This window comes from Myotis myotis, unplaced genomic scaffold, assembly GCF_014108235.1.
Source record: "Myotis myotis isolate mMyoMyo1 unplaced genomic scaffold, mMyoMyo1.p scaffold_m19_p_2, whole genome shotgun sequence".
NCBI classification, from domain to species: Eukaryota; Metazoa; Chordata; class Mammalia; order Chiroptera; family Vespertilionidae; genus Myotis; species Myotis myotis.
In genome coordinates this window covers 79426057-80579052 of record NW_023416324.1, presented here as the reverse complement: position 1 = coordinate 80579052, position 1152996 = coordinate 79426057, and the positions used below count along the sequence as shown (strand labels likewise).

At 42.5% G+C, this 1152996-nt stretch overlaps 4 protein-coding genes, 3 non-coding genes and 2 pseudogenes across 21 annotated transcripts; 4 read left to right on the top strand and 5 right to left on the bottom strand.

The window, feature by feature from the left end:
• Nucleotides 1-94233: 94233 nt before the first annotated feature.
• LOC118677234 (elongation factor 1-alpha 1-like) lies at nt 94234-95707 on the bottom strand. The gene is given in 2 exon segments (XM_036352186.1): nt 94234-95414; nt 95417-95707. Coding segments are annotated over 2 exon segments (1419 nt in total). The 5' UTR covers nt 95670-95707; the 3' UTR covers nt 94234-94248.
• A 293777-nt stretch (nt 95708-389484) lies between these two features.
• Nucleotides 389485-410051, top strand: LOC118675208 (myosin regulatory light chain interacting protein). Its single transcript, XM_036347512.1, has 7 exons — nt 389485-389799; nt 390952-391142; nt 402734-402919; nt 404542-404739; nt 405465-405629; nt 406748-407168; nt 408493-410051. The coding sequence occupies exons 1-7, from the start codon at nt 389713-389715 to the stop codon at nt 408580-408582; spliced, it is 1338 nt and encodes a 445-aa protein (XP_036203405.1). The 5' UTR covers nt 389485-389712; the 3' UTR covers nt 408583-410051.
• A 3732-nt stretch (nt 410052-413783) lies between these two features.
• On the top strand, nt 413784-413890 carry LOC118677870. Its single transcript, XR_004974593.1, has one exon. It is a non-coding gene; the product is annotated as a U6 spliceosomal RNA (small nuclear RNA).
• A 69307-nt stretch (nt 413891-483197) lies between these two features.
• LOC118677551 lies at nt 483198-483637 on the bottom strand (annotated as a pseudogene).
• Nucleotides 483638-539490: 55853 nt separating this feature from the next.
• GMPR (guanosine monophosphate reductase) lies at nt 539491-582197 on the top strand. 2 transcript variants are annotated; one of them, XM_036349300.1, is made up of 9 exons: nt 539496-539695; nt 547062-547181; nt 549401-549484; nt 552161-552334; nt 563451-563532; nt 568063-568169; nt 575459-575501; nt 578127-578286; nt 581706-582027. In XM_036349300.1, exons 1-9 carry the CDS (start codon nt 539609-539611, stop codon nt 581884-581886), a joined length of 1038 nt encoding a protein of 345 aa, XP_036205193.1. In that variant the 5' UTR covers nt 539496-539608; the 3' UTR covers nt 581887-582027. The 2 variants fall into 2 exon arrangements, with proteins under 2 accessions (XP_036205195.1, XP_036205193.1); XM_036349302.1 differs by lacking the exons at nt 575459-575501; nt 578127-578286 and having other exon boundaries at nt 539491-539695; nt 581706-582197.
• A 9530-nt stretch (nt 582198-591727) lies between these two features.
• ATXN1 (ataxin 1) lies at nt 591728-1007182 on the bottom strand. Of its 14 annotated transcripts, XM_036350166.1 has the most exons (11): nt 1006971-1007182; nt 1002605-1002688; nt 1000122-1000232; nt 999561-999607; nt 998753-998864; nt 901907-902032; nt 844673-844800; nt 788801-788860; nt 741089-741215; nt 609174-611235; nt 591728-594304 (listed from the first exon to the last, which is right to left on the bottom strand). In XM_036350166.1, exons 10-11 carry the CDS (start codon nt 611073-611075, stop codon nt 593774-593776), a joined length of 2433 nt encoding a protein of 810 aa, XP_036206059.1. In that variant the 5' UTR covers nt 611076-611235; nt 741089-741215; nt 788801-788860; nt 844673-844800; nt 901907-902032; nt 998753-998864; nt 999561-999607; nt 1000122-1000232; nt 1002605-1002688; nt 1006971-1007182; the 3' UTR covers nt 591728-593773. The 14 variants fall into 14 exon arrangements, with proteins under 14 accessions (XP_036206059.1, XP_036206061.1, XP_036206068.1 ...); XM_036350168.1 differs by lacking the exon at nt 1000122-1000232; XM_036350175.1 differs by lacking the exons at nt 999561-999607; nt 1000122-1000232 and adding an exon at nt 973111-973155.
• A 21579-nt stretch (nt 1007183-1028761) lies between these two features.
• LOC118677903 lies at nt 1028762-1028868 on the bottom strand. The gene has a single exon (XR_004974617.1). It is a non-coding gene; the product is annotated as a U6 spliceosomal RNA (small nuclear RNA).
• Nucleotides 1028869-1056845: 27977 nt separating this feature from the next.
• Nucleotides 1056846-1056977, bottom strand: LOC118677752 (annotated as a pseudogene).
• Nucleotides 1056978-1091409: 34432 nt separating this feature from the next.
• Nucleotides 1091410-1091622, top strand: LOC118677767. The gene has a single exon (XR_004974499.1). It is a non-coding gene; the product is annotated as a small nucleolar RNA U3 (small nucleolar RNA).
• Nucleotides 1091623-1152996: the final 61374 nt, after the last annotated feature.

Here is a 1152996-nt window from a genome sequence, read left to right as displayed (position 1 = left end):
GTAGAAACTTACGTACCATTGTTGATTGGTTTGTTATGGAATTAAATTAGATAAAGTACTCAGCTTATGGTTAGGGAGAACACTGCTTCTCCACTCTTGATGTTTTCTCCATAAGGAGGACTCTCCACTAGTCTAATACTTCAGGCCTTTCCTGGTGGAGGAGAGGTGAGCTAGGGAATAAGGAGCCTGCGCCTACACTTGCTTCTTTACCTTGGGTGCAAACTTCCAACAAAGAGCACTCACTTTGCACAGCCAGTGTGGTTCAGTGGTTGAGAGTCAACCCATGAACCAGGAAGTCACAGTTTGATTCCTGGTCAGGGCACATACCTGGGTTACAGGATCAATCCCCAGTAGGAGGCATTCAGGAGGCAGCTGATCCATGATTCTTTCTCATCATTGATGTTTCTATCCCTCTTTCCCTCTCCCTTCCTCTCTCTGAAATCAATCAAAACATATTAAAAATATATTTTTCCAAAAGGCCAGGATCCCCAGGGAGGAAGGAGGCTGGGGTGACCCAGAGCTTTCTGTGAGTGGGTTGGCAAGTCTTAACCTAAATTTCAGTAGTAGGAGTTCTGCTCACCCATGAATATAAGCTATGTGCTTCATCACCCTTACCAGAAATGAAAATTATGCTTTAGCTATTTTATGCTGACGCTATTACCTTACTTCTCAGTTGATCCAGACAAATGAAAGAGAGGTATATTGTTTAATGAGCCTTCTTCCACTTCCCAAAAACAACCTGGTAAGCTGTCAAATGACCAAATCCATAGAGACAGATGCCTTTAGTACTGAGAAATAAGAAGTCTTTCTTATTTTACTCAATTAAATAAACTCCACTTAAAAGCTTTCAATTTCCTAAATTTCATACATTCCAACAAAGCACCAAGTCAGAGCAAACAGACTCTACCTATCACTAAAAATAGTTTTACCTGTTGTGCACAATAATTTTTTGTCTTGACCACTCATTGTTTATCAGTCTTTGGCATAGAGCTTCATTTTGAGGTGTTTTATGAATATTCTTCATCCCATCATATCTGATTAATCCAAAAACAGTGAAAATTTTAAAAGAAGACAATCTATTACAAAGAAAATCAAAATTTAGAAAACAAAAATTTTAAAAAATGAAAATAGAAAATGATTACTATTGATGGCCACTATTGCACATGAATTGTTCTATAGGCATGATTAAGGACGAAGAGTTGAGGCATGTGGCAAGTTATGCTGATGTAAGTAACAGTAATCAGCCAGAAACTAGAAAGATTGATTGACAAGATGAACAAACAAAATTTTAAAGTACAGTTAGAGAACCAACATCAATAATGGAGACTATTGGCCTAATCTTAAGTTAGCAATTGGTTGAGAGTAGATTGGAGAACATGTTAGCAAGAACAGAGAAAGCTTTGCTGATAGAATGCCAGAGCTGCTAAGCAGCCCTGTATGTGCTCACCTGGACCAGCAGTTCAGCATCACTTGAGAGCTTGCTGCAAATGCAGAATCTCAGGCTTCACCCAGACCTACAGGATGAAATCTGAATTTTCAGAAGACCCGCAGGAGATTCACATTCAGATACCATGTGAGAAGGACTGCTCTCAGACACTCACTGAGAAAAGGGGATTCCTTGTCACAGTAGATTCCTACAGTGGACAACCTGATAAATGAGGATTTAGTGGAATTGGAACCAAAGAGAAAGATCCTGTAAAAGGAGGAGCTAGAGAATCCTGAAGGTTTCACACCACTTTATTGGCAGAGGTCTTTTAGAGTCATTGGAAAGGCACTATTGCCCTTTGAGTTATAGGAATCTAACTTAGGTTTGTAAAGGTATCTACAATGTGTTATTAACTTATTTATGTACTTTTTAAAAACCAGGATGTAAGTATTTCTGATATCTTTAATTTAAGAGTTTAAAGTTGCCAGGAGAAACCATTCAAAAGCTGTAAATGAGTAGTTCTAAGCACCAGCAAGCTATACAAAGCTGGAAAGGTGAGATCAGCATGGCATTTGGCAAAGGAAAGCAGAAACAGGCACTTGAGAAGTGAGTAGGGGCATTCCAACATGCAGGAGAAAAGATTAGGGCCCAGTTGAAGAGAGACATAAAAGAAGGGAGGTCGGGGGAGGATGTCAATGACAGAAGGCAGGAGTTAACAGACCCAGCAGGCAAGCACTGTCCAGAGTGACACTCGGGACAGCCAAGTTGGGAAAGAGTATTTTCAACAGGAATCAAAAACTGAAAGAACAGTACGAGGCAGCTCCGGTGTATCTATTTGTGTTCTGAAATTTTGTCACACTCCAGCCATACCTTGGAGATATTTCAAGCTCAGTTCCAGACCACAGTAATAAAGTGAGTATCACAATAAAGCAAGTCTTAATCTTTTTGCTGGTAGGGTCTTTCTTGCCTTTAGTTTGTAAAACAACAAAAACAAAAAACAACTCAACATCAGTAAAGTGCAATAAAGCAAAACACAAAAGTAAAACGAGGTGTGCCTGTACAATAAAATGTAATCAGGCACCTAACCTCTTTTTTTTTTTTTTTTTTGCTCAGGGGAAGGAAAGAAAGGTACTGTGCAGTGCATCAGAGGAAAAAAAAACCTGTTTGACTAATCTACGTTTGGATCTATATGATATATGAGATATTCATAAACAAATGAGTGTCTCCATTCATCAAAGTGGAGGAACTGCATGAGTAAGGGAGACCACATCCTGTAACTCCTACAAATAAATGGCTTTCCCTAGAGAAAGTATATCTCAGAAATTACATCTATGAACGACTATAGAAAGCTCTTCAAATGGGAGAATTAATAACAAACTAAAACATTCTGTATCAGAAAGACAGAGAGAGAGAAGAGAGGAGAGAGAGAGAATTATTACCTACTAGAGGCCCGGTGCACGAAATTCGTGCACTCTGGGGGAGGGTGTCCCTCAGCCTGGCCTGTGCCCTCTTGCAGTCTGGGAGCCTGGCACTTGATCCCCCGCCCCCACCCCACCCCCGCCCGCAGAGGGAGGCCCCACCCACCCACCATAGAGCCGCAGGTTGGGTAGCCTGGGCTTCCCTCTTTGGAGCGATTGCAGAGCGCCCCCACACCTATTGATCACCCCACCAGCCAGCCAGTGGCCTGGGCCTCCCTCTGCAGGGCGATTGTGGGGCGATGGCAGGGTCCCCTGACCAATTGCATCACACCCGCCTTGGCTGGCCTGGCGCCAGTGCATGTCATAGCATGGTCTTCTAAACGGTCATTCTGTTGTTCGGCCATTCAGGCGATTTGCATATTACGCTTTTATTATTATAGATAGTTAGCTATCATCTTAATATAGGCAGGGTGAAAGTTCTAGTAATTGATCAGGATTGAGAAGAAGGGCAAATATTAAGTTGCAGTGCCCTGAGATGAGAGTTCCCCATGTCAGTGGAAACTGATACTGAGAGTGTCTATCAGGAAACTAGAAAGAGTTCTTTAAATGCCGTGAAGTTGATGGTTCTCAACCTTGGCTGCAATTTAGAACCACTTGGGAAGCATTTAAAAAATACCAGTGTCTTGGCCCAACCTCTGGAGACTCTGATTTAATTGGCCTGAGGTCACCCCTCCACATCCGTACTGTTTGAGCAGCTTCCTCGGTGACTCTAATGTACAACCAGTGCTGGGAACAGCTGAGCGGCCCCGTAGGGAAAGGCAGCAGAAGCCCTTGCTATAAAAGCATCTATGACTTCAGAAGCCACCAACCCCTCTCTGACTTCAGGATTCAGGCTGTTTTTTGTCTCTGCCTTTCCCCTCATCATTTCGTTTGTAGCATGTTGTGCATGGACCTAAGTGGCTCTAGTAGCTGTCATTTCAGAAAAAAAAAAAAATGTCCCTTGTTCCCTCTCTTGGTGACTTTTCCAGTCCCACTTACCTCTCTGTCTCTGACTTGCTCTTTTACTTGTTAGTCTTTCTAATTTCTGCTCTGCCATACGATATCATGGCTTCAGCTTCATGCCTTCTCTCTCCATGTCTCTTGATTCCCACCATTACTACCAACTGTGCTCCTCCCTGGGTGACCAGAAGAAGGCTCTAAATGTTTATGCCAGCCTTCTTTGAACAGAGAATGCCTCAGCTAAGCAAAGCTCTTATACCAGACCTCCTCATGCTATACGTGTCTGCCTGTAGGCCAGGTATCAGTCCCCCGCCTAGTCTTTAGTGACCAGGTTGCAGGGTCAAGCAATACAACATGAGCAAGAATTGCACTTGGCCATTCTCCCCCTCCCCCCGTCCCCCCAAGAGGGAACTATGAGGTATTGTTTCTCAAATGTATGCAAGGGGTAAATAAGCCTACAATAGCTAAATTAGAGACAAAGTACCCAGTGTAATGATTTTGCTTGTATTGCTTCAAGTCAGAAGTTTATATACAGTATATGGTAAATTTTCTAATATTGCTTTTATGATGTGCTGAGAATCTCAACAAGGGGCAGGGGCATAGTTCTTGTGTACACAAATGCTGGGTCCCTCTATAACTAGTGCATTGTCTGTTTATACCCAGAAATGGAAGTAAACAGTTGTCTTAATTGTCTTAAACCATTTTCTATACCAATGGGAAGCTTGTGGTAAATATTGAATGGTCTGTGCCTTCATTATCAGAGTTCTGGTCCTGAAGTGAGTCTAATTTCTGTGCTTATGCAATCCTCGTTAGTTACCACTCATTACCTGGTGGTACCTAGTGGAGGAACACAGCATTGAGAGACAATGAGCTGGTCAGTGAAGGACTTTCCTTGAAACCTTAACTTTTTTCTATATAGTGGAAATATCACAAAACAGGAACTCCTTTCTTCCCATCCTGGAGCCTCCAGTGAAGAGGAAACACTGTGCAGTCACACAGAGTAAGATGGGAACTGGGAAGAGGGGTACAGGAGCCCATTCCACCCACTGATTTCCCGTCACTTCCTGAAATGCATCCCTCAGTTCAGCAAGTCTGCATCCTCATGGTTTTCTGCAACTTCATCTACTCAACAACCGATTATTGAGGTCCTACTTATGATTGGTACTCTACTAGATGCCAAGGACATAGTAATTATATTAATTTTATCTTAAACTATTATTAAAATGACAATGATGGTTATTTTTTACTGAGCTCACTTGTGCCAGGCAGGATTCTAAGGACTATACATGTATTATTTTCCCCATCTTACAGATGAGAAAATAAGTTGCTATAAGGCACCTACCATCCCTTGAAGAGCCTCTATCTAGAGGTAAGGTAATTAATGTTTTAAATGTGGCTGTGACCGCCCAGATGAAGGGTGACTAACCTTGACTTTGCTTTGGAAGAAAGAGCCATACAAGGGAGCTAGTTTTGGGGGATTACTTGGGCAATTTAAATTCAGATTTTTCAGTATAAACTCCTGGAAGGTATATGTGATTGGCTGGTGAGGTTGAGCATTTGGCCCAGCCTCCCAGGGCCAGCTGCTGCCAAATGGTGCCTGGTTATGTGGAAGTCAAAGCTGCCCTGGAAGAGAGCTGAGCCAGGCTAGGTCTGTTAGACTGGTTATCTGCGGAAACTCCTCCCTCTCAGACTGGCAAGACCCTGGAGGAGAGAATAGAGGAGACAAAGAAGCCACCAGTGTTAGGAGAAGAGCAGGAGAGAGGGACATGCCCATGCCAGGCACTCTTGTACTCTTCCATGTAAAAGGGAGTAGGAGACTCAAGGTGGGAAGGAGGTTCCCCTTAGTGGAAATAAGAAGCTTTCCAGTATGAATGTGAATCAGAGACCTGGATGGGTGGATGTTGAGCCCTGACTCTGGAGATGAAGGAGAGGTGGTAGGCCCAGAATGGGGAATCTGACTATTCTAAAAAAAGCCCTGGCTATTTTGTTTTTTTAAAAAGTGTCTTGTCTATGCTTAGGGAGCCATAAGCCATCCTATCTTCATCTTTAAATATCCTATATAATAAAAGCATAGTATGCAAATTGTCCCCTTGACTGTGAGTTCTTCCAGTATTTCGACCAGGGGGCAGAGCCGGCCAGGGGAAGGGAGGGAGTACCCAACCGGATGCCGCCAGCCACTAGGGACCCTACCAGTGCACTACGCCATATATATATTGATTTTAGAGAGGAAGGGAGAAAGAGAGACAGAGGAGAGAGAGAGAGAGAGAGAGAGAGAGAGAGAGAGAGAGAGAGAGAGAGAGAGACATCAAACATCAATGATGAGAGAGAATCATTGATTGGCTGCCTCCTGCACACCCCCTACTGGGGCTTGAGCCTAAAACCCAGGCATGTGCCCTGACTGAGAATCGAACCATGACCTCCTGGTTCATAGGTTGATGCTCAACCACTGAGCCACACTGGCTGGGCCTGTCTTCATCTTTTAATAGAGAACATCACCTCTAAGTGTTTATAATATCTTATTGCATTTTCACTACTGTAGCCTTAACTCAAGTCAAATCTGGGAGTGTGTCCCACAAGCCAGATGGAATTCAGCCAAGGATCAGATCCAGCCAGCAAACTGGTCCTCTTTTCTCTCCTCACTGTCATTTCTTTATATTCTTTTTGCATTTGAGGCAAGTGTATTTTATCCAAATCTGATGATGTATTTTGAGTAGGAAGAGAGTTTCCATTAATTCTTCATTTTATATTGATCACTAAACTTAACTTCAGATGTCAAGTCTCAAGTTCTTTGCCCTAAAAATAGTTAGGGGCTGAAATGGGAGCAGAAGTGAGGATCAGTGTCAGCTGTGGTTTCAATCATCAGAAATCCCTGCTGTTCAATGACAGCAAATTCTCCTTGTCCTACTTGTGTTCTGCCTTCACATCCACCCTGTAGGGGGCTGTGTCTACATAGATCATCGCTCTTCCCAACCAGAATTAACCCACGTTAATAAATACTAAATAGCAAAATCTCAGTGAGGCACTCTTCACCCTTTCAAATGTTTTGGAAAATTGGCCATTTTTTCTTTGGAAATTTGACCTTATACAAATTTATTTGAAAACTAAAACTATCAATTATAGGCTTCCTGCCAATAAACCCAGTGTAAAGTGCCTTACAAACTTTTAGTAGGAATGCTAAAACTACAATGGTCTATGCTAAATATATTCTATTGAAATAAAATCTCAAGTCCCAGCAATTAAAATAGCATGCCAAAGTCTTTTGTTCATTTTTCATAAAACTTAAATTTCTAGCATTCTTAAAGTACACACACACACACACACACACACACACATTCACAAACAGATTATTTAGAGAAACTGAGGAGGAAAGAGGTGGAATTTTTTGCAATGGCATTCAGTAGGTCTTATAATTTAGACTTAATGGGGTCAAGAAGGTCTGGATTACTTCGTTTATTGCTACCTATTGGTCTTTTAGTTCTATGTTTTCTATTTTGCCCAGCAGTAAAATTATGTTATTTATTTCCAGATGGTATGTGTTCAGGGCATAGTTCTTGGTTGTGATTTTTAGCTTATATATTCATTTGACACATAAATAACCCTGGAGAACTCCACTTTTGGTAGCCAATGAGTCATTAAACGACATGCAACCTGAACTATTTTCTCATGGTCTAAGTCACTGTAATACGAGATGACCCCATGGTATATTTGCTCTCAGCCTGGAATTTGCCATTTGTGAAAATCTCATGTTTTTTTTGCTGGCATTACATTTCTTGGAGTTCAGAGCTAGAATTACATGTAGAGATTAATGCAACTCTCCCATTTCACGGTTGAGAATATTGCTGCTGTACATTGGGTGCATAGATACCAGCTGCCAAAAAGAGCTCTTCATTTTGACTTTATTTGCAAAATCTACTGTGTTTGCTGATACAGAAAACTGAAGTACAGGAAGATTAAAGTCATAATTGAACATTTTAAAATTCTCAATCTGCAAAACTGTAGTATTATTTGGCTTAATTTCCAACAGCAATCTGATTTTTCTGTTTCTTTTAAAAGATTTTTTATTGATTTTTTTTTTGAGAAAGAGAGAGAGAGAGAGAGAGAGAGAGAGAGAACATCGATGTGAGAATCATCAATCAGCTAGCTGCCTTCTTTGTGCCCTTCTCCTCCCTCCCCCACACTGGGGTTTGAGCCTGCCCCCTGGGCATATCCCCTGACCGGAATCAAACTGGGAACCTTTCAGTGCAGGAGAGATGATGCCTAACCAACTAAGCCACACCATCCAGAGCTTTTCTGACTGTTTTTTAAAAAAACGTCATGATTAGCACATATTGATGATTTAAGATCAAAACCCCATCAGGCTATATTCTTAACTTTTATAGTTTTTCTAAATTAATAGAAAGCAACAAGTTAACTGCAAAAGACATGTAGTTGTTGTTGTTGTTGTTGTTGTTGTTGTTGTTTTTACATTGTAAAATTGTCATGGGTATGGCTTTCTTGAGATGTTCAATACACACACACACACACACACACACACACACACACACACGCGCGCACTCCATCCGGTCCAGCTTAAAGTTTCATCCTCCACTCCTTCCCTCCAAAGGTGCTGGCCTGGCCAAGGCTGGTTGGATCCTCCAAAGAGAAGAGGATCAAAGAGGACTGGTCTGTGCTTGCACTTTTGTTCTTCCCTCTTCTGGTTTTAGGTTCTCCCTTGGTAGGGCAGGGAATGGGAGGACAGACTAAGGGAAAGGGGAAAGACATCTTACTCAACTGGGCACAGATATAATCCTCTGCAGAGGTCCCTGTAGTTTCCCACCCACCACTGCCTCCTGCCCCCTGCAGTGTCCTGATCTGGATAATCTGACTCCTTCCCTACTGCCCCCTGCTTAGCCTCTGGGTAACCACCACCTGGGTGTGCTTCACAGCAGACAGCAAGCACCCTGACAGGTACCTCAGAGAAGCTCCCACTCTCTCATTGTCCTGGGGAGAGTGTAAGGTACCCATGAGTTTGTTAAACCTTTGTTTATCTGTACTCCACATAGGCACAGGATTTGAGCCAGTTAATCAGCCAGACTAAATAAAGATGCAAGGCAGACATGATAAAAGCCATTGTGCACCATTAAGGGCTTAACCGAATTACATACGTGAGGGATGAATGTTTGCTTGATGATGGAACTCCCCAGGCCAGAGCACTCAGAATAAACCCTACCAACAAAATCACAGAGTCTAAATGATACCTTATAGACAGTGCCTAATCTATGAGAAAGCCATGCTCCAAAAGTTTATAAGCCAGTGTTTAGAAACCAAAGATGCATTTCCCCCCAACCACAAGGTTATAAATGGGGATTTGGTTGCAAGGCATTTTCTGTGGGTGGAAACCAGTTTGACCTCTAATGTGGCTGAACGACAATAGGAGTCTGAGTTCTAGGTCCAGACTGGCGGACCATGTAAGTTCGCTGTGCAGATGAAAAGGAAAAAGTGCTCTACCCACTTTCAGGGTCCAAGGCTGCCCTAATTGCCTTTCCCCACTGCAGGCCTCCATTTCTTCAAGCACATGAACCTTCATTTGCCCTAAGCTCTTGCACTTCACCTGGTCAGTGCCTACTTCTCTAGAGCACCCAAGTCACCTACCCCCACCTCTTTCCTCCAACCCCAAATCCCTCAATGAAATCAACAGGATGGCAAACAGAACTAATTAGTTCAAGCTAATTAGTTCTGTTTGATTTTCTAGTAGCCCTTTCTTTTTCATAAGTGCTTAGATCTTTGAAAAAGGATGCTTCTGTGTTTGGGATGTCACTTGGCTGTAGGAGTTTGGAGGATTAAATGGGGCACACAATAATAACAGCTATTATTTTTTTTAGGATTGTCTCAGTTGGTAATTATCCCTCTTTCTCAACTGCCTCTTAGCTTCTTAAGGCAAAATAAGCCATTTCTGGCTTATCTGGCAATGCAGCCACACACTACTGCCTCCCTCCCCATCCACGTGCCTGATTATTCTTCCTGCTGAGGCAGGACCCTTCATTTCACTACTGGCATTATTGCTATTGCATATTATCTATTACTGACTTTTGTAATAGATATATGTTGCTTTGGGCAGTTCATCACCCTTGAACTTCCTTTGGACAAAGGCACACATCTGCAGGAATTACCCCTCTCCCATTAGAAATGATTCAAATAGGATTTGAATTACGGTGATCATCTTTTTTTTTTTTTTTTTTTTTTTTTGCCAATGGCTGGGAAAACTACCCTTGCTAGACTAATTGCTGTCTTTCTCCTTGAGCTTAATGATGCAAAGACTGAAAATGGTTGTGATGGTTCATTCTTTCTTGTCCAGGAATCACCTTAGTAGTTCCTGCTACTGAGATCTTCTGGAGATGCCTCAGCCTGTATGTTTTATTTTTATTTTTATTTTTTTTACCTACCCTCCTCTTCTATCCTTCTATGCCATATATCAGGGGTGGGGAACCTTTTTTTCTGCCAAGAGCCATTTTGGATATTTATAACATAATTCCATAACAAGAATAGAGAACTTGGGTCGGATCAGCAGCTTCCTACATTAATCCAACAAAATTAATTATGAAAACATCTAGTCCCTTACACAATTATCAACTTAAAAATTAGCCTGCTATATTTGGTCAAACATTTAATTAGCTCACCCCTTATGCTTTGCAGAGCCAGGCCAAAGGATTTCCTGGGCCTTATATGGCCTACAGGCTGGACATTCCCCACCCCTGACATGCTAATAGTATATTCTTCCAAAATAATTCGTTTTTGTACAAGTTGGCCAGAGTTGGTTTCTATTACTGATACAGAACCTGACTGATAGCGCTCTCAACTCACTCTCTTGGTCTATCTGTACTATGAATTTGGGGACAACATCTCAAAAGGATGACATACTTGTTATTCCATTGAGGTACCTCACTCCTATCCCAACTTTATTTTAATACCCCAACCTCATGGCCAAACCTATGAAGACTTTGGGCCCTTTTGGTGTTTCTGTTGTTTGATTTCTAAAGATTTGTTGAAAGATCAGTGGATCCTTATTTGCCTTCTTCCGGTGAATGGTGAGGATGTAGCTCCTCAAACCCATCTTAGAAACCAGTCCCCCCACATTTCACTCACTTCTAGTCAGCTGTGCTTCCAAGAATTACCTACCAGATTTTATTGCATCTGTCTGCAAAGCTTTGGTTGTACTTGTTCATCCAAATGAATTTGCCATTGGTTGAATATAATAAAATGGACTAAAAAAGTTTAGGCCAGGTAGGGTGCTGTTTTGCATCATTTCCCAATGAAGTCAAGACAAAAAATGGTTTGGAGATGTCACAAGTCCAAATAAGTACAAATTTCATTAGCTTCTATCCTTAAACATGCTTGCCAGTAACCCGACTTTTATTCCCTATATTCACATTACAAATTATATTACCTGTACTTTTTGAAACCACTGTCAACTGCCTATCATTCCTGGATGAGCCTAAGATGTTTCATCACCAGTGTCTTGTTGCAGTTGCAGGCTGGAAACGTTGGGATACAAAACCAGCTCAAGCTTTAAGAGCTATTATAGGGTGAAGTCAAGAGTCAAACTCAAGCCATCTGATTTTAGGGCTCCGCTGCTTCTCCAACAGGGAAGGGACTAGATGTTTTCATAATGAATTTTGTTGGATTAATGCAGGAAGCTGCTGATCTGACCCAAGTTCTCTATTCTTCAGAAAAATTAACTGTGAAGTATAACAAAACACACCTAAATTTCCAAAATGGGGAGGAAAGGGTTTTGGATATGATGAATAGCCTGTCTGATAGGTGGTCTCCAAAGATGGCTCCCCAATCAACTATACATCCTAGTTTTCATGCTCTTGAGTATGTAGTTTCCTTCCCTTGAGTCTTCTCTGGCCCTGTAACTTGCTTTTAACTTGCAAAAGTGATGCCTTTGGAAATTCTCAGGCTACTTCATAAGGAGCCTTGTAGCTTCTATCTGGGTCTCTTGGAATGCTTACTCTGAGGAAGCCAGATACAATGTAAGAAGTCTAATCACCCTGAGATGGCCATTCTGAGAAGAAACCAAAATCAATTACATAAAGAGAGAATATGGAGTGAGGGGGAGAGAGAGAGAGTGAGAGCGAGAGAGAGAAAGTACCTGGCCAGTTTCCAACTCTTCCACTCATCCCAGCTGAGACACCGATCTGTCCAGTTGAGCTTTCAGATGACTCCAGGCCCAGGTGCCATCTGACTGCAATCACCTAAGAGACCCCAGGTAAGAACTGGCCAAGTGAGCTCAATAAGCCATAGAACCATGAGAGATAATACTCATTGTTCATTTAAGTTGCTTAATTTGGGCTAGTTTGTTATTAAAACAATAGATATCTAGAACAGATGCTGAATGAAAGAGGAGTTAACAAATACTGAGATTTTACTTTGTGCCAGACCCTGTGCTATTTTCTTGACATATATCTTGGGGTGAAAATTATCAATGTAGAATTTTGTCAGATTTTCCACCACAATAAAAGCCTATAATTTCCAGTTCAATTTAAACCTCCTTATCTGCCAGTCTTTACCTTCCAAAACAAACCATTCGTCTTTTTTTCTCAGAAAGGTTCCTCTATTCTTGTTAGGCAAAATGATGAAAGAAACATAGAATTGGAGAGACTAAAGTTGAAGAGAAGGGACTTTTCAAAAGAAATTAAGTCCAATTTGTAATAAAGACAAAGAAAGTGGTGAAATGGATAGCAGGGGTGGTGAGGTGGGAGTGGCAGGAAAATCGAGGAGAATATTCTGTGGTTGTAGGTAAATGAGGAACTCCAGGGGATACAAGTGAATTAGAAGAAACAAGCAGCTGTGAGAAATATTGCAGCTGGTTATGACTGCATTCTCTTTAATGTTGAGAAACTTAAATAAAATTGGAATAGCTTTTCCATGATTGTTAGCTCGTAAATGCTGTGCTTCTTTAACGGTGGCACTCCGCTGGAGCTGGACCACATGGGTTATGGCTTCACTTAGGGTCACATGTGTATCATCTTATTTAATCCTTTCAGTAATCTCATGAGGCATGTATTATTGTCCTTTAATTATAGAGTCAGAAACGAGGCTCAGAGAGGTTAAATAACTTGTTAAAGGTCATATGTTAGTAAGCAATAAAGCTGATATTTAAATCCGGTCCCACTGAGTCCAAAGCCCATGATTTTCCAACTCACCGTTCTGGAGTCAGCTCCCCAACATTGTAACTTCTTTTCATAATACTGTCCTTTATTCTGCCCCCGAACCCACTATATCTCACATCATGGCGGTGTCGCTGGGGATCCTGAGTGGGCATGAGTGGGAAGGAGGTGGCAGTGAATATGTTTATATGAATTTTATTTGTGAGTTAGATAGCTTAAAAATCAGAAACAACCTATATTTCAATATATTTTCTTAAGATTCCACACCCTGAATTTTCTAACAGTTTCTAAAAGCAGGTTTTAAAAAACAGCGCATATGAATGTCAGATAATGTAATTTCTTAAAACTTGGTTGTATGTTCTTTATCATATTCAGTTCTATCATGATCAATTGCATTTTAAAGCAACTGACTTGATGTACTCTACAAAGACAACGTCCTAAGGCTGCCTTGGAAAGATACCTTTTAATAATAAAAGATGTTTCTGTTTATTATAAAACCGGCTTGACAAGAAAAAGAGATTGTGTTCTGAGTCTTTCTCTTTTGGATGCTGACAGTTGCTTGCTAACCTTTCCTGATCATCTCCACCTGTATCTCCCTTTCAAAAGAAACAAAATCATTCCACATTATTGGCACCTTTGTGTCATAATGCAGGTATGCTTTGGGGAAAGACATGAGAGATGTTAGCCTGCCATCATGATCCGAAATATTCATCTTGAGCTTCCAAGACAAAATATTATATATATATATATATATATATATATATATATATATATATAAAATGATGTTGCTTCTTAGCGATATTATGAATTTCCTATTTAAAACATAAAATTGTGATATCTGAAAGTGACTCTTTAAATGGAGCACATATATAAAAGCAAATCCTGATTACACAGAAACGTATTGTCTGGTGTGTTGTCACAGTCACCTTTTGGCGGTTTTCACTCCAACAGAGCATAGCCAGGGGGAAGCAGGGAATTGCAAACCAGCCAATTTGACCACGTAACTGTGCTGCTTTTCTAATTAAAGATCTGGCAGAAATGCCAAAACGAGAGTTGGCAGTTATCTGTGAATTTTAACTATTCCCTGTTTTCTCATGTCTGTCTCTAAAATTTTCTGACCGATGTCACTAATTTTTTTTTTTTTAGTAAGAGAGGTAGTTCAAGGGGGTAGGACAAACATGGGCTTTGCTTGGCCTCGGTTTGAACCCTGGATCTATAATTTGCAGGTGAGTGATTTTGGGCAATTTCCTTAATGTCTCTGAGATTCTGTTTCCCTGCCTGTGGAATGGAGGTAATGAACTGACTGCAGATGATGTTGTGGGGCTCAGATGGCACAAGGGGTGACTCTGTGTGTCTGGCACCGATGCATACATCGGAGGATCCAGAGCATATAACTTTGGAAGATTAGGGGAGCAATTCTATTCTGCAGTCTTAAAAAAGAAACTATGCTTATTATTTTCTTGGAATTACTGTTAAATGTTCACCTTCAAAAGCATAAAAGACACTGGACTTGGAGCTGGAGACCAGTTGGGTCCAGTTGGGACTTTCTGACTTTTCTAGACATCAGTCATCACAGGAAAGAAAATATAAATGGCCACATCCAGCTCCAAACCACTCGTAGGGTTGTTGTAAATATTAATAAGCAATCAATTACCTTTAAATGCTTTGGAGAATTGTTTCACACAATAAAAAATATTCATCAATATGTACATGGGGGAAGTGTTTATAAAGTGTGAGATTTCTTACAAAATAGTTCACCGAAGGAAGCCTGCAATATTGTTACAGTCATATTGTCTGGTGACATTTGACACAGGGCCATGACCTTCTGAAAAAAGAGTTATATTAGTGGACATGATTTTCAGATATGTGCTTTGTGGTGTTATACAGTGTGCTGTTGGGAATCAATTTCTTTTGCTCATTGAAATTGTTAAGGTTACTGAGACTTGTTCTCCGCTCTGCCCACAGGGCAGCATGAAAGACAGCTTTACTTCTACTTGCCTATTTCAGGGAAGATTTTCAACATTTTCACTGAGTTGTGTTGCTATGTTGGAGCAGACCTGCTGTGGTTCAATCTCAGAGACGCTGTGTGGTGGCAGCCGTGGAGCCAAGCAGATTTTAATCCCCAAGTGTCATCATCCATGAGCTGTGTGGCCTCAGGCAAGTCACGGAGCCTCTCTGAGGCTGTTCTTTGCAACTGTAAAATATAGATAATAATACAGCTTGCAGGAGTTTTGCAAAGATTAAAGCTTTAGATAAAAAAGATTTAAGACACAGTTCCTGTCGTACAATGGGCTCTCACAAATGTTTAGGAGTACACAGAATAGTTGCTCATAAATATTATAAATACTGTTTATGAAATTAAAAATCAAAAAATAAGTTATGCTAATGCTAATCCACCCACATTACAGATGATTAGTTTGGTTTCAGGATTAAATATGAAACATCTTTTAAAACATATGCAGGGCAGATAAATTAACATTCATGTGTCATGAAAATCTTAAATTTTTTATTTCCTCACTTCTGGTATAAACTTTATAACACACTGCAAATTATTTTGTATGCTCCCTTTTCTTTTAATTTTATTTACTTTTAATAAACAAATAAACCCACAGCATTGTGTACCATATTAGTAATAAAGCTTCAGGGGAATGTAGCAATAAAAATGAAATTTTAACTCTAGTTATCAGTGGGAAGCCAGAATCTAGCAGCCAATATTGTGAAGCTTCTAGAAGTTACTTAGATTATTGATATTGCTGGGGTTTTATTAAAGTGGTTATTTAGTTTGAAACTAGTGGGCATTAACCAAAAAGGAATTTTTGTGTTAGCTATCTCACCCTTTTATTAAATCAAAACTGGAGAAATTACCTAGGGCACCCAGCTATTCTCTGGAGAATGTAACTATTTTTTAATTACTTAACTTGTGCCTCTGGAGAATTCTTAGGAAACATTCTAGAGAGTTTATGCAAACTGCAGCCTCTGGTAGCAAGTGCCCCAGCATGAATCTCCCACAGGAATCAGTTCTCAGGTCTGAATGCGGCCTTCTCTCCCTTCCTAGCATCGCCTCCCTCCTGTCTCTTTCTACCACCACTGATCTAGGTAATTCCTACCTGGCCTACCTGACTCCAGGCTGTCCCCACTTTTGCCTATTGTGTCCTCTGCTAACAGTTATCTCCATAAAGCACAGCTCTAAACAGATTGTTCTTTTGCTCAGACACTTTTAATGGCTCCCATGTCCTACACAATGAAGTCCAAACTCCTTCAAATGAAATTTCAGGCCTTCTACGATCAGCCCCAATCCCTTAACCTCATGGATTCATTCAACAAACATTTTTAAAGGGTCACAATCAAGCATCAGAAGGATGAGCAAGACAGCCTCTGTTTCCAGGGAGCTCAGACTCTGGAGATGGGTTAAATACATTAAAAAAAGTTACTGAATAATGTGCTGTTATATTTATGCACTAAAAATCCAATGAATATTTAACAAGTACCTACATGAGCCAAGAATGCACAAGGCACACGGCAGAGGGAATGTCTAACATTTCCTGGAGTCAGCAAAAGCTTCAAAGAGGAACCGGCATTAACTGAATCTTGAGAGATGAGCAGATGGCCTCCAGGTGGGGGAATTTCAGGCAAGGACAAAGTCCACATTCAGAAAGAAAGGCCCAGGAGGGCAAATAACACACAGTCTTGCTGGCAGGGTTCTTGTGGCCAGAGCTCGGCTTTGACATCATTTAGGGCTTAAGTTTGAGGAAACACCTTCTTTCCTGGCCCCAAACTCATCACACACACCCTCTGCGTCTGTTTCATTCTGGTCCTCCTTCAGGCCTGGCTTGAGGGTCACTTCTTCAGAGAAGCCTTTCTTGTTAGCCCAGCCCACAGTTATTCACTCTAATAATGCCTTGTACTTTTACAATAATGGTAATTAAATACACTTACACAGTTATTTAATACTAGAGGCCCGGTGCACAAAATTCATGCTTGTGTGTGTGTGTGTGGGGGGTGTCCCTCAGCCCAGCCTGCACCCTCTCCAATCCAGGACACCTTGGGGGATGTCCGACTGCCTCTCACAATCTGGTACTGCTGGCTCCTAACCGCTCGCCTGTCTGCCTGCCTGACCGCCTCTAATCCCTCTGCCTGCCTGCCTGATCACCCCTAACCACCTCTGCCTGCCTGCCTGATTGCCCCTAACTGCCTCTGCCTCGCCCCACACCCGGGACCCAAGATTCCTTCTTCCGGCTGGTCACAGGCACCCAGAACCCAAGCCGGCTTCACCCGGGCCAGACTCAGCCACAGGGGACCATGGGCAGGCGGCTTCACTGGGCCACAGCTACAGGCACTGGCTCCTGGGACTGTGGGGCATGTGGCTTGTCCCTCTCCCAGGCTGCAGGCACAGCCACTGGCATCCGGGACCACAGGGACTGTGAGGCATGCGGATTGTCCCTCTCCCAGGCCGCAGGCACAGCTGTTGGTGCCTGGGCCTGCGGGGTGTATGGCTTGTCTCTCTCCTGGGCCTCAGGCACAACCCCAGTTGCTGGCACCTGGGACCGTGGGGTAGGTGGCTTGTCCCTCTCCCAGGCTGCAGCCTGGCTGGTCCCCATTCCTCTCTCATGAGCTCATTTGTGCCTGGCTGGTCCCCATTCCTCTCTCATGAGCTCATTTGTGCCTGGCTGGTCCCCATTCCTCTCTCACAAGCTCATTTGTGCCTGGCTGGTCCCCAATCCTCTCTCCCCAGTGTTGAGTGTCTGAGCTGTTACGGCATGAGGGCGTGATGACCATTTGCATATTAGGCCTTTATTATATAAGATCTGCCTCTCTTTTGCCACCTTCAAACTTTCAGTGCAGTGAGGACAGACTTATGCCTGCTGGTTCACAATATATTCCCAGTGCCCAGCACAGTGCCAGGCATGTAGCCAATGACCTGGACTACATATTTTTGAATGAATAGTGATATACATTTATGGTTACTTTTCCTTTTAGGAGCTTGACTTATTACTCTTAAATAATGGTTAAAACATTCCAGAACCCAGAGTATATTCTCGAGTCTATTCTATTGAGACTGCTCCTCACTTTGCCATATGGCCAACAACACACAAAGGACTCCTTTATTCTTGCCCTGCACACCCACTTCAACACAAACATACACTCATATTCTTCTATTAATTTTTATACTTGCATTAGAAGCCAATATTTATGTATTGAGGGATGATGGCCTAGTTAGGAAATCCTATTCCAGCTGAATCTGAATTGCCTTCGTTTCAAAACCAACCAAACAAAAAACAAGCCCCACAAAATACCAAGATCTCTGAAAATATTAAATACAGGGAGAAACTACGAATATCCAATCTCTTGACATTTTATAGTTCATCTAGATTCATGGCTTCAAATATAATTTCTGTGTTTATTTCAGGTTGGGCGCCACAGAATCAGACCCTCAAAGATGAGGATTTGTGTGCAATTAATCATCAAGGAAGTACCCCAAGACAGACTAGTGAGGGAAAAGGGGACACAAAACAGATAGGAGACGAAGCTGGGCAGAGGTGCAACCTCAGGTAGTCTTGTGGAAGGTAGTTTTGACCTGATCCTGGGTGTAAGGAAACTCTGGGGGTTTCAGTTTTGCCTCAGTTTTCCTGAGACAAGGGAGCTGGGCTCTCATACATTCAGACCCCAACCCCCAATTCTGCACAAGTGTCAGTCACTGCTCAAGGGTTGTCCTGCCATTTCTAGGTCTCTGCCTGTAGGGAAAAGTATTTCTAGTGGCCCTGGGGCTGTTCTCTGAAGAAATTACTCAAGTGCTGAATGTTGGAAGCAAAAGTGCATCAAAGTGATGAGTGAGGCTCTGGGAAGATAAGAAGGCATTCAAGCGAATCTGGTGGAGCGCCTGGCCATGTCCACTACAATGCTGATGGCTCTCAAAATCTTCTCCAGTTTGGACTTGTCCCTTGAATTTTTAGGTCCATATATCCAACTGCCTACTTGACATTTGTACTTGAAAATCTGTATCAGTTATCAGTTGTCACAATAATGCTGCGCAACATCCCACAAAACCTCAGTAGACACAATAACAAGCTGTTGTATTTGCTCACAGTCCATAGGTCAGCTGAGTGGTTCCGCTGGTTTGAACTGGGCTTTGTGAAGCTCTGTTGTGCTTTTTTTTTTTTTTTTTTTTTTTTTTTCCATATTGTTGGCTGTGGGTTAGTTAGGGGGCTTGGCTGATTGATCTTTGGTGGTGATCTCAAATGTCTGGGCTGTCAGTTGGGAATAACTGAGCCGACTCCACTCTGCATCGCGTCTCATTCTCCAGCAGGCCAGCCCCGGCTTGTTCCCATGGCAAATGCGGAGATGCAAGAGAGAGAGGGGAAGGGGAAGCAGACCTTTTGAGACCTGGACCCAGAACTGGAACACAACGTCACATCCTATTGGCAAAAGACAGTCACAAGGCCAATTGCAAAGGTGGAGAAATAGACTTCATCTTTGATGGAGAAGCTGTAAAGTCCATTTTGTAATCAACCTACCATATTGTCTAATAGGCATTTGCATTAATGCTGACAGATAAGCAGAGTTCAACTACTAAAGAAAACTCATAGGACCTAAAATGACAATGTTGACACATCTACAATTTATTGCAGGAAAATGCTACACTATAGCAGTAGTGTTAAAGTAGGGGCATGTGTCACAACTAAAGGCTGTCTCACAGCAACAGAGGCCAGGTGCAAGCTCCTTTTGTAGGAGCCATGCTGACTATGCTTTCTTTCTCAGATCAGGAACCATTGATGTGTGCCTGAAACACTTCACAATTAGGAAGCCCCAAATGGAGTCTTAGTTAGGGATTCTTATGTCCCAAAGGCCTCATCTACAGGCATATTGCTGTTATGTAATCAGGCCAATGGCATAGCCTTCTGGGGGTCTCACTGAGACTAGACCCACACTATCAACCTCACCAGTATCAAGGCACGGTTCTGACAGGCCGGTACAAACTGCCCAGAAACTCCATGGTTACAGGGCAATCAGTATATACCCTGTCTTCAGCAGGGCCAGTGCTGTGCAGGTATATTTCTCATTTCACTATCACTTTAGGCCAATTCCATATGTGCTGGAATTGACTTTCTTAGCACCAGCTTAACATACCCCAAATTGAGTTCTTGACCTTAGCTCCTAGATTCTTCCTCATCTTGTTATGACAATTTTATTCCCTATGCTCAGATCAAAGACCATGGCACCCTCTGTGACTCCTCTCTTTATCTAACCTCCTACCTCTGATCCATCAATAAATCCTGTGAGTGCCACCTTCAAAGTGTATTCAAAATCCCACTACTTCTCACCATCCTTATTCATACCACTTCAATCCGACACCCTCACCTCGCACCTGGTTCTTTTCACAGCTGCATGACTGGCTTTCCTGTTCCCCTCTTCCTCTTTCAGTCTCCTCTCAAGTCAAAATGTCCCCATGAAAAATGAAACTCATAACCTTCACTTTTCTGCTCAAACATCGCACCTCCCTTCTCACCTCACTCTGAAGAAAAGCAAAAGTCCTTATTCTGACTGACAGGCTCCATAAGATCTGGCCCCTCCTACTTTTCTGATTCTGTCACTAACTACTCTTTGCTTTGTTTTCTCCACTCCAGTCAGACTGTCTTCCTTATTCCTCAAACGCTCCTGCTGTGCACTCTGCCTGGGTGCTCATCTCATCTTTATCTGGATGCCAGATCTTCTCAACTTTAGATTCCTACTTCTTTCACATTAATTTCAATGAGGGTTTTCTAGACACCAAAAATTTCAACCTCTACCAACATTTCACAGTCTTTTTCCAGTCTTTACTTTAGTCCTTATGTTATCTAACACAATGTCCATTTATTTGTTTGACCTTTTTATTGAATGTCTTCCTTGTAGAACGTAAATTCCATGAGGGTAGATAATTTCATTTTGTTTACTATAAATGGTTGTATTTCCAGCCACTGGAGTAGGACCTGACATATAGAGATTGCTCAGCAAATAATTTTTTAATAAATAAATGAATGAAACATACCAGAGAGGAAACAATCATTTATCCACTAGATTGTAAATTCTTTTAGGACAGGGGCTAGCTTATTTATTTTGATATTCCATATTGTACCTAGTATAATGTTTTTGTGTGCAGATTATCAGTAAACATTTATTGGAAGAAGTAAATTTTGTTGAATTAAAATGAACTTTCTTTTAAATAAGAAGGTATACTAGTGTTAATATTTGGAGATATGGATAATTTTCTAAAATAATGCAAATATTTAAGATTTTTTATAGGAAATGATTACCAAATTTGACAAAATCTAAGACATTGAATATATCACACATTATTATTTTATGTTCTATGGAGAAAGAAAAAAGTGCTGTCAAACCATGACAAAATGCTTTCCTATTACTTGAATTTTTATTTTATATTAATTGAAGAGCTTTTAATAACTTATTTATCAAATACATTTTTATACTATCTTTGTACAACATGAAAAGGAAAACAGAATTGCAATGAATTGGTTAAACATTTCTAAATTTTTTTTTTCATATTCAGAATCCAACTCTTTGGAATCATTCTTGACATTGTGTCATTAGTGCCCATGGTTTTTGATCAAGAATGTTCTTAAAAGAGTCCTCCACTGTGGCTCAGGGATTTCCTCCACATCTCTGACTCCCAGTGAGCACTTTTTGATATACAAGCGCAGGCAATAGCAGCTACATTATGAAGGCCACCTGGCCTCAGTGGCTGAAAAAGGCATCTCAATTTCAGTAATATTAAAATTTTAAAAATGTGCATCTAAAATCAGTGAAATAAGGAATATAATGACACACCCATTTCCAAAGACCTTAATGCTTAGTAAAAAAAAAATTCTAACGTCTTTCTCTGTACTATCGTGGAATAGGCAAATATTATTAACCATGGCAATACATCTATAGGACATGGAATCAAGAAATTCTTTTACTCACATTCATCCTAATTATTTGCACAACGATAATTATAGGTAATAAAGTGAATTGCAGGGATAAGCATAAAATTACTAAAGGCTGGTAATGATTTAAATACAACCAGTTGAAAATAGAATCCTTTAAAATATGATTATTTTAATCCAAGAGGAACACATGAAAATTATTTAGATGGATTATATAGTAATACTATTTTTAATTTTTTGGGAATTGCTAAGTTGATTTCCATAGGGAGTGCATCATTTTACATTTCCATCCGCAATGCATGAGGGTTCCAATTTCTTTATGTCCTCACCAACATCATTAAATATATTTCTGAAAACAGTTTTTTTGGAGCTGTAAAGCAGAATTTATGGAAGTTTAAATTTACAGAACATTTTGGCACACTGCTTGGAGAGTTATTTATTGGTTCTTCCCTGAATGCAGACGCCTGCTTATTGGGAGCCATTGTGTTTGACTCCTCAGCTAGTTTTTAAGGCCCCCTCTCCTGCTCCCTCAATCTTGATGGGCCAGTTTCTCATAGGCCTTTATTTCCCCATTTTCTCTCTGCAGTACATGAAGCCTTCCGCTCCTCACCTACTCAGTAATTCCTCCCTCAAGCCCCAGTCTCAATCATTTAACAGCAAGAGGGGACCCTCCCCCCGCCCCACCGCCCTAGTGCAGCTTAATACTCTCTAAAGAGACTCCATGACAAACATTGATTCTCTCTGTGGGATTCCTGCTATTCCAGGCTCTAGAGTCTAGTCAAACACCTTTCTGTTATGAAAACCTAGCAGTTTTTCAATCAAGCAGACTGCATATGTCTTAAAAAAAAAATCTAGTGATCTTGGGGTGGTGAAAAGCACACTGCATCAGGTGGCAGAAAATCTGGGTCCAGGCCCCCTCTCCTGCTGCCTCCATGGTGTGTCACCCAAGACCTTCAAGACCTTCATTCTTTTCAACATAGCCTACTGACTTCCTGTTATGTGCAATTATTCCATTACAATGGACAAATCACTTACCCTGCGTAGGTCTCAACTCTGTAACTGCAGAAAAGAGAATGCCTTATTTGCCTGGGATCTGATGAGCTTGGACATCCATTCCAGCTGAAAATAATTCTGTGATTATGGATGGGAAAGGTTGCCATGCTGGGTTAGAATAGTGATGGTCTTAGAAGTAGAGATGAAAAAAATAGTAAAAATGTCCAAAATATTTGGGAGATGACATGAGACATTTAAACAATATCATTTAATATCATTATCATTTCATAAAGCCCCCCAAATTTGGCAGAATAAAAAATCATAGAATGAGAGTCAATCCTTTAACTTAAATGCATTTTTTTGCTTTGCATATTAGACTTATTCTTATAATTTCTAGGGAAACAGAGGAGAGATATTCAAAGAAATGGAAGCCCAGTCTCTTACCATATCAGCAACATGTGCCACCTGAACCGTTTCTCATTTCTCTGTCTTCCTAGTTACTTATTTGGTTATTTGGAACTCAAGGTGGGAGGGAAATAAGCGCTGAAGGGGAAGTTTTTGAAGAGTAGCTAGCACCTGCAGCCACTAGAGGGCAGGCCCGAGCCTGAAAACGCAGTTTTAGGCTGCTGCTGTACCAATCACTTCATTGTATTTCCCCTGCGTGTCCCCAGAAGGAGCTGCTGCACCTGATTGTTCCCGTGGCCAGCTCCAAAGCTCCTGGCAGTTAGTGCCTCGCTTGAGCTGGTAGTGAAACTTTACCTTATTTCAGAGAAAAAGTTGGGAAAGGCACTTTTTTTTCAAGATAGTGCCCTGTATCAGAAGCCGGGGAGTTTTCCTCTTCAGAATGAAATTCTGTAACTTGATTCATCATTGGTATAATAAATATGTATAAAATCCTTCAAGAGTGTTGGAGTCTTCTGGGCATTAAACTAGAAAGACCAAACAGAATCTGGCCCAGCGAGGTTGAGTGACCTCTCAAAAAAATGCTGGGAAAATTCTCTCTCTCTCAGCCAATTTCTTCAGGGACAGGAGGGTGACAGTATTCCTTTCTTTTATCTAAAACAAAACAGATACCAACTTTGGAATTTTCTTAGAATTCTTATATATACACTCTTGTTTTATCCTCAACCCTGTGAGGGAACATTTTGATTAATTTTATTATTATTTTAAAATTCAATCTCAGTTTTTTAAAAAAATCAGTTTCTATTTTCACAATTAAATTTTTTCAAGTAAAGCTGATGTTGAAAACATGAAATGCGGAGTTCCAGCGTGGTTGTGAAAGGTGGAAGTTACATTCACTTTCTCCTGGTGACAAACGGGATTTGTAGATAAATTGTAGAGCAGTCAACCTGAATAACTAACTGAAGTCTAGCTGGACAGAAATATTATAACCAAAGATTTACAGAAGAAGCCACATAAGAGATTGGTAAGAAGGGCAGAGACACAGAAAGGGCTGGCCCCCACCCACCCATGTGCCCCAGCTGAGAATCCAGACAGATATCTTGGCTGCAAAAGTCTCCCCTGAAGAGCATGGGGTCTCAACCCCACATTGGGATTCTCAACCCAGAGCACCAGAGGCAGGAAGAGGAGCCCCACATAGTATCTGGCGGTGAAAATCAGTGGGATTCAGTCTTCTTGTGAGAAGGGAGTCTGCTAGAAACCCAGCTGCCATCTTCCCAGGGTCGAGTGTTCCTATTCTTATAGCACCAACCTGGGGAGTGTACTAGCTCGGTCCTCTACTACTGATGACACCACCCTGCCAAGCTTGAGTCCTGCGGAAAGGTCTGCTGGCTGCACCCAACAGAGACCTTTGGTGTGCTCTTTTCCTGAGAAGTTCTTGGCGAAGACTCAGACAGTAATTGAGCTGTGCAGCTTTGGAACAGAGACCATTCTTCCCCATCTCAAGTGCACAGCTTATGACCCCCACCCCCACCTGTTGATTCACTTGGCCTGTCCTTCGACTCCTGGTGGCCCTGCCCTGCTGAGCTCAGTCCTGCATGGGGGTCAAAGTCCTGTGCAGAGCTGGGACCTTGGGAGTGAGTCTCCCTGGAAGGCTGTCATCCAGGACTCTGATGGGGGCTAGGTTGTGAGTTCCAGCTGTGGGGAGACATTCTTACCCCCTTTGGGAGCCCAGCCCATGCCATTCCCACATTTGATTTGTCCTTCTGACAACCAGTGGCCCTGCCCTGCTGAGCTTAGTCCCACAAGGAGATCAGAGTGCTGTGCAGAGCTGGGATCTTTGGAGCACGTCTCCCTAGAGGCTTTTGTCCAGGACTCAGATGGGCACTGGATTATATGGCTCTGGCACAGGGAAGGGCCACTCATCTCCTCACCATTCCCCTAATGGGAGACTCATTTGACCTGTCCCTCTGATGTCTGGAGGCCCCATCCTGCTGCACTTGCTCATGCAGAGGGGCTGGCTGGCTGCATCCAACCTGAACCTGCAGTGTCCTCCTTCTGGGGGAGCCAGGGTGGAGATTTAGGCAGAGACTAAGTGGTATGGGTCTGGAATAGGGACCACTTATCCCCCATTGAGAGCCCACTGCCCTCAAGCAGCAGATCCATTAGCCTCGTCCTCCCAACCTAGTTGCCCCTTCCTATCGAGCTTGTGCCTTGCAGAAGAGTCTGTGGGTTGCAGCCAGCCTGTGCCCACTTTACCATCTTTCTACAGGAGGCTCTTGAGAAAGACCAGGCAACCTTAGGGAGTGGCAGAGTGGCCAACAGGAGGAAGCAGACCTCAGGGTGCCTTGAACCTTTCACTGATCTCCCCCTTGCTCAGAGGTGGAGGAAGCTGGCCCTTGTACAAGCTGGACCTCAGGGAAGAATAGATGGTCTTAGTGAAAACATAAACAAAAAGATAGTAAGCATGCCTTGGCCAGTGTGTCTGTGCTGGTTGGGCATTGTCTGTGCACTAAAAGATTGCTGGTTTGATTCCCAGTCAGAGCACATGCCTGGGTTTCAGGCTCAATCCATGATAGGGGGCTAACAGAGGCAGCCGATTGATGTTTGGCTCTCACATCAGTGTGTCTTTTTCCCTTTCCCTCTCCCTTCCTCTCTACTTAAAAAGCAATAATAGTAATAATCAAATTTGAAAAAAGAGTCCCTAAACTTAAAAAAAGTAAGCATATTAAAAGACATAAAAGAGAACCAGTCAGAAATGAAGAACTCAATATTTGAAATGAAGAACAAAGTAGAGGAAGTCAACAGCAAGTTAGATGAAACAGAAGATTGAATCAGCTAGAGGACATAACAGAAAATACCTAAGCAGAGCAGAAAAAAAAAGAGGGGGAGTTTAAGGGAGCTCTGGGACAACATCAAGTATAACAATCCTATCTAATAAAAGAGAAACATGGTAATTGGCGTACGACCGCTACCCTTCCCATTGGCTAATCAGGGCAATATGCAAATTAACTGCCAGCTAAGATGGCGGCCGGCAGCCAGGCAGCTTGAAACTAACATGAGGCTTGCTTGCTTCAGTGACGGAGGACCCAACGTTCCCCACCTGCCTTGCAGGCCTCTGAACTTGCAGTTTGAAACATAGTTACAAATATAGAAGCTAAACAAACCCCCAGAAACCTGCTTTCAGCTAGCCGGGATCTCAGAGCTGGAGTTGATACAGAGTTTCGATTATAGAACCAAAACAAACCAGATACCGGCTTTCAGCAGCAGAGGCCTAAGAGCTGAAGCCTCAGAGCTAAAGCTGGCCTAGAATAAAAAAAAAGAAAAAAAGGAGTGGTTGGGAGCTTCCGTCACCCACCAGCCTGAAAACAGCCCTCAGCCCCTCACCCAGACTGGCCAGGCACCCCAGTGGGGACCCCCACCCTGAAGGGTGTGTGACCAGCTGCAAACAGCCATCATCCCTTCACCCAGCTGGCCAGGCACCTCAGTGGGGACCCCCACTCTGATCCAGGACACCCTTCAGGGGAAACCAGCCGGCACCCACACGTGCACCAGGCCTCTATCCTATATAGTAAAAGGGTAATATGCCTCTCAGCACCGGGATCAGCATGACAGGGGGCAGCGCCCAAACCCCCTGATTGCCCTGCGGCTCTGTGTGTGACAGGGAGCGGGGCCACAACCTCCCTATCCGCCCTGCTCTGTTCGTGACAGGGGAAGGTGCCCCAACCCCCTGATCAGCCCTGCTCTGTGCCTGATAGGGGGGAGCTCCCCAACCCCCTGATCACTCTGCGACTCTGTGTGTGACAGGGTGCGGTGCCCCAACCCCCCTACCCCCCACGGGCCCTGCTGTGTGTGTGACGGGGGGAGCTCCCCAACCCCCTGATGGGCCCTGCTCTGTGCGTGACAGGCTACGGAGCCCCAACCCCCTGATCGGCCCTGCTCTGTGTGTGACCGGGTAGAGCCATAACCTCCCCATCGGCCCTGCCCTGAGTGTGAGAGTGGCGGCGCCCTAACCCCCTGATCGGCCCTGCTCTGTGGGTGATAGAGGGCGGCACCCCAACTCCCTGATGGGCCCGGCTCTGTGCGTGACAGGGGGTGGTGCTGCAACCTCCCCATTGACCCTGCCTTGAGTGTGACAGGGGACGGTGCCCCAACCCCCAAATCAGCCCTACCCTGAGCGTGACTGAGGGTGGCATCGCAACCTCCCGATCCGCCCTGCTCTGTGCATGACAGGGGGCGGCGCCCCAATTCCCCAATCGGCCCTGCTCTGAGCCCAACCAGGGGCTGCACCTAGGGATTGGGCCTGCCCTCTGCCACCCGGGAACAGGCCTAAGCCAGCAGGTCGTTATCTCCCGATGGGTCCCAGACTGTGAGAGGGCACAGGCCGGGCTGAGGGACCCCTCTGTCCCCCCTGAGTGCACAAATTTTTGTGCACTGGGCCTCTAGTTCTCTTACAAAAGACTAGAGGCCCAGTGCACGAATTTTGTGCACTCAGGGAGGGGGGTCCCTCAGCCCAACCTGTGCCCTCTCACAGTCTGAGAGCCCTCAGGGGATGTCTGACTGCCGGCTTAGGCCTGCTCCCTAAGCCATCAGTCGGACATCCTTAGCACTGCTGAAGAGGTGAGAGAGGCTCCTGACACCACCGCTGTGCTTGTCAGACATGAGCCCAGCTTCTGGCTGAGCAGTGCTCCCTCCTCTGGGAACATACTGACCACCAGCGGGCAGCTCCAGCATTGAGCATCTGCCCCCTAGTGGTCATTGTGCATCATAGCAACTGGTCATTCCGCTGATTGGTCAATTTGCATATTACCCTTTTATTATATAGGACTAGTGGCCCGGTGGACAAAATTCATTCATGGGGGGGTGTCCCTCAGCCCGGCCTGCACCCTCTCCAATCTGGGACCCCTCGGGGGATATCCCTCTCGCAATCCGGGACTGCTGGCTCCTGACCACTCATCTGCCTGCCTGCCTGATTGCCCCTAACCCAGTGGTTGGCAAACTCATTAGTCAACAGAGCCAAATATCGACAGTACAATGATTGAAATTTCTTTTGAGAGCCAAATTTTTTAAGCATAAACTATATAGGTAGGTATATTGTTATTAACTTAATTAGGGTACTCCTAAGGCTTAGGAAGAGCCACACTCAAGGGGCCAAAGAGCCGCATGTGGCTCGTGAGCCACAGTTTGCCAACCACGGCCCTAACCACTCTGCCTGCTGGCCTACTTGCCCCCAACTGTCCTCCCCTGCCAGCTTCATGGCCCCCAACTGCCCTCCCTGGCCAGTCTCCCAGTCCAATTAGCATATTATCCTTTTATTAGTATAGATGAGGATTTAGCTTTTTTGAGGAGGTTTCTCATTATCTTTGTTTTAAAGATAAGAAACCAAAGCTCAGTAAGTTCAAGGGACTTGTCCAAGATCACATAACCAAGCACCAGTAGAGTGGAAATTAGGACCTATATCTTCTAAATTTAGACCTCATATAATTTCCACCATGTAGTGTTGGGGGGAGGGGCATTAGAAAAATGCTGGTTACCCTCCAGATTATTAGCATTTAATTCAGGTATCAAGATTGATGTAATAAGTTCCCTTAAAATAGAGTTGCCATGTAAAATACAATATTCTTAGTTAAATGTAAATGATTTTATAAGTATAATGGTTATACTGTTTGCTGTTGGAAATTAGCTTCTTTTGCTCATTGAAATTGTTAAGGTTACTGAGACTTGTTCTCTGCTTTGCCCACATAGTTTGTCCTTAGGAAATATTTTTATCAATCAAGTCCATGTGGGTGAAGTGGAAGATTTTGCCAGGATTTCTTATTCCATTGGGTAAACTTTGGTCAGAAATTGTCTTAGCTTCTGTTGGCTGTTGTCTTCTTATCTAAACTTTTTCTTTCATTAGTATGTATTTAAATTCTGAAGTAATAACTTGAAATAGTATGTAATTTGAATGTATAAATATTTCTAAAAATGAACTGCAAACAGTTAAGAAGTAGACTTGTGAGTTAATGAGATGATGTTTGTAACTAGAAGAGTTAAAAAGAAAAGTCAATTCTTGGCTAATTTTAAGTTCTAGCTTCAAAGCATGGGAGACACGTAGGAGAACTCAATGAGGCAAAGTCTTCTGATTGGAGCAGGCAATCATTTGCCATGGATCTGCAAAAGGCAAATATTTTTCTTAATTTTATAATCTCAGAAATCTTTCCCCTGATATTAAAACTATTCTTCCTGGTACATAAGTACATTTTTGGCAAATTTTTGAATTTTAATTTTTTTTGCATTGTCAAAATATATTGTATATATTTCTGAATTTTCTAATATATTGAAGTCTTTTGGCTTTAAAAAAGAACTAATTGTCCTCAATCAAAGACTTTCACTTTAATCCATGATTTAACATTCAATAAACATTGCTGTTTTTTAATCAGAGAAAGAGACCTTTCGAATTCAGAATGAGAATTGATGCATTTTTCTTATAAGTATTCAGAATTAGCTGAGGGGAGAATTCACTATATCAATTTAGCAGAAAGTATTCTATAAAAATTATTTTTATGCATCTTGCATTAAGAATTAAATTGCCTTGGGAAGAAATTGTTCAAATTCACTAGTAATCTATTGAGAAATCATTTCACTTTAAAAAATATGAATACTTGCCCTAACCGGTTTGACTCAGTGGACTGGGCGTCGGCCTGCAGACTGAAGGGTCCCAGGTTTGATTCCGATCAAGGGCATGTGACTTGGTTGTGGGCACATCCCTGGTGGGGAGTGTGCAGGAGGCAGCTGGTTGATGTTTCTCTCTCATCGATGTTTCTAGCTCTCTATCCCTCTCCCTTCCTCTCTGTAAAAAATCAATAAAATATATTTAAAAAAATATTAATACTCAATGATATAGTGAAGTGGGCATTCTTGTTTTGGCCAGTGGAATGTAAATTGGGACAATCTTTTGGAAACCAATTTGTTAGTATCTATTACATTCTTAGATCTTACTTAGCCATTCTGCTGCATTGCTCTCAGAAACCAGTAGAGGTATTAGTTGGGATAGGTCAGAAAAGCCAGCATCATATATTCTAACAATTAAATCAAATTTCTTTTTGAACCCTCTTGGAGAGAATCAAAAAAAATTCCTTAATTCTGTTTTAGTTCAAGGAGGGTAAACTGACTATCACTGATTCACCTCATCCTGAGACTGGCTTTTCTCTAAAGGGAGCTTCCGGAATTAATTTTTCTAGCCTATCCTGGTCTGGCTCTCTCTTCTTAGTTTCTCCTAAGTCAGTTGAGGGTAGTGGTGGTGGAGGAGGTGCAAAGGAGAGAAAAGGGGGAGGAGAAAGCAAAGACAAGTCCAGAGAAGGGAGCTCAGAAAGTAGCAGGGCGGTTGGAGGCGGTGGGGGTGGGGGTGGGGGCAGTGAGGGATGCTGGCATTGAGCAGCTTCGGAAGCTTCTTTAGTTCAGAGACAGTCTCTAAAGGTTTTTTATTAACTTTCTGAAGAGAAGAAAATTTATCTGACAGTTCAGAGACACTTGTTAAAATTTTCTTATTAACTTCCTTTTATTTTCCAGTCAAGGTAAGCATCCCATTCATTCAGTTCAATTTTAGAGTCAGCTTTTTCCAATTGAGTGCACAAAAAATTCATTTAGAGATAGCAAAAAAGGCCATTTCAGCCATCTTAAGCTAATACCCCTTTTGGTTAAATCTCCCCATTTCTGTAGATACAAGTTTAGGCTCTACAGTGAATTGTACGTGAAGCCTGTGGGAATTCTTAACTGTTAGTACTAAATAGGAGACTGGTTGTCCTGGGGCTTGTCAGCTTGGGAGGCATCGTTTCCCATATTAATCTTAGTTTTTCTTTTGAGGCAATGGGAAAAAAGACACACACACACAAGATTAAAAGCAATCACACTAGAACAGCTCAAATACAAGTAGGACCCACTACCTAAAGCAGGAAGGTCCAGGATTCCAAGAGAAGACAAACCCAGTTCACCTGATACGAAGTGGGAGCTGATGGAGCACAGTGGGCCCTGCTGGGCCCTGGTACTGGGTCTGGGTCTGCAGGGTGGTCCTGGGTGGGCTTCTTTGGAATCCTGCTGGCCACGCCAAGTAAACGTCAAGGTATAAAACATTCAAACCTTGCTTTACAGAGTTTGAGCCAAACAGGATACAGCTGGAAGCAAGATCTCAACAAACTGAAAAATATGCTCCTAGAATAACAGTTTGTAGTTCCTTTTATGTATTTGGAATTAAGGAGGGAATGTAAGAAAGGTGACATAAAAGTGAGGAAATCAAGGCAGGAACTGGGTTATAGGATAGTTAATAAGATTATGTGCTCTCTTAAGGGTTGGTATGCCTCGGAGTGGTCTAAAAAGAGGCATTTCAAAACATGTTAACCTAAGGAGCCCTGAAACAATGGATAGGGCTTGCTTAAGACAAAAATAACCTTTCAGCGGGGAAATTTTAGGTATGAGGCAGGACCACCCACGCTGACCTGCCATAGCTGGGAATATATGATCAGATCACTCTGTGAGGTAACTTTCAGTTAGATTTGTAACAGCACCCCCTTTTCCCTATGTTGTAATCTAGCAGGGCTATTTCCTTAAAAACTCTCAGAGACATGGCCTCAGTCAGTAAAGAACCCCCTTCCTTCCTTAGAGTCTGGGTCCTAGTTCGTAGAATAAATGTGCATGTATATTTATCAAGTATGCTGATAATGATGAAAAAGTCAGCTATCTAAATATTCAATAGAGGAATAATGAAAATGAAGTAACTTATTGTGCACTCATATTGCGGAGGATAAACTGATAGGTACGTTCACCAAGATTTTAATGAAAAGAGAAAAAGGCTCACGAGGTTCTGATACATGAAAATAGCAGGATACAAGTGGCATAACATTATCACAGTAATGTAGAGTACACACTTATAAAACAATAGAATAGAATAAACAAAAATACTTCACAAGTAATAATTTTTAGATGGTGGGATTATGATTTTTATTTTCTTCTTTTATACTTTATTTTCTACATTTTTTACAATAAGCACTACTACCATTATAATAAAAACAAAAATACATTTAAAACATTCTAAGGTGGTAGCATATTTCTGTATTGCTTATACATGAATTGACTTGTATGCAGGGAGAGAGAACTCTAATGGCACGGATATGATCTGCCATTTTCTGTTCCTCAGAGCGGGATTAGATGGTATTGTCTCAGAAACTATTTGTGCAGTTTACATTTACATTAAATTGTGTCATTTCACTATAGTATTTAGAGACATTTAGTGCACGGGTTAAACAAAAGTCATGTTTTCATACTGGTATATGAAATGACACAAGCCTCTAGTTCCTTGAGAGAGCATGCAATGTGTAATGCCTATTATTTTTATGTTATTAAACCCAACTCTGTTAAGAGCTATAATCATTAAGCAGAATGCATAATGAAGTTGGTTGATTACAAAGGGAGAAGTCAAGAGTTTTAAACTCTCTAACATTTTCTAGTGATAGCCATTTACTAGAGCACTATTATTTTAAAGTAATTTTACTGAGCAAGGAATATGTTTAAAGAACATTAATTGAAGAGTTTATATTGCTTAAGAGCTTTACATTTCTGAATATGAATACTGATCTCTCTCTCTTCTTCCCTTTCTCTTTCCCTCCCTCCCTCTCTCACTCTCTGTTCAGAATTCTGAAGTGGGAAAAGGGTAAAGAGGAATCCATAGCCTAAAGTAAAGGTGTGAGGTTGGACTTGAAGGGCTGAGGTGTGGGGACCCCTGCATCATACCTGTCCCCAGGAGCACCCTTTACACATGGGTCTGTGTTTGACTTCCAGGAGTTTTTTGCTGGGTGTGATTCCCTCACATTAAGTAAATAATAACTTTATTAAGTGTTGGTACTGATGCATTTGTATTTGAAATGCAGCCTAATGTTCTTATTGAGTATATTAAAAAAGGAAGAACCCCTATCTTGTATTCTTAATCCTTTGGAGCTGTTCATCTTGAAATTAATCAACTCAACTGTGCAGACTCAATGAGTTGCTTATTCCTTATTCCTTTAGAACTCAAATGGATAGTGGATTTCGTGACATCTCTTTTCAAGTTAGGGTAAAAGGTAATTTCAGAATTAATCAATTATATCTTACACCACGGCCCACAATAATCATCATTTTTAGTTATGATTAAATTTGGACCCAAAGAGTAAATAAATATCTTCAAATTCCTTTTGAATTAATAACCCATGTCAATTCTTTAGACAATATTTCACCTTGCTAAGCTTTTAAGTTTGAAGTTAGCATCATGCAATTTTTGCTGTTTTCATTTAATTAATAGTTTATTTGACAAATACTGTATGCTCCACTGAGAGGCATGCCAAAGGATTTTTGGAATAAACATAAAACAAAAGTCATGTTTATGGGGCTAAGCATGAGAGGAGTGAGGGACACAGTCATGAACTATATGTGTTACTGTAATTCATGTATATGTACATATACATGTGAATTCCTACTCATCAGGTTATTATTTTGAGAAAAACAATGGTACTTTAAGTGCTGCCACTATGTTATTTATTAAGCTGGTGTTGCTTAGCTGCAAACCCACACTTCTATATTTTGTTTTGCGATGCTGTGGGCAGGCTCCTTTAAGCTCTGCTGATGGATCGGGTGCTAGAGGGAGACCATGAGGCTGGAGGAAGAAGGAGAGATGCTCTCTTTCCTGTTTGCTTCCTGTTTTTGTCAGTATCACCTTAGCAACACTACTTCATTCCAGCAAGGGCAGCTCCTTCCAGAAGCAGCAGTTGTTGATTCCAGATGACACCAGTTTAGCGATTTTTTAAGCCTTGGAGAACCAGCCTTATTGTGTACCTTCAGAAGGGTTCAGGTCTGGGACCCCTGCACCATACCTCTCTCCCCTCAGGAGAACAGGGAGCCCCCTCCCTTCTACATCCATCTGGTTCCCAGTTCCCTGGGGACCTCTTTTAAGTTTGCAGGCACTTGTATTATCTGAACAGCTACCCCTGCTCAGAGATCTGAATTCCAGACTGTGGGACCCATTCTCCAAGCTCCTGAGCTTAAATAATTCTGACTTTTCTTTAGTTGCTCACTCCTAGGTGTAGCAGCTGCATGCTATGGGTGCCATCTCTGTGATACTGACTCTTCCTCGTTTTCATTCTCCAGTATCTGACTAGCAATCCTTTGTGACCTACCCCCCCCCCCCCCCCCCCCGTTAAAATAACTGGTGTGATTTCTCTCTTTTTTTCCTGGATCCTGACTGATACAACTTTCTAAAACAATAGATTGGGTCAATGTTAATCTCATGAAATGCGCAGGACTGGTTGCTGGTTAATTCCACAGCTAACGGGGAAAAAAAATTACTTCTTCATTTCCAGATCAGAAGACATTTTTCCAAAGCCTAATTGACTGGGCTATTTATAACCTAATTTTAAAATATACATATTTAATCGAATATATAGGAGCTGATTTTAAAAAATACAGATATTTTCTCCCTGCTTTCATAAGAGCTTTTGGTAGAAATTCCCATTCCTCTAAACTTTATGACCTATCCAGACATTCTAAAAGATTCCAATGACATGCTATAAAACATTATTTGTGTGTATAAACACAGTCTCATTGGCTCCATATTTAAAATAGAAAGAGATAAACAAAAAATTTTAAAATACTTATTAATAAAATGTAACCAATAATAAACTTATTATGTGTTAACATAAATAAGATATTTGTAATGAAAAAAAAAACCCTATATTTTCCAAAACATAATATAGGTAGCCAGAAGAGTGGTAATATTTTAAAATTTTATAAGTCTTTTAAATATTTGACTTAATAAGAAGACATCTAGATTCTCATATATGCCTTGCATTCGATCTGTTGAGATATGAAATATATGAAAAAATAGCCTCACATAGACATATAATTTAAAATGGAAATAGCATTTTAACAGTCTTTTCAAATAAGTGTGGATCTTCTTCTTTACTATTACACAAAAACTTGACAAGTGATAATTTCTTTTTTTTTTAAAAGTGATTGATTCTTAAAGGTTAGTTGCAATGTTCAATCTGAAAACATACACATTTTTAGCAAATATGTTAAAATATAACTTACATACAATAAGTCACACATATTCAAAATGTACAATTTAATGAGTTTTGACATATGACTACATGTATGTATGCATCACTAAAGTCAAGATAATAAACATTTTTATTACCCTCAAAAGTGTCCTTGTGCCTCTTTGTAGTTCATTCCTCCTTTCTATGTCCCCCAAACTACTCCCAACAATCGTTAATGTGTTTTCTGTCACTATAGATTACTTTGCATTTTTCTTACTTTTTTATTGTTGATAGTGTTACAGATATCTCCCATTCCTTCCTGTTTTCCCCCCACCCCTCCACCCAACCCCTGTCCTACCCCAGGCCTTCATCACACTATTGTCTATGTCCATGAACTATGCATTTATGCATATATATTCTTTGGTTAATATCTTCCCATCACCCCTGCTCCCCTCTGATATCTCTCGGTCTGTTCTATGTATCCATGTCTCTGGATCTTTTTTGACAATCATTTTATTTTGTTCATTAGATTCTACATATAAATGAGATCATGTGATACTTGTCTTTCTCTGACTGGCTTATTTCAATAGCATAGTACTCTCCAGGTCCCTCCATGCTGTCGCAAAAGGTAAGAGATCCTTTTTGTTTACAGCCACATAGTATTCCATGGTGTAAATGTACCACAGCTGTTTTTATTCACTCATCTACTGACGGGCACTTGGGCTGCTTCCAGATCTTAGTATTGTAAATAATGCTGCTATGAACATAGGGGTACATATATTCTTTCTGATTGTTGTTTGGTGTTTCTTAGGATGTATTCCTAGGAGTTGGATCACTGGGTCAAATGGCAGCTCCATTTTTACTTTTTTGAGGAAACTCCATACTGGTTTCCACAGTGGCTGCACCAGTCTGCATTCCCACTAGCAGTGTACTAGGGTTCCCTTTTCTCCACATCCTTGCCAGTAGTTTGCATTTTTTTAATAAGAACATTGCCCATAAGAAATATAATATGAGTTATAAATGTGAGCAAGACATGTAATCATAAATTTTCTAGTAGCATATTTGATTGAACACATTCATAAAAATATTATTATTTTGGCATGTAATCAATAGAAAAATATTAATGAGATATTGCCATAGACTGAATGTTTGTCTACCCTCCAAAGTTCATAATCTAGTGAAACCTAATCCCCACTGTGATGTATTTGTAGGAGGACCTTTGGAAAGTGATTGGGTCATGAAGATGGAGACCTCATGACTGGTATTAGTACTCTTATAAAAGAGACCCCAGAGAACTTCTTTGACCCTTCCTCCTTATGAGGACACAGCAAGAAGATGGCCATTTATGGACCAGGAAGTAGGCCTTCACCAGACCCCAAATCTGCTAGTGCCTCTATCCTAGACTTTGTAGCCATCAGAACTGTGTGAGAAATAAATTTCTATCTATATGTATAAAAGCCTAAGTGACCGTTCAACTGGTAGCTATGATGCGCACTGACCACCAGGGGGCAGATGCTTAATGCACAGGCTTGGAAACATGGAACAGGTTGATGAATCTCAGAGAGAAGGGGCAAGGGAGAGGGCAGGAAGAGATGAACCAAAGATCTTATATGCATACTAGAGGCCCGGCGCAGAGTTTCGTGAACTGGTGGGGTCCTTCGGCCTGGCCTGTGGGGATCCGGCTGAAACCAGCAGTCCGACATCCCCGGAAGGGTCCCGGATTGAGAGAGAGAGTGTAGGCCAGGCCAAGGGACTCCACCACTGCACAAATCCGTGCACCGGGCCTCTAGCTGTTTATAAGCCACCCAGTCTATTTTTAGTATAACAGTTCCAACAGACTAAAGACAGATATTTTATATTTCTTCATTTTAAGTCTTAAAAATCTGGTATATATTTTATATTTTTAACATGTTTCAATTCAAACTAGTCACATTTCAAGTGCTCAATAGCCCTATGTGGTTAATGGCTACAATATTTGACAGTATAGGTCTAGAACTGTATCTAAGTGGAATTATAAAGTAGTCTTTTTTGACTAACTTCTGTCACTCAGCATAATTATGTCGAAATGTATCCATGTTTTAGCATGTATCAGTAGTCCTTTTTATTGTTGAGTAGTATTCCATTGTTTGAATATGACACAATTTGCCCCCGGTGATGGAAATTGTTTCCCCCTTCATTTTTTTTGGCTATTATGAATGTCTTCTATGGATATTAATGTTCAAGTCTTTGTGTGAACATATATTTTCATTTCTCTGAAGAAATACCTAGGAGTGAAATGCTAGGTCACACAGTATATGTTTAGCTTTTTATAAAACTGCCAAACTGTTTTCCACAGTGGCTGTCCCATTTAACATTGCATTAGCAAGTTATGAGAGTTCCAATGCTTTATATCCTCTCCAGTGCCTGGTATTGTCAGTCTTTTAATGTTGGCCATTCTACTGGGTGTGTAGTGATAGGTACCTCATTATAGTTTTAATTTTCATTTCCATAATAACTAATTATATTGAGCATCTTTTTGTAGATGTGTCTGTGCAAATCATTTGCCCACTTTTTTTTAGGTAACTTGTCTTACTATTTTAAGAGCTATTTATAGGAGAAACCAAGATGGCGGCATAGGTAAACACCGGAGATTGCTGCCTCTCACAAACACTTCAAAAATACAACTAAAAGATGGAACAGACTTCACCCAGAACCACAGGAAGGCTGGCTGAGTGGAAATTCTACAACTAGAAGGAAAGAGAAAAGCATACCGAGACTCAGAGTAGGCGCAGTGCGGAAGTGAAATACTAAGGTGCGGAGGTGCGTGTGGAGCGGGCTGGCGGCTGAGGGCGCGGTTGTCGTTTTCAATCGGGAGGGAGTCTCCGGCTCTGAGCTCCAGTTCTGGGTGAGTCTCTAGGGACCCAGACTCATACGGGAGAAGCGGGACTGTCTGGCAGTGGTCGGAACTTGAGGGCAGCTTTCTCTCCGAGGGGCTTGCTGCAATTACCGGGATATTGAGAAGCAAAGCCTCTGAGGGCAGGACTGAGAGCAGCCATAACTGCTAGCCCCACCCTGTTGATCCCTTGGGACCTGGTCCGCCCAAGCCCTGCAGGGAGACTTTTGCTGGATAGCCTCAGGCAAAGGCTAGATTAGCACCTCCCTAGAGATCCAGGAGCCAGGAAGCCCAGAGGTCAGAGTGGGACCATCCAGATTGCAGCTCCTTGGATCCATAAAGGACACACTCAAGGGGCAGACTCAGTGAGCACCAAAGCCCCATTGAAGCAAGTCTTGCCCCAGAGCGGTGTCTCCAGCACAGAAGTTCTCCCACTACAGACACAGCTGATTCTCACAGCCAATTGGCCTGGAGGCCAATTCCTCCCAGTGATACCTACAACAATCAAGGCTTAACTACAACAAGACTGTGCACAAAGACCATAAGGGGGTGCACCAAGAGTGTCCTCCTCAGGTAATTGGGGAGAGTGAGCCACTGGGTCCTATAGGACACCTAGCACAGAAAACCACTGTATCAACACATGGAAGCATAAAAAATGTGGAGACAAAGAAAAAGGACACAAATGACAGAAATGGAGGAAAGCAAGCTACTGGATATAGAGTTCAAAACCAAACTTTTAAGGTCTTTCAATAATTTTCTAGAAACTGCCGATAAACTTAATGAGATCCACAAGAAATCTAATGAGACCCTCGATGTTGTGATAAAGAACCAACTAGAAATTAAGCATACACTGACTGAAATAAAGAATATTATACAGACTCCCAAAAGCAGACTAGAAGTATGCAAGAATCAAGTCAACGATTTGAAATACGAAGAAGCAAAAACACCCAACCAGAAAAGCAAAATGAAGAAAGAATCCAAAAATACGAAGATAGCGTAAGGAGCCTCCGGGACAGCTTCAAGCGAACCAACATCTGAAGTATAGGGGTGCCAGAAGAAGAGAGAGAACAAGATATTGAAAACCTATTTGAAGAAATAATGACAGAAAACTTCCCCTACCTGGTGAAAGAAATAGACTTACAAGTCCAGGAACCATAGAGAACCCCAAACAAAAGGAATCCAAAGAGGACCACACCAAGACACATCATAATTAAAATGCCAAGAGCAAAAGACAAAGAGAGAATCTTAAAAGCAGCAAGAGAAAGAAACTCAGTTACCTACAAGGGAGTACCCATACGAATGTCAGCTGATTTCTCAACAGAAACTTTGCAGGCCAGAAGGAAGTGGCAAGAAATATTCAAAGTGATGAATGCCAAGAACATACAACCAAGATTACTTTACCCAGCAAAGCTATCATTCAGAATTGAAGGTCAGGTAAAGAACTTCACAAATAAGAAAAAGCTAAAGGAGTTCATCACCACCAAACCAGTATTATATGAAATGCTGAAAGGTATCCTTTAAGAAGAGGAAGAAAAAGAAAAAGGTAAAGATACAATTTTGAACAACAAATATGCATCTATCAACAAGTGAATCTAAGAATCAAGTGAATAATCTGATGAACAGAATGAACTGGTGATTATAATAGAATCAGGGACATAGAAAGGGAATGGACTGACTATTCTTGGGGGGGAAAGGGGTGTGGGGGATGCGGGAAGAGACTGGACAAAAATCGTGCACCTATGGATGAGGACAGTGGGTGGGGAGTGAGGGAGGAGGGTAGGGTGGGAACTGAATAGAGGGGAGTTATGGGGGGAAAAAATAGGAACAAATGTAATAATCTGAACAATGAAGATTTAATTAAAAAAAGAGCTATTTATATATTCTAGATAGCACTCTTTTGTCAAATACATGTTTTGCAAATATTTTCAATTTATGGCTTTCTTTTTTATTTTCATGGATTTTGCAGAGCAATAGTTTTATTTTTTTTATTTTATTTTCTTTAGGTTTTTTTATTTAATTAAATCTTTATTGTTCAGATTATTACATTTGTTCCTCTTTTTTCCCCCCCATAACTCCCCTCCTCCCAGTTCCCGCCCCACCCTCCGCCCTCACTCCCCACCCACTGTCCTCATCCATAGGTGCACGATTTTTGTCCAGTCTCTTCCCGCATCTCCCACACCCCTTTCCCCCCCAAGAATAGTCAGTCCATTCCCTTTCTATGTCCCTGATTCTTTTATAATCACCAGTTCATTCTGTTCATCAGATTATTTATTCACTTGATTCTTAGATTCACTTGTTGATAGATTCATATTTGTTGTTCATAATTTGTATCTTTACCGTTTTCTTCCTCTTCCTCTTCTTAAAGGATACCTTTCAGCATTTCATATAATCCTGGTTTGGTGGTGATGAACTCCTTTAGCTTTTTCTTATTTGTGAAGCTCTTTATCTGACCTTCAATTCTGAATGATAGCTTTGCTGGGTAAAGTAATCTTGGTTGTATGTTCTTGGCATTCATCACTTTGAATATTTCTTGCCACTCCCTTCTGGCCTGCAAAGTTTCTGTTGAGAAATCAGCTGACAGTCGTATGGGTATTCCCTTGTAGGTAACTGAGTTTCTTTCTCTTGCTGTTTTTAAGATTCTCTCTTTGTCTTTTGCTCTTGGCATTTTAATTATGATGTGTCTTGGTGTGGTCCTCTTTGGATTCCTTTTGTTTGGGGTTCTCCGCGCTTCTTGGACCTGTAAGTCCATTTCTTTCACCAGGTGGGGGAAGTTTTCTGTCATTATTTCTTCAAATAGGTTTTCAATATCTTGCTCTCTCTCATCTTCTGGCACCCCTATAATTCTGATGTTGGTACGCTTGAAGCTATCCCAGAGGCTCCTTACACTATCTTCGTATTTTCGGATTCTTTCTTCATTTTGCTTTTCCAGTTGGGTGTTTTTTGCTTCCTCGCATTTCAAATCATTGACTTGATTCTTGCGCTCCTCTGGTCTGCTGTCGGGAGTCTGTATAATATTCGTTATTTCAGTCCGTGTATGCTTAATTTCTAGTTGGTTCCCCAATATAACATCGAGGGTCTCATTAGTTTTCTTGTAGATCTCATTAAGTTTATCGGCGGCTTCTAAACAGTTCTTGAGAGACCTTAAAAGTGTGGTTCTGAACTCTATATCTTCCATTGACAATTTTGTCCTGTTTCTTTGTCTCCGCATTTTGTTATGCTTCCTTGCTGCACCCCCTAGTGGTCTTTGTTCGCAGTCTTATAGTTAAACCTTGATTGTTGTAGCTAATAGCAGGGAAGGTTTGACCTCCAGGCCAAGTGGCTATGAGAATCTGCTGTGTCAGCAGTGAGAGAACTTCTGTCCTCTAGGGAGGTGCTAATCTAGCCTTTGCCTGAGGCTATCCGGCAAATGCCTCTGTGCAGGGCTTGGGCGGGGCGGGTCGCACAGGATCAACAGGGTGGGCCAGAGAGAGCAGTTATGGCGGCTCTCAGTCCTGTCCCCAGGGGCTCTGCCTCTCTGAGTCCCAGCACCTGCTGCGAAGCTCGGAGAGAAAGCTGCACTCGCTCTGACCGAAGCCAGACAGTCCCGCTTCTCCCATTCGAGTCAGGGTCTCTAAAGACTCGCCTGTATCTGGAGCTCAGAGTCTGTGACTCCCTCCCGATTGAAAATGCCAACCGTGCCTTCCGCCGCCAGTCCGCTCTGCGCACTCCGCACCTCAGAATTTGACTTCAGCACTGCGCCTCCTCTGAGTGTCCGTATGCGTTTCTCTTTCCTCCTAGTTGTAGGACTTCCACTCAGCCAGCGTTCCTGTGGTTCTGGGTGATGTCCCTTCCGTTTTTTAGTTTCACTTTTGAAGTAGTTGTTCAAAGCAGCAAACTCCGGCATTAACCTATGCCGCCATCTTGGTTCTCCCAGAGCAATAGTTTTAAATTTTGAGTAATGTGTTGGCTTTTCTTTTTATACATTGTGCTTTTTCTATTATGTCTTATTTAAGAAATCTTTGCCAAACAGAGGGTCACTGAATTCTCTTATGTATCTCTTTAGAAGTTTTATACTGTTGACTCTTACATTTAAGACAAGAATACAGTTTGAATTAATTTTTATATGTACTATAAGATAAAGATTAAGATTTCCTTAAAAAAAAAAAAGAAGACTATCCAATTGTCCCAGAATCAATAGTGAAAAGATGATCTTTACCACATAAATTGTCTTGTCATCTGTGTTAAAAAATATTTTCCCTTCCCTGGCTGGTGTGGCTCACTGGGTTAAACATCGCCCCATGCACCAAGAAGGTCACAGGTTAGATTCCTGGGCAGGTACAAGCCCAGGTTTCAGGCTCGATCCCTAGTAGGGGTGTGCAGGAGGCAGCCCTATCAATGTTTCTCTTTCACATTGATATTTCTCTCTATCTCTATCTCTCTCTCACACAAAGCAAAGATCTTTACAAATGTATATATTGGCCCCATATATGTAGAATTATTTCTAGGGCCTCTATTCTGTTCCATTTATCTATATGTCTATCTTAATACCCAGGCTACACTAACGTGATTACTGTAGCTTAATTAATAGTAAGTCTTAAAATCAGATAGAAAATTCCTCAACTTCCTTTTCAAATTGCTTTGTTATACTTTGTTTTTTTTTTTTAATTTCCATATACATTTTAGACTGAGCTTATCAAGTTTTTAAAAAATTAAGCGTGTTGGAATTTTGATTGAAATTTCACTGATTCCATAGATCCACTTGGGGTGATAGCAATAAACATTTTATACTTTGTTACATTAAAATGCATTGGTTATCTTGCAGTCTGAATGGACTTAACCTATATATGATTTTATAAAATCATGCACTGGTCATTTGGCAAACATTGGTTCACTGAGTTATGAGGATCTTCTAGATGTTTGCACATTTTATTGGACAACATATTAAGAAATCATATTCATTAAAATCTCCACCAATCTCATCAGAAAAGTGTTGAAGTTCTGGGAAGCTGTCAAGCTCACAGTGGCAGATGCATATTTTCCAAAAATTCTAATTTTTGCTGGAAAGCTCACATTTTATCAGTGGCTTCAGTTGTTTTCTTTGAAGTGATAGGCTCACTTGCTTCCTGTCTCAGAAACTGTCTGCTGAATCCCCAATAGTCTGAATAGTCCTACTTAGTCTGTCAGTTGTTCTTCCAAATAAAAATGTTCTGTGAAAAAAAATACCCCAAATAAAAATAACTAACTTCTGTCATAACTCTCAGCTCACAACTCAAACTCAGGTGCTTTTTCTTGTGACAGACATTGTAGTTTGGTATGCAGTCAAAGTGCTTTATTTTTACTTCTTATTGCATCCTGTAGAATACTAAAAAGTTGTGTATTCAAGGATTAGGATTTAATAAAGTCAGTGATTTTTACTGCCTCATTAGGGACCTTTTAAAGTGCAACTGGTGTTTTGTTTTTTTCACAAGTGTGGTGGTGACGAATACAGTGACTACTAGTGTAGTTTGGTGCCACTGCCTTGATTTGTGTTAAGATGCTAGCAGTTTTACTCACCATTGCTTCTGCATTATCACCACCAATGGCAACACAGTAGAAAAGGCAAAAAATACCCAGTATTATTATGAAAATAATTTTGGCCTTGTGAACCCCCCCCATTAGTTTAGGGAACACGCCAGGGCTTCATGGGCCACATGTTAAGAATCATTGCTCTAAGGGCACAGAAGGGCATTTCTTTTTTTTTTTTTTTTTTATTATTAGTTAAGGTATTACAAATGTGTCCTCATCCCCCCCATTAACCCCCAACATCCCCCACACACACACTCATGCTCCCATCCCCCTGTTGTCCATGTCCATTGGTATGGCTTATATACATGTATACAAGTCCTTCGGTTGATCTCTTCCCCTTACCCCCGCCCTCCCCTACTTTCCCTCTGGGGATTGATAGCCTGATTGCTGTTTCTCAGTCTTTGAGTCTGTCCCTTTTCATCAGTCTATGTTGTTCTCTATAATCCACAAATGAGTGAGATCATGTGGTATTTATCTTTCTCTGACTGGCTTATTTCACTTAGCATAATGCTCTCCAGTTCCATCCATGCTGTTGCAAAAGGCAAGAGTTCCTTTTTTTTTACCGCAGCATAGTATTCCATTGTGTATATGTACCACAGTTTTCTAATCCACTCATCTGCTGATGGGCACTTAGGCTGTTTCCAAATCTTAGCTATGGTGAATTGTGCTGCTATGAACATAGGGGTGCATATATCCTTTCTGATTGGTGTTTCTGGTTTCTTGGGATATATTCCTAGTAGTGGGATCACTGGGTCAAATGGGAGTTCCATTTTTAGTCTTCTGAGGTAGCTCCATACTGTTCTCCACAGTGGCTGCACCAGTCTGCATTCCCACCAGCAGTGCAGAAGGGTTCCTTTTTCTCCACATCCTCTCCAACACTTGTTGTTTGTTGATTTGTTGATGATAGCCATTCTGACAGGTGTGAGATGATAATGCATTGTCGTTTTGATTTGCATCTCTCGTATAATTAGTGACTTTGAGCAGGTTTTCATATGTCTTTCGGCCTTCTGTATGTCCTCTTTCGAAAAGTGTCTATCTAGGTCCGTTGCCCATTTTTTTATTGGATTGTTTATCTTCCTTTTGTTAAGTTTCATGAGATCCCTGTAAATGTTGGAAATTAAACCCTTATCGGTGGTATCATTGGCAAATATGTTCTCCCATGTAGTGGGTCTTCTTGTTGTTTTGTTGATGGTTTCCTTTGCTGTGCAAAAGCTTTTTATTTTGATGTAGTCCCATTTGTTTATTTTCTCTTTAGTTTCCATTGCCCTAGGAGCATTATCAGAGAAGAAATTTCTTCGGCATATGTTTGCGATTTCGCTGCCTGTGGATTCCTCTAGTATTTTTATGGTTTCCCGTCTTACGTTTAAGTCTTTTATCCATTTTGAGTTTATTTTTGTGTATGGTGTGAGTTGGTGATCTAGTTTCATCCTTTTGCATGTATCTGTCCAATTTTCCCAACACCATTTATTGAAAAGACTGTCTTGACTCCATTGTATGTTCTCGCCTCCTTTGTCGAATATTAATTGGGCATAGTGGTTTGGGTTGATTTCTGGGGTCTCTATTCTATTCCATTGATCTATATGTCTGTTCTTGTGCCAGTACCAAGCTGTTTTAAGAACAGTGGCTTTGTAATACAGTTTGATATCTGGTATTGAGATCCCACCTACTTTGTTCTTTCTGAGGATTGTTGCAGCTATTCGGGGTCTTTTTTTATTCCAGATGAATTTTTGGAACGTTCGTTCTAGATCTGTGAAATATGCTGTTGGTAATTTAATGGGGATTGCATTGAATCTATAAATTGCTTTGGGTAGTATGGACATTTTGATGATGTTGATTCTGCCAATCCATGAACACGGTATATTCTTCCATCTGTTTATGTCTTCCTCTATCTCTTTTTTCAGTGTCCTGTAGTTTTCAGCATATAAGTCTTTTACCTCCTTAGTTAAGTTTATTCCTAGGTATTTTAATTTTTTTGGTGCAATGGTAAATGGGATTGCTTCTGTAGTTTCACTTTCTGTAAGTTCACTATTGGTGTAAAGCAGAAGGGCATTTCATACAATCCGGAAGGCTGCTGGGAGGCTTTGTTGAGGGGGTGAGGCCAATGGCTGCATACATAAGGAAGGGTTGGCTGTCTAGAGACAAAGGGAACTGCATGAGCAAGGGCACTAGGTGGGAACAACAGGTCTCCCTTCTTCAGTTTTGTTGATGCAAAAGGTGCAATGAGTGGAGGGGCCACAGCGGAGATGGCAAGAGATCCAGAGGGCCATGTCCACATGACAGCAGCTGAAACTTTGTCCTTAAGTTGATGGAGAGCTCTTGAAGGTTTCATAGCCAGGGAGCAACACAACGAGAATTGCCTGTTAGCTCTAGCGCTCTGGCACAACATGGTGAATGGATTTGGGAGGTTTACACTGGAGAGAGGAAGCTCAGTTAAGAAGCTGTGCCTGAGATGATTTAATAGAACAGATGGTCAACTAATAAAGACTCAACCCCCACCCTCCTCATTAATTCAGTCAGAATATTTCAGCTAGTGCATTTGCTCAGGGGACAGAACTATATATACCTTCACTTCATGGATGCAGACTTGGACAATAAGAGAGAAAAGCAGGCTTACAAATCATGTTCTATTACCTGTGTCCTTCCAGAATCTCAAAAGGAAATTCCTACTCTCTGCTCAGTTTAATTATTTCCTTTAACAGTTAGGGAACAGAGATCAGAGAGCAGGGGTAAAGTGGGTTTATAAGTTGTATTTAATTGTTTCTCACAACAGCATAACTGGAATGATAATATAGAGGTTGGAGATCTCAGAATTATTTTTTTGCTTTAACTATGATGTGACTGTTTCTCTCTGTATGTACTTACACATACATGTTCTTGGGTACATATATAATATTTATTTGTATATTTTAACATTGCACTCCACTGCTATAGCTTAATTCAAATCTGTATTAGCTCTTGTCTGGAATTCTCCAATGACTAGTCTTATTTCTACTCTTAACCCCCTACAACCCACTTTATACACAGTATCCGCAATACTCTTTTAAAAGTATAAATCAGATCATGTTATTTGCCTGTGTGCAATCCTAAGTGACTTCCTGTTCCACATAGAAAAAAATCTAAAATCCTTACACTGTTTCACAAAGCCCTGCATAACTGACTCTTGCCTGCCTCTCTGACCACTTCTACCATTCCTCACCTTGCTCACCAAAGTCTTATTACCCTGGTGTATTTCCATTACACCATGTACACTAGCTGTTTTCTCTGCAAGGGATGCTATTCCCTTAGAGCTTCACATGTCCTTTATATCCTAACAAATTATGGGAAGTTCCTTTTCAGATCACCAAACCTAGAGTAGCCTCCTAATCACTCCCTATCATTTCATTGTCTTATTTCAATAATAGTCTTTAGTTATGCTAGCACCTGGAACATTGCCTTACAGATAGTTGGTTCTCAAGAAGTATTTGTAGAATGAATGGATAAATGAATTATAGTAAAGTTTTCTTTTGTGTTAGCCTTTTATGGTTCTTACAAAGTTGTAATGCAAATGATCTCATATGAGCCACCTTTTGAATTCTGTGTTTGATTTGATCAGGATTTTATTCTTTCTAAAATCAAGTAGGAAAATTCAAAATTCCTTAGAAAGTTGATGGCTTTCTCTTAACCAGCTGGAGGTATTAGTCATGGTTAAAAAACAGAAGGGCCCAGCTGGCATGGCTCAGTATTTGAGCGTCAACCTATGGGCTAGGGCCGTGGTCGGCAAACCGCGGCTCGCGAGCCACATGTGGCTCTTTGGCCCCTTGAGTGTGGTTCTTCCACAAAATACCACAAAATACCACGTGCGGGTGCGCACATACAGTGCGATTGAAACTTCGTGGCCCATGTGCAGAAGTCGGTATTTTGTGGAAGAGCCACACTCAAGGGGCCAAAGAGCTGCATGTGGCTCGCGAGCCGCGGTTTGCCAAGCCACAGTTTGCCGACCACTGGACTAGGGCGTCAAGGTTTGATTCCCAGTCAGGGCACATTACCAAGTGGCAGGCACAATACCTAGTGGGGAGTGTGCAGGAGGCAGCCCATTAATGATTCTCTTACATCATTGATGTTTCTATCTCTCTCTCCCTCTCCCTTCCTCTCTGAAATAAATAAAAATATAAAAAACAAAACAAAACAGAAGGAAAGCACTTGCCTGCTAAGTAAATCTCACCAAAAGGGCAGATAAACTAGAAAGGTGCAATCTGACCAAACCCAGGTCTCCTAGTTTTAAACGTCATAATGTGCATATGGTCCTTGTGAGCTGGACCAAAGATACTTCCATTTTTCCTTTCTACCTTGTGGCAAACTTATAAAGGGGGAGAAGGACCTGCAGAAAGTATAAAAATCTAGGATGCCCTAGTATACCTTGGAAATTTAAGTATCGTGAGCCCCTGACATGCCTCCAGTTGCCCGTATTATCAGTTTGGACTTTGCTATTCCCTTCATTTATACTTTAATTCATACATTGAACCTTTCTTCTATGTGCAGGCACTGCGCAGTACACAGCGGATAACAATGAACATGGCTGACAAGGTCCCTGCTCTCTGGGGTAGCACATGCTCTTGGTGAGGAGGGGTGTGGTAAATTGCAACATAATGGAAATGTGAGTGATCAGACAGAGGGGCTGGGAAGAGTGGTTATTTTTCAGAGTGGCCTGGGATGTGCACTCAGAGAGCCAGCCATGGAGAGGACTAAGGAGAACAGGGAACATCGAGGGCAGACACTTAGGCAGGAGTAGACTCGGCTTGCTCAAGAAACAGAAGGCTGAAGGGGCTGGATCACAGTGAGCATAGGAACATAGTGGGTGATGAGGTCAATGCAGAAGGCTGAGCCCAATCCTATAGGGCCTTATAGGTCCAGTATGGTTAGGAGTTAGGAGTTTAGACTTATTCTAGTCCAAAGAGAATTCTGGATTTTTGTTTTGTTTTGCTTGTTTTCAGACACAAATACTTTAATGTTGGATGTTTCTGTAAAGAATCTGAGCAGCTGCATTTTTCTAATCATCAATTTTTTCTTATTTGGTGTGTCTCCTCCTTCCTTGTAGAATGTGATATGTCCTCAAAGCCTAGTATGTGAGTAGTCACTACATGTTGACTAAATGAAAATGCTATTGAGTATGGAGAAAGACAAGCTTGTGGTGAAAACCAGTGTGAAATTCTGATAGTTAATAGGTCAGTATTGGATGGCAGCCAAAGGAAGGAAAGCAGCCTGGTAAGCTCTTGTGTTATGACAAATTCCTGGTAAAATAAGGGGGGGAATTGGCTACTGATACTAATGGGGGGACTTCAAAATGTGATCCAATGTGAGACCCAGGCAATAGGCACAGTCATAAAGGTGTTTCCGTGACCTCCAGGCTGTGTGTATTTATCTTCTTGTGGAATATGATCTTGTCTCCCTCCTGGAGAGGAAGGGAAAAGGGTTTGAATAGTCCATCCTCTTTTGGTTAATTAGAAGGTAAAGTAAACATCTGTTTGCTGGGGTCTTTCTGCATTAAGGGTTCAGGAATCTGGAGAAGGGGCTGCGTATAAATGGATAAACTAGACAAGAAATATAAATTTGGGAGGCATGGGGGAGCCAGGGGAGCCTCCACTTTCTAGTGAAGTGGGTACTCTGAATCTCCAGACCCACAGGTTTTTAGTCACACATTTTGCCCTCTAGCAAAACAGATATACACATCAAAGGTAAGGTCTGGTAAACAATAAAGGACCATCAGGTTGGGGGAATTGTCTTTGGCTGTCCCAGCAGCAGGTAATAACATGCAAATTTTCAGCCCTGCTGAAAGAGTCCATTCAACCTTTTGAGGACTTCTCGCATTTATCCTGACCCGCTGGACTTAGCCTCCAGCATCTGTTCTTTTTGGCTGCTCAGTAACTGAAACCCTTTCCCATGTTTGGATTTTCCCACCTGTGTTAGTGAAACACAGAACGAACGTATCTTCCACTATAGAAACTGAAATTCCAGACACTTTACTAGCCTCCATTGCTAGAGTCAGGTATGAATCACAGTATCCACTTGTGAGATGAGGTTGTGAAGTTGGGGGAACCACGAGAAACTCTCCAGTGTCACTGAGGGTTAGAGGTGGAAAAATGATTGAGTTTCTGGGATAGCAGTGCTACAGGGGCTAGTGGAGCCCAGGGTCCAGTTAACCTATTTCCTACACAAGTCACTGTGTCCCTTCTCAAGAGCACTTTTCCTGGCTGCCTTACCACAAACTTGACTCCTCCTAGGCATTCTGTGAGCCACCTAAAATCCTTTAATAAATTATTTTCTGTTTCAACCAGACAAAGGTGGTATCTAGTCTTTGTAACTGAGAACTGTGAATGATTCAGAAATTGGAATGGAATGGTTGCAGGCTATAGAGCCTTAGAGAAATATGGGATGCATGTGGGACTATGGAAGTGTTGTCTGGCTTGGCTAAGGTTGAATGCAGTGAAAATTCAGCTGGTGTTGTTAATGGCTCTTGTCATGATCTGTTGAAGCAGTTAATCAAATTATCACCTGTGTGGACCTACACTGAATTGCCACTGAAAGCAAAACTTCAGGGAACTAAGAGATCAATGCTATTGAATAATGAAAAGGTCACAGGGAATCCCAGGACCATGGGATGAGATGGCTTCTTCTAATGATAATTGATAGCTTAAATAAAAAGAAACACATGCTTAAAGCTCCCAATTCTCCATTTAAAGCACATGCGGAAAACCCAGAGGCTTCTAAGGCTTTGTTAAGAGAATTTCTTATTGTTTGCCACTGAAGTGTGCTGAAAGCCAAATATCAAATCTGCAGCCTGATCCTGAAAATTTCTGAATTAAAAAGAGTTGAATTCATACCATCAGCTGGTCTTTTCAAGAGAAAGTTGGAGAATTGATTAGGGGAAGAGTGGGCCTTGAGAATTTCAATGGGAAAATTTAGATGATTCATGTAGGCCATAGTCAAGCATGGTGCACTGAATTCTTGAAAAGACCTAATTACATAATTTGAAAATAGAATGCAGAAATGTGTAATTGTGGAATATAAGCATTGCCTTACATAGTGATGTAATGGACCCTTGGATACTAATGTATTCCTCCATGCCTCTCTATGGGCAAAGCAGTATAAATGGCAGATCAGTCCCTTACTCCATGAGGTTTACTGAGACTATCAAATTTCTGGCAAACTTGTATATTGTGTTCTTTTGCACTCCTATTTGCTGGTTTAAAAGTAAAATAAAGTTAAAATTACTTAAACCAAATCTGAATAGTTATTCTCACTAGTTTCTGAAACTAGACCAGTCTTTGCAGTCTAAACTGGTTTACTAAGAATATCCTGAATCTTGAATCCCCATTGAGTATCCTATTTCTATAATAGTATTATACCCTCTTGTTTTTATAGGTTTATAAAAATTCATAATACGTGGTGGAACTAGTCTCTTACCTTGTTCTTCAACAGGGTTTTAACTACTTTTGGCCCTTTGCATTTTTATATAAATTTAGAATCAACTTGCTAATTTCCATGAAAACAATTTTTTGAAATTTTGACTGAGATTGCACCAAATCTATTGAACTGGGGACAATTGGCATGGGCATTTGAATCCATGAAAACAGTATGTCTCTCCATTAATACAGCTTATAAGTCTTCTCAAAAAATTTATAGTTTTCATTATAATGGTCTTGCACACAGGCATACCTCATTTTATTGCACTTCACTTTATTGCATTTTTTTTTTTTACAAATTGAAGGTTTGTGGCAACTTTGCATTGAGCAAATATATGAGTGCCATTTTCCCAACAGCATTTAAGCACTTGATGTCTCTGTGTCACATTTTGGTATATTAATTTTGTGTAAAGCAAACTTGCTAAACTCTGTGGATTCTTTCAAATTTTCTAGACATATAACTCTTGTTATCTACAAATAATGATAGTTTTCTCTGATAATTGTTATAACTTTTCCCTATTTTAGCTGCCTTACTACTCTGGGTAGGATCTATTATAATGGTAAATTAAAGAAGTGTTATCAGAAGTCCTTGTCTTGTTTTTAATCTCAAAGGGAATACTTTCAATGTTTACCATTAAGTATGAGTTTTTATATATCCTGCACCCAAATAGTAAAAAGTGGTGTGTTTTTAAATGTAACAGAACTTGTCAGATTACTTTTGCAAAAACCTGAAACAATTTACATTTCTATCAACATGTTTGCCAGCAATAGGTGTTATAATACTTGAAAATACTTAAAAATAATTTCCATTCTGTTGTATGTAAAATGACATCTTATTATTCTAGTTTAGTGAGTTTGATCTTTCCATGTGTTGTTGACCATTTGAATTTGTCCTCTTATGAATGGTCTCTTTGTATCCTTTGCTTATTTTTTATTCCTCTCTTCCAATTTGAGAGATTTTTGTGTAGTATAATTGTGTTGTGCCATATGCTTTTTGTATGGCAAGTATTTTCCCAAGCTTATTATTTGTTATTGACACTGTTTTTTAAGCTATAAAAATGGTTTTAAATTTATATTTGATAAAATATCTATTTTTATTTTGTGTGTCTATTTTTCTAGTCTTCACATGCTGTCTCTTAGATTTTCTTGTGTATTTAAAAAATCTACATTTCAGTATTTTAGCCATCTGGAACTTATTTCTATATATTATATAAGACAGAGGTCCAATTTCCCTAAACCATAAAACTCCTCGAAGAAAAAATAAGCAGTAAACTCTTTGGTGTCGCTCTTGGCAATAGTTTTTTGGATCGTTCTTCCAGGGCAAGGGAAACAAAAGGAAAAATAAGCAAATGGGACTACATCAAGCTAAAAATTTTTGCACAGCAAAGGAAACCATCAACAAAACAAAAAGACATCCTACTGAATAGAATAAAATATTCACTAATGATACATCTGATAAAGGGGTTAATATCCAAAATATGTAAAGAACTCACAAAACTTAGCATAAAAAAGGCAAAGACAAATAATCTAATTTAAAGTTGTGCAGAGGATCTGAATAGACATTTCTGCAAAGAGGACATACAGATGGCCAATAGACAGCTAAAAAAATGCTCAATGTCATTAATCATAAGAGAAATGCAAATTAAAACCACAATGAGATGTCATCCCACACCTGTCAGAATGGCTATCATCAATAAATCAACAAATAATAAGTGTTGGAGAGGATGTGGAGAAAAGGGAACCCTCATGCACTATTGGTGGGATTGCAAATAGGTGAAGCCACCATGAAAAACAGCGTGGATATTCCTCAAAAATTTAAAAATAGAACTACCATCTGACCCAGCAATCCCATTTCTGGATATTTACCCAATGAAATCCAAAACACTAATTTGAAAAGATATATACATCCATATGTTCATTGCAGCATTATTTTCAATAGACAAGATATGGAGAAAACCTAAGGGCCCATCATTAGATGGATGGGTAAAGAAAAGAAGGTACATATATACAAAGGAATATTACTTGGCAATAAAAAAGAATGAAATCTTACCATTTGTGACAACATGGATTGGACCTAGAGGGTATTACACTAAGTGAAATAATTCAGACATAGAAAGACAAATACCATATGATTTCACTTGTATGTAGAATCTAAAACACAAAACAAACATATAAACTCATGTATAGAGAATAAACAAACTGATGGTTGCCAGATATGTGGGGGAGATGAGAGGCTGGGTGAAAAAGGTGAAGGGATTAAGAAGTTTAAATTGCCAGTTACGAAATAGTCACAGGGATGTAAAGTACAGTATAGGGACTATGGTCAATAATATTGTAATAACTGAGGCCTTAGCTGATTTGGCTCAGTGGATAGAGCATTGGCCTGTGGACCAAAGGATCTCAGGTTCGATTCACGTCAAAGGCATGTACCTCGGTTGCAGGCTCCCCCCCAGCCCAGGCCCTGGTCAGGGCTTGTGCAGGAAGCAACCAATTGATGTGTTTCTCTCACACTGATGTTTCTCTCTGTCTTTCCCTCTCTCTTCCACTCTCCCTAAAAAAAATCAATGGAAAAATATCCTTAGGTGAGGCTTAACAACAATAATAACAAATTGTAATAACTGTGCATGTTGTCAGATGGGTACTAAACTTATTGGGGAGCTAACCTTTTAAGTTATAAATGTCTAACCACTGTGCTGTACACTGAAACTACTATAATATTGAATGTCAACTGTAATTGAAAAATAAAAAATTTAGAGGTCCAATTTTATTTTCTTTCAATTGGATAACTATTTGTATCAGCACCATTTATTAAATAACTCATTCTTTTCCCACTTAAATGAAATGCTATTCTCAAGTATTAAATTCTCATGCATAATTAGATTTAAATTTTTTATTATTCAGTTGCATTTTATTTATTATATGCTAATAACATATTAGAGCACATTATGGTGTGTTATAATTATTGAACCATGTTCCCCCCTTCACTAATCTTATTTTTCATACTTTTCTTGGAGAAAAAATTAAATTACTTAAAGTGTAAAATTTGTTCAGCCATTGTGGCTCAGTGGTTGAGCATCAACCTATAAACCAGGAGGTCACAGTTTGGTTCCTGGTCAGGGCACATGCCTGGATTGTGGGCTTGATCCCCTGTGGGGGCATGTAGGAGGCAGCAGATCAATGACTCTCTCTCATTATTGATGTTTCTATCTCTCTCTCCCTCTCTGAAATCAATAAAAAAACAAACCAAACACCAAATTTCTCTCTGATAAGAGAAATTAAATTAGATACTAAGAAGTAAGACGCTGTCAGGTAAGTTTCAGCTGTAGAGGACCCCAAACCATTGTAAAAGCTAAGGATTTTTTTTTTCACTCATTCTTCTGCCCTCCTCCAAGAACCAATATTTGTCCTCCGTGTGTGTGTGTGTGTGTGTGTGTGTGTGTGTGTGTGTGTGTGTGTGTGTGTGTGTGTGTGATATCACTCCTGTTGCAAATACATGCTTTGGGTAGAATGTAAGAGAATCTTGCCCCTTAGTGGATATTTCAGATACTCAAAAAAGATAGAAGTATCTATGATTCTGGATCAAGGTGAAGATTTACAGGCACTGGAAGATTTAAGAAATACTCTTACAGATCCAAGAGGGACAGATGCAATCTGGTATTTGCTAATAGTTCTGGAGGCAACCAAATGTAGATTTGAGACAGTTCAACAGAAGTCATACATCTAGGAAAAGGAACAGGAGTAGCATTGCCTGTCAAGCAAGAATGTTTAACTATGCTGCTCCTGGGTGTGACTGCCTGTGGATCCATCTCTTGGCTTTCCTCAGTTTTGGTTTATCTGTACAACAATCAGCTGATTTTCACATTCTGCTCTTCTCGAGCTCTCATGTCAACTCTCTTCCAGCTAGGTTTGTTCCATGGGAGGCAATGGGAGGAGGTTGGAGGATAGAAAAAAAAGCCAATGTATTTCTTCTCCTCTCTCTTTGCCACAGCTATGTATTTTCTGTGGCTGCAACTCCTGCTAAATGCTGTCTCACTATGATTCCAACTTCCACTGGGCTATCCCAGCCTCTGGACTCTGGTAACCTAACCTCCTCCCTTTTTTCTTCCAGCCAACCCAAGGTGAAGGGTTCCCAATCATTAATCTTTCAGTTGCCTCACTATTCCCCATCGTCTTATCTGCTCTTCCATCATCCGTGTAACAAATTCCCTGTATTAAATATCCAGTGTTTTTAGATAATCAGACTGACTAATAGAGCAACTAATTGGAAAACCCCAAATTTATCATGGATGCATAGGGGAAGGCATTTATGAGAAATAAGAGGGAAAACTCTCATAATTATAAAAGTCTATTTCAGACTGCCTAGCCAGAGGGAGTGTAAGGATGATAGTTTATACTTAGAAATACAAACAAGCATATCTACAATAATTTGTTTATATCTTGGTACTATATTGTAATGTATATTATCAGTTTATACTTTCAATTCTCTTAATAGGCAATCAGGGTAGGCACAGTCTCATTCAAACTTTGTATACTCAGTACTTAGCACAGTGCCTATCATATACTAAGTGCACAATAAATGTGTATAATACAAATGAAAAATAATGTAGAAAGAAAGGTGTTAAATTATTTTTTAGTCAGTGTATTTCTAAGAGTTCCTAGCATGGAATCTACTGATTCCTATAGGGTCTATGGGGAGATTTCAAGAGGCCCACAAACGGTGAGAAAAAATTACATCTTTATTTTCACTAACATCTAAGGAAAAATTTAGCATTTCTTTTAGTTATGAGTGTAGGAAATAATCCTCATAGTTTTTGGAGGACCTGTTACTAATTAAAATCATAGATATTTTTATGTCTGTGTTGCAGCAACCTCAAAAAATTGTTTACGCCCACCATCATTTCAAAATTTAAGTAGTTATTAGACTTGCCATGAGGTCTTGCTATTTCATGTGTTAATAAAATAACTGTATAATAAATTTGTTTTTTAAAACATTTTGATAACTATCTACACTAATAAAAGACAAAGATGCTAATTGACCGTACCTTCACTATGCCCACCAGACAATCAGAAGAGTATGCAAATTAATCCAACAAAGATGGCAGTTAATTTGCATACACAGGCACCCAGCGAAGACTGAAGACAGTGTAGAAGGAAGCCAAACACTGCAGAAGGGAGCCAAGTGGTAGAGAAGGGAACGGATTGGAGGTAGCAGAGATGGGAGGGAGCCGAGGTGGCGGGGAAGGGGGGGAGCTAAGTGTCAGGGAAGGGGGGGGAGCCAAGGTGGCGGGGAAGGGGGGGAGCTAAGCCCTCCTCTGGCTTTGCTCTGGCCTCAGGAAGCCCTGTTCTTGCAGGAATAGGCCCAAGGAAGCCCTATTCTTGAAGGAATCTTCCTGCAATGGGCCTCTAGTCTCAATATATTTTTATTTAAAAAATATTTTTTTATTGATTTCAGAGAAGAAGGGAGAGGGAGAGAGAGACAGAAACATCAATGACGAGAGAGAATCATTGATTGGTTGTCTCCTGCAGGCCCCACACTGGGGATCAAGCCCCCAACCCGGGCATGTGCCCAGAGTGGGAATCGAACTGTGACCTCCTGGTTCAAAGGTTGACGCCCAACCACTGAGCCATGTTGGCTGGGCAATATGGTTTTCTTTTTAATCTTTTTTTTTCTTTTTAATCTCTTTTAAAAATTAAAAACATTATTCTGAGAAGGGGTTCATAAGTGTCATGAGACTACCAAAGTGGTAGTCTCAAAGAAGATTAGGGAGCCCTATGAAATTTATAACCTTGACTACAGTGTCAGACAGACCTGGATTCAAATCCCAACCATTCCTCTTAACAAGGTTTGTCTACTTGGGCTAAATCAGAGTCCTCATTTGTTAAGTGGGAATACTAATATTAACTAACCTCTAGGGATTTTACACGGACTCACATGTTAAGTTTTTAATCCAATACCTGCACAGTGTTAAACTACATAGGCATATGAACAATAAGTCACACAAGATAAAAAGCAGAGTTTTTGGCAAACAATGGCTTGCCAAGCTGGGGTCTTAATTTGAAGGCTGTGAAAAAAGGACGTGTCTGGTGAGTAAGTAGACAAAATAGGCCAATTCTGCTGGGCCAGTTAAAACAATGGGGTTTAATGTCCCTGATACTTTGTCACTGCATCTATAGGGAAGACATTAATGAACCAATTAATTACAATAAGGAATTTGCTTCTTTGTAAGAAAGTATTCTGTGGGGACCCTTTTAGGAATCTAAAAATAAGGAGACACTTTAAGCATGGTGTAAGTGTAGTCCAGCTCCAACACCCACTGCTGATCGGTTATCTCCTTACACCAGTGGCCCTGCCACGTGACCTCAACTGGGAGTGATTCACTGGAAATAGACTGGCAGATCAAAACTTGGAGCAACTAACTTACATAAGAAAAAGAACTAACAAATGCAGAAAGCCGAGTAATGAATTAGAAAACTCTCAGACTCTGGAAGAAGGGAATTTCAGTGCTAGGCTGTGATGTCTCAGTGCATTTTCACCTTTTCCAGTGCTGAGAGCTCTTGTAGGTGTGGCGGGGTGGTAGGAGATTGGGCATCTTACAACATTGCCAGAGATAGAATGTTCCTATTTTATGTTATTTATTTATTTATTTATTTATTTATTTATTTATTTATTTATGAGACAGGGTCTCACTATGTTGCCCAGGCTGGAGTGCAACAGCTATTCATGGGCACAATCCCACTACTAATCAGCATGGGAGCTTTGACCTGCTCCGTCTCCAACCTGGGCCGGTTCACCCCTCCTTAGGCAACCTGGTGGCCCCCCGCTACCGGGAGGTCACCATATTGATGCCGAACTTAGTGTGGACACCTGATTGGCATAGCGCACTATAGCCCAGAGCTCCTGGGCTCAAGCGATTCTCCAGCCTCAGCCTCCCGAGTAGCTGGGACCACAGGCGTGCAACCGTGCCCTGCAATGTTCCTATTTTATTAAATATTTCATGATCATAGTGACCTAGCCTGCTATGATTAAGATTTATTTCTTTTTTTTTATGTTTTTAAATTGATTTTTTAGTCAGAGAGGAAGGGAGAGGGAGAGAGAGATAGAAACATCAATGATGAGAGAGACTCATTGATCAGCTGCTTCCTACACCCTCCCCTATGCCCCCATTGGGGATCATGCCTGCAACCTGGGCATGTGCCTTGACTGGGTATCTAACCTTAACCTTCTGGTTCATGGGTTGATGCTCAATCAATGAGTCACACTGTAGGCTGATTAAGATTATTTCTATGATATCTCTCCTTATGTGTATATATGCTAAACAATTTACATATTCCTCACAACATTCTAAGATCTAGCTATTATTACCCATGTCCTCCTTCTTAACAGGTGGAAAAAAACAAATCTTAGAGAAGGTGATTAACCTATATGAGGTCATACAAATGCAAGAAATAGAGCTAAAATTAAAAAATTTCACAATACAGACAGGTTGGAAAGGCTTGTAGGGCAAAGGCCTGTATACTCAAAGTCTGCCTAACTCTTAACCCTTTTATATTCATACTAGAGGCCCGGTGCATGGAATTTATGCACTCAGGGGAGGGTAGGGCCCTCAGCCGGGCCTGCATCCTCTCACAGTCTGGGAGCCCTCAGGGGATGTTCCACTGCCACGGAGGTGGGAGAGGCTTCCACCACCGCTGCTACGCTCACCAGCAGTGAGCCCGGCTTCTGGCTGAGAGGCGCTCCCCCTGTGGGAGCACACTGACCAGCATGGGGAAGCTCCTGCATGGAGCGTCTGTCCCCTGGTGGTCAGTGTGCGTCACAGCGAGCGGTTGAGCGGCCTTAGCATATCATTAGCATATTACACTTTAATTGGTTGAACGGATGACCAGATGACTGGACACTTAGCATATTAGGCTTTTATTATATAGGACTAGAGGCCCGGTGCACAACAATTTCTGCACTCAGGGGTAGGGGGTCCCTCAGCCCGGCCTGTGCCCTTTTGCTGTCTGGGACCCCTCGGGGGGTGACCACTTGCTGGCTTAGGCCTGCTCCCCAGGGGATTGGGCCTAAGATGGCAATCAGACATCCCTCTGGCAGCCCGGCAGCCCTCGGGGGATGTCCACTTGCCAGCGGGGAGCAGACCTAAGCTGCAATCAGACATCCTTAGCGCTGCTGAGGAGGCAGGAGAGGCTCCCACCACCACTGCTGTACTGGCAGCCATCAGCCTGGTTTGTGGCTGAGCAGAGCTCCCCCCTGTGAGAGTGCACTGACCACCAGAGCGCAGCTCCTGCATTGAGCATCTGCCCCTGGTGGTCAGTGTGTGTCATAGTGACCAGTCATTCCCAGTCTTTCTGCTGTTAGGGTCAGTTTGAATATTACCCTTTTATTATATAGGATTGAGGCCTGGTGCACGGGAGGGGGCCGGCTGGTTTGCTCTGAAGGGTGTCCAGGATCAGAATGGGGGTCCCACTTGGGTGCCTGGCCAGCCTGGGTGAGGGGCTGATGGGTGTTTGCAGCTGGTCACACCCCCTTCAGGGTTGGGGTCCCCACTGGGGTGCCTGGCCAGCCTAGGTGAGGGGCTGAGGGCTGTTTTCAGGCTGGCGGGTGACTGAAGCTCCCAGCCTCTTTTTTTTTTTCTTTTTTTTTCCTTCTGGGATTTATTTACCTTCTATAGCTGTCACTTGAGCTGAGAGCCAGCTCCAGCTCTGAGCCCGCTGCCGGCTGAAAGCAGGTATCTGGAGTTTGTTTAGCTTCTATAATTGCAACATTGTTGCATCCGGAGCTCAGAGCTGGGCTGAGGCAGGCGGGGAACCTTGGCTTCCTCCATCACTGGAGCAAGCAAACCTCCTGCTCGCTTCAGCTGCATGGCTGCCAGCCGCCATCTTTGTTGGCAGTTAATTTGCATATCTTGCTGATTAGCCAATGGGAAGGGTAGCAAAGTTATGGTTAATTACCATGTTTCTCTAGTATTAGATAGTATTACCAGACCAGAAGTTACTAGAGTTATCAGTATAGGAATTTAACCAAGACAAAAAAAAAAACAAAAAACAACAACTGAAAATATTTGTAATTTTAGACTATGAGACAAAAATCTCATCTTCAAAGTTAATCATCTTTACTCAGATGAGAGGAGCATTCTCCATTCTGAAGCTTTCCTTTCATTGTTTTTCAGGCTAATAAATTCTGCCAGAATCTCTCTATGTAAAAGCCTAATACACTAAGTGTTCGATCGATTGGTTGACTGTTCAGTCGACAGCTCAACCAGTTGCCATGACACACACTGAACACCAGGAGGAAGACACTTGGACTGGTAGGTTAGCTTGCTGCTGGGGTCCCCAGCTGATCGGGACTGGGAAAGATGAGCCAGACATGCCCTGGATCCCTCCCATTGTCTCTCCCTCGCCTCTAAAATGTTTCTTCTAATTAATTTCCTTTCAATGTGCATCAATTCGTGCACTGGGCCTCTAGTCTAATCTAATAAAAGAGAAACATGCAAATTGACCCTACCTCTGCTACACTCACAAGCCAATCAGGAGCAAATATGCAAATTAACCCAACTATGATGGCCATGCCATGGAGCTGGAGTGAGCAGGAGGCTTGGGTTGCCCCCGGCAATGGAGAAAGCCAAGCTTCCTGCCTGCCCTGCCAGCCCTGAGCTCTTCTCAAGGCTACAAAATTTCAATTATAGAAGATAAATAAATCCCAGATACCTGCTTCCAGCCCATGGCCATGGCCAGCCTGAAAATGGCCATCAGCCCCTCACCCAGGCTGGCCAGGCACCCCAGTAGGGCCCCCCACCCTCATCCAGGACACCCTTCAGGGAAAACCAGCTGCCCCCCACCCATGCACCAGGCCTCTATCCTATATAATAAAAGGGTAATATGCAAACTGACCCTAACAGCAGAAAGACTGGGAACGACTGCTCACTATGACACACACTGACCACCAGGGGGCAGATGCTCAATGCAGGAGCTGCCCCCTGGTGGTCAGTGTGCTCCCACAGGGGGAGCTCTGCTCAGCCACAGGCCAGGCTGACGGCTGCCAGCACAGCGGTGATGGCCGGAGTCTCTTCTGCCTCCTCAGCAGCACTAAGGATATCTGACTGCAGCTTAGGCCTGCCCCCCGCTGGCAAGTGGACATCCTCTGAGGGCTCCTGTTCTGCCAGGAGGGATGTCTGACTGCCAGCTTAGGCCCGATCCCCTGGGGAGCATGCCTAAGCCAGCAGGTAGACATCCCCCGAGGGGTCCCAGACTGTGAGAGGGCACAGGCCAGGCTGAGGGACGCCCCCTGAGTGCACAAATTTTTGTGCACGGGCCTCTAGTAATATATAACTAAAGTTCTGATTTAAGACTTCGGTCCCTTTGTGGCTCCTAAATGATCTAAAGAATTGAGTAGTCTAGTTGAAAGATGCTGTGATAGAGAATGAAGCTCTGTTGACTCCTGGGAGTCTCTCTTCCTTCTCCTGCAGAGCTGGGTGAGGGCCAGCACAAAAGGAAATCAAGTTCAGTATACAGCTGTCATTCTGTGAAGGAGGAGGGTGGGAAGAAGTGGGGGAGAGAGAATATGAATGAATGAATGAATGAATGAATGAATGAAAGTATCTCTGATCCATCCTACCCATCTCTGGTACTAAACATTTGTCACATACACAAAATCACTGAATGTTAAAGCTAGAAGAGATAGTAGAGATGATCCTTTTCACCCTTGAGGAAACAGACCCAACAAAGCTCTGACAGTCATGTAGCTGGCTAATGGCAGAGCTCAGAATCCATGATGCTTCCTACTATACTGCAATTTGATTTCCATCTGTTTAGTCATGCATCATGACTTTAGAGTGCACTCAATACTGCCAGGCACTATTCAAAAGGCCCGATTTGAATCAGCTCCATCTCTGCCCTCAAGGGGCTTATACCACAGTGAGAATAATGATAAAGCCATTTATTGAACAACTGCTGGTGCTTCACATGCATTATTTTTTTAATCTACCCACCATTTTAAAATAAGCAAGAGTATAGGTGTAGAGAGGTTAGTGGGCACAAAGCCTGAGATTTGAACTCATGTCTGTTTGACTCTGAATCCTATGCTTGTTCACTGCCTCCTTACTATTAACAAACTTGGAGTAGAAGCATATGTATTTTTCCTGTACCATGCTGACTCAGATATTGGTATGGTTTCTAGGAAATTAAGAAGTTATTATTCTGGTACTATTCTTACAGGAGAGGAGACCAAGGAAAAGATAGAATTAAGTAATGAAGAGCATGTAATCCACTTTCTAAAAATGATTTAAAACAGCTGAGAGGAAGATATACAGAACATTAAAAGATGAAACAAATCTATAATAATAAAAGGATATATGCTAATTAGACCGGACATCATTCCAGACATCCTTCCTGATGAAGCTGGGGCCAGAGGGAAGCCATCTGAGGTCCTGCGTCCCAGGTGCCTGCTGGCAGCCAGAGGGAAACCATCCCAGGTCTCAGGTGCCTGCGGGTGGCTGGAGGGAAGCCAGCCCAGTGGCCTGAGGGTAGCCAGCCTGGTTCCCAGGTGCCTGACAGTGGCTGGAGGAGGGAAGCAGCCCAGGTCCCAAGTGCCTGCTGGCAGCTGGAGGAGGGAAGCCCAGATCCCGAGTGCTGGAGGAAAGCTGGTGCCAGCAGCCCAGGTCCCTGGTGCTGGAGGGAAGCTGATGCCAGTAGCCAGGGGGAGAAAGGCCTAATCTAACATGAATTTTCATGCATTGGGCCTCTAGTCTATATATATAAAAGCCTAAGTGACCTTTATGACAGATGACTGGAACAACAGGAACGACTGGTCAACCAGTTGCTATGATGCGCACTGACCACCATGGGGCAGACACTCAATGCAGGAGCTGCCCCCTGGTGGTCAGTGCACTACCTCAGCCAACCTTCTGCGGCCCGCCCTCCTCTCCCCTCCTATTCAGCTGGCCCCCTGATAGAGTTTGATCGCCGGCCAAGACGAGGGACACCACCCATGCACGAATTCGTGCATGGGGCTTCTAGTCCTATCTAATAAAAGAGAAACATGGTAATTAGCTGTACATCCGCTACCCTTCCCATTGGCTAATCAGAGTGATATGCCGGCCAAGATGGTGGCCAGCAGCCAGGCAGCTTGAAGCGAACATGAGGCTAGCTTGCTTCAGTGACAGGGGACTCCAACGTTCCCCGCCTGCCGCTGCGGCCTCTGAGCTTGCAGTTTGAAACATTGTTACAAATATAGAAGCTAAATAAAACCCCAGAAACCTGCTTTCAGCCAGCCGGGATCTCAGAGCTGGAGTTGAAACAGTGTTTCGATTATAGAACCCAAACAAACCAGATACCTGCTTTCAGCAGTGGAGGCCTAAGAGCTGGAGCCAAGCCTCAGAGCTAAAGCTGGCCCAGAATAAAAAAAGAAAAAGAAAAAAGGAGCGGTTGGGAGCTTCAGTCACCCGCCAGCCTGAAAACAGCCATCAGCCCCTCACCCAGACTGGCCAGGCACCCCAGTGGAGACCCCCACCCTGAAGGGTGTGTGACCAGCTGCAAACAGCCATCATCCCCTCATCCAGGCTGGCCAGGCACCCCAGTGGGGACCCCCACCCTGATCCAGGACACCCTTCAGGGCAAACCAGCTGGCCCCCTCCCGTGCACCAGGCCGCTATCCTATATAGTAAAAGGGTAATATGCCTCCCAGCACCAGGATCAGCATGACGGGGCAGCGCCCAAACCCCCTGATCGCCCTGCGGCTCTGTGTGTGACAGGGGGTGGGGCCACAACCTCCCTATCCGCCCTGCTCTGTTCGTGACAGGGGAAGGTGCCCCAACCCCCTGATCAGCCCTGCTCTGTGCCTGATAGGGGGGAGCTCCCCAACCCCCTGATCGCCCTGCGGCTCTGTGTGTGACAGGCTGTGGTGCCCCAACCCCCTGATTGGCCCTGCTCTGTGTGTGACAGGGTGCAGTGCCCCAAGCCCCCCCCCCCCCCCCCCATGGGCCCTGCTCTGTATGTGACGAGGTAGAGCCATAACCTCTCCATCGGTCCTGCCCTGAGTGTGACAGTGGTGGCGCCCCAACCCCCTGATCCACCCTGCTCTGTGTGTGACAGGGGGCGGTGCCCCAACTCCCCTATCGGCCCTACTCTGTGAGTGACAGAGGGGAGCTCCCCAACCTCCTGATGGGCCCTGCTCTGTGAATGACAGGGGGCAGCACCCCAACCCCCTGATTGGCCCTGTTCTGTGCGTGACAGGGGGTGGCGCCGCAACCTTCCCATCGACCCTGCCTTGAATGTGATGGGGCGGTGCCCCAACCCCCCAATAGGTCCTACCCTGAGCATGACTGAGGGTAGCATCGCAACCTCCTGATCTGCCCTGCTCTGTGCATGACAGGGGGCGGCACCCCAACTCCCCAATCAGCCCTGCTCTGAGCCCAACTAGGGGCTGCACCTAGGGATGGGGCCTGCCCTCTGCCACCCGGGAGCAGGCCTAAGCCAGCAGGTCGTTATGTCCCGATGGGTCCCAGACTGTGAGAGGGCACAGGCCAGGCTGAGGGACCCACCCCCCCCGAGTGCACAAATTTTTGTGCACCGGGCCTCTAGTACTTAAATAATGAAGGAAGTTCAACAAAGTAACAAGAAAGGTGGAAATGAGGAGCCAGAGGTGAGATATGCATATAAATGCCACAGGGTTAAGAACACCTATCAAGGGTCAAAAAAATGAGCTGTATTTTTACAAAATAATTCTGAGGACAAATATGCTGATCTATCCTTATATATAGTTTGTTGGTTAATACTAGAAAAAAGAAGTAACATAGAGACAATAAAAAGCTGCTAGGGTTTTTTAAAAATTGAATTTATTGAGGTGACATTGATTCACAAAACAATACAATTTTTAAGTGGAAACCATACAGGTTTCAAGTGTACAACCAAAAAAACATAATCTGCACACTGTATTGTGTGCCCATCACCCACAGCAAAGCCTCTTCCTGTCCCCATTAATCCCCTCTTTGCCCACCTCCACTACCCTCCCTTTTCACTATACTGTTGTCTGTGTATTTTATTTATATACGAATTTGGGATTTTTTGTTTGTTTGTTTAATACCTTCATTAAGGATTCAACTTTATTTAGACCTCCATGTTATACAGAGAGGTTCAACTTAGTACTTTAATTAGATACTGTCTTACACCACAAAGTAAACTTCAACAATATAGCTTTATTTTATTTCTTCGGCAGTTTTCAGAATTTACATGAGTGAGGCATTGAGTTAACTCATGTTGAATATAGCAGTACTGTACCTGGGCAGCAGAGAAGTAGGGAGGACTTACGGAGGGACATTTAGGCAAGAATGAGAATGGTAGATTCAAAGGTTTGGATTCAGATAAACTGGAGTTCTAGATCCATTTGGCTATGGTTTAGTTATTTTACATGTCCAAGTAGGTTTCCTTACTCATAAAAAGAGGATAATATCTACTGCATTGAAATTTTATGAAGGCTAAATAATGCAATAAAAGAAAACACCTGGCAATTTAATGCAATTGATGGTTTTTGTTAATAAGGCAAAACTACAGAGTTTCTCCCTTAGTGATTAGCTTATTTTTACTCCAAATTCATCTCTGTGTTCTCTTTACCAGAGAGTCTAATTAGAATTGTTTTTAGAGTAGCATCTAATAATGACGAAGAAGACAAAATTCCATGGTGATATCCTTTCTATTGTCCATAATAGCACCACTCTATGTCACAGATAGGTTCCCCAGAGTTTACAGTGCACAATGTAATTAGGAACTACCTTGGGATTGGTATCTGTGGAGGGAAGCAGGTGTGGGCCGAGGGAGAAGCTGATTGCAATGCAGGCCTCAGAGCAGCCTCAGCCTACCGGGTGTGCTAGAACTAGAGCCCTTCAGAATTGCCACAAGTTGGGCTGGGATGGCCTGGCCTTCATACTCCCAGTGAAACCAGTTAAGGCATGTGGGAAGGGGATTCCCACAGCAGAGGCATCCCTGACTTCCTTCATGGGAGGGGTCTGGGCCGTGGACCACTGCACCTTGTGAAGATGAGCTTGCTCTGGTGGCTTTCCTGCCTTTCCAGACACAGAATGTTAACATACAAGGTTCCTTCTAATTTTGTTAATAGCAGTTCCTGGGGAAGACTGAGAGAGATTTGTCAGGAAGGTATACAATGGTCGCTAAGGGAGAGGGAGTTATCTTTGTTCTCAACTCCCAGTCCTGAGTGCATTAATCAGGGGAGAAGGACAGAATGCAGACAGGCTCCACACAACCCTGTCAAAAGCACTTGAGGGGAGGTTGAAGTCGATTGATTGGAGAAAATGTTTAAAAAGCACAAGCTCTGAGAGATTTGAAGTCCATCAATTTCCATAGGCAAGACCATATCCCAGCATCCTTAAGATTATGTGAGCAAAGGGGGGCATAGCTGGCACATTGCAGCTTAGGAATTCAGAGTCCAGTTTCAAATACACACATAAATACCTAATTGGCAGAATGCAAATGGCAGCACCTTCTTGCAAAGAAAAAGCTTAAAAAAAGCTAAACTCTCTCTTAGAAAGGAAACAAAATTTTAGTCTCTGGTGATATTACTGATGAAGCACACCTATTTTCCCTGTCTTAAATCAAGGAAGGAGGCCAAGAATTGTCCAAATAACTATAGTCTTCTATGAAACCTGTGTTCTTATATAACAGAAAGAGGGGAAATAGAATTCTCCTCAGGGTATTATAGATGAGGAGACAGTGAATGTGATTCTCCAGAGAGGCTACTAAATAACACTTCAGTGAGGCCCAGAGAGCTGTTATAGAAAGGATGAATGGTTCCCCGCTAATAAAACAAGACACGGCCATCAAGTCTGCATTGCCAAGTATTTCTTTGAATGTCCATTTTAAGACTGAGGAATCTAAAATTTCACCAGAGGAAAGAAAAAGAATTCAACAAAATGTAAACCACCGTATAAAACAAAATACCACGAAATAGCTTGTACAAGAACTGTGAGAGTCTTTTTTAGAACTTACTAATTTTGCCTTTAGAAGATCATTTTTGGCCAATACTTCTACCTGTTACACCAGCTTGGTATTTGCACCTTATAGAGAAAATTCAAAGAGGGCTGAGGAACAGAACAGTAGAGTAAGTTCTGCCAACTAAATAAAATGGCACCTGTCAAAACCTCAATTTGTGTGAAATGGCAAAAGGACATCTAATACACAGAGCCTGCCAAGAAATGTTTAACTAATAGTGCTTTCCTCAGCAACTTCTGTGCTTAAGTTCACGCTTGAAATACAAATACATCTGTCTAGGAACTCAGAGCCATGAGGGCTGAGTTAGAGCTGCCACTAATATTTCTTGCATGTGAGCTCCAGTTCACGACACACTAATAGTGCACTTATTACAAGTGCTACCCCCATGTCATCCCGAACAGTTAGGACAGAAAAGGGAGGCGTACATCCTCCTTTGTAAACCCCCTGTAATTATGGGTTTTTATCAAAAGCAAAGAAAGGTCATACCATTGATCTCATTTAGAAGCACAACCGGGACTCAAAGCCTTTGAGAATGAAAAGTGTTCCACAGTGTGGGAGAGGATTGCTGCACAGAGAAAGATCAAAGGCTTTATTGCACAGTTAGTATTCCCAAATCCATACAAGCTCCTCTGAAAAAAGGACATGGTCCAGCCAGACCTCCAGGGAAGTTGGTGATGTCTGTGTCGCCATCGGCTTGTAGATTTCACGTAGCCAAATAGAATGACACTAAATTATAGAAGAATACTAGCCCAGTGCTGGAATAGTGCCACCTCATGGCAGACATGGGACAAGTTGAATGAAACTGAAAGATGCAGGGAGTAAACACATCTTCCCTCGCAAGAGAAGGATGCGGGAAGTGAGGCGAATCCCCCAAGTCTCACTGCTTGAGGTCTCCAGACTTGTAAGGAGGAGGGTGAGAGGCATGTGAAGATCTGAGAAAACATCAGTTTTTTACTTTCTTCTCCTACTCTCTCAACATAAAAATTCCTTTTAAATGAAATGCCGGGAGATGGTTTTATCTCAGTTTTACATCATTCTTTATGATGGACTTACCAGCTATTTCCCTTTGAGAAACTTATTAAGCTAATCACATTGCAATGTTCAAGAGACTTTCCTGCTCATGTCTTTGTGTTTTTTTCCCTTCATTTTTATTCTATTTATATTCACTTTGGTTTCCTTAGACCATTCTAAATAATCACTCCCCGCCTTAGGTCAGGGTAAAATAATTATAGGCACACTTGTATTGTCACTGAGAGAATGAAGGTAGAGAAGTCTGTAAGACACACACACACACACACACACACACACACACACACACACACACGCGCGCGTGCATTTCCTGCCATATTCAAGTGGCAGTTTTTATCTGTTGGGTCTGCCAGGATCATCAACACCATACATCCTTTAACTGGGCATGTGCAGCAAAAACTCCCTCACACGTTTCTGGGGGAGGCTCCCAAGCTCTTGTGTTATTGTGCCACTTCTAGTTTCTCTGCTGTGTGCACTCCTAAAGTGGACAGCTGCTTCCTTTGCAGAATAGACATATGGGCAGTGAACGGTCTAAGAAGAGCATTAGAAGCAGGGGGAGGTCCCATTCAGAGGCTAATCACCATTTAGAGAGCCATTTCCAGGAAAGTAATACCACCACTATGCATCGCTACTAAATAAACTTGAAGAACTTGAGAGGGACTGAAACAGGCTGGCTGGCTGAACTTGACATTTCTTTGGAGTTAGCCTTTTCTTTCTGGAACTGCTATTTCATGCCTCAGTTTTGGTGAAATGCAAAGGTTTGGGAGAGGTGCCTAAAGAAAGAAGCCTTCCAAAACAGCGAGGCCAGAGCACAAGCCATGACCACGGCCTCTGAGAGGGATGCCACCTCCTTGCTTCAGCCCTCTGGGCCCACTGAGCAGTTTCTTTTGTTGTTGTTTTTCTAATCCTCATCTGAGGATATTTTTTCCACTGATTTTTAGAGAGGGTGGGAGGGAGGGAGGGGAGAGAGAAAAAGAGGGCGAGGGAGAGAGAAAAACATCGATGTGATAGAATCACATTGATAGGTTGCATCCCACACATGCCCCAACTGGGGTTAGGTATGTATCAAACCTGCAACCCAGGTATGTGCCCTTGACCAGGAATCAAACCTGTGACCCTTCAATGTGCAGGCCGAGGCTGAATAGTTTCTTTTTAAAAAGCACACCATAAAGACATTTCTATCTACATCTACCACTAGAGTTGCAGACATGTGGATGTTAGAGCAGGAAGTTCCCTTAAATATCAACTATTCCAGTCATTAGCAGTGGAAGCATTCCTTAAAACAACTCAGTGGAATGTCACTGGAAAACCAGATAGAGGTGGGGGAGTTGGGTCACCCTGACCTCCATGGAGCCTTCACAAGCTCTATGGAGCTCTGGTGGAAAGAGCTTGACTCTTAATCTTGTACAGGGTCAACCTGGTGGTTTTCAAGCCATGGCTATAGCTCACAGAGGTGTGTTTTTGTTGTTGTTTGTTTGCTTGTTTTTGTTTTTTTTGGTTCTCCCAGTGCCTTGCTGGGGTAGAAGGCAGTTCCATTGCCATTATAGACTATTGCAGAATAAATGGTATATCCATTTCCAATACTTCAATAATAGATTTTTGCATAAAGACATGAAAGTCAGGTCCCTCTTAAAAGCTCAGAAGATGAGGAGTGTGACTGGGCAATCCCTCATGGCCGCAGTGAAGCGAGGCCGATTGCTGCTCACTGTTGCCTTTTACCAGGTCAGGGAACTCATTTAGGTCACCTGCCTGCAACATCTGGATTTGTGGTCTCTGTGAGCGCTGATCTGGCCCATCTCATTTTACAGGTGAGGCAACCAAAATGACCAGGCTGGGTAGTGGTGATGGCAGGATGAGAACCAGCCTTCTTACGTTCGGGTTTGGCGTTTCTTTTTCTAGTACACATCTGCATCTCTCAAACTGGGGTCTGTGGTATTCAGGATCCATGAGAATACTTTCCCTTAAAAAATGTGTCTGTATTCGACCGACATTTGACAAATCCTATGCTACCCCCAGCCACCAGTGGAATGTCTGAAGTTTCACAGGCATAAATATATTCAATTATTTCTGCTTTGCTATCTGTCATAGGAAAGGAGGCCTCTGTTACAGCACACCTCACTGGTATGCAGTTTGGGATATTCTGGGAGCCAGTTTTCCCCCTGTAACAAAACAAATAGACACAGAAAAGCCCTTGTAAGTGATGAGTAGTTCTGATTCCTCCAAATCAGCCTCACAAAGAAGGTTGCTTGAGGAAGCCCATAGCAATGGCACTGCCTTCTAGCCCAATGAGGCCAGAGCAGGGGCATTTTGTAACAATTTCTAACAATGACTTTAACACATTAATTATACTTGGAAGTAGCTCAGCATAGTGGTGAGTAGGCTTGGCTGCCAGATAGCCACCACTTATTACCGGTATAAAGATACTTAAGCTATCTGTGCTTCAGTATAGTCATCTGTAAAATGGGGATAATAATAATTAGTACTCTGGGAGGTTATTATGAGAATTCAACAAGCACCCAAGACTCAGTGCATAGCATGTAAGAATATTGAGAAATGTTTGCTGGCATTAGCACAGCAGGTTTATAGTTTGTAAGCCACTCCAATTTCCTTCCATTTCTTCCACTTAACAAAGCTGTGAGATTAGCAGGAGACACTGTATCCATTTTAACACTGGGAATCTGAAGACATTAAGTCACTCATCCATGGTCATAAAGGAGAAAGATTCTACTACCCACAATGCCTTTGGGCGCCTCCAAGAAGTAGGAATAAAACTGAAGGACTATTCTGAGGGCTAGATGTCAATACATGTTCATTTATGCTGGAGCAAATAACTTAAAAGTAAGGGCTTTCAAGAGAAGTAGCAGAGGCAGGTGGAGAAACAGAAAGGATTTTTTATAGAGAAATGAAAAGCTGCATCATACAGGAAATTTTTTATCTGAAATTAAAAATATTTTGGAAGGAAATGGTGCTTAAATGATAAGCAGTTCTCAGGTGGTAGCAGTAGCTTCCATGCAGGACCTAGAGGGGCCATCAGGGCACTCTGGTGAATTTCTGAGTTTGCCCTGCTTCTTTCATGGGGGGGTAGGTGGGAACGCAGTGAGGGGCCAGGCAGGGGGCTGGAAGTAGGAGAGGGGAAAAGACCCTTCCCTCCCAGCATGCAACTCTCTGTGCATTGTTGGTGGGAGAGTTTAAGCAAGGCAGCAGCCAACATTTCCCATGAAATGTAAAACTGTCTGGTTATGGGTTCTTCATTGCTTAAAGACTCAGGATGCATTTTATGGTGTTTCCCCATTACTGCTTTGGATTCCAGAAATTTTATGTTGGAAGTAGGCACTGCAGCAAGCTCATTGGAAATAGATCTTGAGTAGTCTGTTTAGAACAATGGCTTGATCCTTAAGGTAGTAATAAAAAATTGGCACTGACCTGGACAGACATATTTTCACTTTTATTACAACTCAAATGGGCCCACAATTTTATTTAAGGCCAATGTGGGGAAAGGCAGGTCTCTTTACCCTGCTTTTGGTACTGAAGGCATTTGTTTCTTCCCTTGCACTCCCAGGACCCCCTGCTTAATGCTCCATCCCACCCATTCATCCACATCTTAGCCTTTAATACCCTCCCCCATATTAAGTCTGCTTGAAGTGGGTCAGGCCAAGGAAATAGCTGTGTTAAATACCTTCTGAAATAGTTTAATGGGTTTCTTTTTCCTACAGCCTATTTCTATCCTGATAGAGAAATTTTCCCCTTAGCAGAACATAGTAAGACTGTTGGAAAAATAATTTTTGCACCTTCTTACCTGAAAATGACCTGTCATTTCCCTCCCCAGGTGTAGTACCCTAAGCTCCACTCTCTATGTTTCTTCTTTCCCTGTAGGGTTGCCAGATAAAATACAGGAAGCCCAGTTAAATTTGAATTTCAGAGAAACAAAAATAATTTTTTAATATAAGCATGTTCCAAATATCGTATGGAACATATTAATACTAAAAACTATGTGTTGCATATATGAAATTCAAATTTTTGCATCCTGTATTAATTTCACCAATTTGGCAACCCTATTTCCCTGGGAAAGTGCATAATTAAGCCTACTGAGTGGAAAAGAGAAATATGCTGGTAATTTAAGTTCTTCTTTAGAAAAATTGAACAATATGTTAAAATATTGGAGACAATTTTGCATGAAAAGAAAAATCAGTTCATAATACTGACCATTTCAAACACACAAAATTTTTATTTTTGCATATTTTCTTCAAGTTTTTTTTTTGTTCCTGCATATTTTTATTTTTTAGGGAAAAAGATGTGAAAGTGAAATAAGGTTTGTTGTTTAGTTAATAGTATTGTACTAATGTTAATATCCTGGGTTTGATAGTGTACTACAGTTTGCAGTTTGGTAACATTAGAGGAAGCAGGATCAAGGGTATATGTGAATTCTGTATACTAATTTTGTAAGACTTTTAAGTTGCAAATGATTTCAAAATAAAAAGTTAAAACAAAACAACAAAATAAAAAGTCATAGCCCTCCCCACTGTGAGAGGCCATTTCACAGTTCTTTACCTGCTCACTGCTGTTTCCACCCCAAAACTCTCTAAGACAATGAATCTCTACCTTGGCAGCATGGGTGCCAGGGTACAATGGCTGGCACATCAAAGTGCTCAGAAAATGTTTCTGTTTTTGTTTGTTTGTTGTACTAGTTTATTCACTAGATACCAATGGACTATTTTAAGTAACTTTACTTGGTTAATGAGTACTTTCTGGGTGAGGAGATGGTGGACAGTCTTTTTTCAAGTTGGCCTAGGTCAGTGTGGGACCTTCAGCCTGAGCTTCTTGGACTGTAGCCACAAGAACACAGAGAGCTCTGATTTTATTTCCCCAATCAGATCCAACTTCATTATTAATTTTATACTAATAAGCAATGCCAGTTAGCATTCAGAATCACATTCAAAGACTGGAAATGCATATTTGATTCTATAGTTGCATTTTTAGACCCTGCCTTACAAAGTGTGGAGTTGTGAAGCTATTATCTGAATGTCAAGTATTTCAAGCACAGCAGGGAGTTGGGATGCCCTAAAAGGCAGCTGGGTACAGTATCCATGCCGTAGTCACCTGGATAACTCCATTTGTTCTCTGGTCTTCCATTGTCCATTCCTGGTTCCTACTCTTTTTAAATCATTTAACTTCTGTCTCAGTTCCCTCACCTGAGAAGATGGAGATAATATCACAGATATTGAATTAATATAACCTTCATTTCCTTGTTTCCTTCAGGTTTTTCTGGGCCACAGAGCCATCTTAACCCGTTAACAATGGCTATCCAAGCTTAATACTAAGCAATGCTTGATATAATTCCAAGCTATAAACTAGATGTTCAACTCAAATGGTATTGTTACAAGATCTATTTTAAAAAGTAAGATTATATAAAGTACACTAATGAACTAGAAACTCTATAAAGAACACAAACAATTTAAATATTCAGTATTATAAATCTGTTCTATAGGAAATATGCTGATGGGTATAAACATCCTATATAATAAAGAGGTAATATGCAAATTGACCCTCATAGCCTCATGTCATAAGATGGCCATTCCCATGTTGTCACAAGATGGCTGCCCCCACGTGGTCACAAGATGGCCACCCCACATTGTCACAAGATGGCTGGTAGGGGAGGGAAGTTGGGGGTGATCGGTCCAGCAGGGGAGCAGTTAGGTGTCAATCGGGCTGGTAGGGGAGCGGTTAGGGGGTGATCAGGCTGGCAGGAAGAAGCAGTTAAAGGCAATCAGGTAGGCAGGCAGGCAAATGGTTAGTAGCCAGCAGTTCCGGATTGTGAGGGGGATGTCTGGCAGTTAGACATCCCCTGAGGGGTCCCAGATTGGAGGGGGTGCAGGCTGGGCTGAGGGACACCCCCGCTCAGTGCACGAACTTTGTGCACCGGGCCTCTAGTCTATTATATATTTCCTGGGCAGTTTGATCTTTTATAGGAAGTTTTTAATGAGATAGTTTGTACAATTCATGTCTCTTAGAAAATTGTTAGGGCATATTGAGATGATGACTTGTTTTCTTATTCATCACTCTACAACAAACAAAGGGACATTCAGTGAATATTTATTTTTGATCATGATAATTAAGAAGGTGATGATAGTATTTCATACTGATAAGTTCTTTTTTAAAGGATTAACTAAATATTTGTTACCCTCTTTTACTTTCTCAATCTTCTTATTTAAAACTATAATAATAATAGTTGTAACAGCAGCAAGATTTATTGAATGCTTAAAACATGTTAGGCATTATTCTAAGTCCTTTACATGCATTAACTATTTTAATTCTCCGCCAAACCCTATTAAATGAAAATAGCTACTGGTTCTACAGTATTTACTATGTGCCAGAAATTGTTTAAACACTTTATATGTATTAATTCACTTTAGTCTCACAGCAGATCTGTGAAAAAGGTATAATTGTTAACCATTTATAGGGAGGAGAAGACAAGTGAACTTGAGAGATGTTAAGTAACTTGCATCAGGCAAGATCAACGTACTGGGAAATAGCAAATGTTCAATCCTTTTTCTTTATTCTTGGCTGTCATAGATCCTACTTGATTTTGTGGTCTACCAACAAATGAACCCTTTACTCTGCATTAAAAGCACTAATAACAAATATACTAAAGACCATTAAAAGAGACTTCAAGTCACTATTGCAGAATTGCTAAAATGATCAGAATATCCTGGATATGCTTGATGTTTCCTTTGTCATTCCCACCATTTTGTTGAATAGTATCTTATTTGTCTCTAGATATTTGTGTGTGTGTGTGTGTGTGTGTGTGTGTGCGTGTGTGTGTGTGTGTGTGAGAGAGAGAGAGAGAGAGAGAGAGAGAGAGAGAGAGAGAGAGAGAATAAATTACCTGATTCTGCTGTAGCCATCTATCTTGTATCAAAAGGGGAGTCAGCCCACACACTGAGGATGGCAGTGGGGAAAGAATCAGCATCTTTGATGAGCAGCTAAACTAAGCAATCCTGGAATCACCATACCTCTTATAAACAAAATAGTCTTACTGTGTAAACAATTTTCAGTTTGGATATGTATAATGGAGCTGAAAATATCTTGACAGATACAGATACATTATCTATACTCACATTTACCCCCATATATCTGTTTCTGCTTCAACTTTCTTGTCTTGGTGTACTCTTCAGAGATACAGACATGCACACAACACACACACACACACACACCACACACAACCAGGAGGTTTCACTATGAATCAGTGCAGTACCAAACAATCCCCAAATTCAGTGGCTTAAAACATCAAACATTTCTTGCCCATGCCTCTCGCCCATGTCCATTGTAAATTGTCTCTGTCATAATCCTCTGAGCCCAAAGCTGATGGAGAACATTAACTAAAAAACAGAATGTCACTTTGGCTGGAAGAAAAGCGAAGTCTAAAGGATCTCATACTGACAATTGAATGCTCTGGCCCAGAAGTGACACACATCATTTCTGCTTACAACTTCCTAGCCAGAACTAGTCACACAACCCTGTCCAACCACAGGAGGGCCAGAAAATGCAATGGAACTTTGCCTAGAAGGAGAAGTTGAATAGCATTAATGACTACCAAAGCTTACAAGGCATTGAGTTCCTAAATAGGGCTATTTACCCGAGGGGAGAAAATGTGGGTTAGGAGATAAGTGTGGAATAGGATTTCTTTTTACTTTACCTTTTTTTAGCATTTGGATTTTCTTCCACTTTTAAAGGTTGAAATATAACACAGAGATAAGCACACAAATCATAAATGTATAGCTCAATTAATTATCACAAAGTGAACTCATTTTTATAATTATAACCCAGCTCAAGAAATAACATACTGTCAGCACTCCAGAAACCCATCTTGTGAATCTTCCAATATCTACCTCTATCCTTCCTCCCAAAGCTATCCTGATCTGATTAAAAATGTAAAAGAAATAAGTATTTATATTCTTATTACAAGGGAAGTAGATGATAATGTTCCTTTGGGGTTTTCCTAAACTGGGGTGAGGGGAGGATAAATAGGCTGAGATTTTGTTTAGTTGAAAATTACAGGAGGTAAAGAGTGGGTAGAGAGGTAGCTGACCCAGGGAAAACTGGGTTATCTGAGACTTGGAGGATGGAAGGTTCCATGAGTAGAGGAGATAGTATCTGCCCCATGCACTCCTCAAGGTCTCAGGACCTCCGATGAGATGATGTAGTATATGTTCCCTGGCATTTACAATTGGACTTCTTTGCTTTGAAGCCTTGTGACTCAGGATGAGGCAGATAGAAATGTTGAGAACTTCTCTGTGGCAGCTATCCATGATAGACGATAGAGGACCAGACTCAATTCTGGCACCAGGAAATAAGAGGAAGAAAGTGATAAGGCCAGGCCCCACCCCATTTTTGTGAGCCCCCAGGTTCCTGTTCTGTACAATGGGTAGGCAGTGGTGGTGGTGAAGTGCCCCAGTAATAACTGCTTTTGGATTTTCTCCCAGTCAGGGATGTGGGGGAACAAAGCCAGATATAATTTAGTTTAAAAAACGAAACAAAATTACCCATCTTTCCCCTCAGCTGGTGGGCTATGAATGCACACTGGTCCTCACAAGGCAGTTTCACCGTCCTTTAGGTTGTTGATGTCCAGGTCTGACCAACAGCACAGCAGAGGGTTGAGGCCTTAGCACCTGTTCCCATTTCTAATATGTGCCACTGACTTGAAGTAAATTGGGGAAAAGGCACACAATCAGTGTATCACTCTCAGTTCCACCATATATATATATATATATATATATATATATATATATATATATATATATATTCTTCATGATTATATATATATATATATATATATATATATATATATATATATATATATACACATATATATAGAGTGGCCAGATTATTGTGACCACCTGACATTTGTAGGCAAATTAGCAGTGCACTGCGTCGTATGGGACATGGAAGCCGAAGTCCTTTTCGAACACCTTTGCTGTCTGCAGTTACCAAGATAAAACGTCTCCAATTCGCACAGGAACACAAGGACTGGACAGTTGAGCATTGGAAGAAAGTCATGTGGTCCAATGAATCACGTTTCCAGTTGCATCATGCAGATGGCAGAGTGAGAATTTAGCAGAAACAGCGTGAAAGCATGCACCCCACTTATGTGAGTACAACCCTTCAAGCTGGTGGGGGCAGTGTTATGGTTTGGGGCATGTTTTCCTGGCATGATTTGGGCCCGTTAATTCATGTGGAACAATGTCTGAATGGCACAACATGCCTAAGTATCGTTGCTGATCAAGTTCATCCTATCATTTGATGGCGTATCCCAATGGAGATGGCTTCTTCCAACAAGACAATGCCTCGTGCCATGGTGCTTGTATTGTGCAGGAGTGGTTTCAAGAACATGAGGGAGACTTTACCTTGCTTAGGTGGCCCCCCCAATCACCAGATCTCAACCCAATTGAGCATTTGTGGGACGAAGTTAAAAGAGCCATCAGGCAGCTTGTTCCACAACCACCAAATCTCACAGAACTGGACAGTGCTATTCATCAGGCATGGTGTCAGATTCCTCACATCACCTTTCAACATCTCGTGGAGTTCATGACAAGAAGAATCACCACAGTATTGAAAGCAAAAGGTGGCCCAACGAAGTACTGATGGGGTGATCATAATAATCTGGCCACTAAGTGTGTGTGTGTGTATGTATATATATATATATATATATACACACACACACACACACACACACACACACACACACACACACACACATACATATATATACTGGAGGCCCAGTGCACAAAATTCATGCACGGGTAGGGTCCCCAGGCCTAGTTGGCGATCAGGGCCAATTGGGGCCTTCTGGCTGCTGGTGAGGCCTTCTTTCGTTCTGCACTGCCCCTGGTGGTCAGCACACATCATAGCAAGCGATCGAACTCCTGGTTGGTCGAACTTCTGAGGGGACAATTTGCATATTAGCCTTTTATTATATAGGATATAATTGAACAAACATATGAATTGTTAGGAACTAGCTTAACAATTATGGGAGAGAGCGAGGCAGTCTCCACAAGGTTGTCTTCTCACTACTATTGGAGCCTGAAGTGTACCAGCAGACAGGAAAGTCAGGAGGCAGGCTAGAACTCCATAGCAGGAGCTGGGACCCCACGTGGGCAGATGGAAACCCATGTTCTTTTTCATTCCCTCTGACCTTGCTGAGGAGGGTGATCTGCAGAAGCTGAGGCCTTTGTCATGTTTCTGAACAGTATGCACTGGGCCCAGGCCCAGGTTGCAGAGAAACTGAAGGAAGATCGAAGGGGGAGGGAGTTAAAAAGTGGCTGTGCCTCTGTGCCTCCTTCCAACTCTTGCCTGTGCTGACCTGAAACAGAAGGAAAGGAATTCTGGGGAATGTAGTTCAGACTGGCCAGGTAGGCAAGCACATTACTAAGCCTTCATATGAGCATTGAGTGATGCTTAGGCCGTGAGTTTGGTTTTTATACCAGTAGCATACTCCTCCTTGCTCCTCCTAGATGCTTTTTGCTCCTTCTGGGACCCTCGCTTAGGTTAGTCCATGCCTTCTGAAAAGCAGACACCAAGATCAGTTAAAGGTATAATAAATTTATTAGGGAAAATGCCTATGAAAGAAAACAGGGAGGAAGCCAGAAGAGGCTTGGAAAGCCATCAGACCCTAATGCAATTCTGACCCCAGGGAAGGAAGAAATGATGTTTTGGTAGAAGTGATCTAGATTGCAATGCAACTCTAAGGACAGTTCCATAAAACTTCCCATGGGAAGAGTTCATATTTCCCACAGACAGGCTTGCCTTCATATCCCTGCTGTGACCACAGAAGCAGCGTGGGAAGCATGGCCCTAGGTCATCTGTGCTCCTGACAGTAGGATATTTGAGGACCCTTTCTCATGGCTGCTATACTGCCTTCTAGTTTCTTGCTCTGGTCAAGACTCAGAATCAACCCCGTCTTCCTCTTTTGGAGTGTGAAAGGTATCTAGAGCAGAGCCAGGTGTCTTCTTGCTGGCATCTCTTTTGTCCAATGACTGATCTCTGTTCAGTCAGGACAAACTTTGCCGGGAGTAGATGGTGGGGGCCACTTGGGAGGTGAAGGCAGTGTCCAGGTGTTTAAATGCAGGAAGATGGAGTTGTTGATTGACCATACAGTGGCTCTACCTTAGGGCATGTCATAAAAGTGTGTGGCTGAGTATTAAACAGTCCTGATTCCTGGGATTTATTATACACTTATTAAGAAAAAAAACAGAATTCATGAAGTGTTTGGTTGCATAGGGGGAAGTAGGCCTGGGATTTGCTAGAGATGGGGATTTAGAAAATACAGGTGGAAGCATTTTCTGTAGTCTTTTATTCCTATTCTCATGAGAAATCAAATGTAAGCATCTGTAACAAATGAATGTAATGAAATGGAAATAATTTTTGCCTAGGCAATGAAAAACAGAGGATTGTTAGATTGTTAACTCCTGGAAACCAAGCGCTGTTTTTCTGAAGCTGTGTGACACCTAGTGGGTGTCTGAACAGAACAGGACTTGATTGCTTTTTGGTGGTGATTCTATTGAATTTTGAACATTCTTTCTATAATTGCATAACAGCAAAAAAATGAAATAAGTTTACATTGATATTGAGGGGGCAGGGGTAGGTGTAATGAGGCCCAGCCTTACTAAGACCTGTTATTTCTATCTCGTGTGTATAGCAAACAAACTCCACTTTTGCAATAAGTGCAAATTGCACTTTTGCAATTCTTTCTCTGCAATGCGCATGAGGTTTTCTGACCAAGCACAGCATCCCCCTCATGAGTACTCATCTATGCAAAGAATGGAGTATAAGTTGCTCTGCTGACCTCAGTTCTCAATTTTCTGGCCTTTGGGTGAAATCATGCACTTTAATGAGGATTCATACGAGAAATTCAATTGTTAGATCACTGATGTCTAATAAATATTTGAAAAAAATCATCAAGAAATAATTTTCTTTCCACTCTACCTACCTAACAGTAAAAACAGAGAAGCAAATTATCTTTGTTTCCAGTTAAACCAGGGCAATGAGAACAATAGTTCTTTCGGATTCAAATTCCCTAGAGCAGTCCTTTGGCAAGCTTACAGATGAATAAACCTCACATGCTAATTAGGACCCACTGACCTTTTAAATCAGCTCACAATGTACTAAAAAGCAACCCTTTATTACTAGTTTCTGAGGAGGTAACTCGAAAGAACCTATTTTCTCCTAATTTAGGGCCCTCGACTGGGTTTAGCTATGTTTGCAGGAACTGGGTAAACAGTCTGTTCTGACACATTGCCATAGCTGGCAGCTTCACACCTGGATCCTCACCAGGTCTGAAGACTGAGAAATGAATTCATTAACGCCTCCCAGGCAGCCCTGCGCTGGTCCAGCAGTATCAGGGACTGGGATGCAGAATGCACTTCAAACATCCTGGGAACCTTGCCTCAACCTTGGATTGCTTGGAAAACGTGCCCTTGTTTTCCATGTATAGTGAAATCACTCTTTATGCAGTGTCTATTGAGCTGCATCTTTCATAACGAGGCCCACTAATTTTGCCTGTAAAAAGTCTCTCATAGCTGTCTCTCTCTCCCTCCTTTTCTATCTCACTCTTAGGGTTTATATTCTGCTAGGTAGTATTGGTAAAGCTGGCCCACCTGGCAAATAGCTACTAAGGGAGTGCACTCTCCTCCTCTCCCCCCAACTGATGCCAGCCCTTTGCCATTGCCCTGGGACTGAGCACACCAAGGATTAATATTTGGCTGCTGGGAGCTCCAGGACTATTAGATAACCTGCTTGGCCTAGGTCTTTACCACCTGTGGTGAGCTGAAAAATGTCCCCCCAAAATATCTGGCCTGTGATAGATAGTTGACTTAAAAGGTAGTGTTACAGAATTTACCAGTCGATTGAAAAATACACAGGAGTACCCAGAGATACAGGAAAAACCCATTTATTTCCAGATGTACTAGTACCGTGACTCAGGGGAGCCTATTTCCAAACCCTGAGTAAACCAATATGGAGGAAGCTTTCTTTTTATACCCTTTGGTTTCTTTGTCCCTCAAATATGAATCATACTTCCGGAACTTTCACAGGCTTTGCAAAAAGCCTCATGTGCTGATAATCCCCTCTGGGGTTGTTATTGTTCATGGTTTATGGCCTCTGTAAAATGGGAGTATTTAGGTAAACAGGTCTTGCAAGACCAGATAATTAAGGAAGGGGCAGTGACTAGACTATAGGCTAACAGGAATGTGCATTAAGGATACAGAGTCAGGCTGCTAGCACCCCCCCGCCCCCACCCTCCGCCGCAAATGTCTTATTTTCCTCATCAGTAGATCTGTGAATATTACCTTAAATGGCAAAGGATGTGATCAAAGAAAGAATCTTGAGCTGGGAAGATTATGTTGAATTATCTGAGTGGCCACTAAATGCAATCACATGTATCTCTATAAAAGGGAGGCAGAGAGAGATTTGACAGATGACACAGAAAGGAGGTGATGGGAAGACAGCAGAGAGAGGTTTGAAGATTTGACCTTGACATTTGGAGTGATGTAGCCACAAGCCAAAGCATGCTGGAGCACTAGAAGCTGAAAGAGGCAGGAACAGATTCCCCCATCCCTATCCCCCCACAGCCTCTAGAGGAGGTGTGACCTTGCCTGACATCTTGACCTCAGCTTTCTAGCCTCCTGGATCACATCAGCCTCACACTGCCTTCTTGGAGTGTAGTCTACGCCTCTTTTATCCACCCTGCACACTTTATTTTCCTCAACTCTTCTGCATGGTTTTCAAAACTTCCTACAATCTGGTGTCCTCTCTCTTACCACCACAGTTTTAGTTCCCATTAGTAATAATAATAGTAATAACAATATTCACTCTATTGAGTGTGTTTTTGTGTGGAGCACTTTATAGAAATTATCATGTGACATCCTTGCAACAGCATGCTGAGGGTAGCATTATTATTCTTATTTCCTAGAAGAGGAAACCAAGGCCCGAAGAAGTTAAGCAGCCGCCTGGGTGAGTGGCAGTACTGCAGGCACGTTCCTGCTCTCAGCACCTGCTTTAGTGTTCAGTGTGTGTCCCTTCCCCGGACATGGGTGTGGCTGCCTGAGAGGCTTGCCTCTCATCTGCTTGCCTGACAATTTGACATCTGTCCAGACTCAGCGTACGACCACCTTCTCCACGAACCTCTCTATACCCACGCATCGCCTGCCTCTGAGCGCTCTGTAAATTATAGACAGAATATATTTTATAAGCCGTAGAAATCACATTCTGCTTTGTGTTTTTTAAAAATTCAAAACATTTTGTTGAAAAAGAATATGCAGTTTAGAGGAAGATAAGAAAAAATGCACACCCAAAAGGCCCTGCTCCATGATTCCTGACCCTCAGGATTCACTGATTATTGTTTTTTTAGATTTTAAATAGAAGTAAGTTACTTTTTTGGTAACATGCCCAATTAGAACTCTCCTGGGTGTATAGGTACTCTGTATTATCTGAAAGGTCTGATTCCCATGTAGCCTGTATGTAGATGTTGTATCATCTGTCATTTAAAACATGATGTGAGCAACAAATGCAAACCACTTGTGTCATTTAAAAATTTTCTAGTAGTGATATTTTAAAAAATAAAGCAAGTGAATTTAATTTTATTTAACCCAATAATGTATTTTGCTTAACCCATTATATCCAAAATATTATTGATATGTAATTAATATAGAAGTTATTGAGACATTTTACTTTCTTTGGTATTAAATCTTCAAAATAAGGAGTGTAATTTGTACTTGTATTGCATGAAAATTTGGGCTAGCTGAATTTTGAGTGCTCAACAGCCACATCTCCAGTAATGTAGATCTAGAATTAGTCACAACTTTTTAAGAAGGCCACATTCTCAACAGAACACTTCATTTTAGTTTGGAGTAACCCTCTGAACTTAGAGAAAAGATGTTGCTACTTGTGCCTAAACATGGGATGATCCTCTGGGCCTCACTTTTTCAACTATATGGATGAGAAAAATGTGTGCTTGCTTACCTTATTAATTCTTTCAACTCTCTCAAGCTATGAGAGGATCAAATGAGATGTTCAAATGACATAACTAATATAACCACGCCCTATAAATTAAGCTATTATCATTTCTTTTTCTAACTTTGCTACACTGTGTGAAATGTGTTCTGAATATGCTTAAAATTTGTCTCCAGACATTGATTGCCTCCACTTCTTGATAATATAATCTAATATAGACTCCAAACTATTAGTATTTGTATTAATTTTAAATAATCATTTTTAAATAATACATAACTTCTCTTAGAATTTTAACCATATTTACAATTTTTTAAATGTAGTTTTAGGGCTTACTGTTAGTACTTATCCACTTTAAATCATGACTTTCTTATTCAAATTTTTAAATTCTTTACTTTGTGAATATCTCAAGTAGCTGTTTTAGAAAATACAGGGTATGGTAAATCATCTAGCTCTTTAATCTGAAATAGAAATGTCTTTTATATTGGGGTTGACAGATAAAATACATGAAACCCAGTTAAATTTGAATTTCAGATAGACAAGATAGACAATGAATAGATTTTAGTGTAAGATGCAATATTTGGACATATTTGTGTTAAAACATATTCATTGTTTATCTGAAATTTATTAAAAACCAATTCATTGTTTATCTGGAATTTAAATTTAACTGAGTGTCTGTCTGGTCTCTGTTTTTATTTGTTAAATCTGGCAACCCTATTTTATAAACAACTTTTGATTGAGTACAGAATTCTTGGGTTAAAGGCTTTATCTCTCAAAACTCTGAGAATAATTCCCTATTATTTTCCAACCACTACTGTAGAGTCTGATTTTTGCTTCTCCTTGGGCAATCTTTCCCCCACCCCTGCCCCATTCTGAATGGTTACAGGGACTTTTCTTTATTTTTATAACAAAATATTTTTAAATCTATATAAGAATTGTGAGTCTTTAATTAAGGCTCTCATAATGTTTCTGAGACTCCTGAAATAATATTGCATATCTAGTAGCTATTCTTTCTGACTTATGTTAAACTTTCTTACCTCTACATTTTTCATATGAATCTGAACTTTTTGAGGGTGTGAATTATGTATTTGTAGCCCTGAATCTGTAATCCACAGAATAGTGAGATGAAGTTGAAAAAATGTTGGCTAAAGATCAAATGAATGAATAAGGGCTAAATATTAGGATGGGCCACACATTTCTAACAGTCTCACACATAGTTTGACTAAGTAGTTATTGAACCATATGAAGATAAAGATAAACCCTGATGACAGTTCTTTGATGTAAGGAACACTCTCAACAATGAAGGCATGGACATGGAATTCAAGGTAAGGAGAGATTAAAATAGGTCTCGATTCCTGGTAGGGAGACTATAATGCAGAAAAACAACTAAGAATTGTAGGTTAACCCTGGCTGGTGTGGCTCAGTTGCTTGGCATGGTCCCATGCACCAGAAGGTCCCAGGTTTGATTCCCGGTGAGGGCACATACCTAAGTTGCGGGTTGGATCTTCGGTGGTCGGGGTGCCTACAGGAGGCAACCAATTGATGTATCTCTCTTACGTTGATGTTTCTCTCTCTCATTTCCTCTCTAAGAAAAAAAATTTAAAAAACAAAAGAATTGTGGGCGAATAGGCTTTTATTTATTCAGAAGCAGAGTGAAACTCATGTTTCATTTTGTCACCCTTGCTGAGAGGCCCAGGAGCATGAGAAAATACTGTTTCCCACTTTGCAGAGAATGACAAGTTGCCCTCCCACCCACCAGCTGGTTAGAAAGCAACATTCCAGCATTTGACCGAGCCAAGAGGCCAGTAGTTGCTCTGGGATCAGGTCCCAGAGGACTGACCCAAGAGAGAGGTATGAAGGGTCACTGATTTACGAGGCCAGCCACATGTTGGGGAGGGAATGAAATGCCTTTTGATGTAGGACTGCAATCCTGAGTCAGAGACCTAATTTCTAGTCTCAGACCTTCTCTACAACCAAACCATAGTTAGACTTGCCCGTGTGGCTCAGCTCCGAGGTCCTGATCCTCTGGCGAATCAAGAGCTCAGCTTCCTTCACTTTAGTACCAATCTCTCCCTGCTCTTCTACAATTGTAGCAAATAATGCACATGTCAAGCATTTCTGCAGGTGCTGTGTATAAGCTTTTTCTTTACTACTTATACTTTAGCACCCACCCATTTTCTTTAGGGAGATAGGAATAAATATTATTTAAATGATCACATCTTAGTTGTTAGCCTCAGTCAGATTTCAGACAATTTGGTCCCCAAATACCTTACATTCCTTCATCTGCTTGTTGTTTTTTCAGTCGTGTGAATCTCCATGGCATCTGATTTCCCATGAGATGCTGTCTGACCATGAGATGAGATTGTTGGTTGTCAAAAATTAAACAACAATAACAACAGTTTTCTAGAATCCCACCCTGGAGTTATTTTCTTAACCTGAGCTTCAGCTCAGCACCATTGCCAGTTTGTAAATATGAGTATAAGAATGTCATCCTAGGGTTTTAAATAGGCATATGTATACGTAAGCCTGTATGTTCGCAACCCATATAATAAAAGGCTAATATGCAAATTGTCCCCTTGGGAGTTGGAGGAGGAGACTGGGAGTTCAATTGCTCACTATGATGTGCGCTGACCACCAGGGGGTGGCGTGGAACATGGCGGGAGACCAGTGGTGGCTGCGGGGTGCTGAGGGAGTGAGGGAAGGAGGAGGTGCGGTGGCAGGGAGGGGGGCGGGGAACCTGATCATCCCTGATTCCAGCCCGGTCTAGGGACCCTACCCATGCATGAATTTCATGCACTTGGCCTCTAGTATAATACATTGTTGATAACTCTGAGTTACAAATTATGGAAATAAACTACACAACTGGAGAAGCTGGATCAGATCCAATAAGTCATCTCTTCTCTTGCTGCTAGAGATCAGAACTGAAGTCTGGGCATTTTTAAAAACTGACAGTCTTATAGATGTCCCCCATTGTCCCCTGTTAGCCTCTCTCCACCCAGCTCTCCCCACCCCTGGCCTTCATCACTTTGTTGTCTGTGTCCATGGGCTATGCATAAATGATCTTTTTTAGGAGGCTCAAGTTCTGGCTCCGGCACTGGCACAGGTTCCAGTGCCTTTTCCAGAGTTTTGGTAGGCAATAGCTTCTCCAGCAGCTCACGGTTTTGCCTCCTTTGGCTCTTCACTGACATTGTGACCCATGTCTCCAAGAGCTGACTTTGGTCTCAGTCTTGGCCTTGGAGGCTGCGGCAGTGGCCACAGGCATGTGTTTTGCAACGGCAATGCTGATCTTTGCGTTATTTGCAGCATTAATTCTCATGCTCCCGGTGACCCCCAGTGCCATGGCTTCATCAGGCAGCAGCTCAGTGGGGAGAAGAAGAAAAGGAGCCCCAAAGAGCTGGGGAGTTGAACCCAACACAGATCAACAACCATTTCCCCTCAGCATGCTGGGCCTGGATGTTTTCTTTAATGGAGAGATTTGGTCCTTAGGAGACCCTGGAGAGGACTAGGAAAGCACTGGTGTCTGCCAGCTCGAAATGCTTGGCAACATTTAGAACTAACGTATAGTGTTGCAGGGCAGAAAGGTTATTTCTGATTCATAGAACTAAGTCTTGCTTGTGTGGAACATCATCTAAAGAGCGATATTTCACCACACAATTCCCGGTCAGGGAAGGCCCATTGTTTTATGTCTGCTATCCTGAGGGGCATGGCCTAGCTGTAAATGACACCATGAATATGTATGAAGGGAGGTCAGGCAGATGGCTCTGACATTAAAAAGAGACAAAAATCATCTTTAATGGATTTGACCATAGTTACTATAAGCAAGCACCTCAAAGTGATATACACAAGATAAAAGATGTATAAATGAGTTTTATAATATCCTTACCTCATTTAGTGCATTAAGTAAATTTCCACCCAATTAGAAGTGAGAGAAAATGTGTGCATTACTGTATGGCCCAGACCACTTCAGTGATGACTGTTCCCTTTCTCCCTATTCCGTTCCCCATAATGGATTCTGTTGAGTGTAAAATACTTGAACAGAAAACTGCTGAATTTTGGGGGAACATCATTTGGTTTTTATTCTAGCAATTATTGTATATGGTACTGAAGCATCCTTTTAAAGCTTGGAATGCAGATGATTCCAGTGAAGTTAATTCTTGAAACCAGATGTGAACTGAGAACAAATTGCACAGACTAAGAGAAAGGACCTGGGCCTAGTGTTGCCCCAAAAATGTCATCAAATATTGGAAGATCACAATGCACTGCACTGATTGGAAGAGAAGGGCTGGTTAAAGGGATATGCCATCCAATATCTGATGTCAGACTGGGCAAGAGGGCTCATATGTAAAGCCAATTCTGGATGTGCAGGTCTGGATGTGCAATGTGATTGGGCACAAGGGGTTTGGTTCTGTAGCAGAGGACACCTGTTGACATGAGGGGAAGATCCAGTGGTGGAAATCAAGCCTGCAAAGAACCTGAAGACATCTGAGGAAGAATCCAGGCATGCAAGGTGCATGTTAGGAACCCAGACAATAAATAGCAGAGAGTCTGAATCAGATAAAAAAGCTTGAGTTCCAGGAATAGTGCCTGACATGGCATGCCCAGGCTGGGGGACAGAACCTTATTGCACAAAAAATGAGAAAAATCAAGTGATAATAGTACTAATTACAACAACTTTAATACACATGAATAACTAAGCTAACACGTACAGAGTAATCACCATGTACTTGGCTAAGTGCTTGATTCTTCAATTCTTTTTTAACAGAGGAGAAAGTGGAGGCCTATGGAGATGAGGTATATGCTCAAGGTGACACAATGCTAAGTGGCAGAGCTGGGATTTGAACTCAGATTTGTCTCATCCCCAAGTTCATGAGCTTTGGGATGACTGCTGACAGATTCTCCCTCCCCAAGGTTCTGGGGAGACCTGAGCCCACAGCAGAGATGGAATATGGGTAGCCATCAAAAGCAAATCAGCACTGCTCCCAAAATTAACATGATTACATAAAAATGACTAACCTAAAAACACCCTGAATAGTAATCGCCCATCATGCTCAACATTGGTGAGGATCTTTACGAAGTCTATTTCGGTTCTGAGGATACATATAAAGCAATTAAAATATGAAGTGATATTGCTAGGGACTACACGATGGGAAGGGAACTCTCATACACCATTTGTTGTTGTCTCATACACCATTTGTGGGTTGAACTGTGTCCTCTCAAAAGATATGTTGAACGCCTAAGCCCTAGTAACCTATGAAAGTGATCTTATTTAGAAATAGGGTCTTTGCAAATGGAATCAAGTAAAGATGAGATTATATTGAATGGGGGTGGGCCCTAAATGCAAAGACTGGTGTCCTCAGAAGGAAAGAGAGATCAGGAGACACAGATACCTAGGGAAGAAGCCATGTGAAGATGAGGCTGAGAGGGGAGTTACACTGCTGTATACCAAGGAATGCCAAGGATTGCTGGCAACCTCCAGAAGCTGGAAGAAGCAAGGAGGTATTCTTCTCCTGCGGCCTTTTGAGGGAACACGGTGCTGCTGAAGTCTTGATTTAGAATGCTGGCTTCCAGACTGTAAGAGAATAAATTTCTGTTGTTTGAAGTCACCCAGTTTGTGGTAATTTGTAACTGCAGCCTCGATGAGCAGAGGTGAATTGATAAAATCTTCATGAAAACAACTCAATAGATGTATCAAAACCTTAAAAATTTATATTCTTAGGATTCCTATTCTTTTTAAAATATATATATATATATATATATATATATATATATATATATTATTATTATTATTGATTTTTTTTTACAGAGAGGAAGGGAGAGGGATAGAGAGTTAGAAACATCGATGAGAGAGAAACATCGATCAGCTGCCTCCTGCACACCCCCTACTGGGGAAGTGCCTGCAACCAAGGTACATGCCCTTGACTGGAATTGAACCTGGGACCCTTCAGTCCGCAGGCCAACGCTCTATCCACTGAGGCAAACCAGTTAGGGCAGGATTCCTATTCTTAATAAACTATTCTAGAATGTTGTTTATAGATTGAGATATAGGAAACCTATTCACAATTAATTGTTGCATTATATGTAATATTTTTTAAAAAGGAAACAGCTTAATAGCTAATGAGAAGGAATGATTAAGTAGCTTATGGTATACCCATAGGATAAAATGTTATATAACCATTAAGACATTTAAAAAACAGTTTTCAGTAAAATGGGAAAATGTATGTTATAATCTTAAATGAAAAAATTAGGAAATAGAATATTCGATTCAATATGATCATAATTCTAAAATATGCATGGGGAAAACTGGATGGAAATATATCAAAAGATTAATGGTTATTATCTTTGGGTTTTGGGACTATAGGTGACATTTTTCTTTATGTCTTTCAGTATTTTAAAATTGCCTTTAATGAGCATAGATTACTTTGTAAAATGAGAAAAAGGAGCTTATAAAGAAGACTTAGAGAAATTATTAGAAGGTTAAAAAGGAAATGTCAACTGAAAAGTCATACACAAAGAATGGAAATCTGTTATTATTTACACTGATGATACAATAGGGGTGAATAGTTTTTAATGACAGCAATTTTAATAATGAGTATATTTTCATAGAGGTTTATAGCACCTTACAGGGCTTGCAATAAGCAAAACACTTTCGTCGGACATTTATTATCTTATTTGGTAAGTTAAAATAGTCTGTAAACATTAGGTATTGTTATACTTATTTTAAGGAGGACGTAGATCCAGGAATGTTCGTAGAACTAAGACTATAGGATGGAACTGAGTACCCAGGACTTACCGGCTCCCCTTCATTAGTGACTTGGCAGAAGCAGGCTGCCTCTTTTCTGCTAGCTTCTGCCCAGTTGGCCCAGGACTCCTCAACTACAAAATAAGGGGGATGCATGAAAGGTACTTTCTGCTTCCAAAATCCTATGATCCTAAAACCTGGGAGTTCGTGAGAGCTGGAGAATTGCCTTGACAGTTTTTAACTTTTGACCCCCCTGATTTCTTTCCAGACAAGATAAATTAAATCTCAATCTCTCCCTCTCTTCTTCCCCCTCCCCCTCTCCATTTCTGCTCCAAGCAGAAATTCCTGGACTACCCTCATCAGCAGAGCTGCATAGACATAGACTTCCTGTTTTGACAGCTGACCTCTCTTTTGCACAGAGGCTGTGGAAACACTGACACCTTCATCTGCCGTGATATATTGATGTGTCTCAGTGACAGGGTGCAGGGCCACATGGAATAGACTCCCAGCCTTTCTCTACGCTCCCTTGGTCCTGACTGCTTCTCATCAGACAGGCGCTCCCCAGTCTGGCTGCCTCCTCTCTCCTGCCTCCTGTTACCCAAATAATATAATCATAAAATTGAAAGACCCAAGGAGAGCTGGGTAAGTCAGCTCATCTAGTTCTCAGACTGCAGAAAGAATTGCCCCTAAATCACCCCAGCTTTCTTCCCTTGTTGAAGCTCTCGTCATGTGATAACCAATTCCAGGGCCAGGGGAAAAGGCATCAGAATATAAAGCAAGGGCTCCACTTTTCACATTCCATTTGTGCTTGACTATAAATTATGAAAGGCACTTTAATTCTGCGTCCCCGTTTCCAGCGGTACAGGGACTCTAATGGATTCATCTGAAATTACATTAGCTCCAGCCCCATCATTCTTGCTCTGTTTCACAAGCTTGCCTGGAGGAGGCTGATAAAGTGAGTTCTGCCAATCAGATCACTCGATTGCCTCAGGGGATAGCTTCAAGGGCTTCTGTCAAACCTCGGTATTCATTCATAAACATTTATTAAGTGCTTACTAAGTGCAAGGCAAAATCAAGGACCTTTAGTTTTCCTCCCTCCCTCTCTTTCCTCCTTCCCTCCTCTCTTTCTTCCTTTTTTGAAAAAAATATCGTTTGAGACCCTACTTACAGTGTGACAGACGCAGGGGAGATACAGTGACAAATTACAGACAGTCAATGTCAAGGAGGATCTCACAGCAGGTGGGGGCGAGAGGAGGGTAGACATATAAATAAACATGAGACAGCATGGTGGAGGGGCACCTGATGTCAGTCAGACTGGCTGGGGGTGAAACCCTGCTCTGGCCCTCATCAGTCATGTAATCTTGTGACAGGGCATGCCAGTTCTTCAAGTTATTTCCTTACATGTAAAATAGAGATAATTATATCCCTCTCAAAGGGTGGGCATTAAAGGACATTATATATGTAAAGCATCTAATACAAAACCTGGATCATACTAGTTGTCAGTAAATATTCGTTTTCTTTCCTCTCAGATAATTACAGTATAACATGGCAAGTGTTAGGATAATCAGAGTTGTGTAGCCCTGGAGCAATAGAGAGGACTTAAGCTCTGAGCCTTTATCTATTCAGGGGCACAGTGGGGGTGACAGTGGGGTAGGCAGGCCATAGGGCACTAATGGCATGGGTTATGGGAGTTGAATGAGCTTCCAGGGCAGACAATGGCTCCATGGAGAAATTGGCTGATGTTTTGGTTTCATGCTAAGATTTATAAGCAATTCACTTGGTAGGTGGTATCCTTGAAAGAGAATAAACTCACTCCTTGAAGAATGAGTAGAAAGTCACAACTTGGCTGGGGCTGGGCAAAGAAAAATGCTTTTGAGGGTGATGGTCAAACTGTCTTTGGTCTCACCTCCTGAGTTTGTCAGCGTCCTTCAGAAGAATGAGCTTTAAGGAAGCAAACAAACAAATTAAAAGAAAAGACTTGGATCACAAGAGATGCTACTGGAAACTCCCTTTTGGGTTCTAACAGGGTTTAGGATGAGTTGGATGAGGACAGTTGCCCTCTGACCCATGATTACAGACCAAGCTAACGAGAGAGGTTTTGAGCTGCCCTCAGGATGGTGAAAGCAGAGGCTACCGGAATACCATCACCAAGGAGCCACAGAACCAGCTTTTGGGTAACAAAGAGAGTAGATGCTACAAAAAGTGGAAGCAAAAGACCAAGCTTCATGAAGTCTAGCTTCTGGTGGGACAATAAAACAACTTGGCTCCTAGAGCTCCATTTGGTTCCTGAAGAAATCTCAGCTTCAGTCTCCATAAGACTTTGCTGTGCCACTCTGCAGGCTCCATGGGTTTGGTTCTTTGGCCTGGTATGTTGTTAAGGATCAATGTAATCCATTCCATTAGCCTTAAAAACAACCATCTATATAGTGTTGTCCTAAACTCAAATGCCCAACTTTTGTTGTTAGGAGCTGAGAGCAGGAGGCTCTCACTCAGATGATCCATATTTTCCCATTTTATCCTCAGGCTGCCAAGGTACAGAGAAACCTGTGTTACCTATGAAGGTCTGGGTACCAGAGAGATCTGACTGCTTGAGGGGTCCAGAAGAAAGGCTCTTAAATGAGCTTCAATTTTTGATAAGCCTGATAAAAGATGGTAGTTTGGATAGGCATGAAGAGAGATGGGACATGTCCTAGCAGGGCAAGACTCCAGCATGTACAAAGGCATGGAAGTATGAAAGGTCATGTATGGGAAGAAAGCTGTTCTGTGTGTCTTGGGGTGTGGGTGGTGGGAGGGAAGGCAGGGAAGGTGAGTTGGGCCAGACTATGAAAGACCCTGAACACACCTGCTTTATTCTGGAGATAATGAGACACTAGGGGTGGCTTTTCGTCAGAGGAGTTATGTGACTAGTTTTCCATTTGACAAGGTAACACTGGCAGTAACAAGGAGGACTGGGTATTGTTGGTGGCCCCTACAGAAGGTAGAAATTCCACTTTGAAGCTAATGAAACAATTTAGGTAGAACAGGATTAGAACCTGAACTGAGGAAGTGTCTCTGGAGGATGAAGAGGATGAAGACTGGGAGGTATTTAGAAAGTAGTGATGACAAGGCAGTGAATGGCTTCATGTGGGGGCATGGAGAGGGGCAGCAGGAGGCAGATGGAGTCAACTAAGTGAAGATGACTTTAGGCTTCTCAGTAAGGCAGCAGGAACTCAGTGGTTTCAAATCAAAGTAAGCATTTCAGGAGGAGGAACAGGTTCTGAGGGAGTGGTTGCTCTCACTCAGTTTGGGAAACACTGAGTTGGAGATGCTTTTAGGATATCACAGCAGAGATGCTGACAGCAGTTGGAAATACTATTCTAGAAATCAGGGAGAGCTGGGAGCAGGAGACGTGAATTTGGAGGTAATTGGTATGTATGTGGTTTAAGTCATGGGAAAACATGAGATCGTCAGGGAAGAGTACTGTGACGGTGATAGGACAAGAGGCTAAAACTGATCACGATGGGTATGCGAGGTGGTGGTCTGAATCTACAAGACACATTGTTTTGAAGAAAAAATAATGGATAAAGGCAAATTGAACTCTTTCAGCCTGCACTTTGTAAGGTTGAGCCCTTTGTCCTGTAGGTTTAGAAACTTGACTTTATTATTGCACACAAGGAGTGAACTGCTCAAGATCTTAGAGTTTAATTTATACAATTAAACTCAAAATAATCTTTCTTTTTCCAAGCTAGAAAGGGGTTCTATTAATTTACAAGACTAAATGCAAAGAAGCACAGAAGTAATCAGGTACTAATTAAAAGGTATAATTCTAAAATTATATTGCTTTGTGTAATATCTTGCTTCAAGGTAGAGATATTAAAATATTAGCATTCACTGTCTTCAACAGTATTCTCCAAAGGATATTCTATGGAATAGTAATGTGACTTAAAGCTCCCTAAAATACGTATGATGAAACTTAATAAATAAGCTAAATAAGTTTTATAAAACTTAAATTCTTCTCTTGGATGTTCACAAAGTACATTTTTTTTCTCATTAAAATTTGTTATTTTAATGGGTCTCAAAATTCTGTGACAGATTTTTGGTCATGTTGTTTCCATTAAAAAGTACTGATTTTAAAAACTAATAACTTAAAAACTGCCACACACACAAAAGAACCAAATGGTCCACAAAACATTCTCCTTTCCTTCTGAAGGTTTTACGATGCATTGTAATCATTAACCAGTCTTTCACTATTAAACTTAAATAGCCAATTGAGACAAACAGTTCTGAGACCGTTCTTCCACCATTGATTAAGACTGGGGTGGCGGGTGTTGGAAATAATATTCATTTAGCCTTCTGAGCTTTCTGGTCAGACTGGTGACTTTGCTAGCTCCAGCTGCCTTCTTGTCCACTGCTTTGATGACACCCACAGCAACTATCTGTCTCATGTCACCAGCAGTGAAATGGCCCAGAAGAGGGTAGTCAGAGAAGCTCTCAACACACATTGGCTTGCCAGGAATCATATCAACGATGGCAGCATCACCAGATTTCAAAAATTTGGGGCCATCTTCCAGCTTTTTCCCAGAAAGACGATCCATCTTCTCCTTCAGCTCAGCAAATTTGCAAGCAATGTGAGCTGTGTGACAATCCAGCACAGGTGCATATCCAGCACTGATCAGGCCTGGGTCGTTCAGGATAATCACCTGAGCTGTGAAGCCAGCTGCTTCCATTGGTGGATCATTTTTGCTGTCACCAGCCACATTGCCACGGCGAACATCTTTGACAGACACGTTCTTGACGTTGAAGCCCACATTGTCCCCAGGAAGAGCTTCACTCAAAGCTTCATGGTGCATTTCAACAGTCTTTACTTCAGTTGCAACATTGACTGGAGCAAAGGTGACCACCATGTCAGGCTTGAGAACACCAGTCTCCACTCAGCCCACAGGGACAGTACCAATACCACCAATTTTGTAGACATCCTGGAGGGGCAGATGCAGGGACTTGTCAGTTGGACGAGTTGGTGGCAGGATGCAATCCAGGGCTTCAAGCAGCGTGGTTCCACTGGCATTGCCATCTTTACGGGTGACCTTCCATCCCTTGAACCAAAGCATGTTAGCACTCGGCTCCAGCATGTTCTCACCATTCCAACCAGAAATTGGCACAAATGCTACTGGGTCAGGGTTGTAGCCTATTTTCTTAATGTAGGTGCTGACTTCTTTAACAATTTCCTCGTATCTTTTCTGGCTGTAGGGTGGCTCAGTGGAATCCATTTTGTTAACACCAACAATCAGCTGTTTCACACCCAGTGTGTAGGCCAGAAGGGCGTGCTCACGGGTCTGTCCATTCTTGGAGATACCTGCTTCAAATTCACCAACACCAGCAGCAACAATCAGGACAGCACTGTCAGCCTGAGATATGCCTGTAATCATGTTTTTGATGAAGTCTCTGTGCCCTGGGGCATCAATGATGGTCACAAATACTTGCTGGTTTTGAATTTCCACAGGGAGATATCAATGGTAATACCTTGCTCCCGTTCAGCTTTCAGTTTATCCAAGACCCAGGCACACTTGAAGGAGCCCTTCCCCATCTCAGCAGCCTCCTTCTCAAATTTCTCGCTGGTTCTCTTGTCGATGCCCCCACATTTGTAGATCAGATGGCCAGTAGTGGTGGACTTGCCGGAATCTACGTGTCCAATGACGACGATGTTGATGTGAGTCTTTTCCTTTCCCATCTTGGGTTTGAGTTAGCGGTGGTTTTCATGACACCTTTGTCCTGTCGCAGGTCTGGGCCCCACAAAGTACATTTTGGTTAAAACTTTAAGGAGTCCTAGAGTAAAAGAGCCTGCTCTGCTTTACCCAGCATTTCAAAATCCTTTGTCCATAGAACTCTCCCCCCTATATACCAGCTCTCATTTCTGGCCTGGCATGTTCTGTCTAATGAATAACTCCTCTTGGCTGTATAACAGACATCTTAAACTTGACATGTTGAGAAACAGACCCTTGACATCTGCCTCTCCAAGGCTACTTCTCATCTTCTCCATCTTCATAAATGGTAACCTCATTTTCTAGTTTCCCGGTCCCCAAATCTTGGAAGTTTCTCTTTTTCTAACACATCACATACAAAAATAAGCAAGTCCTATTGGCCCAAATCTGACCACTTCTCACCAGTTCCACTTCAACCATTGTAGTCCAAACTGCCACCATCTTCCTCCTGGGTTGTTGATATCACCACTTAACTCACCTCCCTGTTCCCACCTTGCTCCCATTGTCTACTTTCCATACCACAGTTTTTAAATACCCAAGTCATGTCATCCCTCTGCTCAAAATCTTCCAATGGCTCCCCAACCCAGTCACAGTAAAAGCCAAAATCCTTACAGTAGTATATCAGACCCTATTTGATCTGGACCTTCATTGCCTCTATGATCTTATCTCCCACCAGTTACAATTTCAGTCACTGTGTTCCCATCACACTGACCTCCTGCCTCAAGGCCATTTACTTGCTGTAATCTTCCTGAAATGCTCTTCCCCAGACACCACCATGACTCATTCCCTCACTTCTTTCAGGTCTCTCTGCTCAATTAACCACTTATTAGAGAGGCATTTCCTGACCATCTTATTTAAAATGTAGTTGCCTTCACAGGGGTGGGGGGTGAGAGCATGTGCTGGGGGGTGGGGGAGGCGGAGAGAGGTCAATAGGGGAAAAAGGAGACTTATGTAATACTTTAAACAATAAAGAATTTTTAAAAAAGAATAATTGAAAAATTACAGTTGCCTTGTGTTTTTTCATAGCACTTATCAATATGACAATGTGTGTGTATACGTGTGTGTGTGTGTGTGTGTGTGTGTTTGTGTGTGTGTTTGTGTGTAAATTTTTCTTTACTATCTACCCCTGCCCCCCACCAGGATATAAGCTCCATGAGAAGAGAGAGAATTTGACTTATTCACTGCTGTATCCCCACTGTTAGTTTTCCCATGAATATATGGAATGCAATAAATATTTTGTTGAATAAATGAATGACTTCCAGTTTTAGATCTGCAGAGCACGCCTTGGGAAACTGGTTTAAGCTTTTGATGCTTGCTTCGGGGCTATGGTCTACACTTGGAAAAGGCCTTAATAAAATGCAGCTTTCAATATAGATTTGAAGGCATGGGTCTATTCCATTAAAAATGCTGCACTGTGAAAGCTTAAATTTGGGGGTTTTAAAATAAGGAGTTGAAAGGATCAGAGTTAGTTGACCTGGAAGTCAACCAACTCTCATGTTTGATTTTGGGTGAATATCTACATGCATCTCAAGTAGAGCTCATAATTTTGCCTTATACTTGTTTATTTATTTATCTGTTCCTCTAGCTTAAATGACAGTCTCATGAGGGAAGGCATTTTGTCTTGTTTGCTGCATTCCCAGTGCCCAAAAAGTGTCTGGCATGTAGTAGGTTCTGGTTAAATATTGATCACTTTTTGATTAAATTTTCATGCTGCCTAATTTAAAGACTTATTCTTTGCTTTATGACTTACTCATTTGATGCTTTTTTACTTATGATGCTCAATATGTACATTTAAACATATTCATGCAGTTAATATTCATATAAACATATTCAGCCAGTTAATATTTATATGGTACCTACTGTGTGTTGGGAACAAAGGTACAGGAATATGTGAAGTTAGTGTTTTGTCCCATAATGAGACACTTAGTCTCCAGGGATAACTTGTATTTAAAAGCAGGAAATACCTATATAAATTTTTTCCTGAAGAAATAGTAAAAAATAGGTAAAGATCCTGTTTTACTTGATGCTTTCTTTTTTTAAAAAAAATATTTTTATTTACTTCAGGGAGGAAGAGAGAAGGAGAGAGAGATAGAAACATCAATGATGAGAGAGAGTCATTGATTGATTACCTCCTCCATGTCCCCTACTGGGGATCAAGCCTGCAATCTGGGCATGTGCCCTGACCGGGAATCGAACTGTGACCTCTTGGTTCATAGGTTAACGCTCTAGTACTGAGTCACACTGGCCAGGCTATTTGATACTTTCTTAACTCTTGTGAAAGGGAGCAATGGAAAACATCAACTAAATGGAAGAAATAAAAAAAGAAGAAGTATTGACTTATGTAAAAAGTCATATACTTAGTAAAGGAATTGCAAAACAAGCCAAGGAACTCATACTCATTACATAAAGAATGCTGGTCCTGCCTGCCCTCCCTGATGCATGATTTGAAATCCCATTAACCTTTTTTGAACTGAGATATAAGACAATCACCCCAAACTCCAATCTTAATAATAGCACAGCTACCAGAGGTACCTTCCTGCTGCTCAAACTTGCAAATCACTACTATGTGTTTACATTCAATTTGATATTATGTTCTTGATGTTCTCTGATATACCAGTTGTACTACCCTCCTAGGAAATAGGGAAATTGTATTGTTTTTTTTAAGAAAGATAATTTTAATTTATTAGAGTTGAGAAGAAAATCTTATAAACTTTTCTCCCTAAGTACATAGCTCCACCCTTGAGAAAACTTAGCTCATTGTGTACTCATGAAAAGAGCACAATATCCTGAATGAGTCAAAACTGAAGATGCCAAATGGTGATACATGGACTTTTTAAAGAAGATCAGAGAACTCAGCCAACATTTACTTTTGTTATTTCAGAGTAGAGTGTTGGAGGTTATCAGCATTGCAATGTACAAAAGAGGAGTGACGGAGTCACAAAATGTCTTCATTATCCTTGTTTACAGGATTGGTTTTGGGGTGGGGATGAAAAGTCCCCTACTGGTAATAATGACAAGTGTATTGGTATTGGCGGCTCCCTAGCACATCAACCTTGACATGCAAGAATATAAAGAAAAACACTTCCTTTAAAAGTGGATTTTCTTTTACTTTTTCATATTACTCAGGGGACACTTTTGGTGATTAAAAGTAGGATGACTTAATATGACTTCAATATTCTGAGAAACTCTTCCTTCTACCCTTGACTGCCACTATTTCAGTAAAGATTCTTGTCAGAAAAAATGCCAAGAGTAGGAACTTTTTCATCATCTAATAGTACTAGTCATATACATGACTATTTTTAGAGCAGTTTAGGTTTATAATATAACTAGTGGCCTGGTGCATGAAATTCATGCACATTAAAAAGGGATTAATTAGAGGAAATATTTTTTTTTTAAAATATATTTTATTGATTTTTTACAGAGAGAAAGGGAGAGAGATAGAGAGTTAGAAACATCGATGAGAGAGAAACATCGATCAGCTGCCTCCTGCACATCTCCTACTGGGGATGTGCCCGCAACCCAGGTACATGCCCTTGACCGGAATCGAACCTGGGACCTCTCAGTCCGCAGGCCGACGCTCTATCCACTGAGCCAAACCGGTTTCGGCTAGAGGAAATATTTTAATATTACTCTTTGCCCTTTCTCTGTAACAGAAGTGTCAGAGATGAAAAAAAATTAGTAAAACATATATGAAAATCTTCCTCCAGTCAGAGTCTGGGGCACGCCGTGGGACCCAGAGTCAAGTCTCCACCCACCCACAGGGCCTCAAAATCGTGCGAGACCCAGACCCAGCCAGCCCCACCCTTGTCAAACCCCACTGGGTGGGGGGGGGGGCGCAGCCTCAGGGCCCCCATCAAGCCCCACTGGGTGGTGGGTGTAACCTCAGGTCCCCCAGCCTGGCACCAAGTGGGGGGCGTACCTTGAGGTCCCCCGTCAAGCCCTGCTGAGTGTGGAGGGGGGGTGCAGCCTCAGGTCCCCCATCAAGCCCCACTGGTCAGGGGGTGCAGCATAAGGTCCCCCATCAAGCCCCACTGGCCAGGGGGTGCAGCCTCAGGTCCCTTGGCACCAGGGTGGGGCATGTGGCCTGAGGTCCCCCAGCGCAGGGCGGGGGCTGCAGCCTGAGGTCCCTGGCCCAGTACCAAGGTGGGGGGCGCACCTTTAGGTCCCCTGTCAAGCCCTTCCAGGCAAGGGGGCATGGCCTGAGGTCCCCCAGCCTGGTGCCAGGGTGGGGGTGTGACCTGAGGTCCCCTGTCAAGCCCCACTGGGTGGGGGGTACAGCCTCAGGTTCCCTGCCCCAGCCCTGGGCCACGCAGCCTCAGGTCCCTACTGATTGCTGATTAAGGCTTATGGGAACTCAGCCTTCACTGTGGGTGCAGCCATCTTGAGTTATGGAAACCCTGCCTCCGCTGTGGGCGCCACCATCTTTGTGATGGCATGATGGTCAATTTGCATATTCCCTCTTTATTAGATAAGATTGAGAGGAAGGAAATCTATATTTATTGATAATAGTAGCACCTTGAATTAGGTTCCTGTGGCTACTGTAAGAAGATAATACAAATGTGGTGACAACAGAAATTTATTCTCTTATAGTTTGGAGGCCAGAAGTTTGAAACCCAGCTGGGCTGCACTCTCTCCAGGAATTCTAGGGAAGAATTCATTCTTTGTCTCTACCAGTTTCTGGTGACTGTCAGTATTCCTTGACTTGTGGCTACAACACTCCAATCTCTGACTCCATGGTCACATTGTCTTCCCTCTTCTGTCTGTTATCTCCCTATGCCCCACTCTTACAAAGTCACTTTTCACTGCTTTAAGACCTATCGTAAAGGTCTCCTCTTCTAATCTTAATTTTATTACATCTTCAAAGACTTTTTCCCTGAATGATGTCTCATCCACAGGGTTTTGGGATTAGGGCATGCACGTATCTTTATGGTGGGCCACCATTCAATCCATTACCCATCAAATATTTATTCTTCTCTGTGTGTTCCTTAAGTCAGTCTTGCCAGCAGCCACAAATATTTTTAAATTAGCATTCAGTCCTGAACTTTAATAAATTATAACTCATTTGGGCACAGCTGTCAAACACAAAATTAGGTTAAAATTCTGAGAAGGAAAGTGGTTTATAAAGGGAGTTATAAACATAATCAATAGTCAGATCAGAGGCAAGAAATTAACATTGGTTAAATATCTTCTGCTGTTTGCTTTCAAATATGGTCTTACTCAATTCTCAATATAAATCTGTAGTGTACCTATTTTAATCCATAGTCCTATTAATGGGGAAATAGAGGCTCAAAAAGCTGGGTAACATTCCCAAATCCCACCAACTACTAAGGGCAAAACTAAAATTCAAAGCCCAGACCCCAGCCTTTGCCTCCAAAGCATGCTTCCTTTCTAGCCAGGAGAGGGGCTCTCTGGGTTGTCACTGGCACATGCCCATGTCCTGCCTTGGCTGCGATCCCAATGGGGCAGAGGAAGGCAGAGCTTTTAAAGCTTTAGCAAAAGTTGGGTCCTTGGTCTAGGCCAGCAGTTCTCAACCTGTGGGTCACGACCCCTTTGGCAGTCAAACAACCCTTTCACAGGGGTCGCCTAAGACCATCCTGCATATCAGGTATTTACATTATGATTCATAACAGCAGCAACATTACAGTTATGAAGTAGCAACAAAAATAATTTTATGTTTGGGTCACAACATGAGGAACTGTATTTAAAGGGCCAGAAAGTTGAGAACCACTGGTCTAGGCTAATAGTTACTGGATTGTATATTAGGACAGGAGAGAAAAGAAATAATTATGAAGTATTTCTCTCTGCCACCCACATTTATGCATCATTACTATCATTGTATCTCCATAACTAGAAAACTGAACAGGTAGGACAGGCCTAAAAAATCCAAATGTGATGTTTTAGGGCAGGGAATTAAGCAAGAATGTACAAAGTATCTCGGCATAACAATTTCACAGTTTCTTCCTCAATTAAAAAACAAAATAAAACCCAAAAGACAATAAGTTTCTTGTGAAAACTAATTAAGACACCTTGAATTTTAAAATGAGTAAACATATTTTATAGGGGAAAATGCAAATAAAATACACTAGAAGGTAAAACAATTTTATTTTTCAAAATTAACATTTAAGTACAAATTTTGACTATTTCTTTGCTGGGTAAGAAAACTTTTTCATTTGAACTACAAAGAAATGGAGAGAGAATTTCTTGCATGGTTTTATATACCAACTCCATTTCTCCTCTTGCCTTCTCACCTTAAAGACATTTGAATAACATCAGCATCTAGAATTTGAAGATTGGGTCCTTCACAAGAAGAGGACAGTACAACCTGTTTCTGAGGGAGACATGCATTTAATGAGAAAGCCCTGGTGGCCCAGCCCTTGGTCAAAGCTGAAGTTTCTGCTAGATGGAGATGAAATGTGTGAAATTGTTACTGGACCTTGAATGTCAGGTTCTTGAGTCTCAATGTCATGAAAATGAGCACTGAACTCAGTACAAGATCAAGCAGATAGAGTTTATTGAAAAGAGCTTGTGCACAAGGGAGTTGACCTGAGAAGAGAAGTCAAGCTCCCTGAGGGGTTCTTGTGAATGGCTTATATAGGGGCCTGGGGTGAGTGCAGGGCTTGGGAATGAAGATGAGGTCAGTTGTCCTATAATCGTCATCTGGTGGCAGTTGATTCAGGGTAGTCACAAGGTGTTTTCCATGGTCAGTGGGCCACCCAAAGAGCCTGTGAAATAATGCTCGCACAAATATTCTAGTCACCATTTAATTGACAAAAACTATTTTGCAGAACATGGTCTTAAGAAAGGATGCTATTGTCATACACTCCATGTATGTGGTTAGGTTAATTTAAACTATGGAATTTTCCTGAAAGCAAGGAGTCATACATAGGCCTCTAAGATGGAGTCCTTTCAGTCAAGATAGAGTCGAGATGTTACCCTGATACTGTCTCAAAGTTACCTTCTTTGCAACAATCATTAAGCTGAGTAGCCCATTAGACTTAAATGTATGAATCACTAATGACTTAATGACAAACATAACTTAATAATCAGGCCCTTCTTTTGTTCTGGAAAGCCCCAGACTATTCCAGGGATCTTCACTGAGGGCATGCAAAGACTGGGAATTATGGGTCTCAGAAGTTTTTACATATAATCTTGTACAAAGATCCGAACAGCTCATTCAATCTTATTGAAAGTCTCTTTATGGGCAAGACATACTATTAATGCCTTGAGGGACTTAGAGACTCACACCAGAGCAGAGCCACATAGGTTGGCTTCTTGCCTGTTCCCTCATCCTCCTGGCTCCAGTCCCTTACAAAAGGTGTCAACTATTAGCCAATCAAGGTGTGTTCTGATAAAGCTTGGAACATTCCAGGCACATGGAATCTTATTAGTGGATTCTTCAGGAGAAAGGGCCTTTGAGAGTTACAGAGATGAAGCTATTTGTAATGGTGGAATGACAGGTTCATAATTTCTGGCAGGAGAGCCTGTCTGGGGACTCTCGCATATCTCTAGTGAAGGTAGGAGCCTCTTCCCTAACTAGGAGCTGACTGATCTGGCTGTTCTAAAAATAGTAGCTGTGGCCATGACTGAAATGACAGTTTTACACCTGTTCCACATGAAAAGGACTCTGGTCATTTTATTCATTCACCTTCACATAGGTTCATCAATGTCTATAAATCCCAAAGGGAAATAGTACTTGATACAATAGAGTCTCCATCCTCTGGCTTAAGGCACCCTGGAACTATCACTCACAGGGCTGGGGCATGCTCAGTCTTCTAGAATTTACTGCTATCAACTAGGATGATGGCATCTTCCCAAGTTGGAAAAATGTCCTAAGACATTATTACACTTGTATCACATATTGTGTAGGCAAGTATGTGATTGAGAGGCTATTGACATTTTTTTTTATTATTATTAGTTAAGGTATTACAAATGTGTCCTCATCCCCCCCATTAACCCCCAACCTCCTCCTCCCCCCCCCCCCCGCCCCGCACACTCATGCTCCCATCCCCCTGTTGTCCATGTCCATTGCTTTGGCTTAAGTCCTTCGGTTGATCTCTTCCCCTTACCCCCGCCCTCCCCTACTTTCCTTCTGGGGATTGATAGCCTGATCGCTGTTTCTCAGTCTTTGGGTCTGTCCCTTTTCATCAGTCTATGTTGTTCTCTATAATCCACAAATGAGTGAGATCATGTGGTATTTATCTTTCTCTGACTGGCTTATTTCACTTAGCATAATGCTCTCCAGTTCCATCCATGCTGTTGCAAAAGGCAAGAGTTCCTTTTTTTTTTTTTTTTTTTTTACCACAGCATAGTATTCCATTGTGTATATGTACTACAGTTTTCTAATCCATTCATCTGCTGATGGGCACTTAGGCTGTTTCCAAATCTTAGCTATGGTGAATTGTGCTGCTATGAACATAGGGGTGCATATATCCTTTCTGATTGGCGTTTCTGGTTTCTTGGGATATATTCCTAGTAGTGGGATCACTGGGTCAAATGGGAGTTCCATTTTTAGTTTTTTGAGGTAGCTCCATACTGTTCTCCACAGTGGCTGCACCAGTCTGCATTCCCACCAGCAGTGCAGAAGAGTTCCTTTTTCTCCACATCCTCTCCAACACTTGTTGTTTGTGAGGCTATTGACATTTAATAGGGCATTTAGTGACAATACTAGGTAACATTTACAGAGAAGTTTCCTGGTGTTAATTTTTTCTTCAACAACCCTATGTGAGAGGTATTATTATTTTCATTTTATAGATGAGGAAACTGACACAGAGAGGTTAAATAACTTGTGGAAGGTCTAACAAGTGGTAAGTAGGAGAGCTGGTTCCAAAGCCCACACTTAATCCTACCTAATAAAAGACAAAAAGGGTAATTAACCATACCTCCGCTACACTTCCCATTGGCTAATCAGCGAGATATACAAATTAACTGCCAACAAAGATGGCGGCCAGCAGCCACGCAGCTGAAGTGAGCAAGAGGCTTGCTTGCTCCAGTGATGGAGGAAGCCAAAGTTTTCCGCCTGCTGCGGCCCGGCTCTGAGCTCTGAAAGCAACTAAGTTTCAATTATAGAAGCTAAAGAAACCCCAGTTACCTGCTTTCAGCCGGCCGTGGCCTCAGAGATGGAGCGAGCAGGACGGCAACAAAGTTTCAATTATAGAAGGTAAATAAATCCCAGAATATAAAAGAAAAAAGAAAAAAAGGAGAGGCTGAGAGCTTCAGTCGCTGGACAGCCTGAAAAAGGCCCTCAGCCCCTCACCCAGACTGGCCAGGCACCCCAGTGGGGACCCCCACCCTGAAGGGGGTGTGACCAGCTGCAAACAGCCATCAGCCCCTCACCCAGGCTGGCTGGGCACCCAAGAGGGACCCCCACCCTGATCCGGGACACACTTCAGAGCAAACCAGCCAGCCCCCACCCATACACCAGGCCTCTATCCTATATAGTAAAAGGGTAATATGCAAACTGATCCTAACAGCAGAAAAACTGGGAATGACTGGTCACTATGACACACACTGACCACCAGGGGCCAGACGCTCAATGCAGAAGCTGCCCTCTGGTGGTCAGGTCGCTCTCACATGGGAGGAGCTCTGCTCAGCCACAAGCCAGGCTGATGGCTGCCAGTACAGCGGTGGTGGTGGGAGCCTCTCCCACCTCCTCAGCAGTGCTAAGGATGTCCAACTGCAGCTTAGGTCTGCTCCCCGCTGGCAAGTGGACATCCCCCAAGGGCTGCCGGGCTGCCAGAGGGATGTCTGATTGCCAGCTTAGGCCCAATCCCCCAAGGAGCAGGCCTAAGCCAGCAGGTGGTCATCGCCCAAGGGGTCCCAGACTGTGAGAGGGCACTGGCCGGGATGAGGGACCCCCTGCCCCAAGTGCACAAATTTTTGTGCACTGGGCCTCTAGTCATATATAATGCTAACAATTCACATATGTAATATATGTGAGTCTGAGCTTTAGTTGCATTATTGACTTTACCACAAGGACAAAGGACTTAGGCAAAGGCAATGTGAAGAGCAGGGAGGAACTAGAGCAGAGTAGTCTAAAGCATGGCTTCTTGGGTTAGATAAGAAAGGGCTGATTCCTCAGGTCCAAAACATAAGTTATGGGAGCTTGGGCAAATACCTAATGTCTTGGGACTTTAGTTTGCTCATCTATAAAATGTGAACAGTAAGGGTACATAATTCAGGATTGTAATGGTTATATGTGACAATTATGACAATACCTAACATTTATTGAATGCTTATTTTTGTGTCAACTCTAAGATGCAAGGAAGTGATTGTCTTCTCCCTGGCACAGAATAAGCATTTACACAAGCTATTATTATTGTTATTATTTTCTTACTACATGTCAAACCCATTTGACAAACTTCAAGAGACTATAAACTTCGTTTGGTAGACAGATATTCCCTGCTTTTTGAAAGTTCCCATTACAGCACTTTGCTTTTATGAAAGACCAAAATTAGTACCTATTTTCACTAACTAAAATAAATCAGAAGAGGATTTCTGCTGTTATAAAAATATACAAAAAACAAAACTAGTGTTTGTATTTGTTTTGCTGTGAGCCATTACAGACACAGCTGCACCCCAGCAGTGAAAGTTGCACTGCTTTTATGTTATGTTAGTGTTATTTTAAGATTTATGTGTTATTGGTATGATTTAGTAGGTTGTTTTGGGAATCTGGGAATGCTACACATTTTTTCCATATACATTAATGGTAATTGCTTCTTCACTTTAAGGCCATTTCGGTGTAGAAAAAGTTTCATAGGAATACTCCACTTTCAGATGGCTGGGGAACATATATTGGAATTTTGACCCATTGAATATGGTTTTTAATAAGTGGGTCAGGGATAGAGCTTAGACATCTTTGTTATGTGCAATCTCACTTATAATTTATTTTCCATTTAGTCTAATGAATAATTGAACATACCTTTTCAAATATCACATTCTACATTACTTCTATTATTCTTGGACATACTTTGTCTTTGTCATAGGGTATTGCTAAATCTAGCTAAATCTCTAACTTCCCAAGAATCTGTTAAGCAGGCTCATTTTTCTTCACAGATTAGTACGGTGAAGAGAATTAACTTTGAATCCGAGTCTTATCTGCAGTTTAGGGGAAAAAATACAGTTAAAGTAACTTGAAATCATAGTCATAGCTTCGTCTTGGACAAGATGGTGGGGTTACACTGCTGCTGTCAGAGCTACTCATGAGCTGCAAAGTAGAAACTGCAATAGCGACCTTTATTTTCTAATCCATTTCACAATTCATTTTTGGCAAGAAGCACTCTACCTTTTGAACTGTCAGATTCTTGGACTGAACAAATTGGGTACAGCTTTTCGATTACACATTCAGTTCCTTCCCAGCTCACAAAGTGATTTCACATTATCAGCATGATTTATCAAGAGTATAGCCATCTTAAGGCTCCACACTAATTTATAGAGGCAGCACTGAAGTGTAAGCAAAAGTACTGCAAAATTACAGATAAAATGAAACAAGGTGAGCCTGCTATTACCTGTGCCCTGATATGAAAGATGCTCATCTGATATCCTGGAAAAGCTGGTGCCAGAACCCCATTTTATTAAGGGGTGCTGTTTCTACATTTCTAGGTCATGGACTACTATTTCTTACTAATCATAGCCCTAGCTAGAATGGTATCCCTTTAACAAGGTAACCAACTTTGGGTCATTATCATTAAGCTGTCAAACATATACTCTTGGTTGGCCATCCTGAAGCCAACTAGTTGGGTAAAGTTTGTAGTTGTCTTTCCCATTAGTTCTTCTAAACCCTGTCTTCTTGTGCTTCCCCCATTGGACCTCTGTAAGGCATTCTATTCTTACATGTTCTTTCCACTTCCTTCTAGAAAAACTAGCTTTTGCCCCCTTTAATAAAAGACCACTAATGTGTTAGTATCTTTTTACAGCTTTAATTCTTGCTCACCCAACTCTTTACACTGTTAGACATCAAATCCTTGAGAAAATAGTAGGGAGATACCATGATGGAGGAACAACTGGATCAGAAGACTGGAAGTTAGAGGATTGGATTTCACATCTGCTATCTAGCAGGCCTAGCACCACCATCCACTCTGGGCGTTGATTTCTTTATCAAATGGCTAGACTGGAGAATCTTGATTTTTGTAACTTATAGATTCATGGATCATTAGTGACACTCATTCTGGAGAATAGTATAGCAGAAAATTAAAAATTTCCCCCCCAACTCTCATGTCCTATAATACTAACAGTGAGAGTTAAAATCTCAACTCATGTGGAAATGTTTAGAGGGAATCATCACACTATCCCTAAATATCTGTCTCATTATGGGCATAGAGATGGAAGAGAAAAAGGCATTGATTCAGTGCTTTCTATTAAGTGCCCGCTCGTTCTCACCACAAGAGATTTTGTTGTCACCAAAGTGCAGGAAAGGAAATTGAGACTTAGAGAAGGCTTGCCCAAGGCCACACTACTAGTAAGTGGCAGAGTCTATCAACTTTCCCATTCTGTGTCCACCACAAGGCTGGCCCCATATGATATTTGATTGAAAGATAATTCTGAGCAAATATTCCCATGATTCCAAAAGCCAGTGGTCCCAGCCGCTCTGTTTGCCATTTCCCAACACTGTTTAGCTTCAAGAGCTGGATTTCTCCACACTCTGGAGTCCAGCATGAAGTTGTAGTTTATACCTGAGACTGCCAGGGAACACACCTTATTTCGGGCCAGCTTTATCCGTGTGTGTGTGGGGGGGGGGGGGGGGGGGGGGGGGAGAGGGGAGGGGGGAGGGGGAAGGTAGATGAGCAGCTAAAGAAAACTTTAATCTCTTTCAGTTGTTGGAAGAGGATGAAAAGGTTTTTTATTCACCTCATTCCTTCTCTGCTAGGGTGACCAACTAATCCCAATCTGCCTTTGATGTTCTTGGCTTTAAAAGGGGAACTCTCAGGTCTAGTGAATACTTCAGTTTGGTCAAGCTGAGATGGTTGGTTACTCTACAGTTTCCTGAACTCTGAAGTTCTGTAACTGGGAGAGCAACTGTCTATTCCATATACAAAATAAATCACATTTCTGTCCATTGAGATGTTGCCTTATTGAATTTGAAGGTTACATTTGAGAGAGTCTGTACAAAATAAAGATGTTGGTGGAGTATGCAAAATTCCTTTTGGGGCTTTGGGGCAGGAGGATTCTAAAATGAGCCAAAACTTGGATAAGCCTCATGATCATTAGTTGGGAAAGCAATGCCACAGATACAGCCTCATGAACAAAAGCAATAAACAATGGTTTCAGAAAAGCTCCAGACTGATGCTCTGAATTGCAGAGTAGATTTGCAATCTAACTGTTTCCCACCTGGGTAATTCTGCTGGGTAAGACTCAGGTGAGTAGTCAAAGAGTTGTTTTTTCAACCTGGAACTACAGTTAATGGTTCTCATCAGCCAACCCAGGAAAACCAGGTAGTTAAAATTATAAAATGCAAATTCTAACTTAAATGTACAGATAGACAGACAGACACATTCACACAGAATAATTTGTCAAGCCCTTACTCTTATAGAAAGAAGGAACAGAGATTCCCAGAATTCATGTAACAGAAATGGGACCTTCCAGAGAGAGGAAAGAGAATTGGATACCAGGCGAGGCATTTCACATACACTAAATTGATTTTTTTGGTAATTCTACTTTTACATGGCTATTCCACCCCCTAACCCCCACCCATGTCCATTATCCAGATGAGGAAATTGAGGCTCAAGCCCAGGAAGAGGTTAAGGCAGTGATAGCAAACCTATGAACTCATTTTTTTGGTTGACTTTTCTTTGTTAAATGGCATTTAAATATATAAAATAAATATCAAAAATATAAATCTTTGTTTTACTATGGTTGCAAATATCAAAAAATTTCTTTATGTGACATGGCACCAGAGTTAAGTTAGGGTTTTTCAAAATGCTGACATGCCGAGCTCAAAAGGCTCGCCATCACTGGGTTAAGGGTTGCCCAAGTTCACAGGGCTGTTTGACTCCATGCTTTCTCCCTTCTACTCACTGGAGGCTGGGACACAGAGAAGAGACTTCATTAGTTTGACCAACACAGGCCTTGGTGCAAGGGAATTACCTGCTTATTTCTGTAATTAGAGTGACAGTTCTTCAGCACAGTTTTATCTGTCAGGGGGTTACATGGGCTCAGATGTAGATACCAAAGACCAAACATGTCCATTTAGTTCCTGGTACTACTGGAAGGTCCAGGAATCAGGTACCTAGAGGCAGCCAGCAAAGATCCCCAGGAGGCCCATGTCAGGGGGACCCAAATATGACTGACCATCAGAAAAGGAAGGGGGGATATAGCCAATAACACCCCAGTTTTACCCTCTGGAGATTGAGTTAGTGGGTCTGAGGTAGGACAGCATGGCACACTTATAACAAACCAATTTAACCACTGCCTGATTTGGGAACCACAGATTTACCAGATAAAACACAGAACCTGAAAAATAAGGCTTGTGTCCTATTTCTTTCTTAGCTACAGACTAACTTTTGAAGGACAATTAAAATATTTTTATTGATTTCAGAAAAGGAGGGAGGGGGAGAGAGATAGAAACATCAATGATGAGAATCATTGATTGGCTGCCTCCTGCACACCCCCTACTGGGGACCAAGCCTGCAACCTGGGCATGTGCGCTACCAGGAATCAAACCCTGACCTCCTGGCTCATAGGTCGATGCTCAACCACTGAGCCACACTGGTTGGGCTTGAACGATAATTTTAAGGCTCATGTGTCTTTTATGATGGCGAGGATGGATAAAATGCCCAATGGGTGGCCAACACATGGCATAGCAATCATTTATAATCTCTGTGCCTTAGTTTCCCCAAATGCACAATGAAGTGATATCTGAAACTGCTTTTCTGAAATCTTGTGACAATAAATTAAATGCATACACAGAGAGCCATGAGCTCTTGGGAGAAGAGGAATTCCAGCTATTATTAAAACATCACTTTGCTGTAGCAGCTAAATGAAGTGCCACTTTTTGTTCTTGATCATCTTGGAAAGAAGATACAGTTTTTGAATCATGAAGCATGTAAAAATCTCTTCAATTATTCATGTGAAGACTACTTTGAGCCATGTAGTTAGAGTGACCAATTATTAATCAGTTCCCTTGAATTCCAGTTCTCATTCAGTAGTTGATACAGGAAACCTTAACAGAATCCCTGGTGTGCAAATGAACTTTGTGTCAAAACTTCATTTGGAACTTGAAAAACTATAACATGTTTAAACTATGGTTAGTTTCTCTCCCCACCCATTCCCCATATCCATAAAATACCATTTATCCTAAGAGATAACTAAGGTCTTGAACAAAAAAGGTGATCAAACTTAGTATAATAATAATGTATGTATCAATAGGCCTGTCTATCCAGCAAAGTAAAATTACTTCCCTGCTACAGTGAAATCTGGGGTGTGGGACACGTACCTTACTCTAGGAAAAAGAACAGTCTCCCCCATGAGCTGGCCAGGGAACGGACACCCAGTTTTACATCAAAGTCAGTGGCTCCTGTGACCCAGCTGGATGAGGCTGGAGCTGGTTGTTAAAGGGCAGAGATAAAATTGTTGGCTCTTCAATTTTGGGATGAAGACTTTCCAATAAGATAAAATGATATTCCAGGAGATGGAACTGGGAGGGTGTACTGAGATGGATGGTGGCCCCTACAAAGGTAAGTCCATTGGAACCTATGGTTGTTGTGACCTTATTTGGAAAAAGAGCCTTTGCAGTTGTAATAATGTTAAGTTTCTCAAGATGAGATCATCCTGGGTTAGAGGAGGCTCTAAATCCAATGGTAAATGTCCTTAGAAGAGAAGAGAAGGGAGAAGACCCAGAGAAGCCCATGTGATAATGGAAGCAGAGATTGGATTGTGTCACCACAAGCCAAGGAGCTACAAGAAGTTGGAAGAAGCAAGGAAGGATCCCCTTCCAGAGCTTTTGGAAGGAGGGTGGTACTCTCAACATCTTGATTTTAGACTTTTAGCCTCCAGAATTGTGAGAATAAGTTTCTCTTGTTTTAAGCCACCCAGTCCATGGTAATTAAAAGCCCTAGGAAACCAATACAGAGGGTAAAAGTGAGACCCTCTCTCCTTCTGCTGGTTCTACTTCACTTCTCCTCACCCACTGAGTTACCTATAAGTCTCCAATCTGACTGATTCTAGAAGACTAAAGCACATACTTTTTTTCTGTAAGAGCAAATTGAGGAGAAACAAATGTTTGCAGGCTATGTATTTTTCCTCCATTTTTTTTTTTTTAATCAGAGAACTGTGCATAAACATTCTCAACAAAGCAAATGCCCTAATCCTCTGTTGTGTGTTGTACTGGTCACATGTGAACCTTCATCTTGGTTTAGAGATGGTGGGGTATTTTATGTTAAAAAGAACTTATACTTTATTGTGTTGGTGTCACTTTGCAAAAACCATGGGTAGTTTCCTATAATTAGTAGACTTTTGGAGGCCTTGCCAATGCTGGGCTGGAAATTGAGGTGATGCCCATCCCTTTCTACTTCTCCTTTAGCTGACATTCTTGAAAAACAATGAGTGATGCAGGAAAGCCCTGTGAGGTCTTGAGATAAAAGTCTGGAGGCAGTAATATTTGGGAGTGGGATGACAAATGTCTGATGATGATTTTCTTCTGGGTCAAAAGTATCTCCTTTTCCCTGCTTCACAAATGGGAGAGTCACTTAAGTTAGCAGGCTACTCCTTTAAAGAGAAAAATCCTCCATAGTGAACTTAGGCTCATTGGCACTTTCCTGAGAATTACTGTAATCAAGGAAACAACTCCTAACTGGTGCTCTGGAAGTTGGAAGATGTGACATTTGATAGAAGATTTCCCCACACCCCCTATTTTATGTTTCTAAAAATTGATGTGTACATATGATATGATGGTGTCTTTTTTTCCTTAAAAATGATATTTTAAAAAATAACAATTCAGTTTTGATTTGATGAAATCTTAGCACCATGCCAAACTAGGATGAGGAGCTAGCAGGCCTGAGGGTCATTGCCATTGGGTCTGCTGATCTTCCAGGGCTGGGTGCAGTGGGAAGAGAGCAAGATCATGGGAGGAAGGCACTTATGTCCCTGTGCAAATTTATCACACCTTTCTCCAGATTTCACAACATGGCATCTCATCTGAAAGTATATTTTTTTCTAATCTTGTGACTTTACATTTTGATCATAAGTTGTTTTCTGCATTTCCTTTTTCCTGCTTCAAAAACTATAAGTGTGAATTCTCTGGCATTTGGTGTAGCACAAAGCTTTATGAGTGATGCAATAATTTTTCTTTTATCTTCAAAAGCCAAATATCTGGAAATTTCAACAATTCACCTGCCAAACCAAATCTCTCAAGCTTCCTCTCACACGTAGTACAAAAATACTTTGGCAGCTTGCATAACTCAGTTTATGGAAGCTATGGGCATAAAAGAGTGCAAACTTTGCCATCACATGAAAGGTTCATGCTCATCTGGTTGTGGGTTTTACAAAACAAAGCGCCCACCCAAGATTCCAAAGATGCCAGTTATCAGACATTTGAGAAGAAAAAGCTGGTTGCAGCAGCAAAGCCGTACAAAGCTAGGAGCTTCCTCCTCCCCTAGAAAACTCCACAGTCACCTACCGGCACAGACAGCAGTGGCTGTCACACGCCAGTGGGCTCCAATGGACTCAGGGCCAAGGCCTTTTGCTTGCTGGGTATGTTTGTTTTCCTCCATTGCCCGGCCCCCAAATCCATTCTCTGCCCTTCTCTGCCTTGCTCTTGGCTTTAGGAAGGCTGGTCACCTGGCCTGCCTTGCCCTCCACTTCCTGTTGTGATCAGGCAATGGGAATATGCAGGAGCCTGGCAGTGGCTGCTTTGTCTCTACCCTTCCCTGTGCTGGCGCCGTGGAGATGACAGTGGCTGTCCTCTCTGTGACCACAGCCCTTCCTCTACTGCCCTCTCCTCAGGCCCAGGGGTGTTGGGGCTCCCTGCTGTTTCTCTTTTTTGGGAGTTGGGTTCTTTAGCTCTGCCCATACCTTCTTTCTAATCTAATGTGGATTGAACCACATGAATGGAATTCTGTCTTGTTCTATGATCGCAACTGATATTGTGGAATATGCTGCTGTCAAGAGGATTTGATTCAGTAACATTCCCCCCAGAACTTTGTTCATTGCCACTTACTGTCCCCATTGAGACTATTCGGTCATCTATCCAACCAGGTCAAGGATCAAAAAAATGGAAGCTTTCCTTTGAGGTCCTTCTGCACCCTCCCCAAATCCATTTCCTCTCCAGTTGCCTTTTCCTTTTATCTCCCTCCCTCTCCCCGCCCCACAAGTGTTTTCTTCAACTACTGAGCTCTCACCTTGGAAAGGAAATTTTTAGTAAAATGACCAGAAGGGTTTATCATCACACCCTTTCTTTACTATCTAAGTCCTGTTTCATGGGGTGGGGTTCAGTATAAGTACAATTCCATCATCCACTGAGGTTGATTTTCTCCCACATCCTCACTTTCCCTGATACTTATGCACTTCCCCATTGCAGCTGTTTGTTCTTCCCTTCCCCCGCCAGTCTCTGAACTCTCTCCTTTCCCACTACCTCAATAGGTCAGGCCTTCCTTGCCTTGGAGAGGCTGGGCTTAAATGACTTTTCTCCAATGCTCATCACTGTGCACTGGTCTGTGCCATGTTGCTTCTGAAACACAGCCGTTCCTCAGTGAACAGTAGCCATGGTCCTGCTGCCTTTGGGCTAAAGTGCCCTCGGATGCCGCCAGGCTCTGTCATCTGTGTCCTGTCTCTTGTTTCTTCTCCTCACACAGCCCCTCTGCTCAAGACTATCCAGGTTATCCTATGTTCCTAGAACAAATCTTTTCTCTTCCTGTCTTTGCTTACACTGTGCTCCTCATGGAATGTTCTTTCTTTCAGCTCAGCAAATTAGAAGCCTACTGATCTTGGCTTAAATTAAAAGCCACTTCCTCCATGAAATGTTCCCCAATCTCACCAGCTACAAGCAAGACCCTCTTCCTCTGTACTCCTCACGACAACACTCACATTAACCCATGTGGACTTAGTTTGCTGGTCCCCTTGTGGCCAGTCCTCTATAAGATGATAAATAGGAGCTGACTCATTCTATGAAGCCAGCATCACCCTAATACCAAAACCAGGTAAAGACAACACAATGAAAGAGAATTACAGGCCAATATCCCTCATGAACATAGATGCCAAAATCCTCAACAAGATCTTAGCAAATCGGATCCAGCAGTACATCAGAAAGATCATACACCATGACCAAGTAGGATTTATCCCAGGGATGCAAGGATGGTACAATAACCGCAAATCAATAAACGTGATACATCACATAAACAAATTGAAAGAAAAAAACCACATGGTCATATCAATTGATGCAGAAAAAGCGTTTGACAAAATCCAACACCCATTTTTGATAAAAACTCTCAGCAAGGTGGGAGTAGAAGGATCATACCTCAACATAATAAAAGCCATATATGACAGGCCCACAGCCAACACCATACTCAATGGACAAAAACTAACACCATTTCCCCTAAGAACAGGAACAAGACAGGGATGCTCACTCTCACCACTCCTGTTCAACATAGTCCTGGAAGTATTAGCCATTGCAATTAGACAAGAGGAAGAAATAAAAGGCATCCAAATTGGAAAAGAGGAAGTAAAACTGTCCTTATTTGCAGGTGACATGATATTATACATACAAAACCCTAGAGACTCCATCAAAAAGCTACTAGACTTAATACATGAATTTGGCAATGTAGCAGGATACAAAATTAACCCCAAGAAATCTGAGGCATTTCTATATACCAATAGTGAACTTTCAGGAAGAGAGATTATAAAAACAATCCCATTTACCATCGCACCAAAAAAATTAAACTACCTAGGAATAAACTTAACTAAAGAGGTAAAAGACCTCTTCTCTGAAAACTACAGGACGTTGAAAAAAGAGATAGAGGAAGACATAAACAGATGGAAGAACATACCGTGTTCATGGATTGGTAGAATCAACATCATTAAAATGTCCATACTACCCAAAGCAATCTATAAATTCAACGCACTTCCCATTAAAATACCAACAGCATACTGCACAGATCTAGAACGAATTCTCCAAAAATTCATCTGGAATAAAAAAAGACCCCGAATAGCTGCAGCAATCCTGAGAAAGAACAAAGTAGGTGGGATCTCAATACCAGATATCAACCTGTATTACAAAGCCACTGTTTTCAAAACTGCCTGGTGCTGGCACAAGAACAGACATATAGATCAATGGAATAGAATAGAGAGCCCAGAAATCAGCCCGAACCAATATGCTCAATTAATATTTGACAAAGGAGGTAAGAACATACAATGGAACCAAGATAGTCTCTTCAATAAATGGTGTTGGGAAAATTGGACAGATATATGCAAGAAAATGAAACTAGACCACCAACTTACACCATACACAAGAATAAACTCCAAATGGATAAAGGACTTAAATGTCCAATGGGAAACCATAAAAATTCTAGAAGAATCCAAAGGCAACAAAATCTCAGACATATGCCGAAGCAATTTCTTCACTGATACAGCTCCTAGGGCACTTGAAACTAAAGAGAAAGTGAACAAATGGGACTACATCAAAATAAAAAGCTTCTGCACAGCAAAAGAAACCATCAACAAAACAATAAGAAAGCCCACTGCGTGGGAAAACATATTTGCCAACGTCATATCTGATAAGGGCCTAATCTCCAAATTTTATAGGGAACTCATACAACTTAACAAAAAGAAGATAAACAATCCAATCAAAAAATGGGCAAAGGATCTAAATAGACACCTCTCAAAAGAGGACATTCAGAAAGCCAAGAGACATATGAAAACATGCTCAAAGTCATTAATAATCCGAGAGATGCAAATCAAAACAACAATGAGGTTCCATCTCACACCTGTCAGAATGGCTATCATCAACAAATCAACAAACGACAAGTGCTGGAGAGGATGTGGAGAAAAAGGAACCCTCTTGCACTGCTGGTGGGAATGCAGACTGGTGCAGCCACTATGGAAGACAGTATGGAGTTTCCTCAAAAAACTAAAAATGGAACTCCCATTTGACCCAGTGATCCCACTAGTAGGAATATATCCCAAGAAACCAGAAACACCAATCAGAAAGGATATGTGCACCCATATGTTCATAGCAGCACAATTCACCATAGCTAAGATCTGGAAACAGCCTAAGTGCCCATCAGCAGATGAATGGATTAGAAAACTGTGGTACATCTACATGATGGAATACTATGCTGCTGTAAAAAAGAAGGAACTCTTACCATTTGCAATGGCATAGATGGAACTGGAGAGCATTATGCTAAGTGAAATAAGCCAGTCAATGAAGGAAAAATACCACATGATCCTACTCATTCAGGGATAATAAAGACCATTATAAACTTATGAACAATAATAGATACAGAGGCAGAGCTGCCTCAAACAGATTGTCAAACTGCAGTGGGAAGGCCGGGGAAAGTTGGGGGGCAGGAGGGAGGGGTATAAGAGATCAACGGAAGGACTTGTATGCATGCATATATGCATAACCAATGGACATAAGACACTGGGGGATAGGGGAGGCCAGGGGATTGTCAAGGGCCGGGGAAAAAAGGACACATATGTAATACCCTTTGTAATACTTTAAGCAATAAAAAAATAAATAAATAGGAGCTGACGTTGTGCAGGGAAAACTTACTTCACTTGAAATTAGGAGATGGGGCTCTGAAGTCAAGGTGCTTATTAATCTTGGAAATCGCTGAATCTTTCTGGATTTGTGGTTTCTCAACTGTAAAATGAAGTGGTTGAACTGGGTGTCCTTGGGTCCCCACCAGCACTGACTCTGTGAACTTTTTGTTAGACCTATAGCCTGTGAGATGCATTTATCTTCTCTCCCTGCTTCTGCCTCTCCTGTGCCGGATGAGAGTTAGGGAACACAGACTTTTCTCAGTAGCCAGTGGACCATCTAGTGATGTAGAGGACACTATGATGGTGGTTAACAGCATGGGCTTCGGTGACATCAGGTTGGAGTTTGAGCCCTGCTCTATGCTTTTTAGTTATGCAAATTCCTGCAACTCTTTAACTTTTTTATACTTCAGTTTTCTCCTTTACAAATGGCAATCATAATAACATCTACCCCCATCGCTTCTCGGCCTTTTGGCTAAGATCAAGTGTAATAACATCTACCCCAGAGTGTTGCTGGCAAGTTAATGAAATTCCTCAGGATGCTTCATAGCAGACAACCAATAAACTGAAGTGAGAACAGTAGAGACCTGCTTCTTATGAAGGCAACTCATGAACACTGTTTAACCAGGAGACTCTAGTGCCCGATTCTCCATCCTGGATGCACTTTAGACTCATCTGGGAGTTTTGACAACATGATGTTGCCCAAACCCCAGTACAAATGGATTGAATCAGAATCTCAAGGGGTGGAACTGGTATCTTCAGTTCTGCTGAAGAAACACTCCAGTTTATTCTAACTTATAGTCAAGGTTGCTAACCATTGTTCTAATGATCATTTTGTTGACCCCAAGAGAGGGAAATCCACATGTTGAATAACTAATTACTAAGTAATACTTCAGAGAAGTTTGAATTACTTGGCCAAGAAAGGTCCACTTCCCCAATTCAGAGTCAGTAACTACACTTATGCCTATCTCCTCAACTCTTCTCAGTAAGCCAAGCTGTAAAGCTACTTGCCTGGGCTAGGAATGACACTTATGAACTGTCTAGTGACTCATCCTTCTCAACATCTGAAGTCATTCTGGAAGCATTCAAATCCCCCAACACTCTAACTGATGGCATGGATTTAACGTTCAAAATCTCTAGCTAACTACTTATGTCAGTTCTCTGTTCCAAACTGTAAGTTAATAGAGTGTCACCATGGAAACAGGAATTTCTACTTGAGGACCAAACCTTCCTTTAAAAATTTGTCTCTTCTATCTTTTGATTATGATCGATGAGAAGTGGAGGTAAACAATTGAGATTTATATTCGTGGAAAATAAGTAAACGATTTGTATTTAGACTCTTCTTAAGGGTAGCATTTTCTCTGAATCTGTTAAGGTTTTATTTGTGATAATAAGATACTTGTTTCTTTCTGGGAAGGAAGGGGGAAAATCCTCCATTCCCAGAATATTGTTCAATACTGGGTAGATATATTTTCAAATATGAGAAAGTAAAATGTTTATTATAATCTGCCTCACTCTCAGGTTTTGGGTTCCAAAGGATAGAACCAAACACCAGTTTAATTATTTTGCACCCAATTCCAATGTATGATTATTCCACCCACACACATACCACCAAGCAATTCTGTGGTCTTAGAATTCAGCTCAATTCAGACACTATTTACCTAGAGATAGCATCAGATCCCTCAGGTTAGGGGCTCCGACCTATAAGACTGCCCCCTACTTCAGATGCAAATTGAAAGCACAGGTTGTCATCTGTGCTTCTTACTGACTGGCTATAAATCAGAGTTTTGCTTGACCCTCTTCTTGGGTTTGATTAGTTTCCTAAGGTGACTCACAGAACTCTGAGAAACAGTTGTTTATTATAAAAAGATACATATAACCTAGGAGCAGCCAGATGGAAGAGATGCATAGAGCAAGGTGTGGGGAAAGAGCACAGGGCTTTCATCCTCTATGAGTGTACCAGTCTGCCTGAATCTCCACCTGTTCATCAAGTCATGAGCTCTCTGAACCCCATCCTTTTAAAAAAATTTTTATGGAGGCTTCATTATATAGGCATGGCTGATTAAATCACTGGGCAGGTTGGCTTTATGGCAGATGTGCATATTATCAATTATCTGCTGGCTCATGTTGGTGTGGGACAGCAAATGGCCTGCAGCTACTTCTCTGGGACCTTCCCTCAGCTTTTCCAGTGCCTGGCCAGGTGGGTGTTTAGATTTTTGACAAAGGTGCCTAGATTTTGAGTTCTGTGGGATACCCCATCAGCAAGGCTGGAGGCACTGAGAGAATGACACAGCTTTTAGTCTGTTCTGTGGGTTCTGGCTTATTGTCAATGTCCCCCCCTGTCTTAGTCAGTTACGGCCACTATAACAGAATACCATAGACTAGGAGGCTTAAACTACAAATATTTATTTCTCACAGCCTTGGGAGCTGGAAGTCCAAGATCAGTTACCAGCATTGATGAGTTCTGATGAGAGCTGTCTTCCTGGTTTATAGACAGTTGCCTTATTGCTGTGTCCTTTCAAGGCAAGTCTCTTCTTATAAGGGCACTAATCCTATCATAAGGGCTTCACCCTCATGACCTAATAACCTCCCAAAGGCCCCACTTCCAAATACCATCACACAATTAGGCTTTGGCATATGAATTTTCAACATTCAGTCCATAGCACTCACTTTGCATCCATCATCCCTTCGAGGCTATCTGACCTGAAGACTTCACCTTCCAGCATCAGATGCAGAGGAGCAGCCTTACAGAGACTGTTGAACCAGTGCCTACAATTTTGTAATGTCAAATCCCTGTAATAAAGTCATATGTGTGGGTATATGTATGCATGTATGAGTATCCTAGTGATTCTGCATCTCTGATTGAACCCTGCCTGAATCAGCAGGAATGAATGGAAGGAGACTATGGCATAAAGGGCCAGTACCCTTGTTCTGTGTTTGCAGTCAAGGGTCCTGCTAGGTCCAAGGTTGGACCTGACTCTAAAGCAGGCCAGTCCTCCCAGGGTATGCTAGAAACTAGAACTGAGAGAGTCACTCTCTCTAGGTATAGAAGCTGTGGGAAGTAAAGCTGGGGAGCTGTTGACTACTGCATTAGCCTGATAGCGTTGTTATAACTAATACAACAAACTGGGTGAGTTACCAACTGAAATTTATTTCCTTGCAGTACTTGAGGCTGGAAGTACAAGACCAAGGCGTCAACAGGTTTGTTTTCTCTTGGAGCCTCTCTTCTTGGATTGCAAATGGTCACCTTCTCAATTGTCTGTCTTCACATGGTCTCTCCTCTTCTTTTTATAAAGACAACAGTCATTTTGGATTAGGGCCCCATTCCAATTGGTCTGATTTTAACTTAATTGCTTCATTAAAGGCCCTATCTCCAAATATAGTCACAATATGAGGTGCTGGAGGTTAGGACTTCAATATGTGAATTTTGGGGGAACACAGTTCAGTACACAGCAGTAGCTTTTGGTTGGCAAGGATGGAGGGTATACTTTTTGCCCTCTGGAGAAAGCCTGACTTCAGTGAAAGAGTAGAATGTAGCATTAATTTATTGTTCCCAGCATTCAGTGTCTGATGACTTCTGCAGTGCAGTCAGGCTTCTAGGGGTCTGTCTCCAGGTGTCCATGCATGATTCTATTATAGTTGGGTTATATCTCCAGCCATGTGAAAGGGGCTGAGGTCAGGACGAATCAGAACAGCTCTCTCCTAGCAACAGCAAGACACAAGGTTTTTTCTTCTTATTATTTAAAATTGTGCCATTTCTTCTCTTCTTTGGTTATAGATTAATTTTTTTCCAGGATGTTCTTTTTGCATGTTATAAACTCCATTTTCATAACCTATAAGCTAAATACATACTGTTAAACAAAATATTACCTCTATTCAATAGTGTGCCAAGCTCTTAGAAGCCCAGTAACATCTCAGTAAAATGTGGCAATGAACCAATCCATGCTTATTGAGCTCTCATTATTGATGAGGCTTAGCAGTAGGGATGGCAAGAGAGTCAAAGATGGCAAGAATGAACTCCCAGCCTTAAAAAAATCTCACCATCTGGCTTAGCTCAGGGACAAAGGCACTGGACTAGAAATGTATCTTAGAGTCAAGGTCAAAGCATAATTTTAGTTCTGAGCCAGCCCCCTGGCCGAAGGAGCAGAAGTCCCAAATTGCAGCCATGTACAAGCATTTAAATAGCATGGCTTTGTCTACAGGAGACTCTGGACAGCTGAACAAATCCATAGCTTTGACTCTCCCAGTGTTTACATCTTCCAAGTGTTTTTGATAAATTCCAAAACAATTTGAATGTGTTACAGAAGTAGAAGTCACAAGTGTTTGTGTGCTGTTGTCTTTAAACAAGTCATTTTGGATTCTTTCCTGTCTGGGCCCTCGGTGACCTCTCAGTTTTACTCATGGCTGATAGTGCTCTGTAGCTGTATAGATATTTAGAAGGAGTTATAAAAAGGTGCGGATGCAATGAGTGGGACTTGTCTGGTGGGTTGACAGCTAATATAGTTCTGTGTTTGGTTACTGCTTTGAACATTTAGGATAACTATATAGTGCAGCCTACTGCATAAAGAACACTTCACAGAGCAATAAAGTGGAAAGACACAGGCTATTATTATGGGTCCTTGAGGTCTAACCTTATGCAGGAATTCAGTTTAACTGCATATAGTAGAAAAATTAAAGTAAAAACAGGGGCATCAATAAAATAAGTATATATTTTTGTCTCTTATAATGAGAAATCTGAAAGTAAGAAGTCAAAAGCTCTAAGACTCATAGGCAACCCAGATCCTTTCTAGCTTCTTGATCCTTTTTCTTACAGCTTTGGGTCTCAGATTTATAAGAGAGCTGTGGAAGCTCAAGGTGCTAGAAAAAGGAAAGGGCAGGGGACTATGTCCTCTCCTCTGAGATGGTTAATTGTATGTGCCAACTTCCCTGGGCTGTGTTGCTCATCCATATTTGGTCAAACATTATTCTGGGTGTTTTTGTGACGGTGCTTTTTTGTTTGTTTTGTTTTTTCCATGAGAATAATATTTAAATCTTACCACTGACTAAAGCAGATTGCTCTTCCCAGTGTGAGTGAGCCATATTTAATTAGTTGAAGGTCTGAATGGAATAAAAATACTGACCCTCTCCCAAGTAAGACAGTTATTCCTGCCTGGCTGTCTTCTAACTGGGAGATCAGCTTTTTCCTGCCTTTGGACTTGAACTAAGCTATCGGTTCTTCCTGGGTCTCAAGCTTACAGGTCTTCAAAGTAGAACTACCCCACTATCAGCTCTCCTAGGATTCCTGCTCACCAACTGCAAATCTTGGGACTTGTCAGACTCCATAATTGTATGAGCCAAATCCTTATAATAAATTTGTCTATCATCTATCTATCTATCTATCTATCTATCTATCTATCTATCTATCATCTATCTATCTATCTATCTATCTATCATCTCTATAGGCATATATTTTTGTTTCTTATAATATATCCAATAAGTGCTTGTGGGATGAATAAAGCTTTATCATGTTACCTTCTTTGTCACATTTGAACCCCAAGTCCTTCACTTCGTGCCTTCAGATTGTCCATGTGGCAATCTAAATATCAGGAAGATTTCCATTGGGTAGGATAGTGCTAGAGAGCCAAACTAAATAGCCACCTGCTGGGCCTTTTTAAAAGTAATTCTTGAACCTGGATAAGATTCTTTAGTTTTGTGATTTTTAGAGAGGCCAAAAGAAAGAATGATAAAAATAACTGAAATAGCAATAGTTAACACACACTGTCTGTCTATTATGTGCTGTGGACTGAACAAATGACATGCATTCTTTCATTTAGTGATACCTAGGAAGTAGGTTCCATCATTATGTCCATTTAACAGATTAGGAAACTGAGGTATAAAATAAGTGACTTACTCAAGGTTTTCCAGCTGTAAGTGATAACTATTGGGCCAGTGGTTTCCACAATTTTCTGCACATTAGAATCACCTGGCAGCTTTGAAAGACTCTCCATTCTCATAAATGAAATCAGAGCTGCTCAGATGGGAGCCAGGCATCAATGTTATTTAAAGTTCCCCAGCTGATTCCAGAGCACAGCAAAGCTTGGGAACCATTGACTGGGCTATATTGTCTCTCAAAGCCAGTGGAAGAGGCCAAGTGCTGGGCTGGGGTGTCCAGGGGATAATGCTCACCCCACCTTTCTGCTCCCCCAAGCACAGAGCAGAGGATCTCAGGTGGGAGCCACCATACAGTTGGTAACCACCATACCATTGTCTGTGTCTATGAGTTTGTTTGTTTTTTCATTTGTTTCTCTCTGTTTTATAAATCACAGAAACCATATGGTTCTTGCCCTTGTCCCTGTGACATATTTCACCTAGCATGATACTCTCAAGATCCACCCCAGTTGTCGCGGTGGGTGGTATTTCATCCTTTCCTCAGGCGGGGATGGCAGTTTCTCTTTCAGTTACAAGTTCTCATCCCTGCCTCATGGACTCAGAAGAGGGCAAGCTGAACTATTACAGAAGGGAGGGTAAATGGATTTAAGATTCATTATTTTTATTTTTGACATCATTCTACAGTTTAGATCAGCGAGAACAGTTGTGTTCATTTTAATAAGCTAATGAGTACTGTGGGAGTGCCTCCACCAGTGATTCATAGTGTGCATTACATTAACTGTTAACTGTCAAGACCAGAAAGTAAAAAACAAAAAACAAAACAAAACAAAAAACACCACCCTCACTTTCCTCCTAATCGCCCCACAGGAAAATTCCTCTGCCTTGAGCTGGATGGATATTCCTGCTAAACATTTAGCCTATAAATGCAGCCTTATAATTTACAGAGAGTCCAGCAGGAGAGGTCATAAACCACGCTCCCTCTCCATCCGCGGGTGTGTGGAGGCATTTGAAGAATAGGTCCTGTCTTGGTTTTGTGGTGTAGCAAGGTCAGGCCATCTATTACAGCCAATAAAATGAGGCAGACAGCTTAAGGGTAACGGCAGTCACGAGGCAGCTGGCACCATCTGCGATATTTCAGGGCACTGAGTACAGAAAGCTCAGAGTGTGGGTGAGAGGTTATGTGCTAGATGATTTAAGGCAGAAAAATAATGGATCATTTGCAACAAGCACATGATATCTACACTCAGGGGCAAGGCAGGGAATGTGGGGGTGACACTTCCTGTCACAGAATGGCCTGGCTTCTTTCTGTCTTACATGTTGTATCTGCCTTCTGTAATAATGGGGAAGTTGTTACTTCCTAGAACCTTCTCTGGAAAGGCTAGAGATGGCAGTGGGGGTGAGGGGTAGGCATGGAGTATGTGGGATATCTATGTGGCAGGGCAGATTTACCTTTTAAGGTCAAGAAGAGAACATTACCTATTAGCATCTGTGTTCCTTTCTTATTGCTTTCTAACATGACCACATACTTAGCAGCTTAAAACACACCCATTTGTTAACTCAATCTGTAGGTCAGAAGTTTGGGCACAACATGTCTGGGCTCTCTGCTCAAGGTTTCACAAGGTTGAAACCAAGGTGTTGGCCAGGTTATGGTCTCATCAGAGGCCCAAGAAAGAAAGAATCTGCTTTCAAAGCTCATTCAGGTTGTTGGCAGAATATAGTTCCTTGTAGCTGTAGTACCGAGGTCCTGTTTCTTTGCTGGATGTCAGCTGGTGGCCACCTGCATTCTTACCTGGTGGATTTCTCATCTCCAAAGTCAGAAGTGAAGAATGTCCTTCACAATTCAAATCTCTCCTAAAAAATAGTTCAGCTACTTTTAAGAACTAATCAAGCTCTGCCTGGCTGACATGGCTCAGTGGTTAAGCATTGACTTATGAACCAGAAGGTCATGCTTCGATTCCTGATCAGGGCACATAACCTGGTTGCAGCCTTGATCCCCAGTGTGGGTCGTACAGGAGGCAGCTGATCAATGATCCTCTCTCATCATTGATGTTTCTATCTTTCTCTCCCTCTTCCTTCCTCTCTGAAATCAATAAAAATATTTAAAAAAAGACTAATCACTTCTGACTTGATTAGGTCAGACCCACTGAAGATAATCTTCTCTTTTTAGAGTCAACTGATTTGAGACCTTAATTACATCTGCAAATTTCTTTCCCAGCAGCACTTAAATTAGTGTTTGATAAAATAACTGGGAGAAGGTGTATGTACACCAGGGCACAAGGGAATCTTGGGGGCCATCAAAGAATTCTGCCTACAATAGCATTTTAGACAAAGTTCCTGAAAGCGTACTAGTGTGAGCAGTGCCTGAGCCCAATAGCTAGGCCATTCCCGAGCACATCCACATTCCTGAAGCTTCTTCCTCCATGATCCTCAGACACTACGATGCTTGGACTATGGGGATGGTCTTAGAATTGGCAATAAAATCTTCATACAGTGTGCATTTATTTTGTCCACGGCTTATGCAAATGTTAACATTAACTCACTTAGGAGACCTAAGGCTGATCTTTCCAACCAATTCACAGTGAGACAATTAGTGAGAAGAGCTGTTACTATCAAAGGAGGGGACATGAAGGAAAATTTAGTGAAAATTATTTTATTATACCTCTCACTTAGAAATTGTGTAATCACACATTAAAATAAGCTTGAAAATACATCTATCAGAAGTCAGATTTTTTATACATCTTTGAAAAAGGCAAAGACTGTTCATTCTTTCAGAGATGAGGCAAAGGCAATTAATTAAGAGGGGCAGAGTGTGGACTTTGCTGAGGAATGTGGTATAAGTGATACTGAAGTTCAAGTCATAGAGTTTTGTGGGAAGAGGTATAAAAACAAATAGAGTTTTAAGGGTGAGTAGCGGGAGGATATGAGAATTGAAGGGGCTCTAAGACATAAACCTGCCAGTGCCTGGGGAATTTCTGAGAGCAGAGTGAAGGTTATTGATATGAGCATATTTATGCACCTTTGATTCAGTCATTCTCTTCAGTGCCAGATTTGGCTAAATGCTCACATATAGTGGGAGAAACTGGACAAGGGCTGATAGTCATGATGTCCAGTATATCACTCTGAGTGATACATGTGGGAGGCGGTGAAGCTAGAACATGCATCCAACTCCGACTGGGAGGGTGTCTCAGGAAAGCCTGAGCTGAGTCTTAGAGGGTGATTAGAACAATTTGACATTGATCTGCCTTCTTTCAGGGTATGTGTATTTCATAGGTAATGAGAATGCCAAGCTCATAGAAAGTACTCAGGAAATATTAATAATTACCATCATCATTGATTGTCTCATATTATACCCCCATAGTCCCACATACAGTAGTAAATTCTTAGAATTTTGGATCTGGAAAGGGTCGAGAGATGATCAAGTCTGGTCTCCTCATTTTCAGTTGCAAGGTGAAGTGACTGGAGTCCTGTTGCCCAGCCAGAGCACTTCTGCAGTGGTTCTCAAATCTGAGTGTGCATCAGAAGCACGTGGAGCGCTTGATGAAACATTGCTGGGCACCATCCAGAGATCCTGATTATTCATTTTATCTGGGAATTTGCATTTCTAGAGGTAATTTGCATTTATGGGTACTTTGAAACCACCCCTCCACAGCATGCTATCTTTCATCTCTGTGAATAGCGCTTGCAAAGGGTTAATAAAACATCAGGTGGTTGGTAATTTTACAATGGGCACTGATGTATTTGGCCTTGGAGGCAACTCACTATAGTGAAGAAGGGCTGCCCAGAGAAAAGTGCCAGAAGGTTTCCACTGGCGCTGGTGTGGTGAGCAGTGAAAATTTTAGGAAGGCTGTGATTGAGGAGGAAGCCATTTACTTGCCTGCAAGCTCCTGTATCCCAAAGTTGGTGACAGAGCAAAAGATAAAGCACCCAGCATTACCCAATGCGAATGGGAAGTGATTAATACTCAGAGCTTCTCGAGCAGAAAAGGTGGGCATGCAAGATGCAATTAAGATGATAAACAACCCTGAGAAGCAGTGCTTAGCAGCAAGCTGGGGACGCCAAGCTGGTGAGCACAGCTCCTGCCCGTCCCTTGCTTGGCAGAGACTGCTTACCAGACATAGACGTGGGCTCCACAATTCTGCCAGGCTCATCAGGACAGAGAGGAAAGGTAATTGGGAAGCCTACTTTCAAGACGTGGGTGTTTTTTTGTCTCCCTGGATGCAGTCACGGATAATGATGTTGATGAGGATTTCAGTGGGTGGTGGATGGAAAAAGCCATTGTGGTTTGGTTTAAATTCAGACTGTCTGGCTTGGCTGGTAATTGACGGAAGGAAATAAGTAACCTGGAAAAGGTACTCAGTTGTGATCCATAAGTCTTGTGTGAAATTCTAAAGCAGCACAGGTTACATACACAGGGCCAGTCTCTGAGTCATATCTAGTGCCTTGGCCTCCCCATTCTGTGCCCCTCCTGCTCTCTGGACCCACTGACCCCTCTCCAAGGGCCAGGTAGAAGCCCCATATACACCACAAAAATTCTAATTCCTTCAGCAAACTGTTGTATAATAAATTAACTAGATTCATACCTAATGACCAAATGGTGATTTAATGCATCTACTTAGGTCGATATCTTAACTCCAATAAGTGACCCTGCAATGGTGGAAGGGAAGCAGAGAGGTGGAGAAGGTAGCGCCACATCTGCATATCCTACTGCCCACTCAACACTGCTGCTTGGGTGTCCAGTGTGCGCCTCACTTTACTTGGCTAAATCTGAACTCTACTTCTGCCAGCTGCCCCACCCCAACATGCTCTTCTCCTAGTTCTCCATTGCCACCCACTGGCAATGATCTACCTTCAAAATAGATCTTGATTTAACCACCTCTCACCTCCATGCTCCCCACCTTAGCATCTCTTGTTCAAATATGGCAACTTCCCAAGGGATTCCCTAATTCAACTCTCTCTCTCCAGGCAGTAGTGCACAGACAGAGCAGCTGGAGTAATCTTTTTTTTTTTAAGTCGGATTATGTTGCTTCCTGTGACTTCAACTCTCTTATGCCTTCCCCTAATAACTGACTAAAAATCCAACGTTCTTACCACACCTATCGGGCCCTACCTGACCTGGTCCTGCCCAGCTCTTCAACTCTGTCTTTGTCTCCTCCTACCCACTCACCCTGCTCTGGCCACACTGTCTCTTCCTGCTATTCGAGCACTCCTCTCTTATTTGCACCCCAGAAGCTTTGTGATTGTTTTCTCCTCTGACTGGAATTTTCCTTTCCCAAATCTTTGTACAGCCTAGTCCCTCATTTCCTTCATGTCACCTCCAGAGAGAACTTTCTTGACACCCTACTCACCACTACCCCCGAGCTCTTTAACTCACCCCACTTTTTTTTTTTTTTTTTTTTTTTTTACCTTTTTGGAATCACGTACACTGACTTGCTAGTGAACTTCTTGTCCATCTCCCCCTTAGAACGTAAGCACTTTGAGGGGAGTGTCTTTGTCTTGTTCACAACTGTACCATAATGAGAATAATGCTGTACCTGTAGTGAGAATAACGCCTGTCACATAGTAAGTACACAGAAACGTTGGAGGAGGGGTGCTATTTATTAAGTGCCCGGCAGGTAGGTTCTCGCGGCTGTGATGCCTTGACTCATTTGTGAAGCCACAACTCTGTGAGGCAGGCACCACAGGCAGCATTTTACACAGAAGGCCGTGAAAGCTGAGAGGCTACGTGGCTTTTCCAGGATGATGCTGTCATGAAATGGTACAACTGGGACCTGCTCTTCAGTCCTTCTGGGGTCTCCTGGCAGATGAATGATGTGTTAGGACCAATGAGCCTCTCGAGCATATCTCTAATGACGGTGTTGTTAGTAATAACAGCTAGCAAGTGCTTACACTGTGGCAAGCACGGTTTATTTTCTTCTTTAATTCTTTTAGCAAATCTTTGAAGAAGATATTTATTAGGATCTCTATTTTGCAAGAAGAAGGAAAACAGGAGCCCCAGACAAATTTAGGAACATTATCAAGGTAATTTGATCAGTAAGTGGCGGAAGCAGGATTTGAAACCAGATGGTTGGACTCCAGAGCCTTCACAATTATAACCTCGGCTCCTCCCTGTCCGAAATCACCGGCCCACATTCTGTCTTCCCTGCCATGGGTCTGTGCACACATTAACCATATCTCTGTTCCTCACTCCCCTGTCCTTCCCCACATGAGGGCTGGGACTCTGTTTGTCTTATTCTTTTCTGTATTGGAGGATTAGGAGAATGTTGGGCATTAAGTGGAAAGTGATGCATGTTGAATAAATGAAGGAAGCAGCGAAATTTCAATAGAGAATTTTCCCATTATCATATTGTTTAAAATTTCATATTTGAGCCAGTATATCTTTGATAAATGGTAACCACCACGGAAGCATGATGATAAAAAGTGTTATCCTGTAAGTTTTTTAATATAGAAGCATCAAAAGTGCTTATATTTGTAAGAGAGAAAAGACTTTCCATCATCGAGAACTCTGTCACTCTGTTCTTTCTAGAACCTGCAAAGGATAGAGCATTAACGAGGACCACTGGAGCAGAGGCGGGGCTGGGACAAGCTAAGGAAAGTGCTAGAAACATGCATATAGAAAGCATGTACCAGTGTGTGTGTGTACATGCACAAATGTCCACACACAGTGTTTGTGTGCGTGTTGTGTGTGTATTATCATTCAGAGTCTAGTTGGGAAACAGAATCCCCATGAGTTACTTTAACCAAGAGAACTTCTTATAAAGAATTTATTAAACATCTATGAAAGGACAAAAAAGGTGGAAAGGGGACATCGATATACCACACAGAGCTAGCAGAGAGATTGTCACTATAGGAAGCCCCTGAAACCTGGCAGAACAAAAGGCAGAGAGAGGTTTGGGTTTATGAAACCCAGAAGCTTGGATGGGGTTCTCCTGGGTGACAGACCTCTGAGGTGAGGCATGTCTGACTCCTGCTGGTACCCAAGGAGTTTGGAGGAGGATCCCCTGAAGCTGGGACTCGGGCCCCTGGGGAGGGGGTGCTGCCCAGTAGATATAGGCCACCTCCAAAGAGACATGAGGTGAGCAAGGTTCTGGGAGAACTAAAGGAAGCTGGCAATTGGAACCACGACTAGAACCAACCTACTGGTACCAGAATGAAGGGCCATCCTGGGGTAGTGTAGATGGGAATAGCAAGTCTCTTTTTCCTCCAGGTGATGGGTCTTCATCCAGTTCCTCCAATGGGTGGAGCCTAATAGGCAGGCAGCTGGTGGAGAACAAAGTTTGCCAAGTTTTGGACCCAGTACCACTGAACGAATTGTAGAAGGGAGTTTAGAGCTGAGAGGCCCTTTACCATGGCGATTACCCTTGCATTCCCTTTGCAGGAGGGTCAACATTAATTTGGACCCAGATCGTGCAACAAAATGCTTATCATGAACCTCACTTGAAGGTTCTATGTCAAAGAACACCTTTCGCTACCCCAGTCCTCCTGAAGAGGGTTATCTGTTCTCTACTCTCAACAATATGACAATGCTTGTTCAGATAAATAGCAGTAAAATAGCTCACATTTATTGGTTACTGCGTTCATAATATGTACAGTGTCCTCGTAATAACCCTTTTCAAATGCCAATATTTTAATCTCCAACTTATGGATGAGGCACATAGGAATTAAGCAATTGATCCAATTTTATACATTTATATGTGGCTAGGGTCCAGGACCTGTGCTCTTATCTTTTTTACATTATCATATCTAATCACTTACTGACTAGATCTGGATCTTTAGACCAGTAACCATCTGACTTAGAAACTAGAACAGAGTTGTGATTAGAGCAAGTGCTTTAGAAACAGGGGAGGCTGGTTTTAATATTGAGCTCCTACTCTTGCTCGGTGGGTGGGATGGACAAATGTATTAACCTTACTAAGCCTTAGTTTCCTCATCTTGAACATGAAAATAAAGATAGCATTTGCCTTAGAGGTTATTTTTTAAGGAATGAATGAGATAATTCATGAAAATCACTTAGTATCTTTTGTTACACCCAAGTGTTAATAAGCTAGTTAAAAAGTTATCATCATTATTTTCCAATGTAAAATTGAGAAACATCCTGTACTTCAGTCACAGTACATGAGAAAAGCGGTGGTTGGTAGTCCACTTCTACACCGGACTGCTAGCTCCAGCTAGCAGCTCCAGCTCTCTTAGGACCCATAGGTATAAAGGGGCGGGAGGCTGAAGTCACTTCCAGACCCATAGGAAGGACAGCAGTGTGGGTAGCAGCAGCTGAATGGCGGGCATCTGTGGCAGGTCAGATTTACAAGACAGAGAGTGCCAAGACCTGGTTAAGACAACCACCAGGTCTTGGCACTCTGTGAGTGCCTTTCTTTGCTTGACACCTGGGAGAAGTTTCACTGAATTCCCCTTCCCCCTTCCTGCCTGTGATAGTTGAATGTTGATGTCTAAGTTCCCAGAACTTGTGAATTCATTACCTTACAGCTAAAAAAGACTTGCAGGTGTGAGTAAGTTAAGGATCTTGGGATGAAGAGATTATTATCCTGGGTATCTGGATGGGCCCAATAAAATCAAGAAGCTCCTTATAAGAGGAAGCAGGATATCAGAAGAGAAGGCATGTGGTGATGGAACCAGAGATTGGAGTGATGTGGCCACCAGGCAAGGAATGTGGCAGCCTCCAGAAGAGGGATGGGAATGTCGGCCTGTGGGCCGAGAAATCATTTGGTGTGGTCCTGCCAAGGCATTAGGGGTGAGTTACTTAAATGTTTGATCAAATATAGCAGGCTAAATTTTAAGTTGACACTTTTGTATGGACCTCAAATGACATTATAAATATCCAAATGGCCCTTGGCAGAAAGAAGTTTCCCCACCCCTGCTCTAGAGAAGATAGGAGAGGCAAAGGAGTGAATTCTCCCCCGGGAGCCTTCAGAAAGAACCAACCTGCCAACACTTTGATTTTAGCTCCATAATACTTATTTTGGACTTCTGATCTCTGAATATATTGGTGTTTTCTTAAGCCACTAAGTTTGTGGTAATTTGTCACAGCAGCAACATACTCTCCAACAGACTTAGTTATCCCTTCTTTACTATTTTCTATGTACTTTATTCATACCTATATTACAGCACATATCAGATCCTACTGTGTTTACTTGCTTGCCTAATTCCCCTACTGGATAGACAACCAAATTCTTCTAGGCCAAGGGCCTCAAGAGCCTTAAAGCCTCTCAGGCTACATCAATGTGGGTGACTTGAATTAATGTGTGAATGGACAGGAGTGTTTGCCTGTTACTCTCCCAAGTTGTCTTAGTCTGTGACTACCTTTTAGGACCTTCCTAAATTATCCTCCTTGGTTTAAAAACATTAAAGATGGTGTCAAGAATTTTAAAGAATATATACCCATGAATTTATACCCATGGAAATGATGACATTCTTGATTCCTTTGATATTTCATTGGCTGTTGTCAACTTAAAGGTCAAAGCAATGATTTCCCACCAATGGGTTAAGACTATAGAGAAGGGTAGAAAGGAGAGAGAAAATATGCAGAGCTATTTAGAAGAGGAGAGTTAAACCAAATATAATTGAAGCAAGAAGTGATCAGAATATGCAGCATGTATTATTTTAAGGAAAATAAATTCATGAGATTCAGATTTCAGCATGACAGAGAGAAAAAAAGGAATGGTTTTCACATTTTTCACAAGATGTTCAGTAAGATGAATCTGTCAAGAAATGGGGGCAAAGGTCACATGGGAGCCAGTGGAAAGTTATGGATGGAATTCATTTTGTCACACAGCATCATCTCAATTAAAATGTTACATTCAGAGTTTTGTCTTTGCAGAATCTTTTGTACAGAACATTGACAGGGCTTATTTATTCAATAGGAGGACATCTAAGATCTTCCCATTAGGTTTGCAGTCTGAAATAATTAAAGTGTGAAATGGTCTATTGCCTCTATTTTGACAGGAACTGTCTCAGATATAGGAAAACTTGATAGCAAAGAAAGCAGTGAGTCCCCTGAGATGTCCAGGTTTTTGGTTATTCTATTGGATGTTTCCATGTCTTGGGTTCTGTCTGTGCCACACTGGGTCACAAGGACCTGTACTCCAGACACACTCCCCAGGGCAAAGTCTCAGTAACAGGCAATGGGCTGGTGGGAGGAGCATGGTTTAGGGGAATGTGGCATAGACAAGTCATGCTCAAGAGTGAGTGGTGGGTACAGTGTGGGTTCATATATCAGCTCTTGTGCGGCACAGGGTAGAGAGGAAACCCAGATTTATTTGTAATGGTTCCAGATTTCCAGAGTGTAAATATTCCTGCTGTGGTTGATTTCAAGTGACTGGAAAATTTTCTGAAAATTTAATGACCATTACAAACCAGCTTCAGCATACGTGTGTGTGTGTGTGTGGGGGGGGGAGGGGTATGTGTTGCTAAAGGCAGGCATCAGGTGAACACATGACAGGAAGAAGTCAAAACTGAGAAATTACAGGGATAGAATGCAGGCTGACTGAAAGCCTAAGTTTGTTTAGGATAGTGTGCACTTGGGAAACTGATCCACAATTTTCCATCTGCAATGACCTTCAGGAATGTGCTGTGGTTATTGCCAATTTTTTGCATCTGGCAGGCAAGTGAACTTATGACTAAAGTCTCTAGAACTCCTGGGAAAAGCCAGGAGAGGATATGCTGAGACTGAATAATAAAAGCAGTGACCTGTTTTTGTTGGTCTGGTATGTGCCAAATGCCATATTTGTATGCGTTACAATCATGCACCACATAATGACATTTCAGCCAATGACATAATGCATATATGCCAGTGGTCTTTAAGATTATAATGGAGCTGAAAAATTGCTATCACCTAGTGACATCATAGCATCGTAAAGTCATGGTGCAATGTTTTATGTGTCTGTGGTGATGCTGGTCCAAACACATCCACTGCATTGCCAGGCGCATAAAAGGATAGCACCTACAATTATGTACAATACATAATAGTTGATCATGATAATTAACAACTGTTACTGGCTTATGTATTTGCTATACTATACTTTCCATTGCTATTTTAGAGTGTATCTTTCTACTTATTAAGAAAAAGTTTGGCCCAAGCCGGTTTGGCTCAGTGGATAGAGTGTCAGCCTGCAGACTGTAAGGTCCCGGGTTTGATTCCGGTCAAGGGCATGTACCTGGGTTGCGGGAACATCCCCAGTGGGAGATGTGCAGGAGGCAGCTGATCGATGTTTCTCTCTCATCGATGTTTCTAACTCTATCTCTCTCCCTTCCTCTCTGTAAAAAGAAAAGAAAAAGTTTGCTGGCTTCACCGGTATGGCTCAGTGGTTGAGTGTTGACCCATGAACCAGAAGGTCACAGTTTGATTACGGGTCAGGGCACATGCCCAAGTTGCAGGCTCGATCCCTAGTAGGGGGTGTGCAGGAGGTGGCCAATCTATGTTTCTCTCTCATTGATGTCTCTCTCTATCCCTCTCCCTTTCTCTCTCTGAAATCAATAAAAAAATATTTTAAAAAAGTTTGCTGTACAATAGTATGCTGTCAAGCCAGCAACAGCCTCACTCATGTTGTTTACCGCATCTCTTGATTATATCATTTTCTCCTGTGCTTGATTTAACCTGTGTTGCTTTGTGCAATAATATGCTGTACAGGCTTGTAGCCTAGGGGAAGTAGGATATACCATAGTGCCTATGTGTGCTATGCCATCCAGGTTTGTGTAAGTGCACCACGTGATGTTCACACAATGATGAAATTGCCCAACGATGCATTTCTCAGAATGTATCTCTGTCTCCAAGAGGCACAGGACTATTTTTAATCCCCTTGACAACCTTGAAAAACTAGTGTTGTTACTTGCATTTCTTAGATGAGGCAGGGAGGTGAAGAGCAGTTAAACGCCTGCCTGACATTATATGGTTAATAAGTAGCAACTGTTCAGATCAGAATCTGGGTGTTTCTGACCCTAGTTTCTCTCTTCAATGATCTGAGGATGAGGGGAGAAGTTGGACAAATTAACCCGGTTGTGGGATTTTTTTCTGAGTGGAAGTGTTTCAAGATTATGTCAAAGGTGGTCTAGGTTCCTGAGTTCTCATTCACATGGTTGAGTCCGGGGGAAGCACCTGATCGTAGATGATGCTTAAAGTCAGGTGCTAGTCAAGTAAGGTTGTAGGCACTGAGCCCATGTAGAGCTGGAAAGGACCATAAAAGGTCCTCCTGCACGCACCCTACTAGGGTGGGGGCTGGTAAGAATGAGGCGGAGGGTCAGAAGCACAGCTGAAAAGAGTGGGATTCAGGGCAGAGTTGAGACAGAATGGTAATTGAATAACTCAGTTAGCCTTGGGCACTCTCTACAGCTTATCAGATGGCCACCCCATGGTAGTCATTGTGCATGTGGAGTTTCCTGGTTGTTGTGCTAGGCTCTGTGCAGAGTTGAGACAGAATGGTACTGTTCTGGCAGATAGCAGAGGTGCCAACCCTGTGCCTTAGGGTAGGGGGGCCTTGAAGGTATTGAAAAGGTGCTGGGAATTCCTACCTGTGTTCTTAATTAGTGGCTACTCAAGGTACAATTATTATCCTGTGGACATTTTATTGATATGTAAAGAAAATTTTTTATACTTAAAAAAGAGGAGAACCAAAACTGGAAGACAACAAATGAGACAAATAGATTAAAAGCAAATAATTTCTATTAATTGATAGTGGGCAACTTAAAACCTCTTTCCAAACACTGGTGTATGTTTATGCATGCATGTGCATGCATGTATGTGTATGAATGTATGTATATACGAACATGTATGTGTGTATGCCTATGTGTGCTTATATCCTTGTGTGAAAGGGGAGAGAGGAGTTGGTGGGAGGGGGAGAGGAGAAGAGAAGTGAAACAAGACTTGGCCATGGGCTACGTGGAAGGCCAAGCAGGAGAAAGTGTTAGTGAGACAGTAGGGAAAGAGCAAGAGGAAGAGAAAATGAATATGAGCTAAGACCAGAGATGAAATAGAAAATTCAGTGCAAGGTCTGAGGAACTGTTGATTTCTCCCAAAATTCTTGTGTCTCCAGATCATTAGGGGCCTTCAGGGATCTATAACAGGTCTTGACATCCAGGAATGAGAAGGGAATGAAGGCTCTGAGGCTGAACCTCTTACCCATAGAACAGCGATTTTCCACTGTTTTTATCTCATGGAACATAAACTAATTACTAAAAGTCTGTGCACATCAAAAAAATATTACATATTTTTTGCAGATCTAATCAAAAGTAGGTATAATTTTGATTCATTCACACCTGACAGCTATTGTTGTGCTGGTTGTTATCATTTTTTATTTGACAATCGTAAGGATAAAAAGGTCAGTGACACAGACTAAATAGTCAGGCATTGCATATTTTAAAAATTCTTGCGGCACACCAGTTGAAAATCACTGCCATAGGCAACAGGGCGTAAGGGACATTTGAAAGCTCCCATGTACCTGGTATGCTTCAATTACTCTCTGCCAGGGAGACATGGGCTTAGCAGGCAGTGTCTGGGAAGAGGGAGGGAATGGGGCGTGGTTTGTAGCACTTAATCCCATACCCTCTGGGCTATCACCCCACAGAGATAGCACCCCAGCAAAGCCCAGGATTGGTCTTCATCGCCACATTACTTTTAAGTTTTACCCAAACACTTCATTTGCTCTTCTTGTGAGGTGGGATTGCAATGAATGTAAAAAGTGTCAGAAAAATATTTTCTTAAATATTTTTAAAACTTTATTTATTTTTAGTATTTAAAAAGTATTTCTTAAAATCTAGTTTTAAATTTCTTCAGTGAAAAAAAAGGTATATTTAAACCCCTTTACATGAATAAAGGCAAGTGAAAGATTAGAAGAGAAATCATATTTCAATTTTACATTAAAACTGAATATCCAAGGGAAATTTTTACAACAAATCAAGACATCCAGCATAGAACTAATCATCTTTTAGATCATAGAGAAATGTACCAAATGCCTACAAAGAAATATAGCTTTAAAATAGACTGCTTCAGAATGCAATCATCTTAAGTATTGTCTGGTAGATTGATGAATGTGGAGAATCTGCTCTGTCTGAACAGGATACCCATCATTATTCTATTCTTTTTCTTAAAAGGATACTATTTAAAATACCTGATTTTAAATAGGTGTTTTCAAATTCATTAACACAGAGTTCTCATGACTTTATTATAATTTGTTGGTCATAAAAATAATTCACATTCTTGATAAAACAAAAAATGAAAAATGAACCCTTCCATAAAAGAATGAAAGTAAAATGCAGCATAATCTCAGCACCCTGAGTTAATTACTATGCAAAATTTGGGTGCACTGTCTTCCAGTTTTCTTTCTATTATTTTTTTAAATTAGGGCCATAACATATATTGAGTTCTTTATATTAGCTTTTCCTTAATGTTTAACATTTTTATTTATCATTAAATACTTTTTTAGAAACATAATTTTTAATGATGACATTGTAATTACTTAGCCCGTCCCCAATTCTTGGACATTGTTGTTTAACATTTTCAATGATAAAAATACGATGATGGAGCCGCGGAGACCGTGCCATCTTGGGTGACTGTCACCGGCATCCAGAGACCAGCTACTAACCCGGCAACAAAGGCTCTCAAGCAGCGCGACTACGTGAACTCAGAGGAACCCTGCTTCTCCCCACAGAAAGCAGATCCAAGCAACAGCGGCCTCCTGATCTCCACACGCTCTGTCTGAGGAACAGCTGCTGTGTGTGAAGCCTCCCTCCACCAGCCAGAAGAGCCACAACAGCTGTGAACAGCACCCATCAGAAGACCCGCTACCAACAGAGGAGCAACTGCTACCACAACCGCCCAAGGAGCAACCACAGCCCGAGGAGCCACTGGCACCTAGGGAGCAGCCACTGAACGACTCAATATCTATATACGTCAGTGAGATCAAACATGGGTAGACAAAGAAATCCCCAAAGGAAAGAAAAGGAGGACTCACCAGAAAAGCAGCTAAGTGATACAGAGGCATACAACATGACAGAAAAAGAATTCAGAATAAGGGTCCTAGAGTGCATACACCAGATGGAGGAAAAAATCGACAACTTATCCAAGAAGCAAGAAGAAACAGATGAAAAAATCAACAACTTAAGTAAGACCCAAGAAGAAATGAAGTGCGATATAGCTGCAATAAAGAACACCATTGAAAGTATCAACAGTAGACTAGGAGAAGCGGAAGACCGAATTAGTGAATTAGAAGACAGGGAAGCAAAACACACCCAAACTGTACTTCAGTTGGAGAAAAAAATTAAAAGACAGGAGGAGAGCCTAAGGGAGCTTTGGGACAACATGAAACGAAACAACATACGAATAATAGGGGTGCCAGAACAACAGAAAGAGGAACAAGGATTAGAAAACCTATTGGAAGAAATAATATCAGAAAACTTCCCTGAGGTGGGGAAGAAAAAAGTCACACAAGCCCAGAGAGTCCCAAGCAAGGTGAACCCGAAAAGACCCACACCAAGACACATCATAATTACCATGGCAAATATTCAGGACAAAGAGAGAATCTTACAGGCTGCAAGAGAGAGACGGAAAGTTACATACAAGGGATCTCCCATTAGATTATCAAATGATTTCTCAACAGAAACACATCAGGCCAGAAAAGAATGGACGGAAATTTACAAAGTGATGCAAAGCAAAGTACTGAATCCAAGAATACTCTATCCAGCTAGGCTATCATTCAAAATTGAAGGGGAAATAAGGAGCTTCACAGACAAAAAAAGGCTAAGGGAGTTTATCACCACCAAGCCAGCAATGCAAGAAATGCTAAAGGGACTGGTGTAAAAAGAAGAAATAAAAATCCCAGAAAGAAAACAGCCACACACAAAAAAAGAAATGGCTACAAACAGGTACTTTTCAATAATAACTTTAAATGTAAACGGGCTAAATGCTCCAACCAAAAGATATCGAGTAGCTGAATGGATAAAAAATCATGACCCATACATTTGCTGTCTACAAGAGACCCACCTCATTAGAAAGGACTCACACAGACTGAAAGTGAAGGGATGGAAAAATATCTTTCAGGCTAATGGAAAAGAAAAGAAAGCTGGGGTAGCAATACTTATATCGGACAAAATAGACCTCAAAGTGAAGGCCATAACAAGAGATATGGAAGGCCACTTCATAATACTAAAGGGATCAATACAACAAGAAGATATAACCCTGATAAACATATATGCACCCAATGCAGGAGCACCCAAATACATAAAAAATCTCCTGGAAGATATCAAAGGAGAGATCGACAACAATACAGTCATAGTAGGGGACTTTAATACACCACTGTCATCACTGGATAAATCCTCTAGACAAACAATCAGCAAAGAAACAGCAATCCTAAATGACTCACTAGATCAGATGGACTTAATTGACATCTTCAGAACACTTCACCCCACAGCCACGGAATATACATTCTTCTCAAGTGCTCATAGGACAGATTCAAAAATAGACCACATATTGGGTCACAAACAAAGTCTCCCCAAATTCAAGAAGATTGAAATCATACCAAGCATCTTCTCAGACCATGATGGCATAATATTAGAAATAAACTACAATAAAAACAACCCAAAATACTCAAACACTTGGAAGCTGAAAAGCATGTTATTAAATATTGATTGGGTTACCAATGAGATCAAAGAAGAAATTAAAAACATCCTGGAAACTAATGACAATGAAAACACCACAATCCAAAACCTATGGGACACAATGAAAGCAGTCCTGAGAGGGAAGTTTATAGCTCTACAGGCCTATCTCAAAAAACAAGAAAAAATGGTAGTAAATCATCTAACTCTACAACTCAAAGAATTAGAAAGAGAGCAACAAAGAAACCCCAGAGCGAGCAGAAGGAAGGAGATAATAAAGATTAAAGCAGAAATAAATGACATACAGACCAAAAAAATAATACAGAAAATCAATGAAACCAAGAGCTGGTTCTTCGAAAGGATAAACAAGATTGACAAACCTCTAGCCATGCTCACCAAGAAGCAAAGAGAGAGGACCCAAATAAACAAAATCAGAAACGATAGGGGCGAAATAACAACAGACCCCACAGAAATACAAATGATTGTTAAAAAATACTATGGACAGCTCTACTCCAACAAACTAGACAACCTGGAAGAAATGGACAAATTCCTAGAAAAATACAACATTCCAAAACTCAATCAGGAAGAATCTAAAAATCTCAATAGGCCAATAACTATGGAAGAAATTGAAGCAGTCATCAAAAAGCTTCCATCAAACAAAAGCCCAGGACCAGACGGCTTCACAGGGGAATTTTACCAAAGATTCAAGGAAGAACTAAAACCTATCCTCCTCAGACTACTACAAAAAATTCAGGAGGAAGGAACACTTCCAAGCTCATTCTATGAAGCCAGCATCACCCTAATACCAAAACCAGGTAAAGACAACACAATGAAAGAGAATTACAGGCCAATATCGCTCATGAACATAGATGCCAAAATCCTCAACAAAATCTTAGCAAATCGGATCCAGCAGTACATCAGAAAGATCATACACCATGACCAAGTAGGATTCATCCCAGGGATGCAAGGATGGTACAATATCTGCAAATCAATAAACGTGATACATCACATAAACAAATTGAAAGAAAAAAACCACATGGTCATATCAATTGATGCAGAAAAAGCGTTTGACAAAATCCAACACCCATTTTTGATAAAAACTCTCAGCAAGGTGGGAGTAGAAGGATCATACCTCAACATAATAAAAGCCATATATGACAGGCCCACAGCCAACACCATACTCAATGGACAAAAACTAACGCCATTTCCCCTAAGAACAGGAACAAGACAGGGATGTCCCCTCTCACCACTCCTGTTCAACATAGTACTGGAAGTGTTAGCCATCGCAATTAGGCAAGAGGAAGAAATAAAAGGCATCCAAATTGGAAAAGAGGAAGTAAAACTGTCCTTATTTGCAGACGACATGATATTATACATACAAAACCCTAGAGACTCCATCAAAAAACTACTAGACTTAATACATGAATCTGGCAATGTAGCAGGATACAAAATTAACCCCAAGAAATCTGAGGCATTTCTATACACCAATAGTGAACTTTCAGAAAGAGAGATTACAAAAACAATCCCATTTACCATCGCACCAAAGAAATTAAGCTACCTAGGAATAAACTTAACTAAAGAGGTAAAAGACCTTTACTCAGAAAACTACAGGACGTTGAAAAAAGAGATAGAGGAAGACATAAACAAATGGAAGAACATTCCGTGTTCATGGATTGGTAGGATCAACATCATTAAAATGTCCATACTACCCAAAGCAATCTATAAATTCAACGCACTTCCCATTAAAATACCAACAGCATACTTCACAGATCTAGAACGAACTCTCCAAAAATTCATCTGGAATAAAAAAAGACCCTGAATAGCTGCAGCAATCCTGAGAAAGAACAAAGTAGGTGGGATCTCAATACCAGATATCAAGTTGTATTACAAAGCCACTGTTCTCAAAACTGCCTGGTGCTGGCACAAGAACAGACATATAGATCAATGGAATAGAATAGAGAGCCCAGAAATTGGCCCGAACCAATATGCTCAGTTAATATTTGACAAAGGAGGCAAGAACATACAATGGAGCCAGGATAGTCTCTTCAATAAATGGTGTTGGGAAAATTGGACAGATACATGCAAGAAAATGAAACTAGACCACCAACTTACACCATACACAAAAATAAACTCAAAATGGATAAAGGACTTAAATGTACGACAGGAAACCATAAAAATTCTAGAAGAATACAAAGGCAACAAAATCTCAGACATATGCTGAAGCAATTTCTTCACTGATACAGCTCCTAGGGCACTTGAAAGTAAAGAGAAAATGAACAAATGGGGCTACTTCAAAATAAAAAGCTTCTGCACAGCAAAAGAAACCATCAACAAAACAACGAGAAAACCCACTGTGTGGGAAAACATATTTGCCAATGTCATATCTGATAAGGGCCTAATCTCCAAAATTTATAGGGAACTCATACAACTTAACAAAAGGAAGATAAACAATCCAATCAAAAAATGGGCAAAGGACCTAAATAGACACCTTTCAAAAGAGGACATTCAGAAAGCCAAGAGACATATGAAAACATGCTCAAAGTCACTAATCATCCGAGAGATGCAAATCAAAACAACAATGAGGTATCATCTCACACCTGTCAGACTGGCTATCATCAACAAATCAACAAACGACAAGTGCTGGAGAGGATGTGGAGAAAAAGGAACACTTGTGCACTGCTGGTGGGAATGCAGACTGGTGCAGCCACTATGGAAGACAGTATGGAGTTTCCTCAAAAAACTAAAAATGGAACTACCATTTGACCCTGTGATCCCACTTCTAGGAATATATGCCAGGAAACCAGAAACACCAATCAGAAAGGATATATGCACCCATATGTTCATAGCAGCACAATTCACCATAGCTAAGATCTGGAAACAGCCTAAATCCCCATCAGTAGACGAATGGATTAGAAAACTGTGGTACATCTACACGATGAAATACTATGCTGCTGTAAAAAAGAAGGAACTCCTACCATTTGCAACGGCATGGATGGAACTGGAGAGCATTATGCTATGTGAAATAAGCCAGTCAATGAAGGAAAAATACCACATGATCTCACTCATTCATGGATAATAGAGACCATTATAAACTTTTGAACAGTAATAGATACAGAAGCAGAGCTGTCTCAAACAGATTGTCAAACTGCAGCGGGAAGGCCGGGGAAAGTTGGGGGGCAGGAGGGAGGGGTATAAGAGATCAACGGAAGGACTTGTATGCATGCATATATGCATAACCAATGGACATGGGACGCTGGGGGGTGGGGGAGGCCAGGGGATAGTCAAGGGCGGGGGGAAAAAAAGACACATATGTAATACCCTTTGTAATACTTTAAGCAATTAAAAAAATAAAAACATAAAAATAAATAAATAAAAATAAAATAATACACCGAGAAAAAAAAAATACGATGATGAAGATCCTTGTACAAAGATCTTTGAGTGAATCTTGGTTATTTTCTTAAAATAAATTTCTAGAAGAATTGCTGGGTCAAATGGAATGAAGAAATTTAAGTCTCCTGATGTAATGACTGTTGCTCAGGTCTTTTTAACATGTGAACACAAATGAAGTCACAGATTCACAGTCCTTGGTGTGTTTTAAGGGTTAAATGGCTTAATAAGATGTTCAACCCTACCGGGAAAAACAAAAAGGACAAGTTAACATGGAGTAACAATGATGATCAATTCCCTTGACTTAGCTCCAAAGCAGAGCAAGCCTCTGCAACTCTATTGAACAAACCTGTCCTGAAGTTCTCCAGCAGTGAGTCCCTACAGGTCATCAGGGACTCACCTGTCACTAATCTGACCTGAACTCCTGCACCTTTGCAAGAAGTAGCCAGAATTCACAGGTCAGGAGGAAGTAGGCTCCGTGGGTAAAGGGGCTGTAAGCTGGGATCTGATTTGTCTTTTACCAAACCCCATAGTCCTGAAGACTTGCATTGATGTGCATTTTCAAAATATAAAAAGCAATAAACTCAACATTAAAAAAAGACAGTTTTTACTAACCTAAGGGCCCCTCCTCTTACTTGAATAGTCACAGTTACTTGAGCCCCCGTCTAGCTTTCTTTTCTCTGGCATATCAGGGAGTTTCTAGAGGGTGCCTCATATTGGTTGGTGGTCCCTCAGACACATGGGCACCCTCACTACTGATGTGCCTTGTGGGGGACGGGGTGCCACTGAGCTGCTCCCTATGGCTCTGGGCTGCTGGTGCTCACCTTCCCTCCTCTCTATTTTATACTTGCAGAGGGCCCACTTATAGAGATCCTTGGGTGGTGACACCTTTATACTAAGGATCTCCGGTCTCAAATGTAGCTTTTTTTTCTCCCAAGAACAGTGGTTCTCAACCTTCCTAATGCCGCACCCTTTAATACAGTTCCTCATGTTTTGGTGACCCCCAACCATAAAATTATTTTCGTTGCTACCTCATAACTGTAATTTTGCTACTGTTATGAATTGTAATGTAAATATCTGATATGCAGGAGGTATTTTCATTGTTACAAATTGAACATAATTAAAGCATAGTTATTAATCACAAAAACAATATGTAATTATATATGTGTTTTCCGATGGTCTTAGGCGACCCCTGTGAAAGGGTCATTCGACCCCCAAAGGGGTCGCAACCCACAGGTTGAGAACTACTGCTCTAGAACAACCCAGGTGACTAAATCTGGGCAGATCCAAATACTTGGGCACTTGCCAATGTGATTGAAATTGCTGCCTTCTCCATTTGGAGAGCCTGTTGCCTAATAAATCTGCCTGACTCTTCTCCTTGGAAGATTTACTCCCAAGGACACTGTTTCATCTTAAAATTGAACTTCATATTGTCCTGTATAAGTTTATTGAACATGTCTAAACTTCAGAAGAGGACAGAGCTCTGGATAGTTCCAAGAGAGCTTCTAGCCTCCCCAGAAAATTAAATTGGTGAATTTAAATAAATATCAGTGGAGACGGGTATTTCCAGGGATATTTTTAATCTTTGACCCAGCCAGAAGGAATTTTCTCTATAAAGAATAGGTATTTGTGAAAAAATTGTCCTTCATAAAGGATGTGCCCATTGACGTTTCTGACACAAGTGCCCACGTCACCAAACCACCAACAACATTAGATACCATCATCATCGTCAACATTATCATGATCACACACAAAAGGATTTTGTTAATGTAGAGAGAAAAAATATTATCTGGTTTTTTTTGGGGGGGAGTCATTTTGTTATTAGTAAATTTGAATGCTTCTTCAAATATTTACTGTTTATTTGGTTTTCTTCATTTGGCAATTATCTGTTTTTTTCTTTTGCTTAATTTTAAAATCTTGAAATAGGTACCCTTTTCTCATGAACTTTTATGTCATAAGGATGTTAATTAATCACCTGTTCATCAGGTGGAATACTTTCAGTTGCACCATCAGAAATATAATCTCATAAATAAGAAGACACAAATAGGGCAGCTTGTAAACTGATTATTTCAGGGGCTTCATGGCACCATCAGGGACCCAGGTTCTTTCTGACTTCCCACTCTGCCATCCTTGACGTATGGCCTTACTCTCAGCCTCATGCCGTCAAGGACTGGAGATCACGGCTCATAACTCCATAAATTACCTCGTCATCATAACAACATCCAGGGGTAGACAGAGGCTCTTCTCTTCCATAGGTCTCTTTTCCAGTTTGAGGAAAACCTTTTCCAGAAGCCTTGCGGGTGCCACTGAGCTGCTCCCTATGGCTCTGGAAAGCAAACTTCCTTTCACAGCACATTGACCAAACTGAATCACATGCTCACAACACCAGTCAGAGGCAAAAGCGGCCAATGCCATTGGCTTCATTCAGTCAGCACTTGACCCTGAATCTCATGAGGGAGGAGTGGATATGTAAACAAAATGGGACTCTCTTATCAAAGAACAGTGGGGGGATGACCTTTCGATTTGTTTCCAATTGTATCTGCCACATTTTATATATTTCATGTATAAAATTCTAGTTGCGCCGAAACCGGTTTGGCTCAGTGGATAGAACGTCGGCTTGCGGACTGAAAGGTCCCAGGTTCGATTCCGGTCAAGGGCATGTACCCTGGTTGTGGGCACATCCCCAGTAGGAGATGTGCAGGAGGCAGCTGGTTGATGTTTCTCTCTCATCGATGTTTCTAACTCTCTATCTCTCTCCCTTCCTCTCTGTAAAAAATCAATAAAATATATTTAAAATAAAATAAAATAAAATAAAATTCTAGTTGCAAAACAAAAAGTAGCATGTCTGACATCTTTCTCAGAGCAGAGGCCATGAAATCAGGAAAGTCTCTTTATTGATAATATGCAGTCCTTAGCAGAGGTGCCTGAACTTTACTGAGAGTCTGAAGGTAATTTCTCAGCTGCAGTAGAGGGATCCTGCCACATAGCTCAAACTCTTCCAAGTTATAGTCAGAGGCATTAAAATCATGTAATGTGAAAACATTTTCTTTTCTCCTAAAAACTTTTTAAAATTCCTCAAGGAGTTCATTTCTCTGAGGGGAGCATGAGGTATATATCTAATACTCATCAAGACCAATTCAGATATTCATAATGCTCCCCTACTCATTTGGCAGTTGTATGTGTTTCCTATGGCTGCTGAAACAAATGACCATAAACTTGCTGGCTAAAGATAATATAAATTTATCATCTCACAGTTTGGGAGGTTAGAAATCCATCTGAAATAAGTCTCACTGGGTTAAGACCAAGGTGTCCATGTGGCCGCATTCCTTCTGTAGGCTCTAGGGGAGAATCCATCTCTTTGCCTTTTCCATCTGCTACAGGCTGCTGGCATTCCTCAGCTTAGGGCCCCTTCATTTGTCTACAAAATCAGCAGTGGCAGGTTGAGCCCTCACATTGTATCACTCTGACCTTTTCTGTCTTCTTCTTCCACTTTCTTTCAAGAACATTGTGATTACTTTGGGTCCATTCAGATAATCTCCCCATCTCAGTCACCTGATTAGCGATCTCAATACCATCTGCATCTTAATTCCCCTTTTCAACATAATCTAACATAGCCATCAATTCTGGGGGTTAGGATGTTGAAACCTTTAGGGCAAGTCATGTTCTGAACACAATAGGTAGGAAAATAATTTCCTTTTCCTCCTCTGTAATCTTGATTTACTGCTACTGTGGTATTTGTAGTTCTCAGCATATAGTAGGTAAGGCCTCAAAATAGTCCTGTTTTGGGTTTCCAGAGGCCATTTCATTAATCTCCCTCTGGGCCCATAGGGCTGTGCCTCTGGCTTTTTGCTGAAGATACAAAATTTGAAGTCAGATCAAGGAGCACAAGAATTTCTTTTTCCAGGCTTTCTGTGCATCAATATTTCTACCCAGTCACCCATTATAGACTCTCCACCCCACTGTGCTCCTATTTAGGAGCCAGACCATGTGTGTTCATTCCTCTTTCACATGGCCTCCTTGTCAGAATAAATCCACCTCGGAGCAGAGTGGGCTTACGTCCTTTGGGCATCATCTTTCCCTTCCTATGAGTCTGGGGAAACTACACACTAGCATGGAGTCAGTCCAGCTCTTGGCTCTGACAGGTACTTTATTCAGAAACTAGTGCCCCAGTGCACAGATTTGTGCACATTGAAAGGAAATTAATTAGAAGGTGGCCGGCAGGGTGGGACTGAGCAAGACATTCCGGACAGACCTTGGAGCCAACCTCTCGTGGTCCCTTCTGGGCTGGCCACACCTGGGGGCTCCATGGCTCAAACAGCGTCTGCGGAGTGAGCGGGGTCTCTCTGGCAGATGGGGTCCCTCGGCCTGGCCTGCATGGATCTGGCCAACATCCCCCGAGGGGTCCCAGATTGTGAGAGTGTGGTTCTCAGGTGATGCACTTCAGAATCGGGCTCCCTCCTCTCTGGTTTCGGGGTGCGTCACCTGAGAACTGTTGTTGCCAAGTCACCGCAGCTTAGCAGCTCCTGCATTAAGCGTCTGCCCCGTTGGTCAGTATGCGTCATAGCTACTGGTCAGATGCCAGTCAGATGATCACTTAGCCTTTTATATATATAGATTGCCTTAGGTTATTTCAACAGATAAGGAATGATATCCTTTCACACATACCTCTTTTTTTTTTCCTAATACCATTTGTTACACAATATGCTTTCTCATCATTCCATAATCCAAAGTAAACACAGCAGGGAAACAGAATCCTCACGTGAGGGTCGCCAGGGCGGCAGAGAGCCCATAAAGAAACAGAAAACAGGAGGAAATTGTGCACCGCCTGCCTGCCGCACACAACTCTGCACTTGGCCTCTGTAGGTTATTGGTGGCCTGGGAAACACTAAAGATATTTTCCTATTTTTTTTACTGGATCAGTATTAACATTTGGGTCCCAGTTACCTAAAAATGCCCAAAGAGGAAGCTCAATGAACTCTGACCTAAAAATCAGTCTAAAAATTCTGGACTTTTAAGGGCTCTATTTGGCCAACTGTAGATCCCTTTGAGATGGAAAGTGTTCCAGGGAGCCCTGTAGCCTCCAGGCCATATCTGACTCTGTATCAAATTGAAGAGAATAAACATATTTGAATCAAGCTGATTTAATTTTCTTTACAAACCTGTGTGGAACTCTAGCAGCATAATCTATTTGGGGTTTCTATAACCCAGGGATGGGGGTGGGCATGTGACCATCCTAGATGCATTTGAGTCATCAGTCACTGACTTATGAAGGTGCCATGCTCAGCTGCTTGGGGTCTATAAATTTTTTGAAAAACTGAACACAACAAAGGGTTTTTTGGTAGGTAAGCTTCTCTGCTTCTTAAACTAAACTAAACTAAACTAAACTAAACTAAACTAAACTAAACTAAACTAAACTGCTCCTGATTTCCAAGAAACCCCAGGCCTCTAGGGCTCCTTCCCTGCTAAACACTGAAGAAGGCACTGCGTTTCCTTCCACCACAGGCAAGAAGCCTAAACAAGAACTTGGAAGGAAACTAGAATGGGGCAGGCCTGGGGTCTTTCCTCCTCTTGTCATGCACAGGCATCATGGTAGAGCTCTGCACAGTCAATCAAAGCTCTTACCAGGCATTATTTTCTTATCATTTATGCACCTCTCTTCTCATCATGTTGTTTCTTAGAGCTCTATAATTACCATGGTGTGCATCCAGGCTGTCAACAGGATCTTATGAGTGAAATAAAGCTAAATAAATTTCTGTAATAAGGAAGGACCAAATTCAAGAGGGGGTTTATACCAATCTCTTCTATTGTTCTGGTCTGCCTCACTCTCACCAGACTGCTAGCTTATTCCTTGCAATGCTAATAAGACTTTGTCTCACCTTGCATTTCAAATTAAAGCCACTCTCCCAGGAACACAGGGGTTCCTGGGAGACATGGAAACCAGCACTGGGAAGATGAAGAAAGCTTTCCTTTTGATTGGATGCTTATGAGAGGGAAGGTTGCCTGCTTGTTTGCCAGCTAGATTCTTTCCTGTTTTAAAATATTTAAAAGCTGATTCATGATTTTGTGGGTCTCTGTGAGGGCTCAATCTAGTTTGCTGTCCTGAGAAAATTACCCCTTTTTCCCTGTGTTAGGTAGAATAATGGCTCCCCATGGATATCCATGTTTGTTTGTTTTTTTAATCCTCACTGGAGGATATTTTTTCCATTGACTTATAGAGAGAGTGGGAGGGAGGCAGGAGGGGGAGAGAGAGACACACATCCATTGATTGGTTGCCTCCTGCACTCGACCCTACCGGGGTTGGGGAACCTGCAACCAAGGTACATGCCTTTGACTGGGAATACAGCCCCAACCCTTTGGTCCTTGGGCCAGCGCTCTAACCACTGAGAAAAACTGGGGAGGGCCATAGATTTCCACGTTCTAATCTCCAGAACCTGTGACTATGTTACCATACAGGGCAAAGGGAATTTTGAAAATGTAATTTAGATTAAGGATTTTGAGATGGGGAGATTACCTTGCATCTCCTATTGGGTCCAATGTAATCATAATGATTCTTATAAGGGGAAGGAGTAGGAGAGTCGGAGAAGCAGTGATGATGCAGGAGAATTTGGAGTGCTGCAATTGCTGGTAGGGGGTCAGGAGCCAAGGAATAGAGGAAATACAGGAATAAGAGGAAATTAGAAAGGCAAGAAAACAAATTCTCCCCACAAGCCTCCAGAAGGCACGCAGTCCTTCCAACATCTTGATATTTGCCCAGTAAAGTCATTTTAGAATTCAGGTCATAAATTTGTGTTGCTTTAGGCCACTAAGTTTATGGTAATTTGTAACAGCAGCAAGAGGAAACGAATGCACCCTAATCAGAACATGTTTTAATTAGGTTCTTTTAGTGGCAAGGACTCAGTGCCCCTTAAACAATGAGATATTTATTCCAAGGAGCCCTGTGCCCAGAGAGGACCACCTACTAAGAAGAGCAGGACCTGGGGGCCGCCTGGGGATCTCAGCAGGAGACCTGGAAGCTCTTGGCCTGATGTGGCTCCTTGTGCAACGGTTTTTCCAGCTGGCTCCTTTTCCTCTATGGTCTCTGTGTTCTAGTCTTAATTCTGGGTCTCTGTTTCTTTTCCCTTCCTTCTCCCTCAAAGCTTTACCCGGAGAATGGTGCACTGTGGTCACTGCCCTCATCCAGAACATCCCCTCAGCTTCAGATTTCTCTGTTATCTTCTCCAGTCTTTCCGCATGTCTTAGTCACCATCCTAAGGGAGAACCTGATTGGCCCAGCCCAATTTACCGTTCTGGACCATGTCATGGGCTGCTGGTCAGCCTCTAAGTGCTCTGTTCTTAGATCACATGCCATCCCCAGTCCGGTCAGCCATGGTCAGGAGATCTGAATGATGGGTGAGAATTGTGGCTGCTTGAGAGCTATGCACTGACTGAGGCATGGCTGCCTAGAAGGGGCAGCAGATGGAAGGGTGGCTGATCGTTACCGAAACCAATTTAGGGCACAGATATTACCCAGGAAGTTGATTTTCTGTCTGAATCCGAAGTGCAGAGACAACTTCATATGGAATCTGTCACTGATAAATTATAACGAGCTTTCAAAGCAGCCACCTTCCCCTCTCCCTTGCTGATTCACCAGGCAAGAATGAATCTCCATTTTGTGCCCCCAGAAAGCTGGGGTTTTGTGAGGCAGATGCTCAATAAGGTAATTCTAGCTGTAGAGCCTGGTGAAAGGCCTAGTCAGGAAGGCTCAGGGCAAAGAGTAAAACAAAACCTGCAAATAATATCTGTTAAGCACCTACTACTAGTATATGCAAGGCACTGTTTTAGGCAGTTGGGCTACACCTATAAACAAAAGAGCTCTTTCATGGAACTGCCATTCTAAGAAGGAGAGGAAGACAAAATAATCAAAATCTCCTTACAGAGGTTGGCTGTTTGTTTAGTACCCAGTCTTAGGTACCAGGAGGAGAGCTGGACCAGCCCATGAAGTATCAGGCAGGAATTGGGCCTGGAGGAAGGTCAAGGCAGGTGTCATGGAGGCTAGCACTGGGGCACAAGGTGGTGGGGCTCCATCCTTAAACGTTGGGCTCATAAGACAGCTGGGGGATTATGGTGGAGGAGACCTGGCTGTGAAGATTAAGGTTTGGGAATAAAACCTCTGCCTTCTGAGAACTGGTTGCAGTCCTGGGAAGTGTATAAAGCATGGCTGTGTAGACACAATGCAGACCCTGGGCTATAAATCGGGGGCTTGGCTTCTAGGAAATCAGACAAGAATCCAAACTGGGGTCAGAGTGGAATCAGCAGCAAAACCCATTTAGCAGCGGGACACTGAGCTGCTGACTTCAGGTGCAGGGCCGGGATCTAGGCAGGTGCTTCTAATCAGGCCTGATCCTGGAGCGTTACTGTCCCTGTGAGACTTGAGATCTGCCTTGTGTTTCTGGTTCTGTTAGAACTACAAACAGCAAGTGCAAATTTTCTTCCTTTCAGTAGCCTCCAAAATATGCAAAGACCCCTGTCAGAGTACTCTGGACAATGGCTTCGAACACTCTGAGCAGAAGGAGCCTCCCCTCGCTGCCCACCACTCCTTGATGTGAATCTTAGGCTGCTGCCCAGTATGTGAGGCAGAGGACAGCAGAGCTCCTCCTCTAGGAGCTGGGTGGGGGCCTGTGGTCCTGCCCACTCCCTTTCTGCTCCCTATTTTGTGGCAGCCCCTAGGGCAACTCTGTGAAATTGTCAATGCAGTATGAACACCATTCCTCAAGACTTCTCCTTTATAGGCTAAACTAGAGGCCAGGTGCACAAAATTCATGCACTGGGGATGGGGGGATATCACTCAGTCCAGCCTGCACCCTCTCATAGTCCAGGACCCGTGATCTATCGCCCCGCAGAGGCAGGCCCCATTCACCTGCTGCAGCGCCTGGGGTCATGCACCCCAACCAATTGCATGACACCCACCTTGGCTGGCCTAGCGCCAGTAGGTGTCATAGTGTGATAGTCTGGATGGTGGTTCTGCTGTTTGGCTGTTCAGTTGATTTGCATATTATGCTTTTATTATTATAGATACCTCTAGTTCCTGCCATGACTTTTCAATGTTTCCAAAACTTCCTTAATCTCGTTATTCTTCCCCAGGTAGACCGTTTGTCAGTGTGTGCTCTGAGACTACGTGGTCTGACCAGGACCGTCCAGACCATCACCTTCTCCGAGCCGGGTGTTGGAGGCCCCCTGGGTATCTTCTGCTGATGTGTGGATCCACCCTGCTATCTATATTTCTCGTGTTCATTAGCTCATTCCATAAATACTTATTGAGTCTTAATTATGAGGCTCAATATTAAACCTTTTTAAAAACATATTTATTTATTTTATTTTTATTGAATTTATTGGGGCGACAATGGTAAAATTATATAGGTTTCATGGGTACAATTCTATGATACATAGTCTGTATATTGTGTGTTCATCACCCCAAGTCAAGTCTCTGCACAGTACCATCTATCCCACCTTTTCCCTTTTCTACCCCCCTCCCCTTGCCCTCTGGGGCTAAAGGAGAAAATGAGACATAGTCTTCAACCTGAAGGCCACTGGGGAAGGTGGGAGAAAGGAAAATGAAGGTGTGAGGGAGGTTTGCTTGGGTACAGCTCAGTAGATGCTGTAATGGAGATAATTGGGGGGGGGGGGGGTAGGAGGAGCAGGTAGTTCTCCCTTGTGGCGTGGAAAGGACTTTCTCCTGATGAGTTTGCTTCCCTGGTCTTTGGTCTAGCTCTGCATACGAGTCCTTAACTGTGTGACCTCAGGGGAAATAAAAACACACCCATCCCCACCTCCACTTTCTCTCCCTTAACACGACAGAGTTGGACTTGAATATTTCCAAGGTCCCTCATGTTCCAGCCCAGGTTCCAATCACGGTCTTCTACAGTTTCTGACTTGGGACCCCCCAATCGGAGTTCAAAATGCATATTTCTTATAAAAAACACATTTTCAGTAGTAACTGGGGTACTTTGAGAGATGCACAATGGCATTTTGAAGTCTGACAGTAACATTTCTCAGAGGACTGTTTATGGTTTGGAGTACAAAATCCTTATTTTTCCAGAATTCAGAAAAATTTCCCAAATCTCCATCCATAGTCTCAGCCCATCTTTTCCCTTCAGCTTCTATTTCACATTGGGATCCTTCAGTCAGTCATTAATTCTAGCCACAACCCTGCTCTTGCAGCCTGGATTAGAGTGGGTGCTTGCTTCCCTCTGGCCTAAGTCCCCATCTCTCTTCCATTTCCAGTTTTTATCCTTTCAGACATGTGTCATGTGCTGTGTACATACACTCATAGTGCTGTATGGGAAGGGGAACCTAGCTACCAAACATAACACCCCGAGAATTTGTGGTCTATGACAAGGAATTTGAAACCTGGCTTCTTTTGAAGTCAAGAACTTCTTATTAACTTTCCTTATTTCCAGTCAAAATATATTTCCATTCTGGCCAGTCATCCACTGCTCACTTCTATCAAATATAATGTGAAAAGAATTTTTAAAAATGGAAAATATATGTTGATTTTTTTTAGATAATTCATTGTTTTGTTCACTATACTACACATAATTTCCTTTTCTTGGTAAAGGTGATCTCTTTTTCCTTAATACCAGAAATCCAAATTTCCCATCAGATAACAGTACTTATCTTTTTTATTTTGAACCGGCACTGTAAGGCAGCGGTTCTCAACCTGTGGGTCGCGACCCCTTTGGCGGTCGAACGACCCTTTCACAGGGGTCGCCTAAGACCATCCTGCATATCAGATATTTACATTACGATTCATAACAGTAGCAACATTACAGTTTTGAAGTAGCAACGAAAATAGTTTTATGGTTGGGTCACAACATGAGGAACTGTATTTAAAGGGCCAGAAGGCTGAGAACCACTGCTGTAAGGGTTCTTAATTAGTTTTGCAATGTCCTATGACCCTGATTCCTCTTCCTGTCCTCTTCAGCATGACTTGTATCCTTCTGGGATTTGGGGTTTCTGATCTTACTCAAGGGATTTGTGAGCCTTTTGGTCATTGGGCAACCCCTGTGATCCCAAGTAAAATATTTTTTAATAAAAACATAAAAATTTAACTGGATGGCTCTTTAATGTTTCCTTTTTCTTTTCTATGAACACATCTGAGTAAAATTCTTCCATTTTTGAAGGGTGATCTGATCTAGATTTATCCAAAATTAAGCTTTGTTATCACCTTTTCTGCATCAGTTGATATATTTTCATATTTTTCTAGGAAAGTTTTTTTCTAGGCTTCTCCCCTTGCTAGCTTTCTTTATGCACACTGGCCTCATGTTGTTAGTGTAATTTTATCTCCCCCGACATTCCTCTGTCAATATTTTCTGTCCGCCTCTCATTGTCCTCTACACCGATTTTGTCTCTTAAATTGCTTTGCATCGATTCTACTTCTCACCATCTTTTTTTTCCCACAATTGCCCATCAATTGTGTCCATTTTGAAGGCTGAGAAGGACTTTCTGTTCATTAATTCCTTGGCTTACCTTCACCTATTCTCCTCCTGACTGAAAAATTACTTACCTCCACACACCCTTTGAAAGAATATGGAGACATGCTCAAATTGATGGGAAGCCTGGAGCACAAGGTTAGAAAGCCAGGAACAAGGTCAAAGCACAGTTAGGAACTAAGGACAGCTGAGCCCCTTCAAGGTCACACCACAGAAATAGTCTGGTGAGCACACTGCCACTAGTGCATCATCTGTTGTCGCCACTGAAAATCACCACTGAATACTATTGTGCGTGGCTGAGACTCAGGATCTGTGGCCAGAGCAACTGATGGGCTGCACCTAGGTCACGTGTCCACACCCTCACTGCCGTGGGTGAGGCCGATAAGACTCATTCAGAGGGGTTTTCCCACATGGCAAGAAAGTTCAGATCCTGTGCAGAAAATAGGCAAGACCAGTCCTCTGCACATCTAAGTCCCATGAGACATATGCTCTGATTTTATGTTGATATTCCACATTATGGATTTCTTCTTTTCAGCAGAATTCAGAATTTTCTTTCTGCTGTTTCATGAGCATTTTTCTAGCTCTAGCATTGTATTGTGAGGTAAGATGATATCTCTCACCTTCCTATTCTAATGACCTGGTTTCGTGGAAGTTTTTTTCTTTTTTAATCTCTCCACAAAAGCAGCTTTTTCTGTAATGACCTCTTAAAAACCAGGCCTGATTGTTAACAGGTGTGTCTGTCTCCTCATCCCTTCCTGCCCCCACCCCAACACACACACATGCCACACACCACTCAGGCCGTTTTAACTGTTAACAGCATGTTAACTGCTTCCCATTGTTGACCTAAATAAGGAGGTAAACTGAGGCAAGCTCAAAATTGTGAAAAAGATGAGTCTATTTGAGAATAGCAGAGGAATTGCAATTTGGGACATGCAAACTGTAACTAGCTATAGGTGAGTCCGCTGAGGGTTTGGGGTGGGCTGTGTTTACAGGCAGGGAATGTAAAGAAGGAAGATTCAATTAGGATCTGTTAAAATAAAATAAAAAATGGAGACAAGCTTTGAAAATTCCCTAAAGAGATAAAGCCAGTTCAGTCATACAAACAAAGCTCTATTCAGCTTATTTTGTGAAGTCAACCCTGCCTGGGCCATTTCTTGTTCATGTTTCTGGCCACCAAAAGCAAAATCTGATTGAGGCAACCTTTGACCAACTCCCAATCATTTATGAAAATTTCAATATTATCCGTTTTCTGTAAGTCAGGCATTTGTGGGAAATCAGTCTGTTGATCCTTTGTTTTGTTTTTATGAGGGCACATAACTGAGAGTTTCCATTTTATAGCCTCCAGTTCCATCGTAAATTGAAATTCTTTCACCCAATTAAATGATAAACTCCTTGAGGGCAGATACTACCTCTCACCATTTTTCCCTCAGCACCTAGTACACGGCCTGGCACATATAACGCACTTAATAAATGCTACCTGAGGGAACAAATGCATTAGTAAACATCTCTTCCCTCTGTATCTTTTGTTCAGTGACTTCTAAAAGTAATTTTTATTTTATTTTTTCTAGAGAGAAGAAGGGAGAGGGAGAGAGAGAGATAGAAACATCAACGAGAGAGAAACATCGATTGACTGTGTCCTGCACACCCTCCATTGGATATTGAGCCTACAACCTGCGCATGTGCTGTGACCAGGAATCAGACCATGACCTCCTGGTGCATGGGACAACATTCAATCCACAGAGCCACACTGGCCAGGCTGTTCAGTGTTTTAAAGCAAACATATGTTCTATTTTTTCTGGAACAATCACTAAGAAGAACTGTTATTCTTTTCAGTAAAGAATAGTCATAATTTTCTAGCTGAATATGGTTCATTTATGTACCATTGTAAAACTTTCTTTATAATACCTTCTTAAATTATAGACGATTCTTTAAGCCGCATCTCAATTTTGTTTCAGAAAAAGAGAATTTGTGTACTTACTGTCAGAGCCATCACACACTTCTCAAAATGCTGTTACAAAAAGGGAAAAGAAAAGAAAGGTAACATTTCTCTTTTCGAGCACAAATGTAAGGGAGTGGAGATTGTAGCTCATGCAGAGGCCGGGGCCACTGCTGGGGTCAGGCTGCTCCGCTGGCCGTCAGGCAGCTCCCTGCGGTCCCCTTCCCGGGGCTGCCAATCAATTTCTGTCAAAAGCTCAGTTGAGAAAAATCATGCCTGTGTGCTTTGCCCCAGAGCACGTGTACTGTAGTCATTCCTCAGCCAAATATTTCTCCACCCTATCAGACCGTTTTCTATAACAAAACTTTATATTGATTCCTTTTACTATGCTAAAATGAATTGCGTGAGAAATAAGCTATCTACATATGCAATTTTTCAGAAACAACAAACTATAACTTTAACTAGAATATAAAGGAGACATAAAAGGAGATGAATTTATAATACATGTTGCATACGTCAATAAGAACTAGTAAATATTGCCCTAGCTGGTTTGACTCAGTGGATAGAGTGTCGGCCTGCAGACTGAAAGGTCCCAGGTTTGATTCCGGTCAAGGGCACATGCCTGGGTTGTGGGCTCGATCCCCAGTGGGGGGCGTGCAGGAGGCAGCCCATCAATAATCTCTCTCATCATTGATGTTTCTATCTCTCTCCCCCTCTCCCTTCCTCTCTGAAATCAATAATATAATATACTAAATATGGAGCACAACCCTCTAGAAGACAAAATGAAGCAGTCAGCTGCTTTATCTCTCACTGTGAGTGGGTGGCAGCGACCAGTGCTGGATGGTGCAGGTGTGTTGTATATGGAATGATGAGCAACTTTTGGTTTAATTCCAAACAAAACTGAGAGCTTCTCTTGATTCATATAGTAGGTGCTTTCCTAAAAAACTCATTGATAAAAAAAAAACAAAAAACTATGCCAAATATATTTTGGGGTTGTATGTGAAATGGAGGAAGGGTCTATACTAAAAAAATTAAAAACTTTTCCCCCAAATTTTTTTTTTATTATGAAACATTTTAAACATATAGAGGTGATAAAAGAATAGCAAAATGAATACTGGTGTATACCCTCTACCATTCAGCCATTTCCCCCCTGTAATCATTTGAAAGTGGTTTCAGATATTCCAATTAATTTAAGTATGCAACTTCTAAGAATAAGGACTTTTTTGCATATTCACATACTGCTATTATGCCTAAGAAAATTAACAATAATTTTATAATGTTATCTATTTTCTAATCGATATGCAACATTCTCCAATTGACCCAACCATCCATTGCATTCATGATTGTGATTTTTAAATATCAGGATCAAATTCAACATTCAGCTATTGTATTTTTTTATAATGTTTTATTAGTTTCTTTTGATCGACAAAAATCCCTCCATCTATTTTTTCTCATGACAATGCCATCTATATATAAAAGTAGCACACTATATGCTATTGATATTATACATATCTCCACATCAATGTTCCTAATTTTTTTTTATGGCTCTATCACACTCTATTGTATTATACCTTAGTTTTCTGGCCAGTTCCCCATTTATGGACATTTGTATTATTTCCACCCCCCACTTTTATTACAACTAATGCTGCAACAAATAACTTTGTGTTCACGTTGTTCTGTATTTGTGGGGGTGTAACTTGAGAGTGGGTTCATAGAAGCAGGATTTAACATTTTAGACATTCTTCTCCTATAGATGTGCCACCATTGTACCTTCCCACTAGTTTTGTGTGCCGGCATGTGATAAACAAGGTTTTCATCTACATGAACATCTTGCATTGTATTTTAAAAGCCACAAGGGATATGGGAGAGTTCTTTATTGTGTGCTTCCCACTGAAGGATGTGTAGCATCCCTGGGCTCTGCCTGTTAACTGCTAGGAGACACCCTCACATTGTGACAATAGAAAATCCCACATAAATGTTCAAAATGCCCCTGCAAGGACCTAGCTCCAGATTCCTCTAAAAATCACCCTTTGGATGAAGGGAGGCTTTCGGAGAGCTGTGCACCTGGACCACGTGGTTTATTGCTTCCTGTGTGGTTGCCTTCACTGAATGGCACTTGGGGTAATTCTGTTTGTCACATGCAAGGGCATGATGTGAAGTGGCCCCGTGAAGCTGCTCATCAGAACCTCCCCAGGGATGCTTTTGCTTCCACCAGCCCACAGAGCTCTCTTTCCAAAGAGACTTGGAGAAAATGTCTCTCTTGTATCAATCCCAGGACAAACTTTGTTTCCTTCGCTATTGTCCTCCGAACGCAGTGGGGCTCACACGTGGCCTTGCCTTCTGGTTTGTATTGGATGTTACACCACAACTAGACCAATATGTGCTCCACATCTAGCTCATGCACAATATTTTGTGGTTTGCCTTTCATAAATGGACTTCACCCTTGGATTGATCTAAATTCCCTCTACTCTTAATTTCTCCTTGTCTTGTTTTCCTGACTTACCAACTTTTAAATCAGTGGGATTATGCGATTTTCTAAGTTGGGCTAAAGGAAAAGGGGACAGAAAGAGAAACGGGTAAAGAAGAATGGATAAGGTCAACAGTAAAAACACATCTGCAGGGTGTTCTTTCTTAAGGTTCTGGCTACTGTACTCTGGACCCACCGAAGAGATCCTTATTATGATGGTTCATTTTACATACCCCTTCTCCTGTCTGTCTGGCATTTTTGCCTACATGGCTTAGAACATTGCAGCCGCTATTTAGCCCAACACAACTTGATCAGTTTTGTCGCAATCAGTTTTTCTGGGAATGTATGCCCTTTCATTCTTCAGTCTGTTTGGTAATCTTACTGCAAAATCAAGCCAGAGGTTTCCTGTCATTTTTTTTTTTTTTTTTTTTTTTTTTTTTTTTTTTTTTTTTTTTTTTTTTTTTTTTATCCCAGAGATTTCTGTCTAAATACATCATTTATTACTTTGTTACCAAGAGGCACTTTATACTCTTCAACCTCAGAAATCTAAAACCCTGGAAAATTTCCTTGCAGAGAGCCCCATGAGCTCTTGCTGATGTTGCCACTGGATCCCCACCCCCCACCCCTCACGCCCCGCCCCCACTCCTCTAAAACAGAGCACTCTGAGTAAAAACATAAAATGCTTCCTGCCTTAAAATGCTACAGGACCTCACCGGGGGGTGTAGGAGAGGGCGGGGTCTTTGCATTGAAGCAAACCAACTGAATAATTGTTTTCATCATATGAAAATAACAACTACTGGCATTGTTACTATCTCAGACATTATAAAAATATCTTCCTGTGATGAATAAATTATGGTTGTGGTACATTAGTAACTTCTATGAATTTTTAAGAAACCATTTATGGTCTTGCATTTGTGAAAGTTTAAAGTCCCTTTACCTAGCATCATGGAGCCATTTTTTAAAAAATGATTTATCTTTATTGTTGAAAGTATTACAGATGTTCATGGACTGTTTTTTAAGGGTAGAAAGGACCTTGGAGTTTTTCTGGTAATTTAGGCCACAGAGTTAAGTGACTTCCCTAAAGCCACATGGCTGGTTATAGCCACCACCTCACAGGGTGCAAATGACGCAAAAGTCCCTCTCCTCAGCCTTCCTTCCTTGGAGACTTGCTTTGTTTCAGTGATTCTGAAGAGGCAGGTTGGCATAGATTTTTTTAAAGCCCAAAATAGGATGTAGGTATATTAAACACAAAATCATGACATTCTAAAATGTAAGAGCTATATAAAATCCTATATAATAAAAGGTTAATATGCAAATTGTCCTCTCAACTGGGAGTTCGACTGGCAGAAGTTCAACTAGGGGGCAGGGCTGGCCGGCCAACCTCCGCGTCCCCTCCCCTCGGCCAGCCTGGCCTGATCGGCCCTGATTGGAGCAGGCTGACTGAACCCCACCCTTGCATGAATTCATGCACCAGGCCTCTAATCTATATATATAAAAGCCTAAGTAACCATTTGTTTGACCTCTTGACTAGTAGCTATGATGCGCATTGACCAACAGGGGGCAGACACTCAATGCACAGGCATAGAAGCATGGAACTGACTGATGAATCTTAGAGGGAAATGGAGAGGGAGGAGGGCAGGAAGAGATGAACCAAAGATCTTATATGCATACTAGAGGCCCGGTGCATGGATTCATGCACTGGTTGCGTCCCTCAGCCTGGCCTGTGGGGATCAGGCCAAAACCAGCAGCCTGACATCCCCCAAGGGGTCCCGGATTGCAAGAGTGTGCAGGCCAGGCTGAGGGACCCCACCAGTGCATGGATTCGTGCCTCTGGTTAAATAAATAAATTAATGTGTAAATAAATAAACAAACACATAACATATATCAAATGTAAAGTTAAGAAATATTTGCTGATGATAGTCCCTTGCAGCTAAAGTAATTCCTCTGAAATTTCATTAAAACACAAGGGAAAAATTGAATAAAACTAAGACCTGCTATTTGGCTTCAGTCCTGGAGCCATTTTAGTATTTTTGTTTTGCGTGTTTTTTCTTTTTCCAAGGGAAGTTATTGTTTAATGAGTGTAACTCTAAACTTCCTGGAAGCCAAGGTAAAAAGGAAGATATAAGGGTTACACAGCTCTCTAACAAAGGGAGACACATTTTCCAGGAAAGACCAATCATGGCTCAGAACCCTGAGAGAAACTGAACAAGTGAGTCGGGAGGCATTTTAACTTTGATGGTATCTAGAGATAGTTATCAAATTGATGGTTTAAACACTCTTTTTTCCTTAGATGGGATGCAGGAAGAGGGGATTGGGATTCTTATTTTGTGAGGAGAATCCCATGTAGAACACAGCAGAAGCTCAGAACCTCCTTTCCCTCCTGTCTGTACACTTAAGGATGTCATTCTCCACTTTTACCTGAGGGCTCAGGAGAGATGGCGATCACCTCCAGCAGTTGTCCATACCTGTGCAACCACCACCTCTCTCTGGGCACACCTCCTAGATGACCTGTGAACATGTGTGCCAAAGGATAGACTTTTGTGACTGCTAGAAATACCTAAGTATTGAGTACAAAAAACCAGCTCTGCAAACCACACAGCCTGGCAGAGGATAATGTTGTTAGAAACCCATGTTAGCACAGAACTTAGCTGATTCTCACCAACCTCCGCTTTTCTTTTTGAACTTGGGATTTTTATAATTTTCTTGTAATGTGTTTCCCCAAGTGCTTCAAAGTATTTTATTTCCAAAGAACATCCCACTCATTTATTTTCCAAAATAATGGGAGGAACTTGCCATGCAAGCAATAAAAAAATGCTTTTTGAAAATGAATAATTTCTGTACTGTTTCTAGGACAACCAAGAGGGTAAAATAAATGATAAAACAGCAGCCAGGAAAATGAAATTTGTGTAATTCTAGAAAGAACCAATATCTTCAAAAATTATAAGTTAAAAAACTGCTATTGGAACTTGAGATCTTAATAATTCAGGTCACATTGAAATAAGTGCCCTGGGAAATGTATTGCTGCCAGTTCAATGCTGATAGGTGTCATGCAAGTGTAAAATGGAATGCTATAGAAATAGAGTGTAATGTCCTCTTTTCAAGCTTAATTCAGTCTGTCCTGAGATAAGGATTTATGTATAAGCTACTCTTTCGTTGGAAGTGTGTTAGAGAATTACTATATGGACAACACTTAAAATGTCCTTCCTGAGGTATTTTATGAAAGATATATTATTATAAGGACACATATGTAATAACATAATCAATAAAAAAATTTTAAAAAGATATATTATTAAAGTTATTTTGCTAGCAGGAGTCTTAAAACACATAAACAATAATTCAATGGGAAATGTCATAAAAAGTTGCAGACTAATTTTTTAAAGACTAGTAAGTTATCAATAAACTGCAACAGGCACATAAAAGTAATGAGTATCTTTTTGAAAGAGGACATACAGAAGGCTGAGAGACATGAAAACATGTTCAAAGTCATTAATCATCCAAGAGATGCAAATCAAAACAACAATGAGGTATTATCACACACCTATCAGAATGGCTATCATCAACAAATCAACAAATGACAAGTGATAGAGAAAAAGGAACCCTCGTGAACTACTGGTGGGAATGCAGACTGGTGCAGCCACTGTGGAAAACAGTATGGAGATTCCTCAAAAAATAAAAAATGGAACTCGCATTCGACCCAGTAATCCCACTTTTGAAAATACACCCCAAGAAACCAGAAACATCAATCAGGAAGGACATATGTACCCCTATGTTCATAGCAGCACAATTTATAATAGCTAAGATTTGGAAACAGCCTAAGTGTCCATCAGCTGATGAGTGGATTAGAGAACTGTGGTACATCTAACAATGGAATACTACACTGCTATAAAAAAGAAGAAACTTTTACCATTTGCAACAGCATGGATGGATCTGGAGAACATTATGCTAAGCCAGTTGGAGAAAGATAAGTATCACATGATCTCAATCATATGTGGGATATCTATATATATAAAAGCCTAAGCAACAGAATGACCAAATGACTGAATGACCAGTTGGTTGCTATGACATGCACTGACCACCAGGAGGCAGACATTCAATTCAGGAGCTGCCCCCTGGTAGTCAGTGCACTCCCACAGCCAACCTCCCATGGTCCCTGTCCTCTGACTGGGTGAGACAACCCAATTAACCCTGATTGCCTGCCAGGCCAAGGGACCCCACCCATGCATGAATTCGTGCACCAGGCCTCTAGTCTTATATAATAAAAGCCTAATATGCTAAGTTTCTGGTTGATTGGTCGTCCGTTCAACCAATCAAAGCGTAATATGCTAATGATATGCTAAGGTTGCTCAATCGCTCACTATGATGTGTACTGACCACCAGGGGGGAGATGCTCTGGCTGGTAGGTTAGCTTGCTGCTGGGGTCTGGCTGATCTGGACTGAGTGAGATGGGCCGGACATGCCCTGGAGCCTTCCTGTAGTCCCTTCCGAGCTGGCCAACCTCCCGTGTCCCTCCCTGGCCCCAATTGTGCACCAGTGAGGTCCTGCAGCCTGGCCTGCGCCCTCTCGCAGGCCAGGCCGTGGGGGATGTTGGAGAGCCGGTTTCCGCCCGATCCTGCAGGCCAGACCAAGGGACCCCACTGGTGCACGAATCTGTGGACCAGGCCTCTAGTAATGAATAACATAAACTGATGAACAAAAATAGATCCAGAGACAAAGAAACACTGAACAAGCCATCCAACCTCAGGGAGAAGCAGGGGAGGGAGAGATAAAAGATCAACCAAAGGACTTGTATGCATGCATATTAGCATAACCAATGGACAGGAGCACTGGGGTGGTGGGTGCTTGTCCTTGGGGGGGGGGGGGGGCGGGCGGGAGTGGCAGGGATGTGTCAATAGAGGAAAAGGTAGACATATGTAATATTTTAAACAATTAAAAATGTAATGAGTATCAAATCATTACACTGTACACTTTAAACTTGCATAATGTTATATGTCAATTATATCTCAATAAAACTGGGGGAAAAGGTAGCCATCCATTAAAAATGAGCAGAAATCTTATAGTTAGAGATAGATTTCATGCTCAAACTAAATATTATCTTTTATGTTATATGTATCCAATTTATCAGAGAAGCTCAATAGAATACCAGCAGAAAACAGCTTTGTTATTTTTCACCTCTGCCTCTTCAAACTGGTTCCAGTTCTGTTCAAAGTCTCATGCAGCTAATCACCTGTTGCATCTGGGTCCTGGCTCCAGGTTAGAGGTATGAAGCTGGGGTTGGGTTGAGGGGAGAGGACGTGGCCAGCTCTCATTTCCTTCTCTCTCCTCATTCCCCATCCACCAGGCAGCATCTGGTTCCTTCAAGGCTGCAGGTTGGGGTAAGGAGAAGAGGCAAGTGGCATGAGGGCTCCTACTTGCCTAGAACTGTTGTAGTATGTTGCCCTCTGGGTGGGACAGAATCCAAAAGCTGACTTTCCTCTCTCCTGGGCACCTTAGTGGTTCTATTGGAGGCAATTCCATGGCCACAAACCTCTCACTTACCCTGAGACTCCTTGACACAGGCAGTGCCTCCAATCCAGGGTGAGCTTCCCTGGATCCCTGCTTTCTGCAGGCCCACCTGCTCCTGTGGTCACTTGGCCTATCCAAGCACCCTCTGGGAGGAGTTTCTCTCAAGGTGACCCAGTCTGGCTGACGTCTGCAGGGTCCATTTCTGGATCTCAGGTGTCCTGGGCTTTCCAGTTTTGAAGTGCAGGCCATTTCCATGGCAGCCACCTCCCCTTTCTCCAATTCCAGGAACTGAACAAGCTTTCAGCAATTTACTCTAAAATAGCTCAGGAAAATTGTCTTTGTATTTACTGGTAATTTCCCTGAACATGTGAAATTGTTTTCAATGTTGAAAAGATGCATATATAATATATACACACACACATATAAATGTTATTCTAAAAACATAATGAGGATGGATGTCATACTATACAAAGCCTATTACCCTACTTTTTCACTAAATAGTATGTTATAAACATTACTATATTACTACATAAAATATGTATAGTCATTTTAAAGCACATAGAGTTCATTGTAGGTAGATATCATAATTTAATTAACCAAGCTTTTCTTCTTATACTTTTAGATCATTTATATTCTTTCCATGTACTATATTATCCATCCTATCTAATAAAAAGGTAATATGCAAATTAACTGTCACTCCGACACAAAGATGGTGGCGCTCAGTCCCCACAGGTCTGCTGGAGTCCCCAGTCCTTTCAGCCCCAACTGATTACTATGGCAAGTGGACTGAGAAGGTTTTCAGAAAGTGTGAGATGCTTGTGTGAGAAGCAAGTGTGAGAAGCAAGCCTTGGCGGGATAGAGGGAGAGACGGCAAAAGCTGAGGAAGCTAAGGATGAACCCCCCTCTGAAGGAGAAGCTAAAGAGGAGGAGAAGGAGAAGGAAGAGACTGAGGAAGAGGAAGGAGAAGAGAGGAAGAAGGTGCCAAGGAAGAATTTGAGGATGCAAAGGAGAAAGAAGGAGGTGAAGGTGAAGGAGAAGATGCCCAAGAAACTGAGGACGAGAAGAAAGATGAAAGTGCTGGGGAGGAGCAAGCAACCAAGAAGAAAGATTGAGCCCCCCTTTTCCTTAATTATTTTAGGAATAATCCTCCCAAAACCAGGTCAGCCCCATCACCAACCAAGCAGTTGAGCTCCCGATACTATATGAATTAAAAAGTCAATATATATAATATTCTGAGGTGACTCAGGTTGGACATTAAATGTTGTGCTATGACTTTTCTCCTTATGCAGAGTATCTGTTTGCTTGCACAGTGGCTTCCTGGCTTGCTGACAGCCTGTGCCTGGTCTACGCTTATGAGTTCAGGATCTATGGCAATGTGAGTAATTCAGATGTTTACAATAAAAACACATGAATACATGAATTCCCTAATGTTAATGTTAAACTTCATGGAAAAAATAGTCCTTTGAATCTTTGGTTGTTAGAAATTAAAGACCTCAAATCATGTGCAATAAACATTAAATAAATTTACACTGAATGACAAAAAAAAATACATCAGGGGCCAGGAAACATTCAAAGAACTGGGGAACCATTCCCAAATCAGGAAGGGAAGTCACAGGGTGTATATTATTGCTATGAATACAGTATTTCCTACTACTTACAACATGTACAATGTAATGCATTAGATGCCTTCCTATCGCATGAAGTAATTATTCTCATAGAGTAATAATGGCAGATATGTTATAGTTATGGCAGTATGTCATATCCTATCTATACTAATAAAAGGGTAATATGCTAATTAACCATGAGACCTTCCAGATATCCTCCCGGACAAAGCCATGGCGGCGGGGCCAAGGCAGAGGCAGTTAGGGGCAATCAGGCCAGGTGGGGAGGCAGTTGGGGTGAGCAGGCCAGCAGGCAGAGTGGTTAGGAGTGATCAAGCAGGCAGGCAGATGAGCAGTTAGGAGCCAGTGATCCGGGATTGTGAGGGGGTTGTCTGACTGCCAGTTTAGGCCTGATCCCTGTGGGCCTAAACCAGCAGTTGGACATCCCCCAAGGGGTCCCAGATTGAAGAGGGTGTAGACTGAGCTGAGGGACACCCCCCACACACACACACACATGAATTTCGTACACCGAGCTACTAGTGCTACAGTAAAACAAAAATAGATCTGGTCAAAGATAACATTGTTGCACATAATGGAATTCAGGGGTTTGGTTTCTTTGCAAATTCACTAAACTGTAAGAAAGCCCTTAGCCTATTGTCAGTTATGGACCATCACTCCTTGGAAGCTAGGAAGGATTGATTTCTTTCCTTTAGAGTGCTTTCTGACTAGGCTCATGAACTGTGGAAGTGATATCTCGATTGAACTTTCTCCCATTTAAAAACTCAATACTAAATTCCTATAAATAGTGTCAGAATGCACTAGATCCAGAATACAGACATTGGGTTCAGTCAGAATGATGCCAGTGCCACTGTGTTGTAACGAGAAGATAGAGGTGTGATGAAGGTGGATCATGGTTGGGCATTCAGCTTTCTTCTTTCAGTATGTCAGAGGGAAGTATCCTGGTGTGCCAGGTCTTTTAAAGGTATTGTTTAAAAAATAAATAAGATGAAATTTTAAAATATGTTGTTTACTGTTAGTGAAATTCTATCAAGCACCTGTATTCAGTGACTGAGATGTTGGGCCCCAGATATGTTGGCAGTTATAATAATGACACCCTACATTTATATGGCCACTGATGTGTTTCCAAGCCTTTTACTTTCATTATTTAATCTGATCCTTATAAACTCTGAGAGGTGACCAGGGAAAATATTAGCATTTTCAGTTCATTGATCAGGGAAGTAAGAATGAGTGTTGAACAGATGCTCAAAGTCACAATGTTAGGAAGAAGCAGAGCTGGGCTGCAGCTTAGGATCTCTAGCCATCTGCCCAGTGTACCTGAGTGCCAGGTGTGCTCCCCACCCACAGGCTATTTCACCTCCATCTTTCCATCTGGTACTTCTGTCCACCCAATTGTTCAATAGATTCCTTTTCTGTATTTTTATATGCCATCTCCTGCATACTATATATCCTCATGTCCTGCCCATTCTACTTCTGAAACATTACCCAAATCTGTTCTCTCTCCATCTCCTTGTCCAAACCGGTGTCACCTCTCACCTGAACTATGGCAACAGCTGCCTATCTGGCCTCCTCTTCCACTCTTACATTCCCATGGCCTGCCCTCCACACAGCATTGCAGACAGGTGGCTCTCCTCAAACACATATCAAATTCTGTTTCTTTCCTTCTTAGAACCCTTTAATTGCCCTTTGAATAAACTCTAAAAGTCTACACCCTGGATGCTGATACCAAAAACCCTACATGACCCGGCCTCTGCCTGTCTCAGACTTTTCCCACTACCCCCATCTCCCACCTTCTCCCCATCTCCCCCTATCTTCCACCTTCTCCCCATCTTCCCCTATCTTCCTCCTTCTCCCCATCTCCCTCTATCTCCCACCTTCTTCCACCTGCTCCACGTGCCCCAGCCAGGCTTATTTTTCCTTGTTGTCACTAGAACATATGAAGCTCACACCTGTTCTAGAGCCCTATGGCCACAGCCTTTCCTCTGGCTCTTTCTCACTATCCAGGTCTCTGCTTGAAGACTACTTCTTTAGAGAAGCCCTCTTTAGCACCTCATCTGAAGGAGACCTTGTCACTCTGTCATATTGCCCTATTTTTTTACCTCATCATGGCCCTTACTTTGTTTATTGGTTTATTGTCTATTTTGATTCACTAAACATAATCCCACTTATTTAATAAGCATTTACATTTATTAATGAGCCTGCCATTGTCTAAGTGCTTTAGCAATATTAACTCACCTAATCCTTGTAATGACCTTATATACTTTTCTCAGGTGAGGAAATGCAAGCACAGACACTTTCTCAAGGTCATTCAGCTTGGTTTAAGAGTCCTTGCTGATGGATAGGGGTCTTGTCTACTATGTTTAACCCCAAATGCCACCACATAGAACAGATCCTGGCTCAGGTAAACACTCAATAAATATTTGTTGAATGACAGAATGATTTCATGGTTTCTATGGAGACGCTAACACTGGATCTCCATGAGTTTGCCCAGGGCATACCCCATTGTCTTTCTGATCCTTAAACCCTTGGTATTAATCAGGAACTGGACTAGCTAACATTTTCTGAAATATTTCAACATAACTTCATCTGTAACTAAAGCTATCATCTGCCTGAAATGTTAGAGTGACCGCTCACATTTACATAGTGATTTATCATTTCCATAGTGCTTTTGCACGCATCTTTTCATCTAATAGTGGTCAAAGGAAAAACACCATCCCAACCCCCTTCAGGAGATAGATGAGACCGAAGCAGTCATTCTCATTAGCTCAGTGGGTGAAGGTGATAATTTTTCACCTGCAGTTAAATCCAGATAAGAATGACCACGTGCAATAAATTTGCCTGTGTCAGTAGCTTCCCCGGGGAATATTTTTCTGAGTTAGTAAGACTAATTTTGTGGTAGCAGAGTTAGATCATATTGAGAATGTTCAGTTATGAGTAAAAAAAAAAAAAAAGATTGACCTTATGGCAGGATTGGGTCAAGTCAGATATATCAAATACTGATGTGTTAAAAAAACAAAAAACTTATCTCCCACCTTTGTACATTTCCCTCATTGTTTTCACAGAGCATGCCCTTAATTAGATTGCTGTCCACCAACCCTGGAGTATTTCCCGTAAGCCTGCCCGCTCCTAGTTAGCCTATGCTCCAAACATCTCTCAGGCCATCCCTCCCCTTAAACCGTGACTTTCCTGCATCCCATTACCTTGCAGAGTCACTGTTCTGATAACAGTTATCTCCAGACTTTGCAGGAAAGTCACTCTCTCCTTGATCACTTCAGCCCAGGGTGCTTTCCTTTTTGCATTATTGTCAGAGTCTATCTCCTGGGTTGCAGGCAACATGAAGCTAGTCTAGTGCAGTGTTAATAGAATGAGCTTTGATAGCAAACTGCCTCGTTCAAATCCTTGTTTCACCACTTACTAGAAGTGTAAACTTTGGCAAAGTGCTTCATCTTTCTGTACAACTTATTTCTTCTACAAAACGAGGGAAACATAGTGCCCCTGTTTGTTATGCAGGTTATATTACTGCATTGAAAGAACTCAAACACTACTTAGCCCAATACAGGTATTATGTGCCAGTATCATTATTGTTGAAAACCACTCTTACATAACGCACTCAAAAAATGTGTTTTGGGTTCAATTCCATTGTTTTTCTTCATTAAAGGTTTCAATGCATTCAAGTATTATTTATCTCAAATAATACTACACCATAAACTATAGTCAGTTAAAATAAATTTGTAAAAGAATGATAATTTTTGCAATGATAAAATAAAGCATAATATTGTGAAATGAGTAACTGTTAGCTTTTCTTTTCAGTGAGAGAGATGAAATTGTTTTCAATCTTTAAAAAAAAATTTTAACCCTCACCCAAGGATATTATTGATTTGAGAGAGAGGAAGGGAGAGAGTGAGGGAGAGAGTAACATCGAACAGTTGCCTCCTATACATACCCTGACCTGGGATCAAACCTGCAATCTTTTGGTCTACCAACTGAGCCACCTGGCCAGGGCTGTTTGTAATCTTGATCAGAGGAGTATGTCTAGCTGGGTAGAACTGTAGGTCAGTACCCACATCCAAATGTGACCTATTACTTTGAAGGTCATCAGGAATAGTGACAGGATTTGGTGACTCTCTTAGCTGGTCTTAGATGTTCAGATCACAGATAGACCAAGAAATGATGGACAATTGACTCTAATCCTTTTGCCCAGCTTAGCTCAGTTCAGTCAAGCTGACATCAGTTGAATTGTAGAATACCTACAGATATGTGAATGTGAAATTAAATACTTATTATTTTAGCATGCATTTAATTTGATATCTTGGAGTTGTTTGCTATGCAGAATTATTACAGTAAAAACTTACCTAATACAGAAATTCCTACAGGAAGTAAGTATTGCCTAAAATATGTGGCAGTGGCTTTGAGCTCAGTCGATACACAGTAAGAAAACCATAATAGAAATGGTGACCTATGTTATGTGGGGGCAAAAAAAAATTGGCAAAATTGTCACCAATCAATATCTAGAAGGCAAAAAATTCACCTAGTGAACTTGTGAAGAGAGGTAAAGAGGTTTTGAGGCAGAATGCTGAAAGTGTGTGTTGGTTGTTATAAGTTGTATGTGATAAAATACTGAAAGGAAGAGATGAGATCAGAAAAGAACTGGTTGACGTGAAAGCAGAACAGAGAGGAAATATAGAGTGCCCCAAAATTTTGGAATGTTTAAGGGGGAACGACACGACTGTTTCTCATCTCCAGCCAGTAAAAGAAAGAGTTTAGAAGCTTTTTGAGTTTGAAGACTCAGCCTTCGGGAAAAGACCAGTGATCACTGAAAGGACTAAAGAAGGGCCTAATAGAAATGCTCTTCCAGGGGCACAATGGACCCATAGAAGCCTGATATATGAAAATAACTGTTAATAAGTATATTGGCTGTCTTGAAACAAATTGTGAGTATGACTTTTGTCTCACAGAGTTTTCTAAAATCAAGTATAAAAAGTCAACAAAGAATATTTTTAAATTTTTAAAATGTTTTTAGAGAGAGGAAGGCAGAAGGATAGATAGAAACATAAATGAGAGAGAAACATCATCAATCGGCTGCCTCCTACATGCTCCCTACTGGGGATCGAGTCTGCAAGCCTGGTATGTGCCCCTACTGGGAATTAAACCAGTGACATCTTGGTTTCTGGGTTGACATTCAACCACTGAGCCACACTGGTAAGGCACCAACAAAGTTTTTGAGTGAGCTTCTTGCCCAGAGCACCCTATGCTGGCTTAAAGAGACTGTTACCTTTTCAAAATGTAAAAATATCAGAAGAGCTTCAGAAGTGGGCTGAGAAAGCAATCCAGCTGCCAAGAAGGTAGACAAACCCATCCTGGTTTGCCTGGGACTTTTGTAGTTTTAGTCCCAAAAGTTGGGCAATTTAGGAAAACCAAACAGTCCTGGGAAACTGGGAGAGTTGGTCACCCTTCAACAAGGGTATATAATATAATGTTCTTTATGTAGCCAAGAAAGGTAACAACAACAACAAAAAGGGAATGAATTCCAGAGAGCTAAGTCAAGAGTCAGAAAGAACAATGATTTGGAACTTATTCCCAATGAGCAGAACAAGGGCTTAATTAAGGACTATTCCCTATCCTTAGGGAAGGGGGACCTAATGGGGTTTCAGAATTGCTATGTTCCCCTGATTGCTTGCATCCTTCCTCGACCCACCTTGCTTAAGAGCAATGGTTTAATTTGTTCTTTCCTCTGTGCCAAAAAATTTTCAGGCCTCTTTGAATTTTCCAAGAGATTTGTTATGAGCTAAATGACAGGCCTAGACAAACTATAAAATGGGGGAGGCTTAGTGGTACACAGTTCCCAAGGGCCTGGTTTTCCCTATGCAGCAATAGGGAAATTTGTTGGGTGGTATTTGAGATAACAGCCTGGAGCTGAAGGCCTGATTCCTCTTTATTACCTTCATAATTAAGATTCACAAAAGAGAGCATGAGATCAGACTGAAGCAATTTAGTATGAATCATCTCTATTTCTATTGTTCGCATCGGCCAGCTCTGAGGTGTCTGAGTTGCCTCATGCCCAGTCTGTGTAAAGTTTCTCCCCCTTAGGCACAACCCCTGGTCTAATACGCTGTGATTCAGGTGGTAAGTACCTGACTTTGTCTCCCTAAAAATGCTGAGAGAAACGTGCTGGGGTCCAACCCCAGCAGGTCCAGGGGTCCCCAAAGATGTGGACGGAGTCGGCGAAGAAGGAATGACATGGAGACAGCGTTCAGTTGATCAGCAGCCTAGCCAGGATCTCTAGCCAAGTTCTGGTCAGGATCTCCAGCGAAGTTCTGGTTAGGATCTCCAGCCAGGTTCTGTGTCCATGTTCTCTTGCTAGGTTCTCCAGCCAGGTTCTCCAGGTTCTCCAGCCAGGTTCTGTAGCCATGTTCCCTTGCTAGGTTCTGTCCAGGTTCTCCAGCCAGGTTCTGTAGCCATGTTCCCTCGCTAGGTTCTGTCCAGGTTCTCCAGCCAGGTTTGGTCACCAGGTTCTAGTCAGGTTCTCTTGCCATGTTCTATCCAGGTTCTGTAGCCAGGTTCTGTCTCTAGGTTCTTCAGCCAGGTTCTCTCGCTAGATTCTGTCTCTAGGTTCTGTGGCCAGTTTCTGTCCAGGATCTTTTGCCATGTTCTCTCGCTAGGTTCTGTCTCTAGGTTCTGTGGCCAGTTTCTGTCCAGGATCTTTTGCCATGTTCTCTCGCTAGGTTCTGTCTCTAGGTTCTGTGGCCAGTTTCTGTCCAGGATCTTTTGCCATGTTCTCTCCAGCGAAGTTCTTCTGTCTCTAGGTTCTGTGTAGGTTCTGTGTCTAGGTTCTGTGTCCTGTTGTCTTGTTACATCTGTATTTATACCAGTTGATTCCAATCCTATCAATCTCTATTCCAAAGGATAGGGCATTTCTTATCTCCATTCCAGGGAGAAAAGATTATGTAGCTTAAGCATGATTGTTCGTAGTTAAAGTGATTAATTACCCACCTGGCACTTAGTTAAGGGGTTTTATTCCCTCCCTAACTTCAGGGAAAAATCCCTATCTGGGGAAACAACCTTTCTCAGAGAGGTGACCTTGGTTAAAACACATAGTGCCAAGAAGGTGAGCAAACATATTAAGAACAGTATGCCATATATGCCAGGTCCCTTGAAACAGCAAGGATGGACCGGCTCCTGGCAGAAACGGAGGCAGGAAAAAATATTGGGACATATTCCTCAAAAGGTGACTCTGTCCATGATAGACACACTTTGACTCCTTCAATATATTCTTTAAAGTCTTAAAGAAAGAAATAGTGATGTGGACATTTTACATATCTAACAAGATTGAGAGGTGTAGAAAGAAAATTTTAGGCTAGCGGGTCTTTAACCTGCTCATATCACCCATATGGGTAAAAACAACTGAGATGTGGTAGTGACAGTGCTATGTCTTTACCAAATATCATTTCACTTTTTCTTCCTGGGCTCATAGAAATATGTACTTCACAGCCTTCTTTATAGTTAGGTTGGGCATTGTGACTGAGTTTTGGACAACAGGCAAAAGACCCCCAGTGTCTTCTTCCACCTCCTCCATATTCTCTCTCCCTCTTCCAGAGCTACCTTCCACGACAGCTACCTGCCATGTAAGATGGCAGCACCATGAAATGGAAGGTGCTCAGACCACCTGAGTTCTTGCTAGGAGGAGAGACTCCCAGAAGAGCTGCCTGGCTTTCATTGGACTGAGATATAAAAGGGATATTAACTTATGTCACTTTAAGCCACACAGATTTGGGGATTGTTTGTTACACCTACTAGCTTTGATTACCCTGACTACTATAAGGGCCAAAGAAATGAAAATGGAGACTTCACCAGACTGTTTTTCTCTTACCTCAGATTCATCAAATAGTATACCATGACACCACCTCACCAGCATCAGGATTCGTCACACGTGCCATTGATTGGCCTCAAAGCTCTTGGTTTGCAGTTGGGTGGTACAGGGAGGGAGGAGTCATGAGGTTGAAGCGTATGCCATTGAACATCCTTGTTCAAAGGATGTATCAAAATTGAGCAGCAGAGGTCAATAATATAAAAATCCTATCTAATAAGAGAGTAATATGCAAATTGATCATCACCCCAACACACAAGATGGCTGCCCCCATGTGGTCAAAGATGGCCAGCAGGGGAAGGCAGTTGTTGGAGATCAGGCCTGCAGGGGAGGGAAGTTGGGGGGAACCAGGCCTGCAGGGGAGGGCAGTTGAGGGGAACCAGGCCAGTAGGGGAGGACAGTTAGGGGCAACCAGGATGACAGGGAGGGCAGTTAGGGGTGATTGGGCTGGAAGGGGAGGGCAGTTAGGGGTAACCAGGCTGGCAGGGGAGGGCAGTTAGGGGTGATCAGGCCAGTAGGGGAGCAGTTAGGCGTTGATCAGGCTGGCAGGGGAGTGGTTAGGGGGTGATCAGGCTGGCAGGCAGAAGCAGTTAGGGGCAATCAGGCAGCCAGGCAGGCAAGTGGTTGGAAGCCAGCAGTCCTGGATTGTGAGAGAGATGTTCGACTGCCTGCCCACCGGGATCAGGCCTAAATGGGCAGTCGGACATCCCTCAAGGGGCCTCAGATTGGAGAGGGTGCAGGCTTGGCAGAGGGATACCCCCCTCATGCACGAATTTTGTGCACCGGGCCTCTAGTATTTATATAAACAAACCTAAAAGTAATGATGTAAATTCTTCCATACTCTTTCAGGCTTTAGGATAGCTATTCACACCCAGCCTCTGGGATCTCCCTTCATATTCTCATTACTGATCTTTGAGAACCCATTCACAAAGTATGATGCATTTATTTCTCTCTTGTCAGAAACAAGCATTAAATATGGAAAAGTTAATACAAGCCCTAATGGCATGTTGGGGTTTAAATGAGCTTGGAAGTCTTGCTGAGGCAAATATTTTACATGTGCCTTAAAGCCCTAATAAAGTCTTTAACAAGCAACAAAAATGAACCCACTCCCTAAAGTATTGACCTGGAAGTCTGTCTTTGTTGCTTAAATTAAGATTACAACTTATTAATGAGCTCTAAATGGAGGTGTTTATCTCAGGAGGAAGTGCTATTTCTTCCTCCTGTCCCTGGTGACACACTACACATACTAATTGATAGGAAGCTGATCTTTAGGAGACAAGAAAGCCCTGAGGCCTTTGTCACTTTGACAATCCTGGCCCATTACAAGGCCTGTCTAATCCGGGCTGAAAACAAGCTACTGTCATTTCAAGCTGTCCCTGGAGTGCATGGCTCTGCCTTGCTTTGGTTGTTCACATGCTCCTGAGAAAGATCTTCCTTCTTCTACTCGGCCTTATTACCTGCCTGGGGACCTGTGAGGACTCCAGAAAACACCTTTATCCTTTACATTTTATGAAAAATTTATCACTTTATTACACCACCTCCATTTATTGATTAGAGCAGCGGTTCCCAACCTGTGGGTCACGACCCCTTTGGCGGTCGAACGACCCTTTCACAGGGGTCACCTAAGACCATCCTGCATATCAGATATTTACATTACGATTCATAACAGTAGCAACATTACAGTTTTGAAGTAGCAACGAAAATAATTTTATGGCTAGGTCACAACATGAGGAACTGTATTTAAAGGGCCAGAAGGTTGAGAACCACTGGATTAGAGAGATATTTGGATTAAAAAGTTCAGGTAATCTCCTCTTCAAAACTGGAATAAATTACAATACAAGTTGGGGAGAAACATAGACAAGATGTGGGAAAGGCCAAAGATAAGAAAAAGGTTCTCTTCTTACTGCATACAGAGAATATACAAAACAAGGAGAAAAAAATAGACCAACTGAAAGGCCAAAACAAATAAAAAATAAAATAAATAAATAAGAGGGGGGAATTAAAATATGAAATACTAATGGCCAATGTGTATCTTCTATTAAACAAAATCAACTTTACCAGTAAGTAAAGAAAATAAATACAATGTAATATAAATGCCATGAGAGAAATAGCCCCTTACTTCCAATCAAATTGGGAAATATTTTACTTTTCACAGTAATACCTAGTGATATTGAGGGTATGGGAAAGTAGGCATTTTTCAAACACTGCTGGCCATCGGGCAGATTAAATCAGAGGACTATTTGGAAATATTTATCCAAGGTCTTAAAAATGTGACTATCCAATTTCACTCCTAAGAACTTAATCTAAGGAAACAAATATCTACAGGATATTTATTGCATAATTATTTAAAATAATAAGAATTTGAAAACAACCCAGAATCCCACAATAGATAATTGGTAAAATAAATTATAGAATATCCATATGCTAGAATGTGATAAAGCCATTCAAAATTATATTCTAGAGTGCCTAATGTTATGAAAAAAATGTTTCTGACACATTAAGTGAAAATGACAAGTTGCAAAACAATGCTACCCCAATTTAGGAAAAGAAATAAAAGTAGTGGTATTTACATAGAAAACAGAGAGAAAAGACCAAAATGTTAATAATCATAATTTTATTATAATGTTGTTGTTTTTTCTCTCTGTGTGTGTTAAGATTTTCTGTACTTTTCAATATTTCCACCAAGAGACATGTATTTCTTTAATAATCAGAGAAAAATTTTTTTCACATGAAAACTTTAATTCTACCTACCCTCAAGCTCCCAATTTTGTCATAACTTAATAGCTTGTCCTATTAGTTTAGATTATAACACTAATTAGGTATCTGGCATATGGGTATTTATGAGCCTTGAAAATAAGGGCCAAGAAATCAGAAGACCAAAATCATATTTATCAGTTTTTTCCCTTCCCTGCAACCAATGCTCATATTCACAAAGGTGAAGCAATGTGGTTGGCATCCTTTCATGTACATGTATATTTTGTAACAAGAATCTTTAACTGACCTTACAGCTAGAGAACTATTCATTCAGGTTATTTTTTCGCATAGGTTTTACTTGGCATCTTGTTTGGATTCCAGGCTTCTCTGAATGAAATTGTGATTTGACTATCTGATGAGAGGATATTACTCATCTTATCTAATAAAAGAGAAACATGGTAATTAGCGTACGACCGCTACCCTTCCCATTGGCTAATCAGGGAAATATGCAAATTAACTGCCATCCAAGATGGCGGCCGACAGCCAGGAAGCTTAAAGTGAACATGAGGCTTGTTTGCTTCAGTGACAAAGGACTCCAATGTACCCCGCCTGCCACTGCAGGCCTCTGAGCTGCAACTCTAAGCAAAGATGTTACAAATATAGAAGCTAAACAAAACCCCAGAAACCTGCTTGAGTCCGTCAGGCTTCAGCCAGCACGATTGCAACACTGTTTCAAATACAGAAGGTAAACAAAGGCCAGAAACCTGCTTTCAGCAGCGGAGGCCTAAGAGCTGGAGCCAAGCCTCAAAGCTAAAGCTAGCCCAGAATAAAAAAAAAAAGAAAAAAAGGAGCGGTTGGGAGCTTCAGTCACCCGCAGCCTGAAAACAGCCCTCAGCCCCTCACCCAGACTGGCCAGGCACCCCAGTGGGGACTCCCCACCCTGAAGGGTGTGTGACCAGCTGCAAACAGCCATCATCCCCTCATCCAGGTTGGCCAGGCATCCCAGTGGGGACCCCCACCTTGATCCAGGACACCCTTCAGGGCAAACCAGCCGGCACCCACCCATGCAGCAGGCCTCTATCCTAAAGAGTAAAAGGGTACTATGACTCCCAGCACCGGGATCAGTGGAGCCGTGAGGCCTCCCAGCACCGGGATCAGTGTGACAGGGGGCAGCACCGAAACCCCCTGATCGCCCTGCGGCTGTGTGTGTGACAGGGGGCGGGGCCACAACCTCTCTATCCGCCCTGATCTCTTCGTGACAGGGGAAGGCGCCACAACCCCCTGATCAGCCCTGCTCTATGCCTGATAGCAGGGAGCTCCCCAACTCCCTGATCGCCCTGCGGCTGTGTGTGTGACAGGGTGCGGCGCCCCAACCCCCTGATCGGCCCTGCTCTGTGTGTGATGGGGTAGAGTCATAACCTTCCCATTGGCCCTGCCCTGAGTGTGAGAGTGGCGGTGCCCCAACCCCTGATCCGCCCTGCTCTGTGTGTGACAGGGGGTGGTGCCCCAACCCCCCTGATGGGCCCTGCTCTGTGTGTGACTGCCCCAACCCCCTGATTGGCCCTGATCTGTGAGTGACAGGGGGCAGCGCCCCAACCTCCTGATTGGCCCTGCTCTGTGCATGACAGGAGGTGGCACCGCAACCTCCCTATCAACCCTGCCTTGAGTGTGACAGGGGGTGGTGCCCCAACCCCCCAATCAGCCCTACCCTGAGCGTAACTGAGGGTGGCATCGCAACTTCCTAATCCGCCCTGCTCTGCATGACAGGGGGCGGCGCCCCTACTCCCCAATCGGCCCTGCTCTGAGCCTGACCAGGGGCTGCACCTAGGGTTTGGGCCTGGCCTCTGCCACCCGGGATCAGGCCTAAGCCAGCAGGTCGTTATCTCTCGAGGGGTCCCAGACTGCGAGAGGGCACAGGCCAGTGTGTGCGACCCCCCTTCCCCCCCCCCGAGTGCACAAATTTTTGTGCACCGGGCCTCTAGTTAAGAATAAATGTGCAAAGAGCTTTGGAGATTGAAGTTTCATGTTTTATTTGTTGAAAAGAAAGAAGTCATGTCAACTAATCAACGTCAACATACATAAATGCGATTCCCAAGTCTCTGAATGTGGGGTTTAAAGGCGAGATTACAAAACCAGCTAGTTAACCAGCACTGAAGGAGGTTCCTTGAGTGTCTGGGTAAAGTTGGGTTCTACTGAATACAGACTGACCACTCAAGTGACCCCACAATGCTCACTGGTCCATTTAGGGTGGGTTCAATAGGATGACTGATTTTGGAGTATTTTAACCGAAGAGCCAAGATAGCTGAAATTGCGTTTATTTAAGCATTCTGTTAGTACGGCAAAAAGGGAAGTGACTCTTTCTAGGGAAAATTGTGATTTGCCATTAATTTCTTTGATATCTTTTTCTCCTCCAACAACGTATTAAATATGAGAGGAAAAGCTTGGGGTTTTGAATTAAAACCAAAACAAAAGTGTGGTTCAGATGAGCTATGTATTTATTAATTTCATAACTTTGATAAGGTATTTTGTAGCTTTGAGGTTTGTCTTTAAAATTTGAAGAATAACTATATCTATCTCACAGGGTTGTGATAATAAAATGAAACCAGGTATTAAGTGTTTAGAATTTTCTTAACTCTAGAAAGGATTTAAGGTAGTTTATAAGTAAGGCTCTATTAAACACATATGCACACAACCATACATGTCACATACATATGCACATGACATACAAATACACAAATGTAAAACAAATGTAGAAGTTGCTTAGAATGTGCTTGTATCTTACACTTTGATGATCTGGTTTGCCCATCTAGGAGGATGAATAAACTATGAATGTTCGAAACAATTCTTCCTGAGCTAAACAAGATGATGCATGTTAATGAACCTATAAACAACAAAGTGCTCTAGAACTTTGTGTGGCAATTTTCCTGGAACCTCTAACACTCATCGGATATCTAGCTTATGTCCAGACTAGTGGGCCTGTCATGATTACAAAGCAACTTGATAGATTTATCTCTGATAAATGAGCTCACAAAGACTGAAAGGGTTATTCCTAAGAATATCTGCATTTTTTAATAAGCAACTCTTGGAGATCTCAAACCTACAAAGGCCCAAAGGGAAGAGTCTTCAATGGGAATGCTTTGTTCACAGAGACAGAAGGGATATGAAGGAGATATTTTTTCTCTCATTTTGTCACCTGCATAAGTGGTTGTTGACTCTGTTACATATAAAACTACTTCTCTAAGGGAGAGATTCAAAGTCTAAATCTAATAAACATTTATTTTTAATTTTCAAATTTTTAGGAAAGCTATTCATTTTATAAGGCAGAAACTTCACTGACTCTACATCTTCCAAGACAACTGTTGCTAATGGAATGTTGTTGTTTATGTCCAAAATGATTCCAGGGAGATTTTGCCCTGAATAAGTCTTACTCTGTTCCCAATAGCAACACTTCATTCACAATAAGACCTGGTAGAAACAATCGATTTTCAAATTGATTTTTCTTTTCTTTCTGTAAAAGGCTCTTAATTTAAAAAAGTTTCTTCTAATTAAAGCTTATTATTTTTAAAAACCCCCACAAGTTTCAATCTTATGCCATGAGGTAGAAAAATGCTCTGAAAACCAAATAGCTTTCAGTGTCACAAAAGAAAATGAATTCTTCAAACTGAGAGGTGTTTTGGAAAGAGATTGCTACGTGGAGAGTTGATCAATATCTGTTGTGTATCAATCTATGCATATATATGATAGTCAGGAGTGGAGATTGTCATAATAACCAGTTTCCTGGAAAGGAGCACAATCGGCAAGATGAGGGAGTTACCATTCCACACTTCACTCTCTGCACTCACAGGACTTCACTGATGGAGGCTGCAAGTATTCACTGGACACTCCCAAAACCCTTTTTATTAAGAAAAGATACTGATCACTTAGTTACTTTAGACTGGTAGAGTCTATGTGTTCATCTGGAGTTTATGAATATCAACAATGGCAAAAACCATATCATAAATAGTCTCTAGATATCTTTCCAGATAAAAAAGGGTTTCACAAGGACTAACATAGTGTCTCTTTCAAGGAGGAATATTGTTTTTAACCAATTGGTTTTTATCCATTTAGTTATCTGGAAAATCATTATTCAGCAGGAGAGAGAGGGCATCACTGAGTAAAAGGCTGAAAACCCATTAAGTAGAAACATTCATTGATTGACTGAACTCTTTCTCGCCTATTCCCTGGAGCCTTGGTCAATACAGGATGCATCGTCCAGGAAAGGAGTGAGATTGTGACTGCTTGGGAAGTACTGAATGTCCCAGATGAGAAGGGAGTGTATCCGTCCAATGAAGATACAGAAAGCATACAGTAAGTTAAACACGGAAAATTCAAGACAAAGAATTTTAAGCCATGATGGAGTTACTAGAAGGATGTAAAGGTAACTCTAAAGGGTACCATCAGGCTGAGGAGAAGTATCCAAGATTGGGAGGGAGCCCTTCCCCAACGCCTAGGTTTGGACCTCGTTGGAGAAGTTATAGCTGAAATCCACTGGGTGTGGAGATTTTGCTGGGTTGCCAGCTCTAGAGCTTGTCCATAGGTGCCATGCAAGTAGGAAACAATCCTCTAGGGCAGTGGTTCTCAACCTTCCTAATGCCGCGACCTTTAATACAGTTCCTCATGTTGTGGTGACCCCCAACCATAAAATTATTTTCGTTGCTACTCCATAACTGTAATTTTGCTACTGTTATGAATCGTAATGTAAATATCTGGCATGCAGGATGTATTTAGGCGACCCCTGTGAAAGGGTCGTTCGACCCCCGAAGGGGTCATGACCCACAGGTTGAGAAACGCTACTCTAGGGTGAGTTGGGCACAGAAAAGGAGGGGAGCACCACTGTGGGCATAAGAACTGCACGGCTTGGTATCCACATTGGGTGGGTCATGGGAAGATGGTCCCCAGGCACAGCTGCAAAGTCATTAAAGGATGGCAGGTACACAGCTGGGACAGAGCATCACCAGATGTGCTCAAGCATGTGCCCCACATATGTAGGAACAAGAAAAGGAAAACGCAGCAAACCAGAACCAGGAAGGAAAAGCTCCTTCGGCCTGCAATATCTCTGCGGAATCCTCTACTGGCAAAGCTTATGCCATGTTCACTGGAAAGGAGAAACGCTTACCGTCAGTCCATTTGGCAAGCAGGTGCTAGACGTGAATTTGGAGCTGAGAGGCCACGTGTTGATAACTGGCTCATTTATGGTGATACAAAGAATCTCCCCAAAACAGTGAGAAGGTAGGAAGGGGGAGGGAGCTGGCTGTCCCATGCACCTTATATGCTAAAGAAATTGGCCTTTGTGCTGCCATACAAATGCTGAGATTTGTAGAACGTGGTCTATATGGATGATGAGATAGACAAATGATGCTCTGCTGGGTAAAGTTGTGCATCCAATCAGTACATATAACTAATTGCTTATCAAACTATTAATTTTGTTTCTGCTAGCACAATGGGGAGGTTTCACCTGTGTATTTTCATTGCTCCCCACCCCCGACCCCCCAAAAAACACACACACGATCAAATCAGTCATCAGAGAAGAAGTCAGATTGGTTGCTAGAGGTCAGGTAAAAGGAACAATGGGTTGATCTTTCAGTTTTCAGACAGCTGACGGAGAGTTGGACAGACAGCTAACCTTTGGCAAAAGTTAAATAGGCCCTGCACTTTGGAAGGGCTGTGAGGGGCGTGGAGAAGCACAGAGATGGCTCTGACAATTGATACTCAGAAGACCTGAGAATCAACAATAGTAGCTTATAATGCTCCCCTTTCTGCCTTCCCATTGTCATGGCAACATGAGACCACTCCACATGGGGCCTATTTGTAGACTCTCCTTGACATTTGCCTCAACCCATTTCATCTGGAAGGCAATGCTAGACGGGGAGGAAGTGGGAGGGGCGGGGCTCAGACCCGGGTTCTCACATTTCTTAGGAACTGCAGGACCCATCACACTTCCACAGGTGGATTCAGGCTCCTGGTCTCTAGAGGCTTTTTCTATCGCCCAGGAGCACTTAGAGCTGCATGGTACTGTGCCATCAAGATATGCACTAAATGTATATTTTTAAAATAAATAGAAAAAGCCACCATGGGGTGCTAATAATGAGAAGAAAACAAGGGGGAATTCAGGTGCTTAGGCAGCAGTGCAACTGCCTTTGTTTGGGAGCAGAAAAACAGCTAACTATATCTTTCATTGGTCATAATCAGCTATAACTAATTTGTGAGAAAATAGCACATCTCATGAGTGTGGGTCTTCTCAGTTTTACAAATAAAAATTTTTATATCAAAATTATTAAAAATGTGATAGGCCTCAGTGACTATAGGTTGGATCTGTAAGCTATAAAGTGGCAAGAAGTTGTAATTATGTCTTTAATATAATCAACTTAGGTAAATCATTTCAAATTACCAAATTTTATGTGTGTGTATGTATATGTATACATATACATAATATATGTATATACTACTTGCATTGTTCACTCAGACTATCCAAATAATTTCTGACTCTTTATAATCCTATATAATAAAGCCTAATATGCTAAGTGTCCAGTCATCTGGTCATCTGTTGAACCAGCCAAAACATAATATGCTAATGATATGCTAAGGTGCTCAACTGCTCACTATGATGTGCACTGACCACCAGGGGACAGATGCTCTGACTGGTAGGTTAGCTTGTTGCTGGGGTCCAGCTGATTGGGACTGAGCAAGATGGGCTGGACATGCCCTGGAGCCCTTCAGCGGTCCCTCCCAGGCTGGCCAACCTCCTGTGTCCCTTCCTGGCCCCAATTATGCACCAGTGGGATCCCTTGGCCTGGCCTGCACCCTCTTGCAATCCAGGACCCCTCAGAGGATGTCAGAGAGCCAATTTTGGCCCAATCCCACAGGCCAGGCTGAGGGACTCCACTGGTGCATGAATTCATGCACTGGCCTCTAGTACCTTATAATACAAAGCAGATATGATCTGACTGAATACAAATGTTATTAAAATTTGGTTTTACCAGAGATTAAGAATTTTAAAAGAAATTCATTATTCAATCAATAGAAGTTATCAGCAAGGTGAAGAAAGCCTTTGTGTGTGTGTGTGTGTGTGTGTGTGTGTTCATGAGAGAGAGAGAGAGAGAGAGAGAGAGAGAGAGAGAGAGAGAGAGAGAGAGATACATTGTGTAAAATGACTTTGGAAGTGACATTCTGCTGAATAACAGAGTGACCTGATTGATAATGGGACTTAGAGGGAACATGGGGGTTTTCCTAAGTGAATTATATTTAAAAGATAATTATGTTTGGAAACCTTCTCTGTTTTCAAATTTTATTAAGCCCTGTGGCATCTCTCAGAATTACTTGTCTGGAATCATCAATGAATAAGAATAAATGATAATTTCATGAAAGGCTTGAGTATTTCCCTCCTGAGACAGGAGGATCACACAATGGTGAGCTGTGCTGTGGAACCACTGAGCGTGCTGGGGGCTGTGGCGACTCAGCAGGAGAGTCGGAGGAGCTGAGAAGGAGGCCTGTGAAGCAGTATTGAACCGTGAGAACTCTCCCATGTACCAAGTCACCGTTGAGCCTCCCCACCACCCTGGGAGGAAGTGAAAATCAGGAATTGTAATTTCCATTTAATGCATAAGGGAAAACTCAGAAAGGCTATAGGATTTATATGCCCAAGGCCACACAGCTGACATGTGACAGAGCTGGGATTGAAAGCTCAATCTTCTAACTATGAAGGCTGTGTTTTTTCCTACTTTATCACCCTGCCTGGTATCCATCAAGTTCCTTCTCAAGTTTAAACTGTTTTTAAATCTATGGCTTAAAAGCATGGGAATTAATGGTGATGGGTGGTGTGCTTCATTTTATAAGAATAAGTGTCTTCCTTTATTGCTAAATAATAGCAATGGACTCTAGATACTTTCATATAAGTATTTAATAAAATGCCTGAAGAGCTCTTTTTTTTTTTTTTTAAAATATATTTTATTGATTTTTCACAGAGAGGAAGGGAGAGAGATAGAGAGAGTTAGAAACATCGATGAGAGAGAAACATCGATCAGCTGCCTCTTGCACATCCCCCACCGGGGATGTGCCCGCAACCCAGGTACATGCCCTTGACCGGAATCGAACCCGGGACCTCTCAGTCCGCAGGCTGACGCTCTATCCACTGAGCCAAACCGGTTTCGGCATGCCTGAAGAGCTCTTAATAAAACAGTTAAATGAAATAGATTAAATATAAATAAGGAAGGTAATTGATAAAGCCTCGTAGCTAAATAAGGTTTGGTAATATTTCTAAGTATATGCGAAGTAAATAAAAGAGACCTTGTCTTGCAACAATTGCAACATTGTAAGAATGAAATGCCAAAATCTAACCAAAATTGTTCTTGGAAAAGAAAGTTTCCATGTCATGTACATGTGATAGTTTGCTTGGGCCCTCATGTGATAGAAAAATAAGAAAGCATTTGTTAGTTCTTTTTAGTTTGATTTTTTGCAAAGAATCAAGAGCTAATGGCTGTAGGAATGGTAGTATGAAACAGTGTCCTAAAAAAATGAAATGAAAAAGGCTAGTTTTGATTGTAATTGGAAAGGATTTGCCACTTGACTAGACTAGCTAGGATTTTTCAGCAATTTGGATAACAGTGATTTTATATGTACTGTCATAGTGTTATCGGAGAAATGCATGGATGGGATTTCTCCGTTGATAGTGGGAGTGGAGTTCCTGGGGTACCACTGGAATAAGCATTTCCAGAGGCCCCCAGGGGAGGATGAGATGTGGTAGGAAGCTTTATTTGTAGGGAATTACATCCCTGGGTTTGCAAAATCCCATTTTCCTTAAACCAGTTCTGGAAGATGTGCAGCTGGGGATTCAGCAGAGCTAGAAGCAAAGCCACTGTCCAGAGTTTCCCTTCCATGGTGGCGTTGAGTCTGGCACAGCATCAGGATAGTTCCAGTCCATCGGTCCATTGTGTGGAAGCCACCTGTCTCTGAGCCATGTGGACGTGTGCAGGGGAGCACACCCCCTACAGCAAGAGAGCCAGGAGCCCAGCTCAAAGAGAGAGGGAACTCCTTTGTTTAGGAGTTTAAATATCAGAAATCTTCCCACGCTTGCAGTGGCCACACCTACTCTGGCCAATGACCTGTTCCCATCTGTAACTGACAGACAAGTGCCTTCACTACATCATCCCAGCTTTACTGGGCAGCTTTAATAAATTGCAGCTTTCTGGCAAGTCTGCACAAATGGCCTGCCTAGAAAATTTGGCCTTTCTTTTGCTCCTTTCCTCTTATTAATAATTATGTTATTACAATGGTATCAGTAGCAGGTGAGCCGAGCAGAAAACTCAAAGCCTTGGTCCCACTAACACCAACAACCACACAGATCGAAGTACATTTACTTAACACTTGCGATATACCAGGCTGTGCCGATCACTTTACACAGGGAACCCAATTGCGACCCTAGAACAACCCTATGAGGGAGCTATTATTATTCCCCATTCCACAGAGGACACTGTGGAGCCTTAGAACTGGCCTAGGATTCATTTTCTGAAGCAGCTGGCCTATCATTTTCTTTTTTAGTCGATGCACTTTTTTATTCCCTATACTCTTAATAACTAGTCTCTAAGGATATGGCAAAAAGATTTGTTCTCTAAAAGCTAATTTTAAAACATAAGCTAATTTGATGAATTTCCTACCAGGGAGTAGCAGGATGATTACTGAATGTTGGGAAAGTGGTGAATTCCTCTTGGAGGTCATTTTTTTTAAAAGACAAGATTTGGGCAGAGGGTAGATGTTCATGAGATTGGATTACTAGCTCTTCTACCGTCCCTTCAAAGACCTACTGTTCTATGATTCCAGGTTATATTCAGGATTAAAATCTAGAGTGAAAGGTGCTTCCACTTTGGTGTAGTACCAGCTAAACCAGATCAACTCAGCTTTTTTCTTGATGACCTTTTATAGGATAAGGTTTTGAGAATTGAAACTGGTTGTGAGGTTGGTAAACGCATCTAGATGCAGAGGCTTTAGTGAGGGCAACCTGGGGATCCGATGACCGTCCGAAATAATAAGTCCAGAGCAGGTGGTCAGAGAGATTAGGATGTTCCCAGAAGCCAGTGATCTTCTATGGAAATCGGGCAAAGCTGAGCCAACTGATTCAAAATGGCAGAGAAGAGGTGGAGCCAAAAAAAAAGAAGAAAAAAAAAAGGAGGGCACGAGTCATTTTCGGAGTTCCTGTAGCTTCACCTGAGATCAAAGGAGCAGTGGTGGGGACTCAGGCAGCCAAACTCATGGTTTTTAAAGTGAGTTCTTTATTACAATCAAGGTCAACTAATGTAAAAATCCTATTGCTTTTTATTGTTTTTTGGCATCCTTATATTCCTCCTAAGGTAATAGTATGTTATGATTTTTTAAAATTTGAAAAGATTTAAACGTGTTTTGACATGAATTTTGAGAATTTCAATATACCTTGCTAGATATCTAAAGACACTCTCTAGGTAGCCTTAAAGAAAGAACTTTTTTCTAAATTTATTGATTGATTTTAGAGAGAGAAGAAGGGAGAGAGAAATAGACTTGTTTTTCAATTTATTTATTCATTAATTGATTGATTCTTGTATGTGCCCCGACCAGGGATCAAACCCACAACCTTGGGGTTATCAAAATGATGCTCTAATCAACTGAGTTACCCAGTCAGGACAAAGTAATAGTTGTTAGCTCGTGCTTTGCTTTTAGTAGCCATTAGCCAAATTTTATGAAGAATATCAACATTAGAAACAGTTTCACTGTTCTGTATGAGGTGAGTTGAAGGATTAAACATGATACCTATTCTTATCACTCCAAACCTCTTTGAGGCCCCATGAGGTACCTCTTAGGAACCCTTAGAACTCTGGGAAGAATATTTTGAAAATTATTTCCTTTAAGAAAGAAAATCTATTTGTTGGAAGCCTCTGAAAAAATGTCTGAGAAATTATCTGTTACTTTGACTTTAGAAGTTGTAGAAAATTGTCTCATATTTCATATGCTCACAGGTATGATATGTGCATAATTACGGATTAACTGTCTTCGCATAAATTTTAAATTAAGCAATTAATGATTAATGACTAGATTGGGGAAGATGCTCAGTTTCTTCTGATATCTCAAGCCCCTGATATCATGATCTAGTAGATCAGGATATTCAGGAAATATCTGGTTGAGGGTAGAGGACAGATGGAAAGATTTCAGACAGTAACTGAGTCCAATTAAAATGAAAAAAAAGAGGTATTTAAATATATTTACACTTAATCAGGATGAAAAGAAGAGTATCTTAGAAATGGCTATTCTTGAACTTCTACATATCAGCCATATTAGCCTTGAATATCACGGGGTTTAAAAATCTTGAGCTGGACTTAAGCTTGGCATCCAATCTCATAATGTATAATCAGTAACTTTAGCATAATATGTATGTGTATATAGAAGATATGTCAATATACAAAGTATTTAACTTAGTTGCTAATTAACCAAAAATAAAAATGTTCCAAAATGTCTATATTTGAGATAGCAATTTCACAGATTGACCATAAATGCAAATGTCTACATACTTCCTTGTATGGTAGCCAAATTGTAAGTGTTTAGGGAAATGCTTTTATTCTTAATTATTTAACTTGAAAATGTTTGGTGGTTCACTTTTGAATTTGTGTTCTTTAATATCTTGCTATCTTAGTCACATCAATAGTATATTGGCAATACTTTCAAATCCATTAATGTGGCTATATCAAAAGTGATTTCTCCTATTTTGAATTTTTGCTTTCTTTCCTATATTGTAACTAATACAATGATATGGTTAAAAAGAATTATTAATGCTAGGCCATAGTCCCATCACATGCTATTATTACATACAGCAACATTTTAAAATCTCGAATTACATCATTACCATGATCACAAAAATCGTACTAAGCAAGATTGCTGAGAGATTGATTTTCTCCCTGAATAACTTATAAATTTTCTGAGCTTCAGTTTCTTCATAGCTATAAACTGATGGTTAGTAATATCTACCTTCTATAATTATTATGAGGATTAAATGAAATAAGGTATATAAAATGCTATAAACCCAAAGTACTGTAAAAATGAATTGTAGAACTATAAAAACAGACGCACAGGACATAAGTTAGATTATAGCTACACCAATAAGCCCCTTCAACTTTTGTGGTCACAGAGTCACCTTTGTATGGCTCAGGTTCAGAACCCTAATAAAAATGTGTGTGAGATTGCTATAGTTTCCATTTTTAGGATGCAGCTCTTATGTCTTCCACAAGCTCAGGTGAGCAGCTTGGGGAAGTACTACAAATACCTGGAAACTAAAATGCAGTTCTAGACAAAGCATCCAAGGTTTTACAAGCTTTGTTCAATAACTGTGTTCAGTTCTGACTCAAATAGAATGATCCTTGATCCAATTTCTTTGAACTCTTCACTAAGGAAACACACAAAGTCATCTCATAAGGTTTTAATAAGTTGTTAGCCTTATTATCTTTCTCTTCCTTTGTCTGGCAAAAACAGCATGCTAGTCCACAAAGCAAAAACCTATTATTGACTTGATGCCAAGAATTTTGGCTCCCAATGTTTAAGGTGTTTTCAAGTGACCATGGTAGAATATGCTGGGTTTTTAGGAAAAGGGGGGTACAAACATGGCATGAAGTAGAAACAGAACCCATTGTAAATGTAGAGGTGAATGTGAAAATTCAAATAGCCATTTAGGGTGACCATGGCGATTTTAAACAGAATAAGTTGCTAGGTTGACCAGTTACTTCTTCCTGCTGTTGTAATCTCTGAGCTTATGTTCCTGCCAGGAGAGCTTTCTCCTGACCTCTCTACCTGGCCAAATCCTATCCCTACTTCAAGATCCAATTCCAGTTTCACCTGCTAGGGCCCTATGAACCCACTATGACTTCTTATTCCTTAGAATGCCTATCATTTTACCAACTTACCCAAGTGACTTTACTAGTAGTTATGTGCTACCTTAGTTGTTATTTTACTTTTCATGTGCTCACCTCTTTGCTGCTCAACTAACTTCAGAGCTGGAATAGAATAACGTCTCTATAATTCCACATGCATAGTATATGTACAGTAAATAACTTTTAAATTAAAATAGATTGCATTGACAGACAAGTTTCAAAGGTGGCTGACTAACATTATCCAGCAGCCAAGCATAGAATTCCCATCAGAGTTGTGCCATTTGGGATGTCAGAAATTGATCTAATGCTTGACTTTGACATTAGATTATAGGTCCCCCAAAGAGGACAGAAGTTGCTGGTAAATATCAGAAGGAAGAAGGAGTTAATTTTCTTTGGTTTTAGAAAAAGAATTGAGAAACCAGCTTGTTTTACTCACATGTTGAAGGATTGCATTTCTAACTTCCATGTGCAGTATTGAATTCCACCCTGGATTTGGGTATAAGTTGGATTTAGAAACTTCTAAGACAAATTCTTTTATTATCCCTACTCTGATTTGTAAGGTAAGAAGAATTAAAGGGCTACTAGTATACATAAAGCCCCGAATTGGCTTTCTGTGGAAAAATTATAAAGAACATTGTTTATTAAGCAGCTTAGGAAGAGCTGGGAAATAGCCATCAGCATCTGTAGGAGAACTTTCCAGGAAGAGTCCTGCTGTGAAGGCCTGATGCAGAAGTCTCTGACCTTTCAGTGTGAAGTGGAATCACTCACTCACTCACTCACCCTTCCTGTTATTCCCAGTCCCTTCCTACTTTCTGCTCTGTTTTCTAAATACTTGCTAGTCCCCATTTCAATCCAGTTTACTTGCATTTTGCAAATTATCTTTTAAAAAATGTTTTCATTGATTTCAGAGAGAGAAAGGGAGAAAAATAAAGAGAAACATCAATCGGCTACCTCCTGCACACCCCCTACTGGAGATCAAGCCCACAACTCTGGGCATGTGCCCTGACCAGGAGTCGAACTGTGAGGCTCAACCGGCTGGGCGGTTTACTTGCGTTTAGAGTAACCATGACAATTTATTCAGTTCTCCACTTTGGGAGCATCTGTTGACTTCTTCATTTGTGTCTTTCATGTGTGAGTGGAGAAGTTTCTTCTTTAGGCCATTTCCTCCATTTACTGCAGAATATGAGAGTTGATGGGGTTGGTTTTGTAACCAGCCCTGCATGATTTATGCAGCCTCTGCCTGTCAGGGATCCTCTGAGCCTTGAGCTTATAGAAAAAAAACTGCAGTAATTATATTTAGAATTATGACTCCCCCACAATCTAATAAACATATAGCATTCCACAGGCATATAGAATGGATTGAAGTTCTTCAAGGATTATTTTTTCTTGAACATTATTATTTTCCTAACTATTTCCTATGTAATGTTCTATTTTATTCTTTTTATTATATTTTTATTCTTTTTATTTATATTTATATTCTTTATATTTCTTTTCTTTTTATTGAATTTATTGGGCTGACACCCGTTAACAAAATTATACAGGTTTCAGGTTCACAATTTCACAACACATCATCTGTACACTGTATTGTGGGTTCACCACCTCAAGTCAAGTCTCCATCTATCACCATTTATCCCCCCATACCTTTCTCCACCTCATCTGACTCCCCCACCCGACAACCCTCAACCCCCCAACAGCTGGCAGCCTGCTCTCTATCTATGGGTCTGTCACTGTTTGCTTGTTAGTTCATTTTGTTCATTAGGTTCCACATATGAATGAATTCATATGGTACTTATCTTTCTCTTATTTTATTTTTAAAACTTCCCAGGGAATAAAAATTGACTGCATTCTCGGGCCTTGTTTTAATGCTTGACAGCCCTTGAAATCAGAAAGTGATGTGAAGCCTAAACTCTTGGTGCAGTCGATGCCTGACCTCCCTTGTTTTGCCTTCACTGGAGCCTGGAATATCGATTACCCATGCATGAGATACAGCCCACTTGCAGGGAGCGCTAGGGCTTTAAAAATTCTGACATGGGCCATTTTGTCATTTGTCATTTAAAGTCATTTGAAGATGACTTTCTACTTCTCCTGTGCTGCACTGTACCAGCCACTTGCTCTGGTTTGTTCTGGTCCCCCTGCTCCCTGAGCACTAGCATCTTGCCTGTTCCTTTGTTTGTGCTTTGTTCATGCTGTGTTCCCTCCTGGTGGACCCTGCGTTTTATCTCACCACCATGAGTAAATGCCAGGAGTTCATAAGCAGGGACTTCATGTCTTTTACTCACAGCTGTATCATTAGGTGTGGCTCAGCTGTACCACCCACACTGTATGCCTAGACCAGTGTCAGGCACTCCACACATATTGGTTAAATGACATTTAATACTGCCATTCAAATTCTACCCAGACATCAGAGCCCTTCTCCAGAGAAAGACATTAGCATAACTCTTCATTCGATACAATTCAATGGATGTCAACAACATATCCAGTATTGTGCTCCTATATTTGCACTTGTAGGTATATTTAGTTGTTCCCTCTTCCAAATTACAGGTTTCCTTTCTGTTAAGAATGAGCTTCCTACAATTGTGGATGAGTGAAAATAGTGGGTCTTGCCAACAAACACATCAAGGAAATGAATTCCAATTCCAGACCAGGTTACAATAAGATAACAGATACCATTTACTGAGGACTTAGTGTAGTCATTTAATAAACACACTTATTATGTGCCAGGGACTAAGTTAAGGGCTTTATAAATCTGAGTTCTCTCAGGCCATGTCTGATATTTTCTTTGCATCTCTGCCACGGACATCTCTACTGTAAGCCTTTTTTCAGAAACATTTTTGCTGCATAGCTACGTGGCCTTAAGGCAATTTTCCTATAAAAGAGATACAATAATTGGTTAATAATTTTTGTTTTGTTTTGTTCTTTAATTTCTCCATTGATGAATCAATGTATTTAAGCTGGTTCTCAATTCGTTTTCATTTTTCCATTGATGAAGTTCTCCCAGTTACTCCCATTTTTATTTTTCATATAAATCTTAGCTAGTCCTCATCATGGTCTGTACAGTAACAAGTAGCCATGTGGTGGTGCTGGTCTTAAAATAGCATTTCTTCCAGATGATGATGCGCCCCAACAGTTGGTTTCTTACTTTGAAACACCCTACATTGGGAGAAGAAAGAGAGGCCAAGGACCCTCTTTGAGGGTGTAGAGTTAAACCCACATTTTCCTCAGAACAGGGGTGGGGAACATCTGGCCCACAGGCCATGTAAAGCCCATGAAATCATTAGGTCTGGCCTTTCCAAGGCATTAGGAGTGAGTTAATTAAATGTTTCACCAAATATAGCAGGCTAATTTTGAAGCTGATAATTTTGTATGGCCTGCAAATGATGTTCTAAATATCCAAATGGCCCTTGGCAGAAAAAAGGTTCCCCACACCTGCCATAGAACAAGGACAACAGCTTGGGTACAATCTAAGAAATAAAATCAGTTATTTTACACAGTATTGCCATGAATCTGCACACATTTTCAATGTATTCAAATATTTTGTATATTTAAATACATTCTTTTACATTTTATTTATTGTTTCATGTTTCATTATATCCTTCTTAATGTCCTTCTTTTATTTTTCCTGATTTTATCTTTTTTTATAGCAAAACTAGAGGCCCGGTGCAAGAAATTCATGCACGGGGCGTCCCCTCAGCTCAGCCTGCACCCTCTTGCAATCCGGGACCGCTGGCTCTTAACTGCTCGCCTGCCTACCTGCCTCATCACCCCTAACCACTCACCTGCCTGCCTGATCGCCCCTAACCGACTCTGTCTCAGCCTAAGGATGTCCAGAATGATGTCCGGAAGGTCATTTGGCTGTCTTGTCTAATTAGCATATTATGTTTTTATTATTATAGACTAGAGGCCCAGTGCACAAAATTTGTGTAGGGGGGAGGGGTGTCCCTCAGTCTGGCCTGCACCCTCTCCAATCTGGGACATCCCTCCCACAATCTGGTATTGCTGGCTCCTAACCACTCGCTTGCCTGCCTGCCTGATTGCCCCTAACCTCTTCCCTGCTGACCCAATTGACACCTAACTGCTCCCCCGCCAGCTTGATCGCCCCCAACTGCCCTCCCCTGCCAGCCTGATCACCCCCAACTGCCCTCCCCTGCTGGCCTGGTCCCCCACCCAGCCCTTCCCTGCAGGCCTGATTGCCCCCAATTGCCCTCCTTTGTCAGCCTGGTTGCTCCCAACTGCCCTCCCCTGCCGGCCATCTTGTGGTGGCCATATTGTGATGATGTGATGGTGGCCATTTTGTGGTGGCCATCTTGTAATAACATTGCACGAGGGCATTGTGTCACCTAGGCTTTTATTATATAGGATTCCCTTACAGCAGTGAAAACAGTTGTAGCAAAGATGCTATGCCTAGAACTCTTTTAAACATCCTATGTGTTAGATATAGTCACTATCCCTCTCTGACAAGCAAGAATACTGAGGCACAGATAGACTAAGTAACTTGCCCCATATCACACAGTTACCAGAGCCAGGGTTCAAACTCAGGAAGTCTGGCTCCCGAGCCAGGGCTTTACCCACTGCACCACACTGCTGCTTTCTTGGTATGCTGCTTGACTACAGGTCTCATGTTTCTACCTCTGGTTTCTGCTGGTGGGGACCACTTTCTATGCCCTGGAATGATACTCCATTTATACCCAAATACTGGTATGAAGATTCAGAAACTCACCCTTGGCTGCTTCCTTTCTCAACTCACATTCAGCATTTTCAAAGCTTGCTTTCTTCAGCTCCTTTCTGTTATTTATGAACATGAGGCCTCCCCTATTAGACCAGAAGCAACTGTGAAAACTGCTAATATGGCTCACTCATCTCCTTTTCCTACACATTCCAGAATATGGTACAGTGCTCTGGACATAGTAGGTATTTAATAAGTATTTGTTAAATAAATAAATATGTTCAGAAATGGTTCTTGTTATTTTTTTTTTTAAAAAGCCAAACTGCTCATAAGACTTTTAAAAGCTAAAATTCACCTTCACTTCTGAGATGGAGTATAGGAAAAGTAAATAAACAGTCCACTCCAGCTGTGGGGACATAGGCTCAGATGAGCACACAAAGAGCTCTTGAACCTGGAGGCTAAGCAGTCTTTAACATATGAGGTATTTTTCACTGGTACAGTGGCCAGTGGATAAGAGATTGCATTTAGGGTGAAGGATGAAATATAACATTAGAGGATAGTTTCCTCTATGGTTGTTTTAACAACATGGTAAAGAATATTTTATGACCTTTTATGATAATTCTTATCTGGGCATGTCCATGATAGATTAAAACTGGCCACAACTTTTTGCTACACCAGCAGCAGTCTCATTTTCCTCCTCTTCAATCTGGGCTGGAATGCAGTGGAAGTGATGCTACATGACTTCCAAGGACAGGTCAGAAGGAGCCTTTTGGCTTCTACGTAGGCCCCTGGGAATCCTCTCTCTTGGAACCCAGCCACCATGCTGTGAGGAAGCCCAAGCAGCCCCGTGGAATGGCCAACCTGCAGAGAAGCCAAGACCTCTGAATGAGGGCCACAGCTGAGCTCCCAGCCTACAGCCTGCACCGACCTGCCAGTCATGAGAATGAGGCATCTCAGCATGGACCCTCCAGTCCCTCTTGAACCACCCTCACTGATATGCATGGAGCAGAGATGCCCTGTTCCAGTGGGACCTTTCCAAATTCCTGACTCAAAAAAATTGTGAACAAAATAAAATTGCTCTTTCAAGCCAAAAGCTTAAAGCACAGCAATAGATAACAGAATGATGTCATAATGGACACAGTGAGAAAGAGCTACATATACAGGCAATCAAAGAGCTTTTCACCTCATATGTAATTTTCCCTCAAACATACCCACCAGTTCTTCATATTTCACCTGCCTTCACCCCTTGAGTCATGTGGTGCTTAAAAAAACCTGCTCACTTCCTAGGTCATAGCTCAAAACTATGTCAAAGAAAGAGGAGAAAACACACACACACACTATGCTCTTTTTTCTAGGTTCAAATTATGAGAAAATTAAAATGTGACAGTCTGACCCATGATTGTTTTAAGCCAATTTTTCCATTGATTTTTTTTAAGAGAGAGTGGAAGGGAGGGGAGGGAGGGAGGAGGGAAGGGAGAAGGATGGTAAAAGAAAGAAACATCAATGTGAGAGAGACACATCAATTGGTTGCCTCCCACATGCACTCCAATGGGGCTGGGGATTGAACCTGAAACCCAGGCATGTTCCCTTGACTAGGAATTGAACCTGTGACCCTTTGTTGCATGGGCTGACGCTCTAACCACTGAGCAAGCAACACTGGCCAGGGCTAGGTCAATTACTTTAGAGGCATGTTATGTAGAACAAGAATATTTTCCTACCTATAACCCTCAAAGACTATTACTGGGTTAAACCATTGTCTTTGGGTCCTCTTTTAAAAGCAAATATACTGGGAAAGTTAGCACTGTAACTATTAATGCAGCTCTCAGTCATTCACAGGTTAAACTGAGTTAATAAAATTCCAGTTCATTGTGTAAGCATAAGGGGAAATATGGTCATCTGAGAATCCATTAGGCAGTAAGAGAACACTGGGCATCTGGGAGGGAGAGGAGAAAGTCTGGGGAGCACAGATATATAAACAGTGAGGGGGGGAGTGTCTGAGAGTTTCTCCTACTCTACTGGCTTCTTTTAGGTTGACCACACTGCTGGGACTTCGAGAAACTTTGATAAATAAAGGTTTAGAAAGCATTAAACAAGACAGCCAAGGGTATTTGATTATTCCTTCCAATTATTACCTCTGTAAGGTCTCATAATAGTCTGTTCCTCCCAATTTCATCTCCTTTCTGGCCCCTTTAAGTGGGAGAATCCCTCTAGTGCTCTTTGAAATTGGATTTGCTTGACCTCTGGTGACTGTTATTCTCAGCTGAACAAGGTATTTCTGTCTTTGCTGTCCCCATGTGGTCTCAAATGCTCCTGGCCTTATAGCTTGTCAGCTCATTATCAGAATATTTGCAGAGCATTCAGAAATCCTAAAAGACATAGTTAAACAGATATTTACCTCAGGGCCTGCACAAGCTGTCTTCACACACACTGACTAGGGAAACCTGCATCACCAAGCAAATCCTGTGAGGACACAAAAGGAAAATAGCTAGTTATTTTTACATTGTAGTTCAGATCATTACATATATATATTTCAAATACTTTCCCTATTGATTATTTCGTTTCCCCTATGGCTAATTAGGCTCAGGGCAAAGACTATTCTAAAGAAAAAAGCATTTCTCCTCAGTCACATCCCACCCTGTACACTTCATGCAGGCCTTTCTACAAGTAGAGGGCCTATTATATTTGTATCCATCTCTCTGGAGGAAGAGAAATGGAAAGCTGGAGTTTGAAGCTGTTTCTATGAGTCCTTTCTTTTCTTGTAATTTCTGTCCAACCTTACTTACTGTAGAAGAGACTACAAATAACTGAGTTCTTTGGGACACATAATTAGACCACAATCCCATCCTATGGCATCTATGTGAGCCTATGTGACTGATAATCACCAGTGTGACTCCTTCCACAGAGGGGAAGTGTGTCACTCACAGGCCCAGGTGTGTCTTCTGCTGTCTCTCATCTTTCCTATACGTATCATAAGTGGACAGAACTCAGGCAGAGTTGCAAGTTGGCAGGAGCCTGGGTCCCTGAATGATTGTGTGGAGCAGAGCTCTCCACTGACCACACTGGAATATGAATTGACTGAGAAATTTTATTGTGTTAAGTCACATTGTTTATATTAGCAATTAAAATTACCCTAACTAAATAACTTTCTGTCTTTTTCTCTTCTCCTCACTTATTCTCCCTGACCAAATATTTGCATGGTTCTCTGTTCCCGGGGCTATAATATTTTAAATCTCCAAATGACTAACTCACTAAAAATTATTTGTTTATAGCCATACCAAGCTATAAGGTCTTTAAAGACAGGGCGTATGTACGTATCATCAAACTAGAGGACCGGCGCATGAAATTTGTGCGTGTGGGGAGGGGGGTCCCTCAGCCTGGCCTGCACCCTCTTGCAATCTGGGACCGCTCAGGGGATGTCCCACTCCCAGCATTTATACTTCCACCTCTCACCTTACCCAAAATCACTGAAGTGCTCCAAGTTTTGTTATAGGAGCTATATTTGATACAGTGGTGATTGTGGAATAAATACAAGAGTAATTTACATAAACACATAGTTGTGGAATTCTATTTTATTTTCTAATGCCCCCGAATATGCAATACATTTTATTCCTGATGCTCTCAGGTCCCACTTCTTCCTTCTATTAGAGCATCTCTAGTTCACATCATCCATCTGGCCTTTGGCAAAGCCTGACTTGTACTGAGGTTTATTTTTTACAGGTGGTGTTTCCTTCCTCTTTGATGGCCCATAGCCCTGCTACCAGCATCTATATCAGTGGTTCTCAACCTTGGCTGCACATTAGAATCACCTGGGAATCTTTTTTAAATCCTGATTTCTGGGCCTCATCCTCCGGAAATTCTGTTTCTTTGTTACTAATGTTGTGGCCCCACCCCATAACAAAGAAACAGAATTTCCGGAGGATGAGGCTCAGAAATCAGGATTTTAAAAAGATTCCCAGGTGATTCTAATGTGCAGTCAAGGTTGAGAACCACTGATCTATATGATCCTGCATAGTTGTTACCCATTTCTCTGCCCAATAAACCTTGAGCTTCCTTAATGGGGGAGAGATTTTTCCTTATGACCTCCATCTCCCTGGTGATTGGGACCATGTTTGGCATATGCTAGGTCTTCAACAAACATTTGCTGCTTGAATGGCTGGGTGAAGAGATGAATGAACAAATAAACAGCAGTTCCCTTGAGGGTAGGGCTTTGCTACACCCCCAGTACTTAGCACTGTTCCTTGAATAGAGTTTCAACTCAGTGCATGATAATCATTGGAACTGATACTTAGGGCAAGGGTTATCTGTTCTTTATTTTTTAGTTTTGCCCAGCTTACTCACTAAAAGGTTTTAAAGTAACTGAACATTAGGATTTGGCTTACTTCTCAAATATCTTACCAATTGCATGATGGCTTTTTTTGAATTTTGAAGAGTCAGCTGGTTTCAGGCCACTTTTATGAATGAGTCAGAAACCATCATCCTCTTGGCAACATGATCTTGAGGATGGTGTCTGTATGATTTACCCCAAGCATGTTTCCCATCCTGAATGAGACAACCTATTTACAAGGGAATGGACATACAGTTAAAGGATGGTTTTTAACATCCTGTTACAACCATATATTTAATTGAACTCTCAATAAAAAATGAATGTGTTCTAAAAGTCACTCGTCAATTTTAGACCCATTTAGCAGCACTTTGAACTTCTTTTAAAACATCACATGTTCCTTGAAAGCTATGCTTTTAAGCTCTGTGTGCAGTGAATGTCTACAATCACTTTCAAATTTATGGAATTATAGTGTCAGGTCTTCCCAAGCCCTTAAAGTTGGAGTTGAACTTAAATCAAACTAGTTTTTTGTTTAAATCACAAGTGCGCTGAATGGCAAGCTCACAGCTGCCTCTTTCTACATCGACTAAAATGTTCTTTTTCTCAATACCACCCTTCTCCCACCTTCGTCTTTCTCTTCACCTCCACAAAATCATCAATTTATCAAATAATTGCCATGGAAACTCCATGAGAGCTGCTATGTTTACTTCAAATATCGCCTTCCCGGAGCAGCCTGCTGAGCACCAACAGATGTGCTCTTCCTGGCTGAGGGCCAGCCTCTGCCCGGACATTGCTCCGAAGAGGACATTTTCACCTTTGTGAGTTTATCAGATTAAGAGCAGCTCTTTCCATTGAGTCATCCAAAGGACCAAAAACAAAAAACTATCTTGCTTTGTGCTGTAAATTGCCTGCCCCACGTGCAGGAGCGACACTGTCTCCAGGCAAAGGACGGGCTCTGTGGTATGTTATGCTATCTAGAAAGTAACATTTTCATTTTCTATCCTAACAGAATAAACCCCGCCAACTCTGTACACCATTGTAAAGTGGATTCAAGTTAGATTTGACAACCTCCCCTGCCCTCTTCTGTTCTGGCCATCCGTTCTCCTGACTCAACCAGGGTTCTCCCAACTCTCTCTTGTTACAAATTGAATTGTGTCCTCCAAAAAAGATATGCTCAGGTCCTAACCCCCAGTACCTCAGAATATGACCTTATTTGTAGACAGGGTCTTTACAGAGGTGATCAAATTAAACTGAGGACATTAAGTTGGGCTGCAATCCAGAACGGATGGTGTCTTATGAAGGGAGAACTTTGTACATAGGGACGGACACACTGAGGGAAGACACTGTGAAACCATGTAGGGAGAATGCAGCCATGTGACTGGAATGATGTAGTTACAAGCCAAGGAGTGCCAAGAATTGCCAGCAAACAGTAGATGTCAGAGAGAACGTGACCCTGCTGACACCTTGCTTTGGGATGCTTGGACTCCAGAACTCTGAAACAATAAATTTCTGTTGCTTTATGACACCCAGTCTTTGCTACCTTGGCAAACTAATAGTCCTCTCTGCCCACCATTCAAAATGCCCTCACACAGCCCAGGGTTCGTCCGTCGTCATGCCCCACTCGGGCAGAATTCCAAGTGGCAATTCTTCTCTTTGCTCCTCTAGCCATCAAAGCTTGTCAGTCTTACATTTCACTCCCCCACTGCCAGCCCTCTTTGGGATAATTAAGTAATAATGAAGCAGCTTCCGGAGAATAAATGCCTAGTAAAGCACGAGAGGCGGGCTGACAGATTAATGGTATGGTTAGTTCCCAGGTCGTATATAACAATTACCAGAGGGTTTTAAAAACTTTTATTCTCCAATTACAGTTCACATTTAATATTATTTTGCATTAGTTTCAGGTGTATAGCATAGTGGTTAGAAAATCATAAGCTTTACAAAATGATCCCCCTAGTATTTCCAGCACCCACCTGACACCATGTATATCATTGACTATGTTCCCTAAGCTGCACTTTATATCCCCCTGACTGTTTTGTAACCACCAATCTGTACTTCATAATCCCTTCACCTTCTCCTCTCAGTCCCCCAACCCTCCCCTCCCCTTTACGAAGAACAGCTTACGCTGATATTTCTCAAAACCCAAGGTTTCTCTGAGAATATTTTATCTTGTGTTTTTATTTATTGTAACACAACCCAATAAAATTTTTATTAATTCTCTAGTTATAAAATTAAAACTTCTGTTTTGCCATGGTTTTACAATTGAATGCAATTTTTATAAAAGATCTGTTTTTTTTTTCAGTTTTATTGAAGTATAATTGAGGCATATAATGTGATGTTTTGATGTCCATATATACTGTGAAATGATCACCACAATCAAGCTAATTAACGTACCCATCACCTCACATAGTTACCGTGTGTGTGTGTGTGTGTGTGTGTGTGTGTGTGTGCGCGCGCGCACGCATTCTGTTTTAAATCAATTTCTCTCAAACTGGGGTTTGCAAGATACTGCTTGTTTTCTCACAATTAAGAAGCACTTTAGATGGAAGGGATTGTGGGAGAGGAACCTGGGCTGAGGCCTAGTGGCATTCTGAAATCTCACCTCTTGCCTGTTCTGATGCTGAGCTGGATTTCATTTTATGCCAGGTCAGATGTGCTAGCTCATTACTAGCCACTACACTCACATATGCATTTGCTTGAGATTTAGACACAAAAAAGATTGTTCATCTGTGTTTCTGCCCTTTTAAACTGCCTTTCTAAATGGCACACTCCCGCACCACTGCTCATAGAGCAAATATGTGGAGAACCACTTTTAAAATCAATTATTTAGGGTCCTAGAGGCTGGAAGATGGAACAGAAGTTCCCTGGAGTATTTTGAAGTAAACAGCAAATTATATATGAAGAGCTCTTTATAAATAGGACGAAGGAGTGGGAGCAGGGATGTAAGTGCATGGGCAGGATTCCAACCCCTGCCTCACCTTCAGGAAAATTACTTCCCCAGCATGAGCCTGAGAAAGCTTTGGGAGCCCTTGGGGATCATGCCCTGCCTTTGAGGCTGGTGAAAAGGCTCTGATAGATGGCACAGGGGCGGCCTTGGGCTCTCAGGAAGCCCTCTCCGGGCTGGGCCGCCTTCTCAGGCCTGATTTCCAGCCCCTCACAGCCCATCCCGGCAGAGGCTTCAGCAGCTGCCCAGAGCAAGTGCAGCCGAGTAGGAGACAACCTGACAGGTATGAAGACGTGACCCAGGATCTTTCTGAAACGATGAACAGTACAAGGTTTATAATTAGATTCCTTATTCGTCTAAGTTTTCAAAGCATGCCAGAAACTGCTTATGGTTAGGCCTCTGAGAGGGCCTTCTATGGGCCACAGGCCATTGTTGCTTTCTTCTCTCCTCACTACAGAAAACAGTGCAGGCTGCCTTGGAAACTCCCTTTTATTGGATCTCTGGGGGTGGAAAGGATTGACGAGGCCTCAGCTTGAAGGATGATAGACTATGTCACCTTTTGCTACAGGAAAATTAATCTTAAATACACATACACAAAATCCCTATACTGTTTAATTAAAACATAATACATACACGTATTACCATAGTCTTTTATAGGATGTGATCTTTTTGGCACAGGTATTGTTTTAACTAAGTGCTAATCAGTGGGTATCAAGTTTCAGTTAAACAAGATGAGTAAGCTTGAAAGATCTGGTGTACAACACTGTGCTATAGTCAACAGTACTGTAATATACACTTGAAATTTTCTTAAAAGGGTAGATCTCATGCTGAATGTTCTTAGCACAATAAAATAAAGTAAAAAGTATATTCAATGAAAAGTAAGCTTTTTCCTCTCTCAGATCTTTTGGCTTTCTCTTCAGAAGCAACTCATATATCCTTTCAAATATGTTTCTATGTATCAACAAAAATATACATGTTCCAGTGAATGTATATGTGTTGTTTTTATACACACAGGAGAATACCATACCCAATATTTGAGATCTTGCTTTATTCACTTAGCATCATATCGAAGAGCTTCTTTCATGTCTACACAGTAAGGTCTAACTCTTTTAAAGCTTTATGTAATGGGCCTTGCAGTGAATAGCTCATACATGCATCTCTTGTCAGGCGTGCAGGTTGATCTGCCAGATGTATTCCTAGGAGTGGAACTTTTAGAACAAAGGCATATGAAGTTTTTATTTTTATACATATTGACAAATTGCCCTCTAAAGAGAATGTGTCAATTTACATTCTCTGCCTCTCTGCTCTCTTACCAGTGTTGTACATTTTCAAACTTTCTGATCTGTGCAAAATATATAAGTAAACAAATGTGTCCTGAGTGATTTTCTCGCTTCCAAGCTTGCTTCTTTCAATTTACCACTCACCCTGCAGCTGTGATCTTTCTCAAGTGTGAATCTGATCCCGTACCTCAACTGTATAAAACTCTTCCATGACTTCTCATTGTCCTGGGGATAAAGTTCCATTTCGTTGACTGGCTCAAAAGTCCTTAGTGTTTGGGCCCCTGCTTAGTTCCACTACCATATTCCATGTTTCAGCCATGCCAGGCTACTCTGTCTTCCTCAAGCAGGTCCTGCCTTCCCTCACCTTCATCTGGGCCACTCCTCTGTGCTTCGACTGCCTGAGGACACTCTCTCCTGCTTTAAGTCACTCCTACTCATAATTCTGATTTCAGCTTAGATGTAGCACCCACTAAGTTATCATGGGGGTCCCTCTGGCTGTCTCCACTGCCCCCTGTACTTCACCTTTTAAATGATGTAACATTTGTTACATACAAAATAATATATATAACATATATGTAAGTTATGAGGCATAATTATAAAAATAAACACCTATGCACCTACCAACCCATCTTAAGAACCAGATGGCTGCTGCCCTAGCCAGTTTGGCTCAGTGGATAGTGTTGACCTGGCCTGCAGACTGAAAGGTCCCACATTCTATTCCAGTCAAGGGCACATGCCCAGGTTGTGGGCTCAATCCTCAGTAGGGGGCATGCAGGAGGCAGCCAATCAATGATTCGCTTTCATCATTAATGTTTCTATCTCTCCCTCTCCTTTCCTCTCTGAAATCAATAAAAAATATATTAAAAACAAACAAACAACCAGATGGCTGCCACCACTGCAACATATGGTGCTTTCCTGTCCATCACAGCTTTTCACACACTGCGTGGTAATGGCCTCTGTATTTGTTCCTCTTTCTCACATATTTTTAGCCCTTGGGGCACAGGTCTGGGTCTCACTTATGCATAATGATATCCCAGAGTCAAGCATAGAGCCTGGTAAGTTGTAGGTATTTAACAATTTATAATAATAAAAGTGTAATATGCTAGTTAGACCAGACAGCCTAATGACCTTCTGGATGTCATTCTGGATGAAGCCATGGTGGTGGGGGCTGAGGCAGAGGCAGTTAGGGGTGATTAGGCAAGCAGGTAAGCAGTTAGGGGCGATCAGGCAGACAGGCAAGTGGTTAGGGGCAATCAGGCAGGTAGGCAGAGGTGGTTAGGGGCGATCAGGCAGGCAGAGTGGTTAGGGGTGATCATGCAGGCAGGCAAATGGTTAGGGACAATGAGGCAGGGAGGCAGAGGTGGTTAGGGGCGATCAGGAAGTCAGGTGAGTGGTTAGTGGTGATCAGGCAGGCAGGCGAGCAGATAGGAGCCAGTGGTCCCAGATTGCGAGAGGGTGCAGGCCAGGCCGAGGACCACCTCCCCCCCTCCCCCATGCATGAATTTCATGCACCAGGCCTCTAGTATTTTATAATTGAATTTAATAATATCTATAAAGGGGAATACTTAAAACAAACAGTCTCTCAGAGAGTGGGTAAGTTATTAAAAACTTACCATCAGTTCACTTTGCATTTTGGGTCACTTTCCAAGGTCAGGGCTCTGTTTGTATAGTTTGTGTTGTCTCCTTCTTTGGCTCTTTATGAGGCTAGGCTGCTGGGACACCTTCCTTCCTTCCTTCCTTTCTTTCTTCCTTCCTTCCTTCCTTCCTTCCTTTCTTTCTTTCTTTCTTTCTTTCTTTCTTTCTTTCTTTCTTTCTTTCTTTCTTTCTTTCTTTCTTTCTTTCTCCCTGTCTGTCTTTCTTTCTTTCTTTCTTTCACTATTGTACATTTTAACTTTTAAATCATGTGTCAACAAGATTAAACAGTTCTCGACTTACCAGCCAACTACCTTAATGTTGTAATTGCAAAGTGAATGAGCTTACTCTTCCACGGTAATGAGCAGATTCAGTTATTTTCTAAAGCTAGAAATGTCATTCTGGAAGCTGATTTTACAAATTAAATGCTACCACCTACTTGAATTAAATAAGGAAACATATCACTCATGGCATTTAATCAAGATAATAATAGTAACTCTAATTTAATGAGGACTGATCACGTGCCAGGCACACTGTAGATTTTATTGCTGATCTTCACCATGATCCTGCAAAGGGAGGAGCAGTTATTTCCATCTGCAGATGACCATGTGGAGGTTCAGTGGGCAGGGATCGAATCAATGCTGCTTGAGTGTGGACGTGACAGAGCTGGAATTGAGGTCCAAGTCTTTGGCTCCCCACACCCAAACCCGAGTTATTCCCTTCAGATCACACTGCATCTCAGATAACAGTACAACTAAAAAAATAGCACAGAGCCATTTTAAAATATTTTCCTTATTTTCTAAAACTTGCCCTGGTCTATCATTTAAAAATTATTTTTTTTAATTGTCATCTTTACTACTTTTTACATGGTATTAAATGTTTACTAAAAGGAGTAGAGAAAAGAAAAAATAAAAACCATTTTGCTTTTACCAATTCTTGGTTTTATGCAGTCATTCACTGATTTATGGATCTGACAGGTATATGAACGCCCACTGTAGGCCAGGCACTGTCCTACGTGAATAAAACAGACAAGAATCCCTGCTCTTGTGGAAATCACATTCTAACAAGAGGACACTGGCGAAGATATGTGTAATAAGTGTTAAATGGGAAATATAAAGCCATATAAGAGGATGAGAAGTGCCAAGTCTGGTTGGTTTTTTAAAAGTGGGGTTCTGCTGAAATCTCCCTGATAAGATGATAGATATTTGAGTAGAGACCTCAATGGAGGGAATCAATGGAGATCTTGTGGGTTGAAGGCTTTACCTTAATCCCCAAAAGAAACTAATTTCTTTTTATTCCAAGGCTCCCAGTGGCTCCTGGTGCTTCACTGAAAAAGAAGCTTAACCCTTAGCTGCTTCTTGTTGACTTTGAGTAAGAAGTTTGCTCAATCACCCACTTTTCGCTTAGCGAGCTCTGGGGAGATGGCATGACAGGAACTGTCCCTTCAGACAGAAGGATGTCAGGGCCAGGCATCAAGTGGCCTGAAAGTGGCATCAGAGAAAGAAAGGGAGTATTCCTCACAGGATGGGTGGAGTGGAAGGGAGGAAAGCCACTGAGTGGGAAACAAAACAAACACGTCCAATATAAAATTGCACAATAAAAGGAAAACAGAGTTTACAATGCCAATTAGTGAGTAAGTAAAGTGCGTATCCTGGCAAACTGGCAAATGGAATGGGATTAGAAACAGGCAATAAAGAAGGATTGTTAATGAAAGGACTTAAAACGTAGCTTTAAGTGTAGCCACAGATCACGGAAGTTTGGTGAAGGTGGGTAGAAATTGCCTCTCTGCCACACCCTCCTCCCCCCGCGGCCCCCCCCCCCCCCCCAGCCAGGTTCACAGTCACATCTGCAAAAATAGAGCGGGATGATGGGAGAAATATGAGGGGGAATAAACTGCTGTGCATACTCTGTCAACTCATGTGTGCTGCTTCCATTTAGCTTTATTAAACAAGCGCGGCCTGCAGAAAGATGAGTGGTGTTTTCTACTCAGTTAATCATTAAGGTACTCTCCCAAAGGAACCATCTGTCAAGAAGATGCATTTGAAATAATGGAAGGAGACAATGGACTATTAAACAGGGGAATGATGTGAACGTTCAGCTTACTTTCAAGGTCTCAGAGGAGAACAGGTAAAATGGAAACTTCTGAGGACTTTAGAAGCCCACACTTGTTGAGTCAATCTCTCTCTCTCTCTCTCTCTCTCTCTCTCTCTCTCTCTCTCTCTCTCTCCTGCTTTTCAACATTTATGAAAAACTAGATGAGGGAAAAAAACTTGCATGGCTATGGATTCTCAAAATTTCCCCTGGGTTGTTAGACAGATTTAGTAAGAGAATCCTATTGATGATAATAACCATGATAATAAAAGTAATCTCTAACATTTGCATAGGTCCTTCTGGTTCATATGGACCCTTCACTTTCATGGTCTTATATGATCTCCACAAGAAGGCTTAGGTATTATATATTATTATACTAGTATATTTCCATTTTATAGATGAGAAAATCGACCCAGGCTCATGCTGGCAGAATTCGGAAGAAGTCACAAGAGCAGAATGATTAAGTCTGTATCCTTTATCTCCCCCTGCTTTCCTTTCTGTTCTGGCAAAGGAAGAGATCAAACAGTGGCATGGACCCTCACGCTCTCTTTAGGGGACACTAAATGTCTCATGCCCCTAACTTGTTTCCACATATGTGAACCTCTTTATAACCCACAGGGACTGGGAGAAAACGACATTGCTCACCCACTTACAGGCATAGCTGAGCAGTCCAGTGCCTTGCTATGGGCCTCAATTGGCAAGAATAACAAAGGACTCATCAACTTCCAAGGTCAGCTACCCAGAAGTCGGGGCCCTGTTCCCAAAGCAGAGTCTGGTCCTGGTGGGCACCAGCGCTGTGTCCTGTGCTTCCTTCAGCAGCCTCATCCTTTTCCTCTTGCCTGAGCACAATCCCTTTGAACCAGTGCCTCTCAAAGTATTTAGCAGAGTGCTCTGGAAGATGTCTGAGGCACCGGGATGGTGAGGGGTGATGCAAAGATTCTGTGACCAAATGCACTTGGAAAATACTCTTGAAGAGTTATATGCACATTAGTCTACCAAAGTTTTTGAGAAACCCCACAGTAAAGAACTATTAAATTTCATTTATTTTTGTGGTTTTGAATGTCTTTCTTTCCTACAACCCCTACTGATGTCTAGTGGAACATTTATTTAACCATTACTGAGCTATATAATTATGCAACACTCCAAAATAAACCAGAGCACAGAATGTTCTGGAAATGTGGAGCTCCCTGTACATGACTCAGTAGAGCCCACAGTTGTATAAACATTTTGAGGTATTTGGTAAATCTTTAGAGGTCAAGGTGAACTATATATTTAAAAGAATGAAATTTTGACCAATTAAGCAACCACGTTCATTTGATAATGGTGAAGCTCAGTGATTCTTAAATTTTGTTGCAATTAGAATCACCAGAGGCATAAAAGTTTTGATTCCCAGGCTGTACTCAGACCCATTAAATCAGAAACTGTGGAGGTGTGACATCAGCATTCGTATTTTAAAAGTTCTTCAGGTGATTTCACTATGCAGCCAATGTTGAGAACCAAAAGCATGAACGATTATCTTAAAGCAGGGGTGGGTATTTATAACACCATTTGCAGACCATACAAAATTGTCAGCTTAAAAATTAACTTGCTGTATCTGGTCCAAACATTTAATTAGCTCACCCCTAATGCCTTGGCAGAGCCAGGCCAAATGATTTCACGGGCCTTGTACTGCCCGTGGGCCCGACGTTCCCCACAGCTGTCCTAAAGCAAAGAGCAGGTGTGAGACTGAAAAGAGTTTCTGGGGACTTGTTTGGGCCACTTGAAAATTGTTTATGAGTTTATGAAATAGCTCCCTTCTTCTCAAGGATGAGGCAAATGCTAGAGACTTGGCTCATCATTCCACAATTCTAATTGATAACATGTGTTTCCAAATGCCCCTGATTGGTTTAATTATACACAAATAAGCTTGGCTTATGTATACTGCAGAAGGCTGCAGATGTGAAGTTTTAATTATGGCATCACGTGGCAATTTAGGTCAAAGTGGACAAATACAGGCTATAATGAAAGACAGTAAAGAGCTGGCTTGTAAAATGGGTCTTGGAAGTATACACAACACAATTGGCTCTGAACCAAATACTGAATTCACAGTGTTGACTACTCTATGGGAAATACTCCCCTTCAAAAACTACTTGTGTAAATATTCAGACTAATAGTGGTTGAGGCTAGAATTCAAGTTATTTTGATCACCCAGAGCCCTGAGGAAGGAGGAAGATGGGATAGAATCAAGAAATTTACGAGTTTAGACCCCTCAAAGAAGGGTCCACCTTAATAAGACCATGCAAGCATGTCAAACTCGAGGCCAGTGGGCCTCATGCCTCCCTGCTGGCTGCAAGTTTGATGTGCTTGATTTGAATTCTGAATAGTCAGGAATAAAAAGAAGTAAAAATAATAATAACTCAACTTTACTGAACACTTCCCAAGTGCCAGGCTGTGCCCTAAGTATTTTACATGTTACTTCCGTTAATTCTCACTTATGAGGGGGGGTCCTATTGTTACCTCCATTTTCCTGATGAGGAAACTGTGGAGATTCCATGAGCTAATGTATGGGAAGTGCTGGGTACCGTAACTGCCACATGACAAACACCCAATGGTGTTAGCCCCTAATGTTTGGATCATAGAATCATAGGATGTTAGCGTTGGAAGCAACTTTAGAGAGCATTAGTGAACTTGTTTATTTTTTTTTCTTAGCAAGAAAGTACACAAGCAAAACAAAGCTAACAATAGGGGAATTGAACATTTGGGCTCTGCTTGAGATTGGCTGTGATCCAGTGTCAGGTGCTGGGACAGTCCCATTTACCAAATATCCCTTTGAAGATAGCATTGTTCTTTGCTCCTTATGGCTGGAATACCACAAGCAGAGTCGCCACAAGTTCCTTTAAGCTGTGGCCATAGAGGTCACCCCAAAATGGAGGCTACAACAAACATGGAAGATAGGGAAGGAACATTCTCTCCTTCCCCAATGTCCACAGGGCCAAGGAGATACAAGTTTAGAATGACTAAGCATAAACAGGCATGTCAGTGCCATGTGGTATAGGAGTCGGTTCATTTGTTTATATATTCACTGGGTAACTATTTATGGGGCAAGGCTAACATTTATTGAGCAATCACCATACTGTCTCCTGATCCCCTTTCAGAAATAAAGGATTTACTACCCAAGCTGCTGGGCGTGCCATTGGTAGGCAGCCTTCAACTGTCAGCCCCCTTTGAAGAATGACTTGAATAAAGAGAGCTACCTTGCTCGAGGCTATGTCCCCAGTCCATTGAATACTAGGATTGCCCTCATTCAATGACCAATTCTGTGTGTGTGTGTGTGTGTGTGTGACGGGATGGGGGGGGGAGAGGGCGAGTAGTAAGTGAGTGGAGGGAGAGGTGGAGGTGATAAAGTCCTTGCACTCTTGCCCACCCAGGACAGTTCTGAAATGTTGTCCCATGTATAGAACTCCCTGCAGCATTGGTCTTTGCTTTCAACCCCTTCCCCCTTTCCACTTCCAGTATATTCATTCATTCATTTATTCATCAACAAATATTTATTGAGCACTCTTTTAATGGCCAGAATCTATAGACAAGGGTATATAGGAAACATATTCAAGAGTGGGCTCTGTATCATGTTCATGATGCAAAAGATATCCTCTGGGCTGAAAAGAATCCAGCAGAATATTAATATATATTCCTGGCTGAGAAAAAATGTAGAGACTCCATTTAATCCTTGTTTGATAGAGACAAAAAACAGGGACGGAACCACATCTTATTAAATGCATTCATTCCCCAAGAACTAATTGAAAAAGCAGTTGTCAATAGATGCCATCACTGGAACCCAATAGTTTGCTTTGGTAGAGGTCCCAGGTAACGTTTGGGGTCTATCTGTGTAGGATAACCCTTGTTGCCTTAGCCTCTAAGAAAGAGGAACATGGGTATTCCAAGTTTAAAGGCAGGGTCCGCTGAGTGCTTATGCACACTGTGTACTGTCAGAATTTATAGCAGAATTAATAATAATGTATACATATAAACAATACACAAAACATGTTATTATGTACAGCAGGACCTCAAATAATGTTCTTTCCTTCTACATTGTTTTGTTATAATGTTGATGAGAAAAAAAATCAGTTCTTGGCCAGGGCCACGTCTGTGTGGAGATTGCATTTTCTCCTCACATCTGCAAGAGTTTTTTCAGGCACTCTAGTTTCCTTCCACATCTCAAACATGCACACGAGGTGAGTCAGCATGTCTTCACTGTTCCAGTCTAAGTGAGTGTGCGTGTCATGTGCCCTTCAATGGAAGGGCGTCCTGTTCAGGGTTTGTTCCCACCTTGTACCCTAAACTTTTGGGATGGACTCCAACCACCCATGACTCTGAGCTGGAATGAACGGGTTGAAAAATCATTATCTTATTTGTTTTTATTCACCTTTTAAAATAGATATATAGCTCACATTTATTTCAACTTTTATTATGGGAAGGGGTAGGGGTCTTTATTTAGAAGTTTGGTAATGTTTTTCTGACCAGAAATATGTCATAGGAACTTTACTCTTGTTTCTATCAATTAGCCTATGGTGGAATTGGTTTCTCTATACATTGTTTCACTTAAGGATAGATGTAGTTTCCAAGAACCTATGGATGATGTTAAATGAGGACTGTGTATGTCAAAGTGATGTAGTAAAACAAATGAGTATTAAAAAATAAGCTTTATGAGGGAAGACATGTTGATCCATTATTATGATTTTTACATATTATTTCCTAATGATTATAATATAGAGACAAACTGATTAAAAATATATATTAATATATACATACTAGAGGCCCAGTGCACAAAATTTGTGCATGGGGTGGGGGAGGGAGGAGTGTGTCCTTCAGCCCAGCCTGCACCCTCTCCAATCTGGAACCCCTCGAGGGATGTCTGACTTCCCGTTTCGGACAATTGCCCCTAACTGCCCTCCCCTGCTGGCCTGGTTGCCCCCAAGTGCCCTCCCCTGCCAGCCTTGTCCCCCCAACTGCCCTCCCCTGCAGGCCTGGTTCCTCCCAACTGCCCTCCCCTGCTGGCCTGCCCACAACTGCCCTCTCCTTCTAACCATCTTGTGGTGGCCATCTTTGACTACATGGGGGCAGCCATCTTGTGTGTTAGAGTGGTGGTCAATTTGCATATTACTCTTTTATTGGATAGGATTGATTTTAGAGAGGGAGAGATAGAAACATCAGTGAAGAGAGAGAATCATTGATTGGCTGCCTCCTGCATGCCCCCTACTGGGGATTGAGCCTGCAATCCAAGCATGTGCCCTGACTGGGAATTAAACTGTGACCTCCTGGTTTATGAGTTGATGCTCAACCACTGAGCCACACCAGCTGGGTGAGACAAATTGATGTTTATGCTTCTTCCCACTTTTATTTTCATAGTGAGGAAGCAAGAAGATTCAAGTAATTCAAGGTGAAGCAAGAGGAAATGATCATTTCACTTGTTGCTCTAGGAAAAGATTTCTATAATCAATACAAAATTTAATAGTGTCTGTTTGTACTTTAAGAATTGTTCTTGTAATTCACCAAGGATAGAGAGGGAACTACAGGCACTTAGATAAAGCTTCTAAGTGTCTCAGTTTTTCCATGATTTGAGATAATGGCTCTCAGATTAATTCACTTTCCCTCTAAACAATAATGATATATTTTTAAATTTTGAATAAATTCTATACTGTCCAAAAAAAAAAGCTATCTTTAAGCTAACTCTCCACTAAAAGATAATAACTTAGAAACAGAAATTGGCAAACTTCTTCCATAAAGAGTCCGAGAGTAAATATCTTAGGTATTGTGGGCCAATGCAGTCTCTGTTGCAACCACTCACCTCTGCCTTTATGATGTGAAAGCAGCCGTAGGCAATATGTAAATGAATGAATGTGGCTATATTCCAATAAAACTTTATTTACCAAATCAGGTGGTGGGTTGGATTTGATCCATGGACCATGGCTTGCTAATCCCTGCCTTATAATAAGTATTGTGAATCTAATTGCCTGCAGGGAAGCAGGTTGAGTGGGGTCTGTCACAGGTCAGGGGGTGCGTGTTCCATTTAGGGGCCAACCCCACTCTGCTCCAGCTGGTAGTGGCTGTAGAATGTGAGCCCAGATCTTTCTCAATTCTTCAAAAACAGCTGGAAATCTACATTTTCATGTGTTAGTCTCCTTTTTTTTTTTTTTTTAACTTTGGCAATTAATTCAGACAACCACCACCTTGGTACCCAGCAGAACAACTTGGCAGACTTAGTCCTGAAGTACAGCTTCTGCTGCAGGGCCGTTTTTTTAAATTAACCAATATGTTGAGACTTCTACCATAATCCTTCTTTTTTTATGCAATAAATTTGTCATATAACATTGTGTAAGTTTAAGGTGTACACTGTGTTACTCTGATACATTTATATGCCCTAATATGATTACCATTATAGCGATATTTATCACATTTCATAGTTATAGGACAGTATCATTGCCTATATTCATCATCCTGTGCATTAGATCTTATGGCTTACTTACTGCTCACTACCATTATTCTCAATACAGGGTGGGGCAAAAGTAGGTTTATAGTTGTAAGTACGTGTTATTCTTGTGGAAAAGTGATGTCTGAGATGCTTTCTTTTCTTTTCTTTTCTTTTCTTTTCTTTTCTTTTCTTTTCTTTTCTTTTCTTTTCTTTTTGGTAATTGTCATCGAAAGATATTTTTTCCATTGATTTTTAGAGAGTGGAAGGGAGGGAAGGAGAGACAGAAACATCAATATGAGAGACACACACTGACTGCTTGCCTCCTGCATGAGCCCCTACCAGGGCTGGGATCAAGCTTGCAACCCAAGTATGTGCCCTTGATTGGGAATCGAACCCATGACCCTTCCTGGCACAGGCTGACACTCAAAACTCCTGCCAGGGCTGAGATGCTGTCTTTATCAGCCTTCTGTGAGGCAAGCGTCCAGCAAATGTCAACTCAGAGGCTTGGATCACTCCATTACTTGTTTATATTTTATTATAATCATTTTTTTTTGTAAAGCCCCACTCTGCTCTGGAATTTAGATTAACTCTACATACAATATTTGGTTTAATTATCCATCTTGCTTTGCTAATTTGTCCTAGCGAGTCCCAATGACTTCAGATATGTGTGGAAAGATTTTTTTCTTAAAGTCATAGAACCGAATTTAGGGGAAGGAAATTAAATGGAAATGAAAATTGGTTTGAAAGGACAATAAAAAATCATATCTAAGTTTGACTAGTGGAAAGGACGGTTTTGAGAGCAAAGTGTAAATTTCTATGTTCCCTAGAAAACATAAAAGAAATGCAAATTAGGTACTTGTATCACTTTTCTGAAATGCAGCTATAAGTTTTATTGCTGATTTTTGAAGATACTCTGTAATGTAATTTCAGCTTCGAAGGAAATGCAGGAGGCAAAACAAATTATAGTCTCTGTTTTAAAAAAATGTTAATACCTCTGGGAGGCCAGTGGAGCTATCAGTCATACACAATTTAACATGCAATACTTTGTTCAGCAAGGCTTTCCTTCTAAAGCCCATGGAAGCTGGATTCTATTGGGAGAGGCACATAGTTTTAGAATGCTGGGGTCATGGAGCAAGAATGGATGTGGCTTCATGATAGAAACAGGGTTTTCCTGGAACTGCCCCAGTTTTAAAACTGAAAGTCCCATGTGCCAGGAATCTTCTCAGTTCCAGGCAAACTGGGACACTTGGTGACCCTAAAACTTTTGGACAGTATTCTTGATTTCCTGTCTGGCTCCCTGCTCCCACAGCTCTCCTCTTCTCACAGCTAAGCCTCCTTAACCCCTCCCTGCAGGTGTGGCTCCCAGACTCTGAATAATCTCCTCCAGTGTTTTCCAAACTTCCTTGATCACAGAATCGCCTGGGTGCTTGTAAAAATGAGATTCTCACTCAGAGGTTTGGAGTAGGTCGTGGGAATCTGTAAATTCACCAAGAACACAAGGCTGAAGTTTGGTGAAGCACTGATTAGCCCTGGTCTTGGTCCAATAACCAGGAGAAACAGCAGCGATCCAGCATGCGTGTGGTCTGACTTTAACCTTGACCCAATCTCGCAACTGGGTTTCCAGGTGGCTCCACACACGCAATATCAGGGACTGTCTCTGAATTTTTGCCCACAGGCTGACCTCTCCTGCCGGCTGATAGATGTCTTGGTGCTTCCTGCCTTTCTCAATCTCTTAAATAGCTTGTTCTGGGAGTTTCTTGCCTGTCGTCACCTTCTTGCCTGTTATTCCACCTCCACCTGCAGGTGCAGTCGCCTGTGAGTCTCCACAGGTCCTGGCCTCTTCCAATTTTCCCCAGACTGTGTTTAACCCTTTTCTATCTAGATGTTTTAAGAGATTCAACTGCATGAGAAGAATGCAAGAGGCAGGGGATACTGTTGAAGGGTGTGAGCCCCTGAGCTGACTGCTGAGATTGAATTCCAGCTGTGTGTGACCTTGGGATTCAGTTTTTAATCTGTAAAATGGGGATAATAATAGTACTGACTTCATAACACTGTTGACAGGATTAAGTGAGGAGCTACTTGTAAAGCACTGAACACAGTACCTGACACAGTGCCTAAGCTCTCTACCTCTTAGCTATCGTCCTCATGATTATTATTATTATTACTAGTGCTATTGCCATCATTATTGTTGCAATTATTATTTTTGCCAGGAGAAGGGTACAGAAGATAAGGTAGGAGAAGCTGGGTTATTTATTTATTTATTTACTTTTGAAGAACTGTCAAGGGCTTTCTCTACACCTGGAATTTTAAAGAAACATTCTCCCTCCTCTTCATCTCTTCATTTTTCCTCACCATATCAAAAGATAACAATAGTCATATTTTCAAAACAGACATCAGGATATATGATGTGGTCATTCAGTTGGAAGGAGTTAATATCTCTAGACCCTTCTAAAAATATGTCTATGTTGTCATTGTATATTTGACCGTTGCTTGGAGGACCATGATTTGGACTAAGATTACTAGGCATAGTAAAGATAGATTGGACGTGTGGAAGCTTTGGTGGCTGGTCTATAATCCCAGCCCTTTTTGGATTGTGAAATTCTAGCAGAGAACTCACATCTAAATTTTAAAGGTACCACTGACTGTATGGTGTTTGTCCCTTTGAAGAGTCTATGCACTCTTCAAAGGGAAATGCATTTACATGAATCAATTTATCTTCCATTTCATATCAAAAAGCAAATCAGGTTATTTTTTCTCAGGGAATCAGTATCAGAGGAACAGTTTTGCCTTTCAGCCCCTACTCATTGCTGAATAGAATTCATCTTATTTATAACACTAACATGAAAGGCAAGGCCCTCTGCAGATGAAAGAAAGCCAATTGCCTCAGCAAAGCACTTCAGAAGCATACAATGGTGGGCTGACAGTGCGGCTGGTTTCCTGAGGTCTCCCCAGTTGTAAGGACTAGAGCAAGGCAAGTGCCAGCAGCACTGTCAATTCAAGAACCACCAAAATGTGGTTTTAGCAATATGCATTCTTGACTCTGGGTTTTTTGCATTGCTAAGGTTTTCACCAACATCTTGGACTTTCTAGGAGTGATAGAAACCTAATAACACACTTTCTAGGAGTGATAGAAACCTAATAACATCCTAATAACACACTTTACAGGTTCACGTCACAGCTACTATTGCACAGGGGTTTCAAAAATAGAAGGGGAGAGCCCCACCCATTGTGTGACTGATGTTCTTTGTCTGAACCTGTACAGTAAATAAAGGAGATGAGGTGACTCTGCCTTCCCTGATTGCTCCCAGGAACCCGAAATCTCAAAGACTTTTCGCCAAACTGACAGATAATGTTATTTGAGTCCTAGGTGTACTTTCCCAAGGGAGAAGTGAAAGCCTCTCAGAATCAGCAGTACAGACACCATGAATCACAAGGCAGGTGGGTGTCACCGATGATGTGACTGTGTGCCACTGACCAGGTTTTATGATGTGGGAATGAAGAGGTGCTCTCTTCCAGGCAGTGGCTCCCAGTTTTTTTTTTTTTTTTTTTTTTTGGGGGGGGTGGCATGTTACTGCTGGGAATCCTTTAAAAGCTCAAAACATGAGCGCCTCTGTGCTAACCACTCAGACCACTTCCACACTGGACTCCTGTCCCTCTGCGGTTCCAACTGGTACCACAGAGCTCAGCACTTCAGTGTTCCAGGTATGTTAGTGTGTGTTCACCGCTGAGCTGTGGACTCTTGAGAGCAGAGACTGTGTGCTGTCCTCCTTTGTCTCTCTCACAGCTCCTATCACTCCAGTGGCTGATGAAAATGACAATGATGTTGATGATGATGATGATGACAAGGAGGAGGAGGAGGAGGAGGAGGAGGAGGAGGAGGAGGAGGGGGACATATTAGCAACAGTAGTAACGTACATTCATGGGCTGACAGCCAGCGCTGAGCCCTGTTCAGGGGTCCTCTCACTTCATCCTCACAGGAACCCTTTGATACAGATGAGAAAACCGCAGCTGGAAGAGTTTAAATGGCTTGCTAAGGTCACTGTACTGGGTTGCATAGTGTCCTCCAAAATTCATGTCCACCTGGAACCTGGAAACGTGACTTCACTTGGAAGTACGATCTTTGCATATTTTATTATTCAGTTAAAATGAGGTTGTAGAGGAAGAAAAATGATTTTATGTCGACCTTTCTAAGTTCCATAACAAAAGACAGATTAATAAAAGACAGATTAACAAAAGAAAAATAGTTTATTAACGTGTCTATCTCATGTATACATGGGTGATATCGAGGGAAAAATGACTAACTTTCAGAGTTGGCTTAGGATTTAGGCTTAATTACCACCTTCAGCTGAGAGCAGGGTGTACAGGAGGCCAGGGATGGGAAGGTGACCAGGGATGGGAAGGTGACCCAGATTTAGGGTGAGCCCTAAATCTATTGGTTGGTGTCCTTATGAAAGGAGGGACATTTGGATGCAAACACACAGAGTATATGCATAGGGAAGGGGCCACATGCAACAGACATTGGAGTTATGCTGCAACAAACAGAGGAACTCCAGGGACTTCTGGCAATCACCAGAAGCTAGGAGACAGACCTTGGAGAATCATTTCCTCAGAGCCTCCAAAAGAGCCAACCCTGTTGACACCTTGATTTCAGACCTCTGGCCTCCAGAACTCTGGGAGAATACATTTCTGTTGTTTTAAGCCACTCAGTATGTGGCATTTGTTATAGCAGCTCTTGTAAACTAATACAGTTACATGGAAGTCTACTAGATACTTAGCTGACTCACTGACTTGGGCAGTGATCTCAGTCAACCTATATCTCAGCTCCCTCATCTGAGAGATGTTATGAGAACCCAATATAATAACACTTTTGCCACAACATAATCCTTGGCATTCAGCATACTTTGTTGATTAGAGCCCTTCACAAAGTACAGCAATACAAGTGTTTAATATGCACAGGACAAGTTTGGAAGCATTGGCAAGGAACTGGTATGCGAGGTTATCTCTGGGGACGGGAACTGGTGGCTGGGGACAGGGGTGGGTGAAGACTTCCCTTTCTCTGTACACTTTGTGTACTGTTGAATTGGGTACCCTATTCGCATAGTACCTATTTTTAAAAGTAACATTTACAAATCACAGAGCTATGTGACATTACTATTCATGACTCACGTCTTTTCTTCCTCCTTCTGTTTCTCTTGCTTACTATAGCCCTCGCTAAGCAGGGTGTAGGGCGCACGAAGGCACATGGGCTGGGGACCTACAATGAGGAGAATCATTCTAGACGAAGTGTTTGGTATTTCTCACACTTTTTGTCCCCTCCTTATCCTTGCTCAGGTGCCACTTCTTACTGGAATCCCTGTTCTGTGTGCAAAGCAAAGCAAGATGTGTCTGTCATCTATGCTCCAAAGAGTCAGAACCTCCATTCATTTATCAAATAGTTTCCCTGGTGACATGATGTCACACATCTAGGGCGGTGCCGGCCCACCTCAGGTGCTCAGCTGAAATGCCCCAAAGCGAAATAGCTGGAGCCGTAGACTAATTCTTAGTGGATGCAGGCTTCCCCCTTCACTCAGCTGGCCTGGGTCCCAGGGAGCTTCCCCGGGGGCTCTGTAACCCCAGAAGGAAGGTGAGCATTGTGAGAGAGGCACTGAGAAATGATTCCAACCTCCCACCCCCAATCTCTCTTAGGCCCATCCTTCAGAATCTATGAAATATCAAGCCATGTAATTGAATCCGGAATGAGTTGTGCCCATGGTGGACCTGGAATGCCGAAGGCGGCACATTTAGGAACAGAAAGGAGGAATGAAATCTATTTCCAGCAAGTGGAAGTGGAGCTGCGCTGGCTTAGGCCTCCCCACCCCCTTTCCACTCAGCCTTTAAAGCAGCAAGAAAATCATGACATTTCCCTTGTCTCTCTGATGCGCTGTCATGTGTGGCACTTGCAGTGGATAAAATCGCCATGCAGGAATTTTGGGTGCTGGTCTCTGAGGAGGCAAATGGCCCACGAGGACACAGTGCAAACCCACAGGGAGGGCTGCCGGCATCCACATCCCCCAGCCTGACCCGCCTCCATCTCCCTCATGCTGGCACCTGAATGGACATGAACCACTAACCTTACTTTAACTCACAAATTGCATATTTTCCTGCTCTCCCCCTTTCCCTTTGCTGTATTTTTTCCCCGATATAACCATTTTGACTCAAAGGGACATTTTAATAGGAAAGAAATAAAATCTTGGACTCCCTATGAAGCAAACAGGAGTTGGAAAGGTTTGAAAGTGTTTCCAATTAGAGGACAGGAAAAAAAAAAGTGTGACAGGCAGGCCACAGGGAAATGTTTTTCATTTATTCAGAAAGCCACCTAATAGAAAGAACCAATCTCTCAGAAATACCAAATGGGCATTGGTGTGGATTTAGAACAAAGGCTACAGGAGCAAACAGGAAGCCGCACACTTCTGTGGCTCAGAGCTGGGAGGCAGAGCTGTGCCCTGAGGGCTCAGCCCCTGCACAGAGCAGGCCAGTTCCACCCCATTCAGAGTCAGTTTCCTTTGGGACACCTGTCTGCTAGAGATAAGAGAGAGCCAAGAAAGGTGGAAGGGTCAGTGTTTTGTCTGGTTAGACTAGGTAATGGGTTGGCTTTTCCCAACAAATGGAGCCTGGCTTGACGTCCTGGTGTATGGGTTGATAATGCTGTTTGTTTAGTACTAATATGCATAGTTCTACACATGCATGTGAAACCTCACTGAGTCTCCCCGGCCAGCCAGGAGCTTGACATCTTCACTCTACAGATGAGCACACTGCTCAGAGATTAGTATCAACTCACAGTGACTGGTCTTTGACCCGGATTGTTTAGAACCAGTGGGCTAGGCTGGTTTACTAATCCAGAGTGCTCACTTATTCACTCCAGAAACATTTACTGAGATTCTGCTGAGTGCCTGGTGTAGTGGGGAGGCAGGGAATACAAATGTGAATAAAACACAGCTTGGGCCCCCAGAAGCCCACCTTCTGCTGGAGGAGGCAGACACAGGCAGTGATGAAGTGGTGGGGATGAAGGGAGAGTGCACTCATCTATACCTCAGACACACACCATTCATATGCACCTCGAAGACATTCATATAAACACATACCCATACTCACATACCACACACACATTCCTACCTCACAGACACACACATCTCGTGCTATACACACCTCACTCAAACATACACTCACCTATACTTCACCTGCTACACACACACCACGCATATGCAACTCTAAGACACACGCATGAAAACACACATACTAGACACACCCAATTCACACACGTATTCGCCTCTCATGCACACCTTATATCACACACACGCATATACACACACACACTTATACCTCACATGCTATACACACATCACATATATCTCACTCACCTCATGCATGCTCTTCCCTAATGCTCTGCCCACTAACATCCCTTTTTCTTCGAGATCCACCTCCCCTTTAGGCTCTCAGGACAGTTGGCTTGCTCTAGGCACTTAAATAGGGCCATGGTATGAGAATCTCCCTGATATAATCAAGTGGGGGTAGATGGTACAGAGGAATCTGGCCCCAGGTAGATGAAGATAGCAGATGAACAGTTACTTAAAGGAGAGGCTAAATATTTTGGTTTGAATGCTTTCTATTTGTGTTTATTACACCATTTCAGGGAGACTAAATCACAATTCTAGAGGTACCACACATGATCTCCAGTGATCTCAATGGGTGTTATAAAATATCAAAATAAATGAATTTTAATTAACTTAAACTTAGCTTCAAGAGATGGGTAAGAGATCAGTGGCACATTCTAAATTTTACTCATTTAAAAAAGTAGTCAAGACCCACCATGTTCCCCTCCCCAAACTTCAAATATATTAGCTTAAGAATCACTATTCTGTGAGTTTTAAAGTAATGAGATTTGAGGTATTTTATGCAAAAAATGAGTGAGAATACCACTCAATCAGCTACAAAATATTTAGTACAGACTTTCCTAAGAAAGATGGCATTTCTTATAACCATTTCTCTGTTTAATTACTTTGAAGGAAGATAGAGAGCTATGCTTTCTGGGATAAGAGATTGAAGTTGGAATTTTGGTATTTTTTAAAAAGCCAATTTGAATATTAAAAACTTTTATTCCTAGAGAAAAATTGATATTCTTAGATGAATTATAGCTTATACCCTGTATAACTGCAAAGGTCATGCTTACTTTAGAAGAGCTACATTGCTTTAAGATAGAATGTGTATGCCAATTAATTTAATGGTGAATTGAACTGAGGTGTGGGAAATAGTGTGGCATTTCAATCTGGTCATCCAGCCATTGCCCTGGACAAAATTATAAATTAGATCAAGATTATCAAGAAATTGAATTAGTTATCTACCGTGTCAAGGTTATCCCCAAATTTAGGCTCTTAAAACAACAAACATTTCTAATTTCATGTAATTTTTGAAGTTTAGCCGGTTGGTTCTTGCTTAGAGTCTCTCATGAGATTGTAGTTGAAATGTTGATGTGAACCAGGGCTGCAGTCATTGCTGGGGCTGAAGATCCACTTCCATACTCATTCAGGTGGCTGTTGGTTGGAGGCCCCACATCCCCACCACAGGGCCCTATCCATAGGACTGCTCATGATCTGGCAGATGGCTTCCTGGCTTTCTCCAGAGGGGAGAGAGAGAGAGAGAGAGAGAGAGAGAGAGAGAGAGAGAGAGAGAGAGAAGCCACACTGTCTTTTGTAATTTAATCTTAGAAGTGACACACTATCACTTCTGCTATGTTCTATGGGTCACGCAGATCAGCCCTAGAACAGTGTGGTGAGGACTGCACAAGGGCAGGAATACCAGGAGGTGGGGGGTCATTTGCATCTTGGGAGCATAATGATTATACTTACTGCTGTTAGATTCCTTTTAAGTCTGGCTCAGCTACTTATTACCTAAATGACCTTAGGTAAGTCATTTAAACTCCTTGTGTCTCCATTTTCTCATTTAGAGAATAGAAATACTTCACCCATCTCAAGTTAATACATTCAAAGCATCTAGAATAATTCCTGGCACATGGTAAAAGAAGTGCAAGTGTGAGCTCTTACTATCAGTTTCCATACAGATGACCTTATATTTTAGTTCTTCCTCAACTCCTTGGTTGTTTATGCCCTGCCTCCTTCTTTCTCCCTTGCAAAAACTTACTCTACTTTACAATGCCTTGTTTATACCACCGGATAACAGTGTTAAAGTATTTACCTCTACTGGTTATGTTTTTCATATTAACTGAGAATAATGTCTTGAGCTTCAGGATGAAGCTGCCAACTGTGCATATTGGAATGGACTTTTGAGAGGTGGTTGGGCTTTTCCTAGGTCCCTGGAATTTCCTCTTTAAAAACAATATACACATTGCCATATGTCCTTTGGTGAATATAGTCCTAGGAATTGATTCTTTGTAGTTAAAAGATATTTCAAAATGTCTTAGAAAGACTATCACTGACATTTCTTAAGTCAGTGTATCTTAAGCTAGAAATGTGTGCTTGTTTGTATGTGCATAGTCAGTGAATCTTTAACTGGAAATATTATATAATATATTCCCCTTTCAAAGGAATACATCTAAATTAAAATTAATAAATTCTGCACATTAAAGGATACAATTAACAAATTAATAAGGAAACCTAAAATAAGGAAAATGCAAATCATATTTCTAATAAGGTGTTAATATCCAATGTATAAAGAACTCCTAGAGCACAACAACAACAAAAGCCCAAATATCCCTCTTTAAAAAATGGGCAAAAGACTTGAATAGACATTACTCCAAAAAATATATACAAATACTCAATGAGTACATGGAAAGATGTTCACTAGTGAATCATTAAGGAATTCCAAATCAAAGTAACAATGTAATAACATTTCACACCCATCAGGATGGCTACTAAAAAACAACAGCAGAAAACAGCAAGAGATGGTGTGGCTGTAGTGAAAAAGGAATGTACAATGGTGTAGCCACTATGGAAAATAGTATAGAGGTTTCTCAAAAAATTAAAAGTAGAACTACCTTATGACCCAGCAGGGTCGCAAAGAGGTATTTCTACATCCATGTTCATAGTGACATTATTTACGATAGCCAAAAGGTAGAGCAACCCAAATGTCCATAGACAAATAAATGGATAAACAAAGTGTGGCATATATATCTCATATATATATCTACACTAATAAAAGACAAACATGCAAATTGACCATACCTTTGCTACACCTTAAGCCATGCCCACCAGCCAATTAGAGTGACTATATGCAAATTAACCCAGCCATGGAGCTGGAACAAGCAGGAGGCTTGGTTGCCCCAATGATGGAGGAAGCCAAGCTTCCTGCCTGCCGTGGCCGGCTCTGAGCTCCACTCAAAGCAACAAAGTTTCAATTATAGAAGATAAATAAACCCCAGATATCTGCTTTCAGCCTGCCACAGAGCTGGAGCGAGCAGGAGGCCTGGGTTGCCCCTGGCAATGGAGGAAGCTAAGCTTTCCTCTTGCCTGCCCTGGCCGGCTCTGAGCTCCTCTCAAGGTTACAAAGTTTCAATTATAGAAGGTAAATAAATCCAAGAATAAAAAAAGAAAAAGAAAAAAAGGAGAGGCTGGGAGCTTCTGTTGCCTGGAAAGGGGGGGGGGGGCTTGGCCAGCCTGAAAATGGCCCAGAGCCCCTCACCCAAACTGGCCAGGCACCCCAGTGGGGACCCCACACCCTAAAAGGGGTGTGGCCAGCCTGAAAACAGCCATCAGCCCCTCACTCAGGCTGGCCAAACCTCCATGGAATTCCCACTGGGGGGGGGGGGGCTTGACCAGCCTGCAAACAGCCATCAGCCCCTCTCCCAGGCTGGCCAAGCACCCCAGCAGCACCCCACCCTGATCCAGGACACCCTTCAGGGCAAACCAGTTGGCCCCCACCTGTGCACCAGGCCTCTATCCTATATAATAAAAGGGTAATATGCAAATTGACCCTAACAGCAGAATGACTGGTCACTATGACACACACTGACCACCAGAGGGCAGATGCTCAATGCAGGAGCTGTCCCCTGGTGGTCACTGCGCTCCCACAAGGGAAGCTCTGCTCAGCCACAAGTCAGGCTGATGGCAGCCAGCACAGCAGTGGTGGTGGGAGCCTCTCCCGCCTCCTCAGCAGCACTAAGGATGTCCAACTGCAGCTTAGGTCTGCTCCCTGCTGGTAAGTGGACATCCCCCCAGGGCTGCCGGGCTGCCAGAGGGATGTCTGACTGCCAGCTTGGGCCCAATCCCCCAGGGAGTGGGCCTAAGCCAGCAGGTGGACATCCTCCAAGGGGTCCCAGACCGTAAGCGGGCATAGGCCGGGCTGAGGGTCCCCCCACCCCCCAGTGCACAAATTTTTGTGCACCGGGCCTCTAGTATACGTATAATATGTAATATATATCACATATATGTGTATACTATAAATATATTAGTGTGTATATGTGTGTATATATATACATACTATGGAATATTATTCTACCTTAAAAAGGAAGGTAATTCTGATATAGGCTACAACATGCATAAAACATGAAGATATTATGCTAAGTGAAACCAGTCACAAAAAGACAAATACTGTATATATTATATGAAGTACTTAGAGTAGTCAAATTCATAGAGACAGAAAGTAAGATGGGGGTTTCCAGGGGCAGGGGGAGAGATGAATAGGGTGTTGTTTAATTGGTATGGAGTTTTAGTTTTGTGGGATGAAAATATAGTTCTGGAGCTTGGTTGCACAACAATGTGAATGTATTTGACACTACTGATCTATACACTTAAAATTGACTAAGATGGTAAATTTGATGTGTATTTTACCACAATGAAAATACATTTTAAAAAATACATGATTCAAAATAGACAGATTATCATCAGTTTAAATTGATGTCAGTTTCCCAGAATACATATACTATATCTGGAAACAAAAGTCTAATTTCATAGAAAAGCCTATTTTCTAAATTGTTAGTGACCACAAAAGCCAAATTTTAAAAGTAATTGTTATTAAAAGGGAAATGTGAATATTTTGAGTTTGAATTATGAAAATATATTATTGAGAGCAAAGGTAGGGGATCATTTTATTGAAAGCTTCAGATGCACAAGGGAAAACTAAAACAGATAAGGCCATGCAGAAATAAAAGCAACCCAATTTTCTTAGAGTTGTTTTTTGTGTGTTTGGGGTTTTTTTGTTTTTTTGTTGTGTTTTGTTTTCTTTAAGGAGAGCTATCAAATGTTATTTCTTATGTTTAAATGAAGGCTAAGAAACAAGATTTCACACATGTGCAATTATATAAATATTTATTTTATCTAGATCCCTATAATGACTAACAATGGATAAAGAAAGAGAAAATGAAGAAAAGCAGAGGAAGCCCTATTGAAGGCAGATGACATGGACACAGAGGATCTGAAGGGCTAATTGAGCGGCTCCTCATACCTCTTATCTACGTTCAGAGTTTAACCAGTACCCCAGCCCCACACAATAAAGCCACTGAGAGTTTTGAGTTTGGTTGGGAACACCTTATCTTTCCTGGCCTCCTTTCAGGTCATTGGCGCTCACAGAGCCATTATCTACAACTTTGGAGCAAGAACATTTCTCTCCTGTGCTCCACCTACTTTTTGTGTTATAACGTCTTGTTTCCTGGCCTCAGAATGGGGACCAGTTGCTTGAAAATTGATCTGGTTTCACTGCAGTGACTGTAGCTACTCCAACCTGTCCTGCTGAGGTGTGGTTTAGTGACTTCTTAGACAAGCTTTTCTGGGGAGGATGGCAGCTTCTGGTTTCAATACCATCCCAGAAGGCTATCCGGGAGCAGGCTGGTTGTTCCTGTGATACTGTGCTCACCTCAAGAAGGCCCCAGGCCCAGCTGGCCCTGGCTCCTATTAGGAAGAGTCGAACGTTAAAAACATGAAGCCGTTGGTTCTGACTGGCAGCCCTCCCCCTCTTCACCCCAACTGGTCTTTTCTGTCACATACAGGACTGAACAATCTTTGGAAATCTCAAAGGATCAATAATAGTAACACTACCACCTGTGTCCCTATGATCTTTGCATGTACTATTACATCATCATACGTGATCTCATTTGAAAACAACAGCAACACAATTTGGATAATGTCAGTGTCATTCCCATTTTATGGATAAAGACAGTGAAATGAGACTCAAAGAGGGCCAGAAAATGTCAGGAACTTACTCAAGCCCACCCAGTGAGTTAGTTTTAGAGTAAAAGTTAGAATTCTTTTGATTCAACTCCAAATACTAGTATAACCAGAAGCCAAAGCCTAAGAGAGTTTTGCAGCATTTCCCTTATCAACATCAAAGGAGAGTGACACTGTGCATCAGAAAAAAGGTTCATATCATGAAAGGACTATTTGGCTAATAGACCTTAAGACCACTAGGCCTTCATTGCAACTATTTTCCCTATTTCCATCCTGTATGACACTGAATAAAGGATCTTTAATTGCGATACCATGTTTTAAGGATCCTATAATGTGCTGAGCACCCAATGGTCTTTTATCCCTCATCAGACCATGGTTTCTCAGTGGTCCTTTTTCTCCTAGTAGAGACTCTTTAGTCTTTCCTGGTAACTAGGAAACACCTGAATGGTTTATGGAGTACTTGAAAGTCAACTGTGTCTCATAAATACAGCTGCCACATTTAGAAAATAAAAATACAGAATGCTCAGTTAAAATTGAACTTGAGATAAACTAATTTTTTAAGTAGAAGTCCTAAGTTTTATATTTTATCTGGCAACCCTACTCAGAAATAAATAAGAATAATAGATAGTTTTGTTTGTTTGGCTGCATTTAAGAGTTCTTATGGCAGCCACCAAATATTCTTCAGGTTCTATATTTAGGGACTACCTCTTATTTTAAAAATACATTTTTTTTTGTCATCTTGACTCTAATAAGGCAGTCCTGAGTTTCAGCTAATTAAGTTGAAATAGAAACTCTGATCTCCTTGTGATTCAGTTTCCAGCTTGTTAAAGGTTCTCTCTTCTACAACTGAATTAATTGAATATTGAATTAGGAGGAGCCTTGTTAATTCATCAAGAGAAATTTAATTTCATTTTAACTTGAAACACTTGAATCCTTAAGCATGGTGCTCTAAATTCACCTAAACTAAGATAAAAAAATTACAGCAAAAAAGGGGGGGAGGCGGATATGATAGTACCAATTGGTGAGATTAAGAGAGACAGAGCTGTATGTTTACTCAATTAAATGAGGTATATGTGATCATCTCCATGGTAACAAGTCATATAAAGACATTCAGAGTAGGGGGAGATCAAAGGTTTGGTTTAATAGAAGGTTTGCATATGGAAATTAAAAAATGAATAAGATTATAATGTCTACAACAGAAGGTATGAAAGCTAATATATATCCAGGATAGTATAGCATGCCCTTAATATTGCTCCATCAATTGAAACCTGCACTTTTCTTGAAATGCAAGCACAAGAAAAGTGTAGAAGGATCCCAGCAATATATAAAAAGTGCCTGTAGTATTAGAGAATGGCTTGAAAACCTGGTGTTTTATGTCAAGTGCGGTTGTCAACTATGGCTCAATTGTGCTCATCCTCACAGCACTATGATTCATGTGAACAGCCGTATGTTGTTGCTTTGTGCCCAGATTTAACCCTATACAGTACTAGAACTTCAAATTTGAGTCCACTTCACTCTAAGTTAGGAAAGCACAGTGAGATTTATTAACCACAATAGAGCTCCACTTCTGGGAAGTGGATCAATTAATTACCGTAACCATGGGGATAGAATGCTTTGACTGGACTATCTCCATAGTTAGAGGAATTCATCGATTCTTCAAGTCAACAAATGTTCAGTGAGGCTCCTCTAGGTTGTCAGGCACTAATCTAGGCACTGTAATTTGTCAGTTCAAAAACAAAAACAAAAAAAGAAAACAAGAAATGATTTTAAAAATTTCCTTCTAATGGGAGGATTATAGCCTTGTGAGGGGAGATTAATAATCAAGGCCATTCATTCCATAAGCAAATATTCATTGAGCCCCTGTATGCCAGGTGCTATTGTGGACACTGGAATTGTAGTAATAAATAAAACAGACAATAATCTCTGTCTCATGGAGCTTGCAATACAGAGGCAGAAGCCACACAGTAAACTTAACCAATCAGTAAATTGTATGTTAGGAGGTGATAAGTACTATGGAAAAAAAAAAAAAAAGCAGGCTAAGGGGAAATAGGGATTGGGGGAGGGATTGAGGAGTACTATTTTACATGGAGTGGCCAGAAAAGGACTCAAGGATAAGGGGACAGATGTTTGAGTAAAACCTGGGGGAGTGAAGGAGGGAGCCATGAGCCATCCAGGAAGGCATGGAATCCAAGGCAGGTCAGTTAGAATCTCTCTCTGATCTTTTGTAACTAAAGCTGACCAATACTCACCACTGTTTCTCTGGTTCCAAAGCCGTAGAGAGGGAAACGTAGAGCTTCTAAAAGCTGTGTCTCTTACTTCATGAGAAAGTAGTGATAGAACACAGAGAAAGAGGAGACAAGAAATGGAGAATGAGGTCTTGTGGGGGCAGGGGACTGACAGAGTTTGGGGGTGCTGGAGCCCTTGGTTCATGCACAGCCTGGGGCCAACTTTGCAGTTTGATTACAGGAGACAATGTTTTCCTTCTTTTACTTAAGCTAACTCCAGTTGGGTTTCTGTGACTTACAAGCAAAAAGTGTGACCACATGGAAGGGGACCAACTGGCCATTTTGGAGCCCCCTTTTCAGCTTTTCCGAGAGGTACATCTCCTGAGAGCACCCACTCTCAAAGGCTGGTGCCGTGGGCAGGGAAGCAACTGTACTCATCTACCCTCCCAGAGTCATGTTTCTTAGATGTTTAGTACTTAGGGCTTGTAAATTTTCAGGGGGAAAAAAAAGTAAGTCAGGCTGCCAACTTTTTATTTGGTCAAATGACAGCATGAGAAAATAAATAAATAGACCAATAAATAAATAACCACTGTTGTGATTATTTGGGGGCCAGGAAACAGGCTAGCATTGTGAGTGGAATAAATAGTCTTATCAAAGACCCCTTTTATTTTTCTCCTTCCACAAAGGACTGGGGAAAGCTCCTCAGAGACCAGCAGCAGCGACCTGGCCAGTGCTCACAACTACAGCCCTTGAGCACATGGACTTAGACCTTCCAGGAAGGGCTAGTAATGCTTTCCAATTAGGTGACTTGTTTTATTAGACACTAAAGCCCATGGGCAAAAGGGTTTTGTAGCTGGCCAAGAATTGGCTTGCCTTGAGGGAGGATATTGACCTTCTATCATTGAGGAGAGAGAGGGAGGATAGTGTTTTGGTGGGTTACTTGTTCTCCAAGGGCTGCCTCTTCAGAGTTTGCTCAGCCTGCTTGAAGGAGGCAATCCAATCCTGGGGAACTTTATGTGTAATCTCCAACAGCTCTGCTGGATTACCTCCTTAGAATTTCCCTTTTGTCTAGGATGACTGTTCTTCAGAGCTCTGTGTTGTGCTAAAGCAGATGTTGGCAGAGATTTTCTGTAAAGGGCCAGAAACTCAATGTTTTAGGCTTTGTGGGCTATGCAATCTCCACTGGAGCTGCTCAACTCTATTCATATTGTGCAAAAGCAGCCATGGGCGATATGTCAACAAATGGGCGGGACTATGTTCCAGTAAAAAGTTATTTACAGGACCAGATGGAAGGCCAGATTTGGCCCGCAGGCCACTTTTTACTGGCTTGTGTATAACTGTGGTTCAAATTATACGATTTAAACCCTTCTCTTTTTGTTAAAGATGCTGATGAAGTTTGTTACCTTTACTCAGAGGGGGACTAAGTTCTTGGACTCCAATCTAGGGCTTCCCTTGTAACTTATTGCTAGGACATTAGTCCACATTTATTCTCTGTAAAAGAGAATATTTTTATTATGGTGGATTTATCTTGTATCTTGTGAAATGTAAAGATTTCTCAAACCAGAGAATAAATTCAGTGTTCTTGTTATGGATTGAATTTATTCTCTCTCAAATTTATGTGTTGAAGTCATAGTCCTCAGTGCTTCAGCATGTGACTTTGTTTGGAAATAGGGCCATTGCAGATGTAATTAATTAAGTTAAAATGAGGTAATACTGGAGTAGGTTGGGTCCTGATCCAATATGACAGGTGTTTTTATAAAAAGGGAAAATTTGGACACAGATACTCACAGGGGAGTGCCATGTGAAGACTGCAGTTATGCTACCACAAGCCAAGGAACCACCAGAAGCTCAGAGACCGGCCTAGAACAGGTCCTTCTTTGGTGTATTTAGAGGGAGTATGGCCCTGTCAACACCTTGACTTGACTTCTAGCTTTCAGGACTGTGAGAGAATAAATGTCTGTGGTTTAAAGTACTCAGCATGTGGTACTTTGTTATGACAGCCGTAGGAAATAAATAGGGTTCCATAATGAAAAAGCATGACCCCGAGTAGACCAATCATGTATTTTGCCTCTCAGGATGGACCTGTCAGTAACAAGATGGAAGGTTGGGCATTTTCTAAAGAGTGTGACCTGGGATTATAGATACAAAAAGGGTTGTTGACATCTTCCTGGGTGATCCAGCTTTATGAGGATATGCTGTTTAGGCCACCCCGAGTGCAAGGCACTTGGAAGGGCCTGCCAGCCACACACATGGGGGAGGAGATCCTAGGTCCCCCCAGGAGAGCTCTGTGCTGCAGCTTGGCTGGCATCTCTCTCTCATGTGTTCTGATCACTTGGTTTCCATCAGTCCCTCTCCTTTGCTGGCTCGGGCTTTCTTCTTTGATCCTTAAGGTATTTTCTGTAGCATTTAAAATTTTCTACTTCCCACTTATGCTAAGATACACAGAAGTAGTCCAAAAATGTGGTGGAGTGAACTTAAATGTGAGTCACACGATCAAATCTATTTTTAAAGTCTAACAGATTTTTTTGGTTTCTCTGAGCTGAATGCATGTGTTCTTCACATGAGCTTTCTTCCAGACCATGGGAAGAGAGGCTCGCTCTGATTTATTCTTCCTTTAAAACATACCAAGGATACACCATTCAAAGGTAAAATTCTCCCCTATCTTTAAGGCTCAGGGGACAATTTCTTGGAAAACAGTAGAATTCTTAATACTATTGTCTATTCTAAAATAAGAATACAAATGACCTTCTAGATAGGTAAGTTGGTAGAACTGGGATATCATTGTCATTATTTCATTCCACAAATGTTAACTAAACTTCCAATACAGGCCCTACTGTATGGAAACCAGGTGACCATCGCCATTTTGTAAGTATCCCAAAGGATATGACAAAAGGGTGTGTTTGCCAATGTTAACATTGCCAATTGTAAAAGAGGCCAATTGTTCAACAGGCACTGGACATTAGACATCACCTCAACTCAGCACAGTCTACTAGGATCTTAATAAAAGGGTGTTCTGCTACAAACTCACCAATCTTATCTTTCAGTCTCAATCTTATCTTGCTTTATCAGTTTTCCATCTATCCTTCTTAGTTCCACCAAGCTGCCTGGCTCGGACACCTGCCCATCTCAAAGGTTGTCTCAGAAGTACATAGGGTTGCCCATAAATGCTTTCTCACTAATACACATTCTGCCCCCTCAATCCTGCCCTAGCTAGCAGCTCACTTGAAGTCCACCCTGCGTAGGCATCATGAATAGTACTTTATAGTATACTAGAGGCCCGGTGCAAAAAAATTTGTGCACTCGGGGGGGTCCCTCAGCCCGGCCTATGCCCTCTTGCAGTCTGGGACCCCTTGGAGGATGTCCACCTGCTGGCTTAGGCCCGCTCCCTGGGGGATCGGGCCCAAGCTGTCAGTCAGACATCCCTCTGGCAGCCCGACAGCCCTCGGGGGATGTCTACTTGCCAGCAGGAAGCAGACCTAAGCTGCAGTTGGACATCTTTAATGCTGCTGAGGAGGCAAGAGATACTCCCACCACCACCACTGTGCTGGCAGCCAACAGCCTGGCTTATGGCTGAGCAGAGCTCCCCCTGTGGGAGCATACTGACCACCAGGGGACAGCTCCTGCATTGAGCATCTGCCCCTTGGGGGTCAGCATGTGCCATAGTGACCAGTCATTCCCAGTCATTCTGCTGTTAGGGTCAATTTGCATATTACCCTTTTATTATATAGGATAGAAGCCTGGTGCATGGGTGGAGGCCAACTGGTTTGCCCTGAAGGGTGTCCCGGATCAGGGTGGGGGTCCCGCTGGGCTGCCTGGCCAGCCTGGGTGAGGGGCTGATGGCTGTTTGCAGGCTGGTCAAGCCTCCCAGTGGGGACCCTCACCCCATGGGGGTTTGGCCAGCCTGGGTGAGGGGCTGGTGGCTGTTTTCAGGCTGGCCACAACCCCTTCAGGGTAGGGGTCCCCGCTGGGGTGCCTGGCCAGCTTGGATAAGGGGCTGAGGGCCATTTTCAGACTGACCAAGCCCCCTGGTGACCGAAGCTCCCAGCCTTTCCTTTTTTTTTTATTCACTCCAGCTCCGTGGCCATGGCGACTGGAAGCAGGTATCTGGGGTTTATTTACCTTCTATAATTGAAACTTTGTTGCCTTGTGAGGAGGCAACAGCTTGGCTTCTTCCATCACCAGGGCAACCAAGCCTCCAGCTGGTTCCAGCTCTGTGGTTGCTGGATGCCATCTTGGTTGGGTTAATTTGCATATAGTTGCTCTGATTGGCTAGTGGGAGTAGCTTGGGGGCATAGCAAAAGTACAGTCAATTTGCATGTTTGTCTATTATTAGGTAAGATTCTCATCCCTCCTTCCTTTCACATTATAAACTCTCCAATACCATGACCCAGCTCCTTGATAGCTGTGAGAAAGGAAAAGAAAGTATGACAAGCAGAATGGAAATGATCACCACTGGCTTGGCAATTAGTTGGGCAAAGATGGCCCTTTCAGTGTGTAACTTCATTTGTGCCATGAACCTCTTGGCACAAAGTCTGGAAGAATTTGTGTTGCCCCAAAACAGAGTATGAATCACTCCTTCCTTCTGTGTTTTATTCATGCTTTCATCACTGTACACATAACAATTGAACTGAGGTACACATTCTCATGTCTGCCTTCCTAGTTAGAGAATGTCAATGACTTCATGTTTTCCATCAACTTAGATACCTTTAAGGTTTTCTGTGCCTTCTGGGTGAAAACTAAAACAGTAGAATGTTAAAGCTTTGAAAACATCTAATATACCTCTCATTTTCATACAAGGAAACAGGCTCCATTGAATCAGTAGCAAATCCCACTCTAGAACTTAGATCTTCTGGGCTTGCTTAGCAGAGGTTAGAACATGTCTGATGGCTTTGAAATTATGTTCATCTGTGCTTAAAGCCTGGCCCTTTCTTATAGTTGGATAAGCTTGGGCAAGCCATATCTATTAAGTTATGTTTTTCCATCTGTAGAAAGAGAATATTATAGACAGTTACTTAAAGAGGTTTTCATAAGGAATAAATGAAGTAATACCTAAAATGTGCCCAGTACAACCCCTGACAACTCAATAAATGGTCACTCACTCATTTTTTTTGCCAATCTTCTTCAATCCTGTGTCTATCCATTCCCATGTGAATAGTGAAAAGAGTGCTCCATTCTTCTCACTATTTCATATGGGCTTCCTAACATGTAATTGCTTCAACTAGTGGTGAAAACTCTTGCTTTGATGACAGCATTTCCAAGATAGCAGAAGGATTGGCCAAATGGCCACCTCCTTAGGTCAATGGAAGTTTCCTTTCTTATGTTCTGTAAATAGAATGAAGTAATAGTTCTGGGCCATATTAGGAAACCTGGAATCAAATACTCCCTGCTAAATAGGCTTTGAAGATCCCTTGCCCATCTGGCCCTATGTATCAGAGACAGTACATTGCAGGGGTTCAGAACATGGGCTTTGAGTCAAGCAAATATAGCCTTGCATCCCAGCTCTGCCTCTTATTAGTTGTACGGGGTTGGACAAGTTACTGAAATTCTCTGTATTCTCAATCTACTTGCCTGTAAAATGAGAATACAATAATATTTTCCTTAGAGGTTATTGTAAAAACTAAATCAGATAATGTACACAGAGGAGCTAGAATTGGTGGGCAGCAAGTAATGGAAGCTATCATTGTTATTATTCTCATCTCTCTGTTAGAAGCTGACTCATAAATCAAGTCATATGTACCCTAAAGCTCAGAAGAAAAAAAGTCCCTTCTTTATGCTCTTAACTACTTGGATTTGCCACTCGTTTAATTATTCTGAAGTCAATATTTTTTTTATGATCTAGAATTATTTTGAACTGTGGTCAGATACCATGATTAGAGATAAATTGGAGACCATGGTCTCTGTCCCCAAACATTGAATTCCATTTGGACAGAAGTTAGGTGATGTTTTATTTGAACAAAGGCTGTATTCAGAGCTAAGAAACCTGCATTCTAATCTCAACCTTGCCACTAACAAATTATGTGATATTCAGCAAATTGTTATCAGCTTTGTTTCCGTTTTCTCAGCTGAAATATGAGGTAGTTGCACTAGATGTTCTTTAAGTCCTGTAAGGACTTGAAGTCATTGTAAGAATTCTGGCTTTTGCTCTCAGTGAAATAGCATTGATGGGTTGAGCAGAGGAGTGCTATGATCTGACTTATGTTTTAAGAGGATCCCTCTGGTCACTGTCTACTGAGGGTGTGCAGAAAGAACTATAGTAAAGAAGAAAAATGATGGACCAGGGTGCAGGCAATGGAAATGTAGAGAAGGGCTAAGTCTTAGGATATATTTTGAAGGTAGAGCTGACAGGACTTGCTGTTGGATTGGGGGTTTGAGTGTGAAACAAAGAGATGAGTCAAGAGGTCTTGGCCTTGGCTTGAGCAACTGGAAAGATGTAGTTGACACTGAGATAAAACAAGTTTGTGGGGAAAGATCAGGAGTTTGATTTTAAGAAAGTTAACATTTCAGAAGCCTATAGGCACCTGTGTAGGCAACTTGACATATGAATCTGTAGTCCAGGGAAAGAGTTAAATCTAGAATTTGTCAACTAATAGATAGTATTTATAACCATGAGACTGGATGCAAGCACCAAAGAAATGACGGTAAATAGAGAAGAAATGAAATCCAAGCCCAAGTCCCGGGCTGTTCAATGGTAAAGTGTCAGGAAGATGAGGAAAAACCAAGTAAGGTTTACAAGAAGCGGTGACTCATGAGATAGAAGGAAATCTAGGAGAGTGTGTGTCCTATAAGCCAGTACAAAGTACTCCCAGGAACCTATTGTTCCAGGACACAAAACAGTCTGCAGAAATGAGTAAAGGGCCATCATAAATTTCTGCACAGGCAATTAGGATCCACTGTTACCTGAAATTCCTGAGAACTTAGGGTGGAGCTTGTATTAGTCTCCGGTAGAGAGGGGGATATGGTTAGAAGTTGTTTATGGATTCATTCTTCAACCTTTCTAAGCAGGTTATACCTGGTAATGGCAGACAGTTGGTTATACAATGAGGTCTGAGTCAGAGACCAGAATATAATTTGAGGAAAGAAAAAAAATTAACATTTGGATTAAAATTCATCTCAACTGAAATCTACTAAGTTTTATTCCTGTGCTTCTTTACACATACTGTTAATGATTTCTTGGTCAGAAAAACATGCTGCTGGATAATGCCTAGCTGGGTCAGCTATTCCCCACAGTCCTTTGAAATGTTGAGTTTTAAGTTATGAAAGTTGTGCCTCCTCAAAGGGCATCTGAAGATGAAAGTTAGCCTCTCTCCCCCTCCGCAATGAATTATGTGGGCCACTTTTATTATCCCCTCATTTTTAGGAAATGGAAACTCTTTCATAATGTTTAATGGGCTCTTCACATGTTATTTCACGCTCCATTACCAGAACTGGATAATAAAATTGATGTTTAAAATACTCTACCTCTTCTGTGTAAGGTGTGACTATGCAGTGACCATGATTAACCCAAGACTGAGGAAGAGGGCAGGATAACAATTCTGGAGCACAGGAAGCAAGTGCCCTACCTTCTTGTTTGGGGGAAAAATAGTAGTCATGATACCTATCATTTGTGTTCTATGTCTGTCCCCTTATTCAGTCTTTACATAAATCATATGAGGCAAGATAATCCTAATTTTCTTTTTTTTCCTCTTAATTTTCTTGAATAGGAACTTTATATTAACTAGATTACTTGGATCCCCTGATAGAAGGGGTGTATCATGGACTGAATTGTGTGTTTGCCCACTACCTTTGAGTGTGACTGTATTTGGAGACACAGTTTTCAAAGCAACTTAAACAGAACCAGGAGGAGACCAGGTCATAGAGTCTAGGAGGGGTGGGGCTGGAGGGGTTAGGGAGACCACTGCAGGCTATGGCAGGGTTTGGGATTAAATATAATGACAGCCTGAACCATGGTAATGGTGGTGGACTGGAAAGGAGAAGATATGGCTAAGGTAGAATCTACTACATTGGTTACTAAGAGAGGAGCCAGTGTGACTGTGGGTTTCTCAGACGAGACTGAATGAATAAGGGTGCTAGTTACAGACATGCACAGCTGAGAAGAGTATTGTCTGGTTCTGAAGGGAAGAAGGAGGTATGTGTGGTGTTAGGTGTCTCACACTGTGCACTCTGACCCCTGCCACCATGGCATGTTGCACTGAGCTTTGGTCTCCCTTCCTTTACCTTGGTTCTTCCTTCACCAATAGCATCACTATTAACCATCACCCTCAGTCCTTTGATAATACATCAGGGGAAGATCTAGGTTTTGTGCAGATTGAAGCTTATACAATTTGAGGGGCCCTTTTTGAGAAAAAGAACAAAGTTAAGAAAAAGGTTTTGGAAGAGGACAGTGCAAGCAAGGAGCCCTGAAGCTTGAGCTTCCTATTTATAAAAGTCACTTATACTATATCATTTACATGGTTCACTCACCTAAGCTCACATTATTTGGAGAACTCTCTGTTTTTCTCTTGAGGAAAAGCTCCTGAAAAGCAAAGTGGATGCCTCCTCCATGTGCTGTGTGCAGGCTCATGGCTAAAATTTCATCTAATGCCCCACAGACTTCCCTGCTTAAAACCAGACCTTGAAGCAGGCTTTTAGAATTTGAAACCTTTGAGTCTTACAAAAGGGCTCTGAAATGACTACAAAAAACCCCACCAAAAATATCCACACACAAAAAAAACACTGGTCTTTGGGGGGGTCAAAAGGTAGACTCAGTGTGGGACTGGTAACAAAGACCAATGGCGAGGGAGACAACAGCAATGCATGGCAACGTAGAAGACATTGACAAGGGGAGACAGAAAGGGAGGGGAAATACTAAAATGGCAAACAAACCTGGAAGTAATTGAGTTTGTCTAAAATGGAGCAAGATAATGTTTGTTTTGAAATTAGGCAAAAGGTGAAACCATGATTAAATTCTGTTATAGGAATAAAAAACAGGTTCCATTTCTTTTTTAAAAAATGTTTTTATTGATTTTAGAGATGAAGGGAGAAGGATAAAGAGATAGAGACATAAATCATCTGCCTCCTGCACACCCCCTACTGAGGATCGAGTCTGCAACCCAGGCATGTGCCCTGACCGGGAATTCAACTGGGAACTTCTTGGTTCATAGGTCGATGCTCAACCACTGAGCAACACCGACCGGGCAATTTCTTGTTCATCCAAATATAGGGCTTGCAGATTTGTACCTGCTTTGTATATCAAAACAATGACCACTTCTCACAGGCACCACCACTGGGCAATGGTGAGGATGGTTTCTTGAACTGGTATTTTTGCTTGAAGCTCTGGATCTCATACTGATTGCTCTGGGGTGGGGTGGGGCTGGAGGGGGTAGGGAGACCACTGGAGGCTATGGCAGGGTTTGGGATTAAATATAATGGCAGCCTGAACTATGCCTCTCAAATGACTTGTTCAGTGATTTTCAAAACCCTCTTTGAGTGCCTCCTCTGCTTAGCACCCAGCTGCATTCATTGCATGTGGAGTGGACTGGAGCATATCAGATAAGATTTTTTCCTTCTGGAGTTTATAACATGAAAAGCCAAGACTAACTTTGATGAAACAGGAAACAATGCAAGTCAAATACTAAAGGGAACGAAGCGTAAGTGCCATTGAAATTCAGAAGAGGATGATAAACAGGGGCTGGAATAAACTAAGTGTGGCCACTCAAAGTGTGGTCCATGGACCAGTAGCATCAGGGTAACTGGGAAATGGTTAGAAATGCAGAAAATCAGGCACTACTAAAGACCTATTGGAAAAGAATCTACATTTTCACAAGATCCTCAACGTATGGTATGTACTTTAAAGTTAAGAAGCACGGCTCTATGAGAGTTAATTCGTAACTTGAACTTTAAAAAATGGATAAGATTTGTAGAAGCTTAATATTTATTGGTGTTATATTTTTTAGGCCCAGTATTCCATTTCAGGCTTAGTAAATGGAAACCTTGATATCAAAGCCTTTTTGATTAGTAAAAGGACTCTGGATAAAGGTGTGTGTGTGTGTGGGGAGGGGTATTTATGCAGAAGGAAGATGGAATTCCAAAGAGTACGGTCATTTGGAACAACTAATGACTAGATATAAAGGCTGAAAATACAAGAACAAAACCCCACCTGCCCTTCTGAATACAGACCCTTATGGGGAAATTTATATTTGTAACCATACAACTCTGTATTCAATAACGTCCCCCCTTCCCAAAAGTATTCTTGTTAAGATATGCACAAGAGACCTTCGTGGAAACATCCAGACTTTAAAAACTTCAATCCTATTTCTTCTGGAATGTAATAGTTCATCTCAAAGACTTATATGAGAAGTGCCTCTCATGGTTAATAATTGGCATCTCTAACTCCTCAAGTTTTATAGAGTGTGCATTCTTTGGTTTGGTAAAATACCTTAAGTTTTATCGGTTTCTCTACCTTTGGCCAAAGGAAAATAAAAACATTGATGATTCTGATAGATACAGTAGGCCCTTGAATAACGTTATTTTAATCAACATTATAAGGATGCTGCAGGAACTTAACTCTTATTTATGTCAATTAGCCTATGGTAAAATTGGTTTCATTGCATGTCATTTTGCTTAAAGCCTCAAATCTATTGATGGAGTGAGGACTTACTGAACTTGAAAGTTTTAAGAGGTTTTCTTTTTTGTCAGATTTGTATCCTGTCACCTACCTCCATAGGTGTCTTACCTTGAGCCCAACCTCCTCCCTTTCCTTTTCCTCTCTTTCCTCTTCATCCTCTCCTCCTCCATCTCCACCCTGTTCCCTTCTTCTCCCTTGCCCTCCTTTCATCTCCCATTGTGGCTTCTTTTTTTTCTTTTTTATTGAAATTTTTGGGGTGACATAGCTTAATAAAATTATATAGATTTTAGGTGTATAATTCTACAACATCTGTACATTGTATTGCATGTTCACCACCCAAGTCAAGTCTCCTTCTATTCCCCCTTTACCCTCTTCTACCTCTCTTTCCTTCTGGTGATAATCTGGTGTTGACTGTTTCTATGAGGTGCTTTTTTTTTACTTGTTTTTTTTTTCTTTTTTCTTTTTTTTATCCCTTCACCTTTTTCACTCAGCCTCTGAAACCCTGTTAGAGGGGATGGGGGTTGTGGGGCCACTGTGGCTTCTTAAATTATCTCTACTATAGCCACACATGCTGAATAGTCTCCCGTGCTATAATTGTTTTTTCTACCAAGACTGCCATTTGATTTGCTTCTCTGTAGCTCAAATGTCATATTCACAGCTGTCAAGAATTATCCCACATCTGGACCACTGTGTCTCTCTAGTGCCTCCCAGGACTTTCAAACCTGTAATATTGTTGTGTGTGTCTCTGCTTTGAGTAGCTTCTTAGACTCTACACTCCTTGAAAGCAAGGATTTTGCTTTATTTAGCTTTATATCTCCATGTCTGGCAAAACAAACAAAAACAAGGTATTTATCAAGTCACTGATAAAAGGTATTTAACAAATCATTGTTGAATACATTAATAATGATAGAAAGATGAGCAAAAGAGATTCCTGACAAGTAAAAAATAAATAAATAAACAGGCATGAATGCTGTGAGGGGTTGAGGGGTGGCTTGATATATATTTAGAACAGGAATCCACAGATGTTTTCTGTAAAGGGCCAGATAGTAAATATTTTAGGTTTTGTGAGCCATACAGTCTCTGTACCAATTATTTAATTTTGTCATTGTATTGTGAAACAAGCTACAGGCAATGTATTAATGATGGGTGTGGTTATGGTCCAATAAAACTTTATTTATGGATACTGAATTTTGAATTTCATATAATTTTTATGTAGTGAAATACTATTCTTTGTAAAATTTTTCCAGCCTTTAAAAACTAAAGCTATCATTGGTCTGCAAGCAGTAGGAAAATGGGGTGGATTTGGCTCTCAGGACAGAGTTTGCTGACCCCTAATTTAGAGCACTAATTAAAATGTATAGATTGCAATTTAAAAAGATTCACATCAAAGTTTTTATGTTGGTCAAAAGGACAGTGATTGAGTAAATTAGAGCACATTTATGACATTTTTGCAGCCAATTAAAATAATATAAAGACTATGTAGCAACATGAAAATGCTACGATAAATACCAAGTTGAATAAAGCAGGCTCAAAAATTATGTCTACTCTGATTATAATTATGTTGAGTGAAATGTGAATAAACTATGTGCAAATTATGTATGCACAAGGATTGAAAGGGAAAATGAAAGCTGCTCGATTTATATGAAGTTGGGACTGTGGGTAATTTGTTTTTACCGAAATGTGAATATCAACCTTCTTTCTAATTCTCAGATTCTGTGATGCCAATACCATGGATATTTAGCTCAAATGAGTTCACCAGGTGAGCTCCCTTTGCAGACAAAGAAGGAAAAGGACATAACCTTGATTGGCCAGAGGTCAGGGGAGTTTTAAGCAGTGTTCCAGTTAAGCTGTGCTGCACAACAAACACCTCCATACTTAGTGGCCTAAAACAACAACCATTGTATTATTATACCCACAGATTCTGTGGGCTAGCAACTCAGTCAAGGCACAGCAGCTGTGGCATGTCTCTTCCCTGACAGGTCTTCGGCCTCAGCTGGAAAGGCCAGAATGCCTGCAGGGGACTCGACCGGCCAGGGGCTGGAGCAGTGGTTCTCAACCTTGGCTGCACATTAGAATCACCTGGGAATCTTTTTAAACTCTTGATTTCTGGGCCTCGTTCCGGAGGATTTTAAAAAGATTCCCAGGTGATTCTAATGTGCAGTCAAGGTTGAGAACCACTGGGCTGGAGGATCCACTTCTGAAATGGCTTCTTCACTTCCTCCCTGAGCCTGGGCAGGGATGATTACAAGGATGATGCATTTGTTTCCTAAGGCTGCCAGAACAAGGTACCACAAACTGGGTGGCTAAAACAACAGAAATGTATTGTCTCACAGTCCTGGAGACTAGACACCTGAGATTGAGGTGTAGGCAGAGCTGGTTCCTAATGAGGGTCATGCCCCTCTCCTAGCTTTCAGTGGGTTGCTGGCCATTTTGGACGTTCCTTGGCCTGTAGATACATCATGCCAATCTATGTTTTCATGCTTACCCGGTGTTCTCCTGTAGGCATGTCTACCTCTGTGTTCAAATCCCTCCTTTTTAAAGAACACCAGTCATTTGGGATCTACTGACTTCATCTTAACAGGAACATCTACAAAGACCTAGTTTCCACAAAAGGTCACACTCACCAGTATTGGGGGGTTGGGATGTCAGCATCTTTTGTTGGATGCTACTCATACCATAACAACTGAGCTCAGCTAGGACTGTCCACCACAGTACTTACACAGGGCCGGTGCACATGGCATGGAGCTGGGTGCTGAGAGGATCATCCCCAAAGCAAGCTTTCCCGGTGCACTAGCTTTGGAAGTCATACTGTATTGGTAGAAGTAGTCACAAGTGTGCCCAGATTCAAGAGAAGGACATAGACCTCACCTCCAAATGGGAGGACTACCAAAGAATTTGCAGTCATTTTTAACAACCACTGCAAGTAAGGATCTTTAACGTGGGGTTTGTGGGCCCATTGGGAATCCACAGATGCCTTCCAAAGGTTCTGAGAAACCTCAGAAGCTATGCAACATGTTGTATGAACTCAATTTCTTTTCTCTGGGGCATGAGTCCACAGCACTCATCCTATGTTCAAAAGGTCTGTGACCTACAAAATGATTAGGAAGTACTGGAATAGCGGGTCCATCTGCTGCTTCTAAACAGAAAGTGACGCTCCTCCCTTTCTCTAATTCAGAGAAAATATTTTCTATCTCTGGCTGGACATCAGAGCCAGCCTTTCTCTTTCCCCGAGGCAGCTTCTACCATCTGCCAAATGGTGCTGTTTTGTGACCCTGTGTCCTTGAAGCTGCTCAGAAGCCTTAGAGGGAGGTCCCCAGTGATCCCAGGGTGCTCTGGCTCCTGGGTGCACAGATATGGATTGAAAAGCTGCCTATATTCCACTCCCTGGACCTGGGAGGCTCTGGGATACCACCCCCCCCCCCCCCCCCCCCCCCCGCCGCCCCAGCAATTCTAGAGATCTGGGTCTGGGAGATCGGGGAGGGCTCCTTCCAGAGCCATGGCCTCTTCCTGTTCTTCCAACATTGTTTGTGCCTCTGTGCTATTGGGATACCATCCTGTCTCCTCCACCAGCTAATGAACTCCTTTGGGAGCAAGTACCTCTCTTATTTCTCTGTATATTAAAAAAAAATACTTAGTACTATATCTTATATATGATAATGTCCAAAACAGTTGGTGATTTAAAAACACCAAAGTGAGCTGTGTAAAGTTAGAACAGGTCCCCAGGGACTCTGGTGTCAGCTTGGAGCACGAGGACACTGATTATTCATGTAGTTAGAACACAGGGCTTCAAGGGCTCTGCATGCTAGGAAGGTCTCACTTGGGGGAAGATATCAGCTGCAAACAGGAGTCACAGGCTAGGAGACTGGAGCAGTGGGAGTAAAATTTAGAGGTAGGTTGGATTCTGATCCTGGTTCTGTCACTAATAATCAGTGGGACACTGGCCAGGTATTTCTATATGGCTTAGTGGAAACAGTGTGAATCTTGATGCTCCTATGCCTTAGTTATGAGAGAGGCAAATGTCTGGCCCTCAAAGCCAGACTTCCTGGGTTTGTGTCCTGGCTCCTCCTCTGATTGCCTATGACCTCTGGCATTAATGAATCTCTGGAATCCTCAGCTGCTTCATTTGTCAACTTCCTGAGCTCAACAGCCTCTACCAAATGTCCTCCATGAGACAGGCACTGTTATAAATGCACCACCTGTCTTCACTCCTTCCGTCCACAGAATGACCCTACTAACTAGGCAGTGTTACTACCCCATTTACCACTGGTGCAACTGAGGCACAGGGAGGGGATAACCTTCCCACAGTCACATTCTGTCAAGGGGCACAGCTGGCATTTGAATCAGGCTGTTCACTTAAGCACTTTACCACGTAGCTCCCTGATCCGATGAGCCTACATTACTTAGCACACAGAAGGAACTCAACAAATAGTTGTTAGAACTAATGATCATTTTGAGTCTCACAGCCTCATCTTCAAGCTAGGGATGATACTACCTAACTGGGGGTAGAGCTGACACTGACAAAGCCCTAAGCTGTGCCCTGGGACTGGGATGCCTGGGTTTGTTGTCTCTATTGTTAGCCACATGGCAAGTAAATGGGCAACTGATCTTGACAACACAGACTTGAGGACCAGGAGCTCTTAGTGGTTGCTAATCCCATATTGTTTGATGTTTTCTAGCTTGAATAGTGCTTTACTCATAGCAGATGCTAAAAAAAAAATACAGTATGGTTTATTGATTTCTCCAAGAACTAAAGAATTCCCACCACTCTTGCATGCCTAGGAGGAGGGAATTCTTTAGTTCCCTCCTCTCTCAAAAAGCCCACTCTGAAAGAAGAGGTGAGAGAAGTGCTGGGCAGAAATAATCCTTGACTCCATTCCCAATTTCAAGAAGAAACTCACATCTCGTGCACTATATAAGCCTGTCAGAAACCCACTTAATGCCAACTCCTATTTAATCTGTTCCGTGGATGTTGCCGCCTCTTGTTAATGCACGTTTGCTGTTGCCCAGCTTTTATGTTGTCTATGCAGATTGATACTGTCTGTCCTAGACTGCTGGCTGCTTCAGGCTGGGGACCATATCTATTTACTTGCTGTCAGTAGTGCCATGCCAACTATCAGGCTCAAAAACATTTCTTGGCTGACTCAGCTGCTGTTGATCCTGTTGGAGCTAAAGTCTAGTGTTGGTTATTTACCATCTTGATTTCTGACTCTGTGGCCAGACAATTATGTACCATGATATCCTGGTCTTGGCTCATCACCATCATTATTACTTGGTGACCAGGGCCTGTGTACTGAAGATGAGGAGTGATGGTTAATATGATGGAGAAAGGGGAATTGGTTCATAGCCGACTTTGTAGGAGTGGGCTTTTTGAGAGAGGAGGGAACTATTATTAAGCAAGCACTACCATGGTCAGGCAGCAGGGGAGGAGCTTTCTCAATGGAATGGGAATGGACACCAAGTTCTTGGTGCACCTGTGGTTTGGGGAGGTATTGAGGGCAGTGCTCATTGCCTACTTCTCTATTTTCAGAGACAACTAGGTCAGTAAAAACCCTCCCTGACTTCTTGGCCCTCTCCTTATTTATATCTCTCCCTGGAGGAGAAATGCGTTATCTGATTATGGGACCCATCATTGGTCCATAATAGCCACCTAAAGATACCAAGCCATAATCCCTGAAATTTGTAACTGTTCCCTTATTGGGAAAGGGGTCTTTGCAGATGTGATTAGATATCAGGGTATATACTAGTCTGCTAGGGCTGCCATAGCAAAATAACATAATACTGGGTGGCAAAATAACATAATACTGGGTGCCATAGCAAAATAACAGAATACTGGGTATTCATTCATAATACAAATGAATCTTTTCATGGTTCTTGAAAATACAAGTTCAGAATCAAAGTACTGGTAGCGCTGGTTTTTCCTGAGGCCTTTATTGTTGGCTTGCAGACACCTACCTCTCACTGTGTCCTCACATGGCCTTTACTCTGTGTGCATTCTCTTCTTATGAAGACATAAGATCCTGTTGGATTAGGGCACTAATCTTGTGACCTCATTTAACCTCAATTCCCTATTAAAGGCCTTATCTTCAAGTAACATTGCATTGGGAATTAGGGCTTCAACATCTGAAGTTGGAGGGTAATAAAATTCAGTCCATAACAGGAGGTTATCCTGGCTTTTCCAGGTGGGCCCTAAATGCCATCGCAAGTGTCCACTGCATAATCAGAGAGAGGCAAAAGGAGATCTGAGACAGATACAGAGGAGAAGACACAGAAAAGAGAAGACAGGTTTAGGGGCACAGAAGCAGAAACTGGAATGGTGGTGCCTCAAGTCACGGCATGTTGACAGCCACCGGAAATTGGAGGAGGCATAGAATGGATTCTTCCCTGGAACCTCCACTCTCGCAGGGAACGGGATGCTGCTGACACCCTGATTTGGGACTTCTGATCCCCACAACTGTGAGAGAACAAATGTCTATCATGTTAAGCACCCCCACATCCCCATTTTGTTACAGCAGCTCCAAGACACAATTGATTAGTCCTGTTCAAAGACTTAAACCTGGAGATTTGGTCCTTTTCCTTCTCTCTCTGCCCATCCAGGATAAGGCAGCAATTGTGGATAAATGTGTCTGCTCTACACACCAGAATTTTTTCTGATGTGGCCTCTACCAGAGTCTAGACTGGGCAGTGAGAGACAGGACGTGTTGTGGCTGACAATATTCACAGGCCCATTTGATCACTTACCATTGTCACATCCTTCAATTTGGATTTAATTAGCATAAAGCCCACATATTGATTTCCATCTACCTGACGCTATACATCTCTTAAACTTGTTCTATTTACTTGCTGTCAGTAGTGCCATGCCAACTATCAGGCTCAAAAACATTTCCTGGCTGACTCAGCTGCTGTTGATCCTGCGGGAGCTAAAGTCTAGCGTTGGTTACTTACCATCTTGATTTCTTACTCTGTGGCCAGACAATTATGTACCATGATATCCTGGTCTTGGCTCACCTTCATCGTTGGAGGTGAGGGTATTACTTATTAATGCCCTTAAAGCCCCAACAGAGTACATGGGATGTGGGTCTGTGTTTGGTTGGAGAGAGAAAGCCTCCTTTACAGACAGGACGTGATCTCTCAGGACCTCTGCCTGAGGAAAAGGCAGGAGTGGAAATTGATAAGGGGAACTCTGGCACAAGACCTAAGTTCAGATCTCAGCTCTGACCCTTCCCAGCTGTGCAACTGTGGGTAGGTCCGCTTTTCTCTCTGCTCAGTTTGCCCACCTGTGAAATAGGGACAAGTCAGAGGCCCTGCCTCCTAGGTGTGAGGATTAAACAAATGAATTCATAAAGCACTTGGACAGCTTAACCAAGATTCACAGTAAGGCCCTAATAGATGTGAGCTATTAGTCTCTAAAAAGGGGTATAGAGAAGTAGAGAAAAATAAATTGCAGTCAAATGTAGATATAAATTCTCTCCCCTAAATGAACTTGGAGAAAACTCAGCTACATTTAAATACCTGGCCTGGCACACTGTTGAGGTGACCAGTAATGCCCCAAGGCCTTAGGAGGGTGAGGAAAAGGGAGGTGCAGGGATCTGCCAGGATGGCTAAGACCTGTGACAGCCTTTCAGCCATTCACAGAAATGGCAGCTGGCAGTGCCTCACAGGGGGCTTTGCTACCCTCACATATCATTGAATTAATGTTATGCCAATGAAACTTATCAATATACAATTAGGAAAGAAGGGAGGGTCATTTGTTCATTAACTCAATACATTTTTATTGAGTGCCTGCTATGTGGTGTTTATTTTTATTTTATTTATTATTTTAAACCCATCACCAAAGTTTTTATTTAGATATTCAGATCTGAACAAGATATCTGAGGCTAACCTAGTCTTCTTTTTTATTTTATTTTATTTTTTCTTTATTGATTAAAGTATTACATATGTGTCCTTATCCCCCCCCCCATTCACTTCCCCCCCCATACACACACACACACACACACACACTCATACCCTCACCCCCCCTGGTGTCTGTGTCCATTGGTTAGGCTTATATGCATGCATACAAGTCCTTTGGTTGATCTCTCCCCTTTACCCCCACCCTCCCCTACCTTCCCTCCGAGGTTTGATGGTCTGTGCTATATGGTATTTAAAAATGTATTCTTATAACAGAGCACACAGTAGGTATGAATGAATGACATTATGAGTAAGTGAATCAATAAACTACTGTAGCAAGTCAATACCTTGATCACAGCCCATATAATTAAAAAGGAGGTATATATGTCATTTAAAAAATAAATGCACAGCTCTGCTCATGGCACAGCTCTGCTCATGGCACACAGTTTCCTGCACCAAGTGGAGGGAGGGAAGAATTAGGGGCCTAGGAGTTCCTTCCCAGCAGCATCCCTTAGCCTGAAGGAGCATCCACCTTGCAGACAGAGCATATGTATAAAAACAGAAAGCAGAAGCTCTGAGGTCCTTCGGCATCCCTCAGCTTCTGTGCTTGCTCTCACCTCCCTGAGCAATATCCAGCCCACAGCCCAAAAGACCACATCAGGAAGCTACAGGCAGTGATTTCATCCAGGAAATTGAGGAACACTAACTCATAAGTGGAGGCCACCATGAGTGCATCTCAGTCCTGCGGTTCCCATGTCTAGTGCTTCCTGTCCTGATGCTAATGTGGGACTGTGTGATGCAAGTAAAAGTAAGAATACCTTGACCAAAGTTACTGCTTCCTTCTGAAGCCTGGTCAAGGCCTGTTCATTCCTCCGGGGATATTCTGACTCTAATTCCAAGAACATGCTCTGAGATTATTAAAAGACCTTCCAAAAACACGGGCAGAGAGGAATGGCAGAAAAAGCACACAGCTGCATGGGCTGGAAGAATCCTGGCTTTGAGTGAAACCTCGGGGTGTGGGGCAAAGGTTCCAGAGCTTCTGGGAGGAGAGTGTTTTGTAGAGGACGCGCTAAATCCTCACGCATGCAGAGCAAGTTGTGACATGGAAATCCATGTTTACAGGGGACCAGAGCCAATAGGAAGGTCCTGTGGATTTCTACTAGGCTTGCAAGGAAGTGGCTGTTAAATGGGAAGGGAGAGTAAAGGACCAAGTGGAGCAAAAAAGGAAAAAAAGAATAAGAAGAAAGAGATAAAAGAGAATGAGTGTCAGATCGGGAGAAGACAAACTGGCAAGAAGAAACTTGACTTCTACCTTCCTCCACGTTTGTTTTAGCACAATATCTGCATCTCTAAGAGGCAGCCTTATCTTGAGGGACTGACTTCAATCAGCAATGATGCTCATATTGCTATTGACTCCTATTTTTCAATGCTGTGCTTTTCTCGCTAAGTTATTGCTCATGACAAGGCAGAAAGAAACATTGCTAATTACCACGTGAGGATGAAATTGTTTGGTTGGAGGAAGAGCAAAATCTTTTGCCTTAGTAAGTAATGTTTACTGTGTGCCAGACACTGTGCAAGGATCTGGGCATACACATGGTCATTGGTGAGACCCAGTACTTGCTTTCATGCTGATTACTAGCTTAATATGTTAAATGCGCCATTGAGGTTTTAAACAGAGAAATGTCATGTTAGTATTACATTTTACTAAGAGTGCTCTGGGCTGTGTTGTGGAGAATGCATTGGAAAAAGGCAGAGACAAAGGCAGGGAGAATGGTTGGGGTTAGGAGGCTGTTAGAGTAGTTTACGTGAGAGATGATGGGTGCATGGAAGGAGAGCAGTAGATGGAATTAAAAGACTTTTGGGATAAATGTGGAATAAATCGGGTATAAGTCAGAGGAGAATGGGGCAGGGGTATTACTCCCAGTGTCAGACCTGACCAACTGGGTAGGTGGTGCAATTTATAGAAATACAACACCTTAGGAGAGAAGCAGTCCATTGGGGAAATGATGAGCTCCTTTAGATGTTGTGAGAGACATTAAATAGATTGGCTCACTTGACCTTCATTCTATGTTCCTTCTAGTGGGTAAGGCTTCAAACATGGTCAGTGATGGCGAACCTATGACACGCGTGTCAGAGGTGACCCGCGAACTCATTTTTTTTCGTTGATTTTTCTTTGTTTAATGGCATTTAAATATATAAAATAAATATAAAAAATATAAGTGTTTTACTATGGTTGCAAATATCAAAAAATTTCTATATGTGACACGGCACCAGAGTTAAGTTAGGGTTTTTCAAAACGCTAACACGCCGAGCTCAAAAGGTTCGCCATCACTGGTTTAGGTTCATCAATCAGCTGTACTCACATGAGTCTTGAGTTCAGAATGGAGGCAGCAGAGCCCGAAGCATTCATCTTGCTGAGGCAAATCTAGCAGGTGTAAGAGCCTCTGGATAGGAGAGAGTGAGTGTGCAATCTTGCAGGATTAGAGGTATGGTCAGAGAGTGGGGTGTCTGAACCCCTGATTCAGAGGTGGGATAGTTTCCAGTGATGCTGCCTAAAGGATGCATTAGTTTGGGTCCTCTGTGTAGCAAATGCCAAGATGGAATTTGATTGCAAGATATTTATGGGATAATATCATGAAGGAGAAAGGGGAGATAAGAGCAGGAGTAGGGAGAGAGAGCCTTCACACCACAATGCAGGTCTGAAACCTGGGAAAAGAGAAGAGCAGAAGGAGGACTCGGTAGGAGAAGCTTTGGAGAGCAGTGCCAGTCTTGAGAAAGTCTCTGCCAGACAAATGGGGTGACCCAGAGCACAGACTGGCCCTCAAAGCAGTCCCACAGAGAACAGGAATGGCCAGGCTCCATATCCCCATGCTGTTAGTCATGGCACCAGTGCAGTCAATCTGAAGATGCAGCAGGTGGAAGCTGTCCACCAACTATCTTCTACCAAGAAGGTTCTGTTTGAGAGATTGCAGAGCAGTGCACCCTTAGGGCCACCACACAGGAGTGGGTGACATAGTGGGGGTAATATAAGCCCCAACAGGACAGAAATATGGACACACACACACACACACACACACTTGCTTTTTCTAATATTTTATCCATATCTATATATGCATTTGCTCTTTCTACTATGTTATCCCTAATGCCTTGGCTCATTCAAACTTTCATTCAAAAGTTTGCCAAATAAACTAATGAATAAATGTCAAGAAATTGAGACCAGAGAGCATAAGGGTTAAGCCTTACTGAAGGTTTAGATTCCAGCTCCATCACTCACTAAGTGACCTTGGGAAAACTATCGTTCGCTGGGGGTGATGACAGATAGATCCTACCTTATGGATCTTTGTGATTTCAGGAAGAAGGTTCATCACAGTGTCTGGCAAATGGTATCCAATAATTATTAACTATTACTAGTATGATTATTTCTTCCCAATGTCCTTTGCATGAAACTTTTTATTATATCAACAAATAGAAATGTGTTTAGCCAGTGGACTATGGGAACATTTTTAACCGTCCACATTAGACTCAGTGCTCCCAGAATGTGATGAATCCATGTTTCTCTTGCTTTATAAATTTTCTTAGTAGTTAGGAAAATGCTGTAAATACAGTCATTCCATCCATCAGACAGACAGAACACAGGCGAAAAAAGAGGGCAGTCTCCTAGCTAACATATATCAACAGAGACTCAGCTAAGTGGGTTCTTGGATTGGGGAACAAGAAGGTGTGGGTATCATGCCTAGAGCTGGGTGGATTCATCAATCAGATGAATATCACCCTGGAGCAATATCTTTCCTGCCAGGAGGAGGAAGCAGCTTGCTTTTCCTGGTGAACAAAGACTGTGCTTGCATGAATATCTCTAGAGAGAAGTGTGTTTGTACATGAGACTAGTAATTAAAGGCTCACAGAAAACCAAGTCTCATTACTCAGCTTAAAGAGCTGCCTAGATTGTGTCTGGCACACTGTCAAGTGTCTGCCTGGCTCAAAGCTGAGCTTGGAGCTGTCCCACCCCTGGGGGAAGTCCATGGGCTGGGGCTGCCAGGGCTCCCTGCACAGGATCCCATTTTTATTGTGCTAATCAGAATCAAGCAGGTCCTCACAGTTCTCAGGCTCAATTGTCCTCTTTTCCAAATATTTAAACAGTCTGTGACTGAAATGCCATGTCTGAACAGGGCCACATCTGCACTACCTGATTCAGTGAACTTTACAGTAATTAATTGTTGGGATCTCAACCAACAGCTCGAACCCCACGCAGGTTAAAATCTCAGTCTTGAGGAAAACTGTTGCCAGTCATTCTTCACTACATTAGAGGAGTCTGTTAGAATCAAAGTTCAGATCAGGTAACCCCAATCAGTTCCTTTACATTAACTAGAGCCTATGATATGCACTTCACCAACATTAGGCTAATTAATCACTTTCAATGGGGCAGGGGGATAATAAGACCTTTTAGTTTGGTAAAATGCTTTTTAGTTTTCAAAACACTTTCTCTCATATCATTTAATTTGTTCTTTATTGTTGGGTGTTGTTTCTTATTCATATTAAGGAGAGTATTAATATTAAAAGCCATCACCACAATGACTTTTGATTTTTATTGACAGCTTCTATGTACAAGGCGCTGTTTCACATGCATTACAAGTAAGGCAATCAGTGGAAATAGGGAAGCCAAAAGAACAAAAAAATATAGCGAGTTTCTTTGCAAGATTGCATTTTATGTGCTTGCCAGGGGGACCTCAGGATGGTGGTTTTGCATAGATCCTTGCTAAGGAAACCTTGCTTCCTACAACTAATTTTAATATTCTCCATTTTCTCTGCATGGGTTTCAAGAATTTCCATGATCTAGATCCTTCTCTATATTACCCAGAATAAGCCAAACTACTCTAATAATAACAGTTAGTACTTACGAAGCATGCCTATGTGCTGGACTCTGCTGTAAGCAGTTTCTAGGCATTCTCTCTCTCTCTCTCTCTCTCTCTCTCTCTCTCTCTCTCTCTCTCACCCCCTCTCCTTTTTAAGTGTAGAAAGAAATGTATTGACTCACCTAATAGAAAAGCCTAGGAATAACACTGGTTTCAAGAGTAGCTGAAACTGAGATTTCATGAGAAAGTACACGAGTAATTGTCAAATGGGAGGCATAGGCAGGTTAGAGGTATTTGGAGGAGGAAGAGGTCAGAAGAAGTGAGAATAATAGGTCACGGAGGTTCATCGTGCTCTAGGCATTCTCTCATTTAATCCTCACAACCACCTCATGAGGTGAGTTTTATCATTTTCAGATGATAAAACTGAGACATAAAGAGATTAAGTGGCATGCCCATGGTCACTCGGCTTGTATTAACAGGCTGGGAATCTCGTCCAGGTGGCCGGGCTCCAGCATCTGTGCTCTTTATCACCACACTGAGCTGTGTGGCTGGTGGACCATGGCATTCCTTTCAGTCAAGCTTGGACCCAACTTGAGAAACATGGGTTGGCAAGCCAAATTGCAACCTCCTTGCTCTAGAGAGACATCAAGTAACTTCCCGAGGAAGCCACTTGTCAATTGTCAAGGTCCAAGTTCATTGCTGCTTCTGGTATACCATGTTGTCACTCCAAGTCTCAGCATTGGAAACCTGGATAACAACACATGGTGAAAGAAGCAAGGGTTAATTCCTTTATTAAGAGGTTTTTTAATTAAGCATTTGAAGCTGTGGTACATACACACAATGGAATATGACTCGGCCATAAAAAACAATTAATTCTTACTATTGCAACAGCATGGATGGAACTAGAGGGTATTATGCTAAGTGAAATAAGTCAGTCAGAAAAAGACAAATACCATATGATCACTTTTATGTGGAATCTAAAGAACGAAATAAAAGAATGAACAGAAACAGACTCAGAGATACAGAGAACAAACTGATGAGAAGGGGGTTGGGGGACTGGGTGAAAGAGGTGAAGGGAATAGAAGTACATATGGGTAGTTGCAAAATAGTCATAGGGATGTAAAGTACAGCACCAAGATACAGTCACTATTGTAATAACTACATATGGTGCCAGGTGGACAATGGAAATACTGGGGGCAGCACTTTGTGAAGTGTATGATTGACCACTGTGTTGTACACCTGAAACCAATGCAGAATAATATTGAATGTAAACTGTAATAAAAAGTGGAAAATTTTATGTTCACACTGCAATGTAGTCTATTAAGTATGCAAAAAGATTATGTCTTAAAAAACAATGAATAAATCTTAAAAGATACTTTATTTATTAAAACAATGTAAGGTTTTGAGGGTTAGCTAGCCACTAATTAAAATTTATTTTTCACTTTCCTCTATCGAAGTGCTTATTTCGCTTATCGAGGCAGAGAACCACCAGAAGCTATAAATTGCTTGGCTCTCCTGCCCGGCCAGTTGGCCAGCGGTTCTTTTGACCTTAGTGCACTAGACCCCTCAGGGCAGAGCCCGATTCCCATGGTCCACTCTCTAGGGCTGACTACCTGCACTCTGGCTGCCCCGATTTCCACCATCATAAGGTTCCTGGGGGAGCTGGTTTGGGTGTGGGTTGACCTCACTAAAGACAGGTCACTTAAATCTTGAGAAAATATTATTTTTCTGTAGAGGATTCTTTTTAAAATAACAACATTAATAACAGCAGAGAGGCTCTTTGTAAATGAGGAGTCCTGGCCAAATGGCACCTTTCCTTCCCTTTAGGATCCAAAGAGAGTCATCACACCCAGGGAGCAGCTGCCTGTTTTCTCTGACTGGGCTGAAGTCCTGATGCTGAGCCGCTCTATTGAGGTAGGGAGGGCCTGCTGGGTTGATTAGTTTATAATGTGAGAAGGCTCTGGGGGAGATGTCTGCTCAGGAGCCCAGCTCCCAGCTGGGTCTCTGCAAGCGGGACTCATCAGACACAACCAGCAGGAAATCCAAGCAGATCAGATGCTCCCCTTCCTTCACTTCCCAGTTGGCTTTTCAATGACTTGTTTACATCCAACAAGGCTTGTAATGACTTGTTTATACCCATCTGTCTTCCTCCTGAGTAGTTCCCTATTTGGGAAACTTCTAGAAATGCAGTGGTTCTCAACCCTGGTGTCACATTCAACCAGCTGGGAAGCTTCTAAAAATCTAGATGCTCAGGCACATCCCCAGTCCAGTTAACTTCAGGGGGTGGGGACCAGGCAGTGCATAACTTTCTGAAAAATTCCACAAGGGACTAACGTGGAACAAAGAAAGGGAATCACTGCCTCAACCGGCAGTCGGACATCCTTCTTACAATCTGGGACTGCTGGCTCCCAACTGCTCGCCTGCCTGCCAGCATGATCACCCCCTAACCACTACCCTGCCAGCCTGATTGATGCCTAACTGCTCCCCTGATGGTCCAATCACCCCCAACTGCCCTCCCCTGCTGACCTGGTCTCCCCTAACTATCCTCCCTGCAGGCCTGGTTGCCCCTGTCCTACCTTACTGGCCTGATTTCCCCAACTGCCCTCCCCTGCCAGCCTGGTTGCCCCCAACTGCCCTCCCCTGCTGGCCTGGTCACCCCTAACTGCCCTCCCCTGCTGGCCATCTTGTGACCACATGGGGCAGACATCTTGTGAACACATGGGGGCAGTCATCTTGTAACCACTTGGGGGCGGCCATCTTGTGACCACTTGGGTCGGCCATCTTTGTGTGAGGGTGTGATGGCCAATTTGCATATTACCTCTTTATTATATAGTATCTTCATTGATAGGCTGAACATATAGGGCACACGAGAGAACAGCTTTACTCTTTTTTTCATTACTATCTTTCAACACACTCAAGTTTGTTTTCTTCTTGCTAGCATATCAACCCCAACTCCTTAGGTATTAAAAGGTCTATTCTAGTTTAAGATGGATGCTTCAGTGCAGGGGATGGGAGGTAATGTGGGGATAAGGACACATATGTAATAACTTAATCAATAAAAAATTAAAAAGAAAAAAAATGGGTGCTTCAGTGTTATATTCAATACAGTGCTTTTCTCTTCCCTCCAGCTGAGAATGACTTTTAGATCAGAGTCCAGAAGTGGGACAGTGGACATGGTTTGTTACTTCACTATGTGTGCATCATCTCCTCTCTCTGCTGCTTCTGGTTCCTCCAGGATCAGGGCTGAGGAGGAGCTAATGAAAAGAGGTTCAAAAAGTGTTTGCCACATCAAGTGGAAAGTGGCCTAAATGACTGATGTTACTTTTAATCTGTGGTTCAATGACAATGAAGTTTTAATTAGTTACATACATGAGCCTCAGATTTTTTTAAAATTAACATCTGCCACCACTAGCTTCCTAATTCTCACCTGTCCATTCTAGTCACTGCTCAGATCAGTAATCATAGCATAAGAAACAAGGGAAGCAAGAGAACTATGGGAAGGTTCTAAGAGGTAAACTCCAGTCATCTGGGTGCATTCACTCAGTACTGAGGGAGGGGGACCATGTGCTGGTATGTATATGTACTGAGGCGAAGAATTGACCTTAGGAACTGTCCAGGCTCTGAGATTTTACCTTGCTTGCAAGCTGACACATTAGCCTGCTGTGGCTTATAGATGCTGGCAGGAGACACATGACTATTAGATCAGAGATAAAGGATTTTATGACCCATAGTCACCAGTTCTCCCTGCCCCCGAACCCCGTCAAGTCCCATGGAGCAATGGGGAAGCAGGCTCACATGGACAGATGCTGTGTGCAAAGAGGGTCTGTGTCAGCTGAGGAACCTCAAGCTGAAAATCCCGATTGTATAAGGGCCGATCTAACAAACCTGCTCAACCTTTGTCCTTGAGAGTGATAATCTTTTTTTGATTTTTTGATTTTTTTTATCCTAGTCAGGCAACAGACCTGCCCTCTGCCCTGGAAAGACCTCTATCTTTGCTAAACAAACATCTTGAAAACATCTGGAATGGAAGCTGTCACAAATGTCACCTTAGAACATTGCTCCTCAACATCTCCCTGAAGGAGTGAAGTTCTGGACTAATCTCTGTGTTGTGTTGAATGTAGAACTGTGAGCTGGCTACATGACTCTTGTCCAGTTGATGTCTTTCTGAACCAAGGAAGCAAGCAAAGGGCTTATGGTTGGACAGACCTGGATCAGAATCTTAGCTCTGTCATTTAACAGCTGAATAAGTTATTTGGTTAGCATCTCTGACCTTCAGTTTTCTAATTCCAAAAATGGGCCAGTAATACTTACTTCAGTGTTTTATGAGAATTAAAATACATACTAGGTATGTTTTATGAGAATTAAAATACATACTAGGTATAAGTATGTTTTAATTCACTACCTAATGTGTTTTATTTTTACTTAGAGAAAATAACATTCTGGATACCTGAAGTGTGAAAAACAAAATACATTTTGGAGTTGGCTGTTTTTTTTCCTGTGATTTGGTTCTGTATATTACAGTGGGGTGGGGAACAGCAGAGAAGCCTTTGAGCTTCTCCAATTGAAAAATAGTCATTTGTGCTTCTCAATAATTCCTAGGGCAAAAGATTTCAGATCTTAAAATTTCAATAACTGCCCAGATTGGAGAAGAAGACATTGCTTTCATTTCTCTTGGCTCAAAATACTGCTGACCACCGCCTTTTCTCCACCTTCCCACTTCTGCACCCCCCAGTGTTTACTTCAGTCCTGCTTCCTTAGAGTGAATTGAGGCTGGATGCCCTCAATTCTACATAATAAACGCCTATCCTGCAATATCATAATTTCCCTGGGGAACACCAACCAACTCTCTCTTTAATTAAAACTGTTTGGGGCATAATTTTTTCTAGCCGCTCCAGCTTGATAGATGAAGAAACAATAGGTAAATACTAGAAAACTGCACATTATAAAACAATACAAAGCAGATGAAATTATTCATAAAAGACCAAATAATTTGCCCCTGTTGCTTCACAAGATTATTTTGCTTTGTTGGTTCCCAACCTATAAATACCAGTAAGAACCCAGGTGTATCTGTTGTGGTTTTTTTTTCATCCCAGGTGAGCCAGGACTCATCACTTTATCGATGAGAGTCACCAGAAAGAGGGAATTGGGTTTTGCTGCAGATAAGGAAATTAGAGACAACAGTTAACAGTTTAAGCATCTCAGCTGATTAAAAACAAACAGCCTTGTTAGCTAAACTGGTTCTCAAACTTTATTGTGCAGGAGAATTACCTAGAAGGCTTGTTAAAACTGACTTCTGGGTTCATCCCAAGAGTTCCTGATTCAGTGGGGCTGGTAGGGCCTGAGAATTTGCATTTCTTTTTTTTAAATATATTTTATTGATTTTTTACAGAGAGGAAGGGAGAGGGATAGAGAGTTAGAAACATCTATGAGAGAGAAACATGGATCAGCTGCCTCCTGCACACTCTCCACTGGGGATGTGCCCGCAACCAAGGTACATGCCCTTGACCGGAACCGAACCTGGGACCCTTGAGTCCGCAGGCCGAAGCTCTATCTGCTGAGCCAAACCGGTTAGGGCGAGAATTTGCATTTCTAACAAGTTCCCAGGCAATGCCGATGCAGCTGATCCTGGTGAAAATATCAAATTGGATCACCTGCACCTCGTATAGAGCAAGCATTTAACACGTTGTACCCCATTTAATTCTTACAGCAACACTAAGAGAACAAATATTATAATTTCATGTTTATAGATGAGGTGACTGAGGTTCTGAAATGTTACATAATTTCTTTGCCAAGCTCTTGGCAGTGTTACAACTGGGATTTAAGGTCTGGCCATTACATTCCAGTGTTCAAGGAAAAGTCTAATCATCTCCATTTTATGGGAGAAGAAATTAGGCTCTAGTTACCTGCGGAGGGTTTCTGAAGAGTTTACGATTTGCTGAACTTCTCTCTCTGTGCTCGTTTTTGTTGTTTTTGGTTTGTTTCAGACGGCATCTCACCATTTATGGGATCTGATAGGGTTGATGGGTTGGTCCCTGGAATTTCCAGTAATTGGCAGGTTTTAGGATAGAGCCCTTCTTTGCTTTTATCCCTTCAAAGACCTTTTTCAGGAAGCAATTAAGCGGACCTAAAGTACACGTGAAATCAGAGGACTTAAAAAACTAGATATTTCCCCCTCTCATTTCAGCAACAAAATACTGGTATTAATGTGAGCCCTTTTTCTTTCCTGAAAAAGGAAAAGACTGCACCCTCTCATCAACCTCCAGCGGCAGCTTCCCGTGATTTGTATTAACACACGGTTGGCTGGAGTTCTACAGTAGCTCATCACCCTTTCTGTTTAATAACATAATGAAAATGCAGCAGTCTTAAAGTCGCAGTGTGTGGAATAGGATGGGATCCTTTATTAATATGGAGGCCTGTGCATCCCAATATCATCAAAAGATACCTGGCTAGGCTTACCCAGCAGCTAGAGTGGTTTTTGCACTGGCCTGTCTGACAGGTCTCCTCTGCACCATTGTTTTTGCAATTTCTGAGACAAGGTCAGTAAGGGTTAGGCTTGTAGTTTGAAGATAATAGTTCTGGATCAAGACTCATAGATACAGAGAACAGAATGACAGCCGTCAGAGTGGAGGGAGGTTGGGGGCTGGGTGGAAACGGTAAAGGGATTAAGAAAAAAACAAAAAACAAAAAACAAAAAACAAAAAAAACAAAAAAAAACACCACCACAACAACAACCTACAAAACTCATAGACACAGACAACAGTATGGTGATTTCCAGAGGGAAAGGAGGGTGAAGGAGGAAGAAAAGGGTAAAGGGGGAATAAATGGTGATACTTGACTTGGGGTAGTGACCATATCATACAATCCTATATAATAAAAGGCTAATATGCCAATCAACTGAACGGTGGAATGACCAGTCACTATGACATGCACTAACCACCAGGGAGGCAGATGCTCAACGCAGGAGCTGCCCCCTGGTGGTCAGTGCGCTCTCATGGGGGGGGGGGGGGCACCGCTCAGCCAGAGCCTGCAGTGGCAGGCACATCTCCCACCTCCACAGCAGTCAGACATCCCCCAAGGACTCCTGGACTGCGAGAGGGTGCAGACTGGGCTGAGGGACACCCCTCCTTCCGAGTGCATGAATTTCGTGCACCTGGCCTCTAGTATATAGATGATGTAAAATTGTACAACTGAAACCTATATCATTTTATTAACCAATATCACCCCAATAAATTCAATACAAAAGACAAATCTTGGCCTCATTAGGCATATAAGCTGTGTAATCAATGGAAGTAATTAATGGAGTTTGTCTACCCTGGAGTAGGTAAAGTTGGTAACTTCTATTTGAGAGACTCAAATAAGTCCCCAGAGGCCTCAAAATACCTTTCCTTTTGTGAAAACTAATATAAATGGAGCCACTTTAAAGAAGAGTGGGAGCTACTATCCTAGAGAAACTGCCTTGCAGTCTTGTGCCTCAAACCTTTGGAATGTTAAAAACGGGGCAAAACAACATTTGAACTGGGCCTAAAGCAACATTGCATCATAAACACACACACACACACACAAAAAAAACTGTTTGTAATGATAACATGAGTGCACATATCATGACTACCAGACCGATGACTGCTGGACTGAAAATTCTAAATGTTTGGAATTAGTGTCACTGTGTTAGCTTTTCTTCACCAGTGGAAATGCCTCCCTTCTACTGACTCAATCAGTAGAATTCCCCTTCGTTTTCTTATAAATACCCATTGCCTTCATCTCCTAATCAGAACACTATTTGTGTTTCTGCCTGAATCAGTGCCTCCTGATTAGCTATTCTTTTTTTAAAAAAATCTCAAATAAATGCTTGTCACCTCTCACTTTGGTCTTTTATTTTGGGGTTAACACTTTTATCTCACTCTGGCTCCTCTTAATCCTCTTACCTGAACTGAAAGTGCCCTGATTGTTTATTTATGTAATAGATCTCAGATGTTCAGCTGCAGGATTTCAATTTTTCTCCAAAATATAAAGATGGAAACATTATGTTGAGAGGCTCTGAGAAAATTGTCAAGGGTTCTGCTGTTAGTACACGTTAGGTAATTAGATTAGGCATTGTAATCTTGGAGAGTGCTATGGGTCGAATTTTGTTTCCCCAAAAGATATGCTCAAGTCCTAATCTTTAATACCTGTGAATGTGATCTTATTTGGGAATAGGGTCTTTGCAGATGTAATCAAGTTAAGATGAGATCATACCAGAGTAGGGTCAGTCCTAATCTAATATGAGAAAAGGAAAAGGAACACAGAGACACACAGAGAAAACACCATGTGATGATGGAGGCAGAAACTGGGTATGTCTGGATGTGTCTACAAACCAAGGAATGCAAGGCTCACTGGCAACACCAAAAGCTAAGAGAAAAACATGGAAAAAATTCTCTCCTAGAAACTTCAGAGAGAGCATGGCCCTGCCGACACTTTGATTTTGGACTTCTAGCTTCCAGAACTGTGAGAGAATAAATTTCTGTTGTGTGGAGCCACCAGGATGTAGTCCTTTGTTAAGGCAATCCTAGGAAGCCACTGCAGACAGGACAGGGAAACTGGGCCTCATGTAGGAGTAGTGAGTTTCTATGGAACTGGAAAGCAGGGCACCATCTTCCTTGATGGCTGCAGGTCAGAGGCAGGAGCTACCAACAGCTCTGTCTGGGTAACTTCTCAGGCTTGGGGTTCATTCTACCTTAGTGAAGCTCTTGCCAGCCAACCAGAGCTCTGCTACAGCTCTGGGGGTGTCACCTATGGAGGAGCCTGAGATCACTGTGCAGAGCTACACACCTTACAGAGGATCAGATGCGCGGACTTATATCTAAATGAAGAGAAGATGGCCCAACTTTGTCTATTGCATAGTTTCGTCCAGGGCCATTTCCCTAACAAAAGTCAGACAGGTCAACTCTTCCCTCTGCCAAATCTGGGGGTTCATTGCCCCTAGTGCCTGTTCCTTGTCTATTTAATCTTGCACCACTATTCTTAGGGTTAAGTTACATTCTTTATTCTGATGTTTCTGCTTCAAACTTTGCCAACCTGTGTTTATGGGTTCCTAGGGAGATTGTTCAGACAACCAGTTTAGTTACCTTTTGCCTACTAATTGCATTAGGTGCCCGATAAATGTTGGTTAAGAGATTTTTATTTTTCATCCAAACAATGGATGTCCTTTGAATTCAATGATGTAGCACATTGTCCAACATTCCCTTTAGGACTGAGGCATTTATTCTTCCAGCTCTTAGGAATGTTGGCTGATGAGAGCTCACAGGTGAGGTTTCTCCAGGGATTGCCTTTGTCTCTTTGTCTAAGGCAGCAGTTCTCAACCTGTGGGTCACTACCCCTTTGGGGGTCGAACGACCCTTTCACAGGGGTCGCCTAAGACCATTGGAAAACACATATATAATTACATATTGCTTTTGTGATTAATCACTATGCTTTAATTATGTTCAATTTGTAACAATGAAAATACATCCTGCATATCAGATATTTACATTACAATTCATAACAGCACCAAAATTACAGTTTTGAAGTAGCAACAAAAATAATTTTATGGTTGGGGGTCACCACAACATGAGGAACTGTATTAAAGGGTCGCGGCATTAGGAAGGTTGAGAACCACTGGTCTAAGGCAAGCTGCCTTGCCCAAAGTTATTTAATGAGTGGCAATTCAGGAGTACAGTGGTCCAACCCCTCACCTCAAATCAATCTCTGAAGGGTCATTCCAGCTGCAGGATTGCCTGAGGCCTTTGCTCAATCCTGCCTCCCTCACCTTTGTACAGGTCTTGTAGCCCGAGAGCACTCTTTCTGTACACAAATCTCAAAGTCTATTGTCCAAGGAATCTTATCTAAGATACCCTTCAACTTGATGATATGTGGGAGAAAAATATGTTAACCACACTTACAGATATTTAATCTGAAATGCATAGAGCTACAGCAATCAAATGAAATGCCCCCATGTCTCTGTGCCCAGACTAATGGCTGGATCTTTCAGGGTCAACTCCTCTTCAGCAAATCATGAGTTCTGAGCATAGTACAGCTGCTCAGTAAACATTCATTATATATGGTAATGGGTAAGTGTTCATGGACAGCTTGGTTCTGGAATGAACTAAATAGATCTTTCAAAAAGTTTTCTTTCATTTTTGTAATGGAGAGGAGGGTCCTTGGAAGGTGCATTAGTTTCTATGGCTGCCATAATAAAGTACCACAAACTGAGTAGCTGAAACAACAGAAATCTTTGCCTCACAGTTCTGGAGGCCAGAAGTCGGAAACCAAGGCCACACTCCTTCTGAAGGCTCCAGGAAGGGATCTGTCCTCTCCCCTCGTTTCTGGTGGTTTGCTCACAATCTCTGGCACACTCTGGCTTATTGACACATCACCCTGATCTCTGCTTCATATGTGTCTAAATTTCCCTTTTTTATAAGGATACCAGTTACTGGACTAGGGCTTATACTACTCTAGTATGAGCTCATCTAAACTGATTATATCTCAAGTATACTATTTCCAAATAAGTTGGCATTCTGGGGTGCTCGGCCTTAGGATTTCAATATATACATTTTGGGAGGACACAATTCAACGCATAGCAAGGTTCCTCTATAACCATTGTCTGGAGATTCATTTTTTTGGTTCTAGAGTCCTGGATTCCCTACCATACCCTTTGGTAAAAATGGAGGGTTAGCAGGGGACCACAGCTGAAAAAGCTACGCATGCAGCATTTGCGTCTGAGGTAGAGCTAGTCAGATTCTAGTTGTCAGAGTCAGAGTATTTGAAAACCTTAACTGCTGAAGCCTGGCTGGATTGGAAACAAGTTTCATTCATTTGATTGGTGGATGCAAACACATAAGAGATGTCTAACAGTCAAACTTGTAACAAACAGAGAGTAAATGGTGGTTATCAGGGAATGGGGGAAGAGAAGTATAAAATTGATGTTGTTTAAGGGAAAGAAAACCTTTCAATGAGAAGTAAATAAGCTATAGAAACCTAATGCTCAGTATAATGAATATAAACAAATTAGTATATTATAAGTATGTAATGTGATAAATATCACAACAGTAACCCTATTACAATATATAAATGTATCAAAGTAACACATTATACACCATCAATTTATTCAATGCTATATATCAAATATATTAATAGTAAAACAATAAAAGATGTGTCATCATTTAATTGACATAGATACTCCAACCTCAAGAAGAGGAGCATAACTCCTCACTCTTTAAGTATAGGTGTGTGTGGTGATTTCCTTCCAAAGTATACTGTGTGGAAAGGGGAAAAAGTTGTAACTTTATGGTAGATAAACTCAACAAACACCACCTCAGCCAAGTAATCAAGGTCAACATCAACAATGATAAGTCCTGTGAACAGATTGTACCAAGCTATGATGTTATCCTTCCCCCAACACAAAACCCCAGACTAATCAAGCGAAAAACATCAGACATATCCCAACTCAGGGACTATCTATACACCTGACCAGTACTCCCCAAAGCTGTCAAGGTCATAAAAACACAAAAAATTCTGGGAAATTCATGGCCAAAAGAAACCTAAAGAGAGATGATGACTAAACTATAAAGTGGTATTCTGAATAGTTTAGAAAAAAAGACATTAGGTAAAAACTAAGGAAATCTGAATAAAGTATCGACTTTAGTTACTATTAATGTTAACATTGGTTTGTTAATTCTAACAAATTTACCATGTTATTATAAGATCTTAATAATAGGGAAAACATGGTAAGACATAGCCTATGACTGCTGTATCTCTTACTGCAAATAGTAGGATCATCCCAATATTTCATGTTTTTGTGAAAGGGTTTATGCAAACTCCAATTTTTCTATACATCTAAAACTCATCTAAAATAAAAGCTTTTAAAAATTGCATTTTAAAAGTACCATCCTTTGATTACATACTCTAAGCACTGATTAAGTCAATCCTGTGTTGAAATGATTTACCTCCGCTTTCTCCGGGCTTCCTTTGCCTCTTGATTATATTCTTAACCACATGATAAAGTATAATTGGTGAAAAAGCACGCAGACTTTGTCACTAGTGTGTGTCTATAACTTAGTGTTGCCTACAAATTTATAAAGACACTAGACAAGTCTTTCACATTAATTCTAATTCAGTAGTCCTCAAATTTCCTTCTTCTAAGTATCTCTGTAGAGTAATTCTCCACTGAGACTGCATATGAAATCACCTGGGAAATGTTGGCAACTCTTGTTGCCCAGGCCCCACCCAGATCCTAAATGATTCAATGTGCAGCCCAGGTGGAGACCAGCTTTGTGCTATTCTCCCATGGATGGCATCAGCATTATAGGTAGTTTCTAACTGTCCCATTAACTACAATTCTGCCTTTAGAAAATTAGGTAATTTTCTATTTCAAAAATTTTCATAAAGATTTTTTTTTCAGCAAACAGTTTTATATTATTACCACTCAAGAACAGAAGGCACAGCAGAATGGCCTCTATAAAAGGTTGTTTTTCCTCAGGGGTAATATTTAAATGTATGTAACAAGCAGGGGCCCTGGCCCCAATCAGACCACTGGGGAAGGCAAACATGAGCTCATAGGTGAAACATTAACCCTGTTTATTCTTCCCCCACCTCTTTTTAACTAGAGAACCAGTTGGAGGAGCCATGGAGGGCAGAGAAAGAAAACTCATTATTCTTATTGCTCTTGTCTTATTTAGAGTAATAGGACTGCGGCCTTCAAGAGACAAGACCAGAGATCCTTGCAGCTGCCCTGCCACCTCAGTAGATAGGGGACAGCAGGACTTGGACATGGAAGCAGTTATATCTTGAATTAATTTGCTCAGGTTTTACCCCTAAGGATTATGATTCGTACCCCCCTGATGCTTTTGTGCATAGGTTGCTACTGGGAAACATGTCCATGGTTCACCATTACTTTGCAGAGAAGGTTCAGCTGTTCTCCTCTCCGGTATGGCTCGCCAATAGAGTTCAGAGTCCAGGTTCTTTATTTATTTTTAAACCTGACCCTGGGAGCCCAAGGACAGACCTTACACAGGCTTAGCCTCCTCCATTACTGGTCAATTGCTTTGACCTCTTGACTTTGTAGCTGGCCAAGAATTCCATTATTCCATGGGAAGCTGTGGGACTGCCACATTGAGCAAATGTTGATTTAACCTTTTAGGTCTCCTGACACTATTATGAAATCCATTCCATCTGAGATGAAGTTGTTAAATGAGAGAGAGCTTTGTATTCTGTTTATTGTTTGTTGTGCAAAGGTATTTATAGGACATTGCAATATTACCCTTCCACATGAATCAATCAATGCAATGCCATCTTCACAAGCTAGAAGTGGATTTAGAAAGAAGGTTTTTATATCCTATCTCTGTTTTTCAATTTCCTGTCATTTGTTTAACAAGATCTTTTACTGTCCATTAATTTTGCAACAAAATATTATTTACATTAAAAGACAGGACAGAAATTAATTTGGTCTGCAGGGTGCTTTTCCTTTCATGATTTCAAATGACTTTTAAAATGAATCACGTATATGCAGACTTGCTTTGCTCATTTTTTTCCTTCCAGTCTTTTAAGAATGTATTGATAAAATAAAAACACACTTCCCAAATTAAATTTCCTTAAAACTTTAAAGTCCAAAACAAAATAATAGCACAATAAACAAAGACAATATTCAGTCTAACTAAACACATCCTGTTTTTTAAAAAATTAAAGTAGTTTACATTATGATCTGGACAATTGGTTTACTGCATTTTCCAATGTTTTCACTGCTTGAATGTATCTGTTGACTAAAGTTAATTCTGTTAAATGTTATTATACAAAAGTTTTCCTTCTGTAGTTTCTACTTTGTTTTAATTTGGAGAAAGAACACTCACTGTAGGTAGAATGAAGATAAAAGAGCATATTTTAGTAAAACTTGTATACATGTCACTATATTTTTTTTTCAATAAGAAAAACAGAAAGATGCTGCCTGAGGCTACTACTTGCATGAAAATACATTAAAAAGATCCCAGAAAAGCCTTCAATTACCAGGTAAAAGGTGTGTTGTATTTTTCTCTAAAGCATTTATTTCAATCTGTTGAGATCTTGTATTTTATAATAAACTAGGGGCCCAGTGCACGAAACTCGTGCACTGGGGGAATCCCTCAGCCCAGCCTGCCCCCTCTCACAGACTGAGAGCCCTCAGGGGATGTCCTACTGATGGCTTAGGCCCGCTGGAAGCAGGCCTAAGCTGCAGTCTGGCCTCCCTCTGTGGGAGGCAAGCCGGCTGATCAGGGGAAGACTCCAGCCCCATCACCGCACTGCTGCAGCCACTGCCAGCCACCACAGCCGCCAAGGTGTTTTCATTAACACGGACTCCAGTCCCTTCACCATGAAAAAATGGCAACTTTCTTTAGGCATTTTCAAGATGTGTCTTTCATAGGATATAACATTCCTTTCTTTCTTTTTCTTTTTTTTTTTTTTTATCCTCACCTGAGGATATGTTTCTATTGATTTTTAGAGAATATGGAAGAGAAAGAAAAAGACAGAGAGAAACATCAATGTGAGAGGAACACTTTGATTGGTTGCCTCCTGCATGAACCCTGACCTGGGCACCAGCCAGGGAGAAGCCTGCAACCTAGGTACATGCCCTTGATCAGAATTGAACCTGGACCCTGTGGTGGGCAGGCCAAGGATCTACCCACTGAGCCAAACTGGCTAGGGCAGGATATGACATTTCTTAGCCCTCCAGCAGCGGACCTTCATTTTTTCCTCCAGGAGTGAGGTGGAAAAACCCTAGATCACCTTTTTGAATTCTTGTTACCCAAGTTATCAAGAATATTACCAGTGGTGTACAGGGAGCTTAGTTAATGAGCTGTCAGAAAAGGTGTTTCCCCTGCAGCTCACCCAGAGGCAGGACTGCTGGCAAGCTTAGGCTGGCACACCCCCTATCTCTGGGTCTGCTTAAGCCTTTAATGTGGTTTGGGCAGGGCCCCCCAGCTCTGCTCAAGCCTCTGCCCGAGGCTTGGGCAAGGCCACCTCCCCGCTCCGCTCAGGCCCTGCTCAAGCCTCTGCCATGGCTTGGGCATGCCCCCTGGCTCCGATCAAGCCTCTGCCCTGGCTTGGGCAGCCCCCCCCCCCCACACACACACACACCCCACTCTGATCAAGCCTCTGCCCTGGCTTGGGCAGTCCCCCCCCCCACACACACACACACCCTGCTCTGATCAAGCCTCTGCCCTGGCTTGGGCAGGGCCCCCCGGCTCCAATCAAGCCCGGCTTGGGCAGGGCCCCCTGGCTCCGATCAAGCCTCCACTGTGGCTTGGGCAGGGCCCCCCCAGCTCTGATAAAGCCTCTGCCATGGCCCCCTGGCTCTGATCAAGCCTCTGCCATGGCTTGGGCAGGCACTCCTTCCCACACCCCCAGCTCCAATCAAGCCTCTGCCCTGGCTTGGGCAGGGCCCCCGGCTCCTCTCTGGCCCTGCTCAAGCCTCTGTTGTCCCTCCACCCCCCATGGCACCAAGGCCAGTAGGCCAGGAGTGGCCAGGGGTGTTCTGGGACCGAGGCCACTCAGGGCCTATTCTGGGGCCTGCATGCTCTAAGCCGCCTGGGTCCCTAGGATGTTCCTGGGACCTAGGCCGCTGGGCGCCTGCATATGCAAATTAACCCGCCATCTTTGTGGGGTTAATTTGCATACTCACGTCTGATTGGTTGGTGGGGGGTGGCTGGTGGGCATGGCTGGTGGGCATGGCTTGTCTGTGTAGCGGAGGTATGGTAGATTTGCATGTTTCTCTTTTATTAGATAGGATGTTTCAGCAAATTCCTAGATACTTGTAATGTTTTCACTGTAACTTCTTAATGAGTTTATGCAAAGCAATCATACTTTGGTAAATAATTTATTACTTACTTGAAAATTTGTTGTTCCTTCTGAGTGTTTACCATAATAAATCTTTTAAATTGGTACTTTATTAAGGACAAATTCAACTTAAGAATAATTTTTCTTGTTTTGAGTTACATAAACAATATTGCCATGATAGTGGCTTGATGAGGGTTTGCTTTTATGATTATTTTTTTAATTTAGGAAAGTAATATTTGCTGATGTTTTGTAGATGATTCAAACAGTTCCCAAATCACTCTCTTTTATTAAAGTTAAAAAAATTTTGAAGTATAACCCACACAGGAAAATGCACAAATCATAAATGTACAACTCAATGAATTTTAACAAAGTGAACACCCAAATGAACAACCATGAAGATCAAGGTGAAAAACATTACCAGTACCCCCAAAACTCCCTTTGTGCCCCCTCTCAATCAATCATACCCTGATTTCTATGGATTAGTGTGGGTGTTTTTTTCCATTTTATACTTTATATAGAATTATACTGTATGGACTCTTGTGCCTGACTTCTTCACTCACCATGTTTGGGAAAAGCATTTATATCATTGTGTATAGTTAATTACATCTATTATTATTGTTTTAGCTTCATTGTGGAACTATGCCTACAAATAAGCTATCTATTCTGTTATTGGTAGAGATATTTTGGTTGTTTCTAGTTTGGGTCTGGGATAATTCATTTTATATGTCAACTTGACTGGACACTGGCTGTCCAGATATTTGGTCAAATATCCTGGGTGTTTCTGGATGAGATTAACATTTAAATCAATAAACTTAGTAGATTGCTCTGCTAATGTGTGTGGACCTTGTCCAATTAATTAAAGGCCTGAATAGAATAAAAAGGCTGATCCTCTCCTGAGTAAGAGAAAATTCCTCTTGCCTGACTACCTTCCAACTGGAATATCAGCTTTTTCCTGCCTTTGGACTCAAACTAAAACACCAGCTCTTCCTGGTTCTCAAGTCTGTTGGATTTCAGACTTCAACTCCACCGTGAGCTCTCTTGAGTCTCCAGCCTGCCAACTCACCCTGCAAATCTTGGGACTTGCCAGTGTCCATAACTGCATGAGCCAATTCCCTATAATCTCTCTCTCTCTTTTCCATATTTATATGTATATTTATATTATACTTTATTTATATTTTATTTATATTTATTTATATATTCATTCTCCTGTTGGTTCTTTTTCTCTGGAGAACCCTGACTAATTTAGGGCTCTTATTAACAATATCACAGTGAATATTTTTGGACATGTCTTTTGGTGTTCATCTGCATGTTTTTCTCCTAGTTATATGCCTAGGAGGGGAATTGCTAATTTAAAAGGTAAGCATATGGCCCAGCCAGCATGGCTCAGTGGTTGAGTGTTGATCTATGAACCAGGAGGTCACGGTTCAATTCCTGGTCAGGGCACATGCCCAGACTGCAGGCTTGATCCCCAGTGTGGGACGTGCAGGAGGCAGCGGTTCAATGATTCTCTTATCATTGATGTTTCTATTTCTCTCTCCCTCTCGCTTCCTCTCTGAAATCAATAAAAATATATATTTTTTAAAAAGGTAAGCATACGTTCAACTTTAGTAGGTACTGGCCAACAGTTTTTCAAAGTGACTGTGTTAGCTTTCCCTTATCTCCAACCTATCCACCAACGGGGTATAAGTGTTCCCCTTGCTCCACACCCAGGAAGAGTTGATATTGGTCATAATGTTGTTAGTGCTTCAAATTTTAGCAATCCCCTAGACATGTGAATGAAAGAGACTTCAAGATAACCCCAGGCTCCGCAACCATCTGAGAACAACCTCACAATATGCCTTGAGCCAGAACCACCTAGTTGAGGCACTCCCAAATTCCTTGTTCACAGAAACCAAGAGATAATGATTGTTGTTTTAAGCCAGGAGTCCTCAAACTACGGTCCACGGGCCACATGCAAATACAAATATTGTATTTGTTCCCGTTTTGTTTTTTTCTTCAAAATAAGATATGTGCAGTGTGCATAGGAATTTGTTCATAGGTTTTTTTTAAACTATAGTCTGGCCCTCCAATGGTCTGAGGGACAGTGAACTGGCCCCCTGTTTAAAAAGTTTGAGGACCCCTGTTTTAAGCTATTCTATTTGGGGATGATTTATTATGCAGCAATAAGGTAATTGGAACAATCACTTACTATAAAAACATTTGATGTGATTGAACCATGAGGGGAAAAAATGAATATAGTTCAATTTCATTAAACTTGTCTCATTCAAAGAAAAATATTTTAAACATCAAAATTAAATCACTGCTCTCTTCTTATTCTTTATAACTGGTCAAAATTATGCTATGTTTTAGTTTGCCTTGATTGTCTAGACTCCAAATTATTCTCCCTCCGTTTTTTTAAAAAACATTACTCCATTGTCTTCTAGCTTTCAAGTGTTGCTGGAACAGGTCTGTTGTAAATCTTACACTTGTTCTCAGAGGTAACCTAATTTTCCCTCTGGAAAACTCTAAAAAAATTTTCTTTAGTTCTAGTCTTCTAAAATTTCTACAGATGTGCTAAGTATAGCTGAGTGTCATTTTGTTCAAATGCTTGGCATTTGTTGAACTTTTTCAGTTTCAAGAACTGAGTCATTGTTTTAAATCAAAGCACTTTTCTTTATTATGTATTTAATTACATCTTCCCTTCCATTGTTTTTAGAATAAACACTAGCCTTTATATCTATTTTCACTGGCTTAATTTTCCCTTATATTATTCATATCTTTTTCTTTTTTTATCTGGCTTTCTGGAAGATGTCCTTATTTTATTAACCATGTTTTTGATTTGGTCTTTAGGTACTTTCATTCCATTACTTTATAATTATTTCAAATTCTGATCATTCTATCTTGTTTCTAATTGATTCCCTTTCCCCCATAGCAGTCAGTACTTGTTTTAATGAGGCAATAACCTCCAAAATCTCTGTGAAGAAAATTAGACACTTTATAAGTTATTGCTATTTTTTCTCTGTTCCCTCAGAGGCCACTCTGTGTTCACCAAAGTCTTTATCTTGCCTCTTGTTGATTTCGTCAAATACCTCATGATTCTTTATTGCCTATTAGAGGCCCAATGCACGAAATTTGTGCAAGACCCTTGGCCCTGGTCCCTCCCCACCACCACCCATGGCCAAAGGCCTTTGCCACCTCTGCCCTGGCACCCGCTGCAGCTTTGTCCGGAAGGAAGGATGTCCGGAAGGATGTCTGGTCTAATTAGCATATTACCCTTTTATTATTATAGATTCACATATATGAAGAACTATGTTGATTAATATAGGTCAATAGAATGGATTTTGTTAATAGACGTGTTTTCTCAGAAGGCAATTTTCTGAATGAGAAAGCTCTGTGAAGGTGGATGAATTTGCCACAGTTTCCATTTAGCCAGCAACTTTAAGACCATCACAACTACTCAAGAGGGAAGAGCTTTATCAGTGGGTGGAATTCTACCCGGAGAAGAGTTGAAATTTGTACTTTTAGTGGAGGCTCTAAAGCCCGTCAGGCTAGACAATAGTTCCACTTCCAGCCAAGCCCCCATTCCCTTCTCAGGAAGATTTACTCTCTTCAGAATGCAGTCACGGATGCTGAGGATAAGCTCATGCTGAGGATAACCCGCTGCTCTGTATGGAGTGGGGAAGGAGAGCCTAAGTGGCCCAGCTGTTCTGAGGTTGGTCTGCAGTGTGATTCACTCCCCTGATGACTGCCTTAGGCCCATGTTTGTTTGCTTTTTATGTGCTGGTTCTAAGCATAGAGTTCTCTAGGTGAGGATCATGGCTGAAGCTGTCTCACTTGCATGCTTTGGCTTATGTGTTACTCTGCTTTGGTACATTGGTAGGGTCCCATCTGCTTTCTGACTTCCAGAAATCTATGCAAGTCACCCAAATTTCTGCTTCTTGTTTTTAGCATTCTAATAGACTTATTCATCCTTCAGATATCTTTATTGACATTTCAATAGGATCTTGGGAACGAGGGTAGGCAAATACACACTCTTTGTCTGCCTTCTTGAACTGGGATTGTACTTATAGGCCTAAAATATTTTATAAAACCAATAGAGCATTTTGATATTTTCCTAAAACAGACACAGAAAGAATATAATTATGATAATTTTTCTAATGAAAAAAAATGGCAGGTCCAAAAAGTCAGAATTACCTTGTCCATTATCATCTTCCTAATAATTATAGTAGCATAGTTATTAAGTGGTCTTTGAGTCAGACAACATAGGGTAGACTGCCAGTTACACTTACTAACTAGGCGACAATTGCAATTGCTTAAACTCTCTGGGCCTCAGTTTTCTTGTCTGTAAATTGGAGATTATGATGCCTTCAATGCACAGGGTTGTGAAGTTTCCAGTACCCAGCATAGTGCCTGGCATCTGGTAATCTTAATTATAGCCAGTAGCAGCAGTGGCTGTGGTAGTAGCACTATCATCCCAGTCATGAGACATTCTCTCTGTGATTCTATCTTCCCCCATTGCTGCTGTAATTAGTCAGAGTTATGAGACCTTTATGGGTTTAAGTTTTGTTTGGATGACCTCAATCCTGCCTCTGGTTTAATCTCCAGATTGCAGGGATTACTGTGAAGATAAGAGAGTACAAATTAAACACAGATGATGGAATGGCATGAACATAATAATAATGCCCTTTGTTGTTATGGCAAAAATTTTCTAGCATTTATCTAATCTATTCTTTCAAAACATCATGATGCATGTAATTTAGGTATTTATTGGACATTTTTATCCAATACACTTTTTTTTAAGTGAGTCAACTTTCTAGGCCAGCAGTTCTCAACCTGTGGTTCACGACCCCTTTGGGGGTTGAACGACCCTTTCACAGGGGTAGTCTAAATACATTCTGCATATCAGATATTTACATTACAATTCATAACGGTAGCAAAATTACAGTTATGAAGTAGCAACGAAAATAATTTTATGATTGGGGGTCACCACAACATGAGGAACTGTATTAAAGGGTCGCGGCATTAGGAAGGTTGAGAACCACTGTTCTAGGCATTTGTTGTAGTGGGTAGCAATAGTTCTATCAACTAACATGGGCTTTTTAATTGAAATCAAATGTATTTCCCCTGATACTTGGGGACTTTGTTCTAAATGATAGATATACTTAGTTTTAGCAACTAAGACAGGTGTTCTTTGGTAAGCTTAGAGTGAAAAGCACTGTCTTACTCTAAGACAGTGGTCAGCAAATCATGGCTCATGAGCCACATGCTGCTCTTTGGCCCCTTGAGTGTGGCTCTTCCACAAAATACCACGTGCGGGCGTGCACGTACAGTGCGATTGAAACTTTGTGGCCCATGCGCAGAAGTCGGTTTTGGAAAGGAGATAGATGAAACAAGTATACAAGACGAGTGTGGATGGGAGAGTTGGAAGGGGTCAACCTCAGCGAACGTATCTCAATCAGATTGAGGACGTTTTTAGCAAAGGCCAGCTTAGGAGTACCCTAATTAAGTTAATAACAATGTACCTACTTATATAGTTTAAGTTTTAAAAATTTGGCTCTCAAAAGAAAATTCAATCGTTGTACTGTTGATATTTGGCTCTGTTGACTAATGAGTTTGCTGACCACTGCTCTAAGAGTTTAAACTTGGAACTTTAGGACAGTTTTACACAGAATTCTAGTATATAAAATAGACAAAATGGGGGCTGCCCTGATTGAGGAGCATTTGGGGACCTGAACCTGCCCATCAGGAAACTCCTTTGCCTTCAGTGCTGCCAGCATGGGAGCTGCAGGGCCACATCTTAAAACCCCTAGGGCTCACGGTACAGAGTTGGAAAATCATTGATTTGACCTATTCACAGGTGTGTTTTCCAGTCTATGAAAAAGCTACCATTTTTTAAGTGCTTTCATTATGTATTCAACCAATATCCACAATAGTTTTGATCCTTTCAATAACCACTCTGGGAAGACATTTACTATCCCATTATTATAGTAAGGAGACCGAAGTTCAAAGAAGTGAGTAACATACAACATCCCACAGGTCATAACAGAGAGCATTTGGATTTTTACTCATGACTGGCTTCGAATCTATGTCTTTTTCCTGCCAATAAATGAGAAAATTTCTAAACTTATTTCTCGCAATAAAATTTTATAACTTCAAGATACTTTAAAAGAGAAGAGTACAAAACAGATCAAAACAATCATCACTGGGCCAAGATCCCAACAGAGGGGGAACTCTAAGTACAAACATAAACAGAACATTTGAGTGGAGACAGAGATCAATTTTCACTAGTTAGTCAGCTTTCTTCAGTCATTGGCTTTTTCTAAATTTACTGTAGCAAGAAATGTCATTTTAGATGTTTTTCTCTCAAGTATTTTTGCTTGGTTTCATTTTTTTCAATAGGAACCCTTAATACTTATTTTCCTGCTCGTCATCTTTGGGTTCTATTTCATTTTGTTTATGGATGATGACTTACTTTCAGACCTGCTCTGTTTGTTACTGAATTTTCTGGATTCTCAGAAGGTACAAGGTCCTACACTAAGTGCTCAGAGGCATGATCCGTGTCCTTAAGGTCCTATCATCAGGTCAGAATGAGGGAGATATACCTGTAAAAGATAACAAGGAATACCTGTGACATGCTCCAATAAGAAGCACAGAGATCATTACAGTAGTGATGAGCTGTGAAAGGTCACTGTGTGGTATCCAGTGGAGAAAGACTTTGTGAAGGAAGAGGAGTTTGAACTGAACCTCTGGGACAGGTAGAGCTTTGAATAAGAGGAGAGGTGAGGATAATTCCAGGTGGGAAAACAGCAACCAATAGGACCATCTGGCTGGAGAAGAGGGCTTGTGTCTGCCAGCATCATTCCCTACTGGCAAGAATGAAGGTACTTTCTGCTGACCCCATTTCACTAAGGGAATATAGGCCCAATGAAAGTTCCTTATTCCATATGAGCCAATCTTGAGTCTTTGGGGAAATAAAAAACAGTGTCTCACAAAAAGACTTCTACATATAATATTGTCCCTTGTGTCTATAACTTTGGTCAGGAATCATGTGGGTCAAAATCCTCCTGAAACAAAACTCTGGGTTGTATTAGTTGCTCAGGGCTGCCTAAGAATGTATCACAAACTAGGGGAATTAGAAAACAGAAAGTTCTGTTCTTACAGTTCTGGGAACCAGTCTAAAATCAAGGTGGTAGCATGACGACGCTCTCTCTGAAACCTATAGGGGGAAATACTGCCTCCCTCTCCCAGCTCCTGGTGGCTTACTGGCAATCCTTGGCCTTCCTTCACTTGCAGCTGTAAGACTTTAATCTCTGCCTCATGTGGTTATGTTCTTCCTATGCATTTCTTCACTTCCTTTAAGGACACCAGTCGTAGTGGACTAAAGGCTCATCCTACTCCAATATGACATCATCTTAATGAATTGCATCTGCAACAACCCTATTTACAAATAAGGTCATATTCTCAGGCACAGGGCAATAAGGCCTCAACATACCTTTTGGGAGAACACAAGTGAACCCAACAACAGGGAAGAACAGGACAATTGTGGAATTCTAGGACAAGGGTTTTGGTTCAAGAGGAAGGGTGAGACTTTGAGGACTACTTAGCATCTGCCTCAGAGACTGGTCCCCTGGAGCTCTCCCCCCCCCCCCCCCCCTTGGACTTCTGTTTGGCTCCTTGAAGACAGCAGTTTCAAGTGGAACTAAACAAACGCCCTTCTGACAGGTCTCTGTGAAACCCTGGGGTTGTGGTTGTGAGGAAATGAATGAAGCACAAAAACTAGCTCTGGAATTGCTTGGGGGGAAGAGATGGTAAAAACTGCTAGCTCTGGAGACAGGTAGACTTGCGTTTAATCTGCCCCTTGCCACTTCCTGGGAGGTGAGTTTAAGAAAGCAACTTCTAGGTGTCCATCAACAGATAAATGCATAAATACATTGTGATATATATCACATATTCACATATTCATACATATGTGAATATAATTCAGCCATGAGAAAGAAGGAAATTCTGCCATTTGCAAAAACATGAATGAAACATGAGGGCGTTATGCTAAGTGAGATCAGTCAGACAAAGACAAATACTTACGTGTGGAATATTTTAAAAGGCAAACTAGTAAAACAGAAAGTAAAATGGTATTTACCAGGGCCAGGGATGGGAGTGAGAGAAAGGAAGAGATGTTGTTGGAGGGCACAGACTTGCAACCAGCAGATAAATAAGTTCTGGAAATCTAGCACACGGCCCAGCGATTACAGTCAATGATACAGTTGATGTAAGCAACATGGGTTTGAACTGCTCAGGTCCACATATGTGGGTTTTTTTAGTAAATATGTACAGCATTGTAAATGTATTTTCCTTATGAGTCTTCTAATAATATTTCCTTTTCTCTAGCTTTACTATAAAAACAGTATATAATACAAAATGTGAGTTGATTTGACTTTTATTTTATTAGTAAGGCTTCTGGTCAAAAGTAGGTTATTAGTAGTTAAATTTTGGGGAGGTCAATAGTTACATGTGGATTTTTTACTGTGGGGGGGAGGTCAGTGTTCAAGGGTCAACAATACGATATTATAAACTTCAAAGTTGCTGAGAAACTAGAGATTAATTGATTTCATCACACACAAAAAAAGATAATTGTGTGACAGCACTGTTAGCTAACTGGTGGTAATCATATTGTAATACCAGGTGTACCAGCTAATAATGCGGATTTTTTTTAATAGATGGAGTTACACATATATTGATATACTGGTATATGCAATTTGTTTGATATGTATGATATTTTGTTGTATTGGCAACAAGCTTCAAAACTTCATATGTCAAATTTTCTGAAGGTGTTAACATCATAGATATTTTTATGCTTAAAAATGTCTAATTTCATGCTAAAACAAGAGCATTTGCGGGAAGCTTTAATTCATTACTTTATTTTGAAGAAAAGTGCTGCTGAATACTTCAGGAAGCTTATGGTGAACATGCTCCATCTCAAGATACTTGTGAACGCTGGTTTAAACACTTTAAAAGTGATGATTTCGATGTGAAAGACAAAGAACCTCCAGGTCAACCAAAAAAGTTTGAAGACCAACAATTACAAGCATTATTGGATGAAGATGCGAGTTAAACTCAAAAACAACTTGCAGGAAGATTAAACGTTGCTCAGCAATTTCCAATTGTTTACAAGCAATGGGAAAGATTTTAAAGGAAGGAAAATGGGTGCCACATCAACTGAATGAAAGACAAATGGAAAACCAAAAAGTCATCAGTAAAATGTTGCTTCAACAGCACAAAAGAAAGTCTTTTTTTGCATCAAATTGTGACTGGCGATGAAAAGTGGATTTATTTTGAAAATCCCAAATGCACAAAATCATGGGTTGATCCAGGTCAACCATCAACATCGACTGAAGGCCAAATCGCTTCGGAAAGAAGACAATGCTCTGTGTTTGGTGGGATCAGGAAGGTGTGGTGTCTTATGAGCTTCTAAAACCAGGTGAAACTGTTAATACTGATCACTACCAACAACAAATAATCAATTTGAACCACGCTTTAATCATAAAACGATCAGAATGGGCCAGAAGACACGAAAAAATAATTTTGCTTCATGATAACATCACACACTTCAAAACCAGTTAAGACACGTTAAAAGATCTTGCCTGGGAAGTATTAACCCACCTGCTGTATTCACCAGACCTTGCTCCTTCAAATTACCACTTGTTCCAATTGATGGCACACGCACTTTCTGAGCAGCACTTCAAATGTATGAAGAAGTGGAAAATTGGGTCTCTGAATGGTTTGCCTCAAAACAAGAAAAGTTCTATTGGAATGGTATCCACAAATAACCTGAAAGGCAGGGGAAATGTGTAGCTAGCGATGGACATTACTTTGAATAAAGCACTTTTGATGTTGCTCTTGAAATTATTGTGTTTTCTTGGATTACAAAATCCACATTATTAACCGGTACACCTGGTATATAAATGTATCAAACTTATAAATGTCACACACCAATTATATCTTAGTAGAAAGAAAGAAAGAAAGAAAGAAAGAAAGAAAGAAAGAAAGAAAGAAAGAAAGAAAAGAAGGAATGAAGGGAGGGAGGGAGAGAGGGAAGGGGAGAGAGAGAGAGAGAGAGAGAGAGAGAGAGAGAGAGAGAGAGAGAGAGAAAGGAAGGAAGGAAGAAAGAAAGAAAACCTGTTTCCTCACCGGTGAAGGAGTGGTGATAATACTGCTCACACTGACAGGTACTCAAGTGACCTGTTGCACAACATAGTGAAGCATCCATCTTATATAAAAACTGCTGTTTGAAATTTTAACCCTGATAGTATGGCTTCTGTAAATGCTTGCTTGCTTAAATAATAAGGAAAATAAGACTACTCCCATTCCAGAGAGGCCCTAAACTATGCCCCAGATAGAGTTGTCAGTGCTGACACCAGGCCAGGCCTTGAGATATGGTCTCATGGCCCCTTCCCAACACGCAGGCCTTCTTTCTCAGAAGACCTAGAAGTCTCATTCCAAATTTGGGAGACAAAGGACTGGAAAAAGTATAAATAAAGAGAGTTTCTTCCATGTTGGGGAGCCCAGAATTTGAAAGACACATTTTTTTCTGGGCCTGCACAGAATTTAATAACAAAATGTAGCTCCCTTTCTCTAAGTGTGGCTTGGTTTTTCTCCGGTCTTCTGCAACAATAGTACCTGGCCCACACAAGTTAGTCCCATCCCCCTCTTTGCGAAAGGACATAGGAATCCCAGGAATGAGAAGTGATCATGAGGTCAGGAGGTCTGTGACCTAAGGGCATGTTACCCAGAGGGAACTTGCACTTCTCTTTACAGCTTATCCAACTTTCAGTTTCCCAGAGCCTGAAAACACTGGAAACAGATAGTTATGGCAGAGGTCACGGGGAGGCATTTCCAGGGCCCCTGAGCTGTGCATTGTGGGAGGCCCTGAGGACACTCGCCCAAGGGCCCCGAATTTAAACCCAGTTGCTTCTGGCTTCACTCTCTGCTTCCTTGTGCCCTTGAAGTGTGGCTTTACTTCTTCTCTGGAATTCTCCAGAAAAGGCTACAGGGACTTTAGATTTTGTTGTTTTCTTTCGACCTTTGACTAAGAAAAGTGCTTCAATGTCCTCAACAGGGGAAGAAATGAGCTTTGAAACGTGCCTGCAGGATATTTTTAAATCTTTGAGCTCAATTTAGACTTTATTAGGACCAGAACTAGGATTATTTTTTCATTTATATAATTGAATCTCATGAAGAAGCAGGGACACAGAAGCACCTTCTAGTTTCTGGAACCACAGGGTGTCTTCAATTTAGGGACAAAAGAATGGCTGGGGATCCCAACAGGCAACAAAGGTAGCCCCAGGCCTTGGTTCCAAAATTGCTTCTAGTAGATACTGATTCCAGGTTGGAAATCAGTTTCTGAGTCTGACCAATTAAGGAAAACAACAACAAAAAATTATAATGTTTAGGTAAATCGATCTCTAAGCTAGATTTGTTCATTCATCATTCATTCATTCATTCATTCATTCATTCATTCATTCATTCATCAAATAAACATGCATTGAGTACCTATAACACCATCTTGCATTCTAGTTTGGGAAGATAGAGCCTGAGAAACCTGATTAAGGTACTTGCCATGATGTAAAGAAGAATTAAAGTCAAGAGGAATTTGGGATTCTTGGATGTGGAAGGAATCTTAGTGGTCATCTCATATTACTCCTCATTGTGCAGATGGAAAAACTGAGGCCCACAGAAGTCCTATCCAAGAATAGGCAGCTGTGTCCTAGCTCCAAGTGCAATGCTATTTCCCTCACAACCTGCTGGTTCAGAGAACAACTCTGAAGTGTACGGGAAAGAGAGACAAAGCTAGAAAACATGTATTTATTTAATATGGTAGAGAAAGTGAACTGATGACTTAATTTTTCTCCTTAAAATTCTGGAAGAAGAGAAGGTGCTGAGTGTGTGGGGGAAAATGTATTTAATTAATCATTTCATGATTCACTAAAAAATATGGGCTTCTTGGGATGACATCCATTAATATCCTGAACGAAGGCTTTGGCATGCTTCACCGCACTAATGAAAGATGAGTCACCTTACTATCTTACATATTGGCTTCCTCTTCAAAATATGTCTCTCTGAATAAAAAGGCCTAGCTATTGTGGTTGAACTTGGATTCACTTGGTCTCTATGGCAACCACAGCAAATCCCAGAAAGAGGGCACTTGACATCTTGAAGCACAATAGACAGACCCTTTACATCACTTCCATTCCTCTCACTGATGGAAGAGAAGGAGACACCATCAAACACACATTCCAGAGCTGCAGAATAAAGACCTTTCTGCACCCAGCCTGTCTTGAAGCTGCTGCAGAGTTCAAGAGTCATTCATGAGTATCACTACGTGGAAGTGACAACTTCAGGTCGCTTTCTCACACTACCACCCGCGCCCAAGCAGAATTGGACCTGGTTATAATTTTAATGTATCAGAAATTGGTTTGGCTGCATAAGACAGACAATCCAAATGAGCAGAGGCTAAACCACTCCAGAGTTTATTCTTTCACATAAAACGCCTGGAGGTAAGCTGCATGGTGCATCCACAGTTGCTCAGCAGAGCCTTTGGGGAAGCAAGTCTCCCTCCTGTAAACTGCTCCTCCACCCACCTCTAGGGCATGACTCTCTCTTCCTCATGGTGCAGAAGCCATCACAACCTCATTTGGGGTAGCAAGAGAAGGAAGGGATGATGTGATGGGTGTGTGCCAATTATCTTTCTATGAGGTTTTTACCACTGTGGCTACCCAGCTTTTGGACCAGCTAGCACTTAATACTTGCAGGGGAGGTAGGGAAATATAGTCTTGATTCCTGATTGCCTTGTGCCCTTTCAAAAGGCAGAGAGATCAACCGAAGGACTTGTATGCACGCATATAAGCCTAACCAATGGACACAGACACCAGGGGGTGAGGGCATGAGTGGGGGGTGGGTAGTGGGCAATGGGGGGAAAAGGACACATATGCAATCCCTTAATCAGTAAAGAAAAATAAAATAAAACAAAAGGCAGAGTTTCCAGTATATGGATGGAGAGGAGTCAGCACTCCCTGGCATGTAATGTAGATCCCTTAAAGAGCTACATGAACCCTTTGAGGCTTCTCAGTCTAAACTATAACTCAATTTGGCCTTTAGTTCTGGTTCACAAGCCCATTGGTTAAAATGGTCTTCATATGATCATGGACCGTGTGGTTACAATGTTGGTGGAGAGGTTCCCACTTCGTGTAGGAGCAGCGGTGCTCCTTGATGGCATGACTAGAACTCGCAGGCACCGTGTCCTTAGGTGGGTGTGTGCTGTTCTCCCAGAGTCCTGAGGGGCAGCATGCTCGGGTTGGGCATACCTGGACTCAGCGTGAAGCAGAAGGAGGCCAGTCCCACATCCCTGGACACACTGACTACTGGAGCCACAGTCTGAGTTTGGGGTCAGCAGTTGAGGAGGGGCTGGGAAAGCCAGGGATTCCAGGACATGGAGGCTCAGGTGCATGAAGGCTGGAATCAGGTTCAGCATCTTCTCCTGGGTTATTTATGTGATAATCCTGCTGTCACTCCCCAAGATTAGAGGCGGTTATATTTTCAGGCAGTCTAGGTTTACAGCTTCCAGGAGGGAAAGCCACAGCAGAACAATATCATTTTTCAGCTTTTGAGGTTCAAAATAGACTTTCAACTCCCAGCAGGTATAATAGGTTGTCAGAAAGGCCTTTTGTATCTCCATGCCTGGCTCCTGGGTATTAAAAGCAAATGTTTCTGCCATAGCAACAGACTTGGGGAAAATGCTTAACCACAAGGACCTAAGAGCCAATGTGCTCAGCTCATTTTTTTAATTTTTAATTTTCCATACATTTCTATTAATTTTTTAGAGAGATGGGAAGGGAGAGGGATAGAGAGATAGAAACATTGATGAGAGAGAAACATGGATTGGCTGCCTCCTGCACACCCCCTTCTGGGGATGTGCCCTGACTAGAATTGAACCAGCCACCTCTTGGTCCAAGGGTCAACGTTCAACCACTGAGCCACACCGGCTGTGCAATGTGCTCAGCTCTTAAGCACACTCTGTCTGGGGACAAGAAGGAGAGTCAGGGAGGAGGATAATAGTGAAGCAGTGATGGGGGCCCATACCCTGCTTGCTGCCGTTGGCCCAGTCTGGAAGGCAGGGTGTCATGGAACCCCCAGACTGGTTTGAGCATGTTGTGCCCTGAATTTCCCTTGGAGCTTGGAGCTGTGGCAGGCACCCAAGGTGTCTCTAGCTCTGCTGTGACATAGGAAAGGAGAGATGACAGCACGGGACACCTGGGAAGTCGGGCCTGAGGAGGCCGCATATAAACCTCCTGCAGACCTGTGGGCCCAGGAGTGAGCGGCAATGCTTTCTCAAGGGTCCTAGAGTAAAGGTGCAATGGAGTGAGAGAAGACTTGGCTGTCCTTGGCAGCGCACTAAGGACAAGCGTACACATGCGGCACGTTCCCAGGCCAGTGGGCAGGGTCAGCTGACCCACTCGATGCCTCGCCTTCCATAGCCTTCCCAGGCTAGATGGCAACCCCAGGAGAGGGAGGGGCAAGTTCTGAATTGACAGAGTTTGAAGCTGAAATGATTCAGAGAACGCAGTTTCTAAGTCAAGTCTTTTCTGCCATCACGAAACATCAAGCTCAAGACAAAAACTAAGTATAATTATAATAAAACAAAGAGCATTCCATGTTTGGCACTTCAGCGTTTGTGGTATGAGAAATTTGAACTTGCTACAAAATTGTATGTCAAGCAGTTTATTTAAAAAAAAAAACAAACAATGGGGGCGGGGAGAAGGGAGGAGTTTTATCCTGGCCAGTGTGGTGCAGTGGTTAGATTGTTGGCACTGAAGGGTCATGGGTTCGATTCCTGGTCAAGGGTATGTACCTAGGACATGTTGAAGGCTCCATCCCCAGCCCCAGTCAGGAATGTGTGGGAGGCAATCAATCAATGTGTCTCTCTCACATTGATTTTCTTTCTTCCCCTCTCACCCCCAGTCCCTCCCTTCCACTCTCTAAAAAACAGTGGAAAAAATATCCTTAGGTGAGGATTAACAACAACAAAAAGGCTTTATTTTCTATCACCTGATTGGAACTATGTGAGAAAGATGTTATTTCTGGAAAGGTCTCATGTGAGTGAGTATAATTACTGTGAGGTTTCTTACAAACCTTTATGAATAATTATTTTTTGCTAGTGGACAAATTTAATCAAGTTCTATTTAATCAGGCACATATTCATATTTGTATATAGCAATTGGATAGAAACCTAATCAAACCAGGATTTCCCAAGGAGGAAATAATCGGTTTACCTCCCATGAGGAGATCCCACCCTGGGCCTTCACATTCCTCCCGTGGCCCCTGACTTCTTACTGGTTCTTCTTCCAGCCGGGCCCTGCTGCTCTGCTCAGCGGCTCCTTCAGCCTCACACAGTGTTATTCTGCCTCCTCCTTCACCATATCCTCGGGAAAGTTGGGCACCACCGTTCTCAGACCCAATGGGGGTTCTTAGCAGGGGTTCTTTACATGTGTGTCTTGCCACCTCCTGCCTTCATTGAATCTCATTCTCTAGCCATAAAAATAAAAAAGCTATCTGCAAATGTCTTCCATGGAGTGACCAGAGGGCCTCCTGGGCTGTGGGTTCCCACCTCCAGTCACCTAATTTACAGATGGTTCTATCCACCCACTGGCTAAGACACTCAGACTCGCTATGTCACCAAATTAACCTCTGTTTTCTTGGGATGGTCACTCTTTCTGCACGGACATGTTGTAGGAATTAACATAAATCTCAGACCTGGCACATACTGGGTGCTCATTAAGGTTTTCTTCCTTTCTTGATATCTCTGCTGGAATGGAGGGTGGCCAAGACTTTCCTCCACCCCCAACTCCTACCGGAAGCTTTGAATGGAATTTGCTAAAGGTTTGCTATCACCAGTGACATATTTTGAGACCATCTATAAAACTGTGTATTTTTACATCTTTCTTTATTATTATTTTTAAATATATTTTTATTGATATAGAGGAAGGGAGAGGGAGAGAGAGATCATTGATCGGCTGCCTCCTGCACCACCCCTACTGGGGATTAGGCCCGAAACCTGGACATGTGCCCTTGATCAGAATTGAGCCTAGGACCTTTCAGTCCGCAGGCCGATGCTCTATCCATTGAGCAAAACCAGCTAGGGCCATCTTTCTTTATTTTAAGACATCTGAATATTTACCGCTCCTTAGTAGGAATACGGGAAGTCTTGATTTTTCTCAAAAGGAAAAGTGATTTGTCAGTGGGATAAGTGTGTCCAAGCTAATTGACATAACAGAGCTCATTGTTTTGATGACAAGTATTAAATTATGTTAGACAAATATCAGAACATTGCTTTTAACTGCCCAATGGGAGCTAAAAATAGCTGGATACTGCAGTTTCATTATCTGGAGCAGGGGTGAGGAGACTGAAAAAATCTAGCTGAGGGCCACTGGAAGTCAATCAAGTTCTATTTAAATAAATAGCAACTAAATGTAGTGGACTTATTCAAAGAAAGAGAAAAATGGAAATTATTTTCTATATTGGCTATTAAAATAAAGGACACAGAACATAAAACTATATTCAACAAATACAGCAAAATATGAAACCAGTTTATTTGTAAGATGCTGATGATCGCAAGCCCATTAGAAAGGAGCTGATAGCTGACTTTTCTGTGTAGCTCAGGATTTACATCTTCAAGCAATGATTTTTTTAAAGATTTTAAGTGGAAAGCTCTCTAAAATGTATCACACTCTTTCATACAATCTTAAACAGAATATGAAAAACACGAGTTAGCCTCTTTCTGTCTTGGGATCTCAATAAATTCTTATTAATATCAATCCCCTTTTTCACAGGGGATGCATTCTAGGACCTCCAGCAAATGCCTGAAACAGCAGGTAGCACCAAATCCTGTAGACAGTATTTTTTTCCTATACACACATAGCCAAGGTAAAGTTTAATCTGTAAATTAAGCACAGTAAGAGATTAATAACAATAACTAATAATAAAATAGAATAGTCATAACAATGTTCTATCTAATAATAGACAAAGATTGAAATTGACCATACCTTTGCTACACCTCCCATTGGCTAATCAGGGAGATATGCAAATTAACCGCCAACAAAGATGGCGGTTAATTTGCATACATAAGCACTAAGCGGTGGAGCGAAGACTGAGGTGCCTCCAGCTGCTGGAACCGCGAGAGGCTTGAAGGCACCTCTGGCCGGAGCAAAGGCCTGGGCCCTGAGTGCCGGAGGAAAACCGGTGCCGGCAGCCAGGGGAAGGGAAGGCCTAGTGCACGAATCTCTTCGTGCAACGGGCTGCTAGTACTATAATAAAAGTTATGTGTATGTGGCATTATTACGTAAAATTCGGATTACTTGAACACAAGCACTGTGACACATCATCAGTCACTTAGTAGCATCTCTGTTATCAGATTGACTGATAAGGAAAGTATTCAGTGTTAGACCAAGGGATGACTCACATTCCAGCTGGGACAGAGAGGGAAGGTGCAAGATAGCATGCTACTCAGAATAGCATGCAAATTAAAAATTATAAATTGTTTACTTCTGAAATTTTCCAGATAGTACCTTTGGACCCAAGTTAACCATGGGTAACTGAAACTGCGGAAAGTGAAACCAAAGGTAAAGAAGGACTACTACATTATACAGTCTGGTGTCAATACAGTGATGCCCTCAAAATAAGTGTAGTACGTGGGACTGTTTGCTTTTTTTTGGTTCCTGATTTCTGTGTTTTTCTATATCTTCTCTTGCCACTTGCTGTCACTTCTCACTGCTGTCCTATGTCTATCTCTAGAGCCCTTTTTCTCCCTCCTTGTCTCTTTTAGTGATCAGTAAGTCAGATCCAAGTTTGTTAAAGCTATTTGTAAACAAGGAGTAAATGATTTTCAAGGAAGGTCTAAGAGGATGTGAGCCTTAGTGACTGAACTTTATAAGAGGTATCTTATTCAAAGGTTGTTTTGTTCATTTTTTTTTTTACTCTGTTGTTTTTATCTTTTTCACTATACCTTGTTATCAATTGATGTGTGACACATGAAAACTTTCCATAAACTATAAAGGGATGTACAAATATAAGGTAGTGTTCATACCTTTAGGGATTTTTGTATAGCTGGCCTTTAGTTCCCAGCCAGCAGGCCAGGCCCTGAACTGATCATCCTTGCTCACATACTGGTGGACACATTATCATTAGCATGTGACTGGGCAAGTACAATGAGATGGCACTGGTGGTGTAGGGAAAAATTGCACCTGGATTATGGACTTTATATTTAAGAGTCATAGCTGGCTACAGACTACTTTTTGCAACAAGCACAGCAGGGCATCTTGGCCACCAGGCTGTCCCAGGCATCGGGCTCGCCAGATGGTCCGGATGGACTTCTAGGTGGAGTTCTACGATCTTCCTGGAGCCTGGCGGGGCCTGGGCACCTGGAACCTTCAGACCAGTCTCTTTTGCCACGAGCAGCCGTGGTGGTTTACCCATTTGCTGTACAAATATTATCACTTTCCATGTATGTCCTGGTGTGAAAAATGCTGAGAAGACCTGGTGTTAGGGGGTTACCATGGATCGCCATGTCCAGGGGTGTGGTCGGCTTATGTGTCCCCCAACCTGTTATCTCCTGGCATGCTTTGCTGAGAATGCAGTCTTTGTGTGAGTGGGTGGTCTAAGAGGTCACCAAGCTGCTGACCCCATCCTAATATGTGGGAGTTTATAAAAAATTAAATTCATTTGTTCAGCATGTATTATTGAGCCCAGACATGGTGAAAAACTCTAAAAGTGGATAATAGAGGACCCCCTACCCTAATGAACTTCAGCAGGAGACGGCGGTGTGTGCACGAATCATCACAATCTGATGTGATGAAGGAAGGCCTCACACAATTCTGGTCTTCATAAGGGACATCTGTCCTTCCCTTTATCTCCCCACCAAAACAGGAGATGAGTATAAGGTGGCAAGAAGGCCCTCAGTCTCACTAAACACCTCCTGGCAGTTTTGAGTTCTGAGCCATAGTGTTATGTGGTATAACCACCTATTACGTGACTGAAGAATCATGGGTTCAGTAGGAGCTAATCTTAACATCCTACCTGCCAGCCGGGTCTCCGGAGGCTTCCATGGCACCAGACACATTTACCACAGAGCAGGGCAGCAAGTTTAATGCGGTCCTGTCAGACCACAGACGAGGACACGCAATCAGAGAGAAAGCAAGGCTGGGCAGAGTCAAACACCCAGGTGGGCGTTTTCCCTTCCACCAAAGCAGTTTCTTAAGCCCCAAAACTTTCCACTCTGAATTAAGTTGAGATTTTTGTTGAGAAAGGTCTGGAATGTACAGGTTGATCCAAACAGTATAAACAAGTTTTTTTGTTTGTTTGTTTTTTTGTTGTTTTTTTTACAGCCGCTAGGATATTAACTTTTGACCTACAAGGATGGGAGGAAACCAAACACGTAAACAAAGCCACTTCCAATGCTGGCCTCCCTAAGTACCCTGTTTTGAAAAATCGGGGACATTTGACCTTCAAAAGGAAATGTGTTTACGCACACTTTGAAGGTTGTGGTTTCCTTCTTCAACAGAATGATTTGACATTTTGTTCATATAAAACTAAAAAGGGCTTTGTTCTCTAACTACCTAAAATCTTGATATTTAAGCTGGGGTTTATCCTTTCTATCCAATAATAATGACAAATAACATTAACTGAGCATTTGCCAGGGATGGTGCCAATTGTTTAAATGAATTATCTCTCATTAATCTGAAATACAGGGCATTATTGGTCAATCAAATTTTACATTACTGTAGTGTGTCTCACAAACATTTTATTATATGACAACCAAGGCATCATTTTCATGAAGGAGGGAAGACAGCACGACATCACAGAAAGAGACCAGTGCGGTATAGTTAGGAGACCTGCCTCTGTTTTCCCATCTACAAAATGCATACATTAGAGTCTCTTGTTCACATCCATCAACCCCGTGCTTCATGGTGGCAGAGGCACCAGCTCTAATGCTCTTACGCAGAGAAGGGACACAAGCTTCTGCCCCCTCCTGGCTGCCTTCCCCCACACATCCTGGCTCCTCCCTAATTCCATGGCTGCAGGGAGTGGCTGGCAGGGGATAAAATCCCACTGGGGCACCTCAGGCCTGTGCCATGAAGGTGAAAGCTTGCTGGTGTACATGTGGTGGTCAGGGAAAGCTTTCTGGACAGCTGCCTTATACCCAGTGGGAGACACAGAGGTTCTGAGTGCTGGAACCTGGAAGGGACAGATGTAGAGTTCTACGAGGTGTCTTCTCCTCCGCAGGGGTATAATGGTGACAGGCAAAGGATCCCTGTATGGTCACAGGAAACATTAATTGGTGCAGTGTCGCTGGTTTCCCCAGAACCCCTGACTTGTGCATTGCACTGCGGACCTGGGTTCCGCCTCCATGAGGCTGGTCTGCAGCATCAGTGGGCAGTGCCTCCTCATGCCTTCATTCAGTGGGGCATGTTGTTTTTACTGAGGTGGATGGAGGGACTTGCCCTGGTTTTGCAGTGGTGGCGCAAGGACTTGCCCTCAGGTTTTCTGACAGGAGGGAATTGTGAGGAAAGGTTGTTATGCTCAGAGAGGAGGTGGAGAGGCTCCACTCTTCCAGAGACAGCCTCGCTGCACAGCATTGCCCATAGCAGTGACTCTCCGCCTTGGCTGTGCATTAGGGTCACTGGGGAGTTTTCAAGCCCCTACGCCCAAGTCTTACTCCAGGCCAATAAACACAGAATCTGGAAGCGAGCCCAGGTATCAGTAATTTTTAAAGCATGTCAGGCAGTGCCCATGTGCAACCAAGGTTGACAACCACTGTCTCCTGGCAAGCTCGGTTATAACTGTAAAAAAATAAAAATACAATAATTTAGGAAATTTTTCTTTAAAAAAAAGGTACTGATAATTTGCCATTTCTTTCTTCTCTGGTCACTCAAGAGCAGTCATTTTTCAAGATAAGGATCTGGGCTAAGTGGGTATAAAAGCAGGAATAAAATGTAAAATTAATTACTAAGTGAGAAATAAAAGCCATGAATTATGTAAAAAAGGGAAGAGCTGGAGAAACTAGGGCAGAACGCAAAGCCAAGAAAATATAAGTAGAAGGTCACTTGGGAAGGCTCTCAGGGTCTGAATACAAATGGGAGAAGGAACGCTGGCATGCAAATCCTGTGTTTTTGAAACTTGGGAGCAGTAAGTACCTTGCTACCTGAGGGACATCAGCTCTTACAAATGACAGAGGGGCTCCAGCCCCAGGCGGCCGGTGCCTCCCAGGAAGGACAGTCACAGCTGGGCCTATAAGCATGTCCAGGACTGAGCAGGGAAGCTGTGAGAATGCTAGAAATGCAGTAACACTACCCTCAGCTTCAATCAGCTCAGAGGCTGGGTTTGGGAAAAGCATACCAGAATCCACAAGGGATGGAGAGGAGAGAGGTGCCTTGTTCAGTTTGAAAAGCTCTGGTGATGCAGACACACTTCTTCCCTCCCCTTTCCCTTGCCCCCTCTACCCTCCCACTGCAAATTACTGTCTCCACAAGTAATGTAGCCAGCTCCCCTGAGAGCCCCAAGCAAGAGGTATATGAAAAGATGCTCAAAGTCACTGAACATCCAAGAGCTACATATCAAAACAACAATGAGGTACCTCCTCACACCTGTCACAATGGCTATCATCAACAAATCAACAGCAAGTGCTGGTGAGGATGTGGAGAAAAAGGAATCCTCATGCACTGCTGGTGGGAATGCAGATGGTGCAGTCACTATGGGAAACAGTATGGAGTTTCTTCAAAAAATTAAAAATGGAACTCCCATTTGTCCCCATAATACCACTTCTAGGAATATATCCCAAGAAATCAGAAACACCAATCAGAAAGGACATATGCACCCCTATGTTCATAGCAGCACAATTTACAATAGTTAAGATTTAGAAACAGCCTAAGTGCCCATCAGCAGATGAGTGGATTAAAAAAACTGTGGTACATTTACAAATGGAATACTACACTGTGGTAAAAAAGAAGGAACTCTTACCATTTGAAACAGCATGGATGGACCTGCAGAGCATTATGCTAAGAGATATAAGCCAGTCAGAGAAAGATAATTATCACATGATCTCACTCATTTGTGGAATATAATGAACAACATAAACTGATGAACAAAAATAGATCCAGAGACATAGAAGCATCAAACAGACCGTCCAACCTCAGAGGGAAGGCAGGGGAGGTTGGGGGCGCAGGGTAAGAGATCAACCAAAGAACTTGTATGCACATAAGCATAACCAACGGACACAGATAATGGGGGATGGGGGGAGGCCTGGGGGGCGAGGGCGAGCTAGGAGAGGACAGTGGGGGGGGGGGAGGGGGAAGGAGATATATGTAATACTTTCAACAACAAAGAATTGAAAAGAAGAAGAAACTTTGTGATTAGCCCATTGTTTACACTTCCAAGCAAGTTCCTGAATGAACAAGCTGGCAAGGGTGCAGGTAACAGTTTCCAATCAGTATCACTCAGTGACTGACTTCAGTTTCAGTCATGGTTACCACCAAACCAGTGGCATCTTTCCCTGCTTTATAAAATGCTAGTGTGGCCGAAACCGGTTTGGCTCAGTGGATAGAGAGTCGGCCTGTGGACTGAAAGGTCCCAGGTTCGATTCCGGTCAAGGGCATGTACCTTGGTTGCAGGCACATCCCCAGTAGGAGATGTGCAGGAGGCAGCTGATCGATGTTTCTCTCTCATCGATGTTTCTAACTCTCTATCTCTCTCCCTTCCGCTCTGTAAAAAATCAATAAAATATATTTTAAAAAAAATAAAATGCTAGTGTGATGAACTGAATGTTAGTGCTACCCTCCCAAGAAAAATTCCTATGTTGAAACCCTACCTCCAAATGAGATAATATTGGGAGGTGGGGCTGTTATGCCCAGATTTCAAGATCCCCCAAAGGACATCACCAGGGAGTGCTGAGTCCGATGCAAAAGCATATGCAGCCATGGGCAAACTATGGCCCGCGGGCCGGATATGGCCCGTTTGAAATGAATAAAACAAAAAAAAAAAAAAAAGACCGTACCCTTTTATGTAATGATGTTTACTTTGAATTTATATTAGTTCACACAAACACTCCATCCATGCTTTTGTTCCGGCCTTCCGGTCCAGTTTAAGAACCCATTGTGGCCCTCGAGTCAAAAAGTTTGCCCACCCCTGGATAGAGTCTTTATTCAAGCCTGGGGCTTGGTCCCTCTGCCCCCACCTACCGACACAGTGATAGGGTGCGAGAGAGCCCTGAGTCCCATGAGAACAAAGAATTTATAGGGCTTGGGGTCTGGGGGTGGGGGCACTTGGTCGATTCCAGTTGGTTGAGTGAGGGCCGGGGGGCCAGTTTCCCTTGCTTTCCCATTGGCTGAGATAAGGGCAGGCTGAGTAACTGATACATTCTGCGGCTTTTTCTTGGAAGAGGGGTTAAGGACACAACTATCAGTCCTGTTCTGTCCTTTCAGGGCCTTATGGAGGTAATTAGGATTAGTGCCCCCCTTTTTTTTTTTTTTTTAAATATGTTTTATTGATTTTTTACAGAGAGGAAGGGAGAGAGATAGAGAGTTAGAAACATCGATGAGAGAGAAACATCGATCAGCTGCCTCCTGTACATCCCCTACTGGGGATATGCCCGCAACCCAGGTACATGCCCTTGACCGGAATCGAACCTGGGACCCTTCAGTCCGCAGGCCGATGCTCTATCCACTGAGCCAAACCGGTTTTGGCGGATTAGTGCCCTTTTAAGAAGACACATGAGAGAGAGTCTCTCCACCATCTGAGGAGACAACAAGGTGGCTTTCTCCACCCCAGAAGAGGGCCCTCACCAGAGCCCAACCATGCTGGCACCTGATCTCTGGGATGTCCAGCCTCCAGACTGTGAGAAGGAAATTTCTGTTGTTTATAAGGCCCCACCAATCTATGGTTCTTTGGCATAGCATCTTAAACTATGAAAGGTATATTTAAGAATATTCTCAAAGCATTAACTGGAAAGGCAGATATTATCAAGATGTGGCTAAACACATATCACTCAATGATTTACAGTTTTACTATGGTTCTTGAAAGAATAAAAAAGTTCCAAATTGGCAGATTGACATAAATGATGCATAATGAGATATCCTTTTGATTGCCTAGGATAGCAAATGGGTGCCTTTGATGTGAATGTCTGCAAATGTTCTATCGACACCTGTGCACAAGTGCATAAAGCAAATATTGTGGTGCCAGGCCTAGCTGAAATTGCCCTAAACACAGAAATTCCCGAACAAGCATTTAGCATAACAACTCTACCAATCTAATCATACTGTTCCCATTGAATCATCTAAAATAAGATGAGAGCTCTATTGCCTGAGAGGAATTAGTCAAGCTCCTCTTCTGCATGATTGCATCTCTGGCAGGAGCTTCCTTTGGGCCTAACCCACGTGTTGAAGCATGGCCGATGCTGTGTACTCACTCATGGGAAAGCAATACCTTGAGTCTCTTAAAAACGGGACAAGTTTGGGAAAAGGACAAATAGTCCCAAACCATTTGACTGGCAGCTGGGAGAAGGGTAAGCCATGAGTTCTGCATTTGGGTATGTGACTGAGCTGGTTAGAAGTGCACAGCAGGAACTTGCTTACTGACTAGATCAGCCATTTTCAACAGGTGTGTGCAAGAATTTTTAAAACATGTAATACCTAACTATTTAGTCAGGGGCACTGCCCTCTTTTCCCTTAATCCAGTGGTTCTCAACCTTCTGGCCCTTTAAATACAGTTCCTCATGTTGTGACCCAAACATAAAATTATTTTCGTTGCTACTTCATAACTGTAATGTTGCTACTGTTATGAATCATAATGTAAATATCTGATATGCAGGATGGTCTTAGGCAACCCCTGTGAAAGAGTCATTCGACTGCCAAAGGGGTCACGACCCACAGGTTGAGAACCACTGCCTTAGACTGTCAAATAAAAAGAAAAAGGCAGCAGCCAACTCAACCATAGCCATCCAGTGTGAATGTCCTTTCTTGAACTATAAATATATAGATCATACCATAGAGTTGCATCTTATTGATCCCATCTCATAATAAGGTTGCCTCTGGTTAATTCTTGGTACCAGACATCCTTATATACAAGCATAGGCACCTGATTTTTTAAAAAGTCACTTGGGAGCAAAAAGAGTAGGTAATTACTATTATTGTTATTATTATTATTATTATTATTATTATTTTGTAAATCAATCAAAATTATACTATTTTGGGGGGGGGGAGGTCAGAGTATCCAAAATATATATTTTTGGTGTACTACAGAATTCTAGTAATTAGTTTATGTGTGCCATGAGATTAAAAAACTTGAAAATTGCTGGACTAGACATTCAGAATCCCCGAAGCTACCCAACCCACAGTCATGCCACATTGTGGGAGTCCCACTGACGGCTGCTGCAGGGTGCCAGCTGGGAGAAATCACACCTTAGGGAGAAATACTAGGAGTGAGCAACCTTTTTGTAAAGGGCCGAATAGTAAACATTTGCAGGACATACGGTCTCTATCACAACTACTTAATTCTGCTGTTGTAGTGAGAAAGCAGCCAAAAGGTTATATGAAAACAAATGGATGTGGTTGTGTTCCAATAAAACTTTATTTAAATAAACAGGCCATGCACCAGGTTTGACTGAGGGCAGTCATTTGCCAAACCCCTCCTTCCCACAGTTATCTTATGGAGAATGATGTGGATAAGTTGGAGACAGATGAGTCTGCCTAATTAGAGAGTACGGTTTTTAGAGGCAGCATAGGGCAGTAGTTAAGAACACAGCCTCTGAAGCTTGAATTCAGACTACTTACTAACTAGATAACCTTGAGCAAATTATGAGACACGTCTATGCCTCACTCTGTTCACCTATGAAATGAGAATAATAATAAAACTTAGTGTTGTAGTTTGGATATGCCTCAAAGCAGACCAATAGAGAAGGATTTGGGTTCGGGTAATTTTTTGAGAGGAAACATAAGTGGAGGCGTAAGGGCAAGTGAAATAGTGAAGGAGAGAAGCTCATGAAGGGGCACTAAAGAGTGGGTTATTCTTGAGAGTAAGAGAGGTATAGTGTAGGATGTGGAAACCAGATGTTTACAACAGCTGGTCCTCACTGCCAGACCACATGGAACTGTCCACCGCTACTGCAGGGGCGATTGGGGAGGACCAAGGGCTCATGAATGGGGCAGTGTCTGTCACACTACTTCCTGGGGTTGTTATAAAGATGACGCAAATTAATATTTGAGAAGCACTTAGAAAAAATTACCGGCATTTAGTAAGTGCCATTTAAGTGATTGTCAAATAAAGAGCGGCTTCTTTTGAAGCAGTAGGGAAGAATATTAGGCATAACAAAAAGTAAATTGCTGAAATTCTATACCTCTAAAGGTAATACTGGTTGAAAATTTAAATAAGTTCCACAGTGGATTATGAAGGAACACTAGAAATGTTGAGGAGAAGGCAGGTAAATTACAGACCATGGCCTCTCCTCTTGGTAAAGTTGTGAGTCAGCACCATGTACTGCATTAGCTGATGACAGTGGTTCAGAGTAACCCTAGGAAGGCTGGGGACACGAGCTATATAATAAAACATACACCATATTTAATGCATGCTAGTCATACTGTAGTGGGGCAATTTGGCACAAGTAATAGGCTCTTTGCATCAATTCCTATAATTTGAATTACTTTTATACTGCCAAATAAAAGTTTTTCTCCTCTCACTTTGTTAGTCCTTCTCATTTTATCTTCCTACTTAACACTAGAGAAATATTGAGCATTTCCCTTAATATGGTTTACTCAACACAACCTTCTGTGTTTAAGGATGAAGGCTCTAAATTGTATCCCATGTAGTTTGGGCTTCCCTTGTTTACAACCTACCAGACTCTCAATTCCATTCATTCTCAGCATGCCAGCTTTCTCCTGCATACTTCCATTCTCCCCTTCTCCCTTTTCCATGGAGTTAGCAAGTACATACACATATCTCCCCTTCTCTTTTCCTGAGTATTCTGGCTGCTATGGCTCAGTCTGCAGAGGGGGCCACAGCCTTATTATAGGAGTCCCCCAATATTCAAGGGGAATACCTTCCAATACCCTAATGGATGCCCAAAACCACAAATAGTACTGAGCCTTATATATACAATGTTTTTGTGTGTGTGTTTTTAATGCACACCTACCTCTTCACTTTGCAGCTTTTCTAGCTTCTCTGGCATATCCAAATTATTAGCATCATTACTCTTGTGTTTTGGGGACATAATTAAGCAAAATAAGGGCCCCTTGACTATAAGCACTGTGATATCATAACAGTCTATCTGGTAATTACTATGGCTACTCAGTAACTAATGGGCAGGCAGTGTACACAGTGGACAGTGGACAAAGGGATGACTCATGTCCTGGGTGGGATAGAGCAGGATTGGCGCAAGATTTCATCATGCTACTCAGCACAGCATGCAATTTAAAACATGAATTCTTTATTTCTGGTATTATTTATTTGTTTCCATTTACTATATTCAGAACATGGCTGACTGCAGATAACTGAAACCAAGGAAAGAAGAACCATGGATGGTGGGGTGTGACTACCGTACCATATCGCGGCAGGTTGGAGAGAGGATCTCTGACCAAGGGTGCCCAGGAGAGAATAGGGAGCACAGCGGGAATGAGCCCTGCATCTTTAGCATCTAGGAGTCCAGGTGGATGAATGATAAAAACTTGGTCTAAATGAGAAGTAGGGCAATGAAAGAACAGTTTTCAGACAAGGTGGTTCTTATATCCAGGTTTCATCAACAAAGCCTGAGCAACAGTCTTTGGCATGGACCAGCAGCTGTAAGAATAAGTCTTTAATCTCTTCCAGGAACTAGAGGAATAATCTAGAGTGGAAACAAGAGAAAACAACCATTCCTCCTATTTAACTTCCTATATAATCTACATCACCAAACACCCACGTTACTAAAGTAGAATAACCTTCAGAGATATTTCTGGACAAGAGCATATTTCTCAGTCAAAATTCTTTTGGCTACAAGAAACAGTAACAGAACCAACTTAAAGTGGCTTAAACTGTAAGACAATTTTATGTTTTACAAAAGAAAACATCCAATATTGCTAAACTCATTGCTAAATTCATTGGTATAAAAAGTAGTCATTAAGGATCCAGACTCTCTATTCTTCCAGTCCGCCTGCATTATCCTGGTCCTGAGGCTAGCTCTCCCCAACATTGCACTTGGTTTCTCCTCCTCATGCAGCCTGCAGACACCACACCCAAAAGAAAAACATGGCTCTATGGGTGTCTTTTTTAAGAGGTGACCTTCCCTGGAAGTCTCCAAGAAGATCTCTCCCAACTCACTGATCACAATAAACCACAAGCTCAGTCTTAAACCACCATGGACAAGAAGAATAGCACCATCCTGGTTGAGTAGGATGGGTTAGGATTTGCCCCTGGACCTGGGCTGGAGTTGGGATCAACCTCCCCTGCTTCACGTGAGGAAAGAATAGATTCCAAAGCAACAAGGAAGCTCTGCCAACATAGAAGCATGCACATTGAACATTATCTGACAACCAATGGTGCCATTTTAAAGATATCACGAAAGTCCACCTGATACTCCTATTCTTTCCCATCTTTCCTGACTATCTGTAGATGGCCAAAGCCCTGTTAAATTACAAGAGGTCCTTTATTCCACAATTTCAAATGAAAAGCACAAAAATATGAATGTGGCCGGAAAAGAGTGGTGGTTGGATGCTTTTTTAAGAGGATTCATCCAAATCTTATGACCTTCCCCACACATGAAGTTATTAGTTCTTGCCTGAATTGTTTTAGTTGCAGCCTCTTCATTCTTCTCACTTTTAAGTCTCCAACCAGCATCAGGTTCCAGGAGACACTTCTCTGTTAAGTCTTTAGCCAAATAACAGTCTACAGATTAGCTTAACATCTATTAGCTATTAGCGTACCATTATGGTTTTTGCTTTGGGTTGCATTGATTATTTCCTCTTAGATCTTTTTGTTAGGTTCATATTTCCTGGTTTTCACAACTGTCTTCTCTCCTGAGATCCATAATCCACATTGTTCTGTTGTTGCCAATCACCATCTCATCCTATGTAATAAAGAGGTAATATGCAAATTGACTGTCATGCCCTCACACAAGATGGCCGCCCCTATGTGGGCACAAGATGGCCACCACAAGATGGCCAGCAGGGGAGGGCAATTGTGGGTGACCAGGCCAGCAGGAGAGGGCAGTTGGAGGTGACTGGGCCTGCAGGGGAGGGCAGTTAGGGGCGACCAGACTGGCAGTGTAGGGCAGCTGGGGGTGACCAGGCCACAGGGGAGGGCAGTTGGGGGCAACTGGGCCTGCAAGGGAGGGATGGTAGTTGGGGGGAACCAGGCCTGAAGGAGAGGGCAGTTGGGGGAGATTGGGCCGGCAGGGGAGCAGTTGGGCATCAATCAGGCTGGCAGGGGAGTGGTTAGGACAGCCGTGGGCAAACTATGGCCCACGGGCCGGATCCGGCCCGTTTGAAATGAATAAAACTATTGGGGAAAAAAAAGTACCCTTTTATGTAATGATGTTTACTTTGAATTTATATTAGTTCACACAAACACTCCATCCATGCTTTTGTTCCGGCCCTCCTGTCCAGTTTAAGAACCCATTGTGGCCCTCGAGTCAAAAATTTGCCCACCCCTGGGTTAGGGGGTGATCAGGCTGGCAGACAGAAGTGGTTAGGGGCAATCAGGCAGGCAGGCAGGCGAGCAGTTAGGAGCCAGCAGTCCCAGATTGTGAGAGGGATCCCAGATTGGAGAGGGTGCAGGCTGGGCTGAGGGACACTCCCTCCAGTGCACGAATTTTTTGCACTGGGCCTCTAGTCTGTTATAAAGGAGCATCCACCAAACTCATGCTTCCATCAATATACAAAAGATAACCTATGTGTTCACAAACACATAAGAAGCAGTTCCAGACTTACAAACGCCTTATGCAGATAGATGGTTGATTTGTGTGTACACCCTCTCATCTCACCCCATTACCCCCTGCAGTGCATAGACACCAGGAGGGGCTACACACATAAATTCAGCAAGTGCTTATAGAAGCCCACCAAGTAGAAACAATGCTCTTTTCCCTTCTGTAGCTGATCCTATCTTGTACCTGTGCAAATGAATACTGATATTTATATAACTTTAAAGGGCTTATAAAGTCCACAAAGAAATCTGAGGCCCAAATTAAAGTTGTGTCCTTAGTTCACCTCACTATGCAAAAGTATTGGAAAATACTTGGTGGTGTTAATTCCCATCAGGCCGCCTCCACAACCATGGCAGGAAACATTAGAGAAATGAATTCCAGGCATGCCTTGTGATTTATTTGCTGTGTGAGTTTAAGCCTTACTTTTAATATGTATTTGATTTTCAAATAGGCTGCATAAGAATGTGACCGAGCAGCTCAGTTTCTCACAATCTGCTGTGGGTTGTGTGGGCTCCTGTGGCTGGGTTATATTTTACAAATATTCTTTACTAGTGTATATGTATATTATACTATAGTAGTATATACATTGGAGAGTCTTTTTTACTCTATTGTGGAGATTACTCTATAGCCTGTGAATGTCTATTTCCAGTAGAACATGATTTCTACTCTGGAACCAAAGAGAGAAGTTGATTGGAGAGGGAGAGCACAGCATATTTGAAGGCATGGAAACCAGTGGTAAGAATATGAGCTTATGGGAACACTAAGTACCAGTTCCAAAGGAAGTCATTACAGAGAGACTTTGAAGCTGCTTAAGAACTGGCAGCATCAGAGAATTTCATAATTATCCCTGTAGCTGCACTAGATTAAGCTAATGCAGTTCTGGGTATAGCAGCTTCAACAATGGCTGACTTTGCTGAATTGAGCTAAAACTTAAGAAGGACCAAAGCTCAGTGCATATAAGAGGGGAGGAGTCGCTAACTCTTTTTTTTATTAATAAATAAAATTCTAGTGCTCTGTTTTCTCTCCTCTTCATAGTTTGGAGTCTATTGCCTTAAGGCATAAACACATAAGAAGCAGTTCCAGACTTACAAACTTGAACTGCTTAAAGAGACTAACTGGGCTGGGAAAGAAGATTAGTAGCTCACATTTACCGGGAACTTACTATAGACCAAATACTATGCTGATGCATTACTAGGACATCAGAGAAGTAAAACGAAATTCTGAACTCAATTTCTTTAATTAAGTTAACTTCTAATATGTCTTCATAGTATTCCAATCTACTCTGACATTTTAAAATAAAGCAAAGGCATTTTAGTTTGCTCTTAAGCTTTAAAACAATAGTGAAGAATTTCATTATGTCAATAAAATGAAGACTGAGGATATAGCCAGACTAATATTGAATTATAAAGAAAAAACTGATTAGCCAAATATTAACACAGTCTTGGACTTTCATCACCATAGTCTTGAAAATAACTTATTCCAACCAGCCTGCCATTTTCCTCTGAGGCAGGAAGAAGCAGTGTGCTTGGAGCAGAACAGGAGAGAAGGCTTTGTTCATTTATTTATTCATTCAACAAATACTTATTGGGATTTTCTTAAGTGCTATACACTTAATACAACAATGAATAACACTAGCTTTCTCCTCCCAAGGAACTCCTGTCTAGAAGAGAAACACAGATATGTAGGCAAGGAATGTCAATAGATTGTGAAAATTGTGTAACAGAGGAGTTATCAAGTATAAGGAGCATCTAATCCAGCCTTAGGGAGAGAAGAGAAGGGCATCTAGCAATGACCTGAAGGACGAGTTAGCAGGAAGCCAAGAGCAGGAGCAGGGATGTTTCAGAGAGAGGGAAGAAACCCCTGTAACTGTGCAAAGGTGGGAAGAAACAAAAACAGTTGTGCAGCCAGCTGGTAGGGCGCATGCCCCACGCTGTGGGCTCAATCCCCAGTAGGAGGTGTGCAAGAGGCAGCCGATTGATGATGTTTCTCTTTCATGAATGTTTCTATTTCTCTATCCCTCTCCCTTCCTTTCTCTCTAAAAATCAATAAAAACAGTTTTTAAAAAAATGGTGGAGTCACACTGTGAAATGAGATGTTGTGGGCTTTCAGGCCATATTCCTGAGGGCAACAGGGCAATAACCAAGTGGTATAAATAATTGAAAAGACCACCAAAAATATTAGGACACTGTGCATACGAAGTGTGTCTCATGTGGTTTGTGGAGTGACTCTCACTACTTTAGGCGTACAACCTGCATTTGTACAGAGTTGACTGTGTTGGTCAAATACAATATACATTAAAACTTAATATTTAATGATACATGCATGTGTACACAAATGTAGGCCAATTTACTATTGAGCTGCCTGGTAATTGTGCTTAAATAACTATAATCAATAGTACTTTTACAAAGTTAAGTCAATTTTCTTTTCTCACTCTGTCAGCTACTAAATACTGGTTATCAATGAAATGTGATCAACTCTTCCTCACCTCATGATCAAGTGACTATATGCAAATTAAAAGACAAAAATCCATTATCTTATTTCCCAGGATCGAGAGTTCTTCCTGTCACTCCACATGCTCCATGTTGAAATAACTTAGATGTCAGTGAATCAAACAAGTGAAGTTATGTAGGATTAAACAGCAGTAGCCTAATAAGGCAGCAAGGAAATAGATTTTGAAACTACAATGACTTTGGGGAGGAGCTTTATTATAATGAGACAAAAGAAAACAACCACAGAGAGAAAGGCTTCTAAGGAAAGGCCAGAGACCATCCTGATGCATAAAATTGGGATGTGTAAAATTAGTAACGTGGTCATTACTAATAGGCCTTTGGCTGCAGTCATATTACATCAGGCTTTCTCTTTTCCTGGGTGAATGCTTTTACACTAAAGGGGAGTTGTATTTTAGCAATGGAGTAAGTTGTGCAATTTATAACAATTGTGAACAAAGATAATATATCAATGGAAACACAGTGGGTAAGTCCTTATTTCAAAGATTTCACTCTCAACAATTGCAAAATGGAAAGGGAAATCTTTGTAATTTGCATATTGACTAATACAAGCTTGATTAGGTGATAGGAACTTCTGTGAGACAAGCTATTGATCCGCAGATGAACTAGCCCTAGAAAGACTGCAGAAGCATGAGGCCTAGGCCAGACCAGGACAGGCTTTCTCCCACCACTCTCTCTTATGGGTTTCAGCATTATCCTCCTGATGGGAGAGGAGAGTGGGAGGCATTGTTAGCAGAACAACACAATAGTTATTTAATTACATCTGAACATTATTTCCAGTTTGCTATGTGCCTCTCCACATATGGCAGGATGGTGTTCTCAATCTCCTTCATCTCTTTTGTTTCTTTTCATTCCCTGGACTTGAAGTTGTGCTGTGAATGGTAATCAATGTCAGCGACAGAAATTTTTTCTTGTCATTTTTATCACTTTTCCTCAAAGTGTGGATGACAGACAAACAACGTTGAATCAGTTGGGTGCTTATTAGAAACGCAGAATCTTGGGCTCCACCTCAGACCTACTGAATAAAAATCTGCATTTTGCAAGAATTCAGGTGGTTCCTATGCTGTGAATGAGGTACTCTAAAGAATCAGAAGCACCTTCTGTGACTCTAAGAAGCCACTGTCATCCCCCAGGATGAGCCAGGAATGAAGTCTTCAAAACCTTCAGGATGGGGCACCTACAGGATGGAGTCAGGACATTGTGAGGAGAAAAGCTGGGTAGAAAAGGAAAAACTGAGGGAGAGGAATATGAAGGGCCTCCCTGAAGCACACCGAGGCTGACTTTAAATGCACAGAGAGGTGACTCACTGGGATAAATTGTACTTTGTACCATTCTCTGCACTGTAAGTTTACTTGTAATCAGCCTCTTGTATGAATGCATTGCCTATTGTGTGCTAATGTTATTATGAGGCATAATTGCCTTATCTTTTGAACTTTCTGAGGGTAACTTAACCTTATTTAAAAATGGTAGCTTGGCCATAAAAGCTCATATTTTGCTGCCTCTCACTGCCCCCTGCTGCTGAAGTACCCAAGCCCCCTAGTGTTTGCCCTGACTATTAGGGGGAGTTTCCCAAGGGAGTCGTCCATGTGCTCCCAAACCATTACCATCTGTAAGACCTCATGGCTTCTCTCAGTAGAGCCACTTTTTCTAGGGAGACTTGCCTATGTGGAGCACAGTTGTCACTTCTGTCAGATTCCATGGTGCCAGGAGGTCCTGGCCCATGCTGACTGGACCCCTCCCCCACCACTTTGGGAGCCCTTGAGGGAGGGGCCAGAGCCAGGTGAAGAGAGCATACACTCTGTGGGGGGGGCTACCAAACCCCTCACAATGATGTAACACATAATTTTCAGTTTGTACCCTAAATCCCTTCCTCCTAAGATTCAGACCATCTCCATTGGAGCTGGCCTGAGGAGATCTCTCTTACACTGAGACTTTCTATGTGGGTCAAATTTATTGAGTTAGGTTGAGCTCATGAGTTATTCGCTTAATCCCATGTGCAAATAGACTTCTAGTGAGGCCTCCCCATCAATCCATTGTACCAGTAAATGCTCAGACATTTCTCAATCCAAGTAATTTTACAAAGCTGAAGCTGATGTCGCAACCCCCACCATCTACAAACTATATTAGAGAGAATTCATGCTCTCTCAGTTGAAGTGTTATTACGATGCACTAACATTTTTAATAGGAAGCAGGGAATTTCTAAGAGCTTCCATTGCTAGACACCAGGGCACCTCGCACACTCAAGGTTCCACTTCATGCACCTCTCCCTTCCGTGCAATAGGACCATGAACTCAGCCTGCTTTCCTCCCCTCCTGGTGATAGCAAGCAGCTGCTCTATCCCTTCATGTTTTGTTTTTCCCAAGACTGACTGCCAAAAGGCATGTACAGTATTTTTGCCTTAGCATCTTTGCTATAGACATCTTTGCCATAAGCTTTTTTGCTACAAACATTTTTTGGCACACAACTCATTGGCTGTAAGGCAATTTTGCTGTTAAAAAATAAATAACTGCTGTTGTTGTTTGATTGGTTGGATTTATTTAGCCATTGATGAATTAACCACCTATGGCAGACTATGTATTTAAGCTAGTTGTCAGTTTGGTTTCATTTCCCCATTGATGAAGTTCTCATAGCTACTCCCATTTTTATATGCATCTTAGTTTTCATAGTGACCTATACAATGACCAGTAGACATGGTCGTGGTGCTGGTCTTAAAGTAGCATTTTTTCCAGACGATGATAATTTGCCCCAAGAGTTGGTTTCTTACTTTGAAACACATTACTTTGGGATGAGAAAGAGAGGCCTAGGGCCCTCTTTGAGGGTGCAGAGTTGAACCCACATTTACCATATAACAAAGACAAGTGCTTAGATACAATCCACAAAATAAAATCAGTTATTTGTGCAGTATTGCCATGAATCTACAAACATTTGAAATGTATTTAAATATTTTGTGTTTTGCAATAAAATATTTTAGTTTTTTATTTATTATTTTATGTTTCATTATGTCTTTTTAAATGTCTATTTGTCGAGATTTTATAATTTTTATGGCAAAATTGCTTTATATTCAATTAGTTGTGTGGTGAAAATGTCACAAAAATGGTTGTGGCACAAATGTCTATGACAAAGATGCTTATGGCAAAAGTACCTGGAACTGCCCAAAGGGAAGTAGTTCCCACAACTATGCCAAGTTCTTGCTGTACCTGAAGACTAACAGGCCATGTACATTTTAAGAGATTTATTGCTAATAAAACCCTTTGGAAACAGACCTAGGACAACAAAAACTTAAAAAAAATAGGAAAGTTCTAAGTTATAGAATCTTACAATATTCTTACCATTATACTCTATAGAGGATAAGAATAGTAATAATAAAAATAACTGAGATATATTGGGCCAAGGGTCCTCACACTTTTTAAACAGGGGGCCAGTTCACTATCCCTCAAACCGTTGGAGGGCCGGACTATAGTTTAAAAAAAAACAATGAACAAATTCCTATGCACACTGAACATATCTTATTTTGAAGTAAAAAAACAAATGTTTTCGGCAGGCCACATGTGGCCCACGGGCCGTAGTTTGAGGACTCCTGTGTCACTTGCTGTGTGCTAATTTTCATAACCATTATCTAAATTAAACATCACAGTTGAAGTAGGATCTATGACTATCCCCATTTTGCAGATGAGAAAACTGAGGTTCATTGAGATTAAAATCCTTGCCTAACATGACACAGCTGGTCAGGGGCAGATCCACTGTTGAGTTGTTTAGCCTTCAAAATGTAATGCTTTTCTTCTTTTAGTCTTTTTTCTAATTCACTTCTAAAAACGGCATCTGGAAACTCCAATAAATTTCTTTCCCTATTTCTGTTCATTATAAAATTCTTCACTATCCACTCCCAGCCCCATCAACTTCTAGCAGTAGATCTCTATCAGGAACCAACAGTAATGTCCCATAAATGTTGATACATCTTTCATTTTAAAGAAAAGTTCTGTATTAAATACATTTGGAAAGCACTGGGTTAAACAAAGTTGGAAAAATTTGTTTTCCGAAGGCAACTGTTGTGTATGTATGTGTGTATGTGATAACTGAAACCATGATTGCTTTTTCCCCCAAACCCTTATAAACACTGTGCAGAGCACCAGTGACCAGCAGAACCATGCTTCTCAAACTTGAAGATGCAGAGTAAGGCCTGGGAGCTTGTTAAAATAAAGATTCTGGTCCATTGGATCTGAAATAGGGCTGGGATTATGCATTTACCAGATGATGCCATTGAGCTTGGTCTGAGGACTACACTTTGAACAGTGAGCCATAGAGTACAGTTTGGTCAGTGCTGCTCCTGAAAGACATACTCACTAAAGGCTTCTATCACCTTAACCTTAACCTGGAGGTGCAACCGAGTTAGAATAACAGACGTTCCCTTCACTCAAAGGGGCACTGCACGTCTTCAGGGTCTCCTGCCCCTCACTGCTCCCTTTGGATGATTCTCCACAATATTCCAATTAATGAGGCCAGGTGGAGTCATGGCTGACATTTTCAGGATGAGCCTCAAAGAGCGTTAGTGGGTTAATGGCTGCCCTTATAACCTGGCTCCTAAACAGAACGCAGTCCAGCTTGGATGGGATGCCCCAGGCCATAGCCCTCAGCATACAGCCCTGTCTCATCTGAGTGAGGGTAGCCAGAGCCTTCTTGAGAACCAGCAAATGGCTGCATCATTTTGGCCTAGGCCCATCCAGTCAGTTGAACTTGGCCAAAGTAGATGTCCCTCAGAACCAACCACTGGCACAATATAATTTTAAGGCAATCCCTTGATTCTGTCCTCTCCCTTCCCTCCATTACTTTTCCCACTTACTTGCTAATCTTTCCTGTAGACCATGGAAGAAGCAGATGAAGCACCATCTCTGGTCTAGCAACATGCCATTCTAAAAATGGGGAATTTAGGTCTCTCTTCTATCTACAGCAACACATGCGTTCTCATAAACTCTGCTTTGGGGGAGACCAAGTTTGGATCTGATTTTTCATCGGCAAACCTGTGCAATGAGTGCTGACTAAGCTGGGAGTGAGAGAGAACAAGTTAGCTCTAAATAGCTTTGTAGCCATGGCCAAGTCACTTAACTTCTTTGAGGCTTACTGTCTCATCTATCATAAAAGAATAGTGATTCTTACCTTGTGGGTGGGAATGGGTAACTGAGGATCTGGCACAGAGTGGGCATGTCGTCTACCTGCTGTGGTCATGCTTTTCACCCTCTCTACATTGTTACTGGCTTGGATGCCAGGAAGCTGCCCAGGACCTGCTTTACTATCAAGAGCATGTGAATTTCTGATGGTCTGTGGACATAGCTGGGGGACAATCTGAGAGTGACCTCCTTCACCTGCACTGATGGCCAGGATTAATAGGGCCTTTCTATTGGCTTCCCTCTCATGCCTCCATAAGGCCATTCCTACCTGGGAGAAGAAGATGACAAAGGACACACCCAGGCTGTCTCCTACTGACCTGGCTGTGTCCTTTCCCTGCATGTCATCTGTCCTCCTTAATTTGATTGCCTGGCATTGGAATCTGGGGCTGCCACTATCTACTTCTTAATGGTGTCATCTGACCATCTCCTTCCTTCTGGCCCAAATACCCCCAAAACAGCAGACACACACAGACACGCATACAATACCACATACACACCACACTCACACAATACATACATGCACACACACCTCACTCACACACCGACACACACACACACACACAGCATTGCCTTCCATCAGTGCAGCTGACCTGACTTTATTCTTACCAGTTCAGCATGGAAATTTGAACATAATGCTTCAGAAGGCTCATAAGTAACAGTAATGTAGTTTTCTCTAGGTTTCAAATTCCAATTTCCAAATTTCACATCAGATTTTAAAGAAAAATATTCAATCTCATGATCAAACAAAACAAATGTGCGTACTTAAAAAGGCTGGCGCCAAGCTACATGGGACTCTGAGTGCACTGGGAATCCTGTTGCTCTCCAGGCTCCCGTCCGTCCACATTGCCAGGGCTGCTCTCCTACCCCTTCACCTGCCCCTGCCTTCTGTTTTACTTTGATATGTAGCACAGAAAGTATTATTATCATCTGTCTACACATAGTTAGTCCAAGGTTCCTCAATCATACCCACTGAAGAAGAGCAGAAGAAAATTAAGAAGAAAACGCAGCTTATCTCATTTAAGTTATGCCACTCAGAGTTTGAAGCCTTGAGTTTGCGATCCAGATCTGCTATGTACTGGCTGGGAGATTTAGGAAATTTGCTTAATCTCTCTGAGCCTTAGTTTATTCATCCAGGAAAAAAGAGATAATATCTATTCAACAGGGTTTTTGTGAGGAAAATATAAAACAATATTCTAAGAGAACCTGATGTTCTTGAATATCGTCTGACACAGATGACATATTATTTATGAAAGTCCTTTTGTCATCTCTAAGCTGCTATATTTACCTAGTTTGTTAAATTAGTTTTATATAATATATAAAATTAGTCACATATATAAAATTTATCTAAGGTTTTAAGTGTACAGTCTCATAATTGTTCATACTTTCTAAGGCACAAAATAAATAACAGCATTTTATTTCAAGTAAAATTTTGCTTTTTATAACTGGAATCTAAATGATTCTAAATGAGAGACTGAGGAATATGCTGCTAAGACTGCTTAAGTGTAATAAACACCCTTCTTAAAAAACCTTAAACTAATGCAACTAGAAAAATCCTGCAACTAAAAGTGATTCCTGCTCCTCACACCTCTTACAAACAGGTCAACTAACAGATTATATTAAAACAGATGTAATCTGAATACATTAAAGATTGTAAATAGATCAGCATACCTTTTTTCTTGGTTTTGGTAATCTGATTATTACTTGAACTTAATTTAATCATAGTAATTTTTTTTCTCCAATGTTTAAGTGTGAGCACTAATATTTATTTTCTTTTGTTTTTGTTGTTACCTCCTTAATACTCCACAGAAATAAAATAAGAGTGATGTAAAGTTTAACCTTTCTGCCACTTCTGGCCCTTTATTGCAGTCTGATAGACAAGGCATATATTTCCTTTCTCAGTTCTAAAAATATTGGACCCCAATAGCCAGGGGTTATTATAAATATTTAATTAGAGTTGGAGGAGAAAACACTTCAACTCAGAATTGATGATTAGGCTTTAAAAGTAGGTGGAAGGAGAAAACTGATATTCAACTGCTCCATGCTTGTTGACCTCACCCACACCTTCCTTTTTGGGGTCCCTATGGTTTTCCTAAGAGCAACACAGCCCTAGATCCCTGGCCAGCTAAGAGATGAACTGTGATCTTTTTATAGGACACATATCTGGAAGACTGGTGTGTGTGTGGAGGGGGGAAGCTGTCTTTTAATCAGTAAGCTAACATTGACATGAAGTCAGAGTTCCTTGGTTGTAACAAAAAGCTGGTCCTCACTACATTTAAGGATGGTTAGTTGGACTTACTTCATCTTTCTATGTCAAATGCAGAGCTGTAACTCAATTAACATTTCATTTCAATTGAATTAGTGGTCTTGTTCTTAACGCTGTGCTCAGAGACCTGAATAATCAAGGGTTATTTTAACTGAGAATATAGCCTTTTGCCATATTCATAACTAATATATGAGTAGACTTAAGGGAAAAACATGAAAAGCTAAAAGAATATAGGATCCATGTCCTAGAAAAAATTAGAATAAAAAATAATTTGGGGAGATGGGTTGGGTCTTATGAAATATATCTGACGTTTCTCAGTTGGAAAGAAACAGCTGCTTAGGAAAGCGAGTTGAAGGGCAAGGTTTCAAGAATACTTTAGCTTCACTGACAGTGCACTTGAGTTTCACTAGAGTCTAAACATGGATGCCTCTTATTTTCACCAATCTTTATTCTATTCCAATAATCCCCAAGATTATCCTATATAATAAAAAGCTAATATGCAAATAGACCAAACAGCAGAACAACTGAACAATTGAACAACCAGCCGCTATGACGTGTGCTGACCCCCAGGGGGCATGCATGGAACATGGTGGGTGTTGGCCACACTGGGATGGTGGAGCAGGTGAGTGGGGGTGCCAGACCAAGGCAGGGTGCTGGTCGCTGTCATCAGGACAAGCCTCTGGTGGTTACTGAAATTCTCTGCTCCCACTGCTGGCACCCAGGGCCAGTCCCAATTGCTCAGCACCATCAGCGGGTGTGAGCGGTGGCTGCCAGCCCTGATCACCCCTGAGGGCTTCACCACCTCCCCCTGCTCCTGAGGGGCAATCGGGGCAGCAGCCACCACTCACACCCACTGACGGAGCCAGCCCCACTTGCACGGCAGCTGGCACCAGCCCCAATTGCTCCGCACTGTCAGCAAGGTGCAAGCAGGGCCCGCACCGTCAGCACATGGGAGTGGCGGCAGCAGCGGGAACAAGGCTGCTGGCAGACGGGATCAGGGTCTGTGGTGGGAGGGGGCAAGCGAGGGCATGGAGGATGGGCTGAGACCCGCCCCCGTGCCCACCTCAGCCTCTTGGCCCACAGTTCCTTTCAAAGTACACAAATTTGTACACTGGGGCCCTAGTATATTATCTAAATAATAAAAGCAGAATATGCTAATTAGACTGGACATCCTTCCGGACAACCTTCCGGATGAAGCCAGGGCTGCGAGGGAAGCCCGGGTCCCAGGTGCCAGAGGGAAGCCATTGCTGGCAGCTGGGGGAAGGAAGGCCTACTCTTGCACAAATTTCATGCATCAGGCCTCTAGTATGATATAAAAGCTATCTGTTCAGTTTCAACATTATGCTACATTCTTTTTTTAGTTTCATTGAGATATAATTGACTTATAATATTGTGTAAGTTTAAGGTGTATAATGTAATGATTTCATATATGTACATATTACAAAATGGTCACTACAATAAGGTTAGTTAACACATCCATCACCTTACAAAATTGCCATTTGTGTGTGTGTGTGTGTGTGTGTGTGTGCACATGTGTTAGTGGTGAGAACTTTCCAGATCTACTCTCTTAGAAAATTGTAAGTATACAATACAGTATTGTTAACTACAGTCAGCATGCTACTTTAGATCCCAAGAATGTATTTATCTTATAACTGGAGATTTGTACTTTGCTACATTTTTTATGATTTTTATAGTATACTAGAGGCCCGGTGCACAAAAATTTGTGCACTCAGGGGGGAGAGGGGGTCCCTCAGCCCGGCCTGTGCCCTCTCACAGTCTGGGACCCCTCGGGAGATAACGCCCTGCTGGCTTAGGCCTGCTGCCGGGTGGCAGAGGGCAGGCCCAATCCCTAGGTGCAGCCCCTGGTCAGGCTCAGAGCAGGGCCGATTGGGGAGTTGGGGCGCCGCCCCCTGTCATGCACAGAGCAGGGCAATCGGGAGGTTGTGATGCCACCCTCAGTCACGCTCAGGGTAGGGCCGATTGGGGGATTGGGGCACCACCCCCTGTCACACTCAAGGCAGGGTCGATGGGCAGGTTGCAGTGCCACCCCCTGTCACACACAGAGCAGGGCCCATCAGGGGGGTTAGGGCTCCATACCCTGTCACGCACAGAGCAGGGCGGATCAGGGGGTTGGGGCGCCGCCACTGTCACACTCAGGGCAGGGCCAATGGGGAGGTTATGGATCTACCCCGTCACACACAGAGCAGGGCCGATCAGGGGGTTGGGGAGCTCCCCCATATCAGGCACAGAGCAGGGCTGATCAGGAGGTTAGGGTGCCTTCCCCTGTCACGAACAGAGCAGGGCAGATAGGGAGGTTGTGGCCCCGCCCGCTGTCACACACAGAGCCGCAGGGCGATCAGGGGGTTTGGGCGTTGCCCCCTGTCATGCTGATCCCGGTGCCGGGAGGCCTCGCGGCTCTGCTGATCCCAGTGCTGGGAGGCAGATTACCGTTTTACTATATAGGATAGAGGCCTGGTGCATGGGTGGGTGCTGGCTGGTTTGCCCTGAAGGGTGTCCTGGATCAGGGTGGGGGTCCCCACTGGGGTGCCTGGCCAGCCTGGGTGAGGGGATGATGGCTGTTTGCAGCTGGTCACACACCCTTCAGGGTAGGGGTCCCCACTAGGGTGCCTGGCCAGTCTGGGTTAGGGGCTGAGGGCTGTTTTCAGGCTGGCCGGTGACTAAAGCTCCCAACCGCTCCTTTTTTTCTTTTTTTTCTTTTTTATTCTGGGCCAGCTTTAGCTTTGAGGCTTGGCTCCAGCTCTTAGGCCTCCGCTGCTGAAAGCAGGTTTCTGGCCTTTGTTTACCTTCTGTATTTGAAACAATGTTGCGATCCTGCTGGCTGAAGCCCAGCGGACTAAAGTAGGTTTCTGGGGTTTTGTTTAGCTTCTATATTTGTAACATAGTTGCTTAGAGTTGCAGCTCAGAGGCCGGCAGCGGCAGGCGGGGAACGTTGGAGTCCTCCATCACTGAAGCAAGCAAGCCTCATGTTCGCTTCCAGCTGCCTGGCTGCCGGCCGCCATCTTGGCTGGCAGTTAATTTGCATATTGCCCTGATTAGCCAATGGGAAGGGTAGCAGTCGTACTCTAATTACCATGTTTCTCTTTTATTAGATAGGATGAATTTTTCAATGTTGCTGAAAAATCTTTTTTGATGATTTCCTTAAAGATTTTTTAATATACAAAACATAAAATTTTTTGTTAAAAAATTTTAAGGCTAAAAATTAAATGTTAAAATATATCCATGGTATAAGAATGATGCAGTTGTTGGTTGCACTATGAAGGGAGATGCATGGTAAATAGGATCATAGGATGTTGGTTCTAGAAGGGGCTTTAGAGATCGTCTCAACCTGCCCATTTTACAGGCGAGACACTGAGTCCTGGAGAACGTTCATGGCTTGTTAGATCACATCCAGTTCTCCTGACAATTCAGTAATTTCAATGCACCATAATTATATCATATAATAATTGATTATATAAACATCATTTTAATAAATTTAAGCAAACTTATTATAATTAATACATATTATATTATATGATTTGCCTTTGGCAACAATAAAAACTGAAAAATGTGTTACTACACAAACCCTCTTTTCTCTGCCCAGGAGTCAGACTTAACGGATTTGGAATTGTTGGTTTCCTCCATGTTCAAAGCAATAGGAAATGTCCTGCTGCTTAGGCTAATAATGCATCTTCTTTGTTTTAAGGAAACAATTATTTAAGAAGCTTACTAGAAACCCTTTTGACCTGATATATTATCTGTCTGAATAAACTATTTTGCTACAAAATAAATATTTAAAATAAGAGATCATTGAAATTCCATTAATCATTGCTATATAGTTCTCAGGAGTCTGGAAAAATAAAAAATATATATATGTCTTTCCTCCCAAATCTGGAGATAAAATTTCATTTGCAAAATGTTTTCATGAAAAAAAAAATTCATGAAAAGAAAGATAGTCAAAACAATCCCAATCAAAAACCTAACAGGGTGTTTGATTTCCCTTTGTTTTTTTAAAAAAACCAACACACTGATTCCAGTATTTATTTGTAAATGTTGACAGTCATGAGCAATCAGGAAAAACCTAAAGAAGAACAAAGTGGAAGGACTTGTACCACTAAATGTAAAATGACAAGGACAGAGTGCAGTTGTTACAGTGACGGACAGCCCTATGGAACAGAAGAATCCTAAGACAGGTCACACGTTCCTGGTCACTTGGTTTTTTACAAAACTGACACTGCAGCAGGATGAAGAAAGATGATCTTTTCAATAAATGCTGCTGGGCCCACTGATGGGCCCCTATCCCTTGTTTAACACATCCCAAGTAGATTATTAGCTAAAGTGAAAGCACAACAGTAATGATTTTAGCAGCTGCTGTGAAAAGAGAGTCCTTAAACAAAATGTAAACAATACAACTGTAAAAAAAGGATTAAGTTGAACCACATTAAAAATAGAAGTGTATGTTTATCAAAAGTCACGATTGGGGGAAAAGTAGATGTACTATGTTTAGAATATACAGAAATTCTACAACTCAATAAGGAAAAGATTAAACCACTCTGCCTGCATATTCAGCTAGAGGCATTTCATTTTGAGACTAAGTCTAGTTCTACTCAGAATTGTTTGGCTTACTTTGGGCACAGTTTGTGCTTCCTACCACGAGAATACTGCCTATCCTGAATTTAGGCAGTGAATATAAAGTGGAGAATGTGATAGCTCAGTAATAGCGAAGACAAAGAACTGCAACTTGAGTTGCTTTGAATCTATTAGTCTCTGTAATTACTTGCAGTTTTCAATTGATTTTTTAAAATATATTTTCATTGATTTTAGAGAGAGAGGAAGGAAGAGAGATAGAGAGATAGAAACATTGATGAGAGCACTACATCAATTGGCTGCCTCCTGCATGCCCCGTATTGGGGATGGAGTTCATAAGCCAGACATGTACCCTGACTGGGAATTGAACTGGTGACCCCTTGGTTCATGGGTTGCTGCTAAGTCACTGAGACACCAGCTGGGTTTCACTTGATTTTAAAATTTAAAACAACAAACCAGTGCTAACTGCAAAGTGTAAATTTGCTTGCTAAGTGCAAATTATACCTCATACATAAACTATTTTATTGAATTTGAGTAATATTTTTAAAATTTAAGTTTATAATTGTTAGTTTTTAAAACTAAAGGCCAAATCAGGAAAATTATTATTACCTGTATTTGTAATTACTTCTGAAACTAATTTTGTCATAGAGAAAGTATTATAGGTATTGTCCAGGTGTCAAATACTCTACATATTCCACTGCCTTGAATTCCAAAGATATACAAAACTTCCAGTATTATAAAGTCAAGTCAAAATCCAAATTTTTAATGGAACATAAAAGAATATAAATAAATTTTAATACTTTAAAGCTAAGAATAATATGCTTACCAAAAATCACTATTAACAGAGTAAAAACACAAGAGTGAAATATTTGAAATACATATAATTGCCCACTGACTCATCCACAATATATAAATTAAAAAACAAAACATTGAACAAAAGAATCCAAAAAGGCAGACACAAAATAATGCATATTTCATGATTCCATTTAAATGAAGTTACAAAAAAAAGGCAAATTTAAATTCTAGTTTTATGAATGGATAAAAAAATGGGGCATATACATACAATGGAATATTAGTCAGCCATAAAATAAAAGGAAATCCTGCCATTTGTGACAATATGTTTGATCCTGGAGGACATTATGCGAAGAGACATAAGCCAGTCCCAGAAGATCAAACACTGAATGACTCTACTTTCATGAGATATCTAAAAGTCAGACTCAGACTCATCAAAGCAGAGACTACAGTGGTGATTGCCAGGGCCTAGGGAGTAAGGGAAATGGGGAGTTGTCCAAGGGCATACATCTTCATTTATGCTAAATGAATAACTTCTAGAGATCTGGTGTACAACAGACAGCCTAGAGTTAACAATACCATCTCGTGCACTTAAACTTTGTTAAGAGGGTAGATCTCACATTACGTGTTCTTATCACCAAAAAAGCAAACAAACAAATAAAACAAAGGGACACAGGAAACGTTGGGTGGTGTTGGATGTATGTTATCTTGATGGTAGTGGTGGTATCACAGTGTTTGGCAATGTTCAAATTCATCCAATTGTACACATTAAATATGTTCAGTCCTTCATATATCAATTAATAAAGCTGTTTAAAAAATTCTAGTTTGATAGGGATGTCATCTGCAGTGGTAAAACCATAAAGAAGAGGAAGGAAGTGGTTACCACAAAGGCGGGATAGTGGGTAGCTTTGCTGATCCTAAGGTGGGAGTCTGAGCATGTTCCACTCCAGGTCCTGCGTGGTGGCTGCATGGGGGTGTGCTTCATGAGTTTGCGCTCTAGTTCACGATGAAAACATCCTTTAAGTTAATGAAAGTGATAAAGGGGAGAAAGTGAGTCTGTCCAGATTTCCCTTTCAGGAAGCTTGGTTGATGATTCTGTCAGAGTCCCTTTAAGGAATCAGCCCCAGGAACTTGTGCCGATTGTAAGCCAGTTGGGTCAGGTGTTTTACGGTGTGTGTGTTTTTGTAAACATCCGTACCACAATAGTGAAAATATTAGCCCTTCTGTGCTGAAATGTTTTAAGGTCAATTACAGATTGTGCACCATTCTTGGAACAACGCCCGGCCCCCACCACACACTGACTCCAGAATTCTCCCAGGTCAGGCTCTTGTTCTCCCTCTGCTCCTCATCCCTTGACTCTCTTAGTTTCTCTCTGCTCATGTTGGCCTCAAACTTTGTTTATTTTCTGCCTGGCCCCTTGGACGGGCAGTGGTGTTGAACTGTCTACCCAGTCTTTGGTCTGAGGCCTCTTTCTAATCACACTTCTGCTTGGGCCCTACTGTTGCTCTCCAGCTAACAGGAATGTTTACACCACGCACCCAAGAGAGGTGCAGAGATGGTGCCCCTGGGGGTGGAAATTTTGAACTGCAGCAATGCTTTAGATGTGCAGGTCCTAACATCACATATGGATCATACTGGATGCTAGTATTCTGGTCTGGTGGGTTGCATACCATGGTCTCAACTCTGTGTCCTTTCAACCTATTAGCTCACAGAGTTTAAAAGAAAATATTTTATTTGAGGGAAGTATTCACCAATCAAGTCACATTGCTGGAGCATTTTGGAGATCAATGGCCATCTCCAGTCGTTGAATGTATACTTTAGTGTTCATTAAGTATATGGCCTAATGTTATTATCTACTCTATGTTCTAGAATGGTCAAGAAGAGGTAGTATAAGTAATAATGTCACCTAAAAACGTGCGTGCTATAATAAAAGCCTATATAAACCATCTTAGATATTGCATATCGCTTTTTAGTTCATTTTATTGGAAAGCTCTACATTTTAAATAAAAAGGTATCACTTTATTTTCCATATAAAAAGCACTTCCTCGAAACCGGTTTGGCTCAGTGGATGGAGCGTCGGCCTGTGGACTGAAAGGTCCCGGGTTCGATTCCGGTCAAGGGCATGTACCTGGGTTGCGGGCATATCCCCAGTGGGAGATGTGCAGGAGGCAGCTGATCGATGTTTCTCTCTCATCGATGTTTCTAACTCTCTATCTCTCTCCCTTCCTCTCTGTAAAAAATCAATAAAATATATATTTAAAAAAAAAAAAAAAAAAAAAAAGCACTTCCTCTGCATGACAGAGTGACTTATTACAGAACAGGTGCTTTAAAATTCTGAAATAGTTAACTCTGGTGTTTTTATAAATGACAAATGACCACAGTGTGCTAGGCAGGTGTAACTCATAGTTTGATGTTTCATTTTAACCAATTTTTTAGTTGACAAGCTGTTTTGGGCATAGTATAGGGGGAAATGAAAGAATCTTTCTCCCTGGAAAGCTAAATATTTTAGTCAAGTTTAAAAGTGCACAAGCCCCACAACAGCATAATGAATGACAAAGTCCATTCTCCAAGGATTTGGTATAGCAGTGTCATTTTTCATCTCTATTATTTTTATGTCAGTTCTTTTTTAAAAAATATCCAGCCCATTGCCTTTTCATGTTACTACATGTGCCTTTCTATTTTTCTTCAAAATTTCTAGGCTGTTACTATAGCAAAAATAATGATGAAATTTTGCCTAATGTTCTGTTGCTCTTGAATTTCAAACGGGGAATTGTGTGGCACTGCCCACACCTCTCACGCTGACCCTCTCAGGCCTTATTTATGCAACAGAGGAAGGTCTTCTTAATACTTAGCCAATCCAGTTATTTAGAAGAAAAGTAATTTTACCGATAACCATCAATTTCATCATTTCTAAGTATCGTTCTCCTAAATCCAGTCAGTGATCCCCACAGAGTGCTGAGGGAGGTTTTAACATAACTAATAAGGACATATTCCACTCATTTATTCTACAGATATTTATCATTGCTTACCATCAGCCAGGCATAGGCTAAGTACCAAGGATACAATGTGGAAAAGACAGACATGGCCGCTGCCCTCATGATTGCTGCCTTTTTGGCCACAGAAGAGTTTACTGTAGTGTCCCAAGTGTTACAAAGGTGCAGGATACTACTGGAGCACCAGGACGGTCACTTTATCCAATTTTAGAGACTCAGAGAAGGCTTCCTGGAAGAAGCAATAGCTAAGCAGAGACATAACAATGAGTAGAAATTAGGCAGGCATAGAATGAACCAAAGAGAGAACATTAGGTACTTCAAATGGAGGGTGAGTCTCGGGGAGGGAGGTGTGAGGGCAGTGTGCCAGAGAGTATGCAGCAGCTGCAGGGCCAGGTTTCAAAGGACCTTGTACGCTGAGATTTAAAACTTTGGGCTTGATTATCTGTGAAGAAGGCCTTTACAATGTTTTCGGCACGTGCACACCAACTATCTTGTACTGAAAATGACTTCGGAGAAACAGAATCTGAAGGATGAGTCCTCTACATGGCTGACCACTGCTAGATGAATTTTAGAGTTTGGAGGATCGCAAGGTTTCCTCTGAGCTGATGAACAGCACAAAGAATGAGTGGGGAAGTGGCCAACATGGTTTGGGGTGAACTCTGTTTCACTCGGTAGGGAGTTTTCTTTTTGGGCACCCACATTTAGAGTGAATTTGGAGGGAGGAAACTAATGATTAGGCTGAGTCTGTACTGGAAAAGTCAGTTATCAAGTTGTTCTTCCTGAAACATCACAAACAGTTGCTAAAAGTAATAGCATTGAAGAGTAGAGAAAGCCTGTGTGTGAGGCACATTGTTTCCCAGCCTCCTGGATTTTTGTGCCATGAAAGTTTGGGAGGTAGGCCACTGATCAGGAAGCAGAATGCAGGATAACCCCTGGGGCACATAATGGACACAAAGTCAAAGAATCATATTCCTCAAATACCCACATCTATGAACCAGAAAGGTCTCACCAGACACCTAATCTGCTGGTTCCTTGACTTTGGATTTCTCATAGCATCCAGAACTATGAGAAATAAATGGTTCTTGTTGAAGTCACCAGGATATGGTACAGTATTTTTACTATGGTAGCCCAAATGGACTAAGATAATCAGCATCTCACTATTTTTTCATATCTCTTTAGGTTATTTTAACATGCAACAGGGTGGAGATTATTCACCTGCAGATGGAATTCAAACTCCTTAGTCTGATATTTAGAATCCTCCAGAATCTGGTCCTCACACATCCCATAACTTATTGCAGTGGCCTTGCATTTACTTCAGGGACCCCACCTATGAGCTATGGGTCATGACAGTACACCCCTAGAATGTCCCCCTCTCCTGTCTGCTTTGTCTCCAAGTCCATCACTAATCTCCAACTCCACTCAGAGCCTTCAACCTCCCATGACCTGCCCTTCTGACTTCCTAGCACTTTGTTTTTTAAATATAAACATTTTCAAATTCAAATTTATGATAAGTAAAGTTTATGATTATATTATGTACTTATGATGATATTTGATTGTTCTATTGTATTCATATTTTTTTTGCCTATATGTATGACTCTTCTCACACCATTCTTGACCATTCCCTCACTGCACAGGTTTTACACATGTTGTTAGTTCAGTGAATGTGTGTTGAATATAAGAACAAATGAACACAATAACAGCAGCAGCAACAATTTTTTTTAAATTTCTCAATTCAGTTGGAGGTAGGGAGAGTATGAAGAAAGAGTTAACAGAAAGATCTGGTTGCTCAGTCCTGCTGTCTCCAAAGGAATCTAGAACCATGATTGAGGTCTTGGCCAACTCCTGGGCATGCAAGCCTCCAAATATTCCTTATGTTAGTGATTGATAATTTTGTTATATACACCTAGAGCAATAAACCACGTCACACCCATTTATCAGGCTGCCTTGCACAAACATCAAATTGGTGATGAGTCTCCCAAACCGGTTTGGCTCAGTGGATAGAACGTTGGCCTGCGGATTCAAGGGTCCCAGGTTCGAATCTAGTCAAGGGTATGTACCTTAGCTGAGGGCACATACCCAGTAGGGGGTGTGCAGGAGGCAGTTGATCCATGTTTTGCTCTCATTGATGTTTCTAACTCTCTATCCCTCTCCCTTCCTCTCTATAAAAAAAATCAATAAAATATATTTTTAAAAAATTGATGATGAGTCTCTGGTGTTATTATTGGGGTCCTGAGTTTCTGTTGCCATGGCTGGATGCACAGCAAAAGATGCCTATGCTGGCCCCCTAGACTCACAGGAGCTTTCCTGGGAAGACACATACCACACATATTCCTATATTTCACTGCTAGAGAGAGCATACTTATGAAATCCCAGAAGGAAAATGACGTAGAAGCCTATGCCTGGCTCTCTGGATTCCACTAATGCAAACCTTTGTCCTCTGTATCACTGCTTAAATTTAGCCATGAGTATAAAATTTTTAATGAATTAATATGTGAGACATGAATGCAATGAACAATGAAATTAAATGGCCATCAGACACACATGTTGTCTATTTTCCAATGCAGAATGGATGAATCTGTATGGAGATGCATTTCCTGTAAACTGTAAAACTCACTCTAGCAAAGATGGGCTCTGCTTGGGGAAATAAGGGACATATATGATTAGAATAAAATTTGATGGGTATTTAGAATCTTGGATACCTCTTTTCTTAGCTCCTGGGACACTTTTTAAAGACAAATTTTCATCAAATATTTGCCATTTCCTGTTCTACTCACCTGGTGTGGTATATTCAGAACACTCCCACCCGGGAAAAAGGATGTTGCAGTTTTATGCCACCTCCTTTATCTTAAGGCAAGTCAGATACATGCCACCATGTAAATTACCTGACCGCATGTCGAGATGGTGGAGAATGGTTTAGATAAGAAGGGGTGGAAATTAGTTTGACAGTGTCTATTAGTGAAAGCTAATATCACTAATCTAGGGAAAAGGCTGGGAAGCCATATTTTGAATCTCTGCAACTATTCTTGGATTCTGTTCCTACTGTTCATTCACACTTTTCATGGGGAGGATGTGGAAGAAGTGGAAATGGACCTGGTGATTGTTTGATTGGCATGAACTTTGGGAGTAAAGAGGTGAGAGAGGTGAAGGAGGACAAATTTCATAAAAGTTCAAGTCTTTTGCAAGATACTTATTGATACTCATAATAAATTATCTTGATTTAAATATTTTTAAAACCTTTCTCCAAGTTACTCTGTCCTTTGTATTTCAAGAAACCGCTGGAGACATTTCTTCCCAAGGTTGACATTTTCATCAGAAGAGAAAGCCTGGGGGCATTGATAATAGCTGATCACAGGAATCCTGGATAACCAGCCGGGCTTTGTCTCTTTGCTTCTACTCTAATTAGGTGATCACAGCCATCTCTCTTGACATGTCTGCAAGGGGCAGGAGATACTTGGCAATGAATCAGTCAGTCACGCAGAGAGCACAAATGGGCTGGGTCAAAGAGGTAGCCAGAAGCCTTGCTTTTATTTCACGTTATTTATTTGGAAACAGGCTTGAAAAGGAAGGTATAAGACATTGTAAATATATACTATATATAAACCTTGCCATATTTTATTTTAGATTAAGATCTGAAATTTGAGTTACTTGATAGTAATAAAAATACATTTTCAAATAAACCCAGCAATACTAAAGAAAGCTATGAATAATAAATGTGGGTAAATTGATATTATTTTGATGTGCTTAGAATAATTTGTAGGTTTTTTTAAGGGATTACATGATGAATATTTTTTTTAAATATTTTTTTTAATTTATTTATTTTAGAGAGAGGAAGGGAGGGGGATAGAGAGATAGAAACATCAATCAGAGATAAACATCAATTGGCTGTCTCCTACAAGCCCCTACTGGGGATCAAGCCTGCAACCCTGGCATGTGCCCTGACAGGAATCAAAATGGTGACCTCTTGGTTCATAGGTCAACGCTCAACCATTGAGCCACACCAGCTGGGCTATGATGAATATTTTTAATACAAGAAAATATCCTGTGCATTTTAAATTGTTATACAATTTTTTTTTCCTGAAAGTTGTGTATACTAAGCATATTGTTAAGTAAAAAATGTTGAATTTTTGGTTGTGGTTGTTGCCCCTTTGTCTGTCTTCTCTGGAATATCTAAGCTATGCTGATAGACCTGAATGACCGCAATCAGAGAATGTTTTTGTACTTAGCTACAACGGTATGGGGCTCAATTATACCACAGCAGTTCCCTGTGCAGGTAAAGCACAAATCACAAGCCAACTAAGCATTCATGTCCAGAGCTGTGAAGTGTAGAAAGCAGTTAGGTGACCCTGCCAGGCAGGGATGAATCATTAACCTCTCTTCCTCCTGGATCCTGCTCAACACATCTCTTACTGTGTGTTTACTTCAGAGCTTCAGGTAGGGAACCCTCGATCACGTCTTCACTGGGAGCTCCATGGGGAGCATAGACTGTTACAGTCAAGACACCATTGGCTCTAAAGGACACATTTGATAATTATATCAACTTGGTGCAGAAATCTGAGAAGAGAGCAACACAAATGCAAACTCAAACCTTGCACAGCTTGAGCTTTTCAACACAGAGAATAACGATGGCGAACAAACTGGCACCAGGCCAAGTGTGTGACTTGCATTCCCTCCCTCAGTCCACAGAGCATCACTGTGGGCAGATGAAGCTGATGGCCTCCAAGGTTGCCCTACTTGCCCATAGTCACAGCTCCCAAGTGGCAAAGTTAGAATTTTAAGCCAGGGGATCTGGTTCCAGAATCAATGCTCCAAAATATGATAACCTCACCCGAGTTGCCACATCAGTTCCAGCTTAGCACTGCGCTATTACTTTCTACTGAAGTCCTTTTCAGCTTTCTGGGTCCTTTTCACATAAGGACTCCAAATGCCTCGGCTTCCTGATTATATAGATACCTGTGTATCTCTAAATCTCTCTATCTCTATTTGTATCTACATATCTATATCTATTATATCTATATCTATATCTATATCTATATATCTATATATGATATATGCCATATATTTATCTTTATAGTTTTCTAGAATGCATTGTAAAGGAAAGGTGATATGTGCTGCTTATTTGTTTTCCTTTTTATTGCCCCTGATTTTAGACAGTATTTTTAGTCCTGACAGAGTCTTCATTTCCATCTGTCTTGAGGCAATGGGATGGAAAGAGAGAGAGTCCCCCTGCTGATCCCTGTCAAAACTGATAAGCTCCACTGGGATAGAAAGCCCTGGCCAGCATCTCAAACCTCTGAATTAGGCTTTAAAAAGGACACTGGCTTCCAAGCACGAATAGCAAATCTTCCTTTCAATTCTAGTTTTAGACCAAACAATTGCATAATACCAGGACACAGTAATGCCCAAACCTAACTTGTATTCTTAATTTTGATCACGTTGGTGATTATTATTGTTCCCGTCACACACACACACAAAAAAACCCCCCACAAGTTTACAAGCGTTACTGTATAGTCATGTGGGGAGCACAGAACAAAGTGATGTGAAAATCAACAGCAAGTCATCTCTGACTGTCTAGTATGTGTCGATCACTAGGGATGGAAATATGGGTGGGAACCTGACCCCACAAGGCAGTGCAGAAGTCAGGCAATAACTAGGTAACACCAGCTCTAAGTGCCAAAGAAGTTCTCAACATTTTTCTCAGTCCCTTTCTCTCCTTTTTATTCCCCTTCCCGCTACCCCGGCGCCCCCCCCCCCCCCATCGCCTTTATCCGCCTATATCTTCCAACACACTGCTGGCTTTCCTGGGCCACCCAGTATGATTTTCCCTAAAGACCTCAATTTTTCCTCAGCAGCAAAGTTCTTGACTTGTCCCAGCTTTATTTTCCACAACAAATCTCAATCTTCTTGTGTTCTACTTCCTCAAAAATGTTTAACAGGCTTAACCAGAGATGTCAATTTCTAATAAAGGCTAAACAACCATTTATGTTAACAATCACCGGTAATATCTTGAGTCCTAGGAGCAAGACTTTGAGAAACACTGACAAACACAATACATTTTGGAAGACGTGAACATACTGGCAAGAAGCTGGAATTGGTAAAACTGTCTGCTTATGCTTTTAACATGAGATTTCCAATCATATCACAATTTCCAATTTGAAATACCACTTCTCTAAGCTTTTCGGAGCCTCCCTTAATCTGCTATAGTTTCAGAAGATAATTTATTTCCTCCATAAAGATTGATTCTTGTTAGTCAAGACATCAGCAGCAGGTTTAGATTTGCATTTTAAATTGAGAATGACTGATTTTCAATGAAAAATATATCACTGTGGCAGTTGGTGTAGCAGTGACTAGGGGACTAAAGATTTATGTTGAAAGAATATTAGAAATGTGAGCTTCCCTATAAAGGGAAAATTGGCATATTTGACTTCATAATTTAAAATATCTGTATGACAAAATATTCTATAAACAAAATTACGTGACAAACAACAGGACCCAAGGAAACATTTGCAACATATGTAACCAAAGGGTTGACATTAAGACTTCATGAGAAGCTCCTAGCACTCAGTAAAGGACAAACAACCTAATTTATATTGGGGTGGGGGGATAAAGACCACTGAGTGAAAAACACAAATGATTAACAAGCACTCAGGAAGAGGCTTAACCTAACTAATCAAAGACGTGTAAGCTTTCTGCTTATCAGATTGGCAAGGTTCACAAGATCACTACTTGGTGTTATTGTTGGCAAACAGCACCGTCAGATGTCAGTGTAGAGTGAAAGAGTCAACCGGCCTCACTTCTCACTAGAGCAATTCTGCAGAATTTATTTTAAAAATGTGTCTTTTTACCTCCAAGGATCTATCTGGCATTAACATTTGCAAAAGTAGAAAAACATGTATGTACAAAAATCTTAGGTGTAATACTGTAATAATGAAGTCTTAGAAACTATCTCAACGCTGGCCAACAGAATTATGGATAAATACTAGTACATTAAGGTACATCCATGCTGCATGTGCAAAGCAGCTAAAAAGTTAGTAAGAGGGTACTCACATGGAAGGATGTCACCTTCTGTATTTTTTAAAGTTCCAGGGCAACATCTACACTATTTAGATTTTTGTAAATAACAACAAACACTGTAATCATATATGTGGGTATAAGTGTGTGTGTGTGTGTGTGAGGGGGGGGGGTTGTTCTTAGAAAAATGTCTGGATGATTCGAACTGTTAGCAATGACCTCTAGAGAAGAGCTTGACATTGGAGCAATGGGGTGTTTTTTTAAGAATAACTTCTAAGTTGCATTTTAAAAAATTATTTTGTATATTAACATACCTAAAAAAAGAAGAAAATAAAAATTTTAGATTTTTTTTTATAAAATAGTGTACCAAAGTACAGAGACTGTTATGTTCTAGAAGAATTCATATTATATGTGAATGCTGTTATGTTGTAGAGGAATTCAGGTATCTGTTATACATTAACTCTTCTAGAACATAATAGCGTTAAATATATTATAGTGCTATGTTCTGGAAGAATTCATGCATTCTTCAAATGCCCCCCTTGATAATGAACATTAACCCAAATTTCCCATTGATTATTTAAAATTCTGAAAAGCACACTGCACCAAAAGTAAGGATAAAGTCAGTTCTAGTTAACTATTTGCAGAGCAGTCACTTCGCTTCTCGGATCTCTAATAAATGAAAGCTGGGCAAGGTTGGCTGTTTTCTAAATCTGCTTCCCACGGGCCCAAGGGCTCCCCTCCACACCCACCCACACCACCTGTCACCTTGCTCCTCCGTCAGAGCTGGTCTATTTTCTCTCAGCGTTATTTATTTATGTATTCACCTAAGATTATGTATGATTTTTCAGCAAAAGTCTTTTGAAAATATCCAGAAGAGATCATTTTAAGGCTCCTTCCAGAACAACTACTTCTCGAGTTCATGAAATCCAGGCTCTGGGTAGGAGCTGCAGCCCTTCTGGTCAGTTCTTCAATTACTCCAGCGAAGAAGCTGCCTGTTCTCCTCAGACTTCAGGCCAAACCTACTTTATTTCCCCCAGAGCATAACATTGAACTGTATTGGCTATAACAGATGAGTGAAAAGAAAGTGCTTGAATCAGAAAATAAGGGGCAAAGTCGGCTGTTGGGGAGAAGAGAAATTCTTGGTCTCCCCTTTCTTCAAACGACCACTGAGTCGATGGGCATTACTCCTGGTATGATGATTTTGTTTTTGCTTATGAGCATGCTCTGTTTGGAAATAATAGATGGGGGAGAGCCCTGAGCATGCATTCATTAAGGAGCCATAATTTATGCTTGACAGTTAAAGGTCAGACCAGAAACCAGCACCAGCTCTGAACCAGCAGCTGTGGGAGGAGAGAGTAGGGGCCTGATCTTCCCTCTCCACTCCAATGGAACCGAGTGCCTGTGTTCAGGGTCAGTTCCATTCATCCCTGTCAATTGGGTAGAAAGTAATCATTGGGTGGCCTTTTCTTTGACTTGGGTTAAAAAAACAAAATTGAGGACTTCTAGAGAGTCTTAAATGGAAGTGGACACAGCAGAGTTAAATCAGATGTTACTGTATTGTTTCCACCCATTCAATACTCTCAAGACCCAATATTATAAATGCTACTACATTCATCTCTGTAGCACTGTCTGTAGCGCAAGGTAAATGCCCATGAAACTGCCTACCCAAGGAAGAGGTGAAGAGTGTCCAGGTATAGCATCATTTGTCCCATTCCCATTTCACAGCCCAAACATTAGCTGTGAGGCCACATTAGAAGTGAAACAAATAGATTGTTTATTTATTCTATCATTCGACTTTTTCCATAGGAAAGTTTTAATAGCGCGCTTAAAATATCATAGACTAAACTTTACTCGAGGCCAACTCATTTAATTCTCCAGTTTTCTTTCAACATTTCTATATATACCCATATCACTGAAATTAGTTTATATCCTTTGGATTTGTGTTGAGAGTTCTGTCTCCTGTTTCTCTTATATCCCTTCAGAGACCCAAATGAAATGCTAACAACCAGTAGACTAAATTAGGTTTTTTTGTTATTAAAAAGACAAGATCCAGTACAGAAGCAGTTTGAAATACGTTAAATTGCTAAATAAGCATATTAAATTTTACAGTTAGACACTTTAAAGAGTGAGCTGCCAAGGAAGGGAAAAGTAGATAGAATCCAAGAGGAATTTAGAGTACGATAAAGTAGCAAATCAAATCAGTGATGAAATGTTGGGTTACTCAACAAATGAGACTGCAGTAACTGGGTAGTCATCTTAAAATTTTATTGTGTTTCTACAACATCTTACACTAAAAAATTTTTTATCTCTGTCAAATATGTAAAAATAAAATGAAACAGCCCTAGCTGGTTTGGCTCTGTGGATAGAGCGTCAGCCTGTGGATCAAAGGGTCCCAGCTTCGACTCAGGGCAAAGGCATGTACTTTGGTTGCAGGCTCCTCCCCAACCCAAGGCCTGGTCTGGGCTTGTGCAGATAACAACCAATCAATGTGTTTCTCTCACATCGTTTTTTTTCTGTCTTTCCTTCTCTCGTCCACTCTCCTTGAAAAAAAAAATCAATGGAGAAATATCCTCAGGTGAGGATTAACAACAAACAAAGTAAAATGAAACAATAATAGCATATGGACAAAACATGAAGTTATGTTTTAAATATGATTTCAAGATGGGGGAAGACTTTAGGTTTAACACAAAACCCAAATCCTACTGGAAACCAGTTGAGGGACTATGAAACATACCAGAATTATCCCACTGAGCAGTGAGGAGGCCACATTAGTCGTCTAGAACTCCTGGGGCATTAACCTCCAGCACTTCTAGCTATTGAGGCAACCCCCACAGTAAGCCAAGGAGATGTAAAGGGGCACCTGATAAATATGGGAAGCCAGTGTTGTGTGTGTGTGTGTGTGTGTCATTAGGTGACACAGTGAAATATTATTCTTCCATTTTCACCCCTTGGTTCTGCACTCACAAAATCTGGTTGTGGGAGGAATAACACCATATGTTGGTTGTTTGTTCAAAGCATATGGAACATCTTGTGAAGTCAGCCCTGCAAATTGTAAAGCCTATAGTCTCGCAGCTTCTACCATAATTGAATCTTCCAAAGGCTATTCTATCATTTTCCGGAGTGATGAAATTCCTGATAAGACCAGTGAATCTCACATGCATGAGTTCATTGCCTCTCTTCTTCGAAAAATAAGTTTCCTGTTCAGAAGCAATACTATAGGACACCCAACCGCCTTTGAATCATTTGGGTCATGAGCTGCTTAAATTTTAACTTAAATCAGTTACCAAAGGCCACACTCATGACCAGCAGCTTTAACGTTTACTTGGTGATAGGTTGGAGCATTATGCCTCTTTTGTAATCGTGATAAAATTGTCTTTCACTTTGGAAGGGATATCTTGAATGTTTCATATTACTAAGCCCTCAGAATCTTCATGGAGATTCATTGAAGTCTCTGAATTTTCTGGGGATTTATCACCTGTTCTCTGGAACATATATGTTTGCTACATCATCCAGGGTACTTGATGCTTTTTGCTCAATCACCATAATCTAATCAATATAGTGAAATAGTGATATCCTGTGGGATGGTGAAGTGAAGAAGGAAGGAAGGAAGGAAGGAAGGAAGGAAGGAAGGAAGGAAGGAAGGAAGGAAGGAAGGAAGGGAGGGAGGGAGGGAGGGAGGGAGGGAGGGAGGGAGGGAGGGAAGGAAGGAAGGGAGGGAGGGAGGGAGGGAGGGAGGGAGGGAGGGAGGGAGGGAGGCCACATATAATGTTGAATTACTATTTACACCATGTGAGGCTTTTGTGTGGCCTCAGGGAAACTTATAACTTTAAGATAAAAATGATGCTCAATGGTCAAATTGCCAATCTATGAATTGTTTAAAATATAGCTTCAAACCCAAAATACAATAGAGTCAATTTTTAAACTTTTACTGAACATAAGATTTTTAAAAAATGAAGTGTTATTTTACATTCTAAAGGCAATATCCTTATAACTGGGATAATTAGGTGTTCGCAATAGAAATTTCAACCTAGTATTAAAATTCAGTCTCTACAGTAAAATCTCAGTAATTTAAATCCCAATAATGCTCTCAAAAACTGAGCTAAACTTTACCTTTGTACCATCTATTGGGAAGCACATTGCTGAGCAAATTAAATATGAATAAGGATTTAGATGGGCTGATTAACTTATCAAGAAAGCAAAACACTCCTTAGCAACACTATTTGCCTTTAGTATACTAATTAAAGCACAAATTGAAAATTGTGTCAGTGTATATATTACTGGCTTACACTTCACTTATTTTAAAATGCACTCTTGAGTAATTCAGATCGTACTTTATTCTAAAATAGTAAACCTTATGTCATTGTAGGCAGATTCTAGTTCTGGCTAAAGCCCATACGAAAGAGAATCTAATTGTTTAGTAAGGGTTGTCCTCGGGTTAATAGAGATCATAGTTCTGTCTAGTAATTTCTCCTCAAGCTAACTTGCCACAAGAAAGAGGGCTTAGTTCTCCAACACATCTCCGAAAACAACTTCTAAAAGGCTGACATGTAGCAACTGTCAAGCTCCCACCTGAACATCTAAACCTATTGTTAACCAGCTTTGCATATCTTTCGCTAAAAATTGATTTCTCCAGCTCCTCTGTGGTATTGCAACCCATTAGTTTTCCTGAGCATAGTCCAAATGCAGCATTTGTTCTCATTATAAATCTGCTCTATGGTTCGGTCTCCTCTGTGTGATACTGCCTGGGACACATTAAGGATTCTTCCCTCTATAGTGATGCATGTGTGGGTCACGCTCATTGGGGCGGCCTCTTTGAGCTGAGCCCTGGGTTAATTGCCTACCTGTGCTCAGAAGTTGCTCAGCCCTTCTCAGGAGTCTTTCATGCTGACTCTGCTAGATGAAGGCCCACCCTCATGGCAGTGGTTAAAGAGAAAGAACAAAGGGAAGGAAATGGCCGATACATTATTTTCTTGGGAATTAAAGAATGAAATGATGTGTCTGTAAGCCTAGTTGTCTCCTCAAATCTACCAAAGATAATTGAGGTGCATTAAATCCTCCTAAAAAGTAACAAAAGAGCACTAATCTGTGTCTATTCCCCAAGTCTCTTCTTAAGACAAACAGATGCAAAGAAGCACATCATAAACAAAACATTAGGAGGCACAACATCACTAACATCAGGGAAATGCAAATCAAAATCACCTCACACCCATTCAGATGGCTATTACTAAAAACAAAACAAACAAGACAACAACAACAACAGGAAATAACAAATATTGGTGAGGATGTGGAAAAATTGGAACTCTTGTGTTTTGCTGGTGGGAATTTAAAATGGGGCAGCCACTATGGAAAACAGTATGGCAGTTCCTCAAAATATTAGAGATAGAATTACCATATGATCCAGCAATTCCACTTCTCGGCATATTTTTAAAAACATTGAAAGCAGGGACTCAAACAAATATTTGCACACCGATGTTCATAGCAGCATTATTCAAATAGGCAAGAGACAGAAACAACCCAGTGTCCATCAACAGATGAATGGATAAACAAAATATGGTCCATACACACAATGAGATATTATTCAACCTTAAAAAGGAATAAAACTGACACATGACATCACATGGATGAATCTTGAGGACATTATGCTAAGGAACAGCAGCCAGATACAAAAGGACAAATATCTGATTCCTTTCATATGTGGTCCCTAGAGGAGTCAAACTCATGGAGACAGAAGTAAAATGATGGCTGCCTGGGGCTTAGAGAAGGGATTGTGGGAAGGTACTGTTTAAGGAGCACAGGGTTTCAGTTTGGGATAATGAAAGGAGATAGACAGTGTGATGGTTGCACAATCATGTTAATGTACTTAATGCTGCTGAATTGTACAGATAAAATGGTTAAAATCATAATTTTTGTTATTGTGTATATTTTACCACAATTGAAAAAAAATAATAAAGAGCACATGTGAGCAAAGGGGCAGGGAAGGCTTCAGTAAGACTCATTCCTTTCGAAAGGGGAAAATTATACTAAAAATGGCTTTTGTCTATTTCTTGGAGTGAAAACTTAAGTTGACCTTCATTTTTACTGATGGAAAAGTCTCTGAAAGAATGTACCTATGGCATGAAACCTTACCTAAAATCAGATAAGAATATTTAGGAATTGAGAACATCAACAGAAATTATGCAATTTTATGGCTAATCTAGATAACTTTTTTTTTTGGCAGGGCTCACATCAACTCTCCTCTGAGGAGTGGAGCAATGAAACACAGAAGTGGGAGTTCTTTATATGCCACGGCTACTGTTCGGTAGACCTACTGCCAGAGGCACCACGTGGGAAGATGAGTGATTGGGGAGCACACCATCCTGATGCCAAGAGCAGGTGAGGAGAATGGAGCCACGACACAGTCAGTGAGTACCTGCACCACCATTCAGGCTCAGGCAAACACCTGGGATGGACTTATTATTTTTAACCTGCTGTGCCCTGGCTTCTTTGTGACTGCCTTTTATCAGCTTTAAAGAGGCCAGTCCAGTTTTTCAAGTGTAGAGTAAATTTATCTGGTATCTTTATTTCCTAAGTATAATGAAACATTTTAAAAACTGGAAAAAAATTAAAGCTGAATCAACAACTCCAGTCACTGAAGGTCTCCATAGTGGCATTAGTCAAAAGGAAAAAGCTTTCAAGCAGGATGATGCATTTATTTTATGCAGACAACCTTAGCATGTTAGCTAACAGGTTTAGAGCATGTTTTACTTTGTTGGAAGAACCTGAAGTCCTAATGCTTTGATGCAGAAGCCTACACCATTTCACACAGCATGCACTTCTCTATGGCCCCTTGAGTAATGGAGATGGAAAGTCTTTAAATTGTCATGTCCAGGCCCAAGAAACTAAAGGACTAAAAACATGTCATGACAGTAATCTAATAAGAGGATCCTTATTGAAGCAATTATTTTCGGTGAGTAATATTCCCATCATCTACCAGATGGTTTTTCAAATTTTCATTAGAGGCCTCAGCAAAGTTAAGTGATTTTTCATCTTTGTGATGTGCAATGGAATTTCACACTCAGCTTTCTGTCAACATTTGCGTCAGCATCAAGGTAGCATTATAGCTTCCATTTTCATTTGGCCCTCTGGCTCAGGGAGATTTTTGCTGTGTTTATAGAAATTTAATTGGGCAACACTCTTCAAAAAGCAAAGAAAATCACAAATTTTTTTTTGTCTATTTCATTCCGGTTAAACAAAGCTTTGAATAATGGTGACAAAGAGTGTACGTTTAAATGCTGGTTCTCTGAACAAAGTTCACTCTTCTAAAAGGTGTCTTCATTTTCCAGCTTCCTTTCCTGAGCCTTGGAAGTTTGCCAAAAAATCTGCTAGGACAGACATTACTAAGAGGTCTTCCATTTCTGGCAATATTGTGGATAAGTTTCAAACAACCTTCCCTCTGGAACAACTAAACATACTGGATAAGGTCTTTAAAAATCACTGAAAATGTATGCCTAAGCTGGCAATAAAGAAAGGCGTCTACACAGAGGCCAAGAATAAAGTGAAAGCAGGAATGCAGAGGCATAAGCAAACACTTTAGCTGGCCTCTACCCTAGAGCAGGGGCCAGCCTGGGGACTTGAAGCTTCTGCTACAATAACTCTTTGGGGTGCAGAGACAAAAAGACAAGGGCCCGCCCAAGGTGGGATGTAATAAGAGACCCTGTATAAAGCTGGATGCCAAAGGACTACTCTCATTGTAAAGGGCTATAGAAATAAAGCTGCCTCACAGATGGAGACAGCAAGAAAAAATACTGCTTCCAGCGTGGCCCTGGTTGGAAAGGAGAAAGATTCAACTGCAAATATTTATAGCTGAAAGTTGACTCTTTTGCATCTCTACTCAAATTCCCCCTACTTATTTGTCCTACAGACTTCAAGCTAGTAAGTTATTGTAAGTGTCATGGGTTGGTAATGTTCACCATAGCCTAGAAAAAGCCAACACAGATACTTGCTGGATAAGCCAAAAAGAATCACCTGAAAATGTTCAAAGAATTTCTACAAAAGAAGAATGAACTTACATAAGTGACATGCTTGCATGCGCGGGCACACAAACACACACACACACCCACACACACATGCACACACACACCAAAGAAAGAGGCCACCCCATGCAACATGCAAGAGCCAGAAGAAGCAATACACAGAAAAATTAAACCCACAATAATTTTAGATATTGGACAAAGACTAAAAATTAAGCATGATTTAATTGTTTAAAGATACAAGAGAGATTCAAAGTATAAATAAGAGACAATGAAAATATGGAGATAAGGAAGGAAAAGAAATATTTATCTTATTAATAAAAATATAATAATTAAGATATAAAGCTTAAAGACCTTACTAACAGAAGAATAGGTCAGATTTAAGAATGAATTTGTGAACTGGAAATTATCATTGAAAAAATTACTCAAAATGCAGCATGGAGAGATAAATAGATGAAACATAAATGATTAATAAGAGTCATGAAGAATAAGAAGATCTGATACATCTAATTGTAGTTTATTGTAGAATAGAGAGAATGAGGAAGAGATGATATTCAAAGAGATAGTTTCCAAAATCATTGCAAGAGTCCCATCTTCAGATTCAGAGGAGGGGGGAGAGAAAGAGAGAGAGAAAGAGAGAGGGAGAGAGAGAGAGAGAGAGAGAGAGAGAGAGAGAGAGAGAGAGAGAGAAATACCAATGTGAGAGAGACACATTGGTTGGTTGCCTCCTGCACGTGCCCTGACTGGGGCTGGGGAACCATGCCTTTGACTGGTAATCTACCCTGTGACCCTCTGGTACTCAGGCCTATGCTATAAACACTTAGCAAACTGGCCATGGCCTAAGCTTTCTTGATATTTCTTCTAAATCTCACATTCCTCTTTCTTTATGTTGCTGATGGTGGAAAGCAAGGAAAACCTTTTTTCCCAATCCAAATCCTTTTTTATGTCTGTTCTGTCTTACAATATCCAGGTGGTTTTTTAAGGTTAAAAACAAAGAAGCTGGACCAAGACAAAGAGAAAGTATGTTACTTAGCCAAAGGCGCCAGGCAGCTCACACTCATCACCACCACATTCAGTGCTGGCATACCAGCATCCCTGTCACTGTGCTCTGTATTTCCCAACCTAATACCTGGTACCTGTAAACTACACAGAGACTCCACATGCAGCTCCCAGTGCTTCCAAAGGCTCAAGCTAGAGAAGAAAATGGACTCAATGTTCAGAAGAAGGACTCGCTTCCTTTCTTTTCACCTGTTTTCTTTTTCTTTTCAGCTTAAGCAACCCATACATATATGAGAACAAAAGGCTTTACTCCCCATAATCTTCAAAAAATAAATAAGTAAACATATTTTCAAGAGATTAAGTTAATCATGATCTAAAGATAAAACCTCAATTCTGAAAAGTAAAACTGCTGTCAAAAGCTTCATTCTGACACTAATTGTTCCTGATGCTATCTACACTAATAAAAGAGAAAAATGGTAATTGGCGTACGGCGATACCGTTTTCATTGGCTAATGAGGGCTATATGCAAATTAACTGCCAACTAAGATTGACAGTTAACTGCCAACAAGATGGCGGTTAATTTGCATATGTAGGCACAATGCAGGGAGGCGAAAGGGAAAGCAGGAAGAAGCCCCCTGCCACTGACAGTGATCGGAAACCCAGGGGGGAGGAAGAGCTGGGGGGCAGGGCAAAGGCGGCCCCAGCCATTATCGGAGAATCAGGCGCCTTTGCCGCCCTGGCCAGTGATAGCAGGAAGTAGGGGTGGAGCCAGCGATGGGAGCTGGGCACGGTCGAAGCTGGCAGTCCCAGGAGCTAGGGGTCCCTTGCCTGGGCCTAAAGCGAAGCCCACAATCGCGGCGCCCCCCGCTGCCACTGCAGGTCCCCGCTGCCCGGGCCGGACGCCTAGGCCAGAGGCATTAGGCCTGGACAGGGGCAGAGCCTGCAACCGCGGGGAGCTGGGGGTCCCCTGCCCAGGCCTGATGCCTCTGCCAGAGGCCTCAGGCCTGGTCAAGGGGCTGATCCGGTGATTGGTGATCGGAGGGTGATGAGGGTCAACTCCTCTGGCCGAGGCATCAGGCCTGGGCGGGGGGCGGAGCCGGGGATTGGGGGGATATGATGGTCCCCTTGCCCAGGCCTGAAGCCTGGGTCAGAGGCGTCAGGCTTGGGCGGGGGGTGGAGCAAGCGATCAGAGGGAGATGGGGGTCCCCTGCCCAGGCATGATTCCTGGGCCAGAGGCCTCAGGCCTGGGCGGGGGCCAGAGCCAGTGATCGGGGGGAGATGGGGGTCCCCTGTCCAAGCCTGACACCTCTGGCGGAGGCATCAGGCCTGGGCAAGGGGCCAATCAGGCGATCGGAGGGTGATGGGGGTCAACGCCTGAGGGCTCCCAGTATGTGAGAGGGGGCAGGCTGGGCTGAGGGATACTCTCCCCCCCCCCATGCACGAATTTCATGCACCGGGCCCCTAGTTTTATTATAAAAAAATGACATAAAATTTGGAGGTATTAATAAAGATTAGAGAGGAGATAAAGCTTTGTGATCACATTAAAACTAACTCCTTAGCATCACAGATTCTTATTCCTTTTATAGTCTTCTTAGACTGTCAGGCTCTAATCAACAATGATGTGGAGTCAGCTGTGAGTCAAAGATTTTTATCATTGTGTTCTTAAATATATTCTGGTTTACTTGAGGCAAAACAAAGGATGATGATGGTTAATTCCAGCTGTGTCTACACAAGGCCAATGTTTTAGGCTAAACAATACAGTATGACTGAAAAAGAAAGTGTGTTTTTATTTTCTTTTCATATTCCATGATTCCCAATTATAACAAAAGATGCAATATGAAAGTATTTTGAAACAGATAAAATTCACATCTTTATGAAATCTCTTGGGAGTCAAAATTCAAATCAGTGAAAACAGCAATTCTGGAATAAGTCTTTTCAGAACCAAACACATTTGTTTCAGGAAGCTTTGTTATCCTCACTTTGTGCCCAAAAGCTGTGGGTAGTTATGCAGAGTTAGGTGAGAAGGAACATGCTGATAAACTTTTGTTGGCTCAGGGACTCACATATTGATAGCAACTAATGAAGTTAATGATGTCCTCTGGGTTCATGAAAGGTTCACATCTCTGTTACCAGAGAGATGGAGATTATTTTTGTTTTTATGATATTGGAGAAGTAATTTGGTCATAACTCTCTTCTTACTCAATATGAAGTGTTGTTTTAAGTGTTCAATGTGAATATTTAATGTTCTTATTGTGATAGTTGTTTATGTATTCATGTGCCTGAGCCTGCCTTTTCAGTGGTTCTGATTTTGAGTTATCTCTCACACAGAACATGACCAAGAATTATTAATAAGAGCTAGTGAAAAGAAACATTCTTTATGTTTATGAAGTGTTTTAAAAGTTCAAAGCACATTTCTTCTATCTGCATATGGCACCTTTCTATATATATACATAGCTCTTAGTTAAGATGTTTTCTTATCAGGAATTAAAGAACCTCAATGTTAAATGATATTCACTGTGTTCATGTGACAATGAGAATTGATAGTACTTGGATTCCATTGCTGAATTTATGATCAAAATGTGACTCAGGAGACAGTGATGTGATAGCAGAGGCTGAGGAACTGTCTATGTATATTGGTGTTCCAATGGATTTGCCACAGGCCTCTGCCTTTTCCTCTCATTCTCCTCCATAACAAGAAGGAAATGGGATTGATTGATGTTATGGTGGATGAACCTTTCCAAGGCACCATTGCGAGGAGAATCAATTACTCTTCAGGTAATACTTCGGAAGCCCTACATATCCAGCATCCTTTGATTTAAGGCCTATCTGCTCAGTCACAAGCTTTAACCATAGCCGACATGCTCTTCTTATATCATCTACTTACATTCATTGCAGTGGATTTTAATTATCTATTTACACTTTGTCCTATGCTTCTAGAATATAAGCTCAGAAATGGTGTATAATTTGTTGTTCTGTCCTTAATAGTTATAACTGAGCCAGGTACACAGTAGATGCTCTGAAAATCTGTGTTAAATATATGAATGAATAGATTCCCATAATGGAAAGACTGGAATGCTGTGGATGTGGGAAAGCCTATCCCTTAGGATGCTTTCAGCTACAGAAAACAGAAACCCTAACTCAAAGGACCCTCAGAGTTTACTGACCCAGCAGTTGGATGACAGCATCAAGTCCTCAGGTCCTTTCATCTCTCTCTGCTCTCCATGGTCAGTTTCATCCTGGTTCTTTTCAAGGTGGCAAGGCACCCTCCTTGAGGAAATAAGGTTGCATGATTCTCTGTTCGAGTTAAGAGAGAAAGAGTGAGCCAAGGGTCCTTCCCTTTAGCCTGATTGGAACTAATGAGCCATGTGCCCATTCTTCCACCATTATCAGAACTGGGGCCTGGGTTCCTGAATCAATAATCAACCAGAGGAGTGGGATTATCATGACTGATTTAAACTGATTAGGTTCTACTCTGAAACAGAAATCAATTCTCCAAATCTCATTGCTCTTCTACAATGGATGAGTGCTGGAGTGGAGTTGAGGCATCAACCATAATGTCCACCATAGGGGTGAAGGTTCCAGTAGAGATTTAGTACATCATTAATTTCTAAATAAAGTGATGGTTGTCACATTTTTCCAATCACTGCTTTTCTATGTCAAATATCCATACTATATCCTTACAATGCCACAAATGAATGTCACTATTGTTATTATGGCTGGGAACCCAGAAACTAAATTCTACTTTATTAATAAATGCAGAAGAGCTCAAAACCCAAGACAAGTCTCCTGGAAAATGAGAATCTCCTGTTTCTACTCACCCAACTCCCTCTACATTTTAAATCTTGGGCAAAGCATACTGGGATGAGGAGGTCAGGGAGCAAGCTTGACAGCAAGCCAGTTCTGCAGAGGAAGTTACTCAAAGCTCCATACAAGGAGGAGATATAGAAAATAAATGAAGTGAACAAAGCTGAATTTCCCCCAGGATCTGCCTAGGTCTGAGACAAGAAATGAGCATAGGAAGGAGTGTGGACACCTGCCTTTGGGACACAATAACCTCACCGATTGATTAAATACAGCCCAGTGAATGAACAAGCACAACCTATAATAACAATTTCTCCTCCATTATGGAATGGGCAACTGAGATCATGGCATTAGAAGGTCTCCCTCTCAGTATAACTGGGAGATATTACAGATTAATAAATATTTACAAGGCATTTGACAGTTTATGCTCACAAACGCTTCCTCATTCTTTCTCCCCCTTATTCTGTGTATATAGACTATTAATGCTCATTTTACATATAGCAAGACCGAGATCCAGAGATTCCAAGATGGCAGCCAGTAGGATGGCATTGAGGAAGAGAGTGTGAGTGAGTGAGGAAGAAAAAGGGGAGTGTGTGGATGTGTCGTGTGTGTGTGTCTGAGTAAGGGACAGGTAGATCTTGCAGGACCTTCGGGGGCTGACAGATGGGGCTTGCATAGCTAGGCAGCCTCTGCTACTGCTGTAATCTCTCCCGGAGTGCCAGCTCTGACACAGAGGCCATATCATCTTGAAGGGGAGAGCTGCTGTGACTGGGAGCCCAGCCTCACCTCCACCCAGGGTTCTCTCAGACACCACCCAGGATTCTACAGCCACTCCAGTCAGGCACCTGCTGCCTCAGCTGCTGAGCCACAGACACTGAGACTCCAGCCTCCCCAGTTGAGGGCTACAGTGAGTTCTGGAGTGTGCTATCCTCCTGCCAGCCAGATACTTTAGCCTGGGGCATTGCAACCCCGAGTGAACAGCTGAGCCTTACACAGCAACCCTGGACACTGTGACTGCTCCAGCAGCTGAGCAAGCAGCCACTGCCCGTGACTGTGCAACCCACCACCAAGCCCACCACTGCAGCCATAGGACCCACATGAGTCTACACCTAGATCCTTTGGTGAGAGCAAAAATGAAGAGGCAGAAGAACAACCCCCCCAAAAAGGAGGAATCGCCAGAAAAGAAACTAAATGAAACAGAGACATGCAATATGTCAGAAAAAGAATTCAGAATAAGGGTCATACAGCTCATAAAAACAGATGGATGAGAAAATCAACAACATATGTGAGAATCAGGAGGAAATAAAGAGTGATATAGCTATAATGAAAAACAATATGGAAGCTTTCAACAGTGGACTAGGAGAAGCTGAGGACCGAATTAGCAAATTAGAAGACAGGGAAGCAAAACACACCCAATGTGAACTGCAACTAAAGAAAAAAATCAACAGACAGGAGGAGAGCCTGAGGGAGCTTTGGGACAACATGAAAAAAGCAACATACGTATAATAGGGGTGCCAGAACAAAAAGAGGAGCAAGGGTTAGAAAACCTATTTGATGAAATAATGTCAGAAAACTTCCCTGATTTGGGGAATAAAAAAGTCACACAAGCACAGATAGTCCCAAAGAAGATGAACCAAAAAAAGACCCACATCAAGACACGTCATAATTACAATGGCAAATGTTAACGACAAAGAGAGAATCTTAAAGGCAGCAAGAGACAGAAAGTTACATACAAGGGATTTCTCATTAGATTATCAAATGATTTCTCAACAGAAACACATCAGGCCAGAAAGGAATGGAAGGAAGTATACAAAGTGATGCAAAGCAAGGGACTGAATCCAAGAATACTCTATCCAGCAAGGCTGTCATTCAAAATTAAAGGGGAAATCAGGAGCTTCACAGACAAAAAAAGACTAAGGGAGTTTATCACTACGAAGCCAGCAATGCAGGAAATGCTAAAGGGACTATTGTAAAAAGAAGTGGGGGGAGGGGGGCAAGGGAAGAAGAAACACAGGAACAAAAAATAAAAAATGGGTACAAACAAGTGCCTATCAATAATAACTTTAAATGTAAATGGCCTAAATGCTCCAATCAAAAAACATCGAGTGGCTGAATGGATAATAAAACATAACCCATATATATGCTGTCCACAAGAGACCCACCTCAGAACAAGGGGCTCACATGACTGAAAGTGAAGGGATGGAAAAATATCTTTCAGGCAAATGGAAATGAAAAAAAGCTGGGGTAGCAATACTTATATCTGACAAAATAGAACTCAGAGTGAAGGCCATAACAAGAGATAAGGAAGGCCACTTCATGATACTAAAGGGATTGATACAAGAGGATATAACTCTGGTAAACATTTATGTATCCAATGCAGGAGCACTCAAATACATAAAAAAACTTCTGGAAGATATCAAGGGAGAGATCAACAGCAATATGATCATAGTAGGGGACTGTAATACCCTAATGACATCACTGGATGAATCCTCTAGACAAAAATATATATATATATATATATCAGCAAAGAAACAGCAATCCTAAATGACTCACTAGATCAGATAGAATTAATTGACATTTTCAGAACATTTCACCCCAAAGCTACATTCTTCTAAAAAATATACATTCTTCTCAAGTGTACATGGGACATTTTCCAAGATAGACCACATATTGGGTCACAGGCAAAGTCACTCCAAATTCAAGAAGATTAAAATTATATCAGGCATCTTCTCAGACCACAATCCTATATGATAAAGAGCTAATATGCTAATTAGACTGAACAACAGAATGACCTTCCGGATGAAGTCGGGGGCAGTGAGGGCTGAAGCAGCTGGAGGCTGCTAGGGCTGAGGCAGCCACGGGCTGCAAGGGCCAAGCCCCTTGCATGAATTTCGTGCATCAGGCCTCTGGTGGCATACTATTAAAAATCAACTACAATTGCCGAAACCGGTTTGGCTCAGTGGATAGAGCGTCGGCCTGCGGACTGAAAGGTCCCAGGTTCGATTCCGGTCAAAGGGCATGTACCTTGGTTGTGGGCACATCCCCAGTAGGGGGTGTGCAGGAGGCAGCTGATCGATGTTTCTCTCTCATCGATGTTTCTAACTCTCTATCCCTCTCCCTTCCTCTCTGTAAAAAAATCAATAAAATATATTTGGAAAAAAAAAATCAACTACAATTGCCGAAACCGGCTTGGCTCAGTAGATAGAGCGTCGGCCTGCGGACTGAGAGGTCCCAGGTTCGATTCCGGTCAAGGGCATGTACCTGGGTTGCGGGCATATCCCCAGTAGGAGATGTGCAGGAGGCAGCTGATCGATGATTCTCTCTCATCGATGTTTCTAACTCTCTATCTCTCTCCCTTCCTCTCTGTAAAAAATCAATAAAATATATTTTTTAAAAAAATCAACTACAATAAAAACAATCCAAAAAATGCAAACACTTGGAGGCTGAATAGCATGCTATTAAACAATGACTGGTTTACCAAAGAGATCAAAGAAGAAATTAAAAACATCCTGGAAACAAATGACAATGAAAACACAACAATCTAAAACCTATGGGACACAGTGAAAGCAGTCCTGAGAGGGAAGTTCATAGCATTACAGACCTACATAAAAAAAAAAAAACACACACAAGAAAAACTTGTAATAAATTATCTAAATCTACAACTTAAAGAATTAGAAAGAGAGCATCAAGAAAAGCCCAGAGTGAACAGAAGGAAGGAGATAATAAAGATCAGAGCAGAAATAAATGAAATAGAGACAAAAAAAAATACAAAAGATCAATAAACCAAGAGCTGGTTCTTTGAAAGGACAAACAAGATTGATAAATCTCTAGCCAGGTTCACCAAGAAGCAAAGAGAGAGGATCTAAATTAAAAAAATCAGAAATGAAAGAGGTGAAATAACAACAGATCCCACAGAAATATAAAAGATTGTAAAAAGAAAAAAATACTATGGACAACTCTACTCCAACAAACTAAAAAACCTAGAGGAAATGGGCATATTCTTAGAAAAATATGACCTTCTAAAACTCAATCAAGAAAAATCAAAAAATCTCAACAGGCTGATAACTAAGGAGGAAATTGAAGCAGTCATTAAAAAGCTTCCAGCAAACAAAATCCCAAAGCCAGATGGCTTCACAGGAGAGTTTTAACAAACATTCAAGGAAGAACTAAAATCTATCCTTCTCAGACTATTCCAAAAAATTAAAGAAGAAGGCACACTTCCAAGCTCTTACTATGAAGCCAGCATTACCCTAATCCCAAAACCAAATATAGACACTACAAAGAATGAGAATTAGAGGCCAATATCCTTGATGAACATAGATGCTAAAATCCTCAACAAAATTCTAGCAAATCAGATCAAGCGTTACGTAAGAAAGATCATACACCATGACCAAGTGGGATTTATTCCAGAGATGCAAAGCTGGTACAATAGCCACAAATCAATAAATGTGATACATCACATAAACAAACTGAGAGACAAAAATCACATAATCATATCAATTGATGCAGAAAAGGCATTTGACAAAATTCAACACACTTTCCTGATAAAAACTCTCAACAAAGTGGGAATAGATGGGTCATACCTCAACATAATAAAAACCTTATATGACAACTCTACAGCCAACATCATACTCAATGGGCAAAAACTAAAACCGTTTCCCATAAGAACAAGAACAAGACAGGGATTCCCACTTTCACCACTCCTGTTTGACATAGTACTGTGCTAGCCATAGCGATCAGACAAGAAGAAATAAAAGACGTCCAAATTGGAAAAGAAGAAGCAAAATTTTAATTATTCTCAGATGACATGATATTATACATAGAAAACCCTAAAGACTCCATTAAAAAAACTACTAAAACTATTAAATGAATTTGGCAATGTAACAGGATACAAAATTAACACCCAGAAATCTATGGCTTTTTTATACACCAATAATGAACTCACAGAAAGAGAAACTTTTAAAAAAAATCCCATTTACCATTGCAGCAAAAAAATTAAGATACCTAGGAATAAATTTAACCAAGGAGGACCTGTACTCAGAAAATTACAGGATGCTGAAAAAAGGGATAGAGGAAGACATTGGTGATAAACCTCCTAGGGCAATGGAAACTAAGGAGAAAATAAACAAATAGGACTACATGAAAATAAAAAGCTTCTTCACAACAAAAGAAACCATCAACAAAACAAAAAAGCCCACTGCTTGGGAGAACATATTTGCCAATGTTATTTCAGATAAGGATTTAAGCTCCCAAATTTACAGAGAACTCATACAACTTAACAAAAGATAAACAACCCAATCAAGAAATGGTCAAAGGACCTAAGTAGACACTTTTCTAGAGAGGACATACAGAAGGCCAAGAGACATATGAAAACATGCTCAAATTCACTAATCATCTGAGAGATGCAAATCAAAGCAACAATGAGATACCATCTCACAGCTGTCAGAATGGCTATCATCAACAAATCAACAAACAACAAGTGCTGGAGAGGATGTGGAGAAAAAGGAACCCTCACGCATTGCTGGTGGGAATGCAGACTGGTGAAGCCACTGTGGAGAACAGTATGAAGTTTCCTCAAAAAATTAAAAATGGAACTTCCATTTGACCCACTAATCCCACTTCTAGGACTATATCCCAAGAAAACAGAAACATCAATCAGAAAGGATACATGCACCCCTATGTTCATAGCAGCACAATTCACCATCTACACTAATAAAAGAGAAAAATAGTAATTGGCGTATGGCGCTACCCTTTTCATTGGCTAATCAGGGCTATATGCAAATTAACTGCCAACTAAGATTGGCAGTTAACTGCCAACAAGATGGCGGTTAATTTGCATATGTAGGCACAATGCAGGGAGGCGAAAGGGAAAGCAGGAAGAAGCCCCCGGCCACTGACAGTGATCAGAAACCCAGCGGGGAGCTAAGAGCTGGGGGGCAGGGCAAAGGCGGCCCCAGGGCCGCCTTTGCCCTGCCCCCCAGCCATGATTGGAGAATCAGGCGCCTTTGCCGCCCTGGTCAGTGATAGCAGGAAGTAGGGGTGGAGCCAGCGATGGGAGCTGGGCACGGTCGAAGCTGGCAGTCCCAGGAGCTAGGGGTCCCTTGCCTGGGCCTAAAGCGAAGCCCATGATCGCTGGGCCGCTGCAGCTGCGGGTCCCCGCTGCCTGGGCCGGACGCCTTAGCCAGAGGCGTTAGGCCTGGGCAGGAGCAGAGCCTGCAACCGCGGGGAGCTGGGGGTCCCCTGCCCAGGCCTGAGGCCTCTGCCAGAGGCCTCAGGCCTGGTCAAGGGGCCGATCCGGTGATTGGTGATCGGAGGGTGATGAGGGTCAACTCCTCTGGCCGAGGCATCAGGCCTGGGTGGGGGGTGGAGCCGGGGATTGGGGGGATATGATGGTCCCCTTGCCCAGGCCTGAAGCCTGGGTCAGAGGCGTCAGGCTTGGGCGGGGGGTGGAGCAAGCGATCAGAGGGAGATGGGGGTCCCCTGCCCAGGCATGATTCCTGGGCCAGAGGCCTCAGGCCTGGGCGGGGGCCAGAGCCAGTGATCGGGGGGAGATGGGGGTCCCCTGTCCAAGCCTGACACCTCTGGCGGAGGCGTCAGGCCTGGGCAAGGGGCAGAGCCAGCAATCGGAGGGGTCTGGGGGTCCCCTGCCCAGGCCTGATGCCTGGGCCAGAGGCATCAGGCCTGGGCTGGGGGCAGAACCAGTGATGGGGGGAAATGAGGGTCCCCTGCCCAGGCCTGACGCCTCTGTCAGAGGCGTCAGGCCTGGGCAAGGGGCCGATCCTGCGATTGGAGGGTGATGGGGGTCAACTCCTGAGGGCTCCCAGTATGTGAGAGGGGGCAGGCTGAGCTGAGGGACATTCCCCCACGCACACACACCCAGTGCATGAATTTTGTGCACCGGGCCCCTAGTAGCTAATATTTGGAAGCAGCCTAAGTGCCCATAAGCAGATATTGGATTAGAAAACTGTGGTACATCTACACAATGGAATACTAAGCTGCTGTAAAAAAAGAAGGAATTTTTACCATTTGCAACAGCATGGATGGAACTGGAGATCATTATGCCAACCGAAATAAGCCAGTCGGAGAAAGATAAATATCACATGATCTAACACATATGTGGAATATAATGAACAACATAAACTGATGAACAAAAATTAGAACCAGAGTCACAGAACCATTGGACAGACTGTCCAACCTACGAGGGAAGGTGGGGGGTTAAGGGGTAAGAGATCAATCAAAGGACTTGTATGTACGCATATGAGCATAACCAATGGACACAGATGGGAGGGAGGGTGAGCGAGAGAGGGCATGTGCTGAGGGGTGGGGGCAGCCAGGGAGAGGTCAATGGGGGAAAAGAGGGACAAATGTAATACTTTAAACAATAAAGTATTTAAATAAAAATTTTAAAAAGTGCTAAATGCAGAGCCCATCTGCAAGTTTTCAGTTAGCTCTGAGCAGAAAATTACTTCTGTGTAGACGGCACCTGTAGACTAAAGCTTAATTAATAGGCTTATCTTAGGATTGAATGAGTCAAAGGTACAGTACCTTATGCAAAATGCACTGGGGAACGTGTTGACTTCGAGGGGGTTGTGTTTCATTTCTCTTGTTTCATATTACTGAAACATGTTAATGAAAATATATTACTAGTAGTAATAATAATAAAGATGAAAATCCTCTCTCCCGAAAAAAAAGAAGAAAAAAAAAGACCAAGATCCAGGACTAACCCAGATCTATTGATCCCCTAGCATGAACTCTTGTGTCACTAGGCTCTGAAGAAGAAAACAAATTATCTAAATTTAGGGTAAATGTTTCATTCTGGTAAAGGGAGGAAGTGGACAAGGGTCAGCTTGTCTAGAAGCTTGCAACTCAGAGTGTGTTCCATGGACCAACGGCATCAGTGTCACCTGAGGCCTTGTTAGAAATGAATTTCAGCCCCAACCTGAGACCTGGTTAATTAGAATCTGAATTTTAACATGTTGCCTTGGGAGATTTGAAAGCACATTGAAATATGAAGGATAGCACCCTGTCTGGGGCACTTGGGAGTTGGAGACCAAGGGGCAGGGTGGACTGCAGGCATAATTTGTGGGGAGACCTGGAGATTAGGGGACAGTAGGATCATTTCTGGAGTGTCGAGGATGGGAACTAGATAGTCTCACGGCCCAGATAAAGGTTTCTCTCTTTTTTAAAAATATTTTTTTATTGATTTCAGAGAGGAAGGGAGAAGGAGAGAGAGAAAGAAACATCAATGATGAGAGAGAATCATTGATCGGCTGCCTCCTGCATGCACCACACTGGGGATCAAGCCTGCCACCCAGGCATATGCCCTGACCTGGAATCGAACCATGACCTCCTGGTTCATAGGTCAATGCTCAACCACTGAGCCACACCGACCGGGTAAGCTCTCATATTAGCATTTGCCTCTTGGTCCAGAAAACTTCTAGGCTGTCTAGAAGACTAATAAAGCACTCCACAGATGGTGGCTCTTGACATATTTTTGCTGGAGCAGGGTGGGCAGGCCAATTATATATGACTGCTCTGGTCTGCACCTTTGCTCATGCAAAGTCTATTACTATGATTGGAAAAACCCCTGAACACTTCAGGTTAAACTCCAGGCAACAGCGGAGGAGATTTATACATGTTCTCTTTCATCTCTTATTTCAAAGGAGAAGCAGGAGTATTTCCTTCTACTGAATTAAGACCTGGCTCCACCATTTCCCAAAGCAAGTCAAGTACACTCATGTCTCTTCAAGAAAACAAGTTATCCCAGCGTGAAAAGCATGCAAATGAAAGTCTTCCAAGAAACCTAGATTTTAATCATTGCTCTGTAATGCTGGCAGAGCAGTCTGCTCAGAGAGGAGCCTGCCGTGCACCAGAGAGCCTGCAGCTAGAGTCATCATTTCTGCTCAGCCACCTTTTGTGAGTTCACACAACAAATTGTTTCATTTTTATGTTTTTCAGAAACTCTCCTGAAAAGACAGATTTCTAAAAAACAAAACCTCCTCCTCCATTAAAAAAAAAAGAAAAAGAAAAAGAAAGAAAAGTCTTTTTACATAAGCAAGGCTTTTTATTTCAGCTTTCACAACACTCTGCCCTTCTGTGTTTTGTCCCAAAAATCTTATGAAACCAAGATTTGGCTCTTTTGTAATTCATGGCATGAGATGTTTCGGCCCTTGAATTTTCTTAAGAAAAAATAGAGTGATTATACAGTTCAGTCCTATTGCATGGGGCAGAAAGTCTTTACTTTCTATAAAAGCTGAAGATTCAGACTTTTCATGATAAAGTCAGTTAGCTATACACTGTTATTTCAGAGCAAAGTCTAACAAAGAAACACAATCAAGTGTCACTTTTCTTTTTTGACTGACTGGGTGAGAGAGCAGACTGAGCCAATAAAAGTTTTGAGTTATGACTCCACTTTAAAGAAAAACAATTTTATTGCTTCCAAGCACACTAAACACAAGCTGGCTAATCAAGTGGTGTCTGATAAGGTTCCTTCAAGGACTTGCCTTAGCAAATAAACAAGAATGAACTGTAATTATCACAGTTCCCTGACTAATTAATACTCTTAACACCATTGGCTTATTATCAGTTCCCCAATACTCCTGGTTTATTTTTACTTTGCAACAATCCTGATTCTATAGGAGCAAAATTCTCAGGTTTATTCACTTAAATCATTTAAAAAGTCTTCATTTAATCTTTTTATTTTTACATTGTTAGTTTACTTAATAAAGCATGGTTTCAACCTTCCCACAATATAGTCAAGATTTAGAGGGAATCTAAGCATAAAATGGTACTGCAGCTAAATTATCTTTAACCCAGATTTGATTATGCCTTTTGGTCAAGTGTGGATAATGGGGGAAAAATGAAAAGACCTGGGTTGGAGACAAATTATTTACCCTCTCTGATTTTATTTCTTTTTCAGTTTGGGACTGATACACACCCCCAAAGGATTGTGTTAGGATAAAATGGGTTTTAAATATGTGTAATTCAAATGTTGGGTATTATTACTGTTTCAAAATCTAGATTACTAAAGCTCATTAATGAGAGTTTTTTTTTTTATGTATGAAAAGAATTTGTTCAGTCAAATTTTTCCCAGGGTGAATCACTCCTTATGAGTAAGACAGTTTATTGGGAAGTCCTCTACCTTTTGCAGGCATCTAGGTGCTGCCTTGTCTTCAAAGTATTACCGGGGGGGGGGGGGGGGGGCAGGGGGGGAGTGTACGAAAAACAAACTCACCTGTCCTTGAAGGTCCAAGCTAAGGTTTTCCTCCTCCAAAAAGCTTGCTGTGATTATGTCATCTCGGGTATTTCTCTGCCTCTTCTGATTAGATTAAATTCAACAATTACTGAACACCCTCCAGGGAAAAGGTCACTTGCTAGGTGCTGCGGTACCAAGTGAGGAGGTGGTGGGATCCCACGTGGAGGGCAACAGGGCGGATCCAGCTGTGTACCTGCCCAGTCCACGGAAATGCACAATTTGGAAGGACACATCTTGGACCCTATGAGGCAGGTAGTGGTAAGTGAAAAATTAAGATATAAAATGCTGAGTGCACAGAAAGGAGAGATCAGTTCCCACTGGGCGTATCTAGGAAGGATTCTCAGAGGAGAGGAGATTCCAGCTGAGTCTTAAAAAACGTGTGGGCTCTGGGGAAGGGTTAGAAAGGTGGTTAGATTCAGTCTGGTGAGCTCTGGGGTGGATAGAAGACCACAGGCAGACCAGGGAAATTGGAACGCGGGGTGTAGAAGGGGATGGACTGTTGAAGCAGGGAGAAATCAGCATCCACAAACTGAGGTGTGCAAAAGAGCACTCTGCTGAAATCAACTTGGCCCAGACTCTCAGCCCCCCTGCCACCGCACTGGCGGAAACCCAGCCGTGACCGTCTGCTCTCCCTCTCCCACAGGGAGGTGGGTGCTTGTGGGTCCACAGAAAAGGGGGCATGTTTCTCTATGCGTTACTCAACTAGTCAACAGTGAGGTCTTCACCTGAGTGCCAACACCTGAGTGAAAGCGGAAGTAACCCTCTCCCCTCTTGTTACCTTCAAAGGCAGTCCTTTTCTTCTCATCCTGCCTCAGGGACCTCCTAGGACAGTTGTATTAGTCTGTTGCAGCTGCTGTAAGAAAATCTCATTGACTGCATGGCTTAACCAATAGACCTTTATTTTCTCACAGTTCTGGAGGCTGGGAAGTCCAGGACCAAGGTGCTGGCTCTCTTTCTGGCTCACAGAAAGCCACCGTGGGACCTCACACGGCTTTTCTTCAGTGGGTGCCCTTAGAGGGAGAGCTCTCCTGTCTCTTCCTCTTTTATTATGGGCATGAAGCTCATCATTCGGGTCCCACCCTCAGAACCAAATCTACATCAACTCACTTTCCAAAGGCCCCACCTCCAAATACCATCACATTAGGGGTTGGAGCTTCAACTTATAAATTTTGGAGGGACACAAACTTTTAATCCAGGACAATAATGTATGCAGTGAAGTTAGGTTTGTGCAAATGGCAGCGTGTTATTGGCTCTGCACTAAAAGGAATAGTATGGACTCAAGCTCCTGTTTGAAATAAAGGTAGAAGGGTGGAAATACAGAAAACAAAACTCAAAATAATAATATCTCAGGAAAAAAATCAGCTAGACATTTTATAGCTTTTCTTATATGGCAATATTTTGCTGTTATTTAATTCTTTATTCGGATCAACTTTTTAACTCAAGCATATTATATGTACCTTAAGGCCAATAAATAGGTTTACATCTTTATTTTAATGTGTTTTTATTGATTTCAGAGAGGAATGGAGAAGAAGAGAGAGATAGGAGCATCGATGATGAGAGAATCATTGATTGGCTGCCTCCTGCATGCCCCACACTGGGGATCAAGCCCACAACCCAGGCATGTGCCCTGACCAGGAATCAAACTGTGACCTCCTGGTTTATAGGTTGGTGCTCAACCACTGAGCCACGCTGGCCAGGCGGTTTGCATCTTTTTATCCTCTCTGGCACTTGAGCGAATTGTATGATCAGAGAAAGTACTTGTGATTTTTGTTGAATGACAAGAAATTAATATTCTCCAAGATTTCCCCTCATATTACCACAGGCCAACCCCATGTGAGAGGACTCTATGATTTTTCATGAATATAACATTCCCAAACATTGCCCCAACACATTCCCACATGCCCCAAAGAACATATAAATAAATAAGGACTTCAAAGTCACAGGAAAGTTTCTCGTTTTGTATGCTATTTCCACTTTAGTATTAAATGATGGAGAAAATTGTGCTTATCACCACATAAGGTTCTAATTTGCTGTGGGAACTCCACATAGAAAACTTACCCAGTAGAAAAGTTATCAGATATTGCAGAAAGACCAAGCTCACTTGAAGGCACAATTCCAAAGGCTGCTGCAGCTGGGAGCCAGGAGGAATAGTAAATTAGAGGTCTTTATTATTATTATAACCAAGCAAAGATATAAGATTGCATTCTCTCTCACATAGACACACATAGATATATAAACATACACATAGCTTGACTAGAATCCTGAATAGAAGTTGTATGAATTGTTTATGACTGTAGTAACAAATTATCAGAAACTTGGTGGCTTAAAACATTAAAACTGTGTTCTCTCATGCTTTTGGAGGCCAGATGTCTGAAGTTGTGGTATCACCGGGCTAAAATCCAGGTGTCAGCAGGGCCCACTGCTTTCAGAGGCTCTAGGCTCCCTTCCTTGCCTGTTTTAGTTTTTGGTGGCTCTGGCATTCCTGGGCTTGTGGCTGCATCACTTAGATCTCCAAGGTTAACATCTTCAAACGGCTCTCTGCTCTGTCTCTGCATCACCTTCTCTATGTCAAATCTCCTTCTGCCTCCCTCTTACAAGGAGACAAGTGACTACATTTAAGGCCTACCTGGATAATCCAGGATAATCTTCCCGTCTCAAGATCCTTAATCACATCTGCAAAGCCCCCTTTTTGCCATATACCTGGTAAGGTAACATTCACAGGTTCCCTGGATTAGGACATGGATATATTGTAGGGACCACTTTTTAGTCCCCATCAAGATGTTGCTATGACCTACCCAGAGGCCCCCTACAATAATTATCAATGGGACAGTTATCCAGTTTGTAGACTACTTAGGTTTTTGTTTTTGCCACATTACTCTCAGAGTAGGGAAATGCAACTCAAAGAAGTCAACTTAGCAATTACTAGCTCTGGTTAACATATATATATATATATATATATATATATATATATATAGAGAGAGAGAGAGAGAGAGAGAGAGAGAGAGAGAGAGAGATTTATTAATTGACCAAAATGAAAATAATATTACCTGAATTTGTTTATTTCTTTCCCTATTGAGCTGAGATAATCAAGAAATCAGTGATATATGTAAAGAACCTAAGGGTAGATCAAATAAATCTTTTATTTTCTTTTTGTATTTTCTTTAGGCTTTTCTATTGCTAGTTTAGCAAATTACAAATTAACAAGCCATGGAGAAGTAGATTGTGAAATGCTGGCCTAAGGGCAGGTTCTATTTCTGACTGTTTACTCTGGATTTACTCTGACCAGTCACTTCATGGTGGGAATTTTGAAAAATGAACAGAATGATTGTAATTATTCTCTTTATATTGCATTAGAATTATTTAAAGATAACAGATGTAATGAATTAAGATTCTTTTTGTACAAAAGCTCTATTAAATAAAATATACTAAGTGCTTTTGTGTATCTAATGAAATATTTAAAACTGTGGGCTTAAATATCTGTAAATTCATTCATTCATTTATCTGTTAATTCAGCAATTATTTGCTCAGTGCCAGCCATGTGTCTGCCACTATTCTGGTTGTGGGTACCTTAAAAGCCTGAATATGCCTTTTGGAACTCTGAGAGCATAGCTTAAATTTCAGGAGAATCTAATTTAATTGATGGAAGCTGGTTCTCACTGCTAAGAAGAAGGGCGTTAGAAAAATCGAAGTCAATATTGGCCTTCACTTGCTCCTCAAGTCTCAGGCAGCAGTAGCAATGGTGCTTCTGGCAGAAGTGCCTCTTCTCCATTTCTCCCAGCCTGGCTGCATCAGAAAGTGCTCAACAGCCCCGAGTAAAATAATGACCTGGTCAATTAACCAGTTAATTGAATCAATGATGATAGCCAAAGAAAATTACCCTAATTCTGGAAAGAACTTTTTTTTTTACCTAAATAATCCACATTAATAGTCTAATTTATCAATCAAATGAATAGTGATTATTATCAAATTATCAGTTTAACTAAACTTAAGTGTCTTAGTGCTGCTTAGGCACATCTCAAATTTTGCACAGCTATAGGCTCCCTTTCTCTTGTGCCTCTATCATGCCCCCACTTGTATGCTTATAATTTTTATTACAAATAAATATCTGTTCTGCTGGTACACTGATTTCTTTCTTTTTTTATTTCTTTATTAAAACTCTTGATTTACAGTAGAGTCTATAGAAGGATGGTTGATTTTCTTAATTGCTTTGATGTGCATTAGAAACAAGAAACATCCCTGGCTGACATTTGTTCAGTGGTTAGAGTTGGCCTGAGGACTGAAGGGTCCTGGGTTCAAATCAAGTCAAGAGCAGGTACCTGGGTTGAGGTTTCCCCCAGGCCCCTGGGCGGTGTTCGTGGGGTGCATGCGGGAGGCAAACAGTTGATTTCTCTCTCTCTCTCTCTCTCTCTTTCTCCCACCCTCCTTTCCTGTCTCTCTAAAAAATCAATGGAAAAAATATCCTCCAGTGAGGATTAACAAAAAGCAAAAAACAACCACAAGAAACAACTGCATGTAATTTTTAAAATAAAGGTAACACTTGAGAGCAGAGTTAGGAGTGACTTTTCATCATTCTGGTATTAAGACTGTGTTTGACCCACAAAACGTAAATTCTCTCCTACTGTTAAAAATTACTATTTTTGGCAAACAAAACTGCCTAGTAATTCATTAATTTCTTCTCTTTCTATTTAAAAATATGTAAATATTGTATTTAATTCAAGCATAATTTTTAAGTATCAAGACAAAAATACTAAGGCATCACCTTAACATTTGCACAATTCAAACATCCTATCTATGTTTTACCAGGAATTTTATATTATCAAAAATGGGTGGCTGAGTTTTATCTATTTGCTCACATTTTTGTAAGAAAAACATTGAGTAAAATAAATATTCATTGGGACACAATGGTCAGTTCTAAGTCTTTGATTGTCTTCTTTTCCTCCCTATTTCACAAATTTCTTTTTCCTAACTTATTGGTCAAGTGATCGTTTTATTATTTGGCTTAAAAATGTTGGATCAAGGCTGTCCAGATGACTTGGCACTTCTGGGAAGGATCATACCCTACATTGATGTGACAGTGGGGGGCAACGGGAAGGATGCTAAGGGCTCCAGGAGGGAGCAGAAATTAGTAGAAACTAAATCTGGCCATTGCTAGCTACACAACCAGAGCCAATAGATCTACTGCCAATTTCTCCATTTAAAAATGTACTGATAAGCACAGTGATCACTGAGTTGGTGTAGCGGGTAAAAGGAGAATGCTTTCTAATGTGCCCAGTAAGCGCTCACTTAGTGGAGCTTGTCTGTATCCTGTTCTTTCAGTCCCAACCTGCCCTCCCCACACTGCTGAAAGGAGAATTAAGTGGGCCTTGCGTATGACAGGAAACCCTATCTCTATTGATCCTATACTGTGCCTGTGGTTAGCACGTGTGGGTTAATGCAGTGCAGGTTTTAGCTTTTCCTTTTAACTGTAAATTCCTTAGGGCACAGATGTTGTCATGTTCATCTTTGTTTGGCCACCATTTTACAATTTATATTTGTTGCATATGTTAAAACAAAATGAAATAAAATTGATGTGGAATCCACCAGAAAGTTGTTTGCCTTTCAAATATGAGTATAGATGAATTTTACATTCATGCATGCATCATATTATATTGAGTACTCTTTATGTGAAATATTCCCAAGCCCTTCTTACTGGCTGCAACACACTTCAAATATATAGAAAACTCCTGTTGATTCCATGAGTAAAAAGAAAATAGCATTTTAAATGATTTATCTAAGGTAATTCAGCTATTTAAATGCTTTTTCACTGCAAAACACTACTGTCTATAAATGTAACTTTTCTACCAGACTCTCTTCTACTTAAGCAATGGGAAAAAGGCCCAGTGAGCTTTAGTTGACATGTTCATTTTTTTAAGAACTCATTTCTAATTTTCATGGCCTTGAAGAACTCAACAAACTCCTTGTATAGATGTAGATATGAACTAAACAAACCAGCTCCATCTCTGTGTCCGGGATTTCATTTCATTTTTAAGTTTCATGCTGCGACCTTTGACCAATGTCACTGTCCTTAGCAAGTACATCAAATCTTCCCAGGTGATAATTATCTGTGTTCCTTAAAATCTAGCCATAAATATTTCTGTTAGCAACAGCTGGAATGCCATGACAACCAAGATAAATATCAAGCTGGCAATAGTATCAATTATAAGCAATTATCTATCACAAGACCACCTGGAGGTATGGCCCCTGATGCTACTTCATTTTTTGTCCCTTTGTCTTGTCAATCATTAGCACCTGACTTATACTATCAAAGAAGGACTTTGATAACAGGGTCTGGTAATGGAGAATAATTTATGCAAAACTGTTGGGCCGTCTGTCTGCCCCAGCCCAATCTTCCCTAAGCAAATTACCTATAATAAATTTTATTACAGTCTATGGAGTTGCCTGCTTCATCTTTCAGTCTGCAGATACCATTTCATTATGGTGGCCATTACACCTTTGACACCCCATCAGACAATCCTGTTATTTTTGTCATGTGTTTACCACACACCTTCAGTGTCTCATCTGCAATTTCGCGTTTTATCTCTCAACAGTCTGTTTACTCCAGACTGTCTTTGTATTTGGGTCCTCTGAGAGAGTAACTCACTTGCTAGTAAAACTGTTCTGTTCCAAATTATAGATAGTAACAGAGATAATAATAATGCGACCAACACTTACATAGCATCTACTATGCACTAGGTATCATTCTAAGCACTTTTCACTCAATAACTCACATTCATCTTCTGAGGTAGATACTTTTATCCCTATTTTGCAAATGAGAAAATCAAGGTTAAGTAACTTGCTCAAAGCCCCATATCTGGTAAGCAGTGAAGCTGGAATTTGAACCCAGGCAGTCTATCAGAATCAGTGCCTATAACCACTAAGCTCTACAACTATAGGGCACAATGAACACAATGGATCAGCTAGATTTAGAGCTTCATCTACATGTAGGCAAGGCCCGTATATGCTAGTGGGGAAGCCCACTACCAGAATTCTGTATCATCTGCTTAACTTGCAAACCTGGGGAGAGTACACACTTCTGCTGTATTGCCATCATGCCTAGCATCAGCTCTGAATTCAGGCAGAGCCCGAGTCATGGCTAAAGTTATAATAGATGCTCAGTAAGTACTTGTGTGCCACGCCAGCACAGCCAGGTTCGGTGAGCCTGACAGGGGCAGTGAAGGATTAAGAAAAGACAGACAAGAGAATAAAGCTGGGTCTGGGTGGGACACTGCCCTCTTGGATGGAGAGACAGCCGTCACAGCCTGCAAGCCAAGTCTCTATTTTATAGCCAGTTTCCATGAGGCAAAGCAAAGGCATGGTCAAGATGTTTGCAACGTTCTCACGGGTTTCAAATCTACTCAATTACATGCACCTGAACTCTATCAAGCCCACATCACTCAGCCACGTGGGACCACAGGTTCAGACATAAGGTCAAGCTTACAACTATGCAGTGGTTCTCAACCTTGGCTGCACATTAGAATCACCTGGGAATCTTTTTAAAATCCTGATTTCTGGGCCCCATCCTCCAAAAATTCTGTTACTAATGTGGCTCCACCCCATAACAAAGAAACAGAATTTCGGAGGATGAGGCCCAGAAATCAGGATTTTAAAAAGATTCCCAGGTGATTCTAATGTGCAGCCAATGCTGAGAACCACTGAACTATAGCCTTTGGCTATAATTGTGCTGGGACTTGCACATGGCTTTGCCACGAGAGGATCGTGCCCTCTCATTAGTCCCAGGCTTGAACCTGTCCAAATGCTGTAGCCGCTCTCCACATACTTGCAGAATACAAAGCCGTTATTAAACAGCAAAGGGAGAGAGCAACATCTTCATGGTTGAAACCAATAGACCTTCCCCTCTTATAAGCTAAGGAATTATTTTTTAATGCCTGTGTTGTTTTCTGTATACCCTGGTATGCAACATAATAGAGTGGCATTCTCAAACGGAGCACTTGTTTGCTGCACAAAGCACATTACTCATGGCCTTTTTGTTTACACTAAATTATTGTAATTTAAGATGGCTGCTGTGATAGTTTGATGTTCAGCCACTTGCAATGTTGGTTAGCAAATATAAACTAAGAAGTTTGGAGTCAAAACAGAGATTCTTGTTTCCAATATGTATGCAATATAGTGACTTGGTGTGGGGGTGTCAATTTGATTACTTCAATATCTGTTACCTAAATATCTCAAAAAGAAATAGAGTCTGTTTCAGTCTTATCTTGTAGGCTGTTATAAAACCAAATGAGATCATGTCTATAAACTGCTGTGAGGTCTTTGGTGGAAAATACATTACAAACAGTGTATCTTCTTATACATAATAACTTGTTGCTGATAAAGAGCTCAAAATTACCTTCCATGGAATGCGATTTGGAATTTAATGTCAGTCTCCTTTGCGCTTACTTTTGGAAATGGCATATTTTCTAAAATAAGAAGTGGAAAGTTCCAGGGGCAAGGTTAGACTATTAGAATAAAGTTTTTCTTTATTTAAAGTTCTCTTCAAAATTAAATAAACAAACAAAACCAACTGGATGTGTGTAATCCTTGTGGAATAAACCAAGTCCCTAATTTCAAGAACTATTCAATGGCTATAAAATCGAGGAAGGGGAGGGTTGCTGCTGTTATCTTTGTGTGGTTGTTGTTTCTGAACCTTATTACATTACACTTCTGTCACACCCATTTATCTAGACCCTGAGGTTTATTCTATACATGCAAAATAAACTAATAAATCAGTATTCAAGATTATCTGAATGAAAAGAATGTCACAAATGTGTCACAGCTTTCTAAACATATCAGATTCTGGCACATTGGGTATTGACAGAGGTCAATTCTGGGCCCACTGGGTCAGTAACTGGGATCCAAGATTGTCTGTGACCCCGGAGGCAATTTCATAAGCAAGCAGCACGATCGTCATGACTCATCTGTCGAGGTGGGCACCAAGAGTCAAGCCAGAGGCCACAGTCAAGGTGCGAAGCTGAGGTAAGAACAGGAGTGTGACCAAGGACCTGGCATATAGAGGACTGAGTGGATTTAGCACAACATTTTGTGTCCATTTCAACTGACTTATATGTCTACCGGCAGAGGCTTTCACTGCTGGGCAACTTATAGGCACCAGACAAACTCTGGCCAGATATTTTGGGCAAACAGGAGCAATTGTACAGCAGTTAGTATTATAATTATTCACTTTACATGGCCGAATAAAGCCTGAGCCTTATGGAAAATTAAGTTATTTCCTCCAGGATTTTCTAAATCCATGCCTCAGTCAATTTCTTTGAAACAGGCCAAAGCCACTCCACAGGTCAGGTGTAGGGAGTGGCTGCTGTGAACGGAAAACAACTGACAGTACTGTCTACACTGTGAGTCAACCCAAGGTTGGCCAAAGGTCTGTGTGTCTAGAGGAGGTGAGGGGAGGTGCTCAGCAGGAGGTCAGAGTAGTACAGGACTCGGGAGGGAGCCTGGCCAGCAGGAAAGATCACTGTTGTCCATTTCACAATTCATCATGGGGTCTAAAGGGTCAGGGTGTGAGTGGCCCTGAAGAATGTTGCCTTTACCCTGCTTCTGGGCAAAGGCAGAGTCTCTCATTTGAATTGCAAGGCTAAAAAAACACACAGACCGGATCCTAACCATGCCATTCAAAATACTCCACCTTGTAGAATAAATGTATTGGATTGAACCATGTGAAATTGCCATTATTTAACTGTGACCCTAAAATATTTGTATTGCTCAAGTAGCTATTCCTGTTGAGTGTTTATTGCATGTTATTTAATCATACTGATATTGTTGGTTAATTTATTTATTGTTTCAATGAAGGAAATGGAAATTACTAAATATAAACACATCAGTTAGATGGTGCTTCTAACACAAGAGAATTATCTGTAGAATGGCCCCTTAAGTTGTTACCTCAAGTCAGACAAAGCCATGTAAAGAGTCCAAAGTTCAATCAAATATAACTTTAAGTATCTTTAAGGGTTGTATGGTCCTAAAAGTACAAAAGAATGCAAGAATAGATCAAGTTCCAAGATCTTTATAATGGCATTTCTTAGGAACCCATTAAATTCAAAGGTGTAGAGTGACAAGGAAAATGACCTCTATGGCTCTACGGGACTTCCTGATAAAAAGGAGTTACAGGCTCCCAGCAGTGAAAGGGGAGCAGGTCCTGCATTTAGGTTGACTCCAGATGAAGGGCAGATAATTGCTACCCTCTTGAAGTTAAGGAATTGACAGAACACTATAAATGGGTTAAGCATCCACCTTGGAATCACAAAAGAAAATTCAGGCAGCTTTCCACTTAAATCCCCATTAGCAGATAGGATCAGATCAGTGTCAAGAAAACAGGCCACAAGTGGCCTGAGGCCCTTCCAGAAGTGATGATGAACATGCCGACTACATTTCAAAGGACTCTGAAGCTCTGCCCAAGAGGTTTCAAATTATGTTTCCGGTTGCTGTCTTCCAACACCTGGAGGGCACTTGCTATTATCATCAATGATCACTTCTATTCCTCGTCTTTCTATGCAGAAGTGTGGGCTGCCAGGCCAATATTGACTCTCACCAACACAGCCACCCTGGCCAGGAGACTGGCTACAGGGATTCTGGAAAAAGACTGCCTTGGCCCAAACAGACTGTGCCCTATGAAATGAGTTATTTAAAAGTCCTTAGAAGCTTACTTAATGTGTTCATAAATCCAAAGCATGAATCCAGCTGCTATCTGTTCATCTCTTATGCTAATAATACCCATCTGTGTTGTTGCATTTACATTACAAATTGGAAGAAAACTGATGTCAGACAGGCTGAAAAGACTTTTAAATAGCAAGAGTGAGGGCAAAGGGCAGTTGTTTAATAAGTCAAGTTATTTATTACAGCATTCATTCACTTATTCATTCAATATGTACAGATTGCCTTGCCTTCTGTGGGCCAGACCCTATGAGCAGCACCATAGTTATAAAGCTTCATGGGGTGAGGTAAAAGATAATTAAACTAAATACTAAATGATAAGTGAAATAGTGGAAAGATTCATGAGGTATGAGAGAAGTACAGAGAAAAGAGTGCTTAATTCTACTCGGGAGAAATTACCCTGAAATTATTTCGGGTATTTCAGGTGGTTTTAAAGAATGACAATTCCTTTCCACTGGGTTGTAGAGGGAAGGAAAGAAGAGGTTCTAGGTAGAGACAAGCACATGCACAGACATAACTCAGCAGAGCACGTTTATGAGATTTCAACAATCACTTGAGCAAAGTTTGCAAAAGAGAGAGCAGCAGCTATAAGGCTAAAAATTTAATTAATATCCAATCTTAAATCAAAGTTAGTTTAGAAACAATGGAAGTTATGGAAGGTTTTCAAGTAGGGCATGCTCTGGTCAGATTTCCATTTAAGGAGATTCGTGTGGTGACAGTCAGGGGGCTGCAGAGGAGGGGAAGGAAGAGAAGAAGAATCAGCAATAGTCCATGTGAAAGAGGCCGAGGCCTAATCGAAGGCTGGGGAAAAGGAAAGGGGAAAAATACATGTGCAATAAACATTTGGGAGGTAGAATTAGTGGGCTTTCAAACAATAGATGGCGAATGCAGTTAGCTAGGCAGAAGGTTAGGGTGGCCTGCCAGAGTTTCACTTGGTGATTTGTACTTATTGTGGTATGCTAGACTAGAGCTTCTCACACCATTGTAGTGAAGAATGAATTTTTTTCTTTGTTATTTCCAATACGTGAAAAACAATTTGTGATACCACTCACTGCACATGGCTAGTATGTTGCTTGAGCCATAGGCAACTCACCACGCATTTAAGTTTTTCGTCAGTACCCAAACTGGTTATACTCTGTTCAACAAGATGAATCCACTCGTTGCATATTTAGAGGTAACAGCAGTGTCAAATTGTTATCAAAGCTTCTTAATGTCTACTCTCAAATTTCTACTCTTCTCTTCTTGTGGGTAGTTAATAACAAATTGTTCATGACTTAGCACCAGTTTGTGGACCACATTTTGAGTAGCTCGATTATGATAAAAATAAATTTTAAAAAGTCCCCAAATCTCCGTGGATTAATGCAATAGTAGTATGTTCCATGCTCACTGCCCACTTAACTGCCTGCGGTGAATAGTCCTGGTTGGTGAATGATTCATCTGCACCTGGTGACTCAGGGACCCAGGCCCCTTCCATATTTTGGATCACCTCCTCTTAATCTAGATACTAGATACATGGTGGTGGGGGGGGGGGGGGGGACGGGGGTGGAAAGGAAGAAAAAAAAAATATGGGTGGTAAACACACACTTCTTAAAAACTGTGGACCAGAATAGCACAAATCACTTTCACTCATATCCTTACAACCCATAGGCTAAAACTCAGTCACGTGAACCCACTTAACTGCAAGGGAGGCTGGGAAATGTAGTCCAGCAGTAAACCTAAGAGGAGAAAGTGGATGGGGAAACAGCCCGAAAACTCTACCACATGACTACTCCAGATGATACTCAGAATGACTGCTGACAAACCACTTAATTCCTTCCATAGAATGTGTTCAGCCTGGGATTGTGGTCAGGACAAAGAAAGATGTATTACTCAGAGGAGCTCAAGTCTCCTCCACAGTCTGAGCTTCAACATACCTTACAGTTTTGTTTGGATTGTGGACAGGTCAGAAACAAGCAAAGGCACATCTATGACTTGTGCACAGGCATACGCGCATGTTCAATTAAATATGCAGGGGATACCACATGCATATGCATGGCAACTCAGAGGTACAATCTACTGGTTCTTACTGTGCAGGGCTGATGCTTTTTATATAAGCCTATGCATGTACAATTTTTATATTTATATATGAGACTTTTACTTCTTGGCTTCCTTCGGCTGCCCTATGAGTCAAAAGCAAACCTTTTAGTGTGGACACATTGATTCCTCTTTCAGGACAGACTAGGGACTTCATGAGAGGAACAAGACCATTTCACTACAGCAAAATCAGAGTCAATGTGGTTTTGGACTTATTTGTCCTACACACATTCACTGACTAGATAGAGACTTGACTCATTAGTTTTAAGTGGACAGCTAAATCATCCACATTTCACAGAAAACTTAATGTGTTACTTAAAATGTCACCAAAATAAAGAAATGTGAAAATGTCACCACTGCTCTCTGTCTCCTCTTATTCCTCTTCACAATTTAACAATGAGTTTCCTTTAATACCTTTCCATTTTTTCTGCAATTTAAGAGAGAGAGAGAGAGAGAGAGAGAGAGAGAGAGAGAGAGAGAGAGAGATTTTTAAGGGTCATTGCGTTAAACTCCAGGCATGAAAAAAAGTTGTTGCCCCTACTACCCTCAGAAACCACCCCTTGTGCCTATATGTGAGGAGCCATCAAATATTCCAATACGATGGCTAAGAAGACGGCATCCTATTTGGAGGTGCAGAATTGAAGTTCCTAACCAGCTTCTCCACCTGCGATCAGGACAACTCACTAAATTTGAGCCACAGATTCCTCTTCTATGAGATCTGGGCAGCCTCACAGGATTGTTATTTCAAAATGTGAAGCCCTTCAGACAGAGCCAGGCATGTAGCAAGACTGGATGCAAGGTGGCCCTACTTCCTAGTGGTGGTGATTCGTGCCCTCACAGGCTTCAGAGCCCAACCCCCGCTCTGAGTCTTGAAGCAGAAAGATACTGCCTCTCCTTTTCTATTGGCTGCTGGTCTGTGGACGAGAAGGAAGAAAGCTGAGCACTGTTACTCCCTTGCTGTATTCATTTCTTGTGCCTGCTGTAGCCATAAACTGGATGGCTTTAAACAATAGAAATTTATTCCCTCGCTGCTCTGGGAGCTAGAAGTCTGGAATCAAGGTGTGGGCAGGGTTGGTTCCTACTAGAGACTCAGAGAGAATCTGCTTCCTGCTTCTCGCCCGCCTTCTGCCGGATGCTGGCAACCCTGGGCATCCTTTGTCCGAGGGTGCACCACTCCACGTCTCCGTCTCCATCTCCACATGGCATTCTCCCTGTGTGTGCCTGTGTCTCTGTTCCTCTTCTTTTAAAGACACCAGTCATTGGATTAGGGCCCACCCCAATCCAGTATGGACTCAGCCTGATTATATCTGCAAAGACCCTTTTTCTAAATTAGGTCACATTCACAGGTTCTGGGGATTAGGACTTCATTGTATCTTTGGGGTGGGGGGGGGGGGGGAGAACCATTCAAACAATAACATAGGACAGCAAAAAACAGCCACTGTTTCTTTTCATTGTCCGATTTCCTTCAGTGCCCGGGAGTGCCTTCCACCCTTTGCCTTAGCAACAGCATAGCAGGGAAGAAAGAACATTTCCCGTGGAGAAACTGAGGTAAGTTAACCTTCACTAAGTATCACTGGGCCAGTTCCCCTGAAAGCAGAGCAGTGCCAGCAGGGCCTTGAATGACAACTTATTTCCCTCTTTTTCCTTGGCAAGTTTTGAAGAGGAGGATCTATTGCTGCCCACCGGCCGTTTCTACATCTTCTTCTCTTGACCCTCTGTCTTGACTGTCAGCATGACATGTCAACATGACAGAAGAACATGTTGAATGAAATTCCTCCTGCCCTGAGGGCTAGTTGCATGGGCACATGGAAAACTGTTCCATAAAATAAACTATCTTCTTCCAACTCTGCCCCATTCAGGTAGGAGCGGTTCAAGGTGCTCATCGTGTGGTCTCTTTATTAAAACCTGCTCAGCTATCTGAGTTAACACTGTAGCTTTGTATCAGAATGGATAAGGCTTCCCAGTGATGCTTGTTAACACCCAGAAATTGGTCTTCACTGCCACAGCTCAGTTATTTTCTTTTTTTCTTGGTCTGTCAAATTCTTCTGTCTGTCGTGAAAAATAACATTTGGAAGGAAAGACATTTTTTAAAAATATCAAACTATTTGCATACAAGAGTCAAAAATTTTAAATCATTTAAAATAACAAAATTGCTCTGAGAAAAAAGTTTAATCCTGAACCATCAGCACACTGCAAGATCTTGGGATGAAGAGTAGGTGCCTGTAGGAACTACTTAAATTTTATCAAGATAAGCAATGACCCAAAAACCTGTTGTTGTAACCTTTGCTGTCCTATCTTAAGATATATGAAAATAAGGGAGCTCACCTTCCCAAATTCATTCTGGGCACTATTTTATTTGTTGGCAAAATGATTTATCTTACAAATAACCAAAAGAAAATAGACCATGGTGCCTGCATTACTGGTTTTTGAATATAATTGTTCGGATATATATATAATTAAAAGGAAAGACTAAAAGGCGCATACAGCACAGCATTCTTTGGAAGTAGCAATGCACTTCTATTTCCAATACACACCGCATGGGCTATTTTAAATTGCTCAGGACCCTCAAGAGGGGCCATGCTCACATCAAAACACTTTGATCACATGAAGACATTATCAATATTAATATTTCAGCCTGGTTAGACAACACTATCCAATCTAAAGTACAAGTGAGAAGTCAGCTTTTAAAGGATCAAAGCTGATAGGCAGTACAGCTACAAGTCAACCTTGCTTCAAAGGCGAGACAAAGACCAACAGGTGTGTGAAAGCTGGTAGGCTGCGGTAGATATAGTCTGAAAAAAAGTCAGAGCCAAAGCTTTGGTGGAGACTTGTTAACTATGACAGTGTTGAGATTTGATGTTGCTGTTCTGTCTTAGTCTGTTTAAGCTTATAATAAAAAGACCACAGACAGAGTGGCTTATAAACAGCAGAAATTTATTTCTCACAATTCTGGAAGCTAGAAAGCCCAAGGTCAAGGCGCTGGCAGATGCAGTGTCTGGTAAGGAAGGCCCACACCCTGGTTCATGGACATTTTTTCACTGCATCTTCACATGGTGGAAAGGACAAGGGAGCTCTCTGGGATTCTATAGGGCACTAATCCCACTCAGGAGGGCTTCACCCTCATGAGCTCAATCCCTCCCAAAGGCCCTATCTTCTAATACCATTACTTTGGGGGGTAAGATTTCAAACATTGAGTCCATAACATGTCCCAAGTGCATTCCAAGTAGTTTTTTATACTTGATTTCCTCTAACACTCAGAGGTCTTTAAGATAATATCTATTTGGTTGATACATAAAGATAGGTACCAATGTGGATTAGATCAAGAAAGGTAACTTTTATATCAATTGAAGACATAACAATTTTAGCTTTCCTTAGATCATTAGATATATTGTTTATGACTTGACAAAAAGAAATGTCCAAAAAGACTCTCAGACCCATGTTTGAAGCCAGACTATTGTTTTTTTCTGTATGATAAAACTTACCCCCCAAAAAGAGAAAAGAAACCATGAATTTTATAAGAACAAATAATAAAACATCTAAAAGCACAGAATATAACCCTTTTTAAAAAATATTGTTCTAAATTAGGAGAATGGAACTGTTGTCTTTAAAACTGGATTTCTCTTTTAGTTTAACATATTTCTGAAATTTATGACTTTATCCTAAGGTAGAATTGACTAAAATTTAGCATGAAGAGAAAGAAGAAGGATTTTTAAAGCCAGGCCGGTGTGTCTCAGTGGTTGAGTGTCAACCCATGAATCAAGAGGTGATGGTTCAATTCCCAGTCAGGGCATATGCCCAGGTTGTGGCTCAATCCCTAGTGGGGGTCGTGCAGGAGGCAGCCGATGGATGATTCTCTCTCATCATTGGTATTTCTATCTATCTCTCCCTCTCCCTCTCTCTCTGAAATAAGTAGGGGGAAAAACACACCACATATTTAAAATTTGGGAACTGAGAAGTTTCTGAAGCAGATATTTCGTTATAGTTAAGTACTTACATGGTAGCGAAGGAGGGGGAAGCATGTAAACATGAGTTTTAGATAATCTCTTAATTCATCATTTACTACAAACTAGCATGTGACACACGAAGATGGTTTCTTCCATTAATTGGATTTACCAGGAGAATGTTTTCTATTGCAGTGCTGGGCAGATGGAGAATATCTTTCTTTGGTGGACATAAAATGCCAAATCGTATCGTCAGCCAGTTGTGCTACAAGTGTACAGATCACAGAAACATAGTGTGGTCATTTCTATTTTTATTTTCTGTAGTGTAAACGAAAAGCAACAGACTAGATAGATGGTCATCTCTTTGGCCTCCACCCCTGCAGATGCCCTGTCAGACATCTGCGGGACCACATGGTAAACTTATTACTTAGGGGACGGCATTTCTCTGATGTTCAGTGTTTCCATTTGCTTTTGGCCCTGGGACTCCGGAGCATGGGCCAAAGGTCTGATCACACTGTGGTCCTATTTCAACCAGAGGATGCTGGGAGTGTCCCAGCCAGAGGTTTTGTGAATTGCTCTACCAGATGGTGTGTGTGACAGTCTTCTCCAGCAAGAGCTGAGTTTTATCACAGGCAAGTTGAAAACATTGATTGAGCCAAAAAAAGGAGCTTTCCTCTTTATTCCAGTTACTATTTCCACTTTATTCCAGCATCTGTAAATGTCCATTTCCTTGAGTATATTGGGAATTATTGGTTACGGGTGGAGCAACAATGATAGAAAGAATTTTGTTAAATTCTATGGGTCCTGGTAAGGAAATCCAGTAAGAGCACATTCTTACTATGGCCAGAAAGTTGATTCATTCTCACTCTAACCCAGGAAGCAAAACATTTCATACTAATTTCGGTCTTACTGCTGCCCCTCAATGAATAAGTTAATGCAGTATTGAGTTATGATAGTTATTTGTTGGAAGGTGCCAGCCTGGCTTTACAGGGGTATGAGAAGGGGTGGGAGTGACCCCAACATGAAACCAGAGGTTACTTATAAAATAGATTGTGCCTGTGCAATTAAAGACTAAGTTTCTCATTTTGGAGGTAGAGCCAGAACTACGTTCACCTGCTGAGATGCTCAAGCTATGCTCAGAGAGTGGGCTTCTCCTCACCAAATACACGTGAAACACAAGCACACTTGGATGAGACTTCCCATTAAACCTGCTGGCAAGGAACGCAGCAGAGATTCTGTCTCACTACTCTACAGGGGGCTGAGCACCCAAGGGGCAGGGGAGGGAAATGCACTCCAAGGCTGCAGGCACATCTCAGGGGATAGGCAGCGCTCCTCAACTGGTCCCCACAGGTGCCTCCCAGTGGCTCAGACTGGGTGACCACACTGTCCCATCCGTCTGCCCCAGAGAGAGAAGGCCACAGGTTCTATTTAAGGAGTCAACTGTCATTGAAAATCCCATGCACAAGCAACCCACCAGTGTTTTAAGAATATATCGCTACACACCAAAAACACTCCTTAGGTTTTAATATAGCATTTGCAACTATATTCAAACTGCTGCCCTAAATTCAAGCTGCACTGGCCATCTGTATACGTGAGGCTCACCAGCTCCAGCTAACTCAAGATAGTCTGCCAACCCAAGGAAGGAAGTCTGTTACAAAGTGGCATTTGTTTTAGAAAAATACAAACCTCAAAAGTCCCAGGATTCTTCTGCCAAAACACAGAGTTAACATTAACGTTTTCCATTTTGATGGACATTTGGAGAGTACCTGTTTCCATGGCAAGTCCAGCAAGGTGTACCCTCCCTGGCTGTTTACTCTCGAGTATAACTAAAAATAGCATCACAGAGGAAGCCTGACCCACTTCAGTTTAAGAGGTATAAGATCACTTTCTGATTAAAGCTGTTAATTCAGAACCTCCTACACTACACTATTGTATCCGTAGGAGGTAATTAATGCCTGAATTCCTTCTCGCAGAGACTGAAGGAAGCAGGATATCATGGAGACAATCATAGGAGTGGGAGCCGTGGGTTCTTCCACTGGTGCAAAATTAGTCCTGTGATCTTAGGTGAATTATGGGCCTATTTTCCCAGTTTGCACAATGAAAAATTATGCTTAGGTCTCTTGAGATCAGATTCAGTGCTAAAATTTTAGGAATGTCTGTCTAATTGTGCTACAGACTAGAAAAACTGTCCAGCATTCATTTTCAAGCCTTACATCTAGAAGTTTACTTTCCAAGTTGCCTACTTGTTGAATCAGTATTTGCACAGAAGAATTTCTGCAATAATATTTTACAGGAATGGTCACTCTTGCAGAAATACAGAACTCTTGTGTTTCATCACTTTATTTTTGTGTGTTCACATTGTGTTTTTCACAAGACTGTTTTTTTCTTCCTTTTAGTTTTCAACTTTAAAATATTTTTAACCATTGCATCAGCCATAAGACCACAATGTGAGCCAGGGTTGAGTTTGCTTATTATAGAAAGGGTTAATGTTACGTCTCAAGTGTCAATTTGAGATTTTACAGCAAAGCAGCAGTAAGTAAACACTTAACCAGTCATGGGATGCTAAAATACACACATACACATGTGTATGTATGTGCATATACATATATATGTATATATATAAGCCATATTAATTGTCATCAAAAGTTAAAAGCAAATTACCATACTCCACTTAAATAATGTTCTAGAAATATCTATCAGGCATAACATGATATTTATAACAAAAAACTTTAGTGGGCAAAGGTTCTAAAACCACAAGATAACATATTCAAATCAAGATTTTAAACACTTTCCTTAAATCTCTACCTGTCTCATTTCAGATCCTATACCCCAGCTTTACTGTTTCCAGTCATGCAACTTGGAAGATGACTTGACTTGGCGTAAATTTCCTGGCGAGTGTGTCCTAGAAATCTCCCCACAGCCTCAATAGTATTATAAAAGTCTCCCATTTAAGAAGGCTGATCTAAGCAAGTCTAGATTCTGAAAACTAGGACCTTTCTTCCCCCAACCCTAAACAATTCTAGATGGTTTTTAGGATATGTGTGTGTGTGTGTGTGTGTGTGTGTGTGTATGTGTGTACGTGTTTGTGTGTTTCTCTGTGTGTGCTCACATGTTTCCTCCCCTCTTTTTAGCTTAAGCAAGCAAATGCAGTGCATGCCAACTATTTATTTACAATTCCAAGTACCTAAATGAGATTCAATAAACATATTTTAACCTGTTTTAGGACAGTGGCTATAGTAATAGTCTTCAGGTTATAGTTAGCATCTGCTACAAGTCACACTTATTTTTAATATGAGTTGACTTTTATTCACATACCTATAAAAGAGAACCATTTTTCACATTTATAGTGATACTAGAGGCCCGATGCATGAAGATTTGTGCAAGAATGGACCTTCCTTACCCTGGCCGCCAGCACCGCTTTTGCTCCAACTCGAGCCACCTTTCCACCTTTGCTCCGGCCTGGAGCTGCCTTGCTGCCTTCCCATGCAGTGTGGAACGCACCGCCCCGGCTGCTCAGCGCGTGTATACAAATTAACCTGCCATCTTTGTTGGGTTAATTTGCATAGTCATTCCTGATTGGCTGGTGGGCGTCGTGAAGGTATGGTCAATTTGAGTCTTTCTCATTTATCAGTGTAGATTATTTATACACTATACAAACATATATGTAGCTCTTTATATATGCCAGGTACTCAACAAGCAAAAGCCAAAAAATAAAGATATTATACTAAAGGCAGTTACAAAATATCCCCTCACAGACACATTTCATCTAGATTTTGCTTCTTGGCAATACCTTAAGAAACACATTCCAGCCTGACCGTGGTGGCTTAATGGTTGAGTGTTGACCTATGAACCAGGAGGTCATGGTTCGATTCCCAGTCAGGGTACATGCCCCAGTTGTGGGATGTGCAGGAGGCAGCCAATCAATGATTCTCTTTCATCATTGATGTTTCTATCTTTCTCTCCCTCTCCCTTCCTCTCTGAAATCAATAAAAAAAATTTTTAAAGAAGAAAGAAAAAGAAACACATTACAAAAAATGTATAGAATCCAAAGCAATGTGTGAGTTTATAACCATATCTTCTTTCTATGCTAGGCCACTTTAAAAACATGCAAACTGTATTGATATGTGAAAATAAGGTCAAAATTTATGCAGCAGGATTCCAATGTGCAAAAAACCCCACAAACTTTATTTTCTTTAATTGATCTTACCTTGTTCTTGAGTTCTAAAGTGATTCATTTTGTCATGAAAAAGTGACAGCTTGTTCAGACATACTTTGCAGAAAAGAGTGTGGCAGGCCTAGATTCACTGTTCTTAGAAAGGTCTACTTGCAGCATTGGCCCTTGGCTGGCATCTAGGAATCGGGATTTGGGAGTGTTCCTATCATTCCCAGACTGATAAGAATGAATCATGTGCCTAAACTGTTTATGCAAATAGTGTGGTTTATACCAAACACTGGTTTCTTTAGGGAGTCTGAAATTCTGGTACCTGCTGGGCAGAGGTACCTGTGTGATCAACCTACAATGAAAGCCCTGGGCACCGAGTCTGATGAAGTTTCCTGGCAGACAACACTGCACCTGGATTGTCACAACGCACTGCTGGATGCTTTCATGGTGTCCTATGTGACACCCTAGGGCCAGGACCCTGGGAGCTGGTGTCTGGTTTCCCCAGACTTTACCCCCGGGCCTTTTCCCTTTGCTGATTGAGCTGGATATCCTTTTGCTGTGAGCAATCCTAGCTGTGAGTATGATGATACGCTGCGTTCTATGAGTCCTCCACTCCAGTGGTTCTCAACCTTCCTAATGCCGCGACCCTTTAATACAGTTCCTCATGTTGTGGTGGCCCCCAACCATAAAATCATTTTCGCTGCTACTTCATAACTGTAATTTTGCTACTGTTATGAATCGTAATGCAAATATCTGATATGCAGGATGTATTTTCATTGTTACAAATTGAACATAATTAAAGCATAGTGATTAATCACAAAAACAATACGTAATTATATATGTGTTTTCTGATGGTCTTAGGCGACCCCTGTAAAAGGGTCATTCGGCCCCCAAAGGGGTCGTGACCCACAGGTTGGGAAATGCTGTCCTAGAGAATCCTCAAACCTAGGAGCAGTCTTGGGGAGCCTAGTGATACATGCATGCGCGCATGTGCGCGCGCGCGCGCACACACACACACACACACACACACAGAAGTATTTTCTCCTATGTAAAAGCACTTTTCTAGGACCTGAGGATATAGCAATGAGGAAAACAAAGGTACCTGCCCCTAGGAACTTACATTTGATTTGGAGGGCGTGGAGGGAAGACAGGAAGATGAGAAAGTAGTCAGGCAATAAAATATAAACAAGCAAATTACACAATGTGCCTGATGGTAAGAGGTGCTATCCTATATAATAAAACCCTAATATGCAAATTGACCGAATGGCAGAATGACCAGTCACTATGACACAGGAGCTGCCCCCTGGAGGTCAGTGCGCTCCCACAGGGGGAGTGCCACTCAGCCAGAAGCCTGGCTCACAGCTGGCAAGTGCAGCAGCAGTGGCAGGAGCCTCTCCTGCCTCCAAGGCAGCACTAAGGACCCCCGAGGGGTCCCAGACTGCGAGAGGGCACAGGCTGGGCTGAGGGACCTCCACTCCCCCCCCCCACCCCCCTCCCCAGTGCATGAATGTCTTGCACCGGGCCGCTAGTGGAGAATAACAAGGCAGGAAGGGTAGTATGGAATGTTGGATTTAGGGCTTGCATTTTAAACAGGAAGTCATGGAAAGCTTTAAGTTTATTACTGAAGTAGATAAGAAAGTGAGTCATGGGAATAAGCAGAAGGAATAGCTGGTGCAAAGACCCTGAGGCACAACAGTGTTCAGTTCGGGACAGCAAGGGGCCAGTGTGGCTGCAGTATAGTGAGCAACAAGCAAGAGGGATGGGAGATGGGGCAGAGCATGCAGGGGGCAGACCAGGTAGGGTCATTACCCACTTCCTGGCTTTTGTTCTGAGTGAGACTGGTCATTAGACGGTTATCCTCAGCCTCTAGAAAAGTGCTTGCTACATGGGACATAAAACTTCTGTATGTGCGCTGGGGCCCCCAAGACCACTCCCAGGTTAAAATACTTGTTTTTAAAAGGATGGGTGTGGCCGTTTATGGGAAATGCACTGTGGAGCAGTAAAAGCAGAAGCAGGAAGGACAGAGAAGATGATTGCAATAGCCTGGGGTTGGGGGACGGATTAGATGTGGGGGGTGTGAAAAGGAGAGGAGGCCATGGTGATTCCAGGGCTCTCAGCCTGAGCAGTAGACGAAGTTGCCAGCTACTGAGGAGGGAAACTGAGGAAGGAGCAGCTCAGACAGGGCAGTGGGAGTAAGTGGGAATCAGGAATTTTGTGGATGTGTTGTGCTTGAGATGCCTAATAGTCTAATAAACATATAAAACTGTTGTTTTCACTTTGCAGTTGAGGAAACTGAGGAACAAAGAGGTTAAGTGACTTGCTCAAGGTCGCACTTGCAAATATAAAAATTAAAATGACTATTCTTTGGTGCAATAATAAACACATTTTAATAATAAATATATAAAATAGCTTAATAATAGTAATATAATATAATAAAAACAAATAATGTATCCTTATTATGCTACTGTTTATCTGCATATGGTTGATGGCCAAGTATTCCACCAAAGTTCAGTTTTCCCCAGAGAATTGTCTCTTGGAAACAGAAGTTCCAAGACTATTCATTGCCACTTGAGACTGTCGTCCAGCCTAGGATTAACGAATGATAGCCTAATATTATCATAAATAGAATAGAGGAAAAAATAAAGAGAACAAATATTATTTCAATACCTCAGAAGGCTCTCACACTATGGGAGCACATATGCACAAGATTATTTATTGCAGCCTTGTTTGTAATTGCAAATTTGGAGACATTCAAATGTCCAAACAGGGGAGTGATGAAATAAACAATGGTGTATCCACACAACAGAGAACTAGGTAGCTGTAAAAATAAATAAATAAATAATAAATAAGTAAATACAGATTTTTAGGAGCTGATTAAGAGTGATTTCCAGGATATATTGTTCAGTGAAAAGAGCAAAGTATAAAAAAAATTATATCCTATAGTATGGTACTTTTTATGTAATAAAAAATGTAAATACTAGTATATATATGAATCTACTTATTTTTGCAAAAATAAATATAGGAAAGACATATCAGGAATAAACAATATTGGTTACTACTGGAATTGGATGGAAGGGATGAGAGAGTAATGTCACTCTTCTGAGTGTGTCTTTTTATATAGTTTAGGTATTTGAGCCATTAAATGTGTTACATGCCCCTCCCTCCAAAATAATAACAATAAAATCAACCCACATGGGGGAAATCCCTAATAAGGAGAGCACACAGAAACAAGTGCACCTATGGTAATTGCATTTGAAATTAATAACAAACCACTCTGGAGGGAAGGGGTGTAGGGAGAGCCAACCAAAGTAACTTTTGAACACAGTGTACAATTCTATACTCTCAGATTAAAGAAAGAAAACGAAACTCTAAACACATACTGAATTCTACTTGGGTTTGTTTTTGCAATAAAATGGCAGAACATTTCTAAAACTACTCCAGTGAACTCTAGGATTGGGCCTAGATTGACAGTGGGTGCCAGGATTCTCACTACCAGTAATGGGAGCTACAAATATATGGAAAGGAGAAATTAGAGCATGAACTTGTGATGCTGAATTGGAATTGGAAGTATCACTATAAACCCCTGGTTTTTAAGATAGGTAAGTTGATAGATACATGGATGGATGGGTGGGTGGGTGGATGGATGATGGATGGATGGATGGATGGATGGATGGATGGATGGATGGATGGATCGATCGATCGATCGATCGATCGATGGATCCATGGATTCATGGACCCATGGATGACAGACAGATCTATAGACAGAGATAAGCTGTAGGTAGATTTTCCATGAATACTGTATGCTACCCAGACTCTTTTCAGGACTGGAGGACTTATTACCAAAATGCTGTAAAGTTGCTGACTAATGTAGCCTGGACCAATGTCAGCTGTTAGCCCTCTGCTGAAGAGACCCATCTTGCCCAACTTCATAACCGTTTTTCCAAGCAACCCCTGTTCAGTGAATGATTGATGCAGGGATTTAAAGGCCTTGATCTCTCACCCCGACTCAGGACCATCTAGCACCAGAGCTCCCACTGGATCAGCGGAGGCCTTTGTAGAGACTACATCAGAGCTCATCTTCTCCCTTTGCCCAATTCTGCTTCCTTCCCTTGCATTCTACAGGAGTTCAACCCTAGATGCTTCCTAATAAACTTTCTGCTCACTAATGTCTGTCTGGAGGATTCTCGGGGAACCCAGCCACGCACATGTGCCCACACACACACACACACACACGCACACACACATGCACACACCCTAGCTCTGTCTGCTAAAAAGGCCTAGAAACAATGTCTTGTCAATAACAATGAGCATACCTAGAGTCTAAATAATATTCTTCACTAAAAGAAACAAGGGCTCCTTGGAGAAGTGGATGATTCAAGGATTGGAACAAAGAAAATAAAAGATGAGCCTGAAACATCTTGCATCAAAAAGAAGTGTTTGTTCAAAGAAGAATTGAGCCATGTCAAAAGGATATGAGAAACAGCTTTAAGGCTTCTCACTGGCCAAATCTAGGACAATGTTAACATCAAAAAATAATGATAGTAACAAATTATGTACAACTGAATAAAATAAGAATCCGCCAGTCTATATTGTTATAAGTAAATCAATGAAAAAAAATAAACGAACGAATGAATGAGAAGGAAAATATCTTCCCTATAGTAAGATATCAACAAATAAATGTAGAAAGAATGATTGAATGAGAAAAATCGGTATTTGGTAAAAATCATAGTAATGATAATTCATGCAGAAACCATGAATGGATGCTAAAAACTATTGGGTGAGAGTTTGGTGAGGAATAGACTATCTACAGAGTCTCCTAACATCTCCCCACAAGGTACTTATTGATCACAAAAGGGGCAATTGTAGGTTTACGGAGGGCAGCTGGGTAGACACCATCCTCACCAAATGACCAATGTTAGCATCACCCACAATGTCACAAACTGGCATCCTACCTCCAGATAAAATGCTTTGAGGACACATCATCTTATGGTATTCCTGCCCAAATGCATAATCTCAATCTAATCTGAGAAAACATCAGACACTCCCAACTGAGACACATTCTACAAAATAACTAGCTTGTACTTGTAAAAATTATCAAGGTTATAAAAGACAAAGACAGACTGAGGAACTATTCCAGATTGAGGGAGACTAAGGCGATTTGGCAATGTGTGATCCCAGAGTGGACCCTGGACCGGATGCTTTTCTTCCTCTATTTTATCTTATTTTTGCTCAAAAGCACATTGTTGGGATAATTGGCAAAGTTTGAATATGGTCTGTTGATTAGATAATAGAATTTATCAGTGTTTATTTCCTGATTTAAAAAAATTATAGCATGGTTATTTAAGAGAATGCCCTTGTTCTTAGGAAATACACGCTGAAATGTTTGCAGATGGAGGGAATTATGTCTGCAATTTACTGTCAAATAGAGTAGAAAAATATCACACACAAAGAGAGAGTAATAAAGCAAATATGGTAAAATGTTAATAATTGAGGAATTTGGATGAATGGCATATAGAATAATTCCTGTATGAGGACCTCTTTGTACTATTCTTACAACTATTGGCATTTCTGAAATTATTTCAAAATTTATAGGGGCAACTTTCAAATATTCTACTTGATTGCCTAATAAATGAAGGATATTGGCTATTGGAGAAAGTAAGTGTTTAAGAAAAAGTGATTAAAAGTTTGAGGTTGTATATTTACAATTTGAACAAGCTGAATCAGAAAATAAAATTACCAAGCTGTACTAAATTTTCAGTGTTCTACTGCTATACATAGTTGCAATTTCAGAATGTGCCTTATAGGTTATGGTGCAATATCAAAAATATTTTTAGGTACTATAATAGAAAAGTAGAAGATAATTATCTTGTATTTATATCAAACTAGAGGCCCGGTGCACAAAAATTTGTGCACTCGGGGGGAAGGGGGGCTCCCTCAGCCTGGCCTGTGCCCTCTCGCAGTCTAGGACCCCTTGGGAGATAACAACCTGCTGGCTTAGGCCTGCTCCCGGGTGGCAGAGGGCAGGCCCAATCCCTAGTTGCAGCCCCTGGTCGGGGGCTCAGAGCAGGGCCGATTGGGGAGTTGGGGCACCGCCCCCTGTCACACACAGAGCAGGGCCGATCAGGGGGTTGGGACACCACCACTCTCACACTCAGAGCAGGGCCGATGGGGAGGTTATGGCTCTACCCCATCATGCACAGAGCAGGGCCCATTCAGGGGGTGTTGAGGGTCCCCCCCTGTCACCCACAGAGCAAGGGCTGATAGGGGGTTGGCGCACCCACTCTCACCTCGGGCGGCCGATGGGCGGTATGCTCTACACCATCATGCACAGAGCAGGGCCCGAGTGGGGGAGTCCCCCTTCTCAGGTTCCCCGCCACATCACACTCAGGGCAGGGCCATGGGAGGTTTGGCTCTTTTGAACAGAGAGGGCCCGTGGGGGGTTGGGGCGCTGGGGCAGCACCCTGTCACACACAGAGCAAGGGCGGATCAGAGGTTGGGGAGCTCCCCCGTATCAGGCACCAGAGCAGGGCTGATCAGGAAGGTTGGGGCCAACTTCCCCTGTCAAGGAACAGGAGCAGGGCGGATAGGGAGGTTGTGGCCCCACCCCCGGTCACACACAGAGCCGAAGGGCGATCAGGGGGTTTGGGCGCTGCCCCCTGTCACGCTGATCCCAGTGCTGCGAGGCCTCTCGGCTTCGCTGATTCCGGTGCTGGGAGGCATATTACCCTTTTACTCTATAGGATAGAGGCCTGGTGCATGGGTGGGGCTGGCTGGTTTGCCCTGAAGGGTGTCCTGGATCAGGGTGAGGGTCCCCACTGGGGTGCCTGGCCAGCCTGGGTGAGGGGATGATGGCTGTTTGCAGCTGGTCACACACCATTCAGGGTGGGGGTCCCCACTGGGGTGCTTGGCCAGCCTGGGTGAGGGGATGATGGCTGTTTGCAGCTGGTCACACACCATTCAGGGTTGGAGTCCCCACTGGTGTGCCTGGACAGCCTGGGTGAGGGGCTGAGGGCTGTTTTCAGGCTGGTGGGTGATGGAAGCTCCCAACTGCTCCTTTTTTTCTTTTTCTTTTTTAATTCTGGGCCAGCTTTAGCTCTGAGGCTCCAGCTCTTAGGCCTCCGCTGCTGAAAGTAGGTAATCGAAACAATGTATAACTCCAGCTCTGACTCCAGCTCTGAGATCCCAACTCCCTGAAAGCTGGTTTCTGGGGGGGTTTTTTTTAGGTTCTATATTTGTTAAAATGTTTCAAACTGCAGGCTCAGAGAGGCCTGCAAGGCAGGCGGGGAATGTTGGTTTCCTCCGTCACTGAAGCAAGCAAGCCTCATGTTAGTTTCAAGCTGCCTGGCTGCCGGCCGCCATCTTGGCTGACAGTTAATTTGCATATCTCCCTGATTAGCCAATGGAAAGGGTAGCAGTTGTATGCCAATTACCATGTTTCTCTTTTATTAGATTAGATGATTACAGCTAAAGTGACTTGCTATAGCTTTGGGGTTATTGATATGTTTCTTCAACACTATTGTAAAGATGATTTAATATCTTTATTTACATGTAGTTTATATTTAAATTTTTTTACTTTGATATGACTAAGAAAATGCAGATAATTTAAATTTATATTCCCTGGGATTGGGCCTAAACTGGCAGTTGGACATCCCCCAAGGGGTCCTGGATTGGAGAGTGTGCAGGCTGGGCTGAGGGGATCCCACCCCCATGCACAAATTTCGTGCACCAGGCCTTTAGTTCTAAAATAAAAGGTTTATTTCTAAAATGATTCCATTAATATAAATCTATTCATAAGGTTGCTTTGCAAGTTGAACATTAATTAACTCAAAAGTATTTCATGCACCACTGCTATTTGTCAAATAGTCCAGAAAGGACTAATTTAACCTTCTGAAAATGTTTTTAAAGAAAGGGAACTCAGATTACATTAGCCCAGATGACACCCATTTTTCTACTTTCAAAACCAGAGGAGAAAGTTTTAAAAGCTCTGGTTGAAAGTGGAGGAAACCAAAACATGAAAATAACAATCAGTGATGATTCTATTCAAATGAGGAATTTTGAAGAATATTGACTATTGAAACATTGGATTGATGACCTGGAAAATAACCTCTGATTGAGGAGAAAAGGCCACACTATTAGATTCTTTTTCATGAAGAGAGGGGAAAGTAATTTTTTAACCACTTATGAAAATCACAAAGATAAAATTCTTTGCTTCCTCGAATCTGTATAACTTTAGATTCTATGTCAGCTCACACTATTTAAGTCACAATCAAGAATGTGATGACTAAAAGAGGAATGACATTCTTTTACTGAAATAAAAGGATAAAATAGGAGGAGAAAATTTCAGGAGCTACATAATTTTAAAGAATTACATAATTTTAAAATTTTGCATTTATTCTTAAAATCAGTACTGCTAACTCAAAGAAACCATTTGGCATAAGCTTGCTTGGCTAATAGGTCCTTTTTTTTGGACCTAAGTTTGTTCTTAAGTTAAAAGTCTAAATCTAAGCCAAATAATAGTGAAACTGTGAGCATAATAGTTTAGTGATATTTTAGTAATTATACAGCAATACAAAATGGCAGACAGAAATAACCTGATTTAGAGCTAGTCCACGCTTGATCATCTACACTTATCTAGACTGAGTCAGAGCATCTATTTGTGACCGAGGAGTGCTTTTATGCTGTTCAGCTATCACCACGTCCTTGGATTATTGGTAGCCATGACTATGCTGCATAAATTGTGGATACCATGGAGGATAGTGACCACTGAGATAAAGAGCCCAAGGTAAAGGTTATCTAGGACAATGCACCAGTTCAATAAAATGATAAATTGAATTCAACAAAGATAACAAAATGTAGACCAGGTAAACTATTTTGTCACATAGTCAATAAAAAATAAAAGAAAAAATATAAATTTGAAACCAGTAGGATTGAACTCAAAATGAACTATACTTAGAATTTTGATAATGAAATTACAGAATATATACACTTGACAAAAGTGATTTTAATCATTTACCAAATAAGTTCCACTAGATATGAACATTTAGAGGCAAATTCTTTCATAGGTAGCATAGGAAATTTTGAAAATGAGTTTGCACATAATCTAATCTAACTGCCTCCTTTTGCAATCTGAGAAAACTAAGGCCAAAGGAGCTGTAATAATAGCCAAGAATTAATGTAGGCTTGTTGGGTCCCAAGAGCCTTACATAATTTCTCTTATTTCTCACCAAAATCAGACAAGCAAACACAGATTAGAAATCTTAGGCTAAGGGAGGCAAGTAATCTCTATATATAACAAGCCAGCGACCAGAACGCCATAATGACTAGAAAAACCGGTCGCTATGATGCCCACTGCAGGCAGCAAACTGGCTGGTTGGAAGGGATGGGGCCAGCAGGCCAACCTGCCCCATTCCCTCCCCCCAGGCATCCAAGCCCCTGACTGCCCTCCCCACCCCAATAGGGGGCAGGGACAGCTGGCCAACCTCCTGCAGCCCCTCCTCCTGGCTGGCCCCACTCCCAATGGACCCCCACCACCCAGATCTACCCACAGCCCCTCCCCACAGCCAGTTCTGCCCCCAATCAGCGCCCCCAAACACACCAATTGGGGTGGGGCTGGCTGGCCAACCTCCCACGTCTCCTCTCCCGGCCACTGACCCCTGATCATCCCTCCCACCCCATTCAGGGGCGGGGTTGGCTGGCCCACCACCCACAGACCCTCCCCACGGCTGACCCCGCCCCCCAATCACCCTCTCCAATTGGGGGTGGGGCCTGCCAGCCAATCGCCTTAGGCTCCTCCCCCCAGTTTGCCTGGTCAACCTCCCACCATCTCCTCCTCCCGACAGGCCCGGCCCAGATCTGCCCTGATTGGGGCTGGGCCAGCTGGACCCCACCCATGCACGAATTCAGGCACTGGTCCTCTAGTCAATAATAATAACAGTGTAATATGCTACTTAGGCCAGACGTCCTTCTGGAAGACATTCCCGACAAAGCTGGGGCTGCGAGGGAAGCCCAGGTCCTGGGTGCTAGTGGGAAGCTTGTCTTGGCAGCTGGGGGAAGGAAGGCCTACTCTTGCAGAATTTTGTGCTCTAGTTTCCACATAATCACATAGAAAGTGGCAGAGCAGGGGGGGACTCACCTTTAGCTACAGGAAAACTGTACATCAGGTTGTACATTTTCAGTTTAACTGGAATCATTTTAATAATCTAAAATTCTATTTACTCAAAATTCGATTTTTTCTAAACTCCAATTTAGAGTTAAAGGGAAGAGAAAAGAGAGTGATATTAAAGATTGTGGCCTAACTGCTTACTGTTAGGAAGAGGGGCACGAGATCCCTGATGTTTAGAGAGACTTGCTCTGCCCTGGAGTAGCCCCATTCTGGAAAAGAAGTAGGTTCTGTGTGCTCAGCCCTGTCTGGGGGAAGCCTGGCTTCCATGACACAGTGGGAAGACTTTGAATTTTGCCTTTGTTGGGAAAGAAACTCAAGCTTCACTGGTAAATTCTCCCAAGTATTTAGGGAAGAATTAACACCCATTCTGCAGAAACTCTTCCAGAACACACAAGGGAAGGGGACACTTCCCAGCTCACCTTCGAGTCCAGCATTACTCTGATACCATGACCGACAAAGATATTACAAGAGAACTATAGCCAATGTCCTCATGAGCACAGATGCAAAAATCTCTTACGTAATATATTAAAATGAAACCCAGCAATATCAAAAAGGGAATTAGGTCTGTTTGTATTTGCTTTAAAATTGAAAAAAAATTTTTTTGGTCATTTCCTTCAAACATCAAAACAAATCTTATTCAGATCTTGTGTAGTGTTATATACTTTTTTCCCTTGCTGGCCATGAGGGAGACAGCAGAGCTTCCTTTGAAGATCATTGATACTTTTATGGTAGCCTCATGGAGAGTGGGCAGAAAGGATCCCATCTTCTATATGACTCTTGAAAGGAAACACACATGGATTCTATCATTGCATAGCACATTATTTTTATAATTTCATATTATTTTATTATGTTATATACTTTAATAATCCTCTGAACTTTAAGAAACAGAAAACTAAGTATATCCCTCATTGTACATTAGGAAAACATATCTGTTTTATATTTTGACAGTGCTTTCGTTTAATTCATTTAAATCTTATAACAACCTAGTGCATACAGAGGACAGGTATTATTCCATTTTACAGCTCTGAAAATTGAGCCTCAGTTGTAACTCTTATATGACTTGCAAGGTCAGCATTAAAATCCACATGAGAGCACTTCTCTAGCCTATTAAGCTGAAGATTGGTAATCCTCACCCACCACATTTCCATTCTGCCTAGGTGGATGTTGAATGAAAACTTACAGCAGAATAATCTCTTATAAGGGAGGAATGGGAAATATTGGAGGCTGGTATCAAATGTTAAACTAAGAAAACAACATTTTATTTTTCTCTGAAAAGATCTCAGACATTGTCATATTAAAATATATACTTGGTGTGTGTATACATAAAGACACATCTTTCTATAAGAAAATCTCTTTGGTGTAATATAGCTTGTTCCTCAAGTTAAATTTGTTTCTTTCTTTGTTGATGTTCCTTTCAAGGAAGAAACTTGGAAAGGTTCTGCCTTAACATTTGCTCTGGTTATATTAACAAGGTTCAAAGGATTTGCAAGTAATTAGATTTTATAGTATTTTAAAAAATAAGAAATGTGGGTTTAATAAAATTTAAAGACTACCAGAAGTCCCTACTAGTTTTCCAGTAACCTACTAGTCTTAAGTATGAATACCTGCTAAATATTATTTGGGGAAATAATCTGAATAGTTTATTAGTAATTTGAATTGACAGAGTGAGCAGAATAATATTAACATTTATCCTTTGAAGTTTCAGTCTATTCATAGTGGAAGTTCATAGCAAAGTCTTATTTCTTTGGTTAGTTTAAAATTCCTCATTAATGTTTTAAGGAACTAAAACACTTGACTATTTTGAGTCATTAGCTTTAGATAATAAAAGCAATGGTTAACCCTTAAAATAAAGCTCTGAAATAAAGAAAATTAAGTGTCTCTTATAATATTTCTTTTTATAAATTCCTGCCAACCCAAACAATCACAGGCAGTGTTTCTGTGTATTTCTTTCCAGGTATTTTTATGCATAGATTTGGTGTCTATTTTACATTCTAGTAATATTACTCCCCTGGTTCTTGAACTTTAATTGGCATTGAAGTAGGAAGAAGAGGAGGAGCCATGGTGTGATCCTAAAGGCTTCCCTGTCAGCTCTCTGTACTCCTCTTATATTGTGTTTGCTGACTATGGAGGATGCTGAACCCTAGGGTGCTGCTCATTCTCAGAAGCCTACAGGAGAATCTTTCTTTCCTATTGGATGACATACGGAGACAAAGGTTGAAAGTGCCTTGAAGGTAAGCACTTAAGGGTTAGTGTGGGCTAAGGTATTAAAACCATATACGCAGGACTTGCCTACTTTGTACCACTTGATGCTGACATACTTTTGCTACTTAGGTCAATGTGACACTCATCTTCCATCAACACAATGAGGTGGAGGAGAGCTGAAAACAGGGCACAGCAGGAGAACTGAGAGGCAGTGAAGTGATATCACGGACTGACCAGAGTCTCATTGTTAGGGAAGGTAGAAAGGCTTTGGAAACCAGTAAGCCAGCCAGAGGAACTGAGTAGTCCCAGTGGATGAGGGAAGGAATGTTGAGCAGTTTAGTTTCTTCATAGTTTAGTTTCGCTTGATGACACCATCCAGTGCGGGCTTGCGTAGCTTTGAAAAGCCTGAATCATGTAGGCTAGGCCAGTGAGGAATGGCGAACCCCTAACAAAGTTGACTTTCAAACTATCTAATTGGAATTTGATGGGGGGGGGGGATGAGGGGGAGAAGAATGTCACAGCAACTAAAGGCACATGTCTTAGCCCTTTCTCTTTATGATCTCCAAGAAGAATGTCACAGCAACTAAAGGCACATGTCTTAGCCCTTTCTCTTTATGATCTCCAAGAAGAATGTCACAGCAACTAAAGGCACATGTCTTAGCCCTTTCTCTTTATGATCTCCAAGAAGAATGTCACAGCAACTAAAGGCACATGTCTTAGCCCTTTCTCTTTATGATCTCCACATAAGATTCCAAGCGTCAAAGTCTCTTATATGGCAATTGAATTAGAAATCAACAAGAGTGTGTGAGGGATGTCACGGTGAAGGTCTGGCTTTTAATACAACGTTTGCACTTCCTTGGAATGTGTGCGTTACTTTGTGCTCTACTTGCTTTTACCTTAAAATGATTATCCTCAAATTGAGAAATATTCTACAAGACGTGTACTCTTCAAAATATCAATGTCATAAAAAAACAAAAACAAAGAAAGACTGAGGAACCATTCCAGGTCAAAGGAGTGTAAAGAGTGACAACTGAATGCAATCCGTAACCCAGAGGCTTTCTTTTGCTATAAAAGACATTAATGGAACAATTGGTGAAATACAAATAAGGTCTAGATATTAGGTAATAGGATTGCATCAATGCTAATTTCCTGATTATGATAATTGAATATGTAATGCAATGTTACAGAAGAGAAAGAGTTTGTCCCCCCGGCGCTAGCAGAGCCAAACACTAGACACCGAGAATTGTAGTGGGAAAATATTGGCTATTTTATTATGGGTGGTGCCATCAAGGAGAATGGGGAGCTAATGCTCAAAAGCCTGAATTTGCCAATGTTGTGTAGGTTATAGATTACATAAGACAAAATCACAAGACACCATGGGTTAAGAGTTTGGGGTCGTGCAAGGAATTGATTGGTTGGAGGTGAGATAATAAATAATTTATTCAGGTCTTGAGGATAGCTCTGAGGTCTGTTCCGGTGTCCCTCTGTCTAGTATTATGAGAAAATAGCCAGGGGTTGTTATATCTTAGGGCTCAAGAAACATAGCTTAGGTCACGATGTTATTTTTAGCCTGCCAGAGGTCCGAAGCTTATGATCATTAGTCAGAACCAGGCTCTTGTCTTCTGCTGCCTCAGGGTTGCTTCTTATCCAGGGGAAAGGCTAGGTCTCTGAGGGGTGTAGAGAGAGAGAGATTATTTCTAGAGCTAGGATTTAAAGCCAAATTTATTCAGAGTCTACTAAGGACCTTTGTTTTGGAAATATCCTTATTTTTAGACTAGTAGCCCGGTGCACGGATTCATGCACATTGAAAGGAAATTAATTAGAAGAAAGATTCCTGCAGTAATTATGTTACTGTAAAAAATTACATGTCAAAATAGTATACATAATATAATATTATAAAATTGAAACATGCATGAGATTGGTGTCAGTGAGAGCTTTAATGTATCATGCATGTGGAAGTCAACATTTACTTTTAAATTGCCAGTGCACGTCATATGTACCTGTCAGTCGGTTGGTCGGACAGTCGGATGGATGGATGGTCGGTCACTTAGCTTTTATATAGAGAGATATTTGGATATTTACTTGGAATAATAGTTATTTGAAAGTATTTGGGGTTAAAGGTAGCATCATTTTTGCAATTTATTCTCAAACAGTTCAGGAAAAGATTATATACATAAAGAATGAGATCAAGTGTGATCAAATGTCAATATTTGAGGAACTTGATGTGGAACTGTATGGAAATTCTTTGCACTATTCTTTCCTGTAAGTCTAAAGTTATGTTAAGTAAAATTTAAATAGTAAAAGATAGCTTTAAATTTTAAAAAATGTTTGCCCTGGTCTTACCAACATTATACAAATATTTCAAGGCACTGCCATAAATACTTAGAATAGTTCAATTACTGATCATATGCATTTTTTTTCATGGCATTCACTAAAACTGTAATGGCAAAACACAATTTTACATTTATAATAAGGAGTGATCTAACTGATCTTACTATATGAATATCCCATCATCCACCAAAAGAATTGTCTCCACAGAGGACTGATTTACACATCAGGGCCCCAAATGGGGGACAAAGCCACAGAACATAGGTGTGCCTGATTTAAAGAGATAACATGCCTTTACCACTGTACATTTGAATATCACTTTTTCTTTCCTAAGTATTTTTGCCTATGTTATCTCATTTTATACCTTGCATTCAAGTACTACCTTGAACTTGCTTTTTTTCAAGCAAACATTTTCACAGCTAGATGGGATTATTTAAAAATATGTATTTGAAGCTGATTAAAAACAACTACAGTGTGAGAAAGATTCATTGACTGAATCAGAGCTAGACAGGGGAGAGGAAGGAGGATCACAATCCTGAAACCTAACCCCGTCTTGGGCAATCTGTCTATAATAAACCAAACTATCTTTTAGTCATGACAAGAACAATGATATTAACCCCAAAGTAATCTTAATTTCATGAGTATAAATTTGCCCTAATCTATTACAGTGACACTAACTAGAATTTTGTATTATCAGCTTGATGGGGTGTGGGGAGGGAGGGATAATGAATTTTAATTTTCAGTATTTTGAAGGGGAGGTAGATTCAAATGTAAGGATTTCTAAGAGACAATTTGTCAGTTATTCACATGTTTAATTATCTAACTGGACTTTATCTACAAAAACATGTGGAAAGTAAACACAGTAATTTTTAACAATGGATACAATCCAGGCTCCTATGTCACTCCTCTGCCTAACTCTCCCCTTACTTGAAGCTCATTTCCTCCACCCCCTGCAGCAGCCAAAAGGCACCTTCAAAGGCTTTTGTGCTGGCAATTTCCTTTTCCGTGCAAATATTCATTCACAGCTTGCCATCTGTCTGTCCCTTATCTTGCTTCTCTAACTTTTGCCTTGAGCCTTCCATGGCCAATTATCCAAAACTGCAAATTATACCCACCCCTAATTCCTGTACTTCCTATACCCCTTCCCTGTTTTATTTTTATTACTATTTTGCTTAGCATTTACAGTTTACTTGTTTATCTTGTATATGGCCGGTTTTCTTTCCTGGAATGTAAGTTTCATGAGGCAGTGTTGTTCTGTGCTCTATCACCAGCGCCTAATACTTGCCTGGATGTCACTTATTTCTTGAGTAAATGAATGAGTAAATGCTAGAGACCTAATAAAGGCTCATAGCAATGAGAAATAATATTAATAGCAATGGCAAATTTATGAACGGTGCACTGCCAAAGCAATTACTTATAAGTATTTTGTTTTCTGGTTTGTTTATCTTTACATTTTTACTTCTTTTAGTATGGACAAATAAAAGACTATGTTCAAATTTCACAATAGTGAATGCTGGAAAACAGTATGGAAATTTCTCAAAAAATTAAAAATAGAACTACCTTATATCCAGCTATTCCACTTTTGGGTATTTATCTCTCAAGAATATCAAGATACTAATTTAAAAAGATATATTCACCCCTATGTTTATTGCAGAATTAATTACAATAGCCAAGATATGGAAACAATCGAGGTGTTCATTGATGGATAAATGGATATAGAAGACATGGATATATATATCTTCTATTAAGTTTAGATGAGGTCATGAGGGTGGAGCCCTCATGATGGAATATTACTCAGCCATATAAAAGAATAAAAACCTGCCATTTGTGACAATATGGAAGGATCTTGAAGATATAATGCTAAATGAAATAAGTCTGAAGGATAAAGACAATACTATATGGTTTTGCTTATGTGTGAAATCTAAACAAAAAGAAAGAGAAAAAATTCACAATGCTAATGAATCCCAAAGCTGACCCTCACCTGAGTCAACACTTGCACATCCAGTGAAGGTATGTTAGAGGAGTAGCATGTGCTGCGTAGAGTTAAATTACTATGGTGCTCAGGAAAAATACGAACCGAGCCTAACTTAGTGAGTTATTAATAGTTCCTTCCCCAGGTCAACAATAATAGATATATATTTGAACTTATCCATTATATAGAAAATATATTAAATATGAAATGTGAGTTAGAGTATACAAAAGTGCTGCCTTCCAGAATACTGTGGACTGAATTGTGTCCTCCCAAATTCAGATGTGATGGTATTTGGAGGTAATTAGGTTTAGATGAGGTCATGAGGGTAGGGCCCTCATGATGGAATTAGTGTCCTCGTAGAAGAGACACCAGAGAGCTTGCTTCTCTCTCTCTCTCTCTCTCTCTCTCTCTCTCTCTCTCTCTCTCTCTCCCTCTCTTTCTCTCCCTCCCCCCCCCCCCTCTCTCTCTCTCTCTCTCTCTCACCATGTGAGGACACAGGGAGAAAGTGGCCATCTGCAAGCCAGGAAGAGAGACCTCATCAGAAACTGACCATGCTAACGCTTTGCTTTTGGGCTTACCGGCCTCCAGAGCTGTGAGAGAACACATTTCTGTCATTTAAGCCACCCAGTCTATGGTTATTTTGTTAGCTTGAGCAGGCTAAGACATTGAATAAAGTTAAAAGCCAGATATTCCCAAATGAGAAGTAAATCTTCCTTGTAGACAGCTGAACGTCTCACCTTTCTCCAGAATTACTCCTTGTAATTATTATTGTCCCCACACGGGGTGGGGTAGGGCTATTTACTTTAAAACCCAGACCCAAGTGAGGTCCTGAGGCCATTCCCACCAAACTCTGTAGACAGCTAAGACAGGCCTGGGCAGTTTGGGCAAGTGTTTGCAAATGATTAAGGAGTAACCATCGGCAACTACACAAACACCACGTATGTCAGTGCAAGACCTGATTTGTTCTCTGGCTTCACAGTGCCCATGAGGGCCTAACTCTCAGCGGACACCAGATTCATACCAACCAACGAGGACCACATGCTCAGACTCCTTTTCTCCTAGAAATCCGGGCCCAAAGAAGAGCAGGATCTCCTGCTTGTGTCCATCTGGGAAATGCCCACAACCCCACCTAATCACTGCTGTCTTCCTGGGCTCTGGGAGCTGAAATGTCTGGACATTTTGGACATGGACAGAAACATAGGGTGAGGGTCTCAGTCCAGACCCGTCAGGGCAAGGAGGGAGAGACAGGTCTGCCTCTCTCACACTGGGGTGCAGATGGCTTCCCGATGAACCTCTTTCAGGAATTCTGAACCAGGGGAGAGAAGAAGGAGGAGAAAGCAATTGACAGAGCACAGGGTACTTAGAGCCAGAGAGATTGCCAGGAAGAAAGTCGACTTTTGCTGTCAAGTCATTTTCAAAGAATCACAATCTCTGATAACACAGCAAGGACAAAATATGGAATAAGTGAAGGAGGGGTAAGATTTTCACATCAAGTGATACAAACTCTACAAATGTCAGCAACAATCAATGAGCCAGGCAGAAATTATGTAAGTCAAGTCTAGTGAGAAGTTACCTCGTTCTAAAACACTCATGGTTTTATCTTGTTCTATCTTGTTTATTTAAAGCTTGTGGTTTTTCCTACATATGTAGCTGATTTCATGTACTTTTGGTATTGCTACAGCATTTCTAACAGTTGTTCAATTTCTCCCTGAAAAGTTGGTACTCCCTAACGTTCCACTGATTTGAAAAATGTTCAAATCCTCCTCCCCACCTCCACCACCAAGTTCCCTGTCACACCCATCCTCACAATGTATCATGTTGGCCCCACCTTTCCCTGCAGAAGGCATGCTCTGACACAGCACGAGGGGCAGGGAGAGGTGTCATTTTGATCAGCTGGTTAGGACACCTACCAGTTAGCACAGGTTTGTGAGTTTGAGCTTGGCAGATTGAATCTATCTTCTGTACCACGGCTCCCGATTGCATTCCCAGCTTCCACCCAACCTCATTCAAGATGAGAATGATAGCAAACCCTATTGTGGGTGGATCAGCACCTGCATATCACCAGACTTGAGAAGCAACTGTAGCAACACAGGCCTAATTATTGATCATCTCTATAAGCAAAAGACGGGTATCAAACTGTTAAACAAAATTGTTTTGTTGTTAAACAAAATGTGCCAAGTTGGAAATGATTTCTCAGCTCTGAGCATCTCTCAACTAAATAACATGTGCCAAAGAAGTAAGCGTATCACACAACCTGACATTTCAAGGCATCCAGGTAGTGAGAAGAAAAACAGAGGAAGGTGGTATTTCAGAATAAAAAAAAAAAAGACAGCTGAGAAACAGTACTAGTTGGACTTTTTTGTGGTGATCATACTTTCTGTTTATAATTTTCCTAGTATTCATAACACTAGGTATAGATTTGGAACTCCCCACCCCAAGAGACTCTTGCTGTCTTGATATGTCTCCAGAAGTTCATGTGCTGTATTTGTTTCTATCACAATCAAAACTTAGAGCACTGCATGCAAAGTACCAAAGTAAAACATCAATACGAACTAGAAATACCTGATGAAATTACAGGTACATTTTTCCCTTGTACTTTTCAGTCTTTTCCAAGTAGTCTGCCGTGAACATGAACTATTCTCACAGATAGAAAAATATGGAATAACTGATAGGAAAAAAAAAATCATTTAAACTGTCTGCTAATGAAGACAACGCTGTTTTGAATGTTCCGAAGTTTGTAATATGGGTTTTGCCTATTCTTTCTCCATCCCTTCTTTCACTCTTCGAACAGCCAGCTTTGAAGATGAGCCACTCTGTGTTGATGGTAGGCCAGGGTCAAATGAAACTACTTCTGAATTTCCCAAGTCCAGTATTTCAAACGAGAGGTTTCAGCTCACTGGACGCATTCTAACACACTTGTGCAAAATGAAACGTTGCTTATGTGAATAATTAGCTTGCATAACGTGTGAAAGCAGACAGTTTTTCAGACAGTCATTGAGTGTCCTTCCCTCCACGCTCTTGTAAATGAACGCTGAGGGAGGGAGAAGGCCTGTCCTTGGACCCAGCACAGGGTTTCTGCAGTAGTGTGTGAAGTGTTTAGAGAGAAATGAGCCAGGGTAGGTACCCAGCTGGCCAGATCAGACCTAGCGCTCAAGCAGAAGAAAAAATTCTGAAGCAGACAATCATCGCATCACCTTCTACAAATACCATCTAGTGCTCAGTCTTTAGCCCTAGCATTCGAGACACAGAGAACAACTGTGGTGCTTGGGGGTGTTTGATCCGCCAGCACTGAACTGGCTCAGCCAACTCTACCTACCACTTAGTTATGATTTCTGTTTTTAAAAATCTACCTTCATGATCTGACCTTTGTACTTTGCTGGTTAATTGTAAAAATTCATCTTTACTGCTGAAAGTAGTAATACAGCGGTACCCATTTTTTTCCCCATAGGACCCCTTCTAGCTTGCCCCTCCCCCCACCCCAAGCCCCAGGCCTTCCCCACACTATTGTTTGTGTCCATGGGTTTTGTTTCTATGCATACAACTTCTTTGGTTAATCTCTTCCCAACTACCACTCACCCCCACCTTCCCTCTGAGATTCATCAGTCTGTTCCATGTTTCTGTCACCAGATTATTTTGTTCTTTAGACCCCACATATGAGTGAGATCATGTGATATTGTCTTTCTCTGACTGGCTTATTTCACTTAGCATAATACCCTCCAGGTCCCTCTGGCTAATTCAGAACTGCCTCAGTTACTCTGGGTGCAATGCAGTTACCACCCCCAGGCTGAGTTCTGAGTCTCTTATTTTGGAGTTTGGCCCAGCTGGGGCTTGAAACTGGCTCCAGACATTTAGCAGCATCACCAGATGGTAGGATCCTCTAGGAAGTAATTCTACTGTGGTCTTTCTAGTTCCCAATCAAGTCTTTGAGCAGCACTCTGCTTTCTCACCCAGTCAGCAGCGAACTTAGCTTTCTCATTCCTTAACTAACTAGTCTCTTCTGAGAAAGAGAGAGAGAGAGAGAGAGAGAGAGAGAGAGAGAGAGAGAGAGAGAGATTGGGCTCCTATTTCCCATATAAGCTAGTAGAAGGAGTATTCTTTTTCCCCCTGTTATCAGGATTCCTCTCCCCTCCAAAAAGCCATTTTCCTTTCTTTTTTTGTTTTTAGTTCTTTTTTTTTTGCTTGTTTTAAGAAATCCTTCTCCTCAGTCTTATCTGATATTTCTTAATTTCAAAAACAACTCAAATCTCGACCAGCCATCCTATACCAGGAGCATAATCTGGGCTTGGATTTAAAATGTGCCTGCCAAAACAAAAAAATATAATTTATTTTTAAAGTAGTTTCTTCACAGAACAAGTATTTGGCTTTGGTTTTAGATTGTTTTATTTTTGTTTATTTGTTTTTGCTCTTGGCCAACCAGTAAGTCTTCCTTCCTATTCATTTTCGTGTCTAATCCCCACTGATTCTGTGACCTCCCCAAACTTGTGCCCTGAATTCCTTTTTGCTTAAGTTAGCCAGCTTTTGGTTAGCTGGCTTTGGTTTAGCCAGCTTAGTCTCTCAATAAACAAAAATATTAACCATCGCACCTTGCCTTACCTCTTCTCCCTGTTCTAAATTTTCTAGTGATTAAGCATAGATTAGATAACAGTCATCCAAATATTATCTCCCAGATACATTTCCCAGGTCAGTAAGCTGAAATTAAAGAAATGGGGAGCAGGAGTTGATGCAAGAAGAGGCCACTCAGCAGCACAATATGGTGAGATGTTTCTATCAGGCATAGAAAGGTGAGAGGGCACATGTCCATCTACAGCACAGGATCCCTCCTACTTCAGAAATAAACGCTTTGGGACAGAGGACATTGGGACTAGGAAAAGGGGGTAAGAGCAGACGTCATTGGCAGGCAGTGACAGAACTGAAGTTACACATCTCCTTACATATACAGGGCCATTACATGCTTTTACAAACATTATCTCTGCTGCTCTTCACAGCAATGCTGGGGGCTGGGGAGGAAAGCAGAGCAGATACTGTGGTCTCCATTTTACTGTTAAAGACACCGAGCTTCAGAGATATGAGTTAAGTTTTCAAAGGGTCCACATCTGCTCTCCTTTCCTTTAAAGAAACCAAAGAGCCAGGCTAAGCATTGTGTTGGCAGAGAGGAACAAACAGTAAATGAGTGAAGAGTTGCAGACCTTTATTAACAGCTACTACTGAGGTTATACCACCTGCTAGGGGCTGAGTTGAGTCCCTTGTCTTTAAGATGAGGATAACATTTGGGGGCAGGAGAGAAGGATCAGGCAGCACAGCAGGTGCTTAATGAATGTTTAATGAATGGAGACAAGACGTGAGCTAGAATGGGCAACCTGAGAGAGGGCCTGAGTGCCCTACAAGGTGCTCTGATTCAGCACAACAGGTAAAGAGAAGACGCTGGCGAGGATTCCTGCAGAAACTCTGCATCAAATCTCCGTGGCTCATTGGTCAGTTGCAAAAACTTTTATACTCAGATTGCTTTTTCAATGACGTAGTCTGAAATGAGGAACATCCCGTCTTCAACAACACACTGTGGCAAATCCCAGGGGAAAATAGTTTTCTTAGGCCTTGGGGTTGCTCCTTTTCACATTTCTAATTGCGTTTTTGGGGAGACACCCAAGGTTTCTGAAGAACCGCGGTAGCTTGGAGGCGTGCAATCACCGTAAATTCAAGCCCAACAGAAAGGCGTCCCCGCCTCGGAGCCCGGGGCGGTCGCTGGCTCGGTGCAGCGTCGCCCAGCGGGCAGAGGCGGCGGGTGCGCTCGAGAGCCTCCCTCCTCCCGCAGCACTCGGCGCCCGCAAGCTGCCAGCTCCCAGGGCGGCCCGGGAACTCAGCCGGCGCTGGGAGGTGAGGCCGCGGCTGAGCGGGCGCCGCTATAGGCTGGAGGGGCGGCGGAGGCGGGGCGGAGCCGTCGTGATTGGCGGGGCCCCCAGCCGGAGGGGGCGGGGCCGCTATATCAGAGGAGTCCCTGTCGCGGCGCAGGCAGTCGGGCTGCTGGAGTGCGGCGCCGCCGCGGAGACCCGGACAGCCGGCTGGCGGGAGGGCGCGGCGGCCGCGGGACGCAGGCGGCGGTCTGCTGGGCGGCAGCCTCCCGGGGGCCACCCTCGCCGAGCCCGGAACTGGGTCTGATTGGTGGCGAGGCGGCAGCCCGGCGCACACCAAAGAGGAGGCGGCTGTGGAGGCAGCGGCGGCCCCAGCCATGCTGTGCTATGTGACGAGGCCGGACGCGGTGCTGATGGAGGTGGAGGTGGAAGCGAAAGCCAACGGCGAGGACTGCCTTAACCAGGTGAGGATGAAGGGCCAAGAGGGGACCTCACTGGTCCTCCAAGGCGGAGGGGCCTCGTGGCGACGCCAGGCGCCGGGGCGCACCGCTTGCCAGGGGCCGGGCGGAGCTGCGGAGGCGGCGGCGGGGGTGGGGGGAGCGCGGCGCGGGACAGAGTACCCCAGGCACCCGGCTCCTGCCCCCTCCACCCCGCGGCGTGGGGCGTACGGCCTCGATCCCGGCGCGTCGGCAGCGCATGGTGGGGGGCACCGAGGACGCATGCCGTGGCCGGCCATCCAGCCAGCCACCACCCCCACCCCTGCCCCCCCCAGTCCCCCAGTCCCCCAGCTCGGCACTTTCCCAGAAGAAGGCGGGCCAGCACACCTGCCGCAGGTGTGGGCATGATGCCGCCTGTTTGGTCCCCCGCGGGGCCTGGCAATGATACCTGCGTCTCAAGATGAGGTCTCAGGTCCCGGATTGCCTGGCAGACAAGCCGGGCGCTTGTGTCTTGCTGCTTCTCAAATGGACCGTTCACCTGCATCTCGGGATTTGCTGGGGATTCGAGGACCGTAGGCTTTGGTCGTACTCCGCAGTTGTCTTTAAGCACGCGGCGCTTCCTTAAGAGTGAGGAATGGTTCCAAGCAGTGGATACTGGTGTGGCAGAAAGCAGATTTGATCTCAAGTGAAACGCTGTGCCCCGAAACCTCCCAGACCTGAGATGTTTGGGAAACCTCTTGTAAAGCTTAGTGACACTTGTGGCGTGTTTCCTCATTTTTTTTTTTTCTTTTGAGTCCAGGTGGTTAAAATTGCCCAGATACTCAGCTGCCAAATCAGCTGTGTCTGTTCTGCTGGTGAAGGGAATTCTGATAATTGGAATAAGAAGGAAAATGGTCATTCTCAGCTTTTCTGAAAGGCTACTTTTGAGGACTCGTTATTCTTCACTGCCATTGGCCATATCATAGCTATTAAAGGAAGGACAAACCTCTCTACTTCACCTCGTGTGGCTTAGCACTGCTGGAGCCTAAGAACTTCGTTCTCCCAGTTTACAACAGCAATTGTAACACTGTTGAACTCTGTAAGAAGTGGTCAGGAATCTTAGACTCACACGAAGTCCTTAGGTTTGCTTTGACTACATGGACCATGTGCTCATCCATGCTGCATTCATTTTTGTTTTAGGTGTGCAGGCGGTTGGGCATTATAGAAGTTGATTATTTTGGACTGCAGTTTACGGGTAGCAAAGGTGAAAGTTTATGGCTAAATCTGAGAAACCGGATCTCCCAGCAGATGGATGGGCTAGCCCCTTACCGGCTTAAACTGAGAGTCAAGTTCTTCGTGGAGCCTCATCTCATCTTACAGGAGCAGACTCGGTAAAGTGATGCTAAAATAAACCAATGTCAAATAAACCTTTGGTTCTCTTAGAAAGGGTCATTGTGCCTTCCCCGAGATGTTCCCTTCACAGGCACATTTGTTTGATAGAGGGTGAATTGGGTGATAACTTAGACGTTTTCTGTGACACAGACCTTTTATTGAGGTGAAGAGGGAGCTATGTAGTTGGCCTGAGGTACATTTTCCAACTCTTCTTGTGGTTTTTCTTGCCTTTATACACAATCAGAGAACAGGGATGAATTCTTACAAACACGAGGTTAGTGCTGAGAGAGAGAGAGAGAGAGAGAGAGAGAGAGAGAGAGAGAGAGAGAGAGAATGAGAATGAATGAATGAGAAAGAATGAACCCAATTGACTTTCAGACAGTAGCATCTAATACCCCCAGGTAACCTCTGCCTCAGAGGTTACTACAGGTCATTGTAGACATTCTAACTGAAAACAGGAAACAGTTCCTCTTGGGTTACTTAAACTTGGTCAACTTCTTCAACCTAGTGTTAGATTACAATTTATAGTAAAGAGCTCTGTCCTACTTAATGCAGAATTGTTAAAGTTTTGAAGTTTTTTGAAAACTTAGTAAGGCAACTCTTTTAAGGCCAGTGTAACCCAACTTTGACCCAGACATGTTACACGTGATCGTTGAGTTTAGATTGTTTACTTCTAGGAAACCACCAGTAGTGGTAGACAGCTGGACCATGTGGTTTCCTCTCAAACTGAAAATGTTTTCTCCTCTGGACTTGACTGTAATACTTTTCTGAAGGATGAGCCAAACTGGGAACCAGTGTTTCATATTTATTGCTGATATGCAAGAGACCTAAATCTTATAGTGGCATGTCAAAAAAAGGAAAAGGAAAAAGAAAAACAACTAATTCTAAATATGGCAAACTTTGGTCTAAGTTCTAATGTTTTTTCATTACCCTTTGGCTTGGAAATTTGCCATGCACATGAAAAATGTGAGTGAGAAAACTCTGAGTAATGATGAATAAACAATATACCTTAAGAGTTTTTAACATGTCATATTTTTGTTTGTTTACCCAAGGACTGATAGAAACATATTTTGAAATACTATTCATTTGCATTTGAAATCTCTGTTTTGCCTTGTTATGGAGCTTTGAAGAGTGAGATAAATGTTTAATTTTGTTTCTGAAGTAACTGGTATATTGGAATTCTTAGTGTTCCTAAAAATGTCTTGCAAAATATTCAAGTGCTTGCATGTTTAAGGATGTTTTAGCTGGCTATGTGAATCAGAACGGTTGTGTGTGTGTGTGTGTGTGTGTGTTTACTTAAAGCTGGGTTGTGAAAACTTCTACATTTCACTTTAGTGTGATAACTATCAAGAAAGAAAAAAAAATATATAAAACACAATATTTTGCTATTTTCATTGTGTACTTTTATCATGATTTTGTAATCATTTCAAGGCCTCCATATACAAATCTATTTTGATGACACAGATTTATTTTTTAAATCTGCAGGAGCTTGGAGGAACAAATAGATAATTTAAACAATGACTATAGTTGTACATTATACATTTGTATAATGAATGCTTACAGACTTTAAATTTTACTATAAAATGATCTTTACCTGTGCTTTCTAATATTTGAATTAATAGCTATTATCAAATTATTTTATTCATGCAAGAAATAAACAGTTTGTGAATTAGACTTGGAATCAAATTTCCTATTTTATTGACTCAGTTGACTTTGATTCTTGAGATTCATGCCTAATATCCAAAGAATGTACCTACCTAGTTAGACTATGTCATTTTAATTGATTTTCGATCCTTTTGGAATCTTACGGAAAAACTAGAGGGCTGGTGCACAAAATTTATGCAAGAGTAGGGTCTCTAAGCCTTGCCAGCGATCAGGGCCTTCCTTCCCCAGCTGCCAGCTGGCAGCCGGGGCCTTCCTTTCATTCCGTGCTGCCCCCTGGAGGTCAGTGCAGGTCATAGCGAGTGATCGAACTCCCAGTCAAACTCCTGAGGGGACAATTTTCATATTAGGCTTTTATATATATATATATATAGATTAGTGTGATCTAGGCTTTTGACTTACTCTTAAACTGTTGGTGGCTCTGACTCAGTTGGTTGGGCATCGTCCTGTGCACTGAAGGGTTGCCAGTTCAGTTCTAGGTTGGGATACATACCCAGCTTGTGGGCTCAATGCCCGATCAATGTTTCAGTCTTACATCAATGTTTCCCTGTTTCCTTCTCCTTTCCTCTCTCTCTAAAAGTCAATTTTTAAAAATCTTTAATCTGGCCAGTGTGATTGAACCTTCACCTATGAACCAGGAGGTTATGGTTGGATTCCCGGTCAGGGCACATGCTCAGGTTTTAGGCTCCTTTTTAAATCTTTAAAAAGAATGTTGGTGCATTTTAGTTGTTTTTGTGGGGTTGTCTGAAACACAGAATATTAAGAAAATGCCATGTATAGTTTATATAGCATTCTGCCTTAATAACTAAAGTGATTTGTAATTAGCATTTGTACCTTTTAATTAGGACCAGAAGTTGTACTGGGTCCAGTTTAGTTACAATTAGCATTATTTTTATGTGCATCATACTGGAGAACAAAAATACTTATTTTTCCTAATGTTATGTTAGCAAGATAAAGCTGGTTGGTAAACTTTTCATTGTTTAATTATTCATTATAAAATATTCATATAAAATGACACAGAAAATGAAATAGATGTGTTTATGTAGTGAGTAAACAGTTTTAACAGTCCAGTTATGAGAGGTGATTGTGTACTATCTCCAAGTCAAGTCATCAGGGTACACTTAGTGTACTGAAAGTGTCTGGCCTGTTTATTAAGTGGTACTGAAATATCCTGGCTGAGTTGTCCTCAGTGGACAATTAAAGTAGTCTGCTCATAATAGAGCTGGCCTGACTGGGGGCCAGTTTATATATTTGCATTGGATTAGGGAGGCTGCTGTGAGTTTGACAGCCAGGAAAGCCTGTTTGTAATAGGAAGGTACTGGGGTCCAGGCAGAAGCCCTGCATTCTAGGTCCAGCTCTGCCACCAACTACCAATGTGTGCAGACTTCTAAAACTGAGACAGCTCTTTATCTCAGTTGAAAGCCTGGGACTAGGTTGTCTCTAAAACCTCTTCTAGCAATGGATTTGTTGGTTGGTTGGTTTTTGTTTTGTTTTGTTTTTGCTTCAGCTTCCTCTCTATATAATTTTCCCCAGTACATTTCTCTGAAAGCAGAAAAAAACCTATCAAGTGTCTGCTGCGGTTGATACATAGAGTTCATTGGTCTCTGATTTGGCCTAATTTTAGATTTGGTTCTTTACACAGATTAATATGTTTGCTCTTGAATCTGGAAAGTAACCAGAGAGTCTTGTTTAGACTCAGCTGGCACATTTCAGAGATGGAGACAGCAGGTATTTTCAGCAGATGTTTGCCATGCTTTGGATTCAAACTAAAAGTGAAACTAATGTATTCTGGAAGTAGGTTTGAAATAATAATCTTTGAAATTCTTGCCTTTCAAAGGCCCTTGAGTATTCATAGCAATTCAGACCAGATTTTGTCAACATTGTCAAAACCAGAGATTAGGGCAAGTGATGAGTGACTTGCCCCTGGTTACATCCATCTGCCTTCAGACAGCAGCTCAGTCACCACTCCTCAGGAAAACCATCTCCAGGCCCGTTCAGAAAACTAAACTCTCCCAAGACATTGTGTAACTTTCCTTTATAGCATTAAATGAGTGTATAATGCTGCATTTACTGATGTGACAATTTGTTTATTGTCAGCCACTCTAATAACCTAAATTCCACAAAACAGGGAGCTGATCCTCATTGTATCTCCAGAGTCTAGCAGGTGCCTAAATATTTGTTGGATCAAAGAATTCAGAACTTGGAAATAAATAAAAATCAGGTTAGCTTATACTGATGATAAATATTTTCTTATAGAAATTAAAATGTTTTGCCAGTTTGCTTCTATAAACTGAAAAGTTTGAGACTAAAAGAAATCTCACCATTAAAACATGTTTGTAGTGATTATTCTCTGTTAAGAATTTGCTGTGTTCAGCATTCTTTTGCTTCGTTCACCCCCTTCACCTCACCCTAGAGGCCATTTGTTTATTGTTTTCTTTGGGTGGTATTTTTTTTTATGCCCAAATATAAAATAGGCTCCAGGAAAGTACAAATAGTAAAAACACACTTGTGTGATATTGCCAAAGAAAGTATGAATTTGAATTCTAACTTCTCTGTTTTCCTTTTTGCTCAGAATACAGGAAGTCCGTGTTATTATATGTTTATTTTAGCCACAGAGCTCCCATCTGGGCACCTTCAGTCAGTCTCTTTATGAATTCCTGATACTTATATATATGAAGTCTCCAAAAAACATTGAGGAATCAGTGTTTATGAAATCCAACTGAACTTTTAATCTTGACCATATAATTTGTAAATAAAACTTGAAGGTTTAGATGGCACTTAGTGTCAGACTCAGGATGCACAGAGGTGCATAGCTCCAGGGGCACCAGGTGTATTTATCTTTAGTTGTATCCTACTGCAGCCAGGACCTGCCAGCACTCCCCACTAATCTAGATTGTTACAGAGATTGTAGTTAACACTGTTAGCTACAGGAGTGCCTGGGTTGTTTTTTGTCAAGGACAAACAACATGGTGAGTAATTGTGTTCTTAGAAATGCAGATTTTATGCTTCTACGTAATAGTATTCTTCTGGTGTGGGTTGTAATCACTTTTGAAGTTGGGAATGTCTTCCACCACCAGCACCACCTCTCCACCTCCATGTCTTTTAACTTCTTGGATCTCAAGGAGGAGCAAATTTATTAGTGATTCCCATTTTGCATTTTGGGTTTTGAGAAGGATTTCCTTAAGCCTGAATGGAGACCTGACTTTGTAATTATTTGGCTGTGACAGGTTTCTCAATTGCAAGCCTTCCATGAAGTGTAGGTTTGATGGTTCATTTTAGGTATAGCTAGTTATTCATTTGAATTCTGAATCTAGACTTTTCGCTAGTATTTTTTCCTCATTTCATTTCTTATGAAAATTTTAAAGCATACAGATAAGTTGAAGATTTTTACAGTTTACTTTACTTGCCTTTCTGCATTTTTATCCATTTATTGATCCCTCTACCTTCTATCACTCTTTCTGGTGCTTTTCAAAATAAATTGGGTGTAAGTACACTTCCCCCTAAATATTTCAGTATGCATACCATTAACCAGACCTCAATATTTGCCTACAATTCTTTTTTTTTCTTTTGATATAAAATTTACATATGATGAAATGTATAAATTCTAATTACACCATTTAATGGGTGTTTGACAAATGGATGTGCCTGTTTAATCCAAACCCTTATCAAGATTTAGAGTATTACCATCACTCCAGAAAGTTTCCTCATGCCCTTCTGCAGTCAGTTCCCACCATCTTTGCCCTCCCCCACCCACCCGGCTGTACAACCAAGGTGGTATGTTTTTCTAGCATTGATTCATTATGCCTGTTCTGCTTCATGTGTGGAATCATGCAGTGCGCACGCTGTTGTGTCTGCCTTTTTGTTACATCATAAATTTATGCGATCTATCACATTGTGTGTGTGTGTGTATATATACATATATGTGTATATATATGTATATATGTGTGTGTATTTATGTATATATATATATATATATATATATATATATATATATACACACACACACACACACATATATATGTTTGTTCCTGTTTATTTCTGGATAGTATTCCATGATATGAATGTACTATTGTTTGTTTATGCTCTTCTTGGTGAAGACTTGTTTTCTGGCTCTTATGAATAAAGCTGCTATAAACATCCAAGTACAAGTCTTTTGGGTAGACATGTGTTTTCATTGGACTAAATACCTAAGATTGAAATAGCTGTATCATAGAGGAGGCAGACGCTTAGTTGTATAAGTGACTGCCAGACCTCTTCCCAAAACGCTGTATGTACCATTCTGTGCTTCCATTGAGAATGTATGAGAGTCCAGTGCCTCCATATCCCTCCCAGCCTTCAGTGTCAATTTGTATGTTTCTCTCGGTAGTAAACACTTTTTCGTGTGCTTATTGGCCTTTTGTACATCTTCTTTTGTGAATTATCTATTGAAATCATTTACCCATTTTTGAGTTGTTGCCTTATTTATTATTTTTGTAAATATATTTTTATTGATTTCAGAGAGGAAGGGAGAGATAGAAACATCAGTGATGAGACAGAATAATTTATTGGCTGCCTCCTGCACACTCCAGACTGGGGATCAAGCCCACAACCCAGGCATGTGCCCTGACCAGGAATCTAACTTTGACCTCCTGGTTCATAAGTGGACACTCAACCACTGAGCCATGCTGGCTGGGCGCCTTTATTTTTGAGCTTTGCAAATTCTTTACATATACCAGATGCTTATCAGATATGTGTTTTGTATATACTATATTTTCTTTTATTGATGCCTTTTGATGAGTAGAGGTTTTCATTTTGGTAAAGTCTAATTTATCCATTTTTTTCTTTTTTAATTTTTGCTGATGGTCATGAGAAACCTTTGCCTACCCCATGTCATGAAGATACTCTCTGCTGTTTAATTTTTAAAGCATTATGGTTATTGCTTTTATGTTTAGGCCTATGATCCTTCTTGAAATGATTTTTGTTTCCCTAGAATTTAAGATACAAAACAAAAAACTCTTACAGCAGTTCTGTTTTGATTTGATGGTTTTAAAGTATAAGTTGGCAGTGTTTGGTTTAAAATAAACTGATGGTGGTTAAGTGACTCATTGGACTGAGGCAGGCATACTGGTGATCTCAGTGGGGGTCAAACTAGGGGAGGGACAAACCAACCATTAATAACAGATGGCCAGGGTCAGTCAGGTCTTTGGAGGCAAATTATTGGCACTAGAGGATTTTTAAAAATAGCTAGTTAGCCATTTGAAGGATGTTTTAGGTTAGTTACTTAAATTTTGAGTTTAATATTACAGAGATATAGTTATGTTATATTTGTGTCACAAAAAGCTCTTTAAAATGATATAACTGGAAAGATGCCTGGAGGGCAATAATTGAGAGTAGCCATCCGTGATGAACAGATAGACGACTCCCGACAGGTTTGCAGAAAGTTCTACTTTGATTTTTAGGTGATTTCCTTATAAGTCAAGCCAGTGTTTAGAGGAAGATTCTCTGGTTACAATTCATAAAAGATAAATGCCTTAATTCCTTAAAGCTACCGAAATAAATTAATTTTTAGAACAGAGGAAATTTGAAGTACTTTGAAACAAAAATATATATCAAGAATATGTGATTCTTTTATTTAATTAAAATTTGGTATATCCTTATATTCACTTCATTTTTAAATCTTCCATAATGCTACAGTAAGTAGGAATTCATTTGTACCCATGATGCAGAGATATAAGTTTTCCAGGATGTTTCACTTTGGCCCCCCAAATGTGATCCATGTATTGAAAATATCCATTTTCTTAGTAACTGGGTAAAACTTGATAGACCTTTCCTAAGACAAACAAGAGTTTTTTCCAAGCTTTCATTCTGTTTGTGATTCTAGGATGTAGCCTAAATTAAATTAGATATGTTAACCACTTTTGATCTTTAGGTAAAAAAGTAAAAATAATTCACTGCAGGCATGGCTTCTTTGACCACATCTGCTTGTTATTGATATTATTGATAACCTTTCACACAGTACAGAAAAACAGAGGTGGGAAATCCATGAGCCAGACAGTTACAGGCCCAATGGTTCGAGATAAAATAATAGGAGAACCGCCCCTAACTATTGAGCCATCACTGGGCTCGTTATTGGCAACGTGTCTCCGTGCTCTGCCATCCTCCCTCTTGGAACGAGCACATTAAATAGTCTGCTGATGGCTCGTCACAGCTGGTGACCTTTGCTGTCACTGCTCCATTGTGCAGTTCTCCTGGATAGCATAAGGTGGTCACCAAAAGCCAGAATGTGTTCCTTCACACTAAAAGGCTGTAAGTTTCATCTAAAGAGGAACAATCAGACTTGTTCACCCTGTAACCCCAGCGTAGGGCTTAGCACAGAGGGAATGCACAGCAAATATTTGTTGACTTGAAATGAAAGGTTGCTTTGTAGCCATGAAACTGAAAAAATGCAGGCAGGGCCCTGTCAGAAAGTTATGTCAACAGTAAGGAGAGTTCTGCCTACAGGGTAATGACTGCAGTCCAGCCTAGAATGTGGAGTATGTAGAAAAGGCCACTTGTCCTGCCCCCTTTTTTAATTCTGACCCACACGCCGGGAAAGGACCAGCATTACTCGTGGGCTGCTGCCCACCTGTTAATATTGTGTGTCTGCTGCTTCGCCTTTGGTCTTGGCATCTGTCTCTTCAGAAGTAGGCATGCATAGTTTGGAAAAAGAAATTGGACTGATTTTGAAACTCTTTCAAGCTATACTTTTTAATAAAGCAGAAATGAGTCTCTGACTTGATACTTGGTAAATACCTTAAAAGACACTTTCACATAGGCGGTAATTAAGTTGAAAGAGTTAGCTTGTGGTGATACCCTCACAACCTTTCAGCACATCATTCCTTCTTTAATATAAGCATATATTCAGATCTCGTTTCCTACTAACATGCTCCCTGATGAGTACAGAAACAGAGGTACATGAGCCAAGGTGAAGTTTACTGAATGTTGTCTAAAAGGCTTTCAGAGGGCTGACGTTGTGTTGTGACACTGACGTTTATGGGAATGTGAGGCCTCAGTCCTCAGAGAGCTGTTTTAAAGCAAGTTATTTTTGTGGTTATTTCTTTGCCCCAGTAAGGAACCCCCCTCAGTTTAGCAGTATGTCAGAAATACTTTAAAGACTAGCAGATGTTTGGGTTAATAAAAACCACACTTACCTTCTTTCGCTGCTAATACGCATTCTGACTGTGATTTCTTCATAGGGACTTTGAATAAAGGAAAAAGACTGTAGTATTTGGCAGAGTCTGATCATTTTAAACATTTCTTTGTCATTATAGAAGGCATGGAACATTAAATTTAAACCGTTCTTAAAGGGAGATTAATGGCTCTTGTCAACCTGACAAGACTCTCAGAAGAGCTCCTCCTTATATTTCTAGTCACACTTTCTTCTTCCTTTTCTCACATAGCTCATGTTGCCCCCTCTTGAGTAACCTTATAACCGTGGTTTTGAACTCTATATCCAGTAGTTTTCTTTCCTTCATTTCTTTCGTTTGTGACCTGTTTCTTTGTCTCCGCATTTTGGCTGCTTCCCTGTGTTGATAGAGTGGCTTTGTGTGCTAGGTGTCCTATAGGGCCCAGTGGCTCAGCCTCCCCAATTGTGCACTCCCTCTTGGTGCACTCCTTTGTGGGCTTTGTGCACAGTCTTGTTGTAGTTAAGCCTTGATTTTTGTAGGTTTCACTGGTAGGAATTGACCTCCAGGCCAATTGGCTGTGAGAATCAGCTGTGTCTACAGTAGGAGAACTTCTGTGCTGAAGACACCCTTATGGGGCAAGACTTGCTTCAGTGGGACATTGGTGCTCACTGAGTCTGCCCCCTGAGTGTGTCCCTTATGGGTCTAAGGAGTTGTAATCTGGATGGTCCCACTCTGACCACTGGGTACACTGGCTCTTGGATCTCTAAGGAGGTGCTAATTTAGCCTCTGCCTGAGGCTACCCAGCAGGAGCTAGGGAGAGATCTGCAGATTCCTCTTCTTTGTTTGGGGTTTGGAGGTTCCCAGATGAGGCCCAGCTGTGAAGCAATGCAAGCTGCTGTGGGGCCTTGGGCCTTCTTTTGGATGTTCTGGGTCTCTGACCCAGCTGCAGTTTGTTAGGTAATTTTAGATTGCAAAGGGCCAGGCCATTCATATGCAAAAGCCTCTGCACACAGCTTGGGTGGGGCGGGGTCTCAGGGAATCAACAGGGCAGAGCAAACAGCTATGGCTGATCCTCAGCCCTGCCCTAAGAGGCCCCAGGTCTCAGTGTCCCACGGTAATCGCTGCAAGCACCTCTGAGAGAAAGCCGCCACCCAATGCCAGACAGTCCAGTTTCCCCCCTGTATGAGTCTGGGTCCCCAGAGACTCGCCCGGAACTGGAGTTCAGAGTAGTGGGGAGCTTGTGTCTCCCTCCAGATTGAAAAAGACAACCGCATCCTCAGTTGCCAGCCCTTTCCGTGCGCCTCCGTACCTCTGCACTTTACTTCCACACCTCCTCTGAGTCTCAGTGTGCTTTTCTCTTTCCTTCTAGTTGTAGAATTTCCACTCAGCCAGCCTTCCTGTGGTTCTGGATTATGTCCGTTTTGTCTTTTAGTAGTAGTTTTGAAGTGGTTGTGCGAGGCAGCAATTTCAGGTGTTTACCTATGCCACCATCTTGGTTTCTCCTATATGCAGTTTTACTTGCACTTATGGAGCTCTCTGAGATTAGAGGCACTTAAGAAGTTAGAATATGTCAAATACCATAATAGGGGAAAAAATAGTTTGCGAGTGATAAAGATGAAAGGGTAGCTAAATGAGGGGAAAGAAAGAATGGCCTACAAGACAGAGGGAGCAGCAAGACCAGCCATAGGGGCAGGAACATGTTGGGTTTCCCAGGGAGAGGAAATGTCTCTTTCCCTGGGCAGAGTGGCTGGAGGGAATGACAGGAGAAATGGGTAGGAAAGTGGGGCAGGAGGGTAGAGAAGCCTGGGTCCATGCTGACAGGGTGCTCTTTTGGAAACAGTGGGACCCCTGGCAGAATTCTGAGCAGAGAAATGGCAAGTACATACCAGAGCAAGCAGCTTGGAAAGTGGATCAGCTCAGAGTCTAGAAGCGAGATCCGCTTAGAACAGCAGTTCGCAGTCGAACAACCTTTGGCGGTCGAACGACCCTTTCACAGGGGTCGCCTAAGACCATCCTGCATATCAGATATTTACATTACGATTCATAACAGTAGCAACATTACAGTTATGAAGCAGCAACGAAAATAATTTTATGGTTGGGTCACAATATGAGGGACTGTATTTAAAGGGCCAGAAGGTTGAGAACCACTGGCTTAGAGGACGTGTAAAGTCTCTGAAAGTATAAAGGTGCAAGTAGGGCAGGGGAGGTAAAAGTGAGAGGAATAGAGCTGGATTTAAAGAGTTTTCAGAAATAGCAAGTAGGTGGAAATAAGATTAATAGTCAAAAGTGAGTTTATTGGGAAAAATAGCAAATCAGACTGTGGCTTCCACTGGGAGAAAAAGCAGACTTGGGAGGGGAGACGGTGAGTTTGGTTTGAATGAGCTAAAATTGGGAGACTGGGAAGCATCCCAGTGGAGAAATCTACAGGCACCTGGACATTTCAATCTGATTCCTAGGAGAGAAGTTTAGGCTAAAAGTAGAGATGTGGGGGTCATTTCAAAAAAGGTGAGGATCTTAAGATACCGATTCCATATCAAGATAAAGTTTTTTCTTATTACAGTAATTTCTTTTTAAAAATTATAATGCGGAAACTTGAGGTGTAATAGTCTTTAGACTTATTTTACCTGGATACTCATGATGAAAAAAGTTTTTCAATGTAAGCATTTTAAGGGTGGCTTTTTAAATTGCTGTTTTCCATACTTAAAAGGGGTTGTGAAAATGCTAAGCAGGTTGAGTTTGATATGAAGTTCCCAGCATAACCTCATTCTTGCATTGCTTCGTAGGCATATCTTTTTCTTACACATCAAGGAGGCCCTCCTGGCCGGCCATCTCCAATGCTCCCCAGAGCAGGCAGTGGAGCTCAGTGCCCTCCTGGCCCAGACCAAGTTTGGAGACTACAACCAGAACACTGCCAAGTACAGCTACGAGGAGCTGTGTGCCAAGGAGCTCTCCAGTGCAGCCTTGAATAGGTGAGCCTGCATGCAGTTAAGGCTGGTGTTTATGCCCTTAGACCTAGCAAATGTATACGCATTTTCAGAAGAAAAGGAACCTATGGTATGTATAGATAATTTGTGAGGTTAAAGACTAGACAGCTGTCCAATTTAACCAGTTATTTTCAAAAGATTCTTAGCCTTTTGTTTGAGAAACCTATAAACACAGCACATAATTCTTATAATTTATTCACACAAATAAATGCCCTTATATAAAATGCTATATGACAGGAGTTTTAAAAAATCTCTGACCTTTTAAGATTGCAAGTTTTCTAAAATCAAAAGCCTGTCCTATAGGCTGGAATCCTCTTCATCCCAGTGAGGATTAAACCAGGAGACCTAACACAGGTGTCTTAGTTATTCCTCAGTAACAAGTTACCCCAAAACTTAGTAGCTTAAAACAACAACCATCGCCCAGTTCTGTGGGTCAGGAATCTGGTCCTGGATGGCTGGGTTCTCAGGCTCAGGATCCCTCATGAGGCTGCTGTTACGCTGTTGGTGGAGGAGGGAGGGATCCGCTTCCAGGCTGACTCAGGTGGCTTGTCAGCAGGCCTTGTTCCTTGCCACATGGGCCTCTTCACGGAGCCTCTTCATTATGTGGTAGCTGGCTTCACGCAGGACAAGCAACCCAAGCTAGAGCAAGAGAGAACACCAAGATGGAAGTCACAGTCTTCTTAAGACGTAACTAGAGGCCCAGTGCACGACATTTGTGCACAGGAAGGGGGGGGGGGGTAGGGGGTGGGGGGGTCGTTCTCCCACAGTCCAGGACCCTCAGGGGATGTCAGCCAGGCAGACATCCCCCAAGGGGTCCTTAGCGCTGCCTCAGAGTGGGAGAGGCTCCCGCCACTGCGCTCGCCAGCTGTGAGCCTGCTTCTGGCTGAGTGGCGCTCCCCCTGTGGGAGCGCACTGACCACCAGGGGGCAGATCCTGTGTTGAGCGTCTTCCCCCTGGTGGTCAGTGTGTGTCATAGCGACTGGTCATTCCACCGTTTGGTTGATTTGCATATTAGGGTTTTATTATATAGGATTTCAGAAGTGAGTGGCATCACATCACTGCCGTATTCTGTTCATTAGAGGCAAGTCATCAATTTAGCCCACACTAAGGCCGATGACATTTCCAAGGGGGAGAGCACCCATAGGTGGGGATCTTTAAAGACTAGATTAGAGGATGTCCACCACAATAGATCAAATAAATCCTGTCTTTTTTCAGTTGTAAACATCTAATCCATCCCTTATAATGCTATGTTTTAATGAAATTTACGAAGTAAATGTAGACAAATGCATAAGAAGTTCTTACATAGAAATTGCTTACATGTATTTTTGGAGATTTTTTCCTAATTCTTCCAATTCACCCTCATTCAGCATCCCCAGTAGTCTTTCTACTGAATATTTAATAGCCAAGATCTTGACTAGTGTCTTGAAAGTATTTTACAGTAAGTTGGCTAAATAAAAGAAACAGCAGTAATATATAGCTTTAAGTTACTGTGATTCACAAATGACAGTGTCAGTAGAATTCACTAATGAAAATGATAAACTTTTCTCTAAAGGCACTGCATAAGTTAATCTCTCTATGTACCTCTCTGCCTTTTTGGTGGCCTGCAGCATTGTTGCAAAGCATAAGGAGCTGGAGGGGACCAGCCAGGCCTCGGCTGAATACCAGGTCTTGCAGATCGTGTCGGCAATGGAAAACTACGGCATCGAATGGCACTCTGTGAGGGACAGCGAAGGGCAGAAGCTCCTCATTGGGGTTGGACCTGAAGGAATCTCAATTTGTAAAGATGACTTTACCCCAATTAATAGGTAATCCAAGTCTTGAATTCTTTAGACCTACATATATGTATACATTCGTAGCTCTGACCATGAAAATAGAAAATGGAGTGGGATTTACTGGACAGTTATCCTTTAGGAACAGAAGTGTTTCATTTTGTCACAAGCATTCATTTTATTCAGGCTTTGATAACTAATTTTTAAAATACTAACTCAAGTGTATTGATGTGACAGGCTGAATATTTTTTTCAAATAAGTCGCTCACTGCTATAAAAATCTCATTTTCATCTATACCAGTGGTTCTCAACCTTGGCTGCACATTAGAATCACCTGAGAATCTTTTTAAAATCCTGATTTCTGGGCCTCATCCTCCGGAAATTCTGTTTCTTTGTTATGGGGTGGGGCCACAACATTAGTAACAAAGAAACAGAATTTCCGGAGGATGGGGCCCAGAAATCAGGATTTTTAAAAGATTCCCAGGTGATTCTAATGTGCAGCCAAGGTTGAGAACCACTGATCTATACACACACGCACACATCCCCCCCCCCCCCCCCCCCCCGAAAAACAACACCAAAAAACAAATTTGCTCCACCACTTCTCTCCACTGACCCACAGTTGCCTTCCTAACTAGGAACCGGGTACTTGAATGAGCACCTGATTCTGTCACTGGGGCATGAGCACAGAGAATCCTGTGAAGGTACACGCGATGACAGATCTCTCCTACTGGGCTTGCTCACTCTTCTCTTCCTGTCTCCCAGGATAGCGTACCCTGTGGTGCAGATGGCCACCCAGTCGGGAAAGAACGTGTACTTGACGGTCACCAAGGAGTCTGGGAACAGCATCGTGCTCCTGTTTAAGATGATCAGCACCAGGGCTGCCAGCGGGCTCTACCGAGCAATCACGGAGACGCATGCTTTCTACAGGCACGTGCCGCAGTTAACCTCAGCTCACGCCCATCCTCAGCTCTGAGGTTTGCAGGTGGCAGTGAGGCTCCCTCAGTTTCTGGTGGTGTTGTGTCAGTAACCATGTACCAAATTTAAGAAATCAGCTGCTTTCGCCGAAACCGGTTTGGCTCGGTGGATAGAGCGTCGGCCTGCGGACTGAAAGGTCCCAGGTTCGATTCCGGTCAAGGGCATGTACCTGGGTTGCGGGCACATCCCCAGTAGGAGATGTGCAGGAGGCAGCTGATCGATGTTTCTCTCTCATCGATGTTTCTAACTCTCTATCTCTCTCCCTTCCTCTCTGTAAAAAAATCAATAAAATATATTTAAAAAAAAAAACAAAAAACAAAAAACAGCTGCTTTAGAACACTTCACTTCTCCTGTAGCAGAGGAGACCTTAGCAGCGTCGTCCAGCTTTTTGCACAGAAAGGGCATGTGTATCACTACAGACTCCCTTCCCCAGCTCACCTCTTCCTGCCTCCTCCCAGTACCTCCTTACAGCACTTTCCTCCCTCCCCCCCTCCCTACCCACCCCCACCCCACCCTCGTGGTGCTGCCTTTTGCCCTTTCCCAGCAGGATGACCTAAGTCCTCTCCTTGCTGGCAGAGCTGTGCTCCTGAATCCTCACTACATTATAAGGATTTTTAATAACAATTTTGATACCCTCATTTCAGAGGGTGATTTAAAGTAGAGTTTCACACAAATATTTGGAAAATTAGAGCTAAGAAATTTAATTGGCAGGCACCCTGAACTTTTTTTATGCTAAAATAGACATGTAAATTGTGGAACAGGATGGAAAATTTGTAGGAATTTTTAACATAAAACCAATACTTCAAAGAAAAATGTCCTTTTCCTTGCCACAAGCTGCTTTGTCTATCGCTCATGTCCTTGCAGGTGGAGGGGACATTCGCTGTCCCTGACGTTTATGGCTGCTTTATCCTTAACACTCATGAAACTGGAAGTATATACTTTAAAGCATGCAAGCAGGAATATTGAATGTCTGCTACACGAATATTCTGCATCACAGCAGTGTCTGATGGCCTGAATCTCAGGAATGGCAGGCTTGTCTGCGCTAAAGTGGCTGTTCAATCTTCCTGCAGGTGTGACACAGTGACCAGTGCCGTCATGATGCAGTACAGTCGAGACTTGAAGGGCCACTTGGCATCTCTGTTTCTGAATGAGAACATTAACCTCGGCAAGAAGTATGTCTTCGACATTAAAAGAACATCGAAGGAGGTGTATGACCATGCCAGGAGGGCTCTGTACAATGCTGGCGTGGTGGACCTGGTCCCCAGAAGTGAGCACAGCCCTCCCAGCTCGCCCCTGAAGGCCTCGGAGAGCAGCATGAACTGCAGCAGCTGTGAGGGCCTCAGCTGCCAGCAGACCCGGGTGCTGCAGGAGAAGCTGCGCAAGCTGAAGGAGGCCATGCTGTGCATGCTGTGCTGTGAGGAGGAGATCAACTCCGCTTTCTGCCCCTGCGGCCACACTGTGTGCTGTGAGGGCTGCGCAGCTCAGCTTCAGGTGAGGGGTCCGTCGGCCTGCTCTCCCCACAGCCTCACTCATCCCTCCAGTTCATAGTGAGCCACTGCTACCTGCCAGGTGCTGGCTGGGTGATATACAAAACAGAAATGTCCACCTGCACCTGGAAGGGGCTTTGTGTTCGGGGACTTGAAAGGCATTGCCCTTTTGAAACATTTTGGATTAGGGTACTATTTTCAGCTGTGTAATTACTCTAAGCCCTAGACTCTGTAAGTGCAGGAAGCAAAGCTCAGATTCACAAGGTGCTGCATCTAGTTGGTGCTGAGCTGAGGGCTGGAATCTGACCTCTTGAGGGCTGGTCCAGGGCTTCCCCTTCTGTATCACGCTGCCTCCCATTTGCTGACACTTGAGAGGATGGTCTTTACTTAAAATATTTGAGGAATAGTCGATTCTCAATTATCCATGGGTAGTTTACTTTGTGATTATTTATAACTGATTTATTCTTATTACTGCATTTGCCTCTAGGGACCCCTTGCAGTGGCTCTTACTTAGCAAGTCAAACTAATTTTAGTATTAATACAAAAAATAAAAGCAACTCATATATAGTATTGTTTTTCCGTTCTTGTACCTTACATTTCCTCTTAGGATAATTTCTTTTAATTTTTTTCATTTCTCAGAACTGGTTGCTAAATTTCACTATGGTTTTCTGTAAAACTAGTCCTAAATAACAGCTAGTCCTTCAGAAAGTGCTCTTTTCAGAGCTGTTTTGAGAGCTACCTGAGCCAACAGAATGCCTATGTCCTTGAGTAGATAGTGCTACTGTGACAAATTATTTCCCCGAGAGTGGTCCTGGATTTGTCTTTTTCTGCCCATGTGCCTAAGGCTCCCTTCCTGGCCTAGGAGGGGCCGTGCTTACTGAGAAGCCTGGGACTGGGAGCAGAGCCACACTCGCTGGCCAGGTGGCATCAAGCCAGTGACTGGCCTGCGTCAGCCAGCCAAGCCAGCACACAGTCTCTGGAAGAAACTCCTGCATCACTGCTGGGGGGGTGGGGGGAGGGCAACCTGCCCACGTGGGGACAGCAAGAAGCCTTTGGAAATCACTTGACTCATTGTGCCTTGCTTAGAGTTTGACGAAAAACCTCATCCATTTCCTTCAGTTTATCCTTTTTCATAATATTTGTTTTAATCCCCTGTAAAGTATAAACTTTCAAACTGGTTGGAAAACTAAGATCTCTGCCAGTTGAAAGCTAGAAACAATTGTGAGCGCAGCTTATTTAGGAAAGAGAACGTAATGGGTGCCACAGGTGAACACTGAAGACGCAGGTCGGAGGCATCCTAACAGGTACTGTTGGCTTCTCTTTTGTAGTCGTGTCCCGTCTGCAGGTCGCGGGTAGAACATGTTCAGCACGTCTATCTTCCAACCCACACCAGTCTCCTCAACCTCACCGTCATCTGATCTGCTGTGCGCTTCTCACACAGGCCATGCTCCCATGAGCTGTGCTGTTATGAACTAGGAGGATGATAGATTGTGGAGAAGATAAATACTCCAACACCCATCTGCCATGCAACGTTTTAAAAAAGGAAGAATAGAAAGAATACAACACTCCTCACCACCAAAACATGCCATCGGCAGCTCCAGTGGTGGGGACCAGGGAGAGTGCGAACGTGGACACATTCCTCGGACTTCCATTCTTTTTATGATCAAGTAAAGGAATAAGTGAAACCTCTGATGTCATTAGGTGGCAACATAGCCAAAAAGTGGGTACCTTTTAGGAAGTGATGTTGTAAGTCTCTTAGTGTATCCCAAGGTACGTTTCCTACCTGCAGCCAATTTGGTAAGAATTGGTTTTAAGAATTTACCTGGTTACTTTGGGGGGACATTTTTGTTTTGTTTTTTTTGGTATGGTCACAGAGCTCTGAACATTTTTAATAGGAAATTTTTTCTTAAAGACATAGTCATCGTTTTAATGTCATTTCTGTTTTTGTGACTTGTTCAAGAATGATTAGAAGGCAGACATTTAAAAATCAATCATCTGACTATTAAAAAGTTGACAACCAAGTTGTCAGATTTAAACCAGTCTGGCCAGTAGAAAACAGATAACTCGATGTGGGTGGCTTCCTGTCCCTTCCCCACCCCTCCTTACCCCCAAGCTTCCAAATATAAAATGCTACCAATTTGGCAAAAAGATTTCAGTGGAGGAATCAGCACTCCTTGGGCCTCTTGAGTTGGGGGAATGTTTTATTTTAAGATCGGAAAGAGAGCGTGTTCCTGGGAAAAGGGAGTGTTGCTCACTGAGAGGAACTTCGTAGAGTACAGACAAGGGTGTTCTTCCGTTCTCCCAAGCACTGTACCCCAGCTTTTCCCAGGGGTCACTTTTGCTTGAGCCATCAAGCCTTTCACAGCCTTATAATAGTATCTAGATATTGTATGCTTTTTTCTTTTGTAAGTGCTTAAGCATTAACTTGTGGTTGTCCCCTCTGTGGGTCTTAGAGGGGTTTCGGGTGTTCTGTTTCTATATTCTTAGTCATGTTTTCCACTCCCACTTGGGCATTTTGGACGTTGGTCAGCTTGTAGGTTCTCTAGAACGTCGGGAAACCTAGATGACCGTATTGGGTGCAATACTAGCTGAGTTAAAGCTAGAAAGCTACACTGTCACTTTACTGAGATTTCTGAGTATACTTTTCATATTGCCTTAATGTAGCAGTAATGTGTTTATGCATTTGTTTCTTTGCACAGACATTTTTGTCAGATATTAAAACTCTACTTTTTTATGGCACATATTAGCATATAAGCCTTTATTCCAAAAGGTATTTATTTTTTCACTTGTAAAAAAAAAAAATTAATGTTTCCACATAAAGAACTCTGTTATATCCTAAGAGGACTTCTGTCTTTTATATTCAGGATAATAAAGACTTTAAAGCAAATTCGGTGTTTGTATCATCACAGTTATTGTTATTTAAGCCAGTTTAATTTACTTAAAAGAGCATTGATAATATCATAGTTGGTATCTAATTTGGCCCTATATGGACAGTTTCTTTCAGTATTGGCCCTAATCGAAGAGAACATTCAGTTATTCACTCTTCTGTATTTTCTGATTATAGGATGCTGCTGCTGGTTAGTTGCCTAGTCAGGACAGGTACCTAAGTACTTGTCCAGTTCCTAGCAGTAATGGTCTCAGGCTACTACAGAACCTGTTCTACACAGGCTACTAGGTCTGTATTTTACAGGACGACTAGCCTGCTGCTAGGACCTAACTGCTCTACACATGCCAGCGTGTGTTAATTTGTGTTGCTCAGGAAATGCTTTGTGGAGTAGAGAACACTGCGTATAACAGATGTAACTGATAATCATCTGTAGCACTTGAAGGAGGTAATTTCAATTGCTACAGAAGGTCAGTTCAATACACGCACAGTTTTTTCCAGGACAGAATTTTCAAAAAATTGAAAGGGATTTGTTCTCTACTCTTCCTATACCTAAGTCAGTCTTTCATCAATTTCTAGGAATTGACTCATTTGTTCATTCAACACATTGATTGAGGCCCTCATAAGTAAGTTATTATTGAGCACTAGAAGTTGAACAATGGTCAAGACATGAATGACACACAATGCATATATAGATAAGTAGTATTCAAAAGTCATGGAATATTAGCATTGGGAAGACCTAGAGTGTAAGTTTCAAAATGCTAGCCAGGTTGATGGCTAGCCAAAAAATGGCTAAGATATTATTAACCCTACTAGACCCTGGACTCCTTAAGCTCAGCGGCTAACATGAAAACCATCATATTACAAGATGGTATAAAAGAACTATAAGGAAAGTGCTATGGAAGTACACATTAATTCTGCTTACAGACCAAGGATAAGGGTGCTTCACAAAGGAGCTTTGAGCTGAGCCCTGACACACTAGTTGGATTTTACCAGGTGGAAAAAGAAAGGGATAAGAAAAATCAAGAGACTGAAAGCTACACCAGGAGACAACTTCAAACAAGCAGGTCAGCTACGTCAAAGACTGCAGCAGAGTCAAAGACCGAGAGTACCAAGGAAGGGCCATACATGTGGCAGTAGTGGGATGTCTTAGGTTCTAAGAAAGAGCGAGTGCATTATGAGAAGTGAGGATTGTGGTGAGCTGAATACAAATGTGAGACGAGGTTGTGGAAGTGAAAAATGGGTGCCAACATGGGTTTGGTGATGAGGTGGAGTAAATAAAGATTGTATCATAGCCTGCATGACTCAGTGATGGAGCGTCATCCTATGAACCAGGAGGTCAAGGTTTGATTCCTGGTCAAGACATATGCCTGGGTCACGGGCTCAATCCCCAGTGTGGGGTGTGCAGGAGGCAGCCAGTCAATGATTCTCATCATTGATGTTTCTCTCTCCCTCTCCCTTCCTCTGTCATTCATGTATCATAGGAGGAGGCATGGTCAAGAGAAGTGTTTTGGTTTTATATTTACAGTGGGAGGCCATAGGTGGGCATGGAGGAGAGAGCCATGGAGAGGGTGAGTCACAAAAGACAGCCAAGAGAAATACATGGAGAGCCTGAAGCCTCAAGAGGCTGTTCTGCCAAAAGGCACGATTTACAAGACTTGAAACAAAAACATTATTTTATCTCTTTCTTTTAAGGGTTCTAAAAATTAGTGCTGGTGCTACGACTGTTTAACCCCACTGTACCCCTCCCACTATGTCTGTTCTCTATCCTGTCACAGGTGGGAGCTCAAGGGCAAGGCTGATACATTCTGGGGTTGTCCCTTAACCCTGCCAATGAAGCCCCACGGGTGACTACTCTTGTGTAAAATATGAACTTCTCCAAGATAAACTTGAAAAAGAAATACCCTGAAGAACAGAAGGTTGGGCAAATTTCCAAGCACAAACATGGGGGAAGCTGCATGTACAGGTCGCTGCAAGCATGCCTGAGGAAGGAGGCGTGCAGGGATGCTTGGTGTTGAGAGAGCTCTGAGTCAACCTGGCAGGCCAACATTTTTAATAGTTTCATCGAGCAATGAAAAAACTTGGTGGAGCTGGACCACAGTCAGAATTTAAGACAGACTGCAGCCACTTTTGTCTTTCTCATTGCTTGTCGTAGATGGTGCCTTCTCGCAGAAACCCGAAAACATGGCAAATAACTTTTTTTCGTATTTGCTGCATCTCCTTGAAATGAGTTTGTTTTAAAACTGCAAGATATTAAAGAGCCTTATGTCTTTTAAAAGCAAAACAATGTCAGGACCACACAAATTACACAGCTTTAACACACCTGCCAGTTGCTTAAAGAAAAAATTCACTTCAAATAAAAGCTCAACATCTGTTGTTCATAAAGCCTGTGCTGATGCAAAGGAAAGACCTCAAATGGGCCAGTGAGCCTCTATCAAGGGGTGACTCTTCTAGTTGAGAAGAAAATTTCTATACAAGTTTGTGAAACAAAAATATATTTCTAAGACCAAAACAATACTGCATGTATATGTGTATGTAAATGTGTAGGCATGTATGTACATATATATGTATTACATATACATTACAGATAATCTATACTAATAAAAGGGTAATATGCTAATTAGACCGGGTCGACTGGACATCTTCTGGATGTCCGACTTCCTTCCAGACAAAGCCATGATGGTGGGGGCCAAGGCAGAGGCAGTTAGGGGTGATCAGGCTGGCAGGCAAGTGGTTAGGAACCAGTGGTCCCAGATTGTGAGAGGGATGTCTGACTGCCGGTTTAGGCCCAATCCCGGCAGTCGGACATCCCCTGAGAGGTCCCAGATTGGAGAGGGTGCAGGCCGGGCTGAGAGACACCCCTCCCATGCACAAATTTCGTGCACCGGGCCTCTAGTACATATATAAAATGTATGTATGTATTGTAATTTTCCATCAGAGAAAATTCTGTTCATAAATATTTAGAGAATGTGAAGTAAGGAGACCACTGTATTAGGTGAATTGGGGAAAGCTTTTGGAAATAGATAAGTTGCTCTTTGTCTTAAAGTTAGAACAGAGTTTGGATTGGCAAGAAGAAAATAAAGCATGATAATGCAGAAGAGCCCACAGGTGAGGAGCAAAGTGTATGAGAGAAGAGTGTGAAAGGGTGTAGAGCCAGTTCATAGAGACTGGACTGCTGGCATAACGGTTTTAAGTTTGATGACTGTGTAAAAGCCACAGTAAGGTCTTCTTTCATCTGTTAATTCCGGTTTTTTATTCATTAATTGGGCATTGATTTATTAACCAGCAAATATTTATTAAGCACCTACTATATATCAGGCTATGTTAGGGCTACAGCACTGCTTCCCAGTCAGGGGTAGTTTTCTCCCCCAGGAGACATTGGGCAATGTCTGCAAACAGTTTTTAACTGTCACACTGACGCTTAGGCCAGAGGTAATGTTAAACATCCTACAATGCACAAGACAGACCCAACCACAACATTTTTCAGCCCAAAATGTCAATATTGCTGCTATTGAGAAACCCTGGGCTAGAGGATACAGATACTCAAGATTAAGTCCCTGCCCTCTCTGGATTACTAAGGGGAGTTGACACACTAAACTAATACTACATTAGACTAAACTTCACAATGAAGTAGGTATTGGCTACTATGGAAAGGCAGAAAAAGATGCCACTAACTTCTCTTGGAAAAAATTCTGGAATTAGGTCACGTTGGAGGTAAGCTTTAAAAGATGAGTCGTGCTCATTTCAGCAGCACCTATACTAAAATTGGAATGACACAGAGAAGATTAGCATGGCCCTTAGGCGAGAATGAGACACAAATTCATGAAGCGGTCGGTATATTCACACCTAACTTTAGGTAGAATAAATGTGTAAGGAACCATAGGAATATCTAGATGTTGGGTGGCTTTCATGCTTCCTTTGATAAAAGGAAAATAAAGTAACATTATGAAAAAAAAAAAGATGAGTCAATGCTTCCCCAAATAGGAAAGGTGGGTGGAAGGAGACTGTTCCAAACGTGGCCTATTTGGCACCAGTGGGCGGTTTGGCATGACTGGAATATTGAGCACGCAGTGCGATGGGCCGGGGTGGAATGTGAGAGATGTGACGTAGGTCGGGACCGTATCCAGGAAGGTGCTATGGGCCCTGCCAATCTCTATCCCAGCCCCACTGAGGTCAATGTCCACACAAGTTATGAAAGGGAATCCAGAAGTAGCTGTTCATGGCATTATGTTCGTGGCATTCTTGTCTGTAGATTTCACTTCTTCCTCTGGGCTCTGGTAAACCTGTGTCCTCTTGAGTTTTCAGTAAAGTTAATAGCAAAATAAAACCCTTGCTGATAATTTATCCTAGAGATAGGAGCTGTCAGATAATCATTCAGAATTTAAAATCTCAATATTCCTGCAGATGAAGAAAATAGTAGGATAAAAATATAGCATGGCTTATTAGTAACATCTTACCCATTTTCTCCTAAATGGTTAGAACATGCTGCCTTTCCCTGCTCTGTACATCAGCATTTCTGTTATTAAAACTGTCTAAATCCTAGGAGGATTTGCCCCATGAATTTAACATGACTGAGGAAACGTGCTCCAGGTAAAACTTAGCTGCAAATTATCTGACTGAGACTAGCCTTCTTAATAAAGAGAGCAAAATTGAATCACCACCTTTTTGTAGCTTAAAATGTGGTTACCTTTCTCTTTCACCCCCAATTTCACGATTATTTATAATGGAAATCAGGCAGCTTTATAAAATGATTGCAAGCAACACAAGTACTTGTGTTCAAAACCAGAGGCTGCTGGAAGAGAGTTAAGGGGTAGAGAAAAGAAAGACAGACAGACAGACAGACCAAACTACCATATCTAAGCTTCTCCAAAGGCCACCCTACATATGCAGTTCATTGGTCATAGGTGGGGGCTGTGTATGACGCCCCTAGAGTTAGTGCCTACTGAATTGGCATTTGAGTTATTTATTCAAGCCCAAGTTCCTACAGATGTATAACCATGACTTTTCTGTGTTTGAGTTCTATAAGCTCTACAAAAAGCAAGTGAAACACAATTGAATCAATTATTGTGGAAAAGGAGAAAGTGTAAGGTACAACCTTGCATTCTAGTCTGTGGAAGCCCCCATTTCAGTAGTTGATTCTAGAAAGCTTTCCCCCTCTTTGTATCATCCCTATGCTTAAAAGCTCTATTTCATGCCCTGGCCTGTTTGGCTCAGTGGATAGAGCATCGGCCGATGGACTGAAGGGTCCCAGGTTTGATTCCGGCCAAGGGCACATGCCTGGGTTGCGGGCTCGATCCCCAGTAGGGGGCGTGCAGGAGGCAGCCGGTCAATGATTTTCTCATCATTGATGTTTCTATCTCTCTCTCCCTCTCCCTTCCTCTCTGAAATGAATAAAGAAATATATATATTTTTAAAAAACCTCTATTTCCTTTTGAAAAGAAGCCATGCTCCCCTTTCCCTCTCTTCTATTTAGCCTACATTTATACTCAGTACTGTTACAAAAGTAACAACAGGCCCAAGATGGAGCACTTGTGCTAAGCCCTACGTCGGCAAACTAAGATTTAATTGCAGTTTTAGTTTCCTGGAAATGTGACCTTTACTCAGTCAATCTGGAATTACCTGGTCTGCACTAGTGATGTAATTTGAGTAGACCCCCCTACCCTCTCCCAAAGGAAGATGATCTTGCCTGAAATAATCCACTCTTTTCTAGAAACTCCCTTTTCCTCCACACCTGCCCCTCCCCGCCGCCCCGCCTCTACAAGCCTTCCATTTTGTACAGCTCCTCAGAGCTCCTTTCTATGTGCTAAATGTGATGCTGCCCAATTTATGAATCACTGAATAAATCCAATTAGATCTTCAAATGTACTCAAGTTGAGTTTTGTTTTATAACAGTACGTAAGACTCTTTGTTAGGGTCCCTTAGCAGCACTCTTAATAAAAGTCTAGCACTAGATATTAGGCCATTCTAATAGCTTTACAGGAATTAACTCATTTTATCTTCACCACGTGCTTATGACAGAGGTTCTCTTATTGACCTCATTTACAGATGAGAACCTGAGCAGAGAGGTGAAGTGACTGCTCAAGGTCACAGAGCCAGAGAGAGGGAGAGCCAGGAATCAAATTGTGCCATCTTGATTTATAATAAGAAACATATATTTGGTCTTTGTCCCTGTTACTGGCACAGAGCTCCTAAAACCCTTGGAATTTTCTAAGTGATGAGAGTAATAAAGGTGTCTTTTGTTATTTTAATGAGTGACTTGGGACAGAACCTAAGGATGGGGGTTGGTGCCTGGAGAACCAACCATGTGATAAGAGGGTTGGACTTTCAGTTTCATCCCCCAGCCTCCAGGAAAGGGAGAAGGGCTGGAGGTTGAATTAATCACAAATAGTTAATCTCTCATGTCTATGTAATGAAGCTCCCATAAAGCCCTAAAAGGAGAGGGTTCAAAGAGCATCCTGGTTTGTGAACACAGGGAGGTGCTGGGCAAGTGTGGGAGCTCCATGCCCCTTCCCTACATCTTGCTCATACAGCTCTTCCACCTGATGTTCCTGAGTTATATCCTTTTATAATAAACCAATGATCTAGTGCAAGCATGTCAAACTCAAAGGCTAACACAGGCCAAATAAACAAGGTTTAAGTTTATGTGGGCCGGAAAAAGACAAAAGCTTCAATTTTCATAGAAACATAGGTTTATTTCGATACGAACATGCTGAATACAAAGGGCTGAAATAAATGAGTAATCCTATATAATAAAGAGGTAATATGCAAATTAACCCTTATGCCACAACACCGTCACAAGATGGCGGTAAGCACTGCGGGGGCAGGGCTGGCTGCTCAGCCGTTGCAGTTCCTGCAGCCTCATGGGGGGGCAGGAGGCCCAGTGGCCACTCCGTGTGCCTGCTGTGGTTCCCGCAGCTCTGCCAAGGGGCAGGTCCCGGCTGCTTCTCCAAGTGGCTTCCACCAGGGTGACCAAGCCAGCAGGGGAGGGCAGTTAAGGGCAAGATCAGGCCAGCAGAGGAGGGCAATTAGGGGTGAGATCAGACCGGCAGGGGAGGGCAGTTGGGGGTGACCAGGCCATCAGGGGAGAGCAGTTGGGGCAATCGGGCCAGCAGGGGAGGGAAGTTGGGGGTGATCAGGTCATCAGGGGAGGGCAGTTGGGGGCAATCGGGCTGGCAGGGGAGCAGTTAGGCATCAATCAGGCCAGCAGGGGAGTAGTTAGGGGGTGATCAGGCTGGCAGGCAGAAGCAGTTAGGGGCAATCAGGCAGGCAGGCAAGCATTTAGAAACCAGCAGTCCCAGATTGAGAGAGGGATGTCCAAAGGATCTCAGATTGGAGAGGGTGCAGGCTGGGCTGAGGGACACCCCCCGCCCCCACCCCCCACCCCCAGTGAATCAATTTCATGCACCAGGCCTCTATTTGTTAACATAAAATAATAGAACATTTTAATAAAAATTAATATTTTTTCTTGAACATTAACTTATCAGACACTGAATAACTGTGCAAATTAATAAGTGTAACGTAAATAAACCTATTTTCCTTGTTCTCAGAAAGTGGAATATTTCCTTTTGCACACACCAAACAAGTCAGTCCAAGACTAATGACGTAGCAATCAGCTGCTAAAATAATCACTGCTAGTATTAGTGGAGAGAAATGGTGGGCCTGTGTGTAAGGCACATAAGGGAAATGAATGCAACACGATTATAGTAATCAGTACTTAGCAAATGTTGTAGTTCATTATTAATAATTATGTATAACAAGATATTATAAAAATTAATTTACAAAATTTTTATTAAAATGTTTCTTACATCCCATTATATTGGCTGGGCCACAAAAATATTCACTGTGGGCCAAATGCAGCCTGCAGGCCGCAAGTTTGACATGCTTGATCTAATGTGTAAAATGTTTCTCAGAGTTCTGTGAGCCACTCTAGCAAATTAATTGAACCTGAGAAAGGGGTTATGGGAACCTTTGGTTTATAGCCAGTCAGTCAGAAGCATACTAGTAAGTCACAGCCTGGACTTGGACTGATATTTGTAGCTGGGGGTGAGGGGAGGGGTAGTCTTGTGGGACTGAACACTTAATCTGAAAAATCTGATGTCCTCTCTGGGTAGATGCTGTCAGAATTGCCCAGTGTTGTATGGGAAGACCCCCGACCCCAACATCCACGTTGGAATTGGTACCGGAGCAAATTTACAAACACAAGCCATTGGAGCTCTTGGTCTCACCGAGTGCTGCTTCAAAGTCACACATGGCCTCAGATGGTTTCATGCAGAACATCTGAAGGAACAGAACAGCAAATAGACTGCTTGTTGTGTTAAGGAGTGTGACTAACAGCTCAAATTCTCCCCACCAGTGCCCTTGAGTTTGAGGGTACAGTTATTGGTTGCAATAATCCTCACTGTTTATGGTTCTGTAGGAACTCCTTTGAAGCAGCCTAATTCCACCCTATGAAGCAATTTTACATATTTTTTAACTACCACTTGCTTTTCAGGGGAGAAAACAAACAAACAAAACTTTAAACAAAGAATGAGAAGGTATACAGGTAGAGGCAAATGGTATTCGGATTCTGGGATTTCCAGCATTGTGGGTTTGACTGACTGAAACAATCCTCAAAAACAACTGAAGGCTGTAAGCCTCGGCAAGGCTTTGTCCTTTCAAAGTATCAATGCAAATACCCGTTTCTTTGCCAGCCCTCCTCAGATGTCCACTGCTGATCCCTGGGGAGAGAACAAAAGTTCATTACATCCTCTTTCTGTAACCAGGACAGCAGACCCCCCAGGGGCAGCCCTGTTCCAGGTCCACACCCACCAGGCAATAGGCCAAAACACTACAGCCAACTCCACACCATTTCTGAGAAATGGATACTTCACTCAAGACTTTGATGAGAGATGGAGAAAGAATCACATTAAATACACTATTTGGCAAAATGTCTAACACAGCCCCTTGCCCCCACCCAACAAAGAGAGGAGATGGAAATAAGCCTAATAAATGTAGAGAAGGAAAATGTGGAAGAAGAGAAAGAACAAGGAAATGAAAAATGTTTTCCTTTAAACTCAAGTGAACCAAATATCATTGTTGGCTAAGTTAGCAAAGGGGAGTCAACTGGGAAATGATAGTGAAATAAACCAGCGAAATTGAAGTACTTGCTGCTTCTCTTCTCTTTAAGGCTCTGTAATACTTATGAACGTATGAGGTTAAATCACAATGTCAGGAGAGTGAAGATAGTGGAATTCATTCCTTTCCAAAAGTTATCTGATTATCCACATGCAATTTGCCAAAGAGAAGACACACCTCTTTATACAAGCATACCTCATTTTATTGTGCTTTATTGCACTTTACAGATTTTATTTATTTATTTATTTATTTAGTTAGTTAGTTAGTTAGTTAGTTAGTTAGTTAGTTATATTTTACAAATTGAAGGCAAGACACTCCTCTAACAAAAATATTTTTCTTTGCCCTCCCTGGTTTGGCTCAGTGTATAGAGCATTGGCCTGCGGACTGAAAGGTCCTGGGTTAGAGTCTGGTCAAGGGCACATGCCCGGGTTGTGGGCTCGATCCCCAGTGTGGGGTGTGCAGGAAACATCCAATCAATGATTCTCTCTCATCATTGATGTTTCTATTTCTCTCTCCCTCTCCCTTCCTCTCTGAAATTAATAAAAATATATTTAAAAAAAGATTTTGCGTTATTGTGATACTCATTCTATGGAAGTGGTCTGGAACTGAACCCACAACATCTCTGAGGTGTGTCTGCATAAGCCTTCACTGAAGTTTGATACAAGATAACTCTCAAGCTTTCCAGCTCCCAAGTTGCTCAACTATAGTTGTAAAAGGATAAAGCTGTGAACCTATCAAGCCTCGATTTACTGCCCTTGAACTTGAATGTCAGTGGCTTGAGAAAGAACACATTTTTGTTATTATGAAATCATCTCAGTAATAGGAGAGTGCCACTTGTATTTTAAGAGAAACCAACAACTATTGTCTCAACCCCATGAGGTGCCAGCCACCAGGACCAGCACCACCCCAGGTATCTCCCTGCACCTGGACAAAGCGGCCAGCTGACACATCACCATCTACAAACACATCAGCTCAGACCACTTCCCACACAAAACACTCAATGACTCCCCATTGTATGCAGAGCTCAACCCATACTCTTTAGTCAAAATTCTTCATCACTTGGTCTCTACATACCTTTCTCGACCAGTTCCTGTTCCGCGTGTCATCCCACCTCCCACCCACTGCTGAGGATGTAGGAAGCTCCTCAGCTCCTCTGAACGTGCTTTTACCTCCTCTTGTCACTCCTGGGCCTGTGCTGAAACGTTCCTCACGGGAGGCTTCCTTCCCTCCCTCCCTGCTCTGTGGCTATATTCATCTGCCCTAAACTTTCTTCAGGGTCCAGATTGAATCTCACCACTTGTACCAATTCTTTCACAAATCTCCCCTCCTCTGTCAAAATGAATTTCTTCCATTATAATCCCAGAGCACTTTGCAGCAACATATGGCATCCGAGGATGTTTCTTTGTTTTTAATACATATTCCTAGATTACAGTAACTCCCGCATCATGCTTATCATCACCTAGCATACTGTACATTTGACTTCTTTCTTCATTGCCTGTCTCCCCAGCCAGAAAGTACATGGACTTTGTCTGTTTCGTTTATTGCTCTATGCCCCATGCCTAGAACAGCGCCTAGCAAAGAGTAGGTACTCAATAAATATGTGTTGAATGACTCACGGGAGTCTAGCGGTCCCAGCCATACTGTCCTGCCCATCTTTCTATCATCCAAGAGTAGCTGGCCAAGTGCTTTGCACCTGCTTCTTGAATCCAGCCGGATTGAAGAGCCAGCCACCTGCATCTGGCTGTGACTATCTCCTCTGCTTTAAAAAGATGTGAATTTTGCTGCAATTACACAGCTGTGGTGCTGTGAGGCAGGCAGACACATGAGGGTGAGGCTCTCATAGGAAAACTCTAGGTTAAGCTCTTACAGGCAACTCTAATTGCTACATCTAGTTAGGGAGAGGAAATCAGTTACATTAAGAATCCTTTGTGTCAGAGAATCAAATAAAAAGCTGTTGGGTAAAATTTTTCATTCCTCACTCCCGTCAGCTTCCTCAGAGAAGACAGGGAGATAGCAGCACTTAGCAAGTGTTTCATGGGCCCAGCGCTATGCTCCCATGACTACAGAACCCAAAGAGAAAGAAAAATCTGGTCTTTGGCCACCAAGTTGCTCTTTGGCATGTGTTGGAGAGGAAGCCGCCACGTTGTCTCTGTGAGATCTTAAGGCTTATCCCTGCAAAAGATCAGCCTCTGAGGCTTGAATCTATGCCAACTGCTTCCAATTTGGAGAGCTGATCCTCTTAATGGAGCAAGCGACAGAAGCACTGTTCAGTTCACCTCTGTTGGTAAAGTGGCTACTTGTAGTGTCCTCAATCACTTCATCTAAAAAGAGATAGTTTTCCCCTTAATATTTGCAATTTTTGATGCGTTTACATCATCTTCTGTAGCATCTTAAGTATCACAGGGCCCACTTCTCTTTTTCTGAGAAACCCAACAAAAATATATTAAGAGAAAGAAATATGATAATATGAATATCCACAAGAATTACCAAAATAAATTCCAACAGATCTGTTATACATAAACACAAACAATTTATATACTCGTGCACCCATGTGCGTGTGTATTCAGAAGTGGTGTGGTAACGTTAGTGTCAGCCCGATCAAGATTCTAGGCAAGCTATGTCACCTACTAACCATAGGAATTAGGGCAACTCTCTAAACTTTTATTTCCTCGTCTGTAGGGATAGAAATAATACCTGTCCACAGTTATTTTGTGGACATTAAATGGGATAATTCTTGAGTATCACTTAGTACTACACCCACAATATAGTAACCATTCCATAAATGACAAATGAATAAATTAATATACTGTCAGGCACCTTCAAACTACTGGTCCAGCCCTACTACATTCCTGAGACAACAGGAATTTTCTCATCCCCCAAACAACTGGGTCCTGAAACTACTGTTTACAGCAGCACTGGCTGCCACTTAAGGGCCACTGTTCAAGGTTCATGACCCAAGGATTTGTATGCTGACTATTACAATTTTACTGCCTATGACAATGGTTTTCTTATAGATGGAAATCAGGATCAGGAGGAAGAGGAGCCTTTTTCTGCTTTGCACAAAGGCACTATACGGGCAAGCGCTGGCCCTGGGCAATTAAAGACAAGCACTGGCGCCAGCTCCCTGGAAGAAAGCAACCGGGCTAGATGACTGCCCTGTCAGCCACAGTTGGGCTCATTCATGGGACGCTAAACACTGTAAGTATTGTTGAACGGGGCTGAAAAGCTGCTCTCGGCTAGACAGTCTTTGGGTTTGTAAATGTTAGCTACTGTGCTTGCTGTCCTTATTATACTCTTTATTTAATTTTATTATATTATGTGTAGTGTTCAACCTCATTCCAAAGGCCATGCCTGTCTCCTACAATAGCCCGTCAGCATCGTGTACCTGCCATAATAAAAATCAAAAGGCAAACCCAAGTGAGCACCATGCCATCTGGAAGCATTCCGGTCCTCCCCGGAATGGGGCCCTCTGCAGACTCAGCCTCCCTCTTTAGGCTGAAAACAGGACCTGACTCTGTACAGGACCTGCACAGCCTCAGCCAGCTAGCTGAGAGGTGAGAAGACGCGTGGGCAAAGTGAAGCAAGGGCAGTGAGTCCGGGGGAGCAAAGGAAACACTCAGGTCAACTGCAGGGCAGCCGCCAGAGGTGGCCTTTTGTGTGGGTACCTGGGACTCATTAACAGTCACCCGGACAAGATTGGTCATAGCTCCAGAGTGGGAGTGTCTTCCTTCTTCAAGCCCCCATCAAGTGCTGTTTGTACCTCCTATATTGGACCTAGACATTGCCTGGTTGTCCTGGAAGTGTATAAAGGCAAAAGATACAAAGTATAAGAGCCATGTTACTCTCTCTCTTGCTTGTTTATACCACAATTAGTGGCCCGGTGCATGAAATTCATGCATGGGGGGAGGGGGCGCCCTCAGCCCAGCCTGCACCCTCTCCAATCAGGGACCCCTTGGGAGATGTCCGACCGCTGGTTTAGGCCCGATCCCACAGGGATCGGGCCTAAACCAGCGGTCGGACATCCCTCTTGCAATCTGGGACTGCTGGCTTCTAACCACTCACCTGCCTGCCTGCCTGATTGCCCCTAACCCCTCTGCCTGCCTGCCTGATCACCCCTAACTGCCTCTGCCTGCCTCATCGCCCCTAACTGCCCTCCCCTGCCAGCCTGTCTTGCCCACAACTGCCCTCCCTTGCCGGCCTGATCACCTCTAACTGCCTCTGCCTTGGCCCCCACCACCATGGCTTTGTCCGGAAGGAAGTCGGATGTCCGGAAGATGGCTGGTCAATCCAGTCTAATTAGCATATTACCCTTTTATTAGTATAGATAGATTATATAGGATAGGGTTGCTTAAATAGTGGGGGGGAAGGCCTTTTTCAGCAGGAGGAGATGCTCTTGGCAGAGAAAAACATATAATCCCTATATCTGGACTGATAGCCAGCCATATGTACTGTACTGACAAAGCGATCATTAAAAAATTGAACCACTTTTTTACACCTTACACCAAACAGCTGTTGCCCTTAAAACCCCTCCTCGGCCCCCACCTTAGGTTCTGCCTTTGCAGTTTACCCAGATTTGGTTCTGATTGGTTGGTTTCTATGCCAGTCAGCATCTCTGGGCCTATCTCTAGGCCTGATCAAAGAGGCAGGGCTGAACAGCAGCCCTGCAGAAGCCTGGAGAGAAACAGAGATGGGGCTGCTGGCAAAGCCAGGAAAGAGAGAGGCAATGACTGATCAACAGCTGCCACGGAGGCTGGGGATCAGACCCTGCCTCTCTCTCTCCAGGCCTCTCTCTGGGCCTGATTCGCAGCCCCCTAGGCATCAGTGCTGGGTCACTGCACCTGAACAGGCTGCAGGCGGTGCTGGGTGGCCACAGCAACCCAGCACTGACTTCCAGTGTTCGGTTGAGCCTTGGTCATTGCAGCGTTAGGGACCCTGGCTCTTTATGTATATACTAGAGGCCTGGTGCACAAAAATTTGTGAACTCGGGGGGGGTGGTCCCTCAGCCCAGCCTGTGCCCTCTCACAGTCTGGGACCCCTCGGGGGATGTCCACCTGCTGGCTTAGGCCCACTCCCTGGGGGATCGGGTCTAAGCTGGCAGTCAGACATGCCTCTGGAAGCCCAGGAGTCCTTGGGGTTGTCCACTTGCCAGCGGGGAGCAGGCCTAAGCTGCAGTCGGACATCCTTAGCGCTTGCTGAGGAGGCAGGAGAGGCTCCTGACACCACTGCTGTACTGGCAGCCATCAGCCTGGCTTGTGGCTGAGCAGAGCTCCCCCTGTGGGAGTGCACTGACCACCAGGGGGCAGCTCCTGCATTGAGTGTCTGCCCCCTGGTGGTCAGTGTGTGTCATAGTGACCAGTCATTCCCAGTCATTCTGCTGTTAGGGTCAATTTGCATATTACTCTTTTATTATATAGGATAGAGGCCTGGTGCAGGGGGTTGGGGGCCGGCTGGTTTGCCCTGAAGGGTGTCCCGGATCAGGGTGGGGGTCCTGCTGGGGTGCCTGGCCAGCCTGGGTGAGGGACTGAGGGCAGTTTTCAGGCTGGCCACATCCCCTTCAGGGTGGGGGTTCCCACTGGGGTGCCTGGCCAGCCTGGGTGAGGGGCTGATGGATGTTTGCAGGTATCTGGGATTTATTTATCTTCTATTACTGAAACTTTGTAGCCTTGAGTGGAGCCCAGTGCCAGCCAGGGCAGGCGGGAATCTTGGCTTTCTCCATCGCCAGGGGCAACCCAAGCCTCCTGCTCGCTCCAGTTCTGTGGACGCTGCTATCTTTGTGACTGAGTGATGGTTAATTTGCATATTACTCTTTTATTAGATAGAATATATATATATATATATATATATATATATATATATATATATATATAGTAAGTCCATGTTGGTTGATCATAAATCCATCTACCCACTTTCAGAATACACATTGCTATTATCTTGATTGTATTACACAACTCTGCATTTGTCAAAACCCATAGACCTGTACATCACAGTATTATTGTGTATTGATTAAGAATGAGAGGTTATAGCAGACACCACTGTTGCCTACCCAACACCCTTTCTCCCAAATGCCACTTCCTTACTAACAAAATCCTGATTCTATTCAGGCATTGATCTGGCTTAGGGGAGGCTGGCCCTCTCAGCCTCTTAGAGATACAGCTAAGCCAATTGGTAACCTGATTTCTCTTGTCATTGATTGGTTCAAGGCTGGCATTTCATGGGATCCTTACCAATCCAATATGCGAGGGTCTGGAAGTTTCTGCTCAGGTTCTTTTTTCTCTTTCAAAGGGGCCTCAGGACAGTCTTGTGCCTATTCTTTTCTGGCTTTTGGCCTTGTGTGAGGATGTGATGCCTAGAGCTGGTAGAGTGATCTTATGAATCAGCGGAGCTAGCACACATGCAGAGGACAGCAGACCAGTCAGGCAAAAGGAATCCAGGTCATACTGCCAGTGTTGAGCAGCTGAGTTCATGATCCTAGAGACCAGTCCACCCTACCACCTCCTAACTTTCTGCTATGGGAGGTGATACATATTTTTCTTATTGTTGAAGCTGGTTTATTTGGTCTTCCTATTACCTACAGCCAAAAGTATCATGATTAATACACTGGTCCCATGCTCTTAGAAATGGGTCAGGCATCCTCCTGTAGGCCAACAACAAACACACAATAGGTGTCTGTTATACCAAGGCCAACATACCGTGTGCTTGTTTTGTTGTAGAAATTGTCTCTTGATTATAGGTGGACTAGCCACTTGTACCTAATTCAGCCAATAACAAATGCTAGAAACTTAAGCTAACGATGCCTTTAAAGTTATTAAAGTTTGTCTTGTTTTCTATTTTATTGTTCTAATTTTATGATAAATTTCCTTTTTCTCCTTTTTTTTTCTAGGTTTTGTCCTGGTGGATGCTAGATACTTCCGTTTCAGCTTCTCATATACGCAGACTCTTGCTGCATCTGCTCTCAGCAGGGCTCCTGCTGACTTTTGTTGTCTTCATCTGTCTAAAGCTTCATCTTCCTTTGGCTTTTATTGTCATTTAAAACTCTTCTTCCTTTCCCTCTTTCCTTGATCTGAACTAAAATCAAGGTTGTCCACTGAGATGTATGTTTATGAATCAATGTTAAAAAAAAAAAATTCTCTATCCCTTTTAAAAAATCACTTTTTCATCACCTTAATTTCTTTTTGGTGTTTTTTTTTCTTCATATTTTTCTCTTGATTGAAATGCTTGTCATCCAGGTTTTTGGAAGCCTCTTTATTGCTATTGAACTCTTTTTCAGATTCACATCTTTGTCCTTGCTTAACTCAGATTTGATTATCTCCTTATTAATCCAACAGAAAGGAGTCCTCCCATATCCTTCCAGCCGACAATTGTAAGATAAAAAATGATCTGCCATGGGCATCCTGCAGGCAATGTGTCAAGCAGGCAATACATCAAGCAGCCGAATTTATCAGAACTCGACCTTCTTTATATATCACTCCCTAAAATGCCTTGTGCAATAATTCCAGTAGACACTCAATAACTTAAATTGTTTTGAATTAAATCAAATTGAATTTTTATAGTCACTACTAGATGACAGGCAACATGCACAAATTTGGCTGTTTTAAAACACATGGGAAAGGACATTAATACTAGAAGCATCTTGAGATTCTAATACCTATATTCGAGTAACTCAATATAGTCAAGAGCTGAATATTTATGATGTGGATTATCTGGTTCTATTCCATTGATTCATCTGCCTGACGACACCTCTGACATTTTTCATTCTAATATCTAAAATATTACTAGTATCATAAAATATCTAGCACACAAATTAATTAATCAGTTAAATGCCAGGAGTTTGACCCTAATGAGTTAAGGTCTGGGGATATTAAGGAGATTGCAACATCCAGGATCTTCTTAACCTTTGTGGAGCAGGAGGGAGGATGGAATTTGCATGAAGATTCTCAAAATGTCCACTCAGTTTATTATTATTTTTAATTGTAGTATGATAGCATACAGCCTTTCACATCTAACTTTTGTTTCTTCTATCATTAGTCCTCAGTTCTCACCTGTGGTGGCAGCCAGATTTAATTTCATTCATTTTCTCATTCAGTTACTTATTCATTCAACAGTCACGTGTCAATCATCACCTGCGGGCAAGCACTGTTCTGGGTGCTCAGGATATATCAGAAAAGAAAGCAGAAAGGACTCCTGCTCTCCTGGAGCTTACATTCTAGTGCAGGGGATATTAGAATATAATAAATCCATAAACTCAGGGGGAGCTCAGTTTTTAAAGACAAGTGAGGCTGAGTAAGAAACTGTTCAGGGATGGCCTCTCTGAAGAGGTGCCATTTAAACAAGGCTTATTTTTTTTTAATTTTATTTTTATTTTAGAGAGAGAGGAAGGGATAGAGAGAAAAAAAATATTGATGTGAGGGAGAAACGATGATTGTTGCTTCCTGCACGTGCCCTGATTGGGAGCTGAACCTACAGCCTAGGTATGTGCCCTGACCGGGAATCAAACCCACAACCCTTTGTTGTATGGATGAGGCTCCAACCAACTGAGTCACACCGGTCAGGGTGAACGAAGGCAAGAAGACTTTTTATTTTTAGATATTCTATAGATATTTCCTTCTTTTGTTCTCTGATAGAAGTATCTTGCAGCAAGGAATAGAAAGACTAGAGTCTAGTGATGTGATATTGGGAAACTCTTTTTACTTCCCTGGTCCTTACTTTTCAGTTCAGCGCGCTGGTGGTGGTGGTCTCTCTGTCTTCTGTCTGAGCAGCTGCCTGGACTAATTGTTCCAGGGGTGGACCTGCAGTGCTCAATGCCGACCAGGCATGACTGCCTTACCACACTTCCATTGGGCAGTGAGAGAAATTGAATACTTGGTTTAGGAGATGTCTACTGATGAGTAACCTCATGAGTGAACCCTAGGGACACCCACTTTCCCCCTATTTCTTTTGGTTGGGTCCTTGAAGGACTCACTTAACTTGGTTTGGAGCTTCTCCTATTGGTTGTATTAGGAAGGACCAGGAGAGGTTACAGTTAGCAGGGTTGATTACTATAACTGTACCTATTATTTGTTGAGTTTGTGTCTTGTCTGATGGGAAAGGGGGCTAATGCCAAGAGCGTGTCAGCAGACCTTGGAGGAGTGGGCAGCAGAAGCTTGACGCAGCCTAACTCAAGGTAGCCAGCTCTTCACCTCATCTTGACAATACTGGGCTGATTGCATGTTTCCCCCTAACCCCCAGGGGATAATTACTCTGGGTCTGAGGAATAACGGGAAGTTTGGGTCACCCAATTGTACTGTCTTACTGTCTTGTCTGTTGTGTCTGACTTGTCAAGAGACAGACTTTATAAGGTTTGAAAATACAGTTTTTGAAAGAATCAGAGATTCTTGTCCTTAAAAAAGATTTTGTCCTTAAAAAAAAATGTTGGTAAACTCTGAATGAATAGCAAGGGAAAAAACTAAGAAAAATTCAGGAAGTGGTAGAAGTAATTGTGAGAAAAGATATTGTCATGGGAAAACTCAAGTCTACCCCCTGGGTGCATCTTACAAAACTGGGCCACGAGAATGCTCTTCCTTTGCCATGCGGCCACATTGTCCAGAAAATGGGTCCTTAAATTATATTACCATAATGCAACTTGAGTTATTTTGTAAAAGAGAGAAAAAATGAGGTGAGATCTCCTATGTAGAAGCATGTATGCTTTTATATCAGGATAGGTCTGTTCAAATGAGCAAATGTAAAGTTATGACACAAACAGATAAGCTGGTTAGGCCAGTTCTGCTGGAGTCTCCTGAGAATGAGAATGACTCATTCTGACTTCAGCGTAATGCCCCGAGGCTGCCTCCGCTCCACCACCTTTTGGAAGATGCAGCTGCAGCTCCTCACCACAACCTCCCACGGAAGAGGGGCCTCTACCGGACCAGACCAGGAATGACCATTCCTCCCATACCCGAAGGAGTACTAGATTTGGTCAAGAGTTTCCTCCAATCCAGACAGGGCAATTCCCAATTAGACAAATGCCAAGAGGAAGATTTCATGTCCATGGCTAACTGGCAGGGGTGGTCTGGATGTATACTCCTTTTCTGATGTTGGACCATTTAACTGGAAGAATAATACGCCTGATTGACCAGTGCCACTTTTAGGACTGGACTTATTAACTAAAATGAATGCCAAAATAACCTTTGCCCCTTGCTGGCTGGACACTGAGGTGCCTCTAGATAAAGCTTGTGCCATGCAGTCAGCTTTATTGACCTTAACAAAGATAGAAATTCTGGCTGAGATCCCTAAAAGATTCTAAAAGTAACTCTGGTAGTACGGGCAAAGGGCTGACCTAGAAAGGCAAAAATCGCAGCCCCAATCCACATGTAATTGAGGGCATGAGCAACCCCCCATCCCCCACATAAACAGTATTCTCTAAGAACAAGCTAAGAGTGGAATCTAACCATAAGTCGCAGTATTCTTCTTCTTCTTCTTCTTCTTCTTCTTCTTCTTCTTCTTCTTCTTCTTCTTCTTCTTCTTCTTCTTCTCCTCCTCCTCCTCCTCCTCCTCCTCCTCCTCCTCCTCCTCCTCCTCCTCCTCCTTCTTCTTCTTCTTCTTCTTCTTCTTCTTCTTCTTCTTCTTCACCTCCTCACTCAAGGACATGATTAGAGAGAGGAAGGGAGAGAGAAAGAGAGAAACATCAATGGGTTGCCTTCCATACATGCCCTGACCCTGCAACCTGGGGATGTGTCCTGACCTGGAATTGAACTGGCAACCTTTTGGTGCCCAGGATGACACTCAACCAACTGAGCCATTCTGGCCAGGCAGGTGGCAGCTCTTAGAGTACCAGCTTATTTGGCTTTGTCATTTACTGTACAATACTCCCATCTTACTTATGCAGAAACCAGGCACTAATGAATATGGGTTTGCTCAGGACTTGGAGACCATTAACCAGAGAGTGAGAGACATCCACCCAGTGGCCTCTAATCCCTACACCTTGCTGACCACCTTGTCTGGGGAATTCTGTTGGTTTACTGTGCTGGACTTAAAGATGCCTTCTTTTGCATTCCCCTCAGCCCTAAGTCTCAGGAACTGTTTGCACTTGAATGGGAGGTCCCAGACTCTCAAGTTAAGCAGCAGTACTACTGGGCTGTTCTCCCCCAGCGGTTCAAAAACTCCCCACCCTGTTTGGAGAGGCTTTAACTAGAGATTTAAGGGAACTTTGGCCAGATAATGGAGCACAGATCCAATGTGTTGATGCCATTCTCAATTGCCAGTCTCAGCAAAGAGGCTTCTGACAAAAATACCATTTAACCTTGAACTTCCTGGCTGAATGGGGATATGAAGTTTCCCAAACAAAAGAAAGTCCAAATATCCAAGTCCTCTGAGGACAAAGAAACTTGCTCCCAGACAGGAGGGAGGCCCTAGCTAGGATGGTAATGCCCTCCACCCTTGGACAGCTAAGAAGATTTCTAGGAATGGCTGGCTTTTGTAGGATCTGGATTTCAAACTTTGGCTTGATTGCAGAACTGTTCTATAAGGCACTGAAAAGAAAAGATCGAGAGCCTTTGATTTGGACTGGACTGGGGAATGCCAAAAGGCCTTCCATGCTATTAAAGAAAAGTTATTGATAGTCCCAGCCCTCGGCCTCCCAGACTTAAGAAAGCCTTTTGACTTGTTTGCACATGAAAGACAGGTATCTAGAAAATATTAAAGGCCAGTGGCCAATTTCTCAAAACAGCTGGACACAGTGTTCAGGAATAACCAGTTTGCCCGAAGACCATGGCTGCTACCTGTGGCCCTCTACAGGACGCTGAGGAGTTCACCCTGGTACCACCCAACACAGTACATACTCCACACCATGTGTAGCCCTTACTAGCACAAGAAATAGGATGCTAGCTGACCTCCAGTTGGCCGGGAAAATACCAGGCCATTCTTTTAGACAATCCTAATGTCATTCTCAAGACTATTTCACTCTAAACCCAGTCACCCTGCTTTCCTCTGAGCCAGAGGGACTGAAACAATATTGTATTCAAATAATTGCACAAGTCTCTTCTAGCCACCAGACCTGACTGAGTTGCTGCTAAAGAATCCTGATCTCGAGATGTTCACCCATGGAAGCAACTTTATGGACACGGGAAATTGGAAAACAGGATATGCGTGGTGACTCTTTAGGAAACCTAGGGGCAGGTACTTCAGTCCAGAAGGCTGAATTATTGGCTCTAACTTGAGCCCTACACCTGGAAAAAGGTAAAAAAGTCAACATCTACACTGATTTCAAATATGCATTTACAGTAGTACATGCCCATGGATCAATTGGGAAAGAAAGAGGACTTTTTACATCAGGAGGAAAAGAAATTAAACATTCTCAGGAGATATTAGGTCTCCTAAAGGCAGTTACATTATGGAACCGAAGTAGGTTGCCATCATCATGTATTACCCAAATCATCAGCAGACCAATGGCTTAATCCCCCAGGGAAATAATAAAGCAGATCAAGCTGCCAAGCTGTTGTGCCAAACTAAAATTCCAGTATCCCTGGCAGCAGCCTTTATTCTTAAGGCTAGGACTTTGCCTTAAAGCTAGCCCCACCTGAATATTCCTTAGAAGACTTAGAAAGAGCAAAAGCATGGGGCTATTCTACTTAACCCGAAAGATGAGTGGATGAGCAACGAACAGGTGATCATTTTGATCCCAAAACACCTGATGGAGGAAACAGCACCATCCACCAGAGCAGCCATTCTGGATGGGATGCCTCATTCCCATGGATGTAGAAATGCATTACTGGGCCAGATATGCAAATAACTGTTCAAAAGATAATTTAGAAATGCATTATCTATGTCAGAAATAATCCTCAAACAGGACCTCACCCAGAAGACAGGATGGTCCAGAGCCAAGGATTGGGCCCTGGAGAAGGTTGGCAAATTAACTTCACTATGATGACCAAAACAACTGGAAATTATCGATATCTGCTAGTTGTGTAGATGCTCTTGTGGGATGGTCGAAGCATTCCCATGCAGGTCAGAGAAGACCTCAGAAGTAATAAAAGCCTTATTAAAAGAAATGGTTCCTAGGTTTGGACTGCCCTCCTCTATTCAAAGTGACAATGGGAGCGCCTTGATTGTCAAGGTGACCCAGGAGGTTTCTCAACAATTAGAAACACAATGGAAATTCCTGGGGGCCACAATCCATTGGAAAAAAACAGAGAAGATGAATCACACATTAAGAAAAACCACTGCTAAATGTTGCCAAGAGACTAACCTAAAATGGGATAAGGTATTGCCTATTGCCCTGCTGAGGATGACAGTAGCTCCCAGACGCTGGATTCAATTGAGTCCTTATGAAATATTATATGGAGGCCCTTCCTATGTCTTAGAGAAAATCTTAGAAAGGTTGATGACCTAAATATTAAAGAATTGGACACTATAAGGTATGTACAATCCTTGGGATTAACTTTAACTGCTATTCATAAGTTTGCTTCCAACAGGATGAAGTAGCCCACAGATGTCCTATTAGACCATTTCAAACCCAAAGATTGGGTACTTTCAAAGTTCTGGAAAAATAGACATCCTGACAACCAACTTCAACTTAAGTGGGTAGGACCTTATCAGATTTTACTAACCACTCATTTTTCTGTTAAACTAGAAAGAGTCAAGCCCTGAATTCGCACCACTCTCACTGGAGTTAAGCCTGCTCCAGACGTATGACCTCCCACCCGAGAAACAATACCCTCAAAAACCACTGCTCAACCACCTGAGTATTCCGGCAAGCCCACCCCAGACTGTAAGATGCTCTTTAGAAGGAAAACATCTGAAAACCTGGACTAGACTTTGCCAAAATGAAGAACACCCTCTGGTTGATATCCAAGATAATTGTTTTGTAATCTCTAACTTTCTCTTCTTTCCGTTTTCACCTGTTACAAGTAATGCCATCTGTTGTGGGCTACCACCTATGTAAAAATGCACAACCAATCTGATTGCTGTGACTGTGGACTAGTGCAGAAGGCATGCCTTATACACCCATTTAATATCTCGGACTGGGAACAATGGATGGAGCAAGTCACCAAAGATAAGTGGGGTTCCTCTCCCTAACTCCACATTTAGGGGAACATGTGCCCTAATCAGATAAGAATATTGTTCATGTATCTCTGCTTATGAGACTAACATTACTGATCTGTTACCTCATATGAGTACAGTCACAGACCAGGTTGATAACCTTCTATATATGGATGCATTCACCCACTGATTCATTTCTCTTCCCAGCCACTAGGGAATGCTCATAGTAGTTTTACTTCTTCGTGGCATCGGGATACTAATTGGATATTGCTGCCTTTACAATTGTGCCTGAGGGCAGCTAAAGCTAGCAACCTGATGATGATTCAAGCTGAGGACCCTCGGCCTAGGACCCAAGTCTATTTCCAATTACGTGTAAAACAGTTTCATTCCTCTAATCCCCAAAACTCTGTCCCTTCTCAGCTAGAGCTGTCATCAACTCTTCTTCCTCAAGATTGAAAAATGGTCATAAGGGAAGAATTGAAACTGAAGGTCCTTAGGACTTTGATTAAACTTAGTTTTAAATTCTAGCTCTAAAAATCTCTTTCTGTATCTATCATCTATCTATCTATCTATCATCTATCTATCTATCTATGCAAAAAGGTTTACAGTTTTTCATATGGAAAGTAATATAATAATCCTATATAATAAAAGCCCAGTGACCGAATGGCAGAATGACCAGAACGACTGGTCAACCAGTCACTATGACGTGCACTGACCACCAGGGGGCAGACGCTAAACACAGGAGCTGCCCCCTGGGGGTCAGTGCACTCCCACAGTGAGGGTAGGTTCACAGCTGCTTGACTGACCGGGATGAGTGGTGCTCCCACAGCAGGCCAATCCCCATGGCCACGCCCCCCACCAGTGCATGAATCCCATGCACTGGGCCTCTAATAAATAATAATGCAAGAATAAACTCTGTGTTTTGCAAGCTCACAACTATAAAACTACTTCATTCAGAGAAAGAGAGAGAGAGAGAGAGAGAGAGAGAGAGAGAGAGAGAGAGAGAGAGAGAGAGAGATTTTATTTATTTATTTTTAAAATATATTTTATTGATTTTTTACAGTGAGGAAGGAAGAGGGATAGAGAATTAGAAACATCGATGAGAGAGAAACATCGATCAGCTGCCTCCTGCACACCCCCTACGGGGGATGTGCCCACAACCAAGGTAGATGCCCTTGACTGTAATCGAACCTGGGACCTTTCAGTCCCCAGGCTGACACTCTATCCACCAAGCCAAACCGGTCAGGGCGAGAGATTTTAAACAAGAGCTCTCATAACATATAGCATCATTCTCCTGGACAGTGCCATTCATAATAAAATAGACAGCTATTTCTCCATTGAAAGTCTGGCTGTTTAGTGTTTGGCCCTGCTAGCATGGAGTGGTTGAATTTCTGTTATATAACACAGAGAAGCATCTAAAAGGTTCTGATTTAGTCTATTTCTCTCTTTTTTTCTTTTAAGAAATGAAAAGTCCAGGAATCTAAGGAGAGAAATAGGTAAAGAAATAAATATTAAAACCTCTTGAGCAGCTGGATCTGACCAGAAAAAACAACCACTAAAATGTTTGTCAGTGCAAGGGACGGAGGTAATAGTCTTAATATTTACAGTTAGCCTCATAATGAGCCCCAGGTGCTCATTTTATCATGGGGAATTTCATGGACAAAAGTTGCCAAATCTCACAACAGTTTCCTCTTCTGGTTCACAATTCACATTTAAAAATGGAAGACCCAGGCTCAAAAGTAATCCTGCCTGTCTGCAGGCTTGATGAGAGGTAAATGCTATTTTAATCTAATACCTAAGTAAAGGCAGAAAAAATCATGGAAAATGTTCAAGGCTCTGTTGTACTTTCTGACTATAAATGTATGCACGACACTTTCAGGGAAAACTGTTCCCCAGAGCAGCCTTTTAAAATGTTAAACCGCTGCACTTTGGAAACTGAGATAAAGAGCTTTGTACCCCGAGCTATTTCTCCCTTGCTCTTTGCTGAGCTAAACCTCCTGTGTAATAGTTTCTTTGGTGAGCTTTGTTCTGCGGAGATGTTTCATGTTGCTGTGTCTCTGCCTTGTCTCAGTAAACAAAGACACACTGAGTCAAATTTGCCTTTGGAAAACAACCTAGAAATGGCTGCCTATAATTATATAAATGCTTAAATAACAACTGGTTTTTAATTTAATTTAATTTAATTTTAATTTAATTTAATGGAAGTAAACCTTAGCACATCCTAACCCAGTGCCTCTCCTTGTAAGTGGCCATTGTGTCCTCTGGGTAACCTCGAAACCTGGCAGCATTATTAGGAACACTAGAGGCCAGTGCATAAATTTGTGCACAGGTGGGGTCCCTCGGCCTGGCCAGTGATCGGGGCTGATCGGGGCCGGCCGGCTGGTGGGAGGGACAGTGGGAGGTTGGCCGACTGGGGAGAGGGACTGCAGGAGGTTGGCTGTGGGAGCGCACTGACCACCAGGGGGCAGCTCCTGCATTGAGCATCTGCCCCCTAGTGGTCAGTGCACATCATAGTGACCAGTCAACCAGTCGTTCAGTCATTCGGTCGCTTAGGCTTTTATATATATAGGTAGTAGGTACTATAAAAATATTTAATAGATATGAATGCATGCATGCATGCATGCTTAATAAATGTACTTGGTGTGTTTTAAAACAACTTTCATTTTCCTGTTTAGAAATTCAGCTTTTAATTGTCTTTTTGGGAAATGTTTATTTCAAAAGTGTATTAATATTAAAGAATATTTACAAAATAAGGTAGTCAACACTATGCCTTCTTTAACACTGCCCCTCTTTTCCAAATAAATTCATGGTGTATGGCTCTCCAGAGATAAACAGAACAAAGCCAGCTGAGATGAAAGTATCTGATGGGTTTCCCATTAGTCTGCGTTGGATTCAGAACAATGCCACAATTTTAATGGCCTCAGGGTCCACACTCCAGTGTCCATGCAGAATCTTTTCTACTGACTCTACTCGTTTGGCAAAGCCTAAAGTCACAGTGAGGCAGGCAGGTTAGAACCGGGAACAAAGGCCTCAAGCTCTACCCCTCCCCGTTTCCATTTTGGCTGGAACATTGGAGATGTGACCTTCTCTGATAACCTGTTCACCTACTCCCCCCTCCCAATTTCCTATAATTGAGTCAAACAAAACCAGTCTCAAGCAGATTTGGCAGCCACACTGACCTGAAAGTGATCATCGGGGCCATTATGATATCCTATATAATAAAAGGCTAATATGCAAATTGTCCCCTCAATCAGGGGGCCTATCAGGGGTGGGGCCAGCTGAGGGGAGCAGCCGCAGGTGGTTGGCTGGCAGGCCCCGCCCCCCATGAACAATTTGCATATTAGCCTTTTATTATATAGGATACTAGAGGCCTAGTGCACAAAAATTTGTGCACTCGGGGGGAAGGGGGGGTCCCTCAGCCCGGCTTGTGCCCTCTTGCAGTCTGGGACCCCTCGGGAGATAACGACCTGCTGGCTTAGGCCTGCTCCCAGGTGGCAGAGGGCAGGCCCAATCCCTAGGTGCAGCCCCTGGTCGGGCTCAGAGCAGGGCCGATTGGGGGGTTGGGGCACCACCCCCTGTCACACTCAAGGCAGGGTCGATGGGGAGGTTGCAGCGCGACCCCCTGTCACGCACAGAGCAGGGCCCATCAGGGGGGTTGGGGCTCCGTACCCTGTCATGCACAGAGCAGGGCCCATCAGGGGGTTGGGGAGCTCCCTCCTGTCACGCACAGAGCAGGGCCCATCAGGGGGTTGAGGAGCTCCCCCCTGTCACTCACAGAGTAGGTCTGATAGGGGAGTTGGGGCACCGCCCCCTGTCACACACAGAGCAGGGCGGATCAGGGGGTTGGGGCACCACACACTATCACCCACAGAGCAGGGCCAATCAGGGGGTTGGGGCGCCACCCTCTATCACCCACAGAGCAGGGCCAATCAGGGGATTGGGGCGCCGCCACTGTCACATTCAGGGCAGGGCCGATGGGGAGGTTATGGCTCTACCCCGTCACACACAGAGCAGGGCCCGGGGGGGGGGCGGGGGGGGGGGTTGGGGTGCCGCACCCTGTCACACACAGAGCCACAGGCTGATCAGGGTGTTTGGGCGCTGCCCCCTGTCATGCTGATCCTGGTGCCGGGAGGCCTCTCGGCTCCGCTGATCCCAGTGCTAGGAGGCATATTACCCTTTTACTATATAGAATAGAGGCCTGGTGCATGGGTGGGGGCCATCTGGTTTGCCCTGAAGGGTGTCCTGGATCAGGGTGGGGGTCCCCATTGGGGTGCCTGGCCAGCCTGGGTGAGGGGATGATGGCTGTTTGCAGCTAGTCACACACCCTTCAGGGTTGGGGTCCCCACTGGGGTGCCTGGCCAGTCTGGGTGAGGGGCTGAGGGCTGTTTTCAGGCTGGGGGTGACTGAACTCCCAAACGCTCCTTTTTTCCTTTTTTTTTCTTTTATTCTGTGCCAGCTTTAGCTTGAGGCTTGGCTCGAGCTCTTAGGCCTCCGCTCCTGAAAGTAGGTTTCTGGCCTTTGCATACAATGTTGCGAATCTGCTGGCTGAAGTCTGGCGGTATTTGTTACAATGCTTTAAACTGCAGGCTCAGAGGCCTGCAGCCACAGGCGGGGAACGTTGGTTTCCTCCGTCACTGAAGCAAGCAAGCCTCATGTTAGTTTCAAGCTGCCTGGCTGCCGGCCGCCATCTTGGCTGACAGTTAATTTGCATATCTCACTGATTAGCCAATGAAAAGGGTAGCGGTCGTACGCCAATTACCATGTTTCTCTTTTATTAGTGTAGATTATAATGTCCCTGATGATCCCCTACCACCCGCAGCCACTCCCCCTGGCTGGCCTCACCCTGGATCAGCCCCTCCCCATCAGGGGAGGGGCTGGCCAGCCAACTGCCCATGGCCCCTAGAATTAAACCCTGTAATTTGCTATTGTTTTTTTTTTTTCAAATTACCCACTGGTGTTAGCTCAAAGAGCAGTTTGTCTTTTCATTTAGAATAGTGGTTTTCAACCTTAGCTGCACATTAGAATCACCTGGGAATCTTTTTAAAATCCTGATTTCTGGGCCTCATCCTCCAAAATTCTGTTTCTTTGTTATGGGGTGGGGCCACAACATTAGTAACAAAGAAACAGAATTTCCGGAGGATGAGGCCCAGAAATCAGGATTTTAAAAAGATTCCCAGGTGATTCTAATGTGCAGCCAAGGTTGAGAATCACTGATTTAGAAGTATATTTAGGCTTGTTCTGCTGAGGAAGAGTGGTAGGTGGAGTGAAATGGGGAAGTTGTTTGGAAGAAAAAGAAAGATGCAGACGCAGCATCCAGGACACACTATTTTTCTTTCCTGAGCATTTGCTGGTTAGCAGCCCGCTTTCCTTTTCTTTTCCTTTTTTTCTTTCCTTTCCTTTGCTTGTTTCTGTCTCTCCTTCTTTATTTTTTTTATTTTATTTTGGGGACTTGATAGGCCATGCCTGCAAATTAAGACAGAAACTACCATGAGGCTTCTTCATCTGGTCTCTGGGAGGCTGCTTTCTGGTCAGCCTGTGGTGGCTCCAGGTTGAGACACACTCATCAGATTCCTTTTGTCACTGGCCCCTGTTTTCCACAGTCTGTCCCAGAAGACATTTTGGTTCAGTCATCAACATTGGTCCATGAGTATTGACCTCCTAAGAGCCTTAGCCTTTATTGCCCTGCTATTCTACTTGTCCAACATCGAAATAAAGCCCTCTCTTTGGAATCACCACCCAGAACATGTAACTAAATCTTACTCAAAATGTCCCTCTATAAAGAGGAACCAGGACCAATTCCTCAAATACATTTGAAAGACATGAAGGGCATTTTTGCTGTGTTCTACGAGTCTATTTAAGGATGCGGAGCTTGCTCAAGAAAGTTGCAATAAAATCCATTGCAAAAGAATTTATTTTTTCAACCAGAAAGCAAAACCATCCTGAATAGTCTTGTGACATACCAAAGTGCACAAGTCAAAAGACACAAACATCACAGGGGCCTGGATGTCATAAACAGTGGCCATTGTTGACACAGCTGAGGGACCTGGGGCGTAGCAGGCTGCCCCCTGCTGGCTGTGTATCTCAGTTCACATAACCTTGGCTATACAAAGTCCTTATCATGGTTTAGTTCCCTTTCATTTGCATTCAAATGATGTTCAGTTACTTCCTACCATATTTTCTGTAAGTTGAACAAATTAAAACTTACATTGGTTTGATTCTGGTGCAAGACAGTGAGTTTGTGTGAAGAACAAAAATTATTTTAAAAGGGGTACACTCTCTCAGTCTTTTGGGGACATGTACTTGCCTAACGCTGTCAGGCTTTTAGAGAGGGTAGCTCTGGCATTCAACAGGTCACAGCATATTTAATGGTCGTTTCCCTTTAACATCTTAATATGTACTATTTCAAATGTATACAAAAGTAGAGAGATTAGTATAATGAACCCTCAGCCTCAGTAATTATCCCCTGAAGCCAATCTCTTTGGACATACACTTCAGTGTACACCCTGAATATCACACCCACTATTCTCAAACAAATCCAAGACTTTAACCTCACCTAGAAATATTTCATATCCATCTCTAAAAGATTAGGACTCTTTATTAAAACAAAACCACTATTCTGTTACCACATCTAACAGATCAACAATAATTCCTTAGTATGCTCAAATAGTTAGTATTCAAATTTTCCCATTGCCTCATAAATATTTCTTTCTATTATTTACTCACTTATTTTTATATTTTATTTTCATCTGGATCAAAAGAAGATCCAGTCCTAGCCAGTTTGGCTCAGCGTAGATAGAGCATCGGCCTGCATACTAAAGGGTCCCAGGTTCCATTCGGGCCAAGGGCACATGCCCGGGTTTCGGGCTGGATCCCCAGAGCCCCCCCACCCCCCCGTTGGGGGTGTGCAGGAGGCAACCAATCAATGATTCTCTCTCATCACTGATGTTTCTATCTCGCTATCTCTCTCCCTTCCTCTCTGAAATCAATGAAAAAACATTTTTTTAAAAACAAAGAAAAAAAGAATATGGTTCCTTAAATGTTAAAAAATAAAGTAAAAAAGAAGATCCATACATTGCAACTTGTTGACATGTCTCTTAGGTCTCTTTAATTTTTAAAGTTCTCTTTCTATTTCTCTCACATTACCAACTTATTTTCTTAAAGAAAAGTGGGTTTCTTCTCAGTCTGGACAAACTGGAATTTTTCTATAGTCTAGAGATTGCTGTCTATATTCTCTTGATATTATTTAACATTTTACCTCATCAGCCTTCCCCCTCCCCACCCCCCACACACCCCACTTTTTTTTTTCCTTTTTTGACATGGATGAGGTGAAGTCAAGATCTTGAGCTGGAACTCAAGGTCTACATATTAGATTGAATGTGTTCTTCTTTTGAAAGGTGTCTGTCTCTGGTGTTGCATTTTCTTTCTACAGATCCTGCCAGTCCAGCAGGTCACTCCCTAATTTGTTTGGAGGGTTGAAAGGGTAGCAATAAATTCCAGAACACAAGCCTATTTACTTTCCAGAGTGTTAACTATAAACACCCAGGCCTTGAGTTTCAGAACAGGCAGCATTTGTCTATACAAAGTGCACTCTTCTTTACAACAGCATTTAAATAACCTATTTTTACTCACTCCACCCCACCCCTGCTTGCCATCAGTCCAGCCACAAGGAGCCACAAGGAGAGAAGGAGAAGGAGGAGGAGGAGGAGGAGGAGGAGGAGGAAGAGGAGGAGGAGGAGAAGGAGAAGGAGGAGGAGGAGGAGGAGAAGGAGGAGAGAAGAAGGAGGAGGAGGAGGAGGAGGAGGAGGAGGAGGAGGAGGAGGAGGAGGAGGAGGAGGAGAAGAGAAGTTTAAATATTTAGTATGTTACCCCATGAGTTGGTTTACCCAGTCATTTCACAAAATCTTAACACAAACACCCTACGACATTGATTTAAAAATGGCACAAGCTCCTTTAAAACTCCACTCCCCTCTGTGCTTTCTCCTGCCTGTCTCACCTGGCCCCTCGATCCCCAAATGGTTTCATTAAAAAGTAATCTGCCAGCTTGTTTAGAAGAAAATGCTGAGCTGTTTCCCAGTGGGTGATTTGGTTCAGATCCATTTGGTCCACACTCCCCAACAATCACCTGACAGAACACTGACCTCAAAAAATTAGGACAGTTCCTTCAGTTAAAACAAAACAAAACAAAAAGGACTGCTGTTTGAACACCCTAGGTTTCCTATCCCATTACGGACATATAATCCGTTCCGTTCTCTGAACTCTAGGGAGTTACTTGTTTCTTCCTCCTTAAGCAAGTTCTGGCCAATGAGAGCCCGAGACTCAGCTGGAAGAGGGGCTTTTCCAGGGCACTTCGCAGAGCCCTCTGCGTTGCCCACTTGGAAGCAGGCTTACCCGAGCCTCTCCCCGGGGCCTGGCCTGGGAGCTTCTGCGCTGCCCCTCGGGAGACTTCGCTCTTCCTCATCCTCTTGCTGGACACCCAGGGCGTCCGCTCTCTCCCCACGGGGTCGCACTTGGGTTAAAGGTTCTTGGTCAGAGGAAAACAATAGCAGGGCAAGGGTTCTTTCACTGGGTCACTTCTGTAAAAAGGGAGGCCGGGCGTAGGGCATTTCTTGAATTAGGACGGGAGACAACGGAAAGAGGGTTTCCGCTAGGATCTGGCTGGCTCAGGGGAGTGGGCTCTGTGAGGAGGGTGACTCCTATCCTGCCGAGGGTTCTATGACCTTTGTGATCGAGAACTGGATTCCAGGCAAAATGCAAACCCCTCAGAGAGGGCAGAGGTGAACGGTGTGTATGCTCTGGAGTCTTAAAAACCTGGAATCCAATTCTACCCCTGCCATTTGGGGCAACGTTACTTCTCAAGGAATCAAGTTTCTCACCTGTAAATAAGGAAATTAAAATATATGCCTCACATAGCTGTTGTCATATAAAAATGAGATAGCATGTCCAACGTACAACAATTATATTAGGTCTCAAACTTTCCTTCCTCCTTCCATTCCCCAAGGGGTAATACAGTAAACTGTTTCTGAATCAATAGATGAATTAGTTTGCCATAGCTGTTCCAAGTAGAACAGAGCTGAAATACAATGGTTAATAGATTTTGCCAGGGGAAAAGATTGGGGAGACAGTACTAAAGGATAGGCACTCCCTGGGTTTATAGGGATTTTTAAAATAGAGGATGACAAGCCTGGCTGGCTTGCTCAGTGGTTAGAGTATCAGCCCTCAGACCCAAAGGTTTCAGGTTCAATCCCCAGTCAAGGGCATGTACCTTGGTTTCACGTTCAATCCCCAGCCCAGGACAGGGCACATGCCAGAGGCAACCAATCAATGTGTCTCTCTCACATTGATGTTTCTCTCTCTCTCCCCCCTCCTCCCTCCCTTCCACTCTCTCTAAAAATTGATGGGAAAAAATACCCTCAAGTGAGGATTAAAAAAAATAGAGGGTGACAAAAAAGGACTAGACTATAGAAGAGCAGAGAGAAAGGCATAGAAGTTAAGACAGGCGAACCCCCGAAAGTAAATGTCCTCTGTGCTGGCCATTTGCCTCATGCCAGTTCTGATTTCATACCTCATGCCTACCTTTTTGGAGACCTTCAAAATTATACATGAGTGAGAAAGATAAAATAATGCTGGTTGATATATAATTGCCATTTTCGAGACAATGTAAGATAGAGGTTTGAAAAGTTGCAACTAATTTTCCTAGCCAAATAAATATTTTATATAAAAAATGGTAACATCAAAATTTTACAGGTTGAAATGGAATATCTGTACTTGAGTTCTCTCTTCCAAGGCACCCAGATAAACATCTTTGAAAATGTCATTTCATCCTGAGGATATATAAAGTTGCACCCCTCAGGCAAAAATGGGAGAAGGGAATTAACCTAAATTCATTTCCATGAAAGTGGAAATATATTGGAATCCAGTTTTACTGAAGCAGTTGAAATATACAATTTAGTTTGTGTAGTCTCATTAAAGCTGTAGGTAGTTTTTTTGTTTTGTTTTTATTGTTTAAAGTATTACATATGTCTTCTTTTTCCCGATTGACCCCCGCCCTCCACTCCCACCCCCCAGGCAAGCCCCGACTGCCCCAGTGTCCGTGTCCATTAGGGTATGCTAATATACATGTATACAAGTCCTTTGGTTGATCTCTTACCCCTCCCCCTCCCTTCTCTCTGAGGTTGGACAGTCTGTTCAGTGTTTCTTTGCTCTGGATCTACTATTTTTGTTCATCAGTTTATGTTGTTCATTATATCCCATGTATGAGTGAGATCATGTGATATTTATCTTTCTCAGACTGGCTTATTTCACTTAGCATAATGGTCTCCAGTTCCATCCATGCTGTTGTAAATGGTAAAAGTTCCTTCTTTTTTTACCGCAGTGTAGTATTCCATTGAGTAGATGTATCACAGTTTTTTAATCCACTCATCTGTTGTTGGGCGAGTAGGCTGTTTCTAAATCTTATCTATTGTAGATTGTGCTGCTATGAATATAGGAGTGCATATATCTTTTCTGATTGGTGTTTCTGGTTTCTTGGGATATAGTCCTAGAAGTGGGATTACTGGGTCAAATGGAAGTTCCATTTTTTTATTTTTTGAGGAATCTCCATACTGTTTTCCACAGTGGCTGCAGCAGTCTGCATTCGCTGTGAGTAGGTTTTATAAAAAATACATATTGAGTCTATAACACATTCTCTACCTTTCTGCATCAGAAAAGGGAAATAAGAACAAGTTGAGTGCCCCTGGGGTACTCACTTCATACAACCATAAACAATTGAGTTGTAGGGGTCCCGTTTCTCAGTTGAGGAATCTTCTGTCCATAAGCAACTTGCCTAGTAGGTCAGTAGGTAAGGAGGTAGCTTAACCAGGAGGCCAACTGCAGTCTGCCAGTCCCAAGTCCAATGCTCTTTTTATTGCAATGCTCCACTTTGCTGTGACAACCAACAATCATCTAAGAAAGTGCTTAGTAGGCATTTAGTGAATATTAGTTTCCTTATAAATCCTCTCTTTTCTTCTTCAAAACTTGTAATTCAGCTCATCATATCAGTGCCTGTTCTCCACCAAAATTTAAGGGTCAGAGGTTCTAAGCATCTACCTGCAAGGATACAGAGTTAGAGAGGGGCAAGGCATTTTCTGACACACACACACACACACACACACACACACACACACATGATTCAAGATTAAAGGCTAAATGGGAAAATAAACTACTTCTAGTAGGTCTATATGAAAGTGGGAAATGAGTATTATAGGCCCCCCAAAATAGCAAGTAGTTGTAGTTAGAGAACTGAAATTATGGAGGCAGAAGATTGTTTGGGAGGAAGAGATAAAATCTGGTAGGGTCGTTATATCATCTATCAGCAGAAAGCAGCAGCCTGGCCAGCAATCCCAGCAGAGAACTTTGCACATGGTAGGTGCTCAAAAAACATCTGTGGAATGACTTATTCGACATGGCCATTCTCTTAGCGGTTGCAGCTTGTCATGCATACGTTTGACTACAGCATTTGCTTTTTTATAATGGAAGTGGCTGAAAGGAATACATATTGCTGTAGTCTAGTTAAGTCAACAAATAAGAATAGCAGGTGAAGCTGGATAGTTAGTGTAGAGTGTTCCTTGTCCTAATTCTTGAGGTGAACTGGGATCTTCACCAAAGGCCCTGGGCCAGGCCCTTCTGAGCAGTTAGCTTAAGACTCACTGAGAAATGTTATTCAGAGTCTAGTTACTCACACCACCAAAGTAAGAGGTGAAAGTGAAAAATAATCTGAAGTTCACAATGAATCTAGGGCTTGTGTCTGGAAAACGGTGTCCTGAGACACGCTGAGCTCCAGAAAGGCAATGTTTATGTGGACTCCTTTCCTAAATTAAAGCTGAAGAACAAATTAGGACACCAGTTTTTATGAACTACTGTCACCTGTCCTTCGCAAAACATTTTTTAGCTTAAGAGATGTTTCTTAAACATGTTTTTTTCTCCCCCTCTTAACATTTTTAAAGCATATTCTGAAAGAAATTTAACATATGCTTGTTTCCTTTACTCACCAAACTGATGCCCAGTTAGTTGGAGTTGATGACCAAATATCTTTCCATTAAAAACAGGAAATTATATTTTTTTCACTGTACACAGATTAAAACTTGGATTTAAAATATGTTGCCCTAAATCTTCAGGTGAGATCTAAACAAAAACAAGCATTTTCTAAGCCTTGCTCTCAATCTCATGCTTGGCTTTCAGAGCTCCTTGACATGTGTAATACACCTTTTAGTGAGAATCCTGGGGGACAATGGTGATCCTGAAACCACACCAAAAAAAAGTCAACTTCCTCCGAGTCCTGTCAATTAACTCTTTAAGATCCTTTAAAGCAATTTAAGAACTAGCTGTTTATTCTGGTCAGAAAAATTGGTTGGAATCTTTACCACCACTTAGAGGTCATTGAACTGAACTGGAAAAGAAATGTTATTAAGGTGACTTTGAAGTCCCAGACATATTATGGTTTCCCCATGCCATACTGAACTGACGTATATATTCAGTCCCTTTGGGAAACAAATGATCCTCAGAAAAGAGGTTGTTTCCAGCCTCCCACACATTAAAGCAGGTCAAGACATGAGGAAGATCACCTGGGAAAGAGATTATTCCAAGAATATTTCTGACTTAAGTTAAAGTTGCCAATTCTTATATCAGCAACTACAATTTGAAGATACATGTTCAACACCTGCTCCAGCGGAGCAGCCATCAATATCATCATTGTGCTTTCTGGTGGAGAATGGCACTAGAGGCAAAAATAAATGAATATGTTGGGATTCAACCTTTTCATGGTTGTAGAATTCTTTATATTCTAGTCCTGGTCATTATTAATGTAATTAGGCAAGACCAAAAGTGAGTCAAAAGATGCAAATTTAATATGTCTTCCAGGATTTTATTTCCTGAAAATAAGGAGCATTTTCTTTTAATGTTTAGGGAACAGATCAAAAACTTCCCATCTGAGAATATGACTTAGCCATAAAAAAGAATGAAATTTTGCCATCTGCAACAACACGAATGAACCTAGAGGGTATTTGTGCTGAGTAAAATAAGTCAGACTGTGGAAGACAAATGCCACATGATTTTATTTAGATGTAAAATCTAAAAAATAAAATAGATGAACAAACAAAATAGAAACAAACTCATAGAGAAAGAGAACAAACTGATGATTGTCAGATGAGAGGAGGGTTAGAGGGATGGGTAAAAAGGGGAAGGGATTAAGAAGTACAAATTGGTTGTTATGAAATAGTCATGGGGCTATAAAGTATAGTATAGGAAATATAGTCAATAATATTGTAATAGCTATGTATGGTATCAGATAGGTACTAGATTTATTGGGGTAAGCACTTAAGTTATGCAAATATCTAATCACTATGTTGTACACCCTAAACAAATATAATATTGTATGTCAACAGTAATTGAAAAATGAAAATTATCAGTCATTGTTAAAAAATTTTCCCATCAGACATTTGAGAGAAACAAAAGGGAAAAAAATAAGAAGGATCTCTTTTTCTTCTGTGAGCTACTTTAAAAGAATTATGATTTAGACTTTGCCTCTCAGTAAGGATCTCAGTTCATGGCATGTACACAGCCAACAGTTTTAACTAAAGTTGATGGTGACTCTGAAACCACCTACTCAGGGTGGTCTACTCAGGGTTTGAATGGACTTCTTCTCTGTGGGACACTGGCAAAAAGGTTAGCTCTGAGCCACCGAATTCCAAGGACCTTCCGACAACCAATTAGACATTCTGGTGCAGGTTCTAGAATTGACTCCTTTCTGCCTTGGGGTTTAGGACCTGTGGCCAATGGAGCAGGCTGTTATCTAGTCTGTAGGGAATCTCACTAATCCATAACCACTTAATCAAGATCCTCCCTGGAGACCAGGGGAGCTTGTGGACACCTCCCCTGCCCTCTCCATCTAATCCTCTCCAAGTCACAAGTATCTCCCTAGAAAGAGCTTGTACACATGTCTGGAGCCACACCTTTCGTGGTTGTTACCCAAGGGATGGGCCTTAAATTGCTGGCTCTGAGAGCCAACAGGGCTTGCATTCACAAATCCTACAGGACAGTAGCAAACAAAGAAGCTGTTCTTAATGGGTTCAGGGGTACCCTCATGGCGTTATACCTGGACCAGGCCCAGAGAAAGCAAGCAACAGTGCCCATCTTTCAGTTTTTCCCTGGAAGTGGCCTAACCACACACTTTTCCAGCTGCTGTTTGAAGGTCTGGTTCTAATCAACCTGCATCTGGGTGCTGACTGAAATCCTCCCCTTTGGGACACTGATAGGTTTCACACACCCTCAACTCCTGGATGGCACCAAGAACAAGGTGCCTTCCAGGTTTGAGGGAAAACTATGAGTCAGATTGATGGACATGGTTCATCTGGTACACAAAATCACCCTGTCAAGATTAGAAAAAAGGGGATGTTTTATCTAATGCAAAGAAACCCACACAGAGAGTTAAGGAAAATGAATAAATAATGGCCCAGCTGGTGAGGCTCAGTGGTTGAGCACCCACCCAGGAACCAAGAGTTTGCCAGTTCGATTCCTGGTCAGGGCACATGCCTGGGTAGTGGGCTCAATCACCAGTATGGGATGTGCAGGAGACAGCAGATCAATGATTCTCTTTTATTGATGTTCCTATCTCCCTATGCATCTCCCTTCCTCTCTCTCTAAAAATCAATAAAAATATATTTTAAAAAAAGGAATAAAGACATATGTTCCAAAACAAACCACAAAATAAAACCCTAGAAAGAGACCTACATGAAACAGAGATAAATGATTTACCTGATATAGAGTTCAAAATCATGGCCATAAAGTTACTCACTGAGGTCAGAAGAACAATGCATGGGGAAAGGGAGAACTTAAACAAAATAATAGAAAATACTAAAATATACCAAACAGAAATCACAAATTTGAAGAATATAACTGAACTTGAAAATTCAATAGAGGGGTAGACCACACAGAAGAAAGGATCAACAAACTCAAAGACAGGGCAATGAGATCCATTCAATCAGAGGGGCAAAAAGGTAAAAGAATAAAAAAGAGTGAAGAAAGTTTAAGAAACTTATGGGACACCATCAAGCATTCCAATATAAATAATCCCCCACTTATTCACAGAAGATACATTCCAAGACCCCCAGTGGATACCTGAAACTACAGATAGTATCAAAACCTATTTATTTTATTTTTTTTACATACGTACACACTTATAATAAAGTTTAACTTATACATTATGTACAGTGAGATATTAAGAATAATGACTAATAATGAAATAAAAGTTATGTGAATGTAGTTATTCATTTCAGGGGATCCCTTACTGAAGTTTTCATGTAGGCTCAATGCTTTCTGGTACAATACATTGATGTCAATTGGAAAATGTTTTCTGTTCATGTTTTCCACCCACAAATTTAATGCTGTTCCCATATTAATAAGCACTTATTACATACTGTGGTCATAAATTTTATAGTTTGAGGTGCAATAGCAAAACTACCACAAATTTATTATTCCATCTTCACAATTTCACAGAGGGAAGATTTGTTCTTTTCTTTTTAAAAAAATATTTTTATTGATTTCAGAGAGGAAGGACGAGGGAGAGACGGTTAGAAATATCAATAATGAAAGAGAATCATTGATTGGCTGCGTCCTACACACCCCCCCACTGGGGATCAGGCCCAAAACTCTAGCATGTGCCCTGACTAGGAATCGAACCATGACCTCCTGGTTTATAGGTCAATGCTCAATCACTTAGCCATGCAAATCTAGGATTTGTTCATATCCTAGATTTTACCAACCTCAGTATATGATTACCTTTTCTTTCCTTGTTAAATTGAGAACTTTCACCTTTCCACTTAAATACTTTACAGCTTCTCTTTGGCATATGCAAATTGCCAGCATCACTACACAATGGAGCTATTTTTAAGTAAGGGTTACTCAAACACAAACACTGGTGTCAGGACAGTCAATCTGATAACCAAGATGGCTACTAGGTGACAAATAGGTGGATAGTGTACACAGATGGATATACTGGACAAAGGGATAATTTATATCCAGGCAGAATGGAGTGGAATGACACAAGATTTCATCACATTATTCAGAATGGCACGCAATTTAAAACTTATGAATTGTTTATTACTGGAATATTTCATTTAATATTTTTAGACTGAAGTTGACTGTGGTAACTGAAAGTACAGAAAGCAAAAACACAAATAAGTTGAGACTATTATACATTGTAGAGGTCCCAGAAGGAGAAAAGAGAGAAAAGGGGGCAGAAAGCTTATTGAAAGAACTAATGTCTGATATCTTTTCTAAGCTGGGGAAAGAAATAGACATCCAGATCCAGAAATCTAAGGAATTCCAAACAAGGTGAATCCTAGAAGACCCACACTAAGACACATTATAATTAAATTGTTAAAAGTGAAAGATAATAAGAGTATCTTAAAAACATCAAGGAAAAGGGAACTTGTTACAGACAAGGTAACCCCAATAAGGCTATCAACAGATTTTTTTTTTAGGAGAAACTTTGCAGGCCAAAAGGGAGTAGCAGGACATGTTCAAAATGCTGAAAGAAAAAACTGCCAACCAAGACTGCTCTGTCCAGCAAAGTTGTCCTTCAGAATTGTAGGAGAGAGAGTTTTCCAGACAAGCAAAAGCTGACTGGCCTTTAAAAAAAAAAATGTAAAAGGGAGTTCTTCAATTAGAAACAAAAAGACACTAATTAGTAACAGGAAAATATATGAATGTATAAAACTCACTGATAAAGGTAAATATATAGTTAAATTCAGAATACTCTAAGGTTGTAATGTTGGGAGGTTACTCTAGTATAAAGGTTAAAAGAAAAAACATGTTAAAAATAACTGTAAATATAATAACATGTCACACAATGTAAAAAGATGTAAATTGTGACATCAAAACCATAAATTGGAGGGGGAGAATGTACAAATCTAGAATTTTGTGTATATTTTAAGTTGTTTTAAGCTTAAAATAGACTGGTACCAATATAAGATCTATATATATAAAAGGCTAATATGCTAAGTGTCCGACCATCTGACCAGTCACTATGACACACACTGACCACTAGGGGCATATGCTCAATGCAGGAGCTGCTGTGATGTGCACCGCAGACCTGGTGCCCACAAAGCAACACTTGACTTCCCACCACCACCCCAGAGTGACAGCCCACCAAATTGCAGCTGATGCTGCCAAGACCCCATGGCGCAAAATGCGGCCCACAGTCCAGCCCAGCCCGGAAACGGTGGCTGTGGTTGCCAGGTAATGACGTCATGTAGCAATGCCTGGCTTCCTCTCCCTAGCAACAACTAGCCTCCTTGCAGTTTCTTCAGCCCAGGAACACGACTTGCTTTATAGCCAGGTGCAAACATTTCACACTTTAACCAAATGTCTGTGAAGCATTTTCACATGCCTCATCTCATTTGATCCTCACAGAAGTCCTGGAGTAGGTAGATAGGAGACTCAGTGGAATCCTATTTTCTTTTCATTAGCTGGAAAACAGAGATTTAGAAAGTTTAGAAACTTGACCCAACTGAAAAGAAAAAAGAAATGGTGGACTTTGAAAATGACTTCAGTTGTTCTCACTGCGTAGAATATAGTCAAACACTGCTGCGGTTAAATATTTCACTCTTTGTTCTCCTTGAGTGATCTACAAAAATAATCTGCTTCATGTTGATATTTACTGCTGTGTTGCTGACAATTACCTGAAAGAGAAGTTGGAGTGCTTCACTGGGCTGGAAAAAGTTTAGCTACATCAGAAAACAGGTCTAGTTAAGCAAGTTTATTCTATATATATAAAAGGCTAAGTTGACTCATGCATGTGCGACACATATAAAGCTCTCGCTGGTGCCAATTATACTTGTATGTTTCGATCTGTCATTGTCTATCGTGAATTTGGTTGACACTTCTATTATAGAGAAAGGGCAAATAGCAATATTGAAATATTTCTTCTAACTAATTTCCTTTCAATGTGCATGAATTCGTGCACTGGGCCTCTAGTCTATATATCTAAAGAGCCAGGGTCCATAACGACTGAAGGCTGACCAAACACCGGAAGTCAGTGCTGGGTTGCCATGGCGACCCAGCATTGACTGCATCTGATGCTGGCACAGTGACCCAGCACTGACTGCTGAGGGAGCTGTGGATCAGGCCTGGAGAGAGGCCTGCAGAGAGAGAGGCAGGGTCTGATTTGCAGCCTCTGTGGTAGCTGTTGATCAGCCATTGCCTCTCTTTCTCTCTGGGTTTTGCCAGCAGCCAAGCCTCTGTTTCTCTCCAGACCTCAGTGGGGGCTGCTAATCAGCCCCACCTCTTTGATCAGGCCCAGAGATAGGCCTGGAGACGCTGACTGGCATTGAAACCAACCAATCAGAATCAAATCTGGGTGAAGTGCCAGGAGCCAATGGCTGCCTAGGAGGCAGAGCTTTTGACACTGATTGGCACAGAAACCGACCAATCAGAACCTAATCTGAGTGAACTGCAAAGGCAAAAGCTAAGGTGGGTGCTGAGGAGGGGTTTTAAGGGCAACAGCTATTTGGTGTAAGGTGCAAGAAAGCCGTTCACTGTTTAATGACTGCTTTGGCAGTATAGTGCATATGGCTGGCTATCAGTCCAGATATAGGAATTATGTGCTTTTGTATGCCAAGGGCATCTCCTCCTGCTGAAAAAGGCTCCCCCCCTCCCCATTTAAGCAATCCTATCCTATATAATCTATCTATACTAATAAAAGGGTAATATGCTAATTAGACCAGGTTGACTGGCCATCTTACGGACGTCCGACTTCCTTTCAGACCAAGCCATCTTGGTGGGGGCTGAGGCAGAGGCCATTAGAGGTGATCAGGCCGGCATGGGAGGGCAGCTGGGGGCGAGATCAGGCTGGCAAGGGAGGGCAGTTGGGGGCAATCAGGCTAGCAGGGGAGCAGTTAGGCATTGATCAGGCTGGCAGGGGAGTGGTTAGGGGATGATCAGGCTGGCAGGCAGAAGCGGTTAGGGGCAATCAGGCAGGCAGGCAGGCGAGTGGTTAGGAGCCAGCAGTCCCGGATTGTGAGAGGAATGTCCCCCGAGGGATCCCAGATTGGAGAGGGTGCAGGCTGGGCTGAGGGCCACCTCCCCCCAGTGCACAAATTTCATGCACCGGGCCTCTAGTATTTAATAAAAAGATGAAATAAATCACCATCAGAGGGCCAAATCGTTACAGCGCCACCTAGTGGTCAAAACTCTCGCCCAGAACAGCCTACTGTGAGTGGAGCGGAGTGGAGCTATCCCTGTAGGCTATGTAGAGAGTGAGGAAGGGGAGGACAAGCAGACTTCCTTGTGCCTTCTGTGTGCTATGTTTGGTATAATGAATGACTGCTTGATGGCCAATGTGAGTTGAGGTTAGTGAGAAAAATTAACAGAACCAATTCCCTTCCCAATTGGATGATTTAAAAATGAACTATGTCCAGATGGTTTTCATTACATGTAACTGGAAAGCATGTGCTTTTTCCAGGTTTGCCCATTTTTGTGTCTGAAAGTGTGGTGGGGTATCAAATGGTCTTCTGTGATTAGAAGCTCTGTCTCTCTATAGTGATGCCAGAGGCAAGTTGGCCTCAGGAATCTCGGAGCATTTCATTCTTCCACTCAAGAAAAGTGTCTTCCACCCAATGAGCTTCTTTGAAACATGAGGACAATACAGTTCACTGAGACACTCTGCTAGTAATTAACTGCCTTGGGGCCCAGAGTACTAAGATCAAAGCTTGGCATCCTTCTTTCATTTACAAAGAAACCATTCAGACTTCTTTTGATGAAAACAACCAGAGTTGCCCATGGAAAAAATTAGTACCTTTAGAAACAAGAGCCAAAAGTAAGTTTGAGACATCCCTCTCAAATTAATCAAAATGAGAATGCCAAGGAAAATTCAATGGGAGAAGTTTGGACATGCTATATATTTGCGGCAAACCAGCTTTCAGCAATATCCAAGATCATAGGAGGAAAAGACACTGCCATGTGGCTATCAGACAGTGTCAAGTGAATCCAATTGGTGAGAATTAGACTGATTGAGTTGGAATCATGCAAAGGTGAGGGTCTCTTGAGACACACTTGGTGGTTCTAAGCCTGGACTAGAACAGTTGCAGAAATATCAGTGCTATGTAAAGAGAGATTCTCAAGATGTCTCCTCTACCATAGATACTCCAAGACAAGCACGGAAACTGAAGTGTAGGTTGTTCTACCTAAAGAAAACTTTGCAACTTATAAGGGAAGCAAGAAAGGAGAAGGTAGGAGAGCATTAGAGCCCAAAGAGCCCACTGCCCTGGTGCCAATTTCAAGATGCACACCCTAACTAACATAACTCCTTTCATCCTTAAAGGGCTATCCAGACTGTGTTTTTTCATTAAGAAAACTACAACTCAGAATCTACTTAAATTATACCATGAAAACTGGGGCCCCCATACTAAAACTCCCTCCCCTTTTCCTTCCTTCCCACCTTAAGTTTTTTCTTCACTTCTTCCCTCAGACCTGCTTTCCTCCCTCCTTCCTTTCTTCCTTCTTCCCATTCTCCTTTTAAGCTCTACCAGCTCCCCTTTAAAACTTTTCTTCCGTCCCTCTTTCTCTCTCATCCTATCTTTCCCATACATTCTTCTCTACTTACTTCCACTGTTTTAATATCTATCTCTCTATCATCTATCTATCTATCTATCTATCTATCTATCTATCTATCTACCTAATCATTCACTATCATTTATCTTTTTTCTTTTCTGACTCCTACTTTTAAAATCTGTCCCCAGTACACAACTATACTTGATTTTCATTATAGCTCCTACAGTTCACTCACATATCCTCTTGCCTTCTTTAATTCTGCTGTCTACTGACTCCTTTATAAAGTTCTTCCCTCCCTCCTTCCCCTTTTTTTTCCACTGAGCAATCCTACTGGTTTAAGATGAGCTGCATATGAGGTAATAAAGCCATCTGCAGGGGGAGGGATGGGAGATCCAGGGGTGTGGCCAGGTCATCTCTCCAGAAGCTGTGTCCCCATTTTTGGCATCTGGTAGGCAGGGCAAGGCTGGCATCTCCACAGATCCCAGAGCAGATCCAGGTTCTGTGCCTCATATTCTCTAGCCAGATAAGGGGTGGGGGAGAAAGAATGGGTGAAACCAGGGAGAGAGAGAGAGAGAGAGAGAGAGAGAGAGAGAGAGAGAGAAAGAGAGAGAGAGAAACAGAATAATCATATATTGCCTGAGAGAGAGAGAATGTATATGTGCCTATAGAGAAACAATACTTGTGTATGTATCTATGAGAGAGAAAAACAGAATAGTTGTGTATGTGTCTATGAGAGAGAGAGAGGATCTGAAAGATAGGGTTCTGGGTGTGTTTCTGTGTAAGAAATGGGGAGAGAAAAAGATTGAAAAGCAGGGAAAAATGGGGAGACAGACCCACACCTTCCCCTTAGGGGACCCCCTTCTCCTTGCCATGTAGTCAGCAACCCCAGCACTGAGTCAGCTAGGGCAGGGCGACCCCATTTGCCCTTCTCCATCTTGTGCTTCTCCTGTGTCTGGGGCTTGTTTTCTGGATGCCTTTGTCCTTTCATCAAGAGTCACCTCGTGAGCACCCACCCTGTGGCCTGAGGGCTGAGAGCAGTGGGAAGTGTCAGAGTGAATGCTCCCTGGTTCTTCTGTTGGGGATGTCACTGAGGATGCGGTCACAGCCTCCTGCCAGCCACAGTTTGCCCTCATTTCCCAAGGACTGTACATCTGGCCTCCCACGAGGCCACTGGTCGTGACTAATTAGCATATCCAGGCTAATTAGCATATCCCTCTCTTATTATATAGGATAACCATTTATTGAAATGGTTAGGCGCAACATAAAGCGTTGGTTCTAAGGAATTTCTTAAGTTTCTTATGCTGTCATAGTACTCCAAATTGCACCAAGTCCTCAGAAACCCTTTATAACATGAAATCAGAAATACTGTTATGTGTGCAGAAACAAAGATATATGTTCTTAAGTGAGAGAGCCAATGACATTCAGAGTGTCCTTTGACTGGGTACATCATCTTCTGACTCTTATCCTATTACAAGACACCACTGAATACAGCTCTCTGCCAACCCTGCCCCTTCTAGTGGTTATGTGTTAATGAGGCCTAGCTTTCCTGTGGAATTTTAATTATACTTCGTTGAGTTTATGTGAAATGGCCTGGTCTTGAACTTATAGGAGATAAAAATGTCACTGGGGAGGGAAGACTTGCCTGGAGAGACTGCCGACTATGACCACACTACCCATATTACTGAAAAGATTGGATTCCTTAATGGTTTTTCATTTTATTATTTAACTGCCCTTTCTAAAAGATCAGTCTCCCCTTTCATCTCTCCACCACAGAAACTGTGAAGAGGTATAAGTTCTTTAAGTTGAAAATTGAGAAGAAAGAATAAGTCCTTAATTTAGAATTAAGCGTGTTCAGCTTGAAGGCTGTCCTGTCTTTCCTGTGGCCCTGGGTGTATATGCTTGGCTATTCATAGTGACCCAACCTGCTCTTCTCGCACAACATTTCCAACAGGACAACCCCTGTGGAGCAAAAGAAAAGTGTGGTCACTCTGTCCAGCGTCTTATTCTTTTACTGGTTTATAAAAATTAAGATTGAATTGAGATGACTTGAAAGGAATTTAATTTAAATGTTTAAAATGATGGCTATTTCATGCTTGGGGAACAAACATTTACTTATTTATTCATGCAAGAATATTTTGTCATCATGAAGTGCATGGTCAAACAAATGTTTTTTATAAAATGTATCTCAAAGTACAGTGGGCATGAAGGAAACGTTTGGAAATTCAAAAAATATAGAGCCCAAACTTGCCAAATAAGAATGACAGGGTTAACCTTACCATAGAAATTGAGAGGAAACCATATTGGAACCAATGAAAAATTACATCTAAAATTTAGCACCTTGAAAATGTTTTTAATGCATTTACAGAGGCTTGCGTTTCTGCGCAAACAAAGGATTTCAGAAAAGGGCTACGTTCTTGGAGAAATGCTCAAAAATACTGAGGCTTTTGAAAGTAAAGCATGTTCCAGAGTAGGCTGTTCATTTTTGTTTTGGTGGAATCATTTCCAAGAACACAGACCGTTTGAGTTCATAAAATACAAGCTTCAGTTCCAGCAGTATGGACTTTGAGCAGATTTCACTACTCAGTCTGGAACTCACACTTGAAAGGAAACAAACAAGGCTTTAAGCCCAACTTCAAGTTTTCCAGGGATAAGCCATGGTTGCTCAGAGGTCTGGGGTAGGAAACTGGGGTACTCTAGCCAGAGGTAAAAGTAAGTGTGTGTAACATCGCCCTGCAGAGGAATGAGCTACCCATCTGGCCTCAACCAACCAGTTTGATTTGGGGTTTTTGGCAACATTTACTAAATCCTGGCACCATTCAAAAGTACAAAGGAACAACTGCTTATTTGGTGCAGATGGCAGAAAGAAAGATCAGATGGGAGACCTGCTTTGATACTCTGCTGATTTTCTCCAACAGAATTTCCACAAAAGTTAAGACAATGTTTTGTTTTGTTTTGTTTTGTTTTGTTTGTTGGAAGCAATGTCCATTTCTGTGTGTTTGGGATATTACGGGGAAGGGGGAAGGATGTCCCTGCATCAGTAAACTTAGAATATCTGAAAATTCAAGTACAGAGACAGAGTAAGCCCAAAGGGCCAGGGCCTTTAGTCTTAGGATATGATAAGCACTTAGGTAACAAATCTAAGCTGAATTTGTCTTATCCAAGGACACCAGTAAAATGAGCCAAAAATAAAAGCATTGGGTCTAGATTAGTCACAAAATGAATAATATTCTCAGCCACTGTCAAATGTTGGTCATAATTTGGCAAAAAATGTGACTGGGCTCTTCTGAGAAACAAGGATAGTTTGATAGATAGACTCCTGGGATTAAGAACCACAAGAAGAAAATTGTGTTCCTTCTGCTCAGCCAAATGGATCTGTACTTCTTTCTTCTAAAATATTGGTCCTCTTCTCATCTCCATTTCTTTACTTTTACTACCTGAAAGACTTGAAATGCCCTCAGTTAAGACCTCTGCATATTGACTCTCTACTCATGCTTTATTATCTACTCAAACGCTACTTTCTTCATGAGTCCTTCCCCACCTGAAGTTGCTTCTCCTTCTCTTGGGTGCCATAACTGCATGGCTAGGGTTCAGGGTCTAAAGAAGGGGCTGATGCACAAATGAAAATACTATTCAAGAATTATGAATTTAGAAGGCATGGGGCTAGGTGGAAAATTATCTCTTGGAGAGGCACACCAACTTCTGGTCAGTATGCTTTTTATCTACTTGAATACACATTTGCCCTTTAGCAATGCATACAGGCATATCAAAGGTAAAGTTTGGTAAACAGTAAAAGGATTATCAGGTTAGGGAACTGCCTTGAGCCACTGAGCCCACAGCAGGGCAATATTATGCTGATTTTCAGCCCTGCTGAATATCAAAGTCCATTGGCCTTCCAATGTGTTTTTTTGCATTAATATGCTAACTACTGTTGGTTTTAGCCTCCAGCACTTGGGCCTTTGTGTCTCAGGGTACTTGGGTATTTCTTTGCACTGATATTATTAGTAAGCTTGTTTCATTCATCCTACTAGATTATAAACTCTTGAAGAAAAAAAATGTGTGTACATATATCTTAGTAATGCATGTTAATAGTAATGTTTATTATTATTATTATTATTATTATTATTATTATTATTATTATTACTATTTGAGTCTCCCTTGCCTGCTATAGTCTCTGGACCACAATGGATGTCAAAGCGTTAATGGATATTAATTCAATAAACTAAGCACCACTGCCTGGGACAGAGAAAGACCTAACTATAGAAGTGGTCATTCAACTTTCCCCTAAGAATGTAATTTGTTGAAGACTCCTCATATAATCAACATGTCAGCAGAGTCTCATTGCACCCTGCCACCCGGACCCAATAAACTTGTCTAAATCCTAATCCTATTGCTTGATATAATCCAAAACCTTCCTCACAAATTCTGCAAATTCTTGTACCAAGTTTCCTCCTGCATCTCTCAGCCTCAATGCTCTTGCCTCCAGGCCCACTGCCTCTGTTTTTTATCACCTTAAACAGCTTGTCAAACCATCTCTTCTCTCATTTCAGCAAGAAGTTCAACTAGAGCAGCAAGTGTCTGCTATGGTTTCATAGACTTTATTCATATCATAGCACAGGAGTGTTCTGGCAAGTTCGGGCTCCTCTACCATTCCATTTTTGCTTCCCCCTCACCATTCTGGAAGTATAAATAAATCCCTTCTCCTTTCCCTTATACTGACAACTATACCCACACCAGGTCCCTTGGGGTTCTCACTTATTACCTCAAAGGGCTTATTAAAGTATTTCTTGCAGATGTATACAGTGCTTTTGCAAGAAGAATTCTAAAGAATGTTTTCTCCATTCATTGCCTGACAATCTGCTATTGTATTGAACCAAGACATAAGAATCCTGTTTGGGGTCTTCTGGTTTTCCATATTCCTAGACCCAAACTAATCAGAATTTTTTTTTAACTCTTTCACTTCAGTCTTGTTTGTTTTCAATTGTAGCTCCTAATTTTTATTTATTTATTTATTCATTCATTTATCTGAGATACCTACTGTGTGCCTTGCACTTATTTTACAAAACAAACCAGACAGATTCCTTATCGTTGGGAAACTGGTTGAAACTGAGCCTGACTTACCTATTTGTTCACCTGGTCTAAAGGAAATAGTTCTGGGTATTTCCTTTTACACTAAGAGGTAGCTGCCCCTACTACAACCCAAGGTTCAGTGACCAAGGTCAAAATTTCTATGCTTTTAGTAGACACTTGGGAAAGCCATGGCTAAGTTTCTTACTTTAGTAAGATAAATTAGTAATAAAATTAAACTTATTAAACTGGATATTAGACCTAAGAAAATAGCTGAAACCCAAAATAACTAGTTGAACATTAAAGAATGGTCTAATTTATTCAGTACTTTTGGGATGGATGAGGATACTCTGAAAATAGCTCCTTTTATGACCTTTGAAGTGTTCCTATTAAGACCAAATATTTCTCTTCCTTGAATATAAATACTTTCCTTTAAATATCCTTGAAATGTTTTATCAACATCTAAGGCTAAAACACTATGTACCTTCGTTCATTATCAAAAAAAGAAGCCAAATATTTTTAAATGCTTGTAATATTTTTAAACCACTGTGCCAAAACCAAACGTACTTTCTGACTTCCTGAATTGTAGAAAGAAGAGAAAAAGCTGTATTAAAAATAAAGTGACTTTTGCTTGAACTATAAAGGAAAGAACAGAAAGGAATTAATAGATACTAAGTACTTTGGTGTATGTGCCAAGTGCTGCACTAGACACTTTATATGACATCTCATTTAATCCTGAGAGGCAATCTCCCCAGAGTAGATATTCTATTGTTGTCCGCACTTTGGAGATAAGGAGACTGAGGTGAAGACCACATCAAGACCCATGACTTGATGGGTCATTCTTTTAATGGTGGCTCAGTTTAAACAGGGGATTAGTAGTGTCCTTACAGAAGTAACATCTGAGATAATGAACACCCCCCCATTCCCCCCGCCCTCCCTCCACCACACACACTCAACTGCAAAATTCCAAAGATGCTTTGCCTACAAATGATTAACCTGTAACTCATAATTTTGCAGATAGTTTTGTTTGTATAAGGATTATAGTTAAGACATACTCATTTGTAGGGGGAAATATATTTCTCATATTTTCTTGGGTAGTTTCTAGTCAGAAGGGCAAAGAGCTATGGATAGGATTATTTACATTCCTTTGTTATCTGTTTCTTATCACATTTTGTGTAAATAACATCACTAACATAGGAGCTGATAAAATAGATCATTTTAAAATCCAAAGAGATTCTAGAGGTTATCTAGTCTAGTGTTTCTCAAATGTTGATCTGTATACGGACTACATCAGAATCACATGGTTAGTGTTTCAAAATTACAGATTTCTGAGCCTCTCCCTAGGCCTTCTTTAACAAAATCTTCAAGGCAGCACACTGAGAATCTGCATTTTAAAGTTTCTCATTTGATTCTCAGGCATAAACTGGCTTTGGAACCATTCACCCAAGTCCATCTCTACTTCAACAACGTCCCCTCCAACACCCTCCCACACACACACATACACACATGTAGGCAGCCTCACTATAAACACGTGTAAGAACAGGTAATTTACAGCCTCAGAGAAAGTTTGTTTTTATTTTTTTTAATGTGATAACCCTATTGTTTTGAAGTTTTTTCTTAATTTAACTTAAAACATGTCGTTTTAAAACTTCCATTCGTTGGTCTCAATTCTGTCCTTCAAAAGATACGTAGAATACAAGGAATCCTTTAGAACATGAGCCTTCAAATACTCAAAGACAGCTACTAGAATTTCCCTTAGGTCTTTTCTTCTCTGAGCAAAAGTCAGTCCTTAAATCCTTTGTTATAGGTCACAAACTCAATGACTTTCCCTCTATCATAAAGAAAGCAGGTGAAGGGATTACCCAAAAAACATATATAGGTAACACATAGATACAGGCAACAGTGTGGTGATGGCCAGAGGGGGTGAGGGGTAGGTGGAGGTGGGCAAAAGGGTGGGGGGTGGGGGAAATAGGGACAAAAAGAGACTTGCTTGGGGCAATGGGAGCACAGTGCAGTGTGCAGATGATGTTTTATTGAGTTGTACACTTGAAACTAAATGGTTTTGAAAATCAATGTCACCCCAATAAATTGAATTAAAAAAAATTTATAAAAATAAATTTTAAGAAAGATAGTTCATAGATCAAGCCCTCGTGACCAACAAATATAAAAATTAACTAGTAGTAGAGAGTGCAAATTAAAATAACAGTGTCATATTATTTTACATCCATCAGGATGACAAAAATTAAAAACAGCAATAATATTTATTGTTGGTGGAGACATAAAGAGAAAAATATTTTTTATACTCCTGGGGGAAATGTACAGTCACAACTTTCTGGAAAACAATCTGACACATCTATTAAAGTTGAAACTACATATAAACTTTGATTGAGCAATCCCACTTTTGACCCTCTATCCCATCAATATTAAAAACGTATGTACAAGAAAAATGGCAAGTTTTGGCAAGAGTGTGGAACCAAAACTATCATATACTCCTGGTAGAAGTGTACATTGATATAATCACCTTGAAAACCTGTTTGTCAGTGTCTTTTAAATCTGAACATATGTATGCATTGTGATGTAGCAATACCACTCTTGGTACATGCCCTGCAGAGATGTAGACATGTATGTTTACCAGAAGAAATGTAGAAGAATGTTGACTGAAGTACCATTTATATAAATCTAAACCTAGAAGGCATCCAGCCACTTATGAAGAGTAGAATGGACAAGTTAATTGTCACATTCATGTAATAGTAAACTATACAGGAATAAGAGTGAGCACATTATAGCTCCACACATCAACATGGATGAACCTCACATAAAAAAAGCCAGGCACGAGAGAGTATAAGGGCGTGATTACATTTATATACAGTTCAGAAACATTCCATTCAGGGAAGTCAGGAGGCTGTCAATGACCAGAGGCGGCACCATGAATGCTTCTGGGAGCTGGTAATTTCAGTTTCTTGGCCTGGGTGCTAACTTTATAAATATGTTTTGTTTTTAAAAATTCCTTGAGCTATATACCTCCAATTTGTGCACCACATTGTTGTTTTCAAACAACAGTCACATGCATAAAATGTTTAATGCATTGTTCTTAGAGAAAAACTATAAATAAAGCTGAGGTTCTATAAATTACTATGTATCCATATTACAAATATTATACAGCTACTTATATGAAGGAATTGGTATTATGCCAAATGATTTAAAGTTATTTTCATGAGGTACTATTAAATAAGGAAAGGAAGATGAAGAAAATTATATATAGTATCCCATTTTGGTAAAGCAAACAGTAACCAAAATAAGAACAAAGCATGCATTGTATATGTTAAACACTTAATCCTCATAACAACCCTATGATGTTCATAGGATTATTATTCTCACTTACAAATGAAGATACAGAAGCAAGATAGATTAAGTGATTCACCCAAAGTCACAATGCTGGTAAATGGTGAAATTTCTAGAAGCTAAAGATTTCTATCATTGCAATATGAGCCACATAGAGAACTCCTTTTATTATTATTGAGTCATTAACCAAAATTTTTTAGATATGGATGCTCTGTAAGATGCAAGCCAGCTAATATTACCATCCAGTCAGTGTTTAAACATCCTTTCATAAGACTAATAATAGCTAGTATTTATGGACCACTTACCTTAGCACAGGTCAGACACAGGTCTAAGGCCTTTATTCACCTTTCCATTAAACAACCCAACCACACATGAAGAAATACTGCTGATAGTTTACATCCTGTAGATCAGTACCAAGTTCTGTGCCTCATCTTCTCTAGCCAGTCCTACTGCCCTCTTAGCAGCACCCATGCACTTTTCTATGACTTCATGGAAGTCACATGCTCTGAAGTCAGCAGATCTGGGTCTGTATCAAGTCCCAGCCTCTTACCAGTCGTGGGATTTGAGCAAGTTATTTAGCTTCCACATGAAAAGAAATTCTATAACAAGATCTTAATGGAGTGGTGAGGAATTCGTGAGTAAAGGAATGTAAATTAGGAACATACTACCTGGAGTATTGCAGGCCACCTGTGAATGTCAGTGACCTTTTGAATGAGGAATACCCTTTCACTCTCATATTCCATTCTCATGAAAGTCCATTAATGATAGGAAAAAATATTGTTCTATTTAATTTTTAAAACTGTAGCAATACAGCTTTGTAGCACGAAGATGACTAAGTTCTGCAGACTTCATATGTATACTATTTATTGAGTACTATTGTGTGCAGAAACTGTTAGGTATTTGATATATTATCTCACTTAATCCTCCTATCTCTAAAAGACAACCAAAGGACTTATATGCAAGCATATAGGCCTAACCAATAGACACAGACAATAGGGGGGTGAAAGCATGAGTGGGGGGATGGGGGTAAGGTGGGGATAAGGACACATATGTAATAACTTAATCAATAAAGGGATTTTAAAAAATTAAAAAAATAAAAGACAGTCAACACTCATATTGGCACTTAACATTTATTCCAACCTCCTTCTGGTGTGATTTTCTCTACTATAGAGGCTAGAAACCTAAAAACTACACTTTCCAGACTGCCTTATATCTGGAGTTCTGGCTGGGATTTGTGATTCCCCAGTTAGATGAGATTTGGAAAGCAAAAATGAGGTAGAGGCCTTACTGCTGATATTTTCTCTGGTAATAGGATAATGGGGATGTGTGCTTTTCACTGGCATCAGTCATAGCTCCATGGTGTTATCAGGCAGGGCATGGGGCATTCATCTCACTGGTCCCAGTTGTAGCAGGCCTGGTGAAAGATAGCAGCAATCTCCTGACCATGGTCGCTTCCTAATTGTAAGGGCTCCTGAGGCACAAGGTGGTAGTTCAGGTAGCTCATGGCTTCCTGGGAAGAGGCAAGAGAGCCCTTTGACTTGTTTCTGAGGTTGGCTTTTGGAAATCTCTACACACACACACACACACACACACACACACACACACACATTAATTTTTTTTCTAAATTTGACAGTATTTTGAAGACATCATATCTTTTTACTCCTTTTATTAAATATCTATTTCCTAAGAACAAAGCAGTTATCAAATTCAGGAAATTTAATATTGACAAAATACTTTAATGTACAATCATACACCAATTCTATCAATTGTCCTAATAATATCTTGCAAAGCAATTTTTGGTACATTATCCAATCCAACAACACATTGATATTCTTTAGAGGTTGTAGGGAACCAATATATTATTTTGAAAAATATTTTTTTATCACAAATCAATTTATTTTTAATGTAGGCTTTACATAAAGTTTTTTCATGGATAGGCCAACCCATTCCTGTTAAAGAAATCAGTCCAGTTTTGAAAGGACCAGATTTGTGAAGGTAAATTTCCTTACCCATTCACTGCAGCATCAAATTGCTCTTTCCAATGCAAAAAAAAAAAAAATTAGAGGGAAAGATTTGAACCATCTGTTTGTTGTGTGCCAGTGGCCTAAGAGGTGAGGGGAAACAAACTTGTTTCCACTTCTCTGTCAAAATCCTGGCATGTGGACCCTTTGTTTTCTCAATTAATTGTAGGATCTTGACTGATGAATGGGCATTCTTTAACCTGAGCTGACCATTTGGAATTTAAAATTAGCATTGTAATTATATTTACTGGGCCACTGATTGAAGGGAAATTGCACTCGGCTGATGAATTTGCATGTTGTGAAATGGGTCATGGTAGCAGATGGCCTTCCAAAGAACAAAAAATAACACTGGAGTTGGTTGTCTCTCTCCTGGCTTCCATAACTGAGCCCTGCCGCAGGAGAATGTGAGTGCTCGAATCAGGTCAGGGAAACTGGGAGTGTCAGGAGACGTAATCAAGAGGAGCAGTAAGCTGTCAAAGAATAATATTCTGACCTTAAGATAAATCACCATGTATGAAAACATGCATATAAAGCTAAGGCTGGGTGTTAAATTATAATTAACATTTATTTATTAAATGTTCCGCCCTACCCGGTTTGGCTCAGTGGATAGAGCGTCGGCCTGAGGACTGAAGGGTCTCAGGTTCCATTCCGGTCAAGGGCATGTACCTTGGTTGCGGGCACATCCTCAGTAGGGGGTGTGCAGGAGGCAGCTGATCGATGTTTCTCTCTCATTGATGTTTCTAACTCTCTATTCCTCTCCCTTCCCCTCTGTAAAAAATTCAATAAAATATATATTTTGTAAAAAATGTTCACTCTCAGGCACTATTCTAGATACCTTTCATATATTGTCTTGTTTAATCTGCACCAGAAACCTATGAGTAACGATTATTACAGTCTGCATTTTACAAATAAGAAAACAGATTCAGAGAGTAAGTTGGCAATATTCAATATAAATGTTTCTGTCACATGAAATATTTTATTGAAGTCCCAGGATATTATACTTATATTAATTCAAAAGGTACTATTTAGATCATGTTTTCCAAATGCCATTTTCCCACTTAAAACAAAGCAAAGCAAAACAAGAAATGAAGAGCATTCCAGGTCTGGTGCTAGAAATGTAAAAGATGAGCCTAAGACATATTATCTTACCAAATAGCAAGAAATATATCAAAAACTATTGCGATTGGGTACAAAGGACTCAGGAGTTTTTATTGGGCAAAGAGGAACAAATTTGAGAGTCAATAAGGATGATAATTAATATGGATTTAAACACATAGAATATATTTATTTAAACACATAGAATAGTTATAAACCCATCATCTACACTAATAAAAGACAAAGATGCTAATTGACCGTACCTTCGCTATGCCCCAAGCCACACCCACCAGCCAATCAGAGTGACTATATGCAAATTAACCCAACCAAGATGGCGGCGGGCAGCCACAGAGCTGGAGTAAGCAGGAGGGTTGGTTGCTCGGTCAATGGAGGAAGCCAAGCTTCCTGCCTGCCCTGAGCCGGCTGTGGCCTCCGCTCATGGCAACAAAGTTTCAATTATAGAAGACAAATAAATACCAGATACCTGCTTCCAGCCAGCCTCCACTGGGAGCTTGGGTGGCTGGGGGCCATGGCCAGCCTGCAAACAGCCATCAGCCCCTCACCCAGGCTGGCCACACCCTCATGGGTTGAGGGTCCCCACTGGGGGGCTTAGCCAGCCTGAAAACAGCTCTCAGCTCCTCACCCAGGCTGGCCAGGCACTCCTATATAATAAAAGGGTAATATGCAAATTGACCCTAACAGCAGAACGACTGGGAATGACTGGTCACTATGACACACACTGACCACCAGGGGGCAGATGCTCAATGCAGGAGCTGCCCCCTGGTGGTCATTGTGCTCCCACAGGGGGAGCTCTGCTCAGCCACAAGCCAGGCTGATGGCTGCCAGTACAGCGGTGGTAGCGGGAGCCTCTCCTGCCTCCTCAGCAGTGCTAAGGATGTCCGACTGCAGCTTAGCCCTGCTCCCCGCTGGCAAGTGGACATCCCCCGAGGGCTCCGGGGCTGCCAGAGGCATGTCTGACTGCCAGCTTAGACCTGATCCCCCAGGGAGCTTCTTTTTCTCACAGGAAATACAGAAGACAGAGGCACATGCTACGTGACACCATGAGATGTAATCCAGACTAGGGGAAAATCAGGCAAAAAGATCAGTTTTTTAAAAAGCATATAACAATAACAATAACTGAAGTGTAAGAAGGGAAAACCTACACATTAAAGACACTTAAGAAATTATTATTAACCAATGATAATATAGGGTGTCCCAAAATTCATGCAAGATTTGAATTTTGCATGAGCATTAACAACAACAACAACAAAAATAAAAGCCTAATTTTACTTGGTTTATTGAATCAGATTCTAATATCTGTTGCCCTTTGATTTCAATCCTTTCAATTTGATAAGCATTACCAAGTACCAATTATGGCCCAGGAGCAGGGACAATGAAGACCAATGAAGACCACGGCTTTGCATATGTGCCAGCAAAGCTGTGGAGGCCATTTACCCGATTTCCTATTCCATACATAACCCTATTCTGTATACTTTATGAATCAATAAAAAATTTACATTTTTTAATTATAAACCTGTGTTTTCTATCAAAATTACTTCTTGCGTGAATTTTGGGACACCCTATATATAGGCCTTTTTTATATTCTATTTCAAATAAACCATAAAACACAACAAAACAAACTAAAATCATAATATCTATAAAATCTATATCATAATATCTACAATCAGAAAAGTAGGAACACTAATAGTATTAAAGAATTATAGTTGGAGTTTTGGGGATATGATGATATTATAATTGTGTTGAAAAAGGAGCATTTTTGTCATTAGAGATACATATTGAAATAGTTTTAGATGAAATCATATGATGTCAGGGATTTGTTTCAAAATAGTTGTGCGCAATTGGGGAAATGAGTGATAATATAAAGAAAAGAAAGAACTAATGATAATTGTTGAGCTGGGTGCTAAGTACATGGCATTTATTATATTATTCTTTTTTATCTGCATATGTTTGAAATAATCTATGTTAAAAACATGTTTTTAAGGTGGTTCATACACATAAAAATGAATACTTATTTGTGGCAAACAGTCCAAATAGTCATCAACTGAGAAGTGAATAAATAGTATGATAATCCATACAAAGAAGTATTATTCAGCAATAAAAAGGAAAGAACTACTGGCCTGGCCAGTGTGGCCCAGTGATTGCGCATCAGCCTATGAACCAGGAGGTCACAGTTCAATTCCTGGTCAGGGCACATTCCCAGGTTGCAGGCTCAATCCCCAGTGAAGGGTGTGCAGGAGGTAGCCAATCAATGATTCTCACTCATCACTAATGTTTTTACCTCTCTTTCCCTCTCCTTTCCTCTCTGAAATAAATAAAAATATTTTTAAAAAGGAATGAACTACTGCTATAGGTCACAAAATGGGTGAACTTTGAATATATTATACTAAGTGAAAGAAGCCAGTTATAAACAATGACCAATTGTATGATTCCATTCATATGAAATATCCAAAATAGGTAGACTCAAAGAAACAGAAAGAGCTTGGGGTCCGGGATAGGAACTAAGAGTGACTGTTAATAGGTATCGTGTTTTGGGGGGTGACGAAATATTTTACATTGATTGTTGTGATGGATGAATAACTCTGAATATGCTAACATGATGAAATTATACATTTTAAGTGGGTGCATTGGATAGTATGTCTCAATAAATCTGTTTTTAAAAATTTAACCTGAAAATTCTAGAGATAATACACATTTACAGGAAATATAAGGAGAGGAATATGTTATATGATACCAGGAAGCAAACACGCAAAGTCAGACTATAAACTATTCTACAAGACAACAGACCCAGTTTCTTCAGGAAAGAAAAAAGGGAAGGTAGACTACTCCAGGACATAGGAGACTTAAGAGGCACAAAAATCAAATGTTACGTATGACCTTGGCTGAACCTGATTAGGACAGAGCAACTGTAAAAATAAGTATTTTATATTATTGGGTATCTGTGATTATGGACTGGGAATTGGGTAATATGTAAAAGTTACTACAAATTTTGTTGGTCCCTGGCTGGATGACTAGTTGGTTGGAGCATCATCTCATGCACCAAAGGGTTGCAGATTTGATTCCCTATCAGAACACATACCTAGGTTGAGGATTTGATCCTCAGTCAGGGCACACACAGGAGACAACCCATTGATGTTTCTCTCTTACATTAATGTCTCTCTTTCTCTCTGTCTGTCTCTCCCTCTCTCTCTCTCTTTCTCCTCCTTCCTCCCTCTTTGAAACCAAAAGAAACATATCCTTGGGTGAATATTTAAAAAATGTATTGAGAGTGATAATGGCATTGGTGGTCTATATGAAAATATCCATATTTTTAAGGAGACATATTGAAGCAGGCTGGGTGTTAGAATGCCTGGAATTTGTTTTTAAAAATATTTTAGCCAATAAAAGGGGAGAAAAGGAAGTAGATGAACCAAAGGGCCAAAAAAAATCTTAATTATTGTGTAATCTTAGTGATGAGTATTCTACTACTTCTTTGTTATGTATGTTTGCATTGTTACCCTAAAAAAGAAAAAAGGCAAAAAAAAAAAAAAAAAAAGGAAGAGGAATTATATACATATATCTGGCATTTTATGTATTGAAGACATTTTTAAAACTTACATTTTTCAATATTTCAAAGTTCAATTTAATATTTCTTAAGAGTCATTTAAGTACTTGAGACCATTTTGTTTGTTAAGTCTAAGCACAAAAATACTTAGAAAGAAAACAAAATACATACAACATATTTATAAATATGTTGGCCTATTAGGGTGATGTACTCTATTGGTAGGGTGTTTTAAGTTTGTAGCAAAATGAATTAGGCTTGAATAAAACAATTTCTAAGGTAAACTAGAATTTTGAAATGATAATGCTAATAATTGAATATGAATCATTAAAGAACAAATAAATCTGAATGATCAGTTCTGCATATATATTTTTAAATATTTTCATTGATTTTTTTAGAAAGAGCAGGAGAGAGAGGGAGAGAGAGAAACATAGATCAGCTGCCTCCTGCATGCCCCCTACTGGGTATCAAGCCTGAAACACTAGCATGTGCCCTGACCAGGAATCAAATCAGTGACCTCTCAGTGCATGGGATAACACTCAACCAGTTCTGTATATGAAAGCCATCCTTGATGGTACTAAAAGTTCATATCAACACTATAATATTACAATAAAATAAACAATAGTGCACCCTCCTCCCTCAGATTTTTATATTTCTGAATTGACTCTATAATTTCTTTTATTTGGATGTAGCTCTGTACATGTTAGATGTACAAAGGCCAAAAGAACAGTGGTTTAACAGTGACAGAAGTGTATTTCTCCCTCCCCTAACAATTCAAGCAGCCCAGGCAAGTCTGGTGGCTTCGTGGTGTCAAGAACCAGACTCAAAGACTGAGAAACAGCAATCAGGCTATCAATCCCCAGAAGGAAAGTAGGGGAGGGCGGGGGTAAGGGGAAGAGATCAACCGAAGGACTTGTATACATGTATATAAGCCATACCAATGGACATGGACAACAGGGGGATGGGAGCATGAGTGTGTGTGGGGGGGAGGTTGGGGGTTAATGGGGGGGATGAGGACACATTTGTAATACCTTAACTAATAATAATAAAAAAAAAAAAAAAAAAAAAAAGAACCAGAGTTTATGTCATTCTACCATCCACAATTTATTGCTTTTTTTGTCCCGTGTTCTCAGGTGGTTTATCCAGCTCTCACCATTCCCATATTCCAGCCAGCATGGCCTGGTGGCGGCAATCATCACTTCCCCTCACATCTTTATGATTTCTTTTCTTCTACTGGTTTGGTTTCCTCTATTACTGCTTTTGTAGCCTCCAGAGTTAAACCTTAACCTATTTATTTTCAGTCTTTCTTAGTTTTTAATAGATCTATGTCCACCACTTAAATTGTATCCTTAGTTCATAATATGCAGTAATTCACTTTTTCCAAGCTTCAGATATTTAAAAATTTTCAGTGATAATTTTTGTTTAAATTAATGTTTTTCATTTCTAAGATTTTTAATTGATTTTTTTGTATCTTCCCATTTTATTTAGATTTGCCTGATTTTTAGAAGTATGATTTATTATTCTATGTCATGAATATAATTTCTTTAAGTGTTTTGGGCGTAACTATTTTAAGGTCTATTTCAGGATGTACTTTATAAGTTTATCCAGAGTCTATTTTCTGATTGTTAATTTTGCTGTTTTCGTGCTTTTTGTTTGTTTTTTTCATTGTTGAATTCCTCAATTTGTTTTGATTTTTGATTTGCAGGTTAATTTTACATGTGACCTTTCCCCCATATCATACTTTCTAAGACCCCTCCCTTTCTAAGGAGTTTGCAACGGCCTCCATCCTCCGTCACTGCAAGTCTGAATGTGCCAGTCCTGCCCTTGATAAGAGTGATGAAGGCACAGATGTAGGTGGGAACTTGCCTCAGTTTCTGATTAAGAGGCTGTGTCCATGTTCATTCACCTCCCCGGATGCAGAGCATTTTACATGCTGTTTCACCAGGCAGCATTTTCCTGTCTATTTTTTCTTGAGTCAGAGAGCCCCAGTCAGATTTCAAGCAGCAAGCCTGACCCCATCCTCTCAATTTATGTGACATATTTTTAGTCCTGTCTCCCTTCAGGAGCTGAATCTTTTTGGCAACTTTGATATGCACATTCCTGCAGTGCAGTGGCCAGTGGCTTTACTTCCTGCTTTTTGGTCTGTGTTTATATTCTGCTGTTAGCTCATGGAGATGTGTGTCCCCATGGAGCTATTTGGACCTTAAACAAGCCTGACTATAGAGGCAGACATTTTTGTGTTTACTAAAATCTGTTTCTTCTATTTCCAGGGCACAAAACTAGACTACGTTTTTAACCTCCTTTGCATTAGGTTCGGCCATATGACTGAGTTACAGCTAAGGGATGTGGGCGGAGGTGATACATGGCATTTCTAGCCTGTCTCAAAAAACCTTCCATGTCACGCTCCATGCTCTTTTTTTCCCTCCTGGTCATTGGCTGGATATGAAGGACTCTGAGATCTTAAGATATGAAGGAACCACAAAATGGAAGGAGCTTGGGTCCCTGAATCACCGTGTGGAAGGCAGTCCCCTGGACACCTGGATGAAATCTACTTGCATGAGAAATAAATTTTTACTGTATTATACCACCGAGATTTCAGAGTTTGTCTGTTACAGCAGCTGGCATTTCCCTGAACAATGAGAAATGCCTTTCTGATTTTGTTTTTAGAGTTATATATTTTTAATGTTCCTTCTTTCTTTTCTATTTTATATAGCATTGCTATGTGTTTGGAGGAGAAGGAATGTCCCAGGGAATACATTTATAAGGGCTTGTTCGCCACATTTTTGATCACGCTTTTAAACAATCTCTACATAACATTTTCTAATTCTGATCAAGACAAGTATTAATCAGATAGAAATGTGAGATGGTGCTGTCATTGAAAACTCATAGTAATGTGTGTCTGTGAATTTTATCACCATCACTACAGCAACACCCTGCACTTGGAGCAAGACATAACTGTTAGTAGCTCCTGATTCATTTGCTGCTATTTTAGGAAGCATCAAGTAACAGACTCCTCCACATGAATCTATCCGTTTCAAACTGCTTGACTAAAGACATGTCTTTTGCCAACCCCTTTAATATATGCTATTGCTAGGCCAGTGGCCAGTTCTGTGGCAAGCCCCCAAGGTCCAGTTTCTCTAAATACAGTAGGCACTCCCCATGCATATGTGATCAACTTGCATTTCACCAAACCGTTCCACAGCAGGGAAAAGGTGCCCCTGTCTCATCAGGGGTAGAAAGAAGCCTGCGTCATCGTGGCCACTCAGGGTAGTTTTTCCCTTGTGGCTTGAACATATGCTTGCTCTTCCTTTGACACACGGTGGCATCTCAAGAGCACACTGAATATGTCACTCAAGATTTCTGTCTGGAGATGACAGCAGAAGTAGACGCCTCTGCTTGTCAAGTCTGATTCTGTCACAGAGCAACTCCCGCTGGGGTCTTTGAATCCAGACACTCTCCTCTCAGCCGTCAACTCCCTTGTTTGCTTCCAACTGTTGTTGGCATCATTGCTTTGCTTCCCAAGAGCAATTTTGCAGACCATTTTACTCTAGATCCTTCCTTCCATAGGTGCTGCTGAGGTTAAAACAGGATAAATGCCCACAAGAGGTTTCCCACAATCTTCTCTTGGCACTTTTCTCAATGATTTTTATTTATTGTTACCTTTTGGACTTCCTTTTTGTTTGCGTTTCCCACTGCCTTCCTTTCCTAATTTTTTTTTTTTTTTTTTTTGGCAGTCTTTCATTTCTTTATGTCAGTGATAAAGAAAAGATGTTCAAATCCTCTTTAAAGCTCATTTCCCAAGGATGTAGCTATAGACCACAGTTGCTGCTTCAGGAGACTTTAACTAGGGTAGAAATGCTCTAAGGAATCTGTGCTTTTGTGGTTATGTGGAATTTTCTGGGAAGAAGGACCATTGATTTTATTAGAATCTCAATGTCAACTGGAACCAAAGAAGTTTAAGGACCATTATTATTGTCAAATTTGTTTTCTCCTGCAACATCCTGGAAATGTGGGGGCTTTTAGGACCAGTTCTTCTAGTTTACAACAAATCTTGTCTTGGGTGGGTGCCTCTGTCAACCTCAACTGTAACAATGATAGATGTTTGAGCTAAAAGCCTTGAACTTTCATGAATTTGACAACAAACGGAAAGAATTCAAGAACAAGGTTAAGGAGTTAAGAGCGAAATAGTTCCTTTTCTGTTTCAATTGCAATAAAAACTCTTTAACTAAGAGTTAAGAGGTGTGATTAGAAGACAGGACAAATGCAACGGAGTAAACAACTACGTCTGAAAAGCTCAGTTTTTTGAATAATTTAAAAATTCTAAATACAAACTTAAAGCATAATTACAATCATTTATTACATGCATTTATAAATTTAAAATACAAAAGGTCACCAAGAAAGGAAAGTGAGAGAAGCTAATAAAGAGTTTACAATTAGAAGTATTGATACTAATCAGTCTGTCCTAAGCCTTCAGTAAGATAATATTTAAAAAAATTGAGTTCCTTCTAAGAAACCTTTATTAAAAAACTTTTTAAGTCATAGGACTCTTTTGCCGCCAACTTTATGAAAGGTCACCCCACTTCCCTCCCAAATGGTGAAACCAACTTCTATGGAATAACATGTTCATTTTCCATGTCCATGACTTTCTTGAGGCTCGGCCTTACCAAATGTCCTCACAGCTCGGTATTTTGCTTCTTCCCTCTGAGCATCTATTACTGGCCCCCTCAAGTCATCATTACAAAGTGTTTGACCAGTGTTGATGGTCTAGGAACTAGATGGGGCTTGCATCCTACTGATGATACATAAGCAGCTCTAGTCCAAGCCCAGTGAGAAGCCAGATGTTTCTGCAGGGCCCATTGCCTTTCTTGACGCTCTCTGCAATCAACATTCCTTCCTGTGAGCCCAGCTGGCTGCGCTCTCTCTGGGAGCCTGCCTTGTGGAGCTCTCTCAGTAAATCTGCGAGGAAGACCTGACAGTAGTAAGGGCCCCAGACACTGTGTACAGAGAGCAGAAAAGGAAAGTTCCTGCGAAAGTCCCAGGTTCTATTTTAACCACACCGTTTGCTCCCTTTCCCTGATCAGATCATTTAATAGGAATTGCTGACATATGGTAACATTATTTTTGTTCTCTTTTCATTCTTTCTAGAATTTGGTATCAGCTGAACAACAACATCACCAAAAGTCAGAAATCTCTTAAGAAGGAGGAGAGGCACAAAGCCAGTGAACCCATGAAATGGATAATCAGCCCTGAATAGTCAGGATCAGAATGTAGAGTAAACAACTCCCCACCCCCCATCTTCCCTTCCCTGGGAGCAAACAGCAAGGCCCAGCCAAAAACTGTCCCTGCTGGAGACCCGAGAGCAGACCTCTTTCTGAACAACTCCGCTTCAGCTCAGGCCTCTCTTTCCTCACATTGGGTAATTTTCTGGACTTGGATGTGACTGCGACTCACTGGCTTACAGTCTGCACACGCACCACGTTGTGTCTCTGAGTTTGCTCCAGTGAACAGATTTCCAGCCAGGCAGTGGCACTCAGAGACAGGGGCATTTGAATCACATTTTTTTGGCTCATTAAAGCCATTCTACCAATGTTGCTCCCCATGTCATTCAACCTATTTTCAAGCCGTTTTCTCAATGGTGCACTTCAGGGAGGTTGGACATGGATTTTGCTAAGAACTGGATCATGTCCATAAGCCTCATCAAAGCCAGTTTATTCTCAGGCTCTGGCAACCTTTGAATAGCTCTACTACCTTTGCAGGCTCCCACACAAAGCCTGCTCTGCACAGTTTGCCCATGAACCAAGATGTTTATTTCAACTTGTTCCTGAAGTCATGGATGCCATGATGTTGCTCCCAATGAGGGAGCAGGGTGTGTTTCCACCTCCCAGTAAACAGCCACCACAAAATTGCACAAATTCAGAGATCTGTTCGGATATCTTCTCTCCTCCAGCCAACCAGAGATGTGCTGGAGGCACAGAGTGCTGGAACGTACCAGAAAGACATGCCTGACTTGGAGCTTCCCTCATCAATCAGGATGGCTTACAGAAATTGTTGACCCCAAGTCTGAAAAGAAATGGCTCACTAGGTTGGTAGACTGAAAAGCAGTGCTTTGCTTTTCTTTTTCTGTTTCAACCTGTGGAAGAGATGGATGGTAGAAAGAAGCTGGGAGGTTTATTCTGGTCATGGCTGCAGTTCTGTCTGTGTGTGAGTCCCAATCTCTTCCTCTCTGAGCTCCTCCATATCGCGATTAGCCTTGACAGAAAGGGTTTCATGTCCAAAACCCCTTCTCTTTTTTTCCTAATGTCCCAACCCCCCACCTGGGAACAAGCACACCTCTATTTAGTGCTGGACACTTGTACTGCTCTATTGAAAACATACCATGAGAAATATATATATCTTGATTTGGGTTGTGGACTGTATATTAAGAATTAACTACCTGGCCCTGGTTGGGTGGCTCAGTTGGTTGGAGTGTCATCCCATACACCAAAAGGTTGCAGATTTGATTCTCAGTTAGGGCACATACCTAGGTTGCAGGTTGGATCCCTGGTTGGGGCATGTATGGAAGGCAACCAATCAGTGTTTCTCTCTCACATCAATGTTTCTCTCTTCTCCCTTCCCTCTCTCTAAAATCAATAAAAATAGATCCTCCAATAAGGATTTTAAAAAGAAGAAGTAACTGCCCAGTTAAAGGAGCTGAGGCACCTAATTCATTCTTCTGTGAAGGCCAGTAACAGAAATTCAGTTTTTCAGATAACTGAGATACAAAATTAAGTCCTTAGCCTGGACAATTAGGCAATAATGAAATAAGGATATTCAGATTAGAAAGGCAAAAGTTAAACTATCTCTATTTTTAGGTGACATAATCTTATATATAGAAAATCCTAAGGAATCCACTAAAAACACCTGTTAAGTTAATAAATGAATTCAGCAAGTTACAGGATAAAAAAATGAAAATACAGAAACCAATTATATTTCTATGCAGTAGCAATGAACAAATCAAAATTGAAATTAAGAAAAGAATTTTATTTATAATAACATTAAAAAGAATAAAATACTTAGGAACAAATTTAACCCAAAAAGTAATAAAACCAACACTCTGAAAACTATAAAACATTGTTGAAAAAAGTTAAATTAGACATAAAAAGTGGAAAGACACTAATATTCGTGGATCAAAAGACAATATTATTAAGATGACTACACTCCCAAATTGATCTAAAGAGTCAATGCAATCCCAATCAAAATCCAAGCTGACTTATTTGCAGAAATTGAAAATCTAATCTTAAAATTTATGAAATTCAAAGGACCCAGAATAGTCCAACTAACTTTGAAAGAAAAAAAAAGACAAAGTTGAAGAAGTCATACCTCCCAACTTCAACACTTATTACAAAGCTACAGTAACCAAAAAATTGTGGTATTGGCATAAAGGTAGACAGATAGGTGGATGAAATAGAATCAAGAGTTCAGAAATAAATCCTCATATTTATAGTTAATTGACTTTCAAAAAGAATGCTAAGATCATTCAATGGGGAAAGAATAGTCTTTACAACATGTGACACTGGGACAACAAATATACCAATGTAAAAATAAAAAACAAAAATAAATAAAAAATAATTCAGACCTCTACATTACACCATATATAAATAAGAATGTATCAAAAACCTAAACCTAAATATAATAGCTAAAATTATAAAACTCTTAGAAGAAAAGACATGTGTAAATTTTTGTGACCTTCAGGTTAGGCAATAATTTCTTGGGTATGACATCAAAAGCATAAGCAATTTAAAAAATAGATAAACTAGACATAATTAAAATTTAAACTGTGTTCCAAAGGATACCATCAAGAAAGTGAAAAGACAAACTCACAGAATGAGAGAATTTTATTGAAAATCATATATCTGATAACAGAACTGTACCTATAATATATAAAGAAATATTACAGCTCAACAACAAAAAGACAACTCATTAATAGATGGACAAAATATGTGCATAGGTATGTCTCCAAAGAAGATATACATATGGCCAATAAGCACTTGAAGATATGCTTAACCTAATTAGCCATCAGGAAATGCAAATCAAAACCATAGTTAAATACCACTTACCATCCACTAAGATAGCTATAATCAAAAACAACAATTATGCACACACAAAATAACAAGTTTTGTCAAGAAAGTGGAAAAAATTGGTACCCTTATACACTGATGGTTGGAATGTAAAATGATACAGCTGTTTGGAAACAGCCTGGCAGTTCCTCAAATGGCTAAACATAGAATTACCATATGACTCAGCAACTCCACTCTCAGGTGTATACCTGAGAGAAATGATAACATGTCTATATAAAAATTTATACACCAATGTTCACTGAAACATCATTCATAATGGCCAAAGGTGGAAATAACTCAAACATCCATCAAAGAATGTATTAGTTTGGGTTCTCAAGAGTACAGAACCAGTAGGAGATATATATAACAAGAGATTTATTTATTGGCTCAAGTGGTTACACAGGTTGAAAAGTCCCACAAACGATCCTCTCTCTGAAGTTTAGAGAGCCAGGAAATCCAGTGGCATAATTCAGTCCAAAGCCAAAGTTCTGAGAACTAGGAGTTCTGCTGGTATAAGTCCTAGAGTTTGAAGGCCCAAGAATCAGGAGCTTTAATATCTGAGAGGAGGGAAGGATGGACATCCTAGCTCAAGAAGAGAGAGAAAAAATTTGCCTTGCTCCACCTTTTCGTCTATTGTGACCCTCAACGGATTGGATGAGGCCCATCCACAGTCATGAAGACCAATCTTCTTTACTCAATCTGATCCAAATGCTAATGTATTCTGGAAACATCTTCACTGGAAACATTTTACCAGCTATCTGGCCAATCCCTTAGCCCAGTCAAGTTGACACAAATTAGCCACCACAATAACTCCAGAGTTAGAGTCAATAGGCTATTCCCTGTAGGCTTGCATAGTCAATGTTTTTGTAGGGTTTTCCTTTCCTTTAAAAATGTTCTCGAAAGGAGCCCAACCAGCATGACTCAGTGGTTGAGCATCAACCTATGTACCAGGAAGTCACAGTTCAACTCCTGGTCAGAACACATGCCTGGGTTGCAGGCTCAGTCCCCAGTGTGGGGCATGTAGGAGGCAGCCAATCAATGATTCTCTTTCATCACTGATGTTTCTTACTCTCTCTCCCTCTCCCTTCCTCTCTGAAATTAATAAAAATATATTTTTTAAAATGCCCTAGAAAGGTTATCTATAAACCTAAGGAATTGAGCAGGGTGGTGGCAAAGGAACCACAATCAAAAATCCAAAGTATTGGATCCTCTGGAGCTCAGGGGGAATGGGACAGGGGCTACTATGAAGGTCAATCATTTTTGAACCCTGACTCTTCAAAGGGTAACTGGAAAAATAAATGAGCTCATGCTTTAAAATGGAATAAAATTTTCCAGCAGAACAACATCAGGGCACATTCATTATCTTTTAAAATCAACTGTCCTTGCAAGCTCTGTGAGGATAGGCCTCTGGATGACACTAGGACCTACAAGTGTTAGGTTGAACCATATGAAGTCGCCATGGTTGTGGCTCAAAAAAAATGGCCGCATATCAGCAATTTCATAGGGTTCAATTAAAGTGCCATGTTGATGAGGACAGAGGTGGTAATGGAATGTTGCTGCACCTGAGCTTCCCTGCACAGGGGCCTGTCATTTGATATTTCTAGTTAAATTGTGGTTTGTGCAAGATTCTGGTAGCTCTTTGCCAAGGCAGAAAGCTGGCCACAGGTAAACACACCTGCATGCTTACTCCTGTTCTCAGCCAGAATATCTGCAGCAGTTACAACACTAACAGATCTTTCTGGCATAGCTTAGCCTCCAAAAGATTAGCTCAACCTTGTTGAGAATGTATCTAATTACAATTCCTCTGCCAATGTTCCATGCATGTTAAAGCTGAAGGGAGCCTCACAGGTCATCCACTCGAGAGCAGGCAACTAAGGGCTAGACAGGTAAAGTTCCAGGATATTGGAAGACCTTTGTGCCCCATCCCACATTAAATATTAAACCTTAAAAAGCACTTACTTTAAATTTAATTTTTACTTTAAAAAATGACAAGCTTTTCACCATCTTGCTTTAAATATCATTAGACACATCATTTATAATTAATAGTGGTTCTCAGCTTACTTGGGGATTTACACAGTGAGAAAATCTAACCCAGTAAACTCTTTTTAAATTAATGCATTTTAAAAAGATATACTTAAAAATTAGTGAACTGGACATATTAACACATTTTTAATAGACAGTGTTTTTCAGTTTAGCAATTTTCTCTTTTGAATTTGGGGGTGATTCTTTCCAGTCCCAGACAAATTTTTAGATCCTTAAAAAGCTCACAGGCCTGGGTACTGCACTTCTCCCGCATAATAGAGAAAGTACCTGAGTGGACTAGCCCAGGAGGCCATTGTTAGCGGCAGAGACACAACTGGAAATCAGGATTGTTTTACCTTCACTAGTTCTCTGTGTAACATGCATGCTGTTCGTACAAGGTCAATGGCAACCATATCTTATTTGAATATTCTTATTCTCCTCTAAGCCTCAAAAAACGTCTTGGTTTGTAGAGAGAGTGGTCACATCTTTAGCTTATAAAAGGCAATGTTAACGCTTTCTGTTGTGTTTTGTTCTCAAGGTTCAGACTAGTGAGCATGGACAACAAATGCTCGCTGGACCTCACTTTCTGCATGGTTCCCCAACTCCCTGGAGACTTGAATCTCAAATAAATATTTCTGTCAGGAGGCTGAGCTCCCAGCTGTGCAAATTGGTCACAGATGTAATTGCATTTGCCCTCTGCCCTAGAGGAAAACACGCCTGCGGTTGGGGGTTTAGACGTCTCAAAATGAAAGACATTATTCCTGACTCCGGGTAATAGCCGTGAAGCCCAAAATAAACTGCCCCAGAGACAGGCCCCAGTGCTGCCAGATGTAGAAGGTGGTTGCTAGCCAGACTCCAGGCCTGGACAGCCAGTTACCACACTGGGCTGTCTAATTGGCCAGTTGGGCACCGTCAAGAATCAAGCTTCCCATTGGCTCCTCTTACTTGCAAACATGACTCCCACCATCCTTGACCCCTTCCCTAATGCCCATAGGACCTCTACAAAAGGCTCCAATTCCAAGTTTCTTGAACAGCAGGCAAAGACAGCCCAGTCCATCAACACTGAGCATGCTGCAACTGCTGGTCTGGTTTCCTCAAAAAACTAAAAATGGAACTCCTATTTGATCCAGTGATCCCACTTCTCGGAATATATCCCAAGAAACTAGAAACGCCAATCAGAAAGGATATATGCACCCCTATGTTCATAGCAGCACAATTCACCATAGCTAAGATTTGGAAACAGCCTAAGTGTCCATCAGTAGATGAGTGGATTAAAAAACTGTGGTACATCTACACAATGGAATACTACGCTGCGGTAAAAAAAGGAGTTCTTACCATTTGCAACAGTATGGATGGAACTGGAGAACATTATGCTAAGTGAAATAAGCCAGTCAGAGAAAGATAAATATCACATGATCTCACTCACTTATGGAATATAATGAACAACATAAACTGTTGAACAAAAACAGATCCAGAGACAGAGAAGCTTTGATTAGACTGTCCAACCTCAGAGGGAAGGTAGGGGAGGATGGGGGTAAGGGGGAGATATCAACCAAAGGACTGATATGCAAGCATATAGGCCTAAGCAATGGACACAGACAACAGGGGGGTGAGGGCATGAGTGGGGGGGGGGGCAGGATTGGGGGTAAAGTAAGGATAAGGACACGTATGTAATAACTTAATAAAATAAATAAATAGATAAAACAAAGCTTTAATTCTTAAAAAAGAAAAGAAGAGGAAAAGAAAGAAAAGAAAAGAAAAGAAAAGAAAAGAAAAGAAAAGAAAAGAAAAGAAAAGAAAACATAAGACCATGCAACTGAGCCCTGCCAAGTACCTCAAGATCCTAATACAGGGTTGGTTTAACCAACCAATATTTCAGTAGTTCCTGGCATAGAAATTGGACCCTAGCAACCTCAGCAGGAGGTGATGAGGCTGTGTTAGGTCAATTCTTGGGGCATTTGAAGCCTTGGATATAGGAGGCTGTCCAGGAGCCAGTCTGTACTTTGCTAGGTTAGAAAGGGGGAGAAATCTGACAATCCCTAAAAATACTGCAAAAGGACCTTAGATCACAGTGATTTCCCCAGCTAGCTTTCTAGAGATCATGGATCAGGCAAGCAGCACTTTTATGTAGTAGCTGCTGGATAGCAAACCTTCAGGAGACAGCAAACTGTTCCACCAAAGATTGGTTGAGCAAACTTTTGAACAAAATTCATGGAACTTTGCCATTTTAAGAGTTTTCACTCTTAGAGAACTGGCCAACACATATGTGCTCTAAGCATTGGGACAGAATCGGACTTCCTTGTGCCACCTACTGTGAGGGGTCATGGCTGAGGCAGCAGGCTCCAAAGTCAGCTGTCTGGCTTTGAATTCATGGTCCACCATCTACTAGATGTGTAACTTTGAGATCTAATCTCATCAATGCCTCAATTTCTTCACTTGTAAAGTGGGAATAAAAAAGTCCATATTTCATAGAGTTGCTGGGAGAGTATATAAGATAATTTATTTAAAATGCTTTAAAGAGAACCTGGCATATAGGAGAGAGAGAGAGAGAGAGAGAGAGAGAGAGAGAGAGAGAAAACTTTTGTTGAGCAGTTATGCTTTTTATGTTCTAGGCATTTTGCATATTTTCACAAAAGCACTAAGTCAGTGGTCGGCAAACTGCGGCTCGCGAGCCACATGCGGCTCTTTGGCCCCTTGAGTGTGGCTCTTCCACAAAATACCACGTGCGGGTTCGCATGTACAGTGCGATTAAAACTTCGTGGCCCATGCACAGAAGTCGGTATTTTGTGGAAGAGCCACACTCAAGGGGCCAAAGAGCCGCATGTGGCTCGCGAGCCACAGTTTGCTGACCACAGCACTAAGTAATAGGTACATTTATTATCCCTATAGAATGGAAGAGGAAATCTAAATCATGCTGGCAGTATATGGCAGTCAGAATTCAAACTTCTGTTTGACGAACCCCAACTCTATGTTATGCTGTCTATGTCCTCCATCTCTCAATTGGAGTACAGCTTTCCCAAGAAGAAACACACAGGTGGTGATTATTTAGGGGACTTCATTCAGCCGCTCAGTGCCCACATGTTCTCTAAGAACATGCCTGAGCTCGGGCTTCCCTGTGTACCCTGCAGGCTTCTCTCTTTACTTCTCCCACAGGCCAAGTCCTATGGAGGTGCATTGTGCTGGGGGGTAAGAACCACTCAGGGTGACCAAAACAAAACAAAAAAAAAGAGACAATATGAATAACTGAATAACTTGGTAGTAAACCTTTGGCAATTGAATTACCAATTTGCTTTCAGCAAAAGTGAAGGGGTACCTAAGGGACTTGTTAGCTGATAAGTAAGTTACTAAAAGGGATTTTGGATGAGAGTTCATCGCCACATGATTCTTGGCATGTAATTCAGAGTTAAAAACACTGAAGAACTTGCTATACAAGAATATATGAATTCCCATCCAACCATATGAGTTAGTTTTTTTCAGTGAGTACATTTACTTATAAAATAATAGAAATAGAATTAATGTTAATCATGTCTCAGAGCTCCATAAATAATTAATATTCACTTATAGATATATGACTACTTGGGGGAAATACTCATCTTATTAACAAATGAACTTTTAATAAAAATTTTACTTTTTATATGTAGTTAGCATTTTCAAAGTATAATTATTTATATTTTATTTTAATGTATTATATAACAACTAGAGGCCCGGTACACAAAATTTGTGCAGGGAGGGGGGCGTTCCTCAGCCCAGCCTGCACCCTCTCACAATCTGGGACCTTTCAGATATCCCTCTCACAATCCAGGACCACTGGCTCCTAACCATTCACCTGCCTGCCTGATTTCACCCCTAAAACTCAAGCTTCTTTTTTTATTTTTAATATTTATATTTCTTCTTTATTTTTTTTTAAATTCAAGCTTCTTGAGAACATGAGGCATTTAAGATTATTCCATATTCCTTACAGAGAGCTAAGCATGGTAAACACAGCAAATACTTAATACTTATGGGCTTCTATACAGTTTCCAACCAGGAATTTCTTACTGTTTTATTTTTTGAATTAAGAAACATTTCCAATTCTTATTCATAAAATTAATCCAAACAGCAACAATAAATATTCAGAGCCACATATCAATAACAAACCAGGAAGGAAAAAAATATTCCAGAGACATCTTAAACAATTTTAAAGAAATACACACCAGGCTAAAAACCTACAGCTCAACCATGGTTACACAACATGTTACATTTATTCCTGCATTTTCTCAATAAGTTCTTCCTTATATCTGCCTTGCTCTTTTCCAACCTGTTGAGATTTGGCTTTGTGTTTAAGAATTTTTTTCCAATCTTTGTCCAGTTTTAGCCTGGTGATAACCACCTTGCTGGGGTGAATGCCCACGTGGACAGTTGTGCGGTTAGCCTTCTCACAATGCACCCGGTCGATGTAGATGGCATGTTTCTTTCTGTGCACCTGTACTACCTGCCGACCTGCTGACCTTTGTAAGTGTCCTCGAACCACCTGGACCTTGTCATCCTTGTGGATGGGCATGGAGAGCAGACATTGTACTTCTGCTGCAGCTCCTTGGAGAGCGGGGAAGACATGATCTTGTGGTGCACGTGCAAGGGGGCATTGAAGTGGCTTTTGTGGTTTTTGCTGCGGTCTGAGGTCACAAAGGGGTTGAACTTCATGGTGACCATTTGGCGCCGGAAGTGCTCCCCAACCAGGAATGTTTTAATAGGCAGTCTCCAAAAACATGAACGGGAAAACCTAAAAGGAGAGTGCTCAGATTTCAGGCATCAGGTGCTATTAGCAGGATTTCTATCCCAATTAAACTCTAATTCTGAGTTCTCAACCGTCTGGACAAACTGCCCCTCACTATCTCCAAAGTTTCTTATTCGTCACTATCCCATTTTCCTCCGCTTCAAACCAAGGTAACAAACAAAACCTTTAATTCTGATCTTCCTCCCAGCAAGGGAACAGCAAACCTCAATCGAAATAATTTTCTGCCAGAAGTCACATCCAAATACTGCGAGACAGGACTATAGCGCTGACTATGTACTTGCACGTAACAGGCTACCCCATTCTAGTGGTAGGTACCCAGGCGTCCTCCACAATCCCACAATCCTCTGGTTGCATACTTCCAGTTTTTCTAGCTCCTCCTTAAGTGGTGTTTCCTCTGTTGCATTGCAACATCCAGGGCCTCTAGTTGGAGAGGATTTTTCTGTTCTTTGACATTGATAGCTGTTTACTATTTGGAATCAGCGAAGTTTCGGGAGTATTGCCACTGCCATGAACATGTCGGTCCCAAGCGCACACATGAAACAACCTCCCATTCAGTCCATGGCTGTTGCCGTCCCGGTTCGCAATGAGAAAGGTACTGTGCTGAGCCGTTTTCCACTCAGATCTTCCTCTTCCTTCCCCAGCACACTCCAGACCTACTCCGGGCCAACCACCACAATGCCACAGACCCTTAAGACCTTCCCCCCTATTTTTTCTACTTTTCCTCATCAAACTCGCACCCTATCGCGTTGCCTAGAGGCACCCCTAATCTCTCTCTGGGGGGTGGGCCAGCCTGGGTGAGGGGCCATGGTGTTCTGATCTCTGGTCATTCCAGTTGCTCTGGCTTTATGGTAGCTGGATTTATATATATATTAGAGGCCCAGTGCACAAAATTCATGCACAGGTAGGGGGTGGGGTCCCTCAGCCCAGCCTGCACCCTCTCCAATCCGGGACATCCCTCTCACAATCTGGGATAGCTGGCTCCTAACTGCTTGCCTGCCTGTCTGCCTGATCACCCCTAACAGCCTCTGCCTGCCAGCCTGCTGCCCTTAACTGCCCTCCCTTGCCGGCCCAATTGCCCCTAACCACCTCTGCCTCAGCCCCTGCCACTGTGGCTTTTTTCAGAAGATATCCGGTCTAAGTAGCATTTTACCTTTTTATTAGTATAGATATATATAAAATTCATAATAACTCAATCCAGATTTATTTCAACATCTTAACCTTTAATCACAGACACTTTAAAATAATTTCACTTTTTTTGTTGAAAAATGTAATAGGGTAATTAATAAAAAACTCTGAAGTATAAAATGTATTATTACAATAGGACATAATTCTATGGGGAAGTAGAATTGAAATACAATTTCAAAGAGAAAAAGGAGCAATTTGAAATGTATGGTCATTAAAATAGGACTTGTAATTTTTTAAAAAGGTGATGATTAAATAAGCAATGTTATAGTTTTATTTTAAAATTGCAATATTTATAACACACCAGACTGGATATTTCATCTTTTGCAACAACTTAAAACTTATGATAAAATTTTTTAGATGCCAGTCTAAAAAATGTGCAATGAGTTGAATAGTATATCAAAATTACTATGATATATTGAAGATGACTGATTTATAATGTGTGTGCGTGTAATTATTCCATGGAGTCAACTTTTTAAGTCCATGGAAATATGGAGAACGTTAAGTCTTATTTTTCTAGATCTTTTTTTTTCCTATGAGAGGGATCCCCAGTCTTTTCCTAGTGTTGTGGACTGAATTGGTTCTGTTACAGAATTTATCAGGCGACCAAAAAATACTCAGGAGTACTTGGAGGTCCAGGATAAACCCATTCATTTTCAGACTAGAGACCCAGTGCCCAAATTTTGTGCACTGGCCAAGGGGGTTTGTCCCTCAGCCCAGCCTGCACCCTCTCCAATTTGGGATCCCTTGGGGGACATTCCTCTCACAATCCTGGACTGCTGGCTCCCGACTGCTTGCCTGTCTGCCTGCCTGATTGCCCCTAACCACTCCCCTGCCAGCCTAATCAACACCTAACTGCTCCCCTACTGGCCTGATCGTCCCCAACTTCCCTCCCTGCCAGCCTGGTCGCCCCCAACTGCCCTCTCCTGAAGGCCCGGTCACCCCCAACTGCCCTCCACTGCCAGCCATCTTGTGGCGGCCATCTTGTGATCACATGGGGGCAGCCATCTTGTGTGAGGATGTGATGGTCAATTTGCATATTACCTCTTTATTATATAGGCTGTTTCACATGTACTAGTACAGTGACTGAGGGGTCAGTTCTCCAAATCCTGAGTAAGCCAATATGGAGGAAGCTTTCCCTTTATACCCTTTGGTTTCTTTGTTTTCTATCTGTTTCCTAACTACCAGGCTTTTGTGGTGGCTTCCTCAGCCCCTCCTGAGTCAGTTAGAAGGGGGAAGTTGGATTGTATCTAACTGCCTGGTCTGGGTGGTGCTAGTGACCTCCCCTCCAGCTAAGCTGTTACATCCTTTGTTTATGGCCCCCTTGCAAATCGGGAGCAATCAGAAAAATGGGTCCCACCAGACCAGCTTGTGGAGAAAGGGGCAGTGACTCAATTATAGGCTACCAAGAATGTACATTAGGTTACTGGCACAGATTCAGATTGCCAGCCCCCTTCCCCCAAAATGTCCCATTCTCCCCATCAGTTTCTCTAAAATTCATTTCTTGAAGCCCTAAGCCCCAAGGTGAGCGTGTTTGGAGACAGAGCCTTTAGGGGGGTAATTAAGGTTAAAGGATGTCATAAGGGTGGGACCAGATGTGAGGACAGATGTCCTTATACGAAGAGAAAGAGATCCCAGAAATACCTCCCCCTCTCTGGCAAGTGCATCCAGAGGAAAGGCTGTGTGAGGACACAGTGAGAAGACAGCCATCCACACGACAGGAAGAGAGTCCTCACCGGGAACCAACTGGGCAGCACCTCAGCTGGGACTCCAGCCCAGAACTCTGAGAAATAACTGTCTATTGTTTAAGCCCCCAGACCAGGGGTGGGCAAACTTTTTGACTCGAGGGCCACAATGGGCTCTTAAACTGGACCGGAGGGCCGGAACAAAAGCATGGATGGAGTGTTTGTGTGAACTAATATAAATTCAAAGTAAACATCATTACATAAAAGGGTACGGTATTTTTTTTTTTTTTTTTTTTTTTTTTTAGTTTTATTCATCTCAAACCGGCTGGATCCGGCCCGCGGGCCGTAGTTTGCCCACGGCTGCCCCAGACTATGGTGTTTGTCACAGTAGCCCTAGCAAACTAATACACCTGGGAAGGGTCCTTTACGTGATCGCTTGGAAGCTGCTGATGGGTACGGGTGAGGCAGGGTTATTAATTGGGCTTCAAGATCAAGATTAGCAACAGCCCAGTGGCGAGGCGGCTGTCAAATATACAATGACTTCCGCATCAGAAGTTTTTGGTTAAATGCACTGAGCACTCCGAGAGCTCAGGGTAGGCAGGATTGCTGGAGAAAATGTCATAGAGAACATGAGCTGGGCAGTAAAAGACAGATGAGCTCTAGGGTGTATTCAGGAGAGAGAGAGAGTGTGAGCAACAGTTCAGTGAAGGAGAGGCCATGATCGTGCCAACGACAGTGAGTGGACCCGTGGGCCTGGGGCAGACCATCCAGCTGAGGAGCGATGGACTCGTCTCTGACCCGAGTCTCACCAGCACGGTTAGGTTGTAGGGTCCTCAGTGGCTTTGGACAAGGACCCCCTGACTGACTGTCTTTATCCACCTGCCCGGAACCTCTGCTCCTCTCATTTCCATCTTGGTACTGAGGTGATCACACCCTCCCATGATTTTATCACCTCCGCACACCCTTTCTTTCTATATTTAGAAATATTCAGCATCATCAGTGGCTGCCCACTTCCTCACACTCCACCCTGCAAGCCCTTCATTCAGCCATTCCCTCAGCCCCTTCATGGACATCGTACAGCCTGTGAAAACTCTAAACAAACACCGAATTGTAAACTTTAAGTGGTGAATTTTATGTTATATGAATTATATCTTGAAAAATTAGATGATATTGAAGAAAATCATCCCTATGAAACACACAGCTAGGAAATAGAATAAAGTACTGGATAATTATTGTTCCATGTAGATTAAATTTTAATGTTTAGACAATTTGATGTAAAGAAGTTTTATTATATTTGTTTTAATGTAAAAAAGAAACCATTGGTAAATGATTGAATAACAATAGTGGGAGTACCGAAGAAATGAAAGGAATGAGAGTCTGAGTGAGAGGAAGAGGGTGGAACCACGGAGGGAAAGGGGAGGGAGCCTGAGGGAGATCTATCTGGCTAGAGAATAAGTGCTGGCTGAAAGAACAGAGTTTCACATTTTGGGTTAGGGTAAACAGGAAATTAACAGCAATTGCTTGCATTAACATTTGAACAAATTTTTACACTGCTGTGCATGCTAATGTAGCCAATTTTAAAGATTAAACCATCTTGTTTGGGATAGGAGCTTGAAAATGGAATGATGAAGAAATTCTGAAAACATATGCTGATGTTAGTTTTTATAGGCAGTGTTTGAATCTCGTGACACACGTCTTTAGGATGGATAAAGCCTGTGCTTCTGGATAAAGGATATTTTACCCCTGGTCTGGGGTTCTCCAACTCTTCTTCTCTCCACCTCATTGGGAGTCCCTAGACCTTTCATTGTCTACAGTGGGCTTCTTCCCAAGCAGCCACCGCCACCTCACAAAGGGGACGTAGCTTGGCCGTTTACTGAAGGGGAGAGTGGTATTGATAGGGGACTTTGGACTGGAAACTCACAGTGTTCCCCTGGGCAGGATGGCTTCCCGGGCTCTTGTCCAGTGGAGTCAAAGAATGAAACCACGCATGAAAGGTGGTATAGCAGGTGGAAATTTATTGAAGACAAGTACAGACTCCCATGTGGGGAGGGGGAATAAGTCCCAACGCACAGACTCCCACGTGGGGAGGGGGAAAGAGCCCCACAGAGTCCCTTTTCCCTACAGTTTATAAAGGCTGCAGATCTGTGTTCCCTGGTAACCCCTCTGATTGGTCACTTCTGATTTGGTCACTATAGCAACTCCTGAGCTCAAAGGTCCAACCTCACATGGGACATGAAGGCTCTCCTCCCCCCTTCCTTGTGGTTTCTCTATTCCCTCTGGGCTTTCTTCCTCCTTCCCTTTATTCTGTAAATATGTACTTTTTGCTACTCCCAGCTCCCTTGTCTTATGAAAATGTACCCTTTTGCAACTCTGTAGCCCTGTGTTTTTCCCATAGACCTCTTAATTTTTAAAATTTCCTAAACCTGCCTTTTTCACTCCCAAAATTCCTATTTTACCCAAAAAAACTCCTTTCAATGTCATCTTAAGAATTTTCCATTGGTTCTCCCCAACCAAACAGAAATGTGAGGGTGAGTGGGAACATGCTTACAAAGTTGGGACTAAAAACACATCTGTAGTGATTATAATCCCCTTGTAAACACACACACACACACACACACACACACACACACACACACACACAGGCAAGCAAAGAGTTAATACCTGCTGAAATAACAGAATTTTTTTAGCTTAAAAGATTTAAGAAAACTTTATAAACCCTCGTCAGAAAAAGTCTTCAGGGTCTCGGGCTAGACAGAGTAATTTTAGACTTGGCAACAAAACCATGATTCAAAGAAGGAAAAATTGATAAATTGGACTTTGTCAAAATTAAAAGCGTTTGCTTATGAAAAGAGTAGCTAGAGTTTGAGAGAAAATATTTGCAAACCACATATTTGACAAAGGATTTATACTTAAAATATATAAAGAGTTCTACAACTTCAATGGTTAGAAAAAAATACCCAATTAGGAAAAAAAAAAAAAAGACATGGAGAGACATTTCACTGAAGAAGATACACAGATGGAAAATAAACATACGAAAATATGTTCAACTTCATTAGCCATTAGAAAAATGCAAACTTAAGGAAGAAACATCAGATAAACTCAAGCTGAGAGACATGCTAAAATAACTGGCCTGTAATCTTCAGAAATGTCAAGGTCACACACACAAAAAAATACAGGAAAACTTCCTGAATAACCAACAGAAAACTCGCAGGAGAGAACCTTGATACCCGAGGACCGAAAATGGAGACCGCATAGAGACTCTTTTTTTATATTAAAAAAATGCAAACTTAACCCACAGGGAGGTCACTGTACCCCATCAGAGTAACTGAAATAAAATATAGCAACAACAGGAAGTGCTGCTGAGAATGTGGAGACACTGGGTCACTCAGTGGCAGTGGGGATATAAAATGGGTCAATTACTCTGGAAAAGTTTGGCAGCACCTTAAAAAACTAAACATGCAACTATCATATAACCCAGCAATTTCACTCTGGGACATTTATCACAAAGAAATGAAAACTCTGTTCATGCAGAAACCTCTACACTAACGTTTTCAGTAGCTTCATTTGAAACATCTCACAAAGGAAATTTAAAAGGTTGTTGGGATCCTAACAGTCTTTGGGCATTCAACACTAACTCTCTGATAGAAGGATAAACAAGATGACAGTTAAGTTCCACTTCTAAAATATTATGATTTTATGTAGAGAACCCTCTTCTAGGCTTATGTGGGAATATAAACACACACACACACACACACACACACACACACACACACACACACAGCAAGTGGTCTTGACTTCCAAAAGTCCCACCAAAAGGCCAGTACAGACACGTTTAGAGATGGGAGACCACCCCCACTGAAGCAGCCCACGGGAATGGGGGTAGAGATCAGGATGGACAGAGGTAACTTGAAAAATAGCCATAATGCCCGTCACAGGTGACGCGTGGAATTTTTGTCAAGGAGAATGTAAGGTGAAACTCTTAGGGGATAGATTATTCCTGCAGCAAAAGAGGTTTGTGTTCTGGAAGTGGGAAGGGAAGGAGAGAATGGAGTGAGACAGGCAGTCAAAATGGTGAGGCTGGGTCATTCAAGGTCATTGGGCCACCATGGAAACATGGGTACCTTGTCCTAGCCAGTTTGGCTCAGTGGATAGAGTTTCAGCCTGCGGACTGAAGGGTCCTGGGTTCGATTCCAAGCAAGGGAACATGACCGTAGGGGGTGTGCAGGAGGCAGCCGACCAATGATTCTCTCTATCATTGATGTTTCTATCTATCTCTCCCTCTCCTTTCCTCTCTGAAATTAATAAAAAAAAATGTATGTTGTTGTTTTGTTTTGTTTTTAAAAAAAGACACACATATCTTTTTTGCAGAGTTCAGTGGTGCTTGATGGCCATTCTCCAAAATTTTCAACTCCCATTTCTTTGGGGTTTTTTTTGTTGTGCTGGGAATTTGTTCAAGTTTATCAGTATGTGCATGGTGACAACTGTCCACCCACTGTCCTTTCAAATATTGCCAATTCTGTCTAAAGAAATTGACTTTAGAACCCACCTCTCCTTCTGATACCTGCTTAGTCCTCGCCTCAGGTGTTTCAGTGCAGTGACCTCTAGACTATAGGGCAGCCGTGGGCAAACTATGGCCCGTTAGAAATGAATAAAACTATTGAAAAAAAAGACCGTACCCTTTTATGTAATGATGTTTACTTTGAATTTATATTAGTTCACACAAACACTCCATCCATGTTTTTGTTCCGGCCCTCCGGTCCAGTTTAAGAACCCATTGTGGCCCTCGAGTCAAAAAGTTTGCCCACCCCTGCTATAGGGTGAGGAGGGAAGAAGACATTGCTGACCTTAAACCTTTTAAAATGCTTTGTCTTTATTTTTTTTCCTTACAGTATTCAATAGATCTATTTCACCCAAGTTCTTTTGATCCTTCTACTCCTGGTCAATATATATATCTTCCAGGGTTTGTCTGCCCTTCTTCCTCAGCAGAATCTAAATTTACCTGATGACTGTCAGACACATACCTATGAATCAGGGGAAGGGGGTTGGAGGCTTACCCTATATATCTGCCCTATTTGTCTAGTAAGTCACACTATTATTCTGGGTGCTTTCCTACTAAGGAAGACAACCCAACCCATAGTGTACCAGCTCTTTTGAGTCCTTTTCTGATACTTGCATTTAGACTTCATCCATTTCTTGTTAATTAACTAGACTCCATTGTAACTATCCCCATCTCAAGCAATATTTGTTAAGGACTGCAGAGAGCCACTGTTATACAGGAGAGAATTTCATTAGTGCTACCACAAATATTACTAAATGTGGCAGCACAACAACAAATGCAGATGATTACAACTTGGGGATGCTAAAAAACTGTAGCTTCAAAAGCAAGTGTCAAAGCGCCCTCTAGTGGTGCATACAGCACACTACCCCACAGAATCTTTCCAGAGCAAAGGGAATAAAAGTTGCAAAGACACAGGCCTGTTGGAAGCCTGGCTATTTGAATTCTATTTTCAGTTTCTTCCAGAACGCCTGAAGTTCACACAGGATGTGACGTGAAGATTTAAGGTTTAAAAAAAGGTTTCTGGTCTCCTAGACCAGAAGGAGATAATGAGTGCCAAGAAGCTGTGTAAAATGAAATTTCTTTCATTGTATGCTAAGGATAAGCATCTTGGCATTTCTTGCCAGCGTGCTCAGAAAAATTGGGCTCTAGTAGCAGTTTTCAGCCAGGTGTGACATAACTTGGCTGTTGAATGATTGATTGCTTTATTTACACACTGACCCAGAGGGAGCATCTCTGCTAAGCCCCTTCTTCAGTTTGGTGACAAATAACCAACTACCTGGAATGACCAATAAATATTTCTTTCTGAATTCTCTGAGAAACAATTCTGGCACAAGAAGAAGGCAAATACCCAAGACAGTATCATTTTCATTAATATCCTAAAAACCAGTATAATTTATTTATGGCTGATTAGGAACTTTTACCATCATAATTGAGCTCTTACATAAGAGACAGCACACTGTTCTGGAAACAATACTGTCCTGAACGTATGAGATGTGGACCATGGTATTGCCTCTGCCACTACATCTCTGGGCCTCAGTTTCCCTATTAACAAATGAACAAACTGGACCAAAAACTTAGCTTTTTTCAGTTCTAAAATGATCTTTATAAAAATCATTTGGCAGAGATATATTCAAAGTGACATTTGTTTTTGTGTGTATATTTTCTTCATCAACCCAGCCCCTCTTAGCCCAATCCTAAGCAGAAACCACAATTCAAAGAACCAGCAGAACTAAGAGTGAGGCCAAAATTCAGCATGCTAGCCCAGAGAGCCTGCGTCCCTCTCCCTGAATCTGGAAAATACAGGGGCTGGGCAAAGAGAAGATAAAGTGGTAAGTTGCTCAAAGAAAGAAAGAAAGAAAAAAAGCCTAGGGTGGATAGAATTAGGAAACATCAAAGAGAAGAAAGAAGAACTTTCCAACTGGGGTATCAGGACCCAGAGAGGAAGGGACTCAAAAGGACAAGCCCCCAAGGTGTGAACCCACACTGACTCGAGAGTAAAGACAGACAGACAGCCTGGCCGGCCCAGCAGTCTCTCCTGGGTAGGGGTGGGGCATGGATGCAGCGCCGGGGCTGGGGGCTTGAAAGGAGCACTTCTCCCAGGCCTCTTCTGACTGCAGAAGAGCAAAGGAGAACCAGCTGGGCACGTTCCCAGGCGAGGACCGGCAATACGCTGCCTGTGAACTCTTGTGCACAGGCGTACCTAGTAATACTAATAATGGAGATGGGATGTGTGGGCATTTGTTTTTAATCAATCAGTCATGTTTTAGGGGAATTTTCTATTTCCTTTCTAATTGGAAGTAGCTTTGGCTATATAATTAATTTCTGTTCTTGATTAAAGTAATTACCCCTAAGAATCTAAAGCTTCAGTGATCCCTGAGAATGCTTCCAGATGTGAAATATAATTACTCAAGGACTCTTCTAAGTTCAGGTTATATGTGGGGCCTTAAATTAGGCTTAATTGCATCAGAATTTTACTACATGAAATACTACATTAGATACATACTGTAGTTCCTTTAGATGTGGGATTCTGTCTTTGATATGGAAGGATGGTGTGTAGTCAGGGTTCATGCATTAAGGTTCTATATGAAGCCATCGATCAGAGATTGGGAAGATGTCACAAATTAATCTTAATGTTAATATAACTGTACTGAAAGAACACATTCAATCAAAAATACTAGATGCCACACAAAAATAGAGGTCGTCTTAAATTTGATTAAAGGGAGAGAAAACAATGCACAAACCAAAATAAATGGGAGTTTGTTTCATTACTAAAAAGAAAGTGAGCAAATAAGCATATTTGTAAATGTTCAAGTTTTTCAAGGAGGACTTCTCAGAAGGCAGGATTTTAACTTGATGTTTTTATTTTTAAAAAGAAGGTAGAGAAATCAATAAAACCCTCCTGGCTGGATAAGGGGAGCAGTTTCCAGGGCAACAAGGAAGGAAGAAATGCTATGGATTTGAAGGAGACAGCATTTGACAAATGCAACAAAAGAGGTGAGCGAAAATAGTGATTAGAAACCAGACCCTTGGCCGAACTAAGAGGAGGAAACATACTCAAGTCTCTGCTGCTTCTCCATGTAATGCTCCAACCGCCCTCCCCCAACTGCCAGCCCCCAACCCCCTCCCGTTCAGAGGCCTTTCGTGCTTGCATTCTCAGCTCAGAAAAAGACCAGAGACACCCTAAAAAACTCTGCTTCTCACAGAGGCTTTGGCATTTTCACATGAGAAAAAGTCTCATGCTAGAGTTTCTCCGGAGATGACAAACACTTCTTAGGAGTTTGGGTGTCAGGAGTCCAAGGCGGGAAGAGTGAAATGTACGTGAAAGTCTAATTTAATCTTTAACATGTACACACATTTTTACACTACTTGCTAATTCATCTGAGTTTATTTTCATGTGATATAATATTAATAATCCTATATAATAAAAGGCTAATATGCAAATCTAGTGAACAGTGGAACAACCGGTTGCAATGATGCACACTGACCACCAGGGGGCAGATGCTCAATGCAGGAACTGCCCCTGGTGGTCAATGCGCTCCCACAGGGCAAGCGCTGCTGAGTCAGAAGCTGGGCTCATGGCTGGCGAGATCAATTGGTGGTGGGTAGGAGCCTCTCCTGCCTCCACGGCAGTGCTAAGGATATCCAACTGATGGTTCCCTGGGGAGAGCAGACCTAAGCCATCAGTCGAACATCCCCCGAGGGCTCCTGGACTGGAGGAGAGGGCACAGGCAGGGCTGAGGAACCCTTCCCCCAAGTGCATGAATTTCGTGCACTGGGCCTCTAGTCCTATCTAATAATAGAGAAACATGGTAATTAGTCGTAACTTCACTACCCTTCCCATTGGCTAATCAGCGAGATATGCAAATTAACTGCCAACCAAGATGGCAGCCAGCAGCCAGGCAGCTGAAGCGAACAGGAGGCTTGCTTGCTCCAGTGATGGAGGAAGCCAAGGTTCCCCGCCTGCCACTGCCGGCCTCTGAGCTTGCACTCCAAGCAACTATGTTGCAAATATAAAACCTAAACAATCCCCAGAAACCTGCTTTCAGCCGTCAGAGCTGGAGCGAGCAGGACCGCAACAGTGTTACAATTATAGAACCCAAACAAACCCAGATCCCTGCTTTTAGCAGCCGAGGTCTCAGAGCTGGAGCTGAGCCTCAGAGTAAAGCTGGCTCTCAGCTCCAGTGACAGCCATAGAAGGTAAATAAATCCCAGAATTAAAAAAAAAAAAAATAGGAGAGGTTGGGAACTTTAGTCACCCGCCAGCCTGAAAACGGCCCTCAGCCCCTCATCCAGACTGGCCAGGCACCCCAGTGGGGAACCCCACCCTGAAGGGGGTGTGACCAGCTGCAAACAGCCATCATCCCCTCATCCAGGCTGGCCAGGCACCCAAGCAGGACCCCCACCCTGAAGGGGGTGTGACCAGCTGCAAACAGCCATCATCCCCTCATCCAGGCTGGCCAGGCACCTAAGTGGGATCCCCACCCTGATCTGGGACACCCTTCAGGGCAAACCAGCTGGCCCCCACCCATGCACCAGGCCTCTATTCTATATAGTAAAAGGGTAATATGAAAACTGACCCTAACAGCAGAAAGACTGGGAATGACTGGTCACTATGACACACACTGACCACCAGGGGGCAGACGCTCAATGCAGGAGCTGCCCTCTGGTGGTCAGGGTGCTCTCACATGGGAGGAGCTCTGCTCAGCCACAAGCCAGGCTGATGGCTGCCAGTACAGCAGTGGTGGTGGGAGCCTCTCCTGCCTCCTCAGCAGCGCTAAGGATGTCCGACTGCAATTTAGGCCTGCTCCCCACTGGCAAGTGGACATCCCTCGAGGGCTGCCGGGCTGCCAGAGGGATGTCTGATTGCCATCTTAGGCCCAATACCCTGGGGAGCGGGCCTAAGCCAGCAGGTGGTCATCCCCTGAGGGGTCCCAGACTGCGAGAAGGCACAGGCTGGGCTGAGGGACCCCCCTCTCCCCCCCGAGTGCACAAATTATTGTGCACCGGGCCTCTAGTAACATATAATTATAGCTATCATTTATTAAGTGCTATATTCTAGGCACAATGATAAAGACTATCTATATATACATTATCTTATTTAATTTTCTCAGTAAACCCCTTGAAATATGTATTAGTGTTCTTTGCACTTTCATATGAGAAAAGAGGCTCAGAATGGATGTGGAACTTGTCTAGAAAGTGTTCCACAGCTAACAAATGATGAAGCTGGGTTCTAACCCAGGTGTGTCCTGCCAGCAGCATGACCTTGAAAGTTGGGACTTATCAGTCAGATAATGCCATGAGAGAAATCCCAAATTCCATTTGCTACCATTTCAATATCTGTGAGAACAGCATGGTCTTAAGAGGCAGGCAGTTTATGAAAACATGTCAGGATTCCATTAAGTGCAAAGTTCTTTAGAGTTTACCAGAAAAGATATTTAAAAGTCTTAAGAGAAAAATAACCAAATCAAGGAATCAATCTGGATGGGAACAGCATTTTGAGGTATTGGAGCTTAGGACTTTAACATATGAATTTGGGGTTGGGCACACAATTTAGTCCACAACAATACCTGTAATAAGATCTTGGCCACACGTAGGTAAATGAGAGGTTGGAAAATGGGGTCTATTTTGTAGGAGATGATGTGCTCAATAAAAATCAAGGACTCCATTACTATAGAAGAAAGGGAAAATATATATATTTGGGGATGAGTAACAGTCTTCATCACACTTAGATTTGTAACTTTAAGTTGAACACTTACCATGTTTATAAACAACTAGAGGCCCAGTGCATGAAAATTCATGCACGGGTAAGGTCCCTAGGCCTGGCCGGTGATCAGGGCTGATCTGTGGGGCGACCGGCAGGGCAATTGGGGGGAGGCCCCCGCTGGCACCTGCCTTGGCTGGTCTGGCGATGCCTTCTCGGCAGCCCCACCCCACCACCGCTGCTGGTCAGGGCCTGTGGGCTGGGGGCAGCTCCTGCATTGAGCATCTGCACTCCAGTGTTCAGTGCATGTCATAGGGACCAGTTGTTCCACCATTCCTCCCTTCAGTTGATTTGCATATTAAGGTTTTATATAGATAGATGTTGGGACATTTAAGAAAACTTAAGGTTCACTACATTTATAAAGTTTGCTATAGTATTTATACATATATTAGTTTTATTGGAGCAATTTAAGCACTTGGGAAGGTTATATTGTTAACATGGAAAACTAAAATACTTAAAAGGAAATACAATATATTAACTAGGTGAAAGATTAAACTGCTTAAAAGTGTTAAGTTTGTAAATGGGACCAAATATAACTTAAAGGCCTGATATTAAAAATCGGCCCTTCATAATTAACAAAACTCCCCATCAATTGGTCTAAACCAGTGGTGGCGAACCTATGACACGCGTGTCAGAGGTGACATGCGAACTCATTTTTTTGGTTGATTTTTCTTTGTTAAATGGCATTTAAATATATAAAATAAATATCAAAAATATGTCTTTGTTTTACTATGGTTGCAAATATCAAAAAATTTCTATATGTGACACGGTTTTTCAAAATGCTGACACGCCGAGCTCAAAAGGTTCACCATCACTGGTCTAAACATTCAAAGACTCCGCCAATCAAGAAATTATTAATGTTTTACTCCTCTAGAAGATGCCATAACCCCTTTGTATATGTTATGGTATTTTCTAGGGGAGTAAATTTGTAGACACTCATCATTCCTCTCCTAGGGAATAGCAACTATTGCAACATTATGTAAATTCTAAATATTTTGGCGATGAATACCACATTTCAAACATAGGTTGAAGTATGCCTTTCACACAGCCTTTCTGATGTTTGCTAACTTTTGACTGGAAGGTCACCTGCTGGGCACCAGGGCCACACTTCCCTCCCGGAATGTCACAAGGCAGGTTCTCCTCTGCTAATCAAAAGGGAAATCTCAGGAGGGTGTAGAATGCTTACTCATTAAAGAAAAACAATTACTCCACCATTTCACTGACATTTCCTATGAGGGAGATTTAGATCTGAAAAGATTCTAGCAGAACTCAGATAATCCGGAAATTAAGCTATAGAAAAGATTTCATGGGAGATTTCTGGGGATAGTTTAGTAGTGTAACATTTGACACTTTCTAGTTATTGAATTAATTTTGTATTTAATTTTTAAATTCTCTGACCATATTTTATAGAATTATTAATTGGATTTAGGAATTTTATATTATATGCCACTAAAGTAATGAATATTTATATTCATCCAAATGCCTCTGGAGAAATTGGAGTTCTACACTAGGTTTGTGTATAATTAAAATAAGGGCACAGATAATGTAAAAGGTAAAATCTGACCCATGAGTCAAAGGAGAATTTGAGACAAAACTTAAAGAGCTGAATTTTTATATATTGTTATTTGCTAATTATGGTGAATTCAGTGCAACAAAATACCTCCTTTGTACCCCTAAAGGAAAATTTAAAAACTGACTAGCACTGGGTCAGGATAAAACTGCAAACCTTAGCATAACATGATATATTAACTTAGTAGAGAAAGGGCGATTTAAAATATTTATGAATGGAACTGGCTTTAGTAAAATTTACAAAATAATAATGAATACATAAAAATCCTGGGTTCTAAAATTATTCGAAAAGTTTAAAACAGATGTCCGCTTTGGCTTGTTGAAACAGAAATCATGGCTGTTATAATGCAAGTCTTGTATTTATGATTATATTAAGTAATTGGAGAAAGAACAAATGGTGGCAAAATGTAACCTTTGGGTATATCTCCAAACTGACTGGCAGAGTGGCCTCCTGTCTCTCAGCCAGTGGCTGACTATCTCCAGCAAGAGAAACTAGCAGCCTGGTATCCGCAAGCCTCTATCTCCGGTGAAATGGAACTGCCAGCTGTTGGAATACCAATCCCTCACATTGAAAAGGAACAGGAACAATTGAACTGAATGTCTACCAGATAAGTAATTACAGAGCCATCTAAAGTGGGTGATTATGGAGGACTCAGGAACAAAGTAATTTGCTTGTACATCTTTTGTGGGATATAGTCTAAAAACAAAAGAATTGCAGAAGAAGCCTTGAACGTTTTAGTCAGTAATTTTGCTCTTTGTGTTGTATTATTATTTAAAACTATTTTCTTGTATTGTTTAGAAAACAAAAAATTATCTTTATAATTTTAAGGATAAAGATTTTTAGTATAAAAGATAAGAATGAAAAATTCTAAAATTGAGAATTTAAGTGGGTGTGTCCATGTATGCATATAATTTTATCATTAATAATATATAATTGTATATAATATACTAGTGGCCTGGTGCACGAAATTCATGCACATTAAAAGGGATTAATTAGAGGCAATATTTTAATATTGCTATTTGCACTTTCTCTATAATAGAAGTGTCAGAGATGAAAGAAAATTAGTAAAATGTATATGAAAATCTCCCTCCTGTCAGAGTCTGGGGTGCGCTATGGGACCCAGAGTCAAGTCCCCGCCCACTCGCGCACGCCTCGTAATCATGCGCAAGACCCAGAACCGGCCAGCCCCCCCCTCGTCAAGCCCTGCAGGGCGGGGGGGGGGGGGGCCTCATATCCCCGGCCGTGGTGCTGGGGTGGGAGGCGTGGCCTCAGGTTCCTCGGCCTGGGCACGAGGGCACAAGGGGGCGAGGGTGTGATGACCATTTGCATATTAGCTCTTTATTATACAGGATAATTTCACATAACATATAATATTAATATAACATATTATTTATATAATTTTTTTCTAGCTCTCTACCAAAATATTCCATGAAAAAAGTCACTCCACAAAAAAGTCACTCAACTGTAAAATTTCTGTTCCACTAAAGAGTGGAAAAATGGTTGATCTTTTGTGGCAAAACTGTACAGATGTACATCTTGTGTGAGTAAGTAAGGAAGTTTTCAGGGATTAATGGAGCCATTCTTCAGTAGAGAATGTCCTTGCTAGGAAATTTAATATAGCCTCATTTTAAGGGACGTATTCTCCAACATGTATGCAAACATCATCCATGTAACTTGTACCACTATGAGAGAACAAGGTAGACAGGAAAAAACTAAGACCTCAAAGCAAAGATAAAGTAAATGTGCTTGATTCCTGAGGCCCTTCCAGTGATCAGGATGAACAGAGAGCCACAGTTCTTTGGCTTAAGGGCCCAGAAGACTTGTAGCTCATAGTCCAGCTGTCATTATTATAGTACTGTCATGATCAAAAGTTCACCTCCCTGAGTTCTTTCAAAGTATGGGTATGGATGCCCCAGCGTATTTGTTTCAGCCAAGACACAGATTGCATGTAAAGGAACTTTCTGGGGGAAGGTAACTGCCTGTCACCAGATAAGGTGGGGCTTAAATTTTTTCTTAATTACCTGCCATGGCTGTGCTCACCTCACCACTCTTGGGGATAGAGGCACCTCATTGAAGTTTGCTCCATGATGCCAAATAGAGATCCAGGGCCAATAAACCTTAACCGCGTCATAGCCACCACTAAAAGAATAGGTGGGCTGACTGCTCCGCAAATCATATGGAGGCAGCTTTAGCTTAGGAGATAGGAAAGGACAATCTGGTTGTGTCCTTGATTGACTGGGAAAAGTCTACACTGAACATAGGAAGAACTCCATGGAGATACAGAATAGAATAAATAACTCAGGACAACTAGCACAAACTGGAAAACCTCTGAGCGAACACCGATTAGGATTCATGTCATCTTTACTTTATAATTTGCTGCTAGGACCTAGGATGAGGCAAGCAAGGTGCCTAAGGTGCAAATTTAAGGGGTGCCTCATGCTGACCACCACAAATGTCCCCCTCCCCCAACTCTCTTCATGTCTATTGCCTTCAAGGATCTCTGCATTCTTTGCTAGGGCTGCCATAACACAGGACCACAAAGTGGGTGCCTAGAAACAGCCGAAGTTTATTCTCTCACAGTTCTGGGCCCAGATGTCCAGAATCACAGTGCTTTCAGCATTGGTCCCTTCCGAGGGCTCTGAGGGAAACTCTGCCCCATGCTTTCCTTCTAGCTTCTCACAACAGCTCACAATGCTTGGCATTCATTGGCTTGTAGCTATGTCACTCCAATCTCTGCCTCTGTCTTCCCCTAGCATCTCCTCTGGATCTCTATCTCTTCTTCTTACCAGTTCACCAGCCATATTAGAGTAGGGCCCTCCCTAATGACCTCATCTTAACCTGATTGCATCTGCAAAGACCCTATTTTCCAAAAAAAGGTCACATTCACCAGTTCTGGGGTTGGGACTACAACATATCTTCAAGGGAGGCTGGGGCGGGGTGGGGTGGGAGGGTGGAAGGAGGACACAATTCAACCCAAACAGTCTCTTCCAGTAGTAGTGAACAGTCCTAATCCTTGGAAAGGCATATTTATAGGCATTTTCAATTATCTATTGCTACACAACAAACCAACTCAAAAATTAGTGGCTGAAAATAGCAGTCATTTTGTTTGGTCATGATTCTGTAATCTGGGCTGGGCTCAGCTGGGCAGTCCTGATGGCTTGCCGGCAGTCACACCTGTGACCACATTCAGCTGGTGGGTCAGATGGGAGCAGGACTCTGCTGGGCTTTTCTATCCATTAAACCTCAGAGCCTCTCTTTCCTCACATGACTTCTCCACATTGTTCTTTTTTAACAGGCTCAGGCTCTTGAGAGGACAACATAGAAGCTGCCAGGCCTCCTGAAGGCTTAGAACTGGAGAATCCTATCTGAAGCATCTATAGGTGAAAGCAATATCCAGGGCCAGCCCAGGTTCAAGGGGGAAGGAAAACTCAAGGGCCTGGTTAGAAACTGGAGGGAGTTATTTGAGGACAATTGAGTAAGAGCCTATCACAGCCTCATAAGACATCGGCATAACTGCCCCCACTTGCACATCCACAGAAGGGGGAACTATGATGAGCAGGTCAGTCCCCTTCCTTTAATCAACAGTCTCCGCATTACATAGTCGAAGATGTAAAAGTTCAGCTAACAGAGAGATCCTGATGCTTTCCTCTCCCAGGAAAATATCAGAACCTTTTATAGGCGAAAATGTCTTGCTAGAAAAATATGGTGACCTCTTTCAAATGTGTGTTACTAGCACTCTTTTCAAGCAGCCTTTTTGAAATTTGCTGCCTTCTATCTAAAAGCTCCACTCTGTCCCCATCTGCTGAGCGACATCATGCCTCCTCTTCCCTGAGCCTCGTCCCCTGCTGAGCACAGGCTGAGCTTGAAAGAGCTGCCAGGTGTGCCCAGATGTAGGAGAAAGCCTGCAATTTGGATGATTAAGAAACTGGGGCATAAGGGTCCTCAGCTCCTGGCTGGTAGGCACTCTTCTCCCTCTTATAATATAATTTTTAGAAACGGCAACATTTTAAAAATATGAGTTTGAGGTCTTTTTATCTTGAAAGATGTCTGTAAATTTTTTATTTGATATATTTATAAGAACATAAAATTAGTAAACTGAATTTAAAATTGAAGGGGAAATAAGGAGCTTCACAGACAAAAAAAAAAAAGGCTAAGGGAGTTTATCACTACCAAGCCAGCAATGCAAGAAATGCTAAAGGGACTGGTGTAAAAAGAAGAAATAAAAAGGGATGAAGGAACACAGTCACAAAAATAATAAAAATGTCTACAAACAAGTACCTATCAATAATAACTTTAAACGTAAATGGACTAAATGCTCCAATCAAAAGACATTGAATAGCTGAATGGATAAAAAAAAAACATTATATATATAGTTTACAAGAGACCCACCTCAGAACAAGGGACTCACACAGACTGAAAGTGAAGGGATGGAACAATATCTTTCAGGCAAATGGAAATGAAAAAAAAGCTGGAGTAGCAATACTTATATCTGACAAAATAGACCTCAACTGAAGGCCATAATAAGAGATAAGGCAGGCCACTTCCTAATACTAAAGGGATCGATACAATAGGATATAACCCTAGTAAACATATATGCACCCAATGCAGGAGCACCCAAATACATAAAAAAACCCAAAAAAACTCCTGGAATATATGAACGGAGAGATTGACAACAATACAATCATTGTAGGGGACTTTAACACCCCACTGACATCACTGGATAAATCTTCTAGACAAAAAATCAGCAAAGAAACAGCAATCCTAAATGACTCACTAAATCAGATGGGCTTAATTGACACAGTCAGAACATTTCACCCCAAAACCATAGAATATACATTCTATTCAAGTGCACATGGGACATTTTCAAAGATAGACCACATATTGGGACACAGGCAAAGTATCTCCAAATTCAAGAAGATTGAAATCATATCAAGCATCTTCTTAGACTACAATGGCATAATATTAGAAATAAACTACAATGAAAACAATAAAAAAATTTGAACACTTGAAAGCTGAATAGTATGCTATTAAACAATGATTGGGTTACCAAAGAGATCAAAGAAGAAATTAAAAACATCCTGGAAACGAATGACAATGAAAACAAAGCAATCCAAAATCTATGGAACACAGTGAAAGTAGTCCTGAGAGGGAAGTTTATAGCTCTACAGGCCTATTTTAAAAAACAAAACAAAAACAAACAAACAAAAAAAACAAGAGGAAAAAATGGTAGCAAATTATCTAATTCTACAACTTAAAGAACTAGAAAGAGAGCATCAAGAAAAGCCCAGAGTGAGCAGAAGGAAGGAGATAATACAGATCAGAGCAGAAATAAATTACATAGAGTCCAAAAAAGGGAAAAAAACGATCAATGAAACCAAGAGCTGGTTCTTTGGAAGGATAAACAAGATTGATGAACCTCTGGCAGGCTTACCAAGAAGCAAAGAGAGAGAACCCAAATAAACAAAATCAGAAATGAAAGAGGCGAAATAGCAACAGACCCCCACAGAGACACAAAGGGTTGTAAAAAAAAAAATACTATGAACAACTCTATTCCAACAAACTAGACAACCTAGAGGAAATGAACATATTCCTAGAAAAATACAACCTTCCAAAACTCGATCAGGAAGATTCTAAAAATCTCAATAGGCCAATAACTATGGAGGAAATTAAAGCAGTCATCAAAAAGCTTCCAGCAAACAAAAGCCCGGGGCCAGATGGCTTCACAGGGAAGTTTTACCAAACATTCAAGGAAGAACTAAAGTCTATCCTCCTCAGGTTATTCCAAAAAAATTCAAGAGGAGGGAACACTTCCAAGCTCAATTCTATGAAGCCAGCATCACCCTAATCCCAAAACCAGGTAAAGACAACACAAAGAGATTTATAAGCCAATATCCCTCATGAACATAGATGCCAAAATCCTCAACAAAATTCTAGCAAATCAGATCCAGCAGTACATCAGAAAGATCATACACCACGACCAAGTAGGATTTATCTCGGGGATGCAAGGATGGTGCAATAGCCACAAATCAATAAATGTGATACATCACATAAACAAATTGAGAGATAAAAATCACATAGTCATATCAATTGACGCAGAAAAGGCATTTGACAAAATTCAACACCCTTTCTTGATAAAAACTCTCAGCAAAGTGGAAAGAGAGGGATCATACCTCAATATAATAAAAGCAGGAGAAACTAAGATGGCGGCATAGGGAAACACCAAAATTGCTGCCTCCTACAACAACTTCAAAACAAAATAAACAGACAAAACGGACATCATCCAGAACTTACAGGAAGACTGGCAGAGTGGACATTCTACAACTAGAAGGAAGGAGAAAAGCACACTGAGGGTCAGGAGCTGCGGAAGTAAAGTGCAAAGGTACGGAGGCTTGAGCGCACGTGGAAAGGGGCTGGTACCTGAGGACACGGCTGTCTTTTTGAATCAGGAGGGAGGCACAAGCTCCCGACTGCTCTGAACTCCGGTTCCGGGAAGTCTCTGGGGACCCAGGACTCATACGGGGAGAAACTGGACTGTCTGCCAGCGGGCAGAACTCGGAACTCGAGGGCAGCTTTCTCTCAGAGGTGCTTACAACAATTGGATTGTCGGGACACTGAGATGTGCGCGGACCCTTAGGGCAGGGCTGAGAATCTGCCATAGTTCCTTGCTCCGCCCTTTGATTCCCTGAGACCCCGCCCCACCCAGGCTTTGGCAGAGGCTTTTGCATATGAATGCCCTGGCCCTTTGCAACCTGAAAATTACCTAACAAATTGCAGCTGGGCCACAGACCCAGAACTTCCAAGAGAAGACCCAAGGCCCCACAGCAGCTTGCATTGCTTCACAGCTGGGCCTCATCAGGGCACCAAACTCCAAAAAAGGAAGGGGAATCTGCAGTTCTCTTCATAGCTCCTGCTGGGTAACCTCCAAGAGCCAGTGTACCCAGTGGTCAGAGGGGGACCATCCGGATTACAACTCCTCAGATCCATAAGGGACACACCCAGGGGGCAGACTCAGTGAGCACCAAAGCCCCACTGAAGCAAGTCTTGCCCCAGAAGGGTGTCTTCAGCACAGAAGTTCTCCCACTGCAGACACAGCCGATTCTCACTGCCAATTGGCCTGGAGGTCAATTCCTCCCAGTGATCCTACAACAATCAAGGCTTAACTACAACAAGACTGTGCACAAAGCCCACAAGGGGGTGCACCAAGAGTGCCCACCTCAGGTAACTGGGGAGGCTGAGCCACTGGGCCCTACAGGACACCTAGCACACAAAACCACTCTACCAACACAGGGAAGCATAAAAAATGCAGAGACAAAGAAACAGGTCACAAATGACAGAAATGGAGGAAAGCAAACGACTGGATATAGAGTTCAAAACTACGTTTATAAGGTTTTTCAAGAATTTTATGGAAACCGCCGATAAATTTAGTGAGACCCTCAAGAAATCTAGTGAGACCCTCGAGGATATGAAAAAGGACCAACTAGAAATTAAGCATACACTGACTGAAATAAAGAATAATATACAGAGATCCAACAGCAGACAAGAGGATCCCAAGAATCAAGTCAAAGATTTGAAATACAAAGAAACAAAAAATACCCAACTGAAAAAGAAAAAAGAAAAAAGAGAAAAGATTCCAAAAATATGAAGATAGTGTAAGGAGCCTCTGGGACAACTTCAAGCATACCAACATCAGAATTATAGGGATACCAGAAGAAGAGAGAGGGAAAGATATTGAAAACCTATTTGAAGAAATAATGACAGAAAACTTCCCCTACCTAAGGAAAGAAATAGACTTACAAGTCCAGGAAGTGCAGAGAACCCCAAACAAAAGGAATCCAAAGAGGACCACACCAAGACACATCATAATTAAAATGCCAAGAGCAAAAGACAAAGAGAGAATCTTAAAAGCAGAAAGAGAAAGAAAGTCAGTTACCTACAAGGGAGTACCCATACGACTGTCAGCTGATTTCTCAACAGAAACTATGCAGGCCAGAAGAGAGTGGCAAGAAATATTCAAAGTGATGAATAGCAAGAACCTACAACCAAGATTACTTTATCCAGAAAAGCTATCATTCAGAATAGAAGGTCAGATAAAGAGCTTCACAGATAAGAAAAAGCTAAAGGAGTTCATTACCACCAAACCAGCATTATATGAAATGCTGAAAGGTATTCTTTAAGAAGAGGAAGAAGGAAAAGGAACTCTTACCATTTGCCACAGCATGGATGGAACTGGAGAGCAGATAAATACCACATGATCTCACTCATTTGTGGAATATAATGAACAACATAAACTGATGAACAAGGACTGATCCAGAGACGGAGAGGCATTGATTGGACTTTCGGGCCTTGGAGGGAAGGTAGGGGAGGGTGGGGGTAAGGGGGAAAGATCAACCAAAGGACTTATATGCAAGCATATAGGCCTAACCAATGGACACGGACAACGGGGGGGTGAGGGCATGAGCCGGGGCGGGGGAGGGGGTAATGTGGGGATAAGGACACATATGTAATATCTTAATCAATAAAAAATATATTTAAAAATCGAAAAACAAACAAAAAAACAAACAAAAAAAATATAATAAAAGCCCTAAATGACAAACCCACAGCCAACATCATACTCAATGGGAAAAAACTAAAGCCATTTCACCTAAGAACAGGAACAAGACAGGGATGCCCACCCTTGCCACTCCTGTTTGACATAGTACTGGAAGTACTAGCCATAGCGATTAGACAAGAAGAAGAAACAAAAGATATCCAAATTGGAAAAGAAGAAGTAAAACTGTCCTTATTCGCAAATGACATGTTACTGTACATAGAAAACCCTAAAGACTCCATCCAAAAATTATTAGACTAAATAAATGAATTCAGCAATGTAGCAGGATATAAAATTAATGCCCAGAAATCTATGGCATTTTTATACACCAATAGTGAACATACAGAAAGAGAGATTAAAAAGACAATCCCATTTACCATTGCACCAAAAAAATAAAATAAAGTAAGATACCTAGGAATAAACTTAACCAAGGAGTAAAAGGCCTGTACTCAGAAAACTACAGGACATTGAAAAAAGAGATAGAGGAAGACATAAACAGATGGAAGAACATACCATGTTCATGGATTGGGAGAATCAACATCATTAAAATATCCATACTACCCAAAGCAATCTATAGATTCAATGCACTCTCCATTAAAATACCAACAGCATATTTCACAGACCTAGAAGGAACTCTCCAAAAATTCATATGGAATAAAATAAGATCCCAAATAGCTGCAGCAATCCTGAGAAAGAAGAACAAAATAGGAGGGATCTCAATGCCAGATATCAAACTACAAAACCGCTGTCCTCAAAACTGCCTGGTACTGACACAAGAACAGACATATAGAACAATGGAATAGAAGAGAGAACCCATTAATCAACCCAAACCACTATGCTCAATTAATATTTGACAAAGGAGGCAAGAGCATACAATGGCATCAAGACAGTCTCTTCAACAAATGTTGTTGGGAAAATTGGAAAGATACATGCAAAAAAATGAAACTAGACCACCAACTTACACCATACACAAAAATAAACTCAAAATGGATAAAGGACTTAAATATAAGATGGGAAACCATAAAAATACTAGAGGAATCCACAGGCAGCAAAGTCTCAGTCATATACCGAAGCAATGTCTTCATTGACACAGCTCCTAGGGCATTGGAAACTAAAGAGAAAATAAACAAATGGGACTATATCAAAATAAAAAGCTTCTGCACAGCAAAAGAAACCATCAACAAAACAACAAGAAAGCCCACTGCATGGGAGAACATATTTGCCAATGTTATCTCCAATAAGGGTTTAATCTCCAAAATTTACAGAGAATTTATACAACTTAACAAAAGGAAGATAAATAATCCAATCAAAAATGGGCAACAGGCCTAAATAGATACTTTTCAAAAGAGGACATACAGAAGGCCAAGAGACATATGAAAACATGCTCAAAGTCATTAATCATCTGAGAGATGCAAATCAAAACAACAATGAGGTACCATCTCACACCTGTCAGAATGGCTATCATCAACAAATCAACAAACGACAAGTGCTGGAGAGGATGTGGAGAAAAAGGAACCCTCGTGCACTGCTGGTGGGAATGCAAACTGGTACAGCCACTGTGGAAAACAGTATGGAGTTTCCTAAAAAAACTAAAAATGGAACTCCCATTTGACCCAGTGATCCCACTTCTAGGAATATATCCCAAGAAACCAGAAACATCAATCAGAAAGGATATATGCACCCCTATGTTCATAGCAGCACAATTTACAATAGCTAAGCTTTGGAACAGCCTAAGTGCCCATCAGTAGATGAGTGGATTAGAAAACTGTGGTACATCTACACAGTGGAATACTATGCTGCTGTAAAAAAGGAAGGGGCTCCTACCATTTGAAAGAGCATGGATGGACCTGGAGAGCATTATGCTAAGGGAAATAAGTCATTCAGAGAAAGATAAATATCACATGATCTCACTTATTTGTGGAAAATAATGAACAACATAAACTGATGAACAAAAACAGATCCAGAGACAGGGAAGCATCGATCAGACCGTCAAACCTCAGAGGGAAGGTAGGGGAGGGTGGGGGTATGGGGGAGAGATCAACCAAAGCACTTGTATGCATGCATATAAGCCTACCCAATAGACACAGACACCAGGGGGTAAGGGTATGATCAGGGGGTGTGGGGTGGGGCAATGAGGGGATAAGGACACCTATATAATACCTTAATCAATAGAGAAAATTAAAAAAAAATATGAGCTGCTGGCAACAGCCTGGCAACACAGAATCCATAAAAAAATCAGAATATTTCCATGCAAAGAAGTGACAGCAATACTCCCAAAGCAATGGTGTATGTTGCAATGCTCCCTGCTTTGATGCTAAAAATGTTTAAATAGTTACTTTTAACTTTTGGTTCCTTAGAGGCTAATTATTGGGCTTGTGAATTAAAGGGGACCTTCTCCTGCCTGTAGGCTGTCAGGTTCTGCTTATCGTAAGCCGTTCTGCCATCATCCTAAGGCCTGTCTCACCAGGTGCTCAGCAATCAAATGGAGTGGAACCATTGAATTTGAAATAGATGTATTTTGGGTGCCTTTCCTGTATTCTGTTACCATGACAAATTGTTAAAGGGTGTTATAGACTGAATGTTTGTGTCCCCCTCGCCCCAAATTCATATGCTGAAGCCTAACTCCCACTGTGATAGCCTGTGGAGACGGGGCCTTTGGGAGGTGATTAGGTTTAGACAAGGTCATGAAGGTTGGACCTTGGTGATGGGATTAGTCCCCTGAGAAGGAGAGGAGGAGACCAGAGCTCTCTTTCTGCCAGGTGAAAATGCAATGATTTTGGAAAAGATTTTGGCCTTCCAGTCTCCAGAACTCCAGACCTGTAAGAAATGATAGTCTGTTGTTTGAGCAGTGCAATCTGTGGTATTTTGTTATGATAGTTTGAGCAAACTAAGACAGGTGGTAAAAGAATAAAGGATTCAATGTTAAAGCAAGAAGAGACCTTAGAAAATATTTATTCTAGCCCTTAATTTAGAGATGACAAATTTTGAGTCCCCCTAAAATAAAGTGTTTTTCTCATGGTTACATGGTTTGTTAGAAAGCATGGTAGAAGAAAGGCCACAGGAGAATCTAGGTCTCTTTGTCAGAGCTACTGTTTGCAAATATCATCTCCCATCTGGTTGGCTGCCTGTCTGTTTTGTTGTCTGCTTCTTTTGCTGTGCAGAAGCTCTTCAGTTTGATATAGTCCCACTCATTTATGTTTGCCTTTCCCTCCCTTACCTTTGGAGTCAAGTCCATAAAATGTTCTCTACCACCCAGGTACATAAGTTTGGTACCTATATTTTCTTCTATGTAACTTATAGTTTCAGGTCTTATGTTTAGGTCTTTGATCCATTTTGAATTAATTTTTGTACATGGGGACAAATTGCAATCCAGTTTCATTCATTTGCAAGCAGCTTTCCAGTTTTCCCAACACTATTTATTAAAGAGATTATCTTTACTCCAATGTGCATTTCTGGCTCCTTGATTGAAAATAATCTGTCTGTATACGTGTGGTTTTATAGCTGGGCTCCCTATTCTGTTCCATTGATATGTGTATCTGTTTCTCTGTCAATGCCATGCTGTTTTGATTATCATAGCTCTGTAGTATATTTTGAAGTCAGGTAGTGTGATACCTCCAGCTTTGTTCTTTTTTTTTTTAGGATTGCTTTGGCTATTCTGGATCTTGTGTGGTTCCATACAAATCCGATGATTTCTCATTCTATTTCTTTAAAAAATGACATTGGAGTTTTGATGGGGATTGCATTAAATCTGTGTATTGCTTTGGGTAAAATGGCCATTTTAACTATGTTGATTCTTTAATTTCCAAAATATATAAAGCACTTGTAAAACTCAACACCAAACAAACAATCCAATCAAAAAGTGGGCAGGGGCAGAGGACCGGAAAATACACCTCTCTCAAGAAGACATACAAACAGCCAATAGATATATCAAAAGATGTTCAACCTCACTGGCAATAGGGAAATGCAAATTAAAACTACAATGAAATACCACCTTACACCAATTAGAGTGGCCGTTATCAACAAGACAAGCAATAACAAGTGTTGGAGAGGTTGTAGGAAAAAGGGAGCCCTTATTTCCTGCTGGAGGGAATGTAGACTGATACAATCACTATGGAGAGCAGTCTGGCAATTCCTAAAAAAGTAAAAAATAGAGCTACCATATGACCCAACAACCCCACTCCTGAGTATATACCCGAAAAACTCAAAATCATTTATACGCAAAGATATATTCACCCCTATGATCATTGCAGCATTATTCACGGTGGCCAAGACATGGAAATAGCCAAAGTGCCCTGCAACAGAGGACTGGATAAAGAAGATGTGGTACATATGCAAAATGGAGTACTACACGGCCATAAGAAAGGATGAAATAGGTCATTTACAACAACATGGATGGATCTTGAGAACATTATTTGAAGTGAAATAAGTCACAGAAAAAGCTAAGAACTATATGATTTCACTCATATGTGGAATATAAAACTGAAACTTATGAACACAAACAGCAGTGTGGTGGTTGCCAGAGGGAGGAGGATGGGCTGAGAAAGGGGTCCTAATATGAGGTGACAGGAGAAGATTTGACTTTGGGTAGTGGACACATGGAGATATATACAGATTTTGTGGTTTAGTAATCCACACATGAAACCTTTATGTTCATGACTAATGTCACCCCAATAAAATTTAATTGAAAAAAATATAAAATATATAAAAAAAAGAATCTAGGTCTCCTAAGCCACATATCACTACTAAATTTCTAGTCCTTTGAATCAATACATATTGAATAAATGAAAGAATAAATAAGAACTTCAAATATACGGTAAGATAGTGCATGGAACAGTGGAAGGAAATGTATTCTCTTGTGGGCTCAAGCAGGGAATTTTAATGCAGCATGCTTCACATTGGGGTACTTGGGCTCCTGGGTTATGCAAAGGTACTCCTAGGGAATCCAGTTCCATCATTATGTTCAAGTTCCTTCCACTCTCTTGTCTAAAACTGATCTGCCTGAGAACACCCATGATGGAGGTTCTGGTTCTCTTTCCACTCCCACCCTTTCACAATTGCACAACTGAGGCTCCCTACTTCCCCCGAGAAGTCATCTGCTCTCCCTTGCCTGATCTTCACTGTGCTCTATTGCCCTGGGTGCTCTGTGAAATGTTCGTGTGGGTGTTGGGCAAGGGGAAGATTCTTACCATGGGGTACAAATCCTTTGACAACTTTGGTTTCTTAGTTTTTACTTTCTTTTTTTTAAAAAAAAATAAATCTTTATTGTTCAGATTATTACATTTGTTCCTCTTTTTCCCCCCATAACTCCCCTCCATCCAGTTCCCACCCCACTCTCCACCCTCACTCCCCACACACTGTCCTCATCCATAGGTGCACGATTTTTGTCCAGTCTCTTCCCATCCCCCTCACCCCTTTCCCCCACAAGAATAGTCAGTCCACTCCCTTTCTATGCCCCTGATTCTATTATAATCACCAGTTCATTCTGTTCATCAGATTAGTCACCTGATTTTTAGATTCGCTTGTTGATAGATGTGTATTTGTTGTTCATAATTTCTATCTTTACCTTTTTCTTCCTCTTCCTCTTCTTAAAGGATACCTTTCAGCATTTCATATAATACTGGTTTGGTGGTGATGAACTCTTTTAGTTTTTTCTTATCTGTGAAGCTCATTATCTGACCTTCAATTTTGAATGATAACTTTGCTGGATAAAGTAATCTTGGTTGTAGGTTCTTGGCATTCATCACTTTGAATATTTCTTGCCGCTCCTTTCTGGCCTGCATAGTTTCTGTTGAGAAATCAGCTGACAGTCGTATGGGCACTCCCTTGTAGGTAATTGACTTTCTTTCTCTTGCTACTTTTAAGATTCTCTCTTTGTCTTTTGCTCTTGGCATTTTAATTATGATGTGTCTTGGTGTGGTCCTCTTTGGATTCCTTTTGTTTGGGGTTCTCTGCACTTCCTGGACTTGTAAGTCTATTTCTTTCCTTAGGTAGGGGAAGTTTTCTGTCATTATTTCTTCAAATAGGTTTTCAATGTCTTGCTCTCTCTCTTCTTCTGGTACCCCTATAATTCGGATGTTGGTATGCTTGAAGCTGTCCCAGAGGCTCCTTACACTATCTTAGTATTTTTGGATTCTTTTTTCATTTTGCTTTTCTGGTTGGGTGTTTTTTGCTTCTTCGTATTTCAAATCGTTGACTTGATTCTTGCAATCCTCTAGTCTGCTGTTGGGAGTCTGTATAATATCCTTCATTTCAGTCAGTGTCTGCTTAATTTCCAGTTGGTCCTTTATCATAACATCAAGGGTCTGACTAGATTTCTTGAGGATCTCACTTCATTTATCAGTGGTCTCACCCGTCTTTTCAAGGGTTTTACTAAATTTATCGGCGGCTTCTAGACAGTTCTTGAAAAACCTTAAAAGTGTGGTTTTGAACTCCATATCCAGTCATTTGCTTTCCTCCATCTGTCATTTGTGTCCTATTTCTTTTTGTGCTTCCCTGTGTTGATGGAGTGGCTTTCTGTGCTAGGTGTCTTATAGGGCCCAGTGGCTCAGCCTCCCCAATTACCTGAGGTGGACTCTCTTGGTGCACCCCCTTGTGGGCTGTGTGCACAGTCCTGTTGTAGTTTAAGCCTTGATTGTTGTAGGTATCACTGGGAGGAATTGACCAATTGGCTGTGAGAATCAGCTGTGTCTGCAGTGGGAGAACTTCTGTGCTGGAGACACCCCTCCTGGGCAAGACTTGCTTCAGTGGGGCTTTGGTGCTCACTGAGTCACTCTGACCACCGGGTATACTGGCTCCTGGATCTTTCAGGAGGTGCTGATTTAGCCTTTGCCTGAGGCTATTCAGCCGGAGCTCAGCTGTGAAGGAATGCAAGTTGCCCTGGGGCTTTGGGCCAGCTGCAAGTTTGTTAGGTAATTTTCAGCTTGCAAAAGCCTCCGTGCACAGCTTGGGCAGGGCGGGGTCCCAGGGGATCAATAGGTTGGAGCAAACAGCTATGGCTGATCATTAGTCCTTCCCTAAGAGGCCCCGAGTCTCAGTGTCCGGGTAATCGCTGCAAGCACCTCTGAGAGAAAGCCTTCCTCGAGATGGGAATGATGCCAGACAGTCTAGCCCAGGGGTGGGCAAACTTTTTGACTTGAGGGCCACAATGGGTTCTTAAACTGGACTCAGAAGAAGGAGCTGTGGCCATGTTTCCCGACGTTGCCATGTTAACACTGCTGCTGGTGAAGGAGCGGAGGGGAGAGCAAGAGAACCCTCCACTCTTTCGGCTCCGCGGGCCGGATAGAACAGCCGAACGGACCGGATCCGGCCCGCAGGCTGTAGTTTGCCCATGGCTGGTCTACCCTATCCCCGTATCAGTTAGGGTCCCCAGAGATTCGCCCGGAACTGGAGTTCAGAGCAGTAGGGAGTTTGAGACTACCTCCTGATTGAAAAAGCCAACCATGTCCTCAGCTGCCAGCCCTTTCCACATGCGCCTCCGTACCTGTGCACTTAACTTCCGCACCGCAGCTCCTCTGAGTCTCAGTATGCTCTTCTCTTTCCTTCTAATTGTAGTATTTCCACTCAGCCAGCCTTCCTGTGGTTCTGGATGATGCCCGTTCTGTCTTTTAGTTGTATTCTTGAAGTGGTTGTGCGAGGCAGCAATCTCCGGTGTTTACCTATGCCGCCATCTTGGTTTCTCTCCTTAGTTTTTACTTTCAAGAAAAATTTAAAAGGGTGTAATCAAGGTTTCAGCTGGTGGATATTATTATAAGTTAATGTTAGTGCTAGATAACTGCTAGACTTTTAGCATATAATTCAGAGGAGATTAAAAAAAAATGAGTGTCATTGCTATGACAATTCTCCTTCATTCCCACCTACTTATGTGACTAAAGTCTCTCATAACATCTGTCTTTAAAGACAAACACAATAATAGGAATGGAATTGATGCTGAACTCTGTCTCATTCCAGAAGTAAGTAGTACTTGTACACAGACCACAAAATAATAGTGTGGGGGGGGACTTCCATTTATCTATGCAGGCCTTTGAATAAATTCTAGTGCTCCCCTTTCAGCCATGTGGAAGTTTCCCACTTCCCCCTCCCTGTGGAGTTAGATGTGGCTAAGTGGCTTGCATTGGCTAGTAAAGTGAGAATGGAAGGGACATGGATCCCTTCCAGGCAGAGACTTTATAGCTGTTGCACTCTTTGCCACATTTCCTTTCTCCTGCCTCAGTGATCATGGAAACACCTGTTGAGCTGAAGCCTCCCGAAGTGAAGCCGGAGCTGCAGAGTAATCACCGTGAGCGAGGCCTCTTTCTGGATGGAACAGCAGGATGAGCGAGAAATACACTTGTGCTGCAGTAAGCATCTGAATGGATCTAGCCATCCAGGCCCATAGTCTCAACAAAACGGGCAACTTTTGATGCTTAATAATTATTTATATGTGCAATTTATTTAAGCTGTTTTGATCGATTGTGTCTAATGAAAGTTGAACTTAAAATGCAACCCAAAAGAAAATTTTAATGCTGAAATCATTATGAAAAATAGGAAAAAAAACACAAAACATTAGTTTCAATTTATATGATTTAGTGGCAGAGAAGTGTGATGGGGAGATCAGGAAAAGCCTTTTATCCTGTGGATGAAAAAGGAAGCACATACTAAACCTGACAAGCTCAGGGGAGGCCAGCATGGTGGGCCTCGCAAACTCAGAGACTGAAAGTAACTACATAGGGTGGTCTGAACATAAAAATTCCTAACTAAGAGCAGGCCCCAGCAGGTAGTCATGTCCTAGGCTTGTAGCCTCCTGACAAAAACCAGCCGTTACCTTAAGTGAACCTGTGTATTGTCATTTTTTCTTCCTTTTCATTGAATTCATTAGGGTGACACTGGTTAACAAATTATAGAGGTTTCAGGTGCACAATTCCACAACACATAACCTGTACATCTGTATTGTGTGTTCACTTCAAGTCAAGTCCCAGTTCATCACCACTTATCCCCCCTATGCCCTTCCCTACCTTCCCCCAACCTCCCCTACCCCTAACAATCACCACACTATTGCCCATGTCCATGAGGCTCTCTCTCTCTCTCTCTCTCTCTCTCTCTCTCTCTCTCTCAATCCCTCCACCTTGCCCCCACCCAGCCCCTGTCTGGACAATGGTCAGCCTGCTCTCTATGAGTCTGTCTCTCTTTTGCTTGTTAGTTTATTTTTTTCATTAGATTCCACATATGAGTGAAATCATATGCTACTTATCTTTCTCTGACTGGCTTATTTCACTTAGCATAATGCTCTCCAGGTCCATCCATGCTGTCGCAAAGGCTAAGATTTCATTCTTTTTTGTGCCAGAGTAGTATTCCATTGTGTCATGTACCACAGCTTTTTGATCCACTCATCTGCTGATGGGCTCTATTGTCTTTTGGCATCTGAGATAACATACCTTTGGAATATCAGTGTAATCCCCTTTTTCAGAACCCTAGGCACAACTGCCGGCCCCAGAGCACAGAACCTCATTGTTCTATTGATAGCCACAGTGTTCCCATCTCTATGTGCCCTACATGTTATTTACCATCCTGAACCCACCCATATAAAAGAAGCATGTGTCTCTCCGTTTTGCCTTCTTATCCAACCCCAGAGATTCCTGTGCTTTGATTTCTCCTGTTTCCTTAATCTATCACCAATGGATTTCATGTAACCCTCCTTAGGTCTTCTCTCACCAATGGATTTCATGTAACCCTCCTTAGGTCTTCTCCTTGGATTTTAATGTATAAAATAAGTTGCCAAATCACCCTTCTTGGGAGCATTTTCTTAATCAGTGGAGATTTTATTTCCCAGAAATTGTGTCAATTTGGCTCAAATAAACTCATAAAAATTCTCTGCAGGTTTGAAGGTTTCTTACGTTAACAATCCCAATGCAATTTACTTCATCAGCTGGAAGCAGATTACACTAGGACAAACTCCTGAGGGGAGATGGAATGAAAATAGCAATTCAAGGACAAAAAGTCACAATATAAAGTTTAAACTCTAAAAGTAGAGTTTTTGAATATATTTTTCATGTAAATGATGATGGGTTACATGTAGTCATGGCGCTGGTCTTCATTTGATGTTTTAAAAATGATATAACAGTTTTTCTTGAAATAAGCTAGGAATTACATCTTTTGCAACTACACCTATGGTTTAAAATTTTAGGTGTCAATTTAAAATATGCAGGAGAATACACAACTTTATAAAATTTTGGAGGGATACTTAAAAAAATTCAAAAGTAACAATTTGTCTATTTTGTGTAGGGTTTCTAAACCTTGGTACTACTGACATCTGGGGCTGAATATTCCAGGGGGAGAGGGTGCCCTGTGCAGCATCCCTGGCCTCTACCTACTAGAAGCCACTAGTGCTCTGCCTTCCCAGGTGTGATGACCACACATGTCTCAGGCATTGCCAAGTGTCCCCAGGGGAAGCGAAGGTGAGAGCCACTGACCTGTGAGAAAGTTTATGTCAGAAATACTTTTTGTTGTCTTCCTGCTTCCACTCTGTGCAAATCATGAATTGTCCAGAAAGCTTTGACAATGACTCTAGAATCCCCTCAGCTCTGTTTTTATTCTCCTCCAAGTTTAAGAGAAGTAGCCAAGAAATGGCAAATTACACCAGGACAGTTACCTCATTTATTTCTCCTGCCTGCCCCCCATACGCATGTGTGTTTCTGTGCTCTGGGGTACGCTGAATGTGCTGCTTATGGAGGGTGAGACACTTGAGCTAGCCATAGGCAGGGCAGTTTCACGTCTAACTACTGTATGTCCGATGTTATGTTAGCTACATGAACACATCCATGCACGATAACCCAACATTTCAGAAGAAGAGAGATTTGGGCTTCTTGAAGATTATGTCTTACTGGTTCTTCACAATGGGATACTTTTTTATTCTCGAGGAGTAATAGGTAGGGGAAATATTCTATGAAGCAGTAAAAGCAAAGATAAAAGCGGCTTACTAGGGAAATGAGCTGAGGATCAGTGAGCCAAGTGGAAGAGCGGCAGCTACCAGACTTCGCACATCCGGGGAGCTGCAGGTGAACTGATTGGAGCTGAGTGGAGAGGTCTTCATACACTAACACAGGCAGGGAACACCATAGTCTCCTTAAACGTCTGCAGGAACCAGGTGCTATTTAGATATTTAGCCGCTTTTTGGGCTGAGTTTGGGGATATTTCTCTTGCAGCCTTATTTAGTAACCTCAGCCCTGAAAAGTCAAGGACACAGGGCCGTAAGTATGCTCTTGGTCTGGAAAGTCTAGGGCAGAGGTTGGCAAACTCATTAGTCAACAGAGCCAAATATCAACAGTACAACGATTGAAATTTCTTTTGAGAGCCAAATATTTTAAACTTAAACTATGTAGGTAGGTACATTGTTATTAACTTAATTAGGGTACTCCTAAGCTGGCCTTTGCTAAAAACGTCCTCAATCTGATTGAGGTATGTTCGCTGAGGTCGACCCCTTCCAACTCTCCCATCCACACTCGTCTTGTATACTTGTTTTGTCTATCTCCTTTCCGAAAACCGACTTCTGCGCATGGGCCACGAAGTTTCAGTCGCACTGTACGTGCTCGCCCACACGTGGTATTTTGTGGAAGAGCCACACTCAAGGGGCCAAAGAGCCGCATGTGGCTCACGAGCCGCGGTTTGCTGACCACTGGTCTAGGGAAGCTAGTTGTTTAGATTCCCTTCGGGCTGGGTGAGGAGCCAGGAGACGAGATTTGACTTGAGTTTGCCCCGTTCTTGTACTGAAGGAAAAAGATGCTGCCTGAGGAGCTCAGCGTGGTTCAGCGTTCACTTTTCTCCTGTGCCGGGCTTTCAGGAAAGGACCCCTTTCCTTAAAAATTATAAGACATCAAAAGCAGGGCCGAGGAGAGGAGAACAGAGTGTGGAAATGCTCCTTGCTTGCTTTCTCCTTTTCCCCTCCAAGTTTTCATAACCTCAAAGGAATAAAAAGCAAATTAATGGTCAGCTTCACAATAGCTGTGTGAAAAGCTTGGCTCTTCCTGCTGGTGTCCGGGGCTGCCTCGGTCAGGAAGGCAGGAAGGCAGCAGCCCTGGCATGCAGCCGGGAGCAGACACTGGAAGCCAGGGCAGGCGATACTCCTTTCATCATGCTCTCAGGAACGCTAAGCCACGCTTTCCAATGGGGAGAGTCTGATAACTCATGGGACACAGCTTTGAAAAACACTAAGCGACAGAATAAACAGTCTCCCTGCAGTTATCACCAGGGGGCTTGGCAGCCCCTTATTTTGAAAGGATTCTAAAATACTTTCCCACAGTTTACCAACCATGTGCCACCTCCTCAGAACCTTCGTCATTCTGTTTGCTCTCTCTCCGAGACATGCTTCTGCCTAAAATAGCTGTTTGGTGCTCCTGGGTTCTGTTACAAATCACAGAGACTCGTTCTAGAAATAGAAACCAAACCGGATTGCTTTCTGTTTAAAGTTTCTTAGAGGCATTGGAGAATGGTGCTATATGAATCAAGTCAATCGATAAATGTGGAATGAGATTGTCATCATCGTCATAAATGCAGAGTTAATGAGGACAGAGGCCTATGGGGGGAAAAGGAGGACACGTTGGCTTATGTCAACCTTGTGTCAGTAGTGATCATTCAGGTGTGGAGAACAAGGAAAGCATAGCTCATAGGAGAAGATCCCGAGGTCTATATCACTTAAATAAAAACCTCAAACCGAGTGTCATGTAGGAAGGCCATTTGATTCGCTAGCTGGTTGTTGTATCACACAGAAGCTCAGTGTGACACAAAGGGGATGGTGCACAGTAACCTGACCAGCTGGGCAATAATCATAAAAGGGTGTCTGCTTACCATACAACGTTACTCAGAAGTTGCAAATAAATGTCTGCAGAGGCCAGGACAATAAAATAAATGTGTAATAAATAGGAACTTGTGGGACCTGCCCGAACAAAAACCAAACACTGCACTGGTTAAGCTAGACAGGTCAGGGTTAACCAGAAAGCACGTTTATAAGCCAGGTGTGTAACACTGGCTCTTTCTTAGTCACTAGAGGCTTCTACCTAAACATTGGTCCCTGAATAAAATCTTTGGGGACAGGTTAAGCATTTGTCCCATTTATGAAAAAGCTCAGTGAGTAAAGACAAGAAATATGGTGTGTATTGAGTTATATAATTGAGTGTTTTGCCTCACAGAATTGCTGCCCCGGCATTGCACTGTGGTCCTCAGGGTTCTGTCATAGGGATGGTGACATCCCTCCTTTCACACGATGTTCTTTTGACGTGGACCCATGAGAGAAATGCCTTTCAAGCCTCACTCCAGGAACAGAGAAAAACTGTGGCTGTCATTCTTCTCTCGCTATTTTTGTTCCCTAGGAATCTGAGTGCCAAATTTTTAGGCCTTTTTTAGCCTCTGATTAGGAACATGTGATAAATTTTTGTGTGATAACTTTACCCCTGGCTTTTATTATTATCCTAATGTGACTATTCATTCTCCTTAATTCCCTGCTATATTTATCCTTTGGAACAGAGTTTTAAAAAAATTTGGTGTGTTATTTCACATCCATTGAGAATAGATACTAGATTGAGTTGGATGAAAACTTCTAAGACCTATGTAGACCATTTCTCAGTAAATGCTCATAGAATTGTGGCCATGTTCTTCCATACCCCACACTGACATTGCTTTAGAATAACTGGAAAAGGGGAATAAAATGTTCTATATTGACAAGATAAAATTTTAAACAAATGTTTTACTGTTATTTTGGTGACATTTTTATTGTAGTAAAATACATATAACATAAAAATTACCATCTAACAATTTTTAAGTGTGACATTTAGCGACATTATGAACATTCACACTCTCGTGCAAACAATACCACTATCCAGCTCCAAAAATTTCCATCATCCAAAAAGAAATTCTGTGGTCATTAAACAATAACTCCTCATTGTCCCCACTTCTCCCAACTTCTAGTAGCCACTATTCTACTTTATGTCTTTATGAATTTAACTACTCTAGGCACTTTATATAAGTGGAGTCATATGGTACTTACCTTTTTGTGTCTGGATTATTTCACTTAGCATAATGTGTTCAAGTTTCATCCAAATCTCTCTTCTTTGGTGTAGCATATATCAGGATTTCATTCAATTTTTAATGGAATAAATTCATTTTTACGGCAGAATAATATTTTGTTGTATTCATATACCACATTTTGTTTATCCATCTGTCAATAGACATTTGGGTTGTTGTCACCTTTTGGCTACTGCAAATAATACTACTATGAACATTGGTGTACAGGTACCTGTGTGAGTCCCTACTGTCAATACTTTTGGGTGTATACCTAGAGGTAAAATTGCTGGATCACATGGTAATTCTATGTTTAGCTTTTTGAGGAACCACCAAACTATTTTCCACGGCAACTGGACTATTTTACATTCCCATAAGCAATACACAGCATTCCAATTTCTCAACATCCTCACCAATATTTTAATTTTAATAATAGCCATTTTAATAGGTATAAAGTGCTATCTCCAAAATATGCTTTTAATGAAAGGGGTCTCTTTACCCAATTCAACATAAACGTTTGTTTTTCTTTGGGAGGCACTATAGGTAAGTGCATTTGCCCCGGCTTGAACAGCTTTTTCTTACTTTGTTTTTTGTTTTTTTTATCTGTTAGGTGGAAATAAACATAGGCTGCATCTATTTTTTTATAGCTTTGTTTTGATAATTAAAAGAGGCAATGAATCTCAAGGATTTAGTGCAGGGGCAGGTAGAGAGTAATCACACAAGAAATGGAAAGACTAATAGCTGTACCATGCTTAACCAAAAGCAACTTTCCTTCAAACTTGTGTCTGACGAATAAATGTCTAGCTGGCCTAGTCACTGTTAATCTATAAAAACCTTAGTGATGAAGTAATCATTGTCAAGTTCTAGTTCCAGGTGGCCACCATATCGCCATCAACCTGGCTAACACTGTTGGCCCAGCCCTGATGATTGCCTGGGACCCTGCCCCACCCAACTTGCAGGCCCACCCAAGCTGTTTCCAGTGGCTTTTCCATACAAATGGCATGTCTTGCCTCATGTTCAGACTTTCCTAAAATCTCTCAAACAAGCAGCATCTGGCCTCAGTATGCCCTGTACCTCTTGCTAAGTGGCCCCAGGCTAGCAGTAGCAGTAGCTGGCTGTGGTTCACAGCTTGGCCTCCCCTGGTATGTAGTAGGCAGTTGCAGATTTCTCTGTAGCCCAAGTCAGGTGGCCTTGGGCAGAACACAGGTGGTGAAAGCTGACCTTGGTGTGCACCTCCCAGGAGGCCCCAGAGCCAGTGCACCTGGTGGACAGGTTGAAACACCACCCAAACACTTACACAGCAACACACTCAAGGGGAAGACTCACTGGGCACCAAAGCCCTGCTGAAATAAGTCTTTCTTTGTGAGGGGGGCCCCTGTATAATTGATCCTCCATGATGGTCAGTGGTCACAGCCAGTCCTTTCAGTGGATCAGCCTGGGGTAAATCCCTCCCATTGATGTGCCAATGATAATCAAGGCTCAACTACAACAGGAGGATATACATAGTCCACATGAGGGGTAGAGTGTGAAACTGGAGTGCCCAGCTTGGATGATCAAGAAGAATATGCCACTGGACCCTACAGGACACCTACTATATTATGCCACTCTACCAATCCCAGAAGACATAGGAGCTCTACCTAATACATAGCAACAAACACAGGGAAGATGCCAAAATGAAGAGACAAAGAAAGATATTCCAAATGAAAAAACAGAACAAAACAGAGAACTAAACAAAACAGAGACAAGCAATCTACTAGATGCAGAGTTCAAAACACCAGTTGTAAGGATACTCAATGAACTTAGGAAAAGAATAATTGAACTTAGAGCTTCAACAGCATAAAGAAAAGGACATAAAAACCATAAAAAAGAACCTGTCAGAAATGAAGGATATACTAACTGCAATGAAGAATAATTTACAGTAGAGTAGATGAAGCAGAGAATTAAATCAGTGATTTAGAATATAAGGAAATAAAAAAAAACACCCAATCAGAACAGCAAAAAGCAAAAAGAATCTGCCCTGGCCAGTCTGGCTTAGTTGGTTGTACTTCAAACCATGCACCAAGGGATCAACAGTTTAATTCTTGGTCAGGGCACATGCCTGGGTTGCAGGCTTTGTCTCCAATAGGAGGCTGTAGGAGGCAGCTGATCAATGTTTCTCACTCATCGATCTTTCTCCATCTCTCTCTCCCTCTCCTTCCTCTCTGTCTCTTAAAAAAAAAAAAAAAAAAAGGAGAAGACAATGGTATAAAGAGCCTCTGGAACAACTTCAAGCACACCAACATTCACATCATGGGAGTGCTGGAATGAGAAGAGAGGGGACAAGAAATTGACAACCTATAATGACAGAAAACTTCCCTAACCTGGTGAAGGAAATATTCATACAAGCCCAGGAAGTCCCAAACAAGATGAACCAGAAGAAGCTCACATTAAGACACATTATAATTAAAATGCAAAAGGTTAAAGACAATGAGAAAATCTTAAAAGCAGCAAGAGAAATGCAGTTAGTTACTGACAAGGGAGCTCCCATATGATTGTCAGCTGATTTCTCAACAGAAACTTTACAGACAAGGAATTGGCAAGAAATATTCAGTAATGAAAAGCAAGGAACTACAACCAAGATTACTCTACTCAGCAAAGCTATCCTTTAGAATTGAAGGACATATAAAGAACTTCCCAGACAAGGAAAAGATAAAGGAGTTCATCACCACCAAACCAGTAATACATGAAATGATAAAGGGTCTTTTTGAAGTACAAAAAAAAGATAAAAATATGAACAATAAATTGGCAATAAATTCATATCTATCAACAAATGAGTCTGAAAAAAATAAGCAAAGAATCAGAACAGAAACACACTCATAGTACAGAAAACATTTTGATGGTTGCCAGATGGGGGTGAGGGTTGAGAGGATGAGTGAAAAAGGTGAAGGGATTAAGAAGCACAAATTGGTTATTACAAAATAGTTAAAGGGATGTAAAGTACAGGATTGGGAATATAGTCAATAATATTGTAATAATTATGTATTGTGTCAGATGGGTACAAGCTTTATTGGGATGATCGCTAAACATGTTATATAATGTCTAATCACTGGGCATACACCTGAAACAAATGTAATATTGTATGTGAACTGTAATTGAAAAATAAAAAATTATTTAAGTTAAAGAAAAGTAATTTTGAACTAGATATTAACACAAATATTATAACTCAAAGTTTGTGGGATGCAGATAAAGCATTATTGGATGGGAAATTTTAAGCTTTGAAAGCATATATTAGAAAAAAAGAAAAATTTTAAATTAATGAGCTAAGTATTAACCACAGGAAGTTAGAGGAAGAAAAAAACACACACAAAGAAGTTTAAGGAAGGATTAATGGTAATTTGGACCTTGTCTCCCTCATAACTTTTATATCCTGACACCTCTTAAAATACTAATTTATAAAAGACACAGATGCTTCCTGGTTTCTCTGAGCTGTTAGTAAAGGCACTTACTTGCAGTACCCTGGCTTATAGCAGAAAAAGGCTGTCTGGGAAATGCATATTAAAAATACAATGAGATTTCACACATATTTCAACTTTTTTTAAGAATTTAATTCTCATGATAGCAAGTGTTGATTAAGACATGGATCAATGGAAACTTGCATACATTGACGGTAGGAGTGTCAGCTGGCTTGACCACTTTGAAAATAGCATGGCATTATCCAGCAATGTGTAAATAAATTAACCCAGCAATTATAAATATACTAGAGGCCTGGTGCACAAAATTCCTGCATGGGTAGAGTCCTTAGGCCTGGCTGGCAATCAGGGTCAATCTGTGGGGTGACCGGCAGGGCAATCAGGGCCCCTGCTCACACCCACCTTGGCCTAGTGCTGCTGGCTCACCTGCTCCACCATCCTGCTGCAGTCCCACTCTTGTCAGGGCCTCCACTGCTGCCCACTGCCCGTGCTGCATCACTGACACCTGCCATGTTCTGTGCCACCCCCTGGTAGTCAACACACATCTTACTCCTGCTCGGTTGAACTCCTACCTTTGGGGACAATTGACATATTAGCCTTTTATTATATAGGATACTAGAGGCCCGGTGCACAAATTTGTGCACTGGTGGCATCTAGTCACCCTGCCCCGATGGGGGCTGATTGGGGGTGGGGCCAGCCAGGGCAAGGGGCCACAGTTATTCCAGTCATTCCAGTCATTCTGCCATTTGGTTCCTGGGCTTTTATTGTATGGGATTAGTCAGCTCAGACAGCCATAACAAAATATCATAAATTTGTGTTTCTGTTAAACAACAGAAATGTATTTTTCTCACAGTTCTGGAGGCTGGAATTTGGGGTCAGGGTACCAGCATACCATTGTCCCATACACCAGAAAGTGGTGGATTGATTGCCAGGCAGGGCACATGCCCAGGTTTCAGATTCAATACCCAGTCCACTGAGTGCAGGAAACAACGGAACAATGTTTTTCTTTTTCTCCCTTCTCTCTGAGATCAATTAAAATGAATGATAAATAAATAATGTTCTATAAGTATGGTCTTAACAGGAAAGACATTAGTGATCTATGAAGTGAAAAACTTGTTATAATACCTATATACAGCATAACCCCATTAAAAAATATTTATTAATTTCAGAGGAAGGGAGAGGGAGAGAGAGATAGAAACATCAATGACGAGAATCATTGATCAGCTGCTTCCTGCATGCCCCTACTGAGGAGCAAGCCCGAAACCTGACTGGGAATCATATTGTGACCTCTTGGTTCATAGGTGGATGCTCAACCACTGAGCCCCACCAGCTGGGCCCCATTTTTATCAATACCAGGCACATGAGGTACACTGGCAAGATTTCACTCCTAGATGAAAGTCTGAAGTTGCCCAAACTCCTTTGCAGCTAGGTTTCTGGATAAGAATTCATTCCTGCCAACTGGATGTGCTTGCACAATATTTTGAAGGCAGAAGTAGGGCAGAGGCATCTTCCCGCAGTTGGGGCTGTTTGCTGCTGGTGATAATGTTTGCAGAGATGTGGAGGTTTCCTGCAGTGGAATCCAGGCTGTGCACAGGCAGTTGTGGCAGAGGCAGTGCCCAGTGACCTGTTTTGTGGGAGCTGGAGGGCCCTTGTGGGGACAGCAGTTTCCTGATCCCCAGGTCACAGCTGTGCCAGAGTGTCCTGGAATTCAGCTGTGGCTGAGGGGGCAGGTCCTCCCTCTGGGCAGGGAGTCTTTCTTGGGGACCCAGCATAATACCCACTCCTCCAGCTTTCTGATGATTTCCCAAGCACCAATTCCCTGTGCTAAATTCTCTCCTGCCTAAAATAGCAAAGATCTAAAAACATTTTGGATCCTCTACTTTCAATGAAAACAATGCTGTACAGGGTCAGGTATGAGAAGTGGGTGAGGTGTTGCGGAAGGCTCCCTTCCTTTAGCCTCAGCTTCCTCTTCTGTAGAAGGAGACCAAAGATTATCTGTTCATAGTTAATAAAGACCATGGCAGCTGTGTTTCCCAAAGATGGCCACAACATTTCCCATCCCTCCTGTGGCCTTGCCACTTTCTACCATGTCCTCTCTCTTGAAGCAGGGCTGACCTCTGATGTGCTGGTAGCCCGTATACTGGTTGCCTGCAGAATTCAAGGCCAAGGCCAAAAAGGCGAAGGGCTGAAGCCCCGCCCACTCTGCCAGGGTTTCTAGCTCCAGCCCCACCAACGCCACTCAGGGCTCTGGCTGGCATGGGGCCTTGCCTTCCTGGCTCACTTCCCCTCCAATCTGTGGCCCAGTGCCTCGCTGCACATCATGGCCCACCCTGCTGGTGCTGCTGGGCCCAGTGGGCAGGGTAAGAGCCCACGTTGGGCCTCGTGCCTCCTGGCTCCTGTGTGCCGCTGCCCCCTGTGCCCCACAGCCCCTATTCCTGCCACTGCTCCAACTGGGGCCAGACGCCTGGGTGCTGTGCACAGCCCGCAGGCACTGCTGTGGCCAACAGGAAAGCCTCCCCAACCCATCCATGACTCTGGCGCCCTGGTCCTGGATCCACTTCTGCCAAAGGAGAGCTTTGCCCATGCAGCTGCCTGAGACCAAGCACCTCCAAGGTCCCCGGACTCCAAATTTCTGCCAGCCAAGGCGGTTGGCCAGCTGGCCCCATCCCGATAGGGGTGTGTGGGCAATCCAGTCATTCTGGTCGTCCTGGTCCTTCCGCTGTAACAGTGGCTGGGTTTTTATATATAAAGATTACTAAAAATTCAGTTTCATTCAAGAACTCAAGTTTGGTCTAATATTTAAAAATCAAATTAATATAATTCACCACCTTAAGTAAAAGAAAAAAAAGAGGAATCATATAATCATCTTAATAAAAGAATAAAAAGCAGTTGATAAAACTCTCTCTATATATATCCAAGATAAAAACCCATAGCACACAAAAATAAAATCTTAATCTGATCAAGTGTATGTTCAGATATATATTAAGTATCATGTCTAATGGTGATTTATTGAAACTTCCCACTGAGATCAAAAACAAGACAAAAATACCCACTTTCACAATTTTTTTCCAACACTGCCCTAGAGTTCTTGGCACAGATCCCATCCTATTTAATAAAAGCCTAATATGCAAATTGACTGAATGGCAGAACGACCAGTTGCTATGACGTGCATGGACCACCAGGGAGTAGATGCTCAACTCAGAAGCTGCCCCCAGGCCAGCCAAGGCAAGTGCCAGTGGGGGGCCCCTCGATCGCCCCACTGGTTGCCCCACAGATAGGCTCTGATCACTGGCCAGGCCTAGGGACCCTACCCATACATGAATTTTGTGCATTGGGCCTCTAGTTCAGGAATAAAGACTTATTCCCCTGCTCCTGGGAGTGCTGTTAGCAGACAATCTTTAGATGTCAGCCCCCTTTGGAGACTGCCTTGGCTAAAGAGAGACACCTCCCTGAATGTCACAGTTCCTTCTAGAGAGGTCTATATCCAATGACTGACCAAAGTGGATTATAAAGATTTGACCCCCTTGCCCCAAGTATGGGCATAGCTGAAGGGCTAACCCTGCTTTAGAACTTTCCATAAGGTTGGATGGAGCCTCTGCTGAGATTGATCACAGCTCAGCTTCTCAATCTTGCTTCCTTTCTCCCCTCATGAACTTCAGAGCCCTCCCTAATAATCCTCTTGCATGCTGATCGCCAGCTCAGAGTGGGTTCTAGGGCCCAAGGTAAAACTGAGTCATAGTTAGTGAAAGAAGGAAAGGACTGGGGAAGGAAGAAGAGAGGGAATAAAAATAGAAAAAAAGATGTAAGGATGGAACAGAAAAAATAAAACTGTCAAGATATGAAGATCACATGACTGTAAATTCAAAACCATTTACAAAATAACTATTAGAATTAATAACTGAGTTTGGTAACTTTGATGGACACAAACATTAATTGTATTCCTATAATCATCAACAGTTAGAAAATAAACTTGAAAACAAACAAAACTAAACTGAGTTGTTTATGAATACGCACATTACTGATGAAACTATAAAGAAAAGAAACAAAGTAATTTGCCACAAAATATTCAGGGTAATATTTACATCTAGGAACAATGTAAGGACACGTGCTGGAGCCTTGGAAGTGGGAGGTCCTGGGTTGCTGTAAATATTCTATTTCTTGGCCTGGGTGTTGTTTATATAGGTGTTTACTTTATATTGTTTCAAACTTCAAACTTAAGTTTTGAGCACTTTTTGGAATAAATGCCACAACAAATGACCATTGACTTGACTTATCTTTGATTTATTTAATCCTAGAAATTTCTTGTATCCATTTAACTCCAATTTGGGAGTGTAGTTGTCCAATTGTGACAACAGATTATAAAAAGCACATTTTTTGTAATTATTGATTTTTAGTTGGAACGTAAAAGAAAGCAGAAGAGGGGATAATTTCAGGCCACTTTTCTGAATCTTACCCACTTATGATCATTTTAGGTTAAACTGAATCTCATGGATCCATCCAGCATAGTGTGACAGAAGGAGAATTTAACCTTTAGTGCCAAAAACCTGAGTTCAAATCCTGTCACAATGTTCATTCCTTTCCTTTAATGAGCCTCAATTTATTTATCTGTAATATACAATTACTTCTTTCTCAAAAGATAATTGACATTAAATGTGAGGACTTTTTGTGCCCTTGAGGGCAGTTTTTGTGTATAGAAAAAAATATTTAAATGATCATGATTTTACAATCCTATATAATATAGAGGTAATATGCAAATTGACCATCACTCCAACACACAAGATGGCTGCCCCCATGTGTAAACAAGATGGCCAGCTGGGGAGGGCAGTTAGGGGAAACCAGGCCTGCAGGGGAGGGCAGTTGTGTGTGATCAGGCCTGCAGGGGAGGACATTTGGGGTGGGACACCCAGGCCTGCAGGGTAGGGCAGTTGGTGGGGACCAGGCCTGCAGGGGAGGGAAGTTGGGGGTGACCAGGCTGGCAAGAGAGTGGTTAGGGGGGTTATCAGGCTGGCAGGCAGAATCAGTTAGGAGCAATCAGGCAGGCAGGCAGGCGAATGGTTGGGAACCAGCAGTCCTGGATTGTGAGAGGGATGTCCAACTGCCCATTTAGGCCCGATCCCACTGGGCAGTCGGACATCCCTTGAGGAGAGGTTGCAGGCTGGGCTGAGGGACACACACCCCCTACTGCACAAATTTTTGTGCACCAGGCTTCTAGTTAATATATAATTTATTAAAGTTACAAAATGTTTTTAAATCTTAAATCTTTAAGCTATCAAATTTAGGCTCTTAATGACATTATCCTGTTTATAAGTTTAGCAAATTTTACCATAAAGAAGCCTTTGTAAATATTTAGTCTAATTCATAAATTTAATTATATATCTATAAACATATTATACCACATATTTAAATTTAATATATCCAATTTAATTACTCAATTTTCTTTTAGCACTTTGTTTGACTTAGCAAATAAACCCCATGTATTTAAATAACTCATAGGTCTAATAAATTAAAATGATAAATATGCTGAACCTTATGTTCTTGTGAATATTCCAACTCTTCATAAAAAACTTTGTAAGACTGTAACTTAATAACCAATTGTAGAGGGAAAAAAAATAATTTTCCTCTACCCTCTGAGTTCTTAGCTGAGACCTCTGTAACAGAAGACAGATTAACAAAAGAAAAATGAACAGAAGTTTATTAACATGGATACCTCATGTAAACATGGAAGATACTGAGGGGAAAAAAGAGTACATCTATGAGTGGCTTAGAATTCAGGCTTGAATACCATTTATACAGGAAAAGGGGAGGAGGGATGGAGGCCTCCTTGGGGAGCAGAAGTAACTTTTAGGAAAGATGGATGTGCCCTTAGGCTTAGAAGAGTACATGTGAGGTCTGACCGGTTGTGACAGTTTGTCTGGGTGTGGTGTTGACATCTAGCCTCCTCTCCTGTGATAAGGGTCTATTTTCCCTGGTTGATGGAACTCCTGGGAGGGAGGAATGAGGACTTAAGTCAATTAATTCCGTGTGGAGGCTCTGTCTTTAGACAGATAAGGGGAGTTCAGAGAAAGCCTCTCCCTGCAGTTGCTGTTTTTCAAGTGCCTGCAGCTCAAAATCATCAATATACCAAAGCGACACATTTGGGGTGGCTTGTCCTGAACTCCCGCCGTCACATTTTGGGGTGGCATGTCCTGCTCCCCTTCGAAATCTAATTCAATTATTCGATTTCACATTTTATATTGGAGTCACCAGGTTGACACATTACTGTAAAAGGGCAAATTCTCTTAAACATGGCGATCACACATCTGTTTGTACACATTTAAAATACCTAATGTGTACAAATACCTTAAAATATGGGTTTGATACTTTTGAACTTCTCTGAATTTAATTCTAAGTCCTTCCTGGGTGGAAAGATGTTTGTCTAATAATGGAACTATTGATATCCCATGCAATTACCTGGGCTGCATTCCCGTATAGGTCAGCACTTGCCTTTCAGCTTGCTAAGATGTCACTGGAACCAGAGGTAATAGGCAGGATCCTTTTTCCCACCCTGAAGGAATCCACTTAACCCCATGTCTAGTTGCTGGGTAGGACTCATAATTCCAGGGAAGACTAGATGCCCAGGTTTCTGATTGTGAGGATTACATGGAAATGGCTAGTAGAACAGTGTTTCTAGGGGCAAAATAGATGAGAAATGTCTAATATCAAAAGATGTCAAGAGAGAAGGCAGGCGAGAGAAGCAAAGAGACAGATATCGAGAATGAATGTGCCACCCAATCTGAAAGTCACAATCCACTACCCAGTTTTCAGAACTGGGCCACTTCTCAGACCCAGAGTCCACTGAAGAGAGGCTATGTCCTGACGCAGAAGGGCCTTACAACACCAAGGTCAGTGTGTACGGTAGTGATGCCCAGGCCTCATCCAAAAGGACATATCGCATTTACTTGGGTAACAGTGCACTGGGAAAAGTGGAATACCCAGCTCTCTCGTGGTCTTTTGGACACAGGGCTGAGCTGACACTGATGCAAGGCTCCATCAGAGCTCCCTGTTAGAGTAGGAGTCTTTGGGGATCAGCTACATCGTGCACTGGGTCCACTTGCTGGCCATTTCCTCCACTCCTGCAGGCACTTAACTCAAAGACAATATAATCCAAACATAGGGAAGTGAATATAAGGATGAAATAAGAAGTGTGTGTGTGTGTGTGTGTGTGTGTGTTTTAAGTTGTATGACTTCTTTACATATTTTGGATATTAATCCCTTATAGGATGTATCATTTGCAAATATCTTCTCCCATTCAATAGGTTGTCTTTTCGTTTTGTTGATATTTTCGTTTGCTGTGCAAAAGCTTTTTAGTTTGATACAGTCCTGTCTGTTTATTTTTGCTTTTGATGCCTTTGCCTGAGAAGACATATATAAAATATATTGTTAAGACCTATGTCAAAGAGTTTATTGCCTCTATTTTCTTCTAAGAGTTTTATGGTTTCAGTTCTTACACTTAAGTCTTTATTCCATTTTGAATTTATTTTTGCTTACTGATGTAAGAAAGTGGTCTGATTTCATTTCTTTTTGCATGCATCTGTTCAGTTTTCTCAGCCCCAATTATTGGAGAGACTTTTTTTTTCCTCATTGCATATCCTTGCTTCCTTCATCATAGAGTGATTGAACGTATAAGCGAAAATTTATCTCTGGACTCTATTCTATTTCATTGGTCTATGTGTCTGTTTTTATGCCAGTACCGTATGGGTTTTGACTATTATAGCTTTGTAGTATAGTTTGATATCAGGAAAAGTAATACCTCCTACTTTGTTCTTTCTCAAATTTTATCTGGGGTCTTTTGTGATTTCATATATATTTTAGGATTAGTTGTTCTAGTTCTGAGAAGAATGTCATTGGTTTTTTAATAGCAGTTGCATTAAGTCTGTATATTGCTTTAGGTCAGTGATGGCGAATCTTTTGATCTTGGTGTGTCAGCATTTTGAAAAACTCCAACTTAACTCTGGTGCCGTGTCACATATAGAAATTTTTTGATATTTGCAACCATAGTAAAACAAAGATTTATATTTTTGATATTTATTTTATATATTTAAATGCCATTTAACAAAGAAAAATCAACCAAAAAAATGAGTTCGCGTGTCACCTCTGACACGCGTGTCATAGGTTCGCCATCACTGCTTTAGATAGTAAAGACATTTTAATAATATTAATACTTACAACCAATCAGCATGGTATATCCTTCCTCTTAATTTTATCCTCTTCAATTTTTTTCTTCAATGTCTTATAGTTGTCAGAGTACAGATCTTTCACCTCTTTGGTTAAATTTACTCCTAGATATTTTAGGTTTTTTGATGCAATTATAAATGGGATTGTTTTCTTAATTTTTCCTTGTGACTACTTATTGGTGTATAAAAATGCAACAGATTTTTGTATATCGATTTTGTATCCTGAAGCTTGACTGAATTCATTAGTTCTAATAGTTTTTTAGTGAAGTCTTTAGGGTTTCCCATATGTAGTATCATGTCATCTGCAAATAATAAGAGTTTTACTTCTTTTTCTGCCAACACTGAAGATTTTAATTAAAAGAAATGAAATTATCAAGATGGTAATGAAATGATTATACCAAACTAATTTTGACTCATTATAGTAACCTTAATAATACCATCATAGGTTTAATCTCTAGTGTTCTTTAAAAGATAGAATCATATCCTGAAGGTAAATTCCCTCCTTTTGGTGTTGTATTTAGTAGTCTAAATTCTATCATGATGATATTGAGTTGTCTAATTAAATAAGCTAGTAAATAAACACACACATAAATTTTCCCTGTCCCCAAAGACAAGCAAACTAAATATATATCTACTTTTTCTGCACAAACTGAGCTAGAAATGTGAAGCATTTTTCTTAGCTTGCTATTGATCAGGGGCTGAGAACTTAAGTGACTATGAATGTGCTAGGAGGGTTGGGTCAATGGTTTGTGCATTGGATACCATCTGCCCCATATAAGGGCACAATGCTGATTATCTCTAGCAGATGGCATTCCTCTGAGAGGATGAAGGCCCAATTAGGACAGGCCTCCCAATTTTTAAAATTGACTTAGCCGTTCAGATTTTCAATGTGCAAATTCTCAATTTTTAAACGTTGGCAACTAGTTCAAAAATATTAAAAAGCACTCTGTTGTTCAACACAAGCATATCTCCCATGGGCTGTCAGCTTGTGGCCTCTACTATGGATTATTTTTACATTAACGCTATTGACAATTAAAAAATCTAGATGCAATGTGTTCCAAGAGTATGTGTGCATGCACATGTGTGTGTGTGTGTGGGGGGGGTGTAGTGTGTTTAAGGGTGAAGAGATACAGAGGGGAAGACAGACACAAGTGGTTTTGCTCTTACACCCTAAGCGCTTCAGAATTTATGTTTATCCCTGCTCTATTTCTGCTTGGTCATACATCAAAGACCCTGAGAAGCCCAGCACATACATGTTATTTAGAATGCAAGGTTGGGTGTGACCTCTTGCCTGGTCCCCGTGGAATGTGGATCAGTGACCTCTCAGTTTTGATACCAATCTCCAAAGCTCTTCATAGGAAACACACCATCCCAGAATGCTAGCTCAAGAAACTCTAGATATTGTCATGGAGGTATGTCATCCTCCTCTAATTAGAATTCTCTCTCCTTGGGAAATCAGAAAAGCCTTTTATCAGTACTTGATAACTTGAGTTACAGGACTGGGACTAGGGTGAAGCAAGCAAAGCACTTAAGGTGCAAAATTTAAGGAGACTAGAGTATTATTTGATCATTGATAGAAATAAAGTACCGATGCATGCTAGAACAAAGATGAACCTTGAAAACATTATGCTAAGTGAAAGAATCCAGTCACAAAAGACTACATATTGTATGATTCCATTTATATGAAATGTCCAGAATAGGAAAATCAGTAGAGATAGTAAATTAGTGGTTGTCTAAGACCGTGGGGAGTGGGGATAAAGTGCACTGTGGGTGCTAATGTGTACTGGGCTTCTTTTCAGGGTGATGAAATGTTCTAGAATGGATTGTGATGATGGTTGCACAACTCTGTGAATAGACTAGTTATCATTGAGTGGTACACTTTAGATCGGTGAATTGCATGGTATGTGAATTATATCTCAATGAAACTATTATTAAAATAAATAAACAAACAAGAGACACAGATGTCCCTCAGCTGGAAGTTTCTCTTGAGCCTTTCACTAAAGTTGGCTTTAGCTTAAAACAATTTGCATACCACAGAGGCACATTTTGGGGTGACTCATTCTGGACCCCACACTACTCACAGTGGAACTCTAATTTCTTCATCTAGGCACTTGCTAGAAATGCAAAACATCTAGCCCCACCCAAGACCTACTGCAGCAAAATCTGCATTTTCTCAAGGTTCCCTGTGATTATCATGCATGCTAACCAAAGCAAAACCACCCCAGACCCACTGAGGCGTTATCCGAATTTCACAAGATCCCCAGCAACTATTATGCATAGTAAAGCAGTGAACTCCCCAACTAGCTGAACTTCCCACATTTATCAACTTTTGTAAGTATTGCATATGAAACGTATCTTCTCTTAAATGTTCCAACCATCTACATAAATTTAAAACACTTTACTTTCTACTCATAAGTTTAATTCAATTACTTAAGTATACATTTTGAATTGGCATTAGAAGGCTATTCTGTCAATCCAACTGTACAAATTTTCTCAAATGTAAATACACAAAATATCAAATATGCATTAGCTCTTTCTGATCCTCATATTTAATATTATAATTTTGAAATAGCACAACTTTTTAATACTTAATTTTAATTATTTCTGGGTTTTGAGGGAAGCTTATCTACAAAAAATAAACAATTATATCATCCCACATAATTTTAGTTCACTAGTTAATTTTATTAAATATTTAAAGAACTAATTTCAAACCTATGTAATCTCTGTCAGAAAATAAAATAGAGTGAAGGAACATTTCCCAACTCATTCTATGAGGGTGCTATTTCCCTGATAAAAGGAAACTACAGATTAATGCCCCTCATGAGCTTAGATGCAGAAATCCTTTAAAAAAGTATTAGCAAGAAATTCATGAGTATATAAAGTTATTACCACTATCACCAAGTGGGTTTTATCTCACATAATTTTGAAGGTTATAGTCTCATGTAATTTTCAGTACCACTCCACCATCCTATATAATAAAAGGGTAATATGCAAATTGACCCTAACAGCAGAACAACCAGAACAACCGCTCGACCAGTCACTATGAGGCACACTGACCACCTCTTGGTGCCTTTCCCCAGCTGGCAGGCTCCCATTGCCTGATGGTGAATGGGGAACTGGGGTGGGTGGCGGTGGGGGGTGGGGTTGGCTGCAGGCAGCCAGGGAAGATGGCCCTGATCACAGGCCAGGCCTAGGGACTGTACCCACACACAAATTTTGTGCGCTGTGCCTCTAGTTCAGCCATGGGCAAACTACGGCCTGCGGGCCGGATCCGGCCGGTTTGAAATGAATAAAACTAAAAAAAAAAAAAAAAAAGACCGTACCCTTTTATGTAATAATGTTTACTTTGAATTTATATTAGTTCACACAAACACTCCATCCATGCTTTTGTTCTGGCCCTCCTGTCCAGTTTAAGAACCCATTGTGGCCCTCGAGTCAAAAAGTTTGCCCACCCCTGCTCTAGTTAGATAATACAATGTTAACAGATTAGATTCTTGATATCTCTTATGGCTTTGTCTAGTGGTCAGTCAGAACTTTAGTGCGAAGTCCTTGTACTGAGGGGTGACTTTCATTATTATTAGTGTAAGAAGAAGCATAGCAGGATTATGTAGAAGGTACACTGGACATCTAAAGGAGTCTAGGCTGGTGTGGGAGAATCAGGGACTCATGTTGACTCTATAGCGCATGGTTTTGTGCCTGACAAGAGAGCAGGTATGGTGAAATGTTCCAGAGGGAGAGGGAATGTAATGTGTAATGTGAGCTCTGTCGTTATTCTGATTGAAAGGAAGTGGGCAAGGAACCGAGAGGGAGAGCTACATGAGCAAGTTCAAGCTAAGGACGCTTTTCCTTTAAGACCGTGCACTGACAATAAATATAAAGCCCTCACTCACCCCCACACTCTACCTCAGGTGGGTGCTTAACAGGGTTAGTTTCTTTGCCCTGTAGGGAGAATTGTTTTTAAATAACCACACCATATAGTAATTGTATTTTCCTTTTATTTTGTTTTTAATTAGGAACTCAAGATCAGAAGTAGGCTCCCTCACTACTTTGGAAATAAGCAGCACCTCTGGCTGGCTCCCAACGATTTCATAAGAGTCATATTTTGTTAGCTGGACTAATTGTGGTTACTTTGATTCTCTCCCTGATAACTTTCGTTTTCCTCCCATGAAACATCAAGGACTTCCTGTAGGGCAAAGATGATGAGAGCAAGTGGGACGGGCTAAGACCATGAGGGGAAGCAAGCTTTGCCACCCCAAAATCTGCCTCTTTAGGATATGGGCTATTTTATAGTGGTTATTTTTCAAGAATCAAAAGACTCAGGAAAAACCTTTAAACTTCCTCCTAACTGCCTAAAAGAATTTTGGTAGAGGACCTGCTCTAGAAAGGGAGGTAATAAATACCATACATAATAAGTTTAACATGAACTAGTGTGTGATAGATAGCAGGAAGCTAGCAAGGCCCCTTTAATAAAAGTCCTCTCTGTGTCCCATCATTACAGATGGCCCAGCAAACATTGATTCACCATTATTTGCTTTTCCTTCTCCATGTGAACTGCCTTCCTGTCCTTTGAAGTTCCAAACCACAACCCCAACTTATAAGGCATAGTATGATGTGTCTTTATGGTCAGCCATACAAAATATGAATTCATTGAGAACAGTTCCAGGCTGCAGACAACTGCCTTTGAGTATTTAGCAAACTAGTTTGAGGATATATAGTATTATTCATATAATGTAACACGTGACCTCCAATAACTAGCTACTATTTATTGAGCAACTATGGAATATGCATTGTGTGTGTGTCCATTAGGATATGAACTATTTTATAATGGTTATTAGCATGCACATGCGCACGCGTGCACACACACACACAAACACACAAACACTGTTTATTTATTTATTTAATTTATTTATCACACTAGAGGCCCGGTGCATGAAATTCGTGCACGGGGGGTGTGTGTCCCTCAGCCCAGCCTGCACCCTCTCTCTAATATGGGACCCCTCAAGGGATGTCAGACTGCCCGTTTAGCAGTCGTACATCCCTCTCACAATCCGGGACCGCTGGCTCCTAACCGCTCGCCTGCCTGCCTGCCTGGTCACTCCCTAATCACTCCCCTGTCAGCCTGATCGATGCCTAACTGCTTCCCTGCTGGCCTGATCGCCCCCAACTGCCCTCCCCTGCAGGCCTGGTCCCCCCACTGCCCTCCCTTGCAGGCTTGGTCCCCCCCCCCAACTGCCCTCCCCTGCAGTCCTGGGTCCCCCCCCCAACTGTCCTCCTCCGCCAGCCTGGTCCCCCCTAACTGCCCTCCCCTGCAGGCCTAATCGCCCCCAACTGCCCTCCCCTGCAGGCCATCTTGTGTCCACATGGGGGTGGCCATCTTGTGTGTTGGAGTGATGGTCAAGTTGCATATTACTCTTTTATTAGATAGGATAAGCCTGGGAGAGGACAGCATTCTTTTTCTTCCCCTTTCTTTTAACCTATGAGGAAACTGAGGGTTAGAGAAATTAAGTGACTCCCCCAAGGTCATCTATCTAGAAATAGGAGGGGTCAGATTTTGAAGCCAGGCAGAGAGGGGTTTCAAGGCAAAAGCAGCACTAGTTCAGTTTGTATTGTATGTTAAGGACAGATATTTATATTTTTTACTGCAACCACAGGGAAGATATTTCATGTACATGATCCTCATCTTCTTTATCTGCAAAGTGGCTCCTTCTTCATTGGGTCATTGGGAGAGTGAATGAGCAAGTGCAGGCCAAGCACTGTTAAGCACATTCCTAAGCTCCCTAAGACTCCCAAGGTCAACAAGTGAATTAAAAATAAACTGACATCACTGGTAATTCCAGAGAAGGGGCTCAGGTCCGTTAAATCCCAGGATCTATGATGATTATGGACTTCACTACCTTTATTAAAACCAACCAAGCTCTGGCCGGTGTGTTCAGTGGTTAGAGCGTGGGCCCACACCAAGGGTCATGGATACTACCAGGGTTGCAAGTTTGATCCCCCAGTCCCTCAAGGCGTGTGCCGGGATGTGGTCATTTCTTTCCCCCTCTGGAAAATATGTCCTTGTGTGAGGATTAACAACCCCCCCCCCAACACACACACACACAGACACAAATACACACACACAAATACACACACCCTGAAATCCAGAGATCAGAAAATTGTGTCAATCCCATTGCTGCCAAATAGATTTACCTGGCCACACTCTTCCTTAATTCTATGGGGCTTCCCAAGGGTTTCTTATTTTTTGGCATGTGAAGGTCTGACTCAGCGCTTGGTGGACACACTGGGCTTGAAATTAGAGAACGGAGACACAAAACCGTTCAGAGAGTGGCCTTTTCCCCTGGGAAAGGCTGTCACACGCCAAGTCTCCTCCCTCCGAGAAACCCATTAACAGACGGGGTGGTGTCCAGCCCCCCTCCTCCCCCGCCGCCAATTCAGGCACCACAACCTGCTAGGCTATAAACCGAGGGCTGGGAGGGAGGGAGGGGACTTGCTAAAAATGTCAGCGGACTTCCCAGCCACTGGTGGGTCCCTAACCCGCCGGCCCCTCCCCTTTTACCTCTTCCCCTTTCCACCCCTTCCTCTTCCCACCCGGGAGCCGGGCGGGGCGGGTCCTTAAGAGCACAGCGCGCGCAACGGGTCGCCCGCGAGCACCGGCTTCCGCACCTCCTGCCTGCCACGCGCCAGGTCCGCAAGCCCCGCGCCCGCCTCCCGCCCCCCCCCCCCGCCCCCTTCGCCCTCCCTCCCCACGCTCCTCGCCCGCCGCCCCGCCTTGCGCCCCGGCCGTGCCCTCCCCGCGCGCCGGCGCCGCAGGAAGGAGCTGCGGGCTCCAGGCTAGCGGACCCGCGCCATGCCCCGCATCGATGCGGACCTCAAGCTGGACTTCAAGGATGTCCTCCTGCGACCCAAGCGCAGCAGCCTCAAGAGCCGATCAGAGGTGGGACGCTCCCAACGCCGCCTTGGGGGGTGGGCCGGCTTCTGGGTGGCGCGGGGCAGGTGGTGGAAGGAGGAGCAATGTGGCAATACCTCGCCTGCTTTTCTGGGTCTGAGGATGGCTGGGGTGCGACCTGGGCAAGGGGAAAGCCAGCTGGTTCCCTGCCAGGACCAGAGGTGTCTTCAGGGGGCCCAGCTGGGGCCTAGCCTTCCAAAGCTTCGGTTGGGTGGGCCGGGAAGTCCATGTTAGAGCTAGACCGCAGAGGAGCAAGATCAAGTGGCCCAATGAGGAAAGAGAATGGGGAGGCAGGACGGGTGCATTTAGGGGGAAAAAGACACAGTGGAGCCAGATCATAAAAGGAGAGGAGAAACAACGAAAGAGACTTGTGATTTTGACGCTGCTTCTTAGTGTAGAAAACTGCTATTGGCTTAGTGTCAGATCCAGCAGTAGAATTTCTTTAAAATATTTGAAAAACAGGGAAACTTCAGGGTTTACTCTCCGCGTTTCAGTGGCCTTGCTGGGAGGGAGGCTGGGACCCGTGCCTAGTGGCACCCTCCTTACTGGACAGCTGCCCAGTCCTAGCCAAGCGGAAAGCACTGGGGTGCGGGCGTGGGGTTGGGGGGGCAAACTGGATCAAAGCTTGAAGAACAGGTGGAGACTGGACTGGAAATAGCCTCGGTGTGGGGGTTGGGATGCCCCTACTGGTGAGGAGGAAGGTCAAACTTTGAAGGTTAAACTAGCTGCACAGAAAGGCAGAGTCCCCCAGAGTGGTGTGTGCTGGTGACCATGGCTTTGCCTGGTCTGCCGGGAGCTAGAGAAGGAGGCGAGGGAGCTAGACTGGGCCTGGAGGCTGCGGCCACAGGAGCAAACAGGAGGAGGCTGAGCCAGCATGCTGTTCCTTACACCCCAGTCCAAAGACCATAAATAAATCGGCGGGCTGCCCACCAATGCCCCAGTTCAACTGCAATGCCTGGCGCTGCCCGCCGAGGGCTTGTTTGGATTAGGGAGGCCTCCTGCTTTAGCCAAGGACCAGAACCAAGTCACCTTCTCAGTCTCAAGCGGGAGGGTTGGTGGGCTGCGGCCAGAGAGGATGGAATAGGCAGGAGAGGAACGGTTAACCCTTGTCATGCTGGCCAGTTGGGGGACTGTGCCTGTTCTTCATGTTCATTCATGTGCTAAAGAGGGGGCAGACTTTTAAAGAAGAATAAACGGTTTGCACAGCCAGCCTGGGCTTCCCCAAGTATAAGCTGTGGTCAGTACCTAAGACCAGACTAAGACGAGATGCAGGGATTCTAGGCAGGCTAATAATTTGGTGTTCTCAATAGTCTCTCAACCAGCAGTTCTCAACCTGTGGGTCGCGACCCCTTTGGCGGTCGAACGACCCTTTCACAGGGGTCGCCTAAGACCATCCTGCATATCAGATATTTACATTACAATTCATAACAGTAGCAACATTACAGTGATGAAGTAGCAACGAAAATAATTTTATGGTTGGGTCACAACATGAGGAACTGTATTTAAAGGTCCAGAAGGTTGAGAACCACTGCTCTAAATATTTGTTCAGAACTCACCTAGTAGAGAGGAACTTTTAAGAAAAATTATATTTTTGAAACAAGGATATATTGTATGTATTTTTTGAACCAGGAAACATCTTGAGAAAGTAAAACATTTAGAATTTATGTAATAGAATGAATTACTCTTTCCCAGGGAAGAGTATGACATCATATATCATTTTGTTTGATAATTTGGGCTGATTGAAACTATTAATGACCCAGCCTCTGATGGCACCTTACAAGCTACATGTAAGCATTGCAATGAGAACGCTGTGTCCTAGGGAAAGGTTTTCATATTTCCAGTTTTGTGGGAGTTTGCCAGCTCAGTGCCAGGAAACCTGAGGTAACTGGCATTGCCTTTCCAATTGGTTCCTGTAATAGTTTAGCTCCCTGTTGCCCAAGGCAGCTGCCTGGCTGGCTACCCCTCATAATCAGACTGCCTGCTTCAGTGGTGTTGAGGGATGTAGTTAGGCCTAGGTCAAGCTAGGCTTCTGATCCCCTCTCAGTGTTTCCTCAATTTGCTTGTGGATGCCTGACATTTTTTAGAGGCAGATTAAACTATTTTCATTGTCCAATCAGGTAGAAGCCAAATGTCTGCACCCTGGCAGGACTCATACCGGAATGCAAATTTGAAGCTCAATGGTAAATGACTGGTAAATGACCGGATTTTGAGCTGAATCAGAAAGCAGATTTGAGTGAAGCCAGGACAGAAAACATACCCCTGAGAGCAGAGTCTTGCCCAGAAGGGAGAGTTTTGACGGTTGACAAGATTGATCACTGCAACAGTGTTGCTAAGAGCCAGGCCTGGTGCTGATCATGGTGAGCAGGAAGTGGAGAGAAGGACAGAGTGTTCTCCCAGCCCAGAAGTTTGAGCACTTCTGCTGGGGCGTTTCCACAAGTGTCATATAAAATTGAATTTGATGTCACCTTCCAGAGGCAAAGGGTACAGGTGGGGATGACCCAGGTGGCCTTTCAGTGGTTGCACCAGCTGGGCAGTCATCTCCCAACTGGCCATCCATTCATTGCCTTTACCCACAAGACACTGTGGGCTGGGGCATTCATAGTTTTCAATCAAGCCCCTGGCACACAGAATAAAGTGCCACAGGGCTGTGTGGGGGCAGTCGAGTCATCTTTCCAGAGGAATTGACATGTTTGTTGACTAAGGCAAGACCTGGTCTTTTTGTTGTTCTTGTTAATCCTCGCGGAAGGATATTTTTTTCCCATTTATTTATTTATTTATTTATTTATTTATTTATTTATTAGAAGAAGAGAGAGAGGCGGGGACAGAGGAAAAGTGATATGAGAGACACATCCGTTGGTTGCCTCCTGCATGCACCCCGACTGTGCCTGGGCAGGGATGGATCTTGCAACCCAGGTGTTGACTGGGAATCAAACCAACAGCCCTTAGGTATGCAGGGCTGATGTTCTAATCACTGAGTCACACCAGCCAGAGCAAGACTTTGTCTTTATTGATAGATAGGGAAACTCAAATGCCCTTGATCCCCTGAGCACATAACCTCCTCGGGATCATTCCTGGCTCAGATGTCCCAACTTACTCCTTATGCTAGTAAGATATTTTCAAAAAACAAAACAAAACAAAAACTTATTAATGCAACTCGAACTTTGGAAGTCAGGTATTGAAGAGAATTTTCATCAGAAAATTGTCCACTTGTCCCAGGACAGGGAAAACAATGAGTGTGCAGTCTCTAGTGTTGTTTCTCCAGGGGTCCAGTGAGCAGAGTGCTGGTCCAGCCTGAGCAGTTCTCAGCCAGGGGGTGAGAGCAGGGCAGGTGGAGAGACTACTGGGCCAGGGGAAAAAAGTCTGGGTTGCAGTCCAAGCTCTGTCACAAATTATTTTATTGCCTTTGCCTTTGGGTCAGTTCCCCGGGGCTGCTGTGACAAAGCACCAGGCTGGGCAGTTTATGCAATAGATGTTTATTGTCTGACAGTTCTGGAGGCTGGAAGTCCCAGGTCAAGGTGTTGGCAGAGTTGGTTTCTTCTGAGGCTGTGAGGGAGCATCTGTTCCTGTCCCCTCTCTCTGGTGGTTTACAATCTTCGGTGTTCCTTGGCTTGGAGATGCCTCACCTTGATCTCTGCCTTCATCTTCACAAAGCGTTCTCCCTTTCTGTGTGTCTGTGTCCAGATTTCCCCCTTTTAAAAGAACACCAGTCATATTGGCATGGGCCTTCCTGATGGGCTCATTTTACCTTGATCATCTGCAGAGACCCTATTTCCAAATAAGGTCAGTGGGTAAGACTTCAACATCTTTTGGGGAGACACAAACCATAACAGGTTTTCTCTGTAAAATTAGAGGGTTTGACTAGACTTGTTATTCACAGATGCCTCAGAATCATCTCAGAAGACACTCTGGAAATACATATCTTGTCCCCCAAAACAAAGGTTCTGATTTATTAAGTTTGAGGCATCCCAAGCATGTGTATTTTGGACATTGTCCTAAGATGACTCTCATGTGTGCGTGGATGCTCTGGACTGGCCACGGGAACCCCTTCCATTAGTGGAGCCTGTGGTTGTCTGGTAATGTGCAGCTGCGTGTGCTTCTCCTGAGACTGGATGGTGACACTTCTAGGGATCAGAGCCCATTCGGAGGGCTGGCCTGGGGCCCACCAAGCATTACTTGAAAATGGCTGGGGGCCAAAATGATGTTATTCTTGCCCTTTGCCCAGATGTTAATTTATTCTCCCCGTCCCCCCAATCACCAAGGATATGTTTTTACTGATTTTAGAGGTAGGGGATGAGAGAAAGAGAGAGAGAGAGAGAGAGAGAGAGAGAGAGGAACATTGATGTGAGAGAGAAACATCAATTCGTTGCCTTCTCCACATGCCCTGAGTGGGGATCAAACCTGAAACCTGGGTATGTGCCCTGATTGGGAATTGACCCCACAAACTTTTGGTGTGGTGGACGACACTCCAACCTACTGAGCCCCCCGGCCAGCGCTAATTTATTTCACTTGAGCCAGTAGGACTTCAAAGGTGAAAGGTTTTTTCCCTGTGCTTAGACTTGTGATCTACATTGAGACAGATAATGAGCAAGGCAGTTAATAAGAGAATTGCTTTAATTAGTACCATCCACAGGTCGAGGCAAAAGGGCCTCCTGCCCACTCCTCACTGGACAGGGCTGTGAGCTGTGCTGTTCCTTCTGGGCCCTCTCCCAGTACTCAGGATCCTGGATTTCCCTGCCCTCGTGACTTGTTGCTGATCCCAAGGCCTGCAAGGGTCTCTTTGCCAAGTGTGTTTGCTCAAGGGCCATCCGTGCTGCTGGTAGGCTAGCCTTTAACCTCAGAGAGTGGCCACATGGCAGGTGTTTGTGGGAATGGAGGTGTGTGTGGAATGTAATGTGTGGACTGGAGTGTCCATGTCCACACAGGATTTGGGTGGAAGGCAAGGGGATGTGGCTTGCAGGCCCGGCTGGCTCCCCATGACACCAGGTCCTGGTGCTTCCCAGGTCAGTAATGAAACTGTGTTTGTGAAGGTAGAAGGATAGAGCAAGATTCATGAAACAGCTTGCTAGCTTGACTTGCAATGAGGTGTTTAGGACTGTCATTAGAGGGCCTCAGTTTGTACTGGGCCTCAGTTTCGGGCCCTCTAATGCAGGCTGACTTGAATGAAGGTATGTTTAAAGGGCTGCAGGTGGGAGAGGGGAGGTTTATTACTTTATGTTCCCTATCAAATCAGTTTAGCAGAGTGACAATTTGGAGGTGCTATATTTGGTGCATTGACCAGCTGTGGCAGATTAAATTCCAAGTTTTGTTCCTGGGAGACTGGAATTAGATATCTCTCTCAGTGAACAACTGGTCTGTTTTTGTGTGTGTGTGTGTGTTGATAAGGATGGCAAGATCATCTTATTTATCACTTTTAGAATTAAGGATTGTATAGAACCTACTGTATGGAGAAGACTAGGCATGAGGGGGAGAGTTCGTTGCCAAGGCTGACCATTCCCATGAAGAGCTCTCTTTTTGTGCACCACCCATCCATTTTGGAGTGCCTAAAAACCCATTGTGAGCAACACTGAGTGCAGGATAGCATCTCTCCCCATGCATCTTGGGAAGAGTGGAAGAGTAATTTGACACCAAGGAATTCTGATTTTTTTAAGCCCTGGAAGTCGAAATCCGAGGGCCATTAACCAACACAGAAGGTTGCAACAAATACGACCTCTTCAGTTATCTTTCAGAACCTAACTATGACTTGCTTCACTGAAGTAGAACCAAGAATCATAATGAAGAACTGGAGAAGGGATGACCTGCCCCCTGTGCCCTGGCAGTGACAGCATCTCATTTCCCCTCACTGTTGCTGTTTAAGGTCCGCGTGGACGTACTTACAGCATCGTTCACCCAGGAAGCCAGGTGGACAGGGAGTCCTGTGTGGAGAAGCAAGAGACATGAAAAAGCAAGGCGGCCTGAGATGTCCCATGGTGCTTTTTTGACATTTTGATAGCAAAGTGAAACTTGTCTCAAATGAAAAGAATAAAAGAAGGAACTAGATAAACACCGGCAGGAAATGGTTGTTGTGGGTATACTCAGGAAGGCCTGGATCCAGGGAGGTAGGCCCAGCTTATGATACACCCCTGTGTTTCTCTTGCTGGCTCTCCTCAGGGAAGTGCCTTCTTCCATCAGATCCAGCCAAGGAAACAAACTGCTTAATATTTAAAGCGGGGAATTTAATGCAAGACATCCTGACATTGCTGAGATGCCAAATGAGATATTGAGGCCCCCCAGAGGCTGTCAGCTGAGAGAAACCACTTCCAAAGCAGGGAAGATGATCTTACTAGGCCCAGGGACTGAGATGGCTCTGAAAGCGGGAACGAAGATCCTGCAGGCCTCGGCAGAGGGGTCCTGAGAGAGCTACCCTGATTACACCCAGGCTCACTCTCCCCCAGTTTCCTACCCAGTGACCCCCATTGGCTGAACCGGGCCAGAAACCAACCTGGGGAATGGAGCCTGCAGGGGGCCTCCCTGTGATGGTACCTGGCAGGAGAAGGGTGAGGAATGGGTCTGCGAGCACACAGGCCTGCAGTCTGCCCCAGAAGTGCTTTTACTCTGCTAGCTCCGGATGAGCACCTAGCACACTGCTTTTGCTGAACCTGCCATCATGGCCCAGCCCTCCTGATAGTAGTGGACTTAGTCCTCAGTGCCCTGACGCTGGAGTTGCATTGGTGGTGGAGGGCCCTCCCTCCAGCTGTTTGCGAGTCAGAGGAACAAGTGTTTATGTGCACAGATGGTTGCAGTGCACTCTCCCCAGCTCTTTGAAGGATTCTCCTAATTACAAAGCAGCTGAGAAGGCTGGAAGGTGAAGGGATCAATGGTTTGCAGCTCACTTGCAGGTGAATTTGGAATGGAAGGGGAGAAGGGCAGGAGAGCCATGCTTGGCAGGGCAGAGTGGAATGGGTTTTCTCTCAGGGGGCGCTGATTGTCCAGTGTTGGGAAGTGGGGAAAGAGAACGTGTATGTGGGGTGTAGGGCTAGGATGAACCAGGCTGGGGACAGAGGAGGCAGTGCTATGGGAGAGGCTCCTGAAAGAGAGAACTTCGGATCCGGAGGCTGGATGGATGGCAGAAAATGCAGTGTCTGCGCTGGCACTCGAGGATGATGAGGAGCCGAGTTCAGCTTTTGTACCTGGGTAATAGCCACTACTCAGTCTCCTCAGGGACTCTCCTATCTTTGGAACATCTGGCCCAGCACTAAGCGAATCCAGGGACTAAGGGACATACACTTCCTTTGTGTTCTTTCCATTTGCTTCTGATTCTAGAAAATCCCACAAAACATGCGAAGAGCAAACAGTTCTTTTTCCTTTTTGCCAATAGGTGGATCTGGAGCGGACCTTCACATTTCGAAACTCCAAGCAGACCTACTCAGGGATTCCCATCATTGTGGCCAACATGGACACTGTGGGGACATTTGAGATGGCAGCGGTGATGTCACAGGTAGGGCGGTGGGCTTTTTCCCTCGGCTGTTCACACTGGACCGCTTGTCAGGAGCCCATCCTGGTCTTGTTCAGACACAGGGAAGATAAGAAAAGGGAGGCACTTGGATCCTTGGCTGGGACTGAACTATTTAGTTCTGAGTCTGATCCTTGTGGGAGGCACTTCTTTTCTTCCCTGCTTTTCAATTAGAAAAAATGGGTGGAGTCTGGACTTTGCAGTCGGTGAGATGGCTGAGAGCCACATTCATTGCTTCCCTGAAGATGCCCGTGATAGTTTTGGAAATTAGAGCTACAGAAAGAAGGTGGACATTGTGCCATATTGTGAAGTTAGTTGAGTGCCATATTATGGAAGAGGGAGAGTGCCTTCAAATGAAGACGCAACTGCTTCGTATGCAGTCTGTGCTATAGCATTTGTTACATCGTGTAGAAAACACTCATTGAGCACTTTACTTGCCAAACACTGGGTATGATGATATAATGTTGTCACAGCTTCACCAGGTAGGTTCCTTTTACAGATGAGGAAACTGAGGCATAGAGGGAGAGGAGGGATAATTTGGCCCAGGGTGTTCAGCCAAGTAGAGACAAATTCAAGATGCAAACCCAGACTGACTCCAGAATAAGGGATTTGCCTGTCAATTTACACTGACAGATCACAGTGCAAGCGCAAGGTCCCCCTTTACCAGTTACCAGTCTAATGTCCTGTAAATGGAGTAGCTGGTATCCTGGCCTTGGGAAAAGTAAAGGAAAAGCTTTCTGTGGCCAGGACCTGTGTCTCACGCAGCTGTGTCTCAGGTGCAAGGCACTCTGTTCATCCGAGATGCAGACATCCACTTGTAATGTGCACAGGGTGTGCGCATCTATTTCCCCTGATAATCTTGCCAAGTGAAAAAAATCAATCCAATTAGTTGAAAGAGCTTCTGGCTGTGGGCAGCAAGTCTAACCTCAGGGGGTGCTGGGAGTCCTTATTAGCCAGTGATTAGCAGGGAGAGCTTCAAACAAATTATGAGCTCAAAGCATGGCGTAGGAGGTGGTCTGTCTGACTCCACGATCTGTCAGTTGTATTATCTGTCAGCCCTCAGTCCCCACTGAGCTTTGGGCCAGAGGCTAATAAATTAATTGCTAAAGGAATTTGTGTTTTTTTCCCTCCCCATCTGTTCCTTGCTCTTGCTCTGTGATCTGCCATTGCTACTAATGAATTATGTATTCGTGTAAAAGTGGGTGGAATCAGGGAGCAATAAATAGCCCTGGTTAATTCACATACCAGTTTATTACTCTGTGAAAAACATACACCTTCTTATGCTCTTCCCATTTTCACGGGAAAGCCTCCCCGTTAATGAGACAGAATACACTGAAATAGCTGCCCATGCGTGGGTACTATGCAGTTTCTATTTCTGGGATCCATTGAGTTAGTGCAAGTGGACGAAGTCATGGAATTTTAGGATGGGAAACTGTGGACGGAGAAAAGCACCAGAGAAGTGATGAGAGAGGCCCTGGTCTAGGGGAAGGACCCTGAGCTCCGCAGTCAGATTTGAGTTTGATTCTGCCTTTGCCCCTTACTGGCCAAGCAATTGTGAAATTTCTTACATTTAAACTTCTTAAGCTCTTTTCTGCCCACAAAGCTAATATTAGTGTACAAAATTGTGAGAAGTAAATGAAATAATGTATGCAAACTGCTTGCACAAGATAGGTACTCAATAAATGCCAGGTTGATAGTCATAGACTTCCTATTATAATTTATATAATTTCCTTCCTTAGGGATACCCACTGCCTGATGGGTTTAGATTTTAGCAAGAAATGCTTAGGTTGTGACCACAAGGAAAAGCTTTCAGGTATAAGCTGAGGTTCTCTCAGGTTGGCTAAGCAGAATTGGCCTTAAGGAGGCCCTTCTTATGGGCAGGGGACCTGCTCTTGGCCTAATGCAGGTGGTCAGCGGGACAGGGCTTAGAACTCTCCCTCTTCCCTCCCCTTCCTCCTGGCAGAGCCTCTTAAATACTGATTGTGGTATTTTCTGATGAGATTAGAATGGAAAAATCCTTTTGTGATTTCACTGGCTTCACCTTTGTCTGTTTTTGGCTCCTAGGAGCATATTCAAAGCTAATTAAACATGACTGGCAGGAACCTCCGATGCTTTTGTATGGTTGGCTCACCCCCGCCTCTCCGCCTTACAGAGGAAGGAGGCTCACTTGACATTTCATCCTAACTGTGCTTTTTGTTTCCTAGCACTCTATGTTTACAGCAATTCACAAGCATTACACCCTGGACGACTGGAAGCTCTTTGCCACTGATCACCCAGAATGCCTGCAGGTATTTGTTGCAAAGGGTAGAAAATCTTTGGGGTTGTCCAAAGGATTTGAATCAGCGGCGGATAGACACACACACACACACACACACACACACACACACACACACCTGAGAGAGACCTGGGTAACCGCAGTAGTGGTGCTCCAGCCCTTCGTTGTTGCCAGGGATTTGCCAAGGAAATCTGTTCTGTATCCTGTTTTGAAAGTATTAGGATTTACTTGCAAGGAGTATCTGTGTTTTTCTCTTGAAAGGTGAAGTGTTCTGGTATAAGGGCTTGGGGAAGACCTCTGCTTCCTGCCCGGGGTAGATCCAATCCAAACATTCCTTCTGGGTGTAGGAAAACTTTCTAATTGTAGCAGATTGTTTTGGTGTTGAATAAACAGTATGCCTGCTAGGAGGGCTATAATTAAAAGACAGAGAGTAACTAGTGTTGGCGTGGATGTGAAGAGATTGGAACCCTCCTGTATTGCTGGTGGGAATGTAAAATGGTGCCATTGCTTTGGAAAAAAGTTTGGCAGTTCCTCAAAAAAGTTAAATTATAAGAGTTACCATATGACTCAGCAATTCCAGTCTTAGTTATAGGCCTGAGAGAAATAAAAAAAAAATGTCCACACCAAAACATATACAGAGATGTGCATAGCAGCACTGTTCATAATAGCCAAAAGGTAGAAGCTAGCCAGATATCCATCAACTAACTGATGAATGAAAACTGATATATCCACACAATGGAATGTTATTCAACTATAAAAAGTACTGACACATCTACAGCTGGATGAGCCTTGAAAACACTTTGCTAAGTGAAAAAGCCAGATACAAAAGGCCACATATGTGATTGTTTACATGAACCATCAAGAAGGCAAACCTCTAGAGACAGAAAGTAGATTAATGGTTGCTTGAGGGATGGGAGGGTTGGAGGGCGAGGCCTAAAAGGAGTGAGAGTTGTACCATTGATTATGATGGTGGTTGCACTGCTCTGAATGTACTAAAAACCATTGAACTGTGGTCTTTAAATGGGTGAATTGGATGGTATGTGATTTTTATCTCAATAAAGCTGTTATTATTTTTTAAGGGCAATTTGAAAATAACAAAAAGCCCCACTCTGATGTGCCTGAGTTCCCTCCTGGCACATGGTTGGTTCGGAGCCAGGGCCAGCAGAGCACCGCCTTGGAGACACTCTCCTCTGATCAGATTACCGTGATTGCAAAATGACTTCACAGTGGGGGGCGTTTGAGGTTGCGCTGGCTTTTTTTTTTTTTTTTTTGCTATGTTTTCATTATGTGTGGATTTTGATTAGTGAGAAGGTGGTTTTGGAGATAAAATTATTCTGGCTCAATAGCAAATCCTTCCTTTTTGACATATTGTGTTCAGAAGAACTATACTTGTTTCACCTTCTTTCTCCCTCTTCTCTGTTGGAAGTCGGGAAGGCAATGACTTTGGGGCCATGTGTGGTTGATTGGAACCTTGGCTTTCATGAAGGAGTGAGGTCATTTTACCTATTACCCAGTCCCCACCAAACTAAAGGCTGATTTTTCTGAAAAGGGAAAAGGTTAAAAACAGCAGCACTGGGAGAGATGGAAATGGAGGGGAAAATAAAAAAGCTCTCGTGGGAGGGAAAAGATGTGTGGGTTGTGCCGCCTGGTCACACTGCCAACAGGAGTGAAAAGAGAGTAAACCCAGGAAATGAGTCAGCATGAATCCTGTTACAGTTCTCTTACAACCACTGGGCTGTAGCTACATCGTTGTGATTTTTTGGAGGGAATAACAAGGATATTAATATATGTCCCTCCTCTGTGGTTTATGGACTAGAGATAACAAATTAAAATATTCTTATAAAGGTGAGATGCCAACTCTGGGCACAGTCCCATGGCTTAGTTTCACTGAGGCATAAATTACTAAACACAGAGGTCTTTTCCCAAAGAGCATCTTTCCGAGGAGCCGGTGGATGAGTTGGAAGGTGCTGGTGCTGTGGGGTTTGGGGAGGGGGTGCGGTGGCTTCAGATGTAAGCACATCCAAGTGCAGTTGGGGAATGATGCTTTCAGGCTCCTTTGTTCTTGGCCCTTTTAATAGGAACACTGAGATTTGCAGCTCTCTGGGTTACGATCTGCATGTTGTGTTAATATTGTATTGGGAGTAAAAATGAAAATAGAAAAGGGTTTTAGACACCTTTCCCTCCCTCCTCCTGAGCCCCAGAGCGAGATGCTGGGGGTGATGGCCACAGTGTGGGCGTCAGGAGGCCCGAGTTGACTGGCCTCCCCATCATTCTTCCTGCCTCTCCTCTCCGCCAGAAGGAGGAGAATTCGCACCAATGGTTCCACGATTCAGAGTCCCACATAGAGAGCCAAGGACACGTGAACAAACGCCACAGACAAGGTTTCCTGGCTACGTAAAACACTGTTGGCTAGAACCGTTCGTGGCTGAGGGCCAGGGCCAAGGATACATGCAGTTTAATGGTGGGAAAGAGCAGGGGCAGAGTTTAGATGACGTGAGGAAGGGATTCCTTCACCTCTGCTGCTGCCTGGTTCTCCAGCAGGGCCACTCTGTGCAGGTTCGATCAGGGTAACTGACCTCCAAGGGTCACTGTACTGTCCCAGAACAGGTGAGTGGTTGGAGGCAGGGTCTGGCTTCTGAAGGCTTCTCACTGTCCGTGTCTCGCCCCTCTTGGTTTCTGTTCGGTACAGCACGTAGCCGTGAGCTCCGGCAGTGGGAAGCATGACCTGGAAAAGATGAGCAGCATCCTGGAAGCTGTGCCACAGGTTAAGTTTATTTGCCTGGATGTGGCCAATGGCTATTCCGAGCACTTTGTGGAATTCGTGAAACTCGTCCGTGCCAGATTTCCAGAGCACACCATTATGGTAGGTACGGTGGAACCTTCCGGAGCTGGGGAAGCAGGGAGGGGTGCCCGGTGCGTCAGGGGAGCTAGATGCTCTGCAGAGCTTTCGGTGCCTTCTCATTGGAAGACTGGTTGAAAACCCCCGGGCACAATGGAAGCTATGGAAGATCTGAAACCTGGCTCTCCTCTGTGAAAAGTGCAGTCCAGGCCAGCAGCGTGGGGTGTGGCTCCTTACCTCTGCTTAATATCGTCACATGTTTCTTACCCTGTGACACCTTTAAACAAAGGTCTGTGTCACCTTAACAAAGAACAATTTGTTTTTTTTCAAATTATAAGGACATGTTTATTTAGAAAGTGACAGAGGTAGTAGAAGTGAGCCAGCTGGGCTGCGTAGGCTCAGGAAACAAGTTACAGAGGCAGAAGAAGGGCGCCTAGGAGCTGAGAGAGAGAAAGGCAGAGGTCACCACGTGCCTGGGGGAGATGAAGGGGAGGGAGGGAGAGCCAAAGAGCACATTCTTACGAATGAAAAACCCACTGTAACGGCTTCAGTGTAACCTGCTTCTGCCAGCTGCGCCCACCCCTCCTTACAGTAGCAGGCTCTCCTGTGAGAGCTGAGTCCACAGTAGGAACATTTCACAGTTGTCAGCTGTTACTTGTAAATCATTTGGTGTGTTGTTTTATCTAGGATCTTTATTCTTGACCTTTCCTACCTTTTTTGTAATTTCCTAACCATCAGTACCTTCATTACTTAGAATATGTATTTGTTATTGCTGGGAAGTGTGGATTTTCAGGAAAAGGAACTAGAAACTCTAAAGTTAAATTTGGGCTTTTGGGAAATCTATATTGTAGTTACGTGTGTCTTTACTGGTCTTAATTAACATGGCAATTATAGCTTGGCCACTAGATGAGCTACCTAAATCTCTTTTTTAAATCCTGTGTTCCTCACATTTGATCATTGTATTGAAGTTGGGAGACAGGAGTTATTTCTATTGGTGGAGTTAACTCTTCTGTTAAGAATTTCCAAGGATTTTTAAGATAAGTATTTTTATGCTTTCCAATCACATGAGAAGAAAGGATCAAGAATTGTCCCAAAGTCAACCAGCTGTATGGAGTCACAAGCTGGGTGGGAAACAACAAGATTCATTTTACCTTCCGTAAAAGTGCTACCAATGTCGTTGTTTTTTTTTTTTTTTGATAAGAGTAATAGCATTTATTGAGTGCCTACTGTGTTCCAGAAGGTTTACATCTTTTCCCCCACTCCTTCTTCACGTCTTTGTAAAGAGTAAAAACTGTTGTCCCAAACTTACCACAGATGAGGAATTCTCATGCAAGGATATGTTTATTGAATTTTAGAGAGAGGAAGGGGGAAGAGAGAGAGAAATATCATGAACCCAAAACCTGGGTATATACCCTGACCAGGAATCGAACCCACAGCCTTTTGGTGTAGGAGATGATGCTCCAACCAACTGAGCCACCTGGCCAGTGCCAGATGAGGAATGTTAAGCTCTTATTTCATTTTTTTAAAATATATTTTTTATTGATTTCAGAGAGGAAGGAAGAGGGAGGGAGAGAAACATCAATGATGAGAGAGAATCATTGACTGGCTGCTTCCTGCACGCCCCCTACTGGATATCGAGCCCACAATCCAAGCGTGTGCCCTTGACTGGAATAGAACCTGGGACCCTTCAATCTGCAGGCCGGCGCTCTATCCACTGAGCCAAACCAGCCAGGGCTTATTTCATTCTTATACTTTGGGATTTTCACAAGGTCACAGCAACATTAAGCAGCAAAGCTGGGATTTGAAGCCAGGTTGTTCTGAATGCGACACCCATGGTCTACCCTTGAGGCTGCTTAATGTGCCCATCCTCGTTAACTTTAGTGATGAGGCTCCTTTCTTCCATTAGGGGCGCAGTGGTCGGCAAACTGTGGCTTGGCAAACCGCGGCTTGCGAGCCACATGCGGCTCTTTGGCCCCTTGAGTATAGCTCTTCCACAAAATACCGACTTCTGTGCATGGGCCACGAAGTTTCAATCACACTGTACGTGTGCGCCACACATGGTATTTTGTGGAAGAGCCACACTCAAGGGGCCAAAGAGCCGCATGTGGCTCACGAGCCACAGTTTGCTGACCACAGCACTAGGCCATGTGCATGTGACCAATTTCCTGCTCCCTGTTCTAACGAGGTTGACCTTGTATGTTTGCACTGGAGGGTGACCCTGTATCATGACCCAAGGATAGGAGGTCAGGGGCCTCAACTGGCTCTTTTACCCCCAACCATCTGTGGTAACTGTTTCTTAGGAAGAGAAAATGGAAAGCTGGACTCCAGGGAGGGCAGACGCCCTGCCCCAGCTAGACCTGAGAGCCCTCATCAGCATTTCGTATTAAACAAAAGTTCTGTGAAACAACAGCGGGGTGGTAGAAAGAGAATGGCACATATTTGTTGACTAGGAGAGGAGTCTTTTGTTTTTTCTTCTGGAGAATGAGGAATAAGGCAGGCCCAGGTGGCTGCTGACATTCTTATCTGAGGTGGTGGATCTGATCTTTCCAGAGATTTCCAGATTTCCATTTCACCTCTAGTGTTTTTGTTGATTTTTCATCCTCACCTGAGGGGTGTGTATGTATATATATATATATTTGTTTATTTAAAGAGAGGAAGAGAGAGAGAGAGAGAGAGAGAGAGAGAGAGAGAGAGAACCTAGGTATGTGTCCTGACCAGAAATCAAACCCACACCTTTTGGGTATATGGGACAACCTGGCCAGGGCTCCTGAAGGGTTTTAATGGCCCTGTAGATACAAGGGACTAAGAAACTTGGGAAGTTATGCTTTATGTCTACTGGGTTTGGGTATAAGTGTTAGCTATGAATGTTTAGGAATCAGAAATTTCATCAATTTAATGAGTCAACCTAGTGGCTTCAGTTCTTTTTTTTTTTTTTTTTTTAGTAATTCTTGTATTAAATAGTGAGCTATGACCTACATATGGAAAAGTGCATAACATATGGAGGTTTCATAGTCATAAAGTAGCAGTCCTTCAGTTGTTTCCCTTAGTATAATACCCTCTAGGTTCATCCATACGCTAAAATTCATATGGACCTACAAAAGATCACAAATGATCATACCTTGAGGCAGAAGAACAAGAGTGGAGGTGTCATACTCTCCAGGTCTCTGGGCTTCAGAAAACCAAGTACACCTTTTTAATATGAATCAAGCAGGCTAATGATCAGTAGCAGCTATCTGCAAACTGGCAGGTAGGTGGTAATAATATAATTAAAATGTATAATTAAAATTCATTGTTGAATGGTGTTTGTTTATTCAGTGTTATAAATAGCCACCCCAAAAATCCAAGAGGGAAAAAATATACTTCAAGTGCAAAAGGTCTATAGCATTGAAGGAAAAAAAATCACCTTTTTTCTTCCTTTCCCTTTTATAAACTTCATAATTTAAAAAGTAATGAGGTTTGAAAGAAAGGGAATATGGCTATCGGTACATGTATATAAAAAATAACAATTGGTGTACTCACAGGGCCAGCTATGTCCTACAAATTCATTACCAGAAAATTCCTTGAACGTACATATCTGTGCATGTTACTCCTCATAGCAATGATCTACAATTTCAATGTCTGCACTTTTAGTACAGTCAATACATTTGCTGATGCAAAATAGTCACTTCTGTCAGCAATGCCAAAGACAGTGTTATTTAATAAGTACCGCCCTGGCAGGAATGGGTCAGTGGGTAGAGCATCAGCCTCTAGACTGAAGAGTCCTGAGTTCGATTCAGCCAAGGGCACATGCCTGGTTTGCGGGCTCCCTAGTGGGGGCCGTGCAGGAGGCAGCCGATCAATGATTCTCTTTCATGATTGATGTTTCTATCTCTCTCTCCCTCACCCTTCCTCTCTGAAATCAATAAAAAGATTGAAAAAATAAAAGTACCTATCAAAAACGTGTGGATAGTACAAGCATGAACTAAGATGCTCGAGAACGGAAACCAACACCAGTTCTCTCACTGACCACACTGATGTGTTTCAGGGCCTGTTTGTAAAAAGCACTGCGACTAGAGTTTAGGATCAGTGTGCATAAACGTTAAGGACCAGTAGCCAATAACAAAGGTCTAATAATTCCTTACCTATAGGTATTCTAGCCACTTTTCCAAATGCAACTGATTTTCCTTAAGAAAAATAAGTCAATTAATTCATGTATTTCATACTGCATTCTTTTAAATGAAAATAAACAACTTATTTAACTGCTTATTTTAGCACCGAGATGAGTGTCATGCAGTTTTGTAAAAATGTAGTTATTTAAATTGTGAATAGGTTGGAATCAGTCTTAATGCAAAAGTTTTCCAGTTAATTTATTTTGGGTGAAGGTTGGTGTGTGTGTGTGTGTGTGTGTGTGTGTGTGTGTGTGTGTTGGGGGGGTCAGGGGGGCTTTGTGTTAGCAGGCCTGACTCTTCTTCCCTCACTAGGTTATAAGGCAGAAATCTCCATTCAGGGTCTGCCTTTAGTCATTTCACTCCTGTCTTGTAGAATTCAGAAGGCTGAATGTTTTTGACCCCACTTTACTTCTTATTAAAAAAAAAAAAAACAAAATTCAAAAAAGAGAGAAAAGAAACCCATTGGAGCCCCCACCCAGAGCTTCCCATTTGCATGCTCCGGACAGTTGGCCATGAGTTGTAGCTCCCAGCTGGCCCCACTGAGAGCTGAGCAAGCTGCCTGTGTCCCACCCATCAGGCAAGCACCAGGGACAGAGGGCAGTGCAGGGAGAGGCCGGGCTGGGAGGACAAGGAAAAGGGGGTTGTTGCCAGTGCGGAGCCTGCAGGTTGCTCTGGGGGATGAGTCTGGGAGGGGGCGATGGGTGCTGAGTTCCCACGGCCCTCTGGGCAGCCACCAACAGCAAGTGCCTCTCCAGCGCCTGCTGGCTGGCCCAGGTTGTGCTCTTGGTGTTCTTGTTGGTTTCCCCAGCAATGACCAGGAGACTTTGGCAAGGTGGGTGTTTATTCCTCAGCCATTCTTCGCCTGCGCTGACCCCTGAAATCTGTGATTCATTTGGAAACCCCCAATGCTCTTAGCGTCCCCAGTTCTTGGAAACAGCTTCTCTTACAGCTTTGGCGGCATTGTGAGGATGCAATACCGTTTGTCCAGTGCTCTGGACTGAAAGGAATAGAATAGGGGCGCTGAGTGTTACGATTGTTACAGTGCAGGGAGCAGAAAGGGTGCTCAGAAATGCCCTTGGCAGAGGCTGGCATTCCAGGGTCTGCGTCGGGAGCGAGGGCTTGTTGCTCCCTTTGCCCAGTGTGCCCTGGGTTTTCATGTACAGCATTTTCTCTTGCCTTTCACCTCGGGTGGGCGAGCCTTGCCACATGTAAGGAGGAGGAAGCAGGGAAGTTCACAGAATATCTTTGGCAGAAAAGGGTCCCCTAGGGGGCTGGCTGTTAGAAGAGTGTAACAAGTGGGTAGATTCTAGGTGCTGTGGGAAAAGACACTGGCATGGGGGAGACACTTTTTTCTTAATAATAACAAGTCTTTGAGTAAGAGTAATAGCACCTATCCTATATAATAAAAGCCTAATATGCAAATTGTCCTCTCTGGTGGTCAGTTTGACCAGGAGTTCGACAGTGAGTTCGACCGCTCGCTGTGACATGCGCTGACCACCAGGAGGTGGCGCAGAACATAGTTGGCGGCAGTGGAGGTGCTGCCGGCCCCGATGGGCCCCGATGAGAGTGGAACCGCAGTGGGATGGTGGAGCAGGTGAGCGGGCGGCGCCAGGTCAAGGCAGGTGCGAGCAGGGTGGGGGCGGGAGCTGGGGCCCGATCTCCGCAGGCCACCCTGAGGGACCCCACCCATGCACGAATTTGTGCACTGGGCCTCTAGTCCTATATAATAGAAGCCTAATATGCAAATTGTCCCCTCAACTGGGAGTTTGACCAGGAGTTCGACCGGGGGGCAGGGCCGGGCCGGCCGGGCAACTGCCCATAGCTCCTCCTCCTGGTCTGCCCCACCCCAGCCAGTGGTGGCGGCAGGCGCTGGGGGAAGGGAGGCCCAGGCTGGCAGCCATTAGGGACCCTACCCATGCATGAATTTCATGCACTGGGCCTCTAGTATTTAATAATGTGAAACTTAGTCTAAGGTCAAGGAGCTTTCCAAGAATCACAGAGCCTGGAGTTTGGAGCCAGGCAGCCTGTTCCAGGCCCTGTGATCTTTTCCTTACACCACACTGCAGCCAGCCTGTCTGCCCACACAGGCTGGGTGGGACACTGAGGTCCCCGAATTGGGTCTGAGAGATGCTTTTGGGCTGGTTGCTCTTTCTGACCTGGTCCTATGAAGAAGAAGGTCTGTGACAACTAAGCTGTTCAGATTAGACCAGGCACCCAGCTCAGCACCCTGGGGAATGCCAGGTCAGCCACTGTTGGCTGGTCCCATAGGCAAATCCAGCGTGCAGCTGTGCGCTGACCCCTGCCTGACACCTGCCTTACTCTTTCCTTAGAAAGGACTTTTCTTGGAAAAGGGCCTCAAAAGAGCCAATAAAAGTCAGTAGGGAAGTTATCGTTTAATGGGAACAGAATTTTCATTTGGGATGATGAAAGAGTTCTGGAGATGGATGGTGGACATGGTTGCACAATAATGTGAATGTACTTAATTATTAAAAAATAACTAAAACAGTAAATTTTATGTTGTAAATATTTGACCACAATTAAAACTCAAAAAGGAAAGAAAGAAAGAAAGAAAGAAAGAAAGAAAGAAAGAAAGAAAGAAAGAAAGAAAGAAAGAGCAATCTATAGCAGTCACTCTGAAGTGGAGGGATTAACATTTTACTGAGCCCCAGCTGAGAGATGGGCATGTGCTAGGAATCCATAGAGCTTTGTAAACCTTACAGGGACAACAGCGAGTGGGCACGATGAGTGATGTCATAGCAACTCATGGACGGAGACCAGAATTGAAGTGATTTTCTTAAGATTACATGGGAGTGGGAGGTCCATCATTCGAACCCAGGTCTTTCTGAACTTATTTGGCCATAGGTGTCCAGGTCTAAAGGAAAGCTGGAAAAACTGGAGCAAAACAGTTTGGGGTTTGGGTCTTGCCCAGAGGGCTTTTTTAAATGGTACAAAAGTACTGGGAAGGTTCATTTTGTTGCTTTTATGTCTCTTCCTGGGGTCCTCATCCTTCTTGAATGGAGGGGCAGTCATTGCCGACAGCACGTGGCCCCTCAGGGAGAGGGGGACCCAGTGGAAATCTCCACTTGCTGGCTTTGGTGCTCAGATAAGGGTCTGGAGATTCCGTTTTGTTGTGGCTGCCCCCAGAATGGTCGTTCCTGAGCTGCCTGAGTGACAGCCGGATGTGCTGCTGGGTGCGGTCGCATTCGGACAGTCCATATCCACTGCACACCCGTGGTGCTTCAGGCCAAGATAAGCAAGCTCCTCGCTAGTCTCCCCCTCCACTCCCCTGCCCAGCAAGCCCAGGCCCCGGGCTGCCTCGCCTGCCTGCAGCTTTCACTGGAGCCCAGCCATACTCCTGCCACCATTCTCATTCTGATGTTGTCTTTTCCTTTCCCCCTTATCTTTGCCCTTCTTGATTTCGAACTTGAATAGAAAACTTTTTGTTCCTGCAAGTGGAAACTCCCTCGTCCTCTCCCATTCGTTGTCAGCCTTCCTGTCGTGTTTCCTCAGGCTCGAGGCATGTCCTGGCATTCGGGGTTTTTCCACCCAGCAGCCCTCTATGGAGACTGTGGTCTGGCCTCCATAGGGAGCCACACAGGTATCCTCCCACCCCCTCAGCTACCTGTGCCAGCCTCTGGGCTACCCAGACAGTATCGTCGTCCTCAAGCTTTGAAACGTAGACTGTGCCTGGTTGTACCTGGTTCGTCCATCATGAGCTGACTTTATTTCTTTTATTTTCTGTGAAGTAGGCCCTCTGAAATAAAATGATATGTAGGCAGCACCAGACTTGGGGCGCGGGGGGCGGGGGGGAAGTGGATGTGGAAATCAACATTGAAAATGAAATTATGTGGGGAGCTTAAAGTGGTGTCTTTAAGTTTTTGATTTCTTAATTTTATTTTTAAAAATTTATTTTTATCTTATTTTTAAAACTTTAAAGCTTTATTTTTCAGCAGGTCAACCAGCGAGGAAGAATGAGAGTCTTGTTTCTCAGATTTCTATTAAGTTCTTTCTTGGGCACAGAGTTCATGTGGGTCCTTGTGCTTAAAAAAAAAACCAAACAAACCAAAAGCAAAAAAAAAAATCATGCTTAATAAAAGTCATACAATTTATACTATAAATCTAGAACATTTTAAAGAAAAAAGATTAAAAGTCAGATAATCCTTCCATGTAGACATAATTTGTTAGCATGTGGGTGTATGTTTTCATATATACATATACTTGTGTTGTCTTTCTTTAAAAACAAAGTGGAGAGCTTACTATTTCCTTTTGTCTCCCCCATATTATACTGGAAGCATTTGGGCGTTTTCCCATGCCAGTAAATGAAGCTTAAAAGCATCCCTTGGATAGGCCCTGGGTTGATTCCCTTCGGGGGAATGCACTCACAGTGTTGCACGGTTGTAAATAACATCCTTGTAGTCAAGTCCGGTGACCTCACCTGTGATTATCTCCTCGGGAGGGGATCCTAGAAGTAGTCTTATTGGGTAAAAGGATGTACGAATTTTTGCATTTCTTCCGTGTGCATACATTGTTTCCTAAGACAACTTGTACTAAAATAGACATTCCTCCAGCAGGGAAAGAGTGTCTGTTTTCTCTTTAGCATTTTGTGTTCATAATTGTCGGTAATTTGTGAAGTGAAAAGTGGTACCTCACTGGTCTCATAATGTAAAATCAATTATTAGTAAGGTTCAGTTCTTTCACTGTGTGTATTGGCCAATTTTATTTCTTTCATTAGTTTGTTCACATCCTTTGGCAGCTAGTCAGCGAGGTGTTAGCATTCTTCTTGTACATTTGGAAGAGCTCCTATGGCAGGAACCCTTCGTCACAATTACAGGCATTTTCTGCACCAGCTTATTTGCCTCTTCGTTTTGTTGATTGTATGTATGAGTTTGTGTGTTTATATGTGAACAAGTTTTTTATTTTCAGATAGACAGATCTATGTTTATGTGTGTTGTTTTGTTTTTGTTAATACTGGCCTGAGGATATTTTTTCCATTGACTTTTAGAGAATGAAAGGAAGGAAGGCAAGGAGGGAGGGAGGGAGGGAGAGAGAGAAACATTGATATGAGAGACACATTGATTGGTTGCCTCCAGTACATGCCCTAACCAGGGGCGGGGATGGAACCTGTAACCCAGGTACATGCCCTTGACTGAGAATCGAACCCTCAACCCTTTGGTGTGCAGGCTGACGCTCTAACCGTTGAGCACACTAGCCAGGGCAGATCCATGTTTATGTTTTTTCTCTCTCTTTTATGGTTATTATAAGTATTCAAGATTTTCTTCTAAGTTTGGGGGGGATAAAACTTTTAGTTTGACTCTGTAATCCACCTGAAGCTTATTTTGGTGAAAAGTATGAGTAATAATCTGTATTTGTTCTCAAAAGATGCCTTTCCCAGCTCAGTCTCTTGAAATATGATTCCTCTCCTCACTGACCCATAACACAATTCTCATATGTTGGAGCCCTCTTTCTGGACCATCTATCATTTTTGATTGTCAGATGCTGCTTGGATTAAAGCAGCTTTGAGCCCTCCTTATCGCCCTTTCTCAAGATAATTTCATACAAAGTTAAGAGTCACTTTGTGTTGGTCAAAAAAGAAAAATTCCCCCTGGGAATCAATTCAATGAAAGACAGTGGGACTTCAATTAAAAAAAAAAAATGAGTGGCATGAGTAAGGATCCATTTCCCAAAATAAGACTTTGTGCCGTTGTGAAAATTCAGTCAGGCATCGCACCACGTCTGTGCACCAGCTGAAGAATCCACAGGACAGTCAGCTGTCAGAAAGGGCTCCCAGGCTCCCGCAGTGAGAGAACTGGTGCTATTTCCAGTCCAGAGGCAGCCTCTGGTTTTCAGATGCTGCCATGTCCTGGCTTACATATCTTTTATTAGGGTCACAGCTTCGTGTTCTGAAAACAGAGCCGGTTCCAGTGCTGTTGGTCCACGGGGGCTCCTCTGCCCTTTCCTATCTGGGTGGGAACCTCTCACCCGAGGGCGGATACACGGGTGTCTTCCCAGCTGTGAGATGACCAGCGGTTTCCTGATCTTGGCCCCTGGGGCTCCACAAAGGTTCTTCAGGGGTTTTACAATCTGTGATGCATTTTATGCCCAACAATCAAGATTTGAATCAGCTGAGTGTTGCAGAGCTTATTTTATGTATTTGTTCTCTGTAGGGTTTTGTTTTGCTTGTTGCTGAAATGTTTGCAAAGTACTGACCTAGATAGTCTAGGGCAGTGGTCGGCAAACTCATTAGTCAACAGAGCCAAATATCAACAGTACAATGATTGAAATTTCTTTTGAGAGCCAAATTTTTTAAACTTAAACTATATAGGTAGGTACATTGTTATTAACTTAATTAGGGTACTCCTAAGCTGGCCTTTGCTAAAAATGTCCTCAATCTGATTGAGGTACGTTCGCTGAGGTCGACCCCTTCCAACTCGTCTTGTATACTTGTTTTGTCTATCTCCTTTCGTTCATCCTCTCTATATGTCCAAACCATCTCAACATACCTTTCTCAATCCTTGACACTACATCTTCTTTCACTCCACACCGTTCCCTGTACGTGCACGCCCGCATGTGGTATTTTGTGGAAGAGCCACACTCAAGGGGCCAAAGAGCCACATGTGGCTCGCGAGCCGCGGTTTGCCGACCACTGGTCTAAGGTCTTAGAGTTGTAAAATCATAGAGTTTTATACTCTATGTAGTCTCCGGGTGTCAAATTCTGTGCTCCTATAGGATCCCATATTTTCTCTCCTCACCCCCGCAGCCCCCTTTTCCCCTCCCTCCCTCCCTCCCTCCTCCCTCTCTCTCTCTCTCTCTCTCTCTCTCTCTCTCTCTCTCTCTCTCTCTCTCTTTCTTTCTTTCTTTCTTTCGTTTGTTTCCCTCGTTGCCTGGTGGCTTGGGATATGCTCATGATTATATCCAGGTGTGAGTTCCTCCCTCATTCATCTTTGTGCCACCAGAAGCAGTTCATGACGTGAGCTGTGTTCTTTCTGTCTCAGGCGGGGAACGTGGTGACAGGGGAGATGGTGGAAGAGCTGATTCTCTCCGGAGCAGATATAATCAAAGTGGGAGTTGGACCAGGTAAGACTTGCCAGGAGAACAGCAGGGGGTGTGTGTGTGCGGGGAGGAATGGGGTCTGGGGCTCACAGGGGCTGGAGATGGCCAGAAGGGAGCCCACGAGTGACCCACCCACAAGTTTAAAGTACATTTCTTTTGGATCTCATTGAGCTTCCACAGAAGCTCCTCATTAGAAATGTCATTGAGTTGCCATCTGATGCCCCCGGGTAACTTGTCAAGGAGCGTAGGAGTGGTTAGGATGTGAGGTCCAGGTTTTAGAGCAGTGATGGTGAACCTTTTGAGCTCGGCGTGTCAGCATTTTGAAAAACCCTAACTTAACTCTGGTGCCGTGTCACATATAGAAATGTTTTGATATTTGCAACCATAGTAAAACAAAGACTTATATTTTTGATATTTATTTTATATATTCAAATGCCATTTAACAAAGAAAAATCAACCAAAAAAATGAGTTTGCGTGTCAAAGGTTCGCCATCACTGTTTTAGAGTGTAACTGTGGAAGAGAAACATGCAGATTTCGTTCATGACCACATATACTGTGAAGAGGAAGATGAGGGCTGAAGAATCCCTGGGACAGTTCGTGGACATGAATAACTCAGGTTTCCGTGAGTGTTTGAGGGACCCCAAACACTGCAAGTAGCATGTGGCTGTGAGGCCATATTGAACTTGACCCATGTGTCGCCCAGGTAGTTAGCACTTGGGCTTCTCACTTGGTACATATTCATATCAGATTTGCCCAATTCTTCTTGGCACCCTCTCCTAAAACTGCTCATTGGTGTCTTGAGGGAACAAGGTGGAGCCTTTCTATTCTTATACTGGTGGCTCCACTTTCTCTCGGGGCCAGTTGGCATTCACTGTCCCCTCTGGCCATACCTGAGCTGAGCTTCCGTGTTTTTAAATTCTTCCTTCATATTCATTATTAACCAGACACTAAAATGGGAGCCAAGGAAAGAAGATACACATTTTCAGTTGGGAATAAAAACAGCAAAGACTGAAAAAAAAATAGTGCCTACCCAGCCTGGCTGGTGTGGCTCAGAGGTTGAGCATCGACCCATGAACCAAGACTTCATTGGTTCGATGCCTGATTGTGGGCTCGATCCCCACCCAGCAGGGGGCATGCAGGAGGCAGCCAATCAATGTTTCTCTCTCATCCATGGTCTCTCTATCCCACTCCCTTCCTCTCTCTCTAAAAATAAATAAAAACATAGTTTTAAAAAATATTGCCTACCCAAAAAAACATTACCAAAAAAGGAAGCAAATCATAAGCTAACAGGAGAAGCATGTGGGTAAGTGCTGCTGGGAGAAGACATCTTTGGGCTGTGATTCACACACTTGTCAACCTTGAGAGAAAAGGAGAGCCATGAGGGACTGTGATGGAAGAAGAGCCCTATAGGCCCAATCAGGCCCCTGAGCCATTAACACACAGGAGAGTGTCAAGATTGGGCTTTTTCTATTGCCACTCACCTAAGCCAATTTGTAACACACTCTGAGCCAGCGGTCGCCAACCTTCCGGACCTCATGGACCACCAGTGGTCCGCAGACCACCGGTTGGCGACCTCCGCTCTGAACAACAGGAAAGACAACTCTGGTCTTTACTGAGTGTCTGTTGTTGTTGAAAGTCAAAAAAAGGATAAGGCCCAGCTCCTGCTTACAAGGAGCTCCCGCTTAGGACGGGCTGCAATAGGCCAGGCTTGTAATAGAATAGAACAGGCTGGAAGTAGACCTGCAGGACTCTTGCTCCTAAGGCAGGGGAGCGCGCCAGCTACCTGTTTAATCAGAAACACGTGTTGAGTGTCCTGTGGCTGCCGTTGTGCGGGTGGGTGCTGTACGGCATGTGGGGGCGCACAGCATTCTTGGAGGAGCCGTTCCTGATGTGATCTCGGGCACTCAGCTGTGCGCGGTGTCTGCATGCGCGTCCTCTGTGTGTTTCCCTGGAGACTGACTGCCCTCCCGCGGGCACCGTGTGACCCCTGGCTGTCTGTCTGGAACAGCCGTGACTGAGCAGGATCAGTGGCTCCCTTTGAGCCTGACGTATTGGAGCTGCTTCTTTAATTTAATTGGAGATTATATTGACATTTCACAAATTCTTTCGAGTGCAAACACTGAGTAATGTGTATGTAAATGACAGCACTAAACAAGGTCCATTAATGAATAACTCCCAGGAGCTGGGAGAAAGCATTGAACTTGGGTGCCCCTGCTGCTAGGACTGGGAGAAATATGGGCCCAGTTTCTCGCTTTAACCTGGGGGTTCATCAGGTCCTCGCCCACCTTAGTCCTGAGAGGAGCCTGCCTGCCCCCGGAGAGGACTTCTCTGGGCCGTGGGTCCAGAGCGGACCCCGGGGCTGGACTCACAGAGTCTGGGCAGGTGCCATCCTCAGAGTAGACTCGGAAACTAGAAATGAAGAGAGCAAAGCAGATCTTTCAAAAACGTGTTGCATTTAGGAGGTTTTTACTGCTCTGATTGGGTAGAAGACTGTTTGAGGTCTCCTAGGAGCCACATGGAAATGCCGACCATCAAAAAGTACAACTCTAACCTTAACTAAATTTAAATAATTTCATATTAAATATTTAATATTTAGAAAAAGACCTCTCCCCTGCCCTCTCCTTACCTGTGCGGAGCTCTGGGCCTCTGCACCGAGGCCCCTGCTTCCCTTGAGGATCTAGCACTTGAGGGGGAAGAGGGCTAAAGCCAGTTCCGACCCAGAGCCGGAGATGATGAAGCTGTGCCTCTGCCTCACACAGCGCACGCACGGGTTGGCTCCAGGATTGTGAGTGCACATGGAAGGGATGGACGTAAAGAGGTGGGTCTCGGCCTGCAGCAGGATAGATGCAGGAGAAGGGGCTCTCCTATCCTGTTTTCTTGGGGAAGCGAGGCCTGGGAGTATGGGCATGGTTCTCTGTCTGACCCTGTTCCTAAGGACGCCTGGGAGACATTTGTGGGACGCTGTGAAGCTGCTGGTGGGGTGGGAGCGGGAGAGGAGGCCGGGGCTCTGAGCACCTCACCCCCAGCGCTGGCGGGCAGAGGAGGGGTTTAGGGCACTCCGTTGTTGACACCAGGGGACCTCCAGCAGGAACTGGCTGAGTGTGAGGCAGTGGCGCCAGGGATGTGGGTGACTGATCCATTCTTGAACTCTCAGATGCTTTCGGTGACTATTTGCAGCGCTCTAGGTCCGGGCTCTATTCTCAGTGCTCTACAGCAGTGGTGGCAAACTGCGGCCCCTTGAGTGTGGCTTTTCCACAAAATACCACATAACGGTGCACACGTACAGTGCGATTGAAACTTTGTGGCCACACTCAAGGGGCCAAAGAGCCCCGCCTGTGGCTCGCGAGCCGCAGTTTGTCGACCACTGCTCTGCAGGACAGAGCATCCAGCAGCCTACCAACCAGCAGAGAACACTGGTCCTTGGTTCTGACACAAATAATTGTTTAAGTGCCTCTTTTTTTAAATGAATGCAGTGAGAACAACTTCCCTGAGGCAGTGACATTTAAGATGAAGCCTGGAAGATGAGAAAGGGTTGGCAAGACAGGGAGGGGGGCATAGGGGGTATGCAGAGGGGAGTGTTTGGACAGGGAACATCATGTACAGAGACTCCCTAGGTGGGAAGAAACTGGCTGTACAGGAGGAACTGGAAGGTCAGAGTGGCTGGAGTGTGGGCAGCGGGAGGGGCGGTTCCCCGGGGGTTTGATTGGGTGTCTCGGAGCAGGGTGTACACTTGCTGGGAGGAAGGGTGGGTCTGGAGCAAGCAGGCATTTGCGGGAGCCTCTGGCGTGACTTGGCTGGGACCTAACTGGGATGACGGGATGGGCGACCAGGACTGGCCGTGGCCGTGGGAAAGACAGAGGCCAAGAGGACAAAGGCATTTAGGCGGCTTGTGTGGGTCCTGAGTGGAGGCTGACCTCGGAGCCCAGCTGGATGCGGATTCGGACAGGGTTGGAGGCGGACTGTGAGATCATGGAGAGCAGCAGGCTGGGCATGTTGAGGACAGACTTGGGTGAGAGTGAGGGTGAGGGGACAGGCTTAGGGTTAGTGCCAAGTACTGGGCCAAATGATTTTATTCCCTATGCCATTTAATTTCTACCCTGTGAGGCCAATGTTTTAATTTCCATGCCACAGGCGAGGCCTGGAGGCCTGGAGAAGTAAGTAATTTGACAAAAGTGGAAAGTCCAGAGGCTGGAGGCTGTGGGAGGAATCGAGGAGGTCCCTTGAAATGTAGTATGTTTGTGTGGGAGAGGGAAGGACGGCGAGAAGGGATGGGAGCTTAAGTGTGGAGAGTCAGTGCTCGGCCAGGAAGGGGAGCTGCTGTCGTAGGGGAGAGTGACGGTGGCAGGTTATGGGGTGGGCTGTGTTTTGGATGTGAGCAGGTGACAGCTCTGAGGACGCGAAGGGCTGCACGGCCACACAGCGCACTTTTAACCATCTCTGTGGAGTTGCTGGGCAGTCCCTCCTCGCGCCTCTCCTCTGCCATGTGACAGTGAGGGAGGCTCATGTTGTGTCCCATTCTGCTCATCCATGAACCATCTCTGTCTTCCATCCAGGTTCCGTGTGCACCACCCGCACCAAGACGGGGGTGGGGTACCCCCAGCTGAGTGCCGTGATTGAATGCGCAGACTCTGCCCACGGCCTGAAGGGGCACATCATCTCTGTAAGTCTCCAAGCGGGGCTGGGGGAAGGGGAGGGGGCATCTCAGGATTGCAGGCTCCGAGGCAGCCCTGCTTCCAGTCGCCTTTCACCCAGCAGCATCCTGTGGGCCAGGGAGTGAGCAGTATGTGGTCACAGCTCACACAGTGAGCAAGGTGGGCACATGAGTAAGAATTCTGGTCAGTAACAACTCAGAGTGGTAGGCAGCACGATGGAGGGTAGGTGGGGAGCGTTGAGGGAGTGAGAGGGCCGCCCCAGATGGGGTCTTACACAAGAGACATGTGTTGTCTCACAGCCAGGAGGCCTCAGATGAAGTCCGAGATGAAGGTGTCAGCAGGGCCACGGACACTCTAACTCTGGGAAGTCTCTGTTCCAGGCCTCTCGAGCTTCTGATAGTTCCTTGGCTTGTGGCACCATAATTGCAGTTTTCATACGGTGCCCTCCCTGTGTGCATGTCTGTCTTTGTGTCCAAATTTATCCTTCTTATAAGAACATCAGTCCTTGGATTAGAAGCCCGTCCTGTCCTCCTTCAGGCTGACCTCACCTTCGCTGATCACATCTCAGCGGTGCGGATGTGCCAGCGGGTCAGCAGGTGCCAGAGAGAGAGCAGATGCGGTGGCGTGGTGGGGGCAGCAGTTAGATTTTTGCGGGTTGAGACGAGTACGGGAAGGAGGTGAGGGGAGGCAGAGACAGTGGCCTGACACTTTCATGAAGCTCCTGGAAGAACACTTCCAGAGTGCTCAGGGGATTGAATGGATATCGAGATGAAATCCTCACTTTATCTGTAATTCTACTCCACCTTATTGCCATGGCCACAGTGCAGAGTTGGAGAGAGTTGTCTCTCTCCTTCTACATGAGGTGCTCAGACAGGACAGCGCGTGTCCATACCAATTGGACCAACTCAGATAGAACCATGGCTTCCGTTTATTGGATGATGCATATGTGAAATTTTGTTTTGTTTTTGTACAAATTCTGAAGTAGTGACATAGTTTTAGTGGTTCTATAACAATGGACTCATATTGAATATAGTAAATTAAATCTTCAGATCTTTTCAGTTGCTAAGCTATGCTCCCACATTAAATGCTAGGTTATTTTTTTTTTAAGTCCAAATGCTTTGAATTTCATATCTCTGGGAAATGATATCTTGTTGATTTTGGCTCAGCATTTCAGCTGTTGAGGTTTGATTCCTGGACCTGCTTGGCGGGTGTGCTAACACTCATTAAACGTCACGTATGCATATTGTCCCCCTTGAGCCTTATCACAGCCTGAGCTGCAGCTGTTGCTTCCCCACTTGTGGTCTCCAGGTAACAACTAAGCCAGGAGGCAGGTCATTAACTCCAGCTCTAGAGCTGATTGCCTGGGCTCCTAATTCTTCAGGCCTTTCATCTACCCATCCATCCAGTCGGCAAGTCTTCATTGAGCTTCTACTGTGTGCTAGAAGCTGGTAAATGACTGAGGTTGATTGGTTGCAGACGGAGTTCTAAGGCCTCCTCTCAAGGCCCTTCCCTTTAGCTTTTGCCACAACGAACAAATTAACAGCCACTTATTAAACAACTAGTGTGTACGAGGCTGACACAAAGTTGTCATCCTGCATTTGCTGAGTGAGGTGACTGACCGAGAAGTCATCAGACTGCACTCTCTCCAGTGTGCCCGTGGTTCTCAGAGGCTCACAGTAGCCTTTTCTTGGGCTGACTGCATGAGAATCACCTGAGAAGCTTTGTACAGTTGACATTCCTGGACCCCATCCTGGTGAATTTGACTTTTCAGAGGTTGGCCCTCAATGCACCATGTCTCATCAGCCATAAGTCTCTATTACCATCAAGAATCTTAATCAGAATTCAGATTCTCTATTGTACACCTTGAATGGCTATCATTTCCAAATTGGTGGAGGTCAAATTCGTAGGTTTACTATGAACACACTCCATGATCCCCTACGTGTGCCTTTCCAGAAATGTCACACTTGCTTAGTTCACGGGACCGTTTGTGGGAGGGGTGGAGGCTCTGCTAGCACCGCAGTGACTGACGGCAATCGGTTTGGGCTCCGTGCACAGCACACCTAGTTTCTAGCTTATTTCAGCAGTTCTGCAAGCGCGGTGCCCAGAACAGCAGCATCAGTATGAACTGAGCACTTGTTAGGGACACTCGGATCCCATCCAGACCCGAATCTGGAACGCGGATGGTGAGGCCCTGGAGCAGCCGTGGGCAAACTATGGCCTGTGGGCCGCATCCGGCTCGTTTGAAATGAATAAAACTAAAAAAAAAAAGACCGTACCCTTTTATGTAATGATGTTTACTTTGAATTTATATTAGTTCACACAAACACTCCATCCATGCTTTTGTTCCGGCCCTCCGGTCCAGTTTAAGAGCCCATTGTGGCCCTCGAGTCAAAAAGTTTGCCCACCCCTGCCCTGGAGTCTGTTTTCACAAGCCCCCCAGGTGCTCCTGATGTGCTATCAAGACTGAGAACTGCTGGCTTGGCTTCTGTAGTTCGGGTCACTGTTCGAGAGGCAGGTCTCATCTGCTAGCGCCAGGGAACGAGCGGACTTGTCAGCTGGGGGCAGTGTGGCCTGGTGCTCCGAGGGTCTTAACTTCCCATTAACGGGAGAGGTTTCCTAGATGGGGTTAGGAGTTCAGTTTGATCAAATGAAGTTCGCAGACTTATGTGGGGTCTGTAGGCTTGACTTCAGCTCCTTCCTTCTGCCCAGCTGAGTGTCTTAGGCTTCAGAGCCGCCATTTTACCCACCATCCCTTTGACTAATGGAGTTTCACAAGTAGTTTTCTCCCAATCACCGGCTGTCCTAACCCCACTGGAAACCCATCAGACATTTTGGATCCTGCCACTCCGTCCAGTTGCCTTCCAGCTGTCTCATTTCCCCCCTTAGCTGCTGAGTTAGCACATCCACGCTAGTGACATGCAGAAGGAAGCCACAGCATAGTCTGTTCAGCAGGTGCTTACACCCAAGAGGCTGGACTTGAGTCAGATTTCTATTTATTGTGGCCCACATGGGCTCTGAGAGGCAGAGAGCTAAAAAATTCAGGAATCCTCCCCCTGCCCCCGTGTAGGTAAAGATGAAGGTGTGACCAGTTAATTCTGTCTTGTCATCTGCTAAAGACATCACACAAAGGAGAGGATTTTAAAGGTGGAAACAACTTTGGAGGAAGTAATGGCTATCATTTATTGAGCATCTACTATCTGCCAGGCATACCATACATATAATCTTTAATCCTTGGAACAACTGTGGGTAGCTGTTATCTTTTGATAGGCGTGTTAGTCAGGGTTTTCTAGACAAACATCCAGTAGAGTGTGTGTGTGTGTGTGTGTGTGTGTGTGTGTGTGTGTGTGTAGAGAGAGAGAGAGAAAGAGAGAGAGTGAGAGATTTATTGGAAGGAACTGGTTCATGTGCTTATGGAGGGTGACAGGTGCCAAGATCTGCAGGATGACTCGGCAAGCTAGAGAAAGCTGATGGTGGAGTTCAGTCTGAGTCTGCAGGCCTGAGAACCAGGAAGAGCCAATATTTCAGTTGGAACCAGGAGGAAAAAGCTCACTTCCCAATTCAAAGGCAGCCAGTTAGGAAAAGTTCTCTTGAGAAGGGTCAACCTTTTTGTGCCATTTAAGCCTTCAACTGATTAGATGGGGCCCACCCACATTAGAGAGGGCGATCTGCTTTACTCAGTCTACTTGTTTAAATGTGACTCTTATCCACAAACACCCCACAGAAATATGAGGTTAATGTTTAACCAGTCAAGGTGACACACACAATTAGTAATCGTCCCAGGTGAGGAGACTGAGGCTTGGAGTCCTTAAGTAACTTGTTCAGGGTCACACTGCTGGTGGGCGGCAGAATCAGCACTCAGACCAAAGTCTGTTCATCTCCAGGGTTCCACTTTCTCCCCTGACCTTCGTCATTAAAAATAAGGAGACTCAAAGCAGGTGAAGGGCTTGCTGAAGTCACAAAGAGTGCAGGTTCTGCAGGACCCCAGGCCTGCCCATGTTCCCACCACATTGCTTTGGGAGACTTCAGCTTCATCTGTTCTACTAGAGGCCCGATGCACGAAATTCATGCAAGGGGCTCGGCCCTCGCAGCCGCAGCAGCTTGCCTCGGCCCTCGCAGCCCCGGCTTCGTCCGGAAGGTCGTCTGGAAGGTTGTTCAGCTGTCCAGTCTAATTAGCATATTATGCTTTTATTATTATAGATACCAAGACCCTTTCCCTTCAGAGTCTTCAAGCACAGAGTCAGGAATTAGCACTCACTGAACCATTGGAAGGGGAGGGATTTGCACCAACAACCCAAATGGCTTGGGCTTTGTAGCGCTTCACAGGACCTAAAAAAGGCCTGTGACTAGGCTGACTGGGATTAGTATTGTCTCTTCTTTACTCGTGCTCAACATGCTTATCACGGAGGTTGTGAGGTTCTGTTCATGACAGAGGGTCGGTTGATTCAAAGCAGCCCCCACCTTCTCCTTCCCTACACCCAGGCAGTGCCCTCTTCCCCTCATTGACCCTTGGCCAAGAAGTAAAGGTTGATCAGCAAATTTCCTATAATTTTATTGATTTAATGTAGGACTTTAGAAACAGCTAGACCTTTATTTAGAAATACCTACACAAATTCTTTCAAATAATTTTTTTAGGTTCGGAAATTTCCCCACCAAAAGTAGGTTTAGCTTAGAAAAAGTTAGAAAATGCAAATAAAGGTAAAGGAAATAAATATGACTAGAACTGACATCATCTTAGGACAGTGATGGCAAACCTATGACACGCGTGTCAGAGGTGACACATGAACTCATTTTTTTGGTTGATTTTTCTTTGTTAAATGGCATTTAAATATGTAAAATAAATATCAAAAATATAAATCTTTGTTTTACTATGGTTGCAAATATCAAAAAATTTCTATATGTGACACCGCACCAGCGTTAAGTTAGGGTTTTTCAAAATGCTGACACGGCGAGCTCAAAAGGTTCGCCATCACTGTCTTAGGATAAACACTGCTAACGTTTTGGTAGGTACGCTTCTAGACATTTTTAGAGTTTTCTCTGAACCACGGTTCTCGTCTTGTTCTTCTGTTATTATAGCTGTGTGACCTTGGCCAAGTCACGCAACCTTCCTGAGCCCCCCTTACCTCCCCACCCCCCTTTACAAAATATCAACTTCAGGTTCTTGTGGTGATTGAATAGACAAGGGAAGTTTGGAATAGTTCCTGGCTTATAGTAGGTGTTTGATTCAAATTTCTTCTGCCTACCCCATGCTTGCTTTTTCTACCCCTTATTTTATGGATGAGCAAGTCTTTTTCTTTTTTCTTTATTTTTTAAAGAAGAGGTAAGCTTGAACAGCACTCATGCGATGTGGTGCCTTTCCTACTAATATATAATGTTAACACTCTTGAAACACAAAACGAGCAACCCTCTGAGTGTCTGCACGCTCTTTTAGTACATGTGCTGCTGGAGCAAGCCCTGCACACTTTCTTTAAAACAAGCTTCCAGCAGCTACGAATGCTTCTGGATGAAAATCACTGTCTTCCTCGGGTCTCAGGGGGTTGTCCCTACTGCTCTGCCTCCTGAGAACATGAAATCATGCCTTGAACAAGTTTGGGAATCACCTGTAAATGGTAGCAGGGAGCGACCGCCGTGCCCTGAGGCATGATGTGACGTTGGGGTGCACTGGGTGACGTGTCATCAGCATGTTGCTCTGCAGTGTCTATTTCATGGCGGGCACCCAGACAGCGAGCAGAGGATGCTGGGAGTGTGACTTCTCTCTCCAGCACGCACAAGTCCTGTTCACTGCACGTCCGGTCCATCCTGGGAGCAGAGCCCACGTTCTCAGGGTCCTGGCAGCTCAGGTCTTCTGAGGCCTCATCACTGACCACTGATGTGGAATTTCAGGGCCCCACATGAGACACCCCAGCAGTTACAGGCTACTTACTCACAAGCAAGTGAGCAAAAGGCGTAAGGTGTGTGTGTGTGTGTGTGTGTGTGTGTGTGTGTGTGTGTGTGTTTAAAGTCACATATTGTTAGGGACCTATTTGTTGCTAATCTTCACCAGAGGATACTTTTCCATTACTTTTTCAGAGAGAGAGGATGGAGAGAAAAAGAAACATCAAATGTGAAGGAGACACATTGACTGGTCGCCTCCGGCATGCTCCCCAAACACGAAACCCAGTACATGTCCTTGCCCCAGAATGGAACCTGCGACCCTTCCATATGCAGGCCCATGCTCTAACCATCAAGCAACACCAGCCAGGGCTGTTAGGGACCTATTTTAACAGAAGCATGAGTTTATATCATCTGTTGAGGTTATAGCTTTGAAACCCTATTGTGTTGTCCTGGTTTAGATAAAGAGGTAAAGCACTTTAAAAATAATTGGCAGGACACGTGAAGGGCATACGGGTTGTACCTTTGAAAGGGAAACTCCAGCAGCTCACCCACCTTCCTGCCAATTGCAAAGCAAGGCGGTCTGTGTTCTTCCCAGTGCTCTTTGCCAATCTGAGGGCGGGTCCCACCTTTGGGCAACAGGCCCTTCCCTCTGAGACCTGCTGTTTCTCCAAGACCTGCACTGAGTTTGGGCTCTGTCACATCTCGCTGCCCTGAGCACCAGCCCGCCTGCCCCGTGTGTTTGCCTCCTGGCCTCTCCCTGTGGGTCTGGCTACTGCTCCAGACCACCCTCACGCCCTTCGCCTGCTTGGACCCCACACAGCCACACTGCGCATAGCAGGGAGCCTGGTCACGCAGTGCCCTTTGTGTACGTGAGGAAGCACAGTGGCTTTGCATCCGGGGAACCGGGTACTGCGTTGCTGGTGTTTAAACATAACCCCACCGGGCAGCCCAGGATAACAGGCTGTGCTGGGTGGGGAGGGTGGGTGTCAGACTAAGGTAACTGGGCACATTACATGAAGGGGAATTAGAAACACGAAGTGCCTGGAAACAGAAAGGAACGAACTCAGTGTCCTTTCTGGCTCTTAAAATAATTCAGCCCTTGTACTAAATAAATCTCGCCTCACACCAGGCAGGTGGGGAGAGTTGACTACTGAATGAGAGTGAACTTGGAGGGCGGGTGGCTGGGCGTGCTGGGTTAGGGGCTGGTGGGGGAGGAGGTCGGAGCCCCCCTGTTGTCTAGCACCTTCCCAGGCAGAGGGCAGGGCTGGGGTGGAAGGTGCCTGCTGAGGGGAGTGTTGGGCTTTGGCTCTGAGGGTTGTATACTTGGCTGGGGTGTGGGTATGGGTATCAACTCCCAGCACCCCAGGGGAGAGGGAGGGCCTGGTGAGCTCCCACTGACATCCTTGTTGCTCTCTCCTCTTTGAAGGATGGAGGCTGCACGTGTCCAGGAGATGTCGCCAAAGCCTTTGGTGAGGAGAATGGAGGGCGGGAGGGAGCGCCCTGACGCTGTGAGCTGGCTGTGGGGTGGGAACCTGGAACGGGGTGGGATCTGGAAGGAGGAGGTGGGACCTGCAGGGATGTTCTGGGTCAGTCCCGAGTGTCCTCTCCCTGGATTTCAGGCCCCACTGGCCCAAACCCTGGCATCAGTTTCATTCTGGCTTGTGGCAGAGCCGGGCGAGCACCCAGGGATAGAATTAGGGATGGCATCCTGCAGGCCAGGGGTGGGTGAAGTCACGGCTCAGAAATCACAGCTGAGAAGGCTCAGGCCCCTGAAGAAAGGACAGTACCAGGTCCAGATACGCAGTAACTACAGGGAGGGTCTGTGGGGAAACCCCATAGCGGGGTTGGCTTCTCAGAAGCAGTTTCTTACAGGAGGCTGAGGAGCCCGTTCCCCACTAGGGGGCAGCAGTGTCCAGCTGTGAGCCTGGTGGGTTGTTCTCAGGAAAGCACCTCAGCACCTCAACATGCTGTGCACACGCCCGCCCCCCCCCCCCGCCCCCCAGCTTAACCCGTGCAAACTTCCTTGTTCAGAAGTCAGAGCTGCCTGCACAGCTGGGCTCCCCAGCCTGTGAAGTGGGCGCCCTGTGTATTGACTGGCAGGAGGCAGAAACCAAACTCCCGCGGCTCCACCCTCCTTTCCTGACCTCACAGTCACATTTGCGGTTGATTTATTTGTTCTTTCTTGATGAAGGGAAACTTTCTGACGTGAGGGATGCCTGTGGCTCTTCCCCTCACCCGTGTGCCTCCCCGTCACTGGTTAAAGTTCACCCCCTAGAATGGCCTAGGCTTGGGCACTGGCTCTTATTCTGTTTTTAAACACTGATCGTGACCAAAGGAAACATGGGGCAGTGTTCTCAGCAGCTGGGTTAGTAGCAACCCTGGAGAATGTCCCAGGGACAAGGCTCCAAGAGGCAAATGACAAAGTCAGGGTCCCACCCTCAGGGCAGAGCAGGAAGCACACAGGCCTCCTGCGCTCCTGGCATGCTCAGTCACCTCGATGGAAGGACCACTGGCCAAGGACATTTCTACTGTTGATTTTTGAGCAGCATCTTCTCAGTGCTGGTAGGCGTTCCATCTTGGGCTCCTGCTCATGGTGCATGCATTCCCTGCTCCGAGTGGGAGCCGAGTACACTTTAAAGTGCCTTGTCCCAAAGAAGGAGCCTCGTAGATAGCAGGCCTGAGCAAGGTTCCTGGCGTCCACTCCCTCATCAACTTCCCTTCCAGCAAGTGCAGGGGGAGCTGGGAGAGCGTGAGGAGAGGGACTGGGTCAGGGAACGTGCTGGTGGGAAAGGCCGTGAGAGGGGTCAGAAATGAGGTTAATTAGAAGCCACTTCAAAGGGCCATTGAGGACCTGTGTCTGTGCTCCTGTGTTTCCATCTGCTCCCGGGCTGTGGTCATCGGGGGCCTGGCGGACACCAGCTTTCTCAGTCGCCTTATAATCATGGCGCAGGGGCCACGGAGCCAACATCTGTGCTAGGCACCCCGCAAGGAATGGCCTCAAAGCTGATTGCAGGTGGGAAGGCCCTGTGGTGCGGGCCAAAGGGCCTGCTGGGGCAGCCTGCCTGTCAGTGATGCTGTGCAGAAGGGACTGTAAGGCCGCACCCTCCCCCCACCCCCTCAGTCCTCTTATAACTATTTACTAATAAACAACCAGATGGAAGAGGTCACAGCCACTTTTCAGGGGTTCCTATGCTTGCTCCTCCTTGTCCTTCATTCTAATGACTTAGTACCTCTGTACCCTGGTGTCCTCGTGTTCCGAATGTGCACCCTCACTAGGACTTTCTGGGGAGCAGCTGCAGCGGTTTGTGGCAGGTTGTAGCAGTCGGTGGAGACCCTGTCTGCACAGTGATCTATGGACAGGGTGGGGTTGAGAACTGTTTCTGTTTCTTCACACACACCCTTTACTTCCTCGACAACTAGGCATTTGCTTCTCCCATGTGCCATGCACTGTGACAGACCCTGGGGACACAGCAGTGGCCAGTCTTGTTGTTCCAGCTGCTCCTGGCCCTGTTCCAATGTAGCCTTCAAAGGCAGCTTCCATACCCCTGTGTCCTCTGCACCTAGCCTGGAAGTCTCATGCCATTTGGTGATTAATATGGGATATTATTTATCCTAGAAGGCAAACATCACAACAGAGGTGTGAGGTAGAGTTTTACACGATGCATATACATGCATACACACATACGTGCAGGTTTCTCTCCTTCATGCCAGTCCAGTATAGGAGGTTCAGTCTGTTCCGAGGTCTCACGACCTGCACAGCGTGAGCGTGTGAGAGCTGAAGGTAGACCAGACGCCTGGGGGGACCGTGTAGAGCAGTTACTGCATTAAGGAGAAGATGACAGCGGGCAGCCTAAAATGCTGCTCGATTGCTAACATTTCTCTGATTCTAAGTCCAACCTTGGGAAGGTGCTCATTGTTAATGACTGAGGACTGGCCCTTGTGAAGTTTGTAGGAGGGGAGAGATGGGCTTCTCTCTGGACGATAGCTATTGGTGGCGGGAGAGTGAGTGGGGGTAGCACCTGGATCTTTCCAGAGCCCGTTTTCTCTGAGCTCTTTCCGTTGCTGCTTCCTCCTGTCCCTCGCTCGGCGTGTAGGAGCCGGAGCAGACTTTGTGATGCTCGGAGGCATGTTCTCGGGCCACACCGAGTGTGCGGGAGAGGTGATTGAGAGGGACGGGCAGAAGCTCAAGCTCTTCTACGGGATGAGCTCTGAAACAGCGATGAAGAAACACGCAGGAGGGGTGGCCGAGTACAGGTAAGGCTTCTCACGTTTCTCCTGCTCCTTTCAGAATCGGGTGGAAGTAGGTCTCGAAGAACGTTGCTTCTCTTTATAGCAAAGCACCATGGGCAGGGGCAGGAAACCTATCTTGCTCTTTGGAAGTAGCCATGTTTTTCACCCAGCTAGTCTGCAGTGTTGGGGGCCCTCAAAAGGCAGTGATAGCAGAGCTGTTTGGGGATGGGTTGGGCATGGACTGGGGTGTGTTTGAGTCGGGAGGGCTCCTGCTCCGTCAGTCCCCGCGGTGACACTCCAGACTTCCAGAGGGGGCCGGGAGGTTACTGCCTCCTCCTTCTGGTAGAGCCTCTGCTGACCTCTCCCAGTGACCTCTGACCTCTGGCCCGGGATGAGTTCAGGCTGCGAGAATTGGGTGAAGAAGGGTCTCCATTGCGTATGAAACAGGTGTGGTTCTGGAACATCACGTGGAGGCCGGCTTTCTTGAGGAAGGCTGTGTTTCACCTACAGGGGCTCACACGGGCCATCTAGCTTTGACAGTTGAAACAGGCAGCATTTTAGCCATGTCATTGCCCCTCATTGTAGAAGGGATGCTCACGTCTGTTTTTATTTATTTATTTTTTAAATCCATGATCCCAAAATATAACCTGGCCTTTATTTCACTTCCATCTATGTTATTGTTTTACCTTTAAATTAGATTGATTGGGGCGACATTGGTTAAAATCACTTCCATGTTGTTGTCTGCATGTGTGTTTATATGACAACATACCCGTGACCTTGCTTTGCTCCAGAGAGGCTGCTGGTGCCCTTAGTGGGGTTGGCGCTGATGCCAGGGCACACGGAGGGGGCAGGACGAGGTCCTGTGTCCTCAGGAGGAAGTCCTCTGTGGGGGGCTGATTGCCTTTCCCCAGGAAGCCTCGGCACTGGGAGGGAACCCAAGCCCCTGTGGGCCGACACCCTCCATGTCCGACCATTCCTGCCACACCTAACCGCTTGTTGTAAGGACATGGGATTTAGATGCATCATATAAGCTTCAAACCAATCCAGAGGTAAAACATCAGGACTCCCAGAGATTTGCAGTGGGCGTGCGGGCAGGCAGGGGTGGTGTGGGGCACCATCTCTCAAGCTCTTTCTTCGGTAGGGAACCGGGGACTTCAGTCCTCACTCTCACCGGTCTTTCTCTTTTGGTAGGACCTCAATAAATAGAACATTATAGCATGGGGAAGGCGGGGTGGGAAAGAGGAGTAGGGGACTGACTGCATTTACACCTTCACTTGGCCACCTCCGAAGGTCAGAACAAAGGCGCACTCCTTCCCCTGCAGCCCGAGGCCGCTGTCCCATGTGGTGACTGATGGAGGAGGGGGGACTGCTGCTCGGTGCTAACCCGGACCTCTGGCCAAGCTCCCCACTTTCCCAGCAGCCATTGTCACATCCCAGGTGGGGTGGGCCTCCTGGGCACTGGGGTGTAAGGGGAGCCATGGGGGGCGGCAGCCGGCTGCTTTGCCTGGAGTGCATCGTTTGCCCTCTAGCTGTTGCATCTGTTTCGGATCCTAAGAAAAGCAGACAGGGAAGGCCCGACGAGGCCCCAGCACGACAGAAGCCCAAGGGACCAAGTGAAAAATCATCCCCTGTCATTTCAGCAGGGCCCAGACACAACAGGAGAAAATATTCAGGTGCAGCAAGACTCGTATCTGAAAGCGGATTCGAATCTTAGACAAGGAAGAGACGCACGGAAGGAATCAGGACTTTGATCCAAAGGCAGCTGAGTCCTGCAGGCTGTATCTGTTCTCTGTCTTCCTCCCTGTTCCTCCCTCCCTCCTTCCTTCTCTTTTCCTGGGTGTTTGCAGCCTCATCACCATTGTCTCCTCGTGAGAATGGTTCTCCTATTTGACATTGTCTTTAATGAAGACCCGTTATTTATGCTGTGCTAGTTCCTTCCCAGTCATTAACCATTTATTCGGTTCTCACGCTGCCCATCCTTGGGAGAGAGATCAAAGTACCGTTGTTTTATAGATGAGAAGACTTGAGCATCAGCAGTAAATGACTTGCAAAAGGTGCTGTCACCTGTAACCAGGATGAGAATCTGAGTGATTTCCAGGAAGCTCCCAGAAGGCCCAGGCCTCAGAAAATGAAATGGCAGGCATCGCAGCACGCGTACACAGATGCTGGTCTCTGGTCACAGAGAGCAGTGACATGAGTCTGCTGCTTCATCATCTCAGTGCCCTAAGCCAGCCGCTAGGCCAGACCTTGGTCTAGTAGATGGTCTACATAGACTTCACCCAAGGGTAGTCTTGCATGTGTAGATTTCAGTGTACAAGAGTTATTCCCTTTTGAAATTCTAGGCAGTAAGTTTCTAATCAAGATGTAGTATTGTAACAGTTGCAGAGAGACCAGCTAGAGAAAGTTCCAGTAACAATTTGTTTAATTGTTAAAATGTCCAGATTGCCTGGCCCTTACGTGGGGGCTAGCGTTTTTCTGGACCCAGTCCCCATTTGGCAGGAAGGGGACCTGACGTGTGGAGTCAGTGTTACTTGGAGGCTTTGTGGAGAGGGGCCGACTCAGCACGGACAGATACTGCTCAGGGCTTGCACTGTGTACTAGACCTGAGCTTCTGAATGCACCTCTGAAAGCAGGAAAGATGCCAACCAAAGCCCTCACGTCTTGGTGTTAAAAAAAGTCCCGAGTTCTACGCTGGTTCCACCTTGCTGGGACCTTACCCCACACCCAGCACGACAGGTATATGACTTGCGTGAGTGCAGGCGTGAGCTGGGGGAATGTGCCCGACAAGGCACCCTGTCCCCTGGAAAGGCAGGCCTTGGAGGGGAGGGGAGCCGCTGCATCTTGCTGGTGGAGGTGCCCACATAACCTGGTAGGTTAGGGGTGTTCATTTCATTGGCAGCCTCCTCCTCCTCCTCCTCCTGGTTGACTCCTTTGGAGACACTCAGAGTCTGATCTGGATGCAGGAGGGTGAAGCTCCAGGCTTCTTCTGTTGTTGATCAGGGCAGGCGAGCAGAGGGGGGGTGGCAGGGGTTGGCCTGGAGTTAATCCCCCACGTCTGCTCTCCTGCCCCTGGGCCCTGGGCCAGCGGGAGACAGGTGTGCAGATCCAGGTGGGGGAGAAAGGTGAAGTGAGTTTCTATGGGGCAGAGGGGAGGCCCGCTGCCGAGAGGAATGCCGTTGGGCAGGTCCGGGTCTGCAGCCTCAGTGTTGCTCACAGATGCCTTTCCCTGGTGCTCGGGGCAGCCGGCAGGAGGTCAGGCATTTTGGGTGGGAGGACCTGTCCATCTGAGGTGCGGGCGGGGCCAGCCTGGTGTGTGAGGCAGTGTGGGCGTGGGCTCAGAGGCATTTGGCTACCCGAGGGTCCTGGGGCTGCTTCAGGGGCTAGAACAAATGGTGCCTAAGGAAGACGAGCGGGGCTAAAGGAGCACTTCCTTTCTCTCCCAGAGCGTCGGAGGGCAAGACCGTGGAAGTGCCTTACAGAGGAGACGTAGAAAACACGATCCTGGATATTCTGGGCGGACTGAGGTCTACCTGCACCTACGTGGGGGCCGCCAAGCTCAAAGAGCTCAGCAAGAGGACGACGTTCATCCGAGTGACCCAGCAGCACAACACGGTGTTCGGCTAACCTGGGGGCAGGTGCCGGCTGCTCACGGAAGCTTCCACACGCTGCGTTCACATCCCCGTCCATCCGTCCATCCGTCTGGGTTTCGGGCTGCTCCTGAACGGCGGGACGCTGCCTCCCCTGCTGCCACCCGGAGGCGCTGGGGTCCCCTGGTGCCTCTGGTGGGGCAGGAAGCAGAGCACTGATAGGGTCAGTGGTCAGAGCCCAGCTGCCTGGAACTCATAACCTCATTGTTCAAACTAACACTCGTACCTTTTTCTTTCTTTTTTAAAAAGAAAATGGTTTCACTTTAATATAATGCTGTTACCTTAAGACTTACTGAGTCTGGGAGTTTGCCTTTTCAGGAGCCAAGTTGTAGGGGAACCTGGGGGTTTTCCACCTCCTTCCCAGACACGCTCGCTCGTGGCCCTAAGTCCAGGCACCTGGGGGAGAGGTCAGGGTAACCAGATCACCCCCCTCCAGCTTCCTTCCGTTTTCTGGAGAAGAACCAAAGCACAAAAGGGCGGGTGAGGAGGAATTGGTTTCCACTGATACTCTCAGTGGGCGGTGATGTGTTTCACCCCTTTGTTAGCCGAGTCTTTGGGGAGCAGGTCATCTGCCCCTGCCAGTTGGTGCGCCTTCTGGGAAGCTGTCCCTGCCCCTGTCCCTGTCCCGGTTTTTCACTTAGCTTCGTTTCTCCACCTCTTCCCCTTCCTTTCTGCATCCCAACTTGCCTGGCTGGCCGCTCTCTTAAAGAGATTATACATTACTTTGAAATTCCACGCCATATTTTAGTGAAAGGTTATCCACCAAAAAAATTAGCAGGCAGAGTCCCATCGAAAAAAATAGCAAACACCTTGGCTAGCAGCTTCCTAAAAGCATTGGTTTAACATATGAGTTAGAACCAGAACCGGCCCCTCCTGGTGATTATGCTTTGGAGGAAGGCCCGCCAGTGTTCCTGGATAATGGTCAACTCACTGGAAACGTCGGTGCTTTCCTGGAGAGAGGACCGGGCCTGGCAGAGCCCTGCAGCCGGCCGCCGTGGCACGGTGTCTGCTGTGGCACGGTGTCCGCGGTGAACGTGGCGCATTGGTGACGGCTGGCCGCTTTTGAAAAATTATTTGAGAGAGAGGACTGGAGGGTGTGCAGACCAGGGTGTTACTTCTGAAGAAGCAGACACAGGAGTAAACTTTTCCCTGAAAAGGCAGCGATGGCCCTAGAGTAAGGAGGGGCCGAGGGTCCACTGTAGGAGGGAAACAACCAAATCCCACACACTCAGAGTTCCATTTTCAGTCTTACAATACTGTCAAAGACCAGCAACTTTAACTCCACTGGAATACCTTTCCCCCCACACCCTTGGAGAATGATGCTTGTACTGGTGGAAATATGAATGGCAACACCTTGGAGATGTGGGGGTCAAGGACGTGTAGTCAGAGCAAGATGTGGGGCTGTGCTGGAGGCACCCTGCCTTTTCTGTCTGCTGGGTGGGAGGGGTGAGCCCAAGGCCGTCCTATGGAAGATGGAAGATGTGTTTGGCTCTCCTCTTTGTTGTTTCTTTATGCAAAACTAGAGGCCCAGTGCATAAATTTGTGCACCTTGAAAGGAACTTTGGGCCGCGAGGCTGCGGTGGGCACAGGGGCGGGTCTCGGCCCATCCTCTGCACCCCTGCCTGGCTCCTCCCACTGAGGCTCCCCGTCCTCTGTCTGCCAGAAGCCCCGCTCCCGCCACCGCTGCTCCCATGCACTGATGGCCCTGCTCGCACCCGCTGACTGCGCGGAGTGATTGGGTCCAGCGCCATCAGTGGGTGCAAGGAGTGGCTATTGCCCCAATTGCCTCTCAGGAGCAGGGGTAGGTGGAGAAGCCCTGAGGGGTAATCGGGGCCTACAGCAGGTGCAAGTGGGGCCAGTGCCAGCAGCAGGTGCGAGCACCCAGTGGGACTGCGGCGTGGGAGCAAAGAATTTTCAGTAACCACCAGAGGCTTGCCCCAATGACAGCAACTGGTGCCCTGCCTTGGTTTGGTGCCCCCACTCACCTGCTCCACTATCCCACCACAGCTGATGCCCACCATGTTCTGTGCGTGCCCCCTGATGGTCAGCACACATCATAGCAACTGGTTCGATTGTTCAGCCGTTCGGTCTATTTGCATATTAGAGTTTTATATATATATACATGTACATATATATACACACACACATATATAAAAGACAAACATGCAAATTGACCGTACCTTTGCTATGCCTTAAGCCACGCCCACCAGCCAATCAGAGTGACTATATGCAAATTAACCCAACCAAGATGGCGGCCGGCAGCCATGGGGCTGGAGCAAGCAGGAGGCTTGGTTGCCCCAGTGATGGAGGAAGCCAAGCTTCCCGCCTGCCGTGGCTGGCTCTGAGCTCCACTCAAGACAACAAAGTTTCAATTATAGAAGATAAAAAACCCCAGATACCTGCCTTCTGCTGGCCATGGCCACGGAGCTGGAGCGAGCAGGAGGCTTGGATTGCCCCTGGCGATGGAGGAAGCGAAGCTTCCCGCCCACCCTGGCTACATTCAAGGCTACAAAGTTTCAATTATAGAAGGTAAATAAATCCCAGAATAAAAAAAGAAAAAAAGGAGAGGTTGGGAGCTTCCGTCGCCGGGGGGCTTGGCCAGCCTGAAAACAGCCCTCAGCCCCTCACCCAGACTGGCCAGGCACCCCAGTGGGGACCCCCCACCCTAAAGGAGGTGTGGCCAGCCTGCAAACAGCCATCAGCCCCTCACCCAGGCTGGCCAGGCACCCCAGGGGGACCCCCACCCTGATCCCTCAGCCCAGTCTGTACCCTCTCCAATCTGGGACCCCTTGGGGGATGTCTGACTGCTGTTTTAAACTGGCAGTCGGTCATCCCTTTCACAATCCAGGACTGTTGGCTCCCAACTGCTCGCCTGCCTGCCTGATTGCCCCCAACCACTTCTGCCTGCCAGCCTGATTGCCCCTAACTGCCCTCCCCTGCTGGCCTAGTCACCCCCGACTGCCCTCCCCTGCTGGCCTGGTTGCCTCCAACTTCCCTCCCCTGCCAGCCTGGTCACCCCAACTGCCCTCCCCTGCTGGCCACCTTGTGGCAGCCATCTTTGACCACATGGGGGCGGCCATCTTGTGCGAGGGTGTGATGGTCAATTTGCATATTGCCTCTTTATTATATAGGATGAGGGAGAGAGGTGAAGCAAAGGAGGACCTGAGGGGATCCACTTAAGATGTTCCAGCAGTAGTCAGTGGGAAGGGACTGTTACCAGTATCCCCTCCCAGACTGGTCTCCTCCTGGGCTCCCCTCAGAGTGCCCAGGGTGGGGGCACCTGTCACCCAATGGCCCCTGTGAGTAGCCCTCTGCTAGGATGTCTGCTGGTGCCATCTGTCTTGCGCAGACTGCAGACTAGCTCTTTCATTGCACCAACCAACCAAAGGCAGGTCCCTCGCTCAGGTGTTTAGGGACATGAAAACTGAGTTATAGGAAAAGCCATGCACTCTGCTGGGTCATCTGGAAGCAGAGGCTGCACAATAAGCAGCGCTTCTAAGGCATCCACTCGGTAGCCAGTTCATCTCTGCCTCCAACAGGAGTCGGGGTAGGGGAGCCCTCAGGGGAGCAGCCCACAGACCAGGCTCATGTAGGGACACAGATGGAAGCAGCCCTATTGCCTGAGTGCAGGCCTCCATGCAGCAGTGGCGGGTGAGGAGGGAAGGAGCCAGGGAACTGGGTGCCTCCTGTCCGCCTCGGGGTCCCGCTGTGTGCTTAACAGTGTCAAGGCCTCCCCACTGCAGCCGGGGAGGCAAAGGCTTTTCCTAATCGGTGTGACCAGTCCAGGTCAGACTCACAGCCATTGGACCCCAAACTTGTCAGAGCCATTAGCATCTAACGTTAAAACAGGGCAGGCAACGGTTCAGACTGCTGCCCCACACGTGCTCCAGCACACGGCACGGCCACCCAAACTGCTCTGGGCGAGGAGGGGACGCAGCAGGCTTCCTGTTGGGCTGCGAGGCCCCTCTCCTCACTGCTGGCTTAGTGCACGTCCTGTCACACACCGACACGCACAACGCTCAGGGCCTCACATAAGTCCTGAGAGGAGAGTCTGGTGAGATGTCCCCAAACACCTAACCAGGAAGATAGGGCAGAGTTACCCTCCCCTCCCTGGGCGAACGACACCGAGTTTTCCTCCACCTCTGCAGGGCCTCACAGTTAGGAGGTCGTCATCACACAAGCAGCTGGAAAATGTCACTGAAAGTCACCGGTCCTTGAGGACCCACTTTCTGGGGCAACTGCTTGAGACAAACAGGTCCCTCCATGTGCTGGATGACACCCCCCCACCACCTCCAGCCGCTTGTTGCGTTTCTAACAGTTATAACTACAGGAAACATTTGAACTACAGTGAACTTTGCCTTCAGACCACGAATCGGTTTACAGTGAAACTGTACAGAATGTATCCATGATGCTACATGAGCGCACCAAGCTGCCAAATGCTGTTTAGAAACAATCATCTCTTGTAAACAGTGGGATTCAGATAGGAGCAATCAACAGGAATGGAGCCAGGCACAGCATCAGATGCTGAAGTGTACCGTTTGTCTCAGAAACTCATCATGACCTCTGCTCCCCACACCCTTAGTACAGGCAATGCCCATGTCGCCGCCCCCCAAACCCACGGGGTGACGGCCGACCATGGGTAAGGAAGGAGGAATTCCCCATTGCCTCAGCCTCAGCGTTCCTCGAGGACCTGACACAAGGCAAGGACACATTTGCAATTGGCACTGTTATTTTTATTAGTACGAGTATACTGAAACAATAAACTTGTACTGGTATACAGACAATTTATTTAAAACAATTTTGTTCAAATTTTGAATCAAACATTGTTTTATTATAATAATGAAATAATTTCTACCTAGAAAACCTGCAAGCACCATCAAAGAAAGGGACCATAAAATTCAATAAACAGACTCGAGTGTATCCTACAAATAGACACACCACGATTAGAAAATAGAATATGAATTCTTCCATTTTTTTTAATATTTGTTTTAAAAAAGCTAGTGCAAGTACAATATTTTACACTGGAATTACAGAGAGTATGCACGCATATGGAAAAAAGTTCTCCTGTCACAATAAAAGCTCTTAACTATGTATGCACGGAATATTTTCTTTTCGATAAGGTGCAAATCACCACTCCTTCCCTAGTTTTCCTCTGTACTGGCCATGTCAGTCTGATAGTGCCCACGGTTCTGGCGTCTCTTTTCCCGTGGCCGGTGGGAGGCTTACGGTTGGAAGTTTGAATGATCAGATATTAACACGTCCATAAGGACGGGTCTCAGACATGGTTCTGGGCCGGGACCCCACTGGCTAGAAGTTAGGAGGCTGTCCTCACTGAAGGCCACCACGGAGACGAGGGCTGCTGTCCTGAAACCTCCCTTCAGCTGACACTGATTTGGATTGACAGGTGAGCAGTGACGGCCGGGGACGAAGAAACCTCACCCAAAGGCCAAAAGGGAGTATTCACAGAACCCAACGCACAGGTGTCAAGTTTAATGGTCACATACTAAAGAATCTACCCCACTCCTGGGCCAGATAGTAACTTAAGAGTAGGTGGTTCATGTGAGAACCAGAGGAAATCTACGCACCTGGCTTCTTGGTACCTGCTTTTTAAAGACGACAGCTCTAAGCTAGTGTCGCCTCAGCCCTGATATTCCAGAGAACAGTCTGTTATCTCAGCAAAGATGACTGTAAACAACGCTTCCCACACAGGCCTTCTGCCTGGCCATGGAAAAGGAGACAGGCTCATTGGCCATCCAGACAGTAAACGAACAAACTAAAGGGAAAGAAAACTTGGGCAAAGTCTCCAATTATCTGCAGTGGAAGACTCGAGTCCTTTCAGATAAGAAAAGTTTCGGAAAATCTTAGAGACTGTTATTGTATAGATACTACCTATTGGCCAAATGCACTTAATTTTAATACAGCTGAACCGTTTGTATGCAAGTCAAGAGGACACGAAAAACTGAAAAACCGAGGCCACTGATCCCTCCTGCCGTGAATGGCAGCTACCGGAAATGTTGCATTTAACAGCAAGGGAGCAGCTGAGATTCTGCATGTAAGAATTGTAGGTGGGTTTGCTCAATATCCCCACAGCTGTCCAGTATCCGCTGGCTGGCTTGATTTTTGGACAGAATATGACTTTTCTGAGAAGTTGTCCCACATTTATTTTGGCCTCAATATAAAGAAAAAGTTAACTGAAGTAAAATGAGGCATTTGAATTGAATTTCATGTTTTACCCCCCCCATTTAAATGAGGTGTGGGGGGGAAAGAAGGCGGAACATTTTTTTTTGTCCTCACGATGAGTCCTGTTTTATTGGTAGCTAGGATCCCTTGTTACAAACACTTCTTGTTCAGGATTATATTCTTTGGGTTTATTGGAACAGGAAGTGCTGAAAATGTCAAAATATCATTTCTGAAGAAAAAGGAGTTGCAATGGCTTAAGAGTTTAAACTAAGAAGGGAGCTCAGAGAAGTACTTTCAGCATAGGAATGAACAGTATTCTCAAACTGCAGAATACAGAGTTGCCCTCTCTTAGAAGGAGGGCTCTATGTAACGAAAACAGAAATGAAGCATAGGTATAGTTGAAGAGCCTTTGACGCAGTAATTCTTCCAGGCCGTAACCATACAAATCTGATCATTTAGACGCAACGAATTTCTATATACAAAGAAAAACAAGTAACTTTCAACCTTTATGCTTCTTCTTCTTCTTTTTTTTTTTTTTACAAACAAGGTGTGAAACTCATTGTTTCAACAGATCCATACCTTTCAAACACTGAATGAATCACTTCGACATTCATTTTTCTTTTGTGCAATTTTTTAAAACATTACCTGTACTCCTCAAAGTGAGTGCCTCAAAAATTTCTTTTCTTCAGCTTCTCAGATTAGGTGTACATTAAAAAGAAGGAAAAAAAAAAGGAAATTCCCACAAGGTCTAGTGCTACAGGAAAAGATCCCATTAGTAAGTAACATTTGAAGCGAGGTCATCTCTGTAGAAGTCTCGGCTCCAGAGTAGAGGTGTGCAAATCGTTTGGAGTTTCCCTATCAACAGAAACACAACACTGTCCGTGGAAAAGAGGAAACCAACCCAACACAACAGCATATGCATGTGCTTTATAAAAAGTATATTCTCTGTATATTTATTACTTGATGTCTTAAATTCTCCATTTCAGAAATCCTGGGTTGAAAACACAAAAGTGGAAGCAAAGGCCTCCACTCCACTCTAAAGGATAAAAAAAAAAGCATAATTCCCTTTTCTTTCATATCTGCCAAAGAAGCTGGGTTGGGCCAGGGAGACGGGCGGCCCTGTTGTCACCTGGAATCATCACGGTGACCAGAAAACAGGAAGTGCAAAGGGTTAGGAGAGAACAGGCCACAGTTTGTTGAGCTGCTTATGGTACATGAAACAGTCGCCATGACAACCAACACAGCTCAAAAAGCCTGGCCTTCTGTCCCAAGAGCTCTGCTTCTTCACCCAAATCTGAAATAGCCTGGCATTAGTGTCTTCAAGAGCACTGAGATTTTTCTATGAAAGAAATAGGTTTCCTTAGTAGTCACAGATGTTAAAGGGTATTGTCAATTGTTTCCTTAAAAAACAAACAACAAAAAAAATTCCAAAGCTACAACAAAAAGAAATTTTGGCAACATATTTCAGTAAAGATCGAACTATGTGCAAAGAGTGGATTTATGATTACTAGGAGCTGCTGTTCCTCGTGAACACGCAGCATTATATTGCGATCTATGCAGGATCTAAGGAGTAATCCACAAGGTGCAGGAAATCCAAACATTCCTCGAAGTTGTACAGCCCTACTCCAGAGCAGTCAAAGTGCTGCTCCGGGCACATCAGTGTACCACACACACGCCAGCCCGTCCCTGAGTAAGAGGTGTGAAAGGTTCCGCAGAGTTCCTGTGGGGAAGGGGGTGGGGGGGAGGGGGAAGCTGCTGCCACTTCCTGCGGGGGAATCCCTACACACTCACCCAACAAAAAACACAGAGGGTCACAATGCAGAGTCAGAAAGGGGATCGACAACAGCAGTGACGAAAATCAAATCATCCCAAACCAAACGGGGCGAGTTGGGGAAAACAAAATTGACTGACATAGAAAATTATCCTGAAAGTCCCAATGAAAATGCAATTTGGATTTCCACTTCAAAAGGTTTGAGGTAAGTGGCACCCATCTCTTTATCTGCACCCCAGTGTGGCCCAGACAAACTGAAATAATTCTTAAGTTAAACATTCGAAGGAACAGTCATTTTCTATATTTACTAGTAGAAATCCCTATAAAGAGAGGTTCTTGTTTGTTGGTTTCTTATTATATATTTTTTTCTTTTCACCCTGGCTAATTTCTTGGTGATTGTGTTCCATTGTAAATGCAAAAGGCCTGCTGTTATTAGTTTAAAAGTGGAAAACAGGAAAGAAAGAGCTAAAGACAGTGTAGGCAAATATTGCAAAGTGGACACGGTACAGAGGCACAAGGCTGATTCTCATAAGCTGCAGGGCACCGGAGATTTTCTACGCCTGTCACTGCCAGGTCTGCTACACAGAAGTGGTGACAAAGGCTGCTCTGGGAGCCTCAGTTCAGCAAGGTCTGCCAACAGGAGGAGGTTCCCTGTCCCCTGGATGTTCTTCCTATTTGAAGAGAAAGCTGCCACAGAGGAGAGTGAGCAGTGCTGGCAGGTGGCCCCTCCACAGCCACTGGCCTGCACGCTCACAGTTCACACACACATCACTTCCAGCGCGCTCAGAGGCACAGCTCAAAGTCTCAAGGACACAGACCTGAGGCGGGGCCTGCCCACTTGCGGAAAAGGGCGTGGAAAATGGGTTGATGCTGGCTCTATTGCTCCAGAGTGCGCCTTAGAAATGACTCTGCCTCCTTCCTCTACACACTCCACATTCACTATTCATCGTGGTGACAGCGGAACTGCAGCTGGTCCCCTAGATCTCCTTTGCTTGCTCTTTCTGCAACGTGGCGACAGACACTTGGGCTCCTGAAGGCTCCAGCCCAGCACTCAGCATCCACAGCAGCAGGGGGAGCTCGCAGTGGGAGGCTCTCCCCTTCTAGCTCCTCCCCTCCAAACAAGGAAAAAGCCAATAGGGTGTGAGCTTTAACTGGACCACACTGACCAGACTCTATTGGCATGGAAAGTATTGCACACATGCTGGAAAAGCAGGGGAGTGAAATGGGACAATGCTGAGAAAGAACCGATCCTCTTATAATTCCTATACCTGAAATAGAAGCACAAAAATGGTGATGATGTTCCTATTGCTCCAATCATGTATATTTTCCCATTTTAGTGTTGGTGTTGTGGATCCAGTTAGTTCAATGCTCGAAGTAAGCCAACAGGTGGTGTGTGTCTTTCTGAGTCCACAGGAGTGGCTACTGTAAATAGTGGTGCCAATGAGGACAAAGTCGGTGTGGCAGCCCCGTATTCCTCTTGCCACCAAAGGTTATAAAAGAACAAGAAAAACAAAACCTAATAATTGCAAGTGCCCTGAGCAGAATATATGGAAGATTAAGCAAGTTCTCTGAACAGAAACGCTTTAAAAAATACAGCACTAAAGGAGTATTATGACTGCGAGAATAGACCCACCCAACTCTCTGTGAGCATGCAGGGAGGGTGATGAAATTCAAATAGAGTCAAGGACCGGCTCTAGCTATTCTCTATCTATTCAAATGTTTTTGGTACATTCCAGAAAATGGTTTATAAACTCATTAGTCTTGGTGAGAACAAAATGTGAAGGAACACTAGATAGCCAAAATGTGGGTTGACATTAGGACTTCTTAAATTTGTGAAATGGAAAAAAAAGTATTATTTCTCAATGAGGAAAGGAAAATCAGAAGTTTTTATTCAGATTAGCTACAGCCATTCCAAGTATGAATATTAAAAATTTCTTCCTACTTATAAAACTTTTTTTTTAAAGCACTTTGAGATGCAAACTCAAAACCCACAAACAATATTTCACCTCTCTGGGAATGAAAGGTTTAAATTCTGAAATACCTTTCTGGGTTTGTACCAAACACCAAATCTTGATTTGATTTCAGATGAAAAAAAAAAAGTCATTCTGAAAAAACATTAACAACAACAATAATGAATTAAAAAAAAAAAAAAAACTTGCTCACATATATAAATGTCTCTATGGAAAACTCTCTCAATGAATCTGAAGAAAATTCTCAGAGTTGTCCTGCCAAAGACCTGGTTTTTGTGACAGATGTGGTAGAAAGACCAAAATAAATTTTGAAAGGAACATTATAAAATGGCCTAGAGTTTAGGCAGGTTAGAAAGAAATTCTGCTACATTTATTTATGCTCGTTCAGTCCCCCAAACCTTTCCCACAATGTTATTGGATAAAAACTGCAGGAATATCACACAAATTATGAACTCAAGATGTGCAAATCGCAAGGTTCTTTAAAAGTTCGTCATAAAAAGAAAAACACTGGACAAAAATGAGTATTCTTTTTTCCATCCCTTTTCTCTCAGTTACTCTGCCAGCTCTGCATATGCCTTTAATCCTTTCTCAAACATCAAAGTGAAAGTGCCTTCCGGCCAGGCTGCACTGGGTGGTCATTCATTGTCACATACTGGTTCATGATTCACATTCATTCTTTTAAACCACATTGAAACTGTCAATATCTTGCCGTGAGAAACTCTGCAGAGCTGAAATGCAGTTACAGTGTCGAAAAAAGATAGCAACTTAGTTTTTTGTTGTTGTTGTTTTTTCTTCCCAAAGACTTTAAAGTGAGATACAGTACTTGTTGAATGCTAGACCAAGATGCTTGGTAATAAAGTGTGAACAGCATTGTAAGTGCTTAGAGATAGCAATATATATGCTCATCTTCAAAATCCAATTCCTCACGTCACACTGGAATCTGAAAAAAGTGGCACCCGAGTCGTCCATAGTCATGAACTATAAACAGTACTAGAGTTAAAAGACAAAAGATTTGCAAACCCAAGGTGAAGAGCTGCCGCAGCTCTCTGAAGGGCAGCTCCACCTGTCTCTTGGGAGGAAGTCAATGCGACCACCTGATCGGTTTTCCTAACACTGCACAGAACCAGAGTGGGCGTTCGCGCTCCACCCCGCTGCCCCGCACCCTCGGGGAGCCACGCAGCCAGGGCGGCCCTGCCCACCAGACACCCCAAGACAGCACTGCACTAGCGAAGCAGAAACGAAATCCCACGGGTGGCAGTTGCTCTTAAAAAAAAAAATCAGTGCAGTCAGGCCCCATAGGGGGAAATACATATCTATATGATTAAAAGTTGCTTTTATTGTAAAATATGTTGGAGGGGGGAAAAATGTTCTTTTACAGGGTTAGCTTTCCATCCTCTCTAGGATGCCCTGAGGCTGGGTTCCTGATATTTCTTTTGTACGTGAGACCTCCTGAGGACGTGTCTCTGGAGCTGCAACCCCGTGTTGAGAGCCTGAGACAGGGGGAGGCAGAGAGAAGACCCTCGCTTGCTGTGGCACCCCTGCTGCACCCCCCACACCCCTTGCCCTCGCTCCCCACGCTCGCACGCACACCCCTGCAATCCCCTTCCCGGAACTTCCTCATGAAACCAGCAGAAGTCAGCGCCCAGCGGATGCTTCTGGCACTGCTAGAAAAGGCAGCCACTCCAAAGCCACTTTCATTCCACCGGGCGCATGGCCGCGCCGCCCGTGCTGGCCCCCGCTCGCCCACGGCCAGACACTCGTGGAAAAAGCATATGCACCGTCTCCTGCGCAACACCAGCTGTAACTCTAACGACAAGGTAAGAACAGAAACCTAAAGGAAGAGGATAACATGTAAATACTGTGTTATTTAGCCTACAGTACAGTAATCTGGATACAAATGGTAAGGGAGGGCCGAATTCCTTCCCCACGCCACGCCGCCGCGCCTACTTGCCCACGTTGGACCGGCCTTCGATGCAAATCTTCACCTCCTGAGGAATGAGCGAAGGCCGGGGGAGAGTCAAAGGCGGCTCGTCTTCCGACTTCTCCAGTTTGCGGGTCTCCGGCGCCGACCACCTCCTCTTCCTCGTGGTCGCGGGCTTGCTGGGTTCTGTTTTGGTGAGCAAGGGCGCTGCAGGCAATGCGATTTTGTCTGGAAACTTCAGTTCGCCGTTCTCGGAGAGCATCGGGGCACTTCCCTGACCGATGCCGTTCTCCTGCTCCGCGTACCGGTGTCTGCTGCCCGCGAGGGCGTCGGCCTTGGCGTGCTTCAGCAGGACGCTGGCGGGATCCACGGGCTGGCCCTTTTTCACCGAGCCGTTCTTCAGGTTCTTGAGGGTCAGCGAGATGCAGACGTCCCCAACGGAGAGTTTGGAACACGGCAAATCGAAGAGCTGGCTGGTTCGCTCTGGACAGCAGGACGACCAGCCCTGTCCGAACACAAAAAAAGGGTACTCTACCAACACCTCCACGCTGACCTGTGGGACGGTGAGAGACAGAGAGGGGAGACAGAAAGGAAGTAAGTGAAACCTTTTATTCGGGTTTTATTTCACACACGTGCAGTACATCAGCTGAATGGAGCAAAATGAGACAGTTCCACAAATCTCCTCCGCTAACACACACTAACGAGGCTCTTAATTTTCTGCTGTATTTGTACTTACCGTATGCAGATGTTGGGCAGAAGCCAGTGTAAAAGTCCCTTCAGCACTCAAAATATCATTTTACTGAGTATCAGTTCTAGGCCTGGGCTCTGTGAAAACAAGTCCGTCGACCCCCAAGGATGAAAGAACATCTGAGTGTTCAGCACTGAGCAAGGCACTGGCCTTGTGCTTGATTAGCTCATGGGACAAGACTCTTCTCTGTGCGACAGGGCTGATGTGGGTCTGAGTTGGACTGTGTGTGCTCCACGAGGGAGGCACTATGTGTTAATCACCCTATCTCTGGCTCCTAAAGGGGGTACCTGGCACATAATTGAGGCTTCATATCTATTGGATAAATGAATGTGTACCCTAGGAATTTAGGGGAAGCAGAATCGGGGGAGGTTTGAGGGGAGAACATTGCTGGGAGAGGGTTAATGTGACATATACATCTCAAGTACCTGGTTCATCTACAACAAGCATGTAAAACTCTCAGCCTGTGAGCCGCATGCCTACTACTATAGTGTGTGAGCATGAGCCCATATCAATGTGAATATCATCTGGGGAACATTTCATGGTTCCGGGATATTTTAAAAATGTAAAGAAAGTTAACATTTTTTGAGTACCTACTATCTGTTGAACATTACAATACAAACTTTACAAAAAGCCTTTTGTTTAATGCTAACAATATACTAGTGAAAAAAGCATTGTTGTTCTAATTTATAAATAGGGAACTATAATTATAGTCTCGGAGAGATTAAATCAGTTGCTTAATGTCACAGCTGTGAATTGATGGAATTGGGATTTAATCCAGTCTCTTTGGTCTCCCAACCCATTTTTCTTTTTCCCCATCTCTGCCTCTATGAACAGAGATATAATACCACTAAGAGAGATGAACTTGACATTCCTACTATCCCAAACAGTGGTGAATGTCACTTGAAACAAACAGGATCCCAATGGCAGGAACTCATGGTTTGTTTCATGGTACAGAAAATTGTGAAATAGTGTTTGCCTTACACCTACTCATACAATTCTAGTCTCCCCATATAAATGTGTGATGAGGCTGCTATTCAATTACAGAGCTACATTTATATCTCGCACACATATATTTGCATATACATATGAACAATCATACAAGTTACAGTATCAGATGGGGATGACCACTGAGTTCCAAGTGGGAGGGCCACCCTGGAGCTGGCTCCTAAATCCTGCCCCAAACCTCTTAGAGCCATTAACATCACAAACTGAGCAGAGGAACCAATCCTTCTTCAAGTGGGGATTTTTAAACTGTATTTCCAAGTCATAAAAACAAAGTTCTGAAGTATAAATATCTCCTAAGAATCTACCAGACTCACTGTTTGCTTATCCCTGCCTAACAGCTGTCAGAGGTCATGTGACATTCATAATACTGGAAGCCCTATTTGCAAACATATTGGCCTTTTTGGCTTTGCATGTTCCTGGATGATCCCCTGATTCGGGCAGTCTGTCTCCTTGCCGACAGAAAGCCTAATACCTATCAGTTGACAGTTTTCTTGGTGTGTGAGCCATACTGTACACACTCCTCAGAGCAGCCAATATTCCATGTTCTGAAAACAATGTCTACTGCATATTCATAGACAAGTCTATCTGAGACTTTTACGTGTTACCCAGTATCTACAGACTCATTGAGAAGAAATGTTTTCAAGGCCTTTATAACAAGTAACACTACTGATTATTCCAAAGGCTGTGATGTAGATGCATATGCTTCCAATTATATACTCCATAAAGTTTGGGGGCATTTGAAAGCCCTTCATTACTCCCTCATCTCAACACTCCCAAGGCAGGTCTTAGAATTAAATACCATGAGGTCGTCTGTAGCTTGAACAGCCTACCTAACAAGTCATGAAAGAAAAGTGATGAGGGAGAGAATATTTAAGATATGCACTAAAAAGAGCTGATGATAAAGGAATTTATTTTAACTTGGGTAGGTTTGGGACGATATATTCCACCACTTCAAAGGCTTGTCTTTGGTCCCTTCTTCCTAAATTCTGGCTTTGCCTCCTCCCAAAGGAGCTCTGACATCCTGGAAAAGATGCCACACACACATCCTCAGGTGAGTCTACACAAACCAACAGTGAAAGATTATTCAGATAATGTGATTGTTGTAAACAGTGGACTGGATAGCTCATGCCAAATGCTACTTTTTCTCCTCACTGATTATTCATCCTCACTAATATTTATCCTCAGACATTTCCCTCCTGACTATATGTAACCTGAATTATCTAGAAAATATACTTTTTTTGGGTTTGCATGTATGTCAACTAAAGTAAGTATTTTCCCTTTCTTTGGTGAAAGTTAAACTCTCATTGGACATATCTCAGAAAAGGATACTAAAATATCCATAACCAATCTGTGTATTTCATAGTTAGGTTTATCAGAAGGACATAAACATTCCTAAAGGTTAACTGACCATTAACAGTTAATGGAGAAACCATACGGAGGGATTTTTCAGGAAGAGTATATGTAGTTAGGTCTGTTTGAAATTCCCTTGGAGAAGACTTATCTACCTCAAAACATGCTATCTGTGCTGATGGCTACTGTGCTGGCCAGAAACAGACTTGGTGGGATTTTGTGACAGGATGTTACTTTAAACTGGAACGGGGAGGCTGTGAGTTCCTTGAATTTGAGGCCCAAGCAGGTCTCCCCTATGGTGCTGAGTGCTTCCAATGTTGCTGATCACGTGTTCCCACTCCAGGTTTTGCAGTTGTAATAAAGTTCAGTAACCACACTGAGCACCTGCTAAATGTGAAGGACTGCAGAAGAGAACCTGTTGTTTAAGACCTAGCTCTTGCTTCAGTGGGGAGACAACATGCGTGCAAAACAAGTAACTTCACAAGGCACACCTGGATCCCGGCCACCATGTAATCTCATGATGTCCACGTGGCTACCTAGGGGTAACGCAAATGCAATGTGTCCAAAACAGACCTCCTGATATGCCCCTGCCCACTGGCACCTCTTAGGCTCTTCTCATCTCCGTGAATGGCACTTCCTTTATTCCAGTCATTCAAGGGCCCAGAATCACTTTTGACTCGGCTCTTTCATACTACACTCATCAAATCACAAAGCAAATCCTGTCTGTCCTCTCTTCCAAGTTTACCTAGAATGAGACCACGTCTCACTGCCTCTACTGCCCCTGTCCTGGCCAAGCCAGCTCCCTCTCACTGGGAGGACAAGCACCATGCACAAGCCGCGGTCTGCATGCCCCCTCCTCACTGCACCACAGTGACCTGTCTCCTGCTGGTCCTTTAACTGCACCTGCACCTCTGCGTCTGTATCCACATTAGTTCCTGTAGTTGGAATCCCGTCTGCCCTGTGCACTGTCGCCTTCCGTTGCCCTTCCCAGGGCTTCGCTGTCCACCCTGCTTGAAATAACAACACCCCATCCCTAGCTTTCCTGCCCTCTCTACCATGCTTTGTTTTCCCCTATAGCACTTACTATCTTTCGATGCATTATTGTTTTACTCATGCTATTTGTTTCACCTCTTTCCCCAAACTCCCACAAGACTATATGCCAATGATGGCGAACCTTTTGAGCTCGGCGTGTCAACATTTTGAAAAACCCTAACTTAACTCTGGTGCCGTGTCACATATAGAAATGTTTTGATATTTGCAACCATAGTAAAACAAAGATTTGTATTTTTGATATTTATTTTATATATTTAAATGCCATTTAACAAAGAAAAATCAACCAAAAAAATGAGTTCGCGTGTCACCTCTGACACGCGTGTCATAGGTTTGCCATCACTGCTATACGCTCCACAAAGGTGGAGATTTTGTCCGTTTTGCTCATCTTTCCATGCCCAGAGTCTAGGATGCTTTCTGGCCTGTAATAGGTGCACGCCTTGCAGTGTGTTTACAGAGGGAAGGCAAACATGAAACCAGGTCATCAGCTTTGTACTGAGCATGCCCAACGCAGCACCCATCAGCACTGACTGCGTGCTTGGAGATAGATGAGGCTCCTCTCTAAGGGAATTTCAAGAAAACAGACACGGCCATATATACTTCGAAGGAAAAATCCCTCCCTGTGACTTCTTCATTAACTGTCAATGAATAACTAGTTCCGTGTTTGCCGTCTATTTGCAAAAACACTGCAACGACACAACTGGCCAACAGAGGTCAATGTTTAGACGCTGAGAGGCTCTGGCTGTCCTTGCTTCTTTTCAGCGGGGAGTAAATTGGGCGACTAGTCCTCTCCAGGGAGAGGGGCAGCACCCGCCTGGGGGCTGGCTCACCACTCACAGGCAGCTTTCTGGGCTGAGCCTTAGCGGCCTCCCTCAGCGTGTCCCTGTCAGACGCTGAGTTCATCATGACCTCATAGAATCAAACTTTGGTTCCTTTCTCTGCACTCTTGAGGTTCCTCGTTGCTATTTCAGCTGTGCTAATAACCATTCGTTTCATGACCTTGTGGGGGTTCAAACGGTCTCTGCTTAAACCCCAATGAACACACATTCCTGAGGGCAGCACCATATAAAAACCAAAGGACGTTACATAATTCCTGGCAGCGCCACACAGTCCATCTTTTTCATCCACAAATGTATCTTTTTCCAAATACGTGAAGCAGTCGTAGGATAAAATGTGAGCATGAATAGCCTCTGTCTTTATGTCAGCTGGAGGCCCCACTGCTTCTCATCTCTGGATGCCTGGAAGCCAGGACTTCTCTTTTAGGGCCAGATCACCTTTTACCTTCCTCCTTCTCCGCCGCCCCCCCCGCCCCCTGCTGCTGCAGGCACCCCATGTGTTCACTACTGCTTCTCTGAGAAGTCTGTCTTCCCTCCCTCTCTCCAGTCCCCTAAACCAACACTCTAAACCCACCACCTCCACCTTCTATTCAAATGGAGTAATCAGGACAAGCAAGCAACACAGCTAGACCAATAATAATTTATTCAATATCATAGTCCTGCTCCGGCTAATGACTGGATTTTATGATCATTCTTTGCTCTTCTGTGTATAAGTTCAATAAAATTCCTTTAACTACTCAGTCAATAACTATTGTATTTAAACACTGTATGCATAAACACATATTTATGCTGTTGGAATATTTCGATGGGTGCTGTCTATATACACACATATGTGCATAGCACCAAAAACAAGATATAAAGAACACAAAAAGTCTGCTGCTTAAATTTGCCTCCTATTTCCTTAACAGGAGTCCCTGTTTTCACAAATGTGAAGGGCATCTGACAAAACATTTTGCTTGGTAGTCTCCCAAATGTACCGACTCTGCCTGGTCCTGGAGCCACGGCAGCTCCGGAGCGGGTTTCAGTGGGTGTCCGCGTCCGGTGCAGTTATTAAATTGGGAGTTCCTAACTTGTCTGCCAGTGACATTCTTGATCCTGCATTACCTGAAGAGAAAAGCCAGCCTGCTTTCCTCGAAGGCCAGTTTGCATGACTACATTCTCCACATCAAAAACCCCAGAAAACCCTGGAACAAGGACTAAAGAGCTCAGCAAGAGACCCGCTTACATCTATGTTGAAAATTATCAATGAAAACAGGCATACGTCTTCAGCTGAGTGTAGGACATCTGTGAGTGTTGTTTCCAATGTTTAAACATCGCAGTGCAGGCCTGACTCAGTCCTCGGTGGGTGTCTCAGGCTTGCTTAGTAAACTCCAGGCTGGTGCTGAGGGGCCTCCAGACACTAATTCCAAGCCACAAGCTGGGTGCTTCCTGCACATCGTTGCATGGTTCCCATGGCCCGCACTGCTGGGAGGCCCGTAGGACCTGCTCAGCAAGCCACCAGGGCAGCTCTCGGCACACAGATTCCATCCCACTGGCTCTCCTCTCTCAGGGCTTAAAAATGCTTGTCTTGGTCCTGGCCGGGTGGTTCAGTTGGTTGCAGAATCATCCCATACACCAAAGGGTCACAGGTTTGATCCCCAGTCATGGTGCATACAGGAAAAAGACAACCAATTGATGCCTCTCTCTCTCTCTTCCTCCCTCTCTCTTTCTCTCTCTAAAAATCAATGGGAACATATCCTCCGGTGAGGATTAACAAAACTGTGGCATAAAGAACAACTTTCTTTTTGCGGGGGGGGGGGGGGGGGACCTGTTTATACTGGATTTGTTAGTTTCCTCTAAACCTTTACCTTTTTTATTTTATTTATTTACTTTTTAAATCTTTATTGTTCAGATTATTACAGTTGTTCCTCTTCCCCCCCCCATAGCTCCCCTCCACCCAGTTCCCACCCCACCCCTTGCCCTTCCCCCCCCCCACTGTCCTCGTCCATAGGTATACGATTTTTGTCCAGTCTCTCCCCGTACTCCCTTCCCCCTGAGAACTGCCAGTCCACTCCCTTTATATGCCCCTGATTCTATTATATTCACCAGTATATTCTGTTCATCAGATTTTTTATTCACTTGATTTTTAGATTCACTTGTTGATAGATATGTATTTGTTGTCACTTTGTTGTTCATAATTTTTATCTTTAGCTTTTTCTTCTTCTTCCTCTTCTTAAAGAATACCCTTCAACATTTCATATAATACTGGTTTGGCGGTGATGAGCTCCTTTAGCTTTTTCTTATCTGTGAAGCTCTTTATTTGACCTTCAATTCTAAATGATAGCTTTGCTGGGTAACCTTGGTTGTAGGTTCTTGCTATTCATCACTTTGAATATTTCTTGCCACTCCCTTCTGGCCTGCATAGTTTCTATTGAGAAATCAGCTGACAGTAGTATGGGTACTCCTTTGTAGGTAAGTAACTGTTTTTCTCTTGCTGCTTTTAATATTCTCTCTTTGTCTTTTGCCCTTGGCATTTTAATTATGATGTGTCTTGGTGTGGTCCTCTTTGGATTCCTTTTGTTTGGGGTTCTCTGCGCTTCCTGGACTTGTAATATTATTTCTTCCACCAGGTAGGGGAAGTTTTCTGTCATTATTTCTTCAAATATGTTTTCAATATCTTGCTCTCTCTCTTCTTCAGGCACCCCTGTAATTTGGATGTTGGTATGCTTGAAGTTGTCCCTGAGGCTCCTTACACTATCTTCATATTTTTGGATTTTTCTTTTTGCTTTTCTGGTTGGGTATCTTCTGCTTCTTCGTATTTCAAATCTTTGATTGATTCTTAGGGTACTCTAGTCTGCTGTTGGATCTCTGTATATTATTCTTTATTTCAGTAAGTGTATGCTTAATTTCTAATTGGTCCTTTTTCATATCCTTGAGGGTCTCACTAAATTTCTCGGAGGTTTCTAGAAGATTCTTGAGTAACCTTATAACTGTGGTTTTGAACTCTATATCCAGTAGTTTGCTTTCCTCCATTTCCTTCGTTTGTGACCTGTTTCTTTGTCTCTGCATTTTGGCTGCTTCCCTGTGTTGATAGAGTGGCTTTGTGTGCTAGGTGTCCTATAGAGCCCAGTGGCTCAGCCTCCCCAATTACCTGAGGTGGACACTCTTGGAGCACCCCTTTGTGGGCTGTGTGCACAGTCTTGTTGTAGTTAAGCCTTGATTGCTGTTGGTATCACTGGGAGGAATCGACCTCCAGGGCAATTGGTTGTGAGGACCGGTTGTGTCTACAATGGGAGAACTTCTGTGCTGGAGACACCCTTATAGGGCAGGACTTGCTTCAATGGGGCTTTGGCACTCACTGAGTCTGCCTAGGTTTTTAGGTGGAGAAAGGCCAGGCCATTCATATGCAAAAGCCTCTGTGCACAGCTTGGGTGGGGTTGTAAATTGGGTGGGGCGGGGTCTCAGGGAATCACCAGGGCAGAGCAGACCACAATGGCTGCCAGTCTGCTCTGCCTAGGAGAGGTCCTGTGGTCTGTGTCCCGCGGCCCTGTGAAGGAACAATGACCGATGCAAGCACCTCTGCGAGAAAGCCGCCCTCATATTCTGATGCCAGACAGTCCAGTTTCTCTCTGTATGAGTCTGGGTCCCTAAATTCTCACCTGGAACTGGAATTCAGAGCAGTCAGGAGCTTGTATCTCCCTCCTGATTGAGAAAGACAACAATGTACCCAGCTGCCAGCCCCTTTTGCGCGTGCCTCCGTACCTCTGCACTTCTACACCTCTGCACCTCCAACTGGACTCAATGCGCTTTTCTCCTTCCTTCTACTTGTAGAATTTCCACTCAGCCAACCTTCCCGTGGTTCTGGGTGGTATTCGTTTTGTCTTTTATTTGTAGTTTTAATGTGGTTGTGCGCGACAGCAAATTCAGATGTTTACCTATGCCACCATCTTGGTTGTCTCTCAAGAACAACAACTTTATTCAGTGCTAAAAAAAAAAAAATGAACTACCAAAGCCACAGAAAGACGGGGTGGAACCATAAATGAATTTTGCCAGGTGAAAGAGGACAGTCTGAAAGGCTACATTGTGCCGGAAGCCGGTCCATCCTTGCTGCTTGACACAGTCGCTGCAGGAAAGAAACATCTGCACAGCATATGTTTCAATGGACCTGGCATATATAGCATACTGTTCTTAATATGTTTGCTCCCCTTAGTGCTATGTGTTTTAATGAAGGTCACCTCTCAGAGAAAGGTTGTTTCCCCAGGTAGGGATTTTTCCCTGAAGTTAGGGAGGTGATAAAACCCCTTAACTAAGTGCCAGGTGGGTAGTTAATCACTTTAACTACAAACAATCACGCTTAAGCTACATAATCTTTACTCCCTGGAATGGAGATAAGAAACGCCCTAACCTTTGCAATAGAAATTGACAGGATTAAAATCAACTGGTATAAATACAGATGTAACAAGACAATAAACACCAGAACTTCGCTGGAGATCCTGAACAGAACTTGGCTGGAGATCCAGACCAGAACTTGGCTGGAGATCCTGGCTAGAGATCCTGGCTAGGCTGCTGATCAACTGAATGCTGTCTCCGTGTCATTCCTTCTTCGCCGACTCCGTCTGCACTTTTGGGAACCCCTGGACCTGCTGGGGTTGGACCCTAGCAACATTGTGTCTGCGTCCAGCTATGTGACACTCTGGGGAAAGGCAGAACTAGAGAGAGGTAACAATCAGGGGTGCCAGGGCCTCAGGGTGGGGGTGGTAGTATAAGTAGGCAGTGCATAAAGGGTCTTTAGGGTGGCGAAACCATTTTGTATGATACCCTAAGGCAGCGGTTCTCAACCTGTGGGTCGCGACCCCTTTGGCGGTCAAACGACCCTTTCACAGGGGTCGCCTAAGACCATCCTGCATATCAGATATTTACATTATGATTCATAACAGTAGCAACATTACAGTTATGAAGTAGCAACGAAAATAATTTTATGGTTGGGTCACAACATGAGGAACTGTATTTAAAGGGCCAGAAGGTTGAGAACCACTGCCCTAAGGCATGGTTACAATATCATACAAAATACATTATCCATTTGACAAAGCTTACAGAAAGTACACCACAAAGAATAAAGCCTAATGTACACTATGGACTTTAGTTAATGACAACATACCAATACTGGCTCATCAACCATCACAATATGCTGCAGAAATGCAAGATTTCATTCATAGGGGACACCGTCTGGGAACTCTGTACTTTCTGCTCAACTTTTTTGTAAACCTAGAACTAACTACTCTTAACAATTAAAGCTTATTTTTAAAAAAGCTACAAACAACACGTGAGATCACCTCATTGGGGGACTCACATCTTAAAGGCTGAACAGAGCCTCTTTCTTCCCCCATCTTCCTTGGGAGGGACACACACACCACAGCCACGTGGCGTGCTGCTGTTTCCCTGCTGCAGCCGTTCCCGCGTCAGAACCCAGAGGAGGATCTCCACCAGGACCTGGACCGCCGGCCCGGCTCTGGGCTTCCAACACAGGGCAGCCACTATCTGTCTTTGGTTCTTTAAGACTCATTCCCGGCAGGCTCCGCATGTGGAACGCTGGCATGTCGGCTTGCCTTGGCTGCGGAGGGACTACACCAGCTTATGTGCTGCTTGCATGAGGGCTTTGGCTATTTTTAGGCAGCAGCTAATCCATTAACTGCATAATGCTACCACGGATGACTCACAGAACACAGCAGTCAAATTAAAAAATAGTAGGATGCACGAAAAGCCATCGGGGTAAACGTGCAGTAAGCACATCATTATAACGTGCCGTATGTGTGAACCTCCCCCCCCCAACACACACACACAGACACGCCAGGACAGTTGGGGGAAGGAAGTGGCACTGAATATTAAGCGGTCGCCGTGGCGGTAACGGGAAGCAGTCACCCCAGGAGGATCTGGGAAGCGACAGACAGTCCCACTAACATAAGGAGCTCGGCAGTTAGGAGAGAAGCAGTCCAAGAAAAGAGTCACCCAGAGCACTTTTCAAGTAAGATCTGCTCCAAGTCTTCTGAGCCAAGTATGTGTACTTTTCAGAAAAGTTGAGGCCTGGGAGCATGAGGCAGAGAGGTAGGAGGCTGCTCACATACAGAACACTGTTTGCCAGATGGAAGCTGAAGACCCTCCAGGTGGGACACTCCTAGCAGGCCTGCTGCAGGAGAGGCCCATGAGCCGCAGTCCCCGCCTGGGTCCTCTTACTGATGTGGAGGGCTGGACCATGCATCCACCCCTCCAGTCCAGTGCACACGCAGGAAAGCACTGCATGTGTACGCTCACACGTAGAAGTAGCTGTATGCATGCTTCCGGGCCCGTCATTGGGAACATGCCACAGGAACACAGGCAGGGTAAACATAGCTCATTGGGAAAGTTCAGCCTTTTTTCTGGGCTTTTCTAAACTATCTCTCCTTCCATAAACTCTGTTTACTATAGAGCACAGAGCCTTTTCTCTTTCAGAAGTCAACCATTTCCCTTCTCAGGGCCGAAGTCACTTAAGGGAAGCAGGGACGGGACACTAACATTGTTGAGGGCCCACTACGTGCTACATCGTGTGCTGGTTCCTTTGAATGTATTTTCTTTAATTCTTACATTATTCCCACTACATAACCAAGGATGGAAGGCTGGGGTAGAATTTGCATGGTACATTATTTGTGCAATTATTTGTAAATATTTGCACAAGGCCCCGGCGCTACGGAGTGGTGGGGGGCAGATTCAGACTGAGGTCTTTTTGGCTCCAGATCCCACATTCTCCTTCCAGCCAACCTGCTTCCCACCCAAGCAGGTGATGTTCCACACTCCTATTGCCTGGGATTCCTTCTGGGACTCGCCACAGACTTATGGACTCAAACTTGGAGAATATTAAGTGGATTATATTTGGGAGTGAGGCTCTGAGGGAAGTGATTCTACTGTCCCTTGGGGCTCTCAACCAGAATCATCAGGGCTGAGGGGCAGACTGGATGGAAGCAGGGACCCTCCCAGCAGGGGTGGAGGGAGTGTGCTACCTGCCCTTCACCGGAAGAGGAAGAAGACTGCAGAGTGGCCAAAAGAAGCTTCCTGTGGAGCCCATAGTACTAAGGGATAACGCCTGGGGTGGTCACTGGGGTGCACAGAAATGCCCTGTTGCGTAAGACCAGCCCCAGGGATGGGGACGAATACGGGAAAGTATTTTTCTCCTACACTGCCTTGTCTGGTGCTTCAGCTGGAAACAACATTGGAGGCATCTTTGAATAATAATAAGAAGAAAATCAGCTCCTTAAAAATAATCACCAAAATAAAGCCCCTCTGTTTCACACAGGCTGGCTTTAGTTCCCCTCCATCCACAGTCTACGGCGGGTCCTGAGCGTGAGGTCAGCGGAGGTGCCCTTTATGGCCCCCGGTTCTGGTGTTGGTGCTGGCCAGTTTCATAAGGGCGGTTCTGCAGGGCAGGAGGGAAAGCCAAGGATTACAGAACAAGGAGGCCCAAGTATCTACCAGATGTAAGGGGTCATCTACCTGTTTCGAGATGAGAAAAATGGCAGCTCTGAGAGGTAAAACAACTGGTCTGGCAGCTGACCGGCACCCGGACTCCTGGCTTTCTCTGCGCCACATGGCCTTCTCGGGATCCTGCTTAGGTTTTATAAGGTCAGACCCTGCTTGGGTTTTATAAGGTCAGGCCTCCTGAGGCCCTCCAACCAGGTAGGATTTATGCCCAGGGCCATAAAGCCACCTACTATGGAAAAACCAGCCCTGCTCCTTCAACTTCCCCAATCAAATCTGTGATTTTGCTAATTAAGTTAAACAATTTGCACATTTCTAATCTCCCTGTAAGTGCAAGGGTTAGTGATTCTAGTCAGTAGGGAAGACATGGACTGATCTGCAGGCTGGGGAGAGAGCTCTCAGTGACACCGGTCACAGAGGAAAGCGCCCCGTCCTGGCACATAAATTAAATCTGGACTTGAGTTCTCCCTGACTCTCCAGGACGCTGCTCTGTCACTGAGGCAGACACAGCTGGGGGAGTATTTCCACTGTGATGATGTCAGCCTGTTTCTGATAGGCTCCCAGTAGAGTGACAAATCACTGGCTGTGCTGGGGGCCTGCACTTGTTTCTATAACAGCTCTCTCACAGGTCTTTGCAGAAGCCCTTCCCAGCATGCAGCCCCGACCACACAGGGGCCCTCCTGACAGACCTGCGAACAGGCTGTGACAAATATTCCACCTTCTAATTTGCACCTTGGCTGTCAGCAGAGAGACGAGTGGTCTGGCTACGGGAAGGTAATGAGACTTGGCCTGGAAGCCAATTTCTCTATCATTTAGACGTTCATTCTGCAAAGTATCAAGCAGGGAAAACACAGAGAGATGCTTGCTTCCTCTCTAAGACCTGCCAGGTCCATTTGAAACCTAAAGAGGCCGTGAGCGCTGGTGTGAGAGGCTGCCAGGGCCTCGGAGATGCAGCCCACGGCTAGAGCTGCTCTTTCTTCTCAAGTTGAAAGAGATGCTGGTAAGGAACCAGGAGTGTTTAAAAATATCACACCTCTTTCCATTCCTACTTCTGTGCACACTAACGCTTTAAGGATAAAAAAAAAACAAAAAAAAAAAAACAAAAAAAAAAAAAAAAAAACAACTACCATGAAAAACACATTTACTTTTCATTCTTGTTTATTTACCATGCTTCTCCTGGGGACTCTTAAAAAGACAGCTTTGCTAAAGAGAATTCCTTTTTCCTACGAGGACCGACCCCAATCCATGTAGGAAGGTCGGAGTGAGCAGCAACTACAGATGGGTAGTGAGTTGTACATAATGATGCCATTTTAAAAAGCTTGAGTTTTGCTCTTTCTTTGAATCAGAACTTTGAGAAATCTTTTGTGGGTCTTACCAAAGAGTCTAAGCCTACAGTGACATCTCACCATAAAAAAGAAAAATATTTGGGGTTAAAAGCTCTTGGCAAGGCAGGTCCTGGCTGTTGTGTAAGATCCCACATCCGGTCATTCAAAAGGAGTTCCGGAAAACACTTTGGAAAATTGGCCTCCCTCCACTTCACTTGATCTTTTAAAAATGTACTTAGAACAATTCAAACCATTAACTAGTTTGTCTTGTTTTGTTTGTTTTATTTTCTGTAAATGTCCCATCAGCTAAGCCTTGACCCTTTTCCAACTCACACCTGAAGGAGGCGCTGTCACAGCCGAGAGTTTCTAAGTCCCTGATGGAAACATCCCCTGAGAGCGGGCACTACCACCAGGAGAGTTCCCATGGGGGCCTACTCTGTTTGATCCAGTCACCCTGGGTAGTGACGTTGCTGTTTGCTATAATGGGCTATAGAAAAAATGCATCCAAGAGATTTAAGAGCCTGGAAAAGGGTAGACTGAAGGAGCCCAGGGAAATTATAAGAGAGTTGATCATAGGTCTAGTTTCTAACATGAGTCAGCTTGGCTACACATGACTCTTGGGGTTCCTATTCACCCCAAGCCCAGCAGAGCACCTGGGACAGCCCTGACTTCTTGGATTGTATGAACCCTGCCTTTTATTTTCTGTGTTCGGATGCTCTGACATCTGGGGGCCTTGCTGACTCTGGAGGGATTGCCCCTCTGGGGTTAGCTAATTCCTAGAGATAGCAATCAACTCTGCTGGGAGCAGACCCTTCATATGCAAACCACTCAGGCACCTCCTTTAGGAGGCTCAGACTCCTGGCCACTGCCCACCTGCCCCAGTCACCTCACAGCAGGTACCAGACAACTAGGAGGAGAGCTAACTATAAAGTTTTCAAACCAGCCAGTCCCACACCTACTCACCCTCTCACCCACTCCTCCCCACAGAAACCACAATACTCCCCGTTTTCTCCTCACTCCCTCTGCCTCCTGACTGAGCCTGGTGCTTCCCCGTGTGGCATGTCCCCTCTTGGGATCTGGGAGTATAAGAACTATGTTTTCAATGGCCATTATCTCATCTCTTGGCCTCGCCACGCCTGACCAACAATAAAACCTGCATTTTAAAACACGGATGTTGGTATGAGATATGGTGGGTGACTCTGGGCATCTATTATCCTTACCTGACCATCAGTGTCCCTTCCTGGTGGGGAAAAAGGGGCAGATGGGCCTCTAGAAGGGCCTTAACCCAGCCTTTCTCAGTCAGGTTCCCACCTGAACCCCAGAACAAAAGCATAACTTGAGTGATGATTTCCTTAAATTGTCCTGCGGCTGGGACCTGACTAGCCTCACTCCAGGTGCAGAGAAGTTAGATCACTGCAAACAGCAGACGTCTTGGGGCACCGGGGCTAATTCTCTTAGAGAATCTTCTTAGAGAAGACTCAGAGTCCAAAGTCTGGGTACAAATGAAAGCCTTTCACTCCCCCCAGAGCACGGCAGAGTCTGCGCCCGGAAGACGTTCATCTCGCCAGGAAGCGAGGAAGGTGTGTGGTGGGTGTCCCCGCCTGGGACCTGGGTGAACATTACCTGTGCCCGGTGCTCCCCGACGGCGAACTGGATGACGGCGACGCCGGGGCTGTGGCTGTCCTCAATCCTCTCCACGGTGCTGGAGTCGATCTTCAGGTCATTGCTGATCTCTGCGCTCTGGATGAAGTCCTCCGTTTTTAAGTCCTCCACCTTCTTCAGCTCCCCGTTGGCCAGTTGGATGATGGAGCCTTTCATGAAGTAGGGGGGCAGCGTCGGGGGCACTGCTGCCGGGGACGCCATGGACTGCACCACGGGCAGGTGGATCTGGGCCTGCACCATGGCCGGGTAGGCGGCCTGGGTGACTAGGGCCTCTGGGCTGAAGTTCTCACTCTTGGGAAGGGCGGTGGAGACGAACGTGTGAGGCACTGCTGCAAACTGGGGCGACGACGTGGCTATTGCAGAGGCAGCTCCCGACCCGTCCACGTCAGCACTGCCCACCGGGATGAGCAGGGGCTGGGTGCCAGGGATGACCAGGTGCTGGGGCAGGCTGCCGGCATAGGTGATCGCCTGCTGCTGGCTGCTCAGGTAGCCGATGACGGGCGGCTGTGTCCCTGCGTAGAAGGCTGTGGCTGGCAGTCCGACTGGGAGTGGCTCCGAAGCGCTGTGTGTGGTCTGAATGACCGTGTGGGGTGACAGCGTGGCGACGGTGGCGGCCTTCACGCCTTCGGGGCCCAGAGCCTGTTGGGGTGAGAGCGCGTAGGAGCGGTGTCCGGGCTTCCCTAAATGCAGGCCACTTTTGTCGTTGAGGGTGGAGGGGGAGGCCTCGCGGTGCGTGACCTGCTGCACTTCCAGGTCGGAGACGGGGGTGTTGCTGTTGGGCAGGACCATCACAGAGGCCCGGACCCCCGCGGAGTCCCGACTGCCGTAGTCGGAGGGGCTGGGGTGGACAACCATGTGCCTGGACTCATAGGGGTGAGGCGCTGACTTGCCGCCGGCCTTCACCAGGCCCAGGTCGGCCGAGGTGGGGGCCCCGTACCGCCGGCCCTTCTCCAGCTCCCCATTGAGGATCTCCTTGGCCTGCATGGCCTGCTGCAGCCTGCTGCTCTCGGCTTTCTTGGTGGCCTCCCGAGGAAGGAAGTGGCTGCCGGAGTCGGTGTATTGCACTACGACCTGGGGGGAGGGCCCCAGGGTGATGGTGTGTGGGATCATCGTCTGGTGGGGATGGAGGTGGACGGGGATGGCCGGCGGAGAGGCCGTGCGCCCGGCGTTCTGCGGGGAGCTGGCGATGTGGACATACTGGTTCTGCTGGGTGGGTGGTGGGGACCCTGGTGCCATGAGCCCTGGAGTCCTGCCCAAGTGCTGCTGCTGCTGCTGCTCAGCCTTGTGTCCTGAGGCGTGGCTCAGCCCGCCCATGCTGGCCAGCAGAGTGGAATAGGCCTCCAGCTGGGAGCGCTGGGATGGAGTGGAGACGCCCCCGGCCGAGGCCACGGCGCTGGTGGCGGGGCTGGCCGTTGGGGAGATCAGCTGGGAGGGGATGAACCCTGCGTAGGGCCCGCTGTACTGGGAGGACCCAATAAACTGGAAAGTGTGCGGCAGGTGCGCGTACTGCACGGGCGACACCGGGGTCCCTGACTGCGGGGGAGGGTACACCGTGGGCAGCGTGGTGGTCGCCGGGACGGACCTGGGCGCGCTGGGTGGGGAGTAGTCCAGCGCCGTGGGCAGCGCTTTGTGTAAACCTATTCCCTGTTGTAAACCAAGCTCCACCGCAGTCCCCGCCGGGCCATGCCTCCCGCCCCCGTGACCTCGGCCACCAAGGGCGCCGGGGAGCCATGCCACGCCCTCGGCCCGGTGGTTGTCGCTGGGCAGGACGGTGGCCTTCTCCTCCGAAGGCCGGCTGGTGGCCGGGATCTCGCGCTTCTTGGGAGGCAGGCATTCGTTGCTCCGCTCTTGGTTGGATTTCATTTTTCGCCGTCCCCCCTCCACGGTGACTGCTTCACTGTCTGGCTGGCTCTGATTTTAGTCTGATAAATGGAAAGTCACATTTGATTTCTGTAGGGGATCCAGGCTCTTCATGAGGAATCATCTCCCCGTGGGTGCAGTCCGCCAGCAGCAGCTCTGGAATCTGGGGAAAGGAAGAGGGAAAGGAAGAGAAAGGGAAGGAGGGAAAAGAAATCAAGACATCAGCACCGGAAAAGGACATCCTCCCAAGACTAAGACTAGGCTTTGGCTTCAGTGCAAATTCTGAAAACATGATTCTAGCCCCGGCACTGAAACAGCTAAAACAGTGGCCTCGGTGAACATCCTATCGGGAAGATGATTAAGACATGGAGCAAGTCAAAACTTAAAGCAGAGACCTTTTTATGAAGTTAATTCCCCTAAGACACGTTTCTCAATACCTCTCTTCTTTTTTCTTATTAGAAGGTAGACAATGTGCTTCTAAAGTTTTCTTTTCGGAAATGCTGGTTCCATGCCTCACCTCTTCTTTACTTTGTTGGAAAATCAAATGAAACTCACAGGGAGGATGACATCAGGGAATGTTCCCTGGGCCCCACCCTCCAAGCCAGGCCCTGGGGAGGGGCAGGTTAGGAGTGAGAGCCTCAATGGACTTTGCATGTCATTCTGAATCCCCATCTGTTAAAGCCACTACTCGAAGATGCCACCTGACTCTGGGTCCATCCTAACTTTACAACAATTCTCTTTACAAGAATTCCCAGTACAGCCACTCATGATAACAGAAAACCAAAAGAAATTGGTGAGACAGTTCAAAAATGAATATGGTTACAGTTTTTTATAAAAATTCGATAATCATGCAGGTGTACTGAAGGCTTCTTTAATGATGGTTACACACTTGCTTCATCCCCGACTCGTTCCAAGTGGCCTTTGAATTTCCTTTTATACCCTCCGCCCCTGCTCTCCTTGGAGAGAGCCAGCCTACCCTTAACCCTGGAGGTAAAACTTCTTTCAGACCAATCAGAACCTGTGTGTTTACACTCGAACATACAAACAGTGAACCTGGAGCCATTTCTTAGACGCATATCTCAGTCTCCCAGTAAACACTGAATTCCAAGTCACCAAGACTGTGGGCAAAGAGATGACCACCTGGCAGGAGACAAAACATCAATGGAAGCTACGGGAACCAGGCTAACAAGGGCCAGATGTGTGCGCCCCCTACGGCCAGCAGCTGCAGACACGCACAATGCCACCATGCTATGACTTTGGGAAACTGTGAGGTCCTGCTGTGGGGATCACGTGCCCTGGGGTTACAGTGATCCTCCTACCCAGACACTCTTTTCTATGCTCTGATTTAAAAAAAAACACACACAATATGGCAGCAGCCTTCAGCCTCTGATCCTTGTCTATCTGAAGCAATCGCCATATCCTTTTTTAAAAAAATCTTTTCATATCCCTATTATTACACACTTTTCTCCGACGCCCCTCCGCTCAACTCCCAACACCAGCTTATTCCACATCTCCTATACAGTTTACACACCCCACCCTGGTCTGCAATTTTACTTTATTTTGCCAATGATTTAGTGGTCCTTTTTGGTTTTGCTTGAATATCACTAACAAACATCACGATAAAAGTACAAATGGCACGAGACCAGGTCCCCCAACTACAATGACTATGATCAGTTTATGTTGAAGGTGGAGGTTTAGGAATTTGGTGTCTCAACATCAAAGAGCATTTCAGTTATAATAGGGTTTCTCATATGATGAGAGGCACTTTAAAGACTGGGACAGAAACAAAAATAAAAAGACCTAAAATATTAATGCTGAAGAAATATCTGGGTCGAAAGAGTAGTGTCAATTATTTACTCTCCCGACCTGCAGCCTTTTAAAGTCCAGGTAACTGTGTTCTGCGTAGCCTTCTCTTATAGAGTGCACTACATAATTTACACCCGGTACTCGCAAGTCAATGAAATGCAGTGCTATTTTCAAAACAATGACAGAATTAAACTACAATGCATCAAAAACAGTTGCCCTTTTGGGCTGCTTAAAAAGCACTGATAATGATCTAGAGATTTCAAGAGTCACCCATGAGCACGGGAACTGTATGAGCTCTCATATTCCCATACCAACTAGCAGTTATATAAGATAGATCTCCTCAAAGCCCACCATTCCATACGCCCCCTGCTGGCTCTACACTAGCACTAATCCAATAAGACCCCACAAGATTTCACTAAGGATTTTCATGCAAGTAGTATGTCAGAATCTGAAATGAGAACATTTGCATATAGTAGGCCCAGCCAGTAAGGGAATAGGTTAATTAGCTCAAGACAGCCTCAGGGAAGAAAAAGCAGCAGCAGAAAAGTCCTTTCAAAGCCAAGCAAAATGTCAAACACATTCAGAAATAGGTCTATTAGCAATGCAAATGTAAAATTGCCCGTACAACTGAATGCACAATATACAAAACGAGAAAACCCCTTTGAAGGTACTTTTTAAAGAACCCAGTTTGAAGAAGAATGCTGACTTGGTTCTCAGGAGTGCCCTGGCTTATTTACATTGCTTATTTAGCGCTGGTCTTCTGCTAATGGACCACTAAGACTTGGCCTTGACAAATTCATATATTTTCTTTTAAACAGTTATCCATTGATAAACAACTTTTCCTGATAATAATAATAATAATGATAAAACCAAGGATATAAAGATAAAGACTGAACTGGACCAAAAAGGGCCAAACTGATAAAAATTCAACCCATCCTCCTCCCACATTTGGAAGGACCATGCCTGCTATTACCAGTGCAGCTTGGAGGAGACGAGGATCTAATTCTGGGGATGTGCTCCTTCCCTGTGCTCCATTTTCTCTCTGTAGTGTCAGTATCTCCTATCAGGGAGAAGCACTGTGAGGGCAGGGGCTGTGTCTTGCTCTTTCATATACATGTTTTACTGATTTCAGAGGGGAAGGGAGAAGGAGAGAGAGAGAGAGAGAAATATCAATGATGAGAGAGAATCATGTGCCCTGACCAGAATCGAATCCTAGACCCTTCAGTCCACAGGCAGACACTCTATCCACTGAGCCAAACCTGCTAGGGCTGTGTCTTGCTCTTTGCAGTGAACCACCAGAGGGTGCCAGAGTATGCTACCATGTCCATGTCTCTGGAACATTGGGTGATTATTCAATGAATAGAAAAGAAGGAAGAGGTCAATAATGAAGGTAGAAAAGTGCAGTAGGGAAAAGGAAGGGATAGAATAAGGGATAAGAAAGAAGAAAAAAGGAGAGTGGGATTTCTGCTTTTAGGGTCTCCTTCCAGCTGCAGACAAATGGCCTCTGTTTCCCCAATCGCCTTCTCAGGGCTGAAACCCAATGATTCAGCTGGGCCCCAAGGAGTTTGCCTCCGATGTTCCCGCCACAACAGAACACTTCCTTTGAAACATGGAGCCACACAAGAGTCCATAAACACTAAGTTACAAAAGAACCACGAATGCAGATCATACTGTTCAAACATCAGGAAGGCTAAAGTGGAGGGGGAGTTCATAGATGAAGTGAGACAGACTTACTTAGGGTTTACTACATACAGTTTACCTGGTAATCACTGTTCTGGATACATTCACCTCAAGCATCTCTATATCTACATTTATATCTATCCCTCGATCAGTATTTTCAAATTTAGCTCAGTGGCCGAAGGCCTTGCCATTCCAAGGGTGGTCGTCAGGCCAGCAACACCAGCACCCCAGCAGCTTTAGAAATGCAGAACCTCAGGCCCCATCCAGGCCTCCTGATCCAGAATCTGTATTTTAACACGATCCCCCGATGACTCACAGGCACAGCAAGGTTTCAGAAACTCAGTATAAGAATACGTTTTCTGCTCATAAGCTCCCAAGCACGGTAAACATCTCTAGCCTCTTTCCCCTGAAGCAGGCGCTAGGAACCCCGACCAGGGCTGCACATAAACAGAACTGATGGAGGCTTGCTGCTTATCTGCTAACTGATGGAGATAAGCAGCGAACATGGAGGTAAGACGCAGCTGTTTCCTTTGGTGTCTCCTAGACCAAGACGGTTCTAAATAACAGACGTTCCTTTTCTTCCGTCTTCAAGAAGTATAGAAAAACACACTTTAAAAAGGCTAGTGTCATACGTTTTGTACAGGACTCGAAGAAAAACAAACTTTAACAAAGAAAGCCACACATATCTTTGCTATAATACGAAACAGTTTCCCCCAGTACCATGGATTTAGACTGTTTCAGAAATGATAAAAGAACCAAGATGCCTCTGTACCGAGAGATGTGGGAGCAGATCCCCACTGACGGCCAGTCCTATAAACAACAACCACGCGCTCTGAACGGAAGATGCTCCTAGAACGGGACACACGCCATCCTGAAAATGCATTCCGAGGTCATGGCAATGAACTGGGCTGCGCGCCTAGCACACCCAGCCCGGAGAGTGTGAACCCACGCCTTCCTGGCATGTGTGTCTATGCAGAACAGAGGCATGGCTACAGTTTTAAAGAGGAAGGAACGCAGACTGCAGAGCTTGTCTGTTCTGGAAAAACCATCTGACCATTAGGAGACAGAACACCGGGGCCTGGTGGGAGAGGTCACTAGGACGTGGCGAGGATTCTCTAATTCCTGGTACGCCCATCTCCCTTCTGTTTCATTTTATTGCTAAGATTGAAGATCCGTGTGCTGAGCTGGTAGAAGGCACTTCATTAAAATATTAAATATTAAAAACAGGCCCAACCCTGACATCCTTGGGGTTTTTGGGATGGAGAAAGGTGGGGTGGATGATAGCATAATTAGATACCTTCATGGTTGCTGAACAGTATGTCCCAAAGGAAGTGGATCACACATTCATTCATCATTTACTTTGCCTCTGATGCGTACAGTGGACCTTAATTTTTCAATGTCAGCATGGAGCCAATGGTATGCCAGGACTCTATTTTTAGGTCTATTCTGTTCAACATTTTATTAGTGCTTTGGCTATCATATTCAGAGGTAACAGAAGGCTGGAAGGAATGCTTAATGTATTATTGCAATTAATATTCAAATATATCCTCAGAACCTGGAAGTGATGGCACAAAACCAAGAAATTTAAGATTAATGAGAGTAAATGTAAATACCTGCCCGTGGTTTCAACAGCTCAATTAGTTTAGTAGCAGAGCTGGAGAGAACGGCTGGCTTGAGAATGGTTCAAATGAAAGAGCCCAGGGATTTTCTGTTGGACCATACATTCAATGTGAACCAACAGTTTGGTGTGGTGCCTAATAACTTGGAGTAATTATAAGCTTCATTTAAAAAAAAAAAGCACAGTGTTCAGAATAAGGGACTCAATACTGTAACAGTATGTGGCATCGGCAAAGTCACAGAGTACGGAGGCAAGGGGACACTGGCCCAAAACATATTTATCTGCTGGTTGCAAGTCTGTGCCCTCCAACCACATCTCTTCCTTTCTCCCACTCCCACCTCCTGCCCCTGGTAACCACCATTCGACTCTGTTTTTACAAGTTCAGTTGTTTTAGATTCCATGTCTAAGTGATATCATACATCATTTGTCCTCTGATTTATCTCACTTGACATCATGCCCAAGTTTCCATTGTTTTAAGCTACCAAATTTGAGGTAATCTGTTACGGCAGTCCTAGGAAACACATACAAATAGCTTCCATATATTTATCACCTACTATATGCCAATAAGTCTATTTATTTATTTATCCTCATCCAAGGATATACTAGTATTCCCATTGATTTTTAGAGAGAGAGAAAGGGAAGGAGGACAGGAGAGAGGGAGACAAACAGACATGGATGTGAAAGAGAAACATTGAATGGGTGCCTCCCGTACATGCCCCGACCGGAGATCAAACCCATAACCTAGTTATGTGCCCTGACAGGGAATCAAACCCGCCATCTTTATGGTGTACGGGACGATGCTTCAACCAACCGAGCCTCCTGGCCAGGGTGCCAATAACTCTATTTATAAATATCTCATTTACTCCTCACAACAAACTCATGAGGTTTATATTTTTACCTCCACTTTGCAGATGGGGATCCTGAGGCTTGGCCAAGGACCTTGCAGTCAGAGGGAGGACAGAGTTGGGTGTCTTGTTCTACCCAACCAGGACACAGAGTAGACAGGTACTGGGATGCACTGTGGTGATGGCAGCGTTAGAGCAAATGTCCTTTCTTTTCTCATGTATAAAAGGGGCAGGAAGCTAGGGGTAAGAGGGGCTGAAGATGTCCAGGGAACCCGCACCACACCAGCACTAACCCTGGGCTGAAGCTGGTGTGCATTCCGTGTTACTGGGCTGGGTTGGCTGAGGCAGAAAGATCAGAATCTTTTGACTTTACTGGCAAGTGAGCTGGGATCCCCAGCACCCCAGTCCCAAGCTCAATGCCACCCACCCAACTGTGATCCAGGTCACGGTAGAGCAGAGACCACAGAGAGAACAACCTGCATGGTCAGACATGGAGCACTGTGGACATTAACATGCTGTCTACACAAACTCTCTCCCTCTGGCATCACAAAAATCAAGTTCAGGGGTGCACGCAGGTGCAGCAGCGATGCATACCACACAGGGCTTTCTTTCTTTTTTTTATAAAAAATATATTTTTATTGATTTCAGAGAGGAAGGGAGGAGAGAGATGGAAATGATGAGAGGAAACCATCATCGGCTGCCTCCTGCACGCCCCCTACTGGATCAAGCCCTGCAACCTGGGCATGTGTCCTGACTGGGAAGTGATCTCTTGATTCTTAGGTCGATGCTCAACCACTGAGCCATGCTGGCCAGGCAGGGGGCCTTTCTTTTGAGGCAGGGCCTTGTTGGGGAGGCGAGATTTCAGTGGGAAGGGGAAGGGCAGGAGAAAACAGACCCCGTTCTATGTTGTTAGCACCATAAATAATACTTTTTTTTCAGTATTCATTTCAGGCAATGAATATGACAACTAAACTTAATACAAAGGTTAAAAAATGTAAATCCATCTGAATGAACACAGTCCCATTTGGGTGCTCCCGACTCCACGTGGCTCTGAGTCCAGTGGGCCAAACGGACTTGGCGTCAGTGCAGGTTGAAGGCCCTCAGGGAGGCACTGGAGGGGATCCTGCAGGCGCACAGCTGTGCTGGTGTTGTCTGTCTGTCTACTGAACTCCTCGACCTGGCATAGAACTACACTGCTGCCTCCCTCACCCTCAATGGCAGGGGTCCTCAAACTTTTTAAACAGGGGGCCAGTTCACTGTCCCTCAGACCGTTGGAGGGCCGGACTATAGTTTAAAAAAAAAACAAAAAACTATGAACAAATTCCTATGCACACTGCACATATCTTATTTTGAAGTAAAAAAACAAAACGGGAACAAATACAATATTTGGATTTGCATGTGGCCTGTGGGCCGTAGTTTGAGGAACCCTGCTCAATGGGCTCCGTCATTGGCTGCTGTCAGCCCAAGTGGGAGACAGCACTCCTGAAGCCTTGGGTGGAGCTGCTCTTGGATTCTCGGCCTCTGCCATTACCTTTCCCAGTCAACACGATGACGGTGGCACTGGGCGTGTTGTGAGCGGGTTTTGCCACCTGTGGAAGCACCAGGTTATCTGTCATGCAGGCGGGGCCCACTGCATGGGGACATGGCACATGTCTGTGTGCATGGGACAGGCATGCAGGTGGGGCGATAAGGAGGAGGGAGGAGGGTCGAGGCCTGCAGCGGGGCCAGGCTATCCCGGGAAGCTGGCCGGCCCGTGGGGAATGTCGCAGCCACGTCTGAGTAGCCAGTGTCCCCTGGCAGCCTGCCTGAGCTGGAATTCCTGGAAAGGCTCAAGACGGAAAAATCATCACTCAGAGGGATAACCATGTGATTGAAACCGGTCCCAAATGAACTGTCTAACAGAGGCTGAGTTTGAGGTTTCAGAAAAGTGGGAAATGCCTTTCTGTCAAGGGCTTCCCCGGTTCGATACAGAGCAAAGACCTTTCTGCTTGAAAGTGGCAGGCGAGCTGGACCAGTACCCAGGACGCCCACCTGTTTATCCTCCATGCCCCGGCCAGGCCCAGTGCCAAGCACTCATGCGCCATGTGCAGTGTCCCCACCCCTCAGCACAGTGACTGGTCTCAGGCAGAGGCAGTTGGCCCCGTTGGTCTCCCCGCTCCGGCTGGCACAACCAGGGGCAGAGAACTGGCCATGCTCACAGTTAGGATTGGGGTGGGGAGGACAGGAATCTGTCCTTCTTGACTCTCAAAGTAATGTTCTTAGCACTCTAGTGATTCTTAGCACTCACTACAGAATTCAGCAAGCATTTACATCCATTGGCATATTTGAAATACGAAGATAAAACAATATTATCATCAATCCTGACAAGAAAGTAACATATTATTACTATTATTACTAACTAGAGGTCCAGTGCATGAATTCGTGCACCAGTGGGGGGTCCCTCAGCCTGGCCTGCGGGATCATGTCAAAACCGGCTCTCTGACATCCCCTGAGGGGTCCCAGATTGTGAGAGGGCTCAGGCCAGGCTGAGGGACCCCACCTATGCACGATTGGGGCCAGGGAGGGACGTGGGAGGTTGGCCAGCCTGGGAGGGGCTGCAGAAGGGCTCCAGAGCATGCCCAGCCTGTCTCACTCAGTCCCAATCAGCCAGACCCCAAGCTAACCTACCAGTTGGAGCGTCTGTCCCCTGGTGGTCAGTGCACGTCATAACAAGTGGTTGAGTGGCCTTAGTACTAGTATATCATTAGCATATTATGCTTTGATTGGTTGAAGGGCTGACTGGATGACCGGACACCTAGCATATTAGGCTTTTATTATATAGATTAAGAAAGAGGCCACAGAGAGTAGCAGAAAGAACAGACTGTGGAGTAGGTAGAGTCCAGGTTGAAAACCTGGCTTTACCCCTAACTAGTTTGTAATTTTGTAATGTAATTTTTATTTGACTCGAAATTGAACATGCACCCAGTATAGGGAGGCAAGTGTTTCAACAGTGTGTAATGTCTGCCTATAAATTGGGGAGGAATCAGTCGGCATGGTGCCAAAGTAGTGTACACACTCGGTAGATGGCAGTGATCACAACTACGACTATGCAAGTGCTTCCTGGTGCCTCCCGTTCTCACCCACCTTACTGCTGCCGACCTCTCCTGGTTCCACGATCAATCAATACAGTCCTTCCAACTACCAATCCTTTCAAGCAACTGGGTTCCCCCCATACCTGTGATTTACAAAAAAAAGAAAGTTATGGATCTTTGAGAATTTATTTTCTTTCTTCAGCCAAATGTTTCCAATGTACAGGCCCCCATTCACATCAAGAAGCATGCAAGCAACTCAATATACACCAACAGAATAAAGAGAAAGGCCAGAGGTAACGTAAGCCTGGCATTTCTCGGTGAGAGTTAAGTGTGATGGCTCCTTGCTCCACTCGGCCTGCTTTTCCGCAATACTTCTTGGATGAGTAATTCCCAAAAGGCACAGTGGGGAAATGTAGACTTCTTTCCACATCCCACAGGAAGGCTGCCAGCTGTCTGCTCACACATGCTCTCCTGTGCTTCGCTACAACCACTCAGCACAGCCCAGCAGTAGCAGGAGAGGCTGAGTCTGTTCTAAGGCCACCGGGGGACTGGGTCTCTGAGAGATTAGATGGCCCACGTTTATGAATGTAAAACATCTCCACCCAGATGCCTTCTGGAACTGAGGCATTCTGAGAGGGTCTTAGAGCACTCATTGCCCCGAGTGGCTGGAAAGGAAATCCGAGGCCCGTGGGTCATCTATAAACTACCCCGTCATTCCTGCAGGGCTGTGTCACGACGGCTTGCCTTCTGTGGTAGGCAGTCTTACTGTCTCTGGGACACGATGCACCTTTTTAATCCCCTGGACCACCAAGGCCCCAAGACCTCCTGAGACCCACCTCCCCAAAGCGAAGCGGGTTGACAGAATTCACTGAGCCCTTCTTTGTGCAGGCCACAGAGATGTTTTACATGCCAGTGACCATCTGTGGATGATCGTCCTATTGTAAAGACAAGGATACTGAGGCACAGGGTGCAAGTGGCCAAAATAAAATGAAAATCCTGGTTTGTCTGTATAAACAGCCTGGCTCCAGTTCTTAGAGTAGGCAGTGAAACTGCTGGTGTGTAGTGAAGAATTAACCCTGCCCTGGCCAGTGTGGTTCAGTTGGTTGAGCACTGTCCTGTAAATGGAAAGGTCGCTGATTTGATTCCCAGTAAGAGCACATGCCCAGGTTGTGGGCTCCATCCCTGGTCAGGGTGCATGTTGGAGGCCGCTGATCAATGTTTCTTTCTCTGTCAACTCCTCTCTAAAAATCAATTTAAAAAAATTGTATATGTATATGTATATGTATATGTATATGTATATGTATATGTATATGTATATGTATATGTATATGTATATGTATAGATTAACCATAGCCAAACAGAGGTCTAGCCTTTGCTCTGGGCTACTGGAGGTGATGGATGTCCAGGCCTCTGGAGTGGCCTGCCCCATATCAGTGTGTCTGTTTGCCTGGGGGCTTTGGCCACCAGACAGTCTAACAGAGTGACTTATGATGGGTCTCTGGCCATGTGGGATCAGTTCCAATCTCTGAGGAGCTAATAACTAGAGATATTTGCCAGGCCTCCGGGAAGGGCTGGGGACAAAAGATCCGCCACACGGCAGTCTGTGATTGAGCTCCGATAAAAACACTGGACCCCAAGGCTCCGGTGAGCTCCCCTGGTTGGCAGCACTCCCTGCATACTGTCACACACTGTGGCCACGACGCCGCGGGAGGGAATGCCTGGAAGCCCCCAGTTTGGACCCCTCTGGGCCTCTGCCCTATATGCCTCTTTCCTTGGCTAATTTTAACCTGTATCTATTCTTTGTAGTAAACTGCAGCCATGAGCATAACAGCTTCCAGTGAGTTATCCCACCTGAGGGTAGTTTGGGGAACCCTCCAAACTTGTAATTGGTGTCAGAAATTGAGGGCAGTCTTGTGGAAACGGATCTTTCTGACTTTATAGATGGCTCATAAACTCCTTATAGCCTGTGCTGATTATATACTTAAATAGACAAAGTAATAAACATAAATAAAATCCATCAGGGTCCAGGGATAAGAATGTATCATGAAGCAAGGATTAGATCAATCCAAATTTGAGCACCCCTAAACAGTGGCCAGTGACAGGCAGGTGAATGCAACAGATTGGGGAGGAGAACATGCTGCCTGGTGTAATTCCATCTGGGCCAGGCCCTGTGGAGAAAGCCTGCCCATAAGAATTACCCAGCGGTTAAGCACACACATCTTGGTAGAATTAGCGGTTCAATTTTCTGGGTACCCTATTCACAGTGCTGGAGCAATGGGAGAAGCATCACCGGATATGCAGGTGTCTCAATATCCTCCGTCCACTGAGTGGAACTGACTTACCAGCAATCTCCATGGCCACTGACACTGACCCTGACCAGCCCAGCATCCCATCCCTGGGCTCCAGCACCTGGCTCTTAGGGTTTTGGAGGAAGTACTTCCTCAGAGCAGAGGAAGCTGCACACGTGCCTGGGGCAGGGCTGGGTTCACTGTGCCCTTGGCTATGCTGAACATGGTGGCAGCAGCCCTGAGCTGAGGAACAAGAAAGCTGGCAGCAGGGGTCCCAGGGCCATTGTTCTCACTGCAGACTAAGAAGTCAATCCTCATTGTACGTTGGGAGAACCAGGGAGCTTTTCAACACACACCCATGTCCAGACTCAGCCAGACCAACCGAATCAGAATTCCAGAAGGCGGGGCCAGCACTGGCATTGAAAAAGATGCACCAGGGGATTCTAATGTTCAGCCACAGGTGAGCATCCCTGCTACAATGATCTTTAGGTTCCTGGTTAACACCATTGCCCCCCTTGGCAGAATGTCTCAATGATGTTTAAATACAGTTGCCAATCCTTTGCCCCGGCCCTGACAACATGAACATGGTGTTCTCACCTTCCTTAACTGCGCTTTAAAAAAATGACATGCTCCCCACTACACACCCATAGGATAGCCATTACTTTAAAAAAAAGCGGGGGGGAGTATAACAAGTCTTGGTGAGGATGTGAAGAAATTAGAGCATTTGTGCATTGCTGGTGGGAATGTAAAGTGGTCCAACTGCTGTGGAAAACTGATTGGGAGTTCCTCAAAAAGTTAAATGTAGAATTAATGTAGAATCCAGCAATTCCAGTTCTAGGCATGTGCCCAGAGGAATGGAAAGCAAGGACTCCCACAGATACTGTATGCCAGTGTTCACAGCAGTATTACTCACAAAAGCCAAGAGGTGGAACAACCTGAATGCTCACCAGCAGAGGACTGGATAGGCAGCATGTGGTCTACCCGCACAGTGGACTATTACCAGCCTGAAAGAGGAATGCAATTCGGATACTTTCTACCAGACGAGTATTACTGAAAGATTGAAAGATTATGCTCAGCGAAAGAAGCCAGAAGCAGAAGGACAAATACTGTATGATTCCACTTATAGGAGGTACTTAGAATAGGCAAATTCACAGAGAAAGAAAGTAGAACAGAGCTTTCCAGGGGCTGGTGGAGGGGGCCGTGGGGAGTTACTGTTTAGTGTGTACACAGAATTACAGTTTGGAATGATGAAAATGTTCTGGAGATAAGTGGGGTGATAATTGCACAAGAATGGGAATATACCTAATACCACTGAGATGTACACTTAAAAATGGCTAAAGTAGTCAATTTTTTGTTATGGATATTTTATCACAAGAAAAAAGAATTTTTTAAAACTATACGTCATGATTTTAAAAGTTTGCAAACCAATTGCAATCCAATTGCAATTTTGTCTTTAAACTTCCACAGCCTCTCCACGCCCAGTTTTCCTTGGAGCTACATGGATCCTCCAAATACCTGCCAGAGCCGGCCTGCTCTCCAGGGCTGGACTCCAGGCATCTTTAAACCCTTACAGCAGAATGCACTTCCTCACATTACAACGGGAACTGTGAGCAATGAAAAGCTAAGAAGCATCATTTTAAGGTTGTGTCCAAAGCTCTCTATCCTTTCATTGCTTGCTCAAGACAGAAGGCTGCTTGTCCACGTCTTCTCCCCTGTAGTAGACTCCCAGGTCATGTGGACCAGCCCCCCAGGTGATGTCAGTCCTGCCCTCTAAATCAGGGGCCAGCACTTAGGAGAAGGGCCACCCAGTAAGTGTGTCCAGCCTCACAGGCCAGGCAGTTTCTGCCACGACTCCTCAACTCTGCCAGTGCCGTGCGAAAGCATCATAGGTAACACGCAGACCAGTGGATGTGGCTGTGTACTGTTCCAGCCCTCAGGCATGTCAGCTCAAGCCCTTAGGGTGTGTGCATACTCTCTGCTCTGAGCACTTTCCCTTCCCGCCACCTTGTTGCCTGTTTTCCGATCCAGTGGTTCTCATACCTAAGTTCCCAGATGATGCAGACACAGCTGGTCTGGGGACCATGCTTGAGCACCAGTGTTCTAAGCTATCTTTCAAGTCTCTCTTTAGATGTCACTTACTTGAGCTTCTCCCCACCACACCCCTCGCCCCTCACCCCTCTTCTTTGTGCCCCTCATCATTCTGCTCTATCCTATCATCCACACACTGTCCTATAGCTCGACTATCCTTCTGGTCCCCACCCAGGCTGCCACGGCCACTCCCTCCATGCCTCTGCCCATAGTGGGGCCCCGGAAGCTTGGCTAAGCCACTTAAGACCACTGCACTCTTGCTCATCCCTTCGTCCTCTGAAGCGTCCACAACCACCACAATCTATCACTTGACTGTGCTTGCTGTACTTTCCACTTGTTTTCACGTTGTCAACTCCCCAGATGAGTATAGACTGAAATTTTATAGTCCTTTCAGATTCTAGGGCTGTTGTCCTTTATTTGTTGGTTACTGCCTCATCCCTCTCATCCCGTGTCAGTCTCTGTCTTTCTTAGAAGTTGGCGACCAAAAGGCAAAGGGTTTCTGGATCTTCTTTTGCATTTTTTTTTTTTTTTTTTTTTTTTTTTTTTTTTTTTTTAGGTAGCGATACAGTATTGGATAAAAAGATGGAAGTCGAGTGTCATAAAACACTGTACTTGAAAAGCATCTGCATTTAGAGATTCAATTTCTAACACAAATTCTCCTGTGAGATTATTAGCCCCGGACGCTCCCTGCAGCAGGAAGTCTAAGTTCGCCATGTGAGACATCATTAAGATGTGTGTTGCATGGGGAGGGCTCTAAGAACCCACATATCATTATCCAAAACTATGCCCAGACTGTCCTTACATCAATCCCAAGGAAGCGCTTCTGGTAGACTTCGGTTTACTGGAAGGAATGTGCATTTCCAAAGATAACAATTTTATTGCAACCAGCCTACATCAAGCGTGGAAAGCACAGGAAGACCAGCTGTAAAACTCAGCCAAGATAAGAATTCTCTATGAAAAAAAAAAAATGTTTGTTTTAAAATTAGGGGTATGACTCATACTCGGTGAATTGGATGGCTGAGTTCTGACCCTCAAAAGATGAATGGTTTCTTTTGAAAAGCGGAACAAGTGGGAAACCTATTTTCCACCTCCATTTATTTCAGAGAGGCTGCTTCGCAGAGCCCAAGATGCCCTGTGCCGTTTCCAATCACCAGCAAAATGGACAATGGGATGACTCGCCACCTAAGGCTGTTTTCAATCAAAACGCTGAGTAATTACTGCAGCCCCTCCTGGGCTCACAGGAGGCCCAGCGCAAAGCCAGTGGGGCGTGGAGGACGCTGAATGAGCTGCCAGAAACCCTACAGAATCTGGCTGCCAAACTGCTCCTCCCCGCCCCCCTCCTGGCTCAGCATCATTAATATAATCAGGTATTCACTCAATGAAAAAAAATTTCACATTCTCCCTGGAAGAATGCCAGATCCCTCTGAATGAGGTGCACTGTCAAATCAACCGCATTCAGCAGGAGACGTCAGGGCAGTTTACGCTCTTTTACTTAATTCAGGGTCTGGCAGGAAGGGAACCCCCCTCTATGCAGTACTTCTGGGGCCTGCAGTAAAGAGAAGTTGTAATGAGAAGCTGGTCAGAGAGGAAAAAGGCTTCGCTTGTCCTTTGCCGTTAGAAATCCACCACGCTTTCTACCAGCATTCTTATTGCGGGACGATCGGCACCTGGTTGACTTTGGTGTCATAGGTGTCACAAAGACCTGGGCTCAACTTGTAGCTTTTGGCCTTTGGTAACCAGTGACTTTAGGGGAAGTTATTTAACTTTCGAAAATTTGGTTTTCTCTTTAAGAAAATGGAGATAATAATAAGCCATATGTCGTGCGGTTGTGGTGGCATTGCTGCAACAAGGCAGTCAGAGCCTAGCACACAGGCTGGGGGACCTCAGGAAAAGCCACCTCTAGCCATGAACTGCTTTCGGGCATGAAACGACCTCCCCTGGCAGAATGAAGGGCACAGGCATGGGGTCCTGACTGCAGAGGTGGCATTCTGGTGCCTTCCCCCAGCAGCTGTGTCTCCATGTCCTTATCTCTCAAGTGGGAATAAAAAAAACTTACCCCAGAGGCTTGTTGTGAGTTCACACATTCAAAGAGCTGGTCCAGGGTCTGGGCACTGAAAGACCTATGCACATTGGCTGCTGGTATGATGATCGGGAGAAGGGCCCTACCACTACCTCCTTGACTTAGGTCATATTTTCAACTGTATTAAAAACCCCACTTTCCTTCCTTCCAGGTTACTTCATGCAACACATGGCACCAGTCAGCTTCAGAGATGACCTTAGATGGAATAATCTCTAATTAAAATTTTCTTGCTTCGCCTCTGTTAATGAGGGATTTCAAGTCGCAACAGTTGAGAAAGTGTACTAAGCCTAAAACTGCCTTCTTCTAGGGAAATTCACATGAGAGCACTGGTATTCTCTTCTCTCAAACTGCACTAGAGTGTTGTCTGCAGAACAAATAGTCAATGACATCTACATTCAAAAGTAAAATTCATGTGCATTCATGTTTTAAACTGGGTTTGTTTGTATTATTTGCTGTTTATTCCCGCAGTATACGTGGAAGCTTTCTGACTTATTTGAACACAGAGCACAGTACACTTTTTAGACACAATTCGTCATTACAAATGAAATCAATCTTTCCTATTGAATCTGTTTAGACTACCCATGCCCTCATGAAATCTCTACACTAGTGTAAATGCACAAAAAATGCCAGCTCTTTTACTTGAGGCCCTAAAAGCACATGAAAGACACCAAATAATGCTGTTGGGGGTGTCGAATGACTATCATCTAAATAGGCAAGAAAATGCTTATGGTTAAAAGGAGACAGTGCCCTGTGGACAGCAAGCTCGTTCTCTTTACTAGGAATGTGGCCTCGGAAGACAGTTAACCTCTTGAGTCTGTTTCCTCATCAATAATAATAATAATAATATAACATGATCATAATATTTTATTTTTTAAGACATGTTTTTATTGATTTTAGAGAGAGAGGAAGAGAGAGAAAGAGCAAGAGAGAGGGAACCATCGATGCAAGAGAGAAACATTGATTGTCTGCCTCCTGCATGCCCCAAGAGGGATGGAGCCCACAACCCAGGTATGTGCCTGACTTAGAACCAAACCACAGACCATTTGGTGCACAGCTGATGCTCAACCAACTGCGCCACACTGGGCAGGGCAATAATAACATTACAAAAGACTGTTGTCAGATGCAATAAGACGACATATGTGAGAAAGTGCAATGTCTATAACAAAAAAGATCCGAGTATGCTTTCTTGCCTGAATCCGGTCTCCTATCTCCAACTGCCTGTTGAGAATTTCTACACAGATGCCCCAACTTCCCCCAACACCATCTCAAACCAGCATCTGCTCTGTGCGGTCCCATACTGGTGTCAATGGCTTTCCCCGGGCATAAGAGTAGAACGTAATTTTTTATGTCTCCTTACTACTTAACTCCTATATCCAGTTACTCCCCTACTAGTGTCAATTTTTCTTCAAAATGTTGCAACCATTGGGGGAAAAAGCCTCACATCTGACCCTTTCCTCCCATAGAATAAGGAGTTTGGCCTTGTCCAAAGAAAGGGTTAAGCGACCCATATTATACCTGGAAGGATGGAGTGCCTTTATTTAGGGTGAGGGCTTTGTGTCCCAGCAAGTTAACTTAACCAAGTTAACTTAACCAGGGGATTACATCTACCCTGAAGGGTCTGGGTGACCATTAAATGAGACCCTGTATATTCGGCATATGGTACAGAGCCTAAGCACAGACTGTGCATTCAGTACTTATCAACTAAAACATGCTCCTCCTATTCAGTAGGAACTGTGTTGATGCTCACTTCTTTTTCCTTCATAATTATGAGAAGGTGGAGGAAATGGTCAGAATACTCCAAGAATTCTGTCAACGTCCTTTTTCTAAGAAAGGTATTACTTTTCTGGATTGGTTTTTTGAGTTCTGCTTCCTTCTTATAGGATCAATAGATATTCCTTATCATGTGGTTCCCACAGAGTGCAGGGGAATGGCCTCATTCCAGTGCTCAGCTTGCCACCGTCAGCATTCCCTGATTTTACGATGCAGAGTCTCAGGTGTGGGCTGAGGGCCACTACATTCCTGGTCTTTTACAGACTATACTTTTGATTGGAAAATGGAACAAAAAGCCTTTATTTCTGTACAAGATAATTTCTTAAAACAAGCTAAATAGGCTTTTTCTTAAATAAACAAAAATATATATGAAAAGAGGCTTCCATTAGAAAAATAGCTAATGTGAAGTAGAAAAACTTCAATATTGAGGCTTTTTATCTACATGTCTGATACACTCTTATTTCTTCATAAGGACACGTCTCAACATTTGGCATCTTTCTCAGCTCTATGGTTTTGAAAAAAATCTATACTTTGCTTCCATTTTTCTCTGGTTAACTTGTGGGATGGTGGACAGGGTGGTGAAAAACAGCAATAAAGCAGTGATTGAATCAGTATACATTTCCAAGTAAACAGTAAAACATACAAGTATGCAGAATGCTAGCTCCTCTAGTAAAACATACAAAGTGTTAGTTCCTGAGAACGGCCCACACAGTTCTCAAGGGAGCCAGGGAAGCTTACGTGAGCTCCCAACAGCCAGGCACTGGAAATGCTTCCGACGGTGGGCTTGGTTTCTATTTCACAGCTGACTTGAAACTTTCCTCAAGGACAATGTGGAAGATGTTCAATTAAACGCACGGACTAAAAGTCTCCTGCACACTGACGGCAGGACCGGGTGAGGGCAGAACCTGGGCCCCGCCTCATGGAGAACACACCTTAGGAGACTGGGAGACCCCCACTGGCAATGACCACGGGGGCACAACCCGGAGGCCTGCTCTGTGTCCTACAGACGTGTGAGGGCCAGGCTACCATCAGGTTTCAGTAACAGAGGTGAACAGCAGGCAGGTCTAGATATGTGTGTGTGTGTGTGGGGGGGGGGGGGATGTCTATATAAACACTTCACAGGGAAGAGGACTTTAGGAAGGAAACAAATTCTCTCACAGGAACGTGGCAGAGACAGGGCCCCAAGGACGGGGAGTGCCGTCAGTGGGTTGGTAGCTGTAGAACACGGTGAAATTTCATTTAAAACAACTATGAATGCACTTGGCCATTATCTGAAGGAATGAAAACAGCTTTGTCTATGAGAATAAAGACATTAAACGGTTACAAGCATTACTGCCTAGCTCACAGCTGGGCATGGGCACTATACAAGGAGGGTTCCCTGGGTGGATGATCAGAAACACTTGTGCCCTTGGAAAAACACACACTCCCTGCCCTTTTCCAGAATTCAGTAGGTCTGTGCTGGGATCCAGGAACCCATGTTTTTAGAGGCTTCTCTGGGGATTCTGAATGCAACTAAGTTTGGGACCCCACTCCACCAGGACCGTGGTTCTGAACCTTGGCCACACGTTGGAATCACCTGGGGAGGTTGTTTAAAATCCTGCTGTGGGGCCACACCCCAAACCAACCACGCCATACAGCCGAGCGTGGGAGCAGGCCTCCAGAGTCCCAGCTACTGTGAGAATCACCACACTAGGCCCTACATTCCCCGAGGGAGGAACACGCTCAGTATGTGCCCCACACCCTGGGACCTAGCAGGGTGCCTGCCCCACAGTCTGCTCTCCACAATACAGCCGAGAGCACCTTCCCTTAAAGCTGCAGAGGGTCCAGCTACAGAACAAGGAAGGGAATTCAAGCCCAGGCCCATCTGCAACTGTACTGAGCTCCAGCTGCACTTGTCGGCCCCCAAGGAGTTTGCTTTTATGGAACTGTGCTTTCCCCAGAAAACAAAATCTATTTCATATTTTTGACACATTTGGAGGAGAGCTTAACTGCCTATGATTTTAGGGGCTGGGGCTCTGAGAGGAGCCCCGGGTTGCTCAGATGGCAGCATTTATTTTTATTTTTATCTTTATTTTTTAAAAAATATATTTTATTGATTTTTTACAGAGAGGAAGGGAGAGGGATAGAGAGTTAGAAACATCGATGAGAGAGAAACATCGATCAGCTGCCTCCTGCACACCTCCTACTGGGGATGTGCCCTCAACCAAGATACATGCCCTTGACCGGAATCGAACCTGGGACCCTCCAGTCCGCAGGCCGACGCTCTATCCACTGAGCCAAACCGGTTAGGGCTCAGATGGCAGCATTTAGATCAAGAGAAAAGACTGTCTGGGGTCCTGGCTGTCCCCCCATCTGTGATGGAACAAGAAAGACTCCGGGTAACGGTGAGGCACCCAGCTCTCTGAGAGGCAGGAAGCCTGGCAGCAGCGGCCACAGTACTCGGCTTACACCTTACGGTGAGGAGCACAGGAAGCTAAGCCGAAACATCACCGGGGCCTCTGCCCCAGGCCCTGCCGGCCACACGCTCCTGTGTCCTGTCACACTTTTGATTATAGCGCCCCCAGGTCTCCCCATCCCTTCTCTGCCTCTTGGTGGAGAGGTATTTATTATAACTAAGAAGACCTCGTTATTATAGTGTTTCATTGCCTCTCACTTGCCTCATCAACAAAAGGAAGGGCCGTGGCCTCTTCCCTGGGTCGGACCGGGCCTGCTTTGGTTTGCAGAATCCAGTCAACCCTGCTGCCCGCGGTGCCGCTGCACTTGTGCCCGACGCTGTGCATCAGGGGCGCTAAGTGACGGCCATGCAATCGCATGGAAAACTGCAGCGGCGATTCGCTGCCGCCTCCCATTTTCCCCGGGGCTCGGAACACCTCCTCTTAGTGACAGGCGTCTCATCTGCCACGATCCTGCCTGGCAGGCTCCTCCGAGTGAGGAAACAAAGAGAGCAGCTTCCACCCTGATGGACGGGCACAGTGGGAAGAGGAGCCTCATCCACCTTTCCCCTTCCTGTTCCATGAATCCTCGCCCACCCCTCAGACTGGCAGATTGAGCTGCCCCCCTCTCCCCCCCCACACCCCCCCTTGCCTTTTCCTGTGACCGCTAACATCTCTGGCTCCAACCTCCACCCCTTACAAATAGCAGGTGATGGGCTGACTCTGGGTATGGCATTGACTGGGCCCGTTCCTTCCTCATGACTTTTCTCCACTTCTCCTCAGCTCTCAAGTCATTGTGCTCAGGCATGTTGCCTCAAATGTTCCTCTTGCTCACAACATCTGTGTGACTTAGCTCTAACACAGACAGCACATGCCTTGGATTTCTCAACTTTGGATACATGAGAAACATCCCAGAGTGACTCCCTCTTCCTCCTATGTTTCCTGCCTCCAGCCCGCTTTGGAGAAAAGAATCAGGGACTAAACAAGTACACGGGCCATGGGTTTTCTACCCCTTCCCTGCTCATCCCGTGAATTAGGAGGTCGAAGGAAACAGTTCTCTGACCTAATTTGGCTTTCGGTGGAAAGCAGTGTCTGCTGTTCTTTCTCATTAAATTTCAAAGCAAAGGTGAAATGAAACAGCTGTATTTAATTCTGAGCATAATCTCTTTGCTGTTGGCAATACCCTGGGAATAGAAATGTATTTTGCCCTTCAATGAATAAATTTTTCAGAACCTACAGTCAAGGCCCAAATAATTTTAACTATTTTGTCCATGGTGTTTCCCAATTTTCCTTGGCAGACAGATGGATTAAACGACAATACCTCAGTTTCTCATTTTGCAAATGCCAAGAATAGTGTGAACAGTGTCCTAAATCTAAAGAATTGTGAGGACAAATGAGATGGCACCAAGAAAGCTGCTTGCATTTCCTTGGGGGACAACATGTAACTCAGGCAGATAAACCTGGGTTATCTGATTTAAAAAAAAAAAATCCCAGGACACAAATTGTATACAAACTTCTTTCAGACAAGGTTTCTGTTGTTCTGACAGTAGCTCAAAGACAGTAAGCTAATTTTCAAATTTGCATTTGCCAAACATTTTTAGGAAGATAAATCTTGAGCAAACAAAATGTTAGTTGTATTGAGCAAACACTGAAGACACAGCCCTCCTCATGTACTTGGTGTTGCTATTCGGAGGCCTAGATGACAGAGCAGGGGTCAGTCCAGATGGTGTCGATACAGTCATCTGGAGTGAAATACCATCTCTTCTTCATCAGCATTTTCATATGATGCTTTCAGCCACAGGCCAAGAAACTCTAATCTATCTGTAATTTACACATCATTTCCAAATTACACAAAGATTTCTATTTATAGTTATTCCATTTATAAAATACAACTTCTTAATTTATATGTAGAGAAACTGAGGCCCAAAGAAATGATGGGTGTTATTAAAGTCATATAGCTTTGGTACTGTGTTTAATTAAATGCAGAATCAGGGCTAGAATTCCGTCTCTCCATTCTACCTTCCGCTTTATGCCCATCTCCCGATGCAGAAAGCTGCAGTCAGATTAGCTTAGGTCCCTAGGTCTACATTCTAGCAGTGATGGTGAGTATGGAAGAGAGGTAAGAAGAATGAGCAAAGCTTGGCTAATGACTGAAGCAAGCCAAGCTAAGTGAAGGGAATCAGGGTGTTCAAGCGGGAATAAGAAAGGGTACAAGTGTTAGAAGACGGATAAGATGGAAAGGATGCTATTCTGGAGGTGGAGAGGATGATCAAGTTTAAGACTCATTCATTTTACATGGCAGTCATCTGGGAGGATGGGGAGCAAGTGAGGGGACCAGGACTTCGAAAGCAATACCATTATCCCAGGAGAGAAACTGAGACAGGGAGGGTAATAAAAGGGAGAGGAGCAAACACCTAACTTTGGTTAAAGACAGGAAGAGTAGGTAAGAAGGCGGAAGAAAACTAAGACCCCAACTACATATAATGTAGCAGAGAAACTGAGAAGTCACGGACTAAGAAAGGACATTGGATTAGACCAGTGGTTCTCAATCCACGCTGAACAGTAGAAGCATTGGAGAGTTTCGAAAAGACATGACCCCGGATTCGGGGTTAACGGCCACTGGATTAAACTTCCTGGCCACAGATGACTTGGAAGGGAAGCTTTATAATCCTACTTTAGAGTCGGGGAATGGATCAACTAGGCGGCACCTCATATATATGGTTTCCAGCCGCTAGAGTTGATGGATACATTTGCATTATTGATTACCACACTTTACACGCACGTAGGTCAATGAGAAATAATGTGCTTGAATAACATATTCAGCATTTGAAATTCTCATGCCTGAGATTACACTGGCTGAGCCGCCCACATCATCAAGCAAATGCTCGAGGAAACAGATGGGCTTTGTACGAGTGCCCTGAAAGGGAACATGATTATGTTTCAATTTAAGGGAAGTAATCCTCTTGGAAAACGCTGTTCCTGTGGTTTGGTTCCTCTTCAACTGGTGTTCGAGCCTAGAGCTCATTCATGGGAGTCTAGTCAATCTCAAACCAATCTCAATCTGCTGGTGACATGCTTGGTGATAGCTAATAGAAGGTAATGCAGATTGTTACTAGTAACACACTGTAGTGAGTTTACCAGTACATTAGAAGAGAAGCAGTGGAGACCAAAACCGCAGACAACACCCCACCCCCACACACTTAGATTTGTCTTCTCAAACATCCCAACACATCATCTGAGTCCTTCCCTAAATTCAAAAATTGGATGCTAGAATAGCGCTGTCAATTATGATGGAACAACACAACAAGGTAAGAAGTTTGGATCCAGCAAGTGAGGATGTCTGTCTTTACCTCTCCCAGATAAATAACCCCAGTGACAAGGTACCACGTAGATAGTAGCAGCTTCAATGTTGTTAAACATTTACAACATGCATTTAATTCATTTTAGGTCATTAAAATGCTCAATAGTTAATATTTCGGGGCCCCTCCGGAAAGCAAGTAGTATAATACCTAAAGACTTGAAGCAACTGAGAGGCAGGAAGAATGTTAAGAGGATGTGTGGGGGCATCAAATTCATAGCCAACGGGGTAAGTGATCATTATAAAATCAGGATCATTATAAAAACAAGGGGAAAGAGAGAGGAGATAGAAGTTAATGTTTCATTCAAGTTCTGTTCTGAAACAGGATTCAAGCAAGTTTTTATACCATTTGGTATTCGTTATTTTGGTTCATGCACAAGGCTAATTATTTCTACAGCGTTAAAGATCTCTTTAAAACAAACATACTTTGCACATACACACCCACCTTTAAAAATATGCCTTTTATCCCCTTTCCCAGAGCCCGATGGAATGTCTTAGGGGCAGCACTCTGGGAGTAAATGTAGATTGTATGCTAAAAATGTAGCTGGCCCCTAAAACTTGTATAAACAAATTAACAAAAAGGACATTGCAGCACTTAGGGAATAAACAAAATGACTCTCAACTTTAACTTGCAGATTTTTCTTTTTAGCTCAGTAATAAATTTTATCCCCAGAAGATTACCCTGTCCTCTCTCTTCCCAAGCTTCCCCTCCTCCTCCATCCCTCCAGCTGTCTTAATGTCAGACCCCCAGCTCAGCTGTTTGGTTTGCACTCACTGCATGAAGAATTCTCTTTGATTTTTCTGTGAGGCTGTCCTGGAGTGAGAACCTTCTCATTCTAAATGATTCATGTTTCTGTACTCTCAGGAATCGTTCACTTAAAGTGTTTCACCTCTGGGCACAAGAAAGTAGTATCAAGTTGCATCATCCCCTGATGAATTTGGGTGACTCTAGAAGATTCCATGGACTCTTGCACCTGAATTGCCTGTTCGGACGTGGGGCCTTAGTTCCCTTTGGTAAATTGGTCGAGTCACACCTGCAGACCTTCAGCACCCGCGCCCTGTGGAGCTGCTGAGGCTGCTTCAGACCAACGTGGAGATCCAGATGCGAGACCACAGAGGCCTCACCCACCCACGCCCTCACTACGGAGATGCATATGGGCAGCAGGGCAGCAGCGCTGCCTGCAGGGCACGGCAGCCCAGGTCTGAGAGCCATTTGTAACTGTCTGGAGCTTTATGCCCCTAAAGCAAGAGGGTGGTTCTAGTCTTAGCACTTCAGAAAAAGGGCAGGGCTGGCATCAGGGGACATTCCAGGGAAGTCACTGGGTGTCCGCTTATTAGCACTGTCTTCACACTCTGGTCCTGGTCCTGGTCCCCCGCCCCCTTGCACCACCCTGGCCTCCATTAGCACCATCACCCTCTCCGGTCAGCTCCTCTTATCACGTCTCCACTCCCGAGTGACACAAAAGGGCATGTTCCCGGCTCTTCCTGCCAGCAGCACCCTGGAGATGGGGAGATGTGAATGTCATTCCTCTTTAAACGGAGGGCGCTGTGCACAGAAACCCTTTTAAAACCTATGCAGGTAAGCTGGGATAATTTTCCAGACCAATTTTGTCAGAATGTAATGTGAGAATGTTGCTCTCGCTTTGGTTTCTCTCTCTCTCTCTCTCTCTCTCTCTCTCTACTTAATCTCCTCTCCACTCACTTAGCAACCCTTTATTGAGTGTCTGCTATGTATTACAACAAGAAGTAGAAATGGTAATGGCTAATATCTATAGCGCACTTCCTAAATGCTAGAGTTTTATAAGGAACAGCTCATTTAAATAAGCACTCTTTTAGTTACTATTCTAATATCTGATTAAATAAGACAACTCACAGGCACAAATATAGAGCTACATAATATACATGGAATTTCTTTGTATCTATATATCCCCATTTCTATCCCAACCCCTCTCTGCTTTCCTCATCTCCCTTACCAAGTTATTTCACCCCTAACAGTTTTTCTGGGAAAATAGATGCTTACTAGATGTCAGCTGGCTGTTCACAGTTTCAGATATACAAGGAGAAACAGGGAAAGCAGAATCTATTCACGTGTGGACGCACAGCTGCCCAAGGGCAAGCATGTGTCTTTTCTTCTTCCCAGCCTATGGACCTTGGCACGGTGCCTGATACACACCTGACAGGCACATACCAAGTACTTGTTACAGTAATTAATTCCATGACGTGCTAAGCATCCTATCTTGTAATAATCCCAAGTGCTGAATAATACTCTGGGATGTGGTCTGCCTGGTGCCTGATGCTCCACAGAAGGACACAACGAAATCTGAGGTCAATTCAAGGTTCCACGAAAAGCCAATCAAGTGTGAGGTGGGGCTTAACCCATGGGACAAAGAAGCAAAAGCTGGTGCTCTTAGACACGAGTCAATCTAGTCAGCGTGGTTGGTCTAACCACAGAAGAAGGCAAAGTTTTTCTCCACAGAGAGAGGGAGTTTCTTCTGACATTTATAAAGTGGGTCAATCCTGAGGGGGCATGTGTCCACCCCCACCATGTAAAGCTAGCTGATTTTCACTGTATTCTCAAATTTTACTCATTTTTTTTCCCTCTCAGCCAGCGTTCTCTTCATTCTGGCTTGTCTCTTGACTGCGGGTGGGGAGTGCAGCTAGGAGTGAGTTGGTGAGCATTTCATTGCAGCCCAGAAAGGGGGTCGCACCTTCATTGGTAGCCTACTGAAGTAACTCCTAGCAGCAGGCTTCCTGGGGCCATGACATCTGCTGAAATCTTTTTGGTAAGTGATTCTGAAACATAGTCCGGACCAGAGATGGCCAAGTTGGTGGGAATTTCTCAGGACATCCCCAGTAAGCAGGCCCTAGGAGTTATTTAGATTATAAGGTAGTGCATTCTGGCAGAACGTGCTGGCTTTATTTTCCAAGCTCAAAACTTAAGTGCCAAGTTTACTCAGCTTGCCGGCTACAGTCTCTTAAAGGTGGACCCGGTACGATGACCACAGACCTCCTTGGTGCTTGAGTCACACGGAACGCTGGCATTTGGGCAGTTGATGAAACTGCAGGCAGACTACCCACCTCATTCACAATAAATAATTCCCCCTGTTGAACGGCCTGCATGTGACGAAGTGTGGGGCACTATTTGTGAAACAGGTTCATGCCAAAGTTAGGCTGTAAGAATAAAGCATGGTTTCCCTACTGCTTAAGAAGAACCCAATATTCCAGAGCCCCAGGCTTTTTGCCCAATAGAACAATGTGGCATAAGCATGAACCCACATAGTCATTAATGTAACCTATTTACATCCCATATATGAAACTGAAAAGGGACCCATTCATCCAGATTATTCAACAAACATTGGATGGACCAGGTAGAGCAGTGATGGCGAACCTTTTGAGCTCGGCGTGTCAGCATTTTGAAAAACCCTAACTTAACTCTGGTGCTGTGTCACATATAGAAATGTTTTGATATTTGCAACCATAGTAAAACAAAGACTTATATATTTGGTATTGATTTTATATATTTAAATGCCATTTAACAAAGAAAAACCAACCAAAAAAATGAGTTCGCATGTCAGCGGTGTCATAGGTTCGCCATCACTGAGGTAGAGCATTAGGGTGAGAGACACGATGTAGAAATGACCAGGTGCCTTTCTCTTTCACAGAGTGTCCAATCAGAAGGGGACAGAGGGAGACCCTGATTACAGCCCAAATGTGGATCCCTGTCTTCCAGCATGATGGTGCTACGCTAGGCATGTGCGCAGAGTGGGATGAAAACACAGAGGTGTGTCATCTTAATCAGCACTGCTGAAAAACAAAAACAAACACAGGTGAGGAGGGAGGACTAAAACTGTGCGATTGGTTTTCAAATTATTTCTTCTTCCTTCTGCTTTATCCTACAAAAACTCTAAATGGCATCTGGGGGCTTCATGTCCGTAGGTCTTAGCCAGATCAGCCAGTTGAAGGAAATGATAACATAACCAAATAGAAATGCTATTGAGAAATTATTTTACTTTTCATCTAGTTTTCAAGTCTAATCCATTCCTAGCACAGAGTACAGTCAAGCATGTGTTCAAGCTTGCAAACTGTTTACAAGCAGGGTGTAGGTAAGGCAGCGGAACCCTACTGGGCCCAGACGACCCCGCATGACCTCATATTTAACAATTACATTTTCCTTCCCTTCCCTTCCTTCCACTATAGGAACCTCCCACTGCTTCTCTGCATTTATGTAGAATCAGTTCTGTCTGCATCTAGATATTAGTCACATATATCTGCTGATATATACCTGCTGATGGTGGGTCCAGACAATCCCTATATGTACAACCCATCTATACCGATGTGAAAAACATTTATTTTCTGCTTATTTGTTTTTCCCCCCCTCATTCTGACCTCTTCTCAGCATCAGGGATTATGTGTGTTTTTGTGGCTAAATCTAAATCAGACAAATAGCAACATTTAAAGAAACAATCTCAGCTGTCTACCTTTTATTACCTGTGAGGCCTTGTGTATATAGAAAGGGGACCTCTATGATGATGAATTTTCATGACATGTCTGCCTGTTAAAAAACACAATAATAACAGTTCTTACACCACCTCCACCTTCCTGACCACTTGTCCTCCTGGAGGTTAGCCAGATGCTGGCAGTTTCCTAGGAAACGACATTATATCACACAGCAGTGCCACATTAATTCAGAACTCGCCACCCAGCTGAATTCTGGCTCCGGCACCCTATCAACTGACCTCGTTGCTACAACCAAGAGCAGAAATGGACTTGAAATATAACCAAAGGGACTCTTGGGTTTTGTTGATCAAAACTCTCAGAGACACTTAAAAATGCATTAAATGAAACAGACCCAAACCTCCAAGCAACCCAAATGCAACATGTCACAAATGTGCCCTGGAGATTCCGGCCCAGAATAGAAGAGTCCTCGTTCCAATGAGTTACTAAGATGGAGAACTTAAAACAAGATTATTTTTTCTTCTCCTTGACTTTTAGAATGATTTTATGCCTAGAGCCCAAACCAGAGAATTGTAACTTTCAGTGGTTTACTCCCTCAGTTATCCTGGGTACCTTCCTCCCTTCCTCAGCCTCTACACCTGTCTTCACAGTAGCACAATCAACAGTACTGCAGTTATTATTAGCTTTGTGACCTCAAGTAACCTTAGCAGGTGCATACAACTCTTACGGAAAACACGCCCCCTTCCCAGTTACTAGTAAGCATCCAAAGTGCTGATAGTGTGGAGCAGGGGTCCTCAAACTACGGCCCGCGGGCCACATGCAAATCCAGATATTGTATTTGTTCCCATTTTGTTTTTTTACTTCAAAATAAGAGATGTGCAGTGTGCATAGGAATGTGTTCATAGTTTTTTTTTTTTAAACTATAGTCCGGCCCTCCAACGGTCTGAGGGACCGTGAACTGGCCCCCTGTTTAAAAAGTTTGAGGACCCCTGGACTGTGGAGTAACATTGTGTATGCTGACACTTGGGAGGTGGGGAGAGACAGGGGCAGCTCTAAATTGCTGAGTGACTGCTTATATCCATCACACCTTACAAAGAAGATTTTGTGTACACACACACACACACACACACACACACACACACACACACACCGGCCTGATGATTCTAATCTAGGCCTAAAAATACAATCACGGGTCTAAATAAGGGGTAAAGCTATAAAGGCATATAGTTCAAGTTGCCTGATTTGTACCTATGCGATATACGTTCAGGCTTGACTACATAGGTCAAAATTTCCCACGAGACTATGTTTTTTTGACCTAGGAATTGTGGTAATTGCTTGCCCCAATATCCATTCTCCCGTTTTCCTTAGAAGCAGAAACCTTCATTTTGAACTAGACACATTGCTGTGCAGCTCAAAGCCTTGCTCTTCAGCCTCCCTTGTAGCTGGGTGTCCTAAAACTAAATTCTGGCTGAAGTGTAGGAAACAAAACTGGGCCAGGTCCCTCTCCCTTCCTTCATCCTGCTTTGTGGAATGCTAATGCAAAGGCTGGAGCTTCGGCAGCCATTCTGAACCTGAGAAATACACTAAGGATGGTCGAAGAGCAAGTCAGGATCAGGTCCCTGAGCCTGCGGAGCTGCCACATCTGCCCTGGATCCTGCCTCCCAACCTCCTTTATGTGAGGGAAAAATAAATTTCTATTTTTTTTAGCCTTTATTTATTTATTTATTTATTTATTTATTTATTCATTTGATCAAACTGTCCCTCATCCTGTAACAAATTGACCTTAGACATCACTATAGACTTCATTCTACAGATAAGGAACCTCATGATTAAAGATCAACTTTGATAAATGTCTCAATCAGGTAAGCAGAGATGGCAACTTAATTACACTCCTATTTAATCTCCTTCTGCTAAAGAGAGATGATGGAGGTTTCATTTTATATGCCCGTCGGTATCTGTTTAAATGAATATGGTTTTATATTTCACAAGTCTGTGGATTTCTGAACCTCTGAGGTCTTCCAATGGGCCCATCTAATCCCAAATCACACATATTCAAGGAATAAGATATTAAACAATAAAAAACAGAAAGAGGTAGAGTAATGAATAGACTTGAGAACATTTTCTTTCCTGCTATGTTCATTAGCAGGCACATGTCTTACTCTGCATCTGATTCCATAAAACTATGAAGCTAGGATAACCTGAATGATGTTTAGAAAGTGCTCAATGGAGATTTTCAAATTTTGGGGATGAGTCAGTATTTGAAATGTTAAAAGGTATCTTTACTTCAATATGTACACAAGACAGCCAATATAGCATAGTCACCAAACACATCCCTAAACGCTTTTTTATAGGATAACCCTCTGAAACTCACCGGCATTACTAAACGGATAAAAACTCACTAAACTCAATTGATGAAGAAAAATAAATAGACTGTCTCTTCTCTGTGTCCCCATCCCATGCCCCCGCCCGATAATCTTCACCCTACAAATCACTCTATGGCCATTAAAATAAAAAGAAGCTTTCCCCTCCCATGTTATAGTAACTTCAAACTGTCTACCGGTTTAAAATCCCTGTTGTCACCTTTTAATATTCAAAATGAAAATAGCAACAGAGGAATGGGCAATATGTGGTTTCCGCTCTCCTGCTCCACCTCCAGTAATATCTCTGCTCACTCAGGTGGACCAATAAACCAAATATCCAACATAGGATGTTTTGTCCCTGAGCTATGGCCTGGGAGTTTGGAAGGACACTGTACATCCTTTCAAATAAAAGGAATGAGCCGTGGAAAAGTAGTCATAATCTCACACTATGTGTTCAGTTTTACTTGGTTGGTGAATCCCACAGATGGGGTTAGTCTCTAACAGTTGCACGCATCTACTGTTTCACTCTTGGCTTCTGAGCATTACAGGGATTTAAAGATGTGTAATAGGACATGTGTCTTCTAAACGCCCCTTCCTCCACAAGCATCACTGACAATCTCCAACATCGGCCTAAATGCTAGCTAGCTCACTGTAAGATAAACTGCCCTTCTTCGTTTCATTCCATCAGGGCTGCTTCCTTGACTTGAGACTATTTGCCTTGAATAATGAGTTTACTCCACCTTCGCAAAGGATGACTGCTGTGTATAATGGTCTCTGAAATGCTAAAGAAACCCGAGAAATCGCCTGTCATGAACCGCGAGGCTGTAAGTTATGAAGAGCAATAATGATATTTACCTCTGACTCTTCCTGCTGGAGGGCACAGCAGAAAAAAACACGGATTTCCCCGCTCCTGTGCCAAGAGACCATCTGCATCTTACCTCTCCGCCTTTTACAGGCAGGGAAATAATGCTATGGGTGGTAATAATGTCCTGTTCGTCATTCAAAGCACTTTCACACACATTATTATCTGATGTGTTCCAACCGGGAATCGTGCGGAGGTGGGTGTTATGGATGTTACAGGGCCTGGAAGGGGGACTGGACTCAGGAGGTTCAGCGCTCTGCTCCGGCCACCCAGACAGAGAACAGCATGGCAGACGTGTTAGGTCAAGTTCACAAGGAGCTCTTCCTGCCACATTCACCCCCGGACATATTTTTAAAATGTAACCGCTTTTCTTTTGTATCCATTCTTCTTTTCACTAATAACAAAGTTCTGAAAGGTATAGCTCTATTAGAGGGCTAAAGCTACTAAAACTGCTTTCCATTGTTTTAAGACAGTTTCAAGAGCAAACATGGAAAAACTAAGTAATGGAATGAAAGGAACGAAGAAACACACAGGGACTTCATAAAAGCCAGGACGACTACAGAAAAAAATGTGTTGTTTTCAGATGTCAGGATTATCATCAAAATCAATATTTCTAATGTATAAGTGAACTTTTTCTGATATAAAACAGAATATGTTCATATCTGGAAATACAGGAAATTTAAAAAAAATATAAAAACTGCTCACAATCAAACCAGCCTGATCTATCTGATATTTATATTTTGATTATGTTTTGGCATATGTATGTAAAACATAAGTTATACATAATAATTATATATAGTGTATAATGCTTATATATTTAAACTCAAATCTATATATATTGATAAAATTGGGGTAATTCTGAATATTGTTTTAAATTCTGCTTTCTTCCACTAACACTGTATTGTAATTAGAATTATATGATGAAATCAACTATTTTTTAAATTAGTGAAAGGAAGGATATAAAATAAAACTGGAAAACACCTTGCAGTGCAGTTTGTAACTGTCAAATTCAAAAACATTTGGAAAATGGTAACTAATTCTGGCATATAAATTAATGGAGTGAAATCTTAATCCATCAGCAAATATTGACTGAGTCCCAAGCTGCTGGAATCATCCCAGGAACCGGGCTCAGTGATGTGGCGGTGGCAAGACAGAGCCCCTGACGTTGGAAGCTTATATTCTAGAACCTCAGAAATAGGGGACATGCAATAAATTTGAGCAGAGCTGAGCTTAACCTACTTTTTAACCCAAAAAAAATGGTTTAACAAAGCAAACGAATGGTGTAAACCATACTCTAAGAACAGCATTTAATTCACTTGTAAGAAGGAACCATTCGAATCGCTTAAAAAACACTCAACTTCACACAAATATTTTGTTAATTAAAAATGAATATTCACTTAGAAATATGAACATCTACAAAGATCACAAGCAGGCATAGAGCCTTTACCTTCCCACCTCCCCAGCCTCTCCAGACCCAGGCAAGACCAATGAGAAACAAGAGGAAAGGCAATTAAAAGATGCAGTAAATATGAGGAGAAACAAGAGAATGAAAAAAGAAGTTGAGAGAGAACAGGGAAGGAGCTCACAGGTGGAATGACGGGTGAGCTAATGGAAGCCCTCCAACACAGAAATGCAATATGACTCCACTCAGTCCATCATCCATCTAGCCCCAAACCTGTCAACGTGGGTAACGTGGATTCCATTTCGTGACGGCTGGCAGTGACCGTCATTTCTGAAATGCTGACGGCCCATGTCTACAATCAATCGATTCCTTTACGGAAGTATTAATCGTGTAGATACTTTCAATGCGGCTGTGGCAGAGTGGAGAATGCAGGGACAAGAGTGTTCTATGGCAAGAAGGGTGCGTGTGATAAGAGGCTGAACATGAGGCCCACGTGAAGTGGGTGCAGGGCTTCATGGAGGCTCAGGCAACCTCTTCCTCAAGGAGGCCCAGGAGTTGTCCTGGCCATGCTGCCCGTGCACACCTTTGTGTAAGGCTCATTCTGCTCCCAGAGGTCTGCAGCCATCAGCTGCGTTTTTATATCAATGATACCTTGATAGTATGGTTTCCACCGGGAACTGATCTGGCCGCCACTGTCAAGTGATCTAGAATTTCTTGTTTGTGCCCTAGTTTTCCCATTTATGCAATTTTTACTTACTTTACTTTCTATCTGCTCTATGGACAAGTGAATGCGCATGGGCAAAAGGCAATTATTAGTGATTGTTAAGTGAAAGGAAAATGGCAAACAGACCTTTTGATCTGTTCCACCCACGGTTCTTGGTAAGGAATGCTGGCCATTCCCATCTGAAAGCCATTTCTTTATCCGGTTGATGACATCACTGCCAGGTTAGACCTGCTTATGCTCTCCCCATCCATATGAGCTTCGCAGTGCCTTTCCTACTGCTGATGACAGCCTGGTTCCAGATCAACATGTAACAGCAGAGTTTTCTATAATTAGGTACAACATTTTACATGGATCACCAGGACATAAGCCATGTGATAACACAGTGAATGGCATTCTAAAAATGCAGCTACCACTCAATAAACAAAGGTCTTAGCATCTGTTATGTACCTAGCACTGCACCAGACGCTCTTAGGAGGGGGGCGGGGGTAAAAAAGACAACGTCCCTGTTAATAAAAGGCGCTTCCAATCCAATAGGAAAGAATAATGTTCACACATAACAGACCTGGAGAACAAGATCACATTTAGTTAAGTGCAACTTTGCAGAGTAAGGTCAATTAACAATCTAGAGGGTTTATTAGGAGTAACAGTAGCTTAACAGCTTTTCTTACTATAAAACCCTAGTGCAAGCCTGCTTAGACAGCAGATCTGGTTTCCCACAACGGATGAGCCTGAGAAAGGTTTAGCACAACACTAATCCTTTCATTAACAACCTATAAAGCCTCTATAACGAGTTCCCAGAGCCCTCCTCGGACTGGGTGATGAGGCGCGCCCCGCACGCCGCCCAGCGCTCTCTTTAATGAGCTCCTCTGGACCTTCATCAAATACCACAGGTGCCAGTGAGCATCTGTTAACGGGGAAATGTCTTGAAAGGTGTAAACGGGGTTGCATCGCCAATGGCGTGCTGCTCCAGGTGAGCAGTATTGAAAGGACACCTGTGAGGTCAGCAGGGTAAGTGTTCCCCAAAGATCAGCTGCTCCCCCTTCTGTCTGACACTGAGATAAACCGGGGGCTGGGACTAAAGGACCAAACCCCTGTGCACAAGTATCATGGGAATACCTTTAAAGAAGAAAGTCTAAAGGAAGAGAAATACATCTGTTTAATAAATAATACCTTTGGTGAAAACTGCATGTTTTCTTAAATGTTTCCAAGGGAAAGAGCAGAGCATCGCATTAGCCCGAACCCCTGAAAATGTTGACTTTCACAGGAATCCAAAAAGCCCGATGGGCTTCCTGGCAGCAGCAAGCTCTGCTAAAGGCACCCCTCCCCCCGAATTCCTGGAGACCCTGCAGAAGTCTGCAGAGGGAGGACCTGAGACAGGCAACTGCTGTAAAGCCAAGACAGTTCCCCTGCCCCAGCGGAGAGCCAGGACGTGCTCCGACCTCATCACCTCACGAAAAGAACACCAATGAGAGAGGCCCGGGAAAGCCCTGGGATTACCAGGAAGGCACAGGATTCGGAAGGCGTACATTACTGCCCAGGCTCCGCTCCACTGATTCCCACCACTGAGCTATCTACAGAGAAAACTCCTTCCCAAGCACAAATAGTTCAACTTCAAGAATCACAGCCCGTGGCTTAGGGTCCAGAGGAAGTATCTAGGGAGACAGCTGCCGACTGTAATTCCTTTTTCAACTACAGATGTGAGTGTGTATCTCTAGCCCACCAATGTCCCTCTAAGCCTGGTTAGAAAAATAGGAGAATTAAAAAAAAATTCTTCATTTCTTGCTCTATCACCCGGAGGATCACGGCAGTTTCTGGGGACTTGGATGGAACCCTTTACTGAATTTTGGGACTTGAGAAAGGACAGGCAGTATGATCTCCTTGCGATTTCTAAATGGATGCTGAGGAAATTCCACTGATAACAATGCCTGTGTCTTTGTTTTGACTTACTTGTTGCCCTCCCATGATGATAACTTAAGGCCTCTCTCCAACCGCAGGTTAGCTGTCTGTGCCCTGTTCTGACTTGGGTTGGCGTTGTCACCTGTGTTAGACAAACATTGCTTTGAGAATCAAAATAGTTCTAGCGGCTGTGCGCCGCTGTGAATCTATTCCATGGCTCCTGTTTCCTTCCGACTCCGGGAAAGAAAAAAGGCTAAACAGACTCAAAAAAGAAGCCTGATAAAAACGGACTCTCTGTCCAATTAGCTATAGCTTTCCCAGCAGGGCTTTACTTCAGACACTTGTGCAAGGGAATGCGATCACACACCCTGGGCACCGGTATTTCTCCGCCCCCCAGCGCTGCAGCCTACAGTATGGCACACGGAACACTAATAGCACACTTATTATTAGATTTTCTGCATGGTTACATAAGCCTACAGAAGGGGAAATGTAAATGATTCAGGAAGACATTTTTCATGCAGTTCTCATGAAATCTTTAATATCTTCAGACTTAGGAAGAACCCTCCTGGCAAGATACAATCAATTTTCATGCTTCATTAGGAAAAATATCCTTTCAGTAATGTTAAGGAAATGGCTACAGGCAAAAGAGGAAGAAATTACACTCTGGACTGAACAAAACCCCAAGGTACTTAGGACTAAATCCTTCCTTCATGCCCACAGCATCTCAGAAATGAATGTTTGCTTGGGGTCTGTAGGGATTATATTTTGACTAGTCTGTCTACCCAAAGAATTTCATTTAATCCAGCAAAAGTCATTATCAGTTGGGGTAGATTTTTATGAATGAGAATGGGCTGCAGGTTAAATCGACCACAGCCCTGTTGCCCCCACCATTAGCCCTGCACACTGCGATGACATGGAGGGAACAGAGAAAGTGCTGGAGGGAGGAGAGCACTGAGGGACAGTGTGGACACGGAGTGTCTTCAAAGAGAAAGGAAGTCACACCAGCTTATTCCTTTCCTCTTCATTTCAAAACCTTAGCTTTTCAAGACCCAGTTTCCCTTCATTTCATAAAAACCAAGAATATAAAAATAAATTTCTCAAGAATTTCATTTAAATTATTTTTTTCCTGACACTTAAATAATCGTTGGCAAACTCTGAAATCACTTTTAAAAACATGTTGACACCAAATTCTACTTTTCAGTCTCAAAATAATCTGTCTTTAGAGCTGTTCAATTGAAAAGTGTTGTCATACTGCAGTTATTTTTGCTCAAGGAAGATACCGCACACAGAGAACTGCAGACATTCGCAAAAGGTGAGGACGTACAAAGAAATACCTGCAGGGACCTAGGTTTCAAAATTGTTTAATTCATTCATTCATTCATTCATTCATCCATTCATTCACACAAGTGCTCCCATCAATTTATTTCCAGTATCCCCAAGAATTACCCTATAAAATTTTCCCATATTCAAATAAAATAAAACAAACCAGATTTTTAATTACAAATAAAGAGGAACATGTCACTGCTTGTGCCAAAGCCAAAATTATGTTGTCCTCACAGGAAGTAAGTGTGAGACCATTCCACTGGACTGAATGAGGGACACTCTCAAAAAGGTTTTCGTAGACAAGTCAGCTGACTGGTAATGTGATCACATTCAAGTCTCATCATCCCTCAAGTTCATTTCCCGATGGTAATCCAGGACACTGCTCTTCCTATTGGCAAAAATTATAGGCGAAGAACCTGCCTTTCTGTGCAATGAAGTACAGAGTTTGAAAGAGCTTCTCTTTCCCTGCTGTCCCTCCAATCACTGAGCATTCACTGGGGTCAGATTAACTGGCTATGGGAGGCCCTGGGAGGTCACAGGTGTACAGGTGACACTGCTTGTTCTCCAGTGGACTACAGTCACATGGGGAAGATAGAACCAGAACCAAACAAACCATCAGCTCCTGCCATGTATGCTGCCCCAGTGGAGGCGGGTGAGGAGCGCTCTGAGGGTGGGGGGGGGGGAGACCGTGCCTATGCAGGAGCAGCAGTGAGAGTGTGGCACAGAGAAGATGAGATCTAGTTCTTGGAAGGTGAGAAGTCACTGAAGAGAGAGGGCAGCATCTGAATAACTGGAGAGACCTGTGTGTAGAACTGATAGCACAGAGGATGCAGTGTGCTTGGGGAATGGCAAGTGACTTCCTATGTCTAGATGAGGTGCAGCTTTGTTATAATGAAGCATCATCATAAGTCACAGCACATATGTGTAAAAGACAAATAATTTGGCTCAACTGAGAAATTTGAGCTCTAAGTACCAATTTGTTAGAGCAACTCAGCACAATTAGCTCTTTGTTCTGGCTATAGGGCTTGCCCACTGTGCCCCTCACACACATGCTCCTTGCCCATTGCCAGTCTCCTTCCCTCTGACTATCTTGATGACCTTGGTCTTCAAAGCTTGGGTCAAATTCTACCTCCTGCATAGGCATGACTTGCCCACTCCTGCCTAGGAAGAAACTCAGAACATTATTTCTAAGACTGCCTCTCTGTTGGCCTGTCCTAACTCATATAGTGCTTGTGTCATAACAACAACATACCTTTCACTTACATATCACTTTATCACTCACAAAGCTCACATACATCATTCCCTTTATTATCCACAGGAATGTGGAAAGATTGGCAGTAGGCTCATTTTTCAGATGAGTTAACTGAGGGCCAGATAGTATATGGTATCTATGTCTGGGACTCTGTGTTTGGGCTCTTTCAGGGAGAGAGTAAGAAATTGGCATCCATATGATATGTTTTAAAGGCTTTGCTACCTGAAAATGCCAGACGCATTTCAGATGTCAAATCTAATGTGCTGCTCTGGGTGGGTGACTGATCCGCATGAGGGCTCTGAAGTGGGTGTAGAAATCTGTCTGGCTGATTATCTTCTCTGTACATGAGCACTCAAATGTTCACAGGCTTGTAGGCCATAAATAACTCTTAGGAGAGGGTGAGGTTACATCACAGACTCCAGAGGGCTCTGTTCCCTGAAATCAATGAATGTTGACATTCATCTCCCCAAACAAGGATTATGTTGAATGCAGGGCTGCTAGACTCGGCCTGATCCCCCAAACTATCACTTAGGAGGCACTGTTACGTGTTGAATTGTCTCTACCCCCCAAGTTCATAAGTGAGGTCCTAACCCCAGCACCTCAGAATGCGACTGTATTTGGAATTAGGATTGTTGCCATGTAATTAGTTAAAATGAGGTCATATCAGAGTGTGTGTGTGTGTGGGGGGGGGGGGGGGCGTTGATCCATTATGGCTGGTGTCCTTATAAAAAGGGGAAATTTGGAAACAGACACACACAGGGAAGATTGGAGTTGTGCTGCCATAAGCCAAGAAACCATCAGAAGCCAGGAGAGCGACCTGGAACAGCCCTTTCCCTGGTGTCTGCAGAGAACATGGCCCCGCTGATGCCTTGATTTTGAACTTATAGCCACTGGAGCTGTGAGAGAATACATTCTGGCTATTTAAGCCGTGAGGTTTGTGGGCTTGGTTACAGCAGCCCTGAAAAACTAATGCAGGCATGCAGTGTTGTCCCCGTGTGAAGGAATGACTTCATCATCCAGCAGCTGGAATTCAGTTATCTTGTAATGATAGCAACACTACTCAATTCCTCTCAGCACACATGGTGCCAAGTCACCCAAACTACAGAATTCATACTTAAAGCTAAAGACAGGTGCATTGTGCAGTGCCCTGGGCTGCCTCTCCCAGATGAACAACTCTATCATCAGGTTATCCGGACTAGGCATTACAACAACTCCCCTATTTCTTGGGTATGTTGCAAACATCCCGCTAGGTTGAGAAGTTCCCAGTGTCACACAGGTATGGAGTGTTACTATTAAAGCATTTGATATGAGAGCCACTGACATTTCTATATTGATAAGTCTACACTTACAGCTTTAAAATATTGAGTTGTACAGAATGAAAGTTTATTCAAAATGATTTATAGAGTTATACAGAATGGAATTCAGGCTCCACTAATTGGTAATTGGCTGTTACTAGTAATTTTACCCAGTGAGGAATTAAGAATTCCATTGGTAGTTTTTGCTTTTTCTGGAAACAGGGTTAAGTAAGAAAATTAACAATGCCAAGAAGCTAAGGTGAGGGGACAGGAATTTTTAAACTATTATTAAAACACATATTTTTTTAAATATATTTATATTGATTTCAGAGAGGAAGGGAAGGGATAAGAAGAGAAAGATAGAAACATCAATGATGAGAGAGAATCATTGATCAGCTGCCTCCTGCATGCCTCCGACTGAGGATCGAACCCACAACCCAGGCATGTGTCTTGACTGGGAATCAAACCATGACCTCCCGGTTCATAGGTCAACACTCAACCACTGAGCCACTCCGGCTGGGCTAAACCCTAAATTTTAAAAATACAAAAACTCTTGCACAGGAGCTTTCCAGTTTCCATTCCTTCGTGCCACGGAAGGCACTGACTTCCCATGTTTGTCACTATGGCCCATGTACAGGTGGACAAAGGCCTTCTATCATGTGTCCCTCCTAAAGGAAACATCAACTTGGCGGAAGTTTTCTGGAGAGACGTGGAGAGCAGGGGTAGACAGGAGCGGGGATGGCGGGGAGGATGTGGAACCACTACATGGCAGCATGCACAGAAAGTCTTCCTAACAGCCTTTCTGCACTTCTCTTCCCCAGTTGCCACCTCACAGGGCAATGGCTCCTCCTCTCACCTCCCTCCCCCCCCCCCCCCCCCCGCCCCCGCCTCTCTCTCACAGGCCCTGTCCTGGCCGCTCTCAGGCCCGTCCACTGTCCACTGCCTTTTCCCTTGGGAAGCAATGTGGCCTAACCAAAGCTTAATCATTCTTAATCACTCACCTTTCTGACCTCACCAGAAATAGCAGGCTGAGCAAGTACAGACTAGTCCTCCCGAGGTGGTGTGGGAGGGGGAGGACTGCTAATGTTTAGAATTGGTAGGTTTTTCTTTTATTCGTGGCCCATTCCACATTAGTGCAAACAGAACTGGGAGGACTTCTACGGATGAACACTAGGTCATCCCAAACTCACTCCTCCTGAGCTCTGAATGCCACTAAGTGCACTTTTCATTATATTTTCTTTTTTTTTTAACCTATAAAATTTAGTCTTTCACTTAATTCGAGAGGCAGTAGAGCTTGGTGCCCATAGTAAATGCTCAAAATATTTCATCCATTATTAATGGTAATTACTATTGGATTTATACTCAATTCACTACTTATTAAAACATAATTCTTAAAATATAAGTTGCCTACACACACACTCCCCTGTTTAAGGTCATTAGATCATTCTGCTAATAGCTTTGCCGCAACAATTTATTCATTTAACATCTAAATTCCAGGCACTCAGCTGGCACAAACATGAGTAAGATACTGCCTTCCTGACCCGAGTGGATGACCGAATTGAGACCCAAGGGAATTGGTTGGACCTGGGGTACTCTTTGGCCAGCGGAGTAACGGCCAGTGTGCTAGCACACAAATAAAATATCAGCCTGTTTACCAAAGGCTGTTAACACAGTGACAGCTACAGGATACTTCACTTCACTATTAGGGTCAATACAGGAATTCTCCATTTAAAGAGAGAACCTGTGGCAACTCTAATCTGTGAACAAAACATCAGCAAATGCCAAAACACCAGCAATTTTCAAATGGTCACACCCAGGTCATGAGGTATGTGGGCTGTATTCTCTCTAGACTAGGTCTTAAATTCTACTTTGTGCATCCCAGGTAATTCAGGGGTTCATCTGCCCTATTGCAATTTACATAACGATGTTTTGATAGCACAGTTTGAATGACAAGATGATTTAATCGTTCACTACCAGAAAGCTGAATCTATGCTTCTTCAAACACATCCGCCCTTTCTGACTCTCTCCATGTATCCACGACAGTCGAAGCTTTCAAAAATCCTCCCCCATTGGTTGTTTGGGGCATGGACCCCATGAAAAGAGAACCATGATAGAAAAGTGGTCATGGGGTGAGTCCCCAGAGGTTCTCTGGGAAACAGTGTGCGGCCTTCGTGGGATGGTGTGACCAAGAGATGTGAGATAGCACCAATGGCACCGATGGCGAGAGACAGAGTGTGTGACATCTCTTCATATCCATTCCCACCTCTGTTTAACCTTCAGACTGTATCCCTTCATGGAGTAAGCGCTCACTGGCTGCCAATCTGTACCAGACACTTGAACTAGAAGATCTAAAACACAGTTCTTGCTTTCAAGGAGCTCAGTACCCAGTGTGCAGACACATTCGAGAGAACAGCGAAAATCCTACCAGGAGGGAGAAGGCAGGGTGGGCTCCTTGGAGGTCACAGCAATGTTGAGTTTTGGAGAAGACACAGGAATTACTACATATGAAACCAAGGAGAAAATCGCTCTAGATCGAGGAAGGAGCACGTGGAGTCACACAAGGGAGCATGCTATATCCGGGGTGTACAGTAAGAGGTGTCAGGAGAGGAGGGAGGCAGTGACCCTCCCTCCCCAAGACATCTCTTGAAGGCCATGGACAACCTCTGAAGGGTTAAGCAAGGTCATTCTCATACTAAAAAGGTCACTCTGGTGACAGGGTGGAGGATGAAGGGAAGGGACCAAGTTCTCCAGGCAGGGAGAAGGATCTTGCTCCAGTGCATCATGAGGTCCGCCCTGATGCAGGGGCAAGGAGGATGGTGCAGAGGAGCCAGGTGGGAGGGAAACCACATAGGCAGTGCACACCGGGGTTACAGGATGGCGAGGCATGGGCGCATTGGAGGGAGGGGGGCTCCTGGCACTGCGAGAGAGCACATGTCATTCACACAGAGGGTACAGGAGAAACAATGTCACAGCTTCCCTCTAACCCAGGGTTCCACTTCCCATTTTCGCTCCAGGGTAACATTAAAAATCTTAAAGTTGGCATTGGAGGCTCTCTCCAATCCCCTACACACAGTCGACACTCAGTACACATCAGTTGATTTGGCAACTTGAACAGACACACAAAAATAACTTTTTCCATCTGACAAGATATCAACATTTTCTGAATTACTACTCTGCCTTCATGAAAGAAGAAAAATAGCTTGTAACTTATTCAAAGAAGAAGATAAGGGCAAACATTTCCCTGATAACATGCTAATCCCAAACACATGCTCCCTCCTGATACAGGGCCCCGTCCATTCATCTGATTATCACCAACCGCCATCCCTGTCATGCTCCCGGGGAGGGTCTCTGTCCTCTCCTTCACCCTGAAGGCTATTAATCTTCCCCAAGATACAGAATTTCTAGGTTCAGACAGATGCCTGGGGTAAGAGAACCAGCAGTAATCCTCACCCGCCACGGCACATTCCAGCCTCTACAGCAGTCTGCACAATTGCATTGTCATTATTCTATTTTCTGGCAAAGAAGCCACAGGAATCTGTGCAAAAATATTTAAGTGACGGTTGTTTCACTAAGTTCCCATCAATCACTCCTCCTGCCACCCCGCCCTTCCCGAGCAGACAGCATTCCACTGTGAGGAGGTCTCCACCTAGTTCCTCGCGTGTTCCCGCTTCTGCCGTGCAGACTGCCGGGGAGCGGCGACAGCCCTAACCACGAGAAATGGGAATCCAGGGCTGGCGGTGGCTCAGAACACTGTAACATATTTGCAAAGGCACAAGACAGTTAAAATAGTAATGCTGAGAACTTCAACATCCCTGTTCGGATCAGACAGAGCTCTCATCATCTTAAAACTTTTACATAAAAGAAACAGAGAGAAATCTGGGACTAAACAGCACATGTGCGCCATGCTGTGCTCCCCTGGGGCAGGAAAGCGGCTGTGGGAGCCCCCGAACCACTCCTGCTGGATCCGCCACCTGGGCTGCGTCTCTGGCACTGCCCACGGCTCCTGGTGAGGGAGAAACACTCTTCCTAAGGAGTACAGTGAGAGCCGAGTGGGAAGAAATAAAGAAACACACCTCAGGTCTAAACGGTGAATAGAAAGAGCAATTAGCCTTGGTCCCTAGGCTCAGAGACTGAACGCCTCTAAGTGGGAACAGAATACCACCCCTGAGGTCCCTTTACAGAGACCTGTTTTCCATGCGTTACTTTGCTGACAGGGGCCATGTCTTAGTGTTATAGTATGATGTATCTAACAGCACCTGATATACAATAAATGTTAGTTTGTTAAATAAGTGCCTCTGGAATAAGGGGGTCAAGCAAATTGCTGAACTGCAGAGTGATTAGGTAGGTCAATGGCTCAATGGTGGGCATGGACCCACCCAAACTAACCAAGAGTCCTGCCCACAGAACACGCCTATAGATGCAGCCAAAGCAAGGCCTCCGTCCCTCAGTCACTGCTGCTCCTGCAGAGGCATCAGAAAGCCCGGCTACAGCCCCTATGGATCCCTGAACATGTCTGAGTGCTGCAGGAAATAGACAAGGGAGAGAGACCGGAACTTCTCCCTCACATGCTCAGAGAATAAGATCTCTCTATTGGCCATGGGCAGAGGCGGTGCGTCGCTACTTAGGGTCAGACTCGAACTCAGACTATGCTTCCCAGTGATTCTCAACCCAGGGCCATCTGAGGGGGAATGGGGTATTCTGATTGCTGCAATAACCCGGCGACATGGCTAGAAGTAGGGACAGCGACAGACCAGGGATGCTAATTGTATTTAATGAGCAAGAGAGTGTTGGTAGCCGAGGACTGCCCTGCCTGCTTCATTATGACACAGTGCGGTTCAAACATCCTCTAAACAGATGGTAGGGTCCCTTTGTGTTTAATTCTTCTCTTGACATAAAATATCTAATCAGGTCATCAGACATCCTCCGTCAGGGTCTTATACCTGGGGATGTCTGCAACAGTAATACGGGGAGCGAACATTTATTGAGTACCCACTGCATGCCAGGTGGTGCCATCTAACACATAACTGAATCTTCACAACACCACCTTTGGTGGGTACTTCTTTAAGTTCCCAGATGAACAAACTCATGCAGAGAGAAAAAAAGCAACATACCAATGAGTGGAGAGACAAGGTGTGAGCCCAGGTTCCTCGAACCCCAAGTGCAGACTTAACCACTGAACAACGAGCCTAGTTTTCATGCGGGGCAATGATCCTCCTGGTATGCACAGGGGAGCGTGATGATGCCGGAGAGCCTGGACCACTGATGGAATCTCCGAACCAAAGAACCTGTGCCGTGCCTTCAGCTGCTGTCCCGGGAGCATCCCGTCAGCTGCAACGGTGCACAACTCAGGATGTGCATCTGACTGACTTCTTGTCAAGGCTTCTGCCACCAAAATACAAAAGTTTCCTGAGAGTAATTTTCACACAAAACCATAAATTCCTGGAAATAATGGAAGCTCCAGTGGGGTTTTTTTTCCCCTTTGAGTGGCACTAGGTATTTTAACAGTTTTGCTTTGGGGCAGGAGTTAGAATAGTTATGCTGAGAACGAAAACATCCATCCCTTTCAGATCACACGGAGCCCTCAACTTTAAACCTTTTCCATGAGTTTACATAAGATGTGTGGACTCTCCCAAGACCCAAGACCACAAGGAGGTGTACTTTTGAACTTGGGTTCTGGGAAATTCTGCTACTTCAAATTAAATATATTAGAATGCGTCTAGTATGTGTCTTTTAAAGGGAGTCTGATATTGTTACCATTGGGAATTTCGCAAGTGATTTTTGTTGGCATTTTATAGACCATAGCAGAGAGCTGACACGATTGAATGAAATTAGGAAAACATGAGGCATCGGGAGGCCACAGAGCCCAGCTGGTGGGATGCTCATGACCTCGAGTGGTTTGGGGTAGCATTCTCATGTCTCTGCTTATGGGTTACTAAGCTTTTCTAATTTAAGAGTATCTGTAATCTAGGCATCTAGCGCTATTTCACAGGTTTGCTGTGAAGACAAAATGAAATAATAGTGTATATGCAAGCAAGCTCTGGACACATGATTGTAAGAAAGGTCTATCACCATCTTTGTTTTCAATGACAGGATGAGAGAATTTCTCTTCCTCCTTCTTAATACTGCCCATCTGACCCATGCTTCATTTACTTAATTATTAATCATTGTCCTTCTCTTTTCCTGAGCCTGATGTGCCGGAATGAGGAAGACATTAGCATGCCTTGGTAGTGAATACTTGGAAAATTTCCACACAGGCACACATTTCCAGGGGCAACGGCAGGAGGAGCGCCGAGTGGCAGGCGCGGCACACCGCATTTACTGTAGACCTGCTTCCCAATTTTATTTTACTTGCTTCTGTCTGAGAGCCCTTATTTTTCTTGTCTCCTCTAGGTTGTAAAGATACTGAATGAATGAAGGGGAGGCAGTAGTCTTGGTTTCTAAGCTTACCGGCAATCCTTTCACTACAAGAAGCACACAGCAGATAACAAGCTAGCATTGGGATCCGCCTTCTGTTCATTTTTCTTCTGGAGAATAAGAACACAACAGCAGCCAAGATAAGAGGGTCAATGGGAGGCATCAACTAAACATTCCGGAGCCCCCTGACTAACATGGGCCCCGCATTTGCTCTATTACAAATGACGGGGCTCATGGTCTGGTGGTGTGTCCACTGTGCTGCGACTAATTGCTCAATCCTTTCCCCACAAAAGGAGGTGCCACTTGCAATAGTTCCAGTGACCCAGGATCAGTGTTAAAGGGTTCTGAATACACGCACCTCTTGTCAGCCCTCTCACAGGCTCACTGCACTTGCTATTCATTTGCCAATAGATTTCCTTGCTGCTAGGACTGTACACAGACTATTAATTTGCCAACTCCTTATTTTACAGATAAGGAAAGTGAGGCTTGTTCAATGTGATGTAACAAAGTATATATATATATTAGAGGCCCGATGCATGAAATTTGTGCAAGTGTAGGCCCTCGCAGCCCCGGCTTCGTCCAGAAGGTCGTTCTGCAGTTTGGTCTAATTAGCATATTAGCTCTTTATTATATAGGATAATGTCTGGCTAACCTGAGCTTTCTGGACTTAGCAGCTGGCCACAACCTGCAGACTCACATTCACCTCATGCCAGTTCTCAATGATGATGAGATTCTTGACCTATAACCCCAAACTCTTGTTTTACTCCCCAAGAACTTCTGGCAATGGAAATTCTTACCTTTGAGCTCTGGTGTTCTGTTTATTGTCTCTTCAATATCTGTTGCCTACCACCTTCCTGAATGATTGCTATTACCCTCCCTGGCCTGGACCTTGGACTCCACTGCGACCTTTGTAATCGTGCATACATTTTTTTTACATTTTTGAATGGTATGCATACAAATAACTTCCTCTCCTGGACTGAGCTGCTCTTTAGATGCTCGATTTTACGCTGTATGTATGCATAAGCACCCAGCCCTGCACGTGGGGAGCTCTGGCCTTGCTCTCCAGTTTAGAGCCTGGGCTGTGAGGCCCCGTGGGTGTACCTTAGCTTCCATCTGTTTTCTATTTGTCTTCTCCGCCTCCACTTATGCTCCAGTGACCCCATAGTAGTGCAGTAATCTATTCATGAAATGCGAGATGACCAGACTCAAAGTACCCAATACAAACACATACATGCAATAGCAAGCAACGGAGATGGCAGAGTGGCAAGCACACACGACAGGTAACAGGAAGGATGGGACCTCGTTCTGGCTCCACTCTGTGGCAGCATCCCTGTTGTAAGATGACGCCAATACTACATGTCCTGTCACCTACCTCGCAGGAACTTGGTGAGGAACATCAATAATGTTCCTAAAGGCCTTTTGAAAACAAGAGCACACTATTCAGCCCTGGCTGGTGTGGGTCAGTGGTTAGAGCATTGGCCCGAGTAATGAAGATTCGCACATTTGATTCCCGGTCGAGGCATGTGCCTTGGTTTTGGGTTTGCTCCCCACCCCCTGGTCAGGGTGTGTGTGAGAGGCAACCAGTCAATGTGTCGCTTTCATGTTGATGTTTCTCTCTCTGTCCCTCCCCTTCTCCCTTTCACCCTCTTTGAAAAGCAATGGGAAAAATATACTCTGGTGAGGATTAACAAAAAAGAAAAGAGAGAGAGAGAGAGAACCCTATTCACATCAACATTATTATAGTTGTGGTTTACTGTGTTTCTTTTAAAAAGAAACTTTTCTTTGAATTCCCTATAACACAGCAGCTGCACAACCATCACCATGAAAACCAGGCAGGGATCCACCAGAAGTTCTCCAGCATGACTACCCATCAGAATCACCAGCACATCTTATAGTGAACACAGGTTCGCAGCCATCCCCCATCAACTGGGCAACTCAAAGTGTCTGGGTTGGTGCAAAGGAAATGGCATTCCAAAAATCCCCCGTAAGATTTTGATCAGCGAGGTTTGGGATCCACTTTGTGAACGTAACGTGTTTGTCTGTGACGGGAGAAACTGGAGTTTAACTATGATCGTGAATTTGCTATCTGTTCCCTCCCGCAGAGGGTATCAGTTGAAGTGAAGGTTTCCTGACTGTCATGCTGGAGTCTGACCATTTGCGCATCGGAGGAGTTTTCAGGAAGCATGCTGGCTCTGGAAGGCTCTGCAAAGCTCTCGAAAAGCAATGTGTCCTCTGAACCAGCCTTACCCCCTCGGCATGGCAGGCGGGTGTGCAGTGGCCCGCTGACTACAGCTTTACTGCGGCCTCCAGGCCTCTCTTCCCTTTAGATTCTTACTTCTGTACCCTCAGGCCCAGCATCCCAGACAGGAGATGCTAGCACCCCTCATCGGAGCCTCTGCCGGCCTGGCATCCCTGCCCCCCAAAAGCCCAGGAATGATTCCTGGAGGGGAAACAGCATCAGTTATCAGGCTCTGCGGGATGACTTCAGTGGGAGGGGCACGGAGGCGGAGAAGCAGCGCTCAGGCAGAAAACTGCTTCCCCAAAGGAAGCACCGGATCCCTTCCAGGGTGATCAGAACACGCGGAAGCCGCCTGCCTGGCTGGCAGTGGAAATGCCACTGTCACGCCATCACCAGTAACCTTGCTGCCTTCTTTTCAGATGGCTGCTCTCAGGCTACTCAGTCTGGGGGAAATGCCAATGTTAACAGCAGAGACAGGGCATGGGGGGAGGTTGCCAAGCGCAAAGATAGAACTTGGTCTCCCCAGCTGACACTCATGGACACAGAAGCAACTTAGTCTGAAACGTACGCTAGGACTGAGCTTAGGAGAAGCCTGCAGACAGAAACTGCCAATCATAAATTGTTTTTAAGATGGCCTAATGTCCTCCCCTCTTAGAATTCAGAATGCCTAATGTGCTGTTAATGGCCATCCTATGTTTACTGACTGGCTGGTCACTTTCCTGACCCATTCTTTACCTTAAAAATCAGTGGTTCTTGGGAAATATTCCTAGAAGTAGGATCAGTGGGTCAAATGGGAGTTCCATTTTTAGTTTTTTGAGGAAACTCCATACTGTTCTCCAACATTTACAGGGAACTCAGCAGCACAATTTACAATAGCTAAGATTTGGAAACAGCCTAAGTGCCCATCAGCAGGTGAGTGGATTAAAAAATGATGGTACATCTACACAATGGAATACTACACTGCTGTAAAAAGGAAGGAACTCCTACCATTCACAACAGCATGGATGGACCTGGAGAGCATTATGCTAAGTGAAATAAGTCAGTCAGAGAAAGATAAATATCACATGATCTCACTCACTTGTGGAATATAATGAACAACATAAACTGATGAACAAAAACAGATCCAGAGACAGAGAAGCATCATTCAGACCGTCAAACCTCAGAGGGAAGGCAGGGGAGGGTGGGGGTAAGGGGGAGAGATCAACCAAAGGACTTGTATGCATGCACATAAGCCTAACCAATAGACACAGACACTAGGGGGGAGAGGGTATGAACTGGGGGATGGGGGAGCAATGGGGGAATAAGGATACATATGTAATACCTCAATCAATAAAGAATAAAAAAATAATCAGTGGTTCTCAAAGTGTGGTCCTCAGGACCAGGAGCATCATGATCATCTGGACACTTGTTAGAAATGCAAATACTCAGGCCTCAGGTCTCACCTCCACTTGCTAAATCAGAAACTCAGAGTGGGGTCGGGGAACCTCCAGGTGCTGGCCCCTAGAAACATGAGAGTCACTGCCACAGCGGGCTCATGGCTCCCCTGAATGGAAACACACTAAAATAGAAGTAAGAACCATTTTCTTTCAAGAGTCTACAAAATTTTATCTGAGTGAATTCATAAACAAAACAATACCATATGACATTTTTTTTTTTTGCTTGAAGAAGACTTTCTTTTTTAGAACTACCAAAAGACCACATATTTCCCCAACACATAAACAGCACATGACTTACCAATGATCAGATAGGAGAATTATGGCAAGTTGTTTTATTTTAAAAGGCTTGACACTGACACATTATTTGCCTGAAAATACATCTACCAGATTGACAATAGACGACCAGCATGTCTGAAAATCTGGCCCATGGCATTCATGTCCTACGTCCTTCTCAGAAAAACAAAATGCAATATTTGGGCTGCATATGGGACCGAATTTTAAGATAAGCTTTTTGGCAATTAACCTACAAGAAAGCATAATTTTCAATGTGGGGTTCTGATGTGAAACCATTCCTTTTCCTATAACTCCTCCAACTCCCCCTCCCCCCCCCCCACAACCTATGCTTGGCCCAAATATCATGGGTCTATAAGTTTTTGTAGCCTTCTTACAAACTTTTTCAAAATAAGCCCGATGCCTGAAATACATCTAGGAGTAAGTTAATAATTCAGCATCTGAAGTACTGGTTTTGTTTGCTTTTTGATCTTTTAATGATTTTGATTATAGAAGCTGCCTTGACAACTTTTTTTTTTTTCCTTTGTGTTCCCAGTCAGGCTTCCCAAATTCTCCACCACTGCAATGTGGCTGGTCAGACATAAGGAATCACCTAATTATGGAAGGAGGTGCAGGTCACCGGGAGGTCCTCTTCCCAGCATGTTCCATATATGGGCTAAATTTTAACCTTTGTGCCCCAACAGTCTCCCGGAGCATTTAGGATAGCTAAGAGAAAAACATTATTCTTCTCTTTGGGAATATTTTCTAGATTTTTTTCTTAATGACCACAATAAGATCCTATAAAATTCTGCTCTTTTTAAATCTTTACAATCTTTAAAATAATTAAAAAGTGGAAACAATTTCAAATACTAACCCTAGTAACTAGATCCATGACCCATTCTCATGAGCCGATACTCATTCTGTTAGCCGAAGGAAACACAGGAGGAAATGTGGGACCAAGCACAGACGGCTCATCCAAAGTCCACAGAAATAAAAATCCACTGATGGCTGCATTCTCCACGCTGGTTTTCCGGGACAGTCCTGAACCTGCTGATTCATGGCGCAGTTCTGTGCTTTCACATAGCCAATGAGAAACAGTGGCATGTGGGAGCCAGCTTGTGCCGGCCAGCAAGAGCTGGTTGTTCAGGTTGTGAGCCAAGTGTTAAACACAGCCATTAATAAAAACTAAAGTATGCAAACTTACAGTTACACAAATCATATTAAAGACACATCACTCCCTAGTTATTTTACTCTACTATTACCTGGATAGTTGACGTTACTTACACCCACTTTCACAGTGGAAATACGGTGTAACAGCGAGCTATGGCACATCCCCTCCCAACCTCACATTCGGTGATGTTGGCAGTGGGAAACTGGCCATCGCTATGGGAGTATTTACATCACACACACCAGCAGGCTATGCACCAGAACCTCTGCTATGCCCACGCCAGCAGCTAAGCTTTCGTCAGCACGCTATGCATTCATTTGGTCTAGCTTTTTCTCAGGGAGACCAGAGCTAGGATTCTGAAAGGAAGACGCGCAGGTTGAGTGCAATTTCCATCACTGTGTGCGCAGGCACACAGCGCCAAGTCATCGCTGGCCCAGAGCATCCCATTAATCTCCCCCTGATTTACTGTTTCCATGATCTGTTACCAAAGTTAGTTTGACTCAGAAATGTAATGGGGTGTGTTAGCAAGAACTTGTACAAGAATAGTATCTGCCTGAAAAAATACCACTTTGCATTTGTACAATCCTTCAGAATGTTCACATATTTGGAGGACTTATCTCATTAAGTCCTCATGACCACTACTGTATTGAGTTTCATTATCCTCATTTCACAGATGAGGAATGTGATTAGGTGACCTGTCCAAGGTCACACACCCAGTAAGTTGTACAGCCAGAACTCAAACCCAGAATCCAAGTCCAGCGCCCATTAGCTTCCACCACAGATTGACCTTCAGGCCAATCTGCTCTGAAAATGGGAACTTTTGCAACAGTCCACATTGGGTACATTTTTCTCCTTCCTTTGGTTAGCGATGCAGCCGAGGATGATGCCCTCATGCCTGCATTTATGGACATGACCCCACAGCCCTGGTCCCTTCCCGACCACGCACAGAATCCATGTCTACACAGCTGTCCCAAATAAATCAAATCCAAGGCCACTTTGACTGAAGTTCTGAAGACGGTGTAGACATGTGGGCAAGATTAGGAAGTGTTCTGCACATTGGATCTAAGTTATTCAAATCCAGGAGAAAGGTCTGTGCCATCCCATTTAAATCTAAGTAGAAGTATAATAGTGAATAAAGAAGCTCTTGTACTCAGTGGTGAAAGTGGATATACATTCACATCTGTGTTTATATGTCTGTGTTTTGGTTTACACACATAGGTACACAATTCATGAGGGGGAAAACAAACCACACATATAAGTGCACAAGTGTGTGTGTGTGTGTGTGTAGTTTGTTTTCCCCTTCAGGGAGCTATACAGCAGAAAAGAAAAAATACCATTGCCCTTTATCAGATATGTACACATTTCATCCTTGCAATATGTCTAAACTGATTTTGTGACTAAATCCTGGGAAAAATGTGAAGAATGCTTGGCTAGATACACGCTTTTCCAGTAAAAACACAACAGTGCTTATTAACTGTAGCACTTGGAGAAGCCTTTTCAACACGATGTACATTTTTGTTTCAGCCTGAGACTAACCCTGTTTGGACCTGAGTTTTCTTTGGCTTTCAGAGAAGTTTAACTGATTGGACCATGGGCCTTGGGCCCTGCACGCATAGGCACCGGGAAGACAAGTGAAGTGCAGGTTGCTGAACTGTTTCGGCCTGAGACTCCAGCCGGGTTTAAAACCTCAAGATGTTTTCTCAACACTTTAAGAAGAAATAACTATAACAACGGCAAAAAGCAAACCCGCCCATCCCTGTCAGGATTTTTGAGATTGTCACTTGACTGGCCTTGGAGCTGGGAAACATTTAGAGGCTGTTAGAAAAGTGAGATGTGGTAGTGGATGGACACGAAGAAATTGTTAGGTCGTCAGCAAAATGCTAACACAGTATCCTGAGAACAGATCATGGAGTTTCCATTTTATCACGCACTGTGGGTGGGCGTGTCGTGATGACTTAAAATGATGTTAGGTTACTTAGCCAACATTTTCTTGGAAAGGCATTTCCCTACTGTTCCCCCAGAACTGCAAGGAGGGGGCGGGGCAAGATGCTGGTCTGTGCTGAGGACACTCTCAAGTGATCAGCTGTCAAATGAAAAGCAAACACCTCTCAGCATTTCTAAAGGTTGCGCTAGTGAAGAGTGTGTTGTATTCTAAGCATATAAATCAGAGGAAAGCTATTTCTGCCTCATAGTTCCAGAAGACAGGAGGTAAATGTGTATGAGGGGGGTGACTCAATGCTCCCTCTAACCTACAGGTCTCCACCAGGAGCAGTTTTGAACCCCAAGGGACATTTGGCAATGTCTGAAGACATCTGTGGTTGGCACAAATAGTGTGTGTATGTGGGGGTACCAGAAACTAGTGGGTGGAGGCTAGAGATGCTGCTTAACATACTATGATGCAGGGACAGCACCCCCTCCTCCCACCTGCCACCCCCAACAAGACATAACTGGCCCCAAATGTCAACAGTGCTGCTGTAGTGGGTGTGGCAGGGGGGCGGGGAGAGCTGGGGGGCAGAAAAAAAGCAGCTGCCACAGGATTTCCCATCGATGTTGTAATAGGTTCCCAGGCTTTCCAGTCCCTCTCAATACCATCCCTTCCATGACCTAATCCTTGTCACCAGAGAGATTGTTAGAGATGCGGAGCCTCAGGTCCCACCCAGGATATGGAAACAGAATGCACATTTCCACAAGGTCAAGTTACTCACACACTGTAAAGTCTGAGCAGCACTGGGTACGCTTCCCTTTCACCTATCCTCCAGTCCTTCTCATAGGTCCATTTGTCCTTCTGCTCACTCAGCATTAATTCTTTCCAGTCTGACCTCCCATTAAGCCAGGGGTGGGGAAAGTTTGGAATCATTTGGTCTGGCCCTGCCAAGGCATTAGAGTGAGTTAATTAAATATTTGACCAAATAAAACAGGCTAATTTTTTGTTGTTGTTAGTCCTCACCAGATGATATTTTTTTTAGAGAGAGTAGAAAGGACAGAGAGAGAAACATCAATGTGAGAAAGACATATCGATTGGTAGCTTCCCACATACTCTCCGACCAGGGCCCGGGATCAAGCCTGCAACTGAGGTATATGCCCTTGACCAGAATCGAACCTAGGACCCTCAGCCAGGGGTAGATGCTCTATCCACTGGCTAGGGCTGGGCTAATTTTTAAGTTGGTAATTTTGTATGGCCCCAAAATCCTATATAATAAAAGGCTAATATGCAAATCGACCAAATGGTGGAACAACTGGTCGCTATGACATGCACTGACCACTAGGGGGCAAATGCTCAATGCAGTGTGCTCCCACAGCGGGAGCGCTGCTCAGGCAGAAGCCCTGAGCTGAGCTCATGGCTTGCGGCACAGTGGTGGTGGCGGGAGCCTCTCCCGCCTCCACAGCAGCGCTAAGGATGTCTGCCTGATGGCTTAGGCCCAGGCCTAAGCCATCAGTCAGATATCTCCCAAGGTCTCCTGGCATTTGAGAGGGTGCAGGCAGGGCTGAGGGACCCTCCTGAGTGCACGAATTTTGTGCACCAGGCCTCTAGTTATGTTATAAATATCCAAATGGCCCTTGGCAGAAAAAAGGTTCCCCACCCCTGCCTTAAAGTGTTCCCTGCAGCCCAGGCTTCAGTCGTGGTTCATTGCTAGGACCATCGCTCATCCTATTGTCCTTGCAGGGAAAGGTAGCTCATCCCCACAGCCCTGTGCAGGGTTTCCTCTATCCTCATTAAAAAATCCCTTCTCTCCTCACTACATATCCAGAACCGGATGACACGACGAATTGCTCATGTCTATTGATTCAAGGTACCAGTTTTTAAGTTCCTTTCAGACTATACAGGTGTTCTGGGTAGCTGGCTGATGGCATCCCTGTTCAGCCTACTTTAATGGTGGAATTCTCCAGTGACCACATAGGTGGGCAGCTTACATAAGAACTCCTGGTTCCTTAATCTTTTCTACAGCAGCAGCTACAGCCCGCCCCCACCCCCCACCCCCACTGCTGAACATCTACTCATTCATCAAACATTCCTGGTGCAACTCCTTCATATCTAACCCTGTGCTGAAGATATGAAGAATACCCTAGTGCAGTGGTCGGCAAACTGCGGCTCGCGGGCCACATGCGGCTCTTTGACCCCTTGAGTGTGGCTCTTCCACAAAATACCACGTGCGGGTGCACGCATACAGTGCGATTGAAACTTCATGGCCCATGCGCAGAAGTCGGTATTTTGTGGAAGAGCCACACTCAAGGGGCCAAAGAGCCTCATGTGGCTCGCGAGCCGCAGTTTGCCGACCACTGCCCTAGTGTACTGGTCTCAAAGAGCTTACTGTTTAAGAGGGAGGAGAAAGAAGTCTTTATTCTGGCACCAGAAAGCTTTAAGAATTACAAGTCAGAGAAAGGCTCAAAGAAGGTCATGGTCTATTCTTGCTATAGTGGGATATTTTGACCATTTTTGTTGGCTAACACTCTAACCCAGTAGTTCCCATATGCTGATTTGTGAACCAGGGTCAGCCAAGGAAAACCAAGAAAAATAAAGATGTATAGTGAATTTATCATAACACTAAGTTTCTATGATTTATATTGAGATTATATTATTCTCACTTTGGGGATATTAAAATATCCTTTCTTCTTTGCCGTAGCCGGTTTGGCTCAGTGGATAGAGCGTCGGCCTGCGGACTGAAAGGTCCCAGGTTTGATTCCGGTCAAGGGCATGTATCTTGGTTGCAGGCACATCCCCAGTGGGGGGTGTGCAGGAGGCAGCTGGTCGATGTTTCTATCTCATCAATGTTTCTAACTCTCTATCCCTCTCCCTTCCTCTCTGTAAAAAATCAATAAAATATATTTTAAAAAAAATAAAATAAAATATCCTTTCTTCCCTGGCCAGTGTGCTAAGTGGTTAGAGCGCAGGCCCTCACACTGAAGGGTTTGATTCTTTGATTCCTGGTCAAGGGCATGTACCTGGGTTGCAGGTTCGATCGAACCCCGGCCTAGGTAAGGGTGCGTGTGTGAGGCACCCAGTCAATGTGTGTCTCTCACATTGATGTTTCACTTTCTCTGTGGTTCTCTCTGTCTCCCTCTCCCCCTCTCTCCTCCCTTCCACTCTTTCTAAAAATCCATGGAAAAAAAATATCCTTGGGTATGGATTAACAAATAAAAATGTATTTCCTTTTTTAAAAGACTGGAAAAGTTATTTTAAACAGTCTTCATATTAAAACAAAGACTTCACATGCATTTGTTAGTTTTCCATTACTTTTTAAAAACTCATCCTTGAAACATAGCACTGGCTCTCAAGGTCTGCGTGAGGGGGCGTGCCTGGGTGGGGCTACAATCCAGGCGGAGGGGGAGTTCATTAGGCTTCCTTTCAACTCACATTTGCATTGCTCTTTACACAAGATGAAGAAATCACCAATTATTCTTGATGAAAATGGAGGTCTGATGGGAATTATGAGAGGGCTTAGATGCCCCTAAGCCACCCTTGGTTACCACCACCAGTGAAATAAAATGTCTGAGGAAACTGTGCATGCACACAGGGGGTGGGGAATTGTTCCCACCCTCCTTCCTGGAGGTGGGGTGCAGGACTTTGGGAACAGGGCAGAAATTTTAATGTGCTGAGTTATGAGGTTAAAAGCCCTTGAAAGCAAGTGGTTTTATTTTTTATTTTTGCAAGGGGTGCTTTCCATCTTTGGAATGTTCCTTCCTCTTGGCACCTGCACAAATGCTTGGGGCTGCCTCTATGGGGAAGGATGCCTCCCTCCCAAGAAGGCCCAGGACTGGTCAGCTTGGGCAACTTCTACTCTTGGCGTCAGGGAAAGCTCCCCGGGGGGCACTGTTTTGCTTGGGGTTATCCTTGCACCTCGCCTCCGGACAAGGTTCTGTGCTGAGAAGGGTGAGCCTGTGGCAAAAGCTGCAGAGGGGCTGGACTTTAGTGAAGGCTTTCCGTCCCAGGGACCAAAGGCATCCCTGTAGCTCACCTTCTGTTACCAGGTCTCCTTACATTTTGATGAAGGATACTAATGAATTTTCTAATTCACTGCCCGCTCTTCCTTCATCTCTCTTGCTGTTTTCCCCTCTACTACCATGAATTCTGTCCTTGGTCTGTATCACCTGGCTCTACTTTCTCTGGGTGTCCTCATCCGCTCAGAACTCAACTCCTCATCTCTGTCCTGAGGGCTGCCACACCGCTCACCTCTGTGGGGAGCCGCTATAGGGTTAAACCTCGGACTGACCTGTTGGCAAAGTCACAAACAAGTCCCAGCTTAGAGGGCACAATCCTCTTAGCATAATTAGGCTTGACCTTATAATGCTCCCTAGATCTTACCTGGGAAGCTAATGGGGCTGAGGGAAGTGCAAGCAACAAGAACAAAAACAAGTGAAACTCACAAGAACAGTGTAACTTTGGTAACCACTACCTTGTTTACCTCTGACTATAAAAATAAAGGCTCAGCTTGCCTCAGAATCTTTTTCTGTGGCCTCAGCCAGGCACAGGGAAGATCCACGGAGACTAAGGAAAGCTAGAGAGTTCTGAACGCTCTCTGTGTAAAACATTCTTCGCCGACTCCGTCCACACCTTTGGGAACCCCTGGACCGCTGAGGCTGTACCCCAGCACACCTCCCGATTCACATTCTCAGCTTCTTATATCTTATATATTGCCTGATTGTCTATCTGAAGAAAGCCCAGAAGTGCCCAAAACAGAATTCAGCATCTTCTTCTCCAAGCAAACTACATCTCCTTCACTTCTTATAAATGTGGACTTTTTAAAGGTTTTTTTTCAATTGATTTTAGAGAGAGAGGAAGTGAGAGGGAGAGAAAGAAACATGGATGTGAGAGAGAAACATCGATCCGCTGCCTCCTGCACACCCGCTGGCAACCTGGGCACATGCCCTGATGGAGAATTGAACCTGCAACCTCTTGGTGCATGGGACAACACTCAACCAACTGAGCCACACCAGCCAGGACTACTTCTTATATTTTTACTGTTTTTACTAGTCAAGTAGCATGACATTTGTAGAAAAATAACCGAAACAAAAGCAATTAAACTTAAAAAGAAATCAGGAAGCAAAATAATAATATTTTGAAAAAGTAATTGAAAGTCAAGGCACTCAAAATCTATCATCTATCTAGATCTATCTATTGATATTGTTGGATACATAAATGCAGTTTTATTTCTGGATGAACATTCACTTTATAGAAATATGATGTTCTAACTATAATCTAATTTTGGAAGATATTCCAAAAAAAGCATCTCATTCCTGAGTTTCATTAGAAGCAAGATACTGATTAGAAAAGTCTGGAAGGAAAGAAAATCCTTGGATGAAGCTCTACGGTCAACATGGACTTTCGAGCTCTCTCCCGCTACTACCTTTGCCAGAGTCTCATAAAAGCATAAAAAATGGGGTGAAAAGAACTAGAAAATAGCAGGACAATATGTTTGGTTAGCTAAACAGGAAGCTTGTTTCATTAGCAGTGTATTTTGTGAGCAGGGGTCATATTTCTCTTTTACGAGGCCTGTGGAACATGTGGTCACTATTTGGACAGCTACTCTCTCCCCAAGCCCAGCAGCTGGTGAGGATGTGGACATTACCATGATGAGAGCTTAACCCTGTAGGTGCCAGCGTAACTGCTCATCCAGCAATGAGGCTGCTTTAGGCTGCAACCCTTGCGGCTGAGACTTGTAGTTGGGCAGATGAGATGGTATAAAGATTAGATCATCAACGAGAACCACCCCTGCAGATTCTGCCTCCAGTAGGAGGAGTGCCCACTGGTGGAAACACTTTGAATCTCTAGTTAAAGAGGAAAATAATCAATGTTGACTTTTAACTAACTGTTCAGTTCTCAGAAGTTGCAAAAAGAAGTACCATGTTTAAATCTCATGAGTGTAGCAGTTTTCTCCCTTTAGGGCCAACAGCTCTGCCTCAGGGATCACTTGGTTCTAGACTCTCAGGCTGCTAGGTTTTCTTTTTTAAAATATATTTCATTGATTTTTACAGAGAGGAAGGGAGAGGGATAGAGAGTTAGAAACATTGATGAGAGAGAAACATCAATCATCTGCCTCCTGCACAAACCCTACTGGGGATTGAGCCTGCAACCAAGGTACATGCCCTTGACCAGAATCGAACCCGGGACCCTTCAGTTCGCGGGCCGATGCTCTAATCCACTGAGCCAAACTGGCTAGGGCAGGCTGTTACATTTTCAAATTCACTGGTTGACCCCCAACATTAAAGAAATAAAACCTCCCCGTGTTGCCATTTATTTGCTTCTAAGTCTAATATTTGCTGGTTAATTACTTCCCTAGAACTTAAGAGTATTCGCTGTGCATGCAGTGACTTTCTTTTTATTCACCCTTTACTCTAGTTTCATAAAACAGGGACAGTGTGCATCGTCCAGCAACATGTTACGGTTTTTCTAACTTGTTTTTAAAAACTAGAGACAACTAGCTTATAGCAAATTTCTGGTTAACATCATGCGCACAAGCCAAGAACAACAGAAAAGGAAAGGCAGACAGAATGTAAAGCATTCCTATGAGCCTTCCCGCTGCCCAGGGTCAGTCTGCAGGCATGCAAGGCTTAGCTGGGACAAACTAGGAAAGCTGTTCCTCCTTTCAAGTGAAAATCATTTACACGGGCCTAGGCCTCGCCTGTTCTCATTCATTCAGCTTGCACTTCACTGGCAGTGAGCAGGAGCAGAGGGCCTCTGCCTCTGTCTCAGCCCGCCCTGCCCTGCTCAGGGTCTCATCCTTGCAGGAGGAGCAAGAGGGCAGTGCTGTGTGGTCCAAGTCGTGGCCTCAGAGTTTCTAAGCTGCTTACAGATTTATGCATGATAAGTATTTCTGCTCCCCCACATCAAACGATATCTTACCTCTATAAAAATGTTTACAAAATCCCAAACCTTGCCAACCAAATGAGTGAGGTGGTTGGAATCCAGTTCGAATTCAACTTTTGAAATTAATTATTTCTAATAAATCTATTCAAAATGTTTTGAATTTTGATCATCTTGTTGATTATACCTAAATACATGTGCAAGAGTGTATACATTTTTATGGATATAAATATAAACACACACACACACACACACACACACTCAGAAAGACTAGGACATTAGCATGAACTAGAACTTGGCCAGATCACAAACCCAGCAGAACACCTTCAACTTCGGACACATACCACTGCCTCCCACCAGAATCACAAACACACGGGCATCAGTGCTGCCTCCCACGAAGGCAGGGGAGAGGATGGAGTCCTGGGCCATGGATTCCCGGCTGAAACATCAGGCTTCTTCCCTTTTCTAAGGAGGGGGAGTGGACGAGCTCTTTAAGCTACACTTTTGTGACACTGCTCATTTATTACACTGTCCTTCTCAGTGTCCTCTCTGCCCACATCTTCATCCTCCTCTGTCCCCCAAACTCTCCTCCTGGACCTAGGACGTACAGACACCAGGAATGGCCGGTCTATAGGTCCTAGGACACACATGGCATTTCAGGGCTTCTTATGAAGCTCTTGCAGTAAGTATGAAGAAAACTAGAGGCCCGATGCATGGAATTCGTGCAAGAACAGCCTTCCTTCACCCGGCTGCCAGCACTGGCTTCCCTCTGGCACCCAGGACCCAGGCTTCCTTTGCAGCCCTGGCTTCATCTGGAAGGATGTTTGGTCTAATTGGCATACTATGCTTTTATTATTATAGATAATATGGTTAAACAAATAGTGATCTTTACAAAAAGCTTAAATATGACAACATAGCAACACTGAAGGGAGCTCTAAACACCTACTGACTAAAAAATGCTGGAGTTATACACTGAAATTAAAGAGAGAAGTTATTGTTTTGGGGATACGTGCTGCCTTGGCTTTTGCTAGTCAGTGTGTCCATCCGTGATAGGATCCAGAGCAGCAGACAGTTAATGGCATCAATATAAATGTGTTCAGGGCAGGGGGAGAGGGAAGGGGAGCCAATAAAATTCTCCTTAATATATGACTCCGTAGCCAAACGAGGAGGCCCATTGGGCTTGGCTTCCACATGACCTCTGAAAGGCAAGCCCTGGGAATCCTGTCTTGGAGAGTTCTTTTAAGCAGAGTAAGAAACGGGAAATAAAAAAAGAAGAAACAGAGAAAGTGCACCTGTTGAAACTGGGCGCATTCTGCCTTCCCATTTCCCAGCAGAAGGTGCCCTGGAGGAATGTGAGCTCTGGTCCCACCCGCCTGTCTCCCCAAGCCCTGTGATAGGCAGGTGTGAGCTGCTGGTCCAGAACCTAACCAGACACAAGAGCTCTGACCTGACAGGCCATGTGCAATGCAGGGTTAGGGGACATTTCCACTAACCTCCCAATTGATTTAAGGTACAAGCTTATTTAGCTCTGTCCTTTCCTTAGGTTCAAAGCCCCGGGCTGTCGTCAAGCCGTGTCCCCAAACCCCAACCCATGCACACATGCCCACACCTCCGGCCACCAGTTTTCTCATCCGTTTTCTGTGAAATGGCAGTGTTTCCGCGCTAGAAGCTCGTCCTTTAGCCACAGGGGACTGACTACAGCAACAGGCTGATGGTTCAGGCTGTGAAGGATGTCCAGCCTAGAAACACACACTATGTTTTGTATTAATAATAATCACTTTCCCAGTCACCCAGTTTCATTCTAGGACACGTCCTTCCTTTAAAGGTATTTACTGAGCACCTAGATCATTAATGCCACTGCACGGCCTTGGAAGGTGTCCTGGATGGCTAATCCTCAGAAGAAAGCCTCTCACTTGGGTCTCAGGATACCAGGGTGGCCAGTCGGTGAGAATCCGAGGTCCAAGCCCTGCCTCACCCTGGAGTGAGAATATGATGTGTGAGGTGCATGTGCGTCCACGCTCCAAGGCACACAGAACAGACATAAACCTGCCCGGAGTTAGTAAGTATGTCGCAGGCACACAAAACGTAATAGTCAACTTTTTGGTTTTTTTTTCAACTTTTGAATAAAGACACAGTCTCTACTCTGTGGAGCCATCTATTACCAATAAGAAGCCAAAACTTTTAGCCGTATGCTTAAATCACTATAGAAAGAAACTAGATATTTTGATTTTATCCCAGAACTCCTTTAAGTTCTCACCAGACCGCCTTTCAATTCCAGTTAATACTGGTTTGACACCATTTCCCCGCTGCCCACCATGTTGTCATGCACATCACTGATGGAAATTATCTGTAATTCCAAACGCTCTCAGGGAGCCGGGCAAGGAAATCAAACACCGGAAATGCAGGAAGCAGCGGACATCTGCTTGTGAAGCGTCGGTTTCATAAAACATCTGGCTGGAAGAGCAGAGACCTGGAAGAGGAACTATTCCCAGCTCTCTTTCTGGCACCGAGGCACCTGAGGCTCCTGGTTGCCATGGCCAACTGGAGCGGTCGCCAAGCACAACTCCTGCCTTCTATCTTACCATCGACAACTTGCAGCACATTGTGTCCTTAGTCTCGGCCAATATTTAGGGAAACCATGTGCAAAGTCCTGCTAATGTTCTTCACAGAAAACTCGTGAAATCTGTGCTCAGCTGAAGACATTAAATTTACTGGAGGTGAAAGGAGAGGCTGAGTGAGGGGAGGGGCTGGACTCGGGGGCAGGGGGAGGGGGGCAGCTGGCTGGGAAGGGAAGCTGTGGGCCAGGGCTGTAAGTCAGCTTCATGTCTTCATGAACAGACAGTGTGTTAATTAGCACAGGAAAGAGACTTTCCCAGGTGCTGTGCATTTTTGGAAGGGACAGACTATAAACGCGCTTGGGCTAAGTTTCCTTGGGCTCTAAATGCAGACGAAGCTGATTGTCCAACGTGGGGTCCTCACAGCCTTGTCTTCTCCCCTTCATTTTCTCCCTTTACAGTTTTCCTTCATCACATTAAAATGAGAGGCTATGAGTGGAGTACCTGGAGGAATGATGAGGTAAACAGAATCTCTGGATTTCTTTTCTCTCTAAATTAATCATACCAAGAAGAACCCAAGTTAAATAATTTTTAAAAAATCTAAAGGAAATGTTTGGCAAGCTCTATTTTGATTTACTCCCAGTCAACTAATAGTGTGTCATTTCTATGTTAAGGTAATGTAAAGATCAAATATTCAACATTCATATCTGAAGGCATTCATAGATATTCTACGTCTATAGTATCTGTAATATTGAATGAGACGATAAAAGTTCACAGCAGAAGGAGGTCACAGGTCATCAGTAAGGAAGTCATGGTTCAGAGAGATGAGGTGATGAGGCCAAGGTCACAGGGGAAGGACAGTAGTTCCCCCTTATCTGCAGTTTTCCTTTCCATGGTTTCAGTTACCCGTACTAAACCATTATCCAAAACTATTAAATGGAAAATGTCAGGTATTTTGAGAGAGAAAGAGAGAGAGAGAGACAGAGAGAGAGAGATCCACTCACATAACTATTACAGTTCATCATTATAATTGTTCTATTTTACTATTTATTGTTGTTAATCTCTTACTATGCCTAACTTATAAATTAAACTTTATTACAGGCATGCATGTATATAAAAAACATAGTACATGTAGAGTCAGTACTATCTGCTATATCAGGGATCCACTAGAGGTCTCGGAATGTATCCCCATGGATAAAGGGGACATGACTATGGTAATAATGTCTGTTAACTTGCCGTAAGTTTAAAAGATCGTGCTGTAAGGCATTACCCTTAACCAGAAGTTTTGACTTCAGGTTAATGATATTAGTACATTATTAAAATGTTTAAGTGTTTTTTACCTAAGGCTATGCCTACATTATTCAAAATAATATGGATGGAATGAATGAAGTAGAAGTCTGCTGTGCAGGCCCTGGCCGGGTATCTCATTGGTTAGAGCATCGTTCTGATTCACCAAGATTTTAGGTTTAATCCCCCATCCGGGCACATACAAGAAGCAACCTGGTTAGACCCTGCAGACTGAAGTTCGATTCTGGTCAAGGGCCCATACCTAGGTTGCAGGCTCCATCCCTGGGTGTGTGGGAAGCAACCAATTGATGTGTCTCTTTCACATCACTTCTCTCTGTCTCCCCCTCACACTCTCTCTAAAAATCAATGGGAAAAATATCCTCAGGTGAGGATTTCTTGCAACAAGAAAGAAGCAACCAACGAATGCATAAATAAATGAAACAACAAATGATGTTTCTCTCTCTCTCTCTCTCTCTCTCTCTCTCTCACTACCTCTCTCTAAAATCAATACACAAATAAAAAAAAAGAATTCTGTTGTGCAAACAGACATTTGAGTGGCAGTAACGCCTCTCTCTATGGCACCCTAAGATCACTAAGAGATGACCTTCTCATGCCCAGTCTGTCCTGAGGAATATGTCGTACATGTTCTTCTAAAACATGTGTATCACCCTTTGAAAGGTGATGGTGGTTTCATTTCTAATATCTTCTTTGTCTACATGTTATTTCAATTAAGGTGCTCAGTAAAAACCATGCCGCAGTTGAAGCTGAAAAGCAAGGAGATGACCAAAATGCTGAAGGACACGGCACTAGTTGTGTTCTCAGGCTAGAAACCTATGATCTGAAACCCGGGGTCAGCAGTGTTCATCACTGGACCATGTGCAGTCAGAAGCCCAGTTGGAGGGTCTTAGCTACATACACACTATGAGCCTGGCCAGGTCTGGGCGGCCTGATGGAGAGCCACATGGGAGAAAAACAGTGCAGACAGGAAACCGTCCAGGGCTAAGGCTGTCATATGGTGTCTGAAGTCCAGCAGTTTTGAACCTTCGCAGAAGCATGCAGTATAAGGAAGGAACTGATCCCGAGTAGAGGGGTCAAGGTGAAACTGAGGGATGCTGAAGGGCTATGACTGGGAGCAGCTACCTCTTGGGGCGGGGCTGGAGAGGAATCTGGAGCCATAAAGAATATGAGCCTATCATGTTTCATGGAGGGGAGGGGATGCATTTCCTTACCTCTACCTGGCAACAAAAGAATGACCAACACTTCCGACATCAAAGGGCAGAGACAGGAGCTGATGTAACATTCCAGAAGGGGGTCTGGGCCAGAGAGTGATGGAGGGAGGAGAGGGGGTACCATGAGCCAGGGCGGAGAGAGACTGGACAGAGCTTCGGAGAAGCCTGGTGATATCGAAAGAATAGGCCGGGGGATAAATATGTTGTGTGTGTGTGTGTGTGTGTGTGTGTGTGTGTGTGTGTGTATGTGTGAGTTTGATGAAGAAAGAATTAAATTACAAATATCTTAATCGGTATTGCTCAAATGTTTCTTTAGTATGGCATAGCCTACTGAAATTTGAGTTAATGTCTTATTTAAACATACTATAGTTATCCTATATAATAAACGCATAATAAGCAAATCAACCGAATGGGCGAACAGTGAAACGACCATCTGGATGACCATCCAGGACCACGCTATGACACCCACTGGTGCCAGGCCAGCCAAGGCGGGTGCGATGTGATTTGTTGGGGGCCCAGCCATCGCCCCATGATTGCCCTGGAGAGGGAGGCCCAGGCCACCGGCTGGCAGGCTGTGGCGGGTGGGTGGAGCCTCCCTCTGCGAGGGAAGCCCGGGTTCCAGGTGCCGGAGGGAAGCTGGTGGCAGCAGCCGGGGGGAAGGAAGGCCTATTCTTGCACAAATTTTGTGTATTGGGCCTCTAGTTTTAAATAATGGCTTCACCAAAGCCTGCTCTTACATTTTGATCTCTCCCATTACTATATCCTGTTCACTATTAGACATGTTCATTCAAGTCTGTTGTCTTAAACATTTTCCTTCACCAAATGGGTACCCTGAAGAGATGAGAATGAGGAATATGACCATGATGTTAATAAAAGGCAATGATAACTGAGACCTTATATGATAGGAACTAAGTTCATGACATGTATTTTGCCACTTAATTCATAAAAACCTTTAAGGCTTTAAAGTAAGGATAATGTGGTTAAATAATTCATCCAAATTCTCACAGCTACTACATGGCTGAAGTAAAACTTAAACCCACGTGTGTTTAATGCCCAAAGCCAATTCTTACCCTGGCACCCAGCGGAGTGTTTGGCACACAGTAGGTGCTTAATAAATACTAGTGACTGAGCAAATGAACTGGCTAAAACATACACAGGTTCTAACGTTTAGCCAATCAAATGACACAATGAGCTTCATTCTTCACCCAAATTGGTTAAATATACTCACATGCCAGAAACAGTCATTGTAATTGAACAATGTCACTGGATCAATATTTGCTGCTAAGGAATAAACGACTCAGACCTGCTTTGACATTTATTTTCCAAAATGAACTCAGCTTTGCCCTGACATTTACAAATCAGTGAGATGGTCACCCTGAGAAGCTGCTCTGTTTACAGAACTGCCTTTGCTTTTGTCTTCTCTGTGCAAAACACAACAAAAATAAAGGCAAATGAAAAACAACACGGTAATTGTTGTTATTGGTGGACCTACATTTTAAGCCTAATTAAGAATTGACTTGCAGCTTCTATAATGTAAAAAGCTGATTTATAGAAGCCTAAGGTTGTGTTAAGACCGTGTTAAAAGATCTTAGACATGCAGAACCTGGCCCTTCTCAGCCCCTTCACATCACGTATCGTGGTCTGTGATTTTCAAACTGCCAGTTTCATACACATTCCACACAAGGTTCTCCCCCTGCCGGCCTTTTGTGGAAGCTACTTCTGGGCGGACACTGATGCCCAATGAGAAGGGTAAGTTAGAGCAAGGAACAGGTTTAGGCAGGCTCCAAATGCATTTGGTGGTCGAAGGTTAACCCTTTGAAAACTGAGCTTGGGTTCCTGCTCACTGGCTGCAGAGGATGGGCAGCAAGTCACCAGAAATGTATGAAGAGCTGTCACTGATGGCAGGCGTGAGTCAGAGGATGATGTGGGAGTTTCTGGGGAGACCTAGTTCTACATGGCTCCACCCTCTTACTTTCTGTGACCCTGGGCAAGTCACAGCCTCTAGGAACCTTTCTTTCCCCTTATTATTACTTTCAACTTTGAAATATTGCGACTCTACGGTGTCCGTAATTGAGGTTCCTTCCCTGAAGGAATTTAAAATCTAATTGGTGATGGAAGACCTACTATCATAAACCAATTAGAGGACCACACAAGTGCTGAAAGGCCTTTCGTGGAGGAGAACCTGAAACGACCTTGGGAGAATAAATGTGATTTACAAAGGTGAGGTGCAGCGGGACATGCTCTCTGACGCTTGCATTGGGGTTTCTGACTAAGACTCCTGGGCTCTGCCAGGATTTTTCTGATTTAGCAATAGTTTGGAGATTATGGTTCAACCAGGGGTTTGTATAAATGTATGTAAGGGGATGCCTTCTAATATAGTGTTCCCTGCTTTAAGCAAAGTTAATATACACAAAATTCAATTATATAAAACAGCACCATCCCTTGCTTTACTAAATAATTCTTTATTTTCTAAAGTCTTCATCTTGAGTTTCCTTTATTTTTTAAAAATATATTATTATTGGTTTCAGAGATGGAGAGGGAGAGAGAGATGGAAACATCAATGATGATAGAAAATCATTAATCAGCTGCCTCCTGCACATCCCACACTGGGGAGCGAGCCCGCAATATGGGCATATGCCCTGACCGGAATTGAACCTCCTGGTTCATAAGCTGATGTTCAACCACTGACCCACGCTGGCTGGGAAGTCATCATGAGTTTCCTTTAAATTAGGAACCTCCAATGAACTACAAGTACATCAGAATCACATATATTCAGGTCATACATCACATCTGTGGAACGGAGGGGGCCTGAGTTGTGTTCTCTTAGTATAGCAGTGCTCCTTTTGACTAAATCAATATGAATGTTGATTCCCTGAATTGTGAAATTCAGAATATGACCTCTGCCAACAGCAGAAAACTATCTTACAATCTTCCCTTTTGCTGGGCATGCTCCTAGGCACCCAGTCCAGAGTTTCCATCCAAAAGAGTCAAAGCTAAGAAATATGGTTTAAAATAAATCAGGTCCTAGCCATTAGAGACTGTTAAGATTAGTACAGAACCTTGAGCAGCCTCCTGTGCATCCTCATCTCCTAAGGGTTAACTAATACTGCATCCAATCCTTGCTCATCTCAGGAGCCCACGAAAGCATTATAGCTAGACGGTCTACACGTCTCTCAGCCCAGTTATACTACTTTAATTTTCCCTTTCCCCAAACAAAACAACAAAATAAAACTCCACCAAGTAGCTAAACTAGATTCAAATAGCCACACATTGCTAACCATGGGAACAGTCCCAGTCTCACAGAAATGTAATTTCTAGGGTCCCCCACCTCAGCAGACAATGGAAGAAAATGGGCCTCAGTGTCACAAACTTCAGCACCTCCTGAGGGGCTAATTAAATCTCCTAGGACTCCCTCACCCACACCCTAAGAAATCTGAAGGGTGTGCAAAATCCAAACGCACTTCAACGCCTTTACAATAAGAACCCTTTACTTACATAAAGCTTCATCTTGACTTTCTTTGTCTCTTTCCCCCCACAGAGTCGTAAATTTCCAAATTCCCCAAAGGTCATGAGTTGGCAGTGGAACAATGCATCCCTAGCGAGGGCCGTGGTGAGCGAGTCCGCTCCTCCCCAGGCTGGGCTGTGGGGCTGTTGTCTCTCTTGGGAGCTTCAGGCGTCATGGATGTGCATGAGCACCGGTCACGGAGGGAAACTCAGGCTCTGAGGTGGTGGCAGACTGCTGGATACCTGCCTCCAGGTGGGGAGGCACTGAACCCGACCTCCCGGTGTCTAAGGGCCGCCCCATGGGGACTGCCTGTGAAGGAAAGCCCCCTAGTTTTCTAGTCTTGGGGCAATGAGGTTTCTGTCTATTCACAAAAGGAAAAGGGTCATCTCAACCCCCACCCAAAGCAGCGTGGGCATGGAAGGGAGACAGGCTTTGTTTACCATGCCCATCGTTCTGCTGCAGGTGTTAGAGTCCATCTTCACAACCGTACACAGTACAAATGATTACTCCACTTAAAGACAAACTGAAACTCAAGAACTTCCTCAAAATGACATAGCTAGTCCATCATGGATGCAGGATTCAAACCAGGACCTGTCTGGTTCTTAGATCTGTGTTCTCACCACACACCATGTTGCCTTTCAAAAGGAAAAACTTTTTTTAGGTTCAAAATACAGCTTGTCCTTTTTGTAGAGACTCATGACTCATCCTTTTTGTTACAGACTTGGGCTACAACATCCACTTATTCCTAGTGTGACCCTTTCCTACCATGGGCTCCTAGGCTCATGTCCATAATGTAGGAACCAGGTAATGGAAGTCTATCTAGTAGTTATGTCATATGATTAATGAGTGGATGAATGAAGTTGAATCAGTGGGTGAAAGAATCAATGAATGAAAGAAACTGAGAAGTCCGTATTGGGATTGAATCGGCAATCTTGGTTTAATAAAAGCAGTGCATGTTAATCACTTTTTTTTGAAAGTCTGTGCGGAGTGACATCTGGTGTCTGGGGGAAAAGCCTGTGTGTGTGGAGGTGGCCTGGGATTTTTCACCGACACAGCAGAGCACCTGAGAAAAGGCTGGTGCCTATGAGCCACTGAACTCAGCCAGGCTTCCTTCAGAAGCATGCAGCTTCGAGAAACGAACCTTGAAGAGGTAGTTATTTTGGGCAAACAAGAGTTACTTTACATTCCTATGTGCCTTCTAAAAGTGAAACACATTCTCAAAGTCAGAAAGTAAGGAAAATCAAACACTGTTCCACTTTGAGTTTTGAAAATGAAGTGTTGTTTATAGGAGAGAGGCTTGATTTGGGCAATAAAAACTGAACTGCCTTTTGTTGCCTAAAGGAGCTAAGGTATCTGTAGGCCTTCAGATTTCCATAGCACCAACAGCCTCACTCCGGCTACCACTGACCCCAGGTTCAATACACACACAGAAATGGATCCCCCCCACCCCCATCTCCATCTCTCACTGCTTAGGGAATCCTGGTCAATTCCACACTATGCTGAACACTAAATGAGGCGATAAGACACATCTAACCAGCTAACTATCAGAGCGAGGTCATGATGCTTATTGGTCCCTGTTAAAACTCATCTGACTGATTTTTGGTATGATCGCTGTAGTAACTAAGCCCTGGGCCTGCACTCTCTCTCCACTCAGAATTCATTTCAGCTATTATAAGGAAGCCAAAGATAAAACAGCTTCTGCATAATGAAGCACTAATCCCCAGAGTGGGACGCCCACGACACAAATGACTGCTAGACAGAGATAACTGAATGTCTAGACTTATTCAAACCCGTTTCTCATAGTTCAAACTTGTACTCACAGTTCATCAGCTTATGAACCATAAACTGGTTTAAAACACGCACAACTAAAGAACAAAGGAGGAAACACAGTAGAACCTCTTCACCGGGGCCTCTTTATTTGAGTTAATTTGTGTTTATCTACCTAAACACCAGCTGATTGAAAATAATATGCAGTTTGAAGCCTCTGAAAGAGGCGTTGACCTTTGTCCTTCCTTTTATGAAATGTATCGGTAGGCTGGAATATTCCTAATAGTCCTTTTTGTGGGTCTGTAAAATTAAACTATAAGATTGGGCCACTTAAGGATCTGTGGATCTGTGTTCAGCACCATGGACTGAAAGTAGGGCTCTCTGGACTTTAGACTATCAGCTATAATTGTTAAACACGTCACCTCTCAGGCATTACACCTGGACCCAGGACACGACCGCATTTCATTTGTAACACCTCTGCAAGGTACCCGTTTTCCCAGCTACGGTACCGGTGTGTCCTCTGGCAAATTACCTAAGCCTCAGTTTCTCCAATGGAAGTAACAATATTTAAAATATCAAGGACTAAACAAAATGAAAGCTGGCCAATGAATTAATATTAAGCAGTGAAACCACTGTTGGTATATGCAGATATAATTCCAATGTAAATAATTCACTTTCCTTTCATGTCTTTGTCAAGGTACCTCTTAAAACATAATTTCCACTAAAAGTAAAAATTGAATTCAAATTTTGGAGATCACTTTCAAAGAATTTAGATGTTGATATGGAAGGCCTGAATGATTTGTACCCCAGTGGACCATACCAATTGACATAAAGATTTCTTTAATGTTCACCTTTCATTATGCACATACATAAAACTCATTAAAAGTGACAACCCAAGCATATTATAGCTCTTTCCCACAACTGTACAATTGGAGGGACCAGAGGAATTACTTCAACATCTAAGTCCTAGTTTTTGATAGGCAGGTGGGTAACAGAGCTCCGTCAGAAGCAGGGACAGAAGTAGCTGAGAAACGGATCCACCCAGTTCTTGACTCCCACTCCACAGCCTTAGGAAAGAGCTGGGGCACCACATGTGACAGCTTTAATTCAGCCCTTACCTGTCTAGTGAAGACAAGGTAAATTAAGTAGCTTCATTTTTCCCCTTTGATTTTTGTTTTTTTTTTTTAGAGAAAGTGGGAAGGAAGGAGTGAGAGAAAGAAATATCGATGAAAGAGAGACACATCAATTGCCTCCTCAACATGCCAGGACCAGGGCCAGGGAAGGAACCTGCAACCCAGTCATATGCCCTTGACCAGAAATCAACCTCAAGACTCTTCAGTACGTAGACTGATGCTCTAAGCACTGAACAACAGCGGCCGGGGCTAAATAACATGGAAAAAACCTTTTATACACAACACAAATGCTCAAACCTCATTTGTTTTATTGTTATCTAGAGGCTTCCTGCTCTACGCAGGGAACGAACTTGGGTTCTGAGAGTCTCCCTCTCCTCGCCACCGCCCCCCCCCCCCCCCCCCCCCCCCCGCATATCTCTCCTGGAAGCAAGAATTACCTTGAGGCAGGAAAAAAATGGAGGGAAAATTTTCAATCATTTTTTTCCTCCCCTCAAATGAGTGAGAATTATACACACCGAGGGGGAGAAAAGGCCAGTACATAAGTCAATAATGTGAACAGGATTGTAGGTAAAATATTTAATTTATTCATGAGGAAAAAAATCAGGCTTTCTTGCTCATCCACTTTACATTTAGTGCCAATAACAAGTCATTATTCTCTAGTTTTGTAAAGTAGTGTTTATGAACTGAAAAGCGTTTTCCAGTCAGTAATTTATATGACTGGGAGAACTTGAAGTCACACAACTGATTTTTTTTAGACAGAACCCATAATTTAGGCTCAATTAATGTAAAATGACTTCCTCCCCGCAAATTTCACTGGCCCACTAATGAATACTGTATTTACACATCTCCTTTCCTTTGTACCCTCTATCCACATGGCCTTTTAAAAACAAAGTTTTGGCTATAACCATGGAGCATATAATTGAGCAATCTATAAAATCTAAGAAAAAATGATGCCTACCATTCTAGGTGTGGGGACTTAATGAGACAGCCCATGAAAAGTACTTAGTATAAGACAGTGGTTCTCAACCTTCTTAATGCCGCGACCCTTTAATACAGTTCCTCATGTTGTGGTGACCCCCAACCATAAAATTATTTTCATTGCTACTTCATAACTGTAATTTTGCTACTGTTATGAATCGTAATGTAAATATCTGATATGCAGGATGTATTTTCATTGTTACAAATTGAACATAATTAAAACTTAATCACAAAAACAATATGTAATTATACATGTGTTTTCCGATGGTCTTAGGGGACCCCTGTGAAAGGGTCATTCGAGCCCCAAAGGGGTCGCGACCCACAGGTTGAGAACCGCTGTTATAAGGCCTCGTAGAAATTAAGTATTCCCTAAATGCCAACCATGTTATTCCTCTCAGCATAAAAACTTCTTTTAATAGAAAAATGTTTTCTAAAGACATCTCCAACTTATCTTGTACACCCTACCTTTTAAAATAATTCCACTACATACAGTATAATACCTTGGACACCTTTGAAAGCATCTTTCTCTCCCAGTTTCTACCTCCCTCTCCTTGTGTGATGCTGTGCATGTTCCTGCCTGAATTCGTCAGGTACACCTTTAATTTCTGGGAAGCAGAAACCCTATTTGGCTTACAGTGGTACTCAGTAGAATGTGGCTGAGCACTTTGCATAGGATAGGCTTTTGATAAATATTTACTAAATAAATAAATGAAAATGTGAGTGAATAAATAAATAAGAGGAAATAAATCCTGGGGCTCAACCAGCACCCCCCACCACCACCAATATTTTAATCTTCTGTCAAGTTCTCCTAAAATGAATATTGACTGTTTCTTCCAAAAGACCCAAGTTGTTAATTCTCTAGAATACAAATTAAAAAAAAAAAGAAAAAAAAGAAGGTTGACCATGAAAAGGAAAAGGCCCATCCCACTTGGACTGACCTGGTCCCGTCCCCAGTTTGGTTCATGGGTAATATTTTGGGGATCTTTGGGAAGTTTTTAGTCATGAAGGCAAGACAAACACCAATAATAGTCTCTAGGCCATTGTTCTTCAGGGAAATCAGAATAAAGAAGCATTTGGTCTACTTTAACAAACAGAGGGAATTACAGCTTTTTTATGGCCTGCCCTGCTTTTCAGTTAATAAATACTATACCTAGCTTCCAAACACATGATGCCGTTTTGGTTCAAAGAACAAGTCCAGGGCTCTGTCCCTAAGAAGGGCAATCATAAATGATTAACACCTCTATTAAAGGATATTGCCATTCTATGCAGCATGCCCTGTGCACTGAGATCTAAGCCAAATCATAAGAATATGTTCAGTAGAACAATATGATCACCTCTATACAATGTTACTGAATAGTAAATTAGCAATGATGATCAGTTCAAGTCATATTATATTAACAGTAATTTATATTCATGTGTCCTTTTAGACAATTTACAGCCTCTATTATAGAAGGAAGGTCAGGACTACATAGTCTAGCATGGGATAAGGATTGGCAGCAACTGGCTCAGGCTTCAAAGTCTGAGCTTATTACTAGGAAGATGCAAACCTGAGTCAATGGGACTTCTTTGTTGAGAATATGATTCTCTAGTCTTTCACCTGCCAGTGCCTTAAGTCATCCTATAAGACTTGGTTCAAAAGTCAACTTATCAAAGGCCCTTTGTATTAATCATATCTTTAACATTAGGGCTCTCGAGGTTAAAAACAACGTGAGTGAATGAATGAATGAATGAATGGAAGAAGTAGTGAGCTAGGGTGATTAATGGGAGTGTGGGTTAAATCGCTCTAGGCCAGCAAAAGAGCAAGAAGTGAACACTGTCCTAGCTGTTTGGCACTCAATAGGTGCTTAAATTGTTCATTAAATGAGAGAGTTGATTAGTAATCCTTCCTGTTACACCATTTATATCTAGAACATGTAATTTCTCAAACTATCCTTTTTTTTATCAAAGTAGATATTGTTCCCTTGTGCTACTACTTTCGTTCTCTACATCAAAAATCTCTGGTTCTTGTGAAAAGTTCTTGTGGTTGTATAGAAATAAAAAATTTTCCAGTTTTATTGCAAAATAATTGATATACGTCACTTATAAGTTTAACATGTACAGCTCGGTGGTTTGACTTACATATGTTGTGAAATGATTACCACATTAGGTTCACCTAACACTCATGTTCTCATACAGATACAATAACAAGAGAAGAAAGAAGAAGAAAGAAAAAAAATTCTCCTTGTGATAACGACTGTTAGGATTTACTCCTAACATACAGCAGTGTTAGCTATCATGGTGCACATCCCTACCCAAGAAATGAACACAGCTGAGGAAAACAGCTGGATGTGCGGTGACAGTTGTGCAAGGCTGCCATTGAGGTCCCGGAGCAAGTGAGGTTCGGCTGGACAGAACAACAGCCAGGGACACATTCGGCATTGTGGGGCTTTCTGCCAGTGTTTAGGAAAGTCCACTCAACTCCAATCACCCCCACTCCCAGCAGAGTGCAGACACATAACTGCTCATCTTATTATCTTCCGAGAGTTTCAAGGGCACGCCCTCAGTCTTCTAACCCATTGGCCTGATCAGAAAGTATTTAGTTTTGGTGCAGAGAGACACAGGATCAAGGAGAGCTTGGGAGGACGATAACCTTTTATTAATCCTTACCAAGGATTTTTTTTTTTTTCCCATTGATTTTTGACAGAGTGGAAAGGAGAGGGAAGGACAGAGAGAGGAAAACATCAATGTGAGAGAGACACATTGATTAGTTGCCTCCTACACATGCCCAGACTAGGACTGGGGATCAAGCCCACAACTGAGGTACATGCCCTTGATGGGAATCGAACATGAGACCCAACAGTCTGTAGGTCGACGCTCTAACCACTGAGTCAAACCGGCCAAGGCAGGGCAATAACCTTTTATACAGCACATAGACACAGGACACATTGCCGCCCTGGAGGTCAGAGCCCACAGACAGTACTCAGCTGCAATATAAATGTGCTCTTAAAACGACAGAAAGTCCCCCGTGAATGTAAATCCTCACTAACAACTTCAATCAAACGGAAATGGCAACAGCACCGGTGCTCTCCAGGAATGCGAGCTGGGATGCTCCACGCTGCACTTCACCTCCGTGCTATCACGGCGGTGTGACTTTCACTGTCTCTGGGGACCTGCAAACCAATGAGCTATGTTGTGAAACAGTCCCAGGATGCTGATGTTCTAAATAAATATTAAAATGCTTCCCTCTGTGTCCCTTAAGAGGTTGAGGATGAGGGTGGGGAGACAGGATTCCAAACATCTGCATGTTTTTATGCAACAACAGCTCCGCAATTCGACGATACAGAGCATTAGGAAGACTGTCTTAGAGGGGATGCCACTGTGCTGAGGATACCTGCAGAGAATGCACAGGGGCCCACATCCATGAATGAGCTGTTACTCTGCCCCAAATGGATGAGGCTCAGATCCAAACAATCACATTTAGTAGTAACCCCGAAGCTGACTCATTTGTATTCGCAGTGACAGTCCTTACTCTCAGACCTGAAGTCATTACCAGAAAACAGACATTCCTTCTGGGAAGCTGGAAGATGGCTTTAGCTTCTAAGTTGCCACTAGATAGAATGACCCATAAAAATAACTTACAGGCTATTGCCTTACCACCAGTGCATATAAAATCTAAGTCACAGACTCTGTCTCTCTCGTGTGTATTTTAATTAAAGATTTAAACTGCTAAGAGACGAAAACTGAAAACATGTACATAATCCATCTAATTTTGCATAATTTCTCATTAGTTGCACAGCTGATTGTTACCCTGTCTGACCCTGATTTACATATGATACATGCACATGGACTGGCTTATGGCATGGAGAATGCGTCTATTTTTGAGTCACCCATGAAACCACAGGTTCCCAGTTGGTTTTCAGGAGAAGCACGTTAGGACGGGAACAGCTTTGTATTTGTTTATTAAGTTCATTCAACTCAACTTGCCAGGGTAGCATGAGCATTTTAACAATTGTTTCTGGACTTCCTGTTTTAGGTTTTTATCTAATATGGTGTGAGACGACCATATTCACATGCATCTAAGGAAGAGATTATTCAAATTAAAACAACTACATCACAAATCACCCACATATCAATTAGTGGTGTCATTTTAACAGTGGCAGGGACACAGAAGAAAAAAAGAGCAAAAAAAGAGCAAAAAAAGAGTAACTGTTGCTGCACTAACAGTTACATTTGCCCACACATGTCCTCGAGTAAATAATGACTAAAATATGTATTATTTTTTCGTTTCTTTTAAAAAATTGTTGATAGTCTTATAGATATCACCCCTTCCCCCACTTCCCCCTCCTCCCCCCAGCCCCAACCCATCCCCCTAGGTCTTCACTACCCTATTGCCCTTGTCTATGGGATATGCATATAAATATATAAGTTCTTTGGCTTTGCATGGCTCTGAGATTAGGAGATGAAAAGCAATATATATGCTCAGATTTGGGGGGGTTTGAGTCTCTCTCCTTTTCCTCTGAATGGGCTTTTTCTCAAAAAATAGTTTGAACATAAAAAGCTGTAGAGTTAAACACTGGGCTGCCTCGTACTTTCTGAGGCTGTGCACAGGCCCCAGGTGAGGGTAAGCGCACACGTGCAGTGTCACACACAGGGCGGTGAGTGTGCCCACACGTGCAGGAGTAACTGCATGCATGCATTCCTGCGTACGGAGCAGGCAGCAACCAGGACAACCACGACTGTGGCAAAGTAAAACCAACCACAGTAAAGTCTCAAATGCATGATCTTCTATGGAAATAGAGGGAAACCATGCAGTTTTGCCAAGACTGACCTTTATTCTAATCTCACAGCTGTTACAAAGTGCTTAAATAGGACAGTCATCTTCTGAAGTACATACGGGTTTGTTTTCGCCTCTGTGCGTGAAGAATGACTAAGTCATATTCCTGAGCCTTCCAACTTGGAGCAGCACTGCCTGGCTTGCTGCCAGCAGCTACCCTTAGAGAGGGCCACACGTTGGAGGCTTCAGAGACGGGGGGAAGCCTGTGCATCAGTAAATATCACACACCTGAGCCCTCTGGCAAGTGAGCAAATGTTTGTGCCAACCTAGAGGATTCAGGGGGCCCACAGCGCAGTTTGGGTGACAGGGAGCTGTGGCCTGGAGGTGTGGCATGCGACACTGTTTACACCAAAGCACGGGTCACACTTTCTCTTCTCCACCGACCTGGAGTCACAGAAGCTCCTGTTCTCTTCTCCTCTTCCTATACCTTCCCAACCTTTTGCTTTCAACGAATGGGAGATCTGAGACAGCAAGACTGCATTTAGTGCCTCAGTTCCCTCTTCTCAGAGAGAGGGACAGAGCAGAGAGGGCTTCGGTGTCATGGAGCCCTATTCCCACCTTCACAGTGAAATCTGCTAACAATCTGAAGGGCAGAAACAGTAAGAGGTCCTGCCAGCCGCCAAATAAATCAACCGCAAACCTGGAATGCACCTGCCCACACGCTCCTGTCTCTTATTATGGAGACACAGTGCACATACCTGTCTTTCAGGAAAGCCTCCTCAGGTGGGGAAACGTGACACAAAACAGACACACCACAGCCAGGGGGCTCCATTCATTATTCAGGGGGAGATGCGCTTTTTTTTTTTTTTTTTAAAAAAAAAATCTGTATTATTTCTGTCCTCTCTATTTTTCTGACCTGAGCCAATATGGTCTAATTTTAGTTCTTTCATATTTTCAAGTCAGAGAGAAGCCAGAATATGAAAGGTTTACCACTGAAAAATACCCCCTTTTCGTTAAGGAGCTTTTGAAAAGCACGGTCTTAGCAACTTGGAAGTTTATACGACGGTGTCATTGACTCTGCTGACTGTGCTGTGCGTTACATCTCCGGGGCTCGTTCACCTGCCGGTTACAGTCTGTGCCCATAGCGTCTCTCCAGTTCCCTCACACCCGCCAGCTCTCTGCAGATCTGGGCCGAGACGGTCAGCAGACTGCAATACATGAGTGTATCAAATCAACATCTTGTACACCTTAAACTTACACAACCTTGTATGTCAACTACACCTCAACAAAACGAATAGCCCTGTTATGTGACATCTGATTTGATTCAGGTAATGAACTCTGAAGTGGGAACTCTAAACTTTATTTTTAATGAAGGGATAATTAGTGATAGGGCTTGGAAAAGGGAGAGGATCCTTATAATCATGCACCACTCTTTGAATAACGTTTCACTTGTTAATCAAGGTGTCTAAGAATTGGAGTGTGGCCTCTGATGCACAATTGTTCATGTGTGAGTGCATCCATCCTGAAATTCTTCTAGTCATCTTGCATCGGGCTATTTGTAACAACTGTAGTTCAGCCCATCCTCACAGTCCTGACAGAGAGCGCAGGCTCTCATTACTTATTTATATATATATATAAAAGCCTAAGCGACTGGAACGACCGGTCACTATGACATGCACTGACCACCAGGGGGCTGGTGCTCAATGCAGGAGCTGCCCCCTGGTGGTCAGTGCACTCCCACAGCCAACCTCCCACGGCCAACCAACCTCCCATGGTCCCTTCCCCCTGCCGGCAGGCCCCGGCCAGCAGCAGCCGGAAGGCCCCGATCGGCACTGATCACTGGCCTGGCCTAAGGACCCACCCATGCATGAATTTCGTGCACAGGGCCTCTAGTCAGTTATAAGCTCTCTTTATCCTGAAAGTGAAAATGTTATAAATGAAGGTATATCCTCTTTCTTTTCAGTCACTTCTGCACAAGACTGTCCCAAAGAAGTTTAGATCCTGTGATGAATCAAACAACCAGTTACCGTGAACTGGGGCCTCACTCAAGGCCATGATGTCCTCGTGATTTCACCACAAGGAATGCCAGCTCCCAGCATCCCGATATCAGGGGCTGGAAGACGTCTAACATGTGATGTTACAATAGCGCGGTTTCCTCTGCTTGCCTGGGATCCGGTTAGAGGGGCTCCTTTAGGGTACAAGAGAATTTGAAGTTACTTGCTGTTGGCTACAGTGCTGCTGATCAGTGAGGCGGAGGCCTAGAGAGGAGGGAAGGTGGTATAGGGTGCACAGGGCCTAACCTTGTCCACAAGGTTAACCTGAGGAGGACAGGGCAGGACAAGAGACCAGGGGAAGTTTTATGAGGGCACAGAAGTTAAATAAAGAGGTTTCCAAATAAGTAGAGTGATGCTGAAGTAGCATGCGGGAGGCTGCTGGTGAAATGCATCCACATGTGAGCCCATTCAATGCCCCGGATTATTGTGATAACAAATGATGGTGATTTTAAGAGTCATTTTTCATAACAGAATGTGCATCTGAGCTGCTCAAGACAAATGGGAGCTTGTTTGGACTCGCCTTACGAGAGTGCTTTCTCTGGGGACCTATAGAGCTTTGTAAGAGCCCGTTACATAAAGAAAGTCCTTTTAACTTCTCCACTCACTTCTACGTCCTTGGCATCATATGATACCCTACACTATTGGCTGAGCAGGTGTCATCATCCACGTAATATCAAGACCAGAGAGGTTAAGCAGTTTGTCTAATTTAGTCAGAAAGTGGGCAGCCCTGCTTAGCCTGGAACTCAGGAATTCTGATGTTTGATATCTTCTGTAATTAATTGTTGCTATAATACAATTGCTCCTACATGCCAGGGCAATGGGTTCGAATGAAGGCAGGAAAGAAGCATATAAGCACGTGTGCAAGTGTATAGGAGAGGCCTGCACACACATTCAGCGATTTAAAACTATCCACGTGGCTCACCTGGAAACCCAGTCAGGAGAGGTTTTCCTGTGGGAGACTTTCACCCGTCAGAGCCTGACTTGACTGACTGCTCCTCTATGCAAGCCGGCTGCACGGGCGAACTTGGCAGCTGAATATTAGTACTCAGCCGACTTACTCCCAGGACTTGCCCAGCGGTCTGGGCACAGGCACACACCAACTTATGCCCTACAACAATGTGGCCATTTCATGGAGAAGAAACTGGAATTCTCCACGCTGTCCTGACCTATCCTCCCATTTAGAAGTGGGGCTGGAGGAATGTGTGAGGAGATCTTTCTGGATGTGGCTTTCAGAGCAACGGTCAGCTGGGAGCTCCGATGGACTAGGTCCAGGGGAAGAGGTGAAGAGAGCAGGGGAGGAGAGGACTGTATTAAGGAGCTCCCGGGGTGGGCCTCTCAGAACCTTCAGGAAGACACAGTGGCTTTGGCAGGGCTGGCAGCAACCCCACGGCTGCTGCCACATCTCCTCAGAGGACCTCTGTGACCATCATGGTGCTGGGCCTGGGCTAGAGCGTTTTGCACCGAGTACCTCTGGCGAATGGTGGCTTCTGGTGGCCTTGCAGACCACTCCGTAATGTGCTCATCCTATATAATCCTATATAATAAAAGGCTAATATGCAAATTGACCAAATGGCATAACGACTAGTCGCTATGACACACACTGACCACCAGGGGCAGACGCTCAATGCAGGAGCTGCCCCCTGGTGGTCAGTGCACTCCCACAGTGGGAGCGCTGCTCAGCCAGAGGCCAGGCTCATGGGTGGAGAGCACAGAGGTGGTGGTGGGAGCCTCTCCTGTCTCTGTGGCAATGCTAAGGATGTCCAATAGCTGTCAGTCGGACATCCCCCAAGGGCTCCCGACTGTGAGAGGGTGCAGGCCAGCCTGAGAGACCTCCCCCCAGTACATGAATTTCGTGCACTGGGCCTCTAGTTACATATAAAGTCCATTAGCCCAAAGAGTGCAATATCCTAGCTATTACTGCCTTTCTTCCCTCTAAAAGCCACCGAGTACTACATCTAATTAATTCTTCCACATTTTAAAGTGCCCAAATGCTTGACTCTGGGTGCCATGAACCGGAGCAATAACAATATCTGCAAGTGCTTTCTGCTCCGGACCCCTCTGTACCACAAACTGCACATTCGGAAAGAGAAGAACATAACTGATCTCATTGTGCCACGTTGATCAAAAGCGGCCAGCCACACCCCTCATTCCTCCCTCCAGTGTATTAGTTTATAATGCCTTTTTGTGCAGCAGCATTTTAACAGTGGTTACTTCTTCACTTCCTGTTTAGGAATGCCCCAAATATATCACACTAGAACAAAAGTCTACTTATGGGTCCGGGTTACCCAGTAGTGAACCACAGAAAAGCATAATGCACACCCCTTAGGCCCTGCAGACTCTCCATACCTTCTTAATCATCCTTCAGATTTTTCTTTTTTCCTTCAAAACAGATTTCAGATGTTTTTATAAAACATTCCCATTGGCATCCGAGTCCCTGAAGCGTCAACATGGACATTTGTCCGGTAATTATCAAAGTTTATTATTAGGTTTATTTCTTAGTTCTCATGATATCCCTTCTACTGTGTTATGCTTCAAAATTTAAGAACAAGAAGTCATTAAGGAGCAAGATGGTGAGTCTGAGAACCCTGAAACAGGGCTCCATCCCCGGCCCCTCCATGTCCATCCTATGCTTCCTCATTCAGTGACAAGCATGGCTGCAATCTCAGTTATTGGTCCACATCCAATAACTCGTTTGCCACTTAGACTGGACCATGTGTTCCAGAACGAAGAGAAAGTGTGTGCCATGTCAGCCTGATGACATTCGAGTTAGATTTAGAGGTTGGTCTCAAGATGCTGCAGACTGATATTAACCACTGTCTGCCTCAGGCATACGGGAAAAGACTGGCTGGGGCAGATCACAAGTAAAGACTTGGTGGCATATTTGCCCACAATACTGCCATGGCGGCATCGCTTAGAGGGAGTGCAAGCAAGGCTTTCATCCACTATTTCACTCTGGATCGTCCGGGGGTGGGGAGGAGAATCTGCAAACCTTTTGAGGACAGAAGGCAACATTGCCTCAAAGTTATGAGCCATTTGGGGGGAAGGAAGTTGATTCTGTCATTCATCCTGACAGGGCCTCTTAACAGAAAAGGAGAGGGCTGCAGGTGCAGGTGGGGAAGGGCAGAGGCCCACAGAGAGGACAGAGGGCGAAGCCAGCCAGGTGAGTGAGAAGGAGCAAGTGCAGTTGTAGACCGTATGGAGGAGCTGCTGGTAGGCTATCCTGGCCAAAGTGAAATGTGGATTGGACCAGTTTTCGGAGGGAAACAGACCGCCTTTCTGCAAGCAGATGGATGACGAGTCTCCGGGAGGAGGCTGTGTTGTTCATGTGTGAAATGGAATCAGCCAGAGAGTAAAAGCGCCAAGCCATGTATGTAAGCAGGAACCACCTGGCCTGCCCATGGTGGGAGGCCAGTGTGCAAGTGCATGTGCATGTGTGTGCGTGTGTGTGTGTGTAAGATGGAGACACATTGGCAGCAAAACCTCCAGCTGAGGATGCCAGGACCATTAAACCAAGAGGGTCTCCATTTCTCTCTCTCTCTCCCTTTCTCTCTCTTGCTCTCCTTCTTTGATTCCCTCTCTCCACCCAGCATCCTCTTGCTGCTTTAACCCTTCTCCACCTCCTATCTGAATCTTGCCCAATGGAACTATAAAATTAAGAAATTAGAAGTAAAAAATCACAAAAAAGTCATGTTGAGGTTAAGTTACAGAGATAACCTGCCAGCAAAGGACAAAGCCAGCACAAGCCCCTCTGTGTTCCCACCTAAAGCTCTGCTCGCTCTCCCGTCAAGTCTGTCCTCGGGGACAGAGTGCACGGGGAGGCAGGGCGGGAGGAAAGTTTGTGAACGCACATGGTCTACCTAGGCCCAGGGGTGAACTGCACATGGCCTTTGATGGGCCGTGGCTTCCAGGACGTGTGGTGGACATTCCTCAACAACATTTCCCATTGCTCCTTTCAGGTTAAGGTAAATCGTGTTTCTCAGCTTCAGCACCATTGCCTTGAGTACCGGAGAGCTGTCTGTGCTGGGGCCGTCTGTGCATTATAGATGCTTAATAGCACTGCTCATCTCTACCTGTGGCATGCTGGTGGCGCCTCCCAGCTGTCCCCAGACATTATAAAATGTACCCGTGTGTGTGTGTGTGTGTGTGTGTGTGTGTGTGTGTGTGTATAGAACCACTGAGATAAATTTTATGTAGGGGTAGCTGGTTCCAAGTGGAAAACTACCCTCCTGCTTCTTGCATGAAGTTTAAACACACACACACACACACACACACACTCATAAACACACTCCCTCACACACTGTTATTACAAAGACTCTCAAAACAGGTCGTCCTCATTTCATACTTTCATTCACCTGATTCGTTGTAAATGTTTCTAACCCTTAGTTTAGTAGAACATCAAGGTTTCCACTTTGAAATGTCCTCAGCTGCCTTCCGTGTTGAGGCCACTGAGCCCAGAAGCTGGGATGGAAGCAGGATACAATCCCTATGCTTTTATTCAGCTGCTGCAAATAATGCCGCATACATATGCATGCCTCATGATCGGGCTCTGCTAACTGCTGTCACCCAGAAGAGAAAGCAGACACATAAAAACGATTGAAAATGTATCCACAGGGCTCGGCGGTTGTTTTGAAATACTCTCATTCCTCACACATTTTCAGTGACTGGAAGAGGAATGGGGCGCGGGAGGGGAGGCTTACTGCACTCTCAACCACTGGGCTGGCTCAAATGGCTAGATCTTTATGTTGCTAAATGTACCTGACATGGGCTTGAATGTTCATGGACTGGGTCTTTTCTATGTACAAAGTATGGAGACATAAAAGCAGGAATAAGACGTGGCCTCTCTTCTCTGGGTGTGCAGTCACGATTTAATAGTTAATATTTCTTAGGTGCTTACACACTGTTGTATGAGCTTTATATCCATGTAATCCTCACAACTTTGGGAGGTAGCCCTTATTATTAAGCCAGGTTTGCAAACAAGGAAACTAGACACAGAGAGCAGAAGAGGTATTTGAATCCAGGCAGGCTCACTCCAGGGCCTGCCCACCTAACTAGCACGCTGGGCTGCCCTTTCCTGGTAAAACAGTTACAAAGCTAACTACACTATCAGGCAGACTGTGAGAGTGTTTCAGATAGCAAAGAAGTACAAATAATAAAGGGACTGGGAGCCCAAAGGAGGGAGAGGGTGGATGGTTTTACAGTTAGAAGGGTTTGTGGAGGAGATGGGTGTGCACTGGGTCTTGAAATATGAGCGGGATTTTGATGGGCTGGGTCGGAATGTCAGAACATGGGTGGGAATATGCAGGGAATATTGGAACTGCAGTGGGAGTTGGGATTGGCTGGAAAGAAGGCTACGGATGGGAACTGAAGGGAGGAAAGACTGGGGAGGTGGACAGAGGTCACCTTGGCTACCAGTCATTGCACGTGTCCCTCCTCTCTGAGCTGAGAGGTTTGGGGGAGAGGAAGGACACGTGGCTACGGCATGCCTCTCTTCCAAAGAACCTGAGATTACACGCTGCCCTCCTGCTTCTTCCCCACAGAGAAATATCCCTCCGTTTATTCAACTCCCTTTTCTTTACTGACTGGGGAGTTTCTCACTGGCACTGCAAAAAATGCGAAGACATCTGACAGCAGGTGATCATGGGATGTTTAGAGCCCATTTAGCATAAAAAACAATAGCATCAGAGTTCCTCTTGTAATAACAGGACCTGTGTTTTGCAGTGTCAATCCCATTTGATCTTTGAGCAGGTATGACTACCTCCCCTAACACATGGAGAAATGAAGGCTGGACAACTAAGCGATTTCTTTCCCCAGATCACAGGGTGAAGGTGGGGACTGGGGTCCAGACCAGGCCTTGGGATTCCCGACGGAGGCTAACTCCATCACAGCACATTTTAGAGTACACCCTCCTGAAAGGCTTGCCACTTACAACGAGTTTCAGGATAAGTAAAGCAACTAAATTTGCCTGGAATGACATTATTTTCGTGGTGGGTGTTGAGGCTGAGAAGAGAAGTAAAGGTTGAAAGGGAAAAAAATTCCTGGAGCTCACTGATGCGTTGCTTGGATCCCCTGTCCCCTCACTTCTAGGACTAGCTTTGGAGAAATACAGTCAGAGGGTGAAGGGGGACATCTGCCCACTATTACATTTTAAGACATGAGTCACCAAACCTCCCATATTTCTCATTTAGTTTCCCAGATGGCAGCAACTATTGGAATAAAGCTATACTGTTTGTTGAACAACAACAAAAAACAAAAACAAAAAAGGGAAGGAAGCTTAGAACAAAAAAGAAACAGAAAAGGAACACCCTACCACAACCCGGAATTATGAAGGCCCAGCCTGTGGCCCACAGAGCTGACAGTTATTATGCGTAATTAGCACAAAGCAAGGTTCTGTATACACACCATCTCGACATGTTTTTGAAACAAGGGCTTTGCCTTTTACCACCAATAACTTGCCTTGTTGTATGTTGTTACTTCCACAGATGTTCCATAATTTTTTGCATATGGCTCAGCCAAAGAAAGCTTTTTCCCCTTCCATCTTGGGGAAAGATGCAACTGCCTGTGTGAGGGAGAGGAGAATGTCTACTTTTCACATAATTTCTATGGTGGTGATGGAGGTGGGGGTGGCTGGTGTGTGTGTGTGTGTGTGTGTGTGTGTGTGTGTGTATAGTAACAAGATTCTTTACCCAATCCTGGCAATCCCATTTTATCTAACTCTGTAAAAACTGAGTCATTCTTATGGGATTTGGGAGTACTCGGTACATCCAAGGTTCATGGCATTTGCTAGAATAACACACTATCAAAAGACTCTAAAAGGGGTTTGAATATTTACAGAAGAAAAAAGTCGGGAGAGATGTGAATATATTTGAGGGTTTTTTTCTCTTTTTTCTTGGCAGTCTTTACAACTGCACACAGAAGTCTTCTCGTGTTCTGTGACCTTCCCCACACAGTCCAGCAGGCACATATCATGTACAGCATCAGAGAACAGCTCCGCTCAGCTTTCTCGGGAAGGAGGGTCTGTGCGGATGTGGTTTATTTTGGGGGGAGGTGGGAGTGGGAGTGCAGATATCAGATGAGGGGTGAGATGGAATCCAAGCATACTGGGTTATTACCATAGAGAAATACAACTGGCTGAAGAATTAAGGAGCACGAGCAGATTTAAAAAAATATACATCTTCTCTTTTATTACGATACCACCAATTGAGAGAACATTCTGCTGGAGGTGGGGGGGGGGGTGTCTGCCAAGGACTTCTAATTCAGTTTGTTCTACCCATTTTATTTTTAAACCCAAGTGCAGATTTTATTCCTGGAATGTTATAGGGTTGGTGTGGGCAGAAATGGGCAAATTTACTTCAGAGGTGTTTTATAACAGTTCGGAACAGACCCTCTAAAATTCTCCAAGTACATTTCAGGGGTGAGTTTCATTTCCTTTTTCTTCCTACGAAAGCCACCTGACTTTTTAAAAATTGCATTTTACACAGTATAACTTGATTATAGTTTTGAAAGCATTTCAAAATAATGATACCACCTATTGGGTGTGGAGAGCAGCTACAGCATTTGGACAGGTTCAAGCCTCAGACTAATGAGAGGGCACGGTCCTCTCATGGCAAAGCCACATGCAAGTCCCAGCTTGGAGGGCAAAGCCCTCCCAGCACAATTATAGCCAAAGGCTATAGTTGTAATCTTGACCTTAAGGTCCAAACCTGTGGTCCCAGGTGGCTAAGTGAGGTAGGATGTGGGAGGTGCAGCAAGTGCTGCCAAAACAAAGCTTGATAGAGTTCAGGTGCACGTAATTGAGTAGATTCAAAACCCTTGAGAACATTGTAAACATCCTGACCACGCCCTTACTTTGCCTCGTGGAATCTGGCTATAAAATAAAGATTCGGCTTGCAGGCTGTGGCACTGTCTCTCCATCCGAGAGCAGTGTTCCACCTAGCCCCAGCTTTATTCTCTTGTCTGTCTTCTTTAATCCTTCACCGACCCCCCTCAGGTTCACCCCTGGCCATGCTGAGCAAGGCTCAATTGGGTATTTACTGTATGCCAGGCAGCTTGATAACAATTTGCATTCTCTAATTTAAACCTCACAGCCACTTACTGTGCTCGTTTATGGATGAGAAACCAAGGTAGGGAGGGTTACCAGAGCTGAGTTCAAACCCAGGTCTTGACACTATCAAAATCCTCCATAAACACTATGCAATTATACTTCCATGCATCAATGTCTGACAATATATACTATTAATTTAATAAATATACAACATGGCCATTAGGCAACTATTGATCATTCTAACAGGATGGTGGCAAAAACAGCCTGCTTAGCCTGCTTTTTGATGAAAGAGAGACCTGGATGCAGCCAAAGGAGAATTGTAACATTTGCCCAGTGCCTGGGCAGGAGTTTTGGCGGTGGGCATAGGGTTCTGGGTATTAAGACAGTGGCAGAATTAGTGGAATCAAATTATTTTCAAATGCCAATGACACCCATAGCACAAATTGCTCAGCTTACCCTGGCAACATTAAAGACTGATAGAATGCCCCTGCCTTCCCCGGACCTCCAAAAGTATTTACTTCAAAAATCGATTTTCTCTGTCACTATTTATTGCCGCATTTTGCTTAGTGCTTCTGAGAAACCGCATGGAAAAATCACAATGTTACACTTGTTAAATTGACCCTGCAGGGCTCTACCAGGAGTACATGCATCATCCTACAAGGTAAAAAGGCAAGTCTGCCAGGCTCATGCTGAGAATATCATCATAAAACCAACAAGGATATGCAAATCTGTCTGTTCTGAAGCTCATTTGCATAGTTTTTCATTGGTTTTGTAGGACCTCTATACTAAATGTCAATTTCCTTTTCTTTCCTAAAGCTTATTAGCTGTGTGTGATGTTTACAGCTTGAAGACCACAAAGATTTAATAGGTAAAACATTTAAACTACATAATGAAAAAGCATGTGAGGAAGAGAAAAAAGAGGTTCTGATGTAGATGAAACATGCAGAAATACTTGTGCTCTTAAAATACGCTTTGCAAGTTTGGAAAAAGCAGTGGCTTCATGCATGTCTGTGAACGCATAGCACCACCACAAAATTTGCTTAACCTATTTTTTTTTTTTTTTTGCAATGATCTAGAAAAAGCAGAGAGATTTGCTTATAAACTACCCAGGGCTTGAACCTAGTTGCTGAGTACACATTTTACTCACGATGAAATCTGAATGGGTGTCTGCCAACGTCTGGGCCGACATTCAAACATTCTGAGTTTCTATGTATTCCAATCTCTCAAAATTAATGTTGAAAAACTCTTTTGCTATTTTTCTGAGGCACTACAGAGCTCAGTCGCCACCTCTCAGGTCCGAGTAATATACAGCAATAACATTCTGCTCTGAAGAAGTGCAAAGAAGACCTCTCATTGTGCAGCAAGTAACTTACCTACAGCATCAATACAACAAATCCATGATGGGTTTCGAATCAAATTATTTTCCTTTGTGCATAAGATTTAGGAACTGGGCTTAAAAAAGGCAAGTTTAGAGAAAACCTTGGAAATGTCTATAAATATTTAAAAAGTGACTGCCCTGGCCAGATGGCTCAGTTGGTTGGAGCGTTGTCTTGTACACCAAAAGGTTGCAGGTTCAACTCCCAGTCTGGGCACAAACCTAGGTTGTAGGTTCAGTCCCCACTAGGGGCACATACAGAAGACAACTGATCAATGTTCTCTCTCACATCAATGTTTCTCTCTCTCTCTCTCTCTCTCTCTCCCTCAAAATCAATAAAAACATATTCTTGGGTGAGGATTTAAAAAAAAGTAATTACCTAAACAGGAGCCACCCTCTTATAGACACCTTTATGGAATTTTTTGCATTTCATATGGCAGCTGAGAACTGCCATTAGTCATGAGGGCAATAGCTCTACCAGAGGTAACTGGTGGTCCACACCTTTGGAATACTTCTTTGCTGGCAACTGTAATGCAATTAGCTGATACTCCAAATTTCACACGGACTGCAGGAGAAATAGCTGATCGGTATTAAATTAAATTTTATAGTTGGCTTTAACAGAAAAGAAAGACCAAATGCTCGTAGGAGAGCAAATAAGTGCAACCTGCCACATCAAACAAAGAGAGATGTCCTTCCAGGTTAGCATCTTCTCGCCACATGGAGCCCAGGTGAAGCCGAGATAGAACATTGCTGGGAAGTTTTAACACCGCTGAGGCTACAGGCACACTTCTGTCTTGAGGGAATACATCTGTGCAGGTCCTTACTCCCGTAATCTATCCTGTCTTAAATGTCTCCTTCTGTCTAATCGGGAGGGGCAGCAGGACAAAACAGGTTGCATTAAGCGCACGAAAAAGAATGAAAGAATGACTAGCATTTCAAAACAAGGCAGCAATGATGATGCTCGAGCCACAGTCTCCTGTCAGCTCTTACACAAGTTATTTCCAAGCCACCGGCTGACTCCACGCCTCTACTTCCTCATGTATTAAACAAGGGTCACCACACATCCTCTAACCTCAGAGAAATGTTGTGAAATCGGGAAGCTTACAGAGAGCAATGAACACGGACACCAAACTATTATCTCACAATTCAATGTGTCCAAATCAGATGGAGACAAGTGAAACCCAAATTAATTCGATACCATATGCTATGGGTTGCATTTTTCAAAGCCTTCAAAAATTGGCATTTATAATATTTGTGGGTTTATCCTTTTCCACGTACAGAAACATGTGCACACATCCGAGGAGACCCACTTAAATCTTAATTATCTGGTGGAGGATTATCCAAGGCTCTTACTGTTTCTCTCTTTTCCAGTTGCCCACTGTTTAGCCTCTCTGGCAATTCCTCACTTGACCCAGGAAAGTTGGTGGCATGCAAACCAATAAATCACTTCCTTTATTCACTGCAATCCCAATGATCAGTGCTCCCTTGGCCTCCATTGGCATGGATAAGTGAGAATGTGCTCTTTGTGCTCACTGTGGGATGTAAATATTTATCTGTGTTGTTGGAAAATGAAGTATTCACATAAATCAACTTAATCTCTCTTCACCTTCTAAAACTTCACTTACTGAATGGAAATTTTTCTAAGATCTGTTTCTTTCATAGTTCCACATCTCTGCACCTGCCTTTAAAAACAGAGAATGATAAACAAATTTTAACCTTTCTTTGATGACTAAGTGTTAGCAATAACCATTCATTCAATATGGTGCTGTCCTAAATAGCACAGCTTCCTATCTGACTTTGAGTATTTTAACTCTCCCTCCATCTCAGGCCATCATCTGATACATCACACTTACGTTTTTATTCAATAGATCAAATACTTCTGGAGTGTGTGCTGTATGCCAGGCCTTTGGTAAGACAATGCAAACAGGCATGGTCTCTACTCTCACTGAGTTGACATTGTAGTTGGGGAGAAGAGACACTAATGATAATCACACACACACATAAGTTTGGATATGAACAAAGCTCTCTAAGAAAAGGAGAAGAAGCTGCTACTTCCTGAGATAGGGAGGAGTGGAAGGAGCAGGCTGGGGGAAGGTCAAGAGTTCATCCAAGTGGAGGCAGGTAGGAGGCAGTGGGATATGCCAGTCTGACATTCAAAGGAGAGGCCGGGCAGGAGAAGCTGTCAGCTTTGAGACAGTTTTAAGAGATCCACCCTCGTGGATCAAAAGAGCTCCGAGGACTGAACTCTGGTGCTGTCTCAGGTTTAGAAATCATGTGCTGCTATATTCCACTCTTCCTGCTCCGCCTGCTATTAGGGGTACTGGCTGCTGGTGGGAGTGCCCACCGGTGCCACCACCAGTAAAGCCCAGTTGGCTGTGGCCAAATTACATCAAATAGCAGATCCCGATGTTACATCTGTGTACACATGACGGGCTGCGTGGCAAATATGCACAGCAGATTTCAGTCTTCTCCACGTGACACTTATGCTCTTGATATGTCCGTGCACTAAGTGGCTGAGCAGACGGCAAGTCAGCTGAGCCACAGGAAGTAGAGAGGCCGGAGACTCGAAAATCGAAGGGACAACTGATCATCTATCACTGCTCTGTCAAATCCCTATAGAACTAAGAAGACTCCCTGAATCATTTTGTTGTACTACTTTTCAAAAGGAAACAGATAATCAAAACTGCTTGGGTTTCTTACTGTCCTGTTGATAATTTAATTAACTTACACAGTGTCAGTATTCCCTTTTGTTCCGGCCCATATGAAGATATGATTTCTGTTCATTTCTTCTTAAGTAGGTCAACTGGCTCAGAATGGAGCAGAATTCGGAAGCTGGGTGGCAGAGGGGGTAAGAGGAGCTTCCTGCATTTGGAAACACATTCCTCGTGGAGCCCTGTGTGGGGAGGGGTGCACACTCACTCGGATCCGCTATTAAATGTGCTCCCGGGCAGCAGCACGCCAGCGGGAGAGGCGGCAGCTCTGCCAAGGCCTCCTTAGAGGCCATGCTTGCAGGACCTGAAGCCCATCTGCAGAGCAAAGACAAAAACCATGGATGACGTTGAGAGGCCTTTAGCAGAAAAAAAAAATGCCCTGTTTGTTTTTTCCCATCTAAGATACTGCAGTGTGACACGTGGTGGGTCCTGGACACTGAACATAACACACACAGTGCCAGCGGCTGGGCCAGGCTTCATGGTAGCAAAGAGGAAGGTAAAGGCAATGTCCGATCTCTCTCCCTTGGAGACAGGCAGTTTTAGTTAGAAAAGAGAAGCCTACTCATCTCCACATGCCAACTGAAGAACAGCAAGATATTCTCCCTCTTCAGATTCTCATACTCGGAGTATATATGATCATTGTTTATATTGACTGTTTTATCCAAGAGTGATTTACACTAAAAAACCCAACAAGGAGGATGTCAGAAAAATATTTTTTGAAATTGATTGAAATTTAATAACAGCACTTAGGTAAGTGGTCTACCAAGGAACTCCTAAAATAATAAAATGAAGAAAAGAGGCTGGTAGTTATGCATAAAGGTCCTTTAGCCTGGTACACGGGAGGCACTAAATCAATGCTGGGTGAAGCAAGAAGCAATGCAACTTGCTATTCTGGAGTCTCTCGTGAAAGATGGGAATAAAGTCCAACAGAGTCATTAACGGAATGTAATAAGGAAAGCTTCCAAAAGAGGAAACTCCAGTTCCCCCTTTATTACTGTGTTTCTCAGATTCTCAGCGGATCTAAATTTAGACTCTGCAGGAAACAGGACCCTTTGCGGAAAGGTGCCAAATGTAACATATACTGCAAGCATGTTTGCTGACCCTGTCTCCCAAGCCACGAGGGGCCTTGAGGAATTTGAAAAGGACAAAATAGAATAAGCATACAGTTCCTTTTGTGCATTATTATCTAGTCATTAAAAGCCAAGAAGAAAAAGATTTTATTTTTCTTTTCCTTCAATGGCAATTTGACAACTACATTTTAAAAGTTACAGCAAGTCAATTCTCATAACGGGAGGCTTCCTAAGGTGAGGGGCAGAGTGGAGGGGAAAGGCTGACCTCTCTGGGTCATCAGAATGCCTATCAGAAAGACCCCGGCGCTTTTTTCAACAGCAGAGCTACCATGGAAGCCCACAGCTCTAACCCAGCAACTTTAACTTCCTTCATCTCATGGCACACATAAACTAATTATTAAAACTGTGACACACCAAAAAACATATATTTTTTGCCAATCTGACAAAAAATGGTATAATTTTATGGATGGCTATTGTTGTGTTGGTTGTTGTCATTTTTAAACTTGAAAATTGTAGGGAAAGGGGGTCAGTGTCCCTGACTAAGTAGTCAGGTATTGCATGTTTTAAGAATTCTTGCACACCAGTTGAAAAATCACTGTTCTAACCCATCCTAGATTTGATATACATTGTACCTTTTGTAGGATTAGGAGCCACTGACTTTATAGGGTGTTAATTTATATGTAACAATCTCATTTCCTATAGGCATCCTTTTAAAAATTAAGAAATTAAGTTAGTTTTTTTCTTTAAGAAGTAATAATTAGCCCAGGCAGTATGGCTCAGTGGTTGACTGTCCACCTATGAATTGGGAGGCCATAGTTCCATTTCCAATCAGGGCACATGCCTGGGTTTCAGGCTCCATCCCCAGTGGGGGGCATGCAGGAGGCAGCTGATCAATGATGTTTCTATCTCTTTCTTTCCCTTCCTTTCTGAAATCAATAAAAAATGTTTTAAAAAAGAAAGAAGTAATAATTAGTGTTAGTGTTTTGTTTTTCAAGGCACTTTATAGTTTCCTTAATAAACAATTAACTAAGTATACAATCAAAACCAAGCTTTTCATATTTGGAAGTACTTTTAGCTTGAACCCAGAAGGGGGTCGTTTAGCCAAACCGTCTTCCCCAGAACTGGTAACACTATGAAAAAGTGAGAGCGGGGATTCGGGAAGATGATGGTGCCAATATCCATGGCTGCACAGGCGGAAGCAGTATCTGTGCAGAGAAAATTGGAGGAAAGGCAATAGGCACCTGGAGGTTTTATGACAAGGAGCCCACCAATCTACAAAATGTCCTCACCGGAAGGCGGGCAGGTTGCTGAGCGATTTGGACACAGCAGCATCACTGGCCAGGTCTCCTGCAAAATCGTTTTTTAGGGTGAGGGCAAAGGACCACAGGGAGCACGAGGGGCAGGGAGTCCATAAGCTCTCAAACCAATAAAACAAAGCTTCCTTCTACAACTAAACTATCCTGAGGAGAAACTTTTGAGAGTAGAATCCACCTTGAACGTGATAGCAATAATAAAATCAAAGAGAAGGGGAGGGGCAAATCAAAGTAGAAGCAGAGGAGACAGAGCTAAGAAAGTACGTTCCTCATTTGATCATTTCATGGAAACAACAGAAGAGGGAGTTCTAGAGCTTAGAAGCTAGAAAAAGCTCTCCCTTGCCCCTAAAAATACAGGAAAATTCATTTCACTTAAAAAATGAATAACAAAATAAGATTGTCATCAACCCAATGTGTAGTTGTAAGAAATGACTGAAAAAGATCAGAATAACATTCTATCCACAAAACAGGAAAAAACTTTAGATTAATACTTCAACAGAGTTAAAGAAAATGAAAGAAGATACAAAGAAACAAATCTAATTGGAACACTCGGAAATAAAGTGATGAGAGAAAAGACGAATTTAGATAAAGAGGAAACAGAACTAAGAAAGAATTTGATGTAAAAGGGAAAAAAGTTTAGAAACAAAGATTAAACAAGGAACACAAGAGGTAATCAGCAAGACAGAGAATGCATGGAGTATTAGAAAATGGAAAGGAAGAACGTTTTAAACATAAAAGGGAAATGAAGAAAGAGAAAGAATTCAAGAGAAAGCCTCTGGAAGAGAGGGTAGGCATAGAAAATCAAACATGACATTCCAATGAGTCTTCAAAAAGAAAACCAAAGCAATGAAACAGAACAAATACTTCAAATAGTTTCTCAAGCACACTTTCCAGATGTAGGAAACAATTTGAAGCTATATGCTTAAAGGACACCATGTACCTGGAGAAACCAACCTAGAAAGAAGACAAAAAATAATAAAATCCTTTGGCTGTTTTGTCTGAATAGGCCACATGACCAAGTCATCTATCAAAGACAGACGTTAGAGTCATCAAACTTTTCACGAGCAAGGCTTTTTGCTAGAAGTCAAAAGAGTGACACTTGGGAAAGCAACAAAGGCAAGGATTTTATATCCAGTCAAAATGATCTTCAAGTCAACAATCTGTTATGAATATGCAAAGACCCAGGGAATATTTATCCTTCCTACAAGCCCTTCCTTAATAATCTATGAGGGAGAAAGTCCAGGCAACCAGAAAGACCTGAGAGGCACTGATCTAAGTTCTGGATTGAGCATTAAACACATAATCAGCTATAGATCTATTACTCGAAGTTGATTGTAAGGGAACATTATTATATATAATGGTTATTTACTCCGACAATGTAGAGGCAGTATGATGACAAAAAAATGGAAGAATATGAAACAAAGAGAATAAACTCACTGATATAGATCTAAGTGAGGGTAAGAGGGTTACTGTCACTTAGATCTTTAAATCAAATGATGGGGAGAGGAATCTTACCCTTTGAGACAGCATGGAGGGACCTGGAGAGTATTATGCTAAGCGAAATAAGCCAGTCAGAGAAAGACACATATCACATGATCTCACTTATATGTGGAATCTACTGAACAAAAGAAACTCACAAACAAAATAGATCCAGAGACATGGGAGCATGCAACAGAGGGGAAGGGGGAGGGGCAGAAGTGGGGATGAGGAGGTCAATGAGGGGAAAACAAGGGTCATCTGTAATACTTTCAACAGTAAAAATAAATTTCAAAAAATGATGGGGAGAGGAGGGAAGAAAAAAGAAAGGGTTTCTGGGAATGTCAATATTGCTCATAGCAGGGAGCCAACAGACAATAGTTAAAAAGGGAGGGGGGCCCTAGCTGGTTAGGCTCAGCAGATATAGCATTGGCCTGTGGACTGAAGGGTCCCAGGCTCCATTCCAGTCAAGGGCACATGCCTGGGTTGTAGGCTCGATCCCCAGTAGGGAGCATGCAGGAGGAAGCTGATCAATGATGCTTTCTCATCATTGGTGTTTCTATCTCTCTCTCCTTCTTCCTTCCTCTCTGAAATCAATAAAAATATATTAAAAAAAGAAAGGGGGCATTAAGGGTATTATATTAAAAATAATATAAATATATTCACTAGAGCAAAATATATAAAAATTTACCTAACTAATATACTAGTAATTGCTTATCTTGAAAAACGAAGGATACATATAAAAATGGTTATGCATAGAAAAAGGAGAAAACAGAGCCAAGAGTATAGGGATGAAAGAAAAACTTAAATGACTTCATCTTATTTTATAGGTTTGAGTTTAGGAACATCTAAATATGTTTACATAATTATTGAACAACAATTTTTTAAAATCCTCCTTTAAAAACCTCAAATAAAATAATCAAATGTATATCCAGCTATCAGCATAAACACACAAAGAAGACCCTAACCCATCATAATGTAAGTGTCTATCCCAAGCAAAATGGATTAAGAACTGTTACAGTGAGTGCAGTATGGCATAAAGTAAATGAGTGAATTGTGTTGGTGTGATTGAGAACTGCTATTTTCAGCTCGAGAGAAAAGAAATGCTGGGTTAAGAAGAGCCTTGAGATGGTGCATCAGTATAAAATCATGATGTGTTTTACCTTAAAAATATAGTATCCCCCCAAAATGTATACATACTTTAACAACTGACAGTTCAATTCTGAAAATAAAATGATTTTAATAAACACTGCCTTTATAATTATTCAAAGTGTGTGTACAGATTTTTTGGGACACCCTGTATATCCACACATACACACATACATACGTACATACATATATATGAAAGAGAGATTTCCTAGCTCTGGTTGTACCTACTGAAAAGGCTGAGAAATAATGACAAACCCAGCTGTAACGAGTACCCCTAAATACCCCTGTGTTCTCCAAACACTATTTCTCACTAAAATGAACCAGGTTTTCTTGGGAAAAAAAGTTCATCCCAGGACTGAGGCAGGAAATGTACAAGATGAGCTTGGAACATACTATCATATTGGAAAGCAAGGAAACTATCAAAGACAACCAGTACTGTATGAAAAGGACTCAGCGGCCAGTGGAGCAGGTTCCCAATCAATGGTCAAAGACCAGGCCGTTCGAGCACCAGTGAGGGTGATGACTATATTGTGAAACACACCAGATATATTTAAACCCGTGAGTCCATAGTAATGCTTTTAAGAAATGGTGATGACTTGCGAGGACATTATGAAAAAACCTTATTTTGAAAACTGGCGAATAAAGGGAAAGAAGAAAGTATTTATCCTGTCTTCTGTATAAAACCTGAAGCACCGAGTAAACAAGTAGTAGATGAGGGGAAATTCCTCTTCATGAACGATTCCTGCTAATAAGTGAACAAAGAAGAGAATTATATTACCCCCATTTAGCAATCTCTAATAAATTTATGAATTTAGACAAAAATCTCATTGCAAAGGAGATACTACTAACCATTACCTCCTTATGGGTATACCAACTATGTGGTTGTCAGGCAAAGTGAAGTAAATGATGCCTGTAGGACTCCCTTGCGATTTCTAAGGAATATGGAAGACAGAGAAACGCTTTACAACACCATAGGGATGCAGTCATCCCAATCCACATGGTGGGAGGGTCTACTGAGCAGATGGCCTGGTTTCTTCAACAGAAAAAAACATTTAACACAAAAAAGATGAAGATGGAACCAATAGTTTAAAAGAGGCTTAAGAGATATAAGTAGATGTTATTTGCATGCTGGGACAAGTAAACCATAAAAAAAAAATCCTACAATGTAACACAAAGTTATTTAAGAAACAATTAGGAAAATATAAATGCTGTCTGGATATTTGATGGTATTAAGGAATTATTGTTAAGTAGAGGCCCTGGTGCATAGATTTGTGCACTGGTGGTGTACCCTCATCCTGGCCTGTGGGGATTGGGCCAAAACTGGCAGTCCAACATCCCCTGAGGGTTCTCGGATTGTGAGAGGGTGCAGGCCAGGCTAAGGGACCCCACCAGTGCACAAATTCATGCACCGGGCCTCTAGTATGCATGTAAGATCTTTGGTTAATCTTTTCCCGCTTTCCCCTCTTCCCCCTTCCCTCTGAGATTCATCAGTCTGTTCCATGTTTCCATGCCTGTGTATTGAGCATCTGCCCCCTGGTGGTCAGTGCGCATCATAGCTACCGGTCGAACGGTCAAATGGTCACTTAGGCATACACACACACACACACACACACACACACACACACACACACATATATCCTATCTAATAATAGACAAACATGGTAATTGACCATATCTTCGCTTTGCCTCCCATTGGCTAATCAGCATGATATGCAAATTAACCAAACCAAGATGGCGGATGGCAGCCATGCAGCTGAAGCAAGCAGGAGGCTTGCTTGCTCCAATGATGGAGGAAGCCAAGGTTCCCCACCTGCTGCGGCCCGGCTCTGAGCTCCAAAAGCAACAAAGTTTCAAATATAGAAGCTAAACAAACCCCAGATACCTGCTTTCAGCAGGCTGTGGCCTCAGAGCTGGAGCGAGCAGCAGCCGGCTCTCAGCTCCAGTGACAGCAACCAAGTTTCAATTATAGAAGGTAAATAAATCCCAGAATAAAAGAAAAAAAGGAGAGGCTGGGAGCTTCAGTCGCCAGCCAGCCTGAAAATGGCCCTCAGCCCCTCACCCAGACTGGCCAGGCACCCCAGTGGGGACCCCCACCCTAAAGGGGGTGTGGCCAGCTGCAAACAGCATCAGCCCCTCATCCAGGCTGGCCAGGCACCCAAGCGGGCCCCCCAACCTGATCCGGGACACCCTTCAGGGCAAACCAGCTGGCCCCCACCCGTGCACCAGGCCTCTATCCTATATAGTAAAAGGGTAATATGCAAACTGACCCTAACAGCAGAAAGACTGGGAATGACGGGTCACTATGACACACACTGACCACCAGGGGGCAGACACTCAATGCAGGAGCTGCCCTCTGGTGGTCAGTGCGCTCCCACATGGGGGAGCTCTGCTCAGCCACAAGCCAGGCTGATGGCTGCCAGTACAGTGGTGGTGGTGGGAGCCTCTTCTGCCTCCTCAGCAGCGCTAAGGATGCAGCTTAGGTCTGCTCCCCACTGGCAAGTGGACATCCCCCGAGGGCTGCCGGGCTGCCAGAGGGATGTCTGATTGCCAGCTTAGGCCCAGTCCCCCTGGGAGCAGGCCTAAGAAAGCAGGTGGTCATCCCCTGAGGGGTCCCAGACTGTGAGAGGGCACAGGCCGGGCTGAGGGATCACCCCCTCCCCCGAGTACACAAATTTTTGTGCACCGGGCCTCTAATATATATATAATTTTTAGGTGTGTTGATGCTACTGTGGTTTTGTATAAGAGGAATCCCAATTGTTTATATAAATGCTAAAATAATTACAAATGGTATGATGTATGGAATTTGCCTCAAAGTAATCTTGGTGCAGGGGTGGGACCGAAACTATATTGATGGCTATTGAGGTGGGGTGATGGGGAAATGGGAGTTCATTATACCATCTCTCTACTTTTAGACATGTTTGATATTTTCTAAAAGTTAATGTTCCTTCAGGAAGTCAGCAGTATTTCTTTTTTTTTTTTTTTTTTTTTTTCTTTTTTTTTTTTTAATTAAATCTTTATTGTTCAGATTATTACATTTGTTCCTCTTTTTTTTTTCCCCCCCATAACTCCCCTTCTCCCAGTTCCCGCCCCACCCTCCGCCCTCACTCCCCACCCCCTGTCCTCATCCATAGGTGCACGATTTTTGTCCAGTCTCTTCCCGCATCTCCCATACCCCTTTCCCCCCCAGGAATAGTCAGTCCATTCCCTTTCTATGTCCCTGATTCTATTATAATCAACAGTTCATTCTGTTCATCAGATTATTTATTCACTTGATTCTTAGATTCACTTGTTGATAGATGCATATTTGTTGTTCATAATTTGTATCTTTACCTTTTTCTTCCTCTTCCTCTTCTTAAAGGATACCTTTCAGCATTTCATATAATCCTGGTTTGGTGGTGATGAACTCCTTTAGCTTTTCCTTATCTGTGAAGCTCTTTATCTGACCTTCAATTCTGAATGATAGCTTTGCTGGATAAAGTAATCTTGGTTGTAGGTTCTTGGTATTCATCACTTTGAATATTTCTTGCCACTCCCTTCTGGCCTGCAAAGTTTCTGTTGAGAAATCAGCTGACAGTCGTATGGGTATTCCCTTGTAGGTAACTGAGTTTCTTTCTCTTGCTGTTTTTAAGATTCTCTCTTTATCTTTTGCTCTTGGCATTTTAATTATGATGTGTCTTGGTGTGGTCCTCTTTGGATTCCTTTTGTTTGGGGTTCTCCGCGCTTCTTGGACCTGTAAGTCCATTTCTTTCACCAGGTGGGGGAAGTTTTCTGTCATTATTTCTTCAAATAGGTTTTCAATATCTTGCTCTCTCTCATCTTCTGGCACCCCTATAATTCTGATGTTGGTACGCCTGAAGCTGTCCCAGAGGCTCCTTACACTATCCTCGCATTTTTGGATTCTTTTTTCATTTTGCTTTTCCGGTTGGGTGTTTTTTGCTTCCTCGCATTTCAAATCATTGACTTGATTCTTGCGCTCCTCTGGTCTGCTGTCGGGAGTCTGTATAATATTCGTTATTTCAGTCCGTGTATGCTTAATTTCTAGTTGGTTCCCCAATATAAGATCGAGGGTCTCATTAGTTTTCTTGTAGATCTCATTAAGTTTATCGGCGGCTTCTAAACAGTTCTTGAGAGACCTTAAAAGTGTGGTTCTGAACTCTATATCTTCCATTGACAATTTTGTCCTGTTTCTTTGTCTCCGCATTTTGTTATGCTTCCTTGGTGCACCCCCTAGTGGTCTTTGTTCGCAGTCTGATAGTTAAATCTTGATTGTTGTAGCTAATTCCAGGGAGGGTTTGACCTCCAGGCCAAGTGGCTATGAGAATCAGCTGTGTCAGCAGTGAGAGAACTTCTGTCCTCTAGGGAGGTGCTAATCTGGCGTTTGCCTGAGGCTATCCGGCAAATGCCTGTGTGCAGGGCTTGGGCGGGGCGGGTCGCACAGGATCAACAGGGTGGGCCGGAGAGAGCAGTTATGGCGGCTCTCAGTCCTGTCCCCAGGGGCTCTGCCTCTCTGAGTCCCAGCACCCGCTGCAAAGCTCAGAGAGAAAGCTGCACTCGCTCTGACCGAAGCCAGACAGTCCCGCTTCTCCCGTTTGAGTCTGGGTCCCTAAAGACTCGCCCGGATCTGGAGCTCAGAGTCTGCGACTCCCTCCCGATTGAAAACGCCAACCGCGCCCTCCGCCGCCAGCCCACTCCGCGCACTCCGCACCTCAGAATTTGACTTCAGCACTGCGCCTCCTCTGAGTGTCCGTATGCGCTTCTCTTTCCTCCTAGTTGTAGGACTTCCACTCAGCCAGCGTTCCTGTGGTTCTGGGTGATGTCCCTTCCGTTTTTTGGTTTCACTTTTGAAGTAGTTGTTCAAGGCAGCAAACTCCGGCGTTAACCTATGCCGCCATCTTGGTTCTCAGCAGTATTTCTTAAATGTGGTTTCCACAGCTGTCATTTAGGGTACTTATTAAAATTCACAGTCTACTTAATGTACTTAATAAAGTTAAAAGTCTGCCCAACCCTAGATTTCTAAATTAGAATTCCTGGGAGTGAAGCCCAGACAACTGTATAAGTGTAGCCCTGGCTGAGTGGCTCAGTTGGTTGGAGCATCATCCAGTATACCAAAGGGTTGAAGGTTCAATCCAAGGTTGGGGTAAATGCAGGAGGCAGCCAATAGATGTTTAGATGTCTCTCTCTCTCTCTCACACACACACACACACACACACACACACATAAAATAAAATACACTAGGTAGGTGGGTCTTTTGCACACTCGATTTTGTTTTATCTATTTGCAAGAAATAAATTATTTCAGTTTTCAGATTTAACTGTTTAAAGGGCTTTAAACAGATAAATCTAAAAATTCTTTTTCTACTGAAAGACACATACAGTAATCTAAACTATCCTTCACACACTACTGTTTAATTTCTTTTTAAATTAAAATAATTTATTAAAATATTTATCGCAAATTTGACAATTTCAATAAACTATTTCTTCTCCATAGCATATATCAATAAGAAAGTGACTTTAAAAATGTATCATGGGAAGAGGGCATCTGATAATACTTTCTAAAGTTTGCTGAGCATGTGGGGTTAAGAAACTGGAGGAAAGAACCTAATGAAACATGGATGAAGTCATAGAAATGTGCCTCTTTTATGAAAGCCACACTTAGTGACAGAAAAGATAAGCAAAATATTTTTAAAAGAAAAAAAAAAAAAAGGTATCCCACATCCAGTTACAATATCAGTTCAACTACTTCAAGAGTCATAGAGCTATTTTCCAAAAAGATGACCCTTTATCCTGACAAAAAGAATATAATCCTTTCTGACAATGGTGCTTATCAGTAAATGCCAGTGGTTTCTTGAATGACTCAGTTTCTTTGGTAAGCCAACAGTTTACCAGGAGGATGAACAATCAAAACCAGACATCAATGGCACAATTCTGATAAAGCACGGGGAAGCAGAAAGTCCAGAGTCAGCAATTAGTAACATTACTAAGGTACTGGCTACAGTCTCAGAAGCTTTGTATAGGATTTCTAATTTAATCTTTATTGAAACATGTGGCTTTTATACTTGTTTACAAAACTCCACCCCCAAAATTTGAAAACACTTATTCATAAAGACATATGTTCACTGCAGCATTATTTACAATAGGCAAGACATGGAAACAACCTAAATGCCCTTTAACTGATGACTGACAAAGAAGATGTGGCACAATATATACAACATATTACGCAGCCACTAAAAAGACGAAATATTGCCATTTGTGACAACATGGATGGATTTGAGAGTATCATGCTAGGTGGACAAACAAAACTAATAAACTCATACACATAGACAATACCATGTGGTTACCAGAGAGGAGGGAGGTGAGAGGAGGAGGAGAGGGTAAAGGGGGTCAACTATATGGTGACAGAAGGAACCAAGACTCTGATTGGTGAGCACACAATGCATTATACACATAATGTATAAAACTGTACACCTGAAACTTACATAATGTCATTGACCCTGATACATTTCATTTAAAAACAAAGCACACCCCAGTATTCTACCAAGGGGCTTCAGAGCATCTGCATTTTATTTTTAAGTTAAATTTCACACTACTTCATACGTATAATTTTACAAAAGCATACCATGCCTCCTACAGTGGAACAGTACTTAACATGGGGATTAGACTCTAAAGTTCCCACCCAACACAAAGTATGTGGAGCCAAAATTGACCTTGAGATTTTAAAGTGTTAATCAGATCCTAATACTATTCCCCTCAAACCTTCCAGTGGCTTCCCAGCATTTATGGCGAAATCTACAGTCCGGGTCCTTATCGAGGCTGAGAGGCCCTACGTGTTCTGGTCCCAACTGTGTGAAACTCCCTTTTTTCCCTCTGCTTTCATGTCCCTTTCCATGTGCCAGACTCAATTCTAGAATGTTTCTCTTCCGGCAAATCACAGACCATGTTCCCTTCATGTGGGTCCCTGCTCAACTGTCTCTCCAAAATGGTGTAACCAAGTTGATTCACTGACATTGATTGAAGTAGTCATGAGTAACTGTGCTTATGGTAGCAAAATGTCGGTATGAAATTCAAAGTCACAGAATGGAGTCACCATGCAGAACACGGTAAATTGTGACTTCTGAAACTGAATGGACAGAGATGGGCCCTCAGGCTTATATATTTCTTATTCTTTTCTAAAGACATCAGTGAGCCCATCATTAATGTTATAATTTGAAGTGTTCTCTGCCTCTAATGAAAGACTTAGATTAGCTGAGGAAGTTATCATTGGTTCCCCAAATTGCAGCCGTACAAATTAAAGAATGCAAATTGTTTCATACTGTTAATGATTCCAACTTTGAAAGAAGTCATTTCTACTCTTCCTTTTGTTTTAAGTGAATACATTTTAAGCGGATAAGTTTAAGTGAGAAAAATATCTTGAGATTGCAAAGCAGCTACTTAAAAAGATAAAATACCCTGTTAGCATTTGCAACTCCTTATTTTACAGAACCAGGATTTTCTCAATGCTGTGCAACAATAGGAAAAAGTCAACAACAAAAGGGAATCCACTGGAAACTGAAGTCTGCAGCTGTCATCGTAACACTGATTTCAAATTTCTGTTTTTTTCCCTTGGCTTTATAAGTCAGCATTACACTTTGAAATCTAACAACAATTATACTAACAAAATTTTCCTTTATCAGTTTTATATATTGAGGTTTCACATAATACTGTGTTTGAAAAAGGAGTTGGCACTAAGAATACTTATAAATAAGTAAAGGCAACGCGTGGCATTTGTACCAGTGGGTGATTACTGCTATAGCTGTGTGATGCCTAAAGGCAGGCGAGAAAGGACAAAGGAAGAAAACGAGTTCTTATGATACTTTTCCCCGCACATGAGAGCAAACACCTGGATATAGTCACGTAATGATGATCCACTTGATATTCCTCCTCTCCCCCCCACACACATATTTGGAGTCAAGGAGGCAAAGGGCTGGAGCAATTATTGATGCGACTGTGTCTGCACAGGGGAGCAGGGCCTCAGAACAGAAGGGTGGGCAGGAAGAGTTGCATCTGCCTGTGATTACTGCCTTTCCCATCAGTGCTCTCTGACTCAGGGAAGGACTGAGCTGAGGGGGACAGGGCATGGGTCTATCACTCAGAGAGATTTAGGGTCAAAACCCATGTGCTTATTATTAGCAGGGACACTGAGCGGACTCAGTTTCCTCAAGCATCTATCTGTCCATGGAGATGGCAACACCCGCCTAAGAATTTGAAGATGCCTTATATTTCATAAAATATAACATATAAAAGTCAACTAGCCCCTTACTAAGTCTCCATAAATTGCTTCTGCTGCCTTCTTGGGGCCTTGTAGAAATGCTGACCTGCCTGCATCAGCCGCAGGGATCAGAGTTCTATCTCGGGAGTAGACCTGCCAGGCGAGGTGTGCAGCCAGCACCATGGAGAGGCCCTTCCAGAAGTCCAGCCCTGAGTCCTCATCCTAACCCTCTGAGCCCCACTTTTAGTGGTCATCTGTGAATTCACCTGAGCCAGAGGAGAAAGGACACAGGAGATGGGAGCAAGGGCTGAAGGGAAGCCAGCCTCCTCCAGGCACCAAGGTGTGGAGAACAAAACAGGTCCTCCTCCGTGCTCACAACCGAGACTCTCTAAGCCCCGGAGAACTCTGCTCCTGCTAAAACCCAAGTCAGTCTTTCCTAAGCATTACATGCGGCACCTTCTCTTCACATTTCAAAGCAAGCATTTGCCAACTCAGCTGTACAAATTATATAGGATTGAAAATAGTATAGCTGAAAGGAAGGTGGGGTTTGTAATTAGAGCTCTTTCTCTTTTTCCCCCCTTCCCAATGCAAACAGGAACAAGCTGAACTGAAAATGAAACATGGTTGTTTAAAAGGCTAAGGTTGCCATCCCCCCTGTGTTCTATCTTTAGTCTGGTTTTCTTTGTCTTTCTAAAGTGCTGAAGATACGTTTGCCTCATGGAGAGAAAACACGGTGAGTGTGTACAGGCAGCCGTCGTCTGCCTTGGGGACCAAGCCTCAAGTCACTCGAATTCCCTGTCCTTTTTCCTACAGCTCATGAGCTATCAGGTGGCTGATGAGCCAGATGGATGCTTACTGCAAGGGGAATTCTGCATCCAACATTCCGTTGTCTCCATAGAGAGAAGGCTCTGATTTTGGTGAAGCTGAAGCAAGATGTTTGGTGAAGCAAGCACCAGAGTTAGGACCGTGGGCTTCCCGAGGACAGCATGACGCTTTCTTCTCCCACTGCAGGACTTGCTGCTGACAGCCAGTGAATATTGGGAGAATTAACAAATGCAGGGATGAATATGTGGTGTCCATAACTGCTGGTGAATTGTAGCCTTTGAGAAAACCAACCTTCCAGATTCAGTAGACAATTGAATTCAGCCGGCAAAAATGAGAAGGGTTAAAAGGGTATCCATTTCTGTCCCAATGACTGCGTCAGTCTTCAGAGGAAAATTAAAAATAAAACAGGAGTTTCAGAAAAATCTTTTGTGAATCAAAACTAGAGGAGACCAGTGTTCAAATGAAAGAGTAAAAAAAAGTAGAGATATTATTGATTTCTCCCCCCATTCTTTCTCACTGATGTGAGATTTTAAAGATATTCCTTCTTGTCAAAAGGATGTCATTGAATGCGTTTAAAGTATCTGCATAAACCTGCCTCTTCACATCCTTGTTCTCATAGTACATCATCTCATCCTCTCACTGAGTTTTATAATGGCATGCAAGTTTATAGTTTTATTTTCTAAAAATGCTACAGACAAATAATTCATGTTAAAACTCCACTACTAATTCAAAACCTCAAGATTTATAATTTAAAAATTCTTACTAGCATTTAGCTTAAGCTTATTTTTGGTTGGCTATATATTTTACAAAGGTATAAAAATATATATCTCATTTCAGCATTCTTAAATCTATTTTATCATCATTATTTCCATCATATAATACTCTAATTGAAAGCAATTCAGTTTTTTTAAAGTGAATTTAGATTAAACTTTATTATGTTTGGTATTGATGAAAATCCTTAAGATTTGAAGTGAAAAACTGTAACCATCTCGACTCAAGTTCTGCGTATGTCATGTGCTATTTGTGCAATCTTATACAATCATTTAATTTATATGAGCATCAGTTTCATCATCTATTAAAATGAGGTTAAAATGTTTGTCTGGGGGGATAGGACACATATGTAAACCTTAATCAATAAAGAAAATTAAAAAAATAAAAACAAACTAAAAAATATTTGTCTAAGAACAGCTCTGAGGTTGACTTCAGTGTAAGTATTATATTATTTTTATCACCATCACTGTCATCATTATCCCCTCCATCTGTCCTTAAAATAACTCAAATGAGAGAGGGTAAGAAGAACCACATGCATCCCCTACTCTGTACCCAACTCCATGGTATGGACTGTGCATGTGTTTTGCAACTTGAGGTCACAAGAGCCCTGTGATCTACATATAAATGTGTATCTGTCATATAGAAATACAATTATTTCCAACTCGGGAAACGGAGGGACAGAGAATTAGCAACACGCCTGATGAATATATTATTCAGGCAAGTTCTGTTAAATCAATTAATCTATTAATATTTATTGATCACCAAGTATGCACCAAGCACTGGTGTGAAGATAGAGAAGTGACAAGAATCTCTGCTATCGGAAAGCTGACACTGAACTGGAGTCTTCTGAATTCTGAATCTCAGTTTCTCTACTCCACATGCCAGTGTGTGCTGGGGGCTCCTCTGTCCCCTCTCTCTCTAGTAGCACAACTTACTTAGAAAATATTAACTGGGAAGCAGCATCCTAGGATAAATGCTCAAGCTCCATGCCAGGACTCTGTAGCCTTAAGGTCCAAGGCTGCCCAAGGGCTGAGGTGATCAATACCCTGACATCCCTATAGCCCATTTGTAACACACTGGGTTAGGAAGTTCTACATTATCTATAGTGTAGTCAATAATTCAGAAAGTTCACTAATTTTATTGACCTCCTCTCATGTTAATTAATATTGCATATATAGAGCATGGAATTCCTAGTGCTATACACAGATCTGCTTTTACTTTCTATCTCTTATTGCTATAGACCTGGTGCTTTTAGTAAGTCAGCAAGAAAAAGTTAAAACAACATATGTAATCAGCAGGTAGAACTAAACAGTCATCAGAAACAACGTTTAAAAAACATGTTATTAAGTTGCTCTGGCTGGTGTGGCACATGCCTGGGTTGAGGGTTCGATCACCGGTAGGAGGCAGCCAATCCATGTTTCGCTCTCACACAGATGTATGTTTCTCTCTCTCTCTCTCTCTCTCTCTCTCTCTCTCTCTCTCTTAAAAATCAATAAAAATATTTAAAAACAAACAAACAGACAAAAACCATGTTACTAAATCATTATAGCAGAGAGTAAAACTTAAGAATTAATGCAAAGGAATCAAGGAATTTCATAAGCTTAACACCAAACTCAGGCTCAGAAATGGACTGAAACACTGGGATCTATGTTAATTAAACTACTGTCTTCTACATTCTTGACTCTTGCTTTTGCCTTGGATATTATAGCAAAAATGCTTCAGGTACATAAAGAGGTGGATAGGCTCACAGTCAGGCAGACTCAGCAGTGAACATCACTGTTACGTATGGAAAGAATATGTACAGCCAAAGGGGGTGGGAGGGGATATAGGAATGGTCCTGAGGTGCTGAAAAACAGACTTGAGATAAGGACAACACATGCCGGCACTGGGTCGGAAGACTGCGTTCACCGGGCATGCTTTGCATGGAGAATCCTCTGGGAGGCAGACGGGTTTATCAAGGAAGAAAAGCACGTCTTCAAGTAATGCGCGATCTAGCAGAGCAGTGAGACCCGAGGTGATGTAAAAAAGAAGTAACAGCAACAACAGAGCTGTAGGAAAATTGCACAATTAGAAACCAAACAATCCAGTTCAAAAATGGGCAAAAGACCTGAAGAGACACTTCACTAAAGAAAATCTATAGATGGCAAATAAGCATGTAAAAAGATGCTCCATATCACATGTTGTTAAGAAATTTCAAATTAAAACAAGATACCACTACACACCTATCAGAATGGCCAAAATTCAGAACACCAACACCAAATGCTGGTGAGGATGTGGAGCAACAGGAACTCTCATTCATTGCTGGTGGGAATGCAAAATGGTACAGCCACTTAGAAAGACAATTTGCTAGTTACTTACAAATGAAACATGTTCTAACCCTATGATCCAGCACGCACACTCCTTAGTATTTGTCCAAGGGAGGTGAAGACACATTCCATAAAAATCTACACATGGATGTTTATAGCAGCTTTATTTATAATTGACAAAACTTGGAAGCAACCAAGATATCCTTCAGTAGGTGAATGGATAAATAAATTGTAATATATTTTTACAATGAAATATTATAGTCAGTGATAAAAAAAAGAAGTATCAAGCTATGAAAAGACATGGGAGATCTTTAAATGTATATTACTAAGTGAAAGAAGCCAATATAAAAAGGCTATATACTGTATGAGTCCAACTATATGACATTCTTGAAAAGGCAACACTATAGTGACCAAAAAAAAAAAAAAAAAAGCAAGGGTTTGGGTTTGGAAGGGAGAGAGGGATGAATAAATAGAGCATAGGAGATTTTTTAAAAAGTTTTATTATTATTATTATTATTTATTATTATTATTTAATCAGAGAGGAAGGGAGAGAAAGATATAGAAACAGCAATGATGAGAGAATCATTGATCAGCTGCCTCCTGCACGCTCCCCACTGGGGATCAAGCATGCAACCTGGGCATGTGTCCTTGACGAGAATTGAACCTAGGATCTTTCAGGCTGCAGGCCGATGCTCTATCCACTGAGCCAAACTGGCTAGGGCGAGCACAGAAGATTTTTAAGGCAGTGAAAACTATTCTTTATGTTACTGTAATGGTAAACACATATAACTATACATTTTTCAAAACCCATAGAATGTACACCAGAAAGAATGAACCCTACTTTAAATTATGAACTTCAGTTAATAATAGTATATCAACATTTATGCATCGGTTATAACAAATGTGCCACTCTCACACAAGATGTTAATAACAGGGGACACTGTTGGGGAGGCGAGGAGACCGTGAATGTGGGAACTCTCTGTATTTTCCAATCAATTCTTCTGTGAACCTAAAACTGCTCTAAAAAAGCAAAGTCTGTTAATTAAAAACAAAACAAAGCTGTTTAAGGGTTTCCTTCAATGTCTTTCTGGATATTGGCTTGAGGCCAGTGAACTTAATCAGTGCCATCAAAATTACTCCCAGCCAGAGATTAAAAGATTAGAGGTGACTGGTTTATGGGTGGAGCCCTGCAAAAACAGTGTTGCATACAGAGGTAATGGCACGGGCAAGGTTTAGGGGTAGAGTGCACTGGGCAGAGTGGTCAGCTGACTACTGTGCTTCAATGCAAGACAAAGGTCACCAGACAGTGAAGACTGGCAGTGTTGATCTGTTATTAGGAGCTTAGAATGTAATCTGAAAGGTGAGTGGGGTCACTCCAGACAAATGAGAAGGGATAAGATGGAATCAAAATGATGTACAAGGAAAAGTCTTGGTTAAGTCACACTAGGCATGAGAGACCAGGAGGGACCCCACTATTGGTGAGGTTAGGACTCATCAGCTCTGAAAGGAGGTGAAGAGAAGACACTAGGAAGTTAAGGGAGAGTAAAATTTCCAGGAAAAGACATCAAGGGCTGTATTAAGGAATCTAAGATGCAAGAATAATCTCTCCTGACTGTGAGGAGGAAACCCAAGGGTGTAACTAATCATGATGTAGGGTTCCTACATTTCTTCTCATTCAAGTCTCTCATCTGACCATGGTTAGGAGCAGAGCAACAGGTCTGCACTGGACACCAGCAGAGAAGAGGGAAAGAGAGGGAAGAGAGCAGACACGCACAAGTGGAGGCAGAGAATGTTCACCCTTATATACATGCGCTGGGAAACTCAGTAGCCAAAACGCATTTTAAGGATCTGTATTTACTAACAAGGAAAGATGCTCACAATACATTGCAAAGTGAGAAAAGAAGGTTCAGAAAAGTATATCAATTACGATTCGATGTTTGTAAAGCTCCGTTATTTATTTATATATGTATGCAGAGAAAATACTGTGGAGCAAAACACACTCAAATGATAACAGCGGTGAACACCTTTGGGCAACCACAACATGGCAGGCTTTTCATAGTCCTACTATGCATTTTCCTAACTCTTCTTCAAGCCAATGCAGAGATTACTTGGAAGAGACTACTTTTTTTTAATGAAAGAGTTAACACTCTTTCCATCTCATAATTCAAGTTTCTAATAATGTTCCCCTTTTTAAGGGTAGAATAGCTAGTGCCTTACACAAACGCCAATGCTTGCTCTATATCCGTGTGGAGCAGCTTCTCATTACATAAATTACTTCAATAGTCACCTCCTGATGCAGAAAGGAAAACAAAATGGAAATTCCAAAGAACTAAAATTACAAAATAATAATAATAATAATAATAATAATAATAATAATAATAATGGAAGCTGCAAGAATAGCAGCAAAGAAAAATGCCTTGGGAAGGGATGGGACAGATGCCCCCATATTCCTAGCACTTGTTTCTCTGACTCTGGAGGAGGTTTCTTGATTAGTTTATTTTAAAAACTGTTAAAAAAAAATCCTAGCTAAAAATAAAATTAAAATGTATAAGATGTACAGAAACACCCCATGATACAAATTATTCATAAAGATAATGTAGCAGTGACCTGACATTAGCATGAATCATAGTTCATTACTATACTACCAAAGGGACACATGGTCCAATTGCCAATGTCAGATTTTACTGTTTGTTCTTATCCATCAAAACTATTGCTTTCCACGGAGAGGGGGGAGTGGTGGTGATGGTCCTTGGGGTGAGAGGGGCAGACTAAAAAAGAACCAGGCAGTCCAGCAGCCGTGTTTTAAAAGAGAGATTATATCTATCATCTTTCTTAAACTAACAATGTCATCTTGCAATCTGTAATGGAAAGTACCTTTAATCACAGCCATCTGTTTGGTGTGCTCCCTTTCCATGGGCATAAATTCCTGACAGCTATTTACTGTAGTTCACTCTTTAGGCATACTGCTGTTATCTTTCCTGTAACTTTCACTTCTATTGAATTAAAGTAGGAGTATGAGAAAGTCAGAAAGCAAAATTATGAGGTGTACCGGATAATAATGCGGATTTTTTTCAATAGATGGAGTTATACTTATGTTGATATATATGTGATTTGATATGTATGCTTATTTTGTTGTATTGACAGCAAGCTTCAAAACTTCATATGTCAAATTTGCTGAAGGTGTTAACATCATAGATATTTTTATGCTTAAAAATGTAGAATTTCGTGCCAAAAAAGAGCATGTGCAGGAAGTTTTAATTCATTACTTTATTTTGAAGAAAAGTGCTGCTGAAAGTTATCGTATACTTTGGGAAGCTTATGGTGAACATGCTCCATCTCAAGATACTTGTGAACGCTGGTTTAAATGCTTTAAAAGTGATGATTTCGATGTGAAAGACAAAGAACGTCCAGGTCAACCGAAAAAGTTTGAAGACCAACAATTACAAGCATTATTGGATGACGATGCATGTCAAACTCAAAAACAACTTACAGAAAGATTAAACATTGCTCAGCAAACAATTTCTGATCATTTATAAGCAATGGGAAAGATTTTGAAGGAAGGAGAATGGGTGCCACATCAACTGAATGAAAGACAAATGGAAAACCGAGAAGTCATTAGTAAAATGTTGCTTCAACAGCACGAAAGAAAGTCTTTTTTGCATCAAATTGTGACTGGCGATGAAAAGTGGATTTATTTTGAGAATTCCAAATGCACAAAATCATGGGTTGATCCAGGTCAACCATCAACATCGACTGCAAGGCCAAATCACTTCAGAAAGAAGACAATGCTCTGAGTTTGGTGGGATCAGGAAGGTGTGGTGAATTATGAGCTTCTAAAACCAGGTGAAACCGTTAATACTGATCGCTACCGACAACAAATAATCAATTTGAACCACGCTTTGATAGTGAAACGACCAGGATGGGCCAGAAGACATGGCAAAGTAATTTTGCTCCATGATGATGCACCATCACACACTTCAAAATCAATTAAAGACACGTTAAAAGATCTTGCCTGGGAAATATTAAACCACCCACCGTATTCACCAGACCTTGCTCCTTCAGGTTACCACTTGTTCTGATCGATGGCACACGCACTTTCTAAGCAGCACTTCAAAATGTACAAAGAAGTGGTAAATTGTGTCTCTGAATGTTTTGCCTCAAAACAAGAAAAGTTCTATTGGGACGGTATCCACAAATTACCTAAAAGATGGGGAAATGTATACATAGCAATGGACATTGCTTTGAATAAAGCACTTTTGATGTTTCTCTTGAAATTATCGTGTTTTCTTTGATTACAAAATCCAAATTATTAACTGGTACACTGGTTAAAACCATTACTTTTAAATTGCATTACCTGCTAAAAACTCTGTCCAAAAGTTTAGTCAGCGAAGAAGCTGAACTGTTGCTTAAAAGAAGACTAAAATTTGCCTGAGGATTCCTTTATTCATGTGTTTCTTGTTCCTTATAAAACAAGGATATGTTCCTGGTAAAGACATTCCATTTCTGTTTCAATCTAGAGACCACTCAATATTTTAAATGTTTACCTACAAAATAGGGAAATGTTTACCTACAAAATAGAGAATAAAAACGCAATATTCATAGAAGATCAGTAGCGTTAACAGTATAAATCAAAATAATTCATCTCCTGTTAACCTTGATAGTAAATAACATCACTGTGAACTAATAAACTCTGAGCTAGAGCCTAAAGTAATAATTCAGTTTAAGACTAATAAAGTCATTTATAAAGTAATAACCACTACCTTAAATAGAGGGAATTACCACAAATTGTTTTCAGAGTAACTTCTGTTCCCAAGGGAGCTACTGAAACCAGTGAGTGAGTGTATGTTACCTCTAGGCTATGAGTTGTTAGTACACATGGAGGTACACAGTTAGAAATCAAGACAGAGCATATTAACCAAAGGAGTCCAGCCTTAGTCTCAACTCTAAGGGGAGTGCTGTTAACAATGTGCTAAGTAAATGCCTGCATTTACAAAATACACATGCCTGATCCTGGAAATTCTGAGGTTTAGAGCAACCAGAAGGTCTCAGTGCTGTCTGGAATGTTCACTGACTCGTTTCTCAGCAGCAAAGGGAAAAACTGTACTTTAGAAATCACTTCTACAAGGCAGAGACATAGATGGCCATCTTGTTGTCTTAATTTTTATTTTATAAGATTTTTAAAAATTGATTTTTAGAGAGAGAGGGAGAGAGAGAGAGAGAGAGAGAGAGAGAGAGAGAGAGAGATAAAAATTTATGTGAGAGCAAAACATGGATTGGCTGCTTCCTGCATGTCCCCTACTGGGATCGAGACTGTTACCTGGGCATGTGCCCCAACTGGGAATTGAACAGGCAACTGTTTGGTGCATGGGACGATGCCCAACCAATTGAGCCACACTGGCCAGGGCTCCTTGCCTTACTTTTGACCAGAAGAATGCAAGCTTACTTAGTTTGATGCTTCTACTGAACAGTAACAGAAAGAAAAAAAAGAGTGGATTTGTGATAGGAAACTATTTGAGAGATTCATCTACCCATCTGGACCAAGTCTATGCACCTAAAAATATAGGAAGGTTTCTGAAATCTTCCCAAACTGTGTAGTTGACAGTGTTGTTCTTTGGTCACCCAAAACTTCTAGAAAGGCAGAACTATAACACTCACTTGCAGACAGAGTGGGCTTTCATTAAATGTCGAATGAATGAATGAATGAATGAATGAATGAATGAATGAATGAGTCGGTAAATCAATGGTTTATTAGTATTTAGAGTTGTCTGTGTGTGACATTTTATTAGGGCCAGAAAAAAAAACACAAAAGAAATTATACAAGCATCTTGTCCTTAAGAAGCTTCTGTTCCAGCAGGAGAAGCAAATACAAAGAAGCAATTTTAAGATGGTATGCTGCAGGAATAATGAATAAGAAACAGACATAATAGAGAGAAAACCCTGAAGAATTGGGAGGGGGCATAAAAACTTCTAAGATAGGATCTGATTAACTAATTCACAACAAGGTGCTACTATTTTATTTGTGGTTTCTGTCCCAGGATCATTTTAATAGAAAACAAGGGGACGTTTTTGCTCAGTATTTGAGAACTGAACTGCTATTAGCGCATTTCAGGAATCAGGTGAGAGACTGGCAGAGAAGATACTTCAAATAACACTAGTGGGCACAAAGTCTACCTAGTGCCATCATGGAAAGGCTCAGGGAGGTGGGTGCATGTGTTCCTGAGCAGTTGTATCTAGCAAGGACATAAAAGAAAGTTCGTGAAGGGTCTTAGAACAGGTATTTGCACACACATGTTCACTGCAGCATTACTCACAACTGCAAAGAAGTGGAAGCAACTCAAGTGTTCAATGACTGAAGAGCGGATAAACAAACTGTGGCACGTCCGTACAATGGAATATCAGCCTTAAAAAGGGAGGAATTTGTGGCACACAACATGGATGAACCTTGAGGGCATTATGCTAAATGAAATAAACCAGTTACAAAATGACAAATACTGTAGGATTCCACATAGATGAGGTTCCTAGAGTAGGTCAATTCATAGAGACAGAAGGTAGAATGGTGCTTGCGAGGGGCTGGAGGAGCAGGGATGGGGAGGTAGTGTTTGATGAGTTCAGAGTTTCTATCTGAAAACTGGAAAGCATTCTGGAGATGGATGGTGGTAATGGTTTCACAACGACGTGAATGTACTTAATACCACTGAGCGGTACTTGAGTAGAGTATTGTGCACCGAACTTAAAAATGATTAAGATGACAAATATTATTTTTACATATTTTATCATAATTTTTAAAATTGGGAGAAGAAGAAAATTGGTCAAATATCCATACTGTTGAAGTCTATATGCAAAGTGAGATTATTACGATTAAATTAATATTTATTTTACATAGAACATTATTGGGTAGAAGGCAGGATGGGTAGCATTCATTGATTAGGTCGGCATCTGCTTAGTTCCTAACATGTTTGAAAAAAAATGACACCTCAAGGATCAGTTAAAATTACACCATAAAAAATTCAATCCTTGAGTCTCCAGGCCCTGGTAAAATGCAATTATCCTGGCCAAGGCCTTTATCGGCTAATGTGTCTTTATTAAACTATGATTCTTTACAAGTAAACCAAGGTACCCAAAGTGATTTGAGAGGCACTGGGAGAGGGAAAGATAGATCCAAGAGGGAGACGAGACACCCAGGGGATAGGTAGGCTGCTGAAATCAAACTGTGCCTACTCAGAAATTTCCCCACACCACAGACAAGCCTTTCCCACAGGTTTGCTCTGCTTCTCATTCTGACACTCTCCCTTCTGTGTGAGAGTCCCGGCCATAGGAACACACCTCACACTGCAAAACCCGGACAGAGTTTCATCAGAAGAGAAACATGGCTTCTTCTAAGCAATGTTCAACCATGGCGACATATGTAATCATGAAAACAAATGGAGTTTTCAGTTTCACAAACTGAAATATGGTTCATCAATTTGAGATTGAGATGGAATACGTAAATATATATGCCTTGGAGCTCTGCATTTCTGGTTGCTCCAAGGGTAGGCTAGGTTTGAAGACTCCAGATCTGTGAATGATGTCATAGATAAGACAGGCTGAATCAGAGGGGCTTCAAAGTCAAGATAAGTGAACATTACACAGCCCCAGCTGTGACGTCATGTCCTTACCATAGAGTAAGGCTAGAGTGCTGCTGCCTGCAAGGCTGCCATGCTCTGTAGCTGGGCTGCTTTCAGTGAGCGTGCCAGGGTGTGTGTGTGTGTGTGTGTGTGTGTGTGTGTGTGTGTGTGAGAGAGAGAGAGAGAGAGAGAGAGAGAGAGAGAGAGAGAGAGAGAGAGAGAGAAATAGAAAGAGTTTACATAAGAGAAAGGTGGGTGAGCACCAATATTCTGCCTTGGGATAGCCTATTTTTTATTAGATACTCAGTATACCTCACCGGCATTACTTCATTACTTCCCCACAGCATCTTAGATTACAATGACTACCTCTACATGCTAATTAAGAGGGAAACTGGATGCTACAACAGTTCCACTTGTTCAGACTTCACTGTATCATTAAAATTTCTGAAAAAGCAAATAACAGCAGGTGGTTTTGATCATAGTGTTGGCTTTGACTGTGTAGTCATGTCCCTTGTGGATTAGCACGGGTCCACTGCTTGAGGCACCACAGAAAGCACAGGTGGGTAAGGAAACCAGCTGACAAAACCTAGTGCAATAATGCACAGGTGGCACGACACACACATCTGCATCTTCACCCCACTTCTAAAAATAAAATTCAGTTTTCTTCCTCTAGTCTCTATACATTCTAGTATAGACTGAATAAGTATTTATAAAGAAGCATATCATTTTGATTAATATTGCATGTGAAACTGCATGTAAGGTCATGAGTCTGTACTTGAAAACCATGGCAGTAAGACACTGCTTCAGCACCTATACTGCTGCCTCTATCCTTCTAGACTCCGAGCTGGAGGCCAGACTGAACTGAGCACAGAAAACCACATCTTCCTTTCAGTATCAAATGCAGTGAGTCAGTGTTTGGGCCACGATCAGCTATTAAAGCAAATATGCAGAATCAGGAATTCCCAAACATGCCATGTTTTCATTTCCATTTCACATGATAATAAAGCTCGCTCGCCAAATTTGGCCCTTTAAATAATGAGGTCCTCTACCACACATTTCTTTATCAGTCTTCCAGGTAAAATTGTTAACTAAGACATTGACAAAAATGTTTAAAATGCTGGCTGTTTCTCAGCAGCAAAAAAATGCCTTTGGCCTCTGACCCACTGCTGGGGTTTCTCAAATCCTCCCGTCTTTGAAAATGCATCTCATTCAGGGGATGGTGCCCAGTATTAACACCTGCACGCACAGGAGCTAAGGCCCGAGCCCCGGACATGCAGAGTCCGTCTCACAACACAAGAAGCCCATTTGAAAAGGGCAGCTGAAGGTCTTTAAGTGGAGGAGGAAAGGGAGGACTCTGAGTTACAACAAAGTATGTTCTAGGGTGTTCGTTTTCCCCCTTGTCTTCCTCTATCCCCTCGATTTCTACTTATTCCCAATTATATGGTAGGGGAAGGTGTCCCTCGAGGCAAAGAGAGTAGAAAACAGAGGCCATCCCCAGCAGCCCACTCCACCCTGTCTACACTCTTTCATATATATATATATATTTTACTGAAAAATTAGAAAAAGAAAACATGGCAAGTTATTATGTGCTTAATGCACATTTATGTGTCCTCTCCCTCTTTTTTTATCTATAAAGACAGTACTTTTACCATCTGGCCTGTAGCCGGAGACCTGAAAAGTACCTGCTACTCCCCCTCCACAGCGTGCAGTTTCAGCGACAACAAACTGGCTCCCAAACGTACCGGTGAAAACCACAAGTTCTCACTCTCGGTGACTTGAATTTAGTGAAATGAAAGTCATTTCTATTTTAATATTTTTAAAGAGTTATACTTCATAGCCCAGTTAAAAGGTCAGTTCTTGAAATTGATAGGTGAGCACTGGTTTCACCTGATGACAGAGAATAATTTTTTAAGGAGCCTGAGGGCCCCGGAACACACTGTCCATTTTGGGGTCCTAGGAAAAAAAGAGTTTTTTAGGGTGATACTATAATGATACCTACAGGAGAACATTCTTTCAGCACATCAGCAGGTATTTATTTAAACCCCAAGGATACAGGAGTCTGGCAGAATCCCCGAAGTGATACGATGCCTGCTGCTGGCAAGATCAGCTCCCTCACCCTGTCCCAAGTCTGGTCTCACTGTTTAGAAAGTTCAGGTGGACTTGGAACCACCTCAGCTGTGATATTTTCCTGGGATGTCTCTTTGGAAACACTCCTGAATTGTCCAGGCTAACATGTTCTCAGGCTCTGGACATCTAACCATGTTTCTATGTGTCTTATTGATCATGTCAACACCCTGCTTCAGATCTGTCCATGAGTCTTCTCCTGTCTTCCAGATAAACTCCGAAATCCTCAGCAGAGCTAATCACCTGGCCCTCCCCCGACACTTCTTACCTGTTCTCCTCTGGCCACTCCGACTACTTGTAGTATTCCTACATCCCAGGTTCTCTCTTACCTCTGAACTCGGCACATGCTATCCACCAAGCAGCTAAAGCTGGTTTCCCTCACCTTGACCCTGTGACGTGCTTACTAACTGAACTGCTTTGGCCAAGGGGAAATTAGCAAGCACCTTGTGTGCTGGTTTGTCCTCTCTTGCTGCTCTTGGAAACCCTGAGATCATAATACAAAGGAGCTCAGACTAGCCTGCGGGAGGATGCAACACATCATGGAGCTCCCAGCTGAAGCTCCCCTCTCTCTCAGGCCAGCCAGCCTCATGACAGCTAGACACGTGAGTGAGGCCGCCTCAGACCAATCAGTCCCAGTCAAGCTAGCCAGACTAGAACAGCCCTGCCAACCCACAGAATCATAAGAAATAATACATTAGTAGTTTGAAGCCACTAAATGGGTGGCTTGTTACACAGCATATGCTAACTGATGCGCTCACTTTATTTCCTGGTTAAAAGCTTCCAGTCTCAGGATGAAGGCTTCCTGGACCCCAGAAACTACCACATGGTTTTGTATCCAGGGCCTCCCGCAGGCTCCACTAAAAGAGCAAGGGTCACAGTGGAAAGCAGTTGCCTGTTTTCTCATCTTGTTCTCCAGTGACTGAAAGGCACTTTAGCTGCTGTGGGTGCCTTGCTCACAGCACATACTCAGCAAACATTTGCTGAAAGAAGATGCATGAATGTATACATTAATCTTCCGGCTTTTTCTATCCTAATGCCAAAGAATTAGACTAGATCATTTTTACCTTTCACTACCTCGACATGTTAACTACATCAAAATGTATTTTAATGCTTTTCTTCTTTAGAGTTTCACTCATATCACTAGCCTTTGGGACTCTCCCTATTCTTTTTATAGATGAGACTATCAAACTATTAGGGCCTTTCACTTTGACTAATACAAAAAAAAAGCACCTAAAATTCCAGGGCCCTCAGCATATGCACATGGATAATTCTGACAAATGTTGCCACCGTCACCATCATAATTATTCTACTCTATATGTCAGAGAAGCAGAAGGCTTTAACAATACAGAACTGGCTTCACTGTCAATGCGGTGACATTGACAATTAATGACAGTTCATATTACAGAAGAAATGCCTCTACAAAGAGACTAGCAAGATGCAATTGACAGTTGATGACAATTCAATCACAGAAGAAATGTCTTTATAAAGAGACTAGCAAGCTGCAACTGTTCACCTGTTGATTTCGACAACACAGCACGATACATTTTGTTTTGTGGAATGTCTCAGCCGAATAGCATTAGAGCTGCCAGTTACTAGAGAGAAATCACCAGGCTAACACTTCACACACATCTCATCTAATTCTCTCAACAATCCTGCAGGGTAGGTATGATCAGCCCTATTTCACAAATGAGATAGATAAGACTCAGAGAAGTTGGTCAAGTTCCCCAAGGGCACACAGCAAGTGAGTGGCAGGGCTGGGATCAGGACCCAGATATGATTCCAAAAGCCTTCTATTTGGACTAATACAGGGTGGGGCAAAAGTAGGTTTACAGTCGTGAGTAGGTGAAACACAGAGCTTCTTCTTGTATTATTATTTCTTAATTACTGTATTATTTTCCATTTGAGTGACTACAGACCCACTTTTGCCCTAGGCTGCATATTTAAATCTGATGCTGTTATGTGGAAGTGGTAACTCCTTCCTGTTGGAAGACTCAGAAGTAAAGTCACAGAGAAAGAAAGTAGCAGCCAGTGGCTTCAGAGGGACAGGAACGGGATGAGAACCCAGATGTCCGTTCTTAGTCTGAAGTTCCTGCTCCTGGACCAAGACAAGGTGTCTCTGTCATCACCTAAATTATTAATATTTAGATCCACACCTACCTTTGTGACTGACAATAACAAGTTCAGGAGGGAGAGAGAACAGGTTCTTTCTATTCTAGCTGTGGTTCCAATTCTGTATATCTAGATAGGTTGTTGAAAGAAACATATGAAGAATGAATTTCATGAGACCTACTTGGGCTACCATCTGCTTTACCAAATTTCTTCTAATAAAGAAACCACCAAACCTGGAGAAGAATTTTAATTTTCCAACTTTAATGTAATCCACATTTTGTATTTATTGTTCACATAAATATGAGAGAACATATGAGGAATGATAAATATTTACCTTAAGAAAACACAACTCTACTTTTTTACAATATCAAAGTGCACCTAATATATATTTATTGTTCCAGGAACACACAGTGCCTTCTACAATTTAAACCATTTCAACAACTGAAAATAATGACCAGTTGTCAAACCACACACACCTGTCAAACAAAACTGATTTTACAAAGTCTATTTGTTAAGAAACATCTCAAGAACATAGATTGCTCTGAAAGTACCAAAAAAGTACCTTGTTCAAATACCATTTCTCTCCATTCCAGTCCCAGAGCTTCAATACCTATCCTTATTCCAGGCATGGACGAGGGAACTGACTTGCTGAGTATATACAAGGTATGCAGGAAATGTCTAGGTACACCCTAACTGATGACCCACTATGAAGACACAGTTACATGAAATTATCTCAGCTAAGTGTGGTCATTCAGTGGAGCAAATAATAATAAATCTCTGAGGGCACAAAAGTCCTTTTAGTAAAGAAACTTAAGGGACTAATAATATTTTATGCCATTTGTGGGTTTCAAATGTCCTGGGGACATTCCAGTCATCAGATTCTCTTGCTCCCCATCTCCCAACAAGGTTTGCAGGTTAGATCCTCCTCTAGTTCCTTCTTTTTTAAAAAATATCCTGGCGGCACCATGCTAACACAGACAGAAATACTAGAAGAAAATGCCAAAGTCACTAGCTAGTGGCTTCCACAATAAAGTGGCTATGGAATAAAGTCCCCAAGACAGCCAATGTCAAGTGACTGCCCCAAATTAGACTTAATCTAGGCAAGGCCAACTAGGTTAGGGACTTTAAGATATAGTCCTCAGGACTTCTAGTATGTTCTTTTGGATCCAAATCAGAAACAAGGGGAAAAGTCATTTAGTGCCAATTCAATTTGACATAAAAGGAAAAGGAGAATAATTAAACAGAAGAGGACAAGGTGAATGGTGTTCCTTTTCAATGCTGGGCACATGGATAAATTACTAGAGCCCAATAAGAAAGCTCTAGTTACACCGGACTGATTTCCAGCCAAACCTGTCAACAGGAAAAGGAGCCAAGATCGACTGTAGTGGTGTTTCCCTTCATCTTCCCCTTCTTGACCTCTGATGCCTCCCAAATAGCTACCCGTATCCCCAACTCTGAATGCCAATTCTGATAAACCACCGGGACATTAACTCGATTCACAAGAAAAACTGATACCATCTAATGTTCTGAGATCGCCTAACATCCTGGCCCAGCAGACCCCACTTTCTGCCTGGACTATCCATTCATCAGTTTGTTATTCTCCAGAGGATGCTATCTGTACTAGGACGACCATGTGGCCCACACTCCTTAGTAAGTGACACTCCCATGATACTGACATTCTTTCTGGAGGCCCGCCCAAATGAAGGAAATGGAAAATCCTCTTTGAGCAAGGTGACTGCCAACTCTCTTCTAACCTCTGGAGGCCCACTGCCACTTCCTCGCTTGCCTTTAGGGACGTATCGGCCAGCCGGTTGCTAGGACAACTGGCATCATTGCTGGGGCACAGAAATAGATCGCCAGCAGAGTTGGGAACCGGGACTGCAAACTCCGATGACAGCAACAAGATACCGATTGGCAGCTAATCTGCTCTGCTGAAGGGGAGTGACTGACTAACATTACCTAGCGGACAGCTCTCGCCTTGCCATACTATCCTTTAATCTACACTTGGGCTTGATGTGCTGGTGGCAAAAGAGGGGCAAGAAACTTGCTTAAGATAAGGGCTGACTGGCTCTGTTCTGAATTATGGAGCTGGTAGATGTGCAGGAACCAACTGACATTTGTATGTTTAATTTATCAACCTCCTGAAAGTGGGGAAAGGGAGGTTGTTCATGGCAGAAGCAGGAGAACCAGAAACAGGTAAAGTAATTGAGGTTGCTAAAGGGGACGGGGTGGGGGGCGGGGAGGGGGATCTGCTTGGATAGGCAATGACTGTCCCCTTTCTGAACAAATAGCACTCTAATCTCATCAAGCCTCCTCTTGGAGAACAAAGAAGAAAAGGCAAAGGAGCCTCAGAAACTAGGGCTTGCCATGGTAGAGAAAGGGAATAACCCCTGCCCAGTTCTTTGTTCTGCAGGGTGAGTTTTACAATGCTTATGATGGGGTAGCAACTCCTAGAAGCCTTGGATTTTAGCCCTGGAGAAATTACAGTTTTTCAGTTCTATGAAAGCTACAAAGGTGTGCAAAGAAAACAAGAAACAAAGAGTAACCTAACGGAAATTTTAGACAATGCTTTGAGCAAGCGTGTTTTCATTTCTAGATGTGCAAAGCACAATACTGCAATGCCCAGGAGGATGAACGACATAAGCCAGCCCGGTACTGTGCAGGGGTCCTCACCAGCGAATTCTGCAGGCACAGTGGGCAGATCCTACCCCAGTGCCAGTCACTGGGAGCTGGAAGGGAGGTGTCACAGACACTGTGTGATCAAACTTGGGGAAGGAAGTGGGATTTATGGGTGGAAGGTGAGGATAAGAGTCCAAGGAGAGTGATGACAAGAACTTTCCAGAATTCTGGAAATAAAAGATTCTAAAGGAAATTGCCATTAGTATCCCATTAGTATTTCCATTTGGGGGTATTCTACTTAAGGATATTGTTTCAGATCAAAAGCAGAAGTAGAAAAATATGATTGAAAAACTAACTTCCTTCAACATTGGTTACAAACAGCTAATTTTACTTTCTCTCCTAAAAAGTACTTTATACTTGTTGAAAATTACTTTTCCTGAATCATGTAACATACTTATTCATGTGTCTGCAAAAGGTTAACATAATCCTCAGGACAAATACAAGATGCATTAATTCTTTCAATTTAAGATTCCACCTAGCATGACTTATTATATAGCTACCATTTGAAATTTAACATAAATATATTTTGGGGAAGTGGTTAAATGATATTCTGATTATTTCATAACACTAAAAAAATTATCTATTTGTCTTTTTAAAAATATTTTAAATCTTTATTGTTGAGAGTATTACAGATATCCCCCTTCCTCCCCATATGGTCCCCCTCCACCTGGTTCCCACCCCACCCCAGCCCTTCACCCCCAGACTGTCTGTGTCCATAGGTAAGATCTCTGGTTAATTTCTTCACATCCACCCCGCCTCCCCTCTGAGATTCATCAGTCTGTTCCATGCTTCTGATTCTATTTTATTCACCAGTTTATTTTGTTCATTAAATTTCTTGTTCATTTATTTTGACTTTTAGATTCAGTTGTTGATAGGCATGTATTTATTGCCATTTTATTGTTCATACTAGAAGCCCGATGCACCAAATTTGTGCAAGAGTAGGCCTTCCTTCCCCCCGCTGCTGGCACTGGCTTCCCTCTGGCACCCGGGACCCAGGCTTCCCTCCAGCCGCCTGCAGGCACCAGGATCCAGGTTTCCCTCACAGCCCTGGCTTCATCTGGAAGGACCTCCGGTCTAATTAGCATATTACACTTTTGTTATTATAGATTTTTTTCTTTTTCTTCTCCTCCTTCTCCTTCTCCTTCTCCCTCTTCTTAAAGAATACCCTTCAGCATTTCATGTAATACTGGTTTGGTGGTGATGAACTCCTTTAGCTTTTTCTTACCTGTGAAGCTCTTTATCTAACAATGAGAGCTTTGCTGGGTAGAGTAATCTTGGTTGTAGGTCCTTGCTATTCATTACTTTGAATATTTCTTGCCACTCCCTTCTGGCCTTCAAAGTTTCTATTTGTCTTTTTACATTAGTCCCAAGGAACTATTTGTAGGTCAGAATCAACAGATTTTATTTTGGCTTTATGACAAAACAATGTTATTTAGTTCCTATTTGCACCTCACTATTCTGTAAGAAAGCAAGAGAGAGAAAAAAATCTTTTAAAGAATGATGAAAGTAACTCAAATCCTATGGTATGACATACTTTGTGAAAAATGACATATTAGTATATCAGTAACATTTTAACAAAGGTGATGGAGCCAACCAGCCTCTGAGGTGTTGAGGGTGTGGGAATTTTCTCTCTCTTTGGAAGGATTTTAGAGGCCTAATTCCTTTGTTCGGAGGCAGCACTGCCATCCAGTCATCCTTGACCTTCCTTCTTACAAGCACTGGCTCTGGAATGGTGAGCACTTCAGAAATACACTACTTGAGCCGAAACCAGTTTGGCTCAGTGGATAGAGCGTTGGCCTGCGGACTGAAAGGTCCCAGGTTCGATTCCGGTCAAGGGCATGTACCTGGGTTGCAGGCACATCCCCAGTGGGAGATGTGCAGGAGGCAGCTGATCGATGTTTCTCTCTCATCGATGTTTCTAACTTTCTATCTCTCTCTCTTCCTCTCTGTGAAAAATCAATAAAAAAAAAATATTTTTTTATATATATAAAAAAGAAATACACTACTTGAGAAACACAGTTTTAGTTTTGGGTGTGGTTTCTGTCCATAGTTCAAGTTGAAAACATTATACTTATTAGGGTGGAGAGGCATCATTTCTTTAAGTGGCCAAAGTTCTTGCTTCAGCTTTTGAAGATAAATATATAAAGGAACCCTAAGCAAGAGTGGTTCCAGGAGCTACAAACCCCCAATCTATGTCTTAGTCTGTGGTCATTTCTGATGGAAAGACGTTTTTGACTCTGAGCTCTCATCTTCTCAGTTGCAGAAGCAGTTAAATAAAAGACTAGTTTTGTCTTCTCTCCCTCTGCTGTCTCAAAGCACACACATATCGGGTTGAAATCCTACCTCTGCTTCAAGGCCTGAGCTGCTCAGCAATCCTTGCAGCCTTCCCTGAAAACCCACCCCCGCGGAACCGTCCCCATCGTCCTGCTGGAGCCCCTGATGTATGGACTCCCCAGGAGGTCTGTTAGGGTCTCAGAGGACGGTACATGCAGATGACTCATCACTGGATCCCTATCAGACGTTAGCAAACCTGACACAAACAGCCTTTTGATAAATATTATTTTTTTTAGTGAACTGCAAAATTAAACAGAACACAAAACCTTTTCACCTCAGCACTGTTCAGATAGAGAACAGTCTGACTAGACTGTTGATGCTTTCTTCCTGGCCCCCTTTTACCCCCCAAAACACGAATATTGTAGAAGATACATGAACACTGTTCCTTCCCGACTGCCTGTGTTCTGTGTGTCTCTTCTCCTCTCCAAGACGCTGAGAGAAAGTGCTGAGAGGTTAGGGATGATGGCACCGAGGGGAAAGGGTGTGCCTGGGATGTGCTAGACTTTGCAGGCCAACTCAGGACTCGCTCTGACATCAACTTTCAGAAGTAGCAGCTCGTGCAAAGGCCCCGCCAAAGGGGCAATGGCCAGGGATGAGCAAGGCTATCAATAAGAAGCAACTGGAAAAGGTTTGAGAAACAGAAAGAAATGGGTGAGACAGAAAACCCTAGAGGACTTGAAGCTACACAAAAACTTGTGTGGGATGTGCTCAGTCAGAGACACAATAACATGCAGGCCAATTTGCAAGCCCATTATGAGCAAGGGCTGAAAGAAAAGGACACCATTTTTCTTTATTTATCAAACAGTAAAATCTCCCCTTCTCCCCTGAACCATTCTCTACCTCAGATTTTTTTTTTTATGTTAGTGCCAGAGGATCTGGCATCAAAGATGGCAAATATAAATGTATAAATCGACAGACACAGGGAAATTCCCCAATCACTCTGATTAGAGGGGGTACATGTAATTCCCTTACTCTGGAGATTAGAAATCAGCTTCCATTTTTCCAAAGCTTCTGAAGACAGCATAATACTGTGCAAATAGGCACACAGGTGTTTACTTTAGTCTTTCCATTTCTTCCTAGGAATATGTAACTTCTGTGCTCAGAGCAGTTATTCTGAAAAGGGGGTCGATAAACACACCAAATTCAAGAAACCTTTACTATTGTGGTCTGCAAAAGCAACGAAGATTGATGCCTCCTTAACGTTTGTGAACTTCCCTTGCACACCACATGGAGGTGAGATGAACTTAATTTGCGTGGGCATATCATTCTTCATTTCCAAGTATGTGTCACCCAGAAGTACACAACATGAAAACGATGCTATTCAGTAAGCGGTGAGTTTCTAAGCAGACTGAGCACTTCAAGCCTGGTTTCTACTTTGGGAAGCAACATAAACATAAAGGGTCATAAAACGATGTGATTATAAGAGGCAAACCACCACCTTCCACAGCACGCCAGAGCGGGCTGCTCACAAATGAGCAATAACGCAAGCCACTCACATGAAAAAGCAGAGGAAACACACACAGTGCAGAATTTAAAAAAAAAAGCATCAGAAAATCCCCAAACTCTATTGCTAGTTCTATAAAAGCATGTTGTTTCCTTTCACACATTTACTTAAATACATCATAGACATTTACCATCTACTTCTAAGAATTTAAGAAAATAGCCTAGTCTCTCCACGCTACCCAATACTCATCAGAATTTCGTTTATGTTCCTTCACTGATGGCTCAGGCCCACATATTTACTCTGTCCTGGGACAGTCACTCAAATATCAACGGAGTGCCCACTGTGGGCCATCCAGCCCTCTAGGTCTTAGAGATTCACCAGAAAATTAATAATAATAATAAAACATGATTTTTGCTTTCATGGAGATTAGTTACGGAAATGGATGATTAAAAATAAATATATAATATGTAAGGTGTTTAAAAAAATAAGATAGGCTAGCAGTGGTTCTCAACTTTCTGGCCCTTTAAATACAGTTCCTCATGTTGTGACCCAACCATAAAATTATTTTCGTTGCTACTTCGTAACTGTAATGTTGCTACTGTTATGAATTGTAATGTAAATATCTGATATGCAGGATGGTCTTAGGCGACCCCTGTGAAAGGGTCGTTCGACCGCCAAAGGGGTCGCAACCCACAGGTTGAGAACCGCTGGGCTAGAGGATAGAGATGGGTTGGGTGCTATTTTATACAGGTCAGGGTGGGCTACTTTGAAAAGGTAACTTGAGAAGTCCTATTTAAGGAAGCAGGGAAGCTCAGGAAAGAAATATGGATCACCAGCTCAAACATTTACAAAGTAAGTAAATGTTTGAGTATGAAGGTGGACAGTTTTTAAAAAGTTAATTTCAAAAGTGGCTCCTATTTAATTTTCAAGCAGACCCATGGGTGTGGTTCCTAAATGTAACTGACTACAACTATATTCTTAGAAAGCACTCTAGTGAATACCTTTGAATGGCCCCGTGGTGCCTGGGAGGGCCTGGTGGAAAGGGTATCATGGTAAAGACAGAAATAATAATTCTTTTTCTTCACCATAATACTGTGCTCAACATTTTAAAAACAGCAGTGCGTTAAAACTGTGTCAAATCCTTGACTACCTGAAAGTTTATGTTCAGAACGTCTTTGAAAACCTCACTTACTGTTTGAGCCTTGACATGGTATCACATGAGCAGTTCAAAGCAATGGTTTAAACAAAAACCCACAAGATTAAAAAAGAAAAAAGGTTAGATTGATTATAGTAACTGCAGCGCTCATTACAATGTAATCGGAAACCTAAACCACTTTTTCATGACACTTGTTTCCTAGGATGAAAATGCTTTAAAACAATTTCTGGAAGTACATTCTAATAGCTACCTGATTGAGAAAACAATTTCCAGTAAAACACACTGATATTGCAGCTCCCAGATCTCACAAGCCCCAGATTATTCCATAATAGCAAAGGACACTTTCACAATAAGAGATACTTTTGATTAAGTATTAAAGTGCCTCATACGACGCTCTGCCCCTTACGGGGGCCCCAAACCAAGATGCCAACTGATCCATAAGCAGTAGCCTGGAGCAAGTTACAAACTCACAACATACCACTTCATGGGGTCAGTGACTTGCCCAAGGTTGCAAACTTAGTTGTCCTTGACAATAGGATGGGGAACAGGATTCAGATCAATTGATTCCAGGAGTTGTGTACTTTCCACTAGAACCAAGGTGCTCATACGTACAAAATGGAAACACATTAAAACACCAGCATCACTCATAGTCTGTTCACTATGACACACTGGAAGATTTCCAATGTAATCAATTTACCTTAATACACTATTTAAGCCATGTATATAGATAAATATGCACACTTTAATAAAAATATTTAGAAAACCATGAAAATTTTTCTCTTCAATGTTAAAGCTTTTCTCCCTGATATATTCCCTCATATTACTAAACCTTGCTTCTCAAAATATTTTATGAAACTGGAAAAAATATAGGTAATAAGCACCTAGAAAAGTTTCCTGTGTTATTAAGCTGAAAACTTAAATATATATATTTACACATATATGTGTAAATACAAGTATATGTATTTATGTATACACTCTAGAGGCCCGGTGCACAAAATTCGTGCACTGGGGGGTGGGGTTCCCTCAGCAGTCCGGGAGCCCTCAGTGGATGTCCTACTGACAGCCACAGTCTGGCAGCAGAGACTCGGAGCAGGCGTCCCGTGTGTGTGTGTGTGTGTGTGTGTGTCTCCCCGCTGGGGACCTGTCTCCAGCCACATTGGAGGCTCGGAGCAGTTGCCGTGTGTGTGTGTGTGTGTGTGTGTGTGTGTCTGCTGGAGGCCTGCCCCCAGCCACACTGTGGAGGCTTAGAGCAGGCACCCCTCTATGTTGATCTCTCAGGCTCCTGGCCTCCACTGCCTGTTGAACTCTCCCTTAAGCTGTGGCCCGGGTGGGGTGCTGCCTGCAGGCTGCACTTTCCTGCTCACAGATCACCGGATCGCCACGGAGCCCCGGGGGCAGGCCCTCCTGGGTGCTGCCTGCCGCTGCACTTTCCTGCTCTGGGATCACCACGGCGACCCAGGAGCAGGCCCACCTGGGGGCTTCCTGCCCTCCCACTTTCCTGCTCTGTGATCGCCATGGTGACCCAGGAGCAGGTCCTCCTGGGGGCTGCCTGCAGACTGCACTTTCCTGCTCACCGATCGCTGGATTGCCACGGCGATCCGGGGGCAGGCCCTGCTGGTTGCTGCCTGTGGGCAGCACTTTCCTGCTCTCAGATCACCATGGGTCCTGGCTGGCAGCAAGGCTTAGGCGGCACACGGGGGTCCTGGATGCGGGCGGGGTGTAGGCGGCGCGGGGCTTAGGCAGCACACAGGGGTCCCGGCTGGGGATGGGGCTGCACACGGGGCCCTGATGGCAGCTTGTGCTGTCCCGCCCTGCCTGCAGTATGCAAATTAGACGCCATCTTTGTTGGCGGCTAATTTGCACATCACGCTGATTAGCCAATGGGAGGCATAGCGAAGGTATGGTCAATTACCATCTTTTTCTATTATTAGATAGGATAACACATACAAATATATAGTATATATTAAGTGTGTGTATAAAGTATATATTGCATTAAGCATGTATATATTTATAGACATATGTATAAGACCCTAGTCACAGCTGGCTCTTCACTTTCTAAACTGTGAAGGTAGTATGTTCCTAGGCCATCCTGGGCTTCCTGGAGCTGTATTCTTTCCTGGTCAAAACTCTTCTAAGCTGCCCAGCTGGCATGGCTCAGTGCTTGAGTGTCGACCTATGAACCAGGAGGTCATGGTTCGATTCCTGGCCAGGGTACTTGCCCACGTTGTAGGCTCAATCTCCAGTGTGGGGTGTGCATGAGGCAGCCAATCAATAATTCTCTCTCATCATTGATGTTTCTATCTCGCTCTCCCTCTCCTTTCCTCTCTGAAATCAATAAAAATATACACTAAACCAACAACAACAACCTCTTCTAAACTTTTGGGGACATGGTCTAGCTCTGTGGTAAAATCTCCAGAAAGCAGAGCTGGCCCAACCCCTAAGTGTCTTGGCGGGTAAGCCCTCTGAAGCCACCGGGTACTGTTTCTTCAATTACTTGGTCCTCAAATGCCTCACGGAAGGTGACCAGCAGCTGACCTGCAGGATCTACCTGACTAATCTCAAAGTCCCAACCCAGAAGCCCCATAAAAACCAGTCAACCAGCCAAGTTTCAGCAAGAGAAGCACCTAAAACAACTGACTATACTTGCAAACCTCAGATTTTTGAAAACCAAAAAAATTCATTCCAATCAAACACTACACACCAATAAAAATCACTGCTGGTGGCAATTCCGGTGGCTAATTCTTAGCCCAGAGAATGTGAGCCCTACCCATCAACCTAAAAGAACTGCGAGGCTGTTTAAATTTGATACCACTGAACTGTACCAGGAGCAAGGGCAATCCTACAATGAAAGAATCACTGTATCCCATGCTTTTTTCCTGAAGGAGAAAGTGAGAAGTGCTTCATAGAAGCTGGGAGAAAGGCAAGTTTGCAGCAAATGAAAACAGAACCTCTCCCCTAAAAAAAAATAAAATAATTGGATGATCACCTAGCACTAATATGAACACCCCTTCCTTGGCCTGGCTCAGCCACATCCAATGATTCACGACTCCTTGCAAGGCAAGCTGCTGCAGGTGCTGCTCCTGTTAACTTACAACATTCACTGTGCACAGTTCACTGGGAGCCCCAGCCTTCCTTCACCATGGAGACTTCCCACGCGAAGCTGGAGCGCTCCCGGGCTCAGGCGTGTTCTTTCCTCTTTCACAGAGACGTGAGGAAAACCTAGCACGGGAATAGAACAGAAGAGAAAGAAAAGGTCAGTCAATGCACCATCAAGTCATTCTTTACCCCAACAAATGAAGTTCACAATCAATTAGACTAATTGATCACTCGCCAAAGACCATTCTCCACCACCTTTTTGTGAAAAAGAAATTCAATAGTTTTGCTCTGGCCCCAGGAGACACAGCAGCATGCCACGGCCAACCTTTCGCCCTGCTCCTCCCTGCCCCCCATGAGGTTGAAGCCAGCTCTGGGAGACTTCAGAGGCAATCCCAGCTGAGATGCAAACTTGCAACACAGCCTCAAAATAGGCCCTTGGTTTTACTCTCTGCAGAAAGGAGGGAGCTGGGACCTTTTGCCATTTTCATACCTCACTGGGTGGTTGGGAAGATCAATAAGATCACTCTTGCAAAGCACTCAGTTTCTGAGAAGAAAGGCACTATATAAACACAAAGCATTGTCAGTGGCCATAAGCCTGTTACAGAGCTCTGAGCCAGAATATAAAAGCCGGCACTGGCTAGCCACCAACAACTGACAGTCCCTGGGGGCCCTCAAACTTCTAAACCTCAGCCAGGGCCACCAGGCTGATTCCTCCTTCCAGGGAGGGGCTGGGGGAAGCAGAGGTCTGGAATCCCAGGGAGAAAGAAACTGAGGGCCTGGGGCAGGAAGGGAAGAGGAAGGGGGAGTGGAAGGTGGTGAGAGGCATGTGCAGGCGCATCATGACCTGGTCCAGCCACAGAACTCCCTGGGGTGGCTGGTTTGCAGTATTTAGTGCACTGGAGGTTTGCGGGACTGTGAAATTTTCCACTTGGCCGTCTGCCATTTCCGCCCACCAAGGATAACACTTAGACACAGTTGTGGTGCACAGAGGACCTGTGGGGGAAGGACTGGATCATTCGTGTTTGTTGCTTTTAAAGAAAAGACCTATTCATATTTTGATCATTAATATTTTCCACACCTGGATTTTTAAAATTTTTCCCTTCTTGAAGACAGAGCCAGAAATAGCCTTTCCTGGGCCAATATTATCGAGTTATTTTGACTTGGGAATCCTTGAGGAACATACTTGAGGTAAAGGAACACACATGAGTGGTGTTGGGGACAACAGAAAACAGATTTAAGTGCTGCGCTGGGATCCTGTTTGCTTCCCAAGTAAGTCACCCCCAAGGGCCTTTCAAAGTCATGAGCACACGCTGAGTAAAGGCGGGAGTTGCAGCATTAGCATTGTGGGTGTAATATTTTTGAGAGAAAAAAGTGGTCCCTTATCTCAAAAAAAAAGACAACAATGATGTCAAACCTTAGATGTGGAATTGGTAAAACACTGACAAATGCTACCTCAAAGTAAGGAACTAAAAATTGGAGAGAAAGAAATTAGGACAGAAGAGAGAAAGGAGGTGCCTGCTGCCGATATAATTAACCATGCTTTTATAGTGAACACAGCTCACAAAGTGCTTGCTTATTAATTAACTCATTCATGTCAACTTTTCACTTGGTGCTTAGCATATCCACCAGGCTCTATATTTTCAGTGGTGAGCAAATCAGACAAGAACCATGCCTTTAAGGAGCTCCTTGCCTCACAGGGACGGCATTAAAGAACCCTAGCACACTCTTTTTAGTTTATGTATAAAATGTGAACACTGAACAGGTATTGTGAAGGAAAAATAAGCACTGCCATTTGAATTCATAATGGGGTAGGTACCCCATTTGAAAGGAGGGGCTCAGAAGGCTTTTCTCACAAAAGTGCCATTTAAGCAGAGAAGTGAACGACGAGAGGAAGTTAGCCAGGCACGGGGTTTCCAGGGAGAGGAAACAGCCTGTCCTTAGGGGATGTCATCCAGAGATGAACAACTGAGTTCTATGTCCTCTTAATTTTTTCTGGCCATTTCAATTGGGTCTCCTTGATTAAAATCAAGAATTGAGCAATAGGCTTTATATTATTAGTTAGAGTTATTGTGGTGATTGCTTTGCAATATATAGACATATAGAATCGTTGTTGGACACCTGAAACTAACATAATGTTACATGTCAATTGCATTTCAATTTTTTTTTTTTTTTAAAGCTGATTCTTCTTTCTGACTGCCAGGCCCATCAGAGCAGCGCACACTTAGTGGTTTCCTGGAGAGGAACCCCATAAGTGCAGGTATTAAATCTGATATGACAGCAGAGGTCCACTCTGGCCGCCTAATGCATCTCTCTCACCCCATCATCACAAGAAAAAGAAGCTCTCTGCTAACACCTGCATGCCACAGCTGGAGTTCAGAAAACCCTCTCCAAAAAGAGCTAAAAACAGATCCCATCACATGTAAATGTCTGAAAAAAAAATCTTAGTACTTTGCATTAGGTTTCAAATTTGCTGGCTTCCTCTAGATTAACAATTTTTTTTTATTTCTCTCATGCAGTTAAATGGCATTTATATCCACCTACCTAATATAATATTATAGGTCAACTGTAATTGGGAAAAAATCAAAATTTATTTTTAAAAAAGAGTGTCTTAGAAACCTTCTGTCTTGGTTTGTGGCTTGGTTATCCACGTAATACTTTGCAAAGAAATAAAATTGTTCCCTATGTCCCAGATCTGGTACAATTTAATTCTTCCACTAAGGAAAATCAGTTATTTGCTTTCCTCATCCTACGAAACAAAGGCTTCCTCAGACAGGCTTATTCATGTACTCCCCGTTGATGGAGTAAGTTTGAAAATCTATTTGAAACAAATAAGCCAAACTTTTATCTGCATCTCTTTCCATTTAAGACACCCAGGATAAAATATAATTTCTCCTACAAGTTTCTCATAAAACCAAAAATAATAAAACACTCCAAGTTCAGTCTTGAAATACAAACCCTCGCTTTGACTCAGTAGCTTTGACAAACTAGAAAACTTGGAAAGAAAAGGGAGGGCAAGGAAAAGGACTTCTTGAACCTGAGTTGTCCACCAGCCCTCCTACCAGCCCTGGGAAATTCTGCCTGGCTGACAGCTTCTTCCTGGGGAGAGGAGTAAATGACACCCTGCCAATTTCTCCTTCCCCTGACTGCCCACAGCACTTACAGTCTCTATCACACATTTTAACCCAAGTCCTTTTCAATTCCGCGTTCAGTTATATTGTCTGTTTATATTCCACTGGATTTATTTAAGTCTTGAAGGCTTGAAAAGCTTTTAAGCTCCTTGGTGAAAGAAAGCTTGCCATGCCCTTCTTTTGCAGCCTCCTCAGAGTGTCTGTTAGAAGAGCCTGAATTTAAATTAAATGATCCGTTTCCAAAACCTGTTCTACGACTTGAGCTGTACTCCAAAGGAACCACTGCTCTCTAGCTATAATCTAAGCCCTTCTCATTTTTCCCTGTCCTCCAGGGACTGCAGCTCCTACGATGCCTACCATCCAAATGAGAGTCCTCCATACACTGGAGAACAATTAAGTTATAACTCAGCTCTCCTCCTCTGTTCTTCCGGCCCATTGTATTTTTAGTCGAGGGTGGCTTTTGAACAGTTGCCATCTCCTTTGAAGATTTACAACCCACACCGCACCCCAGGTCACTGGGAACCTGTATCTTTGATCCTCGCAGTTTTTCAAAAGCTATTATTAAGGAAACCTGTGTGTGTGGAGGGGAGATGAATGAAGTGCTTCTTAAACCTCAACCACCATCAGAAAAACCTGGAGGTCTTGTTCAACCGTGTTGCTGGGGCCCATCCCCAGAATTTCAGACTCGGTAGGTGTGGGGTTTCTAACCAGTTCCCAGGTGGTGCTGATGCTGCTGGTCCAGGGACAATGCTTGGAGAACCCCTGCTCTAAGGGCAAGTCTTCGTGGATAGATAGCCAGACAGAGGCTAAGGGTCTTCTGAGTATATTCAATCACTCTCTGAAGAGGGCTACATTGGAAGGACTCTTACCTGTCTATTCCAAAGAGGTGACAGATGACCAAAAACCAAAAGGCTCACACACTTTATAATCTGGAAAAACTTCTGGTGGCTTTCAGCCTGGAGTCTTAGTCTGTTCTCTCCCTACTGGCTTCAGGTCCTGTCAGGGTCAATTCAGCCCTCTGTCTCTCCTTCCATCTTTTTCCTTTACTAGAAACTCCTTACAAAGGTATCAGCCATTGCTATTCCTGAAAGACCTTCCCTCTATCCTGGTACATTTCCAGATGGCTGTCACCTTTCTCCTGTTCACCAACAAACATGTTAACGTGTTGTATAAACTCAAGGTTGGTATTTTCCCAGGCATATCTTAAACTCTTGGAGTTTGACTTCCACCCCTTTTGTGTGTTTTTTGTTGTTGTTGTTTCTTTTTTCCCCCAAAATATAATATTTTATTGATTTTTTACAGAGAGGAAGGGAGAGGGATAGAGAGGTAGAAACATTGATGAGAGGGAAACATCAATCAGCTGCTTCCTGCACAACCCCTACTGTATATGTGCCCGCAACCAAGGTACATGCCCTTGACGGGAATCAAACCCGGGAACCTTGAGTCCACAGGCCGACGCTCTATCCACTGAGCCAAACCGGTCAGGGCCACCCCTTTTGTTTTTTTAAGTAAACCTCCTTCTCTTTCCTTCAGATGGTTTCCTGCCTTCTAAATGCAGAGGCTCTTTTCTACCTGACTTCTTTTACAACATTTAACACAGTAGGTCTAGAGAATCAGAATACACATCCCTCTGGCCATGATGACTGTGTTAGGGGTAGGCAGGTGACCAATGCCATGCCAATCAAAGCCTCTCGGACCGGCTGACCTGAGGAAATAATGCACCCTGTCCTAGGGAGGCCATGGAAACATGGTCTAAAAAGAGCCATTCTTACCACCTGGTGAGGAAAACCCAAATGATAATGAAGCTCTTCAGTAGGGAGCAAAGCTGCAAGACAGAAGGACTGAGTCCTGACAACAGTGAGGTCCTGTGGATCCAGCCATGCCAAATGTTAGATTTATCCCTGGCAAAATGCTCACGTGGCCCCCACACTGCCCTGCCCTCAAGTGCACACACATACCTTCTCCTAGTTATTCAATCAAACTCAAATCTGGTTGTTGCTGCTATGAAGGGATTTTGCAGATGAAATTAAGCTTCTAAATCGATTGACCTTGAAATAGAGAGATTACTCAGGATGAGGTTAGCGACTGATCAGGTGAGCCTTCGGGGAGACAGGTTTTTCCAGGACTCAGATTCAAAGCATGAGAGGGCTATATGGGGGGAGGGAGCAACACCATGCGGCAAGGACCTGGAGAGAGCAGGAGCTGAGAGTGGTGCCTCGCCCATAGTCAGCAACAGAACAGGGGCCTCAGTCCTACAATCACAAGGAAATAAAATCTGCCAATAAGCATGTGAGCTCCAGAGGAGAATGCAGTCCAGCCAACACTTGGATTTCAGCGTTATGAAACCCTGAGTGGAGAATCCAGCAAAGCTGTGGCTAGACTTCTGACCCACAGAAACTGTGAGAATAACATGGATATTGTCTTAAGTGGCTAAATTTATGGTAATTTGTTCTGCAACAATAGAAAACTAATACATATAGGATACAATGAATTCCATTTTTTGTGTTTTTTTGTTTTGTTTGTTTTTTGTTTTTTGGTTTTTTTTTGCTTAAATCACTTTGAGTTTTGACTCTTGCACCAAAATATCCTAATACTCCTGGTTTCTTGGAGATGGTCCTATTGTGGGGTTCCTTACATCACTTTGCTGCTAGTTCCTCAGCTTTCGTCCCCTCCTGTTCCTTCTCTACCCCTACAGTATGTATTCCCCAAGGTTCCATGCTCAGTGCTCCCTCTTCTCTTTCTATGACAATTTCCTTTTATTGCATATAGTTCTTAATCTGTATCCTGGGCCCATCATCTCCCCTCACAAGCTGCTGGATATATGCAGTATAAATAAATATGTCTACTTCAAAACTTCTCATCTTTTTTCCCCCTAAAATCAGTCCTCCTCTTTTATTTCTAATTCATGCTAACAGCGTCATTGTCTTCTTCTCTCTCCTCCGCATCCATCAGTTGTCAAGTCCTCACAAGCCTGCACTCTATTCCCTCACCGCCATGCTGGGTCAGATCTACTCCTCGCAGAGCAGCCTGCTCATTGGTCTCCTTGCCTTCACTATTCTTCCTCCAAACCATCTGAGTCACTTTCCTGGACCAGACTTCCTAAAGCAGATTACATAATTCAACTTTCCCATGCCATACTGTGGTGCTGGTTCCTACAGCTTGCTGCAAATCTTCTAAAATCTGATGTTTAAGACCTTCACAATCTGGCCCCAACATGCTTTTCCAACTTCATCTCCTACTTCTCCCCTCATGCATGTTGTACCAGCCAAACCCAACTTCTCTCTTCATCTCTGAATGCTCACATTTCTATTCCACATGTTAAAATTCAAGCCATACCTACCAAGACCTGTACAAGTCCTACTTTTTCCACCTTCTTTCCTCCATCCTCCTATTCTACATACAACTTTCTCAATCAGAAATACTTTTGTGAGTGAGTTCCTATAGTTTTTATTCCTTTTCCTTAAGATACTAATCATTTTATTCCTTATCCTAAAATAGGCACCATTTCCCCAGGCAGACGCTAGTAAACTGTGAAGACAGGGTTTTGTGTCTGTTTTGTAAGCCTCACGGTGCTTTTGCTAACGGTAACTCCTTGATAAATACTGTTTGATTAAATGACTGATAATCTGGCATTTGACTTTCACTCTGACATGTCCTTGACCTTCGTACTCTGTGGTTACCAAATAGGAGAGTCCCTTTCTGGTGACTTGGAGGAAAACCATTACATAAGCCAAGATGGAAACTGCTCAGTCAATCAATGAAATACTCTGCAAGAGCCTGTTTTTCCAACCCAAGACTAAAGCTGACTATATTTTCTTTCTGAGGAGAAGCAGCTAGGGTTCCTGGGATTGGCAGAGTCCACAAGGCTTCCTCTGGATGAGCAGCTCAGCCTGCAGGGTGCAGAGCCCGACCCTGCCCTGCTCACAAAGGAGCCTGCATGTCAGTCATGGAAACCGAAACCCCCCCTTCCTTCCACAGGGAAGGCAAGGGCAATGCAGAACTTTCCTGAGAGTAGAAGCAGTTTAGTCGGATTCCAGGAGAACTGGAGGGAGGTGAAGGGTGAGACGGAGCCCAAACCTAAGGTATTCTGAAAAATACAATTTACTCATTCCTATCATGCAGTCTCTGGTCAATCAACATTCAGTGATTTCTTGTGGCAAGCCAGCATGGACATGGTATACTCAGCCCCAATTTGGGCCCCTTATGTGCTGCGCCAGCTCAGCCAGGTTCAGTGACCCTGAGAGGGGGCGGTGAAGGATTGAGAAAAGACAGACAAGAGAATGAAAGCTGGGTCTGGGTGGGACGCTGTCCTCTCTGATGGAGAGCCTCTCTGGTGGAGAGCTAGCGATAGCGCCATGTCTTTATTTTATAGCCAGATTCCAGGAGGTAAAGTAAGGGTGCGGTCAAGATGTTTACAACATTCTCATGAGTTTTGATCCTACTCAATTACATGCACCTGAACTCTATCAAGCCCACATCACTCAGGCATGTGAGACCACGTGTTTGGACCATAGGTTCAAGCTTACAACTAGAGCTGTTGGCTATAATTGTGCTGGGAGGGCTTTTCCCTCCAAGCTGGGACATACACTTGACCATGAGAGGACTGTGCCCTCTCATTAGCCCGAGGCTTGAACCTGTCCAAACACTGTGGCCCGCTCTCCACAATTTCTGTGCTTTAGCCATTGTAAAATATTTTTCCAAATTGGCATTCCTTGGGTATCAAGCATGCATTGGGAACATTTTCTACTGATGTTAGCTGGTTCATGTTTAGATAAAAAAGATAAATAGTGATCAAAATAAAACAAAACAAACAAAACTTAAAATTAGTATCTGCCTAAACAACACATAATCAAAGAGATAAATATGCTCAAAAATACTATGATCAAACTTTTTAAAAGTTACACTTCCTATGGATCCATGCCACTGTTCCTATGATTAGCACAGCTTATCACATAAAGGCAAGGCTTTATCCACACATATTTAGACTTGGCAGGTGTCTACACTTGTATGCACGTTCCATCTCCTTACTGGTAGAAAGCAAAGTTTGCTAAGCAATATCATTATGCATCCAGGGAAAAGTAGGTCTGCATATCAGGAATAAGATGAAAATCCACATTAAGAAATACCTTATCTGCACTGAATAGCTGAAGAATGACATCTTCAGGAAATTAAGATTTTTACATGTGTTTCTTGTTGACAACTCTTTCCTGGCCTTATTTGTTTAATACCCTGTTCCCAAGTGGGTTGCTGATGCCTACCAGGAATGTGGATCAAGACCCTGGCCACCACACATGCCCAGGTTACAGCCCATCAGGCAGCTGGAGTCATCAACACCTTCTTCCTGGAGCAGAGTTTTGTCCACGCTACTCCAGAAGGGCAGTGGTTCATTCGCGTGTTAAAGAAGTGCCTGGAAGGAAGGGGAAGGTCCGCCTGTGCTGCGTGGGGTCATTGTTATAAAGCATTTGTTCATCATGAGCTGTTAAGGTCCCAGAGGAACCACTGCGAGGAGTCTCCTGACTTTAAATTTCCTTCCGTTTCTGCTCTATTTGCTGTCCTTTAAAAAGTAAAATTAGTAGAAATTCTAAGAAACTTAAATATTTTCCTCTCATTCTCTCTTGCCATCATTTTAGTTATAGGATAGTATTCTCAAGTATTTTATTTGGCCTCACTTCACAAATTCCCAAAAGGTGAGTCAAAGTAAAAAAAGACCAGATAGTATTCCCCCACCCCCAGACCATCCTTTTGGATAAATACTAGTAAGAGAAATCGCCAATGGTATCCAGAACTCTGGAAGCAACCTACCAAAGCTAAAGCCTCAGTACTTCTTTATTTAATGAAATATAACTATGGCACGACAGGTGTGGCTAAGTGGTTGCGCATCGATCTATGAACCAGGAAGTCATGGTTCGATTCCCACTCAGGGCACATGCCCAGGTTGCTGGCTCAATCCCCTGTAGGGGATGTGCAGGAGGCAGCCGATCAATGATTCCCTCTCCTCACTGATGTTTCTATCTCCCTCTCCCTTCTCTGAAATCAATAAAAATATATATTAAAAAGAGAAGGTCTAAAAAAAAGAAAAGAAATATAACTATGTGAAAGTGTAGCTACAACAGGACCTCTCTCTAATCATACTTTATAAGTTATAGTATCATTACTCAAGCTCGTGTGTCTTCTTTTTGTCTGTTTTATTAAATTAAAAGCCAAAAATATATAGCAACTCTATATTTTAACACCTTTTTTTTTGATACTAATCCAGACAGCTGCCTCCTTGTTTAAATATTACAACTTTCTGATGGAGTCAGAAAAAAAAGAACATTGCAAGACAAAGGCACTATGGAAAACTTCTCTCCTTTGGGAGGAGGTTTAATGAAACTATTCTAGCTTAAAAGTGAGATTCCAATGGTCTCTGCTGTGAACAGCATGTAACAGAAATGCCACTTGGCATTAAGTCCAGGGATTACCTGTCGAAACACCAAGGACAGGTATACTTTGATGTGGGTTACTTGGTGCTGGGGAAGTACCAAGAAATACAATGATTCTTGTTCTATGAATGTGGAGTGGAAGATTTGGTACCCTATTTGGAGCAAAGATCACTGTGTGGATGGGCGGAGGCCAGGGGGGGAGGAGGAGAGAGAAGGAGGGGGTGCTGAAAACAAGCACATGAACGTATGCCTACTTGAGCCAGTCACAAGTAACAGTGTATAAGGAAACACCACTTCACTTGCTACAATGCTGTAAACTCAAGTAAAGGGGAGTAGCAACTAGAATTTTCTGAGCAAAGGATCCCAGCAAGATACGGTCCCAATATTTAAAACACCTGATGACTGATCATGTTTCATTAAAAATCCCAAGGAGTTTATTTACAGACTGAGCATTCTGAAAGTTTCCTACATCTCTTTCAAAATAAATATTTAAAACTCTTTAGAATTAGCACCAGCTGTTTATCACCAGGCTCTAGAATGCACCTTCTCAGGGAAAGGCCTACCCCCATTTCTATCAGAAGAAAGAATAACAAGTGCTCTCCCCGCTCCCTGCACCTGCCAGGTTTGGGGGGGTTTATCCTAACATCATGGTACAGAAGATTCTCACACAACTCCCAATAAATCAAGAAAGAAGAAAATTTCTAGCTCCTTAATTGTTTTGTCGAATAAGCTCTCAAAAGTTCATTTTTGTTACATTTTTCAGGCAAAATAAGAGGCCTTTTACAAAAATTCTATTGCTAAAACAATGGAATTCTCCTGGGAATGACTTCGTTATGGAAATGAAGTGACAGCTTCTTTTATGTAGCCAGGCAGAAAGTCTGCATTTATAAAAGGCATTCAGAACCCTCAAGTGCTGCGCGTGGGAGGACATAAAGTGCTATTTTTAATTCAGACTGCAGCATTCTCCCCATACAGGTCTTTCAGGATCATCATAATCACACTAACACTGATCTAAAAAGAAAAGAAAAAAATCTGATTTCTGCTGACCCCTGCAGAAATAAAAAAAAAAAAAAAAGAGGGAAAAAAAGAAAATTAAGACAATGATGAATACAGCTTCCTTCTACTTTTGGAGCCCTCGGTCGGCTCAGAGATCAATCTCCAAAGCCATCAGCACTATCTATTACCCAGAATTAAAAGCACTTAAGCTCTGCGAGAAGCAGCCTTACATCTCACACAAATTTACATTTTTGTACGTGTGACTTTCACTCTACTGAGTCTGCAGGAATCCCCTGTGCCTGTCGGGAAATGCTAGGAGAGTTCTTCCACCTGTTCCCAAAATTAACATTCCCTGGTGATGCTGTGGTGGATGAGTCCAGCTCTGTGGCAGGACCACACTGGAAACCTGTTTCTAATTTCAAAAAGGCCCCTCGGGTAAGCAGGAGGCACCCGAGCTTCTGTTTGGTTAAATGCAGAGCTTTCCTAGTCTGGTGAGAAATCTGTAGATGGAGGCTTTTCATGTCTGCCATGTTGCCATGGGCTCTGCTGGGGACCAAAGCCTGAGGAGTGATGAATGGAAGACGGGTGTAGAAGACTGCAAAAGCATGACATTGGAGGGGAAAAAGTATACGATGAGAGTGGAATTACTACAAAGGATAGCTGATGGAACAAGACCCTCCAGCAATGGCTAAGTGACTGGTGTAAGACCACTAGCAGAGAATGAGAGATAGGGTCAGAGAAATATTTTTTTTTAATTAAGGTAAAATTCACATGACATAAAAGTCACCATTGTAATCATTTTTAAAGTGTACAATCAGTGGTTCTTAGTACATACACAATGTTGTACAACCATCACCATTAACTAATTCTAGAAGATTTTCAGCATCCCAAAAGATACCCCGTAGCCACTCTCCATTCCCTCCTCCTCTCAGACCCTGGCAACCACTCATCTGTGTTCTGTCTCTATGGATTTACTTGTTCTGGACATTACCTGTAAAGGAAATGAATCATATAATATGTGGTCTTTGGTGACTGGCTTCTTTCACTTAGCACAACAATTTTCAACTGGTGTGCCTGGCTGCAAGAATTTTTAAAAAAATGCAATACTTGATGATTTGGTTAGGGGCACTGACCTCTTTTCCCTTAGATTGTCAAATAAAATAAACAACAACAGCAACACAACAATAGCCATCTGGTATCTTCTCTTGAACCATAAATACAGGGGTGTGCAAATGTAAGTTTATAGTTGTTCATATGAAAAAAAAGTGCAGGTTATAATTATTACAATAGCTTTATTAACTAGAATACTCACAACTGTAAGCCTATTTTTCCCCCACCCTGTATACAGGTCATATAATAAAGTTGCATAATAAGGTTGTGTCTGATTGGTTAATTCTTGGTATCAGAAATCCTTATATACAAGTATAGGCACCTGATTATTTTTAAAAGTCACTTTGGAGCAAAAAGGGTTGGTAATTACTATGATTTTTTTTTTTTTGGTAAATCAATCAAAATGATACATTTTTTTGTCAGACTGGCAGAAAAAGGTATTTTTTGGTGTGCCACAGAATTTTAGTAATTAGTTTCTGTGTGCACTGAGATGAAAAAAGTTGAAAATCACTGACTTAGCACATTTTTTTCACATTCATTCATGTTGTAACATGTATTAGTACTTCATTCCTTTTTTTGGCTGAATAATACTCCATTGTATACATACACCACACTGTGTTTATCTATTCACCAGTGGACGGACATTTGTGTTGTTCCCACTTGTTGGCTTGTGTGCAGAATGCTGCTATGAAAATGTTTTTGTTTGAATGCTTGTTGTCAGTTCTCTTGGTTATATACTTAGGAGTGGAATTTCTGGGTCATACAGTAATTCTATGAAACTTTTGAGGAACTGCCAAATTACTTTCCATAGTGGCCACACCACTTTGCTGCAGTTTATGAGGATTCCAATTTCTCCACATTTTTGACAACACTTGTAATTCTCCTATTTTTTAATTAATGTGACCATTGCAATAGGTAAGAAGTGTTATCTCGTTGTGGTTTGCTTTTGCATCTCCCTACACTAATGATGCTGAATATCATTTCAATGTGCATATGGGACATTTGTATACCTTCTTTGGAGAAATGTCTATTCAAATCTTTTGTCCCTTTTAAAACTAGGTTGTTTGTCCTTTTATTGTTCAGTTCTAAAAGTTCTCTTTATATATTCTGGAAATTAGACTCTTATCAGTTACATGATTTACAAATATTTTCTTCCATTCTGTGGGCTGTCTTTTCACTTTCTTGATAGTGTCTTTGATTCACAAAACATGTTTATTTTGATGAAGTCTAAGTTACCTAGTTTTTCTTCTGTTGCTTATGTTTGTAGTGTCATATCTAAGAACCCATTGCCAAATCCAAGGTCATGTTTTAGAATTCTTCTATGAGTTTTATGGTTTAGCTCTTACATTTAGGTTGTTAATCCATTTTATTTTTTGCACGTGGTGTGAAGGGTCCAACTTCCTCCTTTTCCATGTGTCTCCTGTGTCTTTTTCTAGCTCTCCCAGCACCATTTGTTGAAAAGAGGTCAGAGAGTTTTGAATATGGAGTGTTTTAGTCTATTCTCTTGAAAATACTGTTTCTTTAAAAGTATCTATATATATCATTTTGCAAAGAAATTTAATTAACTGAATTTTGGTTACAGTGAATACAAGTGAATGAGCCCCCCTTCTCCCATTCCACATTTTGAAGATGCAGCAAGTTTTTAAGAATTATGACCACACTGACCAGTTTGGCTCAGTGGATAGAGCATCGGCCTGCGGATTTAAAGGTCCCAGGTTCGATTCTGGTCAAGGCTATGTACCTTAGTTGTGGGCACATCCCTCCTAGGAGGTGTGCAGGAGGCAGCTGATCGATGTTTCTCTCTCATCGATGTTTCTAACTCTCTATCTCTCCCCCATCCTCTCTGTAAAAAAATCAATAAAATATACTTTTTAAAAAAAAGTCTGTATTAAAAAAAAAAATCATGACCAATCAGGGTCATAGTCCCGAGCCTTTGGGGAAGTCAACCAGCCCTGGGTGGTGTTTTTGTAAGACTAATTTCCAAAAGCAACAGGTAGCATGAAACTGCTGGACTTTTTGATTACTGTCGTTCCATTTGTTTGTTTTCCTGTGTGAACTGCTCCTGTCCTCAGACATCTAGAGACCTCGGTTCTCTTTCCAACCCCTGTGCCCACCTGCTAACACAGGCTCTTTGGAGAGAACTTCATAACCTAATTCCTACTAAGGCAGACATACTTTTAGCATGATGCTTTAGTCCCTGTTTTGTTTAAGCAAAAAGAATAAAGTACAGGTTGTTGAACGCCAGGTATCACCGGTTGGAAGAAATGGAGACTTTCAAATCCCCCTAAGGCAGCAGTTCTCAGACTTGGCTGCACACTGAGATCGCCTGGGGAGCTTTCAAACATCCTTATGCCTGGGACCCACCTACAGAGACACTGGCTGCATTGGTCTGGGGTGCAGTCTAGGCAATGGGATGCTATTCAACCATAGTGGAGAGCCGTGCCCTAAAGTCAGTCATCAGAGGTTGCGATTTACTCTGCTGACCCATGAAGCAGCTCTTCTTGCCACTTTGCAACACTTACAGACAGTTACGGATGTAATTAAAGAGTATTATAATTTCAAATTAAAACGAATGAAATCGGAATCTCCTGTATTAGTTCTCAATCTCCCCAGCTACCCTGTGAAAGGAGGTTTATTTTTCACATATAACCAACGAGGAAACAAACTCTGAGCAATTAAGCAGCAGCCCAGGATCACAAAACATGGAAGTGGCAGAGAATGGGTTTGAACACAATCCTTCCAACCCAAAGTGTGTATCATTTATGTTGTCTCTCTTAATTTTGAAAGTGTCAATCATTATAAGTGTGGTCATATAATTTGGTACCAAGACCAATAAAGGGAATAGCAACTTCACATCTTCCATCCAGCACCTGGATGGGCTGGGGCAGTGGTCAGCAAACTCATTAGTCAACAGAGCCAAATATCAACAGTACAACGATTGAAATTTCTTTTGAGAGCCAAATTTTTTAAACTTAAACTATATAGGTAGGTACATTGTTATTAACTTAATTAGGGTACTCCTAAGGCTTAGGAAGAGCCACACTCAAGGGGCCAAGGAGCCGCATGTGGCTTGCGAGCCGCAGTTTGCCAACCACGGGGCTGGGGGATACACACTCAAGAATGGTGGGCACTGCCCCTGCAATGTAAATATAAGGAAAGTGGGCTTCAAGGGTATGTCTGAATCCAGGAAGAAATGACATTACTCCAAAAATGTTGCTGGATAGAGTTTACAGAGGTGGTGGGGGAGCAGGAACTCTTTCCTGTATGTGTGAAACTGACAATAAGCCATTAAATACCTTTATTGTGGTACAAAAATAATAAGCAGTGAGGAAGTTAGCACTTCATTTGTTTGTGAATTTAATCTGATGCATATATATGATTACAAAGCTCAATTCATTGAAAACAGCAAGACCAAAGGGCATCAGACAAAAATCTCCAAAACTTCAATATCCAGGTTCTTGTAGAAAGGGCATAACTTCCACATGATAGCATCCTTCCTGTCAAAGTGTGAGGCACATTGACAAGCCTTTTCCCAACAGTGTAATGCAGTTCGCATTGATCCAACATATTGGAAATGGTAGGATCTGGGGAGAGAGTGTCAATTCATCTTCCCCTCTCCTTTCTAACTGTTGCACTCAAACAAATAGGTAAGTCTGTGCATGCATGTATGTTTGGTGCACACACATGCACTCCAGGCTTGAAGAGAAAATATATTTCAGTCCTGGCAGTTTTCATGGCCTGCTTTATTCATCTTTAAGACCAGGGGCAATATATTGCAGTGCCATTATTCTATATCTGTGTATTACTGCATAAGAAAATTGGGAGAATTTCTGTGCAGTAGATTTGGGAGCTGAAATGGAGTAAGGATTTGCTAGAGGTTTTCATAGGCCAGTATTATTCTTTGGTTAGGGGAAAAAATGTTCACAAGTGGGGGTTTTACCAGCTTGTCTCCTAATTGTAGTGGATCTGACAACTTTCTTTCAAGTGTATGAAGATTTTACTCTTCAAAATCATTCTCAGTGTGCTCTGAATTGCTATACTTTTAAGCTAACTACTTCTCAAAGTGTTGTTTAAAAACTGACATCTTCAAGCACATTTTAGACTTAGAATATAACAAAATTTGCAAAGTCTCATTGGTTCGTATGAGAGTACTACTAAAAAAAATGCACTTGACAGCCAATCTCTTGAAAATGATTTATGTAGAAATTGTGTTCAAATTACTTTATATCAAGATATTTAAGAGAAAATGTAGTCTTCTTTGTAATAGACTAAAAATAATGATATCCTTTATCTTCAACGGAACATGTACATATGTTGTCTAAGCTACTGCATTTAAACAAATTGAAAAACAGTAGGATTCTGGCTATATTCTATAAAGAAACAAAACTTGCCCAGAATATCATTTTGAGCATTAAAAAATACATGTTATTTCCCACAAAGTTCAATCCTATCTACAGAATCAGAGTTGTCAAACAGGTCCAAGGCATCAAGTTATAAATATCTCAAAAACAGGACACTCAGAAAAAATAATTATGGCAGTCCAATTTCACATTAAAAAAAAGGAGAAAGCTTGAGATATATGCAACCTTAGGAGGGGATCCAAGATGGCACAGTAGGTGCACACACACCTTCTCCCAGGACCACATCAAAACTACAACTAAATTACAAAATAGTCAACCTGAATAACCAACTGAAGACTAGCTGAGCAGAAGTCTTATAACCAAGGAGTTACAGCAGAAGCCACACTGAGACTGGTAGGAGCAGTGGGGATGCGAAAAGGGCTGCCCTGCACCCACATGCAGTGGTTGAGAATCTGGAAGGCTATCTCAGCTGCAGAGGTCCCCACTGAGGAGTGAGGGGTCTCAACCTCATGCTGAGCACCAGTGCAGAGAAGGTAGCTCACATAACACCTGGCTGTGAAAATAAGCAAGGATTTCATCCACCCAGGTGAGACATGAGATTGCTAGAAGCCCAGGTGCCTTCTTAAAGGGCCAACACACAAAATATCGCTCTCAAGTATTCACCCTGGGCTCCAGCGGAGGGACAGTGGCTTGGGAGGGACAGGAGTCATACAGGGAGAGACTGAGCTGTGTGGGTATGGAAGCGGACCAGAGGGACAGCCACCAAAGTCTCTTTGTTAAGTCTCTCTCCCACACCATCTACAGAGGCCATTTTTTCTGGGTCAAGCACTTCCCTCTCTAGGACATCAGCCTGGGGAGCTAGGCTTGCCACACCCTCCTGACTCCACAAGGCCCACCCCACTAAGCTTGCGTCCCCTGTGGCTCTGTCAGTGATGATCAGCCTGGCCCAGCCTTGCAGCTTTTCTTAAAAAACTCTCAAGGAATTCCAGGCAACCTTGGGGGTGCCAGAGACACAGGGTGAGACTGAGTTGTGCGGTTTTATGTCAAGGGTTGTTTTCCCAACCTGATGACCAGTGCCACCGTTCCTGTGTTGGGTACCCCATCCCCTGAGGAGCTGCCCTAGTCCCTCCCTGCTGACACCCTACAGCCATGCCCTGCCAAGCTTGCACACAGCTGTGGGATCTGCTGATGGTGACCAGCCTCAGTCCATGTTGCAGTCTTCCTTGAAAAACTCCTGAGGAATTCTGGGCAAGATTGGGGGTGGGAGGAAGGGGCGAGGAAGGGGTGGTGCTTGAGATACATAGGGAGAGGCTGAGTGGAGTGGCTTTAGAGCAAGGGACATCTTCCTGCATGTCTGAGAGGTGCTACCATTCTTGTGCAGAACCCTCCCTTCACACAGCCAAATCTTAATCTGTTCTTGCCAGATGAACTCTATTAGCTCTACCCTAACGACTTCCTGAGCCCCCACCAAATTGCAAAAGGTCTGCAGGCCACATGCCAGTGGTGCCTGACCTTGGAGTACCTTGAGACTCTTGCTGAGTGGCCTCAGATCTATCCCAGGCACTGAGTTGATCTGTATTAACCTGGTGAACACCACTCACCACTACCTGGTGACTTACTGAGAACCTGCCTCATGCAACTCACATACCATCTGAGGCTCTTTCAGCTGACAGTCACAGCAGATTTCGGAGTGCCTTGGGTCTTTTGCTGACATGCCCCACGCCCAGTACTGGTGGCAGCTGACCACAGTATAAAGCTAGCCACCCCCACCCCCATGCGCACCCAGGCCAAGTTTCCAACAGTGGAACACTTGGTAGCTCCTAACAGGGAGCCAAGGGCCAGTCACAGACAGTGCCTGGCATTGATCATCACCCAAGTCCCTGCCAAGAGACTCCAGAATCAACATTCTTGGTAGCTGGCTTCAGACCATATCAGAGCACAACTCAATCAGCTCAACAAGTGACACACCCAATGGAAGGTCTCAGCAGGCACTAGCCAGCGGTGGGCAAACTTTTTGACTCGAGGGCCACAATGGGTTGGTTCTTAAACTGGACCGAAGGGCCGGAACAAAAGCATGGATGGAGTGTTTGTGTGAACTAATACAAATTCAAAGTAAACATCATTACATAAAAGGGTAAGGTCTTTTTTTTTTTTTTTAGTTTTATTCATTTCAAATGGGCCGGATCCGGCCCGCGGGCCGTAGTTTGCCCACGGCTGCACTAGACGCTGCTGGGGAAAATTCTGCTTCATGAGGTCAGTCCCCACACACCAGCTCGTATACTGTGGTCACTGTCAATCCTCACAGTCATCTAGCCTGATGGTCAACCCCTCACACAGACAAGCCAACGGCAATCAAGACTGAACTACAATAGGTGGGCTGACATAACCCACACAAGGGAAACTCCTGGAGCACCTGGCTCAGGTGATCAGGGAGACTGTGCCACTGGGTCCACGGGACATCTACTACATAAGGTCTCCATACCAGGACTATGAGACATGGAAGAACCACCTATTATACAGAAATAAATATAGAAAAACAGCCAAAACGGGAAGACAAAAAACATGCCCTAAATAAAAGAACAAAAGAAATCTCCAGAAACAGAAGAGAATGAAATGGAGGCAAGCAATCTACCACACACAGAGTTAAAAGAATGATTATAAAGATGCTCAAAGAACTTAGGGGAAGAATGTCTGAACTCAATGAGAACTCAACAAAGAGATAGTAAGCATAAGAAGGACACAGAAATCATAAAAACAAACAGTCAGAAATGAGGAATACAATATCTGAAATGAATACATTAGAAAAAATCAACAGAAGATTAGATGAAGCAGAGAATTAAATCAGTGATTTGGAAGACAAGGTAGCAGAAAACACCCAAACAAAACAGTAAAAAGAAAAAAAAAAGTTAAAGTAATGAGAATAGTTCAAGGGACCTCTGAGAAAACATAAAGCATTAAAATATTCACATCATATGGGTACTAGAAAGAGAAAAGAGAGAACAGGGATTGAGAACCAATTTCAAGAAATAATTACTGAAAACTTCTTTAATATAGTAAAAGAAAAAGACACACAAGCACAGGAAATGTAGAGTCCCCAAAAGGATGAACTCTAAGAAGCCCATACCAAGATACATCACAATTAAAATGGTAAATATTAGAGACAAAGAGAGAATCTTAAAAGCAGCAAGAGAAAGACGGTTATATATGAGGGAGCTTCTATTAGACTGTCAGAAGATTTCTCAACAGAAAATTTGCAGGCCAGAAGGGATTGGCTTGAAATATTCAAAGTGATGAAAAACAAGGACTACAACCAAGATTACTCTACCCAGCAAGACTATCATGGTACATTTACACAATGGAATACTACACAGCTGTAAAAAAGAAAGAACTCTTACCATTTGTAATAGCATGGATGGACCTGGGGAGTATTATGCTAACTAAAATAAGCCAGTCAGAGAAAGATAAGTATCACATGATCTCACTGATATGTGGAATCTAAGGAACAAAACAGGTCCAGAGACGGAGAAGCATGGAATAGACTGACAAATTTCAGAGGGCAGGCAGGGCTGGGTGGGTAGGTGGGGAGTGACTAACTGGGGAACTTACATCATATGTGCATAGCCCATGGACACAGACAATAGAGTGGGGAAGACCTGGGAAGAGTGGGTGTGGGTGTGGGGTGGAGGGGGTCAATGGGAAAAAAAGAAACAAACAAAAGGGGGCATCTATAATACTTTCAACAATAAAGATAAATTTTTTAAAAATTGAAAGAGAAATAAAGAGCTTCCCAAATAAGAAAAGCCTAAAGGAGTTCATCACTACCAGACCAGTATTACAAGAAATGTTAAAGGGATTTCTTTAAGAAGAAAGAAAAAAAAGAAGATCATAAATATGCATAATAAAATGGCAATAAATACACACCTATAAATAATTACTTTAAATGTAAATGGATTAAATGTACTAATCTAAAGGTTAGCTGAATGCATAAAAAAACAAGAGACCCACTTCAGATAAAAAGACAGACACACACAGTTAAAGTGAAGGGATGGAAAAGGTATTTCATGAAAATGGAAATGTAAAGAAAGCTGGGGTAGCAATAATTAGATAAAATAAACTTTAAAACAAAGGTTATAATAGGAGACACAGAACACTACATAATGATAAAGGGATCAATACAATAGGAGGATATAATGCTTGTAATCATTTATGCACCCAACAGAGGAGCTCCTAACTATAAAAAGCAATTATTGATGAACAGAATGGGAAAGATTGACAATAATATAGTAGTAGTAGAGAATTTTAACACCCCATTGACAGCAATGAATAGATCTTCCAGAAAGAAAATCAACAAGGAAACAGAGGCCTTACATGACACATTAGACCAGATGGATTTAATTATTAGTTTCAGAGCATTTCACCCCAAAGCAGTAGAATATACAGTCTTTTCTAGTGCAAATGAAACATTTGCTAGGATTGACCACATGTTAGGACAAAAGACAAGTCTCAATAAATTTAAGAAGAATGAAATATCAAGCATCTTCTCTGACCACAATGGTATCAAACTAGAGATCACAAGAAAAAAACTAAAAATGAACAAATACATGGAGGCTAAATAACATGTTACTAAACAATGAATGGGTTAACAATGAAATTAAAGATGAAATCAAAAGACACCTTGAAACAAATGAAAATTAGGACATGACAACCCAAAATCTATTGGATACAGCAATAGCATTACAAAAAGTGAAATTCATACAAAACAGGTCTTCCTCAAAAAACAAGAAAATCTCAAATAAACAATCTAACCTATACTTAAAGAAACTAGAAAAGAACAACATACGAAGACCAAAGTGAACAGAAGAAAAGAAATAATATCAGAATGGATATAAATGAAATAGAGTCTAAAAAAAATAGTACAAAAGATCAATGAAACCAAGAGCTGGCTCTTTTGAAAAGATAAACAAGATTGGCAAACCTTTAATCAAAGAGAGAGAGACAGAGAGAGAGAGAGAGAAACCCAAATAAATAAAATAAAAAATGAAAGAGGAGAAGTTACAACTGACATAACATAATCCTTTTAGAAAGGATTGTAAACAATATTATGAACAATTATATGTCAACAAATTGGAAAATCTGAAAGAAATGGATAAATTCCTAGGAACATACAATCTTCCAAGACTGAATCAAGAAGAAACTGGAAATCTGAATAGACCTATTACAAACAACAAAATCAGAGAATGAATGAATGAATGAATGAATGAATAAATAAATAAATAAATAAAATTAACATTAAAATTAAAAAACTCCCAACAAACAGATATCCTGGACCAGATGGCTTCACAGGTGAATTTTATCAGTCAAAGGAGAACTAACAGGTATTCTTCTCTAACTATTCCAAAAAAATCAAGATGAGGGAACTCCCAAGCTTATTTTATGAGGCCAGCATTATTATCATGAGCCCCAAACCAGATAAAGACACTACAAAGTGAGAAAATTATAGGCCGCATTCCAGATGAACATAGATACAAAAATCTTCAATAAAATACTAACAAACTGAACTCAATAATACATTAAAAAGATTAGACACCATGATCAAGTGGGATTTTTTCCTGGGATGCAAGGTTAGTTCAATATCTGCAAATCAATATGAGACAACACATAAACAAAATGAACCACAAAAATCACATGATCATATCAATAGATGCAGAAAAAAAAACATTAGACAACTCCAGGACTCATTTATGATAAAAATTCTCAGCAAACTGGGAATAGAGAGAATATACCTCAACATAATAAAGACCATATATGACAAACCCACAGCCATCATCATACTCAATGGGCAAAAACTGTTTTCCTTAAGATCAAGAACAAGAAAGGGATGTCTACTTTTCACCATTCTTTTTTTAAAAAATTTTTTATTTTTTATTTTTATTGATTTCAGAGAGGAAGGGAGATGGTGAGAGATATAGAAACATTAATGATGAGAGAGAATCATCGATCAGGTGCCTCCTGCATGCCCCACACTGGAGATCAAGCCCACAACCCGGGAATGGAACATGACCTCCTGGTTCAAAGGTCAACACTAAACCACTAAGCCACACCTGTTGGGCTACTTTCACCATTCTTATTTAACATAGTACTGGAAGTCCTAGCCACAGCAATCAGACTAGAAAAAAAAAAATAAAAGGAATCTAAACTGGAAAGGAAAAAGTAAAACTGTCATTATTTGCAGATGACATGACACTGTATATAGAGACCCTAAAGATTCCACCAAAAAACTATTAGAACTGATAGTCAATATAGTAGTAGGATATAAAATAAATATTCAGAAATATATTGCATTTTTATATGCCAATAATGACCTATTAAAAAGACAAACTACAAAAACAATCCAATTTACAAGTGCATTAGAAAAAAAGTAGCCTAGGAATAAATTTATCCAAGAATTTAAAAGACCTGTATCTGGAAAATTATAAAACCTTGGAGAAAAAAACTGAAGATGCAAATAAAAGGATGCACATACCATGCTCATGGATAGGAAGAATTAATATTGTTAAAATGTCCATAATACTCAAAATAATCTACAGACTCAACACAATCCCTATCAAAATACCAATGGCATTTTTCACAGAACACAAATAATCCAAAAATTTACATAAAAAGCACAAAACAATGGCCATATCAATCTTGATAAAGAACAAAGTTAAATGTATCATGCTACTGGAAATCAAACTCTACTATCTGGGTATAGTAACCAAATCAGCATGGCACTGGAATAAAAACAGACACACAGGTCAATAGAACAGAATAGACGGCCCAGAAATAAGCCCACACATATATGACAAAGGAAGCAAGAATAAACAATGGGACTAAGGTGGTCTATTCAGTAAATGGTGTTGAGAAAACTGGATAGGATGGGCAGAAAGCGCGCGCTGCACAGCAGCTCGGGATCCACCGCCCTCCCCGCCCACAGCTCCCTGCACCCCCACCGCCGCTCTCACCACCCCCGTGTCCCCCGGCTCAGGTCCCCCGCCTAGGACAGCGTCGCCGCCACCCAGCCCTGCCTGCTGCCTGCACCGCGCAGAACCTTGCGTGTGTCCGGATGGCGCTTTTCTCCCAGGACCGATTAATTCAAGAATTTTAAAATACAGTGGAACAGCATAACAACCGTCTATGTGCTTCCCATGATATGGTCTCTATATTCAGATCCAAGCAACAGCAGCCTCCTGATCACCACACCCTCTGCCTGAGGAACAGCAGCTGTATGTGAAGCCTCCCCGCACCAGCCAGAAGAGCCACCATAGCTGTGAACAGCACCCACCAGAGGAGCTGCTGCCAACTGCGGAGCAGCTGCTACCACAACTGCCCAAGGAGCAACCACAGCCCAAGGAGACGCTGCCACCCAGGGAGCAGCCATGGAACGACTCAACATCTAGATATGTCGGTGAGATCAAACATGGGTAGGCAAAGAAACCCCCAAAGGAAAGAAAAGGAGGACTCGCCAGAAAAGCAGCTAAGTGATACTGAGGCATGCAACATGACAGAAAAAGAATTCAGATTAAGGGTCCTAGAGTGCATAAACCGGATGGAGGAAAAAATCATCAACTTATTAAAGAAGCAAGAAGAAACACATGAAAAAAATCAGTAACTTATGTAAGAACCAAGAAGAAATGAAGAGTGATATAGCTGCAATAAAAAACACCATTGAAAGTATCAACAGTAGACTAGGCGAAGCGGAGGACCGAATTAGTGAATTAGAAGACAAGGAAGCAAAACACACCCAAACTGAACTGCAATTGGAGAAAAAAATTAAAAGACAGGAGGAGAGCCTAAGGGAGCTTTGGGACAACATGAAATGAAACAACATACGAATAATAGGGGTGCCAGAACAACAGAAAGAGGAACAAGGATTAGAAAACCTATTCGAAGAAATAGTATCAGAAAACTTCCCTGAGGCGGGGAAGAAAAAAGTCACACAAGCAGAGAGTCCCAAACAAGGTGAACCCGAAAAGACCCACGCCAAGACACATCATAATTACCATGGCAAATGTTCAGGACAAAGAGAGAATCTTACAGGCTGCAAGAGAGAGACGGAAAGTTACATACAAGGGATCTCCCATTAGATTATCAAATGATTTCTCAACAGAAACACATCAGGCCAGAAAAGAATAGACAGAAATTTACAAAGTGATGCAAAGCAAAGGACTGAATCAGAGAAAACTGGATAGATACATGAAAAAAATGAAACTAGACCAACTTCATATATCATATACAAGAATAAGCTGAAAATTGATTAAAGACTTAAATATAAGACTCAAAATCATAAAACTCATAGAAGAAAAAGTAAGCGCTCAGACATTTCTCTTAGCAATATTTTTCCTACTATATCTCCTCAGGAAAGGAAAACAAAATAAAAAAATGGGAATACATCAAACTAAAAAATTTTTGTCCAACAAAGGTAATCATAAACAACAACAAAAAAGACAACCTACTGAATGGGAAAAGATATTCACTAGTGATATATCCTATAAGAGGTTAATATCCAAAATTTATAAAAAGCTCAGATATATGAACACCAAGAAAAACAAGCCAATTAAATACTGGGCAAAAGACCGACATAGACCCTCCCTCCCCACCAAAGAGGACATGCAGATGGCCAACAGACTTATGAAAAAATGCTCAAAATCGTTAATCATCAGAGAAATGCAAATTAGAACCACAATGAAATATCACTTCTCAGGATGGCTATCATCATAAATCAACAAACAACAAGTGTTGGTGAGGATGTGGAGAAAAGGGAAGCTTTGTGTGCTGTTGGTGGGAATGCAGGTTGATGCAGCCACTATGGAAAACTGTATAGAGATTCCACAAATAATTTTAAATGATACTGCCTTATGACCCACTGATTCCACTTCTGGGCAGATATTCTAAGACACTCAAAACACTAGTTTGAAATATGTACCCCTATGTTCATTGCAGGGTTATTTACAATAGCCAAGATGTGGAAGCAGCCCAAGTGCCCATCAATATAAAAGTGTGGTACGTATTACAAATACCATATGATTTCAGTTATATGTGGAAACTAAGAACAAAATAAATGAACAAATAAAACAGAAACAGAATCATAGATATAGATAACAGACTGATTGAAGGTTGCCAGAAGGATGGGTATGGGGGAAGGGGGCTGGATGAAAAGGTGAAGGGATTAAGTAGTACAAATTGGTAGCTACAAAATAGTCACAGGGGTGTAAAGTCCAGCATAGGGAACACAGCCAATAATATGGTAATAACTATGTATTGTGCCAGGTGGGTACTTGAAATACCAGAGGGTCCCTTTGTATAAAGTACATGGCTGTCTAACCACTATGCTGTACAGCTGAAACTAAAACAACATAATAATGAATGTAAACTGTAATTGAAAAATAAAATTTAAAAAAAAGAAAAGAAAAAGAGAATAGGGGTAAAAGTTTATCCTATCTACTAAAGAGGGAATATGCTAATTGACTGCCATGCCCTCAAAGATGGCAGTGCCCACAGCCACAAGATGGTGGTGCCCAGTCTTCTAAGCCCTGCCAGGGCAGCAGGCACTCAGAACAGCTAGGTCCGCCCCTAGGCAGGTTTGGCCGCTCTGTGCACCTGCCTCCTGAGTCCCCCAGTCCCCTCAGCCCCGCAGCCACGCAGGGCTGGCCCGAGGTGCAGGCAAGCCTTGGATGGCGGCTGCCCAGCCACCCAGGGCCAGCCTGAGGCACAGGAAAGCCTTGGATGGCAGCTGCCCAGCTGCCCAGGGCTGCCTGAGGCTCAGGTAACCAGGGCCAACCGAGGCTTGCACTGCCGGCAGTGGCAGCAGCAGAGGTGTGATGGGGGCATCGCCTTCCCCTGATCGCTGAGTTGCCTCCCAACCCTGAGGGCTCCCAGACTGTGAGAGGAGGCAGGCTGGGCTGAGGGCCCCCCCCCTTCCAGTGCATGAATTTTCATGCACCAGGCCTCTAGTATTTCTATAAATTCCTTTTGAGTTACTGGGCAATAAGCTATTTAAATTGACCCTTATGGCAACAGCATACAAATCCTATCCCTAAAACTAATTCCTACTGAACATTGAATACATCGAATGCTTAGCATGTGCAAAGTGCTGTTAGGTAAAGTACAGGTTTCAGAAATGAATAGAGAATATTTTGATCCCTTTAAGTGCAGAATACTTATTTTTAAAACATAAAACTAATTGTCATCAACTTTTATAATTTCTGATGAGTCCTTATCACCAGCAGTGACTTTCAAGTGTCTTTTTTTTTTTAAAGCCAGAACCCTGCCTTCAAACAAAACCTTACATAGACACCTAATACATAAAACAAATAAAATTGAGGCTATTCATATTGACCTACTGGAGCCTCTGCCTCTTCACCCATCACCACCAAGAACTCCTGAAAGCAGTCCATGGTGATTCATGGGGGGAGGGCTGTGGGAATCCTTAGGCCACTGTGGAATGTGTTCTGAGCTCCACTGGTCTGAGGAGTCCACACTCCTTAACATGGTGTATGGGGCTCTACACTTTATTTCAGAGCCTTAGGAACTCACCACCCCACCGGCCTCATGACTCATCATTAATTCATCAACAATGGAGAAGTGACTGTCTACAGCATACACTATGCACATGTTAATTGTTCCCATGCTTTGTCCATGCTGTCCATCATCAGGGGGTCCCTGCATGTCTCTCTCCTCCTCAACAAGTGCCTGATACCACACCACTCTGCACAGTTGGATACCATCTTCTCTTCTCTTCTCCTCTCCTCTCCTCTCCTCCCCTCCCCTCCCCTCCCCTCCCCTCCCCTCCCCTCTTCTCTCTCTCTCTCTCTCTCTCTCTCTCTCTCTCTCTCTCTCTCTCTCATAATTATTGTTCATGTGGCCTTTACCTAAACTAATTTGTGGTAACTCAAGGATAGAGAGTATACTTATTGTTGTATTTATAGTTGTAGCCCAGCTTTTAGCACAGATTTTGGCACATATAGGGACTTAATAAATGTTTGAGTTAATGAATAAAGATGGATGGATGGATGGATGGATGGATGGATGGATAGAATAATCAAATCAGTGGAAAACATCTATATAAATACACATATACATATATATGCACATACATACTTTTAAACAATTATGATAAAATACACATAACATAAAATTTACCATCTGAACCTTTTTTTAGGTAAATAGTTCAGTGGTAACCATCACCATTATCCATCCCCAGAACCCTTTCATTTAGCAAAACTGAAATTCTTGTAGATATATACATTAAAAAAATTCTTGCCCGGCCAGCATGGCTCAATGGTTGAGTGTCAACCTATGAACCAGGAGGTCACAGTTTGATTCCCGGTCAGGGCACATGCCTGGGTTGTAGGCTCGACCCCTAGGTGTGGGGCGTGTGGGAGGCAGCCAATCAATGGTTCTCTTTCATCTTTGATGTTTCCTTCTCTCTCTCCCTCTCCCTTCCTCTCCAAAATCAATAATGACCCAGGGTGTGGAATACCCAGCTTCTTTCCTTCCCCTTTGCCCCAACTGCTATGTATCTCATGTCTTTACATCCACACTCAGGACGTTCCCTCGTAAGAAATGTGGTCAAGTGGTTGAGACATGTAGTCAACACAATCCCTGGCTACTTAGCTTAGCTTAGCAGTTGAGGCTGCTCAGAATGAATTTTCTGGATTGTTCTCCTTAACCCGCACTGATCTATATTAACATGGATTGTTAGAAGTCAGCTTTCACCACAAGACTATTTGAGGCTTCCCTGCAAGCATGCATTTAAGGAGCAGACGCATGGGTGTAATGAGCACACTTAAAAACAAGAAACTAATCATTAAATCTACGGTGCACCTTATAATCAATCAGTGGATCAAAGACTTTAGAGAAAGCCGGTACATACTTCATATTTGTACAGAAAGATTTCAAAAATGTTTTCATGTCATGGTCACATTTTGACCTTCCAATCGGAAGGAGGGTGCAGTAGGCAGCAGGAACCGGGATGCCTGGCTAGGATCCAGTGCCAACTGCTGCCCTGTGAAGGTCGCTCCGCTGCTCGGGCCTCCCATCCCCCATATGTAACTTGCACCGGGAAAATTAAAGATGAAACAGGCTTAAACTACTCCTGACCTTCTTGCTACACCAACATTCAATAGCTGTCTGATCTTGCCCAAGAGTCTTCAGGGGAAAGAGCTGAAGCACCTGCTAGTCCACTCTGCATGGCCGGGCTCTGGGGACTAGGAAGTGCCCCTCCTCCTGTGCTCAGCTCTTCCACTTCCACTGTTGTAGCTCTAGTCTAGTTTCTAACTCAGATCATTGTTACTGCCTCCTTCTTCACAGCAGCTAATTACACACTCGCTCTGGGGAGCCTAGACCACTGACAAGGGGCCAAAGCCCAGCCAGACACAATCTGAAGTTCTCTAGGCTGTGGTCAGCTGGATACTAGGGACACATGAGGCAGCTACTCCGTCCTTGCCTGAAGGAAGGCACTACACTGGTAGCCCAGATGTCAACCTTCCTGGTGATTCAGGATGCCTATCATGTCAAATTTAACCTGCCAGCACCATACCACCAGTCTTCGTTTTACAAAGAAATAAGCAAACAGCATGAAAAGGCCCCTATGAGGTGTGCCTGGGGTGCTGGTATCAATGCTATTTTTTTTTGCAAGTCCTCACCTGATGATATATTTTCCATTGCTTTTTTAAGAGAGAGTGTAAAGGAGGGTGGGAGAGAGAGGCAGAAGAGAGGGAGAGAGGGAGAGGGAGAGGGAGAGGGAGAGGGAGAGGGAGAGGGAGAGGGAGAGGGAGAGGGAGAGGGGGAGAGAGAGAGAGAGAATGAGAATGAATCATTGATTGAGACACACACAGACACATGGATTGGTTGTCTCCAGGGCTGGGGATCAAACCTGCAACCCAGGTACCTGCCCTTGACCAGAAATAGAACCCTCAACCCTTTGGTGTGTGGGCTGAAGCTCTATCCACTGTGACACACCGGCCAGGGTGAGCACTATTTTTAAGTATTCTATCATTAGGTCAGGCTGGACATCCCAAACCTTACCACATTAATATGGGAAAGAACGCCTGCAGGCATCATATGAGAGAATAGGTGTACTGGCAGCTACCAAAATAGAATGTTAAATACAGCAATGAGATCTTGAAATTTCCCTTAAAAAAAAAAAAAAGGTTTCTTATGAACCTGAGCCAGATTTGCTGGAAAAAAATACACAAAACAAAACTAAACTAAAAACACAGTCTTTGTTCCTTATCGAAACTACAGTTGACTCTTTCACAGAGTTCTTAAATCTCCTGAAATATTGTATTACAACTGACCTTGTCACAGACATGGTTACAGGCCCCATTGCAAAAGAATGCCCAGGAAGACCTGACAGGGCACAGAAGACAAAGCAGGGTCCCAGTGACAACTTCGGCGGATGGAAACATGCACTAGCACACTTCTATCTTTTAAACATTGAAGTCACTTCAGTATTGCTTCACTGGCCAGACTACGCCAGTGATAAAAATCTCCACTTTCTCATAAATGCCTCCCACACCCAGGAATGGAGACTGATGTTACCATGACAGACACCTTCCTGCTTCCTCCCGTAAGAAATGATTCTCTTTACCCGATTCCCCTTTCCTCTTCATCTGGAGGACAGTGCCCACTCCCCGGGGGGATGCATCCTGGCTTTGGCAGGGAACTGGCTGACACCCTTGGCATTGGGGTCTGGTATAAACTGAGTTACACAGGAATGGAAGAACAGAAGCCCCGGGAAAATGAGAAATATTTCCAGGGTAACACGGAAGTTTGGCCTTTTAGCTGGTGATTTGTTTTCATTCCTTCACATGCTGTGATTCACCATTTGGCCAACACAGAGAAGGCAGGATCATTTCAAATTCATAATTTTATGAAGCACTGAATCAGATGAAGAAAATATGTATTGTTTTTTAAAATGGTCATTTGGAGTTCTAATGATTTTCCTCTAGTATGATTTTATTAAACACTTTTACATGAGCAAAGCCTATGCCCTCCCCCATTCCTTCCCGGTGTTTTCATTTTCAGAAAATAAGACATTTTTGTGTAACTCAGGCCACCAAGCAGTGTTCAGAAAAGAACGATTTTAGCTTTAATCATCTCATTCCATACTGAATGGTAGCCATGACATTTACATTATCTGGGAAACACAGATTTCATTTATATACTGGGTTCAAAAACATGAATGTGTTCATTTTTTTTTAAAAAAAAAAACCCACATGAATGTCTTATTCAGAAGTATTAGGAGGATTGATGAGTTAATGTTGGTAAATCACTGCAATTCCCAGGTCAAAGACGGGAAATAAACATTATCATTATTGGTTTCATTGGAGTTTGAATGATGAACTGTGGTCCAGGGCGGCCTAATTAGGATAGAAAAACTTGTAACTATGAGAAAAGAACAAAAGAATTTTGCAGTACTTTTACCTAATTCTCTCCGATGCTGAATAAAGGTAATATCCATAATCACTGATAACATCATCTAACAACATTTACTTAGTTGACCCAGGTGAAAACAAACCAAAGAATGTATGGGCCTATGACTGGGTGGATGGACAAAGGGTCCGCTCCCACCAAATGCATATATTCTTTAATCCTCACCCAAGGACTTTTTTTTTTTTTTTTTTAGGGAGAGAGAGAGTGGAAGAGAGGGGGAGGGAGAGACACGGAGAGAGAAACTTCGGTGTGAAAGAGACACATAGATTGATTGCCTCCTGTCAGGGCCTTGACGGGGACTGGGGATAGAGCCCGCAACCAAGGTACATGCCCTTGACCGGAATTGAACCTGGGACCCTTCAGTCCATAGGCCAATGCCCTGTCCTCTGAGCCAAACCAGCTAGGGTTAAGGCTGCTTCTTAGAAGCCTGTCTTCCTTACCCACATGATCGCTGCAGCAACAGACATCATGCTTTGAGTCTTAGAACAGAATGGACTTCATTACTGAATCAAATCTCTGAGGACTTTGGCTAGGAACTCTCAATATGGATTTGTCCAATTTTTAAGATAATGAAAATCTTTTTGGTTTAATATCATTTGCTACTCTTCCTTTTGTTGCCGAACTGGTCAATATTTTTCTATTATATTTACACAGACATCCTCAACTATAGAAGGTGCTTGAAATTAATACATTTCATTAGTGGACTGGATGGAATGGAACGGATAGACAGATGGGTCAGAGCATCACCCAATCAGCTTTGCAAGGTCAGAAGGAACCCCAAAAGGTTTCTGAAATCTCTAGGAAAAACTGAGCTTCACATGCAAGACAAGTATTTTTCTTAAACATTTCTGAGAAATGGGCTCAATCAGTATTTTAGAGTTTAAGGACTTTTACTATATGGAAACTCTTCCTTACACTTAAGTCCCTAAACCCAAGTTTATAATTTATCATTATGCCTGATACAAGGAAAGGTTTTTTCCAAATGCACTCCTCAGAAAAGACTGGGTTCCCTTAATTTTTGAGTTCTTATAAAGTTTATCATATTATGTGTTGCATTCTTAAATATTTTATACAGCTAAGTCCTTTGGGAAAACATGTTCTCTTGAAAATACCTCAAACAATGGTAGTTTAACATGCTTAAAAAAATTCACCTAGCAGAATTGTTTTTTCTTTTTAAGGAAGAAAACAAATTTCAGTAATTTTTCTTGAAAGTATGACTTTACAGTTGCAAACACTAGATATCATTATAAATTAAAAAAAAAAAACATTTTAAAGGTTGCTTTCAAAAGCAGCACAGTAAGTGGTTAAATTGTACAGTTCATAAACACATACTCACTAGAAGAATGAAGAAAAAAATCTCTTAGTATTGTTTAGTATCCAGATTGTTACAGTAATGGTCCCAAATATGTCATGCTCACCTTAACTGTGGTCTTGGCTATGTGATTTGTTTTGGCGACCAAGGTATTAAAAATGTAATCAACAGATACAGGAATGGGTGCTTGTGGCCTTGTTACACAAGGATTCAAAAATATTGCATCTCAAATAAATTAGAGGTAAGTCAAGATGATGTACTTTGGAAAACTATTAGATGACTGACAAAGTGATTCAAAAGATGATGAAGACACTGGTATTATAGACGAAAGCTGTAAATAAATTATTTCACATAATATGAAAATAGAAAAAAATTATGGATGTTTCTACATTAATCTATATAGAATTTCAAACATGTTTGTGAGACTAAATAAATAGCTTTGGCACAAATTTCATTGTTTTATCTAAATATCCACGCCCTTACATGTTTATAGTCAAGCTGGCTAACAAAGAAACAAAAAAAAAGGTGAAAGCATGGAAGGTGGCTTAAATTTGTTGAACTTATGTGGTATATCTCATGCCCACACCTTTTCTTGATCTGTGGACCTGAAGACTCAACAGTCAACCTGAAATATCCACTAAAAAACAGGTTTCACCCCCTCCCACTCTGTAGGACGGATACTATCAAAAACACAGAAACTAATAAATGTTGGCAAGGATGTGGAGAAATTTGAACCCTTATTGTTGGGAATGTAAAATGGTACAGCCATGATAGAAAACAGTATGGTGGTTCCTCAAAAAACTAAATATAGAATTACTATGTAATCCAGCAACTCCACTTCTAGGTATATACCCAAAAGAACTGAAAGCAAGATCTTGAAGACATATTTATATACCTGTGTTCATAGCATATTCACAATATCCAAAAGTAGAAGCAACTCAAGTGTCCCTCAACAGATAAATGGATAAAAAGCTCTGGTCTATACATACAACGGAATATTATTCAGCTTTAAAAAGAAAGAAAATTCTGCTACATGCTACATTATGAATGAACCTTGAGAATATTATGCAAAGTGAAATAAGTCAGTACAAAAGTACAAGTGGTTAGATGAGGTATCTAAATTCCACTTATAATAGGTACCTAGATTAGTCAAATTCATAGAGACAGAAAGTAGAATGGTGGTTGCCAGAAGCTGGGGGAAAGAGAGTGTAGAGTTGTTTAATGAGTGTGGAGTTTCAGTTTTGCAAGATGAAAAGAGCTCTGGAGATTCATGCACAACACAAATGTGCCTAACAATACAGAAGTAAATATCGTAAGATGATAAATTTTATATCATGAGTATTTTGCCACAATTCAAAAAAATGAATGTCTCATGTACACCTTAAACTCCACATTTTCAAAACTCTGTTCGGGGCCTGTCCTCCCCATCTCTGTGAATGACACATTCACTTCCTCAGTTGCTCAAGCCAGAGACCCAAGAATTATCCTGGTAATCACCTCCCTATTCTCCATATGCATAAAAAATCTACAAGTTCTGCATAGCTGACACTGAGAATGTACTGTATCTTGAACCCATCTACTTCTCTCTGATGTTACTGTCACCTTTAAAGTCCAAACCACTATCACTTCCTACTTGGTCAACTGCAGGTTTTCTCTCCCAATTCCCTGTTTTTGTTGTCATCCTCCCATCCAGCCTGCATGTTTAGGCCCTGACATGACTTCAATAGGCACTAGAATGAAACTGAATCTTTTTGCTAAATGCAAGGCTCTTCTTCACTGTCTGTCGCTTGCCAGCTCTAACTTCAACTCGTCTAAGTTGGTTCAAGTTCAAGTTCTTCTAATGTGCCCTGCATTTCTCAGCTCAAGACCTTTGCATATGCCCTTCTCTTTGCCTGTGCTCTATGCCCCTTCTCATGCTCAGTTTAATGTCATCTCCTAAGACAGCTTTTCCTCACCCCCCCCCATCTAAAATAAACCCATGCTCCCATGTGTCACTGCTTTCTTTCCTCCACTCCTAATTATATTTATTTGTTTATGTGTTTACTGTAGGTTTCTTCCAGTAGATATAAGCTCCCTGGGGTCAAGGGTCCCTATAAAGGGCACAAATAAGTTAAAAATATCAATGTCAGACAGACAGTAAAAAGTGTCATGAAAATCCTAAAGCAGAGTAAGAAGACTGGGTGCTATTTAGGTAGAACAGACATGAAAGACCTCTTGGGAGTGATTTATCTGGGTCATTTTCCAGTTCAAGCATGTTCAATAGCTCATGACTTTCCTACTTATGGTTACTGTACAGTCATGCACCGAACCACCCAGGACTGGAGGCCTGCTGTCCTCCCAGAAGCCTCCGGTCCTTCTCCCTGCACAGCCTGTCTCCCTAGTCTCTGTTCTCCCCGTGCTAATCTCAATCATGTTATCTGTCCGATCACTTCTTGCCTGGAGAATGGCATTACTCCCCACTCCAGTCGACCCTGTACATGCGTGATAGATCGATTTACCTCCTTGTTTCAGAATCCCTTGTTGCTGGTTCCTCTTTGCTTCCTGGATTAAGTTTAGAGTTTTCACCTTAGACTTTCCGACAGTCCACAATATGACTTCAACTTCCCTTTCCAACTGTATCTCAAACTGTCCCCATCACAGGCAAATAGGCCACTTCTTGTTCCCGGCACACACTCTTGGTTTTCCAGAATCTGTGCTTTTTGGCTCATTTGCCTTCGCCACAGCTACCTATCCCTGTTGTAACTAACCCAAACCTTAAGTCCAATTTCAAAATTACTTTCTCCATGAAAATTTTCCAGATCTTTCCAATCAGAAGCGATCACGTTTATTTAACACCCTGAAGCATGTTTACTTTGAGTATACATTTTATCACATTCTCTCTTCTGCCATGAGTTGTATTGTTTTTCCAGTCCTTTTTCAGATCACAAGATTCTTCAGGACACAGACTGTCTGCATCACCTATTGCTTTATTACTCAACTATTACTTTGTTCATCAAAGTGTGGCCCTGGGACCAGCAGTGCTGACCTCCTGGCAGCTTCTCAGAAATGCGGAAGGTTGGGTCTCACCTCAGACCGACAGAGTCAGGCTGCATTTTAACAAGATCCCCAGGTGATGCCTATGTACTGATCAAGCTCATTTAATATTTGATTGCCTGAACTGACTAGGAAAACAACGTATCAAAAACAAAACATCATTTACATACACCCTTCAAAGATAATTGTGAGTGGATAATGCTTCACTCTATAAAGCTATTTCAAAACTATACAGGCAGCAGCAGATTAACTCTATGTCAACCTTGTGAGTGAGGAAAATGAAGTTTGCCTTGGCCACCTAACAGTGGCTGAGATTTGGTAGTTTTATGAAACCTGTCTATGAGTGGGGAGCCCACAGAGGACACTGACGATGGTATAATTCTCCTGCTTTAATGAGTTCGTTGGCTGTGAAAATACTTACATCAAAGTTTCAAACACTCTTCTTGTGCATCCAGTAGACTCACAATACAGATGTGTTACAGATGTAAGAGTTACCTAATTGGATGTATAGCAGGAGCGCTGCTTTCTGTGTTCCATAGCAAAGCTTTTGTTTCTTTTCTATGTGACAGACAAGTCATAGTAAGGAAACAGACTTGCAATGACAGGTACTAGACGGTGACGGAGGAGTTCCACTTGTCAGGGATGATAAGTAGTGGGAATCCCAAGGCCTTCTTAAAGGACACCTTGCTGGCCTGGCCGCTAGAGGGCATTACCAGGTGAATAACTAGCCTGACTTCCAAAGTTCAAACAAAGGGTACCTTGCATGTGAATTAACAGGGAAACTGCTTCAATCCCCCACTCCTCTTAATAAGTGGACAAGGAGCTAATAATTTCACCACCTTTGTCTTGTCACACACAACAGTCATTTCAGGGAATAAGCTCCAGTCCTGGTGTGTTGCAGAACTAGGGTGACAGACCACAGTGCCTTCAGGTTGCTCGATCTGCATTATTCAGATGTCTGCACCTTACACTCTTATCTTCTACCTCAGGACCATCCCAGCAACAAAGAAAGCCTGAAACTTCAACCTTCTTGTCCAGATGGCTTAGAAATGTTCTCAGAAGTGCAAAAAAAAAAAAGTGTAAGAAAGGGATGTGAGATCTAGGAGGATTGGAGAAAAGCAGTACTCACTCTGAGGAGAATCAGAGGGGAAGGAGAACAGTCAATCTCAGGCCACCTCACTGCCTTGGCGGTGGCCCCACACCCAGAGGAGCCTCCTCAGTGGTCAGGCTTCCCTCTGCACCTAAGCTTAGAAGGGCGAGGCCCTGACCTCACTGCCCCCACATTGCTCCTCACCAGGTCCCTGTAATCTTTCGCAGACTCAGGGGTTTAATTACCAGGCCGCCCTGAGGCAGCCAGGTGCTGGCTGGCAGCAGAACACAGGGGGCCCATCTCCCCCCTGCACTCAACCTCCCAGCCAGGGGGGTGGTATGACCCTCCAAGCCAGCTCCCTCAGAAGTTCTGCCACCAGGGCTGATCAGGAGGTTTTACCCCAGGGTTTCATGCACAGTCTCCCTCCTCGGAAAGCACCAGTTGCTTGACCATCTGTAAATGACTCCTGCAGAAGATCCCACGTGCTCTAAGGTTTGGGAGCTATAGAATTTATGAAGATCACAGGGCCAGGAAACAGCTGACTGACTGTGAAAACAGGAACATCTCGAATAACCTCTCAACTCTACAGAAAGAGATGCATTTTAAATAAAAGCCAAGTAATTGCTTTGCTAGTGTTCTCTCTCAATTTAGGAAGCTGTACTCCAAGGACAAAGTCCGCACACGTGTCTTTAAAATACTAAATTAAAAAACAACGCAGCATTTCCAAGTTTTGAACACTTAAAAGCACTCTTTGTCAAGATGGAAACAACAGAAATGCAGACCTTTTTTGTCTGCCAATATTTCACAAAGCCAAGAGGAACAGAATGGGCTGAGGGACGCGTGAGGCTGGCCCTGCGACCTCAGGGTTCTGCCCACAGGTTTCCAGATCCACCAGCAGCAGGCAGGCCCTCCCTCCTGCTCCTCAGTGAGAACCACGGCCAGGGAGGCAGCAACAGTGGATATACATTGAAACGCGACAGCGAGGCGCTCAGACCCTCTGCCCACGGCCACCCCACCTAACCGGAAATGAGCAACAGAATCGCTTTCTAGGACTGTGCTAGTGGCTGTGGCCACGTGTCCTCCTTGCACTCAGGTTTCTTTTGACCAAATATTACATAGCGAGATGTGGTTGAGAGGCCCTTGGGACTCACCACTGACACAGAGGCTTTGTGAGTAACGCGTCTGTTTGGTATCTGCTCACTGAGCGCCAGCACATTTCAGAAGCTCAGCCAATGGCTCGGGAAACGCTAGGGACATTCAGAATCCCCTCTGTGCCCACTGAGCTAATCTCATGTATGAATTTTTCAGTTCCTGGCTTGAGAAGACATTAAATATCCAGCATCGTGTTTATCTTCATTAAAGAGCAAATATCCTTTCCAACAAAATCCGACAGGACAGAGATTAGCACTCAAGGGAAAGTGATCAAAAGCCCAAAATGCTTTGGTTAGCTTATGGAAGTTTGCTCCTGCTTTAGTTTCTATGCAAAGTACATTAAAAAAAATACAGATATTACTGGAGACTCGAACCGTTTAAAGTCTCTGGTACGACTGGGAAACTACAGAAGATGGGGGAACAAAACATTAAAGTTGACCTTCTCCCTGCAACACAACACTAACAATCTATAAATAGTTTGGCTGGCTGGTGTGGCTCAGTGGTTGAGTGGTCAGCATTCCATTCCCCTTGGAGGCACATGCCTGGATTTGGGGCTCGATCCCCAGTAGGGGGCGTGCAAGAGGCAGCCAATCAATGATTCTGATGTTTCTATTTCTCCCTCTCCCTCTCCCTCCCTCTCTGAAATCAATAAAGATATATGTTAAAAAAAAATAGTTCAGGCTTTCTGTTTAAATATATACCACTCCCCCACGCAGAAAGGGTAGAGGCTTCTAATCCTCTTGCTATTTCAAAGGACTCTGACTCACCAATCAATCTAAGAAAGCCTGGTGTTTTTGTGAGTAGGAGGTGATCAGGAATGCCAAGCATCTTCCACACTCAGTGGGGCTCCCTGCTTTGATTGGTTTGAAGAAGGAGTAAGTAAGACAAGGAGAAAAAGGTAAAACATATGCTGAGCAAAGCATAGCAGCTGAAGTGAAAAATAAGTTGGAAGTTCTACGTGAGAATCAACATGGAGAGTGGAGAGTCCACCGAGAGGGAGCAGCACTGAGTGAGCAGCGTTTGGGCTCCTGTGCCAGGAGGGTAAGCAGGAAAGGCTATCCAACACTCCAGCAACGCAGGGTCAGGAGCGCCAAGACCAGTTGAGGGAGGGGACAGTGACGTCACAGCCCTCCCACTCTTCCAGACTTTCTGCAGCTCTGGCCAGAGCTCCCTGCTTCCCAGCCCTGCATGGAAAGCAGAGAAGGAAAGCAGGATATTAGGGGTTCTTTTCTCCCCTGGTGGCATCTCCCCAGCTCCGGGCTGGATTCAGGAAAAAGTGATCTGGGGCGGAGGGACTCCTGAGGCCCAGCAGCTCAGGCACTCACTGCGATGCTGGATGCCGTGGAGCTGCTTCAGCTGCGCGCATTAGACTGCCCTCTGCCACCAGAGACCGAGCCTCTGACAAGTGACATGCCGAGCCAAAGAAAGTAAAGACGGGAATGCAATTCATGCTTCCTATCTCTGCCAAACGGCATTCTTGCTCCTGGCCTTGAGAAGTTCAGAAAGACTGTCACCTTGAAAAAATGTGACCAGCCAGCAGAACATTACCACTCATTTCCCAGAGCCGCGGGCAGTTGTGACAGCCACAAAAGCCAGCAGGAGAGCCAGCAGAGCTAGACAGGGTGACCACACATTTAATGTTACTGTCACCCACATTTAAACCGTTTTATCTCCACTAGAGGGCCAGCACGGAGATGACATTTCAGTTAGATGATTCTGCTGCTGGTTTAAGATTTGATCTTAAACCTTGGGGAGGGCGGGCAGGGGAAGGAAGGGAGAGATGAAAAGGCTGCACTCAAGACAATACTGCTAACTCAAAGGCAGCTCACCTTGGTCTAAGGCTATCCCCCCTTCTACCTGAGAAGCCTCAGCTCAGAATTACACTGTTATTAAAATAAGTTAAAAAAAAAAAATAGAGACCATAGGACACCATCAACTGCCAACTGGGCTCAAAAATTCACTTATCTCTAACCCCTCCCCTCTTTTCTTATGTCCAAACAGTCACTCTGTTTTAATCAACTCTTTGTTCGTAGTGTCTCCCACATCTGTCCCTTTATGATGCTTCCACAGCAGTTTTCAGTCTTATCACCTTATGCCGGCTATAACTCCAGAACCAGGGGCCCCATCTCTGGTTTTTCTCTCTGCCAACCCACGGGCCACGAACACGGTTGTAAAGCTAATCTCACTGAAACACAGCTGGTCACATCACCAACGCGCTGAGAAATCTCCACTGATTACCAACCCCCATTGCTCAGCGTATGTTTTGCTCCCGTCTGAAACTCCCTCTGCATGGATGCAGGTGCTGCCTGGTTACCAGGGCCCCCGGGGGCGAGACAGCAGGTGCACCTGGGTTGGAATCAAGGCAGTATCCTGGACAGGTTTACCTCTCCTTCATTCAGGTTCTTCACCTTTAAAAGAGCACAGGGTTCTCTACCTTGTCCAGGAGGAGCAAGGCTAGAAGGGCAGGCTTGCATCTGATAATACATGACCTGGGAAATCAAGTGATGTGGCCAGGACAGGTTAGCATGAGGTCAGCCACCAACTATAAAATTTTTGATTTGGACCTAATTTTCCCACATCTGGGCTTGGAGGCCGTTGTGTGCTATAAACACTATCAGACATTGGTGACAGTTCATTCCCACGTTCACTCATGTTTCCACCTTACAAATATTCCTCAAGCACTACTATGTACTGGGTGGGAGAAAAACAAAAAAAAATGAAAGGGAGGCCTGGAATGACAAGAGCGTATAAAAAGCTGCAGCAATGTCTAGCACAGGGCAGCTGACAGGGCCCTCCCAGGACAAAGCTTTGAAGCATTTAATTGCTAGTGCAGTTATGCAGTTTTTCTCTTCCCCCCTGTGATCATGAAGGAGGCCTCTAGATGGTGGGATAGAAAAATCAAAGCAGCCTGCAGCCAGAGCGATGCGTGGAGGTCAGCTCTTCTGGAAAGACACCAGATCCACGGCGGACACTGAATGAGCGAGGAATGAATTCTGTTTTGTGAAGCCCAATGAGTGGTTAGGGTTGACACTATAGCATAAGCCAGTCCTATCCTGATGAATGCAACCACTTTCATTTTCTCAAATATCACTGTCTGGCAATTATTCATGTGGGGTAATAACTTGTGATAGTGCTCATATTTACTGCCCTTTATTTATCTTAACTTTCTTAACTTCACCTGTAACCATGCCTTGCCCCTTCACTTAGGCTAGCGCCTCTTGAAGACAGCAAGCCTTGGCTCATACCCTTGGGGCTTTCCTCTTCCACCTCACTCACCCACCCTCTACCTCTCACTCCTCTCCCGGTCCCCAAATCAGCAGTGAACTTTGCACACGGCAACTGTTTAACTCATAATTGATGATTTGATATTTTCTCATTAGGAAATAACTTCCCAAATATAGTGACTAATACTTATTTCATGAACCAACACCCCTCTGCTGGCATGGACGCTTAGGAATTGAGTGCAATAGCTACAATAAGATTTTGGGGGTTCGTCTGTGGATGACACTGCAGTCATGGCCTCAGGATTCTATGTCAATCATGGGCAGTCATATGTTGGCTTAGAGATCATTTCGTACTAATTTAAGTGGATTCTAATGTCTGTGGCCCTATTTAGTGATAGAGGTCTGAGCTTTTAGGATTCTCATTCATTCCTTTGTTCAGATTACACTCATCCTCTGAGAGTTAGCCAAGAGTAACAGTTATGAATTTAAATGAGCTGTTTCCTTACCTGTAAAGGGAGAGTAAAAAGGTATCTTGTAAGCCTGTTGTGAGAATTATGGAAGTTAATATATGTAAGATACTTATAAAGTTACTAGTGGCCCAGTGCACAAAATTCGTGCACAGAGGGGAGGGGGTTCCCTCAGCCCAGCCTGCACCCTCTCCAATCGGGGACTATTTGGGGGATGTCCGACTGCCGGTTTAGGCCAGAGCCTTTGGCAATCTGGGACCACTGGCTCCTAACCACTCACCTGCCTGCCTGCCTGATTGGCCCTGACTGCCTCTGCCTGAGTGCCTGATTGCCCCTAACTGCCCTCCCCTGCAGGCCTGATCTCGCCCCAACTGCCTCTGCCTGCCTGATCTCGCCCCCAATGGCCCTCCCCTGCCGGCCTGATCTCCCCCCCATCTACCTTCCCCTGTTGCCCTGATTATCTCCAACTGCCCTCCTCTGCCAGCCTGATCTCACCCCCAACTGCCCTCCCCTGTAGGCCTGATCTCACCTCCAACTGCCCACCCCTGCCGGCCATTTTGGTTCTGATTGGTCGATTTCTATGTCAGTCAGCGTCAAAAACTCCACCTCCTAGGCAGCCATTGGCTCCGCACAGTTCACCCAGATTTGGTTCCAATTGGTCGATTTCGATGCCAGTCAGCGTCTCCGGGCCTATCTCCAGGCCTGATCAGAGAGGTGGGGCTGATCAGCAGCCCCTGTGGAGGCCTGGAGAGAAACAGAGGCGCAGCTGCTGGCAAAGCCCGGAGGGAAAGAGAGAGGCAATGGCTGATCAACAGCTGCCAGGGAGGCTGTGGATCAGACCATGCCTCTTTCTCCAGGCCTGATCCGCAGCCCCACTGCAGTCAGTGCTGGGTCGCCACAGCAACCCAGCACTGTCTGCAGGCCTGACTTCTGGTGTTCGGTCGAGCCTTTGGTCAGTCGTTACGGACCCTGGGTTTTTATATATTAGGATTTTAAGTACAGTTGCCCTTGAACAAAACAGGTTTAAACTGCACAGGTCCACTTACACATGAAATTTGTCAATAAATACTGTAACTGTATTTTCTCTTCCTTATAATTTTCTTAATAGCATTTTCTTTTCTCTAGATTACTTTATTGTATGAATATCGTATATAATACAGGTAACACACAAACTATGTGTTAATGGACTGTTAATGTTATTCGTAAGGCTTCCAATCAACAATAGACTATCAGTAGTTAAATTTTCGAGGAGTCAAAAGTTAGATGCAGCCATGGCCAATGTGACTCAGTTGGCTGAATGGCATCCCATGCACCAAAAGTTTGCTGGTTCAATTCTTGGTCAGGGCACATGCCTGGGTTGCAGCCTTGATCCCTGAGGCTGGGGTGAGGGGAGTAGTGGGAGCACATGCAGGAGGCAGCAGATTGATGGTCACATCGATGTTCTTTTCTCTTTCAAATAAAACATTTTTTTAAAAATTATGTGCAAATTTTTGACAGCATGGGGAGTTGGCACCCCTATCCCTGCATTGTTCAGGGGTCAACTGTTTTAAGATACAGCAGTACCTGGCATATTGTAAGTACTTAGAATGCTAATACTAACTGAGCCTACTACATGGCAGATATTAGAGAAAAAAGGATGAATAAAAGGCTGCCCAGTTCTCAAGGAGTTTAAAATCCTATAAGGATTATATTTGAACAAAGAAATGAAGTGTTACAGAGCCACTGCCCCAGACAGAGAGAATACACAAAGTAACACACATGGGAGATGCAAACATGCATGAACACACAGATGCATGCACACACACACACAGATGCATGCACACGCACGCACACACGTGCACAACAACTGGCAGCTGGTGAATTACAACCAAGAAGTTGATCCTTCCCTTTGGAAGAAGGGGAGCCAAGAAAGGCTCCATAGAGAACCTGACGGCTGACCTGAGTCTTACAATATGAATAGGCACTTGCCGGCCAAGACAGTGCCAGGATGACCAGGCAATCAAGGAGTGTGAAAAGAGGCATAAGACAATACTATTCATTTATTCATTCAACAAATGTTTATCAAATGCCTCCTATGCTTGGCATAGTTTTAAGTACCAGGATACAGCAGTAAATGATATTGACAAGGCTTTTGCTTTCACTGAGTTAAAATTTTAATAGAGGAGACTAACAATAAGCCAGTAAACAAATATATAAAGCAAAGGGCTATGAAGAAAACGCAGTGGGTAAGATGGCTAGAGTGAGACTGGTGGGGTAGTATGCCCGACTAGAGTGTAGAGAGTGAAAGATGTGAGCAGAGCTACCCCCAATTTCCATGCAGAGGACTTTCCCTAAACTCTCCTAGCCTCTTATTCCATCCTCTTTTTTTCCCCAAGGATGTAGTGTGCGCTACCTGGCTGGGGGTTAAAGCCAGCGTGTGGTCCATGCCTGTCCTTTGGTAGTGTTAACTTCGCTAGACACAGTTACCCTGCCACTAGGTACAGTAAGAATGTTGAGTTCAGGGGTGGTGGAGGGGGTAGATTTTGGCGTCCTTCTCCTTCCTCTTCACACAGAGAGTGACTCACATGAGGACTTGAACTTTCCTGCATGTGGGCTGTTCCCAGGCCCAGACTGGGGAATAGAGCGGTGGAAGCCCACTTTTGGTTCTCAACCCCAGATATAATTTCTAATTCAGTTAACTGTTAATCAGTCAAAAAGCTGCATCTTGGCTTCCACCTTCCTTATTACACTTGTCTTACTTCTCAGTTGGCTTAGAAGTTGGGAAGGGAGGAAACCTCTTAAGATAAAAGTTGTTATACAATAAAAGCCTTCCCTTTCCCAACAGACACCTCAAAACTAAATTAGGAAGCACTATCCTAATCTATCAAACCTGTCACCTTAATAAAAAAAATCCTTCAAATCTCCTACTTCATAGCTCCAATATACTGCAAGGTGTGTGACTGAAAAGTCTGGCCCAAATAGTATAATACAGCACCTTCGATAGAGTAGTGAATATGGAGGTGGGGTGGGAAAAACAATGATTTCAGTGCCAGTGTAAAGCTCTAGGCTACACAGTTCATGGCTGGTAGCCACAAAGATGAAGATGAGGAAATGTGAAGTCTTTAGATATTCTTACTTTGTGATTTCATATCTACATGATTTTAAAACCACACTAGAAAAAAGAATGTTCTTATCTTTTCTCTGAAGAATGTAAAAGCATTTTCAATGTATTTACATACTTTCTTCACAACCTCCTTGTGAGACAAGATGGGACTATATCATTGTCATGAAGACATATGGATGGCATGGTTATTATCTACAGCAGGGGTGGGGAATGTCCGGCCCGCGTGCCACATATGGCCTCAGAAATCATTTGGCCCAGTCCTGCCAAGGCATTAGAGGTGAGTTAATTAAAGGTTTGAGCAAAATTAGCAGGCTGGACTGCTTTTTAAGTTGATAATTTTATATGGCCGGCGAATTATGTTATAAATATTCAAATGGCCCTTGGCAGAAAAAAAAGTCCCCCGCCCCTGATCTATGGGGCTCAGTTCTGAGCAGTAGAGAATTTATTTTAAGATGAAGAATAAGATAGATAGTTCCTGACCTTGAAGGCCTTACCCTCTACCTAGAAAGATTGCCCAGGCTCCCAAAGCATTATGTATCAAAAAAGGAAATCTAAAATAAGTGTCAAATAGATGGCAAAGATTTTAAAAATCCTTCAGGAGTTCAGGAGGGAAAGGCATCTATTGAAATCAAGAGTGATTACAATAGTTTCATGTGAGGAAAATGTTCAAACCCCAACTACACACACTGTAGCAACTGCAATTAGAAAGTGCACCTCAGGCCAAAGATCCAGAAGGTATCAAAACAATACAGTGTGTGCTGTATTTCTCTGTGCAGCCCTGCGGTGCCCGGCACTGCCCTGGGCCCAGGTCAGCGGCCCTGCATCTGGGTAGCATGTTTAATGGGTACTCTGCTTCCCTGGATTTCACTCTGCTCCGGATCACTGCCCACATTCAGCCAGGAGCAGCGACCGCACTGGGCAGGAAATGCTGAACCCCCTGTGCCCTGCGCACAGAGCTGCTCTGCCACAGGGATGATGCAAAGCAGACTCTCCACCTACTTTCTTTCGCTAAGGCAGGGAGGTTCTGCCAGCTCCGCTGGCCCCTCAGGGGCCTGCAGAATTTTACTACGGACATTGCCTTCTCCCGTATTAAGTCCTGACTCAAGTCCTGACTCAGGTGGGGAAAGGGGGCAAGGGTTAATAGCAGGGACAGACAGTAACAATTACCAAGTCTACTTGCTCTGCAGGAGGGAAAGGCAGGCCAGGACTGGGGGAAGTCAAAGGGGGCGTCCGGGCTGTGCTCGTCCTGCCCAGGGTACATTGGCTGCCCCTGTCATTGTATTGTTTCTGGCTGCACAGACATGTTGCTATGGAACCAATACATGTCACTGCTACTTGGCCTCCAGCAAACAAAACCTCAGCACTGGCAAGAGCATTTCCCTAGATTTCCCTTAAAGGGATACCATTGACAGTGAGTGCAGTCCACGCCTGGGAACAATAGTGGTATTGTTCTAGGTCCTGCCCTGCTGCATACCATGAAAGGGAGCCCAGCAACTCCTGTTTTACAAGGTCTACATGCATGTGGCATGTGGATGTGCACGGTCCAAACCCAAGGTGTGGGGGCCAGCCTCGGGGCTGCTTTTAAACTAAGAAACTCATGACCTTGGTTTATATTTAGTCTCCCCCCCCCCACCCCCTCACCCCATACGCACACACAACCGGTAGAAGCAAAGAACTTGGGTAATAATCTGATGCCTCCTGACTGTTAACTTAAAAAAACGATGTCCCCACCAGGAAAGCAAAACAGCCACAAGTGGTCTAATTCTATCCCTTTTCCACTGCTTACCTGAGACCCTCCGCTCCCAGTTTATTCCTCACAGAACGCTTGGGACCAGGAGGCATGGACTCCACTTTCCTAAGGTCCTTAATTGTCCTCTATTTTAGTCTTATCAGCCTCTGGATGCCACAGAGACCCTTAGCTTCCCCAAAGAGCAGCAGATGTCCACATCCCCGTCCCACTGTGCTGTGCTCTAGGGATACACCGTCTGGGCTTTTCTTGGGTGCGATGAGGAAATGGGAGCCCTAAGTTCACACTTCTAATGAATGCACATTCATGCGTATCAAGCATCTGGGACAGGAAAGGTCAATAGGAGAGGCATAGGCAGAGGCTCCCGCAGTGAATCTGCAATCCCCATTCTCACTCCCACCAGGACATTGACAGGAAGCAGACTCTCTCTGTACTCTGATAAGAAGACACTTCAAGTTCCTTAAAAATGACTGTGGTTAGGGCAGAAGAGAAGTCCCCATTTATTAAGGTAAAATGATTAAGTTGACAAGTGGGATAAAATAATGGACACAAGCTCTCTGTGCTACACTTAAACCAATCCCTAGGTGAGATGAAATGTTTGGGAAATACGTGCTCTAGCTCTCTAACTTAAGTGACCACAGACTAGAGCCAGATGCGGCATAGGCATCCACGAAAATACCACAGGCAAGTCCCCCTTGTGGGTCTCCAGCGAAGAACTGTTTTCTCACCCTTCTCTCCATCATGCCCCACAACTGAATTCTCATGTTAGAAACCATATAGCTTTTATTTATTATTTTTTAATGAAGAAAGGTGACTCTGAAAGTCTCTCAGACCGCAGGCCAAGTTTGCATTGTGCTATGCGAAACCTGCTAAGCATTACTCTGCAGGTGCAGATGCCCGGACGGGGGCGTGCCGGTCTGCAGCTGGCCAGCACACACCTGCACCGCGGCTCCCGGCTGCAGCACAGATTTAGCCCGAGTCCGCACCGGAAGTGCTATTGCAAATGCACTTTGGGAAAGGCGCAAAGGAAAACATGCCCTCTCGGCTGAGGTCCATCACAGAAGTGCCCCGGGTTTGCCCTGTCCACCCACCTCTCTTGGTAGCAGCCAAGAGTGACTTCTTGGAAGTTAAACAGCTAAACAGCATCACTCCTGACACGTGCCTTAGAGCAGTGGTTCTCAACCTTCCTAATGCCGCGACCCTTTACTTTAATACAGTTCCTCATGTTGTGGTGACCCCCAACCATAAAATTATTTTCGTTGCTACTTCGTAACTGTAATTTTGCTACTGTTAGGAATCGTAATGTAAATATCTGATATGCAGGATGTATTTCCATTGTTACAAATTGAACATAATTAAAGCATAGTGATTAATCACAAAAACAATATGTAATTATATATGTGTTTTCCGATGGTCTCAGGCGACCCCTGTGAAAGGGTCGTTCGAACCCCAAAGGGGTTGCGACCCACAGGTTGAGAACCGCTGCCTTAGAGGGATGTTATCACTAGTCTATCGGCATTACTTCAGGTCCAACAAGCTATAATCTGTGTCCACAGAGGAATTGGGATTTTAAAAACAGTTCTGTGGAGGCGGGGGGGGGGGGGGGGGGAGGGAGGCAGGGTACTGGAGGGATAGGGAGACCTCACAGAGGGGAGTCAAATGCCTCAGCAGCCGTCTGTACGCACATGAGCTCTAAGGTCCCATCCAGTGCTCTCTCTTTCAGGGCGTTCATGAAACAGGGCATCATGTGAACAAAAGAGATAGTTTCTCCTTGCCCACGGCCCATTTCTGTGATCAGTCACTGAAACAAGGAAACTTCCTCTGCTGTCTGCTCTGCAGCTGAACGAGGCTAGAACAACATGGTAGCAACTCCTAAAAGGCAACCCATGTGGACAGCGAAAAAAAAGGCAGAAAAATACAAGAGGGAAACCTCCCTCTGGAGGGAGGAGGACATGGGATGAGTAGAAAGAACATTTGATTCCAAGTGGGGGAAACTTCTAGAGAATGCGTGCAGGCACTTTTTCTTAGAGCTCTGGGTAACAGTCTGATGTGGGTGTACATATATAAAAGAGTCATAGACTCACTCACCGTAAGAAAACAGCAGATTGGATCCTCTGCCCCAGAAAACAAACTAATTTCTTTGGAAAACTGGAAGAGAAAAAGATTTAAACAACATTAAGTCCATTCTGTAACTCAGCACAGGTGTGCAGGCATAGAGAGTGTGAGAAATCCCAGCTCTGGCATGTGGGCACTCAGTAGGTGCGCAGTAAATCTGAAGAACAGTGGATGCATAATGGTGTGGCTGACTACTTGAATTTTTTAAAAAGAGCTTTGAACAATTAATATGCAGAAAGCAATCATGTGTGTGATTCTGTGACCATGAGAAAGATGAACCTCACGATGAAGGATCATATACTGTGGTGCCTGAAAAATGAAGTTTTGGGTGGATATTTTTAAATGTCATGTCTGCGCCCCCACCACGCAGTTGATTGGCGACCTCTCGATAAGTAAGCAGAGTACCCCATGCCTGCACTTTGCCCTTTCCCAAATGGCAGACCCGCAACTCCACACATCCCCCCACTGAAGTCAGTGACTCTACAGGGACCCATAATTGGGCTCAGATGGGAATGTGGACTTGGCAGAGGGCGCTGGGGGCTACATATCAGGCCAACTGTGTAATCCCGAGAGGAAGCCACGGTGTCTGAGATAAAGTGTGGGAAAGAGCCGAGATGAAGTGCATGTTGGAAGAGGAAGCCTGAAAGACAAAGGGAGATAAGGGAGTGACAGCAGCAGACTGTGTAATCTACATCACATAAGGGACTAAACTCAAGATCCAAGTTTTAAAACATTTCCAGAGACTGTTTTAAAGATGCCTTTGCAGGTTTAGGAGGGGACGTGAGGCAAAGCTAGTCTGGTTCCTGAGACTGGCTGGTTTTTACAGGATCCCAGAGCACTTGGGATTGAGAGCTATATGAAGGCCACTGCTTTTCCGCCCTTTCCCTAAAAGGAAGAGAGAGGCCTGGTCACTAGGGCGGGATGGAGAGTCTCCTCCTCCTCCTCAGCACGCTCACTGGCAGCAGATCCTGACTCAGTTCCTCAGAATCTGAAAGGCATTCCTCACAATCCCAGAGAGAAGTCGCAGGCCATAATGTCAGACTGCGCTAGGAGAGGTGGAGCTACTGAGATGATGAGATTCAGCCTCGTGAGAAGTTTATACTCTAATTGAAAACACAATATGGAAGCAAGAGGAGCAGAGAAAGCTGGTACATGCTGGTAAAATCTCTGAGCACCTTCTTTTTAAAGCCACAGTTTATAATTCACTCACACACAGTAACCTTTTCATTCTAACGGCAGACGAGATGTCTACAGTAAGAATCATAAAGACCACAAGACTGATTTCAGAGTCAGACCTGACTCCGAATCGCAGCTCAGTCACATAACAGCTGTGTGATTCTAGTTCCGTAAATGCTCGGCCCCCTTCCCTCATTTGCATAATGGTAATACTAATATCCACTTCATATAATGTTTCAAGTTTCTAGTGCAGTGCTTGGCATGTAGAAGAGACTTAAAAAGAAAAAGCTTTTAATGCCAGGTGGCACAGCACGTCTACATATCTGAAATACTAGAGAAGGAAGACACAGGAGAGATTTTTATAACTCATAATGTACCAAAATGTCGGTCCTTGTATTCTCTCACCCGCCCCCCATTAGTTAAGACAAGTGAGAACAAAGTAAAACTGTTCACTGTGAACAATTAGATCATACAGATAAGGGGAGAAACACCCAAATAATAGAAATCAGCAAAAGCCTCACTAATGATTACTATGGCCATTTTGGTTTATATGGTTCCAGGCTCTCTCCTATGCTCAAGCACACACAGTATATTAGATATATACTTAAATAAGTAAAATTTTATACATATGTACAATTCATTCATAATATACTATGATAATATTCATATTGTTTTACAATGTGAAAACATTTTATTTGGTATAGTATAAACATTTTACCAGATATAGTATAAATCTCTTAATTTTAATACACCCATCTCCATCATAACTTTTTAAGGACTTACAAGAGTATTACACTAAAAGAAGTAACCTCTAAATGTGTATTTGTTGAATTTACAGAAACTACCAGTGTCCCACATTTATGAGAAACTACTATACATGAAGTAGGGTGTGGTTCTTTTTTTCCCATATTTTCATCAAGATCATGAAAGGCAGATTGTATAAATGTAAGAGTTAACAACAAAGATTGTTTTGGTTTATAAATGGGAGTAGCTTAGAAGAATATTAACTAGCACAGGGAATAACATCACAAATAACAATATTCAGTGACTTTCCAATGTGTTGCAAGGGGACAAACCTAACGAGGAGGGCTAACAATGAATAGAGATGTCTATTTCAAGTAGGAAATCCCAAGAATGAAGTGAAATAAGTGTCCCTGTTTCAGTGTGATCATGACACAGAGAAAGTTACTGAAAACTATAAATTCTCGAGTGATCCTAAAAATCATAATCACATTATATGAACTTCAAAACAAAAAAAAACAAAAAAACAAAACCCAAAAAATGAGAATTTACCATATTTAGAAGACTAGGATTTGAAATGTTTCTGTAATTTCAGTATTTCTCATCCATTTCCTTCACAGAGAATGGCTGGTGTGGTGAACATATGTGATACAGTTTGCTTAAACTGCATGACACATCTTGTCCTCGATTGAGAAAACTGTGCTCTATCTACAAATGTGACCGGGAGGCTGGAGGAGTGAATGTATCCTCACAATCAGCGAAGAGTGTGAGCTAATTCCTCCTCCAGTTATGACTGTAACTAACCCTTTGTAAGTACTGCCAACACTGCTCCTTCAAGCAGGCAGGCAGGCAGGAGGTGGGGGGTGGGCAGGATGCAGGAGAGAAAGACAGCCCGGACATACTGTGGCAGTAGAGAAATGCCAAACCAGACACCAGCCGGAAAATCCTGGAGAGGGCAAAAGTGGAGGAACAGCCCTGGCCAGTGTGGCTCAGCTGGTTGGACATCATCCATCCAGTGCACTCCATGTTATGCTGTCACATCAATGATTCTCTCTCTCCCTCTCCCTTCCTCTGTCTCTAAAAATCAATAAAGTATTCTAAACAAAACAAAACAAAAAACAGAAACAAAGTAGAGAAATAAAGAGTTTGATTTCTGAAACCAAAATCTACAATGAATGAAGAAGTAAGATACCTATTTGCATGCTACCTCCCAACAAAAGTTCCCTAAAAGCTCATCCCCTGTCCGGTTTATGCAGTTTTTAGGGGAGGTGATAATTTTCGGTGAGGTTCATACTCTTAGACTTCTGTTCTACTTGACCACGTGAAATAGAATCAATATTGGTAGATAAGAACACAGACCTTAAATTTTAGCATTAGATGGAATCGCAGAAAGCATTTCTTGGACAATCCATACTAGGGCCTTCACTTCACATGGCATATGGACTGAGCTACTCTTAATGGATCTTTTTGATTGTACAATTCAGGAGTCAGTAAAATGTCCCTCGATCTCACAATGCATTTCTAATAGGGACAGAGTTTTTGCTTTGCCTAACTCTCTCTTGGGTTGACTGCTTTCTCCGCTGTGCTATGTGCTATATAACAGCTCTGTTATACAGTCAAAACAAAACGATGCTCGTTCTTCAATTTGCTTTCAGAGGAACCTTCATACCCTTTGATGGTATACATGGGATGGCCCAGAACACATTCTGCATAGCAGACCTAGCTATCGAAACTGGGGTTTTGATCCTAACATCCTCATCAATTGTGCATCTCTGGTAAATATGACCTGGCCAGGAAAACTGTGCTGATGCCATATATTCCACACTTACAGTATAGTTTTGAATTACAGACTTTGGAAAATTTTGTCTTGCCACTGTATAGTGTCATCCTGAGTAAGCACAGAATTCCTTAATATTAACGACTACCATTTACTGAGTGGTTATTTTGTGCCAAGTTTTTATCTATTATCTATAATCCTCACAAAATCTCTGTAAAATAGGTTGCATTAGCCCCATTGTACAGATGACGAAAACAAGGCTCAAGACAAGTAACATAACCAAAGTCACATACCCAACAAGATAAAGCAAGAATTCAAAGCCAGGTTTATCGGGGTTTCATGGCCAAAAAGAAAAGAAAGAAGCATCATGGTCACATGTGATTTTTATATGAAGGCCACAATCTACAGGATTCTGTCAAATACCAAAAATAAACACTTGCTTTTTCTCAATAATCAGATATTACTTTTTCAGGTTATTTTTCGCATAGCAAGAAAGGATCCTAGAAAAAAAGTTATCCATGAAATTTGGTAGTAAGTTGTGCTTTAGCTGTCTAGACAGGCATTCTTCAGGCAGAAGAGCAGGACCAAAGTGCTGACAGTTGCAGCAACACAAAATGTAGCCTTGGCAAGTCAGTCTAACAATTACTTTGCATCATTCTGATTATGAGCCACAAGCATGCAATCAACAGCATAGAGACAATCTTAAATGATCTCCATCAGCATTTTACTTTAGTTATCAATGCTTGGCAGATGGAACACATTCTCATCTGACCTAAAACGCAATGTTAATGACCCGAACACAAAGAACGTGCAGAAATAAGAGCAGCACAGAGAATGGTCTTGCTGGGGGCCACTGGTTATAAGAGACGCACTGTATTTCATCAACTTTTCCACTTATTACCTCAGCATAAATAAATAATATCCATGTGTTTCTCATCTGATAAATTCATCCGTAGTCTAACTCAATGGAAAGATTAAGTAAGTTTACAGTTCCCCAGACTTAATACTGCATGTTGTGCAATTCTCTACAAGGAACAATTTTCATGTTTCATTACACATTTTTGTGGGTTGCATCTCCCCCACTAAATTGTGGCCCAGCTCCAACAGCATGAAAATGTTATCATTTACCTCTCTATTCCCAACACCTAGCCCAGTGCTTGGTGTATACAGTAGACATGCAAAATATGCAGAAATGAATGAACATGCTATCCAATGGAATATGCATGCTATCCAATGATATCAAAGAGCATTATATATAATATTTTAAAATCAATGATTAATATTCTTGATTTGCCAAACACACCATGTAAATTCCTTAAAGACAGTATCTATTTACCTAATAATTCTAGCAGTTAGCATGTTTATTATAAGAATGGTCAAAAGGATGAACAGAAAGCAGAGCAAAGTCATCACGTCAACAGTATTTCAAAATTCCAAAACTGGCAATCACCGCCTTAGCAAAGTTGCACCTTCGACTTGGAGGGAGGGGGGAGGAGCAGGATGCTATTTTTAGAGTGAGGCAGAAAGCTTTCTGCGCCCTGCACTTTAGGGCCACGTCCTGCAGTATGACTCTTCTCTCTGCAGCTAAAGATCAGAGCTACTTCACCAAAGTTCAGTACAAATAGGAAATATCATAGGGGCAGAGAGAGATGAATACTGTGACTTTCAAAAGTGCTGCCGGTGTAGGAACATTGCAGTCACATCTGGCAGCGGCCCCAGTGATCTCGATGCAAAAGCTATTGTCCCAATCAAACAACAAAGGCTTAGAAAACATAGTTCTGGACAAAAGTTGGAGTTCAGTAAATATTTAAAAGCCATAATATCTTATATCTGTGTGAGCTTTATAGTTTTCAAAGTGCTCAAGTATAGCATGAACAGTCAGCAGCTAACATTACTATGCTATATATAGTTTTAAAAATTGTATCTCTTAAATGTCTAGAATAACCAGGGGCTGGCAAACTCTTCCAGGAAAGGGCCAGAGAGCATATATTTTAGGCTTTCTTACTCAGCTTTGCCATTGGAGCACAAAAGCAGCCATGAGAATACTACACAAATGGACGTGGCCATGTGCAAACAAAACTTTATTTGCAAAAACAGATGGGGTGGGATTTGGGTCATGGGTCAGTATTTGTCAGTCTTTCATCTAGAATGTCATTACACATTGACCCTTGAACAACATGCGTTTGAACTGCATGCGTCCACTCATACGCAGATTTTGTCAATAAATATGTACAATACAATACTATAAATTTATTTTCCTTATGATTTTCTTAGTAACATCTTTTCTCTAGCTTACTTTATTGTAAGGACACAGTATATAATACATATAACATACAAAATACGTGTTAATTGACTGTTTATGTTACCAGTAAGGCTTCTGGTCAACATGGGCTGTTAGTAGTTCAGTTGTTGGGGAGTCAAAAGTTATACGCAGGATTTTTAACTGGGCAGGCGGTCAGCACCCTTGACCCCTGATTCGTTCAAGGGCCAAATGTACTGGGACATTTTGAGACACATTCTCTGCTTCCTACTTTCCCCTCAAAGATACTATATTTTTACTTAGTATAAAATTAGATGACAATATCACAAAGTATCCAAAAGCGGTGAATGGCTTATTTCTGCAGCATCCATCCACCACTGAATAGCAGCAAGGGCAGATCTTCCCATGCCAGGTGAAGCTATCCAGAGTGGCGGGTCACTATGAATAAAATGCACATGAGAAAGTGCTTAATGTTACTAATCACTAGGGAAATGCAAAACAAAATCACACCTTGGGATGGTTATTATAAACAACAACAAATAACAAATTTAAAAAACACAGCAAATAACACATGTTGGCCAGAATATAGAGAAAATGCAATCCTTACGTATTGTTGTTGGGACTATAAAAATGGTGCAACTACTATGGAAAACTGTATGGCAGACCCTCAAAAAATTAAAAATAGAAATACCATATAATTCGGAAATTTCACTTCTGGGTATGTACCCAAAAGAATTGAAAGCAGGACTTGAACAGATGTTTGTAAACCTATTTTTCACAGCAGCATTATTCTTTTTAAAAATACATATTTTTATTGATTTCAGAGAGAGGAAGGGAGAGGGAGAGATAGAAACATCAATGATGAGAAAGAATCATTGATCAGCTGCTTCCTGCACGCCCCCTACTGGGGATCAAGCCTGCAATCCAAGCATTTGCCCTGACCAGGAATTGAACATTCAACCACTGAGCCACACTGGCCAGGCACCATGTTCATAGTAGCATTATTAACAACACCTAAAAGGTGGAAGCAACCCAAGTGTAAATACACAAGATATAATATATACATGCAATGCGATATTACTTAGCCATAAAAAGGAAGGACATTCTGGCATATGCTACAACATGGATGAACCTAGGTGAAATATGCCAGTCACAAAAGGACAAATACTATATGATTCCAATTATACAGTATATAGAGATGCCTAGAGTAGCTGAATGCAAGAGACCGAAAGTAGAATGGTGGTTTGCAGGGGCTGAGGAAGGGGGGGATGGAAAGTTATTGTTTAATGTATATCAAGTTTCAGTTTGAAAGATGAAAAGTATTCTGGAGATGGGTGGTGCTGATAATTACACAATAATGTGAATATGCTTAGTGTCAGTGAACTGTATACACTTAAAAATAGTAAATATTATAATATATATATATGTATATATATATATCCACGATTTAAAGAAAAATAAACTTGTGATCACTTGGCTCTTTAAGGAAGCTTCTCAGGTGATCTGTTGGACCAGGATGTCCCGAAGAGGTCCATGGCAGTCATGCCTGGGAGGGCTGGTCTACAGGAGGCAGCTGAGGAATTGCAACCTCCTGAGGGTGCCAGGAAATCAGCTGAAGTTTGAGAGCCTCCACATCTAGAGATCTTTCTGAGAAAGGAGAATACGAGGTTCCTATGATTCACAGTGAACTCTGCACCTAAGAGTTGTGATGTGGCCAGAATGCCTGTCATGTTCTCTTCCGAGTGCTACAACCTTGGGGATTCAATGGATCAAGAGTGAAGCCAATGATAGATAGCAATAGTAGTTAGGACAGTTTACCAATCATGATGGGGGGGAAACAGCATCGAATGACAGTGAAAACTCACAGCCTTTCTCTCTCTAACCCTGCTTTCCTTGCCCACACCTGTGGCCACTATTAGTTGACTCTCCTGAAATGTAACTCCTTTGAGTCTAATTCTGCATAACACTTAATACCAAATACCATGCCAAAGAGGTGACCTCATGAAAACTGTCCCTATTTGCATAGCACTAGTCCATGGATTACTCAGGTATCACCCTTACAAAAGTCCAGCTAATATAGGGCCTCATTACCTACACTACAAGCAGGATGATGCTGAGTCATGGCTTCTCAGCTGAAGGAAGATACCATTTTTTCCCATATTCTTAATGGGATTTTTTTAATCCTCACCAGAGGATATGTTTTTATCAATTTGTGCGCGCAGGAGAGAGAGAGAGAGAGAGAGAGAGAGAGAGAGAGAGAGAGAGAGAGAGAGAGAGAGAGAGAAGGGGGGGAGAAACATAGATGTAAGAGAGAAACATCGATCATTTGCCTCCCATACACACCCAGACCAGGAATCGAACCACAGCCTTTTGGAGTATGGACTGGCGCTCCAACCAGCTGAACCTCCTATCCAAGGCCTTTTCCAATATTCTTGATAAGAAAGAGAAAGATAGCCCTGAGCCAACCCAACCATAATGGAGGAGGAAAGGCCTATGGCCATGTTGCTTATGACACTAATGACCACCCTTCGGTGAATGACAAATCTTCTTATATAGTTAAAACAAGGTAGAAGACTAGGTAATACATCTGCAGCTGAGTTATACTGAATGGCCATTAGAAGGTCCCAAATATCCTACTTAAATCTAACATTTTCTGGCTGCCAGAGTTTTAACCAATATGTAGTAAAATGCAATTTTCATTCAAGGGCACGCATCTCATTGTAACCTTTTGTATTTTTTAACAGTTTTTGTCAGAAAATGCAAAACATTAAAGAAATGTAGATACAAAAAAATTCTAGTGGAAAAAATACACTAAGAGTCGGGGTAAATACCAGATTTTAAGTAGCTAAAGCCAGTGGTGTGCAAGGAAATGTTCTATACCCAGCAGGAGGGAGAGAGGAGTCCGATTTGTAGATTTCCGCAGTGTAAACAGTCCCACCATGGCTGATGTCAAGCTAGCATCTAATGCCAACTTGTTCTCAAAATTCCTGAAAAGTTAACAATTGGCTCATGAGAGCAGGAGCGAGCTGGCAGAAGTCCATTTCCTTCATCCCACCAAGATCAATAAACCCAGTTTCACATTTAAAATAAACCCCCAAACCTAAAGTCCTTTATTAAGTTCAGGCCTCTTCTTATCGACTAAAAAGATACCTGTTCATATTTCTACACCTGTCCTTCTAGTCTCCTCATCTGAAATAAACCTTGCTCAAGTCCAGTCTTACAGGAGCAGTTTCTCTACACACTCAGATCGCACTATCCTCTCTTTACTCTGAATTTCTACAGCACTTATACAGGTGTTCCCCCAAAATGTATACACACACTTTAAAAAAGGCAGTGTTTGCTGAAATACATTTCATTTTCAAAATTGAGCTATCAGCTGTTAAAATGTATATACATTTTGGGGGATACCCTGTATATTTACATCCCCTGGATCCCAGGAGGGAAGTTCTCAGGGCACTGAGCACAGCACAAAGTTTTACCTGAGCTGAGCTGATTGAATCCGCTGACATGACTGGCTGGGCTGACTTCTGTCCAGTCAGCTCCAGTGAGCCCGGCTCATCAGCCAGGACCAGGGCAGCGACCGATGATGAGCAGTATGGAGCATGCGCAAGGGAGCTCACACTTCCACAAAAAGAAGAGAGGGAACTACTATTTGTTGAGCGTAAGATTTCTGTAAGCCCGAGTGCCCAGGTCTTGGTTTCTAATAGCATTCCTTAATACAAAGAAGCAAGGCTCCTTAGAGAAGCAGCTGATGCTAAGATTGAAGCAGGGAATATTCAAGATGAGCATGAAAGAAATAGTAGAAAACGAAATAGTAGAAAACGAAACAGAACAAAAACACAGCCCTAGCCGGTCTGGCTTAGTGGATAGAGCATTGGCCGGTGGACTGAAGGGTCCCGGGTTCAATTCTGGTGAAGGGCACATGCTCGGGTTGCAGGCTGGATCCCTACTGGGGGAACGTGCAGGAGGCAGGCAATCAATCATTCTCTCTCATCACTGATGTTTCTATCTCTCTCTCCCTCTCCCTCCTCTTTGAAATCAATAAAAATATACTTAAAAAACAAAACAAAAACACACAATGGTGGGGGCCTACCAAAGGAAAGCAGGAGACCATGTTCCTAATATTTCTGAAAGAGCAGCCAATGGCTCAAACTGGAACCATCTGAAAAACAAAACAAGTAAACATAATACCGGATAACCCAAAGTCTAAAGGAAATGTGCACGAGTTCTCACTGACATGAAGAAACGACTGAATAAATAAATAGGTGGAGAAACGGACGAATCTTCTGCGCAGAACTCTGAAAAACTCATGCAGTCACACCACCCTCAAGGATGCAGAACACAGCTCCCCCTCCTTAGATGTGGGTGTCCTCCAAAGAGTGTGGTGTGGGGATGAGGGGGAGGCGTGTGTGACAGGATTAACTTTAGAGTGAGGAACCCCGACAAACACTACCTCAGCCAGGTGATCGAGGTCTACATTAACAGTCATTAGTCACACTGATAGTATGTCTCTTTGATAGATATGAGGTGGTGAAAATGGCAATTTACCAATGTTGAGGGTACTGATCATGTTTTGTGACATGTCCCTAGGTTGGGGTTTATCAAGGTCATCAAAACAATCGTCACATTCTAGAGGAGCCTAAGGAGACATGATGACTAAAGGTGACGTGGCATTCTGGATGGGATCCTGGGACAGAAAAAGGACATTAAGCAAAAACTAAGGAAATCTGAGTAAAGTAGAGACTTTAGTTAATAATAATAATAAGATTCTGCCAGGTACTCTATTAAGTGACTTACATATATTATTTTGCTTAATCCCCCAATCCTGAAAAATAGTTTCACTCCCATTTTATAGAGGAGGACAATAAAGATAGAACTCTTTTTGCCCAAGATGACATAGTAGTTGGTTAAATTCAAGTTGAAACTACGTTGAACTGCTCTAAGTGCTTTAGAAGTTTTAACTCACTAATCCTCGCAACTCAATAAAGCAAGTAGCACTATTATTATTTCTCTTCCAGGTGAGGAAAGCGAAGCACAGAGAGGGCTAGGTAAGTTATTAGGAATGTCCAGCTGGTTAATTATAGGGTTGCAAGCTGGTAAAATAATTGATAACAGTAATAAATTTATAAACATTATAGAGTATCAATTAGCTTACAAATATTAACTCACTTAGTCTTCCCAACATCCCAATGAAAGAAGTTTTATTATTATTCCCATTGGACTGATAGGAACACTGAGGCATAAGGAGGTTAAATAAGTGGGTACATGGGTGTTAACTGTACGACTGTTTCAACCTCTGTGTATGTTTGAAATTATTAATAGCAAAATGTTGGGGAAAGTCTCTTGTGAAACTCTGCATGGTCATCATAAAAAGGTTTCTCAGGAATTGCTCATTTGACCTAAGTATATACGTATCTAATTATTTTTTGGCAACTCATAGTTAAAAAAATAGTTTCCTGATTTCTCCTTTTAGACTCTTTTACAGAAAACTTCTCCCCTCAGTAGTGAAAGACAGCACTTTTGCCAATGTGCTACAATTAGGCTGTTAGGCAACAGACATGAGGCCAATGTTTATTAATTAGCAAGAAGCCATATAGGATATGAGCTCTGGACTTCACAAACCTTTATATTCCACATTGACCCTCGGAGCATTTTTGTGGCTTGGATGGATTTCAACAAGTGTATTTATCATAGATGAAAAATACATCATTATTGTTCTAGTCAATAAATATATTCATTAAGTAGTGCATTTATAATATACCTACTTCTATTAGGACCTTTTTTGTTTATTTGTTTAACATGAGGTTTTTCTTGAGATATTAGTTCATTAAAATATTTAGGGAAAATGTGCCTCTTCTGATTCCAATATCAGAATGCTATTATCTTTTATAAAAGTTAAAATCTATTCCAGATCCTTTTAGGCATCTGTCATCCTGAGTTTAGATGTTGACATATTCGTTAGCACCAGCAAATGCTAAAGCTGTCTAAAGCATTCCCTGCTATCCCACCCTGCAAATCAATGGCCTTGACAACTGCCACGGGAAAAGCGATCCTATTCTGCCAAGTGATGCCACCCAGGGCGAGAGCAGCTCTCTGCTTACCCTCCGAGAAGGGCTCTTGTGCATGAATAGCTGTATATTATTGGAAATGACATGCCAGTCAGACACACCATGGCACAGGCAAAAAGAGGCTTCAGACTGGGAGGAAAAGTTACACTTCTCAGGGGTAACAGGTACAGTCACCCAGCCTGATCATGGTGAGCTTACTGGCAACTTGTCAGATGAGTACCCTTTGAAATAACTAAATTCCTCCTACCTGTACAAGAACTATGCTCCCTGCGGACAGGAATTCCCTTTTTCTCTGCATCCCCAAGACCCTGACTCCCTCTGACAGTGAGAGACTCTAAGTGATCAGGGCATCAACTCTGGAACCAATGCTTGGGTTCAAATGACCTTGAACAAATGTCTTAACCTCATTGAGTTCAGACTCAAAATTTGCATGGCAATGGTTATATGGATCAAAGTTTACTATTTTAAAAAGCATTGAAAACAGTATTGGCACATAGTAAGTTCTATGTAAGCATTATGGCCAAATATCAAAATAGCCAATTGCTACCCAATGATTCCCAAATACCTATTCAACCAATCTTCTCCCCAGTCTCCCTCATCTACCCACCCATTCAAAGTCTGTTCATTGCAGACCTGTGCCTATTCTAATGTGATACATCCTGGTCAGCAACAGCAGGCATGCTGGGAGACCAGAGCTCTTTATTTCCAAGGCTAAAGTGTATATCCAAATTAAATGTACAGCTAATGATACAGTCCATTTCTTTTTTAACAAGGATTTTCCCCATGCAGATTTTATCATCATGCTTATTGCCTCTCTTTTCTTGCATTAAAATTCTTCTCCTCTTCAGCTCTGTCCCACCCCACTGCTGAATTTTTTAAAAGGAAAGAAAAGCAATCTAGCCAACTAGTTCAGAGGCCGAAGTATTTTGTGTGAACTTCAACACTGGCCGTATTATACACGGTCACAGCAGTTTAACAGAGAATTGGAATCTAATGAGAAAAGAGAAGAGAAGAGCACAGATAAAGGGACTCTTGAAAATCAGCCCCAACAGCCTACCCCAGGCCTAGGGTGAGGGGTATGAGAGCTTATTAATATAGACTGCCTCTCATCAAGAGACAGGCAGTTTGCTTTCGGACATTTCTGTAAAACTAGGAAGTCACCCTCACACCAGTTTACCTTTACACAAGGACACTCTGTAACCAGGAATCCACCCATGTGGCTTAGTCATCTGATCAGCCTCAAGGTCACAGACTTGAGTAACTCGATGAGAATTACCTCATTCAACCACTATAGGACCGCTACATCGCCGATCAATACAGGAGGCCTCTGCACATCAGCCACAAAGCCTCCTCCAGGGAGCATCCTGCACACATCAGAAACAAATTCCACCCTTAAAGGCAGATGACACGAGGAGCACAGGAAGATCCTTTCTGCAAAGCAGAGTCTTTGTTTGGAAAAAGAAAAGAGAGGGAAGAGCATCCACGCAACAGAAATAGAGTGCTGTTTGGCACTCTCTCTGTGACAAGGAGTTTCCCTGGCCTCCCTCTCAAATGCAGGATGCATCTCCTGGACACACAGGCAGGGGAAGACAAAAACAGAAATACACTTCAAGAGACTGCAATGCTGAGGATCAAAAACAGTGCCTCTGACATTCCCGTGAAGAACTTGCCCTACAGCACCAACTTCACAATGCATTGGAGAAACAATCAATACCAATAACAGTAATAAACATTGGAGAGTGGTTGCTATGTACTACTCATCTTTCTAACTAATTTAGAAATCCTCACTCGTTTAGCCCTCCCAACAACCCAATGAACTATGTTCTATTATTATCCCACCTGTACCAGGAACCCGATTGTACGTATGGGAACACTGAGGCACAAGGCGGTTAAGTAAAGGCGCTTGCAGTCACATTGGTAAGTGACTGGAGTGGGGGATTTAAACCCAACAGTTAGGCTCAGGGGTCATGACATCAACCTGTCTATTTAACAACAGCAGCAACAATTTACCCTTGTGAGTTTACACACGCGTTATCCCTCTTCTTACAATAACCTTCCCACATATTTATTTAGGAACTTCTCTCCCAACAGAGCCTTCCCAAGGGAGGTGTTCAATACATGTCTGTGGAATGAAGGCATGAATAATGGCCTCTAACTAATCCTTCAATCACTCTGAGAGACAGACTAAGAACATACGATTAACCCCGTTTCCGGGTAAGGAAAATGAGGGTCAGGGAAATCCAATGACTTCTATTACTTTGAATAGACAAATTATTTTTTAAACCATGGAGCACTTTAAAAAAACACATAAAATCTGTTATATAACCTCAGAATTTAACAGCAGCAGAGGAGGAGCTGATCTGGCAGAGAGATGCTGGGCCAGCCCAGGACCCAGGTTTCCCCGGAGCCAGAGGGCTCAGAGAACGCAGGGGGGACACCACTGCATCACCACACAGCACCTCTGGGACAGACTCAGAGCAAAGTATGAGCACAGAGGGGGACTCTGCCCCAAAGGCCCCTGAAACTGCCAGAGTCCCACGGATCTATGGTCCCTGGGAGGGGTACAGGATAGCCTTCCTTCTCCTCTAACCGTCGGGCTCTGCTTTCTCTCCCTCTCAGCAGAGATGGGGCTCAGAGACACCACTTCTCAGCCTCCTTTCTCAGGCATCTCTGTGTCTTTCTTTGGAGCTGTTCTGTATCTGTCCCTTTTTCATCCCTGGGGGTTTCCCCTCCTGATAACTGGAAAGGGAGCAACCTCCAGTGACGTCCTTTTTCATCATCACACAGAGCAGGAGAAGGCAGAGTGCGCTCAGGGGCATTGCAAACTGCTCCCTAGGACTGAACACGTCCGGCCAAATCCGGGATCCTTCAAAGTGGCAGGCTTCACGCCACAGCTGTGGAAAAGCCAGTCGGGGAGAGGGAGCAATTTGCCAAAACGGTACTGTGGTTGGACCCGCATCCTGCCGTGCAAATCTGAGCAGGCTGCCAGCCCTGGGTATTTCAGACAGAACGCCAGAGCTGGGGGCACCTGCAAGAGCCTCCAGTCTAGTCTCCCCATTCAAGGAACAGGGAAGTTTCGCCCCCTCAAGGTGACTTGATCAAAGTCACACATTGGCAGTCCTCTAAGGAGAAGCAGGATGTGAACTGCAGAATGAACCCAAAGGACTTCCTCGCCATGTCAAATGATGCAAGACAGTAAGATGCTCAGGTTCTGATGGAACTCACATGCTCATCTATGTAAAATCATCTCTTAAGATCTCCGGGGGGAACAGAATCTACTGCCTGGAATGACCTGAAGGCTTGTCAAGTGCTTTAAGGCCCTAGAAGGCAAGGTGCGATGTTGAGAGACATTTAAGAAAGAGTAGCCTTCCCCCACTGCCCAAGGTGCTCTAGAACATCCAGCAGGCCAACGGTGGAGGGACAGGAGCAGCGCCAGCTTCCAGGGGGCTCCTGCTTCTGCTCCAACGTGAGACACAGCCGCACAGTCATTAGCATTCCCAATTTGCATTCACTCCAGATGAGATTTCATCACTGCATCCTATTTATTCATTCCTTATTATAAGCCTAAATTGCTCTCTTCAAATAGCAGAGAGCACTGTGCTTCTGTGAGGGGAGAGAGAGATGATCACGGTAAGAGATATACGGCATTTTCATCTTCTCTCCCTCCCCTGCAATAAGCCCTTCCGTGCATCCCACCCAGGACTCAGGAAACATGGTTTTCCACATCAGGACTCCTGGTGGAGGGAAATGTGGTGTCCCTCAACACTCCCAAATGTTGCAGGAGCCCCTAGTAAGTCCTGTTCTAGGTGAGCCCAAGTGCCTTCACAGCAGCCAAATATAACTCACAAGTAGAAGAAAGACTACAATCTTTTAAAAAAAAGGCTACAACCATGTGTCTGAACCTGGAAAAGTTTGCTGGGTAATAAAAAAGAACAAGTTCTTTGCAGAAGGTGAAGCTCTAAAACACGGCCTGTCCACAAATGACTGGGACTGACAGGACAGGGAGTTCGGAAATTAGGGAGGCCACGCCCACCAGCCACAGCCAGTCTGCTCCTTCCTTCCCACCAAGGCCACAGTGCGTTCTGTGGGGGAAGCAGCAGGTTGTCCGAGAACCGCTTCCTGCTGAGAATAATTTATGGTGCCTTTTCCTGTGAGAGGAAAACTGATATCATCATCTAGAAGTTCATGTGCAAAAGTATTGTTTCTAAGTCTTTTCACTCTGAGATACGACACAGTCTTATTCTCCTCTGTATATATTTTTAAAATAGTAAAAATCTTAAGTGAAAACATTTTAGGGCTTGCCCATATGCTCAAGGAAGGTCACATAGGGTCTTTTCAGGAAAACATGCTGAAAGAAAAAGGATCATCCATTATCTATCAATTGAACTCCTAAATGTCCCTGGAACCAGGGCCTGTGTGACAAATTCCACCCAGTAATTCTGTTTTCCTGTGTCCTAACCACCATGATTTCAGCTATTTTCTAAAGGGAGAGTTCAAGTGTGGTCAGAGCTCAGAGGAATTCCGATGTTTTCAAGCATCGCCACTTGAGTGCTTTTAGAGCTCCATGCTCAAGTGAAAGATGTGCACTTAGAAATTAACTCTAACTTCTGGGTTTGGGGACAGAAGCCAAGGACTTCCCACAGGGTCACTGGAGATGCTGTTTGCTGGGCAGACTTTTCGTGGAGGTGATCAAAGGTCTTGGGCCCAAAGCACAGAGGTTTTCACTCCTGAACCTGATCCAATTACAGCATGTGAAAACATAACAAAATAGAATGTCGTTACCAACAATTCCTTTTCACTAGGAGTCTGGAATTGTCACGATTTTTAGAGAAACATTAGGGTATCGGAACACGAGTTAGAAAATCCCAGTCCTGGGTCTGCCGTCAGCTTGCTGATGCGCCTGAGCAAGTGCCAGGACTTCCCTGGGTCTCCATTTCTCAATCAATCACACAAGGGAGTTAATGGATTTCTAAAGTCGTTCGCATTCTCCGAGCCTCTGTTTCCAGGCTCCCCATCTTTCCCTTTGCTAGCAGGGGCTGAGTGTGCTGGAAGACTGTGCCTTTGACCCCAGAGGAATGTGACAACGGCCTTCCTTGCATTGTTCCCACAGTAACCGGAGCCAGCTGTCCAGGCAGGCTGGCCAAGTTATGGTGCAGATTCCACACAACGGCGGACTCTGCTTAAAGACTGGACTCCACCGCCAGGCTTCCCCGCTTCCTAGGGCCCTAGTCTGCAGGTCAGCCCACTCCTGGGAACACAAGAATGGGTCTAAAGGCTTTAACAAAAAACATTTGAGGATTTAAAACTCTGGAGAGTAGCCACAATCATTTGAGACTCCCCCTAGTCACAGCTAGAGGGCCCAGGTATGTCTTCACGTCTATGGACCTACCTCTGGGGAGCAATGGGTCTGTGTGACCTAGAGACAGTGGGTACTTTCCAAGCACACTGTCATGTTCTGACACTAAGGAAAAGATAATGGGAGTCAAGTGAGAGTGAAGAATCTGAGATTTTCATCTGAAAATCTTGGGGTGAGTCAAGATTTGTAAACGTGAAGGCCTGAGCAGAGTCAACCATGAAGGGTTTCCTCATCGCCTGCAGCCTGCATCTGAGATACTAATAAGGGGGAATCACTGGAAAGCATGGCTATTATTTTTAGCTTTTCTAAGGGAGGGAGGAGTTTTGAAAGGGCAAAATGGAAAGGAATTTAGAGCAAGGATGTGTGTGGTGGAGGGAGGAGAAAAGATTAGGAAAAACGAGGCCAGATAAGCAGCTTCTTCCTCCTGTCTGGAGAGATGGCCACAGCCCAAACAACATCAAGGACTTTGGGTCCAGATAGACAAAGACAAAGAAGTTGTTGGAAGGAAATCACTTTTCTGTGAGCACAGCAAATATGCATTTCATATGGTGGGGTTTTTACCTTCCAGACTCAGCAGACGAGGCCACTCATAGAAGCTTTCTTGGAAGAGAGTCTGATAATTCATGTTGGATTTGGATGCTGCTTTAACTTGCATAGACCCCCAAAGAAAACCCTATTTGGGTCTATATGGATCATGAATGTTCCAGATTAATAGGAGATGAATGAATTCCTCTTAGATGACCTTACAATTTTAAAATAGCAAGGTGGAGACCAGCAGCTGCTGGGGAGACCATTGATGATGGGTCAAGAATGTAACATTTTGTGGGGGAATTTCTTTTCTTTTTCTTCCTTTTTTTGGCAACAGATAGTAAACAGTGTCCTTACTGAGCTGCAAAAGCCAATGGATGTATTCCTCAATTCAGGGGCCGGGTAACTGCTGGAACCACATGTTCAAATGCCCTCTAGTTCATAAGAATGCTTATAAAGCACAAAGCACTTCATCACAACCTATTTGCCTGCAAGAATTTTTAAAGCAAGAATGCAAAATATTCAAGTAATCAACCTGCCGTATGATTGACACAGACCCAGAGCTAACGAAGGAACGTGAGAATTAGTTTCTCAATTCCAAAATAGGACCTCAAGGAGTTTGTGCTATAGGAAAAGACTTGCTGTGTTTTGTTTAATGGACCTAAATCTGTGCCCATTTAAATTGTGAGCAGGTGGCATTTGGTAGCAAAGAAAGCCCTGAAAATATTCACATTTAGTGAATGCAGTTGTATGTATAATTAGCTGAGATTTATTTTAAAGCACTCTAAGCTTTTGTGCTCTTTTCTACAATTCAAACTGCTGAGGAATAGAGAGCAGCTTTTGAATTTATTCTGAAAGCACAGCCATCGTATTATCTGTTAAAAAATAAAAAAATGGAAAGGCTGTCAGAAAGTCTCTAATAGTATATATATATATATACTATTATCCATATATATATATATATATATATATATATATATCTATATCTATATATATATAGATATATATATATATATATATATATATATATATATAGATCAGACAAAAGGAAAGGCTGGCTTGCTTTCAGAGGACTGAGTTTGTTGTTGTTGGGGAGAAATGAGTGAGTTAAATGACAGTATCTAGTAGGAGAGGGGATGGGAAGAATCAATGGTACACATTTTAGAAACAACATTTTTTGTAACTTTTTTTATGGAAAATTTCAAACATGTATGAAAGACTTGCAAGAACACCAGCTATTCATTACTCAGCATCAATAATGATCAACTCGTGGCCAAGCTTATGTCTTCAAGCAAATCCCAGAAATGCCATTTAATCTCTAAATATTTCAGTAGGAAGCAGAGAATTTCTAAGCTCCCTCATCTTCCCAAGGCCCTGAGAAGTCACAGGCTGCGCTGAGTGACGCTGGGACCCTGGTTCTCTCACTTGATGTCCAGCAAGAGTTCTCTCCCCCCAGCCCCTGCTCTTAGAAAATAAACATTTCTCTGGTTGGAGATCAGGAAATCCTGAATTTTCATCTCAGCTTTGCCATTTTTCTGAGCCTTAATTGTCCGAGCTATTAAATAGAGATATGAAATTGCCACCTTATACAATTACTTACGATATACTTACAAAAATAGTTGACTTTCAACCTGTAATAGTTGTTTTTAATGTATTTTCATGAAGTTTGGGAAAAGTTGTTAGACACTGCAAAGCTTAGGAAACTACTGTGAGGTGAGGTCTTATATGTTAATGAATGGGAGGGTATGCATAATTATTATGTAAATGTACCGACAGCATTTCCAGACAAGTTTATTTACTTTTCACATATAAAATAGAACCAGCCCTAACGGGTTTGGCTCAGTGGATAGAGCTTCGGACTAAAGGGTCCCAGGTTCTATTTCGGTCAAGGGCATGTACCTTGATTGCAGGCACATCCCCAGTAGGGGTGTGCAGGAGGCAGTTGATCGATGTTTCTCTCTCATCGATGTTTCTAACTCTCTATCCCTCTCCCTTCCTCTCTGTAAAAAATCAATAAAATATAGTTAAAAAATAAAATAGCTATTTTAACAAGCTGAAATGGAAGTTTCTATGAAAAACAAATGTCTCATATAATATAAATCAACATTTCCCAAAGAAGAAAGAGGTAGATCCTCTTCCTGGAAAAGTTTAGCATCTTTCAGACAAGGAGCAGGCAAGCCCTCAAACCCATAACCAAAGTGGACTTACAGTAGAAGAGCAAATATTTTCACAAAAGAGTCCAAGCCTGGGAGAGTAATAACCGAATGCAGGTTTTGTGTAAGTAACTGGCATATACTGCTCAAATGCACCCGTTTCCTTCTCAAACACACATAACAGTACAGTATTAAGGGAGATTATGGGACTGAGGTAATTGTGACATTTAAGAAACCCTATTCTATTTCAACCCCAAACCTTGAAATTAGGCATAAGTGCACTTGTTTTCAAAAGCCAAACCACAGGAAATCTTGCCATTTAATATATGCTGGCAACAAATGCATATGTGTGTAGCTTCACCATAAAACACAATGGGCCAAGTGTCACAGAAAAGCAGTTGAATGTGAGGAAATGGCCTACCCACCTGTATTAGTTTCCTGGGGCTGCCATACAAATTACCACAGGCTGGGGCTCTAACAACAGGCATTTACTGTCTCCCAGTCCTGGAGGCTGGAAGTCTGAGATGAAGGGAGCAGCAGGGCTGGTTCTTTCTGGGGGCTCGAAATGAAGGATGTGTCCCATGCCTCCTAGCTTCTGGAGGCCTTCTTTGGCCTTCCTTTGCTTGTGGCAGCCTAACTCCAATCTTAATTGGACATTTGCCCAGCATCTCTGTTGTGGTATCCAAATTTATTCTTTTTATAAGGGCACAGTCATATTGGACTGGGGCCCACTCTAATTACCTCATCTTAACTTGATCATCTGCAAAAGCCCTATTTTCTAGTAAGACCACGTCCATAGACACTGGGGGCTAGGACTTCAACATTGTTTGTGGGGATACAACTCAACACATAACACGACCTTGTATCCACCTAACTTAGGAGAGGTAAGTGAGGGAAGCTGAGCCAGCTCCCATGGAGATTGCTGTTGGCCCTAAGAGTATGCCGCCAGTGCCCTGGGCTGTCCACCAGTACCTACAGGGAGCATCCAAGAGCAGGCACACCATGCCTGGGGATGTACCCTTAGGAACCATCACTTGGCTTTATTGTGGTATCAGGGCCTGTTGAGATGGCCTTTCTTCCTGCACCCATTCTCATCTTTGGCCACAGGGCTAACATGCAATCTACATGTCAACTTGGCCGCCTTTAACCTCAGGATAGAAGAGAAGCCACTCACAGCCTCCTGCCAATTTTACATCCTCTTCTACATATTCAGCCTACCTTTGTTCCTCCTCCCTGTATTCCTCATACATTTGGGACAAGCCCAGAGGTATCAAATGGAATAAAAATATATTTTTACCTATTTCTATGGCTGACATCATTATTATGTCATAAGAGAAACCATGATAGCTATTATTGAATACCAGAGGCCCGGTGCATGAAATTCGTGCACGGGATGCCTGGCTGGTGATCAGGGCCAATCACGGCCTTCCAGCTGCTAGCCAGGGCCTTCATTTGTTCTGCGTTACCCCTTGGTGGTCAGTGAACTTCATAGCGAGTGGTCAAACTCCCGGTTGGTTGAACTCCCAAGGGGACAATTTGTATATTAGCCTTTTATTATATAGGATACTCTTTTGCAGTTTTAAAGATATCTTTCAAGCATGACAGTTGCAGAATGTAGTTATTCAACAACTCTAATGGAAAGCAACAACATCATTATTCCCAATTTACAGAGGACCAAACTGAAGCGCAAAAAGATTAAGTGATTCAGCCAGGGATACACAGCTAGTAAATCACAGGGCAAATATGGACCCACCTCTTCTGGTGTCAAGTTCTACATTTTTATACAACACATAATGTAACATTATCTATATTAAATTGTCAAGAAGGACTGTTTTTTTCTTGACTATACGCAGTATGGTAGTTATAATAAAACCTTAAGTTTATATTCCACATTTTAAAATATTTTTTAAAAAATGTTTCAACTTTAGGTTTCATCCTTTTAAACCTGGGTGAGTTATTCTTAGGCCCATTTTACAGATGATAAATTAAGATAGAAGTTATGTAATTTTCCTGAACAAACCAATGAGTTGACAGTAGAGCTAGAATAAGTATTCTCATTCTAATTCAAAACGTTGTGTCACGTTACAAAGAGGATAATTCAATACAGCATCCTTGGAGACATGTAAAAAACAATATTAATGAAGGATAACAAGAAGAAAATTGGATAAATTTCCACATATTTTACTGCAGGAAGAAGCAGCACACATATGTGACACGGATGTCACAGAACAGATCCCTTCACTGTGGGAGAGGCCAGTCTAGATGGCCTCAGATGGCCATTACAATGCATAACAGGCTGTTAATTCTAAGCAACTCACACAGACTTGTGACTGGTGAAGATGGAGAATGTACTTACTTTCTAGCTTATTATAGGCCCAAGATTCCCTTTGGTAAAAACAACCCAAATTCATAAGAGGGGGTTTCCAGAAGTAGAATCTGAGCTGACTTTAGAAGAATAAACAGCTTTAGAAAAGAAGGGTAACAAAACGTGTGTTCCGCTGTGGTCCACAGACCCTGTGGTTAGAGATGCACGTGTGGGGAGGTGACAGCGGGAGATGACCAGGTGCAAAGAAAAGTGAAGGCCATGCTATGGAGGGTCTCAAAGACCTTGCTGAGTAATTGAGATGATTTTGTAGAATGTGAAGGGGCTTCAAACGGTCCTGAGCAGGGGAATGAGCTCCTCAGATGCACTTTGTCTATTGCCACTAAGTGAGTGACTCTCAAATCAACAAGTCCAGCCCTGACTTCCCTTTCAAGATTCTGATATGTTTTCAGAATGCAGGCTGGGAATCTCTACATGGCTGTCCTGCTGGCACTTCCAACTGGGCTTCTTAGATCTCTCCAGTCCCTTATAGATCTAACAGTCTGTGATTCTAGCAAAAGTTGCAGGGTTGAAAAATTGACATTTCCCTTGGGGAGACTGAAAATAAAAAAGGAACAGAGAAGCCATATTCAAGAGGCAGAGCAAAAAGAGCAATGTCTTTAAGTTGAAAAAAAATATCTCTTAGTCATTTATCTTTAACAATAAAATGTATCTGAGCGTGCATAAGAACATGCACATGTGCATGCGCGGTGGGAGTGCTAAAGCACTTTCCAAGGACACATGCTCTCAGTGATGAGGCAGAATGGCTTTCTTGCCGCTCAGAGCTGCTTCCCGGCACCTGGAGAGGCTGGCTCTAGGAACAACTAAAGCAGGCAGTAAGACTCCTGGATTGCTAAATATTTTAAGTATCCCATGCCCCTGTACTCATAACAACTGGTGATCACGTCTTTAATTTTAACAAGCAAGTAACCCCTGAGGCTGTATAGCAGGAGTTTCCCCTAAAGACATGGGAAGAACCTCCAAGATACCCGTTAACAAAAGTAGACGTGTTTTCCGTCTGCTCCTTCAAAAGAAACCGTATTGTTAAAACCCTTACTTTAGCAGAGAGGAAAAGGGGAACATTCCTTAAACTAGTGTTTCTTAAATGGTGTTGCATATAAAGGAGAGAAATGTCTCTTCTCTTTTGTCTGGACATAGCTTCTGAAAGCAAACGTTAAGAATGTATGTGGGTCGCCACTCCACTCACTGTTTATACAAGACACACATTTCACAAGCCTAACCCACTGGCCCACATCCAACACTCATCTTAGCTGTGACAGAAATCATTGCTACCCACATCTAGCCCTGACTAGAGGATCTGTCAAAATGTTATCTCACGGGGGTAGTGCCACCTTCTTGTCTCTGTACCCACTGGTCTACACTGGAGCTGTTCAACTGCACTCTATGCTTCTGCATGTGTTTAACTTCCACTCGTGCTCAGCACAGAGCCTTGATCATAAACTGATTTCTCATTAAGAGCAACTTGGCCTGAGCTCTTCTGTCTAAAGGTGTGGCTGCTGCGTACTCCCGGGGATATAATGTTAAATCATTAACGTGACAGAGGGCAACATGGTTCTGACTTCAGGAATAAGCCTGTGGACAACTTGTTCCATGACTTGTAGATCTTTTCAGCATGTTGTTCAGATTCCACTTTCTTTCAGACTATTGACCTCTAGGATTTGTGCTTTACATACGGTAAAGATAATGATGGCTTGGGTCTGATAAAATACCTTACTTGTTTACATTACAGTAGCCAAGCACATTGCAAATACTGTGTGACTCAAAGGCTATTTTGATGGATTTATTAAAAATCAAATAAACCCATAATAAAATCCACTATGCTCCAATTTTTTCTTATAGATAAAGACTACAACCCCCAAACTCTCTAAGGTATATTTTAGTCCTCTCCTGTTCAGCTCTCTGGATCTTTCTTCATGGCAGTCTTCCCTCGCCTCCCAAGTGAAGGTCAGGTGCTCTCTCTATGCTTTCACAACATTCTGCATTTCCTTCTAATGTTACTTCTCTCAGACTGCTTGTGTTGAAATTGACTAGTTACTTTTTTACCTACTGTGTAATAACTTGTAATAACTATAAAGCAGGCACGGGATAGCAAACATCTCCCTTTTGTCCACATTAGAATCTTCAGTACTCAGCACCCTACCTGGCACACAGCATAGTGGGACCTCAAATAATGCGAGTTGACTGACTGAAAATAAAACCCATGGTTCTGAATAACTGCCATTTACTCATCCAGACCATGAAAGGTACAACCGTCTCTTACTCCATCTGGTACTGACCGTGGCCTTCAATGACCCATGACCACAGTTACTGCTGTGTCTGTCGTAACTAGAAGAGTATCATCACCCCACAAAGAGACAGCGAGCTTTCTCTGCTTTAAGTCATGAGGAGCTAAAAGCTTTTATAGCTTTTTCCTTTGAGATTCAGGAAGTTTGAAAGAACTTTAAAATAGAGAAAGTTTTAAAAGAGAGTGTGGGCAAAGCCTAAAGCATTTAGGGTCTGCGAACAATGATCCCTCTACACATAAATCATTTTCTTTGGGATTTAGCAGCACTGTGGGTCCAGATTTCCATGGAGTTCTAGGCTAGTGCTCTTTAAATAAGAAGATATTTGAGAAGATATTTTTATGACACTGATGTTTGCACAATAAATTATAAATAGATTAGGGTATACTTATGCCATGACACACAATAATTTAGGGTAATTTAATTGAAAGTCAAAAAATAATTTGGGGGGATATGGTCAAATCCACATGAAAATATAATCTATTCATGATAAAACAAGTGAATCATGGAAAAGATGATCCTGGCAAAATCCATCAAGAGGTTTTTCCTGAAAATCTATTATGCTCAGCATTGCACCAGGACTTGTGGGGAATATGGACGACATCATCACCAAAGGTCAGAGCTCATTCCTCCCACAGTCTCCCAGCCCGACCCCAAAGGCACTCTGCCATGTCTCAAAAATGTGAGTGCAATTGTGCCCCTCATGTCTACAGCCACCACCACTGTAACCTTAGACCAAGCCAGACAAAAAGACCCTGCTCAATGCCAGGTCTGACATCCTCACTTGTCTCACTGCTCACAATCCCTCATCTCATAAATTAAGACTTAGCATACTCTGGGTTTAAGACTCCATGACTCCTTCAAACCCACACCTTTTCCTTTTTAATTTTTTGTTAATCCTGACCTGAGAATATTTTTCCATTTATTTTTAGAGACAGTGGAAGGGGTAGGGAAAGACACAGAGAGAAACATCGATGTGAGAGAGACACATAGATTGGATGCCTCCCGCACATGCCCAGATGAGGGCCAGGGATCGAGTCTGCACTGAGGTACGGGCCCTTGACCTGAATCAAACCCTTCAGTCCATGGGCTAATGCTCTAACCATTTAGCAAGCAGCTAGGGCCAAACCCATGCCTTTGAAAATGCTGTCCTCTCTGCACAGAAACACTTTCCAAGAACATTTTGTCTGTTTATTCTTCGTAACTCATCTCTCAAAGAAGACTTTCCTATAAACACTCCTTCATCCCCAGTTCTGATGTAATACTCTTTATAAGTTTTCTCAGCACCCTCTGTATACTAGGCTCATGGCATTCAACACATGGAATTCTTCCTTATCATCCTCTTCCCTTTCTCTGGTCCATCTAGGAACACACTGAGCAACTGCTCAATAAGGCTGTGCTTGGTGCTATGTGTATCACATCTCTACTAAACCTACACAAAACCCCTGAATTATAGGCATGACTTACAGATGACTTCAGAAAGGTTCAGAACTTGACCAAAACTTGGCATTGTTCACAAAGCCAGCAAGTGGCAGAGCAAGATGCTTCTGCTCCGAGCCCAGTAGTCCCTGCACATTTTGGGTTTTGACATGAGACCAGCTGGTGTAAGCCAGAGGTGTGCATGTCCAGAATCACCTGGGAGGGCACACCCATGCAGACTGTCCACTTCCCAAGGCTTTCTCTTTCCTGCGTGTCAAACAGACGACAATGTAGTGAGTCCCAAACACCACCTATCAGTTTCTCCCATTTCTGGAGTCAGCCTAAATTCCTTTTGTTTTTAACCACAACGCACCAGCTCTGTATGTTAGATGTTTCCAACAAGAATCAAAGCTCAGTTGTTACTGTCTTTTGTTTTGTTTTCCAGTTCTGCTATTGCAAGGGACAGCCTGTCCTAGTATTTATTGGTAGAGTCATGTCAGGTTCAGGGTTAGTACATAAAATACCTCTCCAGTTGCTTTGCAAGAGATCAAACACTTTTTTAATGGCAACATCAAAAAGAATCAACAGTAAATATATTTCAGTAGGCATTCCTTTTCACTTCAGTGATTTCTCAATATTTGGAACTCTTTATTAATCTGTATTGCTTACAAATAGTAAAATATTTCACCATTTCTTCTAAGCCTTGAGACCCCTTATTATATCTGCTGATAAGTAGTGTTTTATGCCATTATTTTAGTAATAATATTCTGGGGAAAATCCCTAGAAATAATTATCACATGGCTTGATTTTAGGACACAGTAAGGAAAACAAGATGTATTTTAGGTCTTTCTTTCCATCCCTTTCTCCCTCTTTTCTTCCTTTCCTTCCTTTAGTAAAAACCTTTATTTAATGCTCATGGTGCTGCATACTCCGATTGCTTCTTAGTGTTTTCACTTGATTGGCAAAAGAAAAATAGCATCAGATTACAATCTAATTGCTGCCTTCTTCCTTTATACATGGACTTTCACTCACAGACTCCTGTTGGTGCTGGTGAGGAAAAGCAGTCCACTATTTTCTCACTGCAGGAGACTGGTGTAGTGTGCTTTACCTGTCTGCAAACGTACTGTCACATCTGTTGTTTCCAAATGCTTTCTGCTCATTTTAAAGCCCTGTGAAAGCAAATGGACATTAAATCTGCCCAACCCCAAAGGCAATCACACTGTCAATGGAGAATATTCCATTACAGTTAAAAACTACACAAGGCTGTCCACCATCATCGCTGTTATTTAACACTGTTCTGGTTGCAGTAGCCAATTTAATTATATAAGAGAAAGAAATAAGGGCTATAAAAATCATCAAAGAAGCAGTAAAGTTATCATTATTTGCATATGATCTGACTACAAATCTGAGCAAGTGAGTTGAACAATTATTGGAGACAATCAAGGAATTTCACAAGGTAATTAGCAAAAGCAATTTACAAAAAATCAATTGTCTTCCTAAATGACAACCAGTAAAAAGACATCCCATTTTTAACAGCAACAAAAATATGAAATACCTAGAGATAAATTTAATGAGAAATATGCAAGGTCTATAAAAAGAAAAACTTTAAATACTATTAAAAGATGGAGAAGCAGATGTGAACAACTGAAAAGCTCTACCTTGTCCATGAACAGGAAGTCGCTGAGGGAAAAAGAAAAGCTCTTCCCAAATTAACCTATAAACTTGATACAATATAAAAAAAAATACCATCAGGAAATTAAGTTTGAGTTCATATGGAAAAATAAAATAGAAAAAAATGGCCATAAAAATGATGCAAAAAAAAAAGTAAGGAAAGACTGGCATACAAGGTATTCAAGGTATTACAAATCTCTAGAAATTAATAGGATAGGCACTGGCATATGAACAGAGAGTAAGATAAACAGAAAAGAAATAAATCTAAATACATAATGAATTCAGTGTATAAAATTGACACTGCATTTTAATGGGAGAAAGGAGGACTTTCTATAACAGGAAATAAGTTACAGACCTAGTTCACATTCTACACTAAAATAAATTCCAGAATGACTAAATATTTAAATGTAAAAACATGAAAACATAAAAATACTAAGAAGAACCTTGAAAGCATGATGCTAAGTGGAAGAAACCAGTCACATCAGACCACACATTGTATGATTCCATTTATAAGAAATGTCCAGAATAGGCAAATCCATAGAGAAGGCAAGCATATTAGTGGTTACCAGGGCTGGAGGGAGGTGGGATGGGAGTGACTGCTAATGGGTATCAGGTTTCTTTTGGGGGTGATGCAAATATTCTGAAATTAGATTGTGGCAATGGTTGCACACCTTTGTAAAATAAAATATTAAAACCAATAAATTGTACACATTAAAAGGGTAAATTTTGTGGCATGTGAATTACATCTCAATAATACTATGATTTAAAAAGCACTAAGCAAAAACATGAGACAATTTTTTAAAAATATGTGAGTTTGAGTGAAGAAGGGGTAAGCATATCAAAAAGGTAAAAGTTAAAAAAAAGTCTGATGAATAAGACTACATGATTTTAAAAAACAAATCCTGCATGAAGGCAACATGAGGTGTAAAAAAAATAAATGAAAAAAGTAAGAAAATTACAAGACAAAAAGACTACTAATTTTCTGGACCTATTACCTATTAAGTGCTCCTAAAAGTCAATTCACTGGAAAGACCAAAAACTCAGTAAAAGGAAAAAAGGGGCGGGGTCAATGGATGTGAGTATACATTTCTTAGAAAATAGAAATGTGAGATGATAATACGTGAGAAGATATTCAATCATCACTGTAATAAGCAAAACTCATATTAATAAAGCTACTAACAGACAGTACTTTTCACCTCTTAGGTTGTCCAAGATCATGAAGTCTAAAAACCGTCAGTGAAGAAAAGGCACTCACAGAACTAGTGGGAGCATACATTAGTACAAATGCCAAATTGGAGGGCAATTTGGCAAGGTTTCCCCAATTAAAACTGCACATTCCTTTTGATCCAACAACTCCACTTTAGTCATATCTCCTCCAGAGATCCTCGCTGACATATAAAATGCTATTTATAGAAAGTAATTCCCTGAAGTATTGTTCATAGAAGCAAATGACTGGAAACAACCAAGAGCCCATCATCAAATATGGCAAAACCACTCAATGTAATGCTATTTAGATACTAAGAAGAATAAGGCTGCTTTCCATGATCTGACAAGAAAGGTTTTCCAGGATATATGGTTAGATGAAAAGTGGTAAAGGGCAGAAGAGTGTGTATGGTATAAACATTAGGTCTTTAGAAAACCCCATATTTTTGCTTATATAATTACTAGAGGCCTGGTGCATGGGTGGGGTCCCTTGGCCTGACCCGGGACCTGGGCCAATCAGAGCCTGCCGGCCAGGGGGAGTAACCATGGGAGGTGGCTGGCCTAAGGAGGTTGGCTGTGGGAGCGCACTGACCACCAGGGGGCAGCTTCTGCATTGAACATCTGCCCCGTGGTGGTCAGTGTATCGTCATAGTGACCAGTTGACCAGTCGTTTGGTCCACCAGTCATAACGGTCACTTAGGCTTTTATATAGAGAGATAAAATATTCTAAAACAGACCCACAAGAAAATGGTAATGGGGCTTGCCTCTACAAAGTAATTGCAGTGACTTGGGAACAGAAATAAAAGACTTATTCTTCCTTGTACATCTATTGTACCTTTTGTACTTTCAGTGATTTAAAACAAATTAGTTAATTCTTTTAGTTAAAGGAAATAAAACAAATATGGCAGAGACACCGAAATATGAAGAAAAAAAATGTGTGGTCAAATTTTGGATAGCTTCTTTGGGTTATTTTTAATACACGTATATTTAAGAAAAAAATAATATGTCTTTAAAACACCTCAAAGATGATCACAAATGGTACCAATTCAACTTTTGTAAAACAGATTCATTGAGCTAAGTTACACCTTCCAGGCCAGACACACCCCTCTGGAGTGGGCAGGGCTACCTCCAAGATCAAGTGAATAACTCAGTCTTCATAATTCATTCCAATTTGGCCTCTGCTATAGCTGGAGATGTGCCAACTAGATAGGTTTGTTTAGACTTATCCTCAACACATAAAGAAAAAGGCCAATTTTGACTATTTTTACTTATCTGCACTGTTGTGTGTTCCATTGGTCATCAGTTACATTTGAAACAAAATAGCTATAAAACAGACTATTGCTTGTTTGGCTCAGTGGATACAGCATCGGCCTGCGGACGGAAGGGTCCCAGGTTCGATTTCAGTCAAGGGCACATGCCTGGGTTGTGGGCTTGATCCCCTGTGGGGGGGGCATGCAAGAGGCAGCCAATCAATGACTCTTTCTCATCATGGATGTTTCTATCTCTCTATCCCTCTCCCTTGCTCTCTGAAATCAATAAAAATATATTTAAAAACAAAAACAAAAACCAGACTATTGAATCTCAGAGGGAAAGTGGGGGTGGGTGGATGGGTGTGAGGGAAGGAAGAGATCAACCAAAGAACTTGTATTAAATTCATATATATCCATGAACACAGACAATAGGGTGGTGAAGACCTGGGTTGGAAGTGGGGTGGGCTAGAAGGAGTCAATGGGGGGAAAATAGGGACATATCTAATACTTCCAATAATAAATATTTTTAAAAAATAGCTATAAAAATCTCTTGATAACTGTAGTGAATTCATCAGACATTCCCTTAAGAGATTCTTTTCTAAGTTGGGAGGGGGGTGAGAAGGCACAAAAATAAAAGAGAAGACCTATTTGCACTGTCTGTTCCTCTCTGACCTTCCCCCCTTTGAAAGGAGTCCTGAGTTTTCTGATTGGTCAGTGATGATGGGTCATCAAAAGTGAAGGACCAGACATTTTCATTTCAACCCTCTCACATCCATGTGTGTGTCACCTCCTTTGTCAAGTGGAACCTTTTAGATTTCTTAGAAGACATAAATCTATCATTACAGAAAAGCCATCAAGACTATCTTTTCTCCTTTATGACCTTCCTAGCCATTTCAGCCCACTTTCCACTGTCCACCTGAGAGGCAGCTGGAATTAACAGGTGATTCTCAACTTCATCTTAATAAAAAATTTCCTCCTCCTCTCTTGTGGATGAGAAAATAACACCCATATGCTCCTGTTGCCTATGTTCACAGAGGAGAGGACGGGAGTGAGCAATTAGTGTGGCTTGTAAAAAACTTAGAGAAAGTACTGGAAAAGGAAATCAAAAGAATTTTAAGAAACATTTTACAAAACTCAGTTGTCCTACCCAACCAGCCTTCAAAAAAAATTCCTCTGAATTGCTGATGCCCTGGCTATCAGGTCTGTAATACAACTGATACTAGGTATTTGGAAAGGACTGTGTGACACTCTACTAATGGGAAAGCACAGCGAAACTTAAAAACTATGGGCCCTGGGCTGGCTGGAGGGACAGGAGCCTCCAGGAGGCTGAAGTAGTGGCCAAGGAGTCTGGGCAGACCCTGGCTCACGGTGAAGTGATGATGGGCTCAGCAGAAGAGAGAAAAAGCAGGGGACATGTGACCAGAAAGGGGGTCAAGCTGTAAAACAGGCAGGTGTGGCAGTATTTGTGGGTGGCTGATGTGAAGGAGCGATGCAATCTTAAGGTGGGGAGTCTGAGTGACTGGAGGGCAACGAGTTAGAAGAATCAGGTTGAACTGAGCACCAGCCGGTGCCAGGCTTCTATGGTGCCACCTCATTCAACCAGAGAGGGAAATATCTCATAATCAGCTTGTCAAAGGGAGCACAAGTGCTGCGCCAGGTCCAACGGCATAAGATAGAGTCTTTAAGCCGCGTTCCTTACTTTTCACAATCAAATCAGAAGAAGGCTCGTGAATAAAAAGAATTATCTAAGAGATGAACAGGTAGGTACACGACCTGGGTTGATATTATTGTGGGAGGAAACAGCACTGTGATTCAGAATACAGTAGATGTGGGTCCAATTTCCCAGGCTCAGTGGAGCCTCTCTGAACCTCAGCCATCCATCTGTCAAGTGAGGGTTACCTGAGAAATGCTGTCGCTCGTCCCTTAGTGGAAGTTAACCCATGTTCTTACTTTCTACAACAAGCATGTCAAGTTGCGGGCGACGGGCCGCATGTTTGACATGCTTGTTCTACAACTACATGCTCAAGGGAAATCACTTTTCGGGGGATAAGACAGGTAAGAAGAGAGTAGTGAAGCAAACAAATGTATGAAAGAGAAAAATAATTTACTATCTTAATTTATAACTGCTCAAAAGTAAGCTACACAGAGAAATAAAACCATGTCCACACAAAAGCTTATACAGGAATGTTCAAAGAAGCATTATTCATACTACCTAAAACATAGGAGAAACAACTCAAATGTCCATCAACTCATGAATGGATAAACAGAATGTGGTATATCCATACAATGGAATATCAGTCAGTTGTAACATGGAATGAGTACTCATACCTGCTACAATGTGGGTGAACCTTGAAAAATGTATGCTAAGTAAAAGAAGCCGGGCACAAAAGTCCACATATTGTATGACTGCATTCATATGAAATGTCTAGAATAGTCAAATCTATATACAGAGAAAACAGATTAATAGTTGCCAGACGCCTTGGGGTGAAGGGTTGGGGGAAAGTGAAAAGTGACCACTAATAGGCGTAGAGGTTTTTTCGTTTGTTTGTTTGGGGGGGGGGGGTGTAAAATGCCCTAAAATTTATTGTGCTGCTATTTGCATAAATCTGTGAATATAAAAAGCACTGCTTGTATATTTAAAAAAAAAAAACAACACAAAAAACTTAGCTATATGGTTCTTAACACTTCCTGCTTCCCAACTCCTGAATAAAGAATATTCCCCTTCCCTGGGTGAGAGGTCTTGATGGGCAGAGCGTATGAAATGCCGAACTCCAGCAGTTCCTTTACTTGTGAATATCCGAGGGCATGGATCCTCTCCTCTGGAGACATTCCCGGTGGGTGCCAGGAGGTTGTTGCTCTTCTACTTTCTATCTGCTTCTCTCTTAGCCACTGCACTCAGTCTCCTCCTGAGCACAGTGGTTAAAAAGCAATCTGCTTTATTTTTTTATTTTATGTTTAAAGTATTACAAATAGTAAAAAAATCAATCTGCTTGATCTTCACAGGCAAAAGCATTAAAGGGGCCGGGCCTCTCCTGCCCAAGGTATCGCCTGTGAAAAGAACTGCGGGGTGGAGGGCCCTGGAGCATGGGGTGTGGGCTTCTCCACACCATGAGGACAGAGCCTCTAAAAGCAGTGCTTCCTCCAAACTCTTCCACTTCATAGGAGCATCGTTTTCTTTAGGGAGCAAATTGCAAGGAGAAAATATTGGGGGGAAAATAAAAACATTCCCCATGGCCTAGTTGATGTTTGACTTATCTGACAAACATGCCAATAACTGCCTAAAAAGTAATCTCATACTATGAGTGGTTCCAGGAAATCAACCTTCTGTATAAAAATCAAAAAGTGTTTTTAAGGGAATACTACAGTTAGGAAATCAGAATGCCAATGTATTCATTTGCAAAAATAATAATAACCACAAGAAAAATTATTTTTATTCCACATGACTCTGAAGGTCTCCTGGTAAAGCTGCCTTCACTATTTGAACACGCCAGGATTCAAACACGCAAGAATGTCTCAAAGGTTTTCCATGTAAACTATTTCAATACGCAGGATTAATAAAGTCTCTTCCTATGTTTCAGCTCAAATGTTCAGCACAGAAGACACAAATGATAAAGCACCGTGTTTTACAACAGGTTACTCTGGTCAATGGCGTGTCAGCTATAAAACATAAACTTCTACTGAGGCAAGCGCATTCCAGACCGTAAAGCAGCCCAGGGGCCCGATTTCCAGGAAGAGGTGCCAACCCCATGTGGTGTGTATAATCTACAGATGAATCTAAGCACCAGCGGAGCTCCTAGCTGCATGACTCTGGCTGGCAGGGGTGTGGGGAGGTCTCTAGAAAAAGAGGAGAAGGATTTCTCATGACATCGGGAATGAAGAGTAGGTTATATAAGATTTAAGTGGAATAGCAAGAATAAAGGTTTGGTGTAGCTCTAGATATCCAGAAATCTGTAAACCTGAGTAGGTCACAGGACACAAATCCATTAAACAATGATTTATATTCTACACTCAGCACTTCATGTTTTTGCATCCAGACAGAAATACGATGCCCTATTCTGCTTTTGCATGGATGAGGTTGAAAAATTCAGATCATACCATGTTTCTTGTGGGGTTTGAAAGAAGTAGCTGCACGAGCTCCCCCTCGGAGAATGACTTGGCATTTTAGAGCCCCGAATTCCGCCTAAATACTCTCTTGCAGTACTGGATTGGAGTCACTTCCAGCTACTCTTGTAACATTAGAAGCAGTGTACTTACTAGAAAATATGCATTGTCTTATATATGCTTTGAGGGTGAAAGCCTGGTAAGAATATGGGAGTATTCGGTTCTAACACCTCACTTTTATAGAGTACTCTACAATTCATGAAATGCCTTCTTTCACACTCACATAGGCCTCTGTGTATTAAACCAGTTTCGCAGTTCGATTTCTATATAAACCTCTTTCAAAGTTATTAGTCAATTAATGAACATTTAACATAAAGATGATTAGAACCTATGAGGACAATTTGGGGGCAGGGACTGCAGACTGGGAATGGCAGAAAGATCAGGACAACATCATAGTCTTGAGTGCAAAAGAAAACGTCAAAAGATAGAACAAAATACATAAAATTAAAACTAAAAGAAAATGTTTCTTGCATGGGCTGCAGTACTGTTTTAAACAGACGGGAAAGATCATTAAATATGACTACCATTCACTTAATTTTAACTACACCAGCATCCAAATCGGCGCCTGCAAGTGCAAATCAGGATAGCAGCTGAACTGAAACGGTTTTCTACCACTGCAGGGTACATGTGCAAGAGGGGAACAAAGTATTCTTTTTAACGTGGAAGCACATCACCCTGACAATTTAACTATGACAAGCTTGCATAGTCCTAGGCATTCTATTTCTACCTCCTAACGGGGCACTTGTGATCATATTCTGTCAGCTGCTCTGCTAACAGCAGACATTTTTACTTGTATTTGGATAGTCAGTTCCCTAAGAGGGAGCGTCTCTGAGACCAGGGTTTCACCTTTTTGCTTTGCAATATGATGCCAGCAAGAACATGTCTATGCACATATTACATATATATGGATTTAAAATAAAATGAGTATGCAATCTGCAAATTGGCTCCATGGAACAAACAACTGATATATCAAAAGCAAATGTAAAATCCATGAATGATATCTGTGTCAATAAGCTATAAAATGCTCAGAACTTTTACATTAACAAGGCATCTTGCTTGAATGTGTTGGATTTTTCCTTTACATGTGTGGAACACACACCCACACACACCCACACACACACACACACACACACACACACACACGAGAATTATAAACTTCAGGGTTCTTTAACCTTTACAAACCAACACAGTAATTACATTGCAAGGTATCTGACAACAGGGTAATATGAGAAAAGAATTCTTTTTCCCTTGCTTCCTTTAAATAGTTCTCAATTTTTCTACAATGTACAGACTGCCTGCTGAAAGGATTTTCACAGCCGTGAATCCTACTACAGATAAATTGGGAGATAAAGTCAAATCACTATTTCTTTCAAAAGAATATTTGAGGCACCTCCAAAGGAAATGTTTCTGCAAACATAAAGAGGGCATTAAATTTTAAGAGCGAGGCTATCATCAAGATGAAGGCAGAGAAAAGTAAACATATGTTAACTTGACAAGCCCATACTGATAAAGCACAGATAAATGTTATCTCGGGGTGACATGCCCAGGACAGCCAGTACTCAATTTACAAATGAGCTATGTACAGACAGTTCATTCTAAGTCAGTTGTTTGGAACTCCAAACTTATTTTCTCAGAGAAACAATGTTATAAATAGTGCTTGGTTTTGCAGCAACCCAAACGAGCTAACAGTAGACATAATGTAGACAAATTCTAGTGCTGGTAGCTCTGAAGCAAGTTATCCCTGGGTTGCTCAGGGAACAATAGATGCAGGAATCGGGAGGCGAGGCAGGGGGAGAAGAATGTTTCTTCTTCATTACCTGGAACTTCTAAAGTTCTCTCTGGCCTCTATATGTTCCCCCATCCTACCTCTGTCTAAATGCTTCATCTCAATCCATGCAACAGAGCATCAAAATAATTTTATACAGTTAACAGTTGATTTCTCTCCCCAGCTTCAATGTCCACTCCTTGTGCCCAGTCATCTGACAAACAAAGTTCTTTTCAACAAGCTCTTGTTCCAGGAAAGATATAATCCTGGGAGAGTGGTATGGAGATACAACCCAGTTCTGAGCATAGAACACAGATGAGATATCTGGGAAGACTGGGGTAATTTTAGGAATTCCCTTGGAATTTAATAATGTTAACAGAAACAGGACCAAGCTCCTGGAAAGTACAGTGGGAAGAACTAAAGTAGAAGCAGGTTCCTGACCGATAGGCACATATAAAGCCCCCCAGAGGGTAGGAGGGGGCAGGGTGTGTTGCCATCTCCTAGGGCCATGGTCGGCAAACTGCGGCTCGCGAGCCACATGTGGCTCTTTGGCCCCTTGACTGTGGCTCTTCCTAAGCCTTAGGAGTACCCTAATTAAGTTAATAACAATGTACCTACCTATATAGTTTAAAAAATTTGGCTCTTAAAAGAAATTTCAATCGTTGTACTGTTGATATTTCCCACTGTTGACTAATGAGTTTGCCGACCACTGTTAGGGGCAGTGTTTAGAAGAGTGATGGTGAACCTTTTGAGCTCGGCGTGTCAGCATTTTGAAAAACCCTAACTTAACTCTGGTGCCGTGTCACATGTAGAAATTTTTTGATATTTGCAACTATAGTAAAACAGAGACTTATATTTTTGATATTTATTTTATATATTTAAATGCCATTTAACAAAGAAAAATCAACCAAAAAAATGAGTTCGCGTGTCACCTCTGACACGCGTGGCATAGGTTCGCCATCACTGGTTTAGAAGGTACCTTGCTTTTCACATGGAGCTGCGCTTGCCGGCTTGCTCTTCTTCCCACTGAAGATAACAGCAAGGGATATAAGTTCACACTGAGATGGTTGAAGGATGAAGAGTCCTGATCAGTGGGACCCTGATTTTTCTAGGACAGAGGTGTGTGTCCTGCAAACAGCTGGGTCGCCACCCAGGTACACACCCAGGTGGCGGCTGGGACGGAGGTTAAGGATGGCAGCAAGCTCATGAAGGCATCCTGTTGTGGCAGAGACTGGTGAGTGTTCAACAGACCAGCTTCCCTGTCTTCACCGACAAACAGGTTGGCATTTCCCAGCTTTACCTGCATTAGGTATGTCCATGTGACTGACCTCAGGCAAAGGGAGCATGAAAGAGAGTGGCCTACGCTGCTTCCATTAACAAACCTCCACGGAGATCATTCCCTCTCTTCTTTCCTCCCAACTGCTGGCCCAATTGCTTTAGAAGCTCCAAGGTCTCCCAACCGTAGAGAATGGCTGAGCCATGAGATGAAGGACTCTCATCGGGGAATCACCATCATGGGGATACCTCCAGCCTCCTGTGGAATGCCCTAAGTTAACTGTAACAGGACTGAGAGTCGAGGTTGTTTCTTCCTACAGCATCCCTGCCCTCCGCACCATCGCCTCTGCCGCATTTCAGGGGCAGGCCCTCTGTGTCCCCTACTCTGATTAATCCCCAAGCTTGGTTTGTCCTCAAACCCAATGGCCCCGTACCACTGAGATGGTATAGTGCTCTAGTTTTTCCATTTATTTCCCCTTCCTTCACTGTGGTCAGTAGATTTAACACTAGAAAGCCCTCTTAATCCTTTGAACGTACTTGGGGAGCTGGATAAATAAACTTGTGAAATCCTCACCTTACTCTGAGTGTCATCCTAAGCCAGTAGGGCTCTGTGTATCTCGGACATCACCTACAAGTCAAGCGCAAGATCTTCTGTTGCTCATTTTTTCTTTCCTAGGAGGCTTTTTCCTAAAATTTCCAGTTTTTGTTAAGCAGGTTAGGGTCACAGAAGTATGTGTTCTGGATAAGGAAACTGGGACCATAAACACTTTTATGACAAAATTCACAGAAGTGACATCACTTGACTTTTGTTAAAAGCAGCATGCTCATTTCATTTTCTTATTCATTCAATTTACTTGTCAGGGAAAAGGGGAGAAGAGAAACTGAACAAGGGAAGATGAGAGTGAAGAAGGGAATTTGTAACCACTCCCCACCTCTTGCTCTCTAAATATCTCCCTTACTTCATTATAATGTTATTATAAGGCACAATAAATACTCTATAAATTAACATATAACTTTAAACAAATTTTGTCTAATCCAACCCTAAAATTTGGCTTTCTACCCTTGTTCCTTCCACAGTGATTTTCTGGCACTTTCCACATTCACCTCTTTGTTGCCTCTCTGAAAGGTCCACTAGGTTAAATGGTCATGCACTTGTCCTCATCCTACATAATAAAAGGCTAATATGCAAATCAGCTGAACAGCGGAATGACCGGTCGTTATGACGCACACTGACCACCAAGGCAGGAGCTGCCCCCTAGTGGTCAATGAGCTCCCACAGGGGGAGCACTGCTCAGCCAGAAGCCGGGCTCACAGCTGGCAAGTGCAGAGCAGTGGCAGGAGCCTCTCCCGCCTCCACAACAGCGCTAAGGATGTCTGACTGCCGGCTTAGGCCCACTTCCCTGGGGAGCGGGCCTAAGCCATCAGTTGGACATCTTTTTAGGGCTCCCAGACTGCAAGAGGGTGCAGGCTGGGCTGAGGGACCCTCCTGAGTGCACAAATCTCATGCACCAGGCCTCTAGTAAAAAATAAAAGAATTAATCTGTTTGATACATGTGTACTACCTCTTTGACAAAGAGAAGCCTGATAGGCTTCCCAATCCTGACAGAGCTCTGCTGAGGGTCACAGGGCAGGGATTCTGCCTGCCTTCACCTTGCAACATTTTTGAGAATAAGTTGAAATGGTTCCCTCCGTTTAGGATGTGATTCCCACTTGTGCCACCACAAGAAAGCAAGGCGCCCATTTTAGTAAATGCACTAGAGACATGTTTGGAAAACCACGGCTCACAAGCCACATGCGGGCCCCTGCACCCCGAGTGCGGCTCCTCCACAAAACACCATGTGCGGGCGCACACATACACTGCGACTGAAACTGCGTGGAAGTCGGTATTCTGTGGAAGAGCCGGTATTCTGTGGAAGAGCTACACCCAAGGGGCCAAAGAGCCGCATGTGGCTCGCGAGCCGCGGCGCGCCGAGCCGCAGTTTGCCAACCACTGCACTAGGGTCAAAAGCATCAGGCACTCTGAGAAGGGAGAAAAACTGACTGGCACATATGGGCTGTGGAAAGAACACAGGATAAAGTGAGTATTTTTATATGGAATGAACCATTGACTACAATTACAATTTTGAAATACGTTCTCTATGAAAAAACACTAAAGTCTATATAAGCTTATAAAGGACATAAAGAGATTCTTTATCCTGCCAGTTTGAATACATGTGCTTCCCAGCAGGCCCATAAAGGGAGCCTCAGGGTCACATTACCAGTGTCCACTCTACAAAAGATGTAATTTCTTTTCACATTCTGCACAAAACATCTATTCATATTATGAAACACACTGCCATTTAAACCACATTTTAAATATACCATATGAAAATCACATTTCATGGAATCTTCTCATCACTAAAAAGGTATTTGAGCCCTGGCTGGTTTGGCTCAGTAGATAGAGCATTGGCCCACAGACTAAATGGTCTAGGGTTCAATTCCGGTCAAGGGCACTTACCTTAGTTGCAGACTCAATCCCCAGCCCTGGTCCGGGTGCATGTAGGAGGCAACCAATCAATGTGTCTCTCTCACATCAATGTTTCTCTGTCTCTCCCCCTTCCTTCCACTCTCTCTAAAAATCAATGGAAAAATATCCTTGAGTGCGGATTAACAACAACAAAAACATATTTGAATATTAAATTTACATGCTGCAAAAGCTACATTCAATGCTCAATTCTGGACTAGAATCAGAACCACCACAATTTCACGTTTTCAAAAAATATCAAGTGACTTCCATTTATACTTAACCATGAAAGGAGTTAATTTTCTCTGCAGTTGCCTATTGTCAATAAAATATTTATTTAGCCTAATCACTGATTGACATCAAAACCAAGAAAATCAAACAGCCCAATTTAAAAATAGGCAGAGGAACTGAATAGACATTTTTTCAAAGAAGACGTACAGAGAGCCAACAGGCACATGAAAAAAAAATGTTTATCACTAATTATTAGGTAAATGAAAATCAAAACCACAATGAGAAATCACCTCACACTTGTTTGACTGGCCATTATATATATATAAAAAAAAGACAAGAAATGAGTGTTGGAGAGAATGTGGAGAAAAGAGAACCCTCGCACACTGTTGGTGGGAGTGTAGCTTGGTGCAGGCACTATGGAGATTCCTAAAAAAATTAAGATGCATCACATAATCCAGCTATTCCAATTCTAGGTATTTATTTGAAGAATCTGAAAAGAGTAATTTTAAAAGATATTTGCATCCCTATGTTCACTGCAGCATTATTTACAATAGCTAAGATATGAAATCAACATAGGTGTCCAATTATGGATGAATAAAGAAGACCTGGTATATTTATACAATGGAATACTACTCAGCCATAAAAAAGAATGAAAACTTGTATTTTGGGACAACATGGATGGACTCTGGAGGTATTATGCTAAGTGAAATAAGTCAGATGGAGAAAGACAAACACCACATGATTTCACTCACATATGGAACCCAAAAACAAAACAGACAAACAGAATAAAACAAAAACAAACCATACATACAGAGAAGAGATTAGTGGTTACCAGAGGGAAATGGGGTTGGGGGTTGCAAAATGGGTCAAGGGGGTCAACTGTATGGTGAAGGAGGCAACTAGACTTTTGGTGGTGAGCACTGTGTCGCGTACAATTGCCCAATTACAATGTTGTATACCTGAAACTGGTATGCCACATACCAATTTTACCTCGCTTAAAATAATTACCTCAGGAATAATTTCAAATGATGACAGAGAAATGGAGATCTTCAAAGGTCTTTAATATGTAAATCCAATTACTGAAGGCAATAATTAAACATGTATGCCCAGTGAGCACAAGGTGAATATACCCACTCTTTCGCACCCTACCCTGATGTTACCCAAGCCCCAAGGTGAACTCCAACTCTATGGTCACAATTACTGATGAGGAGCTACTAGCGTGCTGCGCAGAGAAAATGTCATCTTTGACCTACATGTGGAAATCTGTGAAATAACTGATGGAAACAAGCGAATAAAGGCTACAGAAGCTCTTTCCTAAATAGCACAGAGTGAAGGACAAGCCCAAGAGCAGAGAGTAATGACACAGCCACGCCTGTACGGAAGAGCATAATTAAGGGTCTGCTCAGTGGGCAGCATTATATAAAACAAGTAAAAAAGACCTAAAGACTGGGAGCTTGAAACGTAAGCACCCAAACTTATTTCTCAATTTATTGTTCTATAAAGTTCATTGTGCTTTCATGGTATTTAAATTTTCATGTTTGAGACCTGTGGAACCCAGGGACCTCTAGCCTGACAAAGTTAAAGGGCTATGTGTGGACTTTTCCTAAGTAGAATGGCGATTTCATAAAGAGGAGGTTTTTTTGTTGTTGTTTTCAACTTTATTTTTTTAAATTTCTTTATGAAGTTACTACGTATGTGTCCTTATCCCACATTACCCCCCATCCCCCTCGACTCATGCCCTCAACTCCTGTTGTCTGTGTCCATTGGTTAGGCTTATATGCTTGTATATAAGTCCTTTGGTTGATCTCACCCCCTTACCCCCAACCTCCCCTACCTTCCCTCTGAGGTTTGACGGTCTGATAGATGCTTCTCTGTCTCTGGATCTGTTTTTATTTATCAGTTTATGTTGTTCATTATATTCCATAAATGAGTGAGAACATGTGATATTTATCTTTCTCTGACTGGCTTATTTCACTTAGCATAATGCTCTCCAGTTCCATCCATGCTGTTGCAAATGATAAGAGTTCCTTCTTTTTTACAGCAACATAGTATTCCATTGTGTAGATGTACCACGGTTTTCTAATCCATTCATCTACTGATGGGCAATTAGGCTGTTTCCAAATCTTAGCTATGGTGAACTGTGCTGCTATGAACACAGGGGTGCATATGTCCTTTCTAATTGGTGTTTCTAGTTTCTTGGGATATGTTCCTAGAAGTGGGATCATTGGGTCAAATGGGAGTTCCATTTTTAGTTTTTTGAGGAATTTCCATACTGTTCTCCACAGTGGCTGTACCAGTCTGCATTCCCACCAGCAGTGCACAAGGGTTCCTTTTTCTCCACATCCTCACCAGCACTTGTCGTTTGTTGATCTGTTGATGATAGCCATTCTGACAGGTGTGCGATGGTACAGAAGAGTAAACTTGACATCTTTATCAAGTAGAGACAATGCCAACTTGAAAAATACTCTGACACTGTTCATGCTGCTATTAAGAAGAGAGCAACACCATCCCTTCTTTTTATTTATTTTTTTAAAATATATTTTTATTGGTTTCAGAGAGGAAGGGAGAGGGATAAAGAGACAGAAACATCAATGATGAGAGAGAATCATGGATCAGCTGTCTCTTGCATGCCTCCTACTGGGGATCAAGCCTGAAACCCAGGCATGTGCCCTGACCGGGAATCTAACCGTCACCTCCTGGTTCACAGGTCGATGCTCAAGCACTGAGCCACACAGGCCAGCCCCTTCTTTTTATTGGAAGGACAGAGACCCTTTAGGTAGGTCTGACTGGTCATCTATAAATTCATGCAGTCCAGCTCAAATGGGCTTTCCTGCTCCATGCTTCACTGTAGGCAGACATTATGTTTATACTCTTTTTAATTTCCTTCTTTATCTAAAATATATAATTCTTCAATGTGGCAGTGATATCTGCTGAATGAACTGTTTCAGTTATGAACACCAGCATCACCTCTCTTGTAAGCTTGACCCAAGAATCATATGACTCCTCCGTCTTCATGCCCCACATCCGTCAATCACTAAGTTCCATGATTCTACCTCTTCAAATGGCTTGGGGTATGTTGCTGCTTCTTCCTTTACTGACCCCCCCACCCCCATCCCACCCCCACCTCTTCCACCCCAGGCCCCAAATAAATAGGCTCTCATTACTTTTAACTCCTCACTCACCTACCTTCATCTCTCCCAACTCCAGCCACCCTGGATACCTGTCGCCAATTTCACATCTATATCATGCCACTGAGTCACTTCCTTGAACAAGAACTTGTAACACTATCACATTACCTTCAAACTCCTCTGCCTGGTCTTAATGATCCTCTACTCTGTCTTCCCCACAGTTGTCCAACTTGCTTTCATCCATCTCTCCAGCAAAAATGCACACATCACTCAGGCAGCCTCTCTAACACATCCCACCTGGGCTGTCTGCATCCCTTCCTTGGGCCTTTGTTCCTGCACCTAGAACAACCCCTCAGTGTGCCCCACCCCTCATCTCTCCACCACCATTCAAGATACAAGTCAAGTTTTCTTTCTCCTGTGAAACTTTTCCTGACCACTCCAATCACCAGCTCTCTCTCCTCCTCCTCAATGCCCACTCAGCCCAGAGTTGCCTCCACCACCATTGCAGCTTCTTAGTTGTATACTGTCATGTATTGCTCTACAATTGCTTCTTGTGGATTGGTATTGCATCTTCAACTAGAGTTTCATAATGATACTTTCAGGTTTACAGAGAGTTTAAAAAATAGCACCGAGTTTCTTTGTGCTCTTCACCCAGCTTCCCCTTATGTTAACATATTACATAACCAAAGAACAATGATCAGAGCTAGAAAATTAACCGTGTTCAATACCACCAACAGAACTATAGAATTCATTAGGATTTCACCAGGTTTTCCACTAATGTCCTTTTTCTGCTTCAGGATCCAATATAGGATTTCATGTTGCATGTGGATGTCCTGTCTCTTTAGTCTCCTCCAACCTGTGGCAGGTCCTTAGTTCTTCCTTACCTTTAAAGACCTTGACAATTTTGAAGAGTACTGGTCAGCTGTTTTCTAGAATGTCAATTTGGAGGTATCTGATATTTTCTTGTGATGACAGTGAGATTATACATTGTTGGGAAGGATACCACTCAGATGATGTGCCCTTCTCAGTGCTTCATATGAAGGGGCACATGTCAGTATGTATTATTGGTGATGCTAACCTTGATCACTTAGTTAAGGTGGTGTCTGCCAGGATTCTCCAGTTAGAGTTATATTTTTCTCTTCATAACTACAAAAAAATTTTGGAGGGAGATATTTTGAAACTACAAATATCCTGTTCCTGCTTAAGATTTTGCCCACTAATTTTAGCAACTATCAGTGGAACTTTCCTGTAGCAATTATTACTATGGGTGCTAATGATGCTTTTCTATTTCTCTCAGGTTTATTTGTTAATTAATTAAAATTCCTCTGTAGGAAAGTTGTCTCTTTTGCCTCATTTATTTATTTATTCAGTTATTTATTTACATACTATGGACTCAATGATATTATTCCCTGTTATTCTTTGTTACAATCCAATGTTTATTTCATTATTCAAGTTGGTCTAATGCCCTTAGCTAGATTTTATAGCACGTCAGAGCAGATGTGACCATGCATTAAACTTCTTAAACATTGTCCCTCACGTCAAAGACAATGATAGGCACACAATAGGTATCTTATTGATTTATTCATTGATTCATTCAACAAATTATATGTTAAGGGAGTTGTCTTAGGTGCTACAGTTACATTTTTACTAAATATCGTTGCTAAAACATTTAGTGATTTCTAAAAAATCATTTTTTTCAAGTGGTTTACAGCCTAGTTAATAGAAACTCATGTTTGTCTGCAAGTCCCTGATAAAAGCATTTAGAGTATAGTGATGGCTTAAATGTGCATATAGTAAACTTTACCTGGAGAAAAGGGGATAGATAAGGTGACAAGTAGGCAGGAAAGACCTTCTGAAGAAGACAGTATGCTATGCCCCCTTTTACTACACTGCTCATTCTATAAAAATATGTAGGCATATAAAATATCTAGAGACAAAACCCATCACACAGTTAGCATGTACAAACTGCCTCTGCATCTTCTAATCTAATTCCTAAAATCAAACCTCATGGGCACACTTTTCAGGAAGATTTAATGTAGTAAACATAGACTTTTTATGTAGAGTGGGGCAAAGTAGGTTTATAGTTGTCAGTACACGAAACAATTTCTTATATTCTTATTTATTAAATATGGTATTACTTTCCATACAACGAACTGTAAACCTACTTTTGCCCCATCCTGTATATGACTGCTTTACTAAGAAAACTACAAACGGCTGAGGTAAAAATATATGAGAAGCCACTTGTCTTACTCCAGTTTTCACATCCAATTTCATAGTTTTCATTCCTTCAAAGGGAATAATGAAGAGCAAACAAAAAGCATCATCAATCAAAGAGAGACTCTCTAAGTTTCTTTACATAACTCAGTTTTCTTGGACTGCCCCTAATGCTCTGAACAAAGCTGTTCTTTTCTCCGTGTGATAGTTCAGCCCTGCAAATGTCCTCAGGAATAATAAACAAACAATCGGGGCACATTTTCTCCCACAAATTACACTCCGCAACATTCTTTACCCAAATCATTTGAATTCCAAACAAGCGCAGACATATCTAAATTACACTGCTGTATTGTAAGAGCTGCTAACAATAGAGAATTTGTATTTTTAGACACTTATTGACACTTAAGTCTGTTAATATTTAACTCCTACTATTGTTCTAAACCATGAATAAGCAAACTCTCTCATGCACACACAGAGTTAGATCATGCACTTTAATTACATTAGTAAATGTTGCCCAAAGGAGTTTTATTTTCACTGTCTCCTACCACCCTTTTTAATTAATGCCAACGTGTTTTTTCCATCTGGGGATATATATAACAGACGCACATACATATCGTGTCTGTGGATATCGGCACAAATGTACACACAGTCATGGACGCACACACAAAGACACTTGCTTTCATGCCACGTTAGTATCCATTAACAGAATGCCCGAGTTCTTTCAGCATCTGCTTCCTCAATTCCCTGGAATCTCCCTTTTGAGACTTCTCATGTCCTATGAGCTGATTATTTCTCTGTTGGCAAATCCTTTCCTGTTTTGTAAAACCTGTTGTACACATTGCTCAGTATTTTAAAATTTTGTCCACTAATCCTCCCACGGTCTTATTCTAGTATTTGGTTAAGAATACTAGAATATTAGTATTCTTAATGGTTAAGAATTCACAATGGTTACTCCTAGTCCAGAAAAATCTAAAGGATTATACATTTTTATTCAACTGCATTTGTCTACTAGGTTCATTTCTTAAATTTTCCTTCCTGTTCACTTTTATTTACCAAGATCCTGGAATTAAACAAAAGAGTTTTCTGCTCTGCCAACTCACCCTTCCCAAGCCATTCAAAAGGTGCTTTAACATAATTTCTCAGCATAGCACATTCTGATATCATAAATACCGAACCCAATATTATCCTATGTAGGGGGCAAAAGGAGGAGGTGGCTCTAAAAAGACAGCTCTATTTCAGTGTTCATACAGCCTGATAATTAGACCACTGGGAAAAGACAGAGAAAAGAAATCACAAAATAGTGCAATGGGATATCAATGGGTCACCAATGGGGCTTCTGGAGCTGAAGTCCACACCGTCTAAACAGCAGAGGTAATCAGAGATAATCCTCCCTTCTTGTTGCTCAATCCCACGTTCCCTGCTGTTTTAATTAGATTATTTTGGAGTCTGCTATTTCTGTCTTACTCCGTTCCCCAAACTGTAATAGAAGTACTGCAGCTTGACTATCACACAGCTGCCAAATTTCACTCCAGAGATGGCAGTATTTCAGTAACAAGCAAAGGATGCTCCCTCTGTGACATCTGAACACGAGCTTAAGGGGTTAAGCATCTGGAATGGGGTTGCCTTTGTGCAGGAAAGGAGAGTTTTATTTTGTTTTATCATCACCACTGGAGGAGCAAGTCCACCTGAGCATGAGGGAGGACATAAACCAAAAACACTTTATGCATCCACTCAAATGCACAAAGAGAATATAAACAGTGACTGGGCTTTCATAGGTTCTTTTCTACAGAGATTTCAAAGGCTTAAAACATCAAGGATGTCAGATGATAATCATGTGTAGAAGTAAAAGAAGCCCCAGAGAGTAACCCACTCATATTATAGATTCAAAACTTGGAGGCACAGAGTAAGCGAGTACTTGTTCAAAGCCCTCCTGATCCCCAAACCACTCCACTTGAACTTGGGTTCAGCCACAGACCACTCAGGGGATCACATCTCTGTCAGGGGGATCAAACACAGCCACATGGCCCCAGCTTCTGGGTTTCTTGTTTTATTTAGTTACAATATTTTGTTTTATCTACCAGAAAAAAAAGTGTCCCAAACAAGATGAACCCGAAAAGACCCACACCAAGAAACATCATAATTATGATGGCAAATGTTCAGGAAAAACAGAGAATCTTACAGGCTGCAAGAGGGAGACAGAAACTCACGTACAAGAGGTCTAACATTAGATTACCAAATGATTTCTCAACAGAAACACATCAGGCCAGAAAGGAGTGGAAGGAAATTTACGAAGTGATGCAAAGCAAGGGACTGAATCCAAGAATAAAAAGCTAAGGGAGTTTATCACTACTAAGCCAGAAATGCAAGAAATGCTAAAGGGACTGGTATAAAAAGAAGAAATAAAAAGGGAAGAAGGAACACAGGCACAAAAAAATAAAAATGGCTACAAACAAGTTCCTATCAATAATAACTTTAAACATAAATGGACTAAATGCTCCAATCAAAAGACATCGAATGGCTGACTGGATAAAAAAAAAAACATGACCCATATGTATGCTGTCTACAAGAGACCCACCTCAGAACAAGGGACTCACACAGACTAAAAGTGAAGGGGTTGAAAAATAACTTCCAGGCAAATGGAAATGAAAAAAAAAAAAAAAAGCTGGGGTAGCAATATTTATATCTGACAAAATAGAACTCATACTCATGGATTAGGAGAATCAACATCATTAAAATGTCCATACTACCCAAAGCAATCTACAGATTTAATGCATTCCCCATTAAAATACCAATGGCATATTTCACAGACCTAGAATGAACTCCAAAAATTCATCTGGAATAAAAAAAGACCCCGAATAGCTGCAACAATCCTGAGAAAGAAGAACAAAGTAGGAGGGATCTCAATACCAGATATCAACCTATATTATAAAGCCACTGTTCTCAAAACTGTCTGGTACTGGCACAAGAACAGACATATAGACCAATGGAATAGAATAGATAATCCAGAAATCGACCCAAACCCCTATGCTCAATTAATATTTGACAAAGGAGGCAAGAATATACATGGAGTCAGGACAGTCTCTTCAATAAATGGTGTGGGGAAAATTGGACAGATACATGCAAAAAATGAAACTAGACCACCAACTTACACCATACACAAAAATAAACTCAAAATGGATAAAGGACCTAAATGTAAGACGGGAAACCATAAAAATATTAGAGGAATCCTCAGGCAGCAAAATCTCAGACATATGCCGAAGCAATATCTTCACCAATACAGCTCCTAGGGCATTGGAAATTAAAGAGAAAATAAACAAATGGGACTACATCAAAATAAAAAGCTTCTGCACAACAAAAGAAACCACCAACAAGAAAGCCCATTGCATGGGAGAACATATTTGCCAATGTTATCACCGATAAAGGTTTAATCTCCATCATTTACAGGGAACTCATACAACTTAACAAAAGGAAGATAAACAACCCAATCAAAAAATGGGCAACGGACCTAAATAGATACTTTTTGAAAGAGGACATAAGGAAGGCCGAGACATATGAAAACATGCTCAATGTCACTGACCATCGGAGAGATGCAAATCAAAAAGACAATGCGATACCATCTCACACCTGTCAGAATGGCTATCATCAACAAATCAACAAATGACAATGTTATCACTGATATATGCAGATAATCTTCACAGGGACCTGTTATCCTGTCTCACTGTAAAGGCAAAAAAAAAAAAAAAGCAGGATGGAGAAGAAATAATATTTCTGAAGAGAAAGCAGGAGGAACAGAATATAACTGACAAGTCACAGAAACTATCTTCCCAAATTTTACTAAAACATTTAGTGTAAACTTAAATACCAGTGGTATGTTTCTCATTTTGTCTAAAGAGATGCTCCTTCTTGGCATATAGGAGCATGAGCCTGTTGTTTCTCACTAACTCAAATAAAAGACTGTATGACTCCCAAAAAGTTAGGTATATTATTTAGATCTTACAATGATGATGGGTCTTTCAGTAATGAATAAACAACCAGTGATTCACTATTTGAACACCGGTGAGATGAAAGGCACTAATGATACATACTGAGAGGGGTCTTGAGTTGGGGTGGGGATGGCGAAGAAACTAAATGCTCTTCATGTTTCCTTCCGCCTCTAATTAGTACAACATCAAAAGCTATAACACCTAACATTCTAGAATTCAGGAAGCCTATTTAAATACTCCAGCTCACTTGATAAACTCTAAGAAAAAAATAGTCATTTGAAAAGTACCGCAGAATACCGACACTTTGATGTTTCCATTCCTAGTGGTTGCTCATGCTTTGAATGGCACAGTGCTCCAAACCCCGGAGCAGCCTTCCTGCATTAGAGGAGAGGGAGGCTGTGGCATCCTGCAGGAGGGTCACAAAGAAAGACACATGGAAGGCTTTGGTATCAACCATCTTCTCATGTATTTTACACATGTAGAGGACAAAATGTTCTCCCTTATTTCAGGAAAGGTAAAATAAGTAGGTGAATGTTTGCGCACTGACATGATAAATCATATTATTTATCAGACTTTCAAAGAACAAAATGCTTTCTACAGAAGTCTGGTAAATTACTTTAGAAACGAATATACACAGAATAGGTTTGAAAAGCTATGCCTACATCTAAAATGCTATGTACTCTTGAATCTTTGTCTCTGCCTTTTTCATTCTACCATGGAAAACATCATAAAGTGCTTCAAAATGATACTTTCCCCCAAACTGGCTAAGAACTATGGAGGTCACCTTCAGATTGAAGGTACTGGAGTGGAAAAGGAAAGAACATGTCTGGGCTGAAAGGTAATATTTGAGGAGATCTCTATTTTAAATATTTAATGAGTACCAACAGGGTTTTCTTCCCCATGGAAATGTGCATTTCAGATCCCAGAATGCAGTGTGTGTGTGGTTGGGTGGGTTGGGTTGAGGAAAAGCATATAGCAGAGGGCTAAGCCCCAAGAGAGAGCAGGTGAGCAGGGAGGGACAAAATAGAGAACAAGGAAATGGTTATAAATCCAAAGCCAAAAATGTAGCCTTTACCAAACCCATGTTGAAGATTGAAGGAAATAAAGAAATCTCTGAATGCGCTTATTATTTAAGAAACCCCTAAAAGCACCCAAATGGGTACGGGATGGAAAAAAGAACAATCCCACTAACAAGCTGAGCGAAAGGCACCAAATCCTAAAGAGGCCAAGATGTGGCAACTAGGCAGACTATCTTGCTCTGGAATTTAAATCTGCTTAAAGTTAACTGAATAATGTTACTTATGTTTGTACACAGAAGGCAGAATTACTTACATAATTAACCTCTCTAACGGGAACGATGGTGGATCGGGTAAGAAATGGGATGTAGTGAGTCAAAGTTGGAATAAGGTCAATGCGCTCTGGTGAAGCCCAACCCTTCCTGTGGGTGGGGGTTGAAAAAGAAAGTAGCACCATATATCATGAGCCACCCACTCTAACATGTTTATGTAGTCATAGAGTAAAATGTATTCATGTCACAATTTCTTAAAATATGAATTGTCAATACCGTACTTAGCTTAGAGAACTTAAACTGAGAGATCAATAGCTGTATAATTTTTACTGGGCCTGACAACTGTGCATTCAAGCAAAGTTTTATAGTTGTCTTCTTGCCTCACCTTTATTTCCCTACGTGGTTCCACTGTCGATAGTCACAACCTCACCGCCAGCCCTGGCTAGTCTCTGGCTTTTCTGCCTTCTGCTTTGCAGATTCACAAGTCTTTCCCCATTGGTGTCTCCAGCTTCTCATTTCAGATGCACTTGCCCCTCCTTTTAGGATGGTCCTGTTCAGCTCCCCTGTTCTCCACACCAGGCTATGATGCTGTCAAATCTACCTCCCTTACAAATGCAAGCTCCATCAGGACAGGCCTCATGTCTGTCTTGTCCCGTTGCATGTCTCCGATGTTTAGAACTGCACCAGCACATGGTAGCCCTCAATAGAGGTGTTTGCCTAGTAAATACATGAGTGATGACTGACTGAATCAGATTAGAATTTAAAGACATTGTCTCAGTTTCTTACAATTCAAAAGCTATGCTTCCCCACTATACTGGCAAAGTGCTTAAGACCCTATAGAACCCATGTATTGAGTTTTGAAGACTGATGTGGGCTGATCTTGCAGAGAGATTTCCTGCACCATTGCAACAAGTGGTTTGGTGATGGAGACCACCGAACATTGCTGGACCACAGGCCCAAGGACACAGCCCGGTGAACTATGCTGAAATATCCCCACTCTTCAGCCTCCCTGGAGAACCTCATTCTGATAAGCCCTTGCTAGTCACCATGTCCGCATTTCTGCACACCAGCCAGTGATTCACAGCGAGAGAACCGTTTCCTCCTCTGTTTGAATCCATACTGATTCTGTATTGGAGGAGGAATCTAAGTGCTTCCCAAATACCAACTGTTCCATATGGTAGTGCGATTGCCATTCTCACTCCCGCAACATTGCGCCTGTCTACCTACACTCACAAGGCACCTTGCTGGAGTCTGGCAGAACATCATGAACTCCTTTTCTGACCTATATTTGCTGATACATTTGTTGTTGTCCCTCCCTTTACAAAATTATTAATTTTGTTGAAACAACATATATATTGGATAAATACAAGTCTTATTTGCTTACTCATCATCGTAATCATTTAAAGGAGAATATTTATGACCCATTAAAGGGGAATTCTTAAGCTAAATTGTCTTAATGAGGAATTCAGATGTTCCTCTTTTACTGAAAAATACAGAGCTGTTCAAACAAACATGTGGGCCAAAACAATGCAGCATCGACACACACAAGAGTCCCAGAGTGTCTAGTGAAAAACATTAGCTGAAGCCAGACACTCATCTACTGTTAGTCTTCTTAACACCAAGTAATTCTTTGACCCTTTTTCCTTCAACTTTTCAAGCTTATGATGCAGCTAAAGGTCAAGGGACTTACAACCCCGTTTTCCCCTTTACATAGGATAAAGCATGTTTCCTAAGAGCTGGGGGGTCTCCCATTCTATTTTCTCTTTCACGTATTTAGTGAAAGGAAGCTCATGCAGTTATGGGGGGAGGGGGCGGGGAAATGAGCCTACCACAGTTTTTTTAATCCACTCATCTGCTGATGGGCACTTATGCTATTTCCAAATCTTAGTATTGTAAATTGTGCTCCTATGAACACAGGGGTGCATATATCCTTTCTGACTGGTGTTTCTTATTTCTTGGGATATATTCCTAGAAGTGGGATCACTGGGTCAAATGGGAGTTCCATTTTTAATTTTTTGAGGAAACTCCACCGTTTTTCACAGTGACTGCACCAGTCTGCATTCCCACCAGCAGTGCACAAAGGGTTCCTTTTTACATCTACACAATGGAATACTAGCTGTTGTAAAAAAGAAGGAACTCTTACCATTTGCAACAGCATGGAAGGACCCGGAGAGCATTATGCTAAGTGAAATAAGCCAGTCGGAAAAAGGTAAATATCACATGATCTCACTCATTTGTGGAATATAATGAGCAACATAAACTGATGAACAAAAATAGATCTAGAGACACAGAAGCATTGAACAGATCATCCAACCTCAGAGGGAAGGGGGGTGGGGTAAGAGGTCAACCAAAGGACTTGTATGCATGCATATAAACATAACCCATGGACACAGATAGTAGGGGGGTGAAGACATGTGCTGGGGGGTGGGAACAGCCGGGGAGAGGCCAATGGGGGAAAAAGGAGACTTATGTAATACTTTAAACAATCAAGAATTTAAATTTTAAAAAAATAATAAAAAAGAAAGATGAGCTTGGTTGGGCAGCTCACATATGGAGCTGGACAGTTAGACTTGGCAGGGGGAGCTCAAAGAGGCCCAAAGCTTGCCTGAGCCCAGGTGCTGGCCACACCTCAGGAGCAAGGTCTGTAACCAGGGCTGTAACCAGGGCCCCACTGGCCGGATGACAGACACCTCTGTGAGCACTGGGTCTCTGACTTGCAGCCTTAGGGCAGGCTGTTTATCCAGCCTGGGACTACTCCGTTTATCCAAATTGAAGGCATTTGGAAAGATACTAAAAAATATTTTAATTGACATTGTACTATAGTCAGGGTCATACTTTTTGTTTTTTTGTTTGTTTGTTTGCTTCTGTCATGGCCATTTTCTCATATTAGATACTTTTGAAATAGGATTTATAATGATTGTTAATATTTCACATATATTTGCCACACCCTATGAAATGGGTACTATTGTTATCTAAATTTTATAAATTTAGACATTGAGATGGAAAGCTAACTTGCTTGGCATCACATCTCAAAAAAAGAGCTGGGCTGGAATTTGAGCCCAGAAAGTCTGGAGCCTGGATCTTCCCACTGTGGTTCCCAGCCTCTGCTCAATACAGTGCTGCCACAGTTATATCTAATCATGCTCCCAACATTGGACAGATACGTGTCTGTATGTGTGTGTACACACATATGTATGCATAGAGATATATACTCATATGTGTATGTACATACACACCCACATACACATATTTTAACTAATGAGCATACAACTTCAGATCTATGTTTAATATAGGCTGTTCATTAAATACCTTTTTATTCTTGTTAAAGAAAAACTATGTTTTCCAGTGAAAAATTATCGCTATCTAGTAATCTCATAGTCATCTAAAAATACTTGGCTATAAAAGGAGAAAAACTTAAAATTCCCCAGGACCTATCCATACCTTCTTGATTTAGTATTATTTCTCAAATGTCAAAAACTGGCAATGTACAGATGTTGCTATCTACAGCAGGAAGGTTCTTAAAAACGGTATGATTTATTAATAAATGCCCTCCCCCAAAAACCATGGGGATCCCATGTCTCATATTCAATTGGCAATGACTTTTTTTGTTTTCAAAATTCTCTGTACTGATACAATTATATGCATAGGCACTCTCATACACTGCCCCTGGAAATAGAAACTGATACGACTTTATTGGAAAGGAATTTAGCAGCAAGTAGCAAACATTTTAAAACTGAAAAACTCTTAAATTCAGCAAGTTACTGCTAAGGAAGTATCCTAAGGAAGCTATGAATACTGGCAATTAATATCCTATCTAATAAAAGGGTAATATGCAAACAGACTGAACAGCAGAACAACCAAACAGCCATCAAAGCATAATATGCTAATGATATGCTAAGGCTGCTCAACCACTCACTATGACATGCACTGACCACCAGGGGCAAACAGTCAACTAGTCGACAAGTTACTATGATGTGCACTGACCCCCAGGGGGCAGATGCTCTGACTGGTAGGTTAGCTTGCTGCTGGTGTCCGCCCAAACTGGGACTGAGCAAGATGGGCTGGACATGCCCTGGAGCCCTCCCACAGTCCCTCCCTGGCCCTGATCATGCACCAGTGGGGTTCCCTCAGGTTGGCCTGTGCCCTCTCACAATCCAGGACCTCTCAGGGGATGTCGGAGAGCCAGTTTCAGCCCAATCCCGCAAGCCACTCTCCTTGGGAGGGCACCAGACACAGGGCTCATGGCTGGTGAGCGCTGCTGCAGCAGCGGGAACCTCTCCAGATCGGGACTGATTGGGCACGAGCCTGCAGCAGGCACAATAGGGCCGGGATGAGCAGGAGCGGCAGGTAGGAGCTGCAGGCAACACTGGATTGAGGGTTTTGGCCCGTTCCCTGCAGGCCACCCAGAGGGACCCCACCCATGCATGAATTCATGCACTGGGCCTCTAGTAAAGCTGTAAGAGCATTACTGGTAGCATAAGAGAAAAAAAAAATTAGAAGCAAATTAAATGTCCAGCTAGAGAGGATCAATTAAATGTATTGTAGGATATGCATTCAATGGTATGCTATATAATCATTAAAAATATTGTTGCAGATAAATATGTTGCTATGAAAATATGTTCATTATTACATTTAGAGGAATAAAAATGTTAGATGAAAGGTGTTAGAATATAATGTTCCCTACTACCATCTGATGGTAGTTTCTCTAGCTGAATTTATAAACACCATCATCCAAATCATCCCTTTCTTATCAATGTCTTGGCATCCACCTTAATCAGTGATTTCAACATACATGGAAGTTATTTTCTTTCCCATAAGCAAGGAGGGTTCCATTTTTATAAAAGAGACAAAAAATAAAGAGATAGAGAATATGTGAATCTAAAGATTATGTTTATGTTGTGTGTTGGTGTGTGTGTGTCTATGCATGTGTAGGAGAATGGAGAAAAATATATATATATCTCCCCCACTATCTTGGGGACTTTACAATTAAATGATCATTATTTTTAGTTAAAGATTTTGGAGATATTTACCTGTACCATGTGCTTTCATCACAATGGAGAAACATAAGCAGTCGGCTCCTTCCCAGCAGATCTTTTCACATGGATTTTGCTTGAGTAGAAAGTGTGGCAGTAGAAAACTCAGTGTAAAATGCCTAGACCTGTAAGTACAAAAACAATATTCCCACTGAGTGAGGCAGCTTGCTGTGACCTTCATTCACATTAACTGGTCAGAGAAAAAAGAAACATATATGCATAATATCTCTCTCTCTCTCTCTCTCTCTCTCTCTCTCTCTCTCTCTCTCTCTCTCTCTCACTCACACACACACACACACACACACACACACACACACACACTCACCCACCCACCTCTCCAGGGATGACAGGCTTCCCATCCTATCTTTTGACCTTAGGGGCATCACCAACAAATTAAGCCTGTTCCTTTCCCTCCTTCCCTGCTTAATGATTCCCAAACTTCAGAGAAATAAAAAATAGTTATATTCCAGAAAATTTCAGGAACATCACTGAATTTGACACTCTCTATGATTCCTATTAATCCTTCGCACACATCACCCCCACTCCATCACACTATTATTGACCAAAAAGCAGAGTCATTGCTGCACCTGACGCTCAGCACTTTGGTCTCCCAGGCCCCATTACTGAGCCAACATTGTTCATGGAGGCCATGCTCATAATTCCAGATTCCAGTCCTGTACCGTCTCTCCAAAACTGATCTTGCTACCAACAATCCTGTACTTATTATTACAAAAAAAAGTTAAACATTAAATCAACATCATCGTATTTTCCCCAGAGTTTATATGCCCCTAAGTCTTAGCATTGCTCTTTTGGGATGTGACTATCCTTTGATTTTAATTACCAAGTCCTACTGAAATCAACACATTCATATTACAATTAAGGGTAGATTTATAGTTATTTTAGTAAATTAAAAGTACCAACAAATCCCAAATCTGGGTGCCAACACACTAAGGAAAAAACTAAAATCCAAGTCCTGCCTAACTGGCTAAATTTTATTAGGAAGAAGGCAGTTAAAATCAAGAGCCATATGGAAATCCCTTATTTAAGATACATAAAGAGAGGAATTTCTATATATTATAACTATGGTATAAAAAAATATTTTTTTACCTATTTACAAGTCTTCATACTACATATAGATCTTAGAATCACTAACACAAAATAGATATGAGCATATCAAAGTTATTAATGGGTCCCATATTGATTTCCCTTTTGTATACCTGCATAAATGTAGGTATGTGTGTACACTGTTCTCATTATGCCTCTGTGCTTTTGCGCATGCCACACCCTTTGATTAGCATAGTTTTCCACTGAGCTCAGATTCTTACCCTAGCCCCCAGGCCCAGTGCAATCCAGCCTTCATGCTCTTTTCCCGCCTGCACTCCAGCTTTCTATCTTACTTTTAAGCCTTTAAAAGCACCTTGTTCTCCCAGCCCTCGCTGCAGAATAGCCTAGTTCTCTTCCCGAATAACCCACCTTCTTCATCAAGTGACCTGGTATCATTTTCTCCTTCTGCTCTCAGCTCAGTCCTGTTCTCAGGGAGCCTTTCCCGACCTCCTTAGCCAGGTCACTACCTTCTCGATACTTTTATAGAACCATTTTCCTGTGTTATACTGGCCACTTTTGAGGATTTACATTTTTTGATAGATTCATTGATTGATGCTTGTTTCCGCCACTAATTAGTAAACTCTACGAAGGCAGAACACATGTGCTCTTGTCTACCCTTTTATCCTCAATATTCACCACAATGCTTGGCACATTACTGGCACTCTATAAACATCTGCCGAGTGAATAAACGAGGGAGGAAGGGAGGGAAGAACAACCCTTACCGTAATTAGTGTTTGTTGAATTAATCTGCTGATGGCTTTTCAACACAGAGGATAAGGTCTGCATTCCTTTGAACAGCATGCAAGGCTCCTGGACCTGACCCCATCCAGCTATGCAGCTCCTCCAGGTTCACTTGACCCTCAGCACCTTGGAATCCCTGTAGCTCCCTGACCAACCCTGCCTGGCTCCCACGCATCTCCACACTCTGGTCTATTCTGTTCCCGCTGCACAGCACCTCTTCAAACCCAGACTCATTCTTCAAGTCTCAGTGAGGGCCGCTCTTCTGTGAAGACCTCTCAACTACCTTCTGGGAAGGTGAGGCCCTCTTTTCCCACTCTTCTACAACACTCTCTGCTAGAAAACCAATTATCACATTTTCTTGTACTTGTGTTTTAAGCAAGTCCATCTCTCCCAATGCATCGCAAGGCCCTTAAAGCAGTGGTTCTCAACCTTCTGGCCCTTTAAATACAGTTCCTCATGTTGTGACCCAACCATAAAGTTATTTTCGTTGCTACCTCATAACTGTAATGTTGCTACTGTTATGAATCGTAATGTAAATATCTGATATGCAGGATGGTCTTAGGCGACCCCTGTGAAAGGGCCGTTCGACCGCCAAAGGGGTCGCGACCCACAGGTTGAGAACCGCTGCCTTAAAGGCAAAGGAGGGGTAGTGCCTCATTACACTATCCTCAGAGTTAGCACATCAGCCTTGAACATAAATAGTCAACAAATAAATATTTGTTGAATGAAAGTATACATTTCATATGTGCAAAGCTCCACAGTTGACTACTTAAATATTTTAATATATGTAGTATATTTAAATATTATTAAATGGTACAAGGCATAACGGTTATAAATTAATCTGTAAAATGGGGATGACACCTATCTCACAGAGTAGTTGGGAAAATTAAATAATATACCAGTAAAATGTTTAGCACAGAGCCCAGCACACTAGAAGCACCTAGAAATAGTATAACTGTATAACCATCATTGTCAATATTACTATTAGGACAACCATGTTGAATTTATAATTCACACTTCAAATTTAACAGTTTTATTTGACAATGACTCTTCCTACTAGTAAAACATTAATTAGCATTAGTATCTCTGCAAAGCCGTAAAATGGCTGAAGAGGCACTCAGCAGACCAAGGATAAAGGTGAGTCTTACTCACTACAATCTATAATAATAAAAGTGTAATATGCTAATTAGACCAGACGTCCTTCCGGATGTCCTTCTGGACTAAGCTGGAGCTGCAGCTGCCATGGCTGCAAGGGAGGGATCCAGGCAGCCGCCCGTGGCTGCGAAGGCCTACTCTTACAAGAATTTCGTGCTTCAAGCCTCTAGTATATGTATAAAGGCACAAAGCATCAACACAGAAGATGTATTGCTGTCCAGAAATTATCTATAAAATCTAAATGACAGAAACACCAAATATTATCATTCAAATGCCATAAATATTTAGCTTAAAGAATTAGGAATGTTTATTGCAAATTATTTCTTTGCTAATAAAACAAGATATACATATTCATTTCTATTAATTACTGGACAGAGTGATATAACTTCTATAAATAAATATTATGTTTTAGCCTAATTAATATGCCAGAAAGTGTATGAATTAAGAGCAAACACATTATCAAGTGCTATGCTGATTTAGTTTTGTTGAAATTTAATGTAACAGACTTATGCAAAGAGGGGGAAAGAGGCAAGACAATTCTGCAACAATATTTTTTTTAAATAATGTCAGAATGAATTGTTTACAAATGCTACCAGTGCACAGTTGAGCAGAATGAACTGGTAGTAATTTATTCTACCAAGAAACTTATCATTCGTATGATGCCCTTTTTTAATATACTGGCCAAATTTAAATAATGACTACAAAAGTATTTCATATACTGTGTGCTACTGAAATATAAGGTACTATCATTACTGCATTTGAGATTTCTATTAATAATTCATCTTTACCTCTCTGATAAATGATAAAACCCAAAGCAAGTCAGATTTCTAAGTGGAGCTTAACCATTTTCTGAGAAGTATTAGAGCTACAGAAGGAAAATATTATAAAAATGCCAAATTCTTAACTTCTAATTGTTTTACCACTAGAACGTTGCACTACTTTTAAAATGAATTACAATTCTATTGATTGGCCACACCCATTGACCAGTTTATTGCAAATATATTGTTCTCTGCAATGTAATTAAGATGCAAAGGTAGAACAAATTTAGCCCAAAAAGTCTTAATTTATTTAGATAATTTTGGTCTGAATTTACTATTAATCTCATCATATGCTTGTAGGAAAAAAAATCTGGTGAACCCTTAAGAATATAAGGCAAAATTCTTCTTTATTTGTGCTGATTCCTATATCTGAAATTCTTCCTTTAAGATTCAGCTCAAATGCTCAGATGTCATTTCCTCTGTGATACGCTCCCACATACATTGTCTTTGTCCTGCTGTGCAATGATCTGTTTCCCTCTCTAGACTCTGGGCTCCTTAGAGTACTGACCAGGTCTCTGCATTTTTTTTTATAACAACTTACACAGTTCTTTGCACATAAACATTCTCACTAAATACTGGTTCAACGTGTCAATGAATATATACACTTTGATGCTTTTAAGATGAAGATGAAAATGCTACTAATTATGATCTAAAGTTAAAGGTTAAAGTAAAAAATAAATCCATTTTTAGTGAAATGAAACTCTTAGCATTTTCACTTCCAGATGCATCAGCATTACATAAAAGTTGTTGAAACTATTTCAGAAAAGAGACATGCTGCACATTTTCCTGTCTGAGAATTAGTCTGAAAAATACCAGCTACACAGGGGCCTCAGGGTGTTCCCATGACAAACATTCAGTTAGGTATTGATTCCACACACTTATTTAATGGAAATCGAGACCAAGCTTCTGCCTCCACAACACCAGCACGTCACGAATCATTCTATTCAGCTGCTTAATCATTCTATTCAGCTGATGAGTCCCAGGAGAGGTGCGCCCGTCCCCCAGTACTGGCCAGCACTTCAGTGATGAATCTGCGCGGCAGAGAACCTCGGCACTCAGAGACACACACACCAGCGCCAGACAGCGTTTTCCACTTTTATTGTAATTCTTATTCCCACATGGACCACTTTCTCACGTATCCGCTTTTCATTTTTCAAAAACCAAACCTATGAGCCTGTGACAACTTGCCTGGCTGAGTAACATATTACATCATCATCCACATGCCAAATCCTACCTCACTCGAAAGGCCAGAAAAGAACAGTGGGCAGCAAAACAAGTTTCTCATCGTAACCTATCCAGGCTGATTGTCCACGTCCGAAACTCTTAGTCACTGTTGGGACAATACACATGGATTTTTCTAAGCGGTCACCAAGCCTTTGTTCAGGGTTCTCTTTCCTCCAGGCCTTGTGGTTTTCTAGACATTCAGTAGGAAGAGGGATACAGAGGGCTCCTGTGTCTTCTATCTCATTCCATTTAGCAACTGTCAGCCTCACCCTGTATCCTCAGCCACACGAAGGACTCCAGGGACTTCCTGTCAGACCACAGCTTCTGACCACTCCTGTGTGATGTCAAGATATGGGGGACTATGAAACGGGGCTATGACATGAAATAGGTAGAATGTGGGAGCAACAAGGGAAAATTCTGGCTTATCTTATCACCTTAAAATATCTGTATCTTTAGAAGACAGTGTACAACATGATGACTATACTATAGGAAACACTGCTCTCTGGTATATATGAAAGTTGCTAAAAGTGTAAATTCTATGAGTTCTCATTACAAGAAAAAAAAAGTCTTTCTTTTTTATTTTTTGCATCTCCATGAGATGATGGATGTTAACTAAACTTACTATGGTAATCATTTCATGACATATGTAAGTCAAATCATTATACTGTATACCCTAAACTTACACAGTGCTGTATGACACTTATATCTCAATAAAACTGGAAAAAAATTAAATCCAAAAATATATATTTGTATTATGCAAAATTTGAAACATACAAAAGAATGCATACAACATATGTAATATATAAGATATTTGAAGCATAACAATAAAATGAACACCCATAAACTGGCCATCCTATTTAAGATATTACAGGTATTGCTGCATCTACCTATGTGCTACTTTCCCACACTCTCCCTCTCCTCTTCTCCAGAGGTAACCAAAATCCTAAATTTTGAATGTATTATTCCTTAATATATAATTTTGCTTGATTTTGAAATTTATGAACAATTTTTATCATACTGTATGTTGTCTTCTATGGCTGTTTTTTTTTTCACACAATGCTGTATCTAAGATTTAATATGTTGTTGCAAGTAGCAGTAGTTCACTCATTTTCACTGCTGTATAATATTACCTTGTGTGAATTTGTCACTACCCTTCTACTGATGTAGTTAATTTTTTTTTACCTTCTAATGTTATTTTTTTCTATTAGAAACAACTTTGTTTCCATTAGAAATAATACAAATAAGCAAAGTTTCTCCGGGGTGCTGCCTAAGAATGGATTGGCTGGGTCACAGGTTACATGAATATTCACTCTTACATAATCCTGCTGAATTGTTATCTGAAATGGCTATGCCAATCTCCACTCCTACAGTAGTGCACCCAATCATTTTCTAAACTGTTAAAAATTGTTTTAAAATCAGGAGAAGATCTAATTGACCTACAAGTTGTGTTTTTATTGTATAGGCTCAAGTCACGAATATCCATAAAGAAATAATGTCTTACATCTCTCTCTCACATAAGTGAAGACCAAAGTATAAACTTACCAAACAAATGAACTACTTCCTAAGATATGCTTAATTTTTCCACCTTCAAATCAGACATTAACTAAGATTGGGCTGAGGATAAATAATTTGAAGGTTCCATGTAGCTTCATTTCCTAATCATTCAATTCTTAAGCAAGGTGGCTACCAAAGGTATCCAAGAATGCTCTAGAATACAGTAGGGCCCATGGACCAAAACGGCCCACGTGAAACAGGAAGTCATGTATCAACTTAAAATACACAAAACTATAGCAAAAGCAAGAGAATTCTTTATTTCTTTCAATATTAGAGAAGCAGAGGAAGAGATAACTGAGAGGAGGAAACGCCTCACTAGCTTTTATTTTAGAATAGCAAATCATAAAAACCTCTGCAGTGAGGTTCTGACAGGCTTGGGGCTTAGAGGGAAAGGCTTCTTCCCTCTCCAAAAGGCCAAGGTCAGAGCTTGAGGCCATTGCACCTATAGTCCTAGGTCAAAGTTTGAGCTCCAAATCAGCCAGTTCGACATCTCTACCCCATGTGTAGCCAAGGGTCTGAGTGTAGAGTTAGCCAATAAAGAGCATGGGCGGGGGGAGAGCGGGTAAAGAATACAATGGACTAGCAGCAGGAGAACCCATAGCAGACACTGCAGTGTATTAGGAGAGGAATTAGTCTATTTTTCTTTAACTGACCTGCACTGAGACTAGGGCCAAAGTCCTTGAGACAATCAGTTTTGGCCAATATTGGTAACAGTTTTGACTTTCTTCTACATAGCCATTTACTAATAGTAGCAACCACTCGCTGAATTTTAAACGATCCTGACCACGTTTTCACACTTTCTCCATTCTGGTCTCTTTCTTACTGGTGAACCCCAACAAGTAGGGCCTGTGTCTGAAAGGCACGCAGTGAGGGGAGAAGGGAGAATTGGAGGGCTACCCCTATACAATGGATATCTCTGAAGAACTGAATGTGCAAAAAGTGAAACCAACAAGTATTTGCTGTATTTTCTGGTGAGCACCTATCTGGGATTTTTTGCTATCATTGAGGTCTCACGCTTCTTATTAGATTCTCACACTGTTTGTTTTTTTAATTGATTTCATAGAGAGAGAGGAGAGGGACAGAGGAAGAGAGGGAGGAAGGGAGAGAGAGATTTGTTGCACTATTTACGCATTCATTGGTCTATTCTTGTATGCGCCCTGAGCGAGATCGAATCCCACACCTTCTCATATCCAGATGACGCTCTAACCAACTGAGCTCCCTGGCCAGAGCTAGGTTCTCACACTGTTTTAAATAATTAGGGCTAAGGGGCCTTATTATATTTTTAATCTTCATCCAAGGATATGTTTTTATTGATTTTCAGAGAGAGAGGAAGGGAAAGAGAGTAACATCCATGTCAGAGTGAAGCATTTATCAGTTGCTTCTGCACACATTCTGTGTCCCACCGGGGATCAAACCCTCAACCTGAATATGTGCCCTACCTGGGATTCAAACCCACAACCTTTTGGTGTATGATATGATGCTCCAACCACTGAGTCACCCGGCCAGGGCTAAGGGACCTTATTTTAATCTCAGTGGTGGTACCTTCTCTTTTCAATCCAGTAAGCTAGCCAGGCAGTGTTGAGGGAGCAAGACTTTCCTTGTTAGTCAAGAAAGCTCTCCCAATCCTGTTTAGTTTCTAAGAGTGTGGTAACAAAGCAACCCTATTTTGACATATAGTACCTGGCACTGGGTGACCATATATGGGGTGTGTGTATGGGGGCGGAGGGCGCGGGGGGGGGGGGGGGGGAGAGGAGGTTGTGTGAATGTGTCTGTAACCCCAGATGAAGTTCCAAATTACAAAACAGCTTTCAAAATCGGCAAATTATTAATATCACCATATTTTAAAGAATCCCTTTGCAACACTGATTGTATTAAAATATATTCATTTCCCACAACTACAAAAAGCTTATATTTAAAATGACTTTGTATTCTGATGTTATATTAAATGTGTGGGGCTTTTTATTCAGCAACTAGACTATCTTTTCAGAATTCTGTACTTCATTGTGTTCCAAGAGGCACTAGTAAGTCCTCCCCCTATTCCTTTAAACTCCTGTGGGAACTGAGGTCAGGACCTCCTACCAGGTGGAGGCTGCTTGAAATACTACAGCAGCACAAAGGCAAGCCCTTTCCCAAGGCAAAATGGGGATGAGGACAAATCTCCAGCCAGGGCTATGCTCTCCACGGTCAGGGCACAGAGAGCGAAAATGCTAAACATTCATTATAAGATCTTGCGAAGGAGCTGTTTCAACAAGCTGGACCACCCACCCACTGAACATATCAGCTCCTCCTCTCTTGCCTTTGCTGCCACAAGGCCCTCCTTCCCGCCCCATGACTGGCTGTCCAGCAGGCTCTGGCCACACCTCCAAGGCTCTGAGGAGGAGGGACCACTGGCTGCTGCTCTAACCCCCCTCCTCCTACCACAGGGGCTTCCCAGCACCCACTGGTGAGTGCCAGGGATCTGGGACAGGAGCCCGCAGCGGCTCAGCTCCCTGGCCGCCTGCCAGAAGCTGAGCTCCTACTCCTTTCTACAAGAGGCATGGTGAGCAAATTAGAGGTTATAAACACCTCTGGTGGAAGGAGGAAAATTCCTTTGGGCTTTGTAAAGGAACTTCATCAGCAGCAACTGTCCCCAAGGTATAAGAGGGATGTGCTCACCCAGGGCCCTCAGCCCTGCTGGGCATATGTGGAAAACACCTTTGAAAGCTGGTCACAATTATGGCAGCGACGCAGGAAAGTGTTTCTCTAAAAAGAATGTCTCTCACGTTCGAGGACATTGCCGGCCCCTGATAGGTAGCATAAAGCTATTTTCAATGGAAGGGGCAGCATATTCAAGAATGTAGTGCTGCCAAATCCACTGGAAGTAAAATATCTGGGCTTCTAACAGGAGCTCAAGTTTTATTAGGAAATCAGGAAAGCACACACCTCTGGCCAGGGACAGCAAAGAAAAGCAGCTGCGTTCTAATTTGTGCAGAAAATAGAAGCCATTTTCCAGCAATCTAGAACTAAGTAAAAGCGGCAGAGTCCACGAAGAAGAATGATACTTTGATGCATGTTAGGTAGTTCCTCACACCTTGCAGGAGCTGGTTGCCAATATGGTATGCTTTTAAGATAACCCTCCAACAACTCACTGATACCTGAAACTCCATAATTACTCTTACCTTTGGTTTAAAGATTCTCTCTTTAAATATCAGAATAAATATGCTACCTTGGAAGTGGAAAAGAAAGAAAAAGAAAGAAAGAAATTAAAGAAAGAAAGAAAGAAAGAAAGAAAGAAAGAAAGAAAGAAAGAAAGAAAGAAAGAAAGAAAGAAAGAGATACATGAATGGGAAGAGAAAAGGTTTTGCATCTAAGCTGAATATTAATCCTAGCACCATCCATCTCTATAACTTTGGGGAGGTTACTTACTGGCTTGACTCGGAAACTCATCAGCTGTGAAACAGGTCAAATACCTGTCTCAGAAGGCGGGTGCAAAGCTAAGTTCGATTATGTATACAAAACGATGTGGCGCCCAGAGGACACACAATGGTAGGTATCCAAACGCTAGCTTTTCTCTCCCTTTTTTTAGAGCAGGTCATGATAAGGGAGCAAGTGAGGACAACAATAAGAAGGGCTGGCTTCCTGGGGTGGAAACAATAAGGTCAGCGAAGGTGCGAAGGTGGGGATGGGGGTGGCTGGAGAAAAGGGCACCTGGAGCCTGGTGACAGGATCTGTCTCACAAATGTGGTGAGGTCATCTCTGCTCCAGGGCACAGGGTTGCTTCAGGCTGATATTTATTTGTAATGTTGACAGGCTAGCAAGACTGTGATCTTGGAAACTGGCCTGTACCAAATAGCCAGGCCTCGCCTCCTGGGGAGATGAAAAGTTGGGGTACATCTGAACAGCAGTACGACGGAGTCACGGCAGGGGAGTGGGAGCAGGTGAAGCTATGACCAGGTGGCAGGCAGGCGAGTCAGCAGAAGACACTAAGTGCAGCTTCTACCTTGCTAAAGCCCAGCGATGCCTTCAGAGCCCACTGACCCACAGTCCAGGTGAGTGGATTTGGACACCGTCCCACCGACTTACCAAGGACTGTCCCACACCAAAGTGTGCAGCCAAAGATGGTTTTCTTTTCCTTGCATCAGCACCTCCATACTCAGGGATCATGCCTTATCTCATCCTGAAGAGCCAGTCACCACCATCTTCCAAGTCAGGGTGGGGAACCTTTTTTCTGCCAAGGGCCATTTGAATGTTTATAAGATCATTCGCAGGCCATACAAAATTATCAACTTAAGAAGTAGCCTGCTATATTTGGTCAAACATTTCATTAACTCACCCCTAAAGACTTGGCAGGGCCAGACCAAATGATTCCGCAGGCATTATATGGCCTGCAGGTCAGACATTCCCCACGCCTACTCCAAAGCATCGCACCACACATCTCACCAAAGGCTCAGGTGAATGGACCAATCAGAGAGGGCTAAAAATGGTAGGAGGGGAAGGGCTCTAGAGCAGGCTGTTGCGGAAATATATTTTTAGGCCGAGACTTTCAGAATCCAAAAGGCCACTACGCAGGAGATAAACCCTCCAAATATTTCCTTTTATAACTGTCGGCCATAAAAACAAGCCTAACCTGAATGGATAGGAAGGAGAGGTATTTTTAATAATAAGCAGTAACAACAATACATGTAACTGTGACATTACTTAGAAACATTATCTGAAATAAATTTTAAAATTCCAGTTGACCTTTCTCTGGTATACTTTTGAGTCATTTCCTCCTTCCTTCCTATCATGAGCTGTGTGCACAAAGAATGCAGCACATTTTTAATATTAGTCTGAGCAAAACCACAATGAAAGCTTAGTAAAAGCATCATACAATGCTCCCCAAAGCCAAAGGGACTGATTTTAGAGTGTACACATCAGTTATTATATTCCATCAGCACAGATAATTAAAAGTTGGTCACATAATAATATTAAACAGCAGGCACAACTTTTGAAAATTTCTCCTTGGTATTAGCTATGCAAAAACTGACTGAATGTTCAATGCTAATCAAATTCATCTCTTCTTAAGAGCGGTGTATAATAAATGGGTCACCTAAAAGGAATGCTTTGAACAGAATGCTTCACTATTGTCTGATTATTCTAAATTTAAAACGCCAACAAAGGAAAGGATTATTCTTCTTGAGGTTCAGAATTCACGAGGATTTGGTAATGAAATTCCTTTAGGAGAGCAAATAAAAAAATTGTTACCTACAAGCTGCCCGTATTTTATGTGTGTATAATGTTTCTAAATCAAAGTCATCATTCACTCAGCAACAAATGTTTGTTTGAATAAATGAATGAAAGAGAAGGCCTCAAAATACGTTACAAGTTTAATTACCTATGCGTTATGAATCAGGCAGCAACTTTAATCATCCCCAAGTGCACAGGCTGAGATGAGCTAAATGTCAGCTCTCACCAAGCCGACCAAAGCCAGTCCTGGAAACTGAAGTCATGTCCTTTAATTCTTAGAAAATGACCCAGCTGTGAGGGCCTGTTGCTTAGCTGCCTTGCTGCAAACTCACAATTTGGAATGCAGGTTATCTAGGCCAGGTGAGGTAAGATTAAGGAAACATAACAAAGCCGGGTTTGTTCCTGAAATTATAAAGGCAGTCCAAAAAAATTAAAAAAAAAGGAAAAAAGTCAAAATGTAAACACTGAAAATGAGATTAATATTAATATTAATGTCTTCACTCAAATGAAGCACATAGAGCAAATTACTCAGTGCTAGAATTGACACTGTACCAAGAGCAAGAAAAAAAATGTGCCTGCAGGAGACTGGATGAGAGGTGGAGCACAAGGCTCCCCAGGCAGCTTTGAGTTTATTCTTCCAGCAACACTGCTAACACCCACCTTTTCCATTCTGATCTAACAGGATGCAATCCCAGGACTGGACAGACACTGCAAAATGTTTCAATAACACAGAGGAGAAATACAACTAGAATTTTTGCAAGTGGAATCTATTTTGCAAGCAGAAAATTCTCATGCACTTCAGAGTGAAGGTTCTTAAAACATAAATCTTAAAGTTTTCAAAATCCATGCCAAGGGAATTAATATCACCCCACCAAGCTGCCCTTTGTGAGCTAAGCCTATACAAAAGCACCTGCCCCAACATCTATTTTTCTGATGCCAGAGGAAGATGAAGCAGAGCTGTCCTGACCCACATTGTAAGGTAGGTGTAGGCCGTCTACAGAATCCTTCCCCTTTCGTCCCCTGAAGGTGCCTCCCCTTGAGGCTCCAGGGGTTTCTGCTCTGTGATTCTTTTCCACCTCCGCCCTGTCCACGTTAACAACAGTGAAACATTACATCATTTCAGTATGAATATACTTCGGTCTTTGTTTTGCCCCCTACACAATATTTGTGCTTTAAACCTTTTTTTTAAAACATATATTTTTATTGATTTTAGAGAGGAAGAGAGAGGGAGAGAGAAATAGAAACATCAATGATGAGAAAGAATCACTGATCAGCTGCCTCTTGCACATCCCCTACTGAGAATCGAGCCTGCAACCAGGGCATGTGCTCTTGACCGGAATCGAACCTGGGACCCTTCGGTCCGCAGGCCGATGCTTTATCCACTGAGCCAAACCAGCTAGGGCTGTGCTTTAAACCTTTTAATTTTTAACTGAGGAAATCAAAAGATTTACTTGCCTTTAAATTCCAATATCAGCCAGGCAACATTCTGAATTGAGAGACAGGTTAAGGTAATTTTAAAAGTTTTTTTTTGCTCCATCTTAAGGCCTGCCATAAGATGAAAATATGCTGAAACCACAAGCTGGGTTCATACTCCTCTGTGACCTAACTCTGAGCCTTAGTTATGCATTTGTAAAGTAGGGATTCATATAATATCATGTAACATAATATAACAATAATTATGAGATAATAAATATGAAGTTGCTGACAAATATAAAGCCTACCTTACCTCAGACAGAGCACAATGGTTCTAGAGCCGGTTAAGTGCAGCTCAGGCTGACCCAGCCAGATAGGCTCAAGTTGCCTAGAATCACTGGGAACTGGAAGAGCCTAGTTCTTATCAGTTTCTAGGAGCTCATGGCCTCAGGCCATGGCGCCAGGCGCCCCCTAAAGGCAGAACTGAGGTTAGTCCTTTTCCCAGTTACCTTTCTCCTTTTCCTGCCTGAGAGCATCTATGGTAAGCCCTACCCACACCTCTCCTCCACTAATGCCCAATAACCATGCAGCGCAACATCAGTTATGGAAGTTACCTTTTTATGAAAATAGTAAATTCTGTTTTATATGTTCAGGCTTCCTATTTTGTGATGTATGTTAACTGCAGAGTTTGGGAACCAGAATGGACATTAGGGAGATCCCTTACTCTAACTCTTTCATTTCACAGATGTAGTAAGAGACTTGGAGAGGGCATGCTTTCCTGAGGCCTTAAGAGAACTAGTTTAGGGCAGACCTGGGGATATAATAGGCTGCTTGTGATCCCTGTACTGCTCCAAGCTGTCCTTAAAATACTGTGCGCTTAGAAGATGCTGCAGGGACCCAAACCCTTCTCCCTCAATTTGCAAAACCATTTGCTCACCATTCAGAAATTTTCGAGGAGCAGACAAACAAATATGGTACTTGGAGAAAGGGTAAGCTCGGGAATAGAGATGTTGGGGCTCTAGATTAAGCAACTTTGGGGTGATATGATCTTTAGAAAAACTTACAGATTCCCTGTAAGGAAGTCAATAGGAGAGTCCATGTGGTAGGTTATTCAGTCAGAGACCCACGAATGACCCTCAAAACTTACTAGTTATTTGGTCCTAAGACAGTTTAGAGAGCCTTCCCAAGTCTATATTCCCTTAACCATGAAATGAGTATGATGATGATACTAATTCAAAAAGCTGTGGGATTTGGTGAAATTCTCATTAATAACACCTAGCACAGCACATATACTTAATCAATATTCAATATTCAATCAATATTTCTTTACTACAGAATTCTTGTGTAGCGCCACTAAGAAATCCTCACCTTTAAACGTATGTGGTGGGTACTTGGATGGTGAAAGGTATTTCCAAGGCCAGGGATATTTTATTTCATAGATAATCTTGGAAAGCATGTTTCAAAGTGTCAGTATATTTGGGTATAATTTGAAAATAGAATGTCAGTGTATAGAGTGGGAAATCTAAGGAACAATTGTAAGAGACAAGTCTGTTTCCGTCTGACATTTCAAACACACGAAAATGTATCCATCTGCCTCAGGCAACCATGGTCAGTTGTTAGGAAACACCTCTTGATTTACATCAAAATGTGTTCATAGAAAACAAAGATACCATGGGTCAAGGGTATGCCCAAAGCATTCCTCTTTGATCCCTGATGATAGCTTCCTGCTTATTTTTCACATGCAAAATACATACCTAAGAAAATAATCACAGATCCTAATGTGCCCGACCACAGGAATGCAGCTCACAACACATCCTTTCGGGCGACCACGAGCTGGTGTGCAACACCCCAGGCTGCAGAGGAGGAAGCTGTCCAGTCTGCAGACACATGCCCCTCAACCTGTGGTGAGTCAACAGGACTGTGCATATGTCTTCTCATCACGTCCCCTCCCCATATAACTCCATCAGCAAATGTGAGATCAGAGTCTGGGAAGGAAAGAAGTCAGTGTATGTCTTATGCTATAAACAAATCTCCAGCTGAAACTGCTCGGTGCACGTTTCAGTAGGAGCCACTGACTCTGCTGCAGTCAGAGCATTAGCCCAAGCCGGTTCCACACAACCCCGGCAACCCGGCAATACCGCCTCTCTGTTCTAGACCACCCTGTGACCTGATGCCTCAGCAGGCCACACACACACACACACACACACACTACAAGGTCTTGCTTTTTCTAAGTCACCTTTGTTGACAATAATTGAAGCTGGACCAGTGAAAGGGGAGAAAATGCTAGTCAATAAATAAAGCTCCCCTGAACCCATTGTGCCCCTGGCCCAGCCTCTACCTGTGTGCACCTCACTTCTATTTTGTTGCTTCTGACTGCTCTGTGTTCAGATGTGGAGAGGACCATTTTTTTCACTCTTACTCAGAAATGTGACACTATTGTTCTTTGTTTCCTTAAAATAAGTGGGCATTCTTGCTCTCCCTAGTAAGAGAGGGCCTGCAAGAATTACTGGAGTTTCTGGGGTGAAGTGACCTGCTAGGCTGAGAAACCAGAACCTGATTGCCAGCACCAGGGGGAGAAGTGCAAAGGGGAAACAGGCATCGTTCTGGACCATAAACATTATTACAGGCAAGTGGCTCCTGCTCCGGGGGGTTCTTCTGTACCTAATTGGACCATGCAGCACCACACTCCTGGGGACCATTGCAGACACACAGGTGTAGCTTACTACACACAAAGGCTGCACATCTGACAATTTTTGTGAGAGCCCAACTTTTCTAAATTACTTTATGTGCTGAGTGTCCTGGGGGAGTACATTACTTCAGAGAGCTCCATAAATGTTTTGTAAAATTCACAGTCGTTTCTGTTTGTGTTTTAGAAAGGTAGATCTTTGAATATCAGATTTTCTTCAAGACATCTCTCCCCTACCCCTACTCTCTCTGCCTTGAGAGAGCGTATTTTCAATCTCAACACCAGTAACAGAAGAATGTTTTATTTTTTTATCCTCACCCAAGGATATTTTACTATTGATTTTTAGAGAGAGTGGAAGAAAGAGGGAGAGACAGAGAAACATCAATATGAGAGAGACACATTGGTTGCCTCCCACACATGCCCCAGCCAGGGCCGGGGAGGAGCCTGCAACCGAGGTACATGCCCTTGACCAAAATCAAACCCGGGACCCTTCAGTCCATAGGCCCAATGCTCTATCCACTGAGCCAAACCAGCCAGGGCCAGAGAATGTTATATGGGGGAATGTGGACCAGTGCTAGGAAACAGAGGGCAGCAGACACGTGCCATCACCATGAACACATTTTGCCAGGTAGACGTAGGAAGCAGAACATAAAAGGCTGACCCGGAGTTACCACTCGTGATTCTCCTTGACAAAGTGGTGCAGCATCGCGAGAGGAGATCCTGATGTAAAACTAGCAAGTAATAGTCCTGAACTGGGGGAGTGGAAGCTGCAGGTGAGGGCTGGTCAAGAAACAGAAGGCACAGGAATAGAACTAAGCACATGCCCTGCCATGTCTGAGGTTTTGTCGCTATGAGGCCTCCCTACATCACAGGGTTCTGACACCAGAAGAATTCAGTCACCATTGCAGGGTTTGGGGTGTGGAGTGAAGCTAGGGTGAGGGAGAAATCCAGGATCAGAAGATGGTCGCATGGACAGTGGCTTCACCCAACACAAAACAACTACACAGAGAACCCCAATAGAGACTGCCCATGCGCCAGCTCCCTCCCAGTCTATACAGCTGGCTGATGGGACACCTACCTGGCTTGCTAGATTTTTAAGAACCAAGCTTTTAGCTTCAGACTGAGTGACATAATCTAATCTTTTCCAGACAGTGCAGGAAGCACTTGAGAACAAATTCCAGGCCAGGCTATACCTTTCACCTTTAAATGACGAGTGAATTAAAAATAGGCAACATGGGTGACTTGGTGGCATAACAACAAAAAACATCCAAGAAATGAAAGAAGATAATTTTGAAAAATATTTACTACACTGAAAATAGAAATGTTTTAGATAAGATATGACTTTGCCTGCAAAAAGAAAAAAGAATAGATACTGACCCTGAAACAAGACATGAAAGATAAGATATGACAAGTGAATGAAACCAGAAACTGACTGAGTTACAAAACAAAACAAAAAAGCATTAGGAATTTTTCAATTACAAGTTTTTAAAAATATAACTGGAAGCTACATAAGGACCAAAGAAAAGGAAAGACAATACTCTGTAAAATCAAATCAGTGATGTGAAGAACTTAAAAAATTATATCAACATGGAAAGCAAAAAGACATATTATAATAGATATTCAAGCCAAGATAGTTCTGATTCCTGAAGTAATCAGGACAAATACCAGAAAGCAATTATTAAAGATATCATGTAAGAAAACTTCTCTAAACTGAAGAAATACCTGATTCCCAGGCCAGAAAAGAAAATAAAGCTCACTCTGTACAAGAAAAGAATTAATGAAAACTGGCATACACACACACACACACACACACACACATATTAATGAAAACTGTCATCTACTTACCTCCTGGTGAAAGTTGAATTTTGAGATAAGAAAATCCTCAGCATCAAATGAGGAAGGAAAAAATACAGATGCCCAGAGCAATAAGATGAGAGAAAAATCAGGCTGGCATTTGACAGCAGAAAAAATAAAGCAATAAAACTACAGCTCTGATGACAAAGAGTTTGATACAATAATTCTAAACTAATCAAGTTTTCTACTGTGGTATACGAGCTAAAAATGAAAAAGGCATTCTTGCACACAAAAAATCAATAAGAAAATTTACTTCATAAAAACATTTTTGAAGTTCTGTGGTCAACCAAAACAATTATTTTAAGTAATAAGGTGTGCCTTAGCCTATATGGCTCAGGAGATAGAGCAATGGCTGGCAGATTAAAGGGTTGCAGGTTCAATTCCAATCAAGGGCAGGTACATAGGTTACAGGTTCAATCTCCAGCCCTGCTTGGGGCACATGCAGAAGGCAACCAATCAATGTGCCTCTCTCACATAGATGTTTCTTTCCCTCACACACACATATATGTTTCTCTCTCTCTGTCTCTCCCTTTCCCTTCCAATCTCTCTAAAATAAATGGAAAAATACACTCAGGTGAGGATTAACAAAAAACAAACCAACAAACAAACAAAAAGAGTAAGGGGTTGAAGTGCTTTTAAGTAGTTTATAATATGTAATCAAACCATAACAACTATATGTAGTTAGAAAACAGAATTCAAGTTATCTAGGTAATTCTTATAGGAAAATTTGCATAATATTAAAAATGTAATAAACTGGACCAAAATAGCTATATCTCCATCATTTAAAAGGGAAAAAGGATCCCAAAGGAGAATAAAAATTTGTTGATTTTACCCTACACAAGGAGGAGATAGGTTCAGTAAGCTTCTTGACATTGTTTGTACAGAAATATATGCATATTTTATTTCAAATTTAAGAAAACTAGAATATTAAACTCAAAACTGTAAAACTTGAAAATTGTTAAAGAATAAATCATATCACACAAAATGGAAAATGGAGGAAGCATCAAGGAATAATAAAAGGAAAAAGAATAAAAAGATGACAGAAATTAGAAGAAGTATTTGAACACTGCAAATAGGTATTAATTCTCTTTTCAGAAGCAAAAGAATCTCAGGTAGAGTCATAAATTAAGAATGACCTTCATGCTATCTGCAAGAAACCCATAAAAGTAAAAAAGAAAAAGGATTGGGGCAAGAAATACCAGAAAACTGCACATTAAAAAGCAAGAGTTATAATGTTCATATAAAATCAGAATGAAGTTTTTAAAGTATTAAACAGAAATGGCATTTTTACTGACAGAGTCCATTTCAAAGAACAGTTAAAATTGTACTGTCAAGATAATACAGCAGAGAAATGAATAAAGGAAAATAAGCAAATACTGAGAGACCTGCAATAGTGTTGCTGAAGTCTCTTATTGCTTTCAGTCCTTGAAAAACTAAGCAGATAAAAACTTAATAAGGATATTGAGAAGTAGGGTAAAATAATAAATAATGCTGATCTGAGGACTAGATAAAGCTGATAATTACAGCACACATTTCCATACTGGGGCTCATGGGACACTAACAAAGACTAATCATGTAATCATGTATTGGGACATCAAAGAAACCTGACTCCCTCTCCATCTTCTGTGACCATCCTATCTAATAAAGTGCTAATATGCAAATTGACCATCACCCCAACACAAGATAGGTGACCCTATGTGGTCAAAGATGGCTGCCACAAGATGGTTAGAAGGCGAGGGCAGTTGTGGGCAATCAGGCCAGCAGGGGAGGGCAGTTGAGAGAGACCCAGGCCTACAGAAGAGAGCAGTTGGGGGGGGACCAGCCCTGCAGGGGAGGGCAGTTGGGGGAAACTAGGCCTGCAGGGGAGGGCAGTTAGGGGCAACCAGGCTGGCAGGGAAGGGAAGTTGGGGAGAACCAGGCCTGGAGGGGAGGGCAGTTGGGGTGATCAGGCCGGCAGGGGAGGGCAGTTAGAGGTGACCAGGCCGGCAGGGGAGGGCAGTTAGGGGTATTCAAGCAGGCAGAGGAGCAGTTAGGCATTGATCAGGCTGGCAGGGGAGTGACTAGGGGGTGATTAGGCTGCCAGGCAGAAGTGGCTAGGGGCAATCAGGCAGGCAGGCAGGCAGGCAAGTGGTTGGGAGCCAGCAGGCCTGGATTGTGATAGGGGCCCCAGATTGGAGATGGTGCAGGCTGGGCTGAGGGACACACCCACCCCATGCACGAATTTCATGCACCGGGCCTCTAGTAGTGCAATAAAACTCCACATTAATAAACTAAAGCATGAACAATTAAAATACGCATATACACTTTAAACATTCTTCTAAATAAGTACAAAGTCTAAGAGATACTAAGTTATACAATAGCAGATTGAAACAAAGATAAGAAGAACATTATGTATCAAATGTAGGGAACCAACACTCAGAGGCAAACAACTTAAATACTTTCATCATTTAGAAAACTTTAGCCCTAAATAGTTTGGCTCAAGAGCATCAGCCTGCAGACTGAAGGGTCCCAGGTTGGATTCTGGTCAAGGGCACATGCCAGGGTTGCAGGCTTGATTACCAGTATGGGGCACATAGAAGGCAACCAATCAATGATTCTCTCTCACCACTGAAGTTTCTATCTTTCTCTCCCTCTCCCTTCCTTTCTGAAGTCAAGAAAAATGTATTAAAAAAATAAAATGAAGCGCAGGTTTGTTTATAAGAAAAAAACACATGTATTAAGAAAAAATTTTTTTAAAGAATTCAACTGAAGAAATTAGGAAAGAGAAATAAACCCAGGGAAAGCAAAAATGAAGGCAGAGTACACAAAAACAATGACAAAAACAAATTCAAAATTTTAAATAGAAAAGATTTCAAAAGATGGTCCTTAAAAATATCCAAAAATAAAATAGATTTACTGATGGCTAATCTGATGTTCCAAAGAAAGAACAATTAAACTAAAAATGAGATGATAAAATGAAAAATATTAAGGAGATTTTTAATTTTATGAATATGTAATATTTGACTATGTTAATATAATTTAAAAACACAGAAATGACAAATTTTCTAGAAAAATAAAAATCTGTAATATTAATTTAAGAAGTAAAAATCTTGATAAAAATTACTGGAGAAAAATATTTTGTTTGGGGGGGAACTTTAATAACAAAACAACAAAATTAAACTTGAGTCAAATAATTGGCTGACAGGTAATTTCAAATCTTTCAGAAATGGACATAATACATACAATACATTACCAATCTATAGCACTACTGGTTCAATAGAAAAAAAATATAATTATTAAAGATGCTGAAAAGACATTTTATAAAAAAATTCTGTAGGAATTGGTATTGAAAATTAGAATACTAGTTATTTGCCACAGTAAAAGATATGTGCCAGAAACCAATATGTGCATTTTAGTTTGGGCTCTACAGTTTTAATAGTTTTTAATATAAACAATCCTGGACTTCCATATAATTTTCCCAATAGCCAACATCATATTAAAAGTTAAAAATAGGAGTTAATAATTAAATTCAGGAATGAGGTCAAGTATACCTGCTGTACCATTATTATTTAACATAGCATTGGGATGTTCTGGAAGAAATGAAAGTTAAAAACATTAAAATATAGGACACATTATTTTCATTATTAGAAATGCTATTATTGCCTATTTAGGAACACATATGTATATGGTTTTTCCATAAACCAGCAATAAGCTGAAAACATAAAGAAAAAGATCAAATCACAATTATAACCAATGTTGCAAAATCTCTAAGGAAAACATACCAAGAATTACAAAAATACTATGAAAATCAGCAATGCTTTATTTACTAAAGGACAATGGAGGTCTTGAATAAGACTACGTACATTAAGCAAAAGTTACAACAAGAGTGTAATGAATTAATTCTCTCCATATTGATATGTGATCTATGACAATTAAAATTTATTTTGAAAAGATGTTTTAAAATCTGACAAAATTAGTCTACATTCACATGAAAGAATAAATGAATAGGCTAAACACTGCTAAGAAATTTTGAAAAAGAAAATTATATGGAAGTATCCAAGATTGTTTATGTTAAAAACTATAGAACCCAAACTAAAATGCAAAATCACAAAGATCAAGAGAACAAAGTATAAAGTTCAAAGTATACCCACATTCATAAAAGTATTTAGTACATGATAAAGGTTGATGAGAGAAAAGAGTATTAAATAAGTGATATGAGAACAACTAATGTACCATTTGGCAAGTTTATTTGAATCTCATGCCTATGATCATATAACAAAATAAACTCTAAATATAAACTATGAGATAATAAAAGAACTGAAAAAAATCCCAGATGAATATTTGTCTCATCCTAGTGAATGGGAAGGCTTTTCTAGGCATAAAAGTAAAAAAATACATGTCATTAATGTTTATAATATGTTTTATTTTATATTGATTTTAGAGAGAGAAACCTAGATGTGAAAGAGAAACATGAATTGGCTGCCTTCTGCACACCCCCTACTGGGAATTGGACTGGCAACCTGACGTGCTCTGACCAGGAATCTAACCAGTGGCCTCTTGTAACATGGGACAACACCAACCAACTGAGTCACACTGGCTAGTGCTCACTAATATGTGTGACTACACAAACATTTTGAATATTTGTACATCAAAATTACCTTGAATAAAATTGAAAGAAAAATATCAAAGTGGAAAATATATCTGTAACATCACTGATAGTCAATATCTTTAATTCAAAATGAACATATAAAAATTATGAATAAAAGTTGTATGTTCTAAAACAAAAATCAGCACACATAGCTAATTTTAAAAGAAATATTTTTTTAAATTTAAAAAAAAAACAGAAAAAAAAGTCCAACCTCACTTAAAGCCACATTCCCCCACCCCAAAATTTAAAATAAGATATAATTTTTAACTCATCAAACTGTCAAGGTATTTGTGTATTTCTGTCTTTTAATTCTAGTATTTAGTATTGTCCAAGAGTGCAGATGCATGGACATTCTTTCTCACGGCTGGTGAGTGCTAAAATACAGTACTTTAATAATACCTATCAAATATCTCTATTTGTGCCAACATTTCTGGTTCTAGAAATTTATCATAAGGAAACAATCAGATATATTCTAAAAAGATTCATGTGCAAGGAAATCCAGCACAGCATTACTAACAAAAGTAAAAATCAAGAGAATTAAATGTTTGACACATATTACTTATGCAAATTATAGTATCTACTAGAGGACTGGTGCACAAAATGCTTGCGTGGGGTGCATGGGGGGTCCCTCAGCCCAGCCTGTGCCCTCGGGGGATGTCCAACTGCCAGTTTCAACCCGATCCTTGTCGGGCCTAATCCGGCAGTCGGACATCCCTCTTGCAATCCAGTACGCTGCATGCACCAGTGACCATACTTTTCATACAGGTGAAAGGCATCTTGCTGTTGTATGGGCAGCTACATTTTTTTGCCCTGATTATAAAAAGTAGTATATAACATGATCCTTCTGAGGCAGTACAGTGGGGCCTTGACTTACGAGTTTAATTTGTTCTGTGATGGAGCTCGTAACTCAAATTACTCGTATGTCAAATCAAAAGTGAACGAGTGAGACACGTGATGCTGGGCTGATGTGGCGTTCACTGTGATGTTTGCTGCACCAACTAGCGGTGGGGTATCTGAAGCTGGCTCGTAACCCGAATTTTAGCTTGCAACTCAAAGCAAAATATCGGCCGAGAGACGGCTCGTATCTCGAAAAACTCGTTAGTCGGGACACTCATAAGTCAAGACCCCACTGTAGTACCATTTCCCCCATCCTATGGGTGGAAAAACTGAATCAGAGAGAAGTTAAGTAACTGGCTTTGTCACACAGTTATAAGTGTCAGAATCAGGGCTGACCACAAAATGTGCAAGCCAGAGTCCATGCATGTCATTGCTGCATCATCCTGTTTTTTCAGTGTTAGAGTAGCCTTGCCAGGTTTTAATTTTTATATCTATGAGACTGTTCCCAATATATAGATTAGGGTCCCTAGGTCTGGCGGGTGTTCAGGGCCAATCTGTGGGGCGACTGGTGGGTGGGGAGATTGGGGGGCCCCTGCTGGCACCCGCCTTGGCTGGCCTGGGGCCTGCAGGCTGGGGGCAGCTCCTGCGTTGAGCGTCTGACCTTGGTAGTCAGTGAGCATCATAGCGACTGGTCATCCCACCGGTCAATCTGCCATTCGGTTGATTTGCATATTAGGCTGTTATTATATAGTACTAGAAGCCCAGTGCATGAAATTCATGCACTGCAGGAGGGTCCCTCACCCTCTCTCAGTCCAGGACCCCTCTGGGGATGTCTGTCTGCTGGCTGTGGCTGGATGACCTTCTGCTGCTGCATGGCCTGCTGCTTGAGCTTCAGCAGCTGCTGCACGTGTTCGGGCTGGGCCACCACACAATCTGTCCTGTGAACCCCATCTAGTGGGTGAGTCAAGTGTGGAGGCAGGCTCCCCGAGTTCCCTGTGCTTCCCTGAGTCACTGAGTTGTTCAGACTGACTGCCTTCTACAGAGAATGGCACCAGGATCGGGCCTAAGCTGGCAGTCGGACATGCCTCTTGCATTCCGGGACCCCTCGGGGGATGTAGCAGTGTGCTAAGCAGCAGGTGGCCAGGGGGTAGCCCAAATCGGAGCCAGGTGCCACGCCACTCATGCTCATCCCGGCCTGCTGCACCTCCTGCTGCTGCTCGGTAGTGCTGCCACAGAGTCGGGAGAGGCTCCCACTGTGGAAGCTGCGCTCGCCAGCCATGAGCCCTGCTCCTGGCTGAGTGGCGCTCCCCCTGTGGGAGCGCACTGACCACCAGGGGGCAGCTCCTGCATTGAGCGTCTGCCCCCCTGGTGGTCAGCTTTAGCTTTGAGGCTTGGCTCCAGCTCTTAGGCCTCCGCTGCTGAAAGTAGGTTTCTGGCCTTTGCTTAAAATGTTGCGATCCTGCTGGCTGAAGCCCAGACTAAAGCAGGTTTCTGGGGGTTTGTTTAGCTTCTATGTTTGTTACATAGTTGCTTGCAGCTCAGAGGCCTGCAGCGGCAGGCGGGGAACGTTGGTTTCCTCCGTCACTGAAGCAAGCAAGTCTCATGTTAGTTTCAAGCTGCCAGCTGCCAGCCGCCATCTTGGCTGACAGTTAATTTGCATATCGCCCTGATTAGCCAATGGGAAGGGTAGCGGTCGTACGCCAATTACCATGTTTCTCTTTTATTAGATAGGATAAGAGATGGAAAAGCACATAGGCAATAAAATCATGCTATGTGGGACTGAAAATGTCATAGCAACATGTCACAATATAAGGACCAGTGATAAAGGTGGCTCACAAACAGGACAATCAGTGTGATCCCAGTTAAAAAATGTATACCACTAGAAATACTGAAAATGTTCTGGGATTTGCCCTTCATTCTATTCTGTATTTCCACTTCTCTAAATGTACATACACCATTTCCCTTATCAGATAAAAATTGGACAATAGATAAAGCAGTCTCTGGAATGCGACTGCTTAGATTCAAGTCATAGCTCTGTCACTTTAAGCTCTGCAAACCTGGACAAACTGTTTATCCTCTCTGAGCCTCAACATCCCCATCCATGAACAATAACAATAAATACCTCATTAATTGATGTGACAATTGACTTTTACAATGTATTTAAAGCATTTAGTACAATATCTGAACCATAGCAAGAGCTCAATAAATATTAGTATTTTGACTTTAAACCAATATCCTCTCAAAACAACTTTTCACTATAGAAAATACTTTGAGCTTATTCCTATGCCAGAGGGAAAGGAGAAGTTTTCAAAGATTGCATATCTAAAATGTTAAAATATTCATATTCATTCCCTCTGTTCTCTCTCTCTCTCTCTCTCTCTCATTCTTTCCTTCTCTCCCATCAGCCCCCCCCCACACACACACACAAGATGTCCTAAGCTCCTGAGAAGTTTGAACAATCCTATATAATAAAAGCGTAATATGCAAATTGACTGAACTGTGGAACTACCAGTCAGCAGGGGGTGGGACCAGCAAGCAGGCAGCGCCAGGCCAGCCAAGGCACATGCCAGCTGGCAGAGGGAGGGGATGGCAATCAGGGAGCAGCGGCAACCAGAGATGGTGATGGGGGGCGTGGCCAGCCTCTCTCTGCTGGTGCCTCCCCTGATGGGCCCGTCGGCCACCTCCTGCAGAGGGAGGCCAGACTGTGGCCATCAGTGGGACATTCCTGAGGGCTCCCAGACTATGAGAGGACACAGGCCGGGCTGAAGGGACCCGCCCCCACCACCAAGTGCACGAATTTTCGTGAACCAGGCCTCTAGTAGTTAATATGCAGCCTTAATGAAGATCATTTGAGATCTGCCAACAGGCCACCATGGTAAACAGAGGAGGCTTTAATAAAGAAGCCAGATGATCTAGTAGAACAGAGGCTGCTGATAATCAGTTGGCACCACGTGGTCCAAGAAAAGGCTTTTACCTTCCATGTGCTGAGGAAAAGGCAGTGGAGAGGAAGGAGTCCAGAAAGGAGGTCCCAGGTTCCAGACCGCAACCACTCCACTCACCAGCTGTGCATGAACTCCTGCAGGACCACCCTCTCCTCACCAAATGAGAGCTCTCTGGGGCCCCCTCACTATCTCAGGTTCTATTGAAAATGGTGACTACCTCAGCTTCTAACATTAGTTGTTTTATATTTAACTTCAAAGCTGGCTCCAGAGATTAAAAATGGTGGCAGAGTAAGTGGATACTGCACGAACACGCTCCCAGGACCAAACTGGAATTACAACTAAAATACAGAAAAACTCCCTGAATACTCATTGGAAGACTCACTGGAGAGAACCCTGATAATGGAGGACAGAAAGGGGAGACCACATAGAGTCTGATAGGAGGGCTGGAGGCACAAAAGGACTGGCCGGGTTCGCACAGACAGCAACTGAAGTTCTGGAGAGGTACCTCAGCTGTGGGGGGTTGCCACTGAGAACTCTGCGGTCTAATCCCCAAGCAGGGCCCCTCAGCAGAGAGCACCAGAACTGAGAAGGGTACCCACACAATATCTGGCTGTGAAAAGCAGTGGGGTTGCTATCGGCTGGGGAGAGAAGGTTGGAAATTCAGGCACCTTCTTAAAGGGCCAACGCATAAAATTCCCTCTGGAGCCACACACCTTGTGCCCGGAAGAGGCAGGGCAGAGTGGACTGGAGCTCTGTGAGCAAAAGCCAGGATCGAGGGCTCTGGGGTTAGAGCTCAGAAGGCAGACACCCCACTTTCTGTGCTGAATCATTCCCTCAGGCTGCAGAGGTCATCTTTCTCACGCAGACATTTACTATAAAGGCAGCCTTGCCTGGGAGGAATACAGTTGACCCACCCTACTGGAAAACACCTTGCTCCATGATGTGGAGTTTCTGGGCCCATTAAAAGACTGAATAAAAATTAGCCTCCTGGCAGAAGCAATAATACCACCCTGTTGAAAAAAACTCTCCCCACACCTGAGGATTCCTGTCATTCTATAATCAGAGGCTGTCTCTGGAGGCTTTGAGTCTTTTGACACTGTACTGCATAGCAGATCTACCCAATAAATAGTCACAAACCCAAACAGGCAGCCAAAATGATGAGATAAAGAAACAACCCGCAAATGAAATGAGAGAATTCTCCAGAAGAAGAGATAAACGAAATGGAGATAAGAAATTTATCTGATATAGAATGTTCATGGATTGGTAGAATAAACATCATTAAAATGTCCAAACTACCCAAAGCAATCTATAAATTCCATGCAAACCCTATTAAAATACCAATAGCATCCTTCACAGATCTAGAACAAATACTCCAAAAATTTATATGGAATCAGAAAAGACATCAAATAGCTGCAGCAATCTTGAGAAAGATTGGAGGGATCTCAATACCAGGTGTCAAGTTATACTACAAAGCCACTGTAATAAAAGCAGCCTGATACTGGCATAAGAACAGGCATATAGATCAATGGAACAGAACAGAGAGCCCAGAAATCAACCCAAGTCATTAAGCTCAATTAATATTTGACAAAGGAGGTAAGAGCATACAACGGAGGCAAGACAGTCTCTTCAATAAATGGTGTTGGGAAAATTGGTCAGATACATGCAAAAAAGTGAAACTAGACCACCAACTTACACCCTACACAAGAATAAAGTCAAAATGGATAAAAGACTAAAATATAAGTTGGGAAACCATAAAAATCCTAGGAGAAACTATAGGCAGCAAAATTTCATATATCTCTCACAGCAATATGTTTACAGATACATCTCCTAGGGCAAAGGAAACTAAAGGGAAAATAAACAAATGGAGCTACATCAAAATAAAAAGCTCCTGCACAGCCAAAGAAACCATCACCAAAACAAAAAGGAAGGCCACTGTATGGGAGAACATATTTGGCAATGATACATCTGATAAAGGGATAATATCCAAAATATATAAGGATATAACCTAACAAAAGGAAGACAAACAAACCAATTTAAAAACTGGGCAAAAGATCTAAGAGGACATACAGATGACCAAGAAACATATGAAAAAATGCTCAAAGTCACTGATCATCAGAGAGATGCGATTTAAAATGATAATGAGGTATCACCTCACACCTGTCAGAATGGCTACCATCAACAAATCAACAAATGACAGGATGTGGAGAAAAGGGAACCCTAGTACACTGCTGGTGGGAATGCAGACTAGTGCAGCCATTACGGAAAACAGTATGGAGTTTCCTCAAAAAATTAAATATGGAACTGCCATTGGACCCAGTGATCCCACTTCTAGGAATATATCCTAAGAAACCCAAAGCACCAACCAGAAAGAATGTATGCACCCCTATGTTCATAGCAGCACAATTTACAATAGATAATAGCTGGAAACAGACCAAGTGCCCATCAGTAGATGAGTGGATAAAAAAGCTGTGGTACATTTATACCATGGAATACTATGCAGCAGGAAAAAAAGAAGAATCCCTTACCCTTTGAGGCAGCATGATACTCTCCAGGTCACTCCATGCTAAGTGAAATAAGTCAGTCCGAGAAAGACAAGTATCACATGATCTCACTCATATGTGGAATCCAAGTAACAAAATACACTAATGAAGGGAGTGGATCCAAAGATAAAGGAGCATGGAACAGAGTGAGGAATCTCAGAGGGAAGGTGGGGGAGGGTGGGTGAGTGGGATATAATCAACTAAAGACCTTGTATGCATATATGCATAACCCATAGACACAGACAATAGGGTAGTAGTGAAGGTCTGGGGAGGGGTGGGAGCAGGCTGGAAATTGTCGATGCAGGGGGTGGGGGAGGCAAGAGGACATATATAATACTTTCAACAATAAAGAATTACAAAAAAAAAAAAAAAGCTAGCTCCTGTATCCCAGAACAAAAAACAAAAAACAAAAAAAACACTAGCTCCTGTATCCTAAAACAAGACAGAGAAAAAGAAAATAATAACTAAAGGATTCCAGGCATCCATAATATTTATTTCACTTCCCATATCCATGTTATTTCAGTAAACCTAGCAGTGTAGAAAGTGACAAATTGGTACAAATTTCAAGGCAGTACATGTCCAGGACAAAGTCATAAAATGCCATCCAAAATGGTCTAATGACACATGCCTTTAGGTGATAACACAGCTCAGTGGGTTATCTATAAATCCTTCCCAGTGGAAGTCTACTCCGCTGCTCTCACACACCCACTGTATCTTCAAGCCTAGACAACCTCACTAAACACAGTGAAAGGTGTTAGCTGCAGAAGACAATATGGCGCAAAAAGGGGGGGGGGGTACTGAATCTGAAATGTGGGGGAAATCTTTGCATATGCAAAACAAAATAGTTCTGAAAGCAGATGTAATTATTTGTTATAAAGGTACATTCATGGAACTGAACAACTGATTGCATCATTAAAAAGAAGGAAAGATGTTTGATTGCATCATTAAAAAGAAGGAAAGATGTTCCCTGCATTATATATATATATATATATATATATATATATATATATATATATATATATATATATATATAAAATCACATCAGAACCAGTGACAGATAAAAAGCAGAAAAGCGGAACAGTGAGAAGGGGCTTTGGGGCCAGGCACTCTTGCTTTGAATTCCCCAGCTGTGTGCACGTAGTTTAAGCTATCTCAGTCTCCATTTTTTTTCAATCTGTAGAATGATAGTAATAATATCTAGTTCAAAAAGTTACTACGATGATTCAGTCATTCATTTACTCAATGTGTAATTATTGAACTTCTGGGTGTGCCTGGCCCAGTGCCAAATGCTGAGATACAAGAGCAAGAGAAGACAGGAGCTCCACTTCTATGGATGCCAAGTTTCTTAGACTTTAGTGGAAGAAGAGGGACAAACAAATATATGTAAGTGCAGTACGGAAAAAGTTAACAGTTACAGGGGTGGAAAGTGATGGGCATGTTATTATAGAGTTAACTCTTAGTTAAGGTGAAACTTAAGCTGAAGCCTGAATCAAGAGAGGAAATGAGTCATGAGTCTCTGCCAGGGCAAGAAATCAAGTAGAGAGACCAGTAAGGCAAATGCCCTGAGGAAGAAACAGGCCTGCATTCTATAGGTTTTACTAAGGAGCTTGTGATAACCTCAGGCATGTGCAAAAGCATGTGCCCAGATGCGGATGGTGATGCTGATGGTGATGAGGTGGCAGTCATCTCATAATGATAACCAAACAAGTAGAGTGCAAGGGATGTGAAAATAGGCACAGCACGTTACCTAAAGTGACAAAATTAGCACTGAACACAGGAAGTACTTACAGAATCCTAATTTTCATTTATTAAAAACTAGAGGCCCAGTGCATGAAATTCATGCACAGGGGCTGGGGGGGGGGGGCAGGGGGGAGTGTACCTCAGCCCAGCCTGCACCCTCTCCAATCTGGGATCCCTCTCACAATCTGGGACTGCTGGCTCCCAACAGCTCACCTGCCTGCCTCCTAACCACACCCCTGCCAGCCTGATCATCCCTAACCACTTCCCTGCCAGCCTGATTGACACCTAACTGATCCCCTGCCAGCACGACTGCCCCCAACTGCCCTCCCCTGCTGGCCTGATTGCCCCCAACTGCCCTCCCCTGCCAGCCATCTTGTGGTGGCCATCTTGTGACCACATGGGGGCGGCCATCTTTGACCACATTGGGGCGGCCATCTTGTGCGAGGGTGTGATGGTCAATTTGCATATTAACTCTTTATTATATAGGATTATAGATCTATTTTTAGTTCTAGCCTTCAATCCAACATCATTCAAGAAAAGATTTTCTCTAGAAATACATTTCAAGAATGCAAGTTTTTTAAATAAAAATATTCTGCATGCAGATTTATGGCATGTTTTTGTTGTTTTTGCCAGCTATATTTCTGTGTTTAGTCTGCTAATATTGTGCATGTGTTATTTTAAAAAGTTACTATGCAGAGTTCTTAGAAATTTCATAAGCACATTTAAATGGCAGAAATAGCCAGTAGCTTTCATTTCTACATATATCCTTAGAACAGAGGGAAAAGAGTTTTAAAAGATGCTTTTCTAGGCATTCAGCCTTTTCTTGACTGTCTCAGGATGAAATTCTATTTTTTAGTTATGCATTTTTTTTTCAAATTTGATAAACAGAATCAGTCATATTACATGAATTTTTCTGCAACCTACTTTATGACTTAATATCAGGTTGTCAAGATTTATCTATATTGTTCAATGTAGTTTTAGATCATTGTTTCATTGTTACACAATATTCTATTTTATGATATCACATTTGTTTATCCATTCTACTTTGATAAACATTTGAGTGGTTTCAGTTTATTTTTTAAACCATTATTAATAGAAGTAAAGCTGTGACGGACAACATACATGCTTTCTGGTACACATCTACAGAGGTTTTTCTAAGGGACAAACTTAGAAGGGAAATTGCCAAGTCATAAGGATAAACACATTCATCTTTCCTGGATAATGCCTAACTGTTTTCCTAAGTGTTTCTAGCAAGTAACACTCCCACCAGCAGTATATAAGCATGAAATGCCATTTTTCTAACTTAGATCAGAATATTCTCTTTGGCACTGGAATTCTAGATCTCAAATGACTCCAGGGCCAGTTCCATCTATCCTCCCTCATTTCAAAAATGGTCTTTAAATAAATACAATCTTCAAGAAATTTCAGTTCTGCTGAATTTCTGGCTAACTCATCACTATCAACTTTGCAAGCAACAATACCCTCTTGAGAACAACAATCAATTGTCACATACTGCCGAGGCCAGGATGCAAAATAAAGATGTTTCAATTAAAGTGAACATGCTTTCAAAAATATTTTGGGTATCTGAATTCCTGAACCAAATTAAGCATAATCTAGGTATTTGCTCCTAACCTTTTGTTCCCTTCATTTCATGACATTTCTATATCTGGACTTGCCATATAAAAAGCATGTGTGCATTTTTGAGAACAGAGAAAAAAGTATTCAATTTACTCTCTTCAAATATGAATCAGTTATGAATATACTAAAAATCACAAAACTGTACATTTTAGAGGGGTGAATTTTTGGTTTGTAAATTATATGTAAGGAAAGCTGTTATTTTTTTTTAAATATATTTTATTGAGTTTTTACAGAGAGGAAAGGAGAGAGATAGAGAGTTAGAAACATCGATGAGAGAGAAACATCGACCAGCTGCCTCCTGCACACTCCCCACTGGGGATGTGCCCACAACCAAGGTACATGCCCTTGACCGGAATCGAACCTGGGACCTTTCAGTCCGCAGGCCGACGCTCTATCCACTGAGCCAAACCGGTTTCGGCTGGAAAGCTGTTATTAAAAGTGTATCAGGTAAGTGAAATAAGCCAGTCACAAGTGGACAAATACTGGATGATTCTACTTATAAGAAGTACCTAGTGTAGTCACACTCAGAAACAGCAAGTAGGATGATCGTTGCCAGGGGCTGGGGAAAGGAGGGAGTAGGGAGTTATTGTTTAACTAGAGGCCCGGTGCATGAAAATTCATGCACTGGAGTGGGGTCCCTCAGTCTGGCCTGCCCCCTCTCACAGTCTGGGAGCCCTCAGGGGCAGGAGGCGACCCGGTGATCAGGGGAAAGCGATGCCCCATCACACCTCTGCTGCTGCCTCGGCTGGCCCTAGTTACCTGAGCCTCGGGTGGCCCTGGGCGGCTGGGGGGCAGAGGGGACGAGGGACTCCAGAGGCAGGCACGTGGCAAGCCCGCCCCAGTGGGGCTGAGGGGACTGGGCGCCACTATCTTGTGGCTGTGGGTGCCACCATCTTTGAGGGTGTGGCAGTCAATTAGCATATTCCCTCCTTATTGGCTATGGGCACCGCCATCTTTGAGGGTGGGGCAGTCAATTAACATATTCCCTCCTTATTGGCTATGGGCACCACCATCTTTGAGGGCGGGGCAGTCAATTAGCATGTTCCCTTCTTATTGGTTGTGGGTGCCACCATCACTGAGGGCGGGGCAGCAATTAGCATTGTCCCTCCTTATTGGCTGTGGGCGCCACCATCTTTGCAACAGCGTGAGGGTCATTTAGCATATTCCCTCTTTATTAGATAGGATGGGTACAGAGTTTCAGTTTTGCAAAGCAAAGAGTTCTGGAGATGGATGGTAGCGATGGTTGCGCAACAATATGAATGTAGCTAACACTGAAAAAAATGGTTAAGATGGTGAATTTTGTTTTGTGTATTTACCACAATAAGACATATACATCTCAAAAGTAGAGGTGGCTGTGTTTTGTCTCAGTATCAGGTCATGTTCAAGCAAAGAGAAGAGTCCTTTTTCATCAAGTCACAGACTGTGTACCATTGACCAAGCACTGCACCAGTTTTTTTTTTTAATAAGCAATACTAAACTTCAGCGTACAAATGCTACAACAGTATACTGTGGGTGAGAAGAAGATAAAAAATCATGAAAGTCTCAAGTTACTGCTCTCATTGCAACCTTGACACAACTTTGCAAAAACAAGGGCTTAAATCTAACAGAATATGCCATGGTTCAGAAAATGCTACCACCATATGCCCAAGGGGACTGAGTCACACTTTAACTTCTGAGTTTGTTGACTTCTGTATGTTTAAATTCTCATCACACAGCGGCTTCCACCTTTGTTTCTGCCACTGATCAAAAAAGGGATCTTTTATCATGCGACATCATCTCTACCATGAAATACTTGTTTTTGAACATCCTGAGATTCAGAGGATACTTTCAAAGATGTTAAACAATAAACTACCAATGATTGCTGAAAATGGAAAAACAGCCAAGTCTCTTTTGATGACATCTTTATGCTGAGAACAATTTTCCCACTCCCACTCCCACAGGGCTCAAAGAAGCTACATCTCTTTCAAAGTTCACCTTAATTCACTCGTCTATGATTCTATAATGAAGGCAGCTGTGATTACAGCAGAATGGAGTAGAGAAGAGAGTACTATGTACCCCGGAGACAAGGAATGAGTTTCAATTTATGTCCATAGGTCCAAAAAAGGTAAATTACACAAATTCATTTTTAATGCATGTCTGTGCAATAACCTGTATCTGTTTTTTTCATCTTACGGCTCATCCATGGTCTCTGATGCAGGGATGACTGGCCCCTCTGGAGGCTGGAGTACTCAGGGATGGCATTACCTATCATTTACAAGGTGCTGAGTCAGTTAGACAATGTGTGACTCATGATGCTCCTGCTCAGAAGCCCACAGTCTTTCTGGAGACGAAAGGCATTTATCCTGTGCAAAAAGCTAGCATAGCAGACAACTTTTCAATCAATCAGCACACATTTATTCACAAGTATTCACTGCAGACCTACTAAATGCCAGGCACTATGCCAGACATTATGGACAAAATATGACTAAGACGTGGTCCCAGAAGAGAAACGGATGGGGTTCAGCATAACCGTTTGTAGTGGAGTCTTCAGAACACTACTAGATGGTAAAAAATAACAACTTTCTCTGAAAAAAAAAAAAAATCTGCACTGAATACACGTAAATAATCCAGTTACTCAGTGAGCATTCTGGCCACGAAAGAACCTATTTGGAAAGAACACAGTGATGGCTTCCAAAGCTTTATCTTCAGAACCACACCATTCCAGGCACATGCATGCTCCAACAACCCCCGCTGACCCTACTGTGAGCCTGCCACTAGGGGAGCTTTGAATAAAAAAGTGATTTTACTGTAAGATCTAGAGAGGTACCTGCATGTCCACTTTCATGACAGTTTCATAAATTCCTTTTTGGAAATGCCTGCCTTTCCTGACACTCTCACCTCAAAAAAGTCAGGGAGTAAGTCTTTCTGGCATGCAGTTTTCCCCTGTGCCTAGCACAGTGCCTGGTACATAGTAAGCAATTAAAAACATTTATGGTATTAGCATTTTAAGTTAGCTGACTGCATATTATAGTAAAATGGGTATCTGAAAAGCCTGTTGAAATGGTCACTTAAAGACTGGGTAATGCATTTGCAGCAGCACAGATGGACCCGGAGAGCATTGTGCTAAGCGAAATAAGTCAATCAAAGAAAGATAAATATCACATGATCTCACTCATAGGTGTGATATAATGAACAACATATACTGAAGAACAAAAGTAGATCCAGAGACAAAGAAACACTGAACAGACCATCCAACCTCAGAGAGAAGGCAGGGGAAGGTAGGAGGTGGTAAGAGATCAACCAAAGGACCTGTATGCATGTATATTAGCATAACCAATGGACAGGTACACTGGGGCGGTAGGGGCTTGTCCTGGGGAGCAGGCGTGACCGGCGGGGGTCAATGGGGAAAAAGGAGACATACATAATACTTTAAACAATAAATAAATAAAGACTGGGTAATGGCCCTGGCTGGTGTTGTTCTGTGGTTAGAATGTCAGCCTGCTCACCGAGGGTCTCGGGTTTGATTCCCAGTCGAGGGCACATTCTTGGGTTGCAGGTTTGACCCCTGGCCCAGTAGGGACACGTGCGGGAGGCAACCAATCGATGTGTCTCTCTCACATCGTTATTTCCTTCTCCTCCCCACTTTCCACTCTCTCTCTAAAAAACAAACAAACAAACAAACAAACAAACAAACAAAAAACAGCAGCAGCAGCAATGGAAAAGAAAAAATATCCTTCTGTGATTAACAAAAAAAATAAAAAGACTGGGTAATGAATATCATCCATAACCAATCAATAATGGAATTCAATTAATGAATCAAAGTAATTTATAGATACTTTTATGAGTTGAATTGTGACCCCCCCTCCCCTCCCCAGTTTATATTCTGAAGTCCTACTCCCACTCCCTTGGAATGTGACCATATTTGAGATAGGGACATTAAAGAAGTGATTAAGGTCAAATAAGTTATTGGGGTGGGGCCCTAATCTAATATAAATGGTGTCCTTATAAGAAGGGGGGATTAGAACACAGACATGCTCAGAGGGAAGACCAGGTGAGGTCACAGGGAGAAGACGGCCATCTACAAGCTCAGGAGAGAGACCTCAGAAGAAACCAGCCCTGCCGACACTTTGAACTTGGATTTTTAGCTTCCATCACTGTGAGGAAATAAATTTCTGTTGTGTAAGCCACCCAGTCTGTGGTACTTTGTACTAGCAGACGATTATAGCTACTAAGCCTGTGTAAGAACAGAGCTATGGCCCAATAAGTGATCATTTTGGAAAGATAATGTGAAGCCCAGGAATAGTGCTAGAATGGACTCAGGAGTCCATATGCCCATCTCTGGGTCCAGTCTGATCTCTTCTTGGCCAAGCCATTCTCACTGCTTTAGGAAGGTCTGTCTCCTCCTTTGAAGAAGGAAGTTTGGATTACACAAACTCTGAGTTCCAGGTGACCTGGAACTGTGTGACCCCAAGCGGTGAACTCCATCTTGCCTTCTGAGATATGACAGGAACGACAGTGAGGTGCGGCTGCTTTTCTTTCACCACATCCAGTGATGTTGAGGCTTCTCAAACAGGTCTCATCTGCTTTTGAGCCATTTCCTCAACATCACCCGACATCACCCCAAGTACAAGATCCTCCCTCAGCAAGGCTCCTATGGCAGAGGGATGCCCACAGCAACTCAGCACCCCTGCCCCACCCAGCACCGAGGGGACCAGGCCGAGGGCAGCGAGCCCAAGCGAGAAGAAGGAACCAGAACACGCTGAAGAACGACTCCCCGCATTGTGTGCTTTTAGTGCACTCCACCCAGAAAAGAGCTGCCCATTCTGATCAAAAATGTTAGTGAGCCCTGCACATAGAAATTACCCCCACAGATAGACATCTTAATGAACATTTCCCCCAGCAACATCAGCACTAATGATTACACAATCTTCAACTCAGCACAAGCAAAGATAAAGAATCACAACACCCTTCGTACAAGCTCCGTAGGGACACAGACTGGACTGTCTGTTTGGCATCTGTTTTTCTGGAAATTGCCTTATCCACAAAGGGGGGAACAGTCCTGTTCACACTACATGACCCAAACCCAGATACACTGTGGATTGGTGGTTTGGGGTTTGTTTGTTTTGATTTTAGCACCTAGGGCCCAGCTGCCACCCTTCTCCAAAATCCAACAGACACACCCTCATGTCCTTATCAAAATTCCCACTTCCTTGAAGCTGCCTCTGATGAGTTTCCCTTACAGGCAATTAAAAGAGTACTAATTAGTAAGCTCAATATTTCAAAAACAAACAGAAAAGCAGCAGTGTCTTTAACATAAAACCGTAATTTTTTAAAAAGTTTATCAATGTTGCCTGCTTAGAGCCTTTATATATAACCCCCTTGAGGAAAGGGTAATTTTTAAAAATCCTGACCACATATGAGGTATTATAAAAGTTAAGATGAAAACGCTTCCTGAGAGAGTGCCTGCCAAGTTTTCCTGTCACATGAGTCATGTCCACACTGATAGAACCTCAGAACCATGATAGTCTTAGAAACCCTCCTACCAGGATAAGCCTCTTCCCACCATGGGCATTTCCTCACGTCCCCTCTCATTAACTCATTCAAGAAGCACTGAGCACCTCTGCATTTGGTGACTCTCTTGCTAGGGGCCAGAGGCAAGCAGGGGCAAGCCATCCTGCTTTCAAGAAGAGTTCCTCCTAAAGGAGGGCCCAGCTGTGAAGTTAAAGTTGTGAGGCCAATTTACAGAATCAGTCTGATCCCGGAACAATGTACATCACACACGGATAAAGAAATCCAAGGGCCTGAGTGGGTGACAGTGTAGACCAGGGGTCCTCAAACTACGGCCCGCGGGCCACATGCAAATACAAATATTGTATTTGTTCCCGTTTTGTTTTTTTACTTCAAAATAAGATATGTGCAGTGTGCATAGGAATTTGTTCATAGTTTTTTTTTAAACTGTAGTCCGGCCCTCCAACGGTCTGAGAGACAGTGAACTGGCCCCGTTTAAAAAGTTTGAGGACCCCTGGCGTAGAGCAATGGTTCTCAACCTTCCTAATGCCACGATCCTTTAATACAGTTCCTCATGTTATGGTGACCCACAACCATAAAATTATTTTCGTTGCTACTTCATAACTGTAATTTTGCTACTGTTATGAATTGTAATGTAAAGATCTGATATGCAGGATGTATTTTCATTGTTACAAATTGAACATAATTAAAGCATAGTGATTAATCACAAAAACTATATGCAATTATATATGTGTTTTCCGATGGTCTTAGGCAACCCCTGTGAAAGGGTCGTTCGACCCCCAGAGGGGTTGCGACCCACAGGTTGAGAACCACTGGTGTAGACCAAATGGGTGAACGAAGATGCTGAAGTATTTAGTGGGTTGATCACAGGGGATCAGTTAGGAAAATGCTAACAGAAGCAACCGCTTCACTGCAAATGATGATGTAGGCGCATAAAGGTACAGAGAACCTAGTTCTCTAAGTACCATGCTTACCGGAGCATTTTTAAACATGAGCTCCCTGGGGAGTAAACTAACATTTGAAGCGTTTGTAAAATCATCAACACTATAATATGACGTAAAGAGATAATGACACTTGTCAGAAGATATGAAGAAGGCACTGCAGTAAATGGAATCTGTTCATAGAGAGAATGAGTCTAAATACAAAATGGTCAGATTGATACTTTGAAGTGTGGCTATTAATAGAAATAATATCAGAGAGGTTTCATTATGCAAATGGTTTCTGTGTCTGCCAGAAATGTATCCAGTAGCAATTTGCATTTTTGCTGTAGCAGAAATTTCAAGGATTTCTCTCACTAAATTAAGAGGTCCTTTCATTGGTCTACCAGAGCTCTCACAAGCATGATACAAAAGACCACCTACGCTCTTAGCTGCTCTTAGATAATAAGACATTCTCTTAGATAATAATGACAACGATTAGGTACTTTTGTGTGCCAGGCACTGTGTTGACGGTGCCATGTGCAGCAGCCCCAGGAAGCATGATTATACCCATTTATCATTCAGAGGATGCACCTTGCCCAGGCCCACAGTTAACAAATGATGCGGCCCACATTTGAATTCTTGTCTCTCGGACCCCATGCCCATGCTTCTTCCCACAGTTGTGAATACCAGATGGCCCAAACTCTGGCCTCATCATGATCATAGTGCTCCAGAGCAGTGGTCGCCGACCGGTGGCCCGCGGACCACTGGTGGTCTGTGAGGTCCGAAAGGTTGGCGACCGCTGCTCCAGAGGGTATACAGCAAGAATTTCGAACTCAAAGGCTAACACGGGCCAAATTAATGAGGCCCGTGTTAGCCTTTGAGTTTGACATGCTTGCTGTACAATGACCTTCTAAGCAGAAATCTTTCTAGATGGGCAAGACTGATCACCCCGTTAGAAAAGCTCATTATCTGCTCCCACTCAATGGCGCCATATTTGCCACCAAGCCCTTTAGATATGGTGCCACACTCTGGTCCGCTGTTCTGTGCAAAGCATTAAAATCAGCCAGGTGCCACAAATCAAAACCCCATTATCACTCCAAAGCTAAACCATCCCAGTCCCGCCATCTGCCCCACATCTACCCCACAGGTCTCACCGGTCATTCTGTCAATCTCTTAGTCGACTGGATTCCTCCTCACCACTCCTCATTCAGATTTTTGGTTTCATGACCCACATTTCCACAGGACTCTCCCTGCTTTAGTTCTCAATTATTAAATCCAGTGTTCTGAAATTCCCAAGTGATTGTGAAACTCTCATAGCCACAAACCTTCATTAGAATGGATAAGTGCTAACAGCTTTGTGTCGGATACCTCCACTTCCCCTATACATCCTTTCAGGGATTTATTCAATTTGTCATGAAATAACTAAAAATCAAGCATCAGAAGGAAAGAGGAAGAGAAGCTCAAAAATAACCCACTCGTGCTTGAAAATAGTCTCCCTTTACTGTCAGACAGAGCTGGTTTAGAATCCTTCTATGTCCTATGACATGGGAGCTGTTAATCTTATTTAACCTTTGTCCTGCATCATTCGTAAAACAAGATGCAACAATGCTCATCTCCTGGGATTATTAAAAGGTTTCATGGGAGGGTACAGGTGATGCTCCTACTGAGGTGGCAGCACAGGGTAAAGTTCCCTTCTTTACCACTGTTTGCCAACGAGGAGTGGACTGTGTGTACTGCCTCTCTCCCCTGTTTGCTGTTCTGTCCCTCACTATCTCCCCACATGATCCCCAGCTGCCGGCCCATATTCCACAGGCTGGAGCAGTGGGACAGGCGTCGAGTGAGTCTTGTCAGCCCCTGAGGGTGACCCTACAAAGTCTGCTCATCTGTCAATACGGCCACACAGAGTTCTAAGGACTTTACGTGGCAACACACACGAGAGCTGGATGGACTGAGAAAAGGAGGGAAATGCTAGTATCACCATGCCTTTCATTGAGGCTGCGGGCAGGAGAAAATACTAAGTCTTGGCCCTCCAAAGCTCAGATCCAAATTCCTACGGGCAGGAGTTTTGTTAATGGCCAGAACCACTTTAGCTCCTGGGAGCCATGCAACAAGGCAGAACATGACCAGGTAACACGGGCCTGGGTAGGCGGTGAGGGTCCCATGGTCAGAGGTGCCCCTCCGGCCCCTGCGTGTTGTGTTCATAGCACTCCAAAGCTTTTCTTAAACAGGAGTGGCTTTAAAAAAAAGAAAAAAAAAACAGAAAATAAACAAGAGTTACCATATCAGCACTAGAGTTTTTACAAAGCCAACCTCTACAGAAACAAGAACATGCGAAATTGCTAAGCAATTTGAAGTTTAAAGGAAAAGAACATTTTTTAAAGTGAAAAATAGATGAGAAATGTAACTACATTACTCTCTTGTTGATTATATACTCATCTCGTTAAAAAGAAACATTTAAAAAGAGGCACATATAGCTTGCTAACTTGGTTACTTCATAAGATTTTCTTGTTTGATAGATTGAGGGATTTAGGGCACTGCCATAAATCTTTTCCAAACAAGGATTATAAACAAAGTAATTATGTATTTAATTAGACACACAAACCAGCCATTGACAAGCCTGGGGAAATCCCTTCCAATGTTTGTTTGTCCCCCCCCCCCCCTTTTCCAGTTTTGGAGGAAAAACCCCTTGAAACAAATATGACCTATTATATACTTCATGTCTTTTTCCCAAGCACCCACAAATCCAGGTCTCCCCAGTTTGCTTTCAGTCCTTGCCCAGGTTTTAATCTCTTACCCGAAGTCTACCATCTGGAGCCCTTAAAGGGCTGCTGCTGCATGTGTGTTCGCCAACAGATGCTACTGCACTCCCCTCCCTGAGACGCACCTGCCTTTATAGAGTGTATAATGTGGCTGCCAGGGCAAGGCAGACATGCTGGAATAGACAAATATCCCACGCTGTCCAGGGGGGTTGGAGCGAATAAGTTCTTAGCTGCTTCGAGTGAATACAGACCTAAGACTAAGGGCTAATTAATGGAAACTGAAGTAAAGATGGTGACAGCTCAAAGCCAGTGTGTGAAGCTCATGTCATGTGGCAAAGAGAACTCAAGAGAAATCTCGGAAGGGCAGGAAATTAATGCTTGCACCTTGTTTGCTTTGCAGACTAACACTTTTCTGTTGGAAACATGTCTATACTCTGGAGTCATTTTCTAAGGTGCTGACCTACTACTGATGATGGCAATGACTCCACTACCGCTAACAAAATAGCTCCTCACTTATTTGAATCTGATTACCCAGCTGCCATCACTCAGAGGGATGCTCTTCACTCCAACTGAGCAAACCTATTTGTGGTCCAACTTGTTTACCTTCTATCCTAACGAGCAATCATCTCCTGCTTGAAATGCCCTTTGTCCCCCACATCACACAATCATGGCTCTTTCTTACTGAAAAACAGGGTTTAAACCCTTTTATCCCATCTAAACTAACCCCGTCTAGTTCTGGTGTCCACACAACAATAGACCTACCGCTTACCTGGCACTAACATCTATTTCTCCATGTTAGTTATTCCTACTCATGCCTAAAGTGTGCCTCTCCTTTCCGGGCCTGTTGCTTCATCTGAAGAAGGTGGATAATAACCATCCCTATCTCACAGAGTTTTTGTGAAAACTGAATTTATTTTTAATGTATTTGTATGTGTGGATACACACAATTAGTGCATGTAAAGTGCCTATCAGCACATTCCTGGTACATAGTAAGCACTCAGAAAATGTCTATTGCTTTCAATAGCATTACTAATATTACTATTAACTGTGTTCCTGGTGCTTCCGTTTGCACTGGTCTCCCCCACTTGGTAACTCAATTCTAAAGAGAAGGAGCTATTCTTACACAGAAACTAGAACAGTGACAGAATTCAGTGTTAACTGAGCAACTAAGTAGCAAACTGGCAAGGACTCTGGTATTTCAGTGTCAACCTACCCTGCTGATTACAAAAGCTCATTTATATGTGTGAGTTCTGGCAAAAAGAAATGCAAAAGTATCTGATTCTTGAAGTGGGACAATGCCAAGATAAATAAATGCATCTGATTCTGCAAAGAGGTGAACCTCAACAGGGCTCAGAATGAGAAAGAAAACCTACTAGGGCCCAGGAGCATCCCCCAGGGCATCGGTGAGAAGGTGTAGGGGGAGGAGGCATCGAAGCCAGCACAGCACTGGGCACGCACACAAAGCTAGGCCTCTGTACTGAGGAAGGTCGGGAGCACAGGCCGGGCAAGGGGCGCACAGGTCCTTGAAAGGTGTTTTCCAGGTGCAAGTAAGTTATCCCAGAGCTCACCCCTCACCTCCGGCTGTGCTCAGTTCTCAAACAGAAGTCACCTGCCTATGGAGAGAGACATACGACTGAATTCATACTGGGGATATTTCCACTTACTTTCTAGACCAGAGGTTGCCAACCGGTGGTCCACGGACCACTGGTGGTCCGTGAGGTCCGAAAGGTGTAGAATCTAGACCACTGTCCACATGGCTACCTCCCTTCTACCTGTTCCGCTTCTATTCTTACCGTTTTCATTTCCCATTAAGTCTGACGTCTGTGAATCCTCAGATACAGAATCCCAGGCGAAGGGAACTTCCAAGGGTTATCCAGGCTACTGCCCTCCTCTTATACAGGAGAAAACTGTTCCAGAAAGACTGGTAACTTTCCAAAGGTCACAAAATTAGGGACAGGCCACGAACTGAAACCCAGATTGTGGGACCCCTCTCCTCCCCCAACTCCACGTCATCCCGCCGGCTGGATTCTGCCCGCCTCAGCCCTTCACTGTGGCTGCTAAGTCATCAACGGAAGTTTTGTTGCCAAGCAGGCCACTGGACAGGCTTCCCCCTTTCAGGTAGGACAGCATATACGGGGCTGTTTTCTACTCTGTGGTCCCTTGCACTGCGCCATACAGATCCAACCCACACCCACTGCCACTCATCTTAATAGTCTTGGACAACACACCTCCCTAAGATTTTTGACTAATAAGTCAAATGGCTAATAAATGTTGTGAGTTATTTTAAAACCTTCAAAACAGACGAACAGTTTATTCCGTTTTTTAAAAAAAATGGGTTATATTTTCTTGGGGTCTTTTCCTTTCAGGCCAGAGCAGTGCTATTTCAACAGGAAATGTCATAGCTTGAATACCATACCAGATGCATTAAAAAAAATAATCTAAACTAAATTAGCTTTTACACCTAACAACATGCTGGGCATCATAAAAAAAAACTCTTGGAAAAGGAAAAAGAAACTAATTTAAGGCACTAAGAACAGCTACTTCTCAAATCAAAGTGACCTATAACAAGTGACTTCTTGGCAGAGAAAACAACCAAGTCAAGCTAGGAAAAAACGTTTCACACAATAGCCATTAAATTATCGTTTTCTTTAGGTGGCGTGAGGACAAGACAAGAAGCTATATAGTTCAATTTCCTCAACTCCTAAGAAACTGACATGCAGTTCACCACTCCAGGCAAAGGGCAGTCGGGGGAAGGGGTTTCCCAGGAATATATGATTCATAATTGTTAGTCATTGTTTTGGGAAATTGAGGATGTAGTAACCACCAGTTAAACATAGTACTATTTGTAAATGTCCAAGATATAAACTTCCTTAGAAACAACTGGGGAAGATACAAAAGGCTCTGCACACCCCCTTAATTTTACTGTTTTGTGGCTGGCAGATTTGGGGAAATTTCACATACTGGTATGAAGGAGAAATAACTATATTCCATTAACATATGCATAGGTTTTCCTAACAAGGGGTGAATCCAGTCTAATGAGTATGAGGGCGGCTCTTTAAAAGTTCACAAAATTATCAACATAATTAGATACCAGGCCTTAGAAGGGGCCTGTGCAAGTCAGAGGCTCGGAAGCTGAAGTGTCACCAGCTTGGAGACCAGTGTGCCTGGTCCATAACACATTCACATGTATGCATGCACCTCGAGGGTGGGGACACCCCTAAAGGGCCATGATCTGCATATTTCTTTACAGCCCTCTTTAATGCCAAGCATATCCTACACAATAAAAGCGTAATATGCAAATCAACTGAACAGCCGAACAGCTGAACGACTATCCAGACGACCATGCTATGACACCCACTGGTGCCAGGCCAGCCAAGGTGGGTGCGATGCAATTGGTCGGGGCCTGGCCATCGCCCCATGATCGCCCTGCAGAGGGAGGCCCAGGCCACTGGCCAGTGGGGGAATCAATTGGGGAGCTCCACAATCTCCCCAAAGAGGGAGGCCCAGGCCACCCACCAGCAGGCTGCAGCGGGTGGGTGAGGCCTTCCTCTGTGAGGGAAGTCCAGGCCCTGGGTGCCAGAGGGAAGCCAGTGCCGGCAGCCTGGGGAAGGAAGGCCCACTCTTGCACAAATTTTGTGCATCGGGCCTCTAGTATATCATAAATACCATGGTACACTGTTTTGCTGCGTTCAAATGGCTAAATAGAAATGTCTCCATGTTCTGTTTAGAGGGGCTATTCCAGTGTGTATCTTGACTACCTCATCAGGAAAATGTGCCATCCCCCAAAATTTATTAGACAGTGCTGCCTAGCCTGTGGAAACCATCTCAGTTTCCTAAGAGAGTACCTCAGATCAGTGTCATGGTGCTACTACCCTCAGTGCTTATAAAGAAATGTGGATGAGGTGGGGATGGGCAGTGCTGAGTGGCCTAGCACCGCGCCCTTGAAATCAATGAGCTGCACGCCTTAGCCAGTTTGGCTCAGTGGATGGAGCGTCGGCCTGCAGACTGAAAGGTCCCAGGTTCGATTCCGGTCAAGGCCATGTACCTTGGTTGCGGGCACATCCTCAGTGGGGAGTGTGCAGGAGGCAGCTGATCGATGTTTCTCTCTCTCATCGATGTTTCTAGCTCTCTATCCCTCTCCCTTCCTCTCTGTAAAAAAATCAATAAAATATATTTTAAAAAAAAGAAATCAATGAGCTGTTTGGGCTCAGTCAAAGCTGGAAAAAGGGCCACTTACAAGAGTGTTCTGATCAGCCCCATGCTGGAAATCCAACACGGGGAGAGCACCCCAGTCCATCTTCATTACGGTGAGAGAAAACGAGAAGAGAGTAAGCCCTCTAAGCACCTCAACTTTAAATCAAGCCAGGGAGCCTTTGCCAGCAGACAAAGATGTACCGTGAGAGAAGATTTGAGAATCACAGGCTTCTGGGATTTGAGCCAAAGCTCAGCCTTAGCACAGCAGAAAGTCATTACTGTTCCATTAACTTTCAGGAGATTAGACCCTCCTGGGCCTGCTTTCTTAGGCTCTCAATCTCTGGGGTGCTTGTGAAGTGCAGCCTGGACCAGCCTGGCAACTGCTAGGACAGAAATCTAAAAAGAACACGTTCACTCCGATGCACCAACTCCCTATTTCAACTGTGACTCTGTAAGATGTAACCAGGAGAATTATGCTCACCTCGACTACAATTCCACGCTGCAGTTAAAGCTACAATGCCTCTGCTCCTGTGCAGAAGGGCATGCTCCTGCTTTGCGTGGCGTCGCCGCAAGTGGGGGGCTGTGATTCACCGGCAGCCATCGCGTCTCTGCCTGTTGCTGGACACAGGCAGGGAGACTGAATGAGTAACTTAAAACAATGAATGGGAAGAAGAGTCAAACAGAAGTGAGTCAAGAGATGGTCCCTACACATGTCTGAGCTCTTCAGGGAGGCGTTACAGAAATGCAAGCCTGCTCACAGAAATCTTGCCAGGGATGCAGGCCGAACAGGGGCCAGAACCAAAGTGAGGGCCAACTGGCTGCGAGGAGGAAGGGCAAACTCCCCAGTAGGAGTCTGGATTTTGTCTCCCAAGGGTTATTTTCTTCACTTAATATGAGGAAAATTTTCTATATCTTCTGTTTACCCATATTCTTATAGAACCTAGTTTCTTAAATTCGAATGCATATTACATCTTATTGATAATATTGATATGATGTATTGAAAAAAAAATTTTACACACACACACACACACACACACACACACACACAACACGTATACTTGAAACACTGTGTTAAAAGTATGGGCCAAACACAAAAGGACTAATATTATATGATTCTAGGTATGTGTGCTACCTAGACAAGGCAAACTCATCGAGGTAGAAAGCAGAGATTACTAGGAGCTGGGGAGTGGGAGGAACGAGGTATTGGTGTTTCACGGGTACAGAGTTTCTGTTGGGAATATGAAAAAGCAGTAGAAATGGTTACACAATATTGTGAATGTATGCAATGAGTTATACACTTAAAAATGGTTAAATTGGTAATTTTTACATTATAGATTTACCACAATTATAGATAGACAGATACTAGAAGATAGATAGATAGGTATTTGTATACACTGGAAAATCATGTTAAGGACACTTTCAAAGTGCGGTGCTGGATTGGTGGCTGGGTCCCCAAGACAGACTGCTGTTGGCTCACTGACTCTCCCAAATGGATGAGGGCAGTGCTGGTAAAGGAAGGGGTGAGACCAATGTGGACGCTCGCCAGGAAAACAGAGAGCACCACGGCCATTCCTGCAAAGTGGGTACCGCGGCAGGGGAGCCAAGCCTCTGGACACAGGAACCAGCACAGGCGCCAAACGTTTAAGAGTCCTAATTTCCCCCTCTGATATTTTGGAGAATCTTATGCGGATCAATGTCATAGAGCAGATAACCACTCCAAAATTTGTCAAGTTAATAAATGCAGATTTCGATGAATTTACGTAATATGTGCTTTTAGGTTCACTGATGCCAACCTTTGAGAGTTGGAATTAAAGTTCCCCTTTCACTAAGTGTCATTCCAAATTCCACTCAGCACTTGGAAGCAGTAGCTGCCCTGCCTGTTGCTGAGTGTTTTCAGTATAACAAACTCGGTTTCAATCAAAGTACCCACCTTACGCATCTAGGGTTCTCGCAAAGTACTCACTCCCGAACTCCGTTTCACTGCCAAGAGCAAGTTCACTCTGCGTGCCCGCCCACCACAGGACGCCGGGCTCCTATAAGTGGCTGACTTGATGGGCTCCTAGAGGGGCCACCTGCCAGCAGGTCATTGAGAAGGATGCTGGTCATGAGGACAGCTGAAAACAATTTCTTTCCCATCAACCTCTACAACAGTGGTTCTCAACCTTGGCTGCACATTAGAATCACCTGGGAATCTTTTTAAAATCCTGATTTCTGGGCCTCATCCTCCGGAAATTCTGTTTCTTTGTTACTAATGTTGTGACCCCACCCCATAACAAAGAAACAGAATTTCCGGAGGATGAGGGCCAGAAATCAGGATGGGGTATTTGAAGCTGGCTCATAACCCAAATTTTAGCTCGCAACTCAAAGCAAAAAATCGGCCGAGAGACGGCTCTTATCTCGAAAAACTCGTTAGTCGGGACACTCGTAAGTCAAGGCCCCACCGTACAATGTTCGCTAATGACTGATTACTATAATCGTGTTGCATTCATTTCCGTTATGCGCCTTATGTGTAGGCTCACCATTTCTCTCCACTCATACTAGCAGCAAATAGTTTAGCAGCCGATTGCCATGTCATCTGTCTTGGACTGACTTGTTTAATGTGCACAAAAGGAAATATTTCACTTTCGGAGAACAAAAAAAATAGGCTTATTTGCATTACATTTATTAATTTGTGCAGTTATTCAATGTCTGGTAAGATAATGTTCAAGAAAAAATATTAATTTTTATTGAAATGTTCTATTTTATGTTAATAATTACTTATTTCAGCCTTTTTGTATTCAGTATGTCTCTACTGAAGTAAACCTACTTTTCTATGAAAATTGAAGCTTTTTTTTTTTTTTGCAGCCCACATAACCTTAAACCTTGTTTATTTGGCCCATTTTAGCCTTTGAGTTTGACATGCTTGCTCTAACCAACTGAGCTACCTGGCCAGGGCCATATTAATTTTTATCATAAAATTAGCAAATTGACCTGCCTTTTCTCCCAATTACCCATTACTCCACCTCACAAAACTTCCACTTGTCCCAAACCAGTCCCCAGCATTCCTCAATCACATACTGCCCTCTCCCTTCTCACCACTGTTCACTCACCCTCTCACCTGGGACACCTTGCTCCCATCTCTGGCCTTTGCAATCCTAACCACAGTTAAAGTCTAGCTCATAATACCTCCTCCACGTGCTAGCCACTCCCTAACTCAGGGGTCCTCAAACTACGGCCCGTGGGCCACATGCAAATACAAATATTGTATTTGTTCCCGTTTTGTTTTTTTACTTCAAAATAAGATATGTGCAGTGTGATTAGGAATTTGTTCATAGTTTTTTTTAAACTATAGTCTGGCCCTCCAACAGTCTGAGGGACAGTGAACTGGCCCCCTGTTTAAAAAGTTTGAGGACCCCTGCCCTAACTAGACCAAACAGCTCACTCCTGTGTGTTCCCACCTTCCCTAGTTGAATTCAATCACGTTTCACCTTCCCTGAGTAAAAAATCATAAATTCAATTTGAAGGAAGCCACTAAGAATAAAGTCACGACTGGAAAATTGTATTATGAACTAAGTAACTGTCTAAGTGAATACTATGAAAGTGACATGATAATAACAGCTAACACTTTTTTAAAAGCTTTACATGCATTAACTCTTTTAGTTTTGACAACTCTGATAGAGGCTATTTTACTTTTCCCATTTCATGGGTGGAGAAACTGAGACCCAAAGTGGTTAAGTAACTTGCTCAACATTGCACAATTACTAAATGTCAGATACTATGAAGTGGCAGATTTGTATCAAAACCCAGGGAGTCTGCCTCAAGAACCTATGCTCTTAGGCAAGGCATTATATTGTTTCCCTAAAGCATTACACAGCGATCTATTATGTACTACTAGAAAAATCAACGCTGACTGTAAACAATTTTCTAAGGGCTGGATTTTGAAACTTTGAAATTCATCAAGGTATTCTATTCTGGATGTATATCCTTAAAGTGTCACAAAGAGTTGTCTTCTCCTTTGTAGCCTTCCTAATTAAGTTCCTATGCTTATTTCTGCTTGTGCTGACCCACGCTAGACAACCTTAGCTAGGCTACAGCCACAATCTCACTCCACGGACCTATACACCTGGTCTGCAGAGGGCAGCTGAAGATAAGCACCTACTGCATCGAGAAGCACCTGAAGCTGTAATGAAAACTGCAATACTCTATCGCCTTCTTGGGTTTTTGTCACTCGATATTTAGGATGCTTTCGCGTACTGGCTCTCACGAAAGAGCAATTCGACAGCCAGTACCTCTTGGTAAATGAACAGCAGTAAGCGGAAAAGTTTGCAGCCCCATAGATGGTGCAGCAGAGAATAACTAAAGGTGAACTGTGAGTCTGCACTCATTCACCTGAGTCATGGTAGATTTCTTGTCAGAGCTTCTAAACCAGTGGTTCTCAACCTTGGCTGCACACTAGAATCACCTGGGAATCTTTTTAAAATCCTGATTTCTGAGCCTCATCCTCCAGAAATTCTGTTTCTTTGTTATGGGGTGGGGCCACAACATTAATAACAAAGAAAGAATTTCTGGAGGATGAGGCCCAGAAATCAGGATTTTAAAAAGATCCCCAGGTGATTCTAATGTGCAGCCAAGGTTGAGAAACACTGTTCTAAATAGTCAAAGGGTCAGGCTTTCAAATGCATGCAATGCTCAGGACAGAAAAAATTAAGAAAATTCTGCAAAGGTTCTTCACTGTGCAAAACAAAGATCAACTGTATGAAATGCTGAAAAGTGATGTGGTCTATAATGTTTCCAAGACAGTATCAATCAATACATGTTGTTAATTTGTTAACCTAACAGTGGTTCAACTTTTTTCTTAATTTTATAGGCAAGAAAACTAAAAAACGGGTAAAAATATCATGCAAAAAAAACTGGCAAATCTCAAATTGAAATTCTCTTCCAACTTACTGATTCTAACCAAAATATTAATGGGAAAATATATATAAGAATAAGAAAATATATAGTAGTAAATTATATTTAATGTCAAAATATTACCTAAAAAGATGTATAGCATGCCTCACACATTAATCACTATAAAATCCCATTCTGAATTCCTAGCTCACAAGTGCAAATGATGATTTTTTTAGTAGCTTCTTATCATGTGATATTATAAAGTATCCTACTCCTCCCTTTCAAAAAAATCTTTTGATGATGCCAAATTAATTTTGGAGATGACTTTTCATTTTATTTAAGCCAAGATATTTTTTTCTCCTTTGCTATTTTAACTAAATAGAATTCTTAGAAATGAAAAAAAAAGTAACAAGTATATTCCTAGAGTAGATTAGCCTTTCATAATTGAAAAAGTTACATCAATCCTTTAATGTTATCCAGTCTTGGCTTTTTAATTTGCTTAAGAAAAAAATATCACATATTCATGTCATGCTGCCAGCTCTGGATGTGTCATCTCTTCGGATTTCTGATTTGGCTGATAGGGTTTTTCATGACACAAAACAGTTTAAAAAGCAATTTCTAGTAACTTCACAAATGTGGCTAAGAAGCTGAAGACAGAATTTCCAAATACTAAAGAATCACTTTTGAAGCTTAGTTGAAATGGCCTGATGCCGAATCCAACTACTTTTGTAAAAATTGCTTAATTAAAAAACATCTATTTTTGTAATTTTCACAACATGGTAATTAGCACTGAGTTTATCTGAAAAAAAAATTTAAATCTTACCTGAAGAATCACTTGTATATTTCTGAATTAGTTCTTTTTTTCCTCATCATCCATAAATATTTATTAAGATAAGTTAGGTGCAGAAACTGGCTTAATACTAGCAATACAGGGTTTAAAATAAAGCAATCACTATCTGCATGAACCAGCCAGAAAAATATCTACATAAACAAAAAATATCAACGCATAGTGCTAACACAGGGAGAAGGAACATTTTCATTAGACCTTAATGAATGAGAAAGTTGCCTTGTAGAGAGAGACAATTTCATGCAGAAGAATCAACATGAAGAAAAGCATGGTTATTAAAATATACAGTATGTTTAGAAAGGAAAAATGTGTTGTGTGGAGAGATGGGAAGGATGGGCAATGAGATTTAAATGGTAAGTTGATAATGAATTCCTCAGGGTCTTGAATGCTATGCAATGAAGGTCACATTTTACCTTCTAGGAAAGGGAAATTAACAAAATCCTTTTAATTTTTCCTTGCACTTCATCCTATTCATTCATTACTTACGGAAAATTACCAAAGGAGTATATTTAAAAAAAAAAAAAAAAAGTACTAACCACTCTAATACTATGAACATCTTCATTTTTGCTTTACTTCTAGTCTTTGTTGACAGACATACCTTTTCATTGTTACTTTGTATTCCATATATACAGGGTGTCACCAAAAAAAATGCATATAGACTTTAACAGCTGATAGCTGCTAAATGAAAATAAAATGTATTTTAATAAACACTGCCTTTATAATTATATTTAATGTATGTATACATTTTGGGGGGCCCCCCTGTATATACAATTTTGAAGTATGAGTTTTATACTTAACAGTGTACTAGAAACACTTTTCCATACTTCCACATGCTATCAAGGTTTTTCAGGAATGGGAATAATTCAACCACCCCTTTCTTTAGGAAAATAATTCTCAACATAGTGGGATGAATGGAACATAGGAAGGATTTAAAGCAAGAGGCTTCTTTTGGAAGTGGCTGCAGTAGTCCAGGCACATGATTCTAATGGCCTGAAACAGAACAACGGCAAGGGGACGGAAGAAGAGTGAGTAGAATATTTAACAGGTAAAACTACAGCATGTGGTCAAGGGATGAACTACACAGGAAGAGAAGTTAGTGTACAGCACCAATGACTGGCTGATCTTGTCTCTCTAAACAAGGAACCGGGAAAGGGACAGTGTAGGTTTAGCCTCACGTTGGAGGCACCTATATGACATCCAATTGAAGGCATCTGGAGGAAGTTGGAAACCAATGATCTTAACTCAGAAGAGAAAGAGAGAGCCATGATCGTCTGCAGAGCAGAGTTGACAATGATGTCATGGCATGATGATGCCTTAGGGGAGAGCGTGTTTGGGAGCAAACACTGGCGAGTTTCTTTCAGTTTTCACTCCAACAGTGTGCCAGCGTGGCAGTTTAATTCTAACTTATTTTGATGCACATCAAACATCTCCCTTCAAAGCTCTCAAACTGTCACCAAGGAAAGGTATCTTCCAAGTAAATCAACATCTGTTTTGATGATGCCTCTTATAAGACAATGCACTGCATTTCCTGAACCGGTGTGGTTTTACTCACAGTTATACCAAACCACAGGGCTCCGCTGAAGGACTGATGCAATTAGCTCGTGATAGCATCAGCAAGAAGAGTGAGTTATGGCACATTTCACAGAAGGCGTATGCTGGGTATGCCCTACGGAACGCAGGCTCAGGTACGTGATGGGTATCTGACTCCCCTAAGCTGGAAAGCATTAAAGAGCTTTCTAATGATGGTCTTCAGGGAAGACACGGGCCTGGCTCTTTAATTACTTGTGCCTTCCTTGCGAAAGCAGCTCCCCGGGTTTAGGTGACCATTGGCAATCCTGCAGTGCTCCAGGGGGTGTCATGGTCAGCAGGACAAGTGACAGAGTTTCTCACCAGGCAAATGCTCTTTTAGAACCAATTCTTCTCTTTGCCAAGCGCAGACGGCTACTGCTAAGGAAATATCCCATGCGTGGATAAAGGCCTCCAAACAGCAATTCCAGCCAGCATCTGGTATTCTGCTAAAATCATGTGCTTTATCACTTCTTTAATTTTGTTCCTCGTTACTCCTCTACCTGGAAGCCTCCAACAAAGGCTCAAAGACACATACATCAACAACTGTACATCTCCCTTCCATAGCCCACAGACTGTGCATCCGCCTCCTGCGTCACAAAAGCGGCCCTCTCCCCACCACCCAGCGGGAGGAAGCTGTGCAGAGGAAAATCTAGCCAGGTCTCCATAAAGCACATATTAAAAAGCCTCTTTTGCCTTTAACACTGCTTTGGGAACCTGCTGTTTTTCCTTCCCGTCGCTGAGAACATGAGAAAAAGCCGGTTCCAGATCCACTGGGTTACACCTTTCTGCTGCCTCCCATCGTCAAAACTCGGTGCAGACCCAGAAGAGGATGCTTTCCAGTCACTGTGCATGAGTGCGCCTTTTAACACACACTCAGTTCAGGATCCGCACGACCTCTCTGAGGAAAACTATGAAGTGGCAAGAGCCAAAGAAAAGTTGCAGAACATGGTTGAATGCACTGGGTTGTGGTTACCTTAACAGCTAATAAATTTCCAGATTACCCCTTGTTCCTTTATAGGCTGGCTGGGCTTCTGAGTTCTGCTGTTTGGTTTTCCACTCGAACTGTCATATCTACTACGAGGGCTGCAGCCACCAGCAAGGGCATTCAGAGCAAGGACACTCTGCAAATCTATTTAGCATCATCAAGGCCAGGCTTGCCCTTGCTGGGGCCAAGAGACACCCCTGCCGTCTGCTAACATCGATTTGAATCCTAAATCGGCCGCTGCCACCGTGGGCGCTTTAATGTGTGTCCACTGCAGCTTAACTTTATCCCTTTCAGCAATGGGATTGCTCTCTGGCCACCAAAACTTACCACTGGCGAGCCCTAACAGCTGAAAGAAATCTCATTCAAAATAACCTGCCAAGGGCAGCAAGTGTAGCTTTGGGAGCCAAGGATAAGGCTTCTGGGTACCACAGCACCATCATCCTCAGGTCTCTGCTACCCCCTCACTCCAGATGAACTCCCTGGATCTGCTTTTCCTGCTATATTGCCGCAGGCAGGGCGTAACACTATTACTAAGGACAGCCAGGGTCAGAGGTTGAAGAGAAAGGGACATAAAAGAGCCGTGGACCTGGGGGGAACACTACACATTTAGATAAACTGGGGGGTTTAAGGGTTCAGAGAATATGCTGACTCCACATCCTGAAAGGCGAGGCCATGAAAAAGTGAATGCAACCATCACGGTTTGATGATGCTCAGATCAACAAGCAAATATTTCCTGGGCAGCTACGATGAGCTGAGACCTGGGCCCAATGCTGTGGGTGAGAAAGCAAAGCAGAGGGTGAAGAAGCAGACTCAGCCGTTAGCAAACCTCAGTGTGCAGGAGAGATATCCGCGGTGAGTTTCTTGGGCTCAATATCTCCAGCAATTCTGACTCCTCAAGCCTGGTGCTGCTGAATCTGCAACTTTAATACACACAGCCAGGTGATTCTATCGGAGGCCCTGGAGCTGGACTGCTTTGGAGAAACACTGGGCTATGACCTGACTCCTGCCCTCAAGCAGTCTGCAACCGGATGGAGTGACAACAACCACCCAAAAGCAAGGCAGAGCCACACATTCTTTTACGATTCGAGCTCTCCATGCTCTAGGAGTTCACAGCGAAGGGTGGACAGTGAAGCTGTGAGCATTCAGGAAAGACTCTGTGAACAAGAGTCGGGCTTAGTGGTCAGGCAGAACTCAGAGAGGGACAGCCCCATGCAATCATCTTAAGCAAACCTTCTGATTCAGCCTGCCACGGTGGCTACACTGCGGCCTAAATGAAGCTAGCCTGGGATAGAAGACACTGCTGAACAGGTAGAGAAGCTTCCGATGTTGATTGCAGGGAGGACAGTGTCACCAGGAGAATCATAAAACTGGCATTTCCAGATGACACAGTTTGCATTTTATTCTGTCGCATTCATGTGGTTTCCTGCACTTCATAATTTAACGTATGTAAGAGGAAAAAAATGCTGCTATGAAACCCAAATAATGTGCCGCCCTGAGGCAGCCAGCCACTTGCTAACAAGTGACAACTGAGCCATCAATGTAAAACAAGGGTTGGGGCTCTACGAGGTGCAAGGACTGGCATGTAACCCATACACGGTGAGAGCAAACACAGAAGGAAACAGATCCCCAACCAGAAGGGACAATCATTCAACACGAGCCTATCTCACGTATTCAAATATTATATTCATTTAACACTGTGCTGCAAGGAAGAAATTATTAACCACAGTCCGTGCAAGGCCTGCTTGACCAAAGGGCTGGCTCACACGATCGGAGCCAAAGGCAGGGGGGCCCCGCCCCTGACCCTTTCCTCCACATGGGTTGACCTTAGAGCCCCTCTGCAGAGAGGACCCACGAGGGCAGTGGTCGGCAAACCGTGGCTCGGCAAACCGTGGCTCGCGAGCCACATGCGGCTCTTTGGCCCCCTTCAGTATGGCTCTTCCACAAAATACCGGCTCTTCCACAAAATACTAATGTCTGCGCATGGGCCACGAAGTTTTAATCGCACTGTACGTGCACGCCCGCATGTGGTATCTTGTGGAAGAGCCAGACTGAAGGGGCCAAAGAGCCGCATGTGGCTCTCGAGCCGCGATTTGCCGACCACGGCACTAGGGGTACACAGTGAATTCTGTTGAGCTAATATCAATCAAGCAGTATAATCATTTAACTAACTTCACTGGGGGGGGGTGCTGTTGAATTTTAAATTTGCATAAGACTGTGGTGATCCCGGAGGCATGTCCTCCTGTTTTTAAGGTGACTCACTCCAAGAGGATGAGTAAGTTGTCCGAGGTCACCAAAATTGGTGGGCAGAACTGGGCTTCCACCTAGGGACTCCGTTTCCAAAAAATACAATGAGCTAGGCTGACAAAGCTTTCTTGGAAGTCCACATTATTTTGGTATGTGGTTTGAAATTGTTTATTTATAGTTCAGAGTGTTTAAACTTCACTCCAAACCAAGACTGTCATTCAGGGTACCATGTTTAGTTAAAAGGTGCTCATAAACATTTCTTGAACAGGACTTGGAAACTCCCAATGCTTCTCATCTTTGCCCATCCCAACACTTCATTACAGGGTCACAAACTGGCTATCAAATTGAATCTGAGGTCTCTTGTATGATGAATACCTTATGCCAGTGCTTCCCAACCTTTTTTGGCCACGCCCCACCTAAGCATCTCTAAAGACCCGATGCTCCCCCTGTGACATATAATTCTTATTATTCAAAAAGTGAACTCCTATTCACGTGGAGGACACCTAAAAGGCCATTAATTTGGTCTAAACAAGCTTCCAAAGAACATGGCATCCATGAAAGAGAAAAATAAAAGAACGAAAGGACAGTTGAAGTATTGAAGAAGAAATCACTAAGAAATTGTTAAAAAAATAATATGAAGTGATATGAAAAAATAGCAAATAAAGTTTCAAAACATATAATAGAGAACTGAAATGCACAAATATGTCACTATATATATATATATATATACATATATATATTTATATACTGTATATGAGGTCCCTAGAACCATAAGAAATGAAAAAAAAATTCACTGTTAATAACTCATTCTCGAATTGCCCCCCTTAAAAATCAAATTACTCCCCCCCACCCCATGGGGCATGTGCCCCACATTGGGAACCACTGCCTTATGCTCTCAGCTAAAATGAAGTATCTGGAAATGTAGTTTGGTGTGTTTGTGTTTAGTTGTTTGGACTTCTCTCTCTCTCTCTCTCTCTCTCTCTTTCTCTCTTTCCCTCCCTCCCCCCCTTCCTCCCTCCCTCCCTCCCATCTTTTTCTAATGACAAATGCATTCTACTCAGATCCTATTATTCTGCACATGGGAGAAACAAACACAACTAAGTAAATTTCATCACTTTCCTTCAATAGAACAAAGCTTTCACAAACATCCTGTGGCTTGGGCTGTAGAGAAATAGCCATGCACTTGAATAAGATGTCTTGAGACACCAAATAAATGGTGACTGATGAAATTTAAGGCCAAGTCTTTCGGATGACTTACCCAAAACCACTTGTGTTTCAAGACCATTCGTGCAGGCTGAAGTCCACGCTTTCTCTCTTGCTCATGGTCCGTAGCAGCACTAATTTGGAGGTCTCAAAATAAATTCTCTCATTTTGCTCCAATATGCTGCAGTAAGACAAAACAAAACACCAACTCAGAATGAGAATGCCACTTGAAGCAGTCAGTTGATATTCAGGGGGAAATCCCTGGCTTTTGTCATATGTATATTTTATAACCTCAAACAAGCATATTAATTACCAGAATGAAGCTATCGTGCAACTGATCTACATATGGTACCTAAAATACTGGGGGGGGGGGGGGGGCGGGGTGCAGAAAAGAAGAACCAAAGCAGACTCCCACTCTCTGGGTAGGTACTGGAAATTATAATATTCACCAATGGGAATGTGCCTGCAAATTTCAAGTTTACTAATTGAAATAAGTGAATAAAGAAGGATTCCTTATGTTTAAATAATTAAAGATACTGAAATGCAGTTTCTCAAGAGTAGAAAGTGGAGAGAGTTTTGTTTCAAATTAAAATCCACCTGATTCTGCCCATTAAACTCAGACTGAGTGAACTACTATGAATATTTTTCAATAAAGGGCTAATGGGATTGAACAAAACAAAGTATAAAAGAGAAGAAATGTTCCATTGCAAACAAGAAATTAGTGTTTTCATTCTGACTCTTGATAAATCTTGATAAAGACCTTCTCCACCCAAGTTGGAAAGCAGCATTTACTTAACACACTGAATATGAAATGAACGGTTAAAATATGCATGCCTCTTCACCCCACTCAGAGCAGCTGGCAAAGCCTACGCCTTCGAACTGTGTGTGACAAGGTCGCTCTGAAAAGTTCACTTCTGCCTGAGAGTTTTAAAAACGCTCACTTGTCACAGGGCATTGTTCTAGCTCCAGATGCTTAGTCAAATCCACCCCACGTTTGTTTTTTGACAATGACCATTTGAGCTCTTGGAAACGGTCTTCAAAAGATGTTTGCATCCTTTTTCAGCCTTTGGTGAGCTCTTCCTCAGCTATTCTGAAAGTCCGTTGGCTGTCCCCCAGTTCTCTAACTACCTGATTGCTTCCTACCATAAGTCTACTCTATGCATTTCCAGAGGTCCCGAGGCAATCACCAAGACCTCGCCATCAAACAACCTAGCTGTAGAGCTGGTATACTTTTATGCCTCTCTAGGCTGCTGTATGCAAAATCAGTTCCTTGAAAGACTGCTGAAGCTACTGCTTTACAGAATACGCGACATGTTTGAAAAGGACTTTGGGGGGTTGTATATAACTGTGGTTAAGTTCATGGAGACACTAAAAACTTTGGAGGAGGAGGAGAAAGCTGCTCTTGGTTAATGTTTAAACAAGTGAGTGGAGAATAAGACCATTATATTTTCAGTCTAGCTGGAGGAGCGACTGCCTGACAAGGACAGTCTTTTTTTCTTGTCTCGATTCTATCAATTCTCACTAAATGTGAGGTTGTAACGATTGTATTCCTTTTCTGAGCACTTTCTATGAAATGTAATCAGCTCCCACTCAAAAGTGTAAAAGTAACATATTGATACGAATCAACATAAGCCAGGAAGTTCAAAGCATGAAAAACTGTCTTTAGTTACAGTTTTGGTAAAAACAGAATTTGGAGAGAAGAGGAGGATTTAAAGCAAGCCCACTGACAGTTGCTGGCTGCTATCAATCTTGTTTTACTAAAAATAAATTGTTGCCTTTCTCCTGTATGTTACCAGGTCTGTATCTTGGTATTCTAAGGAAGGGTCTTTGTCATCTAGTTCAAAATTCTTCTGCAAATAAAGCTGCTGGCCCAGAGAGGTTGATGGACCTCTTAAAGTCACACAGCAAGTTAACTTGTGCCTTGAGTAGACTCTGGGTTTAATCGCTCATGCCCATTGACTCTTACTGGACATAATGTTGTTGAACAGAATGGAATGTGGTGTTGGTTGTAAAAGTTTACCAGAAGCACAACACTTTTTCATGGTTATCGAAAACTCTCTCTCTCTCTCCTTTTCTGTTTTGTTTTTGCCCTAAAGAAAGAAATTCATTTTGGGATTATATTCTTGTCACCAAGTAGAGCAAAATCTAACTTGGAGAAGCAGAACAGCTCCATTATTAGCTCAGGGCCCTCCACTGGCTGCCAAAGTCTGATGCCCAGAGGCTTATACTATTTGTAGAGGAGAAAGGGGAAAAAAAGGACCATCTCAGTGACAAGATTTTCCATTCTTATCCCTGTCGAGGTGAAGGAGTTGGAAGTGATTTATTTTGTGATTTATAGCTGACCCTCAATTACACATAGTCCCACAAGAATGAGACGATTTTTATCCAAAGAAAGCCACTGAAAATTCTGCACACCTCATTTTAAGCAGAGGTTTAATACACTTCCCTTCTTCAGCAAACTTTTCAGTAGTCTGCTAATCACCAACCAAACAAACTGCTTGCCTTTCCTCTCCTTTGCCCTCCCATTCCTGTTTGCCAGATAAAGTTATAAATAGAGATAAGACCAAACGTCTAGAGAGGAGAAAAGAAATGTAATCGGGGGCCTGGAGCATCACAGAGACTGAGAGTCTGAACACTGAAAGTCGCTGTATAAACAAGCTTTTGCTGCAGAAAGTGCTCCCTTCACTAGTTTATCCGAACAATGGTCCATGTGCATCTTCTCCCCACTTCTTAACCAGCCACAGAGCTCTACAATTCTTCCATTTTTGATTTCCCAAAAATACCACCATCTATATTCAGTTGTCAAAAAAGTTGGAAAGGAGCCTGGCCGGCATGGCTCCAGTGTTTTAGCGTCGACCTATGAACCAGGAGGTCACAGTTCGATTCTGGGTCAAGGGCACATGCTTGGGTTGTGGGTTCAATCCCCAGCGTGGGGCATGCAGGAGGCAGCCAATCAATGATTCTCTCTAGTCATTGTGTTTCTATTTCTCTCTCCCACTCCCTTCCTCTCTGAAATCAATACAAAATATATTTTTTTAAAAAAAAGATGGGAAGGTGGTCTCTTGCTGTGTGAAGAGTAAAAGCCTGGTTCTTTAATTTCAGGCTGGTTAATCTGGCTAATTTAACTCTGAAAGAATCTCCAGTGCAGTCTGCAAATGCTCCAATAGGTATTCCTACAAGGCTGAGTGTCCTTTGGCACATGTAAAGAGTTCTCCCTAAAATTACTCAGTGGTTTTTAAAAAAACAAGATACTGAAGAAGACAGCCACAGAAATTTCTCCTTGAATTTTTTAAGTGATAAGGGAAAATTTTATAAGCATTTCTGTGATAATTTTCTGAACAGTTATAAGCAGAAGCAGCAACAAAGTTGCAATAGAAAGTCACTAAGGATTTAAACAATATTAAGTTTTTAAGTAGGAACTGGCAAGGCCAAAACATAAAAAAGCTCTTGAACTATACACAGTACAATGGCTATTGTCCCTTTAATTCTTATAACAAATCAAGACTTTCCCACTCTTTGCCTGACAGACACATGTAGCACAGAAAGCGAAAGAAATGATCTCCGCACTTCTACCTTGAGACAGATTTAGAATGGCATTTTTGTCAGAAAGGAACTTGCTGGTTGTTCTATCACCCTATTTTGTAGGAGGGGAAAGCCCAGCATGTATCAGTCAGGAGCATACTCTTCATTCTGTGGAATACTATTACTTTAACTGTTAGCATTGTGCCCACAACCAATGGAAACCAAAGGACTGGAAAGAAAATATCATTAAAATACAACAAAATCCACTGCCATTTGTAAATCCTTCTGTTACAAAAAGCGACTGTGTTTTATAAAACCATGAGATGCATCATGAACGGTATTTTTTGCCATTTAAAAATACCAAACAGTAGTAATAGCTGCACCGCTAGGCTGCCAGGACTTAACCTGCAATTTGGGCAATCAGTGTGGGACGGGATCACTTTGTTTTATGACACAGGAGCAGATGCTACTAATTAACACACAGAAATATCCAAAACAGGGTTTTTAAAACATATGAGTTTGGAAACATAAGTAGAAACAGCTTTGAAGACTATAAGCAAAATAGTATAATAGGATGAAATATGAGTGGTTTTTCTTTTTAAAAAGAGAGTTATGTTAGCTGGTAAACTTTTATGGGCCATCCTCTTAATAAAGCATGGATTTGAAGAAAAGTACCTGCTAAATCTTGCTTTTTATTTTTGAATAATAGGGAGAGAGTAACATATGTCATATATTAGCCAGTGTGTTCCATGGGATGCTATAGTCCACTGTGGAACATTAAATTATGCCAAAAATAAGAGGATTTAAAAGGTTGAAATAAATTTGGGAAATACTTTTGAGGGCTGTTGATGTATTACTATGTATTGTAAATCTCTAAGAGGGAAGAGAGTGTGCATTTTGGCCCATTTATATTTATAATAATTCATTTAGTATACATAATAATTATGTCCACTGCATGTTACAAAAAAAATTGGCATATCTTTATGGTAAAATGACAACATCCTTCAAAACAGAAAAGTTAGTGAGAAGAATGATACTAATTTACATTTCTGCAAATGTTTTTCATGTCTGGCTTAACAGAAAACAATAAAATTCTCAAATGTGTCTCTAAATTCAATTTGCTATGATATGTTATTTGAAGTACAGGGAAAAAAATGGGGTCTTCATTTTGAGCTAATTGTGGAAATTATTTCATATTACACTGATACTTGACAAGTGATAGTTTCTTAAAGGATAGAGCAATTTAGAATCTGAAACATACCAATGGACTCTTTGTAATCTTTTATATTAAAATTCATTGGTTTATCTTGCACTTAGGACAGACTTTTTACCATGCAGGATTTTGTCACACCAGGCACGGATCACCTGGAAAATTAGACCAGTTCACTGAGGTATGCACATCTTCCAAATGGACACATTTCATTCACATCATCACACATCATTTTGCCTCTGAAAAACTCCACTATACACTTGTGAGAGAATGGGAATGGAATAGGTGAATAACGTTTGAGTACTGTTATAAAAATAGTTTTCACCTTGCAGAGCACCTCTCACCTGTCCCAAGCGTCTTCCCGGTTCTTAGAGTGAGAACTGCTGACTGAGCAGACCTTCTAAGTTCTACAGACCACTCCCACAGACCTGGACTGCCTTCCTGCCCTTGGCTTATGCAACTCTAGCCAGGCGTCGCTCTCTAGCGGACCTTTGGGTCCAATCCAACAAGGGCTGTTTACCTAGGCCAGCCATGGCTCTGACATAAACCATGAGGGGACAGTAGGACAGGGTTAGCTATGAAGAAAACATCTGTTTACTTGGATTCTACCAGGTAAGAATCTGTGAAAGGTGTAGGTTTGAGGCTTCTTTAGTAAATAGTTTCTTCCAACCTAGGTTTTAATAATCTAGCCAGGATTTGTTTTAAATGAAGACAGTGAACTTTGTAAATACCCTGACAGACATTCAAAAAGACCTGTTTCATGAAATCAGTTAATGAAGTAACTATGCAGTTATAAGCCACTAATTTTTTAAGAAATAAAAGGAACTACTAAACAACACTAGTTAACTTTGGGTATTAATGTACACATGCAATAATAATAATAATAATAATAATAACAACAACAACAATAATAGCTAATATTTGAGTGTTAATCCTTCAAATTACATTATCTTCTTTGGCCTTACAATCATCCCAGGTGGTGGATACTTTCATTATACTATTTTTAATAAATGAAGAAATGGAGGTGTATGTAACTAAGTAACACATGCTCAAGTGGCTAAATAACTGACAGATTCAATACTCCAACTTCAATTTTCTGACACCAAAGATTCTCTCTTAACAACTCACTATGTTGCCTTGTTTTCAACTAACTGTTTTGAACTTCACTGATCTAATTCTTCCTCTGACGTTTACAGCAGTCCCCCCTTATCCACATTCCAAGATCCCTTGTGGATGCCTAAAACTGCAGATAGTACCAAACCCTACATACACCATGTTTTTTCCTATACACACATATCTATGATAATTTACTTTATAAATTAGTCACTGTAAGAGTGGAAACATAACCAATAACAACATAGAACAATTATAACACTATACTGCAATAAAGGTTGTATGACCCTGGCCGATGTGGCTGAGTTGATTGGAGCATCATCCTGAACACTGAAAGGTTGTGGGTTTGATCACTGATCAGGGCACATACATACCCAAGTTGCAGGTTCTATCCCTGGTTGGGGATAGGGAGGGTAATGGGAGGCAACTAAACAATGGTTCCCTCTGGCATAGATGTTTTTCTCTCTCTCCCTCTCCCTTTCACTCTCTCTAGAATCCATGGGGGAAGGGGGAGTTATGTGACTATGGTCTCTTTCTCTCAAAATACCTGATTGTACTGTACGCACCCTTCTTGTGATGATGTGAGATGATTAAATGCCAAACCTACTCCTGAATCTGTGTAATCATCCCTCACCTGCAGTACTTGGTTGGTGTCACTCACTTTGGGAATCCCTCGCTGAAGTCTTCCACCCACAAATTTAATGCCATTCCCATCTTAACTAAGCACTAATCATACATGGTGGCCGTAAATACTGCAGTGTGAGGTGACAGCAAAGCTATCAGGAATATCTTTTTCCTTCTTCACAATTTCACGGATAGAGATCTTAGCAATCTTTGCATTTTTTTTCTTTCCTTAATTAGTTGAGAACTTTCACCTGTTTGCATAAAGTAAGCTTCACTAATCTTGCACTTTGGGGCCATTATGAAATAAAATAAGGCTTCCCTGAACACAAGCACTGGGTTACCTGGATAGTGGATCTGATAACCTAATCAGCTGAGTGACTAATTCGGGGGAGGGGGGTTGTTATAGATCGTAGAGACACTGGACAAAGGGGTGATTCACATCCAGGGCAGGATAGGGAAAGACAAGGAGAGATTTCACTATCCTACTCAGAATGGCATGCAATTTAAAATGTATACATTGATTATTTCTGAAATTTTCAATTTGATATTTTCTGACCACAGTTGACCCCAAGTAACTGAAATCACAGAAATCAAAACTGTGAATAAGGGGGAATGACTGCATTTCAAAGAAATGAGCTGCTTAGTGATTCCTTCCCCAAAGCAGACAGAAAAAAGAAATCTCTCTCAAAAGCTACATATGCTGGGTGCTGTGAAGTCCAATCTTTTGATTCTTAAAAGGTCAGGAGGCAGGAGCACTGGTAATCACGTTCTGTAAACAAAACCCACGATACACCCAGCCTGTATGTCCTTTCTTTTCTCTGGAAACACATCAATGCAACAAGGGCAATGGGAAGGCTGTCACCTGTGAGGCAGCGAAGGCAAGGAGGTCTTATTAATTAGCCTTTCCAGGTGCTTTCTAAACCCTGAGCTCCCGCAGATCAGCTTGTTCACGCTGCACCTGTCCCCTTGCCCCTTATTTCTCCCATCTGGATGCCTTTCCTTCTGCTAACCCTGAATCATTCAACATATGCTGAATACCTTTCTAGATTTGTCATAATCATTTTCCAACACCCAGCTCAAGGCATTTGTTGTTCCAGAACCACTCCAGCTCTCCCTGTCCCCAAAGAACCTCTGGGAGGGACTCCCGTCAGTGTGGGCTTACATTGCACTCCGCAACTGTGGGTAATATTGCTTCATTTCTGTGTCTCATCTTTCACAACTGTTAGTAGATGGCGCGTAGTCTCAAGACCTGGAGAATCTCTCACAGCACTTCCCACGGTGCTGAATACAAAATAGCATGCTTGTTCCTATTTTTCTCCAATTAGGCAGAGACTAAAGGACACAGGCATGTATTTTTATGTTGATTGATTTTTACACATTTTTCCTTCAGTCCTAAATGAAACAAAATTAGCAGTGCAATTCAACCAGAAATAGTAGCTATTTTTTAAGAGAGAGTAGTCTATACTGCAATCAGTGGTGTTCACTGGGAAGGAAGCTCCATGCCATTTATGTGACATTCTCAGAGTAGAAAGAATGAGGTCCATTCTAATGTGAACTAATTTTAGAAGAACTGCTGACAAAAAAATAAAATAAAAGTAAAAAGATGCATCTTGGTACACCCAGAAATCCACTCATCACACTCAGCTGTGTTTAATGACACCCATTACCTGCAGGCCCATGTCCCATTGACATGGTCTGTACATCTCCGTTTGCAACATGAATGCCACAGCTGGCTCAAAGCTTTTGAAAGAATATTAAAATGTCTGTGGACCACAGACTACAGGAGAATCCAGCTCATTCCATTAGCGTCATAATTACTCTTTGAAAAATTATGCTACATACTTCGTATAAAATGATACAGTCTAATATCAAGTGATAATCACAACAACCCTTCTATACTTCGTCAAACTCATGATGAGGCATTTCAGTCGCCTGGAAAACTCCCGTTTCCCTCAGACAAACCAAATAAATTGGAGGCTGTGTATTTGCAAGAGACGTGGTAAGGAGCGAACCTGTTTTTTTACCATGTCAAACTTCTGTGCAGAGGTTAAGAAAGGAAAGCTGCTGTAATGGTTCACATCTAATCGCTGTGAGACTCTAACTTAAGTGCTGAATTCCTACATGTAAGCCCCATCATTGGATTTGCAGAACCATGCAAATCAGGCCTTCCTCTGAAATGCAACAGCCTGATCTTAGCCTTCTTTGCATAGATCATTCTTGGTGGAAATTTTCAACACCACAAAGGTGGGGAAAAGGGTGTGTCGCACATTGACTTCTTAGTCATATTTCCTGATGTTGCCATTTTTGTATATTTAAAATATTTTCTTATGGCAACATTGGAGTCATTATAGTTCACGAAGCACTGTTCTCTGTTTCTGTCTTGGTAGACCCCTGAGCATGCTGCACCACAAAAGGAAGCTCTCTGAGTCACTGGCATGACTTAGGGAAAGGCTGGTGCTCTTGTTTGGCGGACACCAGCATCCCATTGCTCTTAAAATCTGAGGTGAGCAATCCTAGGCTGGCAACGTTTTCAAAACAGCCTTTCATATGATACGGTAGGACAACGCTAAACTAACACTTCCCTTATGCCTCCATCCACTTTCACATCTGTGTTGCCCACACCCACCTGTTCTCAGTTTTGAGCACCTGACCCCCCAGACCACCCAACTGAAGCTGAAGGCACCACAAGTTAAGACCCCCAACTGAGGAAGGGTAACATAATGGATCAAAAAGAAGAAGTGGAGCAATGTTGGGTGATAAGAGGCTCTGGGATCCCATTGCTCTTAGTGTCCACTAAGCCTGTTCTTGGTACACTGGCATCGCTGAGTTGCCCAAACTGGAAACACCAAAATCAATACCTCTGCATTCCCCTTTACTCCACAAGTCAGCTGGTTGCAAACCCTATCAATTCTACTTCCTGGTTATTCTTCTTGAATCCTAACCTGTGCACCCTCCAGCATCACTGCCTCTACTCTCACCTGCTCCTCCTGCCTTCCCACCTAGATTTCCGACTGCTCTCCTGGTCCTCTAATCAACTCACCAGACCCACAGACCTGATGGCTACACTGAAAACCATACACAACTCCAGTTCACTCTTCCAACGATCACTGAAGAGGAAGGGGGAGTGGGAAACACCTCAGTAAATTACACGTTGAGATCCACTAGCCTTCCCCTTTTGTTGTGATTGGGCAGGAAAGAAGAGAGCTGGAGAAAACAGATGTGGAGGGTATGCAAAGGGCCAAGGACCAACATTTCATTCACAGATTTCTCTCTGAGTTTACTTGGCTCATCCGTATTTTGGGTCAGTTCTTTAAAAAACTCAATCTGACTTTTAATCATTAAAAATAATCCTAGAAGCATGTCCTGTTATGCATTGCCAAGTTGCATTGATGCATTTCATTACTGCTTGAAAGGCCACATATTAAAAACACTACTCGAAGTCAAGCTAAAGAAATAAAGTGATTTGGGATATTTTTTAAAGCAGTTACTAAAACAGAAACAAATGTTATTTTTAATCTCTGGCTCACTGTAAACTGACAAGATATGAATATGAATTTTACCAAGTAATGTATAATAACTGCTTCTGCTCACCACAACCACATACCAGCAACTCAGTGTTATATTTCATTTGGATGTTATATGTGGAACATGTCATCTAGATAACATACCATCCCATTCAAGTAGGTTGACTCAAGCTAGTTTTCAGAAAAAACTTAGTAAATAATCTTTTTTGTTGTTGTTGTTAATTCTCACTCGAGAATATTTTTCCATTTTTTGTTTGTTGTTGTTTTGTTTGTTTGTTTTGACAGAGTGGAAAGAAGAGTGAGAGACAGAGAGAAACATTGATATGAGAGAGACACATCGTTTGGTTGCCTTCTGCATGCACTGGACCAGGGTTAGGGAGCCTGAAACCAAGGTACATGCCCTTAGACCGGAACTGAACCTGGGACCCTTCAGTCTGCAGGCGGACGCTCTATCCACTGAGCTAAATTGGCTAGGGCAGTAAATAACTTTTCATAAATTTGATTTTATAAGTCATTGCAAAGTTATAAATTCCTAAACAAGTGAGGAATAATATCTGAAAAACAGTAACCTGATAACCTAATTGTCTAATTGTTAATGAAATCTCCACCACATTTATTGAATATGTACTTTGGAAAGGAATTCTGCCTGGCTTTTGTCTGGAGTAAAAAGAATCTGCTATGGATCATGCCTCGGGAAAGTAATTCTCCATCTGGGGAGAAAGCATGTACACAAATGACACAAGTTCTTTGCCATAGGTATGAAAATAAGAGCTCTAGAATGTCAGGAGAGAAAGCTGTTTCATGCAGGAGAGGGTCTTGGGGAGGAGTGCACAAAGAAGGGAGGTCTGAAGGACTAGATGGTGGGAATTCTGAACTCTATTCCTAAAATGAAAGTGCCAGGAAAAGCTCAAACTAATCCATTTGTCTCTAGAGTTAGCATTCGTTAACTACTCTGTGTTAAGGAATTCATCAATGTTATCTCTAAGTGTTCCCAACAAACATTTAATGATAGCCTGGTTATAGCTGATTTTAAAAAGACTCAGAGAGTCACTGACATTTCTATTTACTGAACATTAGTAAGTCAAAACCGCATCTATATCAATACAACAATTAATCACATAGAGATGACAGTCTTAACAAGAACAATCAGTGGTCAAAATCATTACAAAATTTGAAAGAGTATGGCTTAATATATCAAGGATTAAGATATGCCAAAAACACACCCCTTGCCCACCAAATTTAACTGAAATGGCAAGATTGTCAAAAATGTAATATACTTACTTATTCTGTCCTCTAACATCAGTGTTATGTATGCAACGGTTTCATTTTACACGGATATATATATACAGTGGGGCCTTGACTTACGAGTTTAATTCATTCTGTGACAGAGCTCGTAACTCAAATTACTCGTATGTCAAATCTTAAAGTGAACGAGTGAGACACGTGATGCTAGGCTGATGTTGTGGCGTTCACTGTGACGTTCACTGCGTCAACTAGCGGTGGAGTATCTGAAGCTGGCTCACAACCCGAATTTTAGCTCGTAAAACATTGAAATTGCATCACTGAAAACAGGATTATTTCAAACCATTTTTACAAACCATTTTTACATTATTTCAAACCCTTCTTTTTCTATACTACCTAGCTCAAATCAGTGAAACGTACTGCTGGCAAATGCTTTGGGTTCCACAGTAGGCAAAATCATCCTCCACCCCAAAGATGCCTACATCCTAATGCCAATAACTTGTGACTGTTACCTTCCATAAAAAAAAGGATTTTACAGATGTGATTAAATTAAGAATCTTTAGATGGGAAGAGAGCACAGATGAGCCAATATAACCAAAGGGTCCTTAACAGTGAAAGGAGACAACAGAACAGAGTCAAGGGGAGATGTAATCATGGGAGGAAGGTACAGGGAAATGCAACGTTGCTGGCTATGAAGATGGCCACAAGTCAAGGAGTACAGGTGGCCTCTAGGAACTGGACAAGACAATGATACGGATTTTCCCCTGAGGTCCCTATAAGGAATACAGCCCTGTTGACACCCTGATTTCAGCATGGTGAGACCTGTGTTTAATTTCTGGCCTACAGAACTATAAGATAATAAATGTGAGTTGTTTTAAGCCACCAGGTTTGTAGTAATTTGTTATAGCAGCAATAAGAAGCTAATACAGGTTCTATGAAAGAAAGAAATACTCAGATCACCTTTAACAAGAAGGCCATGGCCCACATACGTTTTAGTCTTCCCAAACATATAAAGACAGAATCCCAAATATTCGTTTGGATAGAAATGGGACATGGCCCAAATAGTTAATTTTCAAACAACGCAGACACTTCTTTTATCTATAGCTGTCCTTATTCTGCTCTTCCCACTCAGACCTGCAGCTTACTTTCTCACCTTCCACCAAGACAGACTAGTTTATCACTGAAAACCACAAAAACAGTGGGTCTGAGTCAAGGTTTCTCAACTCCAGCACTACTGACATTTTGGACCATACAATTCTTTTGTGGTGGGGACTGTTCTGGGCATTGTAGGACCCGTAGCGCATCCCTGGTTCTACCCATTATATGCCAGCAGCACGAAGTCCCTCTCCCAGTTGTGACAACCAACGATGTCTCCAGGCATTCCCAAATATCCTCTGCAGGGGGGCAAAGTGGCCCAGGCCACTCTGAGATCCACGGCCCAAGGCATATGTCAGTTTACCTAGCAATCTGCTGCTCCCCCACAAGTTCCTCCCATAGAGGAAGTCTCGCACCCGTGTATGCATCTGTTCTCATTCAAACTAGTTGCCTATGAATTTAGTCTGTTTGGCATTTTAAAACAGTTCTAAGTCAAAACTCAACCACAGGTTTTTTTTAATGGCCCTGCTACACTTATTCCCGGCCACAGGCAACGGAAACATGGCCTCTCCACAATGACCCACAACCCACCCCTGCCAACGAGCTCACAATCCAGTCTGCTGCTGTGAAGGAGGCTAACTAGGCCAAAGCTCACTAGTTTTGACTGTGAGCAGGAACTTTCTAATGCTCTCTGCACCCTTATTATCTAGACATCATTAATAAAAATCCTTTCAATCAGGTGTAACACTGTGAAGACCAAATTTGCAGATGGCTGACTGAAAGCCTGACTCTGATAACAGAACAGATGTTTTGGCATAGGTATGGGGACAAAGCCAGTGTTCTGGAAGAAGAAATCGTTTCCTCAACAAGTTATCTTTTTTAAAAAATGACTTTAACAGTGATGCTAAAGGATCCTGTTTTATGTAGCTCTTAATTCTGCTCAAACTTTCCCTTTTGAACTCAAAATAACAAAACAGCAAATGCTAACATAGCTCCTATTTTTACTGAAATCTTTTTGTTGTTGTTGTTAATCTTCACCCAAAGGTATTAATTTTTAGAGAGAGTGGAAGGGAGGGGGGAGAGAAAGAAAGATAAACTTCGATGTGAGGGAGATCCATCTATTGGTTGCCTCCCGCACTTGCCCCGACTAACACTGGGGATCCAGCCTGCAAACCAGGCACCTGCCCTTGACCTGAATCAAACCCATGGCCCTTCAGTTGGAGGTCCAATGCTCTATCCATTACTCAGTAGGCTTTACTGAAATCTTAAAACTACAGCTTCCAAAACCAGCGAGGGCTTTACTGAAATCTTAAAACTACAGCTTCCAAAACTGGTTGTGACATTCATAGGATCACAACTCGTCTATGGAAAGCTACAGCCAAACCGAGCCCTGTGAAGTCTAGATGAAGGCAGCTGAGTTACAGAGAGCAGTGGCTTTATAGAACGTTCTCCCAGGAACGTTAGCATTCACATCCCTGGTAACTAGAAGTAACCCATGGCTTTTTAACAGGTTAGCTGAATTGCAACCTTTATAGATTAATCCTCCATCAACTACTACCATATTAATTAATACTAAGACTTTCGAAGTTTACATTTTTTCTCAGAGGCCATTCTCCAAGTGCACAACATCCTCATTAAGTCTGAAAAGAACATCACACCCATAACTGGAGACCTGAGGGCCAAGGTGCACCACACTCACTATGGATTCCACTCCCTGTCCTCCTTTCAGATATTTTACAACTACTTCCATGGGGAGGGAGTTGAAACGATGCTGGCCTCATGGTATTCGGCGCTGACAACCACAGACACACATTTTCTCTTTTACCTTCTGGGAAGATGTTACACATTTTCAACTTGTTCTGAAGATTTGAAATTCAAGCATTCACCACAAGTAGCACACATGAGGAAGGAAGGGGCAGGAAAAGAGTTTTCAGGGGGAGGCGGAAGAAAACCTTACAATGCTATTTTAAATTGGGGTACAGGGCACTGGCAGGGAAGAAGACGACAGGGTGGGGAAAAAAGAAACTTGGACATCATTATGCATGGACCCCAATACTCGAAAATACTAAATTCGGAAGTGTTGCATTATGAAGGAAAACATCAAGACAGGAAACAGCATGGAGCCTGTGTCTCCAACCGGGCTATCCTCCTCAGGCTAGTACTCACACCTCCAGAGCAGTCAAATAGCAAGGGCAGGTGAGTCTGCACCTTGATAAAAATACATGTAAACTAAGATTTATAAAGGATTATTTCCCAACCCACACTCACCCCTTTTATATGACTAACTGAGAAGAGCAGGGGAATGCTCTTAAGCGGAATGAGTTACTACGGATTTTAAGTCCCTGCCAGACTGAATAGCCCATAACTGTAACTTTTTACTTTGAAAGTTACTCAGGTATTCAACACACTTATATAAAAATAATGTATAAAGTAGCTCCTTATTTTCAAACCTACAATGACAAGCATATGAAACCAACTCTTGGTCTTAGCACCGGTATTATACATCCTTTCAGCTGTTAGGGAGACTGAAATCTTATTTCTTCATTCAACATCTGCTGAATGACTCCATTGTGTCAGGTTAAGGATACACATGGATAAAGCGTGGTCCTTGCACTCTCCATCTAGTGGTGGGATAATAAACAGACAATGGCAGAGTGTGGCTGGGCTATAAAAGAGGAAAGCAGTACAGTGGCACAATGGATTTTTTTTCTATTAAAAAATATATAAAGTTGGGTTCCTACCATGATGCCCAATGCACAAATTGAATTTTTTGTTGTGGCTTGCTCGTGGTGACCAGAGGATTTCAGTGCGGTTCTTTTGGGCTGGAAACATCTCCATAACAGATTTAACTACAAAATTGGCCTCTACTCTGGAGTACTCAGCTGACAAAGAAAAGTTCCACACCAGAATCAAGAATTGCTTTTCTTCTATTCTATTACGAGATCTGGAATCGCATGCTCATTTTCTCCTGTGTTCACTCACCCTCTACAATGTTTTGTAACATATCAGATGTGAGCTTTTTATCTCATTTTGCTGGCTTAGTTTATTTTCACTTACTAGCTAACAATTTGAAAAGATCAATGAATAATGTCTGGCCACAGTAAGCGAAGCACCACAGTAAGCGAAGCACAGTAAGCGAAGCGAAAGAGGACCAAGAGATTGTCCTTGTCCTTAAAGAAGCTTTCCAACCCTAATCTGGGAGACAAACATGTAAACAAACAATGGGGTTCATGTGAACCTAGGGGAATGAAGGTGAGTGCTGGGAGGTGACAAGCAAGAACTCAGCAGGCAGAGGGCTCCAAGTTGGAATGCAGGTACTAATTATGTGTGCACCCGGGGAAGGGAACCTTCTATTTTTAAACTCCCCTCCCCAGAATGAGTGCTCTTTGAAAATCCCTCTTAGATAAGAGAACAGGGAGGCACAGAAAGCTTGGCCATGTTGTTTTTAAAAGTCAACTATGCTATCATGTCTGATCCGTAATCCTTAGATGAAATTATTTTTCAGCCCTTGACTTATTTCCTCTCCATAGTCTCGTCATTACTTCTGAAGTAGTTTCTAGTAGCTTTTCCACAAAGAGCTAGAAAAATCAGTGTACTAGGATTTTCCTCCAAATTCTGTTTATTTTACCCATTTTATTTGTATCCGGTTTCACTCACACCAGTAAAAGTTGACATGTTCATGTAGTATTTTGTTGAGGGTTACTCTTCAGGTAAATTGGACACGAACATTTGTCCTTTCAAGCAGCTAATTTGTTTTTATGCAGTTATATGTTCACCTATTTTTTTTTTCCACCAGATGGCTAATACTGAATGTAAGCAAAAAGCAACGGATGAAATTCAGATATAACTATTTACATTTTATTTTACTAGTCTTCATTCATTGTTTTCATCAATCAGCACACCCTATTTTCTGTACTTACAATATACTTTAAAATTGTGAAATTTTAAAAAAATTCAGTGATCGTCTGAAAGCGTTGCATGTGAACTTAACTGACTTTTTTTTTTTTCTTGCAACTTTTATCCGTGGCTATTGGCCTAAGAAGACCTGCTGCTTGAGCCAAATGCTGTTTGTTTGTTTCTAAATTCTGGCAATAACTTTGGGTATATCTTTAATTAGGCACTTAATTTTAACAATGGCAAACATTTTAAAAAGCTTCTTTATTAGACTGAATTACTTTAATTGTGCCAGTTAGAAATGGTAGGAAGAAAGGTGAGGGGCTGATATCACCTGGCAAAAATGCAGGTTAGCCGAAACCGGTTTGGCTCAGTGGATAGAGCGTCGGCCTGCGGACTGAAAGGTCCCAGGTTCGATTCCGGTCAAGGGCATGTACCTGGGTTGCGGGCACATCCCCAGTGGGAGATGTGCAGGAGGCGGCTGATCGATGTTTCTCTCTCATCGATGTTTCTGACTCTCTATCTCTCTCCCTTTCTCTCTGTAAAAAATCAATAAAATATATTTTTTTAAAAAATGCAGGTTAAATTATTCTTCTATAGCAGAAATATATACAATGCCAACACTTAAATTACTTTTAGGATTTTCACTAACATTCTTTCTTCTATATAAGCTGACTTCTTGGGTATCCAGTTTAATTTCTTTTGATTTGACAAAATGTACATGTTTATACGTTTTAATCAACTACTGAGTATCTTCAGTTATTTGGGTAAATCTTATTTTCAAAAGCTTACTAAAAATGCTATGTACTCTATCAATCATAATTATTTTCATTCTTATATCAAAAGGGGACCCTTAAGCCAAAATGTTATTTTCTTATCTACAGATGCTTTCAAGTGCTTTGCTGCACAGAGAACCTGGCCGTCCTTTGGCTGGTACACTTTTCCAGCTAAAACTGGGTCTGAAGAAAAAAAGTTGAATAGGAGCACAGGCTGGGGAGTTCAGATAGACTTTTATGAAACAGTTTTCTTCTTTGTTTTTTTTTCTAAGAAAATCTGAATATTCACCATGCTAGTGATTTTCTGATTTGAATATAAGTAGAGCCCACTATTTTAATTTCACACAAAAAAATCGGTGGAAATTAATCTATCAAAAGGAAAAGAAAGAAAAGGAAGAAAGGTAGAAATGTATGGAAGTAAGGAGGGAGGTATGGAGGTCCATAAAAGGAGGAGGGGAGGAAAACATAATAGTTTTTATGTGGGAGGTTAAATTCAAATCTTCAGAAAAAGTGATATTTAATCCAAATTAACTTTGAAAATCCCTTAACTTTCCATAAGACACTGCAAACATGATTTTGTGTATACAACGCTTTACAGCAATTTCATGTACATCAAGCATGTCAAACTCGTGGCCCGCGGGCCCCATGTGGCCCACAAAGAATATTTTTGTGGCCCATGCAATATAACGGTATGTAAGAAACGTTTCAATAAAAATTTTGTATCTTAATTTTTACAATATCCTGTTATACATAATTATTAACAACGAACTACAACATTTGCTAATGACTGATTACTGTAATCGTGTTGCACTCATTTCCTTTACACGCCAAACACGCAGGCGCACCATTTCTCTCCACTAATACTAGCAGCGAATATTTTAGCAGCCGACTGACACGACATTAGTCTTGGACTGACTTGTTTGGTGTGTGCAACAAAAAATATTTTGCTTTCAGAGAACAAGAAAAATAAGCTTATTTTCGTTACGTTTTTTTTAATTGGTGCAGTTATTCAGTGTCTGGTAAGTTAATGTTCAAGAAAAAATATTAATTTTTATTAAAATGTTCATTATTTTATGTTAATGATTACTCATTTATTTCAGCCCTTTGTATTCAGCATGTCTCTATTGAGATAAACCCACGTTTCTATGAAAATGGAAGCTTTTGTGTTTTTTTGCAGCCCACGTAAACTTAAATCTTGTTTCTTTGGCCTGTGTTAGCCTTTGAGTTTGACATGCTTGATGTACACTGAAGTCTGGAAGCTACTGAGTTAGACTACAGGAAGAACTCACTGCAGGTCTGCACACAAATGTCTGAACATTCAAATCATTCCTCTCTTACAAGTATTATATCCCTGGAATTAAATGGAGGAATTAGCCCGGCCAGCATGGCTCAGTGGTTGAATGTCAACCTATGAACCAGGAGGTCATGGTTGGATTACTGGTCAGGGCACATACCCCAGTTGCGGGCTTGATCCCCAATGGGGGCATGTAGGAGGCAGCTGATCAATGTTTCTCTCTTACTAATGTTTCTATCTCTCTCCCTCTCCTTTCATCTCTAAAATCAATAAAAATAAATCTTTTTTTAAATAAAAATAAACGGAGGAATTAGTTGAAGCAGTAGTGCTTTTCAGCAGGTTTTACTTCATTCTGTTGTAATATTAAGCTGCTGTAACTTTAATGCATATTAATAAGTTTATTGTTGTTGTAGTTAAATGAATTGTGGCTCACATCTTGAGTTCCTAATGTAGTGGAATTAAGAGTTGCTTCAAACATAACTGCTTTATGCCCTGGCCTGGTAGCTCAGTGGGTTAGAGTGTTGTTCCCATATGCCAAGGTTGCAGGTTCAATCCCCAGTCAGGGCACATATAAGAATCAACCAATGAATGCATAAATAAATGGAAAAACTAACTGATGTTTTTCTCTCCTTCTCCTTTCCTCTCTCTCTCTCTCTCAAATTAATAATAAATAAATAAATACATAAATCAATGCTTTAAAAACATTTAATCTGGCTAACACTTTAAAAATTAAAGCACATAACCAAATCAGTACCAATACGCCTCTTTTTTTCTTGGGTTCCACTGTTTTGGCGTATTTTGCCATGAGCTCCCATAAAATGCTTAAATTTTAAGTAATTATGGGAAGATGCTGCTCTGCTTCCCTCCCTGTACCTGGCTTTTCTGGTGAGAGCACCTGGATACCTGGCCTGTGAGGAGGGCCAAAGTGCAGAGCTGCAGGCAGCCTTGTAATAAGGTGATGACCTGAACACCTACTGTTTCAGGAGCCCCAGGAAGGCGCCTCAGCCCCCCACATCCCCTTCAACTCAATTTCCTTTTTATATGAACCCTAATCCACAATGTTCTGAGTTCCACTATACTTTCCAGCTTCTTTCTAAAAAACATACACTCCTCTGAAAGGACTAACAAATTAAGATACAAACAGCATCAGATTCTTCAAGAAAAGAGGGGCCAGGGCAGTTCCAACACAGGGATAGGAATGGAGTGTCACCAAGAAAGAAAAAGGGGCAAAGGGGTCCCAGAAAGCATGGAAAAGTGGTTACTGTCTTATGCCCCAGCTTAAAATCTAAAGTGAAACAAGTAGCATTGATGGGTGTTATTCACTGTTATACATGAGGAACCTGTCAGCCATGAAATCCTTAAAAAGTTAGGAAACAGGGCAAGCAAGGACCCTTTTCTTTTTCCCCTTTATGAACACACCAGCATGAGCCTAAAGAAACAATCCATTTTATTATTTTACAAAACTCGGTATTCCATCATTAATTATTTCTTCAGGAATAGTTTGAAGTATTACATCAATGAGACTCTAGCTTCTAGAGATTGAATGATGTCATGAAAATTTTTTAAATTAAATTAGTGGTCAAGCTAGCAGACAAAAGGTTATATGAGAAAAAGCTGAGCCCTGGCCAGTGTGGCTCAGTTTGTTGAGTGCCGTCCCATGCCTCAGAAGGTCTCCAGTTCGGTTCCCGATTAGGACACATGCCCACATTGCGGGTACAATCCAGGATAAGGCCGAATGTGGGCGGCAATGTATAGATGTTTCTCTCTCTCTCTCTCTCTCTCCCTCTCCCCCTCCCCCTTTCCCTCTCCTTCTTCCTCTCCCTCTCTTTAAAATTCAATAAAAACATCTATATATATAAAGAAGTAATTGTAAATGAGGTCAGAACTCCGTAACTGTCACGACCAGCTCAGGAGGAGGGGCCAGGCACGGCACAGAGCCTGAGAGATCAACACAAAGGGGCGCCTGCTCCGAGCTTCCACAGCGCAGCTGGGGGCAGGTCCCAGCAAACACACACACACACACACACACACACACACACACACACACACACACACGGGGCGCCTGCTCCGAGCCTCTGTGGCCAGACTGCGGGGAGCGGGCCTAAGCTGTCAGTAGGACATCACCTGAGGGCTCCTGGACTGTGAGAGGGGGCAGGCTGGGCTGAGGGACCCCCAACCCCCCCCCCCCAGTGCATGAATTTCATGCACCGAGCCTCTAGTACGTATAAAGTTGAATGGGGAAAGGGATGTGGAATTTAGGAGCTACCTAATAAATTCCGATGGAAAGCTGACATGACAATGACAATTGTTATTACTCCTCCTGGTCTGGACCCTGCTCCAAGTAGACACCTGGATTTTTGAGGAGCTACTTAGTCCCTGTTGAAAATCTCTAACCCTGTGCATCTCAGCTGGAATTTTGGAAGAAGAGGTGTCCCTGAGGACACAGAAGCAAGAATGTGCGTCAATCAACAACGCACAGGGGTAAGCCCTGCATTCCTGCTTGCACAGTCTCCACTGTAATTCTATCCTAAGCAACCAGGGCGAGGGCGATGCCACAGGGGACACGTGAGACAGGCTGCCTCTCCAAAGCTGGAAGTCAGATGCAGTTAGAGGAGAGTAAAAAGTTGTTACACGTGTAACATCCACATTAAAGAATACCAAGTCAGAGCCAATTAGGATGGCCATTTGGCACTCCAGGCTCATGCATATGGAAATGGATCTGCCATCAATGAGCAATAATGCATGGGAATTGTGGGAACGCGCTAACATCAATGCATCAAAGACACGGCTGCACACCTCCGTCTTTTTAATTCCCATTAGGTCACCCTTGTCTGGGTGAAAAGCGTTCAGTGAATCAATTGCTTCTGTTGAACTGTTTATACATTTTTCAAGTCCTGATTAGGCCATTAGTCACTGAGCATATTGCACAGTTAACTAGAGCAACTGCAATTATGCAACTTCCCCGGAACATAAAGAGAGCATTTACAGTGAGACCACAGTGCCAGCAAAATATGTAATGGAGATTATTTGTCAGCAATTTTAGGAACCATGTGCTTACATGCCAAATGAAATATATGCATGGCAGATAATAGTAGTTGGGGTGAAAAAAAGATACACAATGAAATTAGCAATGTCTACTCTTCAGAGTATAGTAAAGCCCTGAAAATTAAAGCTACCCTATGAAACACTTTCAATGTCATCTTTCCCCCATATGGTAATGTCCATAAGAGACTTGAGACAATGCAGCAATCCAACATACAGCACAAGAACGGAATCTTGAACTCATTCTCGGTGAGTAACTTGTTCTCCTTCGGAGCGCCCCACACACCTGTCAACATCTGTATCTCAACAGAGTGAATACTGGGTCCGATGTGAAGAACTGCCCTTCTCCTTTCAGTTATTTGTTCTCATATTTCATTTTCAAGATCAGCAAAAATGTATGTGATTATATATTTGAGGATTTCCCATTCCAACTAATAGAGCATATTTATAGAAGAAAGGCACATGTGAAAGGAACATTTAATTTCATTTATCAGGACACTGAACCGATTTCTACTCACTGCCTGGGATAAACCAATGACAAATATGAATGAAGTTTTGTTTTGTGTTAGTTTTTTGTTTTTGTGGGGTTTTTTCCAAGAAAATTTGCAAGGGATCAGCTACATCCCAGCAGAGAAATGGGAAATGATGGACCATGAGAATTGGGTCAAAGTGTCTACATTCACTGTACAAGTAATAACATAAGCAAGAACCTTCCTAAGAGTGTTTTATAGTATTTTTTATGGCAAGACTGTTACTCTCTGGCCCGTTAATCCTCACTTTCCTACTTCTAATCATATACTTTATATGTATTTATTTGTTGAGTTATATATTTTAGCTGAACTTGGAATGACAGTTATTTTTAAGAAGCTGCCAACATGGGTTAGGAGGAACCTCAGAAACCTGGCTCACAGTGACTCTGTCAGAAGGAGCCTTGACAGCCAAAACCAACCAGAAAGTTGATGAGATCCAGGTTTCCAAAACACAAGAGAAAGGGCATCCTTTACTTTCTTCCATATGGCTTTTCAGAAAAAAAATATATTATTTACCAAAGAGAACTCCATTTATAATGCAACCAACTACTTCCAGTGTGTTCAGAGTGCAAATCCAGATGTCCCTATGTCAGTCTAGCTCCAAGCCAGATGCAGCTTTCCTCACCTTGGATTGGGACATGGTGTGGGAGAGACACGGTGCCCAATGGGCCGGCACACTGGAGGCATCCAACACAGCTGCTTTCTGAATTACCAGCCCGGCTTCTCTCCACTGACAGCCTTCCAACACTAATTGTGGCTGTAGGATAAAGAGGGCAGTTTCTCAGCTTCAGTGCCTTTAAGGTGATTTCAACTTTCCACCTCTGTTAGCTCCCCTGCAGGAACTTTTGACATGGACCCCTCCTTAATATTCATAAGGCAGAGTTGCTCAGAAGAAAAATGTCTTACTCCTCATTAGAGAGCTGAAGACCTGAGTCCTTTGTCCTCTATATTTTGGAGATTATATTCAAGTGGTTAGGGACTACCTAAGAGTATTTATGACCAATAGACTCTTGGGTTTGGGCTTGGGACAAATAAACTTTTCACAAGAGTCCTTACAGACAGACAGTGTTCTGTTTGAATTCTGAACACCATTCTAGTACAAACATGCTTGGCATCTACTGCCAGAGAGTTTTCTTCTGGGCAAACTGTTCTGCCACCATTATGGACCTTACCATGTGGGACCCTGGGCTTTCCTTTCTTCCCTGGGTCTCAGTCCCCTTTCCCCTGAGATATCATTGGTGCCAGGGCTGCAAGGGTGGAGGGTTGTGCATCTGGGTGCCAAGGAGCTGTGGGCACCTCTGGCAGGGGCATGGTTCATGCCACACGCCTCCTGGCCCCTCCTTGGTCTGGCTTGATGACAGAAAACGGCCACTTTTGTCATCATTTGTCTGTTACTCCAATACAGACCACCGGGATAACAAATCCAGTTCACAGTTGATAGCTGAAGGCACAAGGACATCTAGAAGTCATCCTCAAATCCAGGAATTATTTTTTCCCTCTTATCTCCTAGTTTCTTCCCCAGGGAGATGATACAGAGAAAGGCTCTGTCTCTGCTCTCCTCCTTATTCCATGAAAAAGGTTTCAGACTTGTCTGACCCGAGTAAGCAGCAGCCTTCAGAGATAGTCAAATCCGTAACACTCCCCTTCCCATATTAAAGTGTTCCTTACTGAATTGCTTCCTACTGACCAAAGACTATTTTTTATAGGGATTAAATATAAGAGCTGGAAGTAATCGTAAAGATGATTTGATTTAGCGGTGCCATGAACTGAAACCATAGCTGTTATAACCTAAAATCCCTGGACCTCAACCTGCCCACCACGCAGGTCCTGACTCATTCAGTAGGGGCCGGTGGGAGACCTACAGCTCTCCAGGGGCTTGTGAAGCCACATTAGAAAACCACTGGTGTAATCCAACTCCCTCACTTTCCTGAGGCCCAGAGAAGTTAGGTTACTTGCCAAAGGCTACACTACCGTCAATGACAGGCCTAAAACTTAACAGTTCCCAGTGTTTCAGACCAGGGCCATGCTTTACCTGTCCTTCCTAAGTGTTTAGTATTCAGTAAAACCATGATCATTTAGTCTCTGCTAATAAAGATCATGTATTCTTAATGAATATGTAATTCAATTGCTTTGAATTTATTATAAAAACCTATAATTTTTTAGAGTCTTATATGCAAATGTCACCTTTCTTAAATTAGGAGTGTTGTCTAAAAGAATTAAGGATTCCTTATGAATTTACCTTCATAATCTAGAGATAAATAGAGACTTCCTGGGATATAAACCAGAAACACACTGAATGAATTCTTTTTTATAAAAATATAGTTTTATTGATTTCAGAGAGGAAGGGAGAGGGAGAGAGAGATAGAAACATCAGTGATGAGAGAGTCATTGATCCACTGCCTCCTGCACGCCTCACAGTGGGGGCTGAGCCTTGCAACCCGGGCATGTGCTCTGACCAGGAATTGAGCCATGACCTCCTGGTTCATAGGTTGATGCTCAACCACTGAGCCATCCTGGTTGGGCTGAATGAATTCTTGTTTAGTAAAACCAACAAAGTGGTCAATAAATTAACATATTTGTTAACTTCTACAAACAACACACACACACACACACACACACACACACACACACACAGTTCAACTTCTTACTCCAGGGATTACTTACAATGTGGCAAAGAATTTCAATGCTTTCACTATTGTGTCATTTGAAGGTAGAAGTATATTGTAATTTCTGTTCACCATTGTACTCCATTTTGATCACTACTGTCGTTTATATATCAGCTTGCAATATAGACTGATAATAAAACAATAAAACTGCATTTTGTAAAACAATTCTAAAACGAAGTCTCTGACAAATGAGAGTGGCACCTCCACACCGCCATCCCCCACCTCCGTTATTCAGAATGAGTGGGGCCGGGAGCACTGGGTTTTCCCTTTAGGGGGAGGAACAACTGAATGAGTAATGAGAGAGGGCACCACAGGTAGTTCCCCCACCCACAGACGCAGAGGCAGGCACCTTGCACATTTTGAAAGGAATGCACAATATTGCTCTGCAACACCCACACCACACGCAAAACCACCACTTTTAAAGTCAGCTTCTTACATAAAATCCGGCAGCACTCCCTGTTAGAAGCTGAGAAAAAGAATACTGCTTTTTATTCATGGTAAGGTGTACCCAGGAGTTATACTTTGTTAATCTGAATCTAATTTATATAGCTAACAAAGTGTTCACAGGTGATAAAAAAAAGAAGTACGAATTCACATTGAAACCAATCAGGAAACAGAAGAACCAGTCATTGTTCAATCTTTCAACTGTTAAAAGCCAAAACATTCTTCATGTGTTAGCAAGCCCTTAAACAAAAATGTAATTTCACAAAGTAAAAATATTTCCTTTACCAATAATTCTTTTAAGAAAGCATTGACTTTAGCTGTACCAGTATGTTTACTTGCTATCTCTGTTCTGTTTACAAATTTCTAAAAGTGAAATATTTCCAGGGACAAAAGTTATAAATAATAAATGATTAACGTAATTTAAAATTTTTAAAAATATTTCTGATAATTTAAAAAATATCACAATACAGAATTCCCTTAAATGAAATTTCTGTGTTTTTGAAGAATCTTGCATACATTCATGTAAAGTCACAAAAATGCAAATTGAATAAAAATTACTCAAAATATATTGACTTTTAGCTTCCTGATACTATATCATCCAGGGCATGGTGACACAGGCAATACTATTATCAGTAACACCTAATTACACAGATTATATATCATCATCCTAAAATATTATAACACAGTCTAAACTTTAAAGACCATGACAGGTTCTGAAATAGATAATGTCTCCTTCTGAACTTTCCACCTTATACTCTTCTGAAGTAGGATGCCCAGAGGTATGAAAAACAGGCCATTTAAAATCTGGTAACATACCATAAATTAGTGAATTACCTTAATTGTTCTTGTCCCAATTAAAACCAGTAAGAAAGGCATCCATCCAATATCCCAACAGAGAGCCAATGTTTCTAGTTTTGTAATTAACTACCTCATGGGAGTTCAGCTCAGAGGCATGCGACACACAGGTTTATGAGGATTATGTTGAAGAGAGATGTTCCATAAGAGGAATTACTTAGTGTAGGTGGACTTCCCTGAAATAAAGATTCTTGGCCACTAGAACCATTCAGTAGTGTACTGTAGGCTAGAAACAAAAAAGACTAAATAGTACACAGGGGTGTGCAAGAGCAGGTTTACAGTCGTGAATATGTGAGTCTATTCTTGTATTATTTATTAATTATTGTATTATTTCCCATACTAACAACTGTGAACTTATTTTGCCCACTCCTGTAGTCATCTGAGAAGCCTATTTTTCCACCAATAGGAAGCAAGAAACCTTATGAGCATTTTAAGGCAATATTTTTTAAGCCTTACAAAAATATTTAAATACAACCTCTCCAGACCCTTTATAAAAACATAGGTTATTTAAAGACGTAAATGAAGTCAATCAAATAAGACAACAAATAAAAACTTTCTATGTGGTCAGGATTATATATTTCTAAGTTTCATGAACTTCCAGGATATTTAAAAAAGTATTTAACTATAAAGTATGTCAATAAATAATGTAGTATTCCAAAATGTGGATGGGGCTGTAATTCCATCTAGTTACTATGATGACACTATAAACCTTGGATGGAATTACAATCTTAAAGTGAATAATCAGGGTGTGCTACTCCGAATGCTTGGGGAATCCATGATGAATTCAACTTCTAAAATAATAACTACTAAGCCATTGGCATGTAATTACAACCAGGAAGCCAAGCTGTCTTCTGGCTGGTACATGAGAAATGTTCAACTGAAAGTACCACTCACTTCCCTGAAGCAAAATCTATTTAATATATCTGAAAAACCTTTTCCTCTCCAAAATTGAATGTCCTACTTTTGTGATGAGAAAATATCCACAAGGGTCTACTACACAGATATTTCTTATATCTGTGAAGACCACACAGTCTAGATGCTATCAATAAAATTTTAGGATCTTCTAAAAATTACCTCCTGACACCTAAAAACATAAACTCCCAAAAGTACAATGTATTAAGAAACAGGGGTGGAGGGCAGGGAGGGGATTATGCACAAAAGCCATACAAAATTACTGGCATTTCTTCTGATTCTTGGAGACCAGCCTGGCATTTATTAGCATAAACAAAGCAAAGTGCCTGTGTCTGTAAGAGGGGGGAAAAATAAAGATTAAACTTGAAAGATTAAATTCAGGGTTGCAGAAAAATGAACTTAGAAACAAACTCAGAATTTCCCCAGGGAAAACAAAAGACAATGACACTATGAATCAGCATTTTTCTCTACGCAGCCTGGACTCAAAGGCAGACACACACACACACACACACACACACACACACACACACACGCACGCACGCACCATGAGGAATGAAGAGAAAGATATATACAAATTTAATCTACATATTTATATTTAGGACACACATGGCTTCCTTGACCTTTTCATGCCTTTATCTTACCTAACTTATTTGGCACTAGCAGAGGTCACCAAAGCACTGTAAAGTCAGGATTGCCATAGCAACCAGGAGGCTAAAAAATTATCCTCTGCCAAAAATCCTCATCAAACAAACATAAAGAAATTGTACTTTCATATGGCCACTTCTAACACCATCATGCTTCTCACAGCACAAGTATATGACATCCCCATGGAAACCCAGTTCATGGAGGGACCTCTTGTGGATTATGTGTCACTGGGTTCCTGTCTCACGAAGAGTTCAGAATTTACTAATGACATTAGCTCCTACGTTTATTTCCAAGCTCCAGGGATTTGTGCATACTTAATCCCAGTGGTTACCGAAAGTAAAGGAAAGGGACAGTAGGCAAAAACAATACTGATGAATTCCCATGAATATGAGACATGTCATTTACAGCTTTACTTAAAAAAAAAAACACCTTCTTGTTAAAAAATAAAAAAGGACTAATGCATTGTTTGTCTCTTGGGAGTCCATCCCTCCCTGTAACTTGAGAAACATATTTGGTACAAGTAAATAAAGAAATAATTCTTGAAATGGCTGCAAAGTTACAGAAAGAATAAGTGGAGATAGGGTTCGAAACTCAACTCCTAAGGCAAGTCGGTACCAGATACCAATGGAATTAACAGTTCAAGGTTTCCCTGGCTGAGGGTCTCTAGCTCAAGGACAGGAACATCTCCTAACTCTGGCCTCCTTGAAATGGTTAAGTAAGTACCTGCTTAACACTGAATCGTTTTTGACAAGTTGTAACATCCAGTTGATGGAATAGAGCCAGCTTGACTCAACAGAATACAGCAAACCAAAAATATAAGGGTAATAGGGAAAAAAGGGAATTCTTTATATGTCCGCTTTCCACAAAATATTCTTAGTGACATCCAATCAGCTTTCTTTCTGCTCCATGATAAGCAGGCTATCTAAAAGGGAATGCCATTCTAAAACCACCAACGAAGTAGTTCAGAAAATGAAATGTAATATCTTGAGATTCCCACGAATTATATCCCTGACAATCACCAAAAAAGCTGGTTAGAGTTAGACAACTCTCTCATTTTTCCAGGTGCTTCGCTGAAAGAAAACATGGAGACAGATATGCTTGGTGATGGGAGGGAGGGAGGGAGGGAGGGAGGGAGGGAGGGAGGGAGGGAGGGAGGGAGGGAGGAGAGAGAGGGAGGAAGGGAGCTTGGTGATGGAAGGGAGGGAGGGTGGGAGGGAGGGAGGGGTAGGGAGGGAGGCTACCTTTCCTACATGCAGCAGGAATTTCCTGTCTGGCATATTTTAGTGCAAATAAAGACGATAATTACTCATTGGAACAGGGCTTGTGAATCGGGCAGTGTTATGGGACTGCAATGCTTAAGGCACAGGAAAACAAGTTTAGGGCTGGGGCTGTCCTATTCTGGATAGAAAAGAAAAGAAGATAACTTGTATTCTAAATTTAAAATTGTTTTTGACAAAACCCTCATTGGGAGTTGTATCCACTACAGGAGACTGAGATGAAACAAAGAAAAATGGGAATTTTAGGATTCCTAAGGGAACATGGAGGGATTGAGTTATTTTTTAAAAGTACCATCTGTGCTCTAATTGGACAACCTGTAGGAGTCAGAGGACAATCCTTAAGAGCTTGATTATGACCTTCAGTACGCACCTCTATCAGCAACTTGACTTTCTCCAGCCTATATAACTCAGTACTGTTATGCCTCTGCTGGAAAACTAGATACATGAAGGCCATTTCCTCATGCACATTACCAAAGAACTCCAAAGTTCTTTCTCCTGAATGTTTTACAGCTTTCCAGCAGTTCCTCATTCTTCACAGGTAATTAACCTCTTGATGGGCTTAGAGCAGCAACAGTGTTAGAAACCACAACACATTGATGATAAGTTATAAACCAGGGGAGAGGATAATTGGAAAATACATTTCCAGGCTCATTGGAAAATACATTTGCACGTATTGAGAGAAAGTACACTCAACTCTTCAGGAACATATGAATTACAGAACTCAGCTCTGACAGGGGCCTTAGAAAAATCCCTCTATTTCAACCCCTGATACTGATAATAAAAAATGGAGATACCAAGAGGGAGGGTGAGTTGCCCAGACCTATTCAACTCAACACAAATTCTGTCAGCGCTGCCTCCGGACCTAACCACAACATTGTGGCACACACACTGTTCCATCCAGTCGCCTGGGTAAGTCATGCTGGTGCAGTTAGTTCAAGCCCGTGTCTCTTGCCCTGAGCTCGTCCGATTACACTTTAGGAAAGGACTTGGAAATAATGACTAAGCTCCAAAAACCGAGAATGAGACAAAAGGAAAAAGGAGAGGTAAGAGGGGAGATAAAAAGAAGAGTCAAAGACAATCTAGTTTAGCTCTTGCAAACACCACTTGTGTCTTTCATTACATGTAAACGTATGATGCAATGATGTAACACAGCTTCATGTACACTATAGTGATGAGGATGACTTTTGGGCCAGATTTCACTGCAGGTGTCACCTTTGGAATGAGGTTCCAAATTATTATTTGCTCCTTTCACTACTGTCATAATTAGGTATGGTGGCAAAGCTCCTGGAGGTAGGAACCTGTGTGTGTTGTTCACTAGTATAGTCCCTAAACCTAGGGCCTACCTTGCACAAAGCGAGCACTCCGTAACATTTACCGAAAGAATGCATACTGAAACTCCTGTGAGGAATGAAGACAAAATATGCACAGTCTGAAAATGCATATGCAGTATTATCATTTTCTTAAGGGAAAATGAAAAATACCTAATTAAAATGTAAGAATATGTTAAAACAGAGGGTTTGCGGGTATTTATAAAGAGGTGAAGTACATTAAAAATGTAAACCACCTATTAAGTAAGCAGTTACTATCAGTTATATCCATTAAGTAGGTACTATTAGTTAAGCCAATAAGTTTCCTGTGTTATCAAAAGTTTACAATCTGAAGTGTAAGGTCAATAAAACATATTAAAGGGTGGTAAATAGCCACTGAGAAGACACCCTGGACAAATAAATAAAATACAGGCAAATGTAGTTGGAATTGAGTATAAATGCAAGCTCTGGGCACTGTGTGTTCAGACAGAATAAAAGTAGTCACTGTATTTTCTGGTGAGCTCTATGAAGTTTAGATAATTGATTGAATTGTTTAAAACCACTGAAATAAACATTTCTCTCTCTGCTTTTAAATTTGAACCTCTATGTTAGCAACTGTATTACAGTCACAAATTATATAACAAATAATTTGGGCTATGACTTTAGGTTCTCAGACAACTTGCTAGCTTTCTAATGAAATAAACTTACAAATCAAGTCAAGTGTCGGTAGGTAGAATAATATTAACAAATGTAATTATAAAATTTGCCTATTTTAAAGACTCAAGAAAGACAATTCGATCCAACTAATACACAGGTATTCACACAATAGGAAGTAAACACAAATACCTTATTCTTTAAAAAAATAATATGATTTTGGCCATTGTGAATGCATCCTATCTAATAATAGACAAACATGGTAATTAACCATACCTCCGCTATGCTTCCCATTGGCTAAGCAGAGCGATATGCAAATTAACTGCCAGCCAAGATGGTGGCCGGCAGCCAGGCAGCTGAAGCGAACATGAGGCTTGCTTGCTCCAGTGATGGAGGAAGCCAAGGTTCCCTGCCTGCCGCAGCCCAGCTCTGAGCTGAACTTTAAGCAACAATGTTGCAATTATCGAAGCCAAACAAATCCCAGAAACCTGCTTTCAGCCAGCTGGCCTTGGAGCTGGAGCCACAACAAAGTTTCAATTATAGAAGGTAAATAAATCCCAGAATAAAAAAAAGAAAAAAAGGAGAGACTGGGAGCTTCAGTTGCAGGCTTGGCCCGTCTGAAAACGGCCCTCAGCCCCTCATCCAGACTGGCCAGGCACCCCAGTGGGACCCCCACCCTGAAGGGGGTGCGGGCAGTCTGAAAACAGCCAACAGCCCCTCATCCAGGCTGGCCAGGCACCCCAGTGGGGACTGCCACCGTAAAGGGGGTGTGGGCAGCCTGAAAACAGCCATCAGCCCCTCACCCAGGCTGGCCAGGCACCCAAGCAGGACCCCCACCCTGGTCCGGGAAACCATTCAGGGCAAACCAGCCGGCCCCCACCCGTGCACCAGGCCTCTATCCTATATAGTAAAAGGGTAATATGCAAACTGACCCTAACAGCAGAAAGACTGGGAATGACTGGTCACTATGACACACACTGACCACCAGGAGGCAGACGCTCAATGAAGGAGCTGCCATCTGGTGGTCAGTGAGTTTCCACATGGAGGAGCCCTGCTCAGCCACAAGTCAGGCTGATGGCTACCAGTACAGCGGTGGTGGTGGGATCCTCTCCTGCCTCCTCAGCAGTACTAAGGATGTCTGACTGCAGCTTAGGTCTGCTCCCCACTGGCAAGTGGGCATCCCCTGAGGGCTGCCGGGCTGCCAGAGGGATGTCTGATTGCCACCTTAGGCCTAATCCCCTGGGGAGCAGGCCTCAGCCATCAGATGGTTATCACCCGAGGGGTCCCAGACTGTGAGAGGGCACAGGCCGGGCCGAGGGACCTTCTCCCCGCCCCCTGAGTGCACAAATTTTTGTGCACCAGGCCTCTAGTAATAATAATAATAGCAACAACCATGTTAAAAATAAAGACTATGGATTAAGTATTATGTTCCGTGCTTTACATGCATCCCATCTCGTTTTTTTGTGTTTTTTTTTATATATATATATATATTTTATTGATTTTTCACAGAGAGGAAGGGAGAGAGATAGAGAGCCAGAAACATCGAAGAGAGAGAAACATCGATCAGCTGCCTCCTGCACACCCCCCACTGGGGATGTGCCCGCAACCCAGGTACATGCCCTTGACCAGAATCGAACCCGGGACCCTTCAGTCCGCAGGCCGACGCTCTATCCACTGAGCCAAACCGGTTTCGGCCCATCTCGTTCTGATAAGGACATTAGATGCTCTATATTTTTACTTTAGAGATGAGGAAACTGGGGCTAGGAGGCTAAGTGTGATGCCCAAGATCTCAAATTGACAGATCTGAGTTCAAAACCTCAGTCAGAACGACCCCAGACCTGGAATACAGGCAGAGTCCTTTACTGATAGCAACATCATTATGGACGATCTCATCTGATTTACTGGACATAGGTGTACCTGTACACTGAGCAGTCATATGGCATATAGTGAAAGCCTAGGCTTTGGAGCCCATGCTCCTGGGTTCAGATTTCAGCTCTGCCACTAACTCAATAGCTGCATACCCTAACCATTCCGTGCCTCTGTGCCCACATCTCCAAACATGGGGATCATAATAGTACCAAAAGAGCTAACACCTGCTGACTTATAGGGCTGTTGTGAGGATGAAATGAATTAATAAACACAGAAATCACAGTACACACTCAAAAATATTACCATGTGCAAGTACTTAGTATCCTTTGGAATGCTAAGTGCATTAAATTTGAAGTCAAGTGGCCTCAGCCACTTATATAGTACTAGAGGCCCGGTGCACAGATTTGTGCAGTGAGGGGAGGTGGGGTTCCTCAGACTGGCCTGCACCCTCTCACAATCTGGGACCCCTCAGGGGATGTAGCAGTGGGCCAAGAGGGAAGAGCCCGAGCCAGGGCAGGTGCCGCACTGCTTGTACTCATCCCAGCCTGCTATGCCGGCGGCTGCTGTTCAGTAGCACTGCCGCGGATTCAGGAAAGGCTCCCACAGCCTCATCTGCGCTTGCCAGCCATGAGCCTGGCTTCTGGCTGAGTGGCACTTCCCTTGTGGGAGCACACTGACTGACCTCCAGGGGGCAGCTCCTGTGTTGAGCATCTGCCCCCTGGTGGTCAGTGCATGTCATAACAACTGGTCAATCAGTCATTCTGGTCATTCAGTCATAATGATCAATTAGGCTTTTATATATATAGATGTGACCTGAACCAAGTCCCTTAAACTTTCTGATCTTCATTTACCTCATCTTCAAAAATAGGAAACCAATTGCCTAGGCTCCATCCCAGGACTGTCATAGGAAACTGGTAATGGATGACAAGGTGTGAGACAACGCTTTGGAAACTAAAAAGTGCTGAATACTACCATGTCCATGTGAATTATCATAATCAACTTTGAGCCTCTCAAAACTAAAGAGGTCATCTTTATTATATTCTTTCCTGCCTGAGAGTTTAACTTAAGCTTTTGTTCCAAAGTCTTGATACTGGACTCCCTATAATAATAGAACAAATTTCCAGGCATTCAGGACTTGATCAAATGGAACTCTATTAACTACCTCCTTCTGCACACCCACCGTGAGAAAGTAATTGATGTTCATCATGACCCCACAGCTCTCCAAGACTGAAGTACCTTCAGGGAAAAATTAAATTATGCTCAGCCTAGTTTATTATGAAGTGTATTTAATTATAGTCAAATTCTTTGAAAATTGGTGACCTAGGAAAAGCACAGAGAAAAGTTGCATGTTCTCTAGGAGCTGGAAGCCTCTCCTCACCATCCCACCCCCAGTCACCCTTTACCAGAGTCTGTTGTAAAGCACAGTCCACCCTGGGGGTAGGAACACAGGGAACCCAGCATGCTAATTTTAAAAGTCAGAAGGACTTTGTCCTGCATAATCCTCAAGGACCACCATGGGCAAAAATCTCGAAGAATGAAAAATTTAAATTATGTAAGATTCCTACATGTTTCAAACATGATGTTGGTTTTGCAAATAAAGAACTTAAACATTTGAACAAGGAATAACATAAATATACTATTAAATATCTTATTATTATCAGTACTTAAGTATAAAAGCCCTAGCTGGTTTTGCTCAGTGGGTAGAACATCGGCCTGCAGAATGAAGGGTCCCAGGTTCAATTCTGGTCAAGGGCACATGTCCAGATTGTGGGTTCGATCCCCAATAGGGAGTGTGCAGGAGGCAGCTGATCAATGATTCTCTCTCATCATTGATGTTTCTATCTCTCCTTCTTCTTTCCTCTCTGAAATCAATAAAAATATATTTTTTTAAAAGTATAAAAAAAGAGGAGTAATAGTAAATATTACACTCCATGACATAACATTACACTTCCCCTGTTTTAACGAAATTAAGTATGTGCTACAATTCACCATAGCTAAGATTTGGAAACAGCCTAAGTGCCCATCAGCAGATGAGTGGATTAGAAAACTGTGGTACATATACACAATGGAATACTATGCTGCGGTAAAAAAAAAGGAACTCTTGCCTTTTGCAACAGCATGGATGGAACTGGAGAGCATTATGCTAAGTGAAATAAGTCAGTCAGAGAAAGATAAATACCACATGATCTCACTCATTTGTGGATTATAGAGAACAACATAGACTGATGAAAAGGGACAGACTCAAAGACTGAGAAACAGCAATCAGGCTATAAATCTCCAGAAGGAAAGTAGGGGAGGGCGGGGGTAAGGGGAAGAGATCAACCGAAGGACTTGTATACATGTATATAAGCCATACCAATGGACATGGACAACAGGGGGATGGTAGCATGAGTGTGTGGGGGGGGGGGGAGGTTGGGGGTTAATGGGGGGGATGAGGACACATTTGTAATACCTTAACTAATAAAAAAAAAAAAAAAGAAAAAAAAAAGAAAAAAAAAAAGAAAAAAAAAAAAAAACAAAAAAAAAAAAAAAAAATTAATTATGTGCTAATGAGGAATCCTATATAATAAAAGAGAAACATGTAAATTGACCATCCCTCCGCTATGCCCACCAGCCAATCAGGAGTGAGTATGCAAATTAACCCAACAAAGATGGCAGGTAATTTGCATACACAGGCACCGGGCGGAGAGCAGAGCGGGAGAGCTGGCTGCTTGGGGAGACGTGGCTCCCTTGGTCGCTCCCAGCAGCGTGGGGCGCACCAAGAATTCTGGGAATAGTAGTTCTGATGGCAGCCCCAGGACCGGAAGCGGAAGCCCAGAGTGCGGGGAGCACCAGGAATGCTGGGAATCATAGTTCTGGTGGCAGATGGCTCTCCTAGACACTAGAGCAAAGTGAGCCTGGAGCAAGTTGTGGTGGGGGATGGAGGGAAAGCAAAGGTGAGAGACATAAGTAAAATCAGTGTCTAGGAAAAATTAAAGGGAGATATCCTAAAACTTCCAGGAAATCTCCACCTATGAAGCAAAGAAAAAAAAATGCCTCTATTATTCTGTGAGCAACAAACTAAACTGCGTTGGTGGTCTCAGACAATTCGCTCATATGACTGCAAAGATAGACAGAAATTCCTGGATTGGAGAGGGCTCCCCTGAGGGCTCCCAGATTAGAGAGGGTGAGGTCAGGCTGAGGGACCCCCACACCCCCCAGTGCACAAATGTCATGCACCGGGCCTCTAGTATAATAAATAAAGTAAAAAGTTATACTGTGTTGGTGTTGTAAAAGTATGGCTATTCGCCTATCTTAAAAAATTATTTCAACAGTATTATATTATCTTTCCAATGAAAAACTGGGACACAAATGTGAGTCTTAAGTACCACATTTCAATGTTAGGAGGAAAAGAAGTGGTGGTCTAGTATAGCCCTCTACTCAATCCATGGCAGCCCTCTACTCAAACCATGGCTCCCCTCTGGAGAATCCCTGAGAAGGGTGTCCTCCAGCTCTTCTTGAAAATCTTGGGTGACAGAGGTTTCATTACCTCGTCAGCCAGCCTCTTCTATTTTCAGGCAGTCCTGATGTTAGAACCTTCTTCCTCAAGTGGAGCCTAAGTCTCTACCTCTAACTTCCCTCCTGTCTCAGTTCTCAGCTGGGCCCCCTGCAACCACAGCAGTCAGTGATTTCACATCCCATCAGGCACTTTGCTGGTCTTACCCACTCTATCAGTTAAATATGGCCTGTTTCGCCCTAGCTGGTTTGGCTCAATGGTTTGGGTCCTGGGTTCGATTCCGGTCAAGGGCACATACCTCCATTGCAAGTTCAATCCCCAAGCCACATGTGGGAGGCAACCAATCGATGTGTATCAATGTTTCTCTCTCTGTGTCTCTCCCCCTCCCTTCCACTCTCTCTAAAAATCAATGGAAAAAATATCCTTGGGTAAGGATTAACAGCAACAACAAGTGTGTGTGTGTGTGTGTGTGTGTGTGTGTGTGTGTGGCCTGTTTCCATTCGCATTTCTCACTGTTTTCCTATAAACCACAATGGCCATTCTTCACAGTCACATACCCCCAGCTGAAGGGGCTCTTGGGCACCAAGGCTCCATGGAGCCTATGACTCTATGACTGGCATAGCCCTAAGGACAATATGGAAGGAACTTCATGGACTTTCTTGGGAACCAGCTATAACATACATTATTTCTATGAGAAATATATTCTGAGTTCTGGACCTAGAATCTTTCTGAAAGAATCCATTTATAAATCACTGCTTGTACTTGTGGGGAAAATATGTTCACACGCACACAAAGAGAAACCCCACAAGATAAAATTTATTACTCTGTCTTCTTATCTACCTTTGAGCCGAGTAAGTATTCTGGAGCATGCATAAAAATCCCACAGCCCCTCCTCCCTCAGCTAAAAGAAGCTGCGTAGGTAGAAGCAGAAGTGGCAGAGCTAGCAAACCCAGACTACTCAGATGACCATCTTTCCTCTGCTTTCCGAGATTCCTCTGAGTCACAGGTCTCCCTGGCGTCTCTCCCTAAAAACCCCCACGCGCCAGCCAGCCTGTGGGACCACCGTAGAGCTCGGGCTCAGCCTGGGACTGAGATTGCTCCTGAAGCTCCTAGTCTACACCTAACAGGTGTTACAGTAAACAACAAAGTTCTCCAAAATGTCAGATTAGTTGTTTCAACTTGAATCGTGACTGGCTTAAGCAGAGAAGTGATTATTTATTTTTATTGTTTTGTCCAATACCATTTAGACTGTTAAATTTTTAAATGCCATGCATACTGACAACCCTTACTTTATATATTAACATCATACCTAACCTGTGGCGTCCTCCCTGAATCTCTTGGCCTCCACCGCCCAGAATGTGGACAGGACTGCCTCGGGGCAAACTGGGTAGGGGGTAGAACAAGAGGTTGGAATGGTTCAGCCTAGTAATTTTATAAGCTTGGTTATCTGGTTTCCCTTACATTTATGACAGATCAGATAGAGGCAAATGAGAGGAGCTTTAAGACAGAAATCAAGAGAAGCGGGTAAGACAGAGGCCATGGCATCAAGAATCATCATGAGCTTCTGGGACATCATGACTACCATATCAGTGCAGTTGCTTCAGAGAAACAATAAATCACCAAGAAAAAATTAAATTATGTTTACTATATTGTACTCTATTTAGGATACTTTATACCATATTTTACAGTAACTTCTGCCTGAAAATGTTGAGGGTGTATGTGTGTGTGTGTGTGTGTGTGTGTGTGTTTGGTGTTGGGTTTTTTTTTTCCTTCTAACAATGTCAGCACTTGATGTATTTAAATGTTCTGAGTGAACATACTATCTGAAAGCAGTTAATTTCAGGAGTGTACAAAATTAAATATTTAAATCTTTACTAGAGAACTCTGAAGTAAGAACAAAAGTGAATAATCATTAAGGAACTCAAATGATGGTTTTGCATTTTCTCATGGAGGAACTTCTGAAGGAGAGAAATACATTCACTTTCTGACCTACTGGCCAGAGGTACAGCTGTCAGTGAGTCCTGGGCTTGGATGGACCAAGAGAAATTGGAAACCTCTCTCAAAGAAATAGTGGAAAAAAGGTTTCTTCCCCTTCTCATTCCCAAGAGAAAGGCAGTTTTGACCCTAAAAGCTAAGAGAGGAAAAGACCAAATACGTTTTTAATGCAATACTTTCTCAACTCTTCTCTCTCACTTCCATCGATAAGTTTTATTTATTTTTTCTATTTTAATTAATTTAAGTTTTATTTTTTTTAAATCTTTATTATTGAAAGGATTATATATGTCCTCGTTCTCCTCCCCTTAATCCCTTCTAGCCCGCCCCCGCAACCTGCCCCAGGCCTTCACCACCCTATTGGCTGTGTCCATGGGTGATGCATATATGCATACAAGCTCTTTATTCTTCCCACCCACCCACCCAGCCACTCACCCCCACCTTCACTCTGAGATCTGACAGTCTGTTTCATGCTTCTCTGTCTCTGGATCTATTTTGTTCATCAGTTTATTTTGTTCAATAGATTCCACATATGAGTGCGATCATGTGATACTTGTCTCTCTCTGGCTGGCTTATTTCGCTTAGCATAATACTCTCCAGTTCCCTCCATGGTGTCTCAAAGGATAAGAGATCCTTCTTTTTTACTGCTGCATAGTATTCCATGGTGTGAATCTACCACAGCTTTTTTATCCACTCAAATTCTGACAAGACCTGTTTTCCCCTCTACGACACTGCACTGGCACCGAGTGGCAGCAACAACACAATGTTAAAGTGGAAACATCCCAGCAGAGCGAGGAACAGGGAGACTAATACACCCATCATGCATTTTTTTATATTAATAATCCTGCGCTTTAAATCTTTTTTAAAAATATGTTTTTATTAATTTCAGAGAGGAAGGGAGAGGGAGAGAGAGATAGAAACATCAACGATGAGAAAGAATCATTGATCAGCTGCCTCCTGCAGGCCCCACACCAGAGATCAAGTCCACAACCCGGACATGAGCCCTGACCGGAAATCGAACTGTGACCTCCTGGTTCATAGTCAATGTTCAACCACTGAGCCATGCCGGTTGGGCCACCATGCATTTTGTTTTAACTGGCTTTCAACATTAATACATACAAGAGGTAAATATGCTTTGGATTATAAATCAGGAAAATTCTTCAGCATATTAATAGCATATTATCAAGTATTAAGGGCAAAATAATTCTAAGAACAAGTCAGTCCATTGTTACCAAACTGTTATAATTTCCACTTCTTTAAATATCCATTTACTTTTTTGCCCTTGGACTTCCCTAAGAACCTTCTCAGGACTTCTTTTCCCTTCACATCCCTTATTGAGATGCTGTTTAGAATACAGCTCTTTGTTCTTCTCTTTAACAGCACTTCTTCCATTCTTTTTTTTCTTCTTTTTTTTTTCTTAAAACCCTTCCAAGCTTTTATTAGCTTCTTTGCACTTCTATCATTTTTTGGTGTGGTCTCTGGAGAGCTGAGCCAAATTTGTTTCCTTTTTAACATTCTTTTTTTCTGTTTCCTTTCCCTACAGTTGCCCCCCCCCCCCCGCCCCCCATTCCCTAAATCTCTCATAAAAGAGACAAATCTCCCACTGGGCTTCGTCCTCTAATGTGTTTGTCATTCATGTGGCGCAGTCCTCTCTAGATAACTGACCAGCCTGCTTTCCCAAAGGGAAACACATCTCTTCCTTATGAATTTTTATTTTATTTTTTTCTTTGTCACCCGGGATATTTTTTCCATTTATAATTTTTGTTAGAGAGTGGATGGGAAGGAGAGAGAGAGAGAGAGAGAGAGAACACACCATGGATGTGAGAGGGACATAGAGATCGGTTGCCTCCCGCATACATCCCTACTGGAGCCAGGATTGACCCTGAAACCCAGGTATGTGTCCTTGACTGGGAATAGAACTTGCGACCCTTTAGTTCATGGACTGACACTCTGACCATTGCAACACACTGCCAGGGCTCTTCCTTCTGAATTTTTAAGACACTTCTAAAAAAGATAAACATGGATCAAACAACACAAAATAAGTCTCTTCACAACACCTAAGTACAAGTAAATAATCAAGTCCTGATAGCCAGTGAGTACTGTGCTCACCAATGAACAGCCGCACACCCCTCTAGCCCACTGGCAAGGAGGCAGAGAGCCACCAGGCCCTGGTAAGCTTCCCCCCAGGAACCGAAGGAGGGAGGTCCCTTCCTGAACGTGGGCTGCCGTTCTGCAGACACAGCTCACCCATTGCTAGGAGCTTTGCCCATTCCAGTCACCCCTTCCCAAGGCAAAGCAAGTGATGACGCCACAGAAGTGACTAGGAGAAGAAAGAGCCTGGCAACCCTTTCCATCTCAGTGGTTAACTTTGCCCCTCCTGCATTGCAAATGGCCATGTTCATTATTTATTTGAGCAGCGCCTGGAACCTTCAAGTCTGAACACATCACTCTATCATGAGTGACACTCACTGAAGGACTTCACTGTACTAACTTGTGAGGACGTTAGAACAGAATGTGTTTGGGCTGCCCACAGGACTGGCCACGCCCAGCCTCTCCCACTCCTCCTCCCGGCACCTAGGAGGTGATGCTTCATTGTCCTAAGTCTATACTTAACACAACATTAGGCTTTTGTTAACCAAGTAAACCTTTTCTGAAGGGGATTAAAACACCTAAATGGTCATGGCAAGCTTGCAATCTCTAACAACTGTGCATTCCCTTTCCAAGGTATGTGGTAATCAAGTTTAGTTTTGGAAGTTTTTTGGTCTTCTGGAAGTATACGAACAATTAGGTTGAAATACTAAATTTTCCAAGACCAGCACATTTGTAAAATAGTCTCAGTAATAGAAAAAGACCCTAACTGAAGCTAAAGAACGGTGCCCAACGAAGAAACAATGCAAAACCAGGAGTCTCTGGAGAGCTGGGTTTTCTCAGCCTCAGCCCTTGTCCAAACAAGCTGTGCACTGAAGGGCTGGTCACTTCACTCCACCTCAGATTTCTCATCTGTAAGATCAGAACATTATGTTAGACTGAGCCCTTTCAGCTCTAACACTCTGATTCTTTGATTGTCCTTCCAAATCAATAAATAAGATACACTGTTTACTATTGCCTGCTTTTTTCATGTATACTAATTTTTAAAGGCAGAAAAGCTCAAATATGTCAAGAAAACATAACCAGAAAATTTTTTTTAAAAATTCAACTTTATGCAACACAAAGTCTGTCCAGAAATTAATATTTGATCCCTACTTCCAGAAAAAGTCCCATTTTGGTTTGTGGCTGTGTAATGTTCAGTCCACCTCTAGACAAGAAAAGTTAGGTGCCTGCTGAAGTTCACCTCTGCCTGAGGATCTGCTGCTAGTTCAAGGGTTTGGTAGCTCCACAGCAGAAACTTCTCTATTACTCACTACTAAACTGCACTTAAAAGACCAAGGAAACAGCTCAGAAATAAGCAAGCAAAGTCCTGCTGTCATCCGTCTGAGACTTACAAATTACAGGCTAATGTCAGACTCTGTGACCTCACTACCCAACACACTCCAGTTTTACAAATTGAGTAACTATTTCCCTGTCAGTTACTACTCACATGACAAGTATAAAAAGAAAAGGGGAGAGGACCCCTGTAAGTTGGGAGTAGATGAGGATGGGAAAAGTTGGAGGCCAAACATGTCTAACAGAACTCAGAGGCCGACTCCAAGTGGGCTCGGGGAGGGCTGAAGTAAGAAAAGTGGAGATGTTGTTTCACAGTTTGTTTATTCATGGTTTTACCCTGGGTTCCTTAGAGTGAAGTCTGAAAACGGTTTGTGGGTCATAGTAAAGACAGTTCTAAAGCGCGAAGTGACTTCCAGGGAGAGCTAAGCCAGACCACACTGACTGAGCCAACGGGGCAGATACCGAACGGTGATAAGAAGAAGAAGAGGCACTTGTTTTTATTAACGTAAGACCTCACCAACTTCCTCAGACTTCCCCAAATGCAATGTCAGCCTCGCATGATTTTGAACAAGAATCAACTTTGCCCCTCAGAGAAAAACATTCAGAATTCAGTACTTGACCACATAGCTTTTGCTCATCATCATTTAAAAAAAAAAAAAAGTGAAGTTCCCACTAGGCAGCAACACAGAACAGAGTTTAAAAAACAAAATTCTCAATCCGCTCAGGCTAACACACAGGACTTAAAATAAACTGAATGACACCTAAAATGAGCTGCTGAATGAAAAGTTATTTAGAGTCAAAAAATAAGCTATTATTAAGAGCAATGGAGGCTTACTCTGTATTCTCAGTTTCCTCTTCGGTTACAATTTTATTATGAAGCACATGCAGCAGGCAGTCCTTGCATTTCAGCTTCCCTAACTATACAAATTCTGGGGTCTTTTCTAGACTTGCCTGTGGCTGCTCCTTCCTGTTAGGCAAGCTGGTAATCTGGACAGGCTCTTTGGAGCGAGGTGCTCAACCCTTTAAGAATGAGTGCTGGCAAGGACTGGGAATGTACTTCTCTGTATCTGGGGTACAGATGAGAAAACACTCCAGTTCTGCCTGCGTGGTTATTATGTTTCTGCTGGGTGCACACCCTGCTGCGTTCTGGACTGCCCACCCCCCTCCCCCAGTCCATTCCTGGCTGACAGTGTGATCAAAGGAGGGCGGGCGGGGAGGCCGAGTTTAACCTTACCAGGAGATCAGATTGACTGGTGCCTGCCCAGCAGAAGTCCCGAGATACCAGCTGAATCCTGGCCATTGACAGAGCAGCACAAAACTAGTCCTGTTTCTTTTACTGCTGTGGTTGCCATGGCCGACCCAAACAATATACCCCAGCTCCTCAGTCCTCCAGCTTCCTAACCGCCTCCCACAGACTCCACCATAGACAGGAGGAGGTGAAAACTGCTCGCTGATGGGAATTCAGAAGCTGGAAAGGATTGAAAGGGGATCTAACAGGCAGAACAGCCCAGAGGGTGTAAAGCGGTACTGCAGACATTCTGTTTTTAGCTGCAAAGCTCTGCCTCCCTGAGTTTTCACCTAATTTGTAAGTGAAAAACAGATCTTCAGGAGGAAAAGAAAATGGCTAAAACCCCAACTTGGGAAAATGACTAATCACCTTTAAACTCTGCTTTCACTACAATCAGCAAAACAAGTGGGAAAAATAAAAAGGCAGCAACATCCTGGATATAGTCATATCTGAACAGAGGCAAGACAGGAGTGAATGTCAGTGTCTAGGTCATGGGCGATAAGCCCTAGGAATAGCTAAATGTTGGGATTTTCTTATTTGAAACAAATTCCTGTTTGAAGACGCCACTTAAAAAAAATTCAGATACAGAAACGAAAGAGAGAGAGAGAGAGAGAGAGAGAGAGAGAGAGAGAGAGAGAGAGAGACTACCCTAAAAATAAACCAGTCATGAATGTTTTACAATACATTTTGAAACTAAAGACAGACTTGCCCTGTGTACGGGGCTCAGGGGATGGAGCACCTGGACTCCAGGCCCAGCTCAGCCACTGTTCAGCTGAGCAGGCCACTGTCCCCTGTAGCTACTTGTTTCTTAATCAAGAGGGCTGGGGAGAGAGGGGGCGAACCATCTTTAAATTCCCTTACAACTCTCAAATTCTGTCAGCACTGTAACTAGGCTTGCAACAAACCATATGAATAAGAAAAAACACATGGGGAATAACACCTTAATTCTAATAATGGTTATGCTGGGCCTTGGGGTTAGGGGTGATGCTTCTTTTCACAATTTGCTTAATTTGGGAAACTTGAACCTAAAAATACAAATTACAACGACAGGATGGTGGTGATATACAACATTGTGAATGTACTGAATGTCACCAAATCACATTAAGAAATGGTAAAAATGGCAAGTTTTGTGCCATGTACATTCTACCACAATAAAAAAATACATAAATCTGTATAAAAGAAGGGGGAACAAACTGCGATGGAGCCTACAGTGTATGAATGTTTTCGAGGTGGGCACTAAATTAATAATAAAAAACCTGGAATTTAGTTTTTATTCCTTATCTGCTTTAACTTGCTCTCCAGGGTCTGTGGAGCACAGTTTCCACTTCTATCCTGGTTGGAGAGAAATGGCTTATTTGCCGTTTCACAGAGCGGTTCTTTAATAACTCTCTTTGCCTCTCTCTCCCCTTCCCCACAAAAATTGGCTGTCACTCTACAGAATCGGTCAAGTGCTACAAGTCACTACTACAAGCTCCTGTGAGGCACTCCCTCTAAGAATCTGTACAGATCCAAATCTCAAGTGCTTACTTGCCTGGGGACTGCCATCATGTGAGGTGTTGCTTCTTTTTAAAGAATAAAAACCAGATGCTCTAAGCTGATGAAAGCAAATGTCCTTTCAACACATCTCTTCTCTAGCACTTGAAACTCTTACCAAGGAGAAGTGCTTCCCACACTCAGTTCAGTAGTTTCTGCACCTCTTTTACTTTGAAGTCGAAGTGCAATCTGATCTACACCTGGGGTAAAACGACTCCTTATGGGGAGAGTTCTGCGCGCGCCCCAAACAAGGGTGTGCAGGCAGAGAGAGCTGCTTGACTCCAAGCATGACACCCGAGGACACGGTCTCCCTACGTCAGAGCTAAGGTAATTCAATTCTTCTTGACAATCTTTACACAGGGTCTCAAAGTTACACACACGGGCTTAGTCAGTTCCAAACGTCTGCACAAATGATGACCTAAGAACATTTCTGCCTTGCTCTCTAAGCACTCCAGTGTGAACTGAGTGAGGGGGGAGGAGAGGGGAGGGGGCGGGGAGTGCAGAAGACAGCAATGAATGGAGAGATCTAATCTTAGCCCTACGGTACTACTCTAGAAGCCTCACAGCCTCCCCAGGCCTCTGCTCTCACCTGTAAAATGCATCCATGGGACCCAATAATCCTAAAATCTCTACCAGCTGGGGCACTATGCGAGTCTAAGTAATATGAATATGATACAACTGCCCAGGGCGATTTACCCAGCAAGCCAAAATCCGGGGAGTAAGCTCACATTGGGGCTGGAGGGAGTGAGGAAAGGCAGGGGCCAGCAGCTGAGCAATGAAATCAATGTTTCCGGATTCCAGATCTGCCTAAAACGACGATTAACCCTACAGGTTTGCCTGGCCCCTTACTATGTTCTGGGGAGACACATAAGGAAGCCTGGTCTTCAGTGAGGCAATGTAACAGGCAAGAGACTAAAACTGGGCACAAAACAGAATTAAACCAAGTAATGTAAACATTTAGTTTAGCTCTTTCATTAGTAAACAAGTGAGAGGCAGAGGCCCCTCCTGTTTATCCAAGTGCATGCCAGACACCTCTACCTAGAGGCCCCATTCAGTGTTTCTGCTGGTCCCCCAACAGTGAGTGGTGTCATTAAGGGACCCAAACCAGAACTCCTCTCTCTCCTCGCCTCCAATGCCTAATCATCACTTCCTGTAGATCCTGCCTCATTAACATATCTCCAGCCTGTCCACGCTTCCCCTTCTGTCACTGCCACAACCACTACAAGCTCCCGGAGAGAAGGGGCCAGTCTGCCCTGGTCCCGGTAGAATCTCCAGCAAACAGACCAGTGATTGGCACAGGGTGGGTGTCCCATGGTTGTTCAATAACATTCCTCTGCCAGCTGAATTCCTATAACTTTTCCCTCTCTGGTCCCCCTGCCCACCACCTGGCCCCTTATCATGACAAATGCAGAGCACTAGAAAAATAGGATTTCTAAAACACGCACCTGATTTTTCACATTCTGCCGGGGTCCAACCCCAGCAGGTCCAGGGGTCCCCAAAGGCGTAGACGGAGTCGGCGAAGAAGGAATGACGCGGAGACAGTGTTCAGTTGATCAGCAGCCTAGCCAGGATCTCCAGCCAAGTTCTGGTCTGGATCTCCAGAGAGGTTCTGCTTAGGATCTCCTGCCAGGGTCTGTGTCCATGTTCTCTTGCTAGGTTCTCCAGGTTCTCCAGCCAGGTTCTGTAGCCATGTTCCCTCGCTAGGTTCTCCAGCCAGGTTCTGTCCAAGTTCTCCAGCCAGGTTCAGTCACCAGGTTCTAGTCAGGTTCTCTTGCCAATTTCTGTAGTCAGGTTCAGTCCAGGATCTTTTGCCATGTTCTCTCGCTAGGTTCTGTCTCTAGGTTCTGAGGCCAGGTTCTGTCCAGGGTCTTTTGCCATGTTCTCTCCAGCGAAGTTCTTCTGTCTCTAGAGAACGTTCTGTGTAGGTTCTGTGCCTCCTGGTTCTGTCTTCTCAGTTCTGTGTTCTAAGTTCTGAGTCTTGCTGTCTTATTACATCTGTATTTATACCAGTTGATTCAATCCTATCAATCTCTATTACAAAGGTTAGGGCGTTTCTTATCTCCATTCCAGGGAGTAAAGATTATGTAGCTTAAGCATGATTGTTCATAGTTAAAGTGATTAATTACCCACCTGGCACTAGTCAAGAGGTTCTATTCCCTCCCCAACTTCAGGGGAAAATCCCCACCTGGGGAAACAACCCCCCCCAGAGACCTTGGTTAAAACACATAGTGCCAAGAAGGTGAGCAAACATACCAAGAACAGCATGCCATATATGCCAGGTCCCCCGAAACAGCAAGCATGGACCGGCTCCCGGCAACATTCCTGCATACAGCCCTGCAATGAGTCTGCATTATGTTGGAGATAAAATCCAAATTCCTGGGTTTGGCACACAGGTCCCTCCAGTTCTAATCCTTGAACCTCTCCAGCGCTGTCAGGCCTGCCTCACTTGGGTCCTGCCCACCGGCCTGTTGCTCTTCCAGCCCATCCACATACTATTTTACACTTCATTTGCCTGTCTTTGCATATGCTGTCTAGATGATTTTGCACATCCTTGTCTAAACTATTCCTCATTCTGAAAAGCTTACTTTGAAAGACATGTTCTTAAAATCTCTGACGAATTTTCTCCCCAATCAATCTCATTTATGCCCTTTCTCTGGGGTTCTATAACACACAGGTATTATAAAGCTTAACAGAGTACTGGTTGAATTTGTTGTCTGTTCAGCACTAGAGGTCAAAGACTATATATATTTTTTACTGATTTCAGAGAGGAAGAGAGGGAAAGAGAGATAGAAATATCAATGATGAGAGAGAATCATTGACTGGCTGCCTCCTGCATGCCCCATACTGGGGATGGAGCCTACAACCCGGGCATGGGCCCTGATCAAGAATGGAACCTTGACCTCCTGCAGGGTTCATAGGTTGACACTCAACCACTGAACCATGCCAGTTGGGCTAAAGATCATAACTTATCTGAAGCGTTAACTTTGGTACCTAGAGCAGAACTTGACATATAATAGATATTTAAGAAATATTTGTTGAATTAATAAAAAATGAAGAGAGAGTGGGAGAAAGGAAAATAGGAAGGAAAAGAAGAGGGGGCAGGGGAAGGAAGAGGGAGGGCCAGCCAGAAAGCAAAAAAGAGAAGCCCCTGAAAGTATTAAGTACTTTTCAAAAAGTTAAATAAACCAGGGGTAAGAATCCAGGCCTCCTAATTCTCTGATGGGTTTTTTTCTTCCAAGTCCACCCTATAAATGTTTTTTCAAGGATCTCTTCTCATTCCAACTCTATCATGTCCTGCTAGAAGACCTCCTATAATTAGTTACTAACTATTCTCAAATCCCTATTTCCTATCAGCTCTAGATTTATATATCCAAGTATCTGCTACCTAGATGTCCCACTGGCAATTTGAATTTCAAATAACAAGAAATAAAATAATTAACACTTTCTCCTGCCCAACTACAAACAAAAACAACCTACTAGGTCACCTATAGCTTCCCTGCACCCATTCACAGAGTCACCTGAGACAGTGTTGTGCAAGTTGTTAGCATTCAGTCTTTCTAAATTATCACTTCTATTCCAGGAGATTGCTATGTATGTTACATGTTTTACCTCATTTAACACTGCCAACAAGCTCTGTTAAGAAATCATGTAATGGAACTTAGAAGGGAGTGGGAGGGAATAAAGAAATTTAATATATTTGCTTCTCATCTTAGCACTTTTTCTCTTGCACTCCTCAAGTACAAACACACCGAGATCTACTGACTGTTCCACCCATCCTTCCACCAGCTGCCACTAACCTAACTCGGACCCTCTTAAACTCTCCTAAACTGGTAAAATAGAACCATAGATGTGCTCTGTCTCCAATGTCACCCCAATCAATTCTGTCCTCCACTTTGCCAGAAGAAAGAACTTTCTAAAAGTAAAAGTGACTTCTGGTTCCAATCAAGATGGGGAGGTTGCACAGGTTGGAGGCTGATGCATCTCAGAGTGAGGGCTTAAAAAATATGAACAAAAATTAACTAACATAAAATTCGGGGAAGTTCTTGCAGGAGAGAAGGAGGTTAAGTTTCAGGAGGGGAAAAATTAGGGAAAATAGCAGATTGATACGGGAGACGTCCAATGGTTATGAGGTAGCAAGGGATTTGGGAAACAATGAAGTTATTGATAAGTCTTAGAGAAAAATAAGTTTATGTTAAGATTAAGGTAAACACTATAAGAATAAAATAAAATGTATTCTTTTAAAACCAGCAAAAGAAAATTCAACCGATATAAAGGAAGGATAAAAAGGGGTTAAAAAAAAAAGAAGCAAAAAAGCAATGGCAATAGAAAACATTAAATACAGCTAAAAAGTCTTAATAAAAATAATTATAATAAGTATAAATGGGTGTAAAGTCACCAATGAAACAACAGACAATATACTGCATTTAAACTACACACAATATGTAGGGAAAAAAGTGACCCATTTAAAATGAAAGTATACACCAAAGCTGAAAATAAGGGCTTAAAAAATATGAACAAAAAACTTTTAAAATGCAGGATCTCACATTTCATATCAGGTTAATGAAATGTAAGGTAAAAAAAACATCATAAATGACCACAAGGAACATTATATACTAAAAAAAGGAACAATCAATAAAATAGATTGTATAATCATAAACATATATGCATCTCACATAATGTTCTCAAAATATTTAAATCAACAACTATGCAGAAAATTAAATAAATCAAAAATGTAATTAGCAAATAAGGGGAAAAAAGGAAAGCTTAAAAATTCCTCATGTTTCTAGGAATTAAACTTATTATTAAACAACCCCTAGAGGAAATGAAATGGAAATTACCATATACTAAGTTAGGTAATAATAAAAATATTGTATAACAAAATTTGTGCGGTGCAGCTAAAACATGAGGATTCACCTCGTGTCCCTGGCTGATTGAACAGCCTACAGCTGCTGTGGCCAGATCCCTATCAGCAGACTGTAGACAGGAGAATTGCCAGAGTTAAAGAACCACCGTATACTAATTGAAGGATACTATGTGCGTTAGGATGATCTGACAATCCTAAAAGTCTATGCACCTAATCACAGGAAAGCAAAATTTCAAATCAATGGTCTAGAAAAAGAAGAGCATATTAAATCCAAAATAAGGACAAAGAAGGAAATAATAAAGAGTAGAAATCAATGAAACAGAAAATAAGCAACAGTTCATTCTTTGAAAAGATAAATAAAACTCCTAGCAAGACTAATGACAAAAACAAGAAGAGAAAACAAAACAACCAATATTAGAATTGGAAAAGGAAAGATCACTAGAGATCCTATCAACACTAAACAGATAATAAGGAAATATTATAAACTACCATTCTATTCCAATAAATTTGACAACTTAGATGAAATAATTTCTTTCTACATTTCTAGCAAATATAACTTACTAAAACATAACCAAGAATAAACAAAAAAAAAAAAAACTAAATAGTCAACAATCTGTTAAGAAACTGAATTCACTATTAAAACCCTGGGCACTCTGGTGCTTACAACTGCTCTGTCTCCTGACTGTGGTAAACGTATACAACTTCACACATGTGCTAAAGCTCACAGTACTGGACAACAACAACAACAAAAAAGGGGGACATTTTACTGTATGATAACTTTTAAACAACATGATTTTTAGAGCCTTTGCACAAAGAACACCCCAGGCCCAAAAGGTTTCACTATCGAATTTCACCAGCTATTTTAAAAAGAAATAAAATCTTATAAAAATTACTTTAGAAAAAAAACAGTGAACACAGAAACATTCCACCACACATCTAATTTACCAGATAGAAGAGATAAACTATATGACATCTCATTAGAGGCAGAAAAAGAACTGCACAAAATTCAATATTCCATTGCTGATAAAACCCTACAGATAACCATCTCTCAAAAAATTAGAAATAGAAGGAAACTTCTTCAATCCAATAAAGGGAAGCTATTAAAAGCTTACAGTTGTTATCATACTTAATGGCAAAAGACTAAATTCTTTCTCCTTAAGGTAAGGCATGGTTAACTTCTCTCACCAATAAATAAATTTAGCAGTGTACAAGATAAAAAATCTATATACCAAAAAAAATCAATGTTATTTCCTTATCTAAACAGTAAACAATTTGAAAATTAGATTCTAAAAAATTAAACTTTTTATACTATCACAAAACATATAATACAGTTAAATTGTATAAAAAACATGCTGCATCAAAACAGGGAAGCAATACTAAGAGAAATTAACAAATAACAGAACAAAGAGATATATGTTGTTTTTGAATAGAAGTCTCAATATTGTTTATATGTCAAGTTTCCCTATATCGCTCTTTCATAATTCAATCAATCCCAACAAATTTCTCAAATTATAAGTGAGTTCTAAAGTGTATATGGAATGCTCTAAAGGAGCTAGAACACCCAAAATAATCTTGAAAAAGAAAAGAAAAACAAAGTTAGAGGACTCATACTTCCTGTCTTACCATAAGCTATTTTAATCAAGTCAGTATGATATTGACATAAGTACAGCATGCAGATCAATGAAATAGAATAGTATTAAAACAGACAAATACAGTCAATTGATTTTTTGGCCAAGACACTAAGGCAATTTGATGAGAAAATCTTTTCAATAATTGTTTCATATATTTCCGAAAATATACGAAAAAAGTTGAACTTTGATTGCTACCTCACATTGTACACTAAAATTAATTTGAGATGGGTCACAGACTTAAATAATAAGGCTAAACTAAAACGCTTCTGGAAGAAAATACAGAAGAATGTCTTAGTAAGCAAAGGGTAGGAAAAAGTTTTATAAAGACACAAAAAAATATTTATCTTAAAATAATGACAAATTGGGCTTCATTAAAAGCTGCTTATCCAAAAACACAGTTAAAAAGTAAAAAGGTAAGCCAAACACTGGGGGAAAGTGTTGTAATATATATATATATCTCTGACAAAGAACTTATATACAGGATATATAAAGAACTCTTTTACATCAAAAAAAAAAAAAAGCAACCGAACCAACTTTTTTTAATAGTCAAAGGATTTGAACAGACACTACAGAAAATAAGATATACAAATGGCCTGTAAGGACATAAAAAAGATGCTCAACATCATTAGTCATCAGGAAATGCAATTAGAACCATGTGATACTACTTCATTTAACCACTAGAATGGTTAAAATTAAAAAAGAATGAGAAGACACGTGTTGGTGAGGTTGTGGAGTGAGTGGGACTTTCATGCACTAGGACAGGAAGCATAAAACCCTACAATCACTTTAGAAAATGGACGTTTCTTATAATGTTATACAATCACCCTATGTCCTAGTAATACCACCCCAAAGAGAAATGAAAATGTATGCCCACAGAAAGACTTGCACAGCAGTGTTTATAGCTTCTTTCTTCAGACCAGTCAAAACATGGAAGCAACTCAAATGTCCACAAACAAACAAGTGACTGGATAAACTGTAATATATACCAGTCAGCATTTTTAAAAATAGTGAACCAGCGATATTTGCAACAATGTGGATGAATCTCAAAAGTGATATGCTGAACAAAAGGAAGCAAATACAAACAAGTACATACTAAATTATTCCACTTGTATGAAGTTCAAGAACAGCTAAAACTCATCTATTGTGAAAGAAATCAGAGCACCAGTTGACAAGAACTAGGAATAAAGACTCTCTCTGAGGTGATGGAAATAGCCCCTATCTTCATTGGGGTGCCAGCTACACAGATGTTCCTATTTATCAAAACGCATTGAACTGCAAGTTTAAAATAACGCATTCGCTGTATGTTTATTCTTCCTGAATAAAAATGAATTTATTAGTTAAAAGAAACATGTACCTTCCACCTGGAGCACCTGCCTGGGCATAACCATAATCTTTGTAAAGAAACAGCGAACAGAGACATGCCTCAGTGAGAAAGGCCATGCAAGGGCGACAGCAAGTGAGAAGCGCCAAAGGCAGAGAAAGAGCAGCGGTCTGGCAGAGTGAGAAGAGAAATAGAGAAGACTGAGTCAGAAGGGGAAGGTACAGGCCAAACAGGAAGACATGAGTGAACTGAACGTAAGAAGAAGAAAATAAGAGACATAAAATTATGTTTCAGAGTAATCCAGCTACCACATTAAACCCAAAAAGAACGAAAGGCGGTTTCATTTGGAAATTGTCCTCTCTTCTCTCAACACCCCTGTTACTCAAATTGAAAGCAAGGAGAGGAGAATTCAGTGGAGGTCTGAACCTGAACATAGCTCTTTCTTTCTTTGTTTTTAAGCAACCACCTTCAATAGAATGCCCTCCCAGGGCTAACGTCCCGCCTATGGTATCCGGTCATTGATAAACATCTCCAGTATGTATTTATGCACACATGCTAGGATAATGAATTTCACAACCTATTCATTCCTTTAGTAAGTGAATGAAACTATGATGACGCGTCCCTCCCAGGAAGTATCCTCGCTAACTGAAGCCCAAGCCGGTCTCGGGAACCAGAGATAACATTTCTCCTCTTTCCAGACGAATTAATAAGACAAGTCGGAGATGACTCACACAGAGAGTTGATGAAGCAATTAATGCCAACTCTCCCTCTCTTACTCATCCCCCCCAGTGAAAAGATCACGGAGAAGTATTATCCCTGGCTGAAAAAGTAGATACCAGGTCAGCAAATTAAACTTTACCATAGAATGGAGTGCTAAGGGACGAGTAGGAGGGTTCCATCCAAACTCTCAAAATCCAGAGGGACCGCTACATGAATAAGTTCAGTAAGATTGTGCTCACTAGCACGGCTTCCTCTATTTCAACTCATCAATGCTGGGTTTATAGGAATAGCTTTTTAAGACATTCCTATAAAATTAGCTTCCTCACTGAATTTTTTAAAAGGAGAACAGAGCAAAAGACACGACTGGCCTCTGGCACACACGTGTGTGCCTGAGCATATCTGAATTCAAGCCGTGGCCATGAAACAAGGATTTGTCCATTTAGGCTACTTGTGTGAGAACGGCTTCATCCAAAGTCACTGCTTGCTTTTACTGGAACCAAATATTCAGAAGGAAAGAATTTCAGAAACCTCTAGTTCAGGTGATTTTGATGTGTGTTTACGGGGGTGGTATGTGTGAATATTAAATTCAGTTGGATGCTTTTTCATCCTGCACACTGTTTTCCCACCTGCCTCCTACCCATGCTCACCCATAGTGTGGTCACTGGGACATCAACATCAGTATCATGAGGGAAAGTTGTTACAAATGCATATTCTCAGGCCATCCTATTAAATCAGAAACCTGGAAGCGGGGCCCAGGAATCAGGAGTTTCACAGGCCTCCATCTGATTCTGAGACCTGCTCATTTTAAGAACCCACTGCCCAAGGACATGCCCCACTGTTCCTTTTTTTCCAATTACACTTGAAATTCAGCATTCTATTAGTTTCAGGTGTATAGCATAGTGGTTACACATTTATATAACTTGCAAAGAGACCCACTACAACCCCAAATCTGTCAGGTATGTTGGATGGACAAAGATTCAATTGCCTTGGTTTTACAGTGCTGGGGTCCAGAAAACTATGTCACTTGCCCATGCCCACAATGTTGAAGAGTGGCTAAGTCATCACTGAAGCAACTCTCATATGTGTGGCAGTTTATAATCCATTCAAAATGGACTTCCAAAATAACCTTGTCAGGTAGTCAGAACTACCCTCATTCAGATGAAGAAGCTGGGCTCAGAGAGGTTAATGATTTAGTCTATTACAAGAGTACGTAACAGGGCCCAGCTACTGTGGCTCAGTGGTTGAGCATTGACTCATGCACCAAGATGTTACAGGTTCGATTCCCAGTTAGGGCACATGCCCAGGTTGCGGGCTCAGTTCCCTGCAATGGGCATGCAGGAGGCAACTGATCGATATCATTGATGTTTCTCTCTTTCCTCTCCCTTCCTTTCTCTCTAAAAATCAATAAAAACATATTTAAAAAAAACAAACAACAACAACAAAGCAAAAAAAAGCTAAGTAACAGCCCTGACTGGTTTGGCTCAGTGGATAGAGCGTTGGCCTACGGACTGAAGGGTCTCAGGTTCCATTCCAGTCAAAAAGGCATGTTGCAGGCACATCCCCAGTAGGGAGTGTGCAGGAAGTAGCTGAATTGATATTTCTCTCTCATCGATGTTTCTAACTCTCTATCCCTCTCCCATCCTCTCTTTAAAAAATCAATAAAATATTTTTTTTTAAACAAAGCTAAGTAACAGAGCTGAGACCAGACCCCCATGCCCTGATTTCCAAATCAGTGCTCTTGCTGCTCATGGTAAGGGCTTGGCACCTCTACAGTGTAGGCCCATGCATGTGTGTAAGCACCCACGGGTGTGAGAACTTGCAGACTGAGAAATGATGGTAAATAACAGGACTCCTATGTCTTAGCCCAGACTCTAACATAACATTAGAAATAAGTCAATCAAATGTCATAGTCAAATTTTGCCTACCCCCATCAGCATGTACTGCTGCTCCTCCAATTTCTCACTTCCACCCACCTTTATGAGCTAGCCCCCATATATCACTAGATTTAGAAAAACATCTGACTGAGATGAAACAGAGTGGGGAGGGTGCTCACTATCACTAGCATTTGTAAAGAGCTGCTCAAAGAGACAGGGATGGCAAATTCCCTTAGGTCTTTCTGATCCATTCCTTTTGTAGCTTTCCCTTTTTAGCACTTTTAAAAATACATATGTTCATTTTGGAAAATTCAGAAATGACAAAGAAGAAAATAAAACTCTCTCAGTTGATACTTAATATTTATCCTGTTTATTTACAAGCCTAGCTTTGTAAATGTTTAAAAATATTTAAACACTATATTTATTTTTTAAAATTTGGAATATGATACATGCTGTCTTATGTACATTTCTGTTATGGGTATAGATAGTGTGGGGCTATATTAAATCATCATAAAGCAAGATACTTATGTTCTAATTCTAGTTTTAATATGTTCCAAAGAAATGTTATTAATTCATTAAAGTAATAAAAAAATTTACCCTAGGGGAATTCTTATCTAGATAAATTCTAGGAATTAAGAGTCATGGAACATGCCAGATAATTGGCATCATGCAGTGCCAAGAAATCAGAGAACTAGATTTCCCTAAACTCTGAGCCCTGCCTGGTGCACAGCTTTGGGCATGAACAGAGGGTCCTTTCAGTTCTCACATCATTACCTGTAGCAGATGTATACTTTCTCCTCTCCTGACCTCCACCTCAGCCCATTATTTCTCACTTGGACAACAAAAGGTTTTACAACTCGTCCTTTTGAATTCATCCTCCACACTGGGTCAGATGTAAGATACGTCTGCATGTGCAACCAAAAGTGATGAAAATAGCTTATACACATTATTGAGTACATTTCATGTGCTTGACACCATGATACATGCTGTTCATATAATATTATATCTTTATAACAATCTTAGAAGGCACATGTTATTATCTATTCTAATAAAAGACAAAGATGCTAATTAACTGTACCTTCGCTATGCCCAAGCCACACCCACCAGCCAATCAGAGTGACTATATGAAAATTAATCAAACCAAGATGGCAGCCAGCAGCCATGGAACTGGAGCAAGCAGGAGGCTTGGTTGCCCCAGTGATGGAGGGGCTCCAGCTTCCCGCCTGCTCTGGCTGGCTGTGACCTCCACAAAAGGCAACAAAGTTTCAATTATAGAAGCTAAATAAATCCCAGAAACCTGCTTCCAGCCAGCCTCCACTGGGAGCTTGGGTGGTTGGGGGCTGTGGCCAGCCTGCAAACAGCCATCAGCCCCTCACCCAGGCTGGCCACACCCTCATGGGGTAAGGGTCCCTGCTGGGGGGCTTGGCCAACCTGCAAACAGTCATCAGCCCCTCACCCAGGCTGGCCAGGCACCCCAACAGGACCCCCCTCCCTGAAGGGGTGTGGCCAGCCTGAAAATGGCCTTAACCCCTCACCCAGGCTGGCCAGGCACTCCAGCAGGACTCCCATTCTGATCCGGGACACCCTTCAGGGCAAACCAGCCAGCCCCCACCCATGCACCAGGCTTCTATCCTATATAATAAAAGGGTAATATGCAAATTGACCCTAACAGCAGAGCAACTGGGAATCACTGGTCACTATGACACACACTGACCACCAGGGAGCAGATGCTCAATGAAGGAGCTGCCCCCTGGTGGTCAGTGTGCTCCCACAGGGGAGCTCTGCTGAGCCACAAGCCAGGCTGACGGCTTCCAGTACAGCGGTGGTGGTGGGAGCCTCTCCCCCCTCCTCAGCAGCGCTAAGGATGTCCTACTGCAGCTAGGCCTGCTCCCCGCTGGCAAGTGGACATCCCCCGAGGGCTCCAGGGCTGCCAGAGGGATGTCTGACTGCCAGCTTAGGCCCAATCCCCCGGGGAGCGGGCCTAAGCCATCAGGTGGTCATCCCCCAAGGGGTCCCAGATTACGAGAGGGCACAGGCCGGGCTGAGGGACCCTCCGAGTGCACAAATGTTTGTGCACCGGGCCTCTAGTCTATATTAAAAGCATAATATGCTAATTAGACTGGACGTCCTTCCAGACGACCTTCCAGACAACCTTCTGGACGAAGCCGTAGTGGTGGGGGCTGAGGCAGAGGCAGGCCTCTAGTCTATAATAATAAAGGCATAATATGATAATTAAACTGGACGTCCCTCCGGACGACCTTCTGGACAAAGCTGGGGCTGCAGCTGCAGGATTGAGGCAGCCACTGTGGCTGCAAGGGAGGGATCCAGCCAGCCACCGTGGCTGGGAAGGCCTACTCTTGCAAGAATTTCATGCATCAGGCCTCTAGTTTTAATAATAAGAGTAAAGATAGAGATAAGGACTCTTAGGCTTACAGAGGTTAAATAACTTACATATAAGGACTCAGGCTTATGAGAGGTTCAATAACTTGCTCAAAGTCACACAACTGTAAAATTGGAAGCAGCCTGACTCTGAAACCTATACCACTTGTTAACTCAAAAATGTCATAACTACCTGTCATCAACAGCAGTAGTTCCCAATATTATTTTTCAATCAAAATTTTTGAAGACTTAGGGCAATAGATATTTTACTCTTAAGATCCACTGGTCAATAAAATATACAATGATCAAAAAGATACCATTAATTTAGTAACACTTTAAATGAACTTTTGGTTGGTAAATCACAGTATCAGCCAGCTACACACAGGATGGGGCAAAAGTAGTTTACAGTTGTTCAGATAGAAAATAATACAATTAACAAATAATAATACAAGAATGAACTCTATGTTTCCCAAACTCACAACTGTAAACCTACTTTGGCCCCACCCTATATATTAGGGAGAAAGCCCCTATTTCTGTGTTAGTGATATTAATTATTAGTCTTCAGACAATGCTTATGTGCATATGGATGTAGGCGCTCCCTTATAAAAAACTACATTCTCCTATGTGCTCTGTAATCTATGTTAGAAACCTCCAGCATTTAAGCTGACATCCTTAGTATGAAATACCATGGGCTCCACAATTTGGCCCCAACCTACCCTTCCAACTGCGTTTCCTGTTCCTCCCTCATCACATACCCTATGTTCTACCTTCAGTGTGGTACACAAGTATTCCAAAACTATTGGACTTCATGCTTAGAGGGCACCAAGCCATTTCCATGGATGCTCTCTACCTGAAGAATTCTCCTTCCTTTGAGATGCAACACAACTCAAATATCCCAACTCTGTGGAGCCATTCCTAATAACACCCCTCCCCCCTCAAGGTACATCCCTCCCTTATATGGTTACAGCCTTCAGTAAACAGTCCCTATCATGACATTTAACACACTGCAAAATAAAAACATGTGCAAATGTCTGACTACTCCTCTATTCCAACCTCCAAAGGGAAGGGTGGTATTTATCCATCAGTGTCCCTAGCCCTTATCCTCATTCCTGGCATACAATAGGTGCTGTTCATAAGATTCATCAGTGCCAATCTGGCTGGTGATTTTACGTGGGAAAGTCAGTTTGGAAATAGCTCCTAACACAAAAGAAGCTTTAGTTCAGTATATTGTAATGACTGATCATCTGTAAACCATAACATTCACAATGTCCTTCCTCTGAAAGTAGGAGGCAAGTGCTCTCACAGGGGGAGTGTGAAGATATGAGTTCAGGTTCTGGACCTCCCACTAACCAGCTCTGTGTCCTTTAGGCAAGTCACATTCTTTCTCTGATCCTCCATTTGCTCACTGAATTGGAGGGGTTGGGAGTACGGTTAGTTCTTACTTGCTGCAATTCCATGATTTGCAAATTCTATAGACCAGCGTTGGCAAAGATTTTCTGTAAAGGACCCAATAGGAAATAATTCAGGCTTTGTTGGCCTACAGTCCCTTTTGTAAATATTCAACTCAATTCTGTGGTTGTAGTGTGAAAACACCCATAGACATTAGATGAATGAACATCACTGTGTTCCAATAAAGCTTTATTTACAAAAAAAAACAAAAACAAAAAACAGGCAGCAGGCTGGATTTGCCTACTCCTGGTCCATATAAATGCCTCCACGTTGATATGCAGATCACAGCATATGATATCTAGATATATAATTCATGGGATATCTATTCCAAAGTCTTCAAGGAACTAATAAGGAGATACACACCACCCACTCCCCTAGCCAGAACTTGGAAATGGGGGAAAGTGACTCCCTAGGCAGAGGTCCATGGTGAGAACAAGATTCAATGGATTAGAACATGCACATCAAAGTCAATGGAAGAAAGCCAAATACCACAGCTGTCCCTTGCTCTAGCCAGCACCTGGTAAATTACATTCATATATTTAAGGAAAGACTGTGTCCCCAAAAGGAGGCATGGGCTGGCTCAGGGAAGTGGAGTCACTAAAGCTAACGTGGGCAGAGAGGGAGGGAAAAGACTATAGCCAACGACTAACATGTTTCTGGGCCCGCTAGAAAATCCACCCTTCTCCTGGAATGAACAGAGCAGCAGACTACTTTAGCTTGATACCACTTAACAGAAACGCATTCCACTTCCTTCTTCTGATTCCTGGCTCACCAGGCAACCACGTGACTCCAGCTAAGATGTTTCTTTAGAAAACATGTGCGTTGTGACTACTGCTGCTACCTGCAGCCAGAGAACAGCAATTTATCAAAGCAAATCAATACAGCAGCTTCCAATTATGATTTACATCCCCATGTAGCTTGATCGCGTGGGCCTGAGAATACTTTAGTGATGTTCTTCACTGTGAATTGGCGTAACGGTGCCAGCTCCGGCTCATGTTACATAGCTCTCTGTGTCTGTGTGTCAAGCCCTAGACACAGACCTGAAGCCATTGCTGGTCGGAGGGACTGAGGGCAGTGAGTCTGTGGAGATCCAGCCCACCTTGTCTACAACACGGCTTCCATACCACCTTCAGCTCTGCTCACTTTCAAGTGATTTCCACAGCTCTTATCAGGGCAAGGAAGCCAAAGAGCTCGGTGCTTCAGGACAACGTTTATGCCTGCATCCCCAGGCATGTATAAAACTAGCACCAGGTTTAAATAATCTGAAAACCAGAGCCAATACTATAAGCACAGCCAATGACCCAGAGTACCAATTAGTGACTGGCACAGTACCACATAAGGTGCAATGTAGTTTACACATGGTTTAAAAAAAAAAAAAAACTAAAATGAGATCAAGAGTCAGTGATGTCCAGAAAATGCTAACCTTTCGCCTTATCAAGCTGAAAAGCAAAGGCTCAGTACTGAAGTCAGAAAAAATTTAGCCACAATAACCTGACAATGAATTTTGCCTATTCACAGGCCTGGGGTAAAATGAAAGAGGGCACCAGAAGGTCAGTGCCTGCTTCTCTAATTCACGCCTGGATGTGCAAGGCCAAAGGCCCCCAGACCAAGGAGGAAATGCAGAGCTAACTGTAAAGGAGCAGGGGAATTCAGCATCTCCTTTCCTGTTAACTGTGACGGGATCTGTTTTCCTCCTGCTGTTCCAGAACTTCTAACCTACAGGTCACGCACATACCCACAGGAGAACCCATGGAGTAAGTGAGGCGCTAGTTCCCAAGGAAAACACTTACTTCCACATTTGCAGCGTGTTCCCTTTGGAAATTCAGTTGCACAGTCCAACTAGGAATCAAATATTACATGCCCGTTGGTAAATTATCAAAATGTAAACCCACAGCTACGGCGGAGACCATCTGAACTGCCAAGAATTTTAACACTGTGATTTTAGTAAGAAAGAACACTTCCCCCCTGCTGTGTAGTCTCCAGCTAGGCTTGCTCTTGCTGATAATATGTTCCTGTGTGTGTGTGTGCAATGCATACACAAAGATGATCGTGCATTTTTGTTCTGAGTTTCTCACGTGGAATGTCCAAGTAGGATTATTGTAAGTGCAGTTATGCAACAAGATAAAAATGTCATTTTTTAAGTATTTCTACCCATCATAATTATGGAGATGGCTTAGCTTCCCTGGATGCTATACTTCCTAGAGACTGTGCATTTAATTTCCCATCACAGTTAGCACAGTGCCTTGCACACAATGCATATACTTAGTAATCATTTGTTGAATGGATGGCCTCACAAAATCAACTCCAATTAAGAGCAATCAACCTTTTGAGTTAATTAATGACATAAGCAAAATGCTACATCATAGAAAACTGTAGTGCTCTATAGTCCTCTATCTTCTTATATAGAAAACTATTAAGTATTTCTACATCAAAGATTCCCAAAGCACCGTAAACATGTGTATTCCCCTATGTCCCCCAAAGCACTGGATGAAAGAGTAACTTTAGTCATTTTGTACGAATTGAGAAATCACCCTTGAATTCATGCTAAATAGCTAAATGTAGCAGCAGACTGTCAAAAGCTGTCAAGTGAAATAATTATTGATTGGAGCATTAAAATTAAAAATGAATGTAGGTTAATAGATGAAGATGGTTTTAAGAAAAAGCATATAATCTAAAACGAGAAAAATCAGACACTGAATCTGCCAATCAGGCCTGTCGGGATCAGAATGAAAGATTTCAAAGGAAACAATGATAATCTTGAAATAAAAATTAACTGCACAGCCGCCTTTGTGACAGCCACGATAACTGAGCCAGGCTCTCCTGATGGCCCACATCCCACTTGCCCTCCCCTTTTTGGACCCTAACATAAATGTAAAGAGCTACCGTGAGAAATTGAAACTGGTGGTCAGCAGCTCTGTGACCTTCATACTAATGCACCACAGTCTCCACTCCATGAAAAACCCTCTCCCTAGATAGAGGTGTATTTATGTTACCCATCTCTAGGCTGACAAAGCTCAAGTGTACATATGCATTGAGCTATAGATTCATACATCTAAATTAATGCCCAACGTCTCCATTTCTCACCGTTCACATGCCCAAAACAGAACTCTCCATGTTACCACCAATGCCCTGGCCTGCTCCTAAACCAGTCTTCCCCTTCTCAGGGAAGGGCATTACCTTCCTGGATTTGCCTGGTAGGCACCATGGCTCCATGGATTTTTGTCTTTCCCTTTCTCCCTATTTCTAATCCATCAGCAAGCCCCATCTGCTCCCGTGTGATACAGAATTGAAACTCACCCATTTCTCTTCCTCTGCATCCCCACCACATCTCGTATGGATTATTGCAACAGCTTCCCTAACAGTCTCCCTGGTTGCTTCTTCATCCACCTACAACCACAGCACCAAAGCCATCTCTTTAAAATGTAAGAGATGCCATCACTCCCTCTGCTTAAACATCCCCTGTAATGGGTTGAATGGTGGAACCCCCCCTGCCCCCGCCCCAAAAGAAAAAGAGGAATTTATGTCCCAGAACCTGTGAATGTGACCATCTGTGGAAAAAGGGTTTTTGCAGATTTAATTAAGTTTAAGGTCGCAAGATGAGATCATCCAGAATTACCAGGTTGGCCCTACATGGCAGTGTCCTTATAAGAGACAGAAGAAGACAAGATACCAACACAGAGGAGAAGGCCAGAAGTGCTGACTCATGCCTCCACACATAACAGTATGGCTTTTTCAAAGTTTTAAAGGATACAAGTTATCCAGAGATTGGGGTGTCGCTCCCACAGGCCAAAGGATGTCTGGAGTCACCAGGGGCTGGAAGAGAGGAAGACTCTCCACAGAGCCTTTGGAGGCAGTGTGGCCCTGCCGACATGTTGACTTCCGACTTCTCAGGAACCATGAGAGAACAAATTCCTATTGTCTTTGGACACCAAGTTGTGGTCATTTGTTAGGGCAGCCCTAGGAAACTAATATAGTTTCCTATCACACTTAGGATAAATTGGATGTCCTCCTGCCTTGAGTTTCAGACCCAGAGGCTGCTTCTGACCCGAGGGCCTTTGCTCCGCCAGTCTTCCTGAATTCTCATCCCTCTCATCTCACCCCCACCCCTCCAACCTTCCAGTGCCGGCTCGTTCACATTACAGAGCTATATGCACAAATGTCAGATCCTGTGACATCCCAGATAAATAATCCCTCTTGCTGCTACCATCACTCTCTCTCCCCTATTTTTTGTCTGGAGATACAGAGCATCTTTACAGGATCACTTGTGGTCTGTCTCCCTGTGAGAAGGAACGCTCTCTGAGGGCAGGACTTCCACCACCTTTGTTCCGCACTCTATCCCCAGTGCACCCACGGAGGAGTCAGTCAGTAAACATCTGACTGCATAAGAATGAAAAGTTATTTTTCTCCCACCCAATCACAAAAGCTTAACTTGAATGTATCATCAAGAGATACTGGTTTCAGACTTTCTGTTATAAGGCAAGCATGCTACTACCATTCTTGAAACTATCTGAAGGTTATAAGCCCCTCCCACTCTCTTCTATTAAAACTCAGTTGATCAAATGTAGCTTTTCCACTTTTGTTATTTGAGTCAAGATAAAAAGCATAGTGTAAAGGCAAGACCCAGATCATTTATCAACCAGCCATGTGACCTTGGGTAAATAATCGCCCTCTTTGAGTCTGCAGAAAGGAATGCTGAGACTTGCTGTGTCTACATCGGCAAGACTGCTACGAGAGCCAATTGAAGCAATTTAGTCTACAAAATATGTTTTCAGATACTGCGCAGGCCAGTTACTGTGCCAGCACCGTGACAAAGCTAGAACCCAGGCAAGAAATGTCTGCCCTATCAAGCATACATGTAAGTGGGCAGTTCTACAAACTGTAAAGTGCTATGCAAGTGTAAAAACATATGTGATCTGTGCTTGAAACACCAACATAACCAGCTTCCCATTTCCAAACCATTCAAGTTTTCCTGCTCTGCATACTTCTTAATACAAATGTAAAGCACAAGACAGTTCTCTGAAGATAGAGATTGGACTCTTTACTCAATCAGTCACATGTCCAAATGTTCCTATTGTCTTGTGCCAAACACTCTCTAATACAGAAAAAAAACAGGAGCTACCATGAACCAGGTGACAGCATCGAGTCATCTTAAAATGTGGACGCTCTAAACCCAGAGATGGTATTTTTTTTTTCTGTATCAAAATAAACTGTGTGTCTGATATGTACCAGGTATGTCTGCAATGCCACTTACCAAGTTCATATGTGGCCATATCATGGACATTTTAAAAAAATATATATTTTTATTGATTTCAGAGAGGAAGGGTGAGGGAGAGATGTAGAAACATCAATGATGAGATAGTCATTGATTGATCAGCTGCTTCCTGCACACCCTCTACTGAGGATTGAACCTGCAACCCAGGCATGTGTCCTGACCAGGAATTGAACCATGAATCTCCTGGTTCATAGATCAACGCTCAACCACTGAGCCACACCCGCCGAGCATCATGGTGATTTTTAATCCAATACAAAAGGTAGCCCATGGCTTGTTTTCTGTAACTCAGCCTTAACATCTTATCCTCAAAGACACCCATATCTTTCAATTCTACATTAGTGGGTTCGTATTTACTTTTTCGGGAGCAGAGAATTCATTGAGGAACTGATAAAAACTGCAGCTCTCGCCACAGAAAAACACTATGATATGGTCACTGGGGAGCCATAGGATATTATGAAAAAATTCAGTGATCAGAAATGAAGAATTCCCAACAACCACCTTGTAATGTCAGTACAGCCTCCTCGCCTGACCAGCCAGTAGCATTTCTCTCCCCTCCTCTGAATGGCCTACAAATGAGGCACCACTGTGCGGTGTGTCATCTCAGCAACTCTGCAGCACTAGCTGAGTGGAGGAAATGGGAGCCGGAGGTAAGGACTCCAAGCACACCTTGCGCAGTTTTCCCACTGTCACTGCACAGTGGGCGGTGCGAACCAGTCTCCAGAGGCGCAGTTCTCAGCCAGGGCCTGCCAGCGCGACAGGGCTCAGAGCTACCAAATAGGAAGGACTGGAAATTGTAAGAGAAAATGGAACAACGAACTTTTACTTTCACTAAAATGTCCTGTGTTTGTGTGGTTTTTTTTTTTTAAATCTGAAATGCACTTATATGTTTGGGTTGTGTAAAGTGATAAGGAAGAAAATGTATTTAAATCGATAAAAGCCAAAGGGCAGTCTAACTACAAACAAGGTGGGGGGGGGGGGGGTTCGTTTTTGTTCAACAAAACTGATTCCATGCATTGAGCCACCTAACTATTGCTTTTCTTGGCTGTGTGTATGTGGGTGCTGACCCACAGTAAATAAGGAAAAATCCAAAATAAGAGAACAATCTAAAATTATACAGAGAAAACAGTCAAATTATAAAGCCTCTGAGTCATCACTGGAACCAAACCTGAGTCTATTCCTGCTTTACCAAACACTATTAATATTTTCTACAATAAAAATTAAGATTTGTCAAGTTTGTTAATGAGTCTAACTTGCTAAAGTTGAGCATATATTGTTTCTTACCTCGCTCTGTGTATCCAGTGTAACAATACTAGTTTTCTACTCTGCCCCAAAAGATCTCTTATATGTAAGAGTTTAAGAAAACACACACACACACAACTATAAGATTTTTTCTTCCAAAGAAGGTACAAAGCGTTTTTACTTAAGAACTTTGAATGTGCATAGTTATGCATAAAGTTGTCTTTAAGTAATGTTGGTATGCTATATTTAAAATACTTAAGCTATGTTCATATAAACATTTATGCAAGCTTTAGAAATAAAGGAGAATTCTACTAAGAATTAAATAAGTCAGTGCCATGATTTATAAATTATTTCAACTTAATATTCTAAACTTTGAATTCTTCAAAGTAGTTTTTTCAATAGAAGAGAGCATTCCTTCAAGAGAAAAAGTGGAATACTATATTATTTTTCTTTCCTACTTTAAGACCTCAGGTTTGCCATCTCTAGGGAAATTTAAACTTTATAAAAGATGTATATGTTTAGAATACTTTAAAAACCAATCTATCTTTTTTAAAAATATGTTTTTATTGTGTGTGTGTGTGTGTGTGTTCTGTTTTGTTTTTGAGAGAGAGAGAGAGAGAGAGAGAGAGAGAGAGAGAGGACGGGAGAGGGATAGAGAGATGGAAACATCAATGAGAGAGAAACATCAATTGGCTGCCTCCCACACACCCCTACTGGGGATCAAGTCTGCAGCCCAGGCATGTTCCCTGACCAGGAATCGAATCTGGGACCTCTTGGTTTCTGGGTCGACACTCAACCACTGAGCCACACCAGCTGGGAGCAATCTATCTTTATGCAGTTAAAGGAGCTCAATTACTTACAGTCAGTTTAGACATAATTTAATACTACAAATCAACTACAAAAATTAAGCTACATTTATTACTCAATCCTAAAAGAAGGACCAAGAGAAAAAACTCAAATACAATCTTTATACATAAAATAAAATTGTGTTATGTATCATACTTTAGTTAAGATTTTTATTTTTAAATCTAGCAAATTTCCCTGCGTAGGCTAAGTTTCCTTGAGCTTTTCTGGACAAATTCCCTGCATTCAACAGAATAAGTTCCAATGTTTATTCAGAAAAGAGGCTCTGGAGCATTAAGATAATTATACAATTTTAACTTCTAAGTATATTTTTTTTAAATTAATAACTTAGTGTACTTCCTTGCATAGAAGAAAATTTAAATTACAAAGAATCTGACTTTCAAAAATCCTAAACCCAAAAGTCATTAGAAAATAGCCCATGAGCCAAGTAGTTTCACTAAATATTTATCACAGCATAACATTTCTATAATATGGACGTGCCTGGTTATCGTGCAATTTCATAGTCATGTCCATTTTTATTCCACTGTTTTTTAGCATAAAACTAAAGCATGTCGATTCTGGTACAAATCATAAAAGAGACTATGAGGGAAGTTCAAAGTAACCTCAAGCATGATGACTTCATGTTCAAAAGATTTTTCTCATGGTAATAACATTTAAATCTTTGCCCCTGTCTGACTCACATGCTTCAGCCTGGAAGTTTAGCCAAATGAGCTATCCCAGCCAGGTGAGGAAAGAACTTCCTTGTCCTAAGCACAAAGTGAAAGGTCAGTCCCTCTCAACTTGGCAGGCTAAATATGGGCAGATTTCACAAGAAATTGACACAAGTATGGAGGGGGGAAAAATTCCTAGCCCCAATTCCTCAGTTGGAATCTACAGAAAATTCATGAAATCTCAGCAAGTTCTCTAAGTGTCTTTTTTTGTTTGTTTCTGTTGTTTGTTTTGTGTTGTTGTTGTTGTTGTTGTTGATAATGCTCACCAGAGGATATTTTTTCCAATTATTTTCAGAGAGAGTGGAAGGGAGGGCGAGGGAAAGAGAGGAGGGGGGGAGAAAGACAGAGAGAGAGGGAGAGAGAGAGAGAGAGAGAGAGAGAGAGAGAGAGAGAGAGACAGAGACAGAGACAGAGACAGAGATTGATTCAATATGAAAGAAACTAATGGATTGTTGCCTCCTGCCCATGCCCCAGCCGGGCTGGGGATAGAACCTGCAACCCAGGCCTATGCACCTGACCAGGAATCAAACCCAAGACGCCTCAGTGCTTGGGCCAATGCTCCAACCACTGAGCAACACCGGCCAGGACTTTAAGGTGTCTTTTTGATTTATGGGAAATCCAAAGCCCCAAGTTTCCTTCCAAGCATGTATGGTAACAAAGGAGCTGTGATATCCTTCATGACAATGGCCTCTACCCATGTCAATTGTTCATTGCTGGGAGACTATCCAGTTTACTCCACCACAATCATAGCAAGCTACCCCACGAATAGGGTAAAAGTAGTCACTGAGCTAACTATTTACAACCTTGCTCTGATATAAAAATTCCAAAAACTTCTGGGACCGACCAGGGTTGTACACAGATGTGCAGTAGTCGAGCAGCACCTGCTCTTAGCACTGTGCTGATTCAGGTCTTTCCGCCAAGATCCAGGCCCCTGCATTATTCCCAGCCCCATCAGAGGAAGACAAGAACTGGAGAAGTTCAGACCAACGTGGGGTTCCCAAACATAACTCACTTTAGTAAGTCAAAACTGTCAACTAATTACAGTCCATTTCAGAGGTCGGTCAGGTGACTAAAAATAATGACTAACATTTTAAAGAATGAAAGTGGCTATGTTTTACACCACAAGCCCATGGATAATTAAAATGAAAAGCACATTTATTTCTTCTTGCTTTAAATGGTGTATGTTGCTTGTATCTGTTAGACATTGGACTCCTTCTCTAGAGCCTTCTTAAGGATGAAAGCAAAATTTTCTGTTTATTAAGGGCTCCAGAATTGCTGTTTATTACTCCACTACTGCATGTTTTCATTCCAGAGGCGTGTGATTGTTAATTTGTTATTGTGAGTTTCTTACGGAGTCAAAACATCCAGAGCAAAGCATGAACTACACACAGCAGTAAAGGCTGGAAAATCTCTTCAAAGAAATGGAAATGACTCACTGCCTAAAGATATGGAGGCCTAAGAAATACTCTTTTCTTTCAATTCATGGTAAATTTGTTCAGCTAAAACAAACAAAAAAAAAAAACAGTTTTCAAATCAGAAACCAAATTCAGAAAATTGGTTGATATATCCTGTGAAAAGTATTTTTGAGCTATTTTTCTTCCTTCTCTGGTCAGTGAGATCAATTGTCACTTCTACTCAGGGTACACATTCTGGCTGGTACCTACTCTCACACTCTCTCCAATAGTATGTACACCCTGATAAGGGAGGGAGAGACTCACCTCTATACAAATTGACTATATTTAGTCCATGTTTCTCTACACCTTTTTATAAAAAGAGGGGAAAACCGTCAAAATAAAGCCTAAGCATTTCTAAGAAAAAAAAATCAATAAATATAGATCTTTTCGATCAAGTCAGATCCAAGTACACAAAGAGCTAATCCACATGGGCAGGAAGGATTGGTAAATATTTGCTAAATAAAGGCAGCTGATATTTCTCTACCCTCTCGACCTCTTGTCCTCCAGTCCCCCTCCCCACAATACTCACATGAATTTTCTTTTTGGACATGAAACTCTAAACACTGGATTAGGATGACACACTAGGAGGGAGTTTCTTATACTCTGTAGTGTAAACTATAAGAAGTTAGAAGGGTTTCCACTAATATTAAGAGATATTTTAATGTATATCTTTTTTTCTAATATTTTTTACTTATTTTTTTAGTGAGAGAGGAAGAGAGAGGGAGAGAGGGAAACATCAATATGAGAACGAACCATTGATCCGCTGCCTCCTGCCCGCCCCCTATTGGGGATCAAGCCCACAACCTGGGCATGTGCCCTGACCAGGAATCAAACCAGCAACCTTTCAGTGCACAAGACAATAGCCAACCAACTGAGCCACACTAGCCAGGGCTTAATGTGTATCTTAGTGTCACTGCCAAACTGAATCAGAAAACATCCAATTTTGCAGAATTCTTTAAGAATGATGCCAAGTATCATTTTAAATGCAAATTACTAAGACCTCTTGAACCTGATTATGTATGACAGAGAGTAATTTCTTAACAGGGTCCTATTTCAGTTGGATTTCCCAAGAGTTCAAGCAATATGGAGCCTAATTAGACAGTGAACATATTATGTCTTAGATCTGAACTAGTATAACAAATAATATTTCAAAAGCTATTTTTTTTTTTCAGAATGTGATATCAATTTGAAAAAAAATACTACCTTATTACCAAAACTTCTCTATTATGAAGTCACTGCTGTGGTGTTATTATATGTACAAAGACGGTTACAAACATAAATAAGTGGCCAGATTCTATTCCATATCTATTTTTCTCTTTTTCTCCCTTTTCCCTTCTCTAATAAATTAAGATCAGTTTGAAATCTTTCATTAATTGTTTAAAAATTTCAAATATCAGTAAAATAATAAATAGATGCCTTCAAAATGATATAGGAGCAATCGATTTTGGATCTGAAAATAGATATTAGGGAAGAGGAATAAATGAAATGTACAAGTAATTCCGAAGTAAAACTTGCTGAAAATTTCAACCATCATATATATCAATTCTCCTAACATCCCAAAATATGCATATACATGCTCAGTAAATTGGGTTCAGGCAAGATACCTAATATGAATAAGAAAAAAATCCAAATTATAAACTTTTAAAAAGAAATATAAGTTTAAGTCTCTTAAATACTTACAGAAAAACTTCAAAATAATAAACTACTTAATGAATGGACTATGAAAGCTTATATATTTATATAAGCCTATATATTATTTACATATTTATAATTACATATAATTAATACAATATCCTATCTAATAAAGACAAAAAAGGTAATTAACCATACCTCCGCTATGCTTCCCATTGGCTAATCAAGTCGATATGCAAATTAACTGCCAACAAAGATGGCGGCCGGCAGCCACGCAGCTGAAGCAAACATGAGGCTTGCTTGCTCCAGTGATGGAGGAAGCCAAGGTTCCCCGCATGCCATAGCCCAGCTCTGAGCTCCGGAAGCAACAATGTTTCAATTATAGAAGCTAAACAAACCCCAGATACCTGCTTTCAGCCAGCCGTGGCCATGGAGCTGGGAGCGCCAGTGACAGCAACAATGTTTCAATTATAGAAGGTAAATAAATCCCAGAATTAAAAAAAAAAAAAAAAAAAAGGAGAGGCTGGGAGCTTCAGTGGCCTGCCAGCCTGAAAACGGCCCTCAGGCCCTCACCCAGACTGGCCAGGAACCCTAGTGGGGACCCCCACCCTACAAGGAGGGTGGCCAGCCTGAAAACAGCCATCAGCCCCTCATCCAGGCTGGCCAGGCACCCCAGTGGGGACCCCCACCCTGAAGGGGGTGTAACCAGCTGCAAACAGCCATCAGCCCCTCATCCAGGCTACCCAGGCACCCAAGCGGGACCCCCACCCTCCGGGAAACCCTTCAGGGCAAACCAGCCAGCCCCCACCCGTGCACCAGGCCTCTATCCTATATAGTAAAAGGGTAATATGCAAACTGACTCTAACAGCAGAAAGACTGGGAATGACCAATCACTATGACACACACTGACCACCAAGGGGCAGACGCTCAGTGCAGGAGCTGCCCTCTGGTGGTCAGTCGCTCCCACATGGGGGAGCTCTGCTCAGCCACAAGCCAGGCTGATGGCTGCCAGTACAGCGGTGGTGGTGGGAGACTCTCCTGCCGCCTCAGCAGCACTAAGGATGTCCGAATGCAGCTTAGGTCTGCTCCCCACTGGCAAGTGGACACCCCCCGAGGGCTGCTGGGCTGCCATAGGGATGTCTGATTGCCATCTTAGGCCCAATCCTCCAGGGAGCAGGCTTAAGCCATCAAGTGGTCATCCCCCGAGGGGTCCCAGACTGCGAGGGGGTACAGGCTGGGCTGAGGGACTACCCCCCTGAGTGCACAAATTTTTTTGCACATAAAACAATCCTATCTAATAAAAGAGAAACATGGTAATTGGCGTACGACCACTACCCTTCCCATTGGCTAATCAGCAAGATATGCAAATTAACTGCCAGCCAAGATGGAGGCCGGCAGCCAGGCAGCTTGAAACTAACATGATGCTTGCTTGCTGCAGTGAGGGAGGACTCCAACGTTCCCCGCCTGCCTTGCCAGCCTCTGAGCCTGCAGTTTAAGAAACATTGTAACAAATATAGAAGCTAAACAAAACCCCAGAAACCTGCTTTCAGTGAGCCCGAGCCTGGGATCTCAGAGCTGGAGTTATACATTGTTTCGATTATAGGACCGAAACAAACCAGATACCTTCTTTCAGCAGCAGAGGCCTCAGAGCTGGAGCCAGAGCTAAAGCTGGTCCAGAATAAAAGAAAAAAAAGAAAAAAAGGATCAGTTGGGAGCTTCAGTCGGCCTGAAAACAGCCCTCAGCCCCTCACCCAGACTGGTCAGGCACCCCAGTGGGGACCCTCACCCTGAAGGGTGTGTGACCAGCTGCAAACAGCCATCATCCCCTTACCCAGGCTGGCCAGGCACCCCAGTGGGGACCCCCACCCTGATCCAGGACACCCTTCAGGGCAAACCAGCCAGCCACACCCATGCACCAGGCCTCTATCCTATATAGTAAAAGGGTAATATGCCTCCCAGCACCGGGATCAGCGGAGCCGCGAGGCCTCCTCAGCGTGACAGGGGGCAGCGCCCAAACCCCCTGATCACCCTGTGGCTCTGTGTGTGACAGGGGGCGGGGCCACAACCTCCCTATCCGCCCTGCTCTGTTCGTGACAGGGGAAGGCGCCCCAACCCCCTGATCAGCCCTGCTCTGTGCCTGATAGGGGGGAGCTCTCCAACCCCCTGATCACCCTGCGGCTCTGTGTGTGACAGGGTGCGGCGCCTCAACCCCCTGATCGGCCCTGCTCTGTGGGTGATAGAGGGTGGCGCCCCAACCCCCCCCCCCCCACGGGCCCTGCTCTGTGTGTGATGTGGTAGAGCCATAACCTCCCCATCGGCCCTGCCCTGAGTGTGAGAGTGGCGGTGCCCCAACCCCCTGATCAGCCCTGCTCTGTGCATGACAGGGGGAAGCTCCCCAACCCCCCGATTGACCCTGCTCTGTGCGTGACATGGGGTAGCACCGCAACCTCCCCATCGAGTGTGACGGGGCAGTGCCCCAACCCCCCAATCGGCCCTACCCTGAGCGTGACTGAAGGTCGCATCGCAACCTCCCAATCTGCCCTGCTCTGTGCATGACAGGGGAAGGCACTCCAACTCCCCAATCGGCCCTGCTCTGAGCCCGACCAGGGGCTGCACGTAGGGATTGGGCCTGCCCTCTGCCACCCGGGAGCAGGCCTAAGCCAGCAGGTCGTTATCCCCAAGGGGTCCCAGACTGCGAGAGTGCACAGGCCGGGCTGAGGGACCCTCCCTCCCCCCTGAGTGCACAAATTTTTGTGCACCGGGCCTCTAGTCTATATAATAAAAGCCTAAGTGACCATTATGATGGAACAACCAGAATGACTGGTCGCTATGATGCACACTGACTACCAGGGGGCAGACGCTCAATGCAGGACCTGCCCCCTTGTGGTCAGTGCGCTCCCGCAGGGGGAGCACTGCTCAGCCAGAAGCCAGGCTCATGGCTGGCGAGTGCAGTGGCAGTGACAGGAGCCTCTCTCGCCCTCGTGGCAGCATTAAGGAGCAGTGAACCGAGTGGTAAGGAGCAGAAAGCAGGTGGGTGGTAAGGAGCGAGGGGTCCCAGACTGCGAGAGGGATGTCTGCTGAGGGTTCCCAGTCTGCAAGAGGGCATAGGCCAGGCTGAGGGACCCCCTCCTGCCAGTGCACGAATTTCGTGCACCAGGCCTCTAGTAATATATAAAATAGGAACTTCTAAAGTGCTTTCTTATACATTGATATACTTATATAAATTTATATGTTCATATTATATATATTCATAATTGTATAAGAAACAACATACAATGCGTAAAATAGAAACTTCTTTATTTAGTTTTATTATTGACATTATTACAGATGTCTCCCATTTTCTCCCTTTTTGCCCCCCTCCACACACACAACCTCCCCAATCCAGCTCTTCCCCATATTATTGTTCATGTCCTTTGGTTATACATATATGCATATATGTTCTTTGATTAATCTCTTCCTGCCCCCTCCTCCCTAACACCCCTTCCTCGAGGTCTGTTATTCTGTTCCCTGCTTCCATACCTCCGGCCTAAAATAGGAACTTCTAAAGTGCATTCTTATATACTTTTCCTTTCTTTTCTACTCATAACATTGACTAGTCTGTGATATTATTTGTATTACTTTTTAGCATAGAAAATATTTTTAATAAGCAAATTTATTAATATAAACTCAGACATGAACATGAATCCAAACTATGTATGAAAGGATCAAAATTAACAAAATGTGAAAAATTAATCATATAGACAGTTTCCTCCATTTGCCAAGCAGGGATGTACTGAGCACAAAATGACTTCAGCCACAATTGGGCAACTTCAGACTACATTATTTCACTCACTGCACACATAGTTACTCATCATGTCCTACTCTACAATGATGGAGCTGCATGGGAAAATGTAGTCTAGACCTTCACTTTATCCTAGAAGCTCTGAGGATTAGAGAGAGCAAATGCCTTGAGCACAATGCGTTTATTAGAGAGGAGAGCAGGTCCCCTCCCTCCCCGCTCCTTGCTCTTTCCGCCTCACTGCCCTCGATGCTAAGAGGGAGCAAGGGCCTCACTCACCTGGAGGATGTCGGGAGTAAAACATCTGATAAACAAAAGGAAGCAGCAGTGACCTGATAAAATGATCTGTGCAGACAAGTACACAAGAATGCAGGGCAGTACAAGGCAGATTCGTTTGGGCTGAAATAGAGGTGGAAACACCTTTCTGCTCTGGTGGATGGAAGGCTCATGTTGGTCATTCATGGTGGATCAGAATGTGATGAGGGGAAGGCAGAGGGGTTAGAGAACACCAGGAACAAGCCCAGTGGTCCGAATAAACATGATATGTACAGGCAAAGTCTGAGACTGAGGGTAGAAACCAAGCTTTGTTCATACTCTCTATAAGCCTTGGTCTTCCTCTCACCAACCACTGGACCACCATCTCCCATACACCTGGTACCTTGCTGTAAATGCTACACAAATCTATATATATAAAAGCCTAAGCGACTGAATGACTGAGCGACTGAACAGCTGGTCGACCAGTTGCTATGACAAGCACTGACCACCAGGGGGCAGATGCTCAACGCAGGAGCTGCCCTCTGGTGGTCAGTGTGCTCCCACCGTGTGAGTGCTGCTCAGCTGACCAACGGGCACCAGACGCCCCGCTGACAGCTGGCGAGAGCAGCTGAAGTGGTGCAAGCCTCTCCTGCTGAACGGGCTGTGGCAGCAGCAGGTGCAGCGGGGCTGGGATGAGCTGGAGCGAAGCAGAGCCTGGCCCAGGCTCTGGCTCCTTCCCGGCTACTTCGCACACTACTACATCCCCCGGGGGATGTTGGACTGCTGCGGGGATCAGGCCAAAACCAGCAGCCCGACATCCCCTGAGGGGTCCTGGATTGTGAGAGGGTGCAGGCCAGGCTGAGGGACCCCACTGGTGCACAAATCTGTGCACCGGGCCTATAGTAAATTATAAAACTCAAAGGAGAACAATAATACAATCATAGCAGGTAAGTGCAAAGCACATTTACTAGGTACCAAGTGTTCTTATAAGTATCTTACAGATATTGATTTATTGAAACCTTTCACTGATTATACTAGTAATCCCCTTTTCAGATAAAGAAACTGAGGCACAAAGAGGGTAAGTGACTTAGCCAAGCTAGGAAATGGCAGGCTCATATTCAAATCACAAGAGATACCAAATTATGGTAACTGACCACATGAGCATAACCTTCCAACAAGTCTGGAGTAGCTTCAGAATAGTCTGGCACCCCCTTCCTCATCACCCAGCTTTCATTCCTTCTGGTTCTCCTTCTGACAATTCAGTCCTAATTGCTAAGAATTCTGAAAGCTGCTGTCACACCTAAAGGAATACTTCTCCAAATGGATGGTTCTTTAGGTACCACTGCAATCCAAACATAGTGGACATCTGAGAAACCTTGAGACCAACCTTTCTATAGAGTGATGGCTGCCACCTGGCAACTGAGATGGATTTGAAAAACATCCTCCCTTACTGTACCAAGTATCTGGTCACAGAGTTTGTTATCAGCAGAACTAGCATTAAAAACTATGACCTTTTCCTTTCTCTCTCACACCCTTATTCCCTGCCCCTCCCCCCGAAAGGTGTATATTTATATTTTTTGCAAAGCAGCCAAAGGAAAACATCAACAGGAGCCTTCCTGTGGGATTAGCAGTGAGTGCATTCAACGGCTGGACGGAGAGAGCAAAGAGAAAGTGAGTCATGAATACTGTGTTAAACCTATAAGCTTGCTCTGAGATGTTTTCTCTTCTACACTTGGAGCTGTTGCCTGTACTCAGCCCAAAACCCCATCTGAGACTGTCAGTCGGGTTCTCAATAACACGAAAGCTCATAATCTTTCATTCAAATTGTAGGCATTTCAACTTGTAGTACCTATGTCCTTTTTACAACAATGTAACTTCAATGAAGCAATAACTGCAATGGCTTGACCAGGGAGAAGTGGTTTGGCCCGATTTTGCAATCTAGCAATTTACCCCTGGGGGAGGTCTCCAAGTTGGGGGACTCATCAGAATTGCTTCACTTCTGCGATTTTCAACCTTTTTCATCTCATGGCACACATAAAACTAATAACTAAAATTCTGCAGCACACCAAACAATATAATTTTTTGCAGATGTGACCCAAAAAATAGGTATAATTTTTATTAATTTACACTGGACAGCTATTATTGTGTTGGCGGTTGTCATTTTTTTATTTGACAATCTAAGGGAAAGAGGTCAGTGCCCCTGACTGAATAGTCAGGCATTGCATGGTTTAAAGATTCTTGAGGCACACTGGTTGAAAAATCGCTGGTTTACTAAGATCCCACAGGCTCATGTGAACAGGTAGAGCTCTGGGTGTCCCCAATTAAAAGCCCCTTCTTTTGATTATCAGTTGCACTGGTTAGATTTTATTTTCTCCTGTGGATTCTGGCTCTCCCAACTGCACCCTGATGCACCAGGAAGGGTAAACAGGTCCTTTGAACGTAAGGACCAAGAGCTTAACAGTGTGTGTGGCACATAGTAGGTGCGCAATAAACATTGATTACTTTTCTTCCTTTCTCCCCAAAATAAATTAAAAAAAAAAAAATTCAGATCATCTCAGGGGTGGTAATAGATTAGAAAGAAATAAATTTTTAAAATAAATAGCAACTTGGAATTTCCTTTAAAACAATAAAATTCAATGTCAGTGTATATTAAATGATTAATTTCAATTTGTTACTGCATGATTGCAATTTAAATTCTAAAATTCTAAGTAAAAATCCCTCGACAGCCAGAACTTACATAAAAGGATGTATGAACACAAAGTTTCTGAAGTAAAACGGTAATTCTAAAAAATATGGTAAGAGCATTACAAGAAAACCCCCCACCTTCCCTAGGAAGACATGTTATTAATAGTACCCTACGTGAGGCACGCTTGCATTCATGCCCACTGAGCTTTTCTAATGAAATGTGCCCTCAAGTTCTCCTTTTGTTGTGAACTTCAGCTATTGCCTTCCCACTGGCTATACATAACCACACATATCTTTCAGAACCTAATGGAAGCATGGAGAAGTTAACATGATTTATTCAAGGTCAAATCTCAAGTCAGTGGAAAAGCCATTAATACCGCCCTGGGCCGCTGAGGGTTCTGGGTGCTGGGCCACACTGCAGGGTGAAGTTTTAACTTTTCATTGCTGTTTTCAAAATTCCCTTGAGTATTTAAAAGCAGCTCATGTTGACAAGATAGAAGGAAGCAGCTTTTAACCGATGTCATTAACACTGCACAATTTCACATACCTAGACCTATCACACATGCCAATTCATTTTTAACATATGCATTTAAAAGTCTCTTAAAGACACTGTATAACTGACTTAAATACATATATGAATGGGAGGAGGTTTAGTAGCCTAAACTATACCCTATGTTTGTTTGTTTCATTAAATGCAGCTGAATCGCTATGCAGGGTAAGCAGTTTGTGCAAACAGAAATGCTCTGCATTTAAGAGCTGCACTAGGCTGCACTAGACACCCCCTCTAAGATAAGACCCGCATGAACAGTACTGGGAAGAGTGTGCAGAAGACTCATGGAGTACAAGATGCATTCAGGGGGAAAACATCACAAGTACAGAGAAATGAGGGCACCAGAGTTGTCATTAAAAAAAAAAAAAATTCACAAGCATGTGCAGATTAAACCGATAACAAGAGGGTGGTTTTTTTCTTCTTTTTTATAAAAAGGGAGGTTATTCTGCTTGCTTTCAGGGCCTGAGAGAGAGAAAGAGAATAGCCAAGGCTGAACCTGGTAAAGACTGACTTGAATCTAATTCAGTGCCTTAGAAGCAGGAGAAGCCACTTGCTAGGGAATTGTTTTATTTTGCTTTTGCTATCACAATGGAAGACTACATGATCGAACAAACGGGCTTTTTTATTTCCCTTCTGTTATCTCTATATCATGAAAAAGCTCGTTTGCCATTTAATTTTTATCTAATCGTGCTGGCTGTTTTCCGTCTGTCTTTCTCCTGTCTGCCCCCACCCCACCTACACTGGCATTCTCTGTGGTCAAAGAATCTGTTTCAGTATTAGTGTTCTATACAACAAATGTCAAGTAAACACTCTACACATTTCCTGTGCTATTTAAAGCATCCTGAGCAATTATTTGCTCTAAAGTATTAAACTGTAAATTTTCTTAGCTGGTGCCAATTTCTATAGTAATAGTTGTGACAGAACAGTACTTAGAATACTCAAATGCAGCTTTTAAATCAGCTACACTCTTCAGCTACATTTGCCAAGGTTTGTCTAGTTCCATATTTTTACAGCATGTTTTTGAGACAATGTACAAAACTGTAACAAAATGTCATATGTAGCTCTTTTTTTCATATTTGAAGCTTATTAATAGGCCCATTGGTATCTTTCAACATGGATTTTTCTCTAAGCAAAAAGAGAGAAGATATAGATAGGTAGACACATACACTTCAACCTCATTACCAAACTACTTATTACTACAAAGTCATTTGCTTTGAAAATATCACTACATTTGATAAAGCTCCAAATCATACAGTTGGTTCATAAAAGGGTCCCCTAACACCAGTTCTACAAAGGGCACATACCACATTTACACATACAAATGCATGCAGCACTAGAAAAATACTAACAAAATACCTACACATGTAAATGTGTACGGGGAAATGACTACATACAGGTAGATGCATATGCCTTTATAAGCACTTTTATGTTTGGCTAGATGTGGTTCTGTTTTAACTGCCACCTCCTCCTACAGAAATGCATGGTCCTTGGAAAATATTTCATGCAACAGAGTATAATTTACAAACAAAAACCTCCTTGCTTGTTTTTATTTAAAATACAGTTAGTGATTAGAATGTATTTTCCAGCTGATGAAAGAATTCTATTATTCCCACCAGGCCAGAACCCATTTTGGTTTTTACACACTGTACCAGGTATTACTACTGGGTGAGAGACTGCATTAAAGCACTAAGGGACAAGTTTTATTATCTTAACATGCTCCACTCCATGATTTTTTATTGTGCTATGAACTGCCTTCACATTGGTTACCAAAAATGTATCACTATTTTAAGAGTGAGACTATTAAAGAACCATGTGTCCATAGCCCTTAATATTTGTGAATTATAACCCGACAAGCTTTTGAGAGATCTGTCAGCACAGTCATAGTGAATCACCCACCCCCTTGGGTGGTCGGCTTGTGACAGTGGTCCCTCCACAGCCGCCTCGTCTGGGAGGGGAACTGTGATTTGAGTGCACTGAACTATAGCCTCATCAAGAATTCCCAACACGTCATGGCACTTAGGCCTGAACATCTGAGCAGGGAACATTTCCCGACCTTTTTACGCAGGTCTGACTCAGTTCCTCTTATGCTCCACGAAGGGAAGAAAAAACGGGGAAGAAGTAAGAGATGATGAAGCAGAGAGGAGAGCCAAGAAAAGGGAAGGAAAATAAAATAATCATCTGGCTGGGGTGCATTTTTGTGCACTTTCTGTTAAAAATATTTTAAAACATCATTTTTCTTTTTTTATATTTTTATTGATTTCAGAGAGGAAGGGAGTGGGTGAGGGAGAGAGAAACATCAATGATGAGATAAGGGAGGGCCTCGTTTACTAGTAGAGGACATCAAATATTCGGTAATTTTTAAATCTGGGCAGACAGTTACTTGAGTGCTAACTGAATCTTTAGACTTTATAATTTACCTTTGTTTTGTGACTATGCCTTTGTATATACTCAATATTTATGAAAACAATTTTGCAAGTCCCACAATGGCATGGGTAGTATGCAACAAAGTATAATCAGTTAAAAGCAGTGGGTCTGAAGTTAAAATGGTATGAGCTGAATCCCAGTCCTACCACTTACTAGTTCTATGGCCCTGGGCAAGCTACTAACCCAGTTACCTTATCTGTGAAGTAGAGATAATCACTACCTATCTAGGTTTACTGTGAGGATTAAGGGATTAACACAATGACTGACACATCCCAAATCCTCAATATGCCAGACAGCTATTGTTATTATAAAAATAGGTTCTCTGCACAATGAGGTTTCTTGAGTGTGTACACTGTTCCTTGTGTTTCAGTCATGGGTCTGGTAAATAAATATTTGTTAACTGAATGATTTATGGAATAAAAATATCAACAATCAAATGCAGGGTTTTTTCACTAAAACTGTACATGTCTCTGTCTAGAACAGGGGACCTCAAACTTTTTAAACAGGGGTCCAGTTCACTGTCCCTCAGACCGTTGGAGGGCAGGACTATAGTTTAAAAAAAAACTATGAACAAATTCCTATGCACACTGCACATACCTTATTTTGAAGTAAAAAAAACAAAACGGGAACAAATACAATATTTGTATTTGCATGTGGCCCGTGGGCCGTAGTTTGAGGACCCCTGGTCTAGAAAATGCCCAAATGAATTAGAGAAACAAACCCAGAAAAGCATGAAGAACTTGAGTATCCAGTACCTTTTAGAAAAGCCTAATTAATATTAGCAATGTTAGCTAACTCGTATAAGAGATCAAACCAGCATTAACTTTAAAGTTTAAAAACACCCTCATTCATCTTTACAGGTATTTGGGGTTCACAAAATGTGTTAAATACTAATATCATACACTGAAAAAGAATAACATTTAGTCAAATCCACTTACATCTTTTTAAAAGCTGCCTCCACCCCCAAACAATACTGAAAAGAAAATCAAAGATTGATTTGTTTGAAACCATAAACAATTTATTCAACTTTATTTTTCCCTCCTAGCGTAGTGCCTTGCACATGGTAGGTTTACAAGAAGTGAACAAAGTTAAGTTGAATGTAAAATGAGGATGATGGACAAAAAGATGTGTATGGTCCTTTAAATGTCATGAATGACAAACTGCCTACATGATCAAACAATCACTGACTTTATTTGATCACCTTAGCTAAACTCAAGGACTCACTGCTCCATTAATAATAAAATTCATTAAAGATATTACTCCTTCCTTAATTTCAATTAATGTGAACAAGGTCAATCCAATCTTGATTTCTGTATTTAACTCTATTATCATAGTATTAAGAATATGCCTAAACTCTACATTTCTAGAAGCATAACAAAACTGGAGACTGTGAGAAATATATTTTGGAGCTAAAGGAATAAAATTTCCTTTCTTTTCCCTTTAATAATTCCTCATCTCCCTTTAGTGTATTTGTTGAGCATTAGTTGTTATTTAATACAATGGCTCTCCTGGGATAAAGAAAATCAACCTAAAAGTAAAGAGTTTTCCAGGGATAAAGATAGTAGCAATAGAAAAATACCAGGGGGAAATAATCTTTATATTATACAGCAATTAAAACCTTATGAACAAAAAATACATTTTTGAAGTCATATCATAGCAGAACTGGCCCAAACAGAATATTTGATAAGATATGGATGAGTGAGGAAAAAAAAAGAAAAGGAAAATCCACATTGAAGGGTTAATTTTCTCTCAAAATCAGTTACTCACAGGTCTGTACCTGTATCATAAAGTGTTTTTGAGTCTGCTGTGTCATCCAAGCCAAAACCCCCCTTCCAGAGAGCAGCAACTCCTAATTCTGAATTGAAATAGATTCACCAGCATTTCACGTACCTAAGAACAGATCCTGAAAGTTATGAGCAAACGTTATTTGAGCAAAAGTTCTGAGCAAAGGTAGAGAATCAAATGACAAAGATTTATTTCAAAGTCAAAATGTTATGCTCTTTAATTTTGAGGCACATGCTAAGAGGAAGACTCATTAGAGAGAAAAGCAAAAGCAAAACTACTCCTCCTTCACAGAAGCTGGCAAATAAAGAATGTACGCACAAAACACCTGGATTTGCTTTCCTGTTTCCTTGCCAGTGCCTTTTTCTAAACTATAAGATTAGCTAGCAGTCCAACCAACCTTCAGAGCAATGACTTATACGCAGTCACACACATATACTCTCACACACAAGAGAGCAAAGCTGATGCTATTTAAATATCATGAAATATTTTCTTAACCATGCACAGATGGAAGTACAGACTTTTCTGCCAACCGCTTGGTTCAGAAACTTTGCTCTATTTTTAATTATTTGGTTCAGAGGACCCGTTTGTGATTAACTTCTGTGTTGGATGGCAAAGCAAGTAAAATCCTGACCCACGGCAAAAAATACCGAGAGAAGCTTAATTATTTTTAAAGAGCTAGTATAATACTGTAAACCCGTGTGTAGGGACAACTAATTTGTCAAAGACCTGTTGATGGTCGCTGCAGCTTGAGGCAACAGAGTGTATCAGTGACATTGAAAAATCCAGAAGATCTTCAGGAAGTGACGCCCCAATGAGGTTCGTAGTGGCAAATACTGTACGTTTTTGTCTTGGAGAAAAAGCAAGGGAGTAAGAAATGGAGAGGAAGAAATTAACAATGTTAATTTAAGGACTAATCTTATTAGCACTAGGGAGTTTCAGTTTTGACTGGGATTGGTGACTGGAATGCCAAAGCTTTCACACAGGAAATGGACTCATATTCAAGGAGAAGTTGGTCAGGAAACTCAAACCATAGAATTCAGAATCATACACCAGAACTGCTGAGCAAATTAGAATCCTAGAAGAGAAGAAAGAGGAACAGTGGTCTAGCATTAAGACAGAAGAGATGGTCAAGGAAAGAATGAGCAGGTTGGAGCAATTTAAAATTTTTAAGAGCCGTGTATTTTTTTAAAAAGCTGTTTCAAAAAGGAACAATAAACCCAAGTAGCAAATTGGTATGAACACACAAAGGAAATCAAGTATAAGACATCCAATTAAAAACCTTCAAGGAAGAATGGAGCTAAAATCTGACAGACATTTATTCATAGAGAAGCTTTCTTATGATCAATATCCCTAAAATTTTAAGATGTTCTGAGTTTAAGTCCTTGGTGTACCTGGAAAACCTTAGGGGCTACTGAACCATAGGCTACAGAGAGCCAAAATGTTTCAGGAGTCATAGTTATTGCTAAAAATTACATTTGCAACGACTCCCGGATCAATGCCAGAATGATCTGGGAACTGAAAAAACAAAACAAGCCCCTAAGTTCTCCTTGAGAAGTGTAGAAGTGAGAAATAAAAACAGAACACCCTTCGCATGAGAGTCTGCTTCTTAAACCACTAACACTGGCCACTACCTTTTGACTGGGTGGACTGACATGGTAGGGCCTATAGAGGACATACCCATATTTGTGGGCAATTATGAAACAAATGGAAACAATCCAAGGAGCCATCATGAAGAAGAAAAAGTTGATCAATTCCAGAAAATCCAAAATTAAGTGGACTCCTATTGTACATATTCATATTCTTCCTTCTCTACTATGCAAATAGGTGAGGTATATGTATGGGTATGTGTGTTTGCAAGAGAACATAGGCTTTAAAAAGCAAACATAATGTTTTAAAAGCACATTTATGTCTGAATTATTTATAGTTGGTTTCATAATACCAACCTGGAATTATTACTATGGGCCACAGGCCATGGCTTAGAAATGTTTTTATTTCATTTAGAAATGTTTCTATTCGCTGTAACAATAGCCACTGTGCTGGGATGGGATTTGACTCTGTGTCTTTGTCCATAAAACAATCTCATAAGATATGTAAACATGAATTCAATTTTCCTTAAGTCAAAGAAAGCAAAAATATGGTTGTCAGAACAAGAACTGCTTTCTGTGGGATATTCTAGTTAAATGAAAGCTATTCAACTTGAATCAATTGCTGTATCCATTCTCCAATACACAGCAGATTTATATTTCAGAAGGTTTTTGACAGAGAACAAAATGTTACTGAAATATCTCTTCCATTCCTTTTGTCCTACATAACATTCCATGGGCTGAACTCCCAACAAGGGGCATATATTTTTCAGCTTCTGTTTGCACTTGTTCTATTCTGGTTTGTCTTTGTTGCAGATTTTCAGTTTTGACCCTTTCCTGACAAATATTAATATACACCTTTTGGCTGTGTTACAACTTGTAAATTAAAAAAAAAAATCCTACATTTTTATTCTGTACCATCACCAAGCACCTGTAACTTTTTAAAATAAGCCCTGCTATTTAAATCAGTGATAGAACATTTTTTACAACTACTTATGTAAACACTAGAAATCCAGGGAGAAAATTATTCCAATCCAACAATCCACACATTCCTACCCAAAAGCAATCACTTGAGTATTTAAAAGCTAGAACTGTGGCGAGAGACAGGCTAGAACTAGCTTGAACAAGTCTGAGCAAGACGCATTTATCCTCCACTGGGTCTACTCCAGGTCATCCCAGGACTGTGCCTATGGGCAAACGCCAAGATGGAAAGAAAGGATCGGTGCCTGTTTTCTAGCGTATCTGTGTAAAGACTCAACAAGAGCCCAAGAGGGAGTTGCTGCTCTGAAAGGGACAAAAGGTGTGTAACAGCAAGCTGATCAAGCAGAACAGTCAACACTGTCCTGGCCATTTAGTGACGAAGCCTAAGCCAGCTCAAAATCCGTTGGAAACAGATTCCAGACAATGGGAGAGCTAAAACACTGGTTCTCAGGGATGATGTCCAAGAGGAGGTCTCGGAAGCTGGGTGTCATCCTTTAGGGTGGCCCAGAATAAAATGGTGACGCATTATGCCTCCTGGTGAGTTCATATATACTTTGAACGGCAAAGACACCAAGTCCCGTGGACTTCCAATGAAGATCTTGGGGCAAGAAGAGATGTCCACCAGCACTCTGTGTGACCTGTTAGAGAGAAACATCCTTAGCTACTCCATCACCAAGCAAAACCCCCCTGTCAGGCTGTAGCACCTTGACTCCTAGCAAAAAGGTGTAAAGAGACTGGGAAGGGGTTGGGGAGATGCCTAAAAGAGAGATGGCTTTTGTCTCATTTGTAGTGTCACTAAGAGGCTTCCACGAAGAAAATCTAGATTTAGTCCAGTCTAAAAGTGAATCATGCTAAGTATTTCTGAAACTAACAGCGGGGTCGTCAGCTTCTGCAAAGAAAGAAAAGACTGCAGAACAATTATTACACCTGCTTCTGGCATCAAGAGAGGAACACTGTTTTTATTAGAAGATTAGAGGCCCGGCACGCACGAAATCGAGTGCACTAGCTCGCCTCTGCTTGCCTCAGCTGGCCTCCCCCTCCATAACCACTGGCAGCTCGTGCCCCGCCCCACCCGTCAGAGAGGCGCTGCTTGTTTGGTCGTGATGGCGTGACGGCCACAGGCCTTTTATATAAGAGATTAATTGCTAGATGTTGTAGGATAGTACTCATCATGGAAGCTACTCAGTGTCCTGCGCTGGCCCCTTCAGCTCAGCGGGCATAAATCTGATTGACAGGCAGCTAGGTGGGCTTCCACTACCCTCTTCTGTAACATCCAACAGAAAGACAACAGGGACCTACAGATATAAAAATGATCCACATGGGAAAGGACTTCTCAGAGAAGATGGCATCAGATTCCAAGATTCCACATGCAAGATCAATTTGATTTCCCTTTTTTTTTTTTAACCTGGCTGACACTGGTGCATTAAAGGAAATCTAGTTCTAGCAGCTCAACACTAACGGTGTAGTGGCAGCAAAAGGGAAAACATTCTCTACCCATCCATCAAGTTTAGGCTTAGGCACTACAAAAACATCTGCTGTCTAAAAATGTATAATGAAAAGTTTCAAGGGGTAACTAAGGAGTACAGTACTAGTGCACTTCTTCACCTTTCAGGCTCCATCTCAAAATTGCTCCAGTGGGCCAATTTAATTAAGCAAAGTTATGTCTTTTCAGTCTACAGTTTCAGAGACACAACTGCATAACTCTTGCCGTGTCTTGGCTGCCCAGGTGATGGAGAAGGGAGCTGAACTGCAGGTCAATAAAGCTGGGGTCACAGCACAGGCTCCATGTGCTCAAGGCACCAGAACCCAGCAGGCTGGTCAACCTCTTGGGTTTCAGAAAATGAAAAGTACAGTCTTCTCAGGAGTCATGACTCCTCAGTGAAATGGCTTATCAAGGCTCTCTGACCTCTGTGATGTGCCGTTATCGGCGGAGGTTGTCCCACAACACACCAGCCACTGCACAGGGTATAATAACGGTGGTTTGAAGGCTGTATTTACTAGATCAGAGGCTCAGACTGCAAGAAAGGGCAGTTTTGACTAGTCCTACAGAGAAACAGGAAAAGACAGGTGAAGTCTTTGAAGACCCTGAACATTTAAAATGGGAAAGTTAAAAAAATGTCTTTAAAGAAATCATTTCCTGAGACTTCAGGGCAAAGAGTCAAAAGTACATACCATTTAGAGATAGAAACTCTGAGATTAGTCAAGTCATCGAATGTTCTCTGCACAACAAAATAGCAAACAGCTAGCGTTTGTTCATTTCCCTTGATACAACCCTCTCTCCAGGACTTAAGGATGATATGAACTGTGATTTACAGAATTTTGCTTGGAGAAGATCACATACTACTGTAAAACCCATGTTTCAAGGTCACATGCAAAAATATTTATCTTCATTTTAGTGTTACTTCTTACATACTTTGGCCTAGTCTCACCTCCAGGATGACTGAAATGGATCTAAGGCTTGCTGGGAGGGGGCAAACTGAAAAGTAATCTACCCGCCTTTCGCATCTGTTTACACAGATGGTAAAAACAGTACTGTTCATTAGATAGAACTGAGATGGATGAAAAAGACGACCAGTTCCTTCTGAAGAGTAGAGAAAGGCACAGAGGGTTACAGAGGCTTCCACAGAACAGGAAAGCCAAGATAAAACACCAAAATGTGAACTTAGATGTTGTCACCATATTTTTCCAAAAAGATTTCCTCCATGAAAAAGAAAAAGAAAACACCTGTTAATCCTATGAATAGTGTCAAGTCAGGTACCAGAGGCCGCGGCCAGAGGTAAACATTCTTTTCCCAGCTCTTTATATAAAGGCTGTCTCCCCAAAAACCTACAACTTGAGGGTCATCTTTCTCAGTGGTCTGAGCATCAGTGACCGAGGCAGCTCCGGGGGTGAAGTGGAAATGGAGCCCCGGAAAGGGAAGCGTAATCAAAACAAAATTAATTCCGAGTCCTTTCTGCCCACACCGGGAACTCGCTAGACCAGAGCTAGGCAGAAAGGACTTTGGGGCGCTTCCCACCAGGACACTGCTGCAGACAAAGGGTCCAGGCCTCAGTTCTAATGTCAGGCTCCCTTTTTCATACTTGTGCAAACCTCTAGCAGAAAGCATATAGTCACCACATGAATACCCTCTACCTGGAAAAGGTATCCTCGCTTACCAACAGGCAACTTCTAGATGAACTCACATGCAAGAAAGAGGAGGGGAATGGCCACATGGCCAGCTTACTCAGAGGGGCAGACACCATGGTCGGACTGCCCTCCAGCCATCGGTCTCATCCCTCATGGGTGGGGTTATGCACAAAGGGGTGCAGGGTTCCCTTGTCCCCTCAAAATGTTTCCCCTGTCCATGTGGTGCTTTACCTCAACTTGCCCAATCTTGCTCAGGACTCCAGAACTACTAGTCTCTTCCAGATAAAATGATCTCTTTGGGAGAGTGATCTCAGAGGGAACTTTCACCTGAACTTAAGAGCGAATCACAAGAGTGCTAAGGGAGACTGATCCAGGCCAAAGAACAAATGTGAGGGAGGTCAACCTCAAACTCATTCATTCAAAATGATAGCTTTGTTTCTAAGAATTTTCATGAAACCTAAATTCAATAGGAGTTTTTTTCCTTCTTAAAAAAATATGTTTTTATTGATTTTCAGAGAGAGAAACATCAATGTGAAAGAGAAACATCTATCAGCTGCCTCCTGCACACTCCCTACTGGGGATCCAGCCTGCAACATGGGCATGAGCCCTGACCAGGAATCAAACTGGAGACCTTATGGTGCATTGGACCGACGAACTGAGCCACACCGGCCAGGGCAGGAACTTTTTCAATAAGAAGAAACACAGTCTTAGACATTCAAACACCAAGCAACTTTTTCCTGTACTGAATTTTAATAATAGAGTTCTGTGTGGTTGTAAGTGCAGTATTATAAAATTTAAATATCACGGAGCATTGGACCTTTTTCCTCCCTAGCACAGCCTTCTAACATAGATTTATCCCCAGTATTGTTCATTGTTGTGATGCACAGGTCTGCTCCAACAAATAGATGCCACAGCTTTTTCCACCACTGTGGACCACTGGGCAGATCCTGGTTCCAAATACAATTTCTTAATAGATGGCTCTATTAATAGATGGAATATGACTGAATAAGGAGTAACAGATGAGAAAACAAAGTCCCCAAACCTATTGAGCAAGGTTAAGGATTCTGGGCTTTATGCCGAGGGCCATGAAAAATCGGGGGAGAGGGGGTGAAGCAAACCAGAGATTCAAACAGCTGTTTAATAGTAAGAAATGTTCATTTTGGCTTCCTGAAGGAAAATGAGTTGGACCGGAACATCTAGAAAGATCATTTAGGAGGAACAGCACATACCAACCACCCAGCCCAGCTAAGCCACAAGCCCAAGTTAAGGCCTTGAGACCACACTTCTTCAAAGCTCAGTGCCTAGGAAACTGCCCCCAACATCCCACCCAAAGACTCTTTCAGGAGCAGCCACAGCAGGAAGGAAGCAGGGCAGCAGTGTCCCCTCCAGTGTAGCATGGATGACAGTCACACCCAAGGAGCCCACGCTCAGCAGGGTGGTCTGGGGACTAAATGAGTGGAAGGTGTGAAGACCCCAGCCGAGGACTCCTGGATAACCATCCGACTCCACCAGCATGAAACTCCGGACTGATCTCTCCAGGGCCTAAGTGAGGGAGGCTTCCAGGATTCCTGAGAAAAACATGGGTCAGTAGCAGAGGGCAGAGAACCCCAAAGGCAGGCAGAAGCCTGGACAGCTAGGAAACTAGCCCAGGGTGGGTAAAGGTTAAGGAGAAGGAGTGAAGAGAGGGTGGGAGGGGAGGAGGGAAGGGGACCCCTGGCAACAGAAAGCACTAGGCTTTCCAGGGGGTCCAGTTCCAAAGGGGAGCAGTGGGCAGATGAGAATGAGAACTATTCTCAGCAAAGCCGAGCTGTAGGCCGGCCTAGTGCAGGGCATGAGCTGCCCAATCTTCTGTCTTCCTTCCAGGTTGGCCCTGGGTACAATCCCAGAAAAAAAAAAAAAAGAAATTATAAAAAATAAAAGAAAATCAGACTAGGGAAATACCTGCAGCAAATACGACTTTAAGAAATATCTGGAACTCATCAAGAACTCGTATACGTAGATGATAATATCAAGACTCCCATTTGCTAATTGTGTAAGAGGAAGGTAGTAAATAAACATAGATGGAAATGTTCTATCTTGGAGAGGAATCAAAGGAATGCAAATTTTAAAACCAAGAAGACTATTCAATTAGCCAATAATAGTAAGTCCTACAATTAATCAGGTTGAGTAAGACACATTCATTTGTCATTTGTAACAATGTAAATTGGTACCAGCCTTCTAGAAAGCAATTCAGGGCAAGCCCCCTCTATCGTAGTAACAGCCTTCTTATGTAATTGTGTCTCAGGTCAATACTAAAGTATATGAAGATGTTCAAAGAAGCTTCATAATAGTAAACAATTAGAAACAACTCAAATGTCCACAAATAATACAAAACTTAAATTAACATAAAACAACTTTACAAAATATTATATAATCCTTGCAAATGATAACTGTAAAGTCTAGGCTGCAAATGAGAATGTTTATGCTAAGTGGAAAAAACGAAACAGGAAAAAGATACATGTTAAGTCGTCAAGAACCAGAAGACAACACATAAAAGTGAACATGATTTATGGACGGGGATGGCAGAATCAAAGGGAACTTTTGCTTTTATTGCCTTCCTTTTATTGCTGTAATGTATAGGCAACAGATGTTTAACATGTAATACTTCTAGCAATCATGTAGTAGTGAACAACCTCTTCGGTGGAGCAGATCGACCTGCAGAGAAGGTCAAAGCCAGATCAGCACAGGGTGTCTAGGCTTTCCCAAGTTTCAAAGGTCCATTTGGGATTCAAACCCTGCCCAGGACAGGCTCTGGTGGGCTCCTCGTACCTGGAATAACCCCAAAGCACAGTTCTTTCCTTTGTTCTTATTTTTTTTTTTTATTTCCAGCTCTTAAGTGCTATGTCATCTCTCCCTTTTTGACTTTCAATTTTTAGAATTATGTATTGAGATCCGACTATATACAATACATATATGGATGCTCATTTGATCCCTCATACAATCCAGTAGGATAGATGTCATCATCCTCATTTTACAGATGAGGAAATTGAGGATCACAGATTTAAGAAACGTAGCTTGAGTCACACAACTCAGGAGCCAGGGCCAGAATTCTAACCTCCATCTCCCCATTATCAGAGCCCTCAGTTTAACCACCATGAATACTGCCTCTCCCCTTTCTCTCCGCCTACGAAACAAACAAAATAAACCACTCTTAAAATGTCACTGCTTGTATTTACACTAGCTGCCTAAAAAGCTATACAAATTGCAATGAACCAAGAGATATCAGTACAGACTGCTTATAAATTAAGCAATAAGACAAGGTAATGCTGCCCACACTAATTGCAAAAATTGATGCAGAAGAAAAAAGAAATTACCTTGACACTCAAAGCTGCACCTGCAGGTAAATCAAATGACGTCAAAAAGGATTTCTACTTGCCAATGAAAAGCAGGATATCACCCTTGATACTGCTACAAAGAAGGGCAGAGCTTCTGCACTCTCCTTGCAAAAAATTACTCCACAATTAGCTGAAAGATTCCTTCCAATTATAATGCATCCTCGCTCCAGAAATAGATGTTGTTTGGGGCAATGGTAGCAACAACAGTAAAAAGGAACCGAGGAAGGATTACGGTATGAAACTAATATAGATTGGGTGATAAATGATTTTAGGCACCACTTAAGACTTCGTCTATAAATAATGACACCATAATAGCTAAAATGTAAATTATAATTAAATACAAGACCTAACAAAGTCAAACAACAGCAAATGATGTTTGACAGAGCAAAGGTCTTGGGGGAGCCAGGAAGAATTACAATAAAATCTATTCATGGAGCTGCACAGTGTTAAGATAAAAGGAGCCTGGAAGATCATTTCTCCCAACTAGCTTTTATTTTGTAGATGGGGAAACTGAGGCCCAGCAAGGTGGAGTGCGCAGAGCAGGAAACAGAAACTCAGTGTCCAAACCCCCAGTCCAGCTGCTCCCCAGCACACCACACTCACTCTGCAGTAGACTGGAATACTGGAGAGCTACTCCATTCTAAATCACATTTTTAAATGAGCATTAAACATTCTATAAATATTAAATTCCTTTTTAACAATTTTCAAATGCACAGGGGCACATTTAAAAAAGAAGCCTGGTTTTGATTTCTTTTGCAAAATGGCTCAGTGTTTAACCTAGTATTGAGTGAAATATTAACAGGTCATATAATGGTTTCAGTGTTCCCTCAGTAAAGCTAAACAGAATTTGAAAAACCATATCCTCTCTCCCCCTCCCCAGGCCTACAGGAGTTTCTGGAGCACACATTAAACTCAACACTGTTCAACAAGCCCATCACTGTTAAGTAACTCATCAGAAAATAAAGAGGGAATTACCAAAGGGGAATTGCCAAGCAATTAGTTCTCTGAAGCAGATGACATACAACTGTTGTAGGGAGGAGCTTCCCGGTTAGTCATATGCCACAGTCAGAGCCTCCTAATCTGTAAATAAAAATGCATCACATATGATTACAGCTGGGATGGAGGCTGGGGCTTCCAGGCGAGGGCACGGAGAGAAAATCCCAAGTCCTCTTCTGTTCTGTGTATCTACAAAGCGAGAGACGTTGCTCTAAAGACATTTTTTTAAAAAATCTTTGGTAAATTTCATTCAACATAAGAAAGACAAACTGGCCTTCTCTAAGCAGGCTAAGAGCAAGGTGATCTCTCTTTATCCTCCTGACATGAGTCGGTTAAGGTTCATCCGCTGGTCTAGTGAAGGAGGAAAAATGAGAGTCTGAGAGGGGTGGGACAAGGGGTATAGCAGATCTGAGCTGCCTGACAGCCACCCCCACTAAAGGGTGACCTCTTTTCACGCACGTTTTGTTCTTAAAGCTTGCACTTAGCACCACCCCACTGCCTATCAAACTGGAGAGATAAATAGTTCCTATCTGCCAAATCTTGCAAGCTGAGCAATGACCCAGTGAAGTTCTTTGAAGAGTCAAAAGTTCATCGTCTCACAGGGACTCTTGATGTCAAACAACATTTAGAGCCCAAACACAGATAAGCATATTGCCACTGTCATCATTTTCTGCAATTAATAATTATTGAAAATGTGTAGGAATATGAGAAAGAGTGAACAAAAACACCACAAAGACAGCCCATATGCGGCTGGGAATGGACAGGCAAGCATTAAAAGAGAAGGCTCATTGCCCATGAGCCCTTCCCTGATCCTGGCCTCTGAGAGTATGCTGTTCCTCTGTCGTAATTGTTTAAATATTACTCCTGGACATACCTTGCCTTCTGGGCTCAACTGTAAGCTCCTTATGGACCGGGCTTAGGCCTTGAGAGACAATGCATGGCAGCAGTAAAGATGCTACCACTAGAGCTGGTCAACCTTGACCAAGTCACTTATTGTCTCTGTGCCTCAGTTTCCCCATCCATGAAATGGAGATAATAATAGTGTCTACCTCAGAAGACCACAATGAGGATTAAATGAGTTAATACACAGTAAGTGAGAACTACCGATCATCTCTAAATTTCTTTTAGGGCCCAAATGGCATAAAGCTTCTCACACAGTAGATGCTTATTAAATATCTGCAGAGTGACCTGCCCTGGAGTTGTGTTTTCCATTCCTCTCACCCCCATCCTAACTTTCCTGTCTTTTGTGAAAGGTAAGTAAGTCATTGCCTCATTCTGAGCGCTTTAGGGGAATACAAACAGCCCATCTAAAACTAATGTAAAAAACAAAATAAAACAAATAATCTTCAAATTTTCTTTAACTATATTAAAAGAGACTGCCCACTAACAGCAGTATAACCAGATAATTTCCAGCTTTCCCCGTCATTTTGAGCCAAGTAGTTTTCACCCACTCCAAAGTCAAGGCTCACTAATCCTACTTTTTTTCCCCCCTATAAATATAAATGGGAAGCCAAACTTCAGGAAGCTGTGCTGTGTGTGTGTGTGTGTGTGTGTGAGACATTTAAAAAGAGTCCATAGAAAGCCTTCGGAAAAGCCTCTAAAGTTATAAAACACATCCATATTAATGTGATTTATCTAAGTACAGTAAATGAATTGCCACAAAAATGAACAATTGCTCCAGAGTCAAGTAGGTGGCACAATGTGATTTACGCATATCACGTGAAATGAATAAATCAACAGTGGGAAAGATCAAAGGAAATGCTGGAATTGTTGTTACTATGTACAGGGCCTCACTGAAAAGCTTCTTAATATAACTGTTTAGAGGAAAACAGAAGGATGGTTTGTTTAAATGACAACAGATAATGCATGCACGGAATTTCAAAAGCAACATTCGTTTTCATACACGCACGTATTAGGTTTAGCTAAAATTAGCTCATGTTCCTTTCTTTTTTAAATGTCTTAAAGGAATAAAGGTTTCAACAAGATTTCATTGGGCTGAGACTCCAAAGTGCCTGAGCTTCCAGGGCAGACCCCCCCCCCACTACCCATCCATGCATCATCCCCACTTCTCCACCCACCCACCCTCCACCCCAGTCTTAAAGAGGAAGCACACAAAGGCTGTGCCACTCCAACATTACAGCTTCTCTTCCATGCCTCTTGCCTTCTCTCTCTGTATTCTGCACCAGCTGATGTCACCTCTGAGGTACAGTCATCCCCTTCTGCCTGTCAAACCTTCTGCCACACACAAAACCCAAAGCCCAATTTCCAAGATCACTTTCATGCCAGACTCCTCCAAATTTATCTCCAGACCTGACCTGTCAGCAATTTTATTCCCACACCCTGTACTGTCTGCTGGGCTCCAGCAACTCAGATGTCCACCAGCACCTGTGCTTCAGCCAAAGGGGCCTTGTCAGTTACACACCATGCACTCCCTGTCATATCCCAGCCACTTCAATGGTCTTCCTCCAGCTCTATCCATCTCTACCCACAGAAATGCTAACCAGCCGTCAGAGCTGAACTCAAATGATCCCCCCTCCTCAGTCTTTCCTCGTCATCCTACTCAGCATCATTCTTCTGAATTCCTTCTGTGTTAGAACGTACCCCAGGAAGTACAACCACCCCATTCTGCTTTGTCTTAGTTTTTTCCAAGCATTTCTTCTTTCACCTACCTGACCACAAAGAACACATAGAGTATAGCCTCTTTTGGGTGGTTGTTACTCACTTTCATACCCACAGCACCGTGTAGTAGTTTAAAAAAATACACAATGAATACATGAATGAATCATTTCTTAATAGAGAAAGTGCCTGTGAACAAGTTATGCCAGAACTTTCCTATAACCGTATCTTATTTGCAAAATAACTAGAACCAGGGATATTGTAATTTAGGTTTTTAGAAAAACTTTAATGAATATAACAGAATACAACATGAATGACATGATTTCCCTGCCCACATTTAGCCATCAATTGTGAGGACTCTACGGAGGACATTATTTATGCAAAATGTTTAAATAATGCTTTATTAGCTTACTTTAAATGCAATCACTGAAAATGTCAGTTGCTTGGAATTCAAGGTGACTCTGCACTACTTTGTCAGTAATACAATACAAATATTTGTAAGACACTTACTGGTAGACTTGCTTAATATAATGTAAAAACTTCAGTATTGCCGAAACCGGTTTGGCTCAGTGGATAGAGCGTCGGCCTGCGGACTGAAAGGTCCCGGGTTCGATTCCGGTCAAGGGCATGTACCTGGGTTGCGGGCACTTCCCCAGTGGGGTGTGTGCAGGAGGCAGCTGGTCGATGTTTCTCTCTCATGGATGTTTCTAACTCTCTATCTCTCTCCCTTCCTCTCTGTAAAAAATCAATAAAATATATTAAAAAAAAAACAAACAAAAAAAACCTTCAGTATCACCTCAATAAGTTTGCACATATTGGCCAAGAGATATGACTTTCTGATGCCTGAATTTTCACAATAAAATTATTTTAAACACCACAAGGTTTTTAAAAATTGCACATGTATTAACCACATATTCAATTAAACTACTTCCTTAAAAAGCTTAAATGTGAGGATTTTCTGCCTAGCATATAATTGTAAAAATGGTTAACATCCCTAAGAGATAAAATAACAGTGAGGCATGTCACCATTTTTTATTCAGGTGGCAGAGACCTTAAGAAGTTTATCTTTGGCCGTAGCCGGTTTGGCTCAGTGGATAGAGCATTAACCCCCAGACTGAAGGGTCCCGAGTTCAATTCTGGTCAAGGGCACATACCTCAGTTACAGGCTCATCCCCCACCCTGGTCTGGGTGCATGCAGAGGCAACCAAAGGATGTTTCTCTGTTTCTCCCCCTCCCTTCTACTCTCTCTAAAACTCAATGGAAAAATATCCTTGGGTGAGGATTAACAACAACAAAAGCAGCTTACCTTTGCATGTAACTGCAGGGTGATCCTATTTCCTTTCACAGACCATCTCCCTAATCCACAGCCAATAAAATGTCAAGTACCCAGTTCTAAACTCTACAAGGATATAATGTGATAACTTCCTCCCTCCTCTGCTCCCCTCCCAACAGACTTCTCTGACTATCCTTTCTGGGACATAGTACTTCAGTCACTCAAGTTTTGCTTGTTTTTACTCAAATCACAAATAACTTATCATGTGCATACAACTCATCAGTTCATCTTACAACAATATAAAAACAATACATGAGAATCCTATCCCAGTAAGAGAGTTGGATGAACACAAAATTCAGAAAAACAAATAAGTCTCATTTGTTGCGCAGAGCTACAGGGTTGGTCCAAAGATCAAGGTATAGGTATGTTTACTTGCTCCTAATCATAAATGGTCCAGGAGCAACCATCACAATACAAGACTATTAGAATTACCCTGTCAAGACATAAGTTACTTGATGTTCATGGATCATAAACCATATACGCCAGGCATTATCCTACCCTATACATGTATATTATTTCACTCCATCCTCACAGCAGCCCTAGGATAAAGTTCTAATATTATCTCCATTTTTAAGACAAAGACACTGAGGCATCAAAAGGTTATAGAATGGCCCAAGGTCACAGTGGCTGCTCTAAATGTAAAGCCAGACAGGCTGGTCCCAGAGCCCCATGCTCTTACCTAGATGCCACAGAATTTACATGTAACTTACAAGCTGGAACTTAGATAAAGAGAGGGAGTTCTTTATTTAAAGAAAGCTGAAGAATTATTTTCAAGATGAACATTTTGGTAAAGCAAATGTCCATCTTGTAACAAATTAGTTGAAAATCCATATTTTTATGGAAGCTTAATGGAAGGTAGACTTTGCATCTCACCAAGGAAGGAAGTAGAACAGTTCTCAGGAAGAGCTGCCTGGAGTCCACCCATCCAAGCTGTTCCCAAGCCTGAGGAGCCTCAGTCTGATTCCAAGAGACCATGAAGGTTCATTTCGATTCAATAGGTCTAGGGTTGAGTTCCAAATTCTATTTTTTTAAGCTCCCAGGTGATTCTGTTGCCCAGTCAGGCTTAGGAACCTCTGAACTAGTCTATTTCCACAGCTTCCAGCAGGACTGCTCCCAAGGCAAATAGAAACAGGGAATCTATTTCACAATTGCCTTTGGTTGCGTACACCAGTGTTCCCAAACCCTTAGTGCCCCAACTTGTGCCTAACTTCCATCTCTCCTGACTCCCTTTAGGCAGTATTCTCTTGTCCTCTCTTCAACAGAGAAGCATGAGTCATCAACCCTGCATACACCCGGTGTCTGCATGACTTTCCACGCCAGAAAAATTTACTGTACGTGAGGAAATCAGGAAGTTGTAAAATCCAGACAGAGACAGAGAAATTCAAGATTCAACAAATACTGGTTGCTATTGAACAAAGAGGCCTCTTGCACATGTGGCACTCTTCAACAAAAAACTAAACCATGAAAACTGTGCATTCTCATTGCATTAAGTACAAGTGAGAACTAAAAAGATCAGGCTCGAGCCCAGCACACAATGGTCAATCATCACAAAATCAAATGTTAACTTCTTCATTAGCCAAACAAAATGAAACCAAAAAGAGAGATACTTCAACCCAACTTTTATAAAAACTCTCTTGGCAATCTATTTCCAACACAATATGTTTGCAAAGACAATTATATTAAACAGTCCACAAAGTGCTAATGGCTAGCTAGTAGGTGATTTTTCCAGGCCAGACTTTATCTTCAGATGGGAACTAGCAAGCATCACAAAACTCTCACCTGATATGTGGCGCACTTCTCTGGAGTGGCTGTGGAGGAGACTGCTGTACAAGGATGACAAACAAGTCTGCAGTTTGAATGGACCACCTTGGTGACTTGCTGCACGGTGCTCCTACAATGGTCCAGGAAGCGCAGAAGAGGAAATCAAAATGAAAAACAGAACAGATTGTTTTAAAAAGTAATTCCACTTAAGTGTCAATGCACTGAAATCTTCACTCTTAAGAACACCAAATTTTGCATTTTATTTCAGGAGAATCACACATATACCAGCCAGCTCAAAAGGCAGGTCTGGTTTTACTCAACGGGGCCTCGGAGGGAGGCCAACACACAAAAAGGTCATCCCCTCAATCAAATTAAGAGCTCGGTCTCCCCATTTGAGCCAACTACTGTCATTCTTTTCTCTAATGATTCTAACCAATCATCTGATCAACACATGCTGGTAATCACAACAATATCAGGTGACAATGAATATGGATTGAATAACAGTTGAGCCAAAGTCTAATTTTAATGTGGCATATATTACTATCAACATGCAACATAAGGGACAATCATAAAAAAAAAGCACAGTTATTAGCATACCAATCTAATGGGATAGAAGAATGTAACACAGGCAGAAAAAAATTTTAAAAGAATACACATAGTCACTAGACTTTCCACTAAACTTTAAAGCATTTCATTATTAAATGTATGTCTATTTCATTTTCATTTTTCCATAATGCCTTGCACATGGTAAAGTAAAAATTTTCTTATGTATAATGAATGTGTGAATGGATGAATGAAAAAGGGGATGAATGAATCTTCCATATACCTTTCCATCAGGGAGCTTGGTGCTTGTAGTTTTTGTGAGGTAAAGACCTATGCATAGAAATGGAAGAAGTTGAGGACTTGATCTGCTAACAGTTTCCAGCACCATCTATTAAGATAATATGTTTAGATACTGGTAATTCCACATTACAGAATCAGTAGCACAGTTATTATTAAGTATTCCCAAACTAGTCATCGCTGGACTGATTTCCAGTCTTTGATTACTGGAACTGATCTGCACATTTGTTTAGGCTGATTTTAAATTTAGTTTGGGCTTCCTAAGCCCATGCCAGGTAACAGTAGGAAGGAGAAAGCCCAGGATTATATTGGGAGTCAGAAAGAAACTATTCTGGAGCTATGAATATGATCTCCAATGTGAATAATCTGTAAACAGGTAGTGAGCCAATTATCCTTGGGTACATGGCAACACATCTCAGTAGTCATGATTATTTTCATCCATACACACTCACTATTTTTAAGAGCACAACCCAGCTGGAAAGGAAAATAATTTCAGTAGCTTTCCAACACTTTTCAAAGTAATGAATAGTAGCCAAAATATTCTTACTTCTAACTAATCCATTCACCAAGTATTTATTTAAGCATCTATTATTGCATGCCGGGGACTTATAATCAAAAGAAGTTCCATTTCCAGGCCTTGGTTTTAACCAGGTGTAATCTGTGAGTACAGAAAAAGAAGGTAAACTGTACCAAACTAAAACGTCTTTGAAGACACTATCCCTCTACTAAAAAGCTTGTTGGGTTACAAATGTAAATAGTGGCCAAATTAAATAGATGCTCACAAAATTCTATTTACTCTTATACAGTAATTGTTTTAAGGGGAGGAGTCTTGATTTGATCTAGTAACATCAAATGAAGCATCAGAACACTGAATAATCACTTTTGAACAAGGTGTAGGTACTGCAGACTCGCAGGCAGCACTTGCTTTCTGAGCTAACAATTGTGAGGGTGTTTGCCTGTATATATCAATGTGTGTGCACACAACCCCATTTACATATCACCGGACAGATAAGGTTTTATAGAGTCCAAATTACAGTCTCCTCCTATTCTGCTGAAGTGCAGAGAACAAACATGATGCAAATGCTGTAAAATATTAATTTACTTTCTCATTGGTATGCCTACTTATTTAAAAAATATTTGTATTATTTGTATTGCTACATCAGTTAAAGTAATTAAGAAAGTTAACATAACTTGCTGTATTCTTTTAAAGGAAAGAAACACAAGAATACACAAGAGCAAGAATGAATGGATGCATAGTAAAATAATACAAGCAATATAAAAGAAAATAACCTATTAACTATTTTATACAATATATACACTAAGCATGGAATATTTAATATTTTAAAAGCAGAGCAACCTAACACAATACCACTAATAGTGGGAGATTAGTAAGAAAGATGGCCTAAATAATATTTATGCGCTGGTCAATAAAGAGGAGATAATAGGTAAGTAATGTAAACACGGGAGATACTATAAATACTTCGGAGAGAGTAGGCCAAAGCTCAGGGTGCAACAAAAGAAAAACTACCATATACAGTGACCAAAAAAAATACACTTTCATTGAATGCTAGAAGCATAAATGCTTCTGGGTCGGCAGCAGTGTCAATTATTATTAAAAACTTCTGCTAAATGACTCCCTCAAAACATGTCATGTTAAAGAGCACCTAAGAAGAAGAAGAAAAAAAAAAAAAGAGTTCCTCTTAGCCTGAATCAAAAGACCACAACCAGGAGAGCCTCTGGCCCCGTAAGTCTCAACCTCTGATTACACTACAATGAATTTTCTGAACAGTAATTTTCAGGTAGGATGCAATTTTTGCTTACATTATGGCAATTATCATTGCATTTTCATTACTCCACAAATTGGATGCATTAAAAGTTATAGAAAAATCAATGAAACATTTCTGCTAACATCAAACATGTCAAAGAAAATATAATGCTCATTGCTTTTTTGCCTGTAACATTTCTAAACATGTTTTAGCATATTAGTAATGGTAATATATAGTACAAATATTTATTGTACATTAACTTGAAAAGTTCAGGTTTATAAGGATTATAAAATATATACAGTGATAAAAGACAAAAAATATATAAATTATGAAATAAAAAGGGTTTTTAAAGAACTGTTTTCACAAATAACAATTACTTGCTAAATCATTTTTTTAATTTTTATTGATTGATTTTAGATAAAGAGGAAGGGAGAGAAAGAGAGAGAGGAGGACCATCGACTTGTTGTTCCACTTATTTATCACTCATTGGTTGATTCTTGTATGTTCCCTGACTGGGCATCAAACCTGCAACCTTGATATATAGGGACAACATGCTAACCAACTGAGAGACCCCCCAGGAATACCTAAATCTTTTTATTGCTCCTATAATTTTAAGCACATATTAAAATTATAGAACATATAAGCATATATATGTATATATCCAATTACAACTCTTTCAGCCAACATTTAAAAAGTCTCTAAAACTAGCACTCAGTATACTCATTATTATATCCTCTCTTAAAGAATTTTTGAATGAGTATTGTATTAAACTGAATTTAATGAATCTAAAATTTGAACAGCATAATTTCTATTGCTTTCCAACCTCATTCTTAAGAAGAAAAAAAGGGCAGTCCTGTATGTAATACCTTAGAACAGAAATTACTTCTCTATTGGGATTTTTAGATGATTTATTATTTTCAATGCTTTTAACAAAATAAGGAGGGCCACTTCTGATAACTGAAAGTATGACCAGTACTAAATCTGTTCTTTGAAGCAATTAAACTGCACATATCTAAATCTCTCACAGAAGCCAACCATTCAAATCATTGAATTATTCTGAAAACATAAAGCAACAGAAACAAAATTATCTCTCTCACCCCTAAAAATTATCTTCTGTCTTATGGCACTATGTCAGTTTATGTATGCAGGTATTTAAGCTCTCCAGAACCTAAACTATGTTATTACTTTCAAACAACTGTAATTTAAAGAATTAACATTCACTCCTACATTTACCTAATTTAGAAAGATACATTTATTGACTAACCTCTATGAGGAAACACGGGGAGCTGGTGTCACAATATGTTAGTCATCAGACTGTCATTGAAGTTAAGTGCCAAAGTAAAATCCACTTGACATTTCAGAATGGAAAAAAAAATAAAGGCACATTATACAAAAGGAATGTGAGTCCTTAAACTCTGTAATGACAACAAAAACAGGAGTCACAGAACTATGTTCACTAACATTTTAATAATCTCTTCAGGCTGACCTTTCCCAGGACTCCCAAACAACTGAGGAAGGTATATTGAAACACAGGGCCATCTACAGGCATTTGACGTATAATCCCAGGGCTAAAGAGTTTTTCTTGAACCTTTCTCTAGTAAAAGACAATTCAGAATCCCTGAAGCCAATTTATAATATTTCTGATAAAGTATCACTTCTGTTTACCAAACCCTCTTAAAACGAAATCCAGAGAGAAAAATATTAACTGTTCACAGTTCCCAATCAGGTACATTTCTCATCCTTACTTTAGCATGAATTTATGCATTCAAAAATACATGTTCACATTTTTAGGGCAAGTAAAAACGATTTTCTGTAAGTCGCAAAATATCCAGGACCTCCAAGGTGCTGGGTAAAACTTACACTTCTGTACCTTATTTTATATTCTTGCATCCCATCTGTTTACCTCCTAGGAATAACAGTAGCTCCTCGTTTTAACCACTGCAATTGAGTAGGCCACAATCTAGTTACCAAACACATAAACTCACTACTAGAAACTGGTAACCTCACACCCCACCCTTGGCCCCAAGGGGAAAAGGATTTACCAATTTAGCTTGGGGACCAGTGGCAGGGTCACAACTAAATCAAGGCGTGATTTCAATTATTTTTACTTTCAAATATCAAGGTTACTAAAATACTTCCCTTTATTTGGATTGCCTGAGCAACACAGAGTTTCCACAACCAAAGCTAATTTTCTTTTCTTTTTGTAACAGTATTACTTGTCTTTGCTTAACAGGTTTAATAAGGTGGTGCCCTAATACAAAGAGTGGACTGCTGCTCTCTAAATTATAAAATGCTCATTAAATTATATCCCAAAATAGAGCAGAAGTTGTTTATTGTGCAAAAGCACCACACATTATCAGTCTACCAGCTACAGGCCTGTACGATCTCTTTCCTGAGACACAAACCTTTTCACTTACTACCACAGATTGAAGATCATGGCCAAAAGGTCCAAATGAAGCACATCAAAACATTCAGAATGGCTGCCTACTGTCAGTCCCATTTTTTGCTATTATGACGGCTGTAAAGTTTTAAAATGTGACAATGGGGATAACTTTCCCAAATAAATTACTTCCACTGAGTAAACCCTTTACAAAACCAGTCATGACTACTGGTAACTTAGGTTCTAAAGAATGAACACTTCCGCCCTTGAAAGGGTTAATGCCGGCAAGGCCAATGGCACCAGAAGGCAAAAGAAATGTTGCTTTAGTCAGCTCTGAAAGGTTTCTAACAAGTACCAAATACTTGTTGAACTGTTCACAATAAACACCAGCAGGATTGTCGGGCTCCTTTCACTGTCTGGGAGAGGCATTTACATACTGCACCCAGTAAGAACAGCTTGTTGGTCTCCTTTATAAGAGTATGGATAAGACGCATTCCGTGTCTCCCGTCCAAATGAAGGCGCAATTGAAATAGTGAAGTCTCTCTGGTCTGGCTTGGGCAGCACAAATACTGTGCATAAAACACTTGGAATAGTCCAGGCACAAAACAAACCCACCTGAAGGGAGGAGGAACAGTGCCCGTTGCCATGGCAGCCTGATCTAATTACATGAGTGATGGGGTTGGAGTAAGTGCTCCGAAAACCTACACCACTGACCATATCTACAAGAGGAGAAAGACAGGCAGGCAGGAGGTTCAGGGGGCGACTTCAACCTCTGCTTTACGTAGAAGGGGGCATTTAAGCCCATTTGTCTGTGGAGCTGTTAAAATACTGACTGATGCATGCACAGAGGGCAGTCAGAGGAGATTAAATGCCACAGCATTGGCCATTACGGTGCAATCCTTTCCAAGAGTTCATGTGCAGGATTTTCTCATCCTCCTCTCTGGTGGTTTCCCCAGGCATGCGTTTCATTCCACACACACACACACACACACACACACACACACACACACAGACACTAAGCTCAAGTATCAAACTTCCTTCGCCCACCAAATAAACCACAAGGTGGGCTTTACCAGGGGCTTCTAGGAACTGCAAGGTTCCTCATAAACCCAAACAGAAATGGCTTAGCTAACAGTGTTGAAAAGTAACTAGCTGAGCCTAAAAATAACCATCAAGTAACCACCCTCTGCTGTGTGCGACATGTAACGATGATGTTTAAATATTAAGAGCACCCTGCATTATAAAACACAAATGTCATTGAGCTGTGACTACTAGATTGCCAAAGGAGGACTTATTTGCATACACACATTCCCGTGCATGCACGACAGGATGTGCAGGGAGTATGCCACTCTAAGGCATTAGTTTTGATTCTGTGGGTGTAATGGGGGTCTTATAATGTTGCTAACTGTACCCTGTGGATCTCGCAGGGAAGCTAAGAATCTCTTCGGGGACAGAACCAGTTTGGAGAGGAGTCCCTACTGCACAGCATACGGTAAACAAAATAAAAATAGCTTGCCGTTCTCCTTAGCCACATCGCGCATTATATAACCAGCTTCCGACTGGCTTTTTTTTTTTCTTGCCCTTACTACTCTTCAGCAATTTCCCAATCTTCCGAAGTATTTATATTACCCTCTTATCTGTAGGATTATATACTAAGAAAGCAAAACAAAACAGAGCCGCCGCGGGATTGAACCGAACTCCACAGTCCTTAGAAACTGATTTTTTGTTGTTTTCTGGCTGGATCTCCACCACCACCCTACTTCCACCCCCAACCGAGGTGCCTGCTCCATCTCCCTAGAAAACCTGGTTTGTTCCATCCCTTCCAGCCAGCCCCCTACGTGGTCGGAAATAAAATGAAAGCACCAGCCGCGGAGTTCGGGCTGGCGGCCTGAGGGCGGAGGGAGGCTGAGGAGGGGTCGGGCGCAGCAGTCAGCCAAGTGGCTTCAAAGGGCCCCCTCCCCACCGCGACGGCCCCGGCGGACCCCCACCGCCCGCGCGGGCACACACACACACGCACTCACACGCGCGCTCGCTCGCTCACACTCCCGCCGCGCTCCGTCGCCTCCTCACCTCTTGCTCCGCCCGGCCGGCCCCTTCCCTGCCCCCTGCAGGGCCGGCCTGCGCGCAGCGCTGGGACCACGTAGGAGGCGGCGCGGCCGCGGGAGTTGCTGGGTCTCCGGTCGGGCCCCGAGGAGCAGAGGGGCTCCTGGGTGCATCCCAGTCCCCGCAGCGCCTCCACCGCCGCCGCCTCCTTCCCCTCCTCCCGGCTTCATTCACCCTCCCAGCAGCCGCGCAGCCGTTCACTCCCGGCGCCGGCAGGGCAGCGCCTGCTGCCGCTCCTCGGCTCCTGCCGCCGGCGCAGGCGGGGGCGCGGGCCCGGGCTGGGGCGCTCATGGGCTCCCGGCTCCGGCGGCGCGGCGGCTGCACAGGATCAGGAAGCGGCCGTACCAACAGGGCCGCCAGCGCCACTCCGGCCGAGCTCCCAGCACCCGCGCCCCCGCGCCCATCCTCCGCGTCCCCCGCGCTCCCACTGCCTGCGCCCCGCCGCGCGCAGCGTCCCGGCTCCGCCGCCGCCGCCGCTGACCCCTCCGGGTCCACAGCCGCACGCCCGGCGATGCCGGCTCCCAGAAGACCCGCGCCCCGGGGCACGGAGGCCGGGCGGCCGCTAGCGGAGCAACCTAGTCCTCCTTCAGACCCGCTGGCTCCCATCGCTCTCTTTGGGGAGAAGGGTGGGGAGGGGTCGGCGGGAGGAGCGGGCAGCGCGACCCCGGCCGCCGCCTCCTCCCTTTACCCCACCTCCAGGGAGGAGGACATGACTCTCCGCATTCGCAACCAGACCAGCAGCCGCCCAAGCGGGGTGCCGCCGCCGCTCTCCCGGCCCGCACCCCCAGCCCGGGCGCGCCCCCTCGCCCGGCGGGCGCCCACCTGGTCCCCCGCGGTCCCCCTGCTGGTCATCCCCGCGCCCAGAGCGGAGTGTCGGCCTGGGAGGCTGAAGCCGGGGAAGGTTGTATGTACACACACACACACACACACACACACAAACAACACAACACGCTGCGTCGATTTCCTTCTTTCCTCTTCAAGCTGTTTTCCGTGCTGCCTTTGGGGGTTTGGGATTTGTTTGCTGGTTGTTGCTTTGGCCCCTCTCAGGAGAGCGGGGGTAGGGGGGGGATCTTAATCTAAATCGGGGGAGAAGGGGATGGGGGAGGGGGAGAGACAGAATCAGAGGAGAAAAAAAATCGCCACTTACTGTAAAGTGTAAATGGATCTGGGGTGGCGTGGGGAAGGGGGGGCAGAGGGAGAGAAACAGTGTCTTGCGGCTGCTGTAGCTCTGGCTGCTGCTCCAAGGGGCTTGTTTTGGATCCCCCTGCAGTGAAACAGGTCCTGTACGGCTCCGCCACTGTAGTAGAAATGATGTCTGCGGTATACTCTGCTCTCTCCTCCTCCTCCTCCTCCCCCCACTCCCTTCCCCTCCCCTCCCCTCCCCTCCCTCCTCCCTCCCTCGCGCTCTCTCGCGCTCGCAAGCTCGCTCCAGTATGTAAATGTGTAATAGAAGCCAAATATGGAGCAGTTGGCTGCCGCCGCCGCAGCTCAAGGATCCGACGGGAGGGCGGGAGGAGGGGGGGGCACCCTCCGGCGGGCGGCGGGGCCAGCGGCTCGAGCCGGGCGAGCGCACGGCGAGCGGCAGACCCGCGCCCTTAACCCTTCGGTGCGCGTGGCCCCGGTTCGGAGGCCCTCTGGGAGGCGGGCGCGTGTCCCCGAGACTGATTAGGAATGGAGGGGCGGGAGCGGGAGGGGAGACACCGCCGGAGGGGACAGTTCTTTCAGGTTTGGGAAAGGGGCGGGGAGCTGAGGCGATGAGGTCATCGTGGCGGTGACCGGTCGTCCTCGCGCGCCTCCCCGAGTCCCAGCACCTCTGGAGGAGACAGCGCGACAACAGGGTGCAACTCGGGCACCCTGGAGGAATCTCCAGCTCCGAGGCGGCGAATAACCCCGGGAGGAGGGGAGGCGGCCAACGCTGATCCCTAGGCGCCCTTCGTCCCGGGCGTGCGGAGAAGCTGACAACCCGGGCGGACTGCGACCCACGCGCACTTTCACCTCGTAAGGGTTCAGCTTCGGCGATCCGGAACCCAGACCACCGGGCCGCGGGGAGTGCCTTTGCGTGCAACTCTAGAAAGTTTTAAGGGTCCCCCCAACTGCACATGCAGCCTTACCTTTACCGCCTGGGGAAGCTGGTGACCTCCCTTACCTCCTTTCTCTTCCTGCGAGTCCGGAAATCTGCTGTGGGTATGGAACTACCTAGCTCTAGTCCTCGTCGAGGACCCCGTCTTCCTCGCGCAGCGTATTCGGGATCATTAATTTAATCGGAAATGAGGTAACCAGTGTAGGAGATTGAGAAAGCAAACCGAGCATCAAATGGCAGTTCTGGGTGAATCCACGCTGAAGGACTTCCTCTGGACTCGATTTTTTAAAGTGCGGTTCTCAATCCCCTACCTCCCAGCCCTGATCCTTCCACCTGGTGTTAGCTCCAAGGGAAGGAATATTCTTGGGGGGGGGGGGGTGCATCTTGCCCACAGGTGTGGCACTTGGAGCAAAAGAAGTCACATTCCTGCTAAAAGGAGCTTACTGTGGCACACCCCTTGCAGATAATTCCGGAGGACTAGTAGGTGTCGGGCAGCATATGACCTTCAGGTGCTTAGAACCAAGTATCCAAGTAAGTTTCTCTCTGAAAGCCACCACTTTTGACTGTACGCTGTATTAGAGAAACCTTTTGGCTGAGTTTACTTATGAGCTAGCGGTTAGTCACCAACAGAAGCAAGATACAGACTCGCCAAGAGAAATGTGTCAGCTTTTAAACAATTGTATTGTAGAACCAACGTGCTACAGAAATAAAAATAAGCATGCTAACTGGGAAGGTGTCGAGCCCCGGCAATATTTTTTTCCTCACACTTTGAAATACCATACACATATACATGGCTATTTAAATAGAACTACTACTGTTCACTCTTACTCGCTTTACAACTTTTTTTTTTTCATTTAAAAATAATTGTTTATAGTTTAAAGACCCAGGGTTGGTCTAAAATGACATTGTTGGTCTCATTACAGCCTCTAGTGGACAGTTAAAATGAGTTTCCTGAAAAGGCTCTTCTGGTGTTGTGCTCCTTGACAAGCTTTATCAAGGTGAATGTTAATACCTCAGACATAACCTGGTAATATCTCTTCCCCCCACTTTGCAGAGCCGGCTTCTGAAAGGAGCTTTATGCTGCAGGTATTATTATTACTGGCCTGTGAATAAACAGAGAGCTTCTGCTATTCATTTCAATTTCAGACAGTTTTCATAAAAACTGAACTCATCTAAATTATTTTTATGACAGAATGTATTGGTTGCCGTGTTTTTGGCTTAACTGAGATGTTTTTATTCCAACTCTTAATCTGCAGACTGTCCAATCCACCTCCACTCTATTTTTAGACATCTTATATTTAAGATTTTCGGTAAAAAGCTAATATTTTAATTATTGCATTGGCACCAGCAGTTAAGTTATTTTTAAAACCTTAAATTAAAACACATAATTCAGATTAGAGTTAGTCAATTAATTTAAATATTCCCTCAAGGAAGCTAAATATTTATATTACTCAAGTAGTAAGAATAATTAATAAGAAATGTGTCATTTACTTTTTTAGCCATTGAGGTTAAAGCTATTAACTGCCATTAAAATCTGTTAACTATTTCTTCCTACAAGGTCCAACCAACATCCTATATAATAAAAGCCTAATATGCTAAGTGTCTGGTCATCCGATCATCTGTTCAACCAATCAAATCATAATATGCTAATGATATGCTAAGGCTTGCTATGATGTGCACTGACCACCACTGGGCAGGCGCTCCGACTGGTAGGTTAGCTTACTGCTGGGGTCTGGCAGATCAAGACTGAGCGAGTTGGGCCAGACATGCCCTGGAGCCCTCCCACGGTCCCTCCCCAGCTGGCCAACCTCCCGTGTCCCTCCCCAGCCCCGATCATGCATGCGTGGGGTTCCTCAGGCTGGCCTGCACCCTCTCAAAATCCAGGACCCCCTCAGGGGATGTTGGAGAGACAGTTTTGGCCCAATCCCACTCAACGCAGGAGTTGCCCCTTGGTGGTCAGTGTGCTCCCACAGGGGGAGTGCCGCTCAGCCAGAAGCCAGGCTCACAGCTGGCAAGCACAACAGTGGTGGCAGGAGCCTCTCCCATCTCCGCGGCAGTGCTGAGGATGTCCGACTGATGGTTTAGGCCCGCTCCCTGGGGGACATCCCCCAAGGGTTCCTGGACTGTGAAGGGGGCCCAGGCCAGGCTGAGCGACCCTCCCCAAGTACACAAGTTTCGTGCACCGGGCCTCTAGTAAACATTATAATACTCATGATAAACTTTCATTACCTTTAGCACTGAAATGTTTTATTTTCACATGGCAAAATAGTAAGTGTACAAACACATAACTGGTACTGATTATTTAAAAACACCACTCTCTCATGCAAATAAAAACTCAATGAAAGAAGAACAGAGGTTTCTAAAAGTCAGTAGGCAAATATGTAGTACTGTGGTCATATTAATAAACCTGATACTATATTTTACAAGCATAAGTCCAATTTTGAAATAAAGGAAACTGAGAAATAAGGCCTGCTGAGCCTTACTCCTAATTTATGTTCTGCATTGATTAAACATTTCATCCCTTATGTCTAATTCTCTGTTTTGGTAGTATCCATTTTTGAAGGTTGAAAATGGGCTCTCAAGTATATTATTATATCATCACATCTTGCTTCTGAAAGAGTCTTCAGTGGGAGCTTTTTAGACAATCAGAATGAGCGTTCCACCCCAGACCTACTGAACCAGAATCTGCCTTTTAATCAGCCCCTGGGTGGTTCCTAAGTACATTAGTGTGAAGAATGCTGTCTATACTGCAAGGGCTCTGTCTACACGAATTTGGCCACAGATGCAGAATTTAATTCCTCTATTCCTTTTTTTTATCCCCTCCCTCTTTTATTATTTGTACTTTATAATGAAAACTTGTTACATTTTATGCTTTGGTTAAATTGTACTGCATTTCAGAAGAGCTGTGATCTTTGCACAAATCTGTCCCATCATTACCAAGAGAACGCTGAGGAATGTCCTGGGGTCTTGAATGTGAAAGTTTTCTTCACGGCAGCAGAGGGAGCACAAGAGTACTTAATAAAATAAGTGTACAGGCCGTCCAAATCATAAGGGATATTAAATTGTAGTATATGTTTTCATTGGCCTAGCTTACCAGGTTAAGGCAACTAAATATCAAACAGATTGGAAGTTCACTATAGACGTACTTATTCGGAGATGTAGGCTTGAGTTCTTAAAAGAAAGTGGACCTCAAAAGACCTTGGAAAAGATGCCTTAACTTTCATTATGTCACAATATATGGAATTTAAGCCAGTGTGCTGTATGCCTTAAACTTACAGTGTGATGTATGTCAATTATTTCTCAATAAAGTCAGAAAAAAAGAAAGGTGACTTATAGAATAAGGCAACTTTAAGAGTAACTTCTATTTATTTTTAAATGTTGGGGGGTCCCCTGGTCGTGTTGCTCAGTGATTGAGCATTGATCCATGAACTGAGGGATCACAGTTCAATTCCAGGTCAGGCAGGGCACGTGCCTGGGTTGGCAGGCTCCATCCCGAGTAGGGGGAGTACAGGAAGCAGCGGATCAATGATTATCTCTCATCATTGATGTTTCTCTCTCTCTCCCTCTCCCTTCCTCTCTGAAATCAATAAAAACAAATATAAGTAATAATAAAAAAATAAAATGTTGGAGGTCAATTAACCCAACAGTATGTCAGATAAATTTATTTCATTGGGATTTGAATCTGTTTAGGAAAGAATGCACTTCTCACCATGTTTGATTTCACAGTAATTTTAGGCTTTTATCCTTAATGTTTACAGTGGTGAGGACATATATTTCAGTTATATCTATGTAGCTTTTTACACTCTTACAACCTTCTGTATTACATCTTCAAACACTCTTGTGAGGTGAATAAGACATGGGAAAGCCAAGCCTCAAAAAAGTTTTGGAACTGCTTTGTGCTTTCATAGTATCGGGTTATTTAATTGTTATAATGATCCGATGAGGTGTTCAGAGAGGAGGGAAATCGTAGAGGTTAAATATCCAGCAGCATGTTCTCTACAGTTTTAAAGGTTTTTCAAAATTACTAGATAGTGAATATTTAATAAGTGAATATCTAGGCAAGAGACTTATGAATAGAGACTATGTCTTAATTCTCAACTTGCTCTTTATGTATTTACTAGAGGCTCAGTGCACGAATTCATGCATGGGTGGGATCTGGCTGGTCCAATCAGGCTGGGGGCGGGGGGCGCCGGCAGGGGACTCAGGAGGTTGGACGGCCAGCCCCACCCCCAATTGGGGTGGGGGTGGGGGTGATTGGGGGGGGCTGGCCAGGGGGAGGGGCCACAAGCGGTTGGCTGGCTGGCCCTACCCCATGGTCAAACTCCCAGTCAAACTCCTGGTCACAGCAAAACCAATCTTATATTTTGAAAAATGTTCCTTTTACCATGATAAAAAGGTAAAGACTCATAGTTGCTTGATCCAGCACCTTTCAGAATCATTATCTCAATCAGACTTTTGAATAGGAGAATCAAGTGCTAGAATCATTAAAAATTGGGGAGGGCCCTAACCAGTTTGGCTCAGTGGATGGAGTGTTAGCCTACGGACTCAAGGGTCCCAGGGTTCGATTCCGGTGAAGGGCATGTACCTTGGTTGTGGGCACATCCTCAGTGGGGAGTGTGCAGGAGGCAGCTGATCGATGTTTCTCTCAACTCTCTATCCCTCTCCCTTCCTCTCTGTAAAAAATCAATAAAATATATTTTTAAAAAAATAAACAATAAAAATAAAAATTGGGGAGGTGGGAAGGCAATTGTCTGAATCATCTTTTTTACTCCTAAGAAAATTTTGATTTACAAACTAATATCAATGTTTCACATTTACAAAACAAACAAAATGTAAAGCTATAACATGCATTTTACTGACTGCCTATCCTAGCAAAAATAAAAAAGTCACGTGACTAAATTTAAGTGTTAAACCCTTTGTCTATCTTTATAAAAATTGATTGTTAAAAATTTTTTTTTCCTCTATGTGAAAGTAGGGTTTGCCAAGTTTCTGTCTGGAGCAATTTGTTATGGCTGTGTCATAAATCCCGGAAAGTTTGAATTTTTAATGGAAACACTGACAGACCTTTAACCACACTAATAAGGAGGGTGTTATCTTAGACATGTCATTTAAAAATCTGAGCAGATCATAGCATGCTTGCAAAACAAGTATACCTTCCTTAGACTGTACTCTGGAATAAAGCTGGGGAGACCAGAAAAATAAAATAAACTAAAAACAAAAGTGAAAAGCACTCACACAATAGACTCTGAGGTCAGCTCGCCACACCCCAACTGAAGTAACTGAGCTCAGTGTGGCACAGGGGCTCCCAAAGGATGTGCGTCTGAATCATCTTTCTTGACCTTCCACCAAACTGTAGCAGGACGGGCTTCTGGGTAATGGAAATGGCATCACCAACTCAAGAGTGAAGTTTACATCATTGTAAACATCTGCCAACGGTTTATGATTTAACAATCCACATTAGGCAATATTAAATACGAGTCTGTCTACCACTGAAAACAAAAACAAGCGCCTTAGTATAAGTCTGCACTGTCCACTATGGCTATTAAGCACTTAAAATGCGGTTAGTCCAAATTAAAATGTGTTGTAAGTGTAAAACATACTTCAGGTTTTAAAATGCTTAGTGCATACACGAACACACACACACATACACACATCTACATATGTGTATACACATGTATATGTATCTCAATTTTATATTGAGTAAATGTTGGAACAAAAATATTTTGCATATATTAGGTTAAATATACTGTTAAATTTACCTGTTTCTTTCCCATTCGTAATGTGGCTGCTATAAAATTTAACATTTCCTGTGTGTTGCATATTAGATTTCTAATGGACAGCACTGGTGTGGACAATGAGGGTGGGGAGTGCAGGGATGAGTTCTAAGAATCCACAACTGGAGATCCCGGCATGGCTCTCTGCTGTAGTGTAGTGCATAACTTACTTCTCAAGCTTTCCTCAGGCTTCCCCCTGGCAGTGCAGGATGGGCCTAATTGTTAAAACAATCCCTGACCATAGACACAGACAATAGGGTGGTGAAGACCTGAGGGGGTGGGGGGCGGGGGAGTGAAGGGGGTGAGAGAGGACCATGGCGGGGGAGGGGAAGAGGGACATATGTAATGCTTTCAAGAATAAAGATGTATTTAAAAAAAAAAAAAATCCCTGAGAGGGAGCTACCTGTCAGTGGGAGCCATCTCACTGGCAGAACTGGAATGGGCCTGCAAACCCAATTGGTTAGGCTTTCCTATGACTCCGTCTTTTTATGGGGATCAAGGGTCCTTTGCCACCCTGGAACGCTGATGGAAAACCTATGCTCTGTTTTAGAAAGCACAGCATTAGAGCTATAGCTGGTTTTGCTATTTGAAGCTGAAAGGTGTGGGGTTGGTACCTTCTTGTGGCAGATGGCTTTGGGCATTGATAAAGAAAATTCTATAGTTGCTGCTTAACTAGAAAACAAATCAAGGCCACCAAAAGGAAATCTTTAAAAAACAACAACACACACTTTCTAATATATTTAGTACAATAGGGCACGCCTAAAGGAAATGATTTTTACTATTATTATTTATTTCACAAGCAAACCTAGATAAATTTTCATCAGTGTAACTGTGACCAAGATTAGTGCAATGCAATGACCTATGAACTATCAGAATTTATGGTCTTAATCGTCTAAAGGACATAGGTTTTCTTACATGAAAAGTAAGCAGACGTTTTAAGGTTTAGAGCAGTGGTTCTCAACCTTCCTAGTGCCGCGACCCTTTAATACAGTTCCTCATGTTGTGGTGACCCCCAATTTCATTGTTACAAATTGAACATAATTAAAGCATAGTGATTAATCACAAAAACGGTATGTAATTATATATGTGTTTTCTGATGGTCTTAGGCGACCCCTGTGAAAGGATCGTTCGACCCCCAAAGGGGTCGCGGCCCACAGGTTGAGAACCGCTGGTTTAGAGTGAGTGAGTTGAATTTTGCTTGGTATTGGCTAGGAGCATTTGGAAACCTATTAAAAACATTGCATTAATAACTTGGTATTTGGTTTCCTCAAAAGAAATACATTTTTCCACATTAAAATCAAAGTCCAAAGCCACCATTGTTTGAACTTAAGGTAGTGGCAATTGATGGGTTGTACATGTAGAGCTTAAGGAACCTTCAAAATAAGATCAAGGGAAGCAACAGGCTAAAAAAAATAAACATCAAGTTGTTATGGAAGGAGGTAAGTGAAGTTCTTTGTTATTCTAACTTTAGGATATTAAAACATACATATCCAAAACTATAAGCTCTCTCAGTTACTTTATTTTTCTTGAGTCAATGTCAGCCAGGAGAAGCTGTTTCAAGAGAGGGTCCAGGTTTAAGAAAACGATTTTATAAGGAATTTACCAAGTATACCCCAAAGGTGGAGAATTAGAGAAGACTGCATTGGCACACTTTGCTCTTTGACATAAATAACTGAGGAAACTGCCCGGGTAGTGATTTCAGCGAGGGTGGTCAGCAGTTTGATATTTGCAGAGCCCCTTTTCATCAGGCCTTTCCAGATTTAACTGCTGGGAGACTTGGGGGAGCTCTCAGGACTGACTTGCTTTGTGTCTGTGGCACAGACATGAAACGATAGCTACTGCCACAGATGCTTTCTGACAGAGCCGAATAATAGCGCTCAGACTTACACTGTAAATTACAAACGATCCCTTTTTAAGTACAAAATGAATGCACAGAATGGAAGACCCTGTCAGCTAGAATGCTAGTAAATCAAGCAGAAGAAGACAAATTGTTCACTCATACCACTACCGCCAGATTTGTATTCTGCTAACTGCACTGTCTTGGGAGAGCTTTACTTTCTTTTTTTTTTTTTTTCCTTTTTGTCAGTTATAAAGAGAAATTAATACATTGTAATTCTAATCATCATGGGAGGCAGCTGATGCTTCTCTGAAGGCCAATCAAGTTGCGCTGTTTCCCAACCCTTCCCCCTACCTCTGGTTTAAAAGTTGTAGCTTTAATACCAACAGTCAGAACATGTGACCTCGTCATTCCCAGAGCTTTTTCTGCAGTCAATTTCATAATTACAACTCTCCGCCTCTCTGCTCAGCACTTCCTTCCCTTCACTGTCCTCTCTCCCCAACCCCCAGCAATGAATCATGGTGCATTCAAAGAGATCCAGATGACCCAGTGCGAACTTCACTGGCATCCTGTACATTCTTATGCCAAAAAAGGGGAGTTGCTCTAAGACAGAAACCTAGCCAGATCCTGATGTAGATCTCAGAGGCAACGAACTTGGGTGCTTATCTGGGAAGATCAGCAAAGAGTTAATTTTCCTAGATCACGGCAGTGATTCAGAATTGCATATCTCAGTTCACGATCAGGTTTTCAAGAACCCAGTTCAGTGTACACAAAGGAATATATCAGAGGAAAAATGTTGGCAGATCTCCTTGTGCAATCAGGGCAGAGGAATTTATACCACATTCAGCCCTTTGATTTCTCCGGATCTGGCTGAGGGTAGGGTTTCCATATTTGTGCTTTGGCAAATGCGTGCAATAATTAACTCTTCCCTGTGTGTGCTGAGTGTCCTTCCAGGTTACCGTGTGCTTATTTGTGCATTTATTAAAACCAGAAACATTCTGTCCCCTTCATTATTTGAAGACTGTGTCTGAATAATACAGATTAAGTCGATGATAGGGGCTTTGCCTTTAAAGGCTTTTCACCCTACCTAAGGAGGTAAAGGGTGCATGTACTTTTGCATGTGCTCTCTCTCTCTCTATGGAGAGGCCCTTCTCCTCCCCCCACCTTTTCTGTGCATGGCTGTTTCATCTTCAGACTGAGATCCAGCTCAAGTATCAACATTTCTGTGAAGGCTTTCCTGATTATCACAAGAGTTTGCAGCTCTGCCCAATGTATGAGTCAGAGAAGTGCTATTTTCTTATTCTTTTTATTTATACAATATTTTTTTTGAAAGTCTGACAGAAAAAAATCAGGGCCATAAGCACAGATGGAGAGTATCCTAAGTGAGGGCGTATCTTATCTGAATACTTCCTGTGACTCCCAAACCCATTTGACCTCTGTTTACAATTGTTTATTTTTCCATGTGTGTGAGTCCCCACACTGGTCATTTCTTCATGTGAGTTCCCATAGCCCTCTGTAGTGAGTTGGGTTGTGTTCCCCCAAAAGATCTATTGATGTCCTAACCCCAGTGTCTGAGTGTGACCTTATTTGGAAATAGGGTCTCTGCAGATATAATTAGTTAAGATGAGGTCTTACTGGATTAGGGTGGGCTCTAAATCTAATATGACTGCTGTCCTCATAACAGGAGGGAAAGATGCAGACACACAGAGGAGACCCAGGGAAGAAGGCTGGTGAAGAAAGGGACAGAGGTTGGTGCTATGCTGCCACAAGCCAAGGAAAACCAAGAACTGCCAGCAACCACCAGAAGCCAGAGGAGACAAAGAACGATTGTCCCTCTGAAACCTTCAGAGGGAGCAAGACCTTGCTGACACCTTGATTTTGGACTTCTAGCCCTCAGAACTGTGAGAGCATAAATTTCTCTGTCTTAAGCCCCCCAGTGTAAGGTAATTTGTTACAGCATCTCTAGGAAACTATTAAACCCTCTTTATGAGAACTGTGATTATATGGCTGTTGTATTCTTCTTTCTTCTCTTTATTTTTATATGGCTCTATCTTTTACCCAGGCCGATACCAATAAACAAAAGGCCCAATGGAATAGAAAAGTTATCAAGAGAGTTCTAGAGCCACCTCCCATCACCCCAGAAACATCTAACTTCTGGGCCCAGGGACAGAGGTTACTGGAGGTCTGAGCTGACTCTTGCACTGGGCCTCAGCTCAAAGGTCTTACACAGGCCTCCTCAGCTCCCTCTGCTGGTGCAAGAATACAACAGAAGCTTTCCACTTGCTTTGGCATTGAGGAAATACAACCAAAGAACTGCTCTCCCTGCCCTCCCCCTCCCCCCCCCCCCACAACCCCCACCCCACCCAGTTCACTGGAGTGTTCTAAAAGTGTTCGTGAAAACCTCAGTCCTTCTGAGTCTCATGTTTCAAAGAACAACTGGAAGCTCATTGGTTTCACGAGGTTTTCTCCAGCTGGTTGAAGGAGGCCTCACCCTCCAGCCCAGAGTCCTGAGGTATGTATTCTCTAGAGGCACTGTTCTTGCATACACTTTTCACCCAATGGCTACTCCAACCTTCCAACTATTCAAGCCAGAAAGCATTGTGACTCCTCTCTTTCTCTCACATCCACATCCAATCTGTCTAAAAATTCAGCTGGCTCTACCTTCAAAATATATCCAGAATCTGACCATGTCTCACCACTTGGGCTGCTACCCTTGGAGCTAAACCACCGCCATCCTCATCAGGATTATTGCATTAGCCGCCTAAATGGTCTCTGCTTCCACCATTACCAGCCCACTCCATAGTCGGTCGTCTGTATCAGCCTTATAAGCCCCAACACAATGATTATCTCATTAGAAGCTAATCCAAAACAAATGCAACTTGTCCACACTATGGTATATTGTCTATTTACTTGGTTTTTGACTTAATTATATCTAGTATAACTATCAAAGTTGAGTCAGAATGAGCTGAATCTCACATTCAGGTTCAGATTTGTAAAGAACTCTTAAAAATTCAGAATCAGAATTGAAGATAATGTACAAAATCGTTTTGAGAAAAATAGAAGGTAGTACGCCAACAGATTTTAATAATCATAATTTTAAAAAGCTACCATTTTTCAAGCTCATATTCTGTGCCAGGCAATGTGATAAAAGTTTTGTACATGTCAGCTCATCTAAACCCCCACAATGATATAGTGAGGTAAGATCATGATCCTGTTTTTTAGGTGATTAAACTAAGGCTTGGTGTTTAAAAAACCAGCCAAACATTCAAGGTCAACCAGCACTGAACTTATTCACCTGTGCAGCCTGAGAATTTTAAATAAATCCTTACTTGAATTAAATAGGCCCGTTAGCATCATAACACTGCATGACAATATTTTGGGTAAGGCATAATTTTTAATACCGATCTCTATGTATTAGATTTTATTTTTGAGTGAATAATACGTGTATCCCAATAATTAAAGCTAGTGATTCCTACTGAGAATTCAATATTCCTTAATATAAACTGAATGGCTTTAGATCGACTTAACTGGTTTCCCAACTAACAAAACTACACTCTAGCTTACAATTTTTTACTTATACTACTACCTGGCTGGAAATGACTCTCACTTGAAGTCCAAGATCACATTCTGAGGACTCTTTCCTATTGGAAAGTTTGGCTCCCATCTGGCACATTCCATCATGGTAAGGACTAAGTAGATGGCAAAGGGCCAACATAAATTCCCAAGCCTAATTTAAGGACTCAACTTCCTTTCAGTTAGCCTGGGCCTGGCTTCTCTTGTCCTTCCCTAGAGCTTCCTAGAGGTACTGTGACCACAACTCAAGTATGTAACCTGGCCACAAAACAAGTATAAAACACTACAATCTCTTCGCAGACTCAGTCTAATTTATCTTTAAGGCAAATGATCCTTGAAGCTGAAATAGTTCCAGAATTCAATAGCCTAAGAAATTGGAAGGAGCGAGGGAAAAGGCCCTGCTTTTCCAAAGATGTAAAAAGAGGACTCTGCTCTCTGAGGGCAGAGGAAGGAAGGAAGGAAGAAGACGACCCTATTTGTGACTTCAGGGGAGGAAAAGAAAAGAGCCCCACAAGGAAACTACCAACAGATGGTAAATACATTTTTAATTCTTCTGTCATACTGTGTGGACTTGTGCACATTTGTCCTGCTGTGTTAGGCTCCCGAAATAGCTAGCCACGGAATTGCAGAACAGTTCTGCTGCAATTTGAGATTTAGGAAACCATGCTGGCTGACAAAACAGGAAAGGCTCATAGTAGGATGGAGTGGATTTGCTCCCAGTTTGCAGTTCCTCAATGTAGCATTCACTGTAGTTCTTAGCGCAGGAAAACTCTCTCACGTGTCAGGTCTCATTGATGATGTCTTAAACACATCACTTCAAATAGTCCCTCTGAGCTCCAGTTAGAATGATTACATGTTGACATTATCCATATGATAATCTCAAAGGTTAAAAGGAGTGCAATCCATTCACCGATGGATCCCAAATACTCCATCACAAACATGTATGGCAGCCTGGAGTTCTACACCAAGCCTTTTACATACTTTTTGTTTTGGCACAATGCTCCCATGGCACATCATGGGAATTCCAATGCCAGGAAGAGGACCAAATATGATAGTGATTGCTGTAAAAGGGAGCGAAAGCATAGGATACTAAAGCACATTCAGACTCTGCCTCTGAGAAGCGACCTGAGACTGGTACCAAGAATGAGTTAGGTCCCCAATCCCAACACCATCTCTCAGTTCATCAGCAAGAAAAAAAAAAAAAGTGCTGATGAACTAAGTGGATGTGGAATAATGAGGAGAGGCTGGTCTATCACATAATTGTAGTCTAGAAATGTAACTTATACAACACTGTATTACTAGCACTGGGAGGATCCTTACAAATTCAAGTTCAACTTTTTTCATTTTCTAGACAAGAACCTGGGCCAAAGAGTTGTAGCAAACTGGCAAAGAGCATACAACTAGTTGGTGGCAAATTTAGTTCTGGAACCCAAGGCATAGATTTCTCAACGTTTGCTCTATTTTAGTACCCTCAGAAGGTGCACATTTCTGTGACAAGTAAAATCCAATTCTAGAAGACATTTCTCATGGCCATCCTCATTCGTGGGTTTTTTAAGTAAGATGATAGAATCTTTGGCCTACGAATGTTTGGGAAACTAGTTGGTATTTATTATAGGTAAGTTTTCAAGCTAAAGTATATTTGTTCATTTCTGTTTTTTAACCCCTATGGACGGTATCTAAATTATATAGAATCACATGATCTGGCACAGCTAAGGTCCTCTTTTCCTCTTTCAAGGGACAATTGGTAGATAGGGATTAAAAACATTGGCAGAAGAGAACAGGGAGCTCATACCATAACTTCCCATTCAAAGCCTTCTTAGTCTAAAAATCTCTCCTTGCCTCAATTGGAGAAAGGGGTGGATGGGAGGAAAGGGGATGTTTATCTTCTTGGTAAAAGAAAGAATAGAAAACCACTTTAGCACTGCTCAGTTTGATGAAATCTTGATTTTGCATAATTCAAGTTTCTACAAGACTAAACATTTATTTTTCTGCATTCATAGATAATTTTTCAATGGGTATACATATAGTTCACTTATAAGAACTATTCTCAATCTCTATTTTAAAAATGTTATTTTTTCTCTTTTCTTTTCTTTTTTTTTTTAAAGAAACTTAATCCTTAAGGTCTTCAATAGCTAGTTCAGCAATAAGGCCTCCTACATTTTGTAATTCTAGTCATTATTTTGATTTGTCATTTTTGCATGTGATTTCAGCAAAGTTTTATTCTATTTTTGTGATTGAAAATGTTTTCCCTGTTGTGCTTAAACATGGCATTCTTTGTTTTGAGAATTAATTTGACCATTTTGAATTCTTGCTAAATTTATTGGTTATCTCCATGGCCTAGTTACAGATCTGTGGGTGGGGGAGGGTAGTATCATCTTAAATGAATTATTTTGAGGATGGCAGTAAGGAAAGCACACTTTAGGTTATTTCATTCCTGTGATACAAATTTGATCATCAAGCTAATGTCATTTGAAGCTTTAAAAATTACATCTCAAGGCCTAAAGGAAAAAAGATTACATTTGCTACACATTCACACACAGCCTTTCAGAATTACCCTCTGAGAGCCTGTTTGGCTGCTTTTAAAAAATCAATGGGTAGCAAGATTCCATTTTAAGAGTTCAAGCTCACTTGACACTTTGTCCTTAAAAAAAAAAACACAGAAACACAAAAACAAACACAAAAACTAGAAGACATTTAGCATTGCTTATTTGAAAGGGTTAAAATATAAGCTATTGATTTTATCCTTCCTTTTGGAGGACAGCTTGAGCCTTTCCCCCCTAGAAAGTTTGGAGGCTATGATTCGTGCCAGCGGACCCTGCTCCATAAGGACCAACACAACTTTGGAGCTGCCCCCGCTTCTAAGTCAAGGGCTCTCCCAGTGTCCAGCTGCCAGTTTTATCTTTGGACTCTCATGAGCCTCGGAAATAAACCAACTTTCCAGTAAAGTCCTATGACTGCTCTGTTTTACATAAAAGTGTGCAGCCTAGAGATATGATACTAATTTAGCATGTTAGGTGGACAAGAAAGGAATAAAAATGACCATTGCCACAGAGAAAGAATTCTGAGGGAAGCCATTACTACAGAAATCGGGAGGGGGCAGCTTGGGGATATCATCCCCACTCTTTCTATAGCCTCTCTAACTCAAAAGCTTATTATTTGTGTGGAAACAACAAATTTGCAAATGGCCAGGAAGTGTTCTAATCCATAAGTGACATAGGTCAATACAGCCCATAAGTTGAAAAAGTGTTGAGCAGTCAGCTCCCTTAGGTCAATATTTCTTCACTGTGCTAAGAAAAGAGAAAAACGAACAAATTACTACTACACATAACATGGATGAATCTCACAATGTTTGAAAATAAAAAAGGGGCTAGATACAAAATAATTTATACTGTATTGTTCCATTTGTATGAAGTTCAAAACCACAAAACTATCGTGTTAGAACTAAGTTAGAAAGTAAGTATAATAATTTACCTTTAATGAGGAGGGAGAGATTTTTTTTTTTTTAAATCCTCACCTGAGGATATTTTTTCCATTGATTTTTTAGAATGGACAGGAGGGAGAGAGAGAAACATTGATGTAAGAGAGACATATTGATTGCTTGCCTCCCCTACTTGCCCCCAAAGGGGCGGGGATGAACCTGCACATGCCCTTGGCTGAGAATCAAACCCAAGACCCTTTGGTCCAAGGGCCAAGCTCTCACCACTGAGCAAGTGGCCAGGGGATGAGGATTTTTATTAGAAGGAGACATGAAGATGGCTAGGCTGCTAGGAAGTTCTATTTCCTGACCTGGATGGTGGATACAGAGGTGTATTCACTTTGTGATAAGCTGTGACTTGTGCTCTTTTTCTATAAGAAATGTTTACTTCAATTTAAAAGTTTAAAAGTCATATCCCCACTGGAAATTGTCAGAAATACTAGAGCGCTAGCTGAGTCATATCCCCACTAATAATTCCAAGAAGTATTAGAGCCCTAGCCGAGTAGTTCAGTTGTTTAGTGTCGTCCAATACACCGAGGTTGTGGGCTCCATCCCCATCAGGGCTCACAAAGGAATCAACCAGTGAATGTAAAATAAGTGGAACAACAAACTGATGATTCTCTCTCGCCTTTTCTCTCTCTCTAAAATCAATCAATAAATTTTTTAAAATGCTAAGAAGAAATATTAGAATAGCATTTTGCCTAATTAAACCAACAGATATAGAGGAAAACAGAAAATTCAAATAGCTAAAGAAAAAAAAGAAACTACACAAAACTCCAGGTAGGGCAATGAAATTCTCATATGTTGCTACAGGGAGTGTTAACTGTTACTGCCGTCCTTGGGTAGCTGTTTGGCATCATCTATTAAAGTTAAAGATATGAGTATCTGGTGACCCAGATTTTCATCCCTGGGTATATAGCCAATAGAAATATGTGAATGTGAGCATGAGAAAAATAGCAACTCTATTCATAATAGCCCCAAACTGGAAACAAGCCAAACTGTCCATCATAGTCAGATGGATAAATGAAGTGTGATATATCCAGACTTGGAATACTATGTAGTATGAAAACGAATGAACCATGGTACCATCAGCAACATAGGTGAAATTGAGAAACGAATGTTAAGAGATAGACACCAAAGACATAATATTGTATGCTCCCATTTAGTTAAAGTTCAAAAATCAGGAAAAGGTACAGTATTCAGTGATATTTACTTAGGTGGTGAAACTAATGAAAAAAATGTGATTACAGTATCCTAAAAATAAGGGCAGTGGTGACCTCTTGGGGAGAAGGTGGATTGTGATTGGGAAGTGGTGAATGGAGGGCTTTTGGGCCATTTCCTTCCTTCCTTCCTTCCTTCCTTCCTTCCTTCCTTCCTTCCTTCCTTCCTTCCTTCCTCCCTCCCTCCCTCCCTCCCTCCCTCCCTCCCTCCCTCCCTCCCTCCCTCCCTCCCTTCCTTCCTTCCTTCCTTCCTTCCTTCCTTCCTTCCTTCCTTCCTTCCTTCCTTCCTTCCTTCCTTCCTTCTCGCCTGAAGATATTTTCCCATTGATTTTTAGGGAGAGTAGAAGAGAGAGGGAAAGACAGAAACATCGATGTGAGAGAAACAAATCCATTGGTTGTCTTCTGCAGAAGCCTTGCACTGGGGAGGAGCCTGGAACCAAGGTACATGCCCTTGACTGGAAGGGAACCCAGGACTCTTCGGTCTGCAGGCAACTCTCTAGCCACTGAGCCAAACCCGGTAGGGTCATATTCTATTTCTTGACCTGCCTAGTGGTTATCTAAGCATTCACTTTATAAGAATTTATTGAATTATACTTTCATATATCTTGCACTTTTCTGAATGGATGTTATATTCCACAATAAAAAGGGTATAAAAATCACATGAAACCCCAATTATTCAGAGATAGCCATCAATCAACATATTGAGATATCTATAATAATAAAAGCATAATATGCAAATCAACTGAATGACCGAACAGCAGAACAACCATTCGGATGACCTTCCGGACGACCACGCTATGACAGCAGGCCAGCCAAGGCGGATGTGATGCAATTGGTTGGGGGCCTGGCCATTGCCCCATGATCACCCTGCAGAGGGAGGCCCATGCCACTGGCCGGCGGAGCAATCAATTAGGGGGCTCCACAATCAACCCAAAGATGGAGGCCCAGACTACCCGGCCAGTGGTGCTGCGGGTAGTCTGAACCTCCCTCTGTAGGGGCAATCCATCACAGAGACCTGGCCGGGTGGGCAGTGCCTATTTCTTTGGGGTGATCTATCATGGAGCTCCCAGACAGTGAGAGGGCACAGGCCAGGCTGAGGGATCCCTCCCCTGAGTGTATGAATTTTGTGCACCAGGCCTCTAGTCCTATATAATAAAAGCCTAATATGCTAAGTGTCCGGTCATCCAGTCAGCCATACAACCAATCAAAGCACACTATGCTAGTGATATGCTAAGGCTGCTCAACTGCTCGCTATGATGTTCACTGACCACCAGGGGGCAGATGCTCTGACTGGTAGGTTAGCTTGCTGCTGGAGTCCGGCTGATCAGGACTGAGCAAGACAGGCTGGACACACCCTGGAGCCCTCCCATGGTCTTTCCCCAGCTGGCCAACCTCCCACTTCCCTCCCTGGCCCCAATTGTGCATGGGTGGGGTATCTCAGCCTGGCCGGTTATTGAGGCTTATTGCGGGGGGCGGCCAGCCAGGGGGACCCCCGGGAGGTTGGCTGAATGGCCAGTGGGAGGGGCCATAGGAGGTTGGCCAGCCAGCCCCCCTGCCCCCGATCGGGGCTGATTTGGGGCCAGCTGGGCGGGGAGAGGGGTCACAGGAAGTTGGCTTTGGGAGTGCACTGACCACCAGGGGGCAGCTCCTGCATTGAGCATCTGCCTCCTGGTGGTCAGTGTGTGTCATAGCTACTGGTCAACCAGTTGTTCTGGTTCTTATGGTTGTTTGGTCGTAACAATCACTTAGGCTTTTAAATAGAGAGACTAGAGGCCCAGTGCACAAAATTCGTGCATGGGTGGGATCCCTAGGCCTGGCCAGCAATCAGGGCCTATCAGGTTTCCCACCTCCCAGCCTCCCTGCCTCTTCCTTCCCTCACTGCTCACCCCCAGTTCCCTTTCCCAGCCTGGGGGCCTGGCCCCAATTGGGTGCTCAGGACCTGCCGGTCAGGGGGAGGGCCTATCGGCTATTGGGGCCTGCGGGCTGGAGGCAGCTCCTTCATTGAGTGCGTGCCCCCTAGTGGTCAGTGCATGTCATAGCGATCAGTTGTTCTGGTCATTCCATCATAACGGTTGCTTAGGCTTATATATCTATATATCTATATATCTATATATCTATATATCTATATCTATATATCTATATATCTATATCTATATCTATATCTATATCTATATCTATATCTATATCTATATCTATATCTATATCTATATCTATATCTATATCTATATCTATATCTATATCTATCTATACTAGAGGCCCATTGCAGGAAGATTCCTACAAGAATAGGGCTTCCTGTGGCTGGAGCGAAGCAGAGAAGGGAGCAAAACTCGCCGAGGTGGGCTTCGCTTCCACCTCCGCCGCCCGGCTTGCTTCTCCACAGCTTCACTCCCTTCTGCAGCACTTGGCTTCCTTCTATGTTGTCTTTAGTCTTCGCTCTGTGCCTGTGTATGCAAATTAACTGCCATCTTTGTTGGGTTAATTTGCATACTCATCTGATTGGCTGGTGGGCATAGCAGAGTGACACTAATTTGCATGTTTCTCTTTTATTAGTGTGTATATATATATATATATATATATATATATATATATACACACACAAGTGAATGAGAATCTGGGCTGTCAGGGCGCAGACAGCAAGTTGATCAAAGGTTGATTCCGTGAGGAATGGGGCTCCTGCCTCCCTGCTATGATTGTCCGGGGTGCGGGTATCTGGTTCCCGCCTCCCTATTGTCAGGGTCCAGGGTGCAGGTGAACGGGATTTGGGGCTGTCGGGGCGCCGACAGCAAGGTTTGGGTCAGTGCTCATCATAGCTACCTGCTGGTCGTCTAGTCGTTCTGGCCGCTATGCTGTAAACATCGCTGGGCTTTTATTATATAGGATACTGCCAGACCTTCTTAATGCAGCATGTATATTTTGTCTTCATTGCTTTGTAGCCTTTAATTTTTTTTCTTTAATGATATGACCTCCCAAAAGACTTCCTCTTTGTTGTTGTTTTTTCCATTTCCATTTAATTTTAACTAAGAGTAAATATCATATAAGCTTTATGCTCCTCTGGAAGCCTAAAGCCATAAAGTGGCTTTCAGGAAATTAGGTTGCTTTAACCTAAGCTACATTGATTCATAAACCAATCTGCAGGATTTTGCTATAGCTCATGGGAGACTTTCCTTCTCTGTTAATAATGCTGCTGCTTTAAAAGAAAAAAGCCTTTTCCCACCTCTTCAGAGTGCTGTTTTTTCCAAAGGAAAGGCCAGGCAATGAAGGGGAAAGGCAGGCTGGGGAGTGGTCAGGAGGTTTGTGGTGGGGGAAGGAGATCATCTTAAAACTTGTTGCAATAAGACTCATGCTGAACTCCTGCTGACCCAAGCCTAAACAGCATTATGGTCTAGGTCAGTGATGGCGAACCTGACACGCGTGTCAGAGGTGACACACGAACTCATTTTTTTGGTTGATTTTTCTTTGTTAAATGGCATTAAAATATATAAAATAAATATCAAAAATATAAATCTTTGTTTTACTATGGTTGCAAATATCAAAAAATTTCTATATGTGACACGGCACCAGAGTTAAGTTAGGGTTTTTCAAAATGCTGACACTCCGAGCTCAAAAGGTTCGCCATCACTAGCCTAGGTTTTTGTTTTGTTAAAGCATCAAAGTAGTTCCATTGCTCTTTCTTGCCCCTGGATCAGTACAAGTGTTCCTCTTTGTGCCCAAAGCACTCTCCCTCCCCCTTGTCCTAACTCCAAGCAAACTTTACTGTTCTCCTTCACCCTTTTCATCATCTGAACTATTATTACATGGTCCAGGAACCCTTTTATAACCATCCAGACCTGGATGGTGACCCTGAAAGAATTCCAGGGCACCCTGGACTTACCACACACAGCATCTGTCACTGTATTTTGAAATTGCCTATTTTGTTCACACTCTGCTAATCCACAAGTTTCCTGCATGCAAGGAGTGTCTGTTTCATCATCATAACTCCAGGCTCTAGTACACATTGGCACTCAATAAATATTGTCATTGAATGAATGGAAAACAGTTGTGAAATGAAATGGGACATGGAGAGAGGGGTTGTGATTTAAACTATGCTTTTCCAACCCCCTTCACTTGTTGAGCCCAAATGTCTTAAATAGTCCAGTCACACCAACACGAAATGGAACAAAATTCTAAAAATCTACGAGTGCTTCGTTTCAAATACTAAAAGAAATAGTTTCATTTGTATAATGTTTCATTTTGTAAAGCAGTTTCACATATTATCTGGTAGAATTCCAATAATAAATCCTCTAAGGTGAACTGGGAAGCTATCGATAGCATCATTTTTCAAATTGGAAAACTGTCTGAGAGATCTTAATTCACTGACCCCACATTATATGATTAGTTTTTAGTGTAAACCAGGAACTAGGGACCCCTTACTACAAGAAGTGGAAACACATTCAGTGTATTCTATGTACAGATATATTTTCAGGGAATAAAAACTTAAAATATATATGTGACACCACTCTGATTTAAAAAAATATTTTAGTAGATATTTTCCTTTTTTAAAGCACTTATTTTTTTAACTTTACCTTTCATTGCAAAGCTAGTATATGTTTAGAGTAGAAAATTTAAAAATCACAAATAAAATAGCTTAAGATCATGTTAAGTAGAGCTATCTATTGTTACACCATTTAAATAACTCCAACTACATATTATGCCTTCAGTTCTTGTAGAATGGAAACTCCCTTCCCACACTATTCTTTTGCTTTCTTCCACTCTATTCTTTATCTCTAAAATTTTCTTAGCTGTTTTTGGCCATTTGCTCTTTTATTCCAATTTTAAAATTAGGTTTCATTAAAACTCTGTTGGGATTTTTATTGGATTTGCATGGATTATTATAGATTAATTCAAGTAAAATCTAAAATTTTACTATATTGGCAAATATAGTAAAACTTTCATGAACACAATCTATTTTGCCATTAATTTATGCCTATTTTAATGTCTTTAAAAATATGGAATGCTTCAGAAGTTTGTGTGCTATCTACGTGCAGGGGCTGTGATAATCTTCTCCATGTTGCTCTAATTTTAGTGTATGTGCTGCTGAAGCAGGCACTCAGTCCTTACTATTGGAGTCTATCAGGAAGGAAATGTAAGAGGTCACATGTTCTTTATGCTCTTAATGAGACAGAAACTGAAAAAGACATTAATCTGGACTAATTGTATCTATCAAACATACAAAGATTTAGCTGTGTAACTGACAGTGGGGGAAATGGTCTGGCTTTTGCTATCTTGCCCCTTCTGTTATCTGAACAGTTCTTTTTCTGTTGGTGGTCTTGACCGAAGAAATGCAGGAGGACAAAGGGTTTGGGAGGATAGGAAGAGGAAAAGGGAAAGAGGAGAAGGTGGTCAGACCTTTGATGAGGAGGGCAGGGGAGGAAGGATGTGCTGCTTGGGCAGGTGAAATGGGTGGAGAGAGGGCAGTGGGGAGGAGAAAAGGGAATGACTGTAAGTTTGGATTCTCTAGGAAACCAGCAGCATGGCTTAGGAGCTGGCTAGAAATTCAGATCGTGGCCCCAACTCAAACCTACCCAATCAGAATCTGCATTGTAACCAGCTCCCTGGGCAATTCTTATGCGCATTAAAGTTCCAGAAGCTTTTAGTTGTTCCCAATCAGTCTGAGCCTGTCCTGATCCTGTCATCAGCCTTAGACCTATTAATAGATGAAACTGGTTTGGTTGCCTAGAGACCTGGAAATCTGGTTCCTCCTGGAAGCTGAGTCTCTGTGTTCTCTTACCACTTTGGCCAAAGTCTTGTAACTCCAGTCAGCCTCAGCTTCTCTGCTGGGCACTTCAGTTCTCTGCGGGGTTGGATCTTGGCACGAACTCCAGTTTCCTCGGCTCATCCTGATGCTCTGCCAAACTCTTGCTGCCCCCTTCCCTTGGGAAGTACAATATGATTTCCTCCTCCCTTCTCAGCTTCTGGCAGGGGCCTGCTGTGACTGAACGGATCACCTGGAACCCTGCCTGATTTTGAGTATTGTCATCTGGACTTCTTCCAGAACTCAGATATCCAAATAGCCTGGCCCAATCGGAGCTAGTCATGCCCTTTGACCACTGCCCGCTGGCCTGCCTGGCTGCCTCCTGGGGATGGGCCAGCTCTGAATGTAGGCTCTGTCCCCTCTGGATCTTCGTCCCCTCTCCTTTCCATGACCTGTGCTGATGTGGTCCCAGCCTGTCCTGTACCCAAATGACTCCTATAAAAGAGGAGGAGGCCAGCAGAGATGGAGAGAAGCAGACCTCAGACCCTTCTCTCTCTTAGCATCTATGACTCCAGGACTTCTTGGGCCCACTTCAGTGTGGGCCTTGAAATGCCAAACACTGCCCTTGGAGCCCTTTATGTAAACGGAATTCTAAAAGTCGTAGAAGACAATTGAGTACAAACATGTTAGTGGTTTTGCATATCTTGTATTTTTGGCCCCTTTTCTATGGTAGAAAAAAAACATTTTTTTGTTGCTTGATTTATTTTATAAAAACAAGCCAATCCATATAGAAGCTCAATAATTTCTCAGGATACCATACAACCATTTTACTTGAACTGATGGCATTATGCCTCCTGCTATGCTCAGTTTATGGTGGAACATTATACAGAGTGTACCACATCTGCTACTGCTGTGTTTTAAGCTAGCACAAAATGACATAAAGTTTAAAGCAATCAGTTATAGAGGCCCATTTTGAAATAAACATTACTCTTCATTAATTACCAGAAAGCACTGACTATATCTTTAAGATCATTGTATCATTTCTATTCCTAAGAACTATTCTTATGGGGATTAAAAAGAAAAAAGAGGAGAAAAAAGAAAAAAAAAAAGAAAGAAAGAAAGCAGTGTGGCAGCACCCAGAGTAGCTAAATAATGGTGTGGGTGTTGTTTCATTATTTATATACATAACACTTTTACAAGAATCCAAATGTCTTTACAAAAGAAAATATAATACAAATTGCAATAAAGACATGGTGATACATAAAGAAAACAATTATCCAAAGGAAGATTTAAATTTGGCATACATTGCACAGAAAGAATGGATCAGCATCCACTGCTCCATTTGCACATGCAAAGGAAGGCACATGTTGTTTGCCACACTCAGAAAAGAAGTTACATGTAGAATAGAGGTAAAAGTAGTAATAAAAAATGTCAGCAATCGTTTTGAATAAGAAATGCATGCTATTTAATGAAGTCCCTCCAAGTTCCTAAAGTTGCATGGCAAGCTCATTGAATTAGCAGGGATGGATAAATATATGAATATCCAAAAGGAATGCTTGGCCAAACAAAATCAAAGATTCTAGGAAGAAGTTATTTGAGAATAGAAAGAGAAAATGGCTAGGTAATCAAACATATGCAACTAGTAACTGTTCATCACACCTTTCTAAAGTCTACATTTTCTCAGGATAGACTTTAGTTGATAATTCATAAAGAAACTGTATTAGATGTTTATATAAAAGATTCAATTTTGATGAATATCATGAAGGTTCTCCTTTAGTTGCTTTCAGTTTTATGCCTGCTGTTATGTCATTATTTGAATAAGGTCCCAAGAAGCCATCATTTGAATTTTTGGAAAAAGGGAAACCCGGTAGAGGGAGAAAACACTCCCAGGAAAATTTTCTGAAATGTTGCAGAAGCTCAAAAATAGATAATTATATACAGCAACACATCACTACTAGTGCTATGATAACTTTAGTATGTGTAGTTAAAGTCAAACCACTCAAAATTATGTCATTTGTCTTCCTTGTATCTCTTTTGTTTTCATCAGTCACATGGCAAAGTCAACAAAGGCTGCATCATCCCGCTGAGGATTCAGCTGTGGAAAAGCATCCGCTCGCTCATCTCTGGGGTAGCTATTATTAGCTCTCTTTGATTCTCTCATACGATACATACCGATGCTTATTAAGCTGTTTGTATGCCTCTTTTGTCATCTTACTCTATGAATATTGCAGTGCACTTCAGTGAAACCCAGGGGTTCCTACTTCCACAAGCCTTTCCAAAATTAATACCATCTCTCTATGTTTTAAAAACATTATTTGGGGAAAGTATAACATCATATTTGTGCTGATACTGAACCTTCCTACAGAAAAATTTTCAGTACCTGCATTAGATTGTAACAGTGCATGTTACACATACACATCCATGTCTACCCAGCTCCTGTGAGTATCACCTTATTTGGAAATAGGGTCTTTTCAGAAGTAATCAAATTAAGATGATGCCATACTGGATTAGGATGGGCCCCGAATCCAATGACTGATGTACCTATAAAAAGACCATACAGAAACACATACAGGGAGGTTATCTTGTGAAAACAGAGGCAAAAATCGAAGTGATGCAAGTATAAGCCAAGGAATGCCCAGGGTTGTCAGTAACCACCGGAAGCTGGAGAGAGACTTAGAATAGATTCTATCTCAGAATCTTTAGAGGGGTGTGGCCCCGCTGACACTTTGATTTTGGACTTCTAGCCTCCAGAGCTATGACATACAAATGCCTGTTGTTTAATCCACCCAGTTTGTGGGATTTTGTTATAGCAGCCCTAGGACATGAATGCAATGCCCAATCTATAGTTTATGAAAAGAAGTACTTTTTAAATTATACAAAAACTTGTTATTAACTTGCCCTTAGATGAGAAAACTAGAAAAGGGAAAGGCTACTTGTTACAGTGACATGGAAAGTAAAAGCCAAAGATGTGATCAGAAATTGGTCATTCTACCATCATAAGGCAGGTATAACTGTAAAAGAATGAAAGATTCAGTGAAAGCATTTAAACATAGTGAAGTATGAGCTCCTCACTTTGAAAAATTTACAGAGGATATTGTCAAAATCTGATTATATGGCTTTCCAACCCCTTATATCAATTAAAAGTACATTAAAAATGAAAATTAGAGAGGCAAGGTGAGGGTTGTTTTGCACAAAGTAGTTTGTGTGCCATGTGTCTCCACCCTCTTCCTAAGGCTATCAGGGCCAAAGAAAGTATGAATGGCCCCCTTGAATCAGACATGGGCCACCCACAAGTGAAAGCAGGCATGAATTAACATGTGTCCTAAGAGGGTTATCTGGATGGGTAACCAGATGAACAAAAAGGCTGGAGTTGGTACCAGATTCCTGGGATCTGAGGAAGAGTAAGTGGTCAGTCAGATTAAGATGCACTCAGTCTATAGCGAAATGTAGGTGAGAGAAGTCCTACCCTGTAGTGTCTCCAAAGAACTCACACAACACCACCAAGAGAGGCAACTCTGAATACCTGTCAAAGCCAGAGAACTCTGATACTAGATCTTCACAAGACTACCAGACAGGAAAGAACTTTCCTGCTCCCCTTTCACCTTTCTCTCAGGACTCCAACCTGAGAGGTGAGAGGTGTGAAAGCTGAAAGCTGAAAGGGCAGTGATGGGGGAAAGGGGAGACACAGGCTGCTCTTCTAACTGTAAGTGTTTATGGAAACCGAGCTGGGGAGAGGAGAAGCCTAATGGTTGATGTTTTTACCATGACATGAATCTAGACATGCTAATTATTGACCAAAGAATATATTACCTGGAAGTTATAAGAAGAAAAATTTGTTCTACATTTCACCCAAGAGCAGAGAAAGTGTTAATTCCATGGAATAAATTCAAAGCGTTGCTTTATGATTGATTGCATCCTATGAGTCATGCTTGTTCTATGTAACAGTTACATAACCATTTCTAAATGCAATTGAATAGGGTACTTCTTAGTACCTTCTCTATAGTTTTCCCCTATAAAGTCGCTGTTTCTGTCTGAACTTTGAAAATTACATCAAATTGTCCTCATAGAGAATTTTTTTCTTTTTTTATTTATTGTTTGTCAGCACTTATGAAATGTCTAAACTGAAAAGCTTTACATGCTTGGTAGACATTAGTTGCTCAATAAATGTTGACTTAATAAAGAAATGAATGGTCAGGGAAGAGAAACCCTGGTTGCCTAGGCTCTTTATAAATGCAGGCTATCCCCAAATTCATTTTTAGTAGAGCAAGAAATATCCCAGGTTTGTGATTTCTAAAAAATTCTGACCAAGACATTTAATGGTCTCCTTACATGGAATTATAGAACCTTAGCATTAGAAGAAAACAGGTGGTGATCTAGTCCAACCTCTCCATTTTACAGATAAAGGCCCAAAGAACTGAAATAATATAATTGTGCTTATCTTTTTCATTAGTGTCAGTGCTAGGCCTGAAAATCTTGAGTTGACTTATTGATGGTGACATTCTTTGTTTTCTGGGCTTCTTGCTAGCTTGGCTTTGTTTGACTGATAGCTTATACTCTCTTTATTAGTTTTCTCATCAATAAAAAGAGAAGTTGCATGAAATCGTCTTCTACTTAATAAACAAACATGAAGTATTTTCTTGTGCTAAAAACTGCACCATAGACTTGGGACAGAGAGAGGAGTACAGAACGAGTGGCTGCCTGCAAGGAGCTTATAGTCAAAGCGGGGAGACAGACAAATGAAAAACAACTATGACAAAGTCTGCTGAGTGCTATGATACAAGTAAACACAGTGAGTGGTGGAGACATTTAGGAAAAGCACCCAATTAAGCCTAAGGGTCATAGAGTGCTTGTTACAAGAGATGACATCGCAGCTGAGTTCTGAGAATGAGGAAAATTTAATAAGCAGAGTGTGTTCATCAAACCCTACGTACTGCACTGTGGAAGTATCACTGAGTGCAAGGGGCGAGGGAAGAGACTGAACTGAAGAGATAAGCAGGAGCCCAAACGTGGAGGGATTTCCATGCTGTTTAAAATGTGTAGCCCAGCTGGTGTGGCTCAGTGGTTGAGCATCAACCCATGAACCAGGAGGTTACGGTTCAATTCCTGGTTAGGGCACATGCCCGGGTTGTGGACTCAATCCACAGTAGGGTGTGTGCAAGAGGTAGCCAATCAATGATTCTCTCCATCATTGATGTTTCTATCCCTCTTGCACTCTCCCCTCCTCTCTCTGAAATCAATAAAAATATATTTTAAAAAACAAAGTGTGTAGATTTCACAGAAAGTCTATCAGAAACTACTGAAGTATCTCTTGCAAGGAAGTGGTGAAGCCTGATTTCTGCCTCAGATATGTTGGTCTAGTACAGTATGGGGAATGGCTTTGAGAGGGATAATGTAGGCAAAGAGGTCAGTTTGGAAACTATTGAAATAATCCAGGTTAGAAAAAATGTCAGTAGAGATGGACATGGCAGAAGAATTTCAGAGCAATGTGCTTACAGAGCATTTTATACTGCCCCCCCTACCCACCCCTCACACACACCAATTCAAACATTGAAGTTCTAAGAGGCAATTTGATGATATTTGGTGATGGGGCCTCATGATGGGATTAGCGCCATTGTAAGAAGAGACACCAGAGAGCTTGCACTCTCTCTCTAGCATGTGAGGACACAATAAGAAGGCAGTTGTCTACAAGCCTGCAGGAGAGTTCTTACCAGAAAATGACTGCTGACATCTTGGTTTTGGACTTCCAGCCTGCAGAACTGTGAGAAAATAAACGGGTTTAAACCCAGTCTGTGGTATTTTTGTTATGGTAGCTTGAGCTGACCAATACACAATGGTAATAGAATGAAAGATGTAGTGATATATTCAGTGTAGGGAATAAGGGAAGTGAGGAGTCAAGGTTTGGATGAGTGTCCAGGTGTGTAAAGAGAGAAGTAAGACTAAAACAGGGAATACTGACAGAGAAGGAGGCCAAAGAGAGTAGCCAGAGAAGTTAAGGGAAAGCAGAAGAGAAGGGAGTTTTGTTTTTTCCCCCCAAAAGAAGATATTGTTCAATTGTCCAAAAACTATAAAGATGTCAAGTAAGATAAGGTTGAAAGGTAACTGCCGGCTTCAGCAATAAATGCCTTTGGAGATCTTAGCAAGAATTGTTTAAACATTGTGAGGGCAAAAATGAGACTGTTTGAAGAGGGAATAGGATGTCAGGAAGCATAGAAAGCACATTTACAAATCCTAGCTTTGAAGTGGGGAAGGAAGGTGGCTTTCTTAACATCAGATAATGTAGACTTCAGAACAAAGAAAACTAGAGGTGAAAAAGTAATGCGAAGGTAAGCAGGATGGATTTTGTAATGATTTTTAGGAGGGATGCTCTTCAGAAAACTAGAAGAAAGGCAATAATTGATGAGTAAGGTGACTAAGTGTGCAGGCCATAATGGGCTACATAGCTGACTGGCTTTAGAAGCGGGGACTTCATCGCTGATCATGAAAGTCAAGTAAGATGAGTACAGATGTGTGCAAGATTGCAGGTGTAGAGTCCCACCTACGGCTTCTGTTTTCTCCATGAAGTAGCAGGTGATAGTGAAGTAGGTGGGGAGATGTGAGGATAGGGCTTCAGATGTGAGGAGGTGGCTTCATTGCTATGAGGAGAGAGAGAGAGAGACCATAAACACAGTAGGAATGGCCAGCAGCATGGGGATAATTGGAAATTGTATACCACAGAATTTTGGTTTATCAATTCCCTCCACTGTGCAATTTTTCTCCTTTATACTCAGCTGCATAAATGTAGAAGAGGGCAGATAATTAGGTTGTTACAAAGTTTGGATTTTGCCAGTGGATGAGAATGAAGGACAGTTGGGAAGAAACTGAAGATTGTGTCAAAAAAAGTGGTTGAAAGTGAAAGACCGTGAGGTCTACTTAGATAAGAATGGAATTGAATGTGGAAACAGAGTCATAGATTAAAAGAAAGTAGCAAAGTCAAGCGGTCAGACACCTTAATGAGGCAGAAAAAATGGGTGTATTGAGTATGAAGTAAGGAATGAGAAGCAAAACGATGAGGTCAAGAATTGAGGGATGTTTGAATTTAAGAGTTCAGGGAACTGCAGTCTGGATGGGCCTTAGTGGAGGGTGGCTAAAAGGGTGTGAAAGTAAACTCATTACAGCCGAGGAGCTCAGAAATGAACAAATTCAGTCTTTAGAGGACTTCCATCTCTGGCAAGATGCAGTAGATATAGTTTTCCCTGCTCTTTTTGTTAAGTACAGCTAAAAAACCTGGATGTTATATGTAAAACCAATGTAAGAAGACTGAAAGGTGAAACAAAGAAAGCAGACAAATTAGGGTATCTTGAGATTGGAGAAATGACACGATAGAGATTTTCCTGGGTTTTCTTTTTGCCTCATATATTGCAGATCCAGAGTGGAAGAAGCTGGCAACACCAATGGGCAGAGATAAAAAAAAAAAAAAAAAAAAAAAAGCCCCAATAAGAATCTGCTTTCTCCAGTCAGAAGACCTGGAACAAGACAGTCTGGCAAGGAAGAAAAGTTTTAGACAGTAACAACTTTTCTAGAGTCAAACACCACAGAAAACCTGTGGTCCCAACTCTGCCAGTGAAGACTGATGGGAGGCCTACACTCCCTCACTCACCAGGCTGCAATAAGGCATCCTAACTTTCATTTTTGCTCGTCCTCCAGATCCTCCTCACCTTCCATGGTATCAGTTGTGATTATATAGGGAGCACAGACTAATACTAATATTCTTATCCTGAAGTAACAGACATCCTTCCCTCTCCCCCTGGGGTGGTGTCAGAGGAGGCCTAGCAGTAATGAAGAGTGTCCTTCCTTGACGGTCAGTGGAAGCCAAGTGAGAACCTGGACTGAAATCCTTACCTGGCACTAATGAGGCATTATTTCTAACCTGTCCCCTGTAAGGGTAGTATCAGAGGAAGTCAGCTAAAACAGAAGGTTATAAAAAGATCCAAAATCTCATAACATACCCAAAATGTCCAGGTTTCGGTTTTAAAATTTGCTTGTCATACCATCTACATTAGTTTCCTAGGGCTGCCATAACAAAGTACCACAAATTTGGTGGCTTAAACACCAGAAATCTATCCACTCACGGTTCTAGAGGACAGAAGCCAGAAGTCATGGTGTCAACAGAGCCACACTTCCTCTGAAGTCTCTAGAGAAAAATTCTTCTTTGCCTCCTCTTAGCTTCTTGCGGCCCCTGCCGTTCCTTGTAGCTGGGTAACTCTAATCTCTGCCTGTGTCTTCATAGGACCATCTTCCTTATATGTATCTATGACCTCATTTAACTAATTACATCTGCAAAAAATATTTCCAATTGAGGTTACATTTTGAGGTTCCAGGTGAACATGAACTTATGGAGGACAACACTCAAACCACTGTACCATCACACCAAGGACCAGGAAGATCTCAAATGGAATGAAAGGAGACAGTCAAGAGATGGCAACAAATAGGTGACAGATATGTTGAGGATTATTTGATGGAGATTTTAAAGCATGATAAAACTTCTTCAATGAGCAATTAAAAAAACATGAGGAAAAAATAGAAAAAAAACTCAGCAAAGAAAAAGAAGATATAGGAAGAAACAAATGGAAATTTTTGGATAGAAAGATACAATAACTGGATAAACAAAAAAAGGCATGACAGATGAGCTGAACAGTAGAGAGTACAAAGGAAAGAATCGGTAAACTGGAAGATAGAATAGAAATTACCAATCTAAACAATAGGGAGAAAACACACTGGAAAACAAAGACAGAGCCTCAGGGATCTGTGGGACTGTAACAAAAGGTCTAACCTTCATGTCATTAGAATGTCTCTGGAAGGAGAGGAGACAAGGAAGAGTGTAGCAACCAAAAACCTTGTATGCATATATGCTTAACCAATGGACACTGACAATAGGGTAGTGAAGGCCTGTGGTGAAGGGGGTTGGGTGGGCTAGAAGGGGTCAATGGGGAAAAAAGGAGGACATATGTAATACATTCAACAATAAAGAATTTTTAAAATTAAAAATAAATAAATAATAAAAAGTAAAAAGAAAGACAGAAAGACGAAAGAAAGAAAGAAAGAAAGAAAGAAAGAAAGAAAGAAAGAGAAAGAAAGGAAGGAAGGAAGGAAGGAAGGAAGGAAGGAAGGAAGGAAGGAAGGGAGAAAGAAAAAAAGAAAGAAAAAAGAAAGAGTACAGGACTGAAAAAAAGTACTTAAAGAGCTAAACAATTCCCAATTTTTTCTTTAAAATATATTTTATTGATTTTTTACAGAGAAGAAGGGAGAGGGATAGAGAGTTAGAAACATCGATGCCTCCTGTACACCCCCTACTGGGAATGTGCCCACAACCAAGGTACATGCCCTTGACTGGAATCAAACCTGGGACCCTTCAGTCTGCAGGCCAACACTCTATCCACTGAGCCAAACCGGTTAGGTCAACAATTCCAAAATTTGACAAAAGACATAAACCTATAGATTGCAGAATCTAAGCAAACTTCAAACTGGATAAATCCAAAGAAATTCACCTCATGACACATGATAGTCAAACTTCTGAAAAATAAAGACAAATAAAAATTCTTAAAATCAGCAAAAGAGAAACAACACCTTACCTATAGAGGAAAGACAATTTGAATGTCAGTGGATTTCTCATCAGAAGTCATATAGCACAACATTGTTTTAAGCGCTGAAAGGAACAAATTATCAACCTGAACTCCTTTGGGCCTAAAGGTGAAATATAGTCTCAGATGGCCCAGTTGGCATGGCTCAGTGGTTGAACATTGACCTATGAACCAGGAGGTTACGGTTTGATTCCCAATCAGGGCATTCAGGGCACATGTCTGGGTTGCAGACTCGATCCCTGGTAGGGGCCATGCAAGAAGCAGCTGATTTCTCTCATCATTGATGTATCCATCTCTCACTCCCTCTCCCTTCCTCTCTGAAATCAATAAAAATATATATTCTTAAAAAGATATTCTCAGATGAAGGAGAACTGAGAGAATTTTTCACCAGCACACCAACCTTAAAGAATGGCTAAAGGAAGTTCTCCAAACATTAGGAAGAACAGAAAAGCCCAATAAACAGAAATATGGGAAACTATAATAGACTTCCCTATTTTCTTGCATTTTCTAAATTATGTTTAATTGGGGAAGCAAAAATTATAACATTGTCTGATATGATTCTAAAGATGTATAGAGAAAATGATATAATTATATTTTTAAAAGAGGAGAGTAAAGGGATGGAAAAGGAGGTAAGGTTTTTACACTTTACTTGAACTGAGAAAATTATGGCACTAATAGACAGTGATAAGTTATGTAAGTATAGCACAATACCTAGAACCACTAAAAAAAGCTGTACAGAGGTATACTCAAATCCACTATAAATAAATCAAAAAGAAATTCTGAAAAAATGTTAACCATCAGTAAGGCAGAACAAAGAATAAAGGAAATAAAGAGAACAGATAGAAAACAAAAAATAAAATGATAGACTTAAGTTTGAATACATCAATAATACATCAATTATTATATTAATGCAAATAGTCTCAATAGAAACTGAAAGAGCAGATTAAAAAACACGGCTTGACTACATGCCGTTTATAAGAAACTCACTTCAAATATAGCTATAGTCAGGTTGAAAGTAAAATGAGTGAAAAAGATATATCATGGAAATGTTAATCAAAAGAATACAGAAGTGGCTCCATTAACATCAGATAATGTAGACTGCAGAACAAAGAAACCCACTCGAGACACAGAGAGACATTATATAGCAATTCTAAATGTCTATGTCCCAAACAATGGAGCTGAAAAATATGTGAAGCAAAAATGGATGTAAATGAAAAGAGGAATAGATGTATCCACAATTACACATGCAGACTTCAAACACCCTCTCTCAACAATGGATAGAACAACAAGGCAGAAAATCAGCAAGGGCATGGGAGAATTCAACAATACTGCCAACCAAAAAGATTTAATTGGAATTTATGGAACACTCTATCCAGCAATAGCATTCTTTTCAAGTATCAACATAAACTACTCTGCCTCAGGTAAACATCCCCCTAGTCTAAGGTCCTTGGTCTTCCCCATATTATCTGGATGTCTCCAAGGCCCCAGTAGCTTAGGTTGGGACAATGAGGCCACTTGGCTGAAGATTTCAGCCAAGGGTCATGTGCTCTAAGAGCTGGTGCCAGCACATCACCCTCAAAAGGCAGACTGGACCAGCAGTATCCTTGTGGTCACCAGTGTGTGCAGCAGCCTAGCTCTACCACGTTCCAGAAGAGGTCCAACAACAGCCCAGAGGACCCTTCTCTTCTGCCCTGAGAGCCTGCTATGCCTCCCATAAGAAGACTGAGTGTTTATCTGCAAACACCAATAGGGGTTGACATTTGAATTGACAGTGCTTAAAATGCAAGGAAACTAAACCGAAAGAGATGGAAATACTGTTATTTGAAAAATGTAGATTCTTTCTATTATCCCGTGGGGTAGGTAGGTGGCTTTCACCTACTAGAAAATAAAGAAGCTACCTTTCCTATGCACACCTTCGTGACGAGTGAGTACCTTTGCCACCCTAGGTCATCCCTAACCATACCTGCTATGATGAATGCCTTGTACTTCCCTCTTCTACCTTCATCATAATGTACCCACCATCAGGGGAAAAAGCACGTAAGTGGCAGAGTTCCTCCACCATTTAATTCATATCTTTGAGCAAGCCTGACCCTCAGTTTTCTTATTTGTACAATGAGAGACAGGCATTTGAAAAATCTTTAAGAATTCTTCTAGGTCTTTTAACTTAGGACCCTATGGGACAACCTTATCTTCCAGAGATGCCTTGCAAAATTGGCATCGTAGAAAGTTAAAAACAAAAGTATATCAACCAGAATTCACCTTAAAGGAGGCAAAAAGTCATTATTTAAAGAAATCATACATCAATGGGTCATTTTGTTGGTAGAAGTGGGCCCTGATCCACAGTTTAAAGGAAGAGCACAGACTAAAATAGGATGAGTCACTATGTTTAAGAAAATGAAGGGAATTGGGATTTTTGCACGCCCCCCCCCCCACACTCCACCCCACCCCAAGAAGAGAAGAGAGAGGCAGCAGAAAAGGAGAATGAGTGAGCGAGTGGGGCACCTGAAGGGTTTTTAAGAACAGGGATGACTAATGTTTAGTTGTAAGATGTGTACATTATTGGGCTGCAAGTCCTATCTCTTCAACACCTTTAGTAATCACTGCACTTTAGAAAGGCTCTGTGTAAGTGGTTTTTAGTGAGATTCAAGGAAGGAAGCGAGCTTTAGCAGAGGAAATAAATAAATGGTGAAAGATGCAGAGGAGCCAATGAGAACATGTTGAGAAGAGCTCTGGATTTTCCAGGCGGTTTGGAGTGGGGTCAGGCCAGCCTGACTTAGCTCCCAATAGCAAGGAGAACCCAGCTGACATCTGACTTACATACCCTTTTCCCTTTCACCATTTTCTGTGTGAAACCTTTGTTGGGCCTTTTCAAAAGGCAATCTACTCAGTGCTCCATGTTTTTATCCACTTTCGTAAGACACTGACCCTACTCTATCCTGATTTATTATAGTTATTTGTACATCTGCCTTACATAGCCCACTGGATTGAACCCTCTTTAGGGACTCTGGCCTCATAGTGCCAAACATAGTAAGTGCTCAATAGTAATTTATTGAATGGAGTTTGCTTTGTGGCCTTCCTTCTCTATTCTCCTGGGGGCTGTTAGTTGGAATGAGTCACACTGTTGAGACATAGCAAATATAATGACAATGAATGTGAACATAAAAGGTATTTCTTATTTTCAAAAAAAAAAAATTCTCCTGTACTTGCTGGTAGGAAATCATATATATGTAATTGGGATCAAGTGAGAGAGTGAGCCTTCAGTACTAAACCACTAGTTCTTCAACCACATTTCAATTGACAATGATCCACATGGAATATGCATTCAGCCCCCATAGAAAATTGCACAGATGTTTCTGAGAAAATTGCAGGAATAAACTTTAACCTCTTGACTTTTATTATTTTTGTGCTAAAAGGCTTAAAGCACAATGTGGGCTTTTTTTAGATACTAAGTTCCTTGTGAGTAGTGTGTTGTTGATTTCCTAAATGCAGGGTGCCAGCAAAACTCAGCGTAGAATCTAAAGAAGAAAAATCACTTTACTGCAGCTCTGATACTGAGTGAGCAGGCTTTAAATATTATTTTATTCTCTCCTAGATGAAATTAGCATCCTTCCCACAATCATGCATCCTGTAGACCAGTTCTCCCCACTGATGATCATGGAACTAGAGAATTCCTTGCTCAACCATAGCTCTGTTACCAGCAAATATGAAGTCCTATTCAGCATTAATTGATATTTGTACCGTTACCTGTTTCTCTTTGTGAGTAAGAATGATATGTTTTCCTATTCCTGTGCATTGTGTTTAGTTTCCTTATGCATATTTTTGAAAGCTAGATATCAGGAGATATTGTTCTTGTCTACCCCAGTGAAAATTTGTCAACACTATGTTGTCTGCCTTCTAATGAGCTTATTTCCATGGAAGAGATAAAGTAAAACTAATCACAGTCATTTCCCCAGACGTGCTTCAGGTTTGTTTACTTATTTCTTTGGAAGGCTTCACAGAATTTTCACCCCATAAATTAAATGAGAATCTTTTCTTTCCTGACACGGTGTTTCATCTGGACGGAAGCCTTCCCTTAGAAGTGATGTGATGTTCGTCCCCAAGTCTTGCTCATGCCCAGTCACTACACTTTCTAATGACAATATTTTTCTTCCATGTCTGTCTTATTTCCTTTTACTACAACTTAATTCAATGTGATTCTTTAAATAGGTAATGTGTAGAACAGATAGGAAGAAAGAGAAGAAGGGAGGGAGAGTGGCTGAGCAAGAGGGACTTTCTGGACACGGGAGGGGACTGCAGCGGGCCACTTGTAAACTTCTGGCCTCATTGTCTTTCCTCAAAAATGTGAAGAACTTCAGGACAGAGGGAAAATCAAAGCTGGGGGATTTTCAGCAGTAGGTGGGTGGTCCCTTCATCAGACTGAGGATAGGACCTTTCACCGTGTGAAATGTTCAAGCATCCTATGGCTTGTCCAGGGATCCAAACTTTTACACCAAGCATGTCAAACTCATGGGCCAAATAAACAAGGTTTAAGTTTATGTGGGCTGCAAAAAAACACAGAAGCTTCCATTTTCATAGAAACATGGGTTTATCTCAATAGAGAAATGCGAATACAAAGGGCTGAAATAAGTGAGTAATCATTAATATAAAATAACTAGAGGCCCGGTGCACAAAAATTTGTGCACTCAGGGGGGAAGGAGGGGGGGTACTTCAGCCCGGCCTGTGCCCTCTCACAGTCTGAGACCCCTCGGGAGATAACGACCTGCTGGCTTAGGCTTGCTCCAGGGTGGCAGAGGGCAGGCCCAATCCCTATGTGCAGCCCCTGGTCAGGCTCAGAGCAGGGCTGATTGGGGACTTGGGTCGCCGCCCCCTGTCATGCACAGAGCAGGGCGGATTGGGAGGTTGCGATGCCACCCTCAGTCACGCTCAGGGTAGGGCCGATTGGGGGGTTGGGGAACCGCCCCTGTCACACTCAAGGCAGGGTCGATGGGGAGGTTGTGGCGCCACCCCCTGTCATGCACAGAGCAGGGCCCATCAGGGGGTTGGGGACCTCCCCCCTGTCACACACAGAGCAGGGCCCATCAGGGGGTTGAGGAGCTCCCCCCTGTCACTCACAGAGTAGGGCCGATAGGGGAGTTGGCACACCGCCCCCTGTCACACACAGAGCAGGGCGGATCAGGGGGTTGGGGCACCGCCACTCTCACACTCAGGGCAGGGCTGATGGGGAGGTTATGGCTCTACCCCGTCACACACAGAGCAGGGCCCGTGTGGGGGGGGGGGTTGGGGCGCCGCACCCTGTCACACACAGAGCCGCAGGGTGATCAGGGGGTTGGGGCGCCTTCCCCGTCACGAACAGAGCAGCTCCGATAGGGAGGTTGTGGCCCCACCTCCTGTCACACACAGAGCCGCAGGGCGATCAGGGGTTTTGGGCACTGCCCCCTGTCACGCTGATCCCGGTGCCGGGAGGACTCTCAGTTCCACTGATCCCGGTGCTGGGAGGCATATTGCCCTTTTACTATATAGGATAGAGGCCTGGTGCATGGGTTGGGGCTGGCTGGTGTGCCCTGAAGGGTGTCCTGGATCAGGGTGGGGGTCCCCACTGGGGTGCCTGGCCAGCCTGGATGAGGGGATGATGGCTGTGTGCAGCTAGTCACACACCCTTCAGGGTTGGGGTCCCCACTGGGGTGCCTGGCCAGTCTGGGTGAGGGGCTGAGGGCTGTTTTCAGGCTGGGACTGAAGCTCCCAATTGCTCCTTTTTTTCTTTTCTTTTTTTTAATTCTGGGCCAGCTTTAGCTCTGAGGCTTGGCTCCAGCTCTGAGGACTCAGCTGCTGAAAACAGGTATCTGGTTTGTTTCGGTTCTATAATTGAAACTCTGTATCAACTCCAGCTCTGAGATCCCAGCTCTCTGAAAGCTGGTTTCTGGAGTTTTGTTTAGCTTCTATATTTGTTACAATGTTTCTTAAACTGCAAGCTCAGAGGCCTGCAAGGCAGGTGGGGAACGTTGGAGTCCTCCGTCACTGAAGCAAGCAAGCCTCATGTTCAGTTTAAGCTGCCTGGCTGCCGGCCGCCATCTTGGCTGGCAGTTAATTTGCATATCGCCCTGATTAGCCAATGGGAAGGGTAGCGGTCGTACGCCAATTACCATGTTTCTCTTTTATTAGATAGGATAGAACATTTTAATAAAAATTAATATTTTTTCTTGAACATTAACTTACCAGACACTGAATAACTGCACAAATTAATAACTGTTACACAAATAAACCTATTTTTCTTGTTCTCCGAAAGTGAAATATTTCCTGTTGTGCACACCAAACAAGTCAGTCCAAGACTAATGACATGGCAATTGGCTGCTAAAATATTCGCTGCTAGTATTAGTGAAGAGAATAGGTGTGCCTGCACATAAGGTGAATAAGGTAAATGAATGCAATACAATTATTAGTAATCAGTCATTAGGAAACGTTGTAGTTCATTATTAATAACTAGAGGCTTGGTGCATGAAATTCGTGCATGGGGGTGGGGTGTGTGTCCCTCAGCCTGACCTGTGCCCTCTTGCAATCCAGGACCCGTTGGGTAGGGCCCCTAGGCCTGGCCAGCAATCAGGGCCTTTGGGGCTTTCCTTCCCCCTGCTGCCAGCAGCTGGCCCCACCCCCACCGCTGCCACTGCTTGCCATCTGTGCGGGCTGTTCCCCCCTCCCCTGCCACCGGTTGCCTCCCTCTGTAGGCTACAGGCATGGGGTGCAATTGCTTGGCTGGCCTGGGCCTCCCTCCATGGAGCGATCGCTGGCTGGCCCCACACACCCGCCACAGCATTGCTGGCTGGTGGCTTTGGCCTCACTCTTTGAGGTGATGGATCGCAGGGCTCTGCATGGAGGCCCCGCCCACCCACCGCAGCACATCTGGGTAGCCTGGGCCTCCCTCTGCCCAGTGATTGTGTAGTGATGGCGGGCCCCCTGACCCATCGCATTGCACCGCCTTGGCTTGCCTGGTGCCAGTGCGTGTCATAGTGTGGTTGTCCGGAATGTCATCCGATTGTCATTCTGCTCTTTGGTTGTTTGGTCTATTATGCATATTATGCTTTTATTATTATAGATTATGTATAACAGGATATTGTAAAAATTAAGTTACAAAATTTTTTTTAAAAACGTTTCTTACATATTGTTGTATTGGCTAGGCCACAAAAGTATTTGTTGTGTGCCACATGCAGCCCGCAGGCCGTGAGTTTGACATGCTTGTTTTACACCTTCCTTACCCTTCTTCCTTTTTTCCCTGTATTCATTATTCCTGTGGTTAATCTAGTGAAAGTTAAAAGTTGTTGTAAAAGCATCATAAGGGAAAGGAGGAGGAGGGTGGGGGTGCTACAATGAACAGCACAAAGAGCCCTTCTCCTCTTTGCTTGCGCCTTAGGGCTGCCAAACTCTACTGAGTGACACATCATACAGGATCACACACATCTAGGTGTTTAATAAGCTAATGGATATTAGTTAACAACGAGAGATAACTTTACAAATCCTGCAACGTTTTACTTGGCCTATAAAATTAAAATAGGAGCCACTTCAAACTTTGGGGAAAAACTATGGACATGTCCTCTCAACCACATTAGCCTTCTCCATTCCATCTGGTTAAGTTGCCTACAGAGCCCTGTCTCTATCATATTAGGCTCTCCAGACACATGGCCTCCTTACTCTATCTTTCATTGTGAGCTCTTCTTTCCTTCTCAACATTTGACTCTATTCCTGTATCCAAAAGGCCATTCTCATGATAGGGTGTGGTTCCCCCTGCCTATTGTTTCACCAGAGGAGTGGGGGTCCTCCCCCCCCACCCTGGTGTCCGTCAAGTCTTGGGCACAACCACCTTCATTCAGCTTTTAAAAATGAAAACCCATTGCCAGGGTGAGGCTGTGTGAGTGATCCTGCTGATATAAAATTGTCGGCTCCATTGTGGTCTCTGTTCTTACATCTGCCAGCCAGAAGGCCCAAGGAGTTAGATTGAAGAAAGAGAGGGATGGTTTGCCAAAGATGATGTAAGGATCTGGACTGGCCCATATCATGAGTACAGCCAGTAACTATTGTGTGTCCAACTCATGTTCTAATTATATCACTTTCCCCCTTCTTTCTTATTTCCCCCATGCAATTTGTTCACTGTACAAGTGGGAGAGGGACAGTACTAACAACACTGAGTCTATATTGCATGGAAGAGATTCCATACCCTTCATGATGGGTTAAAAATGTGCTCGTCTTTCCCTATTTACAGACCCTTGTAGCACATTTTTGCCAACATTTACAACTGAATCTATGTGAAGAATCATGCATTGCATTTCAAGGTGATCATTCCATATGGAACATTTTGCTAGGTCTTTCTTTCAGGAGTGTTTCTCTAGTCCTCAAATAATTGTATTCCATAAGCCAAGGTCTGAAAAAGACCAGAAGGCTAAGGTAAAAATGAAAGTGGTGGGTTTCACAGGAGTCCTTGGGAATTGAGAAGACTTTAGGGTGGACAGTCATGGGAACAATGTCTCTACAACTTTAAAAAACCCAAGTAAGCCCTGATTGGTTTGGCTCAGTGGATAGAGCATCAGTCAGCCTGCAACTCAAGGGTCCCAGGTTCAATTCCGGTCAAGGACATGTACCTTGTTTGCAGGCACATCTCCAGTAGAGGGTTTGCAGGAGGCAGCTGATAGATGTTTCTCTCTCATCGATGTTTCTAACTCTCTATCCCTCTCCCTTCCTCTCTGTAAAAAATCAATAAAATATATTTTAACAAAAACTAAAACAAAACAAAACCCAAGTAAACAAGGAGAGAAGCACTCTGAGCAGTAGGTCAGAATTGCTATATGTTTGTAATTTTAAATGGAGATTTCAGATAAATATGTGTTAAAGTAAAATTTCTCTTTCTTCCTATTTGATAACAGCCCAAGCTGATTTGACAAAGATAAATTATGCTGCTGTAAGTATCCTGAGGGAAAAGTTGATAAACCAGCTTCTATTCTCTTCAAATGTGTATAAACAAATATTTTGCATTAAGAAGAGTCTTATCAGACGGTAAGTTGGAATTTACCTATGCTGCATCCAGGGCAGCTGCTCTGGAAAATAACAAGTTATTTTAAAGCAGATTTATAAGTGCGGATAACCTTCCTAGATTCAAAGCTGGCTTCCTTTTTTAGCAGGCAGTCCTAAAAGAGATTATGTAGAGTCATCATTTAAAGTGGTTGAGCTAATGTAATCTCCAATATTTCTATCCCCATGCCCCTGGTTTCTCCCTTTCCAAAGCTCCAGAGACATCCATGTTGTTTTTAAAAGCCAGAAACTCAAAGAAAAATGAACTTGGGTGAAAGGGAAGCGTATCCAAGCTTCCATTGGGGACCAAGGTATGGGTCAAGGTAAAGGCCCATAGTTGTGACTCAGCCTTGAGCGTGCTGGGGGAGGGGGGTGGGGGGGGGAGGGGGAAGGGTTTTCCCAGGCTGCAGCTGAGAGCAGAGGCTCAGAGGCTGAACCTCCCAGTCCTGTTTATTACACTTCAGTTGTTTGCAGCTGGGAGACAGGCAGGGCCCTGTTCTGATTGGCTACCTTTTTCTGATGTAACAGCAGCACAGCCAATCAATAGCCTGCACTCCAAGAGCATAAAGATGAATTGTAACAGCCAAGGCCCTGGGAATTTAAAAAAAAAAAAAAAAAAAAAAAAACAAGAAAAGAAAAAGGGCAACCACCCCCAAAACAAAACCATACGCAAGGCTTCTGGAGGGGCCCCAGAGAGCCTGCTCTCATCTGCCCGCAGCCCTGGGGTTAGGCTTGTTTGCACCCTGTACCTTGGCACTCGGCCGAGTTCACACTATTTTCAAAGTAGGTCATTCCAAGTAATCTCAGCAGAGGACAGATACCCTGTCAACAGCGGTCCAGGTTCAGGAGCCCAGACTTTGTAGTGGAGGGGAGGGGCTACCGCGAGGTGCTCTCTGGCAAGGAGGCGTGCTTTTAAGGAAATCCACTCTCTTGGCCCTTTACAATTGGTCAGGGACTATTCTGAAAAAAACCTCCATCAGGATTTTAATGCGAACCTGAATGAAAATTCACTATCAGAAGGATGATGTCATCTTGATTCAGCTCTTTGTTCTTCGTGTTGAGAGAATTCATTGTTATTTCTGAGGCTAGAGAGTTATTTCTAAGAAGAAATGCTGGTAACTCCCTCCTTCCCCCAAGGAGAATGCAAGTAAAAATGGATAGATGCATGCAGAAATTTTCTAAGTAACACATTGAGAAAATGCATATAAAACAAACGCATGTATCATTAAAAACATAAACCCCACACATGTTCTTAAATACATAGAACTCATACATAATTATTCATTCACACTGATAAGAAGGCACATTCCACTTTCTTGATTAATAACATGCATAGACAGACGTCAGATATGGTTTGAAACATATATATCATCTTTAAACACGACCTACCCACAGGTATCATTTAGAAATTACCTTTCCTGTGCTGTTTCCTCAGCCTGCAATACTCTCTCTTTCCTCTCTGGCAAAACCTACGCCCCTTTAAGCCTCTTCTTAAATTCTTCCTCTATAGGAAACCTCTGGCTCCTGATTCTTGGTGATTATTTCTCTCCATTCAGAACCCCTGCAGCAATAAAAGTAGCCGATAGCGCACACCTAGGAATAGCTTATGTATGATGTGGCCGCTCTCTAATTGTTTATTGCACCATAACTCCTGGAAAGCCGGCGCCAGTGTCTCGTATTTCAATTCTACATCCCTCATACTTAACACACATATTGCTTTAAGGACAATGGGAGAAATGAATGGGAGGTGGAAGGAAGAAAACTAACATTTATGGACTGCTTCGTAGGTACTAGCTGCTGGACCAAGACTTCTATTGATTTTTAAAAATTTAAAACTCATAACAGCCCTGGAATGGAAGATTTGCTTTCCACCATTTCAAAGGTAAGAAAGAGGACAGAGGCTTAGAACAGTTACATAACTTAACGAGGATCAGCCAGCTGATGGACAGAGGAACCAAGATTCAAACACAGCTATTCCGCTCCCTGCCCTTTTGACTGCTCCTTGATTCTCAATCTTGGCTGATCAGCTTTTTAGACATTTTAAATGCCCAGGCCTCACCCCTCAAGATTTTGATTCAGATGTCTAAGTGTTTATTTCCTTAACTGCTATGTTTCCAGAAATGCCTTTCACATAATAGCAGTCAGTGCATCTTTGTTAAGTAAATAAGTGAGTTCAATCTATCTAGAGCAATAGTTCTCAGGCCTGGCTGTATGTTGGAATACCCGGCGAACCAATTAAGCCATGCCCTAGCCCCAGAGATTCTGATACAATTGGTCTGGGGTGGGGCTGCCTGGCAGGCATTCTCGTTTTCAAAAACTCCCCCGGGGGATTATTCACATTCACAGCCCAGGCTGAGAACCTTTGGTCTCTAGAGTGAGGTCACGGCATCTGCAGATTTTTAAAAGCTCCACAGGTAATTTGGATTTGCAGCCTGGCTGGGCTGAGAACTACCGCCTACACATCACGCTGCCTGTCTCTGGGTTTTATAAATGGGAAAGCATTACTTTCTAAAAATAATTCTGTCAACAAGTATGGGCGTGCTCACCCATGCACAGCAGTGTGCCCGTTTGAGATACATTATGGGAGAAACAATGGGGCCTGCTGTCATTTGATTTCTAACCTGTAACCGGTTCAGTATAACTTGTTCTTTGATTTTTGTCTGTCATGGACTAGTTGGAGAATGATGTATGAAACTGACAGATCAGGAGTCTTGTCTTGCAGCTGGGAGAAAGAGAATGAATGTCTTGCGTACCAAGCTAAGGGATAACTTCTAACCTGCACGAACTTCAATAATAAATTTGTGGGAATGTTCATGCAGTGGTGTGCATCACTTATGAATATGTGGGGGAGAGTGGGGGGAGACATTAAAATGCACATCTTCCTATGAGATGAGAGGGTAACAGGAGGGAAAAAAAAGACCATGTCTGCATGTGAAACCCACACAGGTTAAGTAATGCCTCTAATGACCTGGAAATCAAGGAAGATTCAGTGTCAGGGGTTTATCTGTTGTCAGCTTTAAACATTTCTTAAAGGGCATTTATTCAGGACAACAGAAAACAAGTTCATATTGGGGCGAGATCTTGTTACTTGGTGTAATAAGTTCAACCAAACCTTTAAACATTAAACATTTTTATAAAAGACTTATTGCCATTGTATAATTATTATGAGGACATAAAGAACAGCCACTGTTAAGAATCAAGGAATGGGAACACTTTAAAGAGCAAATTATTTTACAGTTGGGGAAAACAACTTTTTTATATGCACCATGAAATTTGTATGCAGTTAATAATAGGTGACATTTATTGAGCACTTAACTCTGGGCCAGACAGTCTTTGACATGCTTTCCATTATTCACATTTAATTGTCACAACAGAAAGATGAAATAGGTACTATTATAACCTCCTTTTACAAATAAGAAAACTCAGAGGGGTTAAGCAACTTGCCATAGGACCCACAGCTGTTAAGTCGTAAGTCAAATTCAGACAGTCTGATTTCATCACTGGGTTTTAACCAGTATACATGAGATTTGTTTTCTTCATGCTGATGTTATGTTGTTATTTTAAGAAATTGCAACTTTCTCATTTTATGTGACTCTGATGTATGGCAAACAGAGAAAACAGATTTCCGGAGGGAAAGCAACCATCGCTTTGTCCCTCATTTAATTCCACACCCCTTCCTTAGATCCTACTACTAAACACAATTTCTGAAGCACCTTTATCACAAAATTGAAATGCAGTTCAACAAATATGTTAAGCACCAATTCTGTTTAAAGTTACTATGCAGGATTAAAAAATGAGCAAAATGCAGCCCTTGGCTTCAGGAATCTTTTAGAAATGTAGACAGATCCTGGCACCCCCATTGAAAATCCTTCTGTCACTTTTCTCTCTTCATATGGGTACCAGATCCCCAACCCAGCTTTGGAGACCTGGCATGAATTGGACCTTCCCCGTTTCCAGCTCCATATCCCTCCCACCTCCCATGAGGGAGTGATTTTCAAGTACATTGGGTTTCTCTGGAGCCTTAAATGCTCCATAGCCTTTCCAAGGCCAGGGGTTCCACATGAGCTATTCCTGCCATCTGACACAAGTTCCTCCCTGCCCACTCCTGCAGCTGAAACCCCTCTGCATCCCACAAGTCTCAGCTCATGCATCCTTTTTTTTTTTTTTTTTTTTTTAGGAAAGCCTTCCCTGGTGGGCAGGGAGCAGCTCCCAGGCCTCTGCTGAAATCTCTTGTCCCCTCCCCTATTTTTCATTCATGAAAATTAACCACTAACTGTGTTATTTATTTGTGTAGTCTTTGGTCGAGTCTCTGTCTCCCACCTGCTTGTACAGTCCCGTGAAGAGGGAGGATAGTGTGTATTACTTTATTCTCCGAATTCCACCACATGATAGAACCCAAATATTTGTTTTTATTATTTTTTAAAATATATTTTTATTGACTTCAGAGAGAAAGAGAGGAGAGAGAGATAGAAACGTTAATGATGAGAGAAAATCATCGATCAGCTGCCTCCTGCACGCCCCACACTAGGGATCGAGCCTGCAACCCAGGCATGTGCCCTGACTGGGAATCAAACTGTGACTTCCTGGTTCATAGTTTGACGCCCAACCACTGAGCCACCCCAGCCGGGCTATGTGTTTTTATTCTTCCATTTAAATGTCATTACTTCTTTGGTCCCAGGGGTGGCAATGGTCCCAGGGTTCTGCACTATCCCCTTGTTCTTCCTCTAAACCCTGTTCACACCTCCTCGGATTAGCCTGATGTTAGTGTGTCACTTGTTTCCTGCTGGGACCCTGACCCACACAGGTAAGAATCAGATGGGCCAAAAAGAAAGAAAATTAATTAGTGGTCAGATAAATGCATAGATAGAATTGAATACTCTTAAAAAACAGTAATAGTTTCATCTAAATTTCTATACATCACAGTGGCTAAGCATTTACCTGAATATTACATATATATTTGAAAAATGAACTGATACCCAGTCAGGGTATAGCATATTAGGGCATGAAAAGCACAATTCAGTTCTTGTCAAAGAAGCTCCAAGTTAAGCTAAACCAGGGGAGGGAATCCAGATACTCAAGTGCATCCTGGTCAGTAGGGGGGCTTTTAAAAAATTATAAACTAAATGCAACTTTTTTTTTCTTAAGACAGAAACTTATCCTTTCAGAGTTCTCAGAGGCTAGAAGTCTGAAATCAAGGTGTTGGCTTGGCCATGCTCCCTCTGAAGGCTCTAGGGGGGAATCCTTCCTTGTCTCTTACAGCTTCTGGTGCTGCCAGCAATCCTTACTTCCTCGGCTGGTAGCTGCCTCACTCTAGTTTCTGTCTCCATTGTCACATGAGCCTTCTCCCTATGTGTGCATCTAGGGTTCTCCAAATCTCTTCCTCCTTGTAAAGACACCAGTCATTAAATGTCATTAATACTAATCCAGTATGACCTTGTCTTAATTGGCTTACATCTGCAAAGACCTTATTTGGGGATTCACGTACATAGATATCAGGGGTTAGGACTTGAACATATCTTTCTGGGGAATGAAATTCAACCCAGGACACTAGGTATAAAGCCCATTATTTTCCTCCTTTCTCTTCTCCTATTTTATATAAGGAGTATTGGTAGTTATTTGAGTTTTCTCTCCCTTTTTTAGTCGGTCAATCTAGCTACAGGTCTGTTAATTTTGCTGATGTGGTTAACTTTGTAATTTGGTTTTGAGATTACAGAACATCCAGGTGAGATTGTGGATGAACTAGACGTGGAATTAATATCTCTCCCAAGTGGATATGGTAATGGATAGGATTTTGAGGCTTCGCTTTTTGGGAAGAGGTTGGGGGTATCTTCCTCTTAACTGAAATAGTTATGCTGTTAGGCAGACACATGATGTGGCTACTATTCTTGTTACATGGAAGTTTAAGTATGGTAATGGTGAGAATAGTGCTGACTAGCCAAAAATATTCTGGTTATTTGTGAGACACTGGTGAAAGATTGACTAAAGAGAGGAGAGCCAGTTTTGCTGGTTTGTTTGTTTCCTGCTTCTGATGGAGCTCCTGGAAGCCTCTGGGTTCCTACTCAGGCAGGGCAGTTCCAGCAGCTGCAGCGCGTGGACCTCTGACTTTGGCATGGTCATGGTGAAGGTACATCACTTTGGGTGCTGGGCTGTTGCATCTTTAGTGTGAGTGTGGGCTCTTGGCTGACTTCATTTATTCCTTCTCTAACACTCTTCCTTTCTTTATGTAGATATGACTTTCTGACCTATGTTACGTCCCTTTTTTTCTAAAGAATTTATTTTAACACTAGAGGCCCAGTGCACGAATTTGTGCACAATGGGGTCTGGCTGCCTGCCCCTGATAGGGGTAGGGGGAACCTATGGGGGGTGGGGCCGGCTGGGGGAGTTATTAGTGTCAAAGATCTTTGCAGGGTGTATACATGTTTGCTGTTGGCTTTTGGATGAGTTGAAGCTTCAAAGGCACTTTAGTGTCAGGGACACTTACAGCTTCTGTTTCTAAGCTTCTCCCTAGACAGGTAATGCAGTTTAGTTCCCTGCTGACAAACCCTCTAAAGCAGCAGTTGCCTACCTTTCAGACCTCAACGACCACCAGTGGGCTTCGGACCCCCGGTTGACAACTGATGCTCTAAAGAGAGGCCATGGTGTGATGTGGCTGCCCTCTTTGGTTGTAAGCGGTGGAGAGAGAACGTGGGAAGATGGTGGTTGTGCTGGGCACCTCTCCTGGACACCTGACTGACAATTCAGACCGTGAGCAGTTTTCCTCCTGATCCCTCGTCATTCAGGTTCCTGGTCTATGAAGGCTGGAGAGTGTTTACTTACTTAGAATCACTGAAGGTCACACTTGATGGGGGTGGGGCAGTCGGGAGGTGGGGGCGGCAGGGGGTGGCACCGCAGGCAGTTGGCTGGCTTTCCCCCGCCCCTCCCCACCATTGGGCCAGTTGGCTGCCGCAGTGCACATCATAGCCACCAGTCATTCTGGTTGCTCTGGTCATTCCGCTTGGCTTTTATATAAATAGATTTCTTGCAAGGCACATGTTCTCAATTTTTGTTTGTTTGAGAAAGTCTTTATTTCACTTTTGAAAGGGCATTTCATCCAGTAGGAATACAGAATTCTAGGTTGGTGGATTGTTGCTGTTTTTTGTTGAAAGAAAGGTTTGTGGTTTTAAAAAAAATATATTGATTTTTGTTTTCAAAGGGAGAGAGAGAGAGAGGGAGAGAGAGAGAGAGGGAAACATCGATCTGCTGCCTCTTGCCCACAACTGGAGCTTGTGATCTGACTGAGAATCAAACCAGCAACCTTTTGGTGCATAGGATGATGCCCAAACCAACAGAGCCACACAGGCCAGGGCAGGTGGTTTGTTTTTTATGAATATTTCGTTCCATTCTTCTCTTCTTCTGGTGTCTGCAGAGAAGACTGATGTAATTCTTGTCCTTGTTCTTCTGTAGGTAAGGTGGGCTTTTAAATCTCTTGCTTTTTTCAAGCATTTTCCCTTTGTGGGCTTTGTGAGGGGTTTTTTGCAGTTTGACTATGATATACATAGATAAAGATGTGGGTTATTTATCTTGCTTGGTATTCTCCAAGTTTCCTGGATCTGTGGTTTGATGTTTATTATTAATTTTGGAAAATTTTCAGCTATTATTACTTCAAATATTTCCTCTGTTATTTTCTTTCTTCTTCTGGTATTCCCTTAACATGTATGTTATATCTTTTTGTAATTGTCCCACAGTTCTTGATTAGTCTGTTCTGCCTTTGTCCTTTTTTTATTCTTTGCATTTTGGCTTTGGACGTTTTTATTGACATATCTTCAAGGAGGGAAAGTATTTGGTAGCCCTACCATTAGGTCTCAATCTGAGTTTGCTATTACCCTTTTCCCATGTCATAGGCTAGATTGGGTATTTCCCTTCCCTTGGATTGTTATACTGTCTTCTGGTAAAGCCCCAGTTGGTTATACTTGGGTAAACAATTTCTCCTGAGGGCAGGTTTTAGAGAGGCGTACAGAATGATCTAGGCATATTCCAAATGTTTCCTCCCCGCTCCCCTTACCAGAAGCATGAGGGGATTTTCTGCCCATCTTCACAGTGGAACCTAGTAGGGCTCCTGGAGGTAAAATCCAGGAAAGTGGGGAGAACCCTGTAAAACTAGGCCTCCTAGCAGTTTTTAAGTTTCTAGCTAGAATAGACTGTGCATCGGGTAATTTTCCAATTATGACTTAAAGTGTCGCTGTAGATACTGGCTCCAGCTGTGGATGCCTGCTCCGTGTAAGCTGTGACACTGTGTATCTCCCTGTCTGTCTCACCAGTTTTGGGGGGCACCAATCCTCTGGTGTATCTAAGAAGAGTCATTGGATTTTAGTTTCTTTACCTGTTTTTCTTGTGAGGACAGGAGTGATGACTTCCAAACTCTTTACAGGATGAGCTGGAAGTTGGAAATTCAAATACACTTTTCAAAGTTTATTTTAGAAAATCTGAAATGTTAAGTAGAAAATAAAAATCAGCAATAATTCCAGAGGTAATTATCTCTTCTCAGAGATAATTACTTTTAAGTTGTGGATGTATGTTTTTTCCTATCCCCATAATGTGTTCATATGTAAGATATATGTAAAATAATTTTAATAGAATTATGCCATGCTATTCATAGTTTCATAACCTTATTTACCCACCAACACTATGTTATACATTTCTCCATATCAGCAAATATTTTGCATTTAATTGCTTAATAATTGCAAATACTACAAAATATTTGGTCATATGGGCATATAATTACTACACTTGATCTTAGCCAAAAGGCCGAGAAGCGATGGCATATAATTACTTATTCTGCTTATTTAATTGGGGATAATATAGCAGAGAGGTTAAGGTCATTCATTCTGGGATTAGATTGCCTGGCTCAAACCCTAGTCTTTCTGCTTAGTAGTTACATGGTCTTGGGCAAATTATTTAGCTTCTCTGTGCCTCAGCTTTCTCACCTGTTACACAGGGACAATAAGAACACCTACCTCTTAAGTATGAGAATTAAGCAGGATAATAAAGAAGCACATAGAACAAATACTCAAATGTTTATTACGTTTCATTGGCAAAACTAATTTTAAAATAATCTATTTTGCATCTTGGTTCCAAATGGATTTTCTGATATTGGGACTGGGTGACCTAGATGATAACCTTTAAATTTTTAGCCACAAGACAGAAATAGCTCCCATGACCAACTTCAAACGTGATATTATGGTTTATGGATCAGTTGCATCTTGGTGTACCATGAATGGGTTACAGGTGCACCAAGAACATTGGTCTCCTTAGCCAATGTCAGTGGGGAGGGGGAGGACCGAGCTCTTTGCACTAGCACCTCTGGTCTAAGGCCTGCCTCCGTGCTCTTCAGTGGCCTTACACCAATATTGTTTGCAACGTGTTGTGATGGAACAAAAAGAAACACTGCTCATCAATCTTAACGCACAAGAGAGGGGGAAGCAACAACTTCCCACAGTTAGCCGCCTGGCCACAGCAATCCCCAAGGAGCTGGGCAGATGGTGCCGTTTTTCTCTCAAATTCCTATTGGCCCAAGGCCCAAAATTTCTCCTACTTCAATAGTGTCTGTGTTTAGCTTAGTTTTCCAACATCATTAATTAAACTACTACTCCCAGGGAAGGAAAAGCTTCAGGAGCCAAATCGTATTTTTCCCACCAGGAACCACAGATCTCTGATTCTCTCAAGTTTGGAGAAGGGCCTGTGGTGCATCACATGCGGAGAAAGACTGGGCGCGTTTGCTCATCAGCGCACGTGCCAAAGACCACTAGACAAAACGATTTCAGAGTGTGCCTCTCAGGTGTTATCTCCTGTTATTTTATCACATTTTCTAAAAGTAGGCTTGATTAAATAAGTAAACAAATAGATAAATAAATAAATGGAAACCTCCTGGGTATTGGAATATGTTATGCAAATTCCACAATATTCTTATTAGACAGAATAAATGTCTGTGCCTGAGGAATCCAGGTTTGTTCCAACAGCTAAACAGGCCTGGAAATTAGCCACCTTTTGGGGCAAAAATTAGACTATGACCAACCACATAGAAAATTGTCCCTTGAAAGGGTGCCCTCTAAATTTTTTTTTAGCTCTCCATAAATAGAGCCTTATAAGGAGAATTTCCAGAAGCCTTTCGTAAAATTACAGGAACAAATTAGAACTGTATCACCTAACATTGGAAAGCCATAAAACATCAAAAGGATACCTTTACTTTTTTTCTTAGAGAATTTTAGTTTGTCATTTCCTAATCAACATTAGTTCTCTGTACTAAATGCTGTAAGTATTTTACTTTATATGCAAACTACCAAATGTATAGTATACAAAATTTAATGTGTAGCATAGAATTACATCAATGATTCCTTTTGCAAAATATCAAGGTTAAGCACCTCTTGCTACACTATTTTAACTCAGAGTCTAAACATATCCACTCACACACAGATAACCTTATCTCCAAATTATTAGAAGGATTTATTCAATATTCTATATAACTCTTGAGAACCATCTAAAATGAGGCACCACTGAAAACAGACTACAAATCTCCGTATTTTCACCAGCTTCCGAAGCTCATAGATGCAGAATTATAGTAAATTCAGGAAAAAGGGAAGGAAAAGCATTGAAGTTATAAAAAGGATGGTGCAGTTGGCACAGTGGAAAGACCACTTGAAACTACAATTTAGTCCCATCACTTTCAAGTCCAAGATTTCCATTGATCGGATGTGTGACTTTGGGCAATTCATTAAAGCTCTCCAAGTACCATTTTCATCATGAGATAATAATTCCCTTCTATTTCACAAAGTTATTGGAAGACCCAAATATATGAATGTTACAAAGATATTTTTAAACCATGACTGGAAGGCATTATTTAACTTAAGCGCACGCGCGCGCACACACACACACACACACACACACACACTGTACTGTTTATTGAGCGTTTACTAAGTGCCAGGCATTGCACTAGGTGCTTTGCACACTTGTTCATCACAACAACACATGTAAGGACTGAGCTGTCACTCATATTTCCCAGTCTTTCTTTGATTTCCTATCTTGGCAATCCAGTCTCAGTCCTTAAATCTCAGCTCTGGGGCTGCTGGGGTTGCTGTGACTTTATCTCCTCCACTTCGTAACATTGTGCACTTAGCAACTTGGCACAGCCACAGGGTGAAAAAGTTGAGCTAATCTTTAACTTTTTCTTCCACTCTTCTAACAGGTGCCAGACAATGGAAATAGACTGTGACCTCTTTGTCAAGACAAAGTGAAACCTGAAATGATGACACAGTCCTCCAAGGCAGTGACCTTACCAATAGATTGGGTGCCCTCTGCTTCTGTCTTCTCCCACCTAAGCCTTCTCTGCAGGTGTTTTCCTTGCCCGGGGTTTGCCCTTTCTTCTTGCAGAGCCTGCTCCTAACTTATCAGTGTAGGGCTTGAGTTTAGCTCGTGCTCTGAATTATCTATGTTCTAGCAGCCAACTCGGAGTATGGGATGGAGTTTGTTCCTGGTGTCCTCCTGTCGGTATCGATGGGATCAAAGGGAGATTCACCTGGAACCCATGTAGTGTTGTTCTTCCAGATGACAAGCTTGCTTCCAGGTGCTGAGTAGGAGAAATTGCCGCACGTAAACATCATAGCACAGGGTAGGCCAGGGGACCTTATTTCTATCAGGATTCTTCAGGACTCAGAATGAATTTTCCTGTCTTCGATTTTTCACAGCAAATTTTTCCTCTTCCTGAATCTCAGACTGAAATTAGAGGGTTTTGGAGAGTGATGGTGTTATTTATAGCCAAATACTGACCATCCATAGACACAATTATGAATTGTGGCTTAAAGTTTAAATGAATTTAAAAAGCCGTTACCCATTTATTAAATGTTTACTATGTAATGAGTTGTGACAGTAGCTACTTTTCATGGATTATCTCCCTTACAATAACTAGGTGATAATGTATCAGTTAGTATACTTTTGGCTTCAAGTCACAAAAAAGACAATTTATATGCTTAAGTGTTAATTGCATAATAAAGGTCTACACATGTGGTAGTTTTGTTGTTGATTTAATTGATTACCTCTAATGTCATCCGGGACTCAGATTTATTCTGTGTGTCTGCTCTGTGTCTTCAGTGAGCACCATGGCCCTTTGGGTAGCTCCCACCATCGTTGCAATCTGACTAGAGCAGCTCCCATCAGCACTGCTAACACAGTGAAGTCCAGAAGGAAAATTGCCCATTCCTGTCTCCTCTGCATTGCCTTCCTTCCTCTAGGAAACATTTATTTTCGTTTGATGTTTATTCCCTCATTGTTTCTTTCTGAAAATAAAAGCAAATATGAAGATGTAAAAAAATATTTTTTAAAAAGAAAAGAAATAAAAAGCATTGTTAAATTCCTCAAGGAGTTCATTCAGGGCCTTAGTTGTCAAAGTGCCATCTACTGGATGCATGCTACTATTTGGCTGATCCTACAAAGTGGATGGCTTTCAGCAAACTGCCTTCAGGGTATCATCAACTTAAAAAATGTTAATTTCCACTTATAAGACAAGTGACTCTAATAAAAATCACAGGGTTGTGTCTCAGAAGAGGCAAGGTGGTAGGTTCTTTTCTGAGCAAGGGATGGACACTGGATATTCAGCACCTGGGCTCCTAAGCAAGCAATTTCAGAAAAGACACACACTGCCTAATGTTGCTACCCTTGTAAATGCCCTCTGCACCAGACTTTCCAACGTATGCCCTTGTGTGGCCTGGAAACTTCTATCCATTCAACAAAGAAACAAATATTTATTCAGTCATTTGTTCTCTCATTTTATCAAAGGCCTACTATGTGCCAGGCCCTGAGCTTGGAGCTAGGGGACACAGGATGATGAAGGTAAGCAAATTTCTGGTCAAGCCTGGATCATCCTGCTGTCACTGGCCAGGCACCTTTCCTATTCTGATTCTCAGCTGAACTTCTTTTCTGTGTATGTTGGCCACCCCTTTCGTGTCCCTTTTCCCCAGAACACCTCCCTGGGACAGTGAGAGTTGCTAGGTGGAATTTGCTCTTCTGCCCTGAACTTACCCTTGCTCCGTACAAATCCCAGTCCAGTCAACACAGGGGTCACCAAGGGCAACCCCCATGGACTTGACTAGCTGGCTACGTGAGCTCGATCACAGCCCCTGGCTGTCCACCTAGAAAGGATAGGTCTGGACCTCGATTAAAGTTCGTGTGGGCCTGGATCCGTACACAGGCTAGTAGGTTATTCAACTTTGTTTGTTCTTTGCTCCAAGCCAGTTAGAGATTGCGGGCACCCCTGCCCAGCCCAGCGGCCAGCTGCTCTGTGGTGAAGGCGAAGGAGTGGCAAGTGAGAGTTCCCCGTGTGTGCTCACCAACACTCGCTCCCAAAAGGCCACAAACCGAGTCCTCAGCATTCCTGTGGATTTTAATTATAGCTTGGGGGCCCACAGTCATTGAGAATGCAGATTCCATGAATTTGAAATTGTGGTAGATAGGCCTGAGGTTTACATTTGCAATCGCTAAGACAGGATTTGCTAAGCAAACTCAAGGGACTTCTACTTTCTTTTTATACCTAACCAAAAACAAAAGAACAATACCCTCAAGATCTGGGGGCCAGAGACTGTAGACAAAGTTTACATTAATTAAGAGAATAGACAGTTTTCGAGTATCCTGGAACTCTCTAGAAACACCTACTCAGGTACTAGCAAGTACAAATAAATTTTATCTGTTTCTAAGCAAACATCTCACAGGAACATCTGGTTATTTTAGGCTCACTTTTGGTTTTTAAAAGGGCTGATTTGATGAATTAATTGCAATAAAATGCAGCTCTTCACCAATTCAGATGGGCTTCTCCCGCCCCCTCCCCACTCTGCACCATTTTTCTGAAATTGATGAGATTATCCTAGTACTGTAGTCACAGGGACTCAGTTAGAAGGTGCCTTGAGGTCACTTAGCCTCCAGGCAGAGCTGTTCCTAAAACTATTTTAGACCTATGGAGGCTTATATCATTACCCTGCTCTCTGTATAATCATTACTATTAAATGATGCCACACTACATAGATCATGCTTTATTTTTACAAAGTGCTTTACCCCTAATTTCAGTTATATCCAAGGCAGTCTTAAAATGATTACTTCCTGCTCTCGAAATGGGAGACTGAGGCACAGTGAGAAGCTCTGGTCGGCTTCTTGCCTCAGAATCTGCTTGTTTTCAGCCAGGAATAGAACTCTTGCCTCTCATTTTCAGGCCATTGTGAGAAATGGCCAACACATTCCCCTGGTCTCAATTGCCTTTTCCAGTAAGCTTCAGAGTGTGCGTCTTCTTGTTGGAACACTTGGAAGTCTGTTCTCTAGCATCCAGAGAATTCCCTGGTCCCCTGTTACCTCCTACAGATGTGGAAACCACCAAGCAGGAGACGGGAAGGAGAAGGAAGGTGGAGGGAAGCAGGAGGCACTGCCTCTGACTCCTTTCCTACGCATCAGCTGTTCATTCAGAACCAGGGCCAGGCTGCCCTTAGCAATTACTTCAATAACAGCTAATGCTGGTCCAGAAATAATAAAGCTGATATTTTGTGAGTACTTGTCAAATAGGTAGCATGTGAGCAGCATCCTGTTCATCTTCACATCAACCCTGGAAGTCAACAGTATGATGCCTTCTATTTTGTAAATGAGGAACATAGAGAGGGGAAGTCACTTCCTTAAGCTCACAGGGTCCATGACTCTAGAGGAAACTCATCCCTGAATGGCCTTTCCCCAGAGCCTGGGAAGGGGAACAGCAACAATGCGATAAAGTTCAGGTCTCACACTCCTCAAACTTGGGGTTGCTCAGTAATAGGAGATGCCCAACCCTTTTTGACACATCTGAGTCCATAATGGACAATCAGACAATGCTTTATGGATATAGCTTTGTGGATTGTTGGAGTTTCTGCCACTATTTTTACTTTTTTTTTTTTTTTGACATAATACTTATTTGCCAGAGAGCCTCAACCCCTTGGATGACATGATGCATCATTCCCAGAAACTGTTTTTTCAAGTCTATTGGCAGAACTTAAAAGTGAGCATTTTACAGTCTGAACATGTGTGCCAAAGTCCAACATTTAAAGGAATGAAAAACCCATCCTTCTGGAGTTTTTATTCATTTACTCAGAAATAATCAGAATGTGAGCAGCAAGTTTGTCTGAGGCAGTGCTGAGCAGTAGCATACGGAGGTGGCCATGACGGGTTTGGTCCCTCTCTCATGGATCGTATCATCTGGGACAGGGGTTGGCGAACCCTAGCTGTGAGCCTAATCTGGCCCAGGGCCTGTTTTTGTAAATAAAGTTTTATTGGAACACAGCTATGTTCCTTCATTTACATATTACCTATGGCTACTTTTGCACTTCAATGGTGTGGAGTAGTTGCTACAGGTGACTGGCAAAGTCTAAAATAGTTACTATCTGGGGTTTACAGAAAAAGTTTGTCAATTCCTGTCCTAGGAACCATTTATTTTTCAAGCCTGAACATTTCTCTTTCATGTAGAACATGTATTTATCCCCAAACCAGTCATCCACTAGGGTTCTTTACTAGTAAATTTGCTTCTTCTGAAGAAAAATGGTCACCACTAGAGAACTCAGCAGTGCTGAAACACAAAATCCAAAAAACCCCCCATAAAATTATAATAAAAAAATAACCATCAGCATTTACAGAGTGTTACTTGCCAGGCAGCAATGTAAGCATTGCACGTGTACTAACTCAGTTCTCACAATAAATCTATGCAGGACGCACTGTCATTGTCCCCATTTTTCAGACGAAGACTGGTTAAGTAACATGGCCAAAGTCCAGGCTAGAAGGAGCAGTGCTGTGACTTTAGGCACTTGAAACCTACCACACACAGTTCTCCACTACTTTAAATTACATGAGGCAGCAGAGTGTGGGGTCATGCCCAAGTAGGTTGGCGAAGAGGAGGTTGCCGGGGAAGTGGCAGGACAGTGCTGGCCGGGTGACTGCTGGGCCTATATTTAGCCCCAAGAAAATCCTCATCCAAGAGAGAATGAGTTTCTCTCTTGCTTTCTATACTCAGACACGCTCTCTGATTAGGGAGGATGGAATTGCTTTACCACGCTCAGAGCTTCACTGTAATTAAAGTGCTTCTCAGATGTGGATGTGTCTCATGCCTCTGCTAATGCTGATCTGTGGAGGATGCTTTGAAACTCAGAGAAAAAAAAATAGAAGCATTGATTCATTTCATCACAAAGAGAACAGCAAGGAGCATGGAGCCCCTTTATGGTGTATGCCTGTGTCCTTTTCTTAAGGATCCCTGAGACCCTGTCATGCTCTTCCTTTTCCTCTGACATCCCCTGAATTCCTTCTCCCTACCCCCAGATATTCTTGACCCCAACCTCCTCCCCACCCCCACCCCTGATCTTTCTAAAATACAGAAGCCACTCCCAGGGCTCTTGATATATAATATCAAGACCACAAAAATCATTGCAGGGAAACTCCCATGTCTGAGTGGGGGAGGGTCATTTACTGAGTTCAGGAAGCAGTCATAGCAGATTATAGAAGTCTCTGCTTCTTTTATATCTTCACAATCATCTTGAAGGCATACCCTCAGGTTACCCAAACTGTCCTCATGAACATGACATTAGTTGATGACTGACTGGGAATTTTTTCTCAGGCTCTGATTTCCTTAAAGAGTCATCAGTACTATTCACAGGACTGTGTAGAGGTATAGTTTGCCACAGAATATGTAGAAGATCTTTTCTGTGTCCCCCATGCACTGGGACATTTGGAAAATGAGATGTAGCCTTGACTGTAGGAGAAATCAGCATCACCCCACATGTGCCTTTCCCTGTAATGGGAATTTATATTACTGTAGCTCCACAGTACCTTCTAAACAGGGGTATTTGCACCCACTGGCCCTTGCATCCAAAGGCTCTTGAGCCACAGGTTCATACAATGGGACACTCGCCAAATGAGTTTTCAAAGTTATTCCTTATTTCAGACAGTGGCCTGAGTTCCGTCTTAACCCTGATATAACTGTAAGTATAACAAGCAAATGTATATTGTCTCTAAAATATGCATGGAATTGCAAAAAAGTAAAAGGTACCTACTTTTAGGTCTGACAAGATATTCACTCCATAGAATTATGCACCGCGGTTCCCACTGCTCTGTAAAATCTTTGGGAGGCTTTGCATTTCATATGCAAGCACTACTAGCGTGGCGTTCCTAGAACATTTAAATAGCCTGCCTCTATAGAATTAGCTAGACAGCCAGCACCAGAGAAGTTAGGAGATAATTATGTCTTCCCTAAAATGAACTTATGTTCTAAGCAGGGAATGTGGCCAAGATGCCAGGTATGTTTTCCTTTTTCTTTGTATCTTGGCCATCTCATTCCCAGACATGGTCCAAGCCACACTTTTGCTCATGTTTCTTTCTTTCATGAAATTAATTTCTTCTCTCAGAGCTCATTATTACAAATAAAAATATAGATTTCTTGTATCTTCAAGATTTTATTTGGGACACGCTTTGGGGCTTTTGTATAACCTCTTTGTAAAGAAGTTTTGTAAAACATAATGATCTTGTCATCTGCTTTTCTTTTTTTAGACCCAAATAATCAAATTAACAGGTAGAAAGATTCAAGCTTTCTAGTTTAAATTTGTGCCAAATTGATTCAAAGTTAACATATTTTTGAAAGTGTTGTCTAATTAAATTTCAAATGGCTCTTGCTAATGTTTAGCCCTGTTCCCAGCTCGTCTGTCAGTCTAAGGAGCCAGTTAATAAGAAGGTAAGGGGGAGAGGGGGAAGAGGAAGGAAAAGAGAATTAAGAGATGGATTAAATCCATGCCTTTTGTGTGGTGTCTTTACCTAATCAGTCATTTTATATCTGTCTCTGAAAAAAACAAGCAAACAAACAAACAAACAAACAAACAAAAAAAACGTTCTCTGGAAGAAATAGAGGGTCGCCCCAACTTTATCTCTGGCTGGCATGGCTGGCATGCACAGCTGTTCCCTTTGAGCATTGCACAACTCAAAAGGCACCATTCCCATCGTAATTCATGTGTATGGACCTGACCGCTGACATTTCTTCTCTGGCACCGAATCCTGGCTCCCTCCCTCCCTTACCTCCCCAGCTGTGATCTGCACTCAGTGCTCAAAGTGGGTCCTTCCTTAGCCACTCTAGTGAGCATCCCAATCTGGCAGTTTCCTGAGGGTCCATCCACATAATCACTCCTCTCCCAGGTTTGCCCCATTCTGAAAGACAGAAACTCGGACACCTGCTCTGCTCCTGGCAATGCTTAGCGACTTCTCAGTGCAGCCCCGGCTCCCAGCCAGAATTCTGCTTTTAGGGTCATCAAGGAATCCATTGCTTGTGCTATTATGTCCAGTTATGCCCCTAACCCCAGGCCCCAGACTTTCCTATCCCCCTCGTCCTACTTTGTCTCGGTTCTGTCTGGAATCAGGGAGGTTTCCAGAATACTGCCCTATTTGGAAAGCAGAGGAGCGGGGGAGAGGAAGGAAGAAGGTAACACTAAAGTTATCTGCAAAGTGACCCAAATCTGGCCCATCCTGGTCCATTTTTGTCGGGTACTGGGCTAGCCCTTAACAGAGTTTGCATTAGGGAACCTGCAGACAATTACAGAGCCTTTTATTTTGATATAAAAGTGTCTTGAATGGTCCTTTCATTAAAATCCATTGACATCTTCCTCTGAGAAGATCTTAAGAAATCCTGTTTCAGTTACCAGCAGAGAAATGCCAAGGGCTGCTTGTCCCACATGTTTGAGTCTGCTAAATATATTTCCGGACACCTCCAGGAGCCTCCCTTTGTCCTGTGGGCATTGCCTGGCTGGCTTTTCGCCACACCAACTGTTTCTGATTCTTTCCTTTCTTCTTCTCTCCTTAGTTCCCCCCTTTTCTTTTTCAAGGACTAAGGGGATTATTTCTCTAGAGCTGAAAGGGACTCAAAGAATCATCAATTCAGTGCGTTGCACTGAGGAACATAAGATAGTTTTATCCCCATTTTACAGAAGGAGCAACAGGTCCAGGCAGAGAAAGAAACTTGCTGTAAGTCACAACTCAGAGAGGTTCCAAGCAAGTGTCTCATCTTTGACTGTGAATTAGAATCATCTGGGGACCAAGCTCCCAGAGCGATTAGATGAGAACCTCTGCAGATGGTGTTTCTCAAGCCTCACCTGCATCAGAATCCCCGGGTGCTGGTTAAAAACCAGGTAGCTGGGCATCCCCAGATTTTCTGATCAGTATTTCTGGGTGGGTCTTGAGACCTGCCCGTATAACCAGCTCCCAGGTGAGGCGATGCAGATGCTGCACGTGGAGAGCCCACCAAGAGAACCAGCGGTGTGGGAACCACCTTTATGGAGAGATGGGTCAGCAAAGAAGAGTGACTCCCCACCCACTTCAAAATGCACCAAGCTGTACCTGGCCGGCAAACCAGGAACTCTGGCTAAGGCGAAGAATGGCAATTCAACCAATAGGAAGTGGGCTGCACTAGAGGATTCTGTCTTTTTCAGCACCTTCCTGGTCTTGGTCTCAGCACTACTCTTCATCTTATCAATTTCACGCCAGAGCCCTGCCATACTTCTAGCTTCTGGGTCATTGTGTGTGGAAGGCCCTCCCTCAGACCAAATGAGGCTGTGTGCTGTCCTGCCCAGACCTAACTGACACCTGCCCTCAGATCCTCAGGGCGTGGTGCCTCTGGTGCCCGGGGCATGCCAATTTTTGCTCTGTGCCTTGACTTCTTCTTGCTCTGTACTGTTTGTTGGAAATATTCTCTGGCTGGCTGCTAGGCCTTTATGCCTCCTATATACTTCCCTATGGGAATCAGCCTAAGAAACAGATCATTTTTGCTTCAAATAGTCACATTCCTAAAGGCTCAATAACTAGATTTCTGATTTTGGTCAGAAATATCTCCTTTTCAGTCCACTTGCTGAGGAGAGCTGATTAACGTTTTTAATTCATTTACCCATTTGTCAAACATGTGTTGAGTAATATGTGACTAGCACTATCCTAGATTTAAAGATAAGGAGACAAATAAGACACATTCCCTTCCCTCAGGTAGAAGTGAGGGAGATAGTGTGATGAGTGCTAACATGGAATCATGCACCAGATTCATTGGTATGATGTCAGGTGGGGGGACAGTGCAATTAACCTCTGAGCCACGGCTGAGGTTGTCAAGTCCTCCATTTCCCTGGGACTTAGGCTTGCAGGTCTCTAAATCATTACTGTTGGCAACACAAGATGGATTTATAGCGATAGGACCGATAGTACAGACAAGAGGGCAGAGAATTATTCTCTCACGGTGGTGTGCTATGCGAGGTAATAGAAAGTCTGATCATTGGAAGGGTTTTCAAATGGAATGTTAAGTGAGAATGGTGAGTTCCAGATACTAACTGTAAAATGAATGGGGCATCTTGAGGTTAAGTGGCACACCCAGAGAGCTGGGTTAGGAAGTGGAAGAGGGGAGAGCCAACCAGAGAGGGAGTGCTTACCACTGATGGGAGCTTCTCTTGAGTAAGGGAAGAGCCTCGAAGCAGTAAACTGGAATCTCACTAACTTTGCTGAGGGCCTGTGCCCACTATGTGGTTTCATCCTGGCCTACTATGCAATTTCCACCGTAACTTGTATGAGAAAACATAGTGCTCAGGGCAGCAGGCCCCTAGCTGGGAAGATAACCCCCAGTGCTGCCACCAGCTCCTCAGAAGAGGGCCCCAGCATCTAAAAATAGTGCCTTGGTCAGTTGAAGGACATGTTAGAAACAAACAAAATCCAGCCCTTTATAGGGTCACCATAGGATGAATGCCAAGTGCCCTGACTGAGGGAAGAGCTGGTTTGAGAGGTGAATGTTGAGACCACCAAGGGTATGGTGCTCATCAAATGGTAAAAATTAAGCAAAACCCTCAGATGCATGCAGACTGATGCCGAGGGCTGAAAATGACTCACAAAGCAATCCTTTCATTACTTTCAATAATTTGCTGACCCTTTCTGGGATACAAGGTCCTTCATTCTATGCTGTGAATGTGATTAAGTCGAGTTTTGTAAATAGGTGGCTTTAAAAATATATCTAGGGAAGTTGCTATTTAAAGGCAAAAAGGATAGCCAATCTTTACCTAAAAGGAGGAACTCTCTGGCAATATGACTAAACATGTCCCAGCTTACCTGTTTCTAAAGAATAATTAAAAAAAAATGTTTAAAGGGTGGCACAATCCTTCAGCAAAACTGTTGAGTGGATAAAATCTTTCTTGAGCTTTGTATCTCATTTCCTCAGTTTAATACTCTTTGCAAATATGATAAGTTTTAGTGGATTAAATCTTTAGGGGAACTTTTGGTGAAGGCTTTTGGGGAAGTAGTACCTTAATCACAAAAGAATATTCCTAATGGTTTTATGGGATTGGAAGAGGTATCTTTGGATTAGGAGGTTTTCCAATAACCCTCACCCCCCCAGCCAATAGCACCGCACACTGGACATGAAGCTGAGCAAATTCAAAATCCAAATGTATTATATCTACTCTAAGCTGTGGGAAGCCACCGCTTGCCAATACTGTCACGGGAATGCACCAAGGAACTCGGAAGGCTGATGAACCTTGGGCGTTAGCAGGGCTGATGCTAAGCACCTCACCTGTTGAGATAGTGGAGGCTCAAGGCAATTCCCTAACCTGATAATCCTTTTACTGTTTACCAAACTTTACCTTTGATATGCCTGTATGCATGGCTAAAGGGCAAATGTATAGTCAAATAAATAAATATCGGATCAGAAGTCAGTATGTCTTTTCAAAAAAGAGGGTCCATCTGGCCCCCAATGCCTTCTAAATTCATATTTCTTGTAGAGCATTTTCATTTGTGTGTCAGCCCCTCCTTCAGATCCTGAACCCTGCCACAAAGGTTACGGCACTAAGCTTTTTTTTCTTTGCTTTTTTCTTTTTCAGCTTTATTGAGGTATAATTAAAGCTTCATCATGAAGGAGGTTCAGAGAAAAGCAACAATAGCCATTTGTACAGAAAAAAATAATTTAGAAGCAAGAGTTAAAAGAACTGAGACTCCCAATGGTGGGGAAGAGAATGCTAGAGAAAAATAGTAACAGTAGCTTAAAGTATGTCTAGCACAGTACTGTCCAATAGAAATAGATGTGAGCTGCATAAGAAATTCAAACTTTCCTACTAACCACATTACACAGAGGAAATAAAAAACAGGTAAAAATGATTTCAATAATATATTTTATTTAGCTCAATATATCTGAAATGTAATTTCAATATGTAATCAATATAAAATTATTTTAATGGAATATTTTACATTCTTCACACCAAGTGTTAGAAACCCAGTATTTATTTCATAATCTAGCATTTCAGTTTGGACAAGCTACATTGCCTGGGTTCGGTGGTCACCTGTGGCTAAGTGCCTATTAATGTACAGTGAAGTACAGGTTTAGACCTGGAATGAGGCTCCTGGGAAGTGTCCTGAGTGGCATTTCTGAGCGTCTGTGAGGAGGAAACGAGAAGGAATTAAAATTGAGGAGGTAAGGCAGCTATATAACATAGAGGCCTGGGTACTGCCACCTAATTGATTCTGACTTATTTTGTCTGGGCTTGGGCCTGGGCATTTGCATTTCTTTTAAAGCTCCCCAGGTGACTCTAATGTAGCCAGGGCTGAGACCCACTGAGCCAGAGAAGGAATTTTCACAAAATGAGAGCAATTACACATTAAAATGAAAGTTTTAAGGAGATTCCATGATCTCTTAGAACTGGAAGGAAACTTTGTATCAAGGAGTCTATCTGTTTTGCAGATGTTGGGAGGCCAGCATAGGGCATTGCTGTTTGGTGCTTATTGATTATTTTGTTTGCTTGTTTATTTATTTACATCCACAATATATCCTCCCCCTTTTTTTCTTTTTTAGCCTAGAAGAGATTTTCAAACTCATTTCCATTTGAGTTGAACTTGGGGACATGTGCTGATGATTGCCAAGGGCCTATCTAGCTCTGAGCGGCAGGGGTGTCTTCTCATAGGTGGAATCCGGTGCCTTTCTATTGGATGGTGCCACTGGGTGCACAAGACGAGGAACCATAGTCTCTGCTAGGCCCTCACCCTTCTTACTGCTGGTGGGTCTCTGTCCATTACCTCTTTGCCATCCTCCTCCCCATTTCTCTGAGGCAGAGAAGGATTTGGACCTGTGGGTGTGATGCATGACTGACATTTGCAAGGCCATTGCATTCGCACAAGTCCTTGCTAACATAATGGGCAATTTCTGCCACCAGCAAGTTAAGTATTTAGACGTAAGAAGACACATTCTACTGTGAAACAAGAGCAGTCTGAATGAGAGTCATATTTGGGGTCCAAGGTGGTGGACAAAACCTGTGCATAGTTGATGCATAAATGTCACGGTGTAGACAGACTTGAGTATATAGAATGCTGTAGCCCCCAGAGAGCCGGCAGGACCTGTGCTGAAAACTGACTCCGTCAGGAGCTCGGATAACAACTTTCTCTCAGGATACCTGCACTCCTTCAGTACCTCCTTCATCTGTCAGTAAATCTCTCTCTTGCTCCCTCTTGTTTCTAAAAGTAGGTCACTCTTCAGTGCTTGCCTTTCAGCTTCTGGGAAGTGTCTACTGTCTTCTACCTTCTTGTCTAGCAGATCAGGCCAAAGAGAATGAAAGAGACAGAGGCTCGCCACTTAAGTCATGGAAAGAGTAAGCTGGAATTGTGTCTTTCAGGTGTTGAAACTGATTAGTAGGGAAGCAGGTTTGTAGCAGAAATGCATAAAAATAGCTTTTTTGTTAGCTTAATATTCTCTGGTTTTAACAGTTCTATAAACTAAGATTCTTCAGAAGCTTGTCTAAATTCCTTTAAAAGCCCCAAGCCCACAGGAATGGCTGGTCCAGGTTTCCTTCTGAGGACCCCAGGGGAGGTTCACTGGTGCTGAATGCTGGAACCCTGGAACAGAACAAATGGGTTTCCCAAGCAGTGAGTGGCAGCCTTTCTGAATACAGCTGCTTTCTTCAGTAGAAAGCTAAAAATAGCCCCATCATTGCAGGCTGGTTTCACTTTAAAGCCTCTGCCACATCCATTTGTCTGTTTCATTCAGGGGCTCTGCATGTCTGTGACACACGGATACTATTTCAGAAGGAAAGTGCATTGAAGAAATGATTCCTTTCCCTCCCCCACATTCACTCCAGATGTCCCCTACTGTCCAACACTGTTTCATATTAAGGGAACTCATGGAAACTTCCGGCATCCTTCCCATTCCCATCTGCTTCACTCATTTTTGGAAAAATAAACACCATCCGCATTGTAAGTCCAGATTACAATTATTAGGGTGTGTGGTTTTGTGGTGTTTGTTTGTTTTTTGTTTTTTGTTTTTTTTGATCAAGGAAATGTTCATTACATGTATGATTTTCTATGGATAGCTCATGAAATATTGAGTAAAACTGCCCTTTCCAGCTGAGGTAAGATTTTACTAGAGTCTCTACTCAGACGTAGTTTGAGGAGTTTTTGGTTTCTCTTTCTCCCGGAGCTGGCTGACTCTGTGGCCACAGACAAAGCCACTTCCCTTCCTAGCTCTAAAGGTGATGCAGACACCTGTGGTGGGGGCAGCTGCTGTGAGCAGGTCCGTCTATTGGACAATGTTTGCTGAGTCCCTGTCCTTCCCCATCTTCCTCCCTAAGGAAGTTGGTTTTGCATTGTGTGTGGAGGCGGGTTCCTTATGTGGTTGATAGCAGTCTGACACTTACCTTCCCCCCTCTCAGCATCCTGGGTATTGAGGAACAGAACATAAAAGAGGAAAAAATTGGGGGAAGAATAAAAGAAATGATCCTGCTACTTCACACTATCCATGCACAGAAGGAACACTCATAAAACAAGTATGCAAAAAAAAATCATTTATAATTAAGATATGGAAAATAAGTCCCAACCTTAAGTCCGATCACATCGTATATCACTTGTATATATGCAAGTATGATTTTAATGGCTTTAATAGAACTGAAAATCCTAAAGATGAGAGCTAATGTTGCTATGGAAACTTTCACATGTCTTGACTGCAGAACTCTTAGTTTAAATTTGCAAACTTAGTATCACATTAGCTTTTTTTTCACATTGGATTTCTGGTTGGTCTTTTAAGAAGATAAAAGGAGAAAAACTACATATCATCCTAGTATCTCCTGTTACACTCACAGTCAAAGGAGAGGTTTATGATCATTTGGCACATTTGTTTTTGTCTGCTCAAGGAAACCTCCACAAAAGAGCTTACATAAGGGCTTTGGAGGACAAAGATTTTTCTAGTCAAGAATGATTAATTTAGTTCCCAAATTTTCAAAATTGGAATGATTTTCTTTTCTTGTGGAATTAGATATCCAAAATATGAACCAATAGCCATGGGCTCATGGAGCTCAAAGCCCTATGTGGAGCAGAAGGAGCTGCGGAGCCCAGCACTGGAAGGCATGGTGATGCCTGAAGCCTGTGTGCCTCCATTACCACCAGGCCCTGTGCTGAGAAATGGGGCCCTCTCTAGAAAAGCAACTTGAAAAGAATGCCGACTGGAGAATTGTGCAGTACTGATTCAGAAGGCGTGGGCATCCCTGTCCCTTGCTCTTTCTCCATCATCTCCTCGCTTAGCCTTGAAGGCAAACTGGAAGCTTTGGAGTCAAGCCGGCCTTCATATAAAGTTAGCTCCTCCCTGGGGCATATTATTTAGCTGCTCTGAGCTCCAGTGTTTTCACTACATGGAAATAATAATGCATATGTCACATGGATGTTATAAGAAATGATTGTGATAATATATGCGAAATACTGAGTGTACATGGTCAGGGCCCTTGGGAATGTGAAGGGGCAAACTCATCCAAACTGCGTCTATGGAGTTCTTGTGAAGCGGGCATAAGTCCCTCCTCGGCCCTCCCCGCCCCCCATTAAGTACTTTGATTATTTTTACCTAAATTATATAAGTAATCTATTTACTCTGAAACTCATTTACTTGTGCTGTGACGATCTTGTCTCATCAACCTCTGTTAGAACCAGAAAAATAAGGCCTGGTATCATAGGCTAGCCATAATGAATGCTTGTTGGATGCAGGGGTGAGATGGAGGGGTATAGGGCATGTATAATGTTTTTGGGGAGGTGGCAGGCTCTGTTTTAAAAATTAAAAAATATGTGAATACAAAATTAACTTCAGTCTTAGGAAGGGCCATGCTGGTGTGGTGTCCTAAAGCCAACTTTTCATGAGCTTCACAGTAAATGTAACTTTGTCTGAAGAAAGGAATATGATCATGAGAACCACTAATGAATGATCACTTGCCTTTTTGTAACCTTGTACTGTGCTATCACCTCCTTTGGTCCTATGACCATTTAATTTAGGTCTGTTACTTGAGAGGTAGACTTATGATGAGAAACCATTATACCCACAAGGTGAGTGTAGGTGGTGTGGGACGGAAAGTCATGAACCCATAGAGTATCATAGAAAAAAATCACAGTCAGGTTTTTATCAATAACCTATGTACTCATTTGCAAGGGCTACCATAACAAAATATCTCAGACAGGGTGGTTTAAACAACAGGAATTTATTTCTTGCAGTTCTAGAGGCTGGGAAATACAAGATCAAAGTGTTGGCAATTTGATTTGTGGGTGGGAGCCCTCTTCCTGGCTTGTAGATGGTGGCCTTCTCACTCTGTCCTCCAATGCCCTTTCTTCTGTGAATTCTGAGAGGGAGGGAGAGAGGGGAGAGAGAGAGAGAGGATGAGGGGGAAGTGGAGAGAGAGGAACAGAGAGAAAGAGGTGTCTTTTTTTTCTTGTAAGGCCACCAATCCTATCCTACCCTTATGACCTGATTTAACCTTACTTATCTCCAAAAGCCCTATTTCTAAATATAATTACATTGGGGGTTGAGGCTTCCTTGTATGAATTTTGGTGGAGGAACACAATTAAGTCCATAGCAGCAACAAGGCCTGTTTTAGGCTTCACCTTGGGTTCTCATTTGAGGACTTAACTTACCTTTTAAAACCTCCATTGGCTGCCTCTGGTACATGCCTCCACTGGGGATCAAACCCGCAACCCAGGTATGTGCCCTGACCGGGAATCGAGCCCGTGACCTTTTGGAGCATGGAACGACACTCCAACCAAGTGAGCCACCCAGCCAGGGCTCACTTGCTTTTTAGGCTTAAATACAGTCATCAGATATGGGTCTGATACTAGAGCAGCGATTTTCAACCGGTGTGCCACAAGACTTTTAAAAACAAGCAATACCTGACTATTGAGTCAGGGGCACTGACCTCTTTCCCCTTAGATTGTCAAATTAAAAAAAAAAAATGACAACAGCCAACACAATAATAGCTGTCTGGTGTGAATTATACCTATTAATCAAAAGTATACCTATTTTTTGGTCAGATCAACAAAAATTATATTTTGGGGTGTGCTGTTGAATTTTAGTGATTAGTTTATGTGTGCCATGGGAGGAAAAGGTTGAAAATCGCTGTCCTAGAGCAAGGAGAGCATCACAGAATAATTACCTCCAAGAAGTAGAATCAAAATGGGGCCCTGCACGCGCAGCTCCCAGCTGGCGAGGCACTGTGGGTGAGGCAGGGAGGTACCAGGCAGGGCACAGGGAATTGATCCTCCTGGCCCCTGGCAAAGCTGTGCTTCCTTCCCTTTCTTGTTCTTTCTCTTTCACTTGTTACTCCTCTTTTCAATTCCTTCCTTCCTGTTTTCTCCTGCCTCCATTTTCAATAGTACCGTGAGACACAGTGGTTCTTGGCCCTTTTAATGATGCTTCTCTACTTTTAATTTTCCAAATATGAAAGGGTTCACTTATGGGTTAGGAGCAGGTAAGCAGAAAGGGCAGAATACATAAGGGGATGGTGGTGGGAGGTCAGGGTAGAGTTAGTTTACGACACGAGAGATGACTGTGTTGTACCAGGGCAGGAACGACGGTGTGAGGATGAGTGGGAGGTGCCAGCCCAGAGCAAGAAATACCCAAGTGATGACCCTGGGCTTCAAGTTCCTCATCATTAAAAAAATAAATAAAAATGCTGGAGTAGAAAATCCCCAAATTCCCTTGAATCTCTACTAGTCCATACCTCTGTGCCTTTTTCTACCTCACCTTACTGGGAAATAGCATTGATAAATAAAACTTTGTGTGCCTTGTAAGAAAAGCATTATGTAAATTCAATTATTGCTCAAATTAATTCTAATGAGGTTCAGGGGGGGGAAACAAGTAACAACCCAAACTCTTTAATAAAGTGTTCTGAAGAGAAAAGAAGAATTATCGCCCACTTCTGCACTTCCTGCTTTTGGCAGAGACTAGAGTGGAAATCTGAAAACACTGTGAGACAGTCTGTTCTCATGGTATTTCTAGCTGAGAACAGGAAGGAGGGGAAATCTCATATGAGTGAGAGAGCCTGTTTGTCAGTGACTAGCAGGCCAAAGAAGTTTCACTGGGCAATCGAGCTTGACAGCACCCCTGTAAGTTTTACCTTTATTTGGTCAGCATGGTAGGCTTTGCCAGAAGCATCACCACAATCACAGAGACACAGCAATTCACCGTTATCACGCCTGACCGGCTCCTCTCCCTGAAGCTGAGCTTTAGGTGCTGGAGACCCAGACATAGGCAACGGGGCCCCTGCCCTCCTGGGGCATAGGACAAAGTTGGGAGGATCAGGTCTCTATAAATGAAAAACAATTCTAATTCTTAGTGGCATCTGCTGAGTGCCAACTCAGCCGCTCAGGCAATGCTAGGAAGGAGCCATCCACAGGCTTCACAAACTCCCTTACGAGCTTGCATTTGTTCTCTACCTCACCAATGGGCTCTCCTCACTCATCGCTGGCATATTTTGTACCTTTAGGCAAAAAAAAAAAAAAAAGTTTCTCAATTTCTTTAACTCCTTTGCCCATCTCCAGTCACAACAGAGACTGCTCTGTGTGTGATGTGGATGAGTCACAAAGGCTGAATCATGTTAACAATAAGCATGTAATGATTAATGCATATTGATTGGCTGGGTGTGCTGGAACCAGGATCTAGACTAGTTGCATTGTCCCTAATTACCTGCCAGAGGGTTATGTGCCCTGGTGTCTCCAGCTGCAGCAGACATTCCAGGGAACGCCCTTGGTCACCAAGACTCCAATTGGGTCTCATAAATCGCCTGTGGTGTGAGTCAACGGCCGCTTTACAACCAGGGCCACTCAAGGGCTCAGGTGGAGTGGTGTCTATGCCCTCCCTCGCTCCCCCCACCCCCAAGTGAAAAACACAGGAATCCTCCATGTGAGAGCAATCCTCTCATTAACTGAGTGCAAAACGTTCCAGGAAAAAGATAAAAAAAGATTTGATTTACCTTTGAAATAATGTAATGATGAGGATTATGTTTGGAACAAGGGACTAATACTCAGGGTTTTATTGAAATGATCACCATTGCCATGTTTATTTAAAGCTGGGTAATATGACTACACTGTGAATAGCAAAGTGCTTATGAGCGTGTGCATAAATTAGACAGATGCTGTTGGGACCCATCACGCACGTTGTTATTTACTACAGTGCTTTAACCTCAGTGACTGCTTTGTACCCACACCAGGTGAGAAGATGAAGTGATGTCTTCAGTAGTGGCTTGTAACCCAGGATTTCTCCAGGATGATTTTGTCTGTATCTTTGAGAAAACCTAAGATTGCTCTATGGCTTATTTCCTGTTGGGAATATGAAAATGAGTTAAACACAGGCTCAGTCACCAAAAGAGCATACAATCCAGCAAGTAAGGCAAACAGCAAGTAAAGCAAATTTGGCTAGTATTTGTATACCCAAATAATACAAAGGGGGTAGGAGGACACTGGACGGGAAACTCTACAGAATGAAAGTGGAGTATAGATGTGATCATCTTCAATGTTATAAATGAGAATGCTAGTATCATGTAATCTTCTTTTTAAAATAATATTTTTATTGCATGTTCATTGTGAAAAATTCATAAAACAGAGAAAGACATAAAGATGAAAGTAAAAATCACCTCTAATGTCACCACTGTAAAATGTTGCTGTATATCATTCTAGTCATTTTTCTAGGCATACCTAGGCATTTTAAAACAACAGTATATTCACATTATACTATTTTACAAGCTGTTCTCTTCATTTAACAAGTACTGTGAAATAGATGGTGATTATTTTCCTACAATATTTCATGTCCTTCTACATTGATTTTTAGTAGTTTTGTATAATGTCTTGTCCTATGGACACACCATGCTCCAGGGAGTGTCTGGCCTGTCTCTCTCAGCCCCGATCAGCTGGACCCCAGGAGCAAGCTGACCTACCGGTCAGAGCATCTGCCCCCTGGTGGTCAGTGCACATCATAGCGAGCGGCTGAGTGGCTTTCACATATCATTAGCATATTACACTTCGATTGGTTGAATGGACGACTGGACACTTAGCATATTAGGCTTCTATTATATAGGATAAGCATTGATCCTAGAGATAAAAATTGGTCATTCTGGGTCTGCTAGCAGAAAGCTTTCCTAGATTTTGCCTGCCATTTTATCAACACTAGCAACTTTACTCAGAATTTGGCTGACACAGCTTGTTTTATCTGCCTTTAAAATACACGAACAGCTTGTTGTATCTGCCTTTAAAATACATGAACAGATACTTACCTTAAATTTGTTGTCTTTTGATTCTTTACTGCTATACTATTTCACAGAGTCAAAAATCACAATTCTAGCCCTGGCTAGTGTGGCTCAGTTGGTTGAATGTTGTCCCATTCACCAAGAGGTCAATGGTTTGACCCCCAGTCGGGGGCATGCATGAGGCAACCGATCAATGTTTCTCTCTCCGTCTCCCTTCCTCTTTCTCTAAAAGTCAATAAAAACATATTTCAGGCAGGGGAGGATGGGGATAAGAGATCAACCAAAGGACTTGTATGCATGCATATAAGCATAACCAATGGACAGTAGGGGGGTAAGGGCATGTGCTGGGGGATGGAGGTGTCCAGGGAGAGATCAATGGGGGGAAAAGGAGACATATGTAATACTATATGTAATACTTTAAACAATACAAGAATTTAAAAATTAAAAAAATCATAATTCCAGCTGATACGTGATCAAACTCAAGAGCAAACAGTGAGTTTGATAATACCTTCACAGTGTCAAAAAAGTTTTATCTCAGCTACATGCACAATATGTTAATTTTACAAGGTAGTTACTTCTGCTAGAGCATACCATGGTAGTGGTCATGTTCAGGGTGACAACATTATTAGACAACTAGAGGCCCAATGCATGAAATTCGTGCCTGGGTAAGGCCCCTAGGCCTGCTGATCTGTGGGGCTACCAGCAGGGTGATTTGGGGGAGGGGAGAGCCTGCTGGCACCTGCCTTGGCCAGCCTGAGGCCTGCGGGCTGGGGGTAGATCCTGCATTGAGCATCTTCCCCCTGGTGGTCAGTGCACATCATAGCGACCTGTTGTTCCACCTATTGTTCAGCTGTTTAGTCAATTTGCATATTAGGTTTTTATTATATAAGACTAGAGGCCCGGTGCAAAAAATTTGTGCACTTGGGGGGGAAAGGGGAGGTCCCTCAGCCCGGCCTGTGCCCTCTCGCAGTCTGAGACCCCTTGGGAGATAACGACCTGCTGGTTTAGGCCTGCTCCCGGGTGGCAGAGGGCAGGCCCAATCCCTAGGTGCAGCCCCTGGTCAGGCTCAGAGCAGGGCCGATTGGGGAGTTGGGGCGCCGCCCCTGTCATGCACAGAGCAGGGCAGATTGGGAGGTTGCGATGCCACTCTCAGTCACAGTCAGGGTAGGGCTGATTGGGGGGTTGGGGCACCGCCCCCTGTCACACTCAAGGCAGGGTCGATGGGGAGGTTGCGGCGCCACCCCCTGTCATGCACAGAGCAGGGCTGATCAGGGGGTTGGGGAGCTCCCCCCGTCACTCACAGAGTAGGGCCGATAGGGGAGTTGGGGCACCGCCTCCTGTCACACACAGAGCAGGGCGGATCAGGGGGTTGGGGTGCCACACCCTGTCACACTCAGGGCAGGGCCAATGGGGAAGTTATGGCTCTACCCCGTCACACAAAGAGCAGGGCCCGTGGGGGGGGGGGGCGGGTTGGGGCGTCGCACCCTGTCACACACAGAGCAGGGCCTGTGGGGGGCAGTTGGGGCGTCGCCCTCTATCACCCACAGAGCAGGGCTGATCATGGGGTTGGGGCGCCTCACCCTGTCACACACAGAGCAGGGCGGATCAGGGGTTTGGGGTGCCTCACCCTGTCACACTCAGGGCAGGGCCGATGGGGAGGTTATGGCTCTACCCCATCACACACAGAGCAGGGCCCGTGGGGGGGGGGGCGGGTTGGGGCGCCTCACCCTGTCACACACAGAGCAGGGCCAATCAGGGGGTTGGGGCGCCGCACCCTGTCACACACAGAGCCACAGGGCGATCAGGGGGTTGGGGAGCTCCCCCCTATCAGGCACAGAGCAGGGCTGATCAGGGGGTTGGGGCGCCTTCCCCTGTCATGAACAGAGCAGGGTGAATAGGGAGGTTGTGGTCCCGCCCTCTATCACACACAGAGCCACAGGGCGATCAGGGGGTTTGGGCACTGACCCCTGTCATGCTGATCCTGGTGCAAGGAGGCCTCGCGGCTCCGCTGATCCCGGTGCTGGGAGGCGTATTACCCTTTTACTATATAGGATAGAGGCCTGGTGCACGGGTCGGGGCCGGCTGGTTTGCCCTGAAGGGTGTCCTGGATCAGGGTGGGGGTCCCCACTGGGGTGCCTGGCCAGTCTGGGTGAGGTGCTGAGGGCTGTTTTCAGGCTGGCGGGTGACCCAAGTTCCCAACCGCTCCTTTTTTTCTTTTTCTTTTTTAATTCTGGGCCAGTTTTAGCTCTGAGGCTCCAGCTCTTAGGCCTCCGCTCCTGAAAGCAGGTATCTGGTTTGTTTTGGTTCTATAATCGAAACAATGTATAACTCCAGCTCTGAGATCCCAACTAGCTGAAAGCTGGTTCCTGGGGTTTTGTTTAGCTTGTATATTTGTTACAATGTTTCTTAAACTGCAGGCTCAGAAGCCGGCAAGGCAGGTGGGGAATGTTGGTTTCCTCCGTCACTGAAGCAAGCAAGCCTCATGTTAGCTTCAAGCTGCCTGGCTGCCGGCCGCCATCTTGGCTGGCAGTTAATTTGCATATCGCCCTGATTAGCCAATGGGAAGGGTAGCGGTTGTACGCCAATTACCATGTTTCTCTTTTATTAGGTAGGATAGGCTAAGGACATTGATATTTTCACAAATATACTGAAGGATATGCATTTGAAAAGAGGTGGCCATAGGTATCTTACTCATAATGTTTTAAAGATCTCTTTTTAGAATTGTCACTGTATGAGATACTTAGTAATTCTGTATTTCCACTTTAGGATTTCAGGACTCTCATTTGCTTGCTTGCTTGTTTAGCTATTGTTTTTTGTGTGTTTTTTTATTTTACAGGTAGGATTTTTTTTTGTCACCATTTTATCTGAATTTTAAACAGATTCTTGGGTTTGGGACTCATATCCATAGCTTGTTCAACTTTAGTACCTGTCTCATCCCTGATAGCTTTTTCAGAACTGCTATCTTTACCCTGAAGCTCCACAAGATTTCCCAGTTCAAACTTGGGCTTCTCCAGCATTTTGATTTTTCTAACAAATGCATCATAGAGCAGATAAATAGATTGGCCAGTCTTCCTGTGTCTTTCAATGCTCGCTGGAATCAGCTTGTCTGCACCTCTCGGACATGATGCCCAAATCTTCTGGATTTGGCAGACTTGTTGAAGGTGAGCATAGAGGCTTCTGAATCTGATTTTTGTGTTTTTTTTAGTAAAACCAACACAGAATAGACAAAGCAAATAAACATTGGTGTCTTGACGTCAACATGAGCTTCAATCATGGTCTGCCATTTTTTGACCATGGAGCACATTTTGTCACGGTAAGATCCATGCCATGGAAATTAGGCAGGCAGTTTTTGCCCTGAACATCCTCAGTAATTAGCTTGAATTTTCTAAATGCAACTTTGTCATTCTGCAGATCAGCTAGGCTCGCTTCAAAATCATGAAGACCACCAGATGCGATTTTGATTCCTTGAATACTGGTGACCAGTGTTTCCCCAATCTTTCTTATATTGAACATAGCTGGTGCTTTCACATCACACCAATGGTCCTTAGAAAATGGATCAACCACTTTCTTGACTCACTTTTTGCTGCCTTTCATAAGGTGCTTATTCTTGCCTACAGCCATGGTGCTGCTCAGAGAATCAAAAGGACAATAGCTATTCTTTAAATGCCTATTCTGTACCTGGAATATGACCAAGCTATGTCCTCAAAGCTTATAGTCTCATGCAGAAATGGATAAGTAAAAAAACAAACAAAACAAAAAAAACAAGCTAACACCTCATACTATAGTGTCATAACTATTAGAACAGGAATAAAATGTACCTATTAGATCACTTTCCCTTCTTTTCACTTTCTCCTCTTTGCTCTACTTCCTTTGAGTCTTCTACCCACTGTCTCTCCCTCCCCCCCCCACCCCCCACCTCCCCTGCTCCCATCAGTAATTTCCAGGAAGGACCAGGACTGGGAGTTAACAGGAGTGGGAGATGGTGGCTCAGGGGTTCTGTTGGGCTAGGTGGAGCCAGAGGACTAGGGAGCACAGGCTGTAACAGGCTCCCTGATGCAGACCCTACCCCTAAAGTTTGTGGAGTCTGGGGCCAGAGCACAAATAGAGGCCACTTACCATCTGTGGACATGCACAAAAGTTATAAATCAAGTTAATAAGCTGTTAACTAAAATATAGCTTCAAGTGAACAAAATTTTTTATAAATCTGTAAAGCTATGATTTCATAAAATAGAAAGTTGGAAGACTATCAACTAATTGGATTTAATTATTATCTTTCATGTATGGGTGCCCTGTTGATGAGTTGGCAGCATTTGGATAAGTATGAAAGGATCCGTAGACTCCTGGGGAAAACAGTGATTGTCTCTGAGGATTGGGATGTGTGGCATGAAGAGGGGTTTCGGACTTATTGATTTAGGTAACTTTTTAAAGACATTATGAGGTTATGGGTAATTTTATTTTCTTTTTCTTTATTTTTCAAATTTCTAAAATAATATGTTGCTTATGTAATTTAAAAAAAAAGCCAAGTCTAGAAATCCATTCTAGGATTGGAAAATGTCTCACTAAGTGGAATTTCTGGAAAAAGGTCATGCTTCAATATTTAGGCCCATATGACTTAAGGAATTGACTAAAGTTAACATCAGAAACACCAAACATTTTTCTTTAAGAGGTTCTGGGGGAATTAGAGAGATGCCCAACTGTCAAAAAATAACAAATCAAGAATCTATATTTTAAAAAGAGAACATGTACAGCCATAGAACTTATTGCCTGACCTTTCTAGGCATATTATTTTTACCACTAATCAAATATTTATTTTTCAATGATCTCAGACATTTCGGAGTCTGAATTATTTCTACAATAGGTATTGCATTTACTCAGTGATTTCAGCATTTCAAAGTGCTTCACATCAACCCTCTCATTTTATTGTTACAATAACCCCACTGGGAAGGGAAAATACTAAAGAAAATCAGGCCCCAGTTGGTCTCCCATGTCACAACCAGTTCTTGGTGAAACAAGGACTGGAGCATAGGTCCCTTAGATCTGAGTCCAGTTCTTTTGCCACTGTGGTTAATACACTTACACAAGGAATTTTCTGGAAAGTACACTTATTCCTCAGAAATTTTGGTAAATGTCCCCACTGTTGATTTTTTAAAATGAAAGTTATTTTTAAAAGGCAGTCAATATTTTTCTATGAGCTACTAAAGAATATTCAACACCCTTTTAAGAGATGCCCGACCCCCTGTAAGTATTTCCACAAATGAAGATCTTTATAGAAAGTGCTAATTAGTGCTAAGTACCTTTAGAGATGCCTTCTAGGATAATGTCCAAGGACACACCACACGGAGGAGGAAATTATAATACCCTTCCCCTCAGGGACGCAGCTAATTTTCTGTGATGATGCGAGACCATAAGATTACTTTACTCAGTACTTAAAAATGTGTGCAAGTACCATGTTAGTGTTATTGCAAGATTTGTAATAGCCAACATTTTACCCAGACTCTAGAAAAAGCACACTTTCAAGCGAAATAAGCCAGTCAGAGAAAGATAAATATCACATGATCTCACTCATTTATGGAATATGATGAACAACATAAACTGATGAACAAAAACAGATCCAGAGACACAGAAGCATTGATCATACTGTCAAACCTCAGAGGGAAGGTAAGGGAGGGTGGGGTCAGGGGGAGAGATCAACCAAAGGACTTGTATGAATGCATATAAGCCTAACCAATGGACACAGACATCAGAGTGGTGAGGGCATGAGTGGGAGAGGGGGATAATGGGGGGGATAAGGACACATATGTAATACCTTAATCAATAAAAAAAATAAAAAGATTGCCCTAACTGGTTTGGCTCAGTGGATAGAGTGTCGGCCTGCGGACTGAAGGGTCTCAGGTTCGATTCTGGTCAAGGGCATGTACCTTGGTTGTGGGCACAGCCCCAGGAGGGAGTGTGCAGGAAGCAGCTGATCAATGTTTCTCTCTCATCGATGTTTCTAACTCTCTATCCCTCTCCTTTCTTCTCTGTAAAAAATCAATAAAATATATATTTTTTAAAAAAAGATAATTTGGATGAAATGAGTAAAGGGGGTCAAAAGGTACAAAGTTCCAGTTAATAAATAAATAAGTAATGGGAATGCAATGTACAGCATGGTGACTATAGTTATTAACACTGTATTGCATATTTGAAAGTTGCTAAGAAAGTAGACCTTAAAAGTCAATATCACAAGAAAAAAAAAGTTTGTAACATGTACGGTGACAGATGTTAACTAGACTTTCTGTGGTGATCATTTTGCAATATGTACAAATATTGAATCATTATGTTGAGTGCTGAAACTAATAAAATGTTACATGTTAATTATATCTCAGTTTTAAACAAAGCACAGTGGTTTTTAAAGTTAAATCTACGATACTATTAAAAAAGATAATTTAATTTTTGTAATATATGTTTCTGTAAGTTAATTTTGAAAATTTCACATTATTGCAGTTCAAAATGTTTATAACTTAACTTTGAGTTTATTTGTCCTGACTTTAGTGAGCTGCATAGAGAGTAAAAGTCAAAACAACTCCCTGCTCACACCCATTCAACACCACACAGGTCAACAGCTATAATTAACTGAGGCTATTGGCTCTATCAATTAAAATAATTCCCACTGGAAAAATTACAAAACCAAAGCGAAATTCTCATGTAAATTTTTTTATTTTACCTCAAAATCTTAAAGTAAATCTGGAACTTCCGTAAAAAACCATTGCTCAATCAAAACAATCAAAAATAAGTCCTCTTTTTTTTTTCAGACTATGAAGATAAATAATGAAGTCCTCATGTAATGGAACCAGTGTTTCTGCAAAGCTGAGAAGAGGTCTGTGCTTGATCCAACCATCAGATGTGTCACAGAGCTACTTTATAGTTAATAAAGCAGCCATTTAGAGAATAAGGGAAGTCCTTAATAAATTTATAGTCAACCTTGGCTTTCAGGTCCAAAGACGCCAGTCATGGCCCAATAATGGGTCAGTGAGACCTGGTGTGCTTGCTGGCATAGCTGCTTCAGGAGGTGGTGATATGTGTCTTCAACAATAATGCAAAATCCAACGCCCCAGGTGAAACCACTGTCCAAGTGCATCTTGTGCTTCTGAACTCAACTGTCTGCTACCACCTCTCTAATCCATGGTCTTAAGATGGTTGTTAAGTCAGAAAAAGGAGGAAAGCTAGTCACAGAAAAACAAATAACTGCATGATTCCATTTACATGAGGCACCTAAAATATTCCAGCTCAGAGAAGCAGAGAGCAGAACAGTGGTTGCTAGGGGTAAGGAGGCATTTAAAAGAGGGAGATGCACCTGGCCAGTGTGGCTCAGTAGTTGAGTGTTGACCTATGAACCAGGAGGTTCAATTCCTGGTCAAGGCACATGCCCAGGTTTCAGGCTTGATCCCCAGTAGGGGGCATGCAGGAGGCAGCCAGTCAATGATTCTCTCTCATCATTGATGTCCCTATCTCCCCCTCTCCCTTCCTCTCTCTGAAATCAATAAAACTATTTTTAAAATATAAAAGAGGGGGCTGCTAATCAATGGGTATTGTCAGGAAAGGGGAAATTCCCCCTTTTGAGTTCTAATGGCTGAACTAATAATAAAATTGACATAAAACCAGATTAACAGAAGGAAACCCAATATAATACATGCACATAGAGATCATAAATGATACTCAGAGGGGTATTATTTGTATACTTTTTAGATAAAGAAACAATACATTTGTGAAGATTTGACAGGACAAAGAAACATAATTTTGTATGTTCATTGGTGGGAAATCCAAGCAAAGTTTGGGTCTAGGTAGTAAATTAGTAAAGAAGTAACAAGGTTTGTTAATACAAGCTTCCCAGCCCTGGATCCCTTAACTCTAGTGATAAAGGTATCTTTCTCAACTCCCCTGGGTGAAGGAGGGCACCTTTCACAGGGAAGATTTATTTCCTGTAGTCAAGGAGACAAGGGAGGGCAGCATGCCCACCGGCTGCTTGTCAAGTAGCTTTAATTCGAAGTAATCACTATGCCATTGTGGGGCATTGGGGGTGGCCTGTCCTGACAGTATAAAATTTTAGTAAAGCAAGATGAGAAAGTTCTGAGGGTGGACTGCACAACATCGTGCCTATAGTTAACAATCCAGTATTTACCCTTAAATATCACGTTGAGTATTCTTGTCACCATAAAATTAAAATTTTTTAAAAAGGAAGAGAAAGGCAGAACAAAGCACAAAAATGTCATGAAGAAAAGTAACCGAAGAAATAGAAAACGCCTCTTTGTGGAGGGAAGGAAGGAGTGCATGCCACCGGGGCATCCCCTGAACTTTCGTGAGTCCACTCAGACAGCTAGAGGCACTTGACTCAAGTCACCGAGGTGACTGGTGTTCTCCTCCAGCACACAGACCTTGTCTGCTGCTGTTGGCAAGAGAAAGGGCATTCTGTGTTACTACCTAGAAATGGCCAACTTTACAGGCCAGCCACACTCTTCAAGTCCTGTGTGGTGGCCCAACATGGGCACTGGGAAGAAGAGTAAGATCATCGAGACTAGATCAGGAATCGCTTGTGTCTCCGTAAGCCTGCTAATGACATCAACACTATCTCCTTAACCTTTCTTCTAACGCCATTTTCTAGACCTTTCTTGCTGGCATGAATGCTCCCTGATGGCGGTATTTGGGGATGTACTAGTACATGGTTTTTCTGCTAGTCTGTCTGACAGTGAAGAGCATTTCAACTGTAACAACATGATCATTGCCTCTGACAGACTGGAGATAAAAAATTAGAAAACAGAGAAACCAGGCCACTTTCTCCCTACGGCAGAATCCAACAGTTACATAGGCAGATACATTTTATTCCTATTCATTCTATCATATCCTTATAATAACTATGTTGACACATTAATATAATTAATCTATTGGAGAAATTACCAGACTCCACATGTTTTTAGAAAGGTGTGCCTTCATCCTCCATTCACTGATTTTATACCAGCTTCAACCACAGAAGCAAAATACTTACAGCAAAAAGCCACCAGCAGATCGTAGCATTTACAATGTGGGGTCATAATTGAGCTAAAATTGTTCGTGAGTATGAGAAGGTCAGCTTTCTCCTGCTCTGAGCATTTGTGTAACACCAGGGAAATAATAGTGCATCTGTTATTTTAAGTGGGCACCAGCGATTCAGAAAGCTAAAAGCAGCTATATCTAAGCCTTTTTAAGTTTTCTTAGCCATTGACTCATGTTTTATCCCTTCAGTTGATGGCAACCTGACTTTTAGCCAAGCAAACAATAAATTAAGAGCATAAACAAAATTTGTGCCTCTCATTTTTCTAGTTGAGGAATATATTTAACAAAATCTTTAAATGTCCATGGATATAAATCTCTGAGCACTCCATTTCAGCTGTTTAAAAATCTAATAATGTCAGGAGTTACTCTTCTGAGCAGGCTATAAACCTAGGCAGAGTTATTTCGGCATAAGAGATACAATTTGCAGGGAGATTTAAGCATGAGGAGAGCTATTAAATGTCAACAAGTAACACAAAGCCTTATTCCCTGAATCCGAACATCTGAATTTCAGGTGTTGCAGTTGAGCAGGGAGCTGTTCCATCTGCCAGGATGCCTACAACCTAGGACCCCCTCTGAGGGTGGGCAGTCTTGCAAAATCTGCACAGAGGTCCAGCTCTCTTTGTCCCATGTTTTGGAATTTTCAGGAAGCTGGATTCCCACACTTAATTGGGAAGTGAGGGTGGGAAGTCTGATAGGCCAACACTGACAAATCTCAAAGCCAGCCAATGATTTCAGCAGGGCAAAGAGGGCCAGGGCGGAGGCACAGCCTGGTGGGGACACCCAGATGGCTTGGTGGCAGGGGCTTCATTGTCCTCCCAATCCACCCAAGTGAATAAATAAGCAGTGCGCTTGCAATGTAGCATTAGGATAAGTCTTCCACCCCTCTCACCAGATTGTCTCTCATTAGTGCCGCTCACAAAGACATCGTGGTTAATAGTAAACACTGACTTACATAAAGTTATTGGCAGATATTTCAAACCTTGACCTCCACCTAGAATTTCCTAATGATTTATACAGTACTAGAATAAGCCAGTCTGAGTAGTATGGTATGTGTGTATTAGGCTAAACCTAATTTGAAATTACTAATCTGTTTGAACTTTGTAGCCCACATTATGGAGGATGGAGGACTGAACAATGCAGATGTAGAGATTCAGAATTTGTTATGTAAATGAATCACAAGTACATAAATACTGTAATGCAGTGGGATGAATTCAACTCTCACAGTCCCTTACAGAGCTTTCGGGCTAGTGCCGGAGAAGAAAAGAGGCAAGTGTAAAGAATTCTTTGTCAGAAAAAACAACGAACAACCCTCCAGGATGCTGTAGGATCAGACCAGAGGGACACCAACTCAGGAGGAAGTGCTACTGAAGTGGGATCCTGAAGGGTGTGTAGGTGTTGGCTAAGGAAGTGGCTGGGGAAGGGAAGAATGCTGCAGACAGAGGAGAGTCCATGCTTAAGGGGTGGTGTTGAGGCACCACAACAGGCAGGCAAGAAATGACTAGTCACGTAGGGCCTTGCAAAGCCACAAGACATTTGAGTTTTGTCCTAAGAGTAATGGGGTCATTGATGGGCTTAAGCAGATCAGTGATACGATCAGAACTGGATCTTAGAAATATCATTCTTTGTTTGAAGCTTATTTCACATTGATATTCTCTACTTAACATTTTGCAAATGTTAAGAGCTCTGTGAAGGACTGATGATTGTAACCGAATGTGTATTGTATTTTTATAATTTGGGAGTATACTATATTATATATGATATTATGATAGTACTAGAGGCCTGGTGCATGAAAATTCCCTCAAGGAATGCCCACCTGCCAGCTTAGGCCTGCTCCCCAGGGGATCGAGCCTAAGCTGGCAATCAGGCATCCCTCTGGCATCCCGGGACCCCTCAGGGGATGTCCAGCTGCCAGCTTAGGTCTGTTCCCCATGGACATCCTTAGTACTGCCGTGGAGGCAGGAGAGGCTCCCGCCACTGCTATTGCGCTCACAGCTGTCAGCCCAGCTTGTGGTTGAGCAGAGCTCCCCCTGCGGAAGCACACTGACCACCAGGAGGCAGCTTCTGTGTTGAGCATCTTCCCCCTGGTGGTCAGTGTGCATCATAGCGACCAGTTGTTCTGCCATTAGGGTCAATTTGCATATTACCCGTTTATTATATAGGACTAGAGGCCCAGTGCATGAAATTCGTGCACAAAGGGAAGGGGTTCCCTCAGCCCAGCCTGCACCCACTCCAATTGGGGGCCCCTCGGGGGATATCCAACCACGGTTGGACACCCTCTCACAATCTGGGACCACTGGCTCCTAACCACTCACCTGCCTGCCTGCCTGATTGCCCCTAACCTCTCTGCCTGCCTGCCTGATCACCCCTAACTGCCCTCCCCTGTCAGCCTGATCTCACCCCCCACTGCCTCTACCTGCCTGATCACCTCTAACTGCCCTCCCCTGTCAGCCTGATATCGCCCCCAACTGCCCTCCCCTGCCATCCTGATCTCGCCCCCAATGGCTCTCCCCTGTTGGCCTGGTCTCACCCCTAACTGTTCTCCCCTGCCAGCCTGATCACCCCTAACTGCCTCTGCCTGCCTAATCGCTCCCAACTGCCCTTTCCTGCAGGCCTGATCTCACCCCCAACTGCCCTCCTCTGCCTGCCAATTTGGTTCTGATGGGTCAGTTTTTTGCCAGTCAGTGTCAAAAGCTCTGCCTCCATATAGCCATTGGCTTCTTACATTCATCCAGATTTGGTTCTGATTGGTCAGTTTCTATGCCAGTCAACATCTCTGGGCCTATCAATGGGGCCTGGAGAGAAATAGAGGTGTGGCTGTTGCCAGGCCTGGAGAGAAAGAGAGGCAAGTTCTGATCAAAGGCTGCCACAGAGGCTACAGATCAGACCCTGCCTCTCTCTCTGCAGGCCTGTCTCCAGGTCTGATCCACATCCCCCTAGGCAGTCAGTGCTTGGTCAGGGCGCCGACAGTAGCCCCAGTCAGTGCTGGGTCACCACAGCAACCCAGCAATGACTTCCGGTCTGATCAAGCCTTCCGGTGGAAATGGTGGTTATGACCCTGGCTCTTTATTAAATAGATGATATTATGCAATGCATGCTGTTGTGTTTTAAATGACTATGATGCATATAAAATAACAATAACTATTATTATCTATATATATAAACATGGAATATGCTACTTAGCCAAGCACACGAGTGCTCAGGAGGAGCTCCTCGCAGACAGGCAGGAGGGGACTGTGTGCTGCCCCCACGCTAGTGGCTGCGGGGAGGCTGGGGCTGGGGGCAGGCTGCAGTGGAGACACAACACACAGGAGCGCCTGCCCCACCCCAGTGGACACAACGCTGCAGCTGGCCGGTGCTACGTGGGTCAGGCGCCCGTACCGGCTCCCCAGGGGGTGTCTCCTCACACAGGGGGCGGGGGCGGGGGGGTGGCGGGGGGGTGGGGGGGTGACGGGGGGGTGGTGGGTGGTGGGGGGGGGCGGGGAAGCAAGGTGCCTCCTCACACGATTTCAATCGCGTGCTGGGCCTCTAGTTATAAATAACAACAAACTTTTGTTACAAGTTTATAGTATGCCAGGAATAGTGCTAAGTTTTTTGTAAATTATCCAATTTAATTCCTTTGAAGAATGCTTTCAGGGATCGTTTCTATAGTTCGTTATTAGAGAAGTTTCTCTGACTGTGCAGAGCACCGAAACCACGAAGAGGAGGCCCAGCGCTCTCCTGAGCGGGAAGCACTTCTCTTGGCGTTGCTTCAGGAACTGCCATTTGTCATTGGTGATCCTTCTTCTCTCTCATTTGAGAGAATTAGAGTGAAAGGATGCCATCTGGGTGGAATTTTTAAAAAAAAGTAATTTTCACTGGGAGGATTGATTGATTGATTTCTCTAAAACCTTGTAATCACCAACCAGGCCATAAGAGATCAAACAGGTCATGCAGGCATCATGGCCCAATTTGAGTGTGTTTTGAAGCTGGGTACCAGTTTAGTCTCTTGCTGAAGGATTGTTTTCCATATTCTAGTGCGTTGGTTTAAAAAACTTTGAAATTAGTCCTATCGGTGTCTCCATTTGGATTGAGAGAGTTGAGGATTAGATTTAAAGCACTTGCCTGTGTCACCCAGGAAATAAATGGCAAGGTCTGAATTGCAGTGCCGGCTGTTAAAGGAACTTCAAATTCAACCAGATTAGTTGGGAATAACCATAATTTAAAACTCAGGCTTAGTGACATTAGCTTGTTTTCATTTTAATGAAGAGTTTTGTAGGAAAGATGACCTGAAACTATTAAGAAGGTGACAAGATGAACTTTGTATCAAGGAAGGAAGGCTGTGAACCTTGGAGATAAGGTCATGAGCTTCCCAATTCCATAGAGCTGGGGACAGGATCTGGCAGAGGCATATCTGACCTGTGTAATAAATACCAAGCATACATGGGATTTTATCTTAGTTAAACAACCAAAGTTGCTTCTCCAGTACATGTGACCAGCCTGAATTATGTTTTCCCAGTGCGTGCCCCTATTTGGGAAACGGCGGATCATCTCCTAACCTCACGTATGATGGTTGCATCAGAGGAAGAAAACATTGTGCTCTTGTTCATTGTCTGCTTATTTGGCTGACATTTCTAAACCCACACAGAAAGCCCATAACTTTCTGTTCAAGAATATTTCAGTGCAGCTAAATGAGCATGTAACTGTTGACATACCAAATAAAAGGGTTGACTCATGTTACCCTGGAACCAATGCTGTATTCTTAGATGGTGTCACCTTACAGAACTTGGGTGTCCTTAAAAGTAACCCTCCTCTTCCTGGGCTCTCATGAACTGCTTCATCCTGTCCCTCCAGAAGCTGGAGGCCTGCTAAATGCTGACGACCGAAAAAGAGATGTCGTCATGTGGGAACACTAAGCATGATAAGCTAAAGAAAGCAGAGAAGCTCCTTGAGGATAATTGGATTTAATGTCTTATTCATGGAACAGACTTGAACTGGAGGGGAGGAAAAATTGATTTTTCTGCGGCTCACTGGCAGTGCCCGCAGGAACCAGCTCTCCTCCGGCTCGTGCAGCAGTTGTGATCATGGATCATCATGCTGTGCTGGTAGCTGAGCTTCTCCTCTGACAGTCCTTGCTCTCTCCTCTTTAGCTCTGGTTGTAGCACAGGCTGCAAATAAATTGCTAACATTTAAGTGCATCTGTTGCAAAGACAGAAGCACAGAGGACACTGGGGAAATTTCAAACCAAATTTCAGGACTGAGCTCATAAAAGCATGCACCATCTGTGGAATTTTGCTCATATGCATCACTATAATGGGGGGGGGGGGTGCGGGTGGCCATGGAGAAGAGGGAAAGGAGAGATAAAGGATTGCATAGTAACTGGATTTAAAACTGAAGTTTCTCTTTTCAGATCAGTTCACAGGTAGCATTTGGGTCAGGTAGGATCCCAAATAACTTTCCTCACACAGAGAGGTCTAGCCTGTGGATTTAACTGCATGAATAGGTTATTTCAAATTCATTGCACCCCTGTGTCTCAACATGGCCCCTCCCTGCCCCAACACACTTTATTGGTCCTGTGCAAAGATTCACAACTTTCAATCTTTTTTTCCTGGGGATTTGCTTTAGGGCGAGGCTGAGTCTAGCTTTTTCCCTCCATCCCTGTGACAAAGCAAAACAAAAACAAAAACATCCCAGCTCATTTTCTGATAAGCACTTTACATTTCTATAGTGCAGGAAAAGGGAAGTTCCTTCAGAATCCCTTTATAGATGATCACTCTCATTGTCTAACTAGCTTTTCATTGTTTGAGATTTTCATTTCCCTCCACAGTTCAGGGCACTTTGGAAAAAAAGTTTCTATTCAGCACTTTCCACTCATAATTCAAGAAAAAAAGAGTCATGCAGTATAATAAGGATAATTAGCTCCGACTGAAAATAAAAAGCTTGGCACTGCCGAGCCCCTCCACTGCACATAGTATCCACTTACCGTTCTGTGTACTCTCTGTCAAGGCTAATTACTACTTCTGAAATTACTAACCTGTTGAAAAAACAAAGGAAAATGCAATGCAGTACTTCAATAAATTGCAGTTTCTTCCAATACCGTTTCAATAAAACTCTTTTAGAACCAAACCTGCTCTTACAATCTTACAGTTAAAAATTGCTGTTGTTTGTCCTCAAAAGTATGACCAGCTATTATAAGAATAATTTTCAATGTTTATGTATGAAAGTGTAGGTTGGATTTCTTCAATTTAGATTCTTGTAAAATAAAGAATAGTTGGGAGTGATGATCTCATGCTTAGTAAGTTTCAACATTTATGCAGCATGTTTTTTCCCCCATCAATTCATTAACCTTGGCCCAGTGTTGGGATGAGCACTGTGTCAACGACCATGCGCTTCCCCCTGTTAAGGCGTCTTAATCCAGACCAGCAGATACTTGTCCTCTCCTTCAGAGAAGAGAGCCTGCTGGTTATGCCAAACCTAAGTGGAGAAATATGGAGACAAACATAGTTCTCTCTTTTTTTTTTTTCCTAGGGGCGATGCATATTGAGGAGTTTTAAAAGACAGGTTCTAATTTTCATTCATTTCATTCCTCATTTACTTGCCTGTCTCTCTGATTCTAGTCATGATTTCTCTTTTCTACACATGCTCTAGTCTCTAGACCCATTCTACAAGGAAATAACTCTTGCTCTTTGTGGCCATGCATGAACAGAGCGTGTGGATTCTGGCTTTTCAAGAAAATAAAGGCTGTTATGTCAACTCCCTACTCTCCCTTGAAAGAGAATTCTGAAACCTCAGAAATAGCAGGTTTGCACAGAGAGAAGTGTCCACCCTAGGCACACATGCTTAGATGCATTTATTCTTTGACCTAAATGGTTTTCCACCTTGCATCTCATTTTATCAAAAGATAAAAATGAGAAATGTTAAAGCAATTGCGGAGTCATTGTCATTAATTTGTGAGGAGACACAGAGAACAAGGAAGATACAGAGAACATCAACACCTGGGATGTCATTTCGGAATTTCCCGAAAGAGAATGAAAACAAATGCTGGTCAAGATGCTGGGGTGGATTATTTACTAGAAGAAGCAGTGATCACCAGGAACTAGCACTGATTCACTAAGAACAAATCATGTCAAACAAAATTGATTTCTTTCAGTGATAATGTATCAAGCTTGCAGATAAGGAAAAAAGCTAAACTTTGGACCTTCATTCTTAGCCTGTATTTGGACCTTTATTAGATTCTCACAAAATCACTCCTAATAATCTTGTTGAGGAGTTGGCAGAAGATTAGCAGAATATTAGTAATAGCCATTATTATTGGTTATTATAATCAAACTAGAGGCCTGGTGCATGACATTCATGCACTGGGAGTGGCAGGGAGGTCCCTCAGCCTGGCCTGCACCATCTCAAGTCCAGGACCCCTCAGGTGGACATCCCCAGAGGGGTCCTTAATGCTGCTGTGGGGGTGGGAGCCCACTGACAACCAGGGGGCAGCTCCTGTGTTGAGTGTCTGCCCCCTGGTGGTCTGTGTGCATCATAGCGACTGGTCATTCTGCAGTTCAGTCAATTTGTGTATTAGCCTTTTATTATATAGGATTAGAAAAACTGGAGGTGCTTAGGGAGAAGAAAAAAGGGCAATGAAGAGTTAGGCAAATATTTGTAAGAAACAATAGAAAAAAAATTGGGGGGAGGCCAGAAAAACATATTTAAATATATATGTATATAATTATTACTCAGATGTGTGATTAGACTTCTGTATGGCACCAATGAGTAGCACTTGGACTACAATTGGAAGAGTGACAGGGACCTAGGTTATAGCTCAACCATAAGAGCCATTCAAAGATGGAACAGATTGCCTGAGAAAGTTCATTACCTACCCATTACGTACTGCACAAGCCATAAAGGGAATTTAAGGACCGCATGGTTAATCAATTAAAATGACCTTATAATTGAACTAGAGTCCCAGTGCACAAAAATTTGTGCACTCGGGGGGGAGGGGGGTCCCTCAGCCCAGCCTGTCCCTCTCACAGTCTGGGACCACTCGGGAGATAACGACGTGCTGGCTTAGGCCTGCTCCCAGGTGGCAGAGGGCAGGCCTAATCCCTAGGTGCAGCCCCTGGTCGGGCTCAGAGCAGGGCCGATTGGGGAGTTGGGGCGCTGCCCCCTGTCATGCACAGAGCAGGGCGATCAGGAGGTTGTGATGCCACCCTCAGTCATGCTCAGGGTAGGGCCGATTGGGGGGTTGGGGCACCGTCCCCTGTCACACTCAAGGCAGGGTTGATGGGGAGGTTGCGGCACCACCCCCTGTCACGCACAGAGCAGGGCCAATCAGGGGGTTGGGGTGCTGCCCCTTGTCATGCACAGAGCAGGGCTGATCAGGGGGTTGGGGTACCGCCACTCTCACACTCAGGGCAGGGCCGATGGGGAGGTTATGGCTCTACCCTGTCACACACAGAGCAGGGCCAATCAGGGGGTTGGGGCGCCGCACCCTGTCACACACAGAGCTGCAGGGCGATCAGGGGGTTGGGGAGCTCCCCCCTATCAGGCACAGAGCAGGACTGATCAGGGGGTTGGGGCACCTTCCCCTGTCATGAATAGAGCAGGGTGGATAGGGAGGTTGTGGCCCCGCCCTCTGTCACACACAGAGTCGCAGGGCGATCAGGGGGTTTGGGCGCTGCCCCCTGTCATGCTGATCCCAGAGAAACAAGATGGCTGATCCCGGTGCTGGGAGGCATATTACCCTTTTACTATATAGGGTAGAGGCCTGGTGCATGGGTGGGTGCCAGCTGGTTTGCCCTGAAGGGTGTCCTGGATCAGGGTGGGGGTCCCCACTGGGGTGCCTGGCCAGCCTGGGTTAGGGGATGATGGCTGTTTGCAGCTGGTCACACATCCTTCAGGGTGGGGGTCCCCACTGGGGTGCCTGGCCAGCCTGGGTGAGGGGATGATGGCTGTTTGCAGCTGGTCACACACCCTTCAGGGTGGAGGTCCCCACTGGGGTGCCTGGCCAGCCTGGGTGAGGGGCTGAGGGCTGTTTTCAAGCTGGGGGTGACTAAAGCTCCCAACCGCTCCTTTTTCTCTTTTTTCTTTTATTTATTCTGGGCCAGCTTTAGCTTTGAGGCTTGGCTCCTGCTCTTAGGCTTCCACTGCTGAAAGCAGGTTTCTGGCCTTTGCTTACAATGTTGCGATCCTGCTGGCTGAAGCCCGGCGGACTAAAGCAGGTTTCTGGGGTTTGTTTAGCTTCTATATTTGTTACATAGTTGCTTAGAGTTGCAGCTCAGAGGACTGCAGCGGCAGGCGGGGAACGTTGGAGTCCTCCGTCACTGAAGCACACAAGCCTCATGCTAGTTTCAAGCTGCCTGGCTGCCGGCCGCCATCTTGGCTGGCAGTTAATTTGCATATTGCCCTGATTAGCCAATGGGAAGGCTAGCGGTCGTACACTAATTACCATGTTTCTCTTTTATTTGATAGGACTAGAGGCCTAAGTTGGCAATCAGACATCCCTCTGGCAGCCCGGGAGCCCTCGAGGGATGTCCACTTGTCAGCGGGGAGCAGGCCTAAGCTGCAGTCAGACACCCTTAGTGCTGCTGAGGAGGCGGGAGAGGCTCCCACCACCATCACTGTACTGGCAGCTGTCAGCCTGGCTTGTGGCTGAGCAGAGCTTCCCCAGTGGGAGTGCACTGACCACCAGGGGGGCAGCTTCTGCATTGAATGTCTGCCCCCTGATGGTCAGTGTGTGTCATAGTGACCAGTCATTCCCAGTCGTTCTGCTGTTAGGGCCAGTTTGCATATTACCCTTTTATTATATAGGAGTGCCTGGCCAGCCTGGGTGAGGAGCTGATGGCTGTTTGCAGGCTGGCCAAGCCCCCCAGCGGGGACCCTCATCCCATGAGGGTGTGGCCATCCTGGGTGAGGGGTTGATGGCTGTTTGCAGGCTGGTCACGGCCCCCAGCAACCCAAGCTCCCAGTGGAGGCTGGCTGGAAGCAAGTATCTGGGATTTATTTGTCTTCTATAATTGAAACTTTGTTGCCATGAGCGGAGGCCACAGCCAGCTCAGGGCAGGAGGGAAGCTTGGCTTCCTCCATCACCCAGGCAACCAAGCCTCCTGCTTGCTTCAGCTCTGTGGCTACTGGCCGCCATCTTGGTTGGGTTAATTTGCATATAGTCGCTCTGATTGGCTGGAGGGCGTGGCTTGGGGCATAGCGAAGGTACAGTCAATTAGCATCTTTGTCTTTTATTAGTGTAGATAGAATTATACTGTTTGCAGAACATTAGCATATCTCTGTGTTTTAAATCCCTTCTGGGCAAACTGAGGCTTAAGGCTTCTATCCAGATAGCTCTAGGAGAAGGGGCTGAGCACACATTGAGCTAGTCTGGTCCAGGACTCCTGGGTATGGATCAGAAAAGAGCTGAACACTACAATAGGGATGAAAGCCATCCTAGGAAGCTCCAGTGTATTTTGGAAAAGATTGTGTTGAAAGGGGAGGTGGAAGAGCATCAAAGATGTCATCAGAAGCAAAATCTGTAACTGGTGCCATTATTCAGAAGAGGAATCTGGGACTCAGAGAGACGAAGTTAAATTTCCTAAGCCCCACAGCAAGGATAAGGCAGAATCAGGCATACAACATAGGTCTTCTGATACCGGTGGACTACATCATGCTGAGAACACAGAGAGCAGATCAATAATTATCAGAGATAAATGTATCTTGCCACCCTGACATCCTCTTGCCCTGATTTTTCTAATTTCTGCAGCTGTAGATAACTGGAAAACCTTGTGAGTTTCCCCACGGATCCACTTGTAAGCCTGCCTGTGTCATATGGTTTTGAGGTAGAGTTCATCATGCTATCAAATCTTTTTTTTTTTTTTTTTGTACTCTGTCTCAGAATCATACTAGATGAACATTCATTTGCCCTTGTTTCTAATTCTGGATCAAAATAAATTTCCCTGAGAAGTTGAACACTTGTAACTACTCATTTGCAATTAGACAACTTAGAGCTATCAGCATAAAAATAAGATGATAAGTTTGTTATCAGTCTGCAGTGAGAGCTCAAAGTGGAGGCTGGGCCCAAGTGTTTAGGAATATTTTGGTTTACTAACCCACCTGGGCAGCACTATCATTATTTTGGAAAGAAAAATTTCCCTCATATTTACATTTACATCTTCAAAAGCAAATAACTTGCCGAATCATTTATTGGGGTTAATTAAGTATTATCATTAAGAAATCACTGCTTTTTCTTTTAAAAATATTTAATAAACAAATGAGACAAATCAAAATAAAAATTTTCTGCACAGCAAAAGAAACCATCAACAAAATGAAAAGAGAGCCCATTGTATGGGAGAACATATTTACCAATGACACATCTGACAAGGGGTTAATATTTAAAATATATAAGGAACTCTTACAACTTAACAAAAGGAAGATAAATAACCCAATTAAAAATGGGCAAAGGACCTAAATAGATACTTCTCCAAAGTGGACATACAGATGGCCAAGAGACATGAAAAAATGCTCAAAGTCACTAGTCATCAGTGAGATGCAAATTAAAATGATAATGAGGTATCACCTCACACCTGTCAGAATAGCTACCATCAACAAATCAACAAATGATAAGTGCTGGCAAGGATGTAGGGAAAAGGGAACCCTTGTACACTGCTGATGGGAAAACAGTATGGAGTTTCCTCAAAAAATTAAATATGGAACTGCCATTTGACCCGGTGATCCCATTTCTAGGAATATATCCTAAGAAACCTGAAATACCAATCATAAAAAAATATATACACCCTTATGTTCATAGCACTGCAATTTACAATAGCCCAAGTGCCCATCAGTAGGTGAATGGATAAAAAAGCTGTGATACATTTACACTAAGGAATACTATTCAGCAGAAAAAAAAAAAAGAAAGGAAAAGAAAGAAAGAAAAAAAAACATTTCTATGCTAAGCGTAATAAGCCAAGTATCACATGATTTCACTCATATGTGGAATCTAAAGAACAAAATAAATTGATGAACAAAATAGATCCTGAGACATAGAAGCATGGAACAGACTGTCGACTCTCAAAGAGAAGGCGGGGGTGGGTGGGTGGAAAGAGATTAACCAAAAAATTTACATGCACTTATGCATAACCCACAGACATAGATAATAGCATGGTGAAGGCCTGGGATGGGGGGTGGGTATGGGCTAGAAGAAGTCAATGGGAAATAGACACCTGTCATACTTTCAACAATAAAGATAAATTAAAACACACACACACACACACACACACACACACACACACACAACAGGAAAGGTTTCTGAAATATCTAATCCCTGATTTTTTTGCATGGGCTCAACCCTGTCATAATAGATGCTGGCTGCCACTACCCAGTACATTCATGCTGTGTGAACAACTTATCAGTTCTGCTATAAGGTACTTATATATGTGTATTATTTGGTTTTAAAATATAATAAGACAAGGAACAAAATAATAAGGAAATGTCACTACTATATAGCATTAATAAACTTTTATGCCTAATGAAGTGTTAAAGACATAACTCATATGGCCACTTTCTAACAGAAAAGACATGCTCAAGTTCCATGGGAGGCAAACCATCTTCACATGGTTATATGAAAGCTGAGTTGGCTTCTCTAGTATCAACATAAACCACAGACTGGCAAGATCTGCTTGATTTATCAACAACAACAAACAATAAATATTCATTTATATCTACTTTATGCCAGAGGCATTGCTAAGGGCTAGGAAAGATATGTGATATGTAATCTTTGATTCAAGGTATTGTGGAAATTCCTACAAGCCATGTCATATAGTTTGAAGCAAGGAAGTTAAAAAGAAAACCTAGAACCAAGGAATATTGTTCAGCAAAAAATACCCCATGAGAAGTTAAAAATAAAAAATAGAAAAATGGGTAGACATTGCTATATTTAATAGATTAATAAAAAGCTGTGAATATATAAAGAGGGCAAACTGATCACTCCTAGGCATAATTATTTCAAAAAAGAACCAAAATTACTGTTTGTGATAATAAGAATTATGTTTTTGACTTCATAACCATTGCTTAGTAGAGCACCAAGCTCTTTGAAGCAAAAATCTGTTTCCAAAGAATGTTCCTTGTGTTGAGTTAGGAGAATGAGGAAGGAATTTTTTTATGTTCAATAAACTGAATTTAATTTTTTTTTATTTTTTAATCATTGCTTATTTTTCAATTAAAATTGATATATAATATTTTAACAGTTTCAAGTGTACACCCTAGTGATTAGACATATAACATACTAAGTGATTATATCAATAAATTTCATATTCATCTGACACCATACATAGCTGTTAGAATATTATTGACTATATTCCCTATGCTATCCTTTACATCCCCATGACTATTCTGTAACAACCAATTTGTACTTCTAAACCCCTTCATCTTTTTCATCTGTCTGCCACCCCTTAACCCCATGCCCAATCTGTCAACTGTCAAAATGTTCTCTGTATCTGTGAGTCTGCCTGTTTTGGTTTTGCTTATTTGTTTATTTTGATTTTTAGATTCAATTGTTGATAGATATGTATTTATTGCCATTCTATTGTTCATATTTTTATCTTTTTTTACCTTCTTCTTCTTAAAGAAGACTCTCTAACATTTCTTGTAAAACTGGTTTGGTGGTGATGAACTCCTTTAGTGTTTTCTTGTCTGGGAAGCTCTTTATCTGCCCTCCAATTCTAAATGATAGCTTTGTTGGGTAGAATAATTTTGGTTGTAGGCCCATGCTTTTTATCACTTTGAATATTTCTTGCTACTCCCTTCTGGCCTGCAAAGTTTCTGTTGAGATATCAGCTGACAGTCTTTTAGGAGCTCCCTTGTAGGCAACTAACTGATTTTCTCTTGCTGCTTTTAAGATTCTCAATTTGTCTTTATCCTTTGACATTTTAATTATGATGTGTCTTGGTTTGAGCCTCTTTGGGTTCACCTTGTTTGGGATTCTCTGCTCCTCTTGGACTTGTATGTCTATTTCCTGCACTAAATAAGAGAAGTTTTCTGTCATTTTTTTCAAATAGGTTTTCAATTTCTTGTTCTCTATCTTCTCCTTCTGGTACCCCCATGAGGCAAATGTTGGTACACTTGAAGTTGTCCCAGAACATCTCACTCTATCTTCATATTTTTGGATTCTTTTTTGTTTTTGCTATTCTTATTGGATGTTTTTTGCTTCCTTATATTCCAAATTGTTAATTTTACTTTCTGTGTCATCTACTCTACTATTCCCTGTATATTATTCTTCATTACAATTAGTTTCCTCATTTCTGACTAGTTTCTTTTTATGGTTTCTATGACTTTTTTCTTGCTGTTGAAGTTCTCACTAAGTTCTTTGAGAATCCTTATAACCATTGTTTTGAACTCTGTATCTGGTAGTTTGCTTACCTCCATTTTATTTAGTTATTTTTCTGGAGATTTCCTCTGATCTTTCATTTGGGACATGTTTCTTTGTTTCTTCATTTTGGCTGCTTCCCTATGTATGTTTCCATGTATTAAGTAGAGCTTCTACATCTTCCAGACTTAGTAGAATGACTTTGTGTAGTAGGAGTCCTATAGGGCCTAGTGTTACAGCCTCCCCAATCACCTGAGCTGGTGCCTCAAGTACACCCCTGTGTGAGCTGTGTGCACTGTCCTGTTGTAACTGAGCCTTGATTGCTGTTGGTGTCATTGGAAGGGATTAATCCCAAGGTAAATTGGCTGAGGACTGGCTGGGACAACAGCAGGGGAGCTGCTGTACAGGAGTCAACCCTACATCAGAGCAGGACTTGCTTCAGTGGGATTTTTGTGCTCCTGAGTTCACCTTTTGTAATCTGGCATGGTCTAAAGCCATTCACTGAGTGCACTGACTCTGGTGACTTCCAGGAAATGAAAAGTCAGCCACTGCCTGTGTCCTGCCTGGGCTATCCAGCATGAACTACAGAGTGATCTGCAGGTGGCTGGTACTTGTGTTGGGCTTGAAGGTGCCCAGGAGAAACCAAGCTGTGAACCAAGGCAGGCTGCCAATAGTGTCAAGCCTGGGGCCACTTAGCAAGAGGTAGAGGGTACACAGAAGCCAGATACTGCTTGTTTGAGAGATTTTATGGAAGCCGGAAACATGAGGCAAGAGAGGCCAGTTGTACAGAAAAGCCACTGGAAATGGCTTGGGTGGGTCTGCAAGTTGGGTGGGTAGAGGTCTCAGGGAATCACGAGGGTGGGGCAAACAGTGTGGGCCAGGTTGATGGAGACTCAGATATGGTGCTGCTCTGTTGGGGGGGGACCTCAAAAAATGAACAAGAGCCTTTTGTCTACAGAAAGCTGCCCCTCTCACCCCCCAGCTCTCACCCTGATGCCAATTCAGTTCCTCCCAGTATGTCTCTGGTTCCTTTCAAGCTGCTGGCCAAGCACTGAAGCTCAGAGGGAGGAAGTCTGAGGAAGTTCATGCATGGGCCCTTTAAGAGGAACTGCCTGGGACTCCAGTAGCCTTCTGCCTCACTCAGCCACAATCCCTTCTGGTTTTTATAGCCAGATGTTATGGGGACTTCTCTTCCCAGCACTGGAACCCTGGGTTGGGGGTCTGGTGTGGGGCTGGGACCCCTCACTCTTCAGGGGAGACTTCTACAGCCAAGACATCCCTCCTGACTTTAAACAGCCACATGTGGGTATGGAACCAGCCTGTTCCTTGTCTCCTCCCCTCCAGCAGTCTCGATGTGCTTCTTCTTTAAATCCCTAGTTGTAGAACTTCCATTCTGCTAGATTTCAGGTGGTTCTGAAGAATGGTTGTTCTGTACTTTAGTTGTACATTTGATGAGGTTGTGGGAGGGCTCTAGTACTGTGTTTACCTATGCTGCCTTCTTAACCAGAAGTATCAAAGAAGGAATTTTTGGGCAGACTTTTCTTTTCATCTTAGTTGAGCATTATTATGATATATCAGAGTAAAGAGGCTTATAAAGAGAGGCCTAAATCTTAATTCCTGGGACTTTTATTGTGATTGTTTAATGGGGGAATTTTAGAATTCTTAGAAGACTCTTGTCTAGTTGGTTTACTATAGATTAATTATGTGATGAGGAAGGTAATTTTGAAAATCTCATGGAACAAAGGAAATACTAGTGTTTAGTTTAAAGCAGATTCTCAGAACAGCACATTGAACTTCCCTTGTTTATCTTCTTCACCCTGCCTCTAAATCAGGGGTCCCCAAACTTTTTAAACAGGGGGCCAGTTCACTGTCCCTCAGACCATTGGAGGGCCGGACTATATTTTTTTAAAAAAAAAACTAGTCAGCTGTTAAGCAACAGGCAGCGGCGGCAAAAACATCCGGCGGGCCAGATAAATGTTTTCGGCGGGCCGCATGTGGCCCTCGGGCCGTAGTTTGAGGACCCCTGCTCTAAATGCCCTCTTTCTTTTCTTTTCTCTTCTTTTTGCTATTATTATTATTATTATTATTATTATTATTATTATTATTTTGCATCTGGTTATAATTAATGATGATTCTCTTTCTTTCCTTTCCATTAATCCCACTGACCAGTCATGTTCCATCTTAATTTTTAATTTACTCAGACATATATCTCATTGCTCCATATCACACTGCCTAACTGATGAAATCTCTGAGGATATTTTCTTGTTACTTTATACTACATATTGTGGGAGAAATAAAAAATTGTTGTTGGACATAGCTCTTATCTAGTTGGGAAAACTATACCTGTGTAATAACAGAGCCATTGAGATGATCAGGAAATTTAAAGTCAGACAATGATACTAGTAAATTTCTGGCACTTGGTAGACACAATTGGAGCTATATGTGCAAATTCAGAAAAAGAGACTAAAAAAGAAAAAAAAAAAAAAGAAGGAAATCCTACCCTTTGCAACAGCGTGGATGGACCTGGAGAGCATTATGCTAAGTAAAATAAGCCAGTTGGAGAAAGACAAGTACCATATGATTTCACTCATATGTGGAATCTAATGAACAAAATGAACTGACAAGCAAAATAGAGACAGATATAGATAGAGAGCAGGCAGACAGCTGTCAAGTAGTGGGGGCTGGGGGCTGGTTGGTGATGGGGGGTTGAGCAAAAAAGAGAAAACACTCATGGACATGGAAACACTGTGGTGGTTGCCAAGGGAAGCAGGCTATGGGGGGAGGTATAGGAGAGTATAGGGGGGATAAATGGTAGTGGAAGGAGATTTACTTGTGGTGGTGAACACAAAAAAACAGTGTACAAATGGTGTGTTGTGGAATTGTGCAATTTTTAAAACAAGTGTCACCCCAATAAATTAAATAAAAAGAATAAAAAATAAAGAAATAAAAAATTGTTGGACACAGTTCTCATCTAGTTGGGAAGACTATACCTATGTAATAACAGAGCCAATGAGCCAATGAGGAAATATAAAGCCAGACAAGGTTAAATTTCTGGCACTTGGTACAGACAATTGGAGCTATATGTATAAATTCAGAAAAAGAGATTCTTCAGGCCCAGGCAGTTAGGAAGCCTTTCTTTTTGAAATAATTTTTTAAAATCCTTACCTGAGGATTTTTTTTATTGATTTTAGAGAGAGAGGAAGGGAGAGAAAGACAGAGAGAAACATTGATCAGTTGCCTCCCCTAAGTACCTGACCAGGGATCAAACCTACAACCTAGGTATATGTGAGCTGACCTGGAATCGACCTTGCAACCTTTTGGTACATGGGACAACGCTCCAACCAACTGAGTGACCCAGCCAGGGCTAGGGAAGGCTTCTTGAAGATGAGAATTGAGTTGGACAATCCATGATGGCTTGAATTTATACATCAGAGAAGTTCAAGAAACTATACCTGCATACAAATATTTATCAAATGTGGTTCTTTACTTGAAAAATGACTCAGCCCAACTGCTATGTGCTTAGTTTGTTGGTGCATACTCAACACTCTTTGTTACCCCTCTATGCCCCAGCACACCTAAATGGACCGGTTTATATAGTATTGTGCTATAATTGTAGTTGGATTCAGAATGTAAGCTGATCTAGGTGAGCCAGGGTAAGGTAGGAACAGTAATGGAAAGGTTCACTTGGAGGCCATTTATCTGGAAAAAAAAAAGTTGAGCTGTCAGGAGCACATCAAGGTGGAAAATCAAAACAAAGGCAATAAAACACAGCAAATAAACAGGTGAATTGGGGTATCAGCACTCATGTAGACAAGAGATGCTGGGTATATGAACACCTCAGAACCAAGTTTGTCTTCCACAGACTGTCTTATGGACTTCATGCTGGAATAGAACTATAGAGAGAATTGGATAGACTAGGCTCAAAAAAAGGCATATTTGCTTAAGAGAGGAGGTCATTATGCTGGTATTGGAGGCCTGGTGCATGAAATTCATGCACTCGGGGTAGGGGGAAGAGGGAGATCCCTCAGCCCAGCCTGTGCCCTTTCATAGTCCAGGAGCCCTCGGGAAATGTCCGACTGCCACGGAGGTGACAGAGGCTCCCACCACCACCGCTGAGCTCACCAGCTGTCAGCTCAGCTCAGCTCAGGGCTTCTGGCTGAGCAGTGCTCCCCTGTGGGAGCACACTGACCACCAAGGGGCAGCTCCTGTGTTGAATGTCTGTCCCCTGGTGGTCATAACAATCGGTCATTCCGCCTTTCAGTCGATTTGCATATTAGCCTTTATTATATAGGATAGTAAAGTTTATGGGGCAAAACATAAAGGCTAATCTTCATAATCATTGTGTTTTGGGGGTCTCAACTTGTATATAGTTTACTTAGCTCAATTTCAGATAGTAGAGCAAGAAATTATGTTATATATTTAAAAATTGGTTATGGAGGGAAGTAGTCATATTGGTCCTGAAATATGCTAACTGAAGCTCTCAGAACATCGAGGCTTGCTTAATCCACAGCTCAGGGATACCAAATGTCTGCTAGAACTTCCAGGTCAGCCTCCTCCTAGCACCCCTTCTTTCCCCCTCGACCCCCCATCTAACTGCAGTGTTCATCTCCTCAATGTAGGCAAACCTTATGATTTTCAATGAAAGTGCTCATGTGAGACCTTTAAAACCAAGACCTGCATGTTCTTCATGAAAATGTAAGAGTTCCTGACATTTAGGGTAACAGAAGGAGTTGCTCTGATATTCTTTGCTAAATTTACAAGATTTGGCTAAAACCCCAAGCATCTGTCCTATCACAGTGGAGTATTAGTCACTCTTTAAAAGGTTTAGCGTACTGTACTCTGGTGTGTGAGTATGTTAAATACCACCAACTATGTGACTGGTGGACAGATCCATCTTCCAGATTCAAGCCCAATCAATTTTCTTTTTTCTTTTTCTTTTTTTTTTTTTTTTTACTGTTGATCATATGGTGTCATTTAGTTTAACTGAGCTGAGACCTAAGCATGCAGTCTTTTTTGAGAGGAAGAGCAGAGTAACAGGGAATCATAGCATCCATTACAGTTGGAATGGTCTTTTAAAGCTTGTCTAGCACTCTGAACATGTTTTCCCACCAGTTCTGCAGAATAGAAACATATTGCCAAGAGAAGAGTTCTGAGATCAAATAATGTGTGGGACATCAAGGTAAGCAAAGCTAAATCCGCTTCTTTGCTCTAGGACTTCTTAGAACCTTTCAAGGGCTAATATGCACTGTGAATTGAGAGAGTCACACATTTGACCGAGGCATTTTTCATTTTGTGGACATAGTGTTCTGACAAATGCTGATTTATTTTCTTTTTAGAAAAGAAAGCAAGACCCAAAGTGGTTGAGGGCTTTGCCTAAAATTATGAAACAACCCTCATACAAATAGCTATAGAATGACTTCCTTGAATGATGGACCACGACGGTGCTATAGGACTGCATGAAAAACAGGAGAAGGAAAAGATGGTGGCCATTTCTGAGACAATTGATGGCAACGGATTGAAGTTGCATTTGGCAGAGAGGCACAGGGACAGAGAAAGCAGCCCTGCGCCGACCTGCAGACTGGCTCAGTGTGTGTGATCCATCAGGCCACGCAGAGCACGCGGACAAGGCCACAGCTCCCAGCACTAGAGAAACGCACCACCGATCATCTTTATATTAACTACCATTCGCATGGATATTTTGCTCCCATGAGTAGGACTGGATAGATTTCCTAGGAATGGAGTGCACCACCAATTAAAAGAGAGAATTAATCTCTAATAATGAGCATTTGTGTTGGCTTATAAATCTTCTGTGATATAGATAGCACCGTGTATATTAGTAATATGTTTTTTTGTTTGTTTTAAAATTTGCACTGGAATAGTTTTCCAAGCATGTCTTGGAAAATACTTTTAGGGAGGAATTTACTTTCCATTAATAATTTTAAGAAAAAGATTTATAGTAGCATTTGTGACCCACAGATCCCAAAATGTTACATAAATAATACAAGAAACTGCAAAATGATCTTATGTGAAGTCACTTCACAAGATGCATGTTTAATTAGCACCTACTAATAAAACAGATGCATGTGAAATTATTTAGGGTGACATGTACTATCCTGAACAATACGATATCAGCTCAGAATGCCAAGGGCATGCAATGTAACCTGTTTTTAATTGAGCATTTTATCACCAAACAAAATAAGAGACAGCTTGTGTTTTATATATTTCTGTAGAATATCATTATCCAACAATAAATGCAAAATAAATTACAAAAAAACACAAACTTTAAGCAGGAAAAATTTTAAAGACACAGATTTATTTTAAGATTTAGCTGTTCAAAGATTTTATGTGAAAACTAAGAGGTAGATACATACCATACTGGTTACTTTAAAAGCAAAATGTTACTACTTTTTTTTTTTTAACTTGATTACATTATTTTCAATGTATTATAAGAGCTACCGTTTAAGAATAGCCCAGAGCATTTTAAGAGATATGACTCTCAAGTTCTGAATTTATTCTGACTTGGTGAAAACTCAAAAAGGAAGCTTTCTTTTAGTGGAAATAAGCTATCTTTTCATACACACACACACACACACACACACACACACAGTCAAAGAAATAAGTGGCAAATCAGATGGTGAAAAGTAGCATAAAGAGAGCATATAATGGGACTGCCCTATACCCAGGACTGCCCTGGGAATGTGTGAGTGAAGGGTTGCTTGATCACTCTTTGGCAACAACTCTGACATTCGTGATTACAATGAACGTCAAAGGCAGTCTTGAAAGGGGGAAAAACCTGCCCACAGAGTATTGCTTCTTGAGGTATAAATATGGAAAGGTCAAAGGATAGCTCCCCCCGTTTGCCTGAGACTATCCATGGCAGTGACTACGGTTTATTGTGTATATCTGACCCTCATATCTTTTTAACTTCAGGACCAGCTGTGTCACTTCTTTCTCACCCAGCAACTGCCTCTTCCTTGAGCCCCATCTCCCCGCCTTTTCAACCTACCCCTGCCCTTGTGAGTCACTGCTGAGCTGCCAGAGGGCCTCAGCCTGCAGCATCAGAGTGACCCCGAAATGAATTTATTGCTGAGCTAACATGTGTGAAAGGGTCTGAAGCTTATTCTGACCTGTAAGAACTATGGATTCAGAAATCAATAAGAAATTTGTTCCATTCTTTCTCCTTGCAAAATTCAGGAAATATTTTGGGTGCCTGCAGTATTCACGACGCTGGGCCAGGTGCTGTCTGGGGAAACAGGCCTGTATTCAAGGAGGTTACATCTAGTAAACATCATGATGAGAATTCTTTAGAGTGTGAGAATGAGCATGGAGCTAGGATAAGAACTCACAGATGTGTGATTCCCTCCCTAGCAAGGTATCCTGTACCTTTGAAGTTAATGAGGTACCCAGAATCCTGGCCTAATTGGGGAGGTGCTGCTGCTCTCCCATTGGTTTCACACCCTGTCATTCATGTTTTTTATTAAATGTTTCGAAGGCAGTTGTCAGCATCATACCCTGCAATGCTGGCTGTGCACTCACATCTTATGCAATAGAAATGATGTATTTATGCCTGTAATAGCAGAAAAAGACTGAAAATGCCATATTTAGATACTGAAGTTTTATCTGTAATGACATGAATGTATTTTAAATGCGAAAACCTCACTATTTGAAGGAATAAAGTGATGAATTGTTTTGTAAACTGAAAAAATACTTTTGAAATGTAAATAGTAGCTGCAGACCTTCTCACACTGACTTAAACTTTGTGCCACAACCTTTTGTGGCGAGGGTTCAGGATCTGAAGGAGGGGCCAACGCACAAAAGAAAACACTAGACAAGAAATATGAATTAGAAGGCAAGGGGGCCAGGTAGAGACCTCTCTCTAGGAGAGACACACTGAAACCTGGCCTTCTCAGCTTTTTATTCAATTCTAGATACACATCTTGCCCTCAGTAAAGCATGGCAAACAGGTAGCAGACAGACCGTCTCAAAGGTCAAAAAGATCAGTAAAGATCAGTAAGGTTCAGTAAACATTTACTTTGAAGCTATTAGGTCAGGAAATTGCTTCAAGCCACCACTATCTCAACAGAACAATGGTGCTTGGCATTAGCCCTGCCAACACCCAAGGTCCATTGGCCCTCCGCGTTCCTTGGTGCATCTCATGACAGCATTGGCAGTGGGTGGCTTCCCGCACTTTGCATCTTGAATTGCGTATAAATTTTATGTATGACCTCCATTTTCCTTTGCTTCACTTTTCTCACTTATTTCATGTTTTATTCGTCTTCTTATATGTCTCTCTGGAAGGTGCCTTCCATCCATCCTTTCTGTAACTAGATGAGGTATTAATAAATAAAACACACCTATGTCTATTTCTTCTATGACACAGTATATCCTGTGTTGATATGCCAGGCCTACTTTAGAGACAGGAGCACATATTCAGTTCCATGGTACCATTAAAAATATTCACTAACGGGGTGTTGGTAACACCCTATTGGGTTGATAAGTTACGAACAGTCATTCTTTGTTAAAGATCAGTACCTTTTGTGGCCTTAAAAAGCAGGGCACATGTTTCTGCTCTGGGAGACATGATAAACTTGTTATGTCTGAAGGGTGTTTCCTATAAAACTTTTGCATACGAATAAGAAACAAATCCAGGCTGCCAGCTCTTTAGCCTCCCTGAACATTGGAGGCCGAGAAAACAACGTTTTCGAGCCTTTTATGTATCAACAGAATAAAATATTTTGAAGACACGCTCGTCACATATGGCTATCCCAGAATATCACAATCCATGAATATGAGTGTTATTGTTTTTTTGTTCTGCAAGAAAGCTTCACACGCTCTTTCACAGATATGCCAAGTACAGCTTGATTCATAATAGATTCATAATAGATGCTGAGAGATGAATACACGAACTGACTGCAAAGTAGCTGCCATGTTTTATTTTTTTTTGCTGTTGACAAAGCTAGCAGCATTTTCTTTGCCTGGGAGTAGAATAGGGAATTTAACTATTGGCCTGAAAAGCAGATGAGAGTTCATGAAACGGAATATAGCTGTGACAAGGTGACTCCACTTTTCTGTATCTCAGTGAGTCCTTCAGGAAGTACTTTAAAAAAAATAACCATTTCTCTTCAATGTGAATGGTAAAGGAGAAATCAGAGATAGAACACTTTAGTATTCTTTGAGGGAATGTATGATAAAGTATAACTCTTTTAAAGCCAGTATTATATGGTTTTGTTTTTTGTTTTGTTTTGTTTATTTTTTTTTTGCTTTTGTAAGACAGAAAACCCAAGGAATCAGATTTCTGGTTGCCACTCTCCGATTGACTAGCTGCATGACCTTGGACTTCAGTCTGTTCATCTGGCACATTCAGTCCACTAGCATTTTTAGGAGGATGTTCGAGGCCCCATTCTGGATAGAGGATGGATAAGACAGAGCCCACATTCTGGAGCATATGGTCACTAGAGAGAGAAGTTACATGCAAAAGCAGAATACGAAGTGGTAAAACTAAGCACTGTGGGAGTTCAGAAGTTTGAACTAAGCCATTTTGTTAGGCCTTTCTGAGCTCTATGATGCTAGCTGAGGGCTAGGGTGCTTGTGGGGGCCTTGTTATTTGCTCCAGCTTAAAGTGAAGGCTTCTGGACTTTTTTGTTATGGGTTTCCTGGTGAGAGAGTCTTAATCTTAACCTCTCTGTTTTGCACCTTCTGTGAAGCAGATAAGTGGTGAATGAGACTGTGGTTACCAATCCCCTCCCCACCCTAAGGGATAAGGAGTGATGGGAGGGCTCTGAAAACTTAGTATCCCTAGCCAGCTTTAGCAGGCTCCCAGGGTCTGTGGAGACCATACATCTCTGCCCACATCAATGTTCAGCAGTGAGGACGCTCTACAGCTTTTTCTGTTAGCAATGTTTCTGACCTGGGTGGCTATACAGGGGCAGCTTCCAGATGGCGGGGTCCACGTGCATTTTTTTCTTAAGTTCCTTATAGTTCCTGCCTCTGTTGACCACCCCAAAGATTGCCTATGAACAAAGCCAAAGGTAAAAAAACAAACACAGACTTTGGAATTAGACAGATAGGAGTTTGAATCCTGGGTCCATTACTTACACATTATGTAAACTTGGGCAAGTATTTTGCCTCTTTGAACCTCCATTTCTATATCATAAACTGGGAATAATAGCTTATACTGTTGTGAGTCTTAACTTTAATATCATATGCAAAATATCTAGTAAAGTGCTTGGCAAAGAAAATGTTTAAGAAATGCCATCTCACTTTCTCCTTCCCAGAGTCCCTCATTAAATGGTCAGTCAGAAGCCATTGAATACCATTGAGGCTCAGGGGAAGAAGCTAACAGCACGATCCCCAGTGGCCACTCAGCTGGCTCACCTCCTTTAAGAAATAGGTCTTCTAACTACCATTTGGTCCAGTGATCCTACTTCTAGGAATATATAGCCTAAGAAACGAGAAACACCAGTCAGAAAGAATGTATGCACCCCTATGTTCACAGCAGCATTATTTACAATAGCTAAGATCTGGAAAGAGCCCAAGTGCCCATCAATAGATGAGTGGATAAAAAAGCCGTGGTACATTTACATGATGGAATAGTATGCAGCAGTATAAAAGAAGGTCCTCTTACCCTTTGAGACAGCACGAAGAGACCTGGGGAGTGTTAAGCCAAGTGAAATAAGCCAGTCAGAGAAAGACAAGTGTCACATGATCTCACTTATATGTAGAATTTAAGTAACAAAACAAACTGATGAACAAAATAGATCCAGAGATACCGAAGCATGCAACAGGCTGAAGTATTTCAGAGGGAAGTGTGTGTGAGTGGGGAGCTGGGAGAGCTAACCAAAGAACTTATATCCTATATGCATAACCCATGAACACAGTCAATAGTGCAGTGAATGCCTGGGAAAGGGGTGGAAGCATGGTGGAGAGGGTCAATAGAGGAGGAGAAAAGGAAACATCTGTAATACTTTCAACAATAAAGATAATTTTTTAAAAAAATAAGGTGAAAAGTTAAAAAAAGAAATAGGTCTTCTGCCCTTCTTCCCTGGCCGATGTGGCACAGTTGAGCATCATCCCATGCACTTAAAGGTCGCCGGTTCAATTACTGGTCTGGACACATACCCAGGTTATGGGTTCGATCCTCAGTCAGGGCACGTACAGGAGGCAACCAATTAATGTTTCTCTCCCTTTTTCTACCTCTAACACAATTAATATGTATATGTATGTATGTAAAAGAAATACGTCTTCTGAAGAACCCATTAAAACACCCTAAGCCACAGTGGTTCTCAACCTTCCTAATGCTGCAACCTTTTAATACAGTTCCTCATATTGTGGTGACCCCAATCATAAAATTATTTTTGTTACTACTTCATAACTGTAATTTTGCTACTTTATGAATCGTAATGTAAATATCTGATATGCAGGATGTATTTTCAGGGGTCGCGACCCACAGGTTGAGAACCGCTGCAGGTGTGGAGTGGGAAAGCAAACTTGGGTAACACCTCCATTCCTTCTGCAACGTGTCTTTTTAATGTATTGGGGAACTCTTTCCAAGTCTTCTTCATAGTCCTTGTCTCCAAAGGATACATAGACATGCATATAGATCACCTCCCAGGAATAGCCATAGTTTCTGAGAGAGATACACACTGATCTTGACTTGGGTTACATCTACATAGGAAATGCTACAATTATGGTAACAGTTTCATTCAAGAGAAAATACAGCCTTAGCCAGTTTGGCTCTGTGGTTGGAGTGTCAGCCCATGAACTGAAGGATCCTGGACTAGATTCCAGTCAAGGGCATGTACCTCAGTTGCAGGCTTGATCCCCAGCCCAGGTCTGGGCACCTGCAGGAGGCAACCAATTCATGCGTCTCTCTCACATCAATGTTTCTCTCTCTGTGTCTCTCCCCTTCCCTTCTAATCTCTCTAAAAATCAATGGAAAAATGTCCGCAGGTGAGGATTCACAACAAAAAAAGAGAAAATATAGAATAAATATGACTTAAAAAGATTTAGCTGGATTCACTGAAGAAAAAAAATAGGTTACTAAGGAATGTTTTCTGAAACATCAACCTTGGAGATTAAAAATAAAGTTGTAATGTTTTTCTCACATTCCTCACAATGCTATCTCTGTGATTTCACCGTCATTTTGTGACAATATGACAAGGCTAACGTTATCCTGTAGTGATTGAGTTTTAGTTTTGCATTCACCAGAAATATACCACATTACTTTCCACCTTCTGTTATGAAGACATAAAGATGGATCAGAAATGGACACTTGTTAAGAGATTTCAAAGCAAATGGTTCTAAAACATCAGAGTTTTGTCAGTTGCATTTGGCAACTTTTCTGTGGATAAGATATTGGACCAATAATTGTGTTCTTTGGCTCACTAAAACTCTATAAACTGTAGGAGCCTCAGTCTTTCTCTATGTAAAGTAAAAACAAAGTAGAGAGTTGTCAAGTGGTGATTCTCAGAATAAAATTCATGTGATACCACTGAGAAATAAAAACCAAGTTTGCTGTCATTTATTAACACAAAGGCATGTACTAGTATTTCTTGGGCAGGAGCATTATCTTCAGCACCTGTCACAGTATGGAACATAGAGGGAACACTCCACTGTGTTTCCTAGAAAAGAAAAATCATTGAACTTGGAGCTGAATGTCAACAGTTGTCAGGTCTTCAGGTAAAAATATTGGAAGAAAAATTAAAACAAAGGAAGTATGGAAACTATAAAGTACTTTCCTATAGTGTGTAATACTATACTGTACTATGAGCTTTCCTTAATGCATTGACAATACAGCAAAAATATGTGTTGAGCAGTATTTGTTTGCAATGGAAATGATAATTTGCTAGAGCAACAGAAAAGCAAAATAACATTTTAGTTGGACAAAAAGTATTAAAACCTACAATTATCTTGTGGTCTGGCACACCCAGAAATTTCACGTGAGGTAAAAAAATAACTAGTTGTGTCCCATTCTGGAGCCCCGAGGGCCAGAGGAAAAGGTAAATGAGGCAGCAGGACAGAGGGAATGAATGAGGCCCACACGAAACTAAAGCCTGTGAGCTAAGAGCCACTCTGAGTTACCTCTGCCAATCTTTCCAAATGCTCTGCTCTCATGTCTTACCAATGGAATATAAAGAAATAAACCACAATACCTCTGTAAACTTTTGCTTAACCGTCAATGGACACGAACAGTGGCATAATGGTAAATTCTGTCCTCTCCTATCTCCAGCGTCTTTCCTAACACATTTCAGAAGATACTCAATTGAGACTGTGTTAAACCATGGGTGATTGGGAATCAATTCTTCCACTGTCTCATAGAAACTTATGGCAGGTGGCCTGAACCCCTACACATGCCTATTTGGAATTTGCAAGGCTGGGTGTCCTGGCGCAAGACTCTAAAATAGGGGTACTCGTGCTTTCAGGGGTCATAACAATCTTGGGTGATATTAGTTAGTACCTGAGGCACTAATAAACTTCACAGTGTTTGCCTTGTTGATTTTACTCACAGATTTGGTAGACAGAGCATTAAATTTTAATACAAACATGGAGCTGTGTGTGCGTGATAAAATTTTTGCTGTAGTGTTAAAGCTAAAACTTAAAAAATGTTCAAACTTGCCTGTGCCTGCTTTAAGCTCTGACCTCAGAAACTAAGATGTATTCTTTTATTCTTTTGCCATCAGGGGACAATTCGGTAGAAATATTTAAAAACCACTTGCCTGAATGATATAATTTTCTTTCCCCCACCACATTAGTACTCTGTTGTACCCTCCAACGCCCAATCCACTCCACAATTCACATCATTAGAGTGAATAAAATTACATCTCCTCTTCTCTGGGAAGAACTTTTGAGGTAAGGGCTTGTATTTTCCAATTCTGGGGAATTAAATTAGCTCCTCAATTTTAAAACTTCATAGCAACCACTATAGTGAGTAGATGAAAGGGGGGTGATGGGGAGACTTTTATTCCCCTGATTTATCTGTTCTTTGTTTTGGCTCCTAACTGGGTCATTGTATTGGCAGGGGGCCTTCATCTTCAAATTGTGTCTTTTCACTGTTTCTAGTCATTTCATGGAAGGGGAAACCTTCCTCTTTAATGAAAGCTCCAGAATACCTGTTATCTGGAAGAAAACTTAGTTAGAAATGGGTCACCCTTAAAAAGAGCCTGAAGGAGAGGTGGGTGGGCGGAGGCGAAGGCTTCTTAAAAGGAGGTCAAACCACATCGGTGAAAGTGACAATGTTTACAGAAAGGGGTTGTGTCTTAGAGTCCTTCTTTGCTCCCTAACACAACTGTCACCATGCTAGTCCCCGCCATTGTCACAGGGAGACCTGCAACACCACCTTTTTTTCATCCATTTATACCAGAAATTTTGATTGACCACCTATACATGTTGACAGGCATGCTGGAGATACAAAGATGAATGGATTATTTTTTCAGAAAGATAATTGTTTGGAGTGTAACCAACACACAAATAGATCATCAAAGATGATAAAATAAAATAAAAAAGTAGTGATACATGCAGACTCAGGTCCTTATGGGCACTCCAAAAATGGTCACTGAACAGAGCTGGAGGTGAACATAGTGAATGTTTGAGATGGTGGCTTCCAGGGGGAGATGATGGCTGAGAATGATCTGGCTCCTGTCTACTTCCTCAACCTCATCTAATTCCACTCTCCCCCTATCCACTACACTCTAGCCTTTCTGGATTCTTTGTCGTTGTTGTTGTTGTTCTAAAATGCTATGTTTCTCTTTGGCTCAGAGTGTTTACTCTTGCTGTTTCTTCTGACAGGAGTGTTCCTGCTCTTGGCGTGGCTGGTTCCTTTTCATTCTTTTTTTTTTTTTTTCTTCAAATAAAAGGACCTTTTTTATTATTGGGAATTTCTCCCACAGAGTAAGTATTACAGACCTCCAACTGTGAAATCTTTTTTTTATTATTATTATTAGTTAAGGTATTACAAATGTGTCCTCATCCCCCCCATTAACCCCCAACCTCCCCCCCCACACACACTCATGCTCCCATCCCCCTGTTGTCCATGTCCATTGGTATGGCTTATATACATGTATACAAGTCCTTCGGTTGATCTCTTCCCCTTACCCCCGCCCTCCCCTACTTTCCTTCTGGGGATTGATAGCCTGATTGCTGTTTCTCAGTCTTTGAGTCTGTCCCTTTTCATCAGTCTATGTTGTTCTCTATAATCCACAAATGAGTGAGATCATGTGGTATTTATCTTTCTCTGACTGGCTTATTTCACTTAGCATAATGCTCTCCAGTTCCATCCATGCTGTTGCAAAAGGTAAGAGTTCCTTTTTTTTTACCGCAGCATAGTATTCCATTGTGTATATGTACCACAGTTTTCTAATCCACTCATCTGCTGATGGGCACTTAGGCTGTTTCCAAATCTTAGCTATGGTGAATTGTGCTGCTATGAACATAGGGGTGCATATATCCTTTCTGATTGGCGTTTCTGGTTTCTTGGGATATATTCCTAGTAGTGGGATCACTGGGTCAAATGGGAGTTCCATTTGTAGTCTTCTGAGGTAGCTCCATACTGTTCTCCACAGTGGCTGCACCAGTCTGCATTCCCACCAGCAGTGCAGAAGGGTTCCTTTTTCTCCACATCCTCTCCAACACTTGTTGTTTGTTGATTTGTTGATGATAGCCATTCTGACAGGTGTGAGATGATAACGCATTGTCGTTTTGATTTGCATCTCTCGTATAATTAGTGACTTTGAGCAGGTTTTCATATGTCTTTCGGCCTTCTGTATGTCCTCTTTCGAAAAGTGTCTATCTAGGTCCGTTGCCCATTTTTTTATTGGATTGTTTATCTTCCTTTTGTTAAGTTTCATGAGATCCCTGTAAATGTTGGAAATTAAACCCTTATCGGTGGTATCATTGGCAAATATGTTCTCCCATGTAGTGGGTCTTCTTGTTGTTTTGTTGATGGTTTCCTTTGCTGTGCAAAAGCTTTTTATTTTGATGTAGTCCCATTTGTTTATTTTCTCTTTAGTTTCCATTGCCCTAGGAGCATTATCAGAGAAGAAATTTCTTCGGCATGTTTGCGATTTCGCTGCCTGTGGATTCCTCTAGTATTTTTATGGTTTCCAGTCTTACGTTTAAGTCTTTTATCCATTTTGAGTTTATTTTTGTGTATGGTGTGAGTTGGTGATCTAGTTTCATCCTTTTGCATGTATCTGTCCAATTTTCCCAACACCATTTATTGAAAAGACTGTCTTGACTCCATTGTATGTTCTTGCCTCCTTTGTCGAATATTAATTGGGCATAGTGGTTTGGGTTGATTTCTGGGGTCTCTATTCTATTCCATTGATCTATATGTCTGTTCTTGTGCCAGTACCAAGCTGTTTTAAGAACAGTGGCTTTGTAATACAGTTTGATATCTGGTATTGAGATCCCACCTACTTTGTTCTTTCTGAGGATTGTTGCAGCTATTCGGGGTCTTTTTTTATTCCAGATGAATTTTTGGAACGTTCGTTCTAGATCTGTGAAATATGCTGTTGGTAATTTAATGGGGATTGCATTGAATCTATAAATTGCTTTGGGTAGTATGGACATTTTGATGATGTTGATTCTACCAATCCATGAACACGGTATATTCTTCCATCTGTTTATGTCTTCCTCTATCTCTTTTTTCAGTGTCCTGTAGTTTTCAGCATATAAGTCTTTTACCTCCTTAGTTAAGTTTATTCCTAGGTATTTTAATTTTTTTGGTGCAATGGTAAATGGGATTGCTTCTGTAGTTTCACTTTCTGTAAGTTCACTATTGGTGTAAAGAAATGCCATGGATTTCTTAGCATTAATTTTGTATCCTGCTACATTGCCGAATTCATTTATTAAGTCTAATAATTTTTTGATGGAGTCTTTAGGGTTCTGTATGTACAGTATCATGTCATCTGCAAATAAGGACAGTTTTACTTCTTCTTTTCCAATCTGGATGCCTTTTATTTCTTCTTCGTGTCTGATCGCAATGGCTAGTACTTGCAGTACTATGTTGAACAGGAGTGGTGAGAGGGGGCATCCCTGTCTTGTTCCTGTTTTTAGGGGGAATGGTTTTAGTTTTTGCCCATTGATTATGATGTTGGCTGTGGGTTTGTCATATATGGCTTTTATTATGTTGAGGTATGATCCCTCAATTCCTATCTTGCTGAGAGTTTTTATCAAGAAAGGGTGTTGGATTTTGTCAAATGCTTTTTCCGCATCAATTGATATGACTATGTGGTTTTTCTCTCTCAATTTGTTTATGTGATGTATCACATTTATTGATTTGCGGATATTGTACCATCCTTGCATCCCTGGGATAAATCCTACTTGGTCATGGTGTATGATCTTTTTGATGTACTGCTGGATCCGATTTGCTAGGATTTTGTTGAGGATTTTGGCATCTATGTTCATGAGGGATATTGGCCTGTAATTCTCTTTCATTGTATTGTCTTTATCTGGTTTTGGGATTAGGGTGATGTTGGCTTCATAGAATGAGCTGGGAAGTGCTCCTTCCTCTTGGATCTTTTGACATAGTCTGAGGAGGACAGGTTTTAGGTCTTCCTTGAATGTTTGGTAAAACTCCCCTGTGAAGCCATCTGGCCCCGGGCTTTTGTTTGCTGGAAGCTTTTTGATTACTGCTTCGATTTCCTCCATAGTTATTGGCCTATTGAGATTTTTAGATTCTTCCTGGTTAAGTTTTGGAAGGTTGTATTTATCTAGGAATATGTCCATTTCCTCCAGGTTGTCTAGTGTGTTGGAGTAGAGTTGTTCATAGTATTTTCTAACAATCCTTTGTATTTCTATGGGGTCTGTTGTTATTTCTCCTCTTTCATTTCTGATTTTGTTTATTTGGGTCCTCTCTCTTTGTTTCTTGGTGAGCCTGGCTAGAGGTGTATCAATCTTGTTTATCCTTTCAAAGAACCAGCTCTTGGTTTTGTTGATCTTTTGTATTGTTTTTTTGGTCTCTATGTCGTTTATCTCCGCTCTGATCTTTGTTATTTCCTTCCTTCTGCTTACAGTGGGCTTTTTTTGTTGCTCTCTTTCTAATTCTTCGAGTTGTAGAGTTAGGTCATTTATTCTCATTGTTTCTTGTTTCTTGCAGTAGGCTTGTAGAGCTATGAACTTCCCTCTCAAGACTGCTTTTGCTGTGTCCCATAGGTTTTGGATTGTTGTGTTTTCATTGTCATTTGTTGCCATGATGTTTTTTATTTCTTCTTTGATCTCACTGGTGACCCAGTCGTTGTTTAATAGCATGCTATTTAGTCTCCATGTGTTTGATTTTTTTGGATTGTTTTTGTTGTAGTTGATTTCCAGTTTTATGCCTTTGTGATCTGAGAAGATACTTGATATGATTTCAATTTTCTTGAATTTGAAGAGACTTTGTCTGTGACCCAATATATGGTCTATCTTTGAAGATGACAAATGTGCACCCGAGGAGAATGTATATTCTGTGACTTTGGGGTGAAATGTTCTGAAGATGTCAATTAATTCCATCTGATCTAGTGAGTCATTTAGGATTGATGTTTCTTTGCTGAGTTTCTGTTTAGAGGATTTGTCCAGTGGAGATAATGGGGTGTTAAGATCCCCTACTATGATTGTATTGCTGTCAATCTCTCCCTTGATCTTCTCCAGAAGATTTCTTACGTATTTGGGTGCTCCTATATTGGGTGCATATATATTTACCAGAGTTATTTCTTCTTGTTGGACTGCTCCCTTTAGTATTATGAAGTGGCCTTCTTGATCTCTTTTTATGTCCTTCACTTTGAGATCTAATTTGTCAGATATAAGTATTGCTACCCCGGCTTTTTTTTCACTTCCATTGGCCTGAAAAACCTTTTTCCATCCCTTCACCATCAGTCTGTGTGCGTCTTTTTTTGTGAGGTGGGTTTCCTGTAGACAGCAGATATATGGGTCATGTTTTCTTATCCACTCATTTACCCTATGCCTTTTGACTGGGGAATTTAATCCATTTACATTTAAAGTTATTATTGATAGAAACTTGTTAGTCGCCATTTTTGTTCTTTACCGCTGCGTTCCTTCTTTGTTTCCTGTTTTTTCTATTTACAGCAGACCCTGTAGCATTTCTTGCATTGCTGGTTTGGTTGTAATAAACTCCCGTAGACCGTTTTTGTCTGTGAAGCTCCTGATTTGACCCTCAATTTTGATTGATAGCCTTGCTGGGTATAGTATTCTTGGATTCAGACCCTTCCTTTGCATGACTTTGTATATTTCATTCCATTCCCTTCTTGCCTGATGTGTTTCTGTTGAGAAATCGGTCGCTAGTCTGATGGGGGATCCTTTGTAGGTAACTTTCTGTCTCTCTCTGGCTGCTTTTAAGATTCTTGCTTTGTCGTTGGTGTTTGCCAATTTAATTATTATGTGCCTTGGTGTCGGTCTTTTCGGGTTCATTTTGTTTGGGACTCTGTGAGCTTCTTGGATTTGTGTGAGTTTTTTCCTCCCTATATCCAGGAAATTTTCTGTTACTATTTTTTCAAACAGGTTTTCTATTCCTTGCTCAGTTTCCTCTCCTTCTGGCACCCCTATTATTCGGATGTTGTTTCGTTTAGCATCGTCCCAGAGTTCTCTTAGGCTCTCCTCCTGCTTTTTAATTTTTTTTTCTAGAAGCTGTTCCGTTTGGGTATTTTTTTCTACCTTGTCTTCTAGCTCGCTGATGCGGTCCTCTGCTTCTTCTAGTCTACTGTTGATGCTTTCTATTGAGTTCTTTATGGCAGTGATGTCGTTTTTCATTTCTTCTTGGTTTCTCTTCATTTCCTCTTGGTTCTTCTTCATTTCCTCTTGGTTCCTACACATATTGTTGAATTGGTCTTCCATTTTTTTCATCCACCTTATGACCATTACTCTGAATTCTTTCTCTGACAGGTTGCTTGCCTCCATTGCCTCCATTTCGTTTACTTCCTTTTCTGATGATGCCTGTTTTTCTCTCATATTTGGGTTGGTTCTTTGTTTCACCATGATTTCTCTTCTCAAGGTGTTTGGTTATGTAGTTCTCTCTCTGCTGTGCTGATTCAAAGGCACAAAATACAACACAACAAGGCACAACGTACAAGGCAACAAACTAAATGCATTCACGATATTAATAACCCCAAATAAAGGTGACCCCCCGAGCGAAGAGAATTAGGGGATATAGAAGAAAAAAGAGAAAAAGATTAAAGAGAAAAATAAAAAACAAAAAGGAGTGCCGAAATGAGATTGGGAAAAGGGAGAGAAGAAAAAAAACAAAAAAACAAAAAAAAAAAAAAGTTAGAGAATGAAATAGAGGTGGGGAAGAGGCTATTTGTATGGGGAGAGTGAGGGATTGGAAATTAGATATATAAGTAGAGTGAAATTTAGACAGTGGTTAGAAAGAAGGAATAGGTAAAATCCAAAGCAGGAATAGGGTAAGAGAAACAGGACAACAAAAGGGGAAAAGTGAGGAAGAGAGTTTTGGCTTAAGGGTAAATGTGAGCTAGAGAGAAATGATGCTAAAGGAACGATGAAAATAGTGTGTATAACACTAATCCCAAAATAAAATAAAGAAAAATTAAAAAAATAATAAAAAATAAAATGACACTTGAAAAAATGGTAAAAGGATAGCAATAATACTGGTTAAAACAATGTAGTAATTAAAAAGGTAAAATCAAGTGATGAAAAAAATAAAAAAATAAAATAAAATAAAATAGGTTCTTAATGAAATGGTGAAAAAAGAATTTAAAAAAATATATATATATATATATAAATATTCGGAAGTGAAGGTGCTTCAGATCTTCCACTCTTCTTTTTGGCACGCCTCAGTCCTGCCAGGCATTCAGGGGAGTGTTGAACTTCCCTGCGATACACTGTCCCTCCGTGCGGTAAACCACAGACCTGATTTTAAGGCAGCTTGTATTTGTTTACCAGACTGCCTTTATTTGTGATCGTAGAAGAGACAGTTCGTGGCTCTGCCTCTGGGTGGCAGTGTGTCTGGATTGACCTCCGAGGCTATAAGTCCTCTCTATCAGTAGGGTTTTTTTTTTTTTTTTTTTTTTTTTCCCTCTATGGTATTGGGAACTGATTCAGGAAAGACCACTGCCCAGAGCTGGTTCCTTGCCACTGCCCGCTGTTTCCCAGGCTCCCCAAAAAGAACTTTCCCCTACAGGCTCTGTGAATGACCCCAACTGGGGAATCCCATGCACTGGGTTTAATAATCAAATGCACGGATCTAAGGGGAACTGTAACAAGAGCCTGATAGTTGTGCGAATTCGCAAGCCTCCACCTTCCAGGTCTGCGCACAGTCTCCGCGCGCAGTCTCCGCGCGCTCACTCGCCCCTGGCACCAAGCAGCCAGCAGATTGGCAAAGTCCAAGGCTGCTCCCTTACATCCAGTCCAGCTATGGGCTCATTTTTCGCGTTCCCTTCTGCCAGCAGCCCTGTGGGGCCCCTTCCCCACTCGCGGGTCACGCTGGTCCCAACGGCTGCAGACTCTGTGGGGCGCAGATTCCGCCCCGCGCGCGCCCGAGCTCGGTCCTCCCTCCAACCCGAACTTCAAACCGCACCTTTAGGGGATGTCCAACCTTTCCGTGAGAAGAAGCAGTGCTCGTCTGAGTTCAGGCAGTGACGCTGCTTGAGATCCCTTGTTTCCAGGGTAGTAGCTGGTCTCTGGATGCCGGCAACAACCACCCAAGATGGCGCAGTCTCCACTGCTTAGCTGGCGCACCACGAGAGGCTTCAGCCGCAGTCTCCAACCGTCCTTTTTTTCCTGGGGGTTCTCGGTCTTTCCTAGCTGCAGACAGTCTCTCAGCTGAAAATCCTCTGCCTATTCGGGCTGCATGTTACCCGTTTCAGCTGCTCACCCTTATCTGCTCCAGGACAAGGCACAGGACACGTCCGTTTATACCGCCGCCATTTTTCCTCCTCCTCCTTTTCATTCTTTATCCCGATCCAGCACCACCTGCTTGGAGAGGCCTTTCCTGACCACCCTGCTAAAGTGTTCTTTAGTTCAGGTAGGCTAGGCTGTGGTCACAGATAAAATCCAATGTGTGCAGTGGCTTAAATACAATGAAGTTTACTTATCACTCATGGAATAGTCCAGGATGATTGTTCCTAGTTGGCAAGTGGCTCTCTTGATGCAAGAAGTCAAAGATCTATCTTGTAACCATCCACTTGGGTTTATTGCCTATACATGGCAGATAGAACGGAGGGGATATATTCACATCTTATAAATTTTGACCCAGAAATGGCACATAGCACTTCCATTCACATTCCACTGACGAGAATGGCCATATCTGGATGCAAAAAGAAAAAAAAGTAAGTAATTTAGTTATGTGCTCCCCTCCAAAAAAAGATGAAAGAGATATTTGAAGATCTGCTGATGCATTTGTTTGAACTCTATCATACCCCCTTTCCCATTAATCTGCCTCACATCATCCTATGTATTCCCTTTGTGGCACTTATTACAGACCTGCTGTCATCTTGTTTATTGATTTACTTTCTTGTTATGTTGGCTCCCTCTACCAAAATCTGAGTTTTATGAAGGTAGGGATCTTGCCTGTGTAGTTTAATGTCATATCTTAATTCTTTTTTCTTTTTTTTTAGAGATAAATTTTAGGTTCTTCTGAAAAAATAAAGACCTAACTATAAGTATGTTACATGCTAAAATCACACCCATAAAATGAAAGACAAATAAAAAAGCAAACAGGTGCTGGGGTCCAACCCCAGCAGGTCCAGGGGTCCCCAAAGGTGTGGACGGAGTCAGCGAAGAAGGAATGACACGAGACAGCGTTCAGTTGATCAGCAGCCTTGCCAGGATCTCTAGCCACAATCTCCAGCCAAGTTCTATATAGGTTCTCCAGCCAGGTTCTGTAGCCAGGTTCTGTCTCTAGGATCTTCAGCTAGGTTCTCTCGCTAGGTTCTGTCTCCAGGTTCTGTTGTCAGTTTCTGTCCAGGATCTTTTGCCATGTTCTGTGTCTAGGTTCTGTGTCTAGGTTCTGTGTCTAGGTTCTGTGTCTAGGTTCTCATATCTTAATTCTTAGAAGAGTATTTGATGCCCAGTAGATCGTTAAAAACTCTTCGTTGAATTAGCAAATGGATGAATGAGGAGATCTGGACAAACAAGAGAGGAATATGAGGGAATGTGTGTGTGTCGGCGGGGGCAGGGGCGGGGGGCGAGGGCGGGAAGAGGTAGGAGGGAAAGAGGGCCTCTCAGACAGAGGGGATAATTTTAGCAATGACATGAAGGTAGGAAATAATACAATGTGTATCAGTACAGACACTTACCTGCATTGGATAATAATATATGAGTTAAGGAATGGTTATTGATGGTGCTAGAGATATAGTGAGGAGCCAATCTTCTGCCCTTCTTCTTCAAAGACCTTTAATATGTACAGATAGGTAAGAGGGGAATTCTATCATTTCCATGTTCACAGCCTCAAGGGGCTCCTCTTTTCTGTAATATACTCCAAAAGCTCTTCCATGGTTTGATCCAACTTTATCCCTCCAATCCTCTTTCTCACTATTCCTCTATCTGCTTAGGCTCCTCATGTGAATTTCTATCACCTGTCCTCTGATACTCCCCTGGTGGTGTTTTTCCTTTACCTGGTAGATCATCCTTCTTTTTTTCCAAGGCACTACCGTATTCTAGTTAAATTTCATATTATCAATACAACTTTCCTCAATCATTCCAAACCACTGTCAGTTCTCCCTTTCATAATTTTTTTTTGCATTTTCATATTTAATTAGCTATGTCATACACAGTTAGTTTTACTCTCCTATATTATTGTTTCATGATTTTTATGGTAGTCTGTTTCATTGACAAAATTTTAATCTCCTTGAGTACGGGGACTACTCATAAACTTTTAACCTCTAAACCCATTCATTCATTCATTTGATAAAATTTATGGTGCATCTGACAAGCCAAGATCAGACGTGTAATCTGCTTTGTGCTTCTGACAGAAACAGATACTGGAGATGCAAATTTGCCTATGACCAATCCTTTAGCTCGAGAGGCACAGACACTTATGGGAGAAAATGGGTAATGGCAGAACCAGAAACAGGGAGCTATTTCCTTCATATTAGACTTTAGGAAACATGTGTCCCCATTGCAAAAAGGGCCCAGTGGGTCACGGATCCACTTGTCACTCTTGATAGTCTACCGTGTAATCCATCGGGTATAAAGAGAACTGTTCTGAATTCTAGCTAATGACTTCATTCACATTGCTAGAGTATGTTAAATATTTCAAAGAAGACTAAAATTTCAGTTAAGTTCAAGTAAAAGTGCATTCCTACCACATGCTACTCACCCATCTTGTGTGTGCTACACTCCCACAATGTTACTGACCTACTGCCAATCCCAGGCAGAGGTCTCCCAGCCTCTAGCTTCATGTCCTTCATTACACACATGCAACATATATAGCTATAATAGCATACATTTTTTGTTAAAACACACTTGGATGTTGCTTAAGAATAAAAATGCAGCAGTGTTTGCGGTGTCCCAGTATGCTACTAACCTACAGTGTGAAGTCCATATGCATCACAACATGCTTTTATTCCAGACTTTCCCAAACTCTCCAGTCCCAAAACTCTCCAGTTCTAGACTTTCCCAAACTTTCCAGTCCCATGCTCAGAAATCCAAATTTCCATTATTACTACCTTCCCCCAAGTCTTCTCATGTGTTCCTCTTTGGTGTTAACACCATCTTTCTTTTGTCCTTTTATATTGTTTATTCTCTCTCTCTTCAACAGGCCAATGTCTACTTATATTTCAGGATCCAGCTCAAGATCACCTCCTCCACAAAGCTTTTCCTAACTTTCTCATCAGCTCCCAGAGCATCCTGTGCTTATTTCTAGTGCAGCAAGTGTGTAAGTACAATTCAATGGATTTTAGTATATTCAAGGATATGTGCAACCATCACCACCATCCATTTTAGACCACTTTGTTCACCTCAAGAAGAACCCCTCCTACCCTTTAGCTATCATTCCCCCTATACTCCCAAACTACTCTTTGAGCCATAAGGAACACTGATCTCTTTTCTGTCTGTATAGATTTGCCTCCTGTGGACATTTCTTACAAATGAAATAATAGAATATTGTGACTGGCTTCCTTCACTTATCATCATGTTGTAGCATGTATCAGTATTTCATTACTTTTTTATTGCTGAATAATACCCCTGTATGAATATATGATATACAATATTTATTTATCCACTAGGGGCCCGGTGCACAAAATTCGTGCCCTGGGGGGGGGGGGGGGCCCTCAGCCCAGCCTGCCCCGTCTCACATACTGGGAGCCCTAGGGGATGTCCTACTGATGGCATAGGCCCTCTCCCTGCTCCCCTTGGGGAGCAGGCCTAAGCCGCAGCCTGGCCTCCCTTTGTGGGAGGTGACCGGGCTGATCAGGGGAAGGCACCAGCCCCATCACCCTGCTGCTGCAGCCACTGCCAGTCACCGCAGCCAGCAAGGTTTTTTTTCCATCAACACGGACTCCAGTCCCTTCACCATGAAAAAATGACAACTTTCTTTAGGCATTTTCAAGATGTGTCTTTCATAGAATATGACATTTCTTTCTTTCTTTCTTTTTTTTATCCTCACATGAGGATATGTTTCCATTGATTTTTAGAGAATGTGGAAGATAAAGGGAAAGACAGAGAGAAACATCAAAGTGAGAGGAACACTTTGATTGGTTGCCTCCTGCATGAGCCTTGACCTGGGTCCCAGCCAGGGAGGAACCTGCAACCTAGGTACATGCCCTTGGTCAGAATTGAACTCAGACCCTGCCATCGGCAGGCCAAGGCATTATCCACTGAGTCAAACCAGCTAGGGCAGGATATGACATTTCTTAGCCCTCCAGCTGTGGACCTTCATTTTTTTCTCCAGGAGTGTGGTGGAAAAACACTAGATCACCTTTTTGAATTCTTATTACCCAAATTACTAAGAATATTACCAGTGGCATACAGGGAGCTTAGCCAATGAGCGGTAAGAAAAGGTGCTTCCTCTGTAGTTCACACCAATCGCCGATTTGGCCCCTGCCCAGGCCTAAAGCCTCTGGCCAAGGCTTTAGGCCTGGGCAGGGGACGCCCAGCTCCCTCCAATTGCTGCCTCCACCCCTGCCTAGGCCTAAAGCCTCTGGCCCAGGCTTTTGGCCTGGGTAGGTGACCCCCAGACCCTCCAATTGCTGGCTCTGCCCCTTCCCAGGCCTAAAGCCCTGGGCAGGCCCTCCCCCCCCATCACCCTCTGATCGCCGGCTCCGCCCCTGCCCAGGTCTAAAGCCTCTGGCCAAGGCTTTAGACTTGGGCAGGGGCCCTCTCTGCTCTGATCGCAGGCTTGGCCCTGCCCAGGAGCCCCCTGGCTCAGGCCCTTCCTAGGCTGCTCATGGCCCACAGGGGGCCTATTCCGGTGTGACCTGGGTGCCCGATGATGTTCCTGGGACCCAGGCCACTGGGCACCTATGTATGCAAATTAACTGCAATCTTTGTTGGGTTAATTTGCATACTCATCTGATTGGTTAGTGGGCATAGCAGAGTGACACCAATTTGCATGTTTCTCTTTTATTAGTGTAGATTCATCAGTTAATAGAAATTTGGGGTTTTTCTACTTTTTCACTATCCTATATAATAAAAGCCTAATATGCTAAGTGTCTGGTTGTTTGATCGGCCGTTCAACCAATCAAAGCATAATATGCTAATGATATGTTAAGGCTACTCAACCACTAGCTATGACATGCACTGACCACAGGGGGCAGACACTTGCTTCTGGGGTTCGGCTCATTGGGACTGAGCAAGATAGGCTGGACACATCCTGGAGGCCCTACAGCAGTCCCTCCCTGGCTGGCCAACTTCCCACATCCCTCCCCAGCCCCGATTGTGCACTGGTGGTGTCCCTCAGCCTGGCCTGTGCCCTCTTGCAATCCAGGACCCCCTCAGGGGATGTTGGAGAGCCAGTTTTGGCCTGATCCCGCAGGCCAGGCCGAGGGACCCCACTGGTGCACGAATTCATGCACCAGGCCACTAGTTATGTATAATGCTGCTGTGTATACTTATGTATACTCAATTCTCTTGGGAGTAGATTTCTGGAACATATGGTAACCATCTTTGACCATTTGAGAAACTGTAAGACTGTTTACCAAAGTGCAAAGTGGCTGGACCATCAGCAGTGTATGAGAGTTCTGATTTCTTCACATCCTTCCTACTACTTGTTACTTTTACTATTGGATTCTAGCCATCTTAGTGAGTGTGAAATGATTTGCATTTTTTCTGATGACTAATCATGTTGAGCTGTTTTTCATGAGTTTGCTGGTCATCTTCTTTTGAAAAATTTCCATTCAGTACTTTACATTTTTAATTGAGTTGTCTTTTTATTATCGAGTTTTAAGGATTCTTAAAAATTTCTCCACAAAAGTCTCTATGGGATATATGATTTGCAAATATTTTTTTCCATTCTGTGGGTTGTGTTTTCACTTTTTTTTATAGTAGCCTATGAAGCACAAACATTTTGAATTTTTAAGTACAATTTATCCATTTTGTTGTTGTTGCTTCTGCTTTTGGTGTCAGATCTAAGAATCCAATGCTATATCCAAAGTCATGAAGATTTACCACCATGTTTTCTTCTAAGAGTTTTGTAATTTTAGCCCTTGCACTTAGTTTTTGATCCATCTTGAGTTTACAGTTGTGTATGGTATGAGGTACGAGTCTGACTTCATTCTTTTACATGTTGATATCCAATTGTCACAGCACCAACTTTTGAAAAGTTAGTCTGTTCTCCTTAAACTATATTGACATTGCAAGTAGAGAGGAATAATATTGATTTTTTTTTTATCTTGCATGACAGTTTTATTCTGTACTCTTAGTTCTATTTCATTGACCTGTATACCTATCCTTATGACAATACTTCAATCTTCAAACTGTTTCTTTGGAGTGAGTTTTGCAATCAGGAAGTATAAATCCTCTAACTTTGTTCTTTTATAAGATTGCTTTGGCTATTTTGAGTCACTTGCAATTCTTACATTAATTTGTCAATTTCTACATAGAAATCAGCTGAGATTCTATTGAGATTGCATTGGATATTACAGATAAATTTGGGGAGCATTGCCATCTTAAAAATATTATAATTTTCTTGCCCAAGAACAAGGGCTAGGTTTTCCATTTCTTTTGTTCTTTGATTTCTGTCAACATTTTTTTTGTAATTTTCAAAGTGTAGGTTTTACATTTCTCTTGTTAAAATTATCCTAAGTAGCTTATTTTTATGCTATTGTAAATTTGAATTGTTTTCTTAATTTCAGTTTTGGATTGTTCATTGCAAGTAGAGAGAAATAATATTGATTTTTATTAGTTGATCTTGTATCCTGCACGGTTTCAGCTTGTGGGTTTCTGCTTTGGTAAATTTTAAATATCTGTATCCACCTTTATGTCTCTCTAATTTGGGGGACATTGGTTTTCCCTGTGGTTTTACTTATCTGACAGATCTGAGAAGAGCTGTTGGCTTTTCAGTTTGTTCAACTTTTTTGTTTTTAAGACAGTGATGACATCAAAGCTCCTTATGTGCTGGCTCAGAAACCAGAGGTCCCGCTGAGTGTTTTTATCATGAAAAGGTATTGGGTTTTTCTACATATTTTTTTTCTTAGTTAATCCTGACCAGAGAATATTTCCTCCATTGGTTTTTAGAGAAAGTCGGGGGAGGAGAGAGAGAGAATAACATCGATGTGAGAGAGACACATTGATTGGTTGCCTCCCACATGTGCTCTGACCAGGGAAGGGCACCCAGGTATGTTCCCTTGACCAGATATCAAATCCACAACCCTTTGGTGTGTGTGTCGGTGTTCTAACCACTGAGAAGCACTGGCCATGGCATCTACCTCTATTGATCATGTGATTTTGTTTTTTAATTTTATGAATACGGTGCATTACATTATTGATTTTCTGATGTTAAGCTACCCTTGCATTCCTGGGATAAATCCCACATGGTTGTGTATAATTCTTTTTATCGTTTTACTGGATTCTATTTGCTAGTATTTGGTTGAGGATCTTTAGTCCATAGACACAAGAGGTAATGCTAGTTTTCTTGTGTATCTTTGTCTAGTTTTGGTATGTGGGTAATTCTCATAGAATGAATTAGAAAGTGTTTTCTCCTCTTTTAATGTTCAAAAAAGAATTGTTTTGATGTGTGAAGAATTCAGCAGTGAAGTCATCTAGGCCTGGACTTTCCTTTGTGGGTTTTTTTAAAAAATTACTAATTTAAATCTCTTCACTTTTTCCCAGCCAGTGTGGCTCAATGATTGAATGTTGGCCCATGAACCAAGAGGTTGCTGGTTTGAATCCCAGTCAGGGCACATACCTGGGTTACGGGCTTGATCCCCAGTAGCGGGTGTGCAGGAGGCAGATGATCAATGATGTTTCTCTCTCATCACTGTTTCTATCACTCTATCCCTCTCCCTCCTCTCTCTCTCTAAAAAAAAAAATCCATTAAAAAGCATATTAAAAATTAAATAAAAGAATAAATCTCTTTACTTTTTATAGGTTTATTCAGATTATCTATTTCTTCTTGAGTCAGTTTTGAGAGTTTGTATCTTCAAGGAATTTGTTTCTACTCACCTCTGTTCTTTTATTGGCAAATATAATATATATATATATATATATATGTGTATATATATATATATATATACACACACACACACACACACACACACACACTGAGTGGCCAGATTATTATGATCACCTGACGTTTGTAGGCAAATTAGCTATAATTTCGTGCTGAAGTTGCTAGAGGGCCAGACCATTATAAATAGGGAAGCAGGTTGTTTACCACAACAGTAGAAGTGATATTTTTCTGAAGATATGGGTAAACAATGTGATTTAACAGCCTCATATATGTGTGTGTGTTTATATATATACATATATAATATTATTTATATATTATACATATATTATTGGGCCAATAATACACTATATACATATAGTATGTAAAAATCAAAAATTGCTTTTTAGATTAGTAGAGAAAAGTAAGGAGAAGAAATTACATTTATATTGTCTTTTATAATTACACTAGTGGCCCAGTGCATGAATTTGTGAATATTAAAAGGGAATTAATTGGAAGAAATATTTTAATATCATTATTTGCCCTTTCTCTATAATGGAAGTGTCAGAGATTAAAGAAAAGTAGTAAAATGTATATGAAAATAATATATAAATTTACTAATAAATAAACAATAACAACATGATATAACAACAAAGATATGATACAAAAACAACAAAAACATGATATAAAAACAACATTGACTAATAAATTGATTAAACTTATTCTAATATCTCCCTGTATACCATATTAGGAGTAAAAACACTTTCTTGACTAATTTTCTTTGTGATGAAGTATTTACAACTTTAACTTTAAAGTCGCATGCTCTTTGAACTTGAGAGAAAGCAACATATAACTAACTGACCATGTTCGAAAACGGGTTCAAGCAGGAATATTCCTACTCTGTCTAGAGTTTGTCCTTGTGATTTATTAATTGTCATCACAAATGCTGGTATCATGGGAAACTATCTTCAAATTAATTTAAGGGAGGCCAGTGTCAGACGGGACAAATCAATTCTTGGAATCAGAGCAACCTCTCCTTCTGCAGATCCTGTTAATACTTCAGCTTCGATTATGTTAGGTTGCAATCTTTTGATAATAAATCTGGTACCATTACAAAGACCCCGTTTACTATTAAGATTTCTCAGTAGCATGATGATTGCACCTACTTTCAATTTTAATATATGACACAGCATTCCTGAAGGAGTAATACTATTAAAAAATTCGATGGGAAAATTTTCTTTTCAGCATCATCTGTTGAATCAATGGAATCATCACTCAAATAGGTGTGAAAATCTCCATCGAGTATATCCAAAATTTCTTCACTTAATTTATGAACATGCTCATTTTTAGGACAAAGAATTGCACGTTTAGATATTTTTAATATTATCTATAGATACAGTATTTCCAAAGGTAGCTTCACTAGTAGACCTATTATAAATCATTTCATGGGGGATTTCAATAATATCCATTCCTAAATGAAAACTGCTATCAAGTTTGCCATCTCCAAGTTTTACTAACCATTAACTATAAGCAGAGTCCTTTGATCTGCTGACCAAGGCCGATTCCTCAAGGAATGGGGGTCCCTCCTCCCTGCTGTCAGGGTCTGGGGTGTGGGTGAACAGGATTCAGGGCTGTCAGGGCATGGACAGCAAGCTGACCAAGGCTGATTCTGGGAGGAATGGGGCTCCCACCTCTCTGCTGTCAGGGTCTGGGGTGCGGGTATCTGGCTCCCTCCTCCCTCCTGTCAGGGTCAGAGGTGTGGGTGAATGGGATTCAGGACTGTCAGGGCACCAACAGCAAGGTCTGGGTCAGTGTTCATCATAGCTACCGACTGGTAATATGGTCATTGGTCGTTCTGGTCATTATGCCATAAGGGTCACTGGGCTTTTATTATATAGGATAATTACCTTTATTGATGTTCTTTATTTGTGTGATTCAAATTACCTTCTAGTGTTACCTGCTTTCAGCATGAAAAATTTGTTTTAGTATTTTTTTATTTAGTATTAAATAAATACCAAATGTTCTCTGGCATATTATATTCTAGCAAAAATTTCTCTGCATTTTCATTTATCTGTGAATTTCTTTATCTCACATCATTTTTTAAAGATAGCTTTGTTTGATATTGGGTTCTTGGTTGACAAATTTTTCTTTGAGCACTTTGAATATATTATCTCACTACCTCTGGCCTCTTTTGTTTCTAATGAGAAGTTAGTTAGTAATCTTATTAAGGTTCCCTTGTAAGTGACAAGTCATTTTTCTCTTGCTGCTCTCAAGAGTCTTCTTGTCTTTGTTTTCAGCATTTCTACTACAATGTGTCTGTAAATCGCTGCAATGAACCTGGAGTTCATTGAGCTTTCTGGATGTAGAGAGTAATGTTTTTCAATAAATTTGAGGAGTTTTTCACCATTATGTCTTTGGATATTTTTATTCTTCTTTTTCTTCCTATCTCTCTCTAGTACAGCTATTGTATGTATTTTGTTGCATTTAGCAGTGTCCCTTATTTCTTAAAGACTGTTCATTTTTCTTCATTTCCCCCCTCTCTGTTCTTTGAGTTGGATACTGTCTATTGACCTATTTTAAAGTTTGATAATTTTTTTCTTCTGTCAGTTCAAATCTATTCTTGAGTTCCTCCAGTGAAATTTTTACTTCAGTTATTATACTTTTCAACTTCCATGATTTCTGTTTGGTTCTTTTTTGTTATTTCTACCCTGTGCTGGTGACAATGTGCCGGGCCAGCCTTACCTTGGCAAAGAATCCTTATTTGTTTAATCAAAGTGATTCCTAAAACATCTTAAAAAACAGTCATGTTCTGTCCTCACTCAGCTTCTGGGGCAGATCGGCTAGGAAAGAGGAGGGCTGAAGTCATTTTTCCAGCTATGTGGCACTCGGTGAGGCTGAGGAAAGGCCAACTGATTGGAGCCTTGCTGTAAAGATTGGAGAAGATGATTTGTCCTTCCAGTGGTACTTGCTAAGGATGCAACAAATTTGGATCCATAATGAGGCTTCAAGGTATCTTTACACTTTGACTATCCATTTCCACATGACACAAAGGACTTCTCAGGTGACCCTGACCAGGCCATTTAGGTGAATTTTTCTGTTACTTGAACTTCTATCTGTGGATAGAAGTGATGATGAGGCTTGCTAATTGGCATTCATAAAAAACACTGAAATATCTGGATGAAGGAATTTCTGCAGAGGTACAAAGGGGGAGGTAATAAGTTAGGGCAAATTCTACCCTTTAAGGAGGGAGAGAGGGAGCAGGCAGGCTTGAGGACACGTAGGGGGAGCCTCTGGCCCATTATATTTTAAACTAATATTTGAAGAAAGCTCCCTACTTTCAGGACATCGAGTGTGTTCATCACATGTATAAGTTATTATTCTAGTAATTATATTCCTTTAACATTTCTCTCCTAAAGTCTCACTATGTGTAAAGGGAATCTTTAGAGGTATAAAGCTTGTGAGTGTTTCCCTCTACAACACTTTATTTGTTAATTTTTACCTTACATCAGTGATACTCAGCTCCTAAGCATGACAATCTCTGTTGCTGAGCTAATTGAGAACCAAACGGGGTCATTTCATCCATTCTAGACAGATGTTTACATGTTCCAGTCAGAGATTAGAATAAGTTCAGGAAGGAGAAAAGAGAGAGAATTTCAACAAAAGCTGCCAGTGAGCTCCTTGACCCTTTCAATGAATCCAAACAAGTCCTGGGAACTGCTCCTTCAGACCTTGATGTTTCTTCCCTGTTCATTATATCTCCTTGGGATTTTCTTCACCTACTTTACCTCTGAAACCTCGTCTTCCTCAGGAGATAGCAGGCCCCCTTCTTGCTGCTTAGAGGCCATGCATAGCTGAGTTCTCCCAGGCCATGCTTGCTGTCAATGAGCACACACCAGCTCTTTCCTGGGGGCTTCTTAGACCATAGCCTAGGTTCTGGTTAGGTGAATACTGCACAGGGAGTCACAGGAGAGAATGCCCACATCCAGCCTTAGGAGTCAGGATTTCATGAACTATGAGAATGCAGTGGGGCCAATCTACTCACTGGCCACTGAGTGCCCAGGCTCACATTTCCCTTTTTTTGTGCCAAAGTTTTCTCAGCTAGTCATCTTGAGCTAGTCATCTTAATAGATGCCAATCATTGCACGCAGGCTATAAAGATGGAATGAAAAGTCTCTAGGGCAGTGATGGCAAACCTATGACACGCGTGTCAGAGTGACACGTGAACTCATTTTTTTGGTTGACTTTTCTTTGTTAAATGGCATTTAAATATATAAAATAAATATCAAAAATATAAGTCTTTGTTTTACTATGGTTGCAAATATCAAAAAATTTCTATATGTGACACGGCACCAGAGTTAAGTTAGGGTTTTTCAAAATGCTGACATGCCGAGCTCAAAAGGTTCGCCATCACTGCTCTAGGGACTGAATCAAACTCCCGTTCCTCTGCTTCATCACCTAGACCCATGGTCGGCAAACTGCGGCTCGCGAGCCACATGCAGCTTTTCGGCCCCTTGAGTATGGCTCTTCCTAAGCCTTAGGAGTACCCTAATTAAGTTAATAACAATGTACCTACCTATATAGTTTAAGTTTAAAAAATTTGGCTCTCAAAAGAAATTTCAATCGTTGTACTGTTGATATTTGGCTCTGTTGACTAATGAGTTTGCCGACCACTGACCTAGACAATATAGTATTAAACATCATAATAAAACTGAACACAGTTGAAGCACTAAATTACTCTGGGCAAAACATCCTAAACAGATACTAAAATGCTATAAAGAAAATGTTTGGCATTGTGATTAACTTTTTAAGCAGTAAACTGAGTAAAGCAGATTGCTCTAGCTAATAAGTTGAAGACCTGAATAAAACAAAAATGCTGACACTTCCTCTATTAAGAGGAATTCCTTTTGCCTGGATTCCTTTGAGCTGAGACTCCCCTCCTGCTCCCTTCCTTCAGACACAAACTGAAACATCAGCTCTTCCTTGGTCTTGAACCTTCCAATCTTCAGGCTGGAATTATACCATCAGCTATTCTGGTTCTCAGGATTTCAGATCCAAACTAGAACTACATTGTTGGCTTTCCTGAATCTCCAGCTTGCTGACTGTAGATAGTGGGACTTGTCAGCCTCCATAATTACACAAGCTAATTCCTCTATCTATCTATCTATCTATCTATCTATCTATCTATCTATCCATCTATCTATCTGTCATCTATAGTCTACCTCCTATTGGTTCTATTTTTCTGGAGAATGTGATCAACACAGGAAGAAACATGCCAAGAACTAACATCCTTGACATATTTGGATATGTCAAGATTAACATTCTTGGCATGTATGGCATTTCATGACACAGTCTTTTTTGGTTATCATAGTACTAAAAGTAGCATCCTCACTATATGCATTGTCTCCCTTGGATCATTAAGTTGAGCTATCTAAACATCTCCTATTTCTTTTTTTAAAAAAGACTCCTTTAAAATTAATTACTCCTTGATTAGCCAAATAAAATCAGTGATAATCATATCAACTGTTGTTTATTTTGAGTGCTACCTTCAAAGCATGTGCGTGTAAAAATGTAAATAATATAGACAACTATTGTGGAAAACAGATATTACATTTTGTTTCAACTGACTTCTCGAGAGTTAAATAGTTTTGTTTTTAAAATAAATCTTCCCCATAGCTTTTGAGAAATCACACTAAAATGGCAGTTGAGAGCGTGGTGTTTTTATATTATGTGCCTCAGTAAATGAAAGTCTCAGCTGAATAATTTCTAATCTGCATTAGCATGTCTCTCTCTCTCTCTCTTTCCTTCCATTCACGCATATCCTATTATCTGATCCTACTGAGATCTTGTTTAGAGTACACAAAACTTCCCTGGAGGGTTTTCCATTTAAAGAAACAGAACCAGATCAACAATATTCTAGTGTAATGCTCTACAAAGGTGCAAAGCCAACAATTTATTTTCACTGTGGGAGATTGTAGAGCACTTATCTGCTCATCAGCCTCAGTGCAAAGTCGGCAGTACAGCTGAGCCAAGAACTGGGAATGGCTTCCGAGAGCATCAGAGAAATGAGCCTTTGCTCAACCATCTATTTTTTGCCGGTTTAAGCACTGAAGGGCTTATGAAGAGAACTGACAACATTTTCAACGTGAAGCTTATTTAATGTTTCTGTGCTGCTACAATTAAGCATTTCAGGAGCATATGTGCTGCCTTTCAGCTCAAACCCAAACGTCCGCTCTGACAGGTCACAGACAAAAACCAGGATAATGACGTTCTATCTCAATCACAGGATCCAGACACACCAGTCTGGTGTAGATCAAAAAGAAAACAACCACCCAAATGCTGATTTAATTTCATTTTCCTCAAATATTGAGCTCATATTGAAATTGAGCATACCAAGTGTGAATTTTGCTAAGAATAGCACTCAGTGTTATATGAAATCTGCAAGAGTTTATCTAGGTAATTGTAAAGTCCTAACATATTATAGTTCATGTTCATATGCTATCCTATCTATCTAGACAAAATGAAAGGGAGAGTTGAAGAGATTATCTAGGTAATTTAGAAATTTAAAGAAAAATGACTTTCAAAGATCCAGCAAATCGAGGGGACAGTGATGCAAAGTATTTTGACTAAGCACACAGTCTCAATTAGCTTGAGCATTTTCTCTTTTCTTTTTGTGCTATCATTTAAAATGATCAATAACCTAGTTTGCATAGTTCCATTCAAGATATAGTGAGCCCAAGGGACTGTTTCTGGAGCCATGGTTGAAGGAGAATCATTCTTTCTCAAGCACTGCAGTACAAGAATTTCTTCCCATTGTCCAGATTTGGCCCCCATTCAGTAATTTTTCCAAGGGATGAAGCTTGGAGGACATGACAATTAAATCCCCACTTTCAATTTCTGCTGACTTCTTCTGCCTCTAACCCCTGTCTATTCTATCAAATGGTCCTGTGTAAAGTAAAATTCTTCAAGCACCCAGTGGTAGGTTAAATAATGGCCCCCAATGATGCCCATCTCCTAAACCCTGGAACCCGTGAATGTGTTACCTTACATGATTAAAGGAACTTTGCAATTGTTATTCAGTTAAGGATCTTGAGATAAGGACATTATCTTTTATTATCCAGTGGGCCCTCTGCTATCCCAGGGTCCTTATAAGAGGGAGTAGAAGGGGTAAGAGTCAGAGGAGATATAACGATGAAAGCAGAGGTAGGAGTGAAGTGGGGCTGTGAATCAAAGAACATAAGCAGTCTGTAAAAGCTGAAATAGTCAAGGACATGGATTCTCCTCTACAGCTTCCAGAAGGAACACAGTCCTGCCGAATCACTGTAGTACTCTGAGTTGCAGATCTGTAAGACAAGTCATTTGTGTTGTTTTAAGGCACCAAGTTTCTGATAATTTGTTACAGCAGCAATAGGAAACTAATACACACTCCTTTCCTATTTTAGTTCTATAGAAAGAATAAACCTAATAAGTTATTGTTCTCTGCTGGCTTTCCCTTGATTCTTCAGGGCATTGGGTTAGAAATGGCAATTGGCCTTCTAAAACTGTGTGCAAATTTTGTGTCACATACATTTTCTTAAAAAGGAATCCATAGATTTTATCAGATTAGCAAAGAAATCTATGATCTCAAAATTTAAAATGTTACTCTTGATTGGGCATTCTCAATTTCACATCTTAACCCCGAGCAGGCTACAGGTGGAGGAAAAGGAAAAGGGTGAGAAAGAGAACTTTTAAAATATATTTGTTCCCTCTTAAGTGGTCCTTCCTCCACTCCTAGGGCTGGGTCTTGCTCTGAGATAGTGCTGCCATGTGTCTCTTAGGTGCCACTCTTGTTTCTTACACAGGCCAACCCCATCCCTCAGAAGGAGCCCTAGCCACCAAAGATTTCACTGAGCCTGGGTTGGGTAATTCTACTGTGCCCCCCCCCCCATTGTTCTGCTAAGCTTCGTGGCATTGGTAATGGTGGAGATGTGGACAAGGGTTTCAATATGGGCATAGCATCACTCAATTATTCTACGTGATCTCTGATCGATGTCTTAGCTATTACATGGAGTCTAAGGGCATCTCTGCGATGTGTAGCCCTTTCCCAGGCCTGTGAGGATGTGGGCAGGGAGCAGAAGAAAGGGTTTCTCCTGTCTAGACCTCAAATGATGTATTACTAACATACTCTCATACACTAAGTGGTAGGAACAGGTCATTTTGCAATAGAGACAAGGTATTATCTAAAAAGGATAATACTTTTACTGTCAATGTAAAACATAGCAGAAAGGAAGCTTCTAGTCTTCACTGTGTAGCAGTTGTTCCTTTGGCCATGAGGACTGTAATTCTGTTTTATTGTGATTCTTTGGTGCCTGCCAGGACATAAAGGCTCCGCTCACTTTACATCCGCCACACCTTTAAGTAGTGACATGTGGGGAAATTGCTGTCTTGTTTGTGTCAGACAGCAATTTCCTCCTAAAATACTTACTGTTATTCCATATTTAATAAATGCCTACTGGGTACTGGGAAATGTCCAAGACACATCGACAATCCCTGCCCACACACACACATGCCAAAGCACGTTGGCAACTGGCACTGCGCTGTGCTTCTCTGACCATTGTGGATGGCATTCTTCTGAAACAAAGAGTGTCAACAGCTATTCAGCTGTAGCTTTCTTCCAAGAAAGCTGTAAAGGGCACTGAATGCATTTTGTTTGCTTAGCAGTGAATTATGAAAGAACCCATCACAATGACTTGACAGTACATGCAAAACATTACAGCTGCCAAGGACTTTCACATTGACTCTGTGCCATTGATTCTTGCCATGTTTTGAGGCACTCAGGCTAGATGTTAGCGTCTTCCCAAGGGGATGGGTCTCTGAGGTTAAGGGACTTGGCCAAAGAGAATACACCCGCAAATGGCAGAGCCAGGACTTAAGCCCAGCTCTTCGGACTCTGATTTCAGTGATCCCTCCCACAATCCCCCCGATATCACAGTGTCTCTCATCAACTAATTATGAAATCTTGTATTTTACTACTGCTTTCTTTCATACAATAGGATAACCTATAGAAAAGTCATTTAAATTATCTGTTCCATCAGTAAAAAGTTTACTCCACACAATTTTTATGTATACATCAGTAACTATTTACTGAAGTTTTGGAATACATTAGGCAACTGAGTAAATAGAATTAAAATTCCCTTCGGCTGTATCTTTGAAAGGTACATTTTCAAAAATAGAGGTGTGCTCTTAGGCATTAATTTAACTTAAAATATTTAGAATCACCTTTAGTTATATCTATATCTATATCTATCTCTCTATATGTATATACACTGAGTTGTCCAGATTATTATGACCACCTGACATTGTAGGCAAATTAGCTATAATTTCACCCTGAAGTTGCTAGAGGGCCAGGCCATTATAAATAGGGAAGCAGGTTGTTTACCACGACAGTAGAAGTGATATTTTTCTGAAGATATGGATAAACAACACGATTTAACAGCCTTTGAATGTGGGATATATATATATATATATATATATATATATATATATATATATATATATATATTGAGTGGCCAGATTATTATGACCACCCCATCAGTACTTCATTGGGCTGCCTTTTGACTTTAATACTGCGGCAATTCTTCCTGGTATTGACTCCACGAGATGTTGAAAGGTGATGCGAGGAATCTGACACCATGCCTGATGAATAACATTGTCCAGTTCTGTGAGATTTGATGGTTGTGGAACCAGCTGCCTGATGGCTCTTTTCACTTCGTCCCACAAATGCTCAATTGGATTGAGATCTGGTGATGGTGGGGGCCACCTAAGCAAGGTAAAGTCCCCCTCATGTTCTTGAAACCACTCCTGCACAATATGAGCACCGTGGCATGGCGCATTGTCTTGTTGGAAGAAGCCATCTCCACTGGGATACACTGTCAACATGATAGGATGAACTTGATCAGCAATGATACTTAGGTATGTTGTGCTAGTCAGACATTGTTCCACACGAATTAAAGGGCCCAAATCATGCCAGGAAAACATGCCCCAAACCATAACACTGCCCCCACCAGCTTGAAGGGTTGTACTCATGCATGTGGGGTGCATGCTCTCATGCTGTTTCTGTCAAATTCTCACTCTGCCATCTGCATGATGCAACTGGAAATGTGATTCATCGGACCACATGACTTTTTTCCAATGCTCGACTGTCCAATCCTTGTGTTCCTGTGTGAATTGGAGATACTTTATCTTGGTAACTGCAGACAGCAAAGGTGTTCGAACTGGCCTTTGGCTTTCATATCCCATATGATGCAGTGTACAGCTAATTTGCCTACAAATGTCAGGTGGTCATAATAATCTGGCCACTCAGTGTATATATAAAAGAGGAATATGCAAATTAGGCTGGGATGCCATAATGGTCACGACCAGCTCAGGAGGAGGCTGCGTCACGATGGCTCAGGAGGAGCTGCATGCGGAGATGGGCAGGAGAAGACTGCATGTCACCTCCAGCCCCAGCGGACACACACCAGGGGTTGGGACATGCTCCAAGTGGCCGTGCCAGGGCTCAGAGCATCCCCCAATGGGTGGTGGTGGCGGCCAGAGCGAAGCAGCCCAGGTCCCGGGTGCCTGGCAGCAGCTGGAGTGAAGCAGCCCAGGTCCCAGTGGGAGGTGGCGGCGGCCAGAACGATGCAGCCCAGGTCTGGGGTGCCAGGCGGCGGCCGGAGCAAAGCAGCCCGGGTCTTTGGGAAGACCCAAAGGGAAGCTGGTGCCGGCAGCCAGGGGAAGGAAGGCCTATTCTTGCACGAATCTTAGTGCATCGGGCCTCATTTGTGTGTGTGTGTGTGTGTGTGTGTGTGTATACTAGAGGCCCGGTGCACAAAAATTTGTGCACTCAGGGGGGGAGGAGGGTCCCTCAGCCCGGCCTGTGCCCTCTCACAGTCTGGGACCCCTCTGGAGATAACGACCTGCTGGCTTAGGCCTGCTCCCGGGTGGCAGAGGGCAGGCCCAATCCCTAGGTTCAGCCCCTCGTAAGGCTCAGAGCAGGGATGATTGGGGAGTTGGGGCGCCGCCCCCTGTCATGCACAGAGCAGGGCAGATTGGGAGGTTGCGATGCCACCCTCAGTCACGCTCAGGGTAGGGCCGATTGGGGGGTTGGGGAACCGCCCCCTATCACACTCAAGGCAGGGTCGATGGGGAGGTTGTGGCGCCACCCCCTATCACGCACAGAGCAGGGCCAAACAAGGGGTTGGGGTGCTGCCCCCTTTGACTCACAGAGCAGGGCCCATCAGGGGGTTTGGGGCTCCATACCCTGTCACGCACAGAGCAGGGTCGATCAGGGGGTTGGGGCGCTGGACCCTGTCATACTCAGGGCAGGGCCGATGGGGAGGTTATGGCTCTACCCCGTCACACACAGAGCAGGGCCCATGCGGGGGGGGGGGGGGGATAGGGTGCCGCACCCTGCCACACACAGAGCAGGGCCAATCAGGGGGTTAGGGCACCGCAGCCTGTCACACATAGAGCAGCAGGGTGATCAGGGGGTTGGGGGGCTCCCCCCTATCAGGCACAGAGCAGGGCTGATCAGGGGGTTGGGGCGCCTTCCCCTGTCACGAAGAGAGCAGGGTGGATAGGGAGGTTGTGACCCCACCCCCTGTCACACACAGAGCAGGGTGGATCAGGGGGTTGGGGCGCTGCACCTTGTCACACTCAGGGCAGGGCCGATGGGGAGGTTATGGCTCTACCCAGTCACACACAGAGCAGGGCCGGTCAGGTGGTTGGGGCACTGCAGCCTGTCACACACAGAGCCACAGGGTGATCAGGGGGTTGGGGAGCTCCCCCCTATCGGCACAGAGCAGGGCTGATCGGGGGTTTTGGCCCCACCCCCTGTCACACACAGAGCCTCAGGGCGATCAGGGGGTTTGGGCGCTGCCGCCTGTCACGCTGATCCTGGTGCCGGGAGGCATATTACCCTTTTACTATATAGGATAGAGGCCATTGTGCACTGGTGGGGGCCAGCTGGTTTGCCCTGAAGGGTGTCCTGGATCAGGTTGGGGGTCCCCACTGGGGTGCCTGGCCAGCCTGGGTGAGGGGATGATGGCTGTTTGCAGCTGATCACACCCCCTTCAGGGTGGGGGTCCCCACTGGGGTGCCTGGCCAGCCTGGATGAGGGGATGAGGGTTGTTTTCAGGCTGGCTGGTGACTGAATCTCCCAACTGCTCCTTTTTTTCTTTTTTATTCTGGGCCAGCTTTAGCTCTGAGACTTGGCTCCAGCTCTGAGGCCTCGGCTGCTGAAAGCAGGTATCTGGTTTGTTTGGGTTCTATAATCGAAACACTGTTTCAACTCCAGCTCTGAGATCCCGACTGGCTGAAAGCAGGTTTCTGGGGTTTTGTTTAGCTTCTATATTTGTTACAATGTTTCAAACTGCAAGCTCAGAGGCCGGCTGCAGCAGGCAGGGAACGTTGGAGTCCTCCGTCACTGAAGCAAGCAAGCCTCATGTTCGCTTCAAGCTGCCTGGCTGCCGGTCGCCATCTTGGTTGGTAGTTAATTTGCATATCGCCCTGATTAGCCAATGGGAATGGTAGCGGATGTACAGCTAATTACCATGTTTCTCTTTTATTAGATAGGATATATATGTATATGTATATATAATGCCTAAGCGACTGAACAACCAGATGATCGAACAACCGATCAACTGGTCACTATGATGCGCACTGACCACCAGGGGACAGATGTTCAATGCACAGGATTGGGGTTATCTCCTATCTAGATTTGGCCTTAGGGGATCGGGCCTGTAGGTATTGGGACTGTGGTGATCGGGGTCCCTCCTGTCTGGATCAGGCCTGTGGGAATCGGGCCGAAACTTGCTATCTGACATCCCCTGAGGGGTCCTGTATTGTGAAAAGTGCAGGCCAGGCCAAGGGTCCCCACTGGTGCATGAATTTGTGTGCCAGGCCTCTAATATATATAGATCGTGTGTGTGTGTGTGTGTGTGTGTGTGTGTGTGTGTGTGTGTGTGTGTAAAATCACTGAATTCCCTAGAGCTCCACAGAACATGAATAAACATATGGACTGTTCTCTTACACCTAACCCACAGTCTGAGTATTGAGGATTTATATAGTTAGAGACTCTGTGGTGTAAATATGTATAAATTTGTATTGTGTTAATTTATGGCATGCGGTACAGAAGGCTGTTTGCAAGTTGCAGTGTACTTCTTCCCACGTTTCTGCTGAAATATTCATCTCTGGGTTTGTTCCCCATGTTTCCTTTGTCTCCCCACAGATGTTCAGGCAGCTTGTTTTCAGGGGAGCGGATGTGTCTTGGAAGTATGTTTACTGAATGCAATTCAGGTAAAGAATACACTGTCACTATTAGGATTTGGCTAAAAGAGACTTACCTTTTCCCTTCTGACTTGCTCGCTTCTGTTATGAGGGCAGAACAACTCTGGGTGGCTCCTGTTCCCTGGCTTGATGTCCTGAATGTCCAAAGGATTCTGTGTAGCTGAGTAGTGTTTAATTACATGTAAAGGGTGGAGGGTGACAACAACAAAAGACCAACCCTACACTTTGTGGCTCTTTGCCAAGGAAGCTGAGTTTATATGAGATGGGCTCCACTGCTAGTTTTTGTGGTTATGTTAAAGGGGAAAGGGTGATCATGGTCATAGATGAGTGAAGTTCAGAGCGCTCACAAACCACATTCATTTGACCTGCTCTTTCAACAGCTTAAGTTGATAAAAGTACTTATATTGACTTACTTGAATTAATCAATGGTTTCTTTCCTGGTTCTTGCATGAGGAGTTGTGTGAATAGGTGGGGCATAATAGACGAGGAAGCAGTGGGCAGGAAGAGGAGGAAAAATAGAGCCCAAACTGAGGGAACTGTCCCTGAGTGATCAAAACTGGTTGTAGATGGAAAGAGGTTTGAATTGCCCATGAGTGCTCTGAGGCAAGGTGACTGCCTGCACGGCTAACATCTACTTCTCTAAATATAGGGGAGATTAGTGGTTTTAGATTGTTTAACTGTTTTCTCTCTGCCCTTAGAATGGCACTACTTATGAAAGTTGAGGACAGGCCTATTGAGAGAATAATGGAATTACCTGCCGTAGAGATTACACAAGAATTTGATGATCACAATAACAGCTCTGCAGGTATCAATCAAGCACGAGGAATTCATCAGATCTCAAAAATGATCCATTCATGATAAACTAGCATTTGAATAATCCTTTAACATTTTGAAACTTCTTTTTTTAAAAAAAAAAAAATACATTGCCTCATCAGCTCCTCCGAACAACCTGGTAAGGTTCAAACTTTTTAAGGGAAAGAAAGGAAATCTTAGGAAGTTACAGTGAGCATCCTATGGTCGCATACTTGGCAAATGCCATTACCAGAAATCTAACCCTGGTCTTTTTTGCCAAGATAAGGATGCTGAGTTAGTACTCTCAACCATTCTGAGTTGAATAAAAAAATCTATATCTAAAATTTTTATTTAAATCTTACTTTTGCCAACTCAACTAGTGTCCCTGCCATGTTTCCTCAATGCCCCAAATCTCTCTGGAGTCTGCTATTCCCGTCAGGCACACCCAGTGAGAACTTGGGCATGCATCTAGCTGGAAAAGAAAGTTCATATGTCGGAATAATGAAAGTAAAAACAACAAGAAGTTATTTGGATGAATTTCAGTCTTAGAGTTGTTTAAATGCCATGGTAGAGTTTGAACTTTAGGTAATGAGAAGCAATCGAAAGACTTTGAGAATTAATGAGCACCTGCTAAGACTATATAATTTACAAAGGCTTTCACATACAATCTTTCAGTGAGTGATCTTAACAATTCTTCAGGGAAGATACAACATTATTATCCCATTGTTACTTTTCAGGAAGTTGAAGCTCAGTCAGTGATAAAATTGGGTCTCTAAGTTAAATAGTAAACAGTGCTTTTAGAAGTTTGATCAAGAAGTGGCTTGTAGAATGTAGAACATATTAAAAGGAGGGAATCAGTTAGGAGCTATTGCAGAAACCCACGCAGTGGGTTCTTTAAGTTAGAAATCTGAGTGCAAGCATCAGCTCTCAGGGCCACGATGGGGACTGCTGCTATTCTCAGGAGGATGGAGGCACAGGGGTGGGCTCTAGATCTAAAAACTGGTTATAATCATCCAGGTGACTTTCTCTTCATCTGACAGATATATGAGTAATTGACTTCATTTACCCAACAGTCTGAGTACAATGTAAAATCATGCTACTCATCTGAACTGAAAAATTATTCTCTGTTTTGCAGAAAAATCTCCAAGCACCATGTGTGAGAGAACACGACAGAATAGAAACTTATTATGCAAAATGTGGGAGAGAGAACTGCAGTGCTTGGTGACATGTGGCCGCCTCGTTGGGAAGGGAGAACGGTGGATCTCTGGGTGCTGTCTCCAGCAGACTGCTGCGAGTCCCAAGCTGAGTGGCAGGAGGGGATAAAATATGAGTTTGTGGGCTCATAGCCCTCTGAGACAGTCACATGCTGCACACGATAGCCTGGAAGCCAGCTGCAGCGCTCACTGAGGGGTAAAAAGGGAACTGCCATCTTTTTTGTTTGCTTGCTTCATGCTATGTCCCAGGGTCCTTATTCTGGTCTTTGTAGATCCTTCTAAGAATATGAATATTCTGTGAGAGCCTCTCAATCAATATAAAAACTGTAAAAGCTCTTAAGAAGATTATAGTAGCCAGAGTTCTCAAAAAGCCATCTCTCTCTCTCTCTCTCTCTCTCTCTCCTATAGATTTACTATAAGAAATTGCCTCATGCAATCATGGGAGCAGAAAAGTCCCAAGATACGCAGTCAGCAACCTGGAGACCCAAGAGAGCCAATGATGTAAGTTCCAGTCCACTAGCTGGCAGGCTTGAGACCTAAAATGAGCCAATACTTCAGTTCCCCTCTGAAGATAGGACAAAACTGATGTCCTAGCAGAAGGCAGTTAGTTAGAAGGAGATTCCCCCTTAGCCTTTTTGCTCTATTCAGGCCCCCAACTGACTGGATGAGGCCCATCCCCATCAGGGAGGGCAACCTGCTTTACTCAGTCTACTGACCCAAATGTTCATTTCATCCAGAAACGTCCTCATAGAGACACCAAGAATAATGCCTGACCAATTATCCTGGCTCCCTGTGACCCAGTCAAGTTGATGCACAAAATCCACCATCATAGTAATGGTAACAGTTAGAAGGTTGAACAGAGGTTGTGTGTGTGTGTGTGTGTGTGTGTGTGTGAGAGAGAGAGAGAGAGAGAGAGAGAGAGAGAGAGAGAGAGAGAAGGGAGATGGGGTTTTCTGAAATACAGGAACTCTTTCCAGAAAGTTTGACTGGCAGCAATGAAAGGATGAAACATGAAGCAAACATATTAGGCCTCAAAAATTTTTTGATTGGGTTGGCCTTAGGCTACATCTTAATGATCTCAAAATATAGTAGATATTGGAAACATCTAGAAAATTTGAAGGAATAGTAATTTATTAATTCTACTAGGGGCCCAGTGCATGAATTTGTGCACCTTGAAAGGAACTGTGGGCCACAAGGCTGTGGTGGGCATAGGGGCTGGTCTCGGCCCATCCTCTGTGCCCCCGCCCGGCCCCTTCCACTGCAGCCCCAGTCCCCTGTCTGCTGGCAGTCTCCACTCGCATCTGCTGATGACACCTAGCAATTGGGGCCTTCACCAGGTGGCAGCAATGGGTGTGAGTGGGGCCAGTGCCGGCATCAGGTGTGAGTGCTGGGTGGGACCACGGCATGTGGGAGCAAAGAATTTTCAGTAACCACCAGAGTCTTGCCCTGATAACAGCAACCAGCGCCACGCCTTGGTCTGGCGCCCCTGCTCACCTGCTCCACCATCCTGCCACCACCAATGCCTGCCATGTTCCGTGCGCGTCCCCTGGTGGTCAGTGCACATCATAGTGACTGGTTGTTTGGTTGTTTGGTTGTTATGCCATTCAGTCTATTTGCATATTAGCCTTTTATTATATAGGATACCAAGCCAAATCAGTCTTCTAAGAAGAAAACAGAAAGATATTTTAAGCTATGCAATGACTTTTAAAATATACAAATCATATATTCTTTTTGACAACTACTCTAGGTAACTGAGTGATTAACCAAAGTAAAGTATTCAAGAGCACAGAACTCTTGGTATAAAAGCACTAAAAGTGAGCCTTAACACCATTAAAAGAAAAAGTTATTCTAAATAACATTGATAAGTATGACTGAAGAAAAGGAATGCATTGACATTTTCTACAGACAGAATGCTCAACATAAAATAAGTGATAATAACAACAATTTAAAACTATGATATTACATCTAAATTCCATATTAACTAACAAAAAATTGAGGTCAACGGGAGAGAGGGGATGAGATAGTGAGAATTAATTTCAGTATTATGCACTGTGGACGTTATATGAATCAAGGAACTGACCGGAAACATAACTCACTCAAGTGGCATATTTGAGGAGAGTTTAATGAGAAAACAATTTCTCATAATCCCATGCAGGTTATTGGAACCAGCCAGAGATGGCTAATCACCTGGACAGAGTTAACAGCAGGTAACTGTAACCAACTCCTAGTCCTAAGAGGGAAGGGAGAGGAGTGGCTACTGGAACTTAGCGAGAGCTGTCGCTGTAGCATCACCATAGAACTGGCTTTCCATCCGGAGCTGCTGCCTCAAGGGAAGAACACAGCAGTGCCACCCCCTAGCCCTGCAGGAAGGAACCGGCAGAATAAAAACCATGAGTTCTTTCCTCACATCCTCCCATCTCCTGCCAGAGCCTTTTGGTGGCTGAACCCACCTGAGAGACTGACTATGTGGGAACCTGGGAGAAGTTCAGAGCGGATCACCTCTGAGCTCTCGAGCAGTTTGGAGAGAAATGGAAAATGGGCCTGGGGATCAAACAAAGAATGTTTAGCACAGATGACACGAGATAATTTGACTTCGTTAATATTTACATAAGTATAGGTACAACATTTTAAATATTAGGTAACCACCAGCATAGCATTTCTCAAATAGTTTTTATAAATCAATTGTTACACTAAAGGTTATTGAAAAAAGGTCAAATACATGTGGCATATCCTGTATTCTACTTTTAGATGTTAACATATTCAAAATATTAGGGCATATTAAATGTTATAAGAACTGCAGTAAAAAGCATTTTTAACTTTATTTCACCCTGAATTTCACAAATTACTTAACAACAGAATTCCTAACTTATGAATAAACAACTCAATACCCCGTGAACCCTTGAGAAAGTAACAGACTTGAGTATGATGTATGCTTTACAAATCACAACCAATAAAAATATTCATAATACTAGAAAAAGGTTTTAAGATACTCGTAACTATAGCAAGGAGCCCTAAAAAAAATAGAAAACTTAATATTAACAACAGAAATATAACAACAGAAATATGCATAAATATCAATTATGAAAATATATAAGGACAAAAACTCATAGAAAGACAAAGTTTCTAAAAAAAAAAAGAAAGAAAATAAAAAAACACTATCCTCAAGAAATGCATCTAAGATTTAAAAAGGTTAAAAATAGAGAGAGTCATCCAAAATCAGAGGAACTACAGACCAATGTCATTGCACATCTGAGTGTAATGAGATGCAGTTTGCAAAAGGAAAACCATCACAATAACAAAGCTTAAGAAACAACACAACCAATTTATAGTAGCAGAACTGCACTTCTGCTTAAGAAAGATTAACAAAATATTCCCTCCTGCTGTGACAACTAGAAAACCACAATGATTATATAAAACAACTGTTTTCAGCATTGGACAACAGGGTGTGCAGGGGTGTGACCTGTAAAGCAGGAGAAAAATGAATGAGTTTTATGATTACTACAGGCAATTTCCAGACCATAGCACAAGAACAGGAAAATCAAAAGCAACCTTGAAATCTTGAATTAAGAAAGCCAGAGCTAGAAGTTCAGGGAGGGTAAGTGACTAAAATTTGTGGGACTAATACCAGAGGAAAGGGAAAGATACATATATATATATATATATATATATATATATATATATATATATATATATATATATATGAGAGAGAGAGAGAGAGAGAGAAAGAGACAGAGATCCAGAGATGTGTTGAGTGATCCCATTAATTTTTGGCAAAAAAAATTTGGGAAAGAAAAATCAGAAAGAAGGCTGAAAATCCCCAGTTCACATAGGACTGAAAATAGATCATAATCCCATGAGTCAGAGGGAGAGACCTCATAATAAATGGGCTTTGGGGCTAAAGCTCAAAAAGTGCTCTCCCTAACAATGGGACTGTTAGCCCTAGACTAAAGGCTTCTCTGGCTTTGTGCTGGCAAAGTTATAAAGCAAGCCTGAAAAAGATCAAACTGATCTGAAGTTACTTAACTGCATACCCGAACAAAGTCCCACACTCAATGAATACAACACAGTCCAGCACCCCACAATGGAAAGTTCACAATGTCCAGCATCCAATAAAAATCTTAACAGGCATGCAAAGTAGCAGAAAAATACGACTCATTACAAAAAGAAAAAAAATTAATCAGCAGAAACCAGCCCAGGAATAACAGAGATGATGGAATAAGCAGACAATGACATCAAAGCAGCTATTACAAATCTTACAAATATTGTCAATAATATTAATATTAGAAAAGAATGAAATGGAAATTCTAAACATGGAAAACACTATACTTGAAATGAAAATTATAGTGAATAGGATTAACAACAGATGGACATTGTAGTGATCTTGGAAACAGAATAGAAACTTCTAAAATAAAACATATTTTTAAAATCTAAAAGAAAGTGGAACAGAGAGTAAGTGAACTGTGGTAAATATCAAGAAATTTGACATACAGATAATTGGAGTCCCAGAAGAGAGAAAAGAAAGACGAAATAAGGGAATATTTGAATAAATGCTGGCTAAATCTTTTCGCAACTTGATGAAAAGTATAAATGTACAGGTCTAAGAAGCCTCATGAACCTGACAACTATGCTAGGGAACATTGTAAGCAAGTTGCTTGACATCAGTGATAGAGAGAAAACCCTAAAAGAAGCAGAAAGGGAAAAATAAAAACACCTTAAGTGCAGAAGAACAAAATAAGGATGATAACAGACTTCTTGCAATGCAAGGTAGACAATAGTGGAGCAATATCTTTAAATTACTTTAAAAAACCTGTCAACCTAGAATTCTGTAATCAGGAAAATATCTTCCCAAAATGAAGGCAAAATAAGACTTTTCAGATGATTAAAAGCTGAGGGACTTTTGTTGTCAGCAGAACTGCACTGCAAGAATTTTAAATAATGTTCTTTATAGGGAGAGGTAAATAACAGATAGAAATTTAGATCTATACACAAAAGTGAAGAATGAAGAGTGTGAGAAGTGAAAACTAAGTGGGTAATTATGAAGAACAATGCCTTATTATTTTAAAGTATCTTTAAGAGATAATAGATGTTTGAAAGCTATATTAATACAAATATATTTTGGACTCAATAACATATATAGTCAGGTGTCACTTAAGAATAGGATACATTTTGAGAAATGCATCATTAGGCTATTTTGTTGTTGTATGAACATCATATAGTGCACTTACACAAATGTAGATGATACAGTCTGCTATACATCTAAGCTATGTGTATGACCTATTGTCCTAGCTACAAACCTGCATAGCATGTAACTCTACTGAACACTGGAGGCAATTGCAATACAATGGCAAGCATTTCACACACACATATGGGGGAACAAAGGGAGGGCAATGGAGGGAGGTGCTGTTGTCAGGAGGAGGGAGTGGAGAAGGGAGAAAGGGAAGGAAGAGAAGAGGAGGTAAACAGAGAGCAGGGATAGAAAGAGATCCAGAAAGATAAAGCCTGGGACAAGAAATAATAAAAGGGAGAAGTGAAAAAGAGAGACAGAGATACACACAGAGAGAGACAGAGACACACACAGAGAAAAGGGAATGGGCCTGGGAGAAAAAAGATATAAAAAGAAAAAGGGTAAGAAAGTGTGTGTGTGTGTGTGTGTGTGTGTGTGTGTGTGTGTGTGTGTGAAGAGGTGGGCATGGGCTGGCAGGAGTGAGGGCAGGGCAGGCTCCTGAGCCCCTTCCTTCTGAGCCCTCTCCAAATTCTGTCCCCAGCCATAGGCAGGTGCAGGGCAGGTTGATAGCATGTTGAGCCTCCTTGCCTATTTAAACCACTCAGAGCTAGCAATAAATTCAACATTGTAGCCAGGTCCAACCTTTTCTTTTAACATCACAAACAAATATTTTGCTTATAATACATTATAATCTTACTAGAGGCCTGGTGCACGAAAATTTGTGCAGGGGCGTCCCTCAACCCGGTCTGTGCCCTCTCGCAGTCTGGGAACCCTCGGGGGATGTTTGACTGACAGCTTAGGCCTGCTCCCCAAGGGATTGGG

Excerpts from the sequence above, each read along its gene's own strand:
- LOC118675208 (XM_036347512.1), top strand. The coding sequence starts at position 389,713 with ATGCTGTGCTATGTGACGAGGCCGGACGCGGTGCTGATGGAGGTGGAG. Across the intron at positions 391,143-402,733 it reads ATCTTACAGGAGCAGACTCG|GCATATCTTTTTCTTACACA; the intron begins GTAAAGTGATGC and ends ATTGCTTCGTAG. Across the intron at positions 405,630-406,747 it reads GAGACGCATGCTTTCTACAG|GTGTGACACAGTGACCAGTG; the intron begins GCACGTGCCGCA and ends ATCTTCCTGCAG.
- GMPR (XM_036349300.1), top strand. The coding sequence starts at position 539,609 with ATGCCCCGCATCGATGCGGACCTCAAGCTGGACTTCAAGGATGTCCTC. Across the intron at positions 547,182-549,400 it reads TGGCAGCGGTGATGTCACAG|CACTCTATGTTTACAGCAAT; the intron begins GTAGGGCGGTGG and ends TTTGTTTCCTAG. Across the intron at positions 549,485-552,160 it reads ATCACCCAGAATGCCTGCAG|CACGTAGCCGTGAGCTCCGG; the intron begins GTATTTGTTGCA and ends TGTTCGGTACAG.
- ATXN1 (XM_036350166.1), bottom strand. The coding sequence starts at position 611,075 with ATGAAATCCAACCAAGAGCGGAGCAACGAATGCCTGCCTCCCAAGAAG. Across the intron at positions 594,305-609,173 it reads TCGGGGAGCACCGGGCACAG|GTCAGCGTGGAGGTGTTGGT; the intron begins GTAATGTTCACC and ends ACCGTCCCACAG.